The 1,153,433-nt window shown below is 38.8% G+C and overlaps 3 protein-coding genes, 1 long non-coding RNA gene and 1 pseudogene across 5 annotated transcripts; 2 read left to right on the top strand and 3 right to left on the bottom strand.

Annotated features, from left to right (window-relative positions):
* Positions 1-34,458: 34,458 nt before the first annotated feature.
* TKTL2 (transketolase like 2) lies at positions 34,459-36,607 on the bottom strand. The gene is given in 11 exon segments (XM_060011906.1): positions 34,459-34,941; positions 34,943-35,211; positions 35,214-35,234; positions 35,237-35,490; positions 35,492-35,673; positions 35,675-35,925; positions 35,928-36,069; positions 36,071-36,117; positions 36,120-36,188; positions 36,191-36,482; positions 36,575-36,607. Coding segments are annotated over 11 exon segments (2,043 nt in total).
* A 12,059-nt stretch (positions 36,608-48,666) lies between these two features.
* TMA16 (translation machinery associated 16 homolog) lies at positions 48,667-93,410 on the top strand. The gene is made up of 7 exons (XM_060011952.1): positions 48,667-49,209; positions 64,609-64,721; positions 84,657-84,694; positions 85,890-85,974; positions 87,113-87,261; positions 91,184-91,226; positions 92,727-93,410. The coding sequence occupies exons 1-7, from the start codon at positions 49,207-49,209 to the stop codon at positions 92,905-92,907; spliced, it is 612 nt and encodes a 203-aa protein (XP_059867935.1). The 5' UTR covers positions 48,667-49,206; the 3' UTR covers positions 92,908-93,410.
* A 763-nt stretch (positions 93,411-94,173) lies between these two features.
* LOC132425715 (uncharacterized) lies at positions 94,174-107,077 on the top strand. The gene is made up of 3 exons (XR_009519480.1): positions 94,174-97,582; positions 98,120-98,223; positions 104,845-107,077. It is a non-coding gene; the product is annotated as an uncharacterized lncRNA (long non-coding RNA).
* On the bottom strand, positions 97,575-646,459 carry MARCHF1 (membrane associated ring-CH-type finger 1). Of its 2 annotated transcripts, XM_060011950.1 has the most exons (9): positions 646,403-646,459; positions 558,293-558,501; positions 418,910-419,058; positions 274,032-274,082; positions 183,519-183,598; positions 182,497-183,240; positions 147,965-148,145; positions 109,206-109,353; positions 97,575-97,876 (listed from the first exon to the last, which is right to left on the bottom strand). In XM_060011950.1, exons 3-9 carry the CDS (start codon positions 419,018-419,020, stop codon positions 97,575-97,577), a joined length of 1,617 nt encoding a protein of 538 aa, XP_059867933.1. In that variant the 5' UTR covers positions 419,021-419,058; positions 558,293-558,501; positions 646,403-646,459. The 2 variants fall into 2 exon arrangements, with proteins under 2 accessions (XP_059867933.1, XP_059867934.1); XM_060011951.1 differs by lacking the exon at positions 182,497-183,240.
* A 356,847-nt stretch (positions 646,460-1,003,306) lies between these two features.
* On the bottom strand, positions 1,003,307-1,003,661 carry LOC132425670 (large ribosomal subunit protein eL33 pseudogene; annotated as a pseudogene).
* Between the last annotated feature and the right edge of the window lie 149,772 nt (positions 1,003,662-1,153,433).

Raw genomic sequence — 1,153,433 nt, forward strand, 5'->3', positions numbered from 1 at the left:
TCCCCAGTGTGAAAACCTCTTGGTAGAAACCTCAGTAACTGGGTAAAGAGAAAATACTCTGACTAATCAGAATTGCTTAAAGTAAATTTCCTGCTGGAGTAGAACCCGGACACCATTACTAAAACTGTTGCTGAGTTATGATCATAAAATGCTAAGAGGGGCCATACAGATAATCATCTGGTTAAACTTTTGTATTGTAGCTTAAATCAGAGAAATTGAATAAACAGACCAAGGTTGACCAGAGCTAAATTAGGTAAGATTCAGAGTCAGTTTTCCTAACTATGCTCATTTTACTTCACCATCACAACTCCTGAGAGTAAAAGAATGCACCTACCGTTTGAATCTCCTGTTCCCTGGTGAATTCTTAAAAAAGACTAAACACCAATTTTTAAAAAATGTTATTGGAGTAGAGTTGATTTACAATGTTGTGCTAATTTCAGATGGACAGCAAAGTGATTCAGCTATACATATACATATATTCATTCTTTTTTAGATTCTTTTCTCATATAGGTCATTACAGAGTGTTGAGCAGAGTTCCCTGTGCTGCAGTAGGTCCTTGTTTGTTGTCTATCTTATATAGAGTAGTGTGTATATGTTCATCCCAAGCTCCTGATTTATCCCTCAGCAACGTTTCAAACACTAATTTTTTTTCAAACTAATTTTTTTTTTCAAACACTAATTTTTTGAAGTATAGTTGTTTTACAATGTTGTGTTAGTTTCAGGTGTACAGTAAAGTGATTCAGTTATACATATATATATATATATATATATATTTTTCAGATTCTATTTCCTTACAGGTTATTCCAAAATATTGGTAGAGTTCCCTGTGCTATACAGTAGGTCCTTGTTGATTATCTATTTTGTATATAGTGGTGTGTATATGTTAATCCCAAACTCCTAATTTATCCCTACCTTCCACCTTGAAAAGCCAAACACTTAAAAACATTTGAAGTAGCCCCCAAACCATGTAAACAATGTGAAACTGGTAACAGTGGCTCTTGCCTCTAACGAAGAGAACTTATTGGCTGGGCAAGGAAGAGATAGGAGGGAAATTTATGTTTATTATATGCTCATTTTATGTCTTTTAAATTGTTTTTTCTTAAGTAATTCTTCACTAAACTAGATAAGTTGAAAGTCTGATAGGGAGAGAAACTTGTGTTTCTAAGGATTAAGGGTGCTAAACTGAAAGGGATGGGCTTGTGATAGTTACATTTATGTGGCAAGCTCACTGGGTGCCCAGATATTTGGCTAAACATTATTTCTGGGTGTGTCTGTTAGGGTGTTTCCTGAGGAGGTTAGTATTTCAACTGGTGGACTCTTTAAAGCAGATGCCTTGTCCTATGTTGGTGTCCATAATCCGATCCACTGGATGGAACAGAACAAAAGATGGAGGAAGGGCAAATTCAGGTCTTCTGCTGCTGTTGAGCTGGGACATGGGTTTCCTCCTGCCCCTGGAGTAAGACTGGCACCACTGGCTCCCCTGGTTCTCAGGCCTTTGCATCTGGACTGATGACACCACCAGCTCTCCTGGGCCTCCAGCTTGCAAGCACACATCGTGGGGCTTCTCAGCCTTCACGATTGTGGAGCTAATTCCTCATGCAAACTCTCTCTCTCTCTCTCTTTCTCTCTCTCTCTCTCTCTCTCTCTCTTTCTCTCTCTGTATTTTTCTTTCTCCCTCCCCATATACATATTCTATTGGTTCTGCTTCTCTGGGAAGCACTGACTAAATAGAGTGTATTTACTATGCCAGCACATTATATGCACGATCTCATCAATCCTCGCAGGAACACTGGAAGATTTCTGTGTTACAAGGTAGAAGTTAGAGCATTGGTCTGTAATCCTTTCTTCCCCCCATAATTAACTGGGAACAACTCGAGGGAAATGTAAAAAAGGCAGGTGATCCAGTGTAATCTGCTTGTCAGCATGTTAATGGAACCTCTGAGTAAATACACTAAAAATATTTGCCAGGAGGGGATATTTATGTGTAGAATGTTTTTAACAGGATGAGCCTGGTTAAGTATAACATGTAGGAAATAAACCCCAAATCTGTGGTTTTATAGGCATGGCTCTGGGGAAAATGTCACATAAACTGAAACAGAAGTGGAGATATCCCATGTGCAGTAAACCCGTAGTAGTTGCTTTGAAACCTGTTTTTTTTTAAAAAAAATTTCCAAAGTACAGTTGTTTTACAGTGTTGTGTTAATTTCTGCTGTACAGCAAGTGATTCAGTTGTACATATATATGTATATACGTTTTTAATATCCTTTTCCGTTATGGTTTATCATAGGATATTGAATATAGTTCCCTGTGCTATACAGTAGAACCTTGCTCTGTTTATCTATTCTGTATGTAATAGTTTCCATCTGCTAACCTCAGCCTCCCACTCCATCCTTCCCCAGCCTCTCCCTCTTGGCAACCACAGGTCTGTTCTCTATATCAGTGAGACTGTTTCTGTTTCATGGGTAAGTTCCTTTGTGCCATGTTTTGGATTCAACCTATAAATGACATCATGATATTTGTCTTTCTCTTTTAGTTCACTTAGTATGATCATCTCTACTTGCATGAAACCTCTTGTGTCGTCAGGGGTCAGAGAGCATGTGTCTGATGCAAGAGGCAGGAACTTGAGCCACCTCAGCGTTCTAGAATTTTCTTTGCACTGCCTTGGGTCTGTCTTCCTGCAAAGCCTTTCTCACTTTAGGGCCTCTCAGGAGAAACTTCCTCACTCCTAGGCCACTCTCTTATGATGATTTGTAAGTAGAAATGTTGTTAGAGAGACCTACCTGCAAATGGGCACTCCTCTGGTTGTCTGTGTGAGAGAGAGAAAGGCAGTAAAAAGAGGTGGGGAGAGACTGGAAGGAAATGTATAAATAGGCTCCTAACGAAAGCTGACCGTTAACATCATTGCAAGGTATTACGTGGTCTTTTAAAGTGGAAAAAGAGTCCTATTTACTTGACTTGTGAAATCCAAGTGTTGAATTAAGATAGATACATCATCATCACAATCTCTAGAAGCTATAGCGTGTTCTAGTTACGAGCTTTGCCTCTAGAGCCAGATGGACTAGAGTTGAATCCCTGCTCTGCTACACATTAGCTATGAGCTTGGCGGGTTACTTCATTCTCGGTGCCTCATTTTTCTCATCTGTGAAATGGGAACAATGTTACTAGTACTTAGCTCATAGGGTTGTTGTAAGGATTAAGTGAGATAATACATAGAAAGGGTTTAGAACAATGCCTGGTACATAGTAAGTGCTATTAGCTATTATTATTCTGTTACATCTGAGGTTCAAAAAAATCAAACATCTTTCACAAGCTCAGTCAGTGACAGAGTCAGAATTCCAATCTTGCTATGTGCTTCAATGAAATACAATTCTCTCTTGAAAGGTTTTGTAAATATTTTAAAATTAAAACTGTGCTTCATTCTCTGATCCCAGAGCACTTTGTGTGTGTATCTATTTTGCCACTTCATGGAAGGTATTGTGGTTTTGGTTGGTTCTTTTGCAGCCTTCTCTGCCAAACTGTGAATTCGGAGCAGAATTGTGGAGCATACATCTTTGTCTTACCCGTGCCCAGCATAATAAATATTTGGTAAATGAACACTAAATGCAACAAGTAATAATAAATATACTGTCAGGCTTGTAATTTTTTTTTTTTTTTTTTTTTTTGCGGTACGCGGGCCTCTCACCGCTGTGGCCTCTCCCGTTGCGGAGCACAGGCTCCGGCCGCGCAGGCTCAGCGTCCATGGCTCACGGGCCCAGCCGCTCCGCGGCATGTGGGATCTTCCCGGATCGGAGCACGAAGCTGTGTCCCCTGCATGGGCAGGCGGACTCCCAACCACTGCGCCACCAGGGAAGCACCAGGCTTGTAATATCTTTAGGTCTGTAACTTTTTGACTCTTCAAATCATATTACTCAATTTTTTTACTTTATTATATGCAGTCACACTTGAGGATATCTTTGGCAGATCATTTTCAAAAACTTTAATGATACTTAGTGGCAAATAAAAGAAGACATTTCTCAAGTTGTGCTCACTTCCTTGATTCTCACCCTAACATTCCACTTGGCAAATGTCACTATGACTCCCAGAGTAGGGACTCAGATTTATCTCATTCCCTGATCAAAGGGACATATTATGTCATGTCCTATAAGGACATCTTCCCAGAAGTTGAGATCTTGAATGCTTCAGCTATGCTACAATAATTTAATTAAGGCTGTGACTGTCCTCAAAAATAACGAAATAAAAATAAACATGTATAGAAAATGCGTCAAACAAGAAAAAATAAAACGTTAATATAGTTGATCTTGTTAGAATTTTTCAAATGTTCTCAAGCTTGCCCACCATGGCAGCTTTCTGTTTTATGTAAATTGTACACACACACACACACACACACACACACACACACACACACACACACACACACAACTCAGGTACACCCAAAATTATAGAATTTGAAACTATGAAAAATGAAAGAGTGCTGACTCCCTGATTATTGGAGGAATGAAGTGGGGACCATGTCAGTGAAGACTTACACGTTAGTATGAAATGTTTCAGGGCTGCAGTTTCTTATTGTGACTACTGCAGAACCTTTCTTTTTCTCAAGTCATTCACCAGGTCCACAGATGTAGTAAAGCTATACTAGTGTCTGGGGGCTTGGACACGCAGAATCTATCCCCATGTGACCCTTTCTGCCTGTGAATCTGCTTTCTTGGTTAAACAGTTGCACTTGGCCTACAGTTTCCCACTAACCAGAAAGATGTGCTCATTGGATAATCAAAACATGAGCAGAATTTGTGATTAGAAATGGTAAGCAGGCTCCACAACTAAGTGGAACACACTGATTATTTTAAAGTGAAGCTATAAAGAACGTTTAAAAGCACTACAAACCCAACTCTCAAATGTCTCCCTATTAAGGTAAGGCTTGGTATTTTGGCCTAAATTTCTGAGATACCAGGTGCTGGAAGTATTAAAACAAACCAAAATGGAAAGGACTATGAAAATGAATATAAATATATATGTATAACTGAATCACTTTGCTGTACAGCAGAAGCACACTTTACAACACTGTAAATCACTTTACAGTAAAAGTGCAAATCACTTTACAACACTGTAAATCAACTAGACTTCAATAAAATAAAATTTCTAAAGACACATTTCAGTCTTTCTCTAGTTAGTCAAACATATATGTTTAGTGTATGTGTGTAACTGTGTAATTGATTATATTATACGTGTATATTAGGACTTATTGAAAATGGGCTATTAAGAAATAAAATCAAGTAAAAAAATGAAAGACTCTGTCTTATTGGGCCAATCCTTTGAGAATAAAAATGTCATTGAAGGTAAATTTTCAGCCTCCCATAAGCTTTATAGTGTATAACTCTTTTGTTTTGAATTATGAGGACATAAGCTTGGTTATTATATAAAAATGTAAAGAAAATTTTATCTAATAAAAGCCATAAATGATTAAATCACAATGTGCATTTAGATGGTTTTCACGTAGCAGAATATGTACATCTCATTATGCTAAATTGAATGCAAGCTCCTAGACAACACAGAGATTCCATTGCTTCATAAATATTAAAATTAATCAGGATGATATGTTGAACCTTGAATACATACAGAAGTATCTGTCATGTGTTTATGAATATCTCGGTGTCTAATGTTGAGCACAATGAGAATCTCATAATATAGTTTCTGATAAAGAATTGTCCATAATTAGTTTATTTATTTTTCCATTAGTAGGTAAATGATAAGAAAAAGCGAAGGCAGTTGAAAAAACATTGAACGATAGTAAGTTTCTTCACTCATATTTGACAGTGGGAGAAACACACACATGCACACACACAGACAAGTCATAAATCTTTTCTTTCTGCCATGTGTGTACAGTGGAGGTTCTTAACCTGCAGTACAAGATCATGCATAGAAATAAAAATTACAATTTTTTGCCTTAACCTCTAATTAAAGTTTGCATTTCCTCCAATTATTAGTGTACAGGAAAAAAAACACCACCACACCATTAGCAGTACAATAGAAATCAGGTATTTTCATATCACATAATAGTGGTTGCAAATATGTCTGTTACTACTTTGAAATTATTATAGTTATGATGAGTGGTTGCAATTATTATTTAAGCAATAATTTTTTTTTTTTTTTTGTGGTACGCAGGCCTCTCACTGTTTTGGCCTCTCCCGTTGCAGAGCACAGGCTCCGGACGCGCAGGCTCAGTGGCCATGGCTCACGGGCCCAGTTGCTCCGCGGCATGCGGGATCCTCCCGGACCGGGGCACGAACCCGCGTCCCCTGCATTGGCAGGCGGACTCTCAACCACTGCGCCACCAGGGAAGCCTAATTTAAGCAATAATTTTAAAAGTACACTTATTACTATAGCACACATTTTTTAAAACATTTTGATTATTGCACTTTAGTACAATTTTTTTCCATTGTACACTTATGAATTTTACTTTATGCACTTAAAACATTATTCTGAGAAGGAAACCATAGACTTCAACAAAATACAAAGGAGTCTGTGTCAAAAACAGAAAAATGTCCCCTCAAACATCTCATGTCCTAATCCCCAGAATCTGTGCGTGTGTTACCTCACATGTAGAAGGGACTTTGCAATGTGATAGAGGTAAGGGTACTGAGATGGGGAGATTATGCTGGAGTATGTATCTAAGTGAGCTCAGTGTAATCGCAGTGTCCTTATAACAGGAAAGCAGGAGTGAAAGTCAGAGAAAGGAGGTGAGAAGCTGTCACCAGAGGTTGCAGTTATGCACTTTGAAGACAGAGGAAAGGGCCCTGAGCCAAAGAATGCAGGCAGCTCCTGGGAGTTGGAAAAGGCGAAGAAAACCAATTCTCTCCAGCCTTCGAAGGAATGAAGCCTGATGACAACTTGACTTTGGCTCAGCGAGACTCATTTTGGACTTCTGACGTCTACAACTGTAAGAATAGAATTGGTGTTGTTTCAAGCCACCATGTTTGTGAGAATTTGTTACAGCAGCAGTGGGACACTAATGAATCATGGCACCAGTCAGGAACTCCTGAGGGTCATGTTGGCCACTTGTTCCCATGTTCCTATGACTTAGGGGAAGTGCTTTCCCTGTTTCATATAGGAACATGGTCTTGGTCAAACAGACTATCACTAAGAACAAGTGCTTTGTTTTCCTGGAAACATTCCAGTATTAAAATATTTTTAAGGTTTTGGCACATTTACGTTGGCCTTACACCAAAAATTAAAAAGTAGACATGTTTTGTTTTGTTTTTAAATTCATTCATTTATTTATGGCTGTGTTGGGTCTTCGTTGCTGTGTGCAGGCTTTCTCTAGTTGCGGCGAGCGGGGGCTACTCTTTGTTGTGGTGCGCGGGCTTCTCATTACGGTGGCTTCTCTTGTTGTGGAGCATGGGCTCTAGGTGCACAGGCTTCAGTAGTAGTGGCGCGTGGGCTCAGTAGCTGTGGCTCGCAGGCTCTAGAGCGCAGGCTCAGTAGTCGTGGCGCACAGGCTTAGTTGCTCCGCAGCATGTGGGATATTCCTGGACCAGGGCTCAAACCTGTGTCCCCTTCATTGGCAGGTGGATTCTTAACCACTGTGCCACCAGGGAAGACCTATTTTCTGTTATTTGGGAATAATCATTGCTTTTCAAATCTCAAACTGAATATATGTCAGGCCTACTACTGACACAAATGGCATTCTTTACTCAAAGGCAATTTATTTTTTTTTTACAGAAAGTAATTTTAAAAGCCTTGATAGCCATTTGAATATAATCATAGCAATTTTTTTCAGCTGGGAAAATTCCACAGTGTTTTGATGCTTTATACATTCCACACAGAATTGCAATAACTTATTGAAGACCATGACCTGAACTGCCCTTGCTTCTCTTCAGAACACATTAACCAATACATTGACCATTACCTAAGACTATATAATAAATATAAGTCTGCAGACACCCCCTGGAATGACATATTCCTTGCCCTCATCGCCTTGATATACATGAGATAAATCCATACTGGTTGCTAAAATTTAACATTATTTGTATTTATAGATTATTTTGCATTAAATGATACTGTTTCTTATCTACCTACAAGTATCAAAAAATCACCTATCTCTTTTACAAAAGCAACTGGAGAAAACAGCATAATTTTGATAATGGAAAGGTCCTTGTTTTATGCGTTAGTGTAGCTCTTTGTGGAAACAGTTCAAAGGCAATTCAGTCATTTGTAAACAACATCCTTATAATGCTAGAGCTACTATTGCTTATTTAATTCATTTGAAATCACATTGTTATGATAACTGGTTCCTGGCAGTCAAAGTTTTTTTATACAATATGTTGGAAGGAAATTATTCTTTAATGATATGGGTTAATTGTATGTGTAAAAGCTTTGAAATCCTCCCAATAAATCACAGGTTCCGAATTGGCCTAGTGATGTAAACCTTTTTGTATTCAAGGTAATTCTATAGACCCCAAGTTCATGGCATGAATTCTACATAGATAAAAGCTTTATAAATTATATTCCTGTTTGTTTTCAAGTCAGTATGAGAGAGATCTGGTAGCTTTGGGAAATGTTCAAGTGCTCAAGGCCAGATTTCCTAGTTAGCCCTTAGTTCTTGAGCAAAAGCCTTATTATCGATGAACACATTGACCTTCTTTGCCTAGGAACGCTCACCACTCCTCATACAAATTACGAAAACTCTGCTAAAAAGGTCAAGCATGAGGCATGTCAGTCTGAATCACTGAGTAGTGATGCTGAAAATGATGTTAGAGATTCAGCCAATACATTCAATTTACACTTTAAGAAATGAAAATGTACAGAGGTTAAGAGACTTGTGTGAATGAACATAGTTAGCATAGGCGAATCTAGGAAGGAGGGGTTTCTGCCTTCTGATGCCATATTCATTCCATTAGATCATATTAGTTTATCTTCAGAGCAACTCAGTCTAATGTATTTGACTCAGTATAATTAAACACCTTTATGTGTCAGGAATTGTGCTGCATGATACAGACAAAAGAATAAAAGATATTACGTACTCTTAAGGAGAAAGGAATATGTAAATAAATAGATGGTATTAATTAGAAATCAGTGCTGTAATAAAAATAGGAGTTCAAAGAAAAAAGAAGTCAGCTCAATTCAGGAGTCAGTGAAGCCTTCACAGAAGAGTTAATTCCTGAAATGACTTTGAAGGTAGGTCAGTTACTTGTCAAACCAAATGGGAGGGTATTCCCAGGAGAAAGAAAGAGCAAAAGTAAAAGCAAGAAAGAACACATCCTTTTCTGTGAGCTTCCCCAGGCCACCACACACCCAGCAGGAGAAATTACAAAAGGAAAACAGGAACTTCCTGTACTCTAGGTGAGACGGCCCCTCCCCAGCCCCCATGACTCAGTCGGCAGGAATTGAGTGGGTACCACAGTGTCTCCTGTTGTGGAGTTAGGAGAGAGACCCACAGAGAGGAGAGTTCCAGGTAAGACTGCCCCTGCCCTGGCATCCACCTCGGTGTTAGAGGAAGTGAACATTACTCGGCATGCTTCTGGCAGGAGGTGCCCTGGCCCCAAATCTCATAGCCTTACTGCCACATTCCGCTTGAGACAGTTAGGGTTGATCATGTCACAAATGTCATGTATTTTATCCCTGATCACCTCACTCACTATACGAAGCCCAAGACTTCCAAATCTACCCTCATCCCTCAGCTTCTCATCCTAATAGAATTCTGTACATTTCCTTCTGGAACTCGTGCTGAGTCTACAGCAAAATCTTCCTTGGCCTCAAGAGTGCCATAGCTAAGTCACACTATGCTGCCACGCAGTTTTGAAAGGTACTCCTCCCTCCCAGTGTGACAGCTTCACATCAAGGCATGCAGGTTGGCTAGAGGGACCCAGTCTGGATTTTAGATTCCCCTGCTTCCTGTGCGTAACCCCTGGGGCAGAATACAACCTACACAGCTGTAAGTGGTGGTTTGGACCTTCAGTCGTTTCTCCGAAAGTCCCCTTTACCCTCTCCCTTTTTTTTAATAAACTTTAATAATTATTTTCAACATGCTCCAAAAGATAAAAAACTATATGAGCAAAAACAAAACAAAACAAAACAAAACTATATGAGCAGAAAACGGAACATTACAAATATCAAATGGAAATTCTAGGACTGAAAATAAAAATGGAAAGAAGTGAATATTCATGGGTAGATTTAACAGCACATTTTTTTTTAATTGGAGTATAGTTGATTTACAATGCTGTGTTAGTTTCAGGTGTACTGAAGTGAATCAGTCATACATACCTGGAGAAAACCATAATTCAAAAAGATACATGCACCCCAATGTCCATTGCAGCACTATTTACAATAGCCAAGACATGGAAGCAACTTGAATGTCCATCGACAGAGGAATGGATAAAGAAGATGTGGTACATATATACAATATACATATATATATGTATACATATATACAAGGGTATATTACCTTCTCCCTCTAAGGATTGCTTCTTTTGCATCCCTTTTAGAAGAATCTGTTTTTCTCTCCACTCTCTGTTTAATAATTGCCATAAAGGACTGCAGATGCTCACCAGCCAAAGACCATGAGAAAGAGGAGAATCAGAATTGGGCTTATTACTCGTTGCAAGAGAGACCAATGCCATGGGAAACAATGGGGTATCTCAGTAAGAGAATATTATGATGGGATTGTTATAGGATTGAGTTACGTCATTTTGAAGAGGAACAGAGAAGTGCGTTTAGCTCTGGATTCTATGATTTTTGTATCTTCATTTTTATCTAGTAGGTAGGTGGATTGGAGTGAGTTAAAGCTGTAATTGATCCTAGAAATAGTCATTCATCTGTGTAGCGCACAGAGGGGAATGCTTGGTTGTTTTCGCTATTTGCAGTGTTCTTCTATTTTCCTAAGATCAGAAATGATTAAGGAATAGTCGGTTTTGCTCACTCTATCACAGTCATTCACAGAGGGACCTTGGCTGACGTGGATGTTCTATGAAGTTGTTTGTATTAAGGAAGAAAGAGCATAGCCTTGCCACGAGCAACAGGTCAGCACACAGCTAACAGTTGTCAGGATTTCTTCTTTGCTTTCTCAGTAGGCATCCTTGTCAGATCTTTTTTTCCTCCCATAATGGAAATACTTTAATGTTTCATGACTAAGTATGATATGTGCTGTAATTTTTAAGAAGGTTAAGAAATTTGACTTCTATTCTTACTAAGAATTTTTATCATAGATGGCTGTTAAGCTAACCCATTACAGAACAATGGCTGATGAACAGAAACATAAGACTGACATGAAGGCCTGGATGACTATCTCTAATTTGTCCTATTTCCTAGGCCTCCTTAATCTTCAGACTCTCCATCCTCTAAACCATCCTCAACTTAACATTTTAATCACGTTTCTAAAATATAAATCATCACATTACTTTACATCTTATTCAATATAATTCCCTGCTACTTACATAATAAATTTCAAAATCCTCTCCATAAAAGTGTCTTTGAGTTATGATCCCCTATTTATATCTTTAACTGCACCCCTTGTAATCTCCTCATACACCTTTCAATTTATTTATATCTAAATATTCATTAATTTAACACATATTTGATCAAGTGCCAAGCAGGGTTCTAAGTATGATGAATACAGCAGTGAATGAAATAAATAAAATTCTTTGCCATTACAGACCTTATAACCCCCAGAGAGGGGGAGACTAAAAAATAACATCTATCATATCTCTCTTTAATGTTTCTTGTAGCCAATGTGAAAAACCTTTGAGTACTGGAGAATGACAGTGGATATAATGAGCTTAATGGGACGGTCACACTCCAATTGTTGCTGTCTTTACTGGGGCACATCATCAGAGCCCTTCACACCTCTTACAAATGATTTTCTTTTAACTAAGAAGTGGAGAACTCTAGAAGCAATTGGCTTTTACCTGGAAGGAACAGCAGGACTTCATAGCATTTTACGTCAGAACTATGTCAATTCTGACTCTTTGCTGTCATTTAATAAGCAGAAACGTGGATCACCTCACCATCCTAAGGACATCTTACTGTACTGGTGACATCATGCTAATTGGGCCTGGAAAGAAAACAATGTAAACATCCTACAATAGATACTTTAGTAAGATAGAGAGGATAAATCCCTGGTAAACACAGGAGTCTTTCACCTCATTGAAGTGTCTGGGGAGGAGGTGGTATAAGGGTCTTCAACTTATCATTTTATATCAAATGAAGTACATGTTTCTACTTGACTAAAAGACCACAATGCTTAGTATCATATTTACTAAATAATCTAAAGACTTGTCAGCTTTTAGTGGAGTCTAGATGAGAAAAGACTCTCCAGACGATACAGGCTGAAGTTTAAGCAGTTCTTCATTTTTGCCTCTACGATCCAACAGATCCAGTGATGATTCGATGCACTACGAAGACCGTGGCTGACTTTGTTAGGAAAATCACAACAAAGTCTCAGAATTCTGGAGGAAAGCCAAGCCATTTTGGGAATGTAATTCTCCTTCAATCCTTCTTGGATTGAACATCTGATCACTGGACACTGGGAGACATTAAGAACTGAGAAACTCATTATGAGCTGAGCTTTATGAGAGCAACTCAAACTGTAGATTATACACAGTAGCATTTCAGTGTTCACCTAGAATATACTTATCGGAGTATGTCCTGAAAGCTCAAGGAAGTTGCATCAACAGAATGTTCACACTTCTGTTGGTCTTGCTCTTTCCTTATATCCAAGCCTTCATGGGAAGTTCCTATGACCAAGTTTTACTGGAGAGTAAGTAATTGGAGTCTGGCTTACAAATAATTTCGCATGATGTGCTGGCATTAATTAGCAGTGGACAATGGCAGGAAAGTGAAGATATAGAAGATATGAATAACACTATCGACAAGTGTGAACTAATAGACATCTATAGAATGCTGTACCCAACAATAGAAAATACATTCTTTTCAATTGTACATGCAGGAATCATCTGGTTAGACCATAATAGGGAGGGTTATTCAAAATACCTCAATAGATACCATAAAGCACAAAGAATTAAAATCACATGTGGTATATCTCACACCAGACACGAAAACTATTTTGATAGGGATCAGGTACCAAAGCATTAAACCCAGAGCCATAAGTCTTCTAGAAAACAGGAGATTATCTTTGAGAACCTGGCCTCAGCAAAATTTCTTGGAGAGAACATATAGAGCACTGACCAAAACCTTGAAAATTAATTAATTACATTCCATAAATATTTAAAATTTCTGCTCCTCAAGATACCACTAATAAAATAAATAAACGAGCCACAGACTGAGGAAAAATATTTATAACACATATGATAAATGATTTGTACCCATAAAGAACACCTACAAATCAACAGTAAAAATATGAACATCCCAACTTTTTAAATGAGCCAAAGATTTGGACACTTTGCCACAGAAGATGTATTAATGCTCAATAAACACACGAAAGAATACTTAACATCTTTAGTCTTTGGGAGTTTGCAAATTAAAACCATAAATGAACTACCATCCCATACCCACTAGAGTAACTAAAATCAAAAGGACTAACTTCACTGCCTGTTGGTAAAGATGTGGAACCATTGGTAATGGCTCCTTGGATTTCCTTGGAGAACTAGTGTCCTGCACTCTCAGGCCATGTGTTTCGGGTAGAGTGGAATCTACCTGTACTTTAGGACAGGCAGATCTGAGCCTGGCCAACCAGGATCGCAGGAGATAATCAAGAAATATTACCAGATCTAAGCAGGCTCAACTAAAGTAAGTCGGCCTTGGATCTTTGTAGTTCTTGGGAAAGAAATGTGTTTGGGTTTTTTTGTTTTGTTTTGGTTTTGGTTTTGGTTTTTGTATTGTCACCAGATCTGGCTGCTTATAAACCTGGTACAATTGGTGGCCATTGTGATCATCATCCTAGGAGCATCTTTGTAAAAAGAAAGCTAACAGTTATATGGCACCGTGAGGGAAAGACCGATTATTTAGGTACCAAATCCAGCATGCTCTAACCCTGGACTTGTCAGTTAGGAAAGTCAATAAATTCCCTTTTCCCTCAAGTGTATTTGAATTCTATATTTCATTTGCAACGTAAAAAAAAAAACTTCATTAAAACAGAAATAAACTAGATTTCATATTTTATTTGCCATTAAGCAAAATCAATCTAGAATATATGTTAGAAATCCACCGGTGTATTATATTCTTTTTGATGCAAGATGGGGGATCATTAATTTTTTTTTTTTGCCTTACAATTAAAATACTTCAAAAAGTATAAAATACTTCTTCTAAAATGACATGATATACTATACTATGCTATACCAATTTTAAGCTGAGACTTCACTTCTGGGAAAAAAAAAATAGTAGTTAAAATGAATGTGCCCGCTTGATTAAACTACAAAGGAACCAGCAGTGCCACAAAAAAATGAAAATCCATTATCTAAAATGATTAGGGGCTTCCCTGGTGGCGCAGTGGTTGTGAGTCCGCCTGCCGATTCAGGGGACATGGGTTCGTGCCCCGGTCCGGGAAGATCCCACTTGCTGTGGAGTGGCTGGGCCCGTGAGCCATGGCTGCTGAGCCTGCGCATCCAGAGCCTGTGCTCCGCAGCGGGAGAGGCCACAACAGTGAGAGGCCTGCGTACTGCAAAAAAATAAATAAATAAAATAAAATAAAAATGATTAGGATGGAGAATGAACAGGATATAGTGGTGTGCATTACTTTTCAGGCAGAAAAAGTCAAAGTATAATCAAGTTATTCTATCCACTGGTCAAATGAGATCACTGGATTTAGAAAAATTCAATTCTAGAAAAGTCTGAAAATGTCTGCAGATGAAAAACTGATATAGGGCCCATGCAGAAATTTTACAGGGAACGTTCATCAAGAAAATATTTCCTTAAAATCATGTAATAGTTGTATTTACAATCTACTATAAATACATTTTCAAAGTAAAAATGCGTGACAGTCAGCCTATCAAATAACTCAATCAGTCAACTGAGTATAGTCCAAAATCCACAACAATCAGACCTAAAATATAAGAAATAAATATAATCAATGATGTTATTTTGAAAAATATTTAAAGGAGAAAACAAATTAGGCTGAAATTTTAATACTAAAGCACAGTAATAGTCTTCTGTTCATAGTATATCATCCTTGTATACATATCATCCTTGAATCTGAAATTTCTCTTGTTTGGGTTCTAAATCAGGCATCCATCCCAGAAAATAAAAAAAATTCTTTTAATTAGATTTTAATAATAATACCTGCTTTTGTTAGAAGGTTACTATTATTAAGCACTATGCTATTTCTTTGAATGCATTATTATATTTAATCCTTACAATAACCCCATGTTATAGATTTCATTAAGGTCATTGTAAATCTGAGGAAACTAAAAATTACTAAAGTCAAATCAAAACAAACAAATAGCACACATGGCATTTGGTCTGTCTCATTTCAGACCCCACATACAAGCCAAATAGCAGAAAAAAAAATTTTGAAATGAATTCAGACGCAAAGAGTGAAGTAAATGATTCCTAAATTTAGGAACTACAGAAATAAAGCTATACTGGTTAAAAGAAAGCCCCTTTCTCAAGTTTATGTAACTGGTGTTAGCTCAGTTTTAACAGATTTCTCTCTTGGGAAATGTAATCTGTATATATAAAATCCTTAAAAAATCAAGTGCTGATATTTCTTGCAACTCCTTTGGGAGAAATGAAGCTCAAATCCCAGTTTAAACAGAATTTTTGAAAATCCAGGGGGAGATCAAGATGCAGAGTAGAAGGACATGGAGCTCACCTCCCTCCACGAACACATCAGAAATACTCTACATATGGAATAATTATCACTGAAAACTAATTGGAAACTGGCAGAGGACTCCTGTACAACCAAGGCTGCAAGGAAGATCCACACGTAATAAGGTAGGAAGGAAAGAAAAGTAATCAACTCGAGACCTGTACCCCTGGGAGGGGACTCAGAAGAGGAGGGGGATGACACGGGGAGAGATCCTCTCTGGGAAGTGAGCAGTTCAAGCCACATGTTGGGTGCCCCAGCCCTGGGGTCTGACACCAAGAAGATGAGTCCACTTAGCTGGTTAGAGAACCAGTGGGACTGACAGCATGGCTAAAAGAAACCTAGACTCCACTTGAGAATAGCACACATGCTTGCTTACTGAAACAAGGCTGAGGAAACAGATTGAAACTGCCTGGGACTCTGGCTAGTTTTCCACAGTCACCCCGGCATGAGCCCCAGTTTGAGCGGAGTGCACACTCTGACCCCACTTGCTTCTTAAAGCAGCATATTTTTCAGCAGAAACTTTACAGGCCAGAAAGGAGTGGCATGGTATATTTAAAGTGCTGAAAGAGAAAAGCTGTTTAAAGTGCTGAAAGGGAAAAGCCTGCAAACTAGGATACTATACCCAACAAGGTTATCACTCAGAATTGCAGGAGAGATAAAGAACTTCTCAGACAAGCAAAAACTAAAAAAGTTCATAAGCACTAAATTACCCTAGAAGAAATATTAAAGGGTCTTCTCTATGTGGAAAAGAAGTAAGTATCTATAGGCAAGGAAAAATCCCACTAGTAAAGGAAAATATGTAGTAAAGCCTGAGTATCAACCATTTAAATAAGCTGGTATGATGATTAAAAGATTAAAAAGTATAAAATAAACTATAACTACAATAAACAGTGATTGATGGAATAAACATGAAGATGTAAAATATGACATCAAAAACACAAAATGTGGGTGATGGGATTTTAAAAATGTAGATCTTTTAGACTGTACTTAAATGACTGCCAGTTTAAAATAAGTAGATATAGTTATAGGTCACTATATATGAACCTCATGGTAACCACAAATCAAAAACCTACAATAGATACACAAAAACTAGAGAGAAAGGAATATAAGCACACCACTAAAGAAAATCCACAAACCATAAGGGAAGAAGCCAAAAGAAGAAAAAAAGAATAGGGAAGAAATACAAAAACAACTAGAAAACAAGTAGCAAAATGGCAATAAGTACATATCTATCAATAATCACTTTAAGTGTCAATGGACTAAATACTCCAATCAAAAGGCATAGGGTGGCTGATTGGAAAAAAAAAAGACCCATCTGTGTGCTGCTTACAAGAGACTCACTTCAGAGCTAAAGACATACACAGATTGAAAGTGAGGGGATGGAAAAAGATATATTATGCAAACAGAAATGACAAGAAAAGGAGGGGTAGCAGTACTTACATCAGACAAAATAGACTTTGAAATGAACTATATAACAAAGACAAAGAAGGTCATTGTATAATTATAAAGGGATCAGTGCAAGAAGGGGTTATAACATTCATTAACATAGATGCACCTAATACAAGAGCACCTAAATATATAAAGCAAATATTAATAGACATAAAGGGAGAATTGACAAGAAAACAATCCCATTTAAAATTTCATCAAAAACAATAAAATACCTAGGAATAAACTTACCAAGGAGTTTAAAGACTTATACTCTGGAAACTATAAAACATTGATGAAGGAAATTGGAGATGATACAAAGAAATGGAAAGATATCCAATGTTCTTGGATTGGAACAATTAATATTTTTAAAATGTCTATACTACCTAAAGCAATCTACAGATTTAATGCAATCTCTATCAAAATACCCATGGCATTTTTCACAGATCTAGAACAAATACTTCTAAAATTTATATGGAATCACAAAAGACTCTGAATTGCCAAAGCAATCTTGAGAAAAAAGAACAAAGCTGGAGGTATCATGATCCCTGACTTCAAACTATACCACAAAGCTATAGTAATCAAAACAGCATGGTAAGGGCACAAAAACAGACACACAGATCAATGGAACAGAATAGAAGAGCCCAAAAATTAAATCCACATGCCTATGGTCAACTAATCTACAACAAAGGAGGTAAGAATAATCAATGGAGAAAAGATAGTCTCTTCAATAGTGGTGTTGGGAAAGCTGGACAGCTACATGTAAAGAATAAAATTACAACACTCCCTCACACCATATACAAAAATAAACTCAAAATGAATTAAAGACCTAAGTGTAAGACCAGAATTCATAAATCTCCTAGCAGAAAACAAAGGCAGAACACTCTTTGACCTACATCATAGCAATATTTTCGAATATGTCTCCTAAGGCAAAAGAAACAAAAGCAAAAATAAACAAATGGGACCTAATTAAATTTAAAAGCTTTTATATAACAAAACCATCAACAAAATGAAAAGACAGCAAATAAGAAAATAAGAAGTAGATAAACAATTCAGAGAAGGTGAAGTTTAAACATTGACAAGCATTTGAAACGATCTTCAATGTCTCCAGTAGTAATGGAAATGCGAAATAAAACCATAATGAGATGGTACTTTTAACTCATCAGATTGGCAAAAATTAAGAGTGAAAACATCTCCTGCTGACGATGTTCCAGATAAATAAGAGGGAGACTTGATGAATTGTTTTTGGAAAGTACTCTGTCAATAATGCTAATGTAAAAGGACTCGTAATCTGTGACTCAGCAGCCCCATTTAAAAAAATCTCACCCTCTGAAGTTAAAAAAACACGTTTACATTAAAAAATGTATGTAAAAGCTGTTTTTGTAGCATGGAAGCAACTGAATGTCTACCAGTTGGGGAATGCTGAATAAATTATGTTACACCCATGCCTTGAAGCTGTAAAAAGTGTAAGCTATTTCTATTTCCATTGCCCTGAAGAGATGTTTATAGTATACTGTTAGTGAAAAAAGAAAGTTTGAGAGTATTGGGTAGAAAATAGCTGCATTTTAGTTAAAACCAAATTTTAAAATTTACATGTGTTATATATCCAAATGAGAGTACCCTGGGAAAGGCCATTTGTCTGCGGGTAGAGAAGGGCTGAAGGAATGAGAGGATGTATGTGGGGCTCTTACCACTGGTTACCTCAGGGGGCGAGAAAAGAGATGGGTTGACAAGTGTGAGATCATTCATTTTTTACCAAACTCTGGATGATTTTTCCCATGAAAATAAGTATCCATTATCTTTTGTAGTTTAAAATCTCAAAGACAAAGACTTTTGAAAAATGAAGCAGTAATAATGATATAAGGCTGAGGGCATGTCGAAAAACCCCAACATGATGTGAAGCCATTACGGTGAGTGAAATGTAACTTCAGGGTGAGACACAGAAGAGGCTCCGGGCCCTGCAATGCTGCCCTGTGGCTGGGCCCATGGCAACTGCACAGCATTCAGATTTGACAACCTTGAAGTGGAACTCTGTGTCAGCTCATCTCCAGCTGGAGTCAGCACAGAAGAGAGTTTTGGTTTCCTTAGCAAGAGTCAGAAGAACCTTGAAAGAGACAGTTGATGGAGCCAAGTTGTGGAGAGTTACGTCAGGTGGTGATGCGATCAGACACTTCGGAAACGGAGCGGGACCCTATGGTCTATGCCCTCTGTGTCCTCAGCCTTCCTTTTGTCTGTGGAAAAATTTAGCCAAAGAATAAGTTTAATCAGAGAAGTGAGAAAATGCAGAAACAAAGGAAAACCGTCAAAGGAGACCAAATAATAATAGTTTAGTCACTGAGCCTAGTCAAGGACCTTTAGTTCCTTCCCAAGGATAATATTCTGAACCATATCCTGAGAGCTGTGTTGTAGATACTGAAACCGCCGCCAGGTGGAAGAAGTTAACTACATGATGATCAGACTGTAGCTGTGACATAAGCTGCTGCAGTTCCGAGAACTGGCTGCAAGGAAATGGGAGCACACCGACCCTGGAACTGAAGACTAACTGTACTTAAAACAATCAAGGGACTTCCCTGGTGGTCCAGTGGGTAAGACTCCATGCTCTCAATGCAGGGGACCCGGTTCGATCCATGGTCAGGGAAATAGATTCCACATGCGTGCCGCAAGGAAGATCCCTAGTGCCCCAACTAATACCTGGAACAGCCAAATAAATAAATATTGAAAAAAAAAAAACCCAACAATCAAGATGACCTTGATGAGACCAATTTCAAGATGACGGTCAGAGCTGACTGTGCTGTTTCTGCATGTATCACCCTCCCTCTGTCTATGAAAGTTCTTGCCCACTGATTGTGTGGGTGAGGGAGTCTGCCTGGAGTCCGCCCTCCCCCCAGGTTACTGGTATCCGAAATAAAGCAAACTTTCCTTTCCACCAACCTTGCCTCTCTGTTGGCTTTGGAGTGGCGAGCAGCCGGACCCCACTTTCAGTTACACTGCCTGCAGGGAGAGCCTTAGACAGGGGCTGGGACAGAGCTTCAGGAACGCAAGTCAAGGAGAGGAGGGCTCTTCAATCTTAATCCTTCAACAGTAACAAGTGACACGGACAGAGGGCTTCCTGTTGCCAGACGCCATCCAGAGAGCCTTAAACATTTAACTCATTTAATCCTCCAACAACTGAATGAAGTTGGTCCTATTATTATCTTCATTCTCCAGATGAAATAACTGAGGGACAGAGAAATTAATAGCCTACGGTCTTCCAGCAAGTCAGTGGTGGAATGAAATTTAAACCCAGACAGTCTGGCTACTTAGATTCTAAACAACTGGCTTCCTGTGCTTCCTGGAATATGTTAAGTTACTTGATACTTTCAAGTCTAAGAGTTTTCCCCTTGTGTGGAATATACTCTTTTCCTCATCCAGTATTAACATCTCCTTCCCCAATTTCTTTACTGCCTGACACCTGACACCTCTCATTTTTCACAATACCTTAAGCAACGCTTTCAAACTCTGCATCAGCACATTATAGTATTAGCTTAAAGATGACCAATTTGGACCTACAAAAATGACAGTATCATATGTTTTGATGTAATATCTACCTGTGTTTTATGAATATTACTTATGGATATTTCTTTCCCATTAAGGAGGAACCCACCTCAGAGTCCAAACTTTTTAAAATCACTGTTACTCCAAAGACTATCAGAGTATATGCCACATACTATATATTTATTAAATGATTACGGAATATAATAGTAAATGATGATGTAAAGAAATTCTGAAGTAAAAAGGCAGATGAGATGATGAAAAGGAGATGACAAAGCAAAAGACTTTGAGGACATTAAATCGATGATGCAGAAATCATAATTTAGCTAACTTCTTAAGGATAGGTATCAACATTGCTCATAAAATGTATAATATCTTTCTATTTCACTCTTAGGGTTAAGTCACTCCCAAGTCTGTTGATTAATTGACATATTTCCTATTTCAGTTCCACAGTATATAGTCATGTTGAAGGATACAAGTCCAACAGAAGCAGAAATCCTAAGTGGTTGGGAAATATGTTACCATACAATCTGAGTCAAGTAATTCTTTAAAAATGGAAGATAATGTGGGTCAGTATTATGACTGATTGGAAAGTGCACTTAAGATTAAAGAGATGATAGCAAATGGAAGCTTTCCGCAGAAGTGCTCAGCATGAAGACGGTGCTGTAGAGCACTGTTCTTTCCCCACTAATATACACGTGGGCAGAGAAACAGACTTTGAAAATAAGGGATGTGGCTAAACTACATAGAAGTTTTAAAGATAAATGTAAGTATAAGCCAACACCAACAGCTATAACCTATTTGTTTTATGAAGGAAGAAATGAATTTTTAAGATATACTAAGTGCAAATCTGCAAAGGGTCTAAAATAAAGATGACTGATATCATGGACATAGGTGACATTATGAGTTCTTGGGATTGGGATTTGTAGATTCTATAGTTGATGAACAAAATCTATATGGTCTGTTACAGACTCAGTGGATAACCTAGTCTCTTATATATCTGAGATCAATACTACCTTATATCTTCTTGTACTGTTGCTTTCTTTTTTTAAATTCAAATATCATTATCACTTCTCTCCTCACTACCTCAAAGCTTCTGTGAAGTTCATCCTTTACTTCTTAATTCAAAGCCGCTCCTTCCTTGTGTGCTCTGGACTTACTGTATTTCTGCCTTGATTTTTAAAATTTTACAGTATTCTTTCTCCATTGATTTCTAAGCTGATCCGTACGTCTGTCTCCTCTAATCTTAAAACCCATGAACCTGTAACCTCTTTCAATACTGTACTACTAGTGGTAAGAATTCTCAAAAGGCTTGTCTTATCTCAGCGGCTTAATTTTCTCACCACTTACTCCATTCTTACCTATTTTCATCTGGCTTCAACCATCCTCCTCATACTGCATCTGCTCTCTCCAAGGTTTCAGGGAAAAAGAAAGGATCGTTCATGGAGTAGGTCTCAGAGAACATGAGAAGTGATGAGAGCAAAGGAACGAGGTGTAAGTAAGCCCTGGAAAGGGGAGACGCAGTCAAATTTATGGGAAATTGCCTGGAGAACAGCATGGAGAGAAGGGCTTAGTCAAGCCACGTCCACAAAGCAGTGATACAGTCAGCCTGTGGTGACACCACATTGGGACACTGCACAGTAGAAGGATCTGATCTTCATGAGACCCAGCATAGGAAAGACCGAAGAGTCAATGACTTGACTGGAAATTCACGAACCACTTTCATGACCAATAAAGAGATGTCAATACCACAGTAACGGAAAGTGTGGTATCTGTACAACAAAGTCTGCATCTGGTAGGGGCTGTGCCTTTACTGTACAATTTCAGATACTGTGGTTGTGATGACTGAAGGGAGCATAGAAAAGAGAGAAGGGTGAGTGAGGCCCACGAGCAGTATGTAAACTGGATGAGAGCCAGTGGTCTGAAGGCTCTGTGTGTTTAAGAATCCTCTACGATTTGCTATACTGAGGCCAAGAATCCAAGTCCAAAAAATTCTCTCTGTTAGTTTTCACCATAATATCTAAAAACTGGGATGAATTCTTCTTTTCTCCAAGATTCTGTATTTAGTAAGGCTCATTAACTGCCCTTCTGCTCATCCCAGGCCGGTGTTCTCAGAGGCCTTTGTGGGCACTGGTCCTGCAGTGCATCAGAATTTGTTGCTTGGAATAGCTTATCACACCCACCTTAATGACCACCATTCTCAAAGAAGACTCTCCAGGTAAAGGTCTGGCTGCACAGTGTAACCAATTAAAACTTGGTAAGAAGGAGGACAGTTTCTTACAGAAATAACTACCCCAAGATAAGTTGCCACAAAAAAATAGGCATATCTTATAACTTTTTCAATTCTGAGGAGAAGGGGGTCATGAGAATCAGACATTATTTAAAATTTTTTCACTTTAGTTTACAAAAGCAGAACTTATGAAATCATTTTTGGTTAAGAAATAGCTTCCTTATATATCCAGAAAAATAGGGTTAGGGTTAGGGTTAGAGTTAAAAAAGACAAAATCATAAATATTTCAAAAATGTAACCACAATAAATTTCCCCTCATCAGTTAATTCAGTGATTAATTGCTGTCCTTCTGGATCTGGTTACTAGTCAGAACTAAAACTGAGTTCTGGATATCCTGACTCAGTGTTATGGTCTGAAAGTTGTTGAAATGATGTCTTCTCAGAAGCCTGGACTCCGAGTCTATTCTCTGAATTGTCAACATCAGTCCAAGGGTTTTTTTCTTTTTTAATGTTTATTTATTTATTTATTTTTTGGCTGCATCGTGTCTTAGTCGTGGCACGCGGGATCTTCACCGCGTCCTGCAGGATCTTTTTGTTGCGGCGCACGGGCTCTGTAGTTGCGGCGTGGGGGCTTAGTTACCCTGCGGCATTTGGGACCCCATTTCCCCGACCAGGGATCAAACCTGTGTCCCCTGAATTGGAAGGCGGATTCTTAACCACTGGACCACCAGGGAAGTCCCATTCCAAGGTTTTAAGTTACCTAAATATCTTGGAAATTATCCTCAAGCTGACATATGACAAAACATGATTAGTCTTTAAAAAAAGCTAATCAGAAAAATGATTCAATTAAGATGAATAAAATCTAATCTTTTATAATCATAAATATTATGTAACAGTAAAGTTAGCCTATTTGATCAGTAAACCTATTTAAGTTTAAAAAAAGCAAACTCAAATAGAATAAAACATAAGCTTGTTTTATACTTAACCATGATGAATCAGAAGACATAGCTTTTTTTTTTTTTTACTAAACTAAAATTATTAAACTGGTCTTGTTTGCCACAGAGTTATCTTAATTATGTTAGCCTGGAATCTCAAAACATTTTTGAGATAGTTTTTGTAGGAAAACACATTTTAGATTTATTCCGACCTTGGACTGGAATAGGATGACCTTTGCGGGCTCGAGTCATTCCTCAGACCAGCAGTTTGTCATGTCTGCCTGGTACGAATGAGTCCCCATTAATTAAAGCCAGTGATCTTGAATTTTTTTCCTCACCTTCTACCAGAAAATTAAGGTTACACCAAATTTTTTTTATTAATTTAAGGATGTAACTTCTGTCATATATTAATATTGCCTTTTAAATAGAAATTGTTATTTCGTGTTTGTAATATATCCAATGGAATTAGAATGACATATCAAACCTGAAAGGAACAAAGTAATTCTGACTAAATGAAGTGGGTTCTCTAAAGTTCAGGGCACCATGCCCTAGATTGTCCTAGATTGCAACAGGGGGACATTTAGCTCTGCATCTGCATTTAATATGTTCTGCTATCAAGAGAGAAGTTTTTATTTAATTTGTGGAAATAAACATCAAAAATAAAAGAAGTAAAAGTAAACGTAAGGTTTATAACAGATATATTTATTATTGTCTCTTAAATGAACACTTTAGAGAGTAGAATCCACAATATACCGAATTTAGGTTAATTCAAATCTAGTAAGTACATGGTAGAAATGGGCACCATCAGAGATAACAGAAATATTAAAGATGAAAAAGCAGAGAAATGGTCTACCAGTGACAACAAGCAGGAATCTTACCCCCAAAGGAAACAATGCATTCGTCTGTGCATTATCCAGGAATCTTGTCACAAGTCAAAGAAAACATGTCACCTGTGAGTCTAAACAAATAGCGCCGAAATATTAAACCATATTTTGGTCTATCAGAAATAAACATGGAACTTTTCACATCGTCTGCCTTGAAATCATGCAGAGTATCATTTCATACTATAGACACAAGCGGATGAGAGTCTTTACCTTTTCTTTAATGAGGAGACTGGAAATGCTCTTCATAAAGTTTGAATATTCCATTTCTAAAATTCATAGATAAGGTATAGCGACTTGTCAGGATGTTTTAGGCTGGATGAAATAAAATGCTTCCATCTTCAGTATTTCTTACTGTTGTTTGGTTTTGCTTTCCTGAGATTCTAAGTATCAATGCTTTGACAATAGCTGAGAGATGGGAGGAAAGGACTTGTCAAAAAAATGTCATCATTGCCACCACTCCAACCTATAATGTATCTTGAATTCAAAACATACTTGCACAGGTTAAAATAACTTTCTGATTCCGGGATTTACCTTTACCAGAATTACCAGTAAGGCAAGGAAAGGCACAGTAACTCACTGCTGGCTCATGGTGACTTCAGTAATGGAGGCTTTGCCAGAATCAATATTTTGAAATGTTTCATTGTTTGGCCCTCTGAAGATGTCACAGCTGGCAGTGAATGAGAGCAGTAAGGATAGGTGAAAAAATGGACTTCTTCTGAAAAGTAGAAGAGAGGCAATTAGGAAAGAGAATACTGGAAAAATCACAGGGGTATTCTCAGGCCGATCAATTTTAGGAACAACGACATGGATTTAAGGATCTGGAAATAGATTTGCTCAAACTTGTCCATGCTTACATACCCACTTGCAAAGTCCTCAGGACCCCCTCCCCGCCCCGCCCAAGGTACATCAGAGTTTGAAGACTGTAAACCTAACTTGCTAAAATTACTTTAATGAGATCTCTTTAACTTCCTAAAGGACCTTTAATAATGTGATCTCTTTAAAAGGGAATATAATCCAGATATATTGATAATTGCATCAAGATGCAATTGAAATTTTGTGAAAATTGACAGCTTGTTTCTAAAATGTATATGGAAATTTAAAGGACCAAGAAGAGCCAAGGCAAACTTGAAAGCAAAAAGTAGAGGAAATAGAGAACTTAAAGTATTGAATTAAGACTTATGAAAAGGCAACAATAATTAAGACAGTGTAGCAAGGGCACAAGAATAAACAGACCGATGGGTCGGAAACAAATCCATACATGTACAGTTGCCTGATGTTAAAGAAAGATAACAATCTGGTACAGTGAGGAAAAGGATGGGTTTTTTGAAATGATGCTGTGCAATTGTGTCAGTAAGGACAAAACAAACATTGCATCTTGACCCCCAACCTCACAACACACACAACAGTCAATTCTGGATGAAAATGAAAGATATAAAGTTTGCAGAATGAAACACAGGAGAATATCTTCAGTAACCTTGGGGAAGGCAAAGATTTTTTAAACACAATACCAAAAGTGCTAACTCAAGAGGAAAAACCACTTCTGTTTTGACCATTTCTGTTGGTCAAAAGAATTCTTGAGGGAGGGAAATGGCAGTGCACAGAGTGTGCCCAACAAATGTGTGTATGCAAAATATGTAAAGTGCCCCAAAAAACAACAATATAAAAGCAAACAACCTATAGGGAAAAGAATTGAATAAGCACTTTCATGCGACCAGTGAACATAAGAAGATGCCCAACTTCATTAGTCATTAAGGAGATGCAAGTTATAACCATGATGCAATGCCACTTAAACAACAAACTCCAAGAAGACTAAAATAAAAAATATAGACAGAATCACAGACATAGAGAACAGACTGTTGGTTGCCGGAGGAGGGGACTGTTGGGGGAGGGATGCAGTGAGAGGCTGGGATTAGCAGATATAAACTTCTATGTATAGAATGGATAAAGAGCAAGGTCCTACTGTACAGCACAGAGAACTATAGTCAATATTATGTGAGAAAACATACAGAAAAGAATATTAAAAGAAGAATGTATATATATGTATAATCGAATCGTTTTGCTGTACAGCAGTAATTAACACAATATTGTAAATCAACTGTACTTCAGTAAAAAGAAATATAGACAAAACCAGATGTTGACGAGAATGGGAGGCAACCTGAACTTTCATACTCTGATGTGAGTGTATAAATTAGTATAATCACTATGGAGGGGTTGCAAGACTTAGCAAATAAAAATACAGAATACCCATTTATGGAATAATACTTGGTAGTTTATACTAAAGGTGGACATATGTATGGCCAAGTGACAAAGCAATTACTCCTGATTTCTATAACCAATAGAAATAAACCCCTGTGTTCATCATAATACTGTATAGTAATGTTCATAGCAGCACTATTTGTTATAGCCCCAAACTGAAAACAAACCTAATGTTCGTCAGTAATTTAAATGGATAAATACGTTGTGCTATATTCATGATCTGAAATACTATACAGCAGAGAAATTTAATGACCATCGAATTTTTCATATCTACTGGTAGATATGAAAAATTCCATAAACACAATGTCTAGTAAATGAAGCCAGGTACAAAACCGTACACACTGTATTATTCCATTTATATAAAGTTCAAAACCAGGTAAAGGTAATCTATGGATTTAGGAGGTAAAATAATGGTTACTTTGAGGAAGAACTAGGAAACGATCCATGGGAGGGGGCAAGAAAGCAGCTTCTGGAGTGCTGTTATAATTCTGGCTTCAATATGAGTTTGGATGAGTGTTTCCACTTCATGAAAACTCACTGAGCTGTGAGCTTGTGCACTTTTTTGTGTGAATGATATACATCAAAATAATCTGTTAGTTTTTAAAATATAGATGTGTATGGAAGGATTTAAAATACATGAAAACAATAGCATTTATGTGAGGGGTGGGTTGGTATAAACAGAGGTAAAGTATTCTAACATCCTTGCATTCCCCAGAAAGAGTAAAACTACCAATGAACCAAACCAACCTATTTCTAATAAATAGACTTGACTTGTACAGCTGGTTGAGTTAGGTGACTTTTTATTGTAATTACTATCTATTATATATTCAGCATTAATCTGTCACCTAGAGGGTAGATGCTATCAGAACAAATAGTTCAGGGAAGGGTGTTTAGTGTAGGTGAAAAGATGAAATAAAAATATACCTTTTAGGGTTCTAGGAATAGATTACCTAGTAATTTTCAGAAGACAGCTAACTTGGGCCAAAGGTAATTTTCCCATTCCTTTTTTTAAGCCTTCTGTGTATAAGTGGAGCTTTAACGCTCTGGTAAGTGCCCCAGGAGCACAGCAGCAGACCTCATCCTAAAGGGGCAAACCTATAAGGCCAAGGACAGAAAGACGAGAGACATCGGTTTAGCAGCATCCAGGTGCCGAGGGAAGTTTACATGAATATTTCTCAGGTGTACGGTGGCCCATCTCCTGACAGGGAGGAAAGTCAGGCGTTGGCTTAGCACAGGCCCAGGTGGTAGAATAAACGTGGGTTTGCTTCCCTCTGCTTCTTACCCTCCCAGAAACTGGTCACACTGATTAAGATGGGACCACACAATTGCTACTTGTTTTATTTTTATAAAATTAGTGTTTATACTGAAGAAAAAAATCTATTTGAATCAGAAACATAATTTGGGGGAAAAATCAAATATAAGTGAGATGAAGTATAATGGAATTTAATTTAGGAACAACTTGTTTAGAAACTTGTGTATTTAGAAATTGACAAGGAACATTTTTCTTTCTGGGACTAGGTTTCCTCATCCGTGAAATGGGGATAATAATAATATACATATTTCAAGATTATTGTGAGAATTATATGAGATACATAACTTTAACTTCAGGCTCCAGGACACGTTAGTTATGTGAACTTAGGCAAGTTATGAACACGTAATCTCTCTGCATTTTAGCTTTTTCATCTGTAAAATGAGAATATAGTAGCACTCATCATTCATATAGATATTTTCTTTTAAACATGTGGTATAAATAGTGTGATGTACACACACACATGAACATACAGGTCTGTATATGTGTGCGTCAGTTAATTTTCATGCTTAGTCTGCTTTTGAAATACACCAATCTATTAATCAGATGATTAATACACTAATGATAAATACACTAATCTATTAATCTATTAAATACACTAATCTATTAAGCAGATGATTGTTAAAATAACTTTTCATTGGGGAAATATATTGTGTCCAAGAAATTTTATGCACATTGTTCTCCCTTTGAAGGTATGAGAGGTAAGAAACTGGAAAACTCAGCAGTTTGCCTTTTGGAGGAAAACACTCCAACTCCAGAGCTCTGTGTGATTCTGTGTCTTCCACTCCACAGAGCCCTTCAGCCCAACTAAATGGTTGGTCACCTCTCCGTTGGGAATGCCAGTGAGTCTACGGTACAGTCCTCCTGGCAGCGTACCTTCTGATAGATCAGCTTCCTTTTTGGTAGGAGGTGCCCCTGCCAAGCTGGTTTTTGATTTTGAGCTTTACTCCTACCTATGCCCACCTTGGAGCAAACATCCCTCCACGGTGCTTGTAAAAGTGCCTGACAGTGGAGTGGGGACTTGGCTAAGCTTACAGCACACTGCATGACTGCCTTTTTGCCTTCGTGGAAATAAACACGTATTTGTTATATTTTGGTCTAACTGCCTGTATCCATTCCAGTGTATGACACGGTGATGAAGTTCTCTACATTTCAGAAATATTTGCACAAGTGAAATAAAGTTGCAGGCACAGAGATGCATCCGCTTTACCCACCTTCCAAACTATGGAAACAGAGTCTTCCAGTCAAACAAGAGCTACTTCTCCTCCCACCCTTCTATGGTCTAAAACTCTAGCTGCAAGTTGGAGAGGCTGGGAGAAGGGAAACCTAACCAGGCAGCCACCCACCCTTCCCTGCAGACGGGCACCCTTCCCTGCCAATTGCAGCCCTTTGCTTGGGTAAAGTGAAGCAAAATCTCACTTTTAACGAAGACTAAAGCATTGCTTATAAATTAAGCTGAACATATTGTAGTCTCTGAGTCCAGATTGGATTTTCTTTTTTAACCTCTTTATTGGAGTATAATTGCATAACAATGTTGTGTTAATTTGTGCTGTATAACAAAGTGAATCAGCTATACAGTATACATATATCCCCATATCCCCACCCTCTGTGTCTCCCTCCCACCCTCCCTATCCTACCCCTCTAGGTGGTCACAAAGCCCCGAGCTGATCTCCCTGTGCTATGTGGCTGCTTCCCACTAGCTATCTCTTTTACATTTGGTAGTGTATATATGTCAATGCTACTCTTTCACTTCGTCCCAGTTTACCCTTCCCCCTTCCCGTGTCCTCAAGTCCATTCTCTACCTCTGTATCTTTATTCCTGTCCTGCCCCATACAGATTGGATTTTTATGATTTAAAATAGCCCTAGGGTCGGCTATCCCCTAAGGATGGATGGGAAAGTCAGGGGATCTGTCCAACTTTCCACTTAGAGCCATGCTGAAGACATTTGAAAGGAAGAGAAGGAAACAAAAAGTTTTGTTTTAATTTCATCATAAATCATTTTTATTCGATGTGCTTATAAAAATAATTCAATGTCATATTGAATTTATATTATATAAAAATATTGAGAATGATATTCTACTTCTTGGTATAACCGGTTTGACTGATGGGACACAATTTCTGTGTGTACTATCACAAAATGGTTTTATTTTTCCATTAGCTGTCATCATCCGTATTCTTTTGAAAATCCCTCTTTCTCTTTCCATTATATATAAGCATCTTTAATGTTGTCCCTAACTCATAGCACTTTCAGTCATTTTCAGTTATTAAAACAGCTTTATTAGGGAATTCCCTGGTGGTCCAGTGGTTCAGAGTCCAAGCTTCCATTACAGGGGGCACGGGTTCGATCCCTGGTGGGGGATCTAAGGTCCCACAGGCTACATACGGTGGCCATAAAACACAACTTGGTTATATTTTTAAAATTTAACTACACATCTTTAAAGCTACAATCTTCAGCTCTCCCTGTCTCCCCAGTTCCTTCAGTGGGAGTTGAATAAAAGGGAGATTTCTTCTCTTACACTTTTCCTCCATCCGACTTCCCAGTGGTTTCTCCAAATACATCTTTGTCTCCTCTCGGTTGAAAACCACTACCCATTCAGCCTATCTACGTAAACACAGCAACACTGGGGCCAACAGACCCTGGATTTAACAGCAAGTAGGTACTCTAAGCAGTGGTGGTCCCTTTCTAGGTGAGATCACACCTTCCTATTGTTCCCAAATTGCAGGCAGCACACAGAACTGCTCTGATGCGTGTGCCTCTTTACTCCTCAACATGGTGGCCTGTGACAAGCCTGCAACCTCCAATCCTACCAACACTTTATAGTCAAAGATAGAGGTGGCTGTAAAGCCTGAACCTTAAGAGGCCATCCTTATCCCCTCCACCTGCATATGGTCACCCTCATCTGGCTCCAATGCTCTACCCCAGGATTTGCAAACTTCAGTTGTAAGAATCCAGAGAGTAAGTCCTTTGGCTTTGCAGACCATAAAGTGTGTGTCACAACTATGACTGATGTCAACAACTAACGTCAATTCTGCCTAGGTAGCTCCAAAGGCGCCACAGATAATAGGTAAACGAAGGAATATGGCTGTATTACAATACAATTTTATTCATGGAGATTTGAATTTCATACAATTTCCACGTGTCATGAAATACCACCCTTTAAAAATTTTTTTCAACCATTTACAACTGTGAAGTCATTCGTCGCTTGCAGTCACACAAAATCAGAAGGCTAATGGATTTTGCCTGCTGGTGTTTGCTATCCCCTGCTCTTCTCCATCCCTGCATCTCTAAGGTCAGGGAAGCAAGCCCATGTCTAAACCAACATCCAGTCTTGCAAGGAAATACTCCTGGGAATTAACCCCAAACCTTGTAAGCAATTCTCTCAGGGAAACTCTCCCCCACCCCCATCAGTGAAAGGACCGGGAAAGTTGGAGGAGATGATAGTTTCTAAGAACAATACACTCCTATCACAACAATGTCCCAGAACCTCCCTTACATATCACCATAGTAATGGCCACCAAAACAGCTCAATACTTCTCATGGGCTCCCCACCACACCCCCGACTGGGCCCTGGAGTATGTAGTAATTCCTGCAGAGTTCAGTAAACTTGGGGGATGTTAAATCTCTATCAATACCTCACATTATTGTTACATAATTTAGACATCAGAAACATTGAACAATTTACTTTTTTAAAAAAATTATTTTCCCAAATGGGTCCCTCAATTGACCTTCCAGGTGGCTTAAGAGCCACTGATGTATTTAGATAAAGTAAAATAAAAGTTTAATGTCCTGATTTCTTCTTTTGCTATCTCTAAGAGTCATAGAAATCAGGGAGTAACCTGAGAGCCATTCACCATCTGAATGATCAGTGACACTCTCGATGACTGATTGCTGGTCTTCGCTAGCAAAAGCATAAGCAAGGCAGCCGTTGGAGTCATAGCTGTCCCTGGAATGTCATCAAGCTTTCTTGATAATCTAGATGACATTCTTCTAGGCAAAACAATGAATAGGAGACCTGAGTTAACCCAGGGACAAGGTGTTCATCCAAATCAAAACTGCATCTTCACAAGCTTTAGTGGTCAAGGATTAGTGTCAGTCAGGACGACTCTCTGATTTCCATGGACACTTACAAGATCTACAGACTGATTCAAAGCTAGAGAATATTCAATACAACACAACTGGATCTGACTCCATCTTACTTGAAGAAGTGTAGACACAAGGTAAGAAGTCTCACCTCCTATTTCTTTTCTCTGCACCTGATAGCCACGGATTGACGCCCCATGGAACAACCTTTACAGGAGAGATTAAGGGCTTCCCCACCCTCCTACAAAAAACATTTTTGTTCCTCTCTGAGATTCCATTAGTCATTAAAAAGAAAAACCAAACCCTGATCTGCTGTTATTATTAAAGGTGTGTTTATGCATGTTTGATTGCAAACAGACCATCTTGCACCCCACATTCAAGTTACAAGCCATAAAAGCTGACGCCCTTTCCTAGTATACACACTCAAGTTAGGACAAGTACTTTTGTGCTGGTATTTTATCTATTTATTTTACCCTGTTTCTGCATCAGTACTAGGGTTTGAAAACTTTAAGGATGAAGAACTGTTATTCAGTAGCAACCCACTCACAGATATATTTGATTGATGTTACTAGATGGGAATGACCATATTGGAAGATCTACAGTTAGAGATCACAGGCTGTAAGTGGATTTTTTTGTGTATCTGTGACAAATGAGGTAAATTTTTTGGTGCATTTGTATTTTCTGAATTTCTACAGTAATCCTATAGCAACTGTTTTAATTTTTACAAATAATTTTTAAATCTTAGGAAATAAACAGAGCAATTATCATGATGAATTTTCAAAAGGAGAAACCAGAACTGGCTCAGAGAAAAAGGACAGACAGCACTACTACCATCCTGAGCAGGCCCCAACTTCTCTGATTCCCCGGTTGGCAATTTCTGGTCACTGCAATACCTTCTAGAACAAAGACCCGGAGACAAATTGGTTATGTCTCCAAAGAATTTAAAGAGGGCACTTAGTGAAGGTAATAAAACTAAGGAGCTAATTACCTGACAAAAAGTAATTTTAAACTTACTTTTGAACCTTGGGTCTGTGTTTGATTTTCCTGACTGGTACTTTGTTCTTGTATTCCAGCCACATAATCTATGTACTCACAGTGAAAAGCAAGGGGCCTGCTTCAGCCCACACGTTGTTTTCCAGTGATTTGTCTGCAGCTCGGACCTTTTCCCAGGATTACTGTTGGGGGACATGACTCTTTCTGCTTCTGGTTTAGACAGAAGGTTTTTCCTTATAAGAGAGAAACCAAGTCACACGTACATGGCATAAACTGAATAAAGCTATTGGTTTTTAAAATACTTTATTACACTGACTCTAGTGTCCTTAGTAGATGAATATAATCAAGTTAGCAACGTGGTTTGGTCACTGAGAAAATGAAACATTTCTGAAACCTCACGAAACAGTGTAGTGTGCAAACTAGAGCTAATCAGGCTTTCACCTCTTTACAGAACAGTCACTGCAAGCAGCACGGTACATCATAAGAGCTTTCACTGCTGTCCTTCAGCCTCTAAACTGCAGAGGAGAGATGAAGGCAAACTTCCAAGGAAATGCCCAGGGAACTGCAGTCAAACATTACCCAGGAAGCTGCAGGTAGGATGGCATTACATGAAAGCTACAACTTGCTTCAAAACCTAGGCTACTGAAGTCTACAATGAAATTCACATTTTCTTTACATACAAAGAAATTACACACATTTAAAGAACTGTTACCCTATGTTAATTCCCAACCTGGTCGATTATTTGTAGTCTTATCATCAAACTTTGTATGAGGTGGTTGTTTTGTTTACTATTCTGTTACTTCAACTATTATAACTTGCTTTAATGATTCAGAAATGAGAGTGACATTTGTATATATAGTCACAGTTTAAGAGGTAGTTGACCTGAATTTCTGAATTAGGAATGAGGAAAGGTGTTAAATGGCTTTGTTTAAAAAACAAAAAAAGGCCCAACACTATAGATATAAATGATAGCTTTGTCACTACAAGCATGAATGTAATATAAAGAGACCAGTGTTTTAAAACCAATGTGAACAGACTGACTTTTTAAGAAATCAGCTATTTTAGTTCATTAAAGTGGATTTCACAGCTGCTATGATGTGTCTAGCACTGATTCCAAACATATCCAGCAATTCGCTAGGTTTCCCGCTTTTTTTAGGCACTCCTGACACTGCCAGCTGATGAACGTGGATGCCAGGCTCCCCAGAGATGGCTGCACATATGGCTTCTCCAATGCCACCTTCTCAGTAGTGATCCTCCACCGTGATAACCCGGCCGCCTGTAGCTTTTGCACTGGATATGATGGTGGCAGCATCCAGGGGGTTAATGGTAAACAGGTCAATGACACAGATAGAAATACCCTGTTGAGAAAGAGCATCGGCAGCTGCTAAGGCTTCGGGCAGAGTAACTCCAGCTCCAATAACTGTGACTTTGTCATTAACAATGTGGTGGATGACCGTGGCCCGTCCCATCTCAATATTTTCTTGGGGGGTATAGATAACTGCAGTTTCTGACCAGCTGGTCCGAACGAAGCACAACCCCTTTGGGGTTGGCAGCCAGATAAACAGCACGCTCTGTCGAGACGGCATCACTTGGATTAAACACAGTGCAATTGGGGATGCTTCGGAACATGTCTAGATCTTCCAGGGCCATCTGGGAGGGGCCATCTTCACCAACAGACACCCCGCAGTGGGAACCACTAAGACTGACACTGGTTTGAGATATGGCTCCCTTCCGGATCTGATCAAACGCTCTGGTCAAAAAGGCAGCTGAAGTCCTAACAAAAGCAACGGTTCGACCACGTGTGGCACAGGCCAGTTCTGTTCCGCAGTAAAACAATAAGACGCTCAGAGTGATCTTTCTTGAATATCTCAGAAAAGATGGACTTCTTTGGGTCGCCATGCAGGACAATGGCTCTTTCATTTGCATGGCCCAGTTCAGCTAGAGCCAAACTATATGCTTTCTGAGTAGCTATCTTGTCACCTGCTTTATAATCAGGCACGCAGGTCATTTTTATATCTGTGACGCTGACTGGAGGTGAGCCTTCAACAGGGGGTTTGGGTATGAGATTCATGTTGGTCCGTATCTGACTCTGTTAGTCTGATGACTTCATTTGCTCTTTCTTTTGGCACCGGCTTTCCATGCCAGTTCTCCGCATCCTCAACGTCTGGAATACGCTGGCCCCTGAAGGTCTTCGCAACTACGGCAGCGGGCTTGCTCTTCACTCGAGTCGCTTGGCAAAACGCGTGGCACAAGGCCTCCACGTCCTGGCCATCCACTCCCTACCCGAGTGTTCCACCCACAGGCTTCGCGGCGACGCCGACAGATGTCTGCGCGGTGCTTTGGGGGCGCCACGCCACTCTGTCCCAAGCGGTTCACGTGGAAGACTGCCACGAGGTTATCCAAACTGTAGTGGGAAGCAGAGCCCTCCGAGGCCTCGCCGTCGCCCAGGAGGCAGAACACCCGGTAGCTGGCTCTGGTCCAGTACTCGCCAGCATAAACCGTTCCACACGCGGCGCCCAACCCAGCCATCCTGTCGCCACATCGACAGACGACAGTCTCGGGGTGGGATGTCCCTCCGGGGCACAGTGAATTGTCCTCAAGTTCAGCAGGTTAGGTTCACTGGTGCCGCCCGCCTCCGCCCAGGCGGCACAGAGCAGTGGAGCCGCATGGCCCTATGGAGAGGACGAACCTGTCGCTGTCCGGCGGCTCCGGCTCTGTCTGTAGCTCATCGCGTGGAAGAAGAGCACCGACACGACCTCGGCCGCGCTGCACCACGACGTGGGGTGGCCCTGATGGAACGGATGCGCAGGTGGTTGGCCAAGTCCTGCAGGACCAGCACGGTGGTCGCGTCCTCGGGGGGTGGGGGTCGGTGTCTGCCACGTTGCCGTCTTCCCCGGTTTCTGAGGAGCGAAAGGGGCGGTGCTACGGCGGTTCCGTCACGTAACAGCGCGCCCGGGCCCCGCCTCCGGGGAACGAGCCGGGCAGCGCCGTCACGTGACCGCTGCCGCGGCTTCGTCAGGTGACGTCGCTCGCTGGGCCCGCCTCCCTGAGGAAACGGCTCGCCAAGCCGCCTTGGGTTCTCGCCCTGCTACGCTTTCTTCTTACGGTGAGTGGGTTTTTTACTACTTTGTCACTGCCATGTTCAACATTATGAAAAGTAATTAAATGTCTTTATACCCTAACTCGTGGTATAAATTCAGAAGGGGGCATTCTTCTGTCCGTGTGTTATGGGAAGCTGTTTGTTGAAGTCGTGCTGCTTTTCATTCCTCGAAGTCACGTCCGAGACATTTTCACGGTTCTGTAGCCGAGCATTAATAGGAATTATCCAAAGTCACTTTCAATCTAACCGATATGGCAGCTCTGTGTCAACGAGACTTTTCAGAGCAGCTGAAAATCCTGTCTGTGACTTGTAGATAGAAGTACCAAAAGGTGCAGGAAAGGTCAAATCTAGACCCGCTGAATGGTGGCATATCTAGAACTGCAATTTCCCAAGTATACCCTAAAATACTGTTAGTAATAATAGCTTTTAAATAAAATGAATTTATTTGCTTCAGTTATAAAACTAAACTTGTGCCATGGAACACTTCTGGTGGGCAAGGGTTATAGCTTATTGTCTAAAAAAACAAAAGCACAATGACAGCACTATATCCTCTCCCACTCTGCGGTGTTGAGCAGCTTGATTCTTGAGTAATTATAAGTTAATAATGATTATTAACTTCACATTAAAATCATCACACTGGACACAAAAAACAAGCAAAACGCCTGGACTCCACCTTAGGCAAGCCGAATTTTAATCTATGGAACTAGAAGTCTCGGACGCTATAGTTTTAATGCACCTTTCGATTCTCTGGGAGGAAAGTTAAATGGTGTTGGTAAGAGAACTCTCCAAAATGGAGCTGGGAGGCCACTGAAGAAGTGATTCCGAATGGATTCCGAACTTTTGGCCGCTGGTTGTCTTAACACCTGAACACCAGAACACCTGCCCAATGTTCCAGAAACTTAAGATGCTTGTTGGACCGTTACCCTAAGTAACGCTCATAGCCTATCACTTAAGGACAAATATCTCCTTCCTGCATGAGGGTCAGTCATAATTCTTGCCAGACAACTTTAACAACCTTGTGGCTTTTGTCTGTATAAGCCCCTGACTCTTTCTCTTCCCTGCACACTCTCTCAGTTTTACCCCAATCTGTGTCTCCAGAATTGCAATTCCTAAGACCTCAGTAGAGCTCTTTGTTCTTGGCAGCCTTGATACTGATTATTGTTTCACAGTTCTGATGTTTAGTCAAGGTTAAGAATCAGTCATCTGCAGATAGGCTTACACCAGTGGTTCTCAATGTTGGTAGTACTTTAGAATCATCTGAGGAGTTAAAAAAACAAATCTCATGTCCAGGCTGCACTCCAAAGCAATTAAATCAGAATTTCTGGGTAAAGGATCTAGGCATCGGTAATTTTTAAAACGCCCCAGATAATCTCAACGTGCAGTTGGGTTGTAAACAACTAACTCAGGGGTCTTGCTACTCTTTATATATCTCTTATATCTCAGAAAAAATTTTAAATATTATTTGCCACTTTAATTGTACCGTTTTTATTTTTAAGAATACATATTAGAATAAACCGTAATGGTATGACACTGACAAGATTTTAAGACTTGCTGAAGGAATGTTGGAGTCGGAAAAATTCTTAGAAGGTCATCTTGTATTACTCTGCATGCCCTTTACAAATTAGTGCTTGCTTACTAGATTAAAAAAGGAAGAGAAAATAAAAACATACCAAACTAGGACTGGGAGTACAGATGGAAATTAAAGAAAAAAATATTCGTAGTATCATAATAGCAAACTATTAGGGGCTGACAGGAAGGCAATGAATATAAACATAGGCAACTCACTATTATTTTGGCTAAGGAGAGCTCTAATAAACCCAAACAATTGGTAAACGTGATAGTATAAAAATGGTCTATGAGGCAGTGTTTACCTGAAGAAAATGGGAGAAATAAGAGGTACTTAACATTTCTTTTAAAGTTCCCTAATTCTTCCATTCGTTTAAAGTATTGCACAACTATTTCCAGAAGTATTAAATGGAAAGTTCTTAACATTAGTAAAGATCAATTTTTTTAAGAAAAGAATGTAGTCTTGAAGATTTAATACCCTAGATAGTGAGTGTGAATTTCCCTCTGTTGTTCTGTGAGACCGTGTGGATTTCTTTTTTAACTACATAAAAAAAGAATGTTTTGTAAATTATCTATAAAATATTTTAAAGTGTTCTGAGATTTTTTAAACGAAGGAATGGAAATTTATATATAAATTATTATTTTTTTTATTTTTTATTTTTTTGCCGCCCCGCCCTCAACCCCCTATATATAAATTATTAATATTCCTTGTAGGCATTTTAGTCTTTTAAAATATATTTTCAAATATGCAGCTGAAAGTAACCATATAAGGATAAAGTATGCATAATTTGATAATGCAGATCACCCAGTGTGGCCATGAACACAGCTTAGTCAAGTAAATCAGAGACATGACACCACATTCTATTTTCTCCATTTAGAAGAGACTATTACTGACAAAAGGCCAGCCCCCAAGTTTTAAGCCAACATGGCCAATTTTTAATTGTCTTGGAGAAAAGTCCATTACTCATTTTAGAAGTCATTTTGGAAGATAGTCAGAAGTTTTCTGCAAATAGGAAGAAATTATTCATTTGTTAATTTTGGTTTATACACCTAAAGTAGGGATTGGCAAACTCAAGTACCTACTGGAGTAGGGAGTTAAATGCGTAAATGAATGTAGGATATAATGTAAGAGGATTGGAGGGGCCTGTGACAAACTGGAGGATACAAACCCACCTAAAGGCATTCAACATTGAAAAATTTGTGAACATTTTGTTGGGGGAAGAAGCCGTATCTTCAGGCTGCCAGTTTTTACCCCTGATTTAAGGCATGTTGTAAATAAATAAATATTTTGTTTTACCTTTGTTTAAATTTTTCACTATAATTTTTTCTCATAGTATGAAAAAGAATTTATTGTGTGTGTACTTCAAATGAAAATAAAACCCAGCCAGAGCACTAATACAGATAGCTATGGAGGAAAAAATATAAATAGCAAGAATTGGTAAGTGCAGTTTCTGAGGAAACAAAACACACCTACTGATTACTCAGGAGGTCTACACCAATTTGTGAAAATATACATTTCCACTGTTTGGGAGTGAGTTATATTTAGATCGGGAACACTGACATTTCGCTGATATCTGAACTGTTGAGTTTTGTTAAAATGGAATTTTATCAATGAAAGACACAAATGATGAATTCATCCTTTTTGTTCCTTTATTTGAATTTGGTTAGTTTAGTGGGCTGAGTATGGAGTGAGCGAGGGTAAGATTCTTGTGTAGGGCAGTAAGTTTCTTGGGGGAAGAAAGGTGCTCTACTTTCTTGAATTATTACTTTGAAATTTATGGCAGATGCTATCACTGATGGTTCTACTTTTTCCATAGTTTATAGAGTCCTTATTTTTTTTGGTAGGAGAGAGGTAGACAGTAATGTATTAAAGAAGGTAGACCTACTTCTTAAAGTGCTTCTCAGATGAAGAAGTCTTGGGAATGTAATATACAGCATAGTGACTACAGTTCAAAATACTATATTGTGTATTTGAAAGTTGCTAGGAGGGTAGATTTTAAATGTTCTCACCACAGACACAAACACACACGCACAAATGATAACTGAGGAGATGGCTGTGTTAAATAACCTTATTGTGGTAATCATCTTGCAATATAAATGTGTATCAAATCATCACATTTTATGCCTTAAACTTACACAATATTATAGGTCAGTTATACCTCAGTAAAGCTGAGAAAAAAAATAAAGTGCTTCTCTGCTAAGTCAGTTATTTCTAAATCTGCTCCTATTGCCTGTTTTCTCTTCGGACAGTGAGTTACCCTGTTCTGCTTTTTGAAATAGCTAGTAATTTAAAAATTAAATGATGGACATTGTTTGGGGGTGCTATATTTTATTTCATTAAATTCTTTTAAAGTGTTGGATTTCATTCTAGCAGACAGCTTGGTGCTTTACATTTTTTGAAGTTTGTTAAGACCGATACAAGGTATGCTTCACTCTGGTGTTACTGCAAAAGCATAACCTCCCCTGGGGTCTCCAATGAAGGTCCCAGGTATTCAGCAAGGACCCTCTTCTCTTGGCCGGTCAAGTTTCAGTTGTGTCAGTCAGCGCTTTGTGAGCTCTGGGAACTGTTTCATTTACTGCCCTGAAGTTACGCTTTGCCTGGCCTAGTAGAGACCTCCAGAATTCTGCTGTGCTCTGTGTGAGACAGCCTTCCCTGCAGCGCTGTCTGCAAAGTGCCTCCAGGAAGATGATGTGGCTTACCTTGTTTGTTTTTATTCTCTAGGGATCACGGTTCTGCCCTGTTTGTTTTCCAACATATGAACACTATTGCTTTCTATAGTGTCTCTAGTTTTGTTGTTGTTTATGGCTAAAGGGTAAGTCTCATTCTAGTTATCCTATCGTAGTCTCAGAACAGCACTTTAAAATATTTTGAACCATAATACCTTCCATGGGGCATATACTCTCCAGGTAACCTAGGTTTTGTAGAATGGGTATGATTTTGGTTAGTGTAACCTTGATAGGAAGTCAAGAGCAAGGTTACAAAAGTAGAAAAAGAGAATTTCTAATCTGACAGGAAGGGAAGATTCATGCTGAGAACAGTGAGGGGAAAGCAGGAAGCCAGATTTTGAAAAGGCCTTGAAATAGAGCCAAGTGGGTTGTTTTTGAGTGTTCTTTTGTTCTCTTGCTTTTGGGTTGAGGGTGAAGTGCAGTGGAATGGGTTTTATCATCTGAACATCTTGATCACGGCAGTGTTTGGGAAAATTGTTCTGATAGTGTTAGGGGAGATAAAATGAACGTGGGGAAGGCGAGGCTTTGCAATGGTGCCAAAGTCAGACTAGGGAGTTCTTCGTCTTGTTACCTCCATGAAAATCTGTCCTAGTATGAATCTAGGCACCCCAGTCCTCCAGAGAATCCTGGGCAAGGAAAATGAAACTCTGACTACAGAAACGTTGATAGAAAATGCCCCTGCACACATAGCTGTAGTTAGGAACTTTTCTGTTTGCTACATGTATGGTACAAAAGTGTAGCAGAAAATTATAAGACAATTCGTGAATCAGAAACACAAATTATAATAGGGAAAATTACATTTCCAGAGTTAATTAGTGTCATGGTTTCCTTTGGGACTTATTTATTTCTGTTCCATTTATTATGTTCTTTCTTTCAGATCAATTTCCAAATGTTCTAAGTTCCTGTAAGTTTAACTTGGTGTGTAATAAACAAAAGTTTATTTGTTAACTCCAAAAAAAATATATATATATATATAGTTCTGAACATTAAATTTAATGCAAGTAAGTAGAATTATCTGACAAAATTGAGAACAAGAAGTGGAGAAAGCAGTAGGTCTGCGGTAACAAAGGACCACACACTGGGGTTTGGGGGTGGGAGCTAAAACAACACTGATGATCTCACAGCCATGGAGGCTAGAGGTCCAAAATCGAGGTGTCAAAAAGATTGTCCTTCTGAGGACCATGAGGAAAGGATCCACTCCTGGCCTCTCTCCTTGGCTCGTAGATGGCTGTCTTCTCCCTGTGGCTCCCTCCCCTCTATGCATGTCTCTATGCAAATCTCCCCTTTTTATAAGGACATCAGTTATTTTGGATTAGGGCCCACCTTAACAACCTCCTTTTAATTTGACTACTTCAGGAAAGACTCTCCAAACAAGGTCACGCTCTGAGGTAGGGCTTAGGACTCCAAGGCATCTTTTGGGGGAGGGAGGGGAGCAGTTCAAATGGTAACACTTGTCTTGTGGTCGTATAACTCCAGTATTCACACGGCCTTCTCCTTCATGTGTGTCTATGTCCAAATTTCTTCTTTTTATCAGGACACTAGTCGTACTGAATTAGGGGCCCACCCTTCTCCAGTAATGACCTCATCTTAACTAATTACATCTGCAATGACCCTGTTTCTAAATAAGGTCACGTTCTGAGGTGCTACAGGCTAGGACTTGTGCACTTGAACCCTAAGCTTGATCACCAGCCCTTATGTTTCTGTTTGTATTAACACATCTCTGATGACACCACAGTCTTTGACCACGTTAATCATCAAATTCAGCTTTTCTCAATCTTCCTTTTTTTAATTGGAAAAGTTTTAAAAATATTGCTTTAAAAAATTCAAACACTAGAGAAGAAGAGTGAAGAGTTATTTTCCGAGCTCCCCCCACCTCAAGCCTCATCTCGTAAACTATTAACAGTTGATTGTTATCCTTGCTGATATTTTCTATACTGTCTTCCTTCCACAGTTTGTTCTAAGTGGGATTTCTTATGCACACTGTCTTATAGCTCACTTTTTCAACTTAACAAGTCTATAAAATTGCCCACATCAGTAAAACTGATTTAAATCATTTTTTAAAGCAGCAGCAAATAATCTTGACTTGTTAACTAGAGTAGCGAGATCTCGAGGATGTGACCACGAGATGGCACTAGCGCACAACCACCTTTTTGGGAGTCACTCCGACAGATTTGCACGGGGGCGGGGAAAGCCTCTCAGCGCTGACCCCTCCCAAAGGCAGGGTGGAGCCACTCTCCTGCAGGGTAGTGGTGTGGGCATCAGAGAGGGGAGACCCTAAGCCCAGGTAACTCCGAGGAGCCGCAGTGGCTTGGGGTCTTTCACAGCCCCAGGGTTGATCTCGCCTACGGGTAGCTTATGCTGGGTGATGTTTCACAGGGTGTGCAAAGCAGGGAGACTCTAAATGGCAAAACATCTGCTCTTTGGGGCTATATTTCAAATAATCGGATGTGTAAAAGTTTGATTTTGGCACCAATCAGGCTTTTGAGTTGCTGGGTCCCAGCCTGCTGTGAGGAAGAAAACACGATACAACTCTATAGGGCGCCACCTTTAACTCTTCTGTATAACAACTAGCTCCCTACTGAAGGACATTTTACAGTTTCTCCGCTGCAAAAAAATGGTCACAGATCGTTCAAAAGAAAACTTACTAACCAATTTACATCATATATGACAAAAGGCTAATTTTATTCATGTAATCAGGATGCCTAACAATAAGTAGGATAAAATGGTAAAGAAGCACAGGCTCCTCGAAAACAACCCTGAAAAATGACAGCAGCAGGAAGGAATTGGCTGTTGGAAGTGAGATTACAACTGTGAACCCCCTAGGAAGATGGGAACTGGTGAGTCATGGTGGGAGGCAGTGGCCTGGGAGGAGGATGTCTGTCTGAGGATCTGGAGAGGTTGTTAACTTGAGCTCTTGTCTCTCTTCCTCACCTTAGGGATGGGGAGTATCACTGGTGTCCCAGTGGTGTGAGGCACTAGCAGAGGAGATGGGGCCCAGCTAAATAAGGAGAGACGGAAACAGGCACAGGATGACAGCTGCCCTCGGGCCCTCAGCCTCCTGCTCTCCTGTCAGCAGAAATACTCTGGTCCCTGGAGTCTCTCCTCTGTGATTTCACCCTCCGTGTTCTCAAACTTTCCAAGACTGACACAGTTGAGGGTGTGACTTGCGGCATGTCCCCAGTACACATTACAGGACAAGAGAGCTGACTCCGTCAGTGAAATGTGATGCTACAGGTTCAAGGAAAATACACACCTGAGGAGTACGACTCCTCGAACAGAAAGTTAAAAAATAATGAAATTGAACAACACATGCCACCTTAAGCAGAGTTATTGGAACAGATGAACCAATAGTTTCACATGAGTACAATACATGTTCAAGAGTTGAAGAAGAATATGGTAATAAAGCAAAGTGATAAACTCTTTTAGAAACATGTGATATATGATATATATCTGTTAAAAGTAAGGTAGTTAAAATGAAGACACAAGGAATATCTAGCAGGATGATTACATGAAAGAATAAAAGGATAAACTGGGAGATGAAATTAGGAGTAATCTAAGGGGCAGCAGAAATAAAGAGACAGAAAATACAGGAGAAGGGCTAAAAGATTGGGAGAACAGAATTGTCAATACCCAGATAATACAAATCCCCAAAAGGAATTGAGAGGCCGTGAGTATCAGGACACGTAAGGAAATACCAATACCTAGACACGCGATAGTAAAACTGCAGAAGAGCAAAGGCAAGAGAAATTTTATGAAAAGATTCCACACAAAAAGTAAACCACCCATAAAGGAACAACAATTAGCCCAAAGTGAGACTTCTCAACAGTAAAACTGGATGCAAAAGATAATGGAGTAATAACATTTGTGCTAAAACTTTTTTAACACTTCTTCCTGTGAAGTATAGCCTACAAACATAGAAGTGCATAAACCATAAGTGTGACACATGAAGAAAAATTATAAAGTAAACAGCAAGGTAACCACCACTCAGGTTAAGAATATCGCTGGCCACTTAAGAAAGTATATCTAGAAAATGTAGCTCATTTTGTCTGTTTTTGAACATTATAAATGAACTTTACAAATGAGCTTATACTGTATGCATCCTTTTGTCTATTCTTTTATATTACGATTAAAAATTAATGTTTACCATCACTGTAGTTTGTTAATTTCATTGCTGTATAGAATTTATCACACTTATTTTTCTATTTTTGTTGATGAACAATTAGGTTTTCTCTAGTTTGGGCTATTACAAACAGTACTGTTAGGAATGTTTTCGTATATGTATCCTGAGAGACATGGGCTGGAGTTCCTAGGGTATGTGTCCGGGAATGCCACTGCTGGATTAGAGGATGTACACCTTTCAACTTTTCAGATAATGCCAGAATGGTTTCCCAAAGTGGATAAACAAACAGAAGCTTGCTCTTTGAGGTCAGGAATAAGACAATGATATCTACTATCACTAGTACCGATCCACATTTTTATCATATTAAAGAGTAGTGTTCTATTCCTATTTACATGTATTTATAAAATCTAAAAAATCTGTGTTTGTAATTTTAACGTGGGAAGATATCTGAGTAGCATTTTTAGAGATGATGGAAATATTCAAGTTTTCTATTCCTCAGTTGTATAGGTTGTATTTTTTTTAAGAATTTGGCTATTTTATTTAAATTTATTTGGTCATAATATCCTCTTAACGCTTGCATCATCTGGAGTGATATCACCTGTTTCAATTCCACTATTGGTTAATTGGGTCTACTCTAAAGTTTTTGAGTGGTCCTGCAGGAATGTATCAATTTTATCATTCTTTAAAAGGAACCAAATTTTTACTTTCCTGTTCTCAATTATGTATTTTTTCAATCTCAATAATTTCTGGTCTTCACTCTCTTCCACCTTCTGTTCTGAATTTCCCTTATTATTCCTTTCCCGGACTCTCAGTGCGGATTAGCTCATTAATATTCAGCTGTTCCTCTTTCCTAACATTTATGTTGAGGCGCCAATACATACACTAAAGGACCCAATTGCTGCCTCGGATGTATCTCACAAATCTGGATATGTAGTAGTTTTGTTATCATTTCAGCCCCAAATATTTTCCAATTCCCGTATGATTTCTTCTTTAACTCACGACTTATTTGAAAGTGTAATTCTTAATTTCTAATTATGTGGGAATTGTCCAGCTATCTTCTTCTTGTTGATTTCTAGTCTAACTGCACAGTGGTTAGAGAACACATTCTGTAGGATTTCAGTCCTTTCACATTTGTCTGGATTTGCTTTCTGGCCCAAAATATGATCATTTTTGATAACTATTCCATATATGTTGGAAAACACATGTATTCTTTCTTGCAAGCACTGGAAGCAGCGTTCTATGAGACCCATTAGGTCAAATTGTGTTGGTGGTCTAGTCTTCCAAATCATTGTAAATATTTTATCAGCTTGTTCTATTAATTACTGAAAAAGGTAATTTTCCTCCAAAGCTGTTTGTTTTCTACCATTATTTGAAATTTTATCAGTTTTTCCACTGTATACTTGGGGCTATATTACTACGTGAATATAAGTATATAAATTTAAAATGGAACCTTTTTATCTTTATGAAGTGACCTCTTCTAACTACCATAATACTTTTTGACTTACAGTCTATCTTCTATAACATTAATATGTCTGTACTTTTGGTATTTGTTTAGTATACCTCTTTCCATCTTTGACTTTTAATTTTCCTGTTTCCTTATGTTTCAGATGTGTCTCAATAAACAGAACACAGTTGTATGTTTTAAATCCAATGTAAAATATTCATTTTTTAAATTGCAGGCAGTTAGTCCATAATTATTGTTATATGGATTTAAATCTACCACCATATTTTTAAAATTTTCCCTACAGTCCTATGTTTCTTTTTTTTTATTTCATTGCTTTGAGTTATCTGAATATTTTATCATTTCATTTTCTCTACTTGTTTGTATCCTATTCAAAGTCATATACCCTGTTTTCTGTTCTTTTAGTGGTTACCCTAGAAAGTATTCCTGTATTATTATACCAGTATCTAATGTGAATCAATACTTTACCCCTACACATGCACATACACACACACACACACACACACACACACACACACACACACACACACACACACACACACATGCCTTAGTACGTTTGTGAAAGCACAGGGAAACATCTCTAAAGATATCTCCCAACTCTCTACTGCGTGGCAGGGTGCAGGGGTGTGATATTGGGGGGGAGAAGTAGGAGGCTTCATTCTGCTTTTCACTGTGGTACATGTACACACTAAATTATGACCAAATATTAGTCTTCACTATTGTACTTTATATATATATAGTGCATTACTGTACTCTTACTTTGTATAACTCATTCTTGCATTTGCTACAGTGTATTTTGAACATGGTGTCTTGCCCATAATCAATATTATTTAGGGGTTAAATCTGAATGGGGAAAATAAAAAATCTTTTATTTTCAAACCCAAATTAAAATGAAAAAAAAATGAAGATACATGGTTTGTTGGATTGTTGGCAATTTGAAATTAAGAATGGGGTAGGAGCAGGTAGGGAATTTTGTGATCGGTAGAGCAATTAGTAACAGCTGAAATAGCCAGAACAAGAATTTAATGCTTACTGGATTTGCAGTAACATAGAACTCAGGATGATGACTTGCAGTGGGCCGGATTTCGGAAACTGGGTGGAGTGGGTGTTAAGTTGGCTTCACAGGAAGCGGTTATCGTATAGAAGTAGGGTGCGAATGTTATGGATTAACCAGAGTTCTCAATAGAGTAGTGCCTCCAGAGTAGATACTACAAGGGTGCCCCCCTTCATTGTGTAGATTCACACAGAATGCGCTTTCACACACTTAAAAGCCTTGCCCCTAGATTCAGGGATCTTGTGGTCACCCATTCTTGTTTACAATTTAATCTAGTTTTCAGTGGCTATAGTTGTTGATTAAATTCATGCACCTGCACACATATACCTCACTTCTCCCCACCTGTAGCTCCTTGTCATGCCAGGTTTTCTCCTTTCATTCAGGTGACAAGATTCTCTCCTTGATCAAACTCTACTCAGGTTCCTCTGAACTCTTTTTTCAACTAGGCCTGGAATTTTGGATTGCCTGTTCGTATCTGATTGTTCAATTTTAGCAGGAAAGTCGGTTTAGCCAGAGTCCCCCATCTTCCACATCTGGTCAACCTCCATGTCTGTAACTCATCAGATTCCGGATCATTCACCATCTTCCAGGTGATATCTGATCATACCAGCCTGCCTATTTCGAGAGTCCTGTTAGGTTGGTATAGCCAGAATGCCCCGTTACCCCTAATGTTTCCTCTTAGTAATTTTCCATCCACTACCCGCCACCCTGCTCCTGGGCTATAAATTCCCTCTTCTCCCCGTATATTCCGAGTGGAGCCCGTATCTCTCCCCACTGCGGTGATCCTTATACAGATTGAGGAGGAGCCCCTTGAATAAAGTCTGCCTTACCTTTCCTTCAATTTTTTGCCTTTAACGTAGGTCTCTGCTCAACTCTTAACTTTCAAAAGCGGATTCAGAGACCAGCACGTGTGAAACAGCTTTCCTGCCTACCCTTCCAATTTTATGTTTTTCAGAACAGTATGGTACTGGAAACAATATTAATTAGGTGTTTTTTTTTCACATGTCGCCTTGGAATATGAGCTGAGCTAGGGCAGGAATATCGTCGGCGTATTCCCAAGGCCTGGCACACAGTAGGAGATCATTCAGTGTTTGCTGAACGAATATATTGTCCACGGAATCCTCCCAAGTACAGATGGAACGAAGACTCACACATCGTGAGAACAACACAGAAAAACCGGGTGGGAAGGAGCCTCGAGTGGGCAGAGGGGGGCTTCACGGATGAGGAAACAGCCTTGGGGGAACTTCGCTCAGGCGGCCCGGAAGCGCGGAGGGCAGGCCTGCGCCCGGGGAACGCGGCGGCCCTGGGCGCCACCGGCAGCGGGCGGCGTGCGCGAGGCCGGAGCCCGGTGCCGCCACGTCCGAAGGGGCTGCGCGGCCCGGGAGCTGCGCGCCGGGCAGACGCCCGAGACCCCGCGGGGCCGGGCCGCCACCGCCGGGAGCGCCGAGCTCAGGTCGCTGCCTCACGCCCGGCGCCGCCCCGTTCACCCTTAGCCCGGAGCTCCGCCACCCCGCCCACGGCGCCCGGCGAGCACGCGGGGAGCCTGTCTGCGCGGCGGGGGCGTGAGACTCCGCCACGGCCCACAAAGGTGAGGTCTTGTTTCCGGGGACGTTTTAGGGAAGAACACTCGTCCCTCCCCCTGCCGGTCAGGTGAGCCCGGCTTCTTCCGCTCCTCGTGGATTTGGCCGGAGTCGCCTCGTGAGCTGTTGCCGCTGCCGACTCTGAGGTCTCGCCGTGTGGACTCGGGGGTCCGGAGATCCCAGGCCGCGAGAACGTCACCATGGTGGGTCCCACCCGTTTCTGGAAGGCTCCGGTTGGCGGCGGGGAGGGCAGGCCGGCGTCGGGCCGCTGGGAGCGGGGTGCGGAGGGAGAACGGTGGGCGGTGGGCGGTGCGCGGGCTGCGGTGCAGGCACGGGTTCCGGGCTGGGTCCTGCAGGGCTCTTAGGGCGCCTGCCGCTGCTCCCAGCCCGCGGGGAATCCGCGGGTCTCCGTGTACTCGCTCCTCAGCGGTGTAGGAGCGGGGGACGGACGGGGCGCGTCGGGGACGGCGTAGTCGCCGGTCCTCGCGGCCGCTCACCACCCCTCAGTGTAATACTCCCGCCCCAGACCTTGCCTCCACGCCCCTCATCCCCTCCGTCGCACTGACACTTGGTTTTTATTAAAAATGCAGTGGATGCAGAAGAGCGCTTATGTAGCACGTTTAAGTATAAACCGTATAAGGAACTCTCGTTTATCCGTTTTTCACTTTAAGAACACGTCTGTGTTCTCCTTGAACCTATATTTCCAGGAGCCACTCAGAGGTAAACAGTATCTAAATTATGCTTGCTTGTTTTTATGTTTACTCATGTTTATATTACAAAACTGCTATTTTTTTCTTTTTTGTTTCTGTTGTTGAGAATAATTCTTGAATGGGAACATGTTTTGTAAATAGTCACTTTTCAATTAGTTTCTAACGAAAACAACAGCATAAAAAAGTTTATAATCTGGTAATAAGTTGTGATACTCTGGTCTCAGTGCCATTAGTCCCCTTTCTCTGTCACTTTCCATTTTCTCTTTTTCCTTTTCATTGTATTTTTATTTTTCATGTCTGTCTACAGTCTTTTTGCTTTAGATTATATATACGTTTGTGTAAATTAAGTCTTTTTATTTATCAGTATGTGCGGTGGCCAGCTGTTTATAATTTTCTTTTCTAGGCTTTCCTAGAAAACCTTGGCTCCCTTGTCTGAACTCCCGATTCTGTTTTATTTGTCTCTGTTTCTGTTTTTATGCCTATAAGCGTAGTAAGTATTAAAGCGATTACCTGCTAGTAAAAACTGGTTTCTGAGAGTTAGTAAAACTAAAGAAAAACGTTAATGAACATCTACCTAGTATACCAGCTTTGGGGATAATGTTACATGTACGTGGTTTAAAAAAAAAAAGAGTAAAATGTTGTCCGTGAAATGTGTGTTAATTTCCTTTTACTGCTGTGAAAAATTAATACAAATTTAATGGCTTGAAACAACACAGATTCATTCTCTTATATTCCTGGAGATCAGAAGTCCAAAAATGAGCCTTACTGAGCTAGAATCAAGGTGTAGGTGGGGCTGTTTTCCTTCAGGATGCTCTAGTGGAGAATCTCGTCCCTTTTTCCAGTTTTTAGAGGTTGGCTCTTGGCCTTCCTTCTCTTCAAAGCCATCAGTGTAACATCTTCAAATCTGCCTGAAGAGAAGGGCACATCTCTTTCTCTTGACAGTGATCCTTCTGCCTCCCTCTTATAAAGACCTTGCAATTATTTTGGGCCCTTGTGGATAATCCAGGATAATCTCCCCATCTCAGGATCTTCGATGGCATCTGTACAGTCCTTTTTGCCATGTGTGGTAACACATTCATGGGTGTGGGGGAATTAGAGCATGGTCATCTTTGGGAGGGAGGGCATTCTACCTACAACAAAAAGTAGGTCTGCCTCCAACTGTGTTACCTAATTCCCTAGCTCAGTTGAGAAACAACCACTGTTAGAACACAGTTTCTTAGATAATCATTCAGATATTTCATATGAATGTGCCAGTATATATGTCCTCTGACCTCCCTCTTTTTATAGAAGCAGTATGCTAGACACGCTCCTAATGCCCCTTGCTTTTTTTCTTCTACCTGATCTTAGACATCAATCTACGTGAGTACACATAGATCTCCCTCTTGCTTTTTTAACAGCTGACATCCTATTGTTTGCTTTTACTGTAATTTATTTACCAGGTCTCTGATGGACACTTAAGCTGTTTCCATCCTTTTGCTATTACAAACACTGCTGCATTGATTATTATTTGTTTTGTACATGTGTAAATATGTCTGTAGACTAAATTAATAGAAGTAGGATTCCTTGATCAAAAGACGTGCAGTTTTTATTTTGAAAAGAACTATCAAATCACCTTCCAGAAGATTGTACCAATTTACATCCCGCTTATTAGTGAGACTACTAACTCACCCACAGTGTCACTAATGCAGTGTGAATAAATAATTTTTAAAAATCTTTTTTATACATTAAAAATTATCGTTTATTGAAGTTTTAATTTACATTTCTTTTAAGGTAGAGCACACATCTTTTCAAAACTTAAAAGGCATTTATCTGTACTCTTTCTTGTGACCTGTTTTTATTTTAGGTTACTAATCTTTTTCTCATTGATTTCATAATGGTGCGTGTTACATTGTAGGTGCTTATTAAATATCTGTTCATCTGAGCTTAGCCCTAGCCCCTTTTCTTATTCTACTGAAGAGACTCTTATCTCTGTGGCTTTAAAGTACCTCCTTTAACCCCACGTTATCCCAAATTTGTATCTTCAGCCCAGACCTGTTTTCTAGGTGCCAGACTCATAACTTTATTTACTTAGTTTACATCTCTACTTAGCAGTCTCCAGGGCATCTTAAACCAGTGGCTGAAAGTGGGTTCTTGATGCCCCCTGTCTCCATGTGCCAATTCCTGTCTTAGTCAGTGGAAGTTCTGACCACTTGGTTGCTTTGTTGCAAACGTGGGAGTCATACTGGACTCTTCCCTTTCCCTCACCGTCCATAGTCAGTTCTGTCATTCTGTCTTCAAAATGCATTTCATACCTTGCCATTTGTCTCCATCTTCACTGTCACCCTGGTTGTGCCACTCAACTGTCATCTTTTTCTTAATGACCTCAATACTTCAGTAGTCTTGCTTCTTACTGTATCTCTGTCCAAATTGTCCTATATACAGCAGCTCACATTATTCTTAAAAAACCAAGTAGATCTCAAGTCCTCGGGGAGTCTCTTCCTGATTTCCCAAAGTTAGGTACGCCTATTATATGGTGGCCATTTTCTGGCCAGCACTTACTAAGTTATATAGTTATTCATGAGATAACTAGATTGTAAATTACGTAGTTAGGATATAACTAGACTGTAAGCAAGTCCATGTCTGTTTTTTAATCCTGGAACCTCACTGCCTATTTTAATATATGGTAGTGTGTGCTCAGTAAGTTTGTGGGTTTTTGTTTTTTTTGGTCAGTGAACATTAGTATAAGATAGAGGTGTTAAGAGTGGTAGCAGAAGAATGGGAGAAATGGTTAATTCGGACTAGATATCGATGGGTAAGTCAGGAATAACATAAAGTTGAGCCTGATGTTAGATTTTTGCATGAAAGGTAAAGTCGGCATTAGAGAATTATTAAGATATTTTCTTAATGTTAAGGAGAGTATTGTTTGTGAGCCTTTAAAAATTATTTTTATATGAGGTATTTCACACGATTTTAAAGAACTTTTTAAAATATTTTTTACTCATAGTAGCTCAGTGTACAGTATACAGTAAAATATTCACTTGGGTCAACATCCCACTCTCTTTTCTTTCCTTCCAACTATTATTTTCAACCCAGTAGAACATGTTTGTAGTCTTCAGGGAGCTGCAATGTAGGAGATAAGCACACGTGTGGAATTAAATGACTGGTCAGTGCAGTATGTTAAGTGCTATGGGAGAAACGCTACCCAGAGAGAAAGGATACTGAGATGTGAAATGGTTACATATTTGTGGATGTCTTCACAAATATGTGAACTGGAAATGGTCCTTGAAAATTGAATGGGATTTAACAAGGCTTATGTGGAGAACAGTTAAGTTGCTTTCTGGATGCTCTAACTATGTATTTGTCATTGACACTTGTCGTTGGCATCAAATTTATCTGTTAAGCAAAGGAAATGCCCTAGGGTTCTTCAGGGTAGAGTGCCTGCAAAAAAAAATGGTGCAGGTTCTGTTAATTAGTTCATTACATTCCTGTTATGTCTTCGATGTTAAGTGACTTAGTATATCATATTCTAGAATTTATTTCGTGCTTTAGGGTATTTGGAGTTTAAGGTATTATATACTGTAAGCTTTCTCAGTTGTAGGCATGGCTTTACTCCTCTACATTTTTTTTTTTTAAGTATTCATATACCTTTGTGTACCTTAAGTGTGTTTGGTGAAATGGTCATTCTTCTAGGTTTCTAGTTGAATTGGGCAGTCTAAATGACACTTTCGTTTCTAGTTGAGCCTAGATTCTTTGATGGCTTTGATACTATTTTAGGAAAAGTTCCATTTTGTTATTTATGATTTTAACAGGAATATTTAAAGCATATTGCTCCTGAAATACCCCTTTGTTGCGGTGTTGTTTGAATAAACTACTTGTGTGTTTTCTTTGTTACTCTGAAGTATGAATCCAAAGACTAGTTTATAATGAATTTTCTGAAGTAATCACTAAAGATTGTATGTAAGAGAGACTTTTAATATCAGTTTTCTTTTTTTGTTTTTTTTTTAACATCTTTATTGGGGTATAATTGCTTTACAATGGTGTGTTAGTTTCTGCTTTATAACAAAGTGAATCAGTCATACATAAACATATGTTCCCATATCTCTTCCCTCTTGCGTCTCCCTCCCTCCCACCCTCTCTATCCCACCCCTCCAGGCTGTCACAAAGCACTGAGCCAATATCCCTGTGCCATGCGGCTGCTTCCACTAGCTATCTACCTTACTACGTTTGTTAGTGTGTATATGTCCATGACTCTCTCTCGCCCTGTCACAGCTCACCATTCCCCCTCCCCATAACCTCAAGTCTGTTCTCTAGGAGGTCTGCGTCTTTATTCCTGCCTTACCCCTAGGTTATTCATGACATTTTTTTTTCTTAAATTCCATATATATGTGTTAGCATACGGTATTTGGCTTTTTCTTTCTGACTTACTTCACTCTGTATGACAGACTCTAGGTCTATCCACCTCATTACAAATAGCTCAATTTCATTTCTTTTTATGGCTGAGTAATATTCCATTGTATATATGTGCCACATCTTCTTTATCCATTTATCCGATGATGGGCACTTAGGTTGTTTCCATCTCCGGGCTATTGTAAATAGAGCTGCAATGAACATTTTGGTACATGACTCTTTTTGAATTATGGTTTTCTCAGGGTATATGCCCAGTAGTGGGATTGCTGGGTCATACGGTAGTTCTATTTGTAGTTTTTCAAGGAACCTGCATACTGTTCTCCATAGTGGCTGAACCAATTCACATTCCCACCAGCAGTGCAAGAGTGTTCCCTTTTCTCCACACCCTCTCCAGCATTTATTGTTTCTAGATTTTTTGATGATGGCCATTCTGACTGGTGTGAGATGATATCTCATTGTAGTTTTGATTTGCATTTCTCTAATGATTAATGATGTTGAGCATTCTTTCATGTGTTTGTTGGCAGTCTGTATATCTTCTTTGGAGAAATGCCTGTTTAGGTCTTCCGCCCATGTTTGGATTGGGTTGTTTGTTTTTTTGTTATTGAGCTGCATGAGCTGCTTGTAAATTTTGGAGATTAATCCTTTGTCGGTTGCTTCATTTGCAAATATTTTCTCCCATTCTGAGGGTTGTCTTTTGGTCTTGTTTATGGTTTCCTTTGCTGTGCAAAAGCTTTGAAGTTTCATTAGGTCCCATTTGTTTATTTTTGTTTTTATTTCCATTACTCTAGCAGGTGGGTCAGAAAGGATCTTGCTGTGATTTATGTCATAGAGTGTTCTGCCTATGTTTTCCTCTAAGAGTTTGATAGTTTCTGGCCTTACATTTAGGTCTTTAATCCATTTTGACCTTATTTTTGTGTATGGTGTTAGGGAGTGATCTAATCTCATACTTTTAAATGTAGCTGTCCAGTTTTCCCAGCACCACTTATTGAAGAGGCTGTCCTTTCTCCACTGTACATTCCTGCCACCTTTATCAAATATAAGGTGTCCATATGTGCGTGGGTTTATCTCTGGGCTTTCTATCCTGTTCCATTGATCTATCTTTCTGTTTTTGTGCCAGTACCATACCGTCTTGATAACTGTAGCTTTGTAGTATAGTCTGAAGTCAGGGAGCCTGATTCCTCCAGTTCCTTTTTTTGTTCTCAAGATTGCTTTGGCTATTCGGGGTCTTTTGTGTTTCCATACGAATTGCAAAATTTTTTGTTCTAGTTCTGTGAAAAATGCTAGTGGTAGTTTGATAGGGATTGCATTGAATCTATAGATTGCTTTGGGTAGTAGAGTCATTTTCACAATGTTGATTCTTCCAATCCAAGAACATGGTATATCTCTCTATCTATTTGTATCATCTTTAACTTCTTTCATCAGTGTCTTATAATTTTCTGCATACAGGTCTTTTGTCTCCTTAGGTAGGTTTATTCCTAGATATTTTATTCTATTTGTTGCAATGGTAAATGGGAGTGTTTTCTTTATTTCACTTTCAGATTTTTCATCATTAGTATATAGGAATGCAAGAGATTTCTGTGCATTAATTTTGTATCCTGCCACTTTACCAAATTCATTGATTAGCTCTAGTAGTTTTCTGGTAGCATCTTTAGGATTCTCTATGTATAGGATCATGTCATCTGCAAACAGTGACAGCTTTACTTCTTCTTTTCCGATTTGGATTCCTTTTATTTCCTTTTCTTCTCTGATTGCTGTGGCTAAAACTTCCAAACTATGTTGAATAAGAGTGGTGAGAGTGGGCAACCTTGTCTTGTTCCTGATCTTAGTGGAAATGCTTTCAGTTTTTCACTATTGAGGATGATGTTGGCTGTGGGCTTGTCATATATGGCCTTTATTATGTTGAGGAAAGTTCCCTCTATGCCTACTTTCTGCAGGGTTTTTATCATAAATGGGTGTTGAATTTTGTCAAAAGCTTTCTCTGCATCTATTGAGATGATCATATGGTTTTTCTCCTTCAGTTTGTTAATATGGTTTATCACATTGATAGATTTGCGTATATTGAAGAATCCTTGCATTCCTGGAATAAACACCACTTGATCATGGTGTATGATCCTTTTAATGTGCTGTTGGATTCTGTTTGCTAGTATTTTGTTGAGGATTTTTGCATCTATGTTCATCAGTGATATTGGCCTGTAGTTTTCTTTCTTTGTGACATCCTTGTCTGGTTTTGGTATCAAGGTGATGGTGGCCTCGTAGAAGGAGTTTGGGAGTGTTCCTCCCTCTGCTATATTTTGGAAGAGTTTGAGAAGGATAGGTGTTAGCTCTACTCTAAATGTTTGATAGAATTCGCCTGTGAAGCCATCTGGTCCTGGGCTTTTGTTTGTTGGAAGATTTTTAATCACAGTTTCAATTTCAGTGCTTGTGATTGGTCTGTTCATATTTTCTATTTCTTCCTGATTCAGTCTTGGCAAGTTGTGCATTTCTAAGAATTTGTCCATTTCTTCCAGGTTGTCCATTTTATTGGCATAGAGTTGCTTGTAGTAATCTCTCATGATCTCTTTTATTTCTGCAGTGTCAGTTGTTACCTCTCCTTTTTTATTTCTAATTCTATTGATTTGAGTCTTCTCCCTTTTTTTCTTGATGAGTCTGGCTAGTGGTTTATCTATTTTGTTTATCTTCTCAAAGAACCAGCTTTTAGTTTTATTGATCTTTGCTATTGTTTCCTTCATTTCTTTTTCATTTATTTCTGATCTGATTTTTATGATTTCTTTCCTTCTGCTAGCTTTGGGGTTTTTTTGTTCTTCTTTCTCTAATTGCTTGAGGTGCAAGGTTAGGTTGTTTATTCGAGATGTTTCCTGCTTCTTAAGGTGGGCCTGTATTGCTATAAACTTCCCCCTTAGAACTGCTTTTGCTGCATTCCATAGGTTTTGGGTCGTTGTGTCTCCATTGTCATTTGTTTCTAGGTATTTTTTAATTTCCTCTTTGATTTCTTCAGTGATCACTTCATTATTAAGTAGTGTATTGTTTAGCCGCCACGTGTTTGTATTTTTTACAGATCTTTTCCTGTAATTGATATCTAGTCTCATGGCGTTGTGGTCAGAAAAGATACCTGATACAATTTCAATTTTCTAAAATTTACCAAGGCTTGATTTGTGACCCAAGATATGATCGATCCTGGAGAATGTTCCATGAGCACTTGAGAAAAATGTGTACTCTGTTGGTTTTGGATGGAGTGTCCTATAAATATCAATTAAGTCCATCTTGTTTAATGTATCATTTAAAGCTTGTGTTTCCTTATTGATTTTCATTTTGGATGATCTGTCCATGGGTGAAAGTGGGGTGTTAAAGTCCCCTACTATGAATGTGTCACTGTCGATTTCCCCTTATATGGCTGTTAGTATTTGCCTTATGTATTGAGGTGCTCCTATGTTGGGTGCATAAATATTTACAATTGTTATATCTTCTTCTTGGATCGATCCCTTGATCATTATGTAGTGTCTTTCTTTGTCTCTTTTAATAGTCCTTATTTTAAAGTCTATTTTGTCTGATATGAGAATTGCTACTGTAGCTTTCTTTTGGTTTCCATTTGCATGGAATATCTTTTTCCATCCCCTTACTTTCAGTCTGTATGTGTCTCTAGGTCTGAAGTGGGTCTCTTGTAGATGGCATATATAAGGGTCTTGTTTTTGTATCCATTCAGCTAATCTGTTTCTTTTGGTTGGAGCATTTAGTCCATTTACATTTAAGGTAATTATCGATATGTATGTTCCTATTCCCATTTTCTAAATTGTTTTGGGTTTGTTATTATAGGTCTTTTCCTTCTCTTGTGTTTCTTGACTAGAGAAGATCCTTTAGCATTTGTTGTAAAGCTGGTTTGGTGGTGCTGAACTCTCTCAGCTTTTGCTTGTCTGTAAAGGTTTTAATTTCTCCATCAAATCTGAATGAGATCCTTGCTGGGTAGAGTACTCTTGGCTGCAGGTTTTTCTCCTTCATCACTTTCAGTATGTCCTGCCACTCCCTTCTGGCTTGTAGGGTTTCTGCTGAGAGATCAGCTGTTAAACTTATGGGGATTCCCTTATGTGTTATTTGTTGTTTTTCCCTTGCTGCTTTTAATATGCTTTCTTTGTATTTAATTTTTGACAGTTTGATTAATATGTGTCTTGGCCTGTTTCTCCTTGGATTTATCCTGTATGGGACTCCTTGTGCTCCCTGGACTTGATTAACTATTTCCTTTCCCATATTAGGGAAGTTTTCAACTATAATCTCTTCAAATATTTTCTCCGTCCCTTTCTTTTTCTCTTCTTCTTCTGGAACCCCTATAATTCGAATGTTGGTGCGTTTAATGTTGTCCCAGAGGTCTCTGAGACTGTCCTCAGTTCTTTTCTTTCTTTTTTCTTTATTCTGCTCTGCAGTAGTTATTTCCACTATTTTATCTTCCAGGTCACTTATCCGTTCTTCTGCCTCAGTTATTCTGCTATTGAGCCCATCTAGAGTACTTTTAATTTCATTTATTGTGTTGTTCGTTGTTGCTTGTTTCATCTTTATTTCTTCTAGGTCCTTGTTAAATGTTTCTTGCATTTTGTCCATTCTATTTCCAAGATTTCGGATCATCCTTACTATCATTATTCTGAATTCTTTTTCAGGTAGACTGGCTATTTCCTCTTCATTTGTTAGGTCTGGTGCATTTTTATCTTGCTGCTTCATCTGCTGTGTGTTTTTCTGTCTTCTCATTTTGCTTATCTTACTGTGTTTGGGGTCTCCTTTTTGCAGACTGCAGGTTCGTAGTTTCCGCTGTTTTTGATGTCTGTCTCCAGTGGCTAAGGTTGGTTCAGTGGGTTGTGTAGGCTTCCTGGTGGAGGGGACTAGTGCCTGTGTTGTGGTGGATGAGGCTGGATCTTGTCTCTCTAGTGGGCAGGTTCACGTCTGGTGGTGTGTTTTGGGGTGTCTGTGGCCTTATTATGATTTTAGGCAGCCTCTCTGCTAATGGGTGGGGTTGTGTTCCTGTTTTGCTAGTTGTTTGGCATACGTTGTCTAGCACTGTGGCTTGCTGGTCGTTGAGTGAAGCTGGGTGCTGGTGTTAAGATGGAGGTCTCTGGGAGATTTTCGCCGTTTGATATTATGTGGAGCTGGGAGGTCTCTTGTGGACCAGTGTCCTGAAGTTGGCTCTCCTACCTCAGAGGCAGAGCCCTGACTCCTGGCTGGAGCACCAAGAGCCTTTCATCCACATGGCTCAGAATAAAAGGGAGAAAAAGTAGAGGGAATTAGTAGAAGTATGAGGAAAGAAAGAAGGAAAGGACGGAAGGAAGGAAGGAAGGAAGAAAGAAGCAAAGAAGGAAAGAAAGGAGGGAGGGAGGAAGGAAGGAGGGAAAGAAAAAAGACAGAAAGAAAGAAGATACAGTAAAAATAAAAGTATAATAAAGTTATTGAATTGAAAAATTATTATTTAGAAAAAAAAGGGACGGATAGAACCTTAGGACAAATGTTGGAAGCAAAGCTATACAGACAAAGTCTTACACAGAAGCATACACATATACCCTCACTAAAAGAGGTAAAGGGGGAAAAATCATAAATCTTGCTGTCAGAGACCACCTCCTTAATTTGGGATGATTCGTTGTGTAAGGGAGGGAAGGAAGGAAGGAAAGAAAGAAAGAAAGAAAGAACGAAGGTAAAGTATAATAACGTTATTAAAATTAAAATTGATTATTAAGAAAAAAATTTAAAAGAAAAAACCATGGACGGATAGAACCCTAGGACAAATGGTGGAAGCAAGACTATACAGACAAGATCTCACACAGAAGCATACACATACACACTCACAAAAAGAGGAATAGGGAAAAAAAATCATAGATCTTGCTCCTAAAGTCCACTTCCTTAATTTGGGATGATTGGTTGTCTATTCAGGTATTCCACAGATGCAGGGTATATCAAGTTGATTGTGGAGATTTAATCCGCTGCTCCTGAGGCTGCTGGGAGAGATTTCCCTTTCTCTTCTTTGTTCTCACAGCTCACCGGGGCTCAGCTTTGGATTTGGCCCCGCCTCTGCGTGTAGGTCGCTGGAGGGCGTCTGTTTTTTGCTCAGACAGGACGGGGTTAAAGGAGCCGCTGATTCGGGGGCTCTGGCGCACTCAGGCTGGCGGGGAGGGAGGGGCACGGAGTGCGGGGCGGGCCTGCGGCGGCAGAGGCCGGCGTGACTTTGCACCAGCCTGAGGCGCGCCGTGCGTTCTCCCAGGGAAGTTGTCCCTGGATCCCAGGAACCTGGCAGTGGCGGGCTGCACAGGCTCCGCGGAAGAGGGGTGTGGAGAGTGACCTGTGTTCGCACACAGGCTCCTTGGTGGCGGCAGCAGCAGCCTTAGCGTCTCCCGCCCGTCTCTGGGGTCCGCGCTTTTAGCCGCGGCTCGCGCCCGTCTCTGGGGTCCGCGCTTTTAGCCGCGGCTCGCGCCCATCTCCTTGGTTCGCGCTTTTAGCCGCGGGTCGCGCCCGTCTCTGGAGTTCCTTTAAGCAGCGTTCTTAAACCCCTCTCCTCACGCACCAGGAAACAAAGAGGTAAGAAAAAGTCTCTTGCCTCTTCGGCAGCTCCAGACTTTTCCCCGGACTCCCTCCCGGCTAGCCGTGGTGCACTAACCCCTTCAGGCTATGTTCAAGCCGCCAACCCCAGTCCTCTCCCTGCGCTCCGTCCGAAACCGAAACCCGAACCTCAGAGCCTCAGCTCGCAGCCCCGCCCGCCCCGGCGGGTGAGCAGACAAGCCTCTCGGGCTGGTGAGTGCCGGTGGGCACCGATCCTCTGTGCGGGAATCTTCCCGCTTTGCCCTCCGCACCCGTTGCTGTGCACTCCTCCGCGGCTTCGAATCTCCCCCTTCCGCCTCCCGCAGTCTCCGCCCGCGAAGGGGCTTCCTAGTGTGTGGAAACTTTTCCTCCTTCACAGCTGCCTCCCATTGGTGCAGGTGCTGTCCCTATTCTTTTGTCTCTGTTTTTTTCTTCTTCTTTTTTTTTCTTTTGCCCTACCCAGGTACGTGGGGAGTTTCTTGCCTTTTGGGAGGTCTGAGGTCTTCTGCCAGCCTTCAGTAGGTGTTCTGTAGGAGTTGTTCCACGTGTAGATGTATTTCTGGTGTATCTGTGGGGAGGAAGGTGATCTCCGCGTCTTACTCTTCCGCCATCTTCAAGGTCCAATATCAGTTTTCTTAACCGGAATATTTCTGTGGTGCCAGAAACTTTTGAAAGCTTCTGTTATTCAGAGTAGTCTGTGATGCTTATGAAAAAAATGTATTTTTGTTGTATCTTTGAGAGTTTAATTTGGTGCTTTTTGAAACATAAAATACTGAGTTTTAATTGAAAATACACCTTAAATCCCTCTCCCCCCAGTTTTGTTATATGTTTACATTCTGTACATTTTTATGAATTGTCAGATGTTTTACAAAATAAATTTGGACAATCCCTGATTGATGGAGATTAATTGCTTTTTAATTAAGAGATACTTAGCTTGAGTAGACCGTAATTAATAGATTAATTTTCATTGATAGGGTTTTACTTCAGTTTTCCCCTGTTGAAGTATTCTGTTGGTTTTTATTTTTTAAAGTAATATATTGAAACATAAAATTGTTTTGAAATTTAATATTTTATGATACATGTTTCTGTGCCTTATTATATATTTATAACATGCCTTGAGGCAACCTTTTCATGAATAAATTATAATAAGAAATCATAGTCTACTGTTGAGTCAGAATATAAGTTCAGTTTTTTTGTATTTTCTTTGTACTAAGTCTTGGAGGTTCTTTAACTGAGATCTAAAGCTGTGCAGACATTTTTATACTCCAACGGTATCAGTATTTCTTGTTCTAAAGAAAGTTTTTAAATCTTTAAAGGAAATTTTTTTTAGACTTGGACGTACTGCTGAACCGTTACACAGCTCTGTAACTTAAGTTTTACAGCTTCAGAAACCATCTTTTTTTTCTTGAGATTTTTGTGACCTTGTTTCATTTTTTTAAGCATTTTATTTGTTGGAATAAAGATATCTTTTCAAAGAGATCTTTGCTTTATTTTTTGGTCTTGCATTAGTTATCTCTTTAACATGCTATCCCACAATTTATCAACTTAAAACAACAGAATTTATTATCTCATACTATCTCATACTTTTTCTGGGTCACAGATCAGGATCCTTACCTGGATCCTCTCCATCAAGGTTTCTCACCAGTTTCAGTCAAGGTATAACCTGAAGCTGTGGTTTCATCTCGGCACAGCTGTGGATGATCCATTTCCCAGCTCACTCACATTTTTCTTGTTGGGATTCAGCTCCTTGTGGACTGTTGGACCAAGGGCCTCTGTTCTTCAGTGCCTGTCCGCCGAGGCCTCTCTCAGTTACTTGTCACAGGGGCCCCTGTGTATGTAGGGCAGCTCACTACAAGCCAGCTGGTCTCCATCAGAGTGAGCCAGAAGAGGGCAAAAGAGAGCGGGCAAGACCGAGCCCGGGTCCTTTCATAACCTAATCTTGGGATTGATAGCTCATCGCTTTTGCCCCAGGCTAGTCAATAATGTGAGCTCACGCTCAGGGAGGGGGTTACAGGTGGGCGCAAACAGACTTGATTTATGTTTGCTGGGCACACTTCATGCACAAAAGTTCCTTCTCACACCTTCCTTTCTCCTTCCTCCCTCCCCGCCACATGTGCAGAGAGACACACAAAAGAATGCACATACTCTTATGATGGTTTCACACTTTATACTCCTATACCTGTAACAGCTTCCAGGGGCATCCTTGGTTTCAGACTTGGAGTTAATCTTCTCTGGTCAGGTTTATCAAGAAGTGAGCAGTAAATATTAAATATTTCAGTAAATATTTGTTGATGAAATGAGTACATGTGTGAGGTGGTCATTTTAACTAATTCTGCTTGGAGAGTTTTACAAAGGAAGTGACTTTGAGCTGTGTCTTGTCAAAGGACAAGTAAGGAAATGGATTTTGCAGGCAGAGGTAGCAACAAGTATAGTCTCCAGATGTAAATAAACAGCAAGGTATATTCTAGAATTGGTGAGAAGTTAGTAAGAATGGGATGAAGGATCTTTGGAAGAATGGGATATAATGCTGGAGAAGTAGGTTGGGGTAGATTGTTTTCCACGTTAAGGATTTAGGGCCTGAGTTAGTGCAGCTCTTTAGCAGGGGAGAAGGACTTTACTAATTAGTGTTCTAGGAAGATAAGCTCTGTCACTTCCAATGAAAAAGAACTAGCAGTGAGAACCTAAAGGCCATCCTAATCATGAAAGATCATGAGACTGAATTAAGACAGTGACAGTAGGTTTGAAGAGAATACTCTAGAAACATGACCTTTTTGAGAATTAGGTATGTTAGCTAATGCCTCTTTTTCTTCTGTAATTCTGTATTTTTTCTGAGAATAAAGATTATATTTACTAACCGCTTATGTAATCCTCCCTTACATATAATATAGATGGAATATGTGTTTTGATTTTCTTTTCCACTTCTCACTGGCTGGAGTGTAGACCTGCTTTTAAGCCATTTTGAACTCTGGATAGATACGAGGTTACAGCCTAAGGATAGTAGGATAACAAGGTGGAAGGAGTTTGGATCTCAGGGCTTTGTGGAACAGAACCTCCAGCTCCTTTTTACATGAGAGAGCTAAGCTTTATCTGGGTTAAGCCACTACTTTTTGGCTTTCTATTATAGGGAGCCAAAGAAAATTCCTAAGTAATATAGGTCAGATATAAGATACAGAATTATGTAGGAATAAAAAGTTACTGAAATACTAGACAACTAGTTTAGAGGACCTAGTGAACTGGCATAAGGGTTGAATGGGATGTGCTAATTTCGAGATGGCTTATATTATTTCCTCTGTTCCTCATCTCCTGTGAGCCCAAGTTTGATTTGCTTTATTCACTGCCCAGCGTTCCACGTGTAGCTTCTGCAGTCGGGCTCGCATTAACATCCTGTGTTCCTCCTGCCCTCTTTCAACTTTCTTAACTTTGATGCAAATTTTCAACAGTGAGTCTTCTCACTATCTGCATTCTTTGTATCTGCTTTGAAGCTGGAACAGTTGAAGAGCTGGTTCATTGACTCTGTGCCTTTCTTTCTGTTCTTACATTAATGGAGAATAGTTCTGAATACAGTTGACCCTTGAACAATGCAAGGTTAGGGGCACTGATCCTCCATACAGTCAAAAATCTGCATGTAATTTATAGTCGGCCCTCCATATATGCAGTTCCTCCATAACTGTGGATCATGTAGCACTGTAGTATTTACTGTGGGAAAAAAATCAATCTGTGTTTAAGTGGACCCATGCATTTCAAACCGATGTTCAAGGGTCAACTGTATGTACATCATTTCTGTTAGGAGCATGGAAACAAAGACTTTGAGTCTGGCGTTTCTCCTGATTCGTAGTGTAGTATTTCTGACTCACAGTATTTCTGTTATATTACTGTTTTAAATTTTTATGTATAAAGAAAATTTTTTGAGAGAAGTCATTTATGTATCTGACTGTGTGTGCCATATGTTTCTCTACATTTTAGCCTAAAGCACCAAAGGGAAAAAGTGTAGGACAAGAAAAAAAAGTCATCCATCCATACAGTAGAAAAGCGGCTCAAATTACGAGAGAGGCCCACAAACAAGAAAAAAAGGAAAAGTAAGTGTCTTCATTGTTTGTATTATGCATTGGTGAAAAGCCCTTTTATATATTTATTCCTAATCAGTATTCCCTTTCTCTTCCTTTAATAAATGTCTAAGTATGTTCTGTGCACTGAGGTAAAACAGTGAACGAGGATTCAGCTCTTAAATAAGCTTACCTAAAACAGACAAATAAATATAAATGGGTTGTGATGCGGGCAGTGAAGGAAAATTTTAAAGGATTATGGGATACAGAGTGAGGGAGAGGTTCTGTTTTACGTAAGACAGTCGTGGAAGGCTTCTCTGAAGACCTTACATTTGAGCAGAGAGCTGAAAGGTGTGAGGCAGTGAGCCATGCAGACATATATTAGGCAAGTAGGTTAAAGTGCCCATTAGATGTGGAAGACAAGAGATAGAATGGGCAGTTGAGTGTCCTGGGTCTGGGGCTCAGAGGATAGGTTAGGGATGTAGACACAGATTTGGGAGCCATCAGTGTCTAGCTGGAACTCGAAGTCATGAGACTGGATAAGATCACCTACCAATTAAATGAAGATAAGAGAGAGAGAGGAGCATCAAGGATTGAGTCCAGAGGCCCCTACCATTCAGAAGTTGGAGAAATGGGGAGGCTCTGACAAGCAAGCCTGAGAAAGAGGGAAAAAAAGATAGCGTTTCAAAGAGAAAACACTGATCAACCCGTGTCATTTGTTGGATTAACGCTGAGAATTGATTTAGTAATTTGATTTAGTAAAATGGAGAGCACTGTATATATATATATATTCTTGCATTGTTTTCTTAGTTGTTGCTCTGGAAATTTCAATTCACATCTTAAAACTGAAAACAACCTAGTTCAGGTTAATGTCAAGTTAATTTCAATAGTATAGAAAAAACTTGCTCCACTATAGGTCCATGACCCCTTTCTTTGTACTATTATTGTCATATAAGTTACATCTTTATATACCGTAAGCTTATAATTTCATAATTATCATTTTTATGCAGTTATCATAAGTTAGGACAAGAAAAGTGTTACAAACAAAAATACATTTATACTGTCTTTTCTATTTATTTACCTATGTAATTACCTTTTTTCATTGGTGCTCCTTATTTTTTCATGTGGATTCAAATTACTATTTACTGTCCTTTCATTTTGGCCAGAAGGACTCCCTTTAGTGTTTCTCATAAGGCAGGTCTGAAAATGACAAGATTCTCTCATTTTTGTTTATCCGAGAACGTCTTTAATTTTTCTTTCATTTCTGTAGACTGTGCTTCATTTTGCAGTTCCACTGTGTATAGAATTCTTGGTTCATAGCCTTCCTGTTCAACACTTGGAAGTCACCCCTTGGCCTTTGGCCTCCAGGGTTCTGATTAGGAGTCAGCTGTTAACCTTATTGAGGATCCCTTGTATGTGATGAGTCACTTTTCTCCTGATCTTTCAAGATATCCTCCTTGACTGTCAGTAGTTTGACAATGATAAGCCTAGTTGTGGATCTCTGAGTTCATCCACCATGAAGTTTGTTAAGCTTCTGAGGCATGTGGGTTAATGTTTTTCATCGAATTGGGAAATTTGGGGCCATTATTTTTTCAAATATCCTTTTGGTCCTCTCTCTCCTCTCCTGTGACTCCCATTATGCATATGTTGTATGTTTCTGAAAGGGTGTCCCCTTTCTGTTGCTCAGATCGGATAATTTCAACTGACTTGTTCTGATATTTGCTTGTCTTTGTCCAGAGGTCCAACCCTCTGGACTACCTCAGGAACAGTTTCTATTGTATGCTATTTTTAACCCCTGAGTATGGGCCCTGCTTTCCTGTTTGTTCGTGGGTCTCCTAATTTTTTGTACTTTTTTGTTCAAAACTGGACATTTTAAGCAGGTTGACAATCTTGTTAATCAGACATGCCCTACCCCCAACCTCAGTCAGGTTTGCTGTTGTTGTGTTGTTGCTGTTTGCTTGTGACTTTCCTGGACTAATTTTGTAAAGCCTTTTTGTTGTGTGTGACCTTTGCAGTTTCTGTTGAGTTAGTGGTCAGCTAATGTTTGAACAGGGATTTCTTTAATTGCCTTCAACTAATGAGTCAGCCTTTATTGAGGGGCTATGTTAGTCTGTTGGATATGCTTTCAGTGTTCCAGTAGGCAGTTTATAGACTTCATTTCTCATTTGCACAGAGCCTCAGGGTTGCCCAGAGGTGAGAGAGTAGGACCTTCTCAGATCCTCCTTTGGTACAAACACAGTCCTGAATGTACATATATCATTCTAGATTCCCAGGAGTATGTTGGAGCTAGCTTTTCAAAGCCCTCTATGGGCTTTGCATTCCTTAATTTTTCCTTTTAAATTTTTTTGGTCAGCCTTTTGTTAGCCCCCAACTGGTAATATCACTCAGGCAGCTGCTGTGTTAGACAGCTGCTGCTGAGATTGTTTCTGAGAAACAACCTGGGGATAGGGCTGCTTCCACAGAGTTAGCTCTGAGTTAGATGAAATAAAGTAATTCTGAGAACGGAGCTGTTCAGTCTGTTGCTGGTTGGGTCAGATGGTGACAACTCTCAGGATGAAGCTTTTGGGGAATTCCAAACCCAATCTGTTCTAGTGGCTGCTAGGAGGATGGCTTTTAACAACTACCATAAGTTGCTAGTCTATTGGTTTTCAAGTCTACTGCAGAGCTGGGAAGAGGGGGATGGGATTAAAACACCATAGAGATTACTCTTCTTACTGAGATTGGGTCGTTTTTCTTGAGTAAATAAATGGACCTTGGATTGTTATAAGACTGGTTAATTTTTATACTTCTGAAAAGGTTGATTTTGACAAGTTTTATCAGTGTTCTCTTGCTTTTATGGAGGAGTAGATTTTTTTAAGTTCTTATTCTGCCATTCTGAAAATTGGCCTATATTCTTTTTTTTTTTTTTTTTTTTTTTTTGCTGTACTTGGGCCTCTCACTGTTGTGGCCTCTCCCGTTGCTGAGCACAAGCTCCGGACGCGCAGGCTCAGCGGCTATGGCTCACGGGCCCAGCCGCTCCGCGGCATGTGGGATCTTCCCGGACCAGGGCACGAACCCGTGTCCCCTGCATCAGAAGGCGGACTCTCAACCACTGCGCCACCAGGGAAGCCCCTGGCCTATATTCTTGATGTGAAGAATTCATAGGAAAATTTTCTTCTTAGGAAAATTAAATATGTGTATGCTGCCCCTTCTTTTCTCCCCTTCCTATCCCTTAGCCACCCTTCTCTGATCAGCATCCTGCACTGTACTTTGCCTATTTTCCCTCCATCTGTGGGCTCTGAGAGTCCCCAGGAACTGCTATGGGATCAAATTTAAAAATTCCTTAAAATGAAGTTATGAAATCAAAATAGAAATCATCATTTAGATTATTTTAGAATAGCGTTAGCACTATTTTTGGGGGGGTGGGGTTTGGAATATAAAGAGTACATCTTCATCTTATTTTATTTTTATTTATTTATTTATTGGAGTAAAATTGCTTTACAATGTTGTGTTAGTTTCTGCTGTACAATGAAGTGAATCAACTATATGTATACATGTATCCCCTCCCTCTTGGACCTCCCTCCTCCCCTTCCACCAACATCTAGGTCATCACATAGCACCGAGCTGAGCTCCCTGTGCTATACAGCAGGTTCCACTAACTGTTTTACAGATGGTAGTGTATTTATGTCAAACCTAATCTCCCAGTTCGTCCCACCCTCCCCTTCCCCCACTGTGTCCACATGTCCATTCTCTACGTCTCTGTCTCTTCTTGCCCTACAGATAGGTTCACCTGTACCATTTTTCTAGAATCCACACATATGCGTTAATGTATGATATTTGTTTTTCTCTTTCTGGTTTACTTCACTCTCTATGACAGACTCTGGGTCCATCCACATCTCTACAAATGACCCAATTTCATTCCTATTTATGGCTGAGTAATATTCCATTGTATATATGTACCATATCTTCTTTATCCATTCATGTATCATTGGACATTTAGGTTGTTTCCATGTCCTGGCTATTGTAATTAGTGCTGCAGTGAACATCGGGGTACATGTGTCCTTTTGAATTACGGTTTTCTCAGGGTATATTCCCAGTAGTGGGATTGCCTGGTCATAGGGTAGTTCTATTTTTAGTTTTTAAGGAACCTTCATACTATTCTCCATAGTGGCTACATCAATTTACATTCCCACCAACAGTGCAAAAGGGTTCCCTTTTCTCCATACCCTCTCCAGCATTTATTGCTTGCAGAATTTTTGATGATGGCCATTCTGACCGGTGTGAGGTGATACCTCATTGTAGTTTTGATTTGCATTTCTCTAAATTAATTAGTGATGTTGAGCATCTTTTCATATGCCTCTTGGCCGTCTGTATGTCTTCTTTGGTGAAATGTCTATTTAGGTCTTCCACCCATGTTTTAATTGGTTTTTTTTTTTTTTTGATATTGAGCTCCGTGAGCTGTTTGTATATTGTGGAGATTAATCCTTTGTCCATTGCTTCATTTGCAAATATTTTTTCCCAGCCTTAGCATTTTAATGAATGCTACATACATTCGCATACTAGCTGATAGAAACCAGCACTTTCATTGTTAAATATTGATTCCTTGGCCAAGGCCAGTAGGGGTTAGCTGCTTTATAGTGATTTGGCTAGAAGTTTTCTTGAAAAGAATAGTCAAGTGCTGGGCTTCCCTGGTGGCGCAGTGGTTGAGAGTCCGCCTGCCGATGCAGGGGACGTGGGTTTGTGCCCCGGTCCAGGAGGATCCCACATGCCGTGGAGCGGCTGAGCCCATGAGCCATGGCCGCTGAGCCTGCGCGTCCGGAGCCTGTGCTCCGCAGCGGGAGAGGCCATAACAGTGAGAGGCCCGCGTACTGCAAAAAAACCCAAAAAACAAACCAAACAAACAAAAAGAATAGTCAAGTGCTATGATAGTATACTCGAATTTTCTTTCTTTTTTGTAAGGGAGGGTCTTTTTTTGTAATTAAGGGTTATTAGAATAATATTGTTTTAAAACAGTAGTTTTCAAACATCAGTTATCTATGTATCACTTTCATGAATTTTTTGTTTTTTTAACATGTTTATTGGAGTATAATTGCTTTACATTGTTGTGTTTCTGCTATATAATAAAGTGAATCAGCTATACATATACTTATATCCCCCTGTGCCCTCCCTCTTGCGTCTTCCTCCCACCCTCCCTATACCACCCCTCTAGGTGGTCACAAAGCACTGAGCTGATCTCCCTGTGCTATGTGGCTGCTTCCCACTAGCTATCTGTTTTACATTTGGTAGTGTATATATGTCAATGCTTCTCTCTCACTTCGTCCCAGCTTACCTTTCCCCCTCCCTGTGTCCTTAAGTCCCTTCTCTGTCTGTGTCTTTATCCTTCTCTGTCTGTGTCTTTATTCCTGTCCTGCCCCTAGGTTCTTCAGAACCATTTTTTTTTACATTCCATATATACGTGTTAGCATATTGTATTTGTTTTTCTCTTTCTCACTTACTTCACTCTGTATGACAGATTCTACGTCCATCCACCTCACTACAAATAACTCAGCTTCATTTCTTTTTATAGCTGAGTAATATTCCATTGTATATATGTGCCACATCTTTATCCATTCAGCTGTCGATGGACACTTAGGTTGCTTCCATGTCCTGGCTATTGTAAATAGAGCTGCAATGAACATTGTGGTACATGACTCTTTTTGAATTATGGTTTTCTCAGGGTATATGCCCAGTAGTGGGATTGCTGGGTTGTATGGTAGTTCTATTTTTAGTTTTTTAAGGAACCTCCATACTGTTCTCCATAGTGGCTGTATCAATTTACATTCCTACCAACAGTGCAAGAGGGTTCCCTTATCTCCACACCCTCTCCAGCATTTATTGTTTGTAGATTTTTTGATGATGGTCATTCTGACCAGTGTGAGGTGATACCTCCTTGTAGTTTTCATTTGCATTTCTCTAATGATTAGTGATGTTGAGCATCCTTTCATGTATTTGTTGGCAATCTATATATCTTCTTTGGAGAAATGTCTATTTAGGTCTTCAGCCCGTTTTTGGATTGGGTTGTTTGTTATTTTGAAATTGAGCTGCATGATCTGCTTGTAAATTTTGGAGATTAATCCTTTGTCAGTTGCTTCATTTGCGAATATTTTCTCCCATTCTGAGGGTTGTCTTCTCGTCTTGTTTAAGGTTTCTTTTGCTGTGCAAAAGCTTTTAAGTTTCATTAGGTCCCATTTTTTTATTTTTGTTTTTATTTCCATTTCTCTAGGAGGTGGGTCAAAAAGGATCTTGCTGTAATTTATGTCATAGAGTGTTCTGCCTACGTTTTCCTCTAAGAGGTTTATAGTGTCTGGCCTTACATTTAGGTCTTTAGTCCATTTTGAGTTTATTTTTTTGTATGGTGTTAGGGAGTGTTCTATTTTCATTCTTTCACATGTAGCTGTCCAGTTTTCCCAGCACCACTTATTAAAGAGGCTGTCTTTTATCCATTTTATATTCTTGCCTCCTTTATCAAAGATAAGGTGACCATATGTGCATGGGTTTATCTCTGGGCTTTCTCTCCTGTTCTATTGATCTGTATTTCTGTTTTTGTGCCAGTACCATACTGTCTTGATTACTCTAGCTTTGTAGTATAGTTTGAAGTCAGGGAGGCTGATTCCTCCAACTGCGTTTTTCTTTCTCAAGATTGCTTTGGCTATTTGGGGTCTTTTGTGTTTCTATACAAATTGTGAAATTTTTTGTTCTAGTTCTGTGAAAAATGCCATTGGTAGTTTGATAGGTATTGCATTGAATCTGTAGATTACTTTGGGTAGTATAGTCATTTTCACAATGTTGATTCTTCCTATCCAAACATGGTATAACTCTCCATATCGTTGTATCATCTTTAATTTCTTTCATCAGTGTTTTATATTTTTCTGCATATAGGTCTTTTGACTCCTTAGGTAGGTTTATTCCTAGGTATTTTATTATTTTTCTTGCAGTGGTAAATGGGAGTGTTTTCTTAATTTCACTTTCAGATTTTTCATCATTAGTGTATAGGAATGGAAGAGATTTTTGTGCGTTAATTTTGTATCCTGCTACTTGACCAAATTCACTGATTAACTCTAGTAGTTTTCTGGTAGCATCTTTAGGATTCTCTATGTATAGTATCATGTCATCTGCCAACAGTGACAGTTTTACTTCTTTTCTGATTTTGGATTTCTTTTATTTCTTCTCTGATTGCTGTGGCTAAAACTTCCAAAACTATGTTGAATAATAGTGGTGAGAGTGGGCAACCTTGTCTTGTTCCTGATCTTAGTGGAAATGGTTTCAGTGTTCACCATTGAGAACTATGTTGGCGGTGGGTTTGTCATATATGGCCTTTATTATGTTGAGGTAAGTTCCCTCTATGCCTACTTTCTGCAGGGTTTTTATCATAAATGGGTGTTGAATTTTGTCAAAAGGTTTTTCTGCATCTATTGAGATTATCATGTTTTTTTTCCTTCACTTTGTTAATATAGTGTATCACATTGATTGATTTGCGTATACTGAAGAATCCTTGAATTTCTAGGATAAACCCCACTTGATCATGGTGTATGATTGTTTTAATGTGCTGTTGGATTCTGTTTGCTAGTATTTTGTTGAGGATTTTTGCATCTATGTTCATCAGTGATATTGGCCTGTGGTTTTCTTTTTTTTGTGACATCTTTGTCTGGTTTTGGTATCGGTGATGGTGGCCTCGTAGAATGAGTTTGGGAGTGTTCCTCCTTTGGCTATATTTTGGAAGAGTTAGAGAAGGATAGGTGTTAGCTCTTCTCTAAACGTTTGATAGAATTCACCTGTGAAGCCATCTGGTCCTGGGCTTTTGTTTGTTGGAAGATTTTTAATCACAGGTTCAATTTCAGTGCTTGTGATTGGTCTGTTTATATTTTCGATTTCTTCCTGGTTCAGCCTCAGAAGGTTGTGCTTTTTTAAGAGTTTGTCCATTTCTTCCAGGTTGTCCATTTTATTGGCATATAGTTGCTTGTAGTAATCTCTCATGATCCTTTGTATTTCTGCAGTGTCAGTTGTTACTTCTTTTTCATTTCTAATTCTGTTGATTTGAGTTTTCTCCCTTTTTATCTTGATGAGTCTGGCTGATGGTTTGTCAATTTTGTTTGTTTCCACAAAGAACCAACCTTTAGTTTTATTAACATTTGTGGTCGTTTCCTTCACTTCTTTTCCTTTATTTCTGATCTGATCTTTATGATTTCTTTCCTTCTGCTAACTTTGGGGTTTTTTTGTTCTTCTTTCTCTAATTGCTTTAGGTGTAAGCTGAGGTTGTTTATTTGAGATTTTTCTTGTTTCTTGAGGTAGGATTGTATTGCTATAAACTTCCCTCTTAGAACTGCTTTGCTACATCCCAAAGGTTTTGGGTCGTCGTGTTTTTTCATTGTCATTTGTTTCTAGGTATTTCGTTTGTTTGTTTGTTTTGCGCGGCCTCTCACTGTTGTGGCCTCTCCCGTTGGTGGGGCACAGGCTCCGGAGGCGCAGGCTCAGCGGCCATGTCTCACGGGCCCAGCCGCTCTGTGGCATGTGGGATCTTCCCGGACCGGGGCACGAACCCGTGTCCCCTGCATCGACAGGCGGACTCTCAACCACTGTGCCACCAGGGAAGCCTAAATGTTTACAATTGTTACATTTTCTTCTTGGATTGATCCCTTGATCATTATGTAGTGTGCTTTTTTGTCTCTTGTAATAGTCTTTATTTTAAAGTCTATTTTGTCTGATATGAGAATGGCTACTCCAGCTTTCTTTTGATTTCCATTTGCATGGAATATGTTTTACCATCCCCTCACTTTCAGTCTGTATGTGTCCCTAGATCTGAAGTGGGTCTCGTGTAGACAGCATATATATGGGTCTTGTTTTTGTATCCATTCAGCCAGTCTGTGTCTTTTGGTTGGAGTATTTAATCTGTTTACATTCAAGGTAATTATCGATATGTATGTTCCTAGTACCATTTTCTTAATTGTTTTGGGTTTGTTATTGTAGGTCTTTTCCTTCTTTTTTTTTTCTGCCTAGACAAGTTTCTTTAATATTTGTTGTAAAGCTGGTTTGGTGGTGCTGCATTCTCTTAGCTTTTGCTTGTCAGTAAAGGTTTTAATTTCTCCATCGCATCTGAATGAGATCCCTGCTAGGTAGAGTAATCTTGGTTGTAGGTTTTTCCCTTTCATCACTTTAAATATTTCCTGCCACTCCCTTCTCGCTTGCAGAGTTTCTGCTGAAAGATCAGCTGTTCACCTTATGGGGATTGCCTTGTATGTTATTTGTTGTTTTTCCCTTGCTGCTTTTAATATTTTTTCTTTGTATTTAATTTTTGATAGTTTGATTAGTGTTTTGGCTTTTCTCTCCTTGGATTTATCCTGTTCGGGACTCTCTATGCTTCCTGGACTTGATTGCCTGTTTCCTTTCCCATATTAGGGAAGTTTTCAACTATAATCTCTTCAAATATTTTCTCATTCCCTTTCTTTTTCTTTTCTTCTTCTGGGACCCCTATAATTCAAATGTTGGTGCATTTAATGTTGTCCCAGAGGTCTCTGAGACTGTCTTCAGTTCTTTTCATTCTTTTTTCTTTATTCTGCTCTGCGGTAGTTAGTTTTACTATTTTATCTTCCAGGTCAGTTATCTGTTCTTTTGCCTCAGTTATTCTGCTGTTGATTCCTTCTAGAGAATTTTTAATTTCATTTATTGTGGTGTTCATCATTATTTGTTTTCTCTTTAGTTCTAGGTCCTTGTTAAACATTTGTTGTATTTTCTCTGTTCTGTTTCCATGATTTTGGATCATCTTTACTATCATTACTCTGAATTCTTTTTCAGGTGGATGCCTGTTTCCTCTTGTTTGGTCTGGTCGGTTTTCACCTTGCTCCTTCATCTGCTGTGTGTTTTTCTGTCTTCTCATTTGGCTTAACTTACTCTGTTTAGGGTCTCCTTTTTGCAGCCTGCAGGTTCGTAGTTCCCATTGTTTTTGGTGTCTGCCCCCAGTGGCCAAGGTTGGTTCAGTGGGTTGTGTAGGCTTCCTTGTGGAGGGGACTGGTGCCTGTGTTCTGGTGGATGAGGCTGTATCTTGTCTTCCTGGTGGGCAGAACCCTGTCTGGTGGTGTGTTTCGGGGTGTCTGTGACCTTATTATGATTTTAGGCAGCCTCTCTGCTAATGGGTGGTGTTGTGTTCCTGTCTTGCTAGTTGTTTGGCATGGGGTGTCCAGCACTGGAGCTTGCTGGTCATTGAGTGGAGCTGGATCTTCGCATTGAGACATAGATCGCTGGGAGAGCTCTCGCCAGTTGATATTATGTGGTGCTGGGAGGTCTCTCGTGGACCAATGTCCTGAGCTTGGCTCTCCCATCTCCGAGGCTCAGGCCTGTCAGCTGGCTGGAGCACCAAGATCCTGTGAGCTACACAGCTTAGAGAAAGGGAGAGGAAAAAAGAAAGAAAGGAAAAAATAAGTAAAATAAATAAAATAAAGTTATTAAAATAAAAAAATAACATTAAAATAATAAAAAGGAGAACATCGAAACCAATAAACAAGTCCACCAACGATAACAAGTGCTAAAGACTAAACTAAGATAAAAACATAAAAATCTGAAACTGATCAGTCACTTACAGCAAACCCCAAGTCTACAGTTGCTCCCAAAGTCCACCTCCTCAATTTTGGGCTGATTCATTTTCTATTCAGGTATTCCACAGATGCAAGGTACATCAAGTTGTTGGTGGAAATTTAATCTGCTGCTCCTGGGGCTGCTGGGAGAAATTTCCCTTTCTCTTCGTTGTTTGCACAGCTCCTGGGGTTCAGCTTTGGGTTTGGCCCCGCCTCTGCATTTAAGCTGCCCTCTGGCATCTGTTGTTTGCTCAGACAGGAGGGGTTTAAAGGAGTGGCTGATTCAGGGGCTCTGGCTCACTCAGGCCTGGGAGAGGGAGGGGCAGGGAATGTGGGGTGAGCCTGTGGCGGCAGAGGCCAGGAGGATGTTGCGACAGCCTGAGCTGTGCTGTGTTTTCTCTTGGGGAAGTTGTCCCTGGATCACGGTACCCTGGCCGTGGTAGGCTACACAGGCTCCCTGGAGGGGAGGTGTGGATAGTGACCTGTGCTTGCACACAGGCTTCTTGTCTGCAGCAGCAGTCTTAGCGTCTTATGCCCGTTTCTGGTGTCCACACTGATAGCCGTGGCTGATGCCCATCTCTGGAGCTCATTTAGGTGGCGCTCTGAATCCCCTCTCCTCATGCACCCTGAAACAGTGGTCTCTTGCCTCTTCGGCAGCTCCAGACTTTTCCCCGGACTCCCTCCCGGCTAGCCGTGGCGCACTAACCCCTTCAGGCTGTGTTCACGCAGCCAACCCCAGTCCTCTCCCTGCGCTCCGACCGAAGCCCGAGCCTCAGCTCCCAGCCCTGCCCGCCCCAGCGGGTGAGCAGACAAGCCTCTCGGGCTGGTGAGTGCCGGTCGGCACCGATCCTCTGCGGGAATCTCTCCACTTTGCCCTCTGCACCCCTGTTGCTGTGCTCTCCTCCGCGGCTCCGAAGCTCCCCCCCTCCGCCACCTGTAGTCTCCGCCCGCGAACGGGCTCCTAGTGTGTGGAAACTTTTCCTCCTTCACAGCTCCCTCCCACTGGTGCAGGTCCCGTCCCTATTCTTTTGTCTCTGTGTTTTCTTTTGCCCTACCCAGGTACGTGGGGAGTTTCTTGCCTTTTGGGAGGTCTGAGGTCTTCTTCCAGCGTTCAGTAGGTGTTCTGTAGGAGCTGTTCCACATGCAGATGTATTTTTGATGTATCTGTGGGGGGGAAGGTGATCTCCGCGTCTTACTCCTCTGCCATCTTGAAGGTCCTCTCTTTTCTGTACCTTTTTGACATGATATACTACTTACATGATTTTGCTATCACCTATATCAGTATCTCACAAACTTTGGTATACATGAGATGCACCTGTAAGGTGTATTAAAATAGATTTTTGGGCCTCATTCCTAGAGGTTTCCATTCAGAAAGTCTGGGACAGGGCCAAGATGTTGCATTTCTGACAAGTTTCCAGTAATATTGATGCTGTTGCTGCTGGTTCAGGCATTGATGTATAGTATTCTTTAATTATATTCTTTAAAAATAATTTTCCCTCAAATATTGTTTTTAAAGGAGACATTTTATCTCTGTTAAAACCAAGTAGATACTATTGTCTTCCCTGAGTGGTTTGAGCTTGAGGCATGTTTGCTTATTTTTGGGGGAAAGATTTGGCAAAGGTTGGAAGACTTGTAAAATGAACTGACATTAAACTAAGTTTTCTCCTTAATGTAATCGGAAAGGGTGCAAAGAAAATGACGGGAAAAGTAACTTGCTTACCATTTGATTAAAGATTATTTAATTCTCTGTATATGAACTACCTAAAGTTACCTTACATAGTACCAGTGGTATACATGCAGTATTTTCAGAAATAACGCTTTAGAATATGATTAAGTACTTCAGTTCACTGTAAATACTTGTGATGTTTATATGTTGTTATTTATATTCAGGATCTTATGCACTGATTTAATGTTGATTTACAGTCAGCATTACAGAAAAATTACCTAAGAGTAAAGCAGAACAACATGCTAATCTCATATATAAAACTTGTCCTAAAGAAGTTCTGTTGTTGGCCAAGGTTCTATTTTAATAGTACAGAGTTGAACAATATTTAATTTTTTGTGCTTGGGTGATGTTTTAAACAGGCTGAGCTTTCTCTTTTTTCTTAATTTATTTTAAAGAAGTCATCAGTGTAGCAGTCATGGCCCCAGAAGCAAACAAATGTACAGTTTTAATAGTGTCTAACATTTTATGAAACAGGCTTACACTTGTCATGACTAGCAGCATCAGTGACCGTGAGTCCTGTTCAGTTAAGTGGGAGCGTGGTCACAAATAGCATTTTGAAATGCAGCTCATCTCCCTGACTTAGAGCAGTACTTCCAGCAAGACAGAAATGGAGAATTGCATATTTTCAAAAGATGGCTGGTGACAAGATACTCAGACTGTAGTGGCAGCTGTAAGCAAGATGATAGAAGAGGTACCAACAGGACTTGGCCTTGAACGTCAGGTGCATGTGATGTCTTAGAAAGAAATAGCAGTTAGCAGGTACTGCTTTACTCAGCAGCTTGAAACAAAAACAGTTCCTCTGTCAGGAATCCCAGAGCCACTTAACTGGGTGCTTTGGGCTCAGGGTCTCTTGCAAGGTTACAGTCAAGGTGTTGGCTGCGGCCGCATCATCGCAGGGCTTGATAGGGAGAGGTTTTGCTTCCAGGCTATTTACATGGTGGTCGACAGACCTGTTGTGGCAGCTGTTGGCTGGAGACATCAGTTCCCTACCACGTGAGCTGCTCACCACGTGGCAGCATGTGTCCTCCAGAGCAAAGGCTCTGAGATAGAGTGAGAGGGGGTGACAGTTCCAGCAAGATGCTTGCAGGGTCCTTCATGACAGCCACCACCGACGGCCTTCAGTGCTGGTGAAGAAGGCGAAGGAAATGGTGGGGCATTGGTGTCACATGGTCTGGATTGGAAGGAGCCCCGAGCCAGGGAGGTGACGTGCCCTTCACCCAGCCCGCGTCCCCAGGGCCGACCCCCAGCTCAGGCTCTGGGGCCTGCTGCCAGTCCTCCGCCTTCCCCACCCCGTGGGCCCCCCTGGGCTGGGATCCCCTTTGCCCCTCTCTACAGCTCTCTTCAAGAAGGGCCCTTTGTCCTTCTCCACCCTGTGCCCCGTTCCCACCGTGCTTTGAAGACTGTGCTGGTGAGAAGAGGCCCGGGTGGGAGGCGGTCAGCAGGGTCTTCCAAGCGCCTGTACGCCCTACCGCCCGACACACACAGCTTCCCAGTGAGCGGCTGTGGGGGAAAGAGGTGGGGCCGCCCAGTTCTTACTCCAGCATCAGCTCCACCTACTGCAGAAGCAGGGGTTAGCCTTGCCCAGCCTTTAGGGATTTTGGTGGGGAAAACAGCTTTCAAGAGAGGAGGGTGATTTTAGAGAGGGGTGACAGTGAACCCTGGGAGGGTGGGAGGGAAGAGGAGGGGCGGCCGCCTGTCTCCCTCCCCTACCTCCCCCCCCCCAATGGAGGGCGGAGCAGTTAGAAGGGAGGGAGTCTGTTGCCGCTTAGCCTCAGAATAAAGGCGCCGTTTACTGCCTCAGTTTAAAAAAGGAAAGAGAAGACAACGTTTGCAACGTCGTTTCTAAGTGACATCCATCACTGTTGCACTATTTTATTTGTTAGAAAAGAGTCATTAGGTCCAGCCACGCTCAGGGAGGAGAGGGGCGTGAGTATCAAACCAGCAAGAATCGGCAGTGGGGACCATCTTGGATATGACCACGTCCTGGTAGTGCCTGCCTGCCGAAGGTACTTGGTGTTACAAGGAGGAAGGGTAGCCAGGCAGCTGGAGGGTCTGGTCTCTGTTCTTTAACAGAGAATCCAGGGTTCTTTGTGCTACTTCCTAAGATTTATTTTTGGGGAGTGAGAGAGGTGGGGGAGGATATTGTTAGGGCGTAGAGCTGCGGGATTCGTCAGGTAGACTCTTAGAGGTGGAGCCTGATTACCTGAAGATACTGCATGCGTGGTAGCAGCACAGAGTAGAGCCAAATGCTCTTCATCTTGAGCATTTGAATGCTCTGGTTTAGGACTGTATGAAATACTGCTTCTGTTCCTATTCGTAGAAACTAGTGTGGTTTGAAGACCAGCACATTTCAAGTGGTGCACAGTTTATAGGCAGCAAAGAGTTATTCTGTATCATGCTTTTAGCTTTATTTTATGACTTCTCAGCATAGTGACATCTTGTTGCTGTGTACTACTCTCATATTTTGTCCCATTGGGTATGTAGCAAAGAACTCTAGATAGCAAATGAAGGTTATTTAATATGGAAAATCAACAGAGAGAAGCTAAGTGTAATGGGTAAGAATCTAGGAAACAGCTGTTTTTGAGAATCAGTCTCAGATTTCTCTTCTTTTCTTCATTGCAGCTCCACCCCACTGTAGTTCAGGCTCCCAGTGCGTTCATTCAGAACTGTAGCAAACTTGACTTCTAACTAGACTCTCTCCTGCGGTATAAATAAGATACGACAAAGCAGACATATTTGAAGCGTACAGCGTCTGGGTTTTGGCAATATGTGGTATAACCACTGTGATCAGTGTACGTATAGTGCATTTTCATCCTCCCCAAAGCTCTTCCCGGTCAAGTCTCAGCTCTCCGCCCCTAGCCTTGGCACCTGTTGATTTGCTCTGTATTTTGGTAGATGAGATTTGTCTTCCGTAGTGTTTCATGTAAATGGAATCATACTGTATGTAATTTTTGTGCCAGATTTTTTCAATTATACTGTTTGTGAAATTTGTTGTCTTTCTCTTTTATTACTGAGTAGTGTTCCGTTGTATGGATATATGCAGTTTTTTAATCCATTTACCTGTTGGTGGTCATTTGGATTGTTTATAGTTTTTGGCTCTTTTCAGGGTCTGCAAACTAAGTGGCCATCCACCTGTTTTTGTAAAAAAAGTTTGTTTTATTGGAAAGCAGCTATGCCCAATCCTTTCACGTTGTTTGCAGCTGCTTTGAGGCTACAGTGGCAGAGATGAGTAGTTATGACAGACCAACCACATGGCCCTCAAAGCCTAGTTTGTTACTAGCTGACATTTAAGCAAAGAGTATCAACCCTGCTGTTACATTTTGATAAAGCTGCCATGAACATTAGGGTATAGGTGTTTCTGTGGACATAAAACATTTTTCTTTCAGTTCTTAGAACTGGAATTGCTGGGTCATACAGAAGATATATGTTCAAGTAAATAAGAAGTTGAGTTTTTAAGAAATTGTTTAAAAGAATGAAGTCATGTGGTGGGGATAATGTTTAAGTATATAAAAAATTATCTGCAGTGATGGTACCATTTTATTTTTTTCCCAGTGATGTGTAAGAGTTACATTCACTCCATTTCCTCTCAAACATGTTGTATTTTCAGTTTTAAGACAGATTTTAGCCAATCTAGTAGGTGTACAGTAGTATCTGAGTGTGGTTTTAATTTGTATTTCTTTATGACTAATGATATATTTTTATGTGCTTTTTGTTCACTTTTATGTCTTTGATGAAAAGTCTGTTAAAATCTTTTTCCTTTTGGTTTTGAATTTTGTTTGTAGTTAGGTAGTAAGAACTATTTGTATATTCTTAATGCAAGTGTGTTATTGTTTTGTGAATATTTTCTCCATTCTGTGGCTAAAAAGTTTTTATTAAAAAGGCTTCATTTTAGTTCTCCAATTTTCTAGTTGTTTTAAGTGGGAGGGTAAATCTGGTCTGCTTTGTTAGGGCAGGGACAGTGGATTTATTTTTCTTCATTGCTGTATCCCTAGTGGCTAGCATAAAGTGTTGCAAAAGCTAGCATCCAAAGGTCTTTTCTGAATGAATTAGAATTAAGAATAACAATAATAGGAGGCATATATCACCTAGACCAGTTTTTTGAGAGTAAATGAGTTCTTTTTCTTTGTTACAATTCTTATCAAATGGATGAAAAGTAAACATTCTTTTGTTCTTGTTGAACTTTAAAAGGTGATAGTGATGCATTTTGGTCTTGGTGGCAGCACTCAGTCTTCTAGAAGGTCCTCATTATTTTGTGCACAAGTATTCTGCATATTACAAAATATAATCAAGCTTTCTTTTGTGTTCTCAAAACCAATTTGTTTTATAGGTATCATTTAGTCATTGCAGAGCAGGAAAAAAAATTTTTATTTTATTTTTTTTTAAACATCTTTATTGGGGTATAATTGCTTTACAATGGTGTGTTAGTTTCTGCTTTATAACAAAGTGAATCAGTTATACATATACATATGTTCCCATATCTCTTCCCTCTTGCATCTTCCTCCCTCCCATCCTCCCTATCCCACCCCTCCAGGCGGTCAAAAAGCACCGAGCTGATATCCCTGTGCTATGCGGCTGCTTCCCACTAGCTATCTACCTTACATTTGGTAGTGTACATATGTCCATGCCTCTCTCTCGCTTTGTTACAGCTCACCCTTCCCCCTCCCCATATCCTCAAGTCTGTTCTGCAGTAGGTCTGTGTCTTTTATTCCTGTGTTACTCCTAGATTCTTCATGACATTTTTTTCCCCTTAAATTCCATATATATGTGTTAGCATACGGTATTTGTCTTTCTCTTTCTGACTTACTTCACTCTGTGTGACAGACTCTAGGTCTATCCACCTCATTACAAATAGCTCGATTTCATTTTTTTTTATGGCTGAGTAATATTCCGTTGTATATATGTGCCACATCTTCTTTATCCATTCATTCGATGATGGGCACTTAGGTTGTTTCCATCTCCGGGCTATTGTAACTAGAGCTGCAATGAACATTTTGGTACATGACTCTTTTTGAATTATGGTTTTCTCAGGGTATATGCCCAGTAGTGGGATTGCTGGGTCATATGGTAGTTCTATTTGTAGTTTTTTAAGGAACCTCCATACTGTTCTCCATAGTGGCTGAACCAATTCACATTCCCACCAGCAGTGCAAGAGGGTTCCCTTTTCTCCACACACTCTCCAGCATTTATTGTTTCTAGATTTTTTGATGATGGCCATTCTGACTGGTGTGAGATGATATCTCATTGTAGTTTTGATTTGCATTTCCCTAATGATTAATGATGTTGAGCATTCTTTCATGTGTTTGTTGGCAGTCTGTATATGTTCTTTGGAGAAATGTCTATTTAGGTCTCCTTCCCATTTTTGGATTGGATTGTTTGTTTTTTTGTTATTGAGCTGCATGAGCTGCTTGTAAATTTTGGAAATTAATCCTTTGTCAGTTGCTTCATTTGCAAATATTTTCTCCCATTCTGAGGGTTGTCTTTTGGTCTTCTTTATGGTTTCCTTTGCTGTGCAAAAGCTTTGAAGTTTCATTAGGTCCCATTTGTTTATTTTTGTTTTTATTTCCATTTCTCTAGGAGGTGGGTCTAAAAGGATCTTGCTGTGATTTATGTCATAGACTGTTCTGCCTATGTTTTCCTCTAAGAGTTTGATAGTTTCTGGCCTTACATTTAGGTCTTTAGTCCATTTTGAGTTTATTTTTTTGTATGGTGTTAGGGAGTGTTCTATTTTCATTCTTTCACATGTAGCTGTCCAGTTTTCCCAGCACCACTTATTAAAGAGGCTGTGCTTTCTCCACTGTACATTCCTGCCTCCTTTATCAAAGATAAGGTGACCATATGTGCGTGGCTTTATCTCTGGGCTTTCTATCCTGTTCCATTGATCTATCTTTCTGTTTTTGTGCCAGTACCATACTGTCTTGATTACTGTAGCCTTGTAGTATAGTCTGAAGTCAGGGAGCCTGATTCCTCCAGCTCCGTTTTTCATTCTCAATATTGCTTTGGCTATTCGGGGTCTTTTGTGTTTCCATACAAATTGTGAAATTTTTTGTTCTACTTCTGTGAAAAATGCCAGTGGTAGTTTGATAGGGATTGCATTGAATCTGTAGATTGCTTTGGGTGGTAGAGTCATTTTCACAATGTTGATTCTTCCAATCCAAGAACATGGTATATCTCTCCATCTATTTGTATCATCCTTAATTTCTTTCGTCAGTGTCTTATAATTTTCTGCATACAGGTCTTTTGCCTCCTTAGGTAGGTTTATTCCTAGCTATTTTATTCTTTGTGTTGCAAAGGTAAATGGGAGTGTTTTCTTGATTTCACTTTCAGATTTTTCATCATTAGTGTATAGGAATACCAGAGATTTCTGTGCATTAATTTTGTATCCTGCAACTTTACCGAAATCATTGATTAGCTCTAGTAGTTTTCTGGTAGCATCTTTAGGATTCTCTATGTATAGTATCATGTCATCTGCAAACAGTGACAGCTTTACTTCTTTTCCGATTTGGATTCCTTTTATTTCCTTTTCTTCTCTGATTGCTGTGGCTAAAACTTCCAAAACTATGTTGAATAAGAGTGGTGAGAGTGGGCAACCTTGTCTTGTTCCTGATCTTAGTGGAAATGCTTTCAGTTTTTCACCGTTGAGGATGACGTTGGCTGTGGGTTTGTCATATATGGCCTTTATTATGTTGAGGAAAGTTCCCTCTTTGCCTACTTTCTGCAGGGTTTTTATCATAAATGGGTGTTGAACTTTGTCAAAAGCTTTCTCTGCATCTATTGAGATGATCATATGGTTTTTCTCCTTCAGTTTGTTAATATGGTGTATCACATTGATTGATTTGCGTATATTGAAGAATCCTTGCATTCCTGGGATAAACCCCCCTTGATCATGGTGTATGATCCTTTTAATGTGCTGTTGGATTCTGTTTGCTAGCATTTTGTTGAGGATTTTTGCATCTATGTTCATCAGTGGTATTGGCCTGTAGTTTTCTTTTTTTGTGACATCCTTGTCTGGTTTTGGTATCAAGGTGATGGTGGCCTCGTAGAAGGAGTTTGGGAGTGTTCCTCCCTCTGCTATATTTTGGAAGAGTTTGAGAAGGATAGGTGTTAGCTCTTCTCTAAATGTTTGATAGAATTCGCCTGTGAAGCCATCTGGTCCTGGGCTTTTGTTTGTTGGAAGATTTTTAATCACAGGTTCAATTTCAGTGCTTGTGATTGGTCTGTTCATATTTTCTATTTCTTCCTGATTCAGTCTTGGCAGGTTGTGCATTTCTAAGAATTTTGTTCCAGTGATTTAAAAGAGAAGCATGGTATTCAGTGTTTCTTCATTAAAAAAAATTAATTTCGGGACTTCCCTGGTGGTGCAGTGGTTAAGACTCCGTGCTCCCAATGCAGGGGGCCTGGGTTTGGTCCCTGGTCAGGGAACTAGATCCCACATGCATGCCGCAACTAAGAGTTCGCATGCCACCACTAAGGAGCCCACCTGCTCCAGCTAAGACCCGGTGCAACCAAATAAATAAACAAAATAATTTTTAAAAATTAATTTCATATGCATAAAAGAATGATCTTTGAATTAAGGTTCTTTGGGTAGTTTTTGTTGCTTTTGACAGATTTTTAAAACTTGCTTTGGAAGTTTTCTGACACATACACACTTTTTCTCCCAAGACTGAAGAATGAAAAGGCGTTACGTCTCAAACTTATTGGTAAGTGGATATACTTATTTGAAGTTCCTCTCTATACCTATTTTCTTTTGACTCTCTTAGTAAAATACTATTTTTATATAAGTGAATTTTCTCTACCAGACTTGATCAAAACAAAATAAAATCAATCAATAAGCTCTGAGAACAAACTGTTAATAATATCTAGCTCAGTTTTCTAGAAACTGTTTAGTACCTACCTACCTGTTTTTATCCATCCCCCCCTTCCTGTCTCTCTCTCTCTCTCTCTCAAGTTTAATTCTAGCTCCCTGACCATTAGAATTATGAAGGATTTTGAAAATAACAATTCATATTTAATGATGTGAATATATACATCCTCAGTCTGTATCTCAGTGTCATAGTCTTTTTGTGTGTGTGACAAGTCCTAGTCTTTTTGTGTGTGTGACAAGTCTGAGATTTCAGAAGAGTGGCTATTAGGCTTTATAACCAAAATGAGAGGTATTTGAACCATTAACTCTAATGCTTTATCAGGCAATAGAATAGTATTTCTAAACGGTTTGTCAGTAATCCTGGGTAGCGCCATTTCTTGATTTGTAATATTGAGAAATCTAATTGAAAGTGACACCGCGATGGTCAGATTTACTCATAAGGATGAAGTCTGTCAGCTCCGTGATTATAAATGTCAGTCATTCTGCACAATATAGGGCAGATCTTGTATGCCTAAGATATTTACTAACTTTGAGGCCCTGAACAGGTTACTTAACCTGTCTCTTCTAAATGGAGATAATAATAATAATAATCCTCATAAGATTGTAAAGGTCTTGACATAGTGCCTGCTGCTTATTAAATGTTCAGCAGATGTCATCTTCTTCATTAATCTGATCAGACTCTCATTTTTGTTATTTCGGATAAGTTCTATCCTTTGCTTTATAAATACCTAGAACTTCATGTTCTGTTAAGAGTGTTCTTTCCTTTTTTAAATTTTTTGTATCCTTACGGGATAAGAAATATATACAGAAAAGCGTCCCTCCTACCCTTGTCTCTTGCCCCAATTAAAATGTGACAATTTAATTTCTGACAGACTGATTTAGTTAGCTTTGAGCCCACACAAAACTTTATATTTAACTTTGAAATAAATTTTGATACTGTTTTAAACACATTGATGTTGAAAATTATAATGACTACCTCTGCTTGAATGATGACTTGTGGTGTTAAACTGTCTTGGTACTTGTTGTTATAGGTGAAAAACTGCAGTGGTTTCAAAATCATCTTGATCCCAAAAAAGTAGGATATTCAAAGAGAGATGCTTGTGAATTAATTGAAAGGTAAACACTGGGCATGTTATGAGCAAAGGGTCAGTAACAGGAATTCCCCAGCTTGATTCTTCAAGATTCAGAGTTCTATTCGGGATTTATAGATGAGCAAATGAGCTTTGTTATCAAGACTTTGGATTCTTACACTAGCTTAGCCATTTTAGTAGCTTTGTAACCTTTCTGGGCCTCAGAGTGGTAGTTAGCCCAGTTTCTTGGCTTCCTGGAGGAATGTCATCTAAACTGACATCTAAAGATAGGGGTTAGCAGATTGAGGTGAGGTAGTTGGAGCCTCTAGGCAGAGAGAACAAGATCTGAAAGCCCGGGGTGAGAGCAACGTATTTAGTGATCTGCCAGACATTTAATAAGACTGAAATAATAGGTTCAAGGAGGGAATTGTGACAGGTAGGATAAACAACCAGCTTTTGAAAGATTTCAGATATCAGTGTAAGAGTTTGGACTTTATCCAAGGACCGTGGGAGACATAGTTACAGCAAGCACCTGCGATGGTCACATTTTTAAACTTTAGAAAGGTCTCAGTTGGAGGAATGAGGAAAATGGACTAGGGGGCAGGCTTTGGCTGGGAGACTGCTGAGAGGCTGATGAAGCAGTCCAGGCAAGAGGTGATGGTGGGACCAGTGTGGTGAAGAGAAATGAAAGAGTGCAGACCTTTGAAGGAAGCGGAAGTCCCCATCTTTAATGAAGACTTAGATGTGGCGTAAAAGGGAGAGAGGCGAGGAGTCAGGGGGGGCACTCGCATTCCTCACTTGGGCAGCTGGATGAATGGTTGTCCCAGGGGATGGAGCGGGTCGGGAGGGGGCGCCTAGGGGCAGCGCGGAGGCAAGGCCAGGGGTGGCATGTTAAGCCAGATGGAGATGTCCAGGAGGTGGCTGAGTACGTGGATACGGAGTTTGGTTAACAGACACTTTAATGGCAGGCTTTGATGTGGTCACAGGAATTTGGAAAATGGTTAAGTTACCACGAGAAGGTCTGAGAACTTAAGGAACTCAGAGGAATATAAAAACTTCAGGGACAGGCGAAGGCTGGGGATTTATGGTGGGTTTTTTTGGGGGCGGGGGGAGATTATCTTTTAAATGAACTAATATAAGCCAAACAGAGACTCTGTAAGTCAGATCATTTTCTTGTTTTTCAGGTATTTAAATCGGTTCAGCAGTGAGCTGGAGCAGATTGAGTTACACAACAGCATCAAGGCCAGGCGGGGCCGGCGGCACTGCGCCCGAGAGGCGGCCATCAAGCAGACCACGGAGCGAGAGTGGCGGCAGTACAGGGGCTGCGGCCTCGGTAGGAGCGGGAGGGCGGCAGTACGGGGCTTGGTGTGTTCTCAGCGTACCTTCCCTTCTTTCTAGTCATATTTGGCTTTACTTATTCTATTTATTTAGTTTAGTTTGATTTTCTTCCTTTGATTTCCTTTCCTTTTGAGTGTTTGGAATAATTTTTGAATTCATCCTTTTTTTCCTCCTACATTCCCCAAACTGTCAGTGTTGACAGTGACTTATCTTTCTACTGTGACAGTAAGGTTTTCCTCTCCCTTCCAGTGTTCTTGATTTGCTTTGTTCTAGAGTTATTACTTGCCCGTCTCCAACCACATCGACGTTTCTTTAGAGTAAGTACTGTGTCCTCTTGTCTTTGTAAGTCTTGTAGTAAAGACCTATACTTGTTGCAGCATTTCTTGAGAAATTATAGAAATCAAATTTTCTTAGCACTAGCATTTCTTACAGTTCCTGAAGACAAGTATGTTGTGGGCTTAACAACACTGTCTGAAGAAAGGCGCTTAGGAGGAGAGGAGAGGGCACTTGTAAGGGCTTGCAAAGCCCAAAGTCAGGTGATGACCCAAGGGCTACATGGCCTGCAAATGGTGTTTGATTGGCTTATTAATTGTCAGTATAAGAAAATCTGCTGATTTCACATGAAAAATGTAGATTTCTGGCTTCTCGTAAAACATGCGGTGGTCTGGCAGCGTCATCTGCTAGAGCAAAGTAGCGACTGTCCCTTTTAGACTTGAGCATTCAGTGGTTCCAAACCTTCCTTCATTCACATTCCCTGCCTGGTCCCTATAGGCATTCCTGTGTGGATTTGCTTGGGAAGTACAGTAAATGAAATGCTTAAAGCAACATTAGGTTTTTAAATTTTAATAATAACAATAGGGCCCTGAAGCAGATACCCTGTGGGTAACTGTTGTGTTAGTCCCAGCCTGTGCATAGTGATGCTGTGCGCCAGGAAGGTCTGGGGTGGCCTCCACAGGCATTCTCCCCACTGGAGCCAGTGTTGTGGCTGGACCCCACCCTCGTGGTTCTTACTGTGATTGTAGCGTGCACCTCAGCAAAAACCAGCAGGGAGCTTTGAAAAAAACAAGATTTAGTGCTTAAAAGTCCTGGATGGTACAGGACATGCCTGAGGGCCACACAGCGAGGTCTCCAGTAGAGAAAGAGGGAGGGAACAGGGACCTGGGGCCCTGCCTTCGTTAGGGTCATAGGCGGGATGCCTGGGGTTTCATGGGTTCACTCTTCATAAAGGCGCCAGCAGGGGGAACGGGGTCACTCAGGTGGTCAGTTATCTGCGTTCCCCAGGGCTTTCTAATAGGGGAACTTCGTGGGGGAGGAGCCTGGTCCCTCACCTAGTTGTTTTGCTGGAGCTGCGTCAGTCTGGCCGTAGGTGGATCCATAGAGTTGGATGTCTTCGCAGCATATACCTCGACAGCTGGAAGGCTGGCATCAGGCACTTACCCTCAGTGACACTGTGAGCCCTGAGTAGATGGCAGTTCCTCCACATCATTCCTAAGCAGTGAGTGTCTTCACTGAAAAAACAACAGAATAACTTCAGAACTAGATAGATCTGGACTTAACCCCTTACAGCTTACTATATAACAGGGCAAGTTTCTTCCCACCCACTCCCTGGCCTTGTTACCTTCTATTTAAAAATAGAGGTAAATAGTGCACCTCCTTCCCAGGTTGTTTAAAAGTCAAGAGAGGGGCTTCCCTGGTGGCGCAGTGGTTGAGAGTCCGCCTGCCAATGCAGGGGACACGGGTTCGTGCCCCGGTCCGGGAAGATCCCACATGCTGCGGAGCGGCTGGGCCCGTGAGCCATGGCCGCTGCGCCTGCGCGTCTGGAGCCTGTGCTCTGCGACGGGAGAGGCCACAACGGTGAGATGCCCACGTACGGCAAAAAAAAAAAAAGATGAGATTTCACGTATCAAGTGCCTGACACAGAACCTACTGTAGGAGGTTGAGGGAGAGCTTCGGCCACTGTGTCCTTTTCACCTCAGTTTGTCTATGCTTGTAGTCTCCATTTCCTCATTTTTCCATTTTTATTGGAACCCCTTAATTAAGCTTTTGTAGCCACCACTCAACTAAAAGCCCTTGTCACCAATGACCTTTAAGTTGCTAAGACACATAGTGCCTGTACTGGGCACTCATGTAGTCAACTTTTCTGCAGTGTTCGATACAGATGATCCCTTGATTTCTTGTCACACTTTCTATTTGGGGTAGAAGCCCCTGACCTTCCCTGGTTTTCCTCCAAGTTAACTGGCCATGACTTCAGTGTCCTGAGTTGAATCCCTCATAGCCTCACAAACTAAATATTGACCCAGGTCCTTGTCCTTGGGCCTCTTCTCTTTTCTATTTACATGAATTCCTGAGTTGATGTCATTCAGTCCGGTGGTTTTAAATACCATTTAAATGCTCATAACTTCCAAATTTATATTCTCAATACTTGTCGCTAGAACTCCAGACTTGCATTACCAAACTTGGGTTTCTCAGAGTATCTACTTGAATGTCTTACATGCATCTCCAGCTTATGTCCCAAAGCAGAGTCCAGCTTTTCTCCTAAAACTTGCTTCTCCTGCAAGCTCCGTGTGTCCGTCAGTGATATCACCACTTGCCCCGTCGCTCGTGTCAGAAACCCTGCCGACGGTTTCTCATTCCACCCAGCTCATCAGCAGGATATACTTAAGAGTCTAATGGCTTGCCCTGCTGCCCCCAGCACCTCTGGCTCGAGCCACCACCATCTCAGCTCTGCCATCATGACAGCCTCCTAGGTGGTCTCTGTGCTCAGTCTGTTCAGCCTACAGCCGCCAGGTTAATCAACAGTAATTGACGGCACACTCCAGGTCAGACATCTGCTGGTGGTGGAGCCAGTGCTAAAACTCAGACCTTGTCTTCCAGTTATGCCACAGTCCTTATTCCAGATGCATGGAATGTATCTGGTGAAAAAAACTTTGTCAACTCTATCAAGTTTACAAGCATCTAGAAACATGTGGGCAGATTGTCACCAAATGCTGTGTTGATCAGGTTCAGAGAAGACAAGATAACTGACATCTCTCCCTCTTGCTCCATGGTGGTATAACTGTTCCTGACTCATTTTATTAGAATTTCTTAAAAAAAATAATTGTGCTTAATTTATACCTTTTAAACACCTGACCCCTCGTACTCATACTCTTATTTTCTGAAGCTATTGTAAAAGTCAGTATACAGTCATGTCAAACATTTTTATCTTTTTCATTAATTGATACTGGATTTTATTTAATATTTTATCCATTGGCCAGAATTTTTGCAGCAGTGTTCCAGTTTTTGTTAAACATGCCTCTGTGTTCCATCAACATGGATGACCCATGCGTATAGGTTTATGATCCACTTTCTAATCATAAGGAGCTGTCATACACCTAGTTTTCATTTAAAATGGGTTTAAATTTTATTGAACTTTATTGAACACCTATTGATTATAGTTTATTTGAAAAAGTTTTTACATTTTTAATAGTATTTTTTAATGTTTAATAATCCTTGCATTCCTCAAACTCTACCTTGCCAAAGCGAACTATATGCTTGAAAAAATTGCACCTTTCACCAAGAAAATATGTAAAACAACTGAGCATGTTGTTGTAGGGGACTGATAGTTAGAATTTGCCAGGCACCTTTACTGTCTAAAAGGACAGAGTTTATTTTGTTGATAGGTTTGTTTTATAGATTCTGTGGTAGAATACATTATTTAATAGTGTTCTTTTTGAATCACCTTCTTATAAAGTAAGTCCTTTATGCTTGCAAAACTTACTTTTCATTATAGCATTATAATCATGCTTCGAAATTTTGTTTTTCTTTGGATGTTCTTTCTGTCTGTCAGTTATTATTGTTTCTGAGATAATAAATGAGGAAACTATAAATGTTATCATAGAAAACATTGCCTAATAGATATAAATTATTTTCTTTTCCAGAGATTCCAGACATTTTAAATGCAGGTAATCTGAAAACTTTTAGGTGAGTCTGTCTCTTTTGTTCTTTGAAGCTGCAAGTAAAATACATAAGAGAGAAACTTTCTTCCCTTTTGAGTCTAGACGTTAGAGCTAAAAGAAAATTAGGAGGTTCTTTTTAACCTTTCCTCTTTCATCAGTTGAAGTAAGAATTTTCCTAAGTTCAGCATTTGTTTGAGATGCCTGATGTACACTGAAATGATAATGACCTGGTGCTTTTGTTTTTCAAAATACTTTAAAATTCTTTAATATAGTACTTAAAGAACATGGTATCCTTGTGCCTCCCTGGTTGTTATTTAAAAAGATAAATTGTCAGCAGCAGACTTGTTGGCTGAGTCCTGTCCCCATACTGTTTGCAGCACCCCCTTCTGGAGAAGGTGGCTAGTGGGAAGTGGTATGGGGAAATGGTTAAATCATAAAGAACCAGTTGCCCCAGTGGTCTCTCTAATAGTGCTGTGTGACCGAGAGACCAGTGAGTAGGATTTCCTGTTTTCAGTTTTCAAACATGGGTTCTTTGTCTTTAGAACATAATTTTTATTAATCATTTTGATACTAGCTAGACCATGTTGATCAGTCTGAAATTTTAATTGAAATTAGATACATTTAAGTCCATATTATTTGAAACCCTTAAGCTTATTTTATATTTTTATACTTCTGAATTCATAGAAGATATTTAATATTCATAAAATATTCGCTCTAATAGAATTCACTGATCATATTTAAGAAGTGGTTCACTTTGTAGCCTATGTACATGTATTTATAAGTACATGGAGCTTAAGATTGATTATACATTAATTTTTTTTGCCTGTAATGTTAAGTAATCAGATATATAAATGTTCTCTTTATTCCTAAAACAGTGTATGTTCTGCCTCCCCCAGAGAAAGCCAGAAATGAGAAGAAATTAGCCTAGACTGTTAGTATCAGAGTTCAGTTCTCAGAAGAATCTTCACATTGCTCTTAAAGTAATTGAACATAGGATTGTCACAGAAAAGCTGGGGTTGAAGAACTAAAAGTTTCCTATTATAACCAAAAAAATTGTTTGATTACTAGAACAATTGTGATTTACCATTGTGTGTGAAAAGAAAAACCTTTTCTGACTGTGCATTTTGGAGATTTTCCAGGATGATGTAGTTCCTACTTCAGAGATTCTTGATACCATATATGTCCTAATAGAGGGAAGTGTTTGGGTTAGGGAGAATAAAAGAATGGAACGGAGTTTGCTTGTAACTTCTGCCTAATATATTCCTGCATTGCTTTGGAAATTTTGAATTCTCTGTGCAGTTAACTGCTATTGTAGATTAATGAGAAAGTTCAGTTAAGTATGGAAAAAGCAAACCTCAGTTCTTGGGACATTTTTTTTTCTACTGCATTTATATTGTTTCCTTCTAGTGCATTTCAATCTGCTGTAAATTTGTAAACTTTCTTCTGCTTAGTTTTGAATATTGACTTTATTACTTCCCTACCTCACCACCCCTCACCACCCCTCTGCATTCTCTCTTTTGTCTAGGGAATGGGATTTTGATCTGAAGAAGTTGCCAAACATTAAAATGAGAAAAATCTGTGCTAATGATGCAGTGCCTAAGAAGTGTAAGAAGAAACCTGTGACAGCTGTAGACAGAGATTTAGGAGAATTGGAACTGAAAGATGAATCAAGTGACACAGATGAGGAAATGACTGCAGTGGCCTAATTGTCTTTACTTGAGTTGAAAATAAATAATTTGAGAACTTCAAGTTACACTTGAATTGATTATGGTAAATAATTGTCTCTACACAACAGTTTGCTGTTTAGCTTATTCTCTTATATGAGAATCCCATTTTCAGTTTCAAAAACAGTGTTATGATTTTAACTTAAAAATGAATGTTGCTTTATGTTTATATAAATATGTTCAGACCCTGCTTAAAAACCCAGACCGTTATAAAATCTTAAGAACTCCGGCTTCCCTGGCGGCGCAGTGGTTAGGAATCCGCCTGCCAATGCAGGGGACACGGGTTGGATCTCTGGCCCGGGAGGATCCCACATGCCACAGAGCAGCTAAGCCCATGAGCTACAACTACTGAAGCCCGCGCACCTGGAGCCCATGCTCTGCAACGAGAGAAGCCACGGCAATGAGAACCCCACGCACCGCAACAAAGAGTAGCCCCTGCTCACCGCAACTAGAGAAAGCCCACACACAGCAACGAAGACCCAGCGCAGCCAAAAATAAAACAAATAAATTTATATATTTAAAAAAAAAAATCTTAAGAACTCAAGGCTGTTTGAATGTTGCAGATACAAATCTGCAGAAATCCAGGTAAGTTAGGCAAAAAATACAGAAACCACAACAAAGGTTTGGATCACTTGTTTAATATACAAAGTCTGTTTTTCACAGGTAATTATTTTCTTTTCCTTACTTTGTCTTAGTACACATTATTCACAAAACAGTAAATCGTTCATGCAAGAGAATTAGGTAAAACCGAAAAAAGTACAAATGCTCAATCCCCCAAATTGCACACAGTTAAAATAATTTTTCCTTGTTTGTTTTAATGCAGTTTCAAATGGGCTTTCTTCAGATGTGGAGGAAACACTGCAGCCCAAAATAACAGTACTTCCTTTCAACTGTATTGACAGGTAAAATAGCACCTTTGGGCTGACTTAAGGAAAGAAAACTAATTTTCATCTTTCTTCGTTAAAGTGTAAGTAAGTCCTACACAATTATCGTATGACAGCTACCATAATGATAATGATCAGTTTTAAGAGCTCTACTTTGTTCCAAAATATTATCATGGCAAGGAAAGGGAAATTGTGTCAGGCAGATGGAAAAACCTTCCTCCCCACCTCTCCTCCATGACAATTAGAGTATCTTAGTGATGTCATTGCTCTCATGAGCTAGTTTTCCAGCCCAAATAAGTAGATGTTTTGGAGACCTTTTGCAAAACAAGGTAAGTGTGACTATGTGGCCATCTCTCTGGAACTATAATCACATGTAACAGCAGCTCGGAGTGAGAATAGATAGTTTTAGGGACCTTTTGCAAAACAAGATAAATGTAACTATGTGGCCATCTCTGGGACTATAATCACATGTAACAAGCTCGGAGTGAGATTTAATCCTAGGGCATTTTGAAAGACTCCCGAGTATATATATACCTGTCTTCCTTTTATTTCTCCATTGCTTTATATCCCAAGTCGATGGGAACATTTTTGTTTTGTTTGTTTACATTTTGTTTGTACTTAAGTTTAATTGCCCTTTGGGCTTCACTTTAAAAAAAAAATACTGGATTTCGTTTCTTTACAATTTAATCTTCGATTTTACACAATTAGAGTGACAGTTCTTTAAAAAAATCAACAGCATAAATGTATGTTTTCTGGTATTGATAATACCACAGATTCATGATGATAAAAAGCCAAGATTTTAGCAGAACTGTAAGTTTATTCTTCAATTTCATTCTTTGTTGCAATTCCATTTTATTTCTTACATAAGCAGGTGAGCATGCTTCAAAAAATTGCCATTCCGGAGAGCAGTTTTTCTTTTTTAAGGGCATATCCAGTCCACAAAAGTGTTGTCACAAAGCCAAACCCGGTCCTCGAAAGGACAAGTGTACCACTGCCACACAGAACATAAAAGAAAAGATTCGACACTAGGTTTTAAATGCACATAGTTACTTCAGATTGTTTGAACTACCAACAGCCATTACAGGAAAACTTTTAAAGATTTAAATTCAGGAGTTCAGTGTTTAAATTTAAAGAATAGCAGAATAATGTTGACTTTTAATGTGTTAGGGAGCTATATTCTTTTCTCATTTCAAGAAAGTCAAAGCCTATTCAAGTTCATTTTGAGAATTTACGTATGGTTTTAAAACACCATGTCATTTTTTATCATTAATACAGTAATGCTTATCCTTACTTTTCATTCTAGAATTTCTTAGTGTTTGGTATGCCCCTTAATAAATTATTATTTATTAAGCTAATCGTCTTCCACTGTGAAATTATGCACTTACCTGTATTGCTAAAGTTTGGACAGAATTTAAATGGTATTTATGGTATAATTCAGGTAAATAATCCTTTTCCTTACAGAGCAAACAAAAGAGAAATCAACATTTCTTTGTTTGCTGGTGGCTAGATTTTGTTCCTTCAGGAATATTTGTAAACAAGTGTTGCCATTGCTAAACCTCAGGAGAAATGGATTAGTAAAATGCTTAGGGAAATTATCAGAAAAGAATGAATCACATTTAATCCCTCGGGTGAGGTGCCACGGTGAAATCCCCTAAAGCTTCATTATCCGTGAGTGCATTTATCTTAAACCTTGAAAATGGAAATTTAAGGAGTTAATACGAAGTCCAGGTTGTGTAAGCTTCGTGTATTTTTAATTACACCACTATGTCTTTATTTGTGCAGAAATTTTGGTCGTTTAGTTGCCTCAACTTAGTTTTTCCTGTGCCTTCATTCCGCACTCCTACAGCAAGTTTTAAGAAAGATGGGTTTTAAACCTTTTGTTTCCTGCCTGACTGAATACCTTGACGTTTTTCTCATGTATATACAGGAACAAACACATGCCACACACACACAAAGTTGATACTGTTGACCTTTGCTTTATTTCTAGGAACTGGGACTATTTGGACTCAGTGTCAGCCACTACTCATATCGAATCAGACTTCTCTTCAGTAAAAGGTTATTTCTCTTTTCTTTCCCTATGGTAACGTGTGAGTTTTGAAAAAGCCCACTGACAATTACAAAGTGCATCAATGTGATACCCAGATTTGTGCAATACGATACCCATGCTTTGGTTCTATGGCCATCACGGTTGCCTTTTCACAATAATAAATACGACAGCTAGCAAAAATAAATCACCTCATTTTATGTAAGACATCTCTCTTTAACAGGCCACACTATATTTATAATCATTAATCTAGCTCACTGCTATGTCATTCACATTTCAGTTTTACATGAATATGCAAAGAATACAATAATCAACTGAACTGTCAAACCTAAACAATTCAATTTATTACTTAGCACAGAATCTGTTGAATATTTTTGCCTCCCAGCTGAGCAAGGGAAATACTGTCAGCTTTTTAAAATACAGTCTAATGCTTGGTCATAAGTACTCATCTGTCAAGTTGACACCTCATAAAAAAAAAGGTACGTCTGTAAATTATTTTCCCTATTATAAGTGCTTCATAGTAGCAAATAAGTTAATTTCAGAACTTACCACAGGCAGATTGCTTTGTAGTTTTGTTTTTTCACCCTTTAGAGAAATGGTAACTTCACCTAACTCTTAACCAAGATATTTAATTTGATTAATTTAGTGCTTTGTAAAATAGTATTTGTGATACTTTGAATAAAAGTGAATTAAGCTGCTGTTTTGAAAGATTCAATTGTTAAATGAAGCAGAGGCTTTGTCTCTAATTTTAGGGCTGCACTAGCCAATAAGTTTAATTCAAATTGAGCTATGCTGTAAACATACTGGATTTTGAAGACTTGGTTCATAAAAAGAGCTGTAAAATAACTCAATACTTTTTTTATATTGATGACATTGAAATGATAACTTGGGTATATAGTGTTAAATAATATATGTTATCAAAATTCATTTCACCTATTTTTACTTTTTCTAATGGGGCTACTAGAAAATCTAAATTTGCATATGTGGCCTTCATTTGTGGCTCACATTATATTTCTGTTGGACAACACTGTTTCAGAGGGTCCAGGTGGAGTATACAAGGCTCCTGTGGGTATTTAACAGAGCTAATTAAACCCCCAAATCTCTGAAAATCATGATTTAAACATAATTCCAAGTATTAATATCTTGAAATGTGTATTGCATCTATTTTAAAAACATGCATCTGTCAAAACAACTGGACTCCACTATAGCCATAAAACCTGTTAGCTGTCAAAGTATGAATATCAAAATATGCATCTTCTGAGTTTGCTTCTGATGTGCCTTAGGGATAATGCAGATAATTTCAAGCTTAAAACCAAATGTGTTTGTCATTTCCAGATGAGAGAGTTAACATTACAAGGCCCTAGAAGAAAGACATGTTGCAATTCAAGTCTGTATTCTTGACCTTGCCCTGTTACTGTGAAGACTCATGGGTCTGTCCAGTTAGTCTCTCCTCATTGCCTGAAAGCATTCCTTGCTCCAGCGGTCCTTGTCTCACAAACCGTTCTCCAGCCAACTTTTCACATTTTCTCTTCACACTTGAGACTGCTTCATGGGATCCTGATCATTTGGTGTTTCTTCTCCTTTCTTTTTGAGCAAAGAAAGGACAAATGAGTCAGAAAGAGGAGAGAAGATAATGAGGGTGACTACTCAGGATCACTTCTGTCACTTGTAGTGGCTGAGGGCCAGGTGATACTCCAGTGACACACTCCCGGCTGGCCCCATCACACAGGTATGACTTCGGGGGGGCCGCCCTCTGAAGGTGGCAGTGCGTTGGTCCCCGTTTGTAAGGCAGGCACTACTGCCCCGGCGTCCTTGGCATCCGTGTTCACCGTGCAGGAGCAGTTCTTCTCCAGCCTCTTGGCCGTGTCGGGGCAGTTCTGCACAAAGATCACACGGTTGTAGGCCTTCAGCCTGCGCCACAGCTGAACGTAGACCTTGCACTGTACGTACATGAAGACCAAACCTCCCGTGAAGCCGATGGCCACCACAACCAGTTTTGTCCAAAACGGCCATTCAAGGACACCTGTGAAGTAAAAGAGAGAACATTACCACCAAGTCTTTATTGATGGATTTGGTGATTCTTTTCCTGTGGTTCCTTGAAAGGATCATGCCAGCCTGTTAATACATAGATCAGGAATATATTCTTAACTAGTAAAAATTATAACCTGTTGCTTAATTGCCTTAAATATTCTCGAGGTATTGCCAAAATTGTACATGAAAAAATTCTCTCCCCTACCCCTGTAATGATGTCTCTCATCTCTCTTAGCCATCAAGAACCTACTGTGATCATCAGATACTTACTTCGACATTTATTCCTTACAGCTAAATCTTTAAGGAAGTGAAAGAATCAGACTTTAGGATCCTCTTAAGGTAATGTAATAGGTACATGTGTGGGATTGTACCCATGGGTTCCCTCCCCACCCTCATTACCTTTAAAATTAAAAAAAGAGAAAGAAAGAAGCTGCCACATCTCAGAATTCCTGAGTACAGACACGCATAAGATTTAGAATTTTAGTCACTTGTTTTATCAGTCTTACATTTTTGTTACTGAGAACCATCTCTTTCTTAGACATCAATCAATATTTTCTCTTAATTTCCATCACCATAACTAGAAATGGACTTTCTTTCACAAAGAGTTTTTAAAACTATGTCACGAGCATTTCTGTAACTACAACAGTATTTACGCCACATATAATTACAAATGTTAAATATATGATGGTCAAGAGACCACCTCTTGCCAACATTAGGATGGTATGGAGGATGTGATAGCTGCCTTTATTCATGTGAGAGACCGTCAAGTAAAAGAGAAGGGTGGGTTGGAAACCACACTTTAGGGAAGTCGGGTTTTACTTACTTGTAACAGTGAATAGAGTTATAAGAAACATCCTGTCTATATTTTGTAAGAGTGACATTTATGAATACTTTATGCTTCTGGAAGCAAACTGGACCCCTGCCCCATTTGCCTCACGTTGAAGGGCTTGCCTTGTTCCTTAATCCTGTCTATGCCTGACTCACTGAGCTGGGGGGACCAGCAGCTTATAGCTGGGGGTAGTTGTGTGCCCTGGGCCACTGAGCAGTGTCTGGAGATGCTGATCGTTATACCTGGTGTTGGGCGGGTGCTACTGACTTCTTAGTAAGTCCTGTGATGCTGCTTTGCCAGCATCCCGCATTGTGTGCACAGCAAGGAGTAAACCTAGTCCAAAATGCCAATAGTGCTGAGGTTGAGAAACCCTGTTGCAGAAGATGATCACGTTTCTTTATTTAGAATTTTTGCTCTCAGCTGTTCAATTGAGCAGTAGTGTCTCCTTGTTTAGAAGGATGTTAACCACAGACAAGCTGAAGTGTGTTTTGTCTCCCATTTTTAGGGAAATCCCCATGGATTACATCTCATTTTCCCCTCTGATTCCTAAATGACACTACCACCTGTGACACTACCAGCTGTGCCCTGGAAGTGCCTGGAGATTCTCTCCTTCCAAGCCTCTGCCCATGATATTTCTTCTCTCAGAATTTTGCTTCTCTATTTCTGAATGTCTACCTGTCCCACAAAACCTGACTCAAATAATTTCCAGCTGGGGATAAGCGTTCTCACTCTTCCAGTTTCATGTTATTTTTACACCTGTGGCATGAGTCCCTCTCTGACATAAGTTATTTGTTCTCTGCTGTGCCATAACCTTGACAGTGCAGGATCTACGTCTGGTTGGTCTTTGTTTTCCACGCTGCCTTGCTCAGTGGACATTTTAAGGATGAAGGAAAGCTTTTAATATATATAAAGCTTTGATATATGTCTTTCTCTGTCTGACTTACTTCACTCAGTATGACAACCTCTAGGTCCATCCATGTTGCTGCAAATGGCATTATTTAATTCTTTTTTATGGCTAATACTCTTGTATATATGTACCACTTCTTTATCCATTCCTCTGTTGACGGACATTTAGGTTGCTTCCATGTCTTGGCTATTGTAAATAGTGCTGCTGTGAACATTGGGGTGCATGTGTCTTTCTGAGTTATGGTTTCCTCTGGATATATGCCCAGGAGTGGGACTGCTGGATCATATGGTAGTTCTATATTTAGTTTTTTGAGGATCCTCCATACCGTTCTCCATAATGGTTGTAACAATTTACATTCCCACCAACAGTGCAAGAGGGTTGCTTTTCTTCACACCCTCGCCAGCATTTGTTGTTTGTAGACTTTTTGATGATGGCCATTCTGACTGGTGTGAGGTGATACCTCAGTGTAGTTTTGATTTGCATTCCTCTAATGATCAGTGATGTTGAGCCTTCTTTCATGTGTTTGTTGGCAATCCGTATATCTTCGGAGAAATTTCTATTTAGGTCTGCTGCCAATTTTGGATTGGGTTGTATGTTTTTTTTGATATTGAGCTGAACGAGCTGCTTGTAAAATTTGAAGATTAATCTTTTGTCAGTTGCTTCATTTGCAAATGTTTTCTCCCATTCTGAGGGCTTTTAGTCTTGTTTACAGTTTCCTTTACTGTGCAAAAGCTTTGAAGTTTGATTAGGTCTCATCTGTTTTGTTTCATTTCCATTTGTGTAGGAGGTGGGTCAAAAAGGATCTTGCTGTGATTTATGTCGTATCGTAGAATGTTCTGCCTATGTTTTCCTCTAAGAGTTTTATACTGTCTGGCCTTATATTTAGGTCTTTAATCCATTTTTGAGTTTTACTTTTGTGAATAGAGTTAGCAAGTGTTCTAATTTCATTCTTTCACATGTAGCTGTCCAGTTTTCCCAGCACCACTTATTGGAGGCTGTATTTTCTGCACTGTATATTCTTGACTCCTTTATCAAAGATAAGGTGACCATATGTGCTTTGGTTTATCTCTGGGCTTTCTATCCGGTTCCATTGACCTACATTTCTGTTTTTGTGCCAGTACCATATTGTCTTGATTACTGTCTTGATTACTGTAGCTTTGTAGTATAGTCTGAAGTCCATGAGCCTGATTCCTCCAGCTCCATTTTTCTTTCTCAAGATTGCTTTGGCTATTCGGGGTCTTTTGTGTTTCCATACAAATTGTGAAATTTTTTGTTCTACTTCTGTGAAAAATGCCAGTGGTAGCTTAATAGGGATTGCGTTGAATCTGTAGATTGCTTTGGGTAGTAGAGTCATTTTCACAATGTTGATTCTTCCTTTCCAAGAACATGGTATATCTCTCCATCTATTTGTATCATCTTTAATTTCGTTCATCAGTGTCTTGTAGTTTTCTGCATATAGGTTTTTTTTCTCCTTTCAGATTAGTGTATAGGAATGCAAGATTTCTGTGCATTAATTTTGTATCCTGCAACTTTACCGAATTCATTGATTAGCTCTAGTAGTTTTCTGGTAGCATCTTTAGGATTCTCTATGTATAGTATCATGTCATCTGCAAACAGTGACAGCTTTACTTCTTCTTTTCCGATTTGGATTCCTTTTATTTCCTTTTCTTCTCTGATTGCTGTGGCTAAAACTTCCAAAACTATGTGGAATAATAGTGGGGAGAATGGGCGGGCAACCTTGTCTTGTTCCTGATCTTAGTGGAAATGCTTTCAGTTTTTCACCATTGAGAATGAAGTTGGCGGTGGGTTTGTCATATATGGCCTGTATTATGTTGAGGTAAGTTCCCTCTATGCCTTTCTGGAGGGTTTTTTTTATCATAACTTTGTCTGGTTTCGGTATCAGGGTGATGGTGAACTTATAGAATGAATTTGGGAGTGTTCCTCCGTCACATTTTGGAAGAGTTTGAGAAGGATAGGTGTTAGCTCTTCTCTAAATATTTGATAGAATTTGCCTGTGAAGCCATCGGGTCCTGGGCTTTTGTTTGTTGGAAGATTTTTAATCACAGTCTCAATTTCAGTGCTTGTGACTGGTCTGTTTATATTTTCTATTTCTTCCAGGTTCAGTATCTGAATGTTGTGCTTTTCTAAGAATTTGTCCATTTCTTCCAGGGTGTCCATTTTACTGCCATATAGTTGCTTGTAGTAATCTCTCATGATCCTTTGTATTTCTGCAGTGTCAGTTGATAAGTCTGGCTAATGGTTTACTAATTTTGTTTATCTTCTCAAAGAACCACTTTTTAGTTTTATTGATCTTTGCTATTATTTCCTTCATTTCTTTTCCATTTATTTCTGATCTGATCTTATGATTTCTTTCCTTCTGCTAACTTTGGGGTTTTTTTTGTTTTTCTTTCTCTAATTGCTGTAGGTGTAAGTTTAGGTAGTTTATTGAGATTTTTCATGTTTCTTGAGGTGTGATTGTATTTTTCCTGCATCCCATAGGTTTGGGGTCATTTTGTTTCCATTGTCATTTCTTTCTTGGTATTTTTTGATTTCCTCTTTGATTTCTTCAGTGATATCTTGCTTATTTAGTAGTGTATTGTTTAGCCTCCATGTGTTTGTATTTTTTACAGATTTTTTTCCCTGTAATTGATGTCTAGTCTCATAGTGTTGTGGTCAGAAAAGATACTTGATACAATTTCAGTTTTCTTAAATTTACCAAGGCTTGATTTGTGACACAAGATATGATCTATCCTGGAGAATGTTCCATGAGCACTTGAGAAAAATGTGTATTCTGTTGTTTTTGGATGGAATGTCCTATAAATATCAATTAAGTCCTTCTTGTTTAATGCATCATTTAAAGCTTGTGTTTCCTTCTTTATCCTTCTTTACTTTCATTTTGGATGATCTGTCCATTGGTGAAAGTGGGGTGTTAAAGTTCCCTACTATGAATGTGTTACTGTCGATTCCCCTTTGATGGCTGTTGGCATTAGCCTTATATATTGAGGTGCTCCTATGTTGGGTGCATAAATATTTACAATTGTTATATCTTCTTCTTGGATCGATCCCTTGATCATTATGTAGTGTCCTTCTTTGTCTCTTCTAATAGTCTTTATTTTAAAGTCTGTTTTGTCTGATACGAGAATTGCTACTCAGGCTTTCTTTTGATTTCCACTTGCACAGAATATCTTTTTCCATCCCCTCACTTTCAGTCTCTATTTGTCCCTAGGTTTGAAATGGGTCTCTTGTAGACAGCAAACATATGGGTCTTGTTTTTGTATTCATTCAGCCAATCTGTATCTTTCAGTGTGAGCATTTAGTCCATTTACATTTAAGGTAATTATCAATATGTATGTTCCTATTCCCATTTTCTTAATTGTTTTGGGTTTGTTATTGTAGGTCTTTTCCTTCTTTTGTGTTTCCTGCATAGAGAAGTTCCTTCAGCATTTGTTGTAAAGCTGGTTTAGTGGCACTGAATTGTCTTAGCTTTTGCTTGTTGGTAAAGGTTTTAATTTCTCCATCGAATCTGAATGAGATCCTTTCTAGGTAATCTTGGTTATAGGTTTTTCCCTTTCATCACTTTAAATATGTCCTGCCACTCCCTTCCCGCTTGCAGAGTTTCTGCTGAAGGTCAGCTGTTTACCTTATGGGGATTCCCTTGTATATTATTTGTTGTTTTTCCCTTGCTACTTTTAATATCTTTTCTTTGTATTTAATTTTTGATACTTTGATTAATATGTGTCTTGGCGTGTTTCTCCTTGGATTTATCCTGTATGGGACTCTCTGCACTTCCTGGACTTGATTAACTATTTCCTTTACCATATTTCAACTATAATCTCTTCAAATATTTTCTCAGTCCCTTTCTTTTTCTCTTCTTCTTATGTTGGTGTGTTTGATGTTGTCCCAGAGGTCTCTAAGACTGTCCTCAATTCTTTTCATTCTTACAGTAGTTATTTCCACTATTTTATCTTCCAGGTCCCTTATCTGTTTTTCTGCCTCACTTATTCTGCTATTGATTCCTTCTAGAGAATTTTTTTTTTTTGCTTGCAGTACGCAGGTCTCTCACTGTCGTGGCCTCTCCTGTTGCACAGCACAGGCTCCAGACACGCGGGCTCAGTGGCTATAGCTCACGGGCCCAGCCACTCCACGGCATGTGGGATCTTCCCAGACCAGGGCATGAACCCGTGTCCCCTGCATTAGCAGGCGGACTCTCAACCACTGTGCCACCAGGGATGCCCCTTCTAGATAATTTTTAATTCACTTACTGTGTTGTTCATCATTGTGTATTTGCTCGTTAATTCTTCTAGGTCCTTGTTAAACGTTTCTTGTATTCTCTCCATTGTATTTCCATGATTTTGGATCATCTTTACTATCATTTCTCTGAATTCTTTTTCAGGTAGACTGCTTACCTCCTCTTCATTTGTTTGGTCTGGTGGGTTTTTACCTTGCTCCTTCATCTGCTATGTTTTTATCTGTCTTCTCATTTTGGTTAACTTACTCTGTTTAGGGTCTCCTTTTTGCAGGCTGCAGGTTCATAGTTCCCATTGTTTTTGGTGTTTGCCCCCAGTGGCTAAGGTTGGTTCAGTGGGTTATGTAGGCTTCCTGGTGGAGGGGACTAGTGCCTGTGTTTCTATTCATGTATTCCACAGATGCAGGTACATCAAGTTGATGGAGATTTAATCCGCTGCTCCTGAGGCTTCTGGGAGATATTTCCCTTTCTCTTCTTTGTTTGCACAGCTCCTGGGGTTCAGCTTTGGATTTGGACCCGCCTTTGCATGTAGGTCGCTGGAGGGCGTCTGTTCTTCGTTCAGACAGGACGGGGTTAAAGGAGCGGCTGATTCGGGGGCTCTGGCTCACTCAGGCTGGGGGAAGGGAGGTGTATGGATGCGGGGTGAGCCTGTGGCAGCAGAGGCCGGCGTGACAGTGCACCAGCCTGAGGCGTGCCGTGTGTTCTCCTGGGGAAGTTGTCCCTGGATCACGGGACCCTGGCAGTGGTGGGCTGCACAGGCTTCTGGGAGGGGAGGTGTGGAAAGTGACCTGTGCTCGCACACAGGCTTCTTGGTGGTGACAGCAGCAGCCTTAGCATCTCATGTCTGTCTCTGGTGTCCGCGCTGATAGCCGCAGCTCGCACCCGTGTCTGGAGCTCCTTTAAGCAGCGCTCTTAATCCCCTCTCCTCGCGCACCAGGAAACAAAGAGGTAAGAAAAAGTCTCTTGCCTCTTCGGCAGGTCCAGACATTTTCCCGGACTCCCTCCCGGCTAGCTGTGGCGCAGTAACCCCCTGCAGGCTGTGTTCACGCCGCCACCCCAGTCCTCTCCAGGCGCTCCGACCGAAGCCCGAGCCTCAGCTCCCAGCCCCACCCGCCCCAGCAGGTGAGCAGACAAGCCTCTCGGGCTGGTGAGTGCCTGTCGGCACCAATCTTCTGTGCGGGAATCTCTCCCCGCACCCCTGTTGCTGTTCTCTCCTCTGCGGCTCTGAAGCTCCCCCCACTCCGCCACCCGCAGTCTCCGCCCTGCGAAGGGGCTCCTAACGTGTGGAAACTTTTCCTCCTTCACAGCTCCCTCCCAGAGATGCAGGTCCCGTCCCTATTCCTTTGTCTCTGTTTTCTTTTTTCTTTTCCCTACCCAGGTACGTGGGGAGTTTCTTGCCTTTTGGGAGGTCTGAGGTCTTCTGCCAGTGTTCAGTAGGTGTTCTGTAGGAGTTGTTCCACGTGTAGATGTATTTCTGGTGTATCTGTGGGGAGGAAGGTGATCTCCGCGTCTTACTTTTCAGCCATCTTGAAGGTCTCTCTCTCCCCTTAACTAGTTTTAATGGTAATTTTTATTGTGAGTAAACATGAATGATACATGTACAATTTGTATAAACACTTTGTTTCTTTTTTTAAAAATAATTTAGTATGTGGGGTTTTTTTGTTTTGTTTTTTTATAAATTTATTTATTTTTGTCTGCGTTGGGTCTTTGTTGCTGTTCGTGGTCTCTAGTTGTTTTGAGCAGGGGCTACTCTTCGTTCTGGTGCGCAGGCTTCTCATTGCGGTGGCTTCTCTTGTTTCAGAGCATGGGATCTAGGTGCAGGAGCTTCAGTAGTTGTGGCTCGCGGCCTCTGGAGTGCAGGCTCAGTAGTTGCGGTGCACGGGCTTAGTTCTGCGGCATGTGGGATCTTCCCGGACCAGGGCTCGAACTCGTGTCCCCTGATTGGCAGGTGGATTCTTACCCACTGCACCACCAGGGAAGCCCTAAACACCTTGTTTCCATTTATCTGATGCAAGGGCAAGTTCATGGTGTTTTTGGTGGTTTTGAAAAATGAATCATAGAAAGTTTGGAGAATATTCAGTCCAATTTAGTCAACAAATGAGAAAAGCAAGCTTCTGAGTGATAATTATTTTGTTGAAGATAACTAGCACATGACCAAGGCAAAAAGAGACCCTGTCCTTCTGATCATTTGCCCAAGTTGGTGTTTACCACTTTGGCGTTGTGAACAATAAGAGCATGTGTAATTACGTTAAAAAGGAATGTTTAAGCAACGTTGCTGAAAAGGCGAATATTATATGGATGGCAGGGAAGTGATTTTTAAGACATTCTCAAAGAAATGTTAACAGCCAGTAGGCACGGCACAGCCCTGGATGTTCTCGGAGGCTCACAGGGGAGTGAGACAAAATCAATTTCTTATTCTAGTCCCTCGCTTCTATGCATTTAAATGGTCCTGCGGCAGCCCTAACATCTATAGTCCCTTTAATAGACAGCATGGGGCTTTGCTGGTGGCGCAGTGGTTAAGAATCTGCCTGACAATGCAGGGGACACAGGTTTGAGCCCTTGTCCAGGAAGATCCACATGCCGTGGAGCAACTAAGCCCGTGCGCCACAACTACTGACCTGCACTCTGGAGCCTGCGAACCACAACTGAGCCCGTGTGCCTAGAGCCTGTGCTCCACAACAAGAGAAGCCACCGCAATGAGAAGCCTGTGCACCACAACGAAGAGTAGCCCCTGCTCACCACAACTAGAAAGTCCGTGTGCAGCAACGGAGACAAAATGCAGCCAAAAATAACTAAACAAATAAAAGACAGCATGAACTTTTGTTTTGTTTTCAGCACACAGATAAGTACCCTGGAGCATTCCTCTAGAATATGTAAAGAAAGACAGGAGGAGTAATTGTTCTCCCAAATTAGAGTTGGCAACATGGATAACTTAGGGAGTTAAAGTTTCAAGTACCATGTATTTAGTTTTCTTTTCCTGTTATTACAGCTCAGAAGATGCTGTTTTATATTCGACCTCCACTCTGGTTAAAGAAGGCAATTTGTTCCTCCTCAAATGTTTTCAAGAGGGATTTAAAATATTTTGACTTTTAAATTATGCAGTTTTTTCCAAAACTTTAAAAGCCAACTCAGGATCAGCGCCCCCTGTTCCAATGCCAAAGGAAGATTAAAATAATAACTCACACAGATGCCCACACTACCTGAAAATGTGCACTTTGGGAAGTTAGGTGTTAAATACAACTTGAACTTAAGTGCAGAGAGTCTTCTACTAAAAAACTTTTACAAAAGTCACCATGGTCCCATTTGAAATTACCCAGGTCAGGAGCTGTCCCTCTGGTCAGTGACTCTGTAGGAATAACCACGGGGACTGCTTTGTGATAAAGATCTTGCTTCCTATTTCAGAAGCTCTGAACACCGAAGATAAAAGCTATCTCATTTTCACTTGCTTTTAAGAAACTGAAAATAGGGACTTTCCTGGTGGTCCAGTGGTTGAGAATCCGTCTTCCAGTGCATGGGATGCCGGTTCGATCCCTGATCGGGGAACTAAGATCCCACATGCCGCAGGGTAACTAAGCCTGCGTGGTGCAACTACTGAGCCCACACGCTCTGGAGCTCATGTGCCACAACTAGAGAGAAGCCTGCGTGCCGCAATGAAGAGCCCACATGCCGCAACGAAAGATCTCACGTGCTGCAACGAAGACCTGACGCAGCCCAAAATAAATATTTTTAAAAACCTGAAAATAACTTTAAAAAGTGTATGGTATGGGCTTCCCTGGTGGCGCAGTGGTTGAGAGTCCGCCTGCCAATGCAGGGGACACGGGATCGTGCCCCGGTCCGGGAGAGTCCCACGTGCCGCGGAGCGGCTGGGCCCGTGAGCCATGGCTGCTGAGCCTGCACGTCCGGAGCCTGTGCTCCACAGCGGGAGAGGCTGCAACGGTGAGGGGCCCGCATACCGCAAAACAAAAACAGAAGAGGACACTGTCTCTGGAGAACTCCTGCCACACACATGCTCCAGCTACATAAAACACATCCTGGGGGGTCTGGGGTCCTGGTCCTTTTGAGCCCAGCCCTGTTCTGCCCAGAAGCAGCACCCAAGGAGCACGAGAAGGGCCCCCCCCCCCGCTTTTGTGACTCCCAACAAAGAGACACAGAAGACAGAAACCTCTCCTTTAAAAAATTCTTTTCCTCCTTCCTTCTTTCCCTCACTGCCTCTCATCTTGTTCTTTCTTTCACCTTCTTTTCTTGAGGGAGACACAGACTTAGTGTTATCATCTGAACAAGTTCTCCTTCCAAATTCACTGCTGGTTTTCTATATAATATATATATTCCCCCCCCAGGGGGAGGCTAGGGGAATATTCCTCACTGTTTCACCTGCTATGATTTAGGCTACAGGCTAAAAGCCAGCAGAACCTGCTGGGAAACAGAACTGGGTACGGAGGTGAAGATAAGCCATTTTTGCTCCCGTTTTGAAGGACCTACCCATTGAAAATGTTACAACATGCCTCAGTGGTTTTAAGACATCTCGCTTTGCAGACTCCATACCATCCTTCACTGTCAAACTCAGCGCAGCAAATATTTCAAACTGCAGTGTTAACCTACTCTATCAAATTACAGCGTGCCAATCAATAAGCTGTACCACATCTCTGCTAACTGCCATCTTATTTGTGTGTTACAAGAAGCCAACTGGGCTGAATTAAATACAATGAAAGACCTTCTATTTTTACCGCTGTTTGCCTCTTCCCATCAGGCAGAACCTGATACTTACCAGCTCCTTGAAAAGCCTAAAGTGGTGCATGGCCTCTGTATATTTCTCCCCCACTAAGGTTTACTTGATAAATCTTATTTCTCAGCTTGGGAACCCTGTGTGCTCAGTGCTTTATAGTCCGAGCGGTCATCAATAACATAACCGGAGGGCTTCCCTGGTGGCGCAGTGGTTGAGAGTCTGCCTGCCAATGCAGGGGACACGGGTTCGAGCCCTGGTCTGATCCCACATGCCACGGAGCAACTAGGCCCGTGAGCCACAACTACTGAGCCTGCGCATCTGGAGCCTGTGCTCCGCAACGAGAGGCCGCGATGGTGAGACGCCTGCGCACCGTGATGAAGAGTGGCCCCCGCTTGCCACAACTAGAGAAAGCCCTCGCACAGAAACGAAGACCCGACACAGCCAAAAAAATAAACAAATGTGGGATTTAAAATAAATAAATAAATAAAATAACGTAACTGGAGCAGACTCCGTCGCCAGTACTGGGTGTTGCTCATGCACCCAACATGCTCTCGGAAACATCTTCCCTGCCTGTCTCGGGATCCACGAGGGAAAGAGAATGGACACATGCTCTTACCATTATCATTGCCTTGCTTGATTTCCTCCGCTGTCCGATCAATCAACACGTACAAAGACCAGACCACGCAGGTGATGGCAATGACGTGGAAGGTGACAGAGCAGAATATCTTCCTCCTCTCACTCCTGGTCATCTGCAGTTTCTCCCACTGCAATTACAAATGAATCACACACAACTGAATCCCCAACCCGTAAATGTTGCTCCCCATTTATACCCCAGGCATAAATCGTGAATTGAGGGAAAACACTGAAGAGCTGTCATTTAGATGACACTATAATACATAAGTCTTTGTGTTTGAAAAGATCTGAAATCATAACCTGTGGAGTTATAATAACTTAAGCATACATTAAAATGAAAAAAAAATTCCTATTCTCCAAATGAATTAAATTAGGTCATTCCTGGTTTGCTACCCTGTTAAGTTCCCTTGTCTGTAACACAAAGGGGCCAGTTTTATACTGTACAATTTTCAGAAATCATTTCCACTCAGGTGTCTGCATATTACTTCTCTGTGGTCCTAGGTTATAAGCAGTAATACATAGTCTCTTCTTGGATTAATACATAACCTGATAGAGTGTTGCATTCTTGAATGTGTCAACTTAACAAGTATTTGAATGGTATCTGTGAGAGAAAGTCAACATCTGTTCACAACTCTTCTAGAAGACAAATTTTATCCTCCTGGCAATGGGAGGTGGTCAGCTGCAACCCCTTCCAGAGCAGCCTTGCTTTTCTGCTGCCACTACTGTCACAACCACTGTCCCCAAGTCACACTCCTCAGAAAGTTGAGGGCTGCCCCCTCAGCCTTCGAAAGGGGGAGGGCCACAGTGTTTATAGTAAGAAGTCAAGGATTACATGAGGGAACATCTCCATTATTTACTTTGAAGTAATAAGCTCTCAAATGAAATTTTTGCTACCAAACAAAATTTTAATGTGTTGACAGTGACACTATCACTTGATTACTGTGTTAGGATTTGATCTTTATTTTTCTTTGCATATTTCTATAGGAAAATCAAACCACTATGATCTTATTAATCATGGATTATTTCAGTAATCCATGATTCTTTACATTCTTTTTTCTTAAAAATTGAAGTATAGTTGATTTACAATATTGTGTTAGTTTCAGGTGTACAGCAAAGTGATTGTTTTATATATATGTAAATGTATATATATATTCTTTTTCAGATTCTTTTCCATTATAGATTATTACAAGATATAATAGCTCCCTGTGATATATAGTAGGTCCTTGTTATCTGTTTTCTATATAGTAGTGTGTATCTGTTAATCCCAAACTCTTTTTTTTTTTTTTTAACATCTTTATTGGGGTATAATTGCTTTACAATGGTGTGTTAGTTTCTGCCCCACAACAAAGCGAATCAGTCATACCAAACTCTTAATTTATCCATTCTCCCACCCTATCCCCTTTGGTGACCAAAAGTTTGTTTTCTATTTCTGTGTCTATTTCTGTTTTGTAGATAGGTCCATTTGTATCTTTTTTTAGATTCCACATATAAGTGATATTATATTTGTCTGTCTGACTGACTTCACTTAGTATGATAATCTTTAGGTCCATCCACGTTGCTGCAAACAGCATTATTTCTGTGGCTGAGTAGTATTCCATTGCGTGTGTGTGTATGATATATCACATCTTCGTTACCCACTCCTCTGTCGATGGACATTTAGGTTGCTTCCATATCTTGGCTAGTAGTGTGAATAGTGCTGCTATGAGTCGTCACATTCCTTACCTGTTATGCTCTTGCTAAAGCAGAATTCTTAGAGCTTCAGAAGACACTCCTTTCCCATCCCACCCCACCATCATGCTCCATGAAGCCCTGGCTCTGCCACCAGCTCTGAGACATGGGTGAAGCCTTCGGTCTTTCCGGGCCCAGGTGCCTCATCTTCCTTAGAGTCAGAGATGTGACAGGTGTGGTGGAGAATACACTCCTCTCCTTCTCCTGCATTAACAGACTAAGCCTCTGAGGGTTGGCACTGTGCCAGCTGAAGCTACTTTCCCACCTTCCTGGCAGAGGTGACAAGGACTGTTTCCTACCGGTGAGATGTGAGTGGCTATCTCCCGGGATGCTGAGTTTTTGTCTTCCTGACATAGGAATTGCCCCTTCCTCCTTCATTTTCTCTCCTTTGCTATTAATTAGGAATTCCTAATTAATGGTAAAAGCCCCAACAGTCATCGTACAAACCTTGAGGAAAAGTCTTGAGAATCGGAGAGACCTCAGCCAGTCGACCACAGCTCACTCCCAGCTGCCTGTCATATGCGAGGGAAAGAAAGCCCCGTCTGACTGAGCCATTATTTCTCAGGCCTCTGCTCCTGGCTGTCAAATGCCATTCCTGATAGGATCAAATGGAAACCTCCTAACTTCCCTTCCGGTCTGAATGTGAAGGTCCTATCACTTCTTTGTGAGAGAGCACAATGCTTAGAGTCTGATCATGACCCTCTAGAAAGCTTCTTAAACATTTTAGAAAAATAAATGTTTTATTTACAAACACTATCCGTTCCTCTCTTGCTGGCCGGTTAGTCATCACAGAGTTTTCCTTACAGAGTAGGTTAGAGCCAACTAACCATTCGTACCTCATCTTGGACTTTCTTTTCCAACAAACCATACGTTATATATTATTCTAACTAAATAATGGAAAAATCTTAGTGATGAAGCTATGGGGAAACCAGATGCTTCAATCTAAAATCTATTTTTAATCAGTATTGAATTGAGAAGATTTCAGGATGTGCATCTTAGCTTTTATCAAAACTTCACATCATAGGTGTGAAAGATTTTTAAAATTTCATTTTGTTATTGATTATGTTAATCTGAATAATTTGTGTGATAATAGAACAGAACATTATTGCTTGGCAACAGCATTTTGTGATTTAATAACTATTTCTTGGATTACCTCAGACTCCAGTATAACCAGATAGAAAGTGCAGGATGGTGCAGAAGGGCAGCTTTACATGTTCAAATTTCCTAAACGTTCCAAGCAGATGGCGATACCTTCATACTAAAATATTCATACCAAATCAACCCTCACTTGTAAGTCTGGCTTTGGGAAAAACGCTTAAAAAGTGAATCTTCGGGCTTCCCTGGTGGCGCAGCGGTTGAGAGTCCACCTGCCAATGCAGGGGACACGGGTTCGTGCCCCGGTTCGGGAAGATCCCACATGCCGCGGAGCGGCTAGGCCCGTGAGCCATGGCCGCCGAGCCTGTGCGTCAGGAGCCTGTGCTCTGCAACGGCAGAGGCCACAGCAGTGAGAGGCCCGCGTACCGCAAAAAAAAAAAAAAAAAAGTGAATCTTCTTCAATCTAAGGAGCGTTTTGATGAAGTGGCTGAAACACATTCTTCAGAAGTAATGAGCCTCAAATAGAAAAATATCAGCGGGGCTGACAGGGATGAACCAAACTCCTTTTAGTTCCAGACAATAGAAGCTCTGAAGCTGTCACTTCCTAATCTCAGCAGCGTTTTAAGAAGTGGAGTGTAAAAGGACCAGCAAACGTTGCTATTTTTCTTTACAAATCCTCTCAGGGACCACTCAGGAATTCACCAGACAGCACACGAGTAAACGCGGTACCACAGCGCCCTCCTCCGGACGATCATATCACTGCACACGATACCCAGCACCAGGCATTCACTGAAACGTCATCAATTTCATAAAACGTTCGTCCACATTTTTGTACTTTCAGGTTTATATACAAAGTTTGAATAAGTTTCGCAAGCCCCCCAGTGAGAAGTGGATCGAGAAGGCAAAGATAGAAATCTTATTTTAACAAAGTTGTCACGAAAGGGCAAATACTAATTTATTATTTGGGATGCTAAAATTCAACACCATCAGTTCGCAAAAGATTTTGTGATAGCACAGCGCTAATCTGCACAAATGCACATTGCAGCGGGCTTCCCTGCCCAGTTTTATAAAGTAATGGATGCTTATGCCCACAGACCACGTGTCTGTTGTGAAACCCCCCCGACCTGTGGAGCATTAAGGGGAGGGAGCCTCCTGGGTGCTCAGTTTTAAGCGGACACGTCTCTGCAGGGGGTCTCAGAGGAGCTGGTGGAAGTGAGCAGACGCAGCAGGGCGGGAGGGGAGACCGCCTTGAGCGCCTGGGCCTCTTTCCTCGCCAGCCCTTGCCCTCCTCGGCCCGCTCGTTCCCTTCACCTGCAACACCAGCTTCACAATCTTAGCGCCTGGGACCTCGCTTCCCTTTACAGGATCCCTGGGTCTCTGGCACCTGTATACCGTCCTTAGCCTTAGGTCCCTTATCCAGACCCCTCAACGATAGAGAGAATTGAACAGAACTCCGTTATTCAACTTAGAAATATACAATTAGATCGTTCTGAAAAGACTTCCAAATTGGAGCCAAAATTGACGCAGATACTGTTTCTGTGAAATTCACCGTTTGCTCTAGCGAGATGAAACTGATCAAGTTTTCTAATTTAAATTACTTGTATTTGCCTTCTGTCCTAAAATATAAATTCAAAAGCACTGCCTAATGAGAATGCTTTTTTAATGTATTTTTTGTTGAAGTATAGTTGAATTACAACGTTGTGTTAATTACTGTGGTACAGCAAAGTGACTCAGTTATACATATATACACATTCCTTTTTTAATATTCTTTTCTATTATGGTTTATCACAGAATATTGAATATGGTTCCCTGTGCTATACAGTGGGACCTTGTTTATCTATGGGGCAGAGGTTCTTAAAGAGCTTCCCTAGGAGCATCAGGATCAACATGGGACTTGTCAGTGTGACATTAACCAAAGGAGGAGGCCATTTGGCTGACGTGGCTCAGTGCCTGGGCGCCCACATGAACAAACCAAAATCTAAGCCTCTAGACGTCTCACAATGGACACCAGTCAGAAAGTGTACACGATGCGAGCTGGTCCCTCAACAGAATTACAAATAACCAGGTACACAGACTGCCTGGTTTTCTTGCTAAGAGTGAAAACCTCAAATGTGACATCCATAAATGTTCTGTGGGTCTACCGCAATCTCCTGGAAAAACTCTCCCCCCCCCATAGTGTTGTTCCCTTTTTGTCCACCAATAATTACTACTTAGCATCATTTATGCATGGTCCCACGTGAAGGGGTATTATACATTTCTGATTGAATGCAGCTCCTCCATTTCCCATGGTAACAGGACAAGAGGAAATGGCCTCACGCTGCAGCAGGGTCTGGGACACACATCCAAAGAACTCGCGAGCAGGAACAGTGCGTGTGGGCACGTGCAGTGAACTTGTGAAGTCTCCCGCTGAAATGTAACTATGGGATTGCCAGCTCTGATTGCACGACATTTGGAGCCTATGTTGATCTGGAGTTGGGGGAGGTAGTCATTGACATGCAGGGCAGGAAAGATAACACTGCAAGCAAGTGGCGGTCTTACTGAAAAGTGGTTTACAAATTTTCCACAAAGAAGAGGAATACTTGGGAACATGGAATCAATGGCTTCATTTGCTACCACCCTTGGCATCCGGAACTACTGAGTAATGGGTATTACCTGGACATGGAGGGAATAATAACACAGATTCTTCAGCTCTGGGAGTCCTTATAAGTAGAAGTAGTTTTCAGCCTTGGCTGTCTAACAGAAGCCTCTGGGCAGGTAAGGTCCCAGCACACATACCAGACCTCACTGACTCCATCACCGAGAGCACACTTGGTCCGTGCTCCAAGCATGTCTGCTAAAAATGAGGGCTCTGCCACTACGTGCTGTGTGCCCTGGGCTGGGTTACTTTAATCCTCTGTCCTTCCATTTCCTTACCTGTAAAATGGTGATAAGAATAGTATCTACAGCAGCCACTATGGAGAAAAGTATGAAGTTTCCTCAAAAAACTAAAAATAGGTTGCCATCTGATCCAGCAATCCCACTCCTGAGAATATAGCTGGAGAAAATGCTAATTCGAAAAGACACATGCACCCTGATGTGCATACCAGCACTATTTACAATAGCCAAGCCATGGAAGCAACCTAAGTGTCCACTGACAGATGAATGGATAAAGAAGATGTGGTACAGATACACAATGGAATTAACCATAAAAAAGAATGAAATTACGCCATTTGCAGCAACATGGATGGACCTAGAGATTATCGTACTAAGCCAGAAAGAAAAAGACAAATATCATATGATATATGATTATATGTAGAATCTAAAAAGTGATACAAATGAACTTATTTATAAGACAGAAACCGACTCACAGTCATGGAAAACAGAATTATGGTTACCATATTTTATCTATGAAATCGATAAACAACAATGTCCTACTGTACAGCACAGGGAACAATATTCAATATCCTGCAATAAACCATCATGGAAAAGAATGTGAAAAAGGATACATATGTATATGTATAACTGAATCACTTTGCTGTACACCAGAAACCAGCACAACATTGTAAATCAACTCTACTATACTCCAATTAAAAAAAGAATAGTACTACAGTACAGGGTCAAGTTTAAGTGAGTTAATGCACATAGTGAGAAGGGTATCAGGCACTTGGAAAGAATTCAACAAATGGTTATCATAACTTGGACCCTGCAGCACCACGGCACCTCAGCCAGTGAGACTCTGGTTGCTTTTTTTTTTTTTTTTTGCGGTATGCGGGCCTCTCACTGTTGTGGCCTCTCCCGTTGCGGAGCATAGGCTCCGGACGCGCAGGCTCAGTGGCCATGGCTCACGGGTCCAGCCGCTCCGCGGCATGTGGGATCTTCCCAGACCGGGGCACGAACCCGTGTCCCCTGCATCGGCAGGTGGACTCCCAACCACTGCGCCACCAGGGAAGCCCACTCTGGTTGCTTTTACCTTCATGTTGATACCATCACTGGGGGGTGGGGATGAGTTGGGATTTGGTCATTTTGCAGAATTAAGGCAGTCAAAGCGCCCCACCCCCATCTATTTTCCAAGTACAAATAGATTTTTCTGAATATTGTCTCTCATAGCAGAGAAATACAGTTTGTTTTTGTTGACTGTTTATACAAAGAAGGGCAAGTGAATGAATTACTGTGCATATCCTAGGTGGACTCTCTTGTTGAAAGACTGCACAACAATACACCCTTTATTGTTAGGACTGGAGAATATATATCACAGGTTGCAATGTATGTCCCAGTAACTTCTCATTCTTTTTGTCTGGAAATTCAATCAAAATGTTATGTTAAAGCCACCTAAAGAAATACTGTTTTCGGTGACAGTTTTCACAGAAGGTTAAAGGGACTCAAATATTCCACATAAACTACAGCACTGATGCGAGCGTGCGGTTATAACTGTGTCTTCCCCAAGTAATGTAATCCACGAGAGGCAGCCTGGTGGGAAAGATGCCCCAGGGCTGCTGTTCTGCCTTCGGGATCGTAAAACCCAAGCGGCTACCTGAGAATGGATAAGTAAAGAAATGGCTCTTTTTCCTCAAAGGTAATTCACTTGGATTTCTATACATAATGACTCTTACTGTTTGCTTTTCAAAAACATGTTTTGACGCCAGCTGACACAACAGGGCTTTACCCAGAGATCTCCCATCTTTTTACAGGATTCACAGTGGTACCTGGAACGGTTCCATTGAGTAGAAAGGTAGGGGGTGTTATAGTAGGGCCAATTCCACTTGTAACAAAAATCCGAGCATTACTGAAATATCATTTTAAAACTTGAGGAAAACGTGCACCTATTTAAAACAATAGCAGTACAAATATATTATACTGACATGCTTGTCACATTCATTTGCAATGGGATAATAAGTTACCATCCCAGTGCTGGTTTAGAGAGGCGTCAGCTACCTGATGAGAAACTGCCCAAATGCAAAGACACCAGTAGAATCAGAGGCCAAGGGAACAAAAGAGGTTGCGAAGAGCCTGGGTAGCAGGGGGTCTGGGCGGGAAGCAGGGGGTCCGAGGTGGTGGGAGGGGAGCACATTGGGACATTCAGGTGGAAAAGGCTGGAAGCCCGCTGCTCAGAGAGGCCCTGGAGTGAAGTGACAGGATGCAGACTCAGGTCTGGCACGGTGGATTAGAGCCTGGGCCAGGGAACCTCACCTGTCTGACTTGGGGCGAGGAAACTACCTCCTAAGCCCTCGTTTCCTGGATGGTACAACTGGGATGTGAAACTATCCCTTGTAAAGGGTTGTGGTTAGAATTATATGAGCATAATATCCATACACAGTTAGCACTTCGTAAGCCGTCAAGTAAATCAGGGATCTTTAGCTGGCTTATGAAACAAAGTTTCATGCAATTCACAGATGTTTAATTAGGCCCATAGTGGGCTTTATAAAATTATAATTATTCTTGAATTCCTTGAAATGTAACAAACTCAGTTTGCTTTAGTCTCCACCAGTCTTTGGTTTACACCCTGCCCACCCACTCATCTGTGTCACCTGCTTGGTGCCTGTGGGCAACTGAATTTGTGACTCTGGAAGTGATAGCATCAGTAAGCAAAGTTCTTCAGTGAGATGAAAGCCACAATGTGCAAAACACATCCAGAGCTTTCAGGATCTTGAAAAGAGCTGTCGAACGTAGAAGCCAACACGAGAGGTGTCGGAAGGGCCAGTAGGTTCTAAAGAGATGCCCAGCAGGGAGCAGTCAGGAAGATCCAAGTTATCGTACTGATTTGCTGGAAGGAGTGTATTAGGAAACTGGTGTGTGACAATATTAATCTTACAGGTATAAATGGCCTAAAAATACTGTGGCCAGTAAATCCAAGGTTTCTAAAATCTTTTAATAAAACAGATTAGCCATGTTCAGCCAACTTGATCAGGATTAAATTTTTCCCTATATAATATGTATGTATATTACACATTAAATGTATATCTAAATATATATGAATCTCATGTTCCTTGAAGCAATTTTTCTTATGAGCCTTTTCTTGATTTCCCACTGTTTCAAGGAGTTCACGAGAGATGGAATTTCCTAAAAGTTTTGAGCAAGGCATTTGTAATACAGAAAAAGTTTGCTGAGTGAAATCATCCACTAGAGGGCGCAAAAATATCACAGATGAAGGGATTATAGCGGAAAATAAAGAAACGGACACAGGATTATTTTATAGGTGTCCTCTCTAGAGGGAGATATACAATGTGGTTCTGGGGAACATGTGCATTGGAATTGCTATGGTAATAGCTAAAAGGTGATTTCCTAGGCTCTGTCCAGATCCATATCTGGGGGTAGACCCTAGGTATCTGCATTCTTAATAAGCACTCCAAGTGATTTTTATGTGTGTTGAAGTCTGAGAGTAACTTCCCTGAGGGGGACAAGAAACCCAGAGAAATATTTTAAAGAGGAGCTGTAATTTCTAATACTTTTTCACAAGAGTGAAAATATTCCACCCACCCCATATCTGGGTTGACTAACATGTTGTCATGTAAGAACACAAACTACTTAAAGAATTAATAGATGCATTTAAACAAAGTTACTTCAAAAATATTTAACCAGGGGGCTTCCCAGGTGGCGCAGTGGTTGAGAGTCTGCCTGCCGATGCAGGGGACGCGGGTTCGTGCCCCGGTCCGGGAAGATCCCACATGCCGTGGAGCGGCTGGGCCCGTGAGCCATGGCCGCTGAGCCTGCACGTCCGGAGCCTGTGCTCTGCAACGGGAGAGGCCACGACAGTGAGAGGCCCGCGTACCGCAAAAAAAATATATATATATATATATATTAACCAAACTTGCTTGTCCGTTTTCCCTCAAAGGTTATGGAGAAAATATCATATGGCACATTCTGGAAACACTAAGAGTGTGTTACTGCTTCAGGCATGTTGAACCAGTGGAGAAATCTAGGGTGCTGAGTCCAGGGGATACTTAATTATAGGCTGAGACTTCAAGAAGAAAACAGGAAGGAAGTTGGGCTACATCTCGTAAGATGGGACGCCACCTCTTCCCCACGGAGCCAAGCCCTCGCCTGGGACTCTGGGACTCGCCCTGCTGTCCGCAGTGTTCTCCCCAGAAGCCTGTTTCTCTTTAGTGAGTATCCACAGTGCACACAGGGTCTTCACAGGGCAGGTACCAACTTGTGCTTAAATGATCATAGCCTTGCATTTGAGGAGAAATTGCCTGTGTGCTAAGTAGAACCAGAGACTGGCAAATTAGAAGACTTTAAAAGGACCCAGTTTTGAATTTGGAGTTAACAGACACGTTACTATATATAAAATAAACAACAAGGACCTATTGTATAACATAGGGACTATACTCAATACCTTGTAATAACCTATAATGGAAAAGAATCTGTAAAAAGAACATACATATATATATATACCTGAATCACTTTGCTGTACACCTGAAACATTGTAAATCAACTCTACTTCAATAAAAAATATATATGTTTAAAAAAAGACACATTTTACCTCCTCATTTTCTAGATGAAGAAACTGAGGCCAAGAGAACAATTGATTTACCCAGGGTAATACAGTAATTTTAGTAGATTTTTTTCCCTAGCTTTATTGGGTGGTAGATTTTTATCATCCAGAAGCTAACTGTTGAAGCATCACAAGGTATCGGGTATTTATTCTAGGTGTCAGGGAGCAAGGGAGACAAGACTCCTTCTTTTAAGAAGCTTACATTGGTGTCATAATTGTGGATTTTTCTGTATTTGCTGAACAGGGGACTGTATAATTGTCCATCAATCAGATATAATGGGCTTTCGTTTCATAAGCGCTTCTATCCCTTTCCCAGATGTCTTTTATTGTGTGTGTGTGTTTTCTGTACTTATCTTTCTAAAATATTCCTTTGGGTGGCAACAAAGAAAAAGAGAAGTTTCTCCCCGGAATCGCTATGGTGCAGTAGTGCCAGCCTGATTCTAACGACAGCCCACGGTCAATGCTTATTTTCATGTCTGAACGTTGTGTATAACGTAACTGGGTTGAGTTTTTTTGTTGTCTTTGTTTTTGTTACTGTTGTTTTTTACTCTCAGAGTATTTTAGTCAGATAAAAATTTGAAATAAATCAGATAAATAAATATATGGTCTCCTCAGCCTGAATGGCAGCTAATGAAGGTTTAATCTCTCTCAGTATTGATTCACATTTGCAGATAATAATACAAATAAAACAAATCGTGTTTTAGGTAATATATTTTAAAATCAGTTTTATCAGTACTTTGACATCAAGCATAATTAATTGGCTCAATATATTACCTTTGAACTTGTTTTTGGCATTTTATCGACTCATCTTTTGCTAAGAATTTTGTCCTAAAACTGAAGACTTTTTATTAAAGAGTTTTTCAGACTTTTCAAGGGTACAGGCACACCTCAGAGGTGTTGTGGGTTCAGTTCCAGACTGTCACAATACAGTGAATATCACAAAACAGCGAGTCACACAAGTTTTCTTGTTTGCCAGTACATATCAAAGTAATGTTTACACTATACTGCAGTCTATTAAGTGTGCAATAGCATTATGTCTAAAAAACAATGTTCATACTTTAAAAAATACTTTATGCATAAAAAATGTTAACCATCATCTGAGCCTTCAGTGAGTTTTAATCTTTCTGCAACAGTAACATCAAAGATCACTGATCACAGATCACCACAAAAATATAATAATATTGAAAAAGTGTGAAATATTTCGAGAATTTCCAAAGTGTGACTCAGAGATAGAAAGTGAGCAAATGCTTCTGGAAAAATGTTGCCAGTAGACTTGATGCAGGGTCGGCACAATCCCTCAATTTGTAAAAAATGCAGTACCTGTGAAGTGCAATTAAGCGAAGCACAATAAAATGGTTTGCCTATATATAAATTCCCTAAATTTTATGTAAAATGCTGGGTGTATTTCCTTTTTCTGGGGAGAAGTCTGTAATTTGCATTGGATTCTCAAAGAGGTCTGAGACATTTTCTGGATTAAAAGCCCTTGCTTTAAACTGCTCTCCCTTGAATTGGTTTAATAGTACTGGGTACATCCACTTTTTACAAAATAAGGAAGCCCTGGACCGGGGAAGGATGAGAGGTACACAGAATCTCTACAGGCTGGAAATGAAACTTGTGGTCTGGGGACTTGACAAGTTTGGGAAATGAAGAATAACTGCAACCACAACTGACCAGATTTCCTCATCTGCAGAACCTAGAGTGGGTTCCAATCCCAAATGCTGCTTCTCAGCCTTCTGGGTGGTGGGAGAGAATGCGTGATGCTTGCTCGTGTTGTCACGGAGATGCTCATATAAGAGCATCTTTATAAGAAAAGCAACTGTTGCCATCCTACCAGCCCCACATCTAGTTTTTCTCCATTTTTTTTTTTTTTTTTTTTTTGCGGTACGCGGGCCTCTCACTGTCGTGGCCTCTCCCGTTACGGAGCACAGGCTCTGGACGCGCAGGCTCAGTGGCCATGGCTCACGGGCCCAGCCGCTCCGCGGCATGTGGGATCTTCCCGGACTGGGGCACAAACCCGTGTCCCCTGCATCAGCACGCGGACTCTCAACCACTGCGCCACCAGGGAAGCCCTAGTTTTCCTCCATTTTATGAAGAAGTTGCTTTGACTAGGGAAAGCTTTTGGGTGGCTAAGCATCTCCTTTCAGTTTCGAGGACACCAGAATTGTGTGTTCAGGTCCTTGCCAAGGCGTCTGTTTCCTGAAATGATCCCTTAGGTCTGACTGCTGTGTGTGTGGAATTTCTTGGGACACACGTGAAAACTGTTCACATTCTAGAACAGATTCCACTTCCCTTCCTGGAGCTTAAGAGTGAGAAGTGAATATGAAAGAAGCTCTTATTCAAAAGTTCTTATTTAATAGTCTGTCATTTCCCCCTCCCCATCTTTATGGAAATCAAATAAAAATGGGTTGGCCTTGCTTCTTTCTCTATGTCATTCATTCCCAGTTATTAAATTTTTGAAAATAAACACCTTTCTGTGCAGCAGATTCACTATCAATTTCTCTAGCACCACTGAATCCCTGCAAAAGGACACAAATTAAATGGTGAGACAATCTAACATAACTCCAGTAATGTGTTCTTATAAAAGCAATGAGGTGGGGGGCTTCCCTGGTGGCGCAGTGCTTGAGAGTCCGCCTGCCGATGCAGGGGACATGGGTTCGTGCCCCGGTCCGGGAAGATCCCACGTGCCGCGGAGTGGTTGGGCCCGTGAGCCATGGCCGCTGAGCCTGCGCATCCAGAGCCTGTGCTCCGCAACGGGAGAGGCCACAACAGTGAGAGGCCCGCGTACCGGAAACAAAACAAAACAAAACAAAACAAAACAAAACAAAACAAAACAAAACAATGAGGTGAAGTTCAGTTATCCCCATTGAAAATGAAGAAGGAAGGTTTAATAGTCCCATTTAAATATCTCCTTGTACCAAAGATCATAAAAGCCTTTTGATGCTTGAGCTGAGTGTGACAAAGGGAAAGAGCACGAGGTGAACTTGCGGTTAGGTGACAATTTAGAGTGGTGTGGGGCAGATTTGTCTGAGGAAACTGCAAAGACTCTGTGTGAGTGCGAGGAAGGGAGATGGGATGCGACCAGGTGATGAAGAGCCTTGAGCACCAACCCAAAGCGTGGGAATCCGCGTCATGGGATTGACGCGGACGCATTAACACGCGGGGAGAAGTAGAAAATGTTCTTCCCGATTTCCTTCACGGAATCTGTTTGAAAGAGATTTCTCCACGACTAGTTGGAATGAAAAGCGAGACACACAGGACGTGAGCCTGGGCTGCTCTCTTTTTTAGTGTGTGTTAGTTTCTGCTTTATAACGAAGTGAATCAGCTATACATATACATATATTATCATATCTCTTCCCTCTTGCGTCTCCCTCCCTATCCCACCCCTCTAGGTGGTCACAAAGCACCGAGCTGATCTCCCTGTGCTATGCAGCTGCTTCCCACTAGCTATCTATTTTACATTTGGTAGTGTGTATATGTCCATGCCACTCTCTCACTTTGTCCCAGCTTACCCTTCCCCCTCCCCGTGTCCTCAAGTCCATTCTCTAGTAGGTATAGAGGTTCCTTAAAAAACTAAAAATAGAACTACCATACGACCCAGCAATCCCACTCCTGGGCATATATCTGCTCAGGAGATAATTCAAAAAGATACAAGCACCCCAATGTTCATTGCAGCATTATTTACTACAGCCAAGACATGGAAGCAACCTAAATGTCCATCAACAGATGAATGGATAAAGAAGATGTGGCACATATATACAATGGAATATTACTCAGCCATAAAAAGAAATGAAATTGAGTTATTTGTAGTGAGGTGGATGGACCTAGAGTCTGTCATACAGAGTGAAGTAAGTCAGAAAGAGAAAAACAAATATCGTATGCTAACACATATATATGGAATCTTAAAAAAAAAAACAAAATGGTCATGAAGAACCTAGGGGCAAGACGGGAATATGGGCTGCTCTCTTTGAGGGAGACAACAAAGAGCTTGTCTGTCCTTCTCAGGAGGCGTGGGGATGGGGGGATGGAGAGAGTCCGGGAGTGGCTGGGAGAGAGGGCAGAGCCCTGGCTTCATGATGAGATTCCTCTCCTGCTATTGCACTCACCAAATGCTGAGCGTATCTGGGGACAAAAACCTACAAAGTGGCTGATTTCTGAGGTCAGATTTATATGAACAGAAGTGAGATAGCCTGTATGGACAGAGTATGTAAAAATAGGGGAAATAAGCTGCAGGTACGTGCAGAAAGCAGGAGGAAGATGTGGACCATCCCAGACCATGGATTGGAAGCTGGGCCAAGTTTAAGCAAGTTTCCCAAGGGTGAGGTGGAAAGGAGGTTAGGGTTTAGGGTTTAGGGTTTTAGAAAGCCCATTCTTGTAGCTCTGTGGAGGGTGAACCGGAGAGAGGGTGATGAAGCAGCACCTCCTGCTACCAGTTTTCTCTCGTCTGGATGGACAGACATGCTGACAGGTGGGTCTTAGTATGACTTCTACTTTGGGGAACACTGATGCTCTCATGGGTAAACTCCCCTAACTTCCTGTCTTCAGACTTAATGCATCATACCCTGCTTACTTCCTTTCCTCTTATTTAAGCAGACAAAATGTCCCTCCACGGTCCAAATGAATCATTCCTCATGAACCTTCACCCTGTGATTGTATCTTTTCGTTTATTTTAAACTTCTCTCTCTCTGGATACAGCCCCTTTCCCTTCAATATAAAAACCTGCTTTTATGTCTCTCCCAGATTTTATTTTACAGTAGTTTATTATTTTTATGTAACTGCATGTTCATTATAGAAAATGTGTAAAATACAGAAAAGTAAATCAGAAATAAAATCATTCATAATCTCATCGGCCATGTGTATCTCAATATTGCGAAGAGGTCAATTCTCTTGCAGTTTCTTTTTTTAATTTTTTTGCGGTACGCGGGCCTCTCACTGCTGTGGCCTCTCCCGTCGCGGAGCACAGGCTCCGGACGCGCAGGCTCAGCGGCCATGGCTCACGGGCCCAGCCGCTCCGCGGCATGTGGCATCTTCCCAGACCGGGGCACGAACCCGCGTCCCCTGCATCGGCAGGGGGACTCTCAACCACTGCGCCACCAGGGAAGCCCCCAGTTTCTTTTAAAACTTTGGTTTCAAGAGTGTCACTCTCCTCCACTGGCCCTTTGCCCCCCTCTGTCTGCTGCTGTTAATCTTTCTCTGCTGCCTCTTCTTTTCTACCTTCCCCTTTATCTTGGTCTCCAGGGCTCCATCTTCATCCCCATTCTCATCACACTTTCTCACTCTTCACTGACTCATCTGGGTCTGAAGCTTCCACTACCGGAAATGTCCTGATGGCTGTTTCTCTCTGCATCCAGACTCAAGTTCCCTGAGACTTGCCTCCTGTTCTTGGCTGACCACAGGCACCTCAAGCTCATGTGTCCTGCATGGGCTTCTGATGTTCTGTCCCCGGATTTGCTCATCTGCATGTATATTCTTCCCCAGTGAATAATCAGACTCTCCCCCCCGCCCCGCCCGTCACGCAAGGTAGAAAGCTGAGAGCCATCATGGGTGGTTTCCTACACCTCGTCCTTCATCTTCGGTCCTTGCAGTAGCTCAGGAGCTAAACCTCACCACATGCCTTCTCTCCATCCCCTCGGCTACTGCTGTACTGAAACATCTTCTTTCCTAGCTTGCATGTTGTACCTCGTTTGCTCACTCACACGGGCAATGCATCCTCCACACATGGCTGCAGCGCAATCTTGCAAAAGTACAAATATATGAATTCCTTATGTAATGCCCTCAAGTGTCTTTCCATTCCCTTCTGGATAAAATTGAAATTCTTTAGCAAAGCACCCTATATTACCTGACACTTGCTTTCTATTTAACCTCATCTATTATCTGTCTTAACAAGAATATTAATAGCTTTCTATGGTTAACTTTATTCTCACACCCATTCTATGATGGACACCTTGTTATTCCTCTCATTGTAGCTGAGGATGGGAGACTGAGAAACCTGCCTATGGTCATCCTCGCTGGCAGAGACAGCTGTTCTCAACTTGTGAATTATTCATACTCTACGCATGTAAATGCACTATTTTCTTGCCTAGAATGTCCTCAGCTCTCTAGATCTCACTGGAAGACATCTAATCACCGCTTATGACCAGTTTCAGTCCCCCCCCCCCTCTCCTAGGAAGCATTTCCTAACCATCCAGCAAACACGATCACCCCTACTCTGAATCACAGAGGCAGTACAGGCTACCTAAAACCATAGACTTGGGCAAAATGTTGATCTGAGTCTGAATCCCAGGTCCACCGTGTAAAAATTTAGACCTTAAACAGTTTATTTAACCTCCGCTGGCCTCTGTTTACTCACTTCTGACACTATGATTAGAACACCTATTCTGACATGTTTCTTGGGAGCGTTGAAGGAGGTTAGGTATGTAACAAAGCACGCACCGCAGGGCTCGGCACCAGGAAGCAACCAGTGAACTCTGGCTGATTACGGCGGCCGCTAACATAATGCAGCTTAGTGTATCATTACTGCAGATGATCTACACCTCTACCAGATTTACTTAGTGGTAATCCAGGAGGAAATTTCCCTTTGGACCTCAGTGCCCTGATAATCTACGTATTTGCTGAAATATTTCTATTTGTATACTAAGAATTATTTAATTGACCACATTTCTCTCTTTAGTTTGGCTGCTAAACTACTGGAAGCACACAGCTCTTCCCATGCAAACAGCATACAGACTATGGTACGAATCTTCCTTGTGTTTGCTTTAGGATTTTACTTCACTCACCACCTTTTCCTACAACCTCCTTATCTTTCGCTTATGTTTTGGAATGTACTTCCGAAAGCAGGCTCAAGTTCTTCGTGCACTGTGATGGGGTGCTAATAATCGTTGAAGGCTGCAATAGGAGAGGGCTGAGCTGAGCAACCTGAAAGGCTTTGTAGATGGACCGACAGGTGAATACCTGATCTGTCGAATCACAATAATGGGAAGAAAATAATGCCAATGCTTCAACAGCGGATATGCTAATCTGTACTATTTTGTATATATAAAACTCTTTATTGAAATAAGAAGGGCAGCTGAAAGGTGCTGAGGTGTGTTTTATCTAATAAACGTGCACCATGAAAATGCTCTGAGCCAGTAAGACCCATGCGGGAACTTCGTTGCAGCCATATTTGTGTCTCAAAGCTTTGGGAACTGTGAAATGAAAGACGGCTCCCTTTGACGGGATCAACTTTTGAGCAAAAATGTAAGGAGTGGGAAATCATATGACTTTTTGAAAAACTAACTGGAAACCCATGCCAGCAGTATTGCATGAGTGACTAAGAATTACTTCCAATTATTTACATAATTAAATGTAGCCTGTGAGTTGTATATCCAGGACTAGGTTAAAAATAAAGTCTTCAAATGTGGTACATATGCACATATTCCATTGCATATTCTCCTACTCAGCCGTGAAAAAGAATGAAATAATGCCATCTGCAGCAACATGGATGGACCTAGAGATTATCATACTAAGTGAAGTAAGTCAGAAAGAAAAAGACAAATACCATATGATATCACTTATAAGTGGAATCGAAAATATGACATAAATGAACTCATCTATGAAACAGAAACAGATTCACAGACATAGAGAACAGATTTGTGGTTGCCAAGGGGGATGAGAGGTGGGGGAGGGATGGACTGGGAGTTTGGGATTAGCAGATGCAAATTATAAACAACAAGGTCCTTCTGTAGAGCACAGGGAACTATATTCAATATTCTGTGATAAATCATAATGGAAAAGGACGTGAAAGAGAATGTATATATATGAATAACTTCATCACTTTGCTGCACACCCGAAACTAACACAACATTGTAAATCAACTATATTTCAATAAAATAAATTTTAAAAGTCTTCGAATCTTTAAACCTAAGAATCTTAACCTAACCCAGTTTTCTTGTCAATAGTGAGCTAGCAAAAATAGTAAAATGACCCCTACTATTCTCCTCTTGAGAGTTTCTTTTAAACCAACCTCTCGGGAGCCCAGATCTCTGGGGAGACACCTTCCCCCTTGATGTCAGTGTCTGAATTCAAGCGTGATGCTGTCATAGCTTCCCAGGGAATCGTGGAGTTAGCTCAATTACATGGAAATAACTCTCAAAACTGGGTCTTGACTCTTAAAAAGGGGGGAAATATACAACAGGTGGGTGTATATTAACCCCAGAAAATACTTTGTCTTTTATGTGATTTAATTTCACAAACCATGAAAAAGCTGTTGACTGCAATCAATTTACATAGAAATTAGTTGAAATATGCCGACATTGTTACCACAGCTCCAAAAATGTAACTGCCTTTAGTAAACAACCTCACATCTGGAAGTGCACTGATAGGACACAAATGCTATGGGATTAACGTTAACACTTTAATATACACATTATCCCTCAAGTCAAATTCTTTCACTGTAATGACACGATATCTTATAAAAAAGTAATATCTTTGTGCATGCAGGGGATGTACTGACCCTGTATATTATGAGAGATGATTGAAATTTAGGGTTTGCAACACTGGAAATGGTTTTCTAGAGGGGAGAAAGCAGTTAAGTGGGTTGCCTTGACAACATGGGTTAGTTGCATCAAGAAATCCATGGCAATGCAGGAGCTTCTGTTATGTCAAGATTGCAAACTATCTCGCAAGTTAGGTTAAAAGAAAACGAATCCCACTGCAAGGCAGTGTTACCTGACCTATGAAATATTAGTTCTCACTTTTTTTTTTTTTGCGGTACGTGGGCCTTTCACTGTTGTGGCCTCTCCCGCTGCGGAGCACAGGCTCCGGACGCGCAGGCTCAGTGGCCATGGCTCACAGGCCCAGCCGCTCCGTGGCATGTGGGATCTTCCCGGACCGGGGCACGAACCCGTGTCCCCCGCATCGGCAGGTGGACTCTCAACCACTGCGCCACCAGGGAAGCCCAGTTCTCACTTTTTATCATGAAGCTTGTTAGAAAATAGATGAAAAATGTAGCTGGGCAAAATAGGACAGGGGGACGAAAACAGAAAGTACAAGGGTTCTATTAAAGGGTCTTCCCCACTCTCCTTCACACCCCTGCACCCCCAACAGGGCTCCAGGGATCCCTGCATGTTCTCTGAAAGTCAATTCTGCTAAGAAAAGGTGTCTCGCCCCGATTCTGTTCATTTCCCCAGCAGTCTCCCACAAAGCCTCTCTGTGGGGAATATCCCACGTCCATACTGCATATTCATAAATAACGAGCGTAATTAGGATTACCACACAAAGCTGGTTATTAGTGGAAGCGAAAACCGAACCTGTTAACATGCATGCCCTCTAGTCCAATTATCCTGGCAGGGCTGAGGAGAGATTTATCTGCAGAGCATCAAGCCTCAAAGACAAAGCCTGTTACTGAAAACAAGCTTGTTTCTTCCCACCCTCCAGCAAGCAACCCTTTCTGGTCCTGTTCTAAGTACACAGTTTTGATATTCTGCTTCTAAAATCTCCATCAAGCAATTTTGAAGGAGGAGCTTGGGTTTTCCTTTCTTAAATCCTTTTTTAAAAAAGGTAGACAGAACTATGCTTTTCTTTGGTTAAACTGCAGTGTGAGTTTCGCTTTCAACGTAGTCCAAGGCTACGATTCACCTGCTATCGTCTGCGATGCGCCCTGAGCATCTGGGCTGCCCTTCCCTTCTGTATTTCCTGGCTGTAGGCTCATGGAGGGGAATGGGGACCAGAGCGACACATACTAGGAGCAGAGGGACTGCCTCTGTAGTAACAAAGTGGAGAAGAACTAGTCCAGACTCCTGCGAGTTTAGAGAGTACAAACAGGCAGGCGCTGGCAGCTCCCACACCTGCAGGGCCGAGGTAAACCAGCAGAGTGAGCCACTAAGCATGAAAGCCAAGAACGAAGACAGTTTTCGTTCCAAGGGGCGTTTGTTTTCTTTCTCCTGCAAAATAGACAGGAAAGGGGCTTCCCAGGTGGCGCAGTGGTTGGGAGTCCGCCTGCCGATGCAGGGGACGCGGGTTCATGCCCGGGTCTGGGAGGATCCCACGTGCCGCGCAACGGTTGGGCCCGTGAGCCATGGCCGCTGAGCCCGCGCGTCCGGAGCCTGTGCTCTGCAACGGGAGAGGCCACAGCGGTGAGAGGCCCGCGTACCGAGAGAAAAAAAGAACAAAACAGAACAGGAAGCCCTAACAGGTGGACCCATCCCCTACAGTAAAGTCCAGTGTTATTCACGAGGCTTTTTATGTATCTTGGAGGCAAAACCCATATCCCTTCAAGCCTATGAACAGCCTAGAGGGTGCCAAAGGATGCCAGGGACACTGCTCTTTAGGTGTATCTTTAGAAGTGACAGGTGAATGGGCAGCATCAACAATGACTCACTGGCCAGATACCAGGCAGAAAAATAGGCATGTCATTAGGGAAGTAGGCCAGAGAAGGAGTCCTGGACAGCTTCTGATTCAATCTTAAATGCTAGGATTTCTCAATCAAGATAAGAATATAGGGAACGCAAACAAACGTTAAGCCATAATTTGTGCTCTTGGCTAAGTCCTTTAACCCAATCAGTCGACAAGCCAACCAATGTATCTCCTATGCAAACACTCTTCTAGGACCATGGGAAACAGGAATTTCACCCACGAAGACAGGACTCATCTTTCTCCAATGACCTCTTTCCTCAAGGTATCAATAAATGGCCTACCTGTCCTTTGATCCACTCTGTGACCACACATGGGTCAGTCTCACATGGGGACTCTTTGGGTGAAATACATGAGTCTACCTTTGTGGTCACATTGAAGAAAACCCCTCTATTTCAGAGCAGAAAGTAGGCATAACTAAATAAAACCTACAACTGGTGAAAGGCAACGAATATGACACAGAAGGGAATCCTGTCTTCTGGTCCTCACTTTACACACGTGTAAGATGTGCAATAATCTTTGGGTCTTGTGTCTTTCTGCCCCTAAACAAGTAAAAAGATTTCCGATCTCTTTTCTTTAGAGGCCAGGGATTTCAGAGTCCCAGGGGCTACCAGAAGTCAAAGGGGACAGAGAACAGGAAGGCCTCGGAGTCCCCTTCTGTAACTTTCCTCACTAGTCTAGGCAGAGTATTTCAGCTTTTACCCCTTGTTATTCACTCTTTTCACTCTTAACATTTTAATTTTGGAATAATTTCAGATTTATAGAAAAGTTTCGAAGACAATAAAGGCTGTATGTACCCCTCACCCAATTTCCCCTAATGTGAGCACCTTACGTTACTGTCATACATTTGTCAGAGGAAGAAAACAGCACTAGTACATTAATATTAACTCAACTCCAGACTTGTTAGGGTTTCACCAGTTTCCCCACAAATTTTCTTTTAACTAGACACTGTTCCCTGAAGAAAGTGTGGAGACTACTTTTGGAGTTGTGAGCGACAATCTAGTGCCTAAGTGAGGCTTTCTCTCTGATGGCATCAGGATGTCTTAAGATCCAAGTTAGGAATAAATTCTGCTTACGTGACTCCATGCTACAGAAAGCATGGTCCTACATTGGCATTACCTGGGAGCTGATTAGTTATGCAGAATCTCATGCTCCACCAAAGCTTACTGAACAATCAAAACTTGATATATTTCTTGAGATTTCCATAAATCTATAGGCAAGTTCATTTTAAAGACCATCTAGAATTTCATCGTATGACCATCTCCTGCTCTGCCCTATTGCACCCTTCTTTACCCTTATCTAGAGGCAACCACTTAAATGTGGTAGATGCTACTTCTTCTCTTCTTCAAATTTAACATATTTTAAAAAATTTATTTTATTGATGTATAGTTGATTTACAATGTTGTGTTAATTTCTGCTGTACAGCAAAGTGATTCGGTTATACATATTCATTCTTTTCATATTCTTTTCCATTATGGTTTATCACAGGATATTGGATTAGTTCCCTGTGCTATACAATAGGACCTTGTTGTTTATCCATTCTATATATACCAGTTTGCATCTGCTGATCCCACACTCCCAATCCATCCCTCCCCTGCCCACCCCTTGGCAACCACAAGTCTGTTCTCTATGTCGCTGAGTCTGTTTCTGTTTCGTAGATAAGTTCATTTGTGTCATATGTTAGATTCCACATATAAATGACATCATATGATATTTGTCTTTCTCTGACTTCACTTAGTATGATAATCTCTAGGTCCATCCATGTTGCATTATTTCATTGTTTTTTTGGCTGAATAATATTCCATTTTATATATATATATAATATATATACACATATATATGTGTGTGTGTGTGTGTGTGTGTGTGTGTGTGTATATATATATATATATATATATTCTTCCTCATCCATTCTTCTGCTGATGGACACTTAAGTTGTTCCTATGTCTTGGCTATTATGAACAATGCTGCTAGGAACATAGGGGTCCACGTATCTTTTTGAATGATGGTTTTCTCCGGGTATATGCCCAGTAGTGGGATCGCTGGGTCGCAGTTCTATTTTTAGTTTTTAAGGAACCTCCATACTGTTCTCCATAGTGGCTGTTATCAATTTACATTCCCACCAACAGTGCAGGAGGGTTCCCTTTTCTCCACACCCTCTCCAGCATTCGTTGTGTGTAGCTATTTTAACGATGGCCGTTCTGACTGCTGTGAGGTGCTATAGTAGGTGTTGCTTCTGATATTTACTTCCCTCATTTTCCGTAATATGCTTCTACTGTTATGACAACTCATTGATATTACACATCACCTGTTGACCTCTTATTATTGTTGTTGAGGATTTAATGCTCAGCCACAGCCCCGCCCACTCATATTCATCCTCCCAGGATAAGTGTAGGGCTAGTTTGATTACATCAATATAAGAAATTATAACTATATAAAATGGTATTCATTAAAGAAATCAAGTGTTACTTGAGAGCAGTGTTTTTCAAAGTGTCATCTGGGAATCCTTTCAAGAGATCAGTGTGGTCAAAACGATTTAATAATAATTCTCAAAGATTTTTGTATGGTGGGATTTTCCAGAAGCTACATGAAGTAGGGCACATTCAGCAGACTGAATACGGAAGCAGACACGAGATTTCAGCTGTCTTCCATTAGACCAGACATTAGAGAGATTAGGCATTAGAGAGATGAGCGAAGTGAGAAACAGTGCAGCTCTTCTCATTGAATACTTTTTGTTTTGGAAATATAATTTTTCATAAAAATATAGTACTTATCTTAACATGAAATGTTTCTTATTATTTTAAAATAATTTAATAAGTGCATATTTGAACGTTTCTCAGTCTCAGTTCCTAACCTGGTAAATACTGGTAGATATAACGCACATAAACCAAAGCTCTCTGGTGTCTTCCATAATTTGTAAAAGCGTCTTGAGACCAAAATGTTTGAGAATTGCTGCTCTAGAGAAATAATTCACTTTCTTAATAAATTTCTGTTGCATTTTAAAGATAATTCCCTTTTAATTATTTGCTTAAAATGTATCTACTTTAATTTTTTTCTATATCCTTCAATGCATCTATCCAAAGCCCCTTAATCTTACTTCTGAAGCAAGTCAGATATCCTACCAAACTGATTTTTCCACTGACCTCTGACCCTGAGGCTTCTATCCTATTCCCCATTCTGAACACGTCACTGTCTTGGTGCACGTATTTCTTTTCCTCCTCTGCACCCTCCCCGGGGGCAGTCCCTTTCTAATAGTTTAGAAATGCTGGGTGCCCAGACCTTGTTCTGAGAGCGTCTTTGCTCCTCTGCTGTGTTGCTTCCTGTGCTTTTCCAATCTTAACTTTTTTCCGTGTCAAGTCCCTTATTTTGCTTAAGGATTCCCTTGAAAAGTTTCCTAAGAGGCCATGGGATGTAAATTTTTAGAATCCTCGCATTGTCTGAAAATCTTTATTCTACTCTTACATTTTGTTGGTATATTTGCTAAGTATTAAAATTGTGGTTGAATATTCCTTTAGAATATGCCAGTACGTACTAAGCCACCTCTTTATCACCAAATTATGGTAATAATTATCACCATAATTCTGATTACAATGGAATTCATCAGAACCTTCTGAAAGCTTCCTGAATTTACTCTTCATTTTTATTTATTCTTGGTCTTCGGAGTTTCACAGTAGCAAACACTTTTCTAAGTATTTCTTCATTTGTGCTGGATAATCACGCTCTTCATTTTTCAGAAGCACTCTTGCATTATTTCTTTGATAATTTTCTCTGCCTTTTTGTCTATTCTATGCCTTAAAGAATTGTTTTACTCCTTTTATCCTTTTATTTTAGTTTCTGGAATATTTGTTCAACTTTCTTTTTCAAGTCTTTCATTGAATGCTTTTTATTAGCTACTTGACATCTAAGGGAAAAGTGTTTACTTTTTTTAATTGATGCATGCCTAAAACATAAATATACAATTTAACCAGTTAAGATTTCTTTGTCAAGTTCTGATAGTAATGCTATGTCAGCTTCCTGAGAAATGCTGGAAACGTCAGTCTTTCCCTCCCCGCTGGACGTGTTTAAATAACACTGGTGTTACGTAAGTTACAGGCCCTTACATCCTCCAATTTCCACAAACATCAAAATGTTGATAAATGCTGGCCCGTGAGGGGCAGGAATTCTTCAGTTGTCAAGACTTTGGTCGGACTGTTCTTTGAGCTAAACTCAAGGGGTAAGTTGGGAGGTTAATTTCTGCTCTTTCCTCAAAGTCACCTGACAACTCTCTGTGATTCAGAAATTTGGACGAGGAGATGCCCAAAGGGAGGACAGAAGATGTAGGCTGTGAGGAAAGGTGGGTGGTTATTTTTCTTACAGAAACAGATTAATCCCTGAGCTTGGTCTCTTTCAACCCAAGTCCACCCATTAAAGGTATCTGGAATGCTTGGTGACATCAGGGCTTGGACACAGACCTTCCTCAAGAACGGTGTGCCTAAGGCAGAAGGAGACCAGTGCCGGCCAGCCTTCCCCTGCCAGGGCACCCAGAGGAAGAGATACGTATCTAGGCTGTTGGGATCATCTTCCCCAGGTAAGGCAGTTGTACAAATTGGTCTACGAGTGTCTCAGGGAACTGTGCCCAAGAAAGACCTGAGACTCCAGACATGTTTCTCGGGCATCATAATGCTAAGAATTCCACTATGAATGCCAAGAGGAGGCACCTCTGCTCAGGCTGACTCAGTGCCAGAGGCTCAGCTGCAGAAGCATCGGGACACCCAGGACAAATGTCTGCAGCAGTGGTGGGTACGGGGTCTCCCCTTCACTGAAATCGCATGGTTTGATGCTCCTGGCAAAGCCTGTTGCTGAGTTTTTGCACTGCTGTTTCTTCTACTTGGCACCCCGGTTCTTGAACCAAATCATTGGTACTAGCTCATCAAAGCTAGGGGTTGAAGTCAAGCACCCAATCTGTGTCTATGATCTTTTAGATTTCACCTTCCTACCCTCTCAGCTGTTCCAGGCTAGGCTGTGTGGCTTCAGCGAGGGTGCCATGGCTTTGCTGATCCCTGGGAAATGCCACTGTCAATCAGGGGGCCACGCCCGAGTCACGCTGTAGTGTCTCCGTCTGCCCTGTGTCCTCTTACCTCTTTTATATTTTTGAATTCTAAATAGAATTACATTAAAAAAAGGAGGGGAGTTCTACTGCTTTAAACAGCTTTGGAAACCAGTTACAATTTCAAAAGACACTTCTTACTTAAAAATTCTAGGACCATAAACAAGGCTGAGAAGTTGAAATTAAAGTCACTTAAAATTTACATACACTAATAGTTAATATTTATTCTCATCATGTTCCAGATGCAGTGCTGAGTGCTTTTCATGTATTATCTCATTCAGACTGCCTAACAACCGTATCGGGTGGTACACACTTTTATTATCTCCATTTTACACATGAGGAAATACAGGCATGGAGAAATTGAGTAACTTGCCCAAAGCTCTAAAGCTACAATGACTGCTTTCAAGGTGCAAACACTGGCAGGCTGACTCCAGAGCTCAAGCCCTAATCATTACACAGTCAGGTAGAAAAAAATAAAAATAACCAGGCTATTGGGTTACTCTGTATCAGAAGTTTTTAAAAGAAATATTTCAATGCATCAATAAAAAGGATTAACAACTACGTCAGGTGTTCATATGCAAATGACTGCCCAGTACACTTAGCGGTCACCCTTCAGAAAGTAAACACGAAATAAATTTTGGTCAAATATGCCAGGCAAGGCTAATGATTTTCTTGAACATTTTTATGAACTCCTTAAGAGTTTTCAGTATGTTAATGATTTTCCTGCCTTCACCTTGCTTACATTATTAATTTGCTCAGCAAATTCTTTATAGATAAATTAAGTTGCAAACTTAAACCAGCATAACTCTTACGTGGATGACTAAACACCCCGAATCACTGAACAAATTAATCAATGCATGTACCCCTATAATCATCCAACGCTTTAGAAATAGTTCTTTGAAGATGTGCATGCTACTCTCTTAATGGCCTTCCAGTGAATTCAATGCTAAATGCTGATTTAGTAAGAATGGAAAAGTGAATTTGCTAGAGCATCGATTGGGTGATGGGAAACTGGGGAAGATAATAACACCGCCACTTTGTGGGACTTTACTGCTGACAAAGGACTTGTACTTACATCATTTTATTCCTCAGTACAAACTGAAAAGTTGGCAAAGTAGATATCAATATTATTGCCACCCTTCCTCCTTCCTCCTTCAGTTTGATAGATCCCATCTCAGGTCACAGGATGCACCTACAGCCACAGGGTGGCTACACTGGGGGTTTGACTTTCGCTGTCCTGCACACTCAGCCCAGGTTCTTTTCACTGCATCATGCTCTACTCCATTGGGGAGATATCTGCAAAGATAGATAGGCACTTCTACCCTGCAGAGGTCATAGACTCTTGGTCTGGGGGCTGAATCTAGCCTTCAGATCTGTTTTGCTTTGCCCGAATAAATCTTGAGTTTGATTAGTTACGGTTGTTTTTTAAAAATCAGAAGAGATTAAGCTAAATCTAGAATTGTGGCTTCATCTGGAAAAGCAGTTGATTTGGCAACAATCAACTACTGTTGATTTCTCTGTTTAGAGTAGGTGTGTCTATTTCAGAGTGCCACAGTCTCTTCTACTCCTTAGCACATGACCTGTATTGCCTTATTTGCCATTTATCCTCCTAAGAACAGGCTGCTTCATTCATTTATCTTACCTGCCTGGCTCCCAATAGAAAGTGAATGCTCTGTGGGACTGAGAAGCTTTCCACAGACATGGGGTAATTTTCCTCAGCCAACTTGGGCACGATTGTCTCTGTGTATCTTCCCAGCTTTGGTTCCTCACTCACTCAACAACCTTTTCATTTAATTTTCTTTATTAAATTGTTCTAATGGAACAGAGAGGTAGTTGTGAAATTGAGGATTCAAAGAAGTCCCATAAACTTCCTTTTGATTATAATGTAATAGCTGGAATTTTATTAACCCTGCCCAAAGTTACTAAAAATATCTCTCATATAGTTTTTAAGTCTACTTCAAAATATTTTGACTAACTCATTTTCAAACTCTCAGCCTTCACCCCTACTTCACAAGAATGTGAATTAGGGGTGTGAATGAGATCAGAGGACTCTACTTGTTTATCACTATAATCTTACTACCAGGGACAGTGACTGGCACATAGCAGATGCTCAGTAAATGTTTGTTGACTGACTGAATGAAAGTGGGAGTAGTGAATCAGGACTGGGCATTCCTGGAACCCTCTCAGTGTGGTCCTTCAGACACAGTTGGCCCTTATCTATGGTGTGGTCTTATTTATGCAGAGAGTTTAGTAGGAGATTATCAGTCTCTTGGGAGATAACTCATTTCCTGGAGGCAGAAAAGATCTAGCTCAAAAATTTGTTAGCTTTGCTTATTGGTAGAAATACTTCATCAAAATATCAACTTTTGCAATAAACTGGCTCTACGTTTACAGAAACACTAGCCTTCAAGAAAACAGAATCTTTCTTAGATTCAACTAACCCTTCAGTCTACACTGGTTTTCTTGGTTGTGCAAAGAGAAGATGACTTTCAGCCCAGCCTGCCTCTTTTCTTAGGGCCAGGAGTCTTACATGTAGCGGAAGCTTGCTGTCAAGAACCATTTGAATTTGCTTGACTTTTTTTTAGTTCTTAATGACCTGTTTACAACTTATAAGAAAGAAGAGTGTGGCCTGGACCCTCTAGCTTCCAGTCACCTCCCAGGACACCTCGGGTACTCAGCCGCCCTATACACTCCCCTTTTCTCTCTCTGCTTCTTTCTTTCTCCTCTTCCCTCTCCCTTTCTTCTTCCCTGTCTTCCTTTAGTCATGCTTTTCACTGGCTTTCTTTTTAGAATGTGTAGAGAGTGTGTCTTGTTTTACCCACCATGATCTGCTCTAAAGGGTAACAAGATTGAGAAAGCATACACGTTACTTCTTCAGGACTTGAACTTGGACTCTGTTACTCAGCATCCTGTCCTGTAGAACCTGAGCTACTGTGGGTGTGAAGTTTTTCTTCTGAACATTTAAAATTCATTTAATGCGAGGTCCCTTCCTCCCTCCCTCCCCCCTTCCCTCCCTCCCTCCCTCCCTTCCTTCCTTCCTCTCTCTCTTTCAGATTCCTCACTTTGCTTTTTTGTGAAATCACAGAATTTTATGTTGGAAAAAACTTAAAAGATAATCTTGTCCAGACTCTTCGTTTTACAGATGAAGAAACTGAGACAAAGGTCAGAGGGATTAAGCTTCAGAACCAGAATTAAAATCTGATCTTCTGGGACTTCCCTGGTGGTTCAGTGGTAAAGAATCCACCTTATGATGCAGGGGATACCGGTTCGATCCCTGGTCAGGGAACTAAAAGATCCCGCATGCCGTGGGGCAACTAAGCCCCATGTGCCACAACTACTGAGCTCCCGCACCTGAATTAGAGCCCACATGCCACAAACTACAGAGCCCACACGCCCTGGAGCCTGCGCGCTGCAACTAGAGAAGAGAAAACCCACGCTCCACAACTACAGAGAAGTCCGCACCCCACAACGAAGAGCCCCATGAGCCACAACTAAGACCCAACGCAGCCAAAAATAAATAAAATAGATAAGTGGTAAGTAAGTCTTAAAAAGAAGAATCACATATTTCAAAAAATCTGATCTTCTGACGTGTAGCTCTTTCCTTTACTATTTGAATGGATTATTTGTCTTTTTAAATTTACTGTAACTCCTCTCTGTATATTTCAGTTAAAAGAGGATTTAAACGTATGACTCATTCCTGACTGCAGGGGTCTCTGTGTTTTGGGAATGGAGTGTGAGGTCCCCTGGAGGAAGATCTCTATGATGGAAGCGCTGTTGTCTTCCAGGTCTTCCCTCTCCCCTTTGCTTCAGGTCTCCGTGTGGAGGGACCTCCCTTAGGGGAGAATAGCTTGCCTCTCAGAGAGAACGGGAAAGAGAATGGGGTATGGATTGCCCAACCTCTCTGCCTCCTGACCCACTCTCCCCACTTTTTATAATGTTCAACGCCATACATTTCACAGGGGCAGGTCCTGCCATATCTGGCTGGGGTAAATCAGCCTAATTTGGGGCAAAGCGTTCATATGCAGGGTGACAGCACTGGTATGATGAGGCTGTGGTGTATCTATGTGGGAAGCAAGAATCAGGAGCCACTTGATGGTACCAGGGAGAGAAGAGTAGAAAATTGGAAGGAAACTGGCTTGTGAAGGATTGGTCCTCTTTTAGAGTGAAATCTTCCAGCCACTGACCTCATGATAACGTTCATAGCATCACACACGCATGTTGATGGACTAGGTGGGGCTCGACACCATCCTCCCAGATAGATCATATCAAAGTCTCCCTCATTTCTCTCTTACTTGTCAATCCAATAGAAAAGGAATTTGACTTGGTTTAAATAGTTTTTCAAACTATTTTCAAAATAGGCCATGTTGATATTTTCAAAAGGCCATGTTGATTCCCAGTGCCTTATGTTTCAAAATATTAAACCAAAAAATTAGGGAAAATTTTTTCTTATGTTTTATGCCAAGATTTGAGCAATGAATTAAGAAAAAAATCCCAGCCAAGAGAGAAAAATGTTTAGTTGGAGGAAAATTTAAATATGAAAGTAATTTGATGATCATTCCACCATCTTAAGAAAAATGAAAGTGAAAGATAAATTTACCTCTTTCTGAGAAAAATAAATACCATATGCTAACACATATATATGGAATCTAAAAAAAAAAAATGGTTCTGATGAACCTAAGGGCAGGACAGGAATAAAGACAGACGCAGACGTAAAGAATGGACTTGAGGACACAGGGAGGGAGAAGGGTAAGCTGGGACGAAATGAGAGAGTGGCATGGACATATACACACTACCAAATGTAAAATAGATAGCTAGTGGGAAGCAACTGCATAGCACAGGGAGATCAGCTCGGTGCTTTGTGACCACCTAGAGGGGTGGGATAGGGAGGGTGGGAGGGAGGGAGACGCAAGAGGGAGGGGATATGGGGATATATGTATAGCTGATTCACTTTGTTAAACAACACAAACTAACACAACAATGTAAAGCAATTATACTCCAATACAGATGTTAACACAATATATACATACCTCTTTCCCATAAAAAACCCTCAGTCATAAGATGATGCTTTGGGGAAAGCTTTACTTGTAACTGTGTGTGTGTGTGTGTGTGTGTGTGTGTGTGTGTGTGTGTGTGTGTGTGTGTGTGTGTGTGTGTGTGTGTGTGTGCGCGCGCGCACACACAGATGTGCATCTGCTTTTGCACATTCTAATTTGATGCTTTTATGCTGTCCATATGGATCACTGCAACACTGATTCCATCATTTTAACCACAGTTTACGTTTCAAGTATCAAAATACACAGTATATAAAAGAAGTTCCATTCTGTGTGTCCCTTATCCTTGGCAAAAGGAAAATAGATCCTCCCAAGCAGGGCACTGTGTCCAGTTAAAGACTTCAGTAAAGAATATAATGTAAGTTAAGTGTTTCTTTTCATATCTAGAATACTAACACCAGGTAACGTTCTAACCAACCCGGTGAAGTTATATTCTTCAAGGGATAATGTTCAAAGAGAGAAACTGAACTAAATTAGTATACAATTGGGACTTCTAATAAGGAAGTCCTGAAGAGAAATGTTCCAGCCAACAATGATCATTCAGGAATAGTTTACTTCTGTCTCCTTTGGGAGACCTAGCAAATCCTGCTGTTTTCCCAGATGTCCAACTGGTAGCTAATACCTTCTTGATTACCCCAGGTTATGGGAAGCATGGAGAACAAAAGAGAAGAGACACTTTGCTATGTGTCTACAGTTACTGCAAAAAAAAAAACCCTCTTGATATGATGGTCTCACAATAAAGACCAAATATACGGTGGCTTGCTCTCTCTGAACGACCGTTCCCATTCCCACAGAAAATTCTTGATTCCCACACCACTACCCACCAACTACCATGCTTTTCAAATTTATTACACCTTATTGTAAGTTATTCAGCCTTTTCCATCCTTCTTGCAGGGGACTCTAGGCCCTCTGAGAGCAGGGGTTTTCTATCTGGTTCTCTACTGAGCACCACTGAGACGTGGTAGATCCTACCGGGAGTTGAGTGAATGAGTGAACTGGGCCCATTGGCACCTTTTCAGGACAACCATTCAGAACACAGCTGGCTGCGGCGCTGGGGTCCACTCTGCCTAGGGGGAGGCCTATTTATGGATGCAAGCTTCACAAAAGAAGAAGATCTGCTCCCCAGAGAAGAATATTTCTATTTTGAACCAATTATTCTATATTATTGAGCCCAGTTGACTACATAGTTGTTTTTCTGTTTTTGAAATTTTACAGACTAATTGACCTACGAGTGTTTCCTCAAAAGACAAAAGGATGAGGCCGTGTGATAATTCCCAGGTACCTATTAGAAAAATATGCGAGATGCTTGTATTTTCCATCTCATGATTATCTGACACAGACATGTTGGGACTGTTACCTACTCACCCTGGAATATTATTTTAATCGAAGTATCAACTGTAGTTCAATCGAGAGCATAAAACAAGTAACAGCAACAAAAACCAAGAAAAATGTTTTAGTACAGAAGATAATGCTCCCATTGAATTGAACTCCTTCTCTTTTCATGATCTTCTTTTTGTTATCTGCTGGTTTCCTCACTCTCTCCCTTCCCACAGCAAGCAGTTAGGAGCCTGCTGGCCCCTCCTTCTCACAGAATAAAGCCCCTGGAAGGTAAGGGAAGTGCTAGGCTGGAGACAACGCCACCACTGGACAGTGAGAAATCTGTGTGGAAAACTTCCCGGATCATTTGGAGACTATGAGTTTGAAAACAGAATCACTTCCTAAGAGTATTCTAAATCACTGAGGGCTCATATAATAATGAAACTGAAACTCGGCAAGAAGATGGTTGAATGAGCATGCACTGCAAATTATGAGTACGGATGTTCTGCAAGAGTATAAAGGAAGCTTTGTCTGGCCCTGTACTAGGGCAGAGATTTTCATTGCTTCCAGGCTTACAAGTCTGTGAAGAAATGAAACAGCAAACCTGCTCCCAAGAACTGGGCTCTGACTATAAGCGAACAGCCTGGAGACATCAAAAGTTCACTTGCGGAGGGCTTTCTTATCATGTAATCCCAAGTAATTTGAGTCAAACTGAGAATTAAGAAGGATGCTATGGAGAACTCCAAGAACACTAGACCGGTGTCAGCATGACACGCCTGCTAAAACCCTTGCCAATGATCAAAGAGAATCACGCAGAAGTTCATCTAGAACTGACTTCAGCCCTTTATAGACCCAAGTCTATAATTTTGATTTTGTTGTTTTTGTTGTTTAAAGCGAAAAGGCAGTAGCAATGTAGTATGTTGAATAAGGGCTACTGGAGGAGGAGAGGAGTGAAGCACATGCTCTGAGAGCAGGAAGAAAGAGAAACTACAGATAGAAGGGCTTTCAAAGCACAGTAGGCTGGCAAATGGGAGTGAAGATAAACGGCCGAGGCTGCTGATGTTTTCAGCCTGCAAAATAACTGATGTTTATATAATGATGTAACTGAGTATTAGGAAAATATATTGGGTGAAACAAGCATGTTTAAAAAAGAAGGTTTTACAAGCTATGGTTACCAAAGAGGAAAGGGGGAGGGACGGATTAGGAGTTTGGGATTAACAGATACACACTACTGTATATAAAATAGATAATCAACAAGGACCTACTGGATAGCACAGGGAATTATGCTCAGTATTTTGTTATAGCCTAAAAGGGAAAAGAATCTGAAAAAGTTATATATATACACAGAACTGAATCACTTTGCTGTGCACCTGAAACTAACACATTGTAAATCAACTCTACTTCAATAAAAAAAAATTTAAAAAGGTTTTAGCAACCATTTTACTTTAGAAAGTTTTAATTTGAAAGATTTCCACTAGATAGTTTAAGTGAAAACTGAAGCTTTGATGCTTAAAGGGCAAGGTTCCCAGTGCTTATGGCAGTGAGATGCCATGCAGCCAGCACATGCTATGGAATCAGGAATCTCGGGGTGTGAGACAGCAAGTGGCTCATTTGCTCATCTGTAAAATGGGCTTCACGTGCCTACACACAATGGCGCTGTAATGAGATGAAATTAATTGAGAAATACATTCCAAATGCCTGGCACAGAGCAGAAAATTCAGTCTGTGGTGGTTGCATTAGTGAAATTGCAAATCACCCATAATGCTAAGTAAAGGATGCATTTTGAATTTCCTTTCTGTATTATTATGTATGATTATTCAATAGGGTGCTAGAAGCTGCTGGCTAGGAATCTGACTGCACCCTGCCTGGTCCAATGTTAAGGCTACGAACTGCAAGAGTTCCAGCTCAGCAGAGAATCAGTAACACCCTTCGGGTGGTTCACCTGCTATGCTAACTTGCATTGGCTCTTGGCTATTCTGAAAGATGGATGCTACCTCAAATTAAGGAAAGGGAAAAAATAACACAGTAGTTGTTAAATACAGTTCTTTATTTTCTGAAAATAGGTATTTCAACTAAAGCATTGTAAGTCACTATGGTGGAAATGTAGAAATATAAAAATGCTGTATTGCACAGGGAACTATATTCAATATCCTGTGATAAACCATAATGGAAAAGAATATGAATAAAAATGTATATATATGTATAGCTGAATTACTTTGCTGAACAGCAAAAATTAACGCAACATGGTAAATCAACTATCCTCCAATAAAATAAATTTAGAAATATCGAAATGATTATTCCTTTTTATTTAGCATAATAAGTTCTACAGAACTTACATTTATGAATTTACCAATCTTCAACTGTTTTTGATCTATAAAAATGACAAGTGCATATGGTTTGACCTAACTGCTACTAAAGCAAATGTAATTGAATTGATTCACTGCCTCATTTTATTTGCAGAAATGAGACAAGGAACTGATGCATGGATTTGCATATTTTGTATTATCTATTTTCAAATAGTTTGTGAATGGAAAACCATATAGAGAACTCTTTTAGGGAAGGACACACAGTGTCAGGAGTATTCTCTGTCCTCATTAAGCTTAGCTTTCTGTCCAGCAGCTGGCTTCTGCCATTCAGGAGTGAGATTCAGATCTGCCCCATGCAGTTCTTCAGCTTCAGAACAGATTAGTTTCCTTGTCCTTGTCCTGAGACTGCATGCAGTTGCAGACAGCACTTAGTCGTTGCTGCGCTTTCTGTATTTTTGACTTTTCTGGGCCCTGAGAATTATTTCTGATTCTTGGTAACTCAGTAGATTAATGAGACTTCTATTGAGTGTTATAAAAGTAGCTGAGCCACTGACTTAAAGGTGATGAAAACTGCTTTTTCTCAAATAAGGCCTTGCTTTTATTTAGGCTTTAAAGATTTTCTTCTGGAAACATTAGGATACCTTGATGAATTCACTAACTTAGATTTTAGTGTAGTAACAGTAGCAATTAATGAAGTAAGCTTTCACTGATATCTTTAGAGGCTATTAAGCCCCAAGGTTTGTCAGACTATGAAGATTTGTACCTTTCTACTTCAAGAAACCATTTCATCTCCACAGAATTTCCTGCCTTCATTGGCTAATGATAGAAATTCAGAATCATTAGCTAAATTAATTGTTTCATGTGGTTGGTCTTTAGAATGTTATAAACTGTAATAGAATTACTGAGTTGAGAGCAATTAATTAGATGTACTTTGAATATATTCTAATTAAATGCTATACCTGTCATTCTTAATGACCACTTGAAAACTACCAAAAGAAAACTGTTGATGAATCTCAGTGCCATGAAAATAAACCATCCAGAACCGTTATGCCTCATGTCTGTATAGTTCACATCACTTCAAAATCTGAAAAGTCATTTCAGATACTGCCATTGAAGTATTACCACAGGGCCCCATAATTTTAAGGCAGAAAGTGAAAGTGTGGAATCCTTTTTTTAGGTTTTTAAAGCCCATAAATCATAGAGGTAGGAATAGCATGTATATTTCTTATGTCTAGGACTGTGTTAGACCATGTTAGACCAGGAGCTGAAAATTCAGATCTGTATACCAGAGCCACAGAGAGATCTGATGCTCAGAGATCACTGAGATCTCATGCTCAAATGAGAGGAGATGTCTCAGGATCAGAAAGAAGGAGGACTGAGAAATGCAGGGCCCTTGAGGGCAAACAGCTTTACAAAGGGGCCAGCCTCCCGCTAGCTACACTGGTTGTTGTCTTACGGATATGTGGTTCCTGTCAAGCCAGATACAGTGGTTTTCAAACAAATACAGATGTGTGGGATTTTACATGAAATTATCACAGATTCAAATTTTCAGCCCTGTGGGTCAAGTAAAACACATCTGTGGGCTGTTGGCAAGCAGCCTCTGGATTAGATTCTGACATCCTCTGTAGGTATATATGCTATTAAAAATGAAGGATGTTGGGCTTCCCTGGTGGCGCAGTGGTTGAGAGTCCGCCTGCCGATGCAGGGGACGCCCCGGTCCGGGAAGATCCCACATGCTGCAGAGCGGCTGGGCCCGTGAGCCATGGCCACTGAGCCTGCGCATCTGGAGCCTGTGCTCCGCAACGGGAGAGGCCACAACGGTGAGAGGCCCGCGGAACCCCCCCACAAAAAAAAAAAAAAAAAAAATGAAGGATGTTGACATGCTGCCCGCCCTTCATCAGTACTTACGACCAATCAAAGGAAACGTCTGTGAAAAGAAACTAGGGTATTTCATTAATCAACAGATAGGATGTGCCCACTAGGTTGCTGCAATATATATATTTTTAAATTTTTATTGGAGTATAGTTGCTTTACAATGTTGTGTTAGTTTCTGCTGTGCAGCAAAGTGAATTGGTTATACGTATACATATATCCACTCTTTTTTTTCATTCCCATTTAGGTCATGACAGAGGACTGAGTAGAGTTCCCTGTGCTATACAGTAGGTTCTCATTGGTTATCTATTTTATACATAGTTGTGTATATGTGTCAATCACAATCTCCCAGTTCATCCCACCCCCCCTTCCCCCTTTGGTATCCCTAAGTTTGTTCTCTACGTCTGTGTCTCTATTTCTGCTTTGCAAATAAGTTCATCTGTGCCATTTTTCTAGATTCCACATATAAGCAATATTATACGATATTCGTTTTTATCTTTTTGACTTACTTCACTCTGTATGACAGTCTCTAGGTCTATCCACGTCTCTGCAAATGGCACAATTTTGTTCCTTTTTATGGCTGAGTTTAAGATTAAAAAGATAGATGTATTCGTAGTCTTCCTCTGGTTTGTAAACAGGTTGGTTGAGGAAAAAAAAGATCTTTTGAAAGGATTGTTAACTTATTGGGAATGGAATACTAAGAAAGGATCAAAGCTGTATGTCAGGGGTGATTCTAGAAAAGCTGAAGGTAGAAGACTTTCCAAGGTCCATACAACATCATGTACTGTTTATGATACAAAAATGGGGGAGGGGCACACAGTATGAAGAAGAGAAAATTAGAATATTTTATTATCCTAGATTGTTGTTCTCATATTGAAATACTATGTTTGAAAAGTTGAAATGAAAATTTTATACAGATGTAGGTTGAAAAAAATGGAGAACTGTACAGATGTTATGAAACAATTGGTACTTCCCTGAGGGGTAAGAAGAGAAATTTACAGAATCACAGAGCACAGTGTGTCATGTAGCGGCTCCAGAGCACACAGCATCCTTCAGCGGATAAAGCAAAGGGCAAGGAGGTAGGGTCCGTTTCTATTTCTGGCATCTATTGCTTTGGGACTTGGAGGATCAGAGTGTCACCTTTTGGCACTCAGGTCACCCCACATGTTAAAAAAATCCATAACTCAAAGGTGTTTTATGCACCAGTTTTGACATCTATAAACCACTGGCAGATTTTAAAAATCAAGGCTATCACAAAAGCAGGGACTGTTGTTCTCCCTCTCTGTAATTTACAGAATTCATGAAGACTTGCAATGGCCAGCCACCAATCAGATGTCTATTGGAATATTCTTGTTTGCTTTACATTTCTGCTCACCCTGGAACCCATCACCTTAATTCATTTTTTCTTTGCATGAAATTTAAATAAAAAAGCAGCTCTAGGCAGATTCATTATTTAAGTTGCCGTTTCCATACTCTCCTTTGGAAATTGAGGCATCCGTATACGTAAGGCTTCAGTTAGGCTAAAAGATAAGTTAACATGCTAAAATCCAGGGTCCCAGCTATCATGCATGAAGTATATAAAGTTCATTGTCTTTGTTTGCATCCTTTACAAGCTATCCTCGGCCAGCATTGATTTAGATGCTAACTTTATATTCAACTCAATTCTTACCTTCATTCTTTAGAAAAATATAACACATATGAGAAATTTGAAGATTAAATTTATAGATAAAAAAACTTACCTCTCTCTTGCAGCTTGATGCACAATATGGAAAAATAATACATGAAAAAATAAAAATAATACATAAACTATCAAACCAAATCCCCAGATAAAGGCAAACACAAAAAAGAGTCCACGCCTTGTAGAAGACATCATTCTCTTCCATTACCTAATGCCTGGCTTTCAAGAAATTAGGTGAGTTCATATTGTTTAATCTATGGGATCTATTATCTAACCTTCTCGGGAAGTGACTTCAGTAAGTATCAATGCAATGTTCTCACAGTTCTCATCAATTCAATTACCTTGACCCACAGGTATATTTTGCGCACACACACACACACATATGCACACATGCACACACTTACATACACACGCACACACACATGCAAATGCTTTTCTTTGGCTTTGAAGAGTGAAACAAAAACCACAGGTCCTAGACCCTAAAACAGAAGTAGGGAGGATAATCTGTAAACACTTGGCTGCATTTTACATATTGAGCCCAACCCAAGATGTGTATTCTTAGCGGATACTAGCATGTTAGCAAAATCTTATTGCGGAAAAGAAATGGGTTTTTAATATGTGTGTGTAACTGAATCACTTTGCTGTACACCTGAAACTAACACAACATTGTACATTTTTACTGAAGTCAACTATACTTCAATTAACAAAATGCCTGCTTTGTCGGCTCTCTCACACCCGTCCCATCGACACCCTACCTTGCGGAGGGGCTTGAGCTTGGTCTCCATGATGAAGTCGTACTTGCACAGCTCACAGCAGCGCGTGTCGGAGCTTTTGATCCACTGGTGGAGGCAGGCCTGGTGCACGAAGCGCAGGGTGCCCGTGCAGCGGCAGGGCGTGATGAGTGGACTCCCCTCATCCCCTTCGCAGTGACAGATCCTGGGGAGGATACAGCAGCCGGGTGAGATCTCTCCCTCGGGGAGCACACGGCATCCTCCTCCCACACATCCCAGGCTGTATTAGAAACTGCAACCTCACATTCAGACCCATGGACGTCACACTTCGGCTTAATGCTAGAGCTGAATCTATGGCCAATACTAATTTCCTTTCCCTTGCATAGTCGTTGCTGGACTCTTAAGTCATGTTCAAAGGCATCAGACACCAATACATCAAAAATGTGCGATCATTCCTACACGGAAGTCAATTTTAACAGCATAGCTATTGAGCTATGTCCCCACCTTCATCTATTAAAAGTCAATATCCATAGGCACAAGCTTGCTTTCATATACGAAAGTTACGACTTAGTATTCTAAGGAGTGCTGGAACCTGGTAACTTCAATGTTTTACTTTGATGGTAGTTTTATGGGGTGTATACTTTACTACATATGGTATCTTACCAATGTGGAAGAATTCTGAAACATTTTAACATGCTACTATGGAATAAAGTGAATATAGAAAGTCTCAACTAGGAAATATTATGAAGATTTTCCTAGGAAGATGCACACATATTTGGTCAAAACAAAAGGCCTAAACTGTCAATAATCATCGTCACAAAAGTTACTGGTTACAGAAAGTTCAAGTACAGTAAATCCTACTGTTTTAAAATGTTAATTACTACATCTTCCAAGGAACTCCTAGTTCAAGTAGTTTACTGAATTACTATGACTTCTAGTGTCACAGATTCATAGTCTATGAAATCTTCATTATTCTTTCCTTCAAATTAAAAAAAATAATTTGTTTTCCTCACTGGATAAGTTTTTATACCACCAGGTCACGAATTCAAACCTTAGAACTTCAATAATTCTTATTATATAACCAGCTGTTAGAAGTTGTTACTAAATTTAATTAGAAATATTGCTTGAACTCTGTTAGAAATATGAATGGAATGTTCCCAAAACACCTGTATATTAGTTTTTTGGAGCAGAATCACAGTGGTAGGCTGGAAGAATGTTTGAATTGCTGCTACTTTCCTTTCATACCTCTTCTCCGGAAGCATGTTTTAAAGAGTGGATTTTAAAATATATTTATCTAGCTCAGCTGTCTCCCCAGGGGAAATGTGATGGTTGGTCAGATTGTTACTGCAATGAGATACAGGAATTGAAACCCAACCCTCCCCTAACCTCAAAATAAGAAGTATGACACAGTACACTAGTATCTTGGATCTCTTTTTCTTAAGTAAAGCTCTTTGGGTGGAGTGATAGGATGAGAACACAGGAAAGTTCAAAATCAGCATCTGCCTTTTCCTGGACAGAGTTAGGAGGTATCAGTGTTGGATGTTGCAGCCCATGTCAAAGGCTGGCGTGGTGGGGAAAAACTAAAACTCATCTCAGAGCCTATTCCTTAATATGAAAGCCCGAGATATGTCCTCTCTCCAAACGTGTAGGTCCTAGGATCAGGGCTTAAGTATACTTTATAGCATACCTGTTGCCGACAGACTGTTGGTCAGTGGATGCTTGTTGACTAAAGGAATTGTTCAGTCAACAAACTGTGACTTATTATAAAAGCAACCAGTGAAAGCATATCTGGGTTTCTGTAGCACATCATTTAATTGTAATATTTATTTTTTTGAGTCACTGAAACCTAACGCATTATATACATCACGAGCGGCTGAGATTTCTGAAGTCCTTTGAACCTCTTCTCTACCTGTTCCCACACAAAGATACTCCCTTAGGTCAGGGGCCAGCACACCATGACCCATTTCTTCCTGCTGCATGTTTCGGTAAAGTTTTATTGGACCACACCCACACACGTTTGTTTATGTATTATTTAGAGCTGTGTTTCACTATAACTGTAGACCTAAGAGTTGATGCAGAGGCCATGTGGCCACAAAAACTATCATCTTTACTACCTGGCCCTTTACAGAAAACTCATGTCTTAAACATGGTGATCCTGAGTTAAAGACAATGTCTGACTATTATCAACAATGATGAAAACAAGGTTCAGAAAATAAATCACCCCAAATTCTGCAAGTAACAAAAGCTGAAGTAAAGGTTCCAGAGAGAAGCACACAATAAAGACGAAAGTCCCTCCTGACCCACCACTGAAGCCCGCTGGTCCACAGCAGTCTGCAGGGACAGGGGGTAAAGTTTCTTGTTTGAAAAAGAAAAATTTGCACTTAATGCCATCTCATAATTCGTCACCACAAAGGGGGTCAAGTGTTGCCCAGCTGCCAAGATGATTCTGAGGCTCTGAGTTTTTACTAACTTGAAGAAGTAATTCATCATAAGTAGATGTAAACAGGGACCGCGCTGATGACTGAGTTCAGACTGACCACAACAGTTCTCTGCTTGTAGTCAAGACTTCTTAAATCTTACAGATTCTTTTTAAAGAACTTCTGAAACTGTCACCCGAAGCATCACTGGCAATATCACTTTTTCATAAAGTTAAGATTATTTCCCATAGGAAAAATCAAAAGCTTGGTTCATTTCCATTTCACAAGATTTCTTTTTATGTGATTTTAGCATTTTGAATTTTTTCTAAATTATCCAACTCAGGTTGGCTCCTAAAGAGTCTTTTTCAAACTATGCTGATATTGTTCTAAATGAATTTAAAAGCTAAATATCAACTTCAAATATCTGCTAGAAATGAAAATAAAGTGACAGAGCCATTACAGGAAGCATTAAACAATTCTTAAATTGATATACTTCACACAAACCGTAATTGCTAAATTATAAATGAAAGCATAGTAATAAAAATATAAACATGCTTTTTTCCAATAGAATAACTGTGTAGAAAAAGCGATTTCAATAATAAAATAAAAATGCACTGTAAAATAATCATAATTTTGATGCATTTTTACCTTATGGGAAATCGAGACTCGGGAAGTAAGTGATTTTTTAAAATCACTGATGGTCTACATTGGTGTCTGTCACCTAGCGGCAGGAACAAGCTGAATTCACAGATATTACTGGCATTTTAGTATCTTAACTGGCTGCTTACAGTCCAACCACCATGTGTTAGGTTTTCACCATTTATGACGTGAATAAACATCTACTTCCATATAATTTCTAGTTTTCTGTAAAGAGTGGACCACAAAATGCTATTGAGCAAATTAAATTTTAGAAAATGTGTGTGTGTGCGTGTGTTTGCAGCTTCAAGTCCCCCCCTTAATGTTTGAGTTTTAAGAAAAGTTGGCTTTTTTTTTTCAGTCATATAGATCTGAAAACGACCTCCACTGCCAGCCCAGACCCCATCCCTTGCCAAGGCTTCTTGGCTCAGGTAGAATAGTATTTTTTGTTATGCCTAAGTTTTTTAAAAAAATAATTCATCACTTAAAAAAATCTTTGTGAGGGCTGTAGTGATTATGTAACTTTAGAATTATTTTCATTCATTCATTCATTACTAAATTCATTCACATTTTCTTAGTTCTTGCTACATGCAAGGAAAATCAGACACTAGCATCTGCACGGAGGGTGACTTGAGAGGAAGAGAAGAGAACCTGAAGGCGGGGACACCATTTGGGCAACGATTACAAATATCTAGGTATTAAGAATCTGTAACAATGTGGTAACACTTGGGAGGAGATGGGAGACAGCCTGCAGAGAGTGTCAGGATCCCCGAGGGCCTTGCTTGGTTTCCATGACTACTAGCTTTGGCATCGAAGCACATCTACAACATGGGACTCTTCAAGGCAGTCATCCCTGTAACCTTCAGACAGCATTGCAACTCCTTTCCCATATTCCATGCCATTTTTTCCCCTTTCTCTATCCCCTCATTTCCCTACCTACATTTTCTTCCATCCTCCTCTCTAACTAAATAAGCTTTAAACACAGTACTAATGGACACTGCTATGTTTGTAATGGTTTAATTTAGACGTTAATCTTTACTCAAAACCAGTCATCATGCTTCAGAGTTTGGTGCCCATTCTTCCCCTTTCAAAGAACCAGTTTGGTTTTATTGATATTTTTCTATTTTTTTAACCTTTATTTTATTTATTTCCTCTCTGATCTTTATTATGTCCTACCTTCTGCTGACTTTAGGGTTTTTTTGTTCTTTTTCTAATTATTTTAGGTGGTAGGTTAGGTTATTTGAGATTTATCTTGTTTTTTGAAGAAGGCCTGTATTGCTATGAACTTCCCTCTAAGAACTGCTTTTGCTGCATCCCATAGATTTTGTATGGTTGTGTTTTGATGTCCATTCTTAGAATTCACTTTCTTAAGCTAAAAAATGATTAGAACACATGTTGGGCAGAAGCCATGTTGAAAGGTAGTAAGCAGTTACAAGAAATTAGTGCTCAAGTAAACAAGTGAGGAGATATAACCACTCTTTTTGAGAAGTATAGCACAGCAATGAAAGGATGGTGGACTAGAGAAAATTTTAGTTTTCACTTTCATTTCATTTTTTTTAACAGTAAAAGCTGACTGTGTTCATAAGCAGAAGTGAAGGTGCCACAGAGAGGGAGACACTTACAGAAATAATCAGGCAAGAGAATGACCCATTGTTAAATGAAGTTTCTTGAGAAGTCAGGAGAGTGTGGGGAAAGAAAAAATGGTAGAGGAATATCTTTGGACAAGTGCAAGGGTATCCAGGAGGGAAACAGACACCATTTCCCGTGAGCAAGAGGCAGAGGAGAAACGGCAGGTGAAGATGGAAAGGAGGTGGGGGCAGGGAAGGTTCAGCCCCTGGGCCTAGGGGGGTCTTACTATCTTCCCCGATATAACAGACAACAGGTAACTAAAGGGAAGGCAGGAAGGCACGGGGTTACGGTCTCACAGAGGCTGTAAATAATTAAAGAAAGCCACTGGGAGAATAAGATGGAAAATTAACCAAGCATGTATATCAGAATCATGGAGCAGCCATGAGGTCCTCGGTGAGATGAGACAGCATGGATTTATGGTGGACGTTCTGGGACTCAGCTTGCTGAGCAGTCAGAGAGGTCCTACAAAGGGTAGCACAACCTCTCCGTGCCGAGATCACTAGGTCAGGCTGGAGAAGGATGAGGAGTGAAGGATTCTGGTGCATCAGAGAAGATGGTGTGAAGATAGTTGTCATAAAGTCTAGATGAACTGAGCAGGGAAGCTAGTGAAACCACCTCATGGTCATTGTATTATGAGAAAAGGATGGGTTTGAGAGACCAGAAGACACAGCGATGCAGAAGAACAGATGCTGAAAATAGGAGGAAATGGGACAAAGATTGTCCCTGTGTACAATATGCATTCATCTCCCTCGTGGATGAATTCGTATCCCTTCTGTTGTATTTTTTCCATTGTCACAGAAAAAATAAAAAATATAGACTTATTTGGTGCTTGAGGTTCACAAGCAAATCTAATCCTGACTCACATCCTTGTTTTCCCCTCCAGTAAACTGGTGAAGTTCTCTGTTTACTCATGTGCAAAATGAGGTCAAAAATAACTCTTAGGGTATCATGAGAATTAAATAAAAGAGTACATGTCTGGCATATAGCAGGCAATCTAATACTTGTTAATTTTATTATGGCTAATTTGTTAATTCTGTCATGGGATCGTTGGATTAATACTATTGCTACTACTATTATTAATGTGGTTTTTCTATGTTACTGCTGCCAATGCACTGGGACTAACAGCTTTTAGCAGCTAGTTTGTGAAGTCAGTTAAAGCAAGTGCTTGTAAGGCCAAGGTCATGAATTCTGACAGCATCCAGGTGAGTTAGTTATGACACCTTTGAATCCCCAGGTTAGTCGAGTCACAAACATGTCTCAAAGAAATCCTGGCATGGGAGTGTGTTTAGAGTAAACCTGGGATGGGATTCAGCTTCACTCTTCTGTATGTTGGGTGCTCTCAGACAAGTTTTCAGACAGTTGAGAGGCCCGTGTACCACAAAAAAAACCAAAAAAACAACAACAACAAAAAAAGAAGAGCATGCAGGATGATTGTAGGGACTGAAATAGTGACTACTTATGGAGGACCAGCCCAAAATGTCGGTATTCTGGAACCTGGAAAGATGAGAGATGATGGGGGAGATGATCCTATGATAAGACATAACAGGTGCGTTACCATGTGGAGAATAGTATACAATTCAGCATGTCTAAATTCATGGGTAAAACTCGTCTACCATAATTTAATATTGTAGGGTACAAAGCTTACCTCTTAAAGTATGAGTGTACTCATTTTGAGAGAAATAAAAAAAAATACTAAGTCCTACATTTAACATCTTGGAGGGGAAAAAAAAAGCAAGGAAGGGTCATTACATGCCAATTGTCTTTAGATATATGACAGGCTATTGTGTGAATGGGCAGCTGGTCTTATTCTGAACCATAACTGGATCCAGGGAGTACAAGTTAAAGAATATATACATTGATATATACAGAACTTTCCAAAGATGAACTGAGCTTGCCCAGGAGCCTGTGGATTTCCCACCATGGAAGGTACTCAAGCAACAAACATTAAGTTGTGTGATTACATGGCAGGCATAGTGTAAAGGAATTCAAGCAAGGAATTCATGTACTTAAACTACATGACCTAAAATTTCTAGTGTTGCGAGTCTGTTTTCCTTCCTTTCCAACAGACTGATCTCCCTGCTCCACCCCCTGAAATTTCTTTGTCAGCATTTCCCCTCTGCTTATCCTGGGAGTTTTGTACTTAACCCTTTGATTTTTCCATTCTACGCTGACTGCTCCAGGGAGGCCATCCTGGACCACAAGTTCAAGCATTGCTCCTAGACTTGTGATTTTAAAATATTCATCTCCAAAATCAACCGTTGCCCCTCCAACAGCAAGAAACCTCAGCCGGTTCTTACTGGTTCCTGCATCTCACCATCTCCAAAATAGCCTCTCTTCCCAAAGAGGCCATTCCATCAACATCAACATCCTGTTCTATTGCTTACCTTTGTTTTGAGCCTTTCAGGTACTTCGTACTCTAAATTTAAATGATCAATATGCCAAAAATTTTTCTCCCTTAGTGTTTTGGTTTTTTTAAATTATTTTCCTCTTTTCATCCTCACTGCCATTGCTCTGGTAGTTTTGAATTGTCATCAGATACACAAACTGTCTTAAAGCCTTTGCTCCTTCCAAATCATTCTTTAAACATACAGTTATTCAGATCCTCTTAAAATACTGCCATTCTTCAAGAACCCTATCATCAATCAAATAAAATCCAAATTACTTCACCTGGTTTTCAGCTGACCTTCCATAATTTGGATTTACCTTACCCATCCTGCTGTATTTCCTCTTAATCCCTAACACACAGGCATAGCAGCATGCTACAGAATTTACCAGCTGAGAAGCTATGAGTTTTGCCACAAATAACTTACCACTGTGCCAAGATCTTGATTCCTCTCCATCTAGAGGGCATTTTAAGGGTCTGGGTGTGTTGTCCATTAATCCCAGTTAACTCACAAATGTTATCATGTTCTGCGCATGTCATGATGCAGAAAGTGTTGGGAAACACTGGTGTGCTTTTTAATAGTACAATCACCATTAGAACCCTAGTTCTGCCGGTACAGTTCTGTTACCTCACTTAATCTCTGGTATTTTCAAGTTCCTCACCAATAAAATAGGAAAATAGCAGTGTCTACTTCATAGGATTGTTTATAAGAATTAAGTTAATTAAGTGTCAACTGTTAAATACTGTTTTTTTAAAATTAATGCTCAGATGTTTATTTCCTCAGCCTACTGCGTTCTGTGACTGTGCTTCTGGGAATTTTCTCAAATATGATCCCAAACCCCTGAGACCCTCTTTCTTTTTTTTTTTTTTTTTTTTTTTTGCGGTACGCGGGCCTCTCATTGTTGTGGTCTCTCCCATTGTGGACCACAGGCTCCGGATGCGCAGGCTCAGCGGCCATGGCTCACGGGCCCAGCCGCTCCGTGGCATGTGGGATCCTCCCGGACCAGGGCACGAACCCATGTCCCCTGCATCGGCAGGCAGACTCTCAACCACTGCGCCACCAGGGAAGCCCGAGACCCTATTTCTTGATCACACTTCATTTAAATTTAAGCTGCCCTAAGACTCACATCCTTCATGAAATAGACTCTAGATCTTCTTTCCCTACAGCGTTTGAGGTGTCACTGTTCTTAGCACAGATACAGATCCGGTCTTTGCTGTCTGTTGTTTCATCTATGCAAGTTCTGCTATTATGAGCTAAATAAATTCTTGTTTATTAATTTTGAGGGTCAGGATCTTCTTTGTATGGAAAGAATAGCAGGATATTAAGAGTAATTTAAGTGATGAGAGTGTTAAAAACTCAAGGTGAAGATGGCTGATTCCCAGACCGCAAAAGGATTGGGAATGCTATACTTTAAACTATCGTTTAAGCATGTACAGACCAAAAGAGATAGCCGAGGTTAGTGAGATGATTTATCAATTCTCAGAAGATGTTACCAACTACCAGTGTTTTGTTTATGTTTCGGGAAAACTCACTTATAATGAAAGTGAGAGATGTATGACCCTTACAAGTACCATGCACTCTTTATTTGCATTTGAGGAACTAAACTGAGGTGTACCAGTTTTACACCCTCTCTGAGCATCAGAGGAAGTCAAGCAAACCGATCTGCTGTAGAAAGGAGAAGTAACTCTTATTTAATAAACAGAGAAGAAGATAGGCAGTATTTAATATTAGTCTTAACGGCAGCTGTTTCCAGCAACTCTTATTGATATGGAGCCAGAATATATCTTTAGAATTAAAAGAAAAAGGCCTTGCAAATCAGGTTTCTAAGATTTCCCTACAGAGATGAAGATAAGTATTATGAGCTACCATTCAGCCTGAGATTTAAAATATTCTAAAAACTTCTATTAAAGGTACAATTATGACATAGGAATAAAAATATTTTGTAGAGAGCTGATACAATTTTTATAATCCTAAGATGGGTCATTCTGAATCTACAATCTTTTTCTACAGATGAGTGACAGCTCTTTACACACAAGTGACTTTTTAAAGTGTTTTGTTTTCTCAGAGGAATATTTTCAACTCGAAAAACCTGGTATATACCACGACTTCCTGAGTTTGATTTCATGCCCTAATTTGTCACCACTGACTTGGTCAAAACCTCAGACCATCTGCACAGAGCTGCAGGGAAGGATCAACAACAAAGGCAGAAACATAGCAATGTCCCTGGTTCCTCACTGGGCCCTGGAGCAAATCCAAAGTCACAGCTCATCAGCTGTGTCTTCTTCCCATCGGATACCACACGAGGGAAAACAGTGGAGAACATAGTGATCACTTGTGCCAATGATGGAAGCAGAGGAAGCCAAGGCTTATTTGAGTTCACAGGTACTTGGGTTAGGTGAGCTGCAGTGGCTTGGTAAGATGCTATCTGAATTGCTCCCCCTGCAGCCCTATCACCTCTGGTGACGGCTTGAACCTATTGATCCCAGGAGTTTAAACCCTGATTGGGATCGAAGGTTGTCATAAGAACTCCCCTATTAGTGGCTAGCCTAGTGATTCAATCTCATAGTAGCCTAGGTCCTCTTGGAGGGCTTTCTGAGACGTCTCCGTGGGCGCATGGAGTACGTGAGATTTCTTCCCGTGTATTGGCATGTGTAGCCCCAGGTGTCCCAGCCCCAAGTGTACCCAACAACAGGATAGATCTTCCTCATTAGTCTTAGTATCAGCTCAGATGGTCCAAATCCTCCAGGTCAGGAGAGATCAAACGATGGGTTGTGCCCTATGGGATAACCCCTCCTTTGTTAGCCATCACCTTGCTTTCCCATCCACACTCTGTTGGTGGGTTCAGACAGAGCACGGTCTACTTCTGAGTAGAAAAATGGATTTTCCCCAATGGTGCTTACCTTTCAGATCCTACCTTATAATTTTGGTGACATAGAGATGAGTTAATAGATAATAAACACTGAATAAATATCCTGAGGTAATGATTCTCTCTACACTCTCACACATCACCAACATTCATTTTATGTCAGCTTTGAGACCTTTCTGCGTGTGTTCGTAAGATGGACAAAACTGAACTAGAGACATTTCTAAGCAGGAATTCTTAAAGTTGTTAGGCTCAGGGCTTCCCTGGTGGCACAGTGGTTAAGAATCCTCCTGCCAATGCAGGGGACACGGGTTCGAGCCCTGGTCCGGGAACATCCCACATGCAGCAGAGCAACTGAGCCTGTGTGCCACAACTACTGAGCCTGTGCTATAGAGCCCGTGAGCTGCAAGTACTGAGCCCATGTGCTGCAACTACTGAAGCCCGCATGCCTAGAGCCCGTGCTCCGCAACACAAGACGCCACCACGATGAGAAGCCCGCACACCGCAATGAAGAACAGTCCCCACTCGGCTGCAACGAAGAGAAAGCCTGCGCGCAGCAACGGAGACCCAACACAGCCAAAAATAAATAAATAAATTTATTAAAAAAAAAAGTTGTTAGGCTGTTTTTATTAGCTGCATGCGTTGAAGGGAAAAGGAAAAACAAAAAGACAGATAACACACACTCATTTGCTTTCTGTGTAGATATAAGCAAAGAAATATATTTGGTCAGATGCAGAATAGGGCTTTTGTACATGCATAATAACAGAGCTATCAGAAAACTTATCATTATAACTTTTTAGTCCTTTTACTTTTCTGCATGTGGCAGAGATTCTTAATTCAAATTGATTTTGTGATACCACTTTTTCTGATTGCTTAGTGTTTGAATCCTCATAACCTCATCCTCAACCATGACTTCTTTCTGTTTTTGTCTATTCATTAATCTTATCTGGTGGAGCATTACTTCAAAGGAAGTCTCAAGTTGCCATGCATAACTGACAAACAAGGTAATTTATTTACAGATAACCAAGAATGCACTGAATGAATTAAAAATATGATTCTGCATATAAATTCTCCTACATAGGCAAGCGAGTGTCTTGGCAAAATACTGATGTCTTATAGTAGCTCCAGCCACCCTGAGTGAACTGATTCACTTTTGATTCATTTATTCACATATTCCTTTATTTGTTTATTTATTCATGTAATCATTCTCTCACCAAATAATCTGTTGCATGTGTGCAAGGTTATACGAGGTGGTGAGATAAATGCAAAGATGAGTAAGTCTCAGTCTCTGTCCTTCAAGGAGCTTATACTTTGACACTTTATACATTGGACACCTGCACAACTAGCTGGAATCCAAGTCACCGTGTGACGTATGCCATATCAAATGCTGTGCAAGGCGGGGAAAGAGAATGTGTAGATTGGGGTGGGGGGAGGGTGGTTACAGCCTAATGGAAGATGTTTATAGGAAGTGGAATTGGGGCCTGGGGAGCATTTTTGGCAGATGGAGATGGAAGTTGGTAGAATATTCCAGACATAGAAGATCCTTTCAGTGAATGCCTAGAAGTAGGAATCACTAGGTAATCTGGTCAAGTATGAGGCTAAGTTTGAAAGGAACATGAAAGTTTGGGTAGGATTGCATTGGGATGTCATGCTGACAAATTAAGATTGTGGAGAGCCTAAAATACATTTCCTTCATCCAGCACCAACATTTACACACACACACACACACACACACACACACACACATAGACACACACACACACACACAGGCATGCACATAAAAAGTTTTAACTATCAATATATTCAGTTGGAGGGGGAACTCAATAAAGAATCGGATTAAGAAAGAAAATTATTAGAAAGATTAATCTGCCTGTGTAACCTCAGAGATTAGACAGAAAAAGAAGAGGATATTACAATCATCAAAATCAACAGTAATAAGAACATGCACTAGTGTAATAGTCGTGACAATGAAAAAAGATAACAGGAGATACTGAATAAGTAAAGTTGGTGGGATGTAGACACGAACTTGGGAAGAGGAACAGGGATGAGCCGTGAGAGGAAAGGACTGACTACATTGACTTCAGGGTTTTAATTAAAACTATGATACAGAGAATGGATCAAAAACAAGGTCCTCCTGTACAGCACAGAGAACTATGTTCAGTGTCCTGTGATAAACCATAATGGAAAAGACCATGAAAAAGAATATGCATAACTGAGTCACTGTGCTGTACACCTGAAACTAACACAACACTGTAAATCAACTCCACTCCAATAAAATAAAGAAAAAAGCTTCTCCGGACAGAGGCTCAAGATTAACCGACTTACAGGGCCTCTGAGCATTTGTGTGTCACCACAAGCACCACCTGGAAATGATAATGTTCATAATTTAATTTTTAACTTAGTTACACTGTATGGGGAGGGTCATTTTGAAAAGCAGAAGGAAGTAGTTCCACACATTCTCATGGATGCAATTTTCTTGGATTTGAGATATTTCAATGAATAAACATATTCGAAAGATGTTTTTCCACATAGCAACAGAATTACCTATGACAAATAATTATTTCAAATAACAAGCCTATTTGAAATAGACTTTTTTCCAATTAGCAGTAGAACAGCCAAGAGGTTTCTAAATATTAAGCCCAGAATTTTACCTTCTCTCTTCTCCGTGCATTAAAGAAAAAGACACATTCTGCACTGATATCAAGAAACTGGAGGAGAATATTACTGTTGCTCATATTATAGGTCAGCTATAAATCATCAGAAACCAAAACAAACTGGGAATTCATCATGAGAGTCATCTCCTCTTTATTTTATTTATCTTGCATTATGTATGGTGCAACACCATGCTTGAGGTTTTCATTTTGCACTTTTCACTTCTGTAGTTTGTGCATGAAAAAGAAATGTTCTACTTTACCTTTCATTAAACCCCATGTTGAAGTTATACATTTAAAATTTTTTAATTGTTTCTATCTTCACATAAAGACAGCTGCTTCAAAGACATAACAATAAGGCAGAGATAGCAGGAAAGAGATATGTTACTGCTTTTTATTTTCAAGTTATATTTTAATTTTCAAATAGCATCTTAAGGTGTATGTTCTCTAAGGAAGTACATAGTGAATATAAACTGCTAGTAGCTTCAGTTTGATTTCATACAAATAGTATTTTACTTGAGTCTAACTAAAACAGCTTTAACTATTATAGAAGATTACATATCTACTGTATATATACCCACATATACATGTTATAAACGTAAATGTATATGTTTCAGTCCATAAGGAATATTCACATTATATCAATGAACCACACTGATGCAGGGTTTGCTGATCTCCACGCTCGATCCCTTAATGGCATCTGACAAAAAGTAAGGGAATTAAACAGCTGCAAAGGGAACAAAAGGCGTCTGCCTTATCGCTGCAACATATCATCGTGATAACCACAGGAAAATTAATCTGCAGCTAACTAACCACTGGCAAAGGTATGAAGAAGCTACATAAGCTAAACTCATTTGTGAGCCTTGTTTCTGCACAGAGTAGAATTTGGGCTAAGATATCTCCCAAGGGATGCTGAAGGCTGTGGCTTCATAGGTGGGAATTTGGGACGAATGCTCTTTTAGCTGAGTGGCCTCAACCTGTGGTTACACTTTGTCACGTTGGTTCACTGTGGGGAAGGTGAGTAGGGGTGGTGAGGAAGAAGAAACATAGTCTCTTTTTATCCTATTCTTCAAAGGCTCTTCCTAAGCGAATCTAAGATGATTTTACCTCAGCCTTTTCTCTTCTTCACAAATGATATATTGTATAGACCATGCAAAATGATCAAAAATATATAAGCCATGAATTTTACGATACCTCACTGTATTTCTTATAAAATCAATAGGCTCTTGCAATGGCACATTTTAAGACTAAAATAAAATGTAAATGGAACACAACAAAGTAAAACCAAGCATGGTATCATTTTAAAAATCATCCTTGCAACAATGTGCAAGTTATTACATACCATCATGGGAAAGTGAAGTGGTTACACAAGAGAGGATTGATCTTGAGCTATTTCTCAAGAAAAAGTGCAGGCTGCCAGTGGACACGGACATTTGCTCCTTTGACATTCTTTTTCCCACAAATTCTGAGTATCTAGGGAGCTCTGGAGCTGGAGAAGCCTCCTTTTAAGTGCTCATCTTAAGGTAGCTCTCTAGTTTCTTGACAGGGCCCTAACTCTGTCTTCTGCCAAGCCTTGATTGTCAAAGAAAGTGGCACACGTTGCTTACATGCAGGTAGCCAAGGATGCCATCCACTATGTTGAAATGTTCTCATTATAAGGAAAGAAGTTTTGCTCATTCTTTACTAGCAAAAGCTGGGTTGCATCTGAACGCTCGATTTGCTTTTCTGTGAATCCTGTTTCTTTCTTTGCTTTGACCACTGTGCCTCTGAAAATTAAACTTGTAGTAAATCTCCATATATGCGTTTTTGTGGATTTAGTAGTTTTCTACCCTTCTTTTCATGTGTCCTGATTTTCTCAATTTCCTATTTTATCTGTTTTGAGTGTGTGTACACACACACACACACACACATATACACATGCATACCTATATATACACACACATATATATACGTGAAAAAGGGGTCAAATAATTTAAAAAGGACATAGAAAATTTTCAAATACAAACATGTATCATCATCTCCTTTACCTGCTTTGTGTTTTGCTGTCTCTTATGCATGACTTGCACTGGGATCCTTTTCCGTACCCTCCCCAGCACACTATGCTCAACCCATGGGGGCATGAACACACTCTATTACAACTGTCTGTTTTCTCCTCTGCAGCCTCTGCTCCAGCGGTTCCCAAACTTAAGCCTGCATCAGACTCACACAGAGGGCCGGGGCCAGTTAAACTAGGGGCTGGGCCCCCCTCCCAGAGCTTCTGATTCAGTATGTCTAAGTTGGGTCCCAATGGTTTGCATGTCGAACAAATTCCCACTTGATTCTGATGCTATGGGTGCAGGGACTATCTTTGGGAACCATGGATTTAGCTGGATTTCATTTCCTATCCTGTCATTTTTAAGTGAATTGCAACTAGATGAGAAATTTGAGGTTTCATCAAAGATGAAAACTGTAAAAGACAATTGTATTTTTTATTTCCTCCAATCAAGTTGTCACGTTTGGGAACCCCTGTCCCAAACGGTTTCAGGAGCCAAGAGGAAATTATTTGTACCCGTCGTTCACCCCAGGGTCCATTCTACTGAGTCCACATCACAGACGTACCACCAAGTGGGCTGCTACCCGAACTGTGATTCTTATGACACATGTGTCTTCTGGGGGTCAATTTGTTCACCCAAGATTGAGCTGGAAATCAGTGATTCTCAGCCCTCACTGTGCATGAGAATCATCTAGGATGCTTTTATAGATGTGCCTGTGCTGAGACATCGCTTCCAGAGGGATCTGGATGAAGCCCTGGCAGCAACATTTTTTTTTTTTTTAATTTCCCAGGTGAATCTAATGTGCAGGCCAGACTGAGAGCCACTGGGTGAGGTGAGCTCTCTAGGTCTTTCCAGCTCTACCTGGTAGGATTTTGAGGCTTTCAAGTGCTGAATGGAACCACGACTTCTCAACCATGGGACATTTTGACAGTGTATATGACTTCTATTCCATTCTAGTTATTATTTTTTCTTTCTTTCCTCCTCCTTAATTTTTTCCCTTGGTACTGGCTGAGAGCGTGGCAAAACACCTTAGTTAACACCCTCGGAGAGCTGTGAGCTAGCCTGAACCCCAAAATCCCTAAAATAAAGACACCAGAATTTGTTAAGGTGAGGCTCAGAGGGCCAAACAAGAACAAAGTGGTGCAACTTCGGCAGAAAAGAGGGAGGTTTTGATTATTATTTATTAGATAACCATGAAGGAAAGAGGAAAGGTTTTAGTGTAATGTCTAAAGTAAAGGCCATCTCCAAGATGCTACCCAAACCCAGGACTCCGGGATTATGGCATCTTCAGTCTGCAAAAACATGCAAGCGAGTGGAGGGGAACCAAGAGTCCTCTGGAACAGAGGCGGGAGGAAGGTCATGGTGCTGAGTTTGAGACGCTCAGAGGCCTATGAACGGAAGGCAACTCCCTGGGGCTGCTCCAGAGCCATTTTAATTTCTGAACTGAATTAGACGCTGTATTTAAATTTACCTATGTCTGAGGATGGGTGCAGAAGATGTGAAATGAATGTATAACTACTCTGCAACAGTTACAAGGAAGACGAGAACTCAGATATGGTGATTAAGGATGGAGGGGGAAAAAAGAAAAGAATGGAGGAAATGCTCAAGCTATAAATACATTCTCAGAGACATATCATGATTTGGTAGCAACAAGCACTGTACCCAATATTCATCAGCATATGTACACAGTGTGCATTTCCTGTTTGCATAAATATATGAATATATAGGTTTAAAAAGGAACTTATGTGACAGAAAGAAGGAAGAGGAGGAGACCTTCAAGATGGCGGAGGAGTAAGACGCGGAGATAACCTTCCTCCCCACAAATACATCAGAAATACATCTACACGTGGAACAACTCCTACAGAACACCTACTGAACGCTGGCAGAAGACCTCAGACCTCCCCAAAGGCAAGAAAGTCCCCACGTACCTGGAAGGGATTAAGAGCGCTGCTTAAAGGAGCTCCAGAGATGGGCGCGAGCCGCAGCTAAAAGCGCGGACCCCAGAGACGGGCTTGAGACGCTGCTGCTGCCGCCACCAAGAAGCCTGTGTGCGAGCACAGGTCACTATCCACACCCCCCTTCCGGGGAGCCTGTGCAGCCCACCACTGCCAGGGTCCCGGGATCCAGGAACAACTTCCCCGGGAGAACGCACGGCAGGCCTCACGCTGCTGCAACGTCACGCCGGCCAGCGCCTCACGCTGGTGCAACGTCACGCCGCCTCTGCCGACGCAGGCCCGCCCCGCACTCCGCGCCCCTCCCTCCCCCGCGGCCTGAGTGAGCCAGAGCCCCCGAATCGGTGGCTCCTTTAACCCCGTCCTGTCTGAGCGAAGAACAGACGCCCTCAGGCGACCTACACGCAGAGGCGGGGCCCAATCCAAAGCTGAGCCCCGGGAGCTGTGAGAACAAAGAAGAGAAAGGGAAATCTCTCCCGGCAGCTTCAGAGCAGCGGATTAAATCTCCACAATCAACTTGATGTACCTGCATCTGTGGAATACCTAAACAGACAACGAATCATCCCATATTGAGGAGGTGGACTTTGGGAGCAACTGTAGACTTGGGGTTTGGTTTCTGCATCTAATATGTTTCTGGCTTTATGTTTATCTTTAGTATTTAGAGTTTAATATCATTGGTACATTTGGTTATTAATTTCGTGGCTCTCTTCCTTTATTTTATATATATATTTATTTTTTCCTTTTGCTTTTTTTGTGAGTGTGTATGCTTCTTTGTGTGATTTTGTCTGTATAGCTTTGCTTTTACCATTTGTCCTAGGGTTCTGTCTGTCTGGTTTTTTTTTTTTTGTATACTTTATAGTGCTTGTTATCATTGGTGGACTTGTTTTTTTGGTTTCGTTGCTCTCTTCTTTCCTTTCTTTTTTAAATTACTTTTTAATTATTTTTAATAATCTTGTCTTTTTATTTTAATAACTTTATTTTCTCTCTTCCTTCCTTCCTTCCTCCCTCCCTCCCACCCTCCCTCCTCTCTCTCTCTCTCTCTCTCTCTCTCTCTTTCTCCCTTTTCTTCTAAGCCATGTGGTGGACAGAGTCTTTGTGCTTCAGCCAGGTGTCAGGCCTGTGCCTCTGATGGGGGAGAGCTGAGTTCAGGACATTGATCCACCACAGTCCTCCAAGCTCCATGTAATATCAAACAGCAAAAGCTCTCCCAGAGATCTCTATCTCAACGCTAAGATCCAGTTCCACTCAATGACCAGCAAGCTGCAGTGCTGGACACCCCATGCCAAACAACTAGCAAGACAGGAACACAGCCCCACCCATTAGCAGAGAGGCTGCCTAAAATCATAATAAGGTCACAGGCAACCAAAAACACACCACCGGAGGCAGTTCTGCCCACCAGAAAGTCAAGATCCAACCTTATCCACCAGAACACAGGCACCAGTCCCCTCCACCAGGAAGCCTACACAACCCACTGAACCAACCTTAGCCACTGGGGGCAGACACCAAAACAACGGGAACTACGAACATGCAGCCTGCAAATAGGAGACCCTAAACACAGTAAGTTAAGCAAATGAGAAGACAGAGACACACAGCAGATGAAAGAGCAAGGCAAAAACCCACCAGACCTAACAAATGAAGAGGAGATAGGCAGTCTACCTGAAAAAGAATTCAGAGTAATGATAGTAAAGATGATCCAAAATCTTGGAAATAGAATGGAGGAAATACAAGAAACATTTCACAAGGGCCTAGAAAAATTAAAGAGCAATCAAACAATGATGAACAACACAATAAATGAAATCTAAAATTCTCTAGAAGGAATCAATAGCAGAATAACTGAGGCAGAAGAATAGATAAGTGATCTGGAAGATAAAATAGGGGAAATAAGTACCACAGGGCAGAAAAAAGAATGAAAAGAATTGAGGACAGTCTCAGAGACCTCTGGGACAACATTAAATGCACCAACATTCGAATTACAGGGGTCCCAGAAGAAGAAAAGAAAAGGACTGAGAAAATATTTGAAGAGATTATATAGTTGAAAATTTCCCTAATATGGGAAGGAAATAGTCAATCAAGTCCAGGAAGCACACAGAGTCCCATACAGGATAAATCCAAGGAGAAACATGCCAAGACACGTATTAATCAAACTGTCAAAAATTAAATACAAAGAAAAAATATTGAAAACAGCAAGAGAAAAACAACACACAAGGGAATCCCCATAAGGTTAACGGCTGATCTTTCAGCAGAAACTCTGCAAGCCAGAAGGGAGTGGCAGGACATATTTAAACTGATGAAAGGGAAAAACCTACAACCAAGATTACTCTACCCAGCAAGGATCTCATTCAGATTCAATGGAGAAATTAAAACCTTTACAGACAAGCAAAAGCTAACAGAATTCACACCAGCGAACCAGCTTTACAACAGATGCTAAAGGAATTTCTCTAGGCAGGAAACACAAGAGAAGGAAAAGACCTACCAAAACAAACCCAAAACAATTAAGAAAATGGTAATAGGAACATACATATCGATAATTACCTTGAATGTAAATGGATTAAATGCTCCAACCAAAAGACAGACTGGCTGAATGGATACAAAACCAAGACCTGTATATATGCTGTCTATAAGAGACCCACTTCAGACCTAGGGACACATACAGACTGAAAGTGAGGGGATGGAAAAAGATATTACATGCAAATGGAAATCAAAAGAAAGCCTGAGTAGCAATTCTCATATCAGACAACATAGCCTTAAAATAAAGAATATTACAAGAGACAAAGAAGGACACTACACAATGATCAAGGGATAAATCCAAGAAGAAGATATAATTGTAAATATTTATGCACCCAACATAGGAGCACCTCAATACATAGGCAAATGCTAACAGCCATAAAAGGGGAAATCGAAAGTAACACAATCATAGTAGGGGAATTTAACTCCCCACTTTCACCAATGGACAGATCATGCAAAATGAAAATAAATAAGGAAATACAAGCTGTAAATGATACATTAAACAAGATGGACTTCTCTGATATTTGCAGGACAATGCATCCAGAAATAACAGAATACACTTTCTTCTCAAGTGCTTATGGAACATTCTCCAGGATAGATCATATCTTAGGTCACAAATCAAGCACTGGTAAATTTAAGAAAATTGAAATCGTATCAAGTATCTTTCCAACAACAACGCTATGAGACTAGATATCAATTACAGGTTAAAAACTGTAAAAAATACAACTACATGGAGGTTAAACAACACACTAATAAAAACCAAGAGATCACTGAAGAAATCAAAGAGGAAATAAAAAATACCTAGAAACAAATGACAATGAAAACATGACAACCCAAAACCTATGGCATTCAGCAAAAGCAGTGCTAGGAGGGAAGTTTATAGCAATACAGTCCTACCTCAAGAAACAAGAAAAATCTCACACAAACCACCTAACCTTACAGCTAAAGCAATTAGAAAGAAGAACAAAAAACCCCCGAAAGTTAGCAGAAGGAAAGAAATCATAAAGATCACATCAGAAATAAAAGAAAAAGAAATGAAAGAAACAATAGCAAAGACCAATAAAACTAAAAGCTGGTTCTCTGAGAAGATAAACAAAATTGATAAACCATTAGCCAGACTCATCAAGAAAAAAAAGGGAGAAGACTCAAATCAACAGAATGAGAAATGAAAATGGAGAAGTAACAACTGACACTGCAGAAACACAAAGGATCATGAGAGATTACTACCAGTAACTCTAATGCCAATAAAATGGACAACCTGGAAGAAATGGACAAATTCTTAGAAAAGCACAACCTTCTGAGACTGAATCAGGAAGAAATAGAAAATATAAACAGACCAATCACAAACACTGAAATTGAGACTGTGGTTAAAGTCTTCCAACAAACAAAAGCCCAGGACCAGATGGCTTCACAGGCGAATTCTATCAAACATTTAGAGAAGAGCTAACACCTATCTTTCTTAAACTCTTTCAAAATATAGCAGAGGGAGGAACACTCCCAAACTCATTCTACGAGGCCACCATCACCCTGAAACCAAAAGCAGGCAAAGACGTCACAAAGAAAGAAAACTACTGACCAATATCACTGATGAACAGAGAGGCAAAAATCCTCAACAAAATACTAGCAAACAGAATCCAGCAGCACATTAAAAGGATCATACAGTGTGATCAAGATTCTTCAGTATATGCAAATCAAACAATGTGCTACACCATATTAACAAACTGAAGGAGAAAAACCACATGATCATCTCAATAGATGCAGAAAAAAAAAAACTTTTGACAAAATTCAACACCCATTTATGATATAAACCCTCCAGAAAGTAGGCATAGAGGGAACTTGTCTCAACATAATAAAGGCCATACATGACAAACCCACAGCCAACATCGTTCTCAATGGTGAAAAACTGAAACCATTTCCTCTAAGATCAGGAACAAGACAAGGTTGCCCACTCTCACCACTCTTATTCAACATAGTTTTGGAAGTTTTAGCCGCAGCAGTCAGAGAAGAAAAAGAAACAAAAGGAATCCAAATTGGAAAAAAAGAAGTAAAGTTGTCATTGTTTGCAGATGACATGATACTAGACATACAGAATCTTAAAGATGCTACCAGAAAACTACTAGAGCTAATCAATGAATTTGGTAAAGTAGCAGGATACAAAATAAATGCACAGAAATCTCTGGCATTCCTATACACTAATGATGAAAAATCTGAAAGAGAAATTAAGGAAACACTCCCATTTACCATTGCAACCAAAGGAATAAAATGCCTAGGAATAAACCTACCTAAGGAGACAAAAGACCTATATGCAGAAAACTATAAGACACTGATGAAAGAAATTAAAGATGATTCAAACAGATGGAGAGATATACCATGTTCTTGGATTGGAAGAATCAACACTGTGAAAATGACTCTACTACCCAAAGCAATCTACAGATTCAATGCAATCCCTATGAAACCACCAACGGCATTTTTCACAGAACTAGAACAAAAAAATTCACAATTTGGATGGAAACACAAAAGACCCTGAATAGCCAAAGCAAACTTGAGAAAGAAAAACAGAGCTGGAAGAATTAGCCTGTCTTCAGACTACACTACAAAGCTACAGTAATGAAGACAGTACGGTACTGGCACAAAAACAGAAATATAGATCAATGGAACAGGATAGAAAGCCCAGAGATAAACCCACACACATGTGGTCACCTTACTTTTGATACAGGAGACAAGAATATACAATGGAGAAAAGACAGCCTCTTCAATAAGTGGTGCTGGGAAAACTGGACAGCTACATGTACGAGAATGAAATAAGATCACTTCCTAACACCATACACAAAACTAAACTTCAAATGGATTAAAGACCTAAATGTAAGGGCAGACACTATAAAACTCTTAGAGGAAAACATAGGCAGAACACTCTATGACATAAATCACAGCAAGATCTTTTTTTGACCCACCTCCTAGAGAACTGGAAATAAAAACAAAAATAAACAAATGGGGCCTAATGAAACTTCAAAGTTTTGCATAGCAAAGGAAAACATAAACAAGACAAAAGGACAACCCTCAGAATAGGAGAAAATATTTGCAAATGAAAAAACTGAAAAAGGATTAATCTCTCAAATTTACAAGCAACCCATGCAGCTCAATATCAAAAAAACAACCCAATCCAAAAATGGGCAGAAGACCTAAATAGACATTTCTCCAAAGAAGCTATACAGATTGCCAAAAAACACATGAAAGAATGTGCAACATCACTAATCATTAGAGAAATGCAAATCAAAACTACAATGAGGTATCACCTCACACTGGTCAGAATGGCCATCATCAAAAAATCTACAAACAATAAATGTTGGAGAGGATGTAGAGAAAAGGGAACCCTCTTGCACTGTTGGTGGGAATGTAAATTGATACAGCCACTATGGAGAACAGTATGGAGGTTCCTTAAAAAACTAAAAATAGAACTACCATACGACCCAGCAATCCCAGTACTGGGCACATACCCTGAGAAAACCATAATTCAAAAAGAGTCACACCCCCCCCTGCAGCAGCCCCTCCAACCCTCATTCTTTAAGCTGAAATCCTACCACTGGGGTAGAGGTCTGGGAATAGGCATCTCAGAACACCTGTGCCACCCAGAGTCCACGGTGGGGCAGAGGTCAGCGTGCTCGTGAAGGACGGGGCTCAATGCCTCCAGCACAATGCTGCCACCGCCACCGTCCAGTCCTGGCCATGTGACAGCCCACAGCTGACTGGGCAGCAGGCCTGGGTTGGCTGGCTCAACTCCAGCCAAGGCTGCCTGCATACATTTCTCTGGACATCCTACAGCTAATTTTGTTACAACTGCACAGTGGCTGCTGCCATTTTGTATTAAACATTTCGTGAAGCAAAAGAAAGAAAAAATAGAGTCACATACCACAATGTTCACTGCAGCTCTATTTACAATAGCCAGGACATGGAAGCAAGCTAAGTGTCCATCGACAGATGAATGGATAAAGAAGAAATGGCGCATATATGCAATGGAATATTACTCAGCCATAAAAAGAAACGAAATTGGGTTATTTGTAGTGAGGTGGATGGACCTAGAGACTGTCATACAGAGTGAAGTAAGTCAGAAAGATAAAAACAAACACCATATGCTAACACGTATATATGGAATCTAAAAAAAAAAAAAAAAGGTTCTAATGCATCCAAGGGCAGGACAGGAATAAAGACACAGACGTAGAGAATGACTTGAGGACACGGGGAGGGGAGGGTAAGCTGGGATGAAGTGAGAGAATAGCATTGACATATATACACTAGCAAATGTAAAACAGATAGCTAGTGGGAAGCAGCCACATAGCTGCTTCACACAGGGAGATCAACTCGGTGGTTTGTGACCACCTAGAGGGGTGGGACAGGGAGGGTGGGAGGGAGGTACAAGAGGGAGGGGATATGGGGATATATGTACACATATACCTGATTCACTTTGTTATACAGCAGAAACTAACACACCATTTTAAAGCAATTATACTCTAATGAAGATGTCTAAAAAAAAAAGGAGAGAGGGTGTTTTTCTTTTTCGCATATTGCCAAACAGATATAAGTTCATTAGAGAAGGGTTATAGTTCAAAATAACTGTAATCCTGAACACATATTGCTCTTAAATTAGAAGTAGATAAACTTGATCTAATCGCTATTCCTTCTCACTCAGTATTTTGCACTTTGCTGTGACTGGGCATTTAACAATCTTGGAAATTACCAAAGAAAAGATAAATGTAGCACAGTATAAAGAGCTTTGTAATATGTAGACATTGACTTTTACCTCTGAAGGAGATTTGTACTTCTATGTACCTTTGCCTGAAGCTTTCTGAGGTTGGAAAATTCCTGCATGATTGAAATCTACTTTAAGACGTTTTTATAAGCGAAAAAATTCTGGTTTTTTTCCTTTCTAAATGTACTACTTGTTACATCATTTGTCTACAGAATACATATTCTTTCCAAAAATCAGAGTTACTTGGTTAGCCAAATTAGAAGGTAATGAATCAACCCACTTGGTTTTGGTCATGTAAGATAATTTAACAGTCAAGACAATCAGTATTATTGATGACACTGTCATTTCATTCCTGGAAAGATTATCTCCCAATTCAGAACAATTAGAAAAAAGCCTGCATGTCTTTCAAAGATAGAAAAAAAAAAGATATAAATTGCCACTTCTGCTAGCCTTTCAAGTTTTTTCTTATATGTTTCATGTGTGTGTGTGTATATATATATCTCAGTGCCTTCATTTATTGTTTTTGTTCATTCAATATACAAATTACTGAGCTAAATGCTGAAATTCTATGTGAAATCACACCAAACATTTATAACATTAAAATGTGGTGTCATCAATGTTTATCTTTTTGAGAACCTTTACTCTGTGAAATAAAGTAGCATCGTGTATATCTGAATTTTTGCCGAGGACTGCAATGAATTCAATTATTCACTTGGAGGAAAGAAATTAGTTTTAAACATTGTATTAGACTAGCAATGCACCTATTTGCAACACACATCCATTTTTCTCATTTTTGATCACATAAATGAAGAGAGGGCCACTTCACCTTTTGCAGCCTGCCTGCTCTAAGTAGCGAGAAAGCAAGAATTGAAAGTGAGACCTTGTGACTCTGTGTCGAGTCACCCCGAGTAACTCATCTCTGGAGGGTCACCAGCAATGTTCATGCCTGTATTTCCTACCAACTCAGCTGTTATTAAAATGAACAGGAGAAAGGTTGTTATTAATTCCTACAAGACTCAGCAAAACAAAGGCAAAGGCATAAGGAAGACAATAAATTCGTGAACTTCCTTAAGAGTCTGTTACCTCTTGGAAATGAATGCTTCTCTTTAGGTCACTTCGGATAAACTTTCTCACCTGAATGTTGAAGACGGTGAACAGCTTATCTTTTACTCATGGAATGGATGTTGACAAAGAATGTCAGTTTCATTTTTTTTACAGAAAAACTAATAGAAGTAATAGAGTATGTAACAAAATTTAAAAAAATCTACTACTGAGTGAATATAAATCTAGGACTAACAAATAGAAAATAGAAGGACACAGGCTATTAACTATTACAAAGAATTGCTTTCACAATTAGAGGCTCTGGAAGGAAAGAGGCTCCCAGGAAATGATATGTCCAAGGAAGAGATAATGTAACCAAGCAGGACCCTACGAGCGTTTCTGGGGATGGACCCCTCTACCATATCCTCTGCTGTAGCTCCTCTCGGAAATACTTGCATAACAGTATCTGATGCACATTTCCTGAGTTGTTTTACAGATGCTAAAATCACCACCAAATGGAAGAAATTAATTACTTGACAACCATGAGCACGTAGCCCCCAGACCTACTGGCACTAAAGATCGATAATGTTAACCCCCGTGACACCATCCAGTTACCTCACCGCCAACCAATCAGAGAATTGCGCATGAGCTGATCACATACCCTGTGACCCACTCCCTCGCCTTGACTTTAAAAATGCTTTGCTGAAACACACTGAGGAGTTCGGATTTTGAGCACTGGCTGCCCTGGACTCCTTGCTTGGCGTCTGCAATAAACGCTGCACTTTCCTTCATCACAACCCGGTGTCAGTAGATTGGCTTTACTGCGTGCAGGAGAGCAGACCCAAGTTTGGTTTGGTAACAATAGATAATAAGAGTGCTGATATTCAAGGATTCTCAAAGAGCAAACTGGAAAGCGACCTGGATGGTCCATGAATCTATGAACCCAGTCTTCCCAATGACCATCATAATTGCCTAAAAGGGGAAGGTAAAGAGAAGTATGCTTTTTCCTCTAAATACATATTTAGAGAGAAAAATTACTCAGTGAAATGTTATTTTGCTCTAAAAATCTTAATTTGTAAAGCATATTTGTCTTAGTTTTTATATTTCAAAATGTAAATTCAAAATGTAAATGTGAAGTGTGTCCCTGGGGACACATAGGGATAAATACATGAAACTGTGCTAAGTGTGAAACCTGGCTATTTCATGATGTCACTCCTTTAGGTCCCTGTTCAACTGCCCTCCTTTGGTCATATCTGCATTTAAACGACGAGCTGCAGAGGGAAATTGCACTTCCTGCAGCTGTGGCCCCATAAACTCAGTTATGAGTCTCAGCAGCACTTTCAATGTGCTTTTCTCTCTTGTTATTCTTAGCACTGCCAGACTTAGAAAAAATATACAGGATGCCCAGTAAAATTTGAATTTCAGATAAACAACGAATACTTTTTACTGTATGAGTGTGCCCCAGTGACAAACTATTTGTTGTTTATCTGAAATTCAAATTTCCCTATATGTTTGATCCTGCCAAACTCCCTCATTCCACAAGGCCATAAAAAGAAAATTTTATAATCTGTAGATCTGCATTTGTTCACATCTACCGTTTCCTTGTTCTCTTCTACTGGAAAGAAAGACACACCTATTTTCCTCACCACAGTGATCCTTCTATTTTGGGCTCTGGGTCCCATCCTTTTCTACCTTCCCTGTGGGACCTCAATAAATAAGCAATCCCCCCAGTTTCCTACATCTTCAACGTCTTTGAGCCCAAGGGTTCTCTAAATAAAAAGCACAAACAGGCCCCCCAATTCCTCTCTCCCTCCACCTGGTCTACTCTCTCTTTCCTTCACACAGTCCAGGGTTTCCACCTGCTCCTTTTCCTTTCCCAGGGCCATTAAATGTTGCTGTTCCATGGGGCTCCCCGTGCCCTTATCCTCTCAGTTTGCAGTTCTCTCTGGGAGATCTTGCCAATCACCACCTATCGGCTCAAGACCCCCTAGTCTTCATCTAAAGTTGCAATGCCACTTCTGACCTCTAGACCTATATATGTCTCTTTGATATCTCTCTTTGGATGTTTGTTTTGTGCCTCAAACTATCATGTCTAAAACTGAACTCCTCTCCTTTTCTGCTTCTCAGTGTGTTCTCTCCACAGTAAATGGTACTAGAATCTACCCAGTTTTCTAAATCAGAAACTTGAGATCAGATCTATAGGTACTTAATCATCAAGTCCTGTTTGATTTACTTTCAAAATACTTTTAAAAATCCACCTACTTCTTTTTATTCTCATGGCCACCATCACCTCTTTCCTGAGACACCGCGCTGGCTTTCTAACCGGGTTCATTCAGCTTCCGTCTTGCCCTTCCTATCTGTTTTCCAAAAGTAGCTTGAGTGTTCTTCCAAAACACAAAAGTGACAGTGTTGTTCTTTTACTTAAAAGTCTACGGAAACTTCCCCTTGTCATTGGAACACTGTCCAAACGCCTAACTGTGGCTGATAAAGACCCCGTGGTTGGCTCCCACCCCCTCCTCCTGCTTCCCTAAGGGGCTACAAGGAATCACTCATCTCTGCGTGCTCACTTGTATCTCTTCTCTTTGCTTCTCCTTTGAATTGTTCCTTAATTATTAGTTTCACAGGGAAACCTGCTTTGTTCTACTAGATCAGTATGTTCCTTTAGCTTTGTTTATTCATGTTTTTTTTTTTTTACATTTGCCTATTTGATTATTTGTTTTACCACCTGGAATATAAGTTCATTAGGGATGAGACCATTACTGCATTTTCCACTGTATTTCCAGCTTCTAGCACCTAGCTGTGATACAGAGTAAATTCCCAAGAAATAGTTGCTCAATGTGTGAATAAATAAGTGGGCACACAGATATGATGACAGGGATAAGAAAAAGGTCCATTTTAAGCACAATTTTCTTAGGGGCTCAGGCCTATGATTCAAAAATAATCTAAATCAATTTTCTAAACCTCAGTGCTTTGTCAAAGCGCATGATTCTGTTGCTTTTGAAAGGCAGTCTTCTGCTATGAACACTTGGGAGTTTTAGAAATTTTGTCTCTACTTTCCCATACCCAGATCAAAATTATTGCAACAATTAAACAACTCAACATATAGACTATTTTTTATCATTTTCTCATCCTATTTGCCTCAAATTTTTTCTTAATGAAGGTGAAGGCTAGAGAAAAATAACATAAAGTATACCTTGAAGTTCACCATCCAACCCAAGATAGATCTAAAATATTACCAGGAATTATTATTTACTTTTGGGCTCTTCCTGTTTTAATGAAACCATTGAAAGAATTTAATATTCCCTCTGTCACCCAATTCCCATTATAGTACCCATGTTTTTTGCAAGTCTCCTCTCTTAGGTTTCACTGATTACAAAGCCATTCCAAAAGTTCCGTGTGAGCCACTGCTAAATTCCCAAGTTATTCTGAGTACTGCGTAGGGCACAGAATAGGTGTGAAACGTGAGTCCTACCTTCAAGGAGCTTGTTGTGTAGAGAAAAGGGAACCAACACACTTGAAACCACTAAAAAAATGACTGAATACTAAAGACGTGATGTTGAGAATAAAGGTTATGGGAATTGCAGGAAGGAAAATGTCACCATGGACCAGAATACTTTGGAAAAGCTTCATGGACAAGGATAAACATGAGAAAGCATATCTAAATATGGGCGTTTGGAGAGGAAGAGAAAGACATTTAGGAAGGAAAGAACTGCATTTGATGGTGGTTGAACACTACTACCTTTTTTTTTTTTAACTGAAGTATAGTTGATTTACAATGTTGTGTTAATTTCTGCTGTACAGCAAAGTAATTCAGTCATACATATACATATATATATTCTTTTTTATATTCTTTTCCATTATGGTTTATCCCAGAGCATTGAATATAGTTCACTGTGCTGTATAGTAGGACCTTGTACTGCATTTTTTTTGTTTTTTCCTGCTCATAATTCTTTCCCCACTTCTTCCGGTATAGTGCTGTTCTTTTTGGTGTTCACGTGTTCTTTCCCCAATTCGTAAGGTTCTGAAGGGGTTGCCCATAGCCATATTTTAAATCCAACCTTCCCACCCAAGGACTGGGTCCAAGCATAACGACCCATGCCCTGGTGACAGCGATTAGCCCATGGATGTGACCTAAGGCAGGCGAATTCTATTCCTTCTCTGGGATTTCATGTAACTGCTTGAAGAGAACATTTCCCTTTTCTGTTAAGCCACTGCTGGTAAAATGTAAGCCTGCCACTGTCTCTGTCCACAATGTTTCTTCCCTCTGCTGTATAGAGGAAGCTTGTCTGCTGTCAGAGAAAATAAGAACCACACAGAGAAGGAGAGAGAGTGAGGGAACCACATTGCTTGACTCTCTGGAGGCCCTGAGGGCACCTGTGTACCCAGATTTTCTATTTCTGTGGCTAAGACATCAAGCTCATTTGAACTGGTTTCAGCCAATCTTAACCTGAGAGATGAGTCCTGACCAAAACGGGGGGTAAACGGTGGATGTGGAGAGAGAACAGACGTGTAGAGTCATAAAGGGATGGTGGTAACGGGTAAGAAGACCCAGATCAAAGCAGTATCTGGAGGAAGTGGCAGAACTTGGTTGGGACCAGATATACCCAATGAGAAGAAAACATTGTCAAAACTGGAATTCAGGGGATCTGTGAACTCACTGACAGAAGTGGGTATAGATGGGATGAGGAAGTGTGTTTGAAGGGAAACAATAGTCAAACCATGACAGCTGAGTTCCTGGTAAAGTTGGGACTTTGTCAGTCTATGGTTTTAGCTTGATGACCTGTCCCACACTGGTATGACAGCATGAAATACAGGAAAGTGATCTGATTTGGTGCTTTTTGTGTCAGCACTCCGCAGAGGATGACAGAAAACTCTAATTATGCTTCCCAAACTCAGCCTTTCCCACAGAAAGCCCAGGGAGAATCTGTAGCATCGAACAGTGGTTCTCAAAACGTGGTCCCTGGATCAACTGCATCTGTATCACTTGGGAATGTTTTAGAAACGCAAAGTCATGGGCACAACCCCAGAGGAAGGGCATCAGAATCGCTGGGGGTGGGGACAGTGGTCTGCCTTTTACAGGCTCATGAAGAATATTCTTTACATGGGACTCCACTGCAGGAGAGGTAATCCACCACTTACTGCTATGATTTCACATAGGAAGAATGACTCCCTTCAAAAAATTTATTTTCCCTAAATCTATTCAATCAAAGACTGTATACTGAGTATGTGCTATCTATCAGGCACTGTTCCAGGCACTTTGGATGCGGCAGGGAGCAAACCTGATACCGTCAAACACAAAAATACACAGATGTTGGCAATTAAAAATTATGCTATGGTAACTGAATCACAATGCTGTCCACCTGAAACTAACACAACATTGTAAATCAACTATAGTCCAATAAAATAAAAAAAATGATGCTATGGAAGTGAAGGGGACCTGAGTGTCAGTTAGGGAATCACAGAAGTTTCCCTAAAGAAATGACATTTAAGTCAAGAAAGAATGACCAGGAGTTAGCCTGGTGAAGGGCAGAGTAGGTAACGTGAAGGCATCCCAGGCCCTGAAAGGGACAGGCCTGGCTCTTTCAGAGACCTGAAGACAGACCGGCATGAGTAGGTCATTGTTAATGATGCTGTTGAAGCTGGGTAGGCAGGTCAGATAGATCATGCAGGCCCTTGTAAATCCTATTAAAGATTTTGAACTTGCCACTGACAGCAACTAAGAGGCTACTGACAAGTTTCACGCATGAGCTAACATGATTTTTTTTAATGTAAATTTTCTTTAAAAAAAAGGCAAAGCCTTTCCTACTCCACAAGTGTGGGTGTGATAGTATGATGATTTAAATTCCCTCTAAGTTATAGGAAGGTAGTAGAGAAACTTTCTCTGCGCGAGGCTTTGATGAAGGTCAAGAGTGGGTAGAGCGTCCCTGTGGGACTAAATGCCAGGAAAAAAAAGGAAGAAGGGCTTAGGAGCTTCTGCTTTGTGGTTGTAGCTGAGACTCATCCTGCCTGTCCATGTCAAGCGGCAGGAGTGCGAGTTCATCTTCCTCTGTACGCAGGGGACCCTGGTGCTCGGGCTGGGTCCATACAGAGGCTTTTTTCCTACACATGATCTCATACAGAGACTTCATTCACTTTCCAGGCATCTCAGTCACCTCCCTGAGAATGATTCCCAAATCTATATGTCCTCCGTGACCTTGAGATTTTCATTTTTAATATCCTGATGCGATTGCCCTGTGCTCATACATGACGCTAATGACCATTGCAAACACGCAGCTGTTTAGTGTTGGTCTGTGTATATAGTTCACTACTGCTTGAAAAATCACACAGACCCAGCCGTGACTGCCCTCCTGCATTTCAGTGACGTGACTCACGTTATCTGCTCGACAGTCGACCCTGGGACAGTCGACACCGTCACCACAAATAGCCTGCCTGCAATTAAACTCATCATGTCTTTCCCTAACCAACTGGCCTCTGACCTCCTCTGCCTCTGTCAGTAACATCGGCTTTTACTACCTCCCAGCTTCCAAGGTCTGGAGTCTTTCCTGACTTCTTTGTCTTCTGCCCTCACCGACTGCAAGCACTAAGATTGCTCCTGATGGCCTGGGGGAGGGGGGTAACCCTGCTCACCTGGGGGGATCCCACTCACCTGGGGGGATGCAAATGCCTGCATGCCATTTGTTCCTCCCTTTCGTTCCCCTTTACCATCCTCATCCTACTCACCCTGAAGTAGGCTGCTTCCACCACATCACCACTCCTCCTCCTCAATCTAGGTCCCTTTCCGGGTACATCACTGGTGTCACTGTGACTACTCTTACGAGTTGTTCTTCATCAAGCCTATTTGATTTAGCAAAGGCTGTTCTACATTATTTTTTTTACAGTGGAATCTTCTTTTTTTTCCTTAAAGGAATGTTATATAGAACCCCAACCCTCTGGTTAAAGATGGGCTAACGGGAACACAACTGCCTTGAACTGTCCTCGGCAGCCTCTTTGGCACCCAGAGGCTCAGAAAGGCAGTTTGAAAACAGGGGTGCACGGAACAGAGTTAAGCTCCTTGGAAGGATATGCATGTTTTCTTCACAATGTCTTTTTAAAAAATATTCTAGTTATCCATCTATGCAAACCTTCTAACCCAGTCACACAGTTCACAAAGAGTTCCCGGGTGCACAGTGGCATTCCCTAGTCCCTGCCTGGGCCCTGCCTTGAGGGCCTGGATGCAGGCCATGCATCTCTGCCAGGCTAACTTCTCCTTTTCTCAGCCCCAATCCCACCTCTCAAGGGGTTCTTGGATGATGTCAGCTCTCAGCAATTTTTCTTTCTTCAAATTCCTGTAGTATTCCTCTTCTTAATTAATTAATTAATTTATTTATTTTTGGCTGTGTTGGGTCTTCGTTTCTGTGCGAGGGCTTTCTCTAGTTGTGGCAAGCGGGGGCCACTCTTCATCGCGGTGCGCGGGCCTCTCACTATTGCGGCCTCTCTTGTTGTGGAGCACAGGCTCCAGACGCGCAGGCTCAGTAGCTGTGGCTCACGGGCCTAGTTGCTCCGCGGCACGTGGGATCTTCCCAGACCAGGTCTCGAACCCGTGTCCCCTGCATTAGTGGGCAGATTCTCACCCACTGCGCCACCAGGGAAGCCCAGTATTCCTCTTCTTAAACTTACCCTGTGCTATCTTGAACATTCATCTTTTCGGGTATACATTTGATTTCTTCCACTAGAAAACAGGCCACTTAAGGGAAGAATCAAGTCTTCTGTCACTTTATCCTCAGCTCCCAGTATAATATACGGCTCATAAGATTTGCTTAGTGGGTGTATTTTGACGATAACCCACAGTAAGAAATAAAGACTATAGGTCCATCGATCTCACTTTCATTAATAGAAGTCTATGTTAAATATTCTGTCTTTGAAAATGTTCCTCCAGAGCAGTGCTTTTAACTTCAGAGAGCCAGCCACTATGACTTTAATTACAATCATTACTTTTTTCTCCAATTACCGTTAAGCCTACAACTAGCTTTTCTGACTCTCTTTCATTAAATTACTCTGGAAGTAGATTTGGGGAATGACCACAGATGTCTATGACTGGGGAGTTCTTCATCTAGACTAGAAATAGTGTTTTAGTCCATCCCCAGACATTTTAGCAAAGTCACACTTAAATCATAGTCAACAGATTACAAGAAACTTACTCGTATTAGCATCTAAGTCAAATGGTGTCACTTCTGTTTTAAACCACTTAGCGTGTTTTACAGGGCGCTCTCCACCTCTCTAGCCTCAGCTCCACCACCTCCCCCCCACCCCAGCAGCATTCAGCTCTCAGTTCCCTGGAACCCTGCTGGCATGCTGCCTGGATGGCCTTCCCTGCTCTTTCCTTGATCAGTTCCTGTCATGCTTGAGCCTCAGTCAGCTTGTCACTTCCTTAAGAGAGTCCTTCTCTGATCTCCCAGAATAGGTAAACCTTCCACATTATACGCTCCTACATTCCTTATCACAATTGTAACTAACTGTGAAATAGCTTTCGTGTCTGTTATTCCCATCAGATTGTAAGCTCTAGATGTCAGAGACCCTACAAATCTTATGCACTGTAATAGTTTCAGTGCCTGATGCATTATAAATGCCTGAGTGAATAAATGAATGAACATTTTATGAATGACTATTTCATAAAACTTTCAGAGGAACAAACCATTACAATGTTATTTACATCCAGAGCTTAATCCTCCTTCTCGTCCTGCCCTGAATGTACATAGGAGGTGTTCTCTGGGTCACGTGATTCACATGAAACATACATGTTTTATAAAATAACTTCAACTTTCATAAAAATAAGCCCCCAAAACCAAGCATTATGCAACAAAAACATCACTTGCTCCCGAACAGAATCCAAGCAACTTAAATGACTGGGTATAACAGGAAAATCCAAAATACTTGTTTTGTTTAACATTGTCTTATTTGTGCATACTAGCCTGGATAGTTACATCATTCTTTTAAATTTTAGGTTATTTTGAAAATTGTATCCAGTCGGGTAACAAGTGCAAACAAGCAGTCTCATAGCTATGAATTGTCTACACATTGAAAACTTTTAGTACACAATTATCACCAAAGTTAATGTGGTCTCCTTCCCCGAAGGCCCCAGCAACCCCGCAGACATGTCCGTGACTTGTTTCTGTGCCCTTTCAGTCTCGAATTATCCTGCTGAGTCAGATAACTGGAGAACAAATTAGCACCAACTGCAGAGGAAATTTTTCTGATACAAAAATCTGACCTTAAACCCCCCAAGCCCTGAATATCCTCTGTCAGAGTGCTAACAGTTCACCAGATTTGCACTGAAGAGTCTAAAGTTTCACGCTCTCACTCATGTTTCCTCCACAATTCTTGTCTTACCGAGAGTAGGGATAGGACTCAATTGGTTTGTCAGTTTTTTGACCAGGATAAGTCATTATTCAGTTGAAAGAAGGGGGAGGGGAAAATCTAACTGTATTCTGGAACAGCATTCAAACCCATGGATACTTGTGCATTGTTCTTCCCAGCCCTTTGCTCGTTTTATCACCCTATATCCAATTGGACAGTATGAATAAAGTATGAATAAAGGTTATAAAGTATGAATAAAGTATGAATAAAGGTTATGTTTTGAGGGTAGGTGACACACACACACACGTAATTCACAGCAGGAGGAGATATAGTTGGATGTAATCAAGTCTTTCTCTGGAGTGACTGACCTGCATGCTTTTAAATGATCAGACCCATCATGGTAGGTGGCAGGAGGCTTCTGAAGGAATCCTGCATCCTCCACAGGCTTGCCATCTTCTTTGACTGCCAGCATTTCAGTGCTGGAATCTGTCTCTGAAAACATGCTCTTGATTGTTTCATTTTGCCCAGGACTGTGCAAGAGCCGAGGATCCCTGTGGTGGTACCTGCCTCTGCTTTCCTCATCCTTCCCTGACGGTCTCTTAATGTCAGAGGACCGTCTTGGCAGGGAAACACTGCATCCTTGGTATGTTGTGCCTTTTCCTCTGTGGAGATTTAAAGAGTAGCTCTCACACTCGGTCAGCTCCGGGTGCTTTTTATCTTTGGATCCTAAATGTACTGGATGGATTTCATTAGGAGCAGAAGACTCATCCAAGCTTCCACTTGGTTTCTTATTTCTCCTTCTCCGAGACAGGCGGAATTTCACTTGGGCTCTTCGTTTTGCCTGAATCCAGTGACTCTCATTGGTGGACGATGAATCTGAAGAATCTGTGTCAGTCTCACTCCATCGGTGGCTGGGGATTTGGAGGTGAAAATCCTTTCTTCTCCCTTTCACTTGTTCTTCTGTGTGCTCGTACCTCAGAGCAGCCCTCCTCTTCCTCCTAGGCCTCTGTTTTACTGATTTCTTACCAGACTCCTTCCTAGCAGGGCTCAGCACCACGACAGGGGTGCTTTGCTCAAATGAGGCTTCTGACATGTCATGTAAGATGGCAGATCTAGACAAAGCAGCAGGCGAAGGATGGAGAATGGGAATGGAGAGGAAAGCCATGGGAAAACAGAGAGAGACAGTGATGAAAATGACAGCACGGACGCAAAGTTGGTAAATAAAGATCAAATGAGGGAAATGCACTAAGGGAGAAAAATTAGGCTGGTATAAATTATCCACGGACAATGTAAGGCAGAGGCAAGAGTCACACAGTCTCAGCAAACACAGCAAGAGTACAAAGCACTGGTCTAAAAACACACCAAATGGGATCATTTGCTGGGCACTTACCTGCAGATGTCCTGAGTGGATGGACAGACAGACAACCTTGACTGGCTCCTGGGAGCTGTCCCTGTGGTCGGGCTGCTCGCCTGGAGAAACAAGTTAGATAATTTGGCATCTTGGTTAAGGTAATACATGGTCGATATCTTGCTTTTTTTCCACATATTTAAAAAATTACAACAAATGTGGCTGCCGGTCATGTTGCTCGTAAGGCAGCTCACAGGATATAGGAAGTCGGAGGGCCGGTTTTGCAAAAGTAAAACTGATTTGAGGAACTTGGAACAGCTGAGATGCTGTACCACTTTGCTGTTTCTTCATTTGTGAGAGAGGAAGATGATTCCAGAAGTTTCTATTCTATTTACTGTAAACTTTTGAGGGGAATGGTTCAATTTGCCTTGGGAACAAATAGGCAACCCTTGAATAGCCTATGATAGAAAGGACACAATGTCTATTATGTGACCAGGATGATAATAATCCGGGAAGCTTCAATAATCAAATAGCCCTTAGATTGCTAGATACTGCCTGGGGTTAACATTGGCACTTTAAGGCCCCATGAGATGATATATTTAAAAACACTTCATAATATTTAAAAGTCTGCAGTGATTATTATTATTTCATCATTGACACTAATAAAATCTATCCATTGCAACATTACTGAACCTTCATATCTTTTAACCTAAGATAAGAGAGCCTGGAATTATGCAGATTGTTGGCACAAATCTGAGTCCATTTCATGAAACTCCTATCTTTGAAACACAACATTTTCTTCACTATTTTGACTTATTTAACTGTTGTATTTAGTACAGACAATAATGACAAATCAAAAGCTAGACTGTGTTGAGAATTTACTGTGCGTAAGGCACGGTGCTGTGGTTTATCTACTGTCCCTTTAATCCTTACAATAATCTCACAAAACAGAAATACTAATAACTAACAGTTTTGAGGGAATATTATGTGCCAATCACTGTTCTAAGTAATTTTCATATGTTCATTCACCAATACTCACAAGAAACACATGTGGCGCATACTAGAATTATTTCCATGTTACAGATGAGGAAACTGAGAAATTGGTGCTGCTCTGTGCTAGTAGCTGGTAGAGCAGGGCTTTGGGTTAGAAATCCTGCTCCTCTATCTGCTCTCATTCTCAGCTAGAAAGGCACCCCTCTCCTTTACACAGAGGTAACTGAGGGAGTCCCAGGTCCAGATTTAGGCCATTCTGACTGCACAGATGAAGTTGCCACCAAGAAAATAATAGTAAAGGTAGAAAGATTAACCCCAAATTTCAAAATAGTTCTAAAACTCTCCATACTAAAGATATATACATAGAAATCAACTACAAGAAAAAACTGCAAAAAAAATTTTAAAAAACACCTAAACATGTGGAGGCTACACAGTATGCTACTAAACAACCAAGGTATCACTGAAGAACTCAAAGAGGAAATAAAAAATACCTGGAGACAAATGAATATGGAAACACAATCATCCAAAATCTCTGGGACTCAGCAAAAGCAGTTTTAAGAGGAAAGTTTATAGCAATACAAGCCTACCTCGGGAAACAAGAAAAATCTCAAGTAAACAACTTATCCTTGGGCTTCCCTGGTGGTGCAGTGGTTGAGAGTCTACCTGCTGATGCAGGGGACACGGGTTCGTGCCCCGGTCCGGGAAGATCCCACGTGCCGCGGGGCGGCTGGGCCCATGAGCCATGGCCGCTGAGCCTGCGTGTCTGGAGCCTGTGCTCCGCAACGGGAGAGTGAGAGGCCCACGTATTGCCAAAAAAAACAAAACAAAAACAAACAAAAAAAACCCACAACTTATCCTTACACCTAAAGGAACTAGATAAAGAAGAACAAACAAAAGCCAAAGTTAGTAGAAGGAAAGATATAATAAAGATCAGAGCAGAAATAAACAAACTAGAGACTAAAAAAAAAAAAAAAGAAAGAAAAAAATACAAAAGATCAATGAAACTAACAGCTGGTTCTTTGGAAAGATAAGCATAATTGATAAACCTTTAGCCAGACTCATCAAGAAAAACAGAGAGAGGGCCCAAATCAATAAAACCAGAAATGGAAAAGGTAAATTACAACCAACCCCACAAAAATACAGAAGAGCGTAAGAGACTACTATGAACAACTATATGCCATGAAAATGGACAACCTAGAAGAAATGGGCAAATTCTTAGAAATGTACAATCTCCCAAGACTGAACCAGGAAGAAATAGATAATATGAATAGACCGATTACCAGTAATGAATCCATAGTTAAAAAACTCCCAACAAACAAAAGTTGAAGATCAGATGGCTTCACAGGTGAATTCTACCAAACATTTAGAGAAGAGTTAATACCTATCCTTCTCAAACTATTCCAAAGAAATTGCAGGGGAGGGAGCACTTCCAAACTCTTTCCATGAGTTCAGCCTCACCCCGATAACCTAAACCAGACAAAGATATCACACAAAAAAGAAAATTCAGGCCAATATCACTGATGAGCACAGATGCAAAAATCCTCAGCAACAATACTAGCAAACTGAATCCAACAGTACATTAAAAGAATCATACACCATGATCAAGTGGGATTTGTCCCACAGATGCAAGGATTTTTCAATATCTGCAAATCAATCAATGTGATACACCACATTAACAAATTGAAGAATAAAAACCATATGATCACATCAATAGATGCAGAAAAGCTTTTGACAAAATTCAACATCCATTTATGACAAAAACTCTCCAGAAAATGGGCATAAATGGGAATATACCTCGACATAATGAAGGCCATATATGACAAACCCATAGCTAACATCACACTCGATGGTGAAAAGCTGAAAGCATTTCCTCTAAGATCAGTAACAAGACAAGGATGTCCACTCTTGTTATGTTTATTTAACATAGCTTTGGAAGTCCTAGCTTCTGCAATCAGAGAAAAAAATAATAAAAGGAATCCAAATTGAAAAGAAAGAAGTAATACTGTCACTGTTTGCAAATGACATGATACCATACATAGAAGCTCCTAAAGACAACACCAGAAAACTAACAGAGCTAATCAATGAATTCAGTAAAGTTTCAGGATACAAAATTAATATACAGAAATCTGTTGCATTTCTGTATTAATAATGAACTATCAGAAGGAGAAATTAAGGAAACAATCCCATTTACCATCACCTCGAAAAGAATAAAAACTGGAATAAAACTACCTAGGAATAAAGCTACCTAAGGATGTAAAAGACCTGTACTTGGAAAACTATAAGACACTAATGAAAGAAATTGAGGACGACACAAACAGATGAAAGATATACCACGTTCATGTACTGGAAGAATTAATATTGTTAAGATGACCATACTACCCAAGGCAATCTACAGATTCAGTGAAACCCCTATCAAAATACCAAGGGTATTTTTCACAGAACAGGGACAAATAACTTTAAAATGTGTGTGGAAACACAAAAGATCCCCTATAGCCAATAATATCTTCAGAAAGAAGAACAGAGCTGAAGGAGTTAGGTTTCCTGACTTCAGACTATACTACAAAGCTACAGTAATCAAAACAGTATGGTGCTGGTACAAAAACAGAAAAATAGATCAATGGAATAGAACAGAGACTCCAGAAATAAACCCATGCACTTATGATCAATTAACCTATGACAAAAGAGTCAAGAATATACAGTGGAGAAAAGACAGTCTCTTCAATAAGTGGTACTGGGAAAACTGGACAGATACATATAAAGAATGAGATTAGAACATTTCCTCACACCATATACAAAAAAAAACAAAAAAAAAAACCACAAAAAAATCCCAAAAAACCCTCAAAATGGATTAAAGGCCCAAACGTATGATGTATCTCCTAAAGCAAAGGAAATAAAAGCAAAAATAAACAAATGGGACCTAATTGAACTTAAAAGCTTTTGCAGAGCAAAGGAAACCATAAGCAAACAAAAATACAACCTACTGAATTGGAGAAAATATTTGCAAATGATATGACAGATAAGGGGTTGATATGAAACATATAAACAGCTCATGCAACTCAACATCAAAAAACAAACAACCTGATTATAAAAATGGAAAGAGGACCTGAATAGACATTTTTCTAAAGAGGACATTCAGATGGCCAAGAGACACATGAAAAGATGCTCAACATCACTAACCATCAGGGAAATGCAAATCAAAACTGCAATGGTATAGCACCTCACACATAGCTAGACGACTATCATCAAAAAGAAAACAAAAGGCAAGTTTTGGAGAGGATGTGGAGAAAAGGGAACACTCCTACACATTGCAGCCATTGTGGAAAACTGTATGGAGGTTTCTCAAAACACTAAAAATAGAATTACCACACATGACAGAGCAATTTCACTCTTGGGCATACATCTGAAAAAAACAAAAACACTAATTCGAAAAGATACAGTGTTCACAGCAGCATTACTTACAATTGCCAAGATATGGAAGCAACCTAAGTGTCCATCAACAGATGAATGGATAAAGAAGATAATATTCAATGGAATATTAGTCATAAAAAAAGAAAATTTGCCATTTGCAGAAACATGGATGGACTTGGAGGGTATTACGCTATGTGAAATAAGTCAGACAGAGAAAGATAAATACTGTATGATATCATTTCTATGCAGAATCTGAAAAATAACACAAAATTTTTTTATTGTCATATTTTTTTATATGGTGAATATAACAAAAAAGAAACAGACTCAGATATAAAAAACAAACCAGTGGTTACCAGTGGGGAGAGGGAACAGGCGAGGGACAAGATAGGGGCAGGGGATTAATAGGTACAAACTACTATGTATAAAGTAAGTACGCTACAAGGATATATTCCACAATGCAGGGAATACAGCCAATATTTTATAATAACTATAAATGCAGTGTAACTTTTAAAAATTGTGAATCACTACGTTGTACACCTGTAACTTACACAATATTGTACATCAAATATACTTCAATTTACAAAAAAGCTAAAAAAAAAAAAAAGATAAAGGTAAATGCAGATGATTGTGGAATCCAGAGGAAAAGAAACTAATTCTAACTCAAAAGGTTAAGAAAACTTCAAGAGGAGGTACGGAAGGCTGAATAATACACCCCTTCACCCCAGCCAAGATGCCAACTTCTTAATCCCTGGAATTTGTGAATCTGTATCCTTACATTACAAAAGGGACTTTGCAGAGGTGATTAAGTTAAGGGCCTTGAGATGGGGAGATGGTCCTGCATTATCCAGGTGGGTCAGGTGTAATCAGGAGGATGCTTGTAAGAGTGAGGCAATAGAGTTAGGGTCAGAGAGAGAAGACATAAGGATGGGAGCAGAGGTTGGAGAGAGGGGGAGATGCTACATTTCTGCATTTGAAGATAAAGCGAGGGGGCTCTGAGTGAAGGAATGCAGGCAGCCTCTAGAAGCTAGAAAAGGCTACAAAATGAGCTCTCCCTAGAGGGTCCAGAAAAATGCAGTCTTGCTGATATCTGGATTGTAGCCCAGTGAGACCCATGTTTGACTTCTGACCTCTAGAACTATAAGATGATACGTTTGTGTTGTTTTAAGACAAGTTTGTGGTAATTTGTTATAGCGGTCACAGGAAACTGATATAGGAGGTAACATTTTAGCTAAGCTTAAAAGGAAAGGAGGAGTTATTAAAGAAGAGATTAAAAATATTCTAGGCAGAGGAAGCAGTGTCCTGACAGGGAAGGATGGCATCCTCAATGTGTTCTAACAAACTGATCTACATTTGTGCACTTCTTTTTAAAAAATTTATTTTACTGAAGTATAGTTGACTTATAGTGTCAATTTCTGCTGCACAGCAAAGTGATTCAGATATACATATATATTCTTTTTTATGTTCTTTTCCATTATGATTTATTGCAGGGTATGGAATATAGTTCCCTGTGCTATATGGTAGGACCTTGTTGTTTATCCATCCTATAATAGTTTGCATCTGCTAATCCCAAACTCCGAATCCTTCCCTCCTTCACCCCCCTCTCCTTTGTCAACCACAGGTCTGTTCTCTATGTCTGAGTCTGTTTCTGTTTCATAGATAAGTTCATTTCTGTCATATTGGAGATTCCACATACATGTGATATTATATGGTATTTGTCTTTCTCTTTCAGACTTCACTTAGTATGATAATCTCTAGGTCCACCCATGTTGCTGCAAATGGCATTATTTCATTCTTTTTTATGCCTGAGCAGTATTCCACTGTATATATGTACCACATCTTCTTGATCCAATCATCTGTCGATGGACATTTAGGTTGTTTCCATGTCTTGGCTACTGTGAATAGTGCTGCTATGAACATAGGGGTGCATGTACCTTTTTGAATTAGCATTTTGCCTGGATATATGCCCAGGAGTGGGATTGCTGGATCACACAGTAACTCTATTTTTAGATTTTGAAGAACTTCCATACTGGTTTCCCTAGTGGCTGCACCAATTTACATTCTTACCAACAGCGCAGGAGGGTTCCCTTTTCTCCACACCCTCTCCAGCATTTGTTATTTGTAACATCTGCCCCCTTCTGACTTTTAACTTTCTGAGTCTTTTCTGTCAACCCATGAACATTGTGTATTTTTAAAGTCTTTGAACATCATCTTTGGACACCAGTCCGTGTTCGATTATCTCCTTCAATATTTGTATTAAAACTCACTTATTTCAAGTTTTCTAATGTAGATCAACTTCATATCTACCCATCGAAAGCATAGCCAGTTTTTGTAAAAATAGAAGCATTTCTGTACTCGACGCAGTGAGCAGTAAGTTTTGTTAGATTGTGTACTGTTTATTTCATGTACACCCATTGAGGTTCATAGGAAGTTGTGCATACAGCAGGCACTGAATAAAAGCCACATGTGCGAAGTTTGCTCCTCATTCTGTTTTTAAAAAAGCAATGCACCAAATGTAAAATAGATAGCTAGTGGGCAGCAGCGGCATAGCCCAGGTAGATCAGCTCGGTGCTTTGTGACCACCTAGATGGGTGGGATAGGGAGGGTGGGAGGGAGATACAAGAGGGAGGGGATATGGGGATATATGTATACATGTAGCTGATTCACTTTGTTATACAGCAGAAACTAACACACCATTGTAAAGCAATTACACTCCAATAAAGATGTTAAGAAAAAAAAAGCAATGCAGCCCCAAAATGACCTTCAATCACTGATGATGTGACTATGAATGTGAACCACAATATGATGAGCATCATAATGGGTATCCATGGCTACTTAATGGTGTGTTAAAACCAATTCCAGGAAGTTGCACCGGCAAAGGTGCTGCAATAGACATCATCATGATAAAATAAAATTTATAACCTCACAGGTCTGGGTAAATGCATGTTCTGCAATGGGAAGGTGATTTATCAATTAATAATAACACAGAACATTAAAAAACATGCAGCTTTCCTTTGGAGAGAGTTTTGGTCCACCATGACACTAAATCAAATAACATTTATATCTATAACCCTGAAGGATTTTGAAGGGAACTGAAACTGTTCCTTGCTGCCGCTCAAGAGTCTTCAAGTAGCTCACATCCGGTGTTAGTCTATACATATTGAGCGGGTAGTTGGGCTACTGCTGGAGCAGATGCTGCCAGTGCCTCCCTGGACCTTCGCCCTACCCTGAGTTCACTTGCCTGTGGACTGGTCCCCACTTGATTTCTCTGCCTGGGTCTTTCCTGGTACCACGTGCACATGCTGGGCTGCACACAGGCACAGCCTGAAGTGTGGGATAAGTTAACCCCCTGGGGACAGTTCTTGGGTTGGAGTCAGTGGATAAGTGCCCTGGCTTATTCCATCTTCCCAGGGGCAGTTCTGAGAGGTGGCTACCAGAGTTTCTCAAAAGGTCCTGAGCTGGATCAAGGCCCATTTGTTCACAGGTCATCAACACACTCTTTATTGGCATTTCCCCTTTCTCTGTCTTACTTTTTTCATGCCTTGTGTGCTTCCCAGAAAAACCACCTGCACCTGACAAAGACAGCATCTAAATTGACTGGAATCTATTTGACCAGCTGATGGATATCAAATTAATCTTAGCTTGTGTCACTTTTGATTCATTTGCTCAGCAAACATGAATAAAGATCTATCATGTAATCAACACAATGCTGAGTTCTGGGAATAAAGAAATGGATGGCATCCTGACAGGGCTTCTTGTTTAGTGGAGAAGAGGTGTAAGTGAACAGGCAATTTTAATACAGTCTAGAGTATCCTGATAGTATAGTAGTGGGAGTTCCGATGAAGGAAGGGAACCTAATGGAGGGTGGAGCAGAGATTTAAAGGAAGTGTCCCAGAGAAGAGAAAACCTCAACTCAAAAGTGTGGTGTGGGTCATGTGGGTGAGGACCGTCCAGACGGGGAGAAGAGTGTGTCAGAGTAGAGTGGGGAGACCATGGCTTGTTATGGGAACCACAGAGACTCTGGTAATGGCTGGAGGGAAGGTGGTGAGGAAGATAGGAAGTGATACAAAGTCAGGAAAAAGAAGTGGATGGAGGTTTTATATGCCACATTGAAAAGCGTTGGTTGTATACCCAAATAAATGGAAAGTCACTGAGACAATCAGAAGCAAATGGAAATGATTAAATTTGGGCACCAGAAAGCTCACTTTGCCAGCTGAGCATTGGATGGTCCAGAACTAACTATAAATAGAGAGAATTAGGATTGTTATATCCAGGATACAGCAGGGAAGGAGGAAAGGAAAAGTTTAAGCAATACCATCCCAACTGGTTGTTTTATTTTTAAATATGATAAAAATCATTTGAAAGATCAGCTGAAAAAAGTAACATGGGGAAATATCTAGGAAAATTCTTTAATAAGAGCTAAGTGAAATCAGAGTACTTTTACCAAATACCAAACATAGTGTGAAGATTCAGAAATAAGAATATGTGGGTGGCAAAGATACATCATTAAATTAGAAATTTATTTATCTATATATCTATCTTTCTATGCCGTAGTACATAATAAAGTTGCATTTCAACTTTTCGGTGGGAAAAGGCTAGGTTATTAAATAAATAGCATGGGCAGAATTACAGGGGAAGATGGCGAAAGAGTAAGACGCGGAGATCACCTTCCTCCCCACAGATACATCAGAAATACATCTACACATGGAAAAACTCCTACAAAACACCTACTAAACGCTGGCAGAAGACCTCAGACCTCCCAAACGGCAAGAAACTCCCCCACGTACCTGGGTAGGGCAAAAGAAAAAAGAAAAAACACAAAGGAATAGGGATGGGAGCTGCGCCAGTGGGAGGGAGCTGTGAAGGAGGAAAGCTTTCCACACATTAGGAGTCCCTTCGCGGGCGGAGACTGCGGGTGTTGGAGGTGGGGAGCTTCGGCGCCACGGAGGAGAACACAGCAACAGGGGTGCGGAGGGCAAAGCGGAGAGATTCCCGCACAGAGGATCTGTGCCGACCGGCACTCACCCGCCAGAGACGCTTGTCTGCTCACCCGCCGGGGTGGGCGGGGGCTGGGAGCTGAGGCTCAGGCTTCGGTCGGAGCGCCTGGAGAGGACTGGGGTTGGCGGCGTGAACACTGCCTGCAGGGGGTTTGTGCGCCACGGCTAGCCGGGAGGGAGTCCAGGGAAAACTCTGGAGCTGCCAAAGAGGCAAGAGACTTTTTCTTACCTCTTTGTTTCCTGGCGCGCCAGGAGAGGGGATTCAGAGCGCTGCTTAAATGAGCTCCAGAGACGGGCGCGAGCCGCGGCTAACAGCGCGGACCCCAGAGATGGGCATGAGACGCTAAGGCTGCTGCTGCCGCCACCAAGAAGCCTGTGTGCGAGCACAGGTCACTCTCCACACCCCTCTTCCGAGGAGCCTGTGCAGCCCGCCACTGCCAGGGTCCCGGGATCCAGGGACAACTTTCCTGGGAGAACACACGACGCGCTTTACACTGGTGCAACGTCACGCCGGCTGGCGCCTCACGCTCGTGCAACGTCATGCCGGCCGCCGCCTCACGCTCGTGCAACGTCACGCCGGCCGCCGCCTCACGCTCGTGCAACGTCATGCCGGCCTCTGCCGCCGCAGGCCCGCCCCGCACTCCGTGCCCCTCCCTCCCCACCAGCCTGAGTGAGCCAGAGCCGCCAATCAGCGGCTCCTTTAACCCCGTCCTGTCTGAGCGAAGAACAGACGCCCTCAGGCGACCTACACGCAGAGGCGGGGCCAAATCCAAAGCTGAGCCCCGGCAGCTGTGCAAACAAAGAAGAGAAAGGGAAATCTCTCCCAGCAGCCTCAGGAGCAGCGGATTAAATCTCCACAATCAACTTGATGCACCTGCATCTGTGGAATACCTGAATAGACAACGAATCATCCCAAATTGAGGAGGTGGACTTCGAGAGCAAGATTTATGATTTTTTCCCCTTTTCCTCTTTTTGTGTGTATGTATATGCTACTGTGTGAGATTTTGTCTGTGTAGTTTTGCTTCCACTATTTGTCCTAGGGTTCTATCCGTCCGTTTTTTGTTTATAAAATTTTTTTCTTAATTATTTTAATAACATTTTTTGTTTTTTTGTTTCTTGCGGTACGCGGGCCTCTCACTGTTGTGGCCTCTCCCGCTGTGGAGCACAGGCTCCGGACGCGCAGGCTCAGCGGCCATGGCTCACGGGCCCAGCCGCTTCGCGGCATGTGGGATCTTCCCGGACCGGGGCACGAACCCGTGTCCCCTGCATCGGCAGGCGGACTCCCAACCGCTGCACCACCAGGGAAGCCCTTAATAACTTTATTTTATTTTATCTTATTTTATTTAATCTTTCTTTCCCTCCCTCCCTCTCTCTTTCTTCTTTTTCTCTCTTTTATTCTGAGCCGTGTGGATGAAAGGCTCTTGGTGCAGCAGCCAGGAGTCAGTGCTCTGCCTCTGAGGAGAGAGAGCCAACTTCAGGACACTGGTCCACAAGAGACCTCCCAGCTTCACATAATATCAAACGGCAAAAATCTCCCGAGATCTCCATCTCAACACCAGCACTCAGCTTCACTCAACGACCAGCAAGCTAAGGTGCTGGATATCCTATGCCAAACAAATAGCAAGACAGGAACACAACCCCACCCATTAGCAGAGAGGCTGCCTAAAATCATAATAGGTCCACAGACACCCAAAACACACCACCAGACATGGACCTGCCCACCAGAAAGACAAGATCCAGCCTCATCCACCAGAACACAGGCACTAGTCCCCTCCACCAGGAAGCCTACACAACCCACTGAACCAACCTTAGCCACTGGGGACAGACACCAAAAACAATGGTTACTACGAACCTGCAGCCTGCAAAAAGGAGACCCCAAACACAGTAAGATAAGCAAAATGAGAAGACAGAAAAACACACAGCAGATGAAGGAGCAAGATAAAAACCCACCAGACCTAACAAATAAAGAGGAAATAGGCAGTCTACCTGAAAAAGAATTCAGAATAATGATAGTAAAGATGATCCAAAATCTTGGAAATAGAATAGACAAAACACATGAAACATTTACCAAAGACCTAGAATAAGTAAAGATGAAACAAGCAACGATGAACAACACAATAAATGAAATTAAAAATACTCTAGATGGGATCAATAGCAGAATAACTGAGGCAGAAGAATGGATAAGTGACCCGGAAATTAAATATTGGAAATAACTACTGCAGAGCAGAATAAACATAAAAGAATGAAAAGAACTGAGGACAGTCTCAGAGACCTCTGGGACAACATTAAACGCACCAACATTCGAATTATAGGGGTTCCAGAAGAAGAAGAGAAAAAGAAAGGGACTGAGAAAATATTTTAAGAGATTATAGTTGAAAACTTCCCTAATATGGGAAAGGAAATAGTTAATGAAGTCCAGGAAGCACAGGAAGTCCCATACAGGATAAATCCAAGGAGAAACAGGCCAAGACACATATTAATCAAACTGTCAAAAATTAAATACAAAGAAAACATATTAAAAGCAGCAAGGGAAAAACAGCAAATAACACACAGGGAATCCCCATAAGGTTAACAGCTGATCTTTCAGCAGAAACACTGCAAGCCAGAAGGGACTGGCAGGACATATTTAAAGTGATGAAGGAGAAAAACCTGCAACCAAGATTACTCTACCCAGCAAGGATCTCATTCACATTTGATGGAGAAATTAAAACCTTTACAGACAAGCAAAAGCTGAGAGAGTTCAACACCACCAAAACAGCTTTACAACAAATACTAAAGGAACTTCTCTAGGGAAGAAACACAAAAGAAGGAAAAGACCTACAATAACGAACCCAAAACAATTAAGAAAATGGGAATAGGAACGTACATATCGATAATTACCTTAAATGTAAATGGACTAAATGCTCCCACCAAAAGACACAGATTGGCTGAATGGATACAAAAACAAGACACATATATATGCTGTCTACAAGAGACCCACTTCAGACCTAGAGACACATACAGACTGAAGGGGGATGGAAAAAGATATTCCATGCAAATGGAAACCAAAAGAAAGCTACAGTAGCGATTCTCGTATCAGACAAAATAGACTTTAAAATAAAGACTATTAGAAGAGACAAAGAAGGACACTACATTATGATCAAGGGATCGATCCAAGAAGAAGATATAACAATAGTAAATATTTTTGCCCCCAACATAGGAGCACCTCAATACATAAGGCAAATACTAACAGCCATAAAAGGGGAAATTGACAGTAACATATACATAGTAGGGGACTTTAACACCCCACTTTCACCAATGGACAGATCATCCAAAGTGAAAATAAATAAGGAAGCACAAGCTTTAAATAATACATTAAACAAGATGGACTTAATTGATATTTATAGGACATTCCATCCAAAAACAACAGAATACACATTTTTCTCAAGTGCTCATGGAACATTCTCCAGGAAAGATCATATCTTGGGTCACAAATCAAGCCTTGGTAAATTTAAGAAAATTGTATCAAGTATCTTTTCCGACCACAACGCTATGAGACTAGATATCAATTACAGGAAAAGATCTGTAAAAAATACAAACACATGGAGGCTAAACAATACACTACTTAATAATGAAGTGATCACTGAAGAAATCAAAGAGGAAATCAAAAAATACCTAAAACAAATGATAATGGAGACACAACGACCCAAAACCTGTGGGATGCAGCAAAAGCAGTTCTAAGAGGGAAGTTTATAGCAGTACAATTCTACCTTAAAAAACAGGAAACATCTCGAATATACAACCTAACCTTGCACTTAAAGCAATTAGAGAAAGAAGAACAAAAAAACCCCAAAGTTAGCAGAAGGAAAGAAATCATAAAAATCAGATCAGAAATAAATGAAAAAGAAATGAAGGAAACAACAGCAAAGATCAATAAAACTAAAAGCTGGTTATTTGAGAAGATAAACAAAATTGATAAACCATTAGCCATACTCATCAAGAAAAAAAGGGAGAAGACTCAAATCAATAGAATTAGAAATGAAAAAGGAGAAGTAACAACTGACACTACAGAAATACAAAAGATCATGAGAGATTACTACCAGTAACTCTATACCAATAAAATGGACAACCTGGAAGAAATGGACAAATTCTTAGAAATGCACAACCTGTCAAGACTGAATCAGGAAGAAATAGGAAATATGAACAGACCAATCACAAGCACTGAAATTGAAAATGTGATTAAAAATCTTCCAACAAATAAAAGCCCAGGACCAGATGGCTTCACAGGCGAATTCTATCAAACATTTAGAGAAAAGCTAACACCTATCATTCTCATACTCTTCCAAAATATAGCAGAGGGAGGAACACTCCTAAACTAATTCTACGAGGCCACCATCACCCTGATACCAAAACCAGACAAGGATGTCACAGAGAAAGAAAACTACAGGCCAATATCACTGATGAACATAGATGCAAAAATCCTCAACAAAAACTAGCAAACAGAATCCAACAGCACATTAAAAGGATCATACACCATGATCAAGTGGGGTTTATTCCAGGAATGCAAGGATTCTTCAGTATATGTAAATCAATCAACGTGATACACCATATTAACAAATTGAAGGAGAAAAACCATATGATCATCTCAATAGATGCAGAGAAAGCTTTCGACAAAATTCAACACCCATTTATGATAAAAACCCTGCAGAAAGTAGGCATAGAGGGAACTTTCCTCAACATAATAAAGGCCATATATGACAAACCCACAGCCAACATCGTTCTCAGTGGTGAAAAACTGAAAGCACTTCCACTAAGATCAGGAACAAGAAAAGGTTGCCCACTCTCACCACTATTATTCAACATAGTTTTGGAAGTTTTAGCCACAGCAATCAGAGAAGAAAAGGAAATAAAAGGAATCCAAATCGGAAAAGAAGAAGTAAAGCTCTCACTATTTGCAGATGACATGATACTATACATAGAGAATCCTAAAGATGCTACCAGAAAACTACTAGAGCTAATCAATGAATTTGGTAAAGTTGCAGGATACAAAATTAATGCACAGAAATCTCTGGCATTTCTATACACTAATGATGAAAAATCTGAAAGTGAAATCATGAAAACACTCCCATCTATCACTGCACCAAAAAGAATAAAATATCTATGAATAAACCTACCTAAGGAGACAAAAGACCTGTATGCAGAAAATTATAAGACACTGATGAAAGAAATTAAAGATGATACAAATAGATGGAGAGATATACCATGTTCTTGGATTGGAAGAATCAACATTGTGAAAATGACTCTACTACGCAAAGCAATCTACAGATTCAATGCAATCCCTATCAAACTACCACTGGCATTTTTCAGAGAACTAGAACAAAAACTTTCACAATTTGTATGGAAACACAAAAGACCCCGAATAGCCAAAGCAATCTTGAGAACGAAAAACGGAGCTGGAGGAATCAGGCTCCCTGACTTCAGACTATACTATAAAGCTACTGTAATCAAGGCAGTATGGTACTGGCACAAAAACAGAAAGATAGATCAATGGAACAGGATAGAAAGCCCAGAGATAAACCCACGCACATATGGTCAGCTTATCTTTGATAAAGGAGGCAGGAATGTACAGTGGAGAAAGGACAGCCTCTTCATTAAGTGGTACTGGGGAAACTGGACAGGTACATGTAAAAGAATGAAATTAGATCACTCCCTAACACCATACATAAAAATAAGCTCAAAATGGTTTAAAGACCTAAATGTAAGGCCAGAAACTATCAAACTCTTAGAGGAAAACATAGGCTGAACACTCTATGACATAAATCACAGCAAGATCCTTTTAGACCCACCTGCTAGAGAAATGGAAATAAAAACAAAAATAAACAAATGGGACCTAATGAAACTTCAAAGCTTTTGCACAGCAAAGGAAACCATAAACAAGACCAAAAGACAAATTTCAGAATGGGAGAAAATATTTGCAAATGAAGCAACTGACACAGGATTAATCTCCAAAATTTATAAGCAGCTCATGCAGCTCAATAACAAAAAAACAAACAACCCAATCCAAAAATGGGCAGAAGACCTAAATAGACATTTCTCCAAAGAAGATATACAGACTGCCCACAAACACATGAAAGAATGCTCAACATTATTAATCATTAGAGAAATGCAAATCAAAACTACAATGAGATATCATCTCACACCAGTCAGAATGGCCATCATCAAAAAATCTAGAAACAATACATGCTGGAGAGGGTGTGGAGAAAAGGGAACGCTCTTGCACTGTTGGTGGTAATGTGAATTGATACAGCCACTATGGAGAACAGTATGGAGGTTCCTTAAAACACTACAAATAGAACTACCATATGACCCAGCAATCCCACGACTGGGCATACACCCTGAGAAAACCATAATTCAAAAAGAGTCATGTACCACAATGTTCATTGCAGCTCTATTTACAATAGCCTGGAGATGGAAACAACCTAAGTGTCCATCATCGGATGAATGGATAAAGAAGATGTGGCACATATATACAATGGAACATTACTCAGCCATAAAAGGAAATGAAATTGAGCTATTTGTAATGAGGTGGATGGACCTAGAGTCTGTCATACAGAGTGAAGTAAGTCAGAAAGAGAAAGACAAGTACCATATCCTAACACATATATATGGAATTTAGGGGGAAAAAAATGTCATGAAGAACCTAGGGGTAAGACAGGAATAAAGACACAGACCTACTAGAGAATGGACTTGAGGAATTGGGGAGGGGGAAGGGTAAGCTGTGACAAAGTGAGAGAGTAGCATGGACATATATACACTACCAAACGTAAAATAGATAGGTAGTGGGAAGCACGCACATAGCACAGGGAGATCAGCTCGGTACTTTGTGACCAGCTAGAGGGGTGGGATAGGGAGGGTGGGAGAGAGGGAGACGCAAGAGAGAAGCTATATGGGAAAATATGCATATGTGTAACTGATTCAGTTTGTTATAAAGCAGAAACTAACACACCATTGTAAAGCAATTATACTCCAATAAAGATGTAAAATAAATAAATAGCATGGGCGAAAAAGACTCTAGTCATTTAAAGCCTGATCCCTTCTTTACCATTTACACTGAAGTTTATGTGAATGAAAGACATAAATGTAGTAAAATAAACAATAAAAGTATGAGAAGGAAACATAACTGATATGGTATAATATTGTGGAAGGGAATATCTCTCTTAGGATGATATGGAACAAAAATTTCATACAGGAAAAGACAAGTAATCATAATAATTTTAAAAATTGAAACTTCTAATGTATAAAAAGGAAGCACATATACCTACACACCCATACTACCCCAGACAAAAGTCAAAGCCATAAATAATGCCATATTTCATAACATATATGATAGCCAAATAGCTAATTTTCCTAGTATTCAGAGCTCTTCTACAGATCAAGAAAAATAAAATTGATTGCTCTTAGAGGCAAAGGAGTAAAACAGGTAGGTGACAGAGAAGGAATTCCACATTTGCAGAAGAAATTCCAAAAGCCTTGTGTAAAAAGATGGTCGATCTCAATAAGCAAAGAAATGCTGATTCTGCTAACAATGGCATTCACTTTCACTTATAAGATCAGCACTTTCAAAAAAAATTGATAATACCCAGTGTACCTGAGGTGAGGGGACCAAGCATCGCTATGCATTGTTGAACTAATCATATATTGGCATGACTAATTTGGAGGGCAATTTGGTAAACTATTAAAATAGAAATTGTCTATGTTACTCAAGTCAGAAATTTTACTCATAGGAATCAACTTTGATAAAATACTTGCACAACTGGCCAAAGATATGTTCATTATAACAAGAAATTGGAAACAACACAAATGTTATTTAAAATGAAATACATAAGCCATTAAAAGAATGAGATGCACACACATACAAACTCACACACACAGACATGTGAAGGATACATTTTTAAGTGAAAAGCTAAGTTTCAACATTTTATATAGTGGGATCTCATTTGGGTAGATAACACTTTCATGATGTATGTTATCATATGACTAGGACACATTCAGAGGAGTACACATCCAGCCACCAACAGTGATTATCTTTGTAAGGCAGGATTATAACAAATCTTTATTCTTCAGGTTAAATATATCTATAATATTTAAAATCTTTAATTTTAATAAAAGTGAAAAGAACTTTTAAATCATATTAATGATGATGTGATAAATCACAACCATTAAAATCAAGAATCAAGATTTGTGGGTGTTTTCCTCCAATATTTAAGTGATAAAGTCATTGCTTATTTAGCCTTTCTGAGCTCCACTTTGCTCCTTCAATTAAATGGAGTCAAGACACCATCTACATAAAAGGATTGTTAGGAAGAGAACATGAAATCATTGATCAGATAACTGCTTTTTGAGGGTCTAAGAGTTATAATAGGACACGGATTTTGAAACATTAGAATTTTTTTCTCTCTACATATAACTCAGTGATATCCCCTCTTTCAGAAAGAAGACATGTAACAACAGTCTTAATTCAATGGTTCTCAATCCTGGCTAAAATTTAGAACCACCAGGGAAGTTTTAAGAAAAAATACCTCCTTCCTGTGCCTAATTCCAGAATCTCTGAGGAATGGGGATGAGGGCATAGGACCTGACCATCAGTCTTAAAGCTGTGACTCCATGTATATCCGAAGTTAAAGCTTAGGTCAAAGGGGACACTAATCTACCTTAAATTTCATATTAGATTTTCCCCCTGAGACTCCGGGGGTAATATTCTTGAAATCCTGATTTTTTTTTTTTTTTTTTGAGAGAGTGAAAATATTTTCTGAATTCCCAAATCAGACTTTTATATATCTAGAAGAGATCTTGGACTTTGGTCATAACTTTACTACAACCTATAGTGTAGGGAGATAAGGGGAAGGACTTAAAGGAAATTTACAGTTCGCAGGAATAGGAATCACGCTCTGCTTACCACTACTTGTGCTGAAGGGCAGGACAGGGACAGAAGACCAAGGATGACATTCCAGTGTGTCTCCCTCCCCATTTATCCCCCAATAGTACAATTTGGGGAGACGTGTGAGGACAGAGCAGGGTACGTGGCAGGCTCGCCAGGATAGGCTTGGGGGAACACCTAGAGCGTGACAGCTCTTCCCTTCCTGGAAAGACTTGTCTTTCAGATCAGCTTCTGGGTGGCCACGGGCGGTGCCTAGCCTGGCACCTGCTCCGGAGGTGGAGCGACTGAGGGTGGGCCTGAGCAGCTCCCCTAGCTCCGCGTGGTGTGGGCCAAGCATCCGGAGGCCTTGTGCTTCTGCGAGTGTGTGAGATGGCCAGCCTGGGGGGTGGTAAGCGAGGGTCACCAGAGTTAAAGCTAACATGACGTCACACCAGAAGGCACAGAAAAGACTACCCAGGCAAGAGGCCTGGCAAGGGTGGTGAAAACCCAGACTGGCTGGAGGGTCAGCGTCATGCTCGACTGTAATACAGAGCTGGTCACCAGGTCCACCAGCCAGGTGTTGGTGCTTTAGCAACAGGGCTGGTAAAGACCTGTAGGATAAAGGTCTAAACAGAAGCCCCTGCCCCCGTTTAAAAGTTTGAATGTGATTAAGCTCTGAATGGGTAGAGACTGAGGTCTTTTTTTGAAAAAAAAATCCAACATCTCCCATATCAGAGGTAAAAGGGCTTAAGAGGAAGATAGGGAGACTGAAGTTACTTTCAGAGTCACATGTTTTTTTCCCTATCTTGTGCAAAAATTTACCACACTACACACTGAGGGCCATGTGGGATCCCTAAGAAACTGGGTAGCACACATCCACACCATTGGCTGATTACAAAACCTGGATGTTTTGATAGAAGAAAGTAATCTTGAAGCTGAGTCTATAATCCCGTGAATTAAAACTGGTGCCTAAAAGGGGAAGCAGGCCAGACATAAAGCGTAGAAAAGAGCAGGGTGGCAAGTTGTCTCAGTGCTCCTTTTGGGACACTAAGTCTTGCAAGGAAGCAAACATCTTTTCAAAAGGGGAAAATCAAATCTACCCTTGGCAATTCATACCATTCGGAGAGAGGCTTAGAGCAGGGCTAGATCTGCAGGTCAAAAAGAGAAGTTGCAACCAGTGGTGCAGAACCTAGCCTGCCCTGAAAGGCCCTGGAAGGCCAGAGAGTGGAGCTGCAGGGGTCTGCAGAGGCCAGACTGAGCCAGCCTGTATGTCCTATTGGAAACAGAGATAGGGCACTGACTGTCAGCAGGGAGCTTATGGCCGGGAATCTCGTTTAAAGCACCAGCTTGTGTTACCCGCCAGTTCTCAAAGGCCATCCACTCCCACTGATATAGATTAGATCCAAGGTAAGCCTCGGCAGCAGTCAAGACCAGGGACCGGGAGATGATAAGTCTGATTCTGAGAGCAAGGATCGTCTCCTGGGGGATGCACAGGGACCATACTGTGAAGGAGTTGAGGACCCATCCTGGTACCCAGGCAATCTAGTAAGATGCAGGCATTCTGGGAGTGGATGGAGAAGCAGACTCAGACAGGTGTCTCTTGTCCCCTGTATCATACCCCTTCTGTCTACGTCCAATGGCTGCAGCCCTGGTGAACACTCCTTGTGAGAGTCAGCTGGTCTCATAGTGACAGTGACCCACCTCAAGTGAGTGCCACATTGTTTGTACTTCCAACTCCTAATTCCATGGGAACCCACTTGGCCTTACATAATCCTCAAGGCAAGGGAGTTCCTAAGTCCAGGAGTAGCCCTCAAAGACACAGGGGCCAGGAGCTTGTGGATAAATGACCCACCCTCCTATCCCTCATGTAGAAAATTCTGAGAGACATTTTGGATATTTCTCAGGAGTCCCATTAGAATCAGGCCCCCATAAGTGACTTCAAAATGCACCCTTAACTTGACTTTTTATCTGTCCTTGTTTTCTGCACCTTAATCCCTCATTTACGATTTCTGGGATGACCTCTGAAATATACCACCTGCACCAAAAGTCTATTGTCGCCACTACTGCTTTGAGGGGAGCCCAAACTGAGTCATAGCTGGTATCAGAAAGAGTGCTGGAAAGCAGACCCACGTAGAATTTAGGAGCTGGGTCACTCATGGCTCGACATAACAGGGAACCCTTTGCTGGTGGCAGGCAGGGCGGTGATAATGCCTAGCGAGCTGTAGCATCGCTATTCCTGGGCTGGCCGAGGTGCAGGTGGTGGAAAGCACGCAGGAGCTCTAGCATTTGTACAGGAAGCACCAATGGTAATTACAAGGACACGTAGTTGCCTGGCTCGGTTTCCCGCCCTGGCAGCTTCTATGAAAGAGAGTGGTCAGTTCAGCTTGGTCAGAGGTGCTTTGTGTATATCCCCAAGGGTAGAGATGGTACCGAGGCAGCCCTCAACCCAGAGGGGGCAGCAGCCGGAGGAAAGGTGCACCAGCCCCCAATAATTCAGGTGGTCAATTCTTGGCAATATTCTTTTTTTTGGGAAGTCTTGGACACTAGTTTTATTTTGTTCTGGGAGATTTTAAAAGCAAACAATTCTCTGGATGCCTAAAAGTAACGCCTAGGTTTCTGTTTTTAGGTATTTAAGCTGGACATAGAAAACAAACTTATGGTTACCAAATGGGAAACGGGGGGAGGGATAAATTAAGAGTTTGGAGGCTTCCCTGGTGGCGCAGTGGTTGAGAGTCCACCTGCTGATGCAGGGGACGCGGGTTCGTGCCCTGGTCTGGGAAGATCCCACATGCCGCGGAGCGGCTGGGCCCGTGAGCCATGGCCGCTGAGCCCATGCGTCCGGAGCCTGTGCTCCGCAACGGGAGAGGCCACAGCAGTGAGAGGCCCACGTACCGCAAAAAAAAGAAAAGAGTTTGGGATTAGCAGACACACACTACTATATACAAAATAGATAACCAACAAGGACCTATTGTATAGCACCAGAAACTATACACAATATTTTTTAATAACCTATAAGGGAAAAGAATCTGAAAAAGAATATATATATGCACGTATGAATATATATCTAAATCACTTTGCTGTACACCTGAAACTAACACAACATTGTAAATCAACTATACTTCAATAAAAAAAATGAAGATCAGGCAGGAGTCAGGCAGATAGCAGTCTTTTGAAAAACCACAGCACTTGTCAGATGCATTTGTATAGGTAGTAGTGACAATGGTAATTATCGCAACACTAGTAATAATCAGAAATAGTAAATATTGGTGATCATTTACTAAACCCTTATAATGTACTTTACTTATATATATCCAACATATACAACCTTGGAAACTAGGGATTATTATTATTATACCCATTTAACAGATGCAAAAACCAAGTCTGAAGAATTTGCAGGATTTGGCGACATGGTTTACGTTTCATAGGAGATCCTAGGGATTCAAACCCATCACTCCATCAGTGGCCTCTTTACACCCTTCTATCGGCTTCTCCCCCTTTTCTGTCTTACTCCCTTTCTCCCTCACTCCTGCTGCCTAGGGAACACTTCCCATACAGGGTACCCACACAAGTCCTTGTCCCGGGTCCTGCTTGTGTGAGAACAACTCAGACCCTGGAGCTCTAGGGTGGGCTGTACCTCAGGTAAATGGTTTGGCTGTCGCCTTCGCACCCGCTGGCCTGGACCACTTCCCACACTCCTGCTGCTGCGTGTATTCTCCACTGCCCAAGCCCTCAGAGACTTGCAGGTCTGCTGCCCAATCTAAGTCTCTCTGCAAGAAGATCAAGTTCCAGATCCTGGCCCTTCCCTTTCCCTGGTGCAGTTAACTGTCCAGAGAGAAGAAAAATATTCTTCTCATAATTCTCACTGCCTCCCGTTCTTCTCCATTTTGGTCTGTATTCCATGAGCTTTGAGATGTATCTTCTTAAGGGAGATTCCCCAGTCATTTTCTTTGTCTTATCAAAAGGCTTCAATGGTTCTTGACTGTCTAATAAATTAAATACAAAGAGACCAGTTTTGGGAATTTTAGGGCCTTTGGGTTCTGCATCCCATCTACTTTTCTGGTATTAAACATCAGTCAGTCCTCTTCATTCCCAGATTCCAGCAAAACCAAGCTTATTTGTTATTATCAAATATGTCCTGTACTTTTATTCCTATGCCTTTCTCCATAGAGAAAAGAGCAAAAGCAAAGGCTTGGAATTTTCCTCAAGGCCCAGTTAATTTTCCCAGCTCTATGCCAGCCATTTCCTTTGAACTCCAAGAGCCCTTCTTCTCTTATGGTATCCACCTTGCTCCAGCATTTATTTTATCAACCATGTTCCTGTCTAACCATTTCCAAACTGTCATAATGTTCTATGGTTCATCTTCTGTACCAGATTGAGAAAACAGGCCACATCTTCCTCATTTTGGGGATCTTCACAGTGTCCTCTATGTAGCAAGTATCTAATAAAGAGTTGTGGGGTTGAACTGAACTTGGTAATAGTTGCATTGAGGTGAACTGAGCTTGGGAGTAGTTGGACAGAGTTGAATTGACCTTGGTAAATCTCGTCCTGACTGTGGTGGAGATACAGATGACAATCGCATTACAGTGAACCAAGAAGAAAGGGCTTCCACTCTCTGTAAAAGAGGCATTTCTGCTCTGTAACAAAGTAAATGAACTGAGCCCTAAGTTTTATATATTTCTTGAGATCCCTTCCATGGACTTCGGGGTTAAAAGTATATCAAATGCAAGATGCATGCTTTGTTTTCTTTTAATGATAGAGATTTCTAGTTAGGAAATGACATAACTATACTGTGTAGAGAAGAGAATGTCTTCCAACAATTTTTAAGCAGGCAGGGTCTGTTTAAAAAGAAGACATGGTAATTGAGGATAAAACTGAATTAAAATCTTTTAAATGCGTGGCCCTATTCAGCATCAATGAATTGTTTTAATTAGCTAGTTGGTACATTATGAGAACTTGGTAATTTGTTCATCCCTTTAATAGGTACAGAAAGAAATGTATTTGGGGAGGGAAAAATAACAATTGGCTGGATGAACAAAATAATATGTCCTTTGAAATGAACCATTCGTTGTAATGGATGTTTATTTCAGATGATTACATTGTACAATGCATTCAAATGGGAAAAACAAACAGGAGACCAGCTGCACTAATTTTATCAAAGTTATTTATATCAGCAGTATAATTAAAGGCAGTAATTTCAAATTAGGTTTTCTGAGAATCCATTTATAGGCAATACAAGACAACTCGTCTCTATGGCATCCAGGCCATGATTGTGCTCTGGGGGCAATGTTAACTATTGCCAGTTGGCCTTGGCATTTTGAAAATTAATTATTGTTTCGAAAGACACTAAAGCTGTCGCTTCCTGCTGCTCTGACCCCCTCAGAGCCACTCCGCTGGGAGAACCCGATGGATAATTTACGGATGTGACAAAGAATGATCATGCATAACCATTTACAAACGGCTTCTCCTATTTAGTAATACATTAATAATACCCTGTCAGGAATGATTCTAGAACTTCCGACGGGAAGTGCTGTTGCAGGAGCTGCTTTTTAAAAAAGCCTCTGTTAATTTCAGCAGTAGTTCATGAGTAGCGTGTTCAAGACTTAAGAATTAGAGGAAATATTAAACTGGCTCTAGGGAGTACAAACTGAAAGACTCCTTTTGGTTGTGAAATGATATTTAATGACTATAAATAAATAAATTTAGAGAATATTTTCATGCAATCTCAGCACTAGGGGGAACTTTATAAAGGTGACCCAATTTAATCCCCACAGGACACTATTTATTCTCTTTATAACATTCTCAGTAGCTGATCACTCAGGCCCTGCTTGGCCAGTAACAAAATTTACTGTCTCCTGAGAAAGCGCCTTGCATTTCTCTAACTGTATCATCTGACTGTATCATCCTAGTATCACACTGAAGTCAGTTTCTCTGCAGTTTCCAGCACTAATTCTAGTTTTACCTTCCAAAGCCAAGTAAAAATTGCTTACTCTCTGAGTCTCTCTTCTATATCAGGGCCCTTTACTACTCACTGATCTTCATATATACCGTATTCTTGCACACCATCCTTGGTCCTCTTATGCAAGTTTATTAGAGTATACATGTGCAGTTTTATATGTAAGCTTGGAGTATACATTTGGAGCAGTGAGTAATTCATTTTATTGGAAACAGGATGCTGGTGATACATCTTGTAAAGGAAGATTTTAGACAATGATGGGATTTCAATGTCGGGTTAAGTAGTGTTCTACATTATCTGATATGCAATCAGTGAAGGTTCTGATTAGGAGATAAAGATGATGATAACTCTTAAAAAATTAGCCTGTTGAAAACTGAAATTAAAAAAATTCTATTTACAACAGCACCAAAACCATAAAATAGCTACAAAGTCATCAATGGAACAGAATAGAGAGTCCAAAAATAGACTCACAAACACGGTCAACTGACTTATGTCAAAGATGCTAAGGCAATTCAATGAAGAAAGGAACATCTTTCAAACAAACAGTGCTGGAACAAATAGGCATCCACATGTAAGAAATGAATCTCAGTCCTTACCTTACAACCGGTTAGAAAATTACTTAAAATGATTTGATAATTTAAAAAAATCTAAAACTATGCCACTCTGAGAAGAAATATATGAGAACATCTTTGTGACCTAAAAGTAGGGAACGATTTTCTAGATGAGACACAAAAAGCAACAAATCATAAAATAAATTTTTGGTAAATCAGACTTTATATAAACGAAAACTTTTGTTCTCAGAAAGGCATTATAATGAGAGATAAAATGCAAGGTGTATATTGGATAAAAATATGTAAAGAATTCTTAGACTCTTATAGCTCAAAAATAAACAGACACCCAATAAAGACGGGTTAAAGATTTGAGCAGCTACTTAAAAAAAAGAATATATGAGTTTCCAATAAACATTTGAAAAGGTTCTTCTAAATCATTAGTCATCAGTGAAATGCAAATTAAAGCCACAATGACATACCGCTACATACCCATTAGAAGGGCTACAATTAAAACTACTGACAATATCAAGGACTGGCAGGGATGCAAAGCAACAGGAAGTTTTGTACATTTCTGGAGGAAATGTAAAAAGGAAAATCGTTTGGCAGTCTCATAAAAAGTTAAATATGACCTAGCCATTCTACTTCTATGTATTTACCCCAGAGAAATGAAATCCCATGTCCACTCACACCAAGACTTATATATGAATGTTTATAGCAGCTTTATTCACAACAGGCCCAAACTGTAAACTATCCAAATCTCCATTAATAGGTGAATGGATAAACAAAATGTGATATATTCATGCCTTAGAATAGTACTCAGTAATAAAAAGGAACAAACTACTGACATACGCAGTAACACTGATGAATCTCCAAATAACTATGCTCAGTGAAAGAAGTTAGTTACAAGACTATATACAGTACAGTCTCATTTATAAAATGTCAACTAATCTTTGTGACATAAGCAGACTAGTGGCTGCTAGTGACAGAGGTGGAAGGTGGGATGGATGGACTCCAGTGGAGTCTAGAGCCTCTTTGGGGGGTTGATAGAAATATTCTGTATTTTGGCAGGTTCTAAGGTCAAAACTCTGTGAATTGAACAATTTAAAGGGATGCAGTCTATTGTTCTATTTGTTTGAGTTAGAACAATCTAAACTTAGTTTAATTAGGCAATATTGTGAAAAATGGATTATGGTGGGAAAAGACAGACTGGATTCCATAGAAGCAAGAATATTTCTATGTTCAAGGTCAGAGATTATTAATGTAGGCTATAGAATATGAGAAGGGGAATGCAGTTAAAAGCAGGAAATGACAAAAGAAAGAGGGAAAAAAGAGAGAAATGAAGAAAAAGTTAAAAATAAGAAAGATGAGTAAAGTTGGAATGAAAAAGAAATTGGAAAGAAAAAAGCTGAGGTCAGAAAAGGAGCAGAGAAAAAGGAAAAACAGAACTAAAATAAAATAATAAAAAGGAGGGATAAAAGAAAAAACAAAAAGATATTTATATTTATATATACTACATGTTGTGGAGAGGAGTCTGGCTGTCTACGGTTTTGAAAACTTTATTCACTCTAGCCTTTATTCCACAGTTTTGCAGGAAATCAATTTTTTTTAACTTAGCTGTATTGCTTAGTTATTGTTCTAAACTGGATCTTCTGAGACATGAAGCATTTAAGGCATATCTTAAAAAGAATAAACAGATATGCATGAAGATTCAAATACATAATATAAAATCAACTGCAGGACTTTAAAAGATATGTAGCATGGCTGCTAATTAGTTTGGAGAGGGTTTAAGGAATGGTGTCAAAAAAGGTGAATAATTAAAAAACACTACCTTATGTCTCTTCATATATCTCTTGCTCAAAAATGAATTTAAGGTAATTTACACAAATTAGATAAATACAAACAAAACATAAATACCAAAAGTACAGTTTTAAATATAATTAAAAGTAAATGTAAAAAATTATTAGAAGAAAACATAGAGGGAAAGTCTCATGACATTGGTTTTGGTAATGACTTCTTGGATATGGCATGAAAAGCACAGGAAACAAAGGTAAAAATAGATAAATTGGACTATATTAAAATTAAAACTTCTGGGCACACAATCAACAGAGTGAAAAGGCAGCCTACTGAATGGGAGACAATATTTGCAAATCATATATCATATAAGGGGTTAATATACAGAATATATGACAAACTTCTACAACTCAGCAGCCTCAAAAAACAAACCACCCATTTAAAAATGGGCAAAAGACTGATAAACACATGAAGATGCTCAACATAATTAATTATTGGGGAAATGTAAGTCAAAACCAACAATGAGATACCACTTCACACCCATTAATTAGGTTGGTCACTATTGAAAAACCAGAAAATAACAAGTGTTGGAAAGGATGTGGAGAAACTGGAATGCTTATACACTGTTGGTGTGAGTGTAAAATAGCACAGCCACTATGGAAAATCCTATGGCAGCTTCTAAAAAAATTAAAAATAGAATTACAAGTATGATCCAGCAAATTCACTTGTGGGTATGTACACAAAATAATTGAAACAGGGTCTTGAAGATATATACGTATGCCCATATTCATAGTAGCATTATCCAAAATAGCCATAATGTGGAAGCAACTCATGTGTCCATCAACAGATGAATAGATAAGCAAAATGTGGTCTCTCTCTCTATATATACAAGGAATAGTATTCAGCCTTAAAAAGGAAGGAAATTCGGATACATTTTACAACACAAATGAACCTTGAGAACATTACGATGAGTGAAATAAGCCAGCCACCAAAAGACACATATTGTATGATTCCACTTACATGAGCTACTTAAACGTAGTCAAATTCATAGAGACACAAAGCAGAATGTTACCAGGCGACTGCGGGGCAGGGGAGTATGAGGAGGTGATTAATGGGTACAGAGTTTGAGTTTTGCAAGAGGAAAAGAGCTCTGGATATTGGTTGCACAGCAATGAGAACGTCCTTAACACTACTGAACCGTCCACTTAAAATTGGTTGAGATAGCACATTTTATGTTAGGTGTATTTTAACTACAATTAAAAATTTTAGATATGTAAAAGAGGAAATGAGAGCAGGAAAGATGAGATACATACCTTTGGGTACACTGGCCAGAGCAGTAACCCCAAGGTGGTCCTAGGTTGTCTAGTCCCTGATACAAAGAATCACATAATTTGTACTTGCCATAGGACAAAAACAAACTGAATCACTAGAAGAAGCACAACTGCTGGTGCTGAGACCAAAAAGAACTCTCATGTCCTGCGTGATCATTTAAGAGAACTAGCAATGAACATTTATGCCCAACAAAATTTTTATCATGAATACAGTGATGAATTTCAAACACACATCCACGATTATTTTCCCAGTGGCATAATGTCAAAGTAGACTGCAGTGTGACAGGAAGAGTTTTACTTTGACACTATGCCATCGGGAAACAATAATGGACGTGTGTTTGAAATTCATTGCTGTGTTCGTTACAAAATATTCTTAGCTCCTTCCGCTACCCCCTCCCTTTTTAAATCTTCACTGCTTGTCGTTATCATGCTATTTGGATTGGCAGATAGTGCTACTTAAGGGAGCACAAGAAGTGGAATAGATTACAAAGGAAAAGTCTGAAAAGGAAATAAATAAGATCTAATAAGGAGGTGGAGTAAGGACAGAGTGATAGGGAGCTGAGAACAGCTTTGAGAGTTTTGTGAATAGACAAAGATGAGTCGCTGCTTTAATGAATGAGGACTCGGGGAATGGAGATAAGGAAAGGATCTTTTGGAGTCTTTATTGTATATTCTTTGCCCTGATTCCAACTTTATACCCACCTCTGCCTCTAATCCATAGACCATTCGAAAAAACCCTTATGAAAGAGTTCGTCAGCGCTGTCCGAATTGGAATTGCATTTCTTTTGAATGACATTTTGTGTCGACGCAGAACTTAAATTAGGCGCTAGAAGGCCTAGATTTCTTTAGTTTGTATCCAAGAAAAACAGCCCTACAAGAGAACAAGATATGAGATCTAAAGTCCTCTTTACTATCTGGTTTAATTCAGAAATCAAATTTAGAGCACCTGGAAGAAAAGCTGTAGATCACATAATACTTTACAAATATTATGTATCATAAAGGGTGTTGATGAAGAGTTGAAATGAGTTATATATTCCTGGGCATATGCTTCCACGAAGCTAATCTGTGTGGCCAGTTAAATGTGGAGTCAAGACAAGGTCAATATATATCTTCTTACATATATTGAGGATCCTATCAAAAATGTGTCTGAATAAATATCTGGCAAACAGTCACAAGCAAATTAGGCAAAGGTTTACACAGAGGCAAGGCCAGGTGCTATCAGAAGAAACATCTGAGGTGCACTCAAGTGCACACACAAAAGGACAGATAAGATCTCACATACCAACACCATGGGCCAGAACTATAGATAATTTTATCCTGGAAAAATTTTAAAGTGTGTCCAATCACATCTTACCATGTCCATACAAAAATATACAGCAAACCACCTGCGATATATTTAGCAGCCTGAGCTATATCACCTTCTATTATAACCACCAAGTTCGACATCTTGCCAACTTCATGCCTAAGTCACTGCATAAGTTAGATTTTTATACAGGATTATTGACATTTCAAATAAGCAAAGCACATTAATTGGGCCCATTGTCCGTTAAGGCCATTCTTTTTCATTAAAATCATATTATCTGTATCAAAGACAGTATTTACTTTTGTATTTCAAATGCCAAAGGGGTACAAATGGGCAATGAGATAAGAATGTAGAAAAAGACTGTACTATTAGTCTCAGTTTGCATACTTCCTTCATTTATAATTTGTGTTTTTACGGTTTTAACACAAAATCTCATCATCATGTCAACCTATAAGTGCATTCTCTTTGTTATCTCTAAAGTCATTTAGTCATCTTTAGCTTCTGGCATATATGATACATTTGCTTAATGTTATGTCATTCTTGCATTTCTTACAGGTTAATTTCTAAGTAGTGTCTGCTATAAGAAGCTAAAGAATATTTCTTAACATCCAGGTTGTTATTTCATCAAATCTGTCACTTTTCAAGGATAAAATGATAGTTTAACTTTGATTGAGAGAGCATAGGGAAATCAAGTAATACTATTCGGGAGAAGAAAGAGAAGAACTAAAGTTATTATGATTCTTGTAATTTAGTTGTTATGACTGGTAATCATATAAGAAAATGATGGCTGTTTGCAGGGAAAAAAAAGAGGTTTCTAAGGGAAATGAGTTCTTTCAATCTTCATAAATCTGGGTTTTACTGAAGGTCTTGGGATGTATTCCTTCAAGGGTCTACTCTATGTGATTATCACATATTAGACTAGGGGTAGGAAACTACAAGGAAGATATTAATTCCTGAACTTTTTCAGGAGTGAATAAGTATCTTTAAGCTTACTTCAATGGAAAGCAAATATATACATGCTAATGAGGGAGTCCTGGACATGCCCCAAATCTGCCTCTTTTGCATGTTCATTATTTTGAGGTAAAAGTTCTTGAGAAACAGCAGGTGTGAGAAAGGAGCTCTGACCTCCCCTTTACTTCCTGAAAGAAGTAGATGAAATTCCCACGTGACAGATGCAGTCCCAGTACGAGGAGGAAACAAACATTCTTACCACCAGAGACAGAGAGTTGAGGCCAAGAGAGATCACCTCAGCAAATAGACCTTGCTATAGTTCTTATCTTCCTTGAGTCTCCCCATGTATTTCAGTTACTTTTCCACAATTGCATCTCTTTGTTCCGCCTGGTATATGAGCACTGAGGCCTGGCCGCTTCTTTGGGGCTTCATTTTCCTCGGAGAACTCCCATTACTCGTAAGATTTGATTCAATACAATTTGTATCTTTTCCTCTTGTTAATCTGTCCCAGCTGGAAACCCCAAGACAGCAGAAGAGAAAGGTCACCTCCCCTACAGTGGGGACAGGGCGTCCCTCCTCTTGGGTTTTTGTTGAGAAACATCAATCCAATGGATATATTTAGGAGCCCCCCAAATCCCCAAAGGCAATGCTCTTGGGTGGTCCCTCTCTCTCTCTCTCTGATTTCCATGTATTTTCTTCTTTTTTCTTGCTCTTCGGTTCTTCCTCCCCAGACTAATGCCAGAGATCTGTGGTACCAAAACCAAAGGTGTTTTTATCTATGTTGGAATTAGGTATTTCCAACTTTGCTACTTTCTGTGGCTGGCTTGGCACTGTGTACAGCAGCTCAGAAGCTGCTGAATGAAGGTCACCAACAGAGACACTGTGTTCCTATTCTTAGGGGAGTCTCCCCCCCTCCAGGCCCACTCCCGCAAGGACAAGCCTGCCCGTTTTCCAGTGGTTGTGTTATCCAGGCTGATCTCCTGATGTGATCACAGATCAGATCACAAAGAGTTAGTAATTTGACTTCTTATGTGGATCAATTGCTCAACGACTTTAACTGAGCTTAGGTGCACAGATCCTCATTGTACGTGGCCGTGCAATGATTGCACTCATTTTGGCCTTTCTCTTGAGGGTAATTTTGAGGGTTGGCTTTCGGTTTCTGTTGTTCTCCAGTTAAGAAAAATAGACAAATTCCTTGCGGTGGCTTCTCTTGTTGCAGAGCTTCAGTAGTTGTGGCACGCGGGCTCAGTAGTTGTGGCACACAGGCTTAGTTGCTCCACGGCGTGTGGGATCTTCCAGGACCATGGATTGAACCCGTGTCCCCTGCGTTGGCAGGCGGATTCTTAACCACTGTGCCACCAGGGAAGTAGTCCCTGACCTTTTAATAATCAAATTAAATTTCCTGGAGTCCTGGGTCACCTGGATTTATTTTTCCACTGAAGTGTATAGCTGTCACTGTTTGCATAAAAGTCACTTCAGTTCTGCGTGACCCATTCTCATTGGATTGATACATCATTACCTTGCATTCTGGTTGAGTTGATTGCATGTCTGTCTTTCACTAAGGAAACAAATTTGCTAGATCTCTTTGTAAAGTTGTTTCTGTAGCTACCGTTACAATTGGACTGTTTCCTATGCTCTGAAGCAAATGGATGGGTGATTAATGGAAGCTTACGGGATATACTATTTATCTGTCTGGTTTGCTCCTCCAAAACTGCAGATCTGCTAACCTTATTTTGTAGAGCTAGGGTATTATGTTTCTGTGGACTTGTCAAATAATCCTCCTAAAAACACCTCTATCTGTAGAGTGACAAAAGAATTATGTGACTACAATGTATGGAATTATTTAACACCATGATTAGGCAAGAAACTGAAAAGTCTTAGATTAAGAATAAGAAAAATATGCCTTTTTAAAATGTCTTTATTTATTTTTAATTACATGGTACTTTAGACAGTACCATAAAATGTGAAGAAATTAATCGACAAGTTCACACTTTCTCCTACTTCCTTGCTTGCCTTACATGTATCTAGCTTTTTCTTCCTGAATCCCTTATGATTTGTTTTTTAATCCTTGTAATTGTGTAACTTCCCCTAAATATATGTGTGTGTGTGTGTGTGTGTGTGTGTGTGTGTGTGTGTGTCTATTTTTGGCTTAAAACTATCATGTTTAATTCGTTTATGATTCTGTGGGTTGGTGACTTGGGCTGGGCTCATCTGGTTAGCTCTCTGTTGACTTTTGATGGGCTCATTCATGTATCTTTTATTTTTTTATTGAAGTAGAGTTGATTTATAATGTTGTGTTAGTTTCAGGTGTACAGCAAAGTAATTCAGTTATACTTTCCTGTGTCTCCAGCTTGCAGATGGCAGACTTTTCAACCTTTATAATATTTCAAGACAACTCCGCATAATAAATCACTTTCAGTTGGTTTTGTTTCCCTGGAGAACCTTGACTAGCACACAGTGGTGTGTTCTGAATACTCAGCAGTGATTTCAATGATTTACATTTTTTTAGACATTCTTTCCTTTTTGGGGGCAGATAGGTAAACAACTTTCTGTTTTTCAAAATTAGCTTTCAGTTTATATTTTGTTACCATTTTGTTATAACAGAAAGAAAGTGGTCAGAAGGAAAACATGTAGAAGAAAACCACATATATAAATATATATATATTTGCATATATATATATACATTTAAAATTTTTATTGAAGCATAGTTGATTTATCATGTTTCAGGTGTACAGAAGAGTGATTCAGTTTTATATAAATATATATATAATTTATCAGATTCTTTTTCCTTATAGGTTATTACAAGATATTGAATATAGTTCCCTGTGCTATACAGTAGGTCCTTGTTGTTTATCTATTTTATATGTATTGATAGTAGTGTGTATCTGTTAATCCCAAATTCCTAATTTATCCCTCCCCTACATATATTTTTTGTAAATAGAGGATGCAGATGGGACTGATGAACAAGGAATGTGTGGAAACTACGATGTTAGTGCATGATGTTCCTCCTATGCTATCTTAAAGTTCAAATGTGCTTTATCTCTCTACAGATTATACAGTGATTTTATAAGTGATACTACCCTTGTTTCTTCAAAAAATTTTTTTAAATTATAAAATTTATAACTTTTAGGTAAAGCCAATAAAATATTTCTGTATTTTCTTTAGTACCATGTTTTCTTAATGTTTTAACCATTTTGGGTAAAATATTGTTTTCTCAGAAATGTCCTTCAAATGTATGTTCTCCACAAATACTGAAGCAAATTCAGAAGGCTGGTTGATAAGTTTTGATCTACAAAAAAAGAGTATCACCTAATAAAGTTTTTCTATTAACATGAAATAAAACTTAGGATTTTCCCCTTTACATTAGGGACCCATTAAAAAAATGAATCATGTAGTTAATAAAACTGTTTCCAAACTCCCTTTAAAGAAAAATTGTTTTTCTGAGTCAAAACGTGAAATTGAGACTAAGTAAATATTTATCTTCATATAGATCTTTGTTTCTAGGTATTAGGCTTGATTGTTAATTAGTGAGACCAATTTTAGATACAATATATTATCCACTGTGCAGAATATTGCCTAAGAATAATATATTTTATATATATATTATTATTATTATATTATATTATGAAACAGTGAGTCCGTGATTTTAAGGCATATCTCCTGTGTCCAAACTTTTGGAGTCTGGTGCATGAAACTAGGCAAGTTAGTCATCTTTGCATCTCTTCTAGTTAATCGCGAAGACTTCATTCACTTTGTCATTTTACAGTCTTTATCAGGCGTCAGCAAACTGGCCCATTGGGCTAAATCCATCGAACTGCTTGTTTTTGTAAATACCATTTTACTGGAACACAAAACACTCATTCATAGACATACAGTCTCTGGCTGCTTTCACACTACAAGGCCGAGTTAAGTAGTTGTGACATATTGTGTGGCTTGCAAAGATGAAAATATTTATTATCTGGTCCTTCATAGAAAAAGGTTCCCGAATGCTGGGCTATAGTAAAGGTAAAAAATAATGGGGAAAAGCCCAGCTGGCCACCTTCAATGTCAGATTTAAAAAAAAAAGCTGGAGAGAAAAGAAAATATGTAATGTTGTGGGGAGGATAAAAATAATGGAGGAGCTAAAAATTATCATGGAGAGAAAAGGGCAGAGACATATAAAATAATAATGAGCATATATTAAAACTACAACCCTAGTACTAAACAGCAACTCAGAGAAGAATGGATGTGAGAGGGAAAAAGAAGAATGTTTGGGCAAAGTAACAGAAAACATATGTTTGAGATGGAAAAAAATTTTCCTCTACCTTTCTAGGTGCTTCCAGCTGATCTGAGAATGAAGTTGACATGAGACAGATTAAGAGAAGAAAATCCAATTTAATTACTTAGGTACAGAGGCCCGTAAGAATATGAGGCCCAAGGACAAGTCAGGCCATTGAGACTTAAATGCCCTCTGAGAGAAGAAGCGGGCAGGGGTTTGAGACTTCAAAGGGGAGGAAGGCAATTCACATGGAGATGGGGAAGCATATGTTTGGTAAAGAAATGTTTGCTGGGCCAGGCAGATCACAGTGGTACACAGAGTGGACTCTGGTCTCTAAGCCATGTTCCCCTGTCACATCTAGCCATGTTCTCTGCAGATACACCTGGTGATAGTGTTCTCCCTGGACCAGGCCCTCTATCCAAGTCTTTAGGCAGCTAACAGGCCAGTAAAAAAGAAAGACTTCCTCAGTCTTCTGTTTCTTAAAAATAATTAGTCTAAAATAATCCACAGGTTAGCACAGGGAAATTTATTTAATATGCTGTGATAAACCATAATGGAAAAGAATATAAAAAGTGTATATATATGTATAACTGAATCACTTTGCTGTACAGCAGAAATTAACACAACATTGTAAATCAACTATACTTCAATAAAATAAACTTAAAAAAATAAAATAATCCACACACCAACGAAATACATTTTGGGATGGCAAATTTGCTCCCCTACACAAGCAAATACAAGTAGAACAATTAAAACAATCTCTTTCTGTCCTTGCCTGTTACGGTCTGAAGTATTGCTACAGATACCATCGCTGGGGAAAAAAACATGTAGGAACACAGGGAGTTCAATGCAGCTTTTTTTCCCAATGTGACAATATTTTGAGGCTTTCCTCAAATCATCATGGTTCTTGAGGGCAAACAGTGCTATTGATGTTGAATGCCTAGTACAAGATCCAAGCCACATGTGATGCATTTTTCTAAAATATGCTGAACTTAACTTCATTTCTGGTGAATTATGTACCTGGTTCAGCATATTTCCGAGAATGAGTTTTTCTTTGAGCACAGTATGTTCCATTAGACTGGATATTCCATTAAGACGAACGAATTCTCTGAAATAGGCAACTGGAGCCCTCACATCACACAAAAAGAATATTTCCTGGAGCATTTTTGGAATTTAACTACTTGAAGCTTAATTTCCTTTCAACCCAAAGGAACACCTCATGCAACAATGGAAGAGAAAGTTATGGGCAGAGAGTTATAAATCAAAACAAATTGCCCCAAAGAAAAGGATATTGGGGAAAACAGTTGGTGATAATCAATGCTTTTGTTTCCAAATCTCTTAGTCTGAGAGACTGATCTGGTGAAATTTTGAACAGATGTTTTTAGGACTTAAATAGCGTCTGCAACGTAAAAGCTGGGCCTTGCTGGTTTCCTAGTAGCTGAGGTTGCAGAGTCTCACCACACAAAGGTCTCAGAACTCCTCACTTCTTAGCCTGATGCCAGTTTTCAAGTGCATGATGTTAAAACAAACAACCAAACAAACAAACCCCCAAACATAGCATTCTTCCTCAAACACAGCTAACTGAAATGCCCCTTACGATACACTGTGGAGTCTCTCCTTGTTTATACCTGGCTCTGTCATTGTGTCTGTGATATAATCGCTTAATGGCTACACTCTCCACCTCAGGAAGACAGTGAGGATAAAGGCAAAATGAGTAGCTGAATAAGTACAATTCACTTGAGATTATTAGAACAGAGAATGCACTCCAATTCACCTTTATGAGAAGGTTTGCACAGGAAGGCGGCAACCAGGAGGCCTTTACTAAAGATGAGAAATGAACAGTTCTGGGTAGATCTCTGGGGTGCAAGACATGATTAGTGACAAGATATGGGTAGGGGTTAAAATTCACATGTTAGAGTGAAAAGAATGAGTAAGCATAGGAGATATAAAAGGCCGTGGCATAGGACTTCTATAAATATACTGGGTATCATTTTGTGAGGTCACTGAGAAGCATGAAGTGGGGATAAAAAAAAGTTGTGCTGAAAACTCTGAGATAACTAAACATAATCAAGCATTTAAGTCTTTTAAGAATAGCTGTTAAAGTAAGAAACTAATAAAAAGAAAAGAATTAAAAAGGGAAAACAAAGCCATTTTCTAAGTTTAACGGCAGAAAAAGATAAATATTTATACAATGGAAAAGATGAAAGTATCTAGAAATTATGAGACTCTGGCATGGACTCTGAAGTCAGACAGACTTATGTTTCATTTCTGCTCTCCAATTCACTAACCCTACACCTCCCAAGCCCCATGAAAGTGTCCGAATTTCCCCTAGTCTTGTTTCTTCGTCTATAAAATAGCGATAATATTCCTGCATTGTCTGTGCTCTAAAGCTTACATTAAATCCAGTATAAAGTGTCTAGTACACCTGCTATGTTAGTGCCCTTCTTCCTTAAATATGTTGCTGGGAATTGAACTCCACAGAGGAACAACGCAACGCCAATTAAAATCTTTTCATTCACTTCCGCGTTTACTTAATCTGAAAACAGATATCAAGTTTATTACATGTTAGGCATTTAAACATATTAACTTGATCTTCATAACAACCACATAAAATGGATACTTCTATGGTCCTATTTTACAAAAGAGACATGAAGCAAAGAGAGGTGACACAGTCCACCTAAAGCCACCCAGTATCAGAGCTGGGATTTGCACTCAGGAAGTCTAGTTCCAGAGTCAATAATCTAATCATCACCTTAAACTGCTTCAATACCTATTTTTCTAATAAATGGATAAATGAATGAATGGCTTGTTTCGACTGCCAATGGGAACCAGCCGGGACTGGTACCTTGGAGTTCCTCGTCATGTTATGAGTTTCTGTTTGTTAGTCTGTGTACTTACAAAATTTCCTCTCGTGTACCCTACGCATTTGTTGAATTTTCTCAGGACGTTCACACACAATTCGATCTGGATCTGAAGGCTTAACTGCTTCTGAAACAGACTTTCAACCAGTCCTAGAACTTGCACTCCCACCTTTGTGCCCACCTCCAAAGGCTGGCCTTTTGGGAATTCCTTGCTGGAAATGCAGTGGTTTCTTAGCCTTTCCCGCTGCAAACTTAGGTGTCAGCTTTCTTAACACTGCTTCTTCAATTCCCACAGCTCTATCTGCTTTTCAAATATCACAAGTTTTTAATGCTCTTTCCTATTTTTTAAACGGTTTTATGCTTTTAAAGGAGTCCATTCGTTTTATTTCAGTGGCAGGCTAAAGAAAAGTAGAGGTAAGTAGTCGGGTTCTGCCACAGCATCTGCAACTGGAAGTTTAGGTCTTGTCTTTAACTCCTTCCTCTTTACACTATTTTCCACATCCAAGCTGTCATCAAGTTCTACTACCTTTTCCTCTTTACTATCTTAATCTATCCACATTTCTCCATTCCCTCTTTTTTTTCTCAATGACTTTATGTATTTATGGCCACACCGAGCAGCTTGCGGGATCTTAGTTCCCCAACCAGGGATCGAACCTGCGCCCCCTGCAGTGGAAACACAGAGTCCTAACTACTGGACCTCCAGGGAATTCCCCCCTCTTTTTTCAAAACTTAGTTCAAGGCATTCTTTCTTTTTTTTTTTTTTTTAATTGGGGTATAGTTGTTTTACAATGTTGTGTTAGTTCAAGGCATTATTTCTTGATCAAATGACATCAGCAGTCTCCTCATGGGAGCTTCTTCCAATGATACTCCACTTCCCTAAAGAAATTCATGGCTTTTTATTTTGGCTAACTAGGCTTTATGATCTGGCCCCTGGTTATCTTTGCAGTCTCTTCCCTCCCTCTCTCCATCCTCTGCTTTACTCTTTCTGAATTATTTGTGATCTTGTGATTACTATCTAGGAAGCTTTCTCTGATTCTCTTGGGCTGTTTTAGATGCCTCTCAAGTTTCTCCCATAATAGTCTGCACTTACTCCTACCATAGTCCTTTTTCACACCAAACTGACATGGTCTCCCCAAATTTAAACACCTCTATGGCTTCCTACTGTATTCAGAGTAACGTTCAAACTCCTTATGGTGGCTGAAGATGTCCCAGGTGACGTGTAACTTTGTGACGTCATCTCCTACAGTGTTCCCTTTACTTGCGCTGGGCCAGCCATGCTCTCTTCCCCTCTGAGGTCCTCCTGGAAGACTGAGTACATTTCCTCTCCCCTCTGGCTGTTATGACTCTCCTCCAACTCCTGGCAGAGTAGGTTCATTCTACTTGGCACTCAGCTTCATCTCAAGGCCCTTAATTGCTGCATCTAAAATAGTCCACTGCTCCTCCTGTCAGCTCACACATAACTTTATCTGCTCTATGGTACCTACCACAAATTTCAGCCATGAGAGCAGGAATCCCGCCTGTTTTACTTTCCAGTTAAGGGAAAGGAACCAGATAACTTCGTATGTGTACACACATTTCCAAGTGGTATTTTCTTTCTTTTTTAATTTTTATTTTTTTATGGAAGTATAGTTGATTTACAATATTATATTTGCTTCAGGTGTATAATATAGTGACTTAATATTTTTACAGATTATACTCCATTTAGAGTTATTACAAAACGATGGCTATATTTCCCTGTGCTGTACAGTATACCACTGTCGCTTATCTATTTTATATCTACTAGTTCGTACCTCTTAATTCCCTACCCCTGTCTTGCCCCTTCCCCATTCCCTCTCCCCAGTAGTAACCATTAGTTTTTTTTGGTTTTTTTTTTTGCAGTACACGGGCCTCTCACTGTTGTGAACTCAGATACAGACCCATGTGGCCTTGGTCCTCCACCAGCACCATTTGCCAAGGGATCCTGCAGTGGTCACACCCACCTATGCCCCAGTAACAGACTCACTGACCTCAGTCCAAGCTGCGGGCTCCGAGGGGGCCCATGACCCAGCTCCTGCCCCTTCTGCCCCATCCTGGACAGGAGACATTCCTACCCACCCAAGGACCCGCAGGGAGCCATGCCCGTCCGGGCTCTAGGGGCACGCTCTCCTACCTTGTTTCTACTGCAGATCTAGAAACGGCCCTGTACCTTGGCACCAGCCCCTCTCAGCCACGGGCTGGGACCACTCCTGCCTGTACAGGGACCCTCCAAGAGATATGCCATCCACGGCCCTGGAGATAGGCATGCTGACCTTGGTCTGACTGCAGGTCTTGAAGTAGTCCTGCAGTACAGCTCTAGCCTCTCTTAGCCATTGTCTGGGGATGGTCCTGCCCACCCAGGGATCCAGAGGGGGACACATCCATCTGCGGTGAGCGAATCACTTTTTCAGTACATCCTTATGGATACCAGATTCTAGTCCTGTTCATTGTCTTTGAGGTTTGGTCATTGACCTGTAAACTAGACTGGAATTCTTCTAGTCTCCTTTGACGTCTGGCTATGACTCTACAAGCTTATGTTTCCAATTTTCTCCCACCCTTCTGACTTGAAATTACTCAGAACAAAAACTGCCTTTTTGGGAAAAGAATCTAAAAAAAGAGTGGATATATGTGTATGTATAACTGATTCACTTTGCTGTACACCTGAAACTAACAAACACAACATTGTAAATCAACTCTACTCCAATAAAAATTAAACAAATAATAAAAAAAAAAACTGTTCTTTTTCCCAAAGCCTTGAAAGCAGAAGCTGGGCAACTTGATATAAACTCCAGATAAATCACCACAACAGTCCATGTATGCACAACCATTGTTCCTGCTGCTGTGTGAACCCCTCAGAAAGTTCACTGGAAGACCCAATGACATCACCAGAGGTATCCAAACTGCAAAGGATGCTTTCAGCCCAACATCTTAAAATCTTCGCTACAGGCTGCCCTCCAGACTTAGAAACTTTTTTATAGTCTTCTCCAATCATTAAGTTGTTTTTCTTCTGTCTCCATAGAAATGCCTGTTATTAAATACCTGATTTCTAACACCTTATAGGCCTAACTTTGATAGGAGCCCACCTTCACCATCACCTCCTGAAATGAGACCCAACTGCTTCACTGAACTGACCTATTTTTAAGGACTAAGAGACAGGTTCAGTGAGATGTGCAGCAATCTACCAACTCAACTTCTGGACTGTGAAACTTCCTGGGGAAGTTTCAAAGGCGGGAAATGAAAGGTAGAAGAATATGGCATCCTTAAATATGCCACTTTGGCAAAAGGATTATTTTGAGCTGAAGGCAACTGAGTAGAAGTGGGTATAAGAAAAAATCCTCTGCCTTCCCCCTATTTGACTAAAATCAGGACATAAATTTGCAAAGCTGTCCCTCTTCCCCCCTCTTCCCTACCATGAAGGACAAAAGCTCATCCTCAGACACAACTTTGTACTTTTATCAAGGGAGAAGGCACCCACTTCAATCTATGTAACAGATCTTACTCTTTTTACTGTGCACCAGTTATGGGGAGTGGTAATCTCCCCGTAACTGGCCTCCTCCACAGCTTTTTTTTTTTTTTTTTTTTTTGTCTTTCGCTGAAGATGGTATTTAAGTCAGAGTTCTAAGCCACTACTCTGAGTTACTCATTTTTCCTTAGGATATCCCATGTACACATGAGGTATACATGTTCATAAGCTTCTGTTTCTCTTGCTTAAAAAAAATAAAACCATGAAATGGGTGTGATAACCTAGGAATTGCATATAGAGATGAGAGGGAAGGATTACAACACTGGGGCACTCTGACATTGAGCTCAGAAAGGTGAAGAGGAACCCCTGAAAGAGACTCAGAAATAGGGACCATTTGGGTGGGAGAAGAGCCTGCAGACAGGGGGCCTTGAAAGTCAAGTAAAAGGAGAAGGCAGTTTGAGAAGGCCAGAGAGGACCACTGTGTTAGATGTCCTGAGAAGCCTATTTGCAACATGGAAATCATTGTTGCCCTTGACAGCAAGAGTAGAAGGCCTGACTAGAACACATTCAAGAAAGAGCTGAGATACAGGAATGAAGTCAGCAGCTATAAAGAATTATTTAAAAAAAAAAAAAGGATGGAAAAATGCAAGCGGAAAGAAAAATTAGAGGCAGATGAAGTTTGTGTCAAATGTTGAATTTCTGCCTTTTGACGATCAGAGATTGTAAAAGCTACTCAAGAACGCTTTGGAGTCTCTCACTTTTTAATTATAAAATGTTGTAGGCATACAAAACGGTATAGAGGCCATTATAATTGAACGCCTGTGCACCCCACAGCTTTTTTGTCTGATCTTAAATTGGGGCTTCCCAACATTTTTCATGTGTTGATTTACATATAAAATTACAATAATATTTGTAGAAAGCAGGGTATACAGAGGCAACCCCTGGACAGACTGGGTTACCTGGCTCAGGACCATGGCAACCCAAGGATCTTCTTGACTGAGGGGTCACTGTGTTCGGACAGTACCTGTAGCATCCTCCTTGAGAAATGGCAAGTTAGATAAAGTTGTTTATTGCGTTGCTGGTATCTTGTATACGTTGTAAAGTTTTGTTTTTTTGATTTAGCAAGTACCGAGAGGGATGTATTAAATTTTTAATGTAGATTTCTCTTTCAAATTATTGTAGTTTTTATACTTTTAACACTTACTGGTACATACACGTTTAGAATTAATGTAACTTTCAGGTGAGTTGTTCCTTTTCTTATATGTTCCTCTTCAGCCTTAATAATTGTTCTTCTCATAAAGTCAATTTTGCCTGATATAAACACCAACTTTCTTTTGCCATTTATTTTCCTGTTATCTATTTTTCTATCTGTTTACTTCCAATCATTGTGTCTCTGACTTTAGACGTGCCTTTTATAAACCCCAAACAGCTGAATTTTGCTCTTTTGAGTCCATCTTACAGTTTCTATCATTAAACATCAAGTTTAACTCATTGATATTAATTTTGATTAGTTACATAGTGAATTCCTATTTATTTCTATTATCTTATGTACTTAATATTTACCATGCTTTTTTTTCCCCCTTTGCCCTTTTTCTTTTCTGCTTTGTAATTAAGTTTCCTCTAATCGGGCTTCCCTGGTGGCGCAGTGGTTAAGAATCCGCCTGCCAATGCAGGGGACACCAGTTTGAGCCCTGGTCCAGGAAGATCCCACATGCCACGGAGCAGCTAAGCCCGTGCGCCACAACTACTGAGCCCGCATGCTACAACTACTGAAGCCTGCAAGCCCAGAGCCCGTGCTCCGCAACAAGAGAAGCCACCACGATGAGAAGTCCACGCACTGCAACTAGAGATAGCCCGCACGCAACAGCGAAGACCCAATGCAGCCAAAGATAAATAAATTAAATAAATAGGGCTTCCCTGGTGGCGCAGTGGTTGAGAGTCCGCCTGCCGATGCAGGAGACACGGGTTCATGCCCCGGTCCGGGAAGATCCCACATGCCGCGGAGCGGCTGGACCCGTGAGCCATGGCTGCTGAGCCTGTGCATCCAGAGCCTGTGCTCCGCAACGGGAGAGGCCACAACAGTGAGAGGTCCACGTACCGGAAATAAATAAATAAATTAATTAATTAAAAAAAATAAAATAAAGTACAATGGTACATCTTAACTATTTAAAAAAAAAAAGTTTCCTCTAATCATGTATCCCTTTCTTACCTCCTTCCCACCTCCATCTGCATGGGTTTGGAAGTTATACATTCTACTTTTATTTTTTAAGTTCACTCTTAAATTTTTAACATGCATTCTCTGATCTCTTGCTAAATGTTTATCATCCCCTTTCATCTTACCAGTTATGGTTCCTCATTTTTCGTTTCACCTTGTTGTTAAAAAGCCCTTAAGTTAATCATTATTATTGTTATAGTTCTTTAGCTCTATGCATACATTTCTTAATTTATTCAGTCATCATTTCCTCTTGTATCTCGTGACATTTTGTACCTACTTTCTTCTTGAATAAGTAAATTTTCTAGTTCTTTTGTGAAGATCTGTAGTAAATTCCATCAGAACTTATTATATCCTTTCTCTTCAAAAATAATTTAGCTGAGTATATAATTCTACATTGACAGGGTTTGTGGACTTTTTTTTAGCTTTTACATGATAGTATTTCATTTTCTTCTGGATTTTATTCATTTTGTTGGAAAAAAATATGGGATTAGCTTCCTTGGAGGTACCTGTCTTTGCTCTATTTTGCTCTTCCCTATTGACTATGGTGTTCTGTATTTACTTTCTGCAGTCTGGATTTTCGTGACATTGACCTTCTTAAATCTAAGGATTCATGATTTTCATAAATTCCGTAAAATTATTCTTCCCCACTTCTTCTCACTATTATTATGGAATTCCAAGTGTTATAATTTTTCACTCTGATTCTTCCTCTACAGATAAACCACTTTCAGCTCATTGAGACGTTTCTTTTGGAATTTACCTTTGTATTGCTAAACATATATTATTATTTCTTAATTTGGATGTTATTTGTTGACTCCCTACTATGGAAATTAAGAAATTTACCTTTCTTACAATTCTCCTCCAGCCATACATCCTTTCCTTCTGTTCCCTTAATATAACTGCATAATCATTTTGGCTATACTGTATAAACACTGAGTCATGTACTACACTTTCTGCTACCACTTGACATGATTCCATTTCAGAAGCCCTTGTCCTGGATCCAAAGTCTTCATTTTTCTAGATGCTTTCCTTCGTTGGCAAGGAATACACATTTCAGTAGGAATCAGAGAATGGGCTGTAAGTCTGAGATTTTTATTTCTGAAAATATTTTAATCTACCTTGCCATTCAACTGATTGCTTGGTGGGATAAAAAAATTCTAGATTACAAATATTTTCTTTCAAAAAATTGAAGAAATTGTTCCCCTTTTCCCCCTAGAATCTAGTGTAATAATTGAGAATTTAGAGGTCATTCTGTTTTTTGATTCTTCGGACATAATCACTTATTTTTGGATGGAGTCTTTGTCTCCAGTGCTTTAAATTTTTTAAATCCAATTTATTGGGCACTCAGTTTGTCCACGCAATCTGGAAACATATGCTTTTCAGATTGGGGATGTTTTCTTGAATTATTTCCCTGATGATTTCAACTCACTTTTCTTTCTTTTTACTCTCACATCAGAACTCTTATTATTTGGATGTCGAAGCTCCTTAACTATCTTTTCTATTTTCTTTGTCTTGTGCTTTCTGGAAGTTTTCCTCAAGATTTTCTTCCAAACTTTTAAATTATTTTTTATTTCTCCTCACGTATTTGTAATATCAAAGCACTCTTTTCTACTCATTGAATCTTCCTTTTTAAGAGTTACCTGTCTTGCTTCAAAGACATAATATCCTTCCTCTCTATGGAGTGCTGTGTTAAAAATTTCCTTCTACTCCTTTCATTGGCTCTATTTTCTTCGATCCTTGGACATTGATTCATATTTAAGAATAGGTCACTAAAAAGCTGATTAGAAATTCTATGTGTGCATTTGGGGCTAGTTGACAGATGGTCTTCTCCATAGGGTGATCAGGCTGGACTGTTTTGGGGGGAAATTTCCTCAACTCAATGTCTTCAGCTATTTTCTCTGCTTCCTCAGTTTCTTAAAAAAAAAATCTTGCCAATTCTTGCCTTAGGTCATATGGCTGATGCCAGCATTCTGGGACCAAGCACGGAAAGAGGACTCATCACCACTCAGTGTGCAGACTTACGCTTAAACTGTTTTACAACATTAACTCCACCCTAAGCTGAGCCTGATTCCTAAATGCAGAATCCATGTGAATTATTTTGTGTCCAAGGTTGGGAGGGGACAGTCATCCAGACACCTGGGGCCGGCGGAAGATCTGCAGGCCTTTCTGATTCTTATACACACTTACAATCCAGTTTCTTTTTATTCAGTCCAATGGGAACCCCGTTTTCAAAGTACCAGTCACCTCTGATTCCTGGAGCTCCACAGCACGAAGCAGTTTTCTTCTTGTTCTTGGAAGCTGGTTTAGTTTTGGCTTTTCTCTCTTACAGTCAGCAAGATATTGCTTCCTACTTGCTGAGGTTCTCCTCACTTTTCCAACTTCCAATATTTTTGTTATTGTCTCCTTTCTCCTCTCCACAATTTTTTGTCCCTTTGTGTTTAAACTCTAAATAAAATATTTTGACTATAATATTAGTGAAGTTTCAAAAAGAACACATGCAAACATATGTAATCCATCTTTCTGGTTTAAGCAGAATTCCAGTTCTCTCTTAAGCTGTGTCTTATCTTCTATTTAATTACTTACTGAGTTTTTAAAAACACATTTACTATATTCTTCAGTTTAGCATTTCTAATATTTTTTCAAACCCATTTTTCTGTGGTTTCATGATATTTTCTTATTTGGGGGTCCTTTTTTATGTCTTTAATAATTTTAAACCTACTAATTTGAAAATTCCTATTTAATTTATTCAAGTACTTGAAATTTGGGGGGATTTAATTCTGTCATTTGTTGGTACTCTTCCTCAGGTGTCTGTTTCTTTGTGTCTTTTTAAGGTTTGATTGTGAGCTCCTCAGGTTGTCATCTGGGGAAACCTGTTCATCCTTCAAGGAGGACCACCCTTCTGAGGGTTTGTGTTTATTTGCCTGGGGTTAACACTGGCCTGGAACAAAAATGTCTCTTAATTTGGGGGATCCTAGTTCATGCAGATTAGACAAATTTGTGTCCCCAACTGGAATGTAGCACAGATCCGTGATTAAATTTCTCAGAGAACATTTTTTTCCTTGTATACACAGAATTCAGGTCAAAAAAAGGACAAGCTTCTTCGTTTTTATCTTTCTGTGTGGGTTGGTTGGATTTGTTTTCTTTTCCTGGCAGATACTTTCCCTGAGACAGCTGTATTTTAAAGAGCCCCCCTCCCTTTTTTTTTTTTTTTTTTTTTTGCAGTACGCAGGCCTCTCACTGTTGTGGCCTCTCCCGTTGCGGAGCACAGGCTCCGGACGCACAGGCTCAGGGGCCATGGCTCACGGGCCTAGCCGCTCCGCGGCATGTGGGATCTTCCCGGACAGGGGCACGAACCCGTGTCTCCTGCATCGGCAGGCGGACCCTCAACCACTGCGCCACCAGGGAAGCCCCCCCTCCCTTTTTTAAAGGTAGGGTTGGGGGGAGTTTAACTCCGCAGCCCCTGCAGGCCAGTGGCCCCGGCTCCTTTCCTGAGTGGGCGTGGCACTCACCACGTGATCACAGTGACCAGTTCCCAGGGCAGCCACCTGTCAGCTCTCAGGCCAGCTTCACTGGCTTATGGCGCCCTCTTCCTTCCTGATTCCTGGAGATTGCTGTCGTCCTCTTGCTCATGCAGATGAGCATGGATAAGGATATTTGCTATTTTTTATCTAGTGTTTCTAAGTTTTAATATTAGGAATTATCTCAGATCCTGTCTGCAACACCACTAGTCTCTACTGTCTTATTTTTATCTTTGCCAACAATGGGTTTTACAGGCAAGGAAGTGGAAACTTGTGGACTAAATGACCAACCCAGGAGCAAGCAGTAAGTGGCAGAGCCAGGGTCACCTCTCTCCTGGTCAGTGTTCCCTCCAACACACTGTGTCCCTGGATCTCTTCCAAAGCCTTTTGACTTTAATATACACTAAGGTATACAAGCTAACGGTGCCAGACCCAGTTCCAATATGTGTGTGTGTGTGTGTGTGTGTGTGTGTGTGGCGGGGGGGTGGCAATTCTCTGACACAAGCTGGGCCCTATAACTTGACTCAATTCTGACTCTCTATATATAGCATCAGAGACCACAGGTTAAGGGATTTGTCCCACAAGACTTCCCTCTCTTCAGGTTTCAGATGCCAATCAAAAGTCCAGGTGGCTACCTGTACTTCTGACCAACGGGCTATAAATCAGGGGTTCCTACAACCTCCTCTCTGTCTTCGATTAATTTGCTGGGGTGGCTCACAGAACTCAGGAAACCTGTTTACTCACCACATTACCAATTTATTACAAAGGATATTAAAGCCCGAGGAAGAGCTACTTCGTGCCAGGTCCCAAACAAAGGAGCTTCTGTCCTGTTGGAGTTTGGGGGCCTGAGGTGGTTCATAACAAGTGTTCTAGGTCACCAACCTGGAAGCTCTCTGAACGCCCTCCATCTGGGTTTTTATGGAGGCTTCATTACATAGGCCCGGTTGATTAAATCACTGGCCATCAGTGAATGATTGAACCTTCAGCCCCTTTCCCATCCCCAGAGGCCATGGGGTGGGATTGAAAGTTCCAACCCTCTGTTCTTGGTTGGTTCCCCTGGCAACAGCCCCCCTCCTTAGGTGCTTTCCAAAGTCACCTCATCAACATAAACTCAGGTGTGGTGGAAAGGGCCTTGTGACGAATATCAAGACACAGTTATAGCTCTTATCACTGAGGAAATTCCAAGGGTCTTAGAAGCTCTGTGACAGAACCAGGGATAAAAACCAAATAGATACTTATTATAAGTCACAACGTCACACAAGCTCATGTTGATATCTATTATCTAACATTCAGAAGAAAGAAGTATCAAGTACACAGAAATTAATAGAAGCTAAAAATCCCGAGGCTTTCATACTTATGCCCGTATCTTCCACTCTGCACCTCTTATCTCTTCTGAAAATCTCTTGCTACTAGATTGTTCTTCAGAACTTTGAGCTAACATCACAGCTAAGGCAAGGCTTCAATGTACTTGCCAAAACAGGGTGGTTAAAAACAAAACAAAACAAAAAAACGACAAAAATACCAAAGAGCTGACCAACGCAGTCAGCTGTGATACACGGATTTGCATTGTTGAACTGGCGATCGAACACTGACAGATAAAGTAAGAGTATTTACACTATCTTAGTTTTCACAGACAATAAAATTCAAAGGCACTTGTAATGCTGAAAAGGTCTGGCAAAAATGTTTTCTTTAATAAATCAAAGAGTAAAGAGTTTAAAGCGATGAACTTGTGTATCACCAGTCTCCATTTGTCTCTCCCTGGTAAAGAAAGTGAAGTACTCCTGTTCTTAGCAATCTACAGGCATGTGGAGCACATACTGCTCAGAAAATTCCAAGATGTTTACAAAAGATCAAGTTAATTAAAAGATACTTTGAAACACAGCAATCGACTTCTATTTGTAAACATATAAATTCTGTATTAATGATTTTCTATCTTTTTAAAAAAAAAAGCAGTAAGGCTCATTTTTCCAAATTAAATGTTATCAAGGAGTCCTAAATATGAAATAGACTAAAGTAAAGTGTTCTCTTTGAAGAAGGGGAGGAGATCTCCTGCCTCCTGGCTGGTCGGGGCAGAGGCACCTCCAGAAAATTAAGGAGTCCTCAGAAACAGCTATGAATGAACCAAATCCTGGAGGTTTATTGAATCTAAAGATCACGTGTGAAGTTCCTAATCTGATGGAATAAAGACATATTCCATTTGCAGGGTCAGTGTATCGAGCAAGCACAGCAGGTGCAGGGCTTGAGCCCGGTGCTATTTTTAAGGGATCATGAAAATATTTTGATTTTAGTTTCTTTAAAATTAATATAATAAATATAAATGCATAACAATGAACCCAGATTAGATTATATTTGTCTTTATACTAACATGGTCATAAGGAATAATTTTAATTTTTGTTTTGGAGTAAGGGGCCCACCAGAGGCAACAGTGCTTTGGGCCCATGAGTCATAAGGCAGCCTTATGCATCTGCCCCATTAGTTACTGGACAGGATGCTGTGGTCTCAATCCCAACAACTTTGGAACATTCTGCAGAATTAAAGAGGATCGATTCTGTTACAAGTTTTAGTATACAGGAAAATTCACATGTCACTTTTTATGTCATAATATTTAGTAATACAGATGGAAGTAACTATACAGATACAAATTACAATGTATTTAAATTGCCTCAAAGGTTCTGTCAAGAATATAACTGAAATTACGCCATTTGCAGCAACATGGATGGGCCTAGAGATTCTCATACTAAGTGAAGTCAGAGAAAGACAAATATCATATGATATCACTTATATGTGGAATCTAAAAAAAATGATACAAATAAACTTACTTACAAAAGAGAAGTAGACTCACAGACATAGAAAACAAATTTATGTTTACCAAAGGGGAGGGATAAATTAGGAGTTTGGGATTAGCACATTATTATATATAAAATAGATAAACAACGAGGACCTACTGTATAGCACAGGGAACAATCTTAAATATCTTGTTAATAACCTATAACATAAAAGAATCTGAAGAAGAATATATATATACATATATATGTATAACTGAATCACTTTGCTGTGTACTTGAAACACAACATTGTAAATCAACTATACTTGAATAAAATTTTTTTTAAAAGGAATAAAATACTGCCCCAAATGGAAGCCTGCTCTGGTTGAAAACTTGGTTGCCTGCAGCCTCTTCTAAGAGCTGCAGATGCTCAGGTGACAGGGGAATTTAAAGGAGAAGTCCGGTCCTACTACCTCAAAGAAATCCTCTTCAAAGTGCATTTTCAGGCAGTAGAGATGACTAATGATGTTCTTCCACTCACACTATAGTTTTCTTTTATTACAACAATTTTTATATGTGTGATAGAAATAGTGTTCCCTGGAAGTATTGCTGGAGAGTGTATAACATTTAAAGAAACAACCCTGTTACATAAGCCAGCTTTGTGCTTGAAGATTATTAAGGTAAAGTGTGAATTCATTCCCTTTAACCATCCTTTTCCCCTTTGTTGTAGCTTTTCTTTCCTCCATGAAAAAAAAAACAAAAATGGCCCAAGCTAGGTAGAAAACTCTATCCATTGTCACCGCTGCCTGAGAGAGAATAAATCTGTGTTCTAGAGTCAACTCTCAAAGATACTCTACATTTTGTTATAAGTCTTCCTGAAAACATCTTAAACTGCTTTTCAATAGCTAAATGTTACCAGTTTTCTACTGCATTGGGCACACTGACGTAACCTCTCGGAAGGAGAGATTTCTGATGAACCTGAGGCTCTGTAACCAGGGGGTTTGATGTGAGTGACACGCCCACGCCCTTTCGGGCAAACATTCATGTTTATGCTGCATGCAAACACTCTCACTAAAATCTCATACAGTAAGTTAACATGTCTTATTTTACTTAATTCATTACTTTATTCCCATTGCCATTCTAATCCCAAGAACAAATATCAATAAATGGTCCAAGTCATGAATATTGCCTCGTCCATCTGATTCTACAGAACAAAATTAACCAGAGCATCGGAACCATTTGTCCACGAGTCTTCTGAAAACCATAAAATACATCATTTGATAGTATTACCTTGTTTGATGAAAGTTTTGGCCACTGTAACACACAGCTTTATGATATTATTTTTTTCTATTTTATGAGCTTCATCTTGTAGGTGATTTTGAAACTGATTTTGAAGAAATACTTTAGCATTAAAAAAGGCGTTTTTCACTTTCTTGCTCCTAACCAACTCTTCCTCTTTTTAGTTACACACACACACACAAATTAAACCCTCTCAGGTTTTGCACCAGTGCTGTGTAAATGCGGCAGCAACAGCGTTATTTAATAAATTTATTACCAGGAACTTGTCAAAGAAGCACACATGCAGATTTAGACCACCTGCATCTCCATAAACATGAAGCACTCGTTTAAAATAGTGACTGTCCCTTCTTCCTGAATTGACTGCTATGATTACTCTCAGTGAATGGGTTGACCGTCTTTCCATGGGTCTCCAGTATCAAGTTTATTTTCAGGGAGCAGAGCAATCAGACGACAGAGGCCATGTCACAAGATAGAATTTACAGAATTCTCTTCTGGGGCCTGTTTTCAGAGACTTGAAGGTTCTGCTTTGTACTTCCTGTTTCTAACCAGTGTTATATGTTCCCATTTAAAAATACAATTTAAAAACAGTTTAAATTCTGCTTTTAAATTGGCAAATAGAAATGACACTAAAACCACAAAGCCCTGAATTTTTGGAATCCTCATGTTAGACTCTAAGAACTCCAACTTTTTTGAAAGAAGGGAACATTTTTATCTTTTACTGTATCTTATCATTTTACCTTTTATCATTATTCTCACTTATTTTTTAATATTTTTATCATTATTATCATTTTACCTTTTATCTCATCGCATTATCCATACACTGCCTTGCCATGTTTAATATCTGGTGACTAAAATAATATGGGGTAAGTCTTCTAAACAAAAAATTGGTTCGACACCATTTTTTTTTAAAGCCAGTTAGTTTGGTGCAAAATACTTTTTAGAAAACCCAGCAGTGTGACTACTTGCAGATGTTCTGACCAAGAACTGCAGGGGGTGAACTGAAGTTGGGCTGCAGGCCTGCTACCACAGACTCGCCAGCAAGAGAAAAGTACTGCACTTTTCAATCATTAACTACGTGTACTTTTCCTCTCTACACTGCAGGCTTGAACAACAACAACAATGCCCCATCATTTAGAAGATGTTGAAAACAGCCTTCTACTGATTGGGTCAAAACCTTTACTGACATCAAAACACGCACACTTACTTTCCTTAATCTTCAAGTAAGACTGGAATTAGGTAAGAAGCCCCTAGAAGAGTGGAGAATTCCTTAGGAAATCTTTGTTAGTTTCAGAATGTTTTCTAAGGTTATATAGTTGTTGGATGTCCATTATAAGACATGGACATCAAACAGCTTTGAAATTTGAGGGGAAAGTAATATTTTATGGTCCTGCTTTTTTAAAAAAGCTTATTTTGGAAGGACCTATGTTAGAATGAATGTATGCACGACCCCTATATGCCAAATATTTCCAGTTAGAAACACTGGTGGCACTTTGGTGATTGAACCATCTGATATAAATATATGACCAACTGATCATGAAATTGTTATGTCACTCTGTGTGGTATAAACAATGCTAATCTGGAGAAACTCTGCTATAGTTTTTTTTAGTATGTTCCCAACAAATCCAGAGTTCACAAGTTCACTGCCAAGCTGGATCCTAATCTCAGGGAGGCAGTGATCTAAATGCAGGTAAGAGAAAATGAGTGAGACATAGTCAGTACCCACCCTCAAGAATGGCCAGAGTTTTACAAGTGAAGCAGATATGCAAGCAATTAATGTATACACTGCTTGATAAGGCTCACGCATATGACGGAGAGTAGCACAGGGAAGTGACTAACTCCAAGAAGGAAGAGGGGAATGATGGAGAAGAATGGACAGAGAAAGGTTAGAGCAATAACAAATGGGGTGGTCTTTAGGGGAGACCAGGACCTGCCAGATACACGTGGGAAAGAAGCCGAATAAGAGGCAAGTGGACAGCACCTTTATTCCCACTGAAACACGGCATCAGCAGAGCGCTGAGTGGTGAGCTGAAAGAGCAAGGATGGCTTGGGATAATACTTCTGAAGTTCAAAACCAAATCTATCAGAAGCAAGGTTTCTTTATTATTTCTCCTTAATCATTTTCCCAATTGACAGTGCAATGAAGGAATTGTAAAGGACAGTGTGAAACCCCCATATGTGCCCTCCTTTTAGTAGTATAACATGCAGAAAAGTCACCAAAATTAGCTAGAAGTATCACTGAGTTATCACAAAATAGATCAGGTCCGGAGATAGAACATTATGCTCATTTTAGAAGCAGGCTTCAGGCCCCCTTTTGGTCACCTACACCTTTTTCCTTCATAAAGAGAATAATTATTTTGTCTTTTATGATATTACCTTCTTTCTTTTAAAGAGTATTTTCAGCATCTATATATGTAGTCCTAATAACTATGATACAGCTTTGCCTGTTTTTAAACTTTATGTAAAGAGGATCGTATAGTATGCATTATGTTCTGATGGGTATCTCAACATTATATTTGAGATTAATTTAATTTTTTGCGTGTATAAGCAGTTCATCCATTTTCATTGCTGTACAGTGTTCAATTTTATAAACATGCCATAACTTCTTTTACGATATTTAGAAATTTGGGTTCAGTTTATTTTATTTAGAAATTTGGGTCCAGTTTTCACTATTAAAATTAATGGTGCTAGAAAGATTATTGTATGCATCTTGGTACAAATGTGCACACATTTCTATTGAATATATAAATGAGCGGAAATGCTGGGTCACAATGTATATGAATTTTCAATTTTAGGAGATAATGCCATAAGTGGTTGTTTCAATTAACCTTCCCATCCACTCCCATTGGTCTGTATCCTCTCCAACACTTAGTATTTTCAGTCTTTTAAATTGTAGCCATCCTAATATCTGTGTCACAGTATCTCTTTATGCTTTAAACGTGCATTCCTTTGATTACTCATTAGCTTGGATATCTTTCATACATTTTTTTAAACTACCTGGATATCTTCTTTTGTGACATGCTTTTAATTGCCATTTTTCTATTGTGCTGTCAGGTTGATTTTTTTCCTCCTTACTGAGTCATAGTTCTTTACATAAATCTTTGTCTGTTATGTGTGTTTAAGATATCATTTCATACTCTGTAGCTTGCCCCTTTACTCCATTAATGATGTCTTTTGATGAGCAGTTTCTTCATTTTACTGCAGTCCAATCAATCTTTTCTTTTATGGCTCGTGCTCTCTGCATCACAGTTTAGAAGTCTTTCACTGTTCTGAATTCATTAAGAAATTCTCTCATGTTTCTACATAACTTCTAGAAACCAAGAAAATAAGCCGAAGGACATAGAACGCAAGATCCCCTCCCTGGGTACTCTTGGTGAGAGACTCTTAGAAGTGATTGGGAAGATAGAAAGGAAGTCATAACTCCCCAGAGGCTTTTGCAGCTGATGTGTGGGCTGGCCTGAGCTTCACAGTGGCTTTCCAATGACCTTGAGATCCACCCATTTCTCTTCTGCAGATTGTGGTATCTGTGGGAACTTGTGAGAATTTCCTGAGAATTGTAGCAGCTTTTGAAAAGCTTTTGAGAAGTTCTACTTTGTTACTTGTGGCTGAGGGCAGTAATTTTCTGTGGTAGCTTCTCAGCTCTGTGGTCCTCCCTCCCATCTTCCAGGGTGGATGGAAGCCTCCAGGGCTCCCATTAAATGCTCTGTACCTGGAACGCATCCAGTAGCTGCTCTACTTCTGACTGAACCCTGACTTGGCTCTAGTTTTGTTGTCTTGTCTCTTTGTATGCCTGGTTATCTTTTTTGTTGGACGTTGTATTCCTAAGAGTGCTTTTTAGAAATAATTTGAGCCAAAGTGAGAATTTAGGTTTGTTCGTATTGGGCACCTAGTGTCACTAGTGATCCAGAATTGCATTAATTCTGTTCCAGGCACTGAAATGATGTGAAACAAGCTGCAGGTGCTTTGAGGCATGTCTGCTTCCTGCTCACACTTCATCCTAGGGTTGAGCCTTGAAGGGCCACCAAAATGAGGGACGCTCACCAGGTTCCTGACTGGGTGGGCCCTGGACTCCTACTTCGGCCTCTCAGACTGCCAGCTGCTGGGCCACTTCTGAAATTGTTAAATACCTCTACACATATTTCCCTGTACAGGGAAAAGTAGCCCCAAATGCCAAGCTCCCCTCCCTGATTTTTACCCACTTTGGATCTTTGTCTGTTATCTCATCCCTGTCATGTTAATTCTCCAAATTCTTGCACCAAAAAATGATTTTTAAATATTTTTTCAGCTTTTCTAATTGTCTTTAGCGAGAGTAATGATCCAAATTACTTAATTAGTTATAAAGAACAGAAGTCACCTATGGTGACTTAAAGTTTATTTCTTTAAATATCATTCATTAAACACAAATCCTTCATCATGCATAATAATAAATTTCAGTTGAGTTAAAAAGGCTTACATAAAAAACTATAAAAGAAATGGAAAAAGTTATAATCTTAATATAAGGGCCTTTCTAAGTCAGACATAAAAACTAGAAACCAGAAAGAACAAAAAGAGAGGGAGAGAAAGAGATTCTACTATATAAAATTTAAATATTTCTGTACTTTAATATTTTTTAATTTTAATATTTTAAAGCAAAGTTATTTGGGGGGACAGGAGTATATGGGAAATCTCTATATCTCCCTTTCAGTTTTGTTGTAACCTAAAACTTCTCTAAAAAATAAAGTCTTTAATGTGAAAAAAATAGCAAAGTTAAAGGACAAGTTATAGACTGAGAATAAGTATTTGATTCATACATAATGACACATTCTTTATGTTATCATCTATTACTCTCTCAATTGCACTTTTCTTTTAAATTTTCTTACTTTGTACATTTTCTTTTCTTTTTTTTCTTATCTCAGGTTATTCTCTCTATAGCTTTACATTCATGCTTCATAGATTTTAAAGACTCGTTGTTACCCATTGAGAATGTGGAATACTTTTTGAAATGATTTATTCATTAATTTAGTGAGTATTTATTGAATGTCCACTCTCAGTCACACAAATGTTTTAGGAGCTGGGGATATAATTGTTAACAAGAAAGACAAATGTTCTTATTCTGATTGTCAATCACTGTAAGGGTTCTATTTTCCTTATGAAACTTGAGGTGTTTCCTTTCTCTTCTCTTATAGTACCTGGCAATTATAAGTGTGTTTTTATTTCTGTTTATTAATCTTCAAACGAGAGGAGGGCCAGGCAGACCTAGTGTGCCAACGGGAAGACCATGAGATTATCTTTGACATCATTCCTTCTGGGTTCATTTGTTTGCTCGTTAAATCCTTTCCCTTGCATTTAGCTGGATGGTTTATGGAGGTTGTTAGCTCATGGCTGTTTTACTCTTTGCAGTTTTCTGTCTTAGCAGTTGGATACATAGATGTTCTCCTAGACTTACTGCCTAGTTGTATAAATGGATGACTCAAATGAAAAAACAAAATCGTCACTACTTATTGTACCTAGGCTCTTGGGCCTTATCTCTTCCATGATTATAGCCATTTCTCTGTTAACCTGCCTTTTTGTTTTCTGGGAAATACAATTATCAATAAGATGTACTAAAGCTGAGAGTGACTGAGGGTGTTTGAATCAGCACTGGCTACTTCAGAAAGCAGGGGACCCACAGTAGAGGGAGAGCTGCCAAGATTTCATTAGTAGAGAATTTAAATGTTGAATAAGGGTTCAGGTAGAGGCAGAGTCTGATAGTTTTCTTTCAGCAAGAATACAATGTAAATCTTTCACCGTGGCATTTTTCTTTCTTTTTTTTTTTTTAGTGTAGTTCTAGTCTGGTACTTTTCAGTATGTCTTTGTAGGTACTTTCCTTGTAAGTGTTATAGGGTGGGCCATATTAGGGGCTAATCAGATCCCATTTTCCCCCAGGGTTAATTTTTTAGTTCAATTCCTAATGCTACATTTTATCATGTGTATCTTTATTGGTATTTATAAGTAAATGTGTTGGTATTTAAATATACATACATTAGATTTGCAAAGCTCTGAATGGTATATAATCAAGTAGGTCGTGACATAATTTCATTCTCTAGACCATTACATACTTATAGAAAATCCTTATAGCAATTTACTTTGAAATGAGACAGGTGCTAATTTTTCTAAAAATTAAAGTGAGAATAGAAACTATTTTTCAAGGACCATCTCAACAGACTTTTAAAACTTTTATGTTTTTTTTTTAATTTACTTTTTTCTTCATTTCAAAAGTAATTGAAGTTTACTGTTCAGATGAAGAAAAGAACATAAAACATGGACGTCTTCTACCACATAATATTATCATGCTTTATAAGTTTGCTTTGCTTACTGTCCAGGGTTATTTATGTAAAGAGGACTAAGAGTGCAGGCTCAGGAGTCTCATGTCCTGGTTTCAAATCTGTTACCTACTAACTGTGAGCTCCTACTGACTCAGTGCCTTAATGACCTCATCTGTAAAATGGGGATAGTATATCCACTTCCTAGGAGAAATAATTGAGATAATACATGTAAAGCTCTTTAAAATTTCCTGCTGCACATAAAAGCACTTAAAATGCAGCTATTTTCACTTGTAATTTCCTTGTTAAAAATGAGTTAACATTTTGTATGACTTTTTTTAATAACATAATATGAGCAGCACATAAAATATTGTCCTACAACACAATTCCAATGGCTGCATAATACATATTTTTTGATGTGTCATTAATTAGTTAATGCTTTGTAGTTGATTTGTTTTTAACTTCTTCCTATTATGTACTTTATTAGTTTCCTATCGTTGCTTTAACAAATTACCACAGATTTAGTGGCTTAAAAAACCCAATTTATTATCTTACAGTTCTGGACGTCAGAGTCTAAAATCAAGATGTCGGCAAGGGTGTGCTCTTTAAAGAGGCTCCAGGGGAGGACCCATTTTCTTGCCTTTTCCAGCTTCTAGAAGCACCTGCACTGCTGGGCCCACCCACTTCTTCCCTCTTCAAAGTACATCGCTTCAATCTCTGGCTCTCCTGTTCCATGTTCTCTTCCTGACTTCAACCCTCTTGCCTCCCTCTTCATGAACCTTTGTGATTACACGAGGCCCACTCAGGTAATCTAGGATCATCTTCCCACCTCAAGGTCCTTAATTAAACGACATCTGCAAAATCCGTTTTGCTGTGGAAGGCAACATATTCATGGGTTCCAGGGCTTTGGACATGGACATCTTTGGAGAAACTAACTTGTGCGTACTTCTTCATTATTTCTTAGAATACATTTCTAGACATAAGTTTCTAGTCAAATAACATGTCCATTTAAAAATTCTGCTCAATATTGCCCTATTTAGGATTTAGCAAAAGCCTAATTGAGTGAGCATTATCTAATTAAATGCAAGAATGTCATATTAATTTACATTCTGACCCGGATTTCATGACAGCTGCATTTTATTTTAATGTTCAGCATTTCAAAATTTCCAAACTTTCTAATCATCTTAACACTAGGCTTTTAGTTGTTCTTTTCTTATTTGTTTAGTCAGTTTTCAATAACAAAATGAGGACTTTTCTTAGTTTTCTATATTGAAATACAACGCTAACAGAACAAAGATATCCTATTAAATGAGATTTGCTTTCCTATCAATCATAAAACAGCTATTCCATGAAATGCAGGTGACAAAAATACGTGAGATGTTGCAACATCCGAAAAAGGAAAGAAATAAAGTTGTGATTTCCTAGAGACATCCATAAACATAATATCATAAAAGGCAAAAGTTGTTTTTTTTTAAGTGCTTGCCATATGCCATAGACTTTGATATATTATATATTACTTTTGGAATCTGTCATGAGTATAATTCATGAATTGCAGTTGGAGAATAAAGATAGCATTGATTCAAATCAAAGAAATATGAGAAAAAAACCCAGAACTTCTACGCCTGTTATGATGGTGAGCTAGCATGAGTTCCTAGCCACTCCTTCAAAATCAAACTTGGAAAAACCAAAGATGAGAGTAGAAACATGACTTACAGGCATCACCTGTTAACAAACAGCCACCCCGACCTGACCCACCCCTAGGAGACTGCCTGGTGCCTTGACCCGGGAGTGTGGGAAGTGGTGAAGGGGACTTTCAAGTTCCTCTTTGCTTCTCCCCTTCATGCCTTCAGACAATCATTCTTTCCTGTCGCATCCTCAAACTCATCACCAACACCTGGAGGATAGTGAGTTCAGGTGCAACCAGGGCCGAAAAACATAACAGAGCCAAACACGAGCAACAGGGAGACAAAGTCATGGGCAGCCTTGCCTCCTCTAAATCCCCAGGGCAGGCGTCGCACCGAGGAAGGAAGACTCCTCTTCACCCTCCTTGTTTCATCTCGAAAGCTGACACTAAACCCTGACCCATGAGTTTAACCAGAAGAGTGACAGCAGGTGGAGGTTGTCAGCAGGGGTTTGGGTATTGGGGGTTTCTGCTGTCCCTCATCCACGGCCCCAGCTAGTAGCCCTTCCCCAGAGCAACTGCTGCCTTCAGGGAAGCAGGAGCTCATAAATCAAATACTGGACACCTGGTAATACAGCCTTTGTAAAGAAAGGTTTAAATTGAACAGCATATACCATTCAAAGCACAATCATTGTAGTCATAATTTAAAATAAGTATAATATTTATGCTTGAGTAGAAAAGGTAAGACATCAGCAATAAGAAACAAGACAAATGTCATAAAATTGGAAACATTAGATATTAAAATATAACGGTTGAACATGAAAGGATGCTCAACATCACTAATCATTACAGAGATGCAAATCAAAACCACAATGAGGTATCACCTCGCACCGGTCAGAATGGCCATCATCAAAAAATCTACAAACAATAAATGCTGAAGAGGGTGTGGAGAAAAGGGAACCCTCTTGCACTGTTGGTGGGAATGTAAATTGATACAGCCACTATGGAGAACAGTAGGGAGGTTCCTTAATAAACTAAAAACAGAACTACCATATGACCCAGCAATTCCACTACTGGGCATATACCCGGAGAAAACCATAATTCAAAAAGAGTCATGCACCACAATGTTCATTGCAGCTCTATTTACAATAGCCAGGACATGGAAGCAACCTAAGTGTACATCAACAGATGAATGCATAAAGAAGATGTGGCACATATATACAATGGAATATTACTCAACCATAAAAGGAAATGAAATTGAGTTATGTGTAGTGAGGTGGATGGACCTAGAGTCTGTCATACAGAGTGAAGTAAGTCAGAAAGAGATAAACAAATACCGTATGCTAACACATATATATGAAAGCTGAAAAAAAAAAGGTTCTGAAGAACCTAGGGGCAGGACAGGAATAAAGATGCAGACTTAGAGAATGGATTTGAGGACACAGGGAGTGGGAAGGGTAAGCCAGGATGAAGTGAGAGAGTGGCTTGGCCATATTTACACTATCAAATGTAAAACAGAAGCTAGTGGGAAGCAGCCGCATGGCACAGGGAGATCAGCTTGGTGCTTTGTGACCACATAGAGGGGTGGGATAGGGAGGGTGCGAGGGAGACGCAAGAGGGAGGAGATATGGGGATATATGTATATGTATAGCTGATTCACTTTGTTATAAAGCAGAAACTAACACACCATTGTAAAGCAATTATACTCCAATAAAGATATTTTTAAAAAAAGATGCATCAGAATCGTAAACTGGAAATAAACTTAAAAAAATAATAAAATAAAATATAATGGTTGAAATAAAAAACATAATAGAAGGGATAAATACCAGGGTAGATATAGCTGAAGTATAAATTAGTTCCATAAGATAATATGGAACAACTTTTCCAGAAGACAGAAAAATGTACATAAAATATAATAATAAATACAAACTTCACAAGATTAAAGAAAGATGGAAGACTTGAGGGTGAAAGAATTTAGGATTCTAAACAAGGGGAAAAGGGAAAACAATTACCTAATAAATATAATTAAATTTAAGAAATCCAAGACAATGAGAGTGTTCCGGAAAACATTTAGAGAGAAAAGCAAAGTTCCATGTTGGAACAAGAATCAGGTTGTCAAACATTTTGATAGCTCACACATAATAAAACAAAAATGGAGTAATATTTTTAAAGTATTAAAAAATATCCAGTTGAATAATTCTTCAAACATGAGGACGTAAACATATTCTCATGCATTGAAAATTTCAGAACTTTTGATAATGTCATACAATGAAAACATTCTTGAAGTAAGTACTCAAATAAGTAAAGAAAAATAAAAAAGAACCCCAAAGATGTTACAAGTATCAGGGAAAGAAGAGGTAGTCAAATTATTCTGTAACATTTAGTGTGTGTGTATGTGTGTGGGTGTGCATGTGAGAGAGAGAGAGACACGAGAGAGAGAGAGAGAGAGAGAGAGAGAGAGAGAGAGAGAGAGAGAGAGAACAAGCACAAAATCGTAGGACCTAGTTAAACTAGTAAGTTTATCCATAAAAATTAAGTTCTAGAAAATATTAATAAAATGAGGGCTGGGGAATAACAAATTAGATTTAAAAATGTTTTCTGCAAGTGACACTCCTAAAGCAAAAAGACAAAATCTTTTAAAAGGGAAAATATGAACAACATAAACCTGGGGTAGCAATCTGAAAACCTAACAAAATAAAATTTAAGAAAAAAATATCATGTGAGCACACAAGGATATGCTATACTGGAAAAGAAGAAAACTAGGAAAAGAAGGTGTGATGTTATAAACATATGTGCTCCTATAAGACAGACTCAAAACGTATACATCAAAACTTTCCAGGGAGAAACAGGTAAATGAACGAACGACTGTCATTTGAGATTTTACATATCCCTCTCAAAAACTGCAATCAAGTTTATAAAAAGTAAGCAATCTGTTCTCCACACAGAACCTAGAATAATTTTTTAAACATGTAAATTAGATTATGTCTTTTTTTTTTTTTAACCACAATTCTTCTGTAGCTTCCTGTTATTCTTAGAATAAAATCTAGAGGGTTCTACACATCTCTCACGGCTCATGATTTGTTCCCTCTTATTTCACTATTTTCTCTCCCTTATTTATTACATTTGTGCCCGACTAGCCTTCTACTGGTACTTACTTGGAAGTTGCCAAGCTCCTTCTTGCTCAGGATTCTGGAGTTTATTGCTGGTGCAACAACAGTCTCTCACTTACATCTAGTGATTTTGCACCATTCAGGTGTCTCCTTAAAATATCTCTTTCTTGGCTATCGTAAATAGTGCTGCAATGAACATTGGGGTACATATACAGACTACTATATATAAAATAGATAATCAACAGGGACCTACTGTAGAGCACAGGGATCTCTACTCAATATTCTGTAACAACCTATATGGGAAAAGAATCTGAAAAAGAATAGATATACGTGTATGTATAACAATCACTTTGCTGAGCACCTGAAACTAACACAACATTGTAAATCAAATATACTCCAATATAATTTTTTTTAAAAATCTCTTCCTCAGAGAGGCCTTGCCTATTCATATTGCACTGAAAACAAACAAACAAAAAAACCAAAAACTCTTGTCCTCCCCCAATTCTCCAGGCCCATTATTTCTTCAACAGCTCTTACCACCATCCAATAACACAGTATGGCTTCTATCTTGACTTGTGTACTCTTGGTCTGTCCCACTAGAGTGAAAGCTCTGTCGGGGACGTGACTTTTTATCCACCGCACACGCCCACCCTTAGCAGACACGGCACACACTGTGTGTGATTCACATGCATCACTGAATAGGGCAGCGGGCAGAAGGAAAGGGCAGGGCCTTCGCAAGCCCAGATTTCCAGCTCACCAGTTGTGTCATTTTGGAGCTCTTCTGGCCTCAGTTTCCTCGTCTCAAATACTTTGTGTGTGTGTGTGTTTAAAGAAGTGAGCTAGATCGTAAGGATGAACTCTCTTATGAGTTAATTCATGTGAAAATGCCTAGAAAGGTGTCCAGCTTTTAGCAGATACATCGGAGATGATAATGAAGAAGCTTGGGTTTTCGCCCCTCCTTCCGTAGTTCAATTGCCCTTGATACAGGATTACCTGTACCACTATAAGCTAAAATGGCCACGGCAGAATTCTTTGGGTCTCTGCCCTTCCTTATTCCTTAGAGTAAAACACTAGTGTTACCTTCAGGTCAGAAAACCTCCTGAACTTCATTCTGATGATTGTGACAATGTTATCAGGCCTGCCAGGTTAGAGCCATCTCCAGCTCTGTATTGTCTCTACGCTCAGGCAAAGGGGATGCTGTTCACGGTGATTAAGTTATACGGAGTCTGCCCTGCCTCTTGCATAGAATTAACTTTGGTATAGCTTCCATTTCATTAGAGAAACGCTTTAAAACAGGTCAAGTGTAACCAAGACAAAATTGAAAATGCATTATTCTATTTTGATAGGTCCTCCAAGCTGATACGTATTTAATGCAATTTTAGAAGGAAGTTCAAATGTCAGGCAGACTCCTTTAAGGAAACAAATGTCTTAAGCCTCACACTCAGTAATTTTAGAATAAACACTCAGTATATCTCCCCTACTATCCTAGAACATTTTCTGGATGGAAAATAAGCCATTTGTGTGAGTTATGTGGAATGCAGCCGACAGCACTACACTGAATACTGTTTTCGATAACGTCTGTCTCTTTGGGACTCACTTTATGCTTTCAGGAATACCTTGAAGTTTTCTATATTTTCTTTCTTTGTATTGAATTCTTGGAATTATCAAAGTTTAATAAAACTTAGGTCTGTGCCTTGCTGCTCTTCCACGTATTAACTAATATAATTAAGTCTTATTCATCAGGTTATTCAATCAGCTGGGCAACTACAGTCGCTTTCAACTTTTCACTAAATGCAAAAGCAGCTCCGTTGAGATGGAACCACTTTCTGCAGTTGTCAACACAACTTAAAAAAGGAACATTTTATTTCTACCACTGTCGTGATTTTTCAAAAATGAGTCCATGGACTAATGAGCGGTAGATGTTGGGAATCAGCGCTGGGTATGGTGGTATGGGATCTGGGCAAAGAGAACAAGGTGTGAAGTGGGTCGTGAGTTGTGGCCATGAGTCATTATCATAGTGTTTGGCTCTTGAAACATTCAAACCAATTGAAAGAGGAGGGGGTGAAATTACTTCCCTTCCTGCCAGCGTGCTTTGGGAGAATATGAAGTGCGAATTTCTGGGCTTAATGTTTAAACTTGTGTCATGAGTTTCAAAAATCACTGGATTTTCCAGGAATATGTTTCCAGATTTAAGGACACTCTGAGCTGATCATTTTCCAGAAGAAAATCTGAGTGTATATGCTGATATGTCTGTTTTATTCCCACAGCCCAGATCCCTCTGCCTAGAGCCTGCTGTCATTTAGAAAACCCCAGGATACCTCAACCCTGTCTTCTTCTACCCCTCTGTCCTCCTTAGCGGTAAGCGCAGTCCCTGCCCCACATGTTCATCTGGGACTAAAGATGGAGACCTGAACAGCATCCTAGGCTTCTCCCTCATCTTGTCCCCAGCCTCCAGAGTCTTCAAGTCCTAACACTTGGCCTATAAAGGACAGCTCACATGTCTCGCCACCTCTGAAACTCCCATGTTTCACTCGGCTCAAATGCAGTTGCTTCGTAACTGATCTCTTGCTTTGTGTCTGTCCTGTTTTGAAACTGATCAACCTTACTGCTGTAGTGCTCTTACTAAAACTTAGATCTTTTAACGTTACTTTCTTGTTTTAAACCTTCCAACGTTTCGCATAACCTTTCATATCAGGCTCCACTCCTGGACCTCGTCCAGGGATCTTGGGTGATCTTGTCCATCCCACTTACCTCCCTAGCCCGGTCGCTGTCATCTATTCAAATGCAACCGCTTGCTCCAAACCACTGGCAGCTCCAGAGCACGCCACCCTCTCCTGTTTCTCCGTGGCTTCCAACACCTTTTAATCTCCCTATTGCTTTACCTTTACAACTCAGCTGGAGCTCAACCTACCCCAAAAGCCTCCTTGGATGCCACAGCCTAAATTTGAATTCCTCTTCCTCATGAAGCTGTAATATTCTCCTTGTGTCCTTATCAGAGAACCCAGGACCCTTTTCTAAACTTGAAGGTGGCCAGTGCTCACGTATTGGTCCAACCTAATAATCTCTCCTCAGTGTTCATCCTCCCTAAACTAAGGACTCTAAGGACTCTGGAGCACCAGCTCTTTCTGAAACAGTCTCCTTGCTGTGTTCTGAGGCTCTGACTCAGGTTTGCTCGTGTCTCTCTGCCACTTCTGTTCTTCCAGGGCACCTTCCTCTGTGGAACAAACGGTGCTCATTGCAACTCTTTTTTCTCACACCTTTACTCCCTGTGATTATCATTTCTTATATTTAGAACCACCATTTCTATGGGATAAACTCTGACTCTATTCTCAATCCAGACCTGTGCTCCAAACATTCCACTATGACTTGAAATTCCTTCATGACACTCGTCAGCGTTCACCATTATATATTTACATATCTGTATGCTCTTATAACTGTTTGAATAACCCATTACACTGTAGATGCCATGGCTCATCAGTATATTCCCAGTGCCTGATTTTATATATATATATATATATATATATATATATATATATATATATATATATATATACATGAAATCAATAAATTCTGGCTAAATAGAGAATAATGACCAGATGTTATTGGGCTATGTTAAATGGGACTGTTTCTCTTCCTGAACTGCATCTAAAAACAAGTAAACAGTATCCCCATATTTTAAAGGGCTGTGCTACTGAATCTATGTAGGGCTTGTTAAGAGATGGCCCCCTCAAACTAGCTCTGTGACACTTCTAGATCATTAATCATCTTCAGGTTAAGATTGAAAGGGGAGAAGAGCTGTTTAGTGTGATTGAGAGAATGCTTCCATCCACTTCAAGCCAAGTAAGGAAACCTTGGAGAAGAATTTTCAGACTGGCATGTACAGTTGGGCAGGTTGTATACTGCACCCTAGGGGTGCCATTCGCATCACAGGCATTATAGTTTTGTATAGTTAAAAAAATGTTCAGAGTGGCAGAAGTAAAATATTTTGTTCTAATAAAATTAGTAAATATGACGAGAATTTGATGAGGGAAGTATGATATCTTGAGTAAGTGATGCCTTTCTCTACTTTGCACAAAGGGCACATATGCACTGGTGGTTGGCCCGAGTTTGGTATTTACTGTCTAAATTTTGGAAGCTATAGAGAGTCTGCCTCTCATTTAGAAAAGTTTAAAGATGAGAGACTAACTGAATCTAGGCACTACTGCTGAGTGAAGGGAGAAACCAGCTGGAATAAGATGGAATAAGAATAACTGCTAAGGAGCGTGGGTTCCTGTTTCCTGTGGGCTTAAGTTGTCTTGAAAGAAGTCAGGTCTTCCTTCTAGGACAACGTGACCTTCCTGGAAAAAGTCTGTGTGAACGTGTTCTACTTATGACGGCTAAGTGACATAGTATCCCAAAACTTAGTGGCTTACGATGATGACATGTATTTCTCTTACAAATCTGTAATCTGGACAGGGCTCAGCAGGAATTCCGAGGAGGCTCACTGGCTTACGTGTCCACCACTGGGGCTGGAGCAGCTGAGGCTCCTCGGGTATCTCTCTCTCTCTGTTTGCTGACCATGTGGTCTCTCCAACATGGTGGCCTCAGGGCGGCCAGGATTCTTCCACTGGCATCTCAGACTCTCAAGGAGTGAGTCATGGGAGACAGGTAGCTAGGCAAAAGACACACAGTAGCACTTCTGCTACGTTCAACTGGTTGCAGAAATTACAAAGGTCCACCTACTTTCAAGGGGAGGGAACCTGGGTCTTCCTCTTGGTATTGATGGACAGGTGGGGATGTCATGTTGTAGGAAGAGCACATGGCATGGGGTATGATGCATTGGCATAGCCAGTAAATGGAGCTCTAGCAGGGTCAGGAGATGCTAGGTACAAAGTCTGTTGTCAACATCAGGGAGAATTCCAGTTTGGGCAGTCTCCAAAAATACCTGCTGTGCCTCAAGAGAGCCAAGATTTGGGCACCTGTCACACCAGCACCTCAACGCCAGAGGACAGAACACCATCATTTGATCTTTCTCCCAGGCTAGAATCTCTCTGTAAGATTCATTTCTCTTTATTTCATCCCTTGTTTCTAATTTTTAAAAAGTAACTCATTTCTTTATTTTAAATATCAATCATGATCAATATTTCTTCTTTCCCACTGTTGCTAGCTAGCCCAAGTACTCAATAGCTCAGATCCAGTTTATTGTTATGTCTCTAAGCATTGCTTTCTGCTCCGCCAATCTCTCCCACATATGGCTACCAATGTTTCTATTTTTTCTAGCATCATATGAAAAATGTCAACTATACATAAAACCTGAAAGGATTATGCAGTAACACCACTATACCAAAACACAGATTTCTAAAATTTTGCTAATTGTACTTTATCACATATTTAGCTATTTATCCATACCTCTATCCAGTTACAAATCCATATTTTTATGATTCATGTCTAAATAAATTGCATGTAAAAGTACACTCTATTGGTAAATAAGTTAGAATGTATACCAGTAACCAGCACTCAGTATTTGTGTACAATTTTTTAAGGTAAAATTCACATACAGTGAAATGCATATATCATAAATGCACCATGTGACAAGTTTACACAGCACTGTTTTTTAAATGCCATTTTTATGATGCTATTCCCCTTCTCAAGAAACCTAAATGGCTTCCCACCCTCCATCAAAGTAAGCCCCCCCAAATCTTCCCTTAATACAACCACATTCGTTCTCCAGTTATATTCACAATCACCTCTCTTCCTTCTGTGCTGTGAGTCCTACATAATCTGGGATGGCCATTCACATTTCTGCGTGTGTCACACTGAAGAAAAGTCGGGAGTCCTGTGGGGTGGTCTGTCACTTGCGACCATGGATGAGTAACTCCTGGTGTGTAACACGTAGCTTAAAATCCAGGCTCTGCCACCAAATTGTCTTGTGATTTAGGGTAAACTACTTGATTTAGGTCTTAGTTTTCTAATCTTTCAATTGTAATCTAGCTAAAAAGGCTCACACTTATTAGTGATAATACGTGTACAGTACCAACTAGGAGGCTTGACACATAGTAGATGCTCAATAAATAACAGCAGGTGTCCTTAAGGATTCTTAGTAATGTTAATAAGACACAGCAAAGTTCCGACCTCAAGAAACTTAAAACCCAGTCCAGTATTGTGCTAATAACAAAAGAATTTTCAATAGAAAACAATATTTTTCCCTCAGATATATATTTTTTAAATATAATTTTATTATGCATTAAACAAGCAAAGCTTCTCTTTACACTGGGGCAGAAAGTACCTAAAATATACACTCACTGAACTATATCGTAAGGTCTGATTTTCTGAGTACCCACATTGAAAAACCTTCAGCTCCTGGGTTAAATGTTGAGCTCACAACATTTTTTTAATTGCAAACACATAAATTTGCAATAAAAGTTAACTATTATTATTATTGTTGTAATTTGTCCATTTAGAAAAGAAAAAGCAAGTCAAAGACTCAGCTGACATAAGAAAAACGCTTTTTCATACAGGGTATGCCCATGTAGAAAACGAGTCTGCCATTACAATTCACTGTGAAAAACCTAGGAATACAGGACTCAGTTGAAATATTTGTGGAACCGTTAAATAATTATTATAATTTTTATTACTTTTAGCTATTTGTTCAGTTCTCGGAACAAAGGTGTTTTCTCAAAACCAAATACTCTTCCATTAGAAGTGATGAAATAAAATTCCTATTTTAAGGCAAGACAACAAAAATTTAAACATGAAATTTTTTCCTGGCCTTTGGCCTCCTCCCTCCCCTCTGGTGTGCATTGTACATCTGTGTTATGTGTTCTCCAGACCTTCCCAAAGGCAGAAATACCTGCTCAGCCATAAAGATTCATTTTTCTTCTTCTGACGCCAGCCTTAGAAGATAACATTTCTTTCTCAATCCTGTCAAGGGTCATGATGACCCACCACTCGCCTTGTACATGCAGACATCTTTGGTGAACTTTATGTACAAAGCCAATCTATCATTTCTCTTAAAGATAGTGATTGGTGCAGGACAGACTGGTCAGACCACCTGGGGAGACAGTGGGAAGATTTTAGCTTAAATACTTATTTATGTATTTAAGACTGGAAGACTGGAAGATTTTAGCTTAAATACTTATTTATGACCTGATGAATGCTACTCTCTTTATTACTTGTATTCTGCCTACTTTACCTGACTGTTGTTTCTTGCATTACCAAATATGTGACTGAACCTCGGATAAAAATAATGATGGCTAGGCAACTTTAAACGACTGACCAAATAAGTTCTGTAAGATCAATGACTGTAACAGTGTAACTCTATATATGGGAAGAAGCAAAAAGAGGGAGCCGTTTCCTGGACCATAACAGACAAGTAAGACAGGAGGTCCAGGGATTTCTGGTTACGGTTGATAGTAATAGCACGTGGAGTGGTCTATCAATGCAATCTTCGCCTGGTCTGGGAATGAGCATTCCTAGCACCGTGGGACAAAGTGGTCATGAAATGCCTCCCAAAGAGTCATTGAAATTAAGAGTGAAAGGGAGGTGATCATAAGATAAAAAATGTTGCCCACCATTCCTGAGCTTTGCCCTGAGTTCCTCCCAGGGTGTACTGTACAAGTACAGAAGTTTGCTGAGTAAAAATATAAAACACTAGTTTACTGTAGTTTGGTCAGCAAAAATGTTATTTCTGAAGACTGAAGGCCTATGGTGACCTAAAAGGTAATTAATTATTCTATTTTCATTTTTAAAGCTAAAAATCAAAAGCTATTAAGACTGAGAATTTCAGTATGTTGCGAGGGGAAGTATGTGTATGAGCTTTGGGTTTAGTGGGTGCAGGGTCCCCTCTTTCTCCCTTTCCCTGGTGGGTGGCGGCACAAACGATGTATTCTTACAACTTTTCCCTTTCCTCACTTACGGAAAACAATGCAAGTGGTTATCGAATTTCATTTTAAATTGGTGCTGTTTATACGTCACCATGCCTTCATAGAGCTTAGACTGTAAATTACAACAAAATGAGAATCAAATGAGGGAATAAACCATGCGTCTCTGCAGTAAGTAGTGAGACAGAGATTTGACAATTATCCAGCTAACCTGATTGGCAAAGACAGCCAAATTGGGTAGTTTAAGTCTCAAAGTGGATTTATATGGCCTAGTCAATCCAAACTGACTACGCACATTAATTACATTACCAACACAGCTGCCAACATTCTCTGAACTGTAGGATACATGGAAAGAGCTCAAAGAAAGGGGTGATGAAGGACACAGGAAGGAAAAAAGTATTAGGTGATAGCAAGTAAACGAATCAATGAAACTGAGAAAAGCAAAAATACAGGATTCAATTGTAACCTGCAAAAAAAGAAAAAAAAGCCAAGACCTGCCCAACAAACTTAAGCAGACAATTATTATCTAATAATGTCAGAAATAATAGAGAAGGAGAGAGACACAGAGGAGCAGTGTAATGCCATAGAAAATATGTCAATACAGCACCTTTTGTTTAAGTGGGTTAAAGATGATCAAAAACTTACTTCTTTGGCTTTTAATGACTTAAACAATGCTTCCTTTATTTACTTGTAGTATTTGAACTAGCATGTGTCTAAGTCCTTAAGAGATCAATCTTTATGGTTGCTGGAGCTAAATGCAGCCTATTGTCAGGAGTGGGGAAATCTCAAAATTAAACTGTTTCCTGAAATAAAATCATAGGTGAAAAATTCAAGAGGGTATCCATCAAACTACCACGTTAGATAAGATGAATTTAGGTACATTTGGTATAGCTTATTAAACGATCCAAAGTTTAAACATATCCAAAGAAAACAAACACCCGTTTGGCTTCAGGTCAATTTTTCTTGCATTGAACTTTTAGTGGAGGAAATCCAGAGGCAGATAGTTATGATTGCTTATCCCATCTCCTCCCCCCAGCCACCAGAATCTCAGGAAACTATTAATTCATGACCAGTTAGACTCGGAATGTATGCTCCTATTTCATCAGAGATTCAATAACTGGAATTTACGAGTATCTGCAAAAATTAGAAATACACTGAATGCAATCAGTCTCATTTAAAATAAATCCCTTCCTTTAGAAAAGAAACGACAACTGCAAGGTTGGTTTTTGTTTCTGCTCTGTAGAGCAGAAGGATGAGCAGTGATGTCGGATGATTTCCACCCTGGCAGCACAAGACTACGTGGTCTTCATTCCCTTTCAGAATTGTTAAGAGAACCGAATACTGGCCCCCTTTTGCTTTGTGACCCCATCTGGAGAAACTACTTCCCACATGACCACAGAACCAAGTCACAACCATTACAGCCCTGTCATTTGTCCCCTGGCACCTATTCATGATGAATAGTTCTTGATCTTCAGTATTTCTTGTTACGAGAATATTACATTAAGCCAGGCAAGGCTGAATGGCAGGCATCAGGATTTAAGAGCTTGCAAATTGTTGAATTAAGCATTATCACATATTGTATTATCACAGATAATAACTGTCACAGATAACTAAGTATGATCACAGATTGGGCTTATTTTTCTAACTGTGCTGAAATTGTCTAGGCAACATTCACATACCTCTTTCCACAGAGGAGTCTGATGTATTTTCTAGAGCAGCAGAGTCTGTCTGATAGAGCTTTTGGTGACGATGTGAATATTCTGTCCCTATATTGTCCAATATGGTAACCACTGGAACGTGGCCAGCACAACTGAAGAACTTATTTTAAAATTTTATATAATTGCAATTAATTTAAATTTAGATAGCTACCCATAGCTAATGGCTACCATGCTGCTTAAGAATCAATAACCAGCTACTTACTACTGTAAATTCACCTGGATAGAATATTTTTTTCCATATGTGTCATAAAACAAATCTTTTTCATCTTGCCCCAAAGGACCCAGACTCTTTGAGACTGACTTCCCCCATTACTTGTAGGATGGATGAGAACTGTTTACATCATTAGACAGGTAAATGACACGATACCCTAAATTCATCTCACGAATCTATTAACTTATATTATACTAAAAAAAGAAATTAGAATATTCAAGTACAATACTGAAGAGTTTGAGTTAAATCGAACTGGTCCATTTCTTACATGTTTGGTTGGCCACTGCCAGTGTTACTTAATATCTTGGCACTATTCTCTCATTCTGCCTGTTCTCTCCCACTGAGTGGTTGGCATGACCTATTTTCTGAGTTTTTTAGGAGCCTGTACTTAGCTGGGCATTGGGTCAGGAGATCTGAGCTGTCTACACTCGTCATGATATCCAGAGTTCTTCACCTAAGGAGACCAAGGGTACACAGACTAAACGCCAACAGTGATTCCCACTCCCCACAGGTGTCTGATTCCCGGGCCAGCCTGCAGCCTTGTTTCTGAACTTCACCTCCACAAACATAATCCTTATTATCAACTAATTCTGTTTTCAACTAAAATTACTATGACTCTGGACTTCACTTAAAGTGAGTCAGTCTTCTTACAGGATGTTTAGAGAGTCAATACGATGCAAACGGATTTGAAAGAAGATGACATCCATCTACTCAGCACTGGGGGAGATAAAATGTTACTGATCCTAACTTCTTAGTAGGTGTTCTGTCCAGGGATTTAATCACTGACAATACTTGAAAGTGGAATTAAAAGCAGACCTTAGAAACTATGAAGCCAACATAGTGGTGAATCCCTTTCACCACCACCATCCACATGTTGGTCACACTAAGGTACATTTAAAAAGTGTCTCCAAGGACGGCCAACCTCACCCCAGATCTCAATGACACTCCTACTCAGACTCAGCTCCCCGCCTGCCAAGGAGCCAGGCTGCACCCCGCTGGTCCCATGTTGGGGGCGGGGATGGAGGTATCAGCCCCACATTTCCTATTTCAGATGCCAACAAGCTGTGACCGAAGGCACGACAGGGAACACCGACACCACAAAGGAGCATAAACGATGGCTTGAAGGCCTGGACATATCGCCTTCCATGCCCATGCTGCTCCTGCATTAAGAAGCTGCCACTCGCTGTGTGACACCTCTGGGCTGGAATTCTCCTCGAAGCCGGAGACGGTTCCCGGAGGATGATAATACTCAGTACTTTTCGGTGCAAAGATGGGGAAGTGACCCAGAGCCACGGGGTTGTTTTGCAGACAGAGGAGAAGAGGCTCCTGCTAAGAAGCCTGTCCACACAGACGCCAGATGGACCCCTGTGCCATCTCACCCCGACGACCCACACAACCTCGGGAGCACGGCACCCTGATCTGTGCTTACTAGTGTCTCCCCAAACCTGCTCTTCCCACCCTGCCCAGAAGCCCAGGGAGCATTCCAGATGACGCTGGCCACTGGAGGAAAACTTCTGTGAACTTTGCTTTTGTCTCTGACACGTCTCCTACCTGCCCACTAAATCCTGCCTCAGTGGAACATCTATCCTCCCACCTGGACCATCAGTTTCTGCCCACCTGGCCTCTGCCTTCAGATCGGCTTGTCTCCAGCCCCAGTGCGCCCTCCAGTGGCGGCACTATTGCTGTGGGGCTGGCTGTCCTGCGCATCCTGGGTGTTCAGCAGCATCCCTGCCCCCCCCCCCCCCCGCGAGATGCCAGGAGCAACCCCCTACCCAGCTGTGACAACCCAAAATATCTCCAGATGTTGCCAGATGTCTCAGGGGCTTTCATCTGGGCTGTACATTCAAATCACTTGGGAAACATCTTAAAAAACACCAATGCCTGGGCTCCACCCTACTTAATTACCTCTTAAGTAAATCAGAAACTAAAAGAAAAAAGTACCTCCAACTCTTCCTATTGTCAGAAGGCTTGACATGGTACGGTTGTTGAAAGAAACAACAACTAAATATAGATTACATAGTTTAGGGATGGAAAAAGGACAGAGTATATTTCAAGCCCTCTGCTACCTATCGCTTGCCAGAATACACATGAAGCCACAGACATAATTTAATTGGATAACAAAAACCAGCTAGCATTACAGTATCCAAATCACGATCCTTTATCACCTCTGGTGTGGTCATGAGGTCACCTCAACCAATGGTCATGTCAACAGCCTTCCCCAGGCTGGCCCCCAGCACTAGACCACCATACCTTCAAAATGCTTTAGCAGAAGGCAGAGTTCACCTGTTACTACACCCAAAGCTTCCCAAACGTACGGCTTTTCCTACTTCTTGAAATCCAAGAGCGCTACGGAGACCCGTCCTAGAGGAAATTCCGAAAAAACCAACCAACCAACCAAACCAAAGCCAAAATAAACCTTTTAGCTAAAGGTAACAAACCAGAGAAATGTTCAATAATCCTAGAATATATATTTCATAATGGCCGTGACTATAGTAGCTCTAATAGCTTTGAATGTTTAGCATCTAAAATAATTTCTTGCATATAATAACTGGGCATTCTGTAACTATTCAAGGTATGAGTGAAAAATCATAGATGCCGTCCTATTCTGTTTTACAGAAAGTAGTAGGGCAGATCAAGCCAGTTTTAGCAAACAAACAAACGAAGCTCATGATGAGCCAGAAGACTGAGCGTTCATGTGTATTTCTCTACAGATATGTGGAAACATCATTTTCATCTTTGCACATTTTTCAGATGATGAAAACTATGTAGTCTCTCCCCAGATGCATAAATATACACACACTCAAGTTAATTTGAAGTAATTTCTTTTTTTTTTCTGGACTTTCTAAAGCATTCTAGACAATTGAGAAATCTGGATCTTCTAAAAACATATTAGATGCCCCAGGGCAGATTATCTGTAGTAAAGAACCGATTCTGTCTTTCCCTCTCTTCCTCTCCCCCACCCTTTCTCTTTCTCTCTTTTTTTCTCTACAATCCTTTACGGACTAATACACTTGAAAATACTATTAAAAATTGCCGTGGGATATGTGTGCTGTAAGACTGTAAAATTGCTAAAAAGTTTCTAAGCTGCTTAGGTCAGATTCCCTAGAAGCGGAGCCTGAGACAAGAATTCTTGTCCAAGTGATTTACTAGGGTGGTGTTTTTAGAAGTGGAAAGAGGGGAGCAGTTATAGAACACGAGCTACAGAGCCAGGCAGAATTTTGTCTTACCTGAACGTTAGCTTCAGCTGATCCCATATGGCGGCTCTGACACCCACACTGAACCAAGCATTAATCCCACCTTCAGGCAAGGGGGTCAGTGCCCCCTTCCTTCCAGCAGCCCTTGACCTCGTGGGCAATAAAGTTCTTGCGTGGCCAATGACAGGTCTCTGGGGAGGGAGCAGCTGTGAGTTACATTATCAGCCAGCACTCACAGCAGCTGTGTGACGGGGTCTGTAGTAGGGATCTGGGTGGGGACTTAACAGCTTCCACTTGAGATGATGCCTTGGACCACTCAGATCCACCTGCGGTTCCCATCAAGTTCACCCCACCTTGACATAGCTTCTCCAGGATTCTGACTGGTTCCACTTTCAGGAGAGTCTCAGCGGAGGAGGTTAAGAGGGATGAAATATAGCCCCTGTTGCTGCATTTGGTCCAGAGATCATGGCTGATAACTCAACATCTTCCTGACTGCACACCCCTTCTAAATTCCTTTCACCTTTGTCAACCATTCTGTTGGTCTGGGTGGCTTGCCTGAGGGACTGAGCCGTGGTTACTAAGCCCTTATCAGGCTGTAGTTGTTCTACTTGCCCATTTACACAGTGAAAGGAACAGAGATGCTAGTAAATCACACGAGGGGCAAACATATTTCCCCCTGTCCCAATGTTGTATAAAGGTTAAGGATAAGGTTAATTGCTCCTGCTAGAATGGTAACAGATTTCTTTACTTGCTGGGATACTAGCTGGAGGCGCTCAAGGTGAGCAGACAGCAGTCATAGCTTTAAGTTTAGTGGGATTCTTACTGTGTCCTCCGGTGGGACTGTGTGCCTTGTGAACCAGCACTTAGAAGCCCACCGAGCCTAAAGTGATGGCTGTGGGAAGCACAAAGTCCACAAATGGATCACTGGAAGTAAGGTAACTGGATCTGTAAGAAACAAGGCACTGTTTCATGGGTGCTGGTTTCAAACACGTAATGTATCTTGTGGGATAGTGTCCCATTCTCCCAGGGAGTCTTCTCTAGGCTGATAGCTCGCAGCCATCTTCAAAAGTCTGTATGATTGGGGCTTCCCTGGTGGTGCAGTGGTTGAGAGTCCGCCTGCCGATGCAGGGGACATACGGGTTCGTGCCCTGGTCCGGGAAGATCCCACATGCCGCGGAGTGGCTGGGCCCGTGAGCCATGGCCGCTGAGCCTGCGCGTCCGGAGCCTGTGCTCCGCAACGGGAGAGGCCACAACAATGAGAGGCTTGCGTACCGCAAAAAAAAAAAAAAAAAAAAAAAAAGTCTGTATAATTGCTGTATCAGACTGACAGCATCTGGCAGACAGGGTGTGTGCTGCAGGAGGCCTGTGAATCCCACAGTCACACACACACTGCTGCACCTTTCTGCTTTACACTGAGTCCCTGGGTCTGATGTGATGCTGGCAGAATCCTGCATTGGTAGATCAGATGCTGAGTTTGGACTGCTGGCAGTAGCTGGAAGCTGTTACATGAGGCACAGAGCCAGGACTCAGACACTCGCCTCAGGCATGCAATGTAAGAGGGCACTGAAACACTCAATAATCAAGAGAAAAAAAAAAAACTTTAAAACAGTATTTTAAAAAATGCAAAAAATCCATGACGAACAAATACCAAAAAATTAAATACAGAGAAAACCAGTAATACAGAATTTTCCCTTTGCCTCTGGCTGCATAGGGCCTGATACAGCACTGATCCTGTTTCTATTTAAAATCTTGATACCCTATTTATAATGGAGTTTTGGCAAGACACTTGTTTCCTCAAGTATTGCGTTAAAATTTATGTTGATTACTGAGGTTTTTGGCATCCCATTGCCGTTTGTGTCTGAGCCTAGTGCTCTTCTTACTTCACCCTAGTTCTAACTTTTCAAAAGAGGCAAACCCAGAAGGCCTGTGATGCAATCCAGCCGCTATCAGGGGCTGGTTGGTTTTCTTGATAAACGGTACTAAATGCGGGGGCTCGACATCAGCCTCTGCTTCTTCATGTCAAGTGTTCATTCAGCAAGGCAGGTGGCTGGATCACCCCTGGTGAAGAGGAGACCACGGCATCGTGCCCACGCAAGGCGTCCTTCTCTGCCACCAGAGCTATTCCATTTACGGGCTCTGGCACAGCAGTGGGGGAGCTTAGGACAAAGCCTGGCTGAAATCCACTGGATAAGCCATCCTTTCCACCTATTTAGCACCTCTTCTGCAACAGATGCTCTTTGGTGGGTATTAAAGTATGATTTTTTTTTTTTTTTTTTTTTTTTTTTTGCGGTACGCAGGCCTCTCACTGCTGTGGCCTCTCCCGTTGCAGAGCACAGGCTCCGGACGCGCAGGCTCAGCGGCCATGGCTCACGGGCCCAACCGCTCTGCGGCATGTGGGATCTTCCCGGACTGGGGCACGAACCCGCGTCCCCTGCATCGGCAGGCAGACTCTCAACCACTGTGCCACCAGGGAAGCCCTAAACTATGATTTTTAAAAATGCTCACATGTTATGTATCTAGGGTGAAAGGCTAGACTTCACCCACTTGACTTAGGGAAAATCTCTGAAGAAGGAGGCAGCTGGTGAATTATGTGAAAACACTCAGAGAAGCTGGGAGAAGGTGGCTGGTGTTGGGCATCTGGGTGGGGCATCAATTGCATCCATTATAAACACATGTACTTTCACCTATCTTGTGTGTACTGGAACAGTGAGTCATGGACTGGCCTGGTCCAGGGATCACTGCTCTGTGCACCCACAGATTCCACATTAGGAACATACATTCTAAAGCTAACAAAACAAAACAGGCTCTATTCTCTCATTCAGCACATATTTTTTGAGTGTATTTATCAGTCACATTTCTAGGTGCTGAGGAAGCAATACTGAACCAAGAAATGAAGTTCTTGCTCTCATAGACCTTAAACTAAACAAATAAAGAAAATATATAATATTGCAGATTACAACACAATCCTTAAGGGAAAATAAAGCAGGAAAGGAGATAGGTCCTCACTGATAAGGTGGTATCTAAGTAGAAAAATCGAGAAAGCAAGCCATGTAGACATGTGGGGAATAAGAATTTTGAGCAGCCAGGGCAGAGACAAATGCCCCGAAGCAGAAGGGTTCAGTGAGTCTGTAGCTGAGTAACCCAGAGGAAGAGCAATAAGAAATACAATTAGAGAGAGACTGCAGGGACAGCTTAGGGATTTCTGTTTTACTCTGGGTGATATAGGAAACGACTGGAGGGTTGAAACAGGAGCAAGACACTATCTGGCATATATTTGAAAAGGATCATATTGGCCGTTTCATGAGAATAGACTTAAAAGGATATAAGGGTGGTCGTTTCCGTCATGTCACTTAATTTCTAGTCTGTTCCTGCTGAAATATAGTGGGCCAGGCACCCTCACCATCAGAGCAGACCAGCATGTGGTATGAATCTACTTTCCTAGAAACGTGTTCTTTCAATATTCATCATAAATGAGGATCAAGACCAATTTGCATTCACCTGGCATGGACAGCAGTACACATTCCTGGTCCTGCACCAGAGATACATCACAATATAGACTGAAGCTAACCTTAATTGTCTGACGGTTGTCAAAATCAGTTTAGTCCATTTTGTGATGATATCATGTTAATCAGGTCTAATGAGCAGGAAAGGCCAATAATCTGAAGGCTTTTTTAGGACACGAGGGAGGGACAAAAATTCCACAAACATTCAGGAATTGGCCAAACCAGTGAAAATACTGGGGATCCCATTTTGTTGTGCGTGTCAAGACATTCCCTTCAGACACATTTGGCATCTAATCTTGCTATGAAGAAAGACGCAGAATGCTTGGTAGGATTCTGAGTCTTAGAACAAGACAACACTTTGGAATAATTCTCAGGCCCTTTATCAGATGACTCAGAAGGCTACCACTTCTGAGTGGGGACTAGAATGAGAAAAGTTTCTGCAGCAGTGTCAGCTGCGATACAAGCAACCTTGATGCCAAAGCCGTAATAAGTGGCAAGCCCCATACTATTATCATTACCATGGTAACTAGGAATGCCAGGCAGGTTCTCTGTCAAGTCCCAAATGGAGAATTACAGTGAAAACTTCAGGGTTTTGGATCAAGGTCACACCATTGCAAAGTTCTGATAGTATAGAAAGCACCTCCTGGTATGCTAATTGGCTCTAGAAAGACTGGTCAGGACATCAGTGGACCACAGGAATGGAGCTTTCCCTCAAGAGTGACACAAGTTATGTGGTCTGGTAGACAGAGCAGCAATTCACTCAACAACAGACTTGGCCATCATGAGGAGCTAGGGTGGCTGCTACATAATGAGGAATCCAGACAAGTCTCAAACTTGGGGGATCTGCTGTAGCATTTTTCCATTTATCCAAACACAGGTTTAACTTCAAATCGTTGGTTACATCAAGCACAACCTGTTAAGGGCAAGGTAATCAGAGACACCTCACCAGCAAACTGCCTAGTCTAAAAGAACTGATAATCAAGAATGAGGTATATCAATACATAAGGCAACTGCTAACAGCTATAAAAGAGGAAGTCGACAGTAACAGTAATAGTGGGGGACTTTAACACCTCACTTACACCAATGGACAGATCATCCAAACAGAAAATTAATAAGGAAACACAAGCTTTAAATGACACAACAGACCAAACAGATTTAACTGATATTTAGAGGATATTCCACCCAAAAACAGCAGATTACACTTTCTTCTCAATGCACATGGAACATTCTCCAGGATAGATCACATCTTGAGTCACAAATCAAGCTTCAGTAATTTAAGAAAATTGAAATCATATCAAGCATCTTTTCTGACCACAATACTATAAGATTAGAAATCAATTACAGGGAAAAAACTGTAAAAAACACAAACACATGGAGGCTAAACAATACACTACTAAATAACCAAGAAATCACTGAAGAAATCAAAGAGGAAATCAAAAAATTCTACATCCCATTTTACTTCATCAAGCTGTCAAATTTACCCTCTCAAGGTATGTAGTCTGAAGGTATGGCTGATTTACAGGTCCCTTATAAGCAAACCAAGATGGATCTCTCACTAACTCAGAACATTAAACGCCTGTTCAGAGATGCAAATACTTGGCTCAGGGTCAGCTGAATGAACTCCCAATACATGTTAAATTGGGGGAACACATTCACCTTGACCTTGCTGGAAAACACACTGGAATCTTAAAGGCAAATCTGGCAAAACAGGAAGAGATGAAGACTTACAGAAGTAGAATCAAGGTATTTATCTGATCAAAAGAAAATACCTATTTAAAATGTACATCCTTAAAAATGTCTGTTGAATAAATTGTGTTGACTATACTATACACCTTTATTTATTGCAGAATAAGCTGGGGCACACAGAGAGGGAAAGGAAACACTTTAGCATTAATATTTCATACACTATGTACTGTCTTTACCTTAACATTGTATATGATATTTCTAGGTAGATACCAACTGAACATTTTAGATGACGCTTTGTCAAGTAAGTGAGGTCTAGGGAATATAATAGGGAATAATGGAAACTAACTGAAACATGATTTTAAGGTAGTAGCTTTTGAATTTCTTTTCATAAGTAGATTAGATTTCATGAGCTGCTTCCTACATAGACCAAAAAGCATAAAGTGTTTTGTTTAAAAGAAAATGCTAGATGTTGATTTTAACTGAAAGTACAAGCCTTTCTTTCCTTTTGACAGTTTGCTCTTGAAAGGTTTTTCTTGTGAAATACATAATATACTGTTGCTAGTTGAATGTAATGAGGCCTCACCCTAGAAAAAAGAGAAGAAAAGCCAAATTTGGCTAATTTTGCTTCCCGAGGAGCCTATCTGTGAGCCATATGTGTGTTAAAAGGCAACAACAAACACTAATATCAAAAGCAGCTTTTCAGAGGAAAAGTAAGTGAGGAAAAAATGAAAACTGGCATGTTCACACAGATATTCTGACAATCTCACATACATTGTTTTAAACTTATATAGCTTCTCTGTAGCTTTTAGAGCAGCGTTAACATATCCAAGGCACACAAATCCTATTAGAGTAAAAAAAAAAAAGAGTCACAAGTATATCTTATATTCCTAAAACAAGTTAGAAATATAAACTAATAAAAAACTCAAAGTTGGAATGACCAGAAAATTCAAAGTATAATTGCAACTGAATAATATAGGGTAGAAATACTGAGGTAAAGACTAAGGAGAAAAAGTTTAAATGTTTACTAACAATTCAACATTTGTTATTTATCCCACACTTGGATATTTCGTATTCACAGCAGCAAGATCACTCAGGACTTACACAATCCTGAATATCAAAAATAATAATGTTCCGTTTCTAATGTTCTGTTTACTAAAAACTGTCTCAAGGATCTCAATGGATTCTAAATCCATCTCTATGTTTCCAAGCCAGGGAACACTTGTACAATTAAAGAGAATGTATCCTACGACCAACGTTCCATGTCAAAGGTCCCTGAAGACTATTTTGAGTACCTTTCTTCTTCTAATCATGTTTTCTGGCTTCCATGCCTTGTACTTATATGCCTTTAAACATACTTTCCTTGTATTGGATCAAGTCACACCCCTCCTTCAAGTCCCTGTTTATATACAGTTCTTCCCTAGTGCTATCCTGTCACCAGATGGGAGTGGTCATTCCCTGAACTCTCATAGCCTGCGGTCTGTACTGTTTTGGCTGGAGCTCCAGAGGGTCCCATGACTATGCTCAAGGGCAGTGATCGCCTAGGACCCCTCATAGGACTGAACTTGTAGCCATATTCCTCCCTACGGTTTATTACAGTGAAAGGACACAAAGCAAAATCAGCAAAGGAAAAAGGCACACGGGGTGAAGTCCAGAGGACATGAGGAGCAGAGTTCCAAACTTCCCCAGGTTTACTCCCAGGGGAGTCATAGACGCGCTTAATTCCTGCAGCTGTGAGTTGTAACACCAGATGAGAAGTGCTGTCTACCAGGGAGACTCGTGAGAGATCCAGTGTTCCAACTTTTTACTGGGGGCTGGTCTTATAGGTACCAACTGTCTAGCATGTACCCAAACCCCAGACTCCCAGAAGGAAAGCAGGAATCTAGGATAAACTGGTGTTTTTGCACAATTTAGGCACCATGCGCCATTCTTACCAGTTAGGGTGGTGGTACCCCACTACTGAAATCCCAGGTGCCGACCAAGGGCCAGGTCTTTCTAAAGGTGAGAGGCGCAGGGTTGCTTGCTCTGTTATCTTTTTTGCACATAGTTCTACTTAATATATATTAAATTATAATGTATGTATATATTAAATTACAAGTTATATATCTATGTCATATCTCAACTCCTTCACTGTAAGCTCACTGAGGACTTGGAGGGGATTTTTTCGTTACTCCGTCATTCCCAGTATAGAATAAGATTGCTGATGGAGACATTCCACAAATACTAATGACTAGAAGTTCTGATTCATTAAGAAACTGTAGGAAACAGGCAGGAAAGCAGACTCAATGGCATGCAGGACGCTTCCGCTACCCCAGCCTGGATGGAGTCCTCTGAGCTGTGACTGCCCTTTATCAAAGGCTCAGGGATGCCAACAAACTTGACAACAGTTAAGGAAGATGCCCATTATGAGTTTTAGTGCTACTGACCTAACAGAATTTTTATTGTTAAAAACACATGCACTTTTTAATGAAACAAGAATGTGCAGTATTTTTTCAATAAAATTATGTCACATCACAAACGTTTTACTTAATCCTAAATTTAACTTAATCCTGTCCAATCTGTTACTTATTCTTAGTCAGCCGAGAAAACAATATGTATACTATAACCCGTGTCACAAATTCACTTGCTCACAAAAAGATTACTGAGTACTTACTGTACTGTGAGACATCAGTATTAAGAGCCCCATAATAAGAGCAGCTCATACTTACACAGTGCTGGGTACTGTGCTAAGTACCCCTCTGAGAGAGATATTGTTTGATACTCTTATTTTACAAATAAAGTTACTAAGGAAGTGTACTATGCTCCTAAGCAGTTACTCTGAATCCATACTGTTAATTACTCTATTATGCTGATTATCACACCCTTGAGAAACTTAGTCTTTTTTGACATAAAAATTATTTTGACAAAGTTAGAGAAAATATACCCTTGTTCTACTTTAATCTCTTTTTTTCCACCACTTTAAAAGTTAAGGGACTCGAGGAGACCTTCAAGATGGCAGAGAAGTGAGAGGTGGAGATCACCTTCCTCCCCACAAATACATCAGAAATACATCTGCACGTGGAACAGCTCCTATAGAACACCTACTGAACGCTGGCAGAAGACCTCAGACTTGCCAAAAGGCAAGAATCTCCCCATGTACCTGGCCGTGTGGCTGACAGGGTCTTGGTGCTCTGGCCAGGTGTCAGGCCTGTGCCTCTGAGGTGGGAGAGCCGAGTTCAGGACATTGGTCCACCAGACACCTCCCGGCTCCACGTAATCTCAAACGGTGAAAGCTCTCCCCAGTGATCTCCATCTCAAAACAAAGACTCAGCTCCACTCAATGACCAGCAAGCGACAGTGCTGGACACCCTACGCCAAACAACTAGCAAGACAGGAACACAACCCCACCCATTAGCAGAGAGGCTGCCTAAAATCATAATAACTTCACAGACACCCCAAAACACACCATTGGACACAGTCCTGCCCACCAGAAAGACAAGATCCAGCCTCATCCACCAGAACACAGGAACCAGTCTCCTCCATCAGGAAGCCTACACAACCCACTGAACCAACCGTCGCCACTGGGAGCAGGCACCAAAAACAACTGGAATTACGAACCTGCACCCTGCGAAAAGAAGACCCCAAACACAGTATGATAAGCAAAATGAGAAGAGAGAGAAACACACAGCAGATGAAGGAGCAATGTAAACACCCACCAGACCAAACAAATGAAGAGGAAACAGGCAGATCACCTGAAAAAGAATTCAGAGAAATGATAGTAAAGATGATGCAAAATGAAATTAAATAAGGAAACACAAGCTTTAAATGACACATTAAACAAGGTGGATTTAATTAATATTTATAGAACATTTCATCCAAAAGCAACAGAATACAATTTCTTCTCAAGTGCTCATGGAACATTTTCCAGGATAGATCATATCTTGGGTCACAAATCAAGCCTTGGTAAATTTAACAAAATTGAAATCGTATCACGTATGTTTTCTGACCACAGCACTATGAGACTAGATATCAATTACAGGAAAAATTCTGTAAAAAATACAAATACATGGAGGCTAAACAATACATTACTTAACAACCAAGAGATAACTGAAGAAATCAAAGAGGAAATCAAAAAATACCTAGAAACAAATGACAATGAAAACATGAGGACCCAAAACCTATGGGATGCAGCAAAAGCCGCTCTAAGAGGGAAGTTTACAGCAACACAAGCCTACCTCAAGAAACAAGAAACATCTCAAATAAACAACCTCAGCTTACACCTAAAGCAATTAGAGAAAGAAGAACAAAAAAACCCCAAAGTTAGCGGAAGGAAAGAAATCGTAACAATCAGATCAGAAATAAATGAAAAAGAAATGAAAGAAATGATAGCAAAGATCAGTAAAACTAAAAGCTGCTTCTTTGAGAAGACAAACAAAATTGATAAACCATTAGCCAGACTCATCAAGAAGAAAGGGAGAAGACTCATATCAATAGAATTAGAAATGAAAAAGGAGAAGTAACAACTGACACTGCAGAAATACAAAGGATCATGAGAGATTACCGCAAGCAACTATATGCCAATAAAATGGACAACCTGGAAGAAATGGACAAATTCTTAGAAAAGCACAACCTTCTGAGACTGAACCAGGAAGAAAGAGACAATATAAACAACCAATCACAAGCACTGTAATTGAGACTTTAATTAAAATCTTCCAGTAAACAAAAGCCCAGGATCAGACGGCTTCACAGGCGAATTCTATCTAACATTTAGTGAAGAGCTAACACCCATCCTTCTCAAGCTCCTCCAAAATATGACAGAGGGAGAAAAACTCCAAAACTCATTCTTCGAGGCCACCATCACCCTGATACCTAAACCAAAGATGTCACAAAGAAAGAAAACTACAGGTCAATATCACTGATGAACATAGATGCAAAAATCCTCAACAAAATACTAGCAAACAGAATACAGCAGCACATGAAAAGGATCATACACCATGAACAAGTGGGGTTTATCCCAGGAATGCAAGGATTCTTCGATATATGCAAATCAATCAATGTGATACACTGTATTAACAAACTGAAGGATAAAAAACATATGATCATCTCAATAGATGCAGAAAAAGCTTTCGACAAAAGTCAACACCCATTTATGATAAAAACCCTCCATAAAGTAGGCATAGAGGGAACTTACCCCAACATAATAAAGGCCATGTATGACAAACCCACAGCCAACATCATTTTCAATGGTGAAAAACTGAAACCACTTCCACTAAGATAAGGAACAAGATAAGGTTGCCCACTAGACCACTATTATTTAACATAGTTTTGGAAGTTTTAGCCACAGCAATCAGAGAAGAAAAAGAAATAAAAAGAATCCAAATCGGAAAAGAATAAGTAAAGCTGTCACTGGTTGCAGATGACATGATCCTACACAAAGAGAATCATAAAGACACTACCAGAAAACTACCAGAGCTAATCACTGAATTTGGTAAAGTAGCAGTATACAAAATTAATGCACAGAAATCTCTTGCATTTCTATACACTAATGATGAAAAATCTGAAAGAGAAATTAAGGAAACACTCCCATTTACCATTGCAACAAAAAGAATAAAATAGCTAGGAATAAACCTTCTTAGGGAGACAAAAGACCTGTATGCAGAAAATTATAAGACACTGATGAAAGAAATTAAAGATGATACAAATAGATGGAGAGATATACCATTTCCTGGATTGGAAGAATCAACATCGTGAAAATGACTATACTACCCAAAGCAATCTACAGATCACTGCAATCCCTACCAAAGTACCAATGACATTTTTCACAGAACTAGAACAAAAAATTTCACCATTTGGATGGAAACACAAAAGACCCTGAATAGCCAAAGCAATCTTGAGAAAGAAAAACGGAGCTGGAGGAATCAAGGCTCCTGGACTTCAGACTATACTACAACGCTACAGTAGTGAAGACAGTATGGTACTGGCACAAAAACAGAAAGATAGATCAATGGAACAGGATAGAAAGCCCAGAGATAAACCCACGCACATATGGTCACCTTATCTTTGATAAAGGAGGGAAGAATATACAATGGAGAAAAGACAGCCTCTTCAATAAGTGGTACTGGGAAAACTTGCCAGCTACATGTAAAAGAATGAAATTAGAACACTTCCTAACACCATAGACAAAAATAAACTCAAAATGGATTAAAGACCTAAATGTAAGGCCAGACACTTAACAAACTCTTAAACGAAAACAGACATCAAACTCTTAAAAGAAAACATAGGCAGAACACTCTATGACATAAATCACAGCAAGATCCTTTTTGACCCACCTCCTACAGAAATGGAAATAAAAACAAAAATAAACAAATGGGACCTAATGAAACTTCAAAGCTTTTGCACAGCAAAGGAAACCATAAACAAGACCAAAAGACAACCCTCAGAATGGGAGAAAATATTTGCAAATGAAGCAACTGACAATGGATTAATCTCCAAAGTTTACTAGCTGCTCATGCACCTCTATATCAGAAAAACAAACAATCCAATCCAAAAATGGGCAGAAGACCTAAACAGACATTTCTCCAAAGAAGATATACCGACTGCCAATAAACTCATTAAAGAATGCTCAACATCACTTATCATTAGAGAAATGCAAATCAAAACTACAATGAGGTATCACCTCACACCAGTCAGAATGCCCATCTTCAAAAAATCTAGAAACAATAAATGCTGGAGAGGGTGTGGAGAAAAGGGAACATTCTTGCACTGTTGGTGGGAATGTAAACTGATACAGCCACTATGGAGAACAGTATGGAGGTTCCTTAAAAAACTACAAATAGAACTACCATATGACCCAGCAATCCCACTACTGGGCATATACCCTGAGAAAACCATAATTCAAAAAGAGTCATGTACCACAATGTTCACTGCAGCTCTATTTACAATAGCCCGGAGATGGAAACAACCTAAGTGTCCATCATTGCATGAATGGATAAAGAAGATGTGGCACATATACACAATGGAATATTACTCAGCCATAAGAAGAAACGAAATTGAGCTATTTGTAATGAGATGGATAGACCTAGAGTCTGTCATACAGAGTGAAGTAAGTCAGAAAGAGAAAGACAAATACCGTATGCTAACACATATATATGGAATTTAAGGAAAAAAAATGTCATGAAGAACCTAGGGGTAAGACAGGAATAAAGACACAGACCTACTAAAGAATGGACTTGAGGATATGGGGAGGGGGAAGGGTAAGCTGTGACAAAGTGAGAGAGTGGCATGGACATATATACACTACCAAACGTAAGGTAGATAGCTAGTGGGAAGCAGCCGCATAGCACAGGGAGATCAGCTTGGTGCTTTGTGCCTGCCTGGAGGGTGGGAGGGAGGGAGATGCAAGAGGGAAGAGATATGGGAACATATGTATATGTATAACTGATTCATTTTGTTATAAAGCAGAAACTAACACACCATTGTAAAGCAATTATACTCCAATAAAGATGTAAAAAAAAAAAAGAATTACCATACAACCCAGCAATCCCACTACTGGGCATATACCCTGAGAAACCATAATTCAAAAAGAGTCATGTACCACAATGTTCACTGCAGCTCTATTTGCAATAGCCAGGACATGGAAGCAACCTAAGTGTCCATCGACAGATGAATGGATAAAGAAGATGTGGCACATATATACAATGGAATATTACTCAGCCATAAAAGGAAACGAAATTGAGTTACTTGTAGTGAGGTGGAGGGATCTAGAGACTGTCATACAGAGTGAAGTAAGTCAGAAAGAGAAAAACAAAACTGTATGCTAACACACATATATATGGAATCTAAAAAAAAAATGTTTATGAAGAACCTAGGTTCGGGACAGGAATAAAGACACAGATGTAGAGAATGGACTTGAAGACATGGGGAGTGGGAATGGTAAGCTGGGACGAAGTTAGAGAGTGGCATGGACTTATATGTATTACCAAATGTAAAATAGATAGCTAGTGGAAGCAGCCGCATAGCACAGGGAGATCAGCTTGGTGTTCTGGTCCACCTAGGGGGGTGGGATAGCGAGGGTGGGAGGGAGATGCAAAAGGGAGGGGATATGGGGATATATGTATATGTATAGCTGATTCACTATGTTATACATCAGAAACTAACACACCATTGTAAAGCAATGATACCCCAATAAAGATGGTAAAAATAAAAAAGTCAAAGGACTCAAATATTACTAGAATTTGCCACCTCCTTCTTGGTAAGTTATGTGGTCTAATGAAGAGTTTATCACTTAGTAATTCATTAAAAAGTAGTGAGGGCTCTACAGTGGATTTAGGATTTGTGGCTGTCATTCTGAATATAAGTAAAAGTAGCATTATATTGGCTTAAGTCTAATAAACTTAAGCACACTGAAATCTTTTCACCCCCATGGGTGTGTGATGGTTTGAGTTTTTGTGACTGTACAATTAGAATGACTGTTTAAGGGGAGAGCTTTTCTTTTCTCTCTGAATAGAATGCATTTTATCATTAATTGTCTCCCACACAAGCCTGCAATTAAAATGTATCAAATAAACTGTTTAGTCATAACTGAAAAAAAAAAGAATGAGTCTAGAACGTTTATGATGCAGTCTGGCAAACCGGTTAATAAGACCTGCCACTTCATGTTCCTAATCTAAGATAAATTACCATCAAAATGGATAACAACCAATATTTATATCTAATAGCTTTTGCAGGTCATCTATAAATAGAATATGGATTAGCAAATACTTGTTAGACTGGGGACAGCTCACACTTGTCTTACTGTCCCAAACTTGTATCATCTTTTTTTTTTGGTATCATCTTTGAATAAAATTTCTTCATACTACTCCTATTTTAAAAGTGTTATCAATAGTCTGTGAATACTGTTAATACAAAAGAAAAAAGTATTTCTGAGGGTAATAAGATGTACATGAAAGATATACATTAAACAGTAATAAAATCAATAGTTTGCACCAATAAAATCAAGAGTGTTGCTCTTGGAGAGGCAAAAACACAAAAAATGTTATCAGAGCCTGGAAGGCGAATTCATAGAAGGGAAACTACATTTCTGACTCTTTCTTAAAGAATAAATGCAAAGGTAAAAGCTATAAAAGCTGCATCATGTCAAAGTCAAACAGCAGTTTGGAAACGCAGATACAATTTTACCCCTGGATCACGAAGCAATTGGCATGACAAAGGAGTTGTCAGTACTGCCTACAGGTTTCTAGGTCAACATTAACACTCACATTCAGAAAGATGATGATGCTCTGTAGTTGCAGGCAAGGCTCTCCATGATGTGATGGAGAGGACTGACATTTGAAAGGTATTGTTTTGATTTACAACCACTTAAGAAAACCTTCAATGACTGATACCATCGCCTCATGTCCCAGTGGAGGCAAGCGTGTCTCAGGGCGGTTAAGTGAGTGTCTCGGGTCCCATAAGTAGGAAGTGACAGTGATGACTTACACTCACATCCTCTGTCTACACGGCTAGTGCTTTAACCACTGGGCCACATGGGCTCTCAAATATTAGGAAGGCGCCAGATTGCAATGTGCTTAGAGATGTACAGTTCCAACTACTGAGATACAATTCTCTGTGGGTCTCTTGCATCTCTGCACGTCTTGGAAGCAGAAACACTGACTGCTTTTGTTCTGGACTATCTTAGTAAGCTTGTACAGTGGAGAGCATTGCAACACAGTGATGTGGTCTGCCTATGGAGCACCGGACAGGCATCCTTACTGTGTATTAAAAATACGAGAGTTTCCTAAGAGCAGGATTCCATTCCCATACTCAACCCAGTGTGCTCACAGGTGTCAGCTGACCAACTTAACATTGTCTCGTAAGAATCAGCCTCAGGAAACCCACTTAAGAAAATGCTGATAATCTGGCCACTGCTATTTTTCAATGAGTAATAGAAGTCCTTTGTTTGTGAAAACAAGACAAAACAAAACAAAAACTTTTCTAAATTGGAAGTGGGTCTATGTTCTGTAGTGCCTATGGTTTATTGCTGTTTTGGGGGCCCCCTCGAAGGAAAATAATACAAAGTTATGTTTACAAAATTGAGCTCAGGGCTGTGGTATTGGCAAGTGAGGGGCCCTGCTGTGGAAGTTCTCGTCATGGTAAATTCAGCTTTGTCAGAATTATATTTTTGGAAGTCATAATTTTCCAATTTCACAAATGGCCCTAGATGATTTTTCACTCCCCAAGTACCAAGTCTATAAACTGCATAGTGCCTCATCTTAGAGAACAGCTCTTAATTTTTGTTTTCTAGGAGAAATAAAAATCTAGAGGATCGCTCCCATGCCATGGGATTTTCAACACCCTCGTGTCTTGCTTGGATTTATAGGCAGTCTAGGGAGTATTTTGTTTTTTTCATCCATCGACTCTATAAAGCAAGTATGACCAAACTAGTGTCTTAAATTAAATTGTTTTCTAAAACCTGTCCTGGTTAGATTCCAGCATAGTTGAGCCCATATTCCTGGAAAAACTGAATTCATGGGAATTGTACCATGATGTTGATAGAGTTTCACCTTGGGTGTGTGGTAGCTTTCTGAGCCGAAGTGAGAGAAGAAACATATTTTGAGTGACACTCGGAAAGTAGCAAATTGTCTTTTGCATACAGCACTGAAGACGAAAAATAGCTTCACTCATTTTGCTGTATGAAATCAATCACGGTAAACTCTTAAAATATTTAAGACCATTAACAAGTCATATTTGTGTATTGCTCACAGATAACAATAGCAGGTTAAATGTTAGAAAATATTTACTTGAACTCATAAAATATGTAAATTAATAAACAATTAAGAAAATGAATACAGTTCACCTACTTTTGAAATATTACTTGATCGACTTGCAGATCGCCCTGGGGATTTGTCGTTCTGAAAAATAAAATTAGAGACATTGATTAACAACAGCAGTATTCTTTGCTGCTGAGAAAAGAAAGCACAGCACAGGCCAACGTGTAGATGTCCTCTGTATTGTCCTAACATACATAAAAATTGCTTACACAGGATGGTATTTCTTTTACCAAATTTTATTTCTCTAGTGTATATCAGTGTCCTTTTGAAAATGTTTCAATTATTATCAGGTTATATATCAGTCTAGGAATATTTATTTCCAGGAAACACTTATTTCTCTAGAAAAACATATGAAGTTCCTTTGAAATAGAATTAGAAATGAAAATATAGTCCATTATTTCCCCTTTTCTTCTTCTACCAGTAAATTCCGGTCCTCAGTGTCAGTAAATATTGCATACTGGGTACATGGTACATAACACCTAACTCCTGTTCTGCTAACATACATTTTATCTGTCTGTTCAGTTATTTTATTTTCAAAATTAAAAAAAAATTAAAGGTAATTTAAAATTTTAAAACATTTAATCATTTAAATTAAAAATATTGAGAAATTATTTTAAAATTTAAAACTTAATAATAAGTTTTAAAAAATTATACCTCAGTTCTTGCCTCTTAAGGAATTTCCCATTTCAGAGGAAAGAAGCATGAAAAAAAGCTTTTGAATAGATACATTTTTTTTAAAGTCATGCAACTGTAAAGTCGAATGGGTCCTTGAAGAGTGGCACTACCTCATTCAAAGCCTGGAGGCCTTCTGTTGCCTGTAAGCCGGGCCAGTCCAGGGCCTTATGGCCAGAGCTGGCGGGAAACTGACCTGACAAATCAGAATGTGTGGTACATATACCAAGAGATCACAGCACACCTTTCCTGCTGTGGAAAAAGTGTTGGAAGAGCCTTTTCCGGAAACCAAAAGTTTAGCACTTTAGGATTCTTTTTAAAAAACATTTCTGAGCATCTGGACTCAACACCACAATGGATCTGAGTAGACAACTACAGTACATCTTGACAGGGGTCTTTTTTTTTTTTTTTTTTTTTTTTGCGGTACGCGGGCCTCTCACTGTTGTGGCCTCTCCCGTTGCGGAGCACAGGCTCTGGACGCACAGGCTCAGCGGCCATGGCTCACGGGCCCAAGCCGCTCCGCGGCATGTGGGATCCTCCCAGACCAGGGCACGAACCAGTGTTCCCTGCATCGGCAGGCGGACTCTCAACCACTGCGCCACCAGGGAAGCCCCGACAGGGGTCATTTTTGAGAACGAAGCTGTTATAACAACCTGTGGGTCTGAAATTGTCCTGTGATGACTGCTCGAGACAGTTTCAGAAACACAGGGTAAATGTGTTATGCTGGAAACACAGTAGCTGCATTCACTGCAAGCTGTCACTGTCTGGCACAGGCTTGCAGACATTTCAGCTGAACAACACTTTTTCTTTTACATGCAACATCCATCTCATCCAACCACGGACGGCACGGTGGAGCATGTTATTACAGACCGAGACGAGTCACAACTGTACGATTAGTTACACCTCATAACAGCCCCGTGATCCAGCTAGAGATTAATGTGTGTGTTCCCTGAAGACATGTTTCCTTGATTAGCTTCCTCTGGTGATGGAGAGAGGTGCTTTTCTACTGACATTTCAACTCCTCTTCTAGAGACAAGAAAACAAAACCAATCCATCTTTCCTTCTCAGTGAAATTGAGGATTTTGACACAGGACTATATAGCACAGAGGTCAATGATACATTAACAGGCTTTGAGAGGTGTTTGGTTGTCCTGGTTGTTTTACTATGTTTTCTATTTTTACATGATATTTGAGAACATGATCAAGGAACTAGAATTGAAAACTCTTCAGCAAGAACCAAGAAGTACTATTTGTACAAGAAATTGATCTGGCATCAGATTACTTAATTTTTCCAACCAAACAGGACTTTGTTGTGTTTTGAGATTAAAAACAAGGAGGGCCATGTCCTTCCATAACTGTGAATGAGTTTAGTGTGAGGTCGTAATAAGCAGATAATTCCCATATGCTTCAGCCTCCCCCAATCTAATGGGAGGAGGCCTCTGCTTTATTATTTTGTACTTCAAGAGACCTTTTACGTTGAAATCAGTTAGCTCTATTTCCTCTTAATACAAGGTTAGGCATTGAAGGAAATAAACAAGCTTAGGCAAAGGCTAACTTTTTGCCGTGGCTAAGATCTCTATTATTTCCATTCCAGTTTACACATGGGAACAGAGAGGTTACCCTATTGCTGCAACGGCGGTGATATAAAATGGGGTTTTGACTTGAACTAGACCTGTACCCGTGCACTCGTTCTAGCAGGAGTGTATTTGAGATCCCAGACCTCCAAATTCCTCACTGTGAAATGGGCAGATAATATATTGGGGATTGGATCAAATGAGTTATAGATGAAAACATTTTAGAGATTACAAGTTTATAATATTTCCATTATTATTCACAGGTAGAGTAAACACCCAAAGAGCCCCCTCAAAAATCAGGACAATCATCACAGGTTACTAGACCCATAATTTTAACATAAACACCTCTCTATCCTGCAATTCCACCTCTGCTGTGGATTAGATTCTGGCATATAAAATTCAAGGATGGAAAATCAAATTTCTCTCTACCAAAGGGGATTAAGGAAGTCTGGTCTGCCTTGCTTTTGAAGCAAAGCTCCGCAAGCACTTTCCCTCTTGGAACACTTCCAAAGCAATCTGTTCAATTTGCTACTAATTAATTGAATGGCTTGTCCCATTACTATTGCAATGACATATTCTTCTTTGTAGATTAGCCAAATATGGTTGTCATACCTCATTATGATCAGTTTAAATTTTTACCTTAGATTAAATAGAAGCTGTCTCAGAATCTAACATAACTTACTGGTACCCAAATTATAGTGACCTTGTGGGTCACTAAAAGCTGAAACCAACAAGAGTTCCAGATAAGTCCACATGAAAATTATGGGATCGTCAAGCAATAATTTTGATGAGCTATCTTAGTAGAACAATCTTAGCAGATTGTTCACAGTATGCAGAGGGAGAGACTTCTAGTTTCATAAGCATGTTTAAATCTTTTCAAAATTTCTAATTTTTGGTTTGATATGAATGAATCTGCTATTGTTATTTTTGTTTTGTGATTATTATTATTAATATAATAATTGTTTTTCAAATTTGACCTTACTAAACATGGTTGGATTTTTATTACCAGCAAGAAAAAAATGATTACCAAATGAGGAAATCGTTACTAAGTTGTTTTAATATATTTAATATTGTAATCTAAGGAAAGTGACATAGTTCCTTTAAAAGGGGCTGCTCTGTGTTAAAGAATGCATAATGCAGTGGACTTGTATTTATCTACAGAGGAATACTCTGTATATCCATCGATCAGAAGACGGCAGTAAGGAAGCTTGAAGGAGGGTTTTATTTATTTGTTTGTTATTTTTTATGTAAACTAAAGGAAAAAACAAATTACTTCTGACTTCAGAAATCAGAATAAGACAATCTCACACAGACCACTGCTATGATGCTATTCTGTAGTTTTCCTCCTTTGTCCTCTGCCCCACCCGCTCTCACCCCAGGCTAAAACTCAAGATATTTGAAAGGAGAAAAAAAAAAATGAGGCAATTTTGAGGGTCATCTGAAAAATTCTAAGTAGACCATGAAACTATTTCTGTGAGAACAATTAAAGAATTAAAACTTGAAATAGAAGAAAAGTCTTTGAAAGCAATGTGGTTTGTAAACAAAAAATAAATGATACAGAGGAACTGAATAATACAATAAAACTCAATTAATAGACGTATTAAAAATCTCATGTCCTTTAAATTAAAAATACTTTAAAAATTTATGTGGCTTCAAATAATACCTCTACAAAAATCTTCAAGTAGAGATTTTATAGGGTACTTCTTTTGATATTGAGTCAGCAAAATTAGAAATAAAAATTTTAAATATTACTAATAAATCTTGATCACCTCAAAACTAACACATTTTAAGATAACGCTTGGTCCAAAGAAATAACTAACTGGAAAATTACAGACAGAAACTCTGGAAAATGTTATACTAAGACCTATGTAACACAACAAAAGCTATATCCAGATAAAAATTTATGACTGTAAAGGCCTTCGTTATTAAAGAACACAGTAACAAAAGAATGCAGTAAAAAGAAATAATAAAAAAGCTAAAACTCATTAAATGGATATAAATAAGAAGGATAAAGAAATATTTCTTAAAGCAGGTTTTTGAAAATAATTACAAAATAGATGAATTTCCTATAAGACTTATTAAGGAGAACAGAAATATGTAAGAAATAAGAAAGGATAATCAAGGACACAGAAAAGATTAGAAAAATTATAAGAGAATGCTCCATGTAATGGTATTACAACAAATTTGAACACCTAGAGGAAATGGACCACATGCTAGCAAAATAAAGTTGTCAGAATTTATTCAAGAAGAGGAAAATTTGAATAGATAATTAACAAAGAAGAGATTGGGTAAGTAAATAAAAGTCTATATGCCCTGCAAAGGATAAGGGCATGATGATTTCACAATTGAGTTGTATCTTACTTTTAAAGAACACATAATTCTAATTTTATTTACAGTATTCTTGACCATAGGAACATAAACTTCCTTAATCCATATTATTAATTCTGCATAAATTAATCTCCAAATGTGTTAAGACAGTATCCAAAAAGATATAAAGAGGGAAAAGAAAATTATGCTCTGGTCTTATTTTGGACTACTGACACAAAAATTCTTTTAAAATATTAGCATATATCTAATAGTAGTATGTATCTTTGATACACCAGCAGTGTACCAAAAAATGCTGAAGGAATAAAATAAATAGGATTTATTCCTGATACTTCCTTATCAGGAAATCGATCAACAATTCATTAGATTAATACATCAAAAGCAAAAAACTATGATCTTATAGTTAAGATGTTTAACAAACCTCGACAGTGTTACTAGAAAGTAAGCTCTGAGTAAAATAAAAATGGAAGGAAATCTTTAAAAGTGATAAAGACAATATCCTAAAAACCATTACCAAATATTATTCTAAACGGTAAAATACTAGAACTATGTTAATTAAAGAAATTCTCTTAGGGCTGCTTGCTCTTGCTCTTATTATGCAACTTGACTTAAGAGTTTCTAACAAATTTAACAACAAGAAAATGAAATACATGATAGAAAAAATTATTGAAAAAGAAGCAATAAACCAATTTTCTCTGATTGATGATATGATATTATAGAAATTCCAACTGCCTCTAGTTATAAAAGAAAACTGCAGTAAATGAGACTTTAGTACAATGGCTAGATACAGGATACATATATCATGGCAGAGTCTACTAAATTTCCTAAAACCCACTATCCCTTCTTCTGTCCTCAGAGAATAGTAATTAGGTATACATCACCCCAGTCACATTACATCTCCCAGGCTTCCTTCCAGTTACAGGTTGCCTATGGCCAAATTCCCTCCAGTGAGATGTGGACAGAGCTAACAACTGTCAGTCTCCTGCTTGTCCCGTAAATCTAAACTTTCCTCCATACTCCTTTCTACTGCTCTGTGCTAGGATGGTGTCTATCAGAGCAAGCCAGGAAGCACATATTAAAGATGGTAGAGCTGAATTCCCCTGAGTTCCTGAATGAACACACAGTGAAAAGCCATGTGCCAATTTGGAACACACACTCTAAACCATCACCAGAGAGAAATTAACTTGTATTTCTTCGGGGCCACCACATTTCTGGATTTATTTATATAGCAGTTTAGTCTAGCCTAATGGAAATACTGCAAAATCAATAGCTTTCTCTCTTCTAGTTTTAAATATCCAGAAATGTAAAAATAAAAACCAAATCTATAAAACATTTAAGAATAAATTTAACAAAGAAATCATAAAGTCTTATTAAAAATATAAAGTATAATATCTTAGGAGTATAAATCATGATCTGAACAAATTCTTTGATGGCAAGAATATTTCATAAAATATAAATCCTCTACAAGTTGCCATATAAATAGAATGTGGTTCCAGTGAAATCTCCAATGGGGTTTATTTCTTCTTTTTGGAAGTACAAAGGAGATAGATAAAATGATCTTAAAGAACATATATAGAAAAAGAAATGCCTGAGAATATTCAAAAAATAATGAAAAAAAGGACATCTTGTGCTAGGCACTGACCACATTAAGTCAGTGTGATTAAGTCAATATGGTATTGGCATAAGAATTAATTAAAAGTCAGTAAAATCCAGAATAAGAAATCCAAAAATAGGCATAAGAATTTCACATTTAAAAAAACTAGTATTCAAGTTAATATTGAAAGGATAGTTGATATAATAAATGCTTCTGGACAACTGGCTATCCATGTGAAAGAAAAAGTGAAACCCGTATCAAAGAATATATACAGTCATACTCCATATAAAACAAACTCTAAAATGTAAAAAATAATAAAGTTTTAAAAATAAGCGTATAGGGCTTCCCTGGTGGCGCAGTGGTTGAGAGTCCACCTGCCGATGCAGGGGACACGGGTTCGTGCCCCGGTCCGGGAGGATCCCACATGACGCGGAGCGGCTGGGCCCGTGAGCCATGGCCGCTGAGCCTGCGCGTCCGGAGCCTATGCTCCGCGGCGGGAGAGGCCACAGGGGTGAGAGGCCCACGTACCAAAAAAAAAAAAAAAGCCTATATTATAAATGCAGTCTTGGAGTGAGGGAGATCTATATAACTAATACAGGAACCAGAAGCTATAAGTTGCTTTTGGTTAGATTATATTGGAAAAAATACAAAAATGAAAGTGAATAAACAAACAATTGAGTTAGAAAAAAGTACAACACAGAAGACTGATAAAGTTCAATTTCTATAATAGTCAAAGAGGTTTTGTCTAGTCACAACAAAAGGTAACAGAAAGAATCCCAATAGAAAAAAAATCAAGCAAAAGATAGGAAAAGAAATGCACAAAAAAGGACCACAGATTGTTAATAAGCATATGACAACATACTTAAAATCACAAGCAGGAGAATGCAAATTAAAGTAACAAGACATTGCTTTAACCCATTATGCTGGAAAAATGGAAAAGAGTGATAGCCTCTATTTCTGGTGGGGATAAGAAGAAAGATTTCTCTCAAAAACTGCTAGCAGGAGTGTGAATTTTTGCAGTATCATTTAAAAAAACATCTGGCAACATCTGTTAAAATTTTAAATATCATTTTATGCAGTAATCTCACTCCTGGGAATCTATTCCAGAGAAATAAAATCACGGGTACAAAAGGATATGCAAATAAGGACACAATACAGCTCTATTCTTAACTGACAAAAAATTCTTGGCAATAAAGATGTGCCAGTTGTTAATTTAATGTCTGGAACCTTTAAACCCATCCTCCTAAATTCTACTCTGAAGCCGGTACTCTGTGAAGTCACCCAGCTCCCTCTGAAGAAGGAGACTGCAGGGAAACTGGAAGCTTGGGAAAAGAAAACAGGATTTGCTTCCTGTTGGCTTCTTATCTACTTCTTGTGTTTGAGCATTAGTCTAGGAACGATTCTTAACCGTAGCAGCAGCAGTTCCTTCCTGCAGCCACTGCTGAGCCTGTGCAGCTTTTCTCACACCTGCAGAAACAGGTTTTAGATACCAGCACCCGCCAGCTGGCTCCCTCCTCAGAAGTCTGAGTTTCGGTTCCATGGGGCCCCTCTTCCAAGCTTTTAATAATTCCAATTTCTTTCCTTTGTTCACCCAGACCTAGGGGGGACGACTGCTTCCTGCAATTCCAATTTGTAATATATTGCTGTTCTGTTTTTATTTTTTTCCCCCTTCTCTCTTACTTAGTGATCATTTACAGCCAAGCAATAAATCTTTACAATAAATTCTCTGTGATAAAACAAAAAGTCTGTTTTCTCTCTCCTGACTAGAACCTGACTAACAGAGTAAACAATGCTCATCAGTAGAGAAATGATTAAATAAGTTATAGTGGAGCCACACCTTGGAATATTATACAATAATGAAAAAGGATGAATTGGATCTCTGCCATTTGACCTACAGGGATTTCCACCAAATAAGACTGAGTGTGAAAAGTAAAACGGGAAGTGGTATAATAGGACTATTTGTAAAACATATAAGGGCGACCCTCCCTAAGTGTCTGTGTGTGCACACATTAGTGTGTAGACATGCACCATTACCCAGCTATGTGAAGATGGAAAAAGTCACAGAAAGATATGCATAAATTTCTGGGCGTGTGGATGGGAGGGCAGATGGAGGAGATAAGGGGGAAAAGTCCTTATAAAGCAAAAGAGCATGTGGAAATTGTTTATGTAAAATTATATATGGATGTGATGCACACATAGAAATTATGATCACATATGAAGTTAGGCAAATGGTAATATACATGATATGATAAAGAACAATGTGTGGAGAGTGATTTCATTTCTTTAAAAACTAGTATATAGCTGGAGGGGAAGATGGCGGAAGAGTAAGACTCGGAGATCACCAGATACACCAGAAATACATCTACACGTGGACCAACTCCTACAGAACACCTACTGAACGCTGGCAGAAGACCTCAGACCTCCCAAAAGGCAAGAAACCCCCCACGTACCTGAGTAGGGCAAAAGAAAAAAGAAAATACAGAGACAAAAGAATAGGGACGGGACCTGCACCAGTGGGAGGGAGCTGTACAGAAGTAAAAGTTTCCACACACTAGGAGCCCCTTAGTGGGCAGAGACTGCGGGTGTCGGAGGGGGAAGCTTCGGAGCCGCGGAGGAGAGCGCAGCAACAGTGGTGCGGAGGACAAAGCGAAGAAATTCCCGCACAGAGGATCGGTGCCGACCGGCACTCACCAGCTGAGAGGCTTGTCTGCTCACCTGCCGGAGCGGACGGGGGCTGGGAGCTGAGGCTCGGGCTTCGGTCGGAGCGCAGGGAGAGGGCTGGGGTTGGCGGCGTGAACACAGCCTGCAGGCGGTTAGTGCGCCACGGCTACCCGGGAGGGAGTCCGGGGAAAAGTCTGGACTTGCCGAAGAGGCAAGAGTCTTTTTCTTCCCTCTTTCTTTCCTGGTGCGCGAGGAGAGGGGATTAAGAGCGCTGCTTAAAGGAGCTCCACAGACGGGCGCGAGCCGTGGCCAAAAGCGCGGACCCCAGAGACGGGCATGAGACGCTAAGGCTGCTGCTGCCGCCACCTAGAAGCCTGTGTGCGACCACAGGTCACTCTCCACAACCCCCTTCTGGGGAGCCTGTGCAGCCCGCCACTGCCAGGGCCCCGGGATCCAGGGTCAACTCCGGGAGAACGCTAGGCGCTCCTCAGGCCGGCGCGACGTCACGCCGGCGCGACGTCACGCCGCAGGCCCGCCCCGCACTCCGTGCCCCTCCCCCCCACCCCCCCGCCCCCTGCCCCGGCCCGAGTGAGCCAGAGTCCCGGAAGCAGCTGCTCCTTTAACCCTGTCCTGTCTGAGCTAAGAACAGACGCCCTCAGGCGACCTACACAGAGGTGGGGCCAAATCCAAAGCTGAGCTCTGGGAGCTGTGCGAACAAAGAAGAGAAAGGGAAATCTCTCCCAGCAGCCTCAGGAGCAGCGGATTAAAGCTCCACCATCAACTTGATGTACCTTGCATCTGTGGAATACATGAATAGAAAACGAATCATCCCAAACTGAGGAGGGGGACTTCGAGAGCAAGATTTATGATTTTTTTCCCCCTTTTCCTCTTTTTGTGAGTGTGTATTTGTATGCTTCTGTGTGAGATTTTGTCTGTATAGCTTTGCTTCCACCATTTGTCCTAGGGTTCTATCCGTCCGTTTTTTGGTTTGTTTTTATTTTTTTCTTAATAATTATTTTTTATTTTAATAAATATATTATATTTTATCTTACTGTGTCTTCTTTCTTTTTTTCCTTCCCTCCTTCCTTCCTTCCTTCCTCCCTCCCTCCCCCCATCCTTTCTTTCTTTCTTTCTTTCTTCTACTAATTCTTTCTTTCTACTTTTTCTCCATTTTATTCTGAGCCGTGTGGATGAAAGGCTCTTGGTGCTGCAGCCAAGAGTCAGTGCTGTGCCTCAGAGGTGGGAGAGCCAACTTCAGGACACTGGTCCACAAGAGACCTCCAAGCTCCACATAATATCAAACAGCGAAAATCTCCCAAAGACCTCCACCTCAACACCAGCACCCAGCTTCACTAAACGAGCAGCAAGCTACAGTGCTGGACACCCTATGCCAAACAACTAGCAAGACAGGAACACAACCCCACCCATTAGCAGAGAGGCTGCCTAAAATCATAATAAGTCCACAGACACCCCAAAACACACCACCAGACAAGGACCTGCCCACCAGAAAAACAAGATCCAGCCTCATCCACCAGAACACAGGCACTAGTCCCCTCCACCAGGAAGCCTACACAACCCACTGAACCAACCTTAGCTACTGGGGACAGACACCAAAAACAACAGGAACTATGAAACAGCAGCCTGCAAAAAGGAGACCCCAAACACAGTAAGATAAGCAAAATGAGAGGACAGAAAAACACAGCAGATGAAGGAGCAAGATAAAAACCCACCAGACGTAATAAATGAAGAGAAAATAGGCAGTCTACCTGAAAAAGAATTCAGAATAATGATAGTAAAGCTGATCCAAAATCTTGGAAATAGATTGGACAAAATGCAAGAAACATTGAACAAGGACCTAGAAGAACTAAAGATGAAACAAACAACGATGAACAACACAATATATGAAATTAAAAATACTCTAGATGGGATCAATAGCAGAATAACTGAGGCAGAAGAATGGATAAGTGACCTGGAAGATAAAATATTGGAAATAACTACTGCAGAGCAGAATAAACATAAAAGAATGAAAAGAACTGAGGACAGTCTCAGAGACCTCTGGGACAACATTAAACGCACCAACATTCGAATTATAGGGGTTCCAGAAGAAGAAGAGAAAAAGAAAGGGACTGAGAAAATATTTGAAGAGATTATAGTTGAAAACTTCCCTAATATGGGAAAGGAAATAGTTAATCAAGTCCAGGAAGCACAGAGATTCCATACAGGATAAATCCAAGGAGAAATATGCCAAGACACATATTAATCAAACTGTCAAAAATTAAATACAAAGAAAACATATTAAAAGCAGCAAGGGAAAACCAACAAATAACACACAAGGGAATCCCCATAAGGTTAACAGCTGATCTTTCAGCAGAAACTCTGCAAGCCAGAAGGGACTGGCAGGACATATTTAAAGTGATGAAGGAGAAAAACCTGCAACCAAGATTATTCTACCCAGCAAGGATCTCATTCAGATTTGATGGAGAAATTAAAACCTTTACAGACAAGCAAAAGCTGAGAGAGTTCAACACCACCAAACCAGCTTAACAACAAGTACTAAAGGAACTTCTCTAGGCAAGAAACACAAGAGAAGGAAAAGACTTAAAATAACAAACCCAAAACAATTAAGAAAATGGGAATAGGAACATACATATCGATAACTACCTTAAATGTAAATGAACAAAATGCTCCCACCAAAAGACACAGATTGGCTGAATGGATACAAAAACAAGATCCATATATATGCTGTCTCCAGGAGACCCACTTCAGACCTAGAGACACATACAGACTGAAAGTAAGGGATGGAAAAAGATATTCCATGCAAATGGAAACCAAAAGAAAACTGGAGTATAGGACATTCCATCCAAAAACAACAGAATATACATTTTTCTCAAGTGCTCATGGAACATTTTCCAGGATAGATCATATCTTGGGTCACAAATCAAGCCTTGGTAAATTTAAGAAAATTGAAATTGTATCAAGTATCTTTTCCGACCACAATGCTATGAGACTAGATATCAATTACAGGAAAAGATCTGTAAAAAATACAAACACATGGAGGCTAAACAATACACTACTTAATAACGAAATGATCACTGAAGAAATCAAAGAGGAAATCAAAAAATACCTAGAAACAAATGACAATGGAGACACAACGACCCAAAACCTATGGGATGCAGCAAAAGCAGTTCTAAGAGGGAAGTTTATAGCAATACAATACTACCTTATGAAACAGGAAACATCTCGAATAAACAACCTAACCTTGCACCTCAAGCAATTAGAGAAAGAAGAACAAAAAAACCCTGAAGTTAGCAGAAGGAAAGAAATCATAATAATCAGATCAGAAATAAATGAAAATGAAATGAAGGAAACGATAGCAAAGATCAATAAAACTAAAAGCTGGTTCTTTGAGAAGATAAACAAAATTGATAAACCATTAGCCAGACTCATCAAGAATAAAAGGGAGAAAAAAAAAAAAAAAAAAAAAGAATAAAAGGGAGAAGACTCAAATCAATAGAATTAGAAATGAAAAAGGAGAAGTAACAACTGACACTGCAGAAATACAAAAGATCATGAGAGATTACTGCAAGCAAATGTATGCCAATAAAATGGACAACCTGGAGGAAATGGACAAATTCTTAGAAATGCACAACCTGCCAAGACTGAATCAGGAAGAAACAGAAAATATGAACAGACGAATCACAGGCACTGAAATTGAAACTGTAATTAAAAATCTTCCAACAAACAAAAGCCCAGGACCAGATGGCTTCACAGGCGAATTCTATCAAACATTTAGAGAAGAGGTAACACCTATCATTCTCAAATTCTTCCAAAATATAGCAGAGGGAGGAACACTCCCAAACTCATTCTACGAGGCCACCATCACCGTGATACCAAAACGAAACAAGGATGTCACAAAGAAAGAAAACTACAGGCCAATATCACAGATGAACACAGATGCAAAAATCCTCAAAAAATACTAGCAAACAGAATCCAACAGCACATGAAAAGGATCATACACCATGATCAAGTGGGGTTTATTCCAGGAATGCAAGGATTCTTCGATATACGCAAAAATCAATCAACATGATACACCATATTAACAAATTGAAGGATAAAAACCAGACGATCATCTCAATAGATGCAGAGAAAGCTTTCAACAAAATTCAACCCCCATTTATGATAAAAACCCTGAAGAAAGTAGGCATAGAGGAAACCTTCCTCAACATAATAAAGGCCATATATGCAAACCCACAGGGAACATCGTCCTCAATGGTGAAAAACTGAAAGCACTTCCACTAAGATCAGGAACAAGACAAGGTTGCCCACTCTCACCACTCTTATTCAACATAGTTTTGGAAGTTTTAGCCACAGTAATTAGAGAAGAAAAGGAAATAAAAGGAATCCAATTGGAAAAGAAGAAGTAAAGCTGTCACTGTTTGCAGATGACATGATACTATACATAGAGAATCCTAAAGATGCTACCAGAAAACTACTAGAGCTAATCAATGAATTTGGTAAGGTAGCAGGATACAAAATTAATGCACAGAAATCTCTGGCATTCCTATACACTAATTATGAAAAATCTGAAAGTGAAATCAAGAAAACCCTCACATTTACCACTGCAACAAAAAGAATAAAATATCTAGGAATAAACCTACCTAAGGAGGCAAAAGACCTGTATGAAGAAAATTATAAGACACTGATGAAAGAAATTAAAGATGATACAAATAGAGGGAGAGATATACCATGTTCTTGGTTTGGAAGAATCAATATTGTGAAAATGACTCTACTATCCAAAGCAATCTACAGATTCAATGCAATCCCTATCAAACTACCAATGGCATTTTTCACAGAACCAGAACAAAAAATCTCACAATTTGTATGGAAACACAAAAGACCCCAAATAGCCAAAGCAATCTTGAGAATGAAAAACGGAGCTGGAGGAATCAGGCTCCCTGACTTCAGACTATACTACAAGGCTACAGTAATCAAGGCAGTATGGTACTGGTACAAAAACAGAAATATAGATCAATGGAACAGGATAGAAAGCCCAGAGATAAACCCATGCACATATGGTCACCTTATCTTTGATAAAGGAGGCAGGAATGTACAGTGGAGAAAGGACAGCCTCTTTAATAAGTGGTGCTGGGAAAACTGGACAGGTACATGTAAAAGTATTAGATTAGATCACTCCCTAACACCATACACAATAATAAGCTCAAAATGGATTAAAGACCTAAATGTAAGGCCAGAAACTATCAAACTCTTAGAGGAAAACATAGGCAGAACACTCTATGACATAAATCACAGCAAGATCCTTTTAGACCCACCTGCTAGAGAAATGGAAATAAAAACAAAAGTAACAAGTGGGACCTAATGAAACTTCAAAGCTTTTGCACAGCAAAGGAAACCATAAACAAGACCAAAAGACAACCCCCAGAATGGGAGAAAATATTTGCAAATGAAGCAACTGACAAAGGATTAATCCCCAAAATTTATAAGTAGCTCATGCAGCTCAATAACAAAAAAACAAACAACCCAATCCAAAAATGGGCAGAAGACCTAAATAGACATTTCTCCAAAGAAGATATACAGATTGCCAACAAACACATGAAAGAATGCTCAACATCATTAATCATTAGAGAAATGCAAATCAAAACTACAATGAGATATCATCTCACACCAGTCAGAATGGCCATCATCAAAAAATCTAGAAACAATAAATGCTGGAGAGGGTGTGGAGAAAAAGGGAACACTCTTGCACTGCTGGTGGGAATGTGAATTGGTACAGCCACTATGGAGAACAGTATGGAGGTTCCTTAAAAAAACTACAAATAGAACTACCATATGACCCAGCAATCCCACTACTGGGCATATACCCTGAGAAAAACGTAATTCAAAAAGAGTCATGTACCAAAATGTTCATTGCAGCTCTATTTACAATATCCTGGAGATGGAAACAACCTAAGTGTCCATCATTGGATGAATGGATAAAGAAGATGTGGCACGTATATACAATGCAATATTACTCAGCCATAAAAAGAAACGAAATTGAGCTATTTGTAATGAGGCAGATAGACTTATAGTCTGTCATAGAGTGAAGTAAGTCAGAAAAAAACAAATACCGTATGCTAACACATATATATGGAATTTAAGAAAAAGAAAAAAATGTCACGAAGAACCTAGGGGTAAGACAGGAATAAAGACACAGACTTTCTAGAGAATGGACTTGAGGATATGGGGAGGGGGACGGGTAAGCTGTGACAAAGCGAGAGAGAGCCATGGAGATATTATACACTACCATACGTAAGGTAGATAGCTAGTGGGAAGCAGCCGCATAGCACAGGGAGATCAGCTCGGTGGTTTGTGATCGCCTGGAGGGGTGGGATAGGGAGTGTGGGAGGGAGGGAGACGAAGAGGAAAGAGATATGGGAACATATGTATATGTATAGCTGATTCACTTTGTTATAAAGCAGAAACTAACACAGCATTGTAAAGCAATTATACTCCAATAAAGATGTAAAAATAAAAAAACTAGTATATAGAATCTTTCTACATAAAAGCAGTGTCCAGACTTCTGAAAGAAAGACTGTCTCCTGGTGAGGGACTTGGCATTCTGTACAAGTTAGTGCTTGTGATTCCTAGCATGCAAACAAAAGGAGATGAGTTTTTTAAAAAGTTTGCACACTCCAGTGTTCCAAACCAAGTCTTATTTGGATGGAAAGAAAACTAAGATAGAAAAGTGATTATTGGCTAAGTTACCAGAGCACCAGGGAAAAGACTGTGAGGGTTTAATTTCCACATCTTTCCAGTTATGAAAAGACAGAGAATAAGGGGCACAGAATGGCTGCTAAATGCGGGAGGTGATGGCTTCAGTTCAGGGGCTTGTGTGAAAGGTGGTTACTACTATTTTTTTTTTTGTAATTACTTCTTTTTTAATTGAAGTATAGTTGATGTACAATATTATATGTTACTGGTGTACAATATAGTAATTCACAATTTTTAAAAGTTATATTCTATTTATAGTTATTATAAAATATTGCATATATCCCCCATGTTGAACAATATATCTTTGTAGCTTATTTTATACCAATTACTTTGTATCTCTTAATCCCCTACCCCTATCTTGCCCTTCCCCTCACACTTCCCCTCAGTGGTAACCACTAGTTTGTTCTCTATATCTGTGAGTCTGCTTCTTTTTTTGTTATATTCACTAGTTTGTTGTACTTTTTAGATTCTACATATAAGTGATGTCATACAGTATTTTTACATTATATAAAGTGAGGTCAGCATAAGCTCTTAGTGTACAGCAGTTGAACTCATAAAACTGAAATGTAAGCGATTTTGTTCATTCCCACAATTCTGTCCTATGTGACTATGTTCACATTAAAAGTGGGAAGCTCACCAACCTCAAGTATTCTAAGAATATACACGTAATTGACAAAACTTCTCAGATTTCATATTGATCCACGTATAAAATTACCTTTGGTCATATTCTTTCTTTCACAATAATATTCCTACTCCACTTTGCCAAAAGGAAAACCCACCATCAGTTTCCTTAAAGTTTTTAAAAAACATTCTTTATTAATTATTCATTCCCTATTAATTAATTGACTTTTTCTTATAATTAGTTAACATTTCACTGACTTTTAGGCTTTTCTTCCTGCCTTGGAATTTCTGACTTTCAGTAATAAAGACTTCATGTGTTCATTTGAGTTGCAAATGTATTTGCAGGCTTGCTTGCTATCTCATACTTGTCCCTTGGGATCCACGCCCCACTCTCCACCCTTCTCCGTGCCCAGAAGGTGCACTGGCAAGAATTTCATCACAGCCTCCTTTCTTCTCTAACTTGCAGTTTCATTCCACCATTGCAGAGCCCAGTAGGAGATTGTAGGAACAGAGGATAATGAGTTCAGAGGTCTTCGTCCCCTCCCTGAGACCTACCAGAGGCTGGCTGTGTCCCTCAGTTGGAGTCAGGTGGCCCTGTCCACAAAGCCCTCTCTGTCTCTGGTCCAGAGAATACTCCTTCTCCTTGGCTTTTCAAGCCTGTAGGTGGTAACCACCCACTGCTGCTTCCAGCCAGGGGGTACTGACCTATCCCTTGTATTTTCTTATACTGTGCTCACACTTGCTGTAAATAGACTCTTAATTCTCCCCTAATTACCCAATTTGGCAGTGCCATCTCTTTCTCTCTAGACCCTGATGAAGAAAAGTCATCTCTAGTATTCTTTGTCTAGCCTTATTGTTATTATTATTAATAATTTTTGCTTTTTTAGTCAAATTAAGATTTTAGAAGTTTACTCTGGAGGTACAGTCATATTTTATCAACCACAGTCTGCAGCTACTAGGAAATCTATCAAGTAGCTTTCGAGCCACTTTTGGTATAAGAGTTATATTGTTTTCTTCTATGGGTTTAATTTGAGATTGGAGACATGTTTATAAGACAGTATACACATTAGAGACCAAGCATTTAAAATGTGTCACTTGGTCAGATGCTTGCATTAGCATTTTTCATCTTCCATTCTATTGGAAGTGCATTAAAAAAGCACTCTAATGATTAAAACATCTATTTCTTAAGATATTGTCAGGGAGAATTCAGGCTAAGTTTTTTTACTAAATTCTGGAACAGGATTAACAAATTCTGAAACCTTCATGGAGCACACACACATATGTTTCGGCAAGTATATGTTTTGGCAATTTTAGGGTCTGTGCAAAGGTTGGCAATTCTTCCTTCTGTACTTGTGGAAGAGCCTCACTTTGTGATATTGCTACTTCAAGCCTGTTTGTCCCACTCTTGTGCCAGCCTTCCCCTATTTGTGCTCCCCAACTCTATTATGCAACTTTCTCTCTCCTTCCTCCGTCAGTAATTTATAAAGAAATGTGATGAAATTTTATCCCTGGGTATGTACTTTTGGTTTTGTAAAATAGCTGAGGACACATGAGATTTCCCTAGTTGGGCAAATGGGGACAGTGACCTAGACAGGGACCAGAATACAGTCACAGAAAAGGTGGTATTGCCCAGGTGTCACACCTTTCCCTCACTGTCATTTATTTATGGTCCATTTTTTTTATAACGTCTTTATTGGAGTATAATTGCTTTGCAATGGTGTGTTAGTTTCTGCTGTATAACAAAGTGAATCAGCTATACATATACATATATTCCTCATTATATGATAACATTGGCCCACCAGGGAGTGTGGAGTTACAAAACTTGAGGCAACATTTTATGGGTTATTTTAGGAAAACAGCCTGAAAGTCAAACTTAGTTTGCATGAATGCAAATCCCAGCATGCACGCAAGAGATCACAGTCAAACTGTTTCTAAATCTTTATAGCAGCTTTAAGACAGCCTTTCTGTCTTCATCTTTTTCTATTTCTCACCTTCCATTGCTAGAGTAATCCCTTCAGTAGCTATTTAAAAGACAAGCACAGGGCTTCCCTGGTGGCGCAGTGGTTGAGAGTCCGCCTGCTGATGCAGGGGACATGGGTTCGTGCCCCGGTCCGGGAGGATCCCACATGCCGCGGAGCGGCTGGGCCCGTGAGCCATGGCTGCTGGGCCTGCACGTCCGGAGCCTGTGCATAAATGTCCTGAGTGGTATAACATGATAGTTGTTGATTAATTTGTTTTAGTGAGAAGTTCACATTTCAAGCATTTAAAAAGTTGGTGATAAATATAGTAGCACAAAAGAAGAAAACACAAAGTATGGTAAAAGAAACTTTAAAAATGGGAATTTAAGTGGTAATAGTAATGCACTTTCCATTCAATAAGTGGTTTAGAAAATTAATTTCAAAATAAATCCTCAAAATTTTCATAGTCTGTATTTGTGAGGCAGTATAGAACAGCATGTAAGGGCATAGAATCTCAAGTCGGAAATTCCAAAGCTGGAGTTCTGGCTCTATCATTTGCTGATTAGCTGCACAATCTTAGGACACTTACTTAACTCCTCTGTGCCTGTTTCTGTAATTGTAAAAGGTAAGTAACAATGGTACTTATCATTAAATACCTTTACTGTAAGAATTAAATGGGATACTAAATATTTTAGCCTATAACAAGTTAATATGTTTTTCATTTTTATTAAAACTATCATGTTTAGAATGACATTATTTTATTTTTCATGGCTTCCATTGATCTAATAATGCAAAAAATTTTTTTAAAGGATGAGAAACATAAGTGATCACTTGTCCTTAACTTTTAATATTTCACTGCATTTTATTGCATAGAATTACACATTTTATCAAATTAATATTTTAAAAGTAACGCTGCACGAAGAAATATGCTAGCATGAGCCATCAGAGCATTCATTACCAAAGGCCAGATCTATGAGGAACCTTTTGAACTTTCTATTTTTACAGATGAAATAGATATGAATGAGTGCAGTAATCTACTCGAGGCCCTGGTTAACTTGTGGCACCTTGGTTTCTGCCATAAATCTAGCATTTATTCAGCTGAACTTATTCAATATTCATTATTTCATTTATTCATTCAACAAACACTTACTGACATAAATAATACCAGGTATCAGACACCCAGCTATAACCCTCTGTTGCTTTTTGACAATACAGTGAGTAAAATGCAAATGTAAAGGGCATAAAATAACTAACATTTATAGTGTACGTATACGTATAGTGTACGTATTTTATTGATGTTAAAGAATGTTTACTAAGTGATCTGTGGGGCTATCAACCTGAACTTCACAGAAATAGGAAATGATGAGAAGAGTTTTAAAGACAGTAAGGTCTGTGTGCCCTGTAACCTTCACATAGGAAAGAGAAGACCAGGAAAAATGATTGCCATGTTTCAACTAGTTGTAATCAGCTTGCTACCTATAATAGCAATAGTGCTATAAGACCTTTGGACCTGAGCACGTGAGTTTCCATTACATTAACCTCAATTGGGTGAGCCCTGGGAATACAATATAGTCATTTACCTCCCCGTCTTATAGCATAAAGTCATACAGCAGAACCGACGTATGTTTATGGGCTTATTTCATAAGTACATTGCTTCTCATTTCAAGCACAGACATTAAGAAAGCTGTCATTCAGGATTTGCACCCACACAAGCCTACGGAAACTGAAAACAGCCCTGTCACATCTTCCATTAGAGATGGAGTGCCCTTTTAATTATTTCTTTACTTGTTTAACTGCTGTTTTCTTTCTTCCATATCCAAACAGCATAACATGTACCTACTAATTGTGGTTCAGTGAGCTCTTGGCATCACACCCCCAAAAAAGTCAATTACTTTTTATTGCTTCTCCCCCTCTCAGTGCCACCTCCACCTCCATTAACCATGGTAACAGTCTTTTCGCTGACTTCTCCTTTTTCAAACTCCTAAAAGTTGGAGTGCCCCAGGGATTACCTCTTGATTTTCTTCTCTTCTTTACCTATACTTAACCTATTCGGCGAGCTCTTCTGGTTCTACGGGTTTAAGGATAACCAGTAACATGAAGGCTCTGAATTCATAACACCTTGTCCAATCTCTCCTCTGAATTTCAGACTCACCTGCCCAACTTCTTTCTCATCATCTCCAAAAACTTACTTAGCATCTCTATATAGATATAAAATAGGCAACTCAAATTTACTTGTCCGAATCTAAGTCATCCCTACAATGATGCAGGACAAGAACAACTCAGATAACCTAGGACCTGCTCTAGATAATTGCACTTGAAAGGAGACACCACTGTCCACACCTTTCATGAAGCCCTTGGTGTTTAACCAAAAGAATAAATTTTAAAACCGAATTTTAATTATGTTCAGAAAAAAGTAGGATAAAGCTCCCTACGGCCCAATACACCACGACACATACACAATCAATTCTCCTCATGGCAATTAAGATGATTCTTTAAAAAGCAAATCAGGCCACTCAGGAATAGGAATCCTGTGAGCATTACTCACTGCAAGTTCTTGATTCAAGACTCAGTAAAAAGACAACAAACAATTTATAAAAAATGCAAAGATTTGAACTCTTAACCAAAGAAGACATACAGATAGCAAGCAAGCACATGAAAGATATGTAACATCATTAGTCCATCATTAGAGAAATAAAAATTAAAACCATAGTGAGCTACCACAAACAAATAATTAGTGTGGCCAAAATTTAAAAACAAAACACAAAACAACTGACCAGTATAAGTGTTGGCAGGACATGGAGAAACGGGAGACCTCATCCACTGTTGGTGGGAATGTATAATAGTACAAGTACTTTGGAGAATAATGTGGTAGTTTCTTAAAAAGTTAAATATACATCTACCATATGACTCAGTCATTCTACTCTTAGATGTTTTAACCCAAGAGAAATGAAATCATATGCCCATAGAAACACTTGTACACAAACATTCATAAACCTTATTTGCAATAGCAAAGAAACCTGGAAACAAGCTAAATTTCCTTTAGCAGGTGGAGAAATAAACTGTGGAATATTTATGCAATAGAATATTAGTCATCAATAAAAAGGACTGAATTACTGATGTGACACAAAGTGGATGATTCTTAAAATAACTGTGCTGAGTTAAGAAGCTGGATCATCATCAAAAAATCTACAAACAATAAATACTAGAGAGGGTGTGGAGATAAGGGAACCCTCTTGCAGTGTTGGTGGGAATGTAAATTGATACAGCCACTATGGAGAACAGTAGGGAGGTTCCTTAAAAAACTAAAAATAGAACTACCATACGACCCAGTAATCCCACTACTGGGCATATACCCTGAGAAAACCATAATTCAAAAAGATACATGTACCACAATTTTCACTGCAGCATTATTTACAATAGCCAGGACGTGGAAGCAACCTAAGTGTCCATCGACAGATGAATGGATAAAGATGTGTCACATATATACAATGGAATATTACCCAGCCATAAAAAGTAACAAAATTGAGTTATTTGTAATGAGGTGATGGATCTAGAGTCTGTCATACAGAGTGAATTAAGTCAGAAAGAGAAAAACAAATACCGGATGCTAACACACATATATGGAAACTAAACAAACGATACTGATGAACCTAGGTGCAGGGCAGGAATAAAGATGCAGACGTAGAGAACAGACTTGAGGACACAGGGGGGAAGGGGAAACTGGGACGAAGTGAGAGAGTGGCATGGACATATAAACACTACCAAATGTAAAATAGAGAGCTAGTGGGAAGCTGCTGCATAGCACAAGGAGATCAGCTCAGTGCTTTGTGATGACTTAGAGGGGTGGGATAGGGAGGGTGGGAGGGAAACGCAAGAGGGAGGGGATATGTGGATATATGTATATTATAGCTGATTCACTTTGTTGTACAGCAGAAACTAACACAACACTGTAAAGCAATTATACTCCAATAAAGATATTTAAAAAAAAAGAAGCTGGACAAAAGAAGAGTGCACACTTTTTGTAATATTCCAATTATAGAATGGAATGTCCAAACTCTCGAATATTCAAACTACTCTAGAGATAGAAGAAACATGGGTAGCCTCCTGGAGATGAGAATGGTGGGGAGTGGCAGGATGGAGGAACTGCCCCGGGATACAGGACCTCCTTTGGGAGAAGGTCATGTTCATTACATTGGTTGCAATAATGGTTTCAACAGGTCTATACATATGTCAGAATGTATCCCATTGTACACTTTTAACATTGGCAATTTATAGTATGTCAGTTATACCTCAATAACAGTGTAAAAATATATTAAATCAGATCTTACCACTTTTCTGCTCAAAGCCCTCTATTGCCTTCCCATTGTTTTGGAATAAAATTTGAAGTTCCTACGTTGAGTTAAAAGGTTCTACATAATCTGGCCCCTGTAACTCCATCTGGTCTCCCTCCTGGTCCATAATATATCAGACATGCCCCTGATCGGGAGCATTTACTATTCCCTCAACTGCACACATCTTCCCTACGAATCCTCACAGATGCTTCCTCACTTTCTTTATTCTCTAATCAAATGCCGCCTCCTCAGAGAAGTCTTCTTTGACCACAGCATTTAGATGAGCCCCTACAAACTCACCACATTCCACTCTTGATCCCATTACCCCAACCCATTTATCTCCCTGGCTATCATAACCACCCAGTATCATATTAAATAACTGTTTATTTATTTATTTTCCCCATTTGAAAGGACAGCTATGGCAATGGAGAACCTGTATGTTCTGTTCTGTGTTAAAACTCCATCACCTGGAACACTAGCTAACATATTATGCACTCAATAAAGATATATTGATGCGATTCCCTAGACAACGCTAAACCTTTCGCTGTATGCTATTGTTCTGAAATAGCCCTTGTCACTTCTTTAAAATTTTCCTTTCCTTTTTTTTGGTCATTCTCATGATATGCTGGAGTAGTTTATGTGCCAGGATTGGAATCAAGGGGGAAAGGGGGGGAGGGATAAATTGGGAGATTAGGATTGACATATATACACTACTAAATATAAAACAGATAACTAATAAGGACCTACTGTATAGCACAGGGAACTCTACTCAATACTTTGTAATGACCTATATGGGAAAAGAATCTAAAAAAGAGTGGATATATGTATATGTATAACTGATTCACTTTGCTGTACAGCAGAAACTAACACAACTTTGTAAATCAACTAGATTCCAATAAAAATTTTTTAAAAAGTGTACATACTGCTCCCAACCTACCTTTTCCCAAAGTGAAAAGAATCATGCTGAAATGGGTAGTGATCTGTAAAATGTCTAGGATGTAAGGAAGCCTAAGAAATATAGGGCAAAAAATATGGGCTATTGTAAAGAAATTAAAAGGTGTAAAAATCAATAGTAAATGACACTAAGTTATACCATATCTAAGAAATATAATAAAAAATTCCAAAGTGCTCAACTAGAATGCTTTTATTCTATTACAGTTAACAGTTTTTGTGCATGTATGAGCAAGAAATTGTTTTTCATTACGAATAAAGTCTTGCATAAGATATACTTTACTTTGTTCATGGTCATTTAACTCTACATCCTTTCTTAGTTTTCTCTCTTAGTATACAAAAGTGAAAGGCTCATAAATTTATGATGGACCTAACATATTCAGTTGCAGGTGACATAAAAACAAACCATAACTCACACACGTGAAAGGAGAGAAACAAGCGTAGGGCTGTGTCTAAGCTTCTTTAAGCCCCATCCTCATGGCTCAGGCACAGAGGCAGAGCCCTCTGTTCATGGAGAGAAAAGGAGGATGTGTCAGGAAGCAACCATTGTTCGACAGGGCCTCTGTCTAAGCCTTTGTCAACTGGACAAAGCCTGTGGCCACGCCCCTTCGGTCAAATCACCTTCCAGCACTCACAGCTTTCTTTGTCGCTTCCTCTGGAAGCAGTTTAGGCTTCCTGGTGGTCTGGTAGGCATGCATTGAGGGTGCGTGGTAGGGTTCTGTGTTACTCTGAAGTCTGCAGGCTGGTCTGCCCTGTAGACCTTGTTTACCAAAGTGGTTCAGTTCTTTTTTTTTTAATTGACGTATACTTGATTTACAATGTTGTGTTAATTTCTGCTGTATAGCAAAGTGATTCAGTTATACATATATGTATAAACTCTTTTTATATTCTTTTTCATTATGTTTTATCTCAGGATACTGAATATACCTTCCTGTGCTATACAGCAGGACCTTGCTGTTTATCCATCCTGTATGTAATAGTTTGCATCTGCTAACCCCAAACTCCCAGTCCAAAGTGGTTCAGTTCTGACTCTCAGTGCTTCAGAAAAGGCTGAAGGAGATCTGAGTCTGTTTTCAAATTGGCCTTAATTAGTAGGGTCAACAGAAAAATTCCAAAGGCATATTTTATATTCAATTCAGTCCCTTGAAGCAAACATGAGTCTTTCTCAGTTGATTTTAGAAATTTCCACCAGAGAACCAAAGCCTTCTTTCGGGCTTTGAAAGAACAAAGCTGAATGCATATGGGCCTGGGGTTTTGTTTCACTCAAGCCTTATCAGATCCCAAAGTATATTTAGCATCAGAGAACTTTTACATATTTTTTAAAGATTATTTTCATCATCTATTATTGCCTTTTAGGTAATATGACACATGAGACTATACACTTTTATGCAACAAAACCTTCTTCAAATTGAAAAGTAATGTATTATCTGTCACCTGGTACTTCCGTATTAGATACCAAAACACACCCCAAATGTCTTTATGTACGTGATAAAGGGCTATTTTTCTTATTCAAAATGGTATTTTTAGAGAGTGCTTTATGCCAGGTGATTAACATCTCCCAAACTGCAGTTCTCACAAATGCAAAGCAGAACAGAATTTCATTCTTCTGTTCAGGATTTAGCCTGAGAAAAACATTTCACTGCTGTAAATACAAAACCACAGCTGGATAAATGGCAAAAAAAAGCACTCATGAAACTTTAAAATCTGAAGCATCTTTTTAAATTACAAATTGCTTCAAACATCATATATTTTCCTGATACTCAGGCACAGTAACTAACCTCTACCTCCTTCCTAACGAATTTCTAGTTGAGGTTTCAGTTGCTGCTGAGAATCCATGGATGAAAAAAGGAAAAGAGATCTGTAAGCCCATGGCTGAAATTTCAGAAGGCTTTTTTCTTTTTGTCAGATTCTTTTCAGATTAGTGATATTTGCCGTACGGAAGAAAATACTAGTCTGTCACAAAAATCAAGCAAATATTCTACAAAATCGAATTTGATAGCATTTTGATTTTCATTTCTTTTCTCTAAAAAAAGTTTACATGTGGAATAAATATTTGTTCGCATCTCAACTAATCTTACAACCCTGTACAACACATTGACTGTAAATAGATTTTATACTCTTCTTCCAAGTGATACATTACAAAGACCCCGGGTAGGGTGGTCACTGAATCAGACTTTATACACTGAAATACGAGGACAACTAGACAAATCATAAAAGGACACAGTAGACTAGTTCATTGAACAAGTGATTATTCACAGATTATGGAGGCTAATTGTTATATATGGGAAAATTCAGTATGATGAAAAGGGCGTGCCTTCTCTTGACATTTATCCAGGCAGAATGACAAAACTGTACGTGTGAATGACAGAACGGTAATTTCAAAGTACACCATATCTTTAGTGAAAGAACACTAAATTGAAATGTCATGAACTCAAACCACTGCCCCACTACACACACTTTTAAAAGCCTTTGAGAACACTATTTGGTATTTAACAACTAAAATAGTGTAAGAGATTATCAAATAAAATTCACTAATATGACATTCAGAATAAATTCTCAAGAGGAAAGTTTTCAGTCATTTAAACTTCTTTTATATGCTAATTTTCAGAGATAATTTCTATTCACACTTTCATGTTAAGATTAACGTCCATTTTCTTTAAAATACAGTAACAATCATCACTTAAGACTTCAAAGCATCTTGTCCTGTAGTAAAAACTCTATTTTTCTCATTTCTCAGTGGAGTCTAATTCCCTCTGATATGGCATTCCACTCATAGGTCAGAATGCCTGAATGGTGGTAAAAGAAATAATAAATTGTGATTCACTTTCTTCTTGTTGCAATCACTTTTTGCCATTTACTTACCAACATGTAAATTACCTGGTCATTACAGGCAGGCTGCAGATTGACCTGACCTTGATTCACAGTCATTTGAAATGAGAGACTTGATGATTCCATACCAGCTGAGAGAGAGCTCAGTTTTAGCCCCTGATAAAGACCGATAGCGTTGTAAAAACTAGCTAACCTCATCCACTGTCCCCTTCCTGCCAGGTTACTCTGCTCTCACTAACCCCCTGCAATGCAGGGCACCCTTGTTGGTGTCACCTACCATTACATGCTTTGGTCCAGGACAGGTCCTGTTTCACTGATGCAGGCAGAAGATGCAGGACTTGTGGATCAAAGACAAGGACAGTTTGTTACTTGGAGTCAGAGTACCAGCATTTATGCTGGTTGTGTCCATGGCTAATTTACCCTGGACAAAGCGGAGAGAGCCAGGCAGTGTCTACACTCAGCGGGATGTGTAACAGGAGAGCAGCCCTGGGCTTTAGGAACCCGAGTCACTTGTAATGGCCGGAAAGCATGCCTGCTCGGTGCTTTGGAGGGACACATAGTCTCTCTCTTCCAAGGCTCTTCCTATATAGCATCCTTGGAGAGACGGTACGAACATAGTGCCTCTCCTAGCAAGATGCACAGAAATGCAAGAGACTCATGGAGACTTGTATTCCAACATTAATTTAACTTAATGTAATGCATTTTTGTTGTCTTCCCTGAATAGGTAAAGAGTGAAATGAAGAAACTCTAAGGCAGGTAGTTCACAACAAGCTATGCATCTTGCTACTCAAGAGCAACCAGAAGGGCTTCCCTGGTGGTGCAGTGGTTGAGAATCTGCCTGCTAATGCAGGGGACATGGGTTCGAGCCCTGGTCTGGGAGGATCCCACATGCCGCAGAGCAACTGGGCCCGTGAGCCACAACTACTGAGCCTGCGCGTCTGGAGCCTCTGCTCAACAAGAGAGGTCACGATAGTGAGAGGCCCGCGCACCGCGATGAAGAGTAGCCCCCGCTTGCCACAACTAGAGAAAGCCCGCGCACAGAAACGAAGACCCAACACAGCAAAAATAAATTAATTAATTAATAAACTCCGACCCCCAACATCTAAAAAAAAAAACAAAAGCAACCAGAAGACACATGGTGGCAACTGGAGAAAAGGAGATTCCACGTCATCTACTGCAAAGAAGAGCCTTGCCATTTCTAATAAATGACGCCTGTCAGTAGGGACCTCTCCTTTCTTCCACTTAGACCCTTGTCCTTTTGTGAATTATCTATTGTTTTTTCTTCTCTCTGTTACTCTTTTATCTACTACTCTTTATAGGGCAGAGGGTATGATGTAGAGCACACTACCTGGAGGTCAGAAGACTGGCTTCTAAACTCAGTTCTTCTACATATGAGTTATGTGACCTTGGTTAGTCATTCAAAATCACTGAGTCTCAAGTGTTCTGCTATGTAAAACAACACATTGCCATTTCCAGCCCCGTTCTATTACCCCAGTTATTCTTTTATCCATGGTTTCACAGTTTAATTGCTCAGTATTGTTATTATGTGTGTGTGTATGACGGAGTAGAGAATAAAAGAGAAGGGGGAAGACAGAGAGAGAGAGAGAGAGAGAGAGAGAGAGATTAATTTGCCTTTAATGTCACCCTTAATTTGCTCCCTAAGGAAAACCCAAATCTTCATTTATTTACTAACTTACTTCTTATGCAGTGAATTATGAAGAAACTGTCTGCTAGAAAGTTTTCAAAAAGGATCTATTCTGGGGCTTCCCTGGTAGCGCAGTGGTTGAGAATCTGCCTGCCAATGCAGGGGGCACGGGTACGAGCCCTGGTCTGGGAAGATCCCACATGCCACGGAGCGGCTGGGCCCGTGTGCCACAACTACTGAGCCTGCGCGTCTAGAGCTTGTGCTCTGCAACGAGAGGCCGCGACAGTGAGAGGCCCGCGCACCGCAATGAAGAGTGGCCCCCGCTCGCCGCAACTAGAGAAAGCCCTCGCACAGAAACGAAGACCCAACACAGCCAAAAAATAAAAAAATAAAAAAAAAATAAAAGGATCTATTCTGTCTAGTAACTGTGCATAATACATTCCCTTGATCATTCTGATTGATCCTCACAAAAACCCTTGCCGGTGGGTATACCTCCTGTCACCTATAGGGGGTGGAATAAGGATTTGCACTGAAAGCAGAGACATGGATTCAGATCCTGAGTCTGCCCTCTTTGAACCAGTGATCTTAGATAAGCTACCTAACTTAACCTTTGTTTTTTCATTAAAACATCTGAATAATAACCTATATTATGAAGCTATTCTGAAGATTATACATTTTTTTGAAATATAGATGATATACAATATTATGTTAGTTTCAGGTGTACTATATAGTGATTAGACATTTGCACACATTATAAAATAATCTCCACAAGTCTAGTAACCATCTGTACCCATGGGTTTATGAAATGTTTCATGTAAATTACCCTAGTACATATTTGATGTAGATAAATGTAAACATTTCTTACCTCCCATTAAAAAAATTAGGAAACCTAACATCAGGGTGTTTAAGTGACTTGCACAAGATCACATAGCTGGTTTCCCTCCTATGTCATAGATGTTTCCTGAAGGAAGTCTGTCTCACAGGAGGTCTGGCCTTTAATAGAGGGGACCAGGACTGTGGTATGTTTACTCTGGCTTTAAGCTTCTCTCATCGCTCCAGCCAGCCACCACAGGGCACACCAGGTATTCTGGACTGATATGTTTGAATACTATTTCTACTTATGTCCACATTTTTTTATTATGATCAAATATATAAAATTTACCATTCTAACCATTTTAAGTGTACAATCCACTGGCATTAAGCACCTTCACCATGTTGTACAATTCTACTTACCTTTATCTCATCCTGTCGTTTCTATTTTTATATATGCCTGTTATCTATATAATGAATCAACACAGCAGTGTATTCATTTTTGAATTATTTTTTAAAATATAGCACACTGAGGGTGTGCTTCCAAAGTTTTCTCATGCGTACATGACCCCAAATCCTGGAGACCACGGCTTACGGAAGTGCTCTTTATGACCCTAGACCATATCCACCCGTTGAGCTGTGCTCTCCCTTGGTACTCTCTCTCCTCATTCCTCTTCCTCTGGCTCGCTGGGAACACTGAATGAAGTCAAACAAACATGATAGGCAACTGACCAGTCCTAAAGGGGATTAACTCTCTACTTCTGAAAGATTAGGACCCGTCACATCACCAGGAAAGGTTGGGACAGAGAAAACCTGTGCTTCAATTTCGTTACCGCACGCGGGCTTTCTCTAGTTGGGGCGAGCTACTCTTCATGGCGGTGCGCGGGCTTCTCACTGTGGTGGCTTCTCTTGTTGCGGAGCACGGGCTCTAGGCGCGCCGGCTTCAGTAGTTGTGGCTCGCGGGCTCAGTAGTTGTGACTCGCGGGCTCTAGAGCGCAGGCTCAGTAGTTGTGGCACACGGGCTTTGTTGCTCCGTGGCATGTGGGATCTTCCCAGACCAGGGCTCGAACCCGTGTCCCCTGTATTGACAGGCGGATTTTTAACCACTGTGCCATCAGGGAAGCCCTAAATGCCATTTTAAAGCTGACACACGCTTCTACGTATTGGCTGGAATTAGAAGCTTCGAAGGATTGAAACTAGAAAATGGGCATTTGAGGAAACAAAATATTTTCTGAATTTTAACATGACACTTGATGAACTTTTTTTAAATTAAGTTTTATTGGAGTATAGTTGCTTAACAATGTTGTGTTAGCTTCTACTGCACAGTAAAACGAATCAGCCATACATATACCCCTTCCCTTTTGGATTTCCCTCCCACTTAGGAAAATGGTATAGATGACCTTATTTGTCAAGCAGAAACTGATGAACTTTTTAAGTGAGGCTAATGTAAGAAAAGTATTTACCTATGTAAATGAACAGTCTCTAGATGTGTGAAGTAATACAAATTCACTTTTATGTTTTTGTCATAGATCGCTTACTAATATAAATTAAATTAGTAATTCAAAATCAGTCCTCAAATACTTAGAATTATAACTAATGTCAGTGGAGGTTCTTGCTGACTCCTGTGTCCCAATAGATTGAGTAATTTAGACATTAAGGCATGTATTATTGATTCCAGTGACTATCCTTCTGGGCTTTAGAGGACAGGAGACCACTCTATGATTGTAGGCATGAGGGCTGAGGTGGGAGTGACGGTCCCTTTGAGGGAGATGGAATTCTCTCCATCTATCCTGGAGCAGGAAGGATGGAGCCTTGTCCTGGGGTTGAGAAGAATCCTTATTATAGTTGGTGTTAAGGAGAGTTTGGTTTTGGATCCTGATGTGAGAGAAGAAGGTCAAACAGGATTCCAGTGAAGGCGAGAGAAATTGGCCCTTGAAACATGGAGGTCGGCTACAAGCAAGGGAGAGAGAAGGCCTCACCTCTGGGAACATTTATGGCCAACAGGCTCCAGGAAAAATATGTGATTTTCAGTTTAAAGTTACATTTTTCTTTCCTTCCCTGATAAGACCAATTGCCAAGCTCTCAGTAATAAGTGCAATATGCATTGCTCTGCTTTGTGGAAAAAGGAGAAGTACTCACTTCTTCCTTTGGTGGCAGCAGACTGAGGAACTCCAGTCTGATCTCCAGTCACCACGCTCCACCCCCTCACTCATTACCCTCCTGATATTTCCAGCAACATCTCTAGGACTGTTACGTGGGCATTAGCTCCATGGGGATCCCTTATGAGAAACTCTCATTTACTCGATTATTCCTGGAGGGTAACTGCACCGTAGGAATGCAAACAGATGGGAACAGTTCAGATTGTATAGCTCAGTCAGTAGAAATCGGGACTAATAAAGTCAAGGTCAGGAGATTGTTCTCTATGGTAATCAGAGACAGGAAAATAAGATGATATATGAGAGAGAGGTAATATTTAGGCTCTTATCTCTGTGGCTGGTTATGGTAAAGTTAATGTATAAAGAAAAGGACACGAATTACCCCACCTAATTTTGCTTCTCCGTTTAAATAGATTCAATTATAATAATACAAAATGGAAAGGTGATACACCTTCTTTCACAGAGTAGTGCTAAACAATTTGCTGAAATTGGTCATCTCTCTTAGACTTAAAAAAATTATAACAAATAAATATACCCTGAATGTGGTGCTGAAAGATGCATTCTGTATCACAATTCAGACTCTCAAACGTGTGACAGTAAATTGTGGCTGTAGCTGCAGCTTTGGTTGTAAATCACCTTAGTTTTAGTGAGAAATACTTCAAATAGAATTATTCCATAAAATATTAGATTAAAAACTGACCTCTATTTTCAAATCAATTTCTACTTCATGAGCAGACGCTGGAGCAGTTTTCAAAGTGACTGTACTTAGCCCATTCTCTGGGAGCACTGATGGATTTATTAGTATGGGAATATTTTGTTACTATGAGAAGATTCCAAGGACCCACTGGGTGATTTTTCACAGAATTTTATTTGTATTATCAAACCAAAGTCTTTTTTCCCTATAGTACAAAAGGAAATAAGACATCTTACTCTTATCTTATTCTGCTTAGGGTGATGCTTTGCATATTTCAGGTGCAGAGTTATAATAAAAGTCCACACATTCCAAGAATAACATGGGAAAATAGCATGTTATTCATCTGAGTTCAATAGACTCTCTTTATAATAAGCATTTCCTCAGGTCTTGTCTAGATAAATATCAGTCCCATGTATTGAAATGAGCTTGTATTATAGAGTCAGTTAGAATTTACTGTTACTTAAGCTCTCTGATCATCAGGTGTCTTGTCTGTAAAATGTAAAGAGAAATATCTAATTTGTTGGTAAATATTGTGTGAAGGTCAAATTTGTAAGATATAAATGTGCCTAGAATAACACCTGGCAGATGAAGAAGTGTATTTGTAGAGCATTTCCCCCCACGGCCGCTTGATCGTGTATGGTTTACATCACAGTTGAAAGGTGAGAGCCCAGCCATAAATTGGCCCTGAAGTAAAATGTAAGCCTCCTTTTATGTATGTGTATGTAGACTGCCTCATTTCACAAAGGACTGAGACAACTTATAAAAATATAGAAAACACAATAAAACTGAAAGTAAAATTGAGCCAGAAAATATACTGATAGACTAAAAAGTATAAAACTGGAGTAAGATAATATACAGATTATGAAAAATAGACATTAAGTTCTACATGTTTTCCACTAAATAAGGCTGAAAACTTGGCTCTGAGTGACCAAAGCCAAAAGAAAAACAAAACCAGTTTCAAACTTCGATTACCTATTTTAAAAACCTAGCAATCTCACACCAGAAATGAAAATTTTCATAATACTTAGCTTCAAAAATTGTTGTATGGCTTATTTTTCAAGGGACATAGTAATGTAGTGGGCGATGTACTCACTCACACACTCAAAAACATAGAGGGAATGGGATCCTGGGAAGATGGCAGAGTAGGAAGCTCCAAGAATCCGCCTCCCCACCTAGACAATTTCACTGGCAGAATCTGTCTGTTGGAATGATTTTGGAACTCTGGAGTCCATTAAAAGCCTAAAATTCCCAAGGGAAAGCTTGGATGGTAAATGATGGTTAATTCTGGTCAATTTCAGCTCTTAGCTCAGTAGCAGCTACCACCTCCCACTGCCTGGCCCTGTGACAGGTGGCTGTGCATGTGGTCCAAAAGCAGTTCGTGGGAGCCAGGGTGGGCAAAAAGGACCTTGTCCTACAAATATCGGAGATCTGTGCTCTGACTGCCTGTTCCTGTTTCTGATCTCAGACATGAGGACAAAGAGGCAGGTGGCTACTGTTGCACCCCAAACCCCAACTGTTACACACACTTCCTCCTCCTCCAGCTGAAGGGACTCCCAGGGGATTTAAATGGTTGACATCCTTTCCCACTCCTTTTATTTTTCTCTTTTTTCTCTTGTGGGAGCCAGACAGTAGCGACTAGAACATTCAAAAGCAACTTCATAAATGGGAGAAATTAGAAAGTACTATATGTGCCTAGGGAAAGCAGCAGTCTCAGAAAAGACCTGAGATGACCTTGAGTTCACACTTCAGGCTGATCTGCAGCACAAAGACAGCCTACAATAATTTTTAAAAATAAACAAACCCCAAAAATTTCAACAAATCCTGGAGAAGGGGGAGAATCTGATTTCCAGAGTTACCACATTATTAGATTCAAAAGTCCAGTTTTCAACAAAATACCCCAAGGCATACAAAGAAACAGATAAGTATGGCCCACTCAAAGGAAAAAAATCAACAGAGATTGTCCCAGAAAAAGACTGGATGGCAGATCTACTAGACCAGGACTTTAAAACAACTGTCTTAAAGATGCTCAAAGAGCTGAAAAAGATGTGGAAAGAAAATTATGTATAGATAAAACAGAAACATCAATAAGGAGAAAATCTAAAAGGAAACCAAAAAGTAAATTCTGGAGCTGAAAAGTATAGTAACTGAAATGAAAAATTCACTAGAGGGATTCAAATACAAATTTGAACTGCCAGAGGAAAGCATTAGCAAATTAGAAGTTAGGACAAAGGAAATGATCAAGTTTGAGAAACAGAAAGAAAAAATACTGAAGAAAAGTGAACAGAGCCTAAGGACCTTTTGAGTCCCATCAAGTAGACCAACATATGCATTGTGGGAGCCCCAGAAGAGGCAGAGATAGAAGGGGCACAGGGAAATCTCAAAGAGAGAATGGCTGAAAACTTCTCAAATGTCATGAAATACATGAATACAGGAAGGTCAACAAACTCCAGTAAGATGAACTCAAAGAGACCTCCAGGGACACGTTATAATCAAATTTTTGAAGGACAAGGACAAAAAAAAAAGAATTCTGAAATCAGCAAGAGAGAAGAAACTCATAACATACAAGAGTTCCTCAGTAAGACTGTCAGCAGATTTTTCATCAGAAACTTTGGAGACTAGAAGACAAGGGACCAATATATTCAAAGTATACAAAGGAAGACTGTCAACCACAAATTCTATATCTGGAAAAACTGCCCTTCAAAAGTGAGGGAGAAATCAAGACATTGCTAGATAAACAAAAGCTGAGGAAGTTCATTACCATTAGATCTGCCCTGAAAGAAATGCTCAAGGGAGTCCTGTAAGTTGAAATAAAAGGATGCTAGACAGCTAACTGAAGCCATATGAAGAAAAAAGATACAGTAAAGATAAATGCACGGGCAATTATAAAATCTAGTATTTTATAACAATGGTTACTAATCCAGTTTTTACTTTCTAGATGATTTAAGAGATTAGTACACTAAAAAAAAATTACTAGTTTAAAAGCTAGCACTATTATAATTTTGATGTGTAATTCTACAATTTGTTTCCTAGATAATTTTTAAAAAACTAATACATGTAAACAATCATTAGTGTAAGTTTTTGGAAACACAATGTATGAAGATATAATTTTGTGACAACAACAACTGAAAGGGGTGGGGATGGAGCTAGCTGTAAAGAAACAGAGTTTTTGTATGTTATTGATGTAAAGCTGGTATAAATTCAAATTGGTGTGTTATAACTTCAGGATGTCAAATGTAATTCCACAAAAAATTATTAGAACTAATAAATAAATAAGCAAAATATTAGGATACAAAGTGAACACACAAAACATCAGTTACATTTTTATACACAATGAATAATCCAAAAAGGAAATTAAGAAAATAATTTTGTTTACAGTAGCATCAAAAAGAATAAAATACCTAAGAATTAATTTAACCAAGGAGGTGAAAAATTTGTTCAATGAAAACTCTGAAATGCTACTGAAAGAAATTAAAAAAGACATACAAAATGGAAACACATCCCATATTCATGAATTGGAAGGCAATATTGTTAAGACATCAATAACTTAATACTTATTGTTTAGATGTCAGTACAAAGTGATTTGCAGATTCAATGCAATCTCTACCAAAATTCCAATTCTGTTTTTTGTAGAAATTGAAAATCCCATACTAAAATTAATATGCAACTCAAGGGGCCTCAAATATCCAAAACAATCTTGAAAAATAAGAACAAACCTGGAGGATTCACACTTCCTAATTTCAAAACTCACAAGCTATAATAATCAAAATAGTGTGGTACTTGCATAAAGACAGATATATTAATCAATGGAACAGAACTGAAAACCCAGATATAAACTCTTGCACATATGGTCAAATGATTTTTGACAAAGGTACCAAGATAACTCAATGGAGAAAGGAAAGTCTTTTCAACAAACGGTTCTGGGAAAACAATATCACATGAAAAAGAATAGTTTGACACTTACCTAACACCATACACAAAAATTAACTCAAAATGGATCAAAGACTTAAATGTAAGAGCTAAAAGCATAGAATTCTTAGAAGAAAAACACGGAGTAAAAGATTCACAACATTAGATGGGCAATAATTTCTTGGAAGTGACACCAAAGACACAGACAACTGAATAAAAAATACAATTTTTAATGTATATCAAAAGCCCTGATCAACAGAGTAAAAGTCAACCCACATAATGGGAGGAAATATTTGTAAATCGCATATCTGATAAGGGATTAATATCCAGAATACATAGAGAAGTCCTAAAACTCAACAACAAATCCAATGCAAAAATGGCAAAAGACTTGCATAGAAATTACTCCAAAAAGATATACACATGGCCAATAAACACATGAAAAGCTGCTCAACATAACTAATCACTACTATTAAAACTATAATGAGATACCACCTAACATCATGATGGATTTAAAAAAAAAGAGAAAATAACAAGTGTTGGCAAGGATGTGGAGAAATTGGAATCCTTGTGCACTGTTGGTGGGAATGTAAGATTTTTTTCTAGCTCCTGTGGAAAATAGTATTCCAGTTACTCAAAAAATTAAAAATAGAATTACTATATAATCCAGCACTTTCACTTCTGGGTATACACCCCAAAGCATTGAAAGCAAGGTCTTGAAGATATATTTGTACACTTATCTTCACAGCAGCATCATTCACAATAGCTAAAATGTAGAAGCAGTCCAGGTACGCATTGATGAATGAATGAATAGGCAAACATGGTATTTACCACAGTGGAATACTACTCAGCTAAAAAATGGAAGGAAATTCTGACATATGCTACAACATGGATGAACCCTGAAGACAGTAAGTGAAATAGGCGAGACACAAAATCCAAATATTGTGTGATTCCACTTTTATGAGGTACTTAGAGTCGTCAAAATCATAGAGTCAGAAAGCAGAAGGAGAAGGGTTGTTGCTCGGGGCTGGATGGTTGGAGGAATGGGGTGTTATTCTTTATTAGGTATAGAGTTTCAGTTTTACCAGATTCAAGGTCTTCTGGAGATGGATGGTGGTGATGGTAGCATAGCATTATGAATCTATTTATGACCACTGAACTGTACACTTAAAGATGGTTAAAGGTGGTAAGTCTTATGCTATGTGCATTTTACCACAATTTAAAAACTGGAAAAAAAATTGTAGGGAAGATCCCTTAATGAGGCCATAACGCTAGGTTAACCCATGAACACCCTCTGCTGGAAGGTGGGCGGGCATGCTGACTCCTGGTGTGCAGCTCTCACAAAGCTCTGTACTGACCCTTCACATCTTCTCAGGCATTCTGCTCAAACAGTGCAGCATCTGATCAAAAGTGACATTCTTCAACTGCTCATCCCAGCAGCAAAAAGCCATGGGAAAACACTCGGGACCTGCTAATGCGGCAGCAAGGAGCATCCCGTGTGCAAGACGCTGCTCTCCCCTGCGGACTTTAGGAATTCCCTTTCCCTGAGAGAAGCTGGGTTGTTGTGAAGCTGGGAAGGTTCTGTAATAGACACCCTCATTTTTAAAAAAAAACTAAACTATTTTTGGAGTAATTTTAGGGCCATAGAAAAACTGAGCAGAAAGGACAGAGATTCCCCATATACTCCTTGATCCTACACATGCACACCTCCCCTACTATCAATACCCGCATCACAGTAGTACAGCTTACAACTGATACAACTGATGAACCTATATTGACACATCATTATCACCCAAAGCCCGTGGTTTACATTAAGGTTTGCTCCTGGTGTTGTACATTCTATACGTTTGGACAAATCTGGAGTGATCTGTATCCACCATGATAGTAACATACAGAGTATTTTTCACTACCCTAAAAATCCTCTGTGCTTTGCATGTTTCAACCATCCATCTTCCTTAACTCCTGGCAACCACTGATCTTCTTACAGTGTCCATAGTTTTGCCTTTTCCAGAATGTCATGTAGTTGGAATCATACACTATGTAGGCTTTTCAGTCTGGCTTCTTTCACTTAGAATTTTGCATTTATTATTTTGCCTCAGGCTCTATTTCTTCAGAAACACAGGCTAAGGCACCTGGCACCCATACCATGCTACTCATAGGCTAGCAAAGTGACTTCACCTCAGGATCCCTCATCCTCATCATGGTACATCAGCAGTGGGGGAGTTTTGTAGACTGAGGCTTCTTACTCAGAGGCACGAAGTAAGAAAGATAAGTAGACCATTAAAATGGTCTTTGACCTTGAGCATATTTTCAAAGCTGGGTGAACTTGATCAACATTTTCTAATATCGTACTCTGCCGAGGTACAGGAAACAAAGTTGAGTCTGCCAATGGCACTGTTTAATAGGAGAGATACATAATTTGAAGCATTAAAGGATTACATTGCCAGTGTCATGAGGGAATAGAAAAATTTCATCTCCTTTCAGGGAACTATAAAGAAAATTGTCTTTCATGAAGCATAGCACTTATAAGAGGGGAAAAGTACTTTCCCCTGCGAATTTGTAACTATAACTACCCTGAATTCACATTATCTGGCTGGACCAAAATACCTCAAGCTGAGAATTTATTTCAAAGTGATCTCAAGCTGGTAGTGCCCTGAGGTACTGGCAGAAGCAAATATAAATTTTCTCTGATGGAACTTAGTTTTAGATCTCAAAACAATTCCCACAGGTAATATTCCAAGATATATGAGCTCACAGTCAAAACTCAAAATACACAAGATAACATGGTATCATATATGAGAACCAGCAAATTAACTGACAGCTGAATTTGACATACAAAGTCTTCAAATTCTGGAAGTATGAAATAAACAATATATTTAAAATGCTTCATAAAATAAATGAAGGAATTAAATATATGACTTAAGAAGAAAAGTCTATTAAAAATTATCCAGGGCGTCCCTGGTGGCGCAGTGGTTGAGGGTTCGCCTGCCAATGCAGGGGACACGGGCTCGTGCCCCAGTCCGGGAAGACCCCATATGCCACGGAGCGGCTGGGCCGGCCCGTGAGCCATGGCCGCTGAGCCTGCACGTCCGGAGCCTGTGCTCCGCAACGGGAGAGGCCACAACAGTGAGCGGCCCGCGTACCGCAAAAAAAAAAACAAAAAACAAATTATCCAGCAGATTCCAAGAGAGATCAAATTGAACTTCTAGAAAAAAATGATATATAATAATGTAATAATTTAAATTAAAAACTCTGGGATTGGGTTTAACAATAAATTAGATTTGCTGATAAGATAAATAAAGTTTATAGAATATGGCAAAGAAATAAAAATACAATAGAGAAGTGCAGAGATGAATAACTGAGTGAGAAGGTGTAAGATCTATCTAGCCAGAAAAGACAGATGAGGTATTCTAGTCTTTTACTTCTCCATGTATATTTTAGAATCCTTTTGCTAATTTCTAAAAAAAAAAAAAGCTTGCTAAGATTATTAATAGTATTGTATTGCAACTATCATCATATTGAGAAGAACTGGTATTTTTGTGATTTCTTGTCTTTAATCTATGAATGTGGCGTATCTATTCACATTTATTTAAGTCGTTTTCCCTGCAGGTGTTCATAGTTTTAGGTGTACTGGTATTGTGGATTATTTTGTTGACTTTATTCCCAAGTATTTTATATTTTGAATGCCATTGTAAATAGTATTGATTTTCTATTTCATTTTAAAATTATTTTCATAAATAAAGAGAAATATAATAGAATTTCTCCACCATCTGGTCATTTGTAAATAAAATGATTTGTTTCTTGCTTTCTGATTTTTAAGACTTTTATTTCTTTTTCTTGCTTCTTGCCCTGGCAGGGAGCAATAGTAAAATGCTGAATAGAAGTGATGAGGGTATTCATCCTTGCCTTTTCCACATCTTAGGCAGTTGTCTTCACCACTGTGTATAATGTTAGCTATAAGTATTTGTAGATGGTCTTCATTAAATTGGGGGATCTTTTCCCTATTTCTAGTTTATGGAGAATTTTTATCATGAACAGTTATTAAATTTTGTCAGCTGTACCTTTTGAATCTACCGAGTTGATGGTATGATGTGGTTATATAGATTCTCAGGGACTGTTTTGTGAAATCAGCCAACAGAAGCACTTAACAGAGGCTAAATCATTAATATATCCAAGTATTGGCTTCTGTCCTTGTCCTTTTCTATTTCATTCCTTTTGTCCCTCATTCTTGCTTCTTGTGAATGAAATGTTTAAGATGATTCTGCTTCCTAGAAATCCCAGGCCCAAACACCTTATACCTATTAAAGACACAATCAATAGTGAAAAATATTCTACAAAGAGAATACAAGACTCAGATGGCTTTACTTATGAGTTCTCTCAAACTTTCAAGGAGAAAATAGTTTCAAGCAAGACAGACTCCTCTGAAAAATAACAAAGGATGCCTCTGCCTCATTTTATGACGTTAGCATAACCTTGATACCCAAACTAGAATATTTAAGAGAAAAAATTAAAAGACAGTCTAATTCATAAACACAGATGCAAAATTCTAAACAAAATAATAGTAACCAAATCTATGGATATAGAACAAGATAATAAAATTACCAAATTTGTATTTCTCTCTGGTATGTAAGAGTAGACTAAATTTAGAAAGAATTTTTCCATTTTACCACATTACCAAATTTAAAGTGTTTATACTAAAAGATATAGGAAAATGATAAACGTCAGGATCAATTCAAGATAAATACTCTTTGTAAAATAAGAATATAATTGAATTTTCTGTAACTGATGTAAGAACAGATACCAAAAAAAAAAAACCAGGGCATATTTATATTATACTTAATGTATAACACTAAAAATATTTTTTTCAAGATTAAGAACAAGACAAGGATATCAGATGCCACCACTTCTATGCAACATTGTCTTGGCGTCTGAGCCATGAAAAAAGGCACAACAAAAGGAAAAAAAAGACAAAAGAGAGGAGAGAAAGAACACCAAATAGCCATTTTTTTCAGGAGATACAAGTATAAACAAAAAAATTCAAAAGTACCTACAAATAAATAATCATAATGAACTAAAAAAGCCTTTTGAAAATTCCTAGATATAAAATTAATATATGACAATAAAATGCAAATTTATGTACTACCCAAAATCATAATATATGATATATGAATAGATATAACATCAAATGACCAAGAGCTTTATGAGGAAATTATAAAATTTTATTGAAATACAGTAACATAGACTTAAATAAATAGTGAAAACTACCTAATATTCATGACTGAGAGATACAATATTGAAGAATATCACTTCTCAAGTGATACATAGATTTAATGCAACTTTGGCCTCACTTGCTTCATTCAAATATTGTGGGATCATCAAAAGTGTTAAACGTTATTATTATAAAAGGGAGAAAAGACAAATCACAAATGTGAATACAATGTTTGCAGAACATATAATTGACTTAACATATAATTGGATTAATATACAGAATACACATAGAATACTTAAAAAAATAATGAAGTACAAAAACCCTATCAGGGGGATTTCCCTGGTGGTGCAGTGGTTAAGACTTCATGCTCCAAATGCAGGGGTCCTGGGTTCAATCCCTGGTCAAGGAACTAGACCCCAAGGGCATGTCACAACTAAGAGTTCTCATGCCACAACTAGGGAGCCTGCCTGCTGAAACTAAGGAGCCTGCCTGTTGCAAATAAGACCCAGCCCAAACAAATAAATAAATAATTTTTTTTTTTAAAAAAGCAATGCTGTCATGAGCACACACACACACACACACACACACACCTTTTCCCTGCCAGGAAAAATTGACAAAAATAGTCTAAATAGGCACTTCAAAGAAAAAAAAATCACAAGTGTTCAATAAGTACGTGAAAAGTCATTCAATCTCATTTTGTAATCATAAAATATAAGCAAATCCATAAGATAGTATTTTACTTCCTTTACGCTGGCAAAAACTAAATATTTTAAAAATATGAAATCTTGGTAAGAATGTATTGCTATGGTTAGTAGTCTGCAAGTGGAAATTTAAATTGCCACCACTTCTTTGCAAAATAAGTTTTCATTACCAACAAAGCTGAAGGTATGTGCCCTTTATGCAAGGTTCTTCAAAACAGTGATGAGTACGTGAAGTTCTTTCCATGTGTTCTGTCAAATACAGACATAAATATATATAATGAACGTTCTTTTGCATTTACTCATTTAATAGAAGCAAAATAAGATAAAATGGCTCCTTGGCACTACCTTGATCACTCAGATTTCTTCCTGTGTTAGGATACTATGGTTTTAAAATTTTTTATTTTAACATTTCAGTTATTTAATGTTCAGGGAAATGCCTTTTCAGCCTGTTGGTGCTGTTTTCTTCTCTGCTTTTAATCGTCACAATTCCATTTTCATGAAAGGGTGTTGGCTGTAGAAGGAGAGATGTTTTCATAAACACCCCCCAGAGACCCGGGGGGCAGGGATAAGGGAAGCCTAGATGGGCTCTAATCCTTGAATGCTGAGATTCACTAGCTCGGGGTTACATCACATGGCTGGAAGGCCTGCGGACAGGACCTGCTGAAGTGATTTCATAGGGTCTCTGTGAGGCAGAAGCAACAGTTCTCACGCTGAGAAGGCAGAGTGCGACAAGGACAAAGCGTGAGCAAGGTTTCCTCCTCACTCTACTATAGGTACGATACAGCCAGAGACGGCAATGCCCGTAGGAGTGATGCTTGCTGGCTTGGGAACTTAGAGAAGTACCTACTTTGTGGGGACATTGGTGTTATTGCACCAATGCCAGGACTAACAGCAATAGCAGTAGAACAGCAGATATCACCTAGGGGACCTGGAGTAGACGAAACAAGAGACAACTCCAAGGCGTATCAGAAATAACTGGATGTTTCTGTTAAGACTCCTGGTGGCAAGTGACAGAAAACCCAACCTGACTTGATTGCTATGTTGCTGTTGCTCTCCGAAGGTCAAACCCAAACTGACTTAACTGTGATGCTCCTGTTGCTTTCAGGTCAAACCTGCTATCAGGAGCAGCTGTCTCCCCTTTCTGCTGATTTCTGTCCTCCTCCACCTCTGGTTTCATTCTGAGACTCCACAGAGCTGTGATCATTTCAGACACCTCTCACCTACATTCTTCCAGGTTTAAGTCCAGCAGGAAAGGAAGCTTTCCTCTATCCCTACAAACCCAACAAAATCTCTAGTCTCATTGGATTAGGTCTGTGTCGTGGGCATTGCTCCTCCAGCCAGAGGTGGAACCCTTTCAGATCACCTGAACCAAGCGAGGAAGAGGGGTTTGCCTAAAAAATAAAATCTATGGCTGTTGCTGGAAAAAAGAGGACAGAAAGTGGGGAGGAAAACAACAAATCTCTACTATACAGGATGAGATTCGTAAGACTAGACGTCCTGGATTTTTCAGATGAGATCAGGTACTAGAGAACAAATTGGTTACTACCGATAACGACACCACTAATAATAAAAAGCTGATACAGAGGATGTACGGAGGCAAAATTTGCCATCCCAAAATGTGTCCCTTTGGCGTGGTAATTATTTCAAGCTGAAAACGATCGGAGGTAAAAAGACTCAGGAAGGACCTTTGATGTTCCCCCTGACTGGCTAAGAGAAAGTGGATAGAGGACCTGTTCCAGGAATGAAGCTGCCGCCACAGTTCACTAGTATGAACTAGGGTTGTGTACGGTGAGGAACTCAGCAAAGTCTGCTTGTTAAAATCCCTCTCTGTGTTCCACTGTCTCTGCCTGGCCCAGCCAACGTTGGTTTACCAAACATTTGCTTCTCCACCTCCACGTGAATTGCCCCCCTCCCCTCGGAAGTCCCAAATCACTACTCAACATGCTCCTTTGCTTTTAGCTGAAGATGGTATTTAAGGTGAGGATTTGGGCCATTTTGGTGACTTACTCAGCCCTCCTGTGTCTCTCCCATGTAGACACGTTATTGAATTTTGGGTTGAGTTTCTCCTCTTCACCTGTCTCGTGTCAATTTGATTCTTAGACCAGCTGGAAGAACCCAGAAGGGGAGAGGGCCATTTCTTCCTCCCGAGGACTGGATTCCTTGGATAGCTGGCTGCCATCTGGGGATGATCTTTTGGGAAAATTAATACTTTTGTATGATCCATTTCTACCACCAGGACCTTGCAAAGGCTCAACACCTAAAACCCCACGATTAGAATTTGACTGCTTTGATTTAAGCCTATTAAGGACTCTGCTCCTAGGTAGAATGTAAAATGTCATTTCACACTTACGCAGGGATAAGAATTTGTTTTCAGAAGCATTGAGATGAGGGGGAGACGATGGGGGGGAAGGAAGCAGCAAGGGAAAGCAAAGATCGCAAGGATAAATCCTGCAGTTTGGCTCCTGCCTCATTATCCCCTTTATTTTTTTGTTTTTGTTTTCTTTTCTGGCTGCGTGGCTTGCGGGATCTCAGTTCCCGGACCAGGGACTGAATCTGGGCCACGGCAGTGAAAGCCCGGAATCCTAACACTAGACCACCAGGGAACTCCCCCTTTATTTTTAAACTGGTGGTTTTCAACTGGGGTGGTCTTCCACCCCAGGGGAATTTGGTCATGTTTGGAGAAGTTTTGGGTTTTTCCAAATGAGTAGGGCTGTGATGATGATGATACTGGGCATCAAGCAGGTGGAGGCCAGAGGTGTGTAACATCCCATGATGCAAAGGAAAGCCCCTCACAACGAACACTGTCCAGCCAGTACAAAGGGAGCGCTGAGGTTGAGAACTCTGGGCTTAGACTTATTGTCAGACGGCTGGATCCACAAACTACAGTGAGATTGCTCCCTCTCCTGGCTGGCTGAAAGCAGGAAGTCATAACTACAGCTAATGAAGCTTCTCTCTCTCCTTCAAATACGCTACATCACGGGCTAGCGTTCCTTGTGACTCTGGTTTCCAACAGCAGGTCAAGCCTGTGCCACCAGCTCACCTAAACTTTAGGGCTGGGAAGTACCCACTTCAGCAGATGTTGCATGTTGAGTCCCTGACAACACTGGAACTTCTGTTTTTTTCTGTCAATTTGATTTCCAAACTTAACATCAGCAGTGAACACAACTGTCTGACCCTCTCTCAATTTGAGCAGATCATGCAGAAAGAAAGAAAAAGTGAGGCATAGAGCAAAGATCCAACTTTTCTCCTCAAAGAAAAGGACTCAAGAGGTGAAACGATTTGTTTGGCTGGTCCAAGCACCTTTGGACTATTGAGCATCTGAAAAGGAAAATAAAATCACCCAAATAATTGAGGAAGCAATGCTGTATTTCTATTTTAACAAGGGAGCTGTATTTTCTATTTTAACAAGGGAGCTAGTAAAGAATAGAAATTCTTGGTGAGGTTTAGATTGCATGAGCAAGCTCAATAAATTTGGTGCTAGAGGAGAGATTTCCTAGAGGACATAGAGAACCAGGTAAAGGTGCACACGAGCTCTGTCATTCCAGGGAAGTAAGGGGTATTACAGTTGAATCCAAGTTACTGGGCCTTACCTACTATCAGATATATATTGGTGGCAACCTTATCCTTCCAATGAGTAAGGAGAGAGATTTTACTCTATGATGTAATCTGACCTGACCCATGGATGCAGCCTAAGTAATCCAGATGCTTTTCATTTTAAGGTTACTTGTGACTCCTCACTATCCTCTGCTCTGGGAAAAAAGACAAAGCAGGCTCTCAGATAGTTAGAAATATTATAGGGGAAATTTTTATGAACTTGGATTCTTGCACCTTTCCATACTTTTCTTGCACCTTTCCATACTTAGAAAAGTACTAAATCATTAACTGAAATATCTGTTCCGTGTAACTAGCAGTATCCTTCTACAAAGATGCATGAACCACTTTGTCAAATACTACTTAACACTTACAGCAACACTGAGCTTACAAATACTTTCACATACAATTTATATTTAGACCATCACAATAGCCCCTAGACAAGAATGAACATTGGCATACAGAGCAAAAAAGGATGCTTTATGCAAAGTCATAGAACTAGTAAACCTGGAGCCAGAATCCAACCCTGTCTGTCTAATTCCTATTCCAGGGCTTTTTCTACTGCACCAAAACAGCTTCTATTCTTAGAGAGATCAGTGGTATAAAAGGAAGTGTACACTGTTGGTAGGAATGTAAATTGATATAGCCACTATGGAGAACAGTATGGAGGTTCCTTAAAAAACTAAAGATAGAACTACCATACGACTCAGCAATCCCCTGAGAAAGCCATACTTCAAAGAGTCATGTACCACAATGTTCATTGCAGCTCTATTTACAATAGCCAGGACATAGAAGCAACCTAAGTGTCCATCGACAGATGAATGGATAAAGAAGATGTGGCACATATATACAATGGAATATTACTCAGCCATAAAAAGAAACGAAATTGAGTTATTTGTAACAAGGTGGAGGGACCTAGAGTCTGTCATACAGAGCGAAGTAAGTCAGAAAGAGAAAAACAAATACTGTATGCTAACACATATATATGGAATCTAAAAAAAAAAAAAGGTTCTGAAGAACCTAGGGGTAAGATGGGAATGAAGACACAGACCTACTAGAGAATGGACTGAAGATACAGAGAGGGGGAAGGGTAAGCTGGGATGAAGTGAGAGAGTGGCATGGACATATATACACTACCAAATGTAAAATAGATAGCTAGTGGGAAGCAGCTGCATAGCACAGGGAGATCAGCTTGGTGCTTTGTGACCGCCGGGAGGGGTGGGACAGGGAGGGTGACAGGGAGGGAGACGCAAGAGGGAAGAGATATGGGAACATATGTGTATATATATAAAACTGATTCATTTTGTTGTAAAGCAGAAACTAACACACCATTGTAAAGCAATTATACTCCAAAAAAGATGTTAAGAAAAAAAAAAAGGAAGTCAGTTTAAAAAATTAACAAGAAAAAATGTTTTGGACCCTAATACCAACTTTCATGTGTTCTGAGAATGACACAGTGAAATTTGAGTAAAATATTTAATATCCAGGTGTCTAATATAAACACTGTTTATGTTTAGATATCTAAGGTAAATTTGTTTAGGATTCTGATATTTTGTGATATATCTGAAGAAAAGAATTAGCAGAAATATTTCAAGTGAAAGAGAGCCAGGACGTGGAAAGAAAAAAAATGGAGTTGATGTTTCATTCGTCTTTCAATGCCTTTCATCAGAGACTTGCAGGCCTCGGAAGCCATAGAGGAGAGGAAACGGGCCTCCCATCTTTGTTATAGTGAAGGCTTACATGGATTTAGGAATCACACTTGAGATGAAAGTGGAAATGAAACTCAACTCTTCCTACAATCCAAATCTTTATTAAATCAGTAATGTTTGCAAATTAAGATTTTGGGGGAAGTCATTGTGTCAAGTGGCACACACACAAACTCATTATCAGAGAACTTTCTGAATGAGCGATCACACATGTGCAAACATCAGTGTGAGCAGCTCTCCTCCCAGGGACTGAGAGGGTCTTGGTGTCCCTCCTGGATAATAGACCCCATGTCTGTGTGTGAAGAGACTGAAGCACCATGAAGCTAGGGCGACAAGGGACTTCATCAAAACACTACCTCATAGTAATTTATAGTTACTGCCAAAGAATTTATGAATAAACTGCAGAGAAAACGTGGACATAAGAAGCATTAGTAATGTTGATTGGGCTTAAATCCAGCTTGTCCTTTGGATCCCCAGTCCATTCCTATCTCTGGTCCTTAATAATGGTGTCACGTTTTGCATCCTAGGAATGTCAGTTTAGGGAATGCTAAAGACAATATTACCTAAGAAGACAAGTGTGCTTTTATCTATTGTTCAGCTCAAGGGCAGCAAAACGTTAAAAAGTGAGAGTTCTTCAAAAAGAATAGACCTATTATAGAAACATGATTTAGTTCAGTCTTGCCTTCATAGCTTGAGAAACAGGCATTTTAAATGAATTAAAGGTTCTGTTGACCAACATGACCATGGACCTTTTAGAATTTATGTTACATTTGTTTGACTAAATGGCCTTTTATTCAAATGACAAAATGAGTCAGTAGTGTAATTACACCAAGAACAAGTATTAACACGCCTTATTATACTCATAAAGCTGTCACTGTTTACAGTAAAAGAGTTTAGGTCCAGCCTATTAAAGGAGTTAAAGTGATATTTCAGAGCAACTGTTCCTGCACTGAAATATATTTATTTAGTTCATGACTTGATTTTTTCATTAGTTACAGAAAAAATGGTATGATGAGATTCTAGAGAAAGAGATGACAAAATATTAATTATACTGATTAATTATAAAGGCCAAAAGAGTTTTATTTATTTTCTTATCTAGTATTTTTTCCTCTTTTATTAGTTTTCTTTTCCCATTAGTTTTCTCTTTCAAGAACAGATATTTTCAGGGACTGATTTCTTGGACTGGCAACTTGTTGGGAAATGGAGAAGCCTGGAAGGTAGGGACCCAGCTCGGGGTGCCATCTTGATAATTGCTGCTGGCTTCATAATTCCAAAAATCACATTTATATAAGACTGGACTGGATGGGGCTGGTGGGGAATCTCTGTCAGTTTTCAATCTGGGCTCTGAGGACCCTCAGGGGTTGCATGTAGAGGAATGTGACAATGTGAGTGGGACTCAAGTTTCCCCATCCCAGCTCTGAGTTCCAATTACTCATTGCTCTGAGGGATAAACCAAGGTCCAGAGAGCTTAGGTGTCTTTTCCATGGTCACCCCAGGAGCTGGAAGAAGACTCCTGACGTCGTGCAGTAAATCACTGAAATTGAAGCACAGGAGCCTGAACTGTGATTTCCATTCCCTCAGTGAGCACGGCAGGTTAACAGACACGTGTGACTGTCATGGGTTAAGGCAGAATGAATGATGCAATGCTCTCCACCTTGACATCTTAAAAGACACACCAGACAATCTGAGCTTGGTTTGGACCCCCTAAAACGCCGGCTTTGTATTCTCTCACAGTCTGCAACTTTTCAAACACAGATAGATGCCTCTTGTTTTTTCCTTGGATGTAGAGCATATTATAATAACTTAACTGATGCAAACTAAGGAATGTAGCTCACCATCCAGCCCTACTAGGACTGAATCATTAGCCACTATAGTCGCTGACCTACAGTACACACTGAAAGAAATTCAGGGCAAAGATCTGGATGAAGCACTATCCTCTGCTCTGGGAAAAAAGACAAAGCAGGCTCTCAGATAGTTAGAAATATTATAGGGGAAATTTTTATGAACTTGGATTCTTGCACCTTTCCATACTTAGAAAAGTACTAAATCATTAACTGAAATATCTGTTCCGTGTAACTAGCAGTATCCTTCTACAAAGATGCATGAACCACTTTGTCAAAATCAAATATACACTGGCCTGCCTCCCACCTCTTCAGAGCAGCTCCTCAGGGCTATCTGAGAGGCTGGCTCTGGGGCAAGAGTCCTCAGTAAGTCCCCAAGTAAAACTGAAACTCACGGCTCTCACATTGTACACTTTTATCTCAGGCAACGGTCCTGGCAACCATCAAGGGACCCAGAGCAGACTTTTCTCCTTCCCTGGAACTCTATGAAGATCTGGGGCCTTGGTACCAGTAAGGGTCCCTTGTGTCCGTCCACCCCCTTGGCAAGTCCAGATGAATTTGTGTGAGTCTCCTCTGGTTTCAGATCTCCTGTTATTGGTTGACAATCTGAGTTTTATTTGCTGGTTGATAAAAAGGCACCTGATTTCTCAGTTGAGACACTGAGGAAGATTTGCTCAGTTGAAAGACATTGAGTGGTTTGGACCGGATGACTTGGTAGGAGGCTGGCCTAACATCTTTCCTCAATTTGACAAATTCTGTTAACAATTTAACAGAATTTGTCAGGATAAAAGTGAACGTATTGTATAAGAGCTCTCTGCTCCAAAGAAAGGTCCTCCCACCTGGCTATGGCTTTCTCAGACACCTGAGAAATTTATGGGAGTGATAGAGGCAAGTCCTCTCTCACTGAGCAGCAGTCTCATAGGCAAACCCCCTCATTAATTAAAAGCTAGCTTCAGGGATGCATAATATAAGAGTTGGTCACTCAATGCTCCAAAGAGTCGCAGCTGTTTTCGACGGCTGGAGGGACATATAAAAGAGCTGAAATGACTCTAGCATGACACCTAGAGGAATTAAGCTCACAAACAGCACATCAGTTCACCATACAGTCTCACACAGTTAGTAATTTTATCCCAACAAACCAACATTAAAATGGGGAAAAATGTTTCTCAAATAGAGAAATGAGGGGTGTCAAAGAGCCAGCCTCCAACTAACACCCCTGCCAGGTTTATGCAGATACAGAACTTATACTTGCAAGGACTTATTTAATTGGGGAAGCTATACTAAAGGAGATCCCAACCTCAAATGGGTCAAACTGGGACTCTTTTTACTTTTGAAAACTTATTTTTGCATATGCAATTAGACGAAGCCAGCTTGATGAAGCATCTTTTCAAAATTCTTACCCTAAGGGATAAAGTCCTTCTTGGAGGAGCTTACATTTTTCTCCCTGTGCCTTTGAGATGTAAATGTCCTACCAGAGCTCTCAGGAGCTCTTATCTTACTCTTATCTAGATCATCTCTAATTCCTGAGACTGAGAAAAAAAAAAGACAAAGAAAAAGAGAACTTTTTAAAACTTATCTCAACTGTTATTTATAAACTAGTGAGTTTTAATACCTCATTCACGACTAAGTTTCAAAATGAAGCTAAGCGATCTCTGGCTGTGTCTGTCTATATGTCTGGAGTATGTTATAGATATGATATGTCTCTACCTCTGGACAGTATTGACAAAATTAATTTGTAAATGAGCTCTATTTTAATTGACTTAAAGAAAATTAAGCACTTACATAAATTCTCAGAAATACAAAAGAAACTAATGAATTTCAATACAAAATTTCAATTTCAATACAGAAATACAAAAGAAACCAAATGAATTTCAGGTTCACGTGATTTGAGAAATATTAAATTAATATTTGATATTAAAGTTATTTTAATTTTGTTGGGGTCTTCCCTGTTGGTGCAGTGGTTAAGAATCCACCTGCCAATGCAGGGGACATGGGTTCAAGCCCTGGTCTGGGAAGATCCCACATGCCGTGTAGCAACTAAGCCCGTGCTCCACAACCACTGAGCTTGTGCTCTAGAGCCTGCGAGCCACAACTACTGAGCTCACGTGCCACAACTACTGAAGCCTGTGCGCCTAGAGCCCGTGCTCCACAACAAGAGAAGCCACGGCAATGAGAAGCCTGCGCACCGCAACGAAGAGTAGTCCCCAGTCATTGCAACTAGAGAAAGCCCGCGTGCAGCAACAAAGACCCAACACAGCCAAAAATAAAATAAATAAGAAAAAAATAAATTTAATTTTGTTGGTTTAATTAATACAGACATGTCTTTAGAGTCATCAACATACGTACTTTTATTGTAACTAGGTTTTCTAGAAGTCAAATAAGACATTACTTCTGTTACAACATTTGTCAGCAAGAAAAATGATAAAATTTTTATAAGTAAATTAAATATAATGGGAACAATTAAATCATACTAAGGATAATAAGCCTAGTAACTCTAAGAAACTGGGCTGGGTGCTTTATGAAAAATGCCAATATATTATTGTCCTTAAAGATAGCAATTGGTGCAGGCTGGACCAGATGACAAGGGATATACTGGGTTGTACCTAATGGAACTCAACAGCTTTATGGTACCAATTTATGGCCCTGGCTGTTGCCAGGATGGACAGGAAGATGTACCCTAGGATTCCCTTGGACTCAAGGCTACTTGAGTGCAATTTAGATATGACCCCAGCAAAAGAAATCCTTACCAGACCTAGGAATGAGTCTTCCTAAGCCCCATGGGACAAATTGGTCATGAAATACCTCCCAAAACTTGGTTGATATGACCTACAGGGGGCACTGCAAACTAAGGAATGTCATTCACCATCCAGTTCTACAAGGATTGAATTATTAGCCACTGCAGTCTGTGATCTACAATACACCCTGAAAACAACGATGAGATACTCTGTGTTCTGGGGAACCGAGCAAAATAGACTCTCAGAGAGTTAGAAATATTTCAGAAGAAATTTTTATGAATTTCCTGGACTCTTGCACCTTCCCATACTTAGAAAAGCACTAAAGTCATTAACTGAGATATCTGTTCCTTGTGACTAGCAGTCACCGAGATGTGTGCTTCCCTCTACAGAGATGTGTCCTTGAATACACGTACCCTCCTTCACCAAAATCACATATATATTGGCCTCTCCCCTTACCTCTTAGGAGCAGTTTCTTAGCACTGAAAAGTTGTCTCAGGGCTATAGTCCTCAGTAAGTCCCTAAATAAAACTGACACTCACAGCTCTCACATTGCACATTTTTATTTCAGTCCACAATGATAACAATTGAAATGTCTTACATGTTGAATTTCACCTATAAATTTTGGAATAAGCAAATAAAAGTTTTTCAAATATTAGGAAAGTCCTCTTATTACTAGTGCTTTTAATTACTAGAATCCTAGTTACTAGAGTTACTAGTTACAGCTTGAAAGAACTGAAGTAAACATTCAATCAAATGATAAGTTGTATATGTACAAGCTGTTTCATCTTTTCTATGTAATTGTTAACTATCTTTTATGTTTCATTTATATTCACTTTATTTTTCTACGTAAGAACAAATTATTCATGCTGGTGATTGTTTTCAAGGTGTAAAGGTTTGGAAGGTAGGGGCTTTATTATTCTTACAGCATCAAATATGAGTTGGAATTACTTTATGTTGATGGAGAACAAAAGGTGGAAGCAGGTAAGTTCTTTTTCTTATGGTATGAGCTTTCCTTGATGTATGGAAGTATAATTTCAGAAAACACGTGGCTTTCTGGGGGAATTAATAATATAATATACATGCATGGATCATTATTTTATCATGTCAATATTTCCTTTAATTTAATCTCCCAAAAGGTACAAGATAATTTGGCTTAGATATATTCAATAATGGTTTATAAGCTTTTTCTTCATTTGGTCAATAAATGATTAAAAGCATTTTAAGGTTAATGATCTCACGACGTGATCAATCATTCTAAACTACAGTCTGCCACCAGGGCTTCTCATTTTGCAAATGACTTCTTGATAATGATCACAAGAAGCACATCTGTATGCTGGTTGAAAAGTTAATTAAAATGTGATTCCATCTGGTAGTCCTGTTGGGAATGTCACTATTCAATTTAATCTACATTGAGCTGAAATGAACTCTGCATAATCAAAAGATATAATGCAGTGGGAGACACGGGAAGTTAGTCAGTCAGTGTTGCACACGTTCATTTAAATCTTTTTTCCTTCTCTTTTGATTCTTTTATTTTTTATAAAAGTTAGAAACCTGGGAAAACAACATTTCCTTATGATTTTCTCATTATGGGCACACTTCCCTTTATGTGAATTTTGTCTAACTGCACACTTATTCTTATTTTCCCCATTGGTTTTTAGTAGTGCTGAGAGAGCTGATGTGAGCGCATCATTCTCTCAAAGCTGCAGACTTCAATCACTCATTCTGTTCTGATGCCATGTGTATTAGGTACCTATTGCTCTTGTAAAAATTTACCTCTAACTCAGTGATTTAAAACAACATAAATGTATTAACTTACAGTTCTGGAGATAAGTTCGACATGGGTCTCATGGCTAAAATCAAGCTGTAAGTAAGATGGTGTTCCTTCTAGAGGCTCTTGGAGGGACTCTGTTCCTTGCTATCCCAGCTCCTAGAGCCTGCTCACATTCCTTGGCCTGTGGCCCCCTTCTGTCCCCAAAGCCAGCAGTGAATGATCAGGTCTTTCTCATGATGCTATCTCTGATTAGGACTCTTCTGCTTCCCTCTTTCTGTTAAAGGACCCTTGTGATACATGGAGTCCACCCACATTATACATGATAATGTCCTTGTCTTAAAATCAGCTGATTAGTGACCTCAATTCCATCTGCAACTCTTATTCCCTCTTGTCGTGTAACATGACATATTCACAAGTTTTGGGGATTGGGATGTAGACATTTTGGGGAGGCCATTCTTCTATCCTCCACACATTGTTACCAGTTTATTCTAATGCTAATGGTTGGGTAGAGACTAGAATGATGCCCCTCCTTTCCGCTCAGAGTAATTTGAAGTGTTTTCCGGTTTGGCTGATGTTTACCAGTTTGCACATATGCTGACAAGTGTTTCTAGTTATAGATTTTTCCAAGGGATGAAGAACTGGAGATAAAACTTACGTTAAAAGATTCTTTCATTGGGTATTATTGCAATGTAGAATTGAGTTCATATAAAATTCCATTTCTTTTCATGGAAAGGCTGAAGTTTAAAAAAAAAAGATAACTCAGGGGCTTCCCTGGTGGCGCAGTGGTTGGGAGTCCGCCTGCTGATGCAGGGAACACGGGTTTGTGCCCTGGTCTGGGAAGATCCCACATGCCGTGGAGCAGCTGGGCCCATGAGCCATGGCCGCTGAGCCTATGCGTCCGAAGCCTGTGCTCCGAAACGGGAGAGGCCTCAACAGTGGGAGGCCCACGTACCGCAAAAAAAAAAACCTCAGAAATTCAATTTTTAAAGCCACTAACTTTGTTATTATGGGTTGGCTAATATTCCATCTTATAAATTTATTTTCCATCTTATTTTTCTTTGGAAAGTGTTTATTTTTTATCAGTTAAATGTATTTCTGCTAAACTCAAATAGGTAGGACATTAGACTTTGCTTGTTGAATTTGCAATTTTAATCCAACTCTAAGTTTGAGGCTCCAAAGAAACTGTCTAACAATTTTCTGCAAATAAAATGTACCCAACAAAATAACGATAAAGGATTACTACTAGGATAGCGATAATGCAAGCATAAAATTATTTGCATTTGGAAGACAATCATTTTAAAACTAAAAAAATATAAGAAGTTCTGAGGCTAAGATGTTTAGTCTATCAATCAGTCATATTTTAATAGGCAGAGACATTAGAATATATATTTATATATGAAAAGTTTTGTTAGACAGGTTTATTTTTCATTTTTAAAAACCCATTTTATTAAAGTATGGTTAATGTGTAAAAAGCTGTTCATATTTAAAGTATACAGTTTGATGAGTTTGGGGGTAAGTATACACCTGTGAAACCATCACCACCATCAAGGCCATGGACACAACCATCACTTCCCAAAGTTTCCTGCCATCCCCTTTATTATTTATTGTTACTACTATTTTTGGAGGCTGTTTTTTCCCCAGTTTTATTGAGAAATAATTGACCTACATCACTGTATAATTTTAAGGTGTAGCGTGACGGCTTGATTTACACCTATTGTGAAATGATTACCACAATAGGTTCAGCTAACATGCATTGACTCTGTTATACAACACAGATTTGACTTTCCACAATTATGGGAGCTGGTGAAGCAGTTTCTCGCCTTTATGTATCTGATGCTGGAGCTTAAAGTCTACGGAGCAGGAAGTGGAGGAGGAAAGACAGACGTGGAGAAGAGGAGGGTGTGGGTAAGCTGTAAGCTACAAGCGTGGGTTCAGGCCTAGGAGAACAGAACAGAACCCATTCAGCTCTTGCTGCCTCTGCCCTTGAAGATACTGGTGTCTTGCAGAATCTGAGGCCCTTTGTCATTGAGTCCAGGAGTAGGAGAAGCTAAAGGAAGACCGAGAACGATGTAAGGGCAGCTGCCTAGCCCTGCCTACTCAAGTCCCACAGTCGCCCTTTGCTGCTCATCTTACCTGGAAACACACAGTGCAGGGAGTCTGTGCAGCCTTGCCAAGTGGACACATTACAAAGCCACCACACACAGTCTGGGAGCACTTACGTTCTAATAAAATATTCATCTCTGGTGAGTCTTGAACCATAAGAAAAACACATAACCTTGCTTTGCCCCTTTCCCTTCTCCACACTCAGTGTGGGTACTGAGTTGTTTTATTGAAATACACATTATAGAATATTTTTCTTTGGGATAAAAAACACTGATAAAAACTTTAGATTTATCATTTTTCTTTCTCAGTATATTGTCAGATGTCATTGGTCTTTCAAGTCAAATAATAATTTATTCTATTTCAGAAATGGGAAATAAGGGAATAGGACAGGAATTTAGGTACCCCTTTATATAGTAGAGCAATACTTTTACTAGCTAAATGAAATAGAAAATTGAGGTATTATCTGTGTTATTTCAGGTTTTTCTTTAAAAAGCCTTTCTCACTTGAATTTTATTCTTCCGAAAAATAGCTTGCTTACTTTGTATTATTCAGATGTTTCCATTTATTCATTATTTTATTTCACATTTGTATGTCTGGCCTATATGATTAATACACAGCTTTTTATGAAACCAGCTTTCAGAAAATTCTGTTCTAACTATGGTGAAAAAAAGTATAACCTGGACTTTGTTTTAAAGAAAATGGCAAAAGTAACTATGAATGTGTTGTACATAATCAAAAGAAGAATTCCAACAATTACTTGGATCATGTACAAAGAAAAAATATCTTTTTAAATGGATATTTAAGGCAAAATTGCATTATTTGGGCTACTTTATCTTCAAAATTGTCCTGGTTGTCCAGATCCCATTATGTGCACAGAAAGTTGGACAGAAATATATACCTAGAATATTTATATAATATATAATATATTCACATAATATTTACATATTAGATAAATTATTATAATATATATATTAGATATATGTAATCAATCTAAATGTAAGAATGAAGATTTTTATATTTTAGAATATTTTAGAAGAAAATACATCCTTTATTATCACTTATTTGATCATTGTAAATATATATTATAAAGATTTAAAATTATACAAATAGCACACTTTAATAATTAAAAAATCTTTAAAAATGTTTCTAGCATATATTTGTTGAATATGTGAAACCCTGGTACAGCGTTTTATATATAAATATATATATATTTTATTTAGAGAGTTAATATGTGATCATGTATCTTAGCTGGACATTATGTATTGACTATTTTGGGGTTAATTTTCTTACCAGACACTTCCCTGATGTTCGTTACGAATATGATAAAAAGAGTGGGGCCACAATGAAAACATACATGGCCCCTTGATAAGCTTACTCTAGTCTTCTTCATTATAAAATAATCATGTATCTCCCTACTACACATAACAAGGCTCTAATTACATTGAAATGTTCAAGGGATAACATAAACTTTGTTGTCCCTTTGTTGTCCCCTTGAGGCAAAAGGCAGTGCTCTTGGCATCAAATGTGCTTATTGCATTCTGAGCACAATTTTAACATTTTTGTTTTTTATACGTGTAGTGAAAGGGAAAGCTTAAATGAGAAGACCTTATGATTCCTATTTCTTTAGAAATCTGTCAGGATGCAGCTCTTTCCTGCACTTGAACCTCTGCAGTTCATTCTACCCTTAATGATGTCTGAGGACAGAAATCAAAGGAAGCCCTAGGAAAGCCTCTGGTACTCGAGTAGATGAGTTCATGACCCGTGCCTGTCCTCGTTTCCATACCTGCTCCCGCATTATTGTTCACTGAGCATGTGAACATATATTGCTCACAGGAGCATGTTTATTTGCAGGGTTGCAGCATTCTCGTCCCGTCCAGGGGAGAATTAACCCTCCCCTGGCTTAGCATTCGTTAATTTTATTTGCCAAGGCTTGCCCAAACTGAGTTTCTCTGGAGCATTTTTAATCTGTAGACTGTAAAACGCCCTGTGTAATTCATGCAAAATTGTCTGTTATACGTGGATACTCATTTTTCTGGGGAGAGGAATCCAGGTCTTTATAAGACCCTCACTGGGACTCCGACCAACAAAAGTTTAAGAATCACCGCTTTAGAGCATGTCTGAACAACTTCCCCTGAGCATTCTACTGTCTGCTAATAAAGTCTTCACACACTGTGTGGCATTTCACAGTCATACCTTGTTTGGGGACATTTTGTACTGGAGAACAATGAAGGCTCTGATAGTAAGGACTCATAACTCTACTTTTTAACTGAGTCAGACTGTTATACAGGCAGTGAATTATTTAGTGCTAAACATCATGTATTAAGCGTGCAAGTAAATTAGACTCAAGGGAAAAAAAAAGTTAAAATCTGTTTTCAAATGATACCAGCTATAAGGCTAGAGTCACATAACCCCCATTACCCCACCTTTTTTGAAATCTGTCATTTTAAATTTTTCATGAAGAAATAAACACCATTCCAAGTCTATGCCAGTGCAGGCAACTAAGGCCAAAAACACAAGACTCTACTCCTTCACCACAAGGAATAGACCCAATTCATTTTCTTTTCTTTTCTTTTTTGGCCTGAGCCTGAGTCAACCCCCCTGAACCATACATTCATCAAAAGAGTCATTGGGGGCTTCCTAGGTCTATGTATTGTGCTAGCACTTTAGATTGTAATAGATGGTAATACTATTTAGGAAGAAGAAACACCAGGTTGTGGCAATTTACAAGTTGTAAAAATGAGGGAAAAAGAAGAACCCAGTATTACATCCAGGTTTCTTGCTTTGATAATTGGTGGACAGAAGTGACATTTAATAATATAGGAAGAAGAATATGTTAAAGGGTAGAAAGCAGAAGCTCCTTAAAATATTTTCAGTGGCTAAACTTCTTATTTTATTGCACTAAAAATTGAGGTCTGAGCACAGAGGAAAAATCTGTAAGGTTTCTCTATTTGCTAATTCTTTGGAGAAACAGTGGCACATGTGTCCACAGAAGAGCATGATAGAACTTCACTGCGAGCCATTGAAGGGGTTCAGAATGAGCCTCCCCAAACTGTGCCAATTCAGCAAGTGGATTATTTTGAGCTGAAAACAAGTAAGGCCCGAACAGGAAGAGCTTTTTATCTCCCCCTTAACTACCTAAAAGAATTTAGATAATGGACCTGGCTTAGAGAGAGAGCTAATAACAGAAACAACTTTCATCTGAATGACCTATCTGCCTGGCAGGACAAACATCTAATTAATAAACATCTGCTCTTTTTATCTTCCTGTGAATTGCCCTCATGCCCTCATCCTCTTTGAAGTCCCCCGCTCCTACCCCTTCCTTAGCTCAGGATTCATGTAGCCTCAACTGCTCAACTTGCCCTTGGGTCTCAAATCTCCGAAGCTCCCATATGTATGTACTTAAATTTGTTTTTCTCCTGTTAATCTGTTTTATAACAATCTAATTAATGTACCAGCCAAAAGAACCTAGAAGGGTAGAGGAAAATTTTTCCTACCCAACACCATTTTTCACTTTGAGAAAAGTTATCTTTGTAGTGGAAATCCACAAAGATTAGAGAAATTCCTAAAATGTACCCTTTTGTGAATATTATATGGTCTCAAGGTCTCAAGTTCTCTGTGACAACTACAGTTACCATGTAAATGTGTCAATAGAAGACCCAAGAGGGGTTATAAGATTATAATCTCTAATGGACATTAGACATAGTGGTGAGTCAGCAACTGAGTATTATTAGTTTCAACCATTTCCCGCTTTGTTGCAGGTTGTCATTATGACACCATAACTGGGAACAATAGTATCAGTATGTTGGAGCTGGTTTGTTTTGGCGCATGAGAGCCAACTGTTAAAGCTTCAGGAATATTGTGAGCAGTTGTTAATCACAGGCATTATTAAGAAGTTAAATTAGGTAAAGTCACAACTAAATAAGTTATACTAAAACAAAAATAATAAACACTCAATGTCACTATTTCTTAAATTTTTACTACATTTTACTATTACCTAACCTCTTGAGGATATTGATGACTATTATATCTGTATGGTGGAAACACTATATAATGGTGTTTGCTACTGTGCTTCTTTTCTCAACTCTGCATTTAATGAGGTCACATTGGTAGCTTGATCTCAGTCATGGTGAGTGTATACCACTGAAATTGGCAAAAGCTACAAATCAAGGTTTATTGTTTCTTTGATTGTTAGATTTAAGACTGCAGAGAAGATGTTAATAATGGAGATTAAATTTAAAAGTGTGTTTTGTCTGTAGCCATTATAGTTTAAGTAACATAAAAATTTGAGGTTATATTTTTCCAGTATTTGAAGAGTATTCTCCAATTTACCAAAGAAAACATTCATCACTGACCATTGATGAATACGTGACCTTCCAACATACAATTTTCACTTTCATCTTACTGTCAAATAAAACAAAAGCATCAACCAGCATTTTTGTCGGAACAACACTCATCTGTCAATTGCAGCCATAGGTTATCTATGGATAGAACATATCACAAAAAGTGATTAAAGCATTCTATGACCATCAACAGACTACATGGAATTTACAATAAAAGTATTACATATTGTATTATTATTTGTAAACTGTGTGCTACAGATCTTTCATGTCAGTAAAGTTTGTAATAAATGTATATACGGATAGGTATGCAGATTTTTTTTTTTTTTTGGTGAATACCTATTAAACACCACTGTCTCAGACATAGAACCTATGGCTTGACCCCCTTCCTAGTGTACAAATGGCAACATTTGGAACTAGCTGGCTGTATTATGAAATAACTCAATAAATATTCATGGAATATTCCCTAGCTCTGCAGTCATAACTTTAAACTGATATATTAGAAGCAAATGAGATGGGTAATTAAAACTAAGAAAATAATATTATTCATATGAACATTTTATTGACACTATTCTCATATCATATAAAGTTTTCTCAAGTCTAATTGACTTCTCAGATTAGGGGCTAGAAGAGATACCGTCTATTTATATGGAATTTTCAGTTTTCATACATTTCTACATAATCTCATGGATCTCCATAAAGTTTGTGAATAGACGGGAAAGTGTTACTATCTTAAGAGACACAGCTGAGGATATCACTGTGTGCAGCACAACTTGTGTTCAGTGTGCAGCTATTCCTTGCCAGAGCTGAGAACAGAACTTAGGACTTTTGGTGAACTTGCCACTGCCTGGCCACATAGATTCTCCTTTCTTGCATAACTGCTGACTGTGGGCTTGGAGCCTTCTTTCCCTGTGCCAGGTAAGAGAAGTGCAGTGGACCGAAGTGGTAAGAGCAATGGCATTGAAGGAGGTCTGCCATGGATTTCAGAGACGGAATTTTTCCTCTCTGTGTTCTGAATCCTGAATGACAGGTCTAAGATTGCTTTTTACCTTAATTTATGTTTTGAGTTTCTTTTTATGATTATCAGTGAGTTCTCACATGAGTATGCAATCATAATGAGTCAAACTTCAGCAACTTCCTGACAAGTTAGAAAACAATAAAATACTCCTAAATGGTATATCACAGGAGATGATATTTTTAAACCAGAGGTGTGGTGACACCTATATATCATCTAGGCATTCGTCTTGAGATTTCTATTCTCACTTGGAGAAACTAAAGGAAAAATGTACACAGAAAATGTCATCCAGAGAAAACAAATGTAACCTTGGAGAAATTAAGAAGACCCAGAAGTCTTCTGATGCTTACGTAAATTGGAGAAGAGAATGCTTTTCTGTCTCAATTCTTCTCACCCCATATTTACCCTTTATCTGCACTGCTAAAGGTTTGAGAATTTAGCACATAACATTAAAAGTAAAATATAAATGGCTGATCATGGCTTCTCAAGAAATATCTTTACTTGAATGCACAATCTAATTGCAGGTCTATCAGGTTTTAAAATGAGCCCCTGGGAAAAGGGACAGAATCCAAAGTTCTGAAACTCCATCTCATCAGGTGAGTCAGTCTTAAGGAGGAAAAAGAGGTAGGGTGGCACCCCATACCTTTTAATAGACTAACACATCGCACCTTTGTTCTATTTCTGAGCAGCTGGGCATTACCCACAGGCTCATTATTAATGTATAGCTGCCAGAATAGGCTCACGATGGTATTTTCCCATCAAGAACCCCTCCTGGGGGGGGTTGCTCCCACAGGGGAATACTCCCCTTTGTTAAAAAATAACAACAGGGCTTCCCTGGTGGCGCACTGGTTGGGAGTCCGCCTGCCGATGCAGGGGACACGGGTTTGTGCCCCAGTCGGGGAGGATCCCACATGCCGCGGAGCGGCTGGGCCCGTGAGCCATGGCCACTGAGCCTGCGCGTCCGGAGCCTGTGCTCCGCAATGGGAGAGGCCCCAACAGTGAGAGGCCTGCGTACCGAAAAAAGAAAACAACAACCACCAAACCCCAAACGCCTAGAAAAGCAAAACAAACAAACTAGGGCCCAAAGATCTTTTACTTGGTTCTTCTTCACAGAGATGAGACAAAAGAGGCTTTTCAAAACCACTTTTAAAACTGCATTGATTTCCAAGTGTACATGTTTGACTTCCAATAACCTTAAATCTAACAGGCAGGTTCAAATTTACCGGACTGGGATTGCTTCTGAATTTCCTACCTCGCTGTGTGTCAGCGTTCCAAAGCAGCTAGTTTATCAGTGCCCCCCTCACAGGTCCTTGAAGAAGCTGCCTTCCCAGCCTTGTCAACCCAGTTCCCCTCTCCTGTCCACCACCTCCCACTGGTAGGCCACCCACCATACCCTGGGGCCCTGGCTGCGAATGGAAAGGCCTCTCCCCCAAATAAGGGAGAAAACCGTACCTCTGCAGGTTAATTCACTACAATCCTTCACTCAGTCACAGAAACACTGCGCGACACAGGTTACACACCTAATAACAGGAAATGCTTTCAAAGGGACAATTAAACATTTGCTTCATTTTTCGAGCTAGATGGATTATTTACCTTTCACTAACAAAAAATCCTCTGGTATTATACAATGTTTCCAAGCCATGGAAACATTGCGAGTTTTCTTAATCTTTTTGCATCTACTATAGAAATGTCGAAACTTTTATCTCTACGTAAAAAAGTTTTCCTCAGGGATTTTTGTAACGTAATACATAGATTGTTATAATCGGTTGTAAATATAATAATTACTATATGCCAAGCATTATGACGTACAATTTTTCATTATCTCATTTAACCCCCATGAAACATCTTCAGGGTACGTGCTGCTGTGTATTTTCAGATAGAGAGACGGAGATATGGCAAAGTTAAATGTCTCGCCCAAGTGGGTATAGCCTGTCAGTGCTGGATATCCGCCTGATTCTAAGTTTCCTTCCTAGAAATTCCACTCATTCCCACTGGGGAGGAAAAGCAATCTAGACAAGAGGATACTGCTTTTTTAATAACCAGTGAAAATATGAGGAATTCTGATTCTGCCTAGTTATCAGTAGAGAACACAGTGCCTTGTCTTCAGCCCCATTATTGCCATTTTTGACCCAGCGGTGACACCAAACGTTAGGCTGGCCTTTTCCCTGCCCTAATGTTCTGTTCTATCCTTATCTACAGATTGCGTGGTTTTATCTGTTCCCTCAAGTTAACATTAAAAAATTTGCTTCTACTTCTTTTATTTCAGTGAGTGTTACTAGACCTCAAAACAGGCTTTTCTTTAAAAAAAAGAAAAAAAGAAAAACCAAACTAAAAATGAAAGAACCTAATTTTATGTGATTTATAAATGTTGCTAAGGCATCATCTCTTTTTACCAAGTAGGAAATTTGGGGTTTTACCTGTTCGGTTTAAATTTTCAGCTTGGGGCTCTCTGTATGGGAATGGCCAGATTTATCTAGAAAGAGTGCATTTATGAAACAAAACAAAACTTCATAAAAAAAAAAAAGCTGAAAATGAGCAATCATATTTATTAAAAGATTTAAGGGAAAATTTAAAAAATATGATTCTAAGGTTTGATTTTCTCGATGTCGAAGTTGAACTGAATACTCTCTAGAGTGTCTAGGAGTTTGCACAACCTATGATAATGCTTCCTTGAAGCATTTTGGACTAGATTTTTTCTTACTTTTACTTAAAAAAATTTTTTTTTCACCCTTTGCTTTCACTGTAAGATCTTCTCCCCAGTTGGAGATCTTCATTCTGACTCTTAAAACACAATAAAACTCTCAGACACTCAGACCTGCTTCTCTCCCAAACAGAACAACATTCTCTTCTAAAATACCATTGTATTATTTTAAAAGGACAGATCCTGTTTTCCCTTTAAAATACCACTGTATTATTTTAAAAGGACAGATCCCATTTTCTCTTTAAAATAGTCCAAATGTACCAATAAGCAAAACAGGATCTAAGTATCTGAGTTGCATTAACTGATCTCCAGGATGCCTCATTCTTTCCCCACATAAACGCAGAAAACAAATCTCATCTGGTTCTCTCTGCAGAGACACGGACCCTCTTGGCTTGTCTAACTTTCTCTTCCCGCTGTGTCATCAGACAGGAATTCCTCCAAAAAAAATTACAGGTGATATGTGGAATTGGATTTAATTTGGTTAATGTTAGGAAACATTGAAAAACCCTTTCAACTGCCACATATTCTTAAATTAAAAAGAAAATCAGACAGCTTGGCAAAAGAGTATAAACTTTCAGCTATCAAATGAAGAAGTCTGAGGATCTAATGTGGTAACTCTAGTTGACAACACTGTCTAGTGTAATCGAAATTTGCCAAGAGAAGAGAATGTAAATGTTCCCATCAAAAAAGAAATAAATGAATAAAATATGTGAGGTGATAGATACGTTTATTAGCCCGATAGAGGAACCTTTTCACAATGTATATCAAATCACCACGATGTACACTTTAAATATCTTACAATTTCATGTGTCATTTATAATGCAATCTGAAATTCTTAAAAGGTAGAACTAAAAAAGGTCGTAAGTATCAGTATAATGTGTTTAAACCCCTCATGTTGAAAAGAACACTATGAACACAACCGCAGTGAGTTACAGAGACACACTGTACTGGCTACATTAAAAAATTATGAATATATCATAAATATGATTCAAACTAGCTACAAGTATGGGTAGTTCTACTGATTTTGAGGGGAAAACAAAACAGGAAAAGTGTTGCTAACAGGGAAGGTCATTCAGTTGCCCTAAATCTAAAAAGTCAGGTGAAAAAAGTTTGAAATATTTTATTAATACAATGCTACAATAATTTCATTTCTTTTTTCTTCAGTAACATGTAGGTAATTATTGTTTTGCAAGAGCCTGAATAAATGTCAAAGACGGAGTGAGTCATCTTCAGTACAATGCTTATTATGGAACTATTCAGTGTCACTTTTGCACTTTGTAGTGAGCTTCTGAAAATTCTACAAACCAAATCGAGCCTCCTTTCTTTGGTTTGAGTTTTGACAAACAAGTAGCAAAGTAAAAACTTAAAGTCAGTAATTTTCCTGCCTGTAGAAATAGGATGAAGTTTCCTACACTTTCTTTTTCATTAAGCCATTAGCTCTTCAATTGACATTAAATCTCTATGTCTTAAATATCTGGACATCTTGGTGTCTACAACAATCCTGAAAACATTTAGTGTGGATACATATCTTAAACTATGTGAAAAGTCCAAGTAATAATAAGTCCTGTTTCTCCTCAGTTAGCAAAAGGCCACTGTAGAGAAAAGCAGACCAGGATATTTTAACAAGTGACTTATAGCTATATATAAATGTATATGTTAATTATATATATAGTATATATGTAAAAATATATATATAAGAATTAATAAGAACAAACAAATTTCTGATCTAGCCATGCCTTTATGTCTAACCCTAAGATTAAGGAAAACAAACAGCCAGACAGGCACCAGTTCAGGAGAAGTAAAATGATATTACTATATTATTAATTACTAATATTATTATTTATTAATAACAAAAATGGAATACTTTCCATGGGCCTAGTCCTGTGCTAATCATTGAACTTATTTTATTGCATTTTATCTTCACAAGAAATCTATGAGGTTGGTTCATCCCCTTTTCAAATGAGGTGACTAAGATTTAGAGAATTTACGTTATTTGCCAAAATGGTGCACACAGCTAGAGTCAAACCCATGTCTGTCTACTCTGAAGACCATGTCTAATTCCACTCCTCTGCATTGTTTTTCCAAATAAATGCTAAGTGACAAACATGAGAATAAATGAGAGTATTCAGGCCACCTTTAACAGAGTGACTAAACTCTGCTCAGTAAACCATTTCTTCTAGGATGGCCTCTGGATTTGAGAAATTAGCAGTAGCTGGGATAGACTTAAGTTTTTTTCCACTTTTCTTTTTATTGAGATATAGTTGATGTACAATATTATAACTTCCAGTTGTACAATATAGTGATTCACAATTTTTAAAGGTTACACTCTATTTACAGTTATTATAAGATATTGGCTATATTCCCTGTGCTGTACATTACATCCTTGTAGCTTATTTTATACATAATAGTTTGTACCTCTTAATTCCCTACCCTTATCTTGCCCTGCCCCCTTTTCTCTCCCCAGTGGTAACCACTAGTTTGTTCTCTATATCTGTGAGTCTGCTTTTGTTTTGTCATATTCATTCACTCATTTTATTTTTTACTTTTATTTTTATTTTTGGCTTGCCATGCAGCTTGCGGGATGTTAGTTCCCCGACCAGGGATTGAATCTGGGCCCTTGACAGTGAAAGCATGGAGTCCTAACCACTGGTCCACCAGGGAATTCCCTGTTTTGTTTTGTTTTGTTACATCTTTATTGGAGTATAATTGCTTTACAATGGTGTGTTAGTTTCTGCTTTATAACAAAGTGAATCAGTTATACATATACATATGATTCCATATCTCTTCCCTCTTGTGTCTCCCTCCCTCCCACCCTCCCTATCCCACCCCTCCAGGTGGTCACAAAGCACCGAGCTGATCTCCCTGTGCTATGCGGCTGCTTCCCACTAGCTATCTATTTTACGTTTGGCAGTGTATATATGTCCATGCCACTCTCTCACTTCATCCCAGCTGACCCTTCCCCCTCCCCATATCCTCAAGTCCATTCTCTAGTAGGTCTGTGTCTTTAAGGGAATTCCCTGTTTTATTTCTTAGATTCCACATATAAGTGATATCACACAGCATTTGTCTTCCTCTGTCTGACTTATTTCACTTAGCATGATGCTCTCCTAGTCCATCCATGTTGTTACAAATGGCAAAATTTTATCTTTTTTATGGCCGAGTAGTATTCCATTTGTGTGTGTGTGTGTGTGTGTGTGTGTGTGTGTGATTTCACAACTTCTTTATAAAAATTCTATAATAGATACACACACAAAAGAAAAAGGAATCCAAAGATAACACTATAGATAGTCATCAAATCACAAGAGAAACAAGCAAAAGAAGAAAGGAATAAAACATACCTATGAAACAACCCCAAAACAATTAACAAAATAACAATAAGAATATACATATCAATAATCACCATAAATGTAAATGGACTGAATGCTCCAATCAAAGAGACAGACTTAATTTTTTTTCAGACTTAATTTTAAATGAGTAATTGCACCTACCACACAGACTATTTCACTGTGTACGTATTTAAAATCATGCTTTTAGTGATTTTACCTTACAATTGTGTTTAAAATAGTTAGCTGGAAAGAAAGGATTGTGCCTCGTAAGGAGGGCAAAATGAGGAGCTGAAGTTACTCAGATACACACATGGCTTATTTGCCAGATTGCCTTAACAATAAACTTCAACATGAAATATGAATTCAAAGGAGGCATTATTACTGGTGATATAGAAGCATGGTCGTCACAATACATTTTTCCTCACTGAAAACACACACATAGTCATCTAATAGTGATGGGGATTTACACAGACCCATAGAAAGTTTCAGAGTCAGATTTTTACTGATCTGTCTCATTTGTGGAGAGAAAAGTGTGACATGCTATTCAGCAGAGATATTTGCCAGAAGCAAAGGACCACTAAACTGGCTGGGAAAAAATGGAGAGGGGTTGGAAACAGTATTTCATGGTTCATGAGAAATGTTGAGGACATAATTTTTTTAAAAAGCACTCTTTTTCACAGCTTTTATTAGAGAGTTACAGTCTTTTGAAAAGCAGAAGAACTGCTAAGCCTTATAAAGGCATGAGTATTAACCAGGACTTCACAAATTAAAGTCAATTATTGCAAAGTTCAAACTGAATTAAGCAGGGATTGATTGAAAAAAGTTGCACTTAGAAATTAGTGTCTATCTAGATACTTTTAACTAAACAAGTCATGCTATAACTTTCATAGCGTATTTTTATGGATATACATTTATTCTATTTTTATAGAAAAAGAAGTGACTGAGTCCTGTGCTAAACATACTTTCAGTTATGTCTTTTCTAGATAAAGCCTAAATCAACAATCATTGAAATTTAGAGCCGGGGGGGATTTTGCTCCCTGGGGGCATTTAGCAAAGTTTGGAGGGACTTTTTGTTGTTATGACTGGGGAGGGGGTGTGCTATTGGCATCGACTGAATAGAGACCAGAAATGTTATTAACATTCTCCAGTGCACAGGACAGCCACTCACGAAAAGAATTATCCATCCAAAACATCAACAGTGCTGAGGTTGAGAAACCCTGCTTTTGAGTAACATAAGATGCATCTGAGGACCTTATTAAAGATACAAGTTCTTGGGCTCTGCCTCCAGCAGTTCTGATCTCAAGGGTAGAGATAGAATTCAGGAATCAGCACCTGGTTATTTTCCTCAAGTTACATTCCATTCCCCTCTCTCAGGTGACATTTTGAGAAACACCAGACTGAGTATGTAGTTACTTCAATCAAAGTCAATTCAACACTATTTGATGACCATTATCTAACTTATAAGAATGGTGCCTAAGAGGAATTACACATTTCAATACGGTTAGTCATGCAACTACAAATTTTAGTTGAATTTCTTGAGTTATATCCACAAACAAAGCTACGAGGCACCCCCTGGAAATTGGTGTGAATCTCAAACCCCAACCTAGACCCACAGACGCAATCTGCATTTTCATAAGAGCCCTGGCTTTTGTGAAACTTTAAATAAAATAATACATTGGCAGAATTTAAACATAGTGTCTAGCATATTCATTCACTATTAGAGGTGGTGGTGGTGGTGATGGTGGTGATGACAGTATAAATGAGGCAGCAAGGAGAGGCTGAAGACTGAAAACAATTTAATGAAAAGATTCCTAAAAGGAGAGAAGAATAGATGTAGAGTGTATTTGTTTTCTATTTCTGTGTAACACACTGCCACAAACTTAATAGTTTAAAATACCCATTATTATCTCACAGTTCTGCAGGTGTGACTGGGTTTTTTGCTTGGGGTACCACAATGCTGAAACCAGGTACCAGCCTGGCTTGTCTGGAAGCTCCAGAGAAGAGCCAACTTCCAAACTCATTCTTCTTATTGGCAAAGTTCAGTTCCTCATGGTTGTGGGACTGAGGCTCCTGTTCCTTGAAAACTGTCAGCAGGGGTCTTCTCTCAACTTCTAACCACTCACATTCCTTGCCCATGGGACCCTCCATCTTCAAGTCAGCAATAGCTCACTGAACCTTTCTCAGGTTTTGAATCTTTGACTTTCTTTTCTGCCAGGAGCCAGATAAAAATCTCTGCTTTTCTCATGTGATTAGGTTAGGCACCCAGATAAACTCCCTTTCCTAAAGTCAACCATCCCATAAGTTTATTTTCCTTACCATGAAAATAAAATCCATATATTCACATCCACAGGGATTATGCTGGGGGGGCAGGGAATCTTGGGGGACAACTCTGCCTGTCACACAGAGTCCCTGCAGTGATGAGCCCCACATGGAAGGGCAACCTCTGTGGCACCAGAAGAAAGAAGGAGATAGGAAGGTGTAATGGTAAACATAAATCTGGCTGTGCTGTGATGTCTGCAGATCTCTATTCTATTTGTCACGTTAGTGTTTAATTTGCTAAAAGTAAAGGGGAGCATTTCAGTTTCAAAGCTTTAAGGCGACTGAAAGTTTTAAGATGCTGCTACAGGCGACGGGGGAGAAGTTTAACAGAAAAAAAATGAAAGAAATGTTGCCGGAGAGAGCAGAGATTCCAGCAGGAGGCGGGATGTGCCTCAGAGGAGCAGGGTGCTCTACACAAGGGAGGAGCTGTCATGGGCTGGATGTTTGCTGACGTAACGGGGAGAGAAGGAAGACGCAGACTCCCCTGCACAAGACAGCCCAGAAACCTGTGTCCTCAACGGGAGGCTGGGTACCCCCAAGCCAGGTGATACCCCACATCCTGTGAGCTTCAGGATTTTAAGTAGGGGGATGACAGCACTGAATTAATCTTTTCAGACTTTTCTAAGCCACAGAACGCCACCACTTCATCCTGCTTCTTGGGGCTCTGGGGCCAGGGCTGGGGTTGCCCGGCTAGGAGTGAAGATCCTCTCGACAGATTCATGGTAATGATGTTCAAACAACATAGAATAGAGGGAGATGACTTTATCTTCCCTCCCACTTCATTACGGGTAAGAGATGGGGGCTGACACCAGCAATGGGTGACACCAGCAATGGGTGACACCCCATTTGTCATATGCCTCACAGACTCCTGACCTTGGGGCTGCTCTGGTCCTCCACACCTTGCTTCCTGGCACCTGCTCCTTTGTAGGCGAGCAGAGGGCAAGGTTTCTGTCTTACCCGTCACCGTCAGGCCTCTCTGTTAATGGTGTGCTGTCTCACTTTGGGTTTAGATCCATGTTCTGCTTTTGTTTACTGAATAAAAATTTTAGAAAACGTTAAACAGGTTCCCATTATGCGCAGGTAGTCTTATAATGTAATTTAAAAAGTAGGTTTGAGTGTCAGTGGAAAAAAGAATTAAAGAATTCAAATTTATTATGGTTTTATACATAATAATCTCCTTTTTCCCTGGGTTCAAACTTCTGCCAAAATACTTTGCAAAGTGTTGACATTTTACATAAGGTTTTGAAGAAAAGTCTATTTGAGAATTTATCAGTGAGAATAAGACAAAGATTCTACATGTCTGTTTCCCTTAAGACAGGTTCATGAGTTCATTTACAATAAAAAACACTTAAAGCCATGAATGGTGCCTCAAAAACCGTATAAAACAGGTCAAGTCACTATTCACAGTAAGTTAGAATCATACCTGTTTTTGCAGCTTTCCCTTAAATCCAAATATTTTGGGGATTTTGCTTGAGATGACTCAAGATTGCATACGTAAAGCATAAGGACATGGGTATCTTTGGTATCTATCCAAAGTGACCACAGTTGTTGAGATGTGATCCCAAGACAAACATTATTACGGAGGGAGGTAAAGCTGATATTGACAAACGCACTTGTGATAAGGTTTAGTATTGTACTTTCAATAAAGGGTTCATCACGTGTTAGGCTTTCTGGTAAGTACTCATTTAATTCTCTCAATTTGACAAGGCAGTTGTTCTTTTCCCCATTTTTAAAAAAAGGAAAGTGAGCCTCAGAAATGTGGGGATATCTCATCATCGTCTAGGAGATTTGGAATTTGTGTCTAAACTTCGCTTTGATTTTCCCCCCTAAAGAGAAGTCATGTTGTGTCACGTCGCTGTTCCAAAGTCTCTACTGGATTCTCCTCTCTCTCAGTAACATCCCAAACCATTACTGTTTCCTACCAGGTAGGTCCTGAGTTAGCTATTGCTGCATCCCCACCGCCTACTTACGCCAGCTCTGCTCCAGCTACACTCAGGCAGGCTCCCGCTTTCAGCCTTTACATTGCTGCTCTCTCTCCCCAAATTCTCTTTCCACCAGCATCGGCATGCTTTCCTTGCTTCCTTCTTTCATATTTTTACTCAAATGTCAACTTACCAGACAAACCTTTAATCATTCTCCCCTTCCTTTACTTTATATTTCATCATAGTACTTATTTATGTATTTGCTGACCTGTTTGTTGTCTGTCTCCTTTCTCTCTGCATGAGAATATGGCTTTGTTTTGTTCAGTGCTGTGCCCCTTATTCTTAGCACAAAGCCTTTCATGCAGCAGTCACTCCAACATTGTTGCATGAATATATGAATTATTAATATTTTATAATATCAAAGGAGAACATGCATTATGTGTCCAGGCCCTAAAAGTCTCAAATTCAGCTCAGGAAGGTTTAACAGGAATTTGTGGCCAACCCTCAGTCCAGCCAGGGCTTTACATAGAGCAGATATAATTTTCAGGGACAGATTAAAGGACTTGATTCACTGATTTAAAGATAATAATAAGAATGGCAGGCTTAAGACAGATGTTAGAAAAAGTGCTTAGTTTGGGGTGAAGCAGAATATTTCCAAGGAGGAAACGGTGAGTAAATTTATCTGAGTCGAGTATAAAAGAAAAGAGGGGAAAAAAGGGGGAGACCAGGTGGTGGGGTCATTTAGAGCAGCCTGTGATGGATGGTCAAGGAGAGAGAGCTTGCACTCTGTCTAAAGTACTATCAGTGTCTGCAGGTGGTCAAAGTGGTTGTAATGCTGCAGTGAGAATGCAGGTGGAGAACCGCCCTGGAAACATTGCTAACCATGTCCTGGAAAGAGCGCAACTTTTGGCTATATTTCTGCCAGGAGGGCGATATAGATATGAAAGGGCATGGCGGGTGGCGGAGAAAAAAAGAAAACTAGTACTTTATTTAGATTCTACTACAAGTCAGTGTTCAAGCCCATATCTACTTCTCAGCATTCATTCCCCCTGTTCTCTCTTCTTCAGTTTTTGTGGTTGCTGTTTATATAACTGAGATTTGCCAACTTAACAGATGCTGAAAGAAGAAAATTTTAAAAAATGTGTATCCAAGAAAATGCTCAAATGTCCCAGTTGGAGTTAAGCTTTTACTTTATTTGAATATTTAATGCATTTTGCCTTTTGTGATGCTTGACTGTTCTCTCCTGCTTTCCTCTTCACTAGACTATCCATCCACCAGGGACTGACACATTTCTCACATGGCTCTGTATCGCCAAGACTCAGCATATCGTTTTATACACAGAAGATATGCAAATTATTTTCTGTGAAAACTAGGTAACATTTTAGAAACAAGACAATCCAAAGAGGTATTACGGAGGCAATTTGCTAATATCATCACTGCTGTAGAGAGGCTGGGTTTGATCACAGAATTTAGACTATCGAAAAAGATTTGAATTGAAAGTATAGATCCTCTACTAACATGTTGATAACATAGTCATTTGGAGAGATGGGAACAATCTGTGGCAATTTTTCTACCCTCAAGATACACTGCCACTGTACTCTCTTTAGGAACTCTTTTGCTCTAGCTTCTTTGGCTTTTTAATTCAACCTCTTTACAAAGGAAATCACTTGTAATTGATATTTAAAGGGACAATGCATAGACTTTCAATCCTTGTGATGGAGGTCAGAGCGTTTTATGATGATCTACCTCTAGGTCAAGACACCGGCTTCTCGGAAGCGTCGGTCGATGGATCTAGTCTAAGTTGCATGCTAACCTCCGTGAGGATGAGGTTGTGCCTTCCCTGAAGATAAATGGGCCTTTCAAATGGCAGCCTTGCAGCTGGAATTTAATGAGAACATAAATGCCACAAAAAGATATTTTCTTTTGCTAATGATGGACCACTCACTCCTTCTTTTTTTTTTTTTAAATGATGAAAGGCTGTATTCTAAAATTAACAACACAGCACAGAGCTGCGTATCTATTTTTCTCTCAGATGTCTGCATTGCATCATTTTAAGGTCTCTCGTGGCTTCTATGGATGTTTTGGGGTTGGCTTCAGAACTTCTATTGAAATATATTACATGCTTATTGTGCAAAAATTATACGGGTTATTATCAATTGATTCTTTAAAAAACTATTTTCTTAAGACCACAGTGATAAACACTGAAAACCGAGAGCTTGGGATCAGAAGAGAGACCATATGTTTTATTCAGGGATTCTGTTTATTTATTTTAGCATGTTTAGTTCTCATTTTGTGAAAAATGTTCAAGAGTATTAGGATATCAAGCACAAGAGGGAAGCCTATCCAAACATGCGATGATACTTTTACTTAAAGTTTTCCTTCACCATATTTTTGTACCGTTTTACTGTCAGTTTTATTGACTGTAATTTACATACAATATAACCAACTTTAAATGTACAATTTGCTGAGTTTTGACGAATGTATATAGTTGGGTAATGATCATCACAGTAATAATTCTGAATATTTACATCACCTCAAAAGGATCCCATGCTTACTAATGCTTGGCATTGTCAGTCTTCCAAATTTTAGCCATTCTAGTGGGTGTGTCATGGTATCTCACTTTGATTTTAATTTGTATGGCTCTAATAAATAACGATGCTGAGAATAGTTTCATGGGCTTGTTTGCCATCTATATATCTTCTTTGACGAAGTGTCTGTTCAAATCTTTTGCCCATTTGTGAGGACTATTTGTCTTCTTACATCACTTATTTTAAAAGAATGCAGAAAAGCCAAGAAAGTAACCCAAATTTGGCTTCAAAAGATTGACTTTCACCTGCCATTGTCCCCTCAGATCTGCCACCCAAGCAACAAGATCTGGTCACTGAACTCCCTAGGGACAAGTCTTGAGTAGAATTTTGAGAACTGGAGTCTTGAACAGACAAAATGATAGACTTCTTCATAAGGCTCTTGAAATACACATTAATTTCTCTCCCTAAACCTAATACTATCTCTAAGAAACCCCACGAGAGTATTTTTCTCTCTCTTTTTTTTACCATGTTACATCTGGCTGTGAGGAATCTTTTCAACACAAAATTCTGTTTATTAATTTACTGAGACTACTTCAGTGGCTAATTAGGCTATTCCTTACAGTTTTGTATACCTCCGATTGGTGTGTCTTCTGGTCGCAGTATGTTAATAATTTCTCATAAGTAAAGCTGTAAATTATATACTGCCTAGAATCAAGAATAGGGCAACCCAATCAACAGCTACTGGGCATTTCTTGAGTATTTAGCTCAGTAACAAGTATAAAGACGATGCTAAAAAATTATAGTTTCTTTTTCACAGGTTGATGTCACAAACCTGACTCCTCTTTACAATGAAACACCGGTAGCTCTGTTAGCTTCGCATTCCAACTTGAAGCATAGAAATGTAGGAGTATTCTAAACGGCAGGTAAAGGTAGGAATTGAACATGAGTTTTTAAAAACTTGTTTACACCAACCAAGCTACAATCCAGACATAAGTGACAAACGATGGCATTTACTTCAAAACATTTAAATGACCCTGGATCCATTTTACCAATGGCAACTTTTCCAAAGGTGTCATTATTCTGAAGTATTCTGCTGGCTTCAGAAAAAGGATTGGAATGCTGCCTTTTTTCTCTGTGCCCTGAAACCACTGTTTCCCTCCATCACCAATCCACCTCACCCCTGCTTCAATATGACTGGTGAAAGGTCCGATTAGAGGAAATTGCATTGGCTCATGGAGTTTTCAGCGGGCAAACTGACTCCACATAGATCATTAGATCAGACATTTCTCTGATTTACCCTTGAGAACAGTTATTCACCCTTATTCACAAATGTAGGGACACGTTGTTAGAATCTAACATTTTGCTAAACAAACTTCTCTCTTTTAATAGTCTCTCAAATACTAAAATGTACTCATAACCAAAACTAACTTCTAATAAAGGGGTCTGAGTCCTGAAAAGATTATTTGAGAATTTTTCTTATGCCTGTAATCTTTGTCCACAGGTAAGGAATAAATACAGGATGATTCTACCGTGTTTGCTTTTGCCTTCTTAGAATGGCACGCACAGGGAAAGTCACTGAAATGTAAGGTATAAGAGGCATGAATTCTGTCCTAGCAACTAGAATCATGCTTAGTACATATTAGGCACTCAAAAAGTTCTTGGACGCTTAACAGTGTCTTGGTGTCTTTTCCTTGTCTCCCACATGACCTATCAAGTTTTTAGAACTCATTTTTCAAGATGAAAAGAAATGTAACCGAGCAGGACCCTCTGAGGCCTTCCCAGGACAGACCCCTCCCCCCATGCCCTCTGCCTGCTTCTTGTTTGTAGCAAAGCTGTAGTCTCCCAGGCCTCCCCAGAGTCACAAAAGCCTGGCTCAAGAATGACTGATTGAAAGGATGTGAACATGTAGTGACAAAAACAGCAGTTGGGCCAGGAAAACTGATAAGAATTTAAATAGTAAATCAGCCATATAGCAGTCACAGAATCTTTAGTTCCTCCCTGAAGGACACAGATAACAGTATCTGATGCATATTCCTGAGTTGTTTCACAGATGATAAAACCCCCACCAAATGGAAGAAGTTGACTATGTAATGACCATGAGCACATAGCCCCCAGATCAGCTGTAGCCTAAAGAATAACGTTAACCCCTATGACACTGCTCTGTTACCTCACTGTCAACCAATTCGAGAATCATGTACAAGCTGGTCACATACCCTGCAACTCCCCTCCCCAACCTTGCCTTTAAAAATGCTTTCCTGAAACCCATTGGGGAGTTCAGGTGATTTTGAGCATTAGCTGCTCTGAACTCCTTGTCTGGTGCCTACAATAAAGGCTGCACTTTCCTTCACCACAACCCGGTGTCAATAGATTGGCTTTACTGCGCACGGGCGAGCAAACCCAAGTTTGGTTCGGGAACAGATATTATTGAGGTTCTGCAGATTGTCCTTTACTGAATTGTGACTCTCAGGAAGTAGAATTGAGTATAAACCCCGATGTGAGCAGAATAATGAAAAAGTTAACTGATCAGATAATGGAGTCAGAGTCAGGCTGGGAATTCTAAATCTGCCATTAATTCTCTGTAATTCCCTAGAGAAAGTATTTAGCTTTTTCCAGACGTCATTTCTAATCATAAAAGGAAGCTATAACATCTTACAAGAACTGTTCATGAGGAGACTGTCTGCAGCTCATAAAAATAGGAAGGCTTACGATTCAGTGGTCCTGGACTTAAAGGTGAAGGCAGTGAGGAGAAAAGAATTTCCTTTAGGAAGTGGGGAACTTGGACTTGGATTTTACAAGGCTAGCTAGTTGGTTTATGTGAATGGGACACTTGAGAAGATCACATTTGAAAAAAGTGTGCATGGATACTGGGCAATGAGTGGATTGTTGTTTCTGATTTCCAAGCACACCTTCCTCCTTCTGATGAGAGAACCATCTTTTCCACAAGGAAATTATTTTCTTGTGAGGTCGGTAGCACTGTCTGCATCTCCTACAGTAGCATCCATGTGACAGAGCCCCGGCCAATCAGAGTGCTACACCTCACATCTCCTGACCACAGTTCTTGTCTGAGAAACAGCATGTGATTGAAGCAGGGTGAGTCAGGTCCCTCTTTGGTAGTTTTCTGCCAGAGTCCAAGTGGAAGACACCGTTTTACTAATGGGATCAGCAGGCTGGTGGGATATGAGCTTTGACTGTTGGAAGACATAAGGAAAGGTCAGTTTAAAAGAAGAGAGAAAACGTCTTGACCTAGATTCTGTCAGGCATGGAGCCAGATGTAGTCTTGGACTTTTCTGTCCATGGCCACATTTGCAGGGTGTGGAGGGAGCCTGTAGCATGACTTATCTGGTATCATTTTACGTTCTGTCATTTGGAACGAAAGGAGTCCTGACTGATGCCTTGGGCGGGAAGATGGGCTAAGGTCACTAACGGCCAAGGGGTTCAGGGGGTTCAGCTGAAAGTAGGATTCAAATTTGGCAAGTGATCCGTGTTTGCTAAAGGAGTAGGGAGAGGAAAAAATAGGCAGGAGTTGTATCGAGAGTAGTGAATTCCCACAGGCCATCTTGCACAGGTTCAGTGTGTTCTGCAGCAAGAATAAAGGAGAAAAAATAGAAAGGAGAGAGATAATAGGAAAACTTTTCTGATACAGGGCCCAAGGCCAAAGGAGACCAAGTTTGGAGTGGTCATATGTGAGTTATACCTATTTATGGTTAGAGATTGCCTTTACAAAGTTAAGATCTCCATCTGACCATTAATCTAACAAAGCCATCTGTGGCATTCCAGAGTCCTTACCCAGGTAAAGTTGGATAAGGTCAGTGCTTACATTCTGAGTCACTATAGATGGTGTTCATCTTAAGACCACTAAAAGTAATAGGTCCCCTCGTATCACAGTAACACTCTACAGCTTCTTTGTGCGTGTGTTCGACTATCTAGAAAAATATATGTATATATCTTAAAAATTAAGGAAAGCCCTCTTCCATGGTTACCTGCAGAAAACTATTACTATTGACTCAAAAGAGAAAAAACAATATGTTCTAAATGAGAACAGAATAGCTTTAGTATTATGACAACCCCTGAAAAAATGGGAATTAAGTAGGAAGTAGCGGAGGCACTCTGATTCAAAGACCTGGTAAACTCTCTGGGATGAGCTTGGTGCTCAGGGCATATCTTGTGGTAACAATGAAGCAGGTTGGCATTGTCCACCAGTGTGGCAACGGGCAGCAGATGACAGTCAAGACTGAGTAGGCACTGGAATGTCCTGCAAATGGCCATGGGCAAGCACGCATGTAGTCACAGGGATGGAGAGTGTGAACCCACGGGCGTGCTGTGAAGATAGGCATGTATCTAAGGGCATCAGGGAGAAGGAACAGGAAGTACTAGTACTGGGATTTAGGACTCCAGTCTCCAATAGCCATGCAAGGGAATTGCGGAATTTGAGTCTCATTGGAACCGAGGTGCCCAGTAGACTATCAATGAAAAGAACTTGGACTGGGAGGAAAATGGTAGAATAGAGACCCTGATTATTAAAATAATAGTGTCAGGCAAAACCAGGGACAAAAGAACAAGGGAGATTACGTTGGTCATTTTAAATTAGAGATAGGGCAAGATCCAGATGCATGGATGACTTAAATCCCCAAATTAATAAATAATGTTAACAAAACACAATTATCCAATGTATGTCTTGCACTGTGTTGTTATGTAAACGCTTAATTTTCAAAATAAGCCCCAAGTAACCCCAAAATGTAGCACTTTGGCATATTGAGTAATTTAAGCTAGAGGAATTTGAGAAATGGCTTGTGCAGGAAGGACTTTCTGACCTTCTCCTGAAGCAGGTTATGTGAGAGGAGCCCTCCCTATACCTGAGGGAAAGGAGCATCCTTATCTCCAAGATGCAGAGAGGAATCTGAAAGAACAGGCCTTGCTCTTTCCTCCACTTTACTACACTTAGCTCCTACCGCTTTTTGTCCTATCACATTTTTCCATGACTCTCCACTCTTCGTCACACTTTGCCTAAAAATAGTGAGGTTTAACTGCTTCTCTGAGTCTTCATTTCCATATGAGGGCTCCCATGCCATGTACAACTTTAATAAACTTATATTTAATAAATGTGTATGCTTTACTCTCATTAATCTGTCTTGTTTTCAGAGTGGCCCCAGCCAAGAACTTAGAAGGGTAAACAAAAGAGATATTTTTCCCTCCCCTACACCCGTAAGGTCCAATTATTATTACCCTTTCACAGATGATAGAATTGAAGCTCAGACTGAAGTAACCTTAATGGAAACTAGCAAATGGCAAAGTCAAAATTTCTGACCATCAAAGTTCTAAGTTTTAGACAGCAGCATCTACTCCACCTAGCTTAAACAGGGAGAGATTTAATGTAAGATATGATGCAGCTCACAGAATCCTTGGAAAGGATGGGGTCCTCGGCTATAGGTCAGGTTTATAAGACGGCTTCCAGAAACACACCACGGAATTGGCCTGACAAGTGAGCTGCAGACTCCCATGAATCAGAATCACATTTCTTCTGCTTTAATGATAAACCTGTCTCACCACAGTACCCAAAAACCACACTGCTTCTGCTGCCACCTGCACCAGTCATATCTCCCAGTTCACTTCTGAAACAAAGTCTGAGGGCATACATCTAAGGGTCAGAACCAAGGTAGGGACCAGGGAAAGTCAAGGGCTAGGGTGTAAAATTTAAGGAGGCACTCATTCTCAGGGTCATGCATGTGCCCAGTAAGCAATGGAGGGTGAGTGCTTCCTTACATTTTGTTAAGTGGGCTCCTTGCTTTCCTTATACAAGCCCAGGGCCCAGACCCCAGTTGTCAGTCTTCATCCTAGCCTCAAGAGAGGTAGGCAAGGTAGACTTTTTAAGAAAAAAGAATTGTTTTCTTTGTCTTGAAAGTTTAGAAATTTTATTGTAAGAAAATATCAAGTTGTGAAGAAGACATTTTACAGAGTTTTGTACCATTTCTTCTCGTATTGTTTGAAGTACAGGACCGATTGGCTTTTCCAAGACTTCTTGGCTCTATATTTACGAACTCTCTAATCTTTCTGCTTGCCTGCAAACCAGGCAAATCTGGTCCCTTTCTTTAAGGTTTTGCTTATACATAGCGCGGAGCAGCAACAACACACACCAATATTCTGGCTCTTTACAACTATTTTTCCTAGAACTATGGGCTTGCTTGGCACTAGGTCTGCCTTTCTAGAAACCACAGGTCATAGTGTCATCAAATATTTTACCCTGACAAAACACAGCTTATAGCTTTCCCGTTTGCAGTGTCTGTGTGCTTGCTGTTTGCAACCTACTGCATGACCATTAAACCAATGCTAAATATTTCAAGTTTTTGTTAAAGCGGCACCTCAATTCAAGATACACATTTCTGTATTATGGTCAATGAAAATATAATGTTCAAACCAGCAGAAGTTGTTTCTCACTCTCTAAAGTGGAGAGTTCCCAACTGAGAGGAAGTACCTTTCCATTAGGTCTGTGGGGACCCAGGCAAAGAGAAGGTATTCTGTTTTCAAACACGTGACTTTGAACATTGCTCTAGTCATCACTGTACTAGTCTGCAAATGGTGAACAAGGACACAGAGCCCGTTTCCTGGGAGGTCCAGTGGGTCAGGGTGAGAAGTAACCAACACACTTTTTCTCACATTCTATTGGGGAGAATTTGTTTACATAGCCATCTTTAACTGCAAGGGAGGTTTGGAAATAAAGTCTTGCATGTATGGAGTAAAAAGGAAAGTGATTTTGTGGAAAGCTAGCTATTTCTAAGGTAGTATTAATTGCACAATTTAATTGAATATTATGTAAATTGATTGACTACAATTATAAAAAGAGTTGCTTACATGAAAACTACGCTGTATTTTTGCAAAGGTACAAAAAAAGTTAGGAAATATTTACAAAAACACTGTTGAATAAAGAGTGTATGAAGAAAATATAAAGACTGGATTAAACAATGTTAATATTTAGAAGAATTTACATCTCAGAGTGGTTCTATTTTTAATAACTATTTTTAAATGGTTGTTTTAATCTAAAGAAACTAAAATTACAAAATTACAAATCATAAGTGGTCTAAGCAAGATGGCAAAGAACTCCAATTCAAAGGAAGTGTGTGTCGTCTAAAACTTAGTGAATGGGGGAAGGGGAAGGGTAAGCTGGGATGAAGTGAGAGAGTGGCATGGACATATATACACTACCAAATGTAAAATAGATAGCTAGTGGGAAAGGGCTGCATAGCACAGCGAGATCAGCTCGGTGCTTTGTGTCCACCTAGAGGGGTGGGATAGGGAGGGTGGGAGGGAGACTCAAGAAGGAGGCGATATGGGGATATATGTATACGTATAGCTGATTCACTTTGTTATACAGCAGAAACTAACATACTATTGTAAAGCAATTATACTCCAATAAAGATGTTAATAAAAACAACTTAGTGAATGACATGCATTTATGGAATTTTATTTTTAAAAATATAAGGTATATACAGATATTCTGTATTGTTACATCTTTAACCAACTTTTTCAATGAAACCACCAAACACTGGTCTTGATTTTGTTGGTGAAGAGGACAGCTACTCTATTTAATATTCATTAATGTTCTTTAGTTTGTAAAATTAATGTTTATGGCCAAAACTTCAGATCTCCTGAAATGTTTTGTCCTATCTTAAGTGACAAAAGATGACAAAAAAGTTTCATTTTGAAAAGTATTACAATATCAGCTAACCTATACCCGTAAGAGGACCAAGTTCTTTCAGATGGAGTTATCCTCTCACTTGGGGTGTTGTCTGATACTCTTAGGAGGAAGGTGAAATTATGTGATGGATGGAAGAATATTTTTATTCCTTAACGAATCCTAAGTTTATGGAACTTTTTGGAGCTCCAGGACAAATCTGTTTTGGAGTACCACAGCAATTCAGCCAAGTCACAGACTGAAAACTCAGCTAGTAGGTCTGTTTCTACCTACGCTGCTGACATAAGATCTTTGATAATTTGCTTACAATTTGGCTCTCCATTTCTGGAAAAATAGGAACTGGGAGATAATGCTATTTCATAGGGACTGCTGAAGTCCATAATTGTTAAAGACCTTAACTGCTTAGCAAATAAAGAATGGAATAAGCAATCAATATGTATGTTCTTCTAGTGATTAATTTCAAATGAGGGTTTTTTTTCCCCAAACAGCAACTTTTGGTAGAAAAACCTGACTCCCACCAATAGATATTCCACTTTAGATATTCTTGATTTGCATATCTCTCCCCAGCACTCACTGAGAAATTCAAATACTACACGCAAAGATTTCTATCTGATCTGTAGGCCTCTCAACTTCATTCTTGTAAAACACGGCCTGGTCTCAATCAATATCCTTTTGTACCAGCCAAGATATTGACTACAGAGTGGAGAAATGTGTTCACAGCATTAGGACAAGAGAAATACCAGAGGAATAATTAGTCTTAAAAAACTCTAAAATAGTTACATTTGGGTTGCATTGAGTTTGTAGGTCTAGTGCTGCTAGAAATCAGAATCACAGATTAGAGAACTTAGCATGAGGAAAAATTAAGTATTTCAACTTGCAGTTCTCCACATAGGAAAATGACATAAATAGCATTAGTTCTCCAAATATATATTAATTTATAACTTGAAAATTTCTCCACAGTTTCTCATATAGAGGACCACAATTTACTTGCCCATGTCTATAGTTTGCTCTGATTCAAAGTGTGTCTCACGTATTTTATCTAAAGCAGCTGGTATTTCACACCCTGATAATCATAGCTAAGGAGGCTTTTCTAATAGAGGTGTTGTCAAATACTGATCTCAATTTATTCTTCTATTATTCTCATTTAGCTAGAACTGAAACAAAATTAAGACAGTGGCTTTTTTTCTTCATTCTCAAAAAAAATATTTTACTTATGAAAAACAATGTGAAAATACATGGGAGAACAATATTCCATTGCTGTTAGAGGCTATTAATTAAAGAATAAAGGATTCTGCTTTACACTTTGTTAGACGAGGCAGATAATACTAACATATTTCCACAGTGTCTGTCAAATATCTTCCCACAGTATCTGATTAAAAGTAACACATTTGCCCCCAATTTAATGGATGTCAGAGGAAGGAAAGTCACTGTTAATGGAAGAATAATGCCCCCTACAGAGGTCCACATCCAAATCTCAACACCTATGCGTGTTACCACACATGGTAAAAAGGACTTTGCACCTGTGATTAAATCAAGGATTCTGTGATGATGAGATTATTCTGGATTATCTTGGTGGGCCCAGTATAATCAAAAGAGTCCTCTTAGAAGGGAGAAAGGAGGGTCAGAGTCAGGGAAGGAGATATGACAGGAGGACACCAAGGGTGGAGAAAGAGAGGGGGTTGGTGGGGAGGGAGAGAGAGAGATTGTGAGATTTGCAAACCTGATGCTGCAGACTTTGAAGACAGAGGAAGTGGCCTGGAGCCAAGGAAAGCAGGTGGCTTCAAGAGGTGGAAAAGGCAAAAATGCATTTCCCTAGAACCTGCAGAAAGAATTCAGTCCTGCTAGCATCTGGATTTTAGGAGTTCTGACCTCCAAAAATGTAAGATAATAAACTCGTGCTGTTTCAGGCCGCTCAGTCAGTGGTTATTTGTTATAACAGGAAGCTCATACATTCACTCAATCACACCTCTACTTTTTGAATTTCAACATTTATAAATCTCTAATGGAAATTAAATTAAGGGTGTTAAAATTCAGATTATATATTTGGGATAGATTTGAAGATATAGACAATGAAAATTATTCCTAAAATGACACTTCAAATTAATTGTAGCAATTAAGTAGAAATCTTTTCTCTCTCTTACGTATATATATATATATATATATATATATATATAAAATTATATATAATATTTAAAATTACACAAATTTTTCACATAAATAATGAATGATAATAAAATAGTAATGGAAATTATTAAATTTTCTTTTTTTTTGCAGTATGTGGGCCTCTCACTGTTGCGGCCTCTCCCGTTGCGGAGCACAGGCTCCGGACGCGCAGGCTCAGCGGCCATGGCTCACGGGCCCAGCCGCTCTGCGGCACGTGGGATCCTCCCGGACCAGGGCATGAACCCATGTCTCCTGCATCGGCAGGCGGACTCTCAACCACTGCGCCACCAGGGAAGCCCCTAAATTTGCTTTTTAAACATTGACAATAATAAGACATTATAGTAAATATATAAAATAAAAAGAGTAAATAAATATTTAGTGTTCACAAATTCATGAATTTTGCCAATATTCCTGGAAAACTAAATGTTAAACTTATTATACATTAAAAAACTTTTTGGCTTTCTAACAATTTTGGGTTACAAACACAGTAAAATGTTAACAAAGATGATAGAGTTCCTGTATTATCTTCTGACATTAACCCAATGCTAACATTTTACCTAAGTATATTTATCAAAATGAATAAATTTACATTGCTCCATTGATAGTAACTAAATTTCTGACATTATTCAGATTTCACTAGCTTTTCCACTAATGTCTTTTTCTGTTCCAGGATCTAATCAGGGATACCATATTGCATTTGTTCATCATGTTTCCTTAGTCTCCTCTGATCTGGGAAATTTTCTCAGTGTTTCCTTGTTTTTCATGATCTTGACACTTTATAAGTACACTAGCTAGGTGTTTTATAGAATGTCCAGCAATTGGGGTTTGTCTTATTTTTTCTTGGGAAAGGAACATCATGGAGGTGAAGGGCCTTTCTGATTGCATCCCACCAGCAGGGGCGTGCTATCAGTATGACCTACTGCTATTGATGTTAACCTTGATCACTCGGTACAGGGTGTCTGCCAAGTTTCTGCAGAGTATTTTTCCCTAAACCCAGACTGCACTCCAGAGGTTGGGAATTCAGCTTCCCCTCCTGCAGGGAGCAGAATCAATGAATCCATGGAAATATGTTAGAAGCCTCACATGATTAATATTTTGGTGGTGATATTTTGAGGCTATGCAAATATTCTGTTTCTCCTCAAAGTTTTTGCCACTAATTTGAGCATTTATTCGTGAATCAGCAGCAATTCTTACTGGGATGTTCTAATGGTGATATTACATTTCTCTTATTGTTCTGCATTTTTTAATTGGAAATTTTTGTGCAACAATATGCCTCTTTTCATATATATATTCAGACATTTTTTAATATCAGCAGAGATTCATGGATATTTATTTTACTCTTTGGGTTATAATCTAAAACTATCATTTATAATTTTGTTGCTCTTTAACCTCATATTTTAAAACATGCAAATACTGTGGGATAGAAATATAAATGATATAAATCCTTTCTGTAAAATATTAAAAATAAATGTAAAGGTATGCGTGTCAGATTCAGCTGAGGAACCTGATAAAATGCAGATCCTTGGCCCTCCCTCCATATATTTGTATCTTTGTATTTGTATATTTAGCAGGTCTGTGGTGGGGTATAACGCTGGCATTTTAATAAATATGCCAGGTGATTCTGATATGTACACATGAAAAAGTTTGATATATATTGCTTGAAGTAAACATCAGTAATATCACTTGTTTAATATGTGGGAAAAAGTATGTACTTGAGCTTCCTTCTTTCTTTCTACTTGTGAATAAATGGATTTGTAAGAACTTGCTTGGAGGACCTTAAAGGGGAAATGTTTAGAAAAGGTCATGTATTAAGAAAAAGTTTAAGAATGCCATAAGTTCAGTGTTACATCTGCTTTATTTAATATGGTCATGAATTATGTAAGTAAAAGAGTAAAAGTTATTTCTTTCAAAGTTGAAAATAACATTGACAACTTCAAGAAGCACCAGTTCAGTAAGAACAACCACACACAAAAAATGTGCCATGATAAATATCTACGGTGAGGAGAATTTTCATCTTTTCAAATACTTTATTGATTGCCCTCCATCTTATTGGTTTCATTATAGCACTCGGTAGGTATAAGCAAAGGATGCTTACAAAAGGTGGTCATTCACTCACGGGAACTTTAAAAAGAATTATATGGACTTCCCTCGTGGCCCAGTGGTTAAGAATCCGCCTTCCAATGCAAGGGCCGGGGGCTCGATCCCTGGTCGGGTAACTAAGAGGGGCAACTAAGCCTGCGTGCTGCAACTAGAGAGAAGCACGCGTGCTACAACTACAGAGCCCGCGTGCTCTGGAGCCCACGCACCACAACTAGAGAGAAGCCTGGGTGCTGCAATGAAGAGCCCACGCACCACAACGAAGACCCAGCGCAGCCAAAAAAGAAAGAATTATAAATGGGGTTTGAGTGCTAGCTCTGCCTTTTGCTAGCTATGACAATGGAAAGTTATTTTACCCCTGTAAATCCCAGAGAATACAATAAGATAGTGCATTTAAATTCTGTACCAAAAAACCTGGCACAAGCCTAATATTTGGCAAGTTATTATTATTACTATTCCTATTATTCTTGATAACTCAATGTCTTAGATATCAACTTCATTTTTTTAGGACATATCTAACCAAAGACAAATTTATTAACACGAATTAGAAACATCATAGATGTATTTTTTAGCACTTATGTGCATAAGGTACCTCCCTCAAAGTTCAGTTAATGTGCAAGGACTCTGTGTGGTTTGCTAAGACTTACATTAGCTGGTGCTGAAGTTGAATTCCTGTTAAAGTTGTAGACTACACCCACTTCTTAGTCAACTTAAAAAGTTCATTAATACAATGTGAGAATGTATTTCTTACAGTTGGTACTGAAACTATGGAAACATAGCAACAGTTCCTGAAATGTATTTTAGCACATGTGTGTTGATGTACGTAGACCAGGTAAAAAGCCTTAACACATGAGTGTTCATATCTTTCCTCTTGACCCAATTTATAAGGAACAAAGATACCTGCTTTCTGTGTCAGCTTCTGGGCTTGAGTTGTTTTGAGAATTTTGATCAGTGGGTAAATCTCAGAGAGAAAGCAAAGAAGCCAGAGAAGCTAACTTGATGTAGCTCATAAAGGTAACAGAAAGAATACAGTGGTGAAGGTTGGCAGAAAGAGAAAGAAATGCAGCACGGCATGAGTTTGGAAGGTCATCTTGACATGGAGGTAAAAGTGAAGTATCAAGAAAGGGAGTCCTTGGGGTGGCTTTGGGTTCTTTGAGAACAGAAGGAATGAGAAAAGGAAGGTTTTGAGAAATGTGATGAGTTTTATATTAAATCTCCATTACTCTTCCTTGAGATGGTTAAATAGAAATGTAATATTTTTACTTCTGGGTGTTATGCTTTGAATGAAACACAAGTTAAGATTGACCCATGTAGGGCCTGGGAAGTTAGGTTACAAAATGTCTTATTTCACCTTTAATGTATATAGGCAGAGACCTTTCTCACTGACTGAGAGCACAGTGTCTTTCTGAGATCTTGGCATTCTTGGGCCCTGGTGATATCAAAATATATAAGAAGTAAAGGTATCATAATTACTTGCTCAGTGTGTTCAATAAGGAAATTTTAAAAGAAGCTTGCAGCTTAACAGTGCTTTATTTTCCTACTGTTTTAATCTTCCCAAAAGGTCAGACAAGCCTTTATTGTTATTCATGAAATCAAATGTCCGTAGCCCTGAAAAGACAAATGGTAGTGGCTCTTTTAAATTACTTAGTGATGTGGATGAAAACTAACCACTTGACGGAAGATGCTGAAACAACAAAAACCCATGTCCTCCTTCTAACGTAGCTATTCATAGGATGGATATTCATAAGGACTCAGAAAGCAGAATATTTCGTCTCTCTACACAAACTTCACTTAGGTACTAATATGTCTCTTCGGTTATACAAAGACCTGAAATAAAAACCACCTGCATCTCAGAGTAATATCAGACTCAGCTCATCCTAGAAACTGACAGATTGAAAGAAGAGTTCTTAGAAAAATTGTTAGGGGAACCACTGACTGAAACCGCCCAACCTGGCCAGGCCCAACAGTAACCACTTGCATGAGTTCTTACAACAGGAGGTCCTGGTAAGGGATGTGGAACTCACAAGCTACCACCAACTGGAAGAATTCAGGAAAGGTCAAAAGGAGAGAGAAGATGCCAGCCCGTATGTCCTACCAACCTCCCAGAATCCTTTTGCTGGAATCCATCTTGGCTGAGCGATGTATGCACCACCAGGAAGGATGCTGAGTCAGAATAATTGTCCAGAGACACTGGAAACTCATCCCATCACCACAAAACTGGAGACCACGAGCCATGTGGCACAGCAGTTCTCCTGGGGTCCCTTACCCTGCTGCTCTCTGCCCGGGCGCCCCTTCCCAATAAAGTCTCTTGCCTTGTCAGCACGTGTGTCTCCTTAGACAATTCATTTCTGAGTGTTAGGGAAGAAAGAGCCCACTCTTGAGACCTGGAAGGGGCCCCCCTTCCTGCAACAAAAGGACCCAGAGACATGATGAGTCTGGACCTCTAACAGCATACATTTTTCATCCACTAACAGCACTGCTGACTGGAAACTGAACCTGCAGTGCTGGGGCCTGGGGGTAGGAGAGTGTCTTCTTAGGCAGCAGTGAAATAAGGAGTAGGGGATGAGAGGGAAGCCACCTTCTCACACTGGGATGAGGGTTGAAAACAGAATTTCTGTAGCGGCTAGTGACCTGGCTGAAGACGCTGTTAGCATGCAAGGAAGGTAACTAAGGGGCAAGTTTTTTACGTCAGAAGTCTCATTAACACCTCCTAGCAATGCAAATACCTCATTTTAAGTCTCCTTTAATATATGTTTGAAAAAGGGATGAGAAAATTACTCAAGTTATTGATTCTGGTTTAGCATGGAAGGCATTCTGACAACGACTTCAGAATAAGAACATAAAACCACAGTACCTCAAGAGTTCCGAAGGTACAATGAAGAAAATAACATGGTAAGAGCACATTTACGCACGCCCTGAGCTACAGCATATATGAATGTTTTCTTCTTCTAGCTGAAAATGAACCACCTCTGATTTACAGACTTATGACAGGTATGTGGCTATGTAGCCATTGTTATATATTTTGTGTACTACTGTTGCATTTATTCCATCACAGGTGGGTTTTCACCATAATGTGTCCCTTGTACAAACTGAGCCCATATATGGTATGATTGAAGTCCCAAAGAATGTCCTAGTGTAATTATTTTGAGGGCTACAGTTTCATTTACAGGTGTTAACTAAGAATGCCTCCTGCCACATCAGTGAACGAAGGATGTTGTGGCCGTCAAGCCACCACATTACAGCCACCCCGACAGCGAGCCCTGAGGGAGCTCAGGATGGAAACAAAGAATGCCTGCCATGTAGCAGTCAGCTGCTGCAGTCACCCCTGTTGGTACCCCCTAAGGAGACTCAGGATGAGAAGCACAGGATACTGGCCCCAGATTCCTGAGGTGCATATCAAAGGAACGATTTCAGTGAGCCCAGACTCTTGCATCTTCTCATACATAGAAAAGCGCTAAATCCCTTAACATGAGAGAGCTGGTTTTATTGTATTGTATATTATTTTTTATTAACAGTAATCTTTTTATGTTCCGACCACCTGGTTTTGCTGCAAAACACTCCTATATACCCTGGCTGCCTCCCTTCCTCTTCGTAACAGTTTCTCAGAGTTATCTAGGATGCTGTGTCCTGGGGCTTAAGTCCTCAGATTTGTCCACCAAATAAAACATAACTCAACTTTTAGGCTGTGCATTTTTTTTCGCTGACAAAGGTAATTATATATGAGTCATAACACCTTAGCATTTTTCGTACTCTGGAAATCATACACATTCATATTAACTTCAGAATAACTTGTCAATCAGGTGTTTCTATGTTAGACTATGACATCATACCAGTGTAAACCTCACCCCTGATCAACAAGGGTGGGTATTACGGGACTACAGAATAAGGATTGAGGCCCTGGCTCCTGAACAGGGTCCCCTCCTCTTTCCAGAGCAGATCAAGTCACCCAGGCATTCCTTCCTGGCTCCAAAGACCAACACAACTTTTCCAACCTAATCTTGCATCTTCAATTTGTTTCTTTCCTTTGATTTACTCTTCACTGCTAAACTTCTCCTGTGCTTTCTGCTTTCATCGCCCACCAGTCCTTAAAAGCTTCCTCTCTGCGTTTATGCCCATGCCACTCTAGTAGACATTTTCTTGCGTTCAAATACGGATGCCCCTCAACTGCCCAAATAGTAACTGTTTCTGAGAACTTTTCTTGCTGGGAATCAAGAGGGAAAAAAAAAATGTGGTTCTTAAACCATGATGTCACCTTTTTTCTACTATCAAAACACTTCCTTCCACTCGCTGCTTCATAAAGACAGAATCCATGAACAGAATTTTCACTGTTTCATTCCTGCTGTTGCCACCAGTGCTTCTAGGTTAACAGATTATCACAACAAAGCTATTTAAATAACTCCTAAAGTCTACTACAAAGGATCTTCTCTGTATAAGTCTTTACATTCTTTTATTTGAGATGAAAAAAAAAATCTCTGCAACAAAATGTAAAGAAAATGCTATCCAATTTTCAGTGAACAATATTTAGAGTCTATGGAGAATTTAGCAGTCAGCTTAATCTTAATTTGATGGCTTATAGATATAATTCATGTCTGCTCCTTTGCTCTTCTGATCCAACACAGACATCCTCTTATGTTCAACAAATGCATGCTGATCTTCAAAACCTAATATTTGCAATGCACATTTCACACAATCTACATCTGTAAATTTGTATTAAAGTATAGATATAATTCTTCCATAGTGACATAACTAAATCCCCATCATATGTATAGCTGAATCCTAACTACTTAATTGGTATCATCTTCTAATGCACATGGCATGCGATTAAAACATTTGAATAACTATTTTAACTGAGAAGTAAAACATAACCAAGTCAATCCTAATTTAGATGCAATTTGCTATACATGGAATTTAGAATTAAACACTAAAAACCACACCACTTAAAACATGTATATTGCAACGCACACATACTGGTGTTTCACAAGGTGGTTGTTGTCAGTTACAGAGAAGAGTTAGACTAGGAATCCAGGGAGAAAGCTTGGAGGAAGAAGTGTGCAGCAGTGAAGAGGTCCTGGCCTGGGAATTAGGGCCACCAGCTCTGATAGACCCTGGTTCTATTGCTACATAACTTGATCTTAAGCACAGCAAGGTACTGAAATTTCTGTCTCCTCCTAAAATGGCACTACCGTCCAAGAGTCCTTGGAGAACTGAATGCAATGGTGTGTACGAACAACTCAACTCAATGCCTGACATATAGCAGGTGTTAAGTAGATTTTAGTCTCCCTTTGTTTGAACACCATTTGTCATTTTCGATTAAAAGGCAGTAAAAAAATATTATCCCTAAATGAAAAGTAGAACAGTCAAAAATGTCAACTCAATCTAGGGATGTAAGTTGCCATGGCAATGCAAATATCATCCTACTATTCTCTCTACTTAGGTAGTAACAGGAATATATTTCACAGATTGAAAATAGCATTTAGAAAAGTCTCAGGTGTGACTGGCATTGGTGGATTTATAAAGTTACTTGCTGGAGAACAGATCCATCCCCAGGCCTGTAATTCTTCCCAAGTAGCTGGAGGAAAAGATACGGACCTCAAGGGAAGAATTTCTCAACCTTTAAGAAATGTCCCCTTCCTCTCCCTTGAAAGATATTTCCTGGCTTTGAAAATAAATTTGATTTTTCTGATAGAAAGAACAGTGTAGAAAGTGTTCAGTCACACTATTAAGTTCACTATGCTATCTTCTCTCTCAGTAATTGTTAAAATAAATGTCATTTATGAAAATCATTGGGGACAGCCTCTGAGAGGGAATTGCTTACGGAAAACCCTTATTCCTTCATTTTAATAACTAACAAATAAAAGCAGCAGCTGTGGTGCAGAGTGCTGACGATTCAGATTGACATTAGTGCATGAAATACATGTTTCCTCTGTCTTCCCCCCCCCTTTTTTTGGGTTACTAAAATTATATACTTCCTGCACATTATGTATCTTTCAGGGGATGTAACCTCTGATGCATTTTCAAGTTTTAGTTTCTAAAATATTGCTATTTCTGAAGAGAATTGCTTGACCAAGCACATCAGTTTCAACTATACTTTTTCATAATAAAAGGTATACTTTTTCAAAATTCCTAACACATCAAATAATAAATGTGTAATGGTCAATGAAACAGTGTAACACAAATGGATATATAATAAAACAGTAATTCTGTAGAAATTCACAAACAGATGCACACATTTGCAGAGAAAGAGACTAGAAGTATAATGATATTCATGATGCTTAACCTGGATCCTGATGATTTTTATTTATTTGTGCATACTTTCTGTGTATTCCCAATTTCCTTGATTACACATGCATTCCAGTTACATTAAAATAGAGTTTACTTTAAAAAGTGAATAACAATTATTGAGTTCCATATATAAAATGGTAACTATCCTCATTTTTAGTTGTCAATTCTGCAGAGCAATGAGCCGCAGATTTATACTGTTAGTTTAAAAAAAAATGTTCTGAAAGAGAGTACATAAAAATATATATAAAAACTAACTTGGGTGTTAAATATAATAAAACAGATTTAAGTCCACCAAGATTAAGAAATAGAAAATTCTTTGCCTACTTTAACCACTGCCCTTCATCTTGTTCTTCTTTTCCCAACATGTCTTGATTATTCTTCACCTATTTTCTTTCCATATATATTTGGGACTCATTTTATCAAGTTGCAGAACAAATTACATTGGAATGGAATTGTATATACAAATTCATAAAAATCTGTTTGTGAAATTGATTTTTTCTATCCAATTATATTTATTTAATCTTTTTTCAGTGTGTTTCAATAAAAGATGCTGCACATTTTTGGTTGGATTAATTTGCAGGTATTTTAAGAATATTTTCTAACAAATTTTTACTTGTATAGGCATACCTTCGAAATATTGCAGGTTCCATTCCAGACTACCATGATAAAATGAATATCTCAGTAAAGCAAGTTACGTTTCCTAGTGCATATAAAAGTTATGTTCACACTACATTGCAATAGCATTATGCCTAAAACATGTACATAACTTAATTAAAAATACTTTATTGCCTAAAAATGTTAACCCTCCTTTGAGCCTTTAGTGAGTCATCATCTTTTTGCTGGTGGAGGGTCTTGCCTTCATGTTGATGGCTGCTGACTAATCAGGGTGGTGGATGCTGAAGACTGGGGTGGCTGCGGCAATTTTTTAAAATAAGACAATGATTCTTCCTTTTAGGAACAGTTTCTCTGTATCACGCATGCAATGCTCTTTGATAGCATTTTACCAACAGTAGAACTTCTTTCCAAATTGGAGTCAATCCTCTCAAACCCTGCCACTTGCTTTATCAACTAGGTTTATGTAATATTTTAAATCATTTATTGTCATTTCAGCAACCTTCACAGCATCTTCACCAGGAGTAGATTCCATCTCAAGAAACCACTTTCTTTGCTCATCCATATGAAGAAACTCCTCATGTGTTAAAATTTTTCCATGAGATTGCAGCCATTCAGTTACATCTTCGGGCTCCATGTCTAATTCTAACTCTCCTGATATTTCCACTACATCTTTGATTAGTTCTGCCACTGAAATCTTAAACCCCTCAAAGTTGTCCTTGAGGGTTGGAATAAACTTCTTCTAAACTCTGGTTAATGGTGATATTTTAACCTCTTCCCATGAACCACAAACATTCTTAATGACATCTAGGATGGGGAATCCTTTCCAGAGGTTTTCAGTTGACTTTGCCCAGATCTAAATAAGGAATCACTTCTATGGCAGCTATAGCCTTATGAAATGTATTTCTTAAATAATAAGACTTGAAATAAAAATTACTCCTTGATCCATAGGCTGCAGAAGGGATGTTGAGTTAACAGGCAAGAAAACAACATTAATCTAGCTGTACATCTCCATCAGAGTCCTTGGGTGACCAGGTGCATTGTCAACGAGCAGTAATATTTTGAAAGGAATCTTTTTTTTTTTTTTTTTTCCCTGAGTAGTAGGTCTCAATAGTGCACTTAAAATATTCAGTACCAGTACCATACTCTCTTGATTACTGTAGCTTTGTGGTATAGTTTGAGGTCAGGGAGCCTGATTCCTCCAACTCCGGTTTTCTTTCTCAAGATTCCTTTGGCTATTTGGGATCTTTAGTGTTTCCATATGAATTGTAAAATTTTTTGTTCTAATTCTGTGAAGAATGTCATTGGTAGTTTGAGAGGGATTGCATTGAATCTGTTGATTGCTTTGGGTAGTACAGTCATTTTCACAATACTGATTCTTCCAATCTAAGAACATTGTATATTTCTCCATCTGTTTATGTCATTGATTTCTTTCATCAGTGTTACATAGTTTTCAGAGTACAAGTCTTTCACCTCCTTAGGCAGGTTTATGCCTAAGTATTTTATTCTTTTTGTTGCAATGATAAATGGGAGTGTTTCCTTAATTTCTCTTTCTGATTTTTCATTGTTGCTGTATAGGAATGCCAGAGATTTCTGTGCATTAATTTTGTATCCTGCAACTGTACCAAATTCACAGATTAGTTCTAGTAGTTTTCTGGTGGCATCTTTAGGATTTTCTATGTACAGTATCATGTCATCAGCAAACAGTGACAATTTTACTTCTTCTTTTCCAATTTGTATTCCTTTTATTTCTTTTTCTTCTCTGATTGCTGTGGCTAGGACTTCCAAAACTATGTTGAATAATAGTGGTGAGAGTGGACATCCTTGTCTTCTTCCTGATCTTAGAGGAAATGCTTTCAGTCTTTCACCATTGAGTATGATGCTTCCTGTGGGTTTGTCATATCTGGCCTTTATTATGTTGAGGTAGGTTCCCTCTATGCCCATTTTCCAGAGAGTTTTTACCATAAATGGGTATTGAGTTTTGTCAAAAGCTTTTTCTGCATCTATTGAGATGATCATATGGTTTTTATTCCTTAATTTGATAACGTGTATCACATTGATTGATTTGCCGATATTGAAGAATCCTTGTATCCCTGGGATAAATCCCACTTGATCATGGTGTATGATCCTTTTAATGTGCTGTTGGATTCTGTTTGCTAGTATTTTGTTCAGGATTTTTTCATCTATGTTCATCAGTGATATTGGTCTATAATTTTCTTTTATTGTAATATCTTTTTCTGGCTTTGGTATCAGGGTGATGGTGGCTTCATAGGATAAATTTGGGAGTGTTTTTCCCACTGCAATTTTTTAGAAGACTTTGAGAAGGACTGGTGTTAACTCTTCTCTAAATGTTTGATAGAATTCGCCTGTGAAGCCATCTGGTCCTGGACTTCTGTTTGTTGGGAGATTTTAAATTATGGTTTCCATTTCATTACTTGTGATAGCTCTGTTTATATTTTCTAATTCTTCCTGGTTCCGTCTTGGAAAATTGTACCTTTCCAAGAATTTGTCCATTTCTTCATGGTTGTCCATTTTATTGGCATATAGTTGTTTGTAGTAGTCTCCTATAATCCTTTGTATTTCTGCAGTGTCAGTTGTGATTTCTTTTTCATTTCTAATTTTGTTGATTTGCGTCCTCTCCCTTTTTTTCTTGATGAGTCTGGCTAAGGGTTTATCAATTTTGTTTATCTTCTCAAAGAACTAGCTTTTAGTTTTACTGATTTTTGCTATTGTTTTCATTGTTTCTATTTCATTTATTTCTGCTCTGATCTTTATGATTTCTTCCTTTCTACTGACTTTTGGTTTTCTTTGCTCTTCTTTCTCTAGTTGTTTTAAATGTAGGGTTAGATTGTTTGAGATTTTTCTTGGTTCTTGAGGTGAGATTGACTTGCTATAAACTTCCCTCTTAGAACTGCTTTTGCTGAGTCCCATAGGTTTTGGGTCATCGTGTTTTCATTGTCATTTGTTTCTATGTATTTTTTAATTTCTTCTTTGATTTCTTCAGTGATCTCTTGGTTATTTAGTAGTGCACTGTTTAGCCTCCATGTATTTGTGCTTTTTCACAGTTTTTGTCCTATAACTGATTTCCAATCTCATAGTGTTGTGGTCAGAAACATAGATCAATGGTACAGGATAGAATGCCCAGAGATAAACCCACACACATATGGGCACCTAATTTATGACAAAGGAGGCAAGAACATACAATGGAGAAAAGACAGCCTCTTCAATAAGTGGTGCTGGGAAAACTGGACAGCTACATGTAAAAGAATGAAATTAGAACACTCCCTAACACCACACAGAAAAATAAACTCCAAATGGATTAAAGACCTAAATGTAAGGGCAGACACTATAAAACTCTTAGAGGAAAACATAGGACAAACACTCTTTGACATAAACCACAGCAAGAACTTTTTTGACCCACCTCCTAGAATAATGGAAATAAAAATAAAAATAAACAAATGGGACTTAATTAAACTTAAAAGCTTTTGCACAGCAAAGGAAACGATAAATAAGGCAAAAAGACAACACTCAGAATGGGAGAAAATATTTGCAAATGAAACAACAGACAAAGGATTAATCTCCAAAATATACAAATAGGTCAGGGAGCTAAATATCAGAAAAACAAACAATCCAGCTAAAAAATGGGCAGAAGACCTAAATAGACATTTGACCAAGGAAGACATACAGATGGCCAAAAGGCACATGAAAAGGTGCTCAACATCACTAATTATTAGAGAAATGCAAATCAAAACTACAATGAGGTATCACCTCACGCCAGTCAGAATGGCCATTATCAAGAAATCTAGAAACTATAAATGCTGGAAAGGGTGTGAGGAAAAGGGAACCCTCCTGTACTGTTGTTGGGAATGTAAATTCATACGACCACTATGGAAAACAGTATGGAGGTTCCTTAAAAAACTAAAAATAGAACTACTGTATGACCCAGCAGTCCCACTACTGGGGGTGTACCACAATGTTCATTGCAGCACTATTTGCAATAGCCAGGACATGGAACCAACCTAAATGTCCATCAACAGATGAACGGATAAAGACAATGTGGCACATATATACAATGGAATATTACTCAGCTATAAAAGGAAACAAAACTGAGTTATTTGTAGTGAGGTGGATGGACCTAGAGTCTGTCATACAGAGTGAAGTAAATCAGAAAGAGAAAAACAAATAACCATATGCTAACGCATATATATGGAACCTAAAGGAAAAAAAAATGGTACTGATGAACCTAGTTGCAGGGCAGGAATAAAGAGGTAGACATAGAGAATGGACTTGAGGACATGGGCTGGGAGAGCAAAGCTGGGGTGAAGTGAGAGCTGCATTGACATATATACACTACCAAATGTAAAACAGTTGGCTGGTGCGAAGCAGCTGCATAGCAGAGAGAGACTGGCTCGGTGCTGTGCGATGACCTAGAGGGGTGGGATGGGGAGGGTGGGAGGGAGGCTCAAGAGGGAGGGGATATGGGGACACGTGTACGCATACAGCTGATTCGCTTTGTCGTGCAACAGAAACTAACACAGTATTGTGAAGCAATTACACTCCAATAAAGATCTATTAAAAAAATATTCAGTAAACCATGTTGTAAAGAGATGTGCTGTCATTCAGGCTTTGTTGTTCCATGTATAGAGCACAGGAAGAGTAGACTAAGCATAATTTTTAACGGCCCTAGGATTTTCAGATGGTAAATGAGCATTTGCTCAACTTAAAATCACTGGCTGCATTAACCCCTAACAAGAGAGTCAGCCTGTCCTCTGAAGCTTTGAAGCCAGGCATTGACTTCTCCTCTCTAGCTATGAAAGTTCTAGATGGTATCTTCTTCCAGTATAAGATTGTTTTGTCTACATTGAAAATCTGTTGTTTAGTGTAGCCACCTCCATGAATTAGCTAGATCTTCTGGATAACTTGCTGCAGCTTCTACATCTGCACTTGCTTTTCACCTTGCACTTTCATGTCATGGAGATGGCTTCTTAACTTGAACCTCATGAACCAACCTTTGTTGCCTTCAAACTTTTTTTTGCAGTTTCTTAAACTCTGCCAGCCTTCATAGAATTAAAGAAACCTAGGGGAAGGGGAAGCTGGGATGAAGTGAGAGAGTAGCATTGACATATATACACTATCAAATGTAAAATGGATGGCTAGTGGGAAGCAGCTGCATAGCACAGGGAGATAAACTTGATGCTTTGTCATGACCTAGAGGGGCGGGAGGGAGGCTCAGGAGGGCATATGGGGATATATGTATACATATCGCTGATTCACTTTGCTGTACAGCAGAAACTAAGACAACATTGTAAAGCAATTATACTCCAATAAAGATGTTAAAAAAGACTGGAAGGCACACAGGAAGGTAACAATAAATCAGTTCATCCCATTGGAGAATACATAGTAATTGGAGAATTTGCTAAATCTATGTAATTGGAGCAAGATGTGGAAATTTTCTAATTGTTAATAATAAACGGTAGTATCTTTTATTTGACCACACACACAAAAGAAAGTTAGGCCCTTGCTCTGGATTAGGCTTTGTCTTAAAGGGATGTTGTGGCTGCTTTGATGTTCTATCCAGACCACTAAAACTTTCTCCATATCAGCAATAAGGCTGTTTTGCTTTCTTATTATTTGTGTGTTCCCTGGAGGATCAATTTTAATTTCCTTTAAGAACATTTCCTTTGCAATCACAACTTGGCCATTTGGTGCAAGAGGCCCAGCTTTTGGCCTATTTCAGCTTTCAACATACCTACCTCATTAAGCTTATTTATTTCTAGCTTCTGATTTAAAGTGGGAGACATGTGACCCTTTCTTATAAGGTTATTAACTGACCTAATTTCAATATTGTTGTGCCTCTGGAAATAGGCCTGAGAAGAGGGAGAGAGATGGGGGAATGCCTGGTCGATGGAGCAGTCAGAATACACACAACACTTATTTTTATTTTTTTATTGAAGTATAGTTGATGTACAATATTATATTTGTTTCAGATATATAATATAGTGATTTAATATTTTTATAGATTATACTCCATTTAGAGCTGTTACAGAAGAATGGCCATATTTCCCTATACTATATAGTATATCCTTGTTGCTTACCTAGTTTATATATAGTAGTTTATATCTCCTAATCCCTTACTCATATCTTGCCCCTCCTCCTTCCCTCTCCCCACTGGTAACCACTAGTTTGTTCTCTGTATCTGGTGTCTTTTTCTATTTTGTTATATATATTCATTTGTTTTATTTCTTTAAATTCCACATATAAATGATAACATAGAATATTTTTCCTTCTCTTAGTTTACTAAGCATAATACTAATTATGTCTATCCATGTTGTTGCAAATGACAGAATTTCATTCTTTCTTATGGCTAATACACCATTTTATATATATCTCAAAACATCTTTATCCATTCATCTCTTTATGGACACTTAGGTTGCTTCCATATCTTGGCTATTGTAAATAATGCTGCTATGAACCTTAGGGTGCATGTACCTTCTTGAATTAGTGTTTTTAGTTTCTTCAGATATATACCAGGAGTGGAATTGCTGGATCATATGGTAGTTGTATTTTTGATTTTTTGAGAACACTACATACTGTTTTTCACAGTGGCTGCACCAATTTACATCCCCATCAATGGTGCACAAGGGTTCTCTTTTCTCCACACTCTCTTCAGCATTTGTTATTTGTAGAAATTTTGATGATAGCCATTCTGACTGGTGTGAGGTGGTAACTCATTGTAGTTTTGATTTGCTTTTCTCTGTTGATTAGCAATGCTGAGCACCTTTTCATGTGCCTGATGGTCATCTGTATGTCTTCTTTGGAAAAATGTCTATTCAGGGCTTCTGCCCATTTTTTAATCATATTGTTTAATTATTTTGATTTTGAGTCATATCATTTGCAAATATTTTCTCCCATTCAGGAGGTTGTCTTTTCATTTTGTTGATGGTTTCCTTCACTGTGTAAAAGCTTTTAAGTTTAATTAGGTTCCATTTGTTTATTTTTCTTTTGGTTTCTGTTGCTTTAGGAGATGGACTCAAAAAAATATTGCTACAATTTATGTCAAAGAGTGTTCTGCCTATGTTCTTTTCTAGGAGTTTTATGGTTTCAGGTCTTACATGTAGGTCTTTAATCCATTTTGAGTTTATTTTTTGTATATGGTGTGCTAAAATGTTCTAATCTCATTCTTTTACATGTAGCTGTCCAGTTTTCCCAGAACCACTTAGTGAAGAGACTGTCTTTTCTCCATTGTATATTTTTGCCTCCTTTGTTGTAGATTAATTGAACATAAGTGTGTGGGTTTATTTCTGGACTCTCTATTCTATTCAATTGATCTATGTTTCTGTTTTTGTACCAGTGCTTTGCTGTTTTGATTACTATAGCTTTGTTGTGTAGTCTGAAGTCAGGGGGTGTGATACCTCCAAGCTTTGTTCTCTTTTCTCAAAATTGTTTTGGCAATTTGGTGTCTTTTATAGTTCCATGTAAATTTTAGCATTGTTTGTTTTAGTTCTGTGAAAAACGTCATGGGTATTTTGATAGGGATTGCATTAAATCTGTAGATGGCTTTGGGCAGTATGGCCATTTTAACAATGTAATTTTTCCAATCCAAGAACATTGGATATCTTTCCATGTCGTTGTATCATTTTCAAATGCCTCCATCAGTGTTTTGTAATTTTCAGAGTATAAGCTTCTTGGTTAAGATTATTTCTAGGTATTTTACCTTTTTGATATAATTTTAAATAATATTTTTTTCACTTTCTTTTTCTGATAGCTCATTATTAGTATATAGAAAAAAACAACAGATTTCTGAACATTAATCTTGTATCCTACAATTTTACAGAATTCATTTATAACACACATGACATTTATTGATTCAGTTTGCCATCTTACATGAGCATGGTTCATGGCACCCCAAAACAATTACAATTGTAACATTGAAGATCATCATAACAAATGTAATAATAATGAAAAAGCTTGAAATATTGCAACAATAACCAAAACACGACACAGAGACTGAAGTGAGTAAATGCTGTTGGAAATATGGCACTGACAAACCTGCTTAACACAGGGTTGCTGCAAACCTTCAATTTGTAAAAGATGCAATATCTGGGAAGCACAATAAAACAAGGTATGCCTGTACAGAAGTGCAATCTTGTTAAATATTCACATTATGTTGTTTAGGTCTTTTTTAGCTTTATTGTTTTCTCCCTTCATCTATCATTTACTAATAGAGTATGTTAAAATTTTTCCCTTATGATGATGATTTATCAACTATTCCATGTAATTCTGTCAAGTTATGAAGAATATTTAACATATGTAAATTTATAGTTATCATGTTCTCCTAGGAAATTGAAACTTTTATCAACTGTACCCAGGCTTTATCTCTAGCAATAAATTTGACTTAAAGTTTAGTTTGTCTGATATTACTACTGCCACACCAGTTTTTGTTTTTGTTTTAGCCAGGAGCAGAGAAAGGTTAAAGGGGTGATGTTTAGCTTTACATCCACCTTGCTATCTTTTGTCTTTTCCGTGTCAGGTTTTAGGTGCTTCTCTTAAAAATAGTACATCATTATGTTTATGTATGTTTTAATATGGTCTGACACTTTTTCTCTTTTAATTAGTGAGTATATTTCATTTTTATGTATTTTGATATTTATTCCCACCACTTTTCTGGACTTATCTTGGATCACTCCTCATTCTATTCTTTTCCCTTCACTCTTTGGTAATTACATTCTTTGCTCTTATTTTTTTTTATTAGTTATACAGCTTTTAACCTTCCTACTTAATAAAGTATGAAGTATAAGAACACATTTACTTTCCTCCTAAACAATAAATGGCCTAAGAATGTTTTAAATCTGACCACGTCTCACACCTTTATGCTAGTCTTATCTAATTCCTTCTATTTAGGATTATTTTTTAATGTCAGAGGCACACCAGCGAGTTTCCTTTCATAATGGTCTATTGGTAGCAAACTCTTTTATTTCTCTGTCTTTATTTCACCCCATTCTTGAAATGTAGTTCATATTTGCTGAGTTTATTTTTTTCCTCCAGATATACTGAGGATATTTTTCTACTGCCTGAAGCTTCCATTCTTGCTGTCAGGGAGTCTGTGGTCCTTTCTAAGGGGTCTATCTCTCCTCTGTGGATGCTCTTTAAGCTCTTTCTGTCTTTGGTATTATGCGGCTTCACTGTGATATGGTGTGTGTGTGTGTTTATTCCATTTGAGATTATTTGGGCTTCCTGATCTGGGATTAGTGTTTTTCAGCAACTCGTGAAGTTGCCAAATTTATCTCTTCAAATATTGCCACATACCATTTCTCTCTATTTCCTTTCAGAACTCAAGATGGATATATATTAGACATTAGATATATATTAGATATATAGAGATATATATTAGATAGTATTCACACTTTTGATTAAAATCTCTTTTATAGTTTACATTTATAATGCTGCATTTTGGGTATTTGGTTTGATACTCCACTAATTTCTTGAGCTACATTTAATCTGTTTCTAACTTGTCCATGGAGTTTTTAGTCCTAATTATATTTTTAAATTTATAGAGTTTCATTTAACTCTTTTCTAATTCTGTTGATTTTTAAAATCATCTCTCCTTTCTTACACATAATTTCCAGTTTCTCTTTTACTTTTTTTTAACATAGGTATTTAATATTCTGTGCCTGGTCATGTCAACTTCTAAATTTTCTGGGCCTTATTCTGTGGTCCTTGTTGCTTCTTGCACACATTCTTGTGAGAGTTTGTGAGTTTGTGTTTGTGTGTGATTTTAATCTCAAAGCTCACATGTTTTGGAACTTTTGGAAGTTCTTGGAGGCCTCAGTGGAAGGTGTATTCTTTAAGAGTGGATATGTATTTGCACTTGGGAGCATTACGAAGGTAATCTCACTTTACATTTGATTCTCATTTTGAGGGGGTATTTGGACCCCTACATTACATGAGGTCTGGGAGATGGTTACACGTTATCAGGGCAGACTTATTTCCCTGCACTCAACACCAAATTCTAATCAAGCAAGTTCATTTCCATGTCATATTTATACTCAGGATAGAGCATTTTGGGAAAGAGAAGTAATTGTTGAGTAGCCTTTCCTGTCACGAAGGGAAGGAGAAAACAAAAGAGTAGATAAGTAGAAATAAAAGTAAAATGGACTGTTTAGTTAAACGAGAGAGAATTTTATGGGAACATAAAGAGAGAACAGGGAACAAACTATAAAAATAGTAGAAAAGTCAACAAATCACAAGGATCAGCAGTACTGGTTAAGTATTGGATTACAAAAGGAAAGGAAGGAAAGTGACAAGTACAACATCTCGTATGGACCAGGCACTATGTATGCACTCACCATTTTAGGTCATTTAATCTTCTCAGTGATAGTGTCAGGTAGTACTGCTATCTTAATGGAAGCCCTCTGCTTGATTTTTTATATCTAAAGCTGCACTGTCCAATGCAATAGCAACCAGCCACATGATATTTAAATTTAAAGTAAATAAAACTAAGTATTTGTTTTCCTATTTGTATTAGGCACATTGCACGTGCTTGATAGCTACATGGCTAGCAGCTATCTTCTTGTGTAGTACAGACAGAACATTTCCATCATTATAGAAGTTCTGTGGGATCACACTCATCTAAGTGCCTTCAAAGAGATTCTTAGTGAATGACTGTCTGATGATTCTGACAAAGCATCGTCTCTGGGCACTCCTTAATTTCTAAGTTCTACTGATGAAAGAATGTACATTTTCTAGCATGCTTGCAAAAATGTTGTATACCCTTCTAAAAGTGAATTAATGTCTGAGAATATTCAAAAAGGCACAAATAAAATAACAGATTTAATTATTTGCTAAATCAGGCAAGTATGAACCAGCATGTATAAAGGTATATAAGCCTAAGTCAACTGAAGCTTAATAATAAAAAAATAAATGTCCACACCTGCTAATATTTGATGTTTCTTCATTGGATTCTAAGAAAAAAATTCTTCACAACACGTAATATCTTTACAGAGCTTAAAAATGAGGCTCTAACCATTATTTGATTTTTAGTCATGAAGAATTAAACTAAAAACTGTAACAGTCTTAATTTTAATTTTTATTATTTTAAATTATGTTATTAATTATAAGCCAGTATTTATTATTTTATTGGCACATATGCTCTTTTCAACATCATTTTCCTCTGGTACTGTATTTTATTAAAACATGCAACAGGGCTTCCCTGGTGGCGCAGTGGTTGAGAGTCCGCCTGCCGATGCAGGGAACACGGGTTCGTGCCCCGGTCCGGGAAGATCCCACATGCCGCGGAGCGGCTGGGCCCGTGAGCCATGGCCACTGAGCCTGCGCGTCCGGAGCCTGTGCTCCGCAACGGGAGAGGCCACAACAGTGAGAGGCCCGCGTACGGCAAAAAAAAAAAAAAAAAAACATGCAACATATAATTCCTTTTCTCTTTACAATAGTACCTTAAATACAAATTAATAGGCATTGAGCCATATAAAACACCTCTCTCCCATCTCCTTTCAATAGTCTTAAACACAGGATTCTGGTAACAATAAAAAATATATATAAACATAATTCTAGGCTATATTCTATGATAAAATATATTTGACTTCCTTTTCCCTACATTTAAGCAAGAAACAACAAAGTATCATCTGCTATTGAGACTTTAGATAATTATTCTGACATGATTTACTTTTATTTTTTAATTTTTTTTTTGCGGTACGCGGGCCTCTCACTGCTATGGCCTCTCCCGTTGCGGAGCACAGGCTCCGGACGCACAGGCCCAGTGGCCATGGCTCACGGGCCCAGCCGCTCCGTGGCATGTGGGATCCTCCCGGATAGGGGCACGAACCCGCGTCCCCTGCATCGGCAGGCGGACTCTCAACCACTGCGCCACCAGGGAAGCCCCATGATTTATTTTTAAAACTGATTTTTCAAAGACAAAGTTTTCTGACTCTGCAGCACATCAAGAATCTTTGCAAAAAGAAGTTGAAAACTTTTTAAGTGATAATACCATTGTAGATGTTCCATCAGGGAAAAGATGTTGGGTAAGATGTCTTCAACTTCTCCAAACTCCAGGGAACAAGGCCAGATTTCACATCAGCAAACAAACAGATAATAACTGAGAAGCTCAAGGTGGCTCTGAAATCAGTGATCTTCCTCTTAAGTTCTGTAGACGAGCCCAGTGCCATGAACTGAAATATTCATGGGAAGAATACCACCTCGGCTATAACTGGCGCTCACAGAACACACTCACTAAATGCTCCCATCTTTCCACTGGAAATCTTAAAGAATCTGTAATACCATCACCATATCACTTGTGAATTAGAGAGAGAACAAAGTTTATACTTTGCTTTTGAAAGAAAGCCAAAAAAAAATACAAGCCACCTATACATTCTGGCTAATCTTTTACCCAGAACTTATAAAGGATAAATCCTAATTTTTTTGTTTGTTTTTAGTTACAGACAATCCATGAATTTTTGATCATGGAAGGATTTCAAATGGACTGTTAAGAATCGTCCAAAAGTCAACACAGGGACGGGCTATAATATTTGAGGCACCAGTTTCTGAAGAAAATGTCCCTGGGTATCTACCTACCTACCAGTTTCCTGAAAATCTCTAAATAAACTCTGATTTTTGTTCTATTTTCATGATGCTATGTTTAAATATTTTGAGTTGTGTCACTGAAATAACTGGAATTACCTACAGTGACTTGTTTTCACTTTATTTTTTATTAAGGTATAACATAAATTTGGCGAGATATACTAATCCTACGTATACAGCACAATGAAGTGCTACCTTTGTACACACCAACATGTGTAGCCAGATCAAAACACACATCTTCAGCAACGCACGCTTGCTCTTTCCTCTGCCCAGTCAATTCCTCTTCCTAAGAGATGACTATTAGTTGCACTTCTATCACATTCCATTAATTTTGCCTGTTCTCTAACTTCATACAAATAGAATAACAATGAATACACTTTTTGTGTCTGTTTTCTTTCACTCAACACAAGATCTTGAGAGTCATCCATGGTGTTCATGTGTATGTTCTTCATTCCTAGTTTTAATTGCTGTATTCAGAATATAGTTTCTCAGTTTCAGGATTTTTTACAGGAGTATTTTTAAGAGGATTTCTTTGTAATGGAGAGAAAGTATTTGAAATTGAAAAGCAAAAGTAATTTTGAACATACATTAGATACATTCAATTCTTGAGAGGAAACCATTGACCAAAATTTCCCTTGATTTGTCCAGGGTCTGTACTCTGTAACTTTGAACATAATACTAACAGGATCTTATTTGATTTATAAAAAAGATAAATTATTCTCTTTCCTCTGGTGAGAATAATAAGATGAATCAGTTAAAGAAATCTAGGTGCTTTGCTCCAATTACAGGGAATGCAGTGTTAATATAAAGTCGTTGTTCTGATGATTCTAATACTAATTTAGAACTTCTCTTTCACGTACAAAAAATGACTTCCTGCCTCACATTCAAGTGGTAAAGAAAACACTCATTTACTACCTGATTCACCCCATTAAGCCTCATTTTAAGGTGTTTCCTCTGACTCTAGACTTTCATGTCTGTTGAATTCTTGCTAAAACTCCAGTTGGAATTTCTGGAAGAAGTGGTCTTCATAGTTATGCAACATTGGGAAGTAAATCTATTTTGAATATTTTAAAATAATGTTTTCTTGATGTAAAACATGTATTCGAAGAGTCTCCTGAATTCAGGGGTGTCTCTAAACTGTGCATTTTAATTAGATCCGCCAAGTGTTAAATAGCTCTTAACTTTGCAATCACACTCTCCTTAATGTAATACTTGGCATACAGCTCAAGTGCAGTGCCCACTTGAGACTGTTATATTGTTAGTAAAAGGTGGAAGGCATCTCTAATTGAAGCTTAAGTCATTCTCCCAATGTAATGGTCTTTTGTATCTTTCATTTCAATTCCATGTGGATTGGGGGAGAACATTAAATTCAGTCTTTAATCCCCATTGCAAAGTCACGAATGTATTTTAGCAAAATATTTCTATACAAGTATATTCTTATACTTATACAAATATAAGAGATTATCTTGGAAGAGCTGTTTGAAATCACTTGTAAACCAAGCATTGGATTTCTCATTTCTGCAGCTGAAACAGTAGCTTCTTAAGACACGCAGCATGGCAGGCATGGTTTTATTTATTTACTTCCAGTATGACCTTACTTTTCATATTAATGCTTAAAGTGCACTCTGACTGAGACAAAATCATCTTTGAGAAGCAGCTCTTGAGCCAAACGAAGAGCACAGTGGGACGATCTGTTTAAAGAACGGCCATTATGGAACCACAAGAGCACTACTCATAACATCGTCACTCACTCCTAAAACTATTCCTGTGGGTCCCACAAATTTCTAACTCTAAGCAGCCAACATCCAGAGACATGGTTGACTTTAAAACCAAGAACCGAAATATCTGAAAAGTAACCACATCAAGGACCTCTGTTTTTGGGTCACAATCAGTTTTCTGCAGCACTGGCTCTCTAGGTGCCGTCCTCAGATGCGCACTGTCAACACCATCTTGAGAACTTGAGAGGTACAACCCAGACCTACTCAATCAGAGACCCTAGGGTTGGGGACAAGCTCTCTAGGGGATTCGGAAGCACACCAAAGTTTGCAAACCACCGTTTAATAGAAATATGCAATGGAATATTACTTAGCCATAAAAAAGAAAGAATGCCATTTGCAGCAACATGGATGGACCTAGAGATTATCATACTAAGTGAAGTAAGTCAGACAGAGAAAGACACATATCATGTGACATCACTTATATGTGAAATCTTAAAAAAATGATACGAACGAACTTATTTACAAAACAGAAGCAGACTCACAGACATAGAAAACAAACTTATGGTTACCAAAGGGGAGGAGGGGAGGGATAAATTAGAAGGTTGAGATTAACATATACACACTACTATATGTAAAATAGGTAACCAACAAGAACCTACTCTAACAAGAACTATACTCAATATTTTGTAATAAGCTATAAGGGAAAAGATCTGAAAAGGTATATAATATATATATATGCATGTATAACTGAATCACTGTGCAGTACACCTGAAACTAACACAGTATTGTAAATCAATTATACTTCAATAAAAAAGAAAGTAGAAAAAATGTTTTAAAAAATCAAGTTGTATATAGTTTGCAAAACAAAATTCTCTATTGTCTATTACTTTGAATTGAATTAAAACTTTTCTATGAAACCTAAAGAAAAAGAAATATTGAACTATAAGAATATGAGAAGCTCTAAAAGAAAAATTAGAGGTCAGTAATTAAACTTTCAATTAAATTAAGCAAAAAAATCACCAGACTAAATCAACGTAATTAAAACTTTCCTGTTTTCCACCTCTTGTGAGAAAATAGAAGAGTTTTTATCTCCCAGAGATCTATGACTATAATAAAATAACAGTCCATGCAAAGGTGAATGAGTCATTCATAGAGTAGAAATCCAAAGTTTGTACTAAGGCCCACTAGCTGGTGCATTAGAATAAAAAAAATGTAGAAATGACTTATTTGCACCTCTATTTTTCTTTGAAGCATTCCTGTCTGATCTGTTCCCTGTCCTGTCTTCATTCTTAGCTGCATGTCTGTCATTGCCTCTTAGTGCCTTGTGTTTCAAATCACTCACTTTAATGATAGAACACAACTCTTTTGGAAATTTCAATGACTCCAATATTGAAATGACTGTAATAAAGTTATGCATTCCGAAGGAGGCTTTGAAAAGCTTATTTTTTCACCTTTGGATAATGGCCCAGACAACTGGTTACCTGCATTATCCATGAAGGCAAGAAGGAAATCTGTGAATATACACACACACACACACACACACACAAACACACACACACACTCTTTCTTCAAGATTCAGCAAGTTGGCAAGTTGGTAATTAGTAAACCTAAAAATATGGTTTCTAAAAGACATAAGATCAAACATTCTTAGACTCAAAAGCAGCTACTGCCAAGCAAAATTTGGCATGGCACTTTTGAACCCCCAAAATTAAATTTAGCTTTTCTTACTGCAAGGCAGAAGCAACATGAAAAAAAGTGTTCAATATCAAATTTCAGTTAGATTTTCCTAATTGAAAAATGTGAGGACATGAAGTTCAAGAGATAAGACATGAGGCTCCCAACTTTCTTTATGCTGGTGAGCACGCACGTTTCACAGCTTTGGAGCACATGGCTGCATTCAGAATTCTGGCCTTAGGGCATTCCATGTCAGAATGTCAGTTGCTATGGACGGACAGAGTGACTGGTGGTTTAAAGTCACAGCACCAACACAAACTCAGGGGTCACCCGTAGAAGCCCTCCTTCCTTGTCTTTCTCTTATCTTGTTAAAATTCTTTACCCCCATCTTTTGAAGACTCTTTTAGGATTCTTTGTCACCAACCCCTTAAATAATGTGATTCTCCAGAGATCCTCCTAATTCTAGTTTCGTTTTATTCACTTTCTTGGGAACAATCTGCAAACTCGTAAGTGCCTGTCCTAGGGGAGATGCTTGGATTCTCTGCTTATACATGTGCTAGGCTTACGAGGGGGGACAGGCCGGAGCAGGAAAGAATGGGTTCAGTTTAGGAGTTACACGTAAAACCCAACTGTAGGGAAAATAGGCACATAGTTTTCTCCAATCCACTTTATAGGCAATGGATTAATGTGTCAATTGCCATCTATCTGGCATCCTCCTTTCTTTCTCAGTTGGCTTCACATTCTGGGAGAGTGGAAAGAATGGGAGGGATGACAACATGATTAGCAACCCCCTAAACTCCAAAAAGTGAAACAAACTGAAACAGAACATTGAAGGGAACGTCTCAGTCCCACCTCTGAGCTCCAGTCCCTTTCCATCCATCTAGCACCTTCTCATTTCCTGTTAATTGCAGCATCCTCTTTTTGTTTTGATAACTACTGCTGTTCCACTCCAGCCATGGGCTCCAGTGGGGACCACTAACCCTAGGAGCCTGGTTCTCTGGCCACTGGGGTAGACACATAACCCACGATGTGACAACTGACGTTCTTTCTTAAGAAAGCTTTAGCAGGGAGGGACTTATTCTCTGGTGGCAAAGCTCTGAAGATATAAACAGATGGGCACCATTTCCCCACTGCAAAGAGAAAATGAAACCAGGATGCAGAGAGGAGGAGAGATGGGAGACAGCATCCTGTCTGATTCCAACTGCTCCTATTCCCAGGTACAATGTTTCCCTTCCCAATTTTATAGAATAAACCTGCCCACTTTAGTCCAAAACAGTGTGATCATTCACAATAAAAAAATTCCAGACTAATAAAACATTACTCAACCAACTAAATTTCAGATAGGTTAAGGAGATAAATGTAAAAAAAATACCATAAAATCTAAAAGAAAGCAAAAAAGTATGTCTCGTAAATATCAGATGAAAAATTTTTCTCCAAGCTTAAAAATGAAAGATGATACAAAGGAAATGTCAGACAAAATGGAAAAACAAAAATAATAAGCACTTCTGTTTGTCACAATCCTAATCAAAAAACATAATCGGACAGAAGAAACATAGCACGATATTTACTAAAAATTTCAAGAAGTGATTACTCTGTAAAACGGTTATATAAATTGATAAAGGATGGTAACAATGTTCCCAGTATTAAAATGGGTCAGATATATAAAGAGAGAAGTCACAAAGAGAAAGCATGAATGGCTAATAAACATTTAAAAATGTATCACTGATACAAAGAAATGTAAGGTAAATTACAGCTTTCAGTCAAATGTTGTATGCTGTGTGTGTGTGTGTGTGTGTGTGTGTGTTATAATTTAGAGACACACACATACGCATGCTTACATGTGAAATGAGCATTTTTATATACAATTTATGGATATATATACTGCTGTTTTGGAAGCAATTCAGTACTTTTTCCCAGCAGCCTTTACAATCTTCATTCCAATTATCATCTTACAACTTCATTTCTAGGAATCTATTACAAGAAAATAATGCAAAATTACCCAAAGAATTCTTATGCCTAAAGATGATTGTGGAAGTGACAAACTAGAAGTAATCCAAATGTATTATAAAAGGGGCACTTGAAATAAAATTTGACGTATCCATTTATTATTATTTCACTATTGAAATAATGTTAATGAAGAATTTATAGTAAGATTATAAAAATGGTTCTGCTTCAAGGTAAAGAAGAAAGGTATGGTATTATACACATGGAATTATTTCAATTACATTAAGCATAGATAAAGAACAAATAGTGGAAATAATATACCCCAAATTTAATAGTCCTTAACTCTGAGTAGTGAAATCATAGGTAATTTTTATTTGCTTCTCTATGATTTTCTTTATTGCACCCAATAAGTATTTACTATTTTTGTTATAAAATTGTTATATGCAAAGGTTTAACACTTTCCTAGGAGTATTTTTAAAACACTGCTTCTGAATTACAGAATCGACTCTGACGTGATTATTCAGAGTCTCGGGTAATCATAGTAAACTTCAGCCTCTTCCCTGGGATTCTCTCCCCTCAGTCCTACACACATTTCCTGAACTGCTAGCTTCCTGTTGTGCTAGTTTGTGACACAGTATTTTGAGAGAGAGAGAAAAAAATTACTTATATGCAGATACTGAGTGACATTAGCTTCTTCTAACTAGGCAATGTAATTGCAACAGAAACCACAGCTAACCAAAACCCAATTATAACTCCTGCTCACATAAAATAAAACATCCATTTCACTAATCACATCCTGACTGGACCGTCCTTTCTCCATGGCTTCTCTATATAAGCTTTTCTGATTCAAATACATAATCGGCAAGTTTGCTCCAGCTTGATTGACCTAGTTTAGCAGAAGTTCTGCAGCCTGAGTTGGAAATGCTACAGCTGAAAGGAAATTTCAAATATAAGTATCAATTAAAACATCTTTTCCATTTTATTTTGGAAATTAAATACTGGTTAACAGACATACTTTTATATTTTTTTTAACTTTTTTTTTTTTTTTAACTTTTTTTTATTGGAGTACAGTTGATTAACAAGGTTTTGTTAGTTTCAGGTGTACAACAAAGTGATTCAGTTATACACATACAAGTATCTATTCTTTTTCAAATTCTTTTCTCAATTATGTTGTTATAGAATATTGAGCAGAGTTCCCTGTGCTACACAGTAGGTCCCTGTTGGTTATCCTTTTTTTTTTTTTTTTTTGCGGTACGCAGGCCTCTCACTGCTGTGGCCTCTCCCATTGCGGAGCACAGGCTCCGGACGCGCAGGCTCAGCGGCCATGGCTCACGGGCCCAGCCGCTCCGCGGCATGTGGGATCTTCCCAGATGGGGGCACGAACCTGTGTCCCCTGCATCGGCAGGCGGACTCTCAACCACTGCGCCACCAGGGAAGCCCCGTATCCTTTTTTTTTTTTTTAAGATTTTTTTGATGTGGACCATTTTTTAAAGTCTTTATTGAATTTGTTACAATATTGCTTCTGTTTTATGTATTTTTGGTTTTTTGGCCGCAAGGCATCCCAACCAGGGATTGAATCTGCACCCCCTGCATTGGAAGGTGAAGTTTTAACCACGGGACCGCCAGGGAAGTCCCTGGTTATCCATTTAAAATATAGCAGTGTGTACATTAGAGTCAGAGAAATCACTGATATCACTTGAATGAGGCCTAGGAGATGTGAAAACGAGGGACAGGTCACACGGAAATGCATTGAAATCCACTTTTGTATTTAAGAAGAAAATGAGGTACGTTGGCTGGGTGGAGGCCAGATTAGACCGCCTCGTTCATTTCACACAGAGCCAGGACCTCAAAGCTCCGCACCATCGCTGCCACTGCATCCCAAATACAGCAAGTCCTCCCTCCTTCTGCCTGTCCCCTTCCCTTCTTGTATCTTTGCAACTGACTCCCAGCTTTCACTCACCATCCCTCCCTGACTTTAACCCTATAGATGATAATTAACACATGATTTAAAATTTAAAAATGCTTTGTTACTGTTAAGCCAATTAAGACCTATTCTATGCGAAACCTTAAAAAGGGGCCATGATTTGTGTTAAGACTAGACTAGCTACGGGTTATGCAGAGTAGTTTACTAACCGCAAAAAGAAAAACTTTTTACCAGTGTTTATAAAGTGATAGGTTCAAGAAAAATCCAGCTGAGACCTCAACGTCTAATCCACTCTGCAGTCATATTTGCATTTTATAATGACATCTATAATATTTCACACTTGTATTTATTTCAAAATAGCACTTTAGTAATAAATACCAGTTCTGCCCATCTCTTTGGTATGAAAAAATTTCCCCAAGAACTGAAAATGTTAAATTGTTTGGTTCACTCTCTCTTATTATAAAGTCCTCCATGATTTCAGAATAAGTCAGAGGAAAGGTCACAATTATATTGAAAACCAGGACTGCATGAGGCACATAGCATCTGCTGATATTATTATGTGAAAAAGATATATATATTTTTTCTTTTCTTTCGTTTCCATTACTTTAATACATGTGTGGATATACATATAAGTTATATAAAAATCAAACACACACATATATATGACATACATGATAAGTTATTGGTCAAAATAAAAATATTTTAAAATAAGAATATAATTTTAAAATGTTAAGGACTGACTCCTATTGTATAAATAATGGAGTGATAGAAAGAAGAAAGGCTAGGGATTTTCACTGAGCTCAGTAACTTCTATAAAGCTTCACTTCTTTTTCTGTCTTTGGTAAGGTTTCTTGTAAATGATACCATTTTAAAAGCTCTGAGCAAAAACTCTCAGACTGGGAGACACCTTTAGTTTGAATGCTAGACCCCCAAGACAACCGGGAAAGACTGACATGGAGCCTAGCAGCCCACAAGTAAACCATTTACAGTGACTCTCCAGGACTGCCCTCCCAAGTGTGGACTCCACCTTTGATGTGGACAATCTGAGGTTGCCAAGGTTGTATAAAGTGAAGGAAAAAGAGGGGGGTAATGAGAAGAGTCAGTGTTATCGGTCTGAGGAAGCCCCCGCTCTGGGCTGATAAAGATCTTTAGCAATGTTAAACTCAGAACCATCATGGTGCTTTCCACTATCTGTAATTCAATAGTATTTTTTAAAATTGTTAATAATTTTAAAATGATGATAAATACATTTAAGAATACCCAGCAATATTTTGAACTTTCCCGTGAGGTCTTCTTTTTGCATTCAATGTTCTTTTACAAGGTAGTAAATACAAACTTTAACTCAAAAATGATCAGGTTCTGGGTAAAAAGTTAGATGAGCAAGTGCCAGAGATCTGCTGTGCACCCTAGTGCCTGTAACTAACAGTCAGCGCTGTGCACTTAAAGTTGTGTTCAGATTAAGTATTCTTACCGTGAAAAAAAAAAAAGAAGAAAAGAAAGCCAGAGGGATACTGGAAACTTTTAGAGGTGGAGGATATATTGCGTACCTTGATTATGGTAAAGGTAACACAAGTGTATACAGATGTCCAAACTCACCAAATTTTATATATATATTAATCATGTGCAGTATTTTGTATGCCAATTCTATCTCAATAATCTTGAAAAAAATCAGATTCTACTGCTTCTCTGGAGCCTGAGCATGTAAAGTCGACAGGTGAATCCATCTCTGCCTCTGTGGCCCACAGTTGTCTGGGTTTACCACGTCCATGGGGTCTCAAACGGTTGAGCATATTTTTCATATGACAATAATTTTCATGATAGTATGAACGCTTTTTCTAGGTTAAAATTAAAATTGAAGTTCTTATCCTTAAAAAAAGTTGATTCACAGACCAAAATACTGCTTGAATTTAAAATTATCTAAGTATATTTTTGATTGTTTCATTATTTTTATAAATCTGAAATGTTAATATTTTTAAGAAATGTCTTTGGGGCTTCCCTGGTGGCGCAGTGGTTAAGAATTTGCCTGTCAATGCAGGGGACATAGGTTCGAACTCTGGCCCAGGAAGATCCCACATGCCGCGGAGCAACTAAGCCCGTGCGCCATAACTACCGAGCCTGCGCTCTAGAGCCCGCGAGCCACAACTACTGAGCCCATGTGCCACATCTACTGAAGCCCGTGCGCCTAGAGCCCCTGCTCCGCAACAATAGAAGCCACCGCAATGAGAAGCCCGTGCACTGCAACGAAGAGCAGCCCCTGCTCGCCGCAACTAGAGAAAGCCGCGCGCAGCAACGAAGAACCAAAGCAGCCAAAAATAAATAAATAAAATAAATAAATTTAAGAAATGTCTTTGAATTCTTATCACTAATTAAGTGAATAGAAATATGATCTATTGACAATTATAAAGTAATTTCACCCACGGTTAAGAAATCACTTTGAAGCCAACCTCCTTCACCTCATTTCCAAAAATACCCACAAAACCACTGAATTTGCTTGAGTAAATCTTTAAAGCAATAGTGACACAGGCACTACTGTCAACGTCAAGGAGTGGTAGTATCACTGCTTTTGTGTTTTATCGGTCACATCTGTGTTAGCCCAAAGAAGTTTCACTGCAGTAAAGGGCTATCTTATTGGAAATCAGTCAGTTTGCCTGTTTTTCTTCTCCAGGACACAATAGATGAGACCTTAAGTCTTTCATCTAGTCAAATCTGGAGTCGTTCCTCTCTTGACTTTTTCAAACTCTCAGAATGTGGTTTGTCTAATCTTCAAACTTTGTTCCTTTGCAAAATTATATTAATATTTATACATCAGACAGGCCCAAGTTCTAAGCTTTCAATCCACTCAACAGACTACTTTGGAGAGTCCCTGATTGCCAAAATAAATTTCCTAAATACCTTTAGTCTTCAGAAAACCAAAATGGAGAGGGAGAGGTGTAAACAGCAGAATCAAATTTCTGATGCCTCGGTGGAAACTGTACGTGGGCAGGAAAGAAGAATATAATTCAGTTGTAGGTAAAGGTCAAACCTAGAAAATTTATTAGAAAAGAGCTGACAATCTGAGGCATTGGGGAAACTCTAGTATAATTATCATGATTCCTACTTATTCAGTACCGAACAATGGACCAGGCGCTGTGCTTCACTTGGATCACGCCATTTAATCTCCACAACGACTTAGTAACTCAGCTGTGGTTTTCACCCTCATTCACAGATGAGGAAGCTGAGGCTTAGAGATATGAGACCTAGGTCCACAGTGTCTGATTAAAACCTTTTGGAACTAAATGATCTTTGAAATTCAGAAATGTTATCAGTTATTATTGTTTTTAGAAGGTAACATCATACATGAACCATAAATCGTACAACCTCACGATAGCATATAGGGTGATACCAGCAAACGTAGACTCTTCACACACTAAGTGGGATAAGTAAACATTATAAATAGCTCATGTCAGCTCAGGACGGGTGGTACTGTAGTCAGAGCATTGGGATTTCAGAGCTTTGTGGATTTCAGAATTGTGGACTTATCACATGCTGGAAGTTACATGACTGGTCATTGATAGATTTGAGTCTTAAACAGTCAGGCTGATTTCTAAGCCCATGCACTTGCCCCTAAGCCACTTTCAGTGGCTTCAAAGAAGAGGAATCCAAGGACCAGAGTGTTTAAGTAACCCTGGAATTCAAACCCATATTTGTCCAACCCCAACACGTAGACTCTGCTTTCAGACTCTTGGGTCAGTTTTTGTGCATGTTAGTTGATATCTTGCTTCTATTCTGCTAACGAACTTTATTACCATGGTTGGTCACCTGTAAATAAGCATTATTATTCATGGGACTATTCTGCCCTCAGATTTCCTCAGGACAATACACAACATGCATTACTGCTAACCCAACCAAAATGCTACACTAGGGTATTACGTGGCTGTGACTTCTACAAAGCTTGTGTAGTCAACTATATTTTTAAAAAGAAATTAAAGAACAAAAGCTGAAATTGCATCACATCTGCCTATATTTTAATACATAAATTACTTTCACTCAATTTTGTTATGTACAAGATTCTGATTATTTTGTTAAGCAGTTTCATTCTAAAATAAACCTATAAAATGACTAAATTAGTTGCAAATACCACACATCCTAGAAGCCAATAAGTAACATATTTGAAAAAAATTACTTTCATATGACTAGAAAATTATTTGCTGTAACCACATTTTTTGGGGGGGAAGAAAACTTTGCAGTACAATGTAATGTAAATTGAGATGGACTACAAGTCAGAAGACTTATTATTTCTGGTTCAAAAGTTTCTTTGTCATGGGACTTTGGGCAAATCATATATTTTCTTTCTATTTTAGTTTTCTGGTCTGTGCAAAAAACTATCAACAAACACTAAAGGAGTGTGAGATGTTGAAATTATATAAACAAGTTAAAATAATTTAAAAATTCTATAATGCCAAAAAATGTATCTTTTTAGAAACTCATGATTTATTGTAAAAAAAAATACATTTGTACAAGTTTGAAATTTTGAAGATTCTTTTCTACTGGTTTTGAAATTAAGTTTATCTATGCTAGAAAATGGTCAACATCATTTCTTAAAAGTTAAGATCGAATGAAAGGGCCACAGTTGTTAACCAGATATATTCACGAACAAAGAATTTTCTTTATTATGTTTGGCTTGTTTGTCCAGGACATAGAGTAGTAAGGGCAATATTATTATAATAAAGTTCAACTTGGCATTCTACCTTAAATCTTACATGAACACGTTAAACAAGAGTAAGTTTGGATACTTTACTTTTATTGTAACATGTTCTCACAAGTTTTCCATGTAAGCCAAGATTTTTAAAACTCCCAAAGATCCTAGTGAACATGTACATATTCATAAATAAAATAGTCTCAGTCTTTATTCCTTTAACACCCAAGTAACCATACTGCAGTTTTGAAAGAAACTTCTTTTGTGGCGGATCTAGAAAACGGTGCTATATTTTCTTACTGATAAAGAAAGGAAGAAATTTAACAGGACATCAATTCTGAGTAATGCCTGGTACTGTTGCATTATCCACACGATTGCATGAAATCTTCACAGCACACCTGGATAGGTATTACTAGTCCTAGTGTACAGAGGCTCAGAGAGATGAAATACCTTCATGATGATTCCACGGCTGTCTGATGGAAAAGACAGGAGTCCAACCCTCAAATACCAGGCCTAAGGTCCAGTTTCTCTGCAATCTGCCACAGTCTATCTTTCTGTGCTTTTATAGTTCCACACAGTAAGACTCTTCTTCAAAGATGTCAAAGATTTAGGGCTATCATAATCTTCCAAGACTCAATAATGTAAATGACCGGTCTATGCAGATTGTATAAGATATGAGAACATTATGTAAGAGACATTCCATACAACTCAGCCATAAAATAGAACAACATTTTGCCATTTGCAGCAACATGAATGGATCACGAGGGCATTATTCTGAGTGAAATAAGTCAGAGAAAGATAAGTACTGTGATATCACTTATATGAGGAACCAAAAATACAACAAACTAGTGAATAAAACAAAAAAGGAAGCAGACTCACAGATATAGAGAACAAACTTGTGATTATCAGTGGGGAGGGGAGGTACAAACTATTGGGTATAAGATAGGCCAAGGATGTACTATACAACACAGGGAATATAGCCAATACTTTGTAATAACTGTAAATGCAAAGTGACCTTTAAATTGTATAAAAATGATAAATGATTAAAAAAAGAGACATTCCAGAAAAGTACCCAGTTCTTTCTTCCCAGAAAAAACTGTGGGAACTACCAGCCTAACAATTAATGCAGAAATGTGGGGAAATGAGCCAACCAAATGAAAACTAAAATAGCAACCATCTTTTTTTCAATCATATTAACTCCTTCCATCTTCCCTTTCTGTGGCTGGAGAAAAGTAAATATAATCTTCAAGTAATATTATATGTTCAAGGAAAATGCAAATGCACGTATTTACCAGACCAAAGTAGTAAACATTTGTCTCTACGGGTTACCAGAAATTACTATTTCATAGCAACCATACTGTACTCAGAGTTGCCTCATTTCTACTAAATGAACAATACCATGGGACTTCTAAAAGGAATGTCTGGAGCTTGAGCAATAACACAGTAAAATTAAGGGGATGTCAGTGGGACTAGATGTTTGTAATTACATGTAAACTGCTGTGACGGTGGTGAAAACTAGCTGAGAAAAGGGAATAAAACCTGAGGCTGATCAATAAGCAGGAGAAGACTTCTCATATAGTCCTGTGCACTTGTTGGCAGATAATTACCACAAATTACATCGATCTTCAGAAAAGTACATAGACCACATCAGATGAGTGAAATACTACCTTAGTGAGATTTTTTAAAAATATCTTGTGGTTCAGCTAAAACTCTTTACCTTCATACATTTTCCCCTTCTTGACTGGATGTCCTAACCAAAAAGTCTTTAACGATACTATTAATAATAATTTATTTGTCAGTACTATTGTATAATTAATTTTAATACAATTCTACAAAGAAATATTTATTGGATACTGTGTATCAGGCTGTGTTCAAAGAGGAAAAGGTTTATTTAATTCTGACCACAGCCCACCGAGATAAGTGGTGTTATCTCCACTTACAGATGAGAACACTGCATTTCAGGAAGGGTAAATGACTTGCACAAGGCTGGGAAGTAACAGAGTTGGGGTTTGAAACCAGAAGTCTGGTTTCCAGGCGCAGGCTCAGTGATCACACTACACAACTTCTATGAGTGCCAGAGCAGTTCCTGTGTGCCAGACGCTGGTCATACCCTGCCCACATCACTTCACTTTACTGGCTCAGAAAGCAAGCTCCCAGTAGCTACGATGCTCTGTATTTTACTAAGGAAACTGAGGTTCAGAGGATTTAACAAATCTGCTCAAGGCCCATAGCTACCAAGTGGTGAAAACAGACTATGACTTAGGTCTTTCTGACCCCAAACCTCTTCCCTGTCTACTCTTCTGTGCCTTGGCTTTGCCAGTTACTTTCTCAGCAAGTTTACATTCGTTCCATGAGATCAAATGCCAGAATGGTTTGGAAATAGTCATAAGATGAAAAACAAGGTCAGACGTGTCTTTAATAATTAGGACTCACTCAAGATTGCAATAAACCAATGTCTGTTACACCACTGTTCACTGTGTTACCCTTCAGCTCTGGTTGCTCTCCTGTTTTATGTGTTTCATACGTTTCAGAAGCATATCATCTTTCCCTGACGTAAAATTATGCCCTCACCAGTATATCTCTTTACTCTTTAAAAGGAGCTAGTTTTACACAATTGTAAGCCACATTTCATGATCTGTTGCACTCCAGAATATGTCTGTGTCCAATAGAATAGCACCCAAATAGTGTGTATGCTCAGGTGGATTAAAAATACAATTTACATATCCATCAGGATTTGGTGGCATTTCTGTCAAGAATTTACATACATTTTGAAACTACTTGGGAAGGTATCTGCAATGAAATTATTACCCAGATGTTTTACTTTGTTCTATGTTGCTTCATTTACTAATATTTCAATATTTCCTATTTCATTATTATGTTTTAATCTGCTTCCTTTTTAAGGGGAAGATAATAAAAGATTATCTTGTTGATCTTATGGGATTTTGCAAAATATTCTTTTATCCATGTTTCACGAATCCTAACAGAGGTAAGGGATGCATGTCATAGTATCTGTTTTTAAATCAATGTGAATTAATATTTACTTTTAGCTAGAAAATTATCCTCTGATACTTCTTGATAAAACTGGAACATTTCAAATCAAGTACCATTCCCATATTGCTCTGTCTTCTTTGTCCCAAACTCAGGCTTTAATCCCTCCCCTTTTTCCCAAACCCTGCCATGTCACCCTCTGGAACTGCCATTCCCAAACCTGCAAAGCCCCCCTGTGTCGTCTCCATGTTTTAATTGAATTCTGGTTTGCCTCTGAAGACACTAGTTTTTCAGTGTTGGCTATTTTCTCACCATCCTGTGAACCTCATGGTCAAGAAGAGAAACTGACGTTCTTCTTACTTTCACTTAGAACTCCCAGGCAGCTACTTCTCTTTTTGAAGCCCATGCCATCATGCTCAACACCTCACTCTTAACGTCTGCAGGCAATCTGCTCACATTTCTACTTTCATTGAAGATTCAGGCACCAGGCTCACAGCTACTTTCCTGGCCCAGAGCCTGCTATTCATCTGCCTGAGGACGTTCCCCCTAATGATCCAGCATCACCGTGGCCCTTTGACCCCAGTGCGCTTCTCTACCTCGGCGCTTCAGACAGCACGCCAGAGTCAGAGCTGAGACTGGTGGTCACCTCTAACAAATGCACTTCCAAATCCACCTTTATTATTCGACGACACCCACTGCAATCAAATCATTTCTAAACCACTCTTGGACGTCCCAGTCCTTGGTCCTCTTTATGTTCGTTCCTTCTCTCATTATCAAGCTGATATTCTATAGTTTTTTATTTTAATAATACACTTTCTGGTGTCTCAGCCTCTCTCTTTTTTCATCACATTTGATGGTGGAACTACTGGCTGTAATGAAACCCCTGCACACCTGAGTTCTGTGGTTTCCCCAGAGCAGCACAGGGCTGCTTCGGAGAGTTTCACAACAGGACGTATTCAATCCACTATAAATTAATGATTAGCAAACTCAGAAATGCCCTGAAATATCTTCTGTAGACCTTACTCTGTCTCTCTGAAAGCCTCCTCTCCAATTCACCACAACCATTTCAAAATTTTTTGAGTCTCATTATACCTCTGATAACTTTCTACATCTCCAAAATGGCACACGTCTGTGCAATCGAAAAGAAAATATATCTGAATAATAATTTTAAAAAACATAAAACTGACCCTCTGTTCCCCTCCAGCTAGTGCCCTCTCTCCTTCACAGCCAAATTCCCCAGAGGAGTTTTCTGTGCCCACCGTCTCCACATTGTCACCCCCACTTACTCTCCAGGCTATGCCAAACAGCTCTTGGTACGGTAAGTGCTGGCATTTACATCGTCCACTGCAGTCGATACTTTTCACTCTTCTAACCTGCCCTCTCGGCAGCCTTCTAGAATGCTGACCTCAGTGGTCCTTTTGAAGTGTTCTCTTCTATAAACCCCCACATCACAACCCGCTCCTGGTTGTTACGAATCTCCAGCTTTCCTCTCTGTCTCCTTTAGAATTCATCCTTCTCTACCTGGCCATGAACATTAGGATTTCCAGCTCTTCTGGGTCCTTTCATTTTCTCATTTTATTCTTTCTCACTGGGAAAATCATTCATGCTCACAGATTCGATGGTATACAAATATATGGCCACAGTTTGCAGGCCACTCTTTACTCTGCAAATCATTCACTCAAAGCCTACTGACGTCTCATTTTGAACATGCCAACTCATAATGCCTACCATGAATTTTACTATCTTCCTCACAGCCCACCAAACCTGCTCTGTTCCAGTGTTCTTTACTTCTAATAACGGTAACCCAGTCACCAAATTATGCTGGCTGGAAACCGAGGGTGGTTTTGCGTCTCTCTCCCTTCTTTCCACATCCAACCCCTCACTAAATCCTGTAAAGCTGACTTTACAAGCTTCATTCACATCCACTTCCTAGTTTCCACAAACCCCACCTCCCATGAATTCTAGTCCATTATCATCATCTGGGTTATTGAAATAATCTCCTTTCTACCCATTTCTACTCTTGTGACACTTCACTCTTTATGCTGCAGGAGGAGCTTAAAATGAAAATATAACGGAATCACACCATTTACCTGCTTAAAATTCCGTGTTGCTCTTAGTATAAAATGAAAGCTCATCGACCCAGCCTGCACTGTCCAACCTGGGCCCACCCCCACCTCTGCACCTTCATCGTGGACCACTCTTGACAATCTCACTGGGCCTCCTGGTCTTCAGATACAGTCTTCGTTTCCATGGGTGCTTGCACACGGTTTCCTTATTCTGGGGCACACTTCCCTCCCTTCTTTGTTTCGTGAGCTCTAACCCTCAGCTCTCAACACACGCCACTTCTTCAAGACAGTCTCACTTTCTAATTATATACGCTTTTACCTCAATCACCACTCCTCTCTAGTACTGATCACAATTTCAATTTTACATTTTGTGTGTGTTCAGTAATTTAGTTAATGGCTACTTCTCTAACTAGACCATGAGGTCAAGAACCATGTATGACCAGTGCTTAGTATAGGAGTTGGCAACAGTAGGCATTCAATGAATATTTGGGGAACAATATTAAATATAAATAATTTCAATTATCCAGGTTGATAAATTTGTGGTAAACTAAATCACTGACACTAAGAGGTAAATCAAAAATATTATGGGCCAAAATTGAGAAGTTCAAAGAAGGTAAACTGAAAATTAATCATGAAAATTTTATCACGATTAAAAAAAAATGACTGCTTTAGTTAGTTTTTATGTTCTCCCTAATTTTCATCTCTTTCCTAATTCAACTGAGAAATGACTAGTTCCACAAATCAAGGAAAAGCTGTCCTTTGTAGAATAAAAGACTGCAAAAGTAGAAAATTCCAGCTTCAAATCCTGAACCTCTCATTTATTGCCCTGGAAAAACTACTTGCAATCCCACTTCAGGAAAGCATCATCTGTGGCTCTGTTGTCACAAAACAGAAGCTCCTTTGGCAGAAGAAAGCACAGAGCAAACTTCCCTCTATAACTTCTCATACAGCCACCGGCAGCAGACATGCAAGGAAATTGGTAGAGTTATGAGATAATGTCATTAGATAAAATTAATAAAAGCATAACTTTGCATGACTTTTTATGCTTTGCAAAGACTTAATTACTTTACATTTAACCTGTTTTTTTTTTTTTTAGCCATGTTCTCAACTTTGAATTTCTTAGATAGAAATCACTTGTTGTTTGATTTCTAAGTAGGGAATCTAAAGGAATATGTAACTATAGAGATTAAAGGCTTGCATTCCTTTTCATGAACATCTATTCTATGCACACATCAGATGATTATTTTTCACTAAGGAGGCTCACTCCTTCTTGCTGACCTTCCATTCTGAAAGTCACCTGATCTATAACTATTTCTACTCACTGCAACATGCATACACAACTGGGAAAATACAAAAGTAATTTTTTTTTTTTTTTTTTTGCGGTACGTGGGCCTCTCACTGTTGTGGTCTCTCCCGTTGCGGAGCACAGGCTCCGGACGTGCAGGCTCAATGGCCATGGCTCACGGGCCCAGCCGCTCCGCGGCATGTGGGATCCTCCCGGACCAGGGCACGAACCCATGTCCCCTGCATCGGCAGGCGGACTCCCAACCACTGCACCACCAGGGAAGCCCCAAAAGTAATTATTAAAAGCATCATTGCCATCTATTTATTTGCCGATTATTTGAATGGTAAGGCAAAAAAAAGAAGTGCTAGATTTTAAGCCAGTTATTTGAGGTGTGGAGGTGATAGATGTCATTGAGAATAGGATGAAATCTGTGACTCTTTTTTCTGGAAAAGCACTCTTCACGTACAATTTTACATAAAACGTCAGGAGACCTGTAGTGTCCTGAATTCCATTCACGGATCTGAGTGTAGAAGCCCTGTTAAAGACTGTAGACTCTAAGACTGAAACTACTTACAGTCTTCTTCACCTGCTGTTAAATCCACTGTGCTTCCAACACAAATAGTCTCACTATATGTTCGTTAGTCTTATGTCATCTGTACCCATAACACCTACAAAAGTGATAGAATTATAGACCCTCAAAAGTCAGAGGATTAAGGGAATGGACAAAGAATTTCCTTCACATGTCCACTTAGACCTCCCAAAGTGTTCTGATGTCTCAAGTTTGTGTCAAAAAACCCATTACAATGCTGAGTGCTTTGCCAGCTGCTCTGTCCATCTCACTAACTCACAGCTACCCAGCAAGAAAGGCATCATTACCCTCCTGTTACAGATGAAGAAACTGAGTGTCAGAGAGTTGAAGACAAGTTGGCCTGGATCCAGCCGCTGATAAATGGCAGAACCGGAATCTACACACAAATCTAATCAATTCTAAACATCTTGTTCTGTCCACTACTTGAATTTTACCTAATGCAAGATAAAAGGTATACATTAGGATAGTAGAGATTTAAGAGGACCATTACTTTTCTAATTTTACAGTAAAATAATGTCCTAACCAAATTCCTAATCAAATATAAACCATTGCTGTTGTTTTGAAAACCACACCAGTGGTCATTAAATTAGTCTTAGATAATTAACTGAGTTGATAGTTTTCTATCCTGATTCAACCATTTCAGCATTATCGCTGCTAGAGCATAAATATTTACAAAGCAGAATGATCAGAAGTAATTAAAGTATGCTGAGATAATGTGACCAGTAGGAAACTAATGATGAGGATGATCAAATAATGTCAAACCTTCAGGAAAATTATATTTCAGTTTCTACACTTAATAAAACACAATCAATGTACTTTGAGCCAAAAATACATTGAGAATTAAGCTAGAGATTCAACAACAGAAATTGAGAAAAAGAAATTATAGCCAGTGAGGATAATATATTCCCTTCTTATAAAAATCTAAAAATCATAAAATCCCCTTAACCTCAGTCTTTATCTAAAGGAAGAAGTACCTGCATCACAATTTCTGGAAGAGTAGAAATAAAACCAAACGATAACTTGAGGGGATGGGATTACCAAAAAAGCACATTAACAAATGAGCAATTAAGACTTAGTACACAGAATCAGTTTTTGATCATTCCAATAAATATTTAATGTCACCAAAGTTCATATATATATATATATACACACACACACACACACATGCACACATATGTGTTATATGTATTTATTTTAAAGTCATATAGAGATCCTTCTTGACTTACTGTGTGTTCATCCTGATAAACCCATTGTAAATTGGAGATATTGTAAGTTGAAAATGCATTTACTGCACATAACCTACTGCACATCACAGCTTAGCCCAGCCTACCTTAACCGTGCTGGGATCGCTTACATGAGCTGTGTTGTTTCTGCGTTTCTCTTTGCTCTCCTGGCTTTCCTGCTCTGGGACTCCCACCACCAGCATCTCTGTGCTATTGATCTCGCACTTTTCCTTTCCATTGGTTCCATCAGATCACTGTACAGAGTCAGTATTGGATTATAAATATGTTCACGGTAGGTACTACAGGCTGTATGATTGGCACAATGAACACCTGTCCTGTTAGGTGTTGAGGGTCTGAAACTTGTTACACCAGTCCCCCCTTATCTGTGGTTTTGATTTCTGGGGTTTCTGTTACCCTCAGTCCACAACCACCTAAAACTATTAAAGGGATAATTCCAGGAAGAAACAATTCATTAGTTTTAAATTGCATGTCAGTCTGAGTAGTGTGATGAAATCTGACTGTCCTTCTCTGTCCCTCCTGGGCCGTGAATCAGCCCTTTGTCCAGCATGTCCTGCCCATTAGTCGCTTAGCAGCTACCTTGTTCATCAGGCTGACTGTCACGGTACTGCAGTTCCTGTGTTCAGTAACTCTTGCTTTACTTTATAATGCCCCCAAAACGCAAGAGTAGTGATGCTGGCAATTCAGATATTCTCTCACTGTACCTCATTTATAAATTAAACTTCATCACAGGTATGTATGCATAGGAAAAAACAGTAATATAGAGGGTTCAGTACTATCTGCGGTTTCAGGGGTCCACTGGAGGTCTTGGAACGTTTCCCCCACGGATGAAGGAGGCTACCGTTTATGAGAAACAGTAACATTTGACCTCATGTGTTTTGGGTGCTTTATGCTCTCAGTATCTGTATACTCAGAGGTACTTTTCCACTTTTTACCAGCACTGAACCTTATTTTGTTGATTTTCATTTGTCATAGGGAGCAGTTGTTAATATAACCTAGAGGTTTTACCACTCAAGAAGGTGCTTTATTATTTCTTTTTGCAATACTTCTCACTTATATAGGATTTTGCCTTTAAATTAATGAATTATCTTTGAACACAATCTGTCCTTTCTGGGCTTATAAACTATTCAATTCTAAAATCTTGAATGAAATATAAATGCCAACATAATACTTCATATTTATTTACACAATTGATCCCTTAAATTATTTATTTAATAATTAATTATTCTTCACTAAAACATTTTCCCCTTAAGGTATACTCACTGATTTCAGATTTTCAGTGAAATAACTTGAATCAGCTCCTACCAATTCCTCTTTCAGCTCTTCCTGTGATGAATGTGGGTTTATCAAAGCTAGTTATGTCTGGCTATCCAGACAGGATACATGTTCTCCTACACACTTCCTGTGGAGACTGTGGGACTGGATTGGCTATGGTTATGCAACCTACGAGTAAAACTACTTGTGATCAATGAGTGAAAATAGGGACCAGTAGGTTTTGAGCCAACCTTAAGCATCAAACACTGAAAGGTCTTTGTTTTGTCATGAAACTTTTACAGACATGAAGTGATGAAAATGGACTAGTTGAAAAACAGTATGATTTTATGAGATGTTAAAAATAACTGACAAAATGTGTTATTCTCTAGTTAATTAACCTAGTTTAATTTATTTAGATTATTATCTAGTATTTAACAACTTTTGTAGTACCATTTATAATCTGGCTTTGGCAATTTACTTGCATATTATATATCCAACAGCTATAAAGATATCTTAGAAAGCTATTAGTGCCCAAAAAGCATCAGAGAAGTCATTTCTTCTCTCTTTGGTTTAGGAAAAAGGCAACACAAGAAAAATAATCACAATTTATTATTATCTAAAAATTTCACTTGAGATTTTACATTTTCACTATCCTTCCTGATGAAAAATTTTGAAATATTTGATAAAGTGATTCCCCAAATTCATACAGTTAGGAAAATGAATACCCTAAAGTTGTACATAAACATAGGTTTCATTGAACTACAGAATATTCAAGTGGTATTTATTCATTTAATAAATATTCATTGAGAGTCTAGAAGTGTTGTATTAGGCACTAAGGTACAACATTTAGCAAAAACAACATGCACCCTGCTTCACAGAATTCACAGGGGAATACACAAAATGAAGACAATATATTGATTAAATAATTAGAAAATATAGTCAGTGCTATGAGCAAACAACAGGTATTGCCAGAATAACAAGGGCATCCCTACTTTGAAAGGATAGAAGGCTGCCATGAAGATCCAATATTTATTGAACTTATCTTTGAACAGAAACAGACTCACAGATATAGAAAACAGACTTGTGGTTGCCAAGGCGGAGGGAGATGGGGGAGGGAGAGATTGGGAGTTTGGGGTCAGCGGGTGCAGACTATTATATAGAGAATAGATAAACAACAAAAGTCCTACTGTATGGCACATGGAACTATATTCAATATCCTATGATGAACCATATGAAAAGAATATGAAAAAGAATGCATATATATGTATAACTGAATCACTTTGCTGTACAGTAGAAATTAACACAACATTGTAAATGAACTGTCCTTCAATAAAATAAATGTTTTGAAAAGATAACAGTATTTATGCTTAGCTCTGTATCTCCATGGGTAATTCAGGGAGTGGCCGGGAAGTGTATGGGGTTGCTCCCAGCAGAGGAACAAAGGAGGCACAACAGAGAAATAAAATAGTATTAGCAAATTTAACTTATAAATAACAATACTGAGGCATTTCCCACAATTCCCAGAAAGAAAAACTGGGTAAAATTCATGGTTTCCTCACACTTTTCTCTGCAGAATTAATGACTACAGAATATTTTCTACAGTCTAAAGTTATATAAACTTATGTTCCCTTTGCATATAGAAGATATGAATATTTTCATTGTTTTAGAATGAAAAAGAGAGTCAGTAATAAAAACATATTTTTTTTTGCTGCCATTCCCAATGGAAACTAGAAGTATTCATATTATACTCATTCTTACAGCAGCTTTGAGAGGCAGATAGGAATGCATGTCTCCTTTTATCTTAGGTTAGAAAGAAGATATGTAGTGGTATAGAACTGTTTACATACAAACCTCTTCTAAGCATGTTGATGCTTTAGGGAACTTCCAAAAATCAGATTTCTGACCAACATATTGACTTTTTCCCCATTGAATTGGGAGAGTCAGGAACAGGGACCTCGACATTAAAGGCATCAAAAACTAGCTGAAGATTACAACACCTGACACTGCTGGAGGAGATTATTCTAATTAATTCCATTATAAAAATAAGAACATGTCAAATAATGCCTTTGAAAAAGCTGAGATTATGTTTCTACTTTCATTGACATGATTTATAACTTTGCTGAATACATAGATTGGTTACAATACTGATTAGTGAATTACTTCTGACATTGAATTAAATGTTTCCTTTTAGACTATAAGTTCATTTAAGGCCTAAGTTCCTTCACTTCATGAAAGCAAGGCAAGGCCCTCAGGTGAGCCCACACCTGCCACGTGGTGAGTATTCAGTAAGGTATGGCTGAACAGAAAAACCCTTTTGCACTAGTTAATCCTGGGTATACTCCAAGGATGTTTTGTAAGTTACAGATAATACTGTTAATTCTTTGTACACTATTAATTGAACTTTATTTTGCAATGTTGCAATATTGAAATGGACCATACAATGAGACATACAGCCAATGAAAACAAGACCTTTCTTTTTCTTGGAGACTTTTCAATCAATACAGCTAAACAAGCACAAATCTGAACTGAAATCAGTGTCTGGTGTAAGTGAGTTTATAGAATGCACACCATGGGTGTCGATTCAGTGGATCTGAGAGAGGCACAACTCTGGGTATTGTGCAATCAGCAAACACACACTTATACACACACACTCATACACACACACAAAGACTCCTCATGTGACCCTCTGGCCATCCTGGTCAAAAACTTTTGCCTTTGGTTTACTTTGAAAGTGTTCTTTCTTTCTTTCACACTTGCTCTTAACTTTATAGAAGCACGTTGAGAGAGTCAAAGGAAACGTAAGAAATAACTGAGTCCTGATATTCCTCTGGTTTTACCTGATTTTACCTTTTATATTATTCTTCTTTTTCTCATTTTACAACAAGACCTAACGCCTCCGACATTATGGAATCTTGTTCTGTGGTGATTTTTCTTATATAAATGTGGCTTCTGCATGAGGCAGCTGAGTGGAGGCACATTTCAAGGGATTTAAATAAACATTTTTAAAGAAACTTTGGTAAAAATGTATTCATTGATGCCTGGAGTTCTTTTTGTAAGGCAAGAAAAGCTGATGTCAAGAGAGGGAGAAATAAAGGGGCATTTACATTAAAAATAGAAAAAAATATGTATTCAGTTTTATACGCACATACACACAAAGCCTCAAAAACAACTTACAAGGAAAAAATTGGTTGGTAAAGCAACTCACTATGGCCAATAAAACACCATATTAATTTCTCCCTCAGCCCTGAACCCCAGCTGTGAATCTGTGTTATACATTAGGAGAAAAGGGGTCAAAAAGTAAGTGCTTGGGTTCTAGATTTGTTTTGGAGACAAATTCATCAGAAACATTTATAACTTCACACTGTGAGTCTCCTGTGAAACAAAAGCAGAAGACAGTCTGGGGATTCCAGGCAGGGAGTACAGAGCTACTTTTATATCTGACTGAAGAACAGAAGCACATCTTATCCTGGTAATGTAATTCTCTACAGAGGAACAAACATACAGGCCCAGGAAGGACACACAAGGAGCACACAGATGGGGCAGGGACCCCCAGGCAGTCAAGCTGAGCAGCTGAATCAACCCTCGAGTCTAGGGGTGCTGCAGACCACCGTGAGAACCCCTTCACACCCAAAAGTGCAAGAGGAAAGGGCCCTCCAAAGAGAGATCCATTTTTATCAGCGTGATTTCTGACCGTCAGATGCATACTTTCTCACTCAGCGCCTAAGAACTCCTTTTACTAAGAGAAACCCAAAACAGTTTGTGAAACACCACCACACAGTAACAAGTTAGATGATAAGAATTTTGTCATATTTACTCTGCAATAAAGAGGCAGAGAAAGACTAGAAGACCTGCATCAGTTAACATAAAATCAAAATTCAAGTTGCTTGAATCGCATCTCCTAGAACCTACACTAGACACCATGTGTCACGAGCATATTTGTGACTCTCTCTTATGACTTACACATTTTCATATGTGGCAGTTCAAGTCACCCACTTAAATACTCAGAAACTACCAAATCTCCATACAGCTCTTGCCATGCTTCCCAGGGCCCCCTTCCCTGGATCTCTACGAAGCGCACAAAGGCCCAAAGGAAAGTGCAGAAGGAAGGGAGGCAGCTCTTCTCCTGGACAGGATGGTGACCACATACACACCAGCATTAAAAACCCACACTTCCATTTGTAAATGCTGTTTCTGCCAGCATTACTTTTATAAGTGCAGAGCTACTTCATGAATTTAAGGTTTTCCCTACAGATCTGTACTGAGGGGAATGTAAGCATCTATGTTTGCATGAAAATTAATTAGACAAACAATTGAACTGAAGGCCAGGCTGCACAGGAGATAACCCTCTCACCTATTCCAGCAGACAGGTTAATAACTTGGCCTTGCCTGACTTCCTAATTTTCTGAGACTCATTTTTTAAATAGCAGATAGATTGTATCTAGCCAATCCAGTTTTGGGCTTAGTTTCTAAAACATATTGTGTATAGCCTGGAGCAATGCTGAAATGTCAGTATTTTGTGAGTAAGGTCGAATTGTAAACAATTGAATTAAAACCTCCAAAAGTTTAATTCAAAATGTGTGCGCTTTCTGGGAACTGTATTCATTTTATAGTTAAGTTCAGTTTCATATCTGCTTTACCGGTTTGGAAGATAAATACAAACTAGATCTAACAATGCCTGATAAACTCCCAAGTTTTCACATTATTACCTAGGAATGTTTCTTTTTCTTCTTTTTCTTTTTTCTGCTTGTTTTTAAATCCACGTATTTTGTCAGTACCATCATACCATATTGATGGGTCAAGTTGGACTAAAGGAGGAAACCCTATACCTGAAAAAAAGAAAGTACAGCAGGGAGAGGAAACGAACGTCAGGCCGAGAGAGTAGCTGCACGGGAGCTGGAGCTGGAAGGTTGCTGAGGACCCTGGACTGATTCCTTCAACCCGCAGTCCTCCCTCCTTCCACATCTGGAAAAGCCCCAAACTGCTTTTCCCAGATTCCCTTGCAGCTAGGGTTCTCAATGTAAATTAGGCCCATCAATTACACGCCGTCCTGAGATCTGGAAAAGTGGAAACGAGGTCTCCTTTCTGTTGCTTGTGTGGGGTGGCTGTTTTCAGTCCTGAGTGTGAAAATGTTCAGGTGTCCCAACAGCAGCAGTGAAGTACCTGTTATGAGTTTTGGAGATGCTGCGAGGCAGCTGTGATAGTACAGATGGGGCTCTGGCTCCAGCCTGGTCCGGACAAACAGTGACCTCTCCCTTATGGGGACAAGAGTGTCGTCGTGGGATTATGTCCAAGAATCTCAGCCCAAATAGTTTTCAGCCCTTCCAACAACTTAAATCCCATCTTAACGATCTTCCTCGCGTCGTTTCTGTTTCTGGTACTGAACCCTGACTGATAAAGGGAGTGAGGGCCGGATGCTCTCAACGGAATTTTCTGTTCTTTGAACCAAGGAACTCTTCCTGGCCCAACACCCAGAGTGTTGTGATGCCGGGTTAGAACCACATCTATGGTTCAAAGTCAGTCTATGTACTAAATCCAAATCAAAACAGAATTGAAGGAAAAAAGAAAGCCAATGGCCAAAAGAGAGGTTTCAGGGAAAAGAGAAGCAGGGAAGCTAATTCATGTAGAAACATAACAGGCAATGGCCCAAAGGAATTTTTCAGCCCCCAGATTCATCTCTCTCCCTTCTGTACTTACTTTTTTCAGGTATAGAGTTTCCTCCCGCCAGCATTTCTGTGGTCTTTTTTGCAGGGTATGTGGCAACACTTTGGTGTGGCAGAGCTTGGGCCACTAAAGGAATGTGTGGTAGTCAATACAGAGCTTGAATTTGAAGAGCCTCATTCACACACCACAGTAACGAGCTCTGAGTTTGTGTTACAGGCAAAGCTGAGCATTGATGGTTTCAGAGCACTGGGGTCTATTTACTGTTTTGGAAAGACAACTTTCAAACAAAGTTCAAAACATATTAGAAACAATAACACCTAGCAACAGAAAGACAACTTAGGAGACTACGGAACTATTACAGGGCAGATATGATGGTGGCATGAATGGAAATGAGGACTGAAAAGACGTTATCAGGTAAAAAAGACATTATCAGGTAAAGAAAAAAGACGTTATCAGGTAAGTTTGATAAAACAGTGAGTGAGGGACTGGAGGTACACGACAGGAAAGGATGCACTTTCTAATTTGCACAAATGGATAAATTGTGATGCATTTTATAAAGACATAGAACAGGCATGGAATTCATGGGAATAAAGAACAAGGTAGGACTCAGCAAGGTAGAAAGTCAGGATTACATGATTCTGTGGCGGGTCTTGTTCCTGATGAGTTGTGTGAACCTGAATAAATCCCTTAATCTTCAAGGCCCTCTTGTTTGTATAATGGAGGTAAGAACATCTGTCCTCCAGCACACATGAAATTCATATGTGAAGAAAAGGAGCTAATGTGACAGGGACCTGAAGATTAAGTTGTTTTTTCTGATTGTGATTTTTAACTCATTTGGAAAAACTAGAAATGTTTGTAAAAAGTCCCCAACCTTGAAAAATTAAATTTCATTTCCTTCATCTAGCTCAGTTTAAAGTTTGATCCAAAATTGTTTTTAACCTCAGACCAGGAGGACTGGGCTCCTTTTGTATGAAAAAGAATAATGGAGCCCACTATTTTATTTAGAAAGACAACTGAGTAAAGTGGACATGAGTCAGAGATGTCCATGGAAATGGGGACAATTACCATGGAATAATGCACTTCGGTTTATCGTGCACTGCCTTGTGTAACATCAGTCAAAGCTTTCCAGAAGCAGTTAGAAACGCACAGTGAACTGCAACTTCACTATTAAGTCCATGTCCACAAGTAAGCAGCAGGCACACATGGGAACCCGGTCTCATTTTTCAGCCATTCTGACAAGCAAAAGGCAATGAACATAAGCCATTTTATGTGTTACAAACTTTGCACCATGTTTTTGTACTTCACTCCTTTGTTTCCGAAGAGAAAGAGTCAATATGTTCTTTACCAAGAACAAAACAAAACAAAAATTTGTAAGTCAGCACCTGAGTTAACATGTTTGACACAGAAACAAAAGCATGTAAAACAACAACCTTGCTTTAGGTACATCAGAGTTGTAACTTTAAGAGAATAAGGAGCAGGAACTGGTCCCTGATAAAACCTGTCAAATAACCTTACTAATTAGAGAAATTACACAGACTGCTTTGTGTACTCTCAAACAACTTTTGTGTTATATATAACTACAATAGGACGTGCATGATATATTATGCCTGGTCAATTTGTGTTGAGACAATAAAACTTTTTTTCACATAGTAGATCTTAAGTCAATCTCTATATTTATACCTTGTCCTCATAGGCATCTACCCAGGTCAGGGCAGCTTTCTGGATAGGTAGACATATGCTGTTGTTAAAAATGCAAATAAATATTCAATACTTATAGTAAATAAAGTCCAGTATAATAACTAGGATAGAATACTTATTATCATTTATAATCAATGTATGGAACAGGTAAGGCCACATCCAGGGTTCTTAGAATCCCAGAGTCAGAAATCTTTATAGACAGGGCAGACAGATGAGTGATGTAACTCACCCATGGAATTGGGCTGTATATCTCCAACTTGAGGATTTCGCATGTGGTTTATAGAAGTATATATAATTACCTTACTTAAAGAGTTAATGTAATATAATTAAAGATTCTTTTTCTTTATTATTACCTGGCTTAGTCACAAAGAAAAATTTGCTTCAAACGTCTTCATTTCAGCTTCCCCATCTGTGAGATGGGAAAAGTAACATAACAATGAGCCTCTGGAAAGAAGAAATAAAAATGGACTGACTTGGCTTGGCACAGTTCCCTTGGACAGGCTGGTGATGAACAACATATGGTGGTCTTAGGCCAGATTGAATGAAATATTTACTTCTTTTTTTAGTGTCAGGAATTAGCATGAAGCTAACTAGAGTGTTTGCAGGAAGAGTTTCCATGTAACGGGAAGGAGCTGGCTTTGTAGGGACCCATCTTCAGATCCATACCTACCTAAGAGTTGTAATTTATCTTCTGATGCACACTGATTCTTAACCCTGCACTTAGGGCTTCTTAAAAGACATACCCCAGGGCTTCCCTGGTGGCGCAGAGGTTGAGAGTCCGCCTGCTGATGCAGGGGACACGGGTTCGTGCCCCGGTCTGGGAAGATCCCACATGCCGCGGAGCGGCTGGGCCCAGTGAGCCATGGCCGCTGGGCCTGCACGTCTGGAGCCTGTGTTCCTCAATGGGAGAGGCCACAACAGTGAGAGGCGCGCGTACCACCAAAAAAAAAAAAAAAGTAAACGAAATTCAGCACTTTAATTTTCACTTGATAAATGGTTTACACAGGGTCATGGAATGCCCCTTCTCGTCCCTCCTTACCACCATCCTCTTCACATCTCCAACTCTCAGTGTCTACAGGGAACTTGAACTCCCACAGCTGGACCAGCATCACCTAAGGGGTCTTCTAACACCCTGTCTTTACTCCCTCTCCTATCCTACCTTTGACTTACTCATTTATTTGTTTTCTTCCCTAGATTCTTGAGGGTAAGGATTGTCTTTTTTTTCAGTCCTGTATATTTATTGCATAGTGCAGGGCTTCACACAAAGCCAACTATCAATACAGAGTAGTTAAATGAATAAATGAAGACACGTTATAAGCTGGGTGATAACTGTGATTCAGATAGCTCTGAATCACTCCATTTCCCCCGAGACTTACCCCTATTTTGTTCTATGACAACAGACAGCTCTGGAGTCCCAAACTGAAACTCAACAATGGACAGCCCTGGATGTCAAACAATTCATTCATCAGGCCTTTCAACGACCACAGTGATGAATTAGTAGGGTAGTTACTCTAGGTTAAGCAACATCATATTAAATGATGTGACTATCAAATATTTCAATGAACAAAATACACTCTATGAAGTAGCACAGAACTCTGGATTCCTGTTCTGCCACTTTTCTAGTCTTCCTGCATCTTCATTTCTCTGTAGGTGTCATTAGCACAGCAGTACTTGCTTTCAGGGTTACCAGGACATTCTGAGATACACATCTAAACTTGTCAGCATAGAACAGGCATTAAAAATACTCTTATTATGTTACTGGTAATTGTGTTTTGGGATATAAATGTATCTGAGCTATAAATGAACTCTATCCTATTTGAGTAAGAAGATTGAGTAAGAAGATTGTTGCACAGAAATAGCTTGGATTCTTCAGGACCACTCTGACATGTTCCACTTATTTCCAGGTACATTTTTTTATTCTGAGGCCCAAACAAGCTGACTTGACAAATATCACGTCAATGTGTCCTGCCTGGTCCCTTGCTATAAAACATGACGACACTCCCACAAAAACCAACACAAGGAAGACAACTTTGCTGTCTGTATCACTTCAGCCTGCTAAGAGTGGAGAGAAAGCAGGCAGGTCAACTCCACACTTGTCTATCTGGGTACACACAAAAATGACCATTGGGTCTCAGAAAATTAAATCAGTGCATTGGAAAATCAGTACGTTCTAAATACTATACAGACAGTAGAATTAAACAACTATTGAGAATTAAACATTTTTTTGAGGAGCTCACAATTTAATTTATATCTAAATGAAACAGAAAGACATGACACATTTTGAAAAAGAACAGCTCTGAATATGATCTGGTGACTTGCTCTGGAGAGGAAAAGATCTCTTCCTCTGAGGAGCATTTTTAGATCAATCATTACTATTGTGAATAATCATGTTTTGACACTGTTCAGTAGCTATACAATTAAAGTTAATGCATTACTTTAAGCTGCACGGCGAATGTAACCTTTCTTTGTGATGTGACGTTTGAGGCACCAGTCTCCCCCCCCTTTGCATTCTTCAGTTCAATCTGTTTCCATAAAAACCATTGGGGTATATTTTTAATGATTTACTTCCTTACAAAAATCAAAGCTCTTGAAACGCACAAGGTCTTTTATGTCATTTCCCTCCTTTGTTTTTTATAGTTATTCTAATAAAAATTTAGATTTCATTCACTATTGCCTTTGGCAGTACTTAGTAAAGGCTTTGTAATAGCAATTAAACGTAATAACTGATAAACAATCAAATAAGAAAGAATCCAAGGGAGGAAGAAAATGAGGTTAAAAAAACCTTGCAAACTCTATCTGCCCTGACTTATTTATTTTCAGAATGTATAAAGGCCATCACACAATGAGCAGCTGGCCCACTTGCTCAGAGACTGAAAGAAATAAGGGTGAACCTATTGCAAATAAGTCAATATGTTTAATGAGAAATTTAATATACTCAAACTCCTCTTTTTATTTACCATTTATTTGGTTCCTAAGAGAGATTATGTTTGTAGGGCAATACCAGTCCATTTGCTGTAGGCAGATATATGATTTCCTTCAGCCTGCTAAGGCTAAAAATTGACTAAGGGGATGATTGGAAAGCAAGAGAGTAAGGAAGATGACTCTGGTAAACCGTAATCGGTAAATGTGTTTTCTTAATAAGGATGCATTGACATTTCATTGTCTCACGCACTGGGGAAGCTATCTGCAATATTTTAAATTCTTACCAAAGGGGAGCCTTATTCCAACGGAATGTAGCTTTTATAATCATGATTTCGGTTTCCAAAACTTTATGTATTTTTGTCGTAGAAACCATCTCAGAATTGTTTGATCTTTCAGACTAGTTCTTCCATATTTTAAGGCATAGGCATTTCTAGTAAGAGGGATTTAATATGAGATATCGTACTGAATAGAATTTTATAAACAAAAAATAATTTTGCTTTCTCTCAGTTCATGCTGTCTGCTCAAGCTGTTTATCCATTCTACAAATTTTATTCCGTTCCTATTCTGTTCAAAACACCAGGGATATAGAGGTAAACAGGACAGATCTTCCCTTTTCGTCTTATATCCTAGTGTAGAAAACAGAAAATAAACCAACATGCATTCATATTTATGTAACTATTTTCAGATTAGGATGAACCTATTAAAAAGAAAAAAGAAAATCAGAATTGGTGTAGAGAGGGAATTGGTGTAGAGAGGCACAGTTGGATGAAAATCAGGAGTAGCTCCAGTCAAAGTTGCTATGGTAGATGTGCCAAGTCTTGAAGGAAGAAGCTAGCCATGCAAGGATCTAGGAAAAGAAGCTTTTCGGCATATAATCTAGATCTATTAGGAATACACATATACTCCCTGTTCCTATCTCCTTCATTTGCATAATAAACATCATCTCCATATTACTAATTTATGAAGCAGATTCCTTTTTCCCTCAGTTTTATTTGTTACCATTCTTGCATAAAGATAGTTGACTTGGATCAAATATTATGGTCATTGATCAAAAGGGTGTATTTCTTCACTCCAATTTAATGATTAAATATTATATATTACATTCAATACACCATACTCTAATCAATTCCATCAACACCATTGCTGAAAGTTACGCATAGAAGGCAAATAATTTAAAACATTTTGTTAATTTTTTTTTTTTTTTTGCGGTACGCGGGCCTCTCAGTCGTGGCCTCTCCCGTTGCGGGGCACAGGCTCCGGATGCGCAGGCTCAGCGGCCATGGCCCACAGGCCCAGCCACTCTGCGGCATGTGGGATCTTTCCAGACCGGGGCACAAACCCGTGTCTCCTGCACCGGCAGGCGGACTCTCAGCCACTGTGCCACCAGGGAAGCCCCATTTTGTTAATTTTGAATATAAAATACTTCAACCTACTAGACTTGGATAATATGGCTATTTCCAGTAGCAAATGATATCAACATTACAAATTTTGGCATAGACTAAGGAAAAAGATGTTATATCCATCTGTCTATAGCAAAAGCTCTACCTGACTTTCTTTTATGTTTTCATCTAATTTTGCTCTTTTGTGATATTATCTTTGAAATGGTAGGATCACTTGTAATTAATTAAAGTTACATAAATTCTAGGCATGCATTCATTTTCTGTTTGATATCCAGTCATTGTTCACTAAATCATAAAGAATGGGATCCCAGATGAAGAAGTCTCAAGTTCAGGGGCTGATTTCATCTATATTACGCAAATGTCCAAGTGGGCTGGTTTAATATAAACCAAAGAAAATACTAGTAAAGTCTATGAGCAACAAGAACAACAAAAAAGCTGATGATGGTATGGCTTTTCAATTAAAACATACAAAAAGAAGTAAAAATAAAAGTGCATCATTTTAATTTCTGATTTTTTCATAAGCTCAATAACTATGGAACTTTAACCTTCAACACAACTGTTCTATTTTGAAAATAAGGTTATGACGTAATTAAACATGAATCTTTTCAGCTGCCTGTTTCATTAATAAATACTTATCAGGCTATGTAAGGAGGTACTTAGTTGTCCAGTAGCTGAAAATTTGATCTCTAAAATGTGTATTATTAAGTTATATTATTCCTAGAAAGAGTTTATAGCAAGTTGGAAAAATCTTGGGATTTAAAATTAGACAGAAATCACAAATTCTGATCTGCCACCGGGGTGAATTCCTTTACCTTTTTGAGATACACTATTTTCACTTATATTATGCCAAAAACACTACCAACTTCTCATAATGGGTGTGGTATATAAATAACCTGGAAATTAGAAGTTCTGAGTCCTTATGATTTGGAGTGAACTACTTAATCTCTTAACAGCATCTCCATTTCACTATGTATTTGAATAATTAAATTGTATTGTGTACATTTCAGCAATATTCCCCAACCTTTTTGGCACCTGGGACCGGTTTCATGGAAGGCAATTTTTCCACAGACCAGGCGGTGGGATGGTTTTGGGATGATTCAAGGGCATTGATTGATTATGGTCTCTGTGCAGTCAAACCTCTCTGCTAATCATAATCTGTACCTGCAGTCGCTCCCCAGTGCTAGCATCACCGCCTCAGCTCCACCTCAGATCATCAGGCATAAGATTCTCATAAGGAGGGCGCAACCTCAATCCCTCTCAGGCACACTTCACAGCAGGGTTCGCGCTCCTATGAGAATCTAATGCAGCTGCTGAGCTGACAGGTGGCAGAGCTCAAGCGGTAATGCAAGCGATGGGGAGCGGCTGTAAATACAGATGAAGCTTCGCTTGCTTGCCCTCCGCTCACTCCTGCTATGCGGTCTGGTTCCTAACAGGCCATCGACTGGTGCCGGTCTGTGGCCCGGAGGTTGGGAACTCCTGCATTTCAGAATGGTTGTGAGCTATAATGACACAATGGACATAAAGACTGCTTGAAAATTATAAAGCTTTATAAATATATGTCTTATTACAAATAATTATATACATATATGTGTATATATATATATAAAACATACTTCTCCTTGAAAGCTTTCTTATCTAGTATCTTCAGTCTTTTCTAGAGCAGCAAGTACCTCATCCCAGACCATGTACACAGAAGCCTGGAAAATGTGCCCGGAGCTGATGCATACATGACTGAAAGTGGCAAATCACCTCATCTAACACATAGAGTGGCACTTTGTTCTTCTTTTCTACCTAACCATAGTCTATTTAGAGCCTTAAAGAACCATCACTGATTAGAGGAAAGTAATTTTTTCTGGATGACTACCTAAAATGGCATTTTTCGATCTCCCTATTTTGACTTCCATAGATTTGTTTTAAACTCCATTCCTCATAAAATCTTTCACCTTCTTATTTCTATTTCTTATGATATCTTTTGCTCTCATTTTGAATTTAATGTTGAACTCTGATTTGATTCAAGCAATTGCTTAAGGGTATAGTCAGTATAAGGTATTTTTTTGTTTTGTTTTTAACATGTAAACTTGTGTTACAATAAATTTCAAAGGTTTCTTCCCTGCCTGTCATACAAAGGGCTCCCTCACCCCATAGGTTAAAACTATGAAGATGGTTGCTTAATAAGTATCTCTCAAACCCTTCAATGTTCTTACTCAAGGGATTTTTAGGCTAAGTAAGCACTTTCTGAATTTAAAAAGCAGATAATTTGAACTGCATTGTAGATTAAAAAAAAGTGTTTTTTTTTTCAATTAGGTCAGTTATTGAGGATGCAATGGTGATACTGGCCACCTTTATATGTCAGTCAATGCAGAGCAGAGAGTAATCTAACAGACACATGTAATCAAGAGATTATAAAGAAAAGGCCCTATTTGTTTTTATGTCACACACTGTAATGTATTATTATCTGCTTTACAATCTTGCTGTTTAACCAAATGTGTCAACTCAAATAATGACTTTTTCCCCCAGCCTGAAAGACAGGAGAGCAACCCTCGGTTTTAGACTGCTTGGACTGTTGGAATCTCAGCTTCACCAGTCATTACCTAAGTCACTTTCAGCAGGTTTTACATTTCTCTGTAGCTCAGTTTCTTTATCCACAGCATAGGGATAACGATCACGCCCACCTCATCGGATCCTTGTAGCATTACAGACGGGAATGTGTGCGAAATGCTTAGAAACGCTCCTGGCAAACAACCATCATCATATCTTCCTCATCCTCCTCTTTCTCTCCCCCCACCCCATCATCATTAGAGGGGGTATGATTTGTACAGAAAAGCCTCAAATGCTCCGGGTGACAGCAGAGAGTAATAGTTAAATCCTGGGGATATAAAATGGAAAGGCAGGACAAAACTGCTACCACTCAAAGAATGAACGCATTTGTGGTAGAGGCTGGCCAAATGCTCTCAATTTCCCTATTCTGGTCCTATAGGAAGACCTTATTTCCCATCATTCGGACAGATACACTGGGATGTGGCATTGGTTTCAGCCAACGGCATCAGGGTAGTGATGCTTAGCACTTCCAAACCTAAGCTGATATCTACATAGTCACCCATTCATACTCTACCCCTTAATTGATAAACTCAGTACCAGGAGGCCTGTGTTTAAGACAGCAGCCCTGGGAGATGGGAGGAGCAGAGATCTCTGCATTCACTGTCTGAGGATCGAATGTCCTGTATCAGACTGAGCCATGAGTGAAAACAAACCTTTATTATGCTAAGCCTATGAAATTTCTGAGTTCGTTAAAGCTTCTATTCTTAATTTTCCATACTGATTACTAAGTTAATATCACTCAGCCCTAAATCCGTTCTCCTGTATTCTACACCGAGATGCTGGAGCTGGGAGCCTTCAAACCAGATGTCTCCTTTGACATTTACTTCTTGGTCAGGTTCTGCCAACGCTAGTGCTAAAAGAAAACATTAGACAAGAGGAGAGAGAGGACTCTGTTTCTGTTAGCGTTATGCCACAAGACTTAAGTCGGCAGTGGAAGGTGGGTCCAGTTTCTAAGCTTTTTTCACACGCCCTGAACTACGTTTACTGCACCAGCCCCTTCCCCCCACTTGAATATATAAGGATTGAGAAGTGCATCCCCTTCAGGAGTCTGGGTCCTAGATCTTCAGGGTCCTTCCTCTGAGCTCCAACGTTCCTTCATCAGCTGAGAAGCATCCCTCCTCAGAGTTGGGGTGCAGTTCTGAGGGGTCCCTCCGTCAACCTTTTAGGTTTGAGTAGCTCTAGTCTCCTCCCTGTGTGACTCCTCTGTATGGGTGGTTGCTACTCCTTGAAGTTACCAAACTTGTGTACCTTTCTGACATTTTCAATCTTCCAATAGCAGATTAAATAATTTTTCACATTATATATTGTTAAAATTGCCTATTTCTGTTTTCTTGACTGTACCCCAACTTTTATAACTACCTGAATACAGAAATCAGTTAGCCAGAGTCTGTGCTACCATAAGAAAAGTCTAAAATATGTGGCATTTGTTTAATGTTTAAGCAACGGGGAGGGAGGAAACTGTTTACAAAGGTAGAAAGCTATTTATCTGCATGATGTTTGGGCAAAACTATTGGCAAAATCTCTATTTGAATTAACTCAAGAGGCAGACCCTGGGCCTGCTGGGCTGGCAACACTCAAAACAGATTGAAAAACAGAACTTAATAATGTATGTTAAGTACTATCAGCTACATTCAGCATGGTGTTACAGGAGAAATGTGAGCTCAGGAACTAAGCGGCTTGTGTGAAAGCAGATCTGACCAGGAATAGAGAGAATCCGAAAGTTTCAAGGTTTGTTGGACCCAATGCCTGATTTCTTCTAAACCCCAACTGGTAGACCTGCCATTGAAGTGAGTGTTGAGTAACAAAGGTCCAATGAAAAGTTACATTTGAATAAAGTGACTCAAGGCTAGTATGATTTTCAGAGCTGACACCGAGTGGACCCTCTCAGTTGAACAAAGCATCTCTGGACAAAGAGGTTAAGGATGTGGTCCTCCTGCCTGTTCTTCAGGATACGATCATGCTGAGATAGAGACATGGAGAACTGGAAATCAATGGCAACCAAGATAGAACTCTGCTAGGCACACGGACTACCGGAAAGCAAAGCGATCAGAGCCCTAGCAGATTGCAGAGGATGGTCGTATTGAAATACCGTGATTCCAGCAGTATGAGCCTTGAAATTCCTAAGACTTAAAACAACTCTTGGTTCCATAATTTTCCCCAAACAGGAAAATAAAATATTTTAAGGCTATACAAGTTTCCTTAGGCACTTTGAATGTGGACAAGGAGAATAATAGAAAAGGAAGAACTTCCCAGAGGGCGTATCCAGAGGCTAGAGGAAAGCAGGGACAAGGGAGATCTCCCAGGGAGCAGGGTCAAAGCCAATTCAAGGATCCTCCCTGACCTAGAGGTCAGGGAGACTTGACAATGTCTGTCCAGCAGGAATACACCACTGGCTTCCATGTACGTTTAGTTCTTTCTCTTTCCAAATATGAGTGTTTATTGTGGTTTCCCTTTTCCTACTCCTCTCCTTCATATTGGGTATATATGTATGTTGGGAGCTGGTTGCAAAATATAAATCGTTTATTTATAGGTGATTGACCATCATCATCATTAGATGAGGACAATGAATAACCAGAGACCATGAATTTGAACTGAATCCAGTGACTGAAAGAATGTTTAGTTATCTCTCTTGGAAAATAATAGCCCTTCTTAATGAAAGAGTGGAAACGTGACATGAATGTTTGGCGACCACAAGAGTGGACTTTGGCAGAGATGTCCTTATCTGCTTTTCCTGCCCACATGGCTTCCTGATATTCACCGGCCTCCCTTGCAGTTCAGATGGGGCTATGAGACTAGGTTGTGGCAAATGGAAGGATGTCTACACACTTCAGGTTGCTCCATAATAGCTCACGCACAATGGACAGCATAGCCTTTTCCTTTCCTCAGTGACCTAACAGGCCATGTACTTAAGAAGGCAGCATAAGAAGAGGGATGGAGTCTTTGAATAATCAGTGAACCTTTGACAGTGAACCTCTAAGGAGAGCTGCCCAGACACATGAGCTATGACATAAGAAATATTTTATTCTTCTGAGATTTGGGGGTTAGGTTACAGTGACTGAAGACTATTGCCCTAATACAGCATGCCTTACCTTCAGAAGCCAGGCTTCTAGTAATCCTAGAAGAGACATTTACTAGCTAAGTGACACTGGGAAAGCCACTTAATTTCTCTGGGCTACTACACATTTGTAAAATGAAGCTAATATTAGGTTACCCAAAATTATAAGAGAAAGTCAGGCCAAATGTTGGCTCAAGATTTTTTTTAATGGTTTTGATCTATGGTTCTATGAAATAGTAATTAAGCACTAAAGCCGCTCTAATGAGATCACAGAAGTAGTATTTTTATTTAAAAAATTTTAGTTATTGCATGGTACCTACAAAATCCAGCTTTATGTATAAATATTGTGCAACATGTGTATTTAAATGGTGTTAACTCATGCCAAGCAGTTTTATTGAAAACGGTAATCTACAAAAGAGCATATGACTGAGATGAAACACTGCAGATAATAATTTCAAAGAATCTATTCCCTAGAACTTTGTCCAATCACATTGCATACTTTCTTCATACCCTCAGCCCTCTCCCTACAGTCTAAGATGATGGAATTAAACAGAATTCCCATTTCTATGTTTTATCAATTGAAAGCCTATTCCTTTCCATGGTTTCTCTTGAAATTCACTCTATAATGTTTGGTCAGGACCATTGTTTTTATGTAAAATGATAGAAATTATCAAATAACTCAAAAGTAAAAAAATAAACCTAAAACCTTTGCTTATATTTAATTATATGTTCATCAACTAATAAATCAGGCTAATGAAAGTACGTGTTCTTATAAAACGGTAAAATAGCAATTAAAATACAACTAACATGTCAATTTAAAACTTAGAGATTGAATGGAATTTTCCTCCCTTAAATCAAAATGAAGTATGTTGCAGCCAAAACCTAAACAAAGAACTTATAAAACTCCTTTTGCTAATGAGTTCTCTTTTCCTAATCACTGGGAAATAAAAGCTAGCTAAAGCCGAACGTGTAAACTTAACGCAGAAAACAAAACAAGAAAGAGTATATTATTGATCTGGTCTTCAAATCATTTTAGCAATTTACGATTTTATATCAAAATTATAATTTTTTGAATCCTATATATTCTAAAAATGCCTTTAAAAAGGATTCAATATAGGAAAATACAGAAGGTAGGATTCTGATTTTTCATTATTTTTGGATAACGGTACTCGTTTTCCTCCAATGATTCCATTACCGAAGTGTAGAATGCAAGGTATAAACTTTAAATATCTCTGTAAGGTCCCTGACATAACGGACGGGCGATGTCCAAAGAAACAAAAAGAAAAAAAAAATTGTTAATCTGAATTAAACTCTAGATTCTATGAAATTAAGATGTTTTTATTACTACCCGTTGATTAAGCGACGTCTATATGAGCAATATAATACATTGCAAAGCAGAGAACTATTGAGGAAGCCTTCCCCGGCCCCCTCCCCATTCCCTCCGCATCCATTCACACAAGCCATTGGAGGTATCACGGCTGCACTCACCAGTGTGGAGGTTTGCGAGGCGTCTGCCCATTCCTCTGAGCCCTCGGGGGTCCGCGTGTTGTTAGGGATCCTGCGAGGGTTACGCGCTATCGCTTCACACCAGCCCAGCATTTTCTCCTTCCTCTTATCCCTTTTCAATTTCTGAAATTCTGAAAATAATTTACATTCCCTGAAACAGGTCACTTGTTTTAGATGTCTGTTTTTGGAAAATGTACATCATTGAAATGAAATAAGCAATTTAATGTAATACCAGTGGAGGCACTTCATTTTAGCCAGGTGTTATAGGGAGGAAAAGAAGAATACGCTGACCATTAAAAACCTCAGAACCACAGGCAATGAAAACAGTACACGTCTACTCAAAGAGCCTAACGTTTTACACCTCAATTCGTGACACTTTTAGATGGTGGGAATTCCTTGCATCAGGTTCTAAGTTATTTTCAAAGATCGGTTTCTAACAAGAAGTTCTTACCTTGAGAGCTAAGAACAGACTCAGTTCCTGATATATCTACATATTTCAATATCTAAAATTTGGCATAGCTTTTCAGCTGAATGTCCTACAGATGCAGAATGAATTGAACGCAGGCCAGTGATGAACATTACTCATTCTGGCAGTGGCATGATTATCTCTCTCATAAAATTCTGCCAACTAAAGAAGGAGAAATTTTAGGGCAAGCATGGTAAAATTAGTATATGACACCCATCACCAATCTATTAAAATAATAATTTAAAAAATATCCTTACTATATCATGAATAAAAATATTCCACAACTCTTTCTAGCTTTCCAGAACTTCCCATTTAAGGAATTTTTTTGTTTGTCTCTGAAAAAGTTATATCAACAATAACTTTTAATGTAATGAAGAAAACATTGTTTCCTTGTAAAGTTTCACAGCCTAGTTTTTCCACTCCACCACCCTCAGTAATTAGAAATAGTTCATTGCAGATCTTTAGTTAAATGCATTACACTGTCAATTAAATATAAAAAATAATGTGGAGTAATTATTTTTCACAGTATCCAAAGCAATTAGCAATCTGGTGGTTTATAACATTTCAGAGGTTCACAATAGCACATTTCATAGGACTAATAAAAGTAACATTAAGAAAGGTTGCATTAACGGATTGATGAGTTATTACTGTAAATGACAAAATACTCAAGTGAAATGGATCTTAACAATGTAAATAGGAAATTATTTCTAAAAAACTTTCATAAAAATTAAGTCTAAGATACTCAATGGAATGGCCTTTTAAATAAGACTGGCAATCTTATATGAGTGAATCATTCATCTGAGGTGCAGGAAAATGGGGAGGGGAGCTTCAAAGCAATTGTGTGAATGAGCAACAAATTATTAATGCTTGCCCTTTCAAACACATTGCTTGAGATTTTATTTGAAAACTCTGATCTGTGTAATGCAAAATCTGCATCTCCAACTAATTTGCATTCCACAGAAAGTAAATATTTCCACATTCCTGGTACACAGTATCTTGGTTAGTCATCAGTATTTAACTACATTTCTTGAAGTGTACTAACAGTTAATATAAATGAGTATCTTTATTCAAAAGCAGGGAGTGAAATGATACATAACGACCAAAACAGTTTAATCAAGTACAAACAAATGTCCTACTTGTAAGTCATTTGGCAATTAAAAAAAAATTTAACTCCATAATTAAATATATCACTTTAGTGCTTATAATAAAATGTTGAATTCATGCATGAATAAAAAGCATAATAAAGTAGCCCACAAAAATTATATCATCAGTACCCATTCTGGGATATGTTTTTAAAAGCAGTCGACTTCTTATTTCCTATTCAGTTTCTGAGATTAAATAAAGCAGTTTAATTTCATTTGTAGCCTTCTCTTGTGATGGTGGTGGTCATAGCTATATTCCTCCTTATTCAGTCAACATTAATCCTTAAGTATTTCTTGAGCCTCTACTATACTGTAGGTACTGAAGTAGGCATGGAAAAGCCATAAGAGGAAGATTACTTTCATTTTTGATTTGAGTCAGATTCAGTGCAATATTCTCTAGAATTTTAAAATCCAAGCATAACTAGGATCTTCCTGACTCCCTAATTTTTGAATTTGTGAACTTATATGCTCAACTTCAAGGTGACTGTCTGCCCCTTTTGATCTTAGACGTCCCCCCTGAAGTTTGCTTGTGCAAACCATCTTTCTGAACTGTTTTGTTGAACAAGTCATCATGACAGGGCTATTAAACTTTGGACTACACCTGCTGATGTAGTATAATAAAACGTCAGCTGCGTTTTAGTTTTTTTTTTTTTTTGCATGTAACAGACATTATCTTAATTCTAGGATGATTAACTAGGTTAAATAATTCAACCAGTTAAAATACATACTCTTTTTCCCTAAATAATGTGTTAATAATCATCAGCGAATATTTACCATGGACACTGTCCTGTCTGTTGTGGGAAAACAGAAAAGAAACATGATGCATGGCTACGGCCTGGAAGACTGGAAAGCTTCTCTTTGAACTTGGACATATTCATAGGAATATTCACAAAGAAAGTTAAATGTGTGAAATGACCAGAGCAATCTAACTAGACAGCATCACTTCACCTTTTATCATATGAATGAAGAATGTGTGAGATTATAATAAAGACCTCTGATGTTTACATGACTACATCTGGACATTCACATCATCTGATAAGAGAAAAGCTTTGTCTAATGACGTGCTCAGTATAATATGCATCCACCCACTTTACTAGCTACTTTTGAGTTGAAGCATCATATCTGAAAGAAACCAATGTTTCAGTGGCCTCCAAGGAAGCAGCACAGGTGTAGGTGAGTTGAAAGAGAGGGAGACAGGGAAGAAAGGAGAGCTCCACTGCACCATCCTGTAAATTCTGTGGGGAAGAGACTGTGACAGTTGCTAAAGATAATATCTTCTTCTCTATTATCACAAAACACTCCGACTTTAGGTTACACTTCACAGCGATCTTTTTGGCAACATGGATGACAAAGTAGAAATTCCAGAAACAGTTTAGGTTATAGATTTGAGACAACTGAAGGGTTAATAATGGTGACTGCTGAGCCTCTGAAGACCAGCATTCTTCCTACACAGGTCTGGAGTGCTCATCATATTCTGAGGTGTAAAAATATGCTGTCAGTCAGAAGGGTGGGCAAATTATAAGCATTTACAATTAACCCTAATGCACTTTAAACTGTAAGTATCACTAGTAATATATCAGAATGGAAACGTGGTCATTAAGTATTCATGTCAATTACCATCTAACCATTGAACCAAGCTAATATGAGATGCAGCAATGAGCAGCTTATATAATGATCACAGGACACTGAGATTTAACTAAGCTTAATTTTTAATATGCTACCCCTAGGAGATATTTAATTTAATAAATAGAAACACAGTGCATTCTCTGTGAACTAAATTGACAACAAATTAAAATTAGGAAGAAAAAAATGCAGGGCAATTGGGTGTATGTCATAGAGAATAGTTACTTTTAATTCAGAAACATTTAGCAAATCCTTCCTTTGTGCCAGACAGTGTGCCTGGAACTATTGGTAAAGGGATTAAAGCGATCTGGAGTTCCAGGTAGGGGGGAAACTGACAAGTCAATCAACTTCTGATAGCAGTGCAATGAGTACTATGAAGACCTTGAGAACAGATGTTTGACTTAATATCAGCTGAAGGAGACCATTGATTTTGGACAACTCTCCAAAGAAAATACAATTACAAATAACTTACATGAAAATTAAAATTCTTACTACTCCAAAGGCTGCCACAACCAGCTTTGCTACACAACGCTAGGGGGCCTCCTTCCCATTGTAATCCGTGTAAATGGCACTGCGCTCCAAGGGGTGCGCTCCACATAAGCGCCACGTGAGTGGCGCTCCTGCAGCTATGCTGCCTGGCGGAAAGAAAGCCCAGCCGACCTCTCTAGGTGAGCTTATTAAAATTACCTTACTGTACCCCAAAACTAATATAATTCAGCTAGTGGGAAGCAGCTGCATGGCACAGGGTGATCAGCTCAGTGCTTTGGATGGGATAAGGAGGGTGGGAGGGAGACGCAGAGGGAGGGGATATGGGGATATATGTATATGTATAGCTGGTTCACTTTGTTATACAGCAGCAACTAACACACCGTTGTAAAGCAATTATACTCCAATAAAGACGTTAAGGAAAAAAAAGAACATTTTCTTCTCACAGAAAAAAAAACGCAGTTGCCTGCCTCTACTTTGTCTGTCTACCTTCTCAACTCTCTCCTTCCTAAAACATCGCCCGCTCCCTGCCGCATCCAGTAGAGTATAGTTAAGGGCCTGGTCAAGTCCTTCCCTCTTCACCACATACATGGAACTGAGAAAGTCTCCCCCCACCTCCTCATGTACACCACCATCCTCAAATTGGTAACTTGAGGATAGTCCTTGTCTAAGAATTTGAAAGGATTTTTCAAACGAAAATTTTAGAGATTTGACTATATATTTCCTTAGCTAAGTGTCCTTAAGAAATATGTCTCAAGAATGGAACACTTTCCTCACCCCACCAGAATGAACTTGAAGATCGATCTCCATTATGAAAGAAACAACTTGCAAATAAGAGAAGGAAGGGACCGTTAAGACCATGCTTCCCTTCCTCAGTAGGCTGCATGGATGACAAAGTAGAAATTCCAGAAACAGTTTAGGTTATAGATTTGAGACAACTGAAGGGTTAATAATGGTGACTGCTGAGCCTCTGAAGTAGGCTGAGAATTAATGTTTGTTTTTTGAAAAGGTGCGTGTATGTGTGTGTGTGTGTGTGTGTGTGTGTGTGTGCTCCAAGAGTACTCCCTAGACCCTCAGAAGACTATAACATACATGCCTAAAAGTCACACCAACTGCTACGCTGGACGCCTGCGTGGATGTTTTGAAGTGCTCACACACAACTGTGAGTTGTCCTTGAAGACATGGAGTCCTAACAACCATCAAGAACTGCCTGCTGGGAAGTCTTCAGACCAGATGGTCCTTACACTAGGTAACTATTTATTAAATTTACTGCTATGAAATGGAAGTATGTACTGAAGGCCTTCTGATTTCTATGAGAAGGGTGTGAGGTTTCTCAAATGGACAGAGAGGTTCATAGCTGTCTTCTAAGATGTGGAACACTAACTGATAATAGAACCCAATAAATAACTGTTGGTAATAAAATAAAGGAGAAAATAAAGAAGAGCTCTCCCCTTTAGAGTAAAGTTAAGAAATGGGAACAACCATAACGTGACTCATAGAAAAGGTTTAAATTCTTAAATGCTTTTTTGCTTGGACTATAGGAAAGATATATTTAGTACATAGTTTTCTTTTTAAAAACTCTCCCTCTACCTTGCAATCCCTTTTAGAAGCAGCCATCTTTCTGTGAAGTCTTATAAGTTACTCTAGCCTTGTGAATGAAGAAATGGCACAGAAAAGGTAGGGGCTCCTATTCGCCCTCTGTTGGGGCAGTGCAGAGAGAAGGGTTTTGAAGAGACAGTCTTGGTAGCAGTATGAGCCGTAACACTGAGGTCATTAGAAAAGGAGGAAGGGGCAGCTTCCAGGTCAGCAACCTTGGGAAAACTATAATAGCAGGGACTACTCCAGTCTTAATACAGATGCAGATGAAGGGAACGCCACACACACATTTCCACACTTTAGTGATGGCTAAGAAGCCTCTTTATGAGAGGGTGGTAGTCACTCAGCCCTTAGCACATAGGTTGGGCCAATCTTCGAGACATCAAAAGTGAAGTGTGAGGGACTTCTAGTTTAAACACTGACATGTAAAGAGTGTAGAAATCATCACTCCCATCCTTACAAAAAGATAAACCTGAACAAACTGAAAATTAATGATATTTCTTGGAACCATCAGAGAATGAAGTTGTAATAAAAAACTACTACCCCCAAATATGGAGAGACAGATGCCTACAGAGGTGCAATGGCCAATTTCAGAATACATGCAGAGAAGCTGCTAGAACCATAAACTGGTGTTAGCACACAGTAATTTTGATGTATTATTGGAGGCACAATATGGCCTAGCTTAAGAAGAAGAACTTCCTGGAGGCTGCATTCTTAGTGGAGGCCCCAGAGTTTCCTGGGTCTCACCACCAGGAAGCTTACCTCGATCTCACGATGAACAGCTGAGAAAGGTGCCACTGTGGCACTACTAGGGAGAAGGGAAGAGTAACCATCATGAAATGCCCTAGAACACTCCTATACAAAGACCTATTCTGGGCTTCCCTGGTGGCACAGTGGTTGAGAGTCCACCTGCCGATTCAGGGGACGTGGGTTCGTGCCCCGGTCCGGGAGGATCCCACATGCTGCGGAGTGGCTGGGCCCGTGAGCCATGGCCGCTGAGCCTGCGTGTCCAGAGCCTGCGCTCCGCAACGGGAGAGGCCTCAACAGTGAGAGGCCCGCGTACCGCAAACAAAACATAAAAAACAAAGACCTATTCTTCAGGGAAAATATCTTAACAGAGTCAAATTAACCTACCTGAGTGAAGGGCACTGTTCCCTCTCCAGGTATTTCTAGGCTTCCTGCCTCATCTAAGGTGGGGAGGGAAGCTAAGAAACACCTGTAAAGGCCATAGCCCAGAAACACAGGCCCACTAAGACTTGGAGATTTAATCATACCATTGTAGAATACTTTCCTTCTACTCTACTTTCCCACCATACCAAAACGGCTTCAGGATAATACTAGCAGATTATAACCGAAAGCACTGCAAGATACTAACCCTCTTGGAGGAGGAGCACGTAGGGAAGGCTCAAAGCCAACAGACAAACACAGGATGCTAGAAGGATCTGAAGCATCTGGTAGTGACAGCAAACATTAAATACACCCTATTTCTAGCCAGGAAAATAGAAACGCAAAGGGTGTTTACTTCAGTTTCTATTACTTAATACAACATATGTGACTTTCAACAAAAAAAAAATTAGAAAACATACTAAAAAGCAAGAAAAAAGTCTGAAAAGACATAAAAAAGCATCAGAACCAGATTCAGATATGAAAGATACTGGAATTATCAGATAGGGAAATTTAAATATCTATAATTAATGTATTAAGGGTTGTAATGGAAACAGTAGACAACAGACAAGGACAGGTGGGTGGGGTAAGCAGAAAGATGGAAACTCCAAGAAAGAAAAAAAGGGAAATGATAGAAATCGAAACACTGTAATAGAAATGAAGAATGTGTTCGACAGGCTCATCAATAGACTGGAAATGGCCAAGAGAAGTTATCAATGAGCTTGACGACAGAACAGCAGAAACTTCCCAAGAGAAATGCAAAGAGCATGAAGAATGGGGAAAAAAAAAAAAAAAAGACCAGGACATCCAAGAACTGTGGGATTATTTCAAAAGATGTAACATATGCATAACTGGAATACCAGAAGAAGAAATAAAGATAACAAAGAAGCAGAAGAAATATTTGCAGGATACAAGGTTGATATATAAAAGTCAACTGCTTTCCTATATACCTGAAGGCCTATATACTGTCAGTGGACAACTGGAATTTGTGAAAATCAATACCATTTTCAATAGCACCAAAAGAAATATTTAGGTATAAATCTAACATAATACTTAAAGAATCTTTGTGGAAAACTACAATATCTTGATTGTAAAAATCAGAGAACATCTAAATAAATGCCAATAAATTCTGTGTTCATGGACGGGAGGACTCAATATTGTTAAGATGTCAATTCTTCCTAACTTGAGCTATAGCACAATCCCAATCAAAATTCCAATAAGCTGTTTTGTAGATATTGACAAACTTATTCTGAAGATTATATGGAGACGCAAAACACCTAAAATAGCCAAGGCAATAGTGAAGAAGAACAAAGCTGAAGGATTCACACTACCCAGCTTCAAAACTTAACATAAAGTTACAGTAATCAGGTCAGAGTGATATTGGCAAAAGAATGAACATATAAAACAATGGAACAGAATAGAGAGTCCAAAAACACTCAAACAAACTCATAGTTATTATTAATTCATCTATGAAAAAGAGCAAAGGCAACGCAATGGAGAAAAAAATAGTTTTTTCAATGAATGGTTCTGGAAGAACTGGACATCCACATGAAAAAAATCAAATCTAGGCACAGAACCTTACACATTTCACAAAAAATAATTCAAAGTGGATCATAGACCTAGTTTAAATAAAAACTATAAAACTTCTAGAAGAAAACAAAGGTGAAAATGTGAATGACTTTGGCTTCAGCAATGAAGTGTTAGATAAAACACTAAAATCATGATCCATGAAAGAAAAACTGATGTTAGAATTTATTAAAATTATAAACTTCTATTCTCTGAAAGACTTAAGAGAATGAAAACTCAAGTCATAAACTTGGAAAAAATATTTGAAAACTGCTTATCAGATAAAGGACTTGTATCCAAAATATACAAAGAGCTCTTAAAAATTAATAAGAAAAAAAACAACCCAGTGAAAAATGGCCAAATTATCTGAACAGACACCTCACCAAGAGGGTGTACAGATGGCAGATAAGCATATGAAACATGCTCACCATCATATGCATTAGAGAAATGCAAATTAAAACAATGAGATACCACTACATATCTATTAGGATGGCTTTGAACCCAACTGATAACACCAAATGCTGGCCAAGGATGCAAAGCAACAGCAACTCTCATTCATTGCTGGTGGGAATGCAAAATGGTGCAGCCACTTTGGTACTTTCTTACAAAACTAAATATTACCATACAATCAAACAATTGCACTTGTAGCTATTTATCCAACTGATTTGAGAATTTATGTTTCCACAAAAACCTATACATAAGTTTTTCTAGTAGCTTCATTCATCATTGCTAAAAGCTGGAAGCAACTAATATATCCTTCAGTCAGTGAACAGATAAACAAATTGTGGTACATTCATATAATGGTACATTATTCAGAAATAAAAAGAAATGAGCTATTAAGCCATAAAAAGATTCATAAATGAATCCTAAAAGCATATTGCCATGTTTAAAGAAGCCAGTCTGAAAAGGGCTACTTTATGTGTGATTCCAGTTATATGACATTCTGGAAAAGACAAAACTATAGGAACAGTAAAATAATCAGTGATAGGGCAGTGAAACTATTCTGTATGACACGGTAATAGATTGTGGGATTGTGACAGTCTATAGAATTTCACAGCACGAAGTGTAAACCTGAAAATGGATGCAAATTAAAACATGTCATTTAAAAGGTTGGGAGATCCCAAGATGGAATGTGAAAAATACAGTCTAAATACGTGACAAATGTACGAAAGGACCTCACGGAAAAGCATGAGGGAAAATGTGCTGACCTAAGTACTTTAGAAATAGTGGAATCTATTAGATTAAAGCAAAAAAATATTGTACATCAGCACTGTGCTCTAGTTCATATAATATTTCCCCACGGAAGTACGGGTTGACAACTCTGACACAGCTTGACAGGTATGCTGGGATTGAACAGCTAAATAAGTTGTTGGCAAGTAAGGAGGGCGAGGTTTCTCAGTGTTGGAGTGGAAGGTTACAGATAAACAGGGGGAGAGCCTGTGCCCAGCGACAAGAGAAGCCACTGCAATGAGAAGAGAGCACACCGCGGTGAAGAGGAGCCCCTGCTCGACGCAACTCGAGAAAGCCCGTGTGCAGCAATGAAGCAACCAAAAATAAATAAACAAGTAAATAAATACTTAAAAATGAAGAAAAAAGGCCATATGGTTCTAATATTTCATTGTTTAAACTTGCCATCTTCATTTCTTTAAGTTCTTAAATAACCAGTAATAATCATGGTAAGTATAAGATTTGTAAGCAAAAATTTTTAATATTAAACATATGGAAGCCTCTTTGTGGATTTCCTTTCATATATGAGGTTAATTGAACATACAGTGTCCATAATGCAGTAGAATTTATTTATTTTTAACATTAAAATGATTGCATATGACCTAATCAGAATTACATTTCAGTGTCAAAAATACGATGAGTATGCTATTGTATACTCAGTCTTATTTTTATCTTGGACACTTGACCTGACTAATAATTCAGATATCGACTACCAAGATTTTTTTTTAATAGTACAATTATTTGCCACAAACTAATTTTTGAAGTTAGAAATTTTGAAGGGAGTTATTTTTACCTTCTTAGGAGAAATAAATAAATAACTACAAGAGAATGGCAGAAGAGTATGTACTACTTGTTTGGGATTCAAAAGTGACCACATTGATTTTACCCAAATTTCCAAACAAAATAATCACCACTGGGTTGAAAATAGGCTAACTTCCAGCCTCATCTCTCTAGAAATGAGAGAATTTAGTGAAAGAGTGAAATTCATAAAATTGAGTGCAAGGCCTTTGAAGGATACATTTCGCTATGTGCATCAAACATGTCCACTTCCTCAAAAATTCTATTTACCAAGAGCATGAAAGTGAGATCGTATAAGAATGAAAAACAAAACAACAAAAAAGGAACTTTGGGTTTCTTGAGCAGCTTTATGAAGACATTTAAAGGTGTTTGAATAAAATATGGGTTTCCAAAGTTTTCCAGTGTGAAAACATTTTTTTATCTTTTTATCATAAAAATTTAGCAAACCATTGACTTAATACTATTAATATATTTTATTATATATATTATATTATATATATTATAATATATATAATATATTATATTAATATAATAGACTTAATATATTTTAAGTATATATTTATTAAGAAAAAACATTGCCATGTGAATTTTTTCTGACTGTAATAACTTTGTAATATATCCCAGAGATTTATATTTCACATCATGAAAGTCATTGAAATGTCTAGGTGTTTTGCTTAAAATTTTCAAATATACAGTTTTTACCATCCTCATTGGGCCTGAAAATATAGCTTCCAGGAATACTGGTTTCTTTTCTAATTCTCTTGGTCTTTGAGCTGCTTTCAAGATGATTGTGTCACGCATTACTCAAGGGAAGTTTCTGAAAGGCATATGCATTTGTAACAAGTAGCTGGTACTGAACATTTCACATCAAATATTTTAAACATTGTCTCCCTTAAAACCAAAATATGTCATTTAATGTCAATGAAATTCTGCATGGCTAACATATGAAAATATATGAGAATATAAATACAGGGATGCCTGGATTTCTAGGTTTATTTTGGGGACTTTTATCATTTATGTAAATGTAGTAAAAATTTCATAAACAGTTTCCTTGTTTTGTCCACGCTGTGGGACTGTGGATCTCTATTCCTTCCCTTTCCTACATTACCAGCTGAAATTTCTATTCAATTTTTATAATCAAAGAGAGAGTTTATCTTTTTGACACTGTAACTCTTTGAAAAGAGCTTCATGTTTCTCTCTTTACATGGGCAATTAGGGAACTAGAAGACAACTAACAGTATAATTTAATATTTTCTGATGTTTCTAGTATATATTTTATGTACTTAGTGTAACCCTGATCACTTGTTAATGTTTGAACCTTATCAATGCTCAGGGTTACACTAAGTACGTAAAATGTATACTAGAAACATCAAAAAATATTAAATTATATTGTTAGTTGTCTTCTAGTTCCCTAAATGCCTACATTTTTACCTGATGTTCCAAATATATCTTTGCAGCTCACTCAAACTTCTTTTGCAAGTTATAAAGGTACATTCAGGGCTTCCCTGGTGGCGCAGTGGTTGAGAGTCCGCCTGCCGATGCAGGGGACACGGATTCGTGCCCTGGTCCGGGAAGATCCCACATGCTGCGGAGCGGCTGGGCCCGTGAGCCATGGCCGCTGAGCCTGCGCGTCCGGAGCCTGCGCTCCGCAACGGGAGAGGCCACAACAGTGAGAGGCCCGCGAACCATAAAAAAAAAAAAAAGAAAAAAAAGGTACATTCAGAAAAACAGATTTTTAGTTGCAGGTATATACCAAGAATCATTAAACTTAGCGCTCACTCACAATGAACCTCCTTCTTCCCTTTCTATCTAGTCTCCAATTGTGATACTTATATAAATGAAGAGGGGCTTCCCTGGTAGCGCAGTGGTTGAGAGTCTGCCTGCCGATGCAGGGGACACGGGTTCGAGCCCTGGTCTGGGAAGATCCCACATGCCGCGGAGCAACTAAGCCCGTGCGCCACAACTACTGAGCCTGCGCTCTAGAGTCCAGGAGCCACAACTACTGAGCCCACATGCCACAGCTATTGAAGCCCACGCGCCTACAGCCCATGCTCCACAACAAGAGAAGCCACGCAAAGAGAAGACGGCACACTGCAATGAAGAGGAGCCCCTGCTTGACGCAACTCAAAGCAACCAAAAATAAATAAACAGATAATTTTTTAAAAATGAAGAAAAAAGGCCATATGGTTCTAATATTTCATTGTTTAAACTTGCCATCTTCATTTCTTTAAGTTCTTAAATAACCAGTAATAATCATGGTAAGTATAAGATTTGTAAGCAAAAATTTTTAATATTAAACATATGGAAGCCTCTTTGTGGATTTCCTTTCATATATGAGGTTAATTGAACATACAGTGTCCATAATACAGTAGAATTTATTTATTTTTAACATTAAAATGATTGCATATGACCTAATCAGAATTACATTTCAGTGTCAAAAATACGATGAGTATGCTATTGTATACTCAGTCTTATTTTTATCTTGGACACTTGACCTGACTAATAATTCAGATATCGACTACCAAGATTTTTTTTTTAACAGTACAATTATTTGCCACAAACTAATCTTTGCCACTCCCAGAAATTACTTGTCCTTAAATATTCAGTAATATCTGGGTTTTAAATATCACAGTTTAATTGATTATAAACCGATATCCAAAATTCAAAGTGTGAAAGGTATATTAACTTTTAATAAATCACTTTTGAATTTTTTTTTCTGAGAAGCTGACCCTTGTAAGCCTCCTTGTAGCCTCCTTTTCTGTATTCATCTCCCTGCAATGTCTCTTCTCAGCTCTCCTAGTTTTGTCATCAGTCTACACTAGACTACGTCAGCAGTAACCCTGCGATATCTTGCCTGGTTCCTTACCTGCTTCCCTATCTATGAGAACTTGGTGGTTTATTTACTCCACCATCAGAGAGTCTTTTGCATTTCATGATTATTTGTTCATTCTCTGCCTCCCTACCTATGTTGAGGGTAGTCTGAGAAAGGGGTGAGGGTGTCTTCAAATAAGTCTCTTATATCATTAAGATCAAAACCAAATCATAGCACAAAGCAGATACTCAGTAATGTCAGATGAATATTGAAATAGGAAGAAGAAATGCAGGTTGTCAAAATAAAGAAAATATTTTCCATATGTTAATGAAAAGCAAAAACATTACTCAATGCTGAGCCATCTTTTAATACTGTCCACATACATTATGTATAAGAATGCCATAGGGACTTCCCAGCTGTCAGAGTGGTAAAGAATCCGCCTGCCAACGCAGGGGACGCTGGTTTGAGCCCTGGTCGGGGAAGATCCCACATGCCACGGAGCAACTAAGCCTGTGCACCACAACTACTGAGCCTGTGCTCTAGAGCCCGCAAGCCACAACCACTGAGCCCACGCACCTAGAGCCCGTGCTCTGCAACAAGAGAAGCCACCGCAATGAGAAGCCCACGCACTGCAAGGAAGAGTAGCCCCCGCTCGCCGCAAGTAGAGAAAGCCTGCGCACAGCAACGAAGACCCAATGCAGCCAAAAGTAAAAAAAAAAAAAAAAAAAAAAGAATGCCATAAAAATGTAAGTTAGAATTAAAGTCATAAAGAGAGGTCATTTTGTGAGGATATGACAAAAACTACAAACTACTCTTATGACAAATAGGAAGTTGGCACCAAATCAGAGAATATAAGATAGAGAAAACTATTCAACAGTTCATTCTCAAAGGGAAAAATTAAAACTTCATTTGAATACATCAAAAAATTATGTCTATTATATATAGAATGGATAAACAACAAGGTCCTACTGTATAGCACAAGGAACTATATTCAATATCCTGTGATAAAGCATAATAGAAAGAATATGAAGAAGAAGGTATGTATATGTATAGCTGAATCTCTTTGCTGTACAGCAGAAATTAACACAACACTGTAAATAAACTATACTTGAATAAAATACATTTAAAAAGATATGAGCTTCTGCAGAGTTCTAATGCCACTAATTTCACCACAAAAGAGAAAAGAACATGCATGTATATACATAAGCAAATGTGTAATTTGGAACTGATTTCATGAGAGCTAATTTTGGGTATGTGAATAGTAAGTTTTAAAACAGAATCTGTGAAGATCCATCTGAAGATAAATTTGACATTTAAAATGTATCCTGCTCCATTGTGGAAAAAAACGTTGAACTGATGATAAAAGAAGAAGGAAACTTTGTTTTTGACACAATAAAATAAAAAGGGACTTTGGTGGACTTCATATCCCTCCATAGATTGCTTGTGTGATGACAAGCAAGGAGTACTGACCCTAAGAGCCTTTTTTTTTTCCAGAATAGGAAACAGAAAGTTCTAATATGACACTATGTCCTGCTGCCAGATTCCTGACCACACATTTTTCTGTAACATTTAATAGATCCTCTACAACATGCTAAATAGTTCCTTAAAATTTAATTCACAATGCACAAGAAATGTCTGAAGCTTTAAACAATAGCTTAAAAGGAACAAGGTCACTGTAGCCAAAGAAAAAAGGATATCTACAGAAAAACCCGGGAAGGAATTACATGACTGAGCTGAGGTATCATGCCTTATTTCCCAATCATAATCTAGATCCATGATAGCTTGATTTATGCAGGCCTAACTCGGGCTTCTGAGCAGCCAGGTGTAAATAGCAGATATCCTTTAGGGAATTTACTGTAAAGATGCTTCATGACCTTTGTCGATGGTAAATCCCAATAACAAGAACCACCCAATGGATTTGCTCAGACAAGTTGTATGCAGACTCAATGTGCTCATTCAGGAGGTTGAGAAACGAAACCCTGACCAGAGATACTGCAGTTCCAGAAAAGGCGTAAGGTCTGCCTCGGGGCCATTCATCTCTTGCTTTCTTTGATCCCAGAATTCGCCACCAAATGAAAACACAAGTTACGCATTATATGTTGCTACTGTTGAAAACTCTCCCCATATAGTTTCTGTCTGACAACCCAAGGGGAATAGAATAATCCTGAAATAGAGCATTTTCCAGCAGTTTATCTATTAAAGAACATTATAAAAGTCTATTTTGTTCAGATAAGAAAACACCAGGGCTATTAAGTAATACGAAACCAACAATTACTCTATGTTACACAATATTATGTAGCTATATTTATTAGCTGCCTCATGATTTAGGTGAGTTAATATAACACCTTGTCCAAATTTTATACTGTTAAAGTCAAGACTCTCTTGTCATTACTATATATTGTCCATGCACCAAAATTTCAAGCTGGATTTTAGTCATCAAGCAAGAAGACTGGCGGAAATAATATTGGAAATAGGCATCTTGCAAAATAGTGAACTCTCCCAAGATTGTCTTTGAATATTAGAGAAATCTTAAGCCTAAGAAATGTATTCAATACATACTCAAATACTGGTCTTGTTCTAGGAATCTGAAACTCAATTAGTTACTGAGTCAAAGGTCCAACATATAACACTTCAGACTGTTTAACAGTCAATTTTCCGGCTAAACAGAATTTCTATGTGATTCAAGTACAATAATATAAGAGGAAAAAATTCATAATAGAACGAATTATTTTTCAATTATGTATATAGAATTTTTCTAAATTTCTGTATTATATTTAAAATGTCTTGTGGTTCCAAATGACTATTGTCATTAAGATGCATCACAAACATGTTCCATTTGAAAAGCTTTGTCATTCAAGCCCATCCTATTTTCTATTACTCTTGTCATTGTGCAAATATATTTATGACATGGACAGAACAGAGCAGAGGTGTTGCATTGCTGCCTGGTACCCAAGTTTTTTGTTTGGCTTGGTTTCGTTTGTTGGCATATTATGAATAGTGTTTTACGTACTGCAGACGGGAAATATTTTTTCAATTAATTAACTTACATGACAAGAATCTGAAGTGCACATTTCTTCCTGATTGCTGTCACATTTACCCAACACTACAGTGAAGCAAAGTGGAATGAATTTAAAGAAACTGTCAGTCTAGAGATGTTGCCTTTCTCATCACAGCTCAGAGGAAGACTAAGGTGACTTAAAAGTTTTTTAAATCAATGAAACATAAATCATGTGTTTTCATATGTGAGAAACAAAGTACTTTTTTCCCCTTATGTATTATGGTAAGATTCTTATCCCCAGTCATATTTGAAGAGTCAGTACAAAACAGCATTATTTTTTACATGGTAAAAATATGGTACAATTGGAGGTGTTTAGTGAAAGATCTAATAGGCGGAAAACTTGTTTGCGTAGAGGATAATAACAGGATTAGTATTTGACTGGTGTTATGCCTAATACTATCTATCCCAACATCAGCACTGCACTCCTTACGTTCCTTCTTGCCCGTGGTGCTGTGTAGGGCTCATTCAGAGAACTTTAAACACAGTCTTTGCTCTCTAGAGGGCTTCACAGTAAAAGGTGTAGAAAAGTGAAAGGCAGAATAGAAGAATGAATTGACACGAAAGACCCATTTTAAATTTGGTTAATTACATTAAAGTATATGTATGTGACTCTAAGAAACCACACACAGAAGGTAATAGTCACAGGATGTGCATTTGATATCTCCATGTGAATTATATGAAAACTGTATGCTTCTTCCTTTATTATGTACTTCTGTACAATACATCTTCATTTGTCAGTATTTGAGACCAGGAATTCCCAGTTAATGACTAATCCAGAATTAAATGTAGGAAAAGTTTATTTTAGACACTTTATTGAAATGAGTAATTTCATGACCTATAATGTCCGAAACAATTGAGTTTTATTAGCCAAGAAGGATATTTGATACTGGAGTTCGTTATTAATTTAGTCAAAAAGCAGCTTAAAGTATTCGAAATGAAGATGCTTAAGAGAAATATTTAAGAGAAGTAATCCAATAAAACCAACCATTACATGGAGTTGGATGTTTTACTAGACACAGCAGAACTAAGTTCTAAATATGTCGGTGTAAGCGATATTTAATTCTAATTCAAAATAACCTTAGGTATCCTGCATTCTTCTAGCCAATACTTACGTCATATGTAAAGTGAATAAAACATTCACTGGAGCTGTCTGAGCAAGTCTATCACCTTGAACTGAAACTAAGTTAATCGCCTTCCCAAAGGGAAGACCAAAACAACACTAGATTACAGTGAAATGCCGAAGAACACTTAACTTTTCATTTACATCTACACAAGTAGACCCTTGAAGAATGGTAACTCTGTATCCACAACAGAAGATGAAAGCAGAATCTTTGCCGAGTTGATTGGAAGCTAAAAGCTCTCAGCAAAGAATATACCTGATGTTAAGAAATACTTGATAATCATGCTTTCCTTTTCTGCAATAAGAAAGACACGTTTCGGGCTTCCCTGGTGGCGCGGTGGTTGAGAGTCCGCCTGCCGATGCAGGGGACACGGGTTCCCACATACTGCGGAGTGGCTGGGCCTGTGAGCCATGGCCGCTGAGCCTGCGTGTCCGGAGCCTGTGCTCCGCGATGGGAGAGGCCACGACAGTGAGAGGCCCGCGTACCGCAAAAAAAAAAAAAAAAAGAAAGACATGTTTCCTGCTTATACATCAGAAGAGATATCACAATAATGCTACATCTTTAAGTAAAAAAATAAACATGGTCAACTACAAGTTACCTGCATTCAAAAAGTATTTTGGCCAAAACAAATAATTCATCTTTTACTTTCAAAATACTTTCAAGAAAAAAATGTGGAACTCACAGAGACAGAGTAGAATGGTGTTGCCAGGGATTGGGGGCAGGAAAGTGCAGATGTTGGTCAAAGGGCACATATTTTCAGTTATAAGATGAATTAGTCATGAGGATGTAATGTATCACACGGTGACTAGAACTAGTAACACTGTATCATACACCTGACATTTGCCAAGAGACATGTAACCATCTGCAGTAATGGATTGTGGTAACCGTTTTGCAATGCATACGTATATCAAATTGTCATCTCATATACTTTAAATATATACAATTTTGTTTGTCTATTGTACCTCAATAAAGCTGTTTAAAAGTTGTTTAAAAAAAGATACATTCAAGATATTCTGTACCAGAATACCAGAAATGTGTATATATATGGCCATATGTTGTGATATTTCTCAGCATTTATTTAAAAATAAGAAAGTCATACTGGAAAGACCCAATTCACTGGAAATTTTTTAAAAAATCAACTTCTTAAGGTTCTTTTTCAGGTAGTAGACAATCTTCCTCTTTCTATCAGACTGACAACATTGAAGCCTAAGTCGTTTCCCTTTAAGCTTCCTATCTACCAGGTCCACAACTCACGCAGTGGTGGTGGGGGTTAGGCTGGGGTAGAGGTGACCGAGTTTAAGTGTTCAAATGAAAAGCCTCTTAGAAACTGCTCTGGTCCTTATTTATGTGTCAATCCAGGCTCCCTTGGCCCCTGGGATTGGGGGCCACATCAGAGCCCCTTGGCCTCTGCTACTACTGCCTCATTCCTTGACATCTCTGGTTGATGTCAGCTCCTTTCAAGACTGAGGCAGGGGTCAGGGCTGCACTTGGGCTTGGCGTCCACCAGGCTCCTTGTGATGGAAGCTGCAGCTGCTCTGACAGCCCCGGTCCCTGGTGCTCTGGATCCCCAGCATCTGCCTTTACTGGCCTGGTGACACCATCCAAAAGTGTGTGGGAATTAATGCCCAGTAGGGAAACTAAGATTAGTGAGAGATAACGTGACAAGAATTCCTTGCCCTTCCTCCCTGCTCAGGGACTGTTCTAAGGCACACTGGTTCTGCGTGTTCTACCTGGACACTTCCTCTGTGCAAGCCGACTGGTCACATTTTCTTGCTAAGCTATGGGAAGGGATAATGCAGTATCTTTATGTGTTTTCCCTCCCCCGTGCTGTTCTGCAATTGCACCCCTACTAAAGCATTAGTGTGTAAACCTTGCTTCAGCCTCTTTTTTCTAGACTACCTGGGCTAACACAAGAATTGAAACCTGAATTTTCATGTCAACTCTTATTTTTAAAGAATTTAAAAGAATTAAATTCAATTTAACAAACATTCCCTTCTATATACCAGGCATTGGAAGGCTATACACATGAATACAGTCCAGGCTGAGTCGTTATGGAGATCCTAGTCTAGCAAAAGAGATAAATAGAGGGATTAGAGCAAGAGTCACCAACTGAGTGACATTCAAATATTTAACGACCAGTATGGCATGAGGACTACCAATTACAGCAGATATTATCCTTTTGGATGTTGGATTACCAGAGATGCTACGGCAACCAGGTGGCCAGAGTTCACTCAGAAAGCTGAGGTTCACATTATTTATCATCTGGAACAGAGGTATTGCACTATTTTAATAGCTGGTCTGGTAGTCTGGTGTGTAGTATCAGTCTGCACACCAAATACGATAAGTCCCAAAGACACATAAGTAAATGGATATCCACGTGACTGAGATTTTATTGTGCAGAAGCATTGGATTACGTACACTCTCAGGAAACTTCTGCACTTTATATAATCGGCTTTATGTTGTCCTCCTTTAAGAAAAGTTTTCTACCCAATCTTCCTGAAATGGATCCAAATGTATAGAAAATAAAAAAAGAACAACATTTTGCACACACCTTGAGGTATGCACTTCAACCACAGAGATATGAAGTATCTTTATATGCAGTAAGATTTATGAATCTCTTCGGAAGTTTTGACTTTGTGTCTACATGATATCTCAATAATCTGCCTCTTCTGTGAGTTTTGTCAGTCCAGGATAATTCATAATGGTGGACTGAGCTCTATTTTATCCGTCTTACCTGAAAACATGCATTGGATTTGATTTTGAATGCCTGCACTTCTTTATAACACATCACTGATGCTTTTTTGAAAATTTTTCTTCAGTTAGTCTTCAGTTAAATATGCTCATACAAATGCTGTTACAAACACGAGTGACGCACTGGGAGGTCCCCCAGTTTTGAGTCTCTTGAAACTCTTTAATTCCAAAGCCATTGATGTGATAAAAAGCAACTTGGCAAGACTCAGCAGTGAAATATGCCAAATTTCAATAAGCTGTCACAATTTCTTCCAAAATTGCCTTAAAGTGGTGAAGATTAAAATCACAATCTGAAAGAAAATTCACTCCCTTAATTACATTCCCCAACACAGCAAGCAACGAGAACTGCTCACATATTCCACAGCATGACCCATCCCGCTCAATGACACGATGAAAATTGGGCTCATGAACTTTCTCTTTCGCTCTGAATAAAATGTTGAAACCTTTATTTGTCCTCCTTGTATGGCAGGTACCAACATGTGAAAACTGAACTCAGTTTTTCCATGTTTAAACCAAACTACAAAATCTTTACTGAACTGCTTTATTAGGGTTTTTATAAATTGTGAAGACTTGTGCAAACAATACTACAGTCAGGTTAATTCCTCTCATTCAACAGGCTGCCTGGGGGATGTTGCTTGTTCCCCATCCAGAGCAATGAGTACGTGATTCTGACCAGGAGAACGGAGAGGCAATTTATCACACCTTGGAAGGCTGAGTAACCAATTGGTATTTAGAAGAGGGAAGAAAGTAGATTTCAGGCAGAGATAATGGTAGAAAATTAGGGAACACAGAACCATAAAGACATGTGTAGATAAAGAAAAGCAAACTATTAGAATTGGAATTTTAAAAGCCCTTATTAGATAAATTACTGATTAGATATTATTACTGCTTATTAGCCCTTACTAGACACATTCTTCTCATTTTAAAGATGAAGAAATTCCCAGAGAAACTGTCTTGACAATCTCTAGACGGCATAAATTGACACGACACTGGAATACCAAATTTTACAATGTAGCTCTAACCTGTTTCCCCAAATCCAGACTCAACAGTTAACTGCAAATGTATCCACGTCAATGTCCTGTGTGGATACATTTGATACACACAATGTCCTGTATATTGACAGACACACACAATGGAATATTACCCAGCCATATAAAGAATGAAATAATGCCTTTTGCAGCAACATGGATGGACCTGGAGATTATCATACTAAGTGAAGTAAGTCAGACAGATACGGCTTATATGCAGAATCTAAAAAAGATACAAATGAACTTACTTACAAAACAGAAACAGTCTCACAGACTTAGAGAACGAATTTATGGTTACCAAAGGGGAAAGGTTGGGGGCAGGGGTAGATTGGAAGTTTGGGACTGACACCTACACATTGCTATATTTAAAATAGATAACCAACAAACACCTACTGTATAGCACAGGGACCTCTGCTCAGTGTTCCGTAACAACCTAAATGGGAAAAGAATTTGAAAAAGAATAGATACATGGATATGTATAACTGAATCACTTTGCTGTACACCTGAAACTAACACAACACTGTAAATCAACTACAGTCCAATATAAAATCAAAATTAAAAAAAAATATTGAATGTAATATGTGAAACTATCTGACTTGTGAAAAAAAAAAAGGAATGTCAGGATTACTATGTCTGAAATGGATTTACCTTCTCAAAATTGTTCTGTCACCTAAAACTTCCATTTTTGTTACGACTTCCCATCCCCTCAGGTTCCTAACTAGAAATGTGGATGCCATCCATGGTTACTATCCTCCCCATATGTCTAGTCAGCCCCCAGATTATAAAGACTGATTTCAGAAAGCATCTCAAATCCAGTTTCTTCTCTCCGTTTCCTGCTACCGCTGGCTTGATTCCAATTCCTCAGCTCTCCTTTGGGTTATTAAACAGTCTCCTCACTGGTCCCCCTTTTCTGCACATGGGGTGTGAGATGCCAGAAGAGCCTCCAGCTCAGCGGCAGTTTGAAGGGTGTGAAGTATTCTTGTGAAACAGGATGGGGATCAGGGATAGGACTGTACTTATTGGTACAGAAATAATGGTAGTTACTGGTATAGAAGTAATATTAGAAACCACAGAAATACATGGGATTGCCCCAAAACAGGATGGTGAAAAAGGAAGAGGTGAGGATAGAAATACAAAGTGATACCTTTTGCTTTTTTACAGTCTACTGCTGACTATATTCTCCCACCTTCCATGTGGATGTGGAATATTCTTTCATCAATTCACTAGTTAAATCAGAAAATTAACCAGCCAGACTTTCCAAATAATTACAAGAAGAAATATTGATAGTTGAAAAGACTACATAGAGCAAAATGTTAAGCTAATGGTGTTTGATGATTAATCAGATACTTTAAAATAATGTTATGGATTCAATCATAAATTTAATTGTTTCAAATCATTCTTTAATTAGCATCAATTCTTTGAAGTTTTAGGGAGCAGAAAATAGCCCCAAATTATATTTTAAAAACTCTACAGGTTTTGGAATAATAGCTATTATCTGTGCTTAACTCTATGGAGACTGTGTTAAGAACTGTACTGTATAAATGATAATGACAGCCTTATATTATAAGCCCCTTTCATCTGTCATCACTTGTGATCTCAAGATCAGTTATTTTCATCGCTACAGAAATGGTTTTGATTAAATGTCTAAGTGACAGAAGCATCAGTGATTTAATCCCAATACGTTCACCATTTATCTTTCTCTTCCTACATGTCCAGGGTTTAGTCCTCTTCTCTCTCTTTAACAATGTTTCTTAACCCTCGTTGCACATCAGAATCAGTCGGAGAGTTTAAAAAAATTACCGTTGCCTCAGTCCCATCCCAGTCGTTTCTATTCAATTAATGTGTATTTGGATGTGGGCACTGTTTTTTTTTTTTCTTTTTTTTCTAATGAAAACAGGGCTGAGAATCACTGCTTCTACATTCTCTCCCATTTTCTGGAAAATAATCTATTACATTCTCAAATTTTATCTCACCTCAATGTCTTACTTTCCTCATGTATAGATTAATAAATCTAAGTTCCTCTTCGATATCTCAACTTAACATGTCCGAAGATAAACTCTTGACCACTCCTCTCCGAAATTTGCACTGTCCACCTTCTTACACGCACAATAGCTAAAAAGTATGGGATTTGGATTTTAGTTAGACTGCTGCCACCCTGATATCATTGCTTATATTCTTGTCCTCTGACAGCATAGTCTTTACAGAGCAGGCAGAGCAAACTTTTAAAAATGTAAATGATCCAGGTGAACTTACTTACAAAACAGAAATGGACTCACAGACGTAGAAAACAAACTTATGGTGACCAAAGGGGAAAGGGGGCAGGGATAAATTAGGAGTTTGGGATTAACATGTACACACTATATATAGAACAGATAACAAGGACCTACGGTATGGCACAGGGAACTATACTCAATATTTTGTAATAACTTATAAGCGAAAAGTATCTGAAAAAAATATATGTATAACTGAATCACTTTGCTGTACACTTGAAACTAATACAACATTGTAAATCAACTCTACTGCAATTTTAAAAACCATAAATAAAAAGTGTCAATTGGATAATGTATGCTTACAACCCTCCAACCATCTGCTTATACTGAGAATGAAGCCCAGTCTCTTCCCGTGGCCTTCATGTATGTCCATGCAAGTATGTGTGCACATCTAGAGGTACATATACACACAGGCATGAAAGTGCAGGGTAGGGAGAGGAGGGGATGCAGATGTACTTTGAGATATGGAGTCACAGGAAGTTTCTCGAGCTGTCTGAAGATGTTCTCTCCTATGCTTCTCACTTTTCTCTTCCAGCCCCTTTGTCGGGAGCAAAGAGCCCTCTGCGTCTTTCGCGTACTCCCTTTTTCCTTGACCTCACCTGGCAAACGTTTGCAGGAATTCTGCCAAATGCCCTGCGGTCACATACATTTTTGGCAGACGCTTTCCAAGAACAAGTTTGATTCTGCACAGCACCAGCTTCTTTACTCTGGTGAGCATTAAAGAGGAGGATGTAAGCAGCAGATGTGGGAGGTATTGGTGTTAAAAAAAGGATATTTGCTCACCCACTAGAATCTGTAATTGCTCTGACTTTGACCTGTGCTCGGACAGTGAGTTGATGGAAACTGTGACCTGCTGGTCAATCAAGGAGGCACAGCCTTGGGGCTTCCTGGGTTTTAGGGCATCATCCTGGCGTTCACAAGGCTTTCCTAACTCGGGATCTGGGAGGCCCTCGGTGCCTTTTTGGATTAATTCCGCCCCATGACTTTGTTGTGAAGTTTAGGCAGGACTGGGACATGTGAGTCCATTTCTCTGGTGGGTGCTGAGGAGGGCCGTAGAGCTTCTTCGTTCACATAACTGAAGGACTCTTTCCCTAAGCCATAAAACAGTCTCCTTGGCAGTTTTTGGCTTAGGTCGAATTTAAAAATAAATGATAGATGCCGTCACCTGTGCACCATCTGCAGCTGGCGTTCTGTACCAGCCACTGCAGGCTCACTGGGTAAATTTACTCTGGCTGCTACCTGATGCCCCTTTCCACCACGCGACGTTCAGGACTGGACTCGGATGGGGATATGGGCACCTTCACTGCAGTGGCAGCACATAATAAAGAGACTCCCAACACATCTGTGCCCCGAGAAATTACAGCGAACGAAGGACAACCTGGCTCCACAGTAAAACAAGATGAAGCATTCGACTATTAACAGAAAGAAATTTCAGACTCTCACCAAGAAAGAATTTGAGAAGGGGAACTCATTTTTCAGGTGACCTTGAAAGGGCTGTTAGGATTTGGTATAACTTGAGCACATCGTAGCAGAGTCCTGGAGACTGCCTGTGGGCCACACATTGCCTCTGTAGTTTCTCCATCAGAGGGAGGAGTGCAGGGTCCTGGGGCGACTGAGGCGATGAGATGGGATCCCTGCTGGGGACCAGGGTGCCTAGGACACCAGCATGGTTGTCAGGTGGCACAAGCTTACCCATATACCAGCTACAGTTATATAACATTTATATAAATATAACTTTCATGGAAGCATTATTTATAGTTATAGAAAAGTAGAAACAATCTAAATGTCCTTCACGCGATACAATTAAATCAATTTTACATTATAAACAAAGAAGGAGGCTGACACTCATGATGCATCGTTTAAAGTAAAAAAGCGAGTTTCAGGCTAAAGATAGTACCATCCCCTCCATTTAAGAAAAGCGTGTGTATGTGTGTGCATGTGTATGTGTGTGTGTTACATACACATGCAAATATCTAGGATGTTCTATATCAAACTTCAACAATAGTTCCTGGAAAAGTGAACTATGGAGGGAGTGGAGTAACCGAAAAGGACTTCAGATTTTATGTTATCTGCTAAATATTGTTTGAATTTTACAAGGAGTATATGTCATTTTGGTAATTCATAACTAATCTATTAGACAAAGGAGTTGGAGTGGTGTGTGTGTGTGTCTGTGTGTGTGTGCGTTTATAGTTTTTAAAATCAAAAGTTTGAGGATAAAAGCTAGTGGATATAGTCTGAGAGGTACTTGGAGATTTCACTTGTCCTAAGGTTCCCACACACAGTGCTTGAGGCAATGACCATGGGCAGGGCATTTGCAATGGTCGCCCACACGGATAAAGAAAAATTTGCAATACTAAACAATTTATAATCTTCTTAAATGTTATAATAGTACATATATAGTACTAAAGTAAATACTATAAATACTTAATCAACCAATATTATATGCATATAGTATGTGTATATGTAAATGTGTGGATTAAGTTATATATGAAATCTGATGCTGATCAATACATTAGCAAAGAGGTTGATACAGAATTGAAAACTTTTATTTTTATAAAATTATTTAATAAAATGCCAGAAACTTTTCAGAAAATAAATTTAAAATTTTCACCTTTCAAATAATTTTGCTTTCAGATTTTGAAGTTTATAAATAAAATTTATAATTTACCTTTTAATTATAACAGGTAACTTTGAATATTTAGAAAAAAATTCTTAATATGAAAATAATTTAAATTTTACATTTACATTAAAGGACATTGTTATTATAATATATTTGAATTTTCTGTATTTTGAATACAGTTACATTTTACTCTTTTAATCATTTAGATTATTACTTTTGCTGAAACCCAAATTATATAAAAAATATTGATTGTAACAACATAGTTTGCTGAAAGCAAGAAAATAACTTTTTGTGAATAAATACATAATAATATATGAATTAAGAAAGTTTTACAGCATTATTTCACCAAACATTGCTGATCATTAATGAGGAACATGTAGATGTGAGCAGAAATAGTTAAATTAATATGTCTGTGAATTTTTGTCAATTCATTGTTGTATAAAAATATAGCTTTATATTTCTTAAAAGCAATTTATTGCATAAAGTTGTATTTTTTAATGTAGGGGAAGAGGGTATATTTAATTTAAATGCATTCGCTTGATTTCAAACTGTTAAATATTCCACATATATCCTGAGTTTCCATTTGAGCTCGTGCTCCAAGTATCCCGTTCATACCCTTGTGAGCGAGCCTCCAGACTTCCACGCTGACAGATGCACTTGAGGAGGAGGGAAGTATTTGACCGCAGAATGAATTAGACATAAATAGAGATAAAGAAAGGATTGAGGAGACAGGCACACTGACATTATCAGGACAACAGCACAGAGCAGACTTGGGGGAGCTGGAAATCTGCACAGCCTCACGCCCTCATCACCCATCACATCCGAGTGCACATTTACACTCAGAACATACCTGACTCACTCTGTGAAGTACGAGGAATAAGACCCTCCAGGAAACACATAACTGGTGCCCACTCTGTCCCTTTGCTGGGCTCTGGGGGAGAAGTCACATGACAGGCTTCCTGCCCTCAGGGTGTCTCATCTACGAAATAACTGAATGCATAACAAGGGGAGGGGGAAGAGAAATAATAAACCAGTCAACCTACCTGGGATCAGGGGGAGAAAAGATAAGGAATATGGGAAATATAGGAGCTACTCTACAGGAATCAATGAAAAAGATTTAAGAACAGAAACATATCTATGAACTTTACTTGGGCACATAACACCAATAATAAGAGTCAAAGCCATGTAGATAGACACGATTTATTAAATCTGAACACTACCTCTTGTACACGAGGAAACAAGGCAGTCTAATGTTTCTCTACTGTTATCCCCTCAAGGGAGTGTCATGAAAACAAAATAACTTGATTATGAGTCTACTCCAGTGAAAACATCTATAAAGAAAATCATCATGATTTTGTCACTTCATGAAGAAAGCTACATGAACAATGAATTGTGGGTACTGTCTGCAGTATCAGATCCTAGTTACTGATTTCTTTCTGCTTTCAACAGGTCAAGAGATTTGCTTCTTTTTCAAATTTGCAGAAATATAGTACTTCACAGGGCAGAGATGAAAAAGGAAGTTTTTGGATGTCTGGTTTTGAAACTGATTTTAAAAGAGTCAACCATTAGGGGAAGACTCTGTCACTGAAATAAACATAGGACTGCATCTCTGGGACTTGCTGGTAATATTAAGCCAGTGAGCTCACTTAACCTGTTTTTGCCAGTGCTAAGGTGACACAGTAATGCTTACCTGCACCATGGAGGATGATCAGAAAGTCAGAGCCCAACCAAAGGGGAGAGGTGCGGGGGGGAGGGATAAATTAAGAGGTTGGGATTAACACATTGCTATATATAAAATAGATAATCTGTTGTTGGACATTTAGGTTGGCTCCATGTCCTGGCCATTGTAAATAGTTCTGCAATGAACACTGTGGTACATGTCTTACAGATGAATGGATAAAGAAGACGTGGCACACACATACAATGGAGTATTCCTCAGCCATAAAAAGAAACGAAATTGAGTTTTTAGTGAGGTGGTTGGACCGAGAGTCTGTCATACAGAGTGAAGTAAGTCAGAAAGAGAAAAACAAATACTGTATGCTAACATACATATATGGAATCTAAAAAAAGAAAAAAAATGGTACTGATAAACTTAGTGGCAGGGCAGGAATAAAGAGGTAGACATAGAGAATGGACTTGAGGACACGGGAGGGGGAAGTTGGGGCAAAGTGAGAGAGTGGCATGGACATATATACACTACCAAATGTAAAATAGATAGCTAGTGGGAAGCAGCCGCATAGCACAGGGAGATCAGCTTGGTGCTTTGTGACCATCTAGAGGGGTGGGATAGGGAGGGTGGGAGGGAGACGCAAGAGGGAGGGGATATGGGGATATATGTATACATATAGCTGATTCACTTTGTTGTACAACAGAAACTAACACAGCATTGTGAAACAATTATACTCCAATAAAGATTTATTAAAAAAATAAATAATCAACAAGGACCTACTATATAGCAAAGGGAACTCTACTCAATACTCTGTAATAACCTATATGGGAAAATGATCTGAAAAAGAATAGATATGTGAATATGTATAACCAAATCACTTTACTGTGTACCTGAGGCTAACCCAACATTGTAAATCAACTATACTCCGATATAAAATAAATAATTTTTTAAAAAAGACCCAAACAGCCTGAGAGCTCCTGGGTCCCAGGGAAACTCTTGTCTTCAGGAGGAAACATGCCCTTTTAGTCAGCTAAGCAGCTACAGCATATTAAAGGGATTATGAATGTATAAACAAATCTCTTCAATTTCATCATCTATAGAAATTGTCTAAATTATTGTCTATTTTGACTTCTGCCGCTTAAGACATAGCCTGTTGAAGACCACTGTTAGCTCACTTTTTTTGGTAAGTTTTCTTTTTCCTCTCACTATTATATTAGATGTTCAATGTTGAAATCACATAAAAATATTGAAAAATAATTTCATGAACACATAGTTTACATTCCAGAGGAGGTGAAATATACATAATTCAGCGCCTGGGAGCCAGCTGCGCAGGAAACAAGCCCATTGCTCTTGCCTCATACCGTAACTTCTGGTTGTCCTAGAGGCTTGGGAGTAGCTCCCTTTGCTATCACTGTGCCCTGCCTGTACAGCTCCCCACCATTGGAAATAGACACATATACCTAATGATTAGAAAATAACTTTATTTAAAGGAGACTCAATCAACCACACATCATTCATACAAACTAAGATGCCCGGAGATGCTGGCATCCGGTTTGACTTTGGTTATGTTGTATCCGCTAGATTCCACTCTGACGTGTGGACATTGGCACCTTTCTGCCTGATCTACTGATTTCACATGAGAATTTGATGCCTGGTGAAGTCTGGTGGGTCAGATCTATTGCCTTCCTCCAAATAATCCATTTTCCTACCATGGCATAGATACCTAATAAACTCTGAAATGCATTTTTATACTTACACTTGAACATGCATAGGTCTGACTTTATAGAAATTTAGGGTGTTTTAAACATAGTCAAAGTCAAAAGTAAAACACATTCAAGATGCTTTGGAAGGATATCTAGCTAAAAATGGGTGACTGCCATATCACAGATAAAAGGCTGGAAATTCGATTAAGAATTTGACTCTATATTTTTTAATGTTAAGCCTTGTTTTTGAACTGAGACTGGAAAAGGAAAGCAGATGTTAACATCTCTTTCCTTCCACTTTCCATCACTGAGTATGAACAATGGTAATACGTTCCATTCCACTGATAAATACAAATAAACTCCATTTAATTAACTTATTATTGATACTTATTAAAAAACTGAGAATTACATACAGAGGTATTTTTTCCATTTTACGTATGAAGATTTGAGGGCTCATAATCACCTAGTCATTAAGGTTTCTTAACCATATTCTTTATTGTTTCTTGACTTGCTGAAAGGTTCCAGTAAGCGATCCAACTCTTAATTAAGGAGTCTTAAGATTTGTTACAAAAAATGATCAGATATTGTACTATCTGGTAACAGAGTACTGACTGCCAATATTGGAAATTTTAGAAGGACATTATGGTTGTGATATTTTTTTCTCTGAGGCTTTAAGATAGGGTTGCCAGATAAAATATAAGATGCCTGCTTTAATTTAAATTTTAGATAAACAATGAATATTTTTAGTATAAGCATGCCCTAAATTTTGTGGGGGACATGCTTGTACTAAAAAATTATTTGTTTTCATCAGCTATTCATATTTAACTGACGTATTATGTTTTCATTTGCTAAATCTAGCAACTCTATTTACCGAGCACTGCTAGTAAATATCCAACTTATATACTGCCATACTGAGCTCTTTGCCTGCCCCTGTCTGTGCCTAATCTAGGGACATCTAATAGATTTGTCAAAAACTAGCGAATTGATGTTCATTGATGTTTGGTGTTTTTGAATTGCAAATACCATGATTACTAACCATTTCCTCTGGCAATTACTGTACTGAGACAAAAAACAGCTCCTTATTTATTCAATGAGGGAGAAATACCCGATTTACTAAGTTTCATAAATAGTGTCTGAAAACTGGTTTCTGAATAAAGAGATTGATGGTTGATTGTCACGTGTGCCCAAGTCACCTAGTAGTCCAGGGAAACGTAACTTTGTAGAGTGATCCAGCCTGAGTGGTACCCTGAGAAGCCCCCATAACGTCCCCTGGAACCTGGGGCCCAAATCCTTGCTTAAAGTATTTCTAGAAAGAAAGGAGAAAGCAGTCATATTAAGAAAACTCAATAATTATCAAATAAAGGTATCTCGTGTCACCTGAATATAGACTGTTTTCTGTCTTAAAATGAACTGTATTTTATGACCATATTTGAGTATTCCTTCATTTTTCTTACTATTCTAAATAAATAAAATTTTAAAATGGAGGGTCTGAGCCTCTCTTCCCTCTGGGAGGTCATGGGTACAAATGTGATAAAGTAGCACTGGGGCTGCACCTCTGTCCTATTCCCCTTGTCTCCATGTTTACTAGAGACACCGGTTCCAAGATCTCTTGGTACTGAGAAGGTCACAGGTGTTGCTGGTGTCACCAGGGTTTTGAAACATCAACATCACAGAGCCGACCGATTTCAAATTACCCTGAACACATTTAAAGAGACCTCTTTTATCTTTGTTCCAAAATTGCAATCCTGAAACTTGCAAACTTACATAAACATAGTTATTTGCCAGGAGACAGACCAAGCCAGAAGACAGACATGGTATAAATACACATTTTAGAAAATGGTTAATTATTGAAAAGACACTTTATCTAAAAATCAATATGATGATGAATGCTAAAGCTATTTTACTTTTAAGGACTTTTAAAGATATAATGAGAAAACTTCAAAAAAATTTAGTGACTGTCATTTTAAAGCTAATGCCCAAATTTCCAGGAGTGTGAATTACTTTCCTCTGCAGTTGGTGACCTTTGGGGATAAGTTTGGAAAAGTATTCCATTTAAATCAGTGGGAGTCCACAGTAGAACAAACAAATGAGGCAGCGAGTAGGGCTTACGTTGAAAAAAATAGGTATGTACACATGTAACAACAAAGAAAACTAAGCTCTACTAAGCTGTACTAGTCGGTGACTGGCCCAGCATCCTCTCCCATGCTGGTAACACACATCACATCACCCAAGTTCCGGAGGACAGAGCATCCCTCCTGAGGAGGAACGGACAGTGGCTGCCTCACTCAGCCATTTAATTGCAGCATATTTCAACCTCCCTTAGTTTAGACATGCCCTGTTAAATGGATTTCAAGGTTATTTAATCTGGTTTAGTAAATTAACCTTCGTTCATTGGACAAGTGGCTTATAGCTACCTTAAAAGAAACCACAGATTGAAAATAAACAATAAAGTCACACAAGCAAAAAATAATTGTAGAAAGGGATAGCAAGCCCTTCATCAGGCACATTACAGTTACAAAGTAGGGATGATTTAATCAGATCTTAGAGTCACAAAAACAACAGACTTTAGGATTATGATTTGAAACTTGCTTCCCGTCCTCTATGACCGGAGGTGTGCCCGGCTATCTCTGTGCTTTGGACTTTGAAATATTAACTAAATAATTGTATGATGTCATCATCATCATAAATAACATTTAAAATATAATAATATAATACATTTTAAATGTATAATTTTTTCACCACTATCTCACTTTTTTAATTTCTATTTTTATGTGTTTTACAGTCTACCGAATGTAATGATCCACCATATAGCTTATTAACAAATATAGCAAAATAAAATATATTTGGAAATGTGTGATAATATTTTTAAAGAATAAAGAGACTCAATAAAAAAAAATTTGGAGGCCCCTAGTTTAAGCTATGGTGAGGCAGTTTGTAAAGAAAATAGATGCTAGGTAGGCATTACCAAAAATCACCCAAATCTTGAGATTAATTAAGGTCAGTATAGTAAGCAAAGAAGAGGTTGGGGGTTGGAGATTTTTCTGTTCATATAGAGAAAAACTGTAGAAAATGCAAATGTAATTGAAGGAAGAAAAACCTTTTGTGACTGGAGAGAACCTACATAGGATTTCTCACTTCCAAAGTGAAAGGCAAGTTTCATTTTCCTTGATGAGGGTTTTGAAAGAAGGGGCGTTTAGCAGGAGAAAATCTGAAAGGTCCTTGATGCTAAAAAGTTCAAAGCCCATATCAGGTTTCAGAGACAAGGAACCCTCCCCCTGTAAGATGAAGAGGTCTTTTTGAAAGATAAGATGAAAAAGTCAAGGATTATCTAAACTTTTGCTCTGAATCCTCTTCTCACCCAGCCCCAAATTCTCATGCCTAAAAGACTTTTCCATTTCGACACCTTCAAATACCACACTTTCCAACCCCAAATTCTCCCTTGAGTATTTCTACCTGAATTCATTCTTTATTCAACATGTATTTATTGAAGATCCTCCCAAACGTCTGTCCTTAGCAAGAAAACACACTCATCTTTGCACTCTGAGTATTCCTGTCTGTGTGAGAGTCATTTCTCACAGTTAATTGATAAACTGCAGTCTGGTTTCATTTATCTGATTAATTAGGTCAGAGTCCACTCCTGAGAAATGAATAAAGTATTGGTGTGCGTTCCAGTTCGTTTTCTAAGCTCTTAAGGCTGAGGATCAGACAGACAGTGGAAATGCATCAAGACACAAGACTTCTGCAGGTTTCTTGGGAGGTAGCCTGAGGCCCTCTTCTTGGAGAGCATAATATCGCTCCGATATCCTCACTGTTTTGTGTCCAGCAAGCACTGTGTTGTTTTTCCTGCGTAACTCCTGCACTACATGCCGGACATTGTGCTAGATGCTGAGGATGCAAGATCATTCATTATGGTCCCTGTGAGCTAGAAAAATGTATCTAAGTAAATCAACATCCCCAGTAAATTGTGTCAACTATTACATATGCTATAATAAATGCTATCTGAGCTCTGAGTTGATGCCTTACCTGAGTTTCCATAACAAGCCGGAGTTAATGAGGAATCAGGGAATGACATATGTGAGAAAATAGAAAATCTACATATTGGTCTTTGGCTCCCTTGTTCCAGGCGCAGGAGTCCAAAAACCCTTGTAACTTCCTAAGTGATAAGAGCATTAGAAGCATCTTTGGTCTGATGAGGCGACTCAGGGTGGGCTCCTGGATGGCTCCTGGAAGGGGGCTGGTCACCAGAAAGACCAAGCCATGATTAGAAGCTTGGAATTTTCAGCCCCATCCTCCATCCTCCAGGGAGGGGAGAGGGGCTGGGACAGAGTTCGTGATCCATCGTGGCTATGTGAAGAAGCGGCCATAAAAATCCCCATAGTGCAGGTTTCTAGGTGCTTCCAAGTGGCTCAATATATCCACATACTGGGAGAGTGATGCACCCCAAGTACACGGGGACAGAAACTCCCAGGCACAGGACTCTCCCAGACCTGGTCTTATGTGTCTCTTCATTTGGCTCTTCATCTGTATCCTTTATCATATCCTTTAATAAACTGGTAAATGTACGTGTTTCCCTGAGTTCTGTGTGCTGCTCTAGCAAATTGTTTGAACCAGAAAATGGGGTTGTAGCCAAGTCAGACAGAAGCTATGGGGAGCCTAGGGACCTACTCCTTGTGACTGGCATCTGAAGTGGGATGGGAGCAGTCTTGTGGGACAGAGCCCTCAGCCTGTGGGATCTGATGCTATCTCCAGGTAGAAAGTGTCAGAATTGAGTTAAATTGTAGCACACCCAGCTGTTACCACAGAGAACTGATTGTTGGGGGGAAAACTCCCGTACATCTGGCATCGGAAGCGTTGTACACGTGACAGCAGTGTGACAATAAAGCTAAGACCCAAACAGAGAACTGTAGGCTTTTGCAAAACAAAACGTTAGGAGAAGGAAAAGAATGGAGAAAATAGAGCTATCTGGAATGAAATACCATGTTCTGGGGAGACAAGTGGTTTATCATAATTGAGTGTAATATTATGTATATTGCATTAAAATAACAAGTAACATTTATAGAGTCTTTACCATGTGCCACACACTGTTCTAAGTGCTTTATAAATATTAAACCATTTAATTATTTAATAATCCTATGAGGTAGATATTCTTTTCACCTCTACTTTAAGGATAAAGAACTGAGGTACAGAAAGGTTAAATATCTTGCTCAGATATAGTCTTAGAACCAGGACCGAAACCCAGGATGTGGCAGTCCAGAGGCTTCACTTTTAACAAAGAGGCTACATAATATGGTGATTTCTTACGTGTTCCTACTTAACTATAAATGTAATTAGAGCAGGAATTGTGTCTCACCACCATATAGTACAGCCAAACACATTTGACAAATGTATGTTACATGGTGGAAGAGGTTAAGATAATAGATAAAAGCCTGACAAAAGAGATCCTGATTAAATTTCTCAGACCTTAGTCCCAGGACTGCCTGAGTATCTCCTTAGTAACATTCGTTCCTCCCTCACGTGCAATGAGAATCATGTCCTGATCCTATTTCCCTTTTATACTCTATTTTATAGACCAGAAGTCCTGCATTCCCAAGCTGGTGACTCTGAAAACTGTATCACCCTCTTATTACACTTCTGCACATGCTCTTATAAAAAATCCACCTTTTAAGTTATTACTTCCAGACCACTATCTACAGATCAAAAAGAAATCTTAATAATAAATACCATATACTATTTTTGTGACAGTTTAAATGTAGGAATGTATGCTGTAAGTTCTGATGTTTTTGTGTCAGAATTATTAAGTAAAAATAATTTTCTCTTTATATTACAAAATATTCAGGGTGTTTTGAAATTTTAAAATGAGCCCCCTCCCCATTTTCATTCTTTATTGTTTCTTTCTTCGTTTTTTGAGTTCCCAATAAAATGCCAGACATAAGGTTTTAGAGCCAGACTGACTGTGATCGAACCCTGACCCTTGACCTCCATTAACTGTGTGACTTTGGGCAAATTACTTGATCTATATGTGCCTCCGTTTCCTCATCTGTAAAACGGAGTGAAAATGACTTCTTCATTGTGTTGTTGGAGGATTAAATGAATTAATATTATATAAAGCCCTTACAACGGTTTCTGGCAAATAGCAAACACTACTTAAATATTAGTTAGTGTTATGTTCATTTTTAAAGCACAACCAGATTTATCCCTTCTTTCACTCAACAAATATGTGTTAGGAACCTACTATATGCTGGACCTGCTTCTGGCAATGAGAATGTAGCATTGAATTAAAGAGAAAACATCCCTGTCTTAAGAAGCCTACTTTCTATTGCGGGGACACAGACACTAAACAAATGAGTCAATATAAGTGTGTCAGCTGGTAATAAGTGCTGTGGAGATAAACCAATGCCTAGAAAGCAGGAAAGGGGGTTGGAGAATAGGGGTGTTATTTAATGCAGAGTAGGGAGTAGATATCTGAAGGAAATGAAGCAAGCTATCGCTTCAAGAGGAAGATTATTTCCCTGCAGAACGTATATCAGATTCACTCAGGAAAACAGAAGCCATTCTTTGTATTCCAAGTACGAAGTGTTTTCGTGTAAGTCACTAGAGACTTGCATAAGCTTTGGAAAGGCTGAGGAGGGCAGGTCAGGGAATCTGTTGCCAAAGATAGTGGCCATCAGTACTGAAGAGCTTTTTATGACTTGAATCTCAAGAACTCCAGAAGCTCTACTGGTAGACTCCAATCCAGAGCCATCTAAGGTAAGAGGTTTTAAGAAATGTGATGCTGAGGAATCCTTAGGAGGGGATAGAAATGATGTGAAGGTAACAACAGACATCCCGGCAAACAGAAGGAAGGGAAAATGCAAAAAGAACATGTCTGATAATGTTCCAGGAAAAGCAAGAAAACCAGTGTGGCCAGAGCAGAGGGAAACTGAGTATGGAATGGACAAGGCTTGGAAAGTAGTAGGGAATGAGCCAGGAGCAGACATTTAACTTGGCAATAAAAGTTTTGCTCTAGTTACTTTGCTGTGATGAGGGAAGAAGGGCAATTTAGTAAAACCAATGAAGAGGCACTTGCAGTAATCTGGTAGAAAGATTACAATGGTTTGGGTAAGCAGTGAAGAGAGGTAGCCAGATTCTGGATTTATTTTTCACGGTCTGGATGTAGTTTGAGGGAGGTGAATAGAGGATGACCCTGAGGTTTTGGATCAGAGCAATTAGGACAATGGAGTGGTCATTTCATGAGATGGGAGCAATATAAAACATTAGGATTTGGGGACTTCCTGGTGGTCCAGTGTTTAAGACTCTGCACTTCCACTGCAGGGGGAGCAGGTTCGATCCCTGGTCAGGGAGCTAAGATGCTGCATGCCGCTGATATAGCCAAAAACAAAAACAAAAACATTAGGTTTTTGAGAAGGGGGAGATTAGAAATTTTTTTTAACCATATGTAAATTTGCAGTGTTTATTAGACTCCACGAGGAGTGTCAAGAAGACAGTTAGATACTTGAGTATAGATTTCAGGAGAGAGATCTGGGATGCAGCTATAAATTTGGGAGTAATGAGCATGTAGCTGAGTTTTAAAGCCAAGAGATGGATGAAATCGCTTAGGGAGTAAGTAAAAATAGAGAAGAGGTTTAAGGATTCAGCCCCAGAGGAGTCCACAGTTGATAAATAAGGAGAATGTGCTGAGCCAGTAAAGAAGTCTGAGGAAAAACAGCAGCTAATGAAGTGAGGAGAAGGTTAACCATGAGAGAGTGGGTGTCCTGGGAGTCAACTCCGGGGACAGTTATAAGGAGGAGGAATTAACCACATAGATCAAATGCTCTGTCAGAAGACAACTGAGACTTGACCATTAAATTAGCAAGGTGAAGGTCACTGGTGACCATGACAATGCAGTTTTGATGAAGAAAGAGAAAGCTTGCTTGAGTGGGCTCAAGAGAGAAAGGGAAGGCATTAACTGAATGCAGAAAATATGGACAATTTGTGAGGATTTTTTTTTTTCTGTAAATGGGAATAGAGAAATGGGCTTAGCAGGAATGGTGTGTTGGGTTATGAGGTCTTTTGTTGTTGTTTAAGATGGGATTAACGGCATATGCTTGAATGCTGATGGGAATGATGGAGTACAAGGGAAATACTGATGATTTCTGGAAGAATTTCTCCAGTGACTTTGAGTAAGATGGAGGAAATTGTATCTAACACACAAGTTGAGGCATTGCCTCAGCTGAGATCGTGGACTCTTAACTACTCAGCCAAAGGAGGGGAGTGTCAAGTGTACGGACATGGATCAGTGGGTGGGTAGGTGATGGTGGAAGGGCTTGTGGATTCATGGAAGTTCTCTTCTGGTTGCTTCTATTCTGGTGAGAAACAAAGCAAGGGCATCACTTGAGAGGGAAGATGAGAGAGGAGGCCTCAGGGGTCTCAGGGTGAAGGTATAAAATAGCTGATTAGGTTAGTGAGAGAGTGAGTGAGCTAGAGAAATAGGGACTGATGATAGTTACTGCTCTATGGGTCTGCTTCTGGTAAGTGGCCAGGAAGTTAAAGGGAGGCGTGGGAGGCTTGTTTTTCTTCAGTCACATTCAGGGCACAGCTAAGTGTCCAGAATGGGCAAAGAATTAGATTTAACAAGACTTAGAAGTCTTCCAACCAAATACTAGAAGAAGAAGGGCAAGTAAGATGAATGGTACATACAAGGGAGTGATTACAATGATGGATCGAGGAATCTAAGTCATGTAAGAAGGACACTGAGAAGCTCACTGGGCTAAAGACAGTGAAAAGTGGTAAGATCAATGGATTCAAGGTCTAAGGGGAGGATATCTAAAGATTGTTGGAGATGGATTCTAGAGACAGTGAGCCAGAAATATAGGCAGGGTGGTCAGAGAGAGATGTACATGGCAATGAGATTAAGAAGTGGGTATAGTTATTGTTAAAGACAAGGTCTAAGCTGCACTGTACGAGACAGTAGCCACATGTGGCTATTTAAGTTAATTAAAATTCAGTAAAATTAGAATTCACTTCCTTAGTCATACCAGCTACATGTCAGTGCTCAATAGCCACAGGTGGCTTCTGGTTACTTGTCTTACTCTGTTCCAGCTGCAATAATAGAGTACCATTCTCTGGGGAGCTTAAACAACAGCTATTTATCTCTCACAGTTTCGGAGGCTGGGAAGTCCAAGATCAAGTGCCAACAGATTCACTGTCTGGTGAGAAATTGCTTCCTGGCTCATGGATGGTCATCTCTTTGCTATATCCTCACATGGCAAAAGGGATGAGGAAGCTCTCTGAGAGCTCCTTTAGGGCACGGGCACTAATTCCATTCATGAGGGCTTCACCCTCATGATCTAATCACCTTCCAAAGGCTCCGCCTCCAAATACCATCACGTTGGAGATTAGGTTCTAACATATAAGTTTTAGGAGACAAACACTCCATCTATAGCATAGGTACAGAACATTCTCACCACTGCAGAAGGTACTATTGAACAGAACTGGTGTAAGATATAGCCATAAGAAGGGATGGCTTAGTTAGGATGGAGGCTAGGATACTGAAGGACAAGGAAATGATACACAAGATCATTGGAAGGATCAAGTATTACAGGAACAAATTTTAAGAGTGATACCAATTCTATACAGAATAGAGAACAATTTTGAAGATCGCTATCCAGGAGCTAACATGTTCAAGGAATAAGGGGGATAGATCAATGGCCTGTAGGTGATTATAACAAATAGAATTGGGCTTCCCTGGTGGTGCAGTGGTTGGGAGTCCGCCTGCCGGTGCAGGGGACACAGGTTCGTGCCCTGGTCCAGGAGGATCCCACATGCCGCGGAGGGGCTGGGCCCATGAGCCATGGCCACTGAGCTTGTGCGTCTGGAGCCTGTGCTCCGCAACACGAGAGGCCACAACAGCTAGAGGCCCGCGTACCGCAAAAAATTAAAAAAATAAAAAAAGAGAGTTATTAGGTAGTACATTACGACAGAATGAGCTTTGATGCTAGTGTTTTTTTAGGGAAGAAGGAGGCATGGTGATCTGAAAGGAATTAGGAATTATATCACGTAACAGAGAGAGGAGTGAGGAATGGCTTATCAGCAATTCCCTTACCTGCAGCACCAGCTCCCTGCATTACACTCCCTCTGTTTAAATACTCAGAGCATTTTCTACTTTCCTAATTAGACAGATGCACATTCTTAATTATACATTTATTACATGCTTATTATTTACTTTTTAATTTTTCACTGCAGTTTTGGTCGATATGTCATATGATAGAGTAGGCTTGCTTTTTAATTTTATTTTGAATTTTATTATTTTTTTAAATAAAGCAGGTTCTTATTCGTTACCTACTTTATACACATTAGTGTAAATATGTCAATCCCAATCTCCCAATTCATCCCACCACCACCACCACCCTCCCCTGTATCCCCCCATGGTGTCCATATGTTTGTTCTCTACATCTGTGTCTCTATTTCCGCCTTGCAAACTGTTCATCTGTACCATTTTTCTAGATTCCACATATATGCGTTAATATACGATATTTGCTCTTCTCTTTCTGAATTTCCTTCACTCTGTATGACCATCTCTAGGTCCATCCATGTCTCTACAAATGACCCAATTTCATTCCTCTTTTATGGCTGAGTAATATTCCATTGTATATATATACCACAACTTCTTTATCCATTCATCTATCAGTGGGCTTTTAGGTTGCTTCCATGACCTGGCTATTGTAAATAGTGTTGCAATGAACATTGGGGTGCGTGTGTCTTTTTGAGTTATGGTTTTCTCTGGGAATATGCCCAGTAGTGGGATTGCTGGGTCATATGGTAATTCTATTTTTAGTTTTTTAAGGAACATCCATACTGTTCTCCATAGTAGCTGTATCAATTTACATTCTCACCAAAAGTGCAAGAGGGTTCCCTTTTCTCCACACCCTGTCCAGCATTTGTTCTTGGTAGATTTTCTGATGATGCACATTCTAACCGGTGTGAGGTGATACCTCATTGTAGTTTTGATTTGCATTTCTCTAGTAAGTAGTGATGTAGAGCAGCTTTTAATGTGCCTCTTGTCCATCTGTATGTCTTCTTTGGAGAAATGTCTATTTAGGTCTTCTGCCCATTTTTTGATAGGGTTGTTGTTTTTTTTAATATTGAGCTGCATGAGCTGATTATATACTTTGGAGATTAGTCTTTTGTCTGTTGATTCATTTGCAAATATTGTCTGCCATTCTGAGGGTTAGCTTTTCATCTTGTTTATGCTTTCCTTTGTTGTGCAAAAGCTTTTGTTTCATTAGGTCCCATGTGTTTATTTTTGTTCTTATTTTCATTATTCTAGGAGGTGGGTTTTGTTTCATTAGGTCCCATTTGTTTATTTTTGTTTTTATTTTCCTTATTCTAGGAGGTGGGTCAAAAAACATCTTGCTGTGATTTATGACAAAGAGTCTTCTTCCTGTGTTTTCCTCTAAGAGTTTTATAGTGTCCAGTCTTAAATCCATTTTGAGTTTATTTTTGTGTATAGTGTTACGGAGTGTTCTAATTTCATTCTTTTACATGTAGCTGTCCATTTTTCCCAGCACCACTTATTGAAGAGACTGTCTTTTCTCCACTGATTATCCTTGCTGCCCTTGCCAAAGATCAGTGGACCATAGGTGTGTGGGTTTATCTCTGGGCTTTCCATCCTGTTCCATTGATCTATATTTCTGTTTTTGTGCCAGTACCATATTGTCTTGATTACTGTAGCTTTGTAGTATAGTTTGAAGTCTGGGCGTCTGATTCTTCCAGCTCTGTTTTTTTCCCTCAAGAATGCTTTGGCAATTCGGGGATTTTTGTGTCTCCATACAATTTTTAAGATTTTTTGTTCTGGTTCTGTAAAAAAGGCTGCTGGTAATTTGATAAGAATTGCACTGAATCTGTAGATCGCTTTGGGTAATACAGTCATTTTCACATTCTTCCAATCCAAGAACATGGTATATCTCCACATATGTTTGGGTCATCTTTGATATCTTTCATCAGTGTCTTATAGTATTCTGAGTAGAGGTATTTTACCTCCTAGGTAGGTTTATTCCTAGGTATTTTATTCTTTTTGTTTCAATGGTGAAAGGAACTGTTTCCTTAATTTCTCTTTCTGATCTTCCATTGTTTCTGTATAGGAATGCAAAAGATTTCTGTGCTTTAATTTTATATCCTGAAACTTTACCAGATTCATTGATTAGCTCTAATAGTTTTCTGGTGGCATCTTTAGGATTATCTACGTATAGTATCATGTCATCTGCAAACAGTGACCGTTTTACTTCTTCTTTTCCAATTTGTATTCCTTTTATTTCTTTTGCTTCTCTGATTGCCATGGCTAGGGCTTCCAAAACTATGTTGAATAATAGTGGTGAAAGCGGACATCCTTGTGTTGTTCCTGATCTTAGAGGAAATGCTTTCAGTTTTTCACCATTGAGAATGATGTTTGCTGTGGGTTTGTCATATATGGCCTTTATTATGTTGAGGTAGGTTCCCCCTATGCCGACTTTCTGGAGAGTTTTTATCATAAATGGTGTTGAATTTTGTCTAAAGATTTTTCTGCATCTATTGAGATGATCATATGGTTTTTCTTCTTCAATTTGTTAATACGGTGTATCACATACATTGATTTGCATATATTGAAGAATCATTGCATCCCTGGGATAAATCCCAGTTGATCATGGTGTATGATCCTCTTAATGTGTTGTTGGATTCTGTTTGCTAGTGTTTTGTTGAGGATTTTTGCATCTATATTCATCAGTGATACTGGTCTGTAATTTTCTTTTTTTGTAGTATCTTTGTCTGGTTTTGGTATCAGGGTGATGGTGGCCTCGAAGAATGAATTTGGGACTGTTCCTTCCCCTGTAATTTTTTAGAAGAGCTTGAGAAGGATGGGTGTTAGCTCTTCTCTAAATGTTTGACAGTATTCACCTGTGAAGCCACCTGGTCCTGGACCTCTGTTTGTTGGAAGATTTTTAATCACAGTTTCAATTTCATTACTTGTGATTGATCTGTTCATATTTTCTATTTCTTCCTTGTTCATTCTTGGAAGGTTACACCTTTCTAAGAATTTGTCCATTTCTTCTAGGTTGTCCATTTTATTGGCATAGAGTCGTTTGTATTAGTCTCTTATGATGCTTTGTATTTCTGCATTGCCCATTTTAACTTCTCCTTTTTCATTTCTAATTTTATTGATTTGAGTCCTCTCCCTCTTCTTCTTGATCAGTCTGGCTAAAGGTTTATCAATTTTGTTTATCTTTTCAAAGAACCAGCTTTTAGTTTTATTGATCTTTGCTACTGTTTTATTTCTATTTCATTTATTTCTGCTCTGATCTTTATGATGTCTTTCCTTCTTTAACTTTGGGTTTGGTTTGTTCTTTTTCTAGTTCCTTTAGGTGTATTGTTAGATTGTTTATTTGAGATTTTTCTTGTTTCTTGAGGTAGGGTTGTATTGCTATAAACTTCCCTCTTAGAACTGCTTTTGCTGCATCCCATAGGTTTTGGATCATTGTGTTTTCATTGTCATTTGTGTCTAGGTATTTTTTGATTTCTTCTTTGATTTCTTCAGTGATTTGTTGGTTATTTAGTAATGTACTGTTTAGCCTCCACGTCATTGAGTTTTTTATGTGTTTTTTCCCTGTAATTTATTTCTAATCTCATAGTGTTTTGGTTGGAAAAGATGCTTGATATAATTTCAATTTTCTTAAATTTACCAAGGCTTGATTTGTGACCCAAGATGTGATCTTTCCTGGAGAATTTTCCGTCTGCACTTGAGAAGAAAGTGTAATATGCTGTTTTCAGATGGAATGTCCCATAAATAACAGTGAAATCTATCTGGTCTACTTTGTCTTTTAAAGCTTGTGATTCCTTATTAATTTTCTGTCTGGATGATCTGTCCATTGGTGTAAGTGAGGTGCTAAAGTCCCCCACTATTACTGTGTTATTGTCAATTTCCTCTTTTATAGCTGTTAGCATCTGCCTTATGTATTGAGGTGTTCCTATGCTGGGTGCATACATATTTATAATTGTTATATCTTCTTCTTGGATTGATCCCTTGATCGTTATGTACTGTCATTCCTTGTCTCTTGTAACATTCTTTATTTTAAAGTTTACTTTATCTGATATGAGTATTGCTACTTAAGCTTTCTTTTGATCGCCATTTGCATGGAATCTCTTTTTCCATCCCCTCACTTTCAGTCTGTATGTGTCCCTAGCTCTGAAGTGGGTCTCTTGTAGACAGCATATATATGGGTCTTGTTTGGGTATCCATTCAGCGAGCCTGTGTCTTTTGGTTGGAGCATTTAATACAATCACATTTAAGGTAATTATCGATATGTATGTTCCTATTACCATTTTCTTAATTGTTTTGGGGTTTTTTTTTGTAGGTCCTTTTCTTCTCTTTTGTTTCCCACTTAGAGAAGTTCCTTTAGCATTTGTTGTAGAGCTGGTTTGGTGGTGCTGAATTCTCTTAGCTTTTGCTTGTCTGTAAAGCTTTTGATTTCTCTTGTTGAATCGGAATGAGATTCTTGCTGGCTAGAGTAATCTTGGTTGTAGGTTCTTCCCTTTCATCACTTTAAATATATCATGTCACTCCCTTCTGGCTGTGGAGTTTCTGCTGAGAAATCAGCTGTTAACCTTATGGGCGTTACCTTGCATGCTATTTGTCATTTTTCTCTTGTTGCTTGTAATAATTTTTCTTTGTCTTTAATTTTTGTCAATTTGATTCCTATGTGTCTCGGTGTGTTTCTACTAGCGTTTATCCTGCCTGGGACTCTCTGTGCTTCCTGCACTTGGGTGGCTATTTCCTTTTCCATGTTAGGGAACTATAATCTCTTCAAATATTTTCTCAGGCCCTTTCTCTTTCTCTTCTCCTTCTGGGACCCCTATAATGTGAATGTTGGTGTGTTTAATGTTGTCCCAGAGGTCTCTTAGGCTGTCCTCATTTCTTTTCATTCTTTTTTCTTTATTCTGTTCCACAGCAGTGAATTCCACCATTCTGTCTTCTAGGTCACTTATCCGTTCTTCTGCCTCAGTTATTCTGCTATTCATTCCTTCTAGTGTACTTTTCACTTCATTTATTGTATTGTTCATCTCTGTTTGTTTGTTCTTTAATTCTTCTAGATCTTTGTTAAACATTTCTTGCATCTTCTTGATCTTGCCTCCATACTTTTTCCACAGTCCTGGATCATGTTTACTATCATTGTTCTGAATTCTTTTTTTGGAAGGTTGCCTATCTCCACTTCATGTAGTTGTTTTTCTGGGGTTTTATCTTGTTCCTTCATCTGGTACATAGTCCTCTGCCTTACATTTTGTCTATCTTTCTGTGAATGTGGTTTTCATTCCACTGGCTGCAGGATTGTAGTTCTTCTTGCTTCTGCTGTCTGCCCTCTAGTGGATGAGGCTATCTAAGAGGCTTGTGCAAGCTTCCTGATGGGAGGGACTCATGGTTGGTAGAGCTGGCTGTTGCTCTGGTGGGCAGAGCTCAGTAAAACTTTAATCCCCTTGACTGCTGATGGGTGAGGCTGAGTGCCCTCCCTGTTGGTTGTTTGGCCTGAGGTGACCCAGCACTGGATCCTATGGGCTCTATGGTGGGGCTAATGGTGGACTCCAGGAGGGCTCATGCCAAGGAGTACTTCCCAGAACTTCTGCTGCCAGTGTCCTTGTCCCCATGGTGAGGCACAGGCACCCCCTACCTCTGCAGGAGACCCTCCAACACTAGCAGGTAGGTCTGGTTCAGTCTCCTGTGGGGTCACTGCTCCTTCCCCCTGGGTCCCGATGCACACACTAGTTTGTGTGTGGCCTCCAAGAGTGGAGTCTCTGTTTCCCCCAGTCCTGTCGAAATCCTGCAACCAAATCCCAGTAGCCTTCAAAGTCTGACTCTCTAAGAATTCCTCCTCCCATTGCCAGATGCCCAGGTTGGGAAGCCTGAAGTGGAGCTCAGAACCTTCACTCCAGTGGTTGGACTTCTGCGGTATAACTGTTCTCCAGTTTGTGAGTCACCCACCCAGCGGTTATGGGATTTGATTTTATTGTGATTGTGCCCCTTCTACCATTTCACCGCAGCTTCTCCTTTGTCTTTGGATGTGGTGTATATTTTTTGGTGAGTTCCAGTGTCTTCCTGTCGATGATTGTTCAGCAGTTAGTTGTGATTCTGGTGCTCTCGCAAGAGGGAGTGAGCGCACGTCCTTCTACTCTGCCATCTTTAACCAATCCTTGCTTTTTAAAATAATTGTGTATTTTTAGATTCATAATATTTAAATTCTGGAAATGTCATTAACCTGGGACAAGCCAGCTCTCTGTTATCACTAGAAAAATTTCTGCTGGATCTCAAACCTGGCCTCCTTTTTTTTCTTTGCTTCCTAGTTCAACACCAGGAACAGATTTGTGCCTAATAAATGAATAAATATTCAGAGAATTTTGTCAGGCAAGTTTGAAATATGCTACTCTTGCTTATATTCATTTTATTTTTCTGATTTCATACTACTTTGTATAATTAACCTATACCTCAAACACCAGGGACAATACCAAGCTTCAAAGCCCAGGGGACACCATGTGAGGAAAGAAAAGGTCACCAAAATCTTGTCAGGTCACAATTTTGATCGCTCTGTTGTATATGTTTTAGTAGTAATTATTTCCATGCTTTATCCTGGCAGCATACAAACAGTAATTAAATTTTCACCCTAAGAAAGTGAGTAACTGTCTTCCCAATTTCTTGCCTAGGTCCCATGAAGATAAATGGCTTCACTAGCTCATATGTTGAATAGTTTTAACACCTGATTGTCTGAGAGGAAAATCTAGAATAAAAGGTGTTAACTAAAGAACACAAAACTGACATTCCCAATTAAATTACTTGCACATTGTTCCTGCTTTGTGCTTTGTTTTCTCATTTTTAAAGTTTAAAATAAATTTCCAGTGGCTATAGATCCAAAGCATTTATTCCAAAATATGTTTCACAAAGGAGTACTTTTGCCTGTGGAAATTTATGAACTCTCTCAACTCACAACAATGAAACAAAAAACTGGAAAAGCAGTCATCATCGCACAGGACAAGCAGAGGCTGTCCATTGCTCCCCTGAAAGGTGTGCCCCGCTCCCTCAGGATGGGACCTCTGCCACCTGAGGACTGGACCTGATCCCCACTGGGAATTAGGGGAGCTTTGATTCCCTTCACCTTCTCAGGGCTAATCCAACCAGAGCCAAAGCAGGCTACGGCAGAAAGCACAGCAAACTGCCCTGCACTTTGTTTCTTCTCCTCTGACATGTATGACTTGATAATCATCCTCCAAGTCGTGATTAATAACACACGCAATTGCAAATAATCACTGTACAAGATCGTGTCCTGCTTTCTACTTCACCATCATCAAATGAAACTGGATGCAATTAACCTGACCCTGTTCAATGAAGCAGTAAAGGGTCTCCACAGATTAAAAAAAACAGAAACTAAAAAAAGAACCCTCAGCCCATTGTCATCTTAACAAGTTAATTTTGAACATGTAGAAAATTTTTTTAAAAATGTCAGATGGCCTCATCTACTCACTGAATTTCACATTTTTAAGTTAACAAGGGAAATAAGGTGGGAAAAGCATGAGTACCAGTTCCTAAGCAGCTCTCTCCCAGACTAGAAACCTTTTACCTACATCATATAGAACAGTGATTTAAAGCATTTCCTTGTTACATATTCCTTTATTCATTCTTTCTTTCATTCTTTTATTCATTTACAGCCTGAAACATTAGACAGACATGTAACACATAGAACATATAAGAGTGGAACTGCCAGGGCTTCCCCCGTGGCGCAAGTCGTTGAGAATCCGCCTGCCAATGCAGGGGACATGGGTTCGATCCCTGGTCCTGGAAGATCCCACATGCCGCGGAACAACTAAGCTCGTGTGCCACAACCACTGAGCCTGTGCTCTAGAGCCCGTGAGCCACAACTACTGAGCCCATGTGCCGCAACTACTGAAGCTCACACGCCTAGAGCCCATGCTCCACAATGAGAGAAGCCACTGCAATGAGAAGCCCGCACACCAGAACAAAGAGTAGCCCCCGCTCGCCGCAACTAGAGAAAGCCCGTGCGCAGCAACGACGACCCAACACAGCCAAAAATAAATAAATAAATAAATAAGTAAAATAAAATAAAATAAAAAAAGAGTGGAACTGCCATGTTTGAAATGGGACAGAACCTTCAAGTTGCTCACAATCCAACCACAAGGCCCACTGAGGCTCTGTACAGCTTAATTTAAAAAATACTCCTTAAGTAATATGCTGCTTGAGTTGGGAAGGTACAAGCTGCTATAGCTGTTATCATCTAGCAGATATTTGTCAAGAAGAATACAGGTAGAAGGAAAAAAGACATATTAAGTGAGTTTTTTAAAAAAGAATTATTGACCTGATATTCTATATAGAAAACCCTAAAGATTCCACACAAAAACTATTCGAACTAATAAATGAATTCAGCAAGATAGCAGGATATAAGATTAATATATAGAAATCTGTTGCACTTCCTTACATTAACAATGAAATATCAGAAAGAGAAAGTAAAAAATAATCCCATTTAAAATTGTGTCAAAAAAATAAAATACCTAGGAATAAACCTAACCAAGGAAGTGGAAGACCTATATGCTGAAAACTATAAAACTATATAGGAAATGAAAGATGATGCAAAAAAATGGAAAAATATCCCATGCTCTTGAATTGAAATAATTAATATTGTTAAAATGGATATACCACCCAAAGCAATTTACAGATTTATTGTAATCCCTACATATCAACCATGACATTTTTCACAGAACTAGAACAAATAACCCTAAAATTTATATGGAATCAGTAAAGATCCAGAATTGCCAAAGCAATGGTGAGGAAAAAGAACAAAGCTGGAGGCCTAACCCTCCCAGACGTCAGACTATACTACAAAGCACAGTAAACATAACAGCATGGTATTGGCGTGCACACACACACACACACACACACACACACACACAGAAGACACATAGATCAATGGAGAAGAATAGAGAGCCCAGAAATAAACCCACACAACTATGGTCAATTAATCAGCAACAAAGGAGTCAAGAATATACAATGGAGAAAAAAGTCTTTTCAGCAAGTGGTGTTGGGAAAGCTGGACAGCTTCATGTAAATCAATGAACTAAGAACACTCCCTCACACCATATACAAAAGTAAACACAAAATGGTTTAAAGATCTAAATATAAGACATGATACCATAAAACTCCTAGAGAGAACATAGGCAAAATATTTTCAGACATAAATCATAGCAATATTTTCTTAGATCAGTATCTGAAGGCAAAAGAAATAAAAGCAAAAAATAAACAAATGGGATCTAATAAAATGTAAAAGCTTTTTCACAGCAAAGAAAACCATCAACAAAACAAAAACACAACCTACATAATGGGACAAAATATTTGTGAGCAATGCAACCGACAAGGGCTTAATTTCCAAAACAGGCAAAGTGTTCGTACAACTCAATGTCCGAAAAACAAACAACCCAATCAAAAAATAGGCAGAAGACCTAAATAGATATTTCTCCAAAGAAGACATACAGACAGCCAACAGGCACATGAAAAAATGCTCAACATTGGGGCTTCCCTGGTGGTGCAGTGGTTGAGAGTCCACCTGCCGATGCAGTGGACACCGGTTCGTGCCCCAGTCTGGGACGATCCCACATGCCGCAGAGCAGCTGGGCCCGTGAGCCATGGCCACTGAGGCTGCACGTCCAGAGCCTGTGCTCCACAACGGGAGAGGCCACAACAGTGAGAGGCCTGCGTACCGCAAAAAAAAAAAAAAAAAGCTCAACATCACTAATTATTACAGAAATGCAAATCAAAACTACAATGAGGTATCATCTCACGCTGTTCAGAATGGCCATCATCCGAAAGTCTACAAATAATAAATGCTGGAGAGGGTGTGGAGAAAAGGGAACCTTCCTACACTTTTGATAGGAATGTAAATTGGTGCAGTCACTATGGAGAACAGTATGGAGGTTCCTTAAAAAACTGAAAATAGAGCTACCACGTGACCAAGCAATCCCAGTCCTAGGCATATATCTGGAGAACACCATAATTTGAAAAGATACATGCACCCCAGTGTTCATAGCAGCACTATTCACAATAGTCAAAACATGGAAGCAACCTAAAGGTCCATCAACAGATGAAGGGATAAAGAAGATGTGGTAGACTATATATATAATGGAATATTACTCAGCCATAAAAAATAATGAAATATTGCCATTTGCAGCAACATGGATAGACCTAGGAAATATCATACGAAGTGAAGTAAGCTAGAGAAAGACAAATATTATATGATATCACTTATATATGGAGTCTAAAGAATAATATCAATGAATCTATATGTGAAACAGAAACAGATTCATAGACATAGAAAACAAATTTATGGTTACCATGGGGAAAGGGACATGGGAGAGGGATAAATTAGGAGTACGGGATTAACAGATACAAACTAATGTACATAAAATGGATAAGCAACAAGAATTTACTGTATAGCACAGGGAACAATATCCACTATCTTATAATAAATTATAATGGAAAATAATCTGAAAAAAATATATAACTGAATCTCTTTGTTGTTCACTGAAACTAACACGATATTGTAAATCAACTATACTTCAATTAAAAAAACTGAAAAAGGGGAATTAGTTATGTATTATTTATTTATTTATTTATTTCACCATAAGGAAACAAGATGATGGTAGAAAAAAGGTAATTTAAGAGAACATTATGTCAAGAACCGTGAAGGGTGTATTTGCAAGCTAATTAGTTAGCCACTAATTTCATGGATGCTGGCATAAGACATGAGATTCCAGGATCAGAGGCAAGCGACTTCGTTACTCATAGCAACAGCCACAGCCAGAGGATTAATATTGGTGCCAGTTCCCTGAACCCAAATTTCCACACACGAATGCAAAGAGGATTTGATGATATCTGTACGCACAGTGGGTTGCCCAGCAGGAGAGGAACCCTGAACTAGGGTACCCAGATCTTTTACAAAAGGTAGTAAACCCTGGAGGGAGACATTATCTTTACTATAATGGACAGTAAACAAACCTGCCTTGCTCTGGCTGGAGATACCATTTATACCTTTCAAAGCTGTTTGCTATACAAACATCTTTGAAAAGATAGTTTGGAACAAAGATAGCAAAAATTGCAAAATGTGCAGAAATGCAAGACACCCATGGATAATTGTCTTCCAACTCATTAAGCATGCAAATGGATAGGGAACCTGGGTAAATAATTATCAAACATTTACATAATATTCTCTTCACTTGTTTGAATAGCTAATTGCTATTTCTAAAATTTATATGAGGAAACATTAGGAAACTGTACTGAGCCTTTCACACATAGTTTAACAAATGTGTTTAGCATAAAAGTATGAATAAATAGCAATGATTTTTCTTTTAGGTTAAGATGAAGGGACACTTAGTAGCTTCCCTAAAACATTCACTGAAGTCTCATTACAGAGTGTAAGAGGGAACCAGGGAGCCGCCAGATGTCAGGCAGCCAGGAGCCAACATCATCAAAGAAGTGTTCACAGGCAGTGTGGTTGATTCAGCCAGAAAAGAAACTGATTACCTACTCGAAATTTGAACACTGGTCAAATGGCATAGGAACACTTGTGATGTTCCTCAATAACTTGGATTAAGGCTGACTTTAATCAAAGTACCTCAAATAAATTGTTTCACCCACTTCCTCATTTTTCTTGCATAATCCCAGAAAATAACACAGTGCAAGATGGTGACTCAGTATATATTCATTGAACTGTACACTTTAAATGGGGGAATTATATAATATGTGAAGTATGTCTCAATAAAGCTGCTTTTAAAAAAAGATGGTGACTCAGAATTATAAGACCGCTGACTCTCAAGTACAAATTAATATTATTTCCTATTAGGGACAGTGGGTTGAAGTCTGTCATCCTTTAGGACCCAGCTAACTGTGAGAGTAAACCTTCCTTCCAGGCTGGATTGGTTCGCCGATTTTCCTCTATGTTATTATAGTACCCTAACTGTAGCAGTTGGCACTTTATATCGTAGTTGTCTATTGTCTAAATCTCCACGTTATATAAGAAAATTTAAAGCAAGAATTGAACCATAATCTTGGCTAAATACCCCAAACATTCAGTACAAAGCTATTTGGATTTATCATAAATATATGCAGAATCAATGAATGAATGATCAGTTAATGAAGAGATAAGCTTCATTGCCAGCCTCTGTAAGAATGAAGATAAGTACCTACGGAAGGCACTTTAAAATCATCTTGCTGAAAGATAAGAAGTACACTCATTTATATATGCACACATATATGTAGTTTTACCTACGAACAAGCATGTATAACAATGCATTTGCAATAGCTAGAAAGTCTGCAGCACCAAAGTTTTCAGCAATTTAAATGATTAAGTTGTGTTGTGTACTTCTACAATTAGGGTAGCAATTACTTGGAATCGTTCAGCTTCATTATTGCCCCCACTACCTCATTCCTTTAACAGTGCCAATCAAACTCTCCACTAGAAAGGAATAAATCATTTTAGGACAAGCTGCTCTCCTGAGACAGCTCCACTTCCTGGGTGCTTGATGAACTGGCTCAAACAGTGACGGCTGGCCAAGGAGAAGCACCGTGTTTGCTGCGTACAACAAACTATCTCAGCCTACACCTAACACCCGCCACCTGGACCAGAAGAGGGGCTGAATGCATTTCTCCGGTTCCTTGCTCCTGTGGTCAGCCCCTGCCCTTCCGAAGTCTGAGATGCACGGCGCACAGCGCAGATGGGGGCAGGAAGGACAGCTGATGGGTTTGAGAGTTTCCATCTCCAAGACTGTTGTCCCGCAAACTGAGGGAAGTCTCCTGATTGATGCTCTTCTGTTCTGACCAGGTTGCACATGGAAGGTGGGTGTAGCGAATTTTGCTTTTTATTTTCCGGTTTACTGATTATAAGTAGAGGCTTTGACTGCACACACTACTGGGGGGATACTCAGTGAGTGCTGAGTTACCACTTGGATGCAGGGAGTGGAGGGACAATGGCCCTCGCCTCCCCCAGAACTAATCCTTGACTCTCCCTTTGGCCATCACTGTTCAGTCATGCAGTACGCACGACACCACCACCCAACAATAAACACACATGCAACTGCAAACAGGGAAAGAAAAGTTCCCGACAGAAGTGGCTCAATTACCTCACTGATAGACACTTAGAAATCACTGTTTTGTGAAACAAAAATGATTTTCTATAACCAATTATAAAATATAGTGTGCAAATATTTCCCTCTGATTATACTTATATATTTTCTTTTGATTGTGTCTTCTTGCTTTCTGTTGAATTTATGTTAGATATACATTATGCTAAAAAAGAATCAAGAATAATTTTCTGTTCAAGTTAGGGTTTATTAGCATGCGATTAATTATAATGACAACTATAGTGATGATAAAGCCAAGAACAGAAACTACAGGATTCAGCTGGGACTTGGTTGTGTTGTTTGTTCTATGGCACTAATAGTCAGGAAGGCTGAACTCTGGTTTCAGCTCTACCACGTTGGAATCAATCATGCAGTTCAGATTAATCATTTATTTCTTTGTGCTTCAGCTTTCAGATCTGGAAATGGTCAATATAAGGCATTCCACCCCTTATTGTGTTTAGGATTACTGAGAATCTAAGGATGGCTGTTCTCTTTTTGGAATTCCTTCCTTATACAGTGTCTTTCCTGGTTTTCCTCCAACTGTCCTGCTATGTCATCCCTTCTTCCAATATGCCTGTAACTTCTCACTCTCAGTTGTATAATAAATAGCTTTATTCTTGATCTCTCTCTTCTCCTCTGTCTCTAATCTATTTTAACTACAGTTGGCATATCAGTCCTCTGGATACCTATCTCTGATCCTGACACTATCCTAATAAAAATAGTTAATTTTCTCAAGTGCATCAAAAAGAGTACTGAACAAAATACGAAATTATTATCTTACCTGTACCATGGTGACTTCCCACGCTCCCACCACAGCCCTGGCACCACTGGATTGGGAGATGGGTGCCACCCATGTTTCTAGATAATTGTCCTGCTTTCCTCTCTGAATCTCCTCAGTCATCAAATGCATATCACCAAACCACACCATCCATATTAATTCAGGTACAACCAATTCACCCTTGGTCTACTCCACTTCATTTCTTGAATATTTGAGCTCTTATCTCATTGCTCATTCTCTCCACAACTCCTGAACATTGATAAGTTCAAAATCCATGGAGATAACCATTCCAACACAGCGGCCTCTAAGTCCCTTTATCTTATCTTCACCCTCCCAAGGCCAATCGCTACTGAGTCACCACATATGCATACGTACCTTGTCATTACATTACATCCTTAATCTCAAGGTCAGACATCTTACTCTTTTCTCAATAATTCATATCTTTCAACTCTCTGCCTCAAGTATCTGACCCTAACAATTCTTTAACCCCAGTGGGATATATAATTTATTGAACCCACCATCTGGGTGATCTTTGCTAAGTAAATTTGCCTCTTCAAATCTTACTTTTCACAGTCAAATGGTCTTTGACAAGGGACCAAAGGCAATATAATGGAACAAAAGCTGGCTTTTCAACAAATGGTGCAATAGCAACTGGACATCCATGTGCTAACAAATGAATCTCGACACAGACCTTACACCATTCACAGAAATTAACTCAAAATGGAACACAGACCTAAATGTAAAAATAAAACTATAAACTCCTACATGATAACATAGGAGAAAACCTAGTATGGTGATGAATTTTAGATACAACACAAAGCATGATCCATAAAAGAACAGACTGATAATCTGGATGGACTTCATTAAAATTTAAAACTTTCTCTCTGTGAAAGACAATGTCAAGAGAATGACAGGATAAGCCACAGGCTGGGAGAAAATAGTTGCAAAAATCACATCTGGTGAAGGACTGTTACCCCAAATAAACAAAGAACTCTCAAAACTCAACAATAAGAAAACGAAAAACCTGATTAAAAAAATAGGCCAGGGCTTCCCTGGTGGTGCAGTGGTTTAGAGTCCGCCTGCCGATGCAGGGGACACAGGTTCGTGCCCTGGTCCGGGAGGATCCCACATGCCGCGGAGCGGCTGGGTCCATGAGCCATGGCCGCTGAGCCTGCGCGTCCGGATCCCGTGCTCCGCAACGGAAGAGACCACAACAGTGAGAGGCCCATGTACCGCAAAAAAAAAAAAAAAAATAGGCCAGCACTTCCCTGGCGGTGCAGTGGTTAAGAATCCGCCTGCCAATGCAGGGGACACGGGTTCAATCCCTGGTTGGGGAAGATCCCACATGCCGCAAAGCAACTAAGCCCCTGCGCCACAACTACTGAGCCTGCGCTCTAGGGCCGCAAGCCACAACTACTGAGCCCATGTGCCAGAACTACTGAAGCCGCACACATCTACAGCCCGTACTCTGCAACAAGAGAAGTCACCACAATAAGAAGACTGTGCACCCCAAAGAAGAGTAGCCCCTGCTCGCCGCAACTAGGGAAAGCCCGCGCGCTGCAACAAAGCAGCCAAAAATAATTAATTAATTTAAAAAGTCTCCTATTTCTTTTTTTTTTATTTGTATGTGTGTGTGTTTTATTCTATATTAGTCTCTTAAATCAAATAGAAAACAAAAAGTGGAGCTACAAACCTCAGTTACGATAGTACTAGCTTTTCTCATTGCCTGTCTATCTACTTTTACCAGAGGTCTTTATTTCTTCATAAGGCTTTGAGTTACTGTCCAGGGTCCTTGACTCCAACCTGAAGAACTCCCTGGGGCAGGCAGGTCTGGTGGTTAAGAACCCTCTCGACTCTTGATTAACTGGGAATGTCTTGATTTCTCCCTCATTTTCAAAGGAAAGTTTTGCTAGATATAGGATTCTTGGTTGACGGTTTCTTTCCTTCAACACTTGAAGTACATTGAGCCGTGCCATCTGGCCTCCGAGGCTCCTGATGAGAAATCTGCTCACGACCTTCCTGGCAAATCTTCTCTCAGCTTCACAGACTTTCGTAATGTACCTTATCGTGTCTTATGCAACAGAACATTTTGTATAGTATCGTGAAGTCAGTTAAGTTGTAACCTTATTTTGAGACCAGAATTTAAGGAAAAGGAATTGAATATTTCAAGTGTAGACATTATGAGGTTTTATTTTCAAACTAGAAATAAAAGGGCCACTGAAGTATCCTACAGATTTTAATCTATAACAAGGTGAATACCAATATCTAATAACACACGTACAGAAAAATTTCTTTGGGATCCTTTTTCCGAAGTGTAAAGGGGCCTTGAACTCAAAAAGTGAGAAAACCACTGTGGTTTATCCCCAGTGGTGATGGGTCCATTTCCTGCTCTGACCTCAGAGTGCCCCACTGTCATGTAATTCACAAGAACCCTAGAAGACAGTCCAGCTGGGCCCAGGTATTTTGGCCTTAGAGCCCAGGAAGCTGCTTTTGGTGACCTGACGGCCTTGGACCCACAGTTAGCTTGTTTTTTCCTTGTTTCTGCCATTTTGTTGATATATTTTCCTCTTTTCTCTACCCTTTTTTATTTTTCTTTGTTCTTTGCCTTTTTCTCATTTTTCTTTATTTTTCTCTCTTTATCGTTTCTTTTAGTTTTAAATTTGTTCTTCTCAATTTTTTGGTGTTTCCTTTCCATTTCTTCTGCTTTCCTTTGTTCCTTTGTTCTTTTTCTCACTTTTATCTTAATTTTAGTTAGCACTGCAAGATTAGTACAGTTAGCATAGTCAGTATTGTTGATATAGTTAGCGTAGTTGGTATAGTTAATACTTTATTAGCATAGGTAGTGTAGTTAGTACTAGTTAGCGCTGTTGGTACAGTTAGCATAGTTAGCATTGTTAGTACAGTTAGCATTGTTAGTTAGCATAGTTAGCATTGTTAGTTAGTGCTGTCAGGCAGTGTAGTTAGCAGGTCACCATGATGGAGGGCCTCACAGTCAACTCCACTGACAAGGGTGCTCCTATTGATGATTACGAGATCCTCCACACCATTGGTGAAGGCACCTTCGCTAAAGTGAAGCTGGCCCGGCACATCCTGACCGGGACACAGGTGGCTGTCAAGGTCATTAAGAAAAGGCGTCAGAGCTTATCAACTTTCCAGGCACATTTCCGGGAAGTGCGCAGCACGAAGGCTCTGAATCACCCCAATATTGTAAAACTGACCTTGAAACGGTGATTGACACGGAGGAGACATTGTTCCTCGTGATGGAGTACCTCAGTGGGGGGGACATGTTCAGCTATTTAGTGAACCATGGCCGTATGACAGAGGCGGAGGCCCGAGGCCCGTCCCAGCAGCTGGTCTCCGCCCTGCAGCACTGCCACCAGAGGGGCATCGTGCACCCGCACCTGAAGCTACCGAATCTCCTCTTTGATTCTAACATGAATCTAAAACTGACAGACTTTGGCTTCAGCAACAAGTTTGATGACACTGCCAAACTGGACACGATCTGCGGCACACTCCCGTATGCTGCCCCAGAACTCTTGCTGCGTTGGACGTGTGGAGCCTGGGAGTAGTGCTCTACACCATGGTAACTGCGTGCCGGCCCTTTGTGGGAAACGACTTCCACGAGCTGCGGACGCAAATCCTACAAGGGCAGTACCCCATCCCACCTTACCTGTCTTTGGAGATAAGGGGTCTATTACAAAAAATGATTGCCCTCAACCTCAGTGACAGAAGCACCTTACCTGACCTCATGAGGCACCCATGGGGGAACATGGGCCAGAAGGAGCCACTCCAGCCACCCTGTGAAGAGGACCTGGAGGTGACAATGGTGAGGACTCTGGGCATGACTCACGATCAGATCAGGAACCCAGAAACAGGCAGTGTGAGCTCCATGAAACCAATGGTAGGGACCTCAGTGGCAGTGAACGTGAGCCTTCTTCGAGCCCTGAGTTGTCCACCCTGATAATCAGATGGCTCTACCAGGGAGAAAATCTGCAGCTGCAGGAAGACCAGCAGGCAGGGCAGAAGACCAGTGAGCCTGTCTGGCCCCCTCCCAGCCTGCAGTCGACGACTGCCACCCCCAGCCCAGCCCACCAGTGTGGCCCTGGGACATCCCCCTCCACCAGCAGCAGGACTGGAGCCCCAGAGGGAACCAGCTGCCCCCCGGGGGTGTCTAACACTGGAAGGTCCTCCCACGCTGGGCAGCCTGAGAGTATGTCCTCATCCACTCCCTCTGGCCACAGCCAGAAAAAGCAAGGGGTGGCTGGGAGAATCTGGAAGTTTATATTAAAACACCTTTGTTGCAAGCTGCCCTGCAAGAGGCGTCATAATAAAGTGAGCCCATCTGAACCCCATGGATGACCGAGGCAGGAAGGACAGGCCACCGCGCTCCCTGGGACCCCAATCCAGTGGAAGATGAGTGTGTTCTCTGCACGGCCTTCAGAAGCATCATATCCAAGACCCTGGCCCGCTCAGAGGATGGTCCGGAGCAGCCCAGGTGACCGAAAGAGAGGCCACCGTGGCTGCAGGTCCGCCCCTCAATCCCCACCTGGGTGAAACTTCAGAGACTGGACTGTTGTTCCTGGGGCACGTCTCCCCTCCCCCACTCTTCTGTCTTCCGCGTTGGTGGGGGAGGGGGATAGTTCTTGTTTGAAGAACTCCTTGGTTCTTCCAATTCTAGTTAATAAACTTGATGCTCCAGAAAGATGTATCACACTGTGCTTTGCATCGTCCCTGCACAGAATTGGGGCTGTGCATTTTCCAGTTAGACAAGTGTAGCCATGTAGTGCCTGGAGTTAATCAGAACAACTAAAGGGAAAAATGACCTAAGAGAATTAGCACAATGACTCCCAGCAGCAACAACTGCTGCACTGCAGGGCAGAAATGCAGGAAGTGTGAAATACCTTCCTGCACTAACATTACCGAACATTTTCAGAAGGGCTGAGGGGAACTTTTGGTCCCTGCAGCCTGTGTTAATTACAACAGAGAGGCCCATGAAAGGATAAGAAGGTCCCGCGAACCAGCCTGTGCGCGGTATGGCAAGGTCCCTGTGCAGCTGAGTTTCATGACGGTCACGCAGCAGTTGGGCTCTCCTCTTCCCCCGTGCGGAGGGGCCCTGATGCATGGGTTTATTTTATTTTTTTGATGTACACCATTTTAAAAGTCTTTATTGAATTTGTTACAATATTCCTACTGTTCTATGTTTTGGTTTTTTTGGCCGCGAGGCACGTGGGATCTTGGTCCCCGACGAGGGATCCAACCCGCACCCCCTGCACTGGAAGGCGATGTCTTCACCACCTGACCGCCAGGGAAGTCTTTTTTAATTTCATTGTTTTGATGCATGGGTTGGACCACGGGGACTGGACGATTATACTAGATGATCACACTCTCAAAACACTAGATTTGTCAGCGTTACCTGGTTCCCTGGTTCAATAAGCCCTTGAACACACGGGTGACTGGAGCAGGGTCTTCTTCCCAGAGGCCTCTCTCTGGGGACACATGCTCTCGGAGGCATCACCTGCACAGTCCCATTGGCTCTCGTCCGCTTACAGGTCACTTGCCAACTGCGGAATCCTTCATTCACCGCAAGACACAGAGCACTCAGACCACGTGCCCGTGAACCACCTAAGAACAAATACTCGAGGGGCAGTCCCAGATGTTACAGGGCTGGACCCAGCCATCGGCTCCTGGAGGTGCTCACAGAGGGCCTCACTCACTTCCTGCCCGTTGGCCATTAGGCACTGGGGTCTCTGAACTCAGGCTCCCAAGTGGCCGCAAGTGGCACAACAATGTGTCCAGCTACCAAGCTCCCAGAAAGTCTCCAAAGCCCCACCCATCTACTGCACTTGTAAATACCACATTTCTCTGGTCTGGAGAGAAGTAAAGGTGAGAATCATCCATGTCCTCCAAGCCAGTGCTCCAGTCATATACTTGCTCTCCTTGCTCAGAATTTGTATTCACTTGGGATTCAGTCTCTCTCTCTGCTCTTTCTTCTAGCACTTTAGAAGTAAAAAGAGCTCCTGTGAGTGCATTAATCTTTTGCATAATGTAGTGGAATGGCACTGGATTTCACAGTGATCCCTCGGACCTGTTCATCCTCTCTGCTGTCCATGTACCTTAACTTGCGTGCCAGGCGGCTGGCGGTGATGCCATTGCAGATATAAGACAGTCAGCCAGAGTAGCTTTTCCATGGTCAACATGAGCCAAAACACAGATATTCCTGATGTTAGCCGTGTTTTTCTGGAGTTGAATCATCTTATCCAAACTATTGAGCACCATGGTCACTTATTTCCTGTGACGGCTGCCGCCGCCCAGCCAGCCCAGCTCAAATCACAGCACCGACCACCCAGTCTCCTATTTCTAAAAAAAAAAAAAAAAATAAAGGCCCAAATCCTAAGCAGACACTCACCAGAGAAGATCTACAGATGTCAATGAAGCACATAAAAACAATGTTCCACATCATGTGTCATCAGGGAGATGCAAAGTCAAACAAGACGCCACTATACAGCTATGAGAACGGCCAAACCCAGAGCACTGACAGTGAAACTGGAGGTTCAATTCAGGTCCCCTGCCTTCATTAATCAAGATCATTTTAAGAGTTGCAGGTCCTCCAAGTGGCACGTAGCCTAAAGAGTGAGATGTTTGCCTGAGTTGTTTTCTAGAAACTTGGGAGTCAGTTAATTAATTCTAGTTTGCCCTGAGCTGGTTAAGACTGGATGGGACCACTGCCCCGCTAGCCAGGCGTGCACTAGTGTCTGCTTGTAACCTCTTCCATGTGCAGAGGCCTGTGGCTTAGTTACACCTGTGCAGAAAGACCATTCCTGCACCTTCTGCCTACCGCCTTTCCCCACGCTCCCCAGGCCTCACGCCGCCCTGCCGCTTTATTTGCTATTCCATAATCCCAATCCCCTCACCTTCAGGGAGGCAGATCTTGTTCTCCCATCTCCTCGCTCAGCTGCCTTACAAGTAAACCCTCTCTTTGCTGCAGACCTCGGGGTCTCACTGTTTTGACTTGCTGTGCATCTGGCAAAAAAAAAACCTGGTTCAGTAACACCACCACCAAATGCTGGCGAGGATGTGCAGCAACAGGAATGCTCATTCACTGCTGGTGGGAATGCAAATGGTGCGGCCACTCTGGAAGAAGCTTGGCCGTTTCTTACAAAACTAAGCATATTCTTATCCTAGGATCCAGCAATCGTGCTCCCTGTTTATTACCCAAAGGCGTTAAAAACTGATGTTCACACAAAATATGCACACATGTTTACAGCAGCTATATTCATAACTGCCAAAACTTGGAAGTAACCAAGATGTCCCTCAGTAGGTGAATGGGTAAATGAACTGTGGTCCATCTAGGCAATGGAATATTATTCAATGTTAAACAGAAATGAGCTATCAAGCCATGAAGTGACATGGAGAAAACTTTAATGCATCTCACTCGGTGAAAGAAGCCCATCTGAAAAGGCTACACACTGTATGATTCCAATTATATAACATCCTGGAAAAATCAAAAATTATGGAGACAGTAAAAAGATCAGCAGTTGCCAGGGGTTGGAGGCAGGGGGGAAGGATAAATATGTGGAACTCAGGGGTGTTTAGGTCGATGAAAATGCTCTGTATCCATGTCCACATCATGATGGATATGTGCCATTATACATCTGTCCAGACCTGTAGAATGTACACCACCAAACATGAACCCCAATTTAAACTGTGGAATTTGGGTGATGACGTGTCAGCGTAGGTTCATCAGTTATAAGAAATGTACCCCTCTAGCGGGGGATGGCGACAATAGGGGAAGCTGTGCATGTTTGGGTGCAGTAGATGGGAACTTTCTGTACCTTCCTTAGTTTTGCTGTGAACCCTGAATTGCTCTTAAAAAAATAGTCTTAATAAAAAAACCACACAGTTACCTTTCTTCTCGGTTGATAATTATACTATCTTATTGGGCTGTGGTAAAGACTTAATACGAGGTAAGTCAATTGCCTAGCATAAGAGGATTTCAGGGTATTTATTATTAGTAATAGCAGTAGCAATAGTGTGCGTCCTGTTCTTGGTATAATACGGTTATTTGTAATACAGTCCTTGTTGTTTGCCTGTGGCTTTTATTAGATTTACTGCCCCTACCAGCAGGACCAACCTTCTCTCTTTCTGCAGCTCTGTAGAGCACCCAAGGCAGCACACTTACTCCACGCAGAGCTTTAATAAGATTTTGACCCTGAGGATATTTTTTCAGAGTTAAAAGTGTTATAGCAAAGCACAGACTAACAAATGGGCAAGAATGACGTTTCTCTTCCGGCTGGAGCAACTGCTGTGTCCTACTTCAAATATTCGGAGGTTTTTGCGAAATTTATGGGAACAACTAAATATCTACAGTCTCCCCTTTTATCCCATCTACAGAAGCAGTCATTTCAGGAACTTCAGAATAAACAACAGGGCAAATACAGCTCTGCCTCAAGTGTTTGACTCTGTTATCTGGATGTTCAAAAGCTCTAGCTCTTTAAAATTAATATCAAGTAAATTCCAACACTTGCAGCAAACGGAACTATACCCACATCACTTCAGTGAGAAATTCTGCTGTAATGATGAGCAGAAAATGTTGCCAGTGGGGAAGAAACCCTGCCTGCTGCTATTTTTCATATACTCCACAGAGAGGGGTGATGAAAAGCCTATGGGAAAGGATGCGTCAAAAGCACTGTTACATTTGACAAGGTTCTAAAACTGGTGTTGAGCACACCTTTAACCCCACAGGGCTCTCTCAGTGAGCTCCAGCAGCTGTGATGTCCCTACATTACCATCACAGGAGGCTAATTTTTTAAATCTAATTTAATATTAAGAAGGCAATACACATCTTTTCAAGTGATTTGATGCCCTAATAAGAGACCGTTGATCACATAGACCAGGAGAACGCTATCGCTGGCTCTCAGAGTACCTTAAGTGGCACTGAAATGGTGAGTATATCAGACTACAGACATGAAGTGTTTTCTATGAACTGATTGTTGGCCCTTCTGTTAATCAGAAAATCTTTGAAACACAATTTCCATCATAATGTAATGTGCATACATTTGTTCAAACCACCTATTGCATCTTTAATGACTTTTTCATCCCTAAACAAAGAGCTTCAGATAGGAACTCCTCCGTGTGCTGTTCTAGAAAAGCCCAAACTGTCAGATTCCAGATTCCCTGACTGAGACGGAGCAACTAGAGCTTAGTCTTTCTATCAGAAGGAAATAATTATAATGGACTCTCTTTGTTTCTAGAAAACATCCTATTATTCACCATAATAAACATATGATTATTTGATTGTTACCTCTGCAAAAAAGTGCTCTGTTCAGCTCCCAAACATCATATGCCTTAATGCCCTGCTATACTTGTAGCTACACTTTCCAAAGCTATCTGTCGACTCTACCATCACGCCTGCTTTGGGGCTACAGTAAGAGCTGGAGCAAACGTGGGCTGTGGTCCTTCTTCTCCAAACCCTGCCTATTCCCCTCTGCTGGTCCTTACCCACCGCCTTCAACCTGTACACCCGCTGCCTCTCCCCCCTTCACCCTCTGCAGACTGTCCCCAGTGACCCCCATAAAACGATCCCTAATAACTACTATGTCTTCAAAATGGATTGAGAAGCCAGAATTCTCAGGTTATTGTCAGTTCAGGCAAATTACATAATCTTGGAAGGCTTGCTTGAAGTCTCTGAAAGATAGTCCCAAATGTTTAACTTTTGTGTTGGAGGTGAAGTCATTTTTGGTTTTTAAATTATCTTTCCTATATTTTCCTTCCCTTATGCATGTGTACACACATATACTACCGAAAACCATGCTGAGAAAATAAAATATAAGCTCCTTCAGGGAAGAAACCTAGAGCCTGGGACCAGCTGATATAAATGATAAATAAATATTCTCTACTTTGGAATAGCGACTTGTTACCTGATAACAGACTTTCCCTAATAGCTACAGTGCCAAGGGCTGTATCACTTGATATGAATCTTCTCCAGCTGTGTCCAGCCTCCCCAGCAAACACTCCATTTCTCTGGCTGGACCTTCCTGATGTCTGAAGGCTGAATATTTGACACACCCACTATCTTGTTCTTCCTTTTTAGCTGATTGCCTTGAACACTCAGCACCTACCCCATTAGAGTAGATATTTCTCATTTTAAGATTTCTCTATGTATCTCCTTTCCAAGAATCTTAAACTTTCAATCCTACTACGGTCCTGACATAACCATGATAAAAAGGTTATTCTCAGGAGCTAAGAAACAGAGACGATTCCAACTTAACTGAACATTTTAGAACTTAGTTAACCTCAGGTTAACTTGAATTTGTTCAGCATGTAATTTGGGGGGAGGTCTATAATTCAAAGAAGTTGTATTAAGATTTCAAGGCTGAATTCTAAAAGGGCTGCATTTGTAAGAATTAGCCATTTTAGCCACATGGAAAAGTTTCATGATTCTTACAAGTGTGACATACATTAAACAAAAAGTAACTGTATCTGGGTCAGGCTCTTCAGATGTTCTATATTTGTACTTTTTGAGTAGGACAGATTTGATTTAAGTACAATCATTTCAATTATAAATTAGGCATATTTTATTTAATTCATTACACAGTAAGAAGACATTTTAAAAGCTTATGTAGAATAAAAACCTTGTTATTCTACTGACTGTTGAATATTCTACATAAACTTTATGTTCATTACTAATTGGAGATTTTAGGTTCATTTATTTAAAATAGTAATACAATTTTCAACTACAACAGCAAACTGAACCATTGTATGCTTACCTTCCTCTATTTAAAAGAGTTAAACAGGTATTTCTGAAATCACTGCCGACTAAACCATCCCTAATTCACAGGAAAATCTTGAGATAGGCTGCATCCATTTCCAAGGCTGAAGTAAAACTTCGAGAAGCAGACCCAGAAATGAGTAAACCTCAGTGTCCCGAGCTGAAATGCCCTCATTACTTGTCTGCTCATCAAGGCTGCTGACACTGAATACAGAATGATTGCACTGCCTGCCAAGAGCTTACCTTGTGAAGATCCCACTACTACTGTGAATCAAACAGTCCTACACCCCATTCTGGATGGAGGAACAGTTAATGCATATTCTGGATAGTTTTAAATTTTAAAAAATGTATGTGTGTACGTATGCACTTTTAAACTCATTCTGAATCTCCCAGTGCTGGTTTTTGTGGCTTGGTGTTAACAGATGCATACGACTCCAATATTGTATTTCACGTTGCTTAAGGAAAGCAAATTAGAACCTGTTCTGCTATAAAAGCAAAAACATTGTTTCTATTCTTCACACAATTTGTTTCTGTATTTTAAGCGATGTCATTAATAAAAATTTTATGTTTCATATTTTAGAGCAAATATGTTAAGTATACTGTTCAATGCTTCTTAGGTGCCTCATGTTGATACTACTTTAATAAAGTTACGATCATCCATTTGAGGAGGTAGGTATGTCTAATACTACAGATGAAGAAACTAGGGCATAATGAACATTATTGTACTTTGATTTTGAACCAACAAGTGAAAAAAATTAAATAATTCTAAATGACAAGACTATTACGATTTTCAATTTCATTCACCAAATATTTATTGAGTGCCCATTAGGGACACTGACTCACATAATTAATGAGCTATTTGAACTACCTACTGAATCTTAATCAAACTTAATATGCTCCTTTAATGATTCTTCTCTAAACCTTTTATCTAAAGCTTAATGGCTTGACTTCTGAAATAGAATATGACTACCCCAATATTGAGTTAACTTCAATCTGAAGTTTATTTTGCAAATATTTTCAAGGATATATAGCTGAGATATCACAGACAAAGAGGAAATAAAGTATTTAAAGGAGGAATTTCTGGTGAAAGTAGGGGTAAGGACAGTTCTGCTATGTAAATGATGTCCAGTCGAAATCCCTGAAGAGTTAATTTTTGATTGCCACAGATTCAGGCAACCTGTATTGTTGCTTTACTTGTGAGCATCTTCTGATGGTGATTGTGAGGTGTGAGAAGGCTAAGATGACTTTAGACTCCTAAGGTAATTGTTTGGGTGGGAAGATCCCCCAGTTACCAATGCTTCTTTTCCCATCTGATCTCTGGAAGAGAAACTGGATAATAGCGCGACTGAATGTATTTCTTCTGCTGACAATGTATCCCAGCCATAGAATCAGCTGAACCTGTTACCATCCAAACTTTATCATTGGCTCTCCCAACCTGCAAGGAAAACTCAAAAATGGTTTTCATACTTTTCCCTGTTAACGTATGTGGCTTAATCATTCGTGTTAACTCCATGCATCTCAGACAGATAAAAATATGGATACTAAATCTCTGTGGTATTTTGTGGAAAGCCTAAGATTTATCCAATGGATACATGAAGTAATATCACTATACTTTACCTCTGAAATTTAGTAGAACAAAGGATAGTTTATTTAGTACAAAACTGTTAGCGGATGTGTAGTAATCGGTTTTTTTTTCCATCTTCCACAGGAGGAAATTCTTGCTGACCACTGGCTTATACTCATCTTCTCCACCAACCTCTACCCACAGAGAATTAAGCATCTCTCCTGGGCCTTAATGTATAACTGGGGAAATAAAGGGGGTATTGAGGGAGAACCTGAGATGTATCTGGGCTCATTAGGATTTACCTTGGAGAGGCTAGAATATTGCTCTGGTTCAAGGTAACAGAAAGAAAAGAGGAGAATGGAGATGAGGAGATAAAGAAGAGAGAAGAGAAAGCTTGTTATGTATCTGGCTAGATTCCAAATAACATGTTTCTTCTTTTATCAGCAATAAACCAGGTTTGCATTTTGTTTTACACCTCAAGCTATGGACAGGAAGCTTAACTTTCTGTTGATGCCTCTCCAGGTCCTGACAACTAAAAAAATACCGCCCACCATCTGATTCTATCAGAATGAAGTCACTAGCCACTGTAGTTGCTGACCTTTAACACACCTTTAAAGTTCAGGGTGAAGATGAGGAATGAGGCCCTCTGTGCTCTGGAAAAGACTGGCAGAACAGGCCTTCAGATAGACAGGTAATTTCAGGAGAAGATTTTATGAACCCAATTTCTTCCATCTTCTTATATCTTCAGAAGCACTAAAGTTGTTAACAGAGACATCTGCTCCTCGAGGCTAGAAGCAATCTTCTCCTGAGCTGTGTGTTTGATCGCATGTACCCCCTTCACCAAAACCACATATGTACTGACCTCCCGCTACTCTTCAGAACAGTTTCTCAGAGCTACCTGAAAGATTGCTTCCCAGGCTATAGTCCTCAGTAAGCCCCCAATAAAACTGAACTCACAGCTCTCGTGTTGCATGTGTTGGTTTAGCCAACAGAGTCCTCAGTGAGAACACTGGTATTTGACAAAGACTATTTAAGTAACACACTATCTCTTGTATTTTAGAGATCAGGTATCTAAGGTCTGAATTTGATATCAAGTTAAACACACACACACACACACACAGACACACACACACACACACACACCAAGTTACCAACATACTTTTATTCAGTATTAATTTAATCATTTGCTTTGGTTTTCCTTGAAAATCAATAGAATATTTTTATGAACATTTTTTGCATCTTTTACCACTCCATTGTTCAGATATTATCATCTACTGTCTTTAACTCTTGTTTTTGAATCCATGTGATACATTTCTTTACAGAATGCCAGAAACAATGGAGTTTCTTCAATAACGTATGTATTTTATCTGGTCTGATAGTAAAAATTACACAGCAGTCCTTTTTCCATACTTGCCTTGTTTTTGGAAGCTCACAGCTAAATTTTATGCTCAATCATATGAATTATTTTTTTCTTATACATTTGCATTTCGTATTTATGACTTTTTAATTTTATATTTCTATTGTAAGATCTTTGTTTTATACCTTTCTTAACAAAATAAACTGTAAATGAAAGGGATACACTTTACATGTCAGTAAAAGCTGGTTGGCTTAGTGTGTGTGTTTGTGTCATTTTGTTTAGTTGTTTTAGGAAAAAATAGGGTGTATACAGGAGAATGAGTTGTAAGAGCAGTAATAGCTTACAACATAAAACTCAGTAATGCTTTGAATGAACATGTATAGGTTAGGAGATGTAGAGGTTACCTCATTTGTCCGGCAATGTTCCCATCCAAACAAAGCACCCAGATCATAACTGAATAAAACATTTCATTCTAAACCCATCAGGTACAATTTGTATAGAGATCTGAGATCAGAGCATTCTGCAATAACTTTAACTTCTAGACTGAATTTTTAATCAAATAAGATAATTATGGTGTATAAGGGAGAACAAAGTTTAGATGAGTTGACAGGCTGGAATGAATTGGAACTATTATTTCTTATTTGATCTGGTCAGTCTGCCCTGACCATTTTGGTTCATTTCTACTATTTAGAAATTAAATCAAACTGAACTATGCCACTTACTAAGAAATTCTTACTCCTAAATAATTTCACCAAGGTTTATTAATTCAGGACAATACATGTTGAAGATCATGCAAGAGCTCTCAGCACCTGGCTCACCCATTATATTCCAACATCAATGCAAGTGAGGTGCCTAGAGAATAAAACAAGGGACCTGGAGATTGGTGTTGGAATACATCTGTTGCATCCCACAACTCAAGCTGGCTACACAACACACTTCTCCAAATGCTACTCAGTTCTCAAATTCCCCAGACACTTCTCCAAATGCTGCTACAAGCCGATGTCTACACATGGCAGGCATATGAGAAGACACAGTGTTGATGCCTCATCTCACAGGATGAATTCAGCAATGTGGCTCAGTAATCAAGAGAAAGAAGATCAAAACTCAGCCTACATCTAACCCAAACAAAAGATTTTAATCAGCTAATAATATGAAAGTCTGCAACCGTCTTCTGCACATACCAAAATGAAAATTCACCTTGACATAGTTAATGGGTTTCAGTCAACAATATTAACCATGTACCCATGACATTCAAAATGTTTGTAGCATGCATTAATTAAAGATGTTCTATTGACACCATCAGAGAGAGAGAAAGAGAGTGGGAGAAAGAGATAGAAAGAGTAAGAGACCAAAAATATACTATACTAATTCATATTTTCAGTCCTAGATACTTACAAGCTAGAAGTGATATTCACAATGGCAAGATACATCCAGAAACCAGGGATGAGGCTGAAGCATGCTCCTTCCTGGACCACAGAGACTGGAAAAAACTGCATTCTAAGGGTAAGAGGAGCAGCTAAACTCCAACTACATCACTCCTCCCAGGCCGGCATAGTGACACTCCAAGGGGAACCAGCTGGCCTATGGTTTCTCCAGTAAGAAAAAAAAAAAAAAAAGAACCCAAGGTGAACATCCAGCTTCCCTAGCATCGAGGGGCACTTCCTAGGAGGCCTACTTGGGTCTTGCCTCACAGGGATCTCTGAGGAAATTTGTGGGGCTTGATCATCTAGGATCAGATAGAAACGGAGAGTTGGGGCAGGCTTAAGGCAACCAGTGCTCAGATGTTGTCAGACCACATTCCTCCCTGAAGCTGCACCTGAGCGGACACCCCAGCCAGCAGCTCTGCCCATCTACACAGCAGAGCCAGTCTGGCCAGGGAGCTCAGTGGGCAGTTCTGCTTGATTCATGTCCAGTCAACGGGGCTACACTGGCCATGGAGACTGCTCTACAGTCCCACCAGGGCAGGGAAGCAAATTCAAAGCCTTGCCTACTGCTAAGTATAGCTTCCAGTCCAGCCTGACCAGAGAGCCTGTCCAGAGAACCTGGGCAGCTGTATAGCCCATCCTACACATATTTGCAGCAGCACCAAAGCAGAAATCCCAGCCAACAACTCGGCTCATTTGCAGAGCAGAGCCAGTGGCTCTGACTGGAGCTTGGTGGGAAGTCTAACACCCTGCAGGACATGGAAGCAAATTTGCAGCCTTGTCCAACAGTTGAATATAGACTCCAGTTCCATGCAACCAGGAAGACTGACCAGAGAATCCTGACAGCTTCAGAGCCCATCTTACAGCTGCACTTGAGCAAGGAACTGAGCCAGCAGCCCACCCAGCTGTTAAGTACAGCTGCTGGCCCTGCATAACCATGGAGCCTGAAAGTGACCCTGGACAGCCTTAGCACCCAGTATGTTGTACAAACCAGCCATGAGGCCCAGACTACACCCCTGCCTTGCAGGACAACCCAGCCAACAACCTTGCCTGATTGCTGAATGCAGCCTGTGACCTTGCCTAGGCAGGGGGCTCAGCCAGTGACTCCATCCAATCGTGGAGCACACTGACCAGGAACTCTGGACCCTTGTCCAACTGAGGAGATACACAAAAGATTATGATAAAGGAGTCAAAGCATACTGCTACAAGTGGTGATCACATCAGAGTGCAAGAGAGGAAGCAAGGAACACGAATCTACAAAACAGCCAGGAAAAAAAATGAACAAAATGACAATAATAAGTCCTTACCTATCAGCAATTACTTTAAATGTAAGTGGATTAAATTCTCCAATCAAAAGACAGAATGGCTGAATAAATCAAAAACAAGATCCTACCATATGCTGCCTACAAGAGACTTACTTCAGCCTGAAGAACACACATAGACTGAGAGTGAAGAGAGGCAAAAAATTATTTCAAGCAAATGATAACCAAAAGAAAGCTATATCTATCTATCTATCTATATATATATATCTCAGGCAAAAGACACTTTAAATTAAAAATGGTCAAAACAGGCAGTCATTATACATTCATTATATATATTAATGAAGAAGATATGACAATTGAAAACCTTCATGCGCCTAACATCAGAGCATGTACATATGTAAAACAAATACTAACAGGGCTAAAAGGAGAAATAAACAGCAGTACAATAATAATTGGAGACTATAGTAGCCCGCTCTCAACAATGGATAGATCATCTAGACAGGGACTCAATACAGAAAGAGCAAACCTGAACAACACCATAGATAAATGGACCTAAAAGACATATATGGAGCATTCCATCCAACAGGAACAAAATACATATTCTTCTCAACAACACATGGAACATTTTTTAGGATATGTTGCATGTTAGGCCACAAAAGAAGTCTCAACAAATTCAAGAGAATAGAAATTATATCAAGTGCCTTTTCTGATCACAATGGAATAAAACTAGAAATAAATAACAGGGGGAAAGCTGCAAAATCCACAAATAAAGGGAAATTAAACAATATACTCCTGAACAACCAAAACGTCAAAGAAGAAATTGAAAGGGGAAATTTAAAATAACTTGAAACAATGAAAATGGAAACACAATATACCAAAACTTCTGAGATGCCACAGAAATACAAAGGATTATAAGAGACTACTATGAACAACTATATGCCAACAAATTGGAAAACCTAGAAGAAATGGGTAGATTCCTAGAAACGTGAAACCCATTAAAGCTGAATCATGAAGAAACAGAAACTCTGAACAGACCAACAATGAGTAAGGAGATTGAATCAATCATCAAAACCTCCCAACAAAGGAAAGCTCAGGACCGAATGGTTTCACAGGTAAACTCTACCAAACATTTAAAGAAGAATTAACACCAAATCTTCTCAAACTCATCCAAAAATTGAAGAGGAAGGAACACTTTCAAACTCATTTGATGAGGTCAAAATTACCCTGATACCAACGCTAGATAAGGACATTACAAGAAACCTATAGACCAGTATCCCCGGTGAATATAAATGCAAAATTTCTCAAAAAGACACTAGCAAACCAAATTCAAAAGAGCATTTAAATGATTATATACAATGATTAAGTGGAATTTGTCCCTGGGATGCAAGGTTGGTTCTACACACACAAGTCAATGAGCATGATAATTCTCAGAAACAGAATGAAAGGTAAAAAACACATGATCATCTTCATAGATGCAGAAAAAGCACTGACAAAATTCAGCATTCTTTCATGATAAAAACTCTCAACAAATTGGGTATAGAAGAAAAGTACCTCAACACATTAAAGGCCATATATGACAAGCCTACAAATTATATGCAATGGTAAAAGGGTGAAAGCTTTTCCTGTAAGATCAAGAACAAGAAAAGGGTGCCCAGTCTCACCACTCTCACCAAGATAACACTCGAAGTCCTAGCCAGAGCAGTAAGGTAAGAAATAAGAAGGGGGAGAACATGATTAAAAGAGATCATTTCCAGTTACCAAGTTTATTGATTCTATTAGCTTCTTCACCTGAGGCGAAAAAGCCCATTTCTTTAAAAGGTTTCAATTTCTGTAAATGGTTGACATGCTGATGAAATGGTCGCTATAGGCACAATGTATTTTTTCTGCAGGCTCTGAACAGAGGTAACATCACTGCGTCAAACTGAAAGGACAGTTGTAAATAGTGACTATGGGGTGTGTTCATGTATCTCTGGGAGTATGAACAGGCCAGGCATACCATAGAAAAAATCCTGTCCTACACAGAGCAAGTGTTCCTAGAATTCATAACTGATCAATACTTTTACATTTTAAATAGATTTCACAGTTTTCTTAGCCAGTAGCAAATATAATACATGGTCACTGTAGAAAATTAGGAAAATATAAAAGAAAAAAATGTAAAAGCCACAATCTAGGGATAACTACTAAGGATTTATATGTGTGTATATATATATATATATATATATATATATATATATATATATATATATATATAATGTATATATACATATATGTATTTGTGTGTGTATAGATATTGCATTTATAATTTTATGGGCTTTTATTGATTTAACTGAAATTCATATTAAACCTCTTTTTAAATGGCTGTGCAGTATTTCATCATAGGACTGGATCTCAATTAATTTATTACCAAGGTTGATTTTTTTTATTATCATAAATAATCTATGGTGGGCATCCTTCCATATAAGTTTTGCATTTACATTCCTAGAGGTGGAATTAATGGATTTAAAGCCTATATACGTTTCTCTTAAACAGTTTTATTAACACACAGTAAAGATGTAACAGTCTATAGAGAATGTAAAACCAGTGGATCAATAAAGTTCATCTCATTCTGCCAGAATATAACATTAAGAAAATCAATAACACACTTCATTATTTTCTCTTTTTTAACATTATAATTTTTCCCAGTAATGCAGTTTTGTGTGGCACTCTTAGGCTTAAAAATTACTTTTAACAAATGTTAATTTATACACTATAGTATAATACCCTTCTTTAAACAGCCCCTTCTGGATTAACCTAATTTAATTTAAATTGCTGCACAATGTAATTAAATTGTGTTCAGGTAGTGGTTACTATGGAAAACTACCAGCAATAAGAGAAACAGTAAATGTTTAAATGTGAGATGATAATAAACTCTGGTAGCACTCCAGGATCCTGATTTCAGAGGCTTAACATTATCTTTTATATGCATAAACATAGCATTTCTCTCATTGCAAGCCCATAAATTGTATCCCACTGTGGTAAATATGAATGACACCTACAATCATGTTTAATCCATACTCACACTATAATTACCATGAAACATTACAAATATTTTCAAGGGAGAGAGAAAGCGTTCTATGCCTGTAACTGAAAATGTTTGCCCTCTATAAGAGAGTGGGTTCAACAGTCCAGTGGGAGGGGCATACTTTATTAATAAAACACTGACTCTCATTTTTCTTTCATTAAGCAGCATTCAATCAAAAGTTTTATTCAGACTTATGAGCTTAAAATAAATGCTTATCTCCCATAATCTAATCTATTACACTAGTGATTGAAATCTGACTAGATTTTGAAGAATTAAAGAACTTTAATTTCATAGAAAATAAAATTAGGTAACCCAGCTTAAGTTACTTTAGAGATTTTTTTTTTAACTGTGCCCTGGAAAACCATCATGTTATTTGCATACATATATTTAAAGGAGAATTATCTGAGAGTTAGCTTGTACTTCATATTAGTGAAACTGAGACATATTAGTGAATAACTATCCTAAACCATTAATTCACTGAGAAAAAAGTTCACTAGCTACACTTTAAATCTGTTTAACAAATTATCAACCCATTTTCCCATTAGGGTGCAATGGAAATAAAAGTATCTAATCAGATCTTAACTAGAACACTGGATCCTGGCCTACATGAAAAGGCATTTTACAATTTTCTAAGCATTGCAGAACATTTTACATATAAGGACCAAAACCTTCTTTTGTGAAGAAATGTAGAATTCATCAGTTTATATCTGAATTAATCCATAAAAAATTTTCTATGAATAACGAAATTAAACATAACCAATTACGTATGATAATTCGGCATTTTAAAGGGGCAAACTAATGGCTAAAAATGAAAGTATCACATATGACTCTCTTCTATACCCAGGACAGCAAATATTTCCAGAACAGGCCACAAAATAAGTATCTTAGGCCTTGTGGACAATACGTTCTCTTTCATAATGACTCAACTTTGTTGTCTTAGAACAAAACAGCCAAAGACCCTGTATAAACAATGTGTTCCAATAAAACTATTTGCAAAATAGTCAAAGGGCTGAAACTGCCATAGTTTGCTGAACTTGGGTCCGTGCCAACAAATGGACTAAATCCTGAGACCACAGCACTGCCAGTGGCTTTAAGTTCCAGCAATATGTTCTCTTCCCTATGTACTGTGACTCTTATAATATACCATCTCGAGTGCTCCAAATTTTACCAAGTTTCCCGAATAGTAATCTTCCAAAGCGCCTGGTGAAAAGTCTCTCCTACAAGAGACAGTTTGAGTAATTAATAATAACTTTGATAAACTCATAGGCCATGTGCTCAAGACTTCTGGCTTGCAATGTTATCGGCCTTTAATAAAAATTTAAATGCAAAATAAAGTTTTAAAAGTCAGTAGTACCAGGTACCTGAAAGGTAGTTTATCCAGCATTAGAGAAAAGAGAACGAAGTTATTTCCCTTAGCTGCATGTTTCCACGTGGAGAATTTTTAATGAGAGGACTCAGGTTTGTGCCTCTCTGCTCATCCCTTATCATCAGAGGGTGCAGTGACTGAGCGATCTGTCTGGTGGGTTTGGGAGAAGAAGTTCACACACATGTTTTAATGCCTCCGGCGTCCCATCTCTTTCTTGGAGCACAGGAAACACACTTCCTGTTCGCTCTTTACCCAGCAATGATGAACTTGCTAGGACAGGTTTTGCCTGCCAGGGGGTGGTGTGTGTGCCTAGACTGGGCGAGAAGTCAGGTTACTGAGGAGCAAAGACCTAGGAGGCCTTTGACGTCCAGACATCTAAGCCAGGCCATCTACCGACCCAGCTTCCATCAGTAATTACAGTATTTGAATATCCCCGTGTAGTGTCAGGAATACGTTTGGCAACAGGTTAAAAAAGAAGAGAAGAGTTGCTATCGGTTACATTGTGTCCTGCCAGAATTCATATGTTGAAGTCCTAACCCCAGTACCTTAGAAGGTGACTGTATTTGGAGAGAGGGTCTTTCAAAAGGTAATTGGGGTAAAGTGAGGTCATATGGGTGGGCCGTAATCCAATACGATTGGTTTCCGTATAAGAAGAGGAAATTTGGACACAGACACACACAGAGGAAGACCACGTGAAGACGCAGGGAGAGGATGGCCATCTATAAACCAAGGAGAGAAGCCTCAGAAGAAACCAACCCTGCTAATGCCTTAACTTCAGACTTCTAGCCTCCAGAATTGTGAGAAAATAAATTTCCATTGTTTATACCATCCAGTCTATGGTACTTTGTTATGGCAGCCCTTGCAATCCAATGCAGAGTGGCTTAAGCAAGAGATATGGCTTCTCTTATGAAAACAAAATCTTTTGTCTGGAGCTGGTAAACCAGCAGCTGTGAAGGGCTCCTGTGAAGCCCTCAGGAATACAGGTTATCTCCATGTTTCAGATCCAGCCATCACATCTGCATTCCACCCAAGAGGAAGAAAAATCAGGAGAGAAACCAGGCATCCTTGGTGTAAGAGCATTTCTGCTTACAAACCGTCGGCAGAACGAAGATATATCACCACACGTAGTTGCTGGGAGGGAGACCGTACAATGTGGCCATTAGTTTAGGAAGTCATCTGTCCAGCTCAAAACTCAAGGTTCTCTTACTTAAGGAAAAAAAGAGAAGGGATAGTGACAAAAAGGAACTATCTTTCCCTTGGATCCGAACCAACTAAAGAAAGAAATATTACATAATTATCCCCTAAAGAACCAGTAACTTTTAAATGCAGATTTATCCAGAGTATTATAGGTAGCTCCATGGAACAGGGAAGGAAGTGATAATTCAGATTGTCTTCAAAGACAGATCTGAGTGGAAAAAGGCATTTGCACACAAGAAATTATCCTTAAAATCCACGAGAGCTGGCTTTTGAATTGGACTTCAGCGAGGCTAATTTGATGGCTTTGACATTTTCCTGGCTATTACCATTTGCTTAGCTTCAACTCAATTATGTGGTGATCCACATTGATCATTAAGACAGCTAACCATCATTCTTCTTGTCTGTTATAGTGGAATAAGCAAAGCAGAACAGAACAAAAACAATCCCGTGGCCTGTCAGTGTAAGACTGGCATTTGCAAAGGTGTCTAGTGGCCCTAACCCTGGTCTAAAATCCATGCACATCAAAAAATAATGCTGCAGGAATAAGAGAAATTATTTAGGAAGTCACTATGGTAATGTCACATGAAACAAAGTGTGTAAAAATACTGTGACAAATAGAAATGTGTAAATTAAAAGACACATTATTATAAAGCAAATCACTCATTAATTTGAAACAAGTCATTTTTCCTACATAAATGACACATTATGAATGTTAAATTGCTTTTCATTACAGTTTGCAATCAAATATAAGTTTCCTTTGTGGAACAGAGTCTGTTGATAAATGGTATCGGAACAGATTTTTGAGACATTTAGAGATTAAGGCCTTGGGTTTTTTAAATTACAAAGTTATACAAAAGTGGAAGATCTTATTACTTTTTTCTCTTTAACTAATCAAAGTGCCCCACGGGGCAGGGCTAGAAGGCCCATATGTTTTCTGCATTTTGTGTGAATTACACACATGTGTAATGATGTTCTACATAAGCTTGAGGGCTTGCTGTTCAGGTCTCTATTTTTGATGATTATAGGGTCCTTGATTAATGTTTGTGCCCCCAAAGAGGGATTTGCTTCTGCTTTAGTTTGTGATGAAAATAAACACTGCCGTGTACTCAGAGTCTAGCCTTTTCTGAGACCGTATTGTGGAAACAGTAACTATCTTTTCCAGTGCTATATTCTCATGCCTAGAACCCTCTTCCTTTAACAAGGAAACTTTCTATTTTCCCTGCATACAAGTCTTGGAATCCCACTACCTCTGTGGAATCTTACATTACTCATGGGAAAGTGCCCAGAAATTCCCTTTGCCTTAGGCCACGATGTGCACTAAAAACTAGGGTATTAACCCACACAACTTGCTAGTCTATATTTAACACTTTCTTTTATAAAGAGGAAGATAATTGAAGAGAAACTGAGCTCTAGTCTGTAATGGCCACACTTTTATTGGATGTGTGAAGCTGTCATAACACCAATTTCACTGTTTTCTGGACACTGGTGCCCTGGTGTCTCTCTCCCTGACATTTCTTACTGTCACTGATTATAACTGTCACCACAGTCTAAGTGCACAAACCCAGCATATCTTGGGTATCAATAAATGCTAATTGGTTAGACTTCTGCCTTTCCTTCCCCTTATTATACGTTTGTTTCTTTAACATTTGCACAGCGGGTGGTGGCAGGCTATTAACAGCAGACAGAGGCTGGTGACATCAGAGACCATAGCAAGGTGGTCTCCATTTTTGGATTTGTGCTTTGTGCATTTGTAGGAATAAAGATCTTTTTTTGGCAGTTATTATTCAAGTTTTACATAATTTATATAGTACATAGAAATTTTGTATTCTCTATTTAGGAGAGAATGGATACCAAAACTTATGAAAAATTCAACTTAAAAGTGACTTTTTACAACCTCCTTTACATCCTTTAAAATGTTTCTTAACTATGGACTAATGTTCTTTTCTTTTACAGACATTTTCATCAAATCTTTGGTAAAGTACCATTTCATGGAAGTGAGAATCACTTTTTTACAAGGGATATAATCTTGATAAACCTTTAAAAAAGGTTCTCAACTGTAATTCTGCCCTACTATAAACGAAGGGTTTTAAAGCTCTCCAGAAAGAAACTGCTTGACTTTTACAAATGTTTTCAGAAAGCAATGGATGTAAGAGAAGAGAATGCCTGTAAATAGTCATAAAACTTTAATCCTCTCCCTACATACTATTAAATACAGACATGCAATAAAACCGTCAATTATAAAAGGAGATAAATACAATTGTTAAGGTATGTAATTTAAAACATGGCTGCTTTTTCAATATTAAAAAAACCCAGAAAGTAAAAAGAATAGAGTATATGGTTTTATGATGATTAAGATTAAATTCAGAAAAAGAAATTGAGCTTTGTACCTTATTAAGAGTACATTTCAAGTGCATGCTAAAAATTTATAACAGATCACTCAGATATTAGGCCATTAAGAATGCCTAGAAATATTCCCCAAATCAGAACTTATACAGGTATAATATTTTAAACAACATAATAAAATAGAAGTTTATATTACGTTAAAAGTTCTTAAAATAAAACAGGTTCTTTTATTAAAAAAAAGGCTTGTTCTTAAAAATACTTTTGATTGAAGAGAAAGCAAAGACACAGATTTTTAAGAAAATTATGATATCCAAAAAATTACAAATAAAACTTAAGGGAAGTGATCAGGCTATATTTAGAGTAAATTCTTTTTAAGTTTTTTATTTATAAATATATAAGAATGAATATAAATTAACAGTCATTTCAAAATACTAGGAAAAAGTCTAAAGAAGATATGAGAAAAGAAAGATTAAAGATTGAAAGCAAAATTAATAAGTTAAAAAAACAAGTATTTTTAAATTATTTTTTTAAATAATATTAATAAAAGTAAAATTTATAAATCAGAATGCTGGTTGTTTTGAATAAAAGAATTAAATGTACAACATTCTGGCAAGTATAATAAAACTATCAAATATTTCAAATTATTTTATAAATATAATGTAATTCCAATCAAAGTACCAGCAGTGTTTTATGTTTTTTTTTTTTTTCCTTTAAGAAACTGATGAGTTTCTAAAGTTTATGTGGAAAACTAGCAGATAAGAACACCTAAAACTTTGGGGGGAATAAAAGAATGATGAGTGAAGCTGGCAGACGATAAAAGCCTTGCTAAACAAATCTTCCTGTGTTTTGTTCAGACTTGAGTTCTGCTTCACTGTCATTTCTGCTTCATGGAGGTGTGAACTGTTCCTTAGAGCCTGAGTGTACACTGCGTATTATCAGTGAGTCCTTCAGCTGTTATTGCAGGATAACTATGCTGAATAATTGGAGCTGGTTGGTCTGAGGAACAGCACAGCTGTGGCAGAGTGGGGCAGGGGAGTAGTTGGAATAAGTCTGGAGAGATAGGCAGGGATCAGATCACCGCAGGGCACCGCAAAACAAGGGAGGTCTTTGTATATCTTGTTCTAAAAGCAGTGGGATGCATGGGTGGGGAGGGTGGCTAAAGGGGAAGAGGCTTTATTTCCTTTAAAGAAAAAAGTACATTTTGCTCTTATGTGAAGATTAAAATGTGAGAGAGCAAGATTAGAAAGGGGGAGTGAAGAGGAAAAGAGAAGTAAAGAAAATTCCTAGGTTGATTTGAAATTTAAAAAAAAGAAATAGTTGCTTCGTTGATAAGATGTGATGAAAATGACACTTTATCTCTGTGATCTTCCTCCCCTAAACCCATAACCCCAGTTTAATTTTTAAAAAAATATCAGGAATAAATCCAATAGAAGAGCACCATACCAGTACACCTCAAAGCTGTCAAGGTATTCAGAAATGAGGAAAGCCTGAGAAACTGTCACAGCCAAGAGATGCCTCCGGAGACCTGACAACTGAATGTGATGTGTATCCCACATGGGATCCAGGAACAGAAAACAGACATTAGATAAAAACAGACAGTAGCTAAAAAGAAAATCTGAATATACAATGGACTTTAGTTAATAATATGTTAATAAATGCTTATTAATTATAACAAATGTACCATATTAATGTAATATGATTTTAATAATAGGGGAAACAGTGGGAGAGGTATGTGGGAGCCCTCTGTGCTACCTGCTCAATTTTTCTATAAATCTAATACTACTCTAAAAATAAAGTCTGTTAATAAGAAATGGATACATAGTCTATTGAACTGTATTTAGTAAAATAGGGATTGCTGTTAGAATAGTTAGGTGGCCCCTAAAAAGGCAGCTGGTAGGATCTGTGAGCATGGCCTGATTTCCTACTTGACTAGTGGTTAGATCCAAAAACCTTTTAAGTACTAGGGTATAAAACACTTAATTCTAATACTCCACTGGGGGGTTATAAGAACAGAAATTAATTCTACCACTAGGACAGTCAGGTCTTCCCCCAAGGAACCCTGTCAGAATCTGAGCTACATCTGTTGTAAACTTCTCAGATAAGCTATGGGGCTCAGAGCCCCTTAAACACCTGGATCAGGTAGGATTACCTGCATCTCTGGAAAAAAATGTGTATCAGTACCTGTAACTGTGGAGCTAGACCAAGGTAGGTAGAAAGCAGAAATCACTTTCTCATTTAATGTTAGTTTCTCACAGTCTTTCAAAAGATGGATCCCCATAAATTGCTCCAGGCACTAATACATTTGTCCCAGACCGAGGGACCTCCTTTACCCCACCCCTAGATCCAAGGTGAGGAAAACTGGTACCAAAATGAGGAGTTCGTCCACTCTAGCACAACAGAGGTCATTCGAAGAACCATGGCAGGCCAGACTGAGACAAGACAGGGGGCAGGTGCACAGGTGTGTGAGGGCACAGGAGTGCAAGTAGAAGGAATTAAGAGAAAAGGCAGTTCTGAACGTGTGGCTCCAAATGGCCAGAAATATGATCACTGCTTTTCTGATGGTCCCATGAGTCACAGAAACTAGCCCACTAAGTGGGCTAAATTCTCTATGGCCCTATCAGACAAGTCATGCTACAGGAAACTTCTCTGTGCTTTATTTTTTATAGACTTTAATTTTAGAGACATTTTAGGTTCACAGAAAAATGGAGCAGAAGGTATAGATTCCTCATATACCTACTGCCACCACACATACACACAGACTCCCGCCATGAAAGTCCTGCACCAGAGGGACACATTCTAACAATTGATGGACCTACACTAATAATACATCATTATTACCCAAAGGAAGGCCATAGTTTACATTAGGGTTCATTCTTGGTGTTGTCCAGTCTGTGAGTTTTGAAAAATGGGTAATGATACGTACTCACCATTAAAATATCACATAGAATAATTTCACTGCCCTGAAAACCTTCTGTTCTTCACCAGTTCATCTTTCCTCCTCCCCAGCCCCTGGCAACCACTGATCCTTTTTCACTGTCTCCATAGTTTTGCCTTTTCCGAAATATCATATAGCTGGAATCATGCAGTGTGTAGCCTTCTCAGACTGGCTTCTTTCACTTAGGAATACGCATTTGAGGTTATTCCATGTTTTTTTCAGGCCTTGATCGCTCATTTCTTTTTAGCACCAAATAATAACCCACTGGATGTACCACAGTTTATTTATCCATGCACCTTCTGAAGGACATCTTGGTTGCTTCCAAGTTTCAGCAATTATGAATAAAGTTACTATAAACATATGTGTGTAGGTTTTTGCACAGGCATATGTTTTCAACTCCTTTGGGTAAACACCAAGGAGCATGATTACTAGATGTATTGTAAGAGTATATTTAGTTTTACAAGAAACTTCCAAATTGATTTGCAAAGTAACTGTATCATTTTGAATTCCCATCAAGCAGTGAATGAGAGTTCCTGTTGTAAGACATCCTCACCAGTATCTGGTGGAGTCAGTGTTTTGGCCATGCTTTTAGGTATCCATTGCTTTAACTTGCAATTTATAATGCTGAACATCTTTTCATATGTTTATTTGCCATCTATATGTCTTCTTTGGTGAGGTATTGTTTCTTTGGCCCATTTTTAAATCAGGTTTCTCATTTCTTGTATGTTGAATTTTAAGAGTTCTTTGTACATTTTGAATACAAGACCTTTATCAGATATGTCTTTTGCAAATGTTTTCTCCTAATCTGTGGCTTGTCTTATCATTCTCCTCACTGTGCTATATCTTTCATAGGATGGACTCTAAGAGAACACAAGGTGAGGTGGAGAAATATATGAAAGTACTTGTAATCAGCTAAAGTTAAGGAGGCCAAAATGTGAGAATGTTGGGGAAAATCTAGCATGTGTGGTTTGAAACGTGTGTGGCAATAAAGAATGATGTGAAAAAACTGCATCTTTGGAAATACACCACTTTACTTCATAACTATGGACGTTTTTGTCCATCAAAATATGTCTAACATTTTACTCTTTCAGACAATAAAGAAGTTTATACCTGGAGTCTATTTGTTATTCATTCATTTATTTGTTGTGTGCTTATTTTTGCTAATGTGTGGATTAACTGGGAATTAACTGGTTAGAAATCATCTGTGAGGAGCAATGTATTATTTGTTCAAGATAAGCTCTGTGATAAAAAGAAATATACAATCTGCATCCATTTACATGTGTTTCTCCATCAGTGTGGATTTTGTGCAGGGATGGTGGTAATGGTTTGGCCTTAATAGATACTCTTTCTCCTGTGGTATGAACTCAGGAGAAATTAAGTTATTTCTAACTTTTTTTTTTTGTTTTTTTGTTTTTTCCTATAGGGAGATATGTTGTTGCAAGGTTATAAACATTTCTAAAGCAAAAGGCTACTATTTCCTTTTACCTTAAGAAACTATACTGACACATTGTCCACAAGGTGTTATTGATTTCATGAGCAGGAATCCAGAGAGTGGCCATGGACTCAAGGATGGCATTATGCATTGGATTTCATTTGAAGAGCAAATGTTAAAGCAGTTTTTGTTGGCTTAAAATCCATTGTGAAAATACTGGAGAAAGATGTTAGAGCTGGCCAGAGCTGATGAAAGAGAAGGGGAAGTCCTTCGAGAAGGTGAGAGTAAGTACTTCCATTAAGAAAACAATTAACAACACATGGGAAAATGGATGCAAACGAATGATTCTCAAAAAAGGAAGTAAAATATGAAATATCTAAAATATTGTACTGAAAATTACAAATTAACCAAAAAGATATTTTACCAATATGATTGGGAAGGATATAAAAATGACAATGTCTTGAACTGGAAAGTTTATGTATGTATTTCTTTTTTCCTGTGTATTTTACTTTATTTTCTCCAATTTTGTATGACAAATAGAAACTATTTATAGTTAGAAATAAATACATTAACTTAATTTAAAAAATTTAAAACATACATTTTAAAAGACTTCCATTTTTCCTGTCATTACACCCAATTATGTAGCTCAGTCTAATGAATTGTATATATTGTAGTATTGACATGAATTCTCTTATATCAATGAATTTATTTTCAAAAAAGTTTGCTAAGGTGTTTCAGTAACTCAAAATACCCAGAAATATTTTAACCAGTCCTTTGGACTGAGAACTGACTTCAACACTACGTCTTAAGGACCCCTCTATTTTAATGGCATTTAATATTAACTGGAAGACAGTAGATCTAGCAATCTACAGGAAAACAGATGTCTCACTAAGAAAGAGAGCACAACTCAATTTGAATCCAGCTCCTGTCAAGGAGTGTGATTTTGGTAAGAAATTAAATCTTCACAATTGTATATCTTTACCTTCAAAATGAGGATAATAACTAATATTTCATGGGTTTCTTAGAAAGATTATTAGAAGGACTAATTTAAAATGAGATAATCACATATGTAGGATCTGGTGAAGAGATGGTATTCAAAGGTAGATCCACTTTGTGGCTCCCAGATCAGTGAGGACATGGTAGATGGTATACTTAGAAATGATCGAAGGTCAAGCTCTGCTTTCTTTACCAAGAATAAACAGCCAGCTGGAAACATGGACTAAACATTGTCCACATGTAAGAACCAGGATACCCATGGATTTGTTCACTTTCTTGCAAGAATTAGTCTGCATAAGAACTCTCCTGGTTGGTCAGGAGATGCTAGAATTGGAAGCATTTTTGCCATAATGTCAAATTTTAATTTTATGTTGAGTGAAATGAATTAGTCTTCTTGCAAAAATAACTCTTAAGAATAACGATGCCTCTGTGTTAGAATTTCCAGGACTGAGCAGATTTTTAATTAGTGTGATTTGACCAATGTAAGAATCTTATAAACAGAAACTAGGGAACCATCGTACATTGTTGGTGGGGATGTAAATTGGTACAGCCACTATGGAGAACCGTATGGAGGCTCCTTAAAAAACTAAAAATAGAGCTACCATATCATCCTGCAATCCCCACTCCTGGGCATATATCTGCAGAAAAACATGGTCTGAAAGGATACATGCACCCCAATGTTCATTGCAGCACTGTTTACAATAGCCAAGACATGGAAGCCACCTAAATGTCCATTGACAGATGAATGGATAGAGAAAGTGTGGTACATATATACAATGGAATATTATTCGGCCATAAAAAAGAATGAAATAATGCCATTTGCAGCAACATGGATGGATCTAGAGATTGTCATACTGAGTGAACTAAGTCAGAGAAAGACAAATATCAAATGATATCACTTGTATGTGTAATCTAAAAAAAAAAAGATAAAAATAAACTTATTTACAAAACAAACAGACTCACAGACTTAGAGAAGAAACTTATGTTTATCAAGGTGGAAGGGTTGGGGGGAGGGATAGTTAGGGAGTTTAAGACTGACATGTACACACTGCTATATTTAAAATGGATAATCAAGAAGGACCTAATGTGTAGCACAGGGAACTCTGCTCAATATTATATAACAACCTAAATGGGAAAATAATTTGAAAAAGAATAGAGACATGTATATGTATAACTAAATCACTTTGCTGTACACGTGAAACTAACACAACATAGTTAATCAACTATACTCCAATATAAAATAAAAAGTTAAAAAAAAAGAAACTCATAAAAAGTACAAAGGATTCAACAAAAAACACCAAACTGGCTACAGTTTAGAAAATAAAAGTTATAAAGTTTTAATAATGTTAAATTTGAAAACAAATATAATTTGAAAAGGTGTAGCAGGTTTGAATCTTGAATTATATCAAAGCACTGTTCTCCAAACAGAATGATGGCAACTGTCTTTGTTTCTAAGGAGAGCAAAGTTAGGCTAAAACGATCGAAGATATCGAATAAGAGATTTAAATGAGAAGAAGAAAATAGCCTGATGAGGATGTTCTTAAACTGTTCATGATGCTATGAATTGTGATGGAAATCTGATTCCCCTGTGGATGTTTGGAAATTGAGGAGACCCTCATTCAGCTGCAGTAGCTTAAGGTTAATCTTGCCTGAGGATGACACTAAAAATCTTCTCATGGTATCAGACGTAGGACGTTTATGAGCCTATATTGGGGCTGATTTAAGTCACTGGCTCAAAAGAAAGCAAGTAGATCTAGAAGTTTACACTCATGCTATATTTTTGCCTTCAATACAAGGGTAATGTGTTGTGAATTCTAAAAATGGGAATTATCATGGATGGCGGTGTTCATAAACAATTTGACCATCATTAGAAGCCTTTCATGATGACTCAGAATGGTAACAGAGCAAAGTAAGACAATGTAATTATATTTAATAAGGTAAGAAAGAGTAAGAACACACTTCAGGGAGAATTCTGTGGTGTATTTTTTTCTCAGAATATTACAGCTGTTTTGGATTAAAAAAAGATATAAAGTTGATACCACGATAAAGAAAAAATCAAGTTTTGATTTTTCAGAATTGTTTAATTCTTGGGAAAGCCAGGTTTAAATTTTGGGAGGGAAAAGGGATTGTTTTTTCTTTCATTCTTCTAAATTAGCTAGTATACTTTTAAATTGGGAAAAAATTCTCAGGAATCTTGAGCACTTGGAAAGGTACCTTGAACCTCCCACACCATATAAAAAAGAACACAACAACAACACTGGGTTTTTCACTTTAGACCCATTTTCGGTACTAAACAAAATAGAAGTTTCCTCTGGCTATTGTATAGTGAGTTGTGCCGGCCTACAGTACTTTACCAAAATGTCTCTCTAATGTATTTTCATAATGACATTAAATCGATATTTCAGCTAAATAAAGAAGTTCACGAAGAGTAATGAACTTCCTTTTAATGTCAAAAGACACACATCAACAGATATTCTTCACTGAGCAAACAACTCCTCTGCTCCCATTTTATCTCTGTGGAGTTGTTTCTTTCCATGGATACATAAAAGTGCATTTTCTTTCAACAAACTTTTCTTCAGCACTATTTTAGAGAAAAATCTCTCACCAGTAAAGTCAAATTCAGCTCAACCAAGTAAACCATAAGAAAATTTTATCCTAAGGGAAGCTAGAGAAATAGAGGAAATTTTGTCAAAGATGAAGAAATTCTTTAAGGAGCCAAATGTCAGACGTGTGTACCTCTTACAGGACTGGAAGAAAGTCCTTCTGAGAAAAGGTGTTAAAATAAGTATTTGAAGGGCACAGTAATGGTGACCCAGGTTGCTTAACAACACAAGATGAGTCTACTTAATAGAATAACCTCTTGGAAATACATTTTAGATGATCAGTTAAATTCACTTCTAATTGCTCTCTTGAAATGACAAATATTTTCCTTCATATCAATAAAATATTCATTATTCCTTTATGTGTGCACTATAAAATCCCTTTTCAAAATGAATCATTTTAAAAAAAAACACTCTACAGATATATATGGCCAGCTTCCTTTCAATTCCCTATTGGTATTTCTTAATTTCTCTCTACATGCTTTTTGCTTTCTGCATATTTAGAGCAAGTCAAAAATACACTTTGCTTTCAATAATGCAAAGTTCTGTATGGAAAATATTTAGTAGTTCTTTTAAGATTGCTTATTGAAAATTACTTTTTGTTTCTCCAAGCTGAACATTCCAGTTTTTCTTACAAACTATTTATTGCACTTAGAATTAAGCAAGAGAGAGGGAAACTGTCTTACATGCTGTCTCTCCCCAGGATGTCTAAGGTCTACTGCTGAAAAGCCAGCAGATAAATCTATTTAATCAATTTATTTTAATCTATTTAATCTAAACTATTCAAAGATGATGGTGTGTTCTTATATTTCTAGGCTAAAGCAATCTTATTTTTGTATAAGCATTTACGTTGTTGCAATACTAAGCTTTTATAATTATAAAGGTGATGTACTGGGATTGTAGAGATTTCATCAAAAACTAAAAGAAAATTTAAATCACCTGCATCTTATAATGTAGACATAAATGCTGTCAACATCTGTGAAGTTTCTTTCCAGTCTTTGCAGAATAGATAGGTAGGAATTTATAGCTATGTAGGTAGGTAGATAGATAGATAGATAAGAGGTAAACAGATGGATAGATATTTTATTTTAGAAAACTGGAGTCATACTGCTTATAGAGTTTTCTATCACTTAACATTATATCGTGAGTATTTTGTCCTATAAATAGATAGTCCTAGAATATTTCATTTTTAAAAACAATATATTTTAGTTGTAAAATATATTTAAACCAAGATTCATTAATCCATTCAACAAGTATTTGTTGAGCATCTACTTTGTGCAAAGAACAGTGCTCAACTCATGAAGAATATAGAAGGATTTGCACATCTCCACAGACCTCTCATCTAGATGAAGTGTCATATTCAAGGAGCTATAACACAAGATAGAAAGAACTTAAATGCTATAGTAGAACAATAAGCTTTACAGTTGCAGAGGAGGAAGAAATTCACATCCTCATTTAGAGAGTAATGAAAGGAGTCCTATATTTGAGCTAAGCCTTTGAGGTCAGCTGGACCTTGGACATGCAAGGATGAGAAGAAGGAACATTCCAAGTGAAGGAGTGCAGGGAAGGGGCAGGAGGGACAGAGCATCTCAGCATCTCAGCAAGTGTGACATGATGCATGCAGGTTCGAGGGCACAGACGTCTTACAGAACAAGGAACAGCAACAGAAAACAGTGTAGTAACAAATAAAGGATTTTCCCTTTCTTTACTTAATTTCTGTGGAGGTTTCACTTATTCTACTTAACAAAGCACATTTAGAGCCAAGAAGTTCTCTTACAACTTCATAAACGTAAATTCACTTGATCATTTTGACACAGTGAGGTGGGTATAACATTTCAGATGAGGAAATGGCGGTAGGTGGAGAAGATGGAAACCTGAAGGGGTGGGGTACACAGCCAGCAGGTCCTAGAACTTGATGTCAAAACCAGAAAGTTCTGCTTCAAAGTCCAATCTCTAAAGCACTTGCTCTGCTGCCTTCCCCCCACCCCAACATTTATAATTAATTCATAATGTAATAAACTTGTGGAAAAAGAAATTGAACAGCAACATAATACATACTTACACAAAGTTATTTCCATAGATACCCCTTTATCTCCATGAGCCAACTGATTTTTGGTCTAGCCCTATGGGTACAGGTATAAAATAACATGACAATGGCTCGTACTGCAGAATCTCAAGTTTCAATGAGTTTTCTAACATCCCAGAGGCACAGGTTATTCCCCTGGTCTTGCTCTCCAGTGGACTTCAATTTGGTCTCTCCAGGAAGGACTGAAATCACTGATGAGCTTCTTTAAAGAACTTGTCACAGGAAGTGACCATGTTTGGCCAAAGACTGTCAGTTTTGAAATCTGTTTTTCTATCTACCTGACAATAATTCCTGGCACATACTCCATTCAAGAGAGAGAAGGATAAAGAAGATGTGGTATACACAATGCAACATTACTCAGCCATAAATAAGAATGAAATAATGCCATTTGCAGCAACATGAATGGACCTAGAGATTATCATACTAAGTGAAGTAAACCAGACAAAGACAATACCATATGATATCACTTATATGTGGAATCTAAAAAAATGATACAAGTGAACTTATTTACAAAACAGAAACAGACTCACAGAAATAGAAAACAAACTTATGGTTACCAGAGGGGAAAGCAGGGGGAGGGATACATTAGGAGTTTGGGATCAATAGATACATACCACTGTACATAAAACAGACCACAAGGTCCTACTGTATAACATAGTGAACTATATATTCAATATCTTGTAGTAACCTATAGTGGAAAAGAATCATCACTTTGCTGAACACCTGAAACATTGTAAATCAACTATACTTCAATTAAAAGTAAAAGTAAAGAGTGGAAAGGAAAAGAGTAATAAAAGAAAATGAGTACAAGGTTTGTTCATACGTGAAACCATTCAACTCAAAAGCACAGACATGCAGCACTTGCTGGGCACCCCGGGGCCCACACGTTTACTTCTGTACAGAATGTCCATTCCTCAGACACCTCAATACCTCAGTAACTGAATGTTCCATGAAGGTCCAAGTGGAAATGCTCCCTAGTGAGCACCCCTATACTTACTGTTGAGAAGTAGTTATCTAGCAATTGAAATTATTCTTCTAAATCAACCCATTGCCACATTATTTTGTATATTCAACATGTGAGATGCTTTAAACAATTATAGAGATCAAGTGAGATATATCAAGAATTTTGTTGAAAAGAAATAAGTATGAAAATCTGTATCTGTCACCCTTTCAAAGAAGCTTGGAGACTGAGCTTTCAGAAACATGTAACAATTTTCATGGGAAAACAGAAGATAAATATTTGGGTAGAACATACTAGGTAGACAAGATTGAAGTGTGACAGACCTTTACTAGACCAAATCTCGTGGAGTAACTGCTTATTTGGGGGGTTATAGTTTAATTATTAGTTAATAATCTATTACTTGTTAATTGAAACCTAAAACAGAAATTTTGACGTTAATAAATGCATCTTCGTAATGGAGAAAAATAAAAATGTCTAATATAAAAAAGAAAGTTAGTAATTAAAATTTGGAAATACTTCTCCAAAGTTCTTCCTACCCGCAGAAGTATTTAGTTTCAAAGTACTCTTGAGTTTTTTTAGTTGCATTCCAGCACAGAATGCAAATAAAACCAAGTCATATAGAATATGTTTTGTAAACTTTCTAACTGAGGTATCAAAGAACTGTAAAAAACTGGTAAAAATAGTTACATCCATTGAAACTAAAGTTTAGTGTGTGAATTTGGGTATCATACTTGGCCTAAAAACACTTGCACAAAAGAAAAAGAAGAGAAAGAGAAGAGGTTGCTTTGCACTCATGAAACCAGGCAAGCGTTAAGTCTTGGAGGGACCTCCTTTCTAGTTTCAAAGTGAGCATCTAGGAGAGCTTTGTGTACGACTCCATGATTCTGATACTTCATGTTGAATGACCCTAACAAGTTCAAGAAACAGCTTTTCCACCTCTAAAATGCAACAGGTTCAAACCAATCCAAAACACTGATTTTCTGAAGCCCAAGGCTTAGTGAACAAGCTCAGAAGTCGTGACATTTAAAAAGTCTGCTGCAAACCACAGAAGGGACCACTGCCTCCACTACACGTGTCCCATGACGCAAGGGACATCAGGCTTTTCATCTTCAGTGCAAGGAAGTCTGAAATCTCAGAATGCTGGGGTTGCCAGCTTCTGCCCAGGGCACCATTTTATTTGCTAGTTTAAACAAAGCAACGCAGGGAGGGGTGGCACATTATGTGTGTACTTGGCCAAGTTGGTTCACCCAAGAGACGTGGGGCGGGGGAAGGTGGGAGGGCAGGGAGGGGCAGGAAGCATCAGCATCTCAAAGAGCTTAGAGAGACACCACAGTTTCTTACCACCTGCACGAGGAACGCTAGCACTGGCCACACGGGCAGGTGCCGGGGAAGCACCCCACCAAGAAAGGGAAAGTACAAAGGTATAAAATGCTTTCTTGGAATTCTTTAAATAAAATCTGTTCATCATCGTTTTTTAATAGAATTGGGAAATGTTAATGACATGATGTAAAATACAATAAAATAATAAAATGAAATGAAGTGAAATGAAGTGAAATGAAATGAAACAGGTTCATTGGTTAGTGGGCAGAGTAATTTCAGAATAGACTATATACAAAGTTAAAGCAAATAACATAAAACTGTACTCAAGAAAGAAAGAAGAATTCTTACGGATTCTTGGTAACATCAGAAATGTCCTCTGCAGTTACAGTGTATCCATTTTGGAAGGATTCCAAGATGAACTATGAGATTGAGCTGATTTTTCAGATTAACTTCTCTTTAAATATGGAACGTGTGCACTTATGCAAGTGAAGACTCATAAGCAAAAGGCTTTCGTACCAATACTACGACTGAAATTTTTTTTCTTTGCCAAAGGGAATATGAGGAAGGAAAAGTTGTACATTTTCTTTCACTTATCTGCTGAGAGAAAGTTCTCTTTTTCTGATTGCCCACTTCTGAATTAAGCACTTGATGCTTGAATTGTGTATGTATAGTTTGCTCATATTAGAAAAGTCTCAATTAGATGTTCAAGTCCTTGAATGACCTTATGCAATTCTTTTATGTAATTCTTTACAGTAGAGACAACTGAAGCAAATTGCCTTTGCCAACTTCAACCATTCATTCCTTGTGTGTTAATTTACTTTTCCCTCCATGAACATTTACTGTTATCTCTAGGTCACTCATCTGCTGTGTCCAAGGAATACAAACACACCAACACAGTGCCTTTGCCCCAAGCCAACACCCCAAGAGCGAGAACAAAACAAAGATAAGAGATAAAGCAGTATGACAAGTGCTGGGAGAAAATGAAAAGGAAGAAGAGTTAGGTATTGGGGCAGAGGTATCTTCTTAGCCTTTGTGTGAACTTTACAATTTTATAATTCTAAGGTAGTTGATATTTTGAACCAGGTTTTACAGATGAGGAAACTAGGACAAAGAGAATTTAATTGATTTGGGGTAATCTAACTGGCATCATCACAACTTCAGAAAGATCAGTTGCTATATTCTTGTTTTTTTTTTTTTTTTGTGGTACACGGGCCTCTCACTGTCGTGGCCTCTCCCGTTGCGGAGCACAGGCTCTGGACGCGCAGGCTCAGCGGCCGTGGCTCACAGGCCCAGCGGCTCCGCTGCATGTGGGATCTTCCCGGACCAGGGCACGAACCCGTGTCCCCTGCATCGGCAGGCGGACTCTCAACCACTGTGCCACCAGGGAAGCCCCCAGTTGCTATATTCTTTTTAACTGAAAACTCTGGCTAGAAGTGACATTTCAATTATGCCTGTAGCAGCCTTTGAACAAAAACTTTAAAATCCTGATTTAAGTCATGTATTAATATTATGAAGACTAGCTATGGACAAGTAATATGTCACGTAAGAAAATCAAGAAAAATAGCACATGCAGAGAGTGGTAAAATCTACTATAAGCATTTTAACTTCCTTTCACTGGGTTTTTAATTTTAATTATGGTTTTAAATATAATTTAAAAAGCGTAATTGCCTTAATATAACTTTTGAAAGTTCATTGATCTAATATTTTCTATACTTTAAGAATTGTCCTCAAGATACCAGTGGGACAAAATAGAAAAATAAGAGAGCTGTATTTCTATTTAAGTAACTTTGTAACCTTTAAATAGGGAGACAACATAACTTATGGTCCAAACTAGAATACTCTTGAGATGGAAAGGGGGCTTTAACAAAAATCATCCCACCACATCAGATGTAAACTGAGGTTACTCTGAACAAGATGGGATGCATGGTCAGGGGTGTAATCGGCTGAATTGTGTCTCCCAATATTTATATGTTGAAGTCCTGACCCCTAGTCATTCAGAATGTGACTGTATTTGGAGACAGGATCTTTAAAGAGGTAATTAATTTAAAAAGTGGTTGTTAGGATGAGCCCTAATCCAATATGACTGGTGTCCTTATAAGAAGAGGAGGTCGGGACACAGATAACACAGGCACAAAGGGACAGCTGTGAGGGGGCAGGCTGGGGAGGTGTCTGTCTATAAACTAAGGAGAGCAATCTCAGGGGAAACTAATTCTCCCAACACCTTGACCTCAGACTTCTAGCCTCCAGAAATAAAATTCTGTTGGTTAAGCCATCAGCATGTGTTATTTGTCACGGCAGCCCTAGCGCACAAATACAGCGTGCCTATCAGGTACTTCATTGCTTTCTTCATATTCCAAAAGCTAGAAAATAGTTGTTCTCAAACTTGAGGGTACAAAACTATCACTGGGAATGTAATTAAAATGCAGATTTCTGGGCCTCACTTCAGGCCTACTGAATCAAAACATCTGATTATTGGAGGATTATCTAAGGGGAAGGCTCAAGAATGTAATGATTAATTCTAGACAGTCTAGAGCCATATACTCTATGACTCTCATCTTCACAGGAATATTTTCTTATAATTCTGAAAAAGAACAATCCAAATACATTTTAACAGAGCTTAAGGAGATTTTCTCTAATCAAACTTGCATTGTAATTATATTTCTTCTTTATCTAGCTATATTCTTTTTTCCCAGGTTTATTGAGCTATAAACAGCATTCAATATTGTGTAAGCTTAAGGTATACAATGCATTGATTTGATTCACTTATCTGTTGCAAAATGATGACCAGGGTAGGGTTAGCTAAAACCTCCATCATGTCACATAAAGCTGTATTGGTTTTGATAATTAAAATTATGGTATAGCAGTTATAAAACTAGATTACTGGGTACAATTCCCAGAATCAGCACTTCCTTCCTATGTATATTCAGACAAGTTGATTAACCTCTCTGAATATTTCATCTATAAAATAGAGATAATAATAGTGCCTTCTTCACAGGATTATTGTCAAAGTGAAATAATTACAGTCATCCCTTGGTATCTGAGCAGGTTGGTTCTAGGACCCGCCAGGGAGACCAAAATCCACAGATGCTCATGTCTCATAGTTGGTCCTCCACATCTACAGCTCTACAGCCTTGGATCCAACCAGCTCTGGATCATGTAGCACTACAGTATTTATTGAAAACAATCCACATATAAGTGGACCCACTCAGTGCAAACCCATGTTTTTCAAAGGTCAACCTGTATATGCAAAGCACTTAAACTAGTGCCTGTACAGAGGAAAAAGAATCAGTGAATAGTAATATAATAATATAGTTGTATGTACATTAAACTTATCAAATATCTCTATCCTTTCTTGCTGCAGTAATTTGGGTGCTGAAGTGGTCAGATTGATTTAACAACCCTTTTTCAGGTTGTTCATCTTTGCCAATTAGATTGCTTTCTGTTTCTTAGAAGACTGCTCAAAATTCAAGTCAATTCTGGCACCTTCTAATGCTACTCAGATTTATGTCAATATCTCAATGGCAACATATTTCAATATATTTGGATAAATTGTATAATACCATGATAGATTACAAAATCCGAGAGTTTTGGAGCTGTAATAAATGGTGGAAACAGTCACTTACTCTTCAGACTGGATCTGAGTGACTGCTCAAAGTCACGTGCATCTTTTACAGAGTCAGTGCTAGATCCCAGGTGTCCTGACTAGAACACTGTTGTATACCTTTAGCATGACTGTATCGCTTACTGTTTAACTAGCATACTTTGGAGAGTAAAGGACAATGAGAGTTAAAAACACAATGGGAAAATAGACATAAATTAGGACAGTCCCAGGAAAACCAGAATTATTGCAATGGACTGAATATTTGTGTTCCCCCAAAATCCATATGTTTGAATTCCTAACCCCCAATGTGATGATATTAGTAGGTGAGGCCTTTGGGAAGTTATTATGTAATGAAGATGGAGCCCTCATGAGTAGAATTAGTGTCCTTATAAGAAGACACGAGATCTTGCTTCACTCTCTGCTCTCTGCCATGTGAGAACAAAGCCTGCAAATCAGGAAGGGGACTCTCACAGAACCTGACCATGCTGGTACCCTATTCTTGGACTTCCATTCTCTAGAAACTTGAGAAATAAATTTCTGATATTTATAAGCCACACCACCTATGGTAAAGACAGTTATGGTGTATCAGCCACCATGGTCTAACAGATAAAATAGAAACGGCATCAAATATTTTAATAAGCAGAACTAACATGGGTAATTTGTTAGACAGCATTACAGAACTGGAAAAACAAAAAGGGAAGAGTACAGTTAGACAACAGTTGCCGGAATCAACTATCACTTCCTGGAGTAGGGTGATTAAAGGAAAGATATTGAGATTTTTAATCCTTAGAAGTTCAGTGGAGGGGCGCCACAGACCTGAGATTCAAATTGTTTGGAGAAAAAGTACCACTGGCTAATACTGGTACCTCAGAAGCCCAAAGAAGGGTCCCAGAAGAGTTGGGACTCAGACCTTTAAAGATGATGTGATGTCTTATGTGACAACTGATTTCACATGTCAACTTGGCGGGGCCACGGTGCAGAGAAATTTGATCAAATGTTATTCTGGATGTTTCTGTGAACTGTTTGTCTATCTTATGCATGTCACACCATCAAATTTTAGAAGCACATAACTTGTGCGGCTTCACAGGTTCACAGCTGGAAGGAATTTTGCCTCAGGATGAATCATACTTCAAGTCTCACCCGTACCTGATTTAGATGATATTTAAATGTGACTTTGAACTTTAGACTACACAGTTGATGCTGGAATAAACTTTAGACTTTGGGGGCTGTTGGGATGGAATGAATGTATTTTCTGTGCAATAAGGACCCAGATTTTAGGGGGCCAGGGAATGCTATGAACTGAATTGTGTTCCCCCAAAATTCGTATGTTGAAACCCTAACCCCCAATGTAACTCTATCTGCAGATAGAGTCTTTATGAGACTTCAGGGGAGCAGATGCTACCCCCCTGCTGCTGGGATCTCTGAGTGGGAACATTAAGGCTGGTTCTGGAAATGACTAAGAAGCTTGAGATGTAAACCAACTGCTGCTGATTGAGTGAAACACCATTTGCTAGGATGATACTGACATGAAAGAGATTCTTCTTCCTGCCTTTCCACCTCCCTCCAGGGTCTCTGGTTGGGTGAGCTCACTGGGAATCAGCTGACAAAGGAGAAGGTAGTTTTCAGAATCTCAGGTTCAGCATCTCCAAGCAGAATACATAAGAGTGGGTTTGGAACACAATCCATCCCCAGTCTAAACAGTACCAATTTTATGCTTCTGTATAACAAGTTGCAAATAGATTCATGTAAATGAAAGAACTCTCACCTGCTCCCTAAAAAGGGAGGTACAAAATCCAAACCATTATGTAACCATCTCTAGAGACAGTAGTTTACACCTCTCTAGAGATTTTCATTACTGCTCTATTTCAGTCACACTGAATATTCTGTAACCTAAAGGCTAAATTTTGGAGTAAACCACCAGCACCAAGTTTTAAGTAAAATAATAAATAAAATAAGGGAGAAGAAAAAAGAAATTAGTGAATACATACATACAAACATATATACATATGTATGCATACTCATATAGCCAAGTACTTAATAAAATATGCATATTGATTGCACTAACAGTTATTAAATGGAGTTATCATTTTATAACTGGTTATGAAGCTGTAACTGGTTTCTGTAACTTCTTTATTCTACTATCAAGTCCATAGACTTTTTGTCATTGGAAGCAATGACAAGTTTAGGCCAACCTAAATTTTCATTCCTAAAAATCCAAATCCTCAGTGGTCTTGTGCCCTTGGGTGGAGGCATCACAGATCATCTTTCAGGCTTGCTGACATATCAGTGACCCAATTTCTTCTTTGTAATCAGGATCAATCACGTCAGCCAGTGTAATAACCTGCCTTTTGGTTCATGACAGGAGAGGCACAAATTGGCCAGGTGTCAGTCAATTTCTAATTCGGTGAAACCATTGCTGTGTCCCCTGCTGAAATTTTTTTTCCCTTAGGAAATTAAAACCAGCAGTGTCTAAGTTATGGGAAAGAAATGCAAAAATTCTGCAAAAGGGTTATTAAGTGAAATAGTGAGTGATACCACTCATCCTACGCTCCTTGACAATCAGACCCATACGTTCTAGCTAGAGAAAAATGACATGATGTGTTGGTCACCAATTCAAAACATATTACCCATCCTACACAATAAAATTTAGTTTTCTAAGGGTATAATTTCTAAACTGCACTGTAATTAAGTTTTAAATAGACCATTCCAGCATTTGATCAGGCTGCCTACTTTAAACTGAAGGAGTGCATGAAGACCAGATAATTTTATGGGCATGAGCCCACTGGCACACTCCTCTTTGTGTGAAATGAGTATTTTGGTCCTAGGCAATGTCCTAGGAACATAATGAAAGTATATAAGACCATGGATTCTGGTGCTAGTAGAAGCATTTTTAACAGGGAAAGCAAATGTATATCCAGAATACAGTCCCATTTTGTAAGGGCAAATTACTGCCTCCCCCTGTTGGAAGGTATTCGGTGTAATCATTCAACAGCGAGGTGGCCGGCTGGTGCCCCTGAGAAAGCTGCCACGTTGAAGCCTGCATTGATCTCTGCAGTTCAGAGGGTTGAGAGCTGAGCCGGGGTGGTGGCCAGATAGGACACTGAAGGGGAGAACAAACCTGACTCCATATTGGATCTGTTTCTTTTACTTTAAGCTTTTTCTATTGTTTTTGCTACAAGTTAAGAATGTTGCCTGGTAGCCTGAAATATACAGGATAGCCCATTCTCAAGGCACTGACCTTTAAAGGTGTAACATTTTTCCATTCATACAGGGATAAAAAGTTGCAGAAGAGAGAATAACATTTGTCTTGCTGGAGGTTTACAGGAACACCATGACTTGACCTACAACCTGACCTGCATGGACAGCTGCAAGAACAAAGGATTCTGACAAAAAAGTCTGCAATTTCCGACACTAACAAGTCTGCAACAACCAACCACACCCCTTCCCCTTTTAGTATAAAAGGCTCCTGAATTCTAACTCGGGGAAGATGGTTCTTTGGACCACTAGTTCATCATCTTCTCGGTCTGCTAGCTTTCTGAGTAAATCACTATTCCTTGTCCCAACAACTCAACTCTCCGTCTATTGGCCCGTCATGCAGTGAGCAGTACGAGCTTGGACTCAGTAGCAAGAGGAAAAAGAAGGGCAAACACTGTCTTCACTATGGTTGTCAAGACAGGCTTTGTGAAGGAGCTGGGGTTGAGCTGGGTGCTGAATGGAGGCAAATAAGGTAAAGGGAGAAAAAGTATATTGCAAGAAACCACAAGAGTGAAAGAGCATGGACCACGGTTAGGGCATGAACCAGTGCTGCGGATGTGACAGCAGTAAGGAAACACAGCCTTCGGGTTAGAAGTAGTTCTGTGTGCTAAACAGCAGTGAAGGACACAGGCTCAGATTGTGTGGGACCCTCCCTGCTCTCCATCTGTGGTCCTGCTACTCAGTTCCGTGGGACCTTTTTGGGTATTTCCCAATCCATACAAAACCGACAACAAAATATACTATTCTAAGTTCTGCCCAAAGGGCAGATTTCCCTTTATCACTGAGACATTCCTCAGTTTTCTGGTTGCTCCTTGAAGAACAGTTTAACTAAGTAGCTCTGTTTTCTCATTTGTGGAAAGGAGATTCACAGAGCTGTTGCAGTGATTAAAGGATTCAATGAATGTAAAGCACGTAAAACAGTGCTTGGCATATAGCAAATGCTATAAAAGTATTTTTAAATTACTATTTAAGTTTATGATTCAATTTTTAAAAGTGTTAACTTACATTCAGAAATACTTCAGATAAAAAAAAATAAAGTAAAACCTGTCTGCCTCTTTCCATATTATGTTTCTTAAGCCAAAGAACTTTCTTCTGTGTTTACTTTTTGGTCAAAGTCATATACACAATACATGAAATTCAGTGTGAAGGACTGGTTAAACTAGAAACACTTTCTCAATAAAACTGTTGTATTTGGGGTCATGAACAACAAAACAGCATGTTAAAATATTTATTTTCTATTGCTTTGTATTACAACTTTCATGAGTCATGGCCTGATTCTGTGAAATATCTGTGAAGCTGCAATGTTCCACATCATCTTCACCTTGTAAAAGTGGTCAGATTTACCATGGCCAATTTGGAAGTCATCCTCAAAGTGCAGTACTACAAAGTAGTAAAGTGAAGAAAGTAGTCATGGGTTTTAACAATCTCCTTCATATCCAGGAGTTCTAGAAACATGTCCTCCTGGCGGAGCCAGTTGTTTCTCTAATTGTAGCTCCTGTTAAGACTCACATCAAGATAATAAGGCGATTGTTCTGTAAGCCTCTTGGGCAGCTTCCTGACCTTGTACTATGTATGGTGACAGGCAGTGCTCTTGAGAGCCTGAGCTGATGGAATAGGTGTGATATTATCTGGGCAGAGAGATGGTGGTAGATATACCATATAGGGAAAACTGACAGGAAATCCATCCTCACCAGCCGTCTTGCAAGCCGGACATTTTTCTACTCTATTTTTTCCTCCTGATGGGGATGAATAGGGGAGCACTCATTACCTCCCCAGATCTATTTTGGAAATTTTTTTTTGATAGAAAATTCTCCCTTATAATAAGTTGAAATCATTTCCTCTCAAATAAGATTTCTCCTTGTTTTCATACGTTAATTCCTTTGGATTCTACACTGCCCACCATTACCACCTTTCTAATGTGGAACTGTGTTTATCATTAAACACAGTTGGAGAACTCTCCTTCAAAAAAAGAACAAAATGGGTATACTGGTTCCTTCAGCATTCTCAGAAAGCAGCTCAGAGTACATCATCATCAACATCATCACAACACTGTTATTATTACCATTATCATTATTATTTTGGATTAGCCTGGGCGCCATCTGTAGGGGACTTTATAAGCAACTCAACCAACTCTTGTCAACTAAGAGAAAATAAGTAAGGAATTCATTGGAATACTACTACATCACTCACAGAATCAAAGCAGCATCTTAACACTTAGATTTCAAGCAGAGCAAGAGCCCTGAGGCTTGAGGGCAACCTTCTCAGGAAGCTGCCACCTTGATGAATCAGCCTCAACCGCCTCTTTCCTACTCTTGTCATTCCTCCCCAAATTCAAATTCTAGGGGGAATGCATCTCACTGGTTTAACTAGTCTTACGTGCCTACATCTAGGCCAGGAGACAGCAGAGCACGGGACCACAACAGTAGGAGAGCTGTGATTTTCCAAAAGAAAATCAAGGTTTTGTTCAGGAGCAAAAAAGAGTTGGATTCTAGACAAACAAAACTCAACTCATAGAGTACCACTAATGGATACGCTGGCATTTGTGTTCTGTAAGTGCTTATAGTGTTTCAAACTGCACCTCTGTCCTTGGGCTGGTTCTAGAGACTTCCTGGGAATTTGACCTTGGGCTTAATTTGGCCACCACCATAGATTTTATGGAATGTTAAATCTTATATTCATCTTATAATTCACCCATTACCATTCATCCAAAATGCCTTCACGACAGTCCTTCATTACAATCTGCCATTTACTAACTCAGCGTAGCAGACACAGGAATATGCTTCCCTTTAAGGAAGGCTTCATCTCGCTGGGGTGAGCATGGTCCAGCTGTCACCCCCTTTACGGTCCGCTTCTGCAGCAGAAAGCCACCTTGCTGATGGCAGGCCCTGTCAGGGGCCGTTCACACCCAGTGACTGAATAAGCAAGGTGGAGGATAAACTCCCAGTGATTCCAGCTGGTCGTGGGACACTCTGACCTGCAGCATCCTCTCCTGAGATCTCAGCCTAGTCGGCCAAAGCAGTGTTGGGTCTGTACTGCAGCTCAAAGTCTTCCTCAACTCAACCCTGCTTCCTCTTACTTTCTTTCCTTTGTGTCAAGTGTCGATGTCTAAGAAACACCTTAAACCCTAAACTCCCCTTAACACCTGCTCCAGAAAGTCCAACGTGTAACACTTGTAAACTGAGGCAATACCCATAATGTAACTTGTTCAAAGTCACAATAACTAGAGGCAGAGACATAATTAGAACATGTGTCTCTTGACGGGAAATCCAGTGTTGTTTCTACTCTTCCATTCTGCCTGATGTCAGTCTTCCATGACAATTTGGTTGATTGAGTCTTGCAGGAATTGGTACTAAAATGATTAGATACAGCAGCAAGACAGAAATCATGAAGTCACCTGTATCAATTGACTATCATATCCATGGGACTCCAAGCACAGGGTGCTGGCCCACCCTTCCATCTCCATAAACCAATTTATTTATGGTACAGTCCTAGCGGTACAGGTAAAATACAAAATAATGTTGTCTTACACACATGAACAACACCCACAAAAGCTGAGTCTCAGCTATATGAAATGCCCCTATAATTCCTACATTAGCCTCTACTCCCAAAGATGTCAGGAAAATAATGTCTCATCTGTTATCTCTAGCTTTACAGAAAACTATGCTTTTCTCTTAATTTTCTTTGAACTCCTGGTTGTAGACCAGCCGTATGTTTTTCTGGGATTCTTTGTTATGAAAACTTTTGAGTTATTTTGGGTCACTAATTGGAGAGTAGGTGTTCCAAGGAGGAAAGAAGGTAGCCAAAAATTTCTACTGTCATGTAAGATGAGATATTTTATGATAAGCATAATATATATGATTGTCAATCTGTTTGGGGTTCATTATGGTGGGTAGGTGCAAGTAGTATAATTTTCAAATGGCATCAAAGATCATCACTAATAATGCTTCAAAATTAGCTTGTCTAATAGTTAAGTTACCAACGAAACCCCCAAAGCCTAGATCTGTCTGAATTATTGAGCTCATCCCCCCACAGTGCTGCAATCACAGATCTTTACAACAGTTTCAAATTTCATTAGCTCTATATACTAGCTTATTATTGGCAACTCAATATTTTGCATATGAATTTAATGGAAAACCGCACTGCCCCTGTGTACACCTAATTCATTTATTGAGTCATCTTGATATTTCAAAGGATAAAATAAAGAAAAAAGGGATGAATTCACCAGCGTATTATGGAAAGCTGTTAGAATACTCTGCCTTCTGGTCAGTTTAAGAAACAGGCTTTTGTCAGGAAAAGGTTTCTCTCTGCCTTGGAGAGTCCAGGATGGTTCAGCCTTAAAGAAGAGCCCAAACAGAGTCATCTTTCTAATGCTAAGGGGACAGTTCAGTGTGTCTCACAGCTTCCCTACTTCTTAGGTCTGGGGTATGGAAAATATGTAACTCAGCTCTTCACCCTGTACTTTTAGTACACTTAGGGAAAAAGGAAAAACCTAATCCTATATGGCATCAAATTGATGTTAAATCATTTACACAAAAACCATTAGGTTTTTGGGTTTTTTTTTTATACACCTTTATTGGAGTGTAATTGCTTTACAATGGTGTGTTAGTTTCTACTTTATAACAAAGTGAATCAGCTATACATATACATATATCCCCATATCTCTTCCCTCTTGTGTCTCCCTCCCTCCCACCCTCCCTATCCCACCCCTCTAGGTGGTCACAAAGCACTGAGCTGATCTCCCTGTGCTATGTGGCTGCTTCCCATTAGCTATCTATTTTACATTTGAAAAACATTAGTTTTAAAGTTGACTGTTTACAAAAGCATTACACAGAAAATGAATTCAAGTCATTCAATCATTCATTCAATAAAATTCAATAAATGTATATCAAGCTTCACTCTGAGCAAAAAATAAACAAAATAAACAAAAATCCCCATCATTGCATACTTTTCTTGTGTGCATGTGGGGTGGGGAGACCTTACACTCTACGGTTTTGTCTGTTTGACTGATTTTTAAATATCCTGTATTATTAAGCCTAAATTTTTTTAACCACCCTTAAAGAACCTTTTAATCTGACCCCACTGTGTCCATCCAAAATAGAGTCCATAATGTCCTGCTTTTCTTTTCACACTGTTCTTTTTTATCAACTGCATATCTTAGTCCAGTGTCATTTTCGCCTATCCAGCTCATCAATGTAAAGTGGTTTCCTCCAGAAAAGGTTGCTGATTCCTCTAATCCAAGACAATTATGTTTATCTCCCAATTTCTACTGCAATTTAATTTACTCCAGTATCTACCTAATCTCGCCAAATAGATTAGTAGAAAAGGTCATGCTTCTATTATTTTTGTGTTCCCCAAAAGGCTTCAGATTATGCTGAGCACGGTGGACGATGTTAATTAATTTATTTCTAAGTAATCTTTTGAACTTTATCTTTATCTGATTGTGGTCATGCTTTTGAAAATCACAGTAGCATTTTAATCGTCCCTCTCAGTAATTAAAAATGATTACATTTTCCATGATGTTTTCCATGGGATGAATTTGCATTATGTATTAAAATATCCCTTAAATACCGCTGCGACATTTTGTTGAGATGTTACCTCTATATCGTTAGAAAATTCTACCAAATTCTACAAAGATAACGAAAGTCCAGATCTGTATTTAAATACAGGGCACCTATTTACAGAATGTTTAAAATGTAGGCAGCATTTGCCTTTCAAACATGTTTTTGAAATATGAATAAAAATAGCACATTCACCAAACAGTGAATAATTATTTGAACATTTCTGAATCAGCATGTGCACAAAGAAACGGTATAAATGTGGAACAACACATTTGAAGATTGTGACTTGTGAAAAATCATCACTAAATTCACTTGGAGAAAGGTATTTCACTTTATATGATAATAACTTACTAAAAAGATGGTCTAAAAATGGCAGATTTAAACATTTTTTGGTGACTCTTTTCCAGGTACTCAGAGTAGGAAGATGATGAGCTATGGTCCTTATACCCTTAGTAGCTATGGTGGCCAGAATATTGTTCCCCTACAGATGTCCATGTCTGAATCCCCAAATACTATGACTATGTTACCTTATATGGCAAAGAGGGTTTTCAAGTTATGATTAAGTTAAGAATCTTGAGATAGGAGATTATCTTGGATACCCAGGGGAACCCCTTATAATCACAGGTGGGTCAGAGTCAAAGAGGGGAAATGACAATGGATGCAGAGGTCAGAGTGATGTGTTGGCACAAGCCCAGACATGCATGCAGCTTCTAGAAACTAGAAAAGGCAAAGAAATGGGTTCTTTGCTTTAGTCACCTGAAGGAACAGAGCCTTGTAGACCAATTTTAGATTTCTGACATCCAGACCATAAAATAATAAATTTTTGGTTTGACTTAAGTCACAAAATTTGTGGTAATTTTTTACATTAGAAATAGGAACTAACAGCATAGCTTATATTGCCTTTTAGGCATTAGCTTAGTTTCCTTTTGCATATGCTGAGCCACTTTTAGTTCATAATTATTTATCTTCTTCTTTTTCACATCTGGTTACTAAAAGCTGTTTTGTAGTTATTATAGCTTCTTAGGAGAAAAATAAACATGATTTAACTGTTTCTATTTCTGTTGACTATTATCAAAATTCTAAAGGTATGCAGTAATATTCCCCAGTGCAGACATCTTTGCTTCCATCCTTGTAATAGGGAAGAACAAATCTGACTCCATATTGGATCTATTTCTTTTACTTTAAACTTTGTTCTATTGCTTTTGCTACAAGGTAAGAATGTTGCCTATAGCCTGAAATATACAGGATAGCTCATTCTCAAGGCTCTGACCTTTAAAGGTGTAACACTTTACATTCAAATAGAGATAAAAAGTTGCAGAACAGAGAATAACATTTGTCTTGTTGGAGGTTTATAGGAACATTGTGACCTGGCTTACGTAAACAGCTGCAAGAACAAAGGATTCCAAACCAAGAAGTTTGTAACAATCAACCACACCCACTCCCCTTTTAGTATAAAAGAAGCCTGAATTCTAACTCAGGGAAAATGATTCTTTGGGACACTTTTCCACCATCTTCTGAGGCTGCTGGCTTTCTGAATAAAGTCTTTATTCCTTACCCCAGCAACTTGTCTCTCCATTTATTGGCCTGTCATGCAGTGAGCTCTATGAGCCTGGACTGGGTAACGTCCCCAACCATCACTGCTCCCTTTGATTACGTGTTCTGCCTTCTTACCATCTACTTTTCCATATTATGTCCTCTGCTACAGCACATTACTAGTCTACGTAATGTACAAAACCAAAATCTAGCTATAAAATTAAAGGCACAAAACATACAATAGCATTTTAAACTAATAATCAGTGTCCTAAAATGGCAATACATGGTGCAGTTTACGTTTCAATGGTTCACTAACAATACTCCTATCAAATCAGACAGTATCATTAGCTACACTTTTTTCATATTAAGAAGCAAATTCTTTGAGTTTAAGCTAATTGTAGCTGTCCTAATATAGTACAGAGAGCACATTTATTTTCATTAGAAAGAGCAGTCTTCTAAGAGTTTGCTACATGCCTAGTATTTTAGGACTTTAGGGAGCAAAAACTTTAATTCCTTACCTACGTGAAATTTACAATCAAGTCAGGGAAACAACACAAATTAGTGAAAAAAGTAGTACATGATGAATCGCCAGGTATTTCCGTCATAATGGTACGCATAAAGAAAGATGATCAAAGAGAGCGTGTTTCTCAGGAAAGACTTTTATGTAGACAGGACATGAGTTGGACTTAAAATTGTGTGCAGAAGAGGAGAGAAGATATTCCAAGCAGACAAACAACAAGAGTAAGGACACAGAAAAGCCTAAGCACAGGACTGTGACGACTCTGTAGTGTGGAGGAATCGTGGAAAATTAGAATAAACAAGAAGAGAAGTCCACAATTAGTGGAGCAGTCAGCAGCAATTTGGAAACACTGGAAACTTGAGCAAGAAAGCAGAAGTGATGAAAGCATTAAAAAACAATGATTAGCACAATGGGATTAAGACTGTGAAAACCAAACACCAGAAACCCCACGTTTAGGGAGTGTGAATGGATAGGAAGATTTTAATCCTGGAGCCGCCTGGCCCTTCATGGACCTACGACATGTGACACACGCAATTCCCATAGCTCCTGCTGTGATGCTTAACTATTACACATGATTTCTTAGGGTGATCAAAGATATGAATTTAGAGGGTTATTTGTATTTTATGACTGTGCACGTTTATTAATAGAGCATTTTCAAGAAATTAATCTAAATAAATATTTCTCCTTGACATGAGAGGCAACCTCACCTTGATATCAGCTCCACAGAACACTTTCCAAGGGAGGCAATGAGCCAAGTGACTTTTAATAATTTATAGATTACTGCAGTTATTGAAAAGGCTGAGATCTCATAGTCTTGGCCAGAGTCAAGTCACATGGACTGAACAGATTAGCTTGCAAAAAAATGAAAGCACATAAAAACATTACTTCACTCACTTTGATGGTATTCTGATAAATTCGTTAAACTTCATCTGAAATATTAGATGAAAAGAGGGAAAATTGATCTTCAAATCAAAAAAAAAGTAGATAAAAAGGATCTTTACTTCTGGAAATAGTCAACTGTATTTGCACTCGTTCTTAACCATATCTGCAATTTTGTCTTTAAATCTATCATCAACTCCTACTCTCCCTCCACTGCCTTTAAATTAACACTTGTCCTGAACTTTCACCCACAAAACAGATAGCTATATAGATGCAAAAAACCATGAACATGAGTGTAACCCTGTGGAAAGGTTAGGGATAGTAGAGCTTGAAAAATGTGCCTATTGAAGTGAACAGAATTCATCCTTGTGGAAAATACACGGGCCAAAACTAAAACCAAAGCAAATACCAAGAAGAAAGTAAAGTCCTGCCAAATAGAGAGAAAAACTACATGACTAACTGAAGGTAGTCGTGAAATGAAGGCTCCAAGGGAGTGAGAACTGAAATCTGGGAATTAAGGAGGAGAAAGCAAGAGAAAAAGCAGAAAGATCAAGCAGAAAGGGGACCAGGATAATTGTCAAAAGCAAGTACTGAGGTTCACAGCTTGCTCTCTGGGTCCTGCCTGGGCAGACTGTGTGGAGGAGTCAGTTGAGTTTAAAGCTCTAGGGACAGCTTAGGTCATCCCAGAGTATCATTTAGGAAGGAACAGTTGGACTCATGGCTGTAGCTCCCCAAACATTTGCTGTTTCAAAGAACTATAGCTAAAGGCACCTTAGAATAATATTTTCATAAGCAGACAGTCCCCAGGTTACTACTTCAAAATATGCTACATACAGTGAATTACAGAAGTCAACACTTTTATAAAATATTTCTTGCCTGTTTCCTCATTTTTAATTTCATCCTATAATTTAACATTTATAAAGGATAGAACATTTCTTAATCTTGGAAAATAGTCATTAGTAGCAACAAAAATTCTATTGATCTCTTACCTCTTTAAGACTCCATGAAAATTGCTTAACTTTCTCTAGATAAACATTAGGGCATGAGAACCATAATATTTGCATTTGATCTTCCAAATACAAAGTTATATTTTCCATCTCCTGAATCAAAGTTGAATGCTATCTAATATCATAGAACCTTTCACACATACTTTTATTCTTTCATTATCCTACCCTGTAGTAGATGCCAACACAAGGACATGTGAAATCTCTGGTAGGGTGTAACTTTCTCATATCATTTTTCTAACATTTACTGTAGACTCTTGTGCAAATGTTCTGGACTAATTTCTTCATTGTCTTACCTCAGCTCTTTCGGCTGTGAGGGATTCCTGAACCAAGAATAATTAAAATACCTAAAAAATAAGTGGATATTAAATATGACTGCATTATTAAGAGGAAAATGTAGATTGTGTTTCTCAACACTCTCACCAGCCTACACTCTGCATAAGGTGCTTAGTTGTATTAATGAAACACTCACCACTCCACCTACATAGTAATTATCACCCAGCTCAAATACTGTGACCAGATATAATGTGCACAGCATCTAAAGAGCTATGTGGCTGTAATCTGCTTTGAGAAAGTACAGAAGGCAATGGTGTATGGAGGACACAACCCCTATGACCTGCCTCCTTTGTCTTTTATTACAGCCCACTGCCAAGTACAACTGCTGGAGATTAGAGGCGCCTTCTGAAATTTTTCTTGGGGACTTGAATTGCCAGGTGAGCAGCAGTGAGTTTACTTTTTGAAAAATTTTATCCAAGAACAGAGACAGAAAAGTAAAAAGAAGAATGTGAACAAATTCTATTTTGGTCAGGCTACTAAGGCTAAAAATTACAAAGGGAAGAGGAAGTTAAATGAAGGGGAGCGAAAGGAAAGACAACGTCACATCCACTGGGAATTTAAAAGTGGTCTCCCATTTGCCTATTTTTCAGCCTCCAAATACCTCCTCCTTGGCTTTGCACCCCTATAATTGGATTGCCTTCCTCTACCTTCCAACTGCTTGTCAGAGTTCCACTCCGAGGTTGCAAACAAGCATTACATTCTATGTGACACTCTCCCTCATCTTCCTCTAAAAATGTATTGTTTTAGTATATTGTGTGCATTCCTGTTGGGTGAGTCACGCAGCCAGTGTGGTATAGTGCAAACCTCTCGGGATTTGGAATCAGACTTGGATTAATTCTGCCATTCACTTGCTGAATGACCTGGAAAAAGTTATTTAAGGCTCAATTTCTCTCATGTGTCAAATGGCAATGATGCTACTTGCTTCACGAGGGTGTGGTGAAGTTTAAACAAGATGAAGATATAAAATGCTGAATACGGGGGTTAGTACATAGTAGATTCACAATGACTTTTCATTCTCTTTGCTTCTACCTCTTTCTCTTTCAGTCTCTGGTTTTCGTCTAAAATCAGCAAAAACATAAAGCCCATGTCATAGTTAAGGTACCAGGACTCATCAGGTTCCTATGGAATCTATAGTCAGTAGTGAACCACTCTGAATACCCATTCATAGACTCAGTGACTTACATCAGAATCCAGCAAACCAAGCCTGCAGACCAGACCCAGCCCACCAGCTGTTAGGTGAAGCCCTCGAGCTAAGGATGGCTTTTACATTTTTAAAGTGGTTGAAAAAAATCAAAAGAAAGATAAAATTATATGAAATTGAAATTTCAATGTTCACACATGAAGTTTTGTTGGGACAGGTTCACGCTCACTTGTTTAGGTGCTGGCTATGGCTCCTCTTATGCGGAGAGGTCAATGTTGAGTAGATAAGAGATTATATGGGCTACAAAACCTCAACTATTTACTACTCAGCCTTCACAGAAAAAGAGAGCTGACCCCTGTCTTAGATTAGTAACAACAGAGAACTGAATCAGAATGATTCATGAGCAAGTGCTCCAGACTTTGATGCGAATTTCCTGAAGGCAAAAATCACTGTAGCTCTAACAGTAGTTTTGTATATAATAAGCCCTAAGTAGACACTTTTAAATATATAAAGAAATAATTAAAGGACACAGGTTCTATGAAAGGTAAATAATTTCTAACTTTCATTTATTAAAATTTCACTTAAAATACACATAGGGAATTATAGTTCTTGCAGAAATCATATAGAATATTAAGATATAATTAAATGCCCACGAAATTTAGAATTTTAAAAAAGTCATGTTTAACACAAACCCAAATATTTAAGTGGTAGTTGAAAGAATTTAGCATCTAACATTCCTTATCTAAAAATTTCTTGGAAGATTGATATAATAAATTTCATTCAGTCATTAAAAATGCATAATCAGAAGGAGTGAAATGTAATGAGGTGACATTTAGAGATGCTTAAAAACAATTTTCCCATTTGTCCCCTGCATGCTGTCAGGTAAAAATAAAATTCATATTGAAAAAGACCAAGAGTCATGAGCAATATTCTTTCCTTTCTAGAAGAATTTTAGCATGCACATAGTCTTGACAAGTTTTCTTCTTTTAAAAATAAATTATAGCCATGATTTTATTTTTGGCTATCACATTCTTGTTCATAAAAAATTTAAAATCTAATAAGCAGTGTCTTAAATTAGTGCTCCTAAAACCTGAAGTGCACATGAATCACAGGGGATTCTCTTACAGATGCAGGTACTGATTCAGTAGCTCACAGGGGATGCTCATTACACAGTGAGTTGCAAGGTCTAAACAATACTGGCTTCCAACACACACAAAAGAACAGCACAGCCTTGTTTGAAAATTTATAATTTTGTTCTTTTTACCTGGCATAAATTCAGAGTAAAACTCCTTCCTCTGTGGCATGACCTGGAGTTTCCAACAAACTATTATACTGTTTGGGATTTTAAAATGTTAATCCTTTTTAAAAGTCACACCTTGTTCTACATTTAAAAACCAATTCCAGATTGTAGCAACATTCTTTGTGTTCCCCTACTGTCTTCTGTTCTGTCCACATCCATTGTACTTTTTGTTGAGATATAATTGACATATAAAATTATATCAGTTTTAGATGTACAGCATAATGATTGGATATCTGTATGTATTGAGAAATGACCACCACAAGAAGTCTAGTTAACATCCATCACCACAAGTAATTACAATTTTTTTTCTTGTGATGAGAACTCAACTGTAGTCCCCATGCTGTACATTACATACCCAGGACTTATTTACTTTATATCTGTAAGTCTGTACCTTTTGACCACCTGCAGCCATTTTGCCAACCATCCAAGCCCCACTCTGGCAACCACCAATCTGTTTTGTGAATCTATCAGTTTGGGTTTTTTAAAATATATTCCACGTACAAGTGAGATCATACACTATTTGCCTTTCTCTGTCTGACTTATTTCACTTAGCATAATGCCCTCAAGATCAACCCATGTTGTCACAAATGACAAGATTCCCTCCTTTTTAATGGCTGAATAATACTCCACTGTATACATATACCACTTTTTTTAACCCACTCATCTATTGATAAGCATCTAGGTTGCTTCTATGTCTTGGCTATTGTTAATAATCCTGAAATGAACATGGAGGTGCAGATATCTTCTAGAGTTAGTGTTTTTATTTCCTTTGGATAAATACCCAGAGGTGGAATTGCTGGATCTTTAAGTAGTTCTACTTTTAATTTTTTAAGGAACCTTCATACTATTTTCCACACTGGCTGCACCCACCAATTAACAGTCCCACCAATGGTGCACAGGGATTCCCTTTTCTCCACATTCTCGCCAACACTTATGTCTTGTCTTTTTGATGATAGTCATTCTAACAGGTGTAAGGTGATACCTCACTGTGGTTTTGATTTGCATTTCCCTGATGATTACCCGTTGAACACCTTTTCATGTGCCTGTTGGCCATCTGTATGTCTTCTTTGAGAAAATGTCTACTCAGATCCTCTGCCCATTTTCAATCAGCTGGTTTTCTTGATGTCAAGGTGTACGTGTTCTTTACATACTTTGGATATTAATCAACTTATCATATATATGATTTGCAAGTATTTTCTCTCACCAGGAGGTTGCCTTTTCATTCTGTTGATGGCTACCTTCACCGTATAGAACCCTTTTAGTTTGATGTAGTCCCACTTATTTATTTTTGCTTTTGTTGCCTTTGCTTTTAGTGTCCCATTATATTTCTTACTTGTAAGGAAAAATATGGGAAATTTGGACAATGGAGGTGCAATGTAGGTATGTTTTTACTGGTTATTACTAAAATTTACCTATGGAGAAAAATAACTTCTAAAAATGTTTATGAATGATAGCCTTAGTCTTAAAGTCTTTCCTAATCCTAAACATTAAGGGAAAATGAAACTTTGAGAAAGACACAGTGTTTTGAATAAAAATCTAATAGACAAGAATAACTCCCCAGAGTGATCCAATGATCTTATAACAATCACTGTCACCTAATATAGAGAAACATTTTTATAGGCTCCATTAAAAAAAAATTCACTGGTTCTCATTGCCTATGAGATGAAGCCCACACTTTTTCGCAGAACAATCCCTGTAAGGTTGTTTCTTCATCAGAAGACTTCAAAACTGCACATACTGTGATGGTTATATATTTAGCCAATAAGTATATAAGTGTTCAGTCAATAAGAATCTCTCCTGCTTACTCATTCCACTTATCCCAGAATGTCTGTCTACATTACATCTATATCATTAGAAACTCAGAAAATAATATTTATTTTTCTCCAAATATAGAAATTTTATGTAGCTTTTGTTACTTAAATAACTATTTTCAACTGTTTAAGAATTGTATTAAAGTATATGATAGAATTTCTGCATGTTTTAACAGACAAATTTGAATTTACTAACAGAAACCTCATAGTTACAGCTGAGAATAGTTTTTCTCTGGAAAAAAATATAGCTGTGTAATTAGACTGTGATACCAAATTCTAAATATTTTATTAAATTGTATAATCGTTAATGTAATGTGACAAATTATTTTCTGAAATTCTGTGTAGATGTTTAGTGACTATAATGAGAAGTTAATCTTAGCAGTGGTTTTAGGATTTCTTTTATTTCAGTTCATGAAACCAAAACCAAATTGGTAGCAAACCCAGTGGATGGCAGGAAACCATACCATCCACTGATTTCAAATTTTCTTTGAATATATGAAAACTCCTACCCAGAATGCTCTGTTTTGCTGGTAAGTCAACAGCTTGGCTCTTTTCTGCCCTTTCTTTTTTCTTTTTTTTTTTTTTTTTGCGGTACGCGGGCCTCTCACTGTTGTGGCCTCTCCCGTTGCGGAGCACAGGCTCCAGACGCGCAGGCTCAGCGGCCATGGCTCACAGGCCCAGCCGCTCCGCGGCATGTGGGATCTTCCTGGACCGGGGCACGATCCCGTGTCCCCTGCATCGGCAGGCAGACTCTCAACCACTGCGCCACCAGGGAAGCCCTCTTTTCTTTTTTAAGGATACACCTTATTATGTTGTAGGAAAAAAAAAAGTTATGAAAGAGGGAAAGATGATATCAAATTGCCTGAGCATTTATTGAAATGTGTGCCAGATACAGTGTTAGTTCCTCCCACACATAAGCTAAACTCATGCTTTCCTTTATACTGAAACTTGCTCTTTTCCCATTATTCCAATTAAGGAAATAGCTCTTACTTTTCACTGAGTTGCCCAGGCCAAAAAGTTTTAAGTTATTTTGGACTATTTATATCCTTACACCCAACCTCCTTCTTGTAAGTAGATCTACTCTACTTTCACTGTATGTCGTGGATCTGACAGCTTGTTGTACATCCAAAAGCATCATCCACAGTCTGATTTGGATCATCACTTTTCCCAGACTCCTGTAAAAGCTTTCTAATGGGTTCTCTGTTCAATTCATGTTTCTCCAGTTTATTTTCCATACTGCCCTCAGAGAGCCTTTTAAAAACTTAAATGATTTCTAATCACACTTAGAATAAAAATCAGAGCCTTACAATAGCTTAAAATATTCTGCACGTCTGGCCCCTGGATGCTTCTCAAATCCATTTTCCTTCACAGTGCTTCAGCCATTCTTGCTAGAACATTCCAGAGCATTCCTACCATAGAACCTTTGCACAGAAGGAGCTTCCTCCAGGCACTGCAGATCTAACTCCCTAATTACCTTCAGATGTTCAAATTTTACCTTTTTCTGACAGCTTTAACCTACTTCATTTAAAATATCAAACTTTCCCTTCCCCAATTGCCTCTCAATCACTTTATCTTTTTTTCTGTTTTTAATAATAGCCCTTACGATGTGACTTAATACTTAAGTGTTTGTTAGTTATCTAATCACTAGGAAGTTATAGCTCTGAGGACTGTGTTAGGAACATTCTTATAACAAAGTTGGCGACTTTGTTTACTCTGTTTACTCCGGTATATCCACTGTCCGGAAGCTTGTAACATAACAGATAGTAAGCATGTAACAGATAATTATTAATTTTGTAAACCAATGAATTAATATATTCTCCTTTGATTCTTATACATTCCTGTAAGTTGTTTTCTTATTCATATAAGATATTGACTATCCTACATATTGAGAAAAACCTGGGATCATACAACATAAGCCAGATAAAATTTAGCCTTTCTCAGGAAAAGAGTAATAATCAATTTTAAAACCATATTCTTCACTCTGATTTTTTTTTTATTTTATGTTATTTTTTATTGCTTAGTGACCTAGGCTGGTCTTTTAAAGTGTACTACAGTCTACAATCAGCTGAAACTATTGAAAAAAAGAGAGAGTTCATTCCTGAAAATGTTGTTTCATTTTACCACACAATCTCCCAGTAGTTTCAGACTATTTTGAATGACCTGTTTTGACCAAGAAAATAGTGAAAGTGACATTCTAGGACCTCTGATTCTGAGCTTTCAAAAGGATTCACAGATCCTACTTTCACAAAGAGGAAACCCGTCTGCCATGTAACAAAGTCTAGGCCAGCCCATCCCTTGAGAATTAGAAACATGTGGGAAGAGAAAGTCACGTGGAGAAAACTGTGGCCCTCCCACCAACAGCCAGCACCTGGGCCCCAGCGTGAGCATGGGGTCACCTGGGAGTCTCCTTGCCCAGCTGCTCTGCCCTGCACAACACCAGAGAGGGCAGAGAAGAGCTGTCCTTGCCAGACTGGACACAAATTCCTGATCCTTGGAATTGCTGAGCAATGAGCATGATGGTTGTTTTGAGCCAGTAAAACTCAGAGAGGTTCATCCAGCAGCCATATCAGTCTCCTCAGGCTGCTGAATACCACAGCCTGGGGGTTTAAACAACGGAAATTTACTTCCTCACAGTTCTGGGGGCTGGAAGACCAAGACCAAGGTGCTGTCAGGGCTGGTTTCTGGTGGGAGCTCTCTTCCTAGCTTGCAGACGGCTACCTTCTCACTGTGTCCTCACCTGACTTTCCCCACGTGTGTGGAAAGAACGCTCTCGGTCTCTTCCTCTTCTGACAAAGACATCAATCCTATTGGATTTGGCACCACCCTTATCACCTCATTTAACCCTAATTATCTCCCTACAGGCCCTATCTGCAAATACAGTCACATTGCGGGGCAAGAATACAACTTATGAATTCTGGGGGGACACAATTCAATCCGTAACAGCAGCAATAGAGAACTTATGGCTATAGAATAGTTCTTAAGTAGCAATTAATCCCATAATGACCTTCCATATAATAAATGCCAAGCATGAATAGTCCTAGAGAGGACTAACATATGTGACATTGCTATTTCTTATATTTAAAATAAGCACTAATGCTTTCATTTAAAATGATAAAAGTCAAATATTTCTACCACTGCGATTGTGTGGGACTAGCTGAGCATCATTGATTTTTTTAACCACTAGTTCCCTTAAATGGAAGCAAAAAATAATAATAAAAGAAAGTTACATGGTACCATTCCCTTAAAACTTGTGATGTGCTACCCTTGCCCATAACCGGGACAACCTCTTATCCTATCACAGTTTGCCATCAGCTGAAGCAGCATTAATGATCAAAGTGACACTCAGCCAGCCTGGTCCAGAGCCAGAGACTTGCTTATTCATCTCTTTCTCAGCAAATGACTTTGCTATTCTTTGATCTAATATTTTATATAACTTCTTTTTGACTCCTTTTCACCAAGCTTAAAAAATAAGATTAAAAATACTTTCTCTTAAATACTGTACTTAAAAATACATCCTGAGGCTAACGGTACTAATGCACTGAGGATAACTGTGCTAATTTTCATTAGCATACTTGGAACTCCTTGATGAAAGGCTGTAACTAGCAGAACATATTATCATTTTTTAGAAGAGAATACTCATCGTTTCTCGATGCTCTAGCGATTCTCATTTTTTCTATTCATTTTACTAATATGGCCCAGATTTCTGGGGACAAAGGGGAAAATTTTAACATTCCTTTTTTACTTGGAAATTAGGAAACATTGTCTGTTAAAATGTTTAAACTGTCATTTGAACTAATCTGTAAAAATAGAATGTTTTAAAAGTTAATACTAAATATAACTTGTTGATATCTACGTTACATTTCATTTCTGAAATGTTTTTATAATATTTTCACCCAAAAAGCCAATCACCTAGGCTTTGCAAAGCTTTCAATTAGGGTAAGCTGCAATTAAAAAACTGACAGAGTCATCCCTAATCCAGGTGATCTCAGAAACTCGGGTACAAGTTGAAGTCATCTGGGACCAGGAATGCTTTCCATCCAATTAAGGAGGCAAAGGTTTTCATTCATTCACCAAATACTTATTGTGCACATTCATTATGGCAGGCCCATGCTAGATGCTGGAAGCAATAAGATGAGGAGAGGGGTGGGGGCAACTTATAGGGAGTGCTCCGGGAAGGCTTCAAGGTGGAGGTGGCTGGATGAGAAAGATAAAGCAAAATGCCATCTGTGGGAATTCACAAGTCCACAGCCCCGAATTAACTGATGTAGAGAATGATTAAAAAATATACTATGACCGTGGCCTAAACTTGAATAGCAGGTAGTATAGTATACTGTACTATAGTGTACTATAACCATAGAGAAAAATGTTCTGTTTAGGTATTCAAATCTGAAGAGTGTTTAAAAGAAAGAAACTGTCTAAGAAATAAAATATAAACATTCCCATTCTCTTTCATTTTAAAACCTTAGATGCTATAGTAATATATTAAAGAAGAGATGTTTTTGGCATTCTGATGAAGAATCGTTTTATAAACATTTTAGTATAAATTTAAACATAAATATCCTTTACTACTTTTTTAGAGAATAAGCAATTTTTAAAGTAATTTTTAATTATTTAGAGCTTAAATTTTTATTTTGCTTCTTTGGTAAAATTTTAATGACTTTCATACAAGGAACAGCATCTGGCTTGATCTCATGAGATACTCTGAGCAAGAGAGTCTGTACATTCATAAAATTATAAGAAAATCCACATTTATTTTCACTCATCAGGACTTCCTAGAGGGCATTGCATTTCTCTACAGAACCTTATATTGCAAAACATCTGGGTCAGAATAGAACCATTATTCTCTGAGGAATAATGATTGTAATGGGCTAAAAGTTCCCCTAAGTACACTAAAATGAATTTATAGAACATTATTGACTTTAAGAAACTTAGATACACACATGCATTGGTTATATATCACCACTTTGAGATTATGATTAGTGTGGTCTGATTATAGACATGAAATTAAAGCCAAGATGCTTCACCAACATAAGGATATATTTTTTTTCTGGGAGGTTGCTGGTAGTTTTATAACCTGAAGAGAAATTTCTTTGTGTATTTCAACAGTCCATACTGGTAACCAATTGAAAACCAAACGTCATGGGAGAGAAAATTGACGATATCCACTTTAGAGATATCTTACTGTTCTCCTTGGTGAATTACCATTTATGGAGGCCAGGTTGTAAGGTCATAAGAGGTGAAGCTGCAAGAAAGAACACTCCAGAGGTCATCCAGGCCGTAGCCACCATTTTCCAGGGTTTGTCAGCGACTTGTGTCACCGGTTAGTCTCCAGAAGATGGCCCTCCAAGCAGTCACACCTGTGTCCTCCCTCCCCTGAAGCTGGGACTTGACCTGTGACCTGTGACTGCTTTGACTCTGAGACCAGGACACTGGGAGAAGCCCAAGTCACGTGGAGATGTCCTGGACGCAGAGGGAGAGAGGTCACGACCTGTGAGTGAAAAAGTGCTCACTGAATCCATCGTCCTCAGATTTTTGGAGAACTCCGCCCAGCTGCAACTGAGACAGGCTGGGACCTGAGACCTGGGACCCTTTGCTGAAGCGCTTGCAACTTGGACAAATATCTCCTCAAACAACAAAATACAAAGAAGCTGTAAGGGACTAAAAATAACTGTGTGCATGCACAGTTGGTGCAAATTATGGACAATAAGATACAAAAAGACCGAAAAAACTCAACTTCAGAAGTGTCTGAAGAGCCGAAAAGCAGGGTATCTGGAGCAAAAGCACATGCCCCCTGCATTCAGCACCACCAAAGGGGTGGTCAAAACACCTCAGCGACCCCTCTGGCCTGATACCTGGACACACCCCTACCTTCACCCCATATAAGGAACAAGCTCACTCCCTCCTTGGCAAGCAAACAAGCAAGGGAAACTGCTGTTTGTTCTTTCCCCCCTGGTGCAGCAGGGGCTCCAAAAAAGCCTTGCCTGAATTTTTTGTCTGGCCTCTCATCAATTTTTATTGATTAAGGAGGCCAAGAACCCTGGTCAGTAAGACCACGATCAGACTGCACACGCAGAGGAGATCCCAGGCAACAACCTCCCAGCTGAGCCCAGCAAACCCAGAACTATGAGAGATAATAATACATTGTTGCATCAGGCCACCAAGTTTGGGGTAATTTTTTTACTCAGCAATAAATCATCTGGAGACTTGCCTAGAAACCAGAGCTGGAACACGAAGATGACGACCCACTCCACTAAATTCTTATGTCCTGACTTTGTCTACAGTCACCTGCCATGTGGGTATCACCACCTCCTCTGAATATCTATAGTATTTATTACAAAAAAATCAACATTTGATACTAAGCAAATACTGCTTTGTATGGTTAGCTGTCTATAACTTCTTTATCTCTAACAAGAAAGCAGAATATAGCTGCTTCTTCATCTTCAGGATGAGCAGAAACAGCAGAACCACATGACTTCCATCTGCAGCAGTTATGTAGAGATTACAATGATATTTTAAAAATTGTTTCATTACCTTTACTTAATAAGCACTGAACGTCAATGACTGTCTACCTGCCATCTGGCTAGGTTATGACAGGGGTTCCACCTAGAGGGCTTGTGAAAACCAGACTGGGGGACTCCATCCCCCAGAGTTTCTGATTCACAAGGTCTGAAATGTGGTCCAAGAATGTGCATCTCTAACAAGTTCTCAAGTGACGCTGACGCTGCAGGTCCCAGACCACATTTTGAGAACCTCAGGGTTAAGATAATGCCCAGACAGTATTTTCTAGGATTGTTAGTCCCCCCAGATTACAAATCAGGTAAAAATAAGTTTGTCTGCTATGCTTCTCCATTTCTCATCCTGGGCTGCGCCCCTTTGTGATTCCTCTGCTTTACGACCCTCTCCATGGGCAGTGCCTTTAGGTCATCCCTGCCTCTCCATGTAAAGTCCTCCAAACATACAGAACATGCCAAAATTCCCACTGCCTTCTACTTCTGATTCAGAAATACTGCATTAAATGATCAAGTTTGAGCTCATCCTGGGTTGAGATTATACCGGTATATTCTTGTACCAGCAGGGTCCAAGAACACAGTGCCTGATGTACAGAGTTGGTATCCAACTCTGTACATCAGGCACTGTTTTTAGGTAAAATTAAATAAAAATTCAATGTACAGTGTGACTTACTGATCATTTTGCCATGGTGCTACATGGCAAGGATTCTATACAAGTTTAAGAATTATGTCTGTGAACTGAAAAGGAATAAAACACCAATATTTGATTTTCAAGTGATTTAAAAAACAATAAAAAAAGAATGAAATAATGTCATTTGCAGCAACATGGATGGAACTAGAGATTGTCATACTGAGTGAAGTAAGCCAGACAGAGGAAGACAAATATCATATGATATCACATATGTGGAATTTAAAAAAAAGGTACAAATGAACTTATTGACAAAATAGAGTCACAGATGTAGAAAACAAACTTATGGTTACCAGGGAGGAATGGGGAGGAGGGATAAATCGGGAGATTGGGATTGACACATACACACTACTATATATAAAAGAGATAACTAATAAGGACCTACTGTATAGCTCAGGGAACTCTACCCAATACTCTGTAATGACCTTTATGGGAGAAGAATCTAAAAAAAGAGTGTATATATGTATACGTATAACTGATTCACTTTGCTGTACACCTGAAACTAGCACAACATTGTAAATCAACTATACTCAATAAAAATTGTTAAAATTAATTAATTAAAAAAACAAACAAAAACCCAAGAAAACAGAGGCAATGACAGACATTTAAGTTCCCGTGTTAACTAGAACCAGGGAGAATGATGAATAGGGCACAATCGCAGCTACTTACAGACTCGGGGAAGACAAGAGGGATGGATGAGATTTTGCTTTAAGCTATGGAGGTTCTAAGCACTCTGGTCAAACATAGAAAAGATCTCTCTTGTTAGAGTGAGGTATTCAGGCACATGCTTGCCACAGCATGTGCCTGAATTTTATATATTCATACTTTACATATTTTTTATATTCATACTTTACATATATTGACCCACTGAATCCTCATGATAACCCTGTGTGGTAGAGACTGTTCTTATCAGCATCCCCATTGCACAGATCAGGAAACTGAGTCACAGAGAATACGTTAATAGAATTGAACTTGGGCAGACTGGTCCTAGAGACTGGGGTCCTTGTGACTAGGCTGCAATGCTCTCTTTTAAGGCAATAAGACAGTACAATTCTGGAACAGTTCCAAATGGCAGCATTAAGAACACAGATCTGTCTCTTCCTTGGCTCCACTCCTATTGTACATGACTTTTTTTTTTTTTTTTTTTTTTTTTTTTTTTTTTGCGGTACACGGGCCTCTCACTGTTGTGGCCTCTCCCGTTGCGGAGCACAGGCTCCGGACGCGCAGGCTCAGCGGCCATGGCTCACAGGCCCAGCCGCTCCGCGGCATGTGGGATCTTCCCAGACCGGGGCATGAACCCGTGTCCCCTGCATCAGCAGGCGGACTCTCAACCACTGCGCCACCAGGGAAGCCCTACATGACGTTTTTACCAGAACAGTTGACAGGTTCACCTCTAAAATAGCTCTGAATTTATAAAATCTGTACTATTAGCCTGAAAAGACTATAACACTGTATAGTTAAAGCAAGTTGATCCACACCAATTATCCCCAAATGGACAGGTTTAGGCATATGGAAAACCACACAGAGCACATAACAAGGAGTCTGCTTTGTTACTCGTTTTTTAAATGAGTAACTGAATGAGTTATAGTAAAGTTGCATATGTAACGGACTGTGGTCCATTCACTTAATAGGTCCAGTATTTGATACCTAAGAGCGTATGCATTACCTCTATGTATACATAAGGATACATGTATGTGGAAAAGGACATACTTTCATTTGTATTTCTCACAATTTTCAGTGTAATTTATAATATACCAGAGACTGAGATGTTAGACACAATAACGTAAAAATTATAAAATGTAAGTATATTTTGCATTTGAGGTCATGTGTTATTACTAACAGCTAATGTTATATATGTAGCTCTTGCAAAGTTATATTGATTTAGTTTCAAGGAGTTGAGATTATTAATATTTCAAAGGTTACAATTTATATCTAATTATACTAAACTTTACTACACTAAGACGAAAACATACAATCATACCATTTATAAATTGGTGTTTCCAATATAATTTCATAAGGTATTATCTTTATAAGTATAGTTATTTTGCATACAAAGAAGGTATTGTTTTATCTTAATTAGGTTATTTAAATTCTGAACCATTAAGGAAAACAGCATTCCGGTATAAAGCATGTTTATCATAGCTACAGGCAGTATCTTTTTACCTAATAATTAGAATGGAAACTGAGTATCCAATTTCCCAGTAGTTAAGCCTAATGACCAAAGCAATTTTTATGCTGATAAACATATAATGAACATCTATGTGACGTTTATTGGGCTAGGTGTTCAGCATTTAAAAATGAATGTGAACTCAGTAATTATAAGGGTGATCATGATAATGCCTGGTACATAACAGATACTCAATAAATATTTCTTGAAGAATCAATAGATAAATGAATTAAAGCTAATATTTTAGAACTCTTTTTTAATGCCAGGCACTGTTCTAAATACTTTCATGTATTAAAACATTTAATTTTCCTAACAATCGTACTATTTTCACAATTTTCCAGATGAGGAAATGGGCCTTAGGAGGAAATACCCTTCATGTCACCCAGCTATCACGTAGCACAGCTGAGTTTCCAAGCCAGGTTTGTCTGCTCCAGCAGAAAAATCAGCCTTGTACGCAGTGAAGTCTGCTAACAACTGGTGTGATGGTGTTATCACAGACATGCAAAAACATGCTCTGACAGCAAAAAAGAGGTGATTTTTCTGATTCTCTGGAATGGAAAATATTTTACAGCTGAGGGAAAATATTTTCCCTTTTTAGCTGGGGAAAAATTCAACCACCAAAGAACAGGAAAAGAACAGCCAGGGTAGAGGGGGAAATGCCAGCATGGCTGTCTATTCAGGCAGTTATCAGTAGATCAATAAGTTCACAGCAATCAGAGTGAAATGACTCTAGTGAGACCTGGAAGGAGAAATGTCTTTGGCATCCAATCATTAAGGGACCTTGTGTATCATGACAAGGAAATTAGATTTATTGCAAAAACAGTAGGAAGTAATCAGAGTCACTTAAGCAGAGGCGTGATATTGTCAAATGATCTTCTACGAAGTTAACCTGTTGACAGAGTCAAGTCTGGTCCTTGACAGAGAGGAGTCAGGAGCAATAAGCGGTGAGAGGAACCAAGAGGAAATAAGTGACCATGATCGGGGATCCATACTTGATCTCACTGTGCTACTGCACTCCTCCTGGCCCATTTGTTTTTCACTTTGAAGACATGCAAATCACTTTGGCAATTTGCATAACTAACACAATCAAAACAGTACCAGAGCCCTGCTTTAAACCACAGCTGCCAGTGTTTTTCCTGCTCTCTCACTTTCTGCCCTACCACCCAGCTAGTTTCCCCAGGCCTCCACGACTTCCTTCAGCCAGTGCAACAGAGAGAGAGACGTTCAAAAGCTAGTGGTGGTCATGTGGGTCAGTGTTCTCCAGAGAAACAGAACCAAGAGAAGATAAATATGTATATATGCATATAAATAGAAAATAGTATATATACACACATATATATACAGTGCATTAACACGCTGCACTTTGTATTATAGAATATATATCAATCTCTTTATATAATATAGAGAGATTTTGTTTGGTAAGGACTTGGCACATGCAATTATGGAAGCTGGGAAGTCCAACATCTGCAGTATGGACCAGCAGACAGCGATCCAGGAGAGCAGATATGGCAGATAAGGCTGAAGGCAGTCTACCAGAGAACCTCCTCTTCCTTGAGGAGTCCAGTATTTTCATTCTATTCAGGCTTTCGACTGATTGGATGAGCCCCACTCACATTATGAAGAGCAATCTGCTCACCAATTTAAATATTAATCTCATTGAAAAACATCCAATTCAACACATGGAATTAACAATCAAAGTGGTCGTTCACGTTTCTAGTTGATATGCTATCCATTAAGCATTCGTAAGAGTCCCCCTGGCATGGATGGAAATATCTTTCATCCTACTGGTATTTGCTGCTGTAGGTATTCATTTGCTGCAAGTATTCCCCTAGTGAGAGCATCAAATTCAAGGCTCCTTGGACCCATCTGCACGAGAATCCTTTATCTGCAAATAGCTTCTTGAATGCTCCTTGGACCCTATTCACTATACCTTATGACCCATGAAAAATGCAAGTCTTGTTTCGGTTTTTGAAAGGCATTTTAACGCTCACTTAAAGACACTCCTATTATGGAAACTGGGCAAAAATAAATAAAGTAAGAGGAAAAGTTAGACTTAAATTTCTACCTGGGTATTTCCAAATTTGGCATTTAGAAACATTTTACTACTTGTTTCAAAGACAATGATTACCACCATGTATTTGTTTTTCTCTGAATACAGAAAAATGTCCATCACTGGCCATGTATTACCATTATTAAATAATACTTGAAGCACTTAAAGCATACAAAGAGCATTAATCAAAAACACCATTACACTTCACCGACATTTGCTGAGCTCTTACTCTATGCCCAGCACTGAATAAAGGCTTTCTGCTTTCCGACAGTTCCGGGGCATCCTTCCCAGTTGGACACACTACTTCATTTGCACTTAAGAGAAGCCTGGGATTGTAGATGCAAACACCCAAATCCTAATATTTGGCAATCATTTCCTCTCTTACTCAGCACGACTCTCGTCCATCTGCCCCCCAGCCAACAAACAGCTCTGAAGTGAAATTAGTCCTGGAAAATAAAATGCAACAAAATAAAAAGTAGACTTCTTGGCTCAGGAATTGTTTATCCAAATCCACCACGTCTAGCCACAGTGCATTAATTAGGAGGGCTAAGCTTAATGACTCCCCCTGGCCCACGCAAAGCAGGGAGGAAGATGGCTTTGTGGCAGAACTTGGTCCGCAGGATTCGAGGTCCTGGGAAGAGCCAGGATCCCCAACTGACAAGGGAGAAGCAGCTGCGCACTGCAGCTAGCCATAGGCACAGGGTTGGAATTCATTCTCAGCAGAGACCCAGTGGGGCAGGGTGGGCAGGTGCTCTCCAGAGCGATCACCTGTTTCTCCAAGAGCTTTCACAAGAAAGGAGTGGGGGGCGGTTCCTGAGAGAGAGTCAGAGCCTGCACACTGCCAGAGAAATGGGATCGCACACACACACACACACACACGTGCACAGCTGGCGAACTGTTTGTTTGCATGTTCATGTGCTGTGCTGGCTCAAAATGTAAGAGTACCATTTCAATTAAGAAAATATAAGAGCAGCACTATGAAATTCAGTATGTTTCCTACGGCATTTTCTGCAAGTTAAAGCAAATTTTGTGCTGGAATAAAAATGCTTTAAAATCTGTTCAAAGAGATCTCAGTCAGAGGGGTGACATTTCAGGGAAGAAATAATGCTTTCTGGGGAATTGATTCTTGACAATAAAGCTGGTATGTGACAGGATAACAGGAATATGTATTTTAACAGTCTCCTTTTACAGAAACTTAAATTGTATTTAATGTAAAAGTGAAAACGGTCTTCCTCAGACTGGAAGTTCATCTTTCCATTATTTATCTTTTGTGATAAAGTGGCATACATTGAAGTCCATCTGGATGGGCAACAGATCAAAACGAATGACGTGAAACAGAAATATATGCTACATGCCACTTGTTTCTATGATCCAATTTTTCTTAAACTTGATGCCATGTAGCTTACTAATCAATGCATTTATCATTCAGCAAACAGACGTAGATTCGAGTGGAAAATGAAGTGGGAGAGGAAATGAACGGAAATCATTCATCTCATAACACATGTTTGGGGGAAGAATTAAGGAGAACAGCAACAAACAGTCTCAAAATAATCTGAAATGTGTGACCACTATTTAAATAAACAGGACTTATAGTCAAAGAAACAGATTTGTAATTAAATCACTTCACCAGAGTGACACTTGGCAAGGAGAAGGGCGGGAGGGTGATAGGACAGAGCAGGGCCCAGTTGTTCTCACTCATTCCAAGAGCCAGAAAGACAGAGCCTCGGACACAAGACACAACAACATCATCACTCTGACAGCGTGACACCTTTCCAGGTTCCGTTCATGTCATGTCTTCGTGGCGCTGGGCAGAATAGTAGGTGTACTATGGAGAACAGTACGGAGGCTCCTTAAAAAACTAAAAATAGAGCTACCATATGATCCTGCAATCCCACTCTTGGGCACATACCCAGAGAAAACCGTAATTCGAAAATGTACTTGCACCCCAATGTTCATTGCACAACTATTTACAAGAGCCAGGACATGGAAGCAACCTAAATGTCCTTCAACAGGGGAATGGATAAAGAAGATGTGGTACATATATACAATGGAATACTACTCAGCCATAAAAAAGAATGAAATAATGTCATTTGCAACAATATGGATGGACCTAGAGATTGTCATACTGAGTGAAGTCAGACAGAGAAAGACAAATATCATATGATATCGCTTATATGTGGAATCTAAAAGAAATGAAACAAATGAACTTATTTACAAAACAGAAGTACAGTCATAGATGTAGAAAACAAACTTATGGTTACCAAGGGAGAAAGGAGAGGGTGGGGAAGGATAAATTGGGAGACTGGACTGACATATACACACTACTATATATAAAACAGACAACCAAAAAGGACCTACTGTATAGCACAGGGAACTCTGCTCAATACTCTGTAATAATCTAAGTGGGAAAAGAATTTGGAAAAAAACAGATACATGTATGTGTATCACTGAATCACTTTGCTGTACAACTGAAACTAACACAGCATTGTTAATCAACTATAGTCCAATAGAAAAGTAAAAAAGAAATTAAAGTTAAAAATAAAAATAATTCTGTGGGGTAAACCTACTAGCCTGAGAAGTTACAGTAAGCTGTGGAGCTCTATTTTTACTGCCTTGAGTATCATCTGACTGAGAACAGGGATGCAGTGTGATCCAGGACTACATCAAGCTGCCTGAGTGGAGAATCGCTCATTACTCTGCTCTCCCCTGGGTCCTGGAGGATCCTGGGGCCAATGAGATCACCCAGGAACTACAATGAATCATCCCCTAAGTCCTTCATGACAGATCAATCATGCATGGGTCATGCTTCAAAACACAGCAAAGCAGACTCTGGAGGAAAAAGAACAGGACTGTCTCCCCATTCGGAAGTTGAATCCCCTCTAGAACATTCCCTCCAAATCCTTTTCCTGACTGATTGACTCCCTCAGTGTCTCAGGAGCCCTTCTGCTTCATGAATCAGGACTTCTCTTGTCAGAATGAAACAGCCAGTTCTCAAGATTTATAAGTCCTTATGTATAGTGAAAAAAGATCCCACCTCCTTACAGGACTACTTCTGACCTCCGTAATCGTACTTCTCCCACATGATGGATGTGAACTCTATGAGCACCAGGAACTCGTCTGTGTGCAGAACAACTCTATCACCAAGTGCTACATGCTAGCAGATAGTTAGAACTCGATACGTCTTTGTTAGCTGAGTGAGTGAATGAATGACAAATGAATGGAGTCTCAAAGGCTTGAAAGTGCTGTTTCATAGAAAGAACGTTAGAATGTAGAGAACAATGAGTGAGAGCCAGCAAACCTGGATTCTAGCTTTACATCCATCTCAAAACGTGTAATATCTTAAGGCATATTTTGATATGAACACTCTGGTTTTTTTTTTAATCTGAAAAGAGGAGTTTGGTTACTTTTAATCTAAATTATCATCAGACTCTGACATTGTGTCCTCTTAATGCTAGGTTATGCATTCTAGTACTAGATAGAACATATTTAATCCCTCCCCTAGCTCAACTCTCCAAATACTTGGGAAAAACTGTGATTTTATGCATAATATTTATTCTCTAAGACATACATACTCTACATATGCTCCTAAATTTTTATAGAAAAATCGTTTTGAGCCTCTTCACCTCCCTGGGTTGTCCATTTCTTGGAATGCTTTGGTTTGTCAACAGTGCTTTTAAAATGCAACAGTTGGAACTAAACCCAACACTGCCAGCAAGTTGCAAGTTCTGAACAGTACAGACTGAAGGAAGACCATCACGTCACGAGTGCTACACACAGTTTCTTCTTCCCACAAATATTTACTGTAGGGCTGCAATGCACCAGCCCAGCTCTGGGCGCTGTGGCTATAAACAAGGACAGAGGCAAAGCACTTCTTCCTTCTGTATCTTATTTTCAAGGAGGAGTAGACAGGTTAGGTAATTTTGGATTGGGATCTATATTAACCAAGTAAATAATACCAAGGAGTGGGACAGAAAGGGGGGTAGGGGGCTGCAGTACTAAGACAAATTCAGACAGGTGGGTAGAGCCAGACATATAAAGAAGTAGGGGGAAAGCATCACAGGTAAATGGAAACAGTAATCCTACCCCTGAGGCAGAACTGAGCTTCCTGTACCCAAAACTGAAGAAAAGCTCGCAGGTACTGGCCAAAGAAAACCCAGGGGACAGTTTTATTACATGTAATGTAATTGTAGTGATTGACAGTTAGGCTAGTTCCAGTTTATCACAGTAGACTTGCCAGACAGGTTGGTCCTGTTAGTGAAAATCCCACAGAACCAAATTTGGTGGAGAGCATGGGGCAAGGAAAAGACTTAAAACAGAGCCTTCACCCATGTACGTTTGAAAAAATACACTTTCCATGAAAAAGGTGTGCTGGAGAGCTACTATATTTAAAGGTCTAGGGGCTAGGTGAGAAGATTTGATCTCTTCAGATACTGTCTAACACTGAGTCTTCCAAATACGATATTACATATTTAAGATGTATGCCTTTTATATTGTCATTCAGAATATTATAAAAAGAGTGAAATATGAATTAGCCAAGGGAAAGAGCCGTGTCAAAAGGATTCTGCAGTTTGCATTTGATATTGTTCAATTTTTAAAAAAATTAAAATACACTCTAAAGTATTAGATTTATTCATATTGCAAGGGATAGTTGTACTAAAGTCTTAACTATTAAAAGATCAGCTAGGTATGGAAATCTAAAGGGCTCGATTTAGAAGAATCAGAATTAGTCACTATCAGAGTAACTGTTAACAGTTGTAAAGTTAATTTAGCAGCTGAGATTAACCAATCCAGCAATGGCAGAGATGATTTATATATATATATATATATATGTGGTATTAAAATAGGTTGTCATATCCTTTAAAAACACAATGTGGCAAACACAAAATCTGTATTTAACCTCTTCAGGGACTCTTAGAACAAGCTGTACAAATTTATCAAGTGTGAAGGCAGGCTTTAGAACATAAAGCTTGACCATATACTGGTATTTTGAAGAACCCTAACACCAACCTTTAAGAGACTGTTAGTGACAGGTGGAAAGATCTCAAGGAGATTTGATCAAGGATGGGAAATTTAGGAAGAAACTGGTATTGGAGGTTGAAAAAAAGGGTGAACATTGTTAGTGGCAGAAAGTTTGGCAACACTCTCACATATGATGAGAAAGTAGCTGAAGAGATTTACAGGCTGCATATGATAAGATACCAATGTAGAGACAAATGGAAAGAGAACTCCAGTTTTGAAGCAAAATTTAGAGGAAATATAAGGGAACCAGGCCTTGCTCCTTTTGCTTAGAAATAAACTTATTTTTCTATCCTTAGTCTCTCCCAGCAGAAGAGTTTCAAATTAAGAAAATGCCTCAGTGCAAATCTCAAATCCTGGTTCCTCTCAGGTAAACATCTCTGAGTTAAAACGAATTCAAGGGAATGATTATAAAAATTCTTCAGGGGGACTTCCCTGGTGGTCCAGTAGTTGAGAATCATCCTTCCAATGCCAGGGACACGGGTTCAATCCCTGACTGGGGAATGGAGATCCCACATGCCACAGGGCAACTAAGCCCATGCGCCATAACTAGAGAGCCCACGCGCCACAACTACTGAGCCCACGCGCCACAACTGGAGAGGAGCCCGCAAAGAAGATCCTGTATGTCACAATTAAGATGGAACACAGCCAAATATATAAATAAATAAGAAGAAATTAAAAAAAAAACAACTCTAAGAGCTTAGAAGGATTAGAAGCAGTGCCTTGTAAACCCTTTCCAAGATCTTAAGAGCATCCCTGGAAAGTTCCCCCTGTTAAACATGGGGATTCTGAGAAGGTTAAGATCCTTGTCTCCAGCTGTCTCACAGGAAGCCAACATAGTTGAGTTGATCTTGAAGAAAATTTTGCATATGGCTTTTGTCTAATTAAATGGATTATAAATCAAAACACAGGAGACCTACAAAATGTTTAAGGAAATTGGTCAGCTTTGACTGAAAAGGACAGAGACAGTCCAAAGTGAAAAGAGGCCTTGGCCATTTTTTGTGAGCAGGAAGCAAGCTTGAGAGGGCTTCTCATCTGAAGGACAGACGGTATCTTATAGCAAAGAAAGAATAAGGAAAAGGGAATAACCAAGCGCTAGAGAGCAGAACCAAGAGCCTCAGGAAACTGCGTCTGGGAGGCAGGAACAAGCCTAGTCAAAGAATGTGCAACAAGTACCCAGATTTCAGAACTATTATGGACCAGGGTCTGCTGTGAGTCTCTTATTTCTTTCTTCACAAATAGGAGTGTCTAGGGAGGTGATTCAACCTTTAAGTGTTGAGTGTGTAGCAGAGAGACAGTGTGTTTCTTTATTTTAGAATTCATCATATTGAAAACAACCATCCTAGAAGTACTGCACCCAAGAAGCCTCACTTGCACCTAGATAGCTTAGATGACAAGATCCTGGACTTGTTAGTTGATGAAAAAATGGATTGAGACCTGAGAGGGCTTGGGGAAAGGAATAATTGTAGTTTGCACCCTGGAATGCAAAGGAAGGTGTGTAAGTAATTGTGACCACAGGTGAGCTGTGGTGGCTTTAAAACATGAGCTCCAATTTATTTGACACTACTTCCATCAAAAGGTGGGCTTGGGCTTCCCTGGTGGTGCAGTGGTTGGGAGTCCACCTGCCGATGCAGGGGACACGGGATCGTGCCCCGGTCCGGGAAGATCCCACATGCCGCGGAGCGGCTGGGCCCGTGAGCCATGGCCGCTGAGCCTGCGCGTCCGGAGCCTGTGCTCTGCAACGGGAGAGGCCACAACAGTGAGAGGCCCGCGTACCGCAAAAAAAAAAAAAAAAAAAAAAGGTGGGCTCTATATCCACTGTCCTTGCATCTAGGTAGGAATGTGAGCAGCTGCTTTGACAAATAGGTTACTGCCTAAGAGATGCTGGGTGACTTCTGAGGCTGTAAAATGAAAATCAATGCAGCTTCTGATTTGTTTGTTGGAAAACAAACAAATGTGTCTCCATGCAAGAAGTCTGGCTACCCTGAAGTACCATGCCTGCCGTGAAGATGCAGAGACATGAAGAGGTCATGTGTAGGTTATTCAGTGGGTGGTCCTAGTCTTCTAATAATCCCAGGTCAGGTGCCCAACATCGGAGTGAATGACCTCTCAGATAATCCCAGTCCCTAGCATTTGAGTCACCTCAGTGTCATCGACTGGGAGTCACAGACTGGAAGTCAGAGCCACGCACAGCAAAGCGTCTCAGTGTGTGCTGTCAAACACGTAACCCACAGAATTCATGGACATTATAAGATGGTTGCTTTAACCCATTAAATTTGGGGGCAATTCATTACACAGAAATAGCAACCAGAGTAGGATCTCATAGAGAAGTTGTGAGTTACCATGGAAAGCACATAAAACTATTCCTATTGGACATGTAGTATTTAACAATATTAGATATAATAACGATGATCGTTATAAATACATTTCATTATATATATTATATTAACGTCGAGATTAGAGAAAACTGCCTTTACCCTTATAGCGCATTCATTTAGCAGGCTGGGAAGAGAGATTATCTGTGAAGGCTGATTACCAGAAATTACATACTAAGCCCAGAATTTCTGCAGCTTGAGGCACCTGGGAGAACATGGTCACCTCCTTTGCTGACATCATACAAAGGCAGAGTAACTGACACCTATTAAATATCACCTGTAGTGTTAGCCAGTCCCTGTAAATCAACTCCCAAGGATCTCATATTCTGTTCTCCCAAGTCAAATTCAGCATAGTGGCTTTTTCTTAGGCATTTCTACTCTCCAAGTTATTTCACTGAAGTTGAAAGCACTAATGTCCCTAAAGAATATCAGAAGAAAAAAAAAATAAAACTTTTCATAGAGCAATTCACTTAGAATTAAACCAGGCCAGCACCTCAGGTAAATGCTGTAGGTTCGACAGTTGTAATAAAGTCTTCATCCTTCAGTTGAAGACCATTTAAAAGATCTTCAGAACAATTTAAAAGATCTTCAGAACAATGTTACTTTGTTAAGAAGAGTGTTATTTTGATTTAGAAAAATGAAAAAAAAAAAAAAAGACCATTTCCCTAAGTGCTCAGATATTCACAAGACAATCCTATGCATGTAAACTTTCAACAAACTTTCCCTTTCAGTATCATTGGTTATTTTAGTTTTTCATAGCATGGGCTATTCTACATGATAACTAAAGAGTTGTTAAAACGAAAGGAAATTGAGAGCATCACCCCCATAAAGATGAAGAAAAGTAAAAAGAATTGTCAAAGAGATATTTACAATACTTAAATTTAAAGGCCCATGAAATGTTGAGAAATAGTAGCATAAGTAAAGAACACTTGGCAATATGTTCATGGAACAGAAGTGAAAGATAGCATGCATTTTTCTACAAATTCTTTTGACACTAGAAAATTCTTGGTTTAGCAGCTGTGAGATTGACATTCAGACAGTAAAGAAAAGCCATAAGTTAGGTTTCACTTATCTAAGGCAAATAGAGAGTTTAAACACAGAAAGGTCAGAGTGTGGGCAAACTCTGAATAGCAATGAGCTAGCTTTTTATTTTCATTATTTTTTAACATCATCATTATTATGAAAGGCTCGATTTGGGTCTTCATCACTTCATCACTAAGGGAAGATACTAACTAATGGGTCTTATTCACTGCAAATAATAAACTATGTTGATGAAAAATAGGGATTTGATTCCTTTTCCCACTTTTATTTATCAAACACTTAATGGTATTTATTTTGTCTCAATGAATCTTCCTAGCATTTTAGAAATATTAACTCATTTTAATTCTCGTAACTGTGAGGAATGTCTCACATTTGTCACTATTTACATATGAGGAAACTGTGGCACAAAGATGTCAAGTAATATTGCCGAGGTCCCACCACTAAAAGTGGCAAAGCTCACATTTGAACCCAATTAGTTTTCTTCCAGACACGTTTTTAACTACCTTGCTCTGTTGCCTCTCCACATGTAACATGCAAGAGATTTCTTCTAATTCTAAGCCATGACATTTCTATTATGCGCTCACTGGACACCAAACAGAATCCCTGAGTAAGAAGGTAACATTGCCAGTCACAGGCAAATCCTTTACTGTGTTATTGGCTAATGATAAGCAGATATCACTTCTTCCAAAACTTGAATGTACTACAGTAGTCGTTTCATACTAAATGGTCATAGAGAAAGTAGTTTTAGATTAAAACAAAACCATCTTGCTGGAATTTGAATTTTTAAACCTTTGTAAAATTTACAATAACAAATCTCTTTCATATTTTGTAACTTTATGAAAATTAATTTTGAATAAAACTGGAAAGTAAAACTGCTATGGATCTAAGTCTGCACAACTGGAACACAACTTTCAGCCACCACGAAGCACTCACAGCCCTACACCACTGTGTGGAACTTGTTTAGCATTAAGTGTTTAGGTTTACAGGTAGGAATAATTACTCTCTGTTAAAAAATGTGACCATTTGTGAAAACATAGCCGGTGCCTCACTTAACAAATGTTTGTTCACTCTGTATCTCACGCCTGAGCTTTCCAGTGCCCTGCAGCACTGCGTGTCCAGCGGTTTCCTGGAGCCAGAATTCTTTCCTAAGAAGCTCTGTTTTTAATGTTGACATCAAAAGCACAAATCCTAAAGAATTCCAAGCGCTCCTGTGTATCAGAGCCTGTGTATTCTCTGGCAGCGGCTGGGGGAAGAGAGCCCTCTGCAATTGTCTTCTTTGCCTGCCGCATCCAGATTTGCACCAGATGATGAATGGAGCCATCACGTCAGGAACCCCACACCCAGAAACACTCTGCCTGCTTCTGCCTTTTGTTCTAAGAGCCAAGTCTCATCACCAGTTCCACCCTTGTGTCATGCCTATTTCAATTATTTAACAGGGTTGCAGAGACAAGGGAGAGAATTAGTATTGAATAGATGTCATTTCTCATCCCCACCTGGAGGTTATGAAGGCGGCTGCAAGTGGCTCGAGGTGATTTCGTGGAATGAGCCGGGGGAAAGCAATGCTCACGCTGCCATCCTCCCCCTTCAGCGGTACCTCAAACCTAGAGATTCTAAATCCATCTTGGCATCCTCAGTGCTCCCTTTGTGCTGCAAAGAATCGAGTTAAATGTTGGGTAATCAGCAAGTTCTAAACATCCTGATTAATAAAACATGGGTAGCTACACCTGCTCCTCCCATGATCCTAGACACTTCCGCATCAAGAATTTTGTTCTACAATCTTTCAAACACAGTGATCACACTGAGTCTCATTAAATCAGCCATAAATTCATAATAATTTCCAAAATCCACACCCGAGGAGTTTTAACAATCTACCTGCCTAACTGAGCCCACAATTTAAAAACTACCGACGAGGGTGTGTTGGCAATTACTTTTTTCATTTAATAGTCAATAAAATGTGTTATTCAGTCTTACTGATTAATGCAATTATCCACAACATCTGTTTTAAACAAGAAAAATTAATGTGAATTATGCTAATTTTGTTTCTGAAAGCAAATAATAATATGGAAATTTCCTGGTTTTCATTATAGAAAAGTCTTTCAATACTATTAGCATGCTCAGTGGAGTTCACGCTAAGCACATGGGACTCTAATACACAATTTAGACTCAGGAGAGTCCTTGGAAAGTGTACTTTTGGAAAAATGAAAAGTGAATTAGCCTTTCTACCTGTAGCGTCGGGCTCATTCCTGCTCAAAATGCATTTCACTTAGATAATACAGAGCATTCTGGGTAAATGCGCACAGGTTATTCATAAATTAATGTTTGTGATGGCTTTACCTGGAACCCGGCTCTCTCCAACCTCAGAGGTCGGCTGCTACACTTTGGCAAAGAATCATTTAGGACCCTGTCATGCTGTAAGTGACTTAACATCCAAACAAGAAAATGGCTTAACCAATAAAGAACATATATTGAATCATTTTGTTTGGTTTTGAACAAGGTTTGGTTTCTAGCAAGAATTGACCCCATGGCTCAACTGCCATCATGTAGAACGTAGGTTTTCTTTCTCTCCTTCTGTCCTGCCTGTTTCCAAGTCAGATTCAGCATCCACAGCATCTCTGGTCCCCTTGAAACGCCAACCTTTTCCCTCACAATATCCTGTTACAGACCTGAAGTCCTCATACAAACCATTCAGAAGAAGAGAGCTAGTCTACTCCAGAGGTTTTCAGGAAGAGTAAGGCTTCTCTTCCCAGGAAGTTTACTAAAGGCTCCATGTGTGCTATCGATTCTGATGGAGCTATGTTTCCAGTGCTGAGCCATTTCCTATGACAGAGTATTATGATATACGATTGGTTTAAGCCCATCAAGTCTGTCCTGAGTCACCTGGCTGAACATGGCAGGGCTGGTTCTCTGAGCACTGTTACTAGAAGGCAGAATGAATGATGGGCAGCAGACAGCAGGTGTCCACTGAAGGTGAGTCCCACCCTGCCTTAGCTAAACCTGCCTTTGGGGACAACCGTGTCCCTGGGTGTCCAGAGTGAAGCACGGTCACATGGTTATATTAAAGGAGTAACAGAAGAAAAGAAAAGGCTCTCACTTTTGAAATGAGATCTAGCAAACTTACTTTTTTCTGCGTTTACCAGTAAACATACTTTTTTCTCTAGGGGACAAGCTTGAGATGTTAAGTGAGTTTCTCAAAGTTAAAAGGCTTTGGTGAAGCCAGGACTGCATTTCAGGTACTCTGAATCTCAGTACAGTATCCTCCCTACCAAACTCTTTTGAGCATTATTATTTAGTTTCACCTTATTTTCTAAATTTTAATAAAATTAATTCTAGGTATATTCTATAAATTGGACCCATTTTATATTGCATGTAACCTATGAGTCATGGGCAGCTAACCCTAACAACAAGAAACCCAAACTCCCCCATTCAGAGGTTAGCAGCTTTGAGGGTTACATGAACTCTTTTAAGTTTGGGGATTGTAATTTTGTGCCTTGAAAGAAAAAAATCAGTAAATTCAGTAATAATAGAAAGGACAAAGAAAATGGCAGTCAGAAGGCCCATGTTTTTGTCCCAACTTTACCACTAACTACTCATACGACGTAAGCAAGTTATTCATCCTCTCTGGGTTTCAACTGTGGAATTAAGAATTTTTAAGGGACTTTCTGATTCTGGAACCCTTTGATCCACAAATTTTGGTTAAGCAATGGGAAAAGTCTGTGGTACCTTAATTGTAAAGAAACACATAGAATTTGGAACTAGATTTGGCTAATCTCAAATTAGGCTCTGGCCCTGAGATTAAATATGTTATTTAACTTTTATGATTTTTCTATGATTTTTATAATTCTAAAAATAGAATAAATCTATAATATATCCACTATTTCAAAATGAAGAATATTCCAAAAGCCATATTTTTTTCAATTCGCCCAAGTTCATGAAGGGATTGCCAAGTAAGAGATCAGCCACTACTTGGAGTAAGGAAGGGCATCCCTTTGGGCTATCACTGGAAAGACAAATAGAAGATCTTGAAAGGGGTATCCTGGGAAAAAGGAAGGGAAGTTAAAGATTCTTTAAAAAAAAAAAAGGAAAATTGAAGTAGAGAAATATCATAAAATTGTGAACGCAGGGAAGGAAAATGTACATATAAACAGAGGTTTATTTGTTTTTGTTTTCTTCTCCCCAAAACCCTTCTAAAGCACGGTTGTCATGCATGGTCAGTTTGAGAGTGAGGAAAAGTAGGAAGGAAAGGGTTCCAGCCTTTTGTCCTCTGACGTGGCCCCCATCATCTGAGGAATGATGGAGTGTGCTGATGGAGGCCTGGCAGCATGCAGGGCCAGTAGCAGTAACACTGGGCTTGGTCCCTGGTTTATCTCCACATTTGAAATACAATGGATCTTAGGGACATTTGCTTATAAATTCCACAAGGTCATGAGGAGTATGTGCTACAGGTTAACTAAACACTGGACTTTGTACAATCCTTATAATTTCCTGTTATAGAGTATGAAATTAAAATACCCCTGAGGTCTAAGAATTTGATTATTCCCCTTGTAAGAGACAGATGTCTTATAGGCCCAGATCCCTAGTGTGAATTAATTGCAGCCTAATAAGTGATGTTAATCTATGTAAAACAGAAGGAAAAGACTGGATTAATAGAAAAGTGGCCATTTGGAAAAGCATGCAGATGAGTGTTAAAGAAGCTAAACTGGTCAGTCTCTGTCTTCAGTGAGAGGAGGAGAGCTCTGGACAGGCCTGGAGCTATGGTGCTCATCAGAGGTGTGCTTCCCCCATGGCCTTCTCAACATCCCGGCTTTCTCCAGGTGTAGACGAACTAACCCCACCCCAAACCATCTGACTTCCCTCCTGATTCCATGCTACGAAGGACGGTCTGATTACGAATTTCCTTTCCAGAACTTTCCTGCTTGCAGTCAAGCATTTCATCACTAAAATAAATATCTCCAGGTACAAATTAATAAATTTGACCAACTGCATTGTACATATACCTTCTGTAATTTTGATTAGTCCATTCACTTCGTAAGAGATGGATCATCTCTGGTTGTGCTGATAAAATCTTGTGTCTGAAGGCACACTACCCTTTAACTGCCCAAGGACCTCCAGAGCCGATGTCTCTGGAAGATGAATCTGCATCCTTCCCTTGAGCACTAATACAAACTATGTCCAAACTGGATGGATTATGTTATTTTGTGTTTTGCACTTCCAGGGTTAGTTAACTAAATAGATAAATGATTATAATGTTATACCATGCAAAATACGTCAAAATGTATATGCATTATAAAGCTTGGGGTTAGATTTATTATTTTTTTTTATTTTTTTTTAACATCTTTATTGGGGTATAATTGCTTTACAATGGTGTGTTAGTTTCTGCTTTATAACAAAGTGAATCAGTTATACATATACATATGTTCCCATATCTCTTCCCTCTTGCGTCTCCCTCCCTCCCACTCTCCCTATCCCACCCCTCCAGGCTGTCACAAAGCACCAAGCCAATATCCCTGTGCCATGCAGCTGCTTCCAACTAGCTATCTACCTTACTACGTTTGTTAGTGTGTATATGTCCATGACTCTCTCTCGCCCTGTCACAGCTCACCCTTCCCCCTCCCCATAACCTCAAGTCCGTTCTCTAGGAGGTCTGTGTCTTTATTCCTGCCTTACCCCTAGGTTCTTCATGACATTTTTTTTTCTTAAATTCCATATATATGTGTTAGCATACTGTATTTGTCTTTTTCTTTCTGACTTACTTCACTCTGTATGACAGACTCTAGGTCTATCCACCTCATTACAAATAGCTCAATTTCGTCTCTTTTTATGGCTGAGTAATATTCCATTGTATATATGTGCCACATCTTCTTTATCCATTCATCCGATGATGGGCACTTAGGTTGTTTCCATCTCCGGGCTATTGTAAATAGAGCTGCAATGAACATTTTGGTACATGACTCTTTTTGAATTATGGTTTTCTCAGGGTATATGCCCAGTAGTGGGATTGCTGGGTCATATGGTAGTTCTATTTGTAGCTTTTTAAGGAACCTCCATACTGTTCTCCATAGTGGCTGAACCAATTCACATTACCACCAGCAGTGCAAGAGTGTTCCCTTTTCTCCACACCCTCTCCAGCATATATTGTTTCTAGATTTTTTGATGATGGCCATTCTGACTGGTGTGAGATGATATCTCATTGTAGTTTTGATTTAGATTTATTATTTTTTAAGATCTTTGTCTATGTATTTTTTACAGCTTAAATCTTCTGGAGTGTAATAAGAGCTATGAAATAGTTTCCAAATTTTCTCTTTTTTTATATGCCCAAAAACAAACAAAAAACTAGATGTAAAGTTAATAGATTAGTATATTTGAAAGACTCTAAGTTTCTAAAAGAACAAATTAAATTGACTCACATTTAAATTAGCAAAGTCTTAATTCTGAAATTAGATGGTTTGCCCCATATGCACATGTATTATTTGGATAACTTTAGCACAGGCAAAATACATTAAGGAAACTTCAAAGGAAGATACGTCTCATTTGTTCAACCATTAGGAAATGTCCCCATGTATACCAGATGTATTGCCTTCCTTTGGAGAGAATCAAGACTTGAAATTACAGAAATCATTGCCCTGAATAGATTCTTTTTGCTTTCCACACACAGGGTATGCTGTTTAATTTATTCAATTTAAATGGCATTCACAACTTTTCTGGACTATCTATTTAGTCCATCAAGACAAACAATTTAATGGCTCATAAGACTTAACAGTATGTTTCAATATACTCTTAAAGAGATACTAATTAACTCCATCCTATAGAAAACTAAGATGTACTTGAACCTGAAATGAACTTCCCTTTATGATGCTCAGAACTGTCTCTTTAAGAAAGTAATATATAAGCTGGGAATTTCCTTTATTTCTCTCATAATTAACCCAATTTTCCTATAGAATGTCCACTGACTCAAACTGTGACATAGTAAGTGTGTTTGCCCCTGAAGAAAACACAGCTGCTCATAAACGGAAACTTTTTCAAAAGACTTTTGAGGATTTCTAAAGATGTGGCTTAACATCAATATCAGGATAAAGATCGTGGCTATTTATATTTGAGGTTGAATAATTTCATTATTATTTCTAACAAGGAAACAACCAAGTGTGATTTATTTAAAAAGTCACATAAGCCACTCGAGCTTTTTCTGACTCATTGCCAAGTAGACATGAACAGCAGGAGATTTCTGGTGGTGACATAATGCCAAAGAAGGGGGTGGGAATCAAAACAGTGTTTTCATTTCCAAATATGGTTCAGATGTTGATCATTATGGATATTAAACAAAATTGCCACCCAGTATTCTCATGTGAAGTTTCCTTCCAAATCATCTTAGGATCATGCAAAGAATCTAGATGATGAGTAAATAATGTATAACTTTCATAAATCTTGCTTTTAGCATTTTCATACCCATTTTCAGAATTGATCAGTGTCTCTCACTCCACTCCCCACCCAATAAACTTAAGAGATGGCTCTTTGATTGTCTAACAATCACATCACCAAGTCAAAAGAAAGCCATATCATAGAGAATAGTTCCAGTTAATACTTGGCTGATAAATTTCCTCACTTTGCAGATATTTCATTCTCAGAAACTCCACAAATACACCATGAGCCTACGGCAGCGCAATGACTGGAGTAAAAGTGTCTGTCACTACATGAGTCAGGCACATCTTCTGACGTTTCCTACAAACTCTAGACACGCCACGATCTGCTTGCTCTTCGATGACATTTTCAAAATCAGTACAAAGAAAGTACAAAGAGGCTACACATGTCTTTTCTCCCTTGAAGGTGATTCGAGTTCATTACTCTCTTCCTCTCAGGCTCTCCTTGACACTCCACTCCCTTTGTTTCTTTCGTTTTGGTTTTGTTTCATTGCCCCTTCTGTCCCTACCATCCATTCTTAAGAAAAAAGAATGAACATGCAGAACTAGACATGGGGAAAGTTCATTTTCTACAAAGCTAATGGGTCCTGAGGACTAGACAACAGTTATGTTGAGGGAACAAGAGGATCACAGATTCTAGCATTCTGTCTCAATATCCCTTTTAGGGGAACACAACAACATTTATAATATTTTCACCCAATATCCTTGAGTCTGCTCAATCTCCTTAAAAATGCTTTGAAATAAGTTCACAGCATCTTTCAAGCAGTTTCACTTAGAACAGCCCCGGCTAGATTTCACTGCAAAATACAGCCTAAATGTAATAAGTTGAATATTCTATTTCTCTAGCCCATGTAAGTTTCAAATAACACTTGAAGAAAAACAATACAAATGAAACAGACATCAAACAAAAGTAATCCACATACACCCCTGAGAATGAATACGGAAGCAGTAGATCGTATGAGGCAGTGAAGTCCCGTCCTAATTCATATTATGTCATCAGCAACACAGCTGTCACAGCTCTTACTTCTCTGTCACTTCGTTAAGAAAGTTATTTTCAAACATTCTAGCTTAAAGGGCAGTGGGCAAAATTAGCAGGCGTCAACAGCCCCACTGTCTGAAAATGAATGACAGCAATGTCACAGCCATCCAGGGCAGCCCTGGGAGCCATCCGAGTCCAAAGTGACTCCGTAGGATGTTTAGACAAAGAGAAGTTTTTATCTTTCAAGCAGCAACTGTCCTCAAGGATTTGGTTCCTTCGTTCAGAAAACAAAGGTTACACTTAATACGTTTCCGTTAGTTACCAATGATTCCCTTCCAATGGACCATCACACACTGAGAGGGGCAGCCCAGCTGCTCTTGAGCCGTGGCCACTCCTGGGGGCACACAGAGCAGTGCTGGCTGCAGCTGGCTTGGCTGTCCTAGTTGATCAAATCAAACCTCCTCTTACCTCGACTTCCTTGTTCTTCTCTTTGTTTCTGCCCATTGAACTTCTCCCATTGCTGGCCGTCTCCCGGGTGGGGATTACGGAAATCTGGTGGAGGGGCATACTGGCAGGGCTGCAGGTGGCCAGTCCCTGACTGGATGCCTTATCTCTTCACTCGCCCTGAGGGGCCCACCTGCACAATTGTTCATATCCTGGCTTTGCCAAGCTCAGTTCTAAACAAAAAGGGGGAAAAGAGTGTTTGAGACACTGTGCAGCAGAAGCCAGGGTCTCTGGCCAAAATGTCAAACACACTGAAAGGGAATGGAAAAGAAATGCAAGAGCAAATAATCCAGGGAGGGTTGCATCTCAAAAGAACGATTTACTGCAAGTCATAACTGCACCGCTTTGTCACTGGAGCATCCCCTCTCCCCTAAGAGCATTGTGGGAGACAATTCAATTTCTATGGTACCTAATAACTGTCATGGAAACCAAGGAAACGTAGGTCTCACAGGCCCTTATTAGCAACCGCTTCCTTTAATGGCACAGACTCCCATATCTGCAGCGGCTGCCACTTCTGTTTTTGTTTCTCCCTGATTCCCCAGGAGCCCGCTGAGCACCCAGAGACACCGCATCCTGCTGACTAGGTAAATAAGCAGAAGGCTGAAAAGCTTAGTGTCCTATTTGGAGCCAAATCTCTTCCTTGAAAGATACGGCTAGCTGGCTGTGCCCTTAATGCACCACGATAATCTGCTTAGGTTAAAGGATCTGCCTTGAAGTGAAGAGAATCCAACGACGTGTTGAAAAAATAAGAGACAGAGAAAGAGACTGGGAACAAGTGCAAATGTCTTTCTTTGACCGGTTATTAGAGAGAGCTGCCTACTGCCTGCACTTCCTCAGTGAGACATCAGCAACAGGAGTCAGGGCATCCTTACTCCGAGGCTTGGAGCCCCAAACTGCCCATTTCTGCTTTAACTGCAACTCCTGTGCTCCCGGAAATATATCTGTTAGAACCAAGAGTATTTTCTCCTTGCTTTTCCAGGAACGGAGTAGACTCTGCTAAGGACTTTACTGTCCTCTTTATAGATATACAATTTGGAGAAAATGAATGGTTAATCCAAATTTCTGCCCTTCAAATTAAAAAAAAAAATCCAGTCTCTCAGTGGAGTGAATTCTCAAAATATATTAACTTTAAAAAAATCCTTTTTCTCCTGTGATCATGCTTTGTTAGATTTGCTATTCTGTTTTTAAAAGGACAGACTTTTCTTTTCTTATTTTAATACACGTAATTTCTATTCTCCAGACGTTATGAGTAAATCAAATCTCCCACTATCTTTTGTGCTTCTTCACCCCCAAAAAAGCAACATTCAGGAAATTTGTATTTACATGTCTTCAGGCATTTATGTGTTCAAATTTGTCCCTAATCACTAGGAGATATTCAAAGTAGTCTCTAGCTGCAATTCATCTCTAACTAGCTTTGTATTCTAACAATAACGCCATTTCTATACGACATTCCAATTTGTTTAAACTCGGGCAAAGATAAAAAGCGAAAAAGGTAGCATTCTCATTAGCAATTAAGCCAAAGATCATCAAAGATTGCTAAAACTTTAAATGTTTACTGAAATGAACACTTTGATGTACTTGCAAGTTTAATCTATTTTCAGCCTAAATTTGCCCCCTCACAGGAGCCCTGGCTCTCTGGCCACCAGGCTCATCTGGGAGATTTCATAACAGGGGGATGGTATTTGAGACTCACTTTACGATGGATTCAGGTTCAGCCTGTCTGCAGGGAAAATGTGAAGTAGATGCTTCTTTAATATATCACAGAGGATTCTAACATAAACCAAGTTTGAGAATCACCACAGCATATCAATAAAATAACCTTGGAACAATAAGCTATTGCAAGTTTACCTAGTGACAAATGTCTTGCTTTAAAATAGTAAAAAATAGAGTTAGATAACCCTAAACCTAGTATTTATTCATCATCTGAGGTCACAAAGTGTATCTGTGAAGCTTTAATGAAGGGACTAAAAGCCAAACTCTTCCAAAACGGCCATGTCCAAAGTTAAGTAGATAATGCTTAAACATTTCTGTAGCTCAAGGATCACATCTATGACCTGTAATTGTGAGGTTGGTATTTCCTTACTTTAAAAATAACTATTAATCCCGCTATCCAAAAGGACTGTCTTAATTAAGGAAAGGATGTAAACAGAAATCTGTAAATTTAATAGTGTGTGACAAATACTAAAATGTAAATTATGAACCTGTTTAGAAAAGTAGTATCGTCTGTGTTTACATTCATGAGAATTTCCGTAAAAAGCTAAGGCAGCTTTCCAGATAACTTAGAACTTAAATACTTTTGTTTAAAATATTCATTGAAGTTACAGGAAAGGAGATTTTTAGCTCGAATTAACTAAACTGGTGTCTTAATCCTTTACCTCATTATGCATGTGCTGTTATCCCTTGTTTGCTCTGAGGTTTTTTAAAAACTCAGATTTGAATTTCAAGTTAATTTTATTTATGTGGTTGAGTCATTTCAATTAGCTTTCTTTTATCTTAAAGTTTAGAATATAAATCAGGAAAAAGATTTACTTTGTCAAGTATTTTATACACTAAACAAGAGTTTAGTTCTTATTAACATAATAAACATGGTTTATCATGTCTTTTCAACTAAATGCTTCATATATAACAGGAATAATTAATAATCAGGATGTTTAATAAACACTTCCCTAGTACTGTATGAGGTACTGCCACAAATTAAGCTTTTAAAATTTTCAAATCAGGGGAAAAAAATGCTTTGAACACTCTGTGGGTTCTAATACTGTGCAGCCTTGGAACACTGGAACCTATACCAGCCAGTGTCAAGGATGCATTTATCTAACACCTTTGCTTAAGCAGCTCCCAGGGTGCTCTCCTAGCTAGAAGCATGAAGTCTCACTGGGATGACTCTTTATGTAACAATCCAAAGCTAAGAAAAAGGTAATGGAATGCATTTCTCCTGTGGGAGCACAGTCTATCTCGCACACTAATTAAACCCTACGGGATAAACAAGAAGCAGTGCACTCAACAGCTCAGCACTACCAGACACTGGCCCCCATATCAGAGAAGAGCCCCAGATTCTAGAATCACTCAGCTGATTTGTCTCTACATACACAATCAATCCTAAGACATGATCCAGATTTCCAAACTTGATTTTTGTGGATACTACTGACCATAATTATTGTTGAAACCACCCTGGAATATTCTCTCTCTACCTGGATACTATTCCACACACACGCCTGAATTGCATTTCTTTTGGCTTCCAACCCCTGGCTCTGGGGACAGTACCCTAATTACTTCCTCTGGCTAATAACTGGGGTTTGCAGTTGATGATTCTAATGCTGGGACCTCTGCCTTTCTGAAGAGGTTCTGATTTGGTGCTTCTCCTTGCTCTCAATAGCCTCGGTTGTCTCTAGTTTAAAAGGAAAACAAAATGAAATATACATCTGATCCTCTACTATAAGACCTACCTCAGTCTTTGCCAGCTTCAAGAACTAAAAATGACCTCTAAAAGGTTTATTCAGTTTGATTGTAATTAAGCAAGAAAAGAAACACATTATTAGGCAAAGACAAGGAACCAAGTAAACATCTGCTAATGCTTTACTGGAGAAACTGATAATTGAACAAACATTTATTGAGCATCTTCTGTGTTTTCTGAACCATGCTAGGAATTAAGGAGCAGGAGGTAATATATAAAATTATGTGGGACAATCTCAGTAGCCAAGCAATTTGCTGTATCTTTAGGGGGATAGGACTTCCACAGGTAAGTCAGTTTGAAAAATACATGGTACAATACAATCAACATTCAGAACATAATATAGAATATTGAATGTAAGGGTCAAAGAAGGTTTGAGCACCAAGAAATCATTATAGGTCTAAATAGTTCATCTTAAGGAGGAATTGGGGTCCGGGTTGGGGCTTAGTAGAGAGAAGGTGATCAAGTCACTTCAAGTCATAGAGATGAATGTGAGATTGGCAGGTTCAAGTTCACGACACTATTTTTAAAGCCACAGAAAATTTGTTTCAGGTTATCAAGTTGTTTAAGCCATGTATGGCCATTCGAACGTGACACTGATTGAAACTTGGGAGGAAGAAATCAGGCCAAAGGACTCAAACAGAAAGTCTATGCAAAGCAGTATCAAAGTTATAAGTGCATTGCTAGAGGAAGTAATAAAGGTAAGAACTTTAAGAGAATTCTGAAAATGGAAACAAGACATTCTGAGCTGGGGAAAGGAGATTTCATAACGCATCCCTGTTGAATGGGAGGAAACCTGGATGGAATGACTTTTCGAGGTGCCATTGCACAAGGCACTGGATGGCCACTGTCACAGGTCATCAGGAAGAATGGATGAACAAGATAGCGTCACACAAAGACTTTATGCTAGCTGGTAAAAGAAGGGGAGAAAGGAACTTGGATTGAAAATGCTGTTTTTACTGGGGAAGTGTTGAACCATATGCTTATGTAGAGTTATGTAGGGTTAGGGAAAAACTCAAGCAAAATAAGATCAATGGGAATAATGAGAGGGGAAAAAAACGGAAATAATTAAAATTTCTAGTTCTGGGTTCATAAAAAATGTGCAATGTAATGAAGCATTTCTAAAATGGTGTGTTTTTCTGTGTTTTGTCTGATAGTGGGAATTCACTTTGTGATTATATCTGGCATATACAAGCATCTTTTGTAATTAGAAGAACATCCATTTAATGTAGACATTTTATCCCTGAAGATCTTTCAGAAGCAATCAGATGATCAACTTGCAAAACGGAAGACAGGATGATGGCTGGGATGAACTTTCAGAGTCCTTGATTTTATTCTCTGGAAAGCATTGGTCCTAATTTTGGACATATCTATTTTCTGAGGTTGAAGCAGATCACAACGAAGCCAAGGAATTCATTTCAGTCTTTTGGAGAATCAATAGCAGTCCTCACAGCCACATAAAATGTGTGATAATTACAGAGGCGCTGAAATAGTCAGTTGTACTAGTTTGTATTTTTATATTATGCTCATGACAAAAGAATATCATCAGAAACAGAATCTCCTTATTAATTTCATAGGACTGACCTTTGCTCCCTTCTAATTTGCTAAGGGAAAGTAAAAGAGGTCATTTCGTTAAATTATCTAAAAAAATGACAAGTTAAAAGTAATCAAAATTCTAAGGAACATAAGCATATATAATTATTTACTTAGCTTTGTGGACATAGTTTAGGATTAAATAAAGGCGAGTTTTTAATGTTCTATTTTTTTTTCCTGGCCAGACAAATAGAACTAAAATTTTGTTTAAAAAACAAGATTTGTTTTGGAAAATAAAGTTAAACAGCCTTGCTCTCCCACCATATAAATCTACAAGTTAGTCTTTGCTAATGTGCTCTATAACTTTCAAAATATTAGTATATCTGGTTGAACAAGGAACAGATAAGAAAAAACAAATCTCTTAGGGCAAATATCTACTTTTTCACATATCTTCAGAAAATGGAAAGCAGTTATCCCAAAGCATGGCATCTAGACGGGAGACGGAATCACGGTACTGTTCAAGTCACTTGTTGCTTCAGAACCTTTCCACCCGGGTCTTTGAGGAATGGGGTGGGGGTCATTTTTCACACGGGTAGTGATGTTCTGCCCTCTGTATTCTGGAATGTCACCGTCAGCATCTCCAGGGTCTCAGGAACCCCAGCCTCCTCAGAGCCCAGCAGGAAAGCTACTCTCACACTTTCAATGACTTAAAGAAGGAAATAGTAGTTTCTCCTCATTCGTGTCAAAACTCTGACTTAATGCATCAGAAAATTAAAGAGCAAATTTAATTAAGTGCTTCTTGTATGGTTTTAAGATATTAAGCAAAGGACAGTTGGGCCCTGACATTCCTAATCAGGTGTACACACACACACACATATACAAGCACATGCACAAAAACACAAAACAAATGACATTACTTTGCACTCCTAAATAAAATTTAAGTCCAGATGTAGAGATACACATATCTGCTCAAATATTATTTATTTGAATTCTCTATAAATAAATTTTTCTTACTGGTCTTTATTCAGTGTAAATTGAAAATAGAATCATAGAATTTTATATTTGGAAGTAAAATTGGAAAGCACCCTAGAATTTTATAGATGACTAGATTAAGTCCCAGGAGACTGAATGTTGTCACATATTTGGAGACTAGCTGATGACAGAGAGAATGCAGAACCGTCTCGTGATTCACAGAGACTCCTCCCCTTTCACCATGATCTGGCCCAACCTTATCAGTATAAAGCTTAGATGTGTTCTATTTATTCATTTTTAATTTTTTGAAAATCAAGGGTGTTTATTTGTAATTCCGACATGCACAGACTTAATCAAAATTACATGCTGTCTAAGCTAGAGATTTTTTTAAACATCTTTATTGGAGTATAATTGCTTTACAATGTTGTGTTAGTTTCTGCTGTATAACAAAGTGAATCAGACGTATACATATATCCCCATATCCCCTCCCTCCTGCATCTCCCTCCCACTCTCCCTATCCCACCCCTCTAGATGGTCACAAAGCACTGAGCTATCTACCTGTGCTATGCAGCTGCTTCCCACTAGCTATCTATTTTACATTTGGTAGTGTATATATGTCCATGCCACTCTCTCACTTCATCCCAGCTTACCCTTCCCCCTCCCCGTGTCCTCAAGTCCATTCTCTATGTCTGCGTTTTTATTCCTGTCCTGCCCCTAGGTTCTTCAGAACCATTTTTTCTTTTTTTTTTAGATTCCATATATATGTGTTAGCATATGGTATTTGTTTTTCTCTTTCTGACTTACTTCACTCTGTATGACAGTCTCTAGGTCCATCCACCTCACTACAAACAACTCAATTTCATTTCTTTTTATGGCTGAGTAATATTCCATTGTGTATATGTGCCACATCTTCTTTATCAATTCATCTGTCGATGGACACTTAGGTTGCTTCCTTGTCCTGGCTATTGTAATAGTGCTGCAATGAACACTGTGGTACATGACTCTTTTTGAATTATGGTTTTCTCAGGGTATGTGCCCAGTAGTGGGATTGCTGGGTCGTATGGTAGTTCTATTTTTAGTTTTTTAAGGAACCTCCATACTGTTCTCCATAGTGGCTGTATCAATTTACATTCCCACCAACAGTGCAAGAGGGTTCCCTTTTCTCCACATCCACTCCAGCATTTATTGTTTGTAGATTTTTTGATGATGGCCATTCTGACCGGTGTGAGGTGATACCTCATTGTGGTTTTGATTTGCATTTCTCTAATGATTAGTGATGTTGAGCATCCTTTCATGTGTTTGTTGGCAATCTGTATATTAGAAATGTTTTAAATAAAAACAAGCTATGTAATGAATACATTTATTTATGCACATGATGCATTTATTTTGTCAGTGTTACCTGTTCTGAGACAAATATATTTTATGGTATACTTGTGAATTACATATATCTCCTCTTTGGAAATCTCATTTTACTAAAAGCTTTTAAAAGTTTTCTGGAAGACAGAAAAATATGCTACCTTCAATAACAAGTTACCACTAATTTCCCAGTTTTCGTAGCTTAAGGGTTTGTTTTTCTACTCAAAATAATACAATCTGAGAAATAACTGGATATAACCCCAATTGAGCAATGTATTTTTACAAGACCATTCAGTGTACAAAACTCTCTCTTGATCTTTCTGAGAACAAAAGTGCTTACTCTAATTTTTTTAAACCAGCATGTATATTCCTTGCAGACTTTTAGACATAAGACATAGAATACCATCAGAACTTAATAATACCTCTTTTCAGTGAGCTACACTACTCCATATTATGGGTTAAATTATGTCTCCCCAAGAATATATGTCAGAGCCTTAGCCCTCAGAACCTCAGAATATGATTTTATTTGGAGAAAAGGCCTTTCCAGATGTAATACATTTAAAATGAGTCATCAGCTTGGCCTCCAGACCAGTTCAACTGATATCCTCAAAAAAAGGGAAAATTTGGGCACAGAGATGGAGGGAGATGCCATGTGAAATTTGCAGCTCTGCTACCACAAGCCAGGGGACTGCCAAAAGCCTGGATCCAGCATAGATGCTGCCATAGGGTCCGGAGAAGTAGTCATCTCAGCTGACACCTTGTTCTTGGACTTTTAGCTTCCAGAATTGTGAGACAATACCTTTTTATTGTTTAAGCCATTCAGTTTTGGTACATTGTTGCGGCAGCCCTAGGAAACTGACTCCTACTGACAGGTCCTTTGAATCATTTTTACTATTAACCTTGTTCCAAAAGTGTATAAGTAATTTTTAATGAGCTACTGAAAATAACTGGGTATAACCCCAGTTGAACAATGTATTTTAAGAGACCACTGAGTATACAAAACTATCTCTTGATCCTTTTGAGAACAAAGTTGCTTATTCTTATCTTTTATACCAGCATGTTTTTCCTTGCAGAGCTTCAGAAATAAGTAAATGAAAGAAGAAATGAGCTACTCATTAATTGTGAGTAGCTAATGGAATGGTCCCAGAAGAGAAAAAGTGGACTAAATTCACTAAATATTCTCTTTGCATACACTGTGATTTTAATGCTCTAAATTATAATCTAATATGGATGAAAATATGTCAAAATTTGAATTTACCATTATAAAAACAATATCATGAATGGAAAATAAGGAACAACTGAAACCTTTACTCCCTATTGGTTGCTTACATATTTTGTTGATGAATTAATGCAATTTTGGCTAAACATTACCTACTCCATATTCAGACAGCTAAGATAGGTCTGATCTCTTTCTAGAAAAGAGGAAAGGAAGGATATATTCAAAGGATAAATTCCCATTTCTACATTTCAAATGCTGACTAAAAGAATTAATAAAAGCACTCAGATATCCTTGTTTTTAACTCTAGACAAAAGACTCTATTCCTCATCAAATCTAGTGACTTTTTTTTTTCAAACTAGAAAAACACTTTCCAGTAAGAGGCAAATAACAGGTGTACAAAAATTAGAAAGCAATTTACTGAAATCTGAGCATCAAGAAAGACATGCTACTCAGATAACTGAGAAAATGGAAATTATATTCCAGGGGGCATCCTGGCTTCCGTATCAGGCAGGTGTGCTCAACAGGAAATGGCCCACGTAAGAGGGACAAATAGGGGAGCCTCTGAGGCACGATACATAAGACATGAGGGCTGATAAAGGGCCAGGCGAAGGCACATGGTCCTAGGGATGGAGTCTTAGCAGAAGAGCAGTAACTATTGGGTCCTGAAATGGCATACCTTTTGGGGAAATGAGAGTAACTATTAACAAGAACCAAAACATTAGTCAGATGATAACAATGGGCCTGAAGTCCTGGGGAAACAGCTAAGGATAGAAAGAGGAGACCAAGGATAATGCAGCGAGAGCCACGGGCAGAAAAAAACAGCTTTAAAAGCAGCCTGGGGATGAAGAGTACACACCAGGGTCTGCATTTTGTTTGTTGCCTTATGTGTGGTTACAGGTCCCTGACAGAGCTAGAAAAAAAAGCATGGGAAGGGTGGTAAATGGTTGAACTCAAGTGGCCTGGCCAGCTGGTGTATTCTGAAATAACGGAACACATATTCCTTGCCTTGAATATAGTCTAGCAGTGAGAGGCCCATCTGAGTCAATACAAGGAGGAAAAGTATGACAGTCAGAGCACTGTGAAAATAAAAACAGGCTATTTTTTCATTCTACAGTTTAGGAACAAACTTTACTGATCAAATAGGAGATACACAACCCCTTACTGGGATGATAAAGGAATACACAAAAAATGTTTTTAGAGGCTGAATTCAGTAAATTCTGAAGTACTTTTTAATTGGGGATTCGGTGACATTAGATCTTGTGTTTATCCTTTGTACCTATCATTGTTCCTTGTATAAAGATAGTAACATTTCGGGCTTCCCTGGTGGCGCAGTGGCTGAGAGTCCGCCTGCCGAAGCAGGGGACACGGGTTCGTGCCCCGGTCCGGGAAGATCCCACATGCTGCGGAGCGGCTGGGCCCGTGAGCCATGGCCGCTAAGCCTGTGCGTCCGGAGCCTGTGCTCCGCAACAGGAGAGGCCACGACAGTGAGAGGCCCGCGTACCGCCAAAAAAAAAAAAAAAAAAAAAAAAAGAAAGACATTCAATAAAAAGATTAAAGGGTGTAAAATGTATGCAATACTATAAAATATTTGAAAATGGACTACTGAATAAATTTTAAATACACAGTATTACTGTAACTACTTTTTAAGAAGAATAAATCAAAAACTTTATCAGATGAACATTATATCATTTTTATAGGATGCTCTCTACATTCATGATTTGGTCTTCAAAGTCTGGTAAATTAGAGCATTATAGTAATCATTCAAATACTTTCTTATTTTTAACAGTATTAATAATCATCTAGATTTTTTTTTTTTTTTTTGGCGGTACGCGGGCCTCTCACTGTTGTGGCCTCTCCCGTTGCGGAGCACAGGCTCCGGATGCACAGGCTCAGCGGCCATGGCTCACGAGCTCAGACGCTCCGCGGCATGTGGGATCTTCCCGGACCGGGGCACGAACCCGTGTCCCCTGCATCGGCAGGCGGACTCTCAACCACTGCACCACCAGAGAAGCCCCATCTAGATTTTTTAACTTTCAAAGGCAGTAAGATTTTTAAATAGCATTAATTATTAACAGGAGTTCTATGGTAATACTTAAATAAATGAAATAATGCATGTCGACTTCTTAGCATGCGGCCTGTTATGGAGGAAGCACTAAGTAAGTGTTAATCATTCATATTTGATGAAGTTTAATAAATGTTTCAACCACAAAAAATGTACTTATACTTAAAAGAATGAAGATTAGTTTTTTAAAGAAATAATTGAGTATGTTCCTTCAAATTCTACCTAAGAAAGGAGTATTCAAACACACAGTAAAACGTAATATTTCATAAGTAAAGGGAATTATTTCCAGTGGTTGATTAAACTTAAATATGTATGCTAAGTTGAATTACACTCTTTAAAAACTAAGAATTATAAGAAAATAGCATACACCTTGTACCTATAGTTTATACAATGTAACTTTTCACGATCAGAGGGTTGCAGCAGCTCAGTTCAGTTATTATTAACCTGAATTATTACATTGCAGAAAATACCAATGATGACGATAGTAATTATTATTTGTTGAACCATCTACTATCTGCCAATTAATGTATCAGGCACTCTACATAGATACGGTACCTAACTTGGCTCTCACCATAAGCTTTCTAGGCAGAATAACTGTCCCATTTAACGGAGAAGGGAACTGAGGTTCTGACAGGTGTATGACTTGCCCAGGTTCCCACATATAGTCAATGACAGACTTAAGATTAAATATAACTCTGCCTGACATCAAACACTTTTAAAACAACATGTTAATAGAGAGAACGGACTGATGGAATGGAGAACAACTACGATACTGACGTGTGAGTGCTGATCAGATTCATCATGGTACCCTGGTTATGCCATCCTTGTAGTCCACACCACAAAGCCAGTCAATGGATGTTCTTAAAGCTTTAGTAACAGTGACACCCAGCTCAACGCATTCTATCATAACGTCTTTACTTTCATAGTAATAGGCAAACCAATATATCCATCACAAGCTCCTATACTGTTAGGTCATTTCCTCAAGAATGTGGAACCAAGAGTGTACTAAAACAGGTCAAAAATCTAGAAAATTAATTTTAAAAAGGTGGAAAAAATAAACTATTTTTATGCCAGATTATACATAATTGAACTGAAAAGATAAGTGTTTGGCAAGACACTATCTCCTGAAAATTTTCACAGATGGTAGTCACCCTGGATGTCAAATAATCATAAGAAGTACCTAAATTTTAGAAAACAAACTTAATTCGCTCCCCTAAGAGGTCTGCATACACACACACAGAGAAACCGAACAACTTCATCTAAACTACCAAAAAGAATAAATTGGATTATTTGTGTTGAATATTTACTGATACAATTACTGAGTTGGATGGAATTTAAAAATTATCTTTAGTCCCTGTGGAGTCCACCAAGGAAGAAAGAATACTTGAGTAGAATATTAAGAAGTACTTATTCCCAGACCACACAGTGGACAAATATCTATAATTGGTTTGAAAATAAAATGCAATCTGAACTATAATTCTATTATGAACATTTTACATAATTTAAAATTTGATATCCTTTCCTTCATAGAAGAACAACTACCTAAGAAATTGTTTACTACTGTATAAAACTGCATCAATATAATGAAGCAATAAAAACATAGATCTCTGTTTAGAATTTTAAAATTAACTGGTGATTTTTCATCTGTTGTAAGAGTCTGGAGCCCAAGGATCATTTTTCTAAAAATAGCTACAATTGGCAAATTAATAAGACATGAAAGAAAGTAATGACCATTTAGTTCATATTAAAATTACCACATAAAATTTCCATTTAAGAACAGAGAGTTCAATGCATCTACAATCATATTGTTCAATGACCTAATTTTTCTTTTAAAGAAAAGGCTAATATATATTTTATTCCTTAAATTAATTTAAAATAAAGACAACCATTTGCTGTTATACGGAGTCTATACAAGATGAATACTAGGAAAACATTTAATTACTTCATCTAAGGCCAGCACACAAAGAGTTAAAAAGCATGTGGTTAGATTATACAATATGTGTGAAGCACAAGATAGATCATGACACATTCTGGGCACTCAAATAATTTAAGTTACAAACACCTAGGAACAGAAAGGAAATCACAGAATAAGGTATACAAGAGGCAAGGTAGATAGGATGAGGAAGGAAGCAACGTGAGAATAAAAGTGATGGTGGGGAGATTTCTTTCTCAGTTGTTCTGAGGCTTTCTCTCCCACTGTATATAACTATATACAATTGTAAAGAAATATACAACAGGGGAAATACATTACACGAATGTTTCCAGGCAATGGACAATCAGGCAACACAGATCCATGATTTTTTTAAAAAAGGGAAACAATGAGAAGATTCTTACAATTTTCTGGTTTTCGGCCTGGAGGCAACTTCTGGATTCTGGTATAAAGAAGAACAAAACCAGGGCTTCCCTGGTGGCGCAGTGGTTGAGAGTCTGCCTGCCGATGCAGTGGACACGGGTTCGTGCCCCGGTCCAGGAAGATCCCACATGCCGCGGAGCGGCTGGGCCCATGAGCCATGGCCGCTGAGCCTGTGCGTCAGGAGCCTGTGCTCCGAGACAGGAGAGGCCACAGCAGTGAGAGGCCCATGTACTGCAAAAAAAAAAAAAAAAAAAAGAAGAAGAAGAACAAAACCAGAACAAAATTGAGATGGAGGCAAATGAAGATGGCTGAAATTTGTGAACCAAAGAACCAGAAAGGACCTCAGAGAAAGAGCTCCAGAAATCTGGAGCTAGATGGTGAGAGCTAGAAATGGTATATTTATAAGTAACTATAAAAGACATTTCTTGTCTCATTAAAATTTTTTACTTAAAAATTGATTATTTAAAACATTGCATTGTGTTTATTATATACATATTATAAAATGTTTTTGGAAAACACCATACTTAATGTTAAATAAGCAAATAAACAAACCAAATGCTTTCTTCCCTGTGATCAGAAACAAGACCAGATGATTCATAATTCCTAGTCAATATTGTCTTTGTTTTTAGAAAACAGGATCAGGTAAGCAGACAAGCTTCAGGAATCTCACAAAAAAGCAACTAGAACTAAGTGAATTAAGACAAATTACAGAATTGAAAGTCCGTATTGCTAAAATCAATTGTATTTGTATATACTGACACAAACAATGATGAAATATAATTTTCAAACACCATTTACAATAGCATCCAAAAACAAGATTACTTAGGGATAAATATGAGATAAAGCATCTGTGTGTGGTGGGGATACATTTGAATCAAATACCACTGGGGTTTCACAAACCCATTAACCTCACCCTAGACCTGAGTCAGTTTACAGACTTGCAGTATACTAACTTGGAGGGAGGTTTCGGTTATTTTGAAAAAATGCAACATGGCAACAAGTATACACTGTAAATCACCCCCCAAGCTTTCTCCAGAGGCAGTTTTGACCATTTATCAAGATGAAAAAGCTCTGGAAAAACAGCTGTATACCTAGACCTTCCGTACAATCTAAGATCCAGGTAAGACTGACTGACTGACAATTGGCCTCACCCTGCAAAGATATGGTGACTGTGGGACTTTGTACTTCTTCTAAGTAGAGAACGCATTTTTTCTGAAATTAATCAAAGGACAAAAACGGAAGCTGATTGGTAAAGAGAGTAGAATCTCGGGGGTATTTCCTCTAATCCACTTGCTTTCACTGTTCTTCCCTGTGTGTGCCCTGAAAGGATGACTTCTGTGGAATACGTCAATCAGGTCCTCCACCCTCTAGATCCCACTTGGGATGCCAAAGTAGGATAATTGTAGCAGGTAGTTAGAAGCAGATTGTTTTTCCAGTGGATACTTTCCTCATCAAATAAAGCTTCTCTTGGGCAGCCCTCTTCCAGGGTTTTAGCTCTTACTGGGTTGTGCTAACATCGTTTGACTCTCTGGCCGTTAACTCTGGTGAAATGGCAACCTGCTGCTGTAGTCTCTGGGTTTCCCCTTCCCTTTCTTACTTCCTTAACCCCTATAAATACTTTGATATATGGGTCTTCCCTTGAGTCTTTTCAGTTAAAAATTTTTGAATACTAAAATATTTTAATGTTGATAAAGTCCAATTTATCTTTTTCTTTATTTTTTTAATTTATTTTTGCGGTACGCGGGCCTCTCACCGTTGTGGCCTCTCCCGTTGTGGAGCACAGGCTCTGGACACGCAGGCTCAGCGGCCATGGCTCACGGGCCCAGCCGCTCCGCGGCATGTGGGATCTTCCCGGACCGGGGCACGAACCCGTGTCCTCTGCATCGGCAGGCGGACTCTCAACCACTGTGCCACCAGGGAAGCCCAGCAAAGGCATTTTTAATGTTCTTCCTTAAAAGACTTTATTCTTATCATAAATTCTCTGTCAGTGATGAAATGCTGCTCTATGACAGCCTTGTATAATAATCTGCCACCTATTTTTGCATCCCCTTCAAGATCAAACTACCTGTTTACAGACACTAACGATTCACCTTAACACAAAAGATTCAGCCTAATCACAAATGACATGCCTGAGTGTCATCATCTTTTAACTACAATCCAACAACTCTATGGAATGTTTACTGAGTGTCCAGAATGGTATTAGGCACTGTGGGGTGTGCAAGAAAGCATGAGGATATAGCACTGCAGAGGAGTTCAGACTTATAAAACAGGATCTATTTAGCAATTAAGATAATACAGTACCACACATAAATCTGTGTGGATAATAACTGCAACATAATTTTCAGCATGAATGAATCAGTACGGTATAAGAGGTAATTTTTTTTTTTTTTTTTGCTGAGAAAGTGAGATTGGAGTGTGAATTGAAAATGTTGCGAAGAGAATGTTAGTAGATGGGAGTGAAGGAGATGGTAAGAGAAGACAATTTTGAGTATATGGGAATGCTGTGCTATACTTTATTCTACAAGAAAAAAATGACGTCAGATATATGCACCCCTAAGTTCACTGCAACATCACTTAAATAGTCAAGATATGGAAGCAATGTAAGTGTCCATCAACGCATGAATGGATAAAGAAGATGTGGTGTGTGTGTGTGTGTATGTATATATTTATATATATATAATGGAATTTTACTCAGCCATAAAAAGAATGATATCTTGCCATTTGTAACAACGTGGATGGACCTGTATGAGACTCCCATGGGAAGCTGAAAGGGAATAAATGATGGAATCCACGGTGGAGGATGTAAAATTCTCATATTTTGTAGTCAAGAGCCCCAAGTTAATGTCTAATGTTTCTGGAACAAGAAATAGAAGATTCTGTATGTATTTAACTGGAAATGTTTGCATTTCTAACATGAGAATTAGTGATGAAATAAAAGCATTTAATGATAAAAAGTAAAGTTACAAAGCTATCAATAGAAAATGAATCACAGTAATCTCATTTAAAATATTAGAGTGGGGTGGGTAGAAATGATGGGTGCGGGGGTAGAAAACTAGCTACATTTCATCTGTCCTGGTGTGAGTCAAAGGCACTGGCAAGAATTAAAGTATAAGTAATGGAGATCGACAAATGCAGGCACTGAGAAAAGTAAAAGCAAGGATGGTTTTCAGTGACTGCCTTGGAACAAGGGACTGGAGTGGAATATTGCTCCTTTAGAATGTGTGCTTGCTTTATGTCAATTAAAATTCCAATGTATTTAAGTGTACTTCCTGAAAATGGGTGTACTACACCTAAAAAGTGTTCAAATTCAAAGATATTTTATTAAAAGTATATTTCTCAACATCTTATTTACTTTATTTTTACTTTTTTATTGGGGTATAGTTGATTTACAATGTTTTGTTAGTTACAGGTATACAGGAAAGTGATTCAGTTATACATATATAAATCTATCTATCTGTGTGTGTGTGTGTGTGTGTGTATATATATATATATTCTTTTTCAGACTCCCCTCCCCCATAGGTCATTACAAAACATTGAGTACAGTTTTCCTGTGCTATACACTAGGTCCTTGTTGGTTATCTATTTTATATATAGTAGTGTGTATATGTTAATCTCAAACTCCTAATTTATCCCTCCCTGCCTTTCCCCTTCAGTAACCATAAGTTTGTTTTCTATGTCTGTAGGTCTATTGAAGTTCTGTACATAAGTTTATTTGTATCATACTTATATCAGACAAAATATACTTTAAAATAAAGATTGTTATAAGAGACAAAGAAGAACACTACATAATGATCAAGGGATCAATCCAAGGAGGAGATATAACAATTGTAAATATATACGCACCCAACATAGCAGCACCTTAATATATAAGGTAAATCTTATTTACTTAAAAAAAAAAACAACTGAAATATGTACAAGGAGGTGCAATGATTCCTGTGTGGCAAATATACTCTGGGCTCAAAAACATGCCTTTTAACCTCACCTTATTTTTGCACTTTTCCTAATGTTCCCTTGTTCATTTTTGCAACCAATTTTAACATATTAAAATGTGACTCACTATTCATCAGCTTCATAAAAAAAATGACTTTCAGAAAACATTCAAAATACCAAGTACAACAGAAAATCTTTTTGAAGCTAAAATGCTCAGAATGATTATACAGTGAAATAAGTTTTCACTGCCCAAATTATTAATTCTTTTGGTATGCAGATACTATTAATGTCATAAAAATATTTACCAATACAAAGAAAGAATAATAACAGTACATTTTAGTTGAGTCCTTAATACAACTTTTTTCTTGTGATGAGATGAAAGATCTACTCTCTTAGCAACTGTAGTTTGCAATACAGTATTATTAGCTGTAGTCACTATGCTGTACATTACATCCTCATGACATTTATTTTATTACTGGAAGTTTTTTTGGTACATTTTGATCCCCTTCACCCATTCTGCCCACCCCTCATCTCTGGCAAGCACCAATCTGTTCTCTGTATCTATGAGCTCATTTTTTGTTTGTTTGTGTTTGTTTTTTTTTTTTACATTTCATATATAAGTGAGATCATACAATATTTGTCTTTCTCTGTCTGACTTACTTCACTTAGCATAATGCCCACAAGGTACATCCATGTTGTTACAAATGGCAAGATTTCATTCTTTTTATGGCTGAGTAAAATTCCATTATACATATATATAGTTTATATAAAATTCCATTTCCATGTAAATAAATCACCAGGGCTGAAAAGAAAAAATACTGGCAAAAATATATTAAATGTTTTTAATGAGAGTACTAAAATCAGACACAGTGGATTCTCTGGTTCTAAGTAAACTTTATATAGATGAAAAAATTAATGGAATTAGATGAAATTAATAGGGTTTTATTACCAAAAAGAGTTGTTAAAAATGATATATGTTTTAGTTTGAATTAATGGTAATGAAGTTCTGGGACCTTAGTTATCTACCTCACCCATGGATAATCTCCCTTAATTACAGTTTCTGAACAATTTGACAGATACCATTAGCTTGTCAATGTTGTGTCTATAATACAGTTTGAGAGGGGTTCGAGAGACTGAAGAAAGTTTCTGTGAATATCTGTGTTTTCTGATGTTGCGAAAGCTGGACGGCAGCATGTAAATCACTGAAGTTAGAACACTTCCTCACATCACATACAAAAATAAACACAAAATGGCTTAACGAGTTAAATATAAGACAAGTCACCATAAAACTCCTAGAAGAGAACACAGGCAAAACATTCTCTGACATAAATTGTACCAATATTTTCTTAGGTCAGTCTCCCAAGTCAATAGAAATAAAAGCAAAAATAAACAAATGGGACCTAATCAAACTTATAAGCTTTTGCACAGCAAAGGAAACCATAAACAAAATGAAAAGATAGCCTACAGACTGGGAGAAAATATTTGCAAATGATGTAACCAACAATTTCCAAAATATACAAACAGCTTCTACAATTCAATAACAAAAAAACAAAACAACCCAATCAAAAAATGGGCAGAAGACCTCAACAGGCATTTCTCCAAAGAAGACATACAGATGGCCAATAGGCACATGAAAAGATGCTCATCGTCGCTAATTATTAGAGAAATGCAAATCAAAGCAACAATGAGGTACCACCTCACACCAGTGAGAATGGCCATCATTAAACAGTCTACAAATAATAAATGCTGGAGAGGGTGTGGAGAAAAGGGAACCCTCCTACACTGCTGATGGGAATGTAAATTGGTGCTTTATGGAGAAGAGTATGGAGCTTCTTCAAAAAACTAAAAATAGGGCTTCCCTGGTGGCGCAGTGGTTGAGAGTCCGCCTGCCAACGCAGGGGACACGGGTTCATGCCCTGGTCCGGGAGGATCCCGCATGCCGTGGAGCAGCTGGGCCCGTGAGCCATGGCCGCTGAGCCTGCGCATCTGGAGCCTGTGCTCTGCAACGGGAGAGGCCACAACAGTAAGAGGTCCACGTATTGCAAAAAAAAAAAACAAACTAAAAACTAAAAATAGATTTGCCATATGATTCAGCAATCCTGCTCTTGGACATATACCCAAACAACTATACTTCAAAAAGATACATGCACCCCTATGTTCATAGCAGCACTATTTACAATGGCTAAGATATGGAAACAATATAAATGTCCAACCACAGAGGAATGGATAAAGAAAATGTGGTATATACGCACAATAAAATATTACTCAGCCATTAAAAAGAATGAAATAATGCCTTTTTGCAGCAACAGTGACTGACCTAGAGATTATCATACTAAGCTAAGTATGTCAGAAAGAGAAAGACAAATACCATATGATATCACTAATATGTGGAACCTAAAATATGGCACAAATGAACATATCTATGAAAGAGAAACAGACTCACAGACATAGAGAACAGACTGTGGTTGCCAAGGGGGTGGGGAGGGAAGGATTGGGAGTTTGGGATTAGCAGATGCAAACTATTATACACAGGATGGATAAACAAGGTCCTACTGCATAGCACAGGGAACTATATTCAATATCCAGTGACAAATCATAATGGAAAAGAATATATATATGGAAAACTGAGTCACTTTGTTGTACAGCAGAAATTACACACAACACTGTAAATCAACTATACTTCAATAAAATTAAAAAACAAATCTGTTTTCTTCTGATTCAGACAGCTAACAAAAGTAACTGTGTGATTTAATTGGAATACAGGGCTTGATTACAATTATAGTTAATGCTAAGAGCTGTGAATATACAACAGAAATGAAAATGTAAAATGATGAGCAATACATGTCAATCACCTTCCAGCTACCCTTCTGGACCCCCTTCCCAGTCCAGTAGGTCTCCTCTCCAGCCTTCCACTGCTGGGCACCACCATATGCTCTCTGGATGTCTAAGTCTCTCTAACCCCTCATATTCATTCCTCACTCTTCCTTCCTGCTCTCCTAACTAGAAAGCTCCCATTTTCCTGTCCAAATTACTCTAAAACCTCATAAATCCTATCATTTTTAACAGACACTAGTTCCGGGCACTAAAGATGAGCCTCATTGATGAACCTATGAATTTCCACCAAAAAAAAAATCTATACAAGTTGTGTGTTTTTATACATGACCTTCATACATCAGTCCATAATTTATGTAGAGCAAAAGAAGTGAATTCGTATAAAAAAGGACAATGTTTCATTACAGAAGAATATAAGCTTAACCTCCATAGCTTCCCTGATATTGTGATGCATTAAGAACCACAGTATTTCCTATCTGAATGAAATCTGTCCCATAAAATTGTGAGTGACAAGTACAGACACATTATTAATGTATAATTGTATTATAGAAAAAGAACCTTAAGTATAAACACTTGTGGGAGAGGCAGGGGACTCTGCCATTTCTCCTTCCTTTTCTTCCATGGTCAGTGCAGCACACGTTACATTCCTTCCTCTGTGAATGCATTCTGCAGTGTGTGACGCACAGGGCAAGAAGGCTAGCGGGAGCTAAAATGTAGTCTGTGTTTACTTACCACACTCTGCATTCTGGCACTGGGCTGGACAAAGAAGAGAGATGTCTTTTTATTAGTGCAAAGGACACCTTTCTTCACCAAGGTGGGACTGGCAGGGCTGTGCCTAACTAGAAAAAGTGTGTAGCATTAGGGTCCCAGCAGGAAAAAGAAATGGTGTATTCATAGTTTAATTGAAGATAATTTATTGAAGGGAGTATTTACAGAAGTATGTGCAACATGCAGAAAATCTACAAGAGATAGGGACACACACAGGGGGCACAGACAATGGGAATTCATAACAATCCCTAACTATAAAAGGATGAGGTGAATGTCAGTAGATATTGGTAAAAGCAAAAGTGGTGGCAGACGGGCTGTCTGATAGAGGTTAGAACTACAAGTAGGACAATGTCAGAAGGGAGGGAGCTGGAATAATATAAATAGCCAGGCCCATTCTCCTTCCCACCTCCAATCTCTGGCAGGTGTGTCTCACTGCTGAGTCTACCTGCAAGCAGAGGGAAAGAGAGTTGGAATAATGTGGTACATCAAGGTCGGCCTCTCAGGGCACAGAGCAGAGCAAAGAAAGGCAGAGAGCGAGTCTGGAGAGCCAACCAGAATAACCAGCTGAAGATATATCTTTCCAACTCGTCTAATGCCCTAACCATGTTTCTAACTTCTGTAAACTCAATGCTTATCTGTCCTTCATGCAGGTACTGGACACACCTTGTTGTAGACAATTCAATAATATGCCTGAGACACTTGCTCTTGGGAACTGTGAGTAATAAACTTTGTTTTCAATAGAATTTATCCCCTGATATGTTGGCCTTACTATACCTCTAGTTTTCTATTACTATAGTATATTTTTTAAACCTAGGTTGATGACCATCTTATTAAAATTTGTACAGGTGCTGTATAAGCTAGAAGTAGTCATGAAAAAAAAAGTGGTCCTTTTTTTCATGTTAGACTTTCTTGATGATTTAATAGTTTCTCTAGCTCTACTCTGAATTCAGGTAGGAGGAGAGACCAACAAAGTATAGAAAATTGCAGGGTAGAATGGTTGTCTTTGGCAAACTCCCATCTCTCTCTTTCCATCTTTCTTATACCCATTGGTCTCAACTTCATCCAGTAACTTCTTCCTGTGTCTAGAGGACTGTTTGCTAATTTATAAGTAATACATTTATTAATCCCATGGCATTGTTTGATGTTTAAAATGATTTGTTATGAGTTGAGATTATGAAATTTTGTATTACCAAATTCATTATCTCCCATTGTATGTTTTCAAGTGATAAATCAATAATTTACATAATTGACTATGAATAAACTAACATAAAATAAAACAATAAAATGTGATTACAGGAGACCTGTAACCTCAAGTAAGATAAAGTAAGATGAAGGAAAACTCATTAATTCAACACATACCTTCAAGTTTATAGTCAATATGGACTTCTAACATATGGAATTTGAGCAGATACATATACACTAGATTAGAGAATAAAATAAGCTATTCACCTCTACTCATTCATTTAGAGAAATGCAAATAGCTCTGTATATTTGCTTTACTTTTAAAATTCAAATACAGTTATGTCTGCTAATTTATCTTTTGTTTTTATTGGAGTAAAATTGCTTTACAATGTTGTGTTAGTTTCTGCTGTACAATGAAGTGAGTCAGCTATACGTATACATGTATCCCCTCCCTCTTGGACCTCACTCCCTCCCTCCCCATCCCACCCATCTAGGTCATCACAGAGCACCGAGCTGAGCTCCCTGTGCTATACAGCAGGTTCCACTCACTATCTGTTTTACACATGGTAGTGTATTTATGTCAAACCTAATCTCCCAATTCGTCCTACCCTCCCCATCCCCCGCCATGTCCACATGTCCATTCTCTATGTCTCCATCTCTATTCCTGACCTACAAATAGGTTCATCTGTACCATCTTTCTAGATTGCACATATACATGTTAGTATATGATATTTGTTTTTCTCTTTCTGGCTCACTTCACTGTGTATGACAGACTCTAGGTCTATCCACATCTCTACAAATGACCCCATTTCATTCCTTTTTATGGAGAACAGTAGGCAGCTTCCTTAAAAAACTAAAAATAGAACTACCATATGACCCAGCAATCCCACTACTGGGCATATACGCAAATTTATCTTTTTAAGATGCTTTGAAAAGCAATAGCAGCCACCGGCTTGGTATATAACTTGACTCTCTGTGGAACTTCTGGCATCAAAGTAGCAACTTGTATTGATTGGTCACTTGATAACAGTGACCATTTTCTAAGCTAGGGATAACAGAATATAATAGGAAACTCTGAATTGCTTAAGCTAATATCAATCTGAATTACGCTGAAAGACTACCTCGCTAAAATCGTGTGCATATTTTATCAAATATAAACTCACTACTACCTTTCCTGACACTGTGCAATTTTATTAGCTCTCAGATACTAAATTTAATTTAAAATCTCATAGGTATATATAATGACAATGTTAAAAGAATCGTAACATAATAAACCTATTACCACATATTATATTATGAAGCCAACCAGCTCCAGCTCTCAGATATCTGTCACACAAGCAGATAGAGAATTTCACGGCAGTACCTAAACATGCAAATCAAATATATCTTACATGGCAAGAAGAGAATCTGGCCATGGGTGCAGCTGTGAAACCTATCCTGGTCACCAGAACCTCCACGCCTTGTAGGTCTCTGTCAGATCCTCCCTCCTTTCCCCACCAGAGCTCTATAAGCTACATTTTGTGTTGTGACTCTTAGCCTTTCTATTGGAAATCATTGTCTTCTACATGCCTTATCTCTTCTTTGAGCCTGGAAGCCATCTGTGGATGGGATGTATGCCCACCTCCTCAAATGATCTGCCACAACTACTAGCATAGGTATGCCTTGGTTGATGTGTCCTTAGCAATTATTTGTGGAGTGGATGAAGACATTAATCACAGAGCCAAATTAGTACCTATCTTATAACAAAGCGCACTGTATTTTAGATTCGAATATTTAAATGTACTTTCTTTTCCATTCTACCAACAGCCTGGAGCTGTGGTTCTCACAGTGTGGTTCCAGCACCACCAGCAGCAGGACCTAGGAGTTTATTATAAATGCCAGCTGTGGTTCTGATATATTGAATCAGAAACTCTGAAGGTGGGACCCAGCAACCAATGTTTTCACAAACCTTCTGGGTTACTCTGATGTAGGCTAAGTTTTGAGAACTATTGGTCTAAAGATTCATGGCAGGCTTATAATCTTTCATTTGCTTTTCTTTGTACCTCCCATAGAACAGTAAGTAAGCTTTTTTGAGTTAAGTTTTTATTGGAGTCTAGTTGATTTACAATGTTGTGTTAGTTTCTGCTGTACAGCTAAAGTGAATCAGCTATACATATACACATTTCCATGCTCTTCTAGAGTCCATTCTCACATAGGTCATTACAGAGCACCAAATAGAGCCTTAGAATTAAGATGGGAATTGTGTAGGAAAAAAGATGGTCCCATGCCAGGTTTGAATGATCAATCTAGGCTTAGAAAAGGAAAGGCCCCTCCTCACTCCCATGATGCATCATGCCAGCGCTACCATCACTGGTCTCCAGTCGCCAACTCTGCTGCAAGGTGGCACAACCAGCCATTCTCACTTTATTTCTCTTAATGAATATTTTCTGAAAGAGTGAAATATGTTCATCATTGTCTTCTACCTTTTGTCCTCAGGACTGTTCATCCTGGCCAGGATCCAAGAATGAGACCCTCTGTCCCTCCAGACAGAATAAGAATTCAAGTACTACTTAAAATGATTGTTCTATGAGAGGAGAGGTTAGCCTCTGAGGGAATGGATGGCAGATCATGGAATCAGGCCTGGGAACGTGGCTCCTAGCCTTCCTCTTCTCTCCTCCTCAAATCACCCTATATCATCGTTTTTTATTTTATAACATATTTCCCTCCGCTAATCCTAAAACAACTCCCCCAGGGCTGTCTGGAAGTAGATGGGGGATGGAACTGAGGTTCTAATGCTCAGCAGATATAATAAGAAAAGGTGACCTGTCCAGTAATTCAGGAAAATGGAGAGTAAAATAAGGACCGTCTAGGAGTTTGGGGGCTTACAGAACTGATGTGGCTCTGACTACATATATCTAAAATCACAGAAGTGGACATCAAAAGAAAAAGGAGTCAATATTACTGTATGATAACTGAAAACAAAAGTCAAAGCACTCCTAAAAATCTCAAAAAAACCCCTAATTAACCAACTAAAACAAGAAGACAACAAAAAAAGGACCCTTTAAAGAATTTTAAACTTTCTAAATGCATACAACTTTGATTAATTAAAAATTGATATCCTCTTGGCAAATTTTAGGGTTATGTTATTCAAGTTTAGTTTAGTTGTTTTCTTTTTAATGCAGAAATAATTGTATTACACCGATGAAAGTACTGCGGCTTACTTTAAAAAATCGCAAAAAACCAAAACAAATAAACAAACAAAAAAATCCCTAAAAACCTCCACCTCTTGATTTTCTTCTCTGTCATTCTTGTCTCAAACAAAAGCAACCCAAGATAGGTTAACTACATGAGAGTAAGGTACAGCTTCTTTTACCTTAGACATGGAGCAAAGTACCTGAAACATGTCGAAAACAAGCAAGGGTATGGGTTTACCCTATTCGCAAGCTAACAAGCCAACCTGCCTCAGTTTCATGGATGCTGGCAGAAAACAAGGCAAAAGGTAGTTAATTACTCATAGCAATTGCACTAGCCAAAGTATGATCGTTCTCTTGTACCGGTTCCCTGTGCCCCACTTATCACAGGCTGACACAACAAGAGGGAGGTGACACCTGCATATACAGTGGTTTGCACTACAGGAACGGGACCTCAGGCTTAATCCTAATGTTTTATAACATGCCTTTGCCCCAGAGGGACACATTATCTTTATTACACTGGACAGCCAACACATCTTCCTTCTTTCCTAGAAGAGACACTATTTCTATTTTCCAAGGCTGTTTGATCCACAAATATTCTTGAAAAGATCATCCAGAACAAAAGCTACCTGTGCCTCTGCTCACAAGATGTGCAGAAACACAAAAGACCCATGGGGAATTATCTTCTGACACATAACAGGTGCTCATTCCAGTCTTCTATTAACTGATGAACATTTGCCCAATTATAAGCACTATTTCATCATATTATCACAGACTAATTATTGGTATATTCTTAAATGGCCAATGTGAATATAATAATTTTCATCTTTCCTACTAAAATAACTCATTAAATGCTTAATGTATCTTTCCCCAATACGAGAAATTATAGCTTATTGGCAGAAATCACCTCCTTGTCCTGTAATGAGTTTATAATTCAATGTAATAATATTAATAAAACTACAAATATATTGGACCTACTATACATGAATGAACATGAAGAACATTATTTTCAAGACACCACTGCATGTCTATGAATGAGAAGAAAGATAAATTACACAATTAGTGTAAGGATTAGTGAAAATAACTATAGAAATATGATCATCCAGGGCAGAGTGAAGGAGAACAGCCAGTTATTTTGATGAGAACTCACAGAAAAAGTTTTATGGATGAAGTACTTCCAGATCTGTTTATGAGAAAGGAATATTTTGCTGGAAAATAAGAAAATGCATACTAAACATAGATTAATATTTTTATAAGAGGGTTAGAATATGCTATATTAGACTTGAAACCTCAGGACAAAAATCACTGCCACAAACTTAATTAAATTAAATAAATGCATATTCCTCAAGGAAATATAACTTTTCATAAATGTTATTAAATATAATGCATATATTTGAAATAAAAATATTGGCTTCAAGGCATATCCAAATATATATTTTTTAAAACACTCGTTTGATGATTCTAATCCCAGTGACATTCATATATATTCAGCCCCAGCCACAGGATGCCCATACAGCTGAGAATGACATTCAGCTGACAGACAGCAGGGAAACAGAGACCTCAGTCCTACAACCACCTGGCAATCATTATTTCTGTCTTGAATGAGTCTGGAAGCAGACTTTTCTCCAGAACCTCCAGATATGAGCCCAGGCCATCCATACCTTGATTTGAGTCTTGTGGGATCTGGAGCAGAGGACCCAGCTGAGTCCACAGGGACTTCTGACCTCCCAAACCATTAGATAGTAAAAGAATATTGTTTTAAGCCACTAAATCTGTGGTAAGTTGTTATGGCAGCAATAGAAAACAAATACAGTGACATTCTGTAAACATATCCCAACTTAATTTTGCAGGTTTTACCACTGCCCCCTGCCCCATATTTGACCACAGAGATATTCTAATTCTAATCTGTTCTCCACTTTTGTTTCCTGAACATACATATGTTCGTTAACCACTATTATTTTGTTTTTAAGTCTTCCAGAAAGACCTCTGTGGGCCATTTCTGCTGAATAAGATCATATCCATCCTTCAAGGCTTAGCCTAAATCCCAAGTAAAATGATTTTTATCTTCGAGCGTCTGGGCCTAAAGAAATTTCTAATTTGATAAACACCAATGTTCATATTACACAAATCCATTTGTGGGCAGATACTTAGTGCCTTGCACTTGTAACTATATTTTCTCATTTATTCACCTCATTTCCCAGGTGAGATTCGTACCTCCTAAAGGTGAATGATATTATTTTACCCTCTAGTAGCAATCTTCCTTCCCAAGGCAGTGCCTATCACATCCAAAATTCTCTCAGAAGCCTATGGTAGTTAATATATTTTTGGTTCTTTCTACTGAAAAAAGCAAAATCAAAAGACAAAACAATACAAAATCTCAATAGATATGCATTATAACATAAAGTTAATAAAAATTAAATGGTAAGAAAAATGGTCCATGACCTTTTGTTAGATGCCATATTCCCTGGTCACATGAAAAAATATATTATTACTCAGCTCCAATTTTATAAATAGAAACTTAAAAAGTCAGCTTAAACACATCTACACTTTTATTTTTGATTTACACTTTAAACCTACTAGGCAATTCCTTCGAATTCAGCACATAAGAACATAAATTTTGATGTTGAATATTGTTAGTCATTCCAGACTAACCCAGGAAGCATATCATGACAGTGCACAATGAAAATTCAAGAATCTAATATATAGTTTATTCTACACAGGGAAAACGTTAAAACTAATGAGACCAAATAAGTGATGGCTGAAAATGTTAAAGAGAATGTAAATTCAACAACAACAAAAACGTAATCAAATTACCTAAAACATAGTCCTTATATTAGCAATACCTTCCAGCTCCTTTTTGAGTGCTTCCACAAAAATGCAAGAGCTGAAAGGAAGACAAAGGTCAAATGACCACCCTTTTGCTGCACATCTTCCTTCACTATGACCTGGTCAGACTGTTTGTCTTAGTGTGTGCTGGCTTTTTAAGGTTCTTTCAGAAACAACAAAGTACATAGCTGATTTGTACTTCTGAAAATTTCACTATGACTCTAGTTTTCTCTGGACATAGATATTATACTGCATCTATGGACCTTTAAAGTTCCTCTTCCTTTTTCACTTCAGTCTTCTGGTCTCATGCCTACCCAATCATGACATTGAAAGCATTTTCCTTAGAGGTTTTGCCTTTGACCTTTTAAAAATGTGCAGATCTCAATTTATCTAGTTTAGCAATTTCCTGAGGACTTTTATCTTAGTTATTTTTCCCACTGCAATAGTCCAATCAATACAAAAAGCTATTGAAAATTCCTTCCAGAATTGATTTTCAGGGTTTTTTCATCTTTTTTGCCTTAAATATGTTAAATCTTATCATCTTTTAGCTGACTTCATAAAAAATTTTACACAGCTTTACTTATTGTTTACCTACCTATAGGGAGGGAAAAGCACAGAAAAAAATCAACTCTATGTAATTGCCTTACACAAAAATTTCTAATCTAATGAAAAAATATGCTAATTATTAAAAGAGAATATTTACTGAATATGAATTAACAGATGGTAAGAACCTAATGTTAGTTATTAGGTTAAAAACACTTTCTGGTTTATTCTTCTCAACAATCTTGGGGAACACATATTTTAATCCATTTTTCACAAATGTTGATACCAGGGATCAGAGAGGTTAATTAACTTGACTAAATTTCCTCAGATATTAAGGATTAGAGCTGTTACTAAACCCATGACTTCTCACACAAAACATAAAGTCTTAACCACTGTGGTATACCACACTCATTTCTGTATGATACATTGAGAACATATCCTTGGCCACATCTGTTCATCCCTTTTTCTAAATGAAATTAACAGAAAATATCGCAAAATAATTACCTCACTTGTTTTTCCTTACAAACTGATGAATTAAAACATAACAGTTTAGCTCCCGGAAAGGAAATTATACCATCTCATTCTTGTCATATATACTGCACACCTGCGTACACACACATATACATGAGAAGCCTAATGAAGTTATATCTTTATTGCCACTGTTTCATTGCATCTTTTAAGAGAGGCACATATTTATAGCATGATACAGTCTCTGATGCAAGTATCTATCTAGACCTCTTCCCTGAATTCTGCATGTACATTTTCAAATGCTACTTAATATTTCCACCTCGATACCTGTTAGGCACCTCAAATTGGATATGTTGAAAACTAAAACTCTGACTTTAGCTCCCCTCCAACTCTTGCTCCAACTGTGTTCCACATCTCCATTAACATCACTTCCATCCCCCCAGTAGCTCTGATCAAGGACTTGAGGATATCATTCAGTCTTCTCTCAGTCTTGTGAACTTTACCTTCAAAATACATCAAACATTCGCACTTTCACTGCTGCGCTCTGATCTAAGACACCATGATCGCTCATCTCAATTACTGAAATTGTCACCTAACTTCTTTTTTTAAACACCTTTATTGGAGTATAATTGCTTTACAATGGTGTGTTAGTTTCTGCTTTATAACAAAGTGAATCAGTTATACATATACATATGTTCCCATCTCTTCCCTCTTGCGTCTCCCTCCCTCCCACCCCTCTAGGTGGTCACAAAGCACCGAGCTGATCTCCCTGTGCTTTGCGGCTGCTTCCCACTAGCTATCTGTTTTACATTTGGTAGTGTATATATGTCCATGCCACTCTCTCACTTTGTCCCAGCTTACCCTTCCCCCTCCCCATATCCTCAAGTCCATGCTCTAGTAGGTCTGTGTCTTTATTCCCATCTTACCCCTAGGTTCTTCATGACATTTTTTTTTTCTTAGATTCCATATATATGTGTTAGCATATGGTATTTGTCTTTCTCTTTCTGACTTACTTCACTCTGTATGACAGACTCTAGGTCCATCCACTTCACTACAAATAACTCAATTTCGTTTCTTTTTATGGCTGAGTAATATACCAAAATGTTCACTGCAGCTCTATTTACAATAGCCAGGACATGGAAGCAACCTAAGTGTCCATCGACAGATGAATGGATAAAGAAGATGTGGCACATATATACAATGGAATATTACTCGCCTAACTTCTTGCTGCTCAAAGCATGGTCCACGGACCAGCAGGCAGCATCAGCATCACCTGGAAGATGGCTGGACATGCAGGGTCACAGGCCCACTGGACAACTGAAGGAGACTCTGCATTTTAATGATACACCATGTGGTCAGAGGCAAATTAAAATTTGATAAGTACTATTCTAACTCACATCCCTGCTTCCTCCCTTGCCCTTCTATTTGTGTGGCAACCAGAGTAATTCTTTTAAAATCAGAGATTATATCACACTTTTGCTCCATGCTGGAGATCAATTTGCTACCATGTTTCCAAAGATCTTAATATACTCACTCCCTTTAATCCTTTAATTCCATTCCTCAGATTCTATCGTGTATATAATGATGCATCTCAGACGTATACATAAAAGTATATATACATTTATGTGTGGAAATGGACTAAATGTAGTTAATTGGATTATAATACATCTTTGTGATATCATAATGTGTACCCACTGATAAGCATGTCTTTAAAAAAATGTTTTTAATATCTTTATTGGAATATAATTGCTTTACAATGGTGTCCTAGTTTCTGCTTTATAACAAAGTGAATCAGCTATATGTATACACATATCCCCATATCGCCTCCCTCTTGCATCTCCCTCCCACCCTCCTTATCCCACACCTCTAGGTCACAAAGATAAGCATGTCTTTTATAAAATTTTTAGCCAACTTGAGTTGGCTAAATGTACCTGACATACTTTTAAGAAGGAACAGTAGTTTAGAACACAGTAGGTGTGATATGGTCCATATGTGTTTGTGTGTCTGTATTCATGTAGCAGGTGTTCATGTGTTCATGTAGCAGATAAACCAGAATGTTAATAGAGCTTTTTCCTAGTGGGGAAAAATTTTAAGTTCTTATTCATGCTTTTCTATATATCCTAAATTTGTATTCTTAATCTAATGGGTAACTTTTTGCATGTTGACATTGGGCCAGACCCTCTACCAAGTCTCACATTTTGATGAAACAGGTTATATTATCTTCTCCCTTACCAGAAGAGGTACCCACTACTTACAGAGGAGAGGTAACTTTCCCAAGAACGTGCAACTAGTTAGCAGCGGAGTCAGCATTTATCTTAGGTCTATCTGATTCCACAGTTCAGATACTTAATTGCCATGTCATTCAGTAATGTTCAGGGAAAACAAGGCAATGCATTAGGGCTACCAAGGTCTTTAGACATAATACAAGATTTATAGAGAATTAGCCTGATTCCTTCAAAACAATGGAGCATTTTTGAATACTTTAGAGGACACTTCTACTTTAACAATGTAGCCTTTTCAAAATGTAAGACTTTTCATTTGCATCCGTGGAAAGTGAATATGGCAACAATGAGATTTCAGATATTAAAATCCTCATCAAGATATATATATACACACATACGTGTATCTGTACATGTATATGCATATAAATATACATATATATGTGTGTGTATATATATATATGACTCTGACCTACTGATAAATAGCTGAAGTCAAATGACAATGCTTGCTATTTTATTTCCACAAAAAAAAAAAAAACCCTGGTTACCCATGTTATAAGACAATTCTCTGAGATGTTTCTATACATCTATGACAGCTTTTTTTTTTGTTCTGTATTATCTCTTCAAGGATATTTTCAAAGCACACAGCCTTGGAAGCTGACGACTGTGTCTCTCTCAAATCAGGATAATAAAGATAATGCCTTCCTCCTGGGCAAAGATTGGATAGGTTTGCTAGAAGCCCCTTATAAGATTAAAGGTTTCCCAAGTTCAGGGTTCCTTGGCTGTGACACAGACCTACTATGTGCACAGCACCCACCTGGGCTGCTTCTCGTCACTCCCAGGAAACGGAGAGAAGAAAACACGGATGCTACAGAAGCCCATTCTGCCTGCTGTGCTGCGAATAGCAGCCTTTGGTCTCTGACCCAGTGGCCTGTGTCTTCTGCCAGCATCTAGAAAGTGGCAGGATAACTTGTTATCTTGCAAGCGGGTAAATCTCATGCCAGTTCCTGACAGCAGGATGGGAAATCACAGTAGTCACCAATGGGGGTAAAAACTACTTAGTAGAATCGGACTAGAGGTACTTAAAATTATCCTAGAGTAGAACCATGAAAGGAATCAACTGTAGAACTCTCCTTCCCAACAGTGGTTTTCACACTCAGGTGGCCTCTTTGCTTTTGGCTCTTACAGCTTCTTCATCTTTTCCACTTTTGGAGTTCTTTCAAAAGAGAATGTAATCAAATCTTATTTGATAGTCAAAAATAATAGAATTATTAAATTCTCCAAAATATTTAGCAAATCATTGGGGGAGGAAGCATATTGATTTAGAAATAAATTTGGGATTTATAACATACAGTGTACAGTGAAAAACTTTTCTAAATTCGGTCTGAAGAAAGTCTATTTGAATTCATAAAAAAGGCAGGGTGTCCTTTGATGTTTCTTTCAAAGTTATCAATGACTATGTCTCATGGACTTAGACTAAACCATAGGAAATTCTTGACTTTTGAGCATTTTTGACCTATAATATCATTTCAATGGGACAATCCCATACATATGATTTGAGAAATGAAATTTAGGAGGGAATTCCCTGGCAGTCCAGTGGTTAGGACTCCATGCTTTCACTGCAGGGAGCCCAGGTTCAAGCCCTGGTCAGGGAACTAAGATCCTGTAAGCTGCGTGGTACAGCCAAAAAAAAAAGAAATGAAAATTAGGAGTCTGATGATATTTCTCGTTCAATGATGCCATGTTTGAATATAGTAAAAGCCCTGGCACAGTTAGTGACTGGCACACATCATGGTGACAGTGATGCTTGGCAGGGCAACATTTGCATGTGATTAAAAAGGTTCAAGCATAATCCATCTCCTGGTTTTCTAGTTTGTCTACAGTAAACTTCTGTTTGACTAGCAATACTTAAATCTCAGGTTTTAAGGCCCAGGACACTTTTCCTCTGAAAATGATGGTTTTCCTAACTGTGCCTAGCCCTTGGGAAGCATTTAAAGTAGTGCTTAACTGTGTTTTCCACATGCTTCTTCCATTAATCTTCTGAAACAGCCCTGTTTCGGCCCATAAAGAAACAGTTTAAGTACCTTGCCATCCTTCTTTTACTTTATATTTCTTCTTCTTCTTTACTAATGTTTTTTTGGGCTTCTACTCTTGAAGATGAAAATAATATTTAAGGGTATCTCACGCAACCTCAGTTTCTAATGCAGGAATCGTCTCTTCAGCATCTTAAGTCAACAGTCAGAATATCTTTGAAAAAGTGCAGCGATAAACAACTCACTGTGTCATGAAGAAGGCCACCTTGATTTGAGATGGCCCTAATCGTTAGAAAATTATTCTTTACAGCATCAGGTGATATGAAAGTTGCAAGTGACTTTGGATATTATTTATTTATTTTTGTTTTTGTTTTGGGTTTTTTTTTTTTGCGGTACGCGGGCCTCTCACTGTTGTGGCCTCTCCCGTTGCGGAGCACAGGCTCCAGACGCGCAGGCTCAGCGGCCATGGCTCATGCACCCAGCCGCTATACGGCATGTGGGATCTTCCCGGACCGGGGCACGAACCCGTGTCCCCTGCATTGGCAGGCGGATTCTCAACCACTACGCCACCAGGGAAGCCCTGGATATTATTTAATTCAAGCCTCTGTTAAATCTGTTGGGGCTTACGTGATTGGGGGGGTATGAAAAAATAAACAAGTGAGCAAATGAAAAAGGTACAGTAAGTTAGTGAAAACTACAGTGAAGGCAAAAACCCTAGACCATGTGATGAGACACTGGGGAAAGGGAAGCCCCTTGGATTGTGGAGGGTCAAGGGTATCCCCCCTGAGCCCTTCTCTCCCAGAACGCAGGCACCAGGTACTAAATTAATATTTATTAGATGAACAAATAAGTAAACTGAAAAGGAGAGAAGTTATAAATAAATGTAGATTTATACTGAACTTTTAGTCCACTTAAACATTTTTTCTTTTTGGTTTAACACATGTTAAGTAGCATGGATTAGGGAAAAGAATACAGTCCCAGAGTAATGGTCCTCTGGGGACTATTGCTTTGAAACTGGATTGAATTTATAGTTACTCTATACGAAAATGCACATATACACATGCATGCAACACTCTCCAGCCTCCGTATTTTACATCCCCATTATCAACTGTGCCAGACAGGGCTTGTAACAAGAAGACCCTGATTTCCTGAAGGCCTCTGAAGGTTAGATTTCAATGTTAGTTTTTTTGTGCAAGAAAACTTGTTCTTCTTTAGTCACACCTGCATTATTGATGCTGCTCATTTTCGTCACCAAGGAAAGGTGCAAACATCCACCTTGCAGAAGTAACCTTCAAAGAATTTGTAATGCATTCAATTGGCTATAGATACCTGCAGCAGAAACAAAAGGCCAACCATTGCCTGAAAAGCAGCCATCCAGTTTGGGATGTTACTGCAGGACATGCTCTTGGTGCCTGGGCCATATCCCCTGTGCCTGTCACCACTTCTGGGGCCACAGGGATACGGATCCCTCTGCTTTCTCTCCCTCAACCAGCATCTCCCATCTCTTTGCTGAAGGGCTCCCCAGTCAACCCTGGCTGAGTACCACTGGGAGAACAGAAAGTACTTATTTTCCTAGGGGGTATCCCCGAACTGGGGACTGCCCGGTGTGGGCAGACATTTCTTAGCTCTCCTGTGGTCCGGTTAGGACACCTCAACAGGTCTGGCCTACACTGACTCAGAAGTACTCCCAAGTATGTAAGACAAGTTTCCCTTGAGAACTTGTAGACTGTCACTTGGGTGCCTGTACTTCCCACCCCACTTCTCCAGGCTCCTACCATGCTTCTCTGGGAAGACTTCCTAGTGAACCACTTTCACAGGAACTCATGTCAGGGTCTGCCACTGGAAAATTCTACCTATACGTATTAATGGTGTTACCAGTTTCCAACCTGTTCGTTTAGAGTAACTGACTGGGTAGAAGAACTCATAACTGGTGCTGACTTTGGGGGCTTGTAACCAGTGTAGGTGCACAGGGCTCCATGCTCAGACAGGGATCCCATGACGACATTTGGGGTTCGTACTCTGTGGTCGCCATCTTGAAATTCTTAATAATTTTATCTTTGAGTCTATGTTTTGTTAGCAAGGTACGACGGGACACTGGAGCAGTAGCAGGGTCCTGGGGCCTCTGCTTACCTGTGGTCCTGCATCCTGCCCCCTCAACTCCCTGGGGCAGACAGGGTCTCAGCCCCTCCCTTGCTCTCCCACACTGACTCAGCAACTGCAGCCTCTGTGCCCCCATTGGGGCTTGAGTGTGGACTCTGGGAGGGCTGCATGGAGTTGCAGGGTGGGTTGCCAGCACGTGTGGAATTTGGTACTCACCTCAGGAGTATCCTTTTGCCAGGGGAGCATGACATTAAATAGCCAATAAAAACACAATGACATTTAAAGAGAGAGACTGCAGAAGAAAGCAAAAAGCTTTTTTTCCTGCTTTAGAACAAGGCACCCCAAATGTTCATATTGCAGTGGACACCACAAATTAGGTAGCTGGCCCTGATCATACTTTTTTCTTTGTAATAATTATAATAAAGACTGCAGTGCCTTGAAAAAAAGTATTATCTCATTAACAACACAAGAATATCCACTAGTTAAGTCAAGCTAAGAAGAATTGCATCCAGCAAATTGCTCTGAATCAATGTGGTAGAAACTGCTAGTTGCTTAACCCAACTCCCATTTCATCCACTTGTTCTTAGTAACAGCTACCTATTTTTATAGACACATAATTTTATATAATTCAGATTAGATTTTCCTGTCTCCCTTGTATCCGGATATGGTCATGTGACTAAGTTCTGGCCACTGACACCTAAACATATATGTGTTGGGGGGACTTCCATGAAAGTTGCCTTATAGCTGAAGGAAATTTTTCTGCCAATTTGTCTTCCATCCTTCTTAGAGGTTGAAACTCAGACATGAAACAACCATCTTGGCTAACGAGACAGCTGTGTGAATAGAAACAATGGGTGAGGATAATAAACTGGAAAGACAGAAGCCTAGATCCTTAATGGAAATGCCGTATCTCTCTGGATTGGCTACATCTGTACTTCCTTTATGTAGGCAAACTTAACCTTAGCTGACAAAAAAGGCAATTATTTTCCCTTAAAATGTCTAAAATCTAATCAGTCTCTTGGAGACACATCCACTGAAAGCCCATGTTCATCCATGACAGTAAAAAGGAACTTCACATTTTATGCCATGTCTTGATTTAAAAAAACACCTCTTGAAAATGTGGTTATTCAAACCCGTTTCTGACGAAACTGACAACTTTCAGGACAACGGGAAAGATGGATTTGGAGGGGTTGGCATAGTCTTTGATGCAAATATTCACGGATATAGAAACCAGTGAGTCACAATGATGCCTGTGGAACTTCTCTGTTCCCTAAAATTGTAAATTCAGATATGTTGCCAAAAACTGCAGGTGCTCCGTCTATTTAGAGTAACAAGATTTTCTTTCCAGTTGAAGTCTGGCTTGGCATAGACATTCTTCACCATCTGAAGACACTGACGTCCTTAACAGTTTGCAAAAGGGACCCATACAAAAGGAGATCTTTGTAGATATTTTATGCTTATACATAAGAGCTGCTTGTACTAAGAACATTGCAGGGTTCCTTCCAGTTGTATACTGAAGGAAAGTAACTACCAATTCCTCCATCATCTGCTTCAAAATATTAAAGCAATATCAGGACTGGAGTAAATGATGTCTTGTTATAGAGGCATTGATTTGGCTTCCTTTCTCATAAACCACACTGGTATTTCCAGGGCATATGACTTCACTGAGAGCTTTTCAATTGCGTACACATTCTTCCTCTTAGCAACGTGACAGGCAGTTCTGTAGGATACTTCAAGACAAGGCTTTTGTGTTCAGGCAAATTCAAGTTTTGATAAAGTTCTCGCCTTTTCAAATTGATACTCCTCATCAAAAATTCCACATGATTTATACGTCTTCAGGATGGATTAAAAAAACATGGTTCTTTGGCTTTCTCAGCATTATATGAATTTACTGGCAAAAAACCCTGGTCATGTAAGAGGCATTGCAGCTTTTGTGCACCATCAAGCTTAGCAATGAAAATGAAATTAAACATGTGAGCTTTGTTGTACTATTTTTATGTTTTCCAATCAAGATTAACCTGATGTAAATAAATGCAGATGTCCACAATCATCATGGTGGGTACGTTTTGGTAGCTCCTAACGAAGGAATCCACTCTGAATGGCACACTATGCGAAACTCACAAATCTGCATTATCTGATGATTTACAATTGTACACTTGTTTTCATGTAATAAAATTTGATAATAAAATTAGACTGTGATTTTTCATAAAGATGGGCAAAATTAAGTAAACAAAATATTTTTGCAACACACTCAACATGGGAGGTAGGTAAATAACCCCTTTGTTTGCATATCCAGTCTGCCACTTCTTATTGATATAAACATTGTCAAGCTGTTTATCCTCTTTGTGTCTCAGTTTTCTCATGTGTGGAATGAAAATTCTGTCAAAAAGTAAATTAGATAATTTAGTATATAAGTCAATTTGCAAAACCAAATAATTTTAGTTTTTTTTTCTGGGTCACATTCTGCTTATAGTGTACTTTTTGTACAAACACAATAAAGGATTTTTAAATCAAGTATGGTCCTTTTTTTATTCCCCAAATATCCATATTTTGATACAAGATCCATAAGTATAATGTAAAATTAAAAGAATTTAACTAAGGACTTGCACTTTAATCTTACTATCTAAACAATGGTTTAGCATAACCATATATTTTAAAATGTATTGGAGAATTTAATAGAGAGTGACCTCACTGGAGAACAATTTTCTGATACGATTTCAAGTTATATGAACAGAAAGCAGAAGCTCAAATAAGGGAGATAATCATACACTATTCTAATTTTATCAGAGAATATTTATTATTTTATTTGTAGTCCTGGAATGAGATGTGACAAAGCGTACAAAAATATTTTGTGACCAATGGGTATTAAGAATGATTGCACACAAATGCAGAACCATGTCATTTAATAATGAAAAAAGAATAAGGATGTGTACCAGGACAAAGTGGGAACAATCACGAGAGCTTTCAAATATTTAAATGGCTTTCATTTAGAAAATACAGTCCAACATTCTTTATAGCCTCCAAGGGAGAGAACCAAAAACACTAAGTAGAAGTCTCAAGGAGATAAATTTCCTTCAATAATCTTAAGAACTTTCTAAAAGTCTGTAATTTTCTAAAGATGAAATGGATGTTTAGAATGACTACTGGAGATGCTCCTCTCTGCACTTCTCCTAAACCATGTATTTTATCCTTTTCATCTATGCATCACATTCTGATTTGCCACACGTATAAACAGTCTCCTCCCCATTCTACCACTAACAAAAATGTTGAAGAGACAAGTTACCTGACGCTAAAGGGTGGTCCTCTAAGTTACATCAATTTATTAATCAATATTGTCTGACAATGGTTGTTGGATCACTTACAAATTCAACCAACTAACCTAACATTGTGCTCTCTTTCATCCATTTGTTTTGCTAAGTCATCGTAAGAGATTATTATACGTCTTGATTATATATACAAGATATATATTATCTTTCTACATCTACAACAGCCCAACAAGTTATGAGTTGAACAACAGCAACAAAAGACCAAAAAAAGGCTAATTAATCACGTCATTCACATCAGAACCTTGTTGGTTCCCACTTACAATGTTGTTATTTCTACTTGCTCATAAACGATTTTTTAAAAATAATTTCTTTCATAAATTGTCATGCTTTTTGGGCACTTTGCTTCTGAATTCCAACTTTCCCCACTTTCACTACCTTGGTCTTTCATTAATTCTTTCACTCACGATGTTTTCCCAAATAGGAATAACTGGCTCATCTTCAAAACTTCAATCAGTGCTTTAGGATGGAATTCATTGTTCCTACAATTTTAATTCACTTTGGAATATTTCCATTGAAGTAGTCCAATGCGGAAAAAAAGATAAGTAAATTTGTAGTCAAGTAGCTTGACTTTGCCACCTGTGACCATTATATCATCTAGCTCCTCATAATTAGCCTAGCCCCTTTTTATTTCTCTCAAATTCAACAAAAGTTAGAGCCTATTTCACCATGCTTAAATTTTTCTAGGCTTTATTTTGAACTCTTATAATCCAAATACCATTCTTAACATTTCATACTGTACTTTTGCCCTCTCTACATCAGTATAGTCAGAAAAACTGAGTTGTAGCAAATAATGCCCCAAAACATGTAGAATAGATATTTTGAAAGAATTTAGTGTCGTGGCATTTAATGTTAAATATATACTTAAGTGATATGTAAAGGCCTTCAGTATTAATGTACCCTATGTGGAGAAAAGGGAACCCTCCTGCACTGTTGGTGGCAATGTAAATTGGTACAACCACTATAGAGAACAGTATGGAGGTTCCTTAAAAAACTAAAAATAGAACTACCATATATGATTCAGCAATCCCACTCCTGGGCGTATATCCAAAGAAAACCGTAATTCGAAAGGACACATGAAATCCACGGTTCACAGCAGCTCTATTTACAATAGCCAAGACATGGAAACAACCTAAATGTCCATCAACAGAGGAATGGATAAAGATGTGGCACATATATACAATGGAATATTACTGAGCCATAAAAAGGAACAAAACTGTGCCATTTGCTGAGATGTGGATGGACCTAGAGACTGTCATACCAAGTGAAGTAAGTCAGAGAGAGTAACAAATACTGTATTTGTACATATAACAAATATCGTCTATATGTGGAATCTAGAAAAATGGTACAGATGAACTTATTTGCAAAACAGAAATAGAGACACAGATGTAGAGCACAAACCTATGGATACCAAGTGGGGGGGAGGGGCAGGTGGGATGAACTGGGAGATTGCGATTGACACATATACACTACTATGTATAAAACAGAAAACTAATGAGACCCTGCTGTATAGCACAGGGAACTCTACTCAATACTCTTTGGTGACCTAAGTGGGAAAGAAATACAAAAAAGAGGGGATATATGTATACATATAGCTGATTCACTTTGATGTACAGCCAAAACTTACACAACATTGTAAAGCAACCATACTCCAATAAAAAAAAAAAATTAATCTACCCTATGAAAGTTGTGGAGGTCACTTTCCACCCAGAGGTTTGAGATGGTACTCATGAATGTGAGAAGGTCCTTAAGTAGAATTTTACTAAAGTGTATATGTATATAAGACTAAAAGGGAGTTCATTTAAAAGACTGATCAGTTGGAGACGTGGGAAAGGTTTCAATGTGTCTTCTTTGCAGAATACAACCGCATGTTCTGATTTCTCTGGGATGGCCCACGTCCATTCCAGTTGGCGCACCATAATATCTAGTTACTACTCCTTTAACTCTCAGTAGGATCCTGGTTAGATGACAAATTATACATTTATCCTGACTCTATAACAAGGTATTCTTCATTTGGAAGAACTTTTAAGAAGTGCAAAGAGAATTCTATTCCTGTATGTTAATAAGCAAATAAATACCTGTAATGTAGGCAGAGTCACAACATCCTGTTTATGCCAGACTACATGCCCCAATTCATTCTGTTAGGATATTCAGTTACATGATGTAAGAATCTATTTTGACCTTGATCTTTGAGCTACAAACAAAGCCAAACATCATTCTTCAAATTTAAAAAGTAATAATAAGTAAGCAGCATTTCATGACCCTTTCAGAGTAAACATCTGGGTTTTTATTGTATGTGGTAATTTAGTTTGATACTAACTATAAATAACTATTCTCAAAAGAATATACCAGTGTTTTCAAATTTAAAGGAAACAGAAAATAATCATAATTCTTCTCTATCAGTTGAGTTGTTTTGCTTTAGACTATATATAAAAGTTTTCACAAATGAAAACTATAAGTAAAAAATCTACATTTTCTCTATTATTCACTTAAAAACAAAAATTAATAGTGATTAAAAACATACTAGTTGGGGGAGACCTTCAAGAAGGCAGAGGAGTGAGACGTGGAGATCACCTTCCTCCCCACAAATACATCAGAAATACATCTGCATGTGGAACAACTCCTACAAAACAACTACTGAACGCTGGCAGAAGACCTCAGACCTCCCAAAAAGCAAGAAACTCCCCACATACCTGGGTAGGGCAAAAGAAAAAAGAAAAAACAGAGACAAAATAATAAGGATGGGCCCTGCACCAGTGGGAGGGAGCCGTGAAGCAGTAAAGGTTTCCACACACTAGGAAGCCCCTTTGCGGGCGGAGACTGCGGGTGGCAGAGGGGGAAGCTTCGGAGACGTGGAGGAGAGCACAGCCACAGGAGTGCGGAGGGCAAAGCAGAGAGATTCCCGCACAGAGGATCGGTGCCAACCAGCACTCACCAGCCCAAAAGGTTTGTCTGCTCACCCGCCGGGGTGGGCAGGGCTGGGAGCTGAGGCTCGGGCTTCAGTCGGATCACACAGAGAGAACTGGGGTTGGCGGCGTGAACACACGCTGAAGGGGGCTAGTGTGCCACAGCTAGTCGGGAGGGAGTCCGGGAAAAGGTCTGGAGCTGCCGAACAGATGAGACTTTTTCTTGCCTCTTTGTTTTCTGGTGCGCGAGGAGAGGGGATTAAGAGCGCTGCTTAAAGGAGCTCCAGAGACGGACGCGAGCCACGGCTAACAGCGCGGACCCCAGAGACGGGCATGAGACGCTAAGGCTGCTGCTGCCGCCACCAAGAAGCCTGTGTGCGAGCACAGGTTACTATCCACACCCCCCTTCTGGGGAGCCTGTGCAGCCCGCCACTGCCAGGGTCCCAGGATCCAGGGACAACTTCCCCAGGAGAACGCACTGCGCGTGTCAGGCTGGTGCAACGTCACACCAGCCTCCGCTGCCGCAGGCTCGCCCCGCATCCATACCCCTCCCTGCCCCCAGCCTGAGTGAGCCAGAGCCCCCGAATCAGCGGCTCCTTTAACCCCGTCCTGTCTTAGCAAAGAACAGACGCCTTCAGGTGACCTACCCACAGAGGCAGGTCCAAATCCAAAGCTGAACCCCGGGAGCTGTGCGAACAAAGAAGAAAAAGGGAAATCTCTCCCAGCAGCCTCAGGAGCAGCAGATTAAATCTCTACAATCAACTTGATGTACCTGCATCTGTGGAATACCTGAATAGACAACGAATCATCCCAAATTGAGGAGGTGGACTTTGGGAGCAACGATATATATAAATTTTTCCGTTTTCTCTTTTTGTGAGTGTGTATGTGTACACTTCTTTGCGTGATTTCTCTGTATACCTTTGCTTTTACCATTTGTCCTAGGGTTTTGTCTCTTCGTTTTGTTTTTTTTTTTCTTTTTAGTATAGTTTTTAGTGCTTGTTATTATTGGTGGATTTGTTTTTTAGGTTTGGTTGCTCTCTTCTTTCTTTTTTTGTTACTTGTAAGTTTTTTTAATAATTATTTTTTATTTTAACAACTATTTTATTTTATTTTATTTTATTCTTTCTTTCTTTTTTTCTCCCTTTTCTTCTGAGTCATGTGGATGACAGGGTCTTGGTGCTCCGGCCAGGTGTCAGGCCTGTGCGTCTGAGGTGGGAGAGCCAAGTTCAGGACATTGGTCCACCAGAGACTTCCCGGCTCCATGTAATATCAAACGGTGAAAGTTCTCCCAGAGAGCTCCGTCTCAACGCTAAGACCCAGCTCCACTCAACAAACAGCAAGCTACAGTGCTGGCCACCCTATGCCAAACAACTAGCAAGAAAGGAACACAACCTCACCCATTGGCAGAGAGGCTACCTAAAATCACAATAAGGTCACAGGCAACCTAAAACACACCACTGGATGTGGTCCTGCCCACCAGAAAGATAAGATCCAGCCTCCACCACCAAGACACAGACACCAGTACCCTCCACCAGGAAGCCTACACAATGCACTGGACCAACCTTACCCACTGGGAGCAGACACAAAAAACAATGGGAACCTCGAAACTGCAGGCTGCAAAAAACAGACCATAAACACAGTAAGCAGAGGAAAATGAGAAGACAGAGAAACACACAGCAGATGAAGGAGCAAGGTAACAAGCCACCAGACCAAACAAATGAAAGGAAATAGGCAGTCTACCTGAAAAATCATTCAGAGTAATGATAGTAAAGATGATCCAAAATCTTGGAAATACAATGGAGAAAATACAAGAAACGTTTAACAAGGACATACAAGAACTAAAGAGCAAAGAAACAATTATGAACAACACATGAAACTTAAAATTCTCTAGAAGGAATCAATAGCAGAGTAACTGACGCAGAAGAATGGATAAGTGACCTGGAAGATAAAATAGTGGAAATAACTACTGCAGACCAGAATAAAGAAAAAAGAATGAAAAGGATTGAGGACAGTCTTACAGACCTCTGGGACAGCACTAAATGCAACAACATTCCAATTATAGGGGTCCCATAAGAAGAAGAAGAAAAAGAAAGGGACTGAGAAAATATGTGAAGTGATTATAGCTGAAAATTTCCCTAATATGGGAAAGGAAATAGTTAATAAGGTCCAGGAAGCACAGAGAGTCTCATACAGGATAAATCCAAGGAGAAACACACCAAGACACATATCAATCAAACTATCAAAAATAAAATACAAAGAAAAACTATTAAAAGCAGCAAGAGAAAAACAACAAATAACATACAAGGGAATCCCCATAAGATTAACAGCTGATCTTCCAGCAGAAACTCTGCAAGCCAAAAGGGACTGGCAGGACATATTTAAAGTGATGAAAGGGAAAAACCTACAACAAAGATTACTCTACCCAGCAAGGATCTCATTCAGATTTGATGAAGAAACTGAAAACGTTACAGGCAAGCAAAAGCTAAGACATTCAGCACCACCAAATCAGCTACACAACAAATGCTAAAGGAACTTCTCTAGGCAGGAAACAAAAGAGAAGGAAAAGACGTACAAAAACAAATACCAAACAATTAAGAAAATGGTAAAAGGAACATACATATCAATAATTACCTTAAATGTAAATGGATTAAATGCTCCCACCAAAAGACACAGACTGGCTGAATGGATACAACAAGACCCATACATATGCTGCCTACAAGAGACCACTTCAGACCTACAGACACATACAGACTGAAAGTGAGGGGATGGAAAAAGATATTCCATGCAAATGGAAATCAAAAGAAAGATGGAGTAGCAATTCTCATATCAGACAAAATAGAATTTAAAATAAACACTATTACAAAAGACAAAGAAGGACACTACATAATGATCAATGGATCAATCCAAGACGAAGATACAACAATTGTAAATATTTATGCACCCAACATAGGAGCACCTCAATACATAAGGCAAATGCTATCAGCCATAAAAGGGGAAATCAACAGTAACACAATCATAGTACAGGACTTTAACAACCCACTTTAACCAATGGACAGATCATCCAAAATGAAAATAAATAAGGAAACACAAGCTTTAAATGATACTTTAAACAAGATGGACTTAATTGATATTTATAGGACATGCCATCCAAAAACAACAGAATACACTTTCTTCTCAAGTGCTCATGGACACTCTCCAGGATAGATCATACCTTGGGTCACAAATCAAGCCTTGGTAAATTTAAGAAAATTGAAATTGTATCAAGTATCTTTTCTGACCAAAACTCCATGAGACTATAAATCAATTACAGTAAAAAAAATCTGTAAAAAATACAAATACATGGAGGCTAAACAATACACTACTTAATAACAAAGAGATCACTGAAGAAATCAAATACAAAAAATACCTAGAAACAAATGACAATGAAAACACGACCACCCAAAACCTATGGGATGCAGCAAAAGCAGTTCTAAGAGGGAAGTTTATAGCAATACAATCCTACCTCAAGAAACAAGAAACATCTCAAATAAACAACCTAACATTACACCTAAAGCAATTAGAGAAAGAAGAACAAAAAAACCCTGAAGTTAGCAGAGGGAAGAAATCATAAAGATCAGATCAGAAAAATATGAAAAAGAAATGAAGGAAACAATGGCAAAGATAAATAAAACTAAAAGCGGTTCTTTGAGAAGATAAACAAAATTTATAAACCATGAGCCAGACTCATCAAGAAAAAAAGGGAGAAGACTCAAATCGACAGAAATAGAAATGAAAAAGGAGAAGTAACAACTGACACTGCAGAAATACAAAGGATCATGAGAGATTGCTACTAGCAACTACATGCCAATAAAATGGACAACCTGGAAGAAATGGACAAATTGTTAAAAAAGCACAACCTTCTGAAACTGAACCAGGAAGAAATAGAAAATATGAACAGACGAATCACAAGCACTGAAATTGAAACTGTGATTAAAAATCTTCTGAAAACAAAAGCCCAGGACCCGATGGCTTCACAGGCAAATTCTATCAAACATTTAGAGAAGAGCTAACACCTATCTTTCTCAAACTCTTCCAACATATAGCAGAGGGAGGAACACACCCCAACTCATTCTACGTGGCCACCATCACCCTGATACCAAAACCAGATAGGGATGTCACAAAGAAAGAAAACTACAGGCCAATATCACTGATGAATATAGATGCAAAAACCCTTATCAAAATACTAGCAAACAGAATTCAACAGCACATGAAAAGGATCATACACCATGATCAAGTGGGGTTTATCCCACGAATGCAAGAATTCTTCAATATAGGCAAATCATTCAACGTGATACACCAAATTGACAAACTGAAGGATAAAAACCATATGATAACCTCAATAGATGCAGAAAAAGCTTTTGACAAATTCAACACCCATTTATGATAAAAACCCTCCAGCAAGTAGGCATAGAGGGAAGTTAACTCAACGTAATAAAGGCCATATATGACAAACCCACAGCCAACATCGTTCTCAATGGTGAAAAACTGAAACCATTTCCACTAAGATCAGGAACAAGACAAGGTTGCCCACTCTCACCACTATTATTCAACATATTTTTGGAATTTTTAGCCACAGCAATCAGAGAACAAAAAGAAATAAAAGTAACCCAAATCAGAAAAGAAGAAGTAAAGCTGTCACTGTTTGCAGATGACATGATACTATACATAGAGAATCCTAAAGATGCTACCAGAAAGCTAGTAAAGCTAATCAATGAATTTGGTAAAGTAGCAGGATACAAAACTAATGAACAGAAATCTCTTGCAGTCGTATACACTAGTGGTGAAAAATCTGAAAGAGAAATTAAGGAAACACTCCCATTTACCACTGCAACAAAAAGAATAAAATACCTAGGAATAAATCTACCTAAGGAGACAAAAGATCTGTGTGCAGAAAATTATAAGACACTGATGAAAGAAATTAAAGATGATTCAAACAGATGGAGAGATATACCCTGTTCTTGGATTGGAAGAATCAACATTGTGAAAATGACTCTACTACCCAACTCAATCTACAGATTCAATGCAATCCTTATCAAACTACCAATGGCATTTTTCACAGCAAGAGAACAAAAAATTTCACAATTTGTATGGAAACAAAAAAGACCCCGAATAGCTAAAGCAATCTTGAGAAAGAAAAACGGAGCTGGAGAAATCAGAGTCTTTGACTCCAGACTATACTACAAAGCTACAGTAATCAAGACAGTATGGTACTGGCACAAAAACAGAAATATAGATCAATGGAACAGGATAGAAATCCCAGATGTAAACCCACGCATGTACGGTCACCTTATTTTTGATAAAGGAGGCAAGAATATACAATGGAGAAAAGGCAGCCTCTTCAATAAGTGGTGCTGGGAAAACTGCACAGCTACATGTGAAACAAAGAAATTAGAACACTCCCTAACACCATACACAAAATTAAACTCAAAATGGATTAAAGACCTAAATTTAAGGCCCAACACTATAAAACTCTTAGAGGAAAACATAGGCAGAACACTCTATTACATAAATCACAGCAAGATCCTTTTTTGACCCACCTCCTAGAGAAATGGAAATAAAAACACAAATAAACAAATGGGACCTAATGAAACTTAAAAGCATTTGCACAGCAAAGGAAACCAGAAACAAGACAAAAAGACAAGCATCAGAATGGGAGAAAATATTTGCAAATGAAGCAACAGGCAAAGTATTAATCTCCAAAATTTACAAGCAGCTCAATATCAAGAAAACAAACAACCCAATCAAAAAATGGGCAGAAGGGCTTCCCTGGTGGCACAGTGGTTGAGAGTCCGCTTGCCAATGCAGGGGATACGGGTTCGTGCCCCGGTCCGGGAAGATCCCACATGCCACGGAGCAGCTAGGACCGTGAGCCATGGCTGCTGAGCCTGCGCGTCCAGAACCTGTTGCTCTGCAACGGGAGAGGCCACAACAGTTAGACGCCCGCATATCGCGAAAAAAGAAAAAATGGGCAGAAGACCTAAATAGAAATTTCTCCAAAGAAGATATATAGACAGCCGACAAACACATGAAAGAATGCTCAACATCACTAATCATTAGAGAAATGCAAATCAAAACTACAATAAGGTATCACGTCACACCAGTCAGAATTGACATCATCAAAAAATCTACAAACAGTAAATGCTGGAGTGGGTGTGGAGAAAAGGGAACCCTCTTGCACTGTTGGTGGGAATGTAAATTGATACAGCCACTATGGAGAACAGTATGGAGGTTTCTTAAAAATGTAAAAATAGAACTACCATACAACCTAGCAATCCCACTACTGGGCATATACCCTGAGAAAGCCATAATTCAAAAAGAGTCATGTACCACAATGTTTATTGCAGCTCTATTTACAATAGCCAGGACATGGAAGCAACCTAAGTGTCCATCAACAGATGAATGGATAAAGAAGATGTGGCACATACATATAGTGGAATATTACTCAGCCATAAAAAGAAACAAAATTGAGTTATTTGTAGCGAGGTGGATGGACCTAGAGTCAGTCATACAGACTGAAGTAAGTCAGAAAGAGAAAAACAAATACCATATGCTAACACATATACTTGGAATCTAAAAAAAAACGGTTCTGAAGAACCTAGGGGCAGGACATGAATAAAGACACAGACGTAGAGAATGGACTTAAGGACACGGGGAGGGGGAAGGGTAAGCTGGGACGAAGTGAGAGAGTGGCATGGACATATATATACTACCAAATGTAAAATAGATAGCTAGTGGGAAGCAGCCGCAGAGCACACACAGGGCGATCAGCTAGGTGCTTTGTGACCACCTAGAGGGGTGGGATAGGGAGAGTGGGAGGGAGACACAAGAGGGAGGAGATATGGGGATACATGTATATGTATAGCTGATTCACTTTGTTACAAAGCAGAAACTAACACACGATTGTAAAGCCATTATACTCCAATAAAGACGTTAAGATAAAACCAGAAACATACTAGTTAAAAACACAGTAAGAAAAAACAAAGTGTTTTTGTCCATCAAGGAATAAAACTATAGTTATTAATCTCACTTGTGTTTAATAAAAGATTGTATTTTATTTTATATGCTTTTAAAAATTAATATTAATAAAGCAAACACAGACAATGACATTTGCCCAAATTAATCCAACTTGTTATAATCAATGCTTAAACTTTTGTTTTGTTCCTTTGAGGTGCTTTGCTGCTTTGATTTCTTTCTATAAGACACCTCCTCAGGTTGTTACTGACAACCCACAGCCCGTGATGGTAAACTTTGCTTTTAAAATTCTCACCCTGCTGTGTGTTTCTGGCCCCTGCTGTAAGTACACACTATACGAAATGAAACTTTCCTCCTTCTTCTTACCAGCTACCTTACTCTGATCTGAAAGAGAAATACTTCATTGTATCTCTTAGGCATTTTTTAATGCAGCAAGAAAGTGGAATGCATATCAAATAGATAATTCCAATGCTAATAATAGGAGCATGCATTTGTAGATTTTTTTTCAAAAGATACTGAAACCAGAGAGAGGAGTAACAAAAATGTTTTTTTGCTCTGCACTTTGAGCTGGTCAAAATCTAGAAATCTAGAAAAAAAAGTAATTTCTGACAAGCAAAAGCCTCGACTTCTTCCCTATTTGATGCTTCGTAAGAGATATGCAATTAAAGTAACACAGAAACTGCTGAGGTTAGGTCATTTTTTTTTTCCTATACCAAATATAAAAGCTTAATTATTTCCGAATGTTTATTCATGTTTTCCTATCAGCAGAATTATTCACTCCTCAGTGCCTTCACTAAAAACAGATAAACTTTAATTGTTCTCATTTCTTTGAAAGGAAATTGAAGCATTATCTCCTTTACAAAAATGGGAGCACTAAAACCATGAAGTTAAATAAGTTTCTCTAAAAAACACTTTATTAGTGCCCTAGATCCTTGGTTTCATACGAAAATATTAATTGATAAAAATTATGTATTGAGTACCTATTAATGGAAGTTATTACATTAGGTGATAAAGAAGATACAAACAAGTATGAGAATTTTGCACATAATTGATCTGGTCAAATAGGATAGGAAAAAAGTTAGCATATGATATCAAATTGGTAATAGTGATAACAAGTACATATAATAAAAATTCATAGGAAAGAGTTTGTTGGTAACCAGCCTTAACACAGAAGATGAAAACGAGTGAGTTTTGAAGAATTCACATAGAAAGGGAGAAGGAATTCCAGAAAAAAAAAAATAATGTAAATAGTGTCAGGAGCAAAGTTTCTCTGTAGTACAGTGTCTTGTGCAGACATTATGAGTAAGTTATGATGCATGCCTTGAGTTTATGCTTAGTACACAAATGTACACATTAGGACAGAATAAATATGAGAGTCTCTGAATATCAGTTAAATACACTCATATCATCATTGCTATACTGAATGTTGTATCTCCCCAAGATTCATATGTAGACACTTAATCCCCAGTGGGATGGTTTTAGGAAGTAAGGTCTTTGGGAGGTGATTAGGTCATGAGGCTGGTGCCCTTATGAATGGGATAGATGTCCTTACAAGAGAGACCCCAGAGCTCCATTACCCTTTCCACCATACGAGTACATAACGAAAAAAAAAAAAAAAGTCTGTCTATGAACCAGGAGGAAGATTCTCACCAGACACTGAATCTGTCAGTGGCTTGATCTTGGACTTCCCAGTCTGCAGAACTCTGAGACATAAATTTCTGTTGTTTATAAGCCACCCAGTCTATGGTATTCTGCTACATTTTTAGCCTGAACTAAGACAACCATGTAGAATATTAAATGCCATTGAGTTTGGGTTTTTTTTAACATCTTTATTGGAGTATAATTGCTTTACAGGGGTGTGTTATAGTTTCTGCTTTATAACAAAGTGAATCAGCTATACATAAACATATATCCCCATATCTCCTCCCTCTTGCGTCTCCCTCCCACCCTCCCTATCCACTGAGTTTTGATAAAGGGTAATATAATGAACACACTATTTTAGAAAGTTAAACTTAAGTGAGTACACAATAATAGCTAGTATTTGCTGAGACCTTGCTATGGATTAATTATTTTGCTAAAATCTTTCCATAAATATTTAATTGCAAAAGCAATTTTTAAAAAATATATAAAATCACAATGCAAATTAAGCATTAGTTCTTAGATGACTTTTTCAATATTAAAAGACTGAATATACAGATGAGCAATGCCAGACCCTATATGGCAAGAGACTTCTGATCACACAGTAAGTCCTGGAAGCCAAGCCACAGGTTCTGCAACAATCAGGCCAAACAGCCAAACCTCTGCAGCTGCTGATCCAGAATAGTCAGGACTTAACCAACAATCCACAAGTGATTTTTCTTTTCCCCTGCTTCCAACTGAGGACCAACGAGAGAAAGCTAAATATGCTCCCAAACCAACCACATACACTGCTCAGCTGCTACTCAGCCTGCCTCCAATGTTCCCTTGCCAATAACCTCCCGTCAGAAACCTCCCCTTTCTCCGTAAAGCTTTCCCATGTGCCTGACTGCCTCAGCATCACTGCCATGTGCAGGTGATGATGACTTGATGCCCTGTGCAAACATCCTCCACTGGTTCTCACTGGAGTGGTCCTCATTCATTTCTAGAGTGTGCAAGGGGTAAAGATTTCCAGGGGCAAATATAGAAATATGTATCACATCCCTGAAAATGGGTATAAATTTTAATCAATTTGTCTAATTCAGTGAACTCATCCTCAAGAAATTAATACAAAAAAGCAGAAAAATCTATATGAATATTCCTTGCAGCATTATTTATAATATTGAAAAACGTAGAGCCCATCTGTCTAAAAATAGGTGTTTGGCTGAAAAAATTGTGATAAACAACAGAATAAAATAACATGTAGTCATTAAAAGTATGTAGTAGAGGAGTATTTATAGACGTGAGAAGCTTTCCTCAGTGTTGTTTTTTTTTTTTTTGCGGTACGCGGGCCTCTCACTGTTGTGGCCTCTCCCGTTGCGGAGCACAGGCTCCGGACGCGCAGGCTCAGCGGCCATGGCTCACGGGCCCAGCTGCTCCGCGGCATGTGGGATCTTCCCGGACCGGGGCAAGAACCCATGTCCCCTGCATCGGCAGGCGGACTCTCAACCACTGCGCCACCAGGGAAGCCCCCTCAGTGTGTTTTGAGGTGAAATGAAAACAAGTTATATACAGTATGAACAGCACTATCCTATTATTTTTTAAATCTACCTGCAGTGATTTCTCCTAGATGCTTTAGGCTAAGTACGGTTCATATTTTCTTCATTGTATAAATCTATATAGTTGATGGTCATTATAAGAAAAAAATTAATATTTTATCTAATTATAAGAACAAAAAAATGCTACCCTGTTTGGTCCAACCAATTCACCATTTGTAATGGTAACATTATATGTGCTTTATTTTGATGACATCTGCCTCAAAATGTTAAAATAGATTAATAATTATAGAAAGGAAAAAAAAATAAATCAATGAAAACAGGCTCTGTTCTCTCAGGCTATTCTATTTGAATCAAATAAACCAAAGAAAACAGCAAAAATATTAAATAAATATAAAAACAATAAACTTCTTAATAGCACCACAGAACTGAAAAGATAGTAAGAAATTACTGAGGTAAGTTAAATTGTAAATTATATCCCTATTCTTCAACTCCAAGTGTATCCACCCCTTTGTCACACGGCAACCCTGGACCAATTCCACGCTGGCAAGCATGCTCTAAGCAGGAGCTTGAAAGGTGCTTATGGCTTTGGATTTTCTCACTTGTATTGGAACTGGGGCCATCATCAGTTAGATCTCTTGAACCATACCTTGCTTAATAAATAATAACCTGAAACCACCTTCACTGACCAAGCTTGCTTTAATTGTTCCTGTTAATTGCATACCTCCTAAGCTTCACGAAGACTCCTTAGCAGCTCCCTACAGACAACTCCTCTGAGCTATGGGGCACTACAGTAACAGTTACTTAAATAAGTTTTTAGGAAGCTGGAGTCAGCTCTTGTTCAGTTCAGGTCCCTGCTGGTTAAGACTAGTTGGGATGGACACCAACCCTCCAGCTGTCAGAGGGTCCAAAACTCCACCCTCAGATCATGCTAATGCTGCCATTTTCTGAACATGCATAAAATAAAGAAGCATGTAACTCAGATATGCTGCACAGAACACCAATTACTTCACCTTTTTCTTACCTCCAATCACCTTCCCCACACCTCAGACCACCCTGTTTCTGTATCACGTAAATATCCTGGGCCTTTTACCTTCAGGGAGGTGCATCTGAGATGTTCTCCCAACCTCTCTTGGCTGCCTCGTGAATAAAGCTTTTCTCTGCTGCAAACCTTGGTGTCTCAGTGTTTCGCTTGCACACCAGGCAAAGCAACCTGGTTCAGTAGCAATACCTTCTGTGGTAGCCACGAGGGACACACCCAGGCCCGTCCTGTACAGTCCCAGGCAGAGGATGAGAGCCATGAGTAACAGCATCAAATCACCCCAGTCCTGCCAGCTGACCCCACGCAACTGAACAAACCCCAGCAAGATCCTCGGAGCCGCCTAGCTGACCACTCCAGATACGTGAGCAATATGTGCCTATTTTTATATATCACTGAAGTACTGTGATTGTTTGTTACATAGCATTATTACAGGAATAGAGAACAGATATCTAAGCCCAAGTCCAATACAGAACAGAGAGCCCAGAAATAAACCTACACACTTAAGGTATTAATCTCTGACAAAGGAAGCAAGAAAATACAATGAAGAAAAGACAAAGACAGTCTTTTCAACAAGTGGTATTAGGAAAACTGGAAAGCTACGTGTAAATGAATGAGATTAGAACACTCCTTCACACCATATTAAAAAAAAAAAAAAGCTCAAAATGGATTGAAGACCAAAAACTCCCAGAAGAAAACATAGGCAGAACACTCCTTGACATAAATCGTAGCAGTATTTTTTTGATCTGTATCCTAAGGCAAAAGAAACAAAAGCAAAAATACACAAATAGGACCTAATTAAACTTAGAAGTTTTTGCATAGCAAAGGAAACCAATGACAAAATGAAAGACAACCTACTGAATGGGAGAAAATGTTTGCAAATGATATGACCAGTAAAGGGTTAATATCCAAAATATAGAAACAGCTCATAAAACTCAATGTCAAAATAACAAACAAACAAAAAAACCTGATTAAAAAAATGGGCAGAAGACCTGAACATATATTTTTCAAAAGAGGATTACACATGGTCAACAGGCAAATAAATAAATACTCAGCGCTGCTAATTATCAGATAATTGTAAATCAAAACCACAATGAGATATCACCTCACACCTGTTAGAATGGCTACCATCGAAATGTCTACAAGTAATAAATGCTGGAGAGGATGTGGAGACAGGGGAGCCCTCCTACACTGTTGATGGGAATGTAAATTGGTGCAGCCACTGTGGAAAACAGTATGGAGATTTCTCAAAAAACTGAAAACAGAACTACCATATGATCCAGCACTCCCATTCCTAGGTATATATTTGAAGTAAATGAAAACACTAATTCAAAAAGATACACCATTGTTCACAGAAGCATTATATACAATACCCAAGATATAGAAGCAACCCCACTGTCCATTAACAGATGAATGGATAAAGAAAATGTGGTAAATATACAATGGAATATTAGCCATAAAAAGGAATAAAATTCTGCCATTTGCAACAGTGTGGATGGACCTAGAGGGTATTATGCTTAGTGAAATAAGACAGAAAAAGACAAATTATGTCATCACTTATATGTGGAATATAAAAAAAAATAAAACTATGAATGTATACAAAGCAGAAACACACAGATATCAAGAACAAATTTAGTGGTTACCAGTGGAAAGAGGGAAGGGCGGGGAGGTGCAAGATAAGGGTATGAGATTAAGAGATACAAACTACTACGTATAAAATAAATAAACCACAAGGATGTATTGTATAGCGGAGGGAAATATAGCCATTATTTTGTAGTAACTTTAAATGGAGTATAATCTATAAAAATATATTGAATCACTATGTTGTACACCTGAAACTAATGTAATATTGTAAATCAACTATACTTCAATAAAAAATAAAATCTAAGTGACAGTTGGAACTCAGATGATTAATTGGACCCATAACTCCATTTTGTCCTGAGGGTATTTGCCAAATTGAATGAATTTATGCTTTTTTTGTATGTATATATTGCAATATGATTACCACAATGAGGATAGTTAACACATTCATAACCTCACGTACTTTTTTTGTGTGTATTGTGAAAACTTTAAATCTACTCCCTTAACAACTTTCAAAATACAGTAATATTAACTATAGTCATTGTGCTGTATATGCTTTTATTTTGCTGTATTTACAGGGATTGGGAGAGACCAGCGTGTGCCCCAAGGTAGGGGTGGAGTCTAAGAGGCCATCTCCCTGTCGTAGTGACTGAGGTGTTTGAAAGAGGAAGATCAAATATCTTTTTGACAAAAGACACCTTTTGTCTTAGGACTCAAAGAATCCCAACAATTTTCCAAAAAAATAATAACAATAATAGGCAGCTCACAAGAAAAAAAAAGAGTTAAGTACATTAGGAAATAAGAAACCATGGACAAAACCTATAAGAAACAAAGAGCAAGAAAGGACTTGGAAATACATTAGATAGTAGAATTCAAAGAAAACTATGCTTACTGTGGTCCAAGAAATAAAAGACAATATTTAAATTAATACCAGTTAATAGCAAACTATGAGAAATAACCTAGTCTTTCTGCAAAAGAATTATATATGACTTTTAGAAACAAATACTATAGCTGAAGTTAAAAATTCAAGGACTAGCTTATGAGCACATTAGACATGACTATTTTACTTTCTTCATTAAGAAATGTTTTTGGTATATTTCTGGGTCTAAAATTCTGTGTTGATGCTCAGAAATCACATTTACAATCCCACCAACAGTATATCAGTCTGTTTTTCCAAAACCCTTGCCAATTTTATAGATAGTAATTTGTATCCCATTATTACTTTAGTTTGCATTTCTTTTATTTTAAAAATAAAGGTTTGAGCATTTTTTTAATCCACTTATGGCCTTTTTCATATCTTCCTCTGTAAGGTGCTTATTGATATTTTGTCTCTGTTCCTATTGAATTATGTACTTGCTTCTTATTCCACTGTAAAATATATTTTATATTACGACATTAACATTCTGTGTTTTACATATGGCAACTATTTTCCCCTTGTTCATTCTTTGTCAAAAAATGGTTCTACTGTTTCAGGAAGACCACTATTCTAAGAAACACAGGGGAAAAATCAGTGAACCAAAGAGAAGTTTGTATTTTCAGCCAAATGGAAAATGGAAATCAGATGATCACAATGATTATACTTCTTCACCATAAAGTAATCAACAATTGTAGTGATTGCCAAATCCAGTAATTTTATAGAAATTCTATTCTTTATACTGTTAATAAATATGTTTAATTTTTATTGTAATATATTTGTCTAGACAGCATGTCTTTTTATTATTAGTAGAGTTCTTTATGAACTGGATACCTAAGAAAATATTACCAGAACTGTGAATAAACCTGGGGCCTCATATAACTTCTAATTTAATAAAACAGTAAGAGTTTCCAACATAGAAATTCGATGAATCTTCTAGTTTAGAAGCTTTGGTAATTACTTATACTCATTTATAAAAGGATTAGTGTGTTTTTTCTTTTTGGTAAATTTTATCTACTTTTCTATGTCTATTCATCTACTTTGCAGTAGTCATAATTTGACCATTTTCAAAATAAAATAAAATTTTACAACGCAATTTACACATTTTACAACACAATACTAAAAGAAGTATTTACTTGCATTTTAAGTTGCATATCTTTCCATAATATTAATATTACAAATGTATTATGGAAAGAGTGAATAATGTTATACACAATACATTAGTACCAGTGTGGTTGTCTATTACATTGGTAGTTCATGATGAGTCATTGCTTAGTATTTATGCCTTACTGAAATCAAATTCTCTTGATTTGGGGCTCTCTCTGTGGCTTGTTTTAATTAATAAAATACAGTTAAATTGACAATGTGCAATTCTTACCCTAAGCCTTAAGATGCCCTTATAGCTTCTGCTTTTGTGGTCTGGGGAGCTCAATGACACCAAGTGAGTACTTTGGCTATCTGGCTGAAGAGGCCATTCGGATACGACACATAAGAGAAGAAGAGGTCCTCAGACTATGTGGAGTAAGACAGATTCCTAGGCTTTCTGGCATCGGAGCTAAGCCCAGGCCTTAGCTAACACGCCAACTGATTTTAATCACATGACTGACCACTGGCAGGATCAGCAGAAGCATCCAGCTGAACCCTGAGCAAATTGCAAAATCATGAACACAGCAGTTAATTTATTTAAGCTAATAAACTTTGGAGTGTGGGTGGTTATGCATGATAGATAAAATCTTTATTGTATTTCCGAATATCCAATTACATGTTTTTATTGTATTCTCATTATTTCAAAAATGAGGGAGGGGAAGGTTGAGGGAGAGAACGGAGCATAGATTTTCACAAGAAGAAATTCTTGAGTCATAAATTATATAAACCTTTCCACAGAATCTCTTCCTTCATTTATCTTTAGGGAACCACAAACTTCTACTAAGGCTTATTCTCCATTATCTTTCATTGACTTCAAAGACTCTTACTTAATAGTAATCTATTATATATTGTTCTGTTTTATTTTGATAACGGTGAAATGTACATTCTTGCAACACATTAGCAGAAGAGTCCAAAGTAAATGATATAAGTTCATTTATTTAGATTCCACATATAAGCAATATATATTTGTCTTTTTCTGTCTTACTTCCCTTAGTACGATAATCTCTAGGTCCATCCATGCTGCTGCAAATGGCATTATTTCATTCTTTTTAATGGCTGAGCAATATTCCATTATATATATGTACCACATTTTCTTTCTCCATTCACCTGTCCATGGACATTTAGGTTGCTTCCATGTCTTGGGTATTGTAAACAGTGCTGCAATGACCATTGGGGTGCATGTATCCTTTCAAACCATAGTTTTCTCCAGATATATACCCAAGAGTGAGATTGCTGGATCATATGGTAGCTCTATTTTTAGTTTTTTCAGGAACCTTCATACTGTTCTCCATAGTGGCTGTATCAATTTACATTCCCACCAACAGTGCAGGAGGGCTCCCTTTTCCCAACACTCTCTCCAGCATTTACTCTTTGTAGACTTTTTGATGATGGCCCTTATGACTGGTGTGAGGTGATATCTCATAGTTTTGATTTGCATGTCTCTAATAATTAGCGATGTCGAGCATCTTTTCATGTGCCTCTTGGCCATCTGTACGTCTTTTTTTGGAGAAATGTCTATTTAGGTCTTCTGCCCATTTTTTGATTGGGTTGTTTGTTTTTCAATATTGAGCTGCATGAGCTGTTTGAAAATTTTAGAGATTAATCCCTTGTTAGTTGCATCGTTTGCAAATATTTTATCCCATTCTGTGGTTTGTCTTTTCATTTTGTTTATGGTTTCCTTTGCTGTGCAATAGCTTTACAGTTTAATTACCTCCCATTTGTTTATTTTTGCTTTTATTTTCATTCTTCTAGGAGATGGATCAAAAGATATTGCTGTGATTTTTGTCACAGAGTGTTCTGCCTATGTTTTCCTCTAAGAGTTTTATAGTATCTGGTCATACATTTAGGTCTTTAATCCCTTTTGAGTTTATTTTTGTGTGTGGGGTTAGAGAATGCTTTAATTTCATTCTTTTACATGTAGCTGTCCAGTTTTCCCAGCACCACTTATTGAAAAGACTGCCTTTTTTCCATTGTACAGTCTTGCCTCCTTTATCAGAGATTAATTGACCATAGGTGTGTGGGTTTATTTCTGAGCTTTCTATCTGGTTTCATTGAACTATATTTCTGTTTTTGTGCCAATACCATACAGAAACAGACTCACAGACATAGAAAACAAACTCATGGTTACCAAAGGGGAAAGGCGTGGGGGAGGGATAAATTGGGAGTTTGGGATTCACATATACACACAACTATTTTTTAAATAGATAACCAAGGACCTACTGTGTAGCACAGGCAGCTCTGCTCAATATTCTGTAATAATCTAAATGGGAAAAGAATTTGAAAAAAGAATAGATACATGTATATGTATAACTGAATCACTTTGCTGTACACCTGAAACTAACACAACACTGTAAATCAACTATAGTCCCATATAAAATAAAAATTTAGAAAGTAAAAGATATAAATATTTCAAAAGCATGAAAAACACAGAATTCCCTAATTTTCTGGAGATTTATAAATGAAATTTGCAGTTACTTTCAAAACCAAGGCAACTCTAAAAGTTACTGAACAAAAGTCAAACCAGTTATTACTGGACAAAGGTCAAACCAGTTATATCTAATTTTGCACATCACGATTTAAGAAAGACACACTAGATAAATTCTTGAAGTTGAGAGATATTATTTACATATTAAACTGTTCAAATCAGGAACGTTACTGATTCAGAAGAGCACACAAATATAATTATGCTAGCAGATTTTGTTCACTGATTTTATTTAAGTTTTTATGGAAAATGATACTGTTTTAATATGTAAGCACTTTTTGGCATAACTTAGCAAAGAAAGATTTTTGTAAAATAATAAGAACTGTTCTGACATGTCCCTAAATAAAAAATAATACTTAAAACTTTTCCTTGCTCTTCTCAGAATCCTAGGATCTCCAGGGGTGTACAGGGATTTAAACATATTGTGAGTTCTCCTCTACTCATCACTTAACAGCACAGCAATCTGTCTCTTCTTAGTTTTGTGACAAAAGGAAAAAAATGCCTTTCCTGTAGGCAAGGTTTCCTAGCTTGATTTGGAAGTCATGAAAACACACACACACACACACACACACACACACACACACACACACACGAATGCAGAATCCAGATCTTGGGTCCTTCTCTTTCCTCATGAGCGCCTGGGAAATCTGGTAACTAGACCTTTACCTACGGACATGTTTAACCTTTGGTTTTTCCCATTATGGTTGCATTTTATCCACGGCTCTACTAAAGCCATACTAGAGTAACAGTCAACTTGACTAAAACAAGCGAATGAAGACATCATCTAATAAGGAAACTGTCTCATGCCTTGTGGCTGGTAAGTGTCCACAGGCTTGCTCACTCTGTCCTGTGCATGTCATCCTGTCTACCTCATCGGCAGAGCAGAGCAAGTTATTCATGTATCAGTGTTTTCCAAGTTATGGCAACAGCCCCAGGAGACTACTTTCCCCAAAGCTTCCTCCTCCCCCTATATGCATATGCACATTCCCTGTAAATGTCAAATTCTCCAAAGAACACAAGTTTGCTTTTCTCCAGTGAAGCCTGGCTTCTCATTTCACCTTCAGCCCTCAAGAGTTTCTCTTTTTCACAAGGTATGAAATTATGTATTAACGAAGTAAATTTTCCTCAAGAACACCAGGAACAGATGCTATATTTCTTATTGCCATCAGTTTAAATATATTAATTTATAGACCCCATTACTTTTTAACAAAAAATCTGCAGAATAAGAAGTGAAGCAACAGATGAAAGACCTTTACAGTAATTCTTATCTGTGCCCTCCCCCCCAATTTGGTCTTCAATATGTCTTTGAATTTGTTTACAATATTGAAGATGCCGATTTTACAGGGAATTTTCAAAGAAAAAGCAGAAAGGGATAGTAAAAATTTCACTTCGTTAAAAAGCTTCACACATTTCCTAGAAAGCAAACATGCAAACGCTATCTATACTTTAACCTAGATAATTATTTTGAGGCCATTCTACAAAAAAAAAAATCAAGTAACTGGGCATCACATTATTACTTTCATTTGTTTAGAGTAATGGCAAAGAAATGTCTGTGCTAAAAATAGACCAATTCATAAATTGTATCTCATTTTCAAACCCATGAAGCAAGCAATGTGATCGTTTCTGAAATGAGCCAAATTCAGTGCCTTCATCCTGATTTGCAATCCATTTTAAGCAGAGGAGAAACAGGATTGTAATGAAGCACATCCTCACAGATCACTGCTACAAATCAGCACCAGCCGTGTGGAATACTTAAATTAGAATCCACATTAAAAACTCATGTTGCCATTATTCTACCCTGAATCTCAAGTCTCAGAGCCCTTCTTACATGTTGAGATTTCTTTTTTCCTATATTTCACTAGCAAAGATATGTAAATGGTGGCTTTGAAGGGAAGGTCTCCCATTTACTATACTTCCGGCCTTCCTTCCCCTCACTTGGAGCACGTGGCATTTTACCTATACTCTGAGGGAACAAATGAAGTCACCAATGTGATGCTCCACTGCCTCTGCTCAGAAAACTGAAGGAAAGGAGGAGCTCAGGTGGGTAAGAGATGAGAAATAGTCAAATGAGGTCGGATGCAGCTGAAAGTTTTGTGGTTTTGGTTCCCTTCCTTCCTTCCTTCCTTCCTTCCTCCCTCCCTCCCTCCCTCCCTCCCTTCCTTCCTTCCTTCGTTTCTTTTTGCAATAATCTGGCTTTCTCTTGGACCGAGTGCCATAAAAAATTAAATCGATATGCCGACGATTCATGTTGGCACGTGCTAAAGGGGCATTTTAGGGGCGAGTGCTGGTGTGATGGCTCCATTCCCGGCTCATAAAGGGGCAAAATGGAATCGGTACCAAGGGCATGAGGGCAGCGACAACAGCCAGGCAAAGGAAATGCCCTGCTTTTATGCAGAAAACAGTATAGATGCAAGAGTCAAACAGATTATTCCAAAAAGAATACACTTTGTTTTTTAATGGAGTGAACTGCACAGCATTCCCCCAAGTCTAAGCTGCATCCGATGATCTGGTACAAAAAGGCACTTGGTTAGATCCCTAAGGAAACAAAACCAAAGTGAGCAAATGTTTCTGGCGGCCTTATTGAATTCTAGCACCACCTAATTCTGCTTCAGTCACATTTTTAAAAATCTGATTCCACATTTTCACAGAAGAATAGACCTAAAAGGACCCCTATGACTAATTTCCAACACTATGATATAAAACATAAAGGTACAAAAACAGAAAAAAATATAGAAATGATTTGTAGTACATTTCTATTTCCATTAGCCATACTTCTTTCAGATTATTTTAACCTAGGGATGTGATTTTTTTTTTTAACACGTTTTAGCATCTATGGTGTATTCTCCATTACCCTCTCATAGCAAAATATCTCTGACTTAGCAAAGGGGCTGCTAAAGGGAGCATTTATCATTTACTAAGGACTATGTTAGACACTTGGGTATAAGCTTATCTCGTTGCACCATCACTGCATCATCAGGGAGCTGTGATTTATCCCATTTCACAGGTAAAGAAACTAAGGATCATAAAATAAGGATAAATTAGCTTCCGTCATACAGCCAGTAAGTGAAGTTGAAATTATGTTCTCTCTTATCTAATTTTCTAGGACAAAAAATTTCTGTTTTAGAGATGTTGAACTTGCATTAGTAACTGTAATTCGTTGTAATTTATTTAAGGTATGAAATCATGGATTATTTATTATTTTTCCCAGCTATACCAATTCAGTTCTTGGCTATAAAGGTATACAATAAATATTTGGTGAATTAAATTGAATTGAATTTCCATACTTTAGATAAGGCACATTTTAGATACCTTATCTTTAAGATGAAGTATTTAAATAAGGAAGAGAGAAGAATTTCCATACTTTAGATAAGAAATACTTTCTTAATTTGGAGAATAACTTAATTATACAAATGCAATAGCTGTTGCAGAAGCTTATTAAAATAAGCAATTATTATTTGCTATTCTAAGCTAGTATTTTACATAAGTCATAAATTTGCCAGCTTCCAAGATTAAGTGTTTATAATTTGCTCTTCTAGTGTTTTATATGAATTATAGATTTGCAGACTTCCAAAATTCAAGTAAGAAATACTTCAAAGTGAGCACCACTTTATCACTGTTTTAATTGGGAGACGTGTTTGTATTTCACAGCTTTTTACTCTAAGATTCAGTTCTTTAGCTTTATTGCTTGAACCATTATGAATGTCAAAGAAACAAACCTCAGTGATGATTTTATGAGAATATATAAAATGAAGCAATGCTTCTGCGACAGTAAAAAGGTTAATGATGATTTTTTTAACAAATGAAATCAAATATTTATACTTTATATTTTATTGAAGGAATTCACTTATTAATAAGACCACAGAGCCCACAGAAGATCTTTCTTTATGCTGTCACTGGCCACCTCCTATTGCTTAATTACATAATCTTAACCTAGGGACCATTTACTAAGTTTTCTCTCCATTTCTCCTTTTAATATACTTCTTTCATCTAAAAAATCTAATTTGACATATCCAAAAATACAGGATTATTTTTCCAGCAATTGAAATGTTTTCCACGTAGTGGATCTATTATTTGAGGTAGAGAAAAATTTGTATGTCACAATTCTATTTATGTAAGTCTTCATATCAATCTAAGATATACTTTGATTTCTAATTTATTTAAAATCCCTAATAGGCCAAAAATATTAGTTTTATGAGATTTTTTTGAGGCAATAAATTGCCAAGGTTTACTCCAAGTTAAATTTGCTGTTACATAAAGAGATTTTCAATGCTTTCAAAACCATGTGTTATAGGAGAATCTCTTGTTTATCTCACTACGCACAGGGCCATAATGGAGCTAAGATTAAAAAAACAAAATTCTGAATATCCAGATCCAAGAGGATGATATTCTTCAACCCAATAGTACAAAGTCATAATAATAACAAGTCACATTATGCTCTCAACAGAGCACTTTACCTTTTAAACACATCCTACTGTCATTTCATTTGCCAAATTCCGATTGACATTAAGGAACAGACTAAAGAAAGAATATTGTAATTTAAGAGCTTTTGTGCATTAAAAATAATACATAGTTATCAAGAATAAGACTCCTGGGCACTTAAAAAGAAGTTATTACAACTTTCTCAAAGGCAAATGCCATTGATTTTTTTCTTCTTTATATCTGCAACAATTCTGTATTGCAATTCTTTTTTTCTTTTTAACATCTTTATTGGAGTATAATTGCTTTACATTGTTGTGTTAGTTTCTGCTGTATAACAAAGTGAATCAGCTATACGTATTCATATATCCCCATATCCCTTCCCTCTTGTGTCTCCCTCCCACCCTTGTCTTGGTGTATGAAAATCATATCTATTACGAAGGATAATTATGATTATGCATTCCTCACCACCGTTCTGGGTAAGAGTGAGATGAGAGGATAAAATGGGAACAAGGTAAATATTGAACTGTGAAAAAAAATCTTGCCAAACATCCTTGTTCTACGAGTTACAGAAAAAGTATTGTATGGGAATGAGTTATTGTATTTTTACAAGGAATTGATGACTTTGGTTAATAAATATAACTAAAAAGAAGGATAAAACAATTAAGAATAAATGATATGCCTTCTGGAAATACAATCTTCCAAAATAATGTTTGGCTGGTTCACTTTAGATCTTGGGATTTATAATATTATTAAAGGCTGAACACCCCTAGCCCTAAAGGATGAAAATTTACTTTTCTTTTTCTAAATATGCTTCAGATTTAAAAGTGTTGGTTAGGTTTGACACACCAAGGCACACTTTTATTTCCTGTAGCTAAGACCACTATATAATTTTTATGAACACTGGCTAAAAATATACATTTGCCATGGAGGTGTATCATGGACCTTATCAAACAATTATCACTTGAAAAACATGCTGTACTGTGATTCTTCTGAACTAAACTTTTGTTTCAAGACATGAAGCCATTTTTTAACGAATATATAGATGGCCAACAATAATCTTAGATTCTTAATGAATATAATACATTTCACATTTAGTCATGCAAAGTTCAACATGCTTTACCACTGTAAATACCAGTTATTAAGATTGATGTTCATTCAGTGTTAATTGCGTATTGCATATTATCTCACTGAACTCTTTCATCTACCCAGTCTACAGATTAAGAACCCAAGTGTTTGGATTAGCAACCACATAGCTAAAAAGAGGCAGAGTTGATATTCAAGTACAGAATTTATACTCTGTTTTTAATCAGTAAAGCACACAGCACTTTTTTTTTAAGGAACTGACAGATGTTAACTGAAAGTACTAATTAAAAATGTCAATTATCATCAAGAACTCAAAATAATCTCTGTTAATGATTTGCCATCATGGATGTGGACTGAAATCACTGATATAATTTTGGGAAGATGGATGGTGGCTTGAGAAGAGGCAGAAGTATCTGTGAAGTGAATGAAAGGAAATATTAAAACAATAGTCACAAAAGGGAAGTTATTAAAATCATAATGGTATGAAAATTAACTTTAAAAACTTCTTTAGAAGGTTTTGTTTTAATGAAGCACCAATCACAATGTGTGGAGCGTAGTATTATATAATAAATGATTATTTAATGAACGAAAGCGAAAATTACTATGTCTTAGCAACCGTAGATGTCCAGTGAGACCAGTGCTGCCACACGACTGTGCCTCAGAAAAGAAGCACAGTTAACTCAGCCAGCTGGATTTGGATGTTTTGGAGACTTACTGATCTTTAATCTATTTTGCTAAAGATTTAAGGATGCTGGAAATGAATCAATAACTGCAAAAGTAGCACATTTCTATGATTAAATATTTTCCTCTTTCTTTACTACTGCTGGCTAGAACTATTCTCTATTATGTGCAAAAATATATTTCATAAATATTTCAGAGTGATGTTGTGTAAGTCAATTACCATAATCAGACTCTTAAGAAAAAAGTTTGTAGTCTTCTTGTAAAGTAGCTATAATTGTTATGAGTGAGAACGTAAAGAGATAGCAAAACAGCCAGGCATCAGGGTGACGGTGGGATAGGGAGGGTGGGAGAGAGACGCAAGAGGAGGGAGATATGGGAATATATGTATATGTATAGCTGATTCACTTTGTTATACAGCAGAAACTAACACACCACTGTAAAGCAATTATACTCCAATAAAGATGTTAAAAAAAATAAGAAAAGAAATACAGACAGGCAAACTGTATATGAAGAATCAGTGAGAAAAGTAAAATAGATCATGGAGTGAAGGGAGTTACGTAGACTCTCGTGATGCCCATCAATTAGGTCAGTTAGGTTGTACCCGTGGATTAAAGTCAGGGAAACACAAAGAATCAATTAAAATTATACAAGATGGACATTCTCTACTCACAATTTACTCCTAAGCCAATACTATCTTTGTCCCAAGTTTCCAGCTATGTGAACACCAGTCTTGGATAAAATAAGTATTTGATCTAGCATAAATCCAAGGGATTTTAGACAAAATGACTCTGTAGTGTCATCAAGGAATAAATCCTCATTGCAGTCCGTAACTAAGAGTTTTCTCAGACCCTCCAAACTAAGAGACACAAAACCCAGCTAGGATCTTGGAAAAATGGAAGCGTTTGTTTGGCCCTCATCACTCCAGTAATTCCAGAGTTGTTATTACACTTGAAGGAGAGGATGCTGACCCTGGAATACAGAAGAAAGTTAGAGGTGTCGAACTGCGACATGACCTAAAAGGAGTCTTCTAACACATGAAGGGATTTAGACACAGAGAAAAGCACTTCCCCTCCCTAGAACCATACATCAGGAATCAGAAGCAGGGATAATTAGATGTCAGAAAACATAACCAACTTAGTTAACAATGCATTTGTGTGTTTCTCCCAATGTACTTAGTCTTTAAGATAGATACTTTCAGAATCTGTTACTTATAGATTGATAACATATGTTTAAGTATTACTCTACTTCAAAATAAGGGAATAGATTAATTGGCCTCTCCTTCAAAGGTTCCTATGAATAAAGCTTGATAATTCTATAGGTTGAAAAGTTAAAATATAATTAATTTCAGTGATTTAATATTTTCCTTATTAAGATTATTGTATATTTATAAATGTTTAAAATTAAAAAGTATTTATAATCTGGAGTTGTAAAGGTTCAGAGGGCATCTGTTTAAAGTCTGCAAATCTAAAAGACAACTTGATAAGATAATCATGAAAGTGGAGAGACAGGGTTTTTTGGAAAAAAGTATGTTTTACACAATAGAGATTCCTTTATTTTAAATTACATCTAAGAAGAGATATATGCTGATATGGAAACAGAATCAACTTATAAATGTATGGAAATTTCTTTTTCTAGAGTCAACGTCAAAGACACAGTTTTAAGCTGCATGAAAACACACGTCTGACCTAGAACGACCCTGATAGTGCTCCTAGGATTATATTCCTTACAGCCAATTAAATTCTCCTAACTATAAGAGATACTGTCCAAGGCAATAGTGCCACTTTCTTGTAAAAAACGGATAACATTCAGTTCACAATGTTTTGTTTTCTTTCTCTTCTTGAGGAAGAACCAAATAAATATGAAAATATCACATTAATATTGTCCATGCAACTAAATATTAGATAACAAATTTCTGGGTATGCATCTTCAACAATCTTCAAGAATTTTAGCAATCAAACATAAATTAGATGTTATCTTCATACTTATATTCATGAAAGGTGGATACATGCTAATTAGATAAAATTTCTGCTAAAATTTTTAAAAGATGTATTTCTGTACAGAAATAATAAAAGACTGGTAATTCATATGGAAGCCGAACATTTACTGATAAGAAATATTCTAAAAGTCAACTGATAAAGAGCACAGCATGTTATCACACAACATGCTAAAGTGGAAACACAAGGAGGAAACAGTGTGAATAAAGCACAAAAATCACTAAAAATAATACAAATGAAATCAATGAAATATCATTTTGGTCTTGCAATTTGGTATGAAAATAATTTCAACAAAAATTCCAATACAGCTGAGAATTATTTAAACAAAGGCTCTCATGTGGTATTGATGTAAGCATAAATGGAGTCATACTTTGTGGAAGAAATTTTCTCACTATATAGCAAAGGCTCAGAAATGTTCATATTAAATGACTGAGTCATTCTACTTCTGTGAATTTATTCTAAAGAAATCTAAAATAGAGATTTCTACAAATGACTTTTGTCATTCTGCTTATAAGCATTAAATTTTGAAAATCCATGAAAGAGCATATCTAAGACATAGTAGGAATCCATTAAAATTGATGTTTGTAGAATTTTGGTTGAAAATATAATCTGTTATCTTTTGAATCACTTTCTCCAGCTTCATATTAACATACTTACGAAAATATTAAAACGGCAAAGACTCATAACACAGAAAATACATGATAACAACCAATACAGTGGCCAAATCGGGGTGAAATTAACTAACTCGAAGATTGAGAAAATGGGATAGAGAATGAGTGGCCAATCATTACTAGGAACCAAAATATCAGGGCAGACACCAAGGTGGCAAAAAACTAATCAGAAAGTATATAAGGTTCACCATTTACCATTGCAACAAAAAGGATAAAATACGTCAGAATAAACCTACTTAAGGAGACTAAAAACTTGTATGCAGAAAACTATAGGACACTGATCAAAGAAATCAAACACGACGTAAACAGATGGAGAGATATACCATGTTCTTGGATTGGAAGAATCAATATTGTGAAAATGACTCTACTACCCAAAGCAATCTATAGATTCAATGCAATCCCTATCAAACTACCAATGGCATTTTTCACAGAACTAGAACAAAAAATTTTACAACTTGTATGAAAACACAAAAGACCCCAAATAGCCAAAGCAATCTTGAGAAAGAAAAATGGAGCTGGAGGAATCAGGCTCTCTGACTTCAGACTATACTACAAAGCTACAGTAATCAAGACAGTATGGTACTGGCACAAAAACACAAATCTAGATCAATGGAATAGGATAGAAAGCCCAGAAATAAACCTATGCACATATGGTCACTTACCTTTGACAAAGGAGGCAAGAATATACAATGGAGAAAAGACAGCCTCTTCAGTAAGTGGTGCTGGGAAAACTGGACAGCTACATGTAGAAGAATGAAATTAGAACACTCCATAACACCATACACAAAAATAAACTCAAAATGGATTAAAGACCTAAATGTAAGGCCAGGCACTATCAAACTCTTAGAGGAAAACAGGCAGAACAGTCTATGACATAAATCACAGCAAGATCCTTTTTGACCCTCCTCCTAGAGAAATGGAAATAAAAACAAAAATAAACAAATGGGACCTAATGAAACTTAAAAGCTTTTGCACAGCAAAGGAAACCATAAACAAGACGGAAAGTCAACTTGCAGAATGGGAGAATATATTTGCAAATGAAGCAACTGACAAAGGATTAATCTCCAAAATATACAAACAGCTTATGCAGCTCAATATCAAAAAAACAAACAACCCAATCCAAAAATGGACATAAGACTTATATAGAAAAATCTCCAAAGAAGATATACAGATTGCCAACAAATACAGGAAAGGATGCTCAACATCACTAATCACCAGAGAAATGCAAATCAAAACTACAATGAGATATCATCTCACACCAGTCAGAATGGCCATCATCAAAAAATCTAGAAACAATAAACACTGGAGAGGGTGTGGAGAAAAGGGAACCCTCTTGCACTGTTGGTGGGAATGTAAACTGATACAGCCACTATGAAGAACAGTACGGAGGTTTCTTAAAAAACTAAAAATAGAACTACCATACGACCCAGCAATCCCACTCGTGGGCATATACCCTGAGAAAACCATAATTCAAAAAGAGCCATGTACCACAATGTTCACTGCAGCTCTATTTACAATAGCCAGGACATGGAAGCAACCTAAGTGTCCATCGACAGATGAATGGATAAAGAAGATATGGCACATATATACAAGGGAATATTACCCAGCCATTAAAAGAAATGAAATTGAGTTACTTGTAGTGAGGTGGATGGACCTAGAGTCTGTCATACAGAGTGAAGTAAGTCAGAAAGAGAAAAACAAATACTGTATGTTAACACATATAAATGGAATCTAAAAAAAAAATGGTTCTGATGAACCTAGGGGCAGGAAAGGAATAAAGACGCAGATGTAGAGAATGGACTTGAGAACATGGGGAGGGGAAAGGGTAAGCTGGGATGAAGTGAGAGAGGAGCATCGACATATATACACTACTAAATGTACAATAGATAGCTAGTGGGAAGCAGTCGCATAGCACAGGGAGATCAGCTCGGTGCTTTGTGACCACCTAGAGGGGTGGGGTAGGGAGGGTAGGAGGGAGGGAGACGCAAGAGGGAGCGGATACATACAGCTGATTTACTTTGTTATGCAGCAGAAACTAATAAAACACTGTAAAGCAATTATACTCCAGTAAAGATGTAAAAAAGAAAGTGTATAAAGTTCAGAGAAAGCTGGTGGGGGAGGGAGTTGGCTGTCATTTGAACACAATGAGTAAAACATCAAAGCTAAGGGCAGAAGAAGATCCTGAAGAAAGGTGAAGACCATTCTCTCTGGAAACCCGACTTGATGGACTGGTCAAGACCCTGGCTGTGGTCCAAAGAAATCACCCCATTTCAGAACAACAGAGCAACCTTAAAAATGCCTGCAGAACACAGGAGCTGGGCTAGGCTCTGCACTCATGCTCCAGCTCTAGGAGATAATGTAACTGGTATCCAAATGGAAAGAAATCAGGTCACTCCAAATAGTCTGGTAACAACTACCAGCATTTGACAGAATGGGACATTTGAACACATCTCTCTCAGGCACTGATAGATCCTGTCGATTAAAAATAAATAAATAAGAAATAAAAGATATAGATTATTTTATGGTATCTATTTGAGTTAAAAATTATACATCAGGTACTGTATTCTATAACAGAAATATACATATTTTAAAATGCTGAAATATTTTCTAACACAAAAGCCTTCAAGCAGTCATTCAGAAAATTTCAATAAATTCCAAAAAAAACTTAAAATGTCATATTCTAAGAAAATAGTTTAACAAATATATCTAATAATGAAGTTTAGATAGGCACTCAGAAAAGCACAATCACTTGAAAATTTAAAATACATAATACTCATGGTCTAAATAGTAAATGCAAACTATAAAGTAAGTACTACTTGCAATCATTGTCAATAATTATCAGTATAAAGTAATATGTGACAGAAGAGGGCTAGCAACTAGAGATTGAAAAATAAACAAGAGATGGACTGTCTACAAATATTTTACAGTCAAATTGGGCATGCTGTTTAAAAGACAATATAGTGTTACAGATATAGTGTGGATATTATGTGACACACAAACATCATCTAACTAATTCTTGGAATTTCAGGGAAACCTGTAGGAGTAAATGATATCTAAGCAGAGTCATGAAGTGCTAACAAAGTGGGGTGTGTGTTTGTGTGTGTGTGTAGGATCTCAAAAATCAGGTGGAGAAGTTTTAAATGAACCAAAATGTGAATTTTTGTCATCTTTTTCCACTCACCCAAGAGTGAAATGGGTTAGAGTGTAGCTATGTTGGCAGGGGTAGAAGCTATACATAGCTTAACAACATGGTCTTTCCTCTTTGAGGCTTGTCTGGCTACCATGGCTGGGTGCCTAACTTGCCCGCAGCAAAGACCAGTAATAAGTCCTCAATTTTGCACCAGCAAGCCACTTGGCAGTAGGTTAATTACACTGAATCTCCTTCCATCGTGATACGGATAGGGAGTTGTACTCACTGGAATAGACACTTGTTCTGAATATGCATTTGTCTTCCCTGACCAAAATGACATCTATGAACTTATCAGGTCTGAATACCATTGTGGATCCCATGCAACACTGGTTTGGACCAAAGAACAACAAAGGGTTTATGTTAGGGAATTCACTTTTCTCATGATGTACCCTGTTACTCAGTGGCCGCTCAGCTGACAGGATAGTAGAGTACGCTGTTGAAGGCTCAGTTCAAGAAATTTGTGAAGCTGGAGGGCAGTTTAATAGGATGTGTTATATAAAGTAAACAAGGTTAAATGCTCTAGCCTAGAGCTAGAATACTTGGGTCCAGAAATCAAGGATTCAGTGGAAGTGATTCCTCTATTAGACCTAATAACCTACTTGCAGAATTTTTACTTCTATTACTCAAAATTTTTGCCTTTGATGGTTCACAGTTCTTGGTTCCTGAGGATGTAATGCTTTCCCCAAAGGATAAAATACTGTTTTAATTTAGTTGGACGTTGAAACTGCCACCAGTTCACTACTGAAATCTTTTCCCATTGAGCTAACTGGTAAAGAAGAAAGTACTTTACTGGTTAAGTGGACTGATCTCAATTAACAGAAGGAAATTGGTTTACTGATATATACTAGGACAGGAAGGATTATGTCTGGAGCCCAGGGGATTCTCTGGAGCTTCTCTTATCATTCCATATTCAATGGTGAGTGTTAATGGAAAACTGGAACAGTTCTATAAATTCTTGATCACAGAGCTTAAAACCTTCTGGAAATAAAGGCTTGGGTCACTTCTCTGGAGAAGAACCTTTACAAACTAGGGTTCTGGCTAATAACCGGGGAAGATGAAGTTCATGGTGAATAAGCAAGTTATAGAAATGAGAACATTAGCGGTAAATTTATATAGTTTCTTCCTTATTTATTTGAATATATTAATTTACTTTTCCCCCCTTTTTTCCTCTAATATTTTATACTTTAAAATGTTTTTTAAGTTAAAATAGATCCAATGGAGTATTACTAAACCATAAGAGGAATAACTATCCCCAGAGATAGACTTGAGGACTGATTAACATTGTTTCTTCCTTTTGGGGAAGAGGGTAAAAAAAGCCTTTCATTTGTATGACAGTGGCTTTATCACATCAGGCAAAAACATGAAAGTGTTGTTATTGTTGCTTGGAAATTATATACGCATAGAAGGCTAAGAACAGACACCAAGAAACCTTTCATCCCTTTGTTCTCAACCTCCATTCCTACCTCCTGTGCTCTGTTATATTATAAAGCCTCTGTGACACCACAAAAGGCACTTCTAAGATTTTCTTGGTTAAGTTTCCAATAGGAGGCACATATTAAAGTTTAGAAGGCAGAAGAAAGAGAAATGTGACTCTCTTCACTTCAAGTTTCTGGAGGCATCTCCAGCAGGACAGCGCAGGAAAGTTTCAGCACTGGAGGGGAGAACAGTGGCAGTGAGGGATCCAGGCAGCTGCTTTAGACTAGAATAAGCTCGGGGCATCTGGAATCCAGCAACAGAAGCCTTCTCAGCATGGCACCCTTAGTGTATGGGAAAGTGTTTGCGTCTCCAGCCCAGAAAAGGGAAACCAGTTACTAAATCTTGAGTTGCTTTATCTTTTCTTCTTTTTGCCCCATACCTTTGTCTTATCTCTTTTGTTCCTCCAGTTCTTCCAACACTGTTATAAAAAATACAGTATTAATTTAATATTTCTCTGTTTGAAGCAACTACACTGGATTTTGTTACCTAACTGACATGTGCCCCAATTCACTCTTCTAGGGTTCAGTCCAAATGAGGGAGGGACACACCTGATTGATTGACAGGGATACTTAAGATCTAGAGGTTACTTTCAAATCACCATTTTGGACTTCTTATGTCTGCTGTTCAGGACATGCATGTAAGAGGAAGGGTAGCCCAGAATGCCAAAAAGGGCAGAACTGTGGTGAGGCAAAGGAAAGAAAATAATCTGTACTTCTAAGCCTCTCTCATTTCTAAGCCACTCCCATATGGCAGACTGCTGGCATTAAAATCAGTGTACACACCTTTAGGTCAGCCATGTGGCAGGGGAGAATGATGCTGTGGCAGCATACAGGTATGGACCAACTGAACTAAGACTTCAATGGGGGAAAGAATAAAGGGTTACACAATGCAACCCAGTCCAACATGCAGTCAACTTGGCCCAAGAAGGAGTCACGGGCTCTAACAAAGTCCAGAGAGCACAGAGTAAGACTGGCATCCAGTGATGCCAGTAATCACATTTTAGTCATCATGAATGTGATACCACAGGGTATATGTGCCCTCCTTTTTTAAAACCAATTCTCAGCTGAAAGAGCAAGGGTGTGCAAATAAGAGACCATGTACAAGTAGTCCCGAAGACAGACAATTACCTAATATGATTTTGATATAAAAGCCTGCCAAGGATTACACAAAACATAAAGCTACTCAAAGATTATAAATGCAGATATTAAAAGCAAACCTTATGCAAATTGAATTCAGAGCCATGACTAAGGGCCATTTACTGCTAGATTGAAAAAAAACACTATTAAGCTATTTAGAAACTTATCAATAAAATGTAACTTTGATTCAAAAGAAAAAAAGGATTATGACCATCTTGCTGCTAGAAGCCATTTAATAGTATTCAGAACACATTTCTGAGAAACATTCGGAGTTCAACAGAAATATAAGAATACATTTTACATTATGAAGTATATCTCTATCATAACAACACCCCTCCCCCAAGAAATTTTAATACTAAACAACCAAAAGCAATCCTATTTAAGTCTGAATATAGTTAAAAGATACCCATAACATCACTAACGCTTTACAATGGTCTAAAAGCTTTAGTTGATGCAACAAAACACTAACCAGAAATAATACATTTAGGAGCTGGAAAGGAGAAAATAAGTTATGAGAGGTCTCATGGCATAGAAATTAAGAGCTCAGACTTCAAAGGCAGATGACCTGTGTTATACTCCAGAGTCTTGTCCTCTCTAGCTGCCACTCAAAGAACTTTGTGACCTTGAGATAATCACTTGACCTCTGTACTTCAGTTTACTCATCTGTAAAATACAGCTAGTAACAGCACATATCGAAAAGAGTTATTGTAAAGATAAATGAGTTAATATAGATGAAGTACTTTTGAAAATGTGGTAACTGTTTGCTATTACAAACATTTCATATATATATGAACTCATTCATATATATATATGAATTCATATATATATGAATTTAAGCCTGGAAACAAAGATTCAACTGATAATCTAATAAAGCTAATATATGTGATTGCAGAAAGTTGCCTAAAGATCTCATTAAACATATGGATATTATTAGCAATAGCTGGTTAAAAATATAATTTAAAAAGTACTCCTTTGTGATAGCATGAAAACTTAAAATATATAGCAATAAATAAGATATCTTCAGATCCTGCATTTCAAAAATTACAAATCTTTACTAAGAAAAATAAATTGAAAAGTAAAGAGTTTTATAATGCTTTTAAATGGGTGGAATAAATATTATAAATATGTAAATTTTCAAATAAATTTAAATATAATACAACCCAAAATGTTTTCCCTATTTTCAAACTTGACATAGGTCAAATTTATGATTTCCAACTTTGATACGTATCACTTCTATAGTTTGAAAGGAAAATAAAATTACGATTAATATTGTTATTTGTCTCATACCTCATAGAAGGCAACGATATGGTGAAAAAACTTTACTTGGTTTTACTTCTGCTACCAGTGATCAAACCTTAGACACATCATAAAGCACTTTGTTCAGGTGTCTCATCTTTTAAAAAGACAGGACCATTAGATCGATTTAGAGTACATGTAAATATGCTTTGAAAGTTAGAAGGGCTAGTGCAATAAATAAAGAAATCTTTGCCTTTTGAAAGACAATGTATTTTATAAAGTTTATTCCTCTTCTTTTATAAAAAAAAAAAAAAGAAAAGAAAGTGCACCCCAGAGAAACCAAATGGATTTTCCCAGGTGACAACGTCAGTGGCAAAACCCTGACAGGGACCTATATCAAGTACCTTTTGGACCACATGCAACGCATAATGAAATGCTCCAAACTTGAGGTATTTGGGGAGAATTCAACACCTCTGAAAACTGGTCAGAGACAAAGAAGACCAAAAGTGATTAGTCTGACATTACAGAATACATAAAAATTACTAGAGACCCACAAAGCACCCAAAAGGAAAAAAACATAGAGAATCAATGATATATTGGGAGAATTTATGTCCATATTACTTGGGAAATGAAAATAGTGCCATAGAAAATTTTAAAAAATAGGTTAACATTCAGAAGACATATCAAAGTAATTGCCACACTATTTTAAAATACCCTTTTAGTTAAATATTTATGATGTTTAATAAATTAAAATGCCCATGGCATTATATAAAGAAAATCTAACTGACATTTATTAAGGCCTGCTCTGTGCCATGAAAAGCACATAACAACCATGAAAGGATGAAGACTGATCATCACCATTTTACAAACAGGTTCAACTGGGCTGATACTGAGGAAGTACTTGGTCCAAAACCCAAGTCTACTCAGTGAGAAAGGATCACAGTCAAGATCTAAATTTAAGTTCCTTCCAAAGCTTGAGCTTTTCATTGACCTCATGGTGTTAGAAGGGTTAATATAATCCACTGTAGTCTACGTACCAAAGTGGTAGAATAAGGTTGGTGCTCCTACCTGGTTTCCAATCTAAACCCTGTTGGGTGGTAATGGCATTACCTCAGCCAAGTTATTTAACTTCTCTACGTTTGTTTCTTTTTTTTTTTTTTTGTAATATGAAGGTAAATACCAACAATAATTATTCCCACCTTAAAGGAATTAAATGAATTGATACAGAAACCATTTAGAACCCTGGCTGACACTCATCTTTTATTTTAGTGGCTAAAACATATACAACATTTATGTCCTTAAATAAAGGTAAAAAGCAACATTGAAATGATAAAACCAAGCTTACTGCACACCCAGAGATGGGAGAAAGCTGGTACTAGGCACAGCCCAGCAGTCACAAACGAAGGTTTAGACCAGAGGGCTGAGGAAAACTGTGGTGGTGGAGAGTTATCTAACTTCAGCCAGGAAGAATGACAGATTGGAAAGCTGGGTGAGAAAGAAGTGACAAAGCTCTGGATGAGTGTACCATCTGGGAGGAAAGGGTGTTCTAGTATTCAGAAGCCAGCTACATAGGTTACACCATGTAAATTCTACTACTCCATCCACCAATGACAAAAAGGGAAATTGAATTTAAATGACTGCAAAAACAGCAGTCGGTCCAACATGAAACCTCAGTACTATGATGAACATGCCATCAAGAATCAGTTCCTAAACATTAAAAAAATCAAACCAAGAAAGACACAGAAAGTCTAATTGTGAAAGAATTTACACCTGAGAGCACATCTGATGGAGTAACCAGAATTGTTTCAAAACCACTTAATTAAATATTGGGCTACTGATTTTCCTATAATTCCCAAAAGCAGATACAGGAATTATGCAAGTCCACAATTCCTTATTCATCTATAAAATACTTTCATGAGGTGTAAAATTAAACATCAAATAATCTATTATCATTATAAGAGAAAGACAACATAAAGTATAAAACCTTAAATTCTAGAACAAGCACCTTCTGTTTCTTCCATGTAACCTTAGGCAAATCATTTTCCCTCACTTTGTTGGAGCTTATTTATCCATAAAATAAAGAGAATAAACATTTCCCTCTCAGCACTATAGTGTCAAGATTATCAAATGAAATAATGTATATTAAAGTGCTTTTTAGATGTTATAATACAATTAGAATAGATTATAATTATTAATTCCTAATTGCGAAGAGTATCTGTTACTGTAAACAAGTCACCGAACTTGCTACCTCTGAGAATATTCTAAAAATAAGGTGATAATAGAAACTCAGCAAAAATTTTTAATGTATTATTAAAAATCGTGCCTCTATTCATCTGTTGATGGGCATTTGGGTTGTTTCCATACCTTGGCTATTGTGAGTAATGTTGCAATAAACATGAGTGTGCATATATCTAGTCAACATCTTGTTTTCATTTCCTTTGGGTATATACCTAGAAGTAAAATTACTGGATCATGTGGTAGATCTATTTTTAATTTTTTGAGGAACTCCCATATTGCTTCCCATAGTGTTTGGACTAACGTCCATTCCCACCCACAGTGTATTAAGGACTCCCTTTTTACCACAACCTCATCAGCACTTGTCTCTTGTCTTCTTGTTGATAGACATCCCAACAGGTGTGAGGTGATAACTAGTGGTTTTTATTTGCATCTCTCTGATGATTAGTGATGTTGAGCATCTTTTTATGTGCCTGCTGGCCACTTTTAATGTCTTTTTTGGAAAAATATCTACACAGTTGACCTGTGAACAATGCAGGGGTTAGGGCCATCTACCACCACGCAGGTGAAAATCCACATGTAACTTTATAGTTGGCCCTCCATTTCCACCGTTCTGCATCCACGGATTCAACCAACTGAGGATCGTATAGTGCTGTAATTTATTGAAAATAATGTGTGTATAAGTGGACCTGCACAGTTCAAACCTACGATCTTCAAGAATCGACTGTTTTCATTTCTTCTGCCCATTTTTAATCACATTGTTTTTTTGTTATGAAGTTGTATTAGTTATTTATATATTGAACCCCTTATCCAATATATAGATTGCAAAAAATGGTATATGTACACAACAGAATAGTATTCATCCATGAGAAAGGAGGATATCTTGCCATTTGTGACAATATGAATGGACCTTGAACACATTATGCTAAGTGAGATAAGTCAGACAGAGAAAGACAAGTACTGTATGACACCACTTCTAAGTGTAGTCTAAAACTAAGTTAAAACTGTAAAAAAGCACAGAGTAAAATGGTGGTTACCAGGAGATGGGGGCTGAAGGGGTAAGACTGATGGTGTTTAAGGATACAAACTTATAATGAGTAGTAAATAAGCCATGGAGATCTAATGTACAGTATAATGAATATAGATAATAATATTGTACTATAATGATGTAACATGATAAATATTACCTCAATGACAATCATAGTACAATATATAAATGTATCAGGTAACACACCGTACACCTTAAACTTGCAAAGTGTAACATGCTAAATTTATCAAATACAGAAAAGAAAAGAAACGAAATTGTACCTCTAGATTTCTTTTCTTAAGAGTATGCAACAACAAAGTTGAACACAAAGTTTAAAAAGGCCAAAGTTAAAGAAAACAGAATTTTTTAAAAAAAGAATGAGACAAATTTGACATTCTATACTAATATTGAATATTATTTCACTTTGTATACTTACAGCAGTATCTATTTAATAAGCTGTGCAATTACTCTGCAGTTTTATTGCATGCAAAGAGAAAAATTTTCCTTATAAAATATAATACAGATTGAAAAAAATTCATTTGAAAACATTTAATAACTGTCATACTCAGGAGTCTAAATGGCGCTATTTTACTACGTCTAAACTGTGAAAAAAAAATCATTGAAGCCTTCATAGCAAGAAGAAAAATCCCGGGACCCTACTAACAATTTAGTGTGGCCAGTTCTTGTAGAATGTTGATTTTACTTTTCACAGAGACATACCGAGATGCTGTTCATTATGATTAAGACTTTATAACTATAAACAGGTAAAAAAATTAGTGTGAGGTTCATTATACTACAGACATCCTTTAGCATGTGATGGCATCTAGACCTCAAAAATGTTTCTTTGAACTTTTTACCTTAAAAAATAAGTACAGGTAAAGATCACTCACAAGAGAGTCTGTGACTCCAAAGGAGGGATACTATCCTAGGATTTACAGATCTTATCTACGAGAGGTCAATGAACAGAACAGATCTGTGCATGTGTATTGGGGAAAAAAGTCATATTTTCACTGAATTCTAAGTGAAAATTTATCATTTGCTTGGATTATGATGTTAGTCAACGACGCACAATAGGAATAGCAGTATTTATGAACTTTTCTTCATACAAAGTATATTTTCATATATTTTATTACAATTACGTAAAGTATGACTTAAACTCATCACAGCTTCAGAATTACTCTTATTATTAAACATTTGCCTAGACCTTATTTACCGTATTATGATGCCTGTGTTTGACTACACCACAAATTTGATTTCTCGTGTTTTGATGACTGTATTCTAATAAAATTGATTCTCTGTGTAATCCTCTGCATTTGATTATATGCACTTAAAATATTAAAATCATTATTTTGAAAGGGGATGCATAAACTTCATCAGACTTCCAAATGGACCCATGGCACTGTGGTGGCTCTGTATTGTGTCAGCTGGGCTAGGACAAACAACATTGCTCAGAACCCCCTACCCTGTATGATTCCAGTTAGGTGGGTCATGGAGACAATTTTTTGAGATTTGTGGGTACCAGTGAAGCAGCAGCCATGTTGTTTTTTATCTGGAAGGGCAGGGCAGAGTCATCAGGTGCCTCTGTAGATCACGCACAGTGCATCTTATCTATTCAGCCTCCTTCAGCCTCTCCTGCATCACATGTGTGTTTAGCTCTGTAATGATCATGGCCCCAGTTTCTCCTGAATGACATCTGTATCACCAAGGTTGAAAGCAGTGAAAAGTAAGAACTGACATGACTTCCAATCCATTTCCCTTGGTTTCAGCAAATGCTTGTGAGTTACAGCATACTCTTTCCCACATTACATCCACCTTCTCTTCCCAGCTGCCTGTCCTGTGGATTTAAACTCTAGACACATGCAAAGACAGCGGCCCTATTGACATCTTTTAACCAGCTCCTATAATTATGTAAATCCTTATAAAAAGTTCTTATAACAAATATATACTTTTTTCTAATTTTTCAACTTCTCTGATAGAATACTAACTGATACAGCACAAAAATTATGTTAAGAAACCCTGTTTTAAAACAATTTTTTTGAATTATCACAAGACACTGATAAGTATAAGGCCATTAACTTAGCTAACATTTATTCTAACTTTAAAAGTAAGTACTGGCTGACATTTTCTGGTCGAGAATGTATGTAAGTTAACTTCACAGTAAAACAATTTAATCACAATTTAGTCACATATTTAATCACATACCACGTATCTAATGGTTTCAGGTCAGGATATGTCAGAAGACAACCCTGAAATGGAGAGCAGAAGAAGAAAAAAAACCCCAGAAAATAGTCCCAGAAAGTGTGTGTTTCAAAGGGTGAGAATGAATTATTGAAGGGCAGTTCTAAAGTGCCACGACTCAATTCAAGGGGATAATTTAATTCTGCTTCTAGTTGAGTTCATAACACACTTCAGTCTTATCCCATGGCATAATATTGAGTCTTATACATCAGTCTTACTCTATAGTTGTTTTTTAAGAAATTTATGTGATTTTTTTGTGCCACAACACAAGTGACAGAATAACATCACTGATATATAGGAACATATTCCCAGCCATTTTAGAATGGAGAGCTTTACATTCCTTCTTCAATCATAGAAGAGAGACATACTCAGAACAAGATCTGAATGTGATGCAAAAACTCTTTTGACTGTTTTTGTGCAATGGTTGAAGCTGAATACCTACATTCCTAACTCTTGTCTGTGAACATGAGCAGTAATGCATTTAGACACATGACCATTTTGCCTTTAGACTAATAACACTGAGGAACTACTCAAACTAACCCTTGGAAAAGTACAGAAAACTCTACATCATTTGGAGCCGATTTTTCCCCTTTGGGCTCCAAATGATATAGAGTTTTCTGTACCATTGCAAAGCAGAAAAGACAACCTTTTGCAGATGTAGCATTTGAAATATGACCAATGTTAGGTTTGGGTGGGGAACCCTCAAAACACAATTAAATGCCTGTGTTTGTCACCATCAACAATGCTTCGATCCAGTCTTCTCAAAATACAACAGAAAATCTGAAACCAGGATTCTAAGCAGCATTAAAAAAAAGGTCTTACTTGTACACATTCTTTAATCCACAGAAGACTCAGAGAGTTGGCAAAGGTAGAGGAACAGTCTGGAAAAGTCTATTTCAGCAGATTGATATTTATGTACTATTCTGCTCCCATGTAAATTTGCAAGGAGCTCATTTTCATTTACTTAATAATAGAAAGTTGGGATGTAGACCATTAACATTAAAGAGATTTGAGGCTACGTGCAACAATACTAAATGTCCGTCGGTCTGTGTATAAAAACTTTTTTTCAATTTCTGTAATTTCATATATTTGTCAAAACATCTTCCGTGTTCATAATGACTTCACTGAAACAAATTCAGTTTGAGATAAACTCTATTTCTTGGGAAAGTCCCTCTCATTTTCTCAGAGAAGTATTATATAAGCTACTGTAACAGGGCCAATTATCTGAAGCATATTAAGAAGCAATGATGCATAAAACCTTTTTCAATATCAAGTTCAAAGCAGGACAAAAGGTGAATTCATTAATGTGAATGTTAAGACAAATGAAATAGAAAGTCACAGTGGTTAATTATGCCGAGGAAACAAATTAGAGTTTGTCACACTTAAAGAAAGTCTTTTTTAAATAACTAAATTATTCAAAAGGCGAGTTTTGTCAATATTGTTTCTGAGGCTATAATGTCAGGAATGTGTGTGTGTCTATGTATGTATGAATTTTTAAAAAACAATAAAAATGGAGAAACTAATGATTTTTGTTATATTTTCTTTTTTTAATTTTTAAAAAATAATAATTTAAATATACTTGTTTATAATGTTGTGTTAGTTTCAGGTGTGCAACAAAGTGATTCAGTTATATATGTATTCTTTTTTTTACATTCTCTTCCATTATAGGTTATTACAAGATATTGAATATAGTTCCCTGTGCTATACAGAAGGTCCTTGTTGGTTATCTATTTTATATATAGTAGTGTGTATCACAGATGCCCAATGATGCAATTGATGGTAATTATGAACAAAGAAGAAGAAATGTGTCTCTCTGCTAATAAGCAAGGACCACTGGTACAGCTGAGGAGAAAAAATAACATATAAAATTTTGCTGTTTTTAGAACTGATGCTTACTGTGTTGATCTCTATTCTATACATGAATATCTAACTGAAAAGAAACTGACTTTTCCTTTTAGTGACTTCTAATTTTTACACTTAAACTTACTTGCTTGTACTTACATTACACAGTAGTTTTTTTTTCCCATTTAGAGGCATTAAGAGCTTTACTCCAAATAATAAAAGAGCCATAACTTCCTAGTACAGAACACAGATAAGGAAAGAAAGAGTGGGTGAAGAGCACACACTTCCATCACTCTACTTGGACACGGTGTTTCCCTAGCAGATTCATCACAATGGAATTTCAATCAGATTAAACTCCTTAAGAGAGCAAACTTAGGTTTTACTATGTTGATAATATTTAGTGTATCTTTAAGATCTTCTGCCGTATCTTTAAGACAGACATACAGCACTTTTAGATATCCTTTTAGCACTCTTAAGCATTTAGAGTTCCTTCCTGACAAAAATTTTCATCCTGCACATGGGTACCTCAACTTCTGGTGATAAATAGAATGGCCAGCAATATGTGCTACCAAAGAATATGTGTAGCTAAGTGAATGAATTGATAACCTTTAACTTTCACAATGAAATGTCTTTATTTTCAACATGGCTGATTATCTATAACACAGAGGTGTTTTTTCATTCAGGAATGAAACATTCCCGCCCTTCAGATCCTCAGTAGAACTTCACTTATGAGTTCTCTGCCATAAAACTCCTACCTTAAACCTGCTGGAGACAGCTGATGTTCAAGAATTTTCTAAGGAATAAGTTGTCAACTACTTACTCCTCCACAATTCTTCAGGCTCTTCCCTGTGTACGGAGATAATCAGAAAGCTACCATAATCATTTTGTTTCTTTGTGTAATTGCATTTAAGTTTTGTTCAAGGTGACTACCAAAGCTCATACAAGAAACAACCAACTGTATGCGGAAGACCTTTCACATATTTTAAAAAGCTGCTGTTGAGAATGCGTGCCATTATGTGGTTCAATCGTATAAACATCCTTATAACATATGGGGGAGAAAAATGATTCTCTTGATGAACTGTTATCCTTTCTTTCAGACAAGGTTAGACTAACAAACTTAAAGCTTTATACTGAAATGCCATAGCTTTCTCCAACATATTTATTTGTTTTGTTTGGACATAAACAATCTCTAGTCCAATTCTGTGCTAAGCTCATGCCCTTCATCATATACCAGTAGTTTTTGGCTCACAGTTTTTATTTTTCTTGCCAATCATCAAATAACTTTTAGATTAGAAAATATTTAACAACATTAAAAATACATTATGATATACATTAAAAACAAAATTGTGAAAACAGATGAAGAACAGATTATGAGAAATTAGTTTGTCTTGCTGAAATCACTGTTATCAATTCTAGTCTCTCACAACTGGTTGCAAAGGCCCCAAAAGAATCCACATGGGCACATCTCCCTGTGCTTCATAATCCTCTTGAAAAGTCACTGATAAATATTTTTATTCTAAATTATTTTTCACTGACACTTTGGGAAATATTAAGTTGTTTTCCTTTTATGTATTTATGTCAACTTCCCTCAGTAGGTAGCTATACCATCTGTACTACTCTCTTTTGTATACACTATGTATATTTTTACAAATGTTCCTTGAATCAGGGCAAGCATAGTTCTGTCTTCCTCAGAGAATGTCTAAGTTGTTTCTGGCCACATCATAAATAGTTGCCTATTAATGGATGAGAAAAATCAATACATGAAATGACTAGGCCTCTACCTCATAGTTACCTCTTTCTGACCAAGCGTCTCTGTCTTTTAGGAAAGTAAGAAGAATCTTTGTCAATAGAACAAAAAAATCAAATCCATTTTATTACTACAAAGTGTCCAAACTTATAAAACAAACTGTTCAATGTCTATAACGAAGCAAATAATTACTCCTGAATGTCAACTCGGGACTTTATGTGAGTAAAAGTTACTCCAAAATGAATGAACACATCTTTCACCATTTCAATAATTCCTGTTTATTCACTTAAAAATTCACTTTTAGGTAAACTAGAGGTGCAGTGACAGTATAAATTATAAATGAATACAAATAACCCTTTTTTTTTTTTTTTTTTTGCGGTACACGGGTCTCTCACTGCTGTGGCCTCTCCCGTTGCGGAGCATAGGCTCCGGACGCGCAGGCTCAGCGGCCATGGCTCACAGACCCAGCCGCTCCGCGGCATGTGGGATCTTCCCAGACCAGAGCACGAACCCGTGTCCCCTGCATTGGCAGGCGGACTCTCAACCACTGCACCACCAGGGAAGCCCCCCATTTGTTTTACTATCAAAAATGCCAATAACATTAAAAGCGAAAAGAATAGGTTTGAGATAAGAATATGAGTAGAGATAAGTCACTCTTGGAAAATAAGCTGAGGATGTTTCAAAATCGGAAGATTTCACCACTTACATCAACCTTACCAACTGCCCTCTTCACCCCAACCTCTTAATTTTCATATTTCCATTCATCGCACATTTTTTCCACTTATTCAGAGTTAGAAGTATGACATAGTCTTTGATTTTTCTTCCCCCCATGTCAGTTATTCAGGAATTGATAGGAGAGGATTTCACTGAAATGTCTCTGGTGACTGACCCTCCCACTGAATAAAGTATAGGCTGCCCAGAATGGAGTTAAGACCTTTCCTCGTTTAGACCAATCTTACTTCTTAGCTTTGCTGCTCACTACTCATTTTATAAAATTCACTTTCCAACACCTTTAAAGATAGAATCTATCACCATATCCTAAGTAAATTCTTAAGCCAAGTCTCTTTTTACTCTGTCTGATCTGTGATGTGAGTCCCTTAGTTTTTCCTATGTTTCATTTCTCAAATTTAATTACATTGACTCTGAATAACTGCAGCACTTCATTCATTCATTCATTGTTCTTTTCTCCATCTCTTTAAATATGTATGTGGCATACAAGGGTACACTTAACATGTTGCAGGGTGTCAGAGAGCTATAATACAGTCTGAGTTTTTTACTGACTTTAATCCTACATTCAATTTTTATATAATTGATTTTTTCTCCACAATGAAACTGTAGCAATTTGGAAGCACTGGTCTTTTGCAATTTTCCTTTATTCTCCACAGTTCTTAGCACAAATATTCATTTGATTGAATTAAATAATTCAATCATTTGATTGAATTAAAAAATCTTACAAAACATAGTGCTGATTTCATCACTACTGAGTTTCTTGGAAAAGAAAGTCTATAAAATAACAAGCATTATAAGCCAGAAGATAGAGTGATTTCTAAGTTAGAATCATTCATGACCTAAAATACCAGAAAAATAGCCTCTATTGATAGATATTACCTTGTGAAATATAATCCTCTCTTAAGGGAATAGCAATATTGGACAGCAAAAAGACAGCTATGAGTTTTGGGGTTTTTTTTTTTTTGCTGTACGTGGGCCTCTCACTGTTGTGGCCTCTCCCGTTGCGGAGCACAGGCTCCAGACGCGCAGGCTCAGCGGCCATGGCTCACGGGCCCAGCAGCTCCGCAGCATGTGGGATCTTCCTGGACCAGAGCACGAACCCGTGTCCTCTGCATCAGCAGGCGGACTCTCAACCACTGCGCCACCAGGGAAGCCCCCTATTTTTTTTTTTTTTAATGTGCTCCTTAAAAATTTGTTTAAATGACTTCCAGTCAGATGACATGAGTAGAGCTCCCAGGGAGGTTCTCATTCCAAAGGCAGAGGGTCCACTTTGATCATCCTTCACACCCTTAGAGAAAAGTGTACTAATTCTCCATTAGCAACTAGACAGTATTCAACTGGGACCACAGCGGAGCAGGAGATGTTTTGCTAAACCAGTTAGCTTCCTCCTTTGTACGGTCTCAGAAAAGCAAAGTCAATGTTGACTGAAGCTAATGACTTATTACAGAATGTAAAGCAGCAACCAACGTATGATCATATAATCCTAGGTTTGGAAAATTTCATGTTGAATTAATTAGCATTTTTTCCTCTCAGATAGTCTCTGCAAGATAGGATCTGTGTTGCTTGAAAAGTCTTTCAAAATAAGGGATTTTCAAACGTGTATCTATAGCTATTCTAGCACTTAAAAATTCTCTCAGCATGGAAATCTGCACTATTAATAGTCCAGGTTTTTGAATTTTTTAAAAAATCAGTACAAAATAAAGAATGGGTCACATTTTTGTAAGATTTCTTAATATACACTGAAGAATAGTATTCAGTTATTTCAGTATGTTTTCTTTTTCAAATGGAATTATTCTACTTCCTTAATTTTTTTTTATTGGAGTATACTTCTAGTACTGAGAATATTTAATCAAAATTTTTATTTCTCCCCTGTACCTTCTTGGTACATTCCAGATTCTTCATTAGATGAATAAACTACAAGTGCTCAGAGAAATCAAGAAGAGTGTGATCCAGCCAAGAATACATTTGTGCCTGGTTCTTAAAAATCTTTCTTATTAATCTAAGTTCTAATAATACGTCCATAGTTCCCAACTTGGATTTCTTAGAGCTGTAGGGATTGATGTAGTAATAGGGAAACAGGAAACTCCTGTGAAATCCTAATAGAAAATGTATGTTCACCACTGATCAGATGGCACAGGTCATATTCAACACTAAATTTCTTTGCCATTTTTCATGCATAAGGCTTGATACATAGTAAATATTCAACAAATATTTCTTACTAATATAAAATTGTATAAAGTCATTTAAATGCTGTTGCTATTCAATGATAAAACTTAGAATTTATGAGAAAGACACATACATAGAGAAATCCTTAACAAAAATAGAAAATTGAACATTTTTATTAAATGCAGTGTTTTAGAGAGAGAATTCCCTGGTTTCCATTTAGAAAAATAATAATGTAAATGGACAGGGCTTGAAAAAAGTGGAATTGCTATATCTTAGTTTAAATTTAAGATAAAGATTTTTTGTTAATCTTCTATATAATCCTTATTTTTTGTCTTCTATATAATCCTCTATATAATCTTATATTTTTTAATCTTCTAAATAAATCCTTATTTATTTATGAGATATGTTAATATTTATCTTTACAAAATTACCAATTTTGTGAGTGATTCCTCACCAATTTCAAGATCTTTTTGACTGATTTATGCCTTCCAAAGTACTATATACATTTCTAAAATCTATTCTAACTTTTGAGTGTGTTTTTCCAGTTACCATACTCCATATTAATCCAGCTTGTTCAAAAATACTGGAGCAACAAAATACCCCTGCTGAATGCACTTGGAATAGCCACTTCGCTGCTGATTACAGATCTCCACGTACATCGCTTCATCCTGATGACCCTCCCCCATCCACTTACTATGGGGGGACATAGCACAATTTTTTTCTCTTGTTTATTGGGAATAGTTTACTTGAATAAAAAGCACACACACAAAAAAAACACAGAAAAGAAAAAGTTGCAAATGTCAAATTACATGAGGTGTATTACATCCTCAATCTCCTGAGTCAGTCATAGAAAAGTAACTAGAGGCAAGGGGGCTATTCTGTATCAATATCAGAAGAGAGCTTGTAAAAGAGGGAGAAATTATTTTGCTTTCTACTGTGTTTTAGAAACTGAAATAGCAAAACTCTCAACTTTGAGGTAATCAGAAGGGTTGTAAATTCAAAGTTTCAGGAAACATTCACTTTAATGTCACTCATGACTCTCCACACAGTAGCTTTTCTTTGCCTCACATCATGTAAAATTCATGAGTGTTAGACAGATTTTAGTACATCCAAACAATGTGGTACACATCTCATCATAATGAATAATCCAGGAATGTAAAAATCTAAGTTTTAGTAACAAAAAGAAAATCAATATGTTTCCTAAAGAGGCTCAGTATTCAGTTACCTTCATCAGGACCCAAGAGGCAGCTGTTACAGATCAAATTGAAAGTATTCGTTCAGTGAAATACAGGACATTATAATTACCAATATATTCACCCAGGCCAAATCAGTATTACTGAGAGCACTGCCCATTTAAATTAGCTAAAAAACTTATAAAGTTCCTCTCACAGGTCATTAAAATATTGGAAAATACATACAATGAAACAGAGTTGATCTAACAAAGAAATGTTTTTCACTATCCATTGAAATTGAATAAAATTTAGGTAAAAGAAATCTTGAAAAAATAAAATTGTCTTCTATTAAATCAAATTTGACACTAATTCCAAATTAAAAAAAAAAACTGGTTCTCTGCAGCAGAAAATCTTCTTTACTAACATAAAAATAGATAAACTTACGAAATACAGCAGTGTCTTGTTTAATCCCAGCAGAACATCTGAGGACATTCTCTCAGAACTCCTCGCGGGTACATTTCCTGAAAAAGAAAATTGAAATAAATAAACTTAAAGGCTGCACTTAAAAAAAAAATTAACTTTAAGGAAACTAATTCTGCGTAATGGAAAGATCCCACAAATGTACAAATTGTGGGTCTATCTAAATAGTCTTTATAATGTAATAGGGAGGGTTCCCAGTGTCATTTGCGTCAACATTCAGCTCTTGTGGAAGAATTTATATCAATATCCATACAGTTTCAAAATGTGTAAATACTTTTAGTATATTAAGAAGAGAAAGCTGCTGACTATCCAAGTGGGGAGATTGTTAGTAAAGCGGCTAGAATGGCCAACCCGAGCACCAGGAGAGGAAAAATGAGTACAATTGTAGCTCGAGGCCGGGGGAAGACGGCGGAAGAGTAGACGCGGATATAACCTTCCTCCCCACAAATACATCAGAAATACATCTACACGTGGAACAACTCCTACAGAACACCTACTGAACGCTGGCAGAAGACCTCGGACCTCCCAAAAGGCAAGAAACTCCCCACGTACCTGGGTACGGCAAAAGAAAAAACAGAGACAAAAGAATAGGGACGGGACCCGCACCTCTGGGAGGGAGCCGTAAAGGAAAAGGTTTCACACAGTAAGAGCCCCTTCGCGGTCGGAGACTGTGGGCGGCGGAGGAGGAAAGCTTCGGAGCCGCGGTGAAGAGCACAGCCACACAGGTGCGGAAGGCAAAGCGGAGAGATTCCTGCACAGAGTATCGGTGCCGACCGGCACTCTCCAGCCCGAGAGGCTTGTCTGCTCCCCCGCTGGGGCGGGCGGGGCTGGGAGCTGAGATTCGGGCTTCGGAGGTCGGATCCCAGGGAGACGACTCGCGGCATGAACACACCCTGCAGGGGTTTAGTGCGCCACGGCTAGCCGGGAGGGAGTCCGGGGAAAAGTCTGGACCTGCCGAAGAGGCAAGAGACGTTTTCTTCCCTCTTTGTTACCTGGTGCGCGAGGAGACGGGATTAACAGCGCTGCATAAAGGAGCTCCAGAGACGGCGCGAGCCGCGGCTAAAAGCACGGACCCCAGAGACGGGCATGAGACGCTAAGGCTGCTGCTGCCGCCACCAAGAAGCCTGTGTGCGAGCACAGGTCAGTCAGTCTCCACACCCCCCTTCCCGGGAGCCTGTGCAGCCCGCCACTGCCAGGGTCTCGATATCCACGGGAAACTTCCCCGGGAGAACGCACGACGCACCTCAGGCTGCTGCAACGTCACGCCGGCCGGCGCCTCACGCTGGTGCAACGTCACGCCGGCGGCGCCACACGCTGGTGCAACGTCACGCAGGCCTCTGCCGCCGCAGGCCCGCCCCGCACGCCGTGCCCCTCCCTCCCCCCGCCCCCCGCCCGCCGTGCCACTCCCTCCCCCCGCCCCCCGCCCCCCGCCCGCCGTGCCCCTTCCCCCCCCCCCCCACCTGAGTGAGCCAGAGCCACCGAATCAGCGGCTCCTTTAACCCCGTCCTGTCTGAGCGAAGAACAGACGCCCTCCGGCGACCTACACGCAGAGGCGGGGCCAAATCCAAAACTGAGCCCAGGGAGCTGTGCAAACAAATAAGAGAAAGGGAAATCTCTCCCAGCAGCCTCAGAAGCAGCGGATTAAAGCTCCATAATCAACCTGATGTACCCTGCATCTGTGGAATACCTGAATAGACAACGAATCAACCCAAACTGAGGAGGTGAACTTTGAAAGCAAGATTTATTATTTTTTCCCCTTTTCCTCTTTTTGTGTGTATGCTTCTGTGTGAGATTTTGTCTGTATAGCTTTTCTTTCATAATTTGCCCTAGGGTACTTATACGTCCTTTTTTTTTTATTTTTTATTTTTTTACTTTTTAAAAAAAATTTTGTTTCTTAGTAATTATTTTTTATTTTAATAACTATCTTATTTTATCTTACTTTATTTTATTTTCTTTTATCCTCTTTCTTTCTTTCTACTTTTTCTCCCTTTTATTCTGAGCCATGTGGATGAAAGGCTCTTGGTGCTCCAGGCAGGTATCAGGGCTGTGCCTCTGAGGTGGGAGAGCCAACTTCAGGACACTGGTCCACAAGAGACCTCCCAGCTCCACGTAACATCAAATGGCGAAAATCTCCCAGAGATCTCCATCTCAACACCAACACCCAGCTTCACTCAACGACCAGCAAGCTACAGTGCTGGACACCCTATGCCAAACAATCAGCAAGACAGAAACACAACCCCACCCATTAGCAGAGAGGCTGACTAAAATCATAATAAGTCCACAGACACCCCCAAACACACCACCAGACGTGGACCTGCCCACCAGAAAGACAAGATCCAGCCTCATCCACCAGAACACAGGCACTAGTCCCCTCCACCAGGAAGCCTACACAACCCACTGAACCAACCTTAGCCACTGGGGACAGTCAACAAAAACAACGGGAACTACGAACCTGCAGCCTGCAAAAAGGAGAACCCAAACACAGTAAGATAAGCAAAATGAGAAGACAGAAAAACACACAGCGATGAGGGAGCAAGATAAAAACCAACCAGACCTAACAAATGAAGAGGAAATAGGCAGTCTACCTGAAAAAGATTTCAGAATAATGATAGTAAAGATGATCCAAAATCATGGAAATAGAATAGAGAAAATGCAAGAAACATTTAACAAGGACCTAGAAGAACCAAACATGAAACAAGCAATGATGAACAACACAGAAAATGAAATTAAAAATACTCTAGAAGGGAACAATAGCAGAATAACCGAGGCAGAAGAATGGATAAGTGACCTAGAAGATAAAATAGTGGAAATAACTACTGCAGAGCAGAATAAAGAAAAAAGATTGAAAAGAATTGAGGACAGTCTCAGAGACCACTGGGACAATATTAAACGCACCAACATTCGAATTATAGGGGTTCCAAAAGAAGAGAAAAAGAGAGGGACTGAGAAAATATTTGAAGAGAGTATAGTTGAAAACTTCCCTAATATGGGAAAGGAAAGAGTTAATCAAGTCCAGGAAGCACAGAGAGTCCCATACAGGATAAATCCAAAGAGAAACACGCCAAGAAACATATTAAACTGTCAAAAATTAAATACAAAGAAAACATATTAAAAGCAGGAAGGGAAAAACAACAAATAACACACAAGGGAATCCCCATAAGGTTAACACCTGATCTTTCAGCAGAACCTCTGCAAGCCAGAAGGGACTCGCAGGACATATTTAAAGTGATGAAAGGAAAAAACCTACAACAAAGATTACTCTATCCAGCAAGGATCGCATTCAGATTTGATGGAGAAATTAAAAACTTTACAGGCAAGCAAAAGCTGAGAGAGTTCAACACCACCAAACCAGCTTTACAACAAATGCTAAAGGATCTTCTCTAGGCAAGAAACACAAGAGAAGGAAAACACCTACAATAACAAACCCAAAACAATTAAGAAAATGGGAATAGGAACATACATATCGATAATTACCTTAAATGTAAATGGATTAAATGCTCCCACCAAAAGACACAGACTGGCTGAATGGATACAAAAACAATGCCCATATATATGCTGTGTACAAGAGACCCACTTCAGACCTAGAGACACATACAGACTGAAAGTAAGGGATGGAAAAAGATATTCCATGCAAATGGAAACCAAAAGAAAGCTGGAGTAGCAATTCTCATATCAGACAAAATAGACTTTAAAATAAACACTATTACAAAAGACAAAGAAGGACACTACATAATGATCAAGGGATCGATCCAAGAAGACGATATAACAATTGTAAATATTTATGCATCCAACATACGAGCACCTCAATACACAAGGCAAATACTAACAGCCATAAAAGGGGAAATCGACAGCAACACAATCATAGTAGGGGACTTTAACAACCCACTTTCACCAATGGACAGATCATCCAAAATGAAAACAAATAAGGAAACACAAGCTTTAAATGATACATTAAACAAGATGGACTTAATTGATATTTATAGGACATTCCATCCAAAAACAACAGAATACACTTTCTTCCCAAGTGCTCATGGAACATTCTCCAGGATAGATCATATCTTGGGTCACAAATGAAACCTTGGTAAATTTAAGAAAATTGAAATCGTATCATGTATCTTTTCCGACAGCAACACTATGAGACTAGATATCAACTACAAGAAAAAATCTGTAAAAATATAAATACATGGAAGCTAAACAATACACTACATAATAACCAAGAGATCACTGAAGAAATCAAAGCGGAAATCAAAAAATACCTAGAAACAAATGACAATGAAAACACAACGACCCAAAACCTATGTGATGCAGCAAAAGCAGTTCTAAGAGGGAAGTTTACAGCAATACAAGCCTACCTCAAGAAATAGGAAACATCTCGAATAAACAACCTAACCTTGCACCTAAAGCAACTACAGAAAGAAGAACAAAAAAACCTCAAAGTTAGCAGAAGGAAAGAAATCATAAAGATCACATCAGAAATAAATGAAAAAGTAATGAAGGAAACGATAGCAAAGATCAATAAAACTAAAAGCTGGTTCTTTGAAAAGATAAACAAAATTGATAAACCATGAGCCAGACTCACCAAAAAAAAAAGGGAGAAGACTCAAATCAATACAATTAGAAATGAAAAAGAAGAAGTAACAACTTGACACTGCAGAAACACAAAAGATCATGAGAGATTACTACAAGCAACTATATGCCAATAAAATGGACAACCTGGAAGAAATGGACAAATTCTTAGAAATGCACAAGCTGCCAAGACTGAATCACGAAGAAATAAAAAATATGAACAGACCAATCACAAGCACTGAAATTGAAATTGTGATTAAAAATCTTCCAGCAAACAAAAGCCCAGGACTAGGTGGCTTCACAGGCGAATTCTATCAAACATTTAGAGAAAAGCTAACACCTATCCTTCTAAAAGTCTTCCAAAATATAGCAGAGGGCGGAACACTCCCAAACTCATTCTACGAGGCCACCATCACCCTGATACCAAAACCAGATAGGGATGTCACAAAAAAAGAAAACTACAGGCCAATATCACTGATGAACATAGATGCAAAAATCCTCAACAAAATACTAGCAAACATATTCCAAAGCATATTAAGAGTATCATACACCATGATCACGTGGGGTTTATTTCAGGAATGCAAGGATTCTTTAATATACACAAATCCATCAATGTGATACACCATATTAACAAATTGAAGGAGAAAAGCCATATGGTCATCTCAATAGATGGAGAGAAAGCTTTCGACAAAATTCAACACCCATTTATGATAAAAACCCTTCAGAAAGTAGGCATAGAGGGAACTTTCCTCAACATGATAAAGTCCATATATGACAAACCCACAGCCAACATCATCTTCAATGGTGAAAAACTGAAAGCATTTCCACTAAGATCAGGAACAAGACAAGCTTGCCCACTCTCACCACTCTTATTCAACATAGTTTTGGAAGTTTTAGGCACAGCAATCAGAGAAGAAAAGGAAATAAAAGGAATCCAAATCAGAAAAGAAGAAGTAAAGCTGTCACTGTTTGCAGATGACATGATACTATACCTACAGAATCCTAAAGATGCTACCAGAAAAGTACTAGAGCTAACCAATTAATTTGGTAAAGTAGCAGAATACAAAATGAATGCACAGAAATCTCTGGCATTCCTATACACTAATGATGAACAATCTGAAAGTGAAATCAAGAAAACACTCCCATTTACCATTCCAACAAAAAGAATAAAATATCTAGGAATAAACCTACCTAAGGAGACAAAAGACCTGTATGCAGAAAATTATAAGACACTGATGAAAGAAATTAAAGATGACACAAATAGATGGAGAGATATACCATGTTCTTGGATTGGAAGAATCAATATTGTGAAAATGACTCTACAACCCAAAGCAATCTACAGATTCAGTGCAATCCCTATCAAACTACCAATGGCATTTTTCAAAGAACTAGAACAAAAAGTTTCACAATTCGTATGGAAACACAAAAGACCCCAAATAGCCAAAGCAATCTTGAGAACAAAAAACGGAGCTAGAAGAATCAGGCTCCCTGACTTCAGACTATACTACAAAGCTACCGTAATCAAGACAATATGGTACTGGCACAAAAACAGAAATATAGATCAATGGAACAGGATAGAAAGCCCAGAGATAAACCCATGCACATATGGTCACCTTATCTTTGATAAAGGAGGCAGGAATGTACAGTGGAGAAAGGACAGCCTCTTCAATAAGTGGTGCTGGGAAAACTGGACAGGTACATGTAAAATTATGAGATTAGAACACTCCCTAACACAATACACAAAAATAAGCTCAAAATGGATTAAAGACCTAAATGTAAGGCGAGAAACTATCAAACTCTTAGAGGAAAACATAGGCAGAACACTCTATGACATAAATCACAGCAAGATCCTTTTTGACCCACCTCCTACAGAAATGGAAATAAAAACAAAAATAAACAAATGGGACCTAATGAAACTTCAAAGCTTTTGCACAGCAAAGGAAACCATAAACAAGACCAAAAGACAACCCTCAGAATGGGAGAAAATATTTGCAAATGAAGCAACTGACAAAGGATTAATTTCCAAAATTTACAAGCAGCTCATGCAGCTCAATAACAATAAAACAAACAACCCAATCCAAAAATGGGCAGAAGACCTAAATAGACATTTCTCCAAAGAAGATATACAGACTGCCAACAAACACATGAAAGAATGCTCAACATCATTAATCATTAGAGAAATGCAAATCAAAACTACAATGAGATATCATCTCACACCAGTCAGAATGGCCATCATCAAAAAATCTAGAAACCTAAATGCTGGAGAGGGTGTGGAGAAAACAGAACACTCTTGCACTGCTGGTGGGAATGTGAATTGGTACAGCCACTATGGAGAACAGCATGGAGGTTCCTTCAGAAACTACAAATAGAACAAACATATGACCCAGCAATCCCACTACTGGGCATATACACTGAGAAAACCATAATTCAAAAAGAGTCATGTACCAAAATGTTCATTGCAGCTCTATTTACAATAGCCAGGAGACAGAAACAACCTAAGTGTCCATCATCGGATGAATCGATAAAGAAGATGTGGCAAATATATACAATGGAATATTACTCAGCCATAAAAAGAAGCGAAATTGAGTTATCTGTACTGAGGTGGATGGACCTAGAGTCTGTCATACAGAGTGAAGTAAGTCAGAAAGAGAAAGACAAATACCGTATGCTAACACATATATATGGAATCTAAGGAAAAAAATGTCATGAAGAATCTAGGGGTAAGACAGGAATAAAGACACAGACCTACTAGAGAATGGACTTGAGGATATGGGGAGGGGGAAGGGTAAGCTGTGACAAAGAGAGAGAGTGGCATGGACATATATACACTACCAAACGTAAAATAGATAGCTAGTGGGAAGCAGCCGCATAGCACAGGGAGATCAGCTCGGTGCTCTTTGACCAGCTAGAGGGGTGGGATAGGGAGGGTGGGAGGGAGGGACACGCAAGAGGGAAGAGATATGGGAACATATGTATATGTATAAGTGATTCACTTTGTTATAAAGCAGAAACTAACATACCATTGTAAAGCAATTATACTCCAATAAAGATGTAAAAAAAAAAAGTCAACTGAAGTTTTATTTTCTAATAAAATAGTTCATAATGATCTCTTCTAGTGTAAGACATAAAAAGGCTGTTTATGCCATTTATGTGCTGCTTAACAGCCAAGACACTCAGCAAAAGCCCCAAAGACAGATGACAAACTAAAAAAAAAAAAATCAGACTATAATATCTGGCTCCAGTTTAATACAGTTGCTTTATAAAGATAGTTGGAAATTGATAGAATGTTTTTTATATATATATAAATTTATTTATTTATTTTTGGCTGCCTTGGGTCTTCGCTGCTGTGCCTGGGCTTTCTCTAGCTGCTGTGAGCTGGAGCTACTCTTCATTGTGGTGCGCAGGCTTCTCATTGCAGTGGCTTCTCATTGTGGAGCATAGGCTGCCATAGTTGTGGCGTGCAGGCTCAGTAGTTGTGGCACACAGGCTTACTTGCTCTGTGGCATGTGGGATCTTCCTGGACCAGGGCTCGAACCTGTGTTCCCTGCACTGGAAGGTGGATTCTTAACCACTGCACCACCAGGGAAGTCCTTGATAGAATGTTTTAAACATAATGAGGATGAATGAAAAAATGAAGCACTTGAAGGACAAGCAAGAGACACTGTGTGAAGCTAAACAAGTTTCATTTTGGGATCTTTAAAATTCAAACAGCACATCACGGGGGAATAGTCACCAGGGACTTCCCTGGTGGTGCAGTGGTTAAGAATCTGCCTGCCAATGCAGGGGACATGGGTTCGATCCCTGGTCTGGGACGGACCCACATGCCGCAGAGCAACTAAGCCCGTGCGCCACAACTACTGAGCCTGCGCTATAGAGCCCGCGAGCTCCACAAGAGAAGCCACCACAATGAGAAGCACGTGCACCGCAACGAAGAGTAGCTCCTGCTTGCCCCAACTAGGGAAAGCCTGCAAGCAGCAACGAAGACCCAACGCAGCCAAAAATAAATTTAAAAAATAATTAAATCTATAAAAAATTATTTTAAAAAAGGAAATATTCACCAGCCACGTGATTCACAGTCTCTTGTATCCCCAGATATAACACAGCAGCAACAATTTCTTATTTGTTTTAGGGTCCACTCCAGTAGAAGGCAGAGCTGACTACAATATACGTTCCCCCAAAAGATGTATCTAAGAATGTTTTTAGCAGTATTATTGGGAATAGACAAAATCTGGAAACAACTCGTGTACTCAGTAATGGGATAAACAAAGTGTGATATATTCATGAAAAAATATTGAATTGCTTATGTTTGGTTGAAGGGGCTAAGAATGCCAATTGTCCATACAGTGAGCTGGTATCAACCTCTTAAGACCTCACTATATTGTTTTTTTAAATAAAGAAAGATCACAAGATGGTATTTTAACAAACTGGAGTAATAGAGACAATTATTGGTCATTTTTCAAGGAATGCATAGAGCAACACTGTAGTTGTAGGTAAAATATGACATTTTCATATCAGAGTTGTATCTATTTACAGAATTACTGTGGAGAGGTGTTAGGAGAGGTTGTGTAATAGTTATCTAAAATAAGCGTGCCTATGGAATAAGTTGATTTACGAAAGTCGACTTCTTCCACCTGGAAACACATTGTAACCATGACTATGTACAACAAATAGAATGTCAGATAAATTAGAGAAATAACAATAACAAGAACAAAACTGTTTCCATAGAGACCTTTGAGAATTTCCTTCAACTTTTAAATATTTTCAACGCAATTCCAAAAATAGGTCATTGTTATTATACCTTCTTTCACTATTTTTTTAATAAATTGTGCATTTTTAACTACCCCTAAATAAAAATAGTGTTAGCATTCAAACATCCATCAACAATTGCGAATGACATCTTTATGAATTAAAGAATAGTATCCGTCTTTGGCTCAAAATAGTGCAACTACTGTTATCAGTTTTAATTCTGGCTAACTTCAGTTATGCTCAAATTAAATTGAATAACTTTAAAATTTTCCATGTTTCAAAGGATCATTTTTACAGATCATATAATTTAAATGGAATTTAGATATCCAAATCCGAGTTCCAAATACAAAGTACCGTGAAATATCAATGGATCAATTAGCATAATGAAAGCAAACAGAAACCCCAGCAAATTGTGCAAAAATTATGTTGTCATTAATTGCTTGAGTGAGATTAGTATTACACATTCTACTGCCTCATCATTGTAGGTTCTGCAGCTGTTTTTCCGTCTTCATAGGTACCTGTCCAACATTTACTTCTTCTTGTGTCATATGGCAAGAGACACAATAAAGGAGAGAAAGGAGGAAGGAAGGGAGGGAAGAAGAAAGGGAAATAGGGAGGAAGGGAGGAAAAAAAGAGCAAAGCTCACATAAAGAGAGATGTATCTGGAGAAAAGAGAGACTTTGAGACTAAACTGTGGTCACCACAGGTGTTCATATATATTTGGGCATTTTGTGAGGTGGGTGTGAAAAATATCTTTGATGGTGACTGAGGAGAATCCTGAGACAGAACTAAGTGAATAGAAAATTGAATAGATAAGTTTATCCTTGAAATAAATTACCCAGGTGGAAGTGGGGAGATGTCAAGATTTAATCAACAGATGGTACATAATGATTATACATGAGATTTATCTTCCAAACCACTCCCTGTGACTGTTGAAGATGTTTTTGGAGGGAGGAAGAATGTAAGTTAAAGGTGAAACTATTGTTTCACTAAAAACGTGGGATAGCATTTGTTCCTCAGATTGAGCCCAGCACATCTAAGGGTGCCTCACTCATTGCAAACATTTTTACTTGTATATTTTTATTATAAATATCTAATCTAAAATAGGTGATTTGCATGTTTATTATGACAAACTTCCAGTAAATGGGATAAATTGCTCTGCTATTATAGAAGGATCAATATACATCACTTTACTTGGATTGACAAATGAGGAATAAGTTTGCTAAACTAAAGATTTGATAAACAAAAAATAGTGTTGATTGAAAAACATCTACGATAATCTGTGCTTCTAAACAAGTGGCTGGGTTTCAAATTGCTACAACCATCAACCTTTCTATCATTCTATTTTAATTCGATCTGCTTGATCTATCTACCTATGTATCTAATCTATCTACGGTTGTATGTATGCACGTATATATGTATATATATTCACACAATTAAAAAATCTCTCATTGGTGTTAGTGCAATGGCTATACTTAATACAATTTTATGGTAGTTTGCACCATCTGGTTTTTGCTTACTGAAACATAAAGATATTGCTGAGCCCCCAATTAAATATGATACAAATCATTACATAAGTGTTATTAATTAATCATTAATAATCCAAAAGTAAATACTAACATAGGCTTAAATTAAAATTACTGTATAATGATCCACTCATTATAGCTATTTTCTTAGTGTAAATAGTTGGTCAGTACCACTATTAAATGCTGTGTTAAAAGTTGCTGTTTATTTCCAATACAGGTTATATATTAAAGCATATCAAATTATTTTATTATTTTCCCTAAATATTAGAAACACAAAATATTTATGATAAACTTATTAGAATACAATCATTGTAATAAACGTATTTTATTATAATAGAAATCATTGAGACAAGTAAACAAAAAGTGGAAAGCCTTACACAAAAAAATATAAAGGAAATTATTTGGAACATCAAAAATATTTTTGAAGAATGAGGATTCAATGATCAAAAAGAAAAAAGGAGCGAGAACTCAGAGCTATTAATTTTAGCAGAATGTAGCATAAGTCATCATTGATGGAGCAGGATATGATATTATCGCCCGTCTCTTAGTCTGCAATGACTAGTGACTTTCAACAAAAACTAGCAGAGAAAAAAATCCTAAAAAAACCACCAAATCAAATGTGTTCCCTTAAAATCCCAGAATGTAGACATATTTTAAAATATTCATCACTGAGCTACTCTTGCTGAAAAATCATCCATTTCATAAATGAAAGTTTGACTATACAAAAGATAGCTCAGGTTTTGGGATATTTGTTACACTCTGATTTTTTCAAATGAAAAAAAAATGACTATATTCTGGTTCCTTTATGCAAAGCAACTTGCAGTTAGTCTGAATTTCTGCAGATATAAAATCTCTGAATCAGTTGAGAATGAACAAAATCAATTATAGGCAGTGAGTAAACATGAATAAAGTGAGCTGGATAGCTATCACAGTGTTAGGTACTTAAAATTAAAATCTAATTTGTAAAAATCAATAACTATTTTTGTTGCAGAACAGACCCTAAATGAAAATAACAAAGGATAAGTTCTTGATCATATAATATACATAAATTTGGTTTTGGCAAGGCAACTGTGTACAGAATATCATCCAAAGAAATTTTATGAGAGTTATAATGGAAATTTTCAGCATTTGGCAAAGATCATAGTAAAACTTGTTAATATTATGAAAGAATGTTTATTCAGACTAAGAACACTAGCATCAATTAGTATGACACATCATTTAACGAATGATATACCAAACTGAATAATTAGATTTATTGCAAAAGTAATGAATCATTCATTTGGAAGGAAATGCTAAATGTTACTCAAATTATTTTACATACAGCTCATACTATAAGCATTGTATAACAAAATATAATTATTGAGAATTTGATCATTTGAAATTTTGACTTTTTATGTAAACATTTTTGAGATATTTTTTTTCCAGGAGGTACAACAACAGGTACATTTTTTGTAGATTCTTGAATTCCAAATATAGGGGGGAAATCTGATGGCTAAGCAGACGCCATAGCTGCCACAAAATACACAGAAAACATAATAGATTTCAGCAAAATTTTGATTTCAGGAGAAAATACTCAAAGAAAAACTGAGGAATTTTAAATTCTTTTGCTGTCTAGTCTGTAAGCATGAATACTTAATAACACAGCACAAATTTCTTCGGACATACCTGATTTTGTCTTATAAGGTTGAAGATCTTAACTTTCCTTGGCTTCAATTAAATTTTAAATGATATTGAATATTTGTCAATCATAAACATTACAAATATTCCATGGGAAAGTTAAATCGATGCCTACACACCACGAAAAACTCAAAGTTTATCATGCACTGTTTCAAATAAATCTCTTGATGACAAGGCTAGATGATGGTACACCTTCCAAAATATCTGCTTTTAAATTTATTTCTTAATTCTGCATGCTGTATTAAGTAAAATTAACATTTTAGAGCAGGAGTCTGAAAACTTTTTGTGAAGAGCCAGAGGGTAAGAGCCTGTAGGCTTTGCAGACTGCATACTGTCACAACAATACTGTTGTGTTGCACATTCTGTGTCTGTATTTACGATCCTTTAAAAACATTTTAAAAATTCTAGCACATGGGTCATACAAAAGCAGGCCATAGTTTACCAGTTTATGTTTTAGAGTTTTTCTAATGAAGTAGTCACTAGCCACATGTAAATTTAAATTTAAGGAATAAAAATTCTCAAGTTCTCAATAATTCCAAGTCTCGATAGCCACATGTGGCAACTGTAATGAACACTGCAGAGAGAAAGCATGCCAAGAAAGTTCTATTGCACAGTATTGTTTTAGAGGAAAAAAAAAATGCAAAAAGTTGGTGTGTGCATTTGTGTGTGTGTGTGTATCCCTTGAAAGCATTAGGAAGAACCAAGGTAATAAGGGCTGAATCTCTTGACATTGATACTAATCTATGCCATTTAGAAAATGCCAGAATTAAAAAGATGGCTTAATTTGACCATGAATTCCATTGTTAGTCCATCTTTATCCAAAGTTATAATCCATACCAACATGCCAAATCAATGTTACTTTTAAATAATAGAATAATTCATACTTCCAGAGAATATTTTACAATACTAAAAAATAATAACTTTCTCATTATTTTAGGTCAATGCTTTTCCCATTTTAATGGGCATACATATCATCTAGGGACCTTTATAAAATGCGAATCCTGATCAAGTAGGTCTAATCAAGAGATGATTAGGAAAATTTTGATTAAAAAAAAAAACAGTGATGAGCATTGTATACAGTATTTATTTGTGAACCTAGTCAAAAAGATAGGTTGGGACATTTGTGGAAGAATTTAGTAAGGAAGTGTTATGAACTTAGATACAGTACAAATAACAGTAGAAATAATTACAGTAGAAATAATTAAACTAAAAAATGAGAAGACAAGGAGAAGGAAAATACTAGTCTAATCCCTGTGTAGGAAGAGGTAAATAATGGATATTATTTAATGCTAATCCTGACAAGCCAAATAGTAGAAAGATAAGTGAGGGGAAAGTAGTGATAGCATGGTAACAAGTCTTAGAACAAATATAATCACTAGAAAAAGATGCAAATCCCATGAAATATAAAAAAATAAAAAATATATAAATAAATGTAAAGATGCTTAATTCACTTTTGTATTTTTTTCTAAAAAACTAAATACAATTCTATTTTGTATACAAGAGCCACAGCTAAACAAAATTGTTCAGAAAAGCAAAATATTACAAGGATGTGCAAAGGTGCTCCACCCAATGCAAATCAAATAAAATGCCAGCCAAATGCCATTAGTTTTTAATTCTGATGTAAGAAAGTAAAATTTAGATAGCAAAACACTAAAACAGGCAACAAAGAACATTTTGTAATGCTAAAGACCAAAAATAAAAATGAATTTATAAGTTATAAATATCTGAATGCAATAACACTAGAACCACCTTCAAAATAAACAAAACAAGTAGATTCAGGAAGAAAGTAATAGGAAAACACTAATAATACAAGACTTTCAGACCAAGACCCAAGTGGGGAACATATTTTTAAAATATAAATGTATACAATTTATATATTAATAAGCATTTTATTAATATGGGTTAACTACTAAGGATTTTTTGCATATCCCCCCAAAAAAAGGCACATCTTCTTCATACTAATAAGAAATGACCATATACTAGCTCCTTAAAAACCTTAGCAACTCTTATAGCAGAAGTAAGACAATCAATATTTTCTAGTCACAATGAAATAAAACTAAAAATTAATACCAAAAATTATTAAAGTCTCTGTCACCTCAAATTTTAAAAAATCTTACTTATGCAATTTTATTTAGAAGGGATAACTTACACCAAAATTGAAATATTTCAAAAAATAATGATAATGAAAATTAGGATATCAGAATCTATGGGATATAATAAAAGCATTAATCAAAGGAAAGTCATATCTTTAAATCCATAGGTCAGTATATATGAAAAGTAAAAATAAGTGCATCAAATATTAAATGCAAAATTTGGGGGAAAAATTAAGCCAAAAGAAAGCAAAAGAAGAACATATAAAGATAATGCAAAAATTGAAATTAAAAAAAAATTTTAAGGAGTAATAATCATCCTTTGAGAAAAAATTAATAAAAACAACAAAACCATGAACTAAGCTAATGAATAGAAAACAGAATCATAAGGACACCACCTGAGAAGTAATAAGGAGGAATAACTTTTGAAACTGATAATGTTCAAAAATCTTGACTCTTTTCACAAGTTTATGTGAATTTGAAATTCTAGCTGAAATGGATAATTTCATAAGCAAACATATTTTTAAAAATGTAACAAAGCACAGAAAAATGCTTACGTGGAGCTATTTCTACAGAAAAAATAAAGTTATAAAACAAATACTACACACAAAAGAACCAGGCTCAGATATTTTCACAAATGAAATCAATCAAATCTGAAAAGACCTAATAAAGCCAAGACTATTTAAATTGTTTCTGAGAATACACAAAGAAATATTTTAAAGTTATTTTTATGAAGTGAATATAAGAGGTACCAAAGGTTGATAAAATTGCACTGCATAAGAAACTACAGATCAATCTATATATGCCCATTCATGAAAAATCATAAGTAAAATATTAGCAAATAGAATCCAACTGCACATTAAAAAAACTTAATGCATCATTATAGAGTGGGATTTACTCCAGGAATGCAAGGTAGTTTAGTACTAAGAAATTCATTAACAGCATTCATCATATAAATAGATTTATGGAGAAAAACTTTACAGTCATCTTAAGTGCTGAATATGTTTTTGTCATTCAACATCCACTCTTAATAAGAAAATTATGGATAGGAATTGATAAATACATACTTAACATCAGAAAGTAAATACATCTCACCCAAAAGTCACTGTAACTCCTACTCTACATTGTAACCTCAGAATGACAGCTAAGCTCATGAGACACAATAGGCTTTAACCAAGACCAATTTCTAGTTCATAAATCATGCTGATTGCTAAAAGGTCCAAACTTTCAGTTATAAGGTGAATAAGATCTGAGGATGGTGACTAGTTGATAACACTGTATTGTAGAATTGAAAGTCGTTTAAATGTTCACACACACACACACAAAAAGCAAACATGTGAGGTAACAGGTGTTAATTAACTTGAAGGGGAAATTCTTTCACAATGTATATGTATATCAAATCATCATGCTGTACAATTTAACTATTTTACAATGTTATTTGTCAATTATACCTCAGTAAAGTTGGGATAAAAAGGGAGAAAGGGTGTATAACAGGCAACACAGCATGCATGTCAAGAGTCTTGTAAATCCCAGTCACCACTCATTTCTAGGAGGCACATGTTTCTGAGAAATGCGGTTTGGCAGGTAAGGATGTGAACCATCTCAGCTCAGGGAAGCCAGTGGATTGGTAGCCCTCAGTTTTTATCCTCTCTTCTCATTCTCTTGCACTGTTTGCTTCACGTCATGAATTACATATTTACAAAAAGACAATTCCAACTACCTGGTACAGAGTACTCAGCTCAGTAAAGAGAAATTCACATTTATGTTGAATCTGGTATACTGCTATATATTCCCTGAGTTAATGTTACAAAGAGTTTGAATAAGCTTGCTTTTCAGTCAGTAAGGTCAAAGGATTCATTTTGGTTCTGTTCCCAACCCATTCATTCCAGGCAAAATCTTAATAGAGAATTATCAAGCTTTCTCACTCAAGTTAGGAGCAGGACAGTGGTGCTCACTACTATTTGATTTAGTAGCCAAAGTAATCAGATAGGAGAAAAGAACTAGAGACATAACATTGAAAAGAAAGAAGTGGACTATGCCTATTTGTGGGGGAATGGTTTGCATGCAAAACCCATGTGCTGAAAGAATGCTACAACCCATGTTAAAACCACACATTTAGTAAGATAGAAAAATGTAAAATGGACATTGAAAGTCAATGGTCTTGCTGCATATTTCCAGATATAATGCAAGGAAATATCTCAGTTACAATAAAACAACAACAATGACAAAAAGATCAAATGGTTAGGAATAAATTTATCAAGGAAAAAGCAATCTATATAAAAAAGACTTTAAATTACTTATGAAAGATGCAAAGTAAACATAAAACAATAATTTTTATCCAAGTTAATATATGCATTTTTAATTATCCCCACAAAATGATGAGAGGTTTATCTTTTCTTCTTTCGTGTTTTTTTCTTTTTTGTTTTTCCTTCTAAAGCTGGACAAGTTGACTCTCAAATACAAGTGGAAAAATCAACGGTGGAGAATAGCCAGAAAACATTTCAAAAGAAATGAGAGTCCTTAGCCCTAGTGAAAGTAAGATGTGTCATAAGGCCTCTATAACTGAAACAGTATTGTACTGGCCAGAAATACACCCAGAGAAGACATTCGAGAATCAGATTCATCAATATAACTCTGGGAGAAAATGGACTTTTAAATAAAACTGTGTAGCCATCTGGAAAAAGCTGGATCTATACCACTACAGAGCAGAATTACTTTAAGTAGATCAGACATCCAACTCAAAAGCAAAAACAAACAAACAAAAAAACATGCACCAGAAGAAAACATGCATTAATTCCTTATAACTTTGAGGTCAAATTTTCCAAAAATGACATAAAATCCAGAAGCAATTAAAGAAAACACAGATATATTCACCTATGTTTTAAAATACAGATACATTCACTTACGTTTTTAAAATAATAAAATGAACCATACACAAATTCGAAAGATAAATTATAAGCTCTTAAGACAAATAGCTGTGAGTACTGACCACATTCTTTCTAACTATGTTGAAAAGTATTTAAAACCCCCAAATGCCTGTAGAAATGCTCAAAAAGTATAAACAGAGGAGTCACAAGAAAAAGATATAAAAATGACCTTTAAACACATGAAATCATGTACTCATAATAAAAAAAATACAGTTTAAAAATACCCAAAGATACTATCCCTCATTTCTCAGGTTAGCAAAAAAAAAAAAAAAATTATTGAGAGCACACCTCAGCAAAGCTGTAAGGAAGCAACGTGTGCGCACACACACACACACACAAACACTGCTGATGAGAACTCAGCACGACGGCACCTCTGCAAAATCCTACAGAAGTGTTCATGGATTTACACATCAACCGAGTGATCCCACTCTAAACTGAAGATACTCCTTTGCCAACATGAAAGAACATTCACCATCTCTGCTCCATTTCCTCTCATGGACGTCCCCTCTACGGGCTCCAAAACCCGGCATGGAACTGCCCCTTGACGTGGCCCCCAACACCCACACCTCACACTCCATCACGGCCCACTTTACCCTTCCTGAACTCCAAGCCCTGCTCTGTCCTCTCACAGCTCAACCTGCCCCTGGAACAGATGCCCTCCTTGTTTGGTCCCATCTAATGGCTTTTGAACTAGATTTCTAGAAAGAGAAGGGAAATGAAGGGAAAGCAGGGGACAATAAAGAATGTAGATCTTGATTTTTAAATACTTCTCTCAACTAAAAGGCAGTAGGGCTCCTAGGAGAAACGGTTGACACAGAGAAACTGAAAGTGTTACTGTAGCAAAATATTAGCCCATCTGGAAATGTAGATTTTTTTGTGATTTTCTCTTTCTGTTCTACAACAGAATAGTAGTGATTAAGATGAAGGAGGAAGAAGTTCCTGTCACAACAGATGTAATTTGTCATTTGGAAACTCAATCTCACAATGATAAACCTACTTTATTTTAAAACTTCATAAAATGTTTTCGAGTGGCTTGGTAGTACTCTTTAAGAAAACATATAGCTTGAAAAACTGATTAAGGAAACCAATTAATATAATTTACGAGTACGAATCTGTACTTTCCTACTCTGATTGTTTGCAGTTAAGCAAAAATAGAAAAGTATTTGAGACTCTCCTAATTTGGAAGCTGGAATGAATTATCTGAGAATAAATTATCCAGAAGGCTGTCATAGTCTCTCAGAATGGCCATTGAAAAGTTCGGTGATAAGCACCTCCAACTTCTTATATGAACTTTTCTCAATATTAGCTAATTATATAATTGTATTATGTACTCACAATATGATTTTACTCACTATATGATTTTTATTATATACAGAAATATTGGCTCAGTGTAGATTTTTCCCAGTTTCTTCCATATCAGTTGGCACAATCAAATGTTGGGTTTTTTTAATGAATTATTGTTCTAAGTAAATTTCTAGTTTAAAAAGTTTTCTAAAATCATCACATTTATTTTAGAAACTAAATCCTACGCTACTGAATTTTGATCAAGTATATTTACAATTTACAATCTAGAGTGTTGTAAAAGCATATGAAATAAATTAGCATAATGTTTTGGTTAAGACTCATTAGAATGCAAATGTCACACATTACTTTTATAAACATAATCATTCTAAATTTAAGCACCAATGATAACATCTGAAAGGAAAAAGGGAATAAAAATTTAAAAAAAATAAACATATCTTTTTAAGCACATATGAATTTTAGTTTCTTCATAGTGGTTTGTCACAACAGCATGCTAAAGCATTTTTCAAAATAATTATGATTTGAAAAGTTATTAAAATATGGATGTGTATTCAAAGGTACAAAAGCAATTTTAAATTCAAATACAGAGTGCTTTGGTTTCATAAGACTACGTAGAAAGCAGTTTACTGCTCCTTTCTCATGATTTCAAATGCCAACAATGATTTCATTTAGAATTTCACTCATTTCATTATTTTGAATAAAGTGCTTAAAGCTACAATATCATTGTTATGTTTTAATTGTGTACAGCTTACACTTATTAAATGTTGAAGAGGAGAGTGTAATAATAAACCCTGCATAGTGCTTTGTTGTTAACGAAAAGCTTTTGCTTGTTTGTTTGTTTGCGGTACGCGGGTCTCTCACTGCTGTGGCCTCTCCCGCTGCGGAGCACAGGCTCCGGACGCGCAGACTCAGCGGCCATGGCTGACCGGCCCAGCCGCTCCGTGGCATGTGGGATCTTCCCGGACCGGGGCACGAACCCGTGTTCCCTGCATCAGCAGGCGGACTCTCAACCGCTGCGCCACCAGGGAAGCCCACGAAGAGTTTTTATAAGAATCTCCCATTGTCTTCACAACACCCTGCGAAGTTACACCCATTTTCTAAACTGGAAAATTGAGGTTTAGAGAGAGTAAATAACCTCTAAATAATTAAAGCTGTAAGTGACCCCCTGGGAAGATCCTAAATTGACTGCTTTGGGCTCACAGTCCCTCCCAGGACCCATAAACCTCTCAGCAATAATTAACAAGTTAATGATATAGTTATGTATTATAAGTAAATGGACTCGAATTTTTCTCTTCCCCCTAAAATTCTAAATGTATAAGCTTTTCTTCCAAGTAACTTTCTAGGAGAGAGACTTTTTCACATTGATAAAAATGATTATCTCTTTGTCTACAGACAGGAGAGTAGTGATGTTGTGAAATGATGGGATTCATTCTCTTCTTTGGAATTGAAACATGATTCACAAACCATATGAAAATCAAGTACCTTCTTATCCATATAAAGGAACATATATGCAATCATGGAAATTGTGGAAGGGGTCCTCACCAATCAAGCCCCTTCTAAATTAATGAAAAATGCTGTCCTTGAAGTGCTAAGGTGGTTTCCCTGGGAGAGACTAGCTCACTTGGGAGTCAGGGAGCTAAAATGCCATTGGGGGTTGCCATGGGATACAGTTTTATAAGGACATTTGCAGAGCAGATGGAAGGAAGCTAAATAAAGTACATGCAGGTATGAAAAGTTTTCTATTTAATTTGCCATTAAACAATGGAAGAGCTTGAATATTTGTCTACAGGAAAAATTTTCTCCTGTCAGAGCAAATTACATTTGATGTTTAGAAATGTGATCCCATAATTGTAAACCTAATTTGTCGTAAAACTTGAAAGAGCAGTTTTTATGATGGTGGCATAATGCTCATTAAGGAAAAAGTTTCTAAGCACTGGTTGAGAAAAACAAATTAATATTACATTAGTAATATGAATTTATACTTGCCTCTTTTGTAAGGTAACGGGTAAACAGATTAGGAAACTATTTGTGACTGTACTTTTATAGTCTGACGCTGGAAATTCTAAGAATTAATTATCAGAGGGAAGGATAGCAAACCTTTTAAAATTCTACTGATGATGGCCCTGTTTGCAAACTAGTTTCCTGCATCCGCTACTCTGAGTAGCTCATAATATTTCACTCCTTTAAATAGCACATTTTAATTAGCACAGTTCTTGAGTGGCCTTCAGTGAATTAACTAGCTTTACATAAAAATGTAACTTTTCACGTGAAGTTTCTATACTGAATACATATAAGACATGTCATATAAATTCCTATTAAGAAAAGCAAATGCTTTTCTCCGGAATGCATTGAACGACTATTCCTTGCCAGAAGAATTACAAGGGACATTTACTTCCAAGTCTTACATATTAACACTAATTTTTAAATCACCCCTTGAAATGTACTAAATTCTAATAGTAAGAAATCCTACACATAACAGCCAATAGAACAAAATAAACAAAAACCGGTAGCTGTCTGTGTGCTTGGCAGAAAAAATGATTCATACATCAAGAGAGAAATTGTTGTAGGGCAGAAATAGAGAGGAAGAAGGTAACCTTCCCACCTGTCCTCCCTCCCTCCCTTTTCCTCCTTCTTGCTAGGCTCTGGAATGGAGTGTACAGGCTTCATTAGATTCAGGTTAACATTATTAGCAAGAATACTAATAATTTTCTTCATGATGCATCATATCAGAAAGTGAAAAATCATCGCACTGTCTATATCCCACTATTACTGATAGTCAACTGTAAATGTACTCATTTGGCTCAGATGATGACGGCCAGTTCTGTAGTCAATGTACATTTTCTCTTTGCAGTCTGAGCTGGATGTGCCAACATTTTAAAATCCTGCTCCCCAACGACCATCTATATGATGGTTTTAGCACTGAACGAATACCCTTCCCTGAATCAGGTATGAATGTTGAATTTCTAATTCGATCATTCCATAGACTTTTATATCTAGGACATCTTTCACAGAAGTTATTTTGCCCCCTTCTCATTTATGTATGTATGTACATACATAGGTACACATGTAGGTATTTATTATGATTAGGGTTCGTGGGTATTTTATACCGTATATTATAATCAATTGTAGACATTATCATTTTCTGATGCTCAAATATCTCATAATTTATCCAGTAGGAACATCTTCAAACTGGGTCATCGTTCCTCTTAACGTGATCCCATTAGTCTTTGAGCTCCCTTGCTTTCCCGTAGAATACAATGTCCGAGGCACTACTTGTACTATAGTTGCCCCAGATCTGAAATTAACTTCCTATCAAGGAAGAATAATAAATGTGCCTGATTCCTGCACCTGGGAGCAGACCCAGGGAAACTGTAGCTTGGTCACTTTAGGGTATCCTTCTAAGGAGAGCTCATCAGGATACATGCATTCTGGGTGCTATGCAACAGATAGTGGAATTTTACCTAAAGAAATATGATATGTTTTTGATCTACATAAATTCTAACGCCCAAAGACTAATCAGTTATTGATAACTTTACCAAAAATAAATTACATAGGGTGTTGGTAAGGGCTAGTAGAAGTACAGCCTAAAAGAAAACTAAAATTCTTGTACTTTGGTATGTACTAAAGGAGCATCTGGGTCATCCCAACAGTGGGTATAACCCATCCACCTGTTATTGCTGGTGGTCCTCTCATTAACCTGGATAAGCGACTGCACTTGGCCAAAAAAACAAAGAGTAGGTTATGTCTGAAGAGAATCTGATTCACAGAGGCCACTTACAATGGTCTCCCTTTCTAAACGGGTACTGCATTAGACAAAGACTATTTTTTTTCACCTATGTGTCATTTCCTAAAGATATTAAAAGTTCCTCAAGGGTGTTTTATAACCCTAGCATAGTATATTATAAACAGTAGATATTCAATTAAAGTTTTGTTTTCAAAGTCATTCTTATTCAATAATCAGTTATGAACTTCACCATTTTGGGGCCACGACTTTTTTTTATCTTTCTAAAACCATTTTGGTTTGGTATCACAAAGAAATTTCATGAATGGATCAAGGGAAGCAATTTCCCCTTTTACTTTCAACTTGCTTTCCAAACACATTACTACAATAAGGTGCACAGTGACCTTCTTCTGCCAGAACAAGTGACTGCTTACCAGCGTTGCTACAGTCTCAAGAGGGCATATTAAAACTCAGATAAATTTCATTATGCTTAAAGGCACTCTCATTTAAATGTCTGTTGTCTGCTGAAAGCAGTACCTGCTTTAAAATTCAGACATCTCTGGGAAAGAGAATTAGTAGTAAGATTTATATTAAGGTCTTGTTGGGTCCCAGAGGAGTGTATGAAAGGAAATAATGGTCTAAATAACCTGTTCATATCTAAAGGGAACTAAAAACTTTATTTTGAGATTTAAACCATATGACAAAATTTACTTTAGTCAAAAATATTGCTATTTTAATTCTCTCTATTCAATTCAAATTTCACAGCTCTCATGATTTACCTAAGTATTATGGTAATTTTTACCATTGATGTCTACTTTCTATTAATTCTATACCTTTTCCAGCTTTAAAGTTGTCAGGACTTCTGTTGTTGTCTTCTTAACAGACAACTTTTTTACTTAGTAGACTGAAAACCCAGAATATGTCAAAAGGAGAAGCATTCTGAATAAAATAATTATGTTAATATATTTCTATGATATCATGATAATAGAACATGACAGACAAAACTTGATGATAAAGTACGTGGTAATATCTTTCATGCAACATCAGCAGAGTGATGATGTTTTCAATAGCAGCAAGGAAAATTCAGCTATCAACGTCCTTTCACAATATTAATGAGTTGTAAGTTTCAGATTGCTCAACCAAATGCTACGGATTAGGTTCGTCAAGCCAATATCTAATATGAATAACTCTTTTTGTCCAGAATATATCAAAATATGTATTCCTGGTAAAATATGTCACAATAGAAAAGAAACATTCAGTATCTTATTTTTGAGAATGACGCGGAACAGAGTACGTGGTTAATGATGAAAGGGTAAATTCCAGTTTGACATCTAATCATTTGTACTATTTCCATAACTTTGGGGGAATAGTTCCCCTCGCTGTGATCAAACCAAAATCTTTAGGCTACAAATAAAACAAACAAAACAAACATACAAATGACAAGAAGTTAGTCAGAAGAACTGATAGCAGTGGAATTCTTGAAGGGGGGTTTTGAGGAAATGGTTGTGAAGTGAACCCAACGTAAAGGACTTGAAAGCACGCTCATCCCTAGCGGTAATTTCTGAAATTCACAGCCGTTTCTTTGCTCCTTGGTCATCAGGCTGCTCCAGGGCCTTCTCACTGCAGTGAGGACAGAACCAGGGCCGACTTCTCAGGGTCAAGTCCCTACAGCGACCGCAGCAGCTGTGAACTCGGGGATAGGACATGTGTATGTTTCTTAGAGAACTTCCTGGACCAAGCAAGACATTTTATGATTTTAAGTTCTTTTTCTTCTAGTTTATTAGTTTAGTTTTTTACTGATCTCTCACAGGATATAGCTTTTCTTTTCTTTATGTAAGTGTAACCTTTACTTTCTTTTAATCCTAGAAACTAGCAATGCCGCTATATAAGCCGAGCCTGTGTCAAGGGGCTACTGAAGTTCGGCAGCTCGCACACCGCAAAACTAAGATATCTGAATTGAACTCACTAAACAAATAACAAGTTGTTGACAGAGAAGCCTAGGCTAGATGTTGTATATTTTTAGTATATTTAATTCTTTCCCTGGGGCTTGACTTAAAAAGATATTATTCTTTCCGACTGCCAAGGCAATGTCAGTAGTAACAGCTAAGCTTTCTTGAGTAAGAAACATGCGCGTCTGATACTGTTCTAAAAGCTTTTTATGAAATATTTTCAAATATCCTTACAACACACTAAGAAGGTACCATTAGCATCCTCATTTCATGGATGAGAAAACTCATGGTGCAGGGTGCGAAGTAACCTGCTCACATCTGCGTCTGACATTCTTACACACATGAGAACCACCACCCTCATACCTCTGTGTCAGCGATCATGAGCATTAAAGGTAGCAGCCCAGTAGCCTTGAGATTCTACTACTATTTGCTCTAAAGCAGCAGTCTTACCTAATGCAAGACTCTTAAGAAACAGTTACGAACTCATGGTTACCGGGGGGTTGGGGGGAGGGATAGTTAGGGAGCTTGGGATTGACATGTATACACTGCTATATATAAAATAGATAACCAACAAGGACCTACTGTACAGCACAGGGAACGCTGCTCAGTATTATGTAACAACCTAAAGGGGAAAAGAATTTGAAAAAGAATAGATACATGTATATGTCTAACTGAATCACTTTGCTGTACACCTGAAACTAACACAACATTGATAATCAACTATGCTCCAATATAAAATAAAAAGTTAAAAAAAAGAAACAGTTACACAAAAAGACATCTATTTACCAAAAATGGAGGCATGTTTACTGAAAGGAGGATACAGCAGTGTGAGGAGAGTCCCAGAGATAAAAATCACTTTGTCTCTGTCCTCATAGAGTTTACAGTGTAATATAAAGACGGAAGTACCCAAAGGATTAAAAAGCCAGGGACACAAGAGAGGGTCAAAGGGCTGTGTGGAAGGTCTGTGGGAGAAGAGATTATTTATGGCGAAGAGATCAGGAGAGTCTATATACTTATTAACAACAGTATAATTTTGTTAATAAACAACAACAAAAACAAAATATGCTTGTTAGTTAAAATTTTTAAAAGAATATAGAAAAAAAAAGAATATAGAGACCCACAGACATAGAAAATAAACTGATGGTGACCAAAGGGGAAAAGGGGGAAGGATAAATTAGGAGGTTGGGATTAACAGATATACACTACTATATATAAAATAGATAACCAACAAGGACCTACTGTATAGCACAGGGAACTACACTCAGTATCTTGTAATAACTTATATGGAAAAGAATCTGAAAAAGAATATATATATATACACACATATATATGTGTGTGTGTATATATAACATATATAACTGAATCAATTTGCTATACACCTGAAACTAATACAACATTGCAAATCAAATATATTTCAATTAAAAAATATAAATTTTTACAGGATATTTAATTTTTTTGTTGTTGTTTGATTGGTTGTATGCTAACCTTGAAGCGCATAACCTATGAAGGAACTATCATTTTAAAATTACAACTAGTTTGGGCTGCAACTTTGGTTGTGCCTGTGGAATGAGTCTCTTCTTTAGTTCTGAAAAACTAACTTGAGAAGGCTCTTTATTATCTAAATATAAAGAGAGTCATCTCCCATTGTGTCTGGAGAAGGTCATCAACATGAATGCATCTTTGGGAGGTTTTCCTTAATTTTGTATTAATTTGACTACTGCTTGTTCAATGTGTATGCACGTGATTATTTAGAAGTTATTCCCTAAATAACCTAGGCTGGAGCCCCTGAGACTTCAGCCGAGATCTTTAGAAAGACATTTGTTGAAGGAAAGACATTAAAAAGAAAAGTGTCTGGGCTCCAGTGAGCCCAACCTGCACTATAAAACCATGTCCCATGTATGATGCTCCTTGCCAAATGCCATTCTGGGAAACGTACTGATGTGATTGTCCACAGCACTACTGTGATTCTCACAAGAGGGATAAAGTGTCAGTGAACCAAAGAAGAGTTAGATGCTGCAACCAGAAGTAGGAGTGAAGAGAAAGGCCTGACCCTGGAGGCTGGGTCACTCCTGAGACTCAGGGTCCAGGCTCTGAGTACAGTTGTGTTTGTAGGACAAGCAGCCATGGTGTGCTTGGGATGGGCCAGGACATAGACAGACGGAAGATGAGTGTTCTCTGTGGAAACCAACTCTACACCTACATGACGATTGAAATTCAAAGAACACTATACACAAGTATGTGTATTGAATGCCTATTGTGAATGCTCAAAAATAATGTATAATATATATCATGAACTATATTTACTTTTAGGAAATAAGGAAATGCTCAGTTAGATCCAGATTCACCACAATTTCTGGACAAAAGACGACATACCTCACTTCATCTTTTTTCCCCTGCCCCCAATAACAAAGGTTTGTTAATTATCCTATTTTATCAGGTATAATCTATGTCATGAATCTAAGGACCAGTTAACAAATCAAGGTCTCCATCTCTGGATTAAACCTTTTATCTTTTGGACTAACAGTATCAACATTTCTCCATCCATATCACCATAAAATATACCCTTGGAGTTAAGGATACAGATATTTATTACCTGAACTCTAGCTGCTAAGAGTGACTCAGGCTACACCTATAGCACTACACCCTCATCCATAAGGATATCTCTAACTAATCATAACATCCTTCCTCAACAAACCTGAACATGACCTTCTAAATTTTGTCAAGACAGTGCCCTAACACTGTCCTGTCAGGAAGTCTCTAACGGTTCATGAGGGTTAGCAGAAGAATTGAAACCTATGTGCTACCCTAAGTGTTGAGGGGTTTTTTAGTAACAGGCCCCTATAACCTGACGCTATTCTTCTCAATGGGAAGTTTCTGAAATGGGCTTCATGAAGTTGTTCACTTGGTGAGTTCTTTAAGAGAAAATGGAGGAAAACATTACCAGCTACTCCCTGTGATGGAAGCAGCAGGAAACATTGGCTTCCTGACCTTTCCTTCGGCAAACGAACCCCACCACAAGCATTCTCTAAGGGTGAGGGCTTCTAGAATCTTTCCCTGTCCAATATTATTTTAAGATCTGAAATTTGTCTCTGCAACAGCTATTGACTCCTTCTTGATGGGATCAATCAGTGTTAATTTTTATCTGCTTCATTTAGAAAACAGTTGCAGCAAGCTTCTCTTAGCTCTCTTGTGGTAACTCCTTATAAAGGAAAGCCTTATACAGAAACTTCTGTAGAGAACTTCTCCCATCCTCTCCATTAGGATAACAAGTCTGTATCTTACCAGACAAAATCACACTATCTTTTGTCCCACCTTCAGGCAGTGAACTTTTCACACTAAGGTTAGTTATTTTAGTAATAATTTTAAAAAACATGCCTACTAGTTGCAAAACGGAGTTCATCATTCCAACTGGTAATGTGCAAGATTTAGGTAAGATGGCTACTTGGTAAAAATACAAATTCTTCACATTATCCTTCCAAACAGTACAGAAATAACAGTTTCAGTGACCTTTAGACATAATGCTGGTTGTCCCATGTAATTATTCAAATGAACACAAACTAAATTTAAAAAGTCATTCTAGAGTTTAGCTAAATATAGGAAAGAATAACCAACAGAATATTCAAATATGGTAACAATTTGATAAAATTATAAGCATATTTAAATTTTTTATAATCAAATTGAATTAAGATATTAGTCATGTTCTGAGAATAAGTACTCAGTTCTTTTAATTTCTTATAACAAAAATATCTTGAGCCCAGGTAAAGAAGACACATATGCATTTAACTGAGGCAATCTATTTAACAGAGGACCAGTAGGGGATGCTGACATGGTGTCAGTTCACTGGATTTTGCTCAATCCTTGACTATAACTCTAAAACGAGTCAGTGTGAAAATAACACTACTTGACTAATGAGAGCAGATAATTCAGACTCTTCAGAAAAACACCATAATCCATAGATCCTAGCTAAGTAACCTATCACTGCTAACGATGGACAGCCATCTTCTCCTCAGCTAATCACCACCCCATTCTACCATGTCTTTACCCCTCTCCTACTTTCATTGTTCAAAACTTAGCTTTCCCAATAGGTTTTCAGTCTGTAAAATCCTTGGGCGAGCAGGGTTGCTTCTACACTGCTTCCACTTAAGCCACTGCCTGAAGCTAGGACTCCTATAGCATCCCATGAAGGTCCTCAAATAGAAAGAAAACTTGTCATTTGAACAAAAATGCAATTAACCAAGCCAACGACTGTTAAGTACATTTTAAGGCCTTTAGAAAACTCTGGCTAACTGACAACTGTGCATTGTGAATAATACTTTTTTAAAAGAAAAGATTAATCCCTATATGTGATTTTAGAGATTCAAGCAAATGTTGCCTTTTCTTCCTTCTGTCCATCCGTAACAATTAACATGGGCAAAGACACTAATGTAATTGTTTTATATATATATATATATATATATATATATATATATATATATATATATATATATATATGATATCCTAACATGATATTTAATTTCCTACAGGCAAGGATCAGGCATATGTGTTTAATGTAGCCTGAGGACTCTAGACTTCCCTGAAACCTTCACATTTGAAAAGTGAATTGTTATTAAATCTAACAGATGACATCTTGGTGAATATCAGAACATGGATTACAGAGAGTCGAGTAGAAGACAGTTTCATGGCATGACAACTCGGGATGGGCCAGGCCTGAAAAAGTTGATCACTGCATATCAGCTTCCCTGAGAAATGGCTGCTTTTCAGAATTTTTCTCCTTTTTAACTAAGAGATTTCGATGATATTTTCTCTTCATTTTCCAAAGCTCGTTCCTTAGCAACAGCTTCAAGGACTCTTTCAGTAAAAACAACTATTTTTAGATTTGAGTCAGTAGTAAAAATTCATGCTTTTGGTCAGGAATACCATGAATTCACATAGTTTTGGACATAATTAAGTCAGATAAACCAGAAGCTTCCCCAGTGTAGTAGGTGTTGGATGAGTGATGTAAAGACACTCAGACAGCTTGTTTGAGGTATGGATTATGTTATAGATTTCTGGATATTTAATAAATTCACCTCAAGTGTTCAAACTTTTGACATTCAAACATCATTAATCATGGCTTTTACTGTAGTTACGTGTCTCACTTGGGCCTGCCTCACATGAATAATAATCTAATTTCCTGATTTATTGATGGAAATCTCTCTGTTATTCAATAGGATAAATATTTGTGCCTAGAATTTTTCTACTTAGATGCTATATTATTGCCTCATAAAACAATATGATGGAACAGTTACTGACAAAAACAGTAAAAAATAAGCAACTGTTGGTTTTGCCTGCACACAATTATAAAGTGAAATTCCACTGCCAGTTAATTACAGACATTAATTCTTATTTAGAATCTACCACAGAGGGTCAAATATATGAGTCATTATTAAATCTCACTTGGACAGATAATAACGATTTCAAAAGACTTGTTGTTAATTTTATTTTCTAAAAACGTTGGAAGTGCCTGAAGTGTTGTGTTCTTTGCAAATGTAAAGCACTAGCTCAAACGTTCCCACTAAATGCAGGGATGGTACCAAAAAACAATGTATATAAAGTCCTATCTGAGACTTGTGTGTCTGCAAATAGGTAATTACCTGTAACAATGAATGGGATTGCTTTCTTCACAAGAGAATAGGTATTTCTTCTAAACAGCAGGAAGTCGAATTGGAAAAAAACAAGTGCAGCTGTGACATTTCTGACCTCATCTCATTCCAGCAGCCGTGAGATTGGTCCTCTTGGAAGAATAAACTGACTAGAAATAAACAAAGGCTTAGATGTTCTTCTTTCCTAGATCTAGGCCATTTCAACCACACATGAAAGTAGAATTGTCCCTTTTCTAGAGATGTGCTCATTTTTAGAAAAGCCCAAAGCTTTATAAATAAAATATATAATGTGGTAGGCAGAATAATTGTCTCCCAAAGGTGTATGTTTCCTGATGCCTAGAATCTACGAAAATGTTAATTACATGACAAAGGCGACTTAAGGTCTCAGGTGGAGTTATTTACGGCTATTAATCAGCTAACCTTCTCTAGATCATCTGAGTGGACCCAATGTAATCACAAGGGTCCATAAGTGGGAAGGGGGAGGCAAAAATGTCAGTGTCAGAGTGATAAGATGATGTGAGAAATACTTCGTCGGCTACGGCTGGATTTGAAGATGGACAGGGGCCAGGAACCAAGGAATGTGGGTACTTTTAGAAGCTGGAAAAAAAGCAAGGATTCCCCTGGATGCTCCAGAAGGAACACACTGTTGACATTTGGTTTTAGCTCAGTGAGACCCATTTTGTACCTCTGACATCCAAAACTGTAAGATAATAAATGTGAGTTATTTTAAGCCAGTAAGTTTGTGACAATTTGTTTCACCAGCAACAGAAAACTAAGACAAGGAGGAACAGGAGCGTTAAGAGAGTTCTGAAGAGAAACACATCACAGAAACCCCTCCATTTGGATTTTGAAAGATTGGCTGCAAGTCCATTTGCTTGTAAGTTCGAATGCACAGTATGAAAACGGCCACCCACGCCCTCTGTCGATGGTGACAAAGCCGACAGCCTTGGTTCCTGGGCAAAGCTTTAATCTTACCTATGATGTGCTGTAACTGAAAGGCAGAACAGAATTAACTTTCTACAGTGTGAAGAACAGCCCTTTCCTGAAGTAAGATTTCCTATTGGGCACTTGCCCCAGATGGAGGAAATTGTGCTCAGAACTGAGTGTCACTGAGACTCAGAGGTCCCTCAAGTCCATTTCTGAACTCTGCTGTGCTCCCGGATTTGAATGAGAACTCCTCAGCTGTGTCACTTTCCCCAAGGTCATCCAAGTAGCAGGAGCAGGGTCCCCTTCTCCACTGGAGCTGCTACCAGCAAGCCAGGCACTGGCCTAAATGTTTTCTACATTACATCATTTTGTGCTTTTATCTAAAATAGGAGAAGACTAAAGTGCTTTTTTCTCACATACCCCAAGTTTTATTTGCTAACACCCTTAATCTCTTTTTTTTTTTTTTTTTTGCGGTACGCGGGCCTCTCACTGCTGTGGCCTCTCCCATTGCGGAGCACAGGCTCCGGACGCGCAGGCTCAGGGGCCATGGCTCACGGGCCCAGCCACTCCGCGGCATGTGGGATCTTCCCGGACCGGGGCACGAACCCGTGTCCCCTGCATCGGCAGGTGGACTCTCAACCACTGCGCTACCAGGGAAGCCCACATCCTTAATCTCTTAACCACTAATCCCATGAAATATTTACTTAGCTTGTTATAAATGTTATAATGTTATAAATGTTATAAATGTCCTGACCTTCCCATTCTTTAGGTGTTTTTGACTCTCACCCTTCACAACCCTACTGTGAATAGCTGGTTGAGTGGACGTTAGCACATATGACTTTAACCGTATCCATCCATTCATGCATTTGCCAAGCACTGTTCTGAGTCCTGTGGTTGCCTGTGGTTGCAATGATGACTAAGGATGGCAAATTCGTTCTCTAATGGAGTTTTATCTTCTAGTGGGAATGTGAGAAAGACAGAAACAAAACAACAAACAGGCACTTTCATTTAGACATACACACCAAATTATAAGTTCAGGTGCTGATGAGTAAAATAAAACAATGGGAACCAGACTGACACACAGATTATTTTAGGAGATTATTTTAGCCAAGATGGTATCAAAATTATGTCTAAATTTTTTAAAAACTATTTCATTTTGTCACATGCCTTTAAAAAATACTTTTCTCCCCCATCCTTCCAGAGAATTTGAGAGAGTATAGGCAAAAATGATGACTAGATTACACACACACACACACACACACACACAGAAATACACAAATATGCACTAACCCTCAATGACCGAAGCAGTAGTTCAAACCATCTTAGAGTTACAAAATGAATCTGTTATTGTAACATACCTATTCTCTGCTTATCTACTTTGAAACCACCCACATCCTTTTAAAGTAAAAGAAAACTTTCTAAAGCAGTTTGTGCAAGGAATAACTCTACCTCAAGTACCTCACCAGGGAGTGTCAGGGATAAATAACCTTTGAGAAAAAATCAAATATATAAATATGACATGTTAAATTAAAAGTCTGAAAATGTTGAGAAATAGCCAAACACTATTATTTATATTTACAATATCACCTGTGTATCTCTATATCACCATATAGATATAATACTCCTTTTAATAAAGAAATTATACTCCAATAAAAACATTTAAAAAATAAATGAATAAATAAATAAATAAACAAGAAGCAAAAAAAAAAAAAAAGAAAGCATGCCACATATGAAGGAAAGTATCTCTCACATTTGAGGAAAAATGGCTTGACTTTTCACAGATCACCACTTAGGAATAAATTTGATTTTTATGCAAGGGGCTCTCCACGGACAAAACATGCTGACTTTCAGAATATACATAATACAAATCACCAAAATTAAAAAGAAAAATCCATCACAGATTTTTTTTTTCTTCTTTTTTTTTTTTTTTTTTTTTTTTTTTGCGGTACACGGGCCTCTCACTTTTGTGGCCTCTCCCATTGCGGAGCACAGGCTCCGGATAAGCAGGCTCAGCAGCCATGGCTCACGGGCCCAGCTGCTCTGCAGCATGTGGGATCTTCCCAGACCGGGGCACGAACCCATGTCCCCTGCATCAGCAGGCGGACTCTCAACCACTGCGCCACCAGGGAAGCCCCATCACAGATTATTTTAAACAGTCTCCTATTCTTGTGTATTTAAAATATAATTTGATATTTAAAATCTTAATTCAGATTTTTAAAATACATATACTGTTAAAAAATCAAATAAAACATGTCTGATACATACAATATAAAAAATACATTAACATATTCATGTATTTTTTGAAGTTCTAACTTTACCTTAAGTGAGATGACACTTTCAGAAATTGCTCTGTAAACTATAAAAAGCCAGAGAAGTATGATTTCTCTATTTATCAGTTCTATATTATTTTGTGTCACTCAAGAGCTAATATAAATGCGAGCAGGATACATTTCATACATTGTGACTTATACGTGTGAAATGTTTTGTAAATGAATACTCTTTAAAAAACAGTATAATAACTTACATGTACTTTTGCATGTTTCATAGAGTAAATTCCAGCAATAACAAACTTCAAGAATAGCTGTTTAAACATGACAAATGTTTTGTCATTAGGCCATTTTAAAGACAAAGAATACATTTCTAATCATTTGGTAAAATCTGCTAATGGATGCTTTGAAAATCACAGGTGTAGAATTACATCTTTTATAAATGGAATGAAATCTAAAACTTATTTAACTTCTAGTCCTCATTTTCCAGATGCAGAAACAGCACTAGAACAAAAAATTTCACAATTTTTATGGAAACACATAAGACCCCAAATAGCCAAAGCAATCTTGAGAAAGAAAAACGGAGCTGGAGGAATCAGGCTCCTTGACTTTAGACTATACTACAAAGCTACAGTAATCAAGACAGTATGGTACTGGCACAAAAACAGAAATATAGATCAATGGAACAGGATAGAAAGCCCAGAGATAAACCCACGCACATATGGTCAACTTCTTTTTCAAAAAGGAGGCAAGAATATACAATGGAGAAAAGGCAGCCTCTTCAATAAGCGGTTCTGGGACAACTGGACAGCTACATGTAAAAGAATAAAATTAGACCACTCCCTAACAGCATACACAAAAATAAACTCAAAATGGATTAAAGACCTAAATGTAAGGTCAGATACTGTAAAACTCTTAGAGGGGGGGCTTCCCTTGTGGCTCAGTGGTTGAGAGTCCGTCTGCCAATATACGGGACATGGGTTCGTGCCCCAGTCAGGGAAGATCCCACATGTTGCAGAGCGGCCATGGCCTGTGAACCTGTGCTTCCGGAGCCTGTGCTCTGCAACGGGAGAGGCCACAACAGTGAGAGGCCCACGTACCGCAAAAAAAAAAAAAAACTCTTAGAGGAAAACATAGGCAGAACACTCTATGACATAAATCACAGCAAGATCCTTCTTGACCCACTTCCTAGAGAAATGGAAATAAAAACAGAAATAAATAAATGGGACTTATTGAAACGTAAAAGCTTTGGCACAGAAAAGGAAACCATAAACAAGATGAAAAGAAAACCCTCAGAATAAGAGAAAATATTTGCAAATGAAGCAACTTACAAAGGATTTATCTCCAAAATTTACAAGCAGCTCATGCAGCTCAACAACAACAAAAAACCAAACAACCCAATCCAAAAATGGGCAGAAGACCTAAATAGACACTTCTCCAAAGAAGATATACAGATAGGCAACAAACGCATGAAAGAATGCTCCACATCACTAATCAGTAGAGAAATGCAAATCAAAACTACAATGAGGCATCACCTCACACCAGTCAGAATGTCCATCATCAAAAAATCTAGAAACAATAAACACTGGAGAGGGTGTGGAGAAAAGGGAACCCTCTTGCACTGTTGGTGGGAATTTAAAATGATACAGCCACTATGGAGAACAGTGTGGATGTTCCTTAAAAAACTAAAAATAGAACTACCATATGACCCAGCAATCCCACTACTGGGCATATACTCTGAGGAAACAATAATTCAAGAAGAGGGCTTCCCTGGTGGCGCAGTGGTTGAGAGTCTGCCTGCCGATGCAGGGGACACTGGTTCGTGCCCTGGTCCGAGAGGATCCCACATGCCGTGGAGCGGCTGGGCCCGTGAACCATGGCCGCTGAGGCTGCGCGTCCAGAGACTGTGCTCCGCAACGGGAGAGTCCACAACAGTGAGAGGCCCGCGTACCGTAAACAAAAAAAAAAGAAGGGTCATGTACCACAATATTCATTGTAGCTCTATTTACAATAGCCAAGACATGGGCGCAACCTAAGTGTCCATCGACAGATGAATGGATAAAGAAGATGTGGCACATATATACAATGGAATATTACTCAGCCATAAAAAGAAATGAAATTTAGTTATTTGTAGTGAGGTGGATGGACCTAGAGTCTGTCATACAGAGTGAAGTCAGAAAGAGAAAAACAAATACCGTATGCTAACATATATATTCCATATATATGGAATCTAAAAAAAAAAAAGAAAAAAAGTTATGAAGAACCTAGAGGTCAGGACAGGAATAAAGACACAGGTGCAGAGAATGGACTTGAGGACACGGGGAGGGGGAATGGGAATCTGGGATGAAGTGAGAGAGCAGCATGAACATATACACACTACCAAATATAAAACAGATAGCTAGTGCGAAGCAGCCGCATAGCACAGGGAGATCAGCTCGGTGCTTCGTGACCACCTAGAGGGATGGGGTAGGGAGGGTGGGAAGAAGACGCAAGAGGGAGGAGATGTGGGGATATATGTATATGTATAGCTGATTCACTTTGTTATACAGCAGAAACTAACACATCATTGTAAAGCAACTATACTCCAATAAAGATGTTTAAAAAAAAATAAGTATAGGAATGACTGAAACATGCTTTTGAAGAATCACCCAAAAAACAGCATTAGTGAACAATAGTTTTTACACAGAACTGTATTCATTATCCTGTAATAAAACATAATGGAAAAGAATATGAAAAAGAATACATGTATATATTTTTTCATATTCAGTTATATATATAACTGAATACTTTTCACATACTTTATATATATAACTGAATCCCTTCGCTGTACACCAGAAACTAACATAACATTATAAATCAACTATACTTGAATAAGAAATAAATTTAGAAAACAATAGTTTTAAAATTGACGTTAAGATAATTATTTTAACAACTTTGAAAGACAACTTCTGGGCATAACATTATTCAGGATAAATCAGAATATTTTCCTTAAGAAATTGAAGGCTTCATAGTTTGTGAAAATAATGCAGACTACTCTGTATTGGAAACTAGAACTCTGTGCATCTGATTTATTCCACTGCACATTGTATTAGCTTTCTAGGTTTGAAGATAACAAGACACCACAAACTGGGTGGCTTAGAAGAACAGAGACTTAGAGTTTCAGTGCTCTAGATGCCAAAAATCAAGGTGTTGGCAGGCCCACGGTCCCTCTGAGGCCTATAGGAGAACCCTTCCTTGCCCCCTCCCAGCTCCTGGTCTGTCTAATCTTTGGCATTCCGTGGCTTCCAGCTACATACCTCCAGTCTCTGCCTTGCCTTCTCATGATGTTTTCTGTGGGTGTTTATGTCTTCACGTAGCCATCTTTTTAAAAGGACACAAGTCATATCAGACCAGGAGCCCATCCAACTCTAGGACGATCTCAACTTAATTACATTTGTAACAACACAATTTCCAAATAAGGTCACATTCTGAGTTACTGTGGGTTAGAATTACAACATATCTTTCTTGGGGGGAACACAATTCAACTCATCACACACATTTAAAACATGCAGCTTCACAGCTAATTCTTTAATGTTTCCCAATGCTTTCTTGGACGAGTCTTCAGAAGCATCTTTCAGTCATTACCACGCTCAGTAGTTCTTCTACATTCACTTAGCTAAATTCATCAACAGCATATAGGGAAGTATGTGTATGTGCTACCAGACTCAGGTTCGGCTGTTTGCTGCTCAAAAGCCAATGTACAGGAGACAAGTGTTGGTAGGAAAGGAAAGGTTGCTTTTTTCAGGAAGCCAGCAACCTGGGAAGAAGGCAGACTCATGTCTAAAAGCCAGTTCCCCTGCTGCTGATCAGGGGGGAAAGGTTTTTAAAGGGGAGTTTCAGGGGAGTATAGATGGAGGGAGGGGGCTACATGCAGAAAAAGCACAGTCAGCTCTGACAGTCATCTTGAAATTAGTCACGTGGCGGTCTCATCAGCATCATCTTGATTGTTCTAAGCACAGTTAATCTTCAGTTTCAGGGTCGCTTTGTTGCCATTTCTTTGAGGCCAGTTCTTAGAATTCTGTAAGATGGAGCAGCGTATGTCATGGCTACAGCCTGGTCATCACGTAATTAACTTCTTTCAGTTGGTGGGGAGTTTCAGCATCTACAACACAGCTCACGGGATATGGCTCAGAATATTATGATAGCCCTTGAGGAGGAACCAAAGGTACTTGACTTTGTTTAATGACTAAACTATTATTATCTTGTTTTGCTTGATTATTTTCCTTTATTTTCTGTATCTCCTCATTTCTCTGATTAATTCTGTTCTTTAGCTAAAGTTTTTCTACAAACAAGAGACAGGCAGCAGAGCTGGGAGTTTGTATCCCAGAAAGGGCCCATTGGGTCCTGCTCCATACATATGCACTTGGTGCTATACTTAAAACACAGCAGAAATGACAAGTTCTTGTTCTTAAAAATTATGTTTAATCAGTGTCACACTTAGAAATAAGTCAATGTTTTCATTGGCTAAAATAGACTGTTTCTACTATATTTCAATATCTAATCAGATGAGCGCTGCACTCTTTTGTGGTCATGACAAGTACAATTTTGATGAGGACAAATTCACTTAAAAATGATAATGCCTATGTATTTTGTACTTGCAATCTTATAAGGAAATTTAAACCAAATACATGGAATATAGAAAATGAAAGAAGTTTCTAATTGCAAAATTATCCTATCTCAGTGTCCCACAGCAGCCTCTCCCCAGCCAAACTGGCCCATTTGTTTCCATACCTGCTGTTCCTATTCCTCCATCTGTTCCCCACTATCCTCCACCAGGAATCCTGTCACATTGACTATACCACTGGCCCAGCCTCACATGCCTTGGACACCAAGCTACTTTTATTAGTGTTTTCTTTGGAAAGTATGCCAGTTACATAGGTAAAGAAGGCTAAAGACATACGCTTATTTTTTTATGTCTTTTAATATATTTATTGACTATTTGTGCTTCTTGTGATAACTGCCTCCATATATCCTTTGTAAGCTCTTCCTTCACTTGTTTAGCTTCTTTGATTTGTATGTACTTCTGAAGTATTCTGGTTAATAATCTTTTTTTAAAATTTTTAGTGGAGTATAGTTGCTTTACAGTGTTGTGTTAGTTTCTCCTGTAAAGCAAAGTGCATCAGCTATACGTATACATACATCCCCTCTTTTTTGGATTTCCTTCCCATTTAGGTCACCACAGAGCAGTGAGTAGAGTTCCCTGTGCTATACAGTAGATTCTCATTAGTTATCTATTTTATATATAGTAGTGAATATATGTTAATCCCAATCTCCCAATTCATCCCAACTCTGCTTTCCCCCCTTGGTGTCCATACATTTGTTCTCTGTGTCTCTATTTCTGCTTTGCAAATAGGTTCATCTGTACCATTTTTCTAGATTCCACATATATGTGTTAATATGTGATATTTCTTTTTCTCTTTCTGACTTACTTTACTCTGTATGATAGTCTCTAGGTCCACGCATGTCTCAGCAAATGGCACAATTTCATTCCTTTTTATGGCTGAGTAATATTCCATTGTGTATATGTACCACATCTTCTTTATCCATTCCTTTATTAATGGACATTTGGGTTGCGTCCATGTCTTGGCTATTGTAAATAGTGCTACAATGAATATTGGGGTGCATGTGTCTTTTTGAACTATGGTTTTCTCAGGGTATATGCCCAGTAGTGGGATTGCTGGGTCATACGGTAGCTCTATGTTTAGTTTTTAAGGAACCTCCATACTGTTCTCCATAGTGGCTGTATCAATTTACATTCCCACCAACAGTGCAAGAGGGTTCCCTTTTCTCCACACCCTCTCCAGCACTTGTTGTTTGTAGATTTTCTGATGATGCCCATTCTATCAAGTGTCAGGTGATAGATACCTCATTGTAGCTCTGAGTTGCATTTCTCTACTGATTAGTGACGTTGAGCATCTTTTCATGTGCCTCTTGGCCATCTGTGTGCCTTCTAAGACATACACTGATTTAGATCACCATTCATTTCTCATACCCAGAAGTGTAAAATTAATTAAATCAGTAAATACTTTGTACTGTGTGCTTTTTAATAATGCTCATGTTAGGCTTCCACCGTATAAACTTACTTAAACATGACATGCTTATATAGGACACCGAATAAGATTCACCACAATGCTTTTAAACCTCACTGTAATGTAAGATCTAAGAGGATGGTGACCTTGGCTATCGAACTTATGATGGAATGACTTGCCAGCTCTGAAATACATCACCTGGCTCAGAGCCAATGTTCAGTACATATTTGCTGAATGAGTACATAAATGAATGAATTACCTCTTTGCTATTTTCAGTGCCTAATATAGGTCTTTATCATATCTTGCCTGGTCTGTTACATAATTTTCTAATGGTATAGCAGGGACTGGCTAAGTGTTCACAAAACCACTCCCATTTTCTCCTGAGGATATGGCCGGCCATCCTTTTCCAGAACGCCTTGCAGTTATAGATGTGGACTTGTTACACTGTTGGGTCAGTAGAATTTGCGTAGAAGGGGAAAATATCACCTGGTCTGTGACATACACTGCCTGGTTAGGGCTACAGTTAGGGCGAGGTTTAGGGTTAGACAAAAATCTTCCACCTTCCTTCTCTTCTCTTCTGGTCAGATCCAGAGCAGTCATAAGACCCTAGAGGATGAAGAGTTTTTGGGTGAAAGAAACCTAAGACCCGAATTGACTGCATGGAGTGGAGACTAACCGCCGCACAGTTGCCAACCTACTCTGGACTGTGACGTGAGAACTAATCTCCCAGTGCATTAGCAGATGAGATTTTTGATTGTTAGTTAGAGTAGTTAAGATATAACTAGTACCAAAATTGGTGCCTTCAAGAAGGGTTTTGTTTTTGTAAAACAAAAAACCTAACATTGGACTTCACTGTCAATTGTCAAGAGAAGATAAACTGGAAGCTGAAAAACATGGTGACCCACGTTATGTGATGGCAAAATATCTGTTCAAGCTGTCACCTGAAACTACTTGGAAGGAAAAACATGTGCCACTGAAGCTGGAGCTTTGAAGGCATTGGTTGGCAAGAATTCTAGTTTTGTGCGTTTGACTTCTGTTGACTCTCTTTGGCAAGATATTAAAAAAATGAATGAGCTCATCAATGAACTGGCCAATGTACAGGTTGAAACCAAAACAGTGGACAGGTTGGGGAAAAAAACCAAACTTGGAGCACTTAAGATTGGAAAATCAATTTGCTCCTATATTCCAAGCTATTTGAAAATAAATGAAACTCAGGGTTACCGGGGGTAAAGTGGAGGGTAGGGAGGGATAAATTGGGAGATTGGGATTGACATATATACACGACTATATATAAAATAGATAACTAATAAGAACCTACTGTATAGCACATGGAACTCTTCTCAATACTCTCTAATGACCTATATGGGAAAATAATCTAAAAAGGAGGGGTTATATGAATATGTATAACTGATTCACTTTGCTGTACACCTGAAACTAACACAGCAACTATAATAAAACTGTAAATCAACTATACCCCAATAAAAAGTTTATAATATACAAATAAAGTTTTTAAAACTTAAGTAAATAAATAAAAAGGGTCTGGAAGTCATAGACTATAAGTAGCAGAGATTCTACCTCTGTTTCTGGCTCTGAGGACGCAAACTATCACGAATGCTACAGCCTCAAGAAAATGAATTTTGCCCACAACCTTAGAGAGCTTTGAGGCAGAGCTTTCCTTCGTCAAGCCTCTAGAGTGGCTGACACCTTGATTTAAGCTTTTGAGATCCTTAGGAAAAAACCCAGCTGAGCCATGCCTGGACTTCTGTCTAACAGAAAGTGTGAGACAAAAAGGAATGCTGTTTTCAACTGCCGAATTTTTGACAGCGTGCTACCCAGCAATAGAAAACGAATACATACTCCTTCCAAGGATAAACACTCCTTGTTCCGTCACATCGCTCCCTAAAACACAGAATATTACTTCTGGGCCTTTTCCTTAATGGTCAGGTTCAAATGCCCTTCCCTTTACCTACCTGGCCAAATCCTGTCATCCCTAAAGGATCAGCTTAGATGCCATTCTTGCCTCCATTCCCTGCACCCCCTGCCCTGCCCTACCCACCACACATGGAATTAATCCTTTCTTCTCTATCGCCCTTGTTTCGGTACTTTCATTGCACACATTATTGTTAGCTGTTTATGAGTTTATGCACTAATCTGTGAATTCTTTCAGAGAAAGACATATCTTATTGATCTGCAAATTCTTACCACCTGGTACAGGGCCTGACCCTTAGCAAGTGTCAAGTAAGTATTTGTCCTCTGTGATTTCCAGATTCTTCTAATTTTCCATTGGTTTTGCTCAAACTCTAATGAGCTCTTGTCTGTTTCTTTTCTCAATTTGGCCAGTATTTTCTTTTCCTTTATTTGCTTCTACTCTTCGTCAGAGATTATCCCAGTAATATTTCCTTAACATTGTGGCTCTTATTTTTAAAGACAACTGTTTTGACACCATCCGGTTTCATAAACATAGATGTTTATAAGTTTGAAGTCTGAAAAAATGTATCGCTTAAGCAGCCAACTTATGTAATGATTACAGACACTCTTCACCAGCCTGAGTCTCAATAATAATCACAGTAGTCAGAAATGTTACACGTATATTTCTAGAAATATTTATGCTGCTTTATGCCAAGTATCATGTGCTTCAGATTTCAGCACATCACTGGGGTTGAGAACTCAGGCTCTGCCTTCAGACAGACTTAGAGTCCATTCCCCTAATTCTTGCGTGACAATGGCCAAATTACTTAATCTCTCCAAGTCTCAGACAATAAAGTCATTAACCTCATAAGGCCACTATAAGGGTCAAATACCACACACGTGGTTGAAGCTAAAAAAAAGTGTTACCGTGAAACTACTGGGAATTATAGATTAGGTGCAATGGTGCATTTATTGTATCCCTGTTAAATAAATTGCATAGCCACAGATGGCTTTCTCTACAATAAAACTATTTAAGATAAATATATATAAATCTAATTTTTTTCTTTGAATAAATGTTTGTCACTTTTTAAAATAAACAATATGGATAGACACGAATCAGGAATAAATGAAAAGGAATAAATTCATTAGGACTTTGTTCCTATACTTTATTCTGAATGGTGACTTTTTAAAGCATGTTGGAAATGATGAGTAAAGTAGTTGATAAAGACTTCCCTCACCTCAGGCAAACAAGAGGACTTTCTTAGGTTGCAAATCATTATGAAATATTCTCAGTATAAGCTTTGCTTTAGCCCAGGTGATATTTGTAAAGGTGTGCAGAAAAGTTTGTAAAATTGGTGTGAAAGAGCTATAAATGAAATATTTATGATACATTTCTAGGGGAGATTATTAGACATGGAAAAATGTTAGCAAACAGGAAATACAGTGTACTAGAGAGAGAAGTGAACTTGGACTCAGAGAGGAGCTAAACCGTGTCTCTGCCATTGAGCGCTGCCTGACCCCAGCAGATCCTGTCTCTGATCTGGACCTTTTCTCCATCTGTACCCTGAGCACAGAGAGCGTAATCACTGTGGCTAAATATGCAGCTGTCAGCGTTTTGGCCTGTAAAATGCTTCTGCAAAACATGACTTCTCCTTCAAGACATCCTTCCTACTGAGCCAGGACCTAACCCTAGTATCCCTCGTAATATTGTACTCAAGAGAGCCATTACCATTATGTTTATTATTATTGTTAAGTGGTATAAAATATAAATCTAATCAGCCATCCAAATTACAGATAAATTCTGAAGACTTTCTTACTTTTTAAACTCCATATTTCATAGGAATATATTACAATTTCACTATGATAATCTGATTTTATATTTATGATGTGAGTATTAAAATTAGAAAATGTTTTGTACTTAAAGAACTTTAGAATATCCATTATCAGAAAAACTTGTTGCTTAGGGAGATAACTAACATCAAAAAAAAAAAACTTTGGGGCTTCCCTGGTGGCGCAGTGGTTAAGAATCCTCCTGCCAATGCAGGGGACATGGGTTCGAGCCCTGGTCCGGGAAGATCCCACATGCCGCGGAGTAACTAAGTCCGTGCGCCACAACTACTGAGCCTGCGCTCTAGAGCCTGCAAGCCACAACTACTGAGCCCACGTGCCACAACTACTAGAGCCCATGCTCCGCAACAAGAGAAGCCACTGCAATGAGAAGCCCGTGCACTGCAACGAAGAGTAGCCCCCCGCTCACTGCAACTAGAGAAAGCCTGCGCGCAGCAACGAAGACCCAACACAGCCAAAAATAAATAAATAAATAAATTTATATATATAAAAAAAACTTTGGATGAGATATGATTTTTTACATGCTGCTTTTAAAATAAGGGAAACAGCATGATCCAAACTGAACATATGAATTCAACCACTGAAGGCTAGTGCTCTTTCCTTCTTTTCTCATTACAAAACCCCAACCGACAGGTACACTTTCATCACAATTCAGCTTAAGGCTTACCTTCTCCATGAAACTTTTAAAGAATAACCCACGTAAAGAACTGTAAAGATCAGAGAGCATGTAACAAGATAACAGAGGACAGACCACGCAATTAAAAGACACAGAATCTCAGATTCCATATAAGTAAAATCAACTCTATGCTCCTTACAAATGACACAAAATGACAAAAGGATAAGAATAAAATAATGGCTGCTGTTTTCAGCGTTTTTGCTAACAAGATATGCTAAGCAACCATTCAACTGAAAAAAAGTATGAATGTTGGATAAAACCTAGGGAAGCATATTTTTAAATCTCACCATAAGATTTAAACTAATAATAATAAAAGAATAATGATGATAGTAATATTGCTCAGGCCAAACCTCAGTGAAAGTGGGAACTAAAATGAAGCACTGATGATAGCTTTCATCTTGAAGGTAACTGTTAGACCTCATAAACTTGAGTTGATGTTTTCATGGCCTTCTATAGCTTAAAGGTTAAGAAACAAAGCCTGGAGCCTCTCTCAGTAGAGGATCTAAAAGAAAAACTTCACTCTAAAGATCTAGGACACCAATGGCTATAAACATAATGTAAAAGTGAATTATATACACCTGTCTTATTGCTAATAATTAGCAGTAATCATGAACCATCCCTCATATGACCTAAATTCCAAGAATAAATTTTAATTTATAGTGATCCTTGATAATGTAGTTCACTGAGGGACCTGGCAGAAGAAAAACCAATCTTTTAAAGGAAACTGTCTTTATCCCAGGACTCAGAAAATGTCCATAAATTAAATTCCAAGAAATACGAATTCACACTCAAAAAAGCACAAAACACTAAAAGAAACAAAGCATGAAAGAGGCAATGAAAACACTGTCAACAGAATCAGACTCATGACGACTTCGAGTACAGGATCCATCCGGCAGCATAAAAAAGAAATATGTTTTGTAGGTTCAAAGACATAAACCGGGAAGATAAAATATAAATGAAATGAATTTTCATTTATATGAAATGAAATGAATCAGACTATATAAATCAATTACCAAACAGATTTGATAAAGAACCCAATAGAACTTTTAGAATTTCAAAGTATAATCATTTAGTCCAAAAATCATTAGAACTAAAGAAGTAAGATTTGAACTGGAAGGAATGACTCAGAATGTAACACAGGTATAGAGACACCAGTTGTGACAGGCAGGTTAAGTGGCCCGGAGACTGAGAGAGTCATGCACATTGGTGTGAGTCAGAGTCTGAATTGGGAACAGTACGGTCCAACTGGGCAGTTTAGGGAGAGGTTAAGAATGGCCATGTATAAATTTGGGGCCATAGTTTAAGGAAACTGCATGATGCATTTTAATATCCCCAGGTTAGTACCTGTGGGGGGCACTACCTCCTTAGGACCAGTGAGGAAAGGTAAGGGAGCAGTGATGGAACCCAGAGAGGACAGCCATAGGGAAAGGGCTGCCTGACAGGAGCATGCTTTCAGTAAATGGTCCATCAGCCTGGCTGAGCAGCAATGGTAGTAAGTGGCCAAATTCACTTTCCTCCCTCTCTCTAATCCACTGCCTGTGCCTTACCTTCTTTGTACATCACTGGAAACCAGAGGGCAAAGGAGGTCATTACTGCAGTTCATACAAGTCAGCCTCTTAGAGATGAGTCGATAAGAGGTCAAAAAAGATATCCAGGGGCTTCCTTGGTGGCACAGTGGCTGAGAGTCCGCCTGCCGATGCAGGGGACACGGGTTCATGCCCCGGTCCGGGAAGATCCCACGTGCCGCGGAGCGGCTGGGCCCGTGAGCCGCGGCCGCTGAGCCTGCGCGTCCGGAGCCTGTGCTCCGCAACGGGAGAGGCCACAGCAGTGAGAGGCCCGCGTACCGCAAAAAAAAAAAAAAATAAAGATATCCAGAATAATATATACCTGAGTTCTCAGGCAAAATGTAGAGACAATGCCTAAGAATTTTCTAAACTGAATGAAAGACCTAATTATCAGATACAAGAGCTCAGAAAATTCAAAGCAGGAAAAATAAAAAGAAAACATCATTAAGCAAAATTACAAGGGAAGAGCAGAACACACACAAAAAAAACTCTGATTTAAGCAGCTAACTTCTCCAGAGCAACACTGGTAGCCAGAAAACAGTGGAATATTATTTTCTATGCACTACAATAAAATAAATGTCAACCTAGAATTCTATACTCAATGAAAATATCACTCATTAATGAAGATAAATTAAGAAAATTTTAGAAAAATACTGACAGATTTTGCCATAGACCAAATTCATCAAAATTGCAAAGAATGGTTTTTTGTTTGTTTGTTTGTTTGTTTTGCGGTATGCGGGCCTCTCACTGTTGTGGCCTCTCCCGTTGTGGAGCACAGGCTCCAGACGCGCAGGCTCAGCGGCCATGGCTCACGGGCCCAGCCGCTCTGTGGCATGTGGGATCTTCCCAGACCGGGGCACGAACCCATGTCCCCTGCATGGCAGGCAGACTCTCAACCACTGCGCCACCAGGGAAGCCCACAAAGAATGGTTTTGAAGCAAAAATAAAGTTACCCTACACAGAAGATCCTAGATACAGGAAGAAATGAAAACCAAACAAACTGATGGCTATGTGGTAATATTTGAAAATAAAAACGGATTTATAAAATTATAATAATATTGAGGTAATCAGAAACCAAGATAAAACTAAAATACAAAACCAAAATAGCATGCAAGTAAGGCACAAGGTAATTGGAGATAAAGTGACTGAGATTTCCCTGCAGTGTTTGGAAGGAGGTTATGATCCTGATGGATGTTTAACTTTAAAGTGTGTAAATTAAAGGTTTAGAGCAAGTGCTAAAAGAATAGTTCTATTATGTATCACTTTCAGATTAGTAGAGGGAAACAGAGAGAAAAAGATAGTAAATCAGTCCAAGAGAAGTCAAGAAGGAGAGAAAATAAAAATATAAAAGACAGGACAAACTGAAGTTTCAAAATTCATAGAGCAAAAACTTACATTATGGGAAGGAAAAACAGACAAATCAAGACTCATCTGAAGATTTCAATACCTTCTTTCAATAAATGATAGAGCAAGTAATCAGAAAATTAGTGAGTACACAGAACACTTAAACAGTATTATGAACCAACCTGACCCAGTTGACATTTATAGCACACTTCACCAAATAAGAACAAAATATACATTTTTTTCAAGATAATATGGAACATTTACCAAGATAGACCACATCTGGGTGACAAAATAAGTCTCAGATAAAAGATTTGCCATAATACAAAGTATGCTCTCAGACTCTAAGGAAATTAAATTAAAAATCAATAGAACAAAGATATCTACAAAAGTCATAAGCATTTGGAAACGAAACAAAGTAATGTTGATACATTCTAAATAACCCATGGGCAAAGGAGAAATCAAAAGGAAAATCAGAACATATATTGATCTGAAAGTAAATGAAACAAAAATATATCAAAATTTGGGAGAATGCTGCTAAAGCAGTTATTAGAGGAAATTTACGGGACTAAATGCCTATATTAAAAAAGATCTAAGGCTTCCCTGGTGGCGCAGTGGTTAGGAGTCCACCTGCCGATGCAGGGGACGTGGGTTCGTGCCCTGGTCCGGGAAGGTCCCACATGCCGCAGAGCGGCTGGGCCCGTGCGCCATGGCCGCTGAGCCTGCGTGTCCGGAGCCTGTGCTCCGCAACGGGAGAGGCCACAACAGTGAGAGGCCCGCGTACCACAAAAAAAAAAAAAAAAAAAAAAAAAAAATCTAAAAAAAAACATGGCTCTGAAGAACCTTGGGGCAGGACAGGAATAAAGACGCAGACACAGAGAATGGACTTGAGGACACGGGGAAGGGGAAGGATAAGCTGGCATGAAGTGAGAGAGTGGCATGGACATATATACACTACCAAATGTAAAACAGCTAGTGGGAAGCAGCCGCATAGCACAGGGAGATCAGCTCAGTGCTTTGTGACCACCTAGAGGGGTGGGATAGGGAGGGTGGGAGGGAGGAGTTATGGGGGGATATATGTATACGTATAGCTGATTCACTCTGTTATACAGCAGATAATAACACACCCTTGTAAAGCAATTATACTCCAATAAAGATGTTAAAAAAAAAAGGGAAAAATAAGATCTCAACTCAAAGACCTGAGTTCTTTCTTAAGAAATGAGGAAATGAATTGCAAATTAAACCCAAAGAAAGCAGAAGAGAGGAAATAATAAATATTAAAGGAAAAATGATGAAATAGAAAATAGGTGAAAAAATTTAAAATCCGTGAACTAAAAGCTGGCACTTTGAAAATATTAATAATATAGGTAAAACCTCTACCTGGACTGATCAGGAAAAATAGAGAGAAGATACAAATTACCAATATCAGGAGTGATAAAAATGACATAATTCAGATACTGCATATGATAAGAAGATAATAGGAGAATTTTATGCACAATATGAAATATGCTGAGATTATGAATAAATAAACATTCAGAGCCAGTGAGTAGAGGAACGCCTGATAAACTCTGTCCACATTCAGAGATGATATAAAAAGGTTATGTATACGAAGAAGAAATGCTCAATGTTCACAGCAATTTAGCGACTGAAATGCGTTGTACACTAAATCATATACACAAATAGTTTGTGGCTTCAAGTGTGTAGCACTGTGGTCTTGTAAGAAAATAATGGTTCAATAACTCTTTAATTTGGTGGTAGAGAAACCTCTGTGGATTGACAGGATAATCAAGCCTTTGAATGAATATGACCATGGGTTTGAATCATGGCTCCACTAGTTTCTAACTGATCCAGAAGAAGTCATTAGTCTCATTTACAGATAACTCTATCATATAGTGCTTTTGTAAAGATAAAATGCAGTAGTACATGTAAGGATGAGTAGCATTATTCTGTGAATAAAATTTATTTCTCTTACTCTAATAAGAAAATAGCAATGGGGGAAGTAAGACCCTCCCCAATTTCCTTCCTCCCTCCCTGACTCATTCAACAATTAGAAGAAAGCATCCATTGATAGAACAAGAATCATACCATCATAAGAGAAAGAAGCCTGGCTGTGGCCAGGATTGGAGTCACCAATATCAGTAAAATGTAGAAAGAACAGGAAACAACCAAGAGAAGGGGATCCGATGACTTGAAATGCAAAGAGCACATGTTGGAAGACTCAAGGATTCTGTGAATAGGGAGACAGAATCTTTGAGCAGTGGTTCTGGCAATCCTTCTGATAAAGGCTCTGGGCCAGAGACAATTGTTGATTTACAATATCGTGTTAGTTTCAGGGGTACAGCACAGCAATTCAGTTATATACACATACATGCACACACACACACACACACACACACACACACACACATATACTTTTTCAGATCCTTTTCCCTTATAGGTTATGACAAAATATTGAGTATAGTTCCATGTGCTGTATAGTATAGTTCCTTGTCAGTTATCTTTTTTATATATAGCAGTGCATATATGTTAATCCCAACCTCCTAATTTACCCCCCCCCTTTTTATATATCTATTGTTATGGCCCAAAAGTCATATACTGAAGCCCCAACACCCATTGTGAGTGCATTTGGAGACAGGGTCTTTGTGAGCTGATTAAGGTTAAAGGAGATCATAAGGGTGGAGTCGTGATCTGATAGGGTTAGCACCCTTATAAGAAGAGACACGGGAGAGCTGTCTGTCTCCACCTCTCTCTCTGTGCCCCCAGTGTCCCATCCCCTCCACCTCCTGCCACGGGAGGATATGGGGGAAAAGGACAGTCTGCAAGCCAAGAGGAGGGCTCTCACCAGAAAGTCATCATGCTGGGACCCTGATCTTGGACACCCACCCCCAAAACTATGAGAAAATAAATTTCTATTGTTTAAGCCACTCGGTCAATGGTATTTTGTAATGGCAGCAGACCTAAGACACCGCTAGCTTTTATTTTCACTACATTATGCAGATTGTGCCCGGTGAATGAGGATTACGTATTAAAGAACCTTTTGTAGAACAAAAACACGAAGTGTGCATGAGCTGAAAGGTCCTGCATTTTGGATCAACACTGGGGTAGACACGGAGGGGATGTGCGGTGACTTGAGTTCTGTTTTTCCTGGTGACCCCAAACCCTATGTCTTGCTTCTTTCTTTGAGACCATCAGCTGAGCTGGAACGCCCCTCCTTCTCAACTCCCTCTCTCTCCTGTCTTTACTACTCCAGTGCATCACGTGGCTGCCATGTCACCAGTCTGATCGCAGACCCTGGTGAACAAAGCAGCACAGGAGTGAAACACCATCCAGTTGCTCCTTCCCTTTCCCGTTTGCTTGACTCACAGAGCAGAGTACAGAGTCTGAATACACACAGCAAATAATGCAGCAATTCATGTGCAAAGAATTTTTAAAAGTTAATTCATGCAAGGAACAGAGCCTGATATGCCCAACTCTTAACAAGACCCACTCTCACTGGAATCTGGGATAAGAATTTCAAAGAATTTTATGCCTATCAAAAATCAACCTGGGGATAGAATTCCATCAGCCTAATCAGGATCCCTGCCTTTGAAGTGCTCCTTTGTCTTTTATGCCTTTTCCTCTGGTGCCTTTATTTCATGCACAAGATGATACATACATAGGCATGTTGGGTGAGCTTGTTCAGTGTAAGAAAACTCCATCAAAGTCCAAATGAAGTGTGAAGCTAGTTAAAGGCTTTTCATTATTTCCTCACTTATATCATCAAGTTATCCAAAAAATCGTATATCAAAATGCTGAGTGTTTTCAAAAGACATGTATTACAAAGAAAATACTAGTCTCTACACCTGTCCTTAATTTTAAAATGTATTCTGTTGGGATAATGACAATTTATAAACCCCCAAAAAGAAATGTAATTTTTTTAAATGTATGTAATGTCAAATAGGTATAAAAGCAAAGAGTTTTCAGCATATATAAAAGAGGGTATTTATTGAAACAATAGAAATTGGACAAGACCATGAGAACCCAGGGCTGTTGGACACTGGTTGCATTTCTGTCCCATGGGTACCTGGCGTCAGTTGCCCAGTTTTCCCCATTTACCATCTTTACCTATGAGAATGACTCGCTCACTTAGTAACCTATACATCATTTTCAGGCAGACAGCACAGCCAAGTAATTTGAAACCACTTGGAGAATTAAAAATCTATCATCTCACAAATACACATTTACCCTTCATTTAGCAAGGGCACCTCACATGCCATTTCCTGGCCAGTTTTTCTTACCCTTACTGCTCCCTGTGTTTTTGGCACTGCTTAATTGGACTCAGGAGTATTTTGAAAGCCAGAACTCTTAGCTATCTTCCCAGAAAGCCAGGTGTCTAGGAAAACCAAACAAAAGGAAAAAGAAAAATGAAAAGATAGCACTTTAGGTCCTCTAAGTATGAGCCCTCTCTTATCATGAAAATTTAAATTTTCGTATTTTGATGGAAACAGTAAACACATTTTGAAGAAAATGTCAGTGTGCCATTCTAAGAACATAGAAAGTTAAACTACTTTGTTTTGGCCATAAAAAGCCTTAGCATATGTTGCAAAGCTATAGTTCAGGAAGCTTAACAGGAATTAGCTGCCTTTAATGAAAATACATTTAGAGTTGTTATAAATGTCAGCGGCACCTATTAAATGGGTGACGGAGTTTACAACTTTTTTTTAGACTGATGCTTCCAGGCTCACCAGGGACATTATTCAAGTCATAAATAATATTTCAACGAATGTTTATTGTATTTGGGTCAGGGATAGCGTTATCTTCCATAATCACTGCTGATTAAATGAGATAATGTAACCAGATAACGGACATGACCATGCCTAGCACGTGTTTAATGAATATTGGTTTATCTACAGTCCCTGCCCTCAGAGAGCGTACAGTCTGTTAGGGTTGCCCAGTCAATCACTGACCACAGTGAACTTATGACTGATGGGAGAAGCAGGCCCAGTGGTGCTTCAGGAGCACAGCAGGGCAGAGGCGTTTAAACATGATGAACAAGAGATTACACTTAAAATTAATTTTGAAGGATACATAAAATTTAGGTAAATGCCAGGAAGAAATTTATTCAAAACTGGTGGAGCAAATCCCTGTGGAGGTGAGAGTAAATGTGATCCAGACACAGAAGAGAAGCCATTAGGATGTGCCGACTGGCATGAAAAATTCATTCACACTCACAGGCTACCGATGTTCACGAGTAACTGTGACGGCTCCGTGTGCTTTAATAAAGACATCAAAAAACTCTGATGAAATTCACCTAGAATTATATCACTCATTATGGCTGGCTACCAGTATATGCCCCCAACTGGAAAAAACAAATGTGTATCCTTTGATGCAACCAGTGTTTTAAAATGTTTATTCTTTGATTCAATAAATGTTACAATGAATTGAGTGGTAAGTGTAACTAGCCTACCAGGAAAAAAGGTCTTATGATGTATCTGCACTTCACAGTACTTTTGCTCTTTTAGTAAACATTAATTGTTTCACCATTTATTTGGAGATTTCCTTTCCAATGGGAACAATGAAAAATTTACAAATTCCAATCATCTTAAATGGTGAAAAGAGAGAGTGACTATTTATGATCTTGTGTGTTTCCATTACTGTAATTTACTCTTGACTTAGAAAAATGATTATATAATCAAGCAACATTAAGATCCACAATAGAGTAATAATATAATTAATATATATGTGTGTTTATGTCTACCTACCTGCCTTTAAAGTGTACTGCCCAGTTACCATAAATTATCACCATGCTTATAATGTGTCATATTAAGTGAATTAAGTGATTAGGCGATTCTAGGAATGATTATTTATCAAATAATAGTTAAAAACAAAAAAAATGTGTCAAAGTTATACTATTACGCCATTAAAAGGAAAAAGTAAGGGTACATTATTTTTTCCCAAAACTTATTAAGGAAAGCAAATTACTGGAATCCAAAGCCTAAAAGAAATTTAAGTACACTTTTGTAAAGAATAATAAGTTAGAAAACAAAACTCATTATCGAGTTCCTCAGTATACTGAGTCTTCCTGTCACTTATAAGCCTCACGATATTGGGAATGAGTGCTGAGAAAATAAAAATGCATTAGACTAGGCTTCCCTGGTGGCGCAGTGGTTGAGAGTCCGCCTGCCGATGCAGGGGACACAGGTTCGTGCCCCGGTCCGGGAAGATCCCACGTGCCGCAGAGCGGCTGGGCCCGTGAGCCATGGCCGCTGAGCCTGCGCGTCCGGAGCCTGTGCTCCGCGACTGGAGAGGCCACAGCGGTGAGAGGCCCGCGTACCGGAAAAAATAAAAAATAAAAATGCATTCGACTCTTTAAACTTCGCTGTTCCGGAGATTTCCCAACCAATATGCAAATCTGAGTTTAAGAAGACAATGCTGTTACAGCAAACCCAGTGTTTCTCTAGTTTTTCAATGGCTCTGTAAGAACGACATTCTGTTTTGGCCGGGGAATATTCCACTCTATTCAGCAGAGTTTACCATTGCCTCCACCCATAAGGCCTGGTCCATGGTCTCCACATCACAGCCATGGGGTAGAATTAAGATGCCAAACGTGAGCCCTGTGTTCCAACGTGGAACCTTTATACTAATCGCTTCCTTCCCCCACACTCAGATGCTCAGTTCTGGTCTAACTCATGATCATCCATCACCCCCCATTCTCTCTTGTCTGTTGGAGCAGGAATTACAATTTACCATCTGCGTGGCCTTATTCTTCTCCCTAGTGACTAGAAGGGAGAGTACAAGTAAATTAGTTCCTCAAAACCTATAAGGAAATCGAATTATTGTTTACCAGTCTGTAACCACTTTACGGGCAGCAAACACAATACATCATTTCTAGTAATCACTTAAAAGTTTGTTAAGTTAGAATGAATATTAGAAAGTAATATTTTCTGAGCATCAGAGACCTAAGTTAATTTTTTTTCTCTCATAAGAGATTACTATAAAACATTCAAGCCTTGCCCACTGCTTCTCAGAATATTGTAAGCTCATTGAGTTTACTAAGTTAATTCTTTATCAATGTCTTCCCATATACAGACTAGGCAGTGACAAATTATTTTTAGAATAATAATAAGTCTCCAGTAGCACACAGAAACCAATATTTGAGTTAAAAGTCAATTTGTCGCCTCCAAGTCTGTAATTTATATCCAGAAACAATATTAGATCATAGAAGAAAGAGCTTTGCAAGTTACACATTGTAAAAAAAGTTATATTTTCGCTCCCTCTTCATCACATACTCAGGATGCACAATACACTCTCTCCATTCCCACGCAAGAATAGCTTTTTTAAAGAAAATTAAGGGACAAAATTAAGGTGTTTTATATATATATATTCTTTAAAAATAGATACACTAATATTTAACAGTAAATAGTTGTATAGCTGTGCCAACTACCCACACAATCTTAAAGTTCTACTGTTGTTGTGTTTTTGATAGATGACTATATAAAAAGCAAGTTTTTAAAATATCGCTATAATAGTTATTTCACAGAATTCTTAAAATTGAAATCTAATGGAGTGACAACTGACAAAGTACAATGTTCAAGTTATGAGTAAAAAAGAAACCAGCTATTTATTTCCAAATATTTAGGTTTTGCATTTTCCATTTAGACTTCTTGGAGTAATTTTTATAAAGTTCCAGAACAAATAAATCTTTTAACCTGAAGAGTAATTTTTTCTTGATGCCTATTCTAAGGAAATCTAATGTCAAATATGATTGAGTTTAAATGAGAACAAATAAAATTAACAATTGGCCATAACACTGGCTACCCAATTTTACTTGGCCCAAAATGCACCTTATTATGACTGGTTCTTCTAGTCATTACTTTCCAACAAAAGCTGCATGAGGTTGACTATTTGTACTGAATGGCATCAATATAGATTACTTTCACAACAGCAGATCAGACACACTGTTAGGTTAAAGTAACAATGATACATGCAATCTCCATCCTTTCTCATTCTTAAAACATGTTTCCCAAGTTTATAACGGGTCATTCCACGTCTAGGGAAAATTTCTTGCAGGATTTTATTTTTTATTTTTGAGTTTTTTATTTTTTTTTATTGAAGTGTAGTTGATTTAAAATGTTGTGTTAGTTTCAGGTGCAGAGCAAAGGGGTTCAGTTATACATATACATGTATCTATTCTTTTTCAGATTCTTTTCCATTACAGGTTATTACAAGATATTGCATATAGTTCCCTGTGCTATACAATAGGTCCTTGCTGGTTATCTGTTTTACATATAGCTGTGAGTATATGTTAATTCCAACCTCCTACTTTATCCCTCCCCCCCTCCCCTTTGGTAACCATAAGTTTGTTTTCTATGTCTGTGAGTCTCTTTCTGTTTTGTAAATGAGTTCATTTGTATCATTTTTTAGATTCCACAGATAAGCAATATCATAAGCGATTACTCTGCAGAAATTATCTAACATGACAGAGTCCACCAATCTTCTAAAATTGGAAATTGATCGGTATTACTTTTTGCATTAAAATAAGAAAGTTCAAAGATGGTAAGTATTTTTCACTATGGCTCAGCACATGCTGAGCTCCAAAGGTGCAATCTTGGGTCTCACAATGTGTGACAAACCAGTAGCAAGAGATGCAGAGGAACGATAAAGGAAGACAGCTGAAAAGATGGCATCAGCGCCTGCATCGCACTGATTCCCTTCTCCGGAGCCTCTCAGCGGCTGGGAGGCCAATTACACCAGTAAGAGTGTTACAGAAGTAAAGAAGCAAATTGAAGGGAAGAAAAATGCAGAGCTAAAAAGTGAGTGTTTCTAGGAATATTGCTTCCTTCCTAACTTCCCTCCTTCCTTTCTCTCTGGAATGACTGATTCAGCACTATACACTGGGTAAGGCATTAGAAATACAGCTATGATGTTGTTCAGCCGACAGAAAGACTTGAGAAAGATCGCAGCCACGGGTATGAAGTAAGCAGTGGTGAGACATTCGAAAAGCGGGCAGAGCAAACTCAACCTTATTGTTGGATCTGTTGAGATTACTTCTCCAGGCGGTCACTCTCAAGGTGGTAGAGATGTCAGTGAAGAGTTTCTATGAAGCTTATGAGGCCTGAAGTTTTTCCCCACAGCTTAAAGGTCAAACTGGAAGTATCTTATTCTAAACCAGTTCTTTAAAAATAGATACACTAATATTTAACAGTTAGTAAATAGTTGCATAGCTGTGCCAACTACCCACACAATCTTCTTAGAAAATACTGACCAAGAAAACTAATCTGACAAATAATTAAGGAGCAAGAAAGAGTCAGCCCTGTTTAAAGGCATTAATAGCTAACTAATTGTTTCTAATTTGGAGGAGAGTTTCTCTTTATAAAAATTGGCTATAATTGAATTTGACATATGTGTGAGTACTTTGGTATATATATATATATATTGCAGAGGATATAACAGAATTAAGGCATGTTTCTTATCCCCATGCAGCTAAGAATTTAATTAAATGGACAGCATAAATAGTCACATAAATAATATACACTAAAGTTAGACAGCCTTTTCTAATGTTTACCTTTGTACAGTACTTAAGTGTCAAGTGTACTGCAATGAAGCTAATGGGAATTAGGAGCTTTGTCGTGTTCCATCCTCATTCACCAGCATCTGGAATAGGACCTGCGTGCACATAGAAGCTGCTCATAAATCCTGATAAAATGACTGAATGTATGAATCATTTCATATGCATTATTTCACGCAAGTAACTTCCCTGTGGTCAAAAGAGAGATAGTTTTACAGGCAGTCAAATCAAGACAGAGATGTGAAGTTATTTGCTGAAATCACACCATTAGGAAGGGGCAGAACTGAATATAAAACCCAAGGTTTCTGACCTCCAGTACCGTGCAACTGCCATGCACCAAGAATTGCATGGCTTGTAACCACCAAAGGAGATGAATGTGGAAAGAAGCAAATGTCCAGTGTTTCAGACTCGATACAGACACATTTTCTAGTGTTAAGGTTGAACTAAGAACAGGTTCTTCTCCCTCTAATAAGGTGGGTCTTTTAATGAAGAACGCACACTCACCAGATGTGAGTTAAATGAAAGCAAGTTTTAATGTTGACACCTAGGAAGTACTGTATTTCTTAAAGTGGAAAATGGATGATCCCAAACCCAGGGGAAATTAAGGGCTGCAATTTTCACAATTTCAGATAGAATACCATGCTGAGATGCATGCAGATTTGTGTGCATGTTTGTGTATAAGAGAGAGAGACGGAGAGAAGAGAGAGAGTGGGAGAGAGAGCCTGGCCATAAGTGTAGTCCTGGCCCCCTCAGACCACAAATAAGCATTGCACCCACACTGACTGGTCAGGGAGGGACAGTAATTCCATCACCAGAGTCCTTCAGTTGTAACACTCTGCCCTAGAGAGATGTCACAGAACACTTTTTCTTGTGGATATAAAACAGGGCATTGATGTGCAGTGACAGTTTCACAAATAACCCCTCAGTTTTCTGAAAATACATCCTTGAACCCAATTACACTCATAATTCAAATATAATACCTGCCTCTACACTCAAATACTCCTCTACAATAAAGCTGCATCATATCTTGCTTGTAACTCTTGTGGAGGGTCTTCCTTAGCAAAGGGATAAAGTCTTTACACAAAGTAACTTTAGCTTGGAGATGCCTAGACCCGGCTGATGCAGCCAGAGTAGATAGGAAAGCTTCTGGAAAAGAGATAACACTAACAGAGAGGCTGAAATGCAGGACAGATGGAGGGAGGAGGGCCAGGAACAAAGTTATGGGTCCAGGAGAGATCTGGGTTTTCTAAAGGAAGATGGGTAAGCCAACCTGGTGGCAGGAAAGGGTTCAAGATGGAGATAGTGGGAGTGAGGTTTCCTCACCCACTTTAATTTAACAATTGGAACTAATGAGATGACAGAGAAACAACTGTAATTATTTAAGAACTTCCCATCAGACTTAAGGAGCTTAAGCAGTAATTGATGTACGCTCCCAGAATAAATTACAGATTGCCGATGATGCCATTCTGTATATAAAAATCTGTACATCACTACAATTTTTAATCCTATACCATATCTGAGGAGTTGGTGTCTTCTCTTTTACAATGAAGATTTATGTCAGATAATGATAAAATTTTGACTTATTTCAAAAACAGTGATCTATTTAACTACAGAAGTTAAAAGAAAGAAATGTAACTCAAGGAGAAAAAATAAAAGTGCAGTAAGAAGAATATAATCAGGGCTTCCCTGGTGGCGCAGTGGTTGAGAGTCCGCCTGCCGATGCAGGGGACACGGGTTTGTGCCCCGGTCTGGAAGATCCCACATGCCGCGGAGCGGCTGGGTCCGTGAGCCATGGCCGCTGAGCCTGCATGTCCGGAGCCTGTGCTCCGCAACGGGAGAGGCCACAGCAGTGAGAGGCCCGCATACCTCAAAAAAAAAAAAAAAGAAGAATATAATCATTCTGTAGGCCTAGGGAAAATGAGAATTACAAAGACATGGAGCACTGTTTCTCCTGTGAATTGAAGAATTTTGCCTCATACTTGCTTGCTGGCTTTTTTTAAAAGGTGAGGCAATGTTATCTACAGAACAAATTCCAGGCCTCAGTTTTCAGAGGAGAAGAGCACACAGCACCAGCCATCCCTGGGATGGTGGTGTGTTCAGGAAGAGACCTGTTCGTCTCCCAGCACCGCCCCAAGAGTCTTCTGGGTCCTTAAGTGGTTTCTCAACCACTGAATTACCAGGTAGGTAAACCCAGGAAGCAGAAGCAGCAGGTGATAGATAAGGAGGAAGCCATGGCTTCTTCTTTCTAGAGTTCAATAAAAATAGTTTTTAAGAAAATCACTTAGCATGGGGTCCTGCATATAGTAAACTCTCATTATATCTAACCTAAAATTGTTAAGAATTAACAAGCACCACTTGCCAACAGCCTTGTAATGTAATTTCTTTACTCATCAATTTCTCATAGCCATGTCTTCATGGCAAAATCTGTAATACTTGAAAAAATAAAGGGGAAAAGTAGCAGGTCATATGAATTCTAAGATAATACATGAGTATAATAATATTGAATAGCTTTAAAGTCCACAAAGTGGCACAGAAACCATTGAAAAGTGCAATTTTCCTAATTCATGTTAGGAAGTAACATAAAAGTCAACTATAAAGATTAATTGCCTGGAATTAAAACATACACACACACACACACACACACACACACACACACACACACTGTAAAGGGCACTTTAATGAGGAAACTTTGCACATTCATTCTTATAGGCTATTATGACCTATAAAATACTGTTAGTATGCCTTCTCATTTCCAGTTAATTACTCACCATCTGGTAAAATCTCTAGGAGACATTTTTCTTCTCAAAAGAAAATTTTGCATAAAAACAATTAGATGGCCTCTAACCTATAAAAAGACAAAGCAAGATGGGGACAGTATTGAGAAGAAAGTTTTGCTCAACCTAAAAATATTCCAGTAATTTCCAGAGGGAGGAGAATTTGAACACTGGCTGATTGTTTACAGCAAGGACAGACTTGCAAACTATAACTCCATACTAGATGTTAAAACTCTTAATGTTGAGTGTTTTGCTTCCTTCACCACTGAATCACCAACAGTGACTAGTATTTGGATATCGTTATGTGCTGAATAACTGTTTCTTGATTTAGATCACAGGATGCTGATAATGGTAGTATCCTTCAGTAGTGACTGCAATGAACTCAAAGACAAGTACAATTTTTCCAAACTTTAGTTGTCAAAAATGTCATGATTAGGCACATTACTTATACATTTTGAAAGTTAGGAATTTATATTGAATTATGGATTCTGCTCTCGTAAGAATTTCATTAGATATAATAAATACAGATTTATTAGATAAATTCAGTGTGTGCTAAATTTGAAGATATCGAATTTTGTGTCATTTAATTTTTTACATAAGTTTGTAAAATACCCTTGCCTAAAACTGAAGATTAGCACAACAAACCTTTCAAGACATCAGTTACATAAGATTGCAATCTACTAGTATTCCAGCAGTCAAATTTAATGTACATCTAATAATTTAATTTTTAAAAAAATTTTATTTATTAATTTTATACAGCAGGTTCTTATAATTTATTTTATACATATTAGTATGTATAGGTCAATACCAATCTCCCAATTCATCCTGACCCCCTCCGCTTTCCCCCCTTGGTGTCCATACGTTTGTTCCCTACATATGCGTCTCTATTGCTGCCTTACAAACCCGTTCATCTTTACCATTTTTCTAGATTCCACATATATGTGTTAATATACGATATTTGTTTTTCTCTTTCTGACGTACTTCACTCTGGATGACAGTCTCTAGGTCCATCAACGTCTCTACAAATGACCCAATTTCATTCCTTTTTATGGCTCAGTAATATGCCATTGTATATATGTACAATATCTTCTTTATCCATTCATCTGTCGATGGGCATTTAGGTTGTTTCCATGACCTGGCTATTGTAAATAGTGCTGTAATGAACATTGCAGTATATGTGTCTTTTTAAATTATGGTTTTCTCAGGGGTATGCCCAGTAGTGGGTTTTATGGGTCATATGGTAATTCTATTTTTAGTTTTTTAAGAAACCTCCATACTGTTCTCCATAGTGGCTGTATCAATTTACATTCCCACCAACAGTGCAAGAGGGTTCCCTTTTCTCCACACCCTCTCCAGCACTTGTTGCTTGTAGATTTTCTGATGATGCCCATTCTATCAAGTGTCAGGTGATACCTCATTGTAGTTTTGAGTTGCATTTCTCTAATAATTAGTGACGTTGAGCAGCTTTTCACGTGCTTCTTGGCCATCTGTGTGTCTTCCTTGGAGAAATGTCCATTTAGGCCTTCTGCCCATTTTTGGATTGGGTTGTTTTTTTAATATTGAGCTCCATGAGGATTAATTTTGGAGATTAATCCTTTGTCCATTGATTCATTTGCAAATATTTTCTCCCATTCTGAGAATTGTCTTTTTCATCTTGTTTATAGTTTCCTCTGCTGTGCAAAAGCTTTTAAGTTTCCTTAGGTCCCGTTTTTTTAATTTTTGTTTTTATTTCCATTACTCTAGGAGGTGGGTCAAAAAAGATATTGCTGTGATTTATGTCAAAGAGTGTCCTTCCTACATTTTCCTCTAAGAGTTTTATAGTGTCTGGCCTCACATTTAGGTCTCTAATCCATTTTGAGTTTATTTTTGTGTAAGGTGTTAGGGAGTGTTCTAATTTCATTCTTTTACATGTAGCTGTCCAGTTTTCCCAGCAACACTTATTGAAGAGACTGTCTTTTCTCCATTGTATATCCTTGCCTCTTTTGTCATAGATTAGTTGACTATAGGACATGGGTTTATCTCTGGGCTTTCTATCGTGTTCCATTGATCTATATTTCTGTTTTTGTGCCAGTACCATGTTGTCTTGATTACTATAGCTTTGTAGTATAGTCTGAAGTCAGGGAGTCTGATTCCTCCAGCTCTGTTTTCACTTAAGAATGCTTTGGCTGCTCGGGGTCTTTTGTGTCTCCGTACAAATTTCAAGATTTTTTGTTCCAGTTCTGTAAAAAATGCCATTGGAAATTTGATGGGGATTGCATTGAATCTGTAGATTGCTTTGGGTAGTAGAGTCATTTTCACAATATTGATTCTTCCAATCCAAGAACATGGTATATCTCTCAATCTATTTGTGTCATCTTTGATTTCTTTCATCAGTGTCTAACAGTTTTCTGAGTACAGGTCTTTTACCTCCTTAGGTAAGTTTATTCCTAGGTATTTTATTCTTTTTGTTGCAATGGTGAATGTGATTGTTTCTTTAATTTCTCTTTCTGATCTTTCAATGTTAGTGTATAAGAATGCAAGAGGTTTCTGTACACTGATTTTGTATCCTGCAACTTTACCAAATTCATTGATTAGCTCTAGTACTTTTCTGGTGGCATCTTTAGGATTCTCTATGTATAGTATGATGTCATCTGCAAACAGTGACAGTTTTACTTCTTCTTTGCCAATTTTGTATACCTTTTATTTCTTTTTCTTCTCTGATTGCTGTGGCTAGAACTTCCAAATCTATGTTGAATAATAGTGGTGAGACTGGACATCCTTGTCTTATTCCTGATCTTAGAGTAAATGCTTTCAGTTTTTCACCATTGAGAATGATGTTTGCTGTGCGTTTGTCATATATGGCCTTTACTATGTTGAGGTAGGTTCCCTGTAGGCCCACTTTCTGGAGAGTTTCTATCATAAAAGGGTGTTGAATTTTGTCCAAAGCTTTTCCTGCATTTATTGAGATGATCATATTGTTTTTATTCTTCAATTTTTTAATATGGAGTATCACATTGATTGATTTGCGAATATTGAAGAATCCTTGCATCCCTGAGATAAATCCCACTTGATCATACTCTATATCCTTTTAATGTGTTGTTGGATTCTGTTTGCTAGTATTTTGTTGAGAATTTTTGCATCTATATTCATCAGTGATATTGGTCTGTAATTTTCTTTTTTTGTAGTATCCTTGTCTGGTTTTGGTATCAGGGTGATGGTGACCTCATAGAATCAGTTTGGGAGTGTTCCTTCCTCTGCAATTTTTGGAAGAGTTTGAGAAGGATGGGTGTTAGCTTTTCTCCAAATGATTGATAGAATTCACCTGTGAAGCCATCTGGTCCTGGACTTTTGTTTGTTGGAAGATTTTTAATCACAGTTTCAATTTCATTACTTGTGATTGGTCTGTTTATATTTTCTAATTCTTCTTTCTCCAGGTCCTTTAGGTGTAAGGTTAGATTGTTTATTGAAGATTTTTCTTGTTTGTTGAGGTAGGATTTTATTGCTATAAACTTTCCTCTTAGAATTGTTGTTGCTGAAACCCATAGGTTTTGGATTGTCGTGTTTTCGTTTTCATTTGTCTCTAGGTATTTTTTGATTTCCTCTTTGATTTCTTCAATGATCTCTTTGTTATTTAGTAACGTATTGCTTAGCCTACATGTGTTTGTGCTTTCTATGTTTTTTCGCCTGATAAGTTATTTCTAATCTCATAGTGTTGTGTTCTGAAAAGATGCTTGATATGATTTCAATTTTCTTAAATTTACTCAGGCTTGATTTGTGACCCAAGATGTGATCTATCCTGGAGAACGTTCCATGTGCACTTGAAAAGAAAGTGTAATCTGCTGTTTTCAGATGGAATATCCAATAAATATCAATTAAATCTATCTCATCTATTGTGTCATCTAAAGCTTGTGTTTGCTTATTAATTTTCTGTCTGGATGATCTGTCCATTGGTGTAAGGTGGTGCTAACGTCCCCACTATTATTGTGTTACTGTTGATTTCCTCTTCTATAGCTGTTAGCAGTTGCCTTATGTACTGAGATACTCCTATATTGGGTGCATATATATTTATAATTGTTATATTTTCTTCTTGGATTAATCCCTTGATTATGTAGTGTCCTTCCTTGTCTCTTGTAACATTCTTTATTTTAAGGTCTATTTTATCTGATATGAGCATTGCTACTCCAGCTTTCTTTTGATTTCCATTTGCATGGAATATCTTTTTCCACCCCCTCACTTTCAGTCTGTATCTGTCCCTAGGTCTGAAGTGGGTCTCTCGTAGACAGCATATATACAGGTCTTGTTTGGGTATCCATTCAGCGAGCCTGTGTCTTTTGGTTGGAGCATTTAATCCTTTCACATTTAAAGTAATTATCAATATGTATGTTCCTATGACCATTTTCTTAATTGTTTTGGGTTTGTTTTTGTCGGTGCTTTTCTTCTCTTGTGTTTCCCACTTAGAGAAATTCTTTTAGCATTTATTGTAGAGTTGGTTTGGTGGTGCTGAATTCTCTTAGCTTTTGCTTGTCTGTAAAGCTTTTGATTTCTCCGTTGAATCTGAATGAAATCCTTGCCGGGTAGAGCAATCTCGGTTGTGGGTTCTTTTCTTTCATCATTTTAAATATACAGTGCCACTCCCTTCTGGCTTGTAGAGTTTCTGCTGAGAAATCAGCTGTTAACTTTATGGGAGTTCCCTTGTATGTTATTTGTCATTTTTCACTTGGGCTTTTAATAATTTTTAATTTTTGTCAATTTGATTACTATGTGTCTTGGCATGTTTCTCCTTGGGTTTATCTTTCCTGGGTCTCTCTGTGCTTCCTGGACTTGGGTGGCTATTTCCTTTCCCATGTTAGGGAAGTTTTCAACTATAATCTCTTCAAATATTTTTGGGGGTTCTTTCTCTCTCTCTTCTCCTTCTAGGACCCCTATAATGTGAATGTTGGTGCATTTAATGTTGCCCCAGAGGTCTCTTAGGCTGTGTTCGCTTTTTTTTCACTCTTTTTTCTTTATTCTGTTCCATGGCAGTGATTTCCATTTCCACCATTCTGTCTTCCATGTCACTTATCCGTTCTTCTGCCTCAGTAATTCTGCTATTGATTTCTTCTAGTGTACTTTTCACTTCATTTATTGTATTGTTCATCTCTGTTTGTTTGTTCTTTAATTCTTCTAGATCTTTGTTAAACGTCTCTTGCATCTTCTTGATCTTGCCTCCATTCTTTTTCCAAGGTCCTGGATCATCTTCACTATCATTGTTCTGAATTCTTTTTTTGGAAGGTCGCCTATCTCCACTTCATGTAGTTGTTTTTCTGGGGTTTTATCTTGTTCCTTCAACTGCTACATAGTCCTCTACCTTTTCATTTTGTCTATGTTTCTGTGAATGTGGTTTTCATTCCACTGGCTGCAGGATTGTAGTTCTTCTTGCTTCTGCTGTCTGCCCTCTGGTGGATGAGGCTATCTAAGAGGCTTGTGCAAGCTTCCTGATGGGAGGGACTGGTGTTGGGTAGAGCTGGCTGTTGCTCTGGTGGGCAGAGCTCAGGAAAACTTTAATCCACTTGTCTACTGATGGGTGGGACTGGTTCCCTCCTTGTTGATTGTTTGGCCTGAGGCAACCCAACACTGGAGCCTACCTGGGCTCTTTGGTGGGGCTAGTGGTGGGCTCCAGGAGGGCTCACGCCAAGGAGTACTTCCCAGAACTTCTGCTGCCAGTGTCCTTGTCCTCATGGTGAGCCACAGCCACCCCCTGCCTCTGCAGAAGACCCTCCAACACTAGCAGGTAGGTCTGGTTCAGTCTCCTGTGGGGTCACTGCTCCTTCCCCTGGGTCCCAATGCGCACACTACTTTGTGTGTGCCCTCCAAGAGCGGAGTCTCTGTTTCCCCCAGTTCTGTCAAAATCCTGCAATGAAATCCCAGTAGCCTTCAAAGTCTGATTCTCTGGGTATTCCTCCTCCCGTTGCCAGATCCCCTGGTTGGGAATCCTGATGTGTGGCTCAGAACCTTCACTCCAGTGGGTGGACTTGTGTAGTGTAATTGTTCTCCCGTTTGTGGGTCACCCACCCAACAGTTATGGGATTTGATTTTGTTGTGATTGTGTCCCTCCTACCATGTCACTGTGGCTTCTCCTTTGTCTTTGGATGTGGTGTATATTTTCTGGTGAGTGCAAGTGTCTTCCTGTCGATAATTATTCAGCAGTTAGTTGTGATTCTGCTGCTCTTGCCAGAGGGAGCGAGTGCACTTCCTTCTACTCTGCCATCTTGAACCCACTCCACATCTAATAATTTTTAAATTATAATTCAGTCACATTGACCATGAAAATTATATAGCGCTTGGTAACAATAAAATATTTTGAGGTGTAAGTTTTGTTAAAATATGGTATCCGCCTGCCATATGATACTACAATCCCACTCCTGGGCATATATCCAGACAAAACTCTAATTCAAAAAGATACATGCACCCCAATTTTCATAGCAGCACTATTTACAATAGCCAAGACATGGAAGCAACCTAAATGCCCATCAACAGATGAATGGATAAAGAAGATGTGGTATATATGCACAACAGAATATTACTCAGCCATAAAAAGAATGAAATAATGCCATTGGCAGCAACATGGATGGACCTAGAGATTATCATACTAAATGAATTAAGTCAGACAGAGAAAGACAAATACCATATGCTATCACTTATATGTGGAACCTAAATTATTGTACAAATGAACCTATCAATGAAAGAGAAACAGATTCACAGACAGAGACTTGTGGTTGCCAAGGTGGAGGGTGTGGAGGAGGGATGGATTGGGAGTTTGGGATTAGCAGATGTAAACTATTATACATAGGATGGATAAACAACAAGGTCTTACTGTACAGTATAGGGAACTATATTCACTATCCTGTGATAATCCATAATGGAAAAGAACATGAATCAGAATTCAGTTATATATATATAAAACTGAATCACTTTGCTGTACAGTAGAAATTAACACAACATTGGAAATCAACTATATGTCAATAGAATAAATTGTTTTAAAAAATGAAAATACGGTAACTGCCTTGAAGCTCCTTTACTTTATAAGGAGGCTTATGTAGCAGAAGAGACAGTGGTGATATACATCTTTAAGCAGATAACGAACTTTTTATTTACATTAAGATAGCAAATATGTGTGCAGGTATCCTAAATCTACCTGCACCTCAGGGACAAGTTAGATTACTAAGTCTCTTACAAGTCACTCTAAATCTTACTGTTTTGTAAGTAAGATTTAGTAAGTAATTAATTAGGAAGTAACTAAATTTAGATTAATGTAGAACTTAGTATTTAAGGGATGAATGCCATTCGAAGTGCAACGTCCACCTACCATCTCTAGTCCCACTGCTCTAGTCCAACCTGCCAGCTCTCACCTGAACCATGCTACTTGCATCCCTTCTAGGTACCACTTGCCTCTCCTAAAACTTACTTTCATTTCTGTAGCCAGAGAAAGCTTCCCAAACTAAAATCCTCATCACCTCATGTCCTTGCTTAAAATCCTTTACTAGACTCTTATTGCTCTTAGGACAAAAGCAAAATCTTAGTATGGCCTGCAAGCTCCCCATAGTGCTGGGTCCCTTTCGCCTCTCCCACGTCAGCCCCCTAAGCCTTCCTCAACTCTTCACCACCACCAATTTTTCTTCTCCTCAAAGCATTTGCTGGGGTACTTCCTCTGCTAGAGTACATGAGCCTCCTTCACTGACTGGGTAACTCCTACTCAACCTTCAGTTTTAGCTCCCAGCATAGTCCTGTGTATCTTTTGTATCACTTTTGCATAAACATTTATGTGTATAACACACACGCGCGTGCGCACACACACACACACACTCGCACACACATATAGTGAGGAATATAAGATATATACATATATTAATTATATACATATACAATGTGTGTGAGATTATTTGATGAATGTAAATCTACTTTACTAGACTGTAAGCTCCATGAAGGCAGAGGTTGTACCTACTTTTCGTTCATAATTTTATCTCTTCTTCCACGCCTAATTTCTGGCACATACTAAGGCCTGATGAGTATAAATTATGTCAACTACATGCAAGAACTACAAAAATTCCACAGTAGGACGGATTAGATGGCCAAAGAAAGGACTCAAATTTGAGGGCACAGAAGAGGCATCATAATTCTAAGTCTTGTAAAACAAAATCACTTCCAAGTTATTTATTTCCACCACAGTTTTTTGATGAATTTTCTATAATGAACAGTGTGAAATGATGATGCTTCTTTGGGAAGGTGATTATATTTTTAGTACCGTCAAATAGATGGCCTAAGTACTGCTTAGAACATGACAATATGGTCCCAACTCAAAGATGTTCTATAATTAAATAGACTGTGTTCTTTAGATATGTCAACTTGTTTATAAATTGCTGCAGCACAACTAATATTATTTTTAAATTCTGTGTCAAGTTAACGTATTTTTTGCTAAGAACTGTGTCACAGCTTCTTGAAATTCTATTTTTAGTATCACATTACAAATTCCCTGAATGTAAACAGAATTAATCATTTGCCAACCTACACTTCAGGTATGTTTTCTCTTCTTTTCTCAGAAACTTATTAAAATGAACTAAGAACAAAATCCACAGAGAGATGTTTCATTGCCAATGAAATGATTAATAGCTACACGACTCTAAGAAGGCAATCATAAAGACTTTAAAATTTACACCAAGTCAGTGTGCCTCTAGTGCACTTCCCTGGAGGGCATTGTGCAGAGGGAGACGACCACAGGTTAATAAGATGAATAAAGGAAGGATAATGTAGAGACGATTGCAAAATACAGTCAATATATTTGACCAACAGACATATAGCCAATTGTATGTCCTACTAATGTTCCCATATAATATTTTCAAAAACAAAATTGAGCACCTTAAGATACAAATAATACAAAAATATATCTCAAAAAGCAAAAGTCATACAGAACATATCTTCTGAGGTAGATGTAAAGGTATCAGGAAGATTAAATAAGCCACATTTGTAAGTAAAAAAAGCAACTTGAGATGATGTAAGCTCATTTCTTTTACAAAGAAAACCTTTCTTTCCCTCCCTCCCTCCTTTCTTTCCTTCCTTCCTACTTCCCTTTCTTTTTCTTTTTCTTTCTTTCTTGTTCTTTTCTTTCTTTCTTCCTTTCTCTTTCTCTTTTCTTTCTTTCATATGTAATATACACACTTTTAGTACATGCATGTAGATTTATAAAAATGTCTGATGTATGTGCAAGAAAAAGCAGTTACAGTACCATAACGACCCTTGCAAAGTAGGACTGAAGAAGTAGGAGTCATTTTTTCCTAACTTTATACACTTTTATACTGCTAGAGGTTGTACAATTGTATCTATCATTTAAAATTAAATTAATTAATTTTAAATAAAACAAAAAGGGAGGTCTCAAAGTCAACTACCTGGAAATGTCCGACACATGTAAGTTGGCCTGTTTTTTCAGAAATGGATAATTTGAAATTCTCCCAAATCTAACATCGTATCTTTCCTTTGAAAATTGAAGCCCACATTGCTTTGAGCTCTTCTTAGTGGAGAAAGAAAATATTTGGATATAAAACTTTATAAAAACCCTTCATGTCAAATGATAAGTCTCAGAATTTGAAGTAACCAAGAGATGAAGGCCTAAATCCCTAATTTTTGAGTCAAAGCATTTAAGCCCGAAGACTGTTGCCAATTTACCTTTACCTTCCCTCTGCCTGTTATAAACTCGCCCTACTTCTTATACTTTCCTCATATTTTATATTTTTAAAACTTTAAACGTTTTCCTTTCTCTAACTGTTGTATTACTGAATTTTAATAGGTGATATGATTTCAGGGTTCAAAGACTAAAAAGTTAAAGAGTACTCATCACTGAATGTTGAAAACTTCACCTCACATCCTGGCTCCTGCCCCTGCAATTCACTCTAGGTAATCTTATTATTTTTTATATTCTCTCCCCACCACCCACAGATTGTAGGTATCAACTTGCAAGATTTGATTTGAAATAAGCTGAGAAAATAATATCTCCAGTGAATATTATTTATACGCTTTCACTACACACCTCATTTAGGTTTTCCATCTTCACTACTGGATGACTGGGAATCCACTTTTAGCCTCCATAACAAAGAGATAGTAACCCTTTCTACCCGAAGTTACACATCCCTTGTTATATACACAGAAGGTTACGGGCTGCACTGAAAATGCTGACTCAGCCAGAAATGAAGACTCTCACCTCTACTCAATACTCTGTAATGACCTATATGGGAAAAGAATCCAGAAAAAAAAGAAAAGGGGATATATGTGTATGTGTAACGGATTCACTTTTCTGTACACCTGAAACTGACACAAGATTGTAAATCAACTAGACTCCAATAAAAATTAAAAAAAAAAAAAAGTCTCACGAATGCTGAGCTGCAGCCTATTGACAGAAGCAAAACCTTGCCTAGAAGCTAGTTGATGAAAACTCAGTAGAGGATGATACACTTAAGCAAGAACATCATCAAACATTAACTCCCTTGGTGGAATGGCCCCTGAAGCAACAGTGGACTTCGATGTGGAGCTGACCATTTGGTACACAGAGGGAACGGAGCCTGATTCGAACAACTGTCCCCTTGTTCTCAGATCAGCCTAAGTTCTTAGCCATTTTGAGTTGGACACTAACACCGAAACCTGCATGGAGTGTGCTGTATACAAATATTGGTATCGCAAGATGAAAAGTATTCTGTGCATGGATGGTGGTAAAGACATCATAGCAAGTCAGAGTACTTAATGCCCCTGAACTGTATACACAAAAATGGTTAAGATAGTAAATTTTATGTTATGTGTATTTTACCACATGTTTAAATCAAAATATAAAATTAAAAAACAAAACAAAAATTTAAAAAATTGTATTAAACAGTATAAGATTCTAAACAAACCATTTCATTGCCCTCCTAAAATTCTTTAGAATTTATATTTAGCTACTCAGGATGGGTGGTAAAAATGTGGGAAAAAATACCACATAAACTCCTTCTCTGAGGCTTGTCTCTGTTTGGACTAGCTTTATGTTGTATTAGCGTACAAAATTAGTTTTGACCAAGGCTCTAACGCTGACATTTGGTGATAAACATATGGCACACGTAAGTCATTTAGGTGACTGCTTATTTTTATTGAACTTTGCTTTTACTTCAATGACAAAAATACTGCAATTAGTACCTTCAATAACTTCGTTAGGAAAATTTTTTTGCAAGGTTAATCAATCTCTAAGTTCTGCACACAGCAAAAAGGTTCTTATCCAATGTTACCATGTATTAATGCAACAGATTTTATTATAGAATCATCTACACTTTGAAGCAACATTAAGTACTTAGATGCATAAGGACTGTTGGAAAGCAATATATTTCAACAATTAAATTTCCTGCTGGTCTTCATGTCATCTGAGACTCAGTTCCTTTAAAGGAAGAGCAAACCTTTGCTGTAAACTCTGGGGAGATTCAAAAACAAAACCTTTTTTCCTCATTGAAATGAGACTATACCCAGATGATTTATAAAAATAGGTCATTTATTTTCCAGGAAAGAAAAAACCCACTAAAACTGCTTTTATATTGTGGGAGATAGAACTAGTTACAAAAAACTTTTCAGGCCACTATCTAAATTTCCTTGCAACAGTCTGTTATGTTAGCTGAGGGTTTAATAGGACAAGTGCTGATTTCTGGTTTCAATAACCTTTGGAAACATGGGGCAATCCTAAAGCCCCACAGTGTTCAGGATCTCTTCAAGGATAGGAAAATTGCCTCAATCAATTGTTATATTAGTATACAGCTCTCACTTTAAAAACCTATCAACCTAATAGAATGTGTATCATTGTTAGCCAAGCTCTATGTGACCCGGTTGGGTGAAATTCTGAGAACAGACACTTTGCTCCTAACTTCCTTCCACCAACTGTCATTCAAGCAGTGATCACCCTGTGGACCAGTCCATCTCCTGGGCTCTTATTTGGAAGGGAGCATTTCTTAGTATCTACCGCTACCATCACATCCTCTTCAGAGAGGAAATGGTATAATCTGAGAAGAGAAAGAGCTCTCCCACTTTTAATTAAAAACTATGCACTATTTACAATATCCAGGACATGGAAGCAGGCTAAATGTCCATCAACAGAGGAATGGATACAGAACATGTGGTACATATATACAGTGGAATATTACTCAGCCATAAAAAAGAACAAAATAATGCCATTTGCAGTAACATGGATGGACCTAGAGATTGTCATACTGAGTGAAATAAGCCAAACAGAGAAAGACAAGTATCATATGACATCACTTATACGTGGAATCTGAAAAAAGAAAAGAAAAAAAAGATGCAAATGAACTTATTTACAAAAGAGAAACAGACATACAGATATAGAAAACAAACTTGTGGTTACCAAAGGGGGAAGGTGAGGGAGGGATAAATTAGGAGATTGGGATTAATATATACACAATAGATTGCCAACAAGGACCTACTGTGTATCACAGGGAACTATACTCAATATTTTGTAATAACCTATAATAGAAAAAATCTGAAAAAGAATATACATGTGCATATATATATAAAAATATATATATATAATTGAATCACTGTGGTGCATACCTGAAGTTAACATGACATTGTAAATTAACTATAATTCAATAAAAAAATTAAAAATTTTGGGCTTCCCTGGTGGCGCAGTGGTTGAGAGTCCGCCTGCGGATGCAGGGGACACGGGTTCGTGCCCCGGTCCGGGAGGATCCCACATGCCGCGAAGCGGCTGGGCCCGTAAGCCATGGCCGCTGAGCCTGCGCGTCCGGAGCCTGTGCTCCGCAACGGGAGAAGCCACAGCGGTGGGAGGCCCGCGTACCGCAAAAACTAAAAAAAATAAATAAATAACTTTAAAACCCAAAAATAAATAAATAAATAAACGTACAATCTGCTTAGATCTATGTCTTTATACACTTTCTTAGTAGTGAGGGGCTCACACGAGTAAAAGCCTCAGGGCAAAGCTGAATTACTCAAGGATTCTTAGGTTTTAGCTCAATTAAAGATCTCAGAAAAGTTCATTCTTCTCTCCTCCCATGTAATTAGGTGTTATCGGTTTCTTTATAATACAAGGGATAGTCCTCAATTTGCTACCTGTGGACAGGGCCTTGCAGGTATGTGCCTTAATCTCAATACCAGCGGGGCAGGTGGAGGTTAATCCAAAGGCTTTGGCCCAGATCTAGAGTGTCTAAGTGTGTCAGAGTTGCTTCCATGTTTGTAAATCAATATATATGAAATTCTCACCAAAAATAATATGACTTGAAATGTTTTCAAATAGCCTTAAACTATGACTGAAGCGATCCTCATTTGAGGGCAGATCCATGTTATAATTGAATATTGCTCAGACCCTCAGCGTCTGCACACCATTTAAGGGCAGTGGATGCACCTGTGCAGGGAGATAGTCACCACAGGTCTGGCGTTTCTGCACACCTGAGCAGAGGGCTTTGACAGTTCTGTCCGAGGACATCTGCAATGCTGCTGTGGGGCAGGGACAGATCTGCTTCTGTAGGAGGTGACTCGAGTGAAGCTCCCCGTCTCTCCGGGGGATATTCCAGGTCAGAGTGTGTCGCCTGGGTCAGAGGGTGGCTGGATCATGTCTCTCCCTGGAATGGAAGACCAGCCGGCTGCGCAGCAGTCCCCTAACGACTCAGGGATTTCCGGAGCTTCTCCCTGTGACACACACCCATCTACTCAACCACTCCACCTCAGCGACTGACATGAACGTGAACGTGAAGCTCATGCCGCCTACTGTGCTGAGACGAATAAACTAACTAAATCATTTGGGCTGTTGTCACCTGCCTGGTTACATCAACAGAGCCCGGGAGGTCAGCCCAGCATCTCCAACAGTGCTGATGTCAGGACCTGCTGAGCGCTTGGCAATGTGGGTCACAACTGTAGGTGAATTAAAAGAAATTAATACAATGTTCAGCAATACAAAATAAATCATAATCTTTTGCAATGACTGTCACAGTCGTTTCATATAATGATAGTTGTATTGTTTATAATCATGTTCACCAAGGAAGATATTTTCAACTTTCTCAACAGCACAGAGCTTGTACCTCCTGTCAGATTCCACATCTTTTCCCTTTAACTACACAGATTAGAAAATCTAATTTCTTAACATAGATTACTCTAAGTAGTAATCATTTTGGGCACTATAAAGCCCTTCCGAATACCCAGATTGAGTTTGGAAACACCTAGAAATTATGAGTGTTTTCTCACTGAGGGTCATTTGTAGCACTCCTTCAGATGCAAAGTCACTGAACAAGGCACATTCAAAACTAGAAGGCTAAAGGTTTTCTTTTAGGAGAAAGGGCTGTGTATGGAATTCATATCTGATTTTTGACTGCTGACAGCCCTGGAAATAATTTCCCTATGCTTTTGCTACATTTCATTGTGGTTCTTACATATGCCCACACATATATAAAAAATACTTTCTCAAAAGAAAAATTTTTAGAACAAGGTCAGGAGAGTGTCAAATTCTTGATTATTGAGTTTCTTCTTCATATGAAATCCTGATATCATATCAACATGATAAGAAATCTTTCTCATTAGGTCTTGATGCAATAGGTTTACACTTTGAAGGGTTTCAGATACATTACTAAGATAGTTAATTTAGGACATGTCCCTTGAAATCATAGAACTTCTCTTTACTTGTGTTTTTGTTATCAAGAAGCAATTGTTTTAATGTTTGAATTTTGTTTGTTTCTTTTCAAACATTTGAGAAATTGTCTTTACCCTCAATGGTCAGCTGACCTCAGAGTAGACAAGCAAAGTTACATGGTCTCTTAGCATACTGAAAAGAATAATATTTGGTGGTAATAACTGGATCACAATAAGAATTTTCATTATTTCCTGTAATATGCAATATAACCAAAATTCAGTGCAAAATCCTCTCAAAGTAAATATATCCTTTCTTAATCCTCACATAGGCAGGGCTGAATCACCACTGAACACTTCTCCCTCGTACTCTGGAAACCTGCCCAGAACTGATTCATAATCTGCACATCAATTGATAAATCCAGCTATAAAATCAAATGTCTATTAGAATACAAGTTAAAAAGTAATTACTTTTCTACAATGTACACAATTAGTACAGCATGGCACTAAGCAGTGTCATGTAACAAAGATATTTTGCTAACTTGTTCCACTTTTTCTCTGAGTACAATATTTGGAATTACCTTTGCAATTGTTTCTACAAATTTCTTGGAAATAGTGTTATTTATTCATATTTTCTGTTTTGAGAAGTGCAGTTTTGAGCAATGACTCTGAGGTTTGCCCCTTCTCTACAAACAATTGCAGAATTAATCAAATTTATACTGGAAATGTGATTTTGTACTTGTTCTGAAAATCACTACTTGGTAAAGTTTTATGATAAGTAATATGTTAGAGACGTGAGGTAAATGGGTTGTTTTAAACCAATACTGTCCAACTTTTTATAGTAGTAATTGTACTTCCTATTTGCCCTATATTTAAATGGGTTTCTTTGAAATAGCTATAATCACACACACTGATAGATACATATTCACTTTCTACATTTTTACTTAATCCTGTTCACTTTGAACATCATATGGACGTCTCATGGATGTTCTCTGGGGGCAGATACCATGTCTGTTATTATTTCACCTTCAATGCTAGAATAATCATCATCACATCATAAGCATTCAATAAACATTTGGTGAATGAACAAATGCTGCCACGAATCTTCCAGCCCCTGTAACTAGAGTCCTCTAGGGAGATCTGTAACATTCAGGCCAGTAGTCCAGTTCCTCGGATAATCTCAAACCGAGAGCCTTACAGTAAACAAGTCTGTCTTTAAGAAGCAGCTGGCTCTTGGTCAAATACCCCAAGAAATTTGATTTCCGTGGTTAAGAGTTCTAAATCAGTGTCTTTAACGGTCTAAAGATTTCTAGACCAAAACCCGTTTTTGTTGTTGTTTTTTTTTTTTGCGGTACGCGGGCCTCTCACTGTTGTGGCCTCTCCCGTTGCGGAGCATAGGCTCCGGACGCGCAGGCTCAGTGGCCATGGCTCACGGGCCCAGCCGCTCCGTGGCATGTGGGATCTTCCCGGACCAGGGCACAAACCCGTGTCTCCTGCATCGGCAGACGGACTCTCAACCACTGCGCCACCAGGGAAGCCCCCAAAACCCGTTTTAAAGATCCTGGTGATCGTGGTGATTCACAAGGATGAGTTGTCTCTTTCAAAAATAGGTGAAATCAAACAGAATCATCAACAAAATAAGAACATCAGGAAACTGAGTTCAAGACATAACAAGGTTTAGCTGATGAGTGAGTCATAAATTAAACTGTTTGTCCTCATGACTATATTACACACAAGTTCCATTTCTTTGTGAAAAGAGTAAAGGGCAAGAAACATAATTTTAGTATCAATTTGGTATTTTTTCTTCATCTAGCAGTTTCTGCCCATGGTGCCAACAAAGTATTAAACTTTAATGCCACAGTATTCTAATTTCTAAAATTGCTTTCCGAAACAGATTAAGGGCTCTGCAGGTGGGAAGTGCATTATGACTTCACTGGGAGCAAAATGTGAGAACTGCCTGATGGATGAACAAATCTCTCTAATGGGAAATATCCCCTTCCATTTTTCTTGGTATCATAACATGAAATAAAACTTAATTCAGTTTTTTAAAAAGAACTATTTTCATTTTAATTTTTAATTACCTGGTGTCTGTCAAATCTTGCAGTTAATTATCTTTTCATACTCACTGTCTCCATCTCTTAATTATATGCTGTCATTCCACAGCAAAATTTAGCACGATACTCTTGACTAACATCAAAATGTTAAGGCCGTGTTCTGTGAGTATTTAATGGATTTCCATACGAAAGAAGAGAAGCATGGTTTTAACCATTTGATATCACATAGTAAAATTCAAAATTTTAGTATTTCATAAACTCTAAAATGAATTATGTTATACTAAACTCCAACTCACCAATGTACACACGTTTGCTAAAAGGTGTGAAAACTTTGCTGACTGTGAAAAGAAAACGTATTTTCCCTGCAGCACTCCATTCATTCTAAGTTGGTTGAGGACATGATTCATTTTTTACTAATCTTTGTAACCAAGCCTCCATCAGTATCTAACCACTTCTTTTTCATGTAACAAGCATATGTTTACTGAATGAATAAAAGGAAAGTGTTCTTCCAAATATAATTTTAAGTGTTAAAATCTCAGGTTTCTTATGCTACTATTAAGAAAATAATGAAGAATTTAAAAAGTGAAATCGACTTTTTATATTAATGTTTTCATGGTAATATGACATATTTAAGATATTAAAAATATTTTAAACAGACTTATGAGGTAAAATATAGTGAAACTAAGTATATACCTCAAGATCTCCAAAATTTTTTATTCCAACAACTTCCAAGTCAAATAGAAACAGAAAGTTACTTTCCCATTGTGTAGCACAAGGGACCCTGGATTACACAGTCTGTACACTCATCCTATTCTTCAACTCTCTGTCCTGTGCCCAGGATCTAGAATTCAAATGCTCATGGTCTCATTTTCATCATTGAAAGAACTAGGGAATTTCAGAACTAAAACGGACCTGACAGACCATGGAGACCAGCAATAAAGTTGAATGTAGACCAGCAACACTTCAAATACATAAAGTCTTACTGGGTTTGGAATTAATCAAAAATTATAAATCTTTTTTTGAGTTTTACTGACATGCTGTAGACTTTTATTTTTATACATGGTGTAACTTAAGTGAGTTATTAGGGACTACTGAAATCTGATATTAACAACTAAAACTGGTTTATGACTAGAATTTATTGAGGTCTCCAATAACAATAAAAAACATCAGTCGGTGCTGAAAATTCAACTAGAATCTAGTTGTGCTGCTGCAATTTTCCAACAATCAATACATTGATAAATACCTTGACTGATAAAGGTATCACTGACGATGCCCTGAGTTAGATCATAGTGTTTAATTGCTGTTATTATTACTATCGATTACTGTTATTTATTATTACTCTCTGAGGATATCTCTTTTCCACACTTTTTTTGCTAAAGTAGATATATGCTTAATGTCCCCGAGGATGCTTCATTGGTTCTGGACAATGATTTTGCATCATTTAAATAATTTGCAACATATTATGAAAATAAAAAGTATATTAAGTTTCTTTAGGCTTAAAATATAAAATCAGGTATAAAGTACAATATTCTTTTCCCAAAAAAGTACATAAAATTTGCTTTAGCAATAAGTTCATTGTAATTTGTTTTATCTTTTTAACATTATTTTCATTGTAAATTTGTTTCTTTCTATATTTTTCTTTTTTATCACTGAGCTTATTCTACTTGAAAACAAGAGCAAGAAGTATTAATTGGACTGTAGTGTCTTTCCCTCTATAGGAAAGAATTTAAGAAAAGAAAAAGAACAGGACTTCCTTGGTGGTACAGTGGTTAAGACTCTGAGCTCCCAATGCAGGGGGCCCTGGTTTGATCCCTGGTCAGGGAACTAGATCCCACACTCATGCCGCAACTAAGAGTTCGCATGCCACAACTAAGGAGCCCACAAGATGCAACTGAGTCCACCTGCCACAACTAAGGAGCCAGCCTGCCGCAACTAAGGAGCCAATTTGTCACAACTAAGGAGCCCACTTGCCACAACTAAGACCCAGTGCAACCAAATAAACATTAGAAAAAAGAAAAAGAAGAGAATGAGTGAGAGAAAAAAGAAAATTGATAGATAAATGCTCTAGAAAGCTGCTGTCCTAGTTAATATTCACCATTCTGATGTGTGAAGAAAATAACAGGTAACATGGGTCAAGCAGAAAAATTATCCTAGCATAAAATCTTCCTTGCAAGAAGCTATGTGTCACTGGAGATGAAAAGAAATGGTACCTGGTGCCCACGATGAATACTTGTTAACTGAACAGGCAACATCTCTCAATCCTATTGTCACTTGTCACAAGTACCCACTACTTCTTTGTTTTAGGAACCTGGAACCAGATGATTTATCTTTGAATCTATACACTACATGAAAAGTAACCTGAGTATATTCATAACAGAAAATAAGTAACACAGTGAACATAAAAAGACATCTTTTTGGTGAGATTTTCTCTCAAATGAAAGAATAAGTAAAATGCCAAAATCATCTTTTTAAAAGCTAAGTATATACTTCACTGGTGTTTTCCAAAATACCTAACAATACAGGCTGTCTTTAGGTTGAAAATATTTCAAAAAGCTCACAAATAAACCGCTTGATTTGTAATTGGTAATTCTAGTGTTAAAAATATCATGAATTCTCCATTTCTCACTTATAATGTGATCTCAGTTGTACCTGTTCTGTCAAATCATAACGAAAACCGTAAAATTTAACCAATTTTACATATAGCAAAGTATATAGGAGTAAAATTAAAAAGCATATATATCAATTTAGAGAGAAATAATTTTCTCCTTTCTGAGACTTCTTTGTGTTTAGTAAACAAAGAAAATAATATTACTGGTTTTCATCAGTTTTTCCACAAGGAGCTTGAGATATTTTTCAGCAGGTACTAGGCATGTGTACTATATTTACTAAACACGCTATATTAAAAAAGAATATTTCCCTAAAGTATTTTTTCACAGATGTATGGGACTTAGGGGAAAACATTCAGAAAGAAGATAAGTTAATACATTGGTCCATTGAGAAGAGCTAGAAGAGCAGACATTAGGGATTTGTGTCTGAGCCATAATCCCACCAGTAAATAGCTCCAAAGAAATGACACAGGGGGCTTTTTTTTTTTCTTTTTGGTCTCATTTTTCAATCAGTGAATTGAGAATAGAAGTATCGTTTTGTTCCATATTATAATATATAACATAACCAAAAGGGAAAGACACAGAGCTAAATGGTTGCAATTCTAAGCAAATATAAATACATTTCCTGAAACCCTTACTATAAAGATATGAGCAATAGATTCAAATAAAATGGGAAATAGTAAATAAAAGTTATCCCAGATCCCCGCAGTAAAATTTTTGTCGATTTTAACAATCTTATTCAGATTGCTGACTTATATGTGCTTAGATTGACTGTGTGTTCCAAATCCTATAACCCACACATAGCAAGAGAGCATTGAGATAGTCTAATGAGCTTAAGTAAACTATCTCAAAATAATGTCTCAAAATTTGCCTAGCTTATATCCCAAATATTGCCATTCTGTACATCCTGACCATCACTACCAGGTTTCAGACCTTCAACATTCTCTTCTACACAGCTATCCAGTAAACTTCTGATACTGAACTTCACCCTCCTGCTTTGCTCCCCACAAATCCATCTACAATACTAACACAAAATGATACAGATGAATGGATAAAGTATCTTTGGAATATTCCATTACACAGTGGAATATTACTCAGCCATAAAAAGAATGAAATAATGCCATTTGTAGCAACATAAATGGACCTAGAGATTATCATACTAAGTGAAGTACGTCAGAGAAAGAAATATACCATGATATCACTTATATGCGGAATCTAAAAAAAAAAAGATACAAATGAACTTATTTACAAACAGAAACACGCAGACATAGAAAAAAATTATGGTTACTAAAGGGGAAATGGTGGAGGAGGGATAAATTAGAACCATGGTCCTAACTTATCCCTCCGCTGCCATTCATATATAAATATAAATATATATATATATATATATATATGAATCACTTTGCTGTACACCTGAAACTAACACAACATTCTAAATCAACTATATTCTAATAAAAATATAAAGAACAGATATAACCCTTGCTTAAAATTTCAGCAGCTTCCCAACGTCTTCCCAGCCATCTTAGCATGACACATATGGTTGTCTGTGTCCTGGGGCATATGCATGTGTTCAGTCTCCCCGCTCATCACACAGGACCCCCAGGCTGTGTGTTCCAGAGAAACAAACTGCTGAAAGCATCCTCAGAAATGCCCTACTTTTGCACCTGTGTGTCTTTGCCCCTTGTGCTTTTCACCCAGGACCTCCCTGCAATCCCTAGTTGCTTTTGGTCACCTTCTCCTTTAAGAACCACTTAAGATATCACTTCTGCCTAAGCCTTCCTGGGAGATTCTGGTCTCCAAGTAGTGCCCCTTCTCTATGCATGCAAACATGGTGCCCACATCTGTACGCTGCAGTTACTACATTTATATGTGCTATGGGTCTGGTCATCCCTCTACAGTGACTTATCCATCATACTATTTTTGTTTCCTAGTGCCTGTCGTGTTATTTTTTAACTAGATATCTGTAAAATGTTACTGTGAACATTGAACAGTCATTTTGAGATTTTTCCAGAAGTATCAAGGATGACATAAACTCAATATGATTAAAATAACTGAGAAATAAGGGACACCTTGCCTCTCCACCCTCTGATGTGTCAGGCTCTGAGTTACATTCAGATGGTGACTTGCCATTTTCCAAGTTTATCTTGTACCTGTTTCTAGTTCATGTACCTCTTCCCTAACTAGTTCAATTCCATTCATCTTTCAAGGTACGGTTCTATAAAGTATTTCTTTGTTCATGTCTCTTTTTTCTACCAAGTCCTCAAGTTCTCTTGTCAAATACAAAGATACTAAACAAAAGTTTGTAAATTAAATTGCTCCCACAATTATCTTTCTACAAAAATGGTATATTTCTTCAAGAATTCATTCTACAAAAATTGAATGTCTTCTACAATCCCAGCACTGAGTTTCCAACAGTAAATAATCCAGAAAGATCCCTGCTTTGATGGATTTTATATATCTCAGTAAGAGTAAGTAGAAAAATAAATAAGCAACAGGGTTTCCCTGGTGGCGCAGTAGTTGAGAGTCCATCTGCCGATGCAGGGGACGCGGGTTCGTGCCCCGGTCCAGGAAGATCCCACGTGCCGCAGAGCGGCTGGGCCCGTGAGCCATGGCCGCTGAGCCTGCGCGTCCGGAGCCCGTGCTCCACAACAGGAGAGGCCACAACGGTGAGAGGCCTGCGTACCACAAAAAAAAAATAACTAATAAATAAGCAACAAAAATAGATAATTTCAGACAGTACCAAGTGGTAGGGAAGTGAAGAAAACAGAATGATGCTCTAGGGAGCAACTGGAGGGTCATGCAGACAGATGGTTGGAGATCTTCCCGGGAAGGTGACAGACAACTGAGCTAAGATCCCTGAGCGTGTGGGCCAGAGAGCTTTCCAGGCAGAGTGAACAGCCAGTGCAAAGGCACAGCACAGCAACAGATGGGATTGTACGGGGACAGAAAGAATGCCAGCTCAGCTTGGCTCAAAAGAGTGAGCCACAGGAGTGAGTGGTGGAAGGAGATAAGGATGCTGAAACTCATACTGGCCTTACAAATCACCAAAAGGCATTTGGGTTTTATCTTAGAATGACAGAAGATCCTGACATCTTCTCGGCATGAAACCTGATTTACGTTTTAAAAGACTGCTTTCAGAAAATGGATTTTTAGCAGGACCAGTGTTGGGAGGCTATTGCCCTAGTACAATCGAGATGTGTTAGTGGATTCCAAAAGGAAAAAACGGTGAATTGGGAGGTAGAGTCCGGATGAATTGTTGATGGGTTGCATATAGGAGGCAAGGGAGAGATTTAAGAACAACATCTTGATTCTTGGTTTGAGCTAGAGGGACAGTGCTGTCATCTCAATAGGGAAAAATGGGAAAGGAAAAAATTTGGGGGCAGTAACTCAGAATTTTGTTTGTCGAAAGGATAGTTTGGCTTTAATGTCCAAATTCCTTAGTATAACGTAGAAGGTTTTAAATCTTGCAAGCCGCCTTCTGCTTTTACCCCAGTAAAAATTCCCCCCATCCAGTAATGGACGCGACTTCTCTGGCCCCTTTCTCTCGGACCAGTGAACCTCGCCCGGGAGCGCTCCCTAATAAAGCTCACTTGAAGCTTTCCTTTGTTTCGCGGTGCCGTTTGTTAAGATCCGACCTTACAACAATAATCATAGTTCCCAAATACTTCCAAATATTTGCTTATGTCATCTGCAGAACATAAAAGCATTCTCCAAGGTGCTTAAAACTAAAGTTCCATGTTTCTCCCTTTGAATTTCCTTAACCAACCTATAGTAATTGTAATGGAACAATATTTTGAAGTAGTCAATGTAATTTTCATTCCCTTAGTTCATTTTGACCTATTCCTGTCTACCATTAAACCAAAACAGCAACACACACACACACACACACAGAAAACAAGAGAGTGGATTGAGTTTCTGATTTTTGTTTTCATTTGCTTTTTCTTTCTCTTTTTCTGTCTTGATATGGACAATAGTCATGAAAGCCCTGGATTTCAATTCCTATAATCAGGTACTTACTGGGGTTTTACGGGATTTTTAGAATAGTCTGCATGTCAAAAACTTGCAAACTCAAGCAAAAATGATAATTACCATAGAGAAGAGAGAATATAAAATGCAGCCATTTTTCTGAATACTCAGGAAAGAGGGAGGAAAGAAAGAAAGAAAGAAAGGAAGGGAGGAAGGAAGGAAGGAAGGAAGGAAGGAAGGAAGGAAGGAAGGAAGGAAGGAAGAAGAGAAGGAAGGAAGGAAGGAAGAAGGGAGGGAGGGAGGGAGAAAGACAGGCAGGCAGAACCTTCTGGACTTTAGAAGGGTCTGGAGAAGACAGAGGAATACGATGGCTGTAGAACGGTTGTGTGGGCCCCTGCTGTGCTGTACCCTCTCCTCAGGGTCAAGGGGTTAAGAGTAAGTTGATATAAAACTCCAAAGAAACTTAAACTGGTTAGGGGAGGTGAGTTAGTCACGGTTCTCCAGAGAAACAGAACCAACAGGATTTATTTATTTTAAGGAATTGGCTCACACGATTGGTGAGTCCAAAATCTGATGGGCTACACTGGCAGGCTGGAGACTCAGGGAAAAGCTGCAATTTGAATCCAAAGCCAGCCTGCTGGCAAAATTCCTCTGTGCTCAGGGTGGGCTCTATTCAGGCCACCAGCTGATTAGATGAGCCCCCCACGCACATCTGCTTTACTCAAAGTTCACTGATATAAATGTTAATCTCATCCAAAAACATCCTCACAGAATAGAAATGAAAAGATGCTCAACATCTCTAATTATTAGAGAAATGCAAATCAAAACTATAATGAGGTGTCACCTTACACCAGCCAGAATGGCCATCATCAAAAAATCTACAAAAAATAAATACTGGAGACACTGTGGAGAAAAGGGAACCCTCTGGCACTGTTGGTGGGAATGTAAATTGATACAGCCACTATGGAGAACAGTATGGAGGTTCCTTAAAAAACTAAAAATACAGCTACCATATGACCCAGCAATCCCACTCCTATGGATATGTGGAGAAAAACATGGTTCAAAAGGATACATGCCCCCCAATGTACATTGCAGCACTATTCACAATAGCCAAGACATGGAAGCCACCTAAATGTCCATGGACAGATGAATGGAGAAAGAAAATGTAGTACATATATGCAGTGGAATAGTACTCAGCCATTAAAAAGAATAAAATAATGCCTTTTGCAGCAACATGGATGGACCTGGAGATTATCATACTGATTAAAGTAAGTCAGACATAGACAAATATCATATGATATTGCTTATATGCAGAATCTAAAAAAAAATGATACAAATGAACTTATTTATGAAACAGAAACAGATCCACAGGCTTACAGAAAGAACTTACAGTTACCAAGGGGGAAGGGTGGGGAGAAGGGACAGCTAGGGAGTTTGGGATTGACACATACACGCTGCTATATTTAAAATAGATAACCAACAAGGATCTATTGTATAGCACAGGGAACTCTGCTCAGTATTCTGTAATAACCTAAATGAGAAAAAATTTGATAAAGAATAGATACATGGGGCTTCCCTGGTGGCGCAGTGGTTGAGAGTCCGCCTGCCAATGCAGGGGACACGGGTTCGTGCCCCGGTCCGGGAAGATCCCACATGCCGCGGAGCTGCTGGGCCCGTGAGCCATGGTCGCTGAGCCTGCGCGTCCGGAGCCTGTGCTCCGCAACGGGAGAGGCCACAGCAGTGAGAGGCCCGCGTACAGCAAAAAAAAAGAATAGATACGTGTATATGTATAACTGAATCACTTTGCTGTACACCTGAAACTAACACAACATTGTTAATCAACTATACTGTAATATAAAATAAAAAGTTAACAAATTAAAAAAAAAAGAAATACCCAGAATAACACTTGACCAATGATCTGATCTGAGCGCCATGGCCCAGGCAAATTGACATACAAAGTTAACCACCACTGGAGGATTTTGAGAGTCAGAGATTTGCCTTACGTTCAGTCCAGAACATTTGGGGAAAACACCCTCACTGAGAATAGACATGTTGGTGGAGGAAAACTGGGGAGAAAGTGAAGAAGATAATAGACAGACCTGTAAACCGGAAGTTCTGAGTTACATTAACTTGTAAAATTTGCTTCATTCAACTCTCATGTTTAAATACAGATCCACAGATAAGCTAATTTGGGTTATAAGCAATAACTTATTTATGTATTAACAGGCGTGTTATATTCTAGAATCATCACTGTAGTGTCTGCACAACTCTGCTGGCCCCTGTTCCCTCCACTGTAAGTGTTTTGAGGTGATATTTTCCCCCTAGATGTGAGGAACAGGCTATATTATTTCTTTATGTGTCCAGATACGGTTGATAGGTGCTAAATAAAAGCTTCTTGCATGAAGTTTCATTAAGTGGAAAAATTCCCTAGATGATGTCATTCACTCAAAGTAAAAGATGATATCCTTCGATTGTTCACCATTTTGAACATAGTTAAAAGAACAAACATTAGAAATCAACATATAACAGCAGTCAAAAAATACCCCTGTTTTTCACTTACAGAAATTCTTTGGGATGAGGAATGTTTTCCTCCTGACTTTAGACATGTACCTCCATAAAAGAACCTGTTCTTAAAAATCACGATTTTACTTTTTGCTCTTTGAGTCAGACAAGAATAGGGAAAATAATACGAGCCTTTCATTCTGTGTGAGTCACATTTCACCGTAAATACAGAGCAGAGTTTGTCAGTGAAAAATGACATGAAATGTGTCCTTCACCATTCAGTAGCAATGACCCAGTTATAGCTAACCATTCTGGGTTAAAAGCTTTCTGCTTAATAAAATATGCAAGAAGCTTGTCTGATTCAGAAACCCTGGAATCCTGAAAATGCCTCCAGTGACCGGCGTCAGAAAGCCAGTGATGGTGGAGGCTGTGAAAAGAATGTCAAAGGTAATGATGGAGGTGTCAAAAGGTGTCCTGAGCAGAGGACTCAGGGCTTTCTCTGCAGCAACACTTCCAGCCTCATTCAGCTTTGTCAGAAGGTAATTTCCTCAAGGACTTGCAAACGTAACTGGGAGCATTAAATATTTAATTTTACATTTACAACATGAAACTCTCTCCTCCCATTCCAGTATTTAGATGTCTCTGTGCAGTCAAGAAACCTAATTTCTTTCAGTATAAACAAAGTTAAACAAAATAGTATTCAATTATTTTAAAACAAAAATTATCGAAATGTCGTGAACATTTTCTTTGAGGACATGTTTTAATTTTCTCTAGTGTTTTACTGTATTCTTTCCTTCAGTTTAATAACTTAAAATCCTGTAGTCTTTTTTCATCTTGAATGAAAACCTTATTTTTAATTCTGTACAAAAAATTGTTGCCTGAGAATTAATTACATTATTAGCCATTGACAGAAAGAAAAACAACCTATATATTAAAACTGGCTACATTTTAGCACTTAATAACGTCCCAGAGCTTATATTTACTGACCAGTCAATATGTTCCCAACCTAGGCAAAGAGCTTTTATTTTATACTTAAAACAACACAGTGATATCTGTATTTGAAAAATGAAAATGAAGTTTGTTCAGGATAAGTTGTCCAATCACAAAAAAGGACCCAGGCTGGAACCTTGGTCTCTACAATAGCAAAGTCCCTGCTCTAAATTATTCTGCTCCTTGTCTCTTTCTATCAGGGATTAAGATTATGTAATAAGAAGAAGGATTTTAAGTCTCTCACTGAATTTAAAACACACAAAAGTGTTCTAAATGAGTACTCACATAGGTCTACCCTGCCTGCCCATTGAGAATTCGGTGATGCTACAAAGCGATGGCTTTTGTTTGTTAGTTTGCTTTGAAACACTTGCTAGAAATTTGAAATATTCCTGTGATTTCTCAGCTCTATCTAACTAATATGGTAAACCAAAATTCTCTACTTAAAAAAAAAAATCTTTCTAATTGTTCTTGAAATTCAATTAACCTAAAGTACTGTAAGATACCTCTACAACCATAAAAGGATAGTAAAAATAAATTGTAAGGAAGCCAAAGAAAACTAAAAATCTAACCACGCTACACTATTTGATAAAGCTTTTCAGAATGATATATTTCTTAGTAATATATTCCGAAGGGGATACAACTGAATTCATACTTCATCAACAGTGACCATTAATCATAGGCTCAGCTGTAATAATATAAACATAAAATTTAAGTTCAAGACTGAAAACTGCAAACGAGTCACTCTACTCTGGATTATTAGCTTTCCGCTCTGACACCCCCTCCCTCACTTACCTTTGGCCAGAAGTGAAAATGAGCAATGATGAGTTTTTACTTTATACCGCACAGACCAAGGGAAACCTTTGTACTATTTGCTCACTTTCTCTTGGATGGGGCCAAAGTTGCTCCAAAAAGCCTTACTCATTAAAACCAAAACAAAAAGAAGTTTCAATTTCCCCAAATTTTTAAACACAATTCTTTTCTATGTCAGACATCAAACTAAGAATTAGAATATAAAAGAAGAAAAACTTTTGCCCCTTAACTTATTACAACACAGCCTTCACATTCTTCTTTCTTTCAAATAAAGTCTATTTAGTTTTCAGAGTCATAAAACTCCTTTGAACTAGTGCCTCATTCTTTTAAAATTAATTATTACTAACAACTAGGCTACAATTTTTCATATAGGTAATCATAGGATATTCATATATTTAATTGGAATATAGTCAATATATGTAATAATTATATAAAACAATTGCTCAAAATAAGAGTTTAAATCAATAACAAAACCAAAAAACACTCTGCAAAGTAAAATAAGGAAAAAACAAATTTAAAATTATGATTAACAAATGATTTTACCAAATAAAAAATATACTAATTTATCATTAAAATGTAGCATATATACCAAATAAAATTTTAGTAGAATGGAAGCCATTCTCAACGAAACTGAAGAATAGTAATATTTATGCCAACACAAGTCATCATTATTTTGCACTTTATAATGCATAGAAACATTATTTCCTAATACATTTGTGTAACATGATCACACTGGTATAGCACTGACAATGTGGAAATGTTTAGTCAATTGTGGGCCAATAAATTTACTAGACTGTCAACTTTCTGTTTTAACTTCATTCACCTATTCATTTTAATAAATATTTCCTACTACTAGGTTACAGACAATGGGGACAAACGCAGATGGGAATAAAACACACAGCATCGAACAAATTATCCCAAAGCCAATTTACAAACACAAACTGTGGTAGCTTCAATAAAGGAAAAGCATACTTTATTAAGAAAACTTATTAAAGAAAGAAACAATGTTGACTGAGACTGAAAGAGACAAGATGTCACTAAACATATGATATTTAAGCAGAACCTTGAGAGAAGCCTCCCCGTGATCGTTTCTGGGAGGAGCATTCTTGGGGTCACTGCCTGTGGGAAATCCCTGAGGTCAGAGAGCTCTGTATCTTCAAGGAATGAAATAATCAGAGTTGCTGAATCAAAATAAAGGAATCCTGAGAAGAGGCTGGAAAGGCAGGCAGGGGCCAGGGCCTGGTCATTAAAATTCCACATTAAGACTGTGGAATTTGACTCAGATGCGATGGGAAGGTATTTGAAGGGCGTTTATGGAGGAAAGATGGCTCCTTAAGATTTCCTGGGCTAGATTCTTCCTGCCTCTATTGCAAATTGAGAAATATGAGCTCTACTTAATGTCCAGGCCGAAGGATCCAGAAAGGAGTTTAACCTGAAACCGAACTTTCATGGACCAACTGCAGAAGTTTACCTTAAATTAAATCTGAGTCCAGTTTCTAGACGTCATTTAAATATATCTCCCAAGAAGACACAGTAATCTTTGCCTTCCCACTTGTATCTGCCTACATAACATCAGTCTGGGGATAACTGCCGTTCCCCACAAACCGAAGAGATGATCAAGCAACAGCAAAATGGTTAGAGTCTTGACAGGTCGTATCATATAAAAACAGTGTTATTTCAGACGGAAGTGAGCAAAAGCGCTGAATAATGAAAATTGAACATTTAAAAGCTTCCTTGTATTATAAACCTTAAATGAAAAAGCAAGAGAGTCAGGTCACCATTTTATGGCATTAACATTCATTAAGGTGATGCTATTGTGACGGCTGCAGCTCCAAAAATCTCAGTGGCTTAACTAACATTAGTGGATTAACATTAGTTTCTCTGCTGAAGTCAAGGGCAAAATGTTCTTCCTGATCAGACGACTCTCCTCCAAATGGTAATTCTGGAATATTTCCTTCCAAATGATAGCTCTGTCATCTTGAAAATGTGATTTCCAAGATCTCCCTGCTCACCTATATATCAAACCTCAGAAAGAGCAGGAAACATCAAACAAAGGATATTTATATGGCCCAGGGCTGGAATCTTTTCACAGTTCACAGTTCAGAATCCACTGGCTAGAACTCAGTCCTACCTAAACTGCACGGAGTCTGGGACAGACAGTCTGTCTGTGGACTCAGGAAGAAGAAGAGGTGGGTTGGATTAGTAGCCAGACAGTCTCTGATACTACAAGGCTGCCTCAGGACATATACTTCTGGAAATTCTGCAACACAAAATGGCCAACATTAAGGCAAAGTGATCCATATTTCTGGAGAATAAGGAATGGCCAAAAACAAAATGAAACAAAACAAGAGCTATTTTGTCCCATTTGCAGCAATGTTCTTATCTGATGCCACCTGTAAAGAGTCTTGCCTTTCCTCATATGCTTCATTATTGGTTCAGTTTGTGAGAAATGGCAGTTATGCCCAGCTGATGTTATGTAGGCAAATCCTAGTGAGGAAGCAAAGATTACTGTGTCTTCTTGGGAAATATGTTAATCATATCAATGATTTTAATTGTCCCCATTGTATAAATATAGCATTACAAATTGCCTCTTTCCTTCATGAGTCACTGCCTCCCCTCCTATAACCAGTCCTCTTCATTTAACATGTATTTGTAATTGGAAAATTTCACTAATATGAAAAATCTCTTAATTAATTTTACTGAGTGGCCTCTAGAAGAAAATTTGAGTCTTGTGAAAAGCATGTGTAATTTAGAATTAATAATGAGAAGTATCTCAACCACTAGAAGAAGAAAAAAAAGTGTTTAAAAAACACAGTTAAAAAAAAGAAATACTTAGGCCTTATTGACGCTGAAATGAGCTAGTTGAATAAACATCTTGGTTAGGCAAGTTCCCTATAGTTAAATGTTTTTTACTTTTTTTCTTGAAAAGTATTTTTCTATGAGTAGTGCAAAAGTAAGTTCTGCTGTACTATTTCAGTTTTCAGTTATAAATTAAAGAATATGTAAAGAAAAACTGATATAGCACTCTGCTTGCAGTATGGAGTACTGATTAGAGAGACAAAAGGGGAAACAGATTGACTGATAAGCAAATAATTACATGTGCCTAAGTGTGAGAGGGGTTGCATCATTAACCAGCAACTCTGAAGATGCAGAGACGTTGATGGCTTAAAGCTACAGAACATTTTAGAAGTAGCACTGACACAGTGTCATGGCAGGTTCCATACAGGAGGGGAGGGAGAGAGAAATCAAGGCTAACTGCTCAGTTTCTAGCATGAGCAATGGGATGAATGTAGATTCCTTAAACTGAAATGGAGAAAAATAGAAGCTAGATGTGGAAGAAAGAACAAGAATTCAGTTTGGGGCATACTGAGATACAAATATTAGCATACCTTGGCATATAAATAGTGTTTAATGCTATGAGAGTAATTAACAGAGCTAAAAATAAGTAAATCCAGTACTGAGCCTTAACAAAGTTAGAAGTTGTGGGGGTACTACTTGCAATTGGCATCTGAAATGGGGGGCAGTCTTATGGGATGGGATGGAGCCCCAAACCTGTGGCGTCTGTTAGTGCCGGAATTAAATTGTAGGACACTCAGCTGAGGTCACAGAGAATTGCTTGATATGTGGAAAAACCCCACACATCTGCTGACAGAAGTACTGTATGTGTGAGTAAAGGAGAAACACAGCCAGAGAATTTGTCCAACTCAGAAGCTATACGGGAATAGTGAGTCAGAACTGGAACGAAGAAATTGAAGATGACCTTTAGGCAATTATTTTAGTAAATTTTGCCTTGAAGGACCCTTGGGCAGGGGTCCCCAACCCCCGGGCCGGGGACCAGTACCAGTCCGCAGCGTGTTAGGAACCGGGCATCACAGCAGGAGGTGAGCGGCAGGCAAGAGAGCAAAGCTTCACCTACCGCTCTCGCATCACCGCCTGAACCATTCCCCCCATCGCTCGCATTCCCGCCTGAAACATCTCTCCCCTCCCCCGTCCATGGAAAAATTGTCTTCCAGGAAACCGGTCCCTGGTGCCAAAAAGGTTGGGGACCGCTACCCTAGAGTGAGTGGGAAGAGGTAGATTTAAATGAATATTTTTTCTTAAGTTGGAGGACAATACAACTTGTTTGAATACTTATGGGAAAAAAATTGGAAAGAGAGAGATCAAGGAAATAATGTAGAAAAACAATGGAGCAAAGTCCTTGAGAAGGAAGAATATTACTGTGGTGACATGTAGTGTTTGATTTCATTTAAAAGCAATGAAGAGGGCTTCCCTGGTGGCACAGTGGTTGAGAGTCCATCTGCTGATGCAGGGGACATGGGTTCGTGCCCCGGTCCGGGAAGATCCCACATGCCGCGGAGCGGCTGGGCCCGTGAGCCATGGCCGCTGAGCCTGTGCGTCCAGAACCTGCGTTCCGCAACGGGAGAGGCCACAACAGTGAGAGGCCCGCGGACCGCAAAAAAAAAAAGCAATGAATAATAGCAATGATGACGATGATGATAATGATGATGATATGAAGAAGAAGGAGAATAAGAGGGGCTACAACAACATTTATTGAACACTCACCATGTTCTAAGTGCTATGCAAATCTCTTGACGGACATTTCCCTCATTTATTCCTCATGACGGCCATATAAGGAACCATTATTTCTGCCATTTTACAAGGGAAAAAAATGAGGAAACCTAAGGTGTCTTACATAAGATCATCCAGCCATGATGCGGTGAGTCAAACACTGAAAACGCCACTGTGTCCGTCTCCAGAGCCTGTGCTACTTAACTAAATATGTTTTTCTGTTTTCTAGCTTTCCAGAGATGTTAACAGATTTATTATATTTTAAAATTTTTGTTATTTCATGGGTTGAGAGAAGACACACGTTTGTTTCACTACCTTATTTCACATTAGATATAGATACAGATATAGATATAGATTCACACACATTGAAAGATAGGGCAAAATAGCAAAGGGCAAACATGTGACTGATGGCAAACAGGCAAATGACAAGCCTGTACATACGTATGTGTGCTAATATCATATGTGTGTATTTTTATGTCACATAAAAATCCCTATCATCAGTAACTCATTTCTTGACTCAGATAAATTTTCAACGTGCCTTTAATCACTTTTCTCTGGAATTTTATTTTCAAAGCACATTGATAATAGGCAACAAAAAAATGATATCAGTAATATATAAATATATTCTAATAAAATTACATTATGTCATTAATATTTTTAAATGTTAACACTAGAAGCTAATTTCAGAAAAATTTAGAGTATATATCAAATATGTGACGTTATTTGGGCCCAATAAATTAGATTATCCTAAAATGTTGATGCTCTGCTCTATGAGAGTACATTTAGAAATGTAAACATGTACATGATAAATAATAAATATCTTATGAATTAAAATGTAATTTGATTCTGCACAGCAAAGGAAGCTATCAACAAAAGAAAGGCAACCTACCAAATGAGAGAAAATAATTGCAAATCAAGTATCTGATAAAGGGCTAGTATCCAAAATACCTCATACAACTCAACAGCACAAAAACAAACAATCTGATCTTAAAATGGGCAGAGGACGTGAACAGACATTTTTCCAAAGAAGACATACACATGGCCAAAAGTACATGAAAAGCTGCTCAACAGCGCTTATCAACAGGGAAATGCGAATCAAAACCACAATGAAAGAAGATATAACAATTGTAAATATTTATGCACCCAATATAGGAGCACCTCAATACATAAGGCAAATACTAACAGTCATAAAGGGGGAATCCGACAGTAACACATTCATAGTAGGGTACTGTAACACCCCACTTTCACCAATGGACAGATCATCCAAAGTGAAAATAAATAAGGAAACACAAGCTTTAAATGATACATTAAACAAGGTGGACTTAATTGATATTTATAGGACACTCCATCCAAAAACAACAGAATACACATTTTTCTCAAGTGCTCATGGAACATTCTCCAGGATAGATCATATCTTGGGTCACAAATCAAGCCTTGGTAAATTTAAGAAAATTGAAATTGTATCAAGTATCTTTTCCGACCACAACGCTATGAGACTAGATATCAATTACAGGAAAAGATCTGTAAAAAATACAAACACATGGAGGCTAAACAATACACTACTTAATAACCAAGAGATCACTGAAGAAATCAAAGAGGAAATCAAAAAATACCTAGAAACAAATGACAATTGAGACACGACGACCCAAAACCTATGGGATGCAGTAAAAGCACTTCTAAGAGGGAAGTTTATAGCAATACAATCCTACCTTAAGAAACAGGAAACATCTCAAATAAACAACCTAAACTTGCACCTAAAGCAATTAGAGAAAGAAGAACAAAAAAACCCCAAACTTAGCAGAAGGAAAGAAATCATAAAGATCAGATCAGAAATAAATGAAAAAGAAATGAAGGAAATGATAGCAAAGATCAATAAAACTAAAAGCTGGTTCTTTGAGAAGATAAACAAAATTGATAAACCATGAGCCAGACTCACCAAGAAAAAAAGGGAGAAGACTCAATCAATACAATTAGAAATGAAAGAGAAGTAACAACTGACACTGCAGAAATACAAAAGATCATGAGAGATTACTACAAGCAACTATATGCCAATAAAATGGACAATCTGGAAGAAATGGACAAATTCTTAGAAATGCACAAGCTGCCAAGACTGAATCACGAAGAAATAGAAAATATGAACAGACCGATCACAAGCACTGAAATTGAACCTGTGATTAAAAATCTTCCAACAAACAAAAGGCCAGGACTAGGTGGCTTCACAGGTGAATTCTATCAAACATTTAGAGAAGAGCTACACCTATCCTTCTGAAACTCTTCCAAAATATAGCAGAGGGAGGAACACTCCCAAACTCATACTATGAGGCCACCAATGCCCTGATACCAAAACCAGACAAGGATGTCACAAAGAAAGAAAACTACAGGCCAATATCACTGATGAACATAGATGCAAAAATCCTCAACAAAATACTAGCAAACAGAATCCAACAGCACATTAAAAGGATCATACACCATGATCAAGTGGGGTTTATTCCAGGAATGCAAGGATTCTTCAATATACACAAATCAATCAATGTGATACACCATATTAACAAACTGAAGGAGAAAAACCATACGGTCATCTTAATAGATGCAGAGAAATCTTTCAACAAAATTCAACACCCATTTATAATAAAAACCCTCCAGAAAGTAGGCATAGAGGGAACTTTCCTCAACATAATAAAGGCCATATATGACAAACCCACAAGCAACATTGTCCTCAATGGTGAAAAACTGAAAGCATTTCCACTAAGATCAGGAACAAGACAGGGTTGCCCACTCTCACCACTCTTATTCAACATAGTTTTGGAAGTTTCAGCCACAGCAATCAGAGAAGAAAAGTACATAAAAGGAATCCAAATTGGAAAAGAAGTAAAGCTGTCACTGTTTGCAGATGACATGACACTATACACAGAGAATCCTAAAGATGCTACCAGAAAACTACTAGAGCTAATCAATGAATATCGTAAAGTAGCAGGATACAAAATTAATGCACAGAAATCTCTTGCATTCCTATACACTAATGATGAAAAATCTGAAAGTGAAATCAAGAAAACACTCCCATTTACCATTCCAACAAAAAGAATAAAATATCTAGGAATAAACCTACCAGGAGACAAAAGACCTGTATGCAGAAAATTATAAGACACTGATGAAAGAAATTAAAGATGATACAAATAGATGAAGAGATATACCATGTTCTTGGATTGGAAGAATCAACATTGTGAAAATGACTCTACTACCCAAAGCAATCTACAGATTCAATGCAATCCCTATCAAACTACCACTGGCATTTTTCACAGAACTAGAACAAAAAATTTCACATTTCCTATGGAAACACAAAAGACCCCGAATAGCCAGAGCAATCTGGAGAACGAAAAATGGAGCTGGAGGAATCAGGCTCCCTGACTTCAGACTATACTACAAAGCTACAGTAATCAAGACAATATGGTACTGGCACAAACACAGAAATATAGATCAATGGAACAGGATAGAAAGCCCAGAGATAAACCCACACACTAATGGTCATCTTACCTTTGATAAAGGAGGCAGGAATGTACAGTGGAGAAAGGACAGCCTCTTCAATAAGTGGTTCTGGGAAAACTGGACAGGTACATGTAAAAGTATGAGATTAGAACACTCCCTAACACCATACACAATAATAAGCTCAAAATGGATTAAAGACCTAAATGTAAGGCCAGAAACTATCAAACTCTTAGAGGAAAACATAGGCAGAACACCCTATGACATAAATCACAGCAAGATCCTTTTTGACCCATCTCCTAGAGAAATGGAAATAAAAACAAAAATAAACAAATGGGACCTAATGAAACTGAAAAGCTTTTGCACAGCAAAGGAAACCATAAACAAGACCAAAAGACAACCCTCAGAATGGGAGAAAATATTTGCAAATGAAGCAACTGACAAAGGATTAACCTCCAAAATTTATAAGCAGCTCAATAACAAAAAAACAAACAACTCAATCCAAAAATGGACAGAAGACCTAAACAGACATTTCTCCAAAGAAGATATACAGACTGCCAACAAACACATGAAAGAATGCTCAACATCATTAATCATTAGAGAAATGCAAATCAAAACTACAATGAGATATCATCTCACACCAGTCAGAATGGCCATCATCAAAAAATCTAGAAACAATAAATGCTGGAGAGGGTGTGGAGAAAAGGGAACCCTCTTGCACTGCTGGTGGGAATGTGAATTGGTACAGCCACTATGGAGAACAGTATGGAGGTTCCCTAAGTAACTACAAACAGAACTTCCATATGAGCCAGCAATCCCACTACTGGGCATATACCCTGAGAAAACCATAATTCAAAAAAAGTCATGTACCAAAATGTTCATTGCAGCTCTATTTACAATAGCCCAGAGATGGAAACAACCTAAGTTTCCATCATCGGATGAATGGATAAAGAAATGTGGCACATATGTACAATGGAATATTACTCAGCCATAAAAAGAAACGAAATTGAGCTATTTGTAATGAGGTGGATAGACCTAGAGTCTGTCATACAGAGTGAAGTCAGAAAGAGAAAGACAAATACCGTATGCTAACAGATATATATGGAATTTAAGAAAAAAAATGTCATAAAGAACCTAGGGGTAAGAGAGGAATAAAGACACAGACCTACTAGAGAATGGACTTGAGGATATGGGGAGGGGGAAGGGTAAGCTGTGACAAAGCGAGAGAGTGGCATGGACATATATACACTACCAAACGTAAAACAGATAGCTAGTGGGAAGCAGCCGCATAGCACAGGGAGATCAGCTTGGTGCTTTGTGACCACCTAAAGGGGTGGGATAGGGAGGGTGGGAGGGAGGGAGACACAAGAGGGAAGAGATATGGGAACATATGTATATGTATAACTGATTCACTTTGTCATAAAGCAGAAACTAACACACCATTGTAAAGGAATTATACTCCAATAAAGATGTAAAAAAAAATTCTTTGTGTTTGTTGTCAATATTTATAATGGTTTTTGTTTTCTTGCATGATGGATGAGCAATACACTGAGAGATTTTTTGTGAGCGGTACTCTTGCATATTTGGGAGAAGGAGAAAGGACGGCACTATTTTAGCTAAATTAAAGTGACATCACTAGGACTCCAGGGAATACCTCAGCACAGCAGTGACTTCCTCTACTTTTTTCTTCATCCCGGAAACTCTTTACTTTCCACTTTTAATTTAAGTGAGTAAAGAAACTCAATGGGAGAAATACTCCATCGCTGATGGAGTCAGTTCTAATGACCACCACTGTTGAGTTTCCTCATCTTTAAAATCGGCAAAATGCTAAAACCTTAGTTCATAGAGTTGTTACAAAATTTAAATGAGCTAAAGCAAATAAGGTACTTAGTATAGGCCCTAAAATACAGAAAGAAATAGTAGTATTAGGAATAGAAGATGCAGCAGTAGTTTTGGGTGGGAGCCACTCAGATTTCTGACCTAAGAGCTGTGAGATAATAAATGCATGTTGTTTTAAGTTACTAACTTTATGATAACTTGTTACACAAATTCCTAACAACTTCCTATCTGGTTAACATGAAACCACATTGCACTTGCAAGTCTACAATCTATTTTTTAGTATAAAAAAGTTTCCTTCTAAAACACACCTTTGGTTATAGTGTCTCCCTTCAATGAACCCCCATTATCCTCATGAAAATGTCCCTACATTTTAACTGCATATAACTACATTATATTATCATATAATATTATATCACATTATATGATATAATAATGTACTATCAAGCCACGATGAAAGATTTTGTAAATGGCAAATCTAGATCCAATTCATAGCTCTACCATTATATTGTGACATTAGACTAAGGGCTTAAAATTCTGATTTTCAGAGTCTTTGTCAGTTTAGAAGACAAGTCACACATTGGTAGATTGTTGGGCAACTTCTGGCCAAGAGTCTGTTTTTTGTTTTTGTAGGGTTTTTTTGGTAGACAGAAAGTTTTAGTACATTTTTAATACTTTAATGCATTTTGGTAGGACACACATTCCAAGATTCACCATAATCTCTACCAATTCCTCCTGTCTTAAACCTTTATCATGTTTTCTCATTACTATTCAACTCTTTAAATAATTAGATTGTGCTACTCTGGCCAAGAACTTCAAACAACAAAATTAAGTGAAGTTGAGAAGAATCTAACATTTAAGGGATTTGAGGAGGAAGAGATAAGGCTGATTAGGAACAGTCAGAACACTAGGGCAAAAATTTTAAAAACTGATAATTATCCTAAAGAACTGTATAGCACTACCAGGGATGAGTTGTGAACTTGAATATACTTTTCTAAAGTAACAACAGTAAAAACAATTTTCAGTCAACCATGCTAGATAAAATTCTGAACTATCTTTTTCTATAAAAACTGATACAATAAAATTACTGAAAAATAATTAGAAATGCTCAAAGTACAGTGAAAATATATGAAAAATATTACTTTTGTGTTTAAGTTGGTTCTCATATAAGGCCTATATAGTTAATGAGGATACTTGGGACTCAATTTTGTGTGGGGTCAGCAACATAGGAAATGTTTCCCATGGTTAGAAGTCTGCCTGCCAATGCAGGGGACACAGGTTAGAGCCCTGGTCCAGGAGGATCCCACATGCCCCGGAGCAACTAAGTCCATGTGCCACAACTACTGAGCCTGAGCTCTGGAGTCAGCAAGCCACAACTACTGAGCCCATGTGCCACAACTACTGAAGCAAGCACGCCCAGAGCCCGTGCTCCGCAACAAGAGAAGCCACCACAGTGAGAAGCCCACGCACTGCAGCGAAGAGCAGCCCCTGCTCGCCGCAACTGGATAAAGCCTGCATGCAGCAACAAAGACCCAAAGCAGCCAAAAATAAATAAATATAAAATAATAATAATAATTAGTATAAAAATTTTTTTAAATGTCTTTGTGAAAAAAATGTTTTTATGATGATGCCAACATTTGAATACATGAAAGTATTTCCTTTTATGGCTTAGCCATTTTCTCCCTTGACCTTTATAAAAGAAAACACCATAAGTATTAACAGTGGCAGTTGACTCATTTGTTTAAAAAAAAAAATGTCTTTTATAAGAAATTGTCAGGTAGCCAAAGGAAAAATGATGTGCAATTACAGCTTTTTATTCTAAATGTCTTGGAAAATAGCATTGTTAAACATTCTTTTGAATCTGAAAGTCTCATTAGTATTTCATTAAATCTCCCAATATAAGGTGAAAGGGTATGTGATGCTAATAAGGGAAAAAGCAGAAAAAAGTATGCTTTATAAGAAATGGCAGCAGATTGAAAAACTAATTAAGTGAAAATTTAATTAGTCGGAGCCCAATTGCTAACAATGGAATGATCACGTTTAGTTAATTTTTCTATTAATAAAGTGAAGTCATTTCTTGGATTAGATTAATTACTGACAAAGAAAAATATTTAAATTTTAATTATCCTGAGCTTCATGATTGAATATATAGTTAATTCTCAGTTTTTACCTCTTGAAAAATAAAGGGATTATCTATGGCCTACAGGTGTCACATTCTATGAGAAAACCATTTGAAAGCAGGGTTCTTCAAGGGTCTCTGCTGCTGCAGGGAAAATTCCTGACTTTAAAAAGATGATAATATTTCCACCTTTCTCTGTGATCTATGTTAGTTAACTACTGAAATCCAAAAATATTAATTTTTAATTAATTTTTTAAAATATATAACTACAAATTACCAAATGTGCTTATAGACATATTATAGAAATATTCAGGATATTTTAATTTAACTGATAGCATGAAAATAAATATACCTTGGAGTACAAATGCAGAATTAGAACTACTAGAAATAAATGGAAACCTTTATAGCAAGCACCTTTTTACACTTTAATCTTTATTAAAGATTACAAATTGTCAATGTTTCAACTGCTTGCCAACAATTCTTTCCTATCATTGAACAGAATTACACTACTCCAGATTAAATATTAATACTAAATTACCACTCACATATGATTAGCCTATTTTTTTTTTTGATATCCTCATTCAGTCAGACCAGATAACTTCCCAAAACTATTTTGGGAAAAGTATCCCTTGCCTATCCCACTAGCTAAGATTCTGATGTAGGCATTAATTTATTTAGCTGGGAATAAAATAAGAATTCTCCTAAAGGCAAAAAATGTGAGATCTTTGTCAAACGAACAAACAAAACTCTGATTCTGTGTATTCATTTATCATTTATCAAAGGCTAAAAGCTCTCACCACCTATCATGAATGTACCAATATTACAACTACACGTAGAACAACTCTCTTTGAGAACAACCTGATGACTAGCAGAACAGCACTTCTACAACCAAGGATATAAAGTAAGAAGCACACAGTGTCTGGTAGGAGGGAGGAGAAGTAAACTAGTCAGGGCCCACACCCCTGGCAGGTAACCCAGAACAGGAAGGAGATGTCACACACTCAGAAGTTCTCCTTAAGGAGCGAGTAGTTCAAGCCCCACATTGGGCACCCCAGCCCTGGGAACCAGATCAGGAAGATGATCCCCCTTAACTGGTTTGGAAAAGCAGCAGGATTTACAACTGGGAGAACCCGAGGGCTGTAAGAAACTTACACTCTGCACTTAAAGGACACATGCACAAACTTACTTCCAGTCACAGCACAGGGGCAGCAGAATGATAAGCACTTGGCAAGGTTGCCCCAGCACATCTCCAGGCCCAAATCTGGCTCTGGCTCCAACCCCACCACCGAGGCAGTGGCCCCAAGCATGCCCTGGGAGAAGCCCTGCCTGCACAGGGCCCTGACTCTATCCCCACTGGCTCCAGTTACCACCAACGTGGCAGTTTCCAACACTCCCTGGGAGAAGCCTTGGCCTGCATTGGGCTATAGCTCAAATCCCACCCTCTCCCCAACCCAGCAAAGGAAGTTGCTTCTGACACATCCCAGGAAAAGCCCCAGCACCCACCAGGCTCCACTTCCAATTCGAATTATCCAGCCAAGATGGTGGGTCCAACGTGCCCCAGGAGAACCCACAGTCCACGCTAGATTCAGACCCAGCCCTCCCACCAAAACCACCTGGCACACACAGTCTGCATAGGGATGCTCCCACACAAGGACATGTTTTCAAGACCTGAAGAAGTAACTGTTTCACCTAATTTCATAGAGATAAACACAGAAGGTTAAACAAAATGAGAAAACAAAGGCATATGTTCCAAACAGAAGAATAAGATAAAACCTCAGGAAAAATACCCAAATGAAATGGAGATAAGTAATTTACCCAATAGAGTTCAAAGCTGAGATCATAAAAATGCTCACCAAACTCAGGAGAGAAATGGAGGAACCCAGTGAAAACTTCAACAAAGAATTAAAAATATATAAAATAACCAACGAGAGCAATTGGAATACAGTAACTGAAATGAAGACTACACGATAGGGAATCAAGAGTAGATTAGGTGATAAAGAAGAATGGATCAACAATCTGGAAGACAGAGTAGTGAAATTAATCCAATCAGAAGAGCAAAAAAAGAAAGAAAAATTTAAGTGAGGTCAGTTTAAGGGAATTTTGAGACAACCTCGAACATACTAATACTCACATTATAGGGTTCCCAGAAAGAGAAGAGAAAAGGGGGCTGAAATTTTATTTCATGAAATAATGGCTGAAACTTCCCTAATCTAAAGAAGGAAACAAATATCCAGGTCCAGGAAGTACAAAGAGTCCCAAACAAGATGAACCCAGAAACACTCACACAAAGACATATCACAATTAAAATGTCAAAAGTTAAAAATCAATAGAGAATTTTTAAATCAGCAAGAGTAAAAGAGTCATATACAAGGGAACCCCCATAAGGTTAACAGCCGATTTTTTCAGAAGAAATCATAGAAGCAAAAGGGAGTGTCACGGTATATTTAAAGTACAAAAACCTTCAACCAAGGATACTCTACTCAGCAAGGTTATCATTCAGAAATGAAGGAGAAATAAAAAATTTCCCAGACAAGCAAAAACTAAGAGTTCATCACCACTAAACCATCCTTACAAGAAATGTTAAAAAGTGTTCTTTGGGGCTTCCCTGGTGGCACAGTGGTTGAGAGTCTGCCTGCCGATGCAGGGGACACGGGTTCGTGCCCTGGTCCGGGAGGATCCCACATGCCGCGGAGTGGCTGGGCTCTTGAGCCATGGCCGCTGAGCCTGCGCGTCCGGAGCCTGTGCTCCGCAACGGGAGAGGCCACAACAGTGAGAGGCCCGCGTACCGCAAAAAAAAACCAAAACAAAACAAAAAAGTGTTCTTTAAGCTAAAAAGGTCATAACAAGAAACAAGAAGGTATATGAAAGAAAAAATATCACTGCTAAAGACAAATATATAGTAAGGGCACTGGATTACCCACTTAAAAAGCTGGGATGAGGATTAAAACACAGAAGTCAGAAAAGCACTGATAACAACAATAAGTAGTTAAAGGATACAAAGAAGATGTAAAATATAACATAAAAAACATAAAACAAGAGGGGTAAAAAATGTAGAGTTTTTACAATGTGTTTGAACTTAAATGACTATCAGTTTAAAATATATGTCTATGTACGTACAACACACACATATATGTCCATATACGTGTGTGTGTGTGTGTGTGTGTGTGTGTATATATATATATATATACACACACATATATATATGTAACAACTAGAGACTACTAGAAAAGGAACAAAATGGCAATAAGTAAGTACCTATCAATAATCACTCTAAATATAAATGAATTAAAAGCCCAAATCCAAAAACAAGGTGACCAAATAGACAGCAAACAAGACACATCAATATACTGGCTACTAGAGATTTAATTCAGAACTGAAGACACATAGAGATTGAAAGTGAGAGGATGGAAAATATATATATAACATGCAAATGGAAATGAATAGAAAGCTGGGGTAGCAATGGTCATATCAGACAAAATAAACTTTAAAACAAAAACTGTAATAAAGACAAAGAGGGGCACTACATAATGATAAAGGGGGTCAATCCAACAAAAGGATATAACATTCATAAACATATATGCACCTAAATATATAAAGCTAATATGAACTGACATAAAAAGAAAAATTGACAATAATACCACAATAGTAGGGGACATTAACACCCTGCTTACATCAATGAACAGATCATCCAGACAGAAAATAAATAAGGAAACAGTAATCTTAAATGACATATTAGACCAGACAGACTTAATAGATAACTAACTGCTCAACATTCCATTCAAATATTGGAGAATATATTCTTTTCAAGTGCATATAGACATTCACCAGGATAGATCACATGTTAGGCCACCAAACAAGTCTCAATACATTTAAGAAGACTGAAATCATCATTAATCTTTTCTGACTACAATGGAATGAAACTAGAAATCAATTACAGGAAGAAAATTGGAAAAAAGCACAAATACTTCAAGACTAAAACCATGGTACTAAAAAAACCATGGGGCAACAAAAAAGAAAAATACAGAAATACCTTGAGATGAATGAAAATGGAAACACAACTTTCCAAAATCTATGGGATACAACAAAAACAGTTCTAAGAGGAAAGTATATAGCAATGTAGGCATAAATCAGGAAATGAGAAAAATCTCAAATAAGCACCTAACTTTGCACCTAAAGGAACTAGAATAAAGCTTAAAATTAGCAGACGGAAAGAAACAATAAAGATCACAGTGAAATAAATTAAATAGCAACCAAAAAAGAAAAGATCTATGAAACTGAGCTGTTTTTTTAAAGAAGATCAAAAAAATTGATAAAACTTTACCCAAACACATCAAAAAGAAAACAGAGAAAGCCAAATAAAAGTAGAAATAAGAGAAAATGTTACAACCAACACCACAGAAATACAAAAACAATCATAAGAGAATAGTTTGAACAATTATACTCAAACAAATTGGAACACCTAGAAGAAATGGATAAATGCCTAGAAACATACAAATCCAAGACTAAAACAGGAAGAAATAGAAAATATGAAAAGACTGATTGCCAGTAATGAAATTGCATCAGTAATTAAAAAAAAAAAAAAAATCCAAACCAACAGAAGTCCAGGACCAGACTGATTCACAGGGGAATTCTACAAAACATTTAAAGAAGACTTAATACTGATCCTTCTCAAACTATTCCAAAAAAAATACATATAGAAAAGAGGACACTTCCAAGCTCATGCTACAAGGCCAACATTACCCTGATACCAAAACAACACAAATACACCACAAAAGAAAAAAAAAAAGGAAAATTATAGACCAATATCACTGATTAACATAGATGCAAAAATCCTCAACAAAATGCTAGCAAACTGAATTCAATAATACATTAAAAGGTTCACATACGGGGCTTCCCTGATGGCGCAGTGGTTGAGAGTCTGTCTGCCGATGCAGGGGACACGGGCTCGTGCCCCGGTCCAGGAAGATCCCACATGCCGTGGAGCGGCTGGGCCCGTGAGCCATGGCCACTGAGCCTGCGCGTCCGGAGCCTGTGCTCCGCCACGGGAGAGGCCACAAGAGTGAGACACCCGCGTACCGCAAAAAAAAAAAAAAAAGGTTCACATACCATGATCAACATGGACCTGGAAGGTATTATGCTAGTGAAATAAGTCAGACAGAGAAAGACAAATACTGTATATTTTCACTTATATGTGTAATTTAAAAAAAGAAAAAGAAAAAAACACAGAAAACAAATGAACAAACAAATGATCAAATATAACAAAACAGAAACAGTCTCACAGAACAGAGAACAGTGTTTGCCAGAGGGGAGGCGTGTGGCTAGCTGGGTGAAACAGGTGAATAGGATTAAGAGGTACAACTCACCAGTTATAAAATATATGACTGGGATGTAATGTACAGGACAGGGAATATAGTCAATAATATTATGATAAATTTGTATGGTGCATAAGCTATAAAAATATCGAATCACTATATTGTACATCTGAAACTAACATATAATTGTAAGTCAACTATACTTTAATTTTTTTTAAAAAAAGCTATAATCCTAAAATGTCTATGTAAAAGTTTTTTGGAAAAGTGCCAAATAGTATTGTTAAGGATTGAGGATAACCTATTAGTATGGAAAAAAATAATTCTTCCCCAAAAATTATTTTAAAATAATCACCATCAAATAAGTAAGGAGGGGGCTTCCCTGGTGGCACAGTGGTTGAGAGTCCGCCTGCCGATGCAGGAGACGCGGGTTTGTGCCGTGGTCCGTGAAGATCCCACATGTGGTGGAGCGGCTGGGCCCGTGAGCCATGGCCGCTGAGCCTGCGCGCCCAGAGCCTGTGCTCCGCAACGGGAGAGGCCACAACAGTGAGAGGCCCGCGTACCGCACAAAAAAAAAAAAAAAAAAAGTAAGGGTTTCCCAGGGATGACTATGTCACCTTGGGTGATAAAGACTCATCGTCAGATGTCAGTACTGAAGGCTTACTTGTTTCTCAGGAACATATTCTGCCCATTTATAAGTGTTATTAAAATAATTAGAGAACAAAGTGGAAGAACAGACCCCTCAGCTCCAGTACATGTCCATTCTTATTAAAGTTGAATATTTAGTCCTGTTGTAAACACTATTAGTGCCTAAAGAACAATAATAGGATGGCTCAAGAACAAAAGACCCATTCATAAACAAAATGATACCTGTCTTCCCACACGCACAAGCTGTTTTTATCCCAGTTTTGAAATCAGTTCAGAATGTATTTTTTATCTCTCGTCTAAAACCAATGATCTTCAAATAAATTTTCTTCAAAACAATATGGTAATAATATAAAGAACACGTATCAAGTTTATCATAATAAAAGCAAAATAAAATCAAGTTGTATAATAGAAAACTTGAAATTCCAGTGTATTTACATTTAGGTTGGGGCAGTTTTTCATTTTATGAATTTTAGAGTGATGGATCATTCAAAATTTCAGTTCAGTCTCACTGATAAAATGTTATCACAAAGTAGGGGGTAATATCTGGGCTATCCTTCATAATACTAAAATGATTTAGAAAACAAGAGCTCTCAAGTCTCAAAAGGACCTAATGAAAAATTCAATACCTCTGTACATTTTAAAAAGTTATTAGCTGTAGAGTGTATCTGACTACCCTCTTAAAATTTAATTAAAACTCAGGAAAAAGAAAACAAAAAACTATGGTGGGAAATATGTTCTTGAAGTCCTGAATCTTTTTTTTTTTTTTTTTTTGGCTCCACCGCACTGGCACCTGGGTTCTTACTTCCCTCACCAGGGATCGAACTCACGCCCCCAGCAATGGAAGCGCAGTCTTAACCACTGGACCGCCAGGGGAAGTTTGTTAGCTTTTTTTTTTTTTTTTTTTTTTTTTTTTTGCGGTACGCGGGCCTCTCCCTGTTGTGGCCTCTCCCGTTGCGGAGCACAGGCTCCGGACGCGCAGGCTCAGCGGCCACGGCTCACGGGCCCGGCCGCTCCGCGGCATGTGGGATCTTCCCGGACCGGAGCACGAACCCGCGTCCCCTGCATCGGCAGGCGGACTCTCAATCTCTGCGCCACCAGGGAAGCCCCAGAAATATGTTCTTTTACATTACACCATGACATAGTTTAACAAAGCCACTCAAGGATTACTTAAATCCACAAGAGAATATACCTATGCTTGTTTTTTCCATTTTTATTCGAATACAGTTAATTATAGGCAGTATGAAGTTACATGTTAACTTGTAGATTTCTGTCCAGTAAAGAAGATACCCCTAAGGTTATGGTTTAATCACCTTGTAAGATACAGTAATCAACTTTGTGTGTATCTAACCTAGCAATCTTATTCTAACATTTTAAAATACTTTACCAAAATCCCTGTTTCTCAAAGGTACTTGAGACCAGATTTACCATCTTGTCCCTACCTAATTAACAATTTGAATAAAATGGTTATCATCTTGTATTTGAATGAGGGCTATATTTTTACTTTCTGGAAATTACATTTTCTGAAAAGTATTGAAAACTTTTTGAAAATTATAATTGCTCATCTCTACAGATCATAGTCAAAGTTATTAGAAATGAAGTCCATTATATTAATAAAAATAAAGCAGTGGGGACATTGAATAATAAAATTTTAGGGGCATTTTAGGCAAGAATCTTTTCCTGCCTCAAAATATTTTTGTTCGTTCTGCTTTTCCTCCTAATGGAGTCTGAAAGAACTGTATGGGGGGGGAAAAGGGATAAAGACAGAACCTCTCCTCCCTTTAAAACTGGTCTTATCCTTCAAAAGATGTAGTCCATAATTTTAAACATACACTATGGGAGATTATCACATTTTATACAGTCGATTTAGGGTGTATATAACTAGAATAGTCTATGAATTTGCTGGTGAATTGTTGACAGTAAGGATATATCTCCACACTGAAACCATTCTTGAAACACAAGGGAACAAATCTCTATATTATTGTGTTAAATCTATGTTAGATTAAACATTATAAAATATCTGTGCACCAATGTTCAGAACATCAGAGATGGCAGATATCTAATGGACAAAGCAGATATTAAATAAGAAATTACATTAAAAAAATGAACTATAACTGAGGAGAAACACAGGATATTATGGTAGTAATTATGGGAAAATTAAATAATAACAATTCTGATATATCTGATATGAGTAGAAAATAAAATTCATAAAAATATAGGATTATGTCATTTTCAGAGTCCCTTACATTCATGTAAACCATAATTAAGTAAAAAACAATATATAGCATTAAATTTGCATCCAGTAGAAATGATCTTTGTTGAAAATATAACCAACCTGCCTATGAAATAAAACAAATAATAGTTTATTTTTCTCATGCAAACAGACATCCAGAGATAGAAATCCAGGGATGGTTACAGATGCTCAGTGATGCTTTCAGATACACAGGACTTTTTTTTTTCCTCTCTCCTCCACCATCAATATTTTGTTAGTTTTTATGCTATTGCTGTTGCCTCGATCACACAGCTGCTGCTACCTTCTGAACATCAGAGTTCCAAGCAGAAAGAAGAAAGGGAGGATGGCTTTACTATCTGGCAGACGCTGTTTACATTCTATTGGCAAAAACCGGGTAACATGTCCATTTTCAGGTCAAGAAAAAATGAGCTTACCAGGACTGGTTTGGATCAACTGTGATCTTTCTCTGAACCACATTCCCTGAGCTCAAGGAATATATGCCTGTATTTAAAAAAATCAGCGTTTAGGCAGCAAAGAAAAAGACCTGGTGAGGCAAGAGGGTGGGAAAACAATAGTTGGTGTCTGCTATTAAACAGCCTCCAGAAATTGACTATAATTGAATAAGCTAGAAAGCTTGAAAGTTTATGTAGGTGACCTTTAATTCAATCTGTTAGGCTTTATTATTATACTTTATTATTACACTTTATTACGACACTCTCTGTAGAAAGATAAATGGGAGCTGTTGTCATTTTATTAAAAAAAAAATAAAATGTATTTGAATAACACCTGTCAACACTCTTTAGAATAGCAACTGGTATTTAGCATTTTAGATTTTAAATCGACATGTGTCTTTTTATTTTCTCTTACCTTCTTGTTCATTTAGATTATGATTTTTACGCTTTATGTGTTTGAGGAAATTAATTTATGGGAAATATTTCAGAAAGATATCATAAAAATAGGCGGTTCTTCAGGTATATGTATGAAATATATGATTTATGTATATTATGAATGAAGGCAGACTGGATTGTGAGTAAAATAATTTTGTAAAAGTAAAAGGACTTACTAGCATAGACCTGTATTGATAACAGAAATTATAAGCCCTGTTGGCATCTTCAGGCAAGATAGCTTTCCTTCAGATTTTCCTAGGGAGCATTTCCCATAGGGAGTTCTAACAGTGTCTGCCAGGTAGAAAAACAGGAGAGAGAAAGGGAGAGATGAAGGGGGGGAGGATGGGTCATTTATAACAAACATCTGATTAATCAAAAATAGTAAGGAGAGATTGTAGATTTTGATGACACTTTTACAAATTATGACTGTTCAGTGTTTATGATATGTGTTCCACTACCCGAAGGGCAGTATTTGATAGAGCATGTGTACTATGTATCAATTAACTCAGTAGTAATAATAAAGTATGTGGGGAAATTTGAGGAAGACCTCAAAGGGCATATTGTAGAGTTGAGCCAATAATGAAGTTTTAGAAATGCAAAATGACAGCAGTAAACCTACAGGGAGGAAAAACGCTTGTATTATTGCATTCTTAATTAACCAGAATAGTGAAGGGAGAAGCGGGAAACTGGTGAATGCATACACATGCTGAAGGTTGTGACTGCTAACAGCAATGTTTGAGGACTTGAGCATTTCTTGAAAAGGCACCAGAGAAGTCAAAAGATTGAATCATCAGTGCAATAACAAGCTTCTTGGAAAAGCAGATGAAAAGCATTGATCTCATTCATTCTTCAACCAACAGATATTTACTTGAGCTAGGTCCAGTGTTTTGGGAAGAAGATCCAAAGATAAAAATTTCACCGTATATTTTAACAGTGAGCAGATAGGCTCACCCCAGTGATTTTTTTATGCCCTTCAAACTGAGTTCAGATTCCTCAGCAATCAAACCCCTTCTGCAGAGATTCCCATTTTCCAAAGTGTGTTTCATGAACTACTAATCCTGCTCTTTAGAAAGAGCGTTCCTTGGTAAAATATATGTAGGAAACATTTATTAACATATTATATTCTCCTTTTAGAGAATAATGACACACACTAATAAGTTAAAGGCTCCAAAAATTCCTGAAAAACATTTTAAAATCTGATTAACTTATTCAGCTGTCAAATTTATGAATTTATTTGTACCCAGAGCACTCTTTCCTGCTACCCACTAGCATCCGAAGAAACCAATATTTCAATTCAGGAAATTTTAGTCTTGCCTCAGGACATTTCCAGGATTCTCTTCCACAGCATCTTTCCATATACACTATTTCAGGGAAGCAGAATCTCCCACCCCAAAATATGTCTCTTTGGCATACTAATTATTTTAAGCTGGTTATTTTCTAAGAAACTGCAGACACGAGGGAAACTCTGAAAACTAAGTAAGAGTTGCCCTTTCATAAGAAATATCGTATAAGGGAACTCTCCATTTGTAACGGTGTTTCCCTTGCTGTACCGGTAAGAGGAATATGACCAAATCTCTAGAATTGAGATAATAATGAAGGAGGCAAGGACTGAAACTCTTAATAATGAAGGAGGCAAGGACTTAAATCTGCATGACAACCTTACCCTTCTTTACCGAGCTTTTCCTGGTCACCTCCCATACCTGCCTTTCCGCCATCAACACCCTCTTTTGTCTTTAGTTGAGGATGGTATTTAAGCTAGGGGCTTTGGCCTTTTTGGCGAGTTACTCAGTTTTTCTGGATCTCTCCCGTGTATGTGTGTTATTAAACTGTAGTTTGATTTTCTCCTGTTAATCTGCCTCATGTCAATTTAATTCTTAAGACCAGCCAGAAGAACCTGGAAGGGTGAGGAAAATTTCTTCCTTCCTAACACTATTAGTCAAAGTGGAGGACTAGATACTCTCCATATATATCTTAGATTTCTTACCTCTCTTGCTATTTTAATTTTGTGTTCTTCTCTCATTTGTGCTTACTTACATTCCAACCTCTACCTTCTCTCGCCAATCTACCTGCATATCACTAGCATTAAAAACTTCCACAGGGGGGCTTCCCTGGTGGCGCAGTGGTTGAGAGTCTGCCTGCCAATGCAGGGAACATGAGTTCGTGCCCCGGTCCGGGAAGATCCCACATGCCGCGGAGCGGCTGGGCCCGTGAGCCATGGCCACTGAGCCTGTGCGTCCAGAGCCTGTGCTCCGCAAGGGGAGAGGTCACAACAGTGAGAGGGCCGCGTACCACACACAAAAAAAAACTTCCACAGACTTTGATCTAGTAGCCTCTTCCCTAATAATCTCTCCTATAAATATGTAAAATGTAGAAAATGACTTTACACGAAAGGATGTTCAAAATGTAACTTATATTAGCAAAACCTAAGAGATTACCTAAATGTCCTATAGGAGAGGGCTGGCTCAGTATTTAGAATATTCAGAAAGGTGGAATAAACAACCATTAACATTATAATAATTATTAAAAAGTTTTAAAATACAGTGCAACTCTTATTTATCTAAGTTAATATGATATTAATTTTTAAAAGCAGCATATAAAATTATAAGCATACTATTCTCTCAAATATATGAGGCAATGAAATGCAGGAGGACCCTGAGGGGCCTTCCCGGATACAAATCTTTTCCATATCCTCCGTTTCTAGTTTGTAGGAAATACGGGTTCGTTCAGCCACCTTGACCTTCCCTGAATTCCAAAGAGCTGATTCAAACAGCTGCTCATCAGGGAAAGCAGGGAATGCAGAAACAAAGGAGAAGCAGTCAAGAAACAATAGTGCAGCCTTGGGGCAGGGTCCTGGTTCCTCCTCAAGGAACATACATAACAAGATCTTTGAGTTCTTCTGTAGGAACTAAGACACACCCCCCACCCAAGTGGAGGATGGTAACTTCAGGCTGAGCACAAGATTCCTGGAACACTGCCCTGTTACCTCACCACCAACCAATCGGAAGAAAGTCTGCACACAGTGGAAGATAAAGAAGACTCTGACCCCCTCCCCAAATGATTAACTTCCTTTTCTCCCTTTAAAAACTTTCATGGTTGAGCAGAATCTTCAGAGTTGGTTTTTGGAAACAAGTGCACCTTCTCTTCAGGTTCCCGGCCTCCTGAATAAAGCACCCTTTCCTTTTCCAGGCAACACTTGTCTCTCTAGTATTGGCTTTTGAGTGGCAAGTAAATGCACCTCAGTCTGGTAACAGTAATACAGAGAAAGGCTAAAGTGAAATACGCTCAAGTGTTAATTATGATTTTATCTGGGTGGTGAAATCTAAGACTTGTTTTTTTGCTGTTTTTTAAAAATTTTTCTAAGCATCTGGATTTTCAAAATTTTTTACAATAACATTAATTTCATAACAAAAAAATTAAAACCAAATAAACAAACAGACAAATCCTTATGCATTCTTCAGGGACAAACTGATTTTCTTTGTTGTCAGGAAGCCTTCCCTAATTCCCCCTAACAGATGTCATTGCTTCTGCCTCCCAACTCCACAGCTCTGTGGGCTATGTCTCCCATGGTACATTTCACCATCTACTTTGGACCAGAGATACCTGTATAATTGTCTTATCCTGCCTGCATCAAATTACATTCTATTTTGTGTCTGCTGCAGTGTCTAACAGAATGCCTTTTATACAGTAGACATGTAAGAAGCATTTGTTCAATGCATAGATTATTTTCTGTCTCAAATTTATTCTCTTTTGTCAATATACTTTTCAAAGAAACTTTATGAAATCGAATGGTGTAAGATCAAATGGTATAGGCATTCAAGAAACTTCGCCAACTGCCCATTTCTCTTTGCCTATGGCATCCCGCGACAAGATTGATATCCTCTTAAGGGGTTCTTCTGATCGTTGAAACTGAAGATTGTAAACACGGAAGAAAAGTGGAAAAATGCACTAGGACTAATGAGCATATCAATCATAATTATATATTCTCTTCATATTACTTAGTTATTAGACTGGCCTCTGACTTCATTATTCCTTCTAGGTCATCCTACTGTATATCAACGATCAAATGAAAGGGTGTGCCTTTTCTAACTAAGAAGACCTGCTACTCACACTTCCTATGAGTTATTCAAAGTCTTATATTTTCCACTACCTAAATACTAGAATTTATAATCTTTCAATTTAAATTTTAAAACATTTTTTTAAAAAACTGACTAAATCAAGTCCTGGTGACAACGTGAAGCAACTGGAATTCTCATATATTACTAATAAAAATATAAAATGCAAACAGCCACATAGAAAAAGAGTTTGGCCATTTCTTATAAATGACACATACTTCTAATTCTTCACCAAGTTTGCCAGGCTTAAGCAGCCATTTGAAATATTTCCCACTGGTTTTAATGCATGCCATAAATTTAAGCATAACTATTATTTTCTGCTTTGAGTATCTCCTTATCCTGATTAAATTTCAGTTATTCCATTCCATCTTGCAGGGAGGTTATTGATGGAAATAGTCTTAGGAGATCAAGAACCAGCAAGTGCAGGAGGGGTTTTACACCATCAACTGTAACATAATGCATTTTATACAACCAACTCACTTCTATCATTTACTGTCTTCCATTTCTGGTCTTATTTCTTTTCTTGCATTCTACTTATTTTTCTTTCCTCTTTGTCCTTCTCTTTTGCTTAGGCCAGTGATCCTTAATTCAAGATGTCCCTCAGAACCACGTGTAGACATTTTTAAAAATAAAGACCTGGGCTCCACCATGTGATCCATGCATCTGTATGTTTCAGAGACTCCACATAGGAGGTTGATGCGCTCAGCTCCTGGGGGATGCTGACTTAGGGTCTGCATAGGGAACACTGCCCCATGCTTTAGATGTTGACGCTTGCTCTGCAGAAACTACATATCTGCTGTGAGCATAACAAGTATATGTTTACTGTTCCTTTACGTAAACACCAACTTAGCTTAGGAAAGTGAAAATACTGGCAGAGTACATGAAAACTGAGGTCACAGCATGACCCTCTTCCATTTACTACGATTTACCAGCTCTTCACCTGAATATCCATTCGCTCACTAGGAACTCATTCCTACTCTCCCTTTTATATCAGTTTTTTATCTTCATTTGAGATACTGGAACATAGCAGACGCTCAACAATTCTTTTGTTTGTGTTTGTATTGATTCATTTACATTTTTTTTTTTTGCGGTACGCGGGCCTCTCACTGCTGTGGCCTCTCCCGTTGCGGAGCACAGGCTCTGGACGTGCAGACTCAGCGGCCCAGCCGCTCCGCGGCACGTGGGATCTTCCCGGACCAGGGCATGAACCCATGTCCCCCGCATTGGCAGGCGGACTCTCAACCACTGCGCCACCAGGGAAGCCCCTACGTTTATTTTACACTTAGTTCGTATAGTTTTAGCTACCTGGATACAGTACTATATAATTATTTTTAAGCCTCCCTGAAACTATGTGTGCACAGCTGAGGCTGCAGCTCTGTAATTCTGACTTGGGCTCTCTAAATGGGTTCTGGAATTAAAGTGTTCTCAGCTAACCATGGCCAAGAGCAGAGGCCAGGAGACTCCGCACTCAGAAAACACACCCCTGGGTCTATCCTGCTCCTGGCTGTGCTCTCACCCCTGCAACCAGTGAGCAACAACATTGGTTTTCCATAACCTACATTTAGACTTTAAATGCACTCTAGCTGCCAGTGTTATTTAATATAAAATTTTAACCACAAATATAAACTGATAGCCTCAAATTACCAAAAAGTTAAAGAAAATTAACATTAAGAACAAGAGGGACTTCCCTGGTGGTGCAGTAGATAATAATCCGCCTGCCAATGCAGGGCACATGGGTTCGATCCCTGGTCCGGGAAGATCCCACATGCCACAGAGCAACTAAGCCCCTGCATCACAACTACTGAGCCTGTGCTCTAGAGCCTGTGAGCCACAACTACTGAAGCCCGCGCGCCTAGAGCCCGTGCTCCACAACAAGAGAAGCCACCGCAATGAGGGGCCCGTGCACCGCAACAAAGAGCAGCCCCCGCTCGCCACAACTAGAGAAAGCCCGCAAGCAGCAACGAAGACCTGACGCAGGCAAAAATAAATAACTAAAGATCTTGGTGAAAATGAAAAATGTTTCTTTAAAAAAAAAAAAACAAGGGAAGTCAAATTTTGCAAACAGGCTAACTTCTGAACAACACCATCATTAATAAAGGAAGCAGAAAAAACTCAGTAAAGTAAATATAATACCTTCCAAGATATTCAGAAGGCTATCACCTCCACAAATCAACAACAAAGATAGTTATGAGAGAAAAAAAGAAACTATTCTTAGAGTTGTCTGGGGAAAAAATCTGTTTGCCAAAATAAAAACATGTGGAAAACAAATAAAAGAACAAGAAAAATCAGTTGAGGAGTAGACTAAATCAACTGAAAATCACATTTCTGAGATGAAAGATTGACCCAAAAGATTCTTGCAAAATTCAGTGTGGAAACACAAATGAAAAATGCGAGAAAATAGAGAAGAGACACAGAAGACAGAATAGGACATTGTAAAATATGTCTAGTAAGACATATATATGTGCAGTATATATACACACACATATACACACACATATTTATCCATTTACATATGTGCACAATATACAAATACAGATGGGGGTGAAGGCAGCAATTACATATACGTAAATACACCAGATGTTCATGTATGTGTCTACATGTGTGCCTATATACATACATGTGTGTATATAAATGTAATACACCTTACTAAACATATATATATAACAGAACCTTGTATAATAGAACATAATATATAGAACTGTGGACTTAATGTATAGAGAATACAAACAACACATTTCAAAGAGACAGGAACCACATCAGATGACTATGCTCTATATGTCTTTCTCCTTCCAAGCTCCCACTCCGATCTCTCTGACATTAATTTCCAAGGTTTTCATCCGTAATGGCTGATAGAAAGTATAGCCAAAAAGCCAAAGAGGTTTATTGATGAAAATATTGAAATGCAGATTTTACTACAATATAATTTTCCCCAAGGAATTAGTGGAGAAACAGATGTAAGAGTCAGTAAATAGAGATTGGGAGAAGTACCCCCCCGCACCCCATTTTTATCAGCATCTTAAACACAGGAAACAAGGAACACTGAATAACAAAGTTGTTTACAGTGATCCAAAATCTGTGGTCAAGGATGTCAGGATGTCAAAGAATTTGAAGAGAATGGCATTTGCCAATATTTGATGACAGGAATACTTCCTTATACAAACTATGCTGGGGATAAAGGAAGTGATGTTGACGAATATATTAAAACTAGTCAAAGGCATTACATTACCTCTGTGTTACCTTATTAAAATTTAAATATATGTATATATATATATATATATATATATACATAGTGTGGAAAAGGAGGACTAGAGCGGTGATCTTGTAGTGTTGGATATATCCCGCCATCTCCTGGTGCGCCCACCCAAGATTGCTAATAAAAAGCCATCTATATTTGTACACTCAGCCAATTTCAGGACCTCCTCCCCTTGCTAAGGGTTTGAGGAGAAGACAAATACCTTATTATGCTGTGAGGAACGCTGTGGCCCTGTGATAGAGCCAGGAGGTGGCTGGTAAAGGTGGTGTCATACATGGAGGAAGCTCTATGGTATAGTCAGGGGATGATACGGCAAGGTAACTTGAAAACATAGGTACCTCAACAACTCCTGGACTTGAGTCCCCTCATTGTTCCCTAGAAATGTAACCTTAGACAAGCCACCTAATCTCTCTATGCCGCAGTGTCCTCATCTCTAAAATGGGTTTTTTAAGGGGACTGATTTATAGACATGTTTTTAGAGTTAAAACTGCAGAATGTTTGTGAAAGACTACTCACATAATAAGTCTTCAATAAATGTTGATGATTTTGATGATAGCGATAATGGTAACACTTGAGGAGAAGCACCCAGTCAGCTCAGGAAACCATGTGATCTAAATACTACAGAGATTCCAGCTTAGCTTCGGGGCACAGACTCCCCCCTTGGTGACAGGAGGTTGAATTTTCTTTGCTATTCCTATATTTTATTTATTTGGCCCTATTATCTTAAATATTCCTTAATCTATTAGAGAATAACCATAGACTGAATTAAACACATGCATTTCCTTAATTGGGTTTAATGGAATGTTATAAGTAGCTTTATTCTATTAATTATCATGGTTAACAGCCTTTACTTCGAAAAGTTCTCTTTAGCAGTTAATCTTCATGTGTGACCATTTCGTTTACCATGGAGATTACTCCAAAAAGCACTAGACTGAATGATGGACAAATCTATAAGATTTAGGCAAAAAAATGTTTCCCTTAATCCTAATGCAACTACCAGGAATAAACTCAGAGTGTATATCTATTTCTTTTTTTTTAATTATTAAAACAAAAACATTTGGGGAAATTCAGGGTCATCCACAATTCCCTTGCCTTCAGATATTGCATAGGAAAGGATATAGCTTTATTTTCGAGTCCCTTTGCTAAGGATTGCTTGAAAATTTTTAGCTCATGTGAACAAATGCGTGTAAACCTATTGCCTTTCTTGATCACGGAAAACAAACAGATGCCTCTGGGACCGGTAGACCAAATCCCCATCTCAATAGAGGGAGAAGAGGACAGAGTAATAAAGAAAGCCCATAATGAAATCAATAGACAAAGAAAAGTTGGCATTTAAACCAGAATCATAAGAGGAAGTAAGGGAAAGATGGATAGCACAGTTTTGTGAGGATGTCTAAGGCATGGGCTTCTGTGGGCATCAGGCAAACGTGAAGAAGAAAGAAAGGGAAGTGACCTAGAACTAGCTTTGTGCTTATAGAGAACAGTGTCTAATTTATAATAAGCTCTCACTAAATGGTAGCTATTATCAATAGTTGTGTCATGTAGTTTTTAAATGTCCACAAATTCCTTAATACTTCTCCCTTCTTGCTTGCCTCCCCTTGAGCGTGGGCTAGCCTTGGTGCTTTGCTTCCAATGATAAATGGGATAAGATGCATGTGCTAGTATGTAGTTGCAGGGACTGGGACACAAAAGCCATCTCTGCGACTCTGTGGCTTCCGTGGTGCTCTCTCTCTTTGGATCACTCACTCCAAGGAAAGTTAACTGTCATGTCCCAAGCAGCAGTATGGAATGGCCCACATGACAAGGAACTGAGGCCAGCTGCCGACAGCCAATGAAGAACTGAGCCTTTGGTCAACAGTCACATGAGTGGTCCTTCTTGAAAGTGGAACCTCTAGCCCCAGTTCAGCTTCATCTACTTATAACCCAGAGTTACAACTTTTTTAAAAATTTATTTTTAAATTTCTTTGGAGAAATGTCTATTTAGGTCTCTGCCCATTTTTCAAACTGACATCTTGACTACAATTGCATTTGAAGACTCTTAGCTAGAAACACCAAGTTCAGGCCCTCTTAAGTTGTTTTGAGTTGCTAAATTTGAGAGTAATTTTTACACAGCAATAAATAACTAATGCACGTTACTATTCTTACTTTTGGTAAAGAGTTTAAATGTGCATTTGCTTTTACTGCATAGTGTACTGATTTATGAGATAATAATGAAGTGTCGTTTCAAATAAGTATAGTACTAAAATTTTTAAATCTCTGGTATATCAGAATAATCCTATCCCTGAAAACATTCCTGCCTAGAAATCTGGGAACAATACAAATATAAAAATAGAACACAAATGGTTAATGAATCCTAGTTTAGTGAACAAGATGTGGATGGATATAAAAGTTTGGTACTTAAAGTGAAGAGCAAAAAGAAATGACGTATTTTCTTCAGCTTGTTGAGTTCTGTCCGAAGTCTGTCCCCAACACTAATTCTATGTTGCTTTGATGGGGAAAGAAAGGTCATAAAAGGGATATTTAAAAGAAGAAGAAAAAATAATTTTAAAAAAGTTTTGAGGTGGAATAAAAATACAAGCCATCAAGTTCAGCCTCCAGAGAATTTTCTTCCACAATATTTGTGACATATCTTAACGCAGCTCACTTCTTTCATAATTCCATTGATGGAGAATTGGTCAATTTACTTTTTAAAGCATGATAAAATTTAGAAACCCCAAATGTTAGATTCTTGGTAGGTTCGAATCCCCCTTTCTGCTTGGACATACTTCTGCTATTCAGATGGAAATAGAAAAAAATTAGCATGTAAATCCTTCAAATTTGGAGTAGTTAACATGTCAGCTTTTAAGTCCAACAAAGACGTGTGAAAAGGACATTGTGAAGCACTGGACACACACACTCCTAAGTGAGAACAGAATTAAAGAGCAATAAATGTGTGGGGGCATTTTTATGTGCAGTGTGAGACTAAAAGCTGGGGATCCAAATTCATGGCTTTGGACCAAATGTCTGTCTTTTGTTCCCAGCTCTCAGCCCAAATTACACATAAATGCCCAACATTAAACTGTTGAAAAAGTATTGATATATTCTCCTCTATACCCTTTTCCCGGAACCTCTAATATTATAGGTCAGACTCATAAAGGTTAAGAGAGGATAATACATTTTGACAGGAGAATAAGTTCTTAAATCTATAACCAACTCTCATTTTGGACACATCACTGATTATGAACAACTTATATGCTCTAATTCTATAATTGTAATGAAAGTGATTGAACGACCTCTAGTCATATCACCAATAAATGTCTTGAGTTAGCTCATATAACAATATCATAAAACGTATAATAGAATGACTGACCAGTGAGAAATTTGGGAATTAAATCATCATATTATTTCATTTACATAAAGTCTATTCTAAAGAAAAGAAGGCAACCACTTATATGACAAGCTTGATTAGCGCACAAAGAACAAAGGCAGTACTCATTTTAGTAAAACCTAATTTTAATCAAGCAACACCATTTTCATTCATCATCTTTTGGCTATAATCACTGTCTTCACTTGAATGCTGAACAAAAATGATTGCTAATGTTTGAAGGTTAATATAAAGAGTTATCAAACTACACTTTCGTCCATGGCTATAAAACACCAACATTCCTCACAATGCTTAAATATTATTCTTGGGACTACAGCTGAATCTACCTAGGTGTCTTTGTATATATAAAATCTTATCTCACACACACACACACACACACACACACACACACACGTAACTGAAGTCAGGGGAGTATATAATGCCTTGTGATGACAAAAGACGGTATCATGACAAGGAAAAGCACATGACAGGGCTCAGACACAGACATATTGATATCAGCGGATGATAACCAATAAACCAAAAAATATAAATCCCTGTTTCTCATATCTTGAAGATTAGAAAAACTATTCCTATACCACAAGTTCACCCTTGGCCTATATGCAGCCATCAAAGGATTTATAGATTTTGATAAAATGTATTTAATATGTGGTTATACCTCTGACCCATGAATAATGTGCTTAATATATTAAATTAAAAATCCAGGTCTTCAATGATATCATAACAAAAATATTTTCTAGTGTGTTATATTGGATTATGGCTATAAAATAATATATCTTTTGCTTAGCTGATCAAGGAGTATTTAAGTTTAAGAAATCTTGTATACATGCAACTCAAGCTGTATCTTCAATTTCAGTGCAAGATGCAATAAATGTTACACAATTATACACACACATGCGTGCGTGCACACATATATAAATGCATACTCGTGCTGTATTATGGCCCATTTTATAGAGCGTCTTGCTTAGTTAATATGAGATTCATTCAGCACTGTGTGTAACTACTGCCTTTGTCAGGTCTTCCTCATCTCCTACCTCTGCAAAATTCGCCCTGAACCCCATTTATAGGCTCAGCTGTACTTTAGAAATAACTCTGGAATTATACAGGAGGTTTCTAAGCACCTAATAATAAGTAGTATTCTTGGATTCAGAATCATAACAGAGTATTTGGTATTTAACAGTATCCCTGTAAGTGTTTGTTAAATACAAGAATAAAGGTTATCTGCAAGTTTAATCTCTAACTCTTAGCTTGGGGTACAACTCTCATAACGGGATTTCTGCTTATTTCTACAGTTCACAGGGTACCAATAACCAATCTTGCTCACTGCTTCAAGGTTGCAGTCTTATCAACCTGCCCAATGACACCATCTCTCTGGGTATAGCATCCAGACATTTTGCTCAACGTCCCAAATCCCTAAAGAATTCCCCTAGTAGAACTTAGGGTCTGGGATCTTGCCAAGACCAGAATCTGTATGCACAGCTGCAGGGCTGCTTTCTATTCGTTTCTCTTCTTACATCCATCAGGGCCTGTCTCTGTTTACCTGTCATGACACACCTGGACGTAACCCCTCAGGGCCCACAACGCAGCAGGACTGGGGCCTATGGATGGTGTCCACACCTTTAAAATCCAGGCAATGAGCAGGCTGTCCCCCCACCGGACATCAAACTGTGTGTCCTGTCCCTCCCAGGGGGCCGTTTTCCTCTTCAACTAGCCCAACCAAAAAGGGCAGATCCTGAAATATTACTTCCCTGGTCAGTTCAGTCTGTAGAAAAATAAACGTCTCCTTCATCTTATATATTTGAAAACTGAATCAGGTTTGGTGAACTTTAAGGAAGGATATACCAATACCATCACCACCAAGAAAGAAAACTAAGCATAAAATCTAAATGTTACCTCTATAAAGTCACTTTATAAATATCTTAATTAACAAGAAATTAACTTGAATTAACAAGAAATCAAGTCTTCCTTATAATTTAGTTGCCACATGAATATTATAAATTGAAGTTCAAATCAGATGGGACATTATTTCTAAATTTTTTTTTTTAATGAGAATTTATGCTTCTGAAAATTCCAGAAATTTTCTCTTTCTGGAGTACCTCTATCAGTTGAGTTCTACGTGACTCTATGAATTAAGATGAAGTAGAGAATCTCTGGGAAACTCTTATCAGAGTTGTCTCCTATCAAAAATTACTATGAAGGACAAAACTTACCTCCTGGATGATGTAAAATGGCTTAACAAGCTAGAGTTATTTATATCTGGGTAACCAATAGAAAAATATTTAATATTAATTATTTGATAGGCTTCTAATACCTTTTTATGTCTTATAATGTATGCACACGCTGAGTAAGTTATACAAGAGCTATTTATGGTACCTACCTACAAAAATATAATGTCATGCATATTTACCTTTTCTGATATATTTTGCCAAAAACTTCAAATGAAATATAAAACTGTTAAAACCTTGCTTTAGCCAGTGAAATTATTTTACTGATGTCTGTGATAGTCCTAATAAATGACCAATACAGAGTCTCAGACTACTTGTCCTTTTTTTCCTTGACAAAATGCGTAACTAAGAGGAACAGTCAAAGATAGAGGTAATGAAAGTTTATAATAGATTTACTTGGAATAAGCTTTTTCATGAGATGCCGTGGTATTAGAACTAATTCTCCATACTCTCTTAAACCCACAGAAATAGACAATGAAAATGATGTGATTTTGAGGCACCATAAGATCAAAGACAGATACAGAATTCTTTTAAAGATTTCCAGCATCAGATAAAATGGGAAAGGTTTCCATGTAAACTACCCTTACCAGGATCCTTCTTTATCTCAGCATCTGAATTTCTACCCAGTGGTACTACTGAGTTAAAGAGATTCTGATAGTCTTTGCTGGGACAAGATGAAGAGCGAAAACGTGAATTTATACCAAATTAAGTGAATTTATACCAAATTAATTACTCTTACATTAAGCTGAGGTATCCATACTTTTGTAACACCTATCCCATTTTTCCTTGTACAGTTTAGCTCTAATTTCTAACTTCCCTTTCTTCACACCTCTTTCTCCTCACATGCCTTAAATAAGGACTTTCCCTAAAACTGTCCCCCTAGGCTTCCCCTTTCAGATCACTCTCTCCTCATGTGTACATTGTAAAGTTTCCAAGAAAATATTCTTGATTACATCCAGCTTAGTTCCTGCCTTCCCCACACACAAGGACTGTGGGAAGAGTCCCTATTTCCCTGCATCTCAAATTCCAAATCTCAGGTGGTGCCGCAGAACAAAACTACATGAGAGCGTCAACTCACTCTTCAGAATATTGCATTTTACTTTCTATTAGTTTTAATGTATTAGATCTCTTATGTGGGGAAAAAATAATAATTCTCCCTCTTCCCTTCTTCTTGGCTGAGACACGCCTGTAATAAAAAGACAGACTGACAGAAGAGAAACAAAGGTAAATTTATTAACAAAGGTAAATTTATTAGTTTATTATTAAATTTATTAGAGGTAAATTTATTTACAAAGGTAAATTTATTAAATTAAATTGATTATTTATAATAAATTTATTAAATTTATTATTACCTTTACAAAGGTAAATTTATTTAATAAATTTATTAAATAAATAAAGGTAAATTTATTAATACACGCCTGTATACCTAGGAGAGACCCAGGACAGCTGAGTAACTCCCTGAAATGGCCTAAGCCATCACCTTAAATATCATCTACAGCTAAAGACAAAAGATGTTGGCAGGAGGAAAACCTGTTACGGGAGGTGACCAGGAAAAGCGCAGCAAATGAAGGTAAGGCGGTTTATGCAGATTTAAGCCCTTGCCTCCCTCACTGATAAATTTCTAGAGATTTAGAGTCATCCTCCGCTTCCTGGTACAGGAGGGAGACACCTTCCAAATGGAGATTTCCCTTATACAAAATGTAACTTTTTCTCAGTTTTCTCAGCTTCACCTGTGTCTGTTTCTTAAAAATAACCAGCTTAGGTGGTTAAGAAACAGACACAGGTGAAGTTCTGAGAAAACTGAGAAAAAGTTACATTTTGTATAAGGGAACTCTCCATTTGGACATCAACAGATGAATGGATAAAGATGGGGCACATATATACAATGGAATATTACTCAGCCATAAAAAGGAACGAAACTGAGTTATTTGTAGTGAGGTGGATGGACATAGAGTCTGTCATACAGAGTGAAGTAAGTCAGAATGAGAAAGACAAATACTGTATGCTAACACATATATATAGAATAAAAAAAAAATGGCTCTGAAGAACCTAGGGGCAGGACAGGAATAAAGACGCAGATGTAGAGAATGGACTTGGGTGGGGGGAAGGGTCAGCTGGGACAAAGTGAGAGAGTAGCATGACATATATACACTACCAAATGTAAAATAGATCGCTAGTGGGAAGCAGCCGCATAGCACAGGGAGATCAGCTCGGTGCTTTGTGACCACCTAGAGGGGTGGGATAGGGAGGGTGGGAGGGAGATGCAAGAGGGAGGGGATATGAGGATATATGTATACGTATAGCTGATTCACTTTGTTATAAAGCAGAAACTAACACACCATTGTAAAGCAATTATACTCCAATAAAGATGTTAAAAAATAATAATAATAACATAACCTATAGAGGTGAAAATAAATAAATAAATAACCAGCTTAAAATAATCAAGATGCCAAAGAGGCATATTTTGCTCCCCTTCAACTACAAGAGAACATATATTTCAGGAAAATTCTTGAACCTAACCTAAAATTTTGTCCTAGTATTTTTCCCCTATGATAAGTTCTGAGATTCAGAACCTCATCAGAGTAAGTTTCTTGTAATTAACTTTCTAAGTTCTTGTCTAATTTCTTTACTGCTCTTCTTCTCCACCAAAGCTATTAGTGAAGAAACGCAGTCGTATAGGGAATTTGGCTATATTTAGCTAAATCCATTCTTTCTTTTTGCCTCCTTCCTCCACTTCCCGTCCTGGCCTTTTACACAAGGGGACACGGCATCGCCTGTATTATGAAATCTAAACTAAAACCCCATGTATTTGTTACCTCACACGCTCTCTGAGGGTCAGGAATTTGGAACTGCCCCGCCCAGTGGCTCTGGCTCAGAGCCTCTAAGGAGTTTGCAGTCTTCACCTGATTACTCCTCCTCTCAATCATTTCTACCTTTTTATCACAGAAACCTTATTTTATCACCCCTTTCTCCACTTAACCTTATTTGGTTTATTAAATGCTGCTGAAACTGACGAACAGTCTGTGCCGTTCTGTTAAATTCTCAGAAGGATCTATATTAAATATTAAGAAACTGTCGTGTGTTGAGCCCTCTGATGCAAACAGTGGTAACTTTAACTTGTCATGTGATTCCTCTTTGGTGAGCAGAAGAGCTAGGCAGAAGAAGGTTGATCTCAAACACCCTTGTTCCATAGTTCCTACAAAAACTACTATAAAGCTCATTGCTTTTATTTAACCTATTTTATTTTTTATTTTTGCTTCTCTACCAGGTTTTCTAGCTTATGATACAAACAGTAACATTATCCCAGAAATGCTTATAGGAAAAATAGTTGAACCAATGAAACAGAAGGCTGAGGAAACATTAAGGAATTGTTCAGAATATTGACCACATTTTAGAAAAGGATGTGCACTAAAGATACAAATTCAGATGAAGAAAACACACATCCCGATATTCCATTATTTATGGCATAAAACATGATAAAACCATTTAAAATATTTTTTAAAAACATTGTTTAAAAATCATTTTAACACACAAGCCACTTTGAATGGCTCGTTATCTGAAAGATCCATAACAACTGAATAAATTACTGTGAAATTTCTTGCAAATAATCCATTTGAGCTTTTGTGGACAGATAATAAAATGCATTTTCTTTGCTTTAATAGAGAAACTTCTAAAAAATGTTTTATCAATAACCATGTCCCCTACTCAAAAAATAGTTACATTATGATTATGGCAGAATAAAACACAGACCTGAGAAATAGTTTAAAGGATCATCAATATTCCATTTTAATCACCCATCTAAGTTTTGAGCTGTTTATAAGTACACTCAGTTCTTGTCATTGGCAGTAGTTAGGATCTGAACAGTCACTGAACAAGAATTAGCAAACACTGAACCTCTGTTTCTAGGGGAAACACTGGATTAGGTCCCTGCAAACACCTGGTCACATTTCTACCAACTGATCAATAAATAACCTTGCTTTAGGTCTGTTTCTGTTGAAAGACACTGTCAGAGAGGAGGAAAATTTCCTCTACCCTTCTAGGACCTTCTGGCTGCCCTAAGAATTAAATGGACATGAGACAGATGAACAGGAGAAAATCAAACAGAGTTTAATAGCATGTATACGTGGGTGAGACCCAGGACAAATGAGTAACTCCCCCAGATGGCTGAAACCCTCGCCTTAAACACCATCTTCAGCTAAAAACAAAAGAGGACTTTGGGGGTAGTGGTTTGGGACTTCAAAGGAGAGGAAGGCAACTCAGGTGAAGATGAAAAAGCAAATGTTTGGTAAACAGGTGTTTGCTGGGCCCTGCAGATCACAATGGGACACAGCGTGGACTCTGGTGTCTGGGCCCTGTTCCCCTACCAAACCCAACCCATATTCTTTGCACATATCTCTGGAGATGAGCTCTATACCAGGAACAGAGCCTTTATCTAAATTCTTTAGGCAGCTAAGCGCGAGGTAAAAAGAACATTTCCTGAGCCTTCTGTTTCTTAAAAATAACCAGCTTACCTTAACCCTCATGCCACAGGTCGGGTGGCAAACTGTGCTGCCTTCTTTAAGGACACCTTCTTTCATATATACCGTTGCTCCATTAACACAACTCACAGCCAAAGCACTCTAACTCACACCTGAATGATGCTTGTCTCACCCATGTAACATCTGTAAAAGGCACATGGGAATGCTACTCAACACTTCAGCACTAGGCTTGGGGCCATTTTAAACAGTGAAATCACACACGAAACTCACAAGTGTGAAAAACATGGCACTAAATAGACTGCAAAAGGGAGGCTTGTCCACAGTAGAGACTGAAGCTGAAACACAGCAGGACCCGGTGGGGCTCCTGGGCACAAAAGTCTTTCCTTGTCCCCCGTTTCTTGTTTATGGTAAATGGGCTTCCTTCAGCCTCCTTGACCTTCCCTGAGTTCCAAAGGGCAGGTTCAAAGAGTTGCTTATCAGGGAAGGGAGGGGATGCAGAGACGCAGGAGGAACAGTGAAGAAACAATAGTGCAGCCTTGGAGCAGGGTGTGTTCCTCCTCAAGGAATACACATAACAAGATCTTTGAGTTCTTCTGCAGGAGCTAAGGCCCCCCACCCAAGGGGAGGATGGTAACTTCAGACTGAGCACCAGATTCCTGGAACACGGACCTGGTACCTCACCACCAACCAATCAGGGGAAAGTCTGCACACAGTGGAAGGGAAACAATACTCTGACCCCCTCCCCCAATGATTCTGCCTCTAAAAACTCTGATGGTCAGCGGAATCTTTACAGTTGCTGTGGCCTTCTGACTACAGCAGCCCTTCCTTTCCAACCAACACTTGTGTCTCGAGGTTTGGTGTTTGAGTAGCTGAACCTGAGTTTGGTAACGTATCCAGAAGTCAGCATGTCCCCTCGTTTGACCTCAGCTGGGAATGTGTGCATCTGGCGCTCACGTTCTTAGCTCCTCTGTGCATGTGGGCAACAGTGAGAGTGCTGAGAGTGCTGCCTCTGGGGTTACAAATCCATTTTAGTGACTACATGAATCCACAAATACAGAACCTGTGAACTAGAACACATTTCAAATGCCCTTGAAATTTAAAGACCCTATTTTTCTTCGCCTCCTACAAACTGGGTTAATTTGATGTATTCCCAACATCCTCGTATTTGACCATCCCCGCCTCACTGGCCATTGTGCATCTCTGTCAACTGCAGGCCAGTAACTCCGCCACGGCTTTCGGCATCACATAACTGCTCCGCCCTCATCTCTCTCATTTGGTTCTTCAAATTTCCACATCCAAGCATTCCTTTCAAATAGACTCAACTTCCTACCATCTTGAACAACTTTTTCTGAGACTGTGCCATGTTCCTTAACTGTTATTCATTTTCTTTCTGTTTTATGTTCAAATCTTTGAATAAATCACTGATATCCGATAACATGACTTCATCTCCCTATTAGCCCTTAATTCTTTAAAAATCTGCCCATTGCATCCAACACCCAATTAAAATTTCATTCTTCACTGACATCAAAAACCTCTTTCCTGCCAATTCTGAGGGCTTTGGCTCAGATGTTATTTAAACACGGGGCACTTGCTGCCTCGTGCTCTTTCCACGCATACATCATGCTTCTCCTGCTTATCTGACATTTGATCTTTGATGCTGCTGCTTTTCTATCTCTGTAACCATCTCCTCTTTTTCTTCTCTCCCACTATCTGTAGGCATTTCTAAGACCAAGGACATTCAAACATTTGGACTATCTTGAAACCAATTTCTAGGCCCAGGATGGAACCACTCCCATCCAGGGTGCCACGTCAGCCAAGTGAACTTGCCTGTTCCTGTAAATGACCAGAAGTGCAGTACACTTAGTCAGCCAATCCCCAAATGCCACCAGCTCTGGGCTCCACACTTACTTCCTTGTCCCTTGATCTTTCTACTTAAGGTCATATACACAACCTCAGGCATTCATGCCAGTTCCGCGTTGCCACTTTGAACATTCTATAAAACTCATTCTTGTCCCAAATCCCGCAGAAAGAGGGCCCCAGTGCTGAGGCACTGTAGCCCCCAACCCGTGGATTGTTTTCCCTTGAATAAAGAATATCAAGGTGTTACTAAATTGTTAGTTTTGCATTTAACTACAACCCACAATATCAAATACGTGTTATATCATGACTTAGTGCATGCACACACACACACACACACACACACGCAAAGAAACATGAAAATACTTGATATAAAGGGTTGCAAAATAATTCTCCTTATTAACTGCAATGCACTCTGATGCTCCTTTCCTAGTCAACTGTATTCTTTTTCTGTATTTCTATTCCTATAATATTCTACTTCTATAATATTTTCTATAGTGTATTTATATAACACCTCTCAAAAAGTGTTTGTTTCTGTCCTTAAACCTTCCCTCTAAAATGCAGCTCAGTGCTTTGTGCTTGCCCTAGAGACAGGCCTAAATGTTGCCAAAGACACAATGAAAAACATTTCAGATATGGCGTCTTTACAAACATTAAAAAGGGTGAATGATTCAAGAATACGTTTTCTTGAAAAGATGAAAATGCAAACCTGCTATATATCTTTTTTAGATGCTAAAAAATATTTTGGAGAAAACAATAAAAATTCCAGTGGGCTTTTGCTGATAACTTCCCATAACTGTATCCCCATCCTCAACATCTTTTCTCTTTAGCTGGTGATGGTATTTCAGGTGAGGCTTCCCATTTCAGGGAGTTTTCCTGGGTCTCTCCATGTATACAGGAGGTATACATATTATTAAACGTTTGCTTGTTTTTCTCCTGTTACCCTGTCTTATACCAATTTAATTATTAAACCAGCCAAAGAACCTAGAAAGGAAGAACAGAAAAGTCTTCGTCCCTAACAGTGTACACAGCTGGCAGGACACTTCACTGGCTGGATACTGCTCACCCTGGAGTTTTTGGAGCTCAGGGATGCCGGGGTCTTTGGCAATATGGGTGGTCACCACCTCCATCTCCCAAATCTCTGCCTGCCTGCAGGGCCTAATGGAAGGAAGAGCGGTGAGACTCCTCTTCATTTTCTAACTTTAGATTAGCAGGAGAAAGCATCTGTGGCGCTAACTGCTTGGGGAGAGCGACTGTGGGAAACACTTGTGAGGAGCGCTCTTGTTTTCTACTGACCCCAGCGACGGCCATTGCTGTCTTTTGTCTCTCCCATGGGGTTTTACATCCTGAGAACTTGGCTGTATGACCAGTGAGAATATTCTTTCCAGTCTCCACCAACTGGAGAATTAATGTACTGGCCTGTATCCAGCGGGCAGCTGGATAAGCTGTGGATTCAATGAGCCATTGGTTAGAAGCACAGGTGACAACCCAGGCGTGTGACTGGGATCTCTGGCCAGGCCAGCAATAAGGGAGTTTGTCATAAAGGGCTCAGGTCTGCAAGGGGCTTTGTCGTCTCAACCTTCACTGTCTCGTTAGTTCTGGAAAAGTCCCATGCCAGTAGTGCCTGCACGATGTCACAGATTAAGGGGTCTGTTACTGGAGGCACCTTACACTCCCATGGGAAGCCAAAGACACCATCTGCACTACACCATTCTTACCACCTGTGACAACAAGGTCTTCACTTTCTTAGAGCATCTTTGGGAGTGAATTTTCTGGATCTTGTGAGGTTTGCTTTCTTTGTACTCTCTTGTAGGATGCCTCTAGCATCCTTGGTGAAGCCATAAAAAGGCTTATTGGTTTGAGTCACTAGTGAGATTAATAAATCCAGACGATGGATGCTTTAAATTGGCTATAATCTTTAAAAGTGTAGAAAGCTTCCATCCTAAACAACTGTCTCGTTGGTACCTTTGGAAAAAAGAAATTAAAAAGCAGATGCAAAGAAATATAACCGCTAGCCTTAAAGACTCCCTTAACAAGATAAAAGAACAGAAATTAAACTTAGAATAAAAATTAAAATCCACATCTAATGTAAATTCCACCCTTTTCTATGCCCACTTATCCACAACTCCCTGACCCAACCCTCCAGAAGATCTTTTTGATCTCTGGGTCCCTTGTCTAAACACTCCCTCTCAAAATCCAGACCCACTGCCCTAGCAAATTCCCTTAGAACCCCAAAAATCTCCAACTTCTCCAGAGAATTCCTTAAATACCCAGCTGCCTGTTTTGATTTCCCTCCCTTTAAAAGATTTACAGAGAACACTCCAGCCTGATCTCCAGGCCTGCGATATACAAGCTACTAGTGTAAACATTAAAATCCAGGAAACAAACTTAGCAGAAGCCTCAAGAGGGGCAGTAGGGCTTGCTTTGCTGTCCTTTACAATTCCTCCTACTTCCCAGGGCTCTGTAATCAGGCTCTGCCAGCTCCAGGTCTTCCTGTATGATGTCTTTTGTGGATGTAGCCTGGATCCCCACCACAAAGAATTAATGTCCCCTGGACAAGAGCAGATCCTCAATAAACTATGCACACAGAGAAAAAGAGGCAAATTAGAAATAACATAGTTGGACAGGCAGATCAGGCCATTGATACCACTCAGGCAACAAGCCAATTCTCTGAGGAATTAAAAACAGCTGTCCTTTGTTTTACAAACCTAGTCTTTACAGAAACAGAGGTGTGTTTCCAGAAACAGTCTCACCCAGCCCAAAACCTCCCCTATTCATGTCAAAATGCTTGCGGATACTGAGACATCAGAAATAGAATTGTCCTGCACTTAAGAAAAAGAAGAAGAATTTTAAACAATAACTAGCCTAGACCTCTGAAAATAGTCAAATATGCCCCCAAAATTCCACTTTGGAAAAAACTTAGGTACTTTCTCTGTGCGTTTGTGATGTAGTTCTTCTACCCTACCTGCTCTAGGACTTAAGAACCATTCTTTGAAATTCTAACTTTAGGAAAATTATTCCCTTCAGGGGGAAAAATAAAGGGGGAAGGGGACTATTTGGAAGTTGGGCAAATGAGAAATCTTAAAAATCTTCTCTATATATTTTAAACAAAAGCATTAGCCACAGACGTTGTAAGATCTCTGTTTGCATCTATCTGTATGTTTCTCTCTCTCTTTCTCTCATATATATCTATCTCTCATATATATCTATATATCTATATCATATACAGATATATATATATATATGATGTGTGATATTTTTCTATCTCCAGACGGTTTTACCAAAATTAATTTATAAAGAGGTCTATTTAGTTGGGTTGAAGGCAAGTGCTTGTAAGAATTGGGTATTCTTAAAATTATCAGAAATATAATAGAAGCTAACCAACCCAAATGCTTTTCAGGTTCACAAGATTTGAGAAATTATTTGGTATTAAAGCTACTTGAAGTTTGTTGGTTTAATTAAAATATGCATGTCTTTAGAGTTATCAACATTGGTTATAATGTAGACATACAACTTTTTCTCTTCCTGAATTCATCAGTCAAATAAGTTCATGTTATCTCTGTTACATAACTTGTCAGTAAGGAAAATAACTTGGTCAGAGGACATTTTCATAAGGAATCTAAACATAATCATTGAAAACAAGTAAATTAAATAGATGTAAGTGATATAAAAGTTTCTAGGTGACCTTTTCAAACAGTTTCACCGTGTGTTTTTGAAAACCTGAATACTTAAAGTTTTGTTAAGTTAGATTAAATGGTGGATAGCCATTGAATACCTAGATCATTCCCAAATAAGATAAAATACTGAAACATTAATTACTGAAAATAGGTTTATCCACTTTGGCTTCCTCTTACAAACAAACTAAAGATATGTGGGTTTATTAATAAACATATTTGGTACCACACTGAAAAATTTTCTATGAGAAAGCACATTTCCAGAAATTATAAAAAGTATAAGTTTGCCAATCTGCAGAATGCTAATGTAAAAGACAGTTCATAATTGCTTAGTTTTTAGTTTTCATTAAAAATTAAAGGCCTCTAAGGGTTAAAAAAAAATCTAATATATGTGGTTAAAGCTACTACAAACAGTAAGGAAAACATCTCCACATGCAAGGAAAGAATGATGTGTGTTTTTAGTAAAAGAAAATTCATGAAAAAGGAGTCTTTGGAAATGAATTTCATTTGTGGTCACGACTGGCTAAGATTGAACTAAATTTAATTAAGTGAGTTTTAATATCAAAAGTAAGATCCCACCAAAAAAAAAAAAAGTAAGATCCCACAAAATTAGAAAGAACAAAGTTTTTTGGGCTATTGGTCTGCTCTTGATAACATACTGTAAAAAGTTTTTCTGCACCTTTTAAAATAATCTGTCTAAAAACAAGATTTTGTGTTTTGTCACAATTTTCTGTGTTCAGAAAGCTGAATCTTCTCTATTAAAAGAACTAAGTTTTTTGTTTGTTTGTTTTTACAATGATTTAACTTTCTGTATTTGCCTTTAACATCTTCTATCATCACTCTGGCTAAATGACAAACTAAGCATTGTTTCACACTGATCTATGAGCCTATCTGACCAAGTATTTTAAAACCTTTTTGATATTTTTGACAAATTTCTCAAAATCAAATTCTAAATAAAGTCTTTTTTTTTTTTTTTTTAACCTCAAACTAACTTCAAAATCTTCCAGAGGGCCCCTGGAACATTTCAAAAGATTTGTTCCCTCTCCCTATAAAAAGAGAGATGTTAAACTAATTAGGCTTATATGATATGTTAAAATACATGAGAAACATTGTCAAATAAGAAGTAATACACAACCTTCTTTGTTTTGTGTTTATGTAGGTATATAAGAGTTTCAGAAGTTATGTGAAATTCCTAGAAATCTGTTAGATCTTGGTGTAATGTTATCAGCCATGATTCCAATTATTATCTTAAAATGTGCTATGTTACAGAAATAACCAAATTTCTTTGTTAATTCCATTACAATGATTTCTCATCAGATCTTTAATCATGGCAATTTTTAAGTCTTTTGTCATTTACAGAGAGTCACTGTTTTACTCAGATGCTTTTGTAGAAAATTCCTGCAAAAATGCTTCAATCTCAAGGAGATTCATGGAAAGGAAATAACAGGTTTATGATAAATTTAAGATCATACCATTGAACTGGGTAAGAATTTACAGAATTCTAATGGAAAAACTGGATTCATAAAACTGCTAATGAAAGATCAAGATCAACAGGAATTAATTACATAGCCCTGAATGAGCTAAGATGATTATAATTTTACGACATTGCTCATTTTTTAATGTTTTATTTCTCCAGATTTAATGAAACTCCTCTTTTCTCTTAAGCTACCTATGACCTAGAGCAATTTAGTAAAATATACCTTTGTGGACAAAGATGAAACATTTATCTTTGCTCCTTACCTGATCCCTCCAGAATTCAAAAACTCTTAGTATTTTTATTTTCAAGACTATATATTTATTTGCATAAGTTCAATAAGAACCTGTTCTCCTTGTAACAGAACACAATTGGAAACAGTGGTTATAATTCCAAGGCTTTGACTGGAATGTCATATTTGTGAATGACGTGCATGGATTCAGATATTAACCCACAGCTTTAGGGAACTATGGTTGGCTTTATGGAGCCAATAAAGACCCTTGGAACAATTCGTCTGATACTTTGCTTACAAGGTTCCTGGCAGCCTTACCAGGTGAGTAAGGAAGATCATTTCCTGGCAGGTGCAGGAACCTCAGGATTTTTCTCTCAAGAAGAGAGAAATACACCCAAATCTATAAGTATTTCAGGCACAGTCTGATGGCAAGTATTTGGCCTGGTTTCTTGCCTCAAGAGGTTGTTTGTTTAAAGTTTAAATAAGAGATTCCTTAGAAAAGTTCCAGCAAAGCAGATTTTAAAAAGCCTATCCAATCAATCACTATTCTTGCTACACTTTTATAAATAACTAGGCCAAGTTTATTGAATCTAGACTTACTTTGCAAACAAATCAGTCTTAATTTCGCTATCTTTGGTAGAAATGAGGATGATTTTATAGAGATATATTATGTTTCAATAGCACACCTCTGTGGCTATTAGATTACACTGTTGTTCATTGTCGTTGAGATTTTGTTGTTTATTGTAAACGGTCCAGGATCCTAAATTCTTCTACTTTCCTCCAACATCTGGTTACAAGTCTCCAAATTAACATTTTCAATTCTCTCTTATATTTCTGACTTGGAATCATTGAGAACTAAAGCTGCCCTTTTTCCTGAAGCTCTGCAAACTGAAGCTGAACGACTTGATATAAACTTCAGTGAAGTCACTACAACAGTTCATGCTTAAACAATCTTCTTTGTGCCTGTTGCTGTGTGATTCACTCAGAAAGTTTACCAATATACTCCATGACAGCAGAGACAGTCTAACCATAAACCAGGAAAACCTGTCAGTTTGCCACTACCTGCCCTCACTCCATCTGAAGATCCTTTGAGCCTGACATCTAGAAATCCCCTCCTCTGGCAGCACTCAGGACCCAGACACTGGGTTTATCATTTGCTTCAAATCATTAACTTTTGTTTTTCTTTTGTTTCCATAGAAATGCCTCTTACTAAATACCTAACCTTCGAAGCCCACATGCAAGACCATCTCCTGAAATGAGACACAACTGTTTAACCGAACTGAGCTATTCTCAAGACTGAGACGGTTTAGTGATATATGTAGGAATCTGTCAACTTAGCTTCTGGACTATGAAACTTCTTGGGGGAAGATTCAATTTCCAGAATTTGCCGCCCCAGAATATGTCCCTTTGGTATGAGGATTATTTTAAGCTGGTTATTCTTAAGAAACAGCAGACACAGATGAAGCTCTGAAAACTTTTGAAAGAGACATTTACATGTATAAGGGGAAATCTCAATTTATAAGAGTGTCTCTCTCACTGTACCAGGAAGCAGAGATGACCTTATCTCTAGAACGTCTTATCAATGCAGAAGGCAATGACTTAAATATGCAAAATAACCTTACTCTTCTTTATATAGCTTTTCTTGATAATCTACCATAACTGGTGGGGGGTGGGGAATTGACATTGGGTTGGCTCATCAGTTACCAGGGAAACCAGCAGAAGGGCACGCCCCTCACCACCGCTTTGACAAGTATAGTGAAGAGTTCTGATCTAAAGCTAGAACGATCAGTAGCTGGGTTCTGGGGCAAGTATGTAGGAAGGTCAGTCTTGTGAGTAGGTGTAGGTGAAGCAGGCACTGGTCGGGCAGGGGATGGACAGAGAGCAAGAGGACAGCCACCTTGAGTGACCTGACCCATACAATGCTTTTAACAAAATATGGTATAGAAAGATATTTTTAGAGTCGAAACATTACAGGTGAATCTAGAAAACAGAGTTACTGAGTTTCCAGAAAAAGAAACCATGTCTCTAATGAAACAATGTATATTTATAAACATATAAAATAAAACCTTAATTAACCAAATTCTGATCAAGTTTGTACTGATATTTCTGATTAAAAGACGGACTTTCTGTTAGTGTCAAATCTTTTAATTTTTAAAGTTTTCCTGTCATTCTTCCTAATCTGCAGACTGAGGCTCTATTTAAATCTATATCAATAAGGGTGAATCGGCTCTGAGTGAGGGGCTACGTGGCTGTGTCACGATCAAGACATTAGCTTTACTTCAAGAAGTTTGGAACATCTGTTTTGTTTGGATAAAGGCATAATTTTACTTATTTACTAATTCCTGCCTGTGTGCAGATACTGTAACTGAGCAGGACCCTATAGGGCCTTCCCTGGACAGACCTCTCCCCCCACCCTCTGCTTTCTCTCCTCTCCGAAGTACTTGGATAATAGTGTCTGACGCACATTTCCTGAGTTGTTTTACAGATATGAAAACTCCCACCAAGAAGAAGAAGTTAACTACTTGACGACCATGAGCACATAGCCCGCAGACCTACTGGAGCCTGAGGATGGATGACCTTAACCCCTGTGACCCCACCCTGTTACCTCACCATCAACCACTCAGAGATTGGTTGCATGGGCTGATCACTTACCCTGTGCCTCCCCTTCCTCACCTGGCCTTAAAAATAATTTGCTAAAACCCATCGGGGAGTTTGGGCTTTTTGAGCATTAGCTGCCCTGGACTCCTTGTCTGGCACCTGTAATAAAGGCTGCACTTTCCTTCACCACAACCCAGTGTCAGTAGATTGGCTTTACTGCCTGTAGGCAAGCAGACCCAAGTTTGGTTCAGTACCAGTACTCGAGGCCTTACTGTGGTTTTAAAAAACATCATTCCAAAATCTGCCAATAGTTAATTGTTTTATTATGAGACTTTTCAGTATTTGAGAACTTTTTAAAAACTTCGGTAGTATGTCAAAAACACAAAACACGCCTCCCCAGAGATCATCTAAATCGTGTGGTTTGACATGACTAGAGTCAGGCTGTCCTTGATATCTCTGATTTTCCTGCTCGATTACACAGTGTTCAGATCGCTCTGTTGGGAGGCAGTACATTACCAGTAATTCAAACATGTTTTGAGCACAAGAAAGTGTTTTGACAAAATTTGAAAATGCCTTGTACTTAGAGACTTTGGTAACCCAGCTAAATCATGACTCTGTCAACATTTCCAGTAATAAAACTATCACATCTTAAGCAAGCATTGATGTTAAAATAGACCGTCTCTTGAGAAACTGAAAACTCACAGAATTTTTTTTAAAGGTGTGTGTGTGTGTGCCATGTTTTTCTTTCATACCTTTGACTTCCTTAGCAGTTTTCCAGAACTTAATACTGATTTCATATTGATGAAAATCTTTCTGACAGCAAGAAAGCATTCTTAATTAAACACTATTAAACACTATTATTATCCTATGAAAGCATTCCTTTCCTCTTTATCTTGTATTGATTAGTACACATTTAAATATAGCAATAGAGCATCTGTGCTTTAAACATTTATAGTGTGGTCATAGCTATTTGTTAATTCAATAAATGCTCATCAGGCACTTTTTAGGTGGTAAGCCTTGAGGTAGACACTAGACTTATAGGACAAGTAAGACAGACTTGGTCATTCCAAGGACAGTATGACCTGAAGGGACACACCCAATAAGAAGCAGGAGACTTGGCCTCCTGCCCAGCTGTACCATCAATCAACCATGTTGCTTTATCCCCACCCCTTCAATGAGTTTCTTCAAGCTCAGTTTTAGATCACAGAATTTTTCCATTAGAATATAAGTAGTAAACAAGTCATTAGAAGTGACCACTAAGTACCAGCATGTGGGGTAACTTGAATATAATATTTTGTTATTTATTGTATTTGGTTTTGTACTGAAAGAACTTTAGCCATGTTTTTTAGAGAGCGTTTTCCACAATAAATACTGCTGCCTGGACAAGTTTCCAGGACCAGTTCCAATGGAGACTTTTCATTCTTCATCTCACTTTACATTCCTGCAACATTCGAACTCTACTTCCACATCTCGCTCCCTCCCGGGTTTCTCCCAACACTCCCAGTGCTCATTTTTAATAAGAACTATTTCTTCTTCCTCTGCCTGTCTCTTAATTCCTTAGCCAATAAGTGGTCCTAAGCCATTCTTACCTTAGTTTCCACCAATCACTCTACAAACAAATGGCATCCACTAAAATAAACTTATAATTTTCACCTTTTGCATTTGATATTTTGGCCAGTGGTCACTCAGAACACATTGATGCCATGAGTTTAAGCCTTAGATAGTTTAATATTTGGCCACAGTCTTAATTTTGCTTGACAATAGTTTGTCAAGATAATATGTGTTTGAGGTTTTGACAAGAGACCTACAATTGAGAAATTCCTCTTTTCTACGTATTGCATTTTGGGTTTAGCAAAAAGCAGAGCTTGAAGCATAGACTCATATGTTACTAATTTATAAGGAAATGCAATCCCAGGCAACACCAGTGCTAGACAAGGGGAATGAAATGGGACAGAAGCAAGAGATAATGTGAGGTTGCTCTATCAAACTAGCCATGGCAATGTGACTGCAATCTCATAGAATTCCCTTGTGAGTAGCCACAGAAACTTCACCTTAGGACATTCCATCTGGAGGGGGAAAGGGGAAAATTGTTACCTACTGCCTCTCTTTTCCACGGGTCAAAAGTGTCTGTGAGGGACTGTTAAATCTCTCACACTTGAGTTTTGCCTGCACGTGTGCTAAGCACCCCACACTTTGGAGTCAACAAAGCAGCTCTTGGGCAAGGAACACAGTTATGTAGCTGGGGCACAAGGTGAGGGGTTGTCATGTTGCACCTGAGTGAGTCTACTGGCACCTAAGCAGACCTAGTTGACTCAGTACTAGTTGAAACAAAACAGCTCAAGAGCATCTTTAGTGACATGCGATGGGACATACATGGGACATACATGGGACATACATGTCAGCTAGGAGACTGAGTCTTACACGACACAAATCTAGGAGATCCAAGGTGAGATCTACGTTGTCATGATTCAGTTCTGCCATATTCAGCACAGAGGGAGAAAGTGGGGAGGGTGGAAGGAGAGAAAGAGACAGAGAGAGGCAGAGACAGAGACAGAGGTTTAATCCTCATTTCCTAAACTGTCCTCTCAACTCTTCTGATTCTCTCCTTGGAGGTGATTACCCACTCTCAACAATGTGGTATATTCCCTAAAAGGCTATTTTCACTCTTTTACACACAGATTTCCTTTGTGCATGCACACATACAGACACACACAGTTTTTACAAAAATGGAATTATGGTATATGTATTGGTTAGAATCTTGCTGTTTTCTTCAGAGGTTTATTTTAACTCTTTTACTATTACTCGAATCAACCCTAGGAGGAGGGGTAGCGAAAGAAACAACTAGACATAGAGAGCCTTCTGAAGGATTCTGGGTAAGGTCAGGGACTTCCCCTCCCCCACCCAGGTTGCTGTCTTCCAGGAGGCTATCCTCTGTATCAAAATAAACTCCAACTTCTGAAGTTTCTACAGAGATCACTAATCACGATGGGTATGTCCCAAATTCAAAGATCCCTGCCCATTGGCTGCTGTAGGTACTTTACAGATCAGTGCTTACACTCCAAGTTTCGTTGATCCAAATGGGCAGAATTTGTGAGGGAGATGACTGATCTCATGGAAAAGACGTGCAACTAGTCAGGCTGCTGACACCCTGGGATAGGATGCCCCGTGCATAAGAAGCTCAACATGCATGGTGGTGGTGTCTCTGTCTCTACACTTCCACTATCAAAACTTCTCTGCTCCAGGAGAGATCTCAAGAGATAGATAGTAGGACAGTTTTTATTTTGTCCAAAGTGTTTAGTTTTACCCTCTGTTCAAATCATCTACTGCTGCATAAACAAGTTCCCCAAACTTAGTAGCATAAACAAAAACCATTTTATTTTGCTTATATATTTTTGTAGGTCAGGAATTTGGACAGTGTGCCGTGCAGGTGGCTTGTATCTAGTATGAGCTGCCTGGGGTCTCAGACGACTCAAAGAGCTGGGGTCTAGAATCATCTGGAGGCTCCTTCTCTAATGAAGTCTGGCTTTAGAACCGGTATGACGTACAGGCTGAGCTCAGCGAGAACTGTAAATGCTACGTGTGGCCTCTCGGGAAGATGGGAATCTAAGGATGAGGTGGGGTTCCCAGAGGGGAAATCTGAGAGGAAGAAGGGTGAGAGCTCCAACAGACCAAGGGAGAAGGGGCCGGGCTTCTTCTGACCCAGCCTGGGAATTCATGCAGCATCACTCTTGGACTGTTCTATTGTTTACAAGTAAGTGACTAAGACCAGCTTAGATGTCAGGCGAGCAGAACTACACCCTTACCCTTGATGGGAGATGGCAAAGTCACACTGCTCAAGAGTACGTGCAGTATGAGATGCTGTTGAGGCCATACTGAAAAATATCATCTACCCATATCATCCCATAGTAATCCACACTTAGTAAACATGGGAGGTCATCAGTGAACACTATCACACTCTTAAAGATCTAGAAATTAGGGCTTCCCTGGTGGCGCCAGTGGTTGAGAGTCCGCCTGCCGATGCAGGGGACACGGGTTCGTGCCCCGGTCTGGGAAGATCCCACATGCCGCGGAGCGGCTGGGCCCGTGAGCCATGGCCGCTGAGCCTGCGTGTCCGGAGCCTGTGCTCCGCAACGGGAGAGGCCGCGGCGATGAGAGGCCCGCGTACCGCAAAAACAAAAAAAAAGACCTAGAAATTAAAATGATTTGCTTACAGCTATACAAAGGTCAGGCCCTAGAGAAATTAGCAATTGACCTATACTACATCTGCAATACTGCCCCATACATCAATCACAGCATACAATTTTTTCATTAAAGACTAGTGGAAGAGTAAAGTTATTGTGACCAATATAGTTAAGCTAGTAATGTAATTTCATGGGTTCTTTCTCAAACTCTGTAATTTTTTTGTGACCTTGAGCAAGTCTTTTACCATCTTGGAACTTCAGCAGCTACATTTAATAGGCATCAGTTCCAAGGTGCATGGTGAGAGTAAATGTCCCATTGTTAAAGCCTTTTAAATATCTGCCTAGTAATGGTTACATAATGATTGCAATGGTGATGGTGACATTGATTCTTGGTTTAAAAATGATTATAACGCTTGACTTAGAAGTTGACTTTTGTGCCTCTCATTATTTCCCCTTCACATTATCAAAGGTTCCAGCAAATCCTCAAGCAGCTTCTGAAACTCAACCTAAATTTCCATATGAAAAATAATTATTTTATATGTCAAGAGGGGAAATAAGCAGAACAAGAATAAATGAATAACTTTTTTTTTTTTTTTTTTTTTTTTTTGCGGTACGCGGGCCTCTCACTGCTGTGGCCTCTCCCGTGGCGGAGCACAGGCTCCGGACGCGCAGGCTCAGCGGCCATGGCTCACGGGCCCAGCCGCTCTGCGGCATGTGGGATCTTCCCAGACCGGGGCACGAACCCGTGTCCCCTGCATCGGCAGGCGGATTCCCAACCACTGCGCCACCAGGGAAGCCCTGAGTAATTATTTTTAATAATCAAAATATATATGCAATATATTCTGCATTGGTTCCTGGGGATGATAAATTGCCCAGCATTTACAACTGGCAATGTAAGTTCAGAAGAACATTTGCCGAAAAGGTAAAAAACATTAATGGGGGTATCTTATTTTTAAAGCAATTGTTACTTATTCCTTTATATTTATTTCTTCTTGCAACCCGGAGGATTAAAAAATAAAGATCATGGTATACCATACTATTATATATATATGAGGAAATTTTAAATTTCATAATAAATTCTCTGGAATATGTAAATAAACCAAATCTGATCCCTAAAGACATGATTATTATTTTTCAAAGACAAAACTATTTACCAAGTGTTGCTGACATTTTGTTCAGAAATTACTTCGTGAGATCAGTGAAAAAAGAAATGAACTCTAACCTTAACAATTTTGAAACGAGATGTATCTTTTTTAATTAAAGGTAAGCATTTTCTCCCTCATTATTCCAATCTGCTAATAACAACATTAGCAACAACAAAACCAAAAACTATAAATTGAATTACAGAGATTTTTGTTTGTTGCAAGTGCATGTGTGTTACACATCACTAAACATCATTCGTATTCCATGACTATGATGTTATTCTTTCATATTTTATGTTTTATTTTTAAGTTATTACAAAATAATAGCTATATTTCTGTGCTGTACAATACATCTTTGTTGCTTATTTACTTTATACATAGTACTTTGTATCTCTTAATCCCTTACCCCTATCTTTCCCACCCCCTTCCCTCTCCCCACAGATGACCACTAGTTTTTTTCTATGTCTTTATAGATAATCTGAACAGATCAATCCCTAGTAGTGAAATTGAATTTATAATAAAAAAATTCCCAGCACCTGATGGTTTCACAGGGGAATTCTACCAAACATATAAAGAAGAACTAATACCTATCTTTCTTAAATTCTTCCAAAAGGTTGAAGAGGATGGAACACTCACAAATTCAATTTTTTAAAAACACTTTCCTGTTTATTTATTTATTTATTTTTTGGCCATGCCTCCCAGTATGTGGCATCTTAGTTCCCCAACCAGGGATTGAACCCATGCCCCCTGCATTGGAAGCACAGAGTCTCAACCACTGGATCACCAGGGAAGTCCCCCAAATTCATTTTAAGTGGCCAAAACCAAACACTACAAAACCAGACCCTGACACCAAACTAGACACTACAGAAAAAGAACATCCTTTCATATTTTATATAAGACCTGAAACAATTTATAATATAAGCGTTGTTGGAACACAGGCTAATACTATCAGGGTGTTAAGTCTCTTACTTAGAGGAAAAGATCATGGATTCATAAAAGTTACCACTATCACAAGATGGTACCTTAAAATTTTACGGCATCATTCTTCACAGAAACTCGAAAAGCTTTCAATTACATGATCTCATTTAACCCACCATATTCTTTTGGTTGGGAAGATCCAGAATATTCCCTTCACTTAACCTAACAGAATGTGTGGCATAGAGATTTAATGACCTCGTGGTGATAGATCACGGCATAAAGGAAAGGCTGGATCTGGTTTTTGGCACAGATTCCACTGTTTCCTGTTTGGACAACTAATCCAAGCTCTGGAAGCCTTGAGCCTTTCTTCCTCTTGACTCTAAGATGGGAGTTGGGGTAGTTCCAAAATCTATGGTATCCTGCAGCTCCACTCCCTCTTTATTGCACTCAGGAAATATTTGTTGAACATACAAGTGTGTGAATTAATAAACAATTGAGTACATGAAAACCCTGAGACTAAAATTCAGCATGGTTAGCTTTCAGCCCTTTCCTCTGTCTTCAGCTTTTAAAAATATAAACCATTTACCATGTAAACTTTCATCAGGATAGTAAAAGCTATGCTATTATTAATAATACAACAAAACCAAGTAGTAATTAAAATTAAGACATTCAATAATTATCTCAAAGTAAATTAAAGAAAAGCTACCAGTTAAGAATTCAGCACACGCACACGCACACACACACACACACACACACACACAAATGGCTAACTGTATGTCTTGGGAACTGAGAAACCAAGAATGTGCAATATTTATGTTATGCAAAAATCCTAATGCAAAGTTTCTGTGGTAAAGCTCCTAATTAGAGCTTAAATTATAGAATATATTTGGAGTACTGACAGAGATGTTCTTTTTTAAAGGGCAGAATATGTTGTGGCTAAATGAATCACTGAAAAGTATGTTTTAAAAAAAATTCCTCAAAGATCATAATTTCATCTGTTAGACAAAAATGTTAAGTATATTGGCAATTATAACCTTTTCTGCATATCATAAAACATGTTGAGAATAGTTCATTCTAAATAGTTTGCTGCCTCTTTAAAAACACATAACCTACTTTTGTCAAAAATGTGAAAAACCTTTCAGTAAAGTTGTTAAGAATTTAAACCACTGTTAAAACATCATTGAATATTTATGGCAATAAAATCTGGAAAATCCCAGTTCTACAAGACGTTTATGCAGAAATAAATATTGTTCATGAATTAAAAATTATCATCAATTAAAATATTTCCTCTCCTATGATGTGTCTTACTGAATGGGAAACACCACCTTACTAAGGTTGCTTAATAAATATATCATTTGAAAAACATTTTGCAAAAGAAACAAAGGCATGATTCTCACATTTTTAACTTGACTCTAAATTTTTTAAGATCCAACTGGCTTAGTACTTCTGAGTGTAAATTCAAAACCACAGTAAAAATAAATTCATTCAGCGTCTCAAAGTATTTTATAAGCAATGAGTGGCAAATGTTGAGACCACTCTCATACTACAGAAAGTCTACTATAACAAGGACTGCACATTTTTATTGCTATATTCATTAATTTTCCTCACAAATTTTCTTAAATCCTTTTGGGAATCACATGAGTGATAACTAAATCAATACATATCCACTTATTTATTCAACAAATGTTTATGAAGTAGTATAGGAAGAGTTTTATTTATTACCCTTGAGTGAATTCCAAGATGAAGATATGGATTCTACCATCAAGAAACTTATGGGGAGAGAGGACATATAACTAACATAAAGCAGAAAGTGGCAAATCATACAGGTGAAGTGAAAATTCAGATTGAGAAATAATTGCATTACCGGAAATCACTAGAAAGGGGGAAGGCTCTGAGTTGTACCTATAAAATATGGGTATGATTTTGGTCATATGGGCATCAGGAGAAAGATGCTCTGAGGCCCTGAGGAGCATAAACAAAGAGTCTGAGAAAGGAAATCACGTGGTGTGTGCGTCTCATCGAAGTGGCTTCCTGTGATGTGAGGCAAGGTTTGCAAAGAGAGCCGTAAAGACAGAGGGGAAATGCCTAGGTACTGCACTATTGAGGGTCCTGAATCTAAAACAATGCAAGTTGGACTTTATCTTGTAGATACTGGGGAATCCCTTGAAAATTTATTAGTAGTGGAAGGACACTCAGAACTGTATTTCAGAAGTTCTTCCTAGCAAGGTATAAAAACTAAATAAAGAAGGAAGAGCCAGCGGTCAGGAAGAACAGTAAAAGTCAATTATGAAATGAACCAGGCAAGTAGATCCTGACCCAGAGTATAGTCACTTGGGATCAAAGAAAAGCAATTGGTGGGAATTCATGGATTTGATATGGGAGGCAAGGAAAAATCACAAGCTGAAAAATGATGATCAAGTGAGTGGATGGCGGTTGCCCTGAGAGAAATGGAAAACTCACTCCTCGGAGAGAGGGGGTCAGGGAGGGAAGAGTTGGCCATAAGAGCAAACAACTACTGGGCGCCTCCAGACACAATTCTAAGCATGTCCCTGGTGTTACCTCATTCAGCCTCACACTGGCTGGGAAGCTCAGGCTGTTCAGATGACTTGCCCAAGATCACTTAGCAAGTGAGTGACAGATCCAGGAAAGATCACAAGGTCAGCTTGAGTCATGCTGAGTTAGAAGAAGAGGTGTAAAATGCAGGGGATGGTATTGGGTAATGAGTTTGGAGCCCAAAAAAAGGCAGATCCAAGGCAGATTTTGAGTGAGTCATATGCACAGTACAAGCCATTAAGTTACAGAGCTTTAATGATATAACATAGCATTAAAACAAGGAGGGAAGAGAGGTAGTCAAAGAAAATAGACGGCAAATATTTGTAAGGGTAAAGAGTTAAATGAGTCATTACATCTTACAGATCTTCACTTGTTACCAGATTTTAGAATTTTTCTCTCACAAAGCAAAGATAGAAGATGCTCTGAATGTAGAAAATTTAAAAGAGAAAATTGCATAGGCCAAATAGTTCCAGTATTACTTTGATGTCATTGTGTAAACTGGCAAATAAATCTAGAGGAAAAATGGTAACACAATTTTCCACCTCGAGATTTCTTAATTAATAAAACTAACATCACATACATTATATTAATAAATGATACTTATTTTAATTATATTTTGAGAAATTATTTCTCATCCCAAGGTCATCCCAGGTTGATTAAGTAAATCAATCAATAATTAATCATGTTTCATAAAATGATAAATTGGAGTTTGCTTTTTTTAATTACTAAAAAACCAATAGCATTATGTTACAACTAAAGCAGTTTAACTTTTTAAAATTAACTAGTCTCTAGGTAAATAGGATGAGAAAGTGCTTTAACAACACTCGAACAAGAAAAAGGAGGAAATATAATGTAAAAGGGAAATGGACAAGGAAGGATCAATCAAGGCCTTCAAATCCATCAACCAGGAGTATCTAAATGCGTCCTAATCGAGTGAATTCATTATTCCCTACCTGTTTCATTCTGTTCTTTTTTAATCTGGGAGAGGAGAATTGAGAAGACTTGAATGATATCATTTCTTACTAATGTTTAGTAGAACCACAACAAAAGTAGGGAAATATATTACCATGAACAATTATTAGTAGCATAATGATTTAATATAAATAAAGGGTCAACAATGTGCTAGTCATTATACAAAATTAAATACTTAATATAAGACTTATGTTCTTCTTTGCTGAGTTATTCATTTGTGAAATGTATTTCCCTCGCAAAATCTATTTGAACTTGCTCTTTGCTTAACACTGCACAGTATGTCATTCTTTCCATAGTTCTAAGGCATAATACCACTTCAAACACAGAACGTATAATTATATTTACCCAATTCAAACTCACAGTGTTTTACTGACATTTCATGAGATGATCAATAGAAAAAAGATATAGCGTAAGCCATGAGACTGAGAAATTTGAGGATGCTTATGTGTAAAGAAATGTAATGTCTGCCCTCGCAGCTTTTCTTTCTTGGCCCTTCCCCTCCTAGTCAAATCCTGCACAACCACAGAGATGCCAAATTTGAGCCTCAGGCCAAAACAAAATTCACACGGAAACGATGATCACTTTCAATCCTTACACTGTTGCTTTACACCATGTGTAAATGGATATGCCTTTGCACTTTACGTGTCAGGATGATGGTAAAGGCAAATTACTTTATGTAGTATCGATAAAACGAAACTTTTTATTGCTCCCTCCTTTATAATGCACAGTGATTTTGAGAAATCCAAGACCTGGCTTAAATAAACACACTTCTGTATTGCCTTACCATCCCTTCCAGCAGAATTCTCCACCTAGACAGCGACAGAATACACCATGGCCGCATACTAACACATACACTCTTTACAGGATGGAAATCACTGGGGAAATAAAAAGATACGTTTTAAAACTGACAAAATAATACACTGATAACTCAATTTTAAGAAGATTAAGAGAGAAATATAAAATATAATTATTTAATTGTATTCAAAAAAGGCACAAAACACCCATGGATTTTTTAAATGATTTTGATTGCTTAAAGGATCAGTCATTTTCATCTTAGATGAAGCAACACAAAATAATATTTCGGGAAGAAAAACACACAAATTATTCTAGAGATAATATGACTGCTAAACCAACGTCAAATAGATTTGAACTTTTTTAAACTGCCCTGTATATGGATGCCAAGAAAAACTCCAAAGAGATTTGATTATCCTCTATAACTTAAGCAATAGAATAAAGAAAGAGAGTTTACTACATAACTAAGTATAATTTAGGCCACTGTTACTAGGAATATGTCAAAATGTTTGGCTTATAAGAAAATTAGGCACAAGCTAGATTCTCCCATTCTTGCACCAAACCTTTAGAAAAGGTAGAGGAGATACACATTTTTTAAATTAATAACTGTATACATCCTTAAAAAAAGAAAAAGAAAATCAGTAGAGGCCACCCCAGGGAAAGGGAAGAGATGTGGCCCTAGCAATAAACTTCCACCTGGAAGCACTGAGACTTCCTCTCAGTCTATCCTCACCCCCATAGCCGTGCCCATGCTCAGTACCAGCTTCAGTACCGAAGAGGCACAGCCTCAGAGGTGTGCCATTTGGGAGGCCAAACACTATAGAAAGACCAGCACTACAGAAACCATATACAAGCCACTGTGTCCCTGCCCTTTGCAGTTAAAGCCTTTTGCTTTAGTCTCTGGAGCCTCGCCTGAGTCTCTAAAGGCTGCTGCAGAGTTAATGATTAGGAATGTGAAGATGTAGAAACAAGGAATAGCTGTTGGGTGGAGAAACTGGTAACAATTTAGACTATAAATATGCCACGTGGCAGAATCACCGAATTCCCAGTTCCCCGAAAGTTATAAAGGTATAACACGCGTTCCTAAATTGTTTTTACAGGAAGCATACCCTCACCAGATGAAAACTGCTGACCACAAGCACAAAGACGCTAGACTGGTTAAAACTAGATGGTTGGGACTTCCCTGGTGGTCCAGTGGTTAAGAATCTGCCCCCCAATGCAGGGGACATAGGTTCAATCCCTGGTCAGGGAACTAAGATCCCACATGTCGCGGGGCAACTAAGCCTGCATGCTGCAACTACTGAACACATGGGCCACAACTAGAGAGCCCACATGCCGCAACTACAGAGCCCATGCGCTCTGGAGCCCATGCTCTGCAACTACTGAGCCCATGCGCCACAACTAGAGAGAAGCCCATGCACTGCAACAAGGAGCCCCTGTGCCTCAACTAAAACATGACGCAGCCAACAATAAAATAAATAACTATTAAAAAAAAAAACTACATGGTAGATGATGCTTGAAACCTCACCTTGATGCCAATCAAGCTGAGAGCTGTGCAAGAGCTGATCATACACCCTGCAGCTCCCTCCCTCACACTGCCTGCAGCTCCCTCCCTCAAACTTCCCTCAAAGCCATCAGGGAGTTGGGGTCTTTTGAGCATGAGCTGCCTGTTCTCCTTACTTGGCACCTTCAATAAACTCTGCACTTTCCTTTACCACAACCCAGTGTCAGTAGATTGGCTTTACTGGGCAATCTTGGTTTTGGGCAAGTTTGGTTTGGTAACACTATCGAAAGAATCAACAAATTTCACACAATAAACACTTAGACACAATAAGATGAATCAATCAATCAGTATTAACATATTAAAATAAGTAGGTTAATATCCTCAGAGAAAGGAGGGAAAAGTTTACATGAAATAAACCTAGCAGGTAATGCAATAAACATCTAACCGTAATAAAATGTTTACAAATGAAAAATATAATTGTTATAGTAGAAACTCAATAAATGACTGAAGAAGGAAATGGGGAAAATGGATTCACAAGTTTCCAAAATCTATCTCTAAGTAGCTCCCAAGAAGAAAAAAGAGAGAATATAAGTGAGAATGTAAACTAATTCATATTTGAAGGAAGAATGCCTGAGTGCTTTCCAAGCTGGGAGGGGGGAAAGGACAGGGCAAGTTCTCCAGTTGAAAGACCCCATTGCCTAATGAAAAGGATGAAAACAAATCAATAGGGCCTAATAATGTAGTCCAAATGCAACTTGAAAACAAGGGATAAGAAAAAAAACTAAAAGCTTTCAAACAGAAATGATTAACACCAAATGAAGAAAATATATGATTTCAATCTTATGATCTGCAAAATTAAATACAAGAACTATTGAAATAATGTCTTTAAAATGCTGTGGGAAAAGAATTTAAATCTAGAAATCTCTAATAGTCCAACTTTTATTCAAGGGAGATAGGCTCAGTAAAGGCAGCTGCAGACATCTGAAGACGTGGAAAATAGACCACACACAAAACCTTTTCTAAATATAAACAAGAAGAAAAAAAATGCTAGAAGAAAATAATAAGATGCAAAAACAGTAAAGCAAGTGAATGAATAAAATCTATTGTAATACTTAAATAGGTACCAGTTAGAAACAATGTTTTTAAGAAGTTGGAACTAAAATTCCAGACAATAGGATAATAGTAGTGAATTACAACAAAAGTACAATCTGATTATTTAGTATATTCAATATATTGATTTCTTTAGGGGAGGATATGACTATTGATTAATCTATACATAGTTTTAAAAGATACAAGATTAATTTTGTATTAAAAATGTAAGCAGGGCTTCCCTGGTGGCACAGTGGTTGAGAGTCCGCCTGCCGATGCAGGGGACACGGGTTCGTGCCCCGGTCCGGGAGGATCCCACATGCCGCGGAGTGGCTGGGCCCGTGAGCCATGGCCGCTGAGCCTGCGCGTCCGGAGCCTGTGCTCCGCAACGGGAGAGGCCACAACAGTGAGAGGCCCACGTACCGCAAAAAAAAAAAAAAAAAAAGTAAGCATATTCCTAGGCATTTATTCTAGAGAAATGAAAACATATGTTCACACAAAAATCTGTTCACAAACATTTGCAGCAGATTTTTGTAATAGCCCCAAACTGGAAATAATCCAATTTCCTTCAAGGGGTGAACTGAATGGATAAAAAGAATCTGGGACACCTATACAACGGATGCATTACAAAGGAAGAAACTACAGAATCACACAAAATTTGGATGTAGAATGAAAAAAAAAAATCTCAAAGTGTACAGACTGTATGATTCCATTTTTATAACATTCTTATCAAGACACAATTGTAGAGTAAAGCAGATGAGTGCTAACCAGGGGTGGGTGGAAGGTGGAGGTGCTATAAGGGGTACTATGAAGGGATTCCTTGTGGACACAGCAATTCTGTATCTTGACTTCAGTGTTGCTTATAAAAGTCTATACACATGATAAATGTCATACAACGACACACTCACATAATTGAAACATACCAAAACAGTGAAATCTAAAGTCTCTTTGATTATATACACCAGTGCTAATTTGGGGGTTCAATGATGTGCTTTAGTTATGTTAAATGCTACCATTAGAGAAGACTGAGTGATGGGTACATGGATATCTCTGTACTGTTTCTGCAGCTTCTGTGATTCTATAATTATTTCAAAATATAAAGTATAAAAAATAGAAACAAAAATCTAAGCACAGCCCCTAAAAGAATATAAAATATTATTAAAATAAGTTCTAAATCTAGTTTATGTGGATAACATTTTTAAAAATATAAATCTTCAAAATAAGTCCAAGAATAAATTGAAAACATGGCTGAAACAAGTACTGTAAAATAAATTAGAAGAAGACTTCGATAACTATGCCCAAAAAGCATACTTAAAGGCAGGAATAGAAGGTGATACAGACAATTTGGTGTGTATTTTGGTCATAATTATTTTTTAAACTTTCATACCCCATCACTTACTAATTTTATTCCCAAGTGTACTTTATTTAAAAAGGAAGAAATACTTTAAGATGGTGAGGCTGTAGGGGAAGCTGATGTATTCATAAATCGATTATACTAGTGTATTTGTCACAACTCTTGTAAAAAATAACCTAACAGTACACACCAGGAATCAAAGATTTTCATGGGAAGATCAAAGATAATCAGAGAAATTTATCCTTAAGATGTAGTCAAAAGAGGGAATAGCTACCCATAAAGTGTTCATCACGTAATATATCAAAAATCGCAAATATCACAAATATTAATCAGTAGGTGAATTCTCACTTAAAATCTCAATGCAGTTACTCAGTGAAACTCTAAAATGTGATGCAGAGATAAAAGGTTGCCTATTCAGGTTGGTTCCATGGGCTGGTGGGAAACAGCCACATAGCACAGGGAGATCGGCTCGTTGCTTTGTGATGACCTAGAGGGGTGGGAGGGAGGCTCAAGAGAGAGGGGATACGGGGACATGTGTATGCATGTGGCTGATTTGCTTCGTTGTGCAACGGAAACTAACACGGTATTGCGAAGCAATTATACTCCAATAAAGATGTATTAAAAACGAAAAGACAAGAAATAACAAGCGTTGGTGAGGATGTAGAGAAAAGAGAACCCTAAAAAAAAAAAAAAAAAGTTTGCCTATTCAGAATATAAACACAAGCATGTCTACACCCAGACTGATCGATATCTGTTTATACCCTTAATTTTATCTTAGAATTGAAAAAAAGAGAGGTACATAATTAGATGATTTATCTTGTTTTTCTTACAGACACAATAAATTTTATAGATTAGATTTTTCCCTTTGTATGACTATTAAAAACCTTAGATCTATATTGGAGGCCCAATCACAAAAAAATATTTGATTGTATGTTATAATAAATTACCAGTGCCACTGCATGTTCCTCTTTCCTTTCTAACATATTTGTTTTATATTTTATTAAGCTAACTTTTATTATGACCTAATAACTATTTGTTAATGTAAATATTTTGATGTAAAACATGGGTTAGCAATAAATAAAATATGTATATGAAAAATTGAAAATACACAAAATATAAATACACAATGTATAAGGTATTTTTCAATATTTAGTAGAATGCAAAACTGAAAATTGTAATAAATGTAATTGTGCATATGGCTAGGTTCTGCAGGAAAGTACAGAAAAATAAAAATTTGTAGATTTTTATGATAGAAACATCATACTTTGTAAACTTCGATATTTTCATGTTTTGTATGATATAAGGGAAAGCTGGCATAAAAGCAATAAAACAGAGCCACAAAGCAAGCGAGAGAGAAAGCTTTTTTAAGAAACGTAGCCTGGACTCATAGAAGGCAACACCATCTCAGTAAGACTGGGGAGCTCTGAGTTCTGGTTTCTGTTCCACAGTTAAATAGGGTGTGACACTCTCTAATTCAGGGCTTTAGTCATCTTCTATCCTAGGGATCCTAGTTAACCTAACTTCTGAGTCTTAGTGTTCTTGGCCACTGGACGGCAATTGTGAAAATGAGTTTTTGCAATGTGTGCAAATCATATCAAGGAAATGCACTTGGGGCTCATGTTTTGATCATGCAGGCACTTTATAATCCATTTCCATTTTCAGCTTCAAAATACAGTGTAGTCCTTTAATTATAAATATGTATTCAAAAAAGGTCTGGATTTATTTTTCATCATTTTTCTCACTTTAATAGCTCAAGTTTGATCATTCTGGGGAATTGTTATCTTTAAAGTCAAAGGTTTTTATTAACAGTGAAAAATAATGACATTTCAGAATTACAGAAGCAGATACTAACCTTTGGGACCCGAAGACATTTCAGTATTTACAGACCAACATAAATGAGATTATAAAATCAAGTATATTGTCATTAAAAGTTGGTCCATCCTTTATGCCAGATGGTTAATTCATTAAAAAAAAAAAAAGCAGACAAAAACCTACTGAGGACTTCCTATACAATAGGCACCATGTTTATAATATTTAAAGAGGAGATTTAGGTATATTCCTAACAAAAAAATAGCAATAAACAGTAAATCTGTATTAAATTGAATCTCCCATGGTGCAGAGGCTGACCTCAGGCCATCCCTGTGAATCACCTACCCATCAACACTGGTTCTTCTGTAATGATTAGTCAAGATGCATAGTTGCAATAAATATAAGTAGGATAACATTCCAGCAGTTTGCACTATTAAGCTTTCTGGTTTCTTCCAGAATGGTGAATGTCTGTGACCCTTGAAGAAGGTTACATATGTAAATTCTGTGTGACCCTTGAAATAAGTATATGGACATAACCTCTGGCATTTGCATAGATTTAGTCACTTTCCAGTAACCATCAGGTTTAAAGGTGTTCAGCTCTTTGGAGATAAGTTAAACTACGTTCAGTTGCCATTCTGTAATTCACATGCCACCAAAAATCTCTGGACTACATTAAAAAGAATAAAATAATGCCATTTGCAGCCACATGGAAGGACCTAGAGATTATCACACTAAGTGAAGTAAGTCAGACAGAGAAAGAAAAATATGTGATATGACTTATAAATGGAATCTAAAAAAATGATACAAATGAACTTATTTACAAAACATAAACAGACCCACAGACATAGAAAGCAAACTTGCCAAGGGGGAAAGGGGGGGATAAAGTAGGAGTTTGGGATTCACATATACACACTACTATATATAAAACAGATAACCAACAAGGACCTACTGTAGAGCACAGGGAACTCTACTCAATACCTTGTAGTAACCTATAACGGAAAAGAATCTGAAAAAGAATAAATATGTATAAGTATCACTGAATCACTTCACTGTACACCTGAATCTAACACAACACTGTAAATCAACTATATTTCAATAAAAATTTAAAAAACCCAAAAAACCCCTGGCCTTAACAATGCTCTCAACCCTGGCTGCCAGTACACCACCCCCAGCAATAATTCAATCGACCTGGAGCAGGGCTGAGCATACTTTATAGAAATCTCCAGGTGATTTCTAATATAACCAGGAGTGGGAACCAGTGACTAAGCTGTAAAAAGATAATATCCTAGAATGTGGAGGTAAGTTCTTTTCTTGACTTTGAGAAGAATCTAACATAAAGTTTGATCTTCTATTTTCCTCTAACTCAGGGTCATCAGCCCTCAAGCTTCAGTCTCTGTGTTCACAGGTGCTGCAAACACGCACATCACTATTCATATCCCACTTCACGCTCTGTGGCTCAGAAAACTCCAGATATTCGTAACCTATAAACCTCCAGAATAATGAGCCTACGGGGTTGAATAAATTGCTTTGGTTTGAAGCAGCGTTAGTCCAACGTAAGAGAAAGATACATCTGTCAATGGCATGCTCTTTAAGATGACTTAAAGTTTGTGGAAACTGCAGCTGAGTCTTCGCTCCAGCAAATGGTAAATTAACCCTCTGTCCCTTTTCCGTCTCTCTCCAGTTGGGTTCCACCAGTTTTGCCAGTAAGGGCTCCACCTGGTGTGCTTACCTACCCACCATGCTCCAGGGCCTCACTAGATATTTCTCTTGACCAACCTAACAGGACACACAGCTGAGCTCAGCAAACCCTAGCTGACAAGTTCACTCATGCTACTTTCCCTCATTCAAGGTATTTACGGGAGTAAATATGTATGACCACAGATACTCACAGAAACATCAACTTTATTAACATACAGACTAACTGTGTAACAGTCTATACAGGACCAAAGAGCCTTCATCAGATATTCAATACCTGGAGTACGCAAAGGTCCCACGCCACGAGCTATGAGGGAACAGGGACAGGAGATGAGTCACTCTACCTTTCACAAGCTACACACCTACCAGTAACACAAAGGTATGGCTATATATGATAAAATAAAAAAGACTGAGTGTTTTCTATTTGGAAGCTGTTTTGTTAAATTCTTTACCTATACAATTTCATTGGATCTTCACGTTATAGGTGAACTGTGCTCCCACAAAATTCATATAACGAAGTCCTGAGGCCTAGTACCTCAAAATGGGACCTTATTTGGAAACTGCGGATGTAATTATTTAAGATGAGGCATTGGCTGAGGGATCTGATCCATTGTGAGTGTGTAATTATTTTTTAAAAGGGGAGGGGGGATTTGGACTCAGAGACAGATACATGGAGAGAATGCCACGTGAAGACTGGAGTTCTACGCACAGGTGAAGGAACTACCTACCAGAAGCTAGGAGAAAGGCCTGGAACAGAACCTTCCCAGCACGTTTGCAAGGAGCATGCTCTGCGACACCTTAATCTTGAACTTCTCGCATCCAGAACTGTGAGACAATCCATTTCTGTTAAGTTCATTTTGATATCCTTTGTTAAGCAGCCATAGAAAACAGGTACACTTTATAATCAGTAAGGTAGATACTAGCATTATGCCCATTTTGCATATGAGGAAATGATGCCTCAGAGTGGGACCTGTCCAACACCATCCACTCTTGACCCACTCCAAGGCATTCTCCTTTCAGAAAGTGTACTGCAAATCATGTTAGGTCCTTGCTTAAAATCTTCAATTGGCTTTCTCTTTCCACAGAAGAAAATGCAAACTCTGATCACAGCTCTACGTTAACTCTTTCTTGACTATCTTTGTGATACCCTCTTGTACCCCTCTCCTCCTCAATCATTATGTTCTCCCCAGAGGGGCTGGGATTACCAGCTTAGGTCCTTTGCTCTTGCCGTTGCTTCTACTTGAAATACCTTCCCACCCACTCTTCAGAGAGCTAGCTACTTCAAGGATTTGGTCTCTGTTCAAATAGCACTTCTACAATAACGGCTTCCTGAACACGAAGACTGTTTTATTTTGTAAGTAAAACAGAATGTGTTAATAAATGTATAAATATAGAATCCTAGTTCTTATACCAACCTAATATATTATCAATTGATAAAAACTTTTTTTGACTGTCCCTTTCCATTAAAATGAGAAGAATGCCGCATGCGAGAATGAGTCTTAATGATTTCGTGCACCTCCCTAGAAGTGAACATATCCCCAGAGCCTGGAATAGTCCGTGGTATATAAAAAGTGCTTGTTAATAGGTAATGATGCAACATCGTTAATCAACTGTGCTCCAATATAAAATAAAAATTTTTTTAAATAGGTAATGCATGACAGTGTGACAGATGTGGGAAGGAAATATGCCTCAGCTCACCAAAATTAGATCCCCAACAAGCAAAGATCCTGCTCTGTCAGTTCAGCTCACCACCCCCAGTCAGGCCTGAGTCACTTTGTATCTTTAACCAAATTATTTTTTTCCAACTGTAGAAATAAGATTATGATTGTGAATGGGGAATCAATCTCTTTTCATTTTGTAAGCATGGTGGACAACTCAGAACCAGCACTGGACTTTGTTGAACTTTGGGCAAGTGGGATGCCAGCACTTCTTTGGGGTATGAAACAGGGAACCAGAGTGTTCAGTTTTAATGATACTCAAGTGTGTGTCACAATGGCAGTTATAATCTCTCAATTATAGAAGGTGGAGGAATAAGTGGGTATTCATTGCAAGTGGGGTGGATTTTATAGTGAATCAAAGAAATACTGTGCCTTGCTCCTGCATCCATGGGAACCAAAAAAATCTTGTAAAGATCAGGATAACAGAGAAGAATAGAAGTATTTATGCCCCTTTCTTGTGTGACACAGTGAGTTAAAATGGGGACAAGAAGAGATGAGAAGGATGGGAGCCCACGAGGGCTGACTTTATTAAGGACATTTGGGGGGAAGCTATAAGAAAAAGAGAAGAGGGTACTTTTCAAGTTGTGTGTTCATGTGTATGTGTGTGTGTTAGTAAGTGAGAGACAGCAGACAGAGGGAAACCTGGGAAGACCAGGAGATGAGAATCACAGGGAAAAGTTGAGGCAGAAGAGACACACTTAGAAAGCAATGGGCAGGAGCGGGGAGCCAAGAAGTGTGTGCTCTGAGTGTAAACCACAAAACCACATTTGATATTTGCAACTGTATATATCTATATATGAATATATATTAAAAATATATATTTAAACAGTTAATATGCATTCATATATTCTTTATCCTTTTTAAAACGAAAAACCATGCGAAGATTAGATAAGGCAGCTGCACTCAATAATACAAACACTTACTGAAAATTAAGCTCTTCTTATCATCTGCAGGGTAATATGAGAAACACTTTACTCTTATTCATTCCTTTCTGCTGACGAGGAAACTGAGGCATGGAGAGTTAGGAAGTGTCCAGATTGAGATATAAGATCTGCCACCATCATGTTGCAAATGTTCCCACTGTTGAGGCAGTCAGAGCTGCTCCTAAACCAATTTTAATTCTGTAGAACTGCTCCTCAGTTTGATTTATTTCATAGCTTTGCTCTTAGCAAATTATTAACCCTCAATTCATTATCATTATTTCATATACAAACACAACAGAACATATTATCACACTCCTGTTAGAAATCTCGTTCATAATGTAGAGGATAAGTTTGTGATTTTTGCCTTAATTTTTTTTGAAATTTATTTTATATTATATATAGCAGGTTCTTATTAATAAGGATTTTATACATATTAGTGTATATATGTCAATTCCAATCTCCCAATTCATCACACCACCACCACCACCCCACTTTTCCCCCTTGGTGTCCATACGTTTGTTTTCTACATCTATGTCTATATTTCTGCCTTGCGAACAGGTTCATCTGTACAGTTTTTCTAGATTCCACATATATGCGATATTTGTTTTTCTCTCTCTGACTTACTTCACTCTATATGACAGTCTCTATCTAGGTCCATCCACATATCTACAAATGACTCAATTTCGTTCCTTTTTATGGCTGAGCAATATTCCATTGTATATATGTACCACATATTCTTTATCCGTTCATCTGTCGATGGGCATTTAGGTTGCTTCCATGACCTGGCTATTGTAAATAGTGCTGTAATGAACATTGGGGTATATGTGTCTTTTTGAATTACGTTTTTCACTGGATATATGCCCAGTGGTGGGATTGCTGGGTCATATAATAATTCTATTTTTAGTTTTTTGAGGAACCTCCATACTGTTCTCCACAGTGGCTGTATCAATTTACATTTCCACCAACAGTGCAAGAGGGCTCCCTTTTCTCCACACCCTCTCCAGGATTTGTTGTTTGGAGATTTTCTGAAGATGCCCATTCTAACTGGTGTGAGGTGATACCTCATTGTAGTTTTGATTTGCATTTCTCTAATAATTAGTGATGTTGAGCAGCTTTTCATGTGCTTCTTGGCCATCTGCATGTCTTCTTTGGAGAAATGTCTATTTAGGTCTCTGCCCATTTTTTGATTAGGTTGTTTGTTTCTTTTAATATTGAACTGCATGAGATGCTTATATATTTTGGAGATTAATCCTCTGTGCATTCATTCATTTGCAAATATTTTCTCCCATTCTGAGGGCTGTCTTTTCGTCGTTTGTAGTTTCCTTTGCTGTGCAAAAGTTTTTAAGTTTCATTAGGTCCCATTTATTTATTTTTGTTTTTATTTCCATTACTCTAGGAGGTGGGACAAAAAAGATCTTGCTATAATTTATGTCAAAAGTGTTCTTCCTATGATTTCCTCTAAGAGTTTTATAGTTTCTGGCCTTACATTTAGGTCTCTAATCCATTTTGAGTTTATTTTTGTGTATGGTGTTAGGGAGTGTTCTAATTTCATTCTTTTACATGTAGCTGTCCAGTTTTCCCAGCACCACTTATTGAAGAGACTGTCTTTTCTCCATTGTATATCCTTGCCTCCTTTGTCATAGATTAGTTGACCATATGTGCGTGGGTTTCTCTCTGGGCTCTCTATCCTGTTCCATTGATCTTTTTTCTGTTTTTGTGCCAGCTCCATATTGTCTTCTTTACTGTAGCTTTGTATTATAGTCTGAAGTCAGGCAGTTTGATTCCTCCAGTTTTTCCCTCAAGATAGCTTTGGCTCTTCGGGGTCTTTTGTGTCTCCATACAAATTTTAAGATTTTTTTGTTCTAGTTCTGTGAAAACTGCGATTGGTAATTTGATAGGGGTTGCACTGAATCTGTAGATTGCTGTGGGTAGTAGAGTCATTTTCACAATATTATTCTTCCAATCCAAGAACATGGTATATCTCTCCATCTGTTTGTGTCATCTTTGATTTCTTTCTTCATTGTCTTACAGTTTTCTGAGTACAGGTGTTTTACCACCTTAGGTAGGTTTATCCCTAAGTATTTTATGTGAATGTGGTTTTAGTTCCACAGGCTGCAGGATTGTCTGCCTTAGTGTTAATGTTAAGTTGAAATAAGTTATTCAGAATTTGACAAAGAGATTGAAGATAAATTTATATGCTAAGTATTCAGAAATTTTGAAATTACTAAGTAATTAGAAATTTTGAAAATAGAACAGAAGACAATTATCATTACCTATTTCACAGCCAATTATAATTCTGCCAAGAAGTATAGATAAAAATCATTGCAAGGAATTCATAAAATATCCCAATGACACTGTTATGAACACCATTTCTGGATTCTTCATGGAAGAAATTCTGCCAATTTAGAATATTTGTGTCATTCAAAGTAGCTAAAGACTGTAGCAGGCTAATAGTAAGCACTAAATATTTGTTAAATATGAACACCATGTATGTTTAAATTACATTTTTAAAAGAACTTTTTACATATATATATTTGATAGAATCATGCTTTCACTCGCAGCTTATACTCTCGGTTGTCTGTATTTACATTAGTATCCTAGCTTGGTCTGCAGGGCCCAAGGCAACGTGAACCTACTGACACCTCCTGCTTCATTTAACAGCACTTTCCCCATATCACTCTGATACAGCCCCTCCGACAATTTGCAGTTCCTAGACCAGGACAACCTCTCTCCATATTCAGGTCTTTGTACCTGCTCTTTCTTGCCTAGACAATTTTAACCCTAACAAATTACTAATTATCAATGATAATTCCACTTAAGTGGCACTGATTCAGGGGAGACTTCCTTAACTGCCTCCCCTCTGTGTGGTCATCATATAGGATCTCACCATATTTATAATTTTAAAACAGCTGGAAGGTTTCATTATTTAACATCAGCTTCTGCCATGAAGGCAGGGACCATGCCTGTTCTGTTCACTTCTACATAGTCAGTAGAGTTCTTGGAATATTCAGTAAATGCCAAAAGAGTACCAGATAAATGAGTAAGTAAGTGAGTCGATACCTCATGTTTAGAATAAAGTGCTAAAGGGGTCACGAAAGCTCTACTCACACAGGTCATTCGTGAGATATACATATCTTGTCCAGTCTACCTTTTCCTGGATACATGGCTTTGATAAGTCCCTTAGTCTCGTATAACTTCAGATTCCTCAGTGGAATATTATTCAGCCTTAAAAAGTAAGGGAGGGGAACCTTCAAGATGGCAGAGGAGTAAGATGTGGAGATCACCTTCCTCCCTACAAATATATCAAAAATTCTTCTAAAAGTGGAACAACTCCTACAAAACACCTATTGAACGCTGGCAGGAGACCTCAGACTTCCCAAAAGGCAAGAAAAACCCCACATATCTTGCCGTGTGGCTGACAGGGTCTTGGTGCTCCGGCCTTGTGTCAGGCCTCAACCTCTGAGCTGGGTGAGAGGAGTTCAGGACATTGGACCACCAGAGACCGCCTGACTTCACATAATATCAATGAGAGAGAGCTCTCCCAGAGATCTCCATCTCAATGCTAGGACCCAGCTCCACCCAATGGTCAACAAGCTCCAATGCTGGATGTCCCATGCAAAACAAGTAGTAAGACAGGAACACAATTCCACCCATTAAGAGAGAGGCTGCCTAAAATCAAAATAAGGTCACAAACACCCCAAAACACATGACCAGATGTGGTCCTGCCCCCCAGAGAGACAAAATCCAGCCACACCTACCAGAACACAGGCACCAGTCCCCTCCACCAGGAACCCTACACAAGCCACTGAACCAAGCTCACCCACTGGGGGCATTCACCAAAAACAATGGGAACTAAAAACCTGCCCTGTGAAAAGGAGACCCCAAACACAGTATGTTAAAAAAAATGAGGAAACAGAGAAATATGCAGTAGATGAAGGATCAAGGTAAAAACCCACCAGACCAAACAAATGAAGAGGAAATAGGCAGTCTACCTGAAAAAGAATTCAGAGTAATGATAGTAAAGAAGATCCAAAATCGTGGAAACAGAATGGAGAAAATATAAGAAACGTTTAACAAGCAGCTAGAAGAACTAAAGAGCAAACAAACAATGATGAACAACACAATAAATGAAATTAAAAATTCTCTAGAAGGAATCAATAGCAGAATAACTGAGGCAAAAGAATGGACAAGTGACCTGGAAGATAAAATAGTGGAAATAACTACTGCAGAGCAGAGTAAAGAAAAAAAGAATTAAACGAACTGAGGACAGCCTCAGAGACTTCTGGGACAACATTAAACGCACCAACATTCAAATTACAGGGGTCCCAGAAGAAGAAGAGAAATAGAAAGGGTCTGAGAAAATATTTGAAGAGATTACAGTTGAAAACTTCCCTAACATGGGAAAAGAAATAATCAAGTCCAGGAAGTACAGAGAGTCCCATACAGGATGAATCCAAGGAGAAACACATGAAGACACATGATAATCAAACTATCAAAAATTAAATACAAAAAAAAATATTAAAAACAGCAAGGAAGGGGCTTCCCTGGTAGCGCAGTAGTTGAGAGTCCACCTGCCAATGCAGGGGACACAGGTTCGTGCCCCGGTCTGGGAAGACATGCCGTGGAGTGGCTAGGCGTGAGCCATGGCCACTGAGTCTGTGCGTCCGTAGCCTGTGCTCCACAACAGGAGAGGCCACAACAGTGAGAGGACTGCGTACCACAAAAAAAAAAAAAAAAAAAAAAAAAAGCAGCAAGGGAAAGCAACAAATAACATACAATGGAATCCCCATAAGTTTAAGAGCTGATCTTTCAACAGAAACTCTGCAAGCCAGAAGGGAGTGGCAGGACATATTTAAAGTGATGAAAGGGAAAGACCTACTACCAAGACTACTCTACACAGCAAGGATCTCACTCAGATGTGATGGAGAAAATAAAACCTTTAAAGACAAGCAAAAGTCAAAAGAATTCAGCACCACCCAACCAGCTTTACAACAAATGCTAAAGGAACTTCTCTAGGTACGAAACACAAGGGAAGGAAAAGACCTACAACAACAAACCCAAAACAATTTTAAAAATGGTTAGTAACATACGTATCGATAATTAGCTTAAATGTAAATGGATTAAATGCTCCAACCAAAAGACATACACTGGCTGAATGGATACCAAAACAATACCCGTATATATGCTGTCTACAAGAGACCCACTTCAGACATAGGGACACATACAGACTGAAAGTAAGGGGATGGAAAAAGATATTCCATGCACATGGAAATCAAAAGAAAGCTGGAGTAGCAATTCTCATATCAGACAAAAGAGACTTTAAAATGAAGACTATTACAAGAGACATAGAAGGACACTACATAATGATCAAGGGATCGATCCAAGAAGAAGATATAACAACTGCAAATATTTATGCACCCAACATAGGAACACCTCAATACCTAAGGCAAATGCTAACAGCCGTAAAAGGGGAAATCAACAGTAACACAATAATAAGTAGGGGACTTTAACACCCCACTTTCACCGATGGACAGGTCATGCAGAATGAAAATAAATAAGGACAGGTCATGCAAAACGAAAATAAATAAGGAAACAAAAGCTTTAAATGACACACTGGAAAAGGTGGACTTAACTGATATTTATAGGACATTCCATCCAAAAACAACAGAATACACTTTCTTCTCAAGTGTTCATGGAACATTCTCCAGAATAGATCATATCTTGGGTCACAAATCAAGCCTTGGTAAATATAAGAAAATTGAAATCATATAAAGTATTTTTTCTGGTCACAACGCTATGAGACTAGATATCAATTACAGGGGGAAAAAAAGTGTAAAAAAGACAAACAGTTGGAAACTAAGCAATATGTTACTAAGTAACCAAGAAATCAATGACGTCAAAGAGGAAATCAAAAAATACTTAGAAACAAATGACAGTGAAAACACAATGACAAAACACCTAGGGAATGCAGCAAAAGCACTTCTAAGAGGAAACTATAGCAATACAATCCTATCTCAAGAAACAAGAAAAAATCTCAAATAAACACCCTAACCTTACACCTAAAGCAAATGGAGAAATAAGAACAAAAAAAACCCAAAGTTAGCAGAAAGAAAGAAATCATAAAGATCAGATGACAAATAAATGAAAACAAAATGAAGGAAATCATAGCAAACATCAATAACACTAAAAGCTGGTTATTTGAGAAAGGTAAACAAAATTGATAAGCAATTAGGCAAACACATCAAAAAAAAATCAACAGAATTAGAAGGGAAAAAGGAGAAGTAACAACTGACATTTCAGAAACACAAAGGATCAGGAGAGATTACTACAAGCAAATATATGCCAATAAAATGGACAACCTGGAAGAAATGGACAAATTCCTAGTAAAGCACAACCTTCCGAGACTGAACCAGGAAGATATAGAAAATATGAACAGACCAATCACAAGCACTGAAATTGAAACTGTGACTAAAAATCTACCAACAAACAAAAGCCCAGGACCAGATGGCTTCACAGGCAAATTCTATCAATCATTTGGGGAAGAGCTAACACCTTTCTCAAACTCTTCCACAGCATGACAGAGGGAGGAACACTCCCAAACTCATTCTACGAGGCCACCATCTCCCTGGTACCAAAACCAGACAAAGATGTCACAAAAATAGAAAACTACAGGCCAATACCACTGATGAATATAGATGCAAAAATCCTCCACACAATACTAGCAAACAGAATCCAACAGCATGTTAAAAGGATCATACAGAATGATCAATTGGGAATGCAAGGATTCTTCAATATATGCAAATCAATCAATATGATACACCATATTAACAAATTGACAGATAAAAACCATATGATCATCTCAATAGATGCAGAAAAGGCTTTCAACAGAATTCAACACCCATTTATTATAAAAACTCTCCAGAAAGGAGGAATATAGGGAACTTATCTCAAAATAATAAAGGCCATATATGACAAACCCACAGCCAACATCGTTCTCAATGGTGAAAAAATGAAAACATTCCAGTAAGATCAGGAACAAGACAAGGCTGCCCACTCCCAACACTATCATTCAAAATAGTTTTGGAAGTTTTAGCCACAGCAATCACAGAAGAAAAAGAAAAAACAGAATCTAAATCAGAAAAGAAGTAAAACTGTTACTGTTTGCAGATGACATGATACTATATATAGAGCATTCTAAGGATGCTACCAGAAAACTACTATAGCTAATCACTGAATTTGGTAAAGTAGCAGGATACAAAATTAATGCACACAAATCTCTTGCATTCGTATACACTAATGATGAATAATCTGAAAGAGAAATTTTACCATTGCAACAAAAAGAATAAAATTCCTAGGAATAAACCTACCTAAGGAGACAGAAGACCTGTATGCAGAAAACTATAAGACACTGATGAAGGAAGTTAAAGATGATACAAACAGATGGAGAGATATACCACGTTCTTGGATTGGAAGAATCAACATTGTGAAAATGACTCTACTACCCAAAGCAATCTACAGATTCAATGCAATCCCGATCAAACTACCAATGCCATTTTTCACAGAACAAAAAATTTCACAATTTGTATGTAAACACAAAAAACCCCGAATAGCCAAAGCAATCTTGAGAAAGAAAAGTGAAGCTGGAGGAATCAGGCTCCTTGACTTCAGACTGTACTACAAAGCTACAGTAATCAAGACAGTATGGTACTGGCACAAAAAACAGAAAGATAGATCAATGGATAGAAAGCCCAGAGATAAACCCACACACATATGGTCACCTTATCTTTGACAAAGGAGGCAAGAATATACAATGGAGAAAAGACAGCCTCTTCAATAAATGGTGCTGGGAAAACTGGACAGCTACATGTAAATGAATGAAATTAGAACACTCCCTAGCACCATACACAAAAGTAAACTCAAAATGGATTAAAGACCTAAAGGTAAGGCCAGACACTATAAAACTCTTAGAGGAAAACACAGGTATAAGACTCTATGACATAAATCACAGCAAGATCCTTTTTGACCCACCTCCTAGAGAAATGGAAGTAAAAACAAAAATAAATAAATGTGACCTAATGAAGCTTAAAAGCTTTTGCACAGCAAAGGAAACCATAAACAAGAAGAAATGACAACCCTCAGAATGGGTGAAAATATTTGCAAATGAAGCATCTGACAAAGGATTAATCTCCAAAACTTACAAACAGCTCATGCAGCTCAATATCAAAAAAACAAAAACCTAATCCAAAAATGGGCAGAAGACCTAAAGAGACATTTCTCCAAAGAAGATATACAGATTGCCAACAAACACATGAAAGGTTGCTCAACATCACTAATCATTAGAGAAATGCAAATCAAAACTACAATGAGGTATCACCTTATACCAGTCAGAATGGCCATCATCAAGAAGTCTATAAACAGTAAATGCTGGAGAGGGTGTGGAGAAAAGGGAACCCTCTTGCACTGTTGGTGGGAATGTAAACTGATACAGCCACTATGGAGAACAGTATGGAGGTTCCTTAAAAAACTAAAAATAGAACTACCATACGACCCAGCAATACCACTACTGGGCACATACCCTGAGGAAACCATAATTCAAAACGAGTCATGTACCACAATGTTCATTGCAGCTCTATTTACAATAGCCAGGACATGGAAGCAACCTAAGTGTCCTTCGACAGGTGAATGGATAAAGAAGATGTGGCACATATATACAATCGAATACTAGTCAGCCATATAAAGAAACGAAATTGAGTTATTTGTAGTGAGGTGGATAAACCTATAGACTGTCAAACAGAGTAAAGTAAATGAGAAAGAGAAAAACAAATACCATATGCTAACACATATATATGGAATCAAAAAAAAAAAAAACTGGTTCTGAAAAACCTAGTGGCAGGCCAGGAATAAAGATGAAGATGTAGAGAATGGACTTGTGGACACGGTGAGGGGGAAGGGTAAGCTGGGACGTAGTGAGAGTGGCATGGACATATATACACTACCAAATGTAAAATAGACAGCTAGTAGGAAGCAGCCGCATAGCACAGGGAGATCAGTTTGGTGCTTTGTGACCACCTAGAGGGATGTGATAGGGAGGGTGGGAGGGACACACAAGAGGGAGGCGATATGGGGTTACATGTATACATATAGCTGATTCACTTTGTTATATAGCAAAATCTAATACAACATTGTAAAGCATCTGTACTCCAATAAAGATGTTAAGAAGAAAATAAAAAGGAAGGGAAGGGAAGGGAATCCTGCACCATGTGACATCATGTATAAAACTTGAGGACATTATGCTAAGTGAAACAAGGCAGTCACGGAAGGGCAAGTAGTGAGAGATTCCACTGATTTGAGGGATCCCACAGAAACAGAAACTGGAGTGGTGTTTCCAGGGGCTGGAGAAAGGAGGAAGGGGGACATTATTAACCAATGGGTATAAAATTTCAATGAAACAACATGGATAATTTCTAGAGATCTGCTTATACTGCATTATGCCTACAGATAAGAATGCTGTGTTATACACTTAAAAATCTGTTAAGAGGGTAGATCTCATGTCAACTGTTCTTATCACATTAAAATTAAATAGAGACTAGGAAACATGGACCATAGCATAGCTGTCTTGCCCAACTCAAACTCTTACTGAGAATCAAGTGAGATGAATGAAAACTGGCATTGGAAAACTGTAAACCCCTATTAAAAGAAAACTGCCAGTTGTTAGTATCATTAATATTATTGTTACGATCAGAAACCAATGACATTTCCAACTAACAATATCAATATCTATGACAGCCTTGAATCACTTGTTTAGGTCATTCTCTAAACACACGTCTGCTCACATAGTGACTCCGAGATTCTAATCCAGAGTTCTTGGGACGCACATTTACCAGTATTGTGCTAAGCAGTGCCAATGGGTCTCATATCCCACCTGACTCTTTGACTTTCAGGTTTATTTCTCTAAATTTGCAAATTAAATATTTATTTTTGTCATTCAGAAAAGGACACAGGATTGATGAATTCCCTCTAACGGTTGCCCATTTCAAGAGGAACTTTACATATGAAAATAGGGGTCTGATATACAAACTGAAGGCTGTGACTCAAACAAAATCTTGACAATTTATTTTTGCCTTAAACATCTGTATTCTAATCTAACGCAATACATGGACAAAAGCAACCTTTAATAGAACCATTCACTAAAATACAGACATGATGAATTCTTCCTGTTAGCTGAGAAACAAGGGAGGTATGATACTAATTCAACTCCACAATTTAAGAAACATTCATTAAGAGCCACGTACGTGCTCAGGATTGAATAAGCTGCTAAGGTTTGGTGACATGAAATGCTGTGAAAATCACAGTCCACCACTCATGACAAATCAAGACAGACACAGATTCTAACACAGGTCTGTGATGAGAGAGAAAATGGGAGATGGGAGAATGTAGAAGAGTCATTTCATACTAGAGTGACCAGAGAAGATCATATTGGAAGCCCTGGATAAGATATTCTGGATAAGATACTGTGGCTGGTTCTAAAATAGCTCCCAATGATGTCTGTCTGCTAGTAGTCATGCCCTTGTGTGATCCCTTCCCACTGAGTGTGGCCTAGACCTGGTGCGTTACTTTTATTCGGTAGAATATAACAAAAGTAATGAGATGTCACTTCCAAAATTAGGTTATAAAATATTGTGACTTCCCTCCCTCCAACCTTCCTCCCCTCTCTTTCTCCCACTTGGTGGCTCACTTGGATGAAGTCAGCTGTCCCGTTGTGAGCTGCCCAATGAAAAGGTCCATGTGCAAGAAACTGAGGAGTACCTCTGGCCAGCAACCTGAGGGAAACTGAATATAGCCAAGCATCATGTGAGTAAACTTGGAGGAGGGCTCACCCCCAGTCAAACTTTGAGATGACCATAGTAACAGCTGACACCTTGAGTCACATGGCGTGTGGGAGGTGCGGGGAGGTGGGGAAGCAGGGGCACAAAGCCAGAGTTCAAAGTGCAAACTTGGTTTTGAGATCCTCACATAAATGCAATGCACTCAGAGAAAGTGTGAACTAGAAATAAAAAGTAAGTAAATGCTGACAGACAGACAGCAAGTTTTCCCATGGCCCCAGCTGCCAGTGGATAGAGAATGGTCCCTGTGTGGTTTGTAAGCAAAATTCAGCTCTCAAACAGGTTTCAGCCTGAACTCACACTACCTGTATGTTGCCCAAACCTGCAAGTTGAGAATTTAATTCCAAGTGGTCTCAGGTTGGTAACTGTCCAAAGTGTCTGGTAGAGATAAATTCTCTCTGGAAGAATACCCCATCCAACCAGACCTCCAGAAAACCTATATATCAGGTTGCAAAGACCGTGAGTCTCTGACGACAAAAATCACAAAATACACGCTAATATAACAGAGAACAAACTTGACTCCATACTGGATCTATCCCTTTAGCTCTAAACCTTGTGCACTGTTTGTTGCCTGTGCTTAGTCATGCTGGCTCTGCACCTTCATAAAAGAATGTTGCCTATAGCCTGAGATATACAGCATAGCCCTTTCTTAAGGCTCTGACCTTTAAAGGTGTAACACTTCCATTCATAAAGAGTTGCAGAACAGAGAATAACATTTGTCTTGCTGGAGGTTTACAGGAACAGGTGACCTGACCTACGTGGACAGCTGCAAGAACAAAGGGTTCCTGCACCAAGAAGTCTGCAACAACCAGCCACAACTCCCTCCCCTTTCAGAATAAAAGCAGCCTGAATTGTAACTCGGGGAAGATGGTTCTTTGGGATACTTGTCCACCATCTTCTCGGTCTGCTGGCTTTCTGAATAAAGTTGCTATTCTTTGCCCCAACAACTAGCCTCTTGATTTACTGGCAGCCGGGAGTACAGCTTGGACTCGGGTAACACTAACACAAGGCGACAAGCGTTCTCAGAACCACAAGCGCAGACTCAAACCTGAAAACACTTCAAATGTCTACATTATTAGATATAGATTATAAAATAATGTTAATGTGGTTAAAAAATAAAAGAAGGAATCAAACTTCTGAGAAAAGAACAAGAAAACCCTGTTGGATGCCCAGGGTGCCACTTCCATTCCCGTGTAAGCCTGGGAACTGTGTTGACCCAAGTCTTCCTCCACGTGCATTGTTGCAGATTTGAGTTTCCTAATGAAAGAACCTCTTGAAAGCTGGAAGGGAAAGTGAAGGGAAGGTCTTCGGATTCTGGATGTTTGGGATTAGCTATGGCAGCTTTGGCAGATGTGATGGCTTGCAGACCCCTTCGTGAGCCCTCACTGTCAGTCTAGGTGGGATTTACAAATTCTTCAGAAATCCCATAAGCTCTAGTTTTTGTACCCATTCTCTGGTCTTTCAGGCTGAGATCTCAGACATAAAACAGAGCTACTCTAATCTTCTCTAGCTGCTTTCCTGAGGTCTACTTCCCCGAGTTCTTCCAATAGTCATATAAGCCCCTAATTAATATGAAACTATGATTACTGGAATATGTACCATGGCTTTTGTTTTCCTGATCAGACTCTGAGTAATATTAGAGTACAAAAAGACTGTCCAGAAAGGTATGAAAAAAAACTACACATTAAACTTTTGATAGACAGCTAGTGGGAAGCAGCCACATAGCACAGGGAGATCAGCTCGGTGCTCTGTGACCACCTAGAGGGGTGGGATAGGGAGGGTGGGAGGGAGACACAAGAGGGAGGAGAAATGGGGATATATGTATATGTATAGCTGATTCACTTTGTTATAAAGCAGAAACTAACACACCATTGTAAACCAATTATACTCCAATAAAGATGTAAAAAACAACAAAAAAAGAAACTTTTGATAATGAAAATATGTGTAATTGTTTGGACTAGGGTGATTATAGTGGAGGTGATGAGAAGTGGTTCAATTCTGAATGTCATGTGATGAAACAAGCAGTAGGAAACGTCAGCAACTTGATAGAAAAAGTTGCCATTTACTTGGAGAAAAGACTGGTAGTGATAGTGTAGGGAAGGTCTGAATTTCTGTTAACTTTGATATGTCTATTACAATGTACTAGCTTTTTTATTCCTTCCCATTTTCTAATGATTCAGGGATTTATATTCTTGAAAGGGATATGCCTTTAATTTTCTTTTCTTGTACTATTTTTATCTAACTTTAATGGGCAGATTATATGACTATCATAAAATTAGTGGAGAATGTGCCTTATTTTCTGGTCTCTGGAAGAGTTTCTATGAGAGTAAAATTAACTGTTCGTTACATGCTAGAACTCTCGCGTGAAACTGTCTGAGCTGGGTTTCGTTTTAGCTTTCCTTTTTCGGTTGGAGAGGGGGAGGTTTAACCTACTAATTCAAAATGAAAAGATAAGATTCAGATTTTCTATTTCTCCTTAATTCAGTTTGGGCATATTCCTTTTTTTTTTTTAGTAACTTGTTCTTTTCACGAAACTTTTTGCAATAGCCTCTGAATGGTCTCTCTGCTTCTGCTCTGGATGGACCCTACGATCGAGCCTTAACACAGAGCTGGAGTGTTCATTTAAAACATGTAACAGATTATGCCACTTCTTTTGCCCTAGAATCTCTCATGGTTTCTCATGGTATTTATAGTAAAAGTAAAATCCTTGCCTTGGCCTGAGAAATGGCCCCCATCTGGTATCCATATATTGTCTGTCCTTATCTCCTCCTAACACCCCCCGGGCTGATTCTGCCACTATCATCCTGGCCTCCTTCCTGTTCACTAAAATCTCCAAGATGCTCCTACTTCAGGGTGTTTGCCTTATGGTTGTTTCTGCCTGGAAGATTTCGCTCCCAGATAAACACAGTAATTGCTTTCTCATGTCCTTCAAGGGCATTCTCAGATGTCCTGTTCTCTGAGAAAACTTCCTGATCATCTTATTTAGAATTACAGTCTTACACTCCCACGCTCTCTCCTACTTTAATATTCTGCATTTTACTTATCATCCTTAATGATCTATAAATATACATGTTTATTGTCTGCCTGCAAATTCTGGAGTATAACTTACATAATGACAGGTATTTCTGTTTGATTTACTAGTATCCCTAAAGTATTTGTAACATAACAGACATACTCAATAAATATCTGTTGAATAAATATCACATTGGGTTTATCCCTGAATTCAAGGTTCTTTCAATAGTTATAACTATCCATAAATGTAAAATATTACATTAACTAATTAAAGGAGCTAAACCATATCACTACCGCAATAAAACCAGAAAAGGCAGAGAAACATCTGATAAAATTAAATACTCATCCATGTTAAAAAAAAAATCTTATCAAACAATGAAAAAAGACACGATACACCCTATTTGTGAATAAAACAATAAAACTCATAGCAATAACAAATTTTCCAAAATTTATCCAGAATTTAATTAAATTCCTATCAAAATCATAGCAGAATTCTTCTTAAAACTTGACAAAATGATTCTAAAATGTATATGGAAGAAAAAAGAGCCAAAATGGTCAAGTTACTTCTAAAGAAGAGGAAAAAGAAAGTAGTGAAAACTTTAAAATGAGTCTTGAGACTTATTTTACAGCTGCAGTAATAACTCCTTCCAGCATGATGTACGAATACAAGTAAACCTATGGAATAAAATAGAGGAAAAGACCATGCTTAACTGAATTTTGATAATTGATAGGTATGCCACTGCAAATCACTAAGCTAATGATGGAGAATTTATTCAATGATGTTAGGGCAAGGGATGTAATAGGCAGACTTACAGACTTCAAAGATGTCCACCCCCCAAACGTGGAACCTGTGAATATGTAACCTTATATAGTGAAAAGGACTTTTCAGATGTGACTAAGAACACACACATTGAGAGCCACCACTGATGCAGCTCCAGCAGGAATAAGCCAGCTCTCACGTGCTGGGCAGGACTGGTTCCAGCACCCACACCTTGAAGGTCTTTCCTTCTGTTTCCTGCCTAGAGAAGTTCCTTTAGCGTTTCTTGTACAGCTAATTTGAGAGGACCTTCAAGATGGCAGAGGAGTAAGACGTCGAGATCACCTTGTTCTCCACAAATACATCAAAAATACATCTAAAGGTGGAATAAGTCCTACAGAACACCCACTGAATGCTGGCAAAAGACCTCAAACTTCCCAAAAGGGTCTTGGTGCTCTGGCCAGGTGTCAGGCCTGAGCCTCTGAGGTGGGAGAGCCAAGTTCAGGACACTGGTCCATAGAAAACTCCTGGCCCCTTGTAATACCAATCAGCGAGAGCTCTCGCAGAGATCTCCAACTCAGCACTAAGACCCAGTTCCACCCACAGACCAGCAAGCTCCAGTGCTGGAGACTCCATGCCAAACAACTAGAAAGACAGGAATACAACCCCACCCATTAGCAGAGAAGCTGCCTACGATCATACTTACTTCACAGACACCTCAAAACACATCAATGGACATGGTCCTGCCCAGCAGAAAGACAAGATCCAGCCACATCCACCAGAACACAGGCACCAGTCCCCTCTACCAGGAAGCCTACGCAACCCACTGAACCAACCTTACTCACTGAGGGCAGACACCAAAAGCAATGGGAACTATGAACCTGGAGCCTGTGAAAATGAGACCCCAAACACAGTAAGCTAAGCAAAACGAGAAAACTGAGAAATACACAGCAGACGAAGGAGCAAGCTAAAAACACACCAAACCAAACAAATGAAGATGAAATAGGAAGCCTACTTGAAAAAGAATTCAGAGGGACGGTAGTAAAGATGATCCAAACTCTTGGAAATAGAACGGAGAAAATACAAGACACATTTAACAAGGACCTAGAAGAACTAAAGAGCAAACAAACAATGATGAACAACACAATAAATGAAATTAAAAATTCTCTAGAAGGAATCAATAGCAGAATAACTGAGGCAGAAGAACAGATAAAGTGACATGGAGATAAAATAGTGGAAATAACTACCACAGAGCAGAATAAAGAAAAAAGAATGAAACGAATTGAGGACAGTCTCAGAGACCTCTGGGACAACAATAAATGCACCAACATTCGAATTATAGGGATCCCAGAAGAAGAAGAGGAAAAAAAAGGGACAGAGAAAATATTTGAAGAGATTATAGTTGAAAACTTCCCTAACATGGGAAAGGAAACAGTCAATCAAGTCCAGGAAGCACAGAGTCCCATACAGGATGAATCCAAGCAGAAACATGCCAAGACACATTAATCAAACTATCAAAAATTAAATACAAAGAGAAAATATTAAAAGCAGCAAGGGAAAGGCAACAAATGATATACAAGGGAATCCCCATAGAGTTAATAACTGATCTTTCAGCAGAAACTCTACAAGCCAGAAGGGAGTGGCAGGACACATTTAAAGGGATGAAAGTGAAAAACCTACAATCAAGATTACTCTACCCAGCAAGGATCTCATTCAGATTCAACAGAGAAATTAAAACCTTTACAGACAAGCAAAAGCTAAGATAATTCAGCACCACCAGATCAGCTTAGCAGCAGATCCTGGGGGAGCTTCTCTAGGCAGGAAACAAAAGAGAAGGAAAACACCTACAATAACAAACCCAAAACAATTAAGAAAATGGTAATATGAACATATATATTGATAATTAGCTTAAATGTAAATGGATTAAATGCTCCAAACAAAAGACACAGACTGGCTAAATGGATACAAAAACAAGACCTGAATATATGCTGTCTATAAGAGACCCATTTCAGACCTAGGGACACATACAGACTGAAAGCAAGAGGATGGAAAAAGATATTCCATGCAAATGGAAATCAAAAGAAAGCTGGGGTAGCAATTCTCATATCAGACAAAACAGACTTTAAAATAAAGACTATTACAACAGACAACGAAGGACACTAAATAATGATCAAGGGATCAATCTAAGAAGAAGATATAACAATTGGACCTATATAAGCACCCAACATAAGAGCACCTCAATACATAAGGCAAATGCTAAGAGCAATAAATGGGGAACTCGACAGTAACACAATCATAGTAGGGGAATTCAACACCCGATGTTCACCAATGGACAGATCATCCAAAATGAAAATAAATAAGGAAACACAAGCTTTAAAGGACACATTAAACAAGATGGAATTAATTGATTTTCATAGGACATTCCTTCCAAAAACAATGGAATACACTCCCTTCTCAACTGCTCATGGAACATTCTCCAGGATACATCATATCTTGGGTCACAAATCAAGCCTTGGTAAACTTAAGGAAACTGAAATCATATCAAGTATCTTTTCCGACCACACCACTATGAAACTAGATATCATTACAAGAAAAAAATCTGTACAAAATACGAACACTTGGAGGCTAAACAATACATTACTAAATAACCAACAGATCACTGAAGAAATCAAAGAGGAAATCAAAGAATACATAGAAACAAATGACAATGAAAACACAACGACCAAAAACCTATGGGATGGGCTTCTCTGGTGGCGCAGTGGTTGAGAGTCCGCCTGCCAATGCAGGGGACACTGGTTCATGCCCCGGTCTGGGAAGATCCCACATGCCGTGGAGCGGCTAGGCCTGTGAGCCATGGCCACTGAGCCTGCGCGTCCGGAGCCTGTGCTCTGTCCGCAACGGAAGAGGCCACAACAGTGAGAGGCCCACATACCACAAAAAAAAAACAAAAAACAAAAAACTATGGGATGCACCAAAAGCGGTTCTAAGAGGGAAGTTTACAGCAATACAAGCCTACCTCAGGGAAAACAGAAAAATATCAAACGAACAACCTAACCTTACACCTGAAGCAATTACAGAAAGAAGAACAAAAAAAAACCCCAAAGTTAGCAGAAGGAAGGAAATCATAAAAAACAGATCAGAAATAAATGAAAGCAAAATGAAGGAAATGATAGCAAGGATCAATAACTCTGAAAGCTGGTTCTTTGAGAAGATAAACAAAATTGATAAACCATGAGCCAGACTCATCAAGAAGAAAAGGGAGAAGGCTCAAATCAACAGAATTAGAAATGAAAAAGAAGAAGTAACAACTAACACTGCAGAAATGCTAGGATCATGAGAGATTACTACAAGCAAGTCTATGCCAATAAAATGGACAACCTGGGAGAAATGGACAAATTCTGAGAAAAGCACAACCTTCTGAGACTGAATGAGGAAGATATAGAAAATATGAACAGACCAATCACAAGCACTTAAATTGAACTTGTGACTAAATATCTTCCAACAAACAAAACTGCAGGACCAGATGGCTTCACAAGCGAATTCTATCAAACATTTAGAGAAAAGCTAACACCTATCATTCTCAAAGTCTTCCAAAATATAGCAGAGGGAGGAACACTCCCAAACTCATTCTACGAGGCCACCATCACCCCGATACCAAAACCAGACAAGGATGTCACAAAGAAAGAAAACTACAGGCCAATATCACTGATGAACATAGATGCAAAAATCCTCAACAAAATACTAGCAAACAGAATCCAACAGCACAGTAAAAGGATCATACATCATGATCAAGTGGGGTTTACTCCAGGAATGCAAGGATTCTTAAATATACGCAAATCAGTCAATGTCATACACCATATTAACAAATGAAAGGAAAAAACCATTTGATCTTCTCAGTAGATGCAGAAAAAGCTTTCGACAAAATTCACCACACATCTGTGATAAAAACCCTCTAGAAAGTAGGCATAGAGGAAACTTACCTCAACATAATAAAGGCCATATATGACAAACCCACAGACAACATCATGATCAATGGTAAAAAACTGAAAGCATCTTCACTAAGATCAGGAAAAAGACAAATTGCCCTCTCACCACTATTATTCAACATAGTTTTGGAAGTTTTAGCCACAGTAATCAGAGAAGAAAAAGAAAGAAAAGAAACCAAATCAGAAAAGAAGATGTAAAACTGTCACTGTTTACAGATGACATGATACTATACATAGAGCATCCTAAAGATGCTACCAGAAAACTACTAGACTAATCAATGAATTTGGTTAAGTAGCAGGATACAACATTAATGCACAGAAATGTCCTACATTCCTATACACTAACGATGAAAAATCTGAAAGAGAAATTAAGGAGACACTCCCATTTACCACAAAAAGAATAAAATATCTAGGTATAAACCTACCTAAGGAAAAAAAAACACCTGTGTGCAGAAAACTATAAGACACTGATGAAAGAAATTAAAGATGATACAAACGGATGGAGAGATATACCCTGTTCTTGGATTGGAAGAATCAACATTGTGACCATGACTCTACTACCCAAAGCAATCTATAGATTCAATGCAATCCCGATCAAACTACCAATGGCATTTTTCACAGAACTAGAACAAAAAATTTCACAATTTGTATGGAAGCACAAAAGACCCCGAATAGCCAAAGCAATCTTGAGAATGAAAAATGGAGCTGGAGGAATCAGGCTCCCTGACTTCAGATTATACTACAAAGCTACAGTAATCAAGACAGTATGGTACTGGCACAAAAACAGCAATATAGATCAATGGCACAGGATAGAAAGCACAGAGATAACCCCATGTACATTTGGTTACCTTAACTTTGACATAGGAGGCAAGAATATATAATGGAGAAAAGACAGCCTCTTCAATAAGTAGTGCTGGGAAAACTGGACAGCTACATGTAAAAGAAGGAAATTAGAACACTCCCTAACACCATACACAAAAGTAAACTCAAAACGTATTAAAGACCTAAATGCAAGGCCAGACACTATCAAACTCTTAGAAGATAACATAGGCAGAACACTCTATGACGTAAATCACAGCAAGATCCTTCTTGACCCACCTCCCAGAGTAATGGGAATAAAATCAAAAATAAACAAGTGGGACCTAATGAAACTTAAGAGCTTTTGCACAGCAAAGGAAACCATAAACAAGAAGAAAAGACAACCCTCAGAATGGGAGAAAATATGTGCAAATGAAGTAACTGACAAAGGATTAATCTCCACAATATACAAGCAGCTCAATCAGCTCAATATCAAAAAAAAATAACCCATTCCAAAAATGGGCAGAAGGCCTAAAGAGACATTTCTCCAAAGAAGATATACAGATTGCAAACAAACACATGAAAGGATGCTCAACAATACCAATCATTAGAGAAATGCAAAGCAAAACTACAATGCGGTATCACCTCACACTGGTCAGAATGGCCATCATCAATAAGTCTACAAACAATAAATGCTGGAGAGGGTGTAGAGAAAAGGGAACCCTCTTGCAGTGTTAGTGTGAATGTAAATTGATGCAGCCACTATGTAGAACTGTATGGAGGTTCCTTAAGAAACCAAAAATAGAACTACCATAAAACCCAGCCATCCCACTACTGGGCATATACCCTGAAGAAAACATAGTTCAAAATGAGTCACCTACCTCTATGTTCACTGCAGCATTATTTACAATAGCCAGGACATGGAAGCAACCTAAGTGTCTATCGACAGATGAATGGATAAAGAAGATATGGCACATATATACAATGGAATATTACTCAGCTGTAAGAAGAAACGAAATTGAGTTATTTGTAGTGAGGTGGATGGAGCTAGAGTCTGTCCTACAGATTGAAGTTAGTCAGAAAGAGAAAAACAAATACTGTATGCTAACACATATATATGCAATCTAAAAAAAAAAATTGTTCTGATGAACCTAGGGGCAGGATACGAATAACGACACAGATGTAGAGAATGGACTTGAGGACACGGGGAGGGTGAAGGGTAAGGTGGGACGAAGTCAGAGAGTAGCATGGACCTATATACACTACCAAATGTAAAATAAATAGCTAGTAAGAGCAGCTGCATTGCACAGGGAGATCAGCTTGGTGCTTTGTGACCACCTAGAGGGGTGTGATAGGGAGGGTGGGAGGGAGACACAAGAGGGAGGGGATATGGGGATATATGTATACGTATAGCTGATTCACTTTGCTATACAGCAGAAACTAACAAAGCACTGTAAAGCAATTATACCACAATAAGTATGTTAAAAAGTAAAGAAAAAACTTAAAAAATAAAAGAATACACACTTTGAGGTGTGCACATTTTCCTTGATCATCCAGATGTGTTCAATCTAATCACACAAGTCCTTAAAAATGGAGACCTTTTTCTTATTGAGGGCAGAAAGAGAACTGTAACAAGGAAAAAAGGGTCAGAGAAATGTGACATTGCTAGTTTTGAAGATAAAGGAAGAGGACCATGTGACAAGGATGTGGGCTGTCTTCAAAAGCTGGAAATGTCAAGGAAATGAGTTCCACCCTAGAGCCACCAGAAAGAAACCCTGGTGGCAACTTATCTTAGTCCAGTGAAATTCACCTCTGACTTTTCACTTGCAGGACTATAAAATGGTAAATATGAGCTATTTTAATCCACTTTATGTGTTACAGCAGCTATAGAACAAGTGGTTATCTATATGTGAAACAATTGAACTGCATCACCCGTCTCACTCCATAAATAGAAATGAATTCAAGATGGGTTCCAGGAAGATACTGAAAGCTTTTACATAAAAATAAATAAGAATTTTTGTGTTTTGGTAGGCCATAAAATAAGCAACACAAACATTAAAGTGGAAAAATGCATTTATGACTGCCTTAAAATATAAAGCTTCTATATTTTGAAGACACCACAAAGTGGCAAGAAAAATTATAAACTTTAAATCCTCGCAACATATATAATGAATGAATATATATTCAGAATACTTAATATAATGGATTCTCAAAAATCAAGTAAAAGGAATCGTAAAATGGAAAAGGTGAGCAAAATACATAAACAAAAAAGGAAAAAAGAATGACTAGTAAACATATGAAAAGAAGCTCACTCTCATAAACAAACAGGGAAATGCAGATTATAAGATATTTATTTGTGTTGTCTTCAATTTGGTTCATCAATGTCTCACAATTTTCAGAGTATAGGTCTTCACCTCCTTGGTGAAATTTATTCCTAGGTATTTTATTCTTTTTAATGTAATTATAAATGGGATTCTTTTCTTGATTTCTTTCTCTGATAGTTCACTATTAGTATACAGAAATGCAATAGATTTCTCCATATTAACTTTGTGTCCTGCAACTTTATTGAATTCATTTACTTTGATAGTTTTTTGGTAAAGTTTTTAGGTTTTCTATATATAGTGCCATGTCATATGCAAAGAGTGACAGTTTTATTTCTTCCCTTCCAATTTGGATGCCTTTCATTTCTTTTTCTTGTCTATTTCTGTGGCTAGGACTTCCAATACTATGTTAAATCAATGTGGTGAGAGTAGGTATCCTTCTCTTGTTCCTAATCTGAGAAGAAATGCTTCCAGCTTTTTACCATTGAGTATGATGATGGCTTTTGGTTTGTCATATGCGACCTTTATTATGTTGAGGAACATTACCTCTACATCCACTTTGTTGAGAGTTTTCATCATAAATGGGTGTTGAATTTTGTCAAAAACTTTTCCTACATCTCTTGAAGTGGTCATATGATGCCTATTCTTCAGTTTGCTAATGTGATATATCACACTGATTGATTTGCAGATGTTGAACCATCCATGCATCCCTGGAATAAATCCCACTTGATCATAGTGTATGATCCTTTTAATGCATTGTTGGATTTTGTTCGTTAATATTTTGTTGAGGATTTTTGCATCTATGTTCGTCAATGATACTGGCCTATAATTTTCTTTTTCTGTGGTGTCTTTGTCTGGTTTTGGTAACAGGGTGAAGCTGGTCTTGTGGAATGAGTTCTAAAGCATTCCTTCCTCTTCAATTTTTTGGAATAGTTTGAGAAGGATAAGTGTTAAGCCTTCTTTAAATGTTTGGTAGAATGCACCTGTGGAGTCATTTGTTCCTGGAATGTTGTTAGTTGGGAACTTTTATTACTAATAATTCAATTTCATTATTGGTAATTGTTCTACTCCTATTTTCTATTTCCTCCTGATTCAGTCTTGGGAACTGGATCAGTTCTTCTGTTGGGAACATATCCGTCTGTCTTATTTTATTTGACTCTTTCTCTCTGCCTCTATGAAATGAGGCAAAACAATCACCTATCCCATTCTTCAAAGGCTGTCCTTATGTAGGAGCATCCCTATACAGACTACATGTGTCCATTGGCTTTGGTGGGAGAGCTGGATCTGAAGTGATTCTGGGCCAGGTTTTTTCTGGGAAGCACCAGGGCCATTGCCTTGGCAGGGGTGGGCTGAAACTGGTGAAGCGGGGATGGAGCTGGAGCCTGACATAGGTGGGTGCTTCTCCCAGGGCACACTGGCAGCTTCTGCCTTGGCAGAGAGTGAAGCTGGAGCCATGGGAGCCTAGGCTTTTCCTGGGGTTCCCCAGAGCTGCTGCCTTGGCAGTGGTGGAAGGACTGAAGCTAAGCCCACTTTGGGCTGAGGGATGTTCTGGTGTGGTTTTGGCAGGCCAGCTAGAACATCAGGCACTTTTCATTCTGCTACCTCTGTGCTGGGATGGGGAGTGAGTAAGATTGTGCAGAGCAAAGTCTGTGTCCTTTAAGAGCAGAGTCTGAGTTTCCTACAGCCCCTGGCTCTCGCAGTTGTAAGCCCGCTGGTTTTCAAAACCAGCTGGCCCCAGGTGCTTCCCAGGGGCTGGGGTGCCCAATGTGGGACTCAAATTACTTGCTCCTTAAGGGGGACTTTCGAGGTTGTGATATCCCCTTCCTCTTCTGGGTTGCCTACCAGGGGTGTGAGTCCTGACTAGATCACTTTTCTTCCCCTCTTACCCATCTGGCTGTCGCTTTTGCTTTATATGCATAATTGTAGATGAGCCTTTCTGCTAGTCTTCAGTTTGTTTTCAGAAAGAGTTGTTCTGTATGTAGTTGCTGTGTTGATGTGTTCATGGGAAGAGGTGAGCTCAGGGTCTTCCTATTCCACCGTCTTAATCCTGCCTCGAGTTAATGTTTTAATAGAATTGTTGGTAAAGAATAAACAGAAAGTTGTAAACCATCTATGCTAAGACATAAAACTCATTTGGTTAGCTGTAAGATAGAATATGACCTCCTAAGAAAGAAAATTAACTGGTACAAAACCGTAGAAAATGTTCAAGTTATTGATCTTAAACCGAGCTATAACACTAATTACAGTAGAATAATCTCAGTAAGATAGGTGTATATGTTTCACTAGTCACAGTAATTAAAATTTAATGAAACCCCACTGGTGGTGTTTTCAATCAAACAATTTCTGAAGATGTTCCAGCTTATTCACAGAAGCAAGCCAAGTCCCTAATACCATGAAAAGAAAGAAGAAAACAGGCAAATGAGATCTATTCCAATTTTTTTTGAAAAAGTAATAAACAAATAAAAATGTTATTAAAAGAGGAATAAAGAAATCAATATTCAGCTCAAACTGACAGTATTTCAGGTAATCTATCAGAGGCCACCAACCCTCAGAATCACTGTTTTTGGCACGAGGCTTTACAGTAGAGAAGACAATATCTTACGAAATAAATCACAAAGTTAAATTTATCTCGTCTAAAACTAGACAGTGATGGTAAATTATTTTCTACTGAAACAAACAAGTCTTATTTACTCAGGCTCTACTCTATCTGGAGCTTTTCCTTGTGGGTTAGCAAGTGGGTAGAAAATCATAATTTATGCACATGCAGCTTACCCATCCTTTCAGCAGATGAAGATGACTCATAGGGCCTTATCTCTATTTCAAAGTTTGCTTATAGCAAGGAGTAGGTTCAATATCTACCTCTAAAAGTGCTTAAGCCTGCAACATTTCCCTGAATGATTAACAACGGGTTAGCTGGTTCTTCACTGAATACTGGATAGATTACTTTTCTTAATAAAGGGGATTCGTACGGATCAGCCAGGAAAAAATTATTAAAAGAAAAGTCAATTTGAAAGTTATATTACATGTGAGAAGACCATTCTCAAATCCCCTGTGGTTCACGGCTGTTCGTGCAAGTAAAGAATGCCAGTGTTGATTAGGTTTGAAATGTCACCATTGGTCCAGGATTTATGAACTCTCTGCATGACACACGGCGTGTGCTTTAGAATCCACTTTTAAAAGTAGATACTATTCTGAAAGTTGTAAAAATGTAATGAGATAAGACTTATTTGCCCTTAATCTAAGTATAGTAACTGCATATCAACAAAGAGTTCCAAGAAAATAAATGGAAAGTAAAGAAGGATGGGTCATTAATCATGTCATATATTTTAAATTATAAGAGAGGAATTAGGGGGCTTCCCTGGTGGCGCAGTGGTTGAGAGTCCGCCTGCCGATACAGGAGACACGGGTTCGTGCCCCGGTCCGGGAGGATCCCAAGTGCCGCGGAGCGGCTAGGCCCCGTGAGTCATGGCCGCTGAGCCTGCGCGTCCGGAGCCTGTGCCCCGCGGCGGAAGAGGCCGCGGCAGTGAGAGGCCCGTGTACCGCAAAAAAAAAAAAAAAAAAAAAGAGAGAGAGAGGAATTAGGAAGGGTTTTTCTGGAAGTTGTGTTCCTTTTCTGCTCTTGCTATACAGACTTCCACAACCAGCTGTTCACCTCCTTGCTTCTAATAAAGAGCTAATTGACTTAATGATAAACGTTAAGTCGGAAAGAGGTAAGGGTCGCTATAGATATTTTTTATCCTACTCTGACATTAGAATAGCCCTTGGGGGGAGAAAAGTTTAAAATCCCCACTGGATAAGTGTTAATTAATTAATGATGATTGTACTAAACAATGTTTGGATAATTTGTCCTTGTCCTTTGACATAAAGTTGATAAATAACACAGAAGTGAGAAAGGGATTAATGGTTTATTAAAATCCACTCAAGGACTTAATAGTAGCTCCTAAAATTTAGCTATTTATAAACTGTCATGCATTGTAACAGTAGGTAATATGTAGATTTCTTTTATCTTTGGTGAAGAGAGACTGAAGCATGAATCATTGAAGTCAAATACTCAACTAAGAGAAAGATAAAGGCATTTTCCCTTTTTCCTTAAAAAGCAACATCATTAATTAAATAGAGATTATTAGTTGATACTGGAAAAATACATTTAAAGTGATAACAATAAATGAATTGATTATTGTGATGATTATTAGAGAGATACTGCCTCTACAGTTGTGCCTCCACAAAAGTTTATAATATTTGCCAAGTTCGAGTTACCCATTAAACAGTATTATTAAACTTCCCTTCTTTCATTTGTATATTCAACGTCTCCATCTTGATTGGATCTCATCAAGTTCTAAACATAACACAGTCTTTCCCATTAAAAACAAACAAACAAAAACTTCCTTGATTCTATAATCTCCTTCAGATACTATTTTAGTCTCTCCTTTTCGTATCTTTGAAAAGTTTTCAAAAATGTAGCTAATTCTGATGCTTTCCACTTCTCGTTTCTCCATTCTAATGGACTTGGCTTCCGTTACTCCATCAAAACAGGATTTAGTAACCCTCCAGTCACTAAACCCAAAATAAGTTGTTCTTATCCTTACCTGTCAACACCATTTAATGATGAAACCACTGCCTTCCTTTTTCCTTGAATTCACACAACATACTTGTGGCTTTTTTCTCCCATCTTCAGAGCAGCTTCATCTTTCTCCATCCAGCCATAAAATCTTGTCCTCATCTGTTTCTCCCCTCACCCTACGTTATCCCTGTAGCCTATTTTCTTCATGTCCACTTCTTAAATTACTGCACATTACAAGCGTGCGTGCACACACATACCGTGAGAGCTCGTCAATACCCTCTGAGCTGCAGAGTCCAGAGTCAGGACAGCTGGAACTGTTTCTTCTGGCTGACGTGTATTCACCGCTCTTCGGTAACATTCATTTCCTCCCTGGATCTCCTCGTTTTCTTCAGATTCTTGCTTACATGTCACTTCCTCTGTGAGGATTTCTCTGACCTATTACACACTGCATTGCATTACCAGCAGTATGAGGACAGGTTTTTTTGGTCTGGTTTAGTCCCTGCTGTATTTCTTGTGCCCATAGCAATATCTGATGAACAGTAGGCACTTGATAAGTATTTGTTAAATGAAGTGATAAATTTAAGTCAGATCATGTCACCCCTTTTAAGCACTTCTTTGGCCTTCACATTGCATGGAGAATAGAGGACACATCTTCTCATACAACATAAGGCCCTCCACAATGCAGACACCCTCTCCCTCTCAGGCCTCTTTTTAACGCCCCTTCTACTGGCTCTCAACATCCAGGCCATTCAGACCTCAAAGGCCACTCAGACCTTTCCACAGTTCTTTCTACAGACCTTGTTTCCCCTGCTCGCAGGGTCTCTGCATATGCTCCTCCCCCTGTCAAAAAGGACCTTGTCTCCACTTTGCCTAGCGAATCCCTGCTCAACTTTTCGTCTCAGCGGAAGATCCACTCTCTTTGCAGTCACCCCGGCCTCCCACCCATTTATTGTGTGCTCACATATCAGCATGCACTGCACACTGTATGTACATCAATTGCACTTTCACATTTAACAATTTATATTTCCCATACCGGACTGTAAGTCTCCTGAAAGCAGGGACTCTGCTTTTGCTCACCAATGATTTGTCCAATGTTGACTGCAGTACCTAGCACTTAGGTGTATTCAATAAAGGTTCATGGAACTTATGGTTGCCAGAGGGGAAGGCTGGAGGGAAGGGGTAGTTAGGGAGTTTGGGATTGACATGTATACACTGCCATATTTAAAATGGATAACTAACAAGAACCTACTCTACAGCACAGGGAACTCTGCTCAATATTCTGTAACAACCTAAACGGGAAAAGAATTTGAAAAAGAATGGAAACATGAACATGTATAACTGAATCACTTTGCTGTACACCTGAAACTAACACAACATTGTTAATCAACCATACCCCAATATAAAATATTTTAAAAAGTAAGGGTTCGTGGAATGAATGAGGAAAAGAAAGAGTTGATGTATTTTTCAATCAGGATAGCGGGGCTCATATACAGAAAGCTGGCCAAGTTGCTGTAGTGCCTTCACATTACTTCCCAATTAAGGGGAATCATCATTAAAAGGCAGGTTCAAAATTAATAAATAAGAATTTTTAAAAACGTAAAACAGAAAATTAAGCAAGAAATTAGCAGAAAAGATTTAAAGCTTTCTCCAAAACCACTAAATCAACCTAATAAAGTTAAAATTTGATTTAGTGTTCACGAAATTATATTATGTATCAAACATATGTCATTAATCAAATGCTAAAATAATTCCTGGATTAAATGGTATGATGTTAGCTTATGCCAGAGCTGACCTTGAAAAATCTTTCAAATATGGTTCAGTGTGATTGGAAGTTACATGTGAATATGTTTTCCTAAGGATTTATCAGCAATGCTTCAGTGTATGTTTTTGAAATAAAATGTATCTGAGTAGCAGCAGATAAAGTTACTCTTGGATCCCCTTTTGTTAGCAGTAGCTTTTGAAACATGTATGATAAAACCCAATATGGATTAATTCCTTTTGGGAGTCAATCTGTTATATGAACGAAATATTGAGGGGAGTGGAGAGTTAAAATAAAATAGTTGCTTGGCTCTAGAGACTTGATTTCTTATTCACACCATCTGATTGCTGTATCCCCACCCCTCCCCAAGGTTAGGAAAGGTAAAAATAAACCCACAGATACACCATACACAAATTTACCAAAATCTCCATGTATACATGCATATACACACCTAATAGTATATTAGTTAAACCCATTCACAGTTTTTGTCACTATAACTCAGTTTTCTATTTCACCTAAAAATCAACATATGTTTTTACATGGTTAACCAAAACCTGTATACAATTTAAAATTGTATATACAAACAAACTCTTAGTTTAGGGGGAAAAAAAGCCAAAATTTAGACTATATAAAAATTAAAGGATGCAGCCAAATTTCTAACCTGATAAAATTTTACACAAGATTTAAAATTTCTAACCTGATAAAATTTTATACAAGAAAAAAATGGGGGGCTTCCCTGGTGGCGCAGTGGTTGAGAGTCTGCCTGCCGATGCAGGGGACACGGGTTCGTGCCCTGGTCCGGGAGGATCCCGCATGCCGCGGAGCGGCTGGGCCCGTGAGCCATGGCCGCTGAGCCTGCGTGTCTGGAGCCTGTGCTCCACAACGGGAGAAGCCACAACAGTGAGAGGCCCTCGTACCACAAAAAAAAGAAAGAAAAAAAAAAATGACTGAACTAATCATTGAAGAAAGATAGAAAGAAAACAAAATAAAAAGAGTATAAAGATTTTTTAAAATAAGTGCATAAATTAATATATTAGAAAAAATAGGAAAACAGAATTGATAAATAAGAACAATATAATATAACACCTCTGTCAAAACTAATTTAACAAACATAAATAAAAGGTGTTCCATTCATAAATGAACATTTTTCAAAATGAGAGAAATACTATTTAAAGTTGTGGAATAATAAAATTATATGTTCATAAATTGCACAGTCTTAGATAAGTATACCAGACTTAATTAGGAGGAAATAAAAATTGTAATGGATAAAACACACAAGGGGTAATTAAAAATTTTGTCTAAATATTGCTTACCTAATCATTGTGTGTAGCAAAAATTACCTGAATACTAAATACGGCAAAAGAAACAAAATCAAAATTCCACAGACCAATCTGAATATTGAATACAAATGAAAACTCCTAAATAGAATATTATCAAATTAAACCAGCTTTGTAAAGCATGAACCAAATACCCAACTAAGTATGTATTATTCTGGAAATTTAAAAATAGTTTATCTTTTGAGTATTGATGAGAACAATTTATTACATCAATAATTTGAATAATACAATTATATATTCTTTTCCCCAGGTGCCAAAAGCGAAAAAAAAAAAAGGTAAATTTTTATATTCTTGCCCTGTGCTAGAAGTTAGAAACATAGTTAAAAAGGTAACATAATTCCTGCACTAATGTACAGTCTATCAAAAGGTTCTTGTAGCTTTTTCAAATAAATAAAAGACAAAATAAAACTTTTATGTTATAAAATGGAAGAGTGTAAGTTATCTATGCACAAGACAGTCTACCTGATAATCCAATCAGTACAATGGAAAACTTCTAGAACTAAGAAAATTTAGGAAGGTGGCAGATGACAAAATTCATATTCAAAAAGCAGCAACTGGGCTTCCCTGGTGGCGCAGTGGTTGGGAGTCCGCCTGCCGATGCGGGAGACACGGGTTCATGCCCCCGTCTGGGAAGATCCCACATGCCGCGGAGCGGCTGGGCCCGTGAGCCATGGCCGCTGAGCCTGAGCGTCCAAAAAACAGCAACTTTTTATCAGCAATAATCAGTTAAAAATAAGACTTTAAAATTTGGGTCCATTTTTCAAAGACAACCAACATTATTTTATACCAATAAATATATATATTAAGGAATGTAAAGGCTCTTCTAATTTTACTGAGGGATATAAAAGTAAGAAACACACCATGTTTTGGGGGAACTCAAGTTTCCATCCAATTTACCCATAGGTTTAATAAACCTTAAACAGAATGCCAAGAAAGCTTCTTTGAAAACTTTACACAGTGATTCTTAAGTCTGTGTGTTAGTATAGACGTGAAAAAATAGGAAAAATTAAACCTTAAAACAGAAGTTAATTGAAGGGGCATTGTCCCATCTCATAACAGATTAGGAGATTTAATGGATCATTGGATATTTAATGTGTGCAGAAATTATACTAAGTATGTACATAGATTATCTCAGTTAATCCCCTCAATAATTCTACAAGAAAGATTATTGGTATACCCATTTCATAATTATCTTCATTTTAGCACTGAGTAAACTAAAGTTTAAAAAGGTTATTTCCTCAAATTCACAAATCCAGCAGAAAGCAGAATTGAGGTTTAAACATAGGCCCATATGACTTCAAACACTGAAGTCTTAACAACAACAAATCACTGTCCATAGTGACTGATGCAAAGATGGGCACATAATGCAAATAGGGTCAGAGTCACTTATAAGTGACTGAAGAGATCTCCTTTCTCTAAGGCCATGGATTTTAAGGATTGTTTAGGTCTAGTTTTATTGGGGAGTCATTCTCACTGCATGGGAATAACACTCCAACAGAGGAAGAGAGAGCATAGCGACAGAGAGACAGAGCCTGTTGATTGTTCTAGAACCTCCGGATCCAGCTGCTCCGGACTCTCAGATTTCCAAGTTTTGAGAAACAAATTTCCCTTTTTATTCAAATGAGTTGTGTTCCTGACACTTGCAACAAAGAGCATTCTGACCAAAAGACCAGCTGTGTGTTTTTGAGGGAAAGAGGGACAAGAGAATTGAGGGCATTTGCAAGGGAGTGTTTGTAATGAGGACCTCTACGGGTAGTGAAGCAGGACAGTGGTGACACGTGGTGAGGCCATATGGGTAAATGTACTGGGAGTGCTGATGGGCTGGAAATATTGCTCCTACATAAAGGGAGTTGGTAGGCGGTGGTCTGAGTGCAAGGTTGTTGAAACTGAGATACTGGACATAGTGGAATGATTGGTGATAATAAGAGTGCAGGTGTAATCACACCAATGGGTGACCGAGGTGGATAAAGGGGAGGAGTTCAAGGAGCTAGGAGGCCAGGATACGGAATGATAAAGTTGGAAAAGATTTGAGTAGAGTCGAAATTATGGGTGGACTGGAGAGTTGGGGACGACGTTTTTTAGCGAGCAGAGAGTGGTACAAACGGATGGTCGGAGTGCTGACAATGCCAGGGACTGGAGAAGCAAAGAGTCCAAATGACTTGAAAGTGGTTATTGGCAGCAAGGAGGATCCTTCCATGACACATATGATGTGAGAGAGAAGAAACAAACTCCATTAAACGAAATTCAGTTCATGCAAGAACGTGATGTATGAGAGAGTTTATAAATTAGAAACTAAGAGGCCCAGGGGGTAGAGCAAACAGGTGAAGGAGGGAAGCAAATCAAATATGAGACACTGGACCCTCAGATGTCCAGCGTAGCTGGATGTGTAGCTGGTCTCAGGATAATCTTACAATAACTGAAAGTCAGAGAGATCTAACGTATGGGTGTCACTCAAGCTTTCAGAAGTGCTGGACGTTTTGCGATTAGTTCAGATCATCTCTTAGAAGGAGGAGGACCAATCAGCTGCCCCACAGCCCGCAGTGACGTGTGTGATGTGCAGCCCAGGTGGCACACACTGTGCCCCCTCAGTGGTATTTCACAGTGCCCTCATGATACAGTGACGAGTTTAACATACCACATGGGTTCTTATGATCCAGATCCCTGAACCTCGTCTCTAGTGACCTCTCAGCATTGTATATTCCAGTCCAGTCCTACTGAACCCCTCTGAGTTCACCAGAATACTCCACAGCCTCTCTTGCCTCAGATCTATACACATATTTTTCTTCTGCCTGAAAAGGCCTTTCCCGCCCACTCCACCTTCCTGGTTTTGGTTGACAACTGTAGTCATCATTCATGATTCAACTTTGGCATCACCTCCTCAGGGAAGCCTTCTTTTACTCACCAGTCCCAGATCAGTGCTCCCGTAACATCTTTTATCCCTATTACAGTACCTGCTACACTACGTCATCTTTGACTTTGAGCGGAAGCTCTCGGATGGAAAGTATTATGACTTGTACACCCAGCCCTTAAGAAAAAAGGCATGTGGTAGTTAGTTATTCAATACTTATTTATAGTATGAATGAACTGAACAAACTAAAAACAGTCATGACACAATCAGGCTTCTGCTTGAATATTTCAGGTAACTGATCTCACTACTCTGTGTCGTTACGTATTTTTGCAACACAATAAACGATGCTCACGTTCCTGAAGATTATGTGCCACAATAAAGACAAAAATATAATAACTAGGACATTGAGAGACAACTGAATCCAGATGCCCCTGAGTATTCAGGTTGGTTATAAGCAATGTATTTTTTTCCATATTGTCCTGAGACATAAAAGCTTTAGAAGACATCCCATTCAGTCCTCTCTTCATTCCCCAAAGTACTGTATAATTGCTCAACGATTCTCTTAGTCATCACCAGTTTCGTTCTAAAAGAACCAGGGAAATTTTCAGGAGTAGAGAATTACAGCCAAAATCTTTATAGTTAGGTAGCCATGAGCTCAGGGATAGAAAAATAAAAATATTTGCTCCAGTTTTATCCATTGGCTTCCCCACTATCTAAGCACTTAGTATAACGGGTCTAATAATATTAGAAAAAAATAAATTTTAAGACATTTGAAATGGAAACCGGAAGTCTGAATTTATACCTTAAAGGGCCTCATACCTGTTCCTGAAATGTACCTAAATCTGTAAACAAAACATCTAGCCTTCTACTTGCTGGGCCAAGTTGACAAGGGTAATAAATTTGCTTTCAATATTTGCATATAAATCTATAATCCATCTGGAGTTTATTTTGGTTTATGTCACAAGGAATGAACCAATGTTATTCTTTTTCCAAATGGTGAGCCAGTTGTTTCAACACCTTTTCTTGAATAATTCATTTCTTTCCACTAATTTGAAATGCCACCTTTATGATATACTAGTTTCTTTAATTGGGTTCATTGCTACATTTTCTATGCTCTCCCATTGATCTTTCTATTCTTGGGGAAAAACAGTCTATATTGTCCCAAAAGCCTACTTCTTTTATTTATTAATTTCATTTACCCACTCTGCATTCAGTATGTCATGATTTTCCTCTCCTCAATATCAAATACACCTTCCCTACCACATTCACACCACGTATAGGCCACTTTAGAGGAAATTCCTTATCTTTTCTTCACAAAGTCTATCTTTTTCTACCCTTGCCCTCAAGGAAGATGCCTGGAAAATGAGGAAAGATGGCACAACGCAATAAGAGACAGAACACAGAGAAAGAGATGGAGGTCAGCGGAGTAAGAGCGTTGTTTGCAGCAGCGCCAGCAGCCCAGGAAGTCTTGAGAGCCCATCAGTATATATACGTGCACTCACTGAAGGCTTTGTAGGCAGTCCGACAACCCACAGAGATTTATACAGTAAGAAAAAAGCGGAATGGGACTTCCCTGGTGGTCCGGTGGTTAAGACTCCACCCTTCCAATGCAGGGGGTGCAGGTTTGGTACCTGGTTGGGGAACGAAGATCCCACATGCCACACGGCACAGCCAAAAAATAAAAACAAAAAAAAAAGAAAAAGAAAAGAAAAAAGCATAATGGAGTCCAGACACACCAACAAAAACCTTAAAAGATGTTGCCAAAAAAAAAAACAAGCAGGTAGAAGAAGATAGGAAAAATTCAGGCAGGAGTGTATATGAGGGTGATGGGATCAGGAAACATCAACGGCAACCAAGGGAAGAAGGATTTTTTAAAAAGATTCTGAATTCTGATTTGGTCTAGTATATTATGATGTTTCTCTGCGAGGAACTATTTTGTTATAAACAGAAGAAACAGAAATTATTTTCTGATTCAAACAGTTATTAAATGTCAAACTCTACTTGAGGTTAAATAAGAGAATGCCATTTTAAAAAGACAACTGATTCAACAATTAAAATTGTTTGTGGTATGTTTGAAATCAACTCCATTGGAGAGACTCAGCAATGAATTGGATATAAAAGATACTGAAACTGAGGAAGGAGATAATAAGATTTTGGATGGATGGCTCTCCAAATCACCTCACAGATGTTCAAACAAACAAACAAACAAACACATTCTTAGTTTGGATGTGACGCAGGATGAAATGTTTTTGAAAATTCATTCATTTGAGTATTCTGATGCATATGTAAGTGTAGACCAAATGTAAAGAGATTTAGGAGGTCACTCAGTTTGTCTTTACTCCAGTCTTTAAAGAAGACAAAAAAAAAAAAAAAAAAAAAAAAAGATAGTTGGTCTATTTCAATTCACTGGAGTAGGAAAACCTCACAGGAAATGGGGTGTCCTATACTGTTGCTGGACACCTACACCTTTATAAACCATATCATGGCAACTAGGTAACTAAGGCTTTGAGCATTCAGGTCATCGCTACATATCTTAAAACAAGCAACTCACTTTGGAGGAGCTGAAAAACCAACTCAGATTTTTTAAAAAAGAAAACCTTTTACTGAAAATAAAATAAAATAAAATAAAAAAGAAAACCTTTTAAGTAGTTTTACATAGTTTCCACACACTTGGGAACAGATGAAAACCAAGAACAGGCTGGTTCCACTCTCTGACTTCCAGGAAACTCTCTATTGCCTCTCAGACGCCTGCTTGGCTCCAGTAACTACCTTCTACGTTATAAGACAACTGGGTCAAAACCACAAAGATATTCAACCATCACAACAGTTTTCCTTCCTTGATACACACTGAGAAGTAAAACGAGTAGAACAACATGTATATTTAGCACAGCTTTTCCAAATACAACATGGGAAAATTAGATACAAAGTCGTCCAAATATGTTTGGGTTTTTAACTTACAAAAAGTGAAGCCTCGGGCTTCCCTGGTGGTGCAGTGGTTGGGAGTCCGCCTGCCGATGCAGGGGATGCGGGTTCGTGCCCTGGTCCGGGAGGATCCCACATGCCGCGGAGCGGCTGGGCCCGTGAGCCATGGCCGCTGAGCCTGCGCGCCCGGAGCCTGTGCTCCGCAACGGGGAGAGGCCACAGCAGAGAGAGGCCCGCGTACCGCAAAAAAAAAAAGTGAAGCTTATTTCAGTGACCTTAGCTAAAATGCATACTCATTTATGGTGGCTGATTGTTTCTCCTTCATGAACCGATCACATAATAATAGATAAAATCAACTGCCGTCTCTTCAGCAGGTGTTCATTTTACAAAAGTGGTTTTACTACTTCAGGGGGGAGTGCAAAATATTATTTACAACAAAAAAATTACCTGACCCTGCTGAACTAGAACACATCTATGATTAAAATGTTAAGAACTGTGAGAACTTCAGAACAAAGACAATTATATGAGATGTCACTAGGAACTATTATTTCATTATAACCAAAAACAAAAGCCTAAAAATTGAACTGCTATTTACTAATCAAGCTATTTTACTTTATGTTTTAAATTGAATATCCTAGTAATTGTGTCATCTTCACTGTATTTTTTTAAAAGAGGCCAAACTGAGGCCACAGATTATATAAAGTGAAAATTTAATGGTAATGCTCTCCCAACAGAATATCTGATAAAAAGTAGCCAACTAGACTACCCTGGTCTCATCTCATCCCTACCAGCACTCCTGGGGAGGAGTAAACATGCAAGTAAAACAATGACAATATATTAATTTAATTTAAACATGCAAGTAAAACAATGACAATAAATAATTTCTATATTTTTAAAACAATATAGAAATCTAAATTTAACTAATAAGAACAAGGAAAATACTTCAAAAACTGTAATCATAACAACAAACAGCTATGGAACTTTTTTTCCCAGTATTCAGCAGAGCAGTCTACTTGTGTTTGACTCCCTAAAAGATAAAGGGAAATTTTAATCATAAGCCCTGGCTGTGTGATTTTTATGAAACTTGCATTTGAAAGTTCATCATGTGAATAATAAAAAACACCACAGTATCTAACCTCTAAGTTTTTAATATATGTCCATCATTTACCTTGAGTATTATACATATATTATCTCACTTATATAGAATAAATGACGGCTTCCCTGGCGGCACAGTGGCTAAGAATCCTCCAGCCAATGCAGGGGACATGGGTTCGAACCCTGGTCTGGGAAGATCCCACATGTCGCGGAGCAACTAGGCCCGTGTGCCACAACTACTGAACCTGCGCTCTAGAACCTGCAAGCCACAACTACTGAGCCCATGTGCCACAACTACTGAAGCCTGTGAACCTAAAGTCTGTGCTCCGCAACAAGAGAAGCCACAGCAATGAGAAGCCTGTGCACTGCGACGATGAGTAGCCCCTGCTCACCACAACTAGAGAAAGCCCATGCACAGCAACAAAGACCCAACACAGCCAAAATAATAAACAAATAAAATACAGAAGAAGTGAGATAATATTTCATTGAAATATTATTCAATGAAAGCAAGGTATTCCACTGGAAACAAAAACAAGATACACATAATTTAAGTTTTAGTCTTAAAATAAAACTCTATTTTTCACTTATCTTGTTTTTCCTAAGGGCTTACTTATTGCAAGTTTACATGATTAACAAATAATTCCATCAGGAATGAAAAAAATACTAACACAAAACATTTTACCTAAATTAATTTAACAAGCTAATAAACTAATGACCTGACAGGACTTGTTTAACGATTATTGTCTTCTGTTTTTCGTGGAGAACCATAGAGTTATAAGGAAAAGCTGGCACAGACAGAGGCAGTGTCTTTCAACATGTGTCATGAAGTCTCTTGGATGACAGGTCATTTTTACTTCAAACACAATTGAACTTTCATTCTCTCTCTCTTTCTGTTAACTGACAAAATTTAAATTTTTGCCTCATCTCTTTGAAATAACAGATCAAATTTCTCCTTGATTCTCTTAGAGGAATAATTTGTCACCCAAACCACATTCATTTTTAAGGAAGGCTAATTTTGAGTAGAGCTCTCCATATATCCTGACACCATTGAGATTAAAAATAAATATTCATCCCATAAAGTGAACAGAAAATATACAGCTTTGTGAGTTCACACGTGTGGATTTGGTCACCTTGGTTTAATACATATGTTTAGGAAAGAGCTGATATATAATAAAATTAAAGCATGAATACCTGGAAAATACAAGTATAAAAACCTTTTCCAATATGTGTAAACTCTTACTCGTGATCGTTTTTTTAGTCTTCCCTCCCCTTCCAAAAGTAGGAGTTCATCATAATCCTTGTAACATTATTCTCATAAGTAGCAATGTGCAACATGATCAAGCAGAGTTAAGTGTGTTGTGGTCAAACTCTGGATTCAATGATTAGACACAGGGACAAATACTAGAAACAACATAATAATGAAAACAATAACAATAATAAATAAACTATGTGGCACTGACGATGAGGACAAAGCCTTCCTAAATTCAGTAAAAAGACTCAGAGACGGAAAGGACTCAGACTCCACTCCTTTGCTTGAGAATGGCATGTAGCTCCGTAGACATCATGTTTTGGGTAAATAAAATGTGATTTGGAAATGTTTCACAAGTCCCACACATGACTCTTATGATCAGTATGTTTGGAAACACATCTCTCAGGCAAGCCACTTTCCAGCAAGGGATCAGAGATAATTCTTAACTGGTGAATAAACATGCACAGGAGTAGGGTTGCCAGAGTTAGGAAATATAAACACAGAACACCCAGTTACATTTGAATTTCAGACTAAAAAGGAATAAGTTTTTTAGTATAATGTATCTCAAATATTGCATACATACACACAAAAAGTTATTCATTGTTTATCTGAAATTTAAATTTAACTGGACCTCCTGAATTTTATCTGGTACCCCTACACAGGAAATCAGTACACAACATTATTTTTTTTTTTTAAGTAAAATGTTTCCCCCTCCACATGACCATTACTGTACAGTGAACTGTGTCATTTTTTTCCTTTATCAATCCCTCAACATCCTTGAAACTAGCTACTACCTATAAATGTATTCACATATTTTAGCAATGTTTAGTGCCAATTAATTTATAATTATGGATCATTTGTTCCAACTATTTTCTCAGAATAACAAATTTCTTTAGAAAATGTACAAAGCTCTAGAGGCACACAGAAAATTGATGCAATTCTTTGGTATCATGAATCTTAATCCCTCCTTAAAGAGCCTGAAAATATATCTTAGATGATTTTATGTATTATTTTTATGTGCATATGTTATATATTGTTGTAAAATATGTTATATCATACGTGTGTATAAAATTACATTGTATAAAACGCAAAACGGTAGAAGTCTACATTAAAGGTCATTGTATCGCTCAGGTCAAGGGTTCTGCAAAGTCACTGCCATCAATAGTCAAGTATATGACAAGGATTTCATGGGAATGGAAACAAGGGAAAAACAACCCATCCTCAGGGCAAATGAACTCATTTTAAGGGCAACTAGTCAAGGACTACCTGTCATCGTTTTCACTATGAAGTTCCTTGCCTGTCACTCCAAAGGAGAGCCTCCAGGATAAGCTAAAAGACAACACAATTTAAGAGGAAGTAGCCATGTTATAACACAGATCTCAGTTTCAGAGCAGCAAACATGTTGCTGGGTATATATAGATTAAGAGAACACACTCCAAGGCTTTCCTTAGAATCAGTCAGTCAAATCTGTAAGTCATTGAGACTGCATCACTTTTCCCGGCTACCATGAGTGCAGCCTTCGCAGAATTTAAATGAGAAGTAGTCCTTTATTCAAACTTCGAGATCTGCACAATCTCTCTCACTTTATGATGTGCAAAATAAAAACATCGTTTTCATCATTGTGATGGCAGTGGTGCTGGTACCGCATGAAAACTAAACCAGCATCTTTGTCTTCATAAGAATTCCAGGTCACCTGAGAATAGTTCCTTGTTGACTGTATTATGTAAGGTTTTGCATGCGGAAACAAGTTCTTAGAAATGTGTTACTAAACCATTAGATTACAGTGATACACTTCCCTGAGAAGCTGAAAATCAGAGCACACTAAAATGAACTCTACAACTGTTAATATAAACTGGCCCAGAAAAAAAACAAAAATACAATTTTAACTAAGGCTGCTATGGGAAGCTTATGAGTACCTAAAAAAGAAATGTTGTGTGAGTGTAGGAAAGAAAGAGAAATGTCACAGGCAAGATTAAATCCATGACCCGTATGGTTGGAAATCCTGGGTTGCAAATCCTCAAGGTAAGAGACTTGGTGTTGAGGTCTGAGTTTTCAAACTCTAGAAGCAGCCACTGTCACTGTGCACAGGATAAAGAAAGATAGACATAAAAAAGCTTACCACAAGAGCCAGAGCTACTTAGAATACTTTAAAATAGGTTAAAATAAATTTTTTTAATTTTTAAAATGAGCATTTTTAGTAGGGGTTGAAAAAGTGAATGCACTGGAATGAATTCCAAGAAATGAAGTGAAAAAGGAAAGCAAATGTTGCCGAGGATGTTCACTGACAGCCCCGTGGGTCACGGAGGAGTTCCTCCCAAGGGTGGAGATCAGACCACAGTGGTATTCAGTAGTATTACAAGACGGGTGGCTATATGAACAAGAAATTTAAAAAGGAAGTATACAGAACGACAATTTCTAGGTGTGAAAGCAGAATTAATGCAAACTAATTGTGAGTGAAGATAAAACAGAAAGTCATCAAGCCAGATGAAATGTAAAAGATAAGAAACACAAAAGAGATTTCCCTCCCATTCAATAATCATGATTCTCTCCTCATAGTTATATTATTATGTAAGTACCAGTGAAATTGTCACCTTTCACCACATTTCTAGAGACCTGCTCTATTCATTGGTGGAGTCCTTTTGAAATCTTTGGGAAAGACTCAAGATAAACATGAGGAGTTTCCACCATTAAATTCTCAGAAATCACTTAACATTCCTAAATGGACTGTCTTTGAAGTATATACCAATTTAGCTCTCCATCAATAAAGAAAACTTATGAACTAATCCTATTACTTCCTATTACTTCCAATTCTCTCCTTCCTTGACTATCCAAATTGTTTCACTGTACTTGTTAGAATTAGTTAGGTCAAAAGTACTCAAATCTTGAATGCTTGAGACTTGGACTATTCCAGATAAAACACTTGATGGATATTGAGGGGTTTTGTTTCTGGGATTTTTTTGGTATGTGCTATACTGACTTTTTGGGGGGGGGGGTAGTTTCTTTTTTTTAACAAACACTGAGCCAATTTATGCTAATTAAGTTGATGTCCTCATTCGTTTATTACAGAGATTTTTCTGGCTACGTATATATCAAGGCTCATTTATATAAAACAAATTCTAGTAACTGGGGCATTCTGCATGGGAGCCTAACAGTGAAGTGACACCCACTCTTGGTGGTGTTTGATACCAGTCCCAGGAGGTCTGGGAACTTCCCAAGGGTGGCCTTGCTCGTGGCCCCGGTCTTAGGACAGATTTCTATGTAGCTTGATATTCTGTGGTTTAACAGATGGGTTTATATTTTTTGATATCTGGATTTTGGAGGTTTTTTTTAAATGAACGTGAAATACATCAGTCATTACCTGGGGTTTTATAATCACTATGAAACAGATTTTTAAATGTTGGGCTTGACTTGCAAACATATTTTCATGGATGTAGCCAGTTTTGTGTAATGGAAGGAGGCAAGGGGTTGCAGGAGGGAAGTTATGAGTCTGGGGGAGTGATTAAAGAAAACAGACTTTCTGTTTTCTTTATGATGTTCAAACCATCATTCCCCTGATGAAGCAATAACAGAGTCAACCTTGCCGTCTACCTCCCTTACCCCACATTTGACCAGACTTTCATAGGCTACAAATCCTCGTGTCTCTATTCACTCTCCACCACCCCATCCTCAATCCTGTTCTTACAAAGACCTTTCAAAAATCTGATCGTATCACACCACACGTTACACACCTCAGTGGTTTATCATCAATATAAATATAAAGATCAAAACACTCAGCTCTTTCTACTGTAATCCCTTCTTTCTAGCCTCATCTACCACTGGGGTCTACACTTCTGCTGTAACAAACGACCTGCTGTTTCCTAGTAAGTCTATGCCTCCATGGAATTCTCTTATGTCTTGTTTCACGTCTCTCTGAAACTGTTCTGAAATCCTTCAGCGCACACACACACCTTTCTTTCCCTGTGTCCTGACGCACATCATATACGTCTCTATAACAGCATTCACACAAGGATTGGAACTATTAATCTGCATATCTATTTTCCCCACTAACAAATGTACTCTCAAGTTAGAGGCATTCTTGGCACCTTCACTTGTCCTTGGGGCTGGCCAGTCACTCAGTACAAGTTTGATGAATGGATGAATAATGATGTCTCTAAGATTACATAAAAAAATCAAGGAGACCTACCTCTTCTTTCTTAGGTTACTTGAAGTTTCATCAATTGAAACAAAAAGATACTGCATTACAAAACACATTATATAAACTTTTGAGATTTACTAACTTCCTGCTTTTCAAAAGTCAAAACCATTCTTAAAGTTCAAAAACGAATCCTCTCTATTTTAAACTCTTGTGATATCATTAAATTAGCACCATGATTGGGGAAAAGAAAAAGACTGCTTCAGAAGACGTTAAGAACTCAAGAACGTCCCCTCTCCATATATATATTCTTACTTACTTGCCTAATGTTTGCTAATTTATAAATGAGAAGCTCAATTATGTGGCTTAAAGATAAAATGCATCAATGAATATTTAATCATATAGTTCAAAAAGGAAATGCTGACAAATAATGAAAATAATTTGAAAAGTATTCATACTTCATTTTTGTGAAAGCTAAGAATTGATTTTATGCTCAGTATCTCAAATTGTCATATAATAGCTCATGAAGGAAAGATCATGAAAAATTATCCTTAAAATCTATTTCTGTTTAACTTCTAGAAATATACACATTTTTCAAACAAGGACAAAGAAGATAGATCTAAATAACTTGAGCTTCAGATATGTCACTAGTGTCTTCCTTTTACATGTGTTAATCTTAAGTAGATATTTTTTTAATATGATGATTATCTGTAGTATTACCATTGTTTATTTTTCCTAATTTTTAAACTGAAATTAAAAAAAAAATACTTGGTAACCCTGAGACTATGATTAAGGATCAAGGAACTCAAACTCTGCTGATGATAAGGCATGTCATCAGATTACAATTTTTTAATACCTAAGAATTTGTGAAAGATTGGTTACAGCTTTTCCATTCTGATTTTATAATTCAACACTATAAGTGAAGTTCTTGATCACTTGGATAAACTTGGATTGCAGTAATAGAAGAAGTCTGTTTTAGAGAAGATCTAATGTAATAGATTTTCGCTTACAGACGGTCCTCAACTTAAAATGGTTCAACTTTCTGATGGTGAGACGGCTATACGCATTCAGGACAAACCTCACTTTGAATTTTGAGTTTGAAATTCTGATCTTTTCCTGGCTGGTGATATATCGCAGTTCCATGCTCTCTAGTGACACTGGCAGTTCAGCTCCGGGTCAACCATGCGAACACAAGGGTAAACAATTGATACACTCAGAAACATTCTAGACCCAGACGACCATTCTGTTTTTTCACTTTCAGTATAGTATTCAATTAATTACATGAGATATTCAACACTTTATTATAAAATAGGCTTTGCGCTAAAGGATTTTGCCCCACTATAGGCTAATGTAAGTGTTCTAAGCATGTTTAAAGTAGGTTAGGCTAAGCCGTGATGTTCGGTAGGTTAGGTGTATTCAATGCATTTTCAACTTACTATACTCAACTTACAATGGGTTTATTGGGATGTAAACCCACTGTAAGTAGAGGATTATCCATACATATAAGTAAAATAATTTACTGCATATTATTTGTAGTGCTATGAATGTAAACACAATAAATTTTCTTTAAACTACTGGTTTACAGAATCACTGTTTTGGTAACAAAATTATCTGATTTGTAAAGAGTGATGTCTGGATTACCATTTTATATACAATAAAATACAATTACATATTTCCTTGATGATTCATGGATTCTTTACATGTATTATATTCTCTCAGGTATTTTAATGTCATTTATACTTACTATAATTTACTCATTCATGCCTTCCACAAATACTATTGAGACTGTCGTATAAATTCTGCTGAAGTATCAACTAAGAGCGATTCTGGTTTACATAATGCTAGCTACTAAAGATTTTCCATATTTGACTGAATTTAAGATGTCATCAATTATAAATATCCCATTATTTCATGTATCACTAAGGAAGGAAAAACCACATCTGCTATTTAAAATTTTGACCTTGTAATTTCTTGTCACTCAGAATATTTAATTCTTACTGAAAAAGCTCTTCTACATTTACTTGTACATAGACTACTACCAACTCCTGTTGAAAAATAAATGCAAAATAAATTGCTTAAGATTATTTCTAAAGCTTTTTCATATTCAGAATCTAAAGTCTCTGAAACGTTTTACAATTCTAAGTGATTGATTTTTTTTTCTTTCATACAGAATGATCCTCTATTCCACCAAGGAAATTGATGAAGCATTAGTTCTTAAAAGAGCGTTCTACTATTGTCTCCAAGCTTCTTACACCCACACTACAGGTTTTGATGCTGACGCTTTCTTGATCTTAGCAGAAGATGTCAATAAACAGTTTCCAGATAACACACGGGAATCATTTTCCCCCTTAAATGGTTTTCACATGGGTTGTTATAAACTGCCAAGATGGTGCAGTTGTACTGTAATGCCCCCAGGAGTGACACATGCCGTAACTCAGTCTACCAATGTAAAGGCAATAAAAACTGTATCTCAACTTCCAACTGGCCAATAGCAACTACAAGTTTGCATATCAATTGCAGAAATGTCAAAATGTGTATTATATGCATGTCTTAGAATCACTGAACAACAGCGGCCATGAATTCACATTAATATTATTATAACTAACTTTTTTCCATATATGTTTTTATGATGATAAAATCAAGAGTATGTGTATTTTGTAACCATTTCAAACTTTACTGGCAAACTGTTTTTCATATGTGTTGCTATACGATGTCACCGCTCCCTAAAATCTTCTAGTAATCTTGTAAGATCCGGGATACTATATATATATTAATATACTATATATTAATTTTTTCTCCTAACCAATCATTCAACCATCCCATCAGTTTTCTTTAACAACACCCATGAAAGTCAAATTTGAGTCACTCTCTTTTCTTAAACAATTATTTTCATTGTTTTTGTGTATAAGAAACCATTTGAAAATGAAAAAATATCATGTGTTCCTATATGACAGTACAAATATTTTAGTGGTCATTAATCAAAAAAACCCCATAATGACAAAAAGCTACTATACACTTAATAAAAATAACAATTCTGATATATAAATTTTTTAATTACAGTACATATGATCCAATGATATTATTTAAAAATTAACAGAATGTTTCTTGTACCTGTAAACATGAAGGACCCTTGCAAGGGTCCTTCAGGAATCTAAGGCCCAGAGTAGGAAGTCACTGCTGAAAACCAGCAATTCTCAACCTGATGTCATGTCACTCTGGTGTCATGATCAATGATGAGAATTTAAGCAACAAGAAAGGGAGTAGCTTGAAAAGATTCTTACTTTTGCCTCGATCCAAACATGTAAATTTCCCATGTCAATACATGTTCCATGACAAAATAGCCTGAGAATTACTGCTCCAGATGCAACTCAACCAATTCAAAGCTCAGTGCCCCCCCATCCTTCCTCCTGTGACCTGGCTGCATTACAAATCAACTGTATCTCTCTTTCCTTCTGAATCCTGTCATAGATTCAACATTCTTCTCACACGTGGTTCAGCCACAACCAACTCACTAGAGTCAATACTACAAGTAGAATCTATTTGCTGTCCCAAGTCTAGACTATATATTTTTTCACATGCTACATAAACCACCTGATTCCTAAGGTTTTCTAAATTTTTCTTTCTCTCCTTTACAATCCCCTTCTTCTGTCTTCTCTATGAAATCTTTTCAAATCAAGAAATTTTTAGCAGATTCACACATCAATTAAGTATATGCATTGCACATATTATACATTCCAATTCAATTTAATATTTATTGAACTTCTACTTGACATGCCCAGCACTGTCACGGAAATTGTGAACACAAATAAAATATCTCACGATTCCTGGTCTCAAGAAATGTACAGAGTGGTATGTACTTAAAAATAATTACAAAGTTTTTAAGGGTGCAACAACTTAAATACATAACTTAAATACTTACTATATCATAGAGGACACTAGAAGACATTTCACACAAGAGAACAGTATGTGAAAAGTCATAGAAAAATAAAACAAGATTTTATTTGAACTAAACTAGATTCAATATTGTGGGAGTATAAGATCCCAAGAGAGCATTTGCTGGATTAAGGTAGAACCATTGGACAGGTCTCAAGTTTTTAAACAACTTGGCATTATATCTTTGAATATCAATTTTGCATATGACAGGAAGGCACTGGAACTTTTAAGAAAAAATGCCCCATGATCAAGATAGCTCTCATAAGAGAAAAAAGAAAGAATAGTAGTAGGAAGACCAGGTAGTGAGTTGCAGCATTTGCTAAAGAAATGGAAGAAGACAACCTAAACTAGTGCAAAAGCGGTCGAGGAGGGAGGGTATTTAGACAGTTAGTTACAATCAATAGCACTTGGTAATCGATTAGATAAAGAGTGTGTTGTGGAATGAAGAGGAATTAAGGATGAATCAGAAAGCAAAACAATTACCACACACACAAACTATCAATTACAGGAGAGAAATCTGTCTGGCATTTCGACAGAAAGTAGGAATCACTTAAACAGAAATGTCCAGCTTTGTTTCTGTATAGCTGCATAATTAGACTACCTTTAATAATCTCAAGAAGAATTTTGAAATTCTCAAGTACAATATTTTGTTTTAACTTAAAGTGACTAGTGATAACACTAGTTTTGAGGTGGTGATTGTTGTTTTATGACCCAAGACTAGTGTCAGAAACATCAATCAGTGATGCTTAAGCCCATCCCAAGAGTCTGGGGATCCTTGGCTTGCTGAAGATGAGTCACATTTCTTCTATATCTGTCACTGCTGCTGATTCCTCTAACCAACACAAATATTCCACTGATGGTTAAAGAACTTTTAACTGGTGAAAGAGCTTCAACAACCATAATTTAATATTCATGCACTTGTATATAGCTGCTTTGTTACACCCTTATCCCACATTTACCTCATATATATGATTGCACAGCACTTGTCATGGAAATAGTCTCTAGAAAAGGTGAATTTTCAAGTTATATAAACTTTTTGATATACAAATACTTGCCCCAAATATGAATCTTTGCATATAGAGGGAACCAAGAAGCCAGAACAAAGAGTATGCATAAATTTCTCATGGCCAAATTTGGTGAGGTTTGGGGTGTCTATCAGGGAGGCTATGTAGCCTAACGGTTCACAGCAAGGGCTGTAGCGCCCAGCAGACCTGGTTCACGCCCTCGTTCTCTGTGACCTTGTCAAATTGCTTCATCCTTCACTCTAGTTTCCACATCTGTAAGATGAAATAATAACCTCTATTTTATAGGTCTGTCATACTAAGAGAAATAATTGATATACCATGTTTAGTATAGTGGATTGAATATAGAAAGTAGAGAAGAAATGGTAACTATTAAAATTCTCTTCAATGTAAGCAATAAGGAAATTTCCTCCATATAGTCCCTGAATCATTAAAAATAGGTAGGGAGCCTAGAGTGTTGGTTGAAATTTAACCCTTCCAAAGAAAAGAGTATGGGAAGGGCAGGGAAAGGCAACCTGAGGGTGAAGAGACCTGGTGAGCAGGCCCCTTTCCAGGTGACCCGATGAACATGAGCTGTGATAAAATCATGTTGATCGAAGGGACCCCTGTGGGGACACGATGGGAACGGCACTGCCCCTCAGCAGTGTTCCTCATGAGAACATCAGACAAACCCAAACTGAGAGGCATCCTACAAAAGAGCTGAGTAGTACTCCTCAAACCTGTTAAGTTACGAAAACAAGGAAAGATGGAGACACTGTCACAACCCAGCAGAGACCAAGGAAACACTAAACAGGACGCAGTGTCCTGGATAGGATCCCGGACTACAAAGGGGAAACTAGGGGAAAAGCCTGTGAAGTGCAAATAAAGCCTGGAGTTCAGTTTACAGCAATGCAGTAACGCTAATGGTTTCTTAGTTTTCATCACGTGGACCATGGTTGTGGAAAACGTTAAAAGCTGGAAACCTGGAGGGGACGTGTATAGGAATTGTCTATAATTGCAACTTCCTTGCAACTTCCTTGTCTATAATCCTTGCAACTTCCCTGTAAATCTACATTTTAAATTATTTTAAAATAAAAAGTGTATTAAAGTGAGTGGGGCCACTTCACACCAACCCAAATGGCCATCATTAAAAAGTCTACAAATAATAAATGCTGGAGAGGGTGTGGAGAAAAAGGAATCCTCTTACATTGTTGGTGGGAATGTATATTGGTTCAGCCACTATGAAGAACAGTATGGAGGTTCCTTAAGAAACTAAAAATTGGGCTTCCCTGGTGGCACAGTGGTTGAGAGTCCGCCTGCCAATGCAGGGAACACGGGTTCATGCCCCGGTCCGGGAGGATCCCACATGCCGCGGAGCGGCTGGGCCCGTGAGCCATGGCCGCTGAGCCTGCGCGTCCGGAGCCTGTGCTCCGCAACGGGAGAGGCCACAACAGTGAGAGGCCCGCGTACCGCAAAAAAAAAAAAAAAGAAAGAAAGAAAAAAGAAACTAAAAATAGAATTACCATATGATCCGACAATCCCACTCCTGGGCATATATCTGGAGAAAACCATAACTCAAAAAGACACATATACCCCAAGGTTCATTGCAGCACTACTTACAATAGTCAAGACAGGGAAGCAACCTAAGCGTCCATCAACAGATGAATGGATAAAGAGAATGTAGTACATATGTACAACAGAATGTTACTCAGCCATTAAAAAGAATGAAATAATACCATTTGTAGCAACATGGATGGACCTAGAGATTATCATATTAAGTGAAGTAAGCCAGACAGAGAAAGATAAATATCATATGATATCACTTATGTGTGGAATCTAAAAAATGATACAAATGAACTTATTTACAAAACAGATATAGACTCACAGATATAGAAAACAAACTTATTGCTACCAAATGGGATAGCACGACAGGGGGCAGATAAATTAGGAGGCTGGGGTTAACATATACACACTATTATATATAAAATATATAAACAGCAAGGACCTACTGTATAGCACAGGGAACTATATTCAATATCTTGTAATAACCTATAATGAAAAAGAATACGAAAAAGAATATATATATAACATATATGTGTAACTGAATCACTTTGCTGTACAATTGAAACTAACGCAACATTGTAAATTAAATATACTTCAATTAAAAAATAAAAATTTAATCCAGAAAGCAGTGGTGGGAAGCCATAAGATATACAAACCATGTAACTCAGTTTACCTAAAGCATGCTTACTTAAGTATTAAATAGATACCATGAATCTCCTCATTTTGAGACCTTACGGCTTTGAATTCATATAACTTCACAAGACAACTCAGGTCTTAATCCACACAATCTAAACTAGTAAAACATCTTAATACAGTGCCAAATGATATGGGTGAAAACACAAGACCCAAATAAAGCTTAAAAAGACTCAACCAGATATGGAGGGGACCTTACAAATGGAGGAGGAGTGAGACGTGGAGATCACCTTCCTCCCCACAAATACATCAGAAATATATCTACATGTGGATAGGACACCTACTGAACGCTGGCAGAAGACCTCAGACCTCCCAAAAAGCAAGAAACTCCCCACGTACCTGGGGAGGGCAAAAGAAAAAAGGAAAAACAGAGACAAAAGAATAGGGACGGGACCCGCACCTCTGGGAGGAAGCCGTGAAGGGGGAAAGGTTTCCACACACTAGAAGCCCCTTTGTGGGTGGAGACTGCAGGTGGCGGAGGGGGGAGCTTCGGAGCCGCGGAGGAGAGCGCAGCCACAGGGGTGCGGAGGGCAAAACGGAGAGATTCCAGCACAGAGGATTGGGGCCAACCGGCACTCACCAGCCCGAGAGGCTTGTCTGTTCAGCCGCCGGGGCGGGCAGGGCTGGGAGCTGAGGCTCGGGCTTCAGAGGTCGGATCCCAGGGAGTGGACTGGGGTTGGCTGCATGAACACAGCCTGCAGGGGATAGTGAGCCACAGCTAGCCGGGAGGGAGTGCAGGAAAAGGTCTGGAGCTGCCGAAGAGGCGAGAGACCACTGTTTCGGGATGTGTGAGGAGAGCGGATTCACAGCACCGCGTAAACGAGCTCCAGAGTTACGCACAGCTGGGGCTATAAGCGCAGACACCAGAGACGGGCATGAGACGCTAAGGCTGCTGCTGCCGCCACCAAGAAGCCTGTGTGCGAGCACAGGTCACTATCCACACCTCCCTTCCGGGGAGCCTGTGCAGCCCGCCACTGCCAGGGTCCCGGGATCCAGGGTCAACTCCGGGAGAACACATGGAACACCACAGATTGTTGTCATGTCACGCCTGCCACAGCTGCCGCAAGCTCGCCCCGCACTCCATACCCCTCCCTCCCCCCGGCCTGAGTGAGCCATAGCCCCCAAATCAGCTGCTCCTTTAACCCCGTCCTGTCTGAGCGAAGAACAGACGCCCTCAGGCGACCTACACGCAAAGGCGGGGCCAAATCCAAAGCTGAACCCCAGGAGCTGTGCGAACAAACACGAGAAAGGGAAATCTCTCCCAAGAGCCTCAGGAACAGCGGATTAAAGCTCCACCACCAACTTGATGTACCCTGCATCTGTGCAATACCTGAATAGACAACGAATAATCCCAAATTGAGGAGGTGGGCTTTGGGAGCAACTGTAGACTTGGAGTTTCCTTTCTGCATCTAATTTGTTTCTGCTTTTATGTTTATCTTAGTTTAGTATTTAGAGCTTATTATCATTGGTAGATTTGTTTATTGATTTGATTGCTCTCTTCCATTTTTTTAAATCTTTATATATATATATTCTTTCCTTTTTCCCTTTTTGTGAGTGTGTATGTGTATGGTTCTTTGTGTAATATGTCTGTATAACTTTGCTTTAATCATTTGTCTTAAGGTTCTGTCTGTCCATTTTTTATTTGGGGGTTTTTTTTCAGTATACTTTTTAGCACTTCTTATCATTGGTACATTTGTTTTTTGGTTTGGTTGCTCTCTTAAGTTTTTTTTGAAAAATTTTTAAAATTTTTTTACTTTAATAACTTTATTTTATTTTACTTCTTTATTTCTTTTTTTCCCTCCCTTTTCTTCTGAGCCATATGTCTCACAAGGTCTTGGTACTCCAGCCGGGTGTCAGGCCTGAACCTCTGAGATAGGAAACGAGATCAGGACATTGGTCCACCAGAGACCTCCCGGCTCCAGGTAATATCAATTGGTGAAATGTCTCCCAGAGATCTCCATCTCAACACTAAGGCCCAGCTCCACTCAACAACCAGCAAGCTCCGGTGCTGGACACCCCATGCCAAACAACTAGCCAGACAGCAACACAACCCCACCCATGAGCAGAGAGGCTGCCTAAAATCATAATAAAGTCACAGACACCCCAAAACACACAGCCAGACGCGGTCTTGCCCACCAGAAAGACAAGATCCACCCTCATCCACCAGAACACAGGCACCAGTCCCCTCCACCAGGAAGCCTACACAACCCACTGAACCAACTTTACCCATGGGGGGCAGACACAAAAAAGAACAGGAACTATGAACCTGCAGAATGTGAAAAGGAGACTCTAAACACAGAAAATTAAGCAAAATGAAAAGACAGAGAAATACACAGCAGATGAAGGAGCAGTTTAAAACCGCACAGACCAAACAAATAAACAAGAAATAGGCAGTCTACCTGGAAAATAATTCAAAGTAATGATAGTAAACATGAACCAAAGTCTACAAGAGACCCACCAAGTTTTCCACTGAAGTTTTCCACTGTAATCTCTTCAGATATTTTCTCAGTCCCTTTTTTTTTCTCTTCTTCTTCTGGGACCCCTATAATTTGAAGGATTATAGACTTCAAATTACCAAAGTCTACAAGAGACCCACTTCAGACCTAGGGACACATACAGACTGAAAGTGAGGGGATGGAAAAAGATATTCCATGCAAATGGAAATCAAAAGAAAGCTGGAGTAGAAATTCTCATATCAGACAAAATAGGTTTAAAATAAAGACTATTATAAGAGAAAAAGAAAGACACTACATAATGATCAAGGGATCAATCCAAGAAGAAGATATAACAATTGTAGATATTTATGCACACAACTTAGGAGCACCTCAATACATGAGGAAAATGCTAACAGCCATAAAAGGGGAAACTGACAGGAACACAATAACAGTAGGGGACTTTAACACCCCACTTTCACCAATGGAAAGATCATCCAAAATGAAAATAAATAAGGAAACACAAGCTTTAAATGACACATTAAACAAGATGACTTAATTGATATGTATAGGACATCCCATCCAAAAACAACAAAATACACTTTCTTCTCAAGTGTTCATGGAACATTCTCCAGGATAGATCATATCTTGGGTCACAAATCTAGCCTTGGTAAATTTAAGAAAACTGAAATTGTATCAAGAATCTTTTCTGGCCGCAACACTATAAAACTAGATATCAATTAAAGGAAGAAAACTGTTAAAAATACAAACACTTGGAGGCTACACAATACACTACTAAATAACCAAGTGATCACTGAAGAAATCAAAGAGAAAATCAAAAAATACCTGGAAAAAAAGGACAGTGAATATAGGACGACCCAAAACGTATGGGATGCAGCAAAAGCAGTTCTAAGAGGGAAGTTTACAGCAATACAATCCTACAGCAAGAAACAAGAAACACCTCAAATAAACAACCTAACCTTACACCTAAAGCAATTAGAGAAAGAAGAACAAAAAAACCCCCAAAGATAGCAGAAGGTAACAAATCATAAAGATCACATCAGAAATAAATGAAAAAGAAATGAAGAAAACAATAGCAAACATCAATAAAACTAAAAGCTCGTTCTTTGAGAAGATAAACAAAATTCATAAACTATTAGCCAGACACATCAAGAAAAAAATGGAGAACATTCACATCAACAGGATTAGAAATGAAAAAGGAGAAATAACAACTGAAACTCCAGAAATACAAAGGATCATGAGAGATTACTACAAGCAACCATATGCCAATAAAATGGACAACCTGCAAGAAATGTAAAAAGTCTTAGAAAAACACAACCTTCCAAGACTGAACCAGGAAGAAACAGAAAATATGAAAACACCAATCACAAACACTGAAATTGAAATGGTGATTAAAAATCTTCCAACAAACAAAAGCCCAGGACCAGAAGGCCTCACAGGCAAAATCTAACAAACATTTACAGAATAGCTAACATCTGTCCTTCTCAAAATCTTCCAGAATATAGCAGAGGGAGGAACACTCCCAAATTCATTCTATGAGGCCACCATCCCCCTGATACCAAAATCAAACAAAGATCTCACAAAAAAAACTATAGGCCAATATCACTGATGAACACAGATGCAAAAATCCTTAACAAATACTAGCAAACAGAATCCAAAAGCACATTAAAAGGATCATACACCATGATCAAGTGGGGTTTATCCCAGGAATGCAAGGATTTTTCAATATATGCAAATCAATCAATGTGATAAACCATACGAATAAACTGAAGGAGAAAAACCATATGATCCTCTAAATAGATGCAGAAAAATCTTTCAACAGAATTCAACACCCAATTATGACAAAAACTCTCCAGGAAGTAGGAATAGAGGGAACTTATATCAAAATAATAAAGGCCATATATGACAAACACACAGCCAACATCATTCTCAATGGTGAAAAAGTGAAACCATTTTCACTAAGATCAGGGATAAGACAAGGTTGCCCACTCCCACGACAATTATTCAATATACTTTTGGAAGTTTTAGCCACAGCAATCAGAGAAGGAAAAGAAATAAATGGGATCCAAATCGAAAAGAAAGAAGTAAAACTGTCCCTGTTTGCAGATGACATGATACTATTCATAGAGAATCCTAAAGATGCTACCAGAAAACTAGTAGCACTCATTAATGAATTTGATAAAGTAGCAGGATACAAAAAAATGCACAGAAAACTCTTGCATTCCTACACACTAATGATGAAAAATCTGAAAGAGAAATTAAGGAAACACTCCCTTTTACCACTGCAACAAAAAGAATAAAATACCTAGGAATAAACCTACCTAAGGAGACAAAAGACCTGTATGCAGAAACCTGTATAAGACACTGATGAAAGAAATTAAAGATGATACAAACAGATGGCGAGGTATACCATGTTCTTGGATTGGAAGAATCAACATTGTGAAAATGACTATACTGCCCAAAGCAATCTACTGATTCAACAGAATCCCTATCAAATTACATATGGCATTTTTCACAGAACTAGAACAAAACATTTCTCATTTTGCATGGAAACAAAAAGACCCTGAATAGTCAAAGCAATATTGAGAAAGAAAAACGGAGCTGGAGGAATCAGGCTCCCTGACTTCAGACTATACTACAAAGCTACAGTAATCAAGACAGTATGGAACTGGCACAAAAACAGAAATATAAATCAATGGAACAGGATAGAAAGCCAAGAGATAAACCTACGCACATATGGTCACCTTATCTTTGACAAAGAAGGCAAGAATATACCATGGAGAAAAGACAGCCTCTTCAATAAGTGGTGCTGGGAAAACTGGATAGCTACAATTAAAAGAATGAAGTTAGAACACTCCCTAACACCATACACAAAAATAAACTCAAAATGGATTAAAGACCTAAATGTAAGGCCAGACAGTTTAAAACTCTTAGGATAACATAGGCAGAACACTCTATGACACAAATCACAGCAAGATCCTTTTTGACCCACCTCCTAGAGAAATGGAAATAAAAACAAACATAAACAAATGGGACCTAATGAAACTTAAAACCTTTTGCACAGCAAAGGAAACCATAAATGATATGAAAAGACAACCCTGAGAATGGGAGAAAATATTTGCAAATGAAGCAACTGACAACGGATTAATTTCCAAGATTTACAAGCAGCTCATGCAGCTCAATGTCAAAAACTCAAAAACCCAATCCAAAAATGGGCAGAAGACCTAAATAGACATTTCTCCAAAGAAGATTTACAGATTGTCAACAAATACATGAAAGGTTGTTAAACATCACTAATCATTAGAGAAATGCAAATCAAAATTACAATGAGGTATCACCTCACACTGGTCAGAATGGCCATCATCAAAAAATCTACAAGCCTTAAATGCTAGAGTGGGTGTGGAGAAAAGGGAACCCTCTTGCACTGTTGGTGGGAATGTAAAGTGATACAGCCACCATGGAGAACAGTATGAAGGTTCCTTAAAATACTAAAAATAGAACTACCATATGACCCAGCAATCCCAGTACTGGGCATATACCCTGAGAAAACCACAATTCAAAAAGAGTCATGTACCACAGTGTTCATTGCAGCTCTATTTACAGTAGCCAGGACATGGAAGCAAGCTAAGTGTCCATCGACAGATGAATGGATAAAGAAGATGTGGCACATATATACAATGGAATACTACTCAGCCATATAAAGAAATGAAACTGAGTTTTTTGTAGTGAGGTGGAGGGACTTAGAGACTGTCATTCAGAGTGAAATGAGTCAGAAAGAGAGAAACAATTACTGTATGCTAACACATATATATGGAATCTAAAAAAACAAAAATTGTTCTGAAGAACCTAGAGGCAGGACAGGAATAAAGACACAGACATAGAAAGTGGACTTGAGGACACAGGGAGGGGAAGGGTCTGCTGGGACGAAGTGAGAGAGTGGCATGGACATATATACACTACCAAATGTGAAATAGATAGCTAGTGGGAAGCAGCCACATAGCACAGGGAGGTCAACTCGGTGCTTTGTGACCACCTAGAGTGGGATAGGGAGGGTGGGAGGGAGGGAGACGCAAGAGGGAAGAGATATGGGAACATATGTATATGTATAGCTGATTCACTTTGTTATAAAGCAGAAACTAACGCACCATTGTAAAGCAATTATACTCCAATAAAGATGTTAAAAAAGAAAAAAAGTTAATAAGCTACCTCCAAAAGAATAATGAATAAATTAATTAAATATTTATGTACATATAAAAGGAGGCCAGCACATTAACAATTTTTAGTCTTATAACTTGGATGGTTCAAGTTTAAGCATAAATGCATCTTTTTTTGAACTGCTCACTACCAAGTCGTATTTTTATAGCAATTTCAAATATGGAAGAAGTACATAAAAATAAATGCTAAATAAAAATAGATTAAAAATAAAGTCCCATCCAGAGTGGCTTTGCATTGCAAAGAGAGGTTAAATATATTGAACAGTTTAATGAAGTAGCACTTCTCTTTCTGAGTACAAGTGAAAACGAAAACAGGAACCCTATGACCATGAAATCTTTCCATAACAGATATTTTCTTCAAAGTTTGGGCAGTGAATACCCATGGGAAGTAACCCATTACCACCTGATTTACAGCACAGAGTATGGACAATTCCCCTTTGTATACTGTATACAATTTTCATATTTTGCTTCACACAGTAGGATGTGGCACAATACCTTTGCATGGATTTACAGTCATCCCTGAAATATTATGAGTCTGTCTCTCTAAAGGCCTTTCACGTTGGTTTTCTGCAATGTTACACTCAACTCTCACCAGAGCTTAAAACAGTCTTTGTCCTTTAGTATGTTTACAAAGGCTTTACCTCTCTAAGGTAATAGGTAATATATTATTGCTTCTTTGAATAAATGACACCCCGGTTACTGGAAATACTTGCTCTTCTCAGAGTATCTCTAGAAAGAGGTTATACTTTATTGTTCTCCAAGTTAAATAAACACAGAGATTGAAGCAAAGTGAGGTACTCTGCTATAGTTATAAGGAGTTAAGTGATAGGAGATAATTCACTTTCCTTTCAGGTAGTATCCTCTATAGAGTAAAATGCTAGATTTTTTTTTTAGGATAAAAAGGTGTAAGTAAAATAAGGTATAGAAAAACTGCATTTCAAGTGTATTTTCCTTTAAATCTTGACATATTATACAAAATACATCTTCAAGTATGCACTCATTCTAGCCCACAATATATTCCTCCTGACATATTCATACTCATCCAATACCTACTCAAAATTATCAATTAAAAATACATATTAAGCACATGTTCATCCAACAAATATTTATTGGGTGTCCACTATGTGCCTTCTTTATGCAAGAAGGTAGCATTATTTTCATTCCATTAGAGCTATGTTCCCTCCATTAAGAGCACTTCCTAGGCCAAATTCCTTAATTGTCCACAATAACTTATAGTTCTCAAATCTATTTTTAATGGAGGGGGAAAAAACTAGAACTAAAGTCCTGACGACTTTAACACGTTAAATAGAAATCTTAGAAATAATGTAATGGGAAGAAATCATTGCACCTGAAAGCTGCAGGCCTTAACATAGTAAGAGAGAAATTTAGAACTTGCCTTTATTATTGAAATGGGGTATTAGCTTAAGGAAACAAATCAAGTAACCAAAAGTATATGAGACACAATTTGTTGGAGGTTAAGGAAGTTGGATTTTTGTGGCCTGAATTAAATCTGATAAGCTCAATCTAAGCATTCCAGCCGGGGCTGCAAGACCCTAGATGTACAAAGGAGTTTTCCTATTTGGTGCAACTGATGAAAATAACCTAGCTCTCAAATACTGTTCCAATCTCTGTTCCCTGATTTTCCGAGGTTGGGCCGCAGTTGAGCTGCTTGTCTAGTGGGCCAGTTTTCAACAGATGTCTAATTCGAAGTAAAATATCTCAATTTTCCATAGAATTCACACACTATCTAACAAAATTCTATCGACAGATGTGTTCAGTGGAAGAAAAACATCTCAATCAATAAATATGGCACCCACTTGTAGCCTGGGAACCCGTAAACAACCGAATAAAAGTCAAAACTTAAGTTACCTAAGCCTAATCTCCCAGGACCAGGAGATTTATAAAAGACTACGTGTTGAATTCAGCCCTAAGTGGCTCTCTCTCCCCCACCTACTCCTTCCCCCAGCACAGAATATCATTATCATTATAATCATCTTCACTATCACAAAGAAGCTGCCTTAATGGCTGCTCTCAGCTCACCTTCAAAACCCTCTGGCTGAAACAATATTTCAGACGATGAACCGTACACCAGGCTGACTGGAGCCAAACGGTGTATCCTTATGGGAGTTTACTGCTGGCCATAACGAGCTTTTGAGATATCTATAAACGCTAAAGCCTAGCCTTCTGTCTGTCCACGGAGGTCTCAATATAACCTGAAATTTCAAAAACGGCAATTTCCCCCAAGGCCCAAATCTCCTCTCTAGAGATTTTCCAGTCTCCTGACAATTTCCACTCTTTGAACTAATATCTTTACAATACTGTTGGAGAAAATCATGCATGAAATTAACAGTGATACTAGTTTGAAGGTAATAAGTCCAATCAGTGCATCAGATAGCTACATGCAAAATAATAAAAGAGGGAGATTTACTCATTTGCCAAATCTGACTCAAGAAAAGGTGGCATTTAAAGTGAACATTAAAGGATAAGGAAGATGTGAATAGAAAGGGAAAAAAAAGATGGGAAAATAAAAGAAAAAGCTAATCCACACAAATGTGAATATGTGCCTGTCTAATTTGCCTAGGATGGGGTCTTCGGAGAGATATCATGAATAACAAACACACTAAAAATTAAGGTGAGACCAGAACTTAAAATGCCCAGACACATAATTAACTATTTAATGTGCTGACAACAGGAGACATTTAAGTTTTATAAAAGAGCACGAACTTCCAGGACTCTGAGACGATGCTAAAGGAGAAAAGGCATGAGAGGTTGGGGAACCAGATATACTGATCCATGGCAGTGGCAGCAGAAATGAAAGATGAGAATGGAAGACAGAAGTATTTTGAAGATATAATTGCCAGGAACCGACAAATAAGGAAAAGAAAGTGGAGCACTATGTATTTTCTAGCTTGGGTGAAAAATAGTTACAAGAAACAGAGTAACTGTAAGGCTGTCTTAAATTAGATTTGGATCTAACGGCACTGAATTCTGTAGAACAGAGAGGGAATAAGTTCATCTGACAGAAAAAGTATTCTCTTTGGAGCTAAGTGGACAATGCTGGATCTGTGCATTAGGAATGCATGAGCACAGTGCTGATAGTTAAGCCTTGGGAGTGGGTGCAGTTACCCAAGGAGAAAACACTGAGCCAGTAAAAAAGGCCAATGTCAGAAATTTAAAGAACTCATATATATATATATATATATATATATATTTTTTTTTTCCCCCCGGTACACGGGCCTCTCACTGTTGTGGCCTCTCCCATTGCAGAGCACAGGCTCCGGACGCGCAGACTCAGCGGCCATGGCTCACGGACCCAGCCGCTCCGCGGCATGTGGGACCTTCCCGGACTGGGGCACGAACCTGCGTCCCTTGCATCAGCAGGCGGACTCTCAACCACTGCGCCACCAGGGAAGTCCAAAAGAACTCATCTATTTAATGAGAGTCAAAGAGTCAAAGAAGAAAACCAACAGGGAAAAAAAAAAAATCAATGGACTAAAGGAAGAATGCCAAAGGTTCAACATCACGGACGGCAAAAAGAATGAAGATGTGCCAAAGTGGAAGAAAAAACACTGTAGAAGGGTTGAAGGCTGGCAGAGTTCATGAATTTGGCTGACTTTGACAAAGGAGTCAAAATGAAGTGTGACACAAAAACTTATCTGCAACTCCTAAAAAATTGAGAAGTTCAGTTACAGAAGACAAGGCTGGGAGGAAGCCTAGTAACACTTTTTTTTATGTTTTTGAGTTCTATTATAAAGAATATTCTAATTAGGCCTGAATATTATTTTAAGAATATTCTTTAAGAATATTCAATGAAGGCCTGGAGAAGGACTCTATCTGCAAAAGGAAGTTCAGTTAGACATAATTACAAGCATATGTTCATGCTTACAGATATAAGGCTTCAAAATGAGATCTTTAAAATCACTAATAGATGTTTATCTTTCTGGAGTGGGAAGAGTTGGACACCAGGCATTCCACGCTGGGATCTGTAATTTTCTCTCTGCCACTGGAGCTGAGCGGTGTTCTGTCTCTGGTTTGGAGTACAGCATGCCTACAGGCGAACATACAGGCTGTCAGCTGCCCAGCTCATGTATGCCTAAGGGGTCCCTGGAGCTCAGTAAGCCCCTCTCTGCATAATGATTTGTGACCAAACTTTATGATTTGTTTCTGTAGGATAATCTTAAGAAACTCAATCTTTTAATAAGAGTACACATTTCTCTTCTAAGAAATGAGGACTGTCTTTATGGTGAAGGAGAGTACTTTCTGGAAGCACCCAGAGGAAAGGGGCCAGCTTGGACAGGTGATCTAACTTGCTGAGTCTTTGCTTCCTTTTCTTCCTCCTTGATACCTCACAGGATGAAATGAGGGATCAATGAGATGGTGTGTGGACCACCTGTCAGTGTGCCTGGCACAGAGCAGGTGTTCACAAATCACCATCCTTCATCCCTAGAATTCCTACATGGAATTGTAGTCACACCCTTTCACCTGTTCTTGGACCACACAAGTGATATTAACTGAACACAGGGCTGGGGGGGTTTGACTTCACTCCACCAAGCCCTCACTACCCCAAGTACCCACGCCCCATGCCCCCGACCTCCACCACCAACACACCCACACACATTTCAGGTCTGGGATCTTAAGTGAAATTCATGAGGGCGAAGTAAAGGAAATTTGATTTTCTTAGTTGCTGTTAGGAAAGAAGAAACTTACAGCCTCCGTGGGCATTACTGTGATGATCAACACCCTGAGTGATAAGTCTGAGCAAAGCTCCCCTACCCCTATCCACTGCTGGCATTTAAGACATCAAGCTGAAATGCTATTGAATCCCTTCCAAATGGACTATTGCAAGCTATTTCATTCTAAAACACATTCTTAAAAACAATCAAATTATGAATGAATCCCTAAAGACTTGAAGATTGCAAGCCACGAAACAGTACAGAAGCTTGCAATTAGGATCATCAATAGGAGATTGCAGAAGAGATGCCAGAAATTATGTTAAATGATTAGCTATAACCAGAGGGAGAAGAAACAAGTGTAAACGTCCCAGAAGATAATCCCTGAGCTCAGAGCAAGTTACAGGAGGAAAATGCAAACTGTGAGATCTCCAGCCACAGTTGATTACATTCCAAAGAAGCAAACCAAGCCAGTACCATAGAAGATGTGTTACTAATGTAAACTAAGAGCCTCTATCTATACTGCAAGTGCATTTTGAAATAAATGAGAAATCATGTGTGACCTGCCAGTGACTCTCCCTGCCACTTCGTGTCTTTATTCATTTTGAAACTATTTAGAGCCAGTCAGCAGCAGTAGTCAAATATGGCTCAGACTTCTTTAAGAATAATTTCCGAGAATTTACATAAATTCTCAGAGTTACCTATTTTGGATTTCAAGTGTTAACTCACTCCAATGGAAATACCTTATATTGAGATGGGTTACAGCAAGGCACATAACAAGATACGTAACTTCCCTAAAGTACAATGAAAACACCTGTGATCCTAGAACTTATGAATGCTTCCTGATTCCTTAAATACTCACTTCAAAATTTTATGTTCTTGAGGCATCCATCATTTTCTCATGCTAGGTCTTTATAAAGTATGTCCTTGAGCAGCAGAATTGTGTGTTACGGGGTCCACAGGTTTTTGTTTCTTTTGTTTTGTTTGTGGGAAGAAGAAAGCTAAATTTTGTAAATAAACCATTTTTATTTAGTTTTTGTTTAGAAAAGTTGCTTTTTAGATTTTTAGGTGTTTGGTGAATCTGAATGTTTTCGTCGAATAGATTTATGAATGTGGACATAGTCTAAGTTTCCAACATCATTTGTAAAACCCCAAAACACATTGCTTTGATTATAGTGGACACCCTCATTCATCAAGTCACACCTTAATTTACTCATTGCAAATTTCATGTGCACTACGTATGTCAGACACTATCCCAGGAAATGGGAAGCAACTGTAGTCCAAAAAAGGCAGGATCCTTACCCTTAAGTAGATTGTACTCGAGGTAGGAGAACAGATACTAACCAAATAAATACAACATACATGCAGATACAAAATTAACAAACTATGAGTCAGTACTATGAAGGAAAAGGAGACTATTTTGAGAAAGACTAACACTGTTGAGTGGTGGCTTCAGGATGAAGCTGTTATTTAGATGAAATCAGACAAAGAAGTAGGAGCAGGGGTCCAAAAGCAGGGAGAGAACATACAAACAGCAGTGTTCTTTGACTAGAATTATAGAATTCTAGGAAGTCTTGAGAAATTATCTACTAAAATCAAACAGTCTCATTTTTTAGAGAAGAAACTGCATTCCAGAAAGAAAAGGTGACTAGTCCAAGGTCACAGTCCAAGTCAGAAATCAAGCCTTGTTTCATAGTTGTTGCTAAACTCACTTCCCCTTTCCTTTGCCACATCACTCATCCTCCTGCACAATCCAGCTTTAGGCAATTCTCTCCCCACTTGTTTCAGGAAATCATTAATACTCACTTGATTTCAAGTTACCTCCTAGACCCTTCTCTAATATTCCTCAAACTGAGATTATAATCTATACTTGTGACAAACGGTAAAATATTCCTCTTAAAACTGAGGTGAACAAATGGTGATTAAAAGATGAATGAATGTCAAAATGTAAGTCAGTGCACATCCAGAAAGCTTATAAATTAAAACAAAACAATAAGTCCTTTTGTGCACATCTATCACCTCTCTGGAAAAGAGGGACAATATTTAATAAAATAAAAGAGAAAATATTAATTTAGCCTCTTACACAAAAGATATTGATTAAAGGTTAGGTATTCAAGGTGCCATAAATTAATCATCGTCAATGAAACATCTACTCATTGAGTAATTTTAAATGTTGGGAGAGGTAATATTTAGGGATGTTACACACTCGTTTTCTGTATTTTCTTACACTGTGGCCCTCTAATCTTGAATTATTTCCTTCTGACTTTTGAATTTTAAGCCCTCAGGGCTGGATGAATAGGAAAAACTCTTGCTTGAACAAAACATCTAAAGATTCAGGTGAACACAAAAGGAATAGAAACTAGATGCCCTCACAACCCACAACTCATGTCTTGTCCAGCAAGATATAGCTTCTCTAGATTTTCTTAACTGAGGACAGAACTCTAAGATGAGTTTATAAATCTAGGGAAGAGGGAAAAACTGAGCTGTGCTTTTCAAAGATTTGGAAAACTATACTCCAGTATTTAGGTAGACAAAGGCTCCCAGAGGTCCTTACAGCCCAGCATGATAAGGGGGTAACCACATGAATTCTGATGCATCTAAAGGGGATGGATCTGAAGGGGCTCTGAGCTCAGGAATGGAAGGGAAAATTAGCAGCAACGGGTTCACTCCTCCAAGGCTGAGATAGTGATGGACGTGTCAGTGGTCCATGACTCTATGTGTGGCCATCCCAACCCCATGTAATCCCTGTATTACCCCACTGTCTCCTACCTCCTACCCCCAACCCCCTGGGCAAAAGGAAGGAAAAGCCTGAATCCAATGCCATTGCATTTCTGCTACTCAAGGAATAGAGACCCCCATGAGAAATTAAATTCAACAACAGCAACAGAAATATTGTTTGTGGATTGAGACGGTCACCCTCTACATAAGAGACTGTGCTAAATGCTAAAGGTACAGATTAATTTAAAAATAGATCAGGGAGTTCTACTCAATGCTCTGTGGTGACCTAAATGGAAGGAAATCCAAAAAAGAGGGGATATATGTATACATATAGCTGATTCACTTTGCTGTACAGTAGAAACTAACACAACATTGTAAAGCAATTATACTCCAATCAAAATTAATTTTAAAAACAAAACAAAAAAACAGGTTATGCCCTTAAATTGGTGCCACAGCTAGGAGACAGAGTATGGGCACAACAAAAATATAGGCAGGGCTTCCCTGGTGGCGCAGTGGTTGAGAGTCCGCCTGCCGATGCAGGGGACACGGGTTTGTGCCCCGGTCTGGGAAGATCCCACATGCCGTGGAGCGGCTGGGCCCATGAGCCATGGCCGCTGAGCCTGCGCATCCGGAGCCTGTGCTCCGCAATGGGAGAGGCCACAACAGTGAGAGGCCTGCGTACCGCAAAAAAAAAACAAAAAGCAACAACAACAAAACTTAATTTAAAAAACAAAACAACAGGTTATGCCCTTAAATTGGTGCTACAGCTAGGAGACAGAGTATAGGCACAACAAAAATATAGGGAAACGTGTAATGTAACAAGACCAAGAAGCTCTAAGCTGGTGCAACTCCCTAATGTGCCTCCTTTCAGGAAGACTATATGAGCTCAATGTTCAAGTCTTCAAAACTATTGTGCTGTAATGCTTTCAAATCATGTGTCTTCATTCACATTATTGGCCACTTGAGCCTACTAAACATGTCAAATTTTCAAGTTGTCTTATAGCTACACTGACTCTTTTATATCTGCCAGATGGGGTAGCTATACACTAATGAATAAAGAGCAATATATGAAAAAAGCTGGGGTGACAGGACCAGAAAATGTGTCTCTCTACTTAGAGTACTTAGATCAAGCATCCTTTCAGAAATCACAAAGCTTAATAGGATATCATTAATTCTAAGTAGAACAAAATCACAATGATGCCATGACTTGACATAATTCACAGAGGATCTTGACATTTCATTGAAGCCTAGCATTGAATGTGAGATATATCAGCAAATATTAACTGAGAGTACTTACATTAAACTGTGAAGCATATGTGGAGGATAAATTATCTGCTATTTTCCTTTCTGGATTCCAGGACAAAGAAATCAGTAGAGAATGGTAATGATATCATTGGTGGAATCTATTGATTTCAAATCCCGCTCTCTAAAGATGGATCTGTGAGCCTGGTTTTCTCAGAAAAGCAGCTCACTCTTCACTCCTTGTACTTCTCTGATTACCCAAGCTCCAGAAGAGATCAACTAATTATGTGAGATGATTACAAAAGCTATTATTTAAGAAAAAGCAAAGTATAAATTTTTTAAAAGACGTATGATCTCATAAAATGATCACTGGATAAGAAACAGAGAAAAAGAGTGTTGTCTAGGCATCATATAAAAATTCCAGGGCTTCCCTGGTGGCGCAGTGGTTGAGGGTCCGCCTGCCGAAGCAGGGGACACGGGTTCGTGCCCCGGTCCGGGAAGATCCCACATGCCGCGAAGTGGCTGGGCCCGTGAGCCATGGCCGCTGAGCCTGCGCGTCCGGAGCCTGTGCTCCGCAACGGGAGAGGCCGCAACAGTGAGAGGCCCGCGTACCAGAAAAAAAAAAAAAAAAAAAAAAATTCCATATTAGTAAAAATAGATGGACAGATAGATAATAAAAATATGTATTGTGCAAAGAGAACATCAATTTAGGCATAAAGAAAAATTAAGCAGCAAGAACAAATAAACTTGAAAACAGGATAGAAATATAATTATATAGAATTAGCTGCCCTGGATATTTTTAAAGAAGGTCTATTTTACCATTGATGTACGTGGCAAAAAATTTTTAATCCTTTTCTATAATTCTGGGAAACTACCAAGTGCTGGTTACTTCATAACCAGGACTTAGTGTATACACATACATACACACACATATACATACATACAGAGTATATATACATAAAGCGTCTTGTGTGAGTGTGTGTTTGTATCATGTCTCTGCTTCTCTGTGTCTGCCCTATTCCACCCTCTGCATTTCAGAAAAAAATCAATGGTAACAAGACCTTTTTGGCAGAACCGTCCCTGTGGGTCTGAGAGTTTGCTTACAAGTCTACAGACGGTGTGCTGTGGGTCAGCAGTTCACCTCTGGGTCAAGACCATGAGGCACAGTATCCTCAAGCAGCGGGCTGGGTGCAAGGCAGTATAATTTAGAAAAGTGGCTACTGTGGCAGGCATCACCACTGTTAAGAATTAATAAACTATGACGTGCACTTTTAACACGTTTATAGGTACCTTGAGGACAGAAGAAATTCCCGTCTTCCTGTACTTTTTTATTTCTATATTCAAGGCTTAGCACAGCTCAAGGACATAGTAACCAACCAATAACTAGCTGTGGAATTGAATCAAGTTCAACAGAATAAGATCCATTTGATGGTAAGCCCAAAGATATTAAGGGGGAAAAGAACTAAGCCAGAAACTGAATATGTATGAGGAATTTCTAGGCAAGCCAGGTAACGATAACTCTGTGCTGTGTTTAATTACTTAACAGTGAGTCACAAAGAGCGATTACGTTGCTTGCTCTTTCTCTGATGCCTGACAGTTCCCTTATCAGGAAGATGTGTAAAACCAAACTCAGGCAGTGCAAAAATGAACACATAAAATGATGTTCCTTTTAAATTATTTTCCAACTCGTTAGGAAGAATAGAATTTGAGTTTTACTGAACTACCTTGAGAAGAAAGTGTTTTTATAAAGAACATGTTGATTTAAGAGACCACTAAAATCATTGTTTCTGAAAATGTCTTTGTATCTTTATCAGAAAACTGAAATTTATTTACAACAATAGATGATATATTTATTATTTCATGGTGTTTAGTCCTTTACCATGTGTAACAATTTTCCCTGCAAGAAATTTAGTTGCAAGAAATTTAGTTGCTCAAATTATTATCTAGCTCCTTAATTTTAAATCATTAAACAAAATAGTAGAAATATAGTTTCATAAGGAAACTTAGAGAACAAAGCAAATGAGATCATTGAAAAAATATAAAAATATATTTATCACACAGTTTAGAAATTTTTCTAATAATGACAGTGGATAGTGAATATTGATTCTTTTCTTCTCCATTTAGCAATTTGTGTGTCTACATTAAAATCTGAAACAGATTCGATCTTAAAAACCTAGTTTCAAGATTGTGTGCTCAAACTTTCCACTAAGAACCCTTGCCTTCTTATGAGGTTTTGCCTTAGAACTCATTTTAAAGAATTCCAGGGAAAGGAAAAGCTGGAACCATTCCAAAAGCTCTGTACATGCTGCCTTTGCCTCCAGGGACAAAGAAGTTGCTCTTTATCGTTTATTTATGCTAAAAGGTGAGTGTTCTTGAATTAGTTATTCTTTTTCGTTGACTGTGCTCTATACTGAATTGTAGACAGACATGTATTGAGCTGTCACTATGAGGATTACTATTCAAAACACCCAAGATTCTCTTCAACAAGCTCTCAGTCACTCTCTAAGGTAATCTTGGGGCAGAAGGAAGAAAAAAGATAAAATATGAATTTCAGTTACAGAAATAGCTTCTTTAGCTTTATGGCTCAATATGAAAGTAACCAAAGTTAAATATTTTGGAACATCTTGGAATGGGATACATACAATTAACTGATGCCTCTACTATGCATATTTTAAGGAAAAATAACATATTCTTAAAGAGTACAATTCATTGAACAATTCTTCAAGAAACCGTTCCACTGACCATCTGTCCAAACCGTGTGTTTAAGTTCTGCAACATTTAAAAAGAGATCCGTGTAGTTAATTTTCAGTTGCTATGGAACTAAGAGAAAAAATTATGGTTCCAAATATTATGTTGAGTCACATTTACCTTGGTGATCATTTTGTGTGTGTAAACATTTTTTTCATAATCTGATTAGATGAAATTTGTCAAGGATTTGCAATCTCATCTGGGTTACAACTACTCCCAAAAATTTCTGGTGCAGATGTGTTTCACATAAGAAATACATATTTACATGGAGACTAGGAATTAGATGGCAACAATGTTCACGCATCAAGTAAGAAAGCCCCTATCTAATGTGACTAAATGTGTCATGAAGCTCTTCCTGAGATGGACAGAAGCTCTATGGCTTTCTCATTGATGTTTTGAACACTGATTCTCTTGTCTTTTATTTTATTTTTTTTACATTTATTTTTGGCTGCATTGGGTCTTCGCTGCTGCATGCGGGCTTTCTCTAGTTGTGGCGAGCAGGGGCTACTCTTCCTTGCGGCCCACAGGCTTCTCATTGAGGTGGCTTCTCTTGATGTGGAGCACGGGCTCTAGGCACGCAGGCTACAGTAGTTGTGGCTTGCAGGCTCTAGAGGGCATACTCAGTAGTTGTGGCGCACAGGCTTAGTTGTTCCACGGCATGTGGGATCTTCCCGGGACTGATGAACCCGTGTCCCCTGCATTGGCAGGCGGATTCTTAACAATTGCGCCACCAGGGAAATCCCTTGTCTTTTATTTTGGACCAATTTCTTTCCATCTTGCTTCCCTTTGATCCCCAAGTTTCAAGTAAGACCCATAATGATAATATCACCAGCTTTAAATAGCTCCTCAGCTTAATGAGTTTCCTCTCCAAAATCATGCGTATTTTAAAGGAAACTAAAGCCATGAATAACTAAATGCATCATCTTCCCAAAAAATCCCTCTCCCTAGATTGCCTAACTTGGTGAATGACAATTAAATCGACCCAAGTCACCTATTCATTCCAGCAACCTGAGAGTCAGAATGAGCCTTCTTCCCCCACATTCAATCAATTATCAAGGCCTGGCATTTTTTTTTCTTATTAATAATTCTCAAATTCACTACTTCTTCTATATACCTATTAATCTGCCCCAGTTCTGATCTTTGTTATCTTTTGCCTGAAAGAAAACAGCTTCCCCAGCTTCAGTTGCATCCATTTTAATCCATTCCCTATTCAGATGTCAGAGGAAGGGCTTCAAACAATATATCAAATTCCAACATTCCCCTGCTTAAAATCCTTCACTGCTTCAAAGATAAAGTTAAATCCTTCAGCTTCTACACAGAATCCCTCACTTACGCTCATGCAGCGTGTTCTGTGACTGTACCCTCTATCCCAACTTGCTCCGTGGTACTCTCTGATCTGTTTCAGAATGGATCATTTCTTTCATCATGCCTTCTGTAAAGACTAGAGAAAAATACATTTCTGTCAAGTTCAGACCTTAAGATGGAACATTCATCACAACTTGTCTCTAGGGGTAATTATCCTTGGCCTTATTTGCTAGCATGACAGAGCCATACAATGAGAGAACTAACTGTACCAATCTTGTGCATCATACTTCTCTAGGGAAAGTCACCTGGAAATAACTGGTCTCTTTCCACACCACCCAAGGGATAGAAGGAAGGACTCAATGTTTATTTTACCTAAGAAGTTTTCTCAACTGTATGTGAGCCACTGACTCTCAATAATTCACTTTGCTCTGCTATGAGCATCGCTTTACTTTGGGAACAGGAGTTTTGCCAGTCAATACTTACATGTGCACCCACTGGGGTAGGTGTGACTTTAACCCTGAGAACTCCAACCAAACTAAAATACACTTAATAATAATAAGTGTTAGAAAATTTACTATATTCTAGAGACTACATCATGTGATGCAATTTTTAGACCATGCAAAAATTGTACATAAGTATTTGTTAGTCCTTTGTTAGTAATTTATTCATGTGGCCCTTGCCATCATGCCTTTTATTTACCATCTCCTAATCACTTCTTATTCATATAGTTAACATATCTTGAATCCTGACTGTGTGCTATGTTCACTATGTTTACAATACAATGGATTTTATTCCACTATGCTAACCGAAATGAAATCTCTCAGGTCCTTTTCCCTTTACTCAGTCAAGAAATTGTTGGAAAATTTATACTTCGACTACTTGTGTTAGGTAGTGGGTCAGAGATGAGCAGGTCCCTGCCCTGTCCTGGTTGGGGTCATCGTTTCCTTCCCCACCTGGACACTGGGGATCAGGGCATGCCCAGAAATCCTCCCTCTTGTGGTCGAGCACCACTAAGTTTCCAGCATTATGAGGACCAAGCAAGAGGAAGCCACCAGCACAGGTTGGCACAGGTGCACCAAGACCCAAAAAGTGGCTCAAAGTAACCCAGGGTTCATCATGCCATATTTGTAATAAATTAGCATTGCAGTTTTTGCCCCGCCATGGGTTTCACTTGGGTGCTTATGGGTAAGCACCTGTGCACAAGCAGAAAAGTTATATAACCTAAAGCAGTTGGTCAACTTGTCAATCAAATGATACAGGACACAAGGAGGGACTTTCGACCACTCTGAAAAGCCAACCCTACCCCCATTGTGGGGCTGCTTCTGCTTTGTAGACAGCCCACTCTCCTTTCTCCGGGAAGCATACTTTCACCTCGCTTAATAAAACGCTTGCTCCTTAAAACTGCTCTGTGTCTCCTGATTGTATTCTTTCCTTCAGGAGGACAAGGACTGAGGAATTGCTATTTTGCTGCTAACACTTGCACTAAAAACCTTTTTCTATGACAGTGACAATACAACTTTCAGAAATGATTTTAGAGGTCACTTGCCAAGTAAATATCAAATAGGGTACAGGAATGACACTGCTGAGCAATTTACTTGGGTACGGCAAGATGCTGAGGGAGCTGGCCAAGCTACATTTTAAACACTAAGCACCAAGATCGTCCATGCCCCATAAATCATTTCAGATCTCATTAAAACCAAGTGAACAATGCCAATAAGACCATCTAAGGCCAACTTCAGCTTTCTTCTGTATTAGGTTAATTCAAGAAAAAAGAAATTCCACAGACCTTTAACTTTCAATTACAATACCATCTTGTGGAAAATACTAAAGCAATGCAAAAGACTCATTACCATCTTGATACAGCAGTTAGCAAACCACTGCAGAAATATGGTAGATACGTGAGAACTTAATACACCAATGGGAAATGTTTACATCAAAGTTTTCTAATTCTACAAGGTAAAAATCACTCCAAGATGCAAAACTATGTTCCATACCATTAAGGTCCAGCCAACCACATTATCATGAGAAAGGGAGGTAGTCACACTGCAGCGAGGAAGAAAGCATATGGAGAATCACGGCAAGATGGCGGAGGAGTAAGACAGGGAGATCACCCTCCTCGCCACAAATACATCAGAAATAAATGTACATGTGGAACAGCGCCTACAGAACAACTACTGAATGCTGACAGAAGACCTCAGACCTCCCAAAAGGCCGGAAACTCCCCACGTACCTGGGGAGGGCAGAAGAAAAAAGAAAAAGAAACAGGGACAAAGGAAACGGGACTGGACCTGCCCCTCCGGGAGGGAGCTCTGAAGGAAGAAAACTTTCTGCACACTCGGAAGGGCCTTTACTGGTGGAGGACAGGGGGAGGGTAGTTTCAGAGCCTTGGAGGACAGCGCAGCAACAGGGGTGCAAAGGGCAAACCAGAGAGATTCCCGCACAGAGGATCGGTGCCGACCGGCACTCACCAGCCCGAGAGGCTTGTCTGCTCAACCACCAGGGCGGACGGGGCTGGGAGCTGAGGCTTGGGCTTCGGAGGTCGGATCCCAGGGAGAGGACTGCGGTTGGCTGCGTGAACACAGCCTGAAGGGGGCTAGTGCGCCACAGCTAGCCGGGAGGGAGTCCGGGAAAATGTCTGGAGCTGCCGAAGGGGCAGGAAACCATTGTTGCGGGGTGTTGGAGGGGCAGCCCACCATAGGGGTTTCCTTTTCTGTGCACTCACAGACAACAAGGACACACCTACGCAAGCACGAGCACAAGCTATAGCTGTTATCTTGGACCCCAGAGGCTGTCGCCGATGTCCTCAAGGATCCTGTGTGCAAGGCAGGTCACCGCCCACACCTTTCCAGCAGCCTGTGCAGTCCGCCACGGACAGGGTCCCACGGTCCGGGGCCAACTTTCCCAGGAGAACACACGGCCCGCCCCAGGCTCTTGCAACTTCACGTCGGCCTCTGCCGCCACAGGCACTCCCTGCACATCCCAATTGTGACTGCCATATCCCTCCCTCCCCCGGCCTGAATGAGCAAGTGAGCCCTAATCAGCTGCTGCTTTCACCCCCTCTTGCCTGCGTGGGGAAGAGACGCCTGACAGCGGCCCACACACAGAGGCAGGGCCGCCACCAAAGCTGAACCCCAGTTACTGTGCTACCAAAGAAAGGAAAGGGAGATATCCCTGTGCGGCCTCAGGAGCAGCAGATTAAATCCCCACAAGCACAATCAACTGGGTGAACCATGTACTAGTGGAACACCTGAACATACAACGAGTGTTCCTACAACTGAGGCTGCAGACTTTGGGGGCAACTGTGGACTCTGGGGGCAAGTACACACGGGAGTAACGCCAGATGAGAGTGTGAACGGCCCCCTCAGTGGCCACAGCAGGTCCAGAGACCTACCTATAATTACTGGAGGGCATTCTGGGCAGGCAGGGGTTGGCTGGGGCTCACTATGAGGGCAAGGACACTGACAGTTAAAGCCACAGGAAAATACCACTGCTTTCTTTTTGTTGTTGTTGTTTTTTAATTATTCTTTTAATTTTTTATTTACTTTTTCTTTTCATTTTATGCTTTTATTTTTAACATATTTTTTATTTCACTTTCTTTTCCTATTTCTGCTGGACTTTTTTGTTATACTGCGTTTTTTCCTCGAGTTTGTTTTGCTTTTTTCTCATTTTACTTTTAACTATATTTCCCATTTTTCTGCTTTTAATGTACTACTTCATTGTTTTGTACTTTTTCCTTTTGTTTTCATCTTTCTTTTGTCTTTACCTTTATTTTTTTTGATTGTTCTTGTGTGTTTGTTTTATGCTTTCATTGCCTTTATTTTAGTTTGCTTTCTGTATTTGAGTTGTTTCTGGTTTTATGTTTTTGTTAGTTTAGCATTTAGTGTTTGCTTTCATTTTTGGGTTTCTTTATTGGTTTGCTCTCTTCTACTTTGTTTTCTCTTTTTTTCTTTTATCTTTTCTTTTCTTTCTGTGAGTGCATGAATGTATGTTTCTCTGTGTGATATTATTGTCTGTTTAGTTTTCTTTTTATCATTTGTCTTGTGGTTTTGTCTGTTCATTTGTTTGGATTTTTGTTTTTTGTTTTGGGGTTTTCTTTTCTTTTTTTCTTTTTTTCTTTCTTTCTTTCTTTTCTTTTTTTTCTGTTTCTTCTTCCTTTTCTTCCCCACCCACTGTGGCTTGCAGGGTCTTGGTGCTCTGGCCGTGGGTTGGGCCTGAGCCTCGGAGGTGGGAGAACTGAGTCCAGGACATTGGACCACCAGAGAACTCCCAGCCCCATGGAACTCTTAATCAGTGACAGCTCTCCCAGAGGTGTCCGTCTCAACACTAAGACACAGCTCCACCCAAGCTGCATTGCTGGATGCCTCCATTGTTGGATGTCTCCATTGTTGGATGTCTCACACCAAACAACTAGCAAGACAGGAACACAACTCCACACATTAGCAGATAGGCTGCCTAAAGTCATACAAAGCTCACAGACACCCCAAAACACAACACCAGATGCTGCTCCACCCACCAGAGTGACAAGATCATGCTCCACCCACCAGAACACAGGCACCAGTTCCACCAGCCAGAAAACGTACAGTAGCCACTGGACCAACCTCAGCCAGTGGGGCCAGAAAACAGAAGTAAGTGAAACTACAAACCTGCACCTACAGCAAGGAGACACCAAACACAGTAAGTTAAACAAAATGAGAAGATGGAGAAATACGCAGTAGCTGAAGGAGCAAGGTAAAAACCCACCAGACCAAACAAATGAAGAAGAAATAGGCAGTCTACCTGAAAAAGAATTCAGAGTAATGATAGTAAAGATGATCCAAAATCTTGGAAATAGAATGGAGAAAATACAAAAAATATTTAACAAGGACTAGAAGAAATAAAGAGCAAACAAACAATGAGGAACACAATAACTGAAATTAAAAATACTCTAGAGGAATCAATAGCAGAATAACTGAGGCAGAAGAAGAGATAAGTGAGCTTATCTGTTAGATAAGCTCAAGATAGAAGATAGAATGGTGGAAGATAACTACCATGGAGCAGAATAAAGAAAAAAGAATGCAAAGAATTGAGGACAGTCTCAGAGACTCTGGGACAACATTAAAGGTACCAACATTCAAATTATAGGGGTCCCAGAAGAAGAAGAGAAAAAGAAAGGGTCTGAGAAAATATTTGAAGAGATTATAGTCAAAAACTTCCCTAACATGGGAAAGGAAATAGTCAATCAAGTCCAGGAAGCGGAGAGAGTCCCATACAGGATAAACCCAAGGACAAACATGCTGAGACACATATTAATCAAACTCTCAAAAATTATTTACAAAAAAATATTAAAAGCAGCAAGAGAAAAGCAATGTATAACATACAAGGAAATCCCCATAATACTATCAGCTGAGTTTTCAGCAGAAACTCTGCAGGCCAGAAGGGAGTAGCAGGATATATTTTAAATGATGAAAGGGAAAAACATACAACCAATCAAAAGCTTTACAGAGAAGCAAAAGCAAAAGCTAAGAGAATTCAGCACCACCAAACCAGCTCTATAGCAAATGCTAAAGGAACTTCTCTAGGCAGGAAACACAAGAGGAAAAGACTGACAAAAACAAATTCAAAACAACTGAGAAAAAGGTAACAGGAACATACATATTGATAATTACCTTAAATGTGAATGGATTAAAGGCTCCAACCAAAAGACACAGATTGGCTGAATAGATACAAAAACAAGACCCATATATAAGCTGTCTACAAGAGACCTGCTTAAGACCTAGGGACACACACAGACTGAAAGTGAGGGGATGGAAAAAGATATTCCATGCAAATGGAAATCAAAAGAAAACTGGAGTAGCAATACTCTTATCAGACAAAATCAACTTTAAAATAAAGACTATTACAAGAGACAAGGAAGCACACTACATAACGATCAAGGGATCAACCCAAGAAGAAGACATAACAATTATAAATATTTAACCACCCAACATAGGAGCACCACAATACACAGGCAAATGCTAACAGCCATAAAAGGGGAAATCAACAGTAACACAATAACAGTAGGGACTTTAACAACCCACTTACCCCAAGGGGCAGATCATCCAAACAGAAAATAAATAAGGAAACACAAGCTTTAAAAGATACATTAGACCTAATGAACTTAATTGATATTTATAGGACATTCCATTCAAAAACAACAGAATACACTTTCTTCTTAAGCGCACATGGAACATTCTCCAGGATAGATCACAAATCATGGGTCACGAATTAAGCCCAAGTACATTTAAGAAAATTGAAATCACATCAAGCATCTTTTCCAACCACAACTAGAGACTAGATATCAATTATAGGAAAAAAACTGTAAGAAATACAAATACATGGAGGCTAACCAATATGCTACTAAATAACCAAGAGATCACTGAAGAAATCAAAGAGGAAATCAAAAAATACCTAGAAACAAATTACAATGAAACATGATGACCCAAAACCTATGGGATGCAGCAAACGCAGTTCTACGAGGGAAGTTTATAGCAATACAATCCTACCTCAAGAAACAAGAAAAGTCTCAAATTCACAACCTAACCTTACACCTATAGCAATTACAGAAAGAACAAAAAAAAAAAAAAAAAACCAAAGTTACCAGAAGGAAAGAAATCATAAAGATCAGATCAGAAATAAATGAAAAAGAAATGAAGAAAACAATAGCAAACATCAATAAAACTAAAAGCTGGTTCTTTGAGAAGATAAACAAAATTGATAAACCATTAGCCATACTCATCAAGAAAAAAAGGGAGAAGACTCAATTCAACAGAATTAGAAATGAAAAAGCAGAAGTAACAACTGACACTGCAGAAATACAAAGGATCATGAGAGATTACTACAAGCAACTCTATGCCAATAAAATGGACAACCTGAAAGAAATGGACAAATTCTTAGAAAAGTACAACCTTCCAAGACTGAACCAGGAAGAAAGAGAAAATATGAACAGACCAATCACAAGCACTGAAATTGAAACTGTGATAAAAATTCTTCCAACAAACAGAAGCCCAGAACCAGAGGGCTTCACAGGCGAATTCTATCAAAGATTTAGAGAAGAGCTAACACCTATCCTTCTCAAACTCTTCCAAAATATAGTAGAGGGAGGAACACTCCCAAACTCATTCTACATGACCACCATTACCGTGATACCAAAAACTAGACAAAGATGTCACAAAAAATGAAAATTACAGGCCAGTATCACTGATGAACATAGATGCAAAAATCCTCAACAAAATACTAGCAAACAGAATCCAATAGATCCTGATTAAAAGGATCATAAACCATGATCAAGTGGGGTTTATCCCAGAAATGAAAGGTTTCTTCAATATATGCAAATCAATCAATATGATACACTATATTAACAAACTGAAGGATAAAAAGCATATGATAATCTCAATAGATGAAGAAAAGCTTCTGACAAAATTCAACACCCATTTATGAAAAAAACTCTCCAGAAAGTGAGCATAGAAGGAACCTACCTCAAAATAATAAAGGCCATATGTGACAAACCCACAGTCAACACCGTTCTCAATGGTGAAAAACTGAAAGCATTTCCACTAAGATAAGGAACAAGACAAGGTTGCCCAATCTCACCACTATTATTCAACATAGTTTTGGAAGTTTTAGCTACAGCAATCAGAGAAGAAAAAGAAATAAAAGGAATCCAAATCGGAAAAGAAGAAGTAAAACTGTCACTGATTGCAGATGACATGATACTATATATACAAAATCCTAGAGATGTCACCAGAAAACTGCTAGAGCCAATCAATGAATTTGGTAAAGTAGCAGGATACAAAATTAATACACAGAAATCTCTTGCATTCCTATACACCAATCGTGAAAAATCTGAAAGAGAAATTAAAGAAACACTCACATTTACCATTGCAACAAAAAGAGTAAAATATCTAGGAATAAACCTACCTAAGGAGACAACAAACCTGTATGCTGAAAACTATAAGACACTGATGAAAGAAATTAATGATGATACAAACAGATGGACAGATATATCACGTTCTTGGATTAGAAGAATGAACACTGTGAAACTGACTATACTCCCCAAAGCAATCTACAGATTCAATGCTATCCCTATGAAACTACCAATGGCATTTTTCACAGAACTAGAACAAAACATTTCACAATTTGAATGGAAACACAAAAGACCCCGAATAGCCAAAGCAATCTTGAGAAAGAAAAATGGAGCTGGAGGAATCGGGCTCCCTGACTTCAGACTATACTACAAAGCTACAGTAATCAAGACAGTATGGTACTCACACAAAAACAGAAATATAGATCAACGCAATAGGATAGACGTCCCAGAGATAAACCCACACACATATGGTCACCTTATCTTTGATAAAGGAGGCAAAAATATACAATGGAGAAAAGACAGCCTTTTCAATAAGTGGTGCTGGGAAAACTGGACAGCTAGATGTAAAACAATGAAATTAGAACACTTCCTAACACCATACACAAAAAAAAACTCAAAATGGATTAAAGACCTACATGTAAGGCCAGACACTATAAAACTCTTAGAGGGGGACTTCCCTGGCAGTCCATTGGCTAAGACTCCATGCTCCCAATGCACGGGGCATGGGATCGATCCCTGTTCGGAGAACTAAGGTCCTGCATGCCACACTGAGTGGTCCCAAAAAAAAACTCTTAGTGGAAAACACAGGTAGAACAATACTCTATGACATAAATCACAGCAAGATCCTTTTTTGACCCACCTCCTAGAGAAATGGAAATAAAAACAAAAATAAATGAGACCTATGAAACTTAAAAGGTTTTTCACAGCAAAGGACACCATAAACAAGACAAAAAGACAACCCACAGAATGGAAGAAAATATTTGCAAATGAATCATCTGACAAAGATTAATCTCCAAAATATACAAGCAGCTCATGCAGCTCCATCACATAAAAACAAACAACCGATCATAAAATGGGCAGAAGACCTAAATAGACATTTCTCCAAAGAAGACATAAAGATGGCCAACAAACACATGAAAAGATGCTCAACATCATTAGTCATTAGAGAAATGCAAATCAAAAGCAAAATGAGGTATCACCTCACACAGGTCAGAATGGCCATCATCAAAAAGTTTACAGACAATAAATGCTGGAGATGGTGTGCAAAAAGCAAACCCTCCTTCACTGTTGGTGGGAATGTAAATTGATACAGCCACTATGGAGAACAGTATGGAGATTCCTTAAAAAACAAAAAATAGAACTACCATATGACCCAGCAATCCCACTACTGGGCATATACCCTGAGAAACCATAATTCAAAAAGAGTCATTTACCACAATGTTCATTGCAGCTCTATTTACAATAGCCTGGACATGGAAGCAACCTAAGTGTCCATCGACAGATGAATGGATAAAGAAGATGTGGCACAAATATACAATGGAATATTACTCAGCCATAAAAAGGAACGAAATTGAGTTATTTGTAGTAAGTCAATAGACCTAGAGTCTGTCATACAGAGTGAAGTAAGTCAGAAAGAGAAAAACAAGTACCATATGCTAACGCATATATATGGAGTTTAGAAAAATGGTACTGATGAACTTAGGGTAGGGCAGGAATAAAGATGCAGACATTGAGAATGGACTTGAGAACACAGGGGGGGAAGGGGAGGCTGGGATGTAGTGAGAAAGTTGCATGGACATATATACACTACCAAATGTAAAATACATAGCCAGTGGGAAGCAGCAGCATAGCACAGGGTATGGGCTTGTTGCTTTGCGATGACCTAGAGGGGTGGGATAGTGAGGGTGGGAGGGAGGCTCAAGAGGGAGGTGATATGGGGATATATGTATGCATTTAACTGATTCACTTTGTTTTACAGCAGAAAGTAACAATATTGTAAAGCAATTATATTACAATAAAGATGTATTTTTTTAAAATGATAGCATATGGAGACAAATGTGTCTGGTGTCTGAATTCATAGTCCATTTTGCTGATGATTTAGAACTTGTTCTAGATGTTCCAGGCCGGCTAGTGACCTGTATCAGAGAGCTGAAGGCTTTCAGTGGCCTCAGGAAATCTTTTTTTAAGGAAATCTTATTTTCACAAAATACCTGGCTGGTTCACTGGGAGGTATTGGAAAACCGTTAGTTATATGAGATCAAAACCAGGTCATACCCAATAACAGTCTAGCTACATGGTGTTAATAACAAACTCTGAAATATAAGCTATCACAAGGACTGGCTAAGAGGCCTCCTTATTTAAGAGATGCATAAACGGTCTTATAGAGGTTATATACCTTGAGGTCCCAAGTAGAGGTGATGAATGCAGGATCTGGACCAGATGGGTTGAGTGTAAGTCTAGCTTCTTTACTTTCTAACTGTAAAAACTTGAGCAAATTATTTAATCTCTGACTCACTTTCCTAATATGTAACCTGGAAGTGATAATACTCATCTTGATGGGTTGCTGTGTGGACTCAATGAGCTAAAACCCACAGAGTGTGCAGACAAGTGCCTGGCACCCAGGGATGCTCAACAATGTCAGCAACTACCATTACTCATGGTCCTCAGTGGTAGAGTCAGGACAGGAGGTCATGTCTAGTGGCTCCTGGATCCAGCTAGCCAGTCGTGCCGAAGGTGGCAACAACTTCAGTGTCTGGGGTAAGGTGTTGGTAAAAATGGGGATGAATAGGTCACACGAGCAACAACTTTTGAGAACAACAAAAGACTTTTGCTCGCTAGTTAGTATTCAGATCTCAGTTGGCTCATTTTTAGGGAACAACAAATCCATAAGGGATTTAGGAGGAAGAGAGAGGAAAGAAGAGAAGGTAAGGAAAGTGTTGCTTAAATATTAGTACCAATATTGTGTTTTTAAAAATAAAGAAAAAATTAAAAAATAACAAAACCTATCTAAAATATTTTAAAATAGCCAAATTCCACACGTCCTATGTTAAAGCAACAATAACGCAAAGAAGTTTCCTAAGAGAAGTGAAAGATACCTACCTGTAAGAGAACAAAAGAATATCTTTTTGTTGAAAAAGTACTTCTTTTATGCTGAGTTATTCTAATGTAGCCTTGATCACTATACTTTCTTTCTGGTGGATAATGTCCGGAAGACATGTCTTTGATAAATACTATTTTCTTTGAAAAGCAATACAAGTAAAATAAATAAATTTCTATTCCAAGATTAAGCAACTAACTCTACTTTAAACCACAGCACGTAGAAATTACTATTAACCTGTTTACCTGATTTTCTATTGTCCTTTTATTTTTCTATTGCTCTAAACTCATCACTTCTACTGATACTTAGAATGAATCAGTTAAGTTCAGCTGGTATGATGCAATGAAACCCAAAATAAGAGTTGCTTCATCAAGACAGAAGTTTCTTTCTTTTACATTGAAAAAGCCTGGACATGTGGTGTCCACGGCCAGCAGAGCAGTCCCTCAAGGTTGTCCTCAGATCCAGCCTCCTTCCAGCCATCCGTGGAGGATGCCCCATTTCTTCATGGTCTGGGATGGCTGCCAGACCTGCAATCCTAACATCCACCATCCGGCAAGAGGGGGAACAAGGAGAATAGCCTCCTTCCACACCCTGAACACACCTGCTCGTGTCTTATTGACAGGAACCCGGTCCCCTGATCGCTCCTACGAAGAAGTGGAGCTGAAAACTAGCTTGGCTGAGCCCCACTTTTGCTCAGGAAGGGAGAGTGAATATAGGAAGACACGCAGCAGACTCTGCCTCAGGAAGGACATCAAATAATGCAGAATAGATGACCCTGTTGCAGGCGGGCAGGATATCAGTTGTATGGGTCGTGGCTGAAAAATCTGAGAACCAAAGGATGCATAGCTCTGCATAGGCTTGAGTAAATGGGAGACTGGATTGTGTAGATTGTGTGTTGATTCTCTGCTCACTTGTACCTTCCTCGTGAGGCACTTATGGTCTGGCTAAAAAGCAATTTTCAGGATACAGTCATCAGCCATAAGACCCAGGTGATAACATGTTCAGACCCAGGTCTGTGCAATTTCGGATCGTTTTCAACTAGGATTGAGGACTCCAGCCTGATTCCATGTTCTTTGTCTAAATATATCATTACCATTGACAGGACAGATATTGCACTTTACTTTTAACTCCAGAAAGAGTGGAAATTCAAGGTCTTGAGAGGCGTCGGAGTGTAATGGTCATAAGTGCAAACTCAGGAGCCTGATTGCTTGAATTTCAATTCCAGTTCCTCTTTTTATTAAAACTGTGAGTTGGACAAGTTATTTAATTTGTCTCCACCCCGGGTTCCTCATCTACAAAAATGGACATAATAACAAAATCTAATTGATAGAGAGTTGATGTAGGAATTAAATGAATTTACAGTTGTAAACATTTATTATAGGGCCTTGCACATGGTATTTGTTCAAAAAAAAAATGTTAGCTCTTATCAACTGCAGACTTGTATTCTGGAAAAAAACAGTGCACTGTAGCCTGCAACCATGCGGTTGATGGCTAAAAAAGTAAAAACCACAGTCTGAGGAAGTGTTTGATGTTAGTGGGGGAGATATGGGTTTTGTCATACTCAATCTGGAATTTATTTTTTTCTTCTGAAGAGAGAGCTAGCACAAAATCTTCAGACTACCACAACATAATTCAGAAACTGGGACGTGGAAATGACTGGATATTCTGTGGAAGGACACAGACGCTGATGTCAGAGAGAAATAGTGCCCTACAAAGAGAGAGAACATGTTATAGGACAAAGGAAGCGGCATTCTTCAATGTGGTAAATACAGAAGGAATTGCGTCAAGTTGTGTACCGTGAGGGACTGGGATAGCTGGTCTATAGAGATGCATTTGAATGCTGACTGTGTAAAGGAGAACCTTGAGCCCTTTTGCTGACTGTGAAGTCTAGGCGGCTGTTACTGGAGGCCCTGAAGCAGGAAGGGATGTGTGTAATGTGACAAGGACAAGGTCGGCAGACCCCGCAGAACCCGGATTACAAAGGACTGCCCTTACGTTTCACTTAGCCACTAACGTACTTTTTTTTGTTTGTTTTTTAAAATTTATTTTATTGAAGTATAGTTGATTTACAATGTTGTGTTAATTTCTACTGTACAAAAAAGTGATGGGTTATAAATATATATATATACATTCTTTTTTATATTCTTTTCCATTATAGTTTATCACATGATATCGAATATAGTTCCCTGTGCTATACAGTAGGACCTTGTTGTTTACCCATTCTCTATGTAGTAGTTTGCATCTGCTAAACCCACACTCTCCATCCATTCCTACCCACCCTGCTCCCCCTTGGCAACCACAAGTCTGTTCTCTATGTCTGTGAGTCTGTTTCTGTTTTGTAGATAAGTTCACTTTGTCATATTTTATATTCCACATATAAGTGATATCATATGATATTTGTATTTCTCTGTCTGGCATACTTCACTTAGTATGATAATCTCTAGGTCCATCCATGTTGCTACAAATGGCATTATTTCATTCTTTTTTATGGCTGAGTAGTATTCCATTGTATATATGTACCACATCTTCTTTACCCATTCATCTGTCGATGGACGTTTAGGTTGTTTCCATGTCTTGGCTATTGTAAATAGTGCTGCAATAAACACTGGGGTGCATGTATCTTTTCTAATTATAGTTTGCTCCATATATATGCCCAGGAGTGGAAATGCAAGATCATATTAGCCACTGAAGTACTTTTTATAGGAGAAATTGAAATTTAATGCCAGAATTCTAATCTATTTCATTTGTAATATTTTGCCATATGAGAACACATATGTTTTTATTCTTAAATTAATTATATAATCTTCAGCTCACCCTGTGACCTGATAATACCCATCTTATTTGGTTGTCATTATAAAGTATGGAGTTAAACAGCCTCTTCAGGTGTTGTCTGGACCTGATTGAGTGGACTCCCAAAGACAATTACACTTTCCTGATGCCACAGTGAGCAAACAAAACAGGCAGCACCTCAAACAGAGGAGCCTTCCGCTGGCTGATGGCCCCTAACTGTGCTACATGCAATAGCTCTTCCAGAGAAAAGTGAGAAAAAATATTTTAATAACAAATGTTCTATTTTAATAAATCCATGTGTGGTAGATCTCTTTAAAGTTGTCATTAATAAGGCTCTTTGATATAAAGAAAGAACATGAAAAACGTTATATTATTAAAGTTCAACCTCATGTTAAAGAATTACTTTTTAGTTCAGATAATTTATTTGAAGAGGAAAACAAAGACAGAGATGAGATAACAGGCTTTGTGAATGATTTATACACTGTTTGGGGCCATGCCTGGGTCATATTTATATCCCAGAATGAGAACAGCAAAACAATATGCAATTTTTTCAGTCAATTACTGAATCCAACTTTACACTCAACATGTATTTATTGGCATTTACTTTATGCCAGACATTATCTTGGATGCTGGGGAAATAATGGAGACGAAAACAATCTTTCTATCTTCATAGAATTTGTGTTCTACTTAACGTGTATAGAAATCACAAACATTTTCTGATGAGCTAGAATTCACTCATTAGGGATTTAATTCCAGAATTCTCTGCCAGATATTTCCCAAAATCCCTGAGAGGAAAGGCCTAGGAGAACACCAAAAGCAGAACTAAGGAATTCTTGCTCCTGAATTTATGAGAAATAGTGGACAAGATGAATTCCTTCTCATAAAAATAATGTCACAGAAGCTACCCAGCTCTGAAAGGAACAGAGCAAGGCTGTCCTCATACCCCAGTCTCCACCTGCAGGCTGAGAGCCACCAGTAAGCAAATATAGGCTTCTGGTCTGATACAGGTTTCCTTCATGAAACTTACAAAATCTAAACCCTTCACCGTCCCAGATATACATGAACATTACATGCACAGGCAAACAAAGAGAAGAAGACTGAAAACTAAAAACATGTCAATTAACCATAACATGGGAAAGATCTAGGGATTCAGATCTTTTAAAGAAACCCAGGCCCTTGAAACTGGTGATCCCACAGTAACAAAAGATTCCCATAGGTAAATCTAGAGTCATGGCCTTAAAATATGATCAGGGATATAAAATTTAGAAAACCAATGCTCTGGGGAGATGGCCTTCAGACATGGCTTACTGCCCCTCCATTCCCAGCTCCAGCTTCACTGTCTCTTCTGAGCCAAAGGCCAGCCAGGTATGAGGTGTTGGTTAGAGTCTCAAGATAGAGAATTGGTGTGGTTTTTCTCAATGATAGATTGCGTGAGAGTCTGGACACAGCCTCTGAGAGTGCTGGGGTAAGGACCCGGGAGATCCTGGGGATCTGACCCACGTGAGACAGTCGTCACTTGGGCTGCTCCAACAGAGATGATTTTCAAGTAACCTAACAGGATATTTAAATTTAAAGGGACCCAATAACCACAAGAGGGAGATAAAAATAAGCACATGCCAGTGATAGAGAACCACTGGAGAAGACAGCTGATGACTTCAACAAAAATTATAATCAGAATACCTAAGGACATGCATTTACAGGACAAAGAAAAGTCTTGCTGAAGAAAACACTGCTTAACAAAATAATTTTAAAAATTAAAAGATTCCAAAAGTAAAGGATTCAGTAGATAAATGTAAAGAGTGCACAGATCCTTTTGAGACCTGTTTTAATAGCTTGAAAAATCAGGTAAAAAGAAAACATTTTAGTAATAGAGAAAAGATACAAGGGGAAAAAATCATGATACATCCTGGTAAAATGTCTGAATGCCAAGGATAAAAAGAAAAAACTATTACACTATTCCATATACAAAGAATAAGTTATCTGCAAAGGAAAAGGTGATCAGATTTGCATATGATTTCTCACCTGCAACATCAGAAGCAAGAAGGTATTGGAAAAACACGAGAGACTGAAATTCAAGGACAGCAACCCAAGAATCACTCTCATTCATCTGTTAGCATTAAAGGAAGACTTTTGAAGCTAGGCAAAGGATCTGCGAGTACATTACTCAGGTTCCCCCAAATGAAATAAGAACTGAAAAGAAAGCACAAGACACCTGGAGATGGGAAGGTACATAGGACAGTCAATAAAGGTGACCAATGACCTGTAACACAATTACTAACAGATAAATCCAAGTGGAAAATCGTGGACTTAATGGTAATAATTATAGCAAACACTTACTGCCTGCTTACATATCAAAAGCAATGTTTCACGCACTTATTTTTCATTTAATTCTCACAACAAACCCATAACTTTTATTGCAGTGATTTCAAAACAAGGAGTTGTGGGTGGAAGAATACAGTGTTAAATGTTTCAGCCTAGAGGGAGTCAACAGAGAAGTAAAAATATTCTAAATTTGCTCTGGTGTGTGCAGTGGGTGCAAGAAGACAGTTAAGGAAGGACAATTTCTTTTGAGGGAATATAGTTGTTATCCACGAAAAACATGTATAAATGCAAACAAAATAACACTAGGATGGCAATAATATTATCAGATCACATGGTGCCTAAGGTTTATACAGTAACATATGTAAAGGGGAATATTATGTAATTAGAAGAGACATGATGCCTATAAACCTGAAGATACCAAAACACAGTAGTTAAATATGTAAAATAAGAAACATCTTTTCATGTGCCCATTGGCCAACTCTGTGAGTATATGAAAAACCATTGAATCAGACATCCTAAATTTGTGATATTGTACAGTATGTGAATTATATTTCAAAAAAGCTGTTACCAAAAAAATAGTATTTAAAAAGAGAAATGAAAAGAACAACTGATATTAAAAACAGGAAAAATATAAATGGAAATCATAAATACAAACAAGAATTTACTTTTAAAAATCAGGAAGACTGATTTAAAAGATATATATAGAACCTTACATTCTTCAATTAGAAAATTTATACTTTTTAGTATGTTCGTGGGTAACGAACAAAGATAAATCACATAGTTGGCCACAAGGAAATCTTGTGGGCTTTTTCTTAATGAAGATCTTATAGATAAGAAATACTGACCATATTCCAATAAATTTAAAAATGTCAAATAATCTTAACCAATTTCAAACTAACAAATATGTTCCTAAGATAACCCCTGGATCAAAGAGGAAAGCAGAACTGAATATAAATAATATGAAAAGCATACAAATGAGTAAACACCATCTCAGAATACATGGGACATAGAAAAAGCTTGAGTTAGGAAACAATACAGTTTTCATGCCTTTATCATTATTAAAGAGGAAAAGCACATAAACATAGAACTTATAAGAAACATAGATACCCTTTAACAAGATTTATTTAAAAAGTTGGAAAAGAAAACAAAGCAGAAATTAATTAAAACTAGAGAGGATAAATAAATCAAAAACGTCTATGAAGATACAAATAAAGCAGATAAAACCTTTGAGTAAGGAGTGGTTAGATAGCAAAAAATATAGAAGATAAAGGTTGAGAAAAGAGACATAACCAGCTATTACACTGCATGATAAAATTTATAATTGAAACTATGTCAATAAACTTTTTAATGAACAGGAAGTAAAATGTTTCATAGCAAAGTCAAAATTTCCAAGTTGGACCTAAGAGAAGTATATAGAAATTTTGGAATATATCAATTACCTATAAGGAGACTGGAAAGGTGATGAAAAATATTTTTAAAAGAATCTGCATTAGATGGACTCATACCAAATTCAATCTAATCTCTAACCTTTAAAGAACAAATATTTTCAGTTATTTACAATATTCAACAATGTGAAAGCGCATGGAAAATTCTTCAGTTGATTTGAAAAAGACAGCAAACTTTAACACCAAAACCTAATAAAGATCAAACCAAACAAAAAGAGACTAATTTAAATTATTTCAATGCAAAATTTTAAAGAAAATATTAAGTAAAATCTAGTCCGGTGTAAAACAATTAATATCCCATGCCCCAAGTAGGGTTTATGCAAAGAATATCAATTATTACAGATTACTATGTTATCAGATTTCCTGAAATTGAATCACTCATATACAAAAAATATGCATATGAGTGATTCAATTTCAGGAAATCTGATAATAATCATTTTTACCAATCAACAGAGGGAGAAAATCATATAATCGTATAATTATGGGTAGAAAAGGCATTTGACACATTTCATATATTCCTAAAAGGGATTCTAGGTAAAACAGAAATAAAAGAACACTACAGATATATAATGACAATTACCTAAGAAAAATCAACAGCTAATATGATCCCAAATATTGAAACATTAAAACAATTTCAATTACAATTGGAGATTGCACAGGAAATCACAGTATCATTCAACATTACCTTGGAAGTTGTAGTAAATAATTAGACAAGAAAATGAAATTACCTGTATAAAGAATGGAAAAGAATATACGAAACTTTGTGTAATGAATGAATGACATGACTTTATTCTTTGAAAACTCAAGAGAATCTAGGTTTAAAAATTGTTATATTAAATAAGATAATTTAATAAAGTTCTGCATATAAAAATAGCTTGAAGAAATCAATATTTATTCTCTATTTTAGCAATAAATAATTTGAAGGGAAAAAAGAAAAATATTTGCAAGAGCAACAAAAGTATAAAATCTTTAGTACTAAATTTAACAAGAAAGTCACAGGATCTATATGAAAAAAATATAAAATAATTTTGAAGGACTCAGAAAAATATGTAATGAAATGAAGATGCATTGTATTTTTTTGGATGACTTATGTAACAACTTATATAATAATAATAAATTAATATATAAATTTAATGCAACTTGAATTAAAATATCAATAAATTGTAATTAAATAAAATGATATTGGAGCTCATATGGAAAAATAAATTTCCAAGAATATCCAACAGTACAAAACAAACAAAAAACAACAACAAAAAAAAAATATATATATATATATGAAAGGGAAGAGATTTGCCTTATAAGATATTACAGGATAATCATATTGATATGTTACTAGCATAAGAATATTATATGGATGTGTGTATACATATATATATGTATCTATATAGGTGTTGAGGAAAGTTGTGGTTGAATACAGGTTTTTTTAATGATAGATTACATATAAATTATTGGCTTAACTAGCTACACACTTTTAAAACTGTTACACTGGAGCCTTATCTCACTCCATATACAACAATTAATTTCAGATGATTTGAAATTTAAATTAAAAATTGTTGAATTTTAAAAAATTGTTTTAAGTTAAAGAAAACTTACTTACAAAACCAATTTAGGAAGAAGGGTACCAAATAGCTGAGAGATTACATGTACAAATCACACCTTCTTGACTAAAAGAGGAAACCCGGGATGTATAAAAATGTGACAGAAACATTCTACTTTATAAAAAATTTATAATATAGCAAAAGATACAATACACAAAATAAATGATATCTAGTAGCAAGAGGAAAAATAAAAGCAGAAATAAAAAATTGTTTCATTAAGATTTAAAAACATATGGAACAGTGGCTATGTACTAGTCACATTTCATCACTTTATATTTTTATTTCTATTCTAAAGTTTTCAGTTATAAGTGCTTGAAAACTTTTCTTAATAGTAAGAAAATCCATAATATTTTTCATTTCAGACTCCCAAACCATCATCTTGTCTCATCAGTCAGCAAAATAAAGCTTGCTATTATTTTAAGTTTCAAACTATGTTTTTTCTTCTCACATCTCTCTTCCATATATTATCCTTGCCTTCACTAGGATTACAGCTTTCCTTTGAGGATACCATGATGGAAACAGCAAGTTCTTAAACAGGGTTACATGCAACATCAAAACAGTCTGGGCGTGGTCACAGTTACAGGACATTGAGATGCAAAATGGCTGGATCTTTCTGTCCAGACCATCTTCTGACCTCCAGAAACAGCCAGCAGGTCTACATCACATTCAAAAGTAAACTTAAATTCTGATGAAAGGGAAGTTATGTTTTAAAAACAAGGATTAACTGGATGCCTGGAGAGATAAAAGTAATAATAAAGGTAATAGAACGTGTGACTCTATAGGAATTTGCTAGGAGAATTGTGGCTGCTAGAGGGGAAACTGTACAAAGGAAATGGGCAAAGGCCCACGAGTTGGAAGGTAGGAAATTGGGAGCACAGCAAAGTGCTACAGGAAGCTAGCATGTGAGGATACACAGAGTAGAGCAGTGCCTGTCTGACATGTTCAAGGTGTTGTCTGTACAGTTTTATTTATATAACCGAGATTGGCAATAACTACAGATTTTCTGAAGTAACTATTAACCAAACCACAAAGTTCACTTATTCATAGGTATGAGTTAAAAGAATAAATTTTGGAGCCAAATAAAAAGACTGCCTGTAGTTTCAGCTCAGATTCTCTGCTGACTTGTTGTTACCCTGGGTATTTTACTTAACTTTATTGTGTCTCAGTCTCTGCATCAGTTAAACAGGGTTAATAACAGTACTTCCTTCACTGACTTGCTGTAAGGGATTAAATGTGAAAACACGTATAGGGCTTAGAACAATCCCTGACACGCATAGGTACTAATAAATGTGAGTTATTGTTACTATCTTGTATTCAGACAGCAGAAATATATTTGAGAGTCTACTATATATCAGATGCTATACACTCTGGAAATACAAAAGTAATAGGAAATACAACCTTAACCTCAAGTAATCTAATGAGGAGATGGACAAGTTGACCAGCAGCTACAAGTCCTCTGCTGGATCCATGCAGAGTCTGAGAAAGCAAAGGGGTGGCACAGATCAATGACAGTCAACAAAACCCCCTGCTAGATGTGACTCTTGAGATGAGCCTTAAAGAATGAAGGAAAACTGAAGAGCACAGTTTGTGCAAGCAATGAAAGACTGAAGCATCATAGCATTAAAGAGCAAATCTCAAGTACTTTTGTAACAGCTGGAGTTAAGTTGTGGGCAAGAGGGAGGAATGTGGTAGATGGCTGGGCTAATGTCAGTGAGAAGAGCAGAGGCAACCTAGGAAGGATATTGTACATCTGGGAATCTGAACATGATTGTGAAAGGCTTGAAAATCAAGGAGTGACAAGTTCAGATACTCCTGAGCTGTGGGTATGAAGGTGACGCTGGGAGCAGTGGCCACTTGGAATGACACGCCAGTAATTTAAGTAGAACTGAGGATAGCTATGCTAAAGCAGTCAGTAGAGAGAAGGAAAAACAAACAAAAGGCAGCAACAAAGGAAACCGGTTGTTAATACCAGGATTCTAATTTGATACAGGAACTCAGGAGAAACAAAGGAATCTATGACGACTTTCCAGCTCAGGAGGTTTCTAGCCTGTGCAACTGGAAAGCTGGTGCAGGCATCCCGTAAACCAGGACGAGGAGCAGATGGGAAGGAGCCCAGGGTGGGGCAGGTCCTATGCGTGCTGTATGCAGGGAGTCCAAGTAAAGATGCTTAGTGTGGTGCTTCCCTGGTGGCGCAGTGGTTGGGAGTCCGCCTACCAATGCAGGGGACACGGGTTCAATCCCTGGCCTGGGAGGATCCCACATGCCGCACAGCACCTAAGCCTGTGCACCACAACTACTGAGCCTGCAAGCCACAACTACTGAGCCCACCAGCCACGACTGCTGAAGCCCGCACACCTGGAGCCCATGCTCTGCAACAAGAGAGGCCACGACAATGAGAAGCCCGCACACAGCAACAAAGACCCAACACAGCCAAAAATAAAAAATAAATAAATAAATTTATTTTTTTAAAAAAAGATGCTTAGTGTGCAGTTAGCATCGGGGTTGAGACCCAGGAGTTAAAATCTGTGCCATCCCGATGGAGGATATACATTCTCCTATACCCCATAGAAACAGAAGAGCAGAAGGCTAACTGTGGAGCATGGATTTTCCAGGGGCTTTACAAAGATGTGGAGAAAATTCTAAAATTAGATTTAGAATATTTCACTTAAAGACGTTTTCTCATATCTGAATAAGTAAAGGAAAAATGACACAACAAACCAGATGTGTTCTGAAAGATAATGAAATGTTCACAGCACTCAAATCCTTATTTTTTTATTTTGAAAACAGCAAGACATAATATTTAGATTTATGCATCCCACAACCGTATATCAAATGCAAGGAGATACTTCCAAAGCTTACAACGGTTAAAGAAAGAATGTGTTCACCCAGTCAGGTGTGAAAAATTTATGGCAGTGTCAGCCTTTATCTAGTTCTTAACGCTCAACATGGCAACTGAAGAACAAAGACCCAGGGTAGAGCTAAGTCGGTGTACCAGCTTATGTGCCATATATTTCAACAGACAAAATATCTACTTTTTAAATTAAATGTTAATTCACATCATTCAATGGTAACACTCTACTGGAGGAAACCACCAAAGATCCCTAGTTTCAGCATCCCTGCCACAGAATAAACTTTCAGTAAAGATTTTTCTCCTGGTAGGTTCACTACTGTGTTTCAATCAGCTTACCCACCTGAGCATGTGTAATGCATCGTATGTTTAGAACTTAAATATCCCTTAATGATTCGCTCAACATTCTACATTTTTACCTCATTGTGGAAGGAAGGGGACTTACCACCCCAGACAAAGTTCTGTCATGTGATTACTGGAAAAGAGATTAAAAACTGCCAGAGAGGGCTTCCCTGGTGGCGCAGTGGTTGAGAGTCCGCCTGCCGATGCGGGGGACGCGCGTTCGTGCCCCGGTCCGGGAAGATCCCACATGCCGCGGAGCGGCTGGGCCCGTGAGCCATGGCCACTGAGCCTGCGCGTCCGGAGCCTGTGCTCCGCAGCGGGAGACGCCACAGCAGTGAGAGGCCCGCGTACTGCCAAAAAACAAAAAAACTGCCAGAGACAAATAAAATCCTCATTAGCGTCAGAAATTAACAGATGTGCTTTGGCAAAAGTAGACCGTCCTTGACCTCCACGATGATCTTTTGCTTATGGAAACTGTGACAACTGATTCTTTTGAAAGTTATAAGCTTTTCCTGCCCAAAGTGTTAAAACAGTATATATTTCAATTAAAATATAAGAAAAGTAGTTGATGTGTTCCAGGTTTCACCAGCTTAAGGAAGGAAGGGAGGGAGGGAGGGAGGAAGGAAGGGAGGAAGGGAGGGAGGGAGGGAGGGAGGGAGGGAGGGAGGGAGTTAGTGATGATTTATATTAACTGGCTTTTTAATGGCTCAGGGAAATACTGCCCATCAATCTTTCACACCACAATGAGAATGAAATAATCTCCCAAAAAGTAAAGGAAGATAAGGAAGGAAAGAAGGAAGGGAGGGAGGGAGGGAAGGGGGGAGGGAGGGAAGAAAGAGGGAAAGAAGTCATACTTGTATCAATGTCCTCCCTCCTCCCAGGGTCCCGGTGTTCCCCGGGGCTCCACTAGGACCTCTAGCTCACACACCAGTCTGCCAGCTGCCCCTGCAGACAGCATCTGTTTGGTTCTCCTCTTGTGCTTCAGCACCTCCCCTGGGGTGACCACAGAGAAAGCCTCTTTGTGAAAATGCCAAGTCCAGGCCAGGGGCGGTCTCCCTGCGCTTCTGAAGCCACACGACTGGCTGTCTAGTCCTGTGGGAGACGCGGGAAGAAATGGCCTTTCCAGCTGCACACCTTATTTTGTCACCTGAACCACAGGGCAGTTGCGGTGTCTGCTCAGGGCCCATAGAGCCTTTCCAGAACAGTCTGCTGGGAGGACACCTCATCCCCTAGCGCAAGGACAAGCCCGCTTCACAAGGAGGCTGGGACTGCATGTGTCTCACGCCCTCCATCACTCACTCCATCACTCCCTTTGCTCAAGGCCGGTCGGCGGCACATGGCTCTGAGTGTGACAGACGCACAGGGATCCCACCACCAACCATCCTCTTGAAGTCCCTGTGGGCTTCAGACTGTGCAAGTTGTGTAATTCAGGATAATTAACCCATCAACTAGAAAATACAGCTGATATAGACTTTCCCTTACAAATACAGTAAGTGCCCTACACACGAACCTTCCAGTTGCAAACTTTCAAAGATGCAAACGCTCCCAGAGAAAGGATGAAGAGAGACAAGAGGAAGAAGAAGTAACTGAAGAACCGAAGAGATTCACGACTCAGGAAATGGCAAGGGGATTGTCTTTATCTGAGGAGGCACTGTGAGTTTCTGAGGCACGGGACCAGAATGTAGAATGGTACACCAAGGTTGCAGAAGCCGTTCAGAATGCAATTCAGTACTACCAGGTCTTCTATGACAAAAAAAAAAAAAAAGAGCTACTACCCAGACATCACTGGATCATTTTTTCAAGAGGGTAGACAGAATTGAATCCAGCAAGGAACCTGGGCCATCAGCATCAGGCGTGAGTGAGATGGCAGCTTGCCTTCCATCTCTTACTGCTGACGATCCTTCAGCTCTATCATCTCCCACCTCCTCTTCCTCCTCCAGTCGTAACTCTTCTTGTCTGTTCACTCGATGCCAGCCCCTGGATGCCAGCTCTTGTACTGTACTACTGTACTTTTCAAGGTACTGTACTGTAAGATTAAAAATGTTTTCTTTTGTGTTTGTTTTTTATGTATTATTTATGTGAAAATATTATAAACCTATTACAGTACGGTACTATATAGCCGATTGTGTTAGTTGGGTACCTAGGCTAACTTCGTTGGACTTACAAACAAACTGGATTTACAAACTCGCTCTCAGGAACAGAACTCATTCGTTATGTAGAGGACTTACTGTACCCGAAACAGACACTGCTCAAATGTGAAGATGTAGTAAAACTACTGCAAGAACATGGTGAGAAATATACACATGGTTGGTTTTCTGCATTGAAGCATTAAGGGGGTCTCCAAAAATGCAATATTGACTAATACGGAATAGGATTCCAGTAGGCAAAACACCACCATCCTACTTGGCAATAGAGCTCTTGTCTGGAGGATTAGTCAACACTATCTGGGTTTTTTCCCACATTTGGGGAAATGAAGCTATTCCCAACCATTCAAACTATACCTGTATTTGTTAAAAAATATAAATCACATTTTTGCCAGAGGTAGCCCTAGATATAATGATGATCCAGTTCTATAAAAACAATTCTGAATGTTACTTGCAGACACATAAAAGCACATCTATTCCTGAATTAAACCTTTACATTCTTTGTGTGTCAGTAGATAATTAGGCTGCTTGAAAGCCTGAGATATTTAACCATTAGCACTTTTCTGATGAAACCATTTCTTTTATATCTCGTTAATATTTCTTCTATCCACTTTCATTTAAATATATATATTTATACATATACATATATATTTTTTTCCTCTCCTAAGTAAATAGTATTACCTTTTGTTACAATCTTAGAGAATTTACTGGTGGCAAAGTAAGAGGAAAGTAAATAGTAGACCATTCAAAATAAGTAACATTAAAAAATAATATAAATGCAAAATTTAATTATAATGGTGAATAAGTAAGGTCCCATGAAAGAAAGAAAAGTAAAATGGGGTGAGTTAAAGCATCCTTTCAAATGCTTTACAAAGCAACCTTGAAACACAAGATTTTGAAAAAAAAGATGGAAAGTGCACATCTCTGATTCTAGACTCCTCGTTTGTACAAGTGGATTTTTGCATTTTAATTTCTTTTGTACAGCCTTTTACATTTTACATGCATATTTGCATGTATTTCTTAGGTATTATTACCAGGCCACTAAAATGCCATAGGAGTGCATTTCCATTCTTTTTGTTTAAAATCATGGGCCTTAACGGGTCACTTTGTAAAGCATTTGAAAGAATGCTTTAATTCACCCCATGTCTCTTCCCTTTTTGCCACATTTATATATAGTGTTATAAGTGTGTGTGTGTATATACTACCTCTATATGCATACATCTATAATTTACAACTCTCAGGATAAATGATTTGCACACTGGTAAAGAGAAAAGTCTTCTCCGAATACCTGTTTCAATCTTCTCAATCTCAACATCACCCATTTCATATTATATTTATACCCTAGCTTATCTTTATCTTTATTACATAACATTTCAAACACATACAGTAGCAGAGAGGACAATAAAATAAACTCCCGTTCCTATCATAAAAAATCATTTTAATAAAGACACTTTTGTCCTTTAGAAATATGCCAGGACCTTACAGAGTTGCACATACCATAAAGAATCCATCTCCTTCCTAAATTTCCCTAACCTCTATCTTTCTTTTCTACCTTGTATTCTTCCCTTCTAACTTATTCGTTTTCTTATCCTGTCTGTTCCTACTGAGGTTATGACACGGAAAAATGACAGGTGTGCAAATAGAAAGAGAAGAGAGAATAATGCGCTAGAACATGCCTCGGCCATGTCTTCTTTATTTGTCACTTTCAAAACACACAGATCGCACACATTGTGACCCAGACACACAAATGGCTGCTGTTCCAGTTTCCATCTCTGATATCCCTACCAAAGAGTGTTATCAAAAGTAATTAGAGGGCTTCTTCAAGATGGTGGAGAAGTAAGACGGGGAGATCACCTTCCTCCCCACAAATAGATGAAAACTACATCTATATGTGCAACAAGCCCTACAGAACACGTACTGAACGCTGGCAGAAGACCTCAGACCTCCCAAAAGGCAAGAAACTCCCCACATACCTGGGTAGGGCAAAAGAAAACACAGAGACAAAAGAATAGGGACGGGACCTGCACCAGTGGGAAGGAGCTGTGAAGGAGGAAAGGTTTCCACACACTAGGAGCCCCTTCGCGGGTGGAGACTGCGGGTGGCGGAGGGGGAAGCTTCAGAGCCACAGAGGAGAGCGCAGCCACAGGGATGCGGAAGGCAAAGCGGAGAGATTCCCGCACAGAAGATCGGTGCCGACCGGCACTCACCAGCCCGAGAGGCTTGTCTGCTCACCCGCCAGGGCGGGCGGGGCTGGGAGCTGAGGCTCGGGCTTCGGTCAGAGCGCCTGGAGAGGGCTGGGGTTGGCAGCGTGAACACAGCCTGAAGGGTCTAGTGCGCCACAGCTCGCCGGGAGGGAGTCCTGGGAAAAGTCTGGACCTGCCTAAGAGTCAAGAAACCATTGTCTCAGAATGCATGAGGAGAGGGGATTCAGAGCGCCACCTAAACGAGCTCCAGAGACAGGGGTGAGCTGCGGCTATCAGCCCGGACACCAGAGACGGGCATGAGACACTAAGGCTGATGCTGCCGCCACCAAGAAGCCTGTGTGCGAGCACGGGTCACTATCCACACCCCTCTTCGGGGGAGCCTGTGCACCCCGCCACTGACAAGTGTCCCGGGATCCAGGGACAACTTCCCCGGGAGAACGCACGGCGCGCCTCAGGCTGGTGCAACGTCACGCCGGCCTCTGCAGCCGCAGGCTCACCCCGCATCCGTACCCCTCCCTCCCCCCGGCCTGAGTGAGCCAGAGCCCCCGAATCAGCTGCTCCTTTAACCCCGTCCTGTCTGAGCAAAGAACAGATGCCCTCCGGCGACCTACACGCAGAGGCGGGGCCAAATCCAAAGCTGAGCCCCGGGAGCTGTGCAAACAAAGAAGAGAAAGGGAAATCTCTCCCAGCAGCCTCAGGAGCAGCGGATTAAATCTCCACAATCAACTTGATGTACCTGCATCTGTGGAATACATGAATAGACAAAGAATCATCCCAAAATTGAGAAGTTGGACTTTGGGAGCAACTGGAGACTTGGGGTTTGCTTTCTGCATTTAATTTGTTTCCAGTTTAATGTTTACCTTAGCTTAGTATTTAGAGCTTATTATCATTGGTAGATCTGTTTACAGATTTGATTGTCCTCTTCCTTTTCTTATTTTATATATATATATTTTTTCCCCCTTTTTCTCTTTTTGTGAATGTGTATGTGTATGCTTCTTTGGGTGATTCTGTCTGTATAGCTTTGGTTTTGCCATTTGTCCTAGGGTTCTGACTGTCCGTTGTTTTTGTTTGTTTCTTTCTTTCTTACTATAGTTTTCAGTGCTTGTTATCATTGGTGGATTTGCTTTTTGGTTTGGTTACCCTATTCTTTCTTTTTTTTATTAAATTTTTATTTTTAATAAATTTTTTCTATTTTTTTTTTTTTTTTTTTTTTTTTTTTTTTTTTTTGTGGCACGCGGGCCTCTCACTGCTGTGGCCTCTCCCGTTGCGGAGCACAGACTCCGGATGCGCAGGCTCAGCAGCCATGGCTTACGGGCCCAGCCGCTCCGCAGCATATGGGATCTTCCCAGACCGGGGCACGAACCCGTGTCCCCTGCATCGGCAGGCGGACTCTCAACCACTGCACCACCAGGGAAGCCCAATTTTTTCTATTTTAATAACTTTATTTCATTTATTTATTTTTTTCTTTCTTTCTTCTTTCTTTCTTTGTTTCTTTCCTTTTCTCCCTTTTCTTCTGAGCCACGTGGCTGACAGGGTCTTGGGGCTCTGGCCAGGTGTCAGGCCTCAGCCTCTGAGGTGGGAGAGCTGAGTTCAGGACATTGGTCCACCAGAGACCTCCCGGCTCCACATAATATGAAACAGTGAAAGCTCTCCCAGAGATCTGCATCTCAATGCTAAGACCCAGATCCACTCAATGACCACCAAGCTACCGTGCTGGACGCCCTATGCCAAACAACTAGCAAGACAGCAACACAACCACACCCAATAGCAAAGAGGCGGCCTAAAATCATACCAAGGTCACAGACACCCCAAAACACACCACCAGACGTGGTCATGCCAACCAAGAAGACAACGTCCAACCTCACCCACCAGAACACAGGCACCAGTCCATTCCCCCAAGAAGCCTACACAACCCACTGGACCAACCTTACCCACTGGGAGCAGACACCAAAAACAAAGGGAATGACAAACCTGCAGCTTGCGAAATGGAGACCCCAAACACGGTAAGTTAAGCAAAATGAGAAGACAGAGAAATACACAGCATATGAAGGAGCAAGGTAACAACCCACAAGACCAAACAAATGAAGAGGAAATAGGCAGTCTACCTGAAAAAGAATTCAGAGTAATGATGGTAAACATGATCCAAAATCTTGGAAATAGAATGGAGAAATTACAAGAAATGCTTAACAAGGAACTAGAACTAAAGAGCAAACAAACGATGCAAACACAATACATGAAATTAAAAGTTCTCTAGAAGGAATCAATAGCAGAATAACTGAGGCAGAAGAACGAATAAGTGACCTGGAAGTTAAAATACTGGAAATAACTACTTCAGAGCAGAATAAAGAAAGAAGAATGAAAAGAACTGAGGACAGTCTCAGAGACCTCTGGAACAAAATTAAACACAGCAACATTAGAATTACAGGGGTCCCAGAAGAAGAAGAGAAAAAAATAGGGACTGAGAAAATATTTGAAGAGATTATAGTTGAAAACTTCCATAATATGGGAAAGGAAATAGTCAATCAAGTCCAGGTAGAGCAGAGAGTCCCATACAGGATAAATCCAAGGAGAAACATGCCAAGACACATATTATTCAAACTGTCAACAATTAACTACAAAGAAAAAATAGTAAAAGCAGCAAGGGAAAAGCAACAATTAACATACAAGGGAATCCCCGTAAGGTTAAGAGCTGATCTTTCAGCAGAAACTCTGCAAGCCAGAAGGGAGTGACAGGACATACTTAAAGTGATGAAAGGGAAAAACCTACATCCAACATTACTCTACCCAGCAAGGATCTCATTCAGATTCGACGGAGCAATTAAAACCTTTACACACAAGCAAAAGCTAAGAGAATTCAGCACCACCAAACCAGCTCTACAACAAATGCTAAAGGAACTTCTCTAGGCAGGAAACACAAGAGAAGGAATAGACCTACAACAACAAACCCAAAACAATTAAGAAAATGGTAATAGGAACATACATATTGATACCTACCTTAAATGTAAATGGATTAAATGCTCCAACCAAAAAAAATTGCTGAATGGATACAAAAACAAGACCTATACATACGCTGTCTACAAGAGACCCACTTCAGACCTAGGGACACATACAGACTGAAAGTGAGGGGATGGAAAAAGATTTTCCACGCAAATGGAAATCAAAAGAAAGCTGGAGTAGCAATTCTCATGTCAGACCTTAAAATAAAGACTATAACAAGAGACAAAGGACACCACATAATGGTAAAGGGATCAATCCAAGAAGAAGATATAACAATTGTAAATATTTATGCACCCAACATAGGAACACCTCAATACATAAGGCAAATGCTAACAGCCATAAAACGGGAAATCAACAGTACCACAATCACAGTAGGGGACTTTAACACCCCACTTTCACCAATGGACAGATCATCCAAACTGAAAATAAATAAGGAAACACAAGCTTTAAATGATACATTAAACAAGATGGACTTAATTGATATTTATAGGACATGCCATCCAAAAAGAGCAGATTACACTTTCTTCTCAAATGCTCATGGAAAATTCTCCAGGATAGATCATACCTTAGATAACAAATAAAGCCTTGGTAAATTTAAGAAAATTGCAATCGTATCAGTATCTTTTCTAATCACAATGCTATGAGACTAGATATCAATTACAGGAAAAAACCTGTAAAAAATACAAACACATGGGGCTTCCCTGGTGGCGCAGCGGTTGAGAGTCCACCTGTCAATGCAGGGGTAACGGGTTCATGCCCTGGTCTGGGAAGATCCCACATGCCACAGAGCGGCTGGGCCTGTGAGCCATGGCCGCTGAGCCTGCACGTCCGGAGCCTGTGCTCCACAATGGGTGAGGCCACAACAGTGAGAGGCCTGCATACCGCAAAAAAAAAAAAAAAAAAAAAAAAAAAAAAAAAATATATATATATATATATATATATATATGTACACAAACACATAGAGGCTAAACAATACAGTACTAAATAACCAAGAGATCACTAAAGAAATCAAAGAGGAAATCAAAAAATACCTAAAAACAAATGACAATGAAAACAAGACGACCCAAAACTTATGGGATGCAGCAAACGCAGTTCAAGGGAAGTTTATAGCAATACAATCCTACCTCAAGAAACAAGAAACATCTCAAATAAACAATCTAACCTTACACCTAAAGCAATCAGACAAAGAAGAACAAAAAAACTCCAAAGTTAGCAGAAGGAAAGAAATCATAAAGATCAGATCAGAAATAAATGGAAAAGAAATGAAGGGAACAATAGCAAAGATCAATAAACTAAAAGTTGGTTCTTTGAGAAGATAAACAAAATTGATAAACCATTAGCCAGACTCATCGAGAAAAAAATGGGAGAAGACAAATCAACAAAGTCAGAAATAAAAAAGGAGAAGTAACAACTGACACTGTAGAAATACAAAGGATCATGAGAGACCACTACAAGCAACTACATGCTAATAAAATGCACAACCTGAAAGAAACGGACAAATTCTTACAAAAGTACAACCTTCCGAGACTGAACCAAGAGGAATTAGAAAATATGAACAGACCAATCACAAGCACTGAAATTGAAACTGTGATTAAAAATCTTCCAACAAACAAAAGTCCAGGACCAGATGGTTTCACAGGTGAATTCTATCAAACATTTAGAGAACAGCTGACACCTATCCTTCTCTAACTCTTCCAAAATATAGCAGAGGGAGGAACACTCCCAAATTCATTCTGTGAGGCCACCATCACCTTGATATCAAAACCAGACAAAGATGCCACAAGAAAAGAAAACTACAAGCCAATATCAATGATGAACATAGATGCAAAAATCCTCAACAAATACTAGCAAAGAGAATACAACACCACATTAAAAGGCTCATACACCATGATCAAGTGGGGTTTATCCCAGGAATGCAAGGATTCTTCAGTACACACAAATCAATCAATGTGATAAATCATATTAACAAACTGAAGGAGAAAAACCATATGATCATATCTATCGATGCAGAAAAAGCTTGACAAAATTCAACACCGATTTATGATAAAAACCCTCCAGAAAGTAGGCATAGAGGGAACTTACCTCAACATAATAAAGGCCATATATGACAAACCCACAGCCAACATCATCCTCAATGGTGAAAAACTGAAACCATTTCCACTAAGATCAGGAAAAAGACAAGGTTGCCCACTCTCACCACTATTATTCAACATAGTTTTCGAAGTTTTAGCCACAGCAGTCAGAGAAGAAAAAGAAATGAAAGGGATCTGGGCTTCCCTGGTGGCACAGATGTTGAGAGTCTGCCTGCCGATGCAGGGGACGCGGGTTCGTGTCCCAGTCCGGGAAGATCCCACATGCTGCAGGGCGGCTGGGTCCGTGAGCCATGGCCACTGAGCCTGCGCGTCTGGAGCCTGTGGTCCGCAACGGGAGAGGCCGAAGAGGGGAGAGGGCCACGTACCACAAAAAAAAAAAGAAAAAGAAATAAAAGGGATCCAAATCGGAAAAGAAGAAGTAAAATTGTCAGTGTTTGCAGATGACATGATATAATATATAGAGAATCCTAAAGATACTACCAGAAAACTACTAGAGCTAATCAATGAATTGGGTAAAGTACCAGGACACAGAAGTAATGCACAAAAATCTCTTGCATTCTTATACACTAATGATGAAAAATCTTAAAGAGAAATTAAGGAAACACTCTCATTTACCACTGCAACAAAAAGAAAAAAATACCTAGGAATAAACCTACCTAAGGAGACAAAAGACCTGTATGCAGAAAATTATAAGACACTGATGAAAGAAATTAAAGAGGATACAAATAGATGGAGAGATATACCATGTTTTTGGATTGGAAGAATCAACACTGAAAATGCCTATACTACCCAAAGCAATCTATAGATTCAATGCAATCCCTAACAAACTACCAATGGCATTTTTCAAGGAACTAGAACAAAAAATTTCACAATTTGTATGGAAACACAAAAGACCCCGAATAGCCAAAGCAATCTTGAGAAAGAAAAATAGAGCTGGAGGAATCAGGCTCCCTGACCCCAGACTATACTACAAAGCTACCGTAATCAAGACAGTATGGTACTGGCACAAAAACAGAAAGATAGATCAACGGAACAGGATAGACATCCCAGAGATAAACCCACACACATATGGTCACCTTATCTTTGATAAAGGAGGCAAGAATGTACAATGGAGAAAAGACAGGCTCTTCAATAAGTGGTGCTGGGAAAACTGGACAGCTAAATGTAAAAGAATGAAATTAGAACACTCCCTAACACCATACACAAAAATAAACTCAAAATGGATTAAAGACCTAAATGCAAGGCCAGACACTATAAAACTCTTAGAGGAAAACATAGGCAGAACACTCTATGACATAAATCACAGCAAGATCCTTTTTGACCCAGCTTCTAGAGAAATGGAAATAAAAACAAAAATAAACAAATGGGACCTACTGAAACTTAAAAGCTTTTGCACAGCAAAGGAAACCATAAACAAGACTAAAAGACAACCCTCAGAATGGGAGAAAATATTTGCAAATGAAGCAACTGACAAAGGATTAATCTCCAAATATACAAGCAGTTCATGCAGCTCAATATCAAAAAAACAAACAACCCAATCCAAAAATGGGCAGAAGACCTAAAATAGACATTTCTCCAAAGAAGATATACAGATTGCCAACAAACACATGAAAGGTTGCTCAGCATCACTAATCATTAGAGAAAGCAAATCTAAAGTACAGTGAGGTATCACCTCACACCGGTCAGAATGGCCACCATCAAAAAATCTAAAAACAATAAATGCTGGAGAGGGTGTGGAGAAAACGGAACCCTCTTGCACTGTTGGTGGGAATGTAAATTGATACAGCCACTATGGAGAACAGTATGAAGGGTCCTCAAAAAACTAAATATAGAACTACCATATGACGCAGCAATCCCACTACTGGGCATATACCCTAAGAAAACCGTAATTCAAAAAGAGTCATGTACCACAATGTTCATGGCAGCTCTATTTACAATAGCCAGGACATGGAAGCAACCTAAGTGTCCATTGACAGATGAATGGATAAAGAAGGCATCACATATATACAATGGAATATTACTCAGTCATAAAAAGGAATGAAATTGAGTTATTTGTAGTGAGGTGGATGGACCTAGGGACTGTCCTAGTGTGAAGTCAGAAAGAGAAAAACAAATACCATATCCTAACACATATATAGGGAATCTAAAAAAAATGCTTCTGAAGAACCCAGGGGCAGGACAGGAATAAAGACGCAGACATAGAGAATGGTCTTGAGGACACGGGGATGGGGAAGGGTAAGCTGGGATGAAGTGCGAGAGTGGCATGGACATATATACACTACCAAATGTAAAACAGATAGCTAGTGGGAAGCAGCCGCATAGCACAGGGGGATCAGCTTGGTGCTTTGTGACCACCTAGAGGGATGGGATAGGGAGGGTGGGAGCGACATGCAAGAGGGTGGAGATGTGGGAATATATGCATATGTATAGGTGTTTCACTTTGTTATACAGCAAAAACTAACACACCATTGTAAAGCAATTATACTCCAATAAAGATGTTAAAAAATTGTTTTAAATTTAAAAAATTTAAGATGTTAAAAAAATAAAAAAGGTTGCTTTTCAAAAAATGATTATTTCTAATTCATGCATTTGGTGTATATTAGTCCAGGTGTGGCCTTTCACAGTCAAAATTGACTCTGGACATGGGACTCTGAGAGAAGCAGATGTTTCCCCAGGGTTGGGAGTACGGGGCAAAGGGAGGTGGTAGGCAGCAGGCAGAGACTATGAGCCCTTGGGGCAGGATACAGGCTTGAGCTGGTTTTCAAGATGCAGAAAAGAAGATGAGCTTTATTGCATTTTAAAATTTACTTTAGGGCTGGCCTTGAGCACAGGAAAGAAAAGCCCTGATTTCAGCACCTAGAACTCAATGCAATTAGTGCCACACTTGCGTCTTGATTAACTGGCCATCTGTGATACAGTCTGGATGCCAACTCAGCATCGTAAGATTGTAGTTTTGAGTGAGAGGTTCTGCAAGTGGACTTAGAAAGGGAACACTTCAATATAATTAGTTGGTTAGAAGCTGCCTCTATTAACTGTGCTTCCAATGTTACTAATTTTCAGGTAGGATTTTGGAATTGTGGGTATAGATATTTAATAGTCTTTGTATTTTAAAAGATATACTGAAATATATGAGTGAAATGAAATGTCTGGGACTGCTTCAATATAATCTGGGGGAATGGGAGGAATGTGGAAGAAAGACAAAAAAAAAGATTGGCTGTAAGTTGATCATTGTTATGGTTGGGTAGCAGAAACATGGGTGTTCATTTTACTGCCCTCTCTGATATTGTCTGTGTTTCCGATTTTACATAATAAAGATAAGATACAATGTAAACATTATAAAATTATGTATATATATACATGTACATATGTATATATTCTCTCCTCCAATCACCAATCAGGCAAGCTTAGTAATGTATACTATATAATATTTTCAATAGCAAACTTTTCCTTTTTCTACTTAAAACAAGTAGTTGAGGAAAGAACAGAGTTACTTGTTAATGGGAGTAAATGAACTTGCATTTGCTGTACTGAAAGACAACATTAGTATCAAATTCATGAATATAAAATGCTGAAGCAGAAAGTTCACAGCTGTGAAACGGAGGATTTTCTACCCGGACCACCAAAGAGAAAACAAGTGCCCTCTTTGTGATAGATGAGAGACTAAACAAGAAAACTGACGATTCTGAGACTTGCCAGGATGCCTGAAGGAGAGCCCACATCAGGCAGGAGTGTTCAGTAAACAGCAGGGAGTGGTCTTATAACAGTCATGTAGTATCGGTATTTGGTTGAGGCAAAGAGAATGGAAATATTAACCACAAAGGATTTTGTCTTTCGGGCTAGGTATGGGATGTGTCATATCCATTGTAAAATAAACTACCAGCCTCAAAGGGCCCAGAGATCACTACCATCATTTTTTCATATAAATCAGTTTCTTAACTCCATTTATTTTATTATATGTAGCAATGGTTATAGGATAAGTTGTTTTTTCTCTCCTTTTAAAGCAAATATTCATATTTTAAAATAATGAATCTTGGAAGCTGTAACCAATCTATTGAAGGAACATTTGCATTCACAGTAGGAGTTGCTTATACTTGTATTAAGGCTACATTTGCTCTAAGGATACAGTCTGTGAATATTGTCAGCATAAGGGCCACCCTCTTCTCACCTCTTTTTGCAGGTGTGGCAGGTGAGCTCTCAACGCTTACTCCCAGGTTGCTTCGTTTTTCTGCTCTTGTTGAGAGTCAGAGCAAAGGCTGTGTCCCATCACAGGAAAGGGGTTCAAATAAGGCTGGCGTCATACAGAAAGCTTTCTATCCGACAAGTTAGGGATGATTTATATTAACTGGCTTTTTAATGGCTCAGGGAAATTCTGCCCATCAATCTTTCATACCACAATGAGAATGAAATAATCTCAGGGAAGGGAAGGGAAAGGGAAAGGGAAGGGAAAGGGGAAGGGGAAGGGGAAGGGAAGGGAAGGAAAGGAAAGGAAAGGACAAAGGGGGGAGGGAGGAAGGAAGAAATAAGGAAAAGAAAGAGGATCTAGAAAGGCAACTAGCTTTAATGGACCAGTACACAGAAACGAATTTGGAGTCGGTTCTGTTGTCACTACTTAACTATAAATTCTGGCGAAACCTAACCTTTTGGTCCATACATTTGCACACCTACAAAATAGGTCTAAAAGTGGTTTGTTTGCAATCTCGAGAGCTCCCCAAGTGACACCTGAAACTGGCCCTGGAAACAAAGAGCAAGGAGAGACAGAAGAGAGAGCCACTCCAGATCGGCAGGTGGCAGCTTTAATAAGCAAGAAAACGAACATGTGAGGCTTGTCGTGGGCACCACAAGACAAGTAGATCTCCACAGCCACCAGCCAAAATCTGCAACGTTTGTACAGAGGCCTTAACGGGGCTCAGTGCCTACTCCCACATTCAGTCTAGATGGTCTCGGCAACACACTGCTCTCTCCAGGCTGCGTCCTTGAAAACAGCTCCCACTCTGGGAACAGGGGGTGGAGCATGCACTCCAAGGACAGGGAGGGTCGGAGGAACCTGGATCCCTGGGACCAGCTCATGGGTCAACCTGTGGTCACGTCCTCTCACTGACCTCCTCTAACAAAAGAACACACCCACCCCAAACCCACCACCCAGTCCTACAAATTAAGGAGACTGATTATTAAAAGAAGTCTTTTGTTCTCTGTGTTTCAAAAGTTTGGTTCTTCATAACTAAAGGCAGTTCATTGACTCATTTAGTTAATTTTTCCCTGTGGGAAATCAGTAATTAAACAGTTTTCATGTGCCAAGCACCTTGCTAGGTACTAAATCTATAATCGATAAGCCATGACTTTAAATCGTTTCTGTAATACCATCAAGCGATGTCACTCTGCTTACCACTGTACTGTGCACTGTGGTTAACTGCAAATATTAATGTTAGGATTTGGCTTCCCTATTAAATGCAATTTTGTTATTTTATCATCTGTTGCCATTTTCTCCAAGTTGTTTTTTTCCTCACTTTCACCAACACTAAAGTATTTCTGAGTTCCAGAGCCTGATAATACATTGCAAGTATTGGAAGATCTCTGAAGAGTTTAATAAGAATATACTAAAACCTGTTTTAATGATTCTCACAGTAACAAAAATCATTCATAATGCCTTCATTAGTAATTAGGTAAGTAAGATCAGATATTTATATAAAGACTGTTTTAACAATAACATGAATTTTATCAGGCCAATGGTTTGATTGAGACAAAGTCACATTACTTTAAGAGCTAATCTGGTGAGTATGCAGCCCATGACCACACATACCTGGGTTGCAGAGCTGAGATTCTGTTCTCCTTAGTTCTGAATACATGAGCTAAGTGGAACTAAACAGATAATGCCGAGATATATCAGGATATAGGAGATGAGTCTTCTAGGAGCTGGGCTCAAGTAATAAAGAGGCAAAAGAAATATTGGTATTGAATAGGTAGACTCATTGCCATAAAAATCCCCTATACTTTTAAAAAGCAAATATGTTTTGTGATTCTCTATAATCCATTATGTTTTGAAGAGACTATGTATCTAAACTGCATTGTTCACCTACAGTTAGTCTTTAAAGATTATGTGCAACGGCTAGACCAAAAGGCCGTGGAGGCCTGGGTCTCATCTTCCGGTATCCCTAGTACCACGTGCTGAACGATCCTGTCAAAGCTGATATCCCCAAACCAGTGTGCATATACTCAAATATAGTAAGAAATGCTTAGTCTTTTCACTTCAGAGATGCTGATGCATCATTTTAAAAGATGGATTCATTGTGCAGCACCTAGCCCTGGTACCTGGCACGAGGGTTAATAATTTGTTGAATAAATGAATGAGCAAGTGAGTGAATGCAGATTTACAGAGAGCTATATGCATTACAGTGACTTTCATCATGTCTAAGTGACTCTGGACTACTCCTCTTTACAGGTCCTTAAGAAAAAAATGTAAATGTAAGTAAAAACTAATTTAATTCTTTAATTTAAATTTTTTCCACTTTTTTTTTTTTAAAGACTTATAAGCCAGCATTCACATGTCTAGATTTTTTAAGTTCATTCTATGCTAGAATTCACAATTGGGACTACCCTCCAAGTGAGTGTGTGTTGGGGAAGAGCGGAACTGTGTTATTTACTGATGCTTTCCATGCTCCTTGAACTGGGTCTGGCCCATCCTAGGTGCTCCGCATTTGTGGAATGAATAAATGAAGAACATGTAATTGTAGGAAACAGCTTGATTTTGGACTAAGCTGAATGAAGAAGTTACATGTGTTCCAGAACATCTCCTTCAAATATCTTTATTTGTATTTAATCCTTCACTTTGCATTAGCAGAGATTCCGCCCCTTATTTCTATGTGTCCTTCCAAACTCGGCTGAGCGAGAGCCGCCCCTGGTGACTTACCAGCTGAGGAATGGCCCACAGAGCTGAAGCAATGGAGAACTGGGTAAGTTCTGTTCTTTGCCAGAAACAAACGTCTCTTTTAGCAAAGGGGACAGATGTGGTTCTCAATCACCACTCTCTTCCAAGGGGCTGCTGCACCCCCTGTGTCATGTTAATGAATGATGCTGAATTTATCTCGTTTGCCTGTTCTTAGCTACTTTTATTTTATTTTCATTTATCATACTGATAAAAGGCAGCTTATCCCATTTCCCAAAGTGGGTAAATTATTTAGTTCTTGTATCTGCACTATGCTATTTTTTTTAGAAGAATCAAAACATATTCCTAATCTTAGTCCCCAAAATGAAACATATGATAAAACACTTAATAGCTGCTTAATGGAGAGCAGTACTAAGGAAAATTGTTATTTATGAGTTCTGTAGTCCCTGAGGAGTTTCCGTGCTTCGTGGACATTAATTTAGAGACAGCAGAGTAAACTGAAAGCCAGAATCAAGGTGGTCAAAGGAACAAAATGAAAAGAATCTATTTTAGTGCTAAATAAAGTGAATAGAAAATGTTTGTTCATGACATTTAACACAATTTATTCTATACATTCGTTTTGTCCGTACGCAGCATTTAAGAAGTTAGCCTTGTCTCTAATCCCATTAGACTTCAAAATATTGTTTTTAAAAGGGAGAACAGGTAGAATTAAATAACAAACTAAATTAAATGAAAGCAAATTGAACACTTGCCTGTGTTGGGGGCAGGGTGGAGACTGGTAATCTGATATTTCTGCAGTTTTCTAGGAGCAGGTAGAAGAGGGAGAGATAAAAATCTAGCATTTTGCCCAATGACTGGCATCAAGAGAATCTGCCTGACTTTCTTTATAGAAAATCAGCCTTATTTAAAAGCAGAAAGCTTGTTCAGCGGCCCAGACTGCACTTCAGCCGGTGCTGATTTATAAACTGCCTTTATTTGGGGGAAATGGGGCGAGTTCATACTGATTAGAAGTAGAGGGATAATCTTTATTTAATTAAAATACTTACTTATGAGAACAAGGCTCTTCTACTTCATACGTTAAAGTTGGGATTTCTCTCATCCCAACTTCTTCTGAGATTCATGGTGTTCCCATGATCTGGAGGCACCAAATACACAGATATAAGGATAGCTTGTTTATAAGTAGACATTGCTGTGCTAGGATCCTCACAAAGGACCCAAACAGAAGAGAACACACTCTTCTGAGAAGGCGTAGAGCCTGGCCTGAGAGCCACGAAGTTCTAAACTCCATGGGGGTTAATAACAATATCATTTCTACATAGAAATGAGACCAGGGTCAGAGAATGAATTAATAATAATAAAGTGAGCATTATAAAACAAAGCAAAAAGAAAAACATGGGCGTGATTCTTACCTAAACTAATATATGATCTCCTGGTCTTTAGCTGTAACGTGACCATGGCAGTGGATGTTTGGCCAATTCATTCATACATTCAAACGTTACTTATTGAGACACTACTATATTTCACGCACCTTTCCAGATACTGAAATACCATCACAAAGAATAAGCCAGACAAGCTCCCTGTGTTACAGCACCTTATACTCTAGTGAAGACTGTTAATTTATGATCAACAAAACCTGCTTTGAGGTTCTAACGGTAAGCAAAGCTTTCGTACACCAGAAGATCATCTTCTACCTGGGACTTTACTCTTCCTGACACACAGGGATGGTACTGATGCACACAGGGCAGAGGGCAATAGTGGTCGGGGAGAAGATGAAAGCCCTCTCTCTGACAGAGCTCTTGAATCAATTCTGGAGATCAATCTACTGTTAGTTTCCAAAAAAGATCTGTATTCCCACTCACGAGTTCATGCTTAACTTTATGGTATCTTATGTATGTTCCTCTAAAATCAATACCAGCGACTTGAAAGAGTTCTTTGCACTTCTCAAAATGCAATCTGCTATGAACTACAAGAATATTTTCTAGTCCAACTCCTGAATAGAAGCAAAATTTGAAGAACGTTAACAAGGCCTCTGCATTTTCAAATTCTTCTCATCTCCGACAGTATTATTAAAATAAAGCACAAAGTTAATAATATCAAAACACCAGCCACTCAGCAGCTCCCCATTGTGAAGTACCCTTTTTCCACTAACAATCTTATTCAGAACAACCAATCTTGATATAAGAAACGCTGGTGATTATTTTTTTCCTAGTATATCCTTTTCAGAGTAGAGTACTTATTTTCCAGTGTTTGTCCAATACTGTAGGTTTTATATCCTTTTATAGGAATGCTTCTGGAATTAATGCAATTTTAGAGAGTAAGGATTTTTATAAGACTTCAAATACTCTATAACTTATAGAACTCGAATATCATAATCAGAGCCACTATACTTATAGAGATGTTTTATCAATACACAGCAGTTACTTGCTAAAGAATATAACACGAAAGGTGAAACAGGAGGAAGAAGAAAAAAATATTTCTTTAGCATTTGAGGTAAAACAGTAAAGTCACATGTAATAGTGCATTTCAAATTTATCACCTTATATTGTTCAGAAGGTTTCAAGAAATTTCAAACATACTGAAGACAATGTAACACGGTTGCCAAGTAAATATCTGGCTTTCGAAGTCAGAAATACCAAAGCTGGAATTTCAACTCTATCACCTAGTGATTGAATGACTCTGGTTAACTAAACCTCAGTTTCCTCATTATAAAATTGGGATGACAGCACGTATTTCACAGAACTGTGAGGATTCACTTGTAATCTTTGTAATGCATTTAAAACCTATTAATGATTCGTAATAAGCACACAAATATTTAAGCAAACACACATACACATATTTTCAATAATCCTAGAAAAGAAAAAGCTACTATTACTTGTATTATCCTGGGACTGTAAATATCCAAACTGCCTGATCTGTGCACAGAAGCTGTGTTTAAAAATCATGTGCGCCAATCCAATTTCACATCATACCAAGTACAGTAAAATATTGTCTGTCATCTTCAGGGAGAGGCAAGTCTAATGCTGATTGTATTCATTTCCTAATGTTGCTATAATACTCATCATAAATTTAAAATCTCAAAACAACACAAATTTATCATCTTATAATTGCGGAGGTCAGAAACCCAAAATCAGTTTCCCTGGGCTACAGTTGAGGTGTTGGCAGGGCTGGCTCATTCTGGAGGCTCTGAGGACATATTCTGTTTTCTTGCCTTTTCAGCTTCTAGTGGCTGCCTACGGTCCTTGGCTTGCAGCCTCTTCTTCCCTCTTCAAAGCGTTATCACTTCATTCTCTGCTCTGTCATCACATCTCTTTCTCTAACTCAGATTCCCGCTGCCTCCCTCTCATAAGGACTGTTGCAATAATCTTTGGCCAACGCATATAATCCAGGATAACATCCCCTTCTAAATTAATCTCACTTACAAACTCTCTTTGGCCATATAAAGTAACCTTCACAGGCTCTGGGTATTAGGAAATGGAGACCTGGGACCAGGGAGCCATTATTCCGCCTACCACATCCACATAAGACATATAAGAAATGCCAATTCAAAAAAATTATAATATAATAAAATACACTTAAGAAAAAATTCTGATTATAGTTCAATCAATTTTCAATACAGAAGAAAGTCCAAATCCTACAGTGAGAGAGGCATTGGAGAAATGAATGTGAGTTATCATTTTTTCCTAAGTACTGAGTGTCAATCGGTAAATATCTTGTAACTGATAAAAACTAGGTTTTTTCTGTCTTTCCCAATATTGACAAAACAAAACTTTCAGCTAAGTATTAAGTCTGTACAAAAAAGATACTTGAGAAATAATTTTTCCCCAAAACCTTATAAGAAAAAGGAAGTATCCATTTTCTGGAAGGGATCATAACATCAGGAAGAGTTTCAGATTCTCCTGCAGATTCTGTAAATTCCCAGTGCTCAGGTGACGGGTGGCAAGATGAGAATCATAAGAAAGAGAGGGAAAGACTGCACAAATTGTACACTGTGACTACATTTTTCTAATAAATAGAATACGAATTACTCCCCAGGAAGGCACACACATCTCCCCTACAACAACTCTGAGATTACAAAAGTCAGTCCACAGCATACAACTAGAGCCCAAGGTGTGACTCAGAACAGACTGCAGAGCATCCTCTGCTAGGGAATATCTGCTCCTCGGACAGGGAGCCCGGGGCAGAGTGAACAGTTAGATGGGGGCCAGGGGCCCCCAGGATCTCTTGGCATGACTACAAGTAGAGGTCATAAGTGGATAGCCTAGAGACAACCAACGTGACTGAGGGGCATAAAGGCTGAGAAAGTCACTGGCCAAGTAACATTGAATATGAAGCAAAGGGAAGCTTCCTTTGTGCCAGAGAATTAGAAGATAAAAGAAACCTTGGCTTGGTTTAAGAACAACATATATACAATGGAATATTACTCAGACCTAAAAAGGAATGAAATAATGCCATTTGCAACAACATGGATGGACCTAGAGATTATCATACTAAGTGAAGTAAGTCAGACAAAGACAAATATGATATCGCTTATATGTGGAATCTAAAAAAAATGGTACAAATGAACTTATTTACAAAACAAAAATAGAGTCACAGATGTAGAAAACAAACTTATGGTTACCAAGGGGAAAGGGGGGGGAGACGGATAAATTGGGAGATTGGGATTGACATATACACACTGCTGTATATAAAACAGATAACTCATAAGAACCTACTGGGGACTTCCCTGTTGGTCCAGTGGTTGAGACTTCATCTTCCAATGCAGGGGGTGTGGGTTCAATCCCTAATCAGGGAGCTGGGATCCCTCCTGCCTGGCAGCTAAAAAACCCAAACCACGTAGCAGAGGCAATTTTGTAACAGATTCGATAAAGACTTTAAAAATAGTCCACATCAAAAAAAAAAATCTTAAAAAAAAAAAAAGAACCTACTGCGCGCACAAGGAACTCTTCTCGATACTCTGTAATAACCTATTTGGGAAAAGAATCTAAAAAAGTGTGGATATATATATAACAGATTCACTTTTCTGTATTGCAGAAACTAACACAACACTGGAAATCAACTATATTCCAATAAAAATTAATTTTAAAAAACACAATGGTAATGCCTTAGTTTATCTTCATGATCAAAATGCAAAATTAGAGAAGTGGGGACTTCCCTGGTGGCGCAGTGGTTGAGAGTCCGCCTGGCATGCAGGGGACACGGGTTTGTGCACCGGTCCGGGAAGATCCCACATGCCGCGGAGCGGCTGGACCCGTGAGCCATGGCCGCTGAGCCTGCGCGTCCGGAGCCTGTGCTCCGCAACGGGAGAGGCCACAACAGTGAGAGGCCCACGTACCGCAAAAAAAAAAAAAAAAAAAAAAGTAAGGCAATTCCATTCCTTTGCACCCAGCTGTTACAGAACCTTTGGAAGATGTGGACGTCTGCATCGTGCCTTTAAGCATTCTATTAACTCCAGTGATGTGTGTCATCACGTGGGTGTTGGTTCTGAGAGATAGTGTTCTACTCAAGAAGTGATGCCTGGGAAGGAGTTCACGCTTTCCCTCATTTGCCATTGTTTTCAATATTGCTGTGTGAGGCATTTAAAAGCTCTAAACTTCAGCAGGTCTGTCTGAAGTGAAACCCTTCGATCAAGCTACTACTTCTGCTACACACCAAGACAGATCCCTTAGCTGCTGCTTCTGTAGAGAAGAAAGGTTTTCTCTGCAGTCCTTACTCCTGGCGTGCTGTAAATAAGTCATGGAAGACCATAGTCCATAGTCTACACATGGTGAAAATACAGTTTAACCAACCGTACCTGCAACAGAATATTCAAATTATTTATGCTGCAATTTCAATGTACTAGCTGTGCTATGAAATAAATAAGGCACCCTCTAGAGCTTCATTTTTCTTCCTATAGCGAGTTCTTTGCTGTAACAATGTCTATTTTTTTAAAAATAGCCTCACAAGTATGGGTAGTGCTACCACACAGGTGCTTACATCGTAGCTGTAAGTCCATCTCTCTGGGAGACACAGGCCACTAGGAAAGTGACAGACTGTTGTTCTCACTCAAAATGTCAGAATCTCTGGCTGCGGGACCCAGGAATCTGGATCTTTAGCAGCTCTACAGGTGACTGTGATTCACACCAAAATCTGAGAACTACCGATACAGACTTGTAAATTAAAAATGGCATTATTTCAGAGAGTGGCATTATTTTAGCAGCCAATGTGAGCAGGAACTGAGGACCATCCATGTGACCAGTGTGCCAGGCAGGTACCAGGCCTCAACTGCTGCAACATTTGCCCCAGGAGAACTGTACTGTGTAGTCACTAACAAGAGCATCATAGTGAAGACTCTGTGACCCAGCAGAGCCACTGGCTTTCCTCCCACTGGCTTTATCTTACAAGATAAAAGCTTCCAGCTTTATCCAAAGGGGGGAAAAAAATTTCCTTTTTCTTCCAAGTTTTGCAATATGTTTAACACAGCAGGTGGCCTCTTGCCAGGCTTCCAGAGGCAGAAGGCTTCTCAGGCATCTGGCCCGCACTGAGGGAGAAGAAGAGGAATTCTTAGTCCCCAGAGGATCCCTAACAAACATTCCTGGTATTTGTAGATCTTTACGTCTCTATTATTTCTTCACTTTAAAACGGTTTGAGAGAGAAGGCTTAAAAGAAAAATAAGACAAAACAGAATGCCCCCAGTAAGGCCATGGCATGTGGTCATACACAAGCAGGAATAGGCTTTATTCTATTAAGTTGTGGCTCACTATATACATGTGTTACCGAGTCTAAGCTCATACTGCTCACCGCACGACAGGCCAATAATTGACAGATGAGTTGTTGGGACAAGGAAGAGCAACTTTATTCGGAAAGCCAGGAGACTGAGAGGATGGTGGACTCATGTCCCAAAGAACCATCCTCCCCGAGTTAGAATTCAGGACCCTTTTATACTAAAAGGTGAGGGAGTAAAGTCAAACACTTCCTGATTCCCATCAGCTTTCCGAGGGGGTGTGTTAATTTCTTCCTCCCTGCAGGCATTCACAGGTGGGCCTGGTCAGGATGTTTCCTGTTTCCTGTGAGCTAAACAAAGGTATTTTAGCTTATATTCATGACCTGGGAAGCAGGGTTCCTAGAGATGGGCCATATGTATAATTTAAGCTTATAGGCAACATCCTTTTAGTGATTAACTTGTAATAGAATACAAAATGTTCTTCCTATTACAGACGCATCCCCCAGAGAGATGGTTCAGTGTAGACTTCTCAGCTCCACCTGAAGTGCTGGCCTGGGAAGAGGGCTCTGCATTTTAACGGCCCTTCTAGAAGTCTCTCCATGGATGTGCTTGGGGAAAACATTGAAGAAATGGCCCTCGGCACTGTTCTCCCAGCTATGGGCACCAAAATTTCAACTGCAATGATCATTTTCATATACTTATTTATAATAAGAGCTGAAAGCATTTTCTAACTCTGAATTTTATAAAAACAGAAATACTTAGTGAAGAATACCTGCACCAACAACTGACAGTAAACCATGTGTATATGGTTTGTTGACAAATAACTTAAGCAAAGACACATAAGCTGAACCTAATGACATGCATTGTTCTGGTCCTAAGGATCAGTTATTCACATAAAGGACACTTGGCTAAATGCGCCTGAAGCAGCTCAGCCGTGACTGTATCCTCGTCCCCCTCTGGTCTTTGATTAGCTAATTCTCTTCCCTTTCCTACAGTGTCGTATGTTCCACACTTGCTTTTCAAAATAGCTACTTCCTTACAGCAAACCTTTGGTACTCATTACAAGAATTCTTATTCTCTTTGTTTACAGTTATTTAAAGTTCAAATTAAATTAAATCCTTCATCAGCCACCCTCCTCCTTTCTCTGCAACTGTTGTCACACTTCCTAATTTACTATTACACGGACTGGTACAGTATAAATCCATAAGGGGATTTGTATCCCTCCATTATGGACAATACAAAATCTGCAGTGTTTACTGCAAGTGCTACTTATCTGAAAACAGAGTCAGTTTCCCTCTCTCCTCTTTCTTGAGCTCTGCCTCTGTAATCACTCTCTAGTTGTTTTTGCTAAGATATAATTGACATAGAACAATATATTAGTTTCAGGTGTACAACATAATGATTCAATATTTGTATATCCTTCTCTCAGTTTTTTAGACATTCATGCTACTATGAACTCTGCCTGTATTTCACTACAACTATAGGAAGCTGGTTTGGGTAGGGAGAGGTGAATATACCAGAAAGAACACTTCACCATGAGAATTTATTAATCAAACATTAACCCTTATCATGCCTTTCTGAGGTTTACTTTTTTTTTTTTTTTTTTTTTTTTTTTTTTTGTGGTACGCAGGCCTCTCACTGTTGTGGCCTCTCCCGTTGCGGAGCACAGGCTCCGGACGTGCAGGCTCAGCGGCCATGGCTCACGGGCCCAGCCGCTCCGCGGCATGTGGGATCTTCCCGGACCAGGGCACGAACCCACGTCCCCTGCATCGGCAGGCAGACTCTCAACCACTGCGCCACCAGGGAAGCCCTGAGGTTTACTTTTAAACATGGACAATTTCAAAAGGTAATTTAGTAAGGCAGAACTTTGCCTTTAATGATATGAACTTTTGGAATGGATTTCAAAATTACATACATTAACACTGTACTGTAATAACTACAGAACACATAGTTTAATTTCAATTACAAAAATGAACACCAACAATTCTAATCATGTATCCCTACAAAGTATCCCCCAAAGGTACCAACATAAATCCAAAATGTTTGGAGCACACTGGGTACATTAAGCATTTGTAGGATTCTAAGATTGACTCTTCATGTTTTTCCCCTCAGTGAACATCAAAGGGCTTTATCACCAAATACACAGTTTAAATTTAAGTATGCCTCAGGTATTGAAGTAAAACATAGTGGGTGAACAAACAAAGAAATTGACTTACACAGAAAATATTTTCTAAGGAACAATGAATACTATATAAAATCTATGGACAGTTATGTGTGTAATACAGAGATACACATCCTTTAAAACACGTAATCCTTCAAACACATGTGAACGATCTATTTTGTTTTCAAACGGCCAACTCTCTATTTTCTGAACTAGTGGAAGAAAACAGTGGTGTATTCCACACCAGAAGGATCTAAATGAACAATTGTTTTGGTTAGTGTAAATGTCTGAGGGACATGAGTCCAGGGGCATATGATTTATGTGGATGAAGGTCAGGGCCATACAGGAGCCATAAGAAGTTCTGCCTACATCACTGGCCTGCACCAAAGTTTATAGACACACAGACACCTAAGACAATTGGACTGGAAAACAGGCACCTTTTATAACCCTGAGGAGGTCAGGAACGTTCCTTTATAACATAAAGTAATAACCAACACAACTGAGGTTCAAATGGTGTGCTTCTGTCACTAGTTAAAATTTAAATAATTATCTGAGATTTATCAAAGGCTGGTCAGGTATGACAGGTGAAGATACTATCAAAGATATAGGGCTTCCCTGGTGGCGCAGTGGTTGAGAGTTCGCCTGCCGATGCAGGGGACGCGAGTTCGTGCCCTGGTCCAGGAAGATCCCACATGCTGCGGAGCAGCTGGGCCCGTGAGCCATGGTCGCTGAGCCTGCGCGTCCGGAGCCTGTGCTCCGCAATGGGAGAGGCCACAACAGTGAGAGGCCCGCGTACCACAAAAAAAAAAGATATAAAAAGGCAGGGAGTTTGCATAACAAGATTTAACACAGTTTTGTGAACAATAGAGACAAACAGAAACTCATCTACAAATATCACCTACAAATAGGTGTTCCTCTGTTCCAATTCTTATTTTGAAATTTTATTTTCTTTTACTTACAGTCCTACCAGATTGTCTCATTTTTGCTCCAACTGTTTTTCTGGAAACATGTGTTTCTATAAAATGTAATTGCTAGAATCATTTTTCACAACAACAAAAAAATTACTGACTAGGGTACGTAGACTCTTGTTGCACACACAACTGCCATAGTCCCTAACAATCCAATACTCCAGGCAGAAAAAGACTTATTAATAGTAAATTCCATAAGAAAACAATTTAGTATACATAAAACATGCTCCATTAAAACATAAAACATGTTCCATTCTGTTTCAAACTTACATGTGGCAAACTTTTACATAACCAATAAATGGTACAAGACATTTCCAGATGATGTAAAATAAAAAATTTACTAAATATAGACAGAATCTAAAAAAAAAAAAACAGGGCAGAAATCAGGTATATTTAAGACAGGCCAATTTTCTTTCCCCTGAGAAGTGAGAAAATCTGAACATTGAATATTTGACAAACAGCTTAAAGCAAATATAACTAGTTCTTATCTTTTGAAAGAGGATTCCAAGGTCCCAAAACAAACACTTGCAAATTTTCTCTTGTGTAGCTGGCAAACTAAGAGAGGATCACAGATAAGAGGATAATGTCAGCAGTTAAAAGGGATCCACAGGACCCCATCAGAAGAGAAGCCACCAAAGTTCACCTCCAGCGTTCCAGGGCATGAGACTTTGGAGGAAGAAAGAACAAAAGCTGAGTCAGGGCTATTCGAGACTTAAAAGAATTTAAATGATCAGGTGATGACTTCGAACCAGCTACTGAACTGTAAACAAGACTGGCATTCAATGTAATTGCCTGTATTTCATTATTTAGCAATTATATTAATATCAAGAGGCATATGTGTGAGTGTTTCCCTATATTGCATACCCTGGGTCTACAGCATATGCCACCTCACTGATTCTCCTGTTGAATAGAGAGTGTGGAGGTGGTCCAGTGAGATCAGTGATGACAACCCAGCAAGCACAAGAACAGGGCTCTTAATACAAAAGAACACTTTCTGCCAATGTTTACCAGGGCAAGATCATTAACCTTTCTAAACAAATTTCTCATTCATAAGAATAAGAATAATCCTTCTCCTGCCTACTTCATAGGGGTTCTCCACCCCAACAAACAGTCCACTGAATTTGTCCCTGATAATTAACTGTGGCCGGGATATGGGTGGGTTCTAAGGATATATAATCCTGGCTCTTCTAAAGTTTACCTTCAGCTGAAGGACCAGCATGTAAAAGACTGTAGTTATAACTACACTGAATAATGCATGTGAATATAATCTCTTAGAAAATTAAATAATACCATAAATGTAGGTTAAAATTGTGTGATTCTTTTTCTTACGTGGCATGTGTTCAAATTCACAGGAGGCAAGGGTCTGTCTTATATCAACAGGACTAGGCCTGACCCTTCTGCATGGCCACATAACACATACTATGATTTGGGGGAAGCAATTTATTAAAAAGATGATTTAACAATATGAAGTACATTTTTAAAGGGAAAAAAAATCAACCATAAACTTATCATTGTAACAATACATTTACATTTTTGCCTAATACTTGCCAGTTATCTATATAATCGCATTCATAGAGTACACATTTTAGTACACTTTTTAACATATCTTTTTTTTTAGAGATTTATTTATTTTTGGCTGCGTTGGGTCTCAGTTACGGCACGTGAGATCTTCGTTGAGGTATGCAGGATCTTTCGTGGCTGCATGCGGGCTTTTCTGTAGTTGTGGCGTGCAGCCTCCAGGGCATGTGGGCTCTGTAGTTTGTGGCACACAGGCTCTAGTTGAGGCGCTTGAGCTCAGTACTGGCGGCACGCAGGCTCTAGTTGAGGTGAGCAAGCTCAGTAGTTGTGGCACATGGGCTTAGCTGCCCCGCGGCATGTGGGATCTTAGTTCCCCGACCAGGGATCGAACCAGCGTCCCCTGCATTGGAAGGCGGATTCTTTACCACTGGACCACCAGGGAAGTCCCAGTGTATCTTTTTATATTTTAAACATTTTACATGTTTATTTAAATGTACATGTTATTTACATTTGCAAAAAAAATTAGGATGATTTGTTTCTAAGTGTTCGAGAGCAGTTTAGTTCAAAATAATTTCCTTATCGTTTGTGTTATCACTAACTACAACCACATAACATTTGTACTCGAATTCAGATCACTTGCTATAGCAAAGTCCCATGATTATCTCATAATCATTTCTTCGGTACTTTCAGGTGCAGTCTAGTTACCAAAGAGAGACAAGCTTGTTACAGAATGACAACTGTTCAGAGGGCCCAGGCACCACAGGAAGGGAGAGTGATCACAGGAGCCACTACCATGCCCTGGGATAGTCAGATTTCAAAAAATAATAAGTCTGCCTACTCCTGTCCAAATTTCTGCTTATTTTATTTTTCTTAGTTTTTGACCACCACATAGAAAAATACTAAATGATAATGGTGATAGTGGAGATTTTTGTATTATTCCTAATCTTTCACAGAAGGCATTCTGAAATTATAACCAGTTAGATATATATTCATACATGCTACAAAATTTTCTTCTATTGTTTTACTAATCGTGTTTAACCAGAAATGTATTTGTATATTTTCAAAAATCACCTGAGCAACTATTGAAAATTTCTGGCAATTTTATCCTTTAAATGTTCATTGGATGAATTATATTAATAGGTATTCAAAAATTAAACTTTCTTTGTACTCCTAGAAATAACCCCATTTTTTCATACTGTTACTGTTTTAATATACCCATATATGTTATTTTTCCAGATATTTTGTTCTGAATTTTAACACCAATAATCATTTGGTAGAAATGTCCAATTTGCTGGCATAGAATTGTTTATAGTAGTCTCATGTCCCTGAAGTATTTCTGTGGTATCAGTTGTAATGTCTCCTCTTTTATTTCTGATTTTGAGTCCCCTCTCTTTTTTTCTTGATTAGTAAAATTGGACCCCTAGATCTTACATTACTCACAAAAATTAATTTAAAATGGATTAAAGACTGAAATGCAAGATCTGAAACCATAAAACTCTTAGAAGAAAACACAGGGGGAAAGCTCTTGATATCGGTCTTGGCAATAAATTTTAAATGTGGCAACAAAAATACAAAATAAATTAACAAAAGCAAAAATAAATTAACCACTGGGACTACCATTAAACTAAAAAGATTCTGCACAACAAAAGAAATAATAAAATGAACCTACAGAAAGGCAACCTATGGAATGGGAAAAATACTTGCAAACCAACTATCTGACAAGGGGTTACTCTCCAAAACATGTAGGAAACTCATGTAACTCAATAACAACAAAAACAGTAATAATCCAATTTTTAAAACGGACAGAGAACCTGAATAGATATTTTTCCAAAGAAGACATACAAATGGCCAATAGGTACATGAAAAGGTGCTCAACATCACTACTGATCAGGGAAATGCAAACCAAAATCACAATGAGATATTACCTCACACTTCTTAGGATGGCTGTTATCAAAAAAGACAAGAGATAGCAAGTGCTGGTGAGGATGTGGATAAAAGGGAACGCCTTTGTATACTGTTGGTGGGAATGTAAGCTTGTGCAGCCACTATGTAAAACAGTACGTAGGTTCCTCAAAAAATTGAAAATAGAACTACCATAGGATCCAGCAATTCCACTTCTGTGAATGTAACTAAAGGAAATGAAATCACGATCTCAAAGGGACATCTGGACCCCATGTTCACTGCAGCACTATTCATAATAGCCGTGACATGGAAACATGGAAACAACCTAAATGCTGATAGATGGCATGGATAAAGAAAACATGAGAGTGATATTAATATGTTAATATACATGTGTATGTGTGTATTTTGGAACATTATCATAAAAAGAAGGAAATCCTGCCATTTGTAACACTGAAACTTAAGGACATTATGCTAAGTGAAATAGGTCAGAGAAACAGATGCTGCACAATCTCGTTTATACGTAGAATCTAAAAACCCAAACTCATGTAAACGGGGAGTAGAATGATGGCTGCCAAGGGCTGGGGTTTGGGGGAAATAGGTGAAGAAGGTAAAAGGGTGGAAACTTCCAGTTGTAAGTTAAATAACTCCTGGAGGTGTAATGTACAAGGAGGCGACTATAGTTAATAATACTGCCTTGCATATGTGAAACCTGCTAAGAGAGTAGATCTTAAATGTCTCACCACACACACAAAATAAACTATATGAGATGATTGATATGTTAACTAAACATATCATTTCACAGTATATACATGTATTAAATTATCACATTGTACACCTTAAACTTATACAGTGTTATATGTAAATTATATCTCAATAAAGTTGGAAAAAATATATATTTTTAATAAAAATTTTAAGTATAAATGCATGATAATAATATCTATATCATAGGATTGAAATGAAGATTAAATGAGCGACTAAAGTATGTCTTTCAGAAAAGTTAGTTCTTAGTAAGTTTTAGTAATTATTGTTATTACTATTTTTATTATAAAGATACAATATAATTATCTACCTAGTCTATAAAAGAGAACCTCCAAAAAATCTATTAGAAAAAAATGAAACAGTTTAATAAGTTTGCTGGATGGAAAGTCAACATGTAAAAATCAATATCCATCACCAATAACCATTTAGAACATATATCTTTATAAATATCTCATTTACAATTATAACAAAAATGATAATAATCCTGGGAATAAATCTCAGAAAAAAAAACTAAGCCAGATCTTTATTTTAAAAAAAGTTTATAACACATGGAAGCACACATCTCGACAAATAGAGATGTGTAACATATATATGGGTAAAAAAGGCTCTACCGTAAAAATGACAATTCTCTCAAATTAAACTATAAGATCAAAATGCACTTCCAATCCCACCAGGGTGTATGTCAGAAGCTTGAAGGAAAGAGATATCACAACCAAAGGGACAAAGTGCTGAGATGTGATGGTAGTTAAAAGAAGGATGCTGTTGGGACTTCCCTGGTGCTCCAGTCCAGTGGTTAAAGACTCCGCGCTTCCACTGCAGGGGACACGGGTTCGATGCCTGGTCAGGGAACTAAGATCCCAGGTGCCACGCCATGTGGCAAAAAAAAAAAAGGATGCTGTTCTCTATCCCTTCGCTACTACAACCACCACTACCTCCCACGCTTGATGGGACAAAGGGAAGGTATGGAGTTACAGAATCCAGATGGAACTGAAGCTCTGTAGCACAGCAGCCTCCTTTTATCCACCTTGGATATGCTCCAAAACTCCCAGTGGATGCCTGAAACTTCAGCCAGTATTGAACTTCCTATACACTATGTTTTTTCCTATAGCACTAACAGACGGGTAGTGTATTCAGTGCAGATACGCTGGACAAAGGGATGATTCACGTCCTGGGCAGGATGGAGCAGGGAGGCACAAGATTTCATCACACTACTCAGAATGGCGTATACGTAAATCTTATTAATTGTTTTTTTCTGGAATTTTCCGTGTAATATTTTATGACGGAGGTTGACCACGGTAACTGAAAGCAGAATCCTGGACAAGGCGGGGGACTACTGTGTAGGGCTTGGGGGCATAGAAGTATGCATTCACTGCCACGTCTGCTAAGGGCCAGCGAGGAGGCCTGAAACGTAAATTCCCTTACCTCTCTCTTCTCCACCCCAATCTCCTGCTGCTGTCTCGCACTGGCTAAACTCAGCCACTAGTCAGAAGCCAAAGCAGCACGAGGGATGCAGCTCCATGGAGAAATGGTCAAAAGAAGCAACCAAAGAACATCCATCCCACAGAATGCCTTATGGAACTGAACAGGCAGACTCTAAACTAACACGGACAAGTTTATAAGGGCAGCCAAGACAATGAACAAACATAAGAATTAGTGTTACTGAACCAGGCTTATTTGCCTGAAAGGCAGCAAGCCCAATGCTGAGATGCTAAGGTCTGTTTGCAGCCAAGAAAGGGAGGATTCACGAGGCAGCCAAGTGAGATGGGAGAATAAATCTCAAATCTGCCTACCCGAAGGTGAGGGGCTCGGGTTATTTATGGGATAAAGCTCAGGCACAGGGAAAGGTAACTGCAGACAAGGAAAAGGTGAGGTAATCATTCTGTGAAGATGTAACTAAGTTACAGGCTTCTCCATGGGAGGCAGGCTCAGAAATCAGCATCCGCATGCTCTGAGGGTGGAGTTTGGGGCCCTCTGACGTCAAAAGGTCACAAGCGGACCCTGGCGCGAGCCCATTTGCAGGGTTCATGTTCTTAACAGGCTCAAGCTCGAAGTGGACACAGCGGATTCCCAGTTCCTAAAAAAAACCTGGGCAAACATCTTGTTGTTTAGGCTACATCAGGGGTCCCCAGTGCCCCGGCCTCACAGAATGAGGGGAGCAGCCGGAGAGCTAGCGAAGCTTCGTCTGCCGTCCCCCCCATCGCCCCCCATCGCTCTCGTGACCGCCTGACCCATTCCCCCAGCCCCGTGCGTGGAAAAACCGCCTTCCACGAAACCAGGCCCTGGTGCCCAAAAGGTTGGGGACCCCTGGGCTACGTGACATGTGGAAGGCATGCGAGTTTTTATAAAAACAATTATCAAGAGGCTGATTAGTGCAAACAGGTTACCGTTTATTATTTATTAACGGCTAACTGATAACTACACTCAGTTTCATAAGGACTGGACTTCTTCATGGCTAAAGGATTAAGGAATTAAGTTTTGAATTCGCATGAGATTAGACAAACAGGTCAATGGAACAGAAGAGAGAATCCAGAACAAACCTATAAGTTAGCCTTACAAATCAATGAGAAAAATTAAACTAGGACAACTGGCTGTGCACATGGGCTGCAAGGGGGAGGAGAGTGTGGGTTTGTACTTCAAAATAACAACAAAAATGAATTCCAACTTCCAACTACGCTAGAGACTTTAGTGTAAAACATAGTTAAAGCTTCAGGAGGAAACTAGGGGATATCTTTATAATCCCCAAGAAAAGACTACTTGAACAAGTAAAACCAAAATTTATAAAGGAAATTAATAATAAAACTGAGAGTAATAAAATTTCAAAACCTCTATAGAATAAATATTGTAATAAAAAAATTTTTTAAAGGGCCATCTGCCAGAAAATATTTTCAATGCATATAAATGATAAAATGTTAGTGCTCACAATGTACAAATTTTAAAAATCCAAACTGAGGGGTAAGAAGAACAAAGTATTTGAAAAACCATTTACAAAAGAGAAGAATTAAAAAGTCCTTATAAATATAAAGAGATGCTCAACAGTACCAATCAGATAAAAGAAAATAAAACATCAACATGTATAAACATGTACATGCAAAAAATAAGAAGTCTGATAATACTCCATACATTGCTGTAGGGCATGTAAACTTCTACAACCATTATGGAGAGAGACTTTGTAATATCTGTGAGGACAGATAGGTCTATGAGGATCTACTGAAAATAGAAACTGCTCTCTCAACACTGTGACCACATTTTCACAATTCTACTACATGTTTAAGTATCTGTAACTAATATATAGAATTACATTTTTGTATGTAAAATTGTGAACGTGATATAACATTATAATTATCTTTTACAACCTTCTTTTTCACTCAAGCTAAATTTTACAGCTTTATCTACCTCGACATGTAAATTTTAGGTCATTCATTTAACTTCTATATAGTATTCAGTTGCATCGAGGTAGCATAATTGATGATTTTTAGAATTTTTAAATTAATACAAAGATACTCTCATAAACTCATGTCTCTTTGTGCCCACATGCAAGAGTTTTTCTAGAAATTAAATCGCTGAATACTCCCAGAAACGTAATGTCATACAATTTGTAGACTATACTAGTAAGATATCCAAGAGATACGATAAAAAGATAAGGCACAGCCCAATACATGTTTAGTAAAAGGTGTATGTTCTGATAAGCTGAGCATAAATATATAGGATATATACGAGCATAAAATGTCTATATTTTGTCTACATCTCAGGAAGAAAGTCAATACATTTGAGTTCGGAGGGAATTAAAGAGGGCCTTTCACTTTTTACTAAGATATTCCCATATTGTTTAAACTTTTTACAACAAGCCTGTTTTACCCTGTAGTTTTATAGCTACAAAACCATTGAAAAAATCCACATTTGTTCTTTTCTTTTGCATTATGTTTATTATCCTACTATGATATAGTAACAATACCCTTGGATATCAGATTGAATGTTTGTTGTCTATGATTCACAAACTAATAATTAAGTAAATAATCCATCTTGCAAATAAAGTTTCCTTCATATTGCTATTATCAAAGTGTTATGCTCTCATCATTGAAAGTTTTAAAAATAAAGAGAAAAAATGAAAAATAAAAGCACTCACTGTAAATTGATACCAATTATGAATACATGCATTAATTAATTCATTTGGAGGTGGTAGTGGTAGTTGTTGCCAACTTTCTTAGTTTCTCATGCAACTAAATCTTTAAATTTCATCCACACCTAAAAAGTACCAAGACAACATAGAGAGTATCTAATACTAGTTTTAATAATGGTATGAACTACTTTTATTAAATACCTACTATTTATTAGGGAATTTCCTTACTACCTTTGATCTTCATAACAACCCTAGTAGGAAGGTACTATTATCCATGGTTTTTTCTGGTTTTTGTTTTCTGGGGGTTTTTTTTGCGGTACGCGGGCCTCTCACTGTTGTGGCCTCTCCCATTGCCGAGCACAGGCTCCGGACGCGCAGGCTCAGCAGCCATGGCTCACGGGCCCAGGCGCTCCGCGGCATGTGGGATCCTCCCGGACCGGGGCACGAACCCGCGTCCCCTGCATCGGCAGGCGGACTCTCAACCACTGCGCCACCAGGGAAGCCCTATTATCCATGTTTTGCAGATAAGGAAGCCAACATTCAAACATGTTAAGCAATTTGATTAGTGTACCTCACTAATGAGTGGGGATTTCAATGACTTAAGAGTCTGAGCTTTTTCCGACTACCACTGTATACCATTCCTCTAATAGGGATACTGAGTCTTTCTGTTTAAAACAATTTTCAAATTTTCTTTATATAACAAATATTAACCTAAGTAAAGTATAATAATTTTTCACTCATCGAGGAATAACTAATGTAAAAGTACTGCATGTCTAAAAGCATGGACACTCCTATCACCCACATGGTGAAGTGCACATGATCAAATTACACCACAGCTGCTGAGTAGGACCCCAATCAGGGCTAAGGGGCTTGTGAGTTCAGAGTGTGTAATCCACACAACTGTTACCACCATAAAAAAAAAAAAACAGAAGGCAAAAAATGTGGAGAAGTCTTTGCTCTTCACGAAAACACATAAAATTTGGCAATATTAAATTGTTCTCTTACTTATTAGGACAAGTTAGGATAACCAACAATTTCCTTAAAACAATTCATTTGAAACAAACATAATTTTGGATCCCAGTAAGAAAAAGCCAAACATATGTTGTCTCTTACACTGTTGATAGGCACATTATTCAAATAATTTTTGCACTAGATGTATCACCATAGAGGGTAACTTAGCATGAAATAGAAGATTCCTTTCACATCATTTTTTCTCTATGATTAATTTTATCACAAAATATATATATATCATGCAGAAAAGTATTAAAAAAATAACAAACACCCACAAAAAGAACCCTTCAAGTTTAACAGAGGTTATCACTTTGAAGTTTGCTTCAGGTATTCATTTTTTCCATTCAAGAAGTATTTATTTACATTTTTATTATGAAAATAAATCACACTTATTGAAAAGTTATTTGGAAAATAAAAAGTAGGAAATCAACTAACCATACTCCTATGACTAATACCAATATTTTGAAATACTTCCTTTCATTGTTTAAAGGAAAAGTTTATTGTAATTAGACTAAGATCAAATACTAAGATACTAAGATACTAAGTAATTAGACTAAGATCAAATACTAAGATCCCTTTAACATGTCCCCAAAATATAGTTTTGGGCTTTTTGGGTTACTGGGCAATATGTGATAAAAAAAAATTTAACACTTTTTGCATCATTTTTAACAATTTCTGTAAGTTGCCAACTATGGTTCATCCCCAAAACAAAAGTCCATGAAAATAATATCTATTGTCATTGCTTTTAAGACTTGTGTTCTTACTTTTGGTCTACAAAAAATAGGGGAAGGCATTTTTCTAAGTTTGTTTTTCTGAGCCTAGGGGTGCTTATCCTCCACCATCATAAGGAACAAATCAAAGAGTCCCAGACTTTAGCTTTTATACTTGTTATTCAATATCTTAATAATCTGTCCAATTAATTCCTCCATTTCTGTCTAATTCTCTGGAACAAATCCTTCTTTCATGTTGTGCTTGCTAAAGCAATATTTGTATATCCATTTATTTAATAAACTTTTAAAAATGAGACATACAAGATTAAGAGATTTCATAAAAGATTAAGTTTAAAAGTAACATAAAAATAAACCAAGTTATCTCATCAAGAAGAGAGAATAACTAGCAAGAGCTGTTATATATATTATGCTAAATCTTAAAGGGTCATTTCACACTGTGTCTGGAATATAACTTTGGATTCTATTAAGGCAAAATTCCTGAGACATATCAAAGGAAATATGGTTCTAAGTGGAAAATAATTTGTCTCTAGTCCCTTGAATTTTAAATTAGAGAGAAATTAGCAGAACCAGAATCCAAACTTCCAAACTTATGTGGGTACATAGGCAATTTAACTTTATTAAAATCTCAGTGCAGGAAGTGACTTGGGACTGGGTAATTAAATGTGGCCAGGCACCGTGCTGCAGTACATCTGTGTAGATGCCTTCTATGTTACACTGTTAAAAGCAACCGTATGTAAAATTTTTGTTGAAAAGTCTACCTACAGTTCTACCACCCTACAAATCGACAGATAACTAGTAAAGGTACATAAATTTTATAGCAATGTAAAACTACTTAGATACATAGAACTTAAAAAGCCTTTTATACAGTTTTTAAGATCTCATGAGCTAGGACAAATAAATAGAGCAACAAATAAATGAATATCTCACTCCCTTTTTTTTCCAACTTTTTTTAGAAATGCACTAATTTAGAATGATCCGTTTCTACAATTCTCACATTTTTCAAATATTCATAACTTTTACTATTTGTTAATCTATATATAATACAGCGTTCTCCCCAGATGCCTCGCATATTTCTTTTTTGCTACTACAGCCTCTCATTTATTTATGAGGCCCCTCCTTACTGCCACCATCACACACAGACACAGTTACACACACACATGCACACACACTTCAGTCGTCGACATCTGGAACGTTCTGGGACAGCCCCTCATATGTGGCACATCTCCTCAACCATTTCACACTCCCTCCTTCAGGCTGCCTACGACTCCTTCAAAACTGTCAAACTTCCCCCAACAACATGGCCCTGAGCACAGTCCATTTGTCCCTCTGTTAGAAGACTCTTTCCTCCTCTAGCTGCCTGATTAACTAGCTCTCACCCTTCTGCTGTCAGCTCAAGTGTCCCCTCCTCAAGAAGGCTTGGCCAGACCCCTCCTATAATAGCTGAACTAAGTCAAACTCCCCTGTAACCGGCTTTCTAATCAGTGTGTACCTGTCCTTCAATGCATTCACTCTCCCATAGGTGCAATCTGCTTGTCTGAGTGTTCAATTAATTTCACAAAATAAAACTCTCCAAAGAGGCAGGAATCATGCCACATTTTTCAATCATCATATCACCAGGACCCAGCTGAGTACAGGATGTAGAGTGGATCACCAGTAAATATATATTAAAAGGAAGTAGAAAAGAGGGGAAGGAGGGAAATTAATCATTAAGTCAACAGGTGATCTCATAGTTACTAAAAGAATTATTTAAATGGCCCCATTTGGTGACTTGGAAAATGATGACTTTGTAAATAAAATACCTTTGAGAAATATGTTGTTTTACTTCTTCCTTATCACTTTTCTCGCATTGTAAATGGATGTGGCTTAGGATTTAGTCCTGATTCTTTTTCTTTTTTTTTTTTTTTGCTTGTTTTTCATTTTCCTCTAAAGAGAAGCTAATTTACCACATACTTCAAGCCAAGCTTCCTTCAAAAGCAGTGGCTGAAATAAAAATTTATGTGCAAATAGTATAAGGTGATATCAGAGAATAAGAAAGAAGCCCCAGGTAAAGTGAAACAGGCACAGAATAAAAGCCACTACGGGTGTATGGAGCTGGGTCATGATCATGGCCATCTGAGGTTCCACCCAACCTGGACCTTCTGAGGCCCCATAGAAAGTCTCTCAGAACTGCCCACTTGTCTCACTCTTCCCACTTCTAGGCTGCACTGCACTTCCAGGGGCAGGGGTAAGACATGCTGGTAAATCACAGACCAGAAAGGAAAAGTTCTCAGCACAAGCTTAAGGGGCAAAGTCAACACAACTGAGTCACAGCCTTCTTACAATGTCTGCCACAGTCACAGACAGAATCAGAAGTGAGGCTGAAGGGAGGCCAGGAAGGGCCCAAGAGGCATGTGATATGCCTGTGAGAATCAAAGCTCTGACCTTCAGAGTGTCAGCCCCAAATAGCGAGCCAGCAACTCCACAGTGCCTGCTTTATCGCTCCCACCAAGCATTATTCAGTTTCCTGATGGACCTTAGGACACTGAATAGAAGGCAGAAAAAGAGTTCATTCTGGGCATTCTCCAATTTCCACCTGATTGTGTCCCAAAACTTCAGTGGTTTCTTACATGTTACCTACTAGAATATATAATCACTTAGAAATAGCATTACATATTTTAGTTCACCTTGAGTATCCATCCATCCACAGACAGATTCAATAAAACTTCTAGGCTAATCCGTAGAAGTATAGTTAAATTAGGTCATGCTTTAAGTATATTGTTAAAGACATTATTTCTAAAGCAACTGACCATCATTTGCAACATTTCTTCTGGAAGAAATATATTCTGAGTTTCATCGATATACCAATAAGAAAAAACTTGCTATACTATTAACTTGTTAACTCTATTACATGCATATGACAAGCTATCAGTCTGTATCTTTGCTTTCCAGAGTAACAATTTGAAAAACAAAAGACAGTTGTTTCTACAAAGAACGAGGCTCTAGACTTCCCACATTATTCATTCCTTTTATGTAGTATTTATTTGTAAATTAAGATGAGTCCTAAATCATGGGGTGCTTATGTTCAGAAAGGAATGTTATTTTTTATACACACGTGTGTGTGTGTGTGTGTGTGTGTGTGTGTGTGTGTATCACTCCTAAGAGGAAGAAGTTTCGCCAATTTATTGTGTTTACTTACCGTGAATGTACATTTACTACCTATTTGAATCATTGTCTTTCACTGTTGCTAAATTCTATCTCAAAAAGGAAATAGTCAAACTGCTTCCAAATCATACTGTACAAAATGTGACTACAGTATAATTATAATATATAATTAGTAGAATCTGACCTCTTTTTATGACAACACTTTTTTTTTTTTTTTGCCTTACGCGGGGCTCTCACTGTTGTGGCCTCTCCCGTTGCCGAGCACAGGCTCTGGACGCGCAGGCTCAGCGGCCCTGGCTCACGGGCCCAGCCACTCCGCGGCATGTGGGATCTTCCCGGACCGGGGCACGAACCCGTGTCCCCTGCATCGGCAGGCGTACTCTCAACCACTGCGCCACCAGGGAAGCCCGACAATACTTTTTTAAATCAAATGGGTTTGGAGTTAGCTGTATTGCCTAGGAGCCCATAAGGCTGAGATTACTGAGATTACTAACTCCAGCTTTATCACAAAGTAATGATCTTGCATCTCTACACATCTATTTTGTACTCAGTGAAAAGTGATGACTCACTTCAGCTGAAAGTTAAGGTGGAGTAACTCGCAGTGACCAACATTACCACCTGGAACAACTAGAAAAGCCAGATATAAGAAAAAAATTTGTTAAAAACTATTGAAGATCTTCTGAAGAAGCCAAGACTAGAGGCTTCAAGACTCCAGATAAAGGAAGCACTGAAGAAGTAAACTGAATTGTTGAGGGTGCTTTTCTCCCCTGGAATGGAGAACAGGGGCATTTGTCATTCTAAACACATGGCAAAAGGTTGAGAATATGGGCTTTGCCTGAGCAAAGGACTACTGAGATGGGATAGAGAATCCAGAAGAAATTTTTGCTTTGAGGGTGAAAGATAAAAGATTAGATATAGGACAGGCCAAGATCCCAGTGAGAAACAAATGATGAAGCACCAAACTGGCACATGCCTGGTTTTACCCACATGCTCGTATGATGTTGCATGTATGATTAGAGGCTAAGACAGTAAGAAGAAAGCTTCTGAAAAGAAGAGCAGGATTCTCTAAACACACCTGCCCTGACTGTGTTTAGTATTTGTGAACGCACCCGTGGCAGGCTCTGGATGTCCGTGCCTTGGCAGCTACGTAACCCTGCAGGGGATGAAGTCCATCTGCACTGGAGTTAGCTCTGTCACCCACTGGATTACAATGACTGTCCACCACTCCATTTTATCTGCTTAGCAGAAGAAATGCTGACAACTCTTTAGTCTTGGATGAATTTGTCTGGAGCCTCTACAATTTTTATACACAATTACTAAAATCAAGAGTAAAGAGAGACACTGAAAAGAAGCTCACAGTAATCCAGTTATTGGCATTAGCATAAAAAACTTTAAAGTAATTTTGATTAGCATGGGCAAAGTAACAGGAAAAGATGGAGAAAACAGATAAATTGGTATCCATAGAAAAGAATGAAATACACATTTGAAAACTGGAAAAAAATACAATAATTAGAGTAATAACCCATAGATGAGCCTGAGAGCATAATAGGCATAGTGTAGGTGATGATTAGTAAACTGGAAGAAAAGGTCAAAGAAAAATTTCCAAATAAGCATAGAGAGAAATGAAGAGTGGAAAGTAGTGAAATAAGTATAAGAGCCAGGCTGGGCACAGTGAAACAATGTATTAAACATATAATTGAGATCTCAGAAAAAGAAAAGAGAATGGAGTAGAGTATCAAGAATGCACTACGGGGCTTCCCTGGCGCAGTGGTTAAGAGTCCGCCTGCCGATGCAGGGGACACGGCTTCGTGCCCCGGTCCGGGAAGATCCCACATGCCGCGGAGCGGCTAGGCCCATGAGCCATGGCCACTGAGCCTGCGCGCCCAGAGCCTGTGCTCTGCAACGGGAGAGGCCACAACAGTGAGAGGCCCGCATACCGCAAAAAAAAAAAAAAAAAAAAAAAAAATGCACTACGAATTTCATTTGATGAGAGACATCAACCCACAAATTCAAGAAGTTCTGCAAACTCCAAGGAAGTTAAACCAAAAGAAAATCATATCCAGGCGCATCATAGTAAAAGTGAAAAAAAAAAAAATGAAAATTTTAAAGTCAGCCAGAGACAAAGACCCATTATCTTTAAAGCAACAACAAGATTGAGAGGTCTGATGGAAGCCAGAGTCAAAAGAATAACAAGGTAAAGTGTTGAAAGAAAACAACTGCCAAATAAAAGTTTTATACCCAGCTTAAATATTCTTTAAAAATAAAGGCTGTATAAAAATATTTTCAGACACACACACACAAAAATGAGAGAATTTGTTGCCAGGAAAGTTGCAATAATAAAGATATATAACAGCCTACTTAACAATTTTTATTAAGATTCTAATAAATGAGTTGTCAAGAATGCCACTAATTAAAAATACCAGACGTTTAAAGTAGAAATCACAAACCAAATTCACCTTTATATAAATTTACTTCTTTAACTGAAAATACCTGAAGTTTAAAAGTTAACTAATAAATAATATTTCTTAGATAGTTCTTCCTCTATTTTTAAAGTCACTTTTGCACATTAGCTCATTTACTATACACCACTCCCTGTGAGAAAGGCAGAGCAGATACTATCTTTATTTTATGTAAAATGAAAGTGTTATCCAAGAAGTTCAGAGACTTGTCCTCAATTAGATGACAAAGTCAAAGCTAGAACACATTTCTCTTACCCAGTGCTCAACATTCTTACACTGGGAAGTAGAAAATGGATTAATAATATCAAAGGAGTCCATTAAGTTGCAAAATGTGTCCAATACATAAAAAGGGGATAACTTTAGCTTATGAGGATTTTTTCTCCATTTTTTAAAAATTTTATTTTTTAAAAACTGCACTGGCAAAATTACCTTACCCCTATAAATGTCATCACACTCCTGAATATTTTCAACAATTCCATATTGTTGGTTTTCACTCTTAAATTATAATTCCAAGAAAAGGCTGAAATGCCAAAACCTTTCAGCCAAAAGGCTTCTACTAAACAACTTCAATATCCAAGGCCTACACAAAAGTTAAAGTCATGATGCTTTGTGAGCCATAAAGCATCCTTAAGCTAGAATTTGAATTACACTACAGAAAATACCATAAAACAAACTTCTGATTGGGTTCAAGATTTAATTTAGCCTCAAGGAAGGTGAAGAGACTTCTACTGTATCACAGAAATCCTACATTACCTGTTCAAATCAGACAATTGAAACAACAAACCAAGAGGCCACCAAATAGTATAGACTTAATCCTCATACATAATCTTCTCTTGGAAATCTTCCAGTCTTCTGACATAGTGGTCCTTTTCCATGACCTTGAAACATCACTGTTGCCTACTCTGGGCAACATACTATAGCTGTGTTTTTGTCTTACAACTTCCTCTTCTTCCTCTCATTTTTCCCAATTCAGAGTCCTTGTGTAACAAAATAGCCAAGATATTTGTGAAATATGTTAAAGAACATTATGAAAATATTACTTCATATATTTTTTAAAATAATTTTGTACTGCCTATCAAATATATTAAACAATATAGATTTCTAAGAGGCTTACACTATCTGAGGACTTTCCTCACATATTCCAGTGTGTGTGTAGTGAAGCATCAGAGCATTTTTACCTGCTTGGATAAATATTTTTGAAATAAGAGATTTCAGACATAAAGTATAACCTGCTGCCTTAATGGACATTTTCATTCACCATATAAAGGGAGTAAAATATCTTATCGTTAAAGGAAATATCATTTGCCCAAAACCATGAGCCAAATACCATATGCCTCCTGCTTATCTCTGCTGGCTGACTGTCAGATCAGGATTATATATTTTACATAAATGTACATTATCATGTCCGGTGCACATCATCACATGAGCACATCAGTAAACAGTACGTTCACTGGGCTAGTTTCAAAGAGATTTTGGTATTACTATATTTAAGGAGAACAGCCAGTATGAGCAACAGGCTCTCTAAGAACCTTCATGTAAAGCTCCTTAAGCTTTACTACAAAGAGATGAGCACAACAAAGTTACAAAGAGAGAAAACTTTTGAAGAAACTGGTGGAGCCCTTTCTGATACGAAGTCAGGAAACAAATAATGAAGTAAAAATTATTTCTGAATCACGGGAGAAAATGTTGCTTCCAAACCCAGAAGTTCTGGATAAAGATAGGCTCTCTTTGGTTATATCACGGGTCTGCCAACAGAACACAACACAATCAAACATTTAATTATATCCTCCCCAGAAAGAGACAGCAGCATGTAAAAGCCACAATGAGCAAAACTGATGTGACTGACATCCTCTGAGACCCATCTTTGTTCCACGGCTTATATTTAGTAAAACCTCCCTCTATAATCTCACCTAGCTCCTTTTTCACTTCCACCCCATTTCTTACTCCAACAATTTTCTATCAAGTCTGTTCTGAAAAGACCTCAAGTTTATCACAAGAGCTTGCACTGATCAAAAAAATTCACTTTGATGCTTCCGTTCTGGAAAAGTTTACTTAGGAATGCCTGTCTTTAAAGGAAAAGAAATATTCTAAAGGAAAACCAGCAAATCTTTTTTAATATAAAGGCAATAAAATGACCCTCCGAATTATGACTGTGATTACTTCCTTATACCCTCGTACTATGTTAGATGCTGGAATACCAAATTCGTATACCAAGAATCTCGTTAATACTCCGAGATAATTTATTATACACTAAATTCATGAATATAAAATAGCTCTCAAAATTTTAAATATCTTACATGGCAACGACAGTAGATGAAACTCCAAAACAAAGTAACTGAACCCCAAAGTGGCAAACTTTCACTTTCTTTCACCTTTTCCACCAAGTGTTTCTTTTGGAAATAAAATGACTTTAAAATCAAATATTCCAATAGGTTTCGCTACTTCTCTACGATCTGGAAATTGGACTCTCCCCAAACAGAAGAAATTCACGGGTAAAAGGTGCGTGGAACCCCCAGGCAGCGAGGAGGCGTGGGTGTGGGCACCGTGGCTTCCAGCTCTCAGAGGCAGCCCAACTCTAAACGAAAGGACGTCAGCAGGTTCCCACTCTTTCCTCGGTCAGCCCACAAAGCTCTGTAACAGAACAGATTCCGACCCCAAAAATATTTAGCAAGCGGACCTCTTCCGCCACTACTGAATAACAAAAGGGATTGCCAGGAAGACGTAGATCTCCCTAACTACATACTGGACGTGCCTCTAACTGCATCCACCTGTCACAAACAATCCTCAGGAAGAGCGCTTCGGAAACCAGAAAACAAAGCGCGAGGGAGTCCCGCTAAGTTTGCCCTTTCACTCGCATCACCTGGGGACAGAACTTGGGCGTCTTTCTGCCTCCACCGGTCACTTCACTTCCTGGAGCTTAAGAAGCTCGCTCTGCACCTGGACAACTGCGACACTCACCCTCGGGCGCAAGACCCTGCTGAGGTCTCAGTCCCAACGGCGGCAAGAACACGACGGCATCCCCGCCAGGCGGGCGATGCCGGGACGCGATCCCCCTCAACAGAGGCCGAGAGCCCGCGCAGGGCTGAGCGCCCCGGCGCTCACCCGAAACAAAGGCTGCGCTCGGCGCGCGCGCCCTCCCCGGGGAACCGGCGTCTGAGCCCCTCAAGCCCGCACTCGAGCTTCACGAGGGACTGGCATCGATTCCGCGCTGCCCGAGGGGCGCGGTCGGGCACTAGCACGAAGCCGGTGTCAGCGGCGGTCGCGCACCGGGGGGCCCACCAGAAAGGGCCGGCGCACAGTGCGAGCGCCGGCGGACGGCGGAGGCGACCGCCCAGGCAGCCGCCGAGGAGGCGGGTCCTAGCAGCCCCGCGGACGCCGACCCGGAGCTCCCGCTCCCGCGCGGACCCACCGGGCACGGGCACCTGCTGCCTGCGCTCCCGGGCGGGCGCCGCGCCGAGCCCCGCTCGGGTCGGAGACCCAGGCTTCCGGGACGGCGGGCTGAGGGGCTGCGAGCTCGCACCGGCGCTGCCTGGAGGGTCTTCGCGGTCACTCACCGGCGGAGGGAGAAGCCGCTCAGGCGGCCGCCCGGCTGCGCGGAGCCCGCCTCCCAGGGCGCAGGCATCCTCCCATCCTTTGTCAGCAGCGGGCGGAGCGCTCCTCTCCGGCTGGCGGACGGCCGGCCGGCGGCAGGCAACCGTCTCAGGCTCCGCTTCCCAGCCTCTCCCCTCCTCTCCCCCCTCCCATCCTCCGTCCCCCCGGCGGAGCCGGCACTCACTCGCTCCCATGATGTCATCCGGCGGAAATCTGCCATGCTCAAAGACTGGATAAGCCGGCGCGCACGCGGGGACGCAGCGCGGGCGGAGGCGGCACGGAGCCCGAGGCGCACCCGGAGCCCTCCCGGACAGGGCCGCCGGAGTCAAGGGCAGTACGGGGAGGGGTCTGCCGCGTGGCGGCTCTGAGGGTGAGTGCGGACAGGGCGAGAGTGGGTGGAGCCCAGGAGGAGGAGTGCGGTCGCCGCTGCGAAGATTCCTATCTCGGTGCTTGGACTGACGGCAGATGCGTAGGGTGAGGAGAAAGTTTTTTGGCTTCTCAGCAGCTCATGTGCCCTAGCACGCGGACGGACACCTATGTTCCGGTCCGGTGAATGACCAGAATCCCCGGGACACCGGAGCCCCAACCTCAGCGAGAGAGTTTAGGTTGTCTGGCCGGCGGCAGCCTCAGTGACGAGCTGCTGAAAGGATGAAGAAAGGCGTGTCCTGTTTATGGGTGAAAGAATCTGAAACAAAGCATTGGGAAACTGGGGGGGCGCGATGACCCAGGAAACTAACACGGAAAAACCTCGGCTCCCTAGAGAGAAGCTAATGGCAGAGATTCACCCGCGGTCTTAGTTTGTTGCTCCTTTCCTCCCCACCACTGTTGGGCACTCTTGAGGTGACTTCCTCGTGGCCTCACCCAGGGACTGCCCTAGCTGGTAAAACCATTTAAATCACAAGAGGTTCATTAAGAGCCATGAAAGATGTAATATCAATTCTTTTTACCTAACATTCTTTATAAAATCAATAAATGTTTTATTAGAGGAGTGAGCAAACAGTACTTTTGACGATTTCCCTGTATTAAGGGACACACACACACACACACACACACACACACGCACGCGCGCGCGCGCGCGCCAGCCAGAACTGAGACCCAGCCCTACATCAATCTAGGGCAGCTTCATGTTAAAAACTCTGGCTGTACAGAGAACATGGTCTGACAAGTGAGAGTTTGTGCTCTTATTAATCAGCACTTCAGGGAGTCTATCGAGACCCTCAAGATTATCCGCCACTCTCACCCCTGGAAGAAACCAAGGTTGCAGAGGAGACCACCAACAGCCAGTGCCAGTGAGGCAGACTGTCCTGAGCCATGGGACTCTGCCTGCGGGTTCATCCACCATCATCCTTTAGAAGGAGAGACTAGGAACAGCATTTATTGTAAATATGGGTACAATGAGGAAGTCCTTAATCTTTGTAAATACAAGGCGGAGGACTCAATAGAATAACAACCTGAAGGCTATGTGCTGTATTCAACAGCTGTTGTTATGAATTATGAAATTGTGAAATTCACTGGGACTTTCCTTAAGAAAAGTTAATACACTGTTTGAAAGCAAGATCAGAAATTATTTTTTTAAAAAATATATCAAAAAGGCCATGAAGTACGTAGTTTGCAAATAATGCAGGAAATCTATAAGTGTTAACTTGCATTTATTTATTTTCAAGTTAAAATATTTTGGGTATCATTTATATATATATATTAGAAATATGTATTTTAACATCCTCGTTAACAACTCTTACTTTTTTTAGATTAAAATAAACTTTTAAGGATAATGGCATTCTTTCCTTCAAATCAAAGAACAAAAGGACGTATAAAATGCACAAACAACTTTTAGAAACAAGTATTTTTAAATAGCAAAATAATGAAGATTTTTAAAATTCAGGGCAACTAGGAAATAAACTAGATAGAAAAAACTAAGAGAAGTAAGAATTTGGTAATGTAAGCAATACCGTCTTGGAGAATAGAAGAACGATCTAATTGCTTGAAAGAAGGTAATTAGAACTGCTAATGATGCTGTTCTAAGTATATCAGAAGGTCAAGTTGTAAACCTTCCTTCCTAGATTGCTTCTCTGATCCCCATCTGTCTTCATTGCCTCAGTTTATCTTGACGTTCTTCAGCGTTCTCTGGACTAAGACACAAGTGTAGAGACAAGAAGGTCATAGGGACTTAGCAGATCTGGGAAACTGAGACAAATAACCAAAATGATCAGAAAATGTGTCCCTCAACTTTTATTTTTTTATCACTGCTCTAAAGGGTTAAAGCAAAACCTCTATCTCTTACTTTAAGAAAAATGAAATGCATTCATATGTGTTCATTTATTTGGTCCTATGGGAAAGTCTCCAGTTATATAATTCTGGCCTTCTTTGAGAATTAAAATGACTGTGCTGTGGTCTTCGCTCTGGCCCTTGATCTTAGCAAAGTGAATTGACTATATCTCTACTAGAACTTTTTCTCTGTGTGTTAACCTACCAAGATCCTTGCCTCTGTCACTGACATTTCCCACTTCTAAACATGCTTTTTTCTTTACTTATAATTTTTTAAGTCATGCTGTTTGAATATTTTAAGATATTTTTATCCAAATGGATGGCTATAAATAACTAAGATAAAACATCCAATTTTTACCTTGAAAAAAGTATCACAATTCTTAGAAAAAAATTACATCTGAAGTCATATCTTATAAACCTTACGTTAGAATTTCATTTAAATGGTGAATATATTAAACGTTGAAACTGAAGATTCAGAGGGGAAATATTAACTTTGCCTCATTTATTGATGCTTGGCTGCACTATTTTCATATTGATACATGATTCTCTTCACAAAAACAATGACTGTTCAGGGGAGAAATAAACACATTTTAGAATTTTCCCTTGTGGATTTCCTGAAATGTAAAATTTTTACACTCTGGTTTTATCCTAATTAATAGACTCATTAATAGCTAGTGACATTTTGAAACAAGCTTTCATAGATACGAATTTGTTAATGCATAATAAGCAAAACTAATATTATTAAGCCCTTATTATATGTCAAATTCTGTGCTAAATGCTTACATGCATATGCCCCTTTGATCGTTAAAATTGCCCCATGACATGAATGTCTTATTAGCCTCTCTTGAAGATGAGGAAACAGATACCTAACGGGGTTACAAAAGTTGTCCAGGCAACTAAACCAGTAACTAGTCAAAGTTAAGATTTTATTATATCAGCCTAAACACATAAAGCCTGCCCTCATAATGGTACACTAGCAACTTTTAGATAATTTTTCCTCTGAAAAAGTAAAAGCATGATGATTTTCTATATACGTATCCTATTTAGTGAGGTGGACAATATGCCTTTGTGAACTTTGCCATCAGTTACTAAATCCATCACAAAATTTATTTCCATTATCCCTGTTAATGAAATGCTTCCAAAGTTATTTACAAAGAAAAGGAATCTCAGGATACCAAATACATTTTAGTTTCTAATGTATCCTTAAAGAGTTTCAGACAGAAAGCAAGGTGCAGTGATTTTATACTTGGAGACAGATCACTGTGAAATGAAATAAAAAAGAAAAAAAAACATTAACAATTTAAACAAAGACAGAGACTACCTCAGCAACTATCTTCTCTATATAGTTAGTCCACTAGTGGACCTGAGAAGGCAAACTCCGTCACCCACCCAAACAAAGACTTCCCTCCCTACTGTGGATATTAACAAGGAAAATAGATCATTTTACACATTGTATCTCAAAGGACCCATACGTTTTTTATCATAGAAAATAATATTCCCTGGGCACAGATGTATAACCAAGCTTCTTTAAATAGAAAGTTTTAGTATACAGATTTTTCCAAAATCCTCTTTTATCTCACCTTTTTGATAATTGGTCATGTTCAGCAACTCTGCTAACAAGGATTATTTGAATAGATTTGTGGAAAGGTTAAAAGGTACACATCACAGGGCTCCCCTGGTGGCGCAGTGGTTGGGAGTCCGCCTGCCGATGCAGGGGACGTGGGTTCGTGCCCCGGTCCGGGAAGATGCCACATGCCGCGGAGCGGCTGGGCCCGTGAGCCATGGCCGCTGAGCCTGCGCGTCCGGAGCCTGTGCTCCGCAACGGGAGAGGCCACAGCAGTGAGAGGCCCGCGTACCGCAAAAAAAAAAAAAAAAGGTACACATCACAGATTATTCTTCAAAGGTATGCTGCTAACCTAGCTTTTTGTATTAATTTCTCATTTATGAAATAAAAATGTAAACAAATAATGGGACTCCTTATATTCATAACATGTTAGCAGACCAACTAATCTATTGCACACATGTGATATTAATGTTATCTTGACTCTGGCTTCAGAAGGTTCTTCTGTCATTAAAGATGCTTATTTTACAGGACAGGAGGCTTGTCCCATTCTTATGCTCATTTTCCAGGTGCTCTGTCTATGGTGTCTGTAGCAGGTCACTGGCACTAACATGACATAGAAATGGTCATAGAGGAACCACTTTTGCTTAAAGGTGGACGAAAGGATAAGGGAAAGTTCTCTTGAAATGGGCATTCTGCTTGTGAAAGGAAAGGGAAGTTATGTATAACAGCAGCTGGCTTTGAAAAAGTGTATGTATACAATCTCTTCTTAAAGAAAAGTATTTGAGAAGTAGAGAGGCTGATGTATCTATGCATATGTTAGTTCTTCATCATAATAAGTGGGAATTTTTCTTAATCAAATGCTCATGGTATTCAGCTGTCATAATAGCATGAATGATCTGCCTCCAATATTTCCACCCATATCCCATGATCATGTATATATCTTCAAATGACTTCAGTTACCTTGGCTGACCCCATTTATAAGCGTGGAATTAAGGACAACACAGAATGAAATATTCACAACAGGCAGATAGTTCTCTGATTTTTGAGTTATAGTACTTCATCTTTATAGCATACTGCTTTTCTAAGGCTATATCTTTTTTAACTATTATGGGAGAAAACACCAACCAACATATTTACCGAGGAAAGACCCTAATAGGCATTCCTGATTTTCCAAGTCAACTTTAATTCCTGAAGTACACCATACACTGAGAGCCATATGGAAAGGGCTCAGAGTGCTATGACCTTGCTTCTGGATCTGACTCTCTTATTGATGTCTTTTATGATTTAAGCAATTTATTTAACCTAGCTACCTTATCTTTCTCATTTGGGGAAAGGAAGTTAATGACATCTGTCGTACTTGAGAGGATTTTATGAGAAAAGAAAGTAGAGTTGGAAGTGTGATATAAAGGTAGGGTAATCGTTTTAATAAATCTAAATGGGCCTCCTGAGCTGTGTCTTGTACAGATAGAATGAACATTCAGTCATGTGTGGTTGATTTTGGTGACTAGAACAAGAAGTAGGCGAAGGTAGAGGAAGAGAGAAGAAAGGAAGATCTAGTCTGTTGGGAAGCTTTCCAACAGATGTAAAAATAGAGCAGTGAGGGCTTCCCTGGTGGCGCAGTGGTTGAGAGTCCGCCTGCCGATGCAGGGGACGCGGGTTCGTGCCCTGGTCCAGGAGGATCCCACATGCCGCGGAGCGGCTGGGCCCGTGAGCCATGGCCGCTGAGCCTGCGCGTCCCGAGCCTGTGCTCCGCAACGGGGAGAGGCCACAGCAGTGAGAGGCCCACGTACCGCAAAAAAAAAATAGAGCAATGAAAAGAGAGTGGCTTTCGAAAAGGTTCTAACTCCAGTTTTGCCATTTACCTTGATTAATATCTTAATCTCTCTGAACCTCACTTTCTCCTGTAAAATGCAACTAAAGTTATCTTTTTCTTAATTTATTGCAATGTTTCTGAAATCAAGATATGTGTGTACTTCTAGAGTAATTTTAATATAGTGTTATTTCTCACCACTCCTAAAAAGTTATTAACTATAACAAGAATTGGTGATAAAGTCTCAAAGAAATAAGATTCTATCTCAAAGAAGGAAGGAGAAGTTAATTTGCTTTATTAATGCTACACCCAAACACCCTGAACAGGATCTGGAAACTCTCGGTTCAATGAATGAATATATGACTGGATCATCATGATGATTAAGTAAAATAACAGAATGATAATACCTAGGATGGTGTCTGGCATTGAGCAGCTGATCAGTAACTAATATAGCCCCAAATCCTGGATTCGGAGACTCACTGCATTCTAAAAGTTTTTATTCATTTATCCTTTTAGAAAGAAAAGAGTATATAATGTATTTTGTGTAATATCCCCACAGTGGTCTAGGTAAGCACCCTGAAATCAAACACAGCAACATGTCTGCAGTAAAATATTGAAGGTTCACATCCATCTTGATAGAAGAAGCCATGAGTCAATTCAGGTCATGTTGTACCAAATGAATAATGAAAATGTTTTCAATATTCAGAGATTTCTAGATTTTAGAATTTAGTAAATTAACTGTGAATGATAATGGGTAACATTTATTAAGTACCTACAATGTGTCAGGTCCTGCTCTAAGCACTTCACATGAATTAATTAAACCTCACAACAAATTTCTAAGGTAGGTACAATTATTATTCCCATTTTATAGAAGAGAAACCTGATGCACTAAGAGGTTAAATCACTTGCTTTATTTGGTTTATGAACCAAATAATTCTGGAAGGATTTGTGTTAAACATTATAAAAATAAATTTAAAATTAAATTAAGAGGAATATATAGGTAGCCATTTATCTCAGTAGGAAAGGACTTTCTAAGATATAAGCAATGAAGGAAATAAAAAATTAAAAGAGTAATGTATTTTATTAAATAACAAAATTTCTTGAATATCAAAAATACCAAAAATTTTTTTGAATATCAAAACTTTTAAGTTTAATAAACTGTATTAAATATTTATAACAAATTGTTGATATATTAAATATATAAAGAGTTCATACAAATCAATAAAAAACACTAAGACCTCAATAGATGAGAAGGAAAGACATAAAGAAATTACAAAAAAAGAAATGCCAGTGGCAAAACAAGTGTGAAAATTCAAGTCTAAAGTTCAAAGTTAGAAATTGAGGTAAAAATTTTCAAGTATCAAGTAAAGATTCTTATAACTTATAACATGTGCCAAATGCTTTAAGAATTTCCACAGCCTTTGAGGCAGTGAGTTGATTTTTTTTCAATCTACCATAGAGAAATAACCAGAAATAGAGGAGAAAATTTTTATCTTCCAAAATGTTCATTAAAGAGTGATTTATAATATAAAAAAAGGAAACAAGTGCTTTTAAGGCCGAGAGTCATGTTGTCAATAAAATAACTTCTAACCAATGAAAAATTGTTTGGGGCAACCAACATGCCATTTTTCAAGACACTGCTGAGCCTAACAGAATTGCCAATGTTGTAAAATCATAGTTTAGTTCCTGATGTCACATTAATAAGCTCTCTGGAGTTGTTGCCAAGGAACCTGAGACCCTGAAGCCATATATCTAAGTGGGAGAGTTTTCTCTGAAGTTGTGATCAGGTGGGAGGGTAATTTTTAGTGCAGACACATTTTTTCCACAGTAAGTGATGACTAACTGTAAAATTCTTATATTCCACTGTGGACTTGTATGCTGTCCCTCTCTCCAAAAACGTTAGTACTGCAACTTTAGAGCAGTATTAACTTTGAAGCCTTTGAGAACTAAATTAACCCAACTAGAGTATAATAAAATAGCAATTTTAACCGTTAAAACTGAATCTCATGCATCTTCCTTTTCTTAACTCCAACTCCAGCCCTTCTTCCTTCCTGCTCTGCCTTCTGTAATTCTTTTCTTGGTAAACAATTCCACCATTTGTCCAAGTTTTCAAGTAAGAAATCTAAATATCCCTGCAAGATCTCTCCTCTCACTGCACCCCATTGGAGTAATCCATATTTCATATTATTTAGCAGATTATTCTATTTTGATTAATTAAATGCCAGTCCTTTTAAACATGTCTGACATCATACGATCCAGTCATCATATGTTTTCCAGCCAAATGCTATCACATGAATTAGTAGAGTCTTAAGGGATGGGACGTAGTCATCAAGTCCTACTTGATGGATCCTACTTCACAAAAATCTCTGCTGGGTATTCTTCTTCTCCCCCTTGCCATCGCCTTCATTTAGACCCTTTTCATCTTGGGCTGGCTATTCTCTCTGTCTCCCCTCCTACATCTATTCTATATTCTTCTTTGTCTTTCTCAGTTCCCCAGAGAGTTGACTCCCATGGAGTTTTTTTTGCCCCCTGCCTTCTGCTTGGGTTGGGTTTGGAGAGTGGGAAGAGAGAGCGCTGAGTCAATATTTTCCCCAGTCCCTCTCTGTTTCAGTGTGATTCTGATGGATATGACTTTGCTTCATGATTTCAGCTTCCCCCAGGATTTCAGCCCTCAAACAGCCTCCCATGATACCTTAAGAGTAGAAGGGTAGTAAGGCTTAAGGGGTGGTAGTGGCTTCTGTTCTTGCTAGTCCTAACCTGTTGGTTTCTTTAACTCTACTCACCCATCACTAAGTATTTCCTTTACTAAAAGGTCTTGTAATAAACCCTAGCAGATTGTGCCCTTTGTTTCCTATCAAGACACACACAGGTACATAGCCCTTTTCCAAACCACTGAAATGGCCTCTAATTGATTTCATGCCTACAGCCTCACCCTCTCCCCAGCCCTTTTACTGCACCTCCTTCAATCATGCAGAGTACCCTTTCTCAAATGCAAACCTAATCATGTCATTGCCCTGAACAATACCTTCAGTGTTTTATGTCATCATTGGCAGTAGTTTCCAACCAGATGTGCTACAAATGATCTGCAAATCCTTATACACCCAAGAATTTTCTGTGAAATAATCAGTCTCATTTATACACAAACTACTATTTTTTTAAACATCTTTATTGGAGTATAACTGCTTTACAATGGTGTGTTACTTTCTGCTTTATAACAAAGTGTATCAGCTATACATATATCCCCATATCTCTTCCCTCTTGCGTCTCCCTCCCACCCTCCCTATCCCACCCTTCTAGGTGGTCACAAAGCTGATCTCCCTGTGCTATGTGGCTGCTTCTCACTAGCGATCTATTTTACATTTGCAAACTGCTATTTTTAAAAATTAGGCTACTGTGATTAATTAAATGCCTGCTCATTTAAAACATGACTGACTTCATACTGACCTTGTCATTATATGTTTGCCCAGGCCATTTAATCTTCCTTTATGTGTATTTTTAAAACTTCATATTCAAAATAAAGTCTAGACTCCTTCTAATTTTCTAGCTTATTCTTCTATCGCTCGCCCACATGTACTTACATTTTACTTAAGTGCCACACTCTCTGCATCTCTGCTTTAGGTAATTTCCTTCCCACTTCTGAAAGGAACTCACCTACACTCCATAAACTTTTCATGGCAAATTCTTTCTCATTTTTCATAATAGAAACATTATATTGAAAACCAGTAGGCTAGAGTTTAAGTTCTTTGTATGCATTATCTCATTTAATACTCATTATAATAGCTGAGATGAAGCTTAAAGGGTTTGTACAAGTTCACCCAAACATAATGTGTAAAATTAAGACTTAAACCTGACTTCAAACCCACACCTTTAAAGCTAAACTATACTTGGGGCTTCCCTGGTGGCGCAGTGGTTGAGAGTCCGTCTGCCAATGCAGGGGACACGGGTTCGTGCCCCATTCCGGGAGGATCCCACATGCCACGGAGCGGCTGGGCCCGTGAGCCATGGCCGCTGAGCCTGCGCGTCCGGAGCCTGTGCTCCGCAACGGGAGAGGCCACAACAGTGAGAGGCCTGCGTACCGCCAAAGAAAAAAAAAAAAACTAAACTATACTTTCTCACAAGATGCTAGTCCAGAAGGTCAAAAACTTACATATTCTTTGAAATCTCCCTCACGTGCCTCTCCTTGTGTTTATTCCCATGCCACTTTATACATACCTCTTCATAGTTTATTGCCGTGATTTGTTTATTTGTTTATCTCTCCCATCAGTTTCAAATATTTTAGGGATGAAAATTTCATCTTGCATTCTGTTTGTTCTTTTTTTTTACTTTGCATATTAAAATTTAATAGAGTATCTAGTTATTAAACCTAGAATAATTTCTTAATCAAGTTAATGCTTGATAAATTAATGACACTGTTTTTAATATTAAAATGAAACAATTTGTATGAGGAATTGTTGCATTGCAACATTTCCAAAAGTGCTTATTTTATTTAAATCCTTGATTCAATACTGGCTTGATATTTATACAGGGTGTCTCTTCTGACCATCTTATTGTGGCAACTGACCACTTTTTCCTTGGTCGCCCAATAATGATTAACTAATCATACGTGCTAAGAAACATCAATTTTTCTGTTAACTTAGTTGACTTGGTTCACATATGAATGCTGATAGTAATTACTTTTCTGTTATCAATATTATATATTGTAAATCAGCTGCAGAGTGAAAAACACTGTCTATCTGGATGTCTTCATTTGTAATTTATGTTGTTTCTTGTTTAGTCAGTCACATATACCAAATTTAGAAGATGTGTATGAGGGTGGAAGAGCAGCCAAACTTATAAAAAAGCAATGCGTAAGAAAGAATATAAATATTTAAACCACATCCTTTGGCCACAAGATTTTTGTGAACAAGATAAGGTTTATCAAATATCTGATTGCAATGTAATTAATGCCATGAAAACATGTAATAATGACAGCTGACATTTAATGAGGTTTGTTATGTGCCAGGTATTTTTCTAAATACCTTACTTTCATTAGTTAATTTAACCTTCACAACAACTTTATGCAACAGGTATTAATAGTTCCCATTTTGTAGATGAGAAAACTGAGGTGCAGAAATGGAAAGCAACTTGCAAAGTCATGGAACTGCTGATGTTCCAGGTGGTATTTAGAACCCAGGAAGTCTATCCTCTGAGCTTTCTTAATCACTATGCAATATTGCCTTTACTTAAAGAAATAGCTAGTTGAATCAATTATTATTAGTGAGGACACACACACACACACACACACACATAAAAGCATTAGAAAAAAGGGTCCTGGCCCATATTCCTGACCCTGGGCTATATTCCTGACCTGACTGGTTCCTGAGGCAGGATTCTGGTTCCATCATTTTCTATCTGTGTACTTCAAGTTTTTTACTTATAAAACAAAAACTATGGGTATTTATTTTATAGGTTTGTTGTGATGATTTTATCACCTAATATATATATGAAGCACTTTAAACAGTGCCTAGCACAGACTAAATGCTGGTTATTAATCATTTCTGACTAAAATGAGCATTTATCCTCTTGGTAAGCATTCATTTAGTTACTTTTTAATATGAAAATTAATAAAATATTATTCCAATTTATAGATCAGTCTATTTGTATACTTACTAAACTGAATTTTCTTCCACAAGTTCTGAAGTACATGCAAGGATGAGACATAATATTAGACATAGATTGACTGATAGGTTTTAACTTGTGAGCCATCTATAAGAAATTGATGGCCGTTTCTTGGGTAGGCAGTTGAGATTCCTCTAGTCACATAAGTGTACAGCAGGAGCAAGTGATTTGCTGGATTCATGTGCACTTGGTTCAGGGAGGCTGGGTTCAGCACCACGGACAGCACTTTGCAGGGACACACTATGCTGACACAGCTCAATCACTCACGGTCTTCAGCAAAGAGGCACGATAAGAAGAAGCTTGTGGGCTTACCGCGTGGTGCAGTGGCTGAGTCCGCCTGCCGATGCGGGAGACATGGGTTCATGCCCCGGTCCGGGAGGATCCCACATGCCGCAGAGCGGCTGGGCCCGTGAGCCATGGCCGCTGAGCCTGCGCGTCCGGACCCTGTGCTCCGTCCGCAACGGAAGAGAAAAAAAAAAAAAAGAAGAAGTCATTTTCTAATCTGATATATTCATTATGTATTTTATCCTTAAAGTAATCATATCTTGTGTAAGCATATTTCTTTGGGACTTCCTTTTGTAGCAAGCTCCCACCTGTGGATTTAAGAACGTGAGAGGATTTATTTTAAAAATTAAATCCTTTTAAGAGGAAAACATAACACTAACTTTTTGGTGGTCAGCACACCAGTCATTAAACAAACTTCTGCTGATAAATGTTTATACTTTATTATTACAGCTTTTCATAACATAGCACTGGAATTACATTGTCATCTATTTTCATAAAAATCTCAACACAGCTTGACAATTTCATAGAATTTTAGAATATTAAGCTCAAAAGGATCTCAGAAATTATTTAGACCATATTTAGATAAAATAACTAAGGCCCCAAAAGGTTAAGAGGTTTTTATAAGATTCTGTGGTTACCCCTGGCAGAATTATGACTCTGACTTAGAGTCACTTTACTAAATAGTGAATTTTCAAAACCTTTATAAAGAAGCCTTCTCAATTTTACTTAGTAGAGAGAATATATACTATGGTGATATGTGGATAGAAGGAAAAATATTTTACGTCAAAACTAAATAATACTTTAAATTGAAACAATATACCCATAATTAAGTGGTGTTGCATTGAGCTTTAAACAATTAATTCCACAATATGCTAAAAAACACACTATTTTAAAAAATAAAACATGAAGAGTATCCAGTGTATCAAAGACTACCTAAAGCAGCTAAACATACTGCATAAAATGTTTATCTTCCAAATCAGATATTCATTCAAAAAGGAAATTAATGAAAATTGGCCACTAGCAGCTTTCTGTGTCCAAAAATCATCAATAATATAAAAATTTGTGCGCACACACACACACTCTGTAAAATAGCTGAGTCATCTTATGTCTAAGGTTTCTTTTAAAAGAGAACTACATGAAAATATCAAAACATAAACATAATTTTTTCTTATTTGAAATGTAACTATATTTGGGAGTATTATATTTTTTATAGCCAAATTCTTTGGTTCTTAACTTGTCTCATATCTATTCAATGCTTTTGGTAAATAAGAGTAATTTTTTTCTTCTTTTGGAAAGCAGTCATTACTCATCTGCCACAAAATCATGCTGGTGGAAAAAGAAAAGTATAGTATGAGATTAAATAAAACACAGTCTTAATAGAATTTGAGTTCCATGACACCCAAATAGAAATTAGGCATTCTATGTAACGAATTATACAGGAAAAACCCCATATAATATATAAGCAACAGAGAGGAAAAAGGGAGAAATATTTTTATTTAATTTTATTCTTTGGCATAGAATACATAAGAAAACCCCTTATAGGAGCAATTCACAATATGTGAATCAATTTTATGTTGATCTATGTAGCCATGAAATACTGAGTTCAAATTTATCAGGTTCTACTATGTAGGAACTCATCTGGCGGCCAGAACAGCTGAGAACCTGATGCTGGGAATTTCAGTGGCCTTCACGCCAAGTTGTTTCTAATTCCATCCTCAGAAGAAAAACAATTTTGGGGGGGGGGGGGGTTGGGTTTTTTTTTCTGCTGATAAATTGCAGGCTTTTATTTATTTATTTATTTTTAAAACCAAAATAAAAACACAGAGAAGTCCAATTTTCTTCCTTCCTTTGAGCCATAATACAAATTCCTGAAAATTTTATAGATTAAAAAAAAACCCAGAGAAACAGATGGACAGAGAAACAGAAAATTACATGAGAGTTACGACTCCCCTGGAGAGACTGGTGTGAGCAGCGTGGATGACGCCCCCTCTTCCAAGGCTAAGTGGAGGCCTTCACAGAGCTGCGGCAATAGCCACCTTACATGGCTGGACCATGTGATGCCACATCTGCTATCTCATCCATCTTCCCTCCTGTTGGGCATCTGATCACCAGGCTTCGCTGTGATCATAAGTGTAAAATATCTGACTCTCCTAGGATTTGAACCCATGAATGAACTCCAACACCTGTACAAAACTCATTTATGAGACTTGATATCTGAGAGCTGTTTCATAACGAGTGTGTTAATTACTCATTCAATAGAGAGGCATCACTTCTGACATTGCTTCAAGCTTGACCATCAGGAACAAAGTTTCTGCACAACTTCATCTTCACGCCTCTCAGCTTGGACTCTGCTTAGTTACGATTCAGTGTCGAACCCTCCATCTTTACGGAGGATTGATTGACTAAACAAACAAACAAAAAAGATTGCACTGGCTTTCCTTACTGATTGTAAAACTGTGCTTCAGGGTATTGTGCCTTCTGTCATTAAATGCCCTCCATCCAAGGACACACATGATCAACTTATGCTTTGGTTTAGTTAACAAAAAAAAATCATCTGCATAGATAGATGTGCCTGCTTTCTGTTGCCACAATATAAAAGCTGTGTTAATTTCTTTAGTCTTTAAATCTGAATGAAAACAGCATCATATTTACTCATCAAACAGTGTAATTCAATTCTGGTCCTGAAAACTTCACTTTTTCTGGTAAATTTAAAGGCACCATTCAGGTTTGTTTTGTTTTGTTTTTTCATAAATTTATTTATTTATTTTTGGCTGCTTTGGGTCTTCATTGTGGTGCACGGGCTTCTCATTGAGGTGACTTCTCTTGCTGCAGAGCACAAGCTCTAGGTGCGTGGGCTTCAATAGGTGCAGCACGCGGGCTCAGTAGCTGTGGCGCGTGGACTCTAGAGCACAGGCTCAGTAGTTGTGGCGCATGGGCTTAGTTGCTCCGTGGCATGTGGGATCTTCCTGGACCAGGGCTCGAACCTGTGTCCACTGCGTTGGCAGGCGAATTCTTAACCACTGTGCCACCAGGGAAGCCCACCATTCAGTTTTATATTTCCAATACACATTCTTGAACTCTTATCAAATCTGTATACTTCCCATGGCTAACTCCAGCCACACTGGCCTCCGGCATTCCTCCAATCAGCCAAGCATGCTCTTACCTCAAAGCCTTTGCATTGAATGTTTGCTCTTCTTATGATATTCTTTCCCCAGGTATCTTCTTCCTGATTTTATTCAGGACTCAGTTCAGATGTTACCTCCTCTAAGAAACCTTCACTGGTAAAACTATTGAAAAGAATGCCTCAAGTCACAATCTATTTCCTTGAATTCTTTATTTATTCCATGTTAGTTATCATTACCCACCACTGAAACAACCAGTAAATCCAGTCAATTTTGCCATAAAAATATCAGCCAATTTCATGAAACATCCAACCTTTCACTCCTGGCATCATAAAAACAGAAAAGAAAACAATGCATTACTTTTTAAAGTTTATTTTGACTTTGGGAAGACAGAGTGCGATCAGCATTACCTCCAAACTCTCTCTTTTAAAGAACATTTTGTGAAAATGTTATAAAGCATATTATGTGAAATTCACAGTTGTATTATGTGGGAAACTCAGGGAGATAATTTTCAGAGAGAAATACATGCCCTTCTCACATTTTTTGACACAGAACTGACTGTCTTTTCAAATGCTAAATATGCTTATACCACATCTAAAAATCTCATTTCTAACATATTCATCCCACTCATAGCATTCAGAGACAATTTGTGGGAAAATCTTGCTCTTTTTGGTTGAACCCATAAACAATTTGGACAGTATATTGAAATGTTCATATCCTCTTTTTGACATGAGTGTTAACAGAGGAATATGTGGAGTCCAAAACCCAGAGCTTGAGTCTTGGTCCATCCTTTGCTGGGTCTGTGATTTTGAGTTAGTTATTCAATGCTATATCCTCAGTGCTCTCATTGTTACAAAAAGAAAAAAAAGAGCAGACATTTTTGAGATACTTTGTAAAATGAAATTATCTGAAAACTGGGAATTTATTAGTAATCTAAAATAAATCTTGAACAAGTTTTATACTACGGTTGATGGATAGAAATGATTTGGATACAAATGATGACCTGTAACTGGCAACAACTATTTATTTAGGTGCAAAGTCATATACTGGGTATTTTGCCACAATATAAGACTGTAACATTTTTGGAGGGGTTAATATGTTTCTCAAGTCCCTATGTTACTACTATATACAGAGGTGTAATATAGAAGGAAGAAATTGTTGCATATCCAAAGAATATTGGCTGATACAATAAAATAAATATATATGGTTATTTATTTACATAAGACTTTGCTTATAATAGCTTCAAAACCCCAATATTCATGTAGCAGTTACACCAGGGACATGCCAAACAAGCGAATTATTCTTGTTTTATAAGTTTTGTCACTTATAGTCCAGCTGATGTCTGTCAACTTGCCTAAAATCACCTGATAAATCAGTGATAGACTAAAAATAAAAATAAAGAAAACAATTGGGGCTTCCCTGGTGGCGCTGTGGTTGAGAGTCCGCCTGGCGATGCAGGGGACACGGGTTCGTGCCCCGGTCCGGGAAGATCCCACATGCCGTGGAGCGGCTGGGCCCGTGAGCCATGGCCGCTGAGCCTGCGCGTCCGGAGCCTGTGCTCCGCAACGGTAGAGGCCGCAGCAGTGGGAGACCCGTGTACCGCAAAAAAAAAAAAAAAAAAAAAAAAAGCAAACAATCGATGCTTAGCATAAGTTTTAGGACAGAAATTTAATTTTTCAAACACGTTTAACACTAATTCTCTTTACCAATATACTCATGATGTAAGTATATTTGTAAATCCCCACCTTCTAGCATGACCCTTTCCAGTGTCCAGTGTCACACATGGCATAGCTTATCATCTGTGAGGTGACACTCCCCTGCCTCCTTCCTCCTCTTCAGAGCATACTCGAACCATTAGAAAGTCACTCTCAGCACTTTTGGTGCTGTTGTGGTGAGATAATGAGCTTTTCTCTTCGGATATAAGAATTTTACTCACATACAGATTATGCTGTGGCTTTCAGGCATGCAAAGCTGGCTGCTTCTCTAATTGGGATAATTTCAAAGAAACTCATACATTTAAGAGAAGATGTGATCTTTTGGTGGACACATCTAGCTTAAAGGATGGTCTCATGATGCAATTTATTAACCTCTTTTCACCTTTTTCAATATACCCCTGTTAGGAGTCTTCAGAACATTAGCATTTGCCCAGGGGTAATCACTTTTCGAGTTTGGCTTGATAATCAATTCTACCACGAACAACATTAAGATTAAAATAGTTGAAATTCAGCTTCATATGTACCTTGTGCATTGGTACTTTTTCCATGCTATTTAATGTTGTGATTTTCCATTTTCATCTCTTACACTAAAAGAGAATGAGCTGGGGCTTCCCTGGTGGCGCAGTGGTTGAGAGTCCGCCTGCCGATGCGGGGGATGTGGGTTCGTGCCCCGGTCCGGGAGGATCCCAAGTGCCGCGGAGCGGCTGGGCCTGTGAGCCATGGCCGCTGAGCCTGCGTGTCCGGAGCAGGAGAGAGGCCCGAGTACCGCAAAAAAAAGAGAGAATGAGCTGATGTAATGTGAAACAGTTAAGATATTTTCTTACATGAGGGCTAACTACCTCATAATTTTCTTATAGCTATAGCTTCCTCTATTTGGGTAACCTATGGAAAACCATCTTCTGCTATTTGCTTGCCTTTGCCTTTATCCAAAATATGAAGGAGGCAAAGCTGATGTTCCAAATCTGATCAGATGTCACTATCAAACCTCTCCCTTCCAGAACTCCATGACAGGTAGCTGATTTAGTCATGTTACCTCCCCATGACTGAGGACTACCAACATCAAGGCAAACAAAACTTCAAGATTTCAGTCTTTCCTGTCTCCTTCTCTCACCATTGCAAGTTACCTGGCCCTGTGTTCCATTTTCTCCAGATCCTTCTTCATCTTAAGAAATGATGGAGAAAATCATTGTTCCAAGGTAACAAAAACTAATGATACCCCACCCAAGAAACACATATTACTAGATGCCTTTAATGTGACAACTAAAATAAAGTTCAAAAATAGAACCGCAAGAGTAGGAGAAGTTCGGGAAGGGAAATGTGTGTGTGGTGGTTAGCGGGGGCTCCTCAGTTGTCTTTGAAGCACACTGTGTATGGCTGACTGACCTGCTGGAACATAGATTGGCCTAATTTATTTAGCTTTAACTTTGAAGATAGTTCACCAGGATATAGGAAAGCAGTAAGAACTTTTATGATTACCACATGGCATAAATTTTCCAATATCCCCTTTTGATTTTGAATAATCTCGTCTATGAGCCCAATGAACTTAACTCATAAGTTCATGTATTTCCATTTTTGTTTCAGAACAGATATTATGGAAAACATTACTAAACTGATGATTCAGCACCAGATTCTTGCATTACATTACTACTGGAAAATATCAATGGCCATTTTCTCATATGGAATCATAAAGAGGAAATCGACAGTAACACAATAATAGCGGGGCACTTTAACACCACACTTACATCAATGGAGATCATCCAGACAGAAAATTAATAAGGAAACACAAGCTTTAAATGACACAAGAGACCAGATAGATTTAATGGATATTTATAGGACATTCCATCCAAAAACAGCAGATTACACATTTCTTCTCAATGGCACACGGAACATTCTCCGGGATAGATCACATCTTGGGTCACAAATAAAGCCTCAGTAAATTTAAGAAAACTGAAATCATATCAAGCAGCTTTTCCGACCACAATGCTATGAGATTAGAAATCAATTACAGGGAAAAAAACGTAAAAATACTAAAAACAAAAAGAATTAGGTCTTGACATTGGTCTTAGTAATGATTATTTAAAATTGATACCAAAAGCAAAAATAAGTAAGTGGGACTACATCAATAAAAAGCGTCTGCACAGCAAAGGAAATCATCAACATACTGATGGGAGAAACTATTTACAAATCATGTATCTGTAAGGGGTTAATACCCAAAATATATAAAGAACTCATACAAATCAATAACAAAAAAAACAAACAACCCAATTTAAAAATGGGCAGAAGACCTGAATAGACATTTTTCTAAAAAAGACACAGATGGTCAACAGGTACATGAAAAGATGCTCAGCTTCACTTGTCAACAGGAAAATGCAAATCAAAACTACAATGAGATCTCACCTCACACCTGTTAAAATGGCTACTATTAAAAAGACCAGAAATAGCAAGTGCTGGTGAGGGTGTGGAGAAAAGGGAACACTTGTGCACTGCTGGTGGGAATATAAATTGGTGCAGCCACTATGGAAAGCAGTATGGAGGTTCCTCAAAAAATTGAGAGTAGAGCTACCGTATGATTCAACAACTCCACTTCTGGGTATTTATCCAAAGAAAATGAAAACATTAATTTGAAAGGATATACACACCCCCATGTTCATTGCAGCATTATTTACAATAGTCAAGATATGGAAATAACCTAAGTGTCTATTGATAGATGAATGTATAAAGAAGATGTGATATGTATGGTATACATATTATATATATATCAATATATAATATTCCACATATATACACACAATGGAATATTATCCAGCCATAAAAATAAGGACCCTGAGGTCATTATGCTAAGTGAAATAAGTCAGACAGAGAAAGACAAATACCATATGACCTCTTTAATATGTAGAAGGAATCAAAAAAAACAAAAAGTTCATAGATACAGAGAACAAATTGGTGGTTGCCAGGCCAGATGGGGTGGGGAATGGGCAAAATGAGAGAAGGGTGTCAAAAGATATAAACTTTGATTTTTTATAAATTAAATAAGTCCTGGGGATGTGATGTATAGCATGGCAACTATAGTTAATAACACTGTATTGCATGTTTGGAAGTCTCTAAGAGAGTAGCTCTTAAAAGTTCTCATCACAAGAAAACCATTCTGTAACTATGTGTGGTGATGGGTGTTAACTAGACTTATTATGGCAATCATTTCCCAATATATACAAATATTGAATCATTATGTTGTACACCTGAAACTGATATAATCTTCTATATTAATTATATCTCCATTAAAATAAAGAAGCAATTGGGGGTTAGGAAGTAGCTGGCTGTGTCAAATATTAAAACATATAATATAGCTTCTGTAATTAAAATGGTGTGGCATTAGAGCATGAATAAGCGAGTAGACCAATGGAAGCAAATTGAAAACACAGAAATAGAATCAATATCATATAAAAAGTTAGCACATGATAAAGGCTGCATCTTAAATCATTGGGGAAAATATGGACATTTTAATAAATGGTACTGAAATAACTGGACAGCAAAATAATAGAATATAAAATTCAATCTGTCCCTGTATACTATGATAGATTCTAAATAGATGGAATATTTAAATGTAAAAAATATAATTATTCAAGTATTACAAGAAAACATGGCTAAATTCTTCTATAACTTGGGACTGGAAAAAGCTTTTCTAACTCGTGGGATAGGGAGGGTGGGAGGGAGAGAGACGCAAGAGGGAAGAGATATGGGGACATATGTATATGTATAACTGATTCACTTTGTTCTAAAGCAGAAACTAACACACCATTGTAAAGCTATTATACTCCAATAAAGATGTTAAAAAAAAAAAAAATCAAGATGCAATAAGAGAATGATTCATAAGTTGGACTAAATAAAATGTTAAATTTAAATAAATTTTAAATTCCGTACTCTTGTGTATGGAAACATTTTATATTATCACGATCAAGATAAAAAAAATGAAAACACAGAAAAATATTTTTAACTTTTTTAAATTTATATGTCATATATTCAACTTATAGGATATTTTATCATTGAAAAGGATTTTTTAAAATATTTATTTATTTATTTATTTGGCTGTGTTGGGTCTTAGTTGCAGCATGCAGGATCTTCACTGTGGCATGCGGGATATTTTCATTGTGGCACGCAGGCTTCTCTAGTTGTGGCGCAGTTTCCAGAGTGAGTGAGCTCAGTGTAGTTGCAGCGTGTGGGCTTAGTTGCCCAGCGGCATGTGGCATCTTAGTTCCCTGACCAGGGATTGAACCTGCATCCTCTGCATTGGAAGGTGGATTCTTAACCACCCAACCACCAGGGAAATCCCTGATAAGGTATTAATAATCCTAATATTTAAGTAGCTTAAAACAGAAGGAACAACCAACAATCAGGTAGAAAAATGGGCATGATATGTGAACAATTTGTGGAAAGAGAAACGCAAATGGTCCTTAAACATGTAATAAGATGTGCAATTGATCTTGAGCAATCATAATGGAAAATGAAATTTTAAAACTGCTCCGAGATATCATTTCTCCTCTATCAGTCTGGGAACAGTTTGAAAGTCGGACAACAGATTTTTGTTAAAAAGAGCTCAGTATAGCATTGCAGGTAGCGGCAAAAACTTGGAGGCTATACAAATGTCCTCCAGTCAAATTTTGTCCTTTAGTTAAATTTTGATTCATTTATTCAATGGAATAGAATGTGACCATTCAAAGGACAAAAAATATATAAGCAAAATCTCTGGATTTCTACCTTTAAGTGCTATTTTAGCCAGAATTTTCTGTTTGATTACCTGACCCAGGAAAAGGCATAATTTTTTTTTTTTTTAGGCATAATTTTTTAAAGAGTGTTTTAAATAAAATCAATAATCACCACTAAAAGCCAATATATGCTTTGTTTTTAGGCTTTTTAAACACCACCTATCACTCTAAAATCTTCTAAATAACGGCTGCACTTAAGTTTCAGTGAGGTATACAAAGCCATGTGTGGAGCCTCTAAACAAAGTTAACCAAACACAGTGAAAGTGCAAAGTGACAGAGTTATTCATGATGTGGAAATTTGAATCAGATGAAGAAGAACCTTGATTAGGTTAGAGACCTGAATCTATAATTTACATTCAACAAGATGAAAATCAACATTGCCAGGAGTATTATAATCAGTAACCCAGGGATTCAGTAACTAGCTCGGGGGGTGTGGAGGGGGAGAGAGATAGTCAAGTCATCAACATTTTGTCTTCTTAATGTCAATCTTACCAGCACATTTTCTTGAAAGGAAACACTAACTAAGAAACATTCATATTACAAAGTCATGCATTTTTAGTTCAGTTTGAAAGTCTGCGTTAGACGTATGACAAGGCACGTGAGAGTCTGGCATAAAAAAATCAAGTGCTATTACTCATTCATTAATAAACCATCTGATTGGTTTATCTATCATACCAATGGTCAAGCTTTGCACTAGGGACTGGGTATTTGAAGTTCCCTGTTGTTGACAAATGATTATAAATCAGTGTGATAAGTTCTATATAAAAGTACATTTAAAAGACTAGGAAGAAAAATTGAGACTGTTAAGAATGACTTCATAAGGCAAAGAGTGTGTGAGCTGTGTCTTAAGGAATGTTTCCTTCCTTAATCTATTCCATAACCAGATGGAAGAGAGGAAGACTGTCCATGCAAATAGATTAGCAAGTACAAGGGTATAGAGCATGATATTACATGCTCTATTCAGGAAATGCAAAATAGTTCTGTGCTAGCAGCATTAACTGCAGTGAAAGTGGGTGCAAATGAGGCTGAAGTGCACCATGAAGCCACTGGTGAAGGCTTTCACTTCTACCAGGATAAAAAAATTGTGAGCTATCTGGAGGAGGATGAGAGACCACCTAAGGTTCTTTAGCAGGATGATCAATTTATTTGGGTTTTACGAAGAGAACTCCAAGGCAGTGTTATAATTGGATTGGAGAAGTGAGACACTAAAGATTTTTTCCTAATTATCTGTTAGTCAACAGGTCTTGGTAATTAATTGGGTGTTTAAGGTAAAGAAGAGAGAAAAGTCAAGGATGACTCAAGTTCCTGTCTTGTAAATTAGTGGAACATCCAGGAGACGCTCAGATGACAGTTGAATGTAGGAGTTTTAAGCTTGAGAGAGAAATAAAGGCTAAAGACACAGATCTTGGAGTAAACAGCTTGCTGGTGATATAAAAACTATGGGGGAAGAGGGTCAACTGTATAGTGATGGATGGTAACTAGACTTGTGATGGTGATCATTTTGTAGGGTATACACACACCCTACAAATCATAATGCTGTACACCTGAAACTTATATAATAAAAAATGTTTTTTAATTATGGGTGAGGATAGATAATATTGACAAGAAAAACTATGGCAAATACAAAAGTAAAGAGTTCCAACAGCAGAATAGAACTTTGGGTCACTGGTGTTTAAAGGACAAAGGGAGGGAATCTAGAGAGAGGTGGAGAATCTGTGTCATAGATATCAAGGGAAGAGAGAATTTAATGAAGTACACGTTACTGTCAACCGCTTTACCCTAGTCGTGAAAATAGAGACTAAAATGTTTCCATTGCAAACTTGGGGACCTTATAAGAAGAGTCAGTGATTGACGGGGGAGTAAAACTTCATTTCAGTGAGTTAAAAGTAAGTGGAAGAAAAGCAAGTGAAGATAGTTTATGATACATTTCTTGATAAATTGCATGATGAGGAAATGAGAGGGCTTCATCTATATTTTAAGGTTGAGTTCTCCTTCCCTAGTTTTACAACAAAATATTGTCATACTAAAACACAGTTGAAATATTTAACTTGCTTGCTTCATGTGAATAGGTTTACATAGCGGAAAATAGAAACAAAATGGTCGTTAACTACCCTCTTCTTCAAAGTGAGATAAGAATTAGAATCGATTAGTCACATAACATGAGCCCAAATAGGTTTACCAGAAAAATCAACTTACTACACTGTAATATCCACAAAGATTCTGAGACCTTTGAGAAGCCCTTCTCTGGTTTTCTCCCAAGAACTTTCCTTACCCTGATCTGTAAGAAGCTTAATTCTTCCACTAATGTGCTCCTTTTAAGCTCTGGCACAGACTTTAGGAAAATTCCCAATTTGACCACAAAAACTTCCTCCCTCCTTCCCTCCCTCCTTCCCTCCTTTTTTTTTTTTTTTTTTGTTTTCCTTTTTTCAGACTTTAGGCTGAACCACATTTATTTTAAACACCAATCTTTTACCCTTTCTCAAAGTTCTCAACCCCTGAAATTCCTACACCTTCTCCTTTCCTGTTTTCTTTCATTTCTGTTTTCAAGGAAATGGCTTATCACTGGACTGTTCCCTAAGTTCCTGCATCTAGCCTGGGTTTACTTCTGGTTCCCATGTCATTTGCAAAGCAGAGATGATTGATATTTCCTGAGACCAAGCATGGTTAAGCCTTTCTTTTTTCGGGTCCCAATGTCCCTGATTCTTTAAATGCTTCAAGTGCCTTGCTAAGGAAAATAGCCCTTGAGAATTCTACTTATTAAAATGTTACCACATATTCTACTTAACTTTTTCAACATCAGTGCAAAGTATTCTTCTCACTAGATTTCAAGCAGAAATTACAAAAAATATAAAATTGTCCTGTTCTTTCTTAGATCATATGATTTACTGTCTGTATCTTGCAGCTTCCCTCCTTTCCAAGTAAAATCTCTCCATTTGAAGGGGGACTCAGCAAGCATAAGCTGAAACTTCTACTCCTAGGATCCAGCATATGTGCTTTAAAGAATATGCACAAGCACAACTTCAGGCCTTTAAACTATTTAAGTGAAAGTAGTTTGTAGAGGAAAATAATATATAAAACTGGATCAGTTAACTATTGCTGTATAACAAACCACCAATCGTGGCTTAAAACAAGAAAGATTTTACTTGCTCATGAACAATTTTGGTTGAGCACAGATGGAAGGGTCCTCTGCTAACTTCTCCTGAAATCATCTGATGGTTCGGTTGGGGCTGGAAGATCCAAGATGGCCTCAGACACGTATCTGGCAGTGTGCACTGGATGTTGCCTAGAGTGCCTTTGTTCTCTTCCACATGGTGTCTCATCCTCCAGGAAGCTAGACAGTGATTCTCCCTATAATGGCAGACATGTTTCAAGAGAGCAAGAGTAGAAGTAGCAAAAATTTTTAAGGTCTAGGGTTGGAAATCACCCATCGTCACTTTCACCATGGCAAATCTCAAGGCCAGCCCAGATTCAAGGAATATAGAGATAGATTCCACCAATTGTGGGAGAAATGATAATATTACATTGAAAGGAATCATAGATGAAGGGCAGTGTGATTCACTGGAATTTAGATTAACATTTTCACATGGTAGGAGTACAAATAATAATAATATATGATAATAATAATTGTTATTATCGTTATTATGTAGTATAATAGCTAATGTTTATTGAGTTCACTGTGGTCTGAAATCTTTGCGTGGATTACCTTTTTTAATGCTCACAACAATGCTACTGGGAAAGTGTTGTTATTACCTTCAGTCAAAAGATGAGGAAACTAAACCTTAGCAGGAACAAATAATGTAGCCCAGATTGTACGGATAGGCGAAGAGAGATTACAAACCAGTTCTGCCTGACAACTGAACCCATCATTTTGGCCTCCAAACCATACAGCCTTAGTTGATGACATTCATGAGGAATGTGATGTGAATGGTTTTATCTAACTCCAGGCAAGAATATTCACTCACCTAAGTATGAGTCTTTTATCTACTGTTTTATACATTTTCCTTAGATATTAGTTTAGATTTTGCAAGTCCTGAAGGTGTACAGAAGTGATTTGTTTTCATCTCAATTCCAACATATTTTGAGCCATTTTATCAGACCATGGGGAGAACAGATTGTTGTTTTTGTTTTGACTTAGTTTTTTAAAAACACACACACACACACACACACACACACAAAGTTGGCTTACTAGGTAAAAATATTATAAACATTCACCTGGGGTCATCTCCTTTGGCAGAAAAACTGTTTGTAGGGTCCAATTCCCACTAGCTCAGTTGAGATTAATGATATGGGAAAGGTTTGAACGCTATAGGTGGCAAGAATGGGTGATTGAACAGCAAAGCTGTGCAATTCAATCTACTCTGCATCTCATGGTCAACTTATAAGTTTACAGAAAAAGAAAAAAGGGAAGGAAGAAGGAAAAGGAGAGAAAGAAGAAAAAAATTAATATTTCCTACTTTCTTTTCTTTTCTTTTTTTTTTTGCGGTACGTGGGCCTCTCACTGTTGTGGCCTCTCCCATTGTGGAGCACAGGCTCCAGATGTGCAGGCTCAGTGGCCGTGGCTCACGGGCCCAGCCACACCGCATCATGTGGGATCTTCCCAGACCAGGGCACGAACCCATGGCCCCTGCATCGGCAGGCAGACTCTCAACCACTGCGTCACCAGGGGAGCCCCCCTACTTTCAATATATGGAGTTATATGTGATTTTTGCCTACTTTTTATATTTATCTTTGTCTTTACTTTTATTACAAAGTGCATGTGTTACCAAAAAACTGTTATAATGTGTCTCGCATTGATAGGAATTTGTATACAAAGCAAATAATACACTTCCTCTGAGCACCAATTCTAAATGAAAGGTGGGCTCGAGTTTTACCTTTGGGTGAGGGGCATATGGAAAGAGAATGATTGCTGGACAGGGAACTCTAAGAGGGGAAAAGGTAGATTCCTGTGTTTCCAGATTCTACCAGCCTGATCTTCCCCAGTGGGATCAACGAAGGGGTACCATCTGATCTGACAATTCCTTGAATTGTCTCAGACACCCCGGAAGCCCAACCAGGAGAAGAATACAGAACTGTCCCAGGTAGCACCAAATTTAATTTGGATCAGGCTGTCACATGGTCTCACCTTGGTCATTTTACTAACTGCACCCAAAAGCAGCAGAACACTCATTTTTTTTGAAGTGCAAATAGAACATTCCCCAAGATAGATCAAATGCCAGGTCACACAATAAGTCTCAGTAAATTTAAGAAAATTGAAATCACATCAAGAATCTTTTCTGACCCCAGGGGTGTGAGACTAGAAGTCAACTACAAGAAAAAAACTGCAAAAAAATCCACAACATGTGAAGGCTAAACAAATATGCCACTAAACAACTAAGGGTCACTAAAGAAATGAAATTTAAAAATACCTGGAGATAATGAAAATAGAACCAAAATGATCCAAAATCTATAGGACTCAATGAAGAAAGTTCTAAGAGGGACAGTTACAGTGATACAATCCTACTTCAAGAAACAACAACAAAAAAAATCTCAAACAATCTAACATTACATCTAAAAGAACAAGAAAAAGGACAACAAACAAAACCCAAAGTTAGTAGAAGAAAAGAAATAGTAAAATCGGAGCAGAAATAAATGCCTAATGAACATAAATGTAAAAATTCAACAAAATATAAGCAAATCAAATTCAAGAATACATTAAAAAGATCATACAACATGATCAAGTGGGATTTATTCCAGGAAGGCAAGGATGGTTCAATATTCACAAACAAGCAACAAGATACATCACATTAACAAACTGAAGAGTAGAAATCATATGATCATCTCAATAGAGAAAGAAAAAGCTCGGAATATTTCAACATCCATTTATGATAAAAAGTCTCAACAAAGTGACTCTAGAGAGAACATAACTCAATATAATAAAGGCCATCAATTACAAATCTACAGCCAACCTGAGGTTGTCCCTCCTTCAGGAAGCAGTAATGGTGGCTAACACATTACTCTGCTGTCAGGGACTGTTCTGTACATTTTAGGTGTGTTAATTAGTCCTCACAGCATCCTATGGTTTCCCCTTTCCATGGATAGGAAAACTGAAGCCTGGGGGCACATAGGCAGCAAGTGATGGAACCAGATTGACACCAAGGTCGAGAGCTCCAGATGCTTGTTCTTGACCTCTGCTCTCCTTGTGATGCTTCTGGGACTTACTGACTCTGTGACAGTTGATCTTGTGATGGTACCTGAATTTTCCCACAGGATCCCTCTTATGACTGGGAGAGAGCCCCACACTGTCTGCTCTCCAGCCAGTTGGTAGAGGAAAGGGGCCATTGTCTCCCTGGCCCCAGGGCCTCCCACAGTACCTTGACTCCTGCCCTCGTTCTGGGAGAGCCACTGTGTCACTGGCTGCTTCCCTTCCACCTTCCCTAGACATAGTGGGGCTTCACCTGGATGATAGTATTGGTAGCAGTTGTTGCTGCTCTTGTCGGGGGAGAAAAAATAATTTTCCCTCTACCCTTCTCGGTTACTGGTTGAAATCCCCATGTAATAAAAGACAGATTTAAAGGAGAAAAACAGAAGTTTAAAAACATGCCTATCTCTTATGAGAGACCCAGGAAAAATGAGTAACTCCCCAGAATGGCCCAAGCCATCACCTTAAATAATATCTCTGGCTAAAGAAAAAAGATGTTGGGGAAGGGAGTAGTTATACGAGGTGACCAGAAAAAGCATGGTACACAAGGGTAAGGCTCTTATGCAGATTTAAGTCTCTGCCTGCTGCATGGATCAGAGCATCTAGAGATTTAGTTATTCTCCTCTTCCAGGTACAGAGAGGGAGACACCTTTACAAGTGGAGATTTTTCTTACAAATGTTGATTAAAAAGCTTAACTTCTACTCAGCCCTCAGAGCTCTTCCAGTGTCTGCTATTTAAAAAATTAATCAGCCTATAATAATCCTTTTGCCCAAAAAGACATATTTTGGGGTGGCAAATTTCTGCTCTTCACCCTCACTGCCTCAGCCCCTCTTCCTCCCACCCCAAATGTTCAAACTCAGGGGCCACACAAAGGTACCTGTGGATCACGCCTGGCCCCTGACATCCCACTGCCCCAAAGCTGGGGGAAGCCTGCTCAGGACCACATGGGACCAACCCGGCAAGCGGGCAGTCCTCCTTACCCCAGGCCATTCAGTGTGGCCTCCAGGTGTCCAGCCCCACGGCCCCCTGTCTTGTTGGTGTCACTGCCCACAGGGTGCCACCTTGTCCACCACGTGGTCTGTCCTCCCTGTTGAGCTGCCCCGTGTGGTGTTGTACCCATTACCCCCAGGGCTGGGCTGGGCTGGGGTCGCCTCCCCTGCCATGTACTCACGCTCCAGGGCATTGTTATTATTATTATTATTTTGCCGATTTTTGAATGCGATTTTTAACAAGTGGAAAATGAGAACTCATTTTTATAAAAAATCATGCTCCCCCCACCAAAAAAGCTTCAGTAAATATTTTAGTGCTATTTACTTTTCCCACAAGTTTATGTATTTGCTCTCCAATTAGATTATAAGCTTATTGAAGGAAAACAACATACTTTATAAGTTTTAGGTTTTCCAGAGAATTCCCTGGTGGTCCAGTGGTTAGACTCGGCTCTACCACTGCTGGGTGGCCTGCGTTCCATCCTCGGTCAGAGAACTAAGATCCCATAAGCCGTGCATCACGGCCAAAAAAGAAAAAAGAAAAATCAGGTTTTTCAGTAGTGATAGTTTCAAAATTTCTCTACAGGAAGGGATAAGCAGTGTCTTCTGTTGAGGGGGGAGGTTGGGATGAACTGCAGGATTTCTCTTGAAACTTCATTTTCAAAGGAAACATTTTTATGTAGATTATATATTTATTTGGGGCACTTGTGATGGTGGAGAGTCTGATAGAATTTGGGGTTGATAAAGACTCCCCATTACCCCTCAGCCCCAAAGCTATAAAATAGTGCTATGTACATTAGAGGTACTTAATGAATGTTTGATGTATAATTTTATTAATATGAGAAGATTCAAATGACAGGAAACGTCAGGTGCCTTCATAGGTATTAAAGAGGACAATATTCTCATGAAAAAGTGGACAGTCTGTGATTGTCTCCCCTGCTCCAGTTGCCATCTGGAATGTCCCACTATACCAGTCCAGTGATCTGTGGCCACTCTGAGCCAGTCCCAGACAGATGGCAACCTTAAAAAGGAAGTCTATTCTTAGGAATTAGAATCAAGATTTTATAACACGATAAAGTCCAAGACCATATCTTTTTCCTCTATAAAACTTGCAAAAAGGAACCAGAATTTAATTAAACTGCCATTACTCCTGAATTACGTATTCAGGTTTCTACTTTTTTCCAAAGTTCTTCATTATCTTTTAGTTTTCAGCTTCAGACTGATCTCGGGTGGCCTCGGCCTGCAGCGGCCTGAAGCAGGATCTCAGTTCCCCAAACAGAGACTGAAGCAGGGCCGCGGCAGAGACAGCGCTGAATCCTAACCACTAGACCACAAGGGCCAATGGCTGGTGACAAGGCCCTGGCTTGTCTGCTTTGGAGAAACGAATTTCAACAAAGAGACAGAAAGTAGTGAAACAACTAAAGTGTTTATTAGGAGGAAAAGAGTACCTGTGAATAGACTCACACAGGTGGGCTCAGAGAGTCATGCCCTTGCGGTAGCTTGAGTGACTTATATGGGGCATTTCTTCTGTATTTCCTCTGGCCAATCCTCTTGCTCTGCCTGGCTCTGAGCCCATATTTGGTATAACTCAGGGTCCTCCCTTGTGTGCATGCGCATCTCTTAGCGAAGATGGATTCCAGTGCAGAGGCCTGTGGGAAGGTTGACACCACCTATTATGGGGTGGCACCCCCTTCCTTTCTGATCCCTGAGGAGCTCTTCTGCACATGTGTAGTCAGGAGGTCTCCTTGACCTCAAGAATGAGAAATATGTGGTCTCTATCTTTTACCTGGGCTGGACTCAGCACCTCCCATTATCTTCCTGCTATTGTCTTTATCTTGGAGTATCTGTCCACAGGGGACAGATTCCAGCTGCTCAGCCTGGGGTCCATCTGTCTCTTGCCTCAAAACAAAGCAGCATGAGGAGGAGAAAGAAAAGAAGAAGAGAAGGAGGAAAGGAGGCTGCCAAGGAGAAGGAAGGAGAGAGAGGAGATGGAGATGGAAAGAATGACTACCAGAGGAAAGGGCACTGTTCAAGAAAATATTTGTAATTATTTAAACTATTTCCCTTTGTGAGGGAGGAAAAACAATTTTCCCTCTATCCTTCTAGGTCCGTGGCTGAGATGTCCCTGTAAAGGAAAGATGGGTCAATAGGAGAAAAGCAAACAGAAGTTTCATGACATGTATACCTCCTGTATACATTTCCTGGGAGATACCCAGGAAAACCGAGTAACTCTTAAAGTGGCCCAAGTCACCACCTAAAAACCACTTCTAACTAAAGATAAAGGAAGACGCTGGGGGAAGAGAGAGCAGTATGGGAATTCATCAGGCAAAGCACAATAATCAAGGGTGCTGTTGTTATATAGATTTAAGTCCTTGCCTTCTCCACTGATAAGTTTCTAGAGATTGAGTCATGCTTCTCTTCCTGGTACAGAGAGGGAGATACCCTACAAATAGGGATTTCTCTTATAAATACAAATGTCTCTTACAAAAGAGTAACTTCTACTCATTTCCAATGCTTTTTTCCTGTGTTTGCTGTTTCTTAAAATGAATTAGCCTAAAATCATCCTTATGCCTAGGAAACATATTTTAGCGTGGCAAATTCTGCTCCCCTTCACCATCTTAATGCAAGGGAATATCACAACAGGAGGGGATCCTATGAGGGGACAGGAATTTAAAGTACAGTATTTCAAATCAAGCAGACCTGGTTCCCTTCCTGATTTTACTATTTACCATCTATGCAAATGGAGTTAAATTATTTAACTATTCTCAGTTTCAGTTTTCTCATCTGTTAAACAGAGACACTAACACCTACCTATCGCAATGAATTAAATAATGCATACCAAATGCTCAGCACAGGGTCTGGCATATTAGAACTCAGACACTAGTAGTTGTTATGACCATTAGGGCTCCCAAGGCTGATGCTGCTGTTAAAAAAAAAAAAATTGAGTAAATTTAAAGACCTAATTACCTTCATTCAATGATTTATGAGTCAGCATCCCATCTAGTAAATAGAAAAGGGCACAGAGGAGCTGTACAAAATGGAAGACATTTATAGGCAGAAGGAAGTGGAAAAGGAAGTTATTCTAGCAAAGAGTGGATTGTTTCAGGCAAGGTCACCTTCCTTTGGGGGAAGGTGAGGTCTAGCAAGTAGATTACCTCACTAGTGCTGAGCAGGTAATTCCAGACAGACTGGTTAAAGGTCACATTCCTGGGAGAGGCTAAAACTGCAGTTAGGTTAGGTATGAAGTCTGGGTTTGCTGACATGGGACTGAGCACAAGGGACTCCATTCAGGGCCTGTTGTTTCCTTTCTAACGCTGCCTACTGATGGCACATGAGAAGATGCAACCTAGAAAAACTGAAATTGACATTCTGCCTTAGCGTGTCCTGCTGTAAGGCAAACAGACTTAAACACTGGTCATTGTTGTGACAGAATTAAACAATATTCTTTTCTTTAACAATTTTATTGAGACATAATTCACATACTATACAATTCACCCATTGAAAGCATACAGTTCAATGATTTTTAGTATGTTTAGTTGTGCAATCCTCACAACAATTTTTTAACATTTTCATCACCTTAAAAAGAAACCCCAAACAATATACTCTTTATCAACAGTAATTTTTATGCTTTTGAATAATGTCATAGAAACATTCACCTCTAGATTATAAGAAATTACCAGATATGTAATATAAAAATAGTAAACAAAGTAGATTAAGCCATATTTATGTATATCAGCTTATTCAAACATATTATGATGTTTAATACTATAATAACTTATTATAAATAAGTTCAATGAAATGCAATTCACATTAAAAGTGAGAATAATTATAATAGAATTGATACAGTAACAGAGATAAAATTACCATTTTATGCACACCCCTCTGTATTTTCTTCTAATTCTTTAGGTTTGTAAATGATCAAATACACATTAAAATTTTTTAAACCTTAGAAAATATATGATTATCATGCAGAAATAGTGGTCAGGTGCTCAAAAATTTCAAGAAACATCAAGAAATAGAATAATTTCTATTTTTATTCTTAATGGTGTTGGTTAGGGAACCATAAGTCTACATTCTTTTTATAATTGACTTTCCAGGTTGTTTTTATTAATCAGGCTCTATGGGGAAAAATAATAGTAGTAAGAGTCAACAAAATGCCTCATGGAGCTGGATGCTCCTTATCAAATCCAGCTGGACAACCTCAAGAAAATTACATGATCTCCCTATGCCTCAGTTTTCTCATCTGTAAAATAGGGTGATGGTGACAGCACATGTAGCCCATAGGATTGTAATGAGGATTAAATATATAACATGCATAAAACAGTATCCAAATAATTCCAAATATATGTAGATAACCCCTTCCAGGATTTAGAGCTTAATTTCCCTCCACTTGAATATGGGGTGGACCTAGTGTCCTACTTTCAAAGACTAGTGTATGGAAAGGGGAAATGGTACCTTTACAGTGGAGAAACCTGGCAAACAATCTCACTCTTCAACACCATCTCCCCCTGAAAAGAATAAAATTTTTTAAGTGTAATCCAGACTGTCACATTATTGCTTAAAACCATCCAATGCTTCTCTTTGTACTTAGAGTAAAATTTCGATTCTTTGCCGTGCTTTCTAGACCTCACGTGTATCTACTTCATAATGGACCTCTATTCACCCTCTCACTCTGATCTGGCCTCACAAGCATTTTCAATGTAACTCAACTGATCCAAGATGTTTCTGCCTTGCATGCTTTACCTGTGGTGTCTCTGATCTTGCTTCCATGCCTCTGCTCCATAGTCGTCCCTTCACAAATACCTTCCCTGACCATCCAACCTAAAGTCCCTCCACTTGGCCACTCTCTGTCACTTACCTGGTTTATTCCCTTCACAGAACCTATCATACCAAGAAATTTTCTTGATTTTGTATTTACTTGCTTGCTGTCTCTATCCCATCATTAGAAAGATGGCTCATTGTTTTCTTTAAGCCCCATATCCCAGTTCCTAGAACCTTGTAGGAACCAAAATATAGTTTGCTGCTTGAATAAGTGACAGAGTAAAGAGTGGGGTTGCCTGGAACATCCAGGATTTTAATGTATTTTAGGGATGACCCATAAGGTCAACTTTTTAATGAGAACTAGATGCACCAGAAGAATGTCTATAATTTAATCTATTCCTATTATCTGATAATCACCAATATTTTTCAGCCTTCATGCTTAGCATCATTTGTTCCCGACCCAGTGCTGACTATAGACTCCTACATGTCAGCAGATGAACTGTAGAATTAATCATTCTGCCAAGACTGGGACCGCCTATGGGAGTGTGCTAATTATTCCCTTCCCACAGGCCACAGTTTTCTTTTAACACTTACCATATTTTCTTAGGTCTAGTAAAAACTATCAGTGGATTTTTTTTGTCCCTCACTGGGATTGTAGCCCTTTCTGACTTCAATGTAACTGATCAGGACTTTACCACATGAGTAGCTATCAAAAATCCTCTACCTAAGACACATATTCCTATGCCTCTGTGACTCTTTTTCTTGTTTCCCACATCTTCATTGTGCCACCCATCGCACTTTAGATGTGCCCCATGCTATTTTCTTGCAGCACCCAAAACACCAGTTTAGAGCCCCTTGGTCCATGCAGGACTGAGTTCTTATGCCTCCTTGGACATAGGACATTGAATACTAGCTATTAAACCTAGATTTTCTTCTTTTTTCCACCAGCCTCTGCAGCTGAGGTCAGATTATTCCTCAGGGAAAAGCCCACTTAAATCATAAACCCCACTTAATGCGTGTTGCAAAAAAATGATTAAATAGCCAGCCATAGCAGAACCTATTCCAATTTTTGAGATATTTTAAAATAATAAATACATCATCATTAGATGCAAAGTATAGAAGGCAGGACTAGCAATTAGTGGACTGCACAATATTCAGCTGAAAGTTAAGAATCTTTGGCATGGTTTGATAATTGCAGCTTATCATGACATTTCCACAAAATACCTTGGACTGTTTAATCATTTTGAAGGTAATCTTATGGTAGGAAACAACATACCTAAAGAAAACATGTATAAAGTTCTTTATTTTTAAAAAGGATTTACTAATACCTCTCACAGAACCCAAAATCTTTGTATTTTAAGTAGTAGGATCTATGGAATATTGATGTTTTTATTTATTCAGATTCAACTCTCAGTAAAACCTAAAAATAAAGAATGCTGTTCCTATTAGTAGAGACTCACAAGATATAAGTATAGCAATATAATATCATAATGGTCGAGTGATCAAGGGAAATATTCTGACTATCAGAAAGCAACAGGAATCATGTTTTAAAAATATTAAAGTAATGTATTTTCCCTTCTTATTAATCCAATTATTTCCGCTGTAACTCCTTCTGACCCTTAAGACTACAACAAGGAGGTTATTACCTAGAAAAAGTATGAGTGATGTCCCTAGGTTCATGTGTTGTATAAAAGGTATCCCAAGGGCTTCCCTGGTGGCGCAGTGGTTAGGAGTCCGCCTGCCGATGCAGGGGACACGGGTGCGTGCCCCGGTCCGGGAAGATCCCACATGCCGCGGAGCGGCTGGGCCCGTGAGCCATGGCCGCTGGGCCTGTGCGTCCGGAGCCTGTGCTCTGCAACGGGAGAGGCCACAGCAGTGAGAGGCCCGCGTACCGCAAAAAAAAAAAAAAAAAAAGAGGTTCAGGGCTTCCCTGGTGGCGCAGTGGCTGAGAGTCCGCCTGCCAATGCAGGGGACAGGGGTTCGTGCCCCGGTCCGGGAGGATCCCACATGCTGCGGAGCGGCTGGGCCCGTGAGCCATGGCCGCTGGGCCTGTGCGTCCGGAGCCTGTGCACCGCACCGGGAGAGGCCACAAGAGCGAGAGGCCCGCGTACCGCAAAAAAAAAAAAAAAGGTTCAAAATCTATATACACAATATGCATTGTCCAAAGTTAGAATAAAGAAAAATGTAACATTTATCATGTGAAGAGGGGACTTAATATTATTTGATTATAAAAACAATTCCCGTCTTTGAAATGGCTGAAAGCTACTCTTTTGTTAGAGAAATATATTTTAATGGATACAGCTAACCAAATATAAACTACTACAGCATTAGACATATACACACGTATATGTGTTATATACCACACACAATGTTATTATAATCTTCAAATACAACAAATGTTTGCAAACTAAACTCAGAGAAAACAATTATGTTTAGATTCCCCTCAGCCCTTTTGAGCAAGAGAGCTGCGGGAAGCCTAAAAGGCCTCATTGAAAGTCACCAGCCGGAGGACCACGTAGGGTTTTATAAAGATCAAAGTAACGCATGCAAACTCCACTGACGTCAGACGTTAAATCAAAACATGAAAAAAGCCTTTTTATTCTTGAAAAACTCTATTGGATTTTGTCAGAGAATTTGTGTATGGCTTTCCTATTTCTGTTTTAATTATTAGAGGTATTTGCACGAAAACAGGATCTTTATTTTTAAGGACTCATCTGTTCCTGCTGTTTTTCCCTCATTTGAAGGCTAATCCAGTGTAAGATAAACAGCAGCAGGAGGAGATCAACTCTTAAAAGACAAAGATCTGGTTTTTATGCAAATGATTCCAGAAGTGTTTTTGAAGTCAAAAATAAGATTGATGGTATGCAGAACATTGTCTGTAATATATTTTTCTGTATATTTTAGGATATTTTTTCCGAAGTGCTTGCTGTACGAAGAAAAGTGTTCAGAGGAAGTGCTAAACATTTTCCTTATCAAATGCTGAGAATTATTAGCAGGGAGTTAATATATAACTGAAATGTAGCAAGGTAGATCAAATGTCACTTTGAATAAAGTTCACATCATCCTTAACCAGCACTTTCAAAAGCCAAATAATTCTATTGTGACTTTGAAAAGTTCTCTTACAAAAATGTGCTATTTTCTCCTGCTTTTATTTTTCCAGATTTAAGTTTTTTTGTTTGCTTAATAATATTCTCTCAAATGCATTGAGAGAATGTTTATCTCTTAACCCACCATCCATAGGACTGACTACCAGCAGTGTACAGTGCCAGAAGCTGATAATGCATAAATACTCAAGAACTATCAAGAAGGTTTTAAGGAAGAATTTTTCAATTATAATTTAAGATATATTTTATTATTACTCTAAATTCTAAGGTGTCATTAATATTAATTAATACCTCCACATACGTGATCTTTTGTTCTTTAAAAATCTTTTGAAGAGAACAGAGAGGATATTACTAAGCCCATGTTTTAAAGTAAAAACTAATTAAATTAAATTGCTTGCTTGTAAGTCATGTGACTAGACAATGTTACATCTGGTCTAGAATTCAGGAATTCTGGCTTTCAGACTCAGGATTTACCCACAATATTACGCATATAAAAAAAAGATCCTAAAAAAAAAAAAAGATCCTTGGGATACCTGTAAGAAATTAATTAACAAAATAGCAAAATTATAATAAAATATATGCTTTATTATGTGTCTGACTTATCATAAGACTGAATCAAGGGGAAAGACATTCATTAGGAGTGAGCTCATTTGTTTTGCAAATGATACGGAACAGTTTATTGCTGGGAAGGGGATTTTGAAATTATGGAACAAATACCACCTAAATATAAATGATACTTTGTTTCTATATGCCCTAAAATACTTCAAGATACAACATTTAGAAAACATGGGTCCAGAAAGCCGATTATCATGATGGAAAAGCAAATGTGCACTCAATTCTGCCTGGTTTGCAAATTAATTCCATCTACTGGTAGCCTCCCACTACTGCCTTTCACTAATGGAATAAACACATTGTGGGGAGGAAAAACAATGTTCCCTGTATACTCCTAGGTTCTTGGTTGAGACACTCTGTCATAAAGACAGATTAACAAGAGAAAAACAAACAGAAGTTTAATAATATGTGTGTCTCTTGTATACATAAAAAGATACCCAGGAAAGCTGAGTTACTCCCCCAAATGACCCAAGCCACCGCCTTAAATATTTCCAGCTACAGACAAAAGGTCCTGGGCAGGAGGAAAGCCCGTGTTGGGAGGTTACCAGAAAAACCATAGTGAACAAGGGTCAGGTTTCAGCCATTGCCTTCTCCATTGGTAAAGAGTCTCTAGAAATTTAGAATCGTCCTTCTCTTCCTTGTACAGAGAGGAAAACACCCTCACAAATGGAGATTTCCCTTATAAATGTAAATGTTGCTTACAAAAGGGTGACTTCTACTCAATTTTCAGAGCTTCACCTATGTCTGCTATTTCAAAAAAAACCAGCTTATAATAATCAATATGCCAAAGAGACATATTTTGGGGTGACAAATCCTGATTCCCTTAAGTCCTGCCTTTGGAACTACCGGTAGAAGTTTTATAACCCAGAAGTTGAGCTACTCCAGCTTACCGAAACACTCTCCTAGTCCAGAAAATTGGTAAATTCAGTTAAACTGTTGCGTCTCATTTCAGAAGGCCTTGATGCAGATGGGCTCCCAAAGTTAGGCCTATATTATTCAAGAAACCAGGTATTTAGTAAAAGGAATTTCTATAGAAATAAAAGAAAAACAAAGGTTAACGTTTGGAGTGAATTAGAAACCAGTTTCCGATTCACAGCCAGTCAAAAAGATTTCTAGGTATCAGGGTCCAAGCATCCTTTGCAATTTGGATGTTTCTGATGATGTAACTGGGTGTTCAGCGAAACTTTCTGAGTGGCCACAAAGCAGCAGGCACAAAGAACACCTGAGAGAACCATTAAAGAATGATCAGTGTTTCAAACAAAAGTCATACACATTACAATCGGCCTCATCAGTTCATCCAGTCCCACGTTATTAATTCCTGAATTCATTTTCCCCATAAGTTCTGGAAATTCTTACCCAGTTCATCTTTATAACCTTCAAGTTATCAGAAACTTGTGTTTGCCAGAGTGGTTTCCATGAATCTCCTTGAAGATGAAGCACTTTTGCAGGAACATTTTTTGCAAGAGCATCAGAGTATAATAATAACTATAAATGACAAAAGACTTAAAAATTGTCATGGTTAAAAATTTAATGAGAGTTCATTACAATGCAGTTGACAAGGAAATTGTTCATTTCCATTACGTATAACACTTTAAGATAATAGCTGGAATTATAAATGATTAACATTATACCAGCACATATCAGAATTTTAGGTATTTCACATAACTTCTGAAACACTTATATTCAAATACAAATACAACATAAAGAAGGCTTAGGGGTCCTCCCTGGTGGCGCAGTGGTTGAGAGTCCGCCTGCCGATGCAGGGGACGCTCGGGTTCGTGCCCCGGCCCGGGAGGATCCCACATGCCGCGAAGCGGCTGGGCCCGTGAGCCATGGCTGCTGAGCCTGCGCGTCCGGAGCCTTTGCTCCGCAGCGGGAAAGGCCACGGCAGTGAGAGGCCCACATACCGCAAAGAAAAAAAAAAAAAAAAAAAAAAAAGAAGGCTTAGCATTTCTTCTCTTTTGACAATGCATCTCATTTAATTTAACATATCAAATAAACCTGATTAGTTTAATATCTCTCTTTTATAAGGAAAAAGAACAAAGTTTTTGAGATGTTACAGAGTCCCTTTGGAAAATCTCAAAGTTACTTCCAGGTCAAAAGGACTTCATTTAGAATTTGATTTTCAGAAGTTTGTTAAGAACATCAAAAGATTTGGACACTTGACTAAATAAGAGTCAGGGATCATTATGAAACAATACTTTATCTATTTAACCAATGTAACAATAAAAGATTTCAAAGACAAATACAGAAGGTTACATAGTTGTAAGCAAATTTTAGCTCTTTTAATAATGAGAAGATTTAAATTTCTTAAGTAATCAAAGACATGATTAAGACAACATAAAGCTTAGGAAATTATTATTATTATTTTTTTTTCCGTACGCGGGCCTCTCACTGTTGTGGCCTCTCCCGTTGTGGAGCACAGGCTCCGGACGGGATGCGCAGGCTCAGCGGCCATGGCTCACGGGCCCAGCCACTCCGTGGCATGTGGGATCCTCCCGGACCGGGGCACGAACCCGTGTCCCCTGCATCGGCAGGTGGACTCTCAACCACTGCACCACCAGGGAAGCCCAGGAAATTATTTTGATAAAACACAGAATCTTTTCTTTCTAAGCAGATTACTTAAAGGGTAAAGAAAAACTTTTCAGACTCTTATTAAAGCAGACAATAGTCCAATATAACTTTACCTTTATAGAACTTGTAAGAAAATTAAGTTCCAGTTTTACCTAAGTACACTATTGATATTAAAGCTTAATTTTAAAACCCTTATAATAATTCAATTTCTGCCAGCTTGATTACACAAGGTAACTCTACAAATGTCTATATTTAGTTTGTCCTTCATTTTCCTCTTTCCTGTTCTAAAATAACCAGCTTTACTTTAGGAAAAAAATCACTTTCATTTCCCTCAACAAAGATGCACTTTTGTACTTCATGCCTTTTCTAACCAAAAAAAGGAAAAAACAAAAAACGCCAAACAACCCCCCCAGAACACATCCTACCTTCTTTGCATAGAGTTATTTCTCTCACTATTTCTAATAATTTTAATTACATATATTAATTGGAATTCTTAACCCTTAGAAACCTTAATTTCTAGTGAAAACTAAGAAATACACAATGTGAACTTGTTACCGAGTCCAAGCTCGCCCGGCTTGCTGCACAACAGGCCGGTAAATCGGGAGATGAGGTGCTGACGTGAGGAATACAGCTTTATTCAGAAAGCTGGCAGACCAAGAAGAGGGCAGACTAAACTCTCAAAATAACCATCTTATCAGGGTTTCGATGCCAGTTTCTTTTACAGCACAGAGAGGCGGAGGAGATGAGGAAGTAAAGTAAAAAGGCCGTAAGTTTGGCAAATATCCCCTGGAATGGCCAGCCTCGCGGAGGGGAGGTGTTAAATTCTTCTTTCTTGCAGCCATCCACAGATGGACAGAGTCGGGATGTTTCCCTGAACAAAGGCACTTTGGTTTAACATTCAGGCAGAGGGGCAGGGTTCCCCGAGGCAGGCCATTATGCATGGACAGTATCCTTTTAGTGAACAAAAGCAGAGGAAAGCAAAGGTTAAAGGAGAAGAAACAGATCCAACATGGAGTCCGATTTGGCTCCTCCCTGTTACAAACTGTGTATTACACCAACATTCTGAAGACTGGCAAATTTATGAATATATTTAATAATTTATAGAAGCACGTGCCCTTTTTAAATATTACAGTCTTTCAATGTGGCCAAGACATGTTTAATAACAAACCCAAATATCTTTAGTTCCTCTGTAATAAGAAGACAGAAGTAGGTAAACCTGGGCTTCCTGGTGGCACAGTGGTTGAGAGTCCGCCTGGCGATGCAGGGGACACGGGTTCGTGCCCTAGTCCGGGAGGATCCCACATTCCGCGGAGCGGTTGGGCCCGTGAGCCATGGCCACTGAGCCTGTGCATCCGGAACCTGTGCTCCTCAACGGGAGAGGCCACAGCAGTGAGAGGCCTGCGGACCGCAAAAAAAAGAAAAAAAGTAGGTAAACCTATGTTCAGTAATTAATGTTCAATATATAATCTTATTTAGAAATGATCTAGATATTCAATGAATTTCCATTATTTAACTTAACAAAACTAACAGTGGAAGTTACCAAAAGATTTGGGAAACTTTTTAAGTAGACACACCATAAAATATAATTGTAGGTGAAAAGTTCACCGTAAAATTCTTATCCCAGTTGCATCTATCTAAATCACTTCTTAACAATTGTGTTTAGACTACACTTGAAAACTTCATGAGACATCAGATGAAGTTAGCCATCACGTCAAGCTATTTTTCTTGCTGACAGATTTTATAACAGAGGTAACAAATTTTAATAGCAAACCCAGATTGAATAACTCTGAAGACATGCCTATTTCAATTAAATAAACAAACTTCAACTAGCTTTTATACCAAAGATTGTCCCAGATCACATGAACTTGAGAAACATTTGGATTAATTCCATATTTCTGAGAGTTTTAGAATACCCAATCCTTGCAAGTGCTTGTCCTTCAACTCAACTGAACAGAGCTCTTTTACAAATTAATTTTGGCAATACCACCCAGAGGTAGAAAAATAAGACAAATACAACATACATATATAGACACACATAAACATACTGACAGATGCAAACAGAGACATAACTATTGTTTCTAAAATTTTAGTTATGAGTCAAGTACAATAGCACAACGTTTATAAAAGAACAGTTGGATTCAAATTTTGTTTTGGCAGTTGAAATAAGTTAAATTCACCTACTTATATGGCTAAAGCTTTTTACTAATATTTACGAAGAGGACATTTAAGATGTTTTTATTAGCGCAATTTCCAAATAGTTCATTTTTCTCTTTCTAATCAGAAACATCTCCCTAAAGTTTGCATTTCAAAGAATGGCTCTTGGGTCCTAGAGAAGATGGGAGTAGAAAATCTACATCACAAAGACACAACTGTTTAGGGGTATATTTGCGTATTATCAGATCTAGAGTGATTACTATTGAAATGTTTTCTTCTTAAGTGCAGAACAGTTCTATTTCCAATGTCCTGATCTTTGGCAATACCTGTAAGCATTTTGAGATGAATTGGCAAGGTTTTGAGATTGGTAAGGGTAGGTGGATGTGGAATTGCTCCTAGAGCTGCGATTCTGGTTTTGTAGAGATTGGCAAGACAAAAGCATTTGTTTCCAAATCCTCAAAGCTGGAGAGCTGTAGACTACATGATGTCAAAAGGCTGATCAGCCCATATAACTATATTCTCTTTAAAGTTTTAGTTTATTCTTTATCAAATCAGGGAGATTTCTAACTAAGATGTAAATCAAAAGATTTCTGTGTTCTGGAACTTCAGAGTCTGATGTAGTATACCTTTCAAAAATCTGTATGAAGCATTCAACAAAGGCTTTCTTTCTAAGGGCACAAATCAAAGTGGGACCAATTCCCTTTAGAGGGAAAAACCTCTACTATTGTTTTTGTCAGCCCCTGAATATCAGCCTTCAGCTGATATTTTTAGGAAGGCCTAGGAAAAATTCCAGTCATCTGTGTTCTCTGTGTGAGGGGCGGGGGGCCCAGGGGGCTGTTTGGCTTATCTGATGAAGTATAGTATCATGGGAGGAAGGATATGAGTGGGAGTTATGAATTACCAAGAATCTTTTAGCACCTCTCTAAATTTTGTAGAAACTTCTAAAAGTGGAGGCAAAAAGAGCTTTGTAATTTCATCTTTTTAAGGCAGTCCCTAAGACTAACCACGATACTCTTTCATGGCCTTTTTTCAACTTTGTCTTCCCATATAGGAACCAATAAAACAATTGTTTTAGATGAAAGCACTCTGTTTTCTCAAAGATAGAAGGTTTTCTAACTCACAGGATCCATCATCTGGCCATTGACCACCAGGATCTTATATTCATCTCAATGGTCACTCAAACCACTAAGGCTTTTTAGGACTTAAACATGGACACAAGAGGCAACCCAGAAGAGAGTGCAAAAGATGCGGTCCTCACAAGATCCAGAAAGTTTACACCCAAAGTTCGCCCAAGAAAGCAAAGATCTTTGTTGCCACAGGTGGTAAGAATGGTGTGGTGAAAACAGTGTCTCTAGTTTCCCACAAATATGTGAGACACCTTCAGTCACAGGCCCAATACTCTGTGACACTGGGCAGATTCTCCTGGAAAGGGACATTTCCGGCAGTAATGAGACAGTGAGAGAACAGAGATCCCTTATGTACCAGGACTTCTCCTGACAAACTCCTGAGAGAGCACACAAGTTGGGACAAAGAGATTGCTACTCCTTGGGTCCTCAGCCTGTTTGACTGATGCTTGCCCAGACATGCATCCTTCAGGTGGCAGAGCCCAGACGGACTATTCTCACTGATCACAAAGCCACACTCTGAAGATATAGAATGAGATGAAAGGAAAACCCGTTACACCTATGATTCCCCTCCTACGACAAACGACACAAAAGACAAAGACAAAAGAAAACAATGACCATCTCTGGGAGAAAATGGATCAATAGAAAACAAGAGCACTGGAAACAAATTTTTACCAAAGTTACTATACCCAAGGAACTAATTCACACAAATATTGTCTCTCGATGGTGTAAATTTGGGATGAAAGGAAAAAGAAAATTTTACCTTCCTCTTGAAACTGAGTGGGACCCTGTGGGGCTCCTGGGCACAAAAGTCTTTCTGTGTCCCCCGTTTCGTATTTGTAGGAAATGGGCTTCTTTCAGCCTCCATGACCTTCCCTGAGTTCCAAAGGGCAGGTTCAAACAGTTGCTAATTAGGGAAGGGAGGGGATGCAGAGACAAGGGAGGAGCAGTTAAGAAACAATAATGCAAACTTTGGGTAGGGTCCTGGTTCCTCCTCTAGGAATACACATAAAAATATCTTTGAGCTCTTCTGCAGAACTGAAAACCCCACCAAATGGAAGATGTTAACTGCCTGATGAAGCATTCTTCCTTCCGGAGAGAAGGTCATAGTTTGATAAACCCAAGAACAACAAAAGCCCATCATGGGGCTTCCCTGGTGGTGCAGTGGTTGGGAGTCCGCCTACCGATGCAATGGACACGGGTTCGTGCCGCGGTCCGGGAAGATCCCACATGCCGCGGAGCGGCTGGGCCCGTGAGCCATGGCTGCTGAGCCTGCGCGTCCGGAGCCTGTGCCCCGCAACGGGAGAGGCCGCAACAGTGAGAGGCCCGCGTACAGAAAAAAAAAAAAAAAGCCCATCATGAAACCACTTGATGCCAGATGACCTCTGGATTGAAGGAATGCAGGCACTGCCCCTTGATTCTCAAACTCCTCACAAGCCCCCTCAGGTTGGAACACACAGTTTTGAGGGCATTGGCCTGCTCTGGCCCCCTCTGCTTGGGAAAGCAATAAAGTTATTCTTCTCTACTTCACCCAAAACTCTGTCTCAGATCCAATTTGGTGCCAGTGTACAGAGGACGGATTTCGGCTCCACTGTCTTGACTGGGCTCTACAGAGTGAGATCGAGGAGATCTGACTTTGGTAAGAATTCTTACCCTTCGTCGGCTTCTGCTCGCTTTCTAGGGTCCTGGCTGTGGCCTTCAGAGAGAATATGGTGTCTCAGAAAGTCCTTACATATGTTGCCAAACTGTAGGAGAGAAAAAATAATTTTTCCTTTACTTTTCTAGTTTCTTGGCTGAGATGCCCCTATAATAAAAAGACAGATTAACAGTAAAAACAAAACAAACGTAAGTTTAATAACATGTATACCTACTGTAAACATAGGAGAGACCCAGGAAAAAGAACTTCCTGAAATGGCCCAAGTCATCACCTTAAATATCATCTACAACTAAAGACAAAAGATGTTGGGGGGGGCTTCCCTGGTGGTGCAGTGGTTGAGAATCTGCCTGCCAATGCAGGGGACACGGGTTCGAGCGCTGGTCCGGGAGGATCCCACATGCCGCGGAGCAACTAGGCCCGTGAGCCACGGCTACTGAGCGTGCGCGTCTGGAGCCTGTGCTCCGCAACGGGGGGCTGCGCACCGCGATGAAGAGTGGCCCCCGCTCGCCGCAACTGGAGAAAGCCCTTGCACAGAAACGAAGACCCAGCACAGCAAAAATAAATAAATAAATAAGTAAGTAAATAAAAAGATGTTGGGGGACACAGGGGGAGAGAGGAAGCCAGTTATGAAAGGTTACCTGGAAAAGCATAGTAAACTAGGGCAAAGTTGTTATGCAGATTTTAGTCATAGCCTGCTCCATTGAGCAAACGTTTCTAGAGTCATCCTTTTCTTCCTGGTTCAGAGAGGGAAATACCTTACAAATGGAGATTTCCCTTAAAATGCAAATGTCTCTTACAAAAGGGTAACTTCTAGTCAGTTTTCAGAGCTTCAACTGCTTGCTCTTACTTAAAAACAACCAGGTTAAAATAATCAATATGCAAAAGAGGCATATTTTGTGGTGACAAGTTCTGCTTCCCTTCAACCCAAACGGGGCTCTTAGGGAATAGCCTGGTGAGTTATATGATTGATTTCTCAGTTCTTTGCTTCTTAAAAATATGCGTAAATGACAATCTCAGTCTCCTCTCTCTCCCTCCCTCCCTCCCATCTTGAGCTTTCACTAAAGTTTCTGAAATTTAAATATAAAATACTTAAAATTTATTATAATAAATTTATTTATTATAACACATTTATTGAAATGTGTTATCATGCGGATAGCCTCCTAATGCAACTAACAAAAACGTCAGTCACTGGTTAAATCTTACACGATGCACAAATTTAATAGTTCATATTCCTCTGATTTCTAGCTGTCAAACACACAAAACACAAAGTAAGTTTTTTTCCTAAGTTTATATCAAAGTACAAGGAGAAAAGTAAAGCCCTATTTTATTCTATTCTATTCTAAGTAACCTTTGTAGTCTATCTCTTACTATTAAAAAAATACATCATACACAAAGAAGTTTGTGTGTGTGAACATATCTGTCATCTATGGATGAGTAACGAATCAACTTACTAGTGTAAAACTATGATTATTTATTATTTCTCATGACTCTAGGTCTTCTGATGATCCCACCTAGATTCACATAAACAGCTGTCTTCAGCTGAAGGGTTATTAGGGGCTGGACTCAGCTGGGATATCTGGTACAGCTGGCCCTTCACTCCATGTGATTTCTTATGCTTCAGGAAGCTAGTCCAAGCCTCTTCAAGTGGTAGCAGCAATAGTCCAAAAGAACAAGCTCCAATGTGTACATTTACATCAATCTTCTGCTTGCCATGTGTTTGCTGATGTCCCATTGGCCAAAGCAAAATCACCTGGCCAAGCCCAGTGTCAAAATGTGAGGGGACAATCAACACATGACAGTATAGCTACCAGGAGGCATTGTTCATTGAGGGCCACTCGGGTGACCACGTACTACAGTGGGAAAAAAGTTACTACTTTGTTTTTGTTTGTTTTGTTTTGTTCTTTGGCGGTCTGCGGGCCTCTCACTGCTGTGGCCTCTCCCATTGCGGAGCACAGGCTCCGGACGTGCAGGCTCAGCGTCCATGGCTCACGGGCCTAGCCGCTCCGCGGCATGTGGGATCTTCCCGGGCCGGGACACGAACCCGTGTCCCCTGTATCAGCAGGCAGACTCTCAACCACTGTGCCACCAGGGAAGCCCCAAAATTACTACTTTGATATAAACAACTTGTGTGTTTAGACAAAATTATTCTAGAGAGTATAACCAAATTATCTGAATTCTTTTATAGTGGGGTAGATGTCATTCAGGTCGGGAAAAAACCCTATTTTACTACTTTATAACGATATTTATAATAAAAATAAGTAGCAAGAGCTTTACAAAGGAAACAGAGTCCTTTTGTTTAGAAGGAGGAGAGTATAATTATCACTGAGCACTCACTAGGTACTTGGTACTCTATCAGGTGGCCTATATGTGTTCTCATTTAATTTAATCTGACGAGACACTAATTTTTTATTAAATAGAGTTAATGCAAAGTATGATCTTGAATGCTCACTTATTAAATATTGTGCTTAACTATTTCTTCATTTTGACTAATATTCTGAAGACATAATTTCTACATAAAACGAACGGTTTTATTAACAGTCTTTGGAACATTCACGGTTTTGCCTTATAAACCAGTTAGGATTGGTTCACTTTTGAGTAACAAAGACCAGAAATAACAGTGGCTTCAACAAGACAGGGGTTAATCCCTTTCTCACAGAGAAACCTGGATTTAGGCGGTGCAGGGGTGAGCTTTCCTGCTCTGAAGCTTCAGGTACTCAGGCTCTTTCCAGCTTATCACTCCCATCCCTACAGTATATCTTTGGACACATGACCACACTTTGCTCCAAGGGAAGCTGGGAAGTGCTGTCCTAGGCTTTTTTCCTTTGTGTCTATTCACTCTGACTAAAGTCAAAGCAGAATGGATAGCAGGAGTCAAAGGCAGTCTTGGCTTCACCTTATATGCAAGGCATGCTCCATCCCTGGGGTCAGAGATATAATCCTTAATGGTACACTTAGACGATTTCTCTGAGTAGTGCTAATTTACCTATAAGAGGATAAGCACACTTATCCTTAACACCATATTCTAACCATCACCTTCCGTGATTTGGAGAAAGTTGATGCACTTTTTTTTTTTAAGTTGATGCATTTGTAACTACAGAACTAGCTGAACTGTTAAAATAGGCAGTCACTGTGACTCATTGAAATTCACATGAAGAGGCAAGGTGTCAGGTGGAAAGTCAGTCTGTCAAACAGTAACTCAGGGGATGAGAATGCATTAAGAAAATGGGGGAGGGTGAGTAATCAGCAGGGGAAGTTGGCTTGTAAAGCAAAGGGCTGCCTTAAATTTGTGTATTATGAAGGAGATATTTTTTAAAAAAAGAAAGAGGAAATTTTCTAGTAAATTAAAACTAAGGGAAGATGTTATTACTCTACCTTTGAGGTAAAGGCGGTTCATTGGTTTTTCGATATTCATTTTCCATTGACTAAATTACTGCATGATTTATTAACTTTTCTCACTACTTTTCCTATGTATCTCTTCGGAAACTCGTACTAACTTGTACACGTTGGGCTCCCCTTGACACTAATCCAGGTCTAGCTCAGCGGCAGCATTCTTTCTAGGCATCCAGGATATACCCATGCCACCAAAGGAGAGTGGCTGGCACTGACCCAGGCCACTCAAGGGCCTACCTCAGGGAGGAAAGCCGAAGATTCTGAGGGTTAAGACAGACCATCTCTTCAAGGAGTATCAGCCACAAATTATAGCTGTAGCCCTTTCCCAATTCATCTTAGCTATTTCTAGAATTTCTTAGGTAAATTTGATTTATTCAATACACTTTATTGGATCAAAATAGGTTTACCATGGGAACTAATTTACTCAAACTTTATCCATAGCATTATGAACACTGAATACTGATCTCTGTCTAAATAACATCACTTGGCCAGTTAGCAACATAGCTGCACCCCTGAATAAAGGAAATTTACCTGCTGACTCCTGATACATGCAATGACTGATTCTAAAGGAAACGCTTAGTTCCTACACTAAATCTCAGTTCTTCTGCCAACTACAATGACTGAAAGTCTTGTACATTTATCCAAAGCAGCCCTGCCACACTCCCTGCTACGCTGATCGTTACAAATTAGAGCTCTGCAGCTTCCCTGTGGGCATCCTGTTGGAATATATAGATTTCCTATCGAGCTGCTAGGGCTTCACTTCAGGTTTGCAGAGGAGCCAATTTAAGCAGATTGGAGCAATATATGCAGTCCTGCTGCACAGTCAGCACTGGAGCTGTCTTATCAGAATGAATACGAAGAGGAAGGAGGCACACCCTCTGTCACACAGTGAACAGTTTGACCTGGCAGAGAGCATGCAGGCCAGGGAGGTTACTACGTTACCTTCCCATTCTAACTCTGACTTTTCTCATCTATAGAATTGGGGGATAACACCTAACTTTCACGGTGACATGAATTAGAGATAATACATGTGAAATACCTACCATACTATCTGAGATGCAATACCTCTCAGTTTTTATTATCATAAAAACTGAAAGAGGGCTGCCCTGGTGGCACAGTGGTTGGGAGTCCGCCTGCCGATGCAGGGGACACGGGTTCGTGCCCCGGTCCGGGAAGATCCCACATGCCACGGAGCGGCTGGGCCTGTGAGCCATGGCCGCTGAGCCTGCGCGTCCGGAGCCTGTGCTCCGCCATGGGAGAGGCCACAGCAGTGAGAGGCCCGCGTACCGCAAAAAAAACCACAAAAACTGAAAGAAACTTGGTTTAGAAAATGTAGAAAATCAAGTATTTTTCTTTAACACTAATATTCAAAATTGAGTCCTGTTAAGACCTTTAATGATTCTAATATTATTGTGCCCTCTTGTCTAATTAAAAGTAACAACAATAATTAGCATCAATATGAGTTTTAGGAAATTTAATAAATTTCTGGTTTTTCCATTAGGATTACCTTTTTTCTGTTCAAGAAATGTCAATATTCAAAATCTTTTGCCTGAAACACATTTTTAATTTGCCTTAGGATAATCCAGCACTATTTAAAATATACTTTAATCACGTTAACTCAGAAATGTCCATTCTTCTCTGATCTTTATGCTAATGATTTCAAAAAGAGCCTTGAGATCTTTATTAATAAGAAAAACTGAGATATCGGCTAAGTAGAAAACAAAATGTAAATGTCTATATTGAATATATTGGGTGATCCTCTTGGAGCCCTGAGGCAAATATTAACTTTTTATAACATGCATATTAAATCAAAATGTGTCTAAAAGCAGAATGGCATAGCGTAAAGGGGTCAGGCTTAGAAGTGGAGGACCCATGTAGGATTTATTCGTTCATTCAGAAAACATTTATGAAGTCTTACCTTATGCCAAACAATATAAATATTGTGGTGAGCATGCCTGTGTTGTCCTGTGGAGAAGATAGGCAGTATAAACAAAATTATGAAGAGTTAAAAAAGAAAAATAAGATGTACTGTGGACTCATGACAGATAAACCAAAACTATTGTAAGAAATCAAGGACATGTTTTGAAGAAGTACCTTCTAAACTAAGACCTGAATGTTCAGAAATGCTAAAGTGTGGGCTAGGGGAGGGGGCGGTAGATGCGACAGAATGGGGAAGTAAATGTTTCTTCTATAGAAGCGTGTTTCATAAGGAAGTGACATGAATATGTTGGCTTTTTAAACCATGTTTCTAGCTACAGAATGGAGCATAGGTCAGAGGGCAGTAAGGATGGATGTATGAAAATCCATTAGGAGCCCCTTGCAATGGGACAGGTAGGGTATAAGCCAGGTGACAGGCATGGAGATGAAGAAAGATAGGCTGCTTTGCAAGGCTAGAATTGACAACTTTATAAACAAGGGCTTGATATTTCATCCATTAAGATGGAGAGAGAACAACAGCCAAATATGATGTCCAGATCCAAGACTGAGGAGCTGAGTAATAGGGATGCAATTTACTAACCCAGACAACACAGAAGAATAGAAAGATTGGGGTTGAAGATTATAATAGACCTTAAAAATACCCAAAGGAAGATGTCTGGTAGGCAGGTATATGGGTTTGGATTTCTGTTCAGGAGTCTGGGCTGAGAAAAAGTCTTAAAAAGTGCTTAACAAAATACATAGCACATAGTAAACATGCAATAAGAGTCAGCTATATTTGTTAGTAATAGTATTATGAGTAATATCGTATCAGTGCTTAGAAATGTAACCATTACCCAACACAGAAAGGACTCTAAGAGAACTAAAGCCAATCAGACATTAAAAAGTCACTTTATTCATTCTGAAATGGTGGTAAATTTACACCCAATGAAAATATAAACATAATCCAATTTTGTAATAAAGAAAAATCCTATACTCATGCCTCGTGAGGGAGCAGCCTAGTCAAGCTTTCCATTAATTGCTTAACCTCTGATAACATACATATCTCCCCTGTAATTAATGAATTGTTTTTCAGAGTTTTCCAGGCTTTAGCTTAAACCTCTTTCAGTAATGGAGAGTGATGTCATCAACATGGCAGAGCAAGAGTTTCCCGCCATCTTCCCCTCGAAGAACACTGATTTCGGCACTCACCTTAAGACAAGAGAGCCTTTGTGGAAGTCCAGGAGTCCAACACAGAAATTCCAGCACACTGTTAGAGAAAAATAAATCCAAAATTAGATGCCTGGAGTGGGGTAAGAGGACCAGTTTCACTTTACACTCCCTCAAGGCAGCATTATCCTGACACCAAAGCCGGATAAGGACACTACCAAAAAGAAGGAAACTGGAGACAATTATTCCTAATAGATATAGATTAAAAATTTTCAACAAAATTCTAGCAAACAGAACTCAACAGCACATTAAAAGGATCATATGCCATGATCAAGTGGGATTTATCCCTGAGATACAAGGATAGTTCAACATCTACAGATTAATCGATGTAATATACCACATTAATAAGTGAAAGATACAAATGATATGATCACCTCCTTATAGGCAGAAAAATAATTTATAAAATTCAACATCCTTTCATGATAAATACTCTCAACAAATTGGGTTGAAGGAATATACCTTAACATCATAAAGGCCATGTATGAAAATCTCACAGCTAACAACATACTCAGTGGTTAAAAGTTGAAATCTTTTCCTCTAAGATCAGGAACAAGACAAGGAAGCCCACTCTCACACTCTTATTTAACATAGTACTGGAAGCTCTGGGCAGAGCAATTAGTCAAAAAAAAAAAAAAAAAAAAAGACATCCAAATCAGAATGGAAGAAGTAAAATTGTCTCTGTTTGCAGATGACATCATTTATATGTAGAAAACTCTAAAGATTCCACCAAACAACTGTTGGAACTAATACTGGCGTACTTGGGAGATATTGTGTGTTCAGTTCCAGACAACTACAATAAAGTGAATATCCAATGAAACAAGTAACACAATTTTGGGGGGTTCTCAATGCATATAAATGGTATGTTTATGCTATAATGTACTCTATTAAGTGTGCAAGGGCATTACGTTTAAAAAAACAATGAAACATTAAAAACAGCATGGATATGAAATGTACAGTGTGAGGAATATAGTCATTAACTACATAATATCTGTTGTATGGTGACATATTGTAACTAGACATCATGAAGATCAGTTTGAAATGTATAGAAATATTGAATAACTATGTTGTGTAACAGGAACTAACATAGTGTTGTAGGTCAATTATATTTCCAAAACAAACAAAATCATAGAAAATGAGATCAGATTTGTGGTACCAGAGGTGTAGGGCAAGGGCAGTAATTAGGTGAAGGGGGGTCAAAAGGTACAAGCTTCCAGTTATAAGCTAAATAATCACTAGGAATATAATGTACAACATGATAAATATAATTAATGCTGCTGTATGTTGTATATGAAAATAAAAATTTTTTCTATTTCTTTAATTTTGTACCTATATGAGATGATGTATGTTCGCTTAACTTGTGATAATCACTTCATGACGTATGTTAATCAAATCATTATGCTGTGTATCTTAAACTTATGCAGTGCTGTATGTCAGTTACTGTGTCAAGAAACCTGGAAGAAAAAAACATTAATTTAAAAATAATGCTCTTGGAAAAATGGTCCTGATAGCCTTACTTGACGCAGGTGTTGGCAAGGATGTGCACTGTTGGTGGGACTGTAAACTGGTACAGCCATTATGGAAAACATTATGGAGGTTCCTCAAAAAATTGAAAAAAGAACTGCCATGGGATCTAGCAATCCTTCTGGATGTATTTTTGAAAGAAATGAAATCAGTATCTTGAAAAGCTATCTGCACTCTCATGTTAATTGCAGCATTATTCACGAAATAGCCAAGACATGGAAGCAAACTAAATGCCCACTGATGGATTAATGGATAAAGAAAATGTGATATATATATATAATATTAATAATAATAATATTGGAAATGTGATATTATATAATATATATATACACAATGGGATATTACTCCATTAAATTAAATACTGCAATTTGCGACAACATGGATGGACCTAGCAGATATTATTCTTAGTGAAATAAGTTAGACAGAGAAAGACAAATACTGTATGATCTCATATGTGGAATCTAAGAACATTGAACTCATAGAAACAGAGAGTAGAATGGTGGTTTCCAAGGGCTGGGGGCAAGGGTAGGGAAATAGGGAGATGTTGGCCCCAAAGTAAAAATTTTCAGTTATAAGATGAATATATTCTGGGGATCTAATGTACAGCAATGGTGACTTTAGTTAACAATACTCTATGATAAGGAAACTTCATATTGTGCTTCACTTTACTGAACTTCACAGATATTACATTTTTTTTACAAATTGATGGTTTGTGGCAATCCTGCATTTTTAGATACTGGTCAGCATTTTGTTTTTTTAGGCATAATGCTATTGCACATTTACTAGACTACAGCGTAGTACAAACATAACTTTTATGTGCACTGGGAAACCAAAAAATTCATGAGACTCACTTTACTGACATATTTACTTTATTGCATGGATCTGTTACCAGACTTGCAGTATCTCTGAGCTATGCCTGTACATACTTGAAAGCTGCTATGAGAGTAGATCTTAAATGTTCACCACACACACACGGTAATTATGTGAGGTGATGGATGCCTTAACTCACTTATCGCCATAGTCCTTTTGCAATAAGTACGTGTGTCAAATCATCACACTGTACACTTTAAATTTACACGGTGTTATATGTCAATTATATCTCAATAAAGCTGAAAGAAAATAAAATTGAAAAAATCTCTTCCATTAATGACAGCCATAAGATGACCCCAAAAAATGTTAATCACCTGAAAGGGATAGAATCAATCTAACACTTGGAAATGTTGGTGACTCTAGCCAGGGTTAAATCATGTACACTTTTCTAAGGTCAGTGATCAAAAAAAGTCTCTCCATGGTTTCAGACACTGAGGATAAGGTGGGATGCAGCTAAAGCGCTGACGTGAGTTGACATGAAGGATTTCAGCTTGCAAATGTTTTTCTGCTGTTGGAATTTGTGTTTATTTTCCTACTAACTGAACTCCTTTTCCAATAATCTTGTTAAGAGTACTAGCAAGAAGATCAATAGATCACACCAGCTCCATATTTCAGACATTACCCAAAGTGCCAAGAGAAGAGATACAGACCGGCAGAGTCAACAATCCTGGAACTAATGACTCAGGGAACTTGTGAAGTGCATTGACGTGACAGTTACATTGTTATCAGATCATTTAGAAAAAGTGATACTGTGGGCATCTACCATTTGTTTTCTCCACAAAATAAGACCCTCGGCAGAAAATTCTGGACTGGAGGATAGACCAGATTACTAGTTCAATGTAGAATGTCTTACCCTCCTATATAGTAACATCAAGGATTTATTTTTAGTCAGCAATTATAATGGATGATCTTATTTTCATTATCCATCAATTATATAACTAACCCACAAAAATCATACCCTAGTATTTGGTAAAAACTCAGCATTTTCAAATGCTTTATTACAAAATTCAGTATTTGATATGCATTCTTGCAAAGGGGTTCAATATCCCTTGTAAAATATTTGAACTATTGGGAACACTGTAGTATAACTTGGGTTTTTTTTTTTGCCAAATAATATCCATTCCTCTTTATATGATAATAATTTGCTGAATTTCATTTGAAAACCTACTAATGTCCATCGTTAGTCCACATGGATTGCACAGGGCTGCCCATGCCCTCAACCCCAGTTACAGGAGTAAATATATGACCCAGACTTGGACAAGGAAAACATAACATTTTCCTCAGACAATGATAGCTTAAGAATGGCCACATGACAAAGAGTCAACAGAATTTGTTCTGGGATGTGGGGGGATCTGCTGAAGAAAAATAAGCAAGTTTTCTTTTATGTTTGTCCTCAGAGCACAGAAACCTGATACTGATGGCAGCCGGGTTACCACCACATAAAGAGAAATATGGTCCTGATGGTGTCGCTAATCATGCCACCCCTGGACCTTTTAGTCACATAAGCCAGTATTTTACTACTGTTCTTTCTGCTTAAGCCAGTTTAAGGGCTTTCATCTCCTGTAACTAAAAAGAACCCTAACTGATACCGTGTAATTTAATCTTAAGAGAGACATGAGTTAATTTTAGAGAGTTAAGCAAATTCAATAACATGTTCCTCTGCTGTAAAAACACACACACACACACACATACCATCTATTTACAGTAAATATACACATAATTTTGTACATATTTCTGTGAAAATCAGTGACAGATAGATGATAGAGAGATAGGTAATAGATAGAAGATAGATGATAGATAGATATTGATAGAGACAGCTAGGTTAATTATTCACTGACTAGCTGCTTGGATTGCCTCATATGCGTCAATCCTGATTTCTTCTGGATTTTGAAAAGTCTGGTTTGTAACCTTAGCTCTACCACTGCTAAGCCTCAGTTTTCTCATATGTGAAATAAATGTGACAAAAATAGAACCTACCTCCTAAGCTTTCACGAGTTTACGTAAGATAGTGCTTGTAAAACTCTATCTAAAGTGGGTTTTCAATAAACATTAGCTTTTAGGTGTTACTTACTCATAGATGACTCTAAGGTAAAGAATACATTTATTTTCTGGAGCTAAAGAAAAATAGAAAGTCATACACAGGCAAATTTCAGTTAGATTTCTGGTCTTGTATCTTTCTGATTGGACGAAGAACAAAATCTTACTAGATAAATATAAGGTTTTTTAATGAAATATAATCTAGTTGCAACCTAGCTATATATTTGGCCTTAAATATTTGAATTTGTTATTACCTCTACAGGATGAATTACTTTTAGCATTTGGTCAAACTAAGAATGACTAGAAATGCCATTTCTGAGAATGACATTCTGGAGAATTCTGGGCAGTTTCCATATTCTCTGTGATTTAATTTGTTTGTTGCACTAAATAGCCAACCTCTATCTGCAGCAAGATTAAATTTTTTGCTATTGAGATGGGAAAGATAACAATGACATGAGCATCTGCATTTTAACTGGAGCTAGTATTTTGGGACAGGCAAAGGGGAGATGGTTTAGAATACGAGTCTTCTCGCTGTCATCCTGATAAGTTTCACCCCACACCTACCAGCACCTATAAAAAAGGAAGTCACTCCATATGTTCTAATATAAGTTCTAATATAATAAGTCACTCCATATTACCTAATATAAGAGCCAATATTCATCATAGTTCCTCCCACATAAAACTCACTTAGATCTATAAAGCTCACTTGATATTTTTTAAAAGATATATACCAAATAAAATCAAAATTATATTCTGTCACTTTAAACATGAAATAATCCATTATTAAAATTCTGAGATTTTAACAAATGCAATAAAATTTTGTTTCAGTGCAAAAGTACTCTCAACTCACGTCCAGTTGATTTCCACTTTCAGACAACTTATAACCAAGGGAACATTTAAATCCTGATGATACAAAAGAAAAAGATCCCCATTTAACACATTAGCATGGATGGAGGCTTGATGGTTTGATCTTCACAACTACGAATTACATGAATTATAATAGAAATAAAAACTAAAGTAGCAGCTAAGAAATGCAGAGATATTTCACTAAAATGAAAGAAAATGAGAGCTTTTTGTTGGATTTACTTTCATTCTTACTGCACCTATAATTTGCATCTCTCCATGTTTCCAATTCTTTCCAGGAGCAAGTTGAAAATCTTAGATATGGAACTTTATGAAGAAATCTGTTCAGTCAGAGGAAAATGTTCTGCTCACTTTTTTCCCCAAGTCCAATCCATGTTTAGTCCTTATTCCCCAGGAGAATGAAAATAAGACTTTCTTCCTTTCACCTTCAACTAGAATCTCACGGCTGGTTCTGCCAGTGTTTTTGCCATAAAAATTCTTAACAACAATGAATTAACACCAACTCTGCTCTCCTTGATTTTTCCTCTCATTATCTGCTTCTTTGCTAAGCCCAGAATCTTTCTGACCATCAGTCTGAAAGAGAGTGCTGTATATTTGCCTCTAAGTATATATAATGAGACCTGGTTTCTGGAGCAGCTAGTGATGGGGTAACAGTAGGAAAACTCTCTGGTTCATCTGGTCATATCAACGCACTCACTGAAGCACTGACTTAAGTTTGTACCCTTTCCTGTGCATCAGACATGGCAGGCATGGTGGAGCTTCCATTCTGTTATTAGGCAAAGGGGGACAGTGGAGAGATGAGTTAAAGTTAATATGAAATGTAAATGGGAAGAAGCAAAATATGGGTGCTTTCAGTGCCAATATTCTTTGGGCGGAGGACCTCAGAAAGGAAAGATTTCCCCTTGTAGTTTTTTGTGTGTGTGTGTGTGGTACGCGGGCCTCTCACTGTTGTGGCCTCTCCCGTTGCGGAGCACAGGCTCCGGACGCGCAGGCTCAGCGGCCATGGCTCACGGGCCCAGCCGCTCCGCGGCATGTGGGATCTTCCTGGACCGGGGCACGAACCCGTGTCCCCTGCATCGCCAGGCGGACTCTCAACCACTGTGCCACCAGGGAAGCCCTCTCCTTGTAGTTTTTGAATTAAACTTTCAATTCATTATTACAAATGTTGTAATAATGAATATTATTAAATATAGTAAAGTTTATTTGAATAGAACATATATAAGTAACACCTTCATATAAAATAAAAAGCAACGATTTTTATTATTGAGGTATAATTGACGTATTATATTAGTTTCAGATGTACGACATAATGACTTAATACTTGTATATATTGCAAAATGATCATCACAATACGACTACTTAACATCTGTCACCATAGTTAGTTATATAATTTTTTTTTTCTGACGGGAACTTTTCAGATCTACTCTCTTGGCAACTTTCAAATATGCAATACAGTATTATTAGCTGTCATGACCATGCTGTGCCTTATATTCCCAAGATTTATTAATCTCTTAACTGGAAGTTTACTTGTACCTTTGGATCCCCTTCACTCATCTCACCCATCCTCCACCCCTCACCTCTGGCAACCACCAATCTGTACCTATGAGTTTATTTTTTTTGTTTTGGGGGGTTTTATTTTTAGATTCCCTGTATAAGTGAGATCATACGGGATTTGTCTTTCGCCGTCTGACTTATTTGACTTAGCAAAATACCTTCTAGATCTACCCATGTTGTCACAAATGGCAAGATTTCATTCCTTTTTATGGCTAATATTCCATTTTATATATACACCACATCTTCTTTATCCATTCATCCATTGATAGTTCTAAGGTTTCTTTCACAACTTGGCTATTGTGAATAATGCTGCAGTGAACACAGGGATACATAAATCTTTTAGAATGAATGCTTTTGTTTTCTTCAGAAATACTAAGAAGTGGAATACCTTGCTCTATTTTTAATTTTTCTATTTTTAATTTTTCTATTTTTAATTTTTCTATTTTTAATTTCTACTTTTAATTTTTGAAGAAACTCCATACTGTTTTCCATAGTGGCTATATAACATTCTCACCAACAGTGTACAAGAGTTCGCTTTTCTCTATAACCTTTCATCACAAGTTCAAAAACAGGCAAAAACCAACGTAAGGTGACAGAAATCAGGATTGTTATTGTCTCTGGGGAGCAGGCAGTAGTAGTGACTGAGAAAGGACCCAAGGGGGAACTTCTGGGGTGCTTGCCATATTCCATTTCTTTATTTGGGTATTGATTCCATGAATGTGTTTCCTTTGTGATAATTCATCAAGCTATACATGTTACATTTGACACTTTCCTGTATTTATATCATACTTCAATAAAGATTTATTTTAAACAAAATATTACTAAAATAAAATAAATTCTAATTAGGACTTTATTTTTAAGAATTAGATTTTTGAAGCCCTTCCTTCCAAAGGAAGCATTTCTAGTAGCTCACAGAGGTTGCACCAATAAAGAGTACAAATCGGGAATCAGGGTACCTATGTTCTAGTTCTGTTCTGACATAACTAGTTCTCTCACTAGAACAAATCATGTCAAATGTCTGGTCTTCATCTCTCCTTTAGTAAAAGAAGGTATTTAAGCTAATCCTTAACATTCTTCTCAACTTTAAAGTCTCGAGGTTCCAAATAGCTCCCTAATTAGATGGGTATCAATTGCTGAGCCATGTGAGGGATACTCTTTCTTTCTAACCAAGTTACAGTAAAATCCAGACTATGGAGGGGGAAAGGTTAGCATTAATAAGAACATATTATATGGTGTGTTGGCAAAGGACTCATTTACAAAAGCACATGATATGTCTGAGACATGCAAAGTACAAAGATGAATTTTTTCTTCCTTCTCATGTGACCTTTTAAAATCTGAAATAGTATTTATAGATGCCCCCTTCCCAATGCCATTTCTGTTCAAAACATTTCTGACCTTTGCAAATGCAAGGCGTGGAACTCTGAATGTGACTTTAAAAATCAATTAGTAAAGACTACAATGATAATTACCCATGTAGTTAAAAAGAAAATATTCTGAAAAAACTTTTTAAAGCAACCAGATAAACAAGCTAACAAATGATGAAGGTCATGTTGACTGTAGAACAGACGTCCTTTCTAACTCTCCTAAGTAATCATTGCAGTCTGGCTGTTGTCTGATAAGAGAGTTAATTATCCCATATTTCATTTTTTTAATTAATTAATTTATTTATTTTTGGCCGCATTTGGTCTTCACTGCTGCACGCGGGCTTTTCTCTAGTTGCGATGAGCAGGGCCTACTCTTCGTTGCGGTGTGCGGGCTTCTCATTGCGGTGGCTTCTCTTGTTGCAGATCACAGGCTCTAGGTGCGCAGGCTTCAGTAGTTGTGTTACGTGGGCTCAGTAGTTGTGCGGACTCTAGAGCGCCAGCTCAGTAGTTGTGGCACATGGGCTTAGTTGCTCCACGGCATGTGGGATCTTCCCAGACCAGGGCTCGAACCTGAGTCTCCTGCACTGGCAGGCGGATTCTTAATCACTGCGCCACCATATTTCATTTTTAAAAGCAACGTAAGATCTCAATTAAACGCTCAAGATGGGGAAAAAAAGTGGTTTTTTTTTTCTGTTGTTTTCATCCATTTTCTTTGTGACATGAACGTGACAATTCGATGAGAGCAAAGTACCCCCATTCCTAGTTCCCTGTGAAGAGCGTGTCCACTGCTGGGGGTTCCTCTGAGTTCTAACTCTTGCTGTAGCCTCACACGGTTGGAGAAGACAGCTAATTAATTTCACAGCTGTCCTAAATTTTCACAATGAGGTTACTGTCTGCCAAGGCAGTGTCTTCAAGACCGGGTCCTTGCTTCTCACACATACAGTGATTTGCCCTTTCAAATCTTTGAGCCAGTTTCTCGAGACCCAGTAATGGGTATGAAATGAATTTTACATGTAGCCAACTTACCTTACACATTTTCCTTTCAGCCTAATTATTTTAAAAATAATAATAATAAAAAAAGCTATTCAAAGAAGAACAGACATTCAGCAACTGGCTTACCTGTCTCTCAAGATGCAGACACAGAGCACATTCATTCAGCCCTAAACTTAGGAAACTACAGCTCTATTGTTCCTTGCTCTTCTTACAAATTCCTTATTACTTTTCTGTTCCTCCCTTTTCTTTCTAATCCCAGTTTTCTTTGCCTCCTCACCATGTCCTGTCATGAATGTTTTCAGTCTAAGTATTGCAAAAATATTGCCGGAAAATTTGGAGTAACTGCCACGGTTACACCAAATTTCCTTACCAGGGTCATTCCAACACCTAGAGGCTGACTGTGGCAGTTTCAGTTAACGGGGTGAGGGAGATTCAATATTTAATATTTCAGTTTTCAAGTGCACTTTTTTCGGAAACCTGAATAAGATTTGAGAACTGGTAAGAGCAGTATTAAGCCCACTCAGGCAATTGCAATATCCAAAGATTGTCTGACTAGAAGTTTTTCATGGTTTCTTTTTTTCCTGTTTCTATGGGAAAGAAAACTCCCCGGGAGACACTGAATTTAAAAGAAATGTTTAATATATAGGTGCTTCAAAAGTTGTATTAAAATTCATATTGTTGGGCTCTCCTGGTGGTGCAGTGGTTGAGAGTCCGCCTGCCGATGCAGGGGACACGGGTTCGTGCCCCGGTCCGGGAGGATCCCACATGCCGCGGAGCGGCTGGGCCCGTGAGCCATGGCCACTGAGCCTGCGCGTCTGGAGCCTGTGCTCTGCAGCGGGAGAGGTCACAACAGTGAGAGGCCCGCGTACCGCAAAAAAATTAAAAAAAAAAAAATTCATATTGTTAAATAATACAAAAGCACTCTGGCCAAGCATTTCTTAATGCTGTTTCTAAACAAAAAGTTAGTTACACACAATTCAGCTGACTGTACCCCACTCTTAGTTCTCATGATAATGAGAAGTTAAAGCAGACTTATTTGAAAATCCACAGACATCTACAGTTTCACAACCAAATCTGTGTTAACAAAATATAACACTAAGACAGCTATAGATGGTGTAACTGGTTGTAATGAACTGAGTTTTTACGTTTTGGAAAACAAGTCAGTTTTTGTCAAGGTTATATTTTTGGCAAGGACTACGTCATTTATAGACTAACAAACTCTCAGGAAAAAATTGAAGATTATTGATGGCCAAGCCTTACACAGAATACATCATTCAAGAATGTAAACCAATCCTACCTTCATTCTAGCCTGAAAAGTGAGTGAAGTCAGTTCATTCTATGTCCTAGAAGTCACTAGCTATATTGGCTCCCAGGATATCAGTGTGTCTGGCAGGTTCCTGCTAAATTTGAAGTTGTTATGAGATGCAAAGCCCTAACAGGAAGATGTGAATCAGCATACAGACCAGGATGAGGCTGAAAGCTCTGTGAAGACACCTGCCCACTGATCAAAGACCAAGACACTCAGTCAGCATGCCAGATGGCCTGGGTGCCTGAGGGATATCATTGTAGTAATGAGTACCAATAAACCATTTTAAGGATTGTGAGAAAATCGAGTTCAGTAGCCAACCTGCATTGTGTGAATAACAGTCTGAAATCAAATGGTAAGCATAATTCCGTCATTAAGACCTCCACAGACAACCCGGTGGGTTTCCTTTCATCCCCGAAGGTCCGTTTTATGTTGCATAGGTGCTGCCTGAGTTTGAGTTTCATCTTCTTTTATTTCCATTTCCCATCCTCTGATGGAGGCACTAATGAGCTATAAAAATAGCCAAGGGGCAGACAAGATAAGGGCAGAAAAATCAAGGACAAGGATAATCTACAAATGAAAAAATCACTCCCATAAAAACCAAGAGTTGGTTAGTGATGCCATGAAATAATGAAATTATCTCCAAAAATTCTGTTGCTGTTGTTTTTAAGGTACTGGAGAATACAAGGAATTCCTTAAGGTCTTTGGCACAGAAAACTCTCACGTTTCAGGTAACTTTGATTTTGGCTTCTCTTACAAAGGAAAATTGTCCATAAAAGAATGAATGAGCCTAGCTTGGCTATGGGGTCTTGCAGTGAAGAGCTTTATCTTCGGAAGGACCTAAATACTCTAAAGATTAAGCTGTAAAGGAAACTGTGTACTAGGCTGGAGAAAAAAACATTGCAAAGACTTAGCTAAATGGCAACTGGAATATGGGAAACCTCAACAGGAAGGCTGTAAATTCGACTGGAAAAGGGGTTTCATTTTCAAGACCATATTGTATACTTAGCTAATGTTGGGCACTGTCACATGTTATCTAATTTAATCCTCCAAACAATCTAATGAGGTCACTGTTGTTGCTATCTTTATGCAGATGACAAATTGAGACTGAGAAAGCCACCAACTTGCTCGGGATCACAATTAGGGAGTGTTAGAAAGAGCCTTTCTGACACCAGAGTCCTTACTCCTTTCTACTTCAGAGGAATCTCTCAGATTCAGAACAAATCAAGAGTAGCTGAGAAGGAGGTGGATGACAGGGAAAAGTGAGTTTCCCTGTGTATTTTAGTTATTTGATCTAACAAAATAAGTTGGAAAATCCTTTGCACAATAAATTAGGGTTCATTAAAAATAAATTTAAAGAAAGTAATAACTGGATTTAAAAATAGACTAAGGGAGACTTCCCTGGTGGCACAGTGGTTAAGAATCCGCCTGCAAACGCAGGAGACATGGGTTCAATCCCTGGTCTGGGAAGATACCACATGCCATGGAGCAAATAAGCCCATATGCCACAACTACTGAGCTTGTGCTCTAGAGCCCATGAGCCACAACTACTGAGCCCACACGCCACAACTACTGAAGACCATGCACCTAGAGCCTATGCTTCACAATAAGAGAAGCCACCGCAATGAGGAGCCTGCACACTGCAATGAAGAGTAACCCCCGCTCGCTGCAACTAGAGAAAGCCCATGTGCAGCAACGAAGACCCAATGCAGCCAAAAACAAACAAACACACAAACAAAACCCCCCAAAAAAACAAAAAAATAAAAATAGGCTAAGGACTTGTATAGATGTTTCTCCAAAAAAGACATAAAATGGCCAACAGATATATGAAAAAATGCTCAACATCACTAATTATCAGGGAAATGCAAATCAAAACCATGATGCAGTTTTCATACCTGTTAGGATGGCTATCATCAAAAAAAAAAAAGATAGCGAGTGAGAATATGGGAAAATTTGAATTGTTACATGTTTTTGATGGGAGGTAAAATGATGCAGCTGCTACGGAAAATACTATGGAGGTTTTTCCAAAAGTTAAAAATAGAATTATCCTATGATCCAGTAATTGCACTTCTAGGTATTTATCTCAAAGAACTGAAATCAAGATCTCAAAATACCAGCACTCCTACGTCATTGCAGCAGTATTCCCTATTCAGAATTATATTGTGGAAATAGTTTAGATGTCCATTGACAAATGGATGGATAAGGAAAAACATGGTATATACCTATAATGGAATACTATTTAGCCTTAAAAAAGAAGAAAATTCTGCAATATGTGACAACGCGGATGAAACTGGAGGACATTATACTAAGTTAAATAAGCCTGTCACAGAAAGACAAATACTGCATGATTCCACCTATACGAGGTATCTAAGGTAGTCACATTTATAAACTCAGAGTGTGGAGTTGTGATTGCCAGGGGCCGGGGGTTGGGGGGAAATGAGGAGTGTCTAATCAACAAATGTAAAGTTTCAGTTATGCAGGATAAATAAAGAGAGCTTACTTATTGCACAACATAGTCAACAATAATGGGTTGTACACTTAAAAACTGAACAGAGGAAATATCATATTGTGTTCTTACCACAAAAACATAAATATATGCTTGCATCCAGAAAAAAAACCTTTCTGAAAAGTGGGAATTATATTAAGTTTTTGTCACACCTGAGGAATATTTTGGTATTTGTATTATTATTATTATTATTCTCCCACTGCCTTATAGAGTACCTGCACAAAGTAAGTCCTATTGATTGCTGAGAAGACAGAAACTAGATAGTGTCAGTAAGAAAAGATCTTTCTTACGATCTCCTGAGGAATTAGCCAGACTCCTCATTTGTGTCCTGGTGCTGTATCATGGTTAGAACTTCCACAGAATTCTGCTGACTTGCATCCTGGATAGGGCACTACTGTACTACATTTTCCATACTTCAGAAGCTCAAATTATTCTCCTAATAAAGCAGCTCAATTGTAAATCTATTAAGTAGGATACTATTCTATTTAGAGTGGTTTTACAGCACCACAGTTTATGTTAATGAACTTGCACACATAGACCCGAATATAGAAAGGAATTTCATGCTCTCACCAGTCTCAATCCCACATTCAAATTTTGATTATGTAGATCACATAATTAATTTTTTTTTTTTTTTTTTTTGAGGTACGCGGTCCTCTCACTGTTGTGGCCTCTTCCATTGCGGAGCACAGGCTCTGGACGCGCAGGCTCAGCGGCCATGGCTCACGGGCCTAGCCGCTCCACAGCATGTGGGATCTTCCCAGACCGGGGCATGAACCCGTGTCCCCTGCATCAGCAGGCGGACTCTCAACCACCGCGCCACCAGGGAAGCCCAAACATACTTAATTTAACTATTCATTTAATGTAATGGACAGGGCCATTTAATTTGGTATCATATAAGCCAAAGCTTAATGATTCAATCTTTTTTTTTTTTTTTTTTTTTTTTTTTTGCAGTACGCGGGCCTCTCACTGTTGTGGCCTCTCCCGTCGCGGAGCACAGGCTCTGGACGCGCAGGCTTAGCGGCCATGGCTCACGGGCCCAGCCGCTCCGCGGCATGTGGGATCTTCCCAGGCCGGGGCACGAACCCGTGTCCCCTGCATCGGCAGGCGGACTCTCAACCACTGCGCCACCAGGGAAGCCCTGATTCAATCATTTTTGTTTGAACTGGATATACTGTTGTCAACAATGAGTCCCAAAATCATTAAAAATACTTTGAACATATACAGATATAAGTATATTTATAACACACATACAGATATTCCTTTCACAATGGCCTCCCAAATTGTTTAACTCTCTCTCCTCAACAAAGAAACCAAAGCACAAAAATCTAATAGTTTTTCTCTGAATGAACGGAAATTGAATGCGTATTCTGGCTTGGGATCTTGATCTGGGCAATGGTCTCAATATTGACAACTAGAAGGAAGTGTCCCATCATCGTTTACCAGTCAAACATCTTTTTATTTATTTTCAAGAGAACAAATCCACATTTTTATTTATTTACTTTTCAGTAAGTTTAAATCCTTGAAGGTACAGCATCACTTGGGTTCTGTGTCCAATGGCCTTAGCAGGAAGATTACTTTGGAATTTGTCATGAACCACACCACTTTTCCATGAGCATGAGTTATCTTTCCCCAGATTATTCTGGTTTTGTTAGGTTTTCCGCCAGGAGTTACTATGTTGTTCTTTTCTTTGTACACATAGCACGTCTCTTGTCTAGACAGAATTCAGTTTCATCTCGAGCATATACACATTCAATTTTCAGAAGACTTGTGCGCTCCCTCTTGTTCCGTAGACAGAGCTTATAGCCAGAAAAAATGGCCTTGGACCACAGCCTTCCAGACATATTTGTCATTTTAGAAGTCCTGCTCCCAGCAGGCCTCCACAGGCTCTAAGATGGCTAAAAGAGCTACCGCTGAAACATCTTAAAGTGATGCCTAATCATCAAAAAGTAAGTTCAATACACCAGCCTCAAATCAACCTTTTGTTTTGTCTCAATCCTTCATTGGACAAACCAGAAGTATCCAATATTTAAGTGCTTTGGACATAAAAGAGAAATTTCAAACTGAAAAAAAAAGACTGAAGGAGACAAGGATAATTCAAGGAAGAGAAAATTTAAAAAAAAATTAGTACCTCAGACTCACTTAATGACATTGCATACATAGAAAAAGAACAGCACGTTTGTTCAGTGAAAAAGGAAAAATTTCTGAGATTAAAATGATGATTGCAGAAGTTAATATAAATCCAAAGCAAGACTGAAGATAAAAAAAGAAATGCAGTGTACAAGTAGTCAAAATACTTATGCCTGAACATTTCTTGATTGATTAAATTCAAAAGATATATGACCTAGATGGGTGGGATGGGGGTGGTGGGAGGGAGGTCCAAGAGGGAGGGGATACATGTATACATATAGCTGATTCACTTCATTGTACAGCAGAAACTAACACAACATTGTAAAGCAATTTTATTCCAATTTAAAAAAACAAAAAAAAGATATGAGAAATAAAATACACACATGAATGAAATAGTCCACCTTCCAATTCTAGAAATTCTAAAGAAAAAGGATAAAGAAAATGTAGATAAGGAAACTATAAAAGAGATAATATAAAAGCATTTGCTAGAATTGAAAGACCCAAGCCTTCATATTTAAAGGTCTACCCAGAACAGTAACTAAATAAACATACAAACAAGTAACCAAGAGAAGATATATGATTGTGGAATTTCAGAACATCAATAATGAAAAGATTTTAAATCCTTCCAAGGAAGAAATAAAAGAGTTTATTTACAAAAGAACAAAAACCAGACTAATGTAAGACTTCTCACCAACAACAATGAATGCTAAAAATCAGTGTCCTGAGGAAAGACTGTTTTACATTTTTATGGTTTTAAAATGATAAATTAATGTAAAAATAGAAAAAAAAAACTTTTTCCAACATGCTAAGATAAGCCTATTTTGCACAAACCATTCCTTAGTAAATTACTTCTGGTTATGAGGAAGTTAACTAAGAAACGTTTGTAATCTAAGAAACAGTGCATCTAATCCAGATAAGCAATGAAGTTTACCCCTCCACACATATATCTATGCAGCAGTCCTGCAGAAACAAAGCCCTCCACGGTGGAGAAGGTAAACAGATGATTGTCCGAAACACAGGTAAAGAATAAATAAAATAGATAAAGTAATTGAGAATTTAGAAAAACTGGAATATATTCTGAAAATAACTGATGGAGTATGGAAAAGGAAAATCCACTTGAAGTAATACTAGAAGGATTCTTTGCGAGGAATAGGGCATTGAACCCAGAAGAAAACAAAATTTTAAAATTTCAAAATTTTAGACTCTAAAATTAATGAATGTGTACTAATGTTTACTGGTTTCTACTTTTATAATCAAATCACAGACGAGTGGTTTCTACTTTTTTTCCCGTAGATTTAAAAATAAAATTATGGTAAAGAACACGAAACATCAGATCTACCCTCATAACAAAATTTTAAATACACAGTATTGTTATGCATAAGTACATGGTTATACAGCAGGTCTCTAGACCTTATGTATCTTACATACTGAAATATTATACCAGTTAAATGGCAACTCCCCATTTCCCCTCCATGCTGCTTCTGGCAACCATCATCCTATTCTTTGTTTCTATGGGCTTGACTGTTTGAGATAATTTATATGAGGAGAATCATGCAGTATTTGTCCTTCTGTGACTGGATTATTTCATTTAGCATAATGTCCTCCACTTGCATATATGTTGTCATCTATGGCAGGATTTATTTCTCTTTTAAGGCTGACTGATGTATGTACAAATCACATTTTCTTTATTCATTGATCTGTGGATGGATATTTAGACTGTTTCAATAGTTTTGAAATTATGAATAATGCTGCAATGAATATGGGAGTGCATATATCTCTTGAAGGTCCGGATTTTAATTATTCTGGATGTATACGTCTGTGGGATTGCTAGATCTTATGTTAATTCAGTTTTTAAATTTTTGAGGAACTGTCATACTGTTTTCCATAGTGGCTGCACCATTTTACATTCCCACCAACAGTGTACAAGGAACTAGTTTCTCCACATCCTTGACAACACTAATAAGTGTTGTCAAGATAACATCTTTTGGGTTTTGTTTTTTTTTTTGATAATAGCCTTCCTAACAGGTGTGATGTATTATTGTGACTAATTTAATTTTCCCCTGTTGATTCTTCCTTGGAGAAATGTCTGTTCAAGACCTTTGCCAATTTTTAAAAATTTGGTTATTTTTTTGTTATTGAGTTATAGGAGTTCCTTATATATTTTGGATATGAATCCATTATCAGATAGATGATGTGCAAATACTTTCTCTTATTCTATAGATTATCTTTTCACTCTTTGATGGTTTCCTTTGCCATGAAGAAACTTTTTAGTCTGATGCAGTCCCACTTGTCTTTTGTATTTTTGCTTTTTGGCCTATCCTTTTGATGTCATATCTAAGAAATTATTTCCAAGACCAATGTCATGAAGTTTTTCCCTATGTTTTCTTCTAAAAGTTTTACAATTCCAGGCCTTATGTTTAAATATTTAATCCATTCTGAGTTTATTTTTGTGCATGCTGTAAGATAAGAGTCCAATTTCATTTTCTGCAAACAGATATCAATTTTTTCCCAGCATCATTTGTTAAAGAGACTGTCCTTTCTCCATTGCGTATTTTTGGCAACCTTGTCCAAGATCAGCTGACCATTTATCTTTGGCCTCTCCATTCTGTTCCATTGGGCTATATGTCTGTTTTTATGCCAGTACCATACTATTTTGATTATAGCTGTGATATACTATATTTTGAAATCAAGAAGCGTGATATTTCCAGTTTTGTTCTTCTTGCTCAAGATTGCTTTCACTACTCAGTGTCTTTCATGGTTTTATATGAATTTTAGGATAGTTATTATTATTTCTGTAAAGAGCGTTACCAGTGCTTTGAGAGGGATTGCATTGAATCTGTTGACCACCTTGTATAGTATAACACCTTAACAATATTAAATTTTCTAATCCATGAACACAGAATGTATTCCCATTTATTTGTGTCTTCTTCAATTTTTTCCATCATCGTTTTATTCATTTTTCTTGCTTAATTGATCTTAGACTTCTAGTACTATGTTGAATGGAAGCGGGAAAAGTGGGAATTCTTGCCTTATCCCTGGTCTAAGAAAAAATTTTTCACTTTTTCACTATTGATTATGATAATAGCTGTGGTCTTTTCACATATAGTCTTTGTTGTGTTAAGACAAATTTCTTCCATTTGTAGAAAGTTTTTATCATGAAACTGTGTTGAGTTTTGTCAAAAAATTTTTCTGCATCTATGGAGTTGCTAATGTCCTTTATTTGGTTAGTGTTGCTATATCACATTACTGACTTGCATAGGTTGAACCACTATTTCCTCTGAGGGATAAACTTCACTTGGTCTTGGTGTACAGTCCTTCTAATGTGCTGTTAAATTTTGTTTGCTAGTCTTTTATTGAGGATTTTTATATCTATGTTCATCAGGGATATTGGCCTATAGTTTTGTTTTCTTGCAGTGTCTTTGTCTGGCCTTGATATCAGAGTGACAGTGGCTTCATAAATTGAGTTTGGGAGGGTTCCTTCTTTTTCAATTTTTTGGAGGCATTTGAGAAGAATTGGCATCAATTATTGTATAAGTATATGGTAGATTTTACCCTCTGAAGCCATCTGGTCCTGTATTTTTCTTTGTTGGGAGCTTTTGATTACTGATTAACACCTTTACACATTACCGATATATTCAAATCTTTAATTTCTTCATGATTCAGTCCTGGTAGAAACAATTCTTATGTTTCTAGGAATTTTATTCATTTCTTCTAGGTTATCCAATTCGTTGGTAGATAGTTGTTCTCAATGTTGTACTCACAATTTACCTCACTTATTTTGTATATGGTTCTCCATGAAGGATAGAGTTTGGGAAAGACTGGATTACAGTTTCTCTGAAGTAGTAATGAATGCATGTTACTAATGGTTTTAGACTTCTGCTACAATTAAATTCATAATGCTAATGTATAAATTATTATGCTAAAATCTAGTAAAAGTCTACCGCTTTGTGTCACATAATCATCACAGTTAGTGGCATAGTGGAGTTACTATTTGCAGAAGAGTAGATTGAAAAGAAAAAATATATTTAATGTTGTATTTTAAATTTTTACAAATTAGTTTGGTGACAAGAGTGAACCTGATTTTGAATAATGCTGGATATTCAGGGAGACAAAAGCCCAATAAAAGAAGACATAATGTAAAATTAGTTATTGAATTTGTTTGTTATAATCAATAATAGAATGTAAAAGAGGTGCATAAGAGGTGTGACCAATATGGTATGGCAGGAACACCCCAAGTTCACCTCTTCCCATGGGCACACCAAAATTACAACTATATACAGAGTAACTAGCTATGAAAACAACCTGAAGACTACCAGATAAGATTTTCCACTATTAAATATATAAGGAAGGAACCACAACAAGATAGATAGGAGGAGTAAAGAGGAGGTATCTAACGAAACTCTGGGAGAGGTGACCCAAAACTAAGAAGATAATCACAATTTCAGAGGATCTCTCCAAGGAGTGAGGGGCCCAAGCTCCCATATCAGAATCCCCATCACAGGGGGCTTGTAGCTAAAAACAAAAACAAAAACAAAAAATACAAAACAAAACAAAAACCCATCTAGACCCCAGAATGTCTGCCTTTGAAGGCAGTGGGGCTTACATACGGGGGAGTCAGAGGGTTGTGGGAAACAGAGACTTCACTTTTAAAGGGAGTGTGCAAAATCTCACATGCTCCAAATTCCAGTGCAGAGACAAGACAGTAATTTGAAAGGAGCCTGGGTCAGATCCGCTTGCCGATTTTGGAGAGCCTTCTGGAGAGGCGGGTGACAACTCAGACTGCTCCTAGGGATATGACTGATGATGGGACACACGTTGGGGAGCTCGTCTGCAACGAGGACGTCAGTGGTGGCAAGTGCCCTGTTAGAGTCCTCCCTCTATGCAGTTAGTGTATGGGACTTACCAGCCCATCAGCAGGCCAGCACCGACTCTGAACCCCTTCAGGCCCTAAGGCCAGAGGCCCCACCCACCAGCAAGCCAGCACCAGTCCTGCCCCTGTCCCAAGACCCATAGCCAGCTGCCGGTGGGCCCAATCCTGCCCAACAGTGGGGCACCACCAGACTTGGCCCATACCCCCCAGCCAATGGAGCCCATGGAGGAGATGGCCCAAGACATCAGCAGACTGGCCACAGCCTTGGGATCCCCTGGGCCATGCAGCCACATGAGGCATGGCCTGGCAGCCCTCTGGACTGGGGGCCAGCACAACATACCAGCACACTCGCAATAATTGGCCCCATCACAACAGAAGGGTGCACACAGCCCACAGAGAGGACACCTCCACAGTATATACATCTGGTGAACAGAGGGGAGTGAGCTGTTGGGTCTCATAGGATATCTACCTCATAAGGCCACTTGTCAAAGTTCAGGAAATATAACTAATCTACCTAATACATAAAAAATAAACACAAAGAATTAGGCAAAATGAGGAGAGAGAAATCGGTTCCAAATGAAGAAGCAAGACAAAACCTCAGAAAAAGAACTAAATGAAGTGGAGATAAGCAATTTACTCAATAAAGAGTCCAAGGTAAGGATTATAAAGAGACTCAACAAACTTAGGAGAAGAATGAATGAACACAGGGAGAATTTTAACAAAGAGTTAGAAAATATAAAGAAAAACCAAATGGAGCTGAAGAAAATGATAACTAAAATTTAAATACACTAGAAGGAATCAATAGTAGATTAGATGATACAGAGGAATAGATCAGCAAACTGGAAGGCACGGTGGGGGGAAATCATTGAAGTGGAGCAGAAAAAAGAAAAAAAAAGAATTTGTAAAAAATGAGGATATTTTAAGCGACCTCTGGGACAGCATTAGCATACTAACATTTGCACTATATAGGGGTCCCAGAAGGAGAAGAGAGAGAGAAAGTCACAAAGAACTTATTTGAAGAAATAGTATCTGAAACCCTTCCTTACCTGAGAAAGAAAACAGACATACAGTCATAGAAATCACAGTGTGCCACAAAGAGGAACTTAAAGAGGTTCACACTGAGACATATGATAATTAAAATAGTAAAAACTAAAGTTAAAGACTCTTAAAAACAGCAAGAGAGGGCTTCCCTGGTGGCGCAGTGGTTGACAGTCTGCCTGCTGATGCAGGGGACATGGATTCGTGCCCTGGTCCGGGAAGATCCCACATGCCGCGGAGCGGCTGGGCCCGTGAGCCATGGCCGCTGAGCCTGCGCGTCCGGAGCCTGTGCTCCGCAGCGGGAGAGGCCACAGCAGTGAGAGGCCCGCGTACCGCAAAAAAAAAAAAACAAAAACATTGTAGAGAAGGAAAAATATTTTCCCCTCTACACTTCTAGGTTCTTGGCTGACACCCCTCTGTAATAAAAAGACAGATTAACAAGAGAGAAAAAAAAAACCCAGAAGTTTAATAACATGTACGCCTCCCGTATATGTGGGTGATACCCAGGAGAACTAAATAACTCCCTGAAATGGCCCAAGCTACCACCTTAAATATGATCTTCAGCTAAATACAAAAGAGGATGCTGTGAGCGAGGAGTCCAGTTATAGCAGATGACCAAGGAAAGCACAGTAAACAAGGGAAAGGTTGTTATGCAGATTTAAGTCCTTGCCTTCTCCATTGATAAGGGTTTCTAGAGATTTAGTCATCCTCCTCTTCCTGGTACAGAGAGGGAGACACCCTACAAATGGAGATTGCCCTTATAAATGTAAACACCCCTCACAAAAGGGCAACGTCTACTCAGTTTTCAGAGCATTTCCTCTGTCTGCTATTTGTTAAAAATAATCAGCTTAAAATAATCCTTTTGCCCAGGAGGCATATTTTGGGATGGCATTTTCTGCTTCCCTTCAACCGTGAACACATTTCATATGTTTCAAATTAATATAAAGTAGATTAGGAAATTATTATAGAAAGAAGCAGCAATTAAGGGGCTACCACTTTGAAAGAGAAAGAAAGAAAGAAGAAAAGAAAGAAAAGAAAAGAAGAAAGAAAGAAAGGAAGATAAAGAAAGAAAGAGAAATGTAGGTAGGAAGGAAGGAAGGAAGGAAGGAATGGGAATTGAGGAGGCAGGAGAAGACTGAGCACTGTTCAAGACCTCTAGAAATAGTAAATAACACTAGGTGTAGGTACATTATCATCTCTATTTTCCAAGTGAGAAACTGAGCTGATGAGGGCTGTGCAGCTTGCCCAGAGAGTTATGACCTGGAAGGTACAGAGCTGAGGTGTGGGTTCAGGCAGCCTGGCTCCAGAGTTCACCCTCTTGGACCTTGTGTTAAAATGCCTTTTACGGGGGGAGGAGAGAGGAGGGAGGCAGTTGTGCATTGATTTCTAACAAAAGGGTCTTGTGAAAATTCTATCTACATTTATACAAATGATAACAGGTTACTCCTATACTGTTTTTCACCAATAATCATTGTTCTGATGTGAGTTGTAAAAAGAAATATCAGTAGTTATCAAAATAATTCAAATTAGGCTTCGCTGGTCTGTTTTTTTCCTTTTCTCCATAACATTTTATTTTAATGTCAAATCATAATTAGGCATTATGATTAGTGCCAAATCGTAATTACAATGTTTATAATTACCATAAAATGTTTATAATTACCATAAAAACTATGGTTTTAATTTTTAAAAGACTGGGCAACTAGGCAGATATTAACATCTTGATTTCCTTTCTCTAAAAAAGAATTACAGGGAGTTTTTGCCATTTTTATTCTGTAAGAAATCTTAAAAATTTTGTTCATTCATTCATTTATTTATTCAACCTATATTTATGGAAATTGATGCAATCGGGGGGGTTGCCCCCAAAATGTCACTTTGGCATATTGATTATTCTGAAGTAAAGTTACTTGAGAAACAGCCAATGTGAGAAAGACACTCTGACCCTCCTCTCTGCCCTCCTCAAAGCAATGATAATTCTCCCATGTGAAAGGCACCCTCTCTGATCAGGAAGTAGAGACACATCTTTATTGCCAGAAACAGGGAATTCAGGAACCAGAGGTTATGTAAACAAGCTCTGCTTAGTTTCCCCGCTAATTAGTACCCAAACCTAAGTCTCTTTGTCTTGTCAATTCTTCACAAATTTATCGCTTCTTTGTCTAAAAGGAATAAAAGCTGCCTGCTTTAGTCATTTCTTTGAGTCTCATATTTCTGTAAACTCCCATATGTGTGAAATTAAAATTTGATTATCTCCTATTCATCGACCTCATGTCAATTTAACTATTAGACCAGCCAGAAGAATTTAGAAGGGAAGAGGAAAGTTTTCCCTCCACTGCAAAACTCTACCGTGTGCCAGACATTTTGCCAAGTGATGAGCAAAAGCATGAAACCACACACCGGGATTCTTGCCCTTGTAGAGCTTACAATCGCATCTAGGAGTAAAGAGAGACTTAAAACCCCACAAGTGATACAGAGTAAAGGGACAAAGTAGGTGATTAGATAGTTAATCTCACTAGGGGATTGTTAGTAGAGAAAAAGTATGGGAAGACTCCTGTAAGTTGATGATCACTCAAGAAGGCAGGTTTGCTTAACCACAAAGCCAAGGAGGCTTGCTTAGAAACAAAACCATGCAACAGAAACATGAGACACGCCTCAAAACGATATAAGAATAGTGGCTTGAGACCCACATCCTGCCCAGTGAGCTCAGAAAGTTAACAATTCCTAGGACATGCTCCTCTGCACACAGTAAAAACAAAAATGTAAGGAAAAGGTGACATTACACTGAAATCCAAGATGATTAACCATCTTTAGTATATGTTAATGCCTTTTTGCTCATTTCCACTGCACCATGACAGTCCCACCTTGATCATGGAGGGACAAGAAAACTCCCCCACCTGACATGGAGGAGAAGCTGATGATGGAAGCTTGATGTCTACCCAAGAATGAGGAAGAAGTGTCCCCTCCCCACTTTTCCTTGATTATAAAAAGTGTAGCCCACTAAGTTCTCAGGGTGAGGCACCTTCTCACTCCCCTGCCTGTAAGCCTCCTAGGTGTCCTATTCTAATAAATCACATTTTTTTTTTTTTTTTGCGGTACGCGGGCCTCTCACTGCTGTGGCCTCTCCCGTTGCAGAGCACAGGCTCCGGACGCGCAGGCTCAGCGGCCATGGCTCACGGGCCCAGCCGCTCTGCAGCATGTGGGATCTTCCCGGACCGGGGCACGAACCCGTGTCCCCTGCATCGGCAGGCGGACTCCCAACCACTGCGCCACCAGGGAAGCCCCTAATAAATCACTTTTTTTCTATCACTGGCCTCTCACTGAATTCTTTCTTCACTGAGACATAAAGAACAGGAGTTCCTCGGAGCCCCGAGACATGTTTTAACAGTTTCAGCTGGCGACCCAGATGAACCGTGGTAAATAAGAAGGTCAGGGGTCAGGTCCTAATAGGGCCATGGGACTCCACAAGCCAGGGGCTCTGGAGAGGACACTCAGTCAATGACTGCCCATTTTAGACAGGCTGATCAACCCCAAATGCTTTGGGGCTCTGATTGGGTACCTAGGTACAGACCAGAGGAACGATGGTATGGATGTCTAAAGACAGGGAACCAGAGGAATGGTGGCAATCAACGTGGGTTGCCATACAAAGGTGGTGTGGATGTTTAGAGATGAGGAAGGGATCTTATTGCTGGTGCAGGAGACAAAGGAAATGTTATGTGAAAAGGAAGAAATTTAACTGTCTGGGTTGCTTCTGACAGCATTTAGCAATCTATACGCTCCTTCTTAATTCTGAGACTTTTCTCCTACGTTCTATGTCTATCCCTGTTTCAACTCAAGCCTGTAAACTTAACTATTAAGGTTTGTTAATTAATACAGAAATGTCTTTTTTTCTTTTTACTTCAATTTTTTTAACATCTTTATTGGAGTATAATTGCTTTACAATGGTGTGTTAGTTTCTGCTTTATAACACAGACATGTCTTTAGAGTCATCAACATTAAGTATAATACTTTATTGTACCTGGCTTTACCAAACGTCAATAAGTTTATATTTGTTGTAAATTGTCAGAAAGAAAACTCACCCCTATTGTCAAGACTTTTGCCGTCCTGATGTCCTTGTAGTATGGTTACGGTCTGCTCCTAAATGAGAGAAAATAAAATGTGTAAACAATAGCATAAATTCAACAGTCAGGGCTATGAGAAATCTAAGATGGTCACTTGGATCTTCCCAGCTTCCTGGCAAGCCTCATTTTCTATTTAATGGGTTAAAGCCTTTCTTGGCTACAAGACTGATGCCTTCATAGTGAAAAAAAGAAAGGTTAAAAATATGTTTTTCACTTGGAGTATACTTTCTACAATTTTTAGTAATCAAGGCAACCACTTTATTGGACAAATTATACAAGCCTGTGTGATCAATTAACCTGACTTATTTTTTAAACAAATTAATCTTAATTTGGCTATGTTTGGTAAGATCAAGGGTAATTTTAGAGAAAAAGAAATTACGTTTTAATAGATGATATTAAATGTTAGTTTTGCTAATTGAGGTCAGTACCTACTGTCTAAAACTTACTTTTCAAATAGTTCTTTCTTGCTATGTTATATTATTGTAAAGCTTAACTGAGTTATTAAGAAGATATTCTAAACTTGTTTCTGATGCTGGTCACTGTAATCTATCTTTGGATGAAGGTTAGATGCCCATAATCTGTAACCAGGGGATTATGCATACTAGACAAAAATTGTTTAAAGGACTATGTCCAACCTAGATAAAACCAGCCTCTTATCAGATATTCTTAAGTACATGATGCCCAAGAAAACTGAAGGGAATGAACTTCCATGACTTAAGGTACTTTCCCCCTAATTACTAGAAGTGCCCAACAGAGGACTTCCTGAGTCCTGATGTCAGTCTTCCTCTCCCTCCAACCCTTACAAATGCTGACCCTTTATTTCCAATTTGCAGTCAGACAAGTTCTTGCCCATTGTCAACACCACTGGGGACACCTTCTGTACTATTCCTTTGTGGCAACTTCTCAGGTGTTAACACCTCATTGGGAGACTACTTTGGACGGGATAACATCTATAGTTGTAACTACAAATCTTCATTAAATTGCATGGTAGATTTTGACAAAGGGAATGAAACTTTTGAATAGAAAACTATTGCTCTGATGGAAGCTGCTGTATCCATGGAAAAGGCTGTTCAACAATGGCTATCTCAGGACTTCCGGGAAGATGGCGGAAGAGTAAGACGCGGAGATCACCTTCCTCCCCACAGATACACCAGAAATACATCTACGCATGGAACAACTCCTACGGAGCACCTACTGAACGCTGGCAGAAGACCTCAGACCTCCCAAAATGCAAGGAACCCCCCACGTACCTGGTTAGGGCAAAAGAAAAAACTAAACAGAGACAAAAGGATAGGGACGGGTCCTGCACCAGCGGAAGAGAGCTGTGAAGGAGGAAAAGTGTCCACACACTAGGAAGCCCCTTCGCGGGCGGAGACTTCGGGTGGCGGAGGGGGGAGCTTGGGAGCCGCGGAGGAGAGCACAGCAACAGGGGTGCGGAGGACAAAGCGGACAGATTCCAGTGCAGAGGATCGGGCCGACCGGCACTCACCAGCCGAGAGGCTTGTCTGCTCGCCCGCCAGGGCGGGCGGGGCTGGGAGCTGAGGCTCCGGCTTCTGTCGGAGCGCCGGGAGAGGACTGAGGTTGGCGGCGTGAACACAGCCTGCAGGGCGTTAGTGCGCCACGGCTAGCCGGGAGGGAGTCCGGGGAAAAGTCTGGAGCTGCCGAAGAGGCAAGAGACTTTTTCTTACCTCTTTGTCTCCTGGTGCACGAGGAGAGGGGATTAAGAGCGCTGCTTAAGAGAGCTCCAGAGACGGGCGCGAGCCGCGGCTAAAAGCGTGGACCCCAGAGACGGGCATGAGACGCTAAGGCTGCTGCTGCCGCCACCAAGAAGCCTGTGTGCGAACACAGGTCACTCTCCACACCCCCTTCCGGGGAGCCTGTGCAGCCCGCCGCTGCCAGGGTCCCGGGATCCAGGGACAACTCCCCCGGGAGAACGCACGCGCGCCTCAGACTGGCGCAACGTCACGCCAGCCGGCGCCTCACGCTGCTGCAACGTCACGCCAGCCGCCGCCTCACGCTGGTGCAACGTCACGCCGGCCGCCGCCTCACGCTGGTGCAACGTCATGCCGCCTCTGCTGCCGCAGGCCCGCCCCACACTCCGTGACCCTCCCTACCCGCCGGCGTGAGTGAGCCAGAGCCTCAGAATCAGCGGCTCCTTTAACCCCGTCCTGTCTGAGCAAAGAACAGACGCCCTCCGGCGATCTACACGCACAGGCGGGGCCAAATCCAAAGCTGAGCCCCTGGGAACTGTGAGAACAAAGAAGAGAAAGGGAAATCTCTCCCGGCAGCCTCAGAAGCAGCGGATTAAAGCTCCACAATCAACTTGATGTACCCTGCATCTGTGGAATACATGAATAGACAACGAATCATCCCAAATTAAGGAGCCCTGTGGATGAAAGGCTCTTGGTGCTGCAGCCAGGAGTCAGTGCTCTGCCTCTGAGGTGGGAGAGCCAACTTCAGGACACTGGTCCACAAGAGGCCTCCCAGCTGCACATAATATCAAACAGCGAAAATCTCCCAGAAATCTCCATCTCAACGCCAGCACCCAGCTTCACTCAACGACCAGCAAGCTACAGTGCTGGACATCCTATGCCAAACAACTAGCAAGACAGGAACACAACCCCACCCATTAGCAGAGAGGCTGCCCAAAATCATAATAAATCTACAGACACCCCAAAACACACCAGCAGACGTGGACCTGCCCACCAGAAAGACAAGGTCCAGCCTCATCCACCAGAACGCAGGCACTAGTCCCCTCCACCAGGAAGCCTACACAACCCACTGAACCAACCTTAGCCACTGGGGACAGACACCAAAAACAACAGGAACTATGAACCTTCAGCCTGCAAAAAGGAGACCCCAAACACAGTAAGATAAGCAAAATGAAAAGACAGAAAAACACACAGCAGATGAAGGAGCAAGATAAAAACCCACCAGACCTAACAAATGAAGAGGAAATAGGCAGTCTACCTGAAAAAGAATTCAGAATAATGATAGTAAAGATGATCCAAAATCTTGGAAATAGAATAGACAAAATGCAAGAATCAGTTAACAAGGACCTAGAAGAACTAAAGATGAAACAAACAATGATGAACAACACAATAAATGAAATGAAAAATACTCTAGATGGGATCAATAGCAGAATAACTGAGGCAGAAGAACGGATAAGTGACCTGGAAGATAAAATAGTGGAAATAACTACTGCAGTGCAGAATAAAGAAAAAAGAATGAAAAGAACTGAGGACAGTCTCAGAGACCTCTGGGACAACATTAAACGCACCAACATTCGAATTATAGGGGTTCCAGAAGAAGAAGAGAAAAAGAAAGGGACTGAGAAAATATTTGAAGAGATTATAGTTGAAAACTTCCCTAATATGGGAAAGGAAATAGTTAATCAAGTCCAGGAAGCACAGAGAGTCCCATACAGGATAAATCCAAGGAGAAATATGCCAAGACACATATTAATCAAACTGTCAAAAATTAAATACAAAGAAAACACATTAAAAGCAGCAAGGGAAAAACAACAAATAACACACAAGGGAATCCCCATAAGGTTACCAGCTGATCTTTCAGCAGAAACTCTGCAAGCCAGAAGGGAGTGGCAGGACATATTGAAAGTGTTGAAGGAGAAAAACCTGCAACCAAGATTACTCTACCCAGCAAGGATCTCATTCAGATTTGATGGAGAAATTAAAACCTTTACAGACAAGCAAAAGCTGAGAGAGTTCAGCACCACCAAACCAGCTCTACAACAACTGCTAAAGGAACTTCTCTAGGAAAGAAACACAAAAAAAAGGAAAAGACCTACAATAACGAACCCAAAACAATTAAGAAAATGGGAATGGGAACACACATATCGATAATTACCTTAAATGTAAATGGACTAAATGCTCCCACCAAAAGACACAGATTGGCTGAATGGATACAAAAACAAGACGCATATATTTGCTGTCTACAAGAGACCCACTTCAGACCTAGAGACACATACAGACTGAAAGTAAGGGGATGGAAAAAGGTATTTCATGCAAATGGAAACCAAAAGAAAGCTGGAGTAGCAATTCTCATATCAGACAAAATAGACTTTAAAACAAAGACTATTAGAAGAGACAAAGAAGGACACTACATAATGATCAAGGGATCGATCCAAGAAGAAGATATAACAATTGTAAATATTTATGCACCCAACATAGGAGCACCTCAATACATAAGGCCAATACTGACAGCCATAAAAGGGGAAATCGACAGTAACACATTCATAGTAGGGGACTTTAACACCCCACTTTCACCAATGGACAGAGCATCCAAAATGAAAATAAATAAGGAAACAATGGCTATCTCACAGGTAGGAGCCGTTGCTCCAGCCGAGGTTATTATCCCAGGGGAAAACACACCCGAGGGTGAGGAGAGACCTCCATATCCAGGAGCTCCTTTGTACCCTGAGTTACCCAAGGGGCCCATTTTCAGCCTAGCTAGCACCCACAGCAGCCTAAATTACCAACCAACTGCCCCTACAGTTCTGCCTCTGAGACCAACAGGGCCATGCAGTTCAGCGGGTGGGGAGCAATGCTGTCCCAGAGTCAGATCCACACTGAAACCGCCAGATAAATTTTATTGATAAGCATAGATGGGCCCATATGATTCATTGTTTAATAGAGGGTATGACAAAATTTACAATAAAACCTGTCAATGATGAAAAAGTGAAAGAAGTCCAACAGGGATCAGAAGAAAATCCTGCAGTTTTCAAGGGAGATTAGAGGAAGCTTTTAAAAAGTATAGGAATGTGGAGGCCTCCTCCCCCGAGGGACAGGCAACTTTGGCTACGTATGCCATTGTCCAGTCTGCCCCAGACATCAGACACAAAATTCAAAAAGCAACTGCTGGTCCTCAGACCCCTATGAACGCTTTGCTCCAATTGGCTTATTCAGTTTTCAGTATTAGGGATATAGCTGAAAAGGCTGAACACACCCAGAAAAATATACAAAAGGCCCAAATGATGGCAGTGGCTTTGTCCACTCAGAGACCACCAAATAGGAGGCTGGACTTTCCAGGCCAATTTGGCTGTGGTAGACCACAAGGCCCATGGGTACACAGAGAAAACCAGTATACCATGTGTGGACAAAAGGGGCACTGGAGGAAAGATTGTGATCGATGTGCCCTTTGCAAACAGCCAGAACATTGGCAGAGGGAATTCCCCAGATGCCAGAGAGTGACGGAGGCCCCTCGGCCTTAAATGGTTTTGCGATCAGAAGACTGAGGGGGCCCAAGGCCCAAAGTGGGTCTGCCTAGAGATGCCATTTACATAACTAGTGTCAAGTCCCAGGTGGTCATTGATGCGGTGGGCCATTTGAAAGAATTTTTCATAGACACTGGTGCAACCCTTTTGGTGTTAACCCAAAGGATTGAAAGTCTTACCAATCATAAAAAAATATGTAATGGGAGAGTCAGGAAAGAGACAGGGGCACACTTTCCTGGAACCCCTTTTGTGCACCAGCAAAAGCTGATCATTTTTACATTCCTTTCTGTTTGTGCCTGACCGTCCTATCTCTTTAATGGAAGGGACTTATTAACTAAATTGTCCCTCTGTTTCTTGAGGGACAAGGAAGCCACCCTTATTACCGAAAGATATTAACAGAAAATAAAGAACAGATTAAATCTATAACTGAGATAAAAGACTTGATAGACCCCAAAGTATGAAACACTGAGGTTCTGGACCTAGTCAAAAACAAACAGATTGAGACCTTAATTGACCCTCTTCCAGATTTGGAAACTGTTTTAAAAAAATGGTTTGGATCTCCAAAATCATATTTATAATCTCTTTTAGTGACTTTTCTAATGCTTATTACTGTATTTCTTTTAATTTACATCTTTCATAAACTCATCCTCCAATGCTTAACATCAAAGAGGGCTAAAAGATACTAAGCAAAGTGACATTGGTTTACAATTCTCCCAACAGAGAAGGGACAGTCAGCCAGGTGTTTTACTCCTTCCCCAGGCAGGCCTGCATCCCTTCTCAGTTCAACAATCGGTGGTCATCCTTTACCCCCCTTTTAAGCATAAAAGAGTAAACACCTGCAAGGGGGATGATAGGGACAGAGTAAATGGACAAAGTAGGTGATTAAATAGTTAAATCCCACTAGGGGATTGTAAGTAAAGAAAAAAGTAAGGAAGACCCCTGTAAGTTAATGATCACTCAAGAAAGAAGGTTTGCTTAACCACAAAGCCAGGCAAGCTTGCTTAGCAACAAAACCATGCAATGTGATTGACACAGGGAGTATATGGGAACTCTTGTACTTTCTGATGAATTTTTCTATGAACTTAAAACTGTTCTAAAAAATAAAGTCTACTTAAAATGAAAAAAAACAAAAAAGAAAAATAAAAACCCCATGCAACAGAAACATGAGACCTGCCCCCAAACAATAAAACAATGATAGAATGAGACCCACATCCTGCCCAGTGAGCTCAGTAAGTTAATGATTCCTAGTACATGCTCCTCTGTGCACCCTAAAAAACAAAAGTATAAGGAAAAGGTGACATTATACTGAAATCTGAGATGATTTACCATTTTTAGTATATATTACTGCCTTTTTGATCATTTCCATAGCACCATGACAGTTCCAGTTTTACCATATATAAGAGCCTGTCCCCAGGCCTCTGCGGGGACAGAGGCCCCTTTACCATACCACAAGAAACTCCCCCACCTGACATGGAGGAGGAGGTGATAATAGAAGCTTAACATCTACTCAAGAACGAGGAAGAAGGTGGTCTTATCCCCCTCCCCACTTTTCCTTTGATTAGAAAACTGTAGCCCACTAAGTTCTCAGGGTGTAGTACCCTCTCACCTGCCCACTTGTAAGCCTTGTAAGTGTCCTATTCTAATAAGTCACTTCTTATCTATCACTTTGCTTCTCACTGAATTCTTTCTGTGCTGAGACATAAAGGACCAGAGCTCTTCAGAGCCCCATGAGATGTATTTTAGCAGTTTCAGAAGTACTAGGTACTTATGAAGAAAACGATTTTAAACATTCACCTTAGCAGAGACTTGGACTCACAGAAATTATCCTAAAAAACTAGAAGAAATAAAGTTTCTCAACAAAGCATTAAACAGATGGCTGTTACAAGTACCATATCTTAGTTTTGATCTTATGGCAAAATTGCAAAGATGTTGAATAACATCTGCAAGTGATTTCAAAGTAGTAAAAACTGTTCTTGTTTAAAGATCTTCCGTAAATAACTACACCGCCTTCTCAAACTGGCAGTGCAAAAAACTCTCTGTAGGATTACATTATTTTGTTATTGAATTTTATAAAGGGATAAGATCTCTGAAAAAAGGAATTTATTAATTAGAGCCAAATCACTTTTGTAATACCTGTCACTAGTACTCTTAGAGTCTAATCAATTGAATCTTAAGAATCTGATCCCTTAATGAAGGAGACACTTCTCAGAGGAATTTTTCTGGTTTGCTCCTGGGAGAGAGGAAGGAGACCAGAAAAGGTGGCCAAGGTACATAGCTGAATGTAGAGGAGATATTTACAATGAAGGGTCCTTCACTGAGGGGAAGAAATGCACAAGAGCTGTGAGAGCTCTGAGTTTGGGTTTTATTGGGGGACTTACTGAGGTCTGTAGCCCTGAGACAGACTCTCAGAAAGTTTTGAGGAACTGCTCTGAATAGGTAAGGGGAGAGGCCAGTGCATATGTGATTTTGGTGGAGGTAGGCACAGTCAAGCACACATCTCAGTAGAAGGATACGGCTAGTCACTAGGAACAGATATCTCAGTCAATTATTTCAGTTCATTTCTAAGTATGGGAAGATGCCAGAACCTGGGTTCATAAAATTTTCTCATGTAAATATCTAACTGTCTCAGAGCCTGTTCTGCAAGTTTTCCCAGGACTCAGTGTGCCTCATGCCGATCCCTGCCCCAAAGTCTTTCCAGGGTATATTGTAGGTCAGAGACTACAGTGGATAGTGACTCAATCCTTGTAGAACCAGCTGGCAAGTGACATCCTTTAATAGGCAAAGGAGAGCAGAATTTGCCAGCCCACGACAGGCTGATTATGTTTTTAAAAAGCAGACGTATGAAAATTGAGTAGAAATTACCCTTTTGTAAGGACATTTACATACATAAGAGAAATCTCCATTTGTAAAGATGTCTTCCTCTCTGTATCAGGAAGAGGGGGTTGACTCTAAACCTCTAGAAATTCTTATCAATGGAGACGGCAACTATTTAAAATTACTTAACAACTTTACCCTTCTTTACTTTGCTTTTACTGGTAATCTCTCATAACTGACTCTCCCCTGACTCCCCAACATTTTCTTTTGTCTTTAATTGGAAATTATATTTAAGGTGATTGCTTGGTCCATTTTGGGAAGTTACTCAGTTTTCCTGGGTATCTCCCTTGTATACCAGAACATATACACGTTATTAAACCTCTGTCTTTTTTTTCCCTGTTAATCTGTCTTTTTCTTACAAAGGGTCTTCAGCCAAGACCCTAGAAGAGTAAAGAGAAAATTATTTTTCCTCCCTCACAAGAACAAACATGTCAGATATTCAGTTTAAGTTTTCATATACTGCAAAGCAAAGCCCTTTTAATTTCTCAAACCTTTATTAACGTTGCTACACATTCAGAGACTTGGTGAGTGTGTGTGCGCGCGCACGCGTGCTTATGTATGAATGTGTGCAATCAGAAAGGGGTTGAATTTCATGTTTAATTGACTCCAGGAGAAATAAAGGAAGTACCATATCCTACACAGTAGAAAGCAAGCCCCCGATGGAGTTCAAACGCCAGAGCCTGAGATACAAGAGAAATGCGTCTGCACCACCCGAACACCTCTCTCCTCTCTCTCTCTCGCCCTCTCTCTCTCTTTCCTCTCCTTCACCCCCTCTCTCCACCATCCCACTCTCAAAAAATTACAGAAATTAAACATTGACCTTTTTCAAAGAAACAGATTCAAGTTACAATTATCTGGATCTATTCTAGCTCTTAAGGATTTAAGTTACACAAGGAATGCTTAAAGAGAATAAAAATCGTAGGTAACATCTGTTGAGAGCCTGCATTGTTATTTAATCCTCAGAGAATATGTATAAGGTCAGTTGCTTTGTAGCTATTTTACAGACAATAAAACTAAGACTTAGGGCTTCCCTGGTGGCGCAGAGGTTGAGAGTCCGCCTGCCGATGCAGGGGACACGGGTTCGTGCCCCGGTCCGCGAGGGTCCCACATGCCGCTGTGCGGCTGGGCCCGTGAGCCATGGCCGCTGAGCCTGCGCATCCGGAGCCTGTGCTCCGCAACGGGAGAGGCCACAACAGTGAGAGGCCCGCGTACCGAAACAAACAAACAAACAAACAAAACAACTAAGATTTAGAAAGATTCAATAATACCACACAACTAGGAAGAGGCAAGAAGGAATTTATCTCAGCTGGGCTCCAAAACCTGTGCATGTAACTTTGCTTGGCCTGAGCAAGAAGAGATTGGGAAAAACATAATAGTTTTCCTTAAGCTGTTATCATATTTTAATTATATAAATAGTGATCTGTAAACAAAAGGAACAAATCTTCTCTCCTATTTAGAGGCAGATCCAGGAAAAATTAGTGAGCATTTTGGGGAGGAGTTTCATCTCCATATAAGTGATTTCAGCAACTAGATGCGTCCAACAGTGAAATTGCTGGTGTGGAGAATGAAATTTTTCTCTACACTTCTAGGTTCTTTTGGCTGGTCTAAGATTTTAATCGACATAAAACAGATTAACTAGAGAAAATCAAACAAAAGTTTAGTAACATGTACACATGGGAGGGACCTAGGAAGACTGAGTAACTCACCAAGATGGCCAAAGCCCTCGCCTTAATAAACAACATCTTCAGCCAAAGACAAAAAAGGATGTTGGGGTAGTAGTTTGGAACTTCAAAGGGGAGGAAGGCAATTCATGTGGACATGGAAAAGCAAATGCTTGGTAAACAAATGTTTGCTGGGCCAGCCAGAGAAAATGTGACCCAGAGTGGACTCTGATGTCGAGGCCCTGTGCAGTTTCCCCCTCCACACCTAGCCATGCTCTTTGGAGATGTCTCTGGTGCAGATAGCTCTATTCTTCGAACGGGACCTTTATCTAAATTCTTCAGACAGTTAAGAGGGAGGTAACAAGAAAAACTTTCCTGGACTGTTTCTTAAAAATAATCAGCCTAAATTCACCCTCATGCCAAAGAGACACATTTGGGGGTGACAAGTTCTGCTCTCCTACAATGGGATATCAAGGCAGAAGTTGAATGACCATATGACAGATCACCATGGGAGACACAGGAGATGGTCTTTTAATGTGGTGGGGTGGGAAGCTAGTGATGTCCAGCCCATTAGAGTCCAAGATTCCATTAACTGAAAAATCCCCATGCAATGTAAATTTTCCTTATCTTTTTGTTCCCCCAGGTTCTGTGGATACAAGACTAGAGTTCTTAGATTATTAAGCATTAGATGGTAACCCAAATTTTGACCTCTGTTTATTCTCTAAGTTGCCAATGGTGTTATTGAAATTCTACTTGATTATTTTAACTCCAGCAGGAAACAATTTCTGATGAATAATATACTCAAATATTTTTCATATAAACTATGGCTAAATAAGATCACCCCATCCCCTGAACATGTTCAATTTGCGTCTGTTCCCAGAATTTCAGAAAACATTCCCTATGATTTTTAGAAAAGAATCAAATGCCTAAATAACCAATAGTAATTTTATCTGTCCTTATGATAAAAGAATTCTTCTTAAGTAACCATGGTCTTTGCAGATGAAGGTGGCCTTAAATGAATGAATGGCATGAGACAGCTCCTGGAAGAAATCCCAGCTTCTCTTGGATTGTTGTAGAGAAATATAAAATTTTGCTCAACCATAAAATAATTATGCATAGATCCAACCTATTCAGACCTTCTTCTCAACAAAAAAACATTAAGGGAAATTTTCAGCATCATTAGAAGTATAAGGATGGGGTATAAGCCCATGATTTACTTCAAAGTATACTTTTTCATCATTTTCAGTCATTTCTGGATTAAGAAAAGTCATACACTGAAGGCTCTTCTGTACCTCTTTCTGGCAAAGCAACAACCAAAATGCATCCATGTATGTGCATGTGCGCAAAACTTTGTAAGTTTTTTTAATGTGGATTCTATTAGCATTCAATGCATTTTCTGCATTTTGCTTTTTATAATCAGATCATAAATCTCCATTGATGGATACAGAATTGAGGTTGCTCTTGCTGCCCTGTAGAGCAAAGTCAATCATACCCTGAGGGTAAGCTAATGCTATTCTTCACGGCTTGTTCAGAAGCACCTTGAAATAAGACATCTGTCTCTCTAGGATATGAACATTTTAGGCATAAAGACTTACTATTTCATCACCAACAAGGATACAGCCCTGGGAATATTATGTTTTTTGCTAAGTGCAGTAAACTCTTAATGGTCTACTGCATTTTTGTTTGTTTTTTTGTGGGTTTTTTTGCGGTACGCGGGCCCCTCACCGCTGTGGCCTCTCCCGTTGCGGAGCACAGGCTCCGGACGCGCAGGCCCAGTGGCCATGGCCCACGGGCCCAGCCGCTTCGCGGCACGTGGGATCTTCCCGGACCGGGGCACGAACCTGCGTCCCCTACACCTGCAGGCGGATCCTCAACCACTGCGCCACCAGGGAAGCCCCCACTGCATTTTTTTATGGAGTCTTCTCGCAATGATATTTTCTGTAGGTTACCCATTCAGTGACTTCTGCAAATATTCAGAAAATAGTTGTCAGCAATCAACCGAATCAATGGAAGTTTTGGCCTAATGGGGAAAGTTGAATCATCCATGACTGGTCTATTCATCTTTTACTGAAGTTCTAACAGAAAAGCAAAACAGCTTTATAATCATTGGACTTCTTTTGATAGAATTATTGCAGTGTTTTTTGGTTGATATTTTAGTTTGTGGACCTCAAATTTTGTGATATTGATTTAACCATATATCTAACATTTAAAATATATTAAACATTTTACGTAAGCATTTGTAAATAATATCTTTAATAAACATATATATATATGTTATTTATTTAGCACATTCTATGTGCTGGACTAGTCTAAGGAACTAAAATGAATTATGGGGTCACCCCTCATTACACTCCAGGAAAAGGATAGATGTATTATTTGGAAAATAGGCATAGTTAGTCAGTAAGCTTGGAACTTACTCAAAGTCACATAGGTAGAAAGTAACAGAACACTTGTAGCCATATATAAGTATTTGCAAACTACTTTTCCTAGTAAGTTGTGAATTTTAAAACCAACTTCCCAGTTGGTTCTTCCCAGCTAGTTCTTCCCAACTACTGATGTATAGATTCAAAGCAGTCGCAGTCGAATCCCAGCAAGTTATTTTGTGGATATCAACACACTGATTTTTTTTTTTTTTTTTTTCCGGTACGTGGGCCTCTCACCGTTGTGGCCTCTCCCGTTGCGGAGCACAGGCTCCGGACGCGCAGGCTCAGCGGCCATGGCTCACGGGCCCAGCAGCTCCACGGCATGTGGGATCTTCCCGGACCGGGGCACGAACCCGTGTCCCCTGCATCGGCAGGCGGACTCTCAACCACTGCGCCACTAGGGAAGCCCCAACAAACTGATTTTAAAATTTATATGGAGAGGCAGAAGACCCAGAACAGTCAACACAATACTGAAAGAGAAGAACAAAGAGGACTGATATTACTTAACTTCAAAACTTATTGTAAAATTATAGTAATCCACAGGGTGTGGTACTGGTGAAAAAGTGCAGTAGAACAGAATGGAGAGTCCAGAAGTAGACCCACTTAAATATAGTAAACTGATCTTTGACAAAGGCAACGCAATGGATAAAATTTGGTCATTTCAACAAACAGTGCTGGAACTGGATATGTGCATGCAAAAAAAAAAAAAAAAGAATATAAACATAGATCTTCTACCCTTCAAAAAAAATTAATTTAAAGTGAATCACAGACCTGAATGCAAAATACAAAACTGTAAAATTCCTAGAGGATAATATAAGAGAAAAACGGAAATAAACTTGGGTATGGCAATGACTTTTTAGATATAACACCAAAGGCATAATATCCATGAAAGAAAGAATTGATGAGCCGGACTTTATTAAAATGAAAAAACTTACGTTCCGTGAAAGACACTGTCAAGAGAAAAACAAAACAAACAGCATGTTGGGAGAAAATATTTGCAAGACATATCTGATAAAGAACTTATCCAAAATATAGAAAGAACTGTTAAAATTTAACCATAAGAAGACAAACAACCCAATTTAAAAATGGGCAAAATAACTGAACAGGTGGCAAGTAAGCACAAGAAAAGATGATCCACATCAAATGTCATCAGGGAAACTCAAATTAAAACAATGAGATAGGGCTTCCTTGGTGGCGCAGTGGTTGAGAGTCTGCCTGCCAATGCAGGGGAGACGGGTTCGTGCCCCGGTCCGAGAAGATCCCACGTGTCGCAGAGCGGCTGGGCCCATGAGCCATGGCCGCTGAGCCTGCGCGTCTGGAGCCTGTGCTCCGCAACGGGAGAAGCCACAACAGCGAGAGGCCCGCGTACCGCAAAAAAAAAAAAAAAACAAACAAAAAAAAACAAAAAAAAAAACAATGAGATAGCACTACACAACTATTAGAATGTCCAAAATCAGAACACTGACATCAAACACTGACAACTGGCAAGGGTGTGGAGCAACAGTGACTGCCATTCATTTCTGGTGGGAATGTAAAATGGTACAACCACTTTGGAAGAAAGTTTGGTGATTTCTTATAAAACTAAGCACACTATTACCTATTACCATATAATCCAGAAATTTCACTCCTTTGTATTTACTCAAAGGAATTGAAAACTTAGGTTGACACAAAATTCTGCACATTGATGATGTTTACAGCAGCTTTATTCATAATTGCCCAAACTTGGAAGCAACAAAGATGTTCTTCAGTAGGTGAATGAATAAAAATAAATTGCAGTACATCTGGACAATGGAATATTCTTCAGTGCTAAAAAGAAATGAGTTATCGAGACATGAAAAGACATGGGGAAATCTCAAATGCATATTACTAAGTGAAAAAAGCCAATCTGAGAAAGCTATATACTGTATGATTCCAAATATATGACACTCTGGAAAGCGAAAGTGTGGAGACAGTTAAAAGATTAGTGGTTGCCAGGTTTTAGGGGAGAGGGAGGAATAAATAAACAAAACACAGAGGGACTTCAGGGCATTTGAAATACTCTGTATGATACTATAATGGTAAATACATGTCATTATAAATTTGTCCAAACCCATAGAATGTACAAGACCAAGAGTGAACCCCATTTAAACTAGGGACTCTGGATGATAATGATGTGTCAGTGTAAGTTAATCAATTGTAATCACTGTACCACTCTAGTAAAAGATGTTGATAACGGAAGAGGCTATGCCTGCGTGGGAGCACGGAAGTATATGGGGAATCTCTTCACCTCCCACTCAATCTTGCTCTGAAACTAAAACTTCTGTAAAACTGAAATCTATTTAAAGAATTACTCCAGTGAAAAACTTTACAATTGTTTTCATATGATTCAAATTGTTTTATATACATATATATTTAAATGTGTGTGTGTGTGTGTGTGTGTGTGTGTGTGTAGATACATACACTTTGGACTCAACTGCGTTCCTCCCAAAATTCAAATGTCAAAGTCTTAACTCCCACTGAGATGATATTTGGAGATGGAAACATTTAGAATGTCGTTATGGCAAAATGAGATGATGGGGGTGCTCCCTCATGATGAGATCTGTGACTTTATTAAAGGAAGAGAGAGACTGCTCCCTCTCCACTAATTAGGGACGCAGTGAGAGGTAGCTGTCTACAAGGCAGGAAGACCATCTTTGCCAGGAATCAGAATGGCTGGCATCTTGATCTTACACTTCAGAATCTCCAGAACCATGAAAAATAAATGTCCCAAATATCTGTCTTTTAATGTACTCAGCCTATGGTATTTTGTTATAGCAGCCTGCCCAGAGCAGTATTACACACGCACACACAGACACACACACTCTGACAGGACGCACAACAAACTGTTAGAAGTTGCTACTTCTGAGGAGTGTTAATAGAAGTGTTGGAGGCAGGAAGGAAACATCACATTTTCTGTCAAACTTGCGTAATGTCTGAAATTTTAATAAAGTTGTTACTGAACTCAGCTTCAGCTGCTTGCCACTCAAACAATGATAACTTGAGAGGCAAGTGTCAATAGAAAGGAAAGTTGCTTTAGTTAGAATAGCCAGCAATCTGGGAAGAAGATGGACTCATGCCCGGAGACCAACTCCAAAGATGCTGCTCAACCATGACAGTTTTTAAAGGGAAAAAGGGGGGAAAGAATTTCAGTGAGTCATCGAGGCAGGAGGTTGGGTTCTGCATCATTGTCCGTTGAGTGCAGACTGGCTGACTCTCACTTCAGATGTTACCTTACCTGTGTGATCTTGCCTGCGGGCTTGCTAAGGGTGCTGTCTGGGGTAGAGAGCTAGTCATTTCTCAACTGCTTAATTCTTCATTCTTACTAGGAAAATAGTCAACAGGTTAGACAAGACATGGTGTGCATTCAGGGGAGCGTAAGTCAGGAGTTAGGTTAAATTACCTAGTGGTTCATTCCTACAATTAGGTTCTTTCAAGGTTAGAGGGAAACAGGAGCGGACAAACAGGAAAGGGGCAAAAGAGCTGCTTTCAAAGGATCAGGGAGGAAGAAATTTTTCTCTACCCTTCTAGGTTGTTCTGGCTGGTCTAAGACTTGAATTGACATGAGACAGATAAATGGGAGAAAAATCAAATAAGAGTGTAATAACGTGTATATGGGAGAGACCCAGGAAAAATGAGTAACTCAAGCCAATGTGCAAAAGCCCCACTTTAAATACGATCTTCAGCTAACGACATAAAAGCCGTTGCTGGGATAGTGGTGTGGACTTCAGAGGGGAGGAAGGCAACTCCCGTGGAGAAGCAAATGTTTGGTAAACAAGCATTTGCTGGGCCAGGCAGAGACCATGGGACACAGAGAGGTCTTTGATCGCTAGGCCCCGTTGAGGTTCCCCAACCGCAGGTAGCCCGTGTTCGTTACAGACATCTCTGAAGAGGAGCTCCAGGACACAGAGGGATAGTTAAGGGGAAAGGCAGTCCTGCTAGAAGAGAACGATGTTGGTTCAAGTCATGCCATGAAACGGGCTTCTTGCTGTATAATTTTACACTTATGGCCACATATGACTCAATACAAGTAGTATTCCTTAACTAAAAATATAACAAAAAAGGAAGATTAAAAGGAGAAGAAAGACTAGAGGTTACCTGTGTATGAATATATGAGCAAGAGTACAGTGTATAAAAACTCAGGGCTTCCCTGGTGGCGCAGTGGTTGAGAGTCCGCCTGCTGATGCAGGACACACGGGTTCGTGCCCCGGTCCGGGAAGATCCCACATGCTGCAGAGTGGCTGGGCCCGTGAGCCATGGCCGCTGAGCCTGCACGTCTGGAGCCTGTGCTCTGCAGCGGGAGAGGCCACAACAGTGAGAGGCCCGCGTACCGCAAAACAAAACAAAACAAAACAAAACAAAAAACCCCTCAAAAGTTCTTAACAAATACATACATATATATATATATTTCAAATTCAGAGACACACAGTCACTTAGCAAATGAATATGGCACAAAGACTAGTGTCTGATTGCACGCTCCATGACAGACAGGGTGCACTGTGTACAAAGTGGTAGATTTTAGTCACAGTCACTCTACACCTTTTAAAGCTTTCCAAGCTGCTTGTGGTACAGTAATAATGGTGTCTTGATAGTAATATCAACTTTACCTATTTTCCTTACAAAATACCTAATAACTTTTTCTCAAAATAAGCTGGATCTGTTTTCTAGATTTGATAATATAGAAAAAATAACAATATTTGATACCAGCATAAACCTTGTTAGGCTTGAAAAGTGTTTTCATTTACATCTTCCCATCTGGGGATCACAACAATCTTCTGAAGTTTTTTATAGACCCAAACCAACAACAACAAATCTAAGGGAAGTTAAATGATACTATTTTTTGCACAAAAGGTGAGTAGCAGGGCTGTGATATAAATGCAGATATCCTGATTTCAAATCCAGCCTTTTAAAATTGTTATGGTGGAAATTCCATAACTGTTTTAGAAAACTAGAGAGCAAAAATATTCCAGGAAGGAGAGTATTTCCTGAGTCTTTTGTTGCTTTATTTATTTACTATCTCAACAGTTAGCCAACTGAAGCTGTAAATAGCTTTATCTTTTTCTATAAAAGCAGCATTTTATCTATTTTCCATACTGTATGTACTTGGTAATTATAAACTTCATATTTGAGCCAATTAACTTAATAAAAAGCATTTCAGCCCTAGTTTAAACTTTAGAAGGCTTAGGATAGGGTACTAACATCATTGTGCATATTTAAAGGTTCATAGAATTGACTTTAAATGACCCAAATGAACCTCTTAGCACATAGAGAACTAGAAGAGTTCATCAGAGCAGGCACATGTAAGAGTTACTGAAACAACATTTTTAATAGCTGAAGCTTATATGATTACAAGTCACTTTCTTTTATTAAAATGACCAATTAGGAGTCAGCAGTCTATTTTATCAAGGTGGAAAGGTAGGCTGGATTTTTCTTTTTAATGAAAAGGACAAGATGATGCTTAAATTTAAGTTTAATGGTCTGAAATTTTCCACCCTCATTTTGCATCACAGTAATTTAGTCCAAGAAAGGAGAGGTGTATTTATAAAAACTGGTTTCACTCCCTCACACAACCAGGAGGCCCAAGGAGGATAGACAATAATAGCAGTTCTCCAAAGAAGATTAAAATACATATCGTCTCTTTATATATTTATTTATTTATTTAAGCAGATGTGCAATGAATGTTTTGTGTGTGTGTGTGTTTTTAACATCTTTACTGGAGTATAATTGCTTTACATTGTTGTGTTAGCTTCTGCTGTATAACAAAGTGAATCAGCTAAATGTATACATATATCCCCATATCTCCTCCCTCTTGCATCTCCCTCCCACTCTCCCTATCCCACCCCTCTAGGTGGTCACAAAGCACTGAGCTGTTCTCCCTGTGCTATGCAGTTGCTTCCCACTAGCTAGCTATTTACATTTGGTAGTGTTTATATGTCAATGTCACTCTCACTTCGTCCTAGCTTACCCTTCCCCCTCCCTGTGTCCTTAAGTCCATTCTCTATGTCTGCATCTTTATTCCTGTGCTGTCCCTAGGTTCTTCAGAACCATTTTTTTTTTTTTTAGATTCCATATATATGTGTTACCATATGGTATTTGTTTTTCTCTTTCTGATTTACTTCACTCTGTATGACAGACTCTAGGTCCATCTACCTCAATACAAATAACTCAATTTCATTTCTTTTTATGGCTGAGTAATATTCCACTGTATATATATGCCACATCTTCTTTATCCATTCATCTGTTGATAGACACTTAGGTTGCTTCCATGTCCTGGCTATTGTAAATAGTGCTTCAATGAACATTGTGGTACATGTCTCTTTGAATTATGGTTTTCTCAGGATACATGCCCAGTAGTGGGATTCCTGGGTCATATGGTAGTTCTATTTTCAGTCTTCTAAGGAACCTCCATACTGTTCTCCATAGTGGATGTATCAATTTACATTCCCACCAACAGTGCAAGAGGATTCCCTTTTCTCCACACCCTCTCCAGCATTTATTGTTTGTATATTTTTTGATGATGTCCATTCTGACCGGTGTGAGGTGATACCTCACTGTAGTTTTGATTTGCATTTCTCTCATGATTAGTGATGTTGAGCATCCTTTCATGTGTTTGCTGGCAATCTGTATATCTTCTTTGGAGAAATGTCTATTTAGGTCTTCTGCCCATTTTTGGATTGGGTTGTTTGTTTTTTTGTTATTGAGCTGCATGAGCTGCTTGTAAATTTTGGAGATTAATCCTTTGTCAGTTGCTTCATTTGCAAATATTTTCTCCCATTTTGAGGCTTGTCTTTTTGTCTTGTTTATGGTTTCCTTTGCTGTGCAAAAGCTTTTAAGTTTCATGAGGTCTCATTTGTTTATTTTTATTTCCATTTCTCTAGGAGCTGGGTCAAAAAGGATCTTGCTGTGATTTATGTCATAGAGTCTTATGCCTATGTTTTCCTCTAAGTTTTATAGTCCCTGGCCTTACATTTAGGTCTTTAATCCATTTTGAGTTTATTTCTGTGTATGGTGTTAGGGAGTGTTCTAATCTCATACTTTTACATGTAGCTGTCCAGTTTTCCCAGCACCACTTATTGAAGAGGCTGTTTTTTCTCCATTGCATGATAAAAACTCTCCAGAACATAGGCATAGAGGGAACTTACCTCAACATAATAAAGGCCATATATGACAAACCCACAGCCAATATCGTTCTCAATGGTGAAAAACTGAAACCATTTCCACTAAGATCAGGAACAAGACAAGGTTGCCCACTATCACCACTATTAATCAACATAGTTTTGGAAGTTTTAGTCCCAGCAATCAGTGAAGAAAAAGAAATAAAAGGAATCCAAATTTGAATAGAAGAAGTAAAACTGTCACTGTTTGCAGATGACATGATAGTATACATAGAGAATCCTAAAGATGCTACCAGAAAACTAGTAGAGCTAATCAATGAAATTGGTAAAGTAGCAGGATACAAAATTAATGCACAGAAATCTCTTGTATTCCTATACACTAATGACGAAAAATCTGAAAGAGAAATTAAGGAAACACTTCTATTTACCATTGCCATAAAAAGAATAGAATACCTAGGAATAAACCTACTTAAGGAGACAAAAGACCTGTATGCAGAAAACTATGACACTGATGAAATAAATTAAAGAAGGTACAAACAGATGGAGAGATATATCATGTTCTTGGATTTGAAGAATCAACATTGTGAAAATGACTATACTACCCAAAGCAATCTACAGATTCAGTGTAATCCCTTTCAAAATACCAATGGCATTTTTTCTGAACTAGAACAAAAAATTTCACAATTTGTATGGAAACACAAAAGACCCCGAATAGCCAAAGCAATCTTGAGAGAGAAAAACGGAGCTGGAGGAATCAGACTCCTTGACTTTAGAATATACTACAAAGCTACAGTAATCAAGACAGTATAGTACTGGCACATAAACAGAAATATAGATCAATGGAACAGGATAGAAAGACCAGAGATAAACCCACGGACATATGGTCACCTTATCTTTGATAAAGGAGACAAGAGTATACATCTTCTCTTTAATCCCTACATTTCTAGTGAGAAGTTGGAGATCAGAATGAAAAGTGAAAGTGCAAGGTGAACTTTATACTCTACTATGGCAGTTGGAGTCTGACTTCAGGAAGCAGATGTTGAGACAGAGTTAGGAGTACAGTAAGTACCTTTGGGAGTGACACCTGAAAGTAAAAGAGCAGAAGCAGGATCAGTCCAGGGAGCCATGATACAGCAGTAGAGATCTGAGAGTCCCTGCTTCCCCAGGGGGGCACCGGAGCATAGGTTACCCCTGTAAAGGATCACATTGGGGTGGAGATGGCTAAGATGTTGTTCCACAGACTTGCTTGATCATTGACTGGCTCACCTCAAAAACAGTGTGACCTTGACTCAACAACTGAGGAGGATCTGAAGGGGCTGACAACAGGAGGCTCTCAGCTGGCTTCTCTCTCTTGAAGGGGATCTCTGTGGCACAGGGGCACATCCTCATGCTTCCACACATGGTATACATCTACTGGTTACACATATGGATAGGGATATGGTATGATTGACATCAGTTATATATTTATTATGTATAATACAAGGACAAAAGCCCTCATGACTTGAATAAAGACAAGTATTCATTCAATTTATCATAAGAAATCACCTAATTTTCTTATAATCATAAAAGATTATAAACATAAACTCACATGTACCTTACACTGAATCGTCAAACTGCTTAAGAATGAAAGTATCAAAGAAAAAAAGGACTGGAATGCATATATTCAGTACTATGCTTAAATGTATTCAGTAAGTTATAAAGAAAATTGGCATTAAGCCTATATAAAGAATTGCACAGCTAACAGCCTTGCAGGGCAGGAAGCTTGACCCTTCTGAAAGCCCACTTCAATGGTGGCATTTAACTTGTTCACACACTGTGTAGATGACCCTGTTCCATGCACAGGACAAGACAAAGCAAATTCCTCAAACTAGCCTCTGATACAACGATTATTCTAGTGTTTGGTCATTGTCAATTGCAAAGGACTGTATAGAAGCCATTTCTCAGTTGCTTCAGTATAGTTTGTGTATATAATACTCATTTTTCAAATGTGCAAAATGACTTAATCATTAACACTTGGTGGCTATTAATGAACTGACCTGAAAAGAAACCTTGGTATAAATGATATTTCAAGATGGGGATTCATCTATTTCCTACTGGGAAGCTAAAAAAACAAAGATTTTTAATCTAAACATCAATCAACAAAGAATTAAAGAGGGTAGCGAAAAAGTAAATGACTATCAGGGAAATTCAGGGGCAAGAGAAACATTGTTTGGGTTTAGGATATGTGAAAATACCTAAGGTCGTTAACGATGTGGCTTATAGCACGGACCTCCTGGAATTCAACCGAGTACAGAGTTTGTGTGGTGAACTATTGAAACAAGCAACACCTATGCTCCCCTTTTTGTCCTTTGTCTGCAGCCCTTCTTCTAACCGTCCCACCACGGCAGACGCAGCGTCTCCAAGCCTCACACGGCAACACCCTCGCACTCAAATCTGAACTGCCTACCTCTCCCTGACCGCCCCTTCTCCCACTGCCTCCGTGACTGCACACCAGTGTATTAACACGAGGGAACAACCAGCTGTTTGGTAGCAGAAGAACCTGAGTTTAAATAGCCCCTTCAATTATAATTACACAGAGTTGCCTAGACTGAGGATATCGTATGATAGTTGCAGGCAATATTCGTGGCTGAGTCCACTTCCCGGGGTAAGTTTACAGAACTTCACATGAAATCATCTTTTCACAGCTGGCCCTGACCCCTGGGCACCAGTTCTGCTCATATCTCAATAAAATGCAGAAGGCTCCCACATCCCTTCTTGACCCACCCTTTTAATTCCAATTTATTGACATTGCAATATGTTCCAGGTATCCCCGACTTTTCCAAAGTTCACTTTGGCATTTCGCATTTTTGAAAGGCTTACATTAGTACCTGTTTTTATCAACTGAATAAAAATCCGAAGGAGATTTTCGCTTTTAAGAATAAAGGTAAAAATCAAAAATTGTGTTCAGCATTTGCTCTGCAGGGAGCTGAGCCATTATAGAGGCAGCTCACAGCCCGAGCAGGGCGGGTGGTGCCAAGCTCCTTCCCAGGAACTACACTCAGCATCTCAGCGTGTAGTCACCATAGCTTTGAGCTGTTGTCTGCCTGCATATCTGCTTTTTCTCAATTTATTTTGTGCATCCGTTAGTGGCATGTGTCCTTCTCTTTATTCGATCTCAACTTACAAAAGCTTTCATAGGAACTCTCTACTTTCAGAAAGCGTGGGAAACCTGTAGATGGATCATTTGTTTTAAACAAGACATTTAATTGAAATTGGATTAGTAATGTATTTGGATTAAAAATAAATCTGCCTGGTTCATTATTCTATTCCAGAGTTAGGCACACTGGAGTAATCTTAACGCAAGCAGATGTATGTCGATGTCACTTTGAATTTTAAAAAGATACCAATACACTACACCCACACACAAAAATATTATTTTTATAATCAAGTAAAATAGATTAATACCCAAATACAGCATTATCAGGAAATATGTGTGTATATACTTGTGTATATATATATAGGACAACGTATGAAAGGTCTAAAAATAAAAGAATAATGTAATCACTTATCTAATCAGTATAAAATACTTAGAAATAACCAGTTGTTTTACTAAATATTCAGTTTTCATCCAGGTATTTGGTTTATGTACCTCCATCCACAATCCGACAATTTTGAGAAGTATAATGTTTCAAAGGAAAATCAGAAAATAAAAGTACATAAGAAATTTATATATAAGCGTTCAAAGTGGATTCAAAATGATAATCAGGGGTTTCCCTGGTGGTGCAGTGGTTGAGAGTCCGCCTGCCGATGCAGGGGACACGGGTTCATGCCCCGGTCTGGGAAGATCCCACATGCCGTGGAGCGGCTAGGCCCGTGAGCCATGGCCGCTGAGCCTGCGCGTCCGGCGCCTGTGCTCCGCAACGGAAGAGGCCACAACAGTGAGAGGCCCGCGTACCGCAAAAAGAAAAAAAGAGTTACATTTTTAACTCTTTATGTTAAACTAAGGAATGAATTTTTTATTCCACACTTATTCCTATTGTTTTATGATTAAGATTAGTTTAAACTATGGTTGCAATCATTTGAGAAGTTTTCCAAGAGAGAACTTAACAGCTTGAATTAATAAGCCCTGACGTAGTCAGCACAATAATGAGTAAACTATTGTGCCATCAGCACAGGCCTTGACTCACAAAGATCAACGTGAAAGGCATGTCTGAGACAAGCAAGGAATAAAATAATTGTTCACCTATTAGTTAACTATCTATAGTTCAGTTGCAGCTAACTCTCTGCAGTGCTCTGCTTGCCCAGCAGATGGGTTTTGGATGCCTTGGTTCCTGGGTCCACACCCCTCTCCCCAGCCCCTGGATGATGTGGGCCTGTGGAAGGAGGAGGGGAGGAAAATCTCCAAGAGCACACAGCTCCCCAGCTAGGAAGAGAAGACATAAACTTCGCTTTGGGATAGTTTCCCTACAGTAACTAACAGCAGAAGAATTAGTCCCATAGAGAAGACACACAAGGCCAAGCCAAAATAATATTCTCCTTCATTTTCAGATGCCTTTTCTCTTCATTTTTGACTCTGAGTCTACGCAAGGTCCTGTTCCTAGACACCCACCATTGTTACGTGATAGTATTTCTGCAGGTCAGACCGCTCCAGTTATTATCGCCTCCTTGCCCCATCTTGCCTCTCCTCCACCCTTTACAAGTAAATTATCCCCAGGAGATCACGGCAGAGATTCTAGCTAGTAGTTCCTTTGGGCTGGGAGAGGTGGCAGCCTGGCCGGCAGCCTGGAGGCATCGCTCAGGCAGCCCGTGGCGGGCGCTGGAAGAGGCAGCCCCAGCCCTGCCCCAAAGGGGATGCCACGGATCAAAAGGTCTAAGGCGGTGGGGCTTAGCTCAAATTCCAGACACCCGAAAATTAAACAAGAATGTGATAGCTTAGCAATAATCAAGACGTATGATGGTGCACTAAGAGTATTTAAAATGCTTGGAGACTCCTGACTGGGCGCGAGGGGGAGTCCCGTGGCCTTTTAACTAGGCATTCCTGGAACAGGTATTTGCTGGTTTGTCCAGGATCCCTTCAGCTTCTCCAGTCTTGCCCAGATCCAAAGATTCTGATGACCTCAAATGAAGTTTCATATGCCAACAAGACATAAATATCAAGGGGGAAGAGGGGTGAATTTTGAATGGAGCTCCACCCTACCCCTGGAGAATAAAGTATTTTCCACAAGACACAAAATAATGGATGTTTTTTTTGAGTGGAATATTTTTTTCTTTGTTTATTCTCACCATCATAAAGCACAATCTCTGTTCCTACAGAGAAGAGTCTTGAATATGTGTCTTTTCTAAATAAGCACAGGGAAAGGTTGTGGTTTCCCTAGCAACAGATGACTTCTTTCTATTTTCTTTTGGAGGAAAAATGTACTTTGGATTTATAAAGAACCTTCCATCACGGATATCAAAGCTTTCTATGACCAAATTGTCACCCTGCCCCAGCAAAGTAGATAAATAACTGGGGCAGGAAAATGGCAGCTGGGACCAGCTGCTGCAGCAGAAACTTCATCCCTCCTGCTCTGGGCCATGCTTTCCTAACCTTCCTCAGCAGCCCTGTGAGAACTTTGGCAAAGGAGTCTGGCAGACACCCCTAATATCACCCCCCAATAATCTACTCCTGGTAGGATCCCCTCCCCTTGAGTGTGGGAGGGACTTGTGAGTTGCCTCTAACCAATAGAATACAGCAAATGTGTTGGGCTGTCACTCATTTGGTTATGTTACATTTGTAAGACTCCAAGGTAACACACTGGAGAGGAGAGTGGGTCCCTGGGACATAAAAGGGGAGACCTTTAGGACCCCCCAGCCAACAGCAGTAAGAAGCCAGGGCTCTCAGGCATGTAGCTTCAAGGAAATAAATTTTGCTAATGGTTGGAAGAGGACACCGAGCTCCAGAAAGGAGGGAAGTCCAGCTGACACCTTGATTGCAGTTTTTGAGACCCTGAGCAAAGGAGCCAACTAAGTCACGGTCAGGCTCCTGACCCATGGAAACTGAGATAATAAATGTGTGTTGTTTTAAGCCACTAAGCTTGTTATGCAGCAATAGGTAGCTAATACAAGGGGCTCTGCAAATGGATAGCTGCTAGCCTAAGGTGAGCAGCTGGAAGACGCTAAAAAAAAGGGAGGTAATAGCACAAAGGCTTGGAACTCAGATGCATGTGGGTTTATATCCAAATATATCACTTAATATCTGACTTGGACTCCTCTGAACCACAACTTCATGTGCAGGATGGAGTTACTTCCTAGCCTGCACATAGCAGTACGGATTAAAAATGATGACCCTGAAAGTATCTGGCACGGTTCCTGTCCCATAGTGGGTGTGTAATGAAAGACAGCAAGCAGCAGATGTAGTCATAGGAAAAAAAAGATTTTTGACCCTGTTCTTAGAGCTCTAGTAGTTGTAACACGGACGGAGGTGTGGGCTGGGGAGTGATGATAAGTTAGCAATCCCCTAGTGAGAAACCCTGGTCGACAAGATGAGGTCAACAGAGAGGTTCAAGAAATCAGCTCACCTTTCACCCCACTGGGACCTCACGGTACTTGGAGCAAAGGTGGTAGAATTTAAGAGCTTAATCTACTTGGAAGCTCGACAGTGGAAAGCTGCCTGCCTGTTTGGTGGTTTCCCTTGTGTTCTGTTTTTCTATCATAAGGGATACACTGAGAACATTTTCTAAGACACTGTGAGGCAGTGGCGCCTGAGGGATGAGCTGGTGTCAATACACTTAACCTGAAAGATGCCCAACTGGATTATCCATCTGCAGGAGTTCCCGTGAAGAGGCAGGGAAGAGAGGTAAGTAAGGAATCAAACCTAAGTGAACCCAAATAACAATGTCAAATGAGAAGGTCCAGAGGCAGATCAGAGATGGGGTGTAAAACCATTCAATCAGGGCAGAACCAGAGAAGATGCAGAAAAACAAGGAAGGTGCCAATTTTATGGATAGAATGTGCCTTGCATGGGCGAATCTAGCTGCTTTAGAATGTGATATGTGAGCGTAGACAGACATGGTTCTGGGTTGTGAAAAACTGAAGAGATATAGCCCATCTAATAAAAGGATCACCCAAATTTGAACAGTTCCATGGTCAATCAGAAGCCTGCTGCCATGCACGGAAAAATTCTTTGGGTTTTCTCTGCTATTTTGGAAGTTTTCTAGACAGGATGTCCAGCAAAATGAGCCCGCAGTTGTGACTGGGTTCTGGAAGTGGTCGACCTCCTTTCACATACAGAATATATCAGAGCCTCCCACATCTCTCTGGGCCAGAATTGGCTCCTAGAGCGGCCAAGTGCAAATCCCTCCAGTGGGTGTTGCCACCCAGCAACTCATCTATGCACTTCTTTTGGAAGATTCATTTGTAGTTATGAGATTTGCACATGGTTAAATTTGTGAATTCTACAGTTTATCTATGTTTTTGCTTTCATGAATCCACAGAGATATGTGGTTTTGAATGAATGGAAAACAAATAGGAATGTGCAAGAGATGTCCTTTCTTACTATCAATGCTTGGTTAAGATGTATAGGGTAACTAAGCACTCAAGAGATGAGGTGCCCTGTCTGATGTATTTCAAAAGAAAAACAATATGAAACTTTTAAAAAGAAGTCAAAATTCTGATTTCCTTCATGGCGAGTGCTGCAATGTTACTTTCTAAAATTTATAATACCAAATTCTTTCTGCAAAAAATGTCCTTCGTTTCTTTTAGGTCCCATGCTTTGCTGGTTCCCTAAGTATATGCTCAGGGCCTTCAGTCATGTCCCCTAGAAGCAGAGCCTAAGGGTGTGTTTTTGTGCACGTGATTTTGAGGCCGTGCTCTTGGGAGAACCCTATGAGGTGAAGGAAGCAAAGATGGGTAGAAGCTATGCAAAGATGTGGGTTCAGCTGAAACCAGCTTCAAGCTGAGCCCATGAGGAGTTCAAGAGACTGAATGGTAGCCCACTGTACTTCCAGCTTTAGCTGAGTGCCTGGGATTTTGTCCTGTGTATCAGTCTGCCATTGGCCATGGCCATGGCCATGGGCTGTCCCTGAAGTAAGAATAACTGCCCAGGAATTTTCAAGCTAGGTGCCTTCAATTGACGGATGGGGAGTCTTCTGAGAAGGGTACAGTTGTGAGTCCTTAGCAGCTGACGTGGTAAGCAACTGGAAGATGACTACACCAGCAGGACAGGGGGATCTGAGTGGGAAACCAGGAGCTTCCGTTACATTTGGTGTGCTTACCTGGAATCCAACACAATCTACTTCATGGTGAGACCTTCTCTAAGGACCCCCAGACAAATAGAGTATGTAATCACCTAGATAATATGGTTGAAAGGACACATTATCCATTCCTGGGTGTTCAACTCATATTCCCTTGGGCTGAAGATTGCTCTCTTCCTATGGCCCTCATATATAATGGAAATTAAGAAGTAACCTAACACTTGAATAAAAATTAGCCTCTCCCAGGTAGAAGGATCTTAAAGTGGAAGAAGAGTGCTGGCTGGGGAGTGGAAAAGGGAGGAGCAGGCTTCCGGAGTCAGAGGGCTGGGAAGCCAAAATTAGCACAAAGTGTACCCAGAACACCTTTGCCTCATTTTCTCAATTTGCCCAATTGAGCTGCTCAGAGCTGCCCTACCGTCCACCCTGTCAGTCTCCACCCAGAACAAATACAACTACAGTGTGAGCAGAGGCCTTTAGAAGATTAACTGTTAATAACGCTGAGAAACAAAGAACTTGGGACAAAAGAGAAGCAGCAGCATAGTGCTTTTTCATACCAGAAGCAGCAAAACTATCTGCACACGGACTGAACTCCCATACGACATGAGAAGGAAATAAGCAATTCAAAGTCTGTGCAAAAAATGACAAGAACCAAGGGTGTTCATAATCAAAGGTAGTAATTTCAAACCGTCTTGCAATAAATGGGAAGTCAGAAAAGTTGTCTGAGAAAAGACATGGTTTATTAAGGAATCTGAGCGTTCCTAAAACTATGATTCAAAAACATAAAAAAGCTTTGACAGAATTCACAATTAATGAAGAAAGAGAGAACATCATCACTGTCAGGGTAAGAAACCGCTGACCTCTGAACTTCGGGCTTCAGTTGTTAGATCAGCGAGCGGGGCAGTAAAGGACCCGACAATGAAGTGGGTGCAGAGAGGAAAGGCCAGCTTCTAACCTTGTGCATTCGTGAATGATTGATTGGGTGGGAGGCCAAATCCTCTTGGGAACTGCACATCTTTCATAACTTTCCTGGTTGTAATAAACACCTCCACTTGAGCTAAATGTGAGTAATGTAGGTGTACTGCAGCCTAAGATTTTGTGAGATGGACCTTTATTTTACACTGATTCCCCAGCAGTAGCAAAAGGAAGAGAGAAAGAGAAAGAACAAACTTTAAAAGGAAGCAAGACACTTCTCAGCAGATTTGAGGAACGGAGCTCTTTCTACCACTGGAAAGGAAAGAGTTGTATCTCTAAAGTGCCGAGGAAAGCACTGTAAAAGAAATTATTTTTCTTTGTGTATTTACCTTGGGATAGATACATCAATGTATTTCTCTTCGGAAAGGTTTAATGTGAATGAGAACACCGGGCGATTTACTAGGAAGCTCTTATCTACATCTTTTTGCTGTTTTCCACGATCACTTAAAATGCCTCATTGTTCAAACAATAGAAATATCTAATACAAGCTATAAAACAGTAATCATTTTTAAAATTCCACTTTAACAAAGTAACTGTTTGAATATTAATAACAGCAACAGTAATAGGATTTAACATTTGATGAAGGTTAGGTGCCAGTGATGTCCTAAGTGTTTTACACGTATGAAATCATTTAATGCTCAGAATATTCTTTTGAGATGGTTTGATGTTTAGTTTTATGTGGCCATGATGCCCAGATATTTGGTCTAACAGTATTCTGTATTTTCTGTGAAGGTGTTTTTTTGGATGAGATTAACATTTAAATCAGTGAACTTTGAGTAGATTGTTCTTCACAAGTTGTTGGGCCTCATTCAATCAGTTGAAGGCCTTAATAGACCAAAGACTGGCCTTCCCTTGCCAGAAGGAATTCTGCCATCAGACTGTCTTTGGACTCAAACTACAACTCTCCTGGAAACATTTCTGTTGTTTCTGATTCACTGTAGAACATTGACTAATACAGATGGGTATTATTTATTCTTAGATGAGAAAATTGAAAAATTTTAGTCAAATATGTCTTGAATCAAATTGTACCCCCTGAGTCAATTTTCACAGTTTCTTAAACCCATTTTTTATTCTACTTTTCAAAGCAACTGAAACCAAGGCACTTAAAGAAGTGCTTGTTTATTCCATAGACAAGAAATTTACCAAGAGCAATTATAAACTAAAGCATTTATCAGTTTGATTCTGTGTCATCATCAAACTTAGATTTTCAAATTTTTTGACTTTTTTCACCAAAGTTGTATTCCCTAAAATTGTCCCCTCTCAAGCCTACCAAGATTAAAATAAACCATTAACTATTTGAATTAGACAATTCAAAATTGTACACTTTTTTTAAATTGTACACTTTTGAAAAAAAGTTTTATTTCGTTTTTCTTTTCTTTAGAGTTCCATTGACAAAGCTTCCTTTAGTTTAGTAAAAGATTCCTACAAGAAATCAGAGTGTAGTTTTCTTATTTACAGATTAGTCTCAAGGTAAAAGGAAAAATCAATAATCTTCATCTTACTTTTTCTTAGAAAATAGATATATGAAACAGTATATTTAATCTGATATACATGAAAAATTTTAAATGATTCTAAGTACTGGGGGGACCTTCAAGATGGTGGAAGAGTAAGATGTGATCACCTTCCTCCCCACAAATACATCAAAAATACATCTACATGTGGAACAACTCCTATAGAACACTTACTGAATGGTGGCAGAAGACCTTAAACTTTCCGAAAGGCAAGAAAATCCCCACATTCCTGGGTCGGGCAAAAGAAAAAAGAAAAAACGGAGACAAAAAAGTAAGGATGGGACCCACACTTCTGGGAGGGAGCTGTGAAGGAGGAAAAGTTTCCACCCACTAGGAAGCCCCTTCACTGGCAGAGATTGGGGGTGGGCAGGGGAGAAGCTTGGTCCCGTGAGCTGAGGTAGCAGGAAATGGCTGGAATGAAAATGCCAGTTTTCTATTAAGATAATGATTCTTTTTTCAGAGATATCAACTATAATAAAGATATTTAAGCAAAAGAGCAAAATTTCCACTTTTTGTGTGTTTTATGGAATCAAAATAGGAAGAACTATAATCTTCATTATAGTCATACTTTACACGATTATTTTTGCATTTTTGAAATGAAGTAAGAAAGGAAGAAAGTGAGGGAGAGATACAGGATATTTTAAATTATTAGGTAAAACAGTTGACTAAAAACCTTAGAAAAACATTTTTTAGGATATTAAAAAGGTTATTTTTTCCAAAATCCACTTCTAGGCAGTCTGTTCTAAAATTAAGTGCCAAAAATTGTATTTCTTATTCATACATAGATTGTGCATGCCAAAGTTCGTCTACATTATTATTCAGTCTGTTGGCAATCGTTCCTCTTCCAGGTTGTTGAGTTCATTTATTTTCTGGTTATTACAATCTGTTCATATTTTTCCAATTCATCCTTTTATTAAATGAGAAAAGCTATCAAATTCATTTAGGAAATGAGCAGTTAGTCCAAAGGAAGCATCTTTAATGCTTCATAATACTGTTCAAAAGTGTTTTGGTGTCCTGCTGTTCATACAAAGCATTATACCAATTTACTAATTCAAACATAAGATAATTCATCATTTTTATGAATTTTAAAATATATACTTTCAAAACTCAAGCATTCTTCTGACTAGTTCTGGTGGAGAAAATATCACCTTATGGGACAAAAGTAGAGTGGAGAGAAACCAAAATGACTATCAAATTAATAATTCTCTGCAAACTTTCAAAAATCTTTCCTGCAGTCCCATCTTAACACTTGGTACACATTTACTTTTCTTTTCCTTCCCTGATTTATGTTCATGAATTTACTTTCACAAATGCTTTTGTAGATATTTTAGAAACAAATATTATATAAATAGAACTCTTCTAAGGAAGTCAATAAAATTTTCCTACGCTTAAAAACCTAGATTATAAATTACAACTCTTTTAATACATATGGCTTATACAGTAAAATTTAGCATTGACATAGGTTCTCTGTTTGATCTCACTTGATGATTATAACAACGTTGGAAATTAGTATCTATTGCCCCCATTTTACAGATAAGAGAACAGATTCAGAGAAGGTAAGAAAGACACAGTAAAACAAGGAAATGTGTTTGAGAGATGCCTAAGCGTGCAGCAACAAGCTCATAAAAGGAGGGACCTGACATCCTCTGGGCCTCAAGGGAAAGGCAGGGATAGGAGCAGGTGTGTGAGAAGCCTCTCGGGGCAGGTCATTGGACAAGGACAAGAAAGAGTGGGGCTGAGGGAAATTGGGAAAAGGGTGGTAAAGATAATGAAATGACCACTATTGGAGACAGGAGAGAGGGTGGCCAAGTGGACTGTGTGCATTTAGATGGGCCCAGTGACATAATACGACTTGATCTAGATCTTTTAAATATGATGAATATTTCTTCATTGGTGAGGCATGCTAGAAAGAGACCGCCCACTGAAAAAAGTGAAGAAAGAACGCTAAACATTTTTAGAGTGACCTGTCGCATGATAGAACAAATAACTTTCATTTATCTCCCGAAGTTTCTTATTTTTATGCCTAAATCTTTTGGGGGTGTGCGTGATTATGTCAGTAACTTTATTTTTATTGAAGTATATTTGATGTACAATATAAGTTACAGGTGTGGAATATAGTGATTCACAATTTTTAAAGGTTATATTCCGTTTAGAGCTATTAGAAAATATTAGCTATATTCCCTGTGTTGTACAATATACTCTTGTAGCTTATTTTATTCTTAATAGTTTGGACCTCTTATTCCTCTGCCCCTATCTTGCCCCTCCCCCATCTCTGTCCCCACTGGTAACCACTAGTTTGTTCTCTATATCTGTGAGTCTGCTTCTTTTTTGTTATATTCACTAGTTTGTTGTATTCTTTAGATTCCACATATAAGTGATATCATACAGTATTTGTCTTTAATAATAATTTGTATTATTAAATATTTCATATAGGAAAAACTACAGAATAATATACTGAACAACAATCTTGTCTATCTTAATATTTTACTAAATTTGCCTTGGAGGATTTTAGGAAATTAGACAGTTCAGATACAGGTAAAGCCTACTGTATATCTCTTCCGGTTTCCCTTATTCTCATTCTTTCTCCAGACATAACATCTATCTTGAATTTGGAATTTATCATTTTCATGTATATTTTTATAATTTTGCTACTTGTGTGTGTATCCAAGAACAATATTTTGATTTACTACACATGACTTTACAATGCTGTTAAACTTTACATATTATTTCTTAATTTGCATTTTTGATTCTATATGTTCTTTATTTTTTTGTAAAGACTTTAATTTTTTAAATGGCCAAAAGGTATGAAGGAATTTCCGTATTCATTTCCTTTTAGCTGAAAATGCTGATAATGTGCCTGAAACTTCTTTGCCTCTAGTTCTTTTTATTTTAATTTATATTAACTAAAATTTTTTTTTAATTTTTATTTTTTTATTGAAGAATAGTAGACTTACGTAGAACATTATATTGGTTTCAGGTGTACAACATATTGATTCAATATTTCTATAGATTATACCCCATTTAAAGTTATTACAAAATAATGGCTATATTATCGTGTACTGTACAATATATCCTTGTCTTTATTTATTTTATACGTAGTACTTTGTGTCTCTTAATCCCATATCACTATCTTGCCCTTCCCCACTTCCCTCTCCCCACTGGTAACCACTAGTTTGTCCTCTACAGATGTGAGTCTGTTTCTGTTTTGTTATATATGTTTGTTTTATTTTTTAGATTTCACATATAACTGAAAACATTTGTCTTCTACTGTCTGACTCATTTCACTAAGCATAATACTCTCTAGGTTCATCCACAGTGTTGCAAATAGCAAAATATCATTATTTTCTATGGCTGAATGAGTAATATTTCATTATATATACGTCCATATATATATGGGTATTTAGGTTGATTGGTGTTGGAGCATTCGCTTGGCTCAGGCTGGGGTACACAGTGGGGTGGTCACAAGATACCAGTCAGTCACACATGTGGTTTCAACCTGCCCTTTCTGTCCTGTTCTAGGATCAAGCAAGCAAGTCTGTCTCCTAAAGAGCAGAGTCCAGGCTTCCCACAGCCCTCCTCCGAGTCCCACTAGCCCTCCAACCACTGAAAGGGGTTTATCTTCCCTGTGTCGGACCCCAGGGCTGGGACTCCCAATGTGTGGCTTGAACGACTCACTTCCCAGGGAGGATCTCCACCCATGTAATCTCCTTTTTCCTCTGAGTCCCTTCCCACAGGCATAGGTCCTGGTCTGATTGCGTTCCTTCCCTTCCTACCCAATTCTTTGTGTATCTTTCTTACAGCCATGGTTGTACGGGAGTCTTTCTGCCAGTCTCCAGTTAGTTTTCAGTGAGAATTGTTCCACAGGTAGATGTATTTTTGCTTTTATTTTTAATTAATTTTTATTGGAGTATAGTTGATTTACAATATTGTGTTAGTTCCTGTTGTACAGCAAAGTGTATCTGTTATACATATACATATATCCACTCTTTTTAAGATTCTTTTCCCATATAAGTCATTATAGAGTATGGAGTAGAGTTCCCTGTGCTATACAGCAGGTCCTTATTAGTTATCTATTTTACACATAGTAATGCAGTTTGCAGCAACATGAATGGACCTAGAGATTATCATATCAAGTAAAGTAAATCAGATAAAGACAAATATCATATGATATCACTTATATGTGGAACCTAAGAAAAATGGCACAAATGAACTTATTTACAAAACAGAAGTAGAGTCACATGTAGAAAACAAGCTTATGGCTACCAGGGGGAGGGGGTAGATGTACTTTTGATGTGTTCATTGAGGAAGGAGCTCCATAGCCTCCTACTCTGCCACCTTGAGTCCTGCCTCCTGTCCTGTGGTCTTTCTGAGCATTGTCAATGCTGGTGCATATAGCACTCTTCATTCATTTTAGCTGCTAAACAGTATTCTACAGTATGAAAATACCACACTTATGTGCCTGTTATCCAGCTGATGAATACTTAAGTTGTTTTCAGTTTTCCTTTCTTAAAAACAATGCTTCAATAAAGATTTGTGCCTAGAAGTGAAGTTTCTGGGTTAAATATAATCAAGTTATTTTTCAGAATGGTTGTGGTGTTACACTCTCACCTTCCTCGTGCTTATGTATGAGTGTTCCTGTCCTTTGCGTCTTCAACAACATTTAGTGTTTTCATATTTAAAGAAGTTCCAATCTCATGAGTATGACATATTTTACTTCCTTGACTTATAATGATGTAGGTTTATATTTGTATCGCTAATTTGGGCTTACTGATCTATGAGTTCTGTGTGATGTCTTTTTTCTTATTGCTTTTCATTTCTTTAAACATGCTGGATGCTAATCGTTTGTTGAAAATATTTTTTTCTCAAGGCATGAATTGTCTTTGATTATAGTGTCTTTAGAAATGCAGAAATTTATAATTTTGATATAAATCAAATCATAAATTCTTTTAATTTTTGGTTTGTGCCTTTTGCATCTTATTTAAGAAAGCCTTCTCTATGCCGAAATGACAGTGATATTCTTCAATATTTTTGTTAAATACTCTAAAGTGTTGTTTTTTCACATTTAGGCCTTTAGTCCATCTGAAAGTAATTTATATATACTGTGAGACAGGGATTTAATTTTATTCTTCCAATACCTGAGCACTATGTATTGAATAGATCATCTTTCCTTCCTGGATTTGTAATGACACCTCTATAAGTGTCTTCATATGAACGAGTCTCATTCTTAGCTCTCAGTTGCATGACTTAGCATTCAAACTCCGCATCAGTTTGTCACATTTTATATTTTTACAGCTTCATCAAAAGTCTTCATATCTGCTAAGGTGAATCCATACGATCTGTATTCCTCAAAGTTTTAGGTTTATTCATAACCCTTTACTGACACAAGAGAATTTTTGAATCAGCTTTTAAATTTCCATATAAAATCACAAAAACTCTATTGGAACTTTAAGGGATTTTGTAATAAAAATAAAAATTAATTAGAAGCTAAATTACATTTTGTTTATTTAAATTTTCCAAACTTATACATCATTTTACTCAGGTATTTTAATATGTTTTTTCATAGAGTTTTATAATTTTCCCTATAAAAGTCTAAAACCTCGTTTGTTGGATTTTACCTAGGCACTTACATTTCCTCTGTCTTTCCAAAAGTACATTTTTAATTTAAAAAATTCTGATGTATGAAATTGCAATTATCTTTTGTATATTTTCTGTGCAACATTAGTCGTGCTGCACTTAGTTTTAATAATTTGCCTGTAGATTATTTTCAATTTTCTTGTAGACCATCTTTCTCTCTGTAAAGTGTGTATTTATTTTTTTTAATACTCTCACACTTTTTATTTCTTACTCCCAAACTACTGAATTGATCAAAGCCTCCAGTATAATTTGATTAGCAGTAGAGATAGTGGGCATCCTTTTGTTGTTCTTGACATGAACTAGAATGCTACTAATGATAAATACTAAGTTTATTTTTGATATTTGGTAGATAAATATGAAATTTAGTCTTGATTATTTGGTAGAAATATAGGTTATCCCTACTTTAAAATTTCTGATTTCCTGTGAGTTTTTCTCTTGAATTACATCAGATGGGGAATTTTATCAGATGCTTCTTCTATTTGATATAGCTATATATTTTTTCTTTGTGTCTTTTGATTAATGACACTAACTGATTTTCAAATATTAAAAATATCCTTATATTCCTGGTGTAAATTCAACTTGCTCAAGATGTTTTGAAGTATTTTAATATAAATAATACACAATAAATTGTGTGGCATGGTTTCTTAATATCTGTGAGAAAAATTAAACTCATTTTCTTGTAAATATTTTCCTGATTTTTTGGATCAAATTATATACCCCCATAAGATGAGTCAGTAATTAATCTCTCACTTTTTATTCTCAGGAAGAGTTTATTTAAGATTAAGATTACCTCTTCTTTGTCACTACTAAAACATCTAGATCTGTGCTATAGACTGAATATTTGTGTGCCCCCCAAATTCATATGGTGAAACCTAATCCCCAATGTAGTGTTATTTGAAGTTGAGACCTTAGGGAGGTGATTGGTTGATGGGTGGAGCCCTCATGAATGATATTAGTGTCCTTATAAAAGAGGTCCCAGAGGGCTCCCTTGCTCCTTCCACCATGTGAGGACACAGGGAGAAGACAGCGGTATATGAACAAGTACCTCACCAGATACCAAGTGTGCTGGCACCTTGATCTTGGACTTCTCAGTCTGCAGAACGACGAGAAATAAATTTCTATTGTTATGACCAGTATGACAGTCTATGGTATTCTGTTACACCAGCCTGAACAGACAAAGACAGTCTGACTTCTAGTTAAAGAAGATTTGAAGACGTATATTTGCTTCTTCTCCCTGCCCAAATGGATGGATTTATAAAATTGAAAAATAGGTAGATAAGTGATAACTGTCACAGAAGACTGGAGTAAATTTAATCCTAAACTGGCTGCAAAGAAAGCCAAGAAGAAACACAATTTCCACCACAGATGGCAAAACTCTCAGGGACTGGTGGTAACAAGTACATCTCGAAGTGGGGATGTAGAAGTGAAGTAGGTGTAAACAAGGAACTCAAAATAGATGTAAAATTTTAAAGTAGATTAACAAGATTTGAGTTGCCAAATGGTCTTCTCCACCCCAGCAGAAGACTGTAACTTTATTCTTCAGCAGGAATAAAACAGATCATAGGAAACTATATTCAAAACAGGCATTTGTTTGAAAACTTACATAAGAAATATGGTAACCTCAGTCTTCTGCTTGAACCTAACTCCAAGAATGTCGGCAGCAAGGATTCTACACCCCCAGGCAGGAGATTATAAGAGGCTTGTCTATAGGGTTGCCAGATAAAATTCAGGATGCTCAATTAAATGTGAATTTCAGGTAAAGAATGAATAATTTTTCAATGTAACTATACCGCCATTAATAATTGGGTCACATTTATGATAAAAAAATTACTCTTCACTTAAATAGAATACTATTAAATTGGGCATCCTATATTTTTATTTGCTAAATCTGGCAACCTACTTGTTTGAAGAATTTGAACAGCCCATGAGGAAAGACCTAAAGATTTCGACAGTCAGTGTCCCTGCTAACACTCTACATTTTAAAAGCCCCATGCATGTGCAAAGACTTCCAATCAGCTTTTTAGCTTACCGCTTTTTTGGAAACAAACTCAGTAAATGTGTGATGGCTTTATTCATGAATAACAACTGTTAATACTTTGAGTTGTTATGACCCAAGCTTCACTTTCTGGTGAGTACACACCAAATAGAGCACATCTCTAAATATCAATGCTCCGTGCTCTTGTTTCTTTACCATGGAAATTCAATATTTCCCACCATAACATTTATTTTTTCGAGAAATATAAGAAAACAGAGAATGTTACGGAAGAATGTGGAGTGATGTCGTGCTCCTTTGTTGACTTTATTACTATTTTGCTCTTCAGAGGTTGCTTCTAATCCTGAAGCTTAGTACCTCTCTTTGAGGTGAAATTTACATAAACATTAAATGAATCACTTTTTTTTTGCGGTACCAGGCCTCTCACTGTTGTGGCCTCTCCCGTTGCGCAGCACAGGCTCCGGACGCGGAGGCTCAGCGGCCATGGCTCACGGGCCCAGCCGCTCTGCGGCACGCGGGATCCTCCCGGACCGGGGCATGAACCCGTGTCCCCTGCTTCGGCAGGTGGACTCTCAACCACTGCGCCACCAGGGAAGCCCTAAATGAATCACTTTAAAGTGAACAATTCAGTGGCATTTGGTGCATTCTTAATGTTGTGCAACATTTATCACTATCTAATTCTAATTTGGAGTTATAACCAAATACTGCTTTGGCCACTGGGAGCTCTTTGAGTTGGCTTCTGTGCCCCTTTGACATACCCTCATCAATGTCTGTAATTTTTTTTCCAGTTCTACTTTTAACTGACATTTGAGTTGTTCTCAATCATTATGATGATGAATAGTGCTGCTAAGGACATTTTGGAATATTTCCTGTGTAGGAGTTTATCTAGAAAATTCATTTAAAATAAGAATTTCTGTATCACAGGGTATATGATAATGCCAGATATTTTCCCCATTTGGTGGGGAAATGCTCACTTATAATTCATGTTTTCTTCCTGTGGAAGGCTTGTTCACATATGTTGTTCTTTTTCCCATTTGATTTTGTGTTTTTTATTGATATATATGATATATATGATATATATATATGATATATATGATATATATGATATATATATGAATTATTTGGCAGTTGTATATATCATAAATATTTTATGTATTTGTCTTGTCACTTTTTATCGTGTCTTTAATAAGGAAATAAGTCCTTAGTGCCAACATAGTAATTTTATCTTTTGTTGTTCTGATTTCTAAAATTATGACGATCTTTCTCTCAGTATTGTTCCCTAAAGTTTTGAGATCTTGATTCTACATTTAAGTCTTACTCTTTCAGAAATGTAACTTGAATCTATAGAGTGAAATAGAAATAATGGTTTTATTTACTGCTATTGAGTAGTGCTGATATGAACATTTTGTACATCTCTCTGCAGGAGTTTATCAGAAAATACATCTAGGAAGAAATTTCTGTGTCATAGGATAAGTGATAATGCCAAATATTTTACTGAATAGGCTTTTCTTTCTCCCAGTGATCTGCAAACACAATCCCTATTATATATAATGTATAGGTTTAAGTTCTCAATTTTCTTTTATTTTTATTTACCTATCTTTAGGCCAGCACCCTCACTGTCTTATTACTAAGTAGACTGCTCTATTTCTCTTCTACAAGGTTGTCTTTTATCACTGACTCTTTGCTCTTTACATAAATTTTGGAATGTATTTGTCAAGTTCCCCCAAAACCATGCTGAAATGATGTTGTGAATTGAAATGAACCTATAGATCAGTATGAAAAGAATACATATCTGCATGATACGGAGCTCTCCTGTTCATGGATGTGATTTACCTTTCCATCTACTTAGTTCTCTCTTTATGGTTTATCAATTAAGTTTTTATTTTTTTATATTTATCTTTTATTGAAATATAGTTTATGTATAATTCTATAATAGTTTCAGATGTAATATATAGTGATTTGACATTTTCATGTATTATAAAATGATCAAAAGGTAAGTCTATTAACAATGTCTCCGTACAAAGCTCTTACACTACTGTTGACCACAGTCCTTATGCTGTATATTACGTCTCCATGGCCTATTTATTTTATAACTGGAGGTTTGTACCTCTTAACCATTCTCCTGTTGTGTGACCCCCACCCTACCCTCCTCCCCTCTGGAAACAACCTGTTTGTTCTCTGTATCTGTGAGTCTGTTTTCATTTTGTTTTCTTTGTTTATTTTGTTTTCTAGATACCACCTATAAATGAGATCGTACAGGATTTGTCTCTCTCTAGCTGACTTAGTTTTGCCTTGTTCCTGATCTTATAGGAAATGCTTTCAGCCTTCACTATTGAGTATGATGTTGGCTATGGGTCTGTAAATAGGCCTTTATTATGTTGAGATATGTTCCCTCTATACCCACGTTGTTGAGATTCTTTATCATAAATGGATGTTGAATTTTGTCAAAAGCTTTTTCTGCATCTTTTGAGATTATCATATGTTTTCTATATTTCAGTATGTTAATGGGATGTATTACTTTGATTGATTTACAGATACTGAACAATTTTTGTGCCCCTGGGATAAATCCCTTTTGATCATGATGTATAATCCCTTAATGTATTATTGAATTTGGCTGGATAATATTTTGTTGAGGATTTTTGCATCTATGTTCATCAAGGATATTGGCCTGTAGTGTGTGTGTGTGTGTGTGTGTGTGACATCTTTGTCTGGTTTTGGTATCAGGATAATACTGGCCTGCTAGAATGAGTTTGGAAGCATTCCTTCCTCTTCAATTTTTTGGGATAGTTTGGATAGGGGCTAATATTTGTAATTAATATGCATAATTAAAACTACTAGCACTAATAATGGAAACAATTCTCTGTGGAAGAGAAGTAGGATGTATTTTTTGGCTAAGAAAAGGTATGAGGTATAAAGATGCATTCACGTTAAGGAAAATGAGAGTAATTTTATCTAAAATAAAACTTTTGATTATTTCAGAATGGGAAGAAAAAAGTGAAGGATGATCTATGGACATAGAAAGTTAGGAAGAGGGAGAAAATGAGAGAGAAGAAATCTTGTGTAATCAGGTTGCCTAAAATTGAGTTGTTACTGTGAGGATTTTAAGAATGAGCTTTAATATTAATAGTATAGTGATATAAAACTAGAACTTTATTTTCTTTCATTGGCTAAAAGGTTAAAGGCTTCTTGGACTATTGGTCTACTCTTGATAATAAGAGATTATGAAAGGTTTTTCTTTACCTTTTAAATAATCTGCCTAGAAAACAAGGATTCTGTATTTTGCCAAAATAATTTCCTGAATTTCTCAGGTCTTTGATTACTTAAACCTAGTACCCTCAACATTAAAAGAGGTAAGTTTTCTCATAACTATGTAACCTTTTGAAATTGCTGACATCAAAACTGAAGCTCACACCAAAAGAACAAAACCTGAGTATCAGGGGAGTGCCCTGTCTGACTGCAAAGGCAGCAACAAAAGGAATCTAAAAAGATTGCTGTACATGTAGATTGAGTCCATGCTGCTTGTGCAAAAAATAACCCCTTATTGCCAGACTCTCAGCATACTGATTTCCTTGTAACATGGCAACAGTCTGCTCCTAAATCAGAGAAATTAAGATGGGTAAATAATTGCTGTTAATTAAACACACAGTCAGAGCTATGGGAAACCCAAGACAGCTGTTCGATTCTTCCTGGCCCCCTAGCAAACTCAGTTTTTGCATTTCTTCACCCACCGTAGTGCATTTAAGATGACTCAAATTGTATATATACATTGGTGGAAAGACTTCTTTAAAAAATGGTTTACCACCAATGTCTAACCTTTCAGGTCCATAATTCTGGAAAAACTATTTTCGTCCCCAGAGGCCTCAGATGTCCTCCCTCTGGACCATTTGAGCGCCTGCAACTGGACTTCAAGCAAGTGTCACTTAGTATGGGTTATCAATATGTTCGTGTTATTGTGTGTATATTTTCCAGATAGGATGAAATCTTCCCAGGCTGCAAGGCTGATGCCCTCACAGTGGCAAATTAACTATTAGAAAATGTGTTTCCCATCTGAGGTTTACCTTACACAATTTCCAACGTTGAAAGCACCCACTTCACTGGACAAATCATATGAGCTTTAATGGCAACCTTGTAAACCTTGTAAAAAGGAAGGAAGGAAGAAAGGAAGAAAGGAAGGAAGGAAAGAAGGAAGGAAGAAAGAAAGAAAGAGAAAGAAAGAAAGAAAGGAAGGAAGGAAGGAAGGAAGGAAGAAAGAAAGAAAGAAAGAAGGAAAGAAAGAAAGAAACTGAAGGTGAAGCCACTTTCCCCCAGAACAGTGAACCAAAACTTAATTGCAGTTTCAATCTCTCCCAGGAATAAAATGTCTGGAATTTCGTGGTCAGCGCTAGTGAGATAACCTTGGCGGAAACAATTCTTTTTTTCTTTTCTTTTCTTTTTGGCTAATAACCTCCTTGTCCCACATCATTTCTATAACAGCCTTCCATTTTGTATAGTTCCACAGAGTGCCCTTCTATTTACTTGATGGGATGTTTCTGGATTCATGAATCATTAAATAAAGCCAAGTAGATCTTCAAATTTGCTCAGTTGGATTTTGTTTTTAAACAACATCCAAGCTTAAAAGTTACTATGGTACTGAGTTTAGAACTAACACAATGTTTCCATACGGTCAGGCACTTGAACTGTGATCAAGGGTGCCTGATAAAACACCCTTTATCGTAAAGTGTCCCAGTAGGATTGATTTCTCTTTGAGCCAACAAACATTAACTAAGCATTGAATTAGCACAAACAGACTTCATTTACTAAATAATATCTTCATTAAAATCCAGAGAAGAAATCTTGGTGTTCCTCCCAGAGATTCAAAATCAAATGATTTTTCTCTGGTGGCAGAACCTGTTTATTCCTTCAACCCTTTGTTAGTTGCTCAGCTTTTGCAATATTTTCTTGATGTTTTTGTTTCTTCTTTTGCTCCTCTTCTCTGGTCTCTGTCCAGAGGACCAGTTTCCAGGAGAGCTTACCCTTGCTGGGCACAGGTGGGGCAGGGCCAATCTAACTGCTGTAAGGAAGCATACGGGTCTTCCATAATTCATTCTATGACCTGCTCAGCAAGTCTTTCTATTTCTGCAGCTTAGGAAAACTTAAGCTTGGGTAGTGATCTCTGACTTTGTCCTGGGGCTATTGGTGAGCCCATCACAATTTCGATGAGCCTTGGGTGTTTGTTTTCTTCTTCCATCTGAAAAAGGTGGAGGGGGCGGGATCTCTCTGCCCTACGCCTGCGGGGCCTGAAGCTACAGCTGGTGACCCTTTGCTACCACCTGAACTTCCTCCTTTGTCTTTCTCTTCCCTGCTCACTTCTCATTTGCTACCCCAATGGGGCCACCAACCAGGAGAGCCATGTACAATGCAAGACCCTCACCTCATGACACATGCCTCCCTGGGCAGGTGGCTGCCTCTCTTGGGCCCCGGCAAATCCATGGCCACTGTGCCACCAGCCTCTCTCTGTTCCCCCAAGAGCTAGGTGCTTGAACGCCCACTCCCAGCTCATACAGCCATTTATTGTTTATCCCAGCCACAGTGGTCAGGAGGACATTTAATAATGGAACACTAAAATTTCATTTTTTTGGCTTTCTTTAAAATCCTAGGATAGATAGTTCTTCCAAAAATTTGTCAAGAATAGACTGAATCTACCATTTTCAGGGAATATTCTAGAGCGTATATTGGACAGTCCCAGAAAGCACCCTTTATCATAATGTGTCCCAGTAGGATTGATTTCTCTTTGAGCCAACAAACATTAACTAAGCATTGAATTACCCATGATTTGTATGGCCTAGGTATTCATTAAGTTATATTAGGAAGCAGAGATTGATGGCATATTCTCCTTTAACGAATGTCCTTGTTTCAAGCAAAAGGCAATTCAAATTCATTCCAGAAACCTAAGAGCTACATCAAATAGTAGGTATTCAAAAATATGATTGTATTGTGCATGATGGTGGTGAAGTTTCTTACAGTGAAAAGCATTTCTCAAATGTATTCGCTGGTCCTTTCAGCCTCTCAGCACCTCAGTTTACTCACAGCTGCAAGTGTACTCACTATCTGACCAAAAGAGCAGCCCAGGACGCAGTGTCACTATTAAATCACTCTCTCCTGTCCTTGGAGGCCAGTGGGGTTTTCTCTGTATTGTTCTGCCAAAAGCATTTTGGTTGTACCATCAAGCATTCACTCTATACTCCTTGCAGAAACCAAGCCCAAATCCAAAAGTCCAGCACATGTTTCCCTAATCTGCTCAGTTCTCCCCAGGTCTGGCATTCCTATACTATTACACACGGTAACCCTCTTGTCTAAAATAAACAATAATAAAGGATGTATTATTTCTGCGTAAGTGTATTGAGTAAAATACAAAGCAGAAAGGCAGAATATTTGTTACTAAGTTTGATTCTTGACTGTCGTATATCTGGACACTTGTTTGATTGTGAAGTTTTAAAAATAATTAGCAGGACATTGAAAGAATATCATTTTTACGCCTCTTTGCCCCCATAATTGACAGTTTCCAACTTCTCTACTTTCTGTACCAAAACCTCTCTTCATCTGCACCTGCTCTCCATTAATACTGCCAACAATCTAGTTCAGACCTCAACCAGTGATTTCAACGCTCTGAACATAAGGAAATTTTAAAGTGTTATAACGTTGTTTATTCCTTCCTACAAAAAGAAACTTATAATTTTAGTGTCTAGTGTTTGATAAAATCTATACTGACAAAAGCTACTATTGATTTATTAATACATTTAAATGATTTATATTTTATTAGTCAAACTAATATCTAGATAAATGTCCCAAATATTATGTGTATATACGTGTTTGTTGTGGTTTTTGCCCACCTAACACCTCTCCCTTTTTTGGGAAACAGGCTACCCCTTTTTGCTCTGGTTGTGTTTCCTTTGCCATGATAATTGGCCTTGAGTCTTGAGGCAATAACTTTGCATATGTCTGCAAACACCACTCCTTGTGTGAGGGGTTGGTCCAGGGCCTTAGCAAGTGACACAAGCTGGGATAATCAGAGTTCCTTCATGTGACTGGGGCGAAGAGCCCTCTAGGGACTAATGGAAAGGCCATGAGGATACGAGCCTACCTGCTGGCAGCATCTCTTTCCTTCACAATGTGGTTAAGTTGGAAGGAGGCCAACTCATAGAGAAGAGCAGAAATAAAATATAAAAAATAAAAAATATCCTTTCTACTTTCTACATAAACTGGCTTAAGTTGAGTTTCTGTAATTTTGAACCTCCCACCTTACAGTGCAACACTGAGGAAGTAGGGTCTGAGAAAACCAACTGATCTTTAAAATAAACTAATTCATTTTTTAAATTATAAAAGTAAAGCAGAAACATGAACCAACATTACATAAAAATATGAAAGTCGCCCCACTCAAATCCACAGCCCAAATTTTCATTGGGAATGTCTAAAGTCCCTTCTAGAAAATGGTTAGCATACATAAAGATAAAAGACGTACAAAGGGCAACCTTTTAAACTTTGTTTAAACAATTAGTATTATACAATACACATTAGTTCACCATTTGCTTTCTTCCTAGAAATATGGATCTACTCCATTATTTTGACTGAGTTTTGGGGAAGGGGAAATTTCCCCCTTGACTCCTCTTAAATTCTTGTGGCTGGACTAATAAAATTGACAGGATACAGATTAACAGAAGAAAAAGAAACAAATTTTAATTCATTTGCATGGAGGTCTCAGGAATGCAACCTAGGAAGTGGCCAAAGCAAACAGCTTTTACACTTTTTTAGACAAAGAAACAAATTTGTGAGGAATTAACAGGACAAAGGATTTAGGCTTTGGGTGCTTAATTAGGGAGGAATCTAAACAAAGTTTGGGCTTGGAGTAGTAGAGAAGAAACAGTGTTTGTTTATACAGGCTTCTCTGCCCAAATTCCGGATCTCTAACATAGGCTGTCCAGATGCAGGGAAAGGACCTTTCACGTGGGATATTTATTTCCTGATTTCAGGGAGATACAGGGGAGGGTCTGAGTATCCCTCTTGCATTGGCCATTTCTTAAGTATCTTTAATTCAAAATAACCTATATGCCATTGGGGGGTAGCCTGCCTTGGACCCCAGCAAGCTACAGAACTTTCCCTTGCAAAGATGCCATAATTTATTTTGCCAGTAATTAGAAAAGTAAATAGAATTTTAAAGCATTTGGCTTCAATGAAGAAGTAAGTGATTTTTCTCCATATTGTTTGGATGCTAAAAGATTGTTTTTGTTTTTTGCTTATTTCACATGGAATTATAATCAGAATGTTAAGTGATGATTCCCCTTTGAATGATGGAGTTGACTGTATCTTAGCTACTCAGCTTTAACTAAGATTTCACTTAAAATTCAAAAATAAAGAAATTATCTTCCTTATGGTACATTTAAAAACATATACTAAGTAGTTAAGAATAGTAAATCTTTCATTGTGACTCAGAAGTCGACCCATATATTGAAGGAATTTCTTTGCTCATTCTGGATGAACATAGTATAAGTGTTACAGACAAAAAGGACCAAACAGAAATTCAAAATATTCTGAGCACTATGGAAACTGGAAGAACTGTTAGCTCTATAAATATTGTATATTTTTAATACTTTTAAGAAGTATTCCATATTTCTTTAATATGTATAAAATTGATGGTACATTATAGAGTTCAATCAATCAATAGTTACTTTTCCATGTGAATATGATGCTATCACTTCTGAATTTTGTTTGATTCCCCCAGGGCTCTCAATTCCTATGTACATTCCTTCCTGTCCCTGCTGTGCACAATTGGATAAATACAGTTTCTTGATGCTTAGTCTGACTCTAAACCAACCACTTTGAAAATATCTATCTATCTATCTATCTCTATATGGTAGCTGAACTATCTATTGCAATCTGATCAGGTTGGCCTCAGTAAGATGCATCTTAACTTATCTCCCTGATATGAAATATATTATTTTGCAAAATAATATGAGAAAAATAATTCAGTGATGTGCCTTACAGAAGCTGGGATTTATGACCTCTGAGAAAGCAGTCATTGAAGATAGATTTTAATATAACTCTATTGAATATCAGATCAACAATAGATAACCAAGTTTAATTTTCTATGATTTTCCACAAGATACTCCATGGTGTGGCAGACCTAGGCCTAACTTTAATAAAATAAAGTTATTTATTTTTAATAATTTAATAATTAATAAATTATATTATATATAATATATAGTTATAATAACAATCAATTAATTTTTAATAATTTAATAAATAATGAATTAATAATTTATTGATATTTAATAATAAATAAAACTTTAATAAAATAACATTTTATTTATTATTAAATAAAACTTTAATAAAATAAATATTTAGGAGGCAAAAGGGTTAATGTGACTCTTGCAAAAAAAAAGAAAGAGTAATTAGGTTCAACATCACCAATTTTTTGAAATTTCTTAAAAATGGTCAAATGCGAACTTCTTAGTAGATACTGGTAGATATTCTCTGCAGCAAAATAACAAGCACAGAAAAATGTTGAAATGTTCCCATTATAATGAATATTTCACATTTACTGTGTGCCTTCCTGGAAAAACTCTGAAGACTTTATGAATAATTATTTCCCTCAGTAAATGAGTTTCATTGCAGAGTAAACAAGGTGCTTAACAGAACTGAGTCTTATCTGAAGACTTGTTTCATATATGAACTGCACAAAATATAAATAATGAGACAATACTCTTTGAAAAGATAAATATATCTCCAAAAATGTGGGTTAATGTAGAAAACAGCTTAGGGTTTAGTAAAAGTTTCTTTTCACTGGAAAAACTAGTTCCAAATTTTCTATATGAGCAGCTACTGCCCTTGATTGCCAAAGACTTATACAGTCTATGAGATATATTTAAATAAATAACTAATAATTATTACTTGGTTCAGTTATGTTTTCCACCTACATAAAAAAATAAAATAATTCATAAACGAGGGCAGTGTGTTGTTCTCAGTTCAGTGTAGACACTTCAGATCACAGCAGAATGTTCTGTTACTGGACAGCAATGATAGCACATTTAGGAACATTAACAAGTAATAGTTCTAGAGAAACGCCAGTTGGCAAAACTGCTGCCATATCAGACATGAGATTAGTGAACTCTTACAGTCCCTCCTGCATTAGAAGTAGAAAAATATCTACATTACATACAATTACATTATTGTTAATGTTCATATGCCCAAAGTATTTATATGCATTTATAAAATATTTGATCTTTACTTAAAATTCAGAAGGTGCTTTGAGACACTAATGGGCTGATATGTTGTTATGTGCCATGGGGTCATCCACATGTAGAATTGAGGAAGTTCTTCACAGATAAATGATCTTGCTAAAAATGTAATGCAAACCAAATTGCCACACCAATTAGGAGCTACCAGGGCTCCTAATACTTTTTTTTTTTAATTAGGGTATAGTTTCTTGACAATGTTGTGTTAGTTTCTGCCGTACAGCGAAGTGAATCAGCTATACGTATACATATATCCCCTCTTCTTTGGATTTCCTTCCCATTTAGGTCACCGCAGAGCACTGAGTAGAGTTCCCTGTGCTAACAAATTAAAACTAGAATTCAAATCCAGGTTTTTGAGAGTTCAATGCCAATGCCATAATCATTAAATACTTTAAGCAATTGATTTATGAATTATTTGATTTATTTTTCTTTAAATCACTTTATCTTTTTAAAAAATTACATTAATTATAGACGTGTTCAAGTTAAAGGCCATTTTCAGCAAGTTAGCATTATAAACTTCCAATTATATGGTATTTGATGTAATAAGTGTATTTTTATTTGCTAATTTTTTATACACAATGGTCTTGCCCAACAGATATAAGAAAGCTTATGTGAAAAGTCATATTTACAACAAAAACATATATAAAGTAAAACAAGAACAAGAGCAAACCAATAAGGTGCTGGATTGGAGCAAAAAACACACAGGTTAAGGTGAACTATGAGGAATGTTCCTAAATGAAAACCCTATTTCTCAGAGCCTTACTTATACGTGTGGAGACCAGTTCAGACTAAAGAAGGAATCAGAACCCTTCATGGAATATCTGTATTTGGAAAACATGATATATCTGTATGTTCAAAGCTTGAAAAAACAAAACCAAGAATATTACAACAAACTCTTTCAAATTCATGCCCAGCGTGGTCTAATGAGTTCACATGAGGGGGATCTGATTCCCTGAGGGTTTTTTGACTCCCTAGGAAATGTGACTTTATTTGAATCATTATGTACTAGCTATTAGGGCTCAGGTTCTGAAAAATCAGAGGATGTCTTGTAGAAAATGGATAAATTGCAAATTATTTTTGTCCAGGAGAGATGAAAATGATCTGTATCTATTAGAAGAGATAAGATAACCCAAAGGTTACCATTGTATTGCCCAGTCGGGCATTAACCAGTTTTGACTCAAAATTACTTAGTATTCTTATTCCATCAATAATTTTCTATATGCATGTGTGTGTGTAATCAATTTCATCATTCTGTATCATAGATACAGTTAAATAGATCTCTGAATCTTTAACATCTATTTAACTTTTTGAAAATGTTATCTTAACATCTGATAAACGGATGGGTCAGTGATCCTCCAGGTATCTGTTTAATGAGTTTATGTGTATTGGGCAAATACTACCTTTGATATTTTGTGCATAGATGCCTAGACCAAATTTGAGAGAGAAGAGAACGGAGAGAATAGATGGTTCATCCCTGGTCTCAGTTTGGGGATGAGATGTGATCTATTATGACCAAGGTGTACAAGCAGCAAGGCTGTTGTGATGAAGCTCAGAACCCAATCAGCGCTACATCTGATCCCAAATGGAGGTCAGTGTGTATCAGGGACCATGGGGGAGAGAGGGCCTTCACACTGCAGAGAGCATCATTATCATCAGGGAAGCAAGCTGACGGTGAGGGCAGTGGTGACTGGCTTCTAAGCTCCCATTTCTAATGGTTTGTGAGAACAGGAATTTAGTCAGGAGACCATAGCAGAGGTACATGCAGGGGCTGACTTCTCAGATCATAGGGGATACCACCTTGAAATTCACAAACGTAATTGACAAAAATTGATAAAGATACTTTGGTTTCTAAGTAAGGGACATGCCCCGGGGGGGGGGGGGTAGGGGTGATGCCTTAGTGAAATTCATGTGTCCATGTTGATGTAACTTCATTTGAATACAGTGTAAGAAGACCTGAAGATATTTCATTCATTCCAGTTTTAAAATAAATGTTTTATGAAAGTGTCACAACAGACCTTATTCAATTTAGGTACCCGGTCTTAAGGAATTACAGAGTCATCTTTACATTATAGTATACAAGACTAAAGAAAACGATCCCATGAATATGTGTATAAAGAAAAGATATTTAATTGTGGTTTTCAAACTTTGAGTTTTTCTCTCAGCTAGCATGCTTATAATGGATAAATCATGGCAGACCTGATGATTGTTTTCTCTTTGAAAGATTTTGTAAACAAAGGCATGGTCTTTATTACTATAAAATTAATTTTTTGTAGAAACTGAGTTAATAAAAGATTATAAGTAGAGGAACAAGGAGAAGCAGAAGAGCATCAGAAAAACAAAATAATTTACATCCAACCAAGATAGTTTCAAGAGTAAAAGGGAAAGCTATTAATAATTAAGCTAGAAATACAAGTGTAAACTAGGCATGTGTGGAGCAATTGGGATTTAAGGTCAGTTTAGTAGCAGAATAAATCTTAATTCATATTTTCTAGAGACTTTCAGAAAACATGAAGGTACCTGTAGTGGACATAGGGATGTACTACCCAGATCAGACCTCCTCTGAGAAAGTTCCCCAACTGCTAGGACCACTGTCAATAGGCAGCCTTCACCACAAGCTTCTTCATAAACACCTCAGCTACAGAGGACTGTTTTGCCCAAGATCTTGCCCTCTGGGACAGCCCAGGCCATTTCAGTCCAGCACAGGACTATTTTCAGGCCGTTTTGGCTCCAGAGCTCCCGTGGATTGATTTCTTCTGCCCAATCTTGTCTCGCTTCCCCCAGGTGTTGATCTCAAAGGCACTCCCGAATAGACATCTTGCATACTAAACTCCATCTCAGGATCTGTTTCCCAGAAATCCCACCTGGGACAGTGCCTGACATCCATACATTTAAGTAGACTGTAATCACCCAATGGTAAAGTGGTGATGACCACAGGCTCTGAAACCAGACTCCTGGTTAAAACTTGGGCTCACCACTTACCAGCTATATGACTGTGGGCAAGTTACTTAGCCTTGATTTCTTTTTCTGTAAAAGGTAGACAAAGACAGAGCTTACCTCATAGGGTTGCTGTGAGATTTAAATGACAAAACGTGTAGAGAACTTAGTGCTTAGAATGTAGAAAGATCTCAGTAATTCTTAGCTGTTGTTAGTATCAGTGATACTATTTTTAGTCCATTTTTAGTCAAGTTGGAAATATCCCAGCATCTTCTTTCAAGCATAGGAAGCCAGTAGCAGGTCAGGATTGACTGGGTTCCCTGTGGCGAGGCCCTTCCTCACAAACCAGGGCAATGTGAACTTCCCAACCGGCACCCAGGTCCTCAGTGACTTAACTCTTACCCAGATTCTGGCACTAAGGGCACTCCTTCCAGGGATGAAATCTCCTGTCTGGGGTCAATGTCTACCCAAAGTCTAGATTCCTGGAATATCCCAATATTTCCAGGTCCCTGACAGTCATTCTGGGATATTCCCAACATCCCCAAATCCACTCACCCAGACCCCAAACCATGTCGAGTTGAGCAGATATCTGGGCCTCCTCTGTCTGACCTTCTCCAACAGCACGCTCATGCTGCCTTTTCTCTACCACCTTGGGGGAATAAGCAGAGGTACATTTCCCAGGTTGATTCATGCCCGAAACAACAGTCTCCTATTTTTTTTTCCTGTTTTCATACTCAACCCTGTCAGGCTGCAGAGACTTCAGTTCTTTTGTTCTATAATCCGGCCTTTGCTGATACCTCCAAAACCTCAGTCCCAATCAATGCGATAGAAAGAAAATCGTGGGCAACAAACCACAAATGACACAGGGATGTTACAAATATGCTCTATAAAACCAACCACAGTGAAATTTCAGGAGCCTGGTGTGGCTTTGAAGGACTTCTCCCCAGGTGACTTCATAGAAAGAAACTGGAGAACTGTGTACATCATATGCTATTTAAGATCATCTAGGTTATGATAGTAGTAACTGCTTCTGCAGTTGGAAAATGAACATTTATTTTTGAGATATTATTTAGTCATTTTAAATAAAGACACTAACTGTGAAAGAAAAAGGCAGGATATTTTGTTTTGATTTTTTAGTCTTTAAATAAATAAGTCAGGAATAGTGTCTTATTAGATAAGACTAAATAAATAATAAATAAGACTAAATAAATAATAAATAAGACTAAATTGTACAACCCCTTACTTCAACATATTGCTCAATTTATTTTTGTTAATAAAAAGTGCACTTCATACTTACAAAGTATTTTAAAAATTTTAATCAAAATTTGTTTTCATAAAACAAACATTTTTATTGCTAAGGAAAAATACTTAGAATAAAACCTTTTTAGTTTGAGTGTATTTGTTTTGGCGATAGTGCCTATTTGCCCTGATGTTTTAAAAATCCATCATGGATAGCACAAAAGACCTTGAATAGCCAGCGCAATCCTGAGAAAGAAGAACAAAGCTGGAGGCATCACACTTCCTGATTTCAAGCTATAATGTAAAACTATAGTAATCAAAACAGAATGGAACTGGCATAAAAACAGATACATAGACCAATGGAATAGAATTGAGGGCCTAAACCCATGCACATATGGTCAAATAATATTTGACAAGGGAGCCAAGAATCCTCAATGGAGAAAAGACAGTCTCTTCAATAAATGGTGCTGGGAAAATTAGATATTCACATGTAAGAGAATGAAACTAGACCCTATCTTACACCAATCACAGAAAATAAATTGAAACAGATTAAAGACTTAAATGTAAGGCGGGAAACCATAAAACTCCTGGAAAAAAAAACATAAGGAAAAAGATCCTTGATGTTGGTCTAGGCAAAAACTTTTTAGTTATGACACCTAAAGCACACGCAACAAAATAAGAAATGAACAAGTACTCTAAGTACTCCAGCTTGGGTTATGCTATTACTCCTGTGACTAAGACAATGAAATGAAATAATTAGTTGAAGTGGAAGGAAATGCAGCTCCCCAAAAGAAGGGAAAGAATCTGTTCCTGGGATGGAAGGGACAAATCAATGCCTTTCCATTTCAAAAAACACCACTGTTTCCAACTTTAACTTTAAGCCAGCTACTGCTACAGGGCAATAGACATTGCTTCTGACTCTTATTTCACACATCAATAAAGCTGATACTGTTTATTCTTGGCCATGCAGGGTTTAGATGCACTTGGTCTGGATCCTAGAAATGCTGACTCGCCTCTCTATTACCAACCCAAGACCAATGTCCCAAGTGACCTCCAGAATCTAAGGCAGATGGGGCCAATGACACCCTTGGTCTTCTCTTTAACAGAGAACTAAACACTCAGTAAGAGAGATCTTTGAGGTTGAAATAGTCTTGTTTCCCACAACAGCTTTCCTGAGAACTTCAGGATTCCACTTTATTGTAAGCCAAATCTGTGCCTGGCCCTTAACTGTGGCATTGTTCTTCTATTCTCCATTGTGGTTCCAAGAGTTGGGAATGACAACTGCTTATGGGCATGAAGAAGACCACAAGAGAGGAGGTTTTCATCCAAAAAGACAATAACTGGAGGTATCAGGTTATACGTAATATAAAACAAGGAGAAAGGCACAAAGCTGAGGTGGATTGGGGCCCTTTCCATTTTAACAGCAAGGAGTCATTGGTCATTATTCCATAGTGGCCTAATGCCTAGAGGCATTTATAAGAAGAATGAAAAAGCAATTCCAGGTGTGCAGCAGAGGTAGCATTCACTGGGCATAGCCTGCAAATCGTTCATTATATAAACCTCCCAGTGAATAACCATTCTGGCAACAGCAAAAAAGAGTCCTGCCATTGTAGCCCATCTCGTTTCTAAAATACTCAAATTCCTATTAAGATGATAAATCATAATGTTTCTAAAGAAGTGTGACTGATTCTTGGTCTAGTGGGTGAATAATCACTGGATTAAGAGTCTCTAACAATATTAGAGATGTAATAATGATTATAGCTCTTTTTAATAATAGGTCGAGAATTTGAAACTTGCCTTTTAATCCATATTACTTTCAAAAGCTATTATAATCCAAGTACATGAAAATTAAATTGACTTTTCTGGGAGATTAGTAAAGAGAATTTATTATTGAATTTAGTGCCAGAAATATGCCTACAGGGGTAACTCAGAACAAAACAAAATAAAAAAACACATCAGGGCCAATAGCCACTCAAAAAAAAACCCCAAAGTTTGAATTACAATATTCCCAAACCAAAGGCCCTCATCAATTTAAATTGATTTGATTAATAGCCCAGAAAATCAGTTACTAGTGCTTGACGTGCAGGAAGTGGACTATTGTGAAAAACCAGATTAAAAGCCACATCATTTGCCCTTGATGTCATAGACAAAAGAGAATTAAATAAAATAAATATAAATAAATAATACATCTATTCTTCTAAATTTAAATTGACGACATGTTGATAGAGTGGATTCAACTTTAAAATGACAATGACTCTATAAAACAGTTGAATTCTTTTTATCAGTGATGAGTTAGTGGATTTCACTCCGGGTTGTTGAATCTGATGGCTGTAATCCAAGCCAACCTTGAATTGCTAATCTGTCCAAGGGCTGCTCATCTGTCGCTCTCTCTATCCTGGTGGATTATGTTTTCCATCATCCAGTGAATTTACCTACCAAAATGAAGTCAATAGGTATGCCAGCTCACTCCATTTCCTTTTAAATAGCTTAGGCTTTTATTAGAGGAAGAAGGTAGAGGCTGCTGTGAGATTAAATCAAACCAGGGGTCAAGGCTCATGGTGAAGAGAAGCTGAGATTTCAGGACTCATTGCGGGGAGCTGGTAAAGGTGAATAGGCTTTTTTTCCATCTCAGGGGGACAGCTGAGAGATTGTTCTACTGCAGGTGTTATGTCAGCCTGTTACTTACTCATCATACCCGCCAACCTTGAGGGGGTCTCCTTGTCATTACTTATAACTGTCAATTTAAAAGACGGCCCAGTAGAGAGTGAAAGAACCAACTCGAACAAATAGCGGTTTTACCACAGCTGCAATCTGTCTACTCTAGTCAGCGCAAGTAGTGAATCTTAAGTAGGAAGGAGCAGCCCAAACACTTTTCCTTTCAGGTCACCAGACATCATGGCTCTGAGAGATGGGTCCCAGCCCCAGGAGTCAACTTCTGTGGAGTGCTGTGGACCAGGCGTTATGGTGGATAGCTGAGAAGAAAGGCTTGATGTGATCACGTGAAGTCTTTCTTTCCATAATAACTGGTTCAGGACAGATAAGGTTTTTCATAGTAACTTTACCTTGAATTCAAATTCTGGGGAAGTAGCAACCAATTAAGCAGAAGCGTCAGTGAAAACACAGTGCGGCAATACGAGAAACACAAGGACAGCCCTCACAATCTGACTAGACTGAAATAAGAGCAGCCGAAATTGAGAAGAGGCTTTTGTCTGCCTAGAATATTTCTGCTGCACCGTTTCTCTCCCTCTGGTCATGTCTGCGTGTTTAGGCATTTCAAGCTAGAGGCTGTTCTGGGCATAGTATAAGGCTGGCTCCTCTGTTCACCCTGGTCTTACTTTGATTTGACCTTTCACTTAAATTTGTCATCGTTTGGAAAGTGCCTTGGGGAGGGAGTTCGAGGTGGTGCGCAGGGAGGGGACTGAAGCAAAAGAACACCATTAATAACCACTTTGGTAGCTCGTTGACAGGGGAAGTTCGTGCTATGATATTTTGAATGCATTTCTGGGGACTATGTCAGCCCCCTAATGTGACTGCAAGTCACAACTTAGCTTGGATGTGGCTTTAAAGAACAATAGAATAATCTAGGGAGCTTTTTAAAAGTACCCATGCCTGGATCTCATCCTTGGACTTTCTGACCTAATTGGACTAGGATGGGACCCAATTCTCAAACTTTTAAAAAAGCTCCCTCAGGTATTTATAATGTGCACATATTTCTAATGGGCAGCCAGGACATAGAACCCCTGAAAAGCAGGGAAAAAATGCCAAATACAAAGACAGGGTATGCTCCGGTCTATAAGGGCACTTCTGCTGTTTGGAAAGGATACATCAAATCCTTAGTGGCACCTGCTCTGCCATTTGTTGAGATGCATCAGCCTCAGATGCTTAGCTCTGTGTTTCCATCAGAAATCCGTGCCTAAAGTTTTGCAGGTTGGGATTATATATATATATACATATATATATATATATATATACATATATATATATATATATATAGCCTGGCATGCATGTGGCAAGTATACCTGTTAACGGCTTAAAACGATAGTGGCGTACAGTGAAAATTCAAACTTAAGGAAATCCTTCTGAAGGAATGCCACAGTGATCATTATAACACTAATGGCATTTCAAAAGTATAAATTTTTACTCATTTGGGCTGAAAGTCTTTTTCCAATGTAACATTCAAGAGATCGTTCTGTGTCTAAAATTTGATATTCAACCAGAGTAAGAAAGGCTATGGTTTTTTAAATTGACACAATTTCTTTGATAAAGTAAAGGCTGTCAAAATTATATGTAGAAGCCCTAAGGCAAAGGGAAAGACACTTTCCATCTCCGTGGTAAATACATTTCTGGACAGAGTCTGAGTGAAAGAGGAGAACGCTACAACTGGCAATCTCCTGATAGCCATTCTTGGCATGATGGAAGAAGGATTTTGGAAGGGGGAACATAATTAGCTTTCATCACAGTGTCATGACAGAATCCTCCCCTCTGTGGGACTAGCCTTATGGAAAAGATTATTATACCCACTGCCATTCATAAATGGGCTGCATTATGCAACCAATGATAAAAAAATGTTTGACATTCCACGAAGCCTAAACCGAGAGAGCACAGCATGTGAATTTTGATGTAAGTGGGCAAGCAACCTCGTGGGAAGAGAGCAGTCTAGTCCATGGCAAGCAATTTGGGCTTTATGATTCCTCTGTGTTCCAAGTTTCAGTGGGCTGATAAACTGGAAGTGATGACTGATTAACTTTGTTGCAGAGCATAAAACTCCCTCTGAGAAGTAGAACTGATACTGGATATTTACTCAATATTCTCCCAAACAGTATTTGCCTTTCAATGTATAAACACAAAACTTGATACTAGGAGTTCTGAGTTCTGATCCCAAATTTTCAAATAGGTACTCTAAGCAATTCAATGTCTCCGGGTCTTGCTTTCTATCACCTGTAAACAATGGGATTTTATTCATTCATTTGTTCATTCAAGAAATATTCATTGTTGCCTGTTATGCACTTAAGCACCTTCTAGGCGCTGAGGATAGAGACAAACACCACAAGAGCTTGTTCTCAAGCAGTGCACAGCCTAGACAACTAAAGAAGTAAGTATGGACTGTTCAGAAGAGCAGAAACAGACACAAAGTACAAAAGGAAATAACTAACTTGGTTGGGGAGGGGAGGTAGAATTTCACAGAGCAAGAAATTATTTTTTTCTTTTTAAAAAAATTTTTTTTATTTTTTTACTTTATTGGGGCATAGTGGATTGACAATGTTGTATTAGTTTCAGTTGTGCAACAAAGGATTCAGTTATACATATACATATGTCCATTCTTTTTTAGATTCTTTTCTTATATAGGTTATCACAGAATATTGAGTAGAGTTCCCTGTGCTATACAGCAGGTCTCAGCTAAGAGCTCTTAACTCTTAACCCTATGCTTATGCCTTTCAATAGTTTAAAAAATTGTGCCTCTTTTTTGTTCCTCTAGAAGGTGATACAGTGTTGGGGCCCTCCTTATATTCCAAAGCTGGCTTCTTCTGCTGACACAAATGCCTTTCTTCAGCAAGTAGTCCGAATCTAAATGAGATAAATGGTTGTCCTCTGGGGCTTATCACAGAGGAGCCTCTGGGCATTACTGAAGACACTCAATTAGGAGGTGTCATTCCCAGGTGTGATGGTAACAGGAATTAAATCCTAAGAAATTGCAATCCCTTGAATTCCGGGTGACTAATTTGGTTGACTCCACTTGCAAGGTTTGTTCGGCCACTGTAGGTGTAAGGATTTGATTGAGCATAGATCCAAAATCCCCCCAGAGCTGAGTGACCTTGTTAAGCAACTTTGCTCCATCTTTTATTCAGTGAGTTATGCTCAGCAAAGCACGGACATTTTCCATTAACCTCTGAGGCAACAACAAATGTATCCATTTCCCTTCCCTGCTTACTCACCTCACTCCAGTCCTTCAGCAAAATGCCCCTCACTTTCCTCATTTGCCAACTTGTCATGCAGGCTGCGTGGAGTCCCCAAGTAAGACTGCTGTCTGTACCAAAGCTACAGCGTCCTTGAGTTTTAAACTGAGTTCCTGGAATTCTGACTTCTCAAAAGGAATTCCAAACATAATTTAAAGTGCTTAGAGAAACAGAGAAAACTCTTCAGACTAACTGAATATCTGTGTGGAGCTGGATCGAGTCACTCCAGACGTATTTACCATGTGCGTAAAGCATCAGGCACTGTACCCACCACTGGAGGTACAATGGCAGATCACAGTCCCTGGAGAAAAAGGGAGGGTGGCTTGTAGAACAGGTTTTAGATTCTGATAGACCTGGGCTCACATCCCACCTCTAACTTTCTCTGTAGTTTTGATAACATACTTAATTTCTCTGAGCCTCAGTTTCTGCATCTGCAAAATGGGGGTAATGGGTTCATGATGATATCAATGAAATGCTTCGTTTTATTCGTGCAGATAGGAAGCATGCCCAAATGTTAGCTGTTTGTTGTTGTTGCAGGGTTTTATTTGTCTTGTTTTGATTGGATTTGGTTTGGGTTTGTTCTGTGTTAGAAAATTGTCAAGGGGAGGGGAGCACATTAAACCAATGATTGTGAAATAATGTCCAGACAGTCACACCAATGGACCTCTCTCCTTTTTCAGTTAATATTTAATCATTTATGGAATTAACATCTTAAATGAAATATAAGAGGATCCCTTTTATCTTAATATCATAAGGTATGTTTCATGGGTACAGACATAAATAATAACAAAGACCCTTAAACACAAGTTTATTCTTAGGAAGAGGGAAATGCTTTGAAGCAGAGTTCTGTTACCGTTCACGTTATTAGCACTGCCCACAGCATAATCAGTCAAGGCCAGGCTTTAGTCAGATGTTGGCTCAGCCACTAGTATCTTACAGGAAAGCACTGAACGCGCTGCTTTGCTGAACGTGCTGAGGAGCCATCATGCCTGGAATTGTTGCTATGCTACCAGAAAGACTGCAAGCTCATGATCTTCCCACGGCACCCTATGTAATGTGCATAGCAATCTGTTGGGGTTTCTATCAGAATTTCTAACAGCCAAATGGCCATTTGGAAAATGTATGATTCTTTTTATAACCTAGGCCTTGGAACACACATGATCCACAAATGGCAAACATAATCAAGATACTGCAGGAAAATTTTCAAGTGTTAAAGATCTTGTTAGTTTCAGCCCCTTGTGTTATTCTCATTAACATGGGTTCAGTGTGGCATGTCACATCACCAAAGGCTCAAACCAAGCAAAGGGTTGAGTAATAAGATGGACCGAGGCCATTAGAAACTCAGAAGAGGACGGTGACCCAAGGAATCTACAGTTGCTATAGACCCAACATATGCTAAGATGCTATGTTTCTCCTGGCTTCATCCACAGGGACACGCTGCTCGTGAGATAAAGGCCACAAAGGTGATCATACTCCAAGTCACCCTTCCACTCCCGAACCAAGCCCCTATGTCCCCCTGAGAAAGGCTTCCTTGGAGGCCTGCCCCATAACATGCCGTGGGATCACAAAAGTCTGGTTTAATGTAAATATAAGAGAAAAAAGAAAAGGGATTTGCCCCCGTGGGATGTCTGTCCTAAGGATATACTGAATGCAGAATTTGGGGTTAGCAATGAGGGGATTTCTCTTTTAAGTTAGATTCAACTTTTTATTCTGCCCCCCTTGATCTGGTACACTGTCTTCAGGGCGTTAAGCCTCGTAGGCCTGTAGGTTTGGCTTCTGTGCTTTCTATTACTTGCTGCTTTTATTTTCTCTTACTGTGAATTTGCCTTTGATGTTAATTAAGCTCCCTTCAGTGTTAGGAGCATCTCAGTATCTGATCTAAAGCCTTTCACACATAGAAAATAACAAGTTGGAAAGAAAACAGTTCAGTGATAAAAGAGATGTGGAATCTGTTCGAGTTGCTACATTATAAAAAAGTCAGCCCTTTAAGTGGTTAAGTTAAACAGGATGAAACTTGGGTTAAACCATCCCTCTGTGAGAGTTCGTGAACCCTTCCACGGGCACGCTCAGGCCTGGGAAGGCTCCTCGGGCTCTCCTTTCTCTCCAGTGGGTGTTACATTTCAGCAGCTGAACCGCTTTGAAAGTGCCCCAAAGTCAGATGTGACCCAAACAAAACTTCATTTTAGGAACTAAAGAGCAGAGAGTCCATGGTGACAGTCCAAGAGCACATATCAAGGCCAAGACTTTAAAAGGGCCTTTTAATACTGATAACCTTGATTTTTTTATAACAAGTTTGGATCTTGTTTATTTTGCTTTTTTTTGTTGTTGTCGTTTTTTGGGTTTTTTTTTTTTGCGGTACTTGGGCCTCTCACTGTTCTGGCCTCTCCCACCGCGGAGCACAGGCTCCAGATGCGCAGGCTCAGCGGCCATGGCTCACGGGCCCAGTCACTCCACAGCGTGTGGGATCTTCCCGGACCGGGGCACGAACCCGTATCCCCTGCATCGGCAGGCGGACTCCCAACTACTGCGCCACCAGGGAAGCCCTGCTTTGTTTTTTTAATGTGACATGTCAGGTCAGAAAAGTTAAGGTCTCCTAGGTAACGACACACTCAGGATGCTCGTGGATGGTTACTTCCTGCTGACTGCAGGTACACATTTCCTTTCTGCAGCATTTGTGAGTATTGGTGTCTCCCACAACATGAGAGCAGAATTCTAACTCCACCAATTCTGTAACCTACCTTCCAGGGTGCAGCGACACCTGTAACCAAGCAGAACCGTACGGGGCCTTCCTGGGACAGATGCCTTCCCCATACCCTGTACCGTAGCTCCTCTGAAGGACCTAGGTAACAGTATCTGATGCCCATTCCTGAGTCGTTTTACAGATGCTAAAAGCCCCAGCAAATGGAAGAAGTTAACTACTTGATGACCCTGAGCCCCAAGACCTACTGGTGCCTAAGGATTGATAATGTTAACCCCTGTGACCCCGTTACCTCACCATCAATCAATCAGAGAATTGTGCAAGAGCTGATCACATACCCTAGGACTCCCCTACACCCCTGGCCTTTAAAAATGCTTTGCTGAAACCCAAGTGGAATTTGGGTGTTTTGAGCACTAGCTTCCCTGGACTCCTTGCTCGGTGCCTGCAATAAATGTTGCACTCTCCTTCACCCCAACCCGGTGTCAGTAGATTGGCTTTATGCCCAGGGGCAAGGGGATGGAAGTCTGTTTCAGTAACACACCAGCAAGTACCCTGGGCAGTGTTTACAACAAAGATGATGTCCTCCAGGCACATAAATATTTTATTACCAGCCAGAACTCTGCTCCCTGAACCTCAGAAAGGCCACAAGGACCCAATCTGCTTGTTTCCACTCTAACTCAAGACCTGCCCTAGATGAAAACCCACCTAGATACAGCACCCTGCCTACTTTCTCCTGAGCCCTGGCCTCAGTTTAGCACATCTTGACAAGTTGGAGAAGACTTGCTTTCATTTTAACACCCCAATCCTACAGGAAAAGCCTGTAAAAGACACAAAATCTACAAGAGTAATATTGTTACACAAAGATAAAAATTTCTGTCTCTTCACAACTCACATAAAAACTTCACTGTCTGAATACCTGACCCAACAGATAACATGAGGACTTCCTACATCTTTCTATAACGGCCAAATGAGGGGGTTTGGAATGTGACATTAGTTAGCGGGTTTTCCACACAGCCTTTTGTACAAGAATTGCCTGATAAATGAGGTGAGACCCAGGAACACACACACACACACACACACACCCCTACATATGAGGGAGGGAAAATACATACATTAAAAGACTGTAATTTCTGATGTAGTCTCTTGCAGACTACTTTTGGGAACCATTGCTTATACTAAGACACACTACGATCTCTATAAGGTGACTTACTTGAAGAATAACAGAGGACTTTTTTAACCACAGAAGTGGAATAGTTAACAACTAAACAGATAAATAGCAAAATATTCACATTGATCAGAAGGAAGAGGTTTAGTTTATAGAAAGGAAAGCATGGTGATATTATTACAGATTTGAGGGCATATATATCATAAGGAGAGGTTCAAGTGTCTGCATACACAGTTTTCTCAAATGATCACAGGAGTTCTTAGTTTTTCCCCCAATATGATGCGAACGATATAATTTTTCCCAACCATCATCCCTAACCTCTTACCTTGACCGGAAATAGAGGAAGTTCCCATGTTCATTTTTCTATAACACAGGGGTTCAAGAAGAACACCTGAATTCCAGGAACCATTGATATTGTCTTTCATCCCCCCAGGATACTAGTTGCTCAACTGCAAACTTAGCACAAAGGTCTCACCATGCCACCAAATGCTAGCTCCAGCCTCAGGGAGTTCTCCAAATCTGAAAGGAAAGAAAAATTCTATACTAACCACTACTAATATAAATTATTATTTGCCTCTTAAAAAAATAGCTAAAAACAACTTAGGCACTCTTAGTCAGCCCTGGAAGAATTTGGAACCAAAATATCCAAGAAGCTTTTAAAAAAATAACTTAAAATATAGTCAGCCTATATTGTAACCGTGAGTAGTAGCCAAAAAAGTGTATATAAAACACATCACCCTCATCAAGGAGCCAGTAATGAATACTTAGTGAGGCCTATATAGTAAATAGTTTAATAAGGAAGTTAAAAATAACCATAAATATTGCATGTATCCTTTTGAATATTAAATGCCCATCATTATCAGCGGAGCTTCAAGATGCCTCTTCTGTTAGCATAAGTACCGTGTTACCAACTCCAAGTTCTTACCCCTCACTGCACGACAGGCCAATAAATCAGGAGATGAGTTGTTGGGACAAGGAATGGTAACTTTATTCAGAAAACCAGCAGACTGAGAAGAGGGTGGACTAGTGTCCCAAGGAACCATCTTCCCTGAGTTAGAATTCAGGCTTGTGTTATACTAAAAGGGGAAGGGTTGTGGTTGGTTGCTTCATACTTCTCGGCGTCAGAATCCTTTGTTCTTGCAGCTGTCCAGGTAGGTCCAGTCACAATGTTCCTGTAAATCTCCAACAAGGCAGGTGTTATTCTCTGTTCTGCCACTTTTTATCTCTATATGAATGGAAAAGTATTATAGCTTTAAAGGTCGTAACATTGAGAGTGGGCTATCCTGTATATTTCAGGCTATAGGCAACCAACATTCTTGCAGCAAAAGCAACAGAACACAAAGGTTAAAGTAAAAGAAACGGATCCAGTGTGGAGTCAGATTTGTTCTTCCCTATGACGCCTGCACACTACTTGAAAAAAATTTGCCTTCCAGTTAGCTGGTTTGCTAAGAGACAGCCATAGAGGTCTTGCTCACTTAATAGTCATATTGCTAGGGAATTGAAACCACAATGCAATTTTAGAAAATCAAATAAAAACTTGAAAGTGCTTTTCATTATACATTTTAGAGGGGCGGTCAATTGATAGTTTGCTCTGTTAACACTTTTTCCCCACTTTCTTTCCTCTGGTTCTTTAAACTGAATAAACAGAGGAGTGAGTATGAGATAAGCCATTAATGTAGTTATGTCCAGGGTCTGAAAAGTCAGGAAAAAGGATGAATCAAAGAACTGAGAAATGGAAGATGCAAAAGACCACAGAATGCACAAACAGGCATGCCTAGACCATCTTACGTGTGAGCACTGCCAGAGGGGAGCACAAATTAGGAGCCTTTGAAGACCCTCCTAGATCCACAGACCTATGAGGGAGGGAGGCTGTTACTAGGGATCAGCTTCAGAATCCCTGTCACCCAATCTCCATCTCGTAACCAGATTCAGTACTGAGCTTCTGCTTCTTACTCTGTTTAGAATCCAGTTCCCTCGTACAAATATATTTTTTTTCTTAGAAGTGTTTGGCCTCTTGTGCCCTCTTATGCATTAAGGGTTATTGATTTGACAACCATCAAAAGACATGTCAGGAAGCAAAAAGATAGCATTAACTGAAGGCACACACCTAGGTAGAGTGTGTACCCTCAATTTCCCCTCCTACTCAGCCCATAAGCCGAGCAGCTTTGCTCATCTACAAGTGAAATATGTATTTATAAAAATTCTTACTTATAAATAGTAACTATGTGTCTGGTTGTAATTGTTTGCAATCATGGCCAGACAGTGGAAATAAAGAGACGGATAACCTGATTTTTAAACAACAAAACGAAATAGGGAGAGTTTACAGTTGTAGAAGTGGTGGCTTGCCATTTGTTCATTCACAGTCATGGTATTGCACCAAAATTCGTTATAGTCAGTGGACTGCTTAAGCCTGTGCCCCAAATAGTTGATGTCCTCTTAGGGGTCAGCAGAGTAGTGTTCACCAAATTCATAGAAGAGTATAAGTTTACAAGCACAGATTTTGGAGTCACATAACTCTGCCACTAATTAGCTATACGATCTCAGCCTCTATAAATCTCAGTTTTCACATCTATAAAACCAGGATTATGTCTAACTCACAGACTTGCTGTGAAGATTAAATGTGTGCTAATGTGGGTCGAGTCCTCACTCAGAGACTGACACATGGTTAACCAATAAATGGTAGTAACTTTTATTACTTGTGAAATGAGTGATTGAGGTGACAAAAATGTTTAACTTGTAAATGTTGCTTTAACCTACTTGTCTTTGATCTGTAAACCTGCCAGAAACAGAGAATGAAAGAGAGCAAAGTTCATTTACCTGGATAATCAGCTAATGCTAATTAAGAATTGGCATATATACACTACCAAATGTAAAACAGATAGCTAGTGGGAAGCAGCCGCATAGCACAGGGAGATCAGCTCGGTGCTTTGTGACCACCTAGAGGGGTGGGATAGGGAGGGTGGGAGGGAGACGCAAGAGGGAGGGGATATGGGGATATATGTATATGTATAGCTGATTCACTTTGTTAAAGCAGAAACTAACACACCGTTGTAAAGCAATTTTACTCCAATAAAGATGTTAAAAAAAAAAGAAGAATTGGCTATTCTTCTTACTTATTACTCCTCATTTGACTTACTTTTTTATCCTCATACTTTACCTTTTCATCTCAAAACATAATGAAAATGTTTCATCTGTATTGAGACCAAATTATATCTCTATTTATAAAGCAACCAGATAAACTATTTATTGTCATAATTACACTGTCTCTTATGGGACAATTTAGATCAGAAAGTAACTAAAGAACACCTCTAACTCCACAGGAAATGGACTTGTTGCAATTTGCTTCCTTGTCATAAAGGGCTCTGCTGTATCAGATATATGTACCTGCAAAAAAATGTACAGTAATGCACTTTAGACAGTGAGAAACCCACAAGACAGTCTTTCAGAGAGAAAAATTACATTTTATAGTTTATTGTTTTTGAGATTTTCAAAATATCATAAAGTATGTCAGAAGGAAAAAAATGTTCTATACATTTATGCTAAATAACCATTAACTCTGAATATAGTGGATGTACCCAGCTCTTCTTTTAAAGAGATGCATTACAGTTCCCTTTAATGAATCTTAATGCTCTGCAACTAGGTTTAACTAGATGGAGTTTTCTGTCAGACCTTAATAAATGGGATTAGGACTGAAAAAAATCTGTACATTTTCTAATTTATGACCTCATGCTTAGTATTTAAAAGAAAGGAAGGATATTGGGTTGGAATGTTTCAAAAGGCTAGCACATGCGCCTCAGACACATCATAACTAGAGAGAGATTTCCCTTGTTTAGAGATTGTTAGGCTGGAGACAAAAAAAATGGAATGTGGTTGTGAAAAGCTCAACTTGGGTTTATGACAAATAGAGCTGTGTTCACTATTTAAAATAAACTCTTTCCTCCCTCCTACTAGTGACTTGTCAAAGGAGATGCATTAATTACAAACCAGAAGGATGCTCTTCCAGTGGCTTGGCGGAAGCCTTTGTTGTTCAGTAATTAGTCATAGGAAATAGTTGAAGGTGCTACTCTCATATGTGACTCCAAACATACGAATTTTGGGGGGAAACTAACTGAACTACTTATACATATACAAATAGTCAGGCTGGGTCTCTTCCTCCACGAAGTCAGAAGATTTAAAAGCATGACTGCAGCTGCCTAGTTTAGAATACCAAATACCTTTTGAAGCAACATGTCCACTCCCTTTGACTAAAGTCCATATTATCCATTTGGAGATGATCGTCCTACCATATGTCAGAATAAAGCCAACTTCCTCCACCAGAAATGCCAAAATTCACCAAGAAGATGTAATTGAGCTTGAAATAATCACCTTTGAAGCATGAAGTGAGATGGTTAGAAGAGATATTTTCAAAAGTATCAAAATGGCAATCCCAGCCTGAACTAGCACGGTGGAATCATGCCAGAGAGGTATTGCTGTCTCAGTGAAGGTAGGAAGATTAAGATACCATCCTTACCCTCTATTCATTATTTAAACATAAAGTTCTGAACTACAGAGGAATGAAAGGAAAATGAAAATGCTGTATTATCACCAGTGTCTGTGTGAGGACTCATTCCCTGCCAGTGAATTATGCCCAGATAACAATGAAAAAATTAGATTCTCCTCCATAAGAAGAAGATTTGGATTCTTGTTGAAATCACTGAAAGGAAGGTTAATAACTATTTTATCTATTGAAAAAATTAGATTCTCCTCCATAAGAAGAAGATTTGGATTCTTGTTGAAATCACTGAAAGGAAGGTTAATAACTATTTTATCTATTGTATTTAACATCACTTTTCTGTACAACTGTTCACAGTGATTTTTCCCTGTTGTAAAAGAATAATGAAAAAATTAGATTAGAAAAAATTGAAAAAATTAGATTCTCCTCCATAAGAAGAAGATTTGGATTCTTGTTGAAATCACTGAAAGGAAGGTTAATAACTGTTTTATCTATTGTATTTAACATCACTTTTCTGTACAACTGTTCACAGTGATTTTTCCCTGTTGTAAAAGAATAATGTGTTTTTGTTCAAAATATATAGCACTTCCAGCTTCAAATAAGCCTGTTAGGGCCATGTTCCTGGTCATAATGAGTCATTGCTATCCAGATGGAATAATCGGGTAACTGTTTCTCTTCCAGTTATTTCTCAATAACATGGTCTTAGAGTTTATTATAAAATACAGTGGAGAGATCAATAGAGAATGAATGAAAATTCATTTTATAAAATAACAACAATTTGCAGTTCAGAATGCGTCAAACTCAAGCACGCACACACATACACACAAACACAGACTATATGTGGGATTCTAGTTCCTTAGACTGTAAGCTCTTTGATGACATAGCCTGCGTTTTAATTCACCATTAACGCTCCAGCATGTGTTTGGTATCTACTAGGTGCTTGATAATATCATGGACCATGTTAATTATCTAACCTCTAGAAAATGGTGAAAACATTTTGTCAGGTAAGGCCAAATGAATGATTTTCTTCTAGGTTAATCTGGGATACTCCTTTTAGATTTTGCTAAATCTATTTTGGGTGGCATACATTTTTCCATAAAAATCTGCATTATCATATTGTCTATAGTTGCCAATTGTTAATACCACAAACACAGAAATCCTCATGGACTGATTTCTAAGGAACTTCAGCCTTTGTTCAATAGGGTCTGTTGAACTGTCAGATGGACATGGACTCAGGGATGACTACCTTCTGTGTTCTGTTGTCCAAGGCGTTCTCTCCATTTGCATTCTTTACTAGTGGTTGGCTCCTTTATTAGCAATAGGAAGAGACTTTTGGATTGTTTCTTTGTTTCTGAAAGGACTTCTGAGTAAGGGTTTAACCTAAAAATCAATTCTCGCATTGGACAGAGCAGAGACTTTATGAAACTTCTAGAGTAATACTGTTATATCTATTCCTTAGATGGCATTATTTAAAAACAAAAACAGATTCAATAAAATTCCTATGAAAAGTTCAATGGTATTTTTCACAGAAATGGGAAAACAATCTTAGAATTTGTATGGAACCACAAAAGACCTCAAATAGCCAACACAATTCAGAGAAAGAACAAAGCTGGAAGTATCATACCACAGATTTCAAACTATACTACAAACCAATAGTAATAAAACCAGTATGGTATTGGCATAAAAAAAAAACCCACATACATCAATGGAACAGAATTCAGATCCATAAATAAACCCCTCAGATAGAGTCAACTAATATTTGATGAGGGAGCCAAGAATACTCAGTGGGGAATTCATGATCTCTTCAATAAATGGTGTTGGGAAAACTGGATAATTATAGGCAAAAGAATAAAATTGGACCTCTATCTTACACCACTACAATATCAACTCAAAATAGATTAAATACTTAAATGTAAAACAAAAACTGTAAAAGTCCTAGATAAGAACATTGAGAAAAGTGGCCAAGATGGCAGAGCAGGAAGACCCTGAGTTCACCTCCTTCCATAGGCACACAAAAATTACAGCTATTTACAGAGCACCTTTTTTTTTTTATTGTGAATGGTATTTTATTTAGTTATTTTTGTTTACAACTGAAACTCTGGGAAGTCAAAATTACCATCCTTGCTCGTGAGCTTCTTATAGACACCAGAAAACGTTTCAACATTGTGTTCCACATTGTTCTGCAGTGCTTTATCCAAATGAACCTTTATGAGTCAGCTGCCATCCAGCTTCACGTGGATTCTCTTGCCCACAGTCTCACTTGGGAAAACCAAGTCCTCCAGGATGGCATCATGCACGGCTGTCAGTGTGCTCCTGAGACGTTTTTCCTTATTTTTTGTACGGCTTTTTCAAGTTGACTTAGACAGAATTCTCCTCTGAGTGATAAAGACAGCATGCTTCCCTCTGAACTTCTTCTCCAACTCACGCACTAGCCGGACCTGGATTTTCTGGAAAGATTTCAGCTTTCAGATCTACCTCTGACAATCATTCAAATGTCCAAATACTCATTTTGAGAAGAAAAATGACTAAATATGCTCCATTTTTAAGCAAGTCCTTGTCATTAATGTCTTACCTGTAATCTGTCTTCACCAAGGCCTAATGCCTGGAAATGTGATTTCCTCATAGAGACAAACACAAAACTGTTCCAATTTGCTAACAGGACACTGAAGATTTATAAATTGTACCTCCCATTTCTCTTCTTCTCACTTCAGGTTTTCTTGTCATGCTCCTCTGAGATTTAATCACACACACAACACAAATTTGATGTTCCTCTCTTGCTTCCTCGGAGCTATAATTTTAGTTTCTTTGTTATCTGCAGCATTTATCCTTTCTAGCCCAACAAATTTAGTCACAAGGATTTCTTTTTTGCTCTTCAGGAAGTTACACATTTCATTTGTAATCACGTCCTTGTGCAAAGCAGTAACAAGTTAGCATTATTCTACCATGTTCCTGCAACAGGTTTTATTTCCTTCTCTCTGAGGCCATGAATTTCTAATTTGTCCTCCATGTATGTGGCATTGATGATGATTGGATTGTGTTAGAGGACCTGTTTACAAAATATTTTCTTCAAATGTGCCATTTTCCTGCTTCTCAGCAGTTTTCTGGGACCTGGGGTTATAAAATTTAAGCACAGTAAAATCTCCTTTCACAAGGCCTAGTCTTGTCACTGACTTATCAGGACCCTGGATGTGTCAGCCTCTTTAAACAAACTGTCTCTGTTCGTGACCACAGTCCTCCTACAGGGGTACTCTTTCATGCATTTTCCAGGAAGGAAGACAGAGAATTGGGAAAATTAAATGACTTGCTCAAGGCATCATGTAGTCAAATCCTGTTTCTATTTTAAACAATGTTTCTATTTTCTATTTTTTATACGTATGTGTGACCTCTCAGCACCTAAAATTGATGACACATTTGGGCTTAAAATTATGCGGTTACTCAAAGGAGAGCCCCTTTAGGACACTCACGGCAGATTTGCATTTAACTTACAGACTTAATTTATATATTCATTTTTATTATATATACATAAAATCTACCCAAATATTAGAGGTGAAGGAAGGTGCTGCTTAGACGTGAGTCCACTCTCAAAAACAGCTAAAACCAGGAGCCTGATGGTAAGGTAGTCTAAAACGGAAAGTCTGAAATCAGAGCCAACTGTGGCCATTAAGGGGCAAGCAAGCCCTCCACACTACAGCCTCAGAGCCCAACCTGGTCTTTGCTAGCTTGTCGGGGCTCCATTAAAGGCTGAGTCATTACCAAACGTAAGGTAGATAGCTAGTGGGAGGCAGCCGCATAGCACAGGGAGATCAGCTCGGTGCTTTGTGACCGCCTGGAGGGGTGGGATAGGGAGGGTGGGAGGGAGGGAGACGCAAGAGGGAGGAGATATGGGAACATAGGTATATGTACAACTGATTCACTTTGTTATAAAGCAGAAACTAACACACCATTGTAAAGCAATTATACTCCAATAAAGATGTTAAAAAAAAAAAAGAAAAAAGAAATCTGGGGTACAGTTTTCAATATATAAGTTGAAATTAAAAAAAAAAAAAGGCTGAGTCATTCCATGAGATGAGTATATCAGTTGATCATATAATGTTAATTCTGAATCAGCAAAATGTCAGATTTATATTTAGCATTTTCATTTTAAGAAAGAAATGTAAGGTATAGTCTATTTCAGAAAGATAGAGCAGTGTTTATACTCAAAAATGCAAGCCCTCAATTATTTGAAAAACAGTTACTTAAAATCGTTCCAGCTTAAGAACTATGAACAGAATTCATAAAAATTCCATTTATGATGCACATAAAACAGGAGTCGATAAAGTTCAGGACTATTGCTGATAAATCAATGAATTCATATAAATAGGTGGAAAATAGTAATCAAATCCTCGTTGTTGTACCCTCCACATCATCATTTTTTTATTTATTTGAATTTGGGTTTTTCCCTCATATGAAAACATATCTAAAGAGCAAGGTGTTCAGCACATAAAATCATCGCCTTTCTCTATTTGCTCTTGGTTTGCAAAGTCCATCTTTTCTTCATTTGTTAATTTTTGCATGGACTTAGAGGGTGCTGATTTAGGATGGCTGTTGCTAGGCAAATTAGCAAATGACTCATCTAAAAGCACATGTGTGTTTGCTGACATTCTGACAAGCAGTGGCTGCGTCATTGACCTGTGGACCTGTCCCATACCAGGACATAGTGGGCTGAGTAACTGATGTGACAGGAACCAGATGAAGACTAGTCTGAGGAAAGACAGGCATCAAGAAGAACAGAGAGGTGATACAGATGAGACGAGAGACCATTTCAGTCAACCGGGTGGCCTTTGTAAAAAATGGGACAAAGTCGAAAGAGAAAGAGTTTCTTGGAAACACAAGCTAAGGTTTCACGAGAAAAGAGAGCACATAGACAAGAAGAGAATTATAAAGCAAGTCAAGAGAACTGAAATCTAGAGTTTCAATTTAATTCACATTACAGTTGTCAGCCATTATAAACAAATGGTAATAATTTAATGGAGTCTCATGTTAAGAAGACTCTCTCAAACCCTTAAATGATGCAGCACCTGCCTCTCCGGTGTTTGGATAAGTGGCTATTCAGCATCTTCTTAACATATCTTAGGTAATGAATTTCTTTATCAAGAAGGACATTCCTGTTATAAAACTGTTAATTAAAAAAAATTAAAAAGAAAAATCTTAATTATTAGAAGAGCCTCTTTTTGGTAATAGTCACTCACCATTGACAGTAGTAGCATGTGAAACACACAGCAGAAAAACTCCTACCTCCACCTGTTGCCCTCGGAGTATTTATAAGAAAAAAGCCTAATGAGCCCTTCCCCTAGGACAGTGAATATTCTTACCCTTTCATCGTCTAGGCTGTGCTATGATTAAAAATGTCTACACTCCATTTGTTATTTTCCTTACTTTCTGTTTATCCCTCAACCCAGTAACATCTGATTACTGATAGATTTTTCTCACCAATCTATTTCCTCATGCCTACCTTTAGAATTGTTCTAAAAAAAGACATTTAGGATAGATATGCTAACTATCAGACCAATGGACAAGACTAAATTCCTACATTACCTATTTTTCACATTTATCACCAATTTCCTCTAATCTGTCACCTTCACTGGCTTTTCCTAGTTCTCTGCTACCTCACTAGCCCCTTTACAGTGTTATGTGTATCTTATTCTTGTATCACACTGTCCAGTACCAGTATTTTTCAGGTTTCCATGTTACATTCTCTTCTTTTTTCACTCTTACCTCTTCCTAACAACCTCATTGGCTCTCATGGTTTTGATTCCCATTCTTAGGCTAATAAATTACAATTCTTTACTACTCACACAGACCTCTTTCCTAAGCTCTGTAAATTTGCTTATTTTGTATATCCACCCAGATGTTCCAAAGGCTCTTCCAAATTAACAGATATAAAACTGGTCTTTTACTCTCCCCAAGTCTATTCCTCACCTAGTGCTCAGAAACATCATTGGAGAATAGCCAAGATGACAGAGTAGGAAGACCCTGAGCTCACCTCCTCTCATGAGCACACCAAAATCACAGCCATCTGCAGAACCACCATCAATGAAAAAGACCAGGACCTACCAGCAAAGATCTACAACTAAAGACATAAAGAAGAAACCACAATGAGTCCAGTAGGAGGGGAAGACTCACGACATTATCAAGTACCATACCCCTGAGTGGGTGACCCACAAACTAGAGAATAATTACAATGCAGAGGTTCTCCCACATTGGGCTCCCTAGCCTGGGGGTCTGGAAAGACAAACCCGCAGAACACTGGGCTTTGAAGACTAGCATTCACACTCCCACAGCCTAGTTCTGGACTTCTTTTATCACTTGTCTACACTCTTAACTGATCCTCTTCTTTTGAGTTTCGGTCTTTCCAGGCAGTCTTCCACCTTGCCACCAGAATGACTCTGCCAAAAGACAACTAAGATTATGACATTCCAACTCCCTGAAGCTCTTCACTCATTTTCTATCGCCTAGCAAAGCCCAAACACTTAGCATGGATCAAAGGCCTTTCGCAATCTGGCTTCTGCCTATGTTTTCTGCTTTTTCTCAAGTCAATCTTTCCATACTTTTCAGGCCTTAGCAGTTCTAATAGTTCCATCTGCTTATAAGGTACGAGTCTCTCTCACTTGGCCCCATCTTCTTAGTCCCTGGTAAGCAATTCACCATTCAAAATCTATTTTGAATTTAACTGTTACCAAAAAGCATTTCCTGACTAACCCAGACTCTTCTGTGTTACTCTTTCCTCCTGCATACTTATACTATGGCATTATGTCACGTCATGTTCATGTATGTACACCTGTGTATCTACTCTGTGGGACTCGGAGTTCCTTGTAAAAGATCATTTCTTCTAAATACTCTATCCTCTCTCATCCCCTCCTGTGCATAGTAGTTCAATAAATATTTATTATATAAACAACTGTGGTTAATAAAATACAGAAATTATCATAAAAATTAGCAGTCTAGTAAGGAGAATATATAAATAAACCATTCAAATGTGACATATTCTGCATAATCCCAGGTCTGTATGGGTATCGCAGAAACACAGGCTTCACAGACACCTCAGTTGTGGGTCGTAACGGATGTCACCTCAAGGCTTGACATATTCCTCTGTCCATGGATGAAAGCTATGAGAGTCGGGGAAAATATTGATAAATCCTACTTCCCATCCTGAGATACAGAAACAAAGAGAAAAAAAGAACGAGTATAAAGGAAAGGGAGAAGGCTAGTGTGAGAAGCAATGAGGCAGGGCTGGGGGGGAAGAGGTAATCTCTGAGGTAATAGAGAGCCTGGCACATGTAGGCACTAAACAAACATTTCTGAATCAATAAATAAGCAAATGAGTGGTAGCGGATAAAACAGAAGTAGAGTAGGAAAAGTGAGGTCCAATAACACAAAAGTTGTGATTTTAGCTACTAGCTCTGTCTGGTGTAATTAAGCTACCACTGAGTGGATCTTCTTGTTATACCAACTTTCATTCCCTGTTATCTTAAAACCACTAATAAGGTACAAACCTCATGCCCAAGGCTATGAACTGTGATGGAAGGAAAGTAACCCATTTTTAAAGACTTTTGGAAAACTGCCAGAAGAGGTAACAATAAATATCTGATTGTTGATTGATTGCACTATAAATTCATAAACATCACCTTAAATAAGCCCATGGTCTTGCCCTGCAGTGGTGACGGTTGCTCATATCTGCAATACACTAAAAACCGCTGAATTATACACCTTATACAGGTGAATTTTATGGCATGCGGACTATATCTCAGTAAATCTTTTCTTTTTAATTAACAACAATGATAACAACTATATGGAAATGACCCCAAATTTTATGTCCAACTTAGATTTCTGCTCTGAACTCCAGACTCATACTGCCAATCTCCACATGCATTTCTCAAATGCATCTCTGGATCAGCACATTAAGAAAGCCATCCTGGCCTCCCTTCCCAAGTGACCTGTTTCCAGTAGTATCTCCTTCTAACACACATGCCACCTGTCTTCGTCCTCTTACGCAAGCCTCAAATCCATCAGTTACTCTAAGACTTCCCTTCCTCACTTTCCTTCTCAAACCCAAGTTAATGCTCACATGCATTCACCTCCTTCTGTCTCAGCTACCACTCCCTGGTGCCAGACCCTGTTGCCTGCACTGGACCACTGCCACAGCTTTCCAATTACTCGTCCATATCCACTTGCCCACCCCTGCCCACTTCAATTCATTCTCTAATCCTATTCAGAGCTACTGCCTCCAAATATAAATATGGTGTGTGGCATCCCTTTTCTCCATGCCCCCTTCCAGTTTAACAACCTTCAAAGGACTTAAAGACCAAAGCCCTTGACTTGGCCCACAAGGACCCGCGAAGACCAGCCCTTCATTCTCCCTAGCTCATCTCATACCACGCTTCTGCTCACCTTCCAGCCACACTCACCTCCTTTCATTTCATGGAATATCGTGTTTCTCCTCTGCCTGTGCTGTCCTCACTGTCTGAAACAACTCACCACTTACCCCTTCCTTTGCTTACTTAAATCTTACTCTTCCCTCGTGTCTAAGCTTCTTAGAGAAGACTCCCCCTGCCGTCCCTGGCCAGGTCAATTTTACGTGCTAATAGCACAGTGTGGTCTTCCCATCTTCATTCCTATCACCATTCTGATTGTACATACATCTGTGTCTCCTTTTGCTTAGTTACTGTCTTTCCTACCAAATGGCTACCTCTATATGGGCACCAGCCTTGTTTCTGGTTTTGCTGTATTGTTACTGGTTGTTATTTTGCCATACTCAAATGCCTGACTTAGTGTCTGTTCCCCAAGAGTATGTTCTTAATAAATACTTTTTTTTTTTTTTTTTTTTTTTGCGGTACGCGGGCCTCTCACTGCTGTGGCCTCTCCCGTTGAGGAGCACAGGCTCCGGACGCGCAGGCTCAGCGGCCATGGCTCACGGGCCCAGCCGCTCTGCGGCATGTGGGATCTTCCCGGACCGGGGCACGAACCCGCGTCCCCTGCATCGGCAGGCGGACTCTCAACCACTGCGCCACCAGGGAAACCCAATAAATACTTTTTGATTGGCAATAAGTTACAGGAGAGACACTTTATTTTACTTGGGGACTTTCTGTGCTCCCTCCTGAGCCTCCCAGAGTCAGGACTTGCCAGGTCGTGGTAGGGGCAGTTGACAGCTCCCCGGGCAAGGCTTCTCTAAGCATTGACCTGCTTTCCAAAGACAATGTTGGGACATCTGGGGCTTCTGTTTGGCTAAACAGGGCAGGCAGTGATGACTCGGTTGGCTATGTGGAAACTGTTTGGAAAATGCAGCTTTACTTGGGGATACTGAGCAATTGTGGGAGAAGGAGAGGAAAATGATGAAGCAGCTCAGAGTGAGAGAGAAATGGGGAGGGGAGGACATCCAACGGGAACTTCTGTGAAGTTTGCCTTGTGGTATCCAATTTAAACACCCTCCATATTCCCCATTAAACCATAGGTAAAACTTAATCAGCTTGCTAATGAGCAGTGGAATTTTGGCTGGTGTGGGCAGGGCCGTGCCGGAAGAGGATTAGGCAAGTTGCTGAGTTCTACTTCAAGGTAGATGCAGGATAAGAACACGGCACTTCCCTGTCATTCAAACACACCCAAGAACTCCAATGGGAGTCCTATCCTACCCTCCATCTCACCTGGTCCTTTTGGAGATTTAGAAGATAGAGCTGTGCATCCCTTCGACTTTCCACTTACCTCCTGGTATTGCAGATTGGTACTCCCATATAAGATAAGTGAAGTATTTCAAATAAAGTGGCTTGACCATGTAAGATTTTATTTTTCTCCCCATGATCAGAGGGCATTTCCAGGAATGTTTTCTAAACATCATTTAGCTTGTGCTTTTAGTTTTGTTCCAATAGCAGTGAAAAATAGGGACTACAAGTTTGTGAATTCTCTAGGTTTATGAAAATATTAAGCAATGGAGTTGCACATGTACAGTGAAATGCAACTGTTATCAAATCTTGAAAATCTGAATGAACTATTTCAGGAAGTAAGAGCATTTTTATGGCATGGGCAGGAAAATGACATTTGCTTACTCTGTACTAAAGCATTACTTTGTATCCATGAATACATTAATCCCAGAGGCTATGATGGGAAGGTAGAATTAGAGCACTGTTGTGTATCATTTATGATGTCTTTCCTGATTTTTCAAAATAGAGGAAGTCTCTTTTATTGGTTATTCCTCACAGTAGTATTGTAAAACAAGTCAATCTCCTTATCTTGACAGTATATTTGAAACCACTGACAGAGAAGTGCAAGCATCACTAACAAGTGAGTGAGGTAGCTAGAGTAAGCACTTTTGTGTCTGGATTACCAGTTTTAATTTGTTTTCAACTGCATCCCATGGGCTTCACAGGTCACAGAAGAGCTATCATGTGAAGATATGCAAAGTTAAAGGCAATCCCAATTCCTGCCTTGGGAAAGAGCGACATACCACACAATGTTTTTCATCGATTACTTTATATTCAAACCCCTGCAAATTAAGGCCAGTATGGATTCCAGTCCTACCAGTGAGGAAAACGCGACCCAGATAAGGGAAATGATGTCAGAATGTGCAGAGCTGTGGCTGGAATCTCACTAACCAGTTGTACGAGGTTACAGTTTATATGCGTTCTTTGCACTAAAGATTGTGCATTTCTAGAGTCATAACATCAGCTCCACAGCATGACTTTCAAAGAGACAGAATTGCTCTTTTTTGTATCGTGCACATTGAAAATGAATTAAACCAGGTCTCCTGGTCCTGAAAATGAAAAGAGAGGTTTTTTTCCTCATACAGGCACAGTATCAATTTTTTATAATACATAAGTGTAGAATGAACACAGAAGAAAATAAAATGATTTACAAAGTGTATCAATTTTTGTAATATCCAATTGTATGATGGAAACAAAAGAAAACAAAAACTATTTACAAAGTTTTTTAATACGGTGCATCAATGAAAAGAATTAAATATCAAATTTTTACATTCCGTTATCTCTAAATACATATTCAGTGAGCTAGCTTCATACGTTTTGGATTTTTAAAGTGTAGTCAAAAATATAAAAGACAAGGAGAAAGGAAATGAATTGGTTTTTTTCATAAAACCATAAAAACATATTTTCTCAAGCACAGGACCAATCAGCTCGATAAAAATATTTACTAAACTAAAAGAAATTTTTGGAAGGAATCACATAGCCTAGAGCAGAGGACGTTTTCCAGAAAAGCAAAATATTGATACATGTTTCAACAGATAGTTAGCAAAACAACAACAAACTTATTTTAAATACTCCAAAATGTTTTTAATTTGGGAAAATCCTATCTCCAGTGGGAAATATGTCTGTCTAATCAGTTCCAAAACATTAAAGTTATTTTTTCTTCTTTCACTCTCAATTAAAAATTGGTTGGGCACAGGATTATGTCTTTTCAGAGACAAAATAGTTGCCTTTTCCTTGAACTGTATAATGTAACAGCGGATTCAGGGTCAGTTGTAGATTTCCATCAAGACTGTTCTCAAAGCTTCCAACTCCATTAAAATGAAAAATAGCATTAAAATGTAAAGGTCTTGACACTGAAATGTTTTACAATTATCACCCATCCAAATAGATGTCAAGCAGAATTGTTTAAAGGAGCTGCAAAGTTACTTCTCGGGTAAAGCAGGGTGACAGCTGATATAAGTAGCTCTATTATTTACATATCTCTCCTACACTGCTCTGGAAATGAACAAATAAGAATTCCATGTTGTTTTGCTTTGTCCCCCCCGCCGCCCATTAGAGGCTTTTCACCAGCCATGTTTCTTTCACCTGAGGAATGAATTCATGTCCCAAGTCAATTAGTAGGTAAATCTTCGGCAATGTAATTGAAATTATAATTCAGACTTTTGATCAAGAACAATGTCAGCAGGTCAATAACAGCCACGCAGAATCCTGTGGCAGTTCCTGAGATAGAGAGAGTTTTAAAGGAAAAAGGAAAACTAACTCCAAATAAATGAAAGGAATACTTAGAAGCATGGAGGTAGAAAAGAGATAACAGAATACATAGGAGCAGATAAAGAAAATTTATTGGAATGAAAAGAAGGAGATAAAGTGTACTGGAGCAGGATTGTGACGAAAGCAATAAACCAAGCAGAAAAAACTAGAATATATTATTATTATTATTATTATTTTGCGGTACACGAGCCTCTCACTGTTGTGGCCTCTCCTGTTGTGGAGCACAGGCTCCGGACGCGCAGGCTCAGCGGCCATGGCTCACGGGCCCAGCCGCTCTGCGGCATGTGGGATCTTCCCGGACCAGGGCACGAACCCGTGTCCCCTGCATCGGCAGGCGGACTCTCAACTACTGCGCCACCAGGGAAGCCCTAGAGTTTACTTTTAAATCCTTAGCCCTCAATTTCAGCCACTTCCTTGCCAAATGCTCTTTCTCCAGTGTTCTTCTGTCCTTTTCTTGTGTAAAGCCTCATCTCTGAACCCAGCCCTCGGCCTTCCTGCACCTGTCACCAGGCTGTTCCGCACAGCTGGGAAAGAATCGCAAGGCAACATAGAAAGTGCCGCTGGAAGTCTGGGGTTCTTACCTTCTTGACTCCGAATCTAAAGACACAGCATCTGCAGCCACCTTTTCCTCTTCGTTTCGTTACAATGGAAGAAATTCATTGTTTTACTAGGGTCAGTCTCTTCCCGCGTGCTCAGATCCTATCCTTGCCTAGCTCCTTAGGGACGTCAGGACTTTGCAGATTTCCTTTCTGCCCTCTGTCTCTGACCTCCCTCTTTCTCCTGGCTCCATCTCATCAGCGTTCAGCATTCAGGCACGCTCCTGTCTTCCTGCCTATTTTACAAAAATCTCCCTTGTCTGTGCTGTACTCGCTCAATTCATTCATTCCATAGATATTTATTAAGCACCTCTGATGCACCGGACACCAGTGACCCGAACAGACGAAAACCCTATCCTCATGGAGCTTATATCCCAGTAAAGGCAGGCAGACAGATACATGAATAAGCAAAGCATCCTGTAGACTTCAGAGAAGAGCATTATGGAGAAAAATAAAGTTGGAGCAGGAGAAGGGGAATGGTAGGAGGGAGCAGGAGATTAAACGGGGTGCTCAAAGGGGGTCCCCAGAAATGGAGCAAAGTCCTGAAAGAGATGAGGAGTTTTCCTATAGAGACGGGGATGAGCATTCCAGGGGGAGGAAGCCCTCTTCCTCTGAGTCTCCTTTACATGCTTCCTTCCGTGCTCATGATTTATCTGTTACCTAAATGATCAGAGTCTCAAATGTACACCTCCAGCCCTGACTTCTTTGCTGACCTCAGACCACACTCCTACTGCCTTCTCACCTTGGACGTCTTCTCCCTGTATTAGTCTCTCTTGCTGTCATAGCAAATTTCCACAAACTGGGTGGCTTAAAACAACAGAAATGTATTCTCTCTTAGTTCTGGAAGCAGGAAATCCAAAATCAAGGTTCAGCAGGGCTGCACTACTGTTCTTTGCTTCTTAGTTTCTGGTGACTCTGGGGGTTCCCTGGCTTCTGGTAGCCTACTCACGTGACCCCAGCCCAGTCCCCGCCTCCTCAGCCGGCCCCACCCCAGTCCCCGCCTCCTCAGCCGGCCCCACCCCAGTCCCCGCCTCCTCACCCGGCCATACCCCAGTCCCCACCTCCTCGCCCGGCCCCACCCCAGTTTTGTTAAGATTATTTGGTTAAGTCGATAGTGGGTAGTAATGCATATTTGTGCAAATAACTGGAACTTAAGACCTGTATTTTTTAGTCATCCATTACACCACTGTTAAAACAGATCATTTTGTATTCTTCTCAAAATTTGCTGATTAGTGCGGTTTGTGAATTTGCCCTAGTTAATTATTTATCACATATTACCAAATGGAGTGTAATAAAACTATTGCCATTTTATAGAGAATTGGTTTATAAAAGTTAAATGCATGAACCCAGATCATCATAAATATAAATTAATGAGTGATTCATATATGCTGGTACCAACAAGCTTTATGTGGTTCTCTTCTGAGTCTTTTTTTCAACCCATTTTTCTTTCCCCTGGAAAGTGACAGTCAGTGATTTTGGGGGTTCATAGAGAATTTTGCCCATAATAAGCGGAAGACAGCCAAAAAAGTTTGTGAACCAAAACAACTACTCTATCACTACAAACCTCAAAAATTATCACATGCTGATTTGTATTATAGCTATCTTCCCATACATGCTGTAACTGGTCAACAAGCTGATAGGCCCCATGGGGTGGGGACCATGCACGGGTTACGCTGATTAGTGCCCCTGTGTCGTGGAGATTCTCAGTAAGAAGCAAGAAGGATGGTTGCAGCTACTCCCCCCAGATGGGCATATCCTTTACTCATACTCTGGGAGACACGAAAACAATTTTCTTTGTGACTAGGTTTCAGGTAGGAAATTGCTGGGATTGGAACAATGCTATAGACTTTTAGACACACTCCATGTTTGAGCTATTTTTCGGATAATGACAGTGGTATTGGAAAATTAACTATGAATTCATAAGTAGTCTTCTAATACAGGAAGCTTTAAAAAATTCTTATTGGAGTATAGTTGATTTACACTGTTGTGTTAGTTTCAGGTGTACAGCAAAGTGAATCAGTTATACATATACATATGTCCACTCTTTTTCAGATTATTTTCCCATATAGGCCATTACAGAGTACTGAGTAGAGTTCCCTGTGCCATACAGCAGGTCCTTATTAGTTTACTATTTCATATATGCACACTAATACAGGAATTTAATAAGACTTTTTAAATGACTAAGGCTGGGAGTTAAGGTCACAGAGAAGATGAGGGCCTGACAGGTTCTAACCCCCACTTTTTTACTAACCTAATACAGATGCTGATATTCATTGGCAGGAGTTCCTCCATTGGTAGGAATTGACTTAAGTCACTCGAGAGCTTGATTTTAATGATGACTGACACCTCAGTGTCTCTCTAGCAAGAAATTTTCCTGCTCTGACATTCAAAAATCTATGTCTATGTCACAAGCTCCAAGAAAATGTGCCAGATGGTAGAGACCAGCAGGGAATTGAAGGCTGTTAAGGGCAGCTCTGCCCATTATAAAGTGAGATTTTTAAATTGCAGGGTGTGGGGAAAGATCAAAAGATCTTGACTTGATCCAAAAGATCAAGTCTATTTATTACATAAGAATATGAAATAACTATTTGACTTTCTTTATACAAAACATAGTTATGTTTGATAAGAACACATACTGAGTACACGTGGGACCAAAGCTAAGTAATTGCCTCGTTGTAAAAGAAGACAATGAAGAATAAAGAAAGAACAGAAAACATTATCCTTTATGTTGATATTTCTTTTCATTACAGTGTGTAAGCTCGTATCCTCCCAAAGTTTAAGGTATATGTACGTGTATCTATATGAGACGGAGGAAGAGTAACAGGAAAGATGAAGCATTGTGTGGAAGAAGTAATTCTTTTTGTACAATATGAATTATGTGTTTCCAGATGCTTTTTTTTTTTTTTTTTTTGCGGTACGTGGGCCTCTCACTGTTGTGGCCTCTCCCGTTGCGGAGCACAGGCTCCGTACGCGCAGGCTCAGTGGCTGTGGCTCGCGGGCGCAGCCGCTCCGCGGCATGTGGGATCTTCCCGGACCGGGGCACGAACCTGTGTCCCCTGCATCGGCAGGCGGACTCTCAACCACTGCGCCACCAGGGAAGCCCCCAGATGCATTTTTCACCTGTTGCAAATACCTGGAATTTTTGTTTATTCTACGCCCATGAGAGTTATTATAACTGCCATTGAAAAAATTCAGTTTAATTCAACAAATATCTGTTAGACCCTATATAAAGCTCTACAGGGGACACAGAGAGGGGTAAGGGAGGTTAATGTGTCAAAGAGTTCGTGAGGGGGTGAGAAATGTTTAAGAGCAATCATATCACAAGGGAGAAGGAGGGGTCACTGGAGCCTGGCTGCAGGGGTGCTGAGTCCTGGCTGGCGTTTCGCCTGTGCTTTAAGTGCGGGCAGGTTATGTGTCCTGGTGGCGGTTCCCTGCCTCCATCTGGAAAACCGGGGAAACAGGAGAGTGTGTATCACAGGTTTTGTGTGAGGATTAAGTGAGTGAACACGTGCAAGTTCTTAATACTGGCACATTAGAAACAATCCATGTTAGCTGTCACTATGATTGGTGATACTCAATTTAAATACTATGAGATATCAAGGGAAAGAGATACTGAATTTCATTTGGAGGATAAATAAATGCTTGGGGAGGGCTTCCCTGGTGGCGCAGTGGTTGAGAGTGCGCCTGCCGATGCAGGGGACACGGTCCGGGAAGATCCCACATGCCGCGGAGCGACTGGGCCCGTGAGCCATGGCCACTGAGCCTGCGCGTCCGGAGCCTGTGCTCCGCAATGGGAGAGGCCGCAACAGTGAGAGGCCCGGGTACAGAAAAAAAAAAAAAAAAGCTTGGGGAAAGAAAACGTAGCATTTGGAGTGGGTCTTAGACAAATGGGCATGATTTTGAGAATGGGGTGAGGGCAAGGTGTAAAGAAGAGCTTCAAGTGTGAACAGCAAAGCATCATTGAGCCATAGGAGGCAGGTCCTGGACAGGAGAAAGGGCCTGAGTCCGAGGGGCTCGCAAGTGCTGATGGGAGAATCCGCGTGTCAGGTCTGGAGGGTGGGCGACTGTCAAGGCATTCCAACCACAGATAGCGACGAGAGGCGAGAAAACCCAGGGCATCTTCCAGATAGAAAGAGAAGGCAATGGATAGTGGATGTGTCTTGGGAGAAGTGGAAACTTGGATTTGAATAACCTGAGAGTCAGATGTCAGTAAGATACCCACATAGGCAGTTGGAAATGTTTCAAGCTGACCCATTTAGACGTCTAAACACCATCATGTGATCAGGAACAACTTGTAGGCATGTCGTTTTTGCTTGTGAAATGTTTTGGAAACTGAAATGCTAGTCTATTAAATAACTTTCCTATAATCACATAATTCATCACTTAAAAGAGTGAAACCATAATTCATGATTTCTGATTTATTTTTTTAATCTAGCTTTAGAGATTCCCTTCATAAAAGTAAAATAAAAAGTGTTCACCAGTACTGCCAAAAAACGTGATTTCCAGCCAGAGTGTCACCCTAGATACCTGAGTCTCCCTCTCTTTCTACTAAGTGATGTTACATGGTCCTTTTACTTTGGGAGAGGCACCATCTGAAAGGAAGATGAATGTACCTGACCTGCTCGAGTTTTAATCCAGACTTGTGACTCCACAATTACCATCAGGCAACAATAAATATAGCCCCCTTGGCTTTTTCAGAAGAAATGGGTGTGAAGAAAATAAATTGCCACATTAAATCATACATCAAATCATTAGACCAAGGCACTGTGTGGCTTTGTGTAAGACACCGAAACAGAAAGTAACATTGTTTCCTTGTTTGGAAAATGGAGATAATAATAGTGTCTCCTTCATAGGGTGGTTGTGAGGATTAAATGAGATAATCCATGTAAAGACTGAGTACAGTGCCTGGAAATAAATCTGCCCAGTTATTTCGACCTGCTACTTTGCTTTGATGCCAGCTGACTAGGATCTATGTGGCATGGAAAATTGTCACCAGAGAGGACCACAAGCTAACTGATTACACACTAAAAGGAAACAGAAATGAATAAAACTGCTGCAGAAATGTAGGGAAATGTATTTCTTAGTTCAGACGTTGGTGTGTTTCTACATTGCACGTGTGGTATTATAAGCGATCAAATCAAGTGTTCTTGTTTTCTTTTCAGAAAAATAAAAGTATTTTATAAATGCAAATAATGTCTTTCTGATCTAAAAGTTTGGTGAGGTTAGATGACTCTATGTTGAGAGCGTGTTTATGTACTATTGTGACTAAGATTTATACAGGTTATTTTCCACCTGAAAAATAAATTTGAAATATAAATTGTCCTCCAAGTCAGTTGCAGATTTTTTTTGTGTGTGTGTGGTACGCGGGCCTCTCACCGCTGCGGCCTCTCCCGTTGCGGAGCACAGGCTCCGGACGCGCAGGCTCAGCGGCCATGGCTCACGGACCCAGCCGCTCCGCGGCGCGTGGGATCCTCCCGGACAGGGGCACGAACCCGTGTCCCCTGCATCGGCAGGCGGACTCTCAACCACTGCGCCACCAGGGAAGCCCCAGTTGCAGGTTTTAAAGCCATTTTGTATGGCCAGATTCCTCCCTCTCCCAAATTGTAAGCAACCAGCAACATCATTTTGCAATGCAGTGACCTACTTCATTCAAATCACCCTACATCACTTTGATTTTTGAATAAATATAACGGTAGAATTCTATTTTGCATCAATTTTATAGCAGTGTCTTAGAAATAACCCTCAGTTTTGCATCATTTAAATTTGAGTCTTAGTACTGTTATAAATATACCTTCAACTAAGATTTCCCTCTCATACAATAGCACTACTCGTGTTTTTGATCTACCTAAAGTGAAGAAGAGAAATGACAGAGAATTAAGCAGCTGAAAATACCCCTAATTTAGCGATAATGCAAATAATGGTGCTATTTAATCACACTAGGATTCTATCTTACTTCTGTCTTACTTTGGCTACAGGAATCAATATTATCAATGAGTTTCCCATTCTATATTCTCTCACACACATTATTTTCATTGTAAAGCAATGCTTAGCACAATTTCCCTTTCTTTTTACAGGTAAGAAGTAGAGGACGATATCTAAGCAACTTATTCTACTTGATAGTATTTTTTTTCTCATCCTCCTATTATTATGAACTTTTATAATTAAACTTTTAGTTTCAAGATCATTTAGATTCACATAAATTGTAAGAAGTAATGGAGAAATCCCATGTAACCTTTACCTCATTTTCCCCAACAGCAGCATCGTGAAAAATCACCACACGGTAATTGCAATCAGGATGTTGACATCTATGCAATCAAGATACAACGTTCCAGCTCCACAAGGACCCTTCTTCCCTCCCTCCGCCATCCTCTCCTTAACTCCTAGTAGTTTGTTCTCCATTTCTATAGTTTTGCCGTTTCAAAATGTTACATAAATGGAATCACATAGTATGTGACTTTGGTAATTGCTTTTTTTCACTCAATATAGTTCCTGGAGATTCACCCAAGTTGTGTGTATCAGTAGTCTGTTCCTTTTTATTGCTGAGTAGTATTTCGTGGTGTGGATATAGGACATTTGTTTAACTCTCCACCTGCTGGAAGATATCCTGATTGTTTCTAGTTATTGATTTTAAATTCTAAGTTCACATTTGTAAAGCTTCTGCTGTATAATACTGATGCTCTACTGCTTCCGCAGCCTCCCAGGGCTTTAGATCATCATGTTGCAGAAAGGCAGTGTCTTCTATACTTGTCAGACATGTGGTTTTTCTCATTTAATAGCGTCTCTCTTGACTTACATCCCATTGGACTATCCTTTTGTATCCCTGTGGGTGTTATTTTAATGTATCCAAATCAGAAGTAGGGATGTTCATGTTGCCCGTTGCAGCTTGGCCTAGACCTGGAGAGCAGGGGGGAATCATGACCACAGACACCAGCCAAAGGAAGGCTCAGCTGGTCCCACAGACAGGCCTCTGTCTCCTGTCTCGTCCTCCTCCTAAGTTCACTTTTTATGCTTTAGTCCTAGATGCAAAGATAGCATCACTCAATTATAACTCCAAGGCCTCCCATTTTGCCAAAGAAGACACAGATATTGGTTGTGATCCACCAATGGAAAAAGCAGAAAGAAAACTATCCATGCTTATCCCAGAGACAAAGACAGTAAAAGAAATGAGCAGTGGTTTCTTGTGCTGGACCAAAGATTTCCCAAATGTTTCCATTCAATAAACATTCACGGAGTGGCCAAACGCCCTGCTGAATATCATGGGTGTGGGGTACTCAACACCAAGATGACATAGTTCTCTAACCTGACCAAAGGGAACTCAAGTGGAAAGAGCAGATGCGAATAATGATCTTACTGGCCAGTGATTGAATGTCAACAAATGCATTGTCTGATGGCCTGCGAACACCCCTACGCATTTAAAAGAGAGCTCCTGGGCTTCCCTGGTGGCGCAGTGGTTGAGAGTCCGCCTGCCGATGCAGGGGACACGGGTTCGTGCCCTGGTCCGGGAAGATCCCACATGCCGCGGAGCGGCTGGGCCCGTGAGCCATGGCCGTTGAGCCTGCGCGTCCGGAGCCTGTGCTCTGCAACGGGAGAGGCCACAACAGTGAGAGCCTCCGCGTACCGCACACGCACACACACAAAAAAGAGAGCTCTTGAGCCAATGTCACCTCGGGAGGAGGGGACATATATAAAATTATCACTATTCATAACTGCTCTCTGACAAGTTATATGCTCATCAGGGAGAATATTCCTTAGTTAGGAGATATATAAGTATCTAATATGTGATATTTGCAAGGTATTACAAAAATGCTCTCTTTAACCTTTCTTAAACAAAGTTCAAAACCATTGAATACGAATTCTATGTAAGTCCTGATAGTGACTTATTTCATTTAGAAAATATTGAAATGGTCACATGATCTTTCTTAGTTTCAGTCTTTTCAAATTACATGGATTCATTATTCTTCAGTTGGTTTAAATACAAATGGACGACTCTGATGACTGCAGTACCTGATTCATCCTGAATCGAGTAGTTTGGCTGATCTGTATCTATTTCATGATTGCAATAGCCAATCAGGAGGCTGCAATACTCTTAACCTAACACTGAGCTGAGTCTCTGTGTTGGTTCTCTTGAATGTTGTGGAGAAACACACCCTGAGGAAGAACAAAGAAAAACCACTAACTGGAAATCTTTTCCCACAAGATTTTTTATGTATTTTATATTTTATTTATGTCTTGAATATATTATGCCTATTAAAACTGCTTCTTGGAGATTTTTAAGATCCTCTTCCCCCATGGCTTTTAAATGATCCATCAGTTGGGGAAGAAAGTGGGGAAAGAATAATAGTCTTCTAACTCCATTTGTCTGAAGAAGAAATCCATCCTCTGCATGATTGCGTAGTGATGGAACATTAGCAAGCCCACTCTTTAATGGGCCATAACAAAATAAAATACTCAGCGGGCTCGTGAGCATAAGATCCAGCAGAAAATCACAGCTACCTGCTCTGAGCACCATTAAAGCAAATGAGAAAATAGCCTGTTTTTGGAGGAATTAATTTATGTGATAGACAGCCAACCAGAATTCTTTTGGCAGGGTTATCCTTTCTTTAAACGTCTAGTTATTGCTTTGGGCACAGAAAACATATTTGCATGCAGCAGTCATTTAGCAACAGAGTCAAAAAACAAAGAGTAAAGCTCAGAGATACTGTCTACTCTGACATATCCAGGTTGCAACTAAACAAAACACAATTCAGGTACAAATGTAGAATTTTCAAACCACATTAGAGAGGACCATTATGTTTCTTACAAAATTGTAGCAGCTTTGCAGAACCTTTGTTACTTCACTTTGATGGGCAAGCTAATTTTTTTTCTTTTCTGTTATAGATCATGGCATTCTTACCAGATATCAGACTTCCAACTGCATTATTTTATCTGACTGTGTCCAAAGCACGTTGTTTTTATTGTCTCATTTGCCTATAATAATAATCAACCTGCAGCGCTTACTGGGTAATTTCCATGGTCAGCACGGTGCTAAGGGAAATAGGAAAACAGAGGAAGCTCGGGTAGGATACAGTTAAACACCAAGCATGTAGTAGAGGAAGTTTTCTAGAAAGCAGGGGTGCATGAAAGCTTCACGGGGCAGGTGGGGACTTGAGCTCGACCTTGAAGTTCAGGTAGAACAAACACCGTGAGAAAGATGGAAGGCTTTCTAGCCCCAGGGAAGACACAGAGGTGAGAATGTACATGTCTGTGTGCTCACGAAGTTATGCCCATAGCCAATACAGTGTCTGCCACCCAGTAAGCATCAGAGGACTGTTAAATGGTTATAAATATGTAGATAATATTGATATAGGGATGGCCCTGGATCTCACAGTCTTCTGAAGCCACTCAGAATTCTTCTTTTTTTTTAAACTTTTCAGCACTGCTTTTCTTTTTTCTCATTAAAAATTTTGGAACGGTTCAAACATACAGCAAACTCTACGGAGTAAACTAAACACTCATGTATTCTTCACCCAGAAGAAATATGTGTTAACACTTTTCCTTTACACGTCTCACGCAGAATTCTTTAACATGAGGCAGTAAGCAAGGAGGTGCACCACTATCAACATCCACTGTTCTGCAGCTTAAATAGGTCAATTCACCCCCAAGAGTGGCAGTGATATTGCTGCAACGTGACACAGCAAGAATCTTAATTCTCATTGCAAGAATTTTCCACTGGATAGGATAGACAGAGCTGGGGAAGGGGCAGGTCTGGAAGTGGCATTGGGGGACCTTCAGCCCATCTGCTTTTTCCAGCCCTTGTCTTGACTCTAAGCACCCTTAGCAGGTGTCCTGTGATGTAGCATCGCTGTATCAAAATCAACGTATCTGAGAGAGCTCTGTCTTGAGCTTGGGCTGACTGGAGCTGTTCTTTCCAAACCAACCTCTCCATTTAAGAATAAGATTAAAGAACTATGAGCAAAGTTTGGTGAGAAAGCTATCATTTTCATCTTCCTGGATACTAGGTGATGCTCAAATTCCAGGCCCAGCCAACTGGAGTGAGAGCACCGTTCACTGGGCATCTCGGAGCCTTGGACCTTTTTCTGCATTTCTGTTGTTCTTTCACACCTTTAAATGGTACCCACCGAGGATCGAAATGTGCTTTTTAGCATTTATTGGATATATTGGCTAAAGGCTTATGTTTCTGCTCCTTGATTTTAGAACAGATGGTTAATGAATGTGCTTGTGTGTGCACGTGTGTGTTCAAACAGCTTTCTCTAAAATGTGAGCCCGAAATTAAATAGCTTCATTTAATTTATCTGTAGCTCTCAGTTATGTCATTACTTGTGCACCCATAGCTCTCCAAGAGGGCCATGATCTCTCAGATAGTTTTTAATTTCTCTACTATATTTAAATCTTATTTAAATACATGGCAAATATTATGTATATGGAAATATAACAATTCCACTCGGCTTCTGCAAAAGGCATCCACCAGAGGAATGATGTCACATATGGTCTTCCATCTTCCCCATTTCTTCTCCATTTTCCTCTCACTCTTCATGATCAGAACTGCTTCTCTATAGGTTTATTAGGAGAAAAAAAAAAGGACACAGTATGTCCTTCATACCTTCTTTCCCACTTGTACTTATCAGCATGAACCAAATTTATTGTTTTTATAATTCTAGTACCAAGGGACAGGATAATTTCAGCATAATGGACTATGTTTTATTGCTCCGTCCCCCAGGACTTGATCTAGGCTGCAAAGTTTCTAACAAACTGTTATCTGGACTGACAGGAATGTAGGATTTAAAAGCCCTTTAAAACCTCACTGGGAGAACCAAAAGCATCCCTGGTGACAAATATAGGAGAAGAGAAATACGTTTTTATTTCACATTTACATGCTTCAAGGTAGTATTATAGAATGATATATTCTTCCCAAATGTCAATATGACATTGAGGTGTGGCATACATTGTAGCATGTATTCTGTCACACTTCAGACACTTTTAGGATTATCACAGAGATGGGGGGATGTACATAGATAAAGAGACAGCGAGAGAAGAGCAGATAGGTAGTCCCTCACGGAAGATATGATAAGTCCACCTGAATAGAAGCGCTCACCTGAAAACTGGCCAGGAGGCATGTTTGTGGGAGAGACTTCTCATCATCCTGTCCTTGATGCACCCACGCCACTTGTACCTTGAGATCTCATCACCCACACAGTAAACATTTTCTAATATGTTTTCTTCTCTACGTTCCTGCCTAGGAAGGCGCAACCTGTGAGGGCTCTGTTCTTTTGGTGTTGATTTTCCGTAATTCAATTTTTGTCTTGGCAAGTATTATCTGTAGGTTTTTTTTTTTTTTAAACCTAAACTGAATACTCAGTGGTGGGAAGCCATCCAGAAACAACACAGCAGGCACCAACCAACACGAGAGCCGAGTACGCCTAAAATGAGTGAATTCAACCACTGGAGGGCGCTATTGCAGTATTTTACAATTGCCATTAAGCGTGGGAAATAGGCGACACCAGCTCAGCTGCCATGGCAAATGAAAAAAGTTACCTCCACAGTTTACTAAGTTTCTGTTGTATCTCCAGATCTGTTATATCAATTATACCAAATGCACATGAAAGCTAGTATTGCCTATATAGAGCGTATTCCAAGTTAGCTATCCCAAATTGGTAAGGTATAAATGTGGGTGGAACCAGCAGGACACTCCCTGTCTATCATACATTTTCATAGCTTTAAACCGTCTCACTGTGTAGAAGATGATGTATATATTTAAATGCAGGATTATTTAGAAGTGACTTTCTTTTTTACTTTTAAATATTCCTACTCTTTCTAAACAAGACATGGGTTGGTAACTTAACATAAGAATAGTGACAGACACTGTGTCTTATTCACACTGATACCCCCAGCCTGGCTCCATGCCTGGCATTCAGTATAGTTTACTGAACAAAACCATAAATGAATGAATTCATGAATAGATGAGCGAATGAAAGCTAATGAAGGAAATCACAGGGAAGTTAGTACAAAAAATTAGAGAAGATGTACTCTAATGAAAAGCTCTCCCTCTGCAACAATTTTAACACATGAAAGTCATGGGGATCCTTGCTACAAAACTAGTTTTATTTATATAATTCTGTAAATGTTTCTCTCGAAAAACGACGGCAGAAACATCACAAGATGGGGAAGTTGGTACAATCGCTGCGACAATCTATAGTTAATTAAGATACTTATCTAAGATTAAAAAATATAATCATTAGGGCAAGGAGAGATGTTCACATTCAGGGAGCTGGCGAGGATGGGCTAAACAGAAAAGCATCAGTTTACGCCACGTAACAGACAAGCCCCAAATCTTAGTTCCTTAACACAACAGAGGGGAGAAATTATAAAGAGTTTTCTGCTTTACGTCTTCCCGTGCTGGAGTCTGACTGATGCAGCAGCTACCATCTCGAATGTGACCAGTCACCATGACAAAGAGAAAGACAGCTCACTGGGATGGCAATTCAGTGCTCTGGGGCAGAAATGCACCATCTTACTGTGCATCTAGAAGAGAAAGGAAGCTCAAATACTTCACGAAGGACGACTGACCACCACATTTAGAAAGTAAATCCTGACTGATTTCCATTAAAACAATAAAATCCTGTATACATCTTAAAAGCATAATGAACTAAGATGTATTTAAACCCTAGAAACTTCCTTTTCTTGGTTTGTAAGTAGGTAAAAGGCACCTGAAGGCTCAGCACGGACTCATGCGCCTTCTGTGATGCATGCAGTGCGGGAGGGCCGAGCGCAGGCAGGGTCTCAGTGCCCACAAAGAACGTGCAACTGCGAATACGGGGACTTAGGGTGCACAGGTTTTTGCAGACTACAAGGGCACAGGCACTCCTCTAAGGGACAAGAGTTTAAATGTTAATACAGATGTTCAAGGCTTTCTAGAAGGGAGAGTGCTATGTGTGTGTGTGTGTGTGTGTGTGTGTGTGTGTGTGTGGTGTACATTCACAATTCACCTGGCTGCCCTTTCAAGGAACCGAGAGAGATTACGTACAGCCCAGTAAAGAGAGAGAAGAGGGTGGCCTAGATTGTAAACTCAAGGAACTTCTGGAAGGATATTTACATATTGAATATTGACTATCTCTTCGCAGGAGTCCACAAAGATTGTTGAGGAGACAGTGTGAAGGGGACAGGACTTATGATCGGTGAAGGTTTCCAGCCTCCACCCACCCCAGTGAGGAGAACGAGAGCCCGCCCCCTCCCCCGCCTCTGCCTTCTGACAGACTAGTTCAAGGACTCTCAAGAGGCTGAATTAGGAAATGGGCCAAGAAGGACTGAAGCTAAGAATGCAAAAGAGGAGATGGAGAGAGAGTCTACGGAGAGAAGGAAACGTAAGTAGGAGGGTGAAAAAGAGACAAAGTCCGGGGTGGCGGGGGAGAAGAGAGCAAGTGTGAGAGGAGAGTAAGTCGTAGGGTTTGGAGAAGAAGAGGGTTTATTCTGTGACCTTTCGCTATGTGCTGGGAGGGCAGGGTTGCAGGCGAGGGGCTCCATGTAAAGTGATATGAAAAAGGATTGTGAGAAAGAGAAGCAGAGGACCTGAGAAGCATCCCCTGGGTTTATGCCTTGCATTCCCTTTATTGTTTTCCAGAGGCTGAATGTTTTCATTACTTTTGGTTATTTGGACATGCTTGTTTGAATATTACTCTCTAAGGTTTGCATGGGGTTTTTTTTTGCTCATTTCTTTTTTTTTTTAACATCTTTATTGGAGTATAATTGCTTTACAATGGTGTGTTAGTTTCTGCTTTACAACAGAGTGTATTTTAAAAATACAGATAAGAAACTGCTCTCCTTAGAAATGCACAAATTAATATGCCAGAGTACACTGAAGAAACATCGAAGTTTTGGAGTCTTTTGTCAACCGGAAAAAAAGGTTGTTTGCCAGCATCTTCTTAAAGGCTCTCCTTTTGCAGACAGGAAAGAGCCCCGATCGTTTCTGCAACGCTCTTCACCGTTCCTGGCCTCTGTGTCAGTTATCAGTCTATTGCCTCATGAGTCCGAACACACCCTTGAATATAGTGCTTTATGACCACGAATTCCTTTCAGCATGTCTCCTTTGCAGTTAAGCAAGCGGAAGAGGCTTCTGGCAATTTCCAGCGCAGGTCGGGAGGCAGGCCACGTCTCCCGCTGTGGAAGGAGCCTGCCCAAGCCGCGGGGCCAGACCACAGTCCCTCTGCAACCTGGCCACCGTGGCCTGGTGAGAGCCTGCTCAGGACCCCGTGCATCCCACCCTCCGAAGGCCTCTGCCCCCCTGGCATCCAGACCCGCAGTGCACCCATCCACGACCTGCTCCCCACCTGCACTTGCAGGGCTGCCTGCTGTTTCCCCCAAATCCACTCCAGCCAACCTCTCTGCTACTGGGCGACCGAGGCACCCTTTATCCAAGAAGTCTGCACTCCTTCCATATGCAGCCTTCTTTGGGTTTTCTCCCTCAGCCCTTTGGTACTAGATAGAGTTTCCTTGTGTCTTACAGTTACTCTTTAATTAGAGTTAAAATTCTTATACTAATGTCGACTGAAAAAAATGCATAATCTGAAAGTCGAGAATTATATTTTATTTGGCTGACAAAACTGAGGACGTAAGCCCAGGAGGCAGCCTCTCAGATAGACTGCTCTGCAGAGGTCAGGGAGGGGCCGGGATCTATAGGAGGTCTTGCAACAAAGACCAGGTAGTCACAGTTCCAAAAGATTACTCTTAATTAAAGAAGACCAGACATCTCAAGTTAAGAAATTTAGTGCTTTTCTATGTATGGGAAGATGCAGGTCTGGTCTCACTGGTACCATTCCTTGGATATGCACCTCAGCTCTCTGGGGCCAGTATCCTGTGCTTTCCCATCCTGAATCCCCGCAGGTGCATCGTCTGGGTGGCTGCACAGCGGGCAGCCCGTTTGTCTCCATGCTGAGTCCCCTCAGGGCTCAGAGTCCCCGGGGCAGCTGTAGTGGCTTGAGAGCTGCAACATCCTTTGGTTATGGACATGGCAGGCAGCATTTTTCACTTCCCTTGTTTAACCCACTCTGCGGTTTCTGTCTCCCAAATAGACTCAGCCTGCTACAAAGCCTTCCAGTGGTTTGGTGGGCCAGCTCCACTCCTAATACCATGTTCCTCGAGGGAAAGTGTGACGGGCTCGCCACTTGGAAACATCCATTTTATGAGTGACGAGAAATGGGCAGATAGAACTTACGTAGAACAACAGGGGTCTAAAATAGGTTCAAAATTAGACGTTAGATGGCTAAAGAATTCCCTTTCGTCCACCATTGAGTAAGGGATGAGTCTTAGATCCATAGCAAACCATGTTCTATGGAAGTCAAAACACAGAGATGAAATGACATATCCAAACACGTGATTGGGCTTTGAGTTTGAGTCTTGTGACTTTCACTAAATCCCGAGTCGGGAGGACACACCTCCGTGGCATCAGTATGTTTGTCAGCCTGTCACCCATTCCTAGGAAGTACTCAGGCTCTGGTTCTTTTTTCTCTAGGCATCCTGTCACCGTTGCTTCAGAAATTTGATGTTTCACCCTGAAAGGTTAACAGCAAAAAGTTCAAATGTCCTTTCTCACCCGCATCCCCATCACACACACGCACAAATGTTTTGTTGTGTTTATTCCTACACCCTATCATTTTTTTCCCCTTCTCTCATTTGCAAATACCACCATTGCTTTTGAAAATCAGGCTATAATTTACTAAATTCAAAAATGTCTTAATTGAGGGTCTTGCATCCTCCCTAATCCGTATCTCCTGGGCAATTATCTGAGGGGTTTCTCCATGTTTGCCATGCACATGCCTAAGATTAGAATTTACATGAACAGCTCCCAAGCCTACGAGTCCCAAACTGAGAAGAGACCACAGTTACATTAGCTCTTGATAGATAAAATAACATCCTATCGCAGATACTTTTGAATCAGATTTGTCATGCTCTAGAGGGCCCATTTCCTTCAAAAGTGCAAAACCCAGAAGGCCAAGGAATGGAAGGAGAAAGTGTGATCTTGAGTGTGAAATATCTGATGGCAATGACACGTTAAATATTCATACATTTCAAAGCAAATGAAATTTCCCTAATCATCACCTGGTGGTCACAAACTAATATGTATCTTGTTAATCTCTTAACAAGAACGGGAACAAATATAAATTTGAAACATACTAGTCGAGTTATTGTCTGATCTGCTTTTCTTAAACTTGTTAAAGAACATAACAAAAAAAAATTCAGCATAGGAGAAAAAATAAGCATTTATAAGCAAACATAGGCTGAGTCAAACCCTGGAAGATACTATCAATTGAAAAATATTTAAATGCATTTTCAGCAAGATGTATGATGTGACAAACGGAAATCAAGTTACCTGAAAGGCACCAGATGTCGAAATCAAAAAACCTACTGCTAAGAATGTCAAAAATGGAAAAATATTAAACACAGCGGAGCCAGGTGAAATTCCTGTGTTAACGTATTTGTCAATCACTAGTTTCATACCAACCACAAATCTCTGTTCTTTCAAAATTCTCTACAATTCTGACTATTTTTTCTGAAATTTTACTGTTGTAAAAATTTCCACATAGTCTGTGGGCAGCCTATTTTGAAGTTCCCAACCATTCACTAATTTTTTTTTTTTTTTGGTACATTCATGTAACCTTCCTCCCCCAAAGCCTCGTTCCTTACATCAGTCACTTGGAGACAACGGCTTGGCCGTCTTCCCCACTGTCTCCTAAACGGCTCCTAAACAAGCTCCCCTGCCTCCTCTGTTGCTGTTGCCCTGGTCCTAGTTCCAGTAGATTCTGCAGTTGTCTTTTCCCTCCCACCCAGTCCTCCAAATTACCTCCAGAGTTATCTTTAACACTCTGATTGTGTCAATTCCCTGTCAAAATATACAAGTTCAACATATAAAAATGAATGTGATAATACTTCCATGTACCAGCAACAAACAATTTGTATGTGTGATCAGAACTTCCCAGGCTCATGGTAGATTTGTATGGGAATGGAAAAGACCAGGAACTTCTAAGACTCTCTCTTGAAGACGAACTAGGTGTGAAGAGATACACTACCAGATATCAAGACTTAACCATAAAGCCATGAGAATTAGGAGAATGCGGCCTTAGTGCCAGGATAGACAAGTTAACCGGGGAAGCAGAATAAGGAGGCCAGAAATGAACACATGGGTATCTGAACACTTGAGTTACAACTGAGATGGCAGGACAGGGCAGAGGAGAAATTGTGTTCTTTTCAATTAATGGTTCTGGAGCAAATGTGTCTCCATATGGAAAACAATGAAATTACAGCTTTATTTCATACACATACATGAATTAACACCTGGTGTGTTACACACTTAATGTAAGAGACAAATCTGTAAAGCTTTTAGGAGCTGATATACGAGACTATCTTTGTGACTTCAGGGCAGGAAAAGTTTTCTTAAATAAGATATAACAAGCAACCAGAAAAAAAAGACACATATTAATAAAGAAGAAGAAGAAAAAAAAAACCCAAACAGGAAAAGCTATTGCAACACATAAAACTAGACAAACTTTCATATTCAAAACATGTTTTACAAAGCATTGAAAAAGGTCACACGATAGAAAAAAAAAAAGAAAACTTGAACCAGCACTTCACAAAAAAGAAACAATGGCTAAAAACATATTTAAAAATGCTCAGCCTCATTAATAATTAAAAAATGCAAATTAAAATCGTAAGGAAATTTTACCACACACCCACCAGACTGGCAAAAATTAAAAGTCTGACAAAATCAAGTGCTGACAGGGATATGGAACATTGGAAACACTCCTGCTATTAGCCTGCAGCCGAAGTGGTCACGCCACTTTAAAAGATACTTTGGCCTATTCTACTAAATTTGAAGAGACATTTATCTTATGGCCCAAAAAGGGCACTCCCTCGAAAAATGTGTGTGCACGTGCACAAGGAGATGTGTAAGAACAGTCACAGCAACACTGCCTGTAAGACCCGAACGTTGGAAACTACGGATGTGTCTCTCCACACAGTAAATTCTCTGGCGTATGCGTAGAATGGAATACTTGTCAGTGAAAATGAATAGACTACAGCTACACAAAGCAAGGAATAAAGAGCATTAGGCAAAAAAACCAAGACAAAAAGGAATATATAGAGAATGACTTCAATTATATAAAATTTGAAGCAGGTAAGATTGAACTGTCGTGTTTCGGGATACACACATAGATGGTTAAACTCTGCAGCGGCGGTAAAACTATCCAGTTAAGCAGGGACTTGACTGCATACAGGTCAGGGTTGTGGTTAACACTGGGTGTGAATGGGGTGGGATGCTGGTGTGTGAGGAAGCCTCCTCTTCGGACCTGAGTGTGCTCGCAGAGGTGTTTGCTTTATAATTTTTCAATAAACGGTACCTCTAGGTTTTGTGCACTTTTCTCTATACGACCTATATTTCACAGTAGCACCAGATTATGAAAAAGTACTTGCTCACTTGACAAACGTGAAACAACACACACAAATTTATCACTGACAGACCCAATTGGGTCAAGTACATTTCTAGCTGAGGAAGAATTTTCCCCCGTTTTGAACACTTCTAGTTTACGGACCTTGCATTCCTTGTGTTGCCACAGACTAGAAATGTTTTTCCTTATCTCTATATTGGGCTCTCAGAATTTTTTTTATTATGGACTCTATGTCTATTCCCATGCAACTGGTATTCAGAGAGAATCCAGATACGCTGAGTATTTTTAAAAAGAAAGAGAGGATAAAAGTCAAATGACTGAGAAAACGTGAATGTCAAAAGGAAAGACAGCAGTTGGCAGTGTCCTTCTGACCGTGGCGAGAAACTCGGGGGAATTTCTGCTGGTCAGCCTCAGACAAGAGAGGCCGCCGTCCCGGCCTCCACCCACCCAGGGCCTCCGCCTGCTGCCCCTGCCCCACCTTCCTCCTCTCAGCTCTGCCCTTCGGAGCCTTGCCGGTCACAGCGCGGTCATCAACCAGCTCTTTCCAGCAAGGCCATGGGGGTAGGCAGGGCCTGTGTTGTTACTGATCGTTTATGATTTTTAATTCGATTTTGCATCTGTTACCTTTTGCTATGAACAGCCCACCCCAGACTTGGTGACTTAAAGAGACCACCATTTATTGAGCTCTAATTCCGTGAATTAGCTGGGCAGTTTCCTCAGCTACTTTTAGCTGGACTGGCTAGTGAGGCAGCCAGCTGCCGCTGACTAGGATGACCTCTCTCATATGTCTGGCCCAGACGGCAGGACACTTGGCCACGCATACGTCATCGCCCTGCGGGCCAACCCGGGCTTCTTCACCTGGCAGTCAGAGCTCCGAGAGCAGCAAAGGCAAGTAAGTCGCATCTGCACGTCTGCAATGTCCCCTTTGCTCAAGTCCGTCATTCAAAGCCAGGTGTGCGGTCCAGCCCAGGACCAGTGTGGGGAGGTTACGACCAAAGGATGTGAATGCAAACGATGGAGACTCTGGCCATCTCTGCCGTCCACACAGCAGCAGAGTGCCTCTCCTAGGTCACGCAGTCAGTGTGTAGCACTGGAACCATGGCCCACGGCTCCCCACGTCCAGGGCAGTGTTCTTTCCACCAGGGCAAATAAACACAGGGAGGGGGGACCGGCGAAGGTGGCTAGGGAGTCACACTTGATTCAATTCAGGGGTTTCGGTGGTGAAATTAACTGAGCAACTGCTACGTGATTGCTCTGTTTTAGGTAATGTGAATCACTGTTAGAGTATTCAAATCACCAGCAACAACAGTGTGAAAATAGACATTCACCTCATCCTCTTAGATCCGTTCACCCTCTTCCCATCTCCCAGGGTCACCATCGCAATATAACTTTCCAGACGTCCAACAGCGATCCTTTATTTCTCTTGCAAGTACACGCAATATTTAACTGAGCTTCGCAAAGCGGATGTCCTCTAAATTTGGTTGACTAAATGATCGGTAGCACAAAGAACACATTAAAGTATCAAACCGTTGCCCCGGGAATGTTTATTTTGTTAGTAGTACTGTTAATGCTCCAGAGTGTTCAGTCCCAGCAGGCCAGGAGGCTTCCTCGTTTGTAACTTCCGTTTTTCATTACAGCCACTTCACCCTCAGGCACTGCAGCTCAGTCCATCGTTTGGAAAAGCCAGCCAGCCGAAGGGGGTGGGGACCATGTCTAGTTCGGCTCACACCCCTGCACCTACAGCGCTTTATCCTTGAGCAGACTGTTAACTCTGGGGTGCAGCATCCTCACCTAGTGCCTGCCCCGCAGGCTATGGGAAGGATCGAACGGGATCGATCTACATACAGCACGCTTGTCACGGAGCCTGGCTCCTGCGGACACTCTAAATGATCATCTGTCCCATCGTTAATCATCTGTCCCATCGTTAATCCCTTGATCATCGTAAGACAAAGATTTGATTTAAAGAGTGATTTGTTCACAAACTACGATAACAGGGGACACTAGAAGATCTATCGCTAGATAATTCCCAGATTTTTCATTTGTTTCCTGATGTTGATTAAATCTCTCACAGCAAACCAGAGATGCTATTTCCTGGCGTCCTCCCCTGAACGGATCAGCTCGCCCCGACCCCCGTTTCCATCACCTGCGTCTCCCTGACCCTATTCAGGGGACAGATGTTGCTGACCCTCCTTCACTCCCAACAGGAAACGGCACTGCACTCTTCTCAGAGTCACTGACCATCTTTCTACGTGTATTTAAAAGCACCACGGGGGTGAAAAAATCTTGCTGATAAAGATGCAGCCTAGTTCTTTATTTTTTAAAAAAAGTCATCTTTCTGAATAAAGTTTAGAGATTTCAGTGCTAACACTTTCCTTGAAAAAAGTCGTGTTTTCTTGCAGATGTAAGGAAGAGAAGGCAAACTCTTTGCCAGGGACGAGTCTTCCTCCTCCTTGGGCCCCGTTGTTTATACACACATGCCAGGAGGAGAAGATATTACAGTAAAACAATAAATGGCTCCTAAAAACCTCAAAGTGCTTTGAAGTCATTGCTGTTAGTTTCCCCGGTCACCATTTAGCAATAAAAATCTCAGATTCACAGAATTCAAGTGAGATCTCAAGAGTCAGGGGGCAATTGCAAAGTAATGAGGTCCCAGTGGTTTATTTCCTGAAAATTATTTTGGTCATTTCCACGAAGGGTTATTTTGAAAAATGAATACCCACAGTTCAAAACCTTTGTAAGCTATTCTGAAGAAGACTTTTCAAAGAAACTAGACACGTCTGAATTTCCTCTCAGGGTTATTTGAAAAATTGACTGGAATGGATCAGAGAAAAAATGTGGAAAAAATAAAGCAAGATATGCAAAAAAAAAAAATTGTTAGAGCTGTGTCCTCCTAACACATAAGCAATAGATGTGACCTCGTAAAGAGATGGGGATTCAGACGGTCTTCTACGTAAAATCGCTTGGGTGTACCAAAAGGTCTATTCCAATGAAAAGTATTTTCTTCAACAATTCCTACCATGTTTCTCATTCGTTTACATTAATTCACCAACTCCTATGATAATGACTCTGGGAGGGGTAACACAGTAAGTCACTGTTAGTGTGAATATTTTCAGTGAAAATTAATTCATCCAAAGAAAACTAAACAAACTACTTTTTTTTTTTTTTTTTTTATGTCAGAGGGTGTGGAAAGAAGAATTCAGAGCATACCTGCTGGGACATCAAGTCCTAAGCAGGCAAGTAGGAGGATGTGGACACAGGGCATATTGTAGAACAGGATGCCCAGTCTGTAGCTAGGCAACTTTCTCTAAGCCTCAACTTTCTCCTTGTAAAATAGGAATAATTCTGTCTTGCTTAGTGTACAGAGTTACTGTGAAAATTGAATTCAATAATATTCTTGAAACATTCCAATGTTTCATTCAAATATAGAAAATGAAGGAATGGGTCCTAGGGGCAGAGGGTCACAAGGGCAAAAGCCTGCATTACGATGGGAAAGATTGATGACATAAATAAATGAACGTGTAGATAAATAATACAAGAGATGTCAGTTACTACATTCTGCTTGAAATTACTCTGGGAAAACAGTGTAGATATTTTATTCAAGGACATGATATAAGGAGGAAAAAAAGACAAGTTACTGCATTAAATGAAGATTTTCTAACATTCCTAAAGAACCCTGGAGACATGAAAATCAGTCTCTTCCCTTGATCTCTCCTTAAAGAAAAGGCAACTGCTAAAAAGAATGTGGTGGATTTTCAAGCCCTGACATGCACAGGTGCCCATGAGATATGAAATGGAAAAAAAGGAAACTGCTGAACCTTTTCGTAGATTCCATTATTTATATGTATGTTCGTAAATGCAGATAAAAAGATGTAGAGAACACACTGAACTATTAACAGTCCTACCTTGAGGGAGAAAAGTGAGAAAGGAAATTACACTTGTATAACATTTGGAAAGTTTCCAGCTACGCACTCCATGATTTCAAAAATTTACTGTAAAAAAATAGTGTGATAGATATCCTGACTGACATATGCACATTTTCTTACCATGGGGAGTGGTGTCAGCTGAGTCTTGACTAAGTAGGAATCAGTCAGATGAAACAGCAGACAAAAGTCGTTTATGGCGGACAGAGAGCCTGTGCAAAGGTGCAGGGGCCGGGGAGAGGGGAGGATCCCAACATGCACAGTAGTTCGGTAAAAGTGAATCCCAGGTAGATGCAGGAGACGAGTGGGAGGGGTGGTGGAAGGCTGACCCACGCGCCCAGTGTAAGATGTTGAGGAATCTGAGCTTTATTCTGAACCACTAGAAGCCATTGATGGACTGGGGGCATGGGAGTTATATGCTCTTGTTTGTGTTTCAGGGAGATGCCTCTTGCAGTGGTGTGGAGAGTGGCCAGGGTGGAAGAAAGGCAATTAGGAAGCACCTGCCATGAGAAAAGACAGAATTATTGAAGGCTTGAACTAAATAAAATAAATATAACTGAGAGTGGTCAATTAGACTACTGGCTTTTTGAAACTGAAGTTTAGGAGGGAGAGCTGTTCACGAGACACGGCTTTAAGAATCATCAGAGTGAACAGCATAAACCAGATTTTCCCAATTCCATTATTCGTGTTTCCTGTCACAATCCAAGAAAAACCCATATTATTATTTACTGAATAATTTTTTATTGACTCACATTAACCCTCATCTCGAAGCAGTGAAATCATAGGTGGGATGGACCACGTTTTTCTAGTACACGTTAATATAAGTACATAACAAAATTAAAATAGTGTCCTTTTTGTATAGCATCTAAATCCTTCTCAGATACCACCAGTGAAAACCGTACTATGCTTTAGGAAACACAGGATCAGTTGTTTCCAACTCTAAAAAATTATGAGTCTATGATATGTAGTCAAAACCTTCCTTTGAAAATTGAGCCCCAGACAATTTATTAGTAATTAGCCCAAGACTTGGCTTAGATCAGATGTGGTCTCTGGACCTAGTTACTCAGAAATGCAAATTCTTAGACCCTATTGAATCAGAAACTCTGGAGATGTAAGGCTATATCTGTGTTTAGAAAGTCTTCCACGTGAATCTGACGTCCTGACCCTGAAGTTTGGTAACTGCTGCTTTGGACCACCCTCAAGATTTCTCCAGCAGAGACACTGAGGCACTTAAGAGAATCCAAGTCAGTGCTCTTACATCTAACAACACTCTGTAACTCTTTGTATTATCAGTATTCATCCTCTGCATTTCCGAACTCACACTCCACTCATTGACAACCAATAAATACACCGACTGAGGATTAAGATACAGGGGTGGTTTCCAGATCTCTGCCCTGTGTATCAACTTGGTGGTACTCTACACCACAGCTCCTACCGTCACGATTCTGCTCCACCTGCCCGTCACATACTATTGATATTACGTGCTTAAAGTTTTTCTTTAAATAAATTTAAAGAATTTATTTAATACATTAACTTAAAAGAAAAAATAATATTACTGCCACCACCAGAAAGTCAGTATCACGCCATAAACAAAAGCTAACTATAAAAATAAATACAATGTTATTAAATTATATCTTTGCCTGTTAAAAGTTCTGCTCTTGAGAGTTGCATTCTCTGTCACCAAGTGTGGTTAGCCTGTCTTACGGAGCTGTTCAAGTTTCACGTCTAACTGGATGTAATCTGCATAGAAAAAGCATTGAAATGGACACGACGTTCTCGTCACAGGATTCAACTTCAGTTAACTGTATGAGCATGAACCCCCTAAAATCGTCTCCCATTCCAGAAGTGGCTCACGTCTCATACTTCGGGAAATGCTGTGTTAAACCATATGTATGCGATAAACACTGAGAATCCGTAGATTTTGACCAGGGAAGGTCCACAGTAAAACCCTCATATTCAAGAGGTAAACAGAAAAAGAAGGGCAAACCGTGGAGACCAGACCACCACACCTGGACGGAGCTGAGAAGGAGACCCAGCAAGAGCAAGGGCCAAACACAAGGACCCGCCTTCCAACCAACGGCAAGTCCTAAGCGATGACACAAGCAACTTTATTTTATCAAAGTCCATGCTTTTACCAAAAGCACTACCAATGATACAGGAATTTTAAGAAATTCCTGAAAGAAATCAGGTGACGTCAAATGCAAGGCAAAACAAAACCATTCCCCACGTGCACAATGAAAGAGGCCTGACAGGTTTACCAAGGGTTAACAGGGATTATTTCTAAGTCGAAAGCATTATATATATACCCCACTTTGCTCACCTACATTATAATTAAAGTTATCTACATTATTTTCACTATAATAAAAGTTGTATCGTAAAAAGGAATGTTTTGTGATCTTGAACCAACTTTTTAATTGAACATGCATATTCATTATTTATTGTTGAGTATCAAATTACCCCAAAACATAGCGTGTTAAAGCAACCACAGTTCCTGTGTGCTGGAAATCTGGACACGGCGTAGCTGATTCTCTGGTCTCTCGCGAGGCCGCCGTGAAGCTGTTGACCCAGGGTCTGCAGGCTCAACCGGGGAAGGGTCTGCTTCCAGGGCCACCAGCAGTTGTCGGCAGCCTTCAGTTCTTTGTGGGCTGTTGGACTGAGGTCCTCAGTTCCTTGCTGTCCTCGTCTGGAGGTGGCCCTCAGTGCCATGGCTGGGGGCTTCTGCAACAGAGCCTCTCTAAATCGAAGTGCACATGCCGACAGGGCCATGGAGAGAGGCTGCTAGGGAGAGAAAGGGCCTGATATTGCATAACCTAATCACTGAAGTGACGTTCCCCTGATGTTGCCATGAAGAGCAGGGCGCAGGGACCATTGGCAGCCGTCACAGAGGGTGCCCCGAGGAATCTTAACCCACCCAAATAATTACCTTTAGGCCTAGCTAGACGCTAAAACCTCACGCACGCTTTTCGTTTTACATATGAGCAAAGTGAGACCCGGCGCGACTCTGTGGTCCACTAGAGGCCAGCCTAGCGTGATCAAGGTCTCCTGTGTCCCACCTGCATATTTTCCATCCACACTGCAGTGGCTTCTTACCAGCAGCATGAAGTCTCTGTGTTGCTTACATGGCGTTTAGTCAAATAGTGCCTGAATGACGGTTCAACGTTCTCGAGTGGCTGCCTTGCCTCCCTCGACAAAATCGCATCTAAGCAAGACCCATGTTTCCTACATCCTTATTTCCCTTGTACAGGAAGTTCTAGGAGCCTCCTACCTACAGAAGGGACTTAGAGAACAGTTTGCTGACTGAGAAAACTCAAAAACTGCAAGGAAGCAGAAATGTTGGAGTAGGAAGTGGTATAATTTGCTGTAGAGTCATGTAACATCCTCAAGCTGTCAGATAAAAATTTCCTTAAGTAATTTTTACGGGACAATGTGGGGATCAATGAATTAATAGGTGCAAAGGTCAGCACTGCCCGTCTAGGAGAGCTCACCTCGAGGAAGCGTGGAGACCGAAGCTCGCCCCCTCTCGGCCTTGGCCCTGGGCTGGTTGGCATTTCCACTCCTTTCTCTCTGCGTTTGCATGGGGAGAACCTCAGCTTACTTTACACGATTGTGAAAGACAAAACTGACAGAGCGGGCTTCCCTGGTGGCGCAGTGGTTGAGAGTCCGCCTGCCGACGCAGGGGACGTGGGTTCGTGCCCCAGTCCGGGAAGATGCCACATGCCGCGGAGCGGCTGGGCCCGTGAGCCATGGCCGCTGAGCCTGCGCGTCCGGAGCCTGTGTTCCGCAGCGGGAGAGGCCACAACAGTGAGAGGCCCGCGTACCGCAAAAAAAAAAAAAAAAAAAAAAAAAAAGAGGGCAATCCTCTAATAGAAAGAGCAGAAATAGAAAGAGCTTCAGGTGCATGCTTGACTGTTATGTAGTTCCTTGGGAGATTGGGTCATACCCTGTCATTTTCTGGAGACGAGTTGACATCATCCAGACCTTCAGAAGGCTCTGTTTATGTTTAAATATCCATAGGCCATCAAAAATCACAGAAGTTGGGACTTCCCTGGTGGCGCAGTGGTTGGGAATCTGCCTTCCAGTGCGGGGGACACGGGTTCGAGCCCTGGTCCGGGAGGATCCCACATGCCGCGGAGCAACTAAGCCCGCAAGCCACAACTACTGAGCCCGTGCGCCAAAACTACTGAGCCTGCGCTCTAGAGCCCGCGAGCCACAACTACTGAAGCCTGCGCGCCTAGAGCCCGTGCTCCACAACAAGAGAAACCACCGCAATGAGAAGCCTGCGCACCGCAACGAAGAGTAGCCCCCGCTCGCCGCAACTAGAGAAAGTCCGCATGCAGCAACAAAGGCCCAATGCAACCAAAAATAAAATGAATTAAAAACAAAACAAAAAAAACAAGATGATTCTTTAAAAAAAAAAAAAAATCACAGAAGCTGTTGATGGTACTGGACGGGGCCTGCCATCAGAGAGACAGACTGAGGATCAGGCTTTGATGTGTCCTGCGTGGCTGCTTTCAAGTCATAAACAGCAGGACAGAGGCTGATGAGCCTCAGGTGTCAAAGGGAAACACAACTGTTTGGCTGCCCTGCGAAATTCTCATAGGAAAGAAAACAGAAAAATTCAGTGTGTGGTAAGGAAGAAAAGCTGAGGAAAAGGGAAAGTATTAAGGCTGATCTTTTTATCTTCCCGTCTCCTGAAATCACGTTGTCTCAAGCCCAGATCACTGCACACCTAGGCAATGGTGAGACTGGTCCAAACCCCTCATTCCCACGCCTGGCTCTCCCCACTCAACCTCCCTCCCAGGCTACCAAATACTCTGAGCATCTGAAGCATCGCTGTGATAGCTTTTCTTCTTTGCTGCAAAGTCTCTAATCCTCAAGTGGTCCCCGTGGTCTAACAGTTAAATTCAGCGTTCATGGTCCCCAACAGTTCAACCCTATTTGAGGCCGGGTCCGACACCGGGAAATCAGCCATGCCTTCCCTCCTTACGGAAAACCACCCTCTGTGTGTGTGTCATAAACTGCTGTTTGATGTGGACGCTTCTACTGTAGCCTTTGGGGAGAGAGCAGAGACCAAGAGAAGGCACCGCAGACAAAGTTCCATATGGATCACTCAGCAACATCTTCTGGAGGAAAGAATCGATGGAAATTAAATAGTACTGTGGCCAAGTGAAAGATTCTTGTATTCAACACAGGATATCCCATGAAAATGGAAAATTCCCCAACTATTTAGGGATGTCTATCATGTTTATGAACTATGAGAGGATATAAAATTCTAATCCGCTCACTTTTTGCTTCTAGTAATAAAATTGAGCCAAACAGAAGGAGAAAGCAAGCGATCGGTGGAAAAGAAAACTCAGCCATCTAGGGATGTCTCTTTTGTTTATTTGCATTCTTATGCAAACTCCACACAGCCTCTCTGCAAATCCTTGCATCACAGAATTATGAACCACACTCCTCTGAAGATCACTCACTGTGTTTCCTCACCATAGATGGAGCCTGGGTTTTCCCTGGGGACACAATGTCCCTCTTAAACTTTTCCAGTGAAAGTGGACAGATCTCTGAGCCACTGAACAATAGGAAGGGATTCACGCATATTTTAACACCCACCTCTGGCTTCTGTGATGGCTGTTGTCTTGTTTAGGCTTATTAAGGTCTTTTTATGGATTTATGTCAACCTCTTCTGTCACCGTTGCTCTGTCCCTTGACCTCCAGAACCCTCTGTCACTTGCCTGGATTTTCTTGTGTACGTCTCCCACCCAGTCCTTGTATTTTACTCTTGGGCCTTCATTAATATATTTGGAACTACCTTTTGGACTGGAAATAGAGAAAAGTGATCTGCAAAAATAAAAGAAGAGTAAAACAGATACACAAAGGGGGCTTCCTGCGTCTCCACAGCACTCCAGTCCACTATCGCCCTCCAAAGGCCACGCAGAACCCCCACTCTTAGAGTCAGGAGACCCTAGTATCCTCCTTTAACTCAAGTTAGTTCAAATTGAGTTCCTATTCTAACAGAACAACACTTTTCAGGGATTATTTATTTGCCTAAATTGAACATGACTTTACTTATGGCATGAAATCAATGTCTTACAAGGTCTTTGTCTCATCTTTCCCTTTAGCAAGATGAGAGGTTGTATTTAACTGCTTCCTGGAGCTATCAGAAGGAACAAGGAATCAGTCAGGATGCTGTCTTGGAGGAGAATGTGGGCAACTTTCCCCCGCTGTGTGGCCCAGGGTTCTTTCAGGATCACTATGACTCTCTAACTGGAACATTCCTCACCAGCTCTTTAACTCAGGGCGGAGAAATCCCACTAGCTTTGGATTTGAAAATCTAGTAAGGCTGAATCCTCATTCCTTCGAGCTAGCACAGGGTGAGGGCTTGGAAGTGGCTCCCCCTTAGGTGGGAATGTTCAGTCCAGATCCCCATAACCCTTATTCCAGGCTGGAATTCTGGGCTTATCCTACACCCGGAGTCCCAGGCACCACTGTCAGGCTGTCTGTGTGCTTGTTCTTCCTAGAACAGAGCTAAGAGAAAAGTGAAGTCTTTCTTACACAACAGTCTCTATTAAAAGTTGGAAAATGAAAGCTACTAAGAGGAGTATTTCACAGAAACAAAACTAATTCTTACGCTTGTTCCACGTCATCATTGGGTTATCTGTCTAGCACCTAAAGGCGTTTGACATTGTGTCCTCTGACTTGGTTTCTAAAGATAATTTGAGCTACTGTCATGATATTCAGCTTGGAGGTTCATCGCCCAGAAACTCTGCAGCAGATGGCTCTCTCATAAAGCTACAGTGGTCTGGGGGTCAAATTCTGTTCTTCATTCATCTTGATCTTTGTTGCCTTAGCAAGCTGTTTTCACATTCTTGGTAGTTGGTGGTAAGTAATTTATTTATAATAGAATTGTGTGTATTGATACTCCTTTCTGATGATATCAATGATGAATGCAGATTAGACTCTTTAGTGAGGAAGCATTAGTCATGAGCTAAAATGAAGTCATGCTTATTTTAGCAACTATAGGGCTTGTTAACTTTCAAGAAATGTGGCATAGGCTTGTTTACAGAATTCTGAAACCTCCTTAGGTTGAGCAGTAAAGCATATTGCATGTGTAGTTTCATGGATTTAAAAAAATCAACAACAACAAAAAAAACAAACAAGAATTTATTCTGCTTCAGCGCAGGTCCTAATTCTGCCACAAACTTGTTAGTCTTTGGACAAGTTAATTAACTTTTCTAATTTTTCTATGAAGTCGGGTTAAAAATAGTTGAATAATCTACTCTCAGAACAGTGGGAACTACTATGTAAAATGGTTTATAAAGCCATATATAACATTTTACAGATTTTAGTTGTGGTTATGTTTTCTGCTCATAATATAAGATAGCATATGTTAAATCTGCCTCATGTTCAGTCCACACTTTCATCAGCTTTCTTCTGGTTTATTAAAACTGCATTGGTAGTTGAACTCATTAGTAAAACTGGAGACTTTTCACTGGCGTTTGATATATATATGAAAGAAAAGTGTTTTCATACTGAATTGTCTTCAGAGCCGTCACTTTTCGGCTTCCCTTTGGTATTCCTTAATGCTGACTTTACATCTAGTAATTTGATACATTTTTCTGAAAAGCCTGCCCCTCAGAGGATGGGAGTTTGTGCAATTTACTAAAAGATTAATAACAACCACCAGCGTTGCAGGTGTCAAGGCGGTGAGAGCAGAGCAAGGGCGCCCTCTTGCGAGGATGTCCTGCCAGTGCACCTCACGGAGGGATGTAATTTGCGGCTCTAGGAGAGGGATATTCTCAGCACTCATTTGAGGTAGATGATTCTGCTGCTCTTTGTTTTATTTGCTTAAGAGACCTCCATACGTGGGAGTCATTGACCGTGATTTTGTTTTAATTTACATGTATAAGTGAACTCATATATTTTATCTTTCTCTGCTGACATTTCACCGAGCATAAGTACCCTTTAGGTCCAACCACGTTGTTCCAAATGGCAAGATTTCATTCTTTACATAACTAAGTAATATTCCATTGTGTGTGTGTGTGTGTGTGTGTGTGTGTGTGTGTGTGTGTGTGTGTGTATACACCACATTTTCTTTATCCATTCATCTATCAATGGACACTTAGGTTGCTTCCATATCTCAGCTATTGTAAGTAATGCTGTAATGAGCATAGGGGCGTATGTATCTTTTTGAATTAGCGTTTTTCCTTCTTCATAAAAATACCCAGAAGTGGAGTTGACGGATTGTATAACAGTTTTATTTTTAACTTCTTAAGGAACTTCCACACTGTTTTCCTTAGTGGCTGCACCAATTTACATTCGCGCCAACAGTGCGTGAGGACTCCCCTTCCTCCACACCCTCACCAACACTTGTCTTTTTGATAATATCCATTCTGACTGGTGTGAGGTGATATCTTGTTGTGGCTTTGATTTGTATTTCCCTGATTTTCCTTTTCTCTCTCTTCTCCTTCTGGGACCCCTATAATGTGAAAGTTAGTACCCTTGATGTTGCCCCAGACATCTCTTAAAATATCCTCATTTTTAAAATTCTTTTTTCTTGTTTATGTTCAGCTTGGGGTCCCAGCATGCTTGGCCATGGAGCCCGAGTCTCCTGGGGGTGACGCCAGCCCACTGGGGGCCAGTGTCATGTCCTGGGGCAGCTAGCTGGGAGGCTGGGGGCGCCCAGGGCTGGTGCTGACCTGCTTGTGGCTGGGACTGAGGCCCCTGGCTGCTTGGCCTGGGGGATCCTGGCCTGGGGGGTGCCAACTGATTGGGTCCCAGTGCTAACAGTCTAGAGAATGGACTCCAGAATGGCACGCGCCAGCCCCACTGTCCACGTGGTAGAACAAGCTCCCCAAAATGGCTGCCTCCAGCATCTATGTCCCCAGGGGAGTCCCACATGCCTCCTTCATCTGCGGAAGGCTCTCCATGATCAGCAAACGGCTCTGACCCAGGGTTTTTTCAAACTACAGTCTCTGGGCTGGAATTCAGAGCATGTGAGATTTTGTGTGCACCCTTTAAGAGTGGAGTGTCTCTTTCCTACAGCCCTCCAGCTCTCCTGAATCCAAGCCCCACTGGCTTTCAAAGCCAAACTTTCTGGGAGCTTGTCTGCCCAGTGCAGGACCCCTGGGCTGGGGACCCCAATGTGGGGCTCAGACCCCTTGCTTTCTGGGGACAACCTCTGCCATTGTAATTATCCTCCTGTCTGTGGGTTGCCAATCCAACAGTGGATTTGACTCTAAAGCATCTCTACCCCGCCTACACATCTCATTGTAGTTCCTTCTTTATATCTTTAGTTGTGGAAAACCTTTCCTGCTCATATTCAGGTCATTCTGATCAATAATTGCTCTGTAAACAGCTATAATTTTGGTGTGCATATGGGAGGGGGAGAGTTCAGTGTCTTCCTACTTCACCACCTTGGTCACCCCTTCCTGAGCCATCTTTCTGACTGGACCTGACTCTTGGCTTGTGGTTCTTGACCTGTGAGCCTACTTTAGCAAGAACCCCCTGCCCTTCATATCTAATCAAGTTCCTCATCCCCTACACTATCGATACACAATCAGATTCTCTTCCTCTCCTCCTTGGTATCTAATCAAGTTTCTTTCAGTAATTTTCCATCCACTGATTCCCTCACTTTAACCATTGTAATCCCCAGCTGCCCTTGTTTTCTGACCTGAGTTCAGTTTTACACTGAAGTCTCTCTACTTTATGCGGTAGTTCAAATAAAATCTGTCTTGACATTTTTAACAGTTTCTGGTGTGATTTCTCTTTGACAAGTCCTAAAAATATTAGACAACCTTTCACTCAATAATTTCATCTCTGAGAGTTTGTCTTAAAGAAATAAGTCAGAGTCCAGTAAAAAGATTTATTAATGAATTTGATGGTAGTCAGTAAAATAGTAAAGGAATAGAAACAGATAGTCAATTTAAAATATCCAGCATTAGGGGAATGAGTGAGCAAACCAAGATGCAGTAATTCAGTGGTATATACCGTAGCCACAGGTTATAAAGCAACATGAAAAAAATTAATTGTATTACTGAAGTGCTTTGCATAAATTTATAAACACTGTAGTTTTAAAGTATTTTTAAATATAAATGTGGTTTTCTCTAAAGTCAATGACAATTTTTAAAATTGGGGTTATTAAATATGAAAATAAATGTAAGAGATATAATAATCATATGCAATGTGTAGATCTTGTTCGGGATCTGGTTTGAACAAAATAAATGTAAAAAGATATTTTGGGAATAATGGAATTTTTAATATGGACTATGGACTGGCCTTTGTATTATGTAAATATATATTACACTTTACATTATGGGAGAATATGGTCCTTAATTTTTAGGAATATAAAATGAGCTAAGCAGAGAAAAGATTAAAAAAATGTATAGGGCTTCCCTGGTGGCGCAGTGGTTGAGAATCTGCCTGCTAATGCAGGGGACACGGGTTCGAGCCCTGGTCTGGGAGGATCCCACATGCCGCGGAGCAACTAGGCCCGTGAGCCACAACTACTGAGCCTGCGCATCTGGAGCCTGTGCTCTGCAACAAGAGAGGCCGCGATAGTGAGAGGCCCGCGCACCGCGATGAAGAGTGGCCCCCGCTTGCCACAACTAGAGAAAGCCCTCACACAGAAACGAAGACCCAACACAGCAAAAATAAATAAATAAATTAATGAACTCCTACCCCCAACATCTTCTTTTAAAAAAAAAAAATGTATAAAGCCTAACTCCAATTCCCTATAGCCTGGCTGCTAATTCCTTTCTGTAGCTAGCATCATATTTACCAATATATTTTAAACCAAGGCATGAAAAATAAATAAACAAAAATAAAATGAGCAAAGGATGAAATATTACAATGGCTGAGATTTTCTTTAAAATTCTTCTGCAAAGAAAAGAAATTAGATGAACAGATACGGAAATCTGTTTATAATTTTATATCTAGGTGTTCAAGTTATCTATTGCTTTTTAACAAACCATCTAGAAACAAGGTCTTAAAGTAATAACAATCATTATTTTACTCACAAATTTGGTGGTCGCCTTGAATCCAGGGCCCATCCTGCAGTTGTAGTCAGATGGTGGCTCTACCTGGGTCGTTCTTCATACGAAAGGATGGGGGCTGGAAGAGCTGGACTCTTCCTCTCCTTCCCTCACCCTTTCTCTTTCTCTCTCCCAAGTAGTTTCTATCCTTGGTGACCTCAGAGAAAACAGACTTCTTACATGGTAGCTGAGGCTCTCAGAACAAGGTCCCAAAAGAAACCAGCAGGAGTGTTGTGTTCTTTTTTTACCATATAGAAGTTACACAGCATCACTTCACTTCTACTGTAGCCAATTGGTCCACTCAGGTCAAGTGGAAGGATCATAGACTCCAGCTTTTGATGGTAGAGTGGCAAAGTCATATTGTAAGAATAGCATGTGAGATAGACGATACTGTCCCAGCCATCTTTTAAAAATAATATCTGCCACACTAGGTGATGGATATTGGAGATTTGTCATCATATTGTCTTTTATATATTTTGAAATAGTTATTTTTTGAATTGAGGAAAAAACTAAAAGGAAATGCATCCAAGTGTGCACAGAAAACCTCTTAAATAATTTTTCATCCTCTTAAATTGCCTATAATGTTATATTAATTCTATAACTTAATACAAAAATATAATTTAAAAGAAATATTATCTTAATCCCTTCCCAATAGCCAAAAGTAGTCAGGATGTTCTACTATTCTAAAATTAAGTCATAATAAACATTATTAATGAAAGCTACTGCCATTTCTTATTTCTTTTACATTTTTTTAAAAACTATTGTTAGGTTGGAGCAGAGAGAGGTTAGGATTTATATCCCAGCTTGGATAATTTGCAGATTGTATGTAAACCAGGCATCCAGGGACAATGGATGAGTTAATATGTGAATCATCTATAAAATAGTGTGCAAAATGTGGTGGATGTGCTTCAGTACATCTCATGCGGGGAGAAGATCCATAGATTTTATCAAATTCTGGGATCAAAAATTTAAGGATCACGATCGTTATTCTTGTTAAAAAAGTGTCACTTTTTTCTAGCTCTGTGGATTCACTGAAAACATACATCACATTTCTACCTCTCTAATCAGTTATCTTCCCTTCATCATCCCCTACTTTGTTCACACCTACCTGCATAAATTATACTCTCCAACTTCTCCCCAAAGCCATAAGATTAGAGGTGGACATAAGCTCTGGCCATCCTTTTAATAATATCCAATGAATATTCACAGGTCTGTGACTCTATATCTTTAAATCTGAGTATTTGAGGAAGAATATTTCTGGATGCTACAACCCTCTACCCAATGATACATTAGACTATATTTTGTTAACAGTTGGTGCTACTAAAAAAAAAATCACCAGATTGGCATTTTACCATCTTCTCTATGTTTTTTTCCAGGAGAATTTGGGTCATATTCTAAATCAGCTTTTTTTTAGGCTTGGATACTCTGTTCAAATTATTGGCTCTATATCTTACTAGGTTGTCTAGGCAGCATTTTTGTTGTTTTGCAAGAGAAAACTTCAGCAATTGATTTTAGTTGTTTTCTCTTATTTTGGAAAAAAAAATCTCATGAGGAATGAAAAAATGAAACCAATGAGAAAACATGCAAACATGCGATTTTTAATGAGTGTTCTAAGAAACCCAGCAAGATGTTTCCCAGTCACTTTGAGTACCTCCCTGAGCAAGTCCATTCACTTCTGCACTCCAACCACTAATTACTAATTCTTTGGAGGTTCCAAAGGAGAGGTTATTGATGCATGACACACACAAAGAATTCAAACACAAAGAAAGTGTGCTGGTCCACAATCTCTTATTTGCAATTTCAAAATCCAACAACTCTGAAAATTGAAAATTTTTTCCATAACTCATTTGGTGCTGAAACATGATCTGACTGGGATTCATTTGATAATAAAACTTGACTACTTTTAGTCATTTTTCATTCCTCTTAGCCATAAGTTTTACTGTAGAACTGTTAATAGATTGGATAACTGTTAATAGATTGGATAACCTAGCCCTCCTCTGAGAGTGTTGTATAACACAGAGTACCTGTCTGAAACAGAAGATTCTGAATACAAAATCCATCTAAGTCCTTGGGCTTTCTATAAAATTGTAGATCTAAGCAAACATTTATTTAATATATTAGTCTAAATAATTTCAAACATTAAAGCAGTCCAAAGACATTTTAACGATATAATAAAGATAGAAAAACATATCAATTAACTTCATAGAGGGAATGCTTTAATGAAATAACACTCTAATGAGATTAAATGTCTTTATTAAGATCTAAAAAATCTGATAAAGAAGAGTAATAATCATAGCTAACATTTACTGAGCCCTGATAAAGTGCTAGGTGCTCTATTAAGCAATTTACATACATTATCTCATTAATTCCTCTATACAACGAAATAAATTAGGTATTTTTTATTATACTTTATAAATAAGGAAACTGAGGTACAAAACAGTTCAATAACATTCCAGGATACATTTACAAGAGGTTGAGATAGACTCTTGAGTCTAGTTAATGACTGTGGAGCCTGTATAGCAAACCCACTCGTTCTGGAATGATGGGAAACTGACCCTACGATGTATTATACAATCGTGTTGAGCAGTTTGGTACTCCCAAAAATAAACAGGCATGCTAAAACTAATGAGTAAAAGTGTAAAAACGAGTGTTTCACTTTACTGCACCACAAACAACCTTAAAATGTAGTGGCTTAAAACAGTTATTACCTCTAATAATTGTGTGGCTTGCCTTAGCTTAGCTGGGGGGTTCTTGTTTGGGACTTTCCCATGATTACAGCTCAGTAGTGGCTGGAGCTAGAATCAGCTGGAGTTCATCTGGGATACATGTCCAAGGTGGTCCACTCACACGGTTAGCAGCCAATACTGGCTATTAGCTAGGGCTGTAACTGGAGCACCTGTACCACACCTCGCCGTGTGGCTTGGATTTTTCACAGTATGGTTATTAGTTCTGAAAGGAAGCATTCCAAGAATATGCATTCTAAGAAACCCAGGAAGAAATTGTAAGACCTCATAACATAGCTTCATAAGTCCCAGAATAGTTTTCTGCCACATTCTGTTGGGCAGACAGGTCACTGAGTCCAGCCCATATTCAAGAAGAGAGTAATCTGACCCCACCTCCTGATATGATGAGCAGCATATGCGCCGAAAAGAAAGTAATGGATGGGGGACATTTCTGGATACTCTTTGCCATAGTTCACCTTCTGATCACCACAATTTACATTTTTCTTTTTTTTTTGCGGTACGCGGGCCTCTCACTGTTGTGGCCTCTCCCATTGCGGAGCACAGGCTCCAGACGCGCAGGCTCAGCGGCCATGGCTCACGGGCCCAGCCGCTCCGCGGCATGTGGGATCTTCCCGGACCGGGGCACGAACCCGTGTCCCCTGCATCGGCAGGCGGACTCCCAACCACTGCGCCACCAGGGAAGCCCCCACAATTTACATTTTTCTTATGTGCAGAATGGACTCACCACCACTCCCAAGATCCCCTAGAGTCTTATTTTACTATGGCATCAGCTCAAAGTCCAGGATCTCCTCATTTAACTTACATTCAGATACAGATTATATAGTTTCCTGGGTACAGACATATCTCATTTTATTGCATTTTGCTTTACTGAGCTTCACAGATATTGCATTTTTTACCAATTGAAGGTTTGTGCCAACCCAGAATCAAGCAAGTCTATTGGTGTCATTTCTCGAGCAGCATTTGCTCACTTCGTGTCTCTGTGTCACATTTTGGTAATTCTTGCAATATTTCAAACTTTTTCATTATTATTATATTTGTTAAGGTGATCTACAATCCGTGACTTTTGATGTTACAATTGTGTTTTGGCATTTTTTAGCAATAAAGTATTTTTAATTAAGGTATGTACATTGTTTTTTTTTTTAGACATAATGCTATTGCTTAAACATAACTTTTAAACATAACTTTTATATCCACTAGGAAACCAAAAAATCCATGTGACCTGCTTTATTGTACTATTTGCTTAGCTGTGGCCGTCTGTAACTGAACCTGCAGTATCTCTGAGTTGTGCCTACAAAGGTCTTCAAGTATGGTTCCCTTCAGTCTGGAGACCTGTGAACTAAAGAGACAAGTTATCTCCCCCTCCCCCCAACACAGCACAAACCCTACATGTAGTGGTGATACAGGAATAGGAAAATCAAAATAAATATTCTCACGAGAAACAACCGGATGGGCGTGAATGAACTAGTCAGGAGGCACAGTGCAGTCCCTAGACCGAAGCGGTTCTGAAACTGTGGCAGGCACATGTCACTAGTTCCTTGTCTGGGGCCAGCCTTCTCTGTGGGAGTGGTTCTCCATGACTTTTGTTTCTAGCCTCTGGACTCTCTGCTCTTCATTGTGAGCCCATCTTCCTTTTCTATAAGAAATGATCCATGTTTAATGGCTGAGTAGTTTTCTCAAAATGTATCCTGCCTGAATCGGCTGGGGACTCTTGAGGCCCTTTTCACCTTGAACTACTCCTGTCCTTTCAATCCAAGCAGACGGTGCTTCTAAAAATGCGTCTTAAAAACTTAACATGCTCCCCACTACTCTAATTAGGGTTCACTCCTTTATACAAAAGCCACAACTAAAGCTCGTTGGGAAGCACCTACTTCTCTACCTTGGCCTGAGAGTCAGGTCACTGTGGGAAAATGTCCTTGAGATTCTTAGAAGCTCCTGTCCACCTCACTGGGTCTGCAAGGCACACCCTCAAGTCTTTCTGACGACTCAGCGATGGGGATTACAGCTGCACCCTTAATTATGTTTTAACCTTGACATCAGTGTTACTATTAATGTCCTCGATTTGGTCTTTACCCAGAGGCCCTTTCTTATCTTGAGAAAACTTAATTCCCCGGGGAACTGTCCCCAAACTTAAGAGCACCCCTTTTTAGTTTAATTCTCTCTATCCTTTACTTTTAGCATATGTAGCTGCAAGAAACAGGAGGGACTTTCAACATCCTACATGGAATCTCCTTGGCCAAATCCATTAGCTCATTTCCACCTGCCACATTTCTGGAGGCAACATTATTGCCAAACTTTCTGAGACTACATAGCAAGAGTCCTTACTTCTCCAGCTTCCAATAATCATTTCCTAACTGTCCCTCAGATTTCGCTGTGTCCTCAAGGGCCTTCCAGTATTTGCTTGCTGCCTGGTCCCAAGGCCAATGCCGCAAGTTTTAGGTCTTTATTACAGCAGAAACCCAGTTCCAGCTAACTGTTGTTGTATGTATCTATTACCGTGCAACAAATCAACCTAAACTTAGAGGCTTAAGACAAAAAATTATTATTACCTCTCATAGCCCTGTGGCTTGTCAGGGCCCAGCTATCTTGTTCTTCCTCAGGGTCACTCACATGGCTGCAGTCAGATGGCATCTGGTGTTGGAGTCGTCGTGTGGACTGAACCCCTCAACTAGCTCACTTATCAATGATGCTGACTGGGACCTGGGAGCTCAGCTAGAACTGTGACCCTGGGCACCTGCACAGAACCTCTCCACATAACCTGGGCCTCTCACAGCACGATAGCTGAGCTCTAAGAGGCGATAGCCAGGGAGCAATGCTTTCAAGACATCCACGTGGAGGCTGGGAAGCTACTTGCGATTTAGCCTCTGCGACACCAGAACATCCTTTCCACCTCATTCTATTGGTGAAGCCGTTCGTCACTGCCAGCTCAGATTCAAGGGAGGAAAATGAGATTCTACCTCTTGATGTGAGAAGCAGCATGCAACGTGGTACAGGAGGATTTGGTGGTGGCTGTCTCTAGACTCTCTACCGTAATAAAAAACAAGGTGTTTATATAGTCTCAAAATCTCCTTCCAGTGGAGAACCTGTCAGACACTACCTTAACGAAATGATCAATGTTAATATCACTATGAAGGATTCAGCATTACTCCGTGTTCCAACCCAAAAAGCATAAACTGTGTCTAATCTCGAGGTAAGGTCAAACAAACCTCAACAGAGAAAATGTACTCTTCAAAGTGTCAAATCATAAAACACAAAAACGGCTAAGGGCTTGCTTCAGATTATTGACTAAGAGGGGATGACATCTAGCAGAGCACATTCCTGGGTAGATCCTGGGCAGGGGACTTCTTTTCCTTGTTCCTTATTGCTATAAAGTAAATTATTAGGAAAATAGGCAAAATTTGAATAAGGTCTTAACTCAAGATGGATGCATTAAATCCATACTAATTTCCTTCTTTTGATTACCACAGTGAGGCTATTTAAGGTTTAGGAAATACACAGTGAAATATTTAGCAGTAAAGAGTCTTTGTGTGTACAACTTACTCTCAAATGGTTCAGAAAATAACAATACCAATAATAGAAAGATAAAGCAAATGTGGTAGAATATAAATATTTGGGGAGTTTTTCGTACTATTCTTGTAAACTTTACGTGCTTATTGCAAACAACAAAGCTATACATAAAACAAACAAACACAAGCAGATCAAACATACCAGAGAATTCAGAAATGGAACCAAAGAATGAAGACAACTGATACATAGGAAAAGATGTGATCGAACACAATTTCCTGAAACAGCAAGCACACAGTCATGCAAAGTCCAAACTAAACAACCTTCTGAGGAAAATTTTTGCAGCACAAAAGCCAGAGAGCTCATATTCTTAATTTACAAAAGAAATCACAACCAAGCCGCAGAAGAAGAGCAGCCCTAAAGAAAATTGAGCAAAATGCATAAGCAGGTGCTTCACAAGACAGCACATACATGTAGCCAGAATAGGTAAAGCAATGCTTTAGGATTCCTGCTTACATTCCACGAGCTGAACACATGACTTTCTCCATCCTTTCCCAGACCCCTACGAAAATTACAGGGGAGGATTTTTCATGACATCTGTAAAGACAAAGAGAGCATGAAATGAGACAACAAAAGACCAAAGAGGTCACAAACTTTTAGAATCAAAAGGCAGGCAAGAAAGTGGCAACTGAGTTAGACCAGAGACGTCTAAAAATTCAGTGCCTGTGGGAAGCAGCAGGTGGAAGTGGGGCAGCTAGGAAGAGTCAAGCCTATTTGCTTTGCTCTGGAAAGACCCAGGAGTCGAGGCGCCAGCTGCTAGGAAAAGTGCAAATGCAGGGCAGACATGAAATGCAGACCATTCTGTTTGCCAAGCGCTCCAAGCACTCCTGAAAAGTGTGAAATAAGGAGGCCAAAAGGCCTGTCCTCATGAAGCTAATCTTCTAATGCTTCTAATAGGGAGTTTATATTCTAATTTATATATATATATAATTATTATAATATATAATTATTTATATAATTAAATATAATATATATTAAATATATAATAATAATATTATATATATATATATATATATATATATATATATATAATGTCACAAGGGCTGTGGAAAAAGGTCAGAACACAGGTAGGTAGTCGTGATCTGGGGAGTGTGTCTTAACGTATGGGGATCTGGAAAGCCCTTGCTGAAAAGGTGCCGTTTGAGCAGAAACTGAAGGAGCTGAGGGACCAGCCGTGCAGGGACCTGGTGGAAGACGGCACAGCAAACGTAAGTGTCCTGAATTGGGACTGTGCCGGGCTTGTGGGAGCTAGTTTGGGGAGGGGGCTTAAGGACAGGCATTAGGAGGTAACCAGGAAATAACTAGGACACCATTGCAAGGTTTTTGGAATAAGACAAGGAGACTTTCAAGTGTTTGGAGCTGAAATCTGGAGAATTAAATGAAAGTCGTCTTAAAAGAGCAGTTTGACTTCCAGAAACTGTTCCTCTTCCAACACAGCTAGGAAAGAACCTCCCTCCAGCTACAGGGGCCGACGAGAGGTTTACATTCTTGAAAAGTTTGAACTACAGAGCATTTAGTCTCAGAGACACAACAGAGAGAGCGAAGCCCCTACTTGAGAACGGGGGAGTCCCGGAAGCCCGCGTACCAGCACTTTCTGCTCACCAGACACTTCTGCTTACTACGTCCTCTGCTCCAAACCCTGCTCCCCCAGAAGGGCAGACTCCCAGCAGCACATGGAGGATTTCTGTTTGGGAAAACTGGCCCGCCTACGCATAGCACAGGGAGATCAGCTCGGTGCTTTGTGACCACCTAGAGGGGTGCGATAGGGAGGGTGGGGGGGGGGGAGACGCAGGAGGGAAGAGATATGGGAGCATGTGTGTGTGTGTAGCTGATTCGCTTTGTTATGGGGCGGAAGCTAACACACCATTGTGGAGCAGTTATACTCCAATAAAGATGTAAAAAACAAACAAACAAACAAAAAACTGGCCCGCCTAAAAAAAAGGGGCTCTCTAGGCTGACGTTTGGCAATCCCACGGTGATATGCTAGGTCCCTCCCCAGTCCTCCCACAGTAAACTCAGCGGCTGACAGACCCCACCCACCTCCTAGAGTATCCAGTCAGTACTCACAAATGTGATCAGCCTGTTACAAGACATTTGTGGAAAGCCTCCAACGCAAAGGAGAGACTAAAATAAGTAAACCAGAGGAGCTCAAAGGAAGCAGAGACAACACATAATACTATGAAAAACAAAAATCTTTAAAAAAAATCTTATAATTAATATTTGCAGAGGGAAAAAAACAATGATTGCAACTAAGAAAAAAGAAAAAGCTGCTACCAAAAAAGAATATCCAGAGGTAGGGTGACCGCCACCCTGGTTTGTCCTGGACTGCCTCCGTCTTAGCACAGAGTGTCCCCCATCCCAGGAAACTCACAGTCCCAGGTAAACCAGGAGAGTTGGTGACCCCACTAGAAAAGGAGAAAGCTCTGTAAAATTATTTTAAAATAATTTTATTTTAAAATTTAAAATCTGTAAAAATTGACGGCAGCAATATGGGGTGAGACTAGAAAACTCCAAAATCCCACAGGCTCACTGAATCATGCCGTGTGCCCTGCTTCCTCTCCTCCTTCCCTAGTCTTTCCTACTGTGACATCAAAAAACCAGCAAAGAGATGCTGCAGAAATTTATTCAATAGAAGGTAAGGTCCTGACCTCAGGTGGTGAAAGTAGGGAAAGAAAGGAAGGAACCAGCTAAGAGGTAGAATCCAAGGGGCTTAGAATCCAAGGGCTTTGGAATTTCAGAGGGAGGAAAACACCTCAGACACCGTCTGGTTCAACATTCTCTTCTTACAACCTGGTGCCTGACTCATAGTAATAGTTGAGTACAATATCTGCTGAATAAATTAACGAATAAATGAGGAATGAGACCCAGAGATGCGCTGACACCACTAATTATTGGCTTACCTGGCATCGGAATGTAAACCTCCTGACCCCTAAGCCAGCGCCCTCTCCGTTATGCCACACCTGGTCTCATAAAGCATCACGAATGACTAAAGCATGAATCTGAGCCTTATTTTAGTGCTGCGGCTTGATTCACCTCATTTTCATCCACAGTCTCATCTATTATACGGCACATAAGAATTAATACATTTTTAAAAAGAGATACGACTGCAGAAATAAAAAGCCAGAGGGTTAGAAAATAAAGTTGAGGACATGAAGCAGGAATAGAACAAAGAGACAAAGATAAAAAAAATAGAAGAGAGCAATATTTTTTACAATGTAGACTCTGATAGGATTATTAATCTGAATAATAGGAATTCTTGAAAGAAAATGGAGGGGAGGAAATTATCAAAGAACTAATCAAGAACATTTTCTAGGAAGAAGGACTGAAGGGGCTCACTGAGGGCCCAAAACAATGTTTGGAAGAAAAGAATGGCACCCAGGGACATGGTCAAGAGTGTTCAGAAGACATGGTCCCTAAAGCCGAGAAAGGGAGTGGGATGGGCAGAGAGAACAGATCAGATTCCAAGGGTTTACATGGAATCAGGAATAAGAATGGCACGTTTGACTGCTCAACAGCAAGGCTAGAAGCTTTAAGTCAAGGAGATCGTGCCTCTAAGCTTCCAAGAGAAAATGACGTCAACGTGGACTTCTACAGCCCGCGCGCCAGGATAAACGCGCAAGGGTGTTTTCTGCACTATTGTTTGGAAAAGCAAAAATTCAGAAACGGCCTAAATGTCTATTATGAGCAATGAACTCAATTATAACAAATAACATCTCATGAAATAAGTATAATAATTATACAACTAAAATATCATTGTAACCTTTTATAATATTCTGATCCTTGAAAACAATTTTCTCGACACATTTTACTGAAGAATGAAATTAATTATATGTACTGGCATGGAAAAAACTCCATGATATATTATTAGGTTTAAAAAAGTAAGTTTCAAAATAACAACGTGTGTATGAGATTTTTTATTAAAGAATATATAGATAATTGAGAAATTAATATATAGATATAGATATACAAGTATGGATAAAATAACCGGGAAGAGAGAAGAGTTTCCATGTTATCATTGACTGCCTTTGGAGAATAGTACTTAGAAATTTAGCCTATACTTTTTGCTTTGTACAGTTTTATAGTAGTTGGGTTTTTTCCTTACAGTGTGCAAATTATTTTAAAAATACTATGTATATTTTTCATTTCTTTGTGATGACAGCGCCATCTAGTGGTCTATGTTAACTTTTAAAATATTTTAACTTTAAAATTATGTGATATTGAATAATATATTAATATTAAAATAAAAACAAATAACTACAGCAAGGGAAAAGCTTACTTTAAATAAGGCATTTTAAAGTAACAAACCCTCTATTATGCTAAGTGAAGTAAGTCAGACAGAGAAAGATAAATACCCTATGATTTCACTTATATGTGGAATCTGGAAAACAAACAAACAATGAAACAGAAACAGACTCATAGATACAGAGAATTAACTGGTGGTTGCCAGAGGGGGTGGGTGGGGACAGATGAAACAGGTGAATGGTAATTAAGAGTTAAAAACCTCCAGTTATATAATAAATAAGTCACAGGGATGTAATGTATACATAAGGAAATATAGTCAATAATATCGTAACAACTTTGTATGGTGACGGATGATAACTGGACTTTTTGTGGTGATTATGTTATAAAGTATAAAAATATTGAATCACGACGTTGTACACTTGAAACGAATATAATACTGTATGTTAATTGTAACTATTCTTAAAAAATGATAAGGAGTGGTCAGCCTTGAGTTGATAATTGGTTTGAGTCGATAACTGACCTTGAGTTGATAATTGTTGAAGTTGGATAGTGGGTAAATTGGAATCTGTTTGTGTACATGTTTTAATTTCTCAATTATCAAGAATTTAAAATAATTAAAAAAATAAAAATAAAAGAACAAACCCTCACAACTTTATCTAAAAAAATTATATCTTAGAATAATCTCCAAGATATATGAAATGGAAAAAATCGAAGTACAGAAAAATATATGTAGTAGTCTATCATTTGTATTAAAAGTAAAGCAGAGTATTTTTGCATATTTGATTGTATATGCATAAAATATCTCTGAAATCACAGCCCCCCCAGTGAAGTTGGTTGTCTTTAGTGAAGATAAGTAAACGGCTAAAAAATAGGGATGAGAGGAAGACCTTGTGTATGTTCCCTTTTGAACCTTTAGAATTTTAAAGCTTAATATAAAATTCTAATTAAAAACAAAGTCCTACCTAAGGAAAATTTGCCCTTGCTCTGTGTAACTTTCAGAGTAATGATGTTATAAACACATCCCTAATATTTATATATCTTATCTGCACCACATGTTAAAGTAGGATTTTCCTTGAAATGAAACTCAGAGGTTCACAGAACCAAATAATCTCTTTAGGGTCCAAGTCCAGAAGACAACTTAAACACTCTGAGAAAAACCAAACTACCGGAAATTCTCTACTCTGAAAAAAATGTCATAGTTTGCTCGCCTTCCTATATCCTCACCATAGTTTAGGAGGTCCAAGGTTTCCAGGTCCCTAATCAGCAGCTGGAAGTATCTCATCTCCAGAGAGGGTTCACTATTAAAGGGAGCAATTGGCAAACCCCCGAAGAGAAAACTCTGGTCGTCGAGACCACAGGGTATCATCAAGGACAATGGTCTTGGACCAAACTGATTTCCCAGAGTTAATTTAGAGTCATCAGCAGAAGACCATAGGGACTTCCTTGGCAGTCCAGTGGTTAAGACTCTGCGCTTCCACCGTAGCGGGTATGATTTCAGTCCCTGGTCGGGGAACTAAGATTCCCGCATGCTGCGCAGTGTGGCCAAAAAATTTTTTTAATAAAAATAAATAAATAAATAAAACAAATAATGATTAAAAAAAAAAAAAGAACATAATGGCTGTCAGCAAGTCCTTGACAGCGTCCTCATAATGATCTGATTAAATAGAGAAGCTTAAGTGGATGGCAATGTGGGTATGAGGATTAATAGTTAGTTGAACAACATAACCAAAGAATGTTGGGCGTCCCTGGTGGCGCAGTGGTTGAGAGTCCGCTTGCCGATGCAGGGGATACGGGTTCGTGCCCCGGTCCGGGAAGATCCCACATGCCGCGGAGCAGCTGGGCCCGTGAGCCATGGCTGCTGAACCTGCGCGTCTGGAGCCTGTGCTCCGCAATGGGAGAGGCCACAACAGTGAGAGGCCCGCGTACCGCAAAAATTGATTAATAAATTTAAATCATTTTGCAGATTTCAAGTGCTATCTTCAGCCCATGCTTTTCAAGAGTGTTACCAGCAACTAGACAGAGAAAACAATATGATTATCAATTTTGTGAAAGACACAAAGCTGTAGTATACATTTTACGACAGAAATAGATGGCCCTGACGTTGTGTGAGAACTAATAAAATGGAAATTAAGAGAAAGAGATGTAAAGACTTACACCTATTTTCAAAGAAATTGTCTTCACTAGTGCAGCATACGGAAGGTCTGGTTTATCTGCAGCAGGTGTAAAAGAGACTTGGGAATGTTAACTCGTAGTAAGGATGATGTTTCTGTTTATGGAAAGATCATTACCTAGAATGCAGAGGCAATATTCCTGTTCTACTGTGTACAGCGCTGAAGCCCTGTAGATGCAAAACCCCTGGGCACCACACTTCCTAGATGGACCCTTGACAAACTAGAAATGATTTAAATTAACACAACCAGGATTCTGAGGGGATTTGAATTCAGGAAGGAGAGCAAATGCAGGGAAAAGAACTAGCAAACTGAAGTCTCAGATGGAATGGTAGCTGTCCTCAGATATCCCAACTGCTCCAGGTGGAAGAAGTAGAAATGTTCAATGTGCCTGAAAGGATAAAAATAAACTCTGTTGGAAGAAATTTCAGGGAAGCCAAATTTGCTGTAATATAATTTCATCTTTTCTAACAGTCAGAACTCTACAAACATGGGACGGAATACCTCCAGAAGTAGCGTGTCTCTCGATGCTGGAAAGCTCGAGCAAAAGAAGGAAATTTCTATGTGCAAATATTATGAAGGGCACATCCTGCACTGGCTAGAACTTCCAGTATAACGTCCAAAGTGGCTGGATTGCCTTAGGGGAAAAGCATTCAGTATTTCACCTTTAAGTATAATGATTGCTCTAGATTTTTACAATGCCTTTTATCAGATTGAGGAAGAATCCTTCCACTCCTAACTTGCTGGGTATTCCGGTCATGGAAGTATTACTGAGGAGTGAAGAGGCTGACTTAGAACCCGATGGAATGTGTTCTGTGAGAAGGCCTCAAGTTTCCCCTGCTTTTTTGACCTTAATGTAGTCTTTCTGGCATTTTGGGAGAGATCACAAACTTTTATACACTGGACATAAGAATTTAGCAGCCCCTTATAATAACTCCCTCCATTCAAAGGTCTCAGTGTGGGAACATTTAAAATTGCTAAAGTCATTCTATAAGTGCTGCTCTCACTCCTTAATTAATTTATTCATTAATGCTTTTAAGGTAAAAAAAAATGAATAAGAGAAAGTAAAGGAATGAGACCTCCTGGTGAATTAAACAGCAAAAGGGTTGCTTCAAATGCAACAATAAAAAACAAGACAAGCTGACAACTAGCTATAAAGTCCCAAGTGGTTGTCGAGTTAATTGTTCAGCCTACATTATCCTTAAAGAAGCCTATAGAAGTTGACCTGTGCTCCCGCACTCACTCCTATAAACCACCTGCTGAACCCCCAGCGAGCGTCAGCTGAGGGCCGTCTCTGCTTGCTGAGAGCTGGATGTATAATGGTATTTGCAGAAGGGTGTGATAGAAAAAGTAAATAACTGAATTGCATTCGTACTGTTTCCTGTTTCCTTCTTGATTCTTCAGAAGGGCTTTTGTTTTCCCTTTAGGGGTACAGATTCTCCTTGGACAAATATTAATTAAAACTCCAACTAGGAGATTACTAAACTTTGGTTAATGAAGGGGCACAAGGACACGTCTGTGTTTTCATGGACTAGTCGAGTTCAGTGAAATGTTTATTAACAGACGTGGCCCGGCCCGTCCTGACCCCAAGACACTGAAGCCTCTGTCTGAACCAGACTCATGGGTTTCTTCCTAGCCTTTCTCAGGGACAGGAATACTTCTGGTAAGTTTTTATAAGCTCCACATACTTTTTAATCTCAAAATGAAACTCTTTTTTATTAGTCTATATTAACCAGTAGTATATTTCATCGCCGTGACTTTGAAATTCCACGTATTGTTCTTGCCTGGGGATTTTTTTTAAAGTAAAAGAAATATGGCTTAAAAGGTGGAGGAGAAATCGCCACTTTGTAGAACAGCCTCTCTGAATATTGTTCTTCTCCTTTGCTATGATTGGTTTCTTTGTGCGAGTTTTTCTTTTTTTCCAAATTAGAAGATATGTATTTTCATTTAATTCCAAGGTGGAATTAAGCAAGTTGAATGGATTCACAAGACCTCGCTCTGTTCCCATACTTTCCTTGTGTTGAAATATAGTGCTACATTTTGGTAAAAGCAAGAAATAATTTCAAGAGAAATATTTCTGAGGAACAGAGTTAAATAATGATTTATTTGTTTTTAATTTAGAATAAAGAAGATAAATAATAACATTTCTTTCTGTGACCAATGTAATTTTGTTCTAGATATTCAACCAGCAACCTGAGATAAAATGTTATGGGATATGCCTCAAAATTCAGGTTGGATCAAACTGATGTCATTGCCTGTTGTGCCGTGTAATAAGGTACAGAAAAGCCTCCCAGGCTCACAGAACAACTGTCTGTTGAGACAGCAGCAATTACATTATCAACAATTAAAAACAAAATTTCCCTGAGCTGCAATATTTATAATCAACCTATACAAACACAGGCAAAATGCTGATTTTCATATCTACAGGCCCAACCTAGAGCCATTTAACTAAGATTTAGCAGCAAAGACTATTATGAAAATTTTCAAACATACGGGAAAAATGAAATAATTATACCATGAACACCCAAATACCTACCATGCAGATTCTATCATTAACATTTTCCTGAGACTTCCCCAGAGGTCCAGTGATTAAGACTCAGTGCTTCCAATGCAGGGGGCATGGGTTCGACCCCTGGTCGGGGAACTAAGATACCACAGCCGGGCGGTGTGGGAAAATAGAAAATAAATTTAAAAATAATAAAAATAAAATTAAAACATTTTCCTATATCGGCTTCTTCACATACTATCCAATATCCATTTATCCATCTATCAATTTGTCTTATTTACTTTTATGATGCATTTTAAAGTTGCAGATCTCAGTTTAAAGTGTACCCCTAAATACTTCGGGTTACATATCACTAACTAGAGCTCAATACTCGTTTATTCCTTGAGGTAAAATTCACGTGCAGGGAAATGCGCATATCTTTAGTATACCATTTGATATATACATCTGTGTAATCCAAGCCCCTGTCAGGGTATAGAGCGTCACCATCACTCCAGATCTAGCAAGGCTCTTCATACCCCTGCTCAGTCAGTCCCTTTCCCCACCCTAGAGGCAAACACTATTCTCCTCCTTCATACAGTATACGTGCATGATTCTTTTTACATTCATTCATGCTTTTGAGTGTATCAGTAAGTCATTCCTTTTTTTTTTCCTATGAGTAGCATTACGATAGTATTCCATTGTCCGAATGTCCCACGGTTTGTTTATCTGTTCTTTTGTTGATGGACACCCGAGTTTTATCCAGTTTGGGGCTATTATGAAGAAACCTGCTATAGACATTTACATGTATCTTTCACTGGACTTATGTTTTCAGCCTCTTGTGTAAACACTTAGGAGTAGAATTGCTGGGTCATAATGTACTAATAATTTTAGTTTTATAAGACACCATCAGAGCCTCTCCAAAATGATTACATCATTTCATCTCCCTCACTTCAGTTATTCGACATCCCTGCTAATTTTGAGGTGGTCAGTCCTTTTAATTTTTGTTGTTCTGGTGTTTGGATAATGCTGTCTTACTGTGGTTTTATTTGCATTTACCTAATGACTAATGTTGCTAAGCATTTCCCCAGGGGTTTATTGGTCATTCATATATCTTCCTTTGTTGAATGCCTATTTATTTTTTTTATTTTTCTTATTTTTTGATTTTTTTTTGGTTTGTTTTTTTTTTTTGAATGCCTATTTAAATACTTGGCTCATTTTTTTAAAAATTGTGTGGCTTTTCTTTTTGTTATTGAGTTGGAGGAGTTCTTGTAAGTATGTATTGCAGCTGCAAGTCCTGTGTCAGATATATAATATGCAGTTCTTTTTATATTCTGAATCTTAACCCCTTATCAAACACATGATTTGTAAATATTTTCTACAGAAGTAGAAATATAATGTTGTACACATGAAACATATGATGTTATAAACTGATGTTACCTCAATAAAAATAAATCTAAAAAAAATTAAATGATAAGGCTTCTAGCGCAAAAAAGACAGAAGAGTATCTTTGCGACTTGGGAATAAAAAAAAGACTTTTAGATAGCACACGGAAATTAATAACCATACAAAAACATAGGTAATTAGACTTCATCAAATTTAAAACTAGTGCTCGTCAAACTACATATTTAAGAAAATGAATGGGCGAGCCACAGACTGGGAGAACATAACTGCAAACAACAGAGGGGCCTGTTTTCATGGGGAGAGACGAACAAAATACGCAAGGGAGAAGAACTGTGGTGAAAAGAAAACAGGACAATGAACAGTGCTCAGAGCCTGGTTTAGCCTGAAGGTCAGGAAAGGCCTCAGTGCAGAGGTGGTGCTGGGACAGGAGCTAGACACAGGGAAAATGTAGGGAAGATGGCCAGGCCCGGACAGGAGGAGCTGTGTGGGGCTCAGCAGGCATGAGCTCGCTGCGACCAGAGATACAGACAAGATCAGCTCGAGGGAGCACAGGACGTGTCACAGGTGTGACCATCAGAGGGGAGGCGGGGCAGGTGATGCAGGGCCTCGCAGGGAAGGCCTGGGGATTAGGATTTTATTCCAAGGGAAGCCACTTGCGAGTTAAGCAGAAGAGTGGCGTGATGAGATTTACACTTATAAAGATTATTCTAGATGTTGAAGGACAGCAGGAGTGGAGGATGGTGGGGCGACATTCATTTACTGACCCATTTCCCTCCCCAAATCGAGAAGATAATGTCTGAAGTTAGTTGGTTTCTGGGGATCATCTAAGTAATAATGACAAATCAAGGTACCATGCTATAGTTACTAGTAAGCGACTGCAACTTAAGCTTAGATGCAATATGATATGATCTAAATACATATGATAAAAGGAGTAAGGTTTATTTCTATTATGTAAAAATGGATAGGATTTATCTACAGTCCGCTACTAAATTATAATTGCAGTTAATCCTACGACAGGGGACACGTGATTCCTTTATACACGGAGCAACCTGAGATGGACGAAAGCATCCAGAGATCAGACTGTAGGTACATGACCCAGGAAGAAATGCAGGTTGCACAACCATCTATGTTTCAGATGCTCCGACAAAGAATACTCAAGAGTGGGGAGAGGGCAAAGAGCTTCATCTTCTGAAGGCATCAGCTTTGCCTTCAGTCTGTAAACGTTTGACTTTGAGACCCAGAAGATGGCCATGAAGACACCTTTCCTGGAATTGAGGGCATGGTGGTGGAGGGATCCTGGTTACGGGCTCTCTGCCCCAGCAGTCGAGAAGGACATAGTTAGGTTCCACGTTCAAGAGCCATAGATGTTACCGAGCCTGCATGCCCACAGCACAGAAGGCCAAACACTGGCAGTGGGAATCTGCAGCAAGGTAAAGGTTCATTGCAGGACACCAAGCAAGGGTGTGGGAGACAAGCCTCAGATCCACTCCCACTTGGTCTTGGAGTTGAAGGGGAAGAATGAAGAAGCTAGGATTAATCATCATCTTGTGACATTTCTTAGTCTAGCTCAGGAGTCAGAATGTCTCTGGTTTAGATTCTCTGGCCAAGTGGTCCATGGCTCAGGGTCTGTGAGCTCATCTTGCCCTGGAGAAACAGCCTGAGTTTGTAAGTTAACGATGATACCTACAACAGCAGTTTTATTACATTAACTATGTTATTGACGACATCAACTTTAGTCACCTGACTCTGGTTGACTAGCGGTCAGTTAGCACATGATTGAGGTCAGGGGGCACAAGAAAGGGCATAAAGTTTTGGACAGGGAGATTGAGCATACACTTGGTAAGGGAACTCGGTTTTAGGGGGACTTGGTTTCACAGATATCTAACAATACGTATTACCTACCACATCCTTGCCCTCAGCTTTCAAATTCTACTTAAAATCCAACAAAAACCTTGTGTTCGTTATGCCTAGGATAACAGCATCCAGTAGGCGGAGCTAGAAATAACTCACAGTACCTGATCTACATGTGTAGAAAATGCTAATGGATGCCTCCTTCTAGAAACAGCTACCTTAAAGTCAGTGGATATTCTGGGTGTGGGACAGCTGAAGGCTATGGGAGACTGTTTGCATAGGTGCGTGTCGGTTACCATGTACTGTAATGAAACGTTAGCGACCTTGGGTATTTCCTTATTTCTTGTTCCGACCTATAGCACTTGGTGACCGCTAGATGGCATCATTTCTTTTTCTTCTCTGTTATTTTGCTTCTACTTTTTCAGGAACAGTCCTCACTAAGATACTGGCAATAAAAATTATTTTTTGTTCTCTGAGCTGCTGTAACGCACAATTGTATGCTTAAGAAATATAAAAGAAAGTAGTGATGCTAGTTTAGGAAAGAAAGAAGGCTTCAGGGAGAAATCTGGACCTTAAGCTTGGCACTAAAGGAACTCCAGTTTTCAGTAGAGAAGAGAGGCAAAGTCAACCCAGAGAGAAAGGAATAAGGGTGGGTTTCGTTAGCTTGCTTCTTTAGTTGGTGGGTTGAGTGCCAGTATAGTACATTGATTAAGGGTGAAGATTCTGGAACAAGGCTGCCAGACTTGATAGTCTACCTCTGCCTACTTTTATGGTCTAAGATAAGTTGCTTTACTTGTCTTGGTACTTCAGTGCCCTCACTTATGAAATGGAGACAATAATAGGATCTACCTTATAGAGTTAGTATGAAGAGTCAAGGAGTTAAAAGCAGTGATGCTCCTAAAACAGTGCGTGGCCCCTTTTAATGCTAATTACATCTCACCTGTGTCCTACTCCTGCAGCTCTCTCCTCACATCACCTCACTTCACCGTCGTGGGCCAAGCATGGGTTGGAAAAGCATTTCCACACACGAGGCAGAAAGTAAGGAAGATAGAGCTTTATTAAAGAGAAGGGTCCCTACAAGAAGAGCAGCTGACTTCCTGGTAGCCAGGGAAAGTTGACAATGAGCATGGATTGCTTGTCTGTTTTTATAGGGAACCTGCAAGTCATCTGCTGACTGGGCAAAGTGGGTATACTTTCAGTGTGCTGAGCGGGAGAAAAATGGGGCCGATACCCTTCCTTATGTGGGATAGGAAAGGGACAGGGCACGCTGCTTGGGAGGGCTCTGGGACATTGCCATGGTCACATTGTGACAGAGTGATAGGAGTCCTGTAAGTCTTTGTTCTGGCAGTATTGGCCCTTTGAGTTTATCTTGTTCTTTTTCCTTGGAACACACCACATTCACCACACAGATTAACATAATGCCAAGCTCAAAAGGCACGTGTTGAATGAATTACTCCTTTCTCTCTGGGTTGACTTTGCCTCTCTCCTCTACTGAAAACTGGGGTTCCTTTAGTGCCAAGCTTAAGGTCCAGATTTCTCCCTGAAGCCTTCTTTCTTTCCTAATTGTTAACACATTTATCTTTATTTGGGTTGAGTTTGATCCAGCTACTCCGAAGACTATGGTTTCTTCACTAAAAATTGCTTCAATTGTAGATTTACCACCTGGTTGGCAAACGCTGGGTAACTTCAGGCACAAGAACACTACTCTGAACCTGGGTGTGGTCAGTGAGATAGAAACCAACATTATTTTTTCCTTCATGATATGAAATATACTCTATCTTTACTCCCAGGGTTTTGTCCAAAAAACTCATAAAACATAAATTGACTCTGCCATTCAGACTCCCATGTTCTCCTCCAGTCTACACAGCAAAGTCTAAGTTCAATTACACCAATACTGATGTCAAATTTCAGAAAACGAGAGCACCCTCCATTTCTGCTAGTGCCAAGTGTATTGTTCCAGGTGCACAGAAGTATCTTTAAAAAGTCTTAGTAAATCTCATTCTACAATAAGTAATTACTCAAGAAGTTCTCCTGGACCAGAGTATACTAAGCCAGTGTTTGCTTTCCATTGCAGGCGAAGAAGTTTGTGGTCTTTCATGGAGCTTCCGTTTACCAACCTGGAAATGGCATTCATTTTATTGGCTTTTGTTATCTTTTCCTTCTTTACTCTGGCTTCCATCTACACGAACCCGGATGAGAGGAATGAAGGTAAACAGAGAGAGCTCTTCATAATAGTCCCCGTTTCCTTTCCCCACCCAATCATCTTTCTCTATGGTTTGGTTTGGTTTAGTTTCTATTCTGTATGTGAGAATGAGTTTGTTGTGGGGTGTGATGTGTGTGTGTATGAGAGAGGAGAGAGAGAGAGAGAGAGAGAGAAAGAGAGTTTTATTAAATAGCCTGAAATATCTACTGTGGCATTTTACCATTATTTATTAAGAAAGGTTTGGAAATGGAAACGATTATTCACATGACTTTTAATCCCAGAATTTTGCACACCATCCTCCCATCCCTGCCCCTCATCCCTGTCCCCCATCAGAAACTTAAAATGTTCGAAAAGCACAATATCTTTCAAAGTCGTTAAAGGTAATTTTCACAGGCTAAATGCAAGTCCTCAAGAAACAAATTCCATTATCGTATACATATATGGTGTGTGTGGGTGTGCGTTTTTGTTCAACTACAAATGGGAAGGAAAAGAATTAAAGGGTTTTTCCTAATGAGCTCTTGACAAAGCCCAAACTTTCAAAAAAAATGTAGAAACGTTTAAAAAACTCAACACCACATGTTTGCTCATTGCCAATAATGACAATTATTAGCAATAATATGTAATTCAAATGGCAGTTCTTGGTATTTCACTGTAGTTCAGGTCCTACCAAATTTCACACAAAATTAATGGTGACCATTTTTGAGGGCAAAAATTTTATATATATATATGGCATATGCCAAGGAAATAATATATATTTGTAGAGAATAAGATAAAATCATAAAAAGAAAACTGTGTTTCCTAAAATTGTGATACCTCTCCATCAATTTTTGGCTGTGAAAGAAGTGCTCTCTCTAAAAGACAATATTATTCTCTGTCTTATAAACATACTGCACTTACAGAAGCAGAAAACAAGAAGCCACAGTAAATAGACATTCCAATTCGTGCTGACATGAAGATTGGGAAGCATAACTGGAGTCCACAAGGTCTTTTTCATGCTCCATATTGTTTTAGTTTAAAATGGGTTTGGCTGAAAGAAAGAGTAAGACCAAAACTGCAGTTACTTTAACTAGATAATAATGTCTTTCTCTCACACATAAAGGAAGCCTGGGGGAAGTAAGTTCCCGCATGACACGACTCCCTGGTGTCCTGGACCCAGGCCACACTGTCCTGGTTCCCTCCCATCTCCTATGGCGGCTCCCATGTCCAGCTGGCCCATCTTCCACTATCATCTATGCAGGCCAGTCAGCAAGAAGAAGCAAGAGGCACACCTCTGTCTTTTAAGAGCGCTCCCAGAATCTGCACTTACCACTTCCCTTTGGCCAGAACTTAGTCCATGGACATACCCAAAGGAAAGCTGGGAAATGTAATAGCTATTCTGGAAGGCATGTGCGGAGCAAAAACTTGGGGTTTTGTTCCTAAAGGAAGAGGGGTACAACCAGCAGTGTCTGCCAGACACGTAGACTCCTAACCATGCATTCACTACGGGGCTGGTAGTCATTAAATCGGGGAATATTTGAGCTAGAAGGAATGTTAAGAGAGCATCTAATTTACTGATGCTTAACCAGAAATGAATATCAGAAAGGCACCTCATGCTTGGGGCCCATCACAAACCCAGCAAATACGCATTTCTGGGTGTCCCACCTGGCCACGTGTCTTTAAACAAGACCCCCTACCCCCCATTTTTCTAACTTTCTTCTCTGGTTAAGAAGCATTGACCAACTATTCATATTTCAGATGTGACAACAGAGACCCACAAATGTTTAGTGAGTTTCTCAGGTGCTCAGTTAATTAGCAGAAGAGCCAAAACTAGAGCACAGACTCCCAGTTCCAATTTCCTGCCCCCTCTCTGCACCCCCGTGACTCCCCAGTTATAACCCATGGACACGGAGAGCCAGAAGACGGGGCCAGTCATAGAAATTTACGTTTCCTTTACACTTCTGTATTCCGTTTTTCACAAGTTCCTTTTTCTTCAGCTCTACTCCTCCTGTATCTGAGGTTTACTTTCCAAGCTAAAGCAATTCCTCCATTTGAATACTGTTAACTAACAGAACTAGAACCAGCTGCCCAAGAATTCTCATCGAAGAACAGCCTTGCTTCCCTTCGTGACCACCAGGTCGGTGCCAAGCACAATTTTGCATGAAAGTACAAAATGTATACACTTTCCTAAATGTGATAAGACCCAGGAGTAAAATCTACCTTCATTAAAATTGCAGGACTATTTTAATATCCTTTCTGGCACAAGCAGAGAATTGCAGAAGCCACAAAAATAAACTTAAGAGAGGCAGATTTAATTTCACGTGTTTATTTAAAATCTAATAGACTCAGCTATGGGTAATGGAGAATCTAAATCTGAATGGGACTCAGCTCCTATGTCAGGGAGCTAGCTGATAGTCTCGTGGAGGATTCAGTTGTATAACCAGAGCAGACCCAGTGAATGGGCTACCAGAGTTTTTAACTAAGGAGGATGGGGTCAGAACGGAAGCTCTTCGTCAGGGGTATTGCGGTGGGCTTCACAGAAGTGGTGGCCACCCTGATGCAGGTGATATTGACAGAGTAGGGTGGGTGGGGTGTATTCCAACTAAGAAAACAGCTTAAGGAAAATTACCTGACCGAAAAAAATTAAATGTATAAGATGAAAAATCAACTATAGTTTGGAATGTACCTTAAGTCCAACAAGGAATTGAACAGAACTTATCATTCGCGAGAATCTTCTCAAGTCCTTCAGAGGTCAAAAGATGAACAAAGTATTTTAACAGGGAGGCTCTTAAACTTAAGAGATGGGTGCCTCTGACCTCAGCCTTCCACGTGAGAGCCAAGGCTCTCGAGCTCTAACTTGCACATAAGACACCTAGATATTTTATGAAAAAGTAGACTACTGTTCAGTACGTCTGGGTGGGACCTGAGATTCTGCATTTCTAACAAGCTTCCAGGTGACGACCATGGTCTAGAAGACTAGCCCAGCCACAGATGTGACAGTTGCAGGCCCCAGGGGGCCAAGCTCATCTGTGTGCAGCAGGGGAGGCGGGAGCTTGGCTACATGGTTGGGCGTCCATGTTCCGTCCTGTAAGCAAGGCCCTACAGGGCACAGGGCAGACCCAGAGCTGGAGGGCAGGGCCTCAGCCTCCAGTGCAGTCTTGCCTCAGGTCCTAACGTGTCAGGAGTGGGTGGATTAAGGTTTAAGAAAATGTTTTATATGTTTAGAAGAGTTGAAAGTCATTGAGAGTTATTCTTAGTTTTTTAGGAAAAAAATTGTATTTAATTAGATTAATTAATTAATTAATCATTTTAAACGGAAGTATAGATTTACAATGTTGTGTTAGTTTTAGGTGTACAGCACAGTGATTCATATATATATATTCTTCTTCAGATTCTCTTCCATTATAGGTTACTACAAAATATTGAGTACAGTTCCCTGTGCTATACAGTAGGTCCTTATTGGTTATGAGAGTCACTCTTGAAAAATCAGAATATTTTAGTATTGCAAGATTTCTGCAGCTCTTAATAGTTTGTAAATCCACTATCTCATTTGTAATTAACATTCTCAATTCTCTTACTCTGTGCCTTTTTATAAGGGAACAGTTAAGACAACTTTCTTTGTTAAAAGAGGGTATAAGGTATGACAAAGCCCTGAGATATTTCAGAAAATTGTATTTATTGAGAAACTGACCAAGAACCCACATTTTTCCCTGTGACTGTAAGAAGTCTCCAGAGAAAGATTTTCAAAGACTGTCAGTTCAGTTCTTCTCACTGGAAGAAGTCCGGCCATTTTGATCCCTAACTGAATTTACATAGATCATCTACCTTTGACCTTTCAGAGGTACTTAAGAACACTGCTTTTGCTCTGGACCATATGATCTATTTTAAAATTTAAAGTTGAAACATAACATATAGTGCTTGTTTGCAAATATGAGTCCAAATTAGAACAGAAATCAGTCACTGTAGTAAAACATGTGGCCCAACAGAAATCTTGACGGCAAGGAAGCTTCACCTACCACCACCGTGATCAAAAGCATGATCCCATGTGGACTTTCTTTTATTTATTTATGTATTTGGCTGTGTTGGGTCTTTGTTGCTGCACGTGGGCTTTCTCTAGTTGTGGCGAACAGGGGCTGCTCTTCATTGCAGTGCGCGGGCTTCTCACTGTGGTGGCTTCTCTTGTTGCAGAGCACAGGCTCTAGGCGTATAGGCTTCAGTAGTTGTGGCACATGGGCTTAGTTGCTCCATGGCATGTGGGATCTTCCCAAACGAGGGCTCAAACCCATGTCCCCTGCATTGGCAGGTGGATTCTTAACCACTGCGCCACCAGGGAAGCCCCCCTGTGGACTTTCTAATCACACCAACAGGTTCTAGAATTACATGAGCACCCAGAATTAGTGATCCCAGGAGCGTCTTTCTCTCCTTTGAGAGTCATAGGTGCTTACATCAGTGCCGTATTGTCTATCTTCAAATTAATAAAATACTTGTAACTTGATCATTACAGAATTAACTTAGATGGTGCCTCTCCAAAGAAGTTTTAAGAATCCACTCAACCTGAAAAAAATAATGGTTGTCTCATCTTCGTGACTTAAAAATTGAGAAAAATAAATGTTACATAATGGTAGTGGAACTAGAATGAAGTAGGGCTGCTTTCTCCCAGCCCAGGACACTGTTTCCTGGAAGACCTGTCTCCCTGTCAGCATAAAAACGATGATGATAGAAATATTTATTAGGTGTCTTCCATGTAAAAGACAAGATGCCAAGCACTTTAGATGTATTATTGTGTTTAATCTTAAAATAACCTTATGAGAGAGGTAATAATAACTTCACTGTTTACAAGTGAGAACATTGGAGCTCTAACCTTGACCTCAGGCCACTCAGCTAGCGAGTGAAGATCCCAAGTGAGGCTCTAGTTCACAGGATCCAGAACCTTGTGCACTTTGTCTCCAGATTCCCTTGAAAAAGTTATTTGCTCTTTTAAAAATGCATACACCTCTCCTTTTTCCTACAAAGAATTTAAATTGGCTAAAAATATATAACAAGATAAAACTAAATTTCCAATAAGTAGATAAAGAAATCCAGGCAAAGGGAAAAATAAAAGTAGGAAAAATGGAAAGTGGGTCGTCTTGGGGAGGAGAAGGCTAGCATCTCGTTTCAGCAAAGAGTACAAACTGTGTTATTAAGATTCCTGCGTTCATGTCCTGGCTCTGCCATTGGTGACTGTGGGATTTAGGGAAAATTACACAAATTCTCAAAGTCTTCATTTTTCATGGACTAGGTATAATAATGACACCTGCCTCATAGAGTTGAAGTGAGAATTACACGAACTAAAGCACGAAAATGCAGAGGGGTGGCTGCTGTTGGAGATTTGTTGTGAAGTCTTCAACACTAGGAATTTAATAGAACAACGAGGTTCATCCTAAACTGAAGGAAAATATTGACTGCAGAACCCAGAAAATGTTTACTCAGTCAGTCCACACACTGAGTTAACATATTTGTTTTAAATATCCAGCAATACAACGTATTCAATACCAATCAACTACAAGATGACATCACATGGAAAAGATAAAAACCTGATGTCAGGGAACGGTAAGGACTCCATTAACAAATGAACATTTAATAGAGTTAGACTGCCTACCAAATGTAGAAGAGGATATACAGAAACTTCAAAAAGGAATAAAGTGAACATTAAAAGACTGAGACGTCTCAGAAAATTGAAGAAGTCTTGAATATTTTTTGCAGATGGTATCTTCCATAAAATCGTGCTATGAAAATTACAAGTAAAGTGTGTTGTATGAAGCTATGGCTTCAAATCAATGCCTCATCCATTCTTTGTGCTAAAATTAGCTTACAGCTGCAATTATAAATTGCCTTTTATTAAATAAGTGATTCAGCAAATTTATTTCTATTATTTTAAATGTGATTTTCAAGGTAAATGTCCATTCAAATGACTTTTTCTGTCTTCTATTAAATTTTGCCCTGAAAGGAGATCCACGTTAAATGATCATTTTCAGTATTAATTACTCTCAGATTAAAAAGAAGTTTCCTGTTACAGCATTATGCACTCACCAGCGTTAACCACCATCAATTATCATCCAAGAAATTAGCTGGATTCGCGCTCTACCCATTTGTAGGAAGTGGGTGGGAATTTGGTCCTGTGCTTTCTTTAAAGCCAATCCAGAGGAGAAAACTGACAATGTCGAAGTTTACCTGAGCTCTTAGGTAGGAAATTCCCCAAGCTTTTGTTTTCCAAAATCCTCACTCTTGTGTTCCAGGAAATGGCTGACCGCAAAGACCAACCTTTCCCACACTATGTCAGAAAGACTCACTGGCCATTCTTTCTCGTGACCCCCAGAGACTCTTGAGGACCCCGTTGTTTACCTATGGCAGGGACAAACACAGACCTTTCCCCTTTTACCTGCACATGCTGGCAAAGACAGACAGCTCCTTGTTCTTTGTCTCACGGATGGCTTAGCT

The sequence above is a fragment of the Delphinus delphis genome, chromosome 5 (genome assembly GCF_949987515.2).
Source record: "Delphinus delphis chromosome 5, mDelDel1.2, whole genome shotgun sequence".
Classification (NCBI taxonomy): Eukaryota; Metazoa; Chordata; class Mammalia; order Artiodactyla; family Delphinidae; genus Delphinus; species Delphinus delphis.

What these genes read in the sequence shown, in the direction of transcription:
- TMA16 (XM_060011952.1), top strand. An exon ending in GTTACGTCTCAAACTTATTG is followed by an intron (nt 84,695 to 85,889) that starts GTAAGTGGATAT and finishes TTGTTGTTATAG; the next exon opens with GTGAAAAACTGCAGTGGTTT. An exon ending in GCTTGTGAATTAATTGAAAG is followed by an intron (nt 85,975 to 87,112) that starts GTAAACACTGGG and finishes CTTGTTTTTCAG; the next exon opens with GTATTTAAATCGGTTCAGCA.
- MARCHF1 (XM_060011950.1), bottom strand. Translation starts at nt 419,020, where the DNA reads ATGCTGGGCTGGTGTGAAGCGATAGCGCGTAACCCTCGCAGGATCCCT. An exon ending in CCTCGCAAACCTCCACACTG is followed by an intron (nt 274,083 to 418,909) that starts GTGAGTGCAGCC and finishes TTTATTTTTCAG; the next exon opens with AACGACAAATCCCCAGGGCG. An exon ending in CAAGCAAGGCAATGATAATG is followed by an intron (nt 97,877 to 109,205) that starts GTAAGAGCATGT and finishes TTTACTTCACAG; the next exon opens with GTGTCCTTGAATGGCCGTTT.